This window comes from Elephas maximus, chromosome 1 (genome assembly GCF_024166365.1).
Source record: "Elephas maximus indicus isolate mEleMax1 chromosome 1, mEleMax1 primary haplotype, whole genome shotgun sequence".
Taxonomy (NCBI): domain Eukaryota; kingdom Metazoa; phylum Chordata; class Mammalia; order Proboscidea; family Elephantidae; genus Elephas; species Elephas maximus.
Window position 1 is genome coordinate 237,738,521 of NC_064819.1, and position 1,153,433 is coordinate 238,891,953.

Sequence of the window (1,153,433 nt, forward strand, 5' to 3'; positions counted from 1 at the left end):
GCCGTCATCTTTACAGCGGCAGATCGCCAGGGTTTTCTTCAGTAGCACTGCTGAGCGAGTTCAAACCGCTGTGAGGTTAACAGTTGTGTGCAAACCGTTTGTGCCGCCTAGGGACTTTGATCTGTATTACAGCAGCGCTGAATTTCCCATCTCTTTCAAATAATAAAAAGTTCCCTCTCCCCACCCAGGAGATAGTTATTAAATGAAAGCAGAAAATACTCTAAGAACGTTGTGTTGTTATGAACATATGTACAAAAGCAAAACTACTCATAGGTGGCCATGTGTTTATTTCAATAACTTGAGCAGGATACAAATAACATTAACTTTATCAGGAACTAAACATGACAAAATGGAATATATCTTCGTTAGTTTACATGTCTGCAAACATCCACTCTATGCACATGGGAGTTCTGAATTTTCGTGGGTCATTTTTCCAGCTACTTGAGAGTTACTTTTTGTTTCTTCTGATTTTACAAATTCATTAATAAATCCCCAAAGGTCCCTAAAAAATGCATAACAAATGAGTATAACAGATTAGAAAAAAACAGGGCATTAAGCATAAATGAAAATTTCAGAATAAATATTTATTTCAGGACACAGGCATTTACCCCAAAACAGACAAGATAAGACTTAGCAATCTTCCCTTTTAAAGGGTACTTGTAATAGATTTTTGTCCTCAAATGTAGCAAAGATGCTCTAAATACATGGGTATATTCCCATAATTATGCTTTAGATCTGACACTTAAATATTCACAATTTAGGGCGACAAAGTGACTCAAGTGGCATAATAACCAGTCTTGGTTACTTAGTGCTGCTGTAACAGAAATACCACAAGTGGGTGGCTTTAAAGAACAGAAATTTATTTTCTTACAGTTCAGGAGGCTAAAAATTCAAATTCAAGGCACCAGCTCTAAAGGAAGGTTCAATCTCTCTCTCTCTCTCTCTCTCTGTTGACTCTGGGGGACAATCTCTTTCAGTTTCTGTAACCCTGGCATTCCTTGGCTCCTTGGCAAGCCCCAAGTGGTAACTATCTCCCCCATAGCACCAATCCCATTTGTGATTGTGTCTGTGTTTAACTTACCCTTTTTATATCCCAAAGTGATTGCATTTAACACACACTCTATACTGACATGGCCTCATTATATAACAGTTAAAACCCTGTTCCCAGATAGGATTGCATCCACAGAGATAGGAGCCAGGACTCCAACACATATTTTGGAGGGACCCAATTCAATCTATGATGGTTTGTTTTTGGGTGCCACCAAGTTGTCTCCTACTCATAGTGACCCCATGTGACAGAGTAGAATGGCCCCATAGGGTTTCCAAGACTGCAATCTTTATGGGAGCAAATCACTAGGTCTTTCTCCCACAGAGCCACTGGATGGGTTCAAGGGACCAACCTTTTGGTTAGCAGCCAAGCTCTTAACCATTGCACCACCAGGGCTCCTTAATTCAATCCATAACAAACCCCGATTCCACTGATCATAAACTAAAACCCGAATTCTTTGTCATTGAGTCAATTCCAACTCATAGCAACCCTATAGCAAAGTCAAAACATGCAGCAGGGATTCCCTCTGTCTGCTACAGTCCCCTGGGTACTGTCAGACCCCAGAACCAGCTGTATTCTAGTCTCCTTTCTTGTGGTCATTTACCAAGGTCGTCCCCATTGCCGAGAGAAGATCCCTAAAGAAAGCTGATCGCCAGTCATCACGCCTACTGAGAAAAGAAAGAAGACTACTGTGCTTTTAAATGTCGCCGTGGTCACCATCAGACCCAGCAGCAGGGGGTGGCACTTTTCAGACCAAGCATATGTGGTAATGGAGATGGGTTTACATGGAGATGATGATGTTTAAACTTCAGGGCCCTTCACTTGCATGGACCTTTGCCAAGGCCTTGGGGAAAGCCTTACCTGTTGTATTTTGTAGTTCTGTATGCTTTTCCTCTAAGAAGGCACCCAACATGATCTGAGGATCCATAAAACCTGGACCCACATTACATGGCTGGCTGTAGATGGCCTCATGCAGCACCATTTTAGCCCCTTTCTTCCATAGCTTTCCCTATCAAGTAAGCTGAAGACTGGAATGTTCTATCTCTGGCCTCCCTTGCCGTTAGGTGGCTTAGGGACAGGGAGCTGGTCAACGGGATATGGCAGAAATCCCTGGGAAGGACTTTCCTACATAAAATGGGACAGCCTCACGATGAGAAGCTCTTTGCTGTTTGTTCTTCACCTTACCCTACCTTCCTCCATGGAACATTGACCTGATGCCTGAAGACAGCCTTGAGAAGGGAAACCATACTCAGAGGACAACAGGAAGAAAGAAGAATGCTGGTGCTTTGGTGATATCACTGAGCCTAGGATCCCTGCTCTCAAAAGTCTTTTTACTGTTTACTGCCTATTATGTAGGCAAAAAATATGTTGGAGTCATAACCCCTGTACCTGTGAATATGACCTTACTTGGCTAAAAAGGGTCTTTCTTTGAAGATATTATAAATTAAGTCATACTAGGGTAGAGTGAGCCCTAATCCTATATGACTGGTGTCCTATAAAAGAGGAGAAGAGACACAAAGAGACCAAACCAAACCCAATCCCATTGCCATCAAATTGATTCTCACCCATAGTAACCTTATAGAACAAAGTAGAACTGCCCCATGTGGTTTCCAAGGCTGTAAATTTTTACTAGAACAGACTGCTACGTCTTTCTCCCGTGGAGCAACTGGTAGGTTTGAACTGCCCACCTCATGTTTAGCAGCCGAGTGCTTAACACTTTGGCACCGGGGATAGGGAATACAGCCATGAAAAGCTAATTCTCCAAGCCAAGGAGCGCCAAGACAAGCCTGGGGCTCCCAGAAGCTGGAAGAGGCAAGGGCGGATCTTCTGCCAGCTTAGGCAGAAAGAGCATGACCCTACTGACACCCTCAGCTGGGACTTCTGGCCTCCAGAACCACAAGACAATACATTTCTATTCTTTAAAGCCCCCTACTTTGTGGTGTTTTGCTATAGTAGCCGTAGGAAGTGAAGACACTGCTCATGAGAATCTGTCCTAATTCTCCTGCTTTTTCCAAAGAATTCACTTCTACGTTGCTAAATGATGCATACATGTTGAGGTCTAAACCCTGGACTAAGGATTTTTAAGCACAGAAAAAGATGCAGCATGTGTCTTTAAAGTCTACACTCTTGAATGTGAACACGCTAGGGGTACCGTCTCATTTTGGATGAATGGCTTTGAGTGTAGCATGACATTGTTCGAGTTCTCTCACAACGGTCTCAGTACTTACTGCTGCTCCTTCTCGCTCAGCTTACTCTTCTCCATGGTGTGCTTCACGTGCTGTTCAAGAACCTACCACACATTGTAGATCATTCAGTCATGTACAACGGCATGCGTAACAGCACACTGAATCATACTGTATATAGTATTATATGAGAGATACATATATATATAGAAGCAGAATTATAGTCTGTTAAACAACTGGTTGGTCTGTTTCCAAGGGATATCCTGGAAGTTGTTAGAGGAACCAGTTCATTAGTCTTTGTCACTGAATTCACTCATTACACTACAATGAACTGTAATGTGGAAGCTCCAGAGAAATGGTCAGTTCTGGGTGGCTTATCCAGCCATTCAGAAAGAATGTTTAAAACGTTTATTAGTTTAAACCCATCCAGTTTTAGCCTAAAGTCTACATAGCAAGATAGTACTACAATTACAGAAAATTATAATTTAAGAAGAGAACACTTATATTCTTATTTGGCTTATGACACAGAACAAGCAGACTCTAGAGGGGATGTTTATATTGATATACACTGATTCACGAAACTTACATTTATTTTCTTCTTTAAAACCCTATTTGATGTCTCCAATTTTGTAGCTTCACTCTGAAGGAGAAATAGTTTTAAAAGCAAGATGCTCGGTTAAGAATATTTGTTAACTATTTTTCCCCATTTGTGAGACAAGAAGTATTATATGATTGCTAGCAGTGAGGGACAATGCTGGTAAAAATATGTTTAACTATATAACCAGGGGAAAAAGAGCAACGACTTACTCCTAAACTCCATAACTAGCGTTTACACTGATTCGAATTCTATACAACTAAAAATGAAGTTATGGCACATAAAAAGTAGACACCACAGCATTTCAAAAATGTAGATTATAATTTACATGGATATCATTCATCAAGAAAATGATTGGCAAAAATTGTTAAATTAAAAACTACTTTTAATGTAGTCAACTGTCCTTTCAATGGCAGTAATGGATTCCTATCTTCCAGCATAGTTGCACAGCTAAGTGTAAACCTAACTATGAAGTCAACATTTCAGAATAGGAATTATAAGGGCTTTGGATCCAAACAAGACTTAGACTTGAATCCCAGCTTTTCCACTTCCAAACTGTGTCACCTTGGGAAGGTTACTTAAACTTTCTGAGCCCCACTAAAGCTACTTAGTACATGCTAGGTACTTAATTATGGAAGCCATTATTTTTATGACAAGCATTTTCTATCCAAAACTGTTAACTTATAAAGGACATAAATTGAACTAAAGGATATCCAGTTTGAACATTGACCTGAAAGAGATTCAATGTGAACATTATGATAGAGTTCTATAGGATTTTTTTAAATCATCTTCATTTTTATCAAGTTTTAGTTAGATCTTTCTAACCATTCTAATTATTTGCCTCTAACTTTTTGAAAGGAAAATGCGTTGGGACTGAATTTTGAAGTATTTTCACTCTTTTACAAAATCAAACTGCTTCGTGTGCTTGCCAAGGTCTGAATCAAGAGGATAATCTTAACGTTCGGTGACAAAATCGCGTACCTCTATGCTTTTAATGCTGCTCTCTGTGATGTCTGAAATCCCTTTATGAATCAAAGTGGTTTTAATTTCTTTTTCAAGAGCTTGAATTTCATCCCACTTATTGAGTATTTCACATCTCTTCTTCTCAACCTTCTCAATAAGAGTAAGGTCCTCTTCAATTACATTTTTCTTAGATGATCCTGGAAATATTTTTTTAAGTAAAATATCAATATCTCAGCTCTTACTTATTAAAAGTATTATGTAGTATTAACACTATTTTGCATCTTAAAATATATACCATGAAACCTGTGAGAGCCAGAACTCAACAGGACTGCCTTGTTATTTCAGGTGTCAAAAGTTCCATGCCTTTGACGCTATTACTGGAAAATATTTGCGTTTTCCTTCTCTGACAGGTTTCCATCTTATCAGATTTCACGTTTTACTGTATATAGCTATATAATGTAAAGTAGCTCTAATGCCAAGCACTTCAATAAAAATAATCCATTCCAACAATGGAGGTATTCCTCCTTTCATTCATTCACATAATCAGTAAATATTTATTGACTACTTAATTTGTGCAGACACTATACTAGGTGGAAAGGATCAGTGGTGAATTAGGATAAATAGCGCTTTCCGGAACTTACGATACAGCAGTGCAGGCCAACAGACAACTACAAGAAAGTTATAGGAAGGGAGTGGAATATGCAACAAGGAGAAAAAGCAAGAACACCAAACACAATGTGGGGAAGGCTCCAAAGATAACTTTGCCAGAAAACTGTGACTAAGTTTGTCACGGATTGAATTGTGTCTTCCCAAAAAGTGTGTCAACTTGGCTAGGCCATGATTCCCAGTATTGTGTGATTGTCCACCATTTTGTCATCTGAGATGATTTTCCTATGTGTTGTAAACCCTGCCTCTATGATGTTAACGAGGCAGGATTAGAGGCAGTTATGTTAAGGAGGCAGGACTCAATCTACAAGATTAGGTTGTGTCTCTTAAGTCAATCTTTTTCGAGATATAAAAGAGAGAAGTGAATGGAGAGACAAGGGGATCTCATACCACCAAGTAAGAAGCACAGGGAGCATAGCTCATCTTTTGAACATGGGGTTCCTACACGGAGAAACTCCTCAGTCAGGGAAAGATTGATGATAAGGACCTTCCCCCAGAGCCAACAGAGTGGGAAAGCCCTCCCCTGGAGCTGTCATGCAGAATTCAGACATCTAGCCTCCTAGACTGTGAAAGAATAAATTTCTCCTTGTTAACTCCATCCACTTGTGGTACTCCTGTTATAGCAGCAGTAGATGACTAAGATGAAGTTGAAATACAAAGAATGGATAGGAGTCAGACAAGTACAAGGGGGTGCAGAGGGGTAGTGGAGCAGAATTTGGAACATTCAGTAAAAAGAACAAAAATACTAAACTAAACCCATTGCTGTCGAGTCGATTCCGAGTCATAGTGACCCTACAGGACAGAATAGAACTGCCCCATAGAGTTTCCAAGGAATGCCTGGTGGATTCAAACTGCTGAGCTTTTGGTTAGCAGCCATAGCACTTAACCACTACACCACCAGGGTTTCCATAAAAACAAAAGCATACAGTAAACTGGATCGCTGAGGGCCAGGTGGGTGGCAGCAAAAGGTGAAGGCAGAGAGGAAGCAGGGCAGTTCTGGAAGGATTTGCAACCTCTGTTAAGGAGTCAGTCAAGGCTGCTGAGAGCTTTTTAGCTGGGGAGAAGTATGAACAGGTGATGATCACTCTTTCTACAGGACAGAAAATGGATGAGAAGGATAAGATCAGAATCAGGAGCATGGTGAGAAAGTGATCGCATCACCCAGAAGTGACACTCCACCAGGTCAGGAGACCCAAGGCACGAAGGGAAGTGGAGAGAGGCAAAAGCTATTTGTTGAATTTGTCTGTTGCCTTCTAAGTGCCCTCTGACACAAAGTGACCACATAAACAACATACCAAAATACTGTCTGGGCCTGTGCCACCTCTCCAGTTGTGGGTTGGACCCTTGTGATCCATAAGGTGTTCAGAAGTAGATCCCCAGGTCTTTCTTCCTAGTCTGTCTGAGTGTGAAAGTTCAGCCGAAATCTGTTCAGCATCATAGCAACACACAAGCCTCCACTGACAAGTGGCAGCTTTGCATAAGGTGCATTGGCCAGGAATTCAACCCGGGTCTACCTCATGGAAGGTGAGAATTGAGCCACTGAACCACCAATGCCTCATAAAAGCTATCTAGGCAATAGAGAAAAGTGCGGCTTGGTGATTGACTGGAGCTTGGATGTAAAGACAGGTAGAGCCAAAAGTAATGAACCTCAGAGGAAAGGGACTGTCATTATTTCCACTTAACAGGCAGCTGAGATGGCAGAAGCTTAAACTATGGAGCACAGAGTCACACAGTAGGAAGTGGGAGGAGCTAGGAGTGAGCCTGTGTGGCTACCATAGGTCACATCACCTGTTAGAAAGCCCACCTGCTTTCCTAGCAAAGCCTCCACCATCACTTGCCATGGTAAGGAGGAAGGCTAAAATGGGCAGAAAATGTTCAGGTGTTTGCAAGGTAGAGCACATCTGCATTGGGACAGGCTTACTTTGCTTTAGGAATAAATATCTGGAGGTTCTGGAAACCAGAATGGACTGTGTCTTCCTGGCTGTTAACCTGGTAACCACAAGAGGTCACAGATGCTCTTTCTCTGTTTCTCCCCTGTGCATGTGCTGAGCCAGTGTTCATAAAAAAAAAAAAAAAAAAACATAATCCCCTATAAATGTCACCACACACATCAAGACACTTTCTCTATGACAAACAACGTTTAGTCCTTCAACATTTCCTCTTTGGATCTAATTGCCATATAAAAACTCATTGCAATTGAGTCAATTCCTACTCATAGCGACCCTATAGGACAGAGTAGAACTGCCGCACAGGGTTTTCAAGGCTGTAATCTTTACAGAAGCAGACTGCCACATCTTTCTCCCGTGGAGTGGCTGATGAGTTCAAATCACCAACCTTTTGTTAGTAGACAAGCACTTCACCACTGCACCACCAGGGCTCCTTAATTCCTATATATGTATAATTTGGTCCAATTTTCTTAGCATCAATTCCAAAGTTTTGTGAATTAATTCAATGCTGCTCTAAAAGCACCAAACTAAGACTTGAGAGAATAATGAAATGGTGCTCATGTTGTATCTGGGTGCACAGAAACTAAACAACCAGAGGTAACCAGAGTAATAGAAACCGGATTTATAATTTCAAACTGGGAGGAATCTCCAAAGAAATTGACCATGTCCTCACGCCTTGAAAGGCTTTCACTTACGTAGTTTCAGATGAAGTAAAAACTAACTTTATTGCAAAAATGAAAAACTAAAATGTAATAACTTCTTGGAAAAACCTTTCAAATAAGCAACAGCAGGAGGCCACGTACCCTGAGGCCAGAGATGAAGTTTTTTCACCCAATGTCACAGCAAATTACTTGCCTGATTTTTCCTTAGCAGATTGCAGCAACAAACGCTCCGCCTCTAATTCACTTCTGAGTCTACAATTTGGTAACAGAAAAAATAGTGAACATTTGAACCCTCTCATATCTTTATTCTTTTGACTATTTTTATGTCGCTTTTTTTTTAATTGAAAGATAAATACTGATCTCTTTAGTTTCCAGCCAAAGAAAAGGTAACTTGAAGATGTGTATAAACCAAGAGCCTAATTAGTCAAGTGCATTTTCTTCCTGTGCATTTTTCCTGTGCAGCCTGACTCATTCCCACAGGTATAATTTAGAAATTCTACTATGTTTGAACTAAAAATAACACGCAAGCAATTTTGAAAAGTGAAAAAAAAAAAATCATAACCTCTTTGTATCCTTTTCTCGGTTCAAAATAAACTAAATAGGCTATATTATTTCTAATATATTTAGAGAATGAAAAAAGGGGGTCTGGCGGCTAAGGGCTCATCTGCTAACCATAAGGTCGGCAGTTCAAATTCCCTAGCTGCTCTTTAGAAACCCTACAAGGCAGTTCTACTCTGTCCTACAGGGTCAATATAAGACAGAATCAACTCGACAGCAACGGGTTTGGCTTTGGGTTTAATGAGGTATTAAGGAGCTCTGGTGGTGCAATAGTTAAGCACTGAGCTGCTCACCGTAAGTTAGTGGTTGGAACCCGACCAGTGGCTGTACAGGAGAAAGCCCTGGCAGTTTGGTCCCATAAAGATTACAGCCTAGAAAACCATATGGGGCAGTTCTACTCTGTCACATGGGATTGCCATGAGTTGACGCTGACCTGATGGCACCTAACAACAGCAAGGAAATATTGCATATATTGAGGGGAATACTATGCTTTGGTTAAAAAAATCAACCACCACAAATCACTTAATGCCCATATCTACAAGAGGTCTAATGGTTTAAGAATATTTGCATACACATTAGCTCACTTTATCACTAGCTAAGGGAGAAAGGTTGTATGACCTTCCATTTTAAGAAACTGGGGGTCCGATAGATTAATAATAATGATTCAGAGGGTTTAATTTCCAGAAAGTTTTCGTATGTTATAGTTTTAAATATTTCTGTTATATCACTTTATTTTTCTTCAGAGACTTGAATTATATGTGAATTTGATCTTCTTTGTCTGTTTTCTATTTCAACCACTTTTTCTCTCTTTTATTCCCTCTCATTTTTATTCTCTTAGTGGCTTTCCTATTTTTCTCCAATGCCCCTTTTTATATCTTCATTCAAAACTATTCTTCCTTAGCATATTGTAGTTTAGTCTTGATGTAGGATATACTTTTGACTTTCTCAGCTACTTCCTGTATTCTCAAGTCTGTTTCATTTCTTCCTTTTTGTTGTTGACTTCTGTGCATAGTTTTTAAATTGCCGATTAGAGGTTGTTTTCATATACTGAATTTTTTTTTTTTAAATATTAGTTTGGAGTGCTGTGTTACAGTTTTATTCTTTGACTTTTTTGGCATAACAGGTGTATTTATCAGCTAAATTGTTTGAATCATCATTTTCTGTTTTCTTTCCATAGTATTATGTGTAGACAAAAACTGTTTATACCTCTGTATTTTTGCAGACAGGCCTAGTGCTGTGGAATAGTGTGTGAGATTCCTCATTCAATGGGACCCTTTTCTATCAGTGTAGAACATCATGTTTTTGTTGTTTTGTTTTTATTTTTACTGGATAGCTTTTTTGTTTGGAGGGAAGGAGGAAGAGCCGTGGGGCAGGGCTGTGTGCCCTTTGATTTTCTTTTTGTTTTTTAGGATTCTAAATTTCCCTTTCTTCCTTCTTTTTCCCTTCACTCCAGAGTCTGAAGGATGCTGCTCACTTTCTCTTAAGCTCCTTCTCCCCAGGTTATTATCATTTCAAAACTATCTCCTTGCTTCCACATCACTTTGTCCCCTTCCTGTAGCCATGCTCTGACTGACCTATCAGTCCACCTGTGCAGTATTTTCACTTAGGGTAGATTTTCTCTCTCTGGCAGTGGTTGTATGCCTTCTACTAGTTCCACTCTTGTGTCTTCTATGCACTTTTCCCAAACTGCCCTTGCTCCCACAAAGGCTGGCAGCGGGAGCTTGGACAATGGGTCAGTGACACTTGATATTTATTCTTCTATTTGCAGGTATCTTGAATGATGGATGCTTTCCATTTTTTAGTTACACTGAGAACATAGTCTTTTGGGGGGGGCATTCTTTAGGACGTTTTTCAGATTTACATGACTCCTATTAGTTTGCTTTAATTTTTCTCCTTTTTTTTAATCTTTTACAATGTTTCTTATCCAATTAGGATTTGACCTTGGAAGGCTATAAAGAGAGTTTATATGAATTTTTTTTTAAGTTATAATAATTGTGGGGTTCATAAGAAGCATCTTGACTCTGTAGCCCTCTCACCTATTAGTAAGTCTTCATGGAACTGCCAAATAAGAAGTGAGACTCCTTCACAGAAACCTCTCCAACTCCCCGCTCCCCGATCCACTGAAATGCCAGATTTGAGTAGAATACCCTAGTCACATACATGATGTCTTGTGGTAAGGCCAGAGGACAGGTGTGATATTGGTAGAGGCACACCACACCCAACAGTGCAGAAAAATTGTAAATCCATGTGGTGGCAGTGTCTGGCCTCCTCCAACCCCACAAAGAGGAGGGAGAACCACGATCAACACCCCAATGCTGACTCCCACTAGGTGGAGGCCAGAGACACCTTCTCTCTCCACCATCTTTACCAATTCTGACACCAACTGTAAAAATGGCATGGGGGCAATATCTGACCTCCTGTAACCTCACAAAGGGGAAGGAGAATCAAGATCAACAGCCCAAGGCTGATTACTATGACGTGGAAGTCAGATGTGCCTCCTCTCTCCTCCATCCTTACTAATTCTGACATCAACCGTCCTTCTCACAGTATTCTCCGCTTCTCTGCTGGGTTCAATAATTCATTGCAAAGGCCATAGAGAACTCACAGATCATGTTCATGATTATGGGGTTTATTGGGGAGGTAACAATTTGGGCACAGGAACACTCAAGGATACAGTTCTTGCATCAGGATAGCCTTTTCCCAACGGTGCTTGCAGGCACGCCTCTCCCTGGCCGTAGGCCTCTCCTCAGAGGTACTCAGCTTTTTCTCTCTGTGGGCTGGAAAGCTCACGATGCCATCTCCTGCTGCTCAGTCTCTGCTGCCAGGTCTCTGCTGCTGGATCTGGCAGCCTTCAGTGTCACAGCTCAAAGAACATGCTGGCTCTTGCTGTTCTTCCTTGGTGGCACTGAGATTCTCTCTTCCCTGCCTCTGGGGTGGCTCATTTCAAACCCAGCAGGATGGAAAAACTGACCAATCCCTTTGGTGGGCCACAATTATCCTATCACACAGTTCTACCCAATCGCTTCGGTGGGAGTTAGAAGACCATGGCTAGAAAGGCCACACAAAAGCGATCCATCTTACCATCTTGCCCCAGCATGTTTGCCACATGGTTTTAAGAGCTTGTAAATAAATGCATCCAAAAATAGATCCAATCAGATCTTTGCCATCTTACTTGTCATTGTGCTCCATGGCAGCTTTGGTGGCCCTCACAATCACCCTCAACTCCTCCCTGGCCTGGTCCACATCGGCTGTCTTCACAGGACTCCTCTCCAGTCCCTTTAGGTGAGCCAGCAAAGTCTAGACAAGACAAGGCACACAGAGTATGAGACAACGCAGAGGAGGCTATGAATATGTTGCTGTTACCACAGTGCATTCAAGTCATTCTGGGTTAAAACATAAATTATGACTGAATAAATCAAGAAGAATGATTTAAGTGAGGGAGAATTATTGAAGAAGGCATAACTAGTCAAGTGAAGTTCTGGGTAAAATGGTTTCTTTCAAAATTAAAGGTTTTATTTTCCTAAGAAATGTTTTTGAACAGTGGAGAGTTTCATTGTTGATTTGTATTGGGGGAGGATGTTCTAAGTATAATGCTTCTGGTAAATTACTTATCAGCACCACAATTAGTTCTCCTAAACTAATGATAAAAGTATTCATTCAATACATAGAGATAAAGCAATATTATACTCAAATGTGGTCCAATGAAGACCCTTGCCTGAGAAGAGGATGGGCACGGCCCAGCTTTCAGACTTTTTAGAAAGAATGATCCAGAACCCTATTAGTGTCTGAGTTCTTTCATCCTGGTGTTTGACTGAGATATGTGTGAACATGTTCCTTTCTGACTCAGCCTGGAAAAGTAAGGAACAAGCTAGGTCCCCAAGTGGTGTCCTTGCTTCTTCCTGTAAAACAAGAAGCTTGTGTTTCTGCTGCATAAGAAATCTCAAAATGAAGAAAATGATACAATTGATTGTTCTTTGAGAAAGAAGCTGGAACCTACCACCTTGTAATGCTCTGATTTTGTCATATATAAAGAAATTCTTTTTTGAGGACTAAGGTGCACCTGACCCAAGCCATGGTATTTTCAATTGCCTCATATGCATGTGAAAGCCAGATAATGAATAAGGAAGAGAGAAGAAGAATTGATGCCTTTGAATTATGGTGGTGGTGAATAATACTGAATGTACCATGGACTGCCAGAAGAACGAATAAATCTGTTCTGGAAGAAGTACAGCCAGAATGCTCCTTAAAAGTGAGGAGGGCAAGACTTTGTCTCACGTACTTTGGATGTATTATAAGGAGGGACCATTCCTGGAGGAGGATATCATGCTTGGAAAAGTAGAGAGTTTGTGAAAAAGAGGAAGATACTTAACTACATGGATTGACACAGTGGCTGCAACAATGGGCTTGAACACAGCAGTGATTATGAGGATGGCACAAGACTGGGCAGTGTTTCACTCTGTCGTACATAGGGTCACTAAGAGTCAGAACTGACTCGACACCACCTAACCACAACAATTAGAACTATAATAACAACAACTACAACAACAAAAGAAACTCCGCTTCCTAATTTATAAGATGGCAGTATTAAACTTAATTAAACTCAAAATTTAAGTGAGGGTATGTGGTTCCATGCGTGGCTGTTACCTTGTACTGGGCTGTGGGCTGGGAGGCCAGGAGGATGGCCATGTAGAGTTCATATTCATTCTGCACCAGAAAAACAAAAACAAAAACTTCTTTGTACAACTGTTAGGAGATTAAACAGCAATGTAGGTTTTGTTGTGTGTGTGTAAGTAACATGATGTCAATTTAGATTCTTTCAAAAAATATAAACATTCCTACAATGTATTAAGCAGTATAAATGACACAATTTATAACATCTCACATCTTTGAATTATATGTGAGTATTAGCTATTGATTCCCTCAGAATATTAGTATGAAATACCTTGATACACACACAATGACCTCCTTCCATAGGGGAAGCTTGGTAGCCTGGGGACTGATGAACTGTTGGATGGAGATGACCATCCATTAACAAGGACCTTCTCTGGAGAACAGCTAGTGTGCTGCCATTTTTAAGCAGCCCTTGTCATTAGGGACATAAAGAAAAGTAGGACTTGTAAGCAACCTGATTTCAACTTGATTACTAAACATTTTTATCTAAGAGTCTATAAAAGAACCCTGATCAAAGTGGTGGGGGGAGGGGGGGAGGGGGGGAAGGATGGAACAGAACATCAAATTCTAAATGGAATCCAGATCTTCTGGAGCCATTGAGGCTGGATGAAGCCCAAAACAGGTCACCCTGAGATAATCTCTGAGCCTTAATCCTCAAACCAAAACTTTTCCCAGAAGTCTGCTTTGAACCAAACAGCAGTTTAGTCTAACCCATAATGTATGTCTGCCTTGAGCATTGTGCTGTCTCAAAGACCTATCTGTGTGGGGTCAAACCGACAACAGCATCTCAAAAGATTAGACAAGAAGCTTGGGGGACAGTGACTTTAGGTTAACGGTGATGGCATAATTTGGCAAAGGGTAGTGAGAACAGTTATACAACTCGAATGTAAACAATGTGACTGAATTGTGCATTCAGAATCTGTTGAAAGAGTGAACACTTGGCTGTGTATATTTTCAAAAAAAATTAAATTGAAAACAAACTGGCAATTATTGTACTGAAAACAAAAAAAGAAATGGTTAAGTCCTAACCCCTATACCTGTAAATATGACTCTGTTTGGAAATAGACGGTTTCTTTTGTTACGTTAATGAGGCCATGCCAGTATGAGAGTGGATCCTCAGCCTATCTCTTCTGAGCAGTGTCTACAAAAACAGCAGAACAGACAGAGACTCATAAGGGGGGGAGATGGACCAAGGATCACTGACTGTCTCCTGGAACTAGGAGAGAGGCTCACAAAAGGAAGCAACACGGGCAAGACTCTGATTTGCACATTTAGCCTCCAGAACCGTGAGAAAATAAAATTCTCTTCTTTAAAGCCATACACTTGTGGTATTTTTTGTTATGGTAGCACTAGGTAACTAAGATAGTCACTTTTGTCATGAAATTATAACAAATTGTCCTCTTAACCCTTAACTCCAAAGGATTCGTGTAAATCCACATACCTACAGTTATGGAAGTTCATGTACTACATTTGTAAAATTTACAAAGGGTGATATATAATTAACCAGTGTCAGTTGGAAAACATGGCTGGAGGAGTGAGCTAACTGGCCTTTTATTCCATGTGGCCCATTCATGACTTGTGTGGCTTTGGGCAGACTCCTTCGAGTCTCTGTGAGTCGTTCCCTTCTGTGGAATGGGGCCCTGACCCGTGGCAGAGTTTCTGTGAGATAAGGAGTGTGAAGTTTTGCACAGTTCTCAATGGTTATGTGGGAAACATGTGTCTTACCTTAATTTCTTTCAGAATATCACCAAATATAAAGGAACTATTACAAATATCTTCAAAGACATTTCCAAAGACCTGCAGTCGACTCAACTGTGGAGCCTGGCACACACATATTTTCTGGAGCTCCTGCAGGAAAGACAGAAGCAGCCCACTTCAGGATTCCTTCCTTCCCCTTTCAGGACAGAGCCTCCCAGCCTGAGGAATCACAATCACCATTCAGTTTTTCCTCAAAGTATCCAGCTCCCCTGCCCAACAGCCTGGTGTTGGCAGAACCAGGCAGCAAACCCAGATAACTGATTCCACTCCAGACTTGCAGAATCCTGATGACTCACTCACCCAGATGTCTTTTCTTTAGTTCTTTTTTCTCATCATTCATCCTCTCACATCCTCTATTCAGTGGTCCTGTCTTCTGCCTCCACAATATCCCCAAGGCCCCATCTCTTTTCCGTCAGTCCTCTCAGCCAGAAACCTCATCAACGTTAGTTTATTTCAAATGTAGACTGCTATTTTCTTCTCTGTCCAGAATTTTTTTCCTTGAAACATAATGTCTCCAATCAGTATGTCCTACTCACAGCCCTCAGCTAGGTCACAGTAGCACCTGACATCACACTTGTTGTTTTTAGGTGATGTCAAGTCCATTCCAACTCATGGTGGCCCCGTGTGACAGAGCAGAACTGACTCATAGGGTTTTCTAGACTGTCATCTTGACGGAAGCAGGCCTTTCTCTGGCAGACCTGCTGGCTGGATTCAAACCACCAACCTTTTGGTTAGTAGCCGAGCCCTTAAGAGTTGCACCATCAAGGATCCCTCATGTCAGGATTACTTTTTAGAGAGATTTGAGATTCTAGGCAAACATTACCCATACTATGTAACTCACCAACTCTTTCTTCACTTTTCACTAACATTCTGTTATAGTGGGTGGTGCAAAGGGGTGAGTGCTCAACTGCTAGCCAAAAGGTTGGTAGTTCAAGCCCACTCAGAGGCTCCTTGGAAGGCAGGCCTGGCGATGTGCTTCTGAGAGGTCACAGCCTAGAAAAGCCTATGGAGCTCTTTTACTTTGCACACACGGGGTCGTCATGAGTCAGAATCAACTTGCCGGCAACTAACAACAACAACGTAATGAGTTAGGCAAATCTTTTCTCGGGTCCTCCTGCTAGCTCACAAAATTTTATTTACCATAGATGCTGTGTAGCATCTAATGCTTTCAGTTTTGAAATATCCTCCAACTCACCGTCTTCCAAACAGCCTTCTCGTGTTTCACCCTGGTACCGTCGACTGTTCCTGTCATATGCTCTCAGCAACTGGCAGCTTTGCTATATTCTACCTGGACATGCACGCCATATGGGTAAGTCTCTGTCCACAGTGTTTATTCTCCTTGAGCTACGGCACAGATGCCGGTCATATTGCAAAACTGCCTTCCTTACCTGCTCTAACTTCTGTTCATGGTGTACCACTATCTTGCTCCCTGTAAAATCATTTTTCAGAAGATCTTGCTTGGCGAGGATGTCTTTTTGGAAGCACATAAACCTCCTGTATCTGTCAGCTTTAGTTATACCAGCTAAATACGAGTCAATGTATTGGTATTCATCCTTGCCAGGGGGGGACATCACACACTGGCGGCTGGACTGCATGGGTTTGTACTTCAGAACTCTCATCGCTGGCAATCTCAGCTCTTCTCTCTTTAGCTGCTCAGAAGGAAGCCCACCCATCTCTTTTATCCCTTCTTTCACAATCCCCCCTGCAATGGAATCCAGACCAGGAGGCTTGGGGTTCAGGTACCGGAATAGCGGTGTGTTCTTAGCATCGTCTGGAACCAGAGCAGTGTTAATGGTAAAATCAGCCAATGCATCCTTCATCTTTGCAACCTTCTCATCAGGTTGTTTTTCCTTTCTGGAGACTTCTTCCCTCCTCGGCCGATTGGCATTAGGCCAGTGGTATAAGATCGTTTCCGGAGGCCTGTAGAGCTTATTAGGATTCAGGTAGCCAGAGATGTAAAGGTAGACATCATCTCTGTGGCCTTTTTGAAGCTTATTCAGAAGTTGGGTGAGGTTGCATAGAGTCTTAATGCCTGGTGTTTCACAGTGTTTCCACTTGAGGTAAGCTGTGCAGAAAAGATAACGAGACCAGTCAATGCCACTCTTAGCTCCCCCACAAAAAGTGAGTGTGCATTCCCTGAGCTGGCATACCACAAACTCAAGGGAGGATCCATGGATGAGGGGTGGAAGATAGTACCTTACCCAGCCATTAAAAGCAAAAATGTCCATGCAGGTCTAAGTTAAGTCTGCAACCACAGGTGGCCGGGTGCCGACCCAGTATGTGATCCCAACCAGAAAATTAAGGGCCCTGCAGGCTGGCAAGAACAAGAAGGATTTAAAACAAACAAACAAACAAACTTGATGGAGTATTTTTTACAATATTAGCAAAGGTTCTGGCGCGAAAGTTACAAAATGTAATTATAATTCTTAATGCTGATGTTTAGAGACCTCTACTATACTTCACAGCTATAAAAGGACATAATGCTTAGTAAAGCAAGGGTCAGTGAAATGAGGAAATCCCTCCATGAGATGGAGTGACACGATAGCCGCAGCAATGGACTCAAACACGCCAACAATTGTGAAGATGGTGCAGGACCAGGCAATATTTCATTCTGTGATACATACAGTTGCCAAAAGTCAGAGCCAACTTGACAGCAACTAACGGCAACAATACACTTTGCACAACAGGCTGGGGAATACAGCTGTTGTCTTTGAGAAAAGGTTGTTTTTGAAGCAAGGAGATGGATGAAATAAAGGTGTCATTTTTTGTTTTTTCCTACTTTCATAATAAAATTTCTCGGAAGTCCCTGACCACACCCCTCAGCCACTGAGGAATCACGCAATTCTCCCTCCCTCTCTCCACCTATAGGGGGCTAAGGAGTTAGAGATGTCAACAGGAACCCTAATCCCCTCCATGAAGGTGCCCATTCTTCTCATGTGTGTCAGTTCTATGGCTCCATGTGGGCAGATGACTCCTGGAAACAGAGCAGTGATCAGTCCCATCTGAGCCCCAGAGGGGTCCTGGTCCTGCACAGCTGGGCCATGGATTTGCCTGTCCATACACCTCTGGTGCCTGTTAGTGACACAACCATTCACTCTGGAAGTAATTCACTCGTGTTTTTTTTTTTTTTTTTTAAAGAGGCGGGGTGGCTGAGAGATCCTGTGACTGACCCAGTTCCCGATAGGTGAGAAGCGGTGGAGGGGTTTGTGAACACCAGCATTTCACCCTAACTGTGGGATGATATCCCTGTTCTACAGCCACCTGAGCAAAGGGAGGCAGAAGGGGATTTTCTGGGATCCATGCTGCATCCATCACGTTTCTGTGACCCACCCAGATCCAACAGCAGTGACAGTAACACCAGGATACTCTATGTCTGTGTTCACCCAGGAGAAGAAATAAAGGCCCCCAGGAAACAAAGGACTGTAATAGCTCGTGGTTCTCAGTAACAAACTAACACACACTTAAAAACACATAACAACAAAAAGCCAGTTGCCACTGGGCCAATTCCAACTCATGGTGAGCCCATGTGCATCAGAGGAAAGCTGTACGCCATAAGGTCTTCAATGACTGATTTTTCAGAAGTAGATCATCAGGGTTTTCTTCTGAGGTGCCTCTGGGTGGACTTGAACCTCCAACCTTTCAGTTAGCAGCCGAGTGCTTAGCCGTTTGTGCCAAACACACATAGCAGTTTAAAACCATGTCTGTGTATCAGCTCACAGTTCTGTTGGGCAGGCACAGCGTGACTGGGTCTCTGCTCAGGGTCTCATGTGATGAAATCAAGGTGTCAAACTGGCTGAGTTCTCGTCTGGAGGCTTTGAGAGAAAATGCTTCCAAGCTCAATGCTATTGTCAGCAGATTCAATCCCTTGCAGCTGTTTCCTCCCTGCCTGCCAGCTGAGGGCACTTTCAGCTCCAAGAGGCCGCCCGCATCCCTTGGCATGTGGCCCCTCCATTTTCAAGCCAACAACAGCTCTTGAAATCCTTCTCGTGCTTCCAGCTGCTGGCTTCCTCCGTGTCCAGCCTGGAAAACTGTGTGCTCTCAAAGGGCTCATATGACTAGGTCGGGCCCTCCTGGGTGATTTCCCCATTGTAAAGTCAGCAGTGCCATATCACATGGCCCTGTCATGGGAGTGATATCTCAAGTTTGCAGACCAGGGAGATTATGCAGGGTGAGGAGGTAGACATCTTGGGGTGGATTTAGAACCCTGCTGACCACTGTCAAGCCTAGACCCTGACTCCTCTTGACCTGCCTGGCATAAAAATACGTCACCATTTCCCTCCTGGGTCTGCTGATGTTGACAAATGTTGGAGCAAATAATTTTAGTGGTGGGATTTTTGAGAATTCCTCCTCTTAATTAGCTTCGGACTTCAAGGAAAGCATTTATGAACTATTAAAATATTAACAGAATATTCTTTCAAGGCAGATGATCGTTATTATTCATCACAGGCATTAAGACTTAAATAAAGCACTAAAAGGCACTTTATACCGACAATCTTTGAAAAATTAGGAGAAGGCGGCAACTTAATTGTTGTTGTGTTATCTTTTGTTTATTTCCAAAGAAAAAAGGATTTGAAGCCATCAGCCAATTAATTAGCACCAGCATTTTCCTACTGAGAATAATCTTTCCCTTGATTGTAGTAAGACTTGCTTTACTACATTCCATGAATCTAGATTCCATTTCTGTCTTCCAGGTTTTTATAATATATACTATGGATCCCATTCTGACAATATTTTTGAATATACTGCCACATAAACCTGACAACAACAACAGAAAACAGTTTAAAATCATTCTTTGGAAAATATGGCTCTTTATAAAGTGATCTTGAAACAAGTTTTTTTTTTTTTTTTTAAAGTAAAACCAAACTGACTCTTTGCATATGTATTGATAATGAAGGTGTAGGTTTTTGCACCAGGATTGAATTAATAAGTATTTAGAACATTATAACATTTAATGTTTTTAAATTTAGAAATTATTAGTAAATTTTCTTTTTCAGGATTCAAGGAACAGCTCTTTAATGTCAAAATTATTAGGAATCACTCTCGCATGTTGTCTAATCTCTGGGAACTGTGGAGTCCCCTAGGGATTCTAGTTGGTCTCTTTCCAGAGCATTCTTATTGTCTGTCTCCCCCACACCCACCACGTTACCAGGGCATCATAAATTTAGCAAATATCCTACAGAATGTATTGCAGTTATCAGTACCAGTTGCCGTCCCATTGACTCTGGCTCATGGTGACTCCACGAACAACAGAAAACATTGCCTGATTTGTACCCTCTTCGTGTTTGAGTCCTTGTTGCAGCCACTGTGTATTTAGAGTACCTTCCAACCTAGAAACCACTGCGGTGGAGTCTCCTCGATAACGATACTGACTCATAGTGACCCCATAGGGTTTCCAAGGCTGTGAATCTCTGCAGAAGTAGACTGCCACATCTTTCTCCCAAGGTGCTGTCAATGGTTTAGAACCACTGACCTTTTGGTTAGCAGTTGATCACTTGAAACACTGCACCACCAGGGATAAACAGCTTGCTATGAGTCAGAATCGACTTGGTGGCAATCCATTTGTTTTGTTTTTTTTTTTTTTTTTCGTTTTCCAACCTAGGGGCTCATCTTCCAGTACTATCTCAGATAATATTCTGTTGTGGTCCATCAGGGTTTCATGGGCTAAATTCTGGAGGTAGATCACCAGGCCTTAGTCTGTCTTAGTCTGGAGCTCCACTGAAACCTGTACACCATGGATGACCCTGCTGGTATTAGAAACACTGGTGGCATAGCTTCTAGCATCACAGCAACACACAGGCCACCACAGTACAACGACTGACAGACGGGTGATGGTTACTTAAGGTTATAGACTTTAAAAGAGGAAGATTAGCCTGGATTATCTGGGTGGGCCCAATCTAATCACATGAGCCCTTAAAAGCAGAGTATTTTCTTTGACTGGAGCCAGAAGAGAGATTCGTCAGAAGAGGAAGTTGGAGAAACTCCAATTATAAGGAGGATTCGGGGGAGCGGTGCTGGCTCTGAGAGGGAGAGGACACAGGCAGGTACCAGAGACAGGCCTCTAAGCTGAGGGCAGCCCTCACTGGACAGCCAGCAATGAAGCAGGACCTCAGTCGTACAACCACGAGGACTGGAATCTGTCAAACCAGGATGAGCCTGGAGCTGGATTCTTCCTCAGAGCCTCCAGAACAGAACGCAGCCCATCCACACCTTGCTTTCAGCCCTGAGCAGAGCCCAGCGCAGTGGATCCAGACCCCTGGCCTACAGAAACCATGAGACTGAGACAGTGTGTGTTGCTCTGAGCCATGAATTTGTGGTAATTTATTCCAGCAGCAATAGAAAAATAATACATTAGGACTTTTTTTTTTTTTTTTTTGCAAAGCTTTCCGGATAACATATTCCAAAACATATCCCAAAACAGGCCTCACAAGGCATGTCGTTGTTGTCGTTGTTAGGTGCCATTGAACTGGTTCCAACTCATAGCAACCTTATGTACCACAGAACGAAACACTGCCTGGTCCTGTCCCATCCTTACAATCGTTGTTATGCTTGAGCCCATTGTTGTAGCCAGTGTGTCAGTCCATCTTGTTGAGGGTTTTTATGGATAAAGAGCAGATTTTTGTTAACACAACTAATACACTGGGTAATCGCATGAGGAACAGAAGAAATATTAAAAGAACTTACAAAAACAATCACTTTTCAAGCACCAAACACATCAAGGACTCTTGTGTCCTTAGAGTCTGATGTTCTCCTTTATCTGTTCATGTAGGGAGCTCCCTTAGTATACCTATTAGGCAATACTTCTTGAGACAAATCAACAAACAAAAACTGTTGCTGTCGAGTTGATCCCAACTTATGGTGACCCATGTGCTACAGAGTCGAACTGTTCTGTGGGATATTCTTGGCTGTGATCTTTAAGGAATCAGATCACCAGGTCTTTGTTTGTGGAGCTGCTGGGTGGGTTCTAACTGCCAACCCTTTGGGTTAGTAGTCAGCACGTAACCATTTGCGCACCCAGGGCCCTCTTGAGACAAATATCAATTACTAAACCAATGTCCTTTTGGAAGAAGTGCAGCCAGAATGCTCCTTAGAAGCAAGGATGATGAGACTGTATTTCACTTACTTTGGACATGTTATCAGGAGGGACCAGTTCCTGGAGAAGGACATCATACTTGGTAAAGTAGGGGGTCACTGAAAAAGAGGAAGGCCCTCAACAAGATGGACTGGCACAGTGGCTACAACAATGGGCTCAAACATAACGATTGTGAGGATGGCACAGGACCAGGCAGTGGTTTCATTCTGTTGTACATAGGGTCACAATGAGCTAGAACCTATTCAGTAGCACCTAACAACAACAAACCAACGTTCACATGTTTGAAACACACAGGCCGTTAGGAACTCTGGGTGAGGCATCTGAGGAAGCTCAGGACTGAGGCGTTCTCCTTTGAGGCATAACTTGTAATCTCATTGAAGAAACAGTAATAATCATAGCAAATTTCAAGGAGTACTTACATGTGCTAAGTACATAAGTGTTTTACATACATTAACTTGTTTAATCCTCACCACGACCCCATGAGAAGCACTATTATTGCCCTCATTTTTGCAGGTGAAGAAATGTATATGGTCAAGTGCAAGCTGGCTCCAGGGCCCACGCTCTCAATCTGCTCCGTAAGCGCACATTAAACAGTACTAAAGACATTTGAAAGTAATAAAATGAAATTTATTTTAGAATATTTTAAAATTCTGACTGTTTTGCTAAATCCTACAACTTTCTCTCAAACCCAAGTTCACCTGAATCAGTACCCCTGTTTTCATGCACTGAGACTGTGAGAAAAGCTATGGACTTGGAGTCAAAAGAATCCCCCCAGACTCCTATTTGTAAGATCTCAGTAACAATAGCAGCCTTCGGGAAAATGGAGGCTAACTAAAGTAAGAAATGGTAAAAAGTTTTGTACACCACAAATATGGATGTTTTGTGTTTGTGGTTGCTTAGTGAGGATTGCAGAATGGAAATATGCCACGGAAAATAATCTGAAATTTAGCTTTTCAAAGAGCACTCTGAACTTGCATCTGGAAATCTCCCTTCACTGCTCCTCCTCATCCTTCGAGGTAACACGCACACACACACTCAAACACTCACGCACACACACTCACATGGTGGCGTCACTAGGGTGGTGTCACCTCCTACCCCACCGCAGCAACAAAACCACAGCTCCTGCTTGTAGCGTGTGCAAGTGAAGCCCATCACCCTCTCCCTCCATCTGAGAGAGGGATTGGGGGAGCAGCCCCTCCACCCCAGCACCTGCCCAGCACCCCCTCTGCTACCTCCCCCTCCCTACCTCTCCACCTTTCCCTCCTCCTGGTGGTGTCCGGGTCCCCGACCGTCTGAAAACTCCACTCAGCTTCAAAAATGGTGGCCGTGCTCTGTGCCCTGGAGGCTGGCCTGGCCCTTGCCCCCTCTGATGGTGTCACTGAGTGTGGTCTGCACCCCTGCTCCCCCCGAGTGGAGCCACTGCACTGACACACACCACACATACTGAAACACACACATACTCACAGACACACACCACACACATGCAAACACACACCCATACGCTGACATATATACCACACAACACACACGCTCACAGACAGGAACATGACACACATTTACAAACACACACACTGACACACACATCACATCCATACTGAAACACCTCACAGCACACACACATACACACACTCACAAACACAAACACACTGACACACACATGCACATACACAGTCAGGCACTGACACACATATACAGACCCAAACTCACATACACACTAGCACACACCACACACACTCACATGCAAACACACACACACGTACACACACGCTCACACAGACACGCTTACACACATTTATCCCACCTCTCTTCTTTGGCGTCATGATTAGATTTTCTGAGGAGTCAACACATCTCAAATCCAGTCCTAAGCCCTGGGCGTCCTGTTGCTGATCCCAGCCACCAGGCGGATTCCATTCTTCAGACCTGGCTGGGAGAAGCCAGGCTTCTAGGCAATCAGACAGCAAACAGACGACAAAAGCCAAACACAGGACGCTAGCTCCTTGTCTACTTACTTTCAGGCTCCGGATCCCCAGCCATGGCCACCCTCTCTCTGCTCTGCCACCTGGCCGGGCTGTTGGGTTTCTGAGGGAACAGGTAAACATTCCGAGTTGAGTCCCTGCTCCCAGCAGTGCCTCTGCTGCTAAGCAACCAGGCCACAGCCCCCGCGGAATCTCTCCAAGGACCCCTCACCTCTTCATGCCTCCCTGCTTTTTCAGCAAGGAGTGGACTAGGCGTTTGTTGCTTGTTTTCATTTTCTAAACAAAGTGCTTTTTGTGTGATTTGAAAAGTATTAAAATACTCTTGCCCTCTCTAATCCCTTCCCAAAACCTGGGTGCAAAAGGTAACTAGTCTTTGGTTGAGCATTCCCTATGGAGACGGGCATGTTGTACAGTGTGCAACCTACGCAAGTGTACCTGGTGGTTGTAGGTCATGTTAGGTGCCAGGCTCTCAGTTGTCACTGAGTCACTTTCTTGTTGTTTGCATGTGTTTTGCAGTGGGGAATGGAGATCCTGTGAGGCAAAATAACTGGCTCAGGAAGAGTTATCAAGGAGTAAAAGAGTGGAGATGCCTGTTTGTTTCACCACAAAGTCTGTGCTTTATCATCAGCTATCCCATGTGTCAAGAAGGCAGAATGCTAAAAAACTCAGAGTTCCTGGTTGTTTATAACTGTAATCTATGTAAATGTTTTTTTTTTCTTCTTTTTTTCCAGCCAGAAAGAATGAGGTGTAGTGGAATGAGGCCTATACTTGCTTTCAGGAGACAGGACTTTGAAACCAGCCCTGGCCACCTACTGATTCTAAATGGGAGTGATAATACCTACCCCACAGAGTTATGGGAATCCCTGGGTGGCTCAGAGGGTTAAGGCGCTCCACTGCTAACAGGAAGGCTGGAGGTTTAAGTCCGCCCAGATCCCCTCAGAAGAAAGTCCTAGTGACCTACTTCTGAAAAAGGAGCCGTGGAGAACCCTGTGGAGCACAGTCCTGCTCCGGACACAGGGGGCAGCATGAGTCAGAGCCAACCCCACGGCAACGGGTGACGCAGTCATGGAAGTGATGGGTTCAGGGAAGAGATCGTTGGCACGTGAAATATTTTGGGGTCCACTAGGGCTTGCCAAGTACCTTTAAATGTCTGCATTTTGGAAGCCACGGGGTTGTAAGACCATATCGTGTTAACAATTAGGCATATTTGAAACTTAATCTGGGAAATGGCCAACCCAAGCATTCATTGTTTTTCTTTCTCCATTGCTAACAGTGTTTTAGACATCTAGGCACATCTGAAGCCCTGCTGGCACAGTGGCTAAGAGCTCAGCTGCTAACCAAAAGGTTGACAGTTCAAACCCACCAGCTGCTCCTTGGAACCCTATGGGGCAGTTCTGCTCTGTCTTACAGGTAGCTATGAGTTGGAAACAACTTGACAGCAGCGAGTTTGGTTTTGTTTTTTGGAGGTATATCTGGAAATATTGACATGAAAATGCCACATTACACAGGGATATCTAAGTATCAACACATGTGAGGAAATGCTTTGTGTCTCCCACTCTAAATGAATTATAAACAGGCTTAACCACGTAGCAGCCCAGGATCCTAGGTTACCAGCTACTAGAGGCAAGCAATGAGCCTCTCTGCCCAGAACTGCACAGTTATTTGATAAAACAGCTATTTTTATAGATTGTAAAATATTCCATAGTTTCCACTGTGTGCAGACCAACAGCAAAAATTATTTTCCATTTTCCTTTGTAGATGGGCAGGAAGGGGCCAAGGGCTCCACTGGCCTTGGAAAAGCCAAGAGCAAGGTGTGCAGACCCCTGGCCACCTGTCCAACCCTGAGGCCAGGGGAGCTGCTATCAACTGTGGGACTGCGGAGTCCTAGTCCAGAATGAAAAGTCTCTGTTCTAGAAATAAAGTTCTCACAAATCGTCCCTTTTGGGAGAACACACACACAGGTAGGTTTATCCACACCCTTGTATGTTAAAGATCAGAAAGCCAAAGGTCAAAGCAGTATCAGTACGTCAAACAAGCAAAAACAAATCCAGACTTGATAACAAAAAACTAAACCCAAACCCATTGCAGCCCAGTCGATTCTGACTCATAGTAACGCTGTAGGACAGAGTAGAACTGCCCCATAGGGTTTTCAAGGCTGTAAATATTTAGGGAGCCAATTGCCACATCTTTCTCCCACGGAGTGGCTGCTAGATTTGAACCTCCAGCCTTTCATTTAGCAGCCTAGTGCTTAACCGCAGCACCACTAGGGCTCCTTTTGGCTTTCACAGGGAGAGGCTTTATTCAGAAAGGAAAGGGGGGAAGGGACTATTACAATAAGGGGAGGGGTCTATTATAATAGAGAGAACATTCTGACCATAAGGCCTGCAAGATCCCAAAGAGTTAGGGAAAAAGTGTTTTCTTTTACAGAGACTGAGAGTAAATGAGCCAAGCAAAAATGAGGTGTGGAGAAGTGGGGTGAGACTTTAAAAACCCACTTGTGTCTCTCCTATTGCTAAACATTTCATTAAAGTGAAAGAGGCTGAAAAATATTTAATCATTATGTTATTGGTGCGATAATTGCTCTGCCATGAACACACGACACGAGGTCTTCCCTGAGGCCAGGTTTGGTGCAGGCTTCAATGCAGGAATCGCCAAGAGCTACTCACCTTGCGAATTTACCATGCAAATATTTCGATTCGTGTTACTGCAATTTCGGCTTTGAACTCTAGAGGGCGCGTGAACACCTTAAAACACTGAAATCCTGACAGCAACCTCACAATGAGATACCGTCCAACTAATTCATTTAGTAGCCACGTCCTCTCATCCTACTCTGAATTCAGAAAAATGCACTGAACGCATTGTCTGCCTTTGTTCTTTGCCAAGAAAGCAGAAATGTAAGATTTATTCCCTGCTCCAAAGATACTCAGTAGAGAGGAGGAGATGAACCGTTCAGGGTGTTTGAAACCAAGGTGATACTGTGGTGCCCCCTCCCCAGGCTGTGAGTAAGGGGGACTAAGCTGCTGTGGATCTCATCCGTCCAGGGTCAGGTGTTGTGTTCGAGGCCACCTCCCACTATTCGGGGGTGGGGGGCCCTCCACCAACGGGGTGAAGAGGAGGTAATCGGAACATTTTCCATATTTAATGAGTGATGAATCCGAGGCTGATGGAGGTTAGGTAATTTTCCAAAGGCCACACAACTAGTAAGCGAGGGAATCAGATTCAAAACCAAGTTGTAGGATTTAAAGCCCTGAGCACTCAGGTCAACCCGGGAGAATGAGAGAGAGACTGGAGTCTAGAATTCTAGACACAGTTGGAGCACCATAGGAAGGACAGATGCGGGAGGGCGGAAAAGAACGCGTTCGATCTGTGACATATGAACATGAGGTGTCAGAGAAAGGTTGGCTCATCCTTGGCAGCATTGTTGTTGGTTGCCATTGAGTCAGTTCCAAATCCTGGTGACCACGTCTGTGTCAGAGTACACCTACTCCACAGGGTTTTCAAGACTGGGGCCTTTCAGAAGCAGAGGGCCAGGCCAGTTTTCCAAAGGGCTTCTGGGTGGGTTTTAACCACAGGCTTTCCACTACAAGTTGAGCACTTAACCATTTGCACCACCCAGTCAATCTCTGTATCTATGTGTCTCAAACACCAGAAAGGGCCATGACTGTCCTGCTCACATAAAATGAAGAAGGAACAATCATTTGCACAGATGTGGTACGTGCAGCCGTGGAGGTTGATGCTTGGCAAGAAGCTGGGTGAATTCAGACCCCATCTCGCATGAACCAGATCCCATCCTTCCCGTGTTTTAAATCCTTCAGTGGCTTCTCATCAGCCCTGGAGTCAAACCTCCAGCGCTAACTTCAGGGTGATGTGCTCTACCACCCGGCCCTGCCCATTACCCCAGGGGTACCCCCACCGCTCTACTGTCTCACCAGGTTCTGATCACACTCACTCTTTTGCTGATCTCTGAACTCAGGGCTCTTTTCAACCCCAGGACCTTTGCACAGGCTGTCTGCTGTCCTTGGGATGCATTCCTCTTGGCCTCCAGATGTCTGACTTCCCTCTGTGAGAATGGTGTGCTCATTGTATCTGTCCCAAAGAGTCTTTCTGGACCTCTAAGAAGTGTCCCTGGACTGCCCTTCCTGCCACAGCTCCACCCTCTGTCATCTCTGTGACACTCCATGTTCTGTGTGTGTTTGTCTACAATATGTCTGCCCCCCTCTCTAGACGGCTGTGCTCCACAATTCAGCCTCATTCGCAGGACCAGCACCATGCTTGATGAGAACAGGCTCCTGAGATTTAGGTCATTGCTCCGACAACTCTTTTGTTTTGGTACATCCTGAAAGTAAAGAGTCAAAAACAAATGGAGTTGAAACTTCCAGCCAACACAGCACCATAGACAGAAGCACACGCCATCCCTCCACAGCAAACACCTGAAAAACTAAGTAAAGCAGAGACAAACGTCATTCCTGGAACCTGAAGTGCCAAATGAAGAGATAGAGAACTCAGGCAAGCACCAAATGGAATAAGAATCTGACAGAAGACAGAGAGCGAGGAGAGATACATGCAGAGAGCCCCATCAGCTAACGCAGCACGGATCCGCCATCTGGGACTCGAGTCAGGGATCGGCAGACAGGGAGCGTGGGAAAACAGCTTCCTGGAGCTCCCAGCTGGAGGAAGAGCACCTGGTAAAGAGCGATATATGCTTTCCTAAGCTCCACCCTTTTCATCTCCCTTGGGCCTCCTCCACTGCCTGCCAGCTCCAGTCTCTTGGCCTGGAAGCAACTGCTTTGGCCTCAGGCTGCTTGGATTCACCATGCCCACACTGGCAGGGCCCCTGAGCTGGTGTTGGTACTTTCTGTTTCTTTTGGTTTCTTCTGTGCCTCCTACCACCTCCCCCTCCTTTTTCTGGAACACCTGGCTCCGTGTGCCATCTTTGCTTCTTCTTGAGATGCTATGAAGCTGTGCTCCACTGGCGAACCACTTCTCCGGTCCATGACGCCACACTGATGAGATCCCCGGGGCTTTTTTTTTCCTTGTTTTGCTTTGCTTTTTTCTGTTTTGTATGTTTGTTTTCTTTCTCTTTTCACGGCTTGGGATCCCCTTCTAGGTGGGCAGCACTGCACAGCTTAGAAGCCACTCCCCCAATATGCCCAGTGGTGTAGGTGGGCTCCATGGGGGCATTTCTTTTTTTCTTCTTTCTTTCTTTTCTTTCTCTTTTTCCCTTTCTGTCTTCATTTCTCAGTTCTCATTTGTCTACACTTATCTTCTTTTCCTGTCTCCTGAATACCTGGTGCTATGTGAGTTCTATACCCCCTCTAGCCAGGGTATACTACGCACCCTGGGAGCCACTTCCCCAGTCTTAGCTTCACCACTGGTGGGACTCCAGGCTTTTCTTTTCTTTTCCAAATTTTTATCTAGTTATTTTCTTCTTTCTTTTTCACTTTTTCTTTTTGTTTTTCTTCTTTTCTCAGTTTCTCATCTCTCCACTCCAATGACAAGGTCCCTTAGCACTCTTTTTTTTTTTTTCTCTTTCTTTGTTTATTTTTGGCTCCTGTTTTTCTCCCATCTGTCTCCTCTTTCCCACACCCCTATCAGCTCCACACATCACAACCTCCCCCCTCTTCCTGCCTACATGCACCCTGCACTGAGCATCACACCCCCAAGCAGCAAAGACACAGCCTACTGGAACCTGCCCAGCACTGATTCCTGGCCCGCTCTGTGGGCCCTAGTATGCGCCTCAAACAACCCATTCCAGCCCCTCCCCTTCAGCTGGATCTGCCCTGTTGCACCATAGCTGAATGACTGGCCTTGCCCATTGGACAAGGTGGTGAAAAGTATCATGACTACAGATGAGCAAACAACAAAGAACACACAGCCACCTGCTCAGACATAACCAAATAAAACAAAAAAGCAGGACAAAACAAATCTACAATCAAGAAATGAAGAAAATAACTACTGAATGTCCTGAAGACAGCTAACAATATCAAAACATATAAAAAATAGGACATGATGGGTCCAGTAGGTGTCCAAAATAAAACCCCATATGACTTTCCAGTAGAAGAAAAGGCACTAGAACTACCTGACAGGGAATTCAAATCTCTATAGTGAAAGCAATCTAAGAGTTGAAACAAAAAGCAGACAAAAACGAGGAAAAAATAGATTTTTGGAAAAGGGAGACAAATTCATGGAAAATACAGACCAAAAAATGGAACAATTCAGCAAAGTAATACAGGAAAAAAATACCAAAATAAATTCACAATTAGAAATCATACAAAAGCAACAATTAGAAATACAACAGATAAACAACAAGATTTCAGAAATGGACAGTGTCATAGAAGGACTGAAGAGCAGGTCTGAAATGACAGAAGACAGAATCAGCTAAATTGAAGACAAACACTTGGATACAACGCTTTTTGAGGAAAAATCAGAAAAAAGAATGAAGAAAAATGAAGAAACCCCGAGAATTATGTCGGATACAATCAAAAGCAAAAATTTTGCAAGTGATCGGAGTTCCAGAACAGGAAAACAGAAAGGATCATTGAAGAATTGCTGACAGAAAATTTCCCTAACATCATGAATGATGAAAAGCCAACTATCCAAGAAGCTCAAAGAACCTCAAATAAGATAGACCCCAAAAGAAAAACACCAAGGCATTTCATAATCACTTGCTAAAACCAAAGACAAAGAAAAAATCCTGTGAGCAGCTCGAGAAAAACAAAAAGTCACATACAGAGGAGAAACAATAAGACTAAACTCTGATTATTAGGCAGAAACCATGCAGGCAAGAAGACAATGGGATGACATATATAAAACCTTGAAAGAAAAAAATTACTAACCAAAAATAATATATCCTGCAAAACTTTCATTCAAATATGATGGTGAAATTAGGACATTTCCAGATAAACAGAAATTAAGGGAATATGTAAAGACAAAGCTTACAAGAATTATTGAACGGGGTCCTTCGGTCTGAGAACAAACAACATCAGACCACAGCCTGAATGTAGGATGCAAGACTGTACCAGCCAGATACCAACCCAGGAAATGAACTCTCAAGGACTATCCAAAACCAAAACAATTGCAACAGGGAACCAGAGGGGTTAATCTGTAAATGACAACAACGTCAGAACAATAAAAGAGAGAATAAATGGTGTAGGTATAGAATTCTGTAATGGAGAGGAAGGCAAGGTGATATCAAGTAATAATAGTCTGGTTCAAACCTAGGAAGATAAGCGTAAATTTCAGGGTAACAACAAAGAAAGTCAACAAACCTACTCATCAAAATAAAGAAGAGAAACATAAAGTCTCAATAATAAAAAAAAAATCTACAGAAACAAAAGAAATGAAAAAGGAATCCACAAACAAAGGAACTCAGCACAGGACATTGTGCTGAGTGAAATAAGTCAATCACAAAAGGACATATTATATGAGACCACTACTGTAAAAACTCATGAAAGGGTTTACATACAAAAAGAAACAATATTTGATGGTTACAAGGGAGGGGAGGGGTAGGGATAGAAAAACACTTAATAGACAAAAGATAAGCAGTAACTTTGGTGAAGGGTAAGACAGTGCACAATACTGGGGAAGCCAGCACAACCTGTACAAGGCAAAGCCATGGTAGCTCCATACACACATCCAAACTCCCTGAGAGACTGAATTGCTGGGCTGAGGGCTGTGGGGACCATGGTCTCAGGGAACATCTAGCTCAATTGGCATAACAGAGTTTAGGAAGAATGTGTTCTACATTCTACTTTGGTGAGTAGCATCTGGGGTCTTAAAAGCCTGTGAGTGGCCATCTAGGATACTGCACTGGTCTTACCCTTTTGGGAGCAAGGAAGAATGAAGAAAACTAAAGACACAAGTGAAGGATTAGTCCAAAGGACTAATGGACCACATCTACCATGGCCTCCACCAAACTGAGTCCAGTTCAACTAGATGATGCCCAGCTACCACCACTGACTGCTCTGATAGAGATCACAATAGAGGGTCCCAGACAGAGCTGGAGAAAAATGTAGAACAAAATTCTAACTCAAAAAGAAAGACCAGACTTGCTGGCCTGACAGAGACTGGAGAAACCCTGAGAGTATGGCCCCCAGACATCTTTTCAGCTCAGTAATGAGGGCACTCCTGAGGTCCACCCTTCAGCCAATGATTGAACAGACCCATGGGAAAAAAAAACAAGACTAAAGGGGCACACCAGCCCTGGGGCAGGGAGCAGAAAGTAGGAGGGAACAGGAAATCTGGTAATAGGGAACCCAGGGTTGAGAAGGGAGAGTGTTGACATGTCGTGGGGTTGTTAACCAATGTCAAACAACAATGTGTGTACTAATTGTTTGATAAGAAACTAGTTCTGTAAGTCTTCATCTAAAGTTCAATAAAAAAGAAAAGATTTTTAAAAGTGGAGTTGTTTGAAAAATGGTATAAGAACATAAGACAAAACAAAACATAATTTTAAAGCAAAGGCATACTTCCATTTACTTTCCCCAACAGGTTCTAGTTGGAGAATTTCATATGGAAGCTATTTGACTTGTCTGCCAAGTGCAGATGAGTGCAAAACTGAATGCTTCACAGATGTTCACGGAGAGGGCCATTCAGAAATACTGCTTTTTCCACTTATTCCAAACCTTCTTATGTGTAACTTTTATTCTGCCCTAAAGATGTTTTTCTAAGCTATGACTTAATTTTTTTTAAGTGGTAACCATAAGATACAAAAACTTTGAAAAACTGATGAAGAAAACAGTACAGAGAGAATACGCCATTCAAAAAATGACTCTCTCCACTCCTCCACCCACCCCATCATGTCTCCTCATCCTCCTGTGGAAGTACTATGATTTCAATCCTTCATTAGGTTACATTTGTACATAAAAATGCATTTATTTACTTTGAAATGATTGCTTCTCACTTGTATAAAATTGTTTCCAATGTTCAATTGATGTATTTTTTTTCACCTGTGAAAATTGTTTGGGAATCTTAGGTTAGGATGGAACACATTATAATTTTTCCATTAAGGGGACAAGATGGTGGAATAGTCAGATGCTTCCTGCGGTCCCTCTTACAACTAAGACCCCCCCCCCCCAAAAAAAAGTGAATCCATTATATATGACAATCTAGGAGCCCTGAACATCAAAGGCAAAGTTGAGGAATCGGACTGAGCCGTTGGGGCGGTGGGGTGGAGGGGAGACGGTTCAGAAGCAGTGAGCAGTTGCCAGACCTAACCTAGTTAGGAACTTGCACCCTGTAAGTCAATTCTCCTGGCACAGGTGCAGTGAGACAAGCAGTAATGTTCGGGATGCATTTTCCACATTGGGAGAGATCCGGTGATGGAGAGTTCACTTCTACCTTCAGAATCTGTGAAAAATGGTGCTCTCGGCATAAGTACTTGCATCTAATCTACTTTGAGGACCAAAAAACATCCCTTTGGAAAAAACTCTGTCAGTTTTAAGTGATCCTTCCCTACTCTGCACCAGTCCCAAGCCAACTTCAGTGGTAGCCACTTTCCCTGGGCTGGAAGTAGGACCTGTCACATACCCTGGGGCATCCTCCTAGCCTTGGAGAAGGAACAAATTTACAAACACAGGGAAAAAATAATCTGCTGGCTCCCTGAAGCTGGGAACTCCGGACAGAAACCTTCCTTTGCCTATGCACAAGTTTAAGCAATCCATGGACTTTGAACGCCTTTCATCCCTGTGTGGGCCCATTTCAACAGCATAGATCCTCATTAGCACCGTACAACAGTACATATACCCGAAGTCTAACTCCAACAGTTTCAGCTATATGGTGGACAGGCAGGTTTTTTACTTTTGACACCATTGTGACTATTAAGCAGGGTCCTCGCCTACCCATATCAGGGGCCTGAGGACTGGTGGCTTCACCCACACCACCTACCCACCCTCAACAGGGGTCCAAGGATAGTGGTGTCTCCCAGTCCTTACAGCCAACAGAATTGGGTGCTCATAGTCCAGCTGCAAAACCCACCCACCTACGTGCTCTAGAGAAGAGGGACATGCTTTCCTCACAGACACTCAGAGGCTATTATCAGTGACCTCACTTCTCAACACATGACCCCATACTACAACCAGATACCTGAGCCTACACAAATCACAGCTACTCATCCAAGACTTTAGGTGAGAGCTTGCACCACACACTTGGTAACTGACTATCTGGAAACCTGAACTGAATCCATACAAGAACAATAAACAAACTCCTGAGCTCACATACCTAGTAAAAGCTCTAGCCGCCTGGTGACAGGGTCAAAGTTGCCAATATTCAAACTGGCTTGCTTGAGCAGCCTATTTGGGCATTTCAAAAAAAAGAAGCTAGGACACAGTAAGCAAACTTAAAATAAATAAATACAATAATTTATTGATGGCTCTAAGACAACAGTCAATATCAAATCACATAAAGAGGCAGACCATGATGGTTTCAGCAAGCTCCCCCAAAAAAGAATCAAGAAATCTTCAGAATGAAGATAACTTCCTGTAACTACCAGAGGTAGAACACAAAATATTAATACACAGAACTCTTCAAGAGATCAGGAAGGAGATCAGCAAAATGCAGAACAAGCCAAGGAATGCACAGACATGGCATTAGAGGAACTTAAGAAGATTAGAGAAAAGCATGATGACAAATTTAATAGGCTGCAAGAATCCATAGAGAGACAGCAAACAGAAATCCAGAAGATTAACAAAAAAATTTCAGAATTAGACAAGTCAATAGGAAGTCAGAGGAGTAAAATTGAGGAAACGAAAGGTAGAATTAGTGAGATTGAAGAAAAAGCACTTGACACCAACATATTTGAGGAAAAATCAGATAAAAGGATTTTTAAAAATGAACAAACCCTAAGAATTACGTGGTACTCTATCAAGAGAAATAACATACCAGTGATTGGAGCACCAGAACGGGGGGAATAACAGAAAATACAGAGAGAATTGTTGAAGATTTTTGGCAGAAAACTTCCCTGATATTATGAAAAATGAGAAGATAGCTATTTAAGAAGCTCATAGAACCTCACACAAGGTAGATCCCCCCCAAAAGTCACCAAGACATATTATAATCAAACTTGCCAAAACCAAAGATAAAAAGAGAATTTTAAGAGTGGCTAGGGATAAAAAAAAAGTCAATTACAAAGGAGAGTCAATAAGACTAAGCTAGGACTACTCAGCAGAAATGATACAGACAAGAAGGCAATGGGATGACAAATATAAAGACTTGAAGGAAAAAAAAAAATTGCCAACCAAGAATTATATATCCAGCAAAACTGTCTCTCAAATATGAAGGCTAAATTAGGACATTTCCAGATAAACGGAAGTTTAGGGAATTTGCAAAAACTAAACCAAAATTACAAGAAATTCTAAAGGTAGTCCTCCAGTTAGGAAATCAACTGATGACAACCCAAGACTACAACACAGGACAGAGCAACTAGATATCAGCCCAGATAGGGAAATCTCAAAAATAAATCAAGATAAAGCACTCAAAACAGAGATGCAGAGACATCATTACGTAAAAGATGACAACACTAAGTCAAAAAAGAGGGACCAAAAAATATAGTCATAGATCTTTCATATGGAGAGGAAGTCAAGGCAATATAAAGAAATAAAATTTTGGTTTAAACTTAGAAAAATTGAGGTAAATATTAAGGTAACCACAAAAGAATCTAACAATCCTATACATCAAAATAAAAAATAAGAAAAACATAAAGACTCAGCAAATAAAAAAGCAACAACGAAAAAGAGGAAAAGACAATATATATACAAAGAAAAAAAACTCAGCACAGAAAATTAAGTGGAAAAAAATTGTCAACAACACACACACACAAAAACATCAAAATGATAGCACTAAACTCATCCCAGAACCCCAGTTATAATTACACTGCATGTAAATGGACTAAAAGCACCAATAAAGAGACAGAGAGTAGCAGAATGGATTAAAAAAAAAGTAAAAAACAGGATCCATCTATATGCTGCCTACAGGAGACACAACTTAGACTTAAAGACAAAATCAAACTAAAACACAAAAGATGGAAAAAATATATCAAGCAAATAACAATCAAAAAAGAGCAGGAGTGGCAATATTAATTTCTGACAAAATAGACTTTAAAGCAAAATCCACCACAAAGGATAAGGAAGGACACTATATAATGATTATAATTTTCCCATTAAAAACTCTTAAACACAATTCTGCTAAAGATAAATGTTCTTGTTGTTGTTGTTAGGTGCCGTCGAGTCGATTCTGACCCATAGTGACACTATGCACAACAGAACAAAACACTGCCTGGTGCGGAGCCATCCTCACAATCGTTGTTATGCTTGAGCTCATTGTTGCAGCCACTGTGTCAATCCACCTCGTTGAGGGTCTCCTCTTTTCCACTGACCCTGTACTCTGCCAAGCATGATGTCCTTCTCCAGGGACTGATTCCTCGTGACAACATGTCCAAAGTACATAAGGCGCAGTCTCGCCATCCTTGCTTCTAAGGAGCATTCTGGTTGTACTTCTTCCAAGACAGATTTGTTCCTTCTTTTGGCAAAAAGGAGCACAGTCCATGGTATATTCAATATTCTTCTCCAACACAGTTCAAAGGCACCAGTTCCTCTTCGGTCTTCCTTACTCATTGTCCGGCTTTCACATGCATACGATGCGATTGAAAATACCATGGCTTGGTATTTTCATGTACCTTAGTCTCAGGATGACATCTTTGCTCTTCAACACTTTAAAGAGGTCCTCTGCAGTAGATTTACCCAATGCAACGCGTCTTTTGACTTCTTGACTGCTGCTTCCATGGCTGTTGATTGTGGATCCAAGTAAAATGAAATCCTTGACAACTTCAATCTTTTCTCCATTTATCTTGATGTTGCTTATTGGTCCGGTTATGAGGATTTTTGTTTTATGTTGCGGTGCAATCCATACTGAAGGCTGTGGTCTTTGATCTTCATTAGCAAGTGCTTCAAGTCCTTTTCACTTTCAGCAAGCAAGGTTGTCTCATTTGCATAACACAGGTTGTTAATGCTCTTGGGTTGACCTAATATTTATTAACAATGTGAACCTGAATGCCTGTAGGTGAGGCATGATCTCCTGGGACCCCCTGCCCACTTCTCAAGCCTGTCAGCAGCTGGCCTCTGGAGGCATTGGGATGTGACTCCACACTGGTGACTGCTGTCCTTATTTCCCTTAGATAATCCCTGCTGGGAGGATTAGGATCTCAGTATTGTTTTAGGGCCCCTGTGAGAAGCTGATCTGGTGGTCCTGGTCTCTCTGTCTCAAAAGTGCTAGGGGCAGGTAGGCCATACATCCCTGCCTTGATGGGGTTCATGTTTGTGCCCCAAATTCCTGGGGTGACTCTCCCATTCTAGGCTTGAACTTTGGACCAGGAAGCTGCATTACAGCCACAAGTGCAAGCTGTGTCTCCAACCCTCCTTTGCTCCCCGGGGTCTCATTTGGGATGCACAGGTTAAGAGTCATGTTCTTGACTGGCTGGCTTAGACTCAATATTTCCTTTTGGTAAAAATTAGATTAGATATTCATTCATCCATTAAGTCATCCATTTAATAAATATTTATTAAGTGCTGATATTGTTAAATTTTACCTGAGCCCTGTGGTCCTAGGAAACAGTGGCGGATGGGAGAGAAGAAATCCCCCAAAACCTCTGTGTTTTGAGAATGGCCTAATTGCAAAGAAACGTCCTTCCACATATGACTTAGATAAGACTCAGTGGAGCCCCCTTGCCTGCCTAAAAGGACCCCCCAAATAGCCATTATTTTCTTCAGAAATGATGAGCTGAACTGCCTGTGTCCATAGATCAGGTGGGACAAAATGCTTTTCAGCCAAACTTTGGTGAAGTTTCTCTCCTTCCTCCAGGATCCTTAGCTTCAGCCCACCTTCAGCCTGAGCAAGCACACAGCCCCTTCTTAAGGATTCCTCCTGGAGAACAGGCTGCCTCAGCATAAAGCTTTCTCTGATCTTCAGTCTGATCACCACACCCCTCAACCCAATCCCCAACACTCCCTAACGTCATTCTTCCTCCACCCCCACCCCAGTGCCATCGAGTTGATTCCCCATGTGGCATATTTCAGGGACAGGGGCACAAAGTTAAGTTTCTTAACCAATTCTGTGTTACTGAACCACAGGAGCTCAGAAGAGTGCCAGGTTACCAAGTTTAACATTTTTAACTTTATTCTGTTTAAATTAATTAAATTTTCTACCAATACATTTCTAGGGGGGAGGATGTCAAGAATAGCGTGGGCTTCTTAGCCACTTTATTAAAAAAAAAAAAAATTAAAGATGACCAGTTTGAGCATAAGGAGGCAAGATGGAATTATTCAAGGAATCAGAAGGTTGTCAGAAGAAGAAGTGTATTTTTCCATGTGGTTGCAAATACAGAACTGATACTGTGGGGTAGACATTATAAAGCAACAGATTTGGACAACTTTGGATAGAACTTCCTGGCAACCAGAGCTGTGAAAACATGGTCTGATTCGCTATGAGGCAGCGTGTTCTCCATCCCTGGAGTGGTGCTGAGGTTGGTGACCACCTATCGGAAAAGTCAAGTAAGTGGTCTTGCTTTGGCTGGAGGAAGGTTACACTCACTAATGACCTGAAGTCCAACCCCGCCCATTCATGATTCCACCTCACCGTACCGTGAATCGAAACGTCATCATCCAGAAGGCTTAGGAAAGGGGTGTTCTGCTCTCTGGATTTATTGGTTAACGCGCGATCTGTTGTTGCTGTTGTTGTTGGGTACCTTCAAGTCAATTCCAACTCATAGGGACCCCAAGTGACAGTGGCACTGCCCCGTAGGGCTTCCTGGACTGTCATCTTTACAGAAGCAGATTGTTATGTCTTTCTCTGGGAAGTAGCTGGTGGGCTCGAATGGGCAACCTTTCAGTTAGCAGCCAAGCACTTTAACCACTACATCGCCAGCGCCCCCTTTGTTAAACGCAAGGTTAAAAAAAAAACAAAACCCAAGCCTATTGCCGTCAAGTGGATTCCTACCCAGAGTGGCCCTAGAGGACAGAGCAGAACTGCCCCATAGGGTCTCTGAGGAGCGGCTGGCAGGTTTTGCTGACCTTTTGGCTACCAGCCAGACTTTTAGTCACTGCACCACCAAGCAGGTAAAAAGGTTTCCTTAACGTATACCAGTGTAACCCTGTGTCTTTGTCATTTGGTGTGTTAAGAATGTTGCATCTTTCTTCCTTTTTTTTTTTTTTTTAATGACTGAGGATCCACCGTGTCCCAAGGGCATCACTCTGAGCTGAGCAAGAGTTCCCTCTGACTAGCGACACAGCCAGCAGAAGGCTAGCTATTATCTGAACACACACAATTACCAGGTAAGAAGCTGGAAGCCATATCCCAAATAAATTCCTGATTTTAGCTTTCTAGTCGCTTTCCTTTTACCCTTCAATATCACTCAAGGAAGTCTCCATCTGCTGGGCAGTGGGTCAGAGGTCTCTTTTTTGTTTTTGATGGTGGGAGAGGAGTTGGGAAGAGGAGGAAGGCATAGCGTGAAGGGAATAGTTTCTGTCTGGTTTTGGTTTAATCGAGCTTAGCTTACTCTTTCGTGTATAGAATCAATTTTGCATTATTTTGCAAAAAAAAAAAAATCTTGTTAAACATCTGAGAATATGAGGTCTAAAAATGTGTGGTTTCCCTTCCTTCCTCCAGTAACCACGACCATGAAGACTGTCATTGCAGGAAGAAGCAGGAGCATAAGCAGCAGCGGCAAAGGGACGAACGAACTCTGGTGAGATGGGGATGCCAAGCGCAAACCACTGAAATGTCAAACCCTGTCTTCAACGTCTCGTTTCCCTTCCCTAAGCTCCTTCCAGTCCCGGGCTGGTGTAAAAGGTTAATGTGCTCAGCTGCTAACCGAAGGTTGGAGGTTTGAGGCCACCCTGTGGTACCTTGGAAAAACAGCCTGGTGACTGACTTCTGAAAAACTAGCCACTGAAAATCCTGTGGAGCACAATTCTACCCGGATGCACGAGGAGTTGCCGTAAGTCTGGGTCGACTTCACAGCAACCGTGTTTTTTGAAGCTCCTGGGAGCAGTAAGTGCGCAGTAAGTACTTGTTGAATAAATGTTGGTTGATAAGTGTCACTTTGGGGGATTTCTTTTGCTTGAAGACATAGATGTGATGGAGAAATATTACACTTCTCAAAGCTCTTGAGTTACATTATGAGTACTGGAAAAAATCAAATGTGTATAATTATGATAAAGATTCAAATTCAGATCAATTTTTCTGAGTGCCAATCTGTAATTTGAATTAGCAAATAACTTTATGGATATATTAGCTCATAAAATTTATTTTTGACACAGTAAACATTCAGTTTCATGGGAAATGAATACTTAGCAGTCTTGTCTACCATATGTACAATGAGGTGCTTTCCAAAAGTACCCCGTCAGTGATAGCTGGGCGGGGGAGGAATTCCATTAGGGGTATCTACATTTACCGTCTAGTTTACCAGCTGTGGACACTCATGTTGAACAATGCGGCAGGTCCTCATTCCAGTAAACGCTGATTTATTCTGATTCCCAAATTTAGCTCTAATATCGTTAAGGTTAGGGAGCGTCTGGGCATAGAATTGAACTATAACTCTTGAGTCTTAAACTTTTCTCATTTGCCTGCTGATCTGATGGCAAGCAGACAATGCCAAATAAAAACGCAACTTCTTCAAGCCGAGTTTTAAACGTAAAACCAAGAGTGTACGTACCCATTGCTGTATGTAGATCGCGTGAGGCTTTAGCCTAGAAACTTCTCTTTATTACAGCAGGAAAAAGCCCACACCGCACACACACACACACACACACGGATCATTGCTTCCTTCCCTACATTTGTTTAATTTGGATTGTTGCTGGAAAGATCTGACAGCAGGCAAGCTGTTTGAGGAGGGGTAAGGTAAGCGCTTCGAGTGCCATGAGCTTTGCACTCTGAAGCAGTGGTTTCAAAAAGTTTCCTGAAACAATCTCTGAATCTTTGAAATTACACAACAATGCTAACAAACCACCTGATAAAATTTATGACCTCTCGTCCTTTCTCGGAGAACATATACCACATCAGTCCAATGTTGACTGCATGTCTTATATGCAAACAAATCTTGGACTGTTTTAAAGTCAACTTTTTCAAATGCCACTGCGACTGCTGCTTAATATACTGAATGTCCCTGATCTCGCCCGCCCCCCCCCCATGAATGAGAGCAAATGATAAACGTGAAAGGTGGTATTTTAAAAAGTCTGTATTCAATTATTCACACCAAAGGATATCCATTAAAATTATGAACATTTCTAAATATATTTTATGTATCATACATATATATACTTTATATGTATAATTACATATTGACAAAAAATCTGTGGCTGCTTTAAGCGTGTAAGTAAAACAAAGATAGATTTTGCAATATAACATCCATATATGCATATATACTGGCTGCTTGATTTATGAATTTATTTACAACTTGCCTAAGTTATAATAAATGATTACTGTTCTATTATACAAACATAACAGTAAAGGTTTCTTTTAAATACAAAGACTGCAAATGAATACATGAAAAGATTACACACATGTACAATATTTATAATTTAGAAATGCAAAGTTAAGACCTCTTTAAATTATTGCCCTTATGCACGTTACAAAGATTTTTATATGTCACACACATAAAATCACCTTTTTAAATTAACCAACTCAGAAACTATACTCAAGTTGGATGCTGTTAACTTGGGACTCTTTCTCCTTCCACAAGGCTGTTGGCCAGGACTGTGCCGGGGACTCACTGCTCTGTGGGCCCACCTGTCAGGAGCTCGCACTTGGACGCACGCGGCCTGTGTCCACCCCAGCACAGTTTTTAGTCAGCAAGGAGCTTTTCACCAGCGAACTCTTGGCGCCCTAGCTAGGAGGGACATAGGACATGGCTTTTGTTAACGCCGGTAAGTGAGGAAGGTCATCTTTGCTTTTCAGAAAGAGTTAAGATGCTGCCTTTCTACGAATTTTGGTAACTGTTTCACAGTGTTTTGGGCAAGTACTTTATTTCGGACGGGTCAGTGGGTCTGGTGAGTAGGTAGGGACATTGGACAGAAACACGTCCTTCCCATGGATAAATCCATCGTACTTTCAATGTGAACACGAGATGAAGACGTGGTGTGTACACCTCACAGCGGGTCACATGGGGAAAGGCACTCCTGTGTTAGCCATGCACAGGGGCTGTTTCAGAGAGCGCAGGCCTGGGGATGGAGGTGACCACAGAAACACAAGGGCGCAATGCCCGGGAGAACACTAACACAGTATTTTAGGTGGGCTAGAGTACTAGATAATACACTTGTAAAAGTTAACTCACAATAGGAATGAAAACTTTCCACCTATACTTCTGTAAATACACACTACCTCAAAAATATTCACTGAAAACCAGCGTGTGTAAGACCAGCATCTCTACGGGGCTGCTCTCCGGTCTGGCCGGTCAGGTCCCACCGGTCCTGGCACCTCAGCGGCTTTCTGCGTGGGCAGCTCCCTTTGCTGAGCGGCTGGGAGGAGCAGTCAGGGCGCAGGAGGAACATCCTGACAAGCATACATTCCACCGTGAGGCTAAGGAGACAGGTGGCTAGGTTCCAGGCAAGACAGGAAGGCATCTTTGGGTTTCAAGCATGTTTCCTGGGAAACATTAATGTCTTTCACTTTGTTCCAGCTTCTTAATTTAGAACCCTAAGGACACCACAGAAACCTTTTTTTTCTTTTAGACAGATTTTTCTTTCCTTTTTGCTATTTTTTTTATCATCACAAATGCATCTGATGCTTTAGACAACCAAAATATCAAGTTAAAAAAAGAAAACAAAAATGCGTGCACTGCCTTGGGTATCATTAGTTTAAACTTAGAGAAGTGTTGAAAGAAGTAAGCGAAATCTGTGTCAGGATAAATAATTACGTAAATGTGAAACTGTACAGCCTTGTACTACCGACAAGCATGGGGGATGGCCCGTAGCATACTCAGCTAATTTACAATTTACAGGGAATTTAAGTCAGACTAATCCTTGCAACAGAAGGGCTACACTAAAGTGACTAAATGAATAGTGTTTAAAGAATTAACCCCTAAGTAAAATCAGCAAACGTATAGAAAGCAAAGAGGTGTTTGAAATATATAAAGACAAAAGTGATTTCCAAAGTTGAAGTCCTGCTTGTGTACCTGGAAGCCAACAAAATCACATATCATATTAGAATCAGTGTCACAGTTCTTCGAAGTTCTTGCAAAAAAGGTGGAGTCTGAGCTATCGGTCACAGTCACCAGGAGTGTAATCCAGTAGCCGAAGGAAGGGCCCTACTCATCCAGCGTGATACCATTAACCAGGGATATGCCCTTTACCTGCTTCCAACCGTAGTGAAGCAAGAACAGCAAATAACAAAGAAGATTGCAGTGTTTAAAATAAAGGCACAGGCCAAGGCAAGGGGATTAATTAAGTGCTATGAAAGCTCAAACCTTAATGTTAACGGACCACAAACAATACCCCAAACTAAATCTATTTAAAAATGCAGGTGTCTAAGGGTTTGTGCATCTGTGTATCATGTTCAAATATACCTGGCGTGCTTGCACATACCAACAGTGCAAAATTAACTGAGATTGACTGTACAAAATGAAAAAAATACATATTTAAAAAGCATGCTGCAAGGAGGAAACCTACACGGAACACATCTAGCTGCCAATTATTTCAGTTTTTGCTGTTGTGAAAACGAGTCACTTTGGGTACCAAGAATGCCATCTGCACAAATCCTTTTTCATGGCGAGTGGAGTCGGCAACAAGGACAATTATATCGAGTGCTTCAACTCGGTCTCTTTCCCGAGACTAGTTTCTCCTGCGCTTCTTGGAAATAGCTCCACCTGGTAAATGCACCTCGCTTCCCGCGTGGTAAAAGGAGCTTTGGTGAGGGATTAGTTTCCACGTACGTTACATCTCCTTTTAAGTTTTTCTACTTAATTAATTCACAGAGTCAACTACTAATTAACGAGCCGCTTGCATATCTTGTGATTTAATTCCACTGCCCTGGTTCAAGATTTCATGTTGTTGGTGTACGTTTACAGTTTTGAGAAAATTTAAAGTTAAAAAAATGTATCCACAATGTCTGGAAAGACAATGGGATAATTGCATGTAACAATAAGACGTTGTCTATTATAAATCAACATAGCCAATGTAAATTTCTGCACACCTAACATTCTACATATATTCATAGTGGGTTTCCACATTTATACCGGACAAGGAAAAACTGACCCAACATAACACCTGAATTCGAAACTCTCAGCAATAAAAATCACATTGCCCTTTTAAGAAAAGATCTTGAAGAAGGACAAGAAACAATTCAAAAATTAGTATGCTAAATATATCTGCCCAAGTACAAAATATCCCGTCTGCATTATTTCCCAAAACAGATTATTAACTGAATATCATGGTATTCTGAACCCTTTTATTTTAGGTTCATCTATGATTCCTAAGCAAATCTGATACATGGAAAAGGCAATAGTAACAGTTGACATGAGATGATAGTCCTTTGTTCCAACTTTGCTTCTATTATGACAATATTTCACAAGAAATCAACCAACCAACAAATCCATGTACATTTCTTTGGGAAACTGTTCAAAGTACAGGTCACATAATACAATACACTTGGCTATCTCAAATTAGAATTTTCTGTAATAACAGAATAGCAACCTTAAAATACACACATAGCCACAAAACCCCCTGTCCCCCCCACACACGATTGTGTTCTATATCAAAGGCGGAATGCATGCATTCTGTAAAATTCTTTTAATTAAACAACAGTTTTAAATGATGTCCTCGCTGCCCCTCCCCCGCCCCCACCCTGGATGATTTAGTCTCCGGAATAAATCAGGCGACTAAATTAACTGTTGGGACAGAAGCTGAATTCTGTGTGGTACAGTTTCTTAAAATTGGATGTGTGAAAATACACTGCTTTTTTAGAATTTGATTCTATGAATACACTGACATTAGTTAGTTCCTTATCAGACAATATACCTTTCCCAACGTGAAAATTACTGTTTTTGAAGAATAGGGCTGATTTCTAATTTTTATACTTGTTACTTCTCTCTGTATCATAAATACGTAAATATTTGTATACACATGTGTGTATATATACATATGTATGTATATACATATATATAATGTTTGTGGTATGTGCGTACTTATGTGTGTGTGTGCATGTGTGTGTGTGTGTGTCTCCATCATGTTACCCCTCGCTTTCAGCTATTACATTTTCCCTCATCCTGTGTAATTACAATAGCAAATGAAGTCCTATGTAGGGAAGATGGCAACTTTCAGAAGCCCTTAAGTCAATTAAACACATAGTGTTAACTGTAAAATAAGAACTATGTTCATGTATAGCTAACTCTGCTACAACATTTATAAAACATGTTGTAAAAACATCTGATTTAAATGTTTTTGCAAAAGCCAAGCTTATATGAATAATAATGCATACAGTAATGAATATGTAAAAGAATATTTTTAAAACACATTTTATTAAAAGCAATGTTCTCCTGCCTGGTGAACCAGCTAATGTTGTGAGACTCTGTCTAATTTCCAGGCTCACATAAACTGCAGGTTAAGCGGTTACTGTGTCAAGGTGCTAAAAATCTTTAAAGCATTAATGTGCACCAGGACTGACAGGCTTATAATCCTGGGTAAGGGGTTCAAAGTATTACTTTTGTATATTTGTTCAAAACATTTCAATGTACAGCAATATTAGTCAATCAAAATGTTAAACAGAAGAAACTGTCCAAACCATGGGCCTCAATGCCCACATTTGATCTGGGACAAGAGTAACAGAGTAGGGAAACAGGATATGAGGTAACCGCACTGCTACGCTCTTCTCTTTCCGTGCCAAGGACAGAAAGCTTATGAAATACGACTAAGTACACTGAGAAAGGGGCGGAGGGAGACGGAAGCAGTGGATCAAAGTAAAATCTTATCCTTTAATTTGATTTTAAGGGAAAATGTATGTTATTTTAATTAAATGATTTTTAGAATAAACCTTGCATTTCGGAAGTGAATTAAAATTTTGCAGTGACACTGAAAGTGAAAATATAAAGGAATCATTAACAAAAGTTCACATTTTACATCACCAAGGCCAGTCTGTTAAAATGAAATTGTATGTCTTGCTTTCAGTTTGTTCTTTATGCAAAGGGACCAGTAAATTTCCCAGGACTATAATGACGGGAAAAACTTAAAAAAAAAAAAAAAAAAAATTCTTTGACGTCTTTGCAATTGGTCCTTGACGCTCTGAGATGTATTACAATGAACACCTGCATCTCCTAAGGATGGAAAGTCCATCTCCTTTAGCGGTAGGTTCATCCCCTGGAACCCTTTTGTATAAACTCAAAGAACATGCTTAGTCCTCCTAACGTTTAATTCATGAAACAAGAATTTGACTTGCTTCCCACCACTGACTGCAGAAAAACACTTCTCACACGGGTAACCTCAGTGACCTCTCCCGAGGTTGTCTGCTGCTATTATTCAAATTAATTACAAGAAGGTCGCACACCAACATTCACAATGGTAATGTGTAAAAATTCCTATTTATAACCAACAACACCGAAGCAACATTGGTGTTACAGCCAAAGTATAATATCATAATAGTACCATTTTAAATCCTCACTAGAAAGACACAGTGGAAAAGTACCCCCTTCTGAACAATCATTGTCCGTTTCCGTTAAGGCCTCAGCAATAGCAGCCTGTTAGAAAAGGCCGGTTCACAGGTCACACGGAGCTAGCACGGCCAGCCGTTTCCGGAGCACATGGGTGGCCAGGTGTTGATGGTGCAGAGTTCACTCCAGGAGAGGCGGCCGAGGTCATCTGGGTGAGACATTTACTTGGTGTTACCTTCTTGAGTACATGTGCCTCCCAGTTACCAGATGTAGGTTTTCTCCCCCACGGAAATAAAAGGAAAAAAAAGTAAAAGAAGCAAGATGAGGGCTGCTGGGTGAAACCGCTCATCACGGCCATCCGCCATCAGTCCTCAGGGGCCACGAGCTTCTCGGTGGCGTGCTCGGGGGCCACCGGCTGTGACACGATCCATATGGGGCTCTCCTCTCCTCGGATGACTTTCTCCCACTGACTGAGATTGTCCCTGGGGAGAAAAGGTGCCGTTGTAGGTAGGTTACAAAAGCACTTCTTGGCTCTGTCTCAAAAATTCACTAGAGTTTGGTGGCTTTCTTTAGTGTCCTAGTGACTCTGACGATAACTGTGTGATGCCCTCAGGTGGCTCTCATGACAAAAAACCAGCCCCTGGATTTTCCCCTGCAGCCTTAGTTTCCCCAGGAAAGAGCCCCTGGGCCACAAAGGCACCTGGGGTTGTAGGTGGATCGGGGGGAGGCGCACTAGCTCAGGGCTCTAGGCTACAAGGGCAAAAGCAATGGTGGAGCACACAGTGTATCTGTTATGGCTTGAAGTGTGTCCCTGAAAATGTGGGTTGTAAATCCTATCCCCTGTACCTGTGATTGGGAGCCCTGGGGGTGCTGTGGTTAAGAGCTCGGCTGCTAACCAAGAGGTTGGCAGTTCGAATCCACCAGCCACTCCTCGGAAACTCTATGGGGCCATTCTACTCTGTCCTGTAGGTTCACTGTGAATTGGAGTGGACTGGATGGCAATGGGCTTTTTTTTTTGTATACCTGTGGTTATAATCCCTTTTGGGAATGGGTTTTCTTTGTTATGCTAATGAGACAGGATTAGTGTAGGGTGTGTCTTGAGTCAATCTCTCTTGAGATCTAAAAGGAGCAGATAAAGCAATGATGGGAGCAGGAATGGAGGAAGAGAGGTGCTAAGCCACATAAAGATCACCAAGGAGCAGCTCAAAACGGACAAGGACCTTCCCCCAGAGCCAAAAGGGAGAGAAAGCCTTCCCCTGGAGCTGACACCCTGAATTCAGGCTTTTTTTTTTTTAATGTGAGGATGTGGTTCAGACAAGTGCAGGGAAGCAAGGTGGCATCAAATCTGCCAAATTCTTAAGCTTTCGAGGTAAAGGGAGTCCATAACCCAGCCCAATGGTGATAATCACAACATTCATTCTGCTGGATTCTCAATACTTGCAGGAAACACAGAGAATTCCTGAATAGGAAAAGGCTTTTGAACATTGCCTAGGATTTTTTTTTTTTTTAACCTACGTGTTCTTTGGATTTAGACTGATATTCCAGTCTAAAACCAAACAATGTGTTGTTTAAAAAAAAAAAAAGGGTAGTTGCAGCAGCAGAACTGTCAGAAATTCAGGCTGGATGGATTCAGAAGAGGACGTAGAAGGGGGGATCTCATGGATTGAATTGTGTCCCCCAAAATATCTGTCAACTTGGCGAGGCCATGATTCCCAGTATTGCGTGACTGTCTACCATTCTGTCATCTGATGTGATGTCCCTGTGCTGTAAATCCTACCACTATGACGTAAGGAGATGGACTAGTGGCAGTTATACTGATGAGGTCTACAAGATTAGATAGAGTCTTAAGCCAATCTCCTTTGCAATATAAAACAGAGAAGGAAGCAGAGAAACATGAGGACCTCATACTACTCAGACAGATGCACCACGAGCAGAGCTTGTCTTTTGGACCCAGGGTTCCCATGCAGAGAAGCTCCTAGTCTAGGGGAAGACTGATGAGAAGGACCTTCCTCCAGAGCCGGCAGAGACAGAAAGCCTTCCCCTGGAGCTGACACCCTGAATTTGGACTTGGAGCCTACTAGACTGTGAGAGAATAAATTTCTCTTTGTTAAAGCCATTCACTTGTGGTATTTCTGTTATGGCAGCACTAGAGGACCAAGACAAGGGATATCATTGCTGATGTCAGAAGGATCCTGGCTGAAAGCAAAGTATACCAGAAAGATGTTTACCTGTATTTTACTGACTATGTAAAGGCATTAGTCTGTGTGGATCATGACAAATTATGGATAACATTGTGAAGAATGGGATTTCCAGAACACTTAATTGTGCTCATGAGGAACCTGTACTTAGACCAAAAGGCAGTTGTTCAAACAGAATAAGGGGACACTGTGTGGTTAAAGTCAGGAAAGGTGTGCATCAGGGTTACATCCTTTCACCATACTTATTCAATTTGTATGCTGAGCAAATAATATAAGAAGCTGGACTATATGAAGAAGAACACAGCATCAGGATTGTAGGAAGACTCATTAACAACCTTGGATATGCAGATGACACAACCTTGCTTACTGAAAGCTAAGCAGACTCGAAGCACTTACTGATGAAGAAACATAAAGCCTTCAGTTTGGATTATACTTCAACATGAAGAAAAGAAAAATCCTCACACCTGGACTGATAAGCAACATCATGATACACAGAAAAAATATTCAAGTTGTCAAGGATTTCGTTTCACTTGGATCCACAATCAACACCCATGGAAGCAGCAGTCAAGAAATCAAACGATGTATTGCATTGGGCAAATCTGCTGCAAGAGACCTCTTAAAAGTATTAAAAAGCAAATATGTCACTTTGAGGACTAAGGTGCGCCTGACTCAAGCTACAGTGTTTTCAATTGGCTCATATGCATTTGAAAGCTGGACAATGAATAAGGAAGACCAAAGAAGAACTGATACATTTAAATTATGGTGTTGGTAAAAAATACTGACTATACCATGGACTGATGGAAGAACGAACAAATCTGTTTCGAAGGACAGTCAGGATGCTCCTTAGAAGCGAAGATGGCGAGACCTTGTCTCATGTACTTTGGACATGTCATCAGGAGGGACCATTCCCTGGAGAAGGACATCATGCTTGGTAAAGTAGAGGGTCAACGAAAGACAGGAAGATTCTCAATGAGATTGATTGACACAGTGGCTGCAACAATGAGCTCAACCATAGCAATGACTGTGACAATGGCGTAGGACTGGGCAGTGTTTAGTTCAGTTGTATGTAGGGTCTCTATGAGTGGGAACCGACTCAATGGCACCTAACAACAACAGATTAATATCCTAATTTCTCTTCAGTGGTGCACTCCTTTTTACAACCTGATTCTTTCAAGAATGAGTCCCAGCTCACCCTTCATGTTGCCAATGATGACTTAGCCACTTACATAATACCCATTGCCATCCAGTTGATTTCAACTCCACAGGAATGCTATAGGTCAGAGTAGAACTGCCCCTTAGTGTTTCCAAGGAGCAGCTGGGAGATTCTAACTGCTGACCTTTTGGTTAGCAGTAGAGCTCTTAACCACTGTGCCACCAGGGCTCCTATGTAATAAGATATCTGAATTAATTATGACCTAAAACCAAAACCAAACCCATTGCCACTGAGTCAATTCTGACTCCTAGTGATCCTATGGGACAGAGTAGAACTGCCCCATAGGATTTCCAGGGTTATAACCTTCACGGAAACAGACTGCCACATCTTTCTCCCACGGAATGACTGGTGGGTTTTGAACTGCCAACCTTTTCGTTAGCAGCCAAGCACTTACCCACTTTACCATCAGGGCTCCTAAATTATGGTCTAAACCAAAATCGATCTAGGGAGAGCAAAATTTGATCTTTTCATTTCCAAAGGCATGAAGAGTTACAGTAAAGATTTTGTACTATAACTGAAACTATTTTTCTTTTATGAAATACTTATTATTTTAATAAACTAAACCAGTGATTAAGATTACTTTATGGCAAAACAAAATCAATTGGGATGTTAAATTCATCTCTTCAAGAGTAGAGAGGAAGCAGATACAATCCCTTAAATGGTAAAAAAAAGAGGGAAAAAAATCCAAGGTCTTTTTTTTTTTTAATATTCTTGTTTGTTGGGTTTTTTTGTTTGTTTCCTTTAAAAAAAAATTCATAAAATAAGTTATAACAGCAGAAGATGGGAGTATTTAGGTTTTTGGTTCGTGTTTAAAACTCTCTGCTCTTTCCTCATTATCCTAAGGCACAAACATGCCAACCCAAGTGTGGTCACTACCAAGAAGCTACAAAGACCCCGCCCCCAACACCGTGCAATTCACCTGGGGAAAAATCACACAGCAGCTCTTCTCACTGCCCTCTTGCCTTCCCCAGAGGGGAATTCTTTTAAAAGTAAAATCTAAAAAGTTTTTCAAACATGAGCCCAATCCTCAAAAAAAAGAGCTAGTGCAGGTAACAGCCATTAAATCTTAAATATCATTTTAGAAGAAACTAAAACTGAAAGAGGAAGGGGATCCCTTGGAGTTCCTCCTGCTCACATATAAGCAATAAGCTGTGTGATCTAACCAGGGCTTCCACCCCCAGATGTACTGAATCAGAATCTACAGTTTAACAAGATTCCCAGGTGATTCTTAAGTATAACTTCCTGGGAACTTGTTAGATATGCAAATTCTCAGCAGGGGTTTGAACAGGAATGAACCAGCTCAAAGCCTTGGATTTAAGAATTTTTTTTTTTTTTTTTTACTAATAGGTTTTGTTTTTTTTTTACTAATAGGTTTTGTTACTAACGGTGCACTGGTGGCACGGTGGTTTACGTGTTTGGCTGCTAACCAAAAGGTGGGCAGTTTGAATCTACCAGATGCTCCTTGGAAGCCATATGGGGCAGCTCTACTCTACCCTATGGGGTCTCTATGAGTCAGAATCAACTCCACGGCAAGCTTTTTTTTTTTTTCCCCCACTAATAAGCACCACTGAGCAGAACTACTGCCCTAAAAACACCAGGAAGCAGGGCTCGCTCTGACTCTTCCTGCTCCAGTTTTGGTGAACGAATGACTTTATGAATGCTCTCGGCACATGCTTGGTACCTAGGAGACACAGTCCATAGAGTTATGGTATTTACTGTAAACTACACACCTTGACAGAGTGACAAATCCCACACCAAGTCTCAGCGGTTTTTGTCTGTTTTTTAAATAGTGTTACAGACTGAACAGCTTCACAGACCTGCAGGCTTTGAGGAGTGGCTCCGTGGGCGGGAGGATCTGGTACAGAGTGGTGTAGCAGGGGATGGCCACAGCGTTGTAGAATCCAAGCTGCCTCCGCGCGCAGACAAGCAGGAAACAAGAGCGCACGTTAGCAATTCTCAAGGCACTGACGTTTCCCACGTGAATCTTCTGGAGGCTTCTGAAGCCTGACTGTACCACTGAAGGTTCTACTTCTGCTGTATGTGATATGTGGACTCAATGAGAACTGCTCTAGAGTGCATTTAGAGTGCATTAAAATATGCTCTAGAAATGGAACATACAACAATCGAAACCTACAATAAATGTTAACATCCGCTGAAATCCCAAACCCATGTCGAACATTAATGAGAGTCTATTTATTTACTCTATTTATTCAAAGTTAAGTCCTGTTCTTACCTCTGGCCTAATCTAGGGCTGTACCCTAAACACTTCACCAAAATCAACCTGCCATTCTTCCACACGATGACTTTTTTCCAATTCAGTATCTCAAGAGTTACCGCGGTGGTGTTTCGTTTTGTTTGGAATCCTCGGGTTCCGGTCCTTTGGTTAGTCTCCTGAGACTTTTATTCTGCCCCCCCGCCCACCTCTTTTGGAACCACAATGAATCTCATTAATTTTATTGTAGGTCTCTCAGGCCACAGTTCTGTCAGGTTCCATAGTTGTTGAATTCACATATTTTGGAGTTAATCTGCGATACTTTAAAAAATATATTTCAAAACACTTTATTAGGTATTTTGGTCCACTCTGCAAATAAGGCTGCTAGCTTAGCCTGGCCTACTGAAGGCCAGATTTGAAAGGGCACCCAGACAGGAAGCACAGATGGCGGAGCGATGACTAACTGTCCACGGCTTGACAACATGTACAAGCAGAAACGAGGTCCCTCCCTTTGGTGACCCGAGCATGGCTTACTAGTTTCCTTAAGAGACTGAACTCCAAAGAGACTCATCAAAGGACACAGGAAAATCCAAACTACTTGGTTCGTTTCTCCTGTCTAAACTATCTTCATAGTATCTCACTAGAACAATGCCGACTCATTTCACCCTTTGACTTTATGGCCTATCCAGAGATTTTATCTTAGTATTTAGCAGATGCCATGGGGCAGAAGATCCCAACAAACTAATTAGTTATTGGAAAGCAGGGTATTTTATCATTATGGCAAAGAATAATTTCACAGTAACCAACAATTGAGAAGCTAAATGCTTGGTAAAATATTAGCTGTTCACAGAAATGTTTTATTTAAAAATGGTAGCATAAATAAAAATGGAATTTTGGCAAAAAATAAGCAATTTTAAAACAGCTGCTTTCTTAATTAAAAAACACTAAAACAGAACCCTCACTCTGAAGGTATGAAAGAGGAATTCACAACTATCTTCAGTGATACACCAAAATAAATTCCATGTGATTTCACAAATTGTTAATCATGTAAACCAATGAAATATTAAAAAAATTAATTTCTATATAGGTAAATGTTTATATTATCTCAGCATGAAAAAGGACTTTTAAAATATGACTACATGTTTGAAAGAAGTTCCACAAACAATATTAAAAAGCAAATAAACTGCAAAATATATATGCTATATGCATGACAGCTGTCCCAGGTACACTTTCAAAAGAAAAAGGAAAAATGAGAAGTGATCTGCTAATTATTCATATTTAAAACATGAAAAGAGAAAAAGCTCAACACATGTTATTTGGCAATTATTTCTGATTAATGGAGAGAGTACAAAGCAAAAAGAGACTTGGTTCACAAACTAGTCCAATAAAATTTAAAACTGGAATTCACTACGAAATGAACATATAGCTAGCTGCTAACCAAAAGGTTGGCAGTTCAAACCCACCTAGTGGCTTCATGGGAAAAAGACCTGGTGACCTGCTTCTTTAAAGATTACAGCCTAGAAGACCCTATGGCGCATGGGGTCACTAGGAGTTGAAATCAACTCAACAGCACCAAACAACAAGTATTTGGTGGTTTCTTATTAAAATAAAAGTGAAAAATTACTCCCAAATATTTGATTTAATGCTTTCTTAAGTTATATCTATTTTTCTTTAACTACATGCTGATTAAATAAAATATGCAGATGTAATAAAAATGTATACGGTTATTAAAAAAAGATATGAATAGAATGCCACACTTAAAGGCACATACCCACACATACAAACAAAGCTTACTGAGATGTAAAACGTGCGAAATGCTTATATTCATGGGAAGAATATTCCATTTGTCTTATTATACTCAATATTCTGTTATATTACAAAATAAGTGGTAGTACTTTATCATCTCCTATAAATTTTCCATGGCTCGTTATAATTTTTGAATATCTCCCACATTAATCTACAAATTGCTAATTGAAATAAAAAACCTATTTTGAAGCTTTTAAATGTAATTATTAGTAACTTTCAATTTAGTATGATATTGGCGTATATAGTAGATGAGTCAAGTGTATTACAGGCAGTCCCTGGGTTATGGATGTCCAACTTTCAGGCAAGTAGTACTTAAGAACAGACTGCCATAAAGCCTACTAAAAATTTGAGTTAAATACAATGGTTTGTAATAAAGAACGCACACACCATTTTGTGACACTCACGAAAACATCGTACAGTTTGAGAGTGTTTAAGTATATCATACGCATATCCACTGTCTTTGAGTTGATTCCGACTTACAGAGACCCTATAGGACAGAGCAGAACTGCCCCATGGGGTTTCCAAGGATGTAAATCTTTATGGAAGCAGACTGCCACAACTTCCTCCTGCTGAGCAGCTGGTGGGTTCGAACTGCTGACCTTTCAGTTAGCAGCTGAGAGCTTTAACCACTGTGCCACCAGGGCTCCTTTTTATATACATAAAAAGGTAAAATACATACTATATACTAAGACAAACATTTGACGCTAAATAAGAACCAGATGTATCTGTCCCACTTACCTACAACTTAAAGACAGAGTTAGGGATGGTTCTTATTTATAACCTGGGGACTGCTTGTATAGAGTTATATATTAAATTTCTTACGGAAGACTTCCATTCATGTTTCATTTGCACTCACTGATCAACTACAGTGCATTCTGAGATTGCTCTACATGCCCTGAACAAACAATGAGCAGTGCCAGATTACAGAAAGAGTCTAGGTTTTATGGTTAGACAGACTTGGTTGGGTCCTTGGCCTTTATTAGTTGTGTGACCCTGAGTAAATTGTTTAACCTTCCCAGGACTTCATCAGGAGCCCTGGTGGTGCAGTGGGTAAAGTGACTGGCTGTTAACCAAAAGGTGGCCAGTTCAAATCCACCAGGGGCTCCGCAGGAGAAAATGTGGCAATCTGCTTCCATAAAGATTTCCAGCCTTGGGAACTCTATGTGGTTGCTGTGAGTTGGAATGGACTCAATGGCAGTGGATTTGGTTTTTTTGGAGGGACTTCATTGCAATTACATCTCTAGAAAGAAGTAATGACAAAGACAGTTGAAAATTCTTTCAATCCAAACAACTAGGATCTCCTAACTTCAGTCTTACCAGCCCCAACTCCATCTAAATGGCGAAGGGCTCACTTGCTCTACACACAGATCATTAAATCCTTCCTGGCTACAACCCAGCCTCATAGTTTCCCGGTTTAGCTTTTGGCTTTGGGAACCAAATCAGATGTGATAGCTGGCACTCCTGCACAAATCAAAAAGGCCACATTCCTCAGACTCTACGTTCCCTTCAACACAAAGGAGATACCTAAGAGCGTCTTCCCAAGTGAAGGACCATCTGATGGATGGTGATTTGAGGATAAAGGGATGTTCTTTTTAGTTCTCAGCCCCCTACAGGATGAATTGCTATAGTTTCTGCATTAATCGCCAGACCTGGAACGGCCCATCCTTGTACACAAGTCACATTATTCATATATAGCTTAAAAAAAAAAATAGCTTTATGACCGCCTTAAAATATTTAATTTTGAGCAAGATAATTCATACTTGGCCTTGTGGGACTTCATCTCTTTTGTCTCTGTCCATCATGGGAATAGGCTGTATGCCCAGTTTCTTCATTTCATCACCCTAAGATAAAAGGAGAACAAAATCATACTTTCTCAATTCAAAAACTGTCATAAAATTTTGGTATTAATGAGCTATTTCCTTTATTCATTAATCACCTTTAAAATAATGTTTTTGTTTACTGACCCAAGAAACATGGCATATGAATGAAAAATTGAATATATCATTGTTGGGTATTTTATCCTGATGTTCTCTTGTCCTGAATGTCCAGAAATCCAGCCATCTCTTCTGATCTCCTTTTACAGAAGTTAGTAAGAGTTACAAAGACAGGAGATACAATTAGTGACAAGGGGCACTCAAGGCATTTCTCACTTTTCTTCTTCAAGTGTTTTTTCACCTGCACTGAACTGGGTGCAGCCAGGCTCCAGAGAGGCTGCCTGACGGAACCTCTCCCATAAAGTGCCATGGTTTGTTACCGAACTAAACATGGTCGGCTGACATGTGTTGTTGGTAAAGACACAGTATTCCTGGCTGTACAGTGCCATAAAATTGTGGGCTCTGGGCTAAGGAATTTGTATACAATATTTTATTTAATCCTCATGTAATACTACAAGATACATATTGTTATCCATATTTTATAGTTTTTAAAATAATCTTGCTTTTTATTTGTTAAAGTTAAAGCTTCCTATATTTAGGAGATAAGCTGGTAAACCTTGATAATTATATTTCTATTCTGTCTCCTTCCATTTACAGTGAGGTCCTTGAAGACAAGGCCTCTGAGAATGCTAGGATATTAATAAACTTTTGTTCACTGAATAATACGCAGCATATTAAGTGTAAATACCTGCTTTAAAGATCTGTAATATTTTCATACGTATTTTAGAATACAAAATATGGTTGTTAAAGTATGAAATATATCATAGCTAAGTACAATTATTTTCAAAATAAGCTAGGTTCAGCTCAGTTTTTTCATGTGATATTTGTAGAATGGACTCTACAGTGACTACCTTTAGATACACGTGCAAATTAAGTAGACTGTGATAATAAAGTCAGATATTACAGTTCAAACATGCACATCCGAACAGTCTTTCTAAATGAGTCTGACCGTAACTAGGTTTTGATACACACAATACAAAAAAGAGAAAAGAAAAGGGTGCAAGAGCAAATTACGCAATGCATAAGGCATCCTGGAGAAATAACCACCTGAGCGTAAGGTAAAGATCTAGGTTTTCAGGCAACCCAAATTCTTTGCTTTACAGCTATAGAACAATGCAACGTTACAAACCATTTCTACTAAACTTGTAGCCAAACACGTGCTGCTTTTTCTGTCTGTCCTGCTCTGGCTGAGATATACGGTCGGACCATCAACTATGAAGCTACCTGCCTTCCAAATTTACTTGCATTTCTTCAAACCAAATCAGGTACACCTGAAAGTATTTATAGGGTTTTTTTCTTGTTTGATTCCCCATTAAGGAATTTTTGAATATTCAGGGACCCAAGCATTTATGGATTCATTACAACAAGAACAGTAAGAGAATTATTTTCTACTTATGGACAATTCAGAATGCCAGCTGAGGAACACAAAGCACACTACTAATAATTTCGATAATTAAGGAAAGGTTTTAAAGAAATTAATTTGCATGTTTGTTTCACATGTCAGGACTTTCCTGAATTAATATCCCACATATTTTATTAAATGGAGCCGTGGTGGTAGAGGGGTTAAGAGATCAGCTGCTTTAACCAATAGGTTGGCAGTTTGAATCCACCAGCTGCTCCTCGAAGCCCATGGGTTGCTGTGAGTCAGAATGAACTCAACAGCAATGGATTTTATGTGTGTGTTTTATATTCTATTGAACTCATCATGTGCAGTTGGGTTGACAGTTCGGTGAACTTATAAATCCTCGTGTGATATAAAATGATTATCATCTCAAATTCCTCACTGCAGGCCCAGATTGCCCAGGAAACTGTGGGTCCTGCTATATACTTTGTCTAGTGCGTATCTTAAAGACGACCACCGGCAACGCTTGGTGAATACCTGAGCAGATCAGCTGTTAAGTGGGGGAAACTGTTGCACAATTGTTCATTACATTATGTTCCTAAACTATTTCAGTTGAGATCAGAGAATTTACACACATATTCAGGTGAGCTATAACAAGATGCTTGTTCTCACTCGGCATGCTGCATCATTGCTAAACTCTGTCTTACGTGAATATAGTGTTTCTTTTTTAAATAAGTAGCAACATGAGCAACTGAGGTATTGCTGATAAATTGTCCACTTACTTAATTTCTCCTTAAATCTCTTCTGATTTCATGATGCTGTACATGTTCCTATGAAAGTGAAGGACATACCTCAGCCCAAAATTCTGCGTATATGTCATTCGCTGTCAGTTTTGTCACTGGCCACAGTTTTGTCACAGAACAAAGATCACAGGCCGTCATCATCAAGCCAATTACACGGTCTCTAGAACACAAGCATACGAAACTGGTCAGCTCAGTGTCTGCACATTTATCATGAAAACTAACAGGCCTTCCAGATTTCCAGGAGTAAGATTTAAAGTCTATATCACTGTATGAGGGAGGAAAGAAGGACAGGACTCGTTGGCAGGACATGTAAAGTTGGGTTAGAGAATCAAAGAATCGTAAGGTGCTCGGTCACTCCTATCTCTAGTTCTATGAAAAGAGTGTATTACCTGCTCCTGTGGCCTGAGTACCACTGCGAAAATCACATAGGACGGGCCCCAGCTCTCGCAGTCTAAATACCCTGGTTTGCTTTTACAGCCAGGGACTCGATTTTCATTTCCTTGGAATTTGGGGAATTTAGACTGGGGAGGAGGTTTTAAGAGATAATCTACCCCAAACCTTTCAATCTTTATAAGGAAAATCTGAGGTACCAAGAAATTAAAGAACTTATCCAAAGTGACACTAGCTGTGACAAGGTCAGAGTAGAAGCTGGGTGCCCAGCATGCAAAGAAATTGTCAAATGGGTGTTTTGTTTTCTGCTTCTCAGGCATTCCTGTTCCAACTCTAACCTAACTTAAAGGAGTCTGCTTCTTCAGCTGCTTCACATTTATAACTAGGGGCTCCGAGTCCGACTTTTTTTTCTTCAAAAGATGGTTATTACCAACTATATTGGGTTAAATATTTGGTTTAATCTTTCATCTTGAAAAAAATAGTAATGGCTTAAGGAATTCAAACAGACATACACCCCTTATAAGTTCAATGGATTTCAAGAACTTGTGTTGTTCTAGTCATATATGATTACCCTAAATGAAATCTACACTTAACGGAGTAGTAAGCACTAGTTATTAAGGAATTTCAATGCACTAACTGTTACTTTATTAAGCATACTGTGTGATTTTAAAAGACAAATTATCAACACAGATGCAAAACTGTGCAACATGTGAGCAGATGTTATGGTTTCCAACTCATGTCCTAAATTCTGATAAGTCCTAGGAATTCTCTGCTGTTAACCACTCCCTTACTTCTTCTAGGGCCACAGATATTTTCTATTTGTGAGCAGAGTCCTGAGCCTGCCCTGGCTGGGTAGAGAGCATATTAGCAGCATAGAGGTCCCTGGGTGGGGCAAACAGTTAAGCATTTGACTAGTAGCCCAAAGGTTGACAGTTCAAACCCACCCAGGAGGAAACTCGGAAGAAAGGCCTGGCAATCTGCTTCCAAAAGGTCACAGCCTCTAAAACCCTATGGAATACAGTTCTACTCTACACACATGGGGTTGTCATGTCTCGGAATCAACTCAACAGCAAGTAGCAACAACATCTGACTATTTGGTAGGGCTTCTGATTCAGTGGTGCTCCCTAGAGAGAAGATTCCTGGGTACCTGGGAGGCCCTGCTCCTCCTTCCTCACCATCATGTCTTTGATACGAATCAACTGTAGAGTTCTTTTATTTTCCATTAGCCCACTTCCTTTAGCCCATTTGACTAACCAAATTCTCTCTTTTACAACTTTACTTCTCATAAGCACGCATATCAAGAGGGTATCATGCCTCCGCCATGTTGGTTAGACTTATGGATGCCCTTCCTGAAAATCAAAACAGCTGCCACATGAAGGTTCACGTCCCTTAAAATGGTCAGGGAACTAGAAGATTCTCTCTATGAGGTAGTTTGCTAAGCACGTCGGGGTTTAAAGATAGTGTACTTATTTCTTGGTTTGGATTTATAAAGGTATCAGTATATTATCTGTTTTCTCAACAGGTAAACCCAGTTAAACAGAAATAGAACATGGGGGGAAGAGGGAACCCTGTTTATAAATAATTATTTCATTATTAGCTCAATCTAATGAAAAAAATATTTATACACAGAGTAACAGTTTGGACATTTACTGAAAAAAATCAACATTCATTTCCCTTGGCTAAGTATTTTAATAAGTTTTATCTCAAAAATATTTGTAATCTCCTAACTCTGTGAAACAGAATAGAAACGATAATAGAACTGGGCATGTGGCATGTGGAAGCAATTTTCTCCCTGGAAAGTGATTCTAGATGAAGCTGCTATGACAGGGTTGGGGTTGGTTATTCAGAAGTAGTTATCATTTGGATTTTGCTCTCAAAATTACTTAGACAAAACTATTTAACAGTAGTTATTTTACCATTAACCAAGATAAATAAATAAGTAAAATAGATTAGAGACCTGGCATTAAATTCCTTTAATAAACATCATTACCCAGTTGTACTAGTAAATACACATCAGTTAGGTGGTCATGATACCTGAGTTAGGCACGGACTGGAGTTAACATTTCATTTCTGCTGTGAATGGAATGGAGGCCCAACTGGTAGAAACACCTAATGTGCATCATGTGTTTTACTAACCAGTCACGAAAGGGCCTGGTTTATGCTGAACACACTCTTGGCGTGATCAGGTGGAAGCCAGTTGCTAAGAACGATCAAGTCAGGGCCCGGCATAGTGTCCATGTTACAGTGATTCTTCCCAAGAACTTCCAGTGTTTGACCCCATTCCTTTATTCCAGAGTTCTGAAGGCCTGGGTGTGATGCACATGTGAGGAACAAACAGTCCCTGCCCTCATGGTGCTGACGCTCTCATAGGGAGAAGGCGACTGAGCAGGTAAAACATTTCATACAGTAACAAGTGCTATGTAGGAGATAAAATAGAGACAACCATGGGAAGATCTGTGAGGAGGTGCTCCGGGAGAGACAGCATTTGTGAAAATCCCTTGTGAGGAACACGGACAGCCAGTCCGGCTGACACCCAGTGAGGTGGTTAGACAGGGAATGGGATTAAGTTTGGAGAGATGGGCTGGAAACATGCCCTGATGAAGGATGATGGCAACTTGAATTGGGGTGATGGTAGTGGAGACCGGGAAAGCAGAGAGATGATGTTAGAGAGGTAGAATTAACCTGAAAGTCATTCGCACCAGCAGGTGTTTTAATGACGGTACATCTTTCTCTCCCTCCCTCTCACTCTTTCTTCCTCCACTTCCGTTCCCTATCATTATCCCAAACCAGGTGCAGTATAAAGAACACGGAATCCATCCATCTCAAGGGTGAAGACCATCTTAACTGAAAGAAGGAAGCCTCTCTTGGCAGTGTGCACCTCAGCCTTCTCAGTACCATCTGATTTTGAAATTCCCATCCCCACATCAGGAGATGTAGAATCACAGACTTGGTAAGGCAGTAAAGGAAGGAACAGAAGTCACGTGGTCTGCAGCATTTCAGGCGAGTCACTGGTGCCAAGAAGGAAGCCCCAACCCTTCCCTTCTGCCTGCCTCCTCCACCCAGCCCACAGTATAAGTTAGAATATCATTTCATTCCATTGCCAAAAAGTCAATTTCGACTCACAGCAACCCTATAGGACAGAGTAGAACTGCCCCATCGGGTTACCAATGAACAGTTGGTTGAATCAAACTGTTGACCTTTTGGTTAGAAGCCAAATGCTTAACCACTGTGCCACAGGGCTCCATTAGCCATGGGCAAAATGTCTTTCCAGAAGAGAAATGGAAGCACGCAGCAGGAGAAGTTGAAGCATGGAAGTTACTTTACAAAATATTTCATGTCAAGGTATGAAGATACATACAGAGTGAATTCTCACAAGATCATGATACAACTCTCTCATTTGTGTGGATGTCATTTCAAAAAGACTAAGTGGCCAGCTCCATTTCCACAGGTGCAGCTGGAAATGTAAACTTAAGGGCCCCTCATTCTCTGCCTTTGCTGTTCATGAGATGATGTGGCGACTTGAAGAGCTAAGGTATATTTTAGCCTTCCTAATGTCTTTTTTTTGGTATACTCACATTTTCACCTCAGGAAAACGATAAAAATATGTATTCCGGCTTTAAAACACAATAATGTTACCTACGTGATACAGAAGAACAAACACATCTGTCTTGGAAAAAGTACAGCCAGAATGCTCCTTGGAAGGGAGGATAGTGAGACTTGTCTCATTCACTTTGGACATGTTATTAGAAGGGACCAATCCCTGGAGAAGAACATCATGCTTGGTACAGGGTCATCCAAAAAGAGGAAGACCCTCAATGAGATGGACTGACACAGTGGCTGCAACAATGGGCTCAAGCGTAACAATGATTTTGAGGATGGCGCAGGACCCGGCAGTGCTTTGTTCTGTTGTATGCAGGGTTGCTATGAGTTGGAATCGACTTGACGGGAACTAACAAGTTGATACAGGATATATCAGCCAGGGTCCTAACAGGAAACAGATGAGGCCCTCAGAAGAATTAGCCCTGAAGGGACTGTTTGCCAAGGCCCAGTCAGGGCTGAGGGAGACCAAGGCCTCTGAAGCTCTGAGGGCTATGACAGTGGGAAGGGTACCATGCTCAGACTTGAAGAGCCAGGAGAGGAGAATTGCCAGAATCTAGCAAGGCTAACTGTGGAAGAGGGCCCTCCCTAGAAGCTCTGTCCCTGGCCAAGGAACACAGCCATGGTTGAACCACAGCATAGCAGGAATGAAGCGAGGAACAAACAGAATAACTGTTCTCTCCTCCCGCCTGCAGTGTCCCGTTAATGCACTATCCAGCTCATAAAAGTACCTCAGAGGTTGAAAACTGAAAAGATGTTGCTCACGTTAAAAAAATACATTTGAAGTTTGAACTAATTAAATATCAAATTTTACACGTCTCGTCAGTTTGTTGTACCCTGGTGGCTTGCATCTTACTGTGATACTAGAAGCTATGTCACCGGTATTTCAAATAACAGTTGGATCACCCTTGGTGGGCAGGCTTCAGCTGAGCTTCCAGACTAAGAGAGACTAGGAAGAAGGACCTGAAAGTCTACTTCCGGAAAAAAAAAAAAATAAAGGCCAGTGAAAACCATGTGAATAGCAGTGGAACATTGTCTGATACAGTGCTGTAAGATGAGTCCCTCAAGTTAGAACGCACTCAAAATATGACCGTGGAAGAGCTGCCTCCTCAAAGTAGAGTTGACCTTAATGATGTGGATGGAGTCAGGCTTTCAGAACCTTCGTTTGCTGATGTGGCATGACTCAAAATGAAAAGAAACAGCTGCAAACATCCATTAGTAACTGGAACTTGGAATGTACAAAGTACGAATCTAGGAAAATTGGAAATTATCAAAAATGAAATGGAATGCATAAAGATCTATATCCTAGGCATTGATAAGCTGAAATGGACTGGTACTGGCCATTTTGAATCAGACAGTCATAAGGTCTGCTATGCCAGGGATGACAAACTGGAGAGGAATGGTTTTGTGCTCATCCTCAAAAAGAACATTTCAAGATCTATCCTGAAGTACGACTCTGTCAGTGATAGGATAATACCTATACACTTACAAGGAAGACCAGTTAATATGACTAGTATTCAAATTAACGCACCAACCACTAAGGCCAAAGATGAAGAAACTGAAGATTTTTACCAGTTTCTGAAGTCTGAAATTGATCAAACATGCAATCAAGATTCATTGATAATTACTGGTGATTAGAATGCAAAAGTGGGAATCAAAGAAGAAGGATTGGTAGTTGGAAAATATGGCCTTGGTGACAGAAACAAAGCCAGAGACTGAATGACAGAATTTTGAAGACCATTAACTTCTTCATTGCAAATACCTTTTTTCACCAACATAAATGGCAACTCTACACATGGACCTTGCCAGATGGAATACACAGGAATCAAATCGACTACATCTGTGGAAAGAGTCAATGGAAAAGCTCAATATCATCAGTTAGAATAAGGCCAGGGGCTGACTGTGGAACAGACCATCAATTGCTGGTATGCAGGTTCATGTTGAAGCTGATGATAATTAGAACAAGTCCATGAGAGCCAAAGTACGACCTTGTGTACATCCCACCTGAATTTAGAATAGATTTGATGCATTGAACACTAATGACCAACACCAGAGGAGTTGTGAAAGGACATCATACGAGAAGAAAGCAAGAAGTCATTAAAAAGACAGGAAAGAAAGAAAAGACCAAAATTGGTATCAGAAGAGACTCTGAAACTTGCTCTTGAACAGAGAGTAGCTAAAGTGAAAGGAAGAAATGATGAAATAAAAGCCGAATGGGAAATTTCAAAGGGCTGTTGGAGCAGACAAAAGTAAGGCATTATAATGAAATGTACAAAGACCTGGAGACAGAAAACCAAAAGGGAAGAACACACTTGGCATTTCTCAAGCTAAAAGGAACTGAAGAAAAAAATTCAAGCCTCGAGTTGTAATACTGAAGGATTCCATGGGGAAAATATTAAACAACGCTGGAAGCATCAAGAGAAGATGGAAGGAATACACAGAGTCACTGTACCAAAAACAATTGGTTGACATTCACCCATTTCAGGAGGTAGCAAATGATCAGGAACCGATGGTACTGAAGGAAGAGGTCCAAGCTGTGCTGAAGGCATTGGCAAAAAACAAGGTTCAGGAATTGATGGAAGACCAGTTGAGATGTTTCAACAAACTGATGCAACCCTGCATGTGCTTACTTGTCTATCCCAAGAAATTTGGAAGACAGCTACCTGGCCAACTGACTGCAAGACACCTATATTTGTGCTCATTCCAAAGAAAGGGTGAGCCAACAGAATGTGAAAATTATCAAAAAATGTCATTAATGTCACATGCAAGTAAAATTTTGCTGAAGATCATTCGAAAGCAGTTGCAGCAGTACATAGACAGGGAACTGCCAGAAAACAAACTGGATTCAGAAGAGGACACGGAACAAGGAATATCATTGCTGATGTCAAATGAATCCTGACTAAAAGTAGAGAATTTCAGAAATATGTTTACCCATGTTTTATTGGCTATGCAAAGGCATTTGATTGTGTGGATCATAACAAATTATGGATAAGTTTCGAAGAATGGGAATTCCAGAACACTTCTTAATTGTGCTCATGAAGAACCTGTACATAGACCAAGAGGCAGTCGTTCAAACAGAACAAGGGGATACTGCGTGGTTTGAAGTCAGGAAAGGTGTGGGTCAGGGTTGTATCCTTTCACCATACTTATTAAATCTGTATGCTGAGTAAATAACCTGAGAAGCTGGATTATATGAAAAAGAATGGCGCGTCAGGATTGGAGGAAGACTTGTTAACAACTTGCAATACGCAGATGGCATAACCTTGTTTGCTGGAAGTGAAGAGGGCTTGAAGCACACAGGTGAAGATCAAAGACTAGAGCCTTCAGTATGGATTACACCTCAACACAAAACAAAAATCTTCACAAGTGGAACAATAAACAACATCATGATAAATGGAGAAAAGACTGAAGCTGTCAAGGATTTCATTTTACTTGGATCCACAATCAATGCCCACGGAAGCATCAGTGAAGAAATCAAATGGCCTATCGCATCTAGAAAATCTGCTGGAAAACTCTTTTTCAAAGTGCTAATGAGCAAAGGTGTTACTTTGAAGACCAAGGTTCACCTGATCTAAGCCATGGTATTTTTAATAGTCTGGTATGCATGCAAAAGCTGGGTAATGAATAAGGAAGACCAAAGAAGAATTGATCCATTTGAATTATGGTGTTGGGAAAGAATATTGAATATACCGTGGGCTGCCAAAAGAATGAACAAATCTGTCTTGGAAGAAGTACGGCCAGAATGTTCCTTATAAGCAAGGATGGCAAGACTACGTCTCACATACTTTGGACACGTTATCAGGAGGGATCAGTCCCTGGAGAAGGACATCCTGCTTGGTAGAGTAGAGAGTCAGCGGAAAAGAGGAAGGCACTGAATGAGATGGACTGACACAGTGGCTGCAACGATGGGCTGAAGCATAGCAACAATTGTGAGGATGACACGGGACCAGGCCATGTTTCATTCTGTTGTACATCGTGTGCTATGAGAAGGAACCAACTGGACAGCACCTAACAATAACAGGTGCTCTTTTCGTAGTCCTGGGTTGTTGGAGTAAACTTGATGGCAATGGGTTTTTGTGGTTTGGGTGGCACAAATGGCTAAATGCTGCTCTACTAGTCAAACCCGCCCAGCAGCACCTCCAGAGAAAAGTCTGGTGATCTGCTTCAGAAAGGTCACAGCCTTGTAAACCCTATGGAGCATTTCTACTCCACACATATGGGGTCGCCATTAGCTGGAGGTGACTCGATGGCAACTAACAAAACAACAGGTGCTCCTTGGGTCAACATAATGTTTTTGATTTATCCATGTTGTTTCATAAATCAGAACTTCATATACTATTTTTTTACATGTTGAATAGTACAATATCCCAACCCATTGTATAAATGCCAGAAATTTTTTTATCCATTTTTCTGTTATAGGACAGTTGGGATGCTTCCAATTTGGAGATATTATGAATACAGCTGCTATTAACATTTGCATACAAGTCTGTGTGTGGACGCATGCTCTCAGTTCTCCACAGTGAATGTCTAGCAGCAGAGCTGCTGGATTACAGGGTAAGCCTATGTCCAACCTTCTAAGAAACTTTGAAGTGTTTTCACAAGTGGTTATAACATTTTTGACTCCCACCGACAATACCCTTGAGAACGACTGGCATTGGTGTGTAGCGGTATCTCACCGTGGTTTTAATTTGTATTTTCCTGATGACAAAGAACATGGAGGAAGATATTATGTGCTTATTGACTTTTAAGTTGTGTAAAAATCTTTCACATACTTTTTACTTGGGTTACCTTTCTTATGGTTGACTTCTACACTCTGGGTCTATTTTTGGACTCTGACATGCAGGTCTGTCATCTAACTGAGAACCCTGTTGTTCAAGAATCATTTGTTGAAAAGACTACCCACTCCTCACAGGGCTGCCTTAGCGCCTTGGTTGAGCACCAACAGGATGCAGAGTGGTAACCTTCCATAGTTTGTATCACCATTTATTTGCCTAACCCAACACCAACACACACTGTCTTAATTATTGTTAGTTTATAATACTGCATTTTTGGGCAAATAATGCTCACCTTCTACATATGTTTGCTAACCATGCCCTTCCCCCCCAAGAGGTATTTTTAAAAGCATGTTGTGTTAAGTTTTTTACAGCAACATGTAAAATAAATTGGCATAGCAGCACTTATGAAAACACCTTGTGGGTGGAGGGCAAGGTTGGCAAACATAGAAGGCATGCATTATTTGCATAAAAATACTGCAAGTCTTGAAACCAGGTAGCGTAAATTCTCCAAAATTTTTTAAATTTTTCTAACTATTCTAGGTCTCTTACATTTCTATACAAATTTGAGATCAATTCCTGCTGGAGTTTTGACTGGGTTTGCATTAAACATATAGGTGAACTTGAGGCAAACTGATACCTCAACAGTATTAAGTTTTACAGTTCATAAACATGACCTATCTCTCCATTTGTCTTTAATCTCTCTTAGAAATAGTTTGTATTCTTAGTATATAGAGAGATTTGCACATTAAATTTATTCCTAAGCATGCTGTATTTTTTTTTTTGTCATAGCAAATGTCGCTGGTTAGTTTCAATTTCCAATTGATACTTACTCATAAACAGAAACAAAACTGATTATTTAAAAAGATGTTAAACTTGTGTACTGTTACCCTGCTAAATCTAGTAGTTTTTTTTTTTTAGATCCTTAACATTAGTTTTAGTAGGTGATCATGTCAGTTAAAAATAAGGAACAGATTTACCTTTTCCCGTCAAATATCTATGTCTATCTCTCTATATTTATGTATTGCTGTGATGCAGTGGCTAGGATCTTGGTGCAAATTGCTACCGAAGTGGTCAGGGTAGACATTCTGTCTTTGTTTCCAATCCTGGAGGGAAAGTACTTAATATATCACCTACCATTATGGTGGCTTTGGTATTTTAGGAGATGGTTTTTATCAAATTAAAAAAGTTCTCACATATTCCTAGTAAGCTAAATTTCTTTCCCATGAATGCAGGTTTAATTTTGTCAAATGCTTTTTCTGCGTCTATTGAGATGATCATATGGGTTTTCTTCTTTATTCTGTTGGTGATTAATTATGTATATGTGATTTATTAACAAATGCTAAACCAATTTTATATTGTATCCCTGAAATAAAAATCCATTTGTTAGGCTATATTGTCCTTTTTATAAGACACTGTTTTGTTATGAATTTTACATCTATGTTCCTGAGGAATACTGATCTTCACTTTTTTTGTAACGTCCCTCAGATTTTGGTATCATGGTTTTTGAAGACGTAATACATTAAATTGGGAAGTGGTTCTTCTTTCCCAGTTTTTGGAAGAATTTGTGTAAGGCTGGTATTATTTCTTCCATAAGTGGCTGATGAATTCACAGGTAAAATCATGAAGGTCTGGAGGGGTTTTTGCTTGTTTTTTTTTAAGAACTAAATTTCTTTAATGGACTATTCATTATTTTCCATCTCTTTTTGGACAATGTTTAGTACGCTGTGTTTTTCAGGGAACTTATCTATTTTGTCTAAGTTTCAAATTTATTAGCATAAAATCATTTACAATAATTTCTTACTACCCTTTTAACATCTGTAATGATATCCCCTTTTTCACGGTTAATATTAGTGACTTGTGTTTCTTTTTTATTTTCCTTAACAGTCTTGGTTGGAGTTGATATATCTTAATACAAAAGACCAACTTCCTTTCATTGTTAATTTTCTCTGTTGTTTGCATGCTTTCTGTTTTATTGTTCTGCTTTTATTTACTTCAAGTTCAGGCTTAATTTACAATTCTTTCTCTAGCTGCTTAAGGTATTATCTTAGGTCACTGATTTTAAACTCATTTTTTCTAGTATAGGCATTATAAATTTCCCTCTTAGCACTTCTTTAACTGTATCCTATAAATTTTGACTTATTTTTGTTTTCATTATCATTCAGATTGAAATATTTTCTGATTTCCTTTGTGACTTCTCCTTTGAATCATGGTTTTTAGAAGTGTATTTGTAGGGGGGAGGAGGAGAGCTTGCACTCGGGAAGAAGAAAAGGCAGGCAGTGGTGACATTCCTCCATAAGACAATCCCCACAAAGGAGGAGACACGGGGAGGTGACATTCCTTAGTAAGATGGTCCCTACATAGTTAAACTTTAAGCCAAGGAAATGATCTTTACAAGGGTCTTTGATTTGATAAAGTCCCTAACTTGATAAGATCTGTAACTTGGTAATCAAACCTTAAGCCAAGGAAATGGTCTTCATGGGGGTGGGGGGGGGGGGGCTCTTGTCCTGGTTTTTAAATGTTAACAGAGACAGATAAGGAGACAAAAAGGATATAAAACCCTCACTCAGATTCTTTCTCTACCTGAGTAGCCCACTTGATGCTTCCTAGTCAAGTGTACTTTTACTACTAACCCTCTCCTTGGTAATAAACCTCTGCTCACTTGACACCGTTTGTCTCAGTGGTTTAATTCTTTCCTACACTGAAGACAAAAACCGAGGCCATTCTCCAGTGGTAACATATTCTTTAATTTCCAAATAGTTGGGGCTTTTCTAGATAGCTGTTTTTTTTTTTTTTTTTTTTTAACTCTCATTGTAAAATACTTTTTGATTTTAATATTTTAAAATTTATTGATAGTTATTTTATGTCTCAGTACATCACCCATCTTGTAATTCAAGTGCAGCTGGAAAAAATATGTATTATATGGTTGTTGTTGTTGTTCTGGGGTGCCCTTGAGTTGATTTTGACTCATAGTGGCCCCATGTGGCAGAGTGGAACTGCCCCATGTGGTTTTCTAGGCAGTTCTTTACGGGAACAGATCTCCAGCTCCTTCTCCCACTGAGCTGCTGGGTGGGTCAGAACCACCAAATTTTCAGTTGGCAGCCAAGAACCAGGCTCCTTATAGTTCTTGTAGTATTCTATAAATACAAGTTAGGTCATGTTCATTGTGTTCTTTACATCTACCTTAGCCTCACTGATTTTTTATGTACTTTTTTTTTGTTGTTGTTCTATAATTCATGGCAGAAGCACGTAAAACTCTCTAGCTACAATTTTGGGTCTGTTTCCCTTTTTAGTTCTGTCAGTTTTTTCTTCATGTGTTCTGAAGCTTTGTTATTAGATGCATAGACATTTTGGATTGTTATCTCTTCCTGTGAATTGACTCTTTTAGCCTTGTAAATTGTCCCTCTTTATATCTGGCAATATTTCTTGTCTTGAAAACTACTTCAATGTTAATACAACCACATCAGCTCTTTTGTGCTTCCTTTCTGAATTGTGTCTCTTTCCATCATTTACATTCAACCCATATGAGTCTATTTAAAATGTATATCTGTAGATAAGATAGATTTGGGTCTTGGTATTTGATCTGGTATGATCATTTCTTGCTTTTAATTGAATTATTTAGTCCACTTATATTTAAGAATTGGTTTTATTGGATTCTAGTCTACCATCTTCGTATTTGTTACATTTGTTTTTCATCCCTCTATTCCTTTTGCCTCCTTGTGGGTTAACTGACTGTACCTTTCACTATTTAACTTTTCTCCTAGTTTTTGAAAAGCCATACCTCTTTTTATTATTTTTGTGGCTTCTCCAGGAATTACAATATGAATCCTTATCACATCTACATAGATCAATATTGTTCCAGCTAACACTTCATTCTCCATCCTTTGTGATTCTAAGAAGCTCACAACACTAATAGTTCTGTATGCCCCTCATTCTTTCTGTTCTTGTTCTCATATATTTAATCTCTACACAGATATAAATTCCACCTTGCTATGACATTTTTGCTTTAACCACTCATTTATCTTTTAGGTAAATTAGAAGAAAAAGTAATTTTTAAAGCTGTTCTGTTTACATTTTTTGTGATTTTTATACCTTCCTCCAAGATGGAACTTTTCGTCTGGTATAATTTCCTTTCTGAATAAAAAATTTCCCTTAGTACTTTGTGTAGTTCAGGTCTAACAACAAATTCTCTCAGTTTTTGTTTACCCTGAAAATACCTTTATTTTGGCCTCATTTTAAAGAATGGAAATTCGGTACTTGAAAAGGACAACTAAAATTAAGCAAACAAAAAATTACCAGGGTTCAAAAGTAGATTTTAACTAGCAGAAGAATCAATAACAATTACAAGAAAACAAACCATGCCATCAAGTCAATTCTTACTCATACAAATATAGTAATATTAAATAAATTTTAAGTAAGCACTTTGTGAAAATATTTTTATATAAAATTGAAAATCTAAAGGAAAAAGATGATTTTCTAGCACAATAAACTGTCTAAAAGGTAGAATAAAATATAAAAAACAAAATAAAACAAAACCCCCAGACCGAAAAAGACATTATAAAGTTTATAAAGAACTTCCACTTAAAAAGGTGACAGACTACAATGGTTTTACAAATAAATACTATTTAACCTCACCCAGAATAGCCATAGTTATTCAAACTCTTCCAGATCAGAGAAGAAATCAATAGCTTCCCTACTTAATTTTATAAAACCAGCCAATCTTAATAGAAAATATGACACAGTATAATAAAAACTATATATCAACTAATGAATTTGATGCAAACTTGCTAAAAAAAGATAGAAATTGATTTCCTATGTATATTAAAGGAGTAATTCCATGGTAAAGTACAGTTCAAGGAATTCATGGGTTGCATTAAATTAGAAAATTAAAAAACTTACTAATAAAATGAGAAATTAATAACCCTGTATCAATGGAATCTAGATATGGATTTGAAAAAATTCCTAATATAAACTAATATAAACAGCTATAAAATGAAATTAGTTATACATGATGAAAATAATCTATCAAACATATCAAACATCACTTTAAACAATTAAAATTCTAAAACCACGATTACAATCACACATGTTAGATGTGTTTGCTTTCTCTACCATAATACAATATTGTTCTGTAGGTTCTAGCTATACAGTAAGGAGCTCTGGTGGCACAGTTATTAAGCGCTCAGCTGCTCACCCAAAGATTGGTAATTCAAACCCACCAGCCACTCCATGGGAGAAAACTGTTGCAGTCAGCTTCTATAAAGAGGTACAGCCTTGGAAACTCTATGGGGCAGTTCTACTCTGTCCCAAAGGGCCACTATAGTTGGAATTGACTCAATGGCAATGGGTTTGACTTACTGGGTTAGCTATCACGACAACAAAGAGCTATGAAGAATATGACGTGCCAACAGTAAGCACAGGAAAGCTGGCATGGCTGCTTTAGACACAGACAACTAACTTTAGGTAAGAAATATTACCAGTTCAAGAGAAGGTCAAGAAGACATAAATCTAAGAGTGTATACACCTAATAATTAAGTTTCAAAGTGCATGAAACAAATTTGACAAACCCAGGACAAAACCTATTGCTGTCCCGTCAATCCTGACTCACGGCAACCCTGGAGGACAGAGTAGAGCATCCCAGAGGGTTTCCGAGGCTGTAATGTTTACGGAAGCAGACTGCCATGTCTCTCTCCCAGGGAGCAGGTAGTAGTTTCAAACTGCCAACATTTAGGTTAGCAGCTGAGCGCTTTAATCACTGCACCACCAGGACTCACTCTCTATAAATTCACAACTTTATTTATACTGGAAACTCTAGTTAGTCAGAAATGGGAAAAATGCATTCACAAAGGATGAAGTAATTTTATCATGAAAGTTGCAGAATCCGTGTAAGCAAACTATAAAATTTTATTCATGAGTAAAAATAAGAGTCATACCATATTTTTGGATAATAAGACAATATATGTTCAGTTTCAAGGGGATAAATAAATACAACATAACTGCAATCAAAATGCCAAAGTGAGCATTTTTATCTGGAAAAAAAATCCTGATAGCTGAATATTCTTTTTCTTTTTAAGTATTCATGACGAAGGTGGTGAAGTGCTGTGATGACTGTAATTTACTTTGAAATAGTCCAGCCTCCTCAAAAAGGCAAAGAGAATATGGTAAAATATTAACAATTATTGACTCAAATTAGTCAATATGGGTGCACATTTGAGTATAATTTCTACTTTTCTGTAAATTTAATTTTTTTCTTATAAAAATTAAAAAATGTATATTTACTAAGTGACTATTTCTATGAAAATTTTTAGAAAGTAAAGAAAAGTAAGGGCCAAGTATGTATGATAAATTTCAACATAACCTGTTGCCATCAAGTTGATTTGGACTCATAGTAACCCTGTAAGACAGAGCAGAACTGCCCCATAGGATTTCCAAGGCTGTAATCTTTTTTTTTTTTTAATCTTTAGGGAAGCAGATTGCCACTACATCCTCCTGCAGAATGGCTGGTGGGTTCCAAACACTGACCTTTCAGTTAGCAGCCGAGCATTTAACCACTGCACCACCAGGGCTCCTAAATTTCAACATATTTATAGTACAGGCAGTACCTGGGTTACAAACAAGGTCCTGTTCCTAACTCTATCTTTTTAAAGTCCTTGAGTCAAATTTGTCGAAACAGGTGCATACGGTTCTCATCTAGCCTTCTTTAGTGAGAGAGGAAGCCCTGGTGGCGCAGTGGATAAGAGCTATAGCTGCTAACGAGAAGGTCAGCAGTTTGAATCCACCAGGCACTCCTTGGAAACTCTATGGGGCAGTTCTACTCTGTCCTATAGGGTCGCTATGAGTCAGAATCGGCTCGACGGCACTGGGTTTGGTTTTGGTTTACCCCCCAAATATACTGAATCAGGCTCTACGGTTTAACAAGATCTCCAGGGGATTCTTACGTGTGATAAGTATTGAGAACCATGGCTCTACTAGTGGCTCTCAAAATTGGTCCCTAACCAGCCTGGGAACTTGTTTGAAATGAAACTTCTCAGCAGGGGTTCAAACAAGAATGAACCTGCTTAAGCCCTGAAGAAAGGGCTGGAAGCCTTCTCAATGATTTAAAAGCTGTATGTGCGTGCAGCAAGTGAAGGCGACTGTGACGAAGAATCGGTGGACAGTAGGGGTTGCTTGATCATTTCAAAACGAGGGCAAATTATTTAGTTTTCCGTAAGGTGGATGTTTGTAACGCAAGGCTGCCTGTAATCAAAACAGTATGATCTTATTCAAGGTTTGGATAATTAGCAAATAGGTGGCTTAAGGGGTCCAAAAAATTATCTAAGTTTATATTAAAACTTAACAAATTCAACTCAGTGGAAAAATGTATTATTCATTAAGTGGTACTGATACACCCATACTCAGAAACAAAGTTATATTTATAACTCACAATAAAATTCCATGATTAAGACCTCAATGTTAAAAATATTCAAAAGGCTATAAAATATTTTAACAATTTAAATAATGTTTATATTACTGTGAGGATGGAGGGATGCCTTCTTAAGCAAGACAGAGAATTCAGAGGTAATGAAAACAAGTGACAGATTTGGGCACATGAATTAAATTCCTTCGTTTTCAAAAGAAAATCTGAAGGAAATTTTTGAAGACCACCTAAAGATAGTATTTGTAAGCTATAAGAGAAAATATTTTAATATTGTTAACAAACATAGAATGCAAACTGATTTATTAAGAAGTAAACAATTCCACAGAAAATAAAGTTATGAACAGACAAATGAAAGTAGGAATAATGTATAGTCAATAAACATAAATGTTTTATTTAATGAAAAGTTGTTTTTACCCACAGGGCTGGCAAAAATGAAATGGACTAATAAAGTCTTATGTTGGTACTGGCTTAGAAAAATGCCAATTTCTTACACTGTTCAAAGAAGTATGAATTTCTACAGTCTTTTTAGAAAATTTAATATATGTATAAATTTCTAGTACTATATGGTATATTTTGTAAAGGGCCGGTAGGTAAAACTGTATAAGCAAGGGTGTTCAGGTAGCTGGTAGCTGCAGATGGTCAGAATGGCACTCTTCTTCCTGTATACACCCTTGCACTCCTTGAATTATTACAAACATGCGTTACCTTTAAAATTATCAAAATAATTTAATCATACATAACTACACAATATATATCAACACATATTAATGCATTATGTACTAAATATAATGATTTGAAATTAGATGTTTAAATCTTCTAATAGAAGAAAATATAATTTAATAATAAAGAACAGACTCATGAAATGGGATACTAGTTACATCATCCTTGTTTGTGACCTAAAACACACAGCCACATGAGTTTCAGTAAGCCAAAGGACACTTTGTCAAGGCTATACGTGTATACACGTTGTCAAGGCTATACACCAAAGTGACAAAGTGACAAAGGAGACTTTGTCAAGGCTATACACCAAAAACCAAACCTGTTGCCCAGGATCAATTCTGACTCATAGAGACCCTATAGGGCAGCGTAGAACTGTCCCATAGGGTTTCCAAGGAGAGGCTGGTGGATTCGAACTGCTGACTTTTTGGTTAGCAACCAAACTCTTAAGGACTCTGCCACCAGGGCTCCCGACAAGGAAAAAAAGAAAAAGAGCCCTGTGAACCAACAGTTTCTACAGCTCCTACTCAGCACAAAGAACCACACATCAATGTTTTAGAGGCACAGAGGTGTCAGTACGGTAACTCATACACGTCATCTGGACCGGATGCAGAAGGAACACACAGTGATCCTAAGGAATCTTCAGGGCCCGCCACTGGGACCGCCCCTTTCCATGATCCCAGGAGCACCCTGGCAATGTGTTCATATGGCCCTATGTGAAAATCAGATAGATTTGTACTGTTTTTCTGAAAGAAAGTTCCCCAAACTGGGTAAGTTTCAAGCCTCACAAAATCTTGATCTTTTGGAGGTAAGTTGAATCACAACCAACCATGGTTTAATCAAAGGTGTAGATTCCATTATACAAATGGTACTTATTATGGAAGAGGTAAATTTTACTATATATAATTTATATTCATTCGTAAAGCTAATGGTTTGTTTAGGTTCAGGGTACCAGAGTGAACTGCTTCTAAAAACTTGAAAATGAAGACAACAGAGGCCATGCTCTTGAAGAATTGTTAAGATCAGTTCTTAAAGGATCACAGAGGAGCTATGCAAAGCACCTGGACAAAGAGAATAGCTCCAAGCTTAGCAAGAATGGGCTAGAACCAGTAAATCCATTTTCGTGAACCCAAAGAGAAAGATGGCATCACTTGAAATGGAGCTTGGCCAGACATGGAAACAGCAAAAGGAAAGTCACAGCAATCACCACTGGTGCGAACCACCCACGAACTGTCAAAGGGAGTGGAAGTTTAGCCGAAGGGTTGTCTTAGACCTAGCATGCACATGGGTGAACACACTCATCAGAACGAAGAGACCCGGAATATTTCTGAACACACTAGGAAGACACACCTTCTGGGGAAAGAAGGCATCAGACTACCTCAGCCTGATGCCACTAAAACGTTTAATTCATCAAATTCCCCTTGTTCTGATTCCATGTTCATTCGCAAAGCAACCTTTTGATTGCAACTTGGCTTCCTAAATGATTCTGACTACAAAGAATGCCAATATTCTATTCTTTGTGACTGAAATATATGTTTTGTAGTTTAATAACATGGAATTAGAAAGTCCCTGGGTGGCCGGGTTTGTGCTCTGCTACTAATCAAGAGGTTAGTTGTTCGAGCCCACCCAGTGGTACCATGGAAGAAGTCCTGGTGATACGCTTCCATGAAGATTACAGCCAAGAAAACCGTACGTAGCAGTTCCATGCTGTAACATACAGGGTTGTCACGAGTTGCAATCGATTTGACAGCAAAGGCTTAATATGGAATTCTGTTTTTATACAGAAATCACATGAGCTGGCTTAATGTGAGTCAGATTCTGAAAAATGAATCCATTTTCATTTGCTTAGCAAGTCAGGCTTTTGATTCTATGAGGCCAGTGGCCAAACCCTGGGCTGTGATCAACTCAACAAAGGCCCCCTGGGAAACAACCTGCCAATCTTTTCCTTTAGCGCCCACTCCTGCATGGCTAGTTTAAATGCAAATTTGCATTTTAGTTTTCTTCATAATATAGTGGCAGTAATTTTGTTAAGCAATGAAATAGCCCGAAAGCAAATATACACAAAATGCACATAAAAAAAACATTTTTTTAAAACTTCTCTTAAATATAAACTTATTCCACATAACATTTGCTAAGCTTCTAAACTTCTAAAAATCATTTTTACCTATGCGATTGGTTATTAAGGTTTAGCGATCCAGACTGGTACATCTCTTCCAACTGTTTCCTGTTCCCAAAGTATAACGCAAGGTCTGTAGCGATGATGGCTTTGCGGATGATCTCAAGCACCTGTTCGTATTCGCTGGAGCTCAGGGTGGAGAAGATATTGTGCCCTTCCAACTATGGAAAAAATACAAACAAAAAACACAGGCTCTAACCTTATGACATTTTCAGTTACTTGAAACAGAATAGGCAATGCCACTTGGCACGCTAAAAACAGCTCTTGGTGCAAAAAGAATAATTTAAAATGATAATACAGTCAGCATTTTGGTTTTTTCTTTAATTAAGCTACAACAAGGAAGCTATCACCACGTAAATTATCTGTTCCAACTACAGTAACATCACTTGTTACTATAAAACACCAGCAATTTAAATATAACTATATCGTAGGTGCTTCTAATAACAAAAGGACAAATTTAAAATATTTAAAGATTTTTCCTCTTGAACTAGATAAAACTTTAGTAACGTTTATATTGTACTGGAAACGAGCGGGCTGAAAGCCATCCACACCTCTGCGCCCCTCCCGTTCAGGTTCTGCCATACCAAAGCAAGCCTAATGAATAATCATCTACTTTTTTCCACCCTAGAAGAAAATGTTCCGCAACTTCAAAGTTTCTAAAGGCATATTAAAAACTCTACCTACAGGCAAAAACATTTTTACAGAAAACACAAATCACCAAAGGTACAAAAACTGTAGGGCCACCTTCCCCTCTTCTGTCCTTGTGGGAGAAGGGAATAGCGGATCACCACCCTAAACAAGACCAGGACATCGGCAATGAGGATGGTCCTGGGTCAGAGTACAGAGCTACTCTTCTTCTGCACGTGAATCTTCTAAAAACTTCTTAGGATAATGTCTTCCTCTGAGAATTTTAAGGATTTCATTTGCAGTGGAGATAAAATGGGTAGCTTTTGTTCAAACTAAAAAAGTTGAGATGATTTAACTTGTCAGTCAACAAATTATTGTTTAATATCTTCATTAGCAGTCAATATGGTCCTACTATAAACTGACTTTTAACTGATTTCATCTGTTGTAATCTACATCTATTGGTTTATAAAATACATTAAAAGCTTAAAGGTTACTTCACAAAATCAGACATCCATCCCACTAAGACGCAGCCTGCTTCACACTGTTCTGAAATAAGGCCATCCTCACACCATATGCCCTCAATCATTGGAATTTTCTGTATTACTTACTCTTAAGGTACTATAAATGTTTAAATTATTCTCCAATAAATGTGTCAAACAGGGTTATTCCTAGTTGCTTATTTTCTTGATAATAATTCCTTGAGATACTCAAGCACAGGTTGCTTGGAAGAGGAGGGATTAAAGCACTGGATGGTGGCTGAACTCAGTTACCTTTCAAGCCCCTTCCAACGTCAACTTTCTACAACGTGGTAGGAAAAAAAAAGCGTTATTTTGATCGCTGATGTGAAATCTGCTTTTCTGTGATTTGGCCATAACTCAAATGAAGCAGCTGGCTTCTTCCCGTGTCTCCTGCCTTGTAAACATGCTTCAGGTCAGACTGGGCTCAGCTGCTCCTCAGGCTTGTGTCGGCTGCGGGCAGTCATCCCTGAGAGGCATCATCTCTACTGAATTTTCTATGCCTGATCCTCTCCATTGTCAATGCTTAGGCCAATAAGCATTGATGATAATGTATACAGAAGTACTCTAGCATGCTGTTGAAGTTTTAAGGAAAATCTCTGTGCAAAAGGGACTTCTTAAACCAGAGTTCTATCAATTCTCTAGGAAACCATGGAGTTACAAACTTGCTGCAGCTGTGCACAGATGTTGCAGGTGCCACCTTGATGCATGCTTTTACCAGGTCCCCCAACGTGTCCATGGCCTAGGCAAACTCAGGTCCACTCTGGAGGATCTCTATATTCTGCAGGTTCTTTTGGGTCCATTACTTCTTTTTTTTTTTTTTTTTTATAATAACTTTTATTAAGCTTCAAGTGAACGTTTACAAATCCAATCAGTCTGTCACATATAAGTTTACATACATCTCACTCCCTACTCCCACTTACTCTCCCCGTCTTGAGTCAGCCCTTTCAGTCTCTCCTTTCTTGACAATTTTGCCGGCTTCCCTCTCTCTCTATCCTCCCATCCCCCCTCCAGACAAGAGTTGCCAACACAATCTCAAGTGTACACCTGATATAATTAGCTCACTCTTCATCAGCGTCTCTCTCCCACCCGCTGACCAGTCCCTTTCATGTCTGATGAGTTGTCTTCAGGGATGGTTCCTGTCCTGTGTCAACAGGAGGTCTGGAGAGCATGACCGCCGGGATTCCTCCAGTCTCAGTCAGACCATTAAGTTTGGTCTTCTTATGAGAATTTGGGGTCTGCATCCCACTGCTCTCCTGCTCCCTCAGGGGTCCTCTGCTGAGCTCCCTGTCAGGGCAGTCATCGATTGTGGCCGGGCACCAACTAGTTCTTCTGGTCTCAGGATGATGTAGGTCTCTGGTTCATGTGGCCCTTTCTGTCTCTTGGGCTCTTAGTTGTCATGTGGACTTGGTGTTCTTCATTTTCCTTTGCTCCAGGTGGGTTGAGACCAATTGCTGCATCTTAGATGGCTGCTTGTTAGCATTTAAGACCCCAGACGCCACATTTCAAAGTGGGATGCAGAATGATTTCATAATAGAATTATTTTGCCAATTGACTTAGAAGTCCCCGCAAACCATGTTCCCCAGACCCCCGCGCTTGCTCCGCTGAGCTTTGAAGCATTCATTTTATCCCGGAAACTTCTTTGCTTTTGGTCCAGTCCAATTGAGCTGACCTTCCATGCCATTACTTCTTTTATTACTTTTCAACCATTAAAGCAAACTACGTGGAAAGGGTACAGTAGAGCGCCTTTATAATGAAAAGTTATCACCAGGGCTTTCCACGGCCTCCTGAAATGCTTTGTCAAGAGTCAAAGGAAGGAGTGAACAAACAAACAAGCCAACAACAAACAGTCCCCTTTCCCTACAAGAGGGTCTACTGTATATGGACCAGGATCCACACCTACCATCCCAAGCACAATCAAGCACAGCAGATAAAACGGCACAAAAACTTTGTAAAGCTCCAGTTTCACTTTAGTTAGCAGCATGATAAATCCTCATAGTAACATAAAACTTTTATATACAATTGATAAGTTTATACAGTTAATATCAGATTACATAGTTGGACGCTTACGTCAATTCAAGCTCAGTTGATCCCACTTTGCATAAATCCAGTTATGAAATAGCAGATGTTGTAAACTCAGAAATGTTTCCCAAACCCTAAAATGGGTGAGCAGTGCACAATTCTTATCTCTATGGAAGCAGACGAGCAGACTCTCTCTACAAATGCTGTAAACAGCTGATATCAGGGAGCACAAACGAGGGTGAAATTGGCTCGGACGCTGAAAGACCATCCAGGGGCCCACTCTGAGTGGAGGATCTTTAAGGCCCTTTCTAGCTCTTAAACTCACGATTCTTCCAGACATTCGAATTCATTGCTGGAGCACTATGAACCCACGGCCTTACTACCACAGCTGTGATTTCCCCCCACAAAATGAGGAACACATGTCTTCATTGCCTAGTAGATACGGAATGCGTCATGTTCCACTTCGTGTAAAAACAGTAGTAGTCCAGCACCTACTCTATCCAAGACCCTGAAGAAATAAGGTCTTTTGCAGTTTTGTGGGAGAGACAGGCAGATGAACACACAATTAACACAGAGCAGCAGGCTCTGTGATGGGTGTAGGGAGCACGTGACAGTTAACACAGAGCAGCAGGCTCTGTGATGGGTGTAGGGAGCATGTGTCAGTTAACACAGAGCAGCAGGCTCTGTGATGGGTGGAGGGAGCACGTGACAGTTAACACAGAGCAGCAGGCTCTGTGATGGGTGTAGGGAGCACGTGACAGTTAACAGAGAGCAGCAGGCTCTGTGATGGGTGGAGTGAGGACCAGGGAGCACATGACAGTTAACATAGAGCAGCAGGCTCTGTGATGGGTGGAGGGAGCACGTGACAGTTAACACAGAGCAGCAGGCTCTGTGATGGGTGTAGGGAGCACGTGACAGTTAACACAGAGCAGCAGGCTCTGTGATGGGTGGAGGGAGCACGTGACAGTTAACACAGAGCAGCAGGCTCTGTGATGGGTGTAGGGAGCACGTGACAGTTAACATAGAGCAGCAGGCTCTGTGATGGGTGGAGTGAGGACCAGGGAGCACATGACAGTTAACATAGAGCAGCAGGCTCTGTGATGGGTGGAGGGAGCACGTGACAGTTAACATAGAGCAGCAGGCTCTGTGATGGGTGTAGGGAGCACGTGACAGTTAACACAGAGCAGCAGGCTCTGTGATGGGTGGAGGGAGCATGTGACAGTTAACACAGAGCAGCAGGCTCTGTGATGGGTGTAGGGAGCACGTGACAGTTAACAGAGAGCAGCAGGCTCTGTGATGGGTGGAGTGCGCACTAGGGAGTAGGTGACAGTTAACACAGAGCAGCAGGCTCTGTGACGGGTGGAGTGAGCACTAAGGAGAACGTGGACGGCATTCTTGGGTGAAAAATGCATTGTAAAGGGCAAGCAGAAGACAGCAAGGAAAGAGCACGGCGGGGTACCTGTGACAAGGAGCAGCCCAAGACCACGGAGATCCTGGTGTTTGGGGAACACCACAATCTCAGTGTTTCTGAAGCAAACTGTTCTAATGGGGAAATGGTGAGAGTTAATGTTAAAGAAGTCCCCAGTACCACAAATGGTTAAGTACTCAACTACTAACCAAAAGGTTGTCAGTTTGAACCCACTCAGAGGTGCCTCAAAAGACAGGCCTGGCAATTTGCTTCCAAAGGGCCTTGAAAACACTATGCTGTTCTTAGGTACCATCAGTCAGTTCCTACTCACAGCAACCCTATGTACAAAAGCATGAAACACTGCCTGGTCCTGTGCCATCTTCACAATTGTTGTTTTGCTTGAACCCACTGTTCCTGCCACTGTGTCAATGCATTTCGTTGAGGGTCTTCATCTTTTTAGCCGACCCTCTACTTTACCAAGCATGATGTCCTTCTCCAGGGACTGGTCCTTCCTGATAACATGTCCAAAGTCTGTGAGAAAAGTCTTGCATTTTTGCTTCTAGGAGCATTCTGGCTGTACTTCATTAAAAACATATTTGTTCATTCTTCTGGCAGCCCATAGTATATTTAATATTCTTTGCCAACACCATAATTCAAAGGCATCAATTCTTCTTATCTTTCTTATTCATTGTCCACCTCTCACATGCATATTAGGTGGCTGAAAACATCACGGCTTGGGTCAGGCACACCTTAGTCCTTAAGGTGACATCTTTGCTTTTTAACACTTTAAAGAGATCTTCTGTGGCAAATTTGCCCAAGGTAACGTCATTTGATTTCTTCACTGCTGCTTCCATGGGCATTCATTATGGATCCAAGTAAAATGAAATCCTTGACAACTTCAATCTTTTCTCCATTTATCATGATGTTGCCTTTTGGTCCAGTTCTGAGGATTTTTGTTTTCTTTATGGTGAGGTGTAATCTATACTGAAGGCTGTGGTCTTCGATCTTCATCAGTAAGTGCTTCAAGTCCTCTTCACTTTCAGCAAGCAAGGTTGTGTCATCTGCATAATGCAAGTTGTTAATGAGTCTTCCTCCAATCCTGATGCCCTATTCTTCATATAATCCAGCTTCTCGAATTATTTGTTCAGCATGCAGATTGAATAGGTACAGTGAAAGGATACAAACCTGACCCACACCTTTCTTGACTTTAAACCATGTAGTATCCCCTTGTTCTGTTTGAACAACTGCCTCCTGGTCTATGTACAAGTTCCTCATGAGCATAATTAATTGTTCTGGAATTTCCATTTTTTGCAATGTAATTCATAATTTGTTATGATTCACACAGTCGAATGCCTTTTCGTAGTCAATACAACAGGTAAACATCTTTCTGGTATGCTCTGCTTTCAGCCAAGATTCCTCTGACATCAGCGATGATATCCCTGGTTCCACGTCCTCTTCTGAATCCCACTTCAATTTCTGGTGGTTCTCTTGTTAATGTACTGCTGCAATCACTTTTGAATGATCTTCAGTAAATTTTACTTGCGTGTGATATTAATGATATTGCTCAATAATTTCCCCATTCTGTTGAATCGCCTTTCTTTGGATTGGGCACAAATATGGATCCCTTCCACTTGGCTGGCCCGGTAGCAGTCTTCCAAACTTCTTGGCATAGACAAGTGAGCGCATCCAGTGCTACATCTGTTTATTGACGCATCTCAATTGGTATTCCGTCAACTCCTGGAGTCTTGTTTTTCCCCACTGCCTCCAGTGCGGCTTGGACTTCTTCCTTCAGTACCATTGTTTTTTTTTATCATATTTTCGGTACCTCCTGAAATGGCTGAATGTCAACCAATTGTTTTTGGTACAGTGACTTTGTGTATTCCTTTCATCTTCTTTTGATGCTTCCTGCATTGTTTAATATTTTTCCCTGTAAAAAAAACAGGGAAAATATTGCAATTTGAGGCTTGAATTTTTTCTTCAGTTCTTTCAGCTTGAGAAATTCTGAATGTGTACTTCCCTTTTGGTTTTCTAATTCCAGGTCTTTCACATTTCATTATAACACTCTACATTGTCTTCTCAAGCTGCCCTTTGAAATCTTCAGTTCAGCTCTTTTACTTTATCATTTCTTCCCTTCGCTTAAGCTCCTCTACATTCAAGAGCAAGTTTCAGGGTCTCTTCTGACATCCATTTTGGCTTTTTCTTCTTTCCTATCTTTTTAAAGGCCTCTTGCTCTCTTCTTTATGATTTTCTTGATGCCATTCCATAATGCGTCTGTTCTTCAATCATAAGTGATCAATGGGTCAAATCTACTCTTGAGATGCTCTCTAAACTCAGGTGAGATGTACTCAAGGAATCGCCTCAGCGGCACTGGGTATACTCCAGGACAGTCTTTGGCTCTCATGGACTTTTTACAATTTTCTTCAGCTTCAACCTGAACTTGCATATGAGCAACTGATGGTCTGTTTTGGAGTCCATCTCTGGCCTTGTTCTGACTGATATTGAACTTTTCCATCATCTTTCCACACATGTAGTTGATTTGATTCCTGTATATTCCATTTGGCGAGGTCCACGGGTATAGTCGCTGCTTATGTTGTTGAAAAAAGATATTTGCAATGAAGAAGTTGGTATTCTTACAAAATTCTATCATGCGATCTCCAGTGTAACTTCTATCACTAAGGCCGTATATTCCAACTTGCTCTATACCCATCATTAGGGTCGACTCTACTTTGAGGATAAAGCTTTTCCCTAGTCGTATTTTGAGCACTTTCCAAACTGAGGGGCTCATCTTCCAGAACTATATCAGAATATGTTTTGCTGCTACTTATAAGGTTTTCACTGGCTAATTTTTTCAGAAATAGGCTGCCAAGTCCTTCTTCTTTGTCTTAGTCTGGAAGCAACACCAGCGTGCCAGGCCCTGAGGCAGCTCTGTGGATCCCCCAAAGAATAAGGTGCAGTCACCGTCCTCATCGGCTTATAATTCAGGAATGTGTAAGGCTCACAAGCCTTCAACCCAATATGAAAAAAACTAAGACCTGAGTATGCTGAGGAGATCAGGGGTCGTGGAAAAAGACACACTGCTGTCCCCAGCTATGTGGAGGTTTCAAAAATGTGTTCCTGGAGATGACATGTGAGCTGAGTCTTGGCAACAGGAGGAGGAGAGCACAGAAGGGAGGCAGGGAATCCAGACAGTGGCGCAGAGGTAAGAATGTTGTGGAACTATAAAGAAAGCAGCAGGAGATGTAATTCTGGAGCAGGTAGAGGGCAGTCATCAAAGGCGTGTGTGTCAGCAAGAAACTTGGGATGCATCCTTGAGGCTGCGGAGGACCCCTGGTAACTTTTAAACAGGAGAACAACATGGTGAGACATATGTTTGGAGGACAGAACTGAGAGACACAAGCCTAGAGGAACCAAAAACCCATTGTCATTGAGTCAATCCTGACTCATAGCAACCCTATAGAATAGAGCAGAACTACCCTATAGGGTCTCCAAGGCTGTAATTTTTATGGAAGCAGGCTACCACATCTTTTTCCCACTGAGTGGCTAGTGGGTTCAAACTGCCATCCTTTCAGTTAGCAGCTGAGCATTTAACCACTGTGCCACCAGGGCTCCTTAAGCTTATAGAAAAGTGTAATCAATAGGGGGAAACTGCAGTAAAACAGGCAAAACACGATGAAGGCCTCAACTGGGATGTCTAGCAGGGGGTTTGGGGTTTTTTTGGTGGATAGCCATTGGTTAACTTCCTCATCCTTTCTTTGATTACCCAGATATTCAACAGGTAACAGAGGCAGCCGTACTGAAAATCAACGCTTGGTTCAACAAGAAGCAGTACCATGCAGCAACACACACACACATAAAGCTTTCAAAATGCCTGGCTGGGAACTGTGTCTAGCAATTGTGTATTGAATTTCTTATCTTCTGTCTATGTCACCAGAAGAGGGCTATTTCCAGACCCACATCTGTCTGCATGGCAATGCAGATAAAGGAAGTCTGCAGAGATCAAAGTGGCAATATGAAAGTCTTTCACTTCAATGCAACTATATGCCCTTCCAATATTGTTGTAACTGGAAATATGGCCTTTTTACTGCTATCAAAGGATAACATCTTAAATGGTCAAGTTTGGAGGTATCTTTTGACAAGATATTAAATTGGCAGGACTTGGTAACCCACATGAAAGATGGCTGTAAGGACTCTCACCTGTCTGAGGCTATGTGGTGGCTGGAGTTGCCCCCCAGGGGATACAGAGCAGAGACGGTGCAGAAAAATGACAGGCATGATTTGGACATACTGAATTTTGAGCTCTAGCAGCTGGAAACAGGTCTCACTAAGCATTAAGCTTAAATACAGGTCTGAGAGCCATTAGCATACTGTTGTTGCTGTTGTGTGCTGTCCAGTCAACTCTGAGTCATAGTGACCCCTCATAACAGAGTAGAACTGCCTCAGAGGGTTTTCTAGGCTGTAATCTTTACAGGAGCAGATCACCAGACGTTCCTCTCACAGAGCCATTGGGTGGGTTTGAACCATCAACCTTTCTGTTAGCCTCTGAGTGCTCAAACACTGAGCCACTGGGGCCTCTTATTAGCATATGAGTACCAGTTAAAAGCCTGAGCAGATCAGGCAGCTGGTGAGAAGGTGGCCTGAAGGCAGGACTTCATAAACTGGAACCTTCCTCCTTCTAGGATGTCCGCTTCATGAGGTCAGGGACTCTGGCTTGTTTCCTTCATTGCCATATCCCCAGTGCCTAATCCGGGTGCTGGCAAATGGGAGGAGCTCAATAATCACTTTGTCGAGTTAAATTGAGTCCCAATTAAATTATTAGATAAATCAGAGGACAAAAAAAAAAAAAAGAAAGAAAAAAAATACTCAGAGAAGTATCATGAGTATATAATGTGAAATAAGTCAAGCATCTAGAACTTGTAAGAAAGAAACCTGTCCTGAACACTCTTGCCCATGGAGACTGGGCTCAGTCTGTTTATGGTTCTGATGTTTCTCCGGGCCATATCTCACACAGGAGGTTTTGGTTAGACTAATTCTAAACTGGTGGTGCTTTTTACTTGAATCTGTGACGTCACACTTTCCAGATTCCCTTTCCTGTAATGGACTTAGTACCTTGTCTTCTCTAAAGATGGAGGAACAAATCTGCCCATACTGTCATCCCATCTGTAATACCTTGAATCTAACTCTTCTCCAACAAGCTTTTGGAGGCTAACAGCTTGTCTGTTAATTTCCTGTCACGTATTTCCTGTTTCTGTGTTTCTATCATTCTGGGCACATTGCCTTATGTAGTCTGGCTGGGGTCCACATTACTGATGGCTACCTAGAATGAGACAAATCACTCTGAACCTCCAATGTTGATGGAAACTCAGGGGGATCCAGGGTTGATGACAGCTCAGGGAGATCCAGAGTTGATGGCAGCTCAGGAGGATACAGTGTTGATGGTAGCTCAGGGGGATCCAGGGTTGATGGCGGCTCAGGGGCATCCAGGATTGATGGCAACTCAGGGGGATCCAGGGTTGATGACAGCTCAGGGAGATCCAGAGATGATGACAGCTCAGGGGGATCCAGAGTTGATGACAGCTCAGGGGGATCCAAGGTTGATGGCAGCTCAGGGGGATACAGTGTTGATGATAGCTCAGGGGGATCCAAGGTGGATGGCACCTCAGGGGGGGTCCAAGGTTGATGGCAGCTCAGGGGGATCCAGGGTTGATGGCAGCTCAGGAGGTTCCAGGGTTGATGGCAGCTCAGGGGGATCCAGGGTTGACGGCGGCTCAGGGGGATCCAGGGTTGACAGCGGCTCATGGGGATCCAAGGTTGATGGCGGCTCAGGGGGATCCAGGGTTGATGGCAGCTCACGGGGATCCAGGGTTGATGGCAGCTCACGGGGATACAGGGTTGATGGCAGCTCACAGGGATCCAGGGTTGATGGCAGCTCACAGGGATCCAGGGTTGATGGCAGCTCACGGAAATCCAGGGTTGATGGCAGCTCACGGAGATCCAGGGTTGATGGCAGCTCACGGAGATCCGGGGTTGATGGCAGCTCACGGGGATCCAAGGATGATGGCAGCTCAGGGGGAGCCAGTGTTGATGGCGGCTCAGGGGATCCAGGGTTGACGGCAGCTCAGGGAGATCCAGGGTTGATAGCAGCTCACGGGGATCCAGGGTTGATGGCAGCTCAGGAGGATCCAGGGTTGATGGCGGCTCAGGGGATCCAGTGCCAAGAGAGCTCACATGGGTTGGGACTCTCTCCACTCCCACCTGCTGTGCTGTTACTGGTGCATCACAAGCATAGTTTCCATTCCACCCAGGGACCATACACGTTGAAGGCCCTGCCTCCTTCAAAACCGATTTTATTAAAAAAAATTATTTTTCCACACACACGAAAAGAAAACCTTTATAAAGGCTATTAAAATATATTTACAGGTTAAACTGCCAGAGTTATTGTCAAGGTCACATGTATGAATTCATTTAGGACTTGAGAGATGAGGTGCTAATGGAGTGAGTCCTAATAATGTCTAGATGAGAGCAACCCGATGTCATTTCTGGCATTTATTCTTTTCTCCTATACAAACAACTAGCCTCAAATGACGAATGAGGCCAAAAGAGACATAAAACTGTCATGAAATTTGATAATGTTCTTTTTACAGGTTATACGTATCTGTCTGTCTGTACACATATGTACATTTGCTTGACACCTTCCATCTGGTACCTCTGGCACCTTCCCAGAGTTGAGGAGAAGAACTCCGGAGTAATACACACACATGAGCATGTACGCGTATAAACCTGCTGCTGTCAATTCTGACTCATAGCGACCCTACAGGACAGGGTAGAGCTGCCCTGTAGAGTTTCCAAGGAGCACCTGGTGGATTCAAACTGCAGACCTTTTGGTTAGCACCCATAGCATTTAACCACTATGCCACCAGGGTTTCCATGTGTATGTATGTGTATGTGTACCTGTGTATACATAAATGTTGTTGTTAGGTGTCAAGTTGGTTCTGACTCATTGCAACCCTATGTACAACAGAATGAAACACTGCCCGGTCCTGTGTCATCCTCACTATCATTATGTTCAAGCCCATATATATATACATATATACACACATGCACACACAGACACACACAGACACCTTTTATGCTGCTTAAATTTCTGTGCATGGATATACGTATCTATAGAAGCCCTGATGGTGCAGTGATTAAGCACTCAGCTGCTAAATGAAGTCAGTGATTGGAACCCACCAGCTGCTCTGAGGGAAAAAGATGTGGCAGTCTGCTCCCATAGAGATTACAGCCTTGGAAACCCTATAGGGGCAGTTCTACTCTGTCCTATGGGGTTGCTATGAGTTGGAATCAACTTGACAGCAATGATTTGGTTTTGGTTTTGGATATATTTATCCATATCTACATTGTTTAAAAAAAGACTGCTGCCCATGGAACATGAGAAGTGGAGACTCCATACAGCTTTCAGGGGCAGCCACCCCATGGGCAGGCAGAACACCCAGCTACTGACTGGATATGGCTGAAAAATGATCAAAATGGCTCCACATATAAGATAACTCTCACTTTACCCAAAACCAAAAAAAGAAAAAAACTGTTGCCAGTTGAGTCAATTCCGACTCCTATGAGTCACTTCTATACAGCAGAGTATAAACTTGAAATTCCCTTCCTTATCTCGGTTTGGGTCTCCACTTTTAATTAAGGCCTCAGTCGTTCTTATCTGTATTTAAAAGCAACTACCAAAACCTTTCACAAAAGCACTTGCACTTCAATGTTTATCTGCCAGAAAAGCCTGGAGGTAGTGGGACCAGGACAGCTCATCTGGCTGGGGTTTGAGAAGGTATGAGCCTGTAGTCCTATGGTCGCCTGGACACGGGGCCACATGAGGAGTCACTAGGAAAAGCCCTTGGGAGGTTGCGGGGAGGAAAACGCAAAACGGGAGAAAAGAAGACAGCATCAAGGGGCAAATGCATTCCTGCTTCACATCTGCCAGAGGGTCTGCATGAGTTTCGTTGTGGCAACTTTGTGAAATCAAAACCCTTCCCTTAGACACAATCACAGCTGAGGAAGATTTATCTTCCGGCTCTGAGGTCCTGACAGGAGAGGAAAACACAGGGTCGGCTTTTCTCAACTCAAATTCCACATTTAAAAACGTCTGTGAGGGGAATACAACCAGGAGGATGCTAGAGCTACCTTCCTGAGGTGAGTGTGAGGAAAAAAGCCTGAAATAAAGAAGCATCATCTGATTCACACGTCGAAGTGAGACCTGCCATTGTCTAAGTCAACCACGAAGAACATCTTAAAATCAATGAATTAAAAAAAGAAAAGGACTCCATAACACCCAAAACCTTGCCTTTGCCTGACTTGTAAGGCTGGTTGCTCAGTACCTTCCGGTTCCAGAGTACAACAATCCAGAGGATTACGTTAAACCATCCAGAACAGACATTGCCTTATGGTATCACGTACTGATCGACAGAAGACCTAAAAATCACACACATATTCAAAATCTTCATAAAGGACTCTATCCACAAAACTCACAATTGTTAATGATGACTAAGATCTTACACTAAAGCTTGGCTGTTTTTCTAGAGGAAGCCGTTGACAGTAACCACAGCATGGCTGAGACCCCGCGGTGGATGGGGGCCAGCGCCAGGCCCTTACCTGGAGGATGGACACCGTCTGGGAGAAGTGGTGCTGCTCCATGGTGGAGGTGGAGTACAGTGCTGCCAGCGGATGATCGAACTTCTGCAGGTAGCTGTTACTGAAGCCCCTGTGGTCCAGGTCGTGGCACAGACATGCTATCAGCAGCCCTTTGCGCTTGAGGAAACAACAGATGCATGATGTTCAAACAAAGAAACAGGAGAGCACGCTTAGAGCTTACCATTAATGCTTCATTAACCTCTGCCATTGACACGGCTCCCCAATGTCTCATTTATGAACCTTTGACTCCAGACAAGCTCACTTCTTTTTTAACCTCTTTCTTCTTTTTTCTGCTCTGCAACTTGACAGTCAAATTATTCTTGAGTTTTTCTGATCAACTCTGGGAAAGGGGTTGGAGGTATCAGGTCAAAGGTGTAAAGCAAAGGTAGCAAAGGTTAGGGATGAAGCAAACCTGCTCCAAGAGAGGCTGGTTCAATTCCTTCACGTGAAGCTTTATTCAGTGTCATAGTCTAATGTGAGAATGTTATTTTTACTATAAAAAATAAATATAACAACTAAGTTATACAGCATGTGAAAAATGGCAAATTGAAAAAGAAAAAAGCAGGCTAAGGGGGATGAGAGGGAGGTGTGTTTGGAGTGTTACATGAAGTGGTCGAATGAGCCTGGCAGAAAAGGCCAGACACGCAGCAGGGAGGCAGGAGGACTTGGAGGAGAGCGTCATGGGCAGAGGGGACAGGTGAACGGATACTTTCAGGGGAGGGTGCCTGAGAGTCCTGGGGCCAGGAAGGCGGCCAGTGGGCCTGCAGCAGAGGGACTGAGGGGAGATGGGGCCAGAGAAGAGCTGCAGAGGAGGAAGGCTGCAGACCCTACAGGCCTTATATTCCAGTGAACCAGGGAAACTATGGGAGTTTCAAGCAGGCAGCGACATCACCTGTCTTAGGCGTTTAAGAGGCCATGTCGCAACTGCCCTGGGAATAGGCTCTAGGAGAGTAAGGGAGATGGGTGAGGAAGCTTTCGAGGAAATTCAGGCAGGGTTTGGGGCGGGATAACAACGGAGGCTGTGAGATGTGATTAAGACCTAGACCTGTTTTGCAGTAGAGCCAGCAGGATTTTCTGATAGACTGCATATGGAGGGAAGGAGAAGAGAGGGGAAGGTGCAGGAGGGGAGGGGAGGGTGAGGATATGTTCTCTACATCCTGCTCCTTCTAAGCAGCACCAATTTCCCCTGCAAGCTAATTACCAGGGTGGTCTCTCAGATCATTAACACATCTAAAACGACAACGTGTACATGGGTTCAGTTTGTGTGTTTGGTATTCATAAGATAACTGAATGAGTTATGCTCTGAATATTCATTAAAGCTTTTGGGTTATTAACAGACTTTGTACTGCTGCATCAACCACAGATAATTGGGCAACCTCTACTGCACAACAGATCAAAGCTGTTGTGTACATCTTTCCATTTTTCTTACCTAGGTAATTATTTTTTGACATAACTTTCAATACTTTTGTTAAAAGTATGATAGAATCATGCATCTGAAAATAATATACAAAATAATAAGCTCTGCTAAACATCTTCCTCTAACAAAATCAATTAATTTCTAATAGCTCTATTACAGATTAAATATCCTCTTTATAAAAATATTCAAGCATTTCCATATGCAATTTTGGGATTATTTTTAGGCAACATGACCTGAGTTTTTAGAAAAATATAATAATATGATTCATTCCAGCAGTGAATTGGGAATTTCAATCAGAATCAAGGTACAGCAACAAAATTTTTCCCACTTAACTTTAAACTTTCCATTTTCAAATACAAATTTCAATGTATAACTTCTATTATTTCTTAAACTCCCAGACTATCTTATGGCAAACAGAGAAAATGAAATTGCTTTTTTAATCTAAAAGTCTCAAAAATACAGGGTTTAATGGAACAGAAAACTGTTTAGACAACAGAAAAAGAACATCTGGTTAGTTTATAAACTATTAGGTTCAATGTCTCAGTTATCTAGTGCTACTATAACAGAAATACCACAGGCGGGTGTTTTTAAAAAATATAAATTTATTCTCTCACAGTTTAGAAGGCTAGAAGTCCGAGTTCAGGGTGCCACCTATAGGGAAAGGCTTTTTCTCTCTGTTGGGCTCCGGGGAAAGGTCCTTGTTCCTTGGTTCCTAGGTGATCTTCATGAGGCATGGCCTTTATCCTCCCCATCTCTGCTTGCTTCTCTAACCCTAATCTGCTCTTTTATATCTCAAGGGAGAATGACTTAAAACACATCCTACACTAACACTGTCTAATTATCATAAGGAAGAAAACCCTATTCCCAAATGGGATTGTAACCACAGGTATAAAAACCAAACCAAATCTGTTGCTGTCAAGTAGATTCCAACTCCCAGCAACCCTATTAGACAGAACAGAACTGCCCCATAGGGTTTCCCAGGCTGTCATTTTTACGGAAGCAGACTGCCACCTTTCTCCCCAGCAGCAGCTAGTGGGTTCGAACTGCTGGACTTTTCAGTTGGCAGCCGAGCTCTTAACCTATTTGCAACATGTATTTTTGGGGAACACAATTCAATCCATAAAACCAAGCTAACCTAACGTGAACTCAGTGTGACATAATGGGAAAAGGCAGGGCTGGAACCCAGGAGCTCTGAGGTCTGGGCGGAATGTGGCCTTGGGAGAAGCACTTTCACTCCTCAGAGATGACTGCTCCCCTTGCTCTGCTGGCCAGCTGTCGCCTGAAGTAGGATGTCGGTCTTGTGGAAGAGGAGAAGAAACCGCATTTGATCTCGGGCTTTCCCGGGCAGTACTAGGACAAGTGCGGCGAGAGGACAGGGAGGGAGATTAACCGTCAGAATTGTTCCATGGTGGTCAGGATAGTCCAGAGGGGGAATAAGCCTGTTTGGGGGCAGGAAGTTACTGTCACTAAGCACTTAGCTGGGTTTTTGAATAAGAGGATTCAGACAACGGTGGGTGAATGGATTAGACATCTCCAAATCTCCTAAGACCTGGAAAGTCCTGGGTCACCACCTCTGGGTATGTAGAGTCAGATAAATCAGTTAAACAGCTCAGAGCCCCTGTTTCCTTATGGATTCTGACTCAGAGTGACCCTATAGGACAGAGGAGAACTGTCCCACAGGGCTTCCAAGAAGCAGCTAGTAGATTTGGATTCAAATTGCTGACCCTTTGGTTAGTAGCCAAGCTCTTACCCACTGGACCACCAAGGCTCCTTCCTTATGGTAAAAAAAAAAAAAAATAGGCATTTATATCTTGGCTTCTCAAATCAGAAGGATATGTCTACATTATCCAGGGAATGTTCGCCAAGTAACAAAGGGAAGCTGGGGGTATAGAAGCTAGAAGAGACAAGGACCTTCCCCTAGAGCTGACACAGAGAGTGAGAAAGACTTCTCTTAGAACCAGAGTCCTGAATTTGTACTTCTAGTCTCTTGAACTGTGAAGCAGTAAATCTCTATTCTTTAAAGCCACCCACTTGTGGTATTTTTGTTACAGCAGCACTTGGAGACCAAGACACTTGGGTACAGGAATCTGAAAAAATGTGTTTCTGTTAATTTACTGAACCAAAATTTGCCCTGGAATAGCACACCCCATATCCACCTCATCCAGCACGGCCCGCTCCTACCTCCAGGTCTGTGAAGAGCCCTGTGTTGTTCTGAAGGATGGCATACATGCAGTGGGCTACGGTGACGGCATGCTTCCAGTTGTGGTACGGAACACGCCGGTAGTTTTTCTTAACAGACATGATAAAACGACACAACTTCTCAAGGTCGAAGCTGTGCAAAGAGAAATTGTATGACAGAAGCCATTATGTCACATTTAGGTGAGGCGTCAATACCTTCTAGAGAAAAGCTCTTGTTTACGTATGCCTATGTCTACACTCACAACATCGGGCACCCTATCACACTAGAGACTGTAAAGACACCTACACTCACTGAGTCCATGAGCACTGGACCTTCACCGACCACTTTCCTTCTATCTCTCCAGCCAGAAAGAAATAAGAAAATAGAGACTCTTATATAGGTTCTGTTCTGACATATGAATGGCCCACCAGGGAGAAAACACTAGAATCGGCATCATTCACCAGGAGGTAGTCACTGTCATCCCCCCACCAACGTCCTTACCTTTGCAAACACTTCCTGGCCCTACAGCGCCCAACAAACAGCAAAATATCATCATCCTGTTCAAGGCTACAGTGGAGCCACTTTTTGCAAAGAGGGTATTCAGAACTGCGAATATGTATACCGTGAGAATTTTCTAGATGAGTGATTATCCTTGCAAAGTAAAATTGTTACGGTACATCAAATTCTTAAGTGGCAAATGACCATATCCAAACACTGACACAGGATATGAATGACTATGACATTTATTTTTATATACTATGTGATTATTATATTTTATTTTTATATCTTTGTTACTACAATGCATTTATACTTATTTAAAGCCCTATCAACTTTCCAAATGGATTTAAGGCTGCTTAAACCAAAAACACATCAACATAAAACAGAGTCCTTTGAAATACCAAAGAGGTGAGAGTTCATAGCAGAACCTAAAAATGCAGGTAACCTGGGTTGTTCTTTACTGAGAATTTTCCAATGTCCTTGAAGCATAAGGTATGGTATTTTTAGAGTTCCAACTGGTAAAGCTTTTGATTTATATCTAAGAAATACCTAGACTTAGCTACAGTTATCTTGTGTGCATTCTTTTAAAGCAGCAGATTAGAAAAAGTCACTGACAGAAACAAAACAGAAGGCACAGAATTTCGCAGTGTTCCTCTATAAGCCATTTAATGCCTAAATGAGTAAAAAGAGAAAAAGAAAACTATTCCCTGCCTTTTTATGTACGTGTGTTTAAGCTATAAAAAATCAGATATAAAGAAATGTGCCTAGGACAGGCCAAAGTGAATGGGAAAAATCTGCACTGAAATGGTGCATAATTAAATTACTGACCAAGTACCAGAGCTTGAATTAGGAGGCTTCTTTCTTTTACACCTATTTTAACTGAAGGGTAATGTACGCTGAAAATTGACATTAAATTTCCCTCAGCAGGAGAAGACCTGGCAGTCTGTCCCCATAAAGATTACAGTCTAGGAAATCCAATGAGGAAGTTCTACTTTGTCTCTATGAGTCAAAATTGACTCGATGGCACCTAACAACAACAACATTCCAAAACACTGTTTTCTGAGGTATGTAACTACATTGAGTAGTTGCCCTGTCTCTTAGTTACACAAGCGTAAAGTACTTTTAACCTATATTTTTATGATAGCCCAGTTGGATTCCTGGTTGTTAGCCAAGGTGCTGCCTTATTGCCAGAGAACTCAGCAGCCCATAATGGATGTCTGAAAAGACTGTGAATATCTCCAACAATATCAGCCCATTTTTATTTAAATATAGAAAAAATAATTTTTATATACCATAAAAAAAAAAAAAATTCTAAACCAAAAAGGTGGCAGTGGAAGAGATCACCTCACGTCAATACTTAAACAAAGGAGTGTTTAGGTAATTCGTACCAGGCTATCCCACAGGACCGATGGATCATATGGACAAAAATTCCAGGCCACATGTTTTCAAAAGGACCAATGTCAAAGTGAAATCTGAAATCAGAAGAAGTCAGTCTATTATTAAATGCAGTTAGGATAAACACAATAACAAGTAAAGAAAGTAACTAAGCTACAAAGGTGCTAGGGGCCCCAGCATCCCACTCCAGCCTTCGCAGACTCTCTTCTCTTTGATTTAAATGTCTCTGGAGAGGGGAATTCTATACATTCTCTTAGGAATGTCATCTAGTACCTAAGTCAGTGCTCAGTCTTTCTATCAAATATCCTGTAAACAAGGACGCTGCAGCTGTTATCAGAGAAATTAAAAAGTACAAGATAATTTATGTTGTCATGGATACTACACAGTTACAATTCAAAATTAAGGGGAAAAACACTCTTACCAAAAGTATTTTTTAGAGTTGAAAATTACTTTTATCTCCTATTTAAACCCAGAGAAAAAAAATGATAAATATAAACACCCAAAGCTATTCCCTATTTTTCATTTGCTGATTTGGTTGCTAACCTTCACCCGGAATAAACAGAGTAGTAAAGTATACACGATATTCCCAGCCGTAAGTCAAGCCTCGGGTATGGGCCACTTGTGAAAATTTTCTATGTAGCCGAGTAAATGTTAGTTTACACTTAAAATGAGCACACAAATGGTCACAGGTCCTACTACCAATAACTTAAATACATTAGCAGAGGATTGAAAAACAAGGTGTGCAAATTGAAAATCATTTTTAAATTCTCAAATTTAATTTGGAAATTTAAATGAAAATGAAGACTTAGATATCTGATATTAAATGCCATTTTGAATGTTACACACTACATGGTATAAAATATACATCAATACACTAGCTAACATTTAGGTTATCACATTTCAAAACCAAGTTCAGGTTTCTCTTTTAAGGTAAAGACATCTGGCCTTTATTTCCTGGTTCTATTTTTTTTTTATCTTAAGTCTGGAATCATTTCAGAAGGGAAAAATGGCAATACGTGGAACTACTCGGATGTAATAGGACCTTTGTGGTCCTCATTCTGCAACCCATTTCACTCAAGTTCAATCCATTAAAAATCTGTTCCCAAGGAAACTGACAAAGTGCAACGCTCACAGTTCGACTTCCTTGCAGAGCCTCACGGGGAGGGTGAAACGCATGAGGCCCTGCCACTCTTCCGCAGTGCAGATGCTGTGATAGGACAGCTTCTCCATCGTGACCCGGTAGATGCACTCTGAGTGGCGGATCCTATGATACATCTGAAAAGCAAATCCAGTGAACAGAAACTGGCATGCAATCTGATAATGAGATGAAACCCGAAACCATTCTAGTAAACTGAGGTCCGTGTGTGCATGTACGTGTGTGCGTGTACATCACGTGCCTCACACACAAATACCGTTTCGCAAGTAATCCATATTCTGTTTAGGAGATAAAACAGCTGAGCTGGTGAGATCAGTTGGTGTTTATGCTTGTGAATCAATACACAGGTGAAATTAACTAGGAGGGGCCTCTTAGAGGGGAAAAGAAGAACCTTCTGCAGTAGATTAATAACAAAAGCATTTGTTATGACAGTGGGATTAAAGAGCTTTTATAACATTTTGCATTTTTTCGTAACACCTAATACATAGGAAAGCCCACTGAGGTATCATTTATGGTCTACATAATAGTATGAATGAGACAGAAAAGAGTTAAAATAGTTTCTCTATGTCTGCTCTTTAAATATTCAGCTTATTATTAATATCACAAAATTCTCTAGGGGCCAGGTTTGGAGTTCATCAGCCCCTGCGATGGCAAGAGCAAGTAGAATCATCAGCCTGTCATCTAAGCCACAGATCTGGGATTTGCCAGCCCCCACAAATGTGTGTGCCATTTCTTTACAATTGTGTGAGCCATTTCCTTGAAGGAAATTTCTCTGTCTATATATATCTATGTATGCTTCACTGGTTTTTCTCCTCTAGAGAACCCAGGCTAAGACAATCAGTTAAAGAATTTGTGGATTTACTCCCCAAAAATGTACGCTCGCTTAATAATTACAGGCACATGCACTCTGCTAATATATTTATTATATTCATATTTACATTATAAAATACAAGCAAAAATAGAAATTTAAAACATAAAATTTTAAAACATATTTTCTTTTACTTACTGAATAAGACTCTTTTGTTCTTACTAAATAATTGTATATATTTTAAAAGAAAGTACTTTAAATTAATAAATGCCATCCCATTTTTTTCCTTAATACTTCATGACACAGTCACTTTAAGATTTGGTTCAGTTTAATTGATTTCAATACTTAAGACTGTCCACTATACTATTTGAGAAAGATATGCCAAACGTATGTAGGCCCAAATGGAATACACGTAGCATTACTGGCTGTGCTTACTTAAATACCACACTCCTATTTTTGTTTACTAACCACTAATTATAACTATAGGGTCACTATGAGTTGGGATCAACTTGATGGCACAGAACAACAACAACCACTTACTATATTTTTTGGTTGGAATTTGGCTAGTAAAAATCCATTTTCCCTGATGTCAACCAGTTGATCCTACAAACTAATCAGTTTCAATTTCACATATTATCAAAATGGGTTCAAAGCCAAGGAAACTCAATGAAACTTTTCACGAGGAAAATTTTAATCAGTCCAAAGCTGCTCTATAAAAAATATTCCATTTTAAAACAGGCAGAAAGAGAGGAAAAGGGAACACAGAATAGATATACAGAAAACAGTAAGATGGTAGATTTAAACCCAAACATGTGAATAATGACATGAAATGTAAATGGTCTAAACACCCCAATGAAAAAGGCAGAGATTGTCGGATTGAATAAAAAAGGAAGGCCCAACTATATGCTGCTTACAAGAAACTTACTTTAAATATAAAGACACAAATAGAGTAAAAGTAAAAGGATGGAAAATGATATACCATGTAATACCAGTTATAAGAAAGTTGGAGTGGCTATATCACTATCAGACAAAGTAGATTTCAAAGCAAAGTCTATTACTATTACCAGGATAAAGAAGGTCATTTCAAATGCTACAGGGTTCAGTTCAGCCAGAGGGCAACAATAGTAAATGTCAGGCACCTAATAGCAGAGCTTTGAAATACATGAAGCAAACACTGAGAGAACTATAAGTAAGACAGACAAAGAGAAAAATCTACAGTCACAGTCAAAGATTCCAATACCACTGTTGGAACTGACCTTCAGTTCAATGACCCAAACAAAATTCCAGTCGGCTTTTTTGTAAGAAATGAAAAGCTGGTTCTAAAATTCATGTGGCAATCCAAAGGACCTGGTATAGCCAAAACAACTTTAAAAAGAAGAGCAAAGTTGGAGAACCAGTATTTACTATAAAGTTACAGTAATTAAGGCAGTGTGGTACTGGCATCAAGAGACACAGATGAATGGAACAGAACAGAGTCCAGAAACAGAGCCACACATATACAGTCAGTTGATTTTCTACAAAGGTGCAAAGACAAGAGAGTCAAGAAAGAACAGTCTCTTCAACAAACGGTACTGGAACAACCAGATACCCACATGCAAGAAAATAAACTTTGATCCTTATCTCACACCACTTAAAAAAAACTTACTCAAAATGGATTATAGATTTATATGTAAAAACTATAATTATAAAACTTCTGGAGGAAAACATAGCAGAAGAAAGTCTTTGTGACCTTAAATTAAGCAATTATTTCTTTGACAGAATGCTGAAAACACGATCATAAAAGAAAAAAATTAATAAATTAGACTTGCTAAAAAGTAAAAATTTCTGTTCTTAGAAACTGTTAGAATGAGAAGACAAATCAAAGATGAGAGAAGTTTTGAAAATAACCTATCTGATAAAAGGCTTGTATCTTAAATATATAAAGAACTCCTCAAGCTCAATAAGAAAAAAACAAACAAAAAACCTTAGCTATCTAGTGCTACTATAACAGAAATACCACAAGTGGATTGCTTTAACAAACAGAAATTAATTTTCTCGCAGTTTAGGAGGCTAGAAGTCCAAAGTCAGTGTGCTGGTTCTAGGGGAAGGCTTTCTCTCTCTACTGGCTCTGGACGAAGGTCATTGTTCCTGATCTTCATGTGCTCTAGCATCTGTCTTCTCCTATCTCTGCTTCTTTCACTTGCTTGTTTAATCTGCTCTTTTATATCTCAAAAGAGACTGACTTAAGACATACACTACATTAACCCTTCCTCATTAATATAATAAAGACATCTCATTCCCAAATGGGATTATAACCTGTCCTAGATTGAATTGTGTCCTTCAAAAATATGTGTCAACTTGGCTAGGCCATGTTTCCCAGTACTCTGTGATTATCCACCATTTTGTCAACTGATGTGATTTTCCTATGTGTTGTAAATCTTGCCTCATTTACAACACATAAGAAAATCACACCAGATGACAAAATCGTGGATAATCACACAATACTGGGAATCACGGCCCAGTCAAGTTGACAGGTATTTTTGGAAGACACAATTCAATATATAACATTCTACCTTTTGGCCCCTCAAAATTCATATCCTTGCCACATATGTAAAACACATTTGCCCCATCATATCAGAGCATACTCTTAAATCAACTCCAAGTCCAAAATCTAAAACTTTCTCTTCACCTACGAAATTTAGAATACAGGTTATCTGTTTTCAAAATACAGTGGTGGAACAGGCACAAGCTAGGAATTTCCATTACAAACGGGAGAAATTGGAGGGAAAGAAGGGATAATGGGCACCAAGCAAGTCAGTAGAACACATTACATTAGCTCACAAGGCTTGAAAATAATTCTCTGTTGTCTGAGACTATTCAGGCAATGGCCCTGCCCTCCAGACTCTGGATGTTGGCCACGCTCTCTCCGAATTCTGGGTGGAGGCCCCTTGGCCCTGGAGTTCAACTCTGCCTTCCAGGGCCACTGGAACGGCAACTCTGCCATATGCATTCCAAGACACGCTGGGTCCGCACGACGGGCAGTGAGTGATGGGGGAGATACTGAAAGACAGGGTGCGGCCCTAACTCCCACATAATGCCAATTTTCACATAGCGGCCTGGTCTTTGGTGAGGAGTGGGTATATGTATACATAAAAAAAACAAAAAACAAAAAACAACTCATTGCCATTGAGTCAATTCTGACTCATAGTGACCCTATAGGACACAGTAGAACTGCCCCATAGGGTTTCCAAGGAGCACCTGGTGGATTCGAACTGCCGACCTTTTGGTTAGCAGCCGTAGCACTTAACTACTACGCCACCAGGGCTTCCATATACATACATACATATATGCATATATATGAGTCCCTGGATGGTATAAACAGTTAAATGCTTGACTACTAGCTGAAAGGTTGGCTGTATGAACCCACCCAGAGGCACCTTGGAAGACAGGCCTGACAATCTGCTTCCTAAAGGTCATAGTCTTGAAAACCCTATGGAGCAGTTCTACTCTGCATATATGGGGTCACCATGAGTCAGAGCCAACTCGACAGCAACTAAACAGCAACAACATGTAAGTATATGTATGTAGATAGGCCCATAATTGTGTGTATATGTAAGTTTTAGCATTTTCCTCCTCAATGGGATGTCATTTGTCTTCCACTTTAGAGATGGTAGAGCCCTAGTGACACAGTGGTTAAGAGTTCAGGCTGCTAACCAAAAAGTCTGTGGTTCAAATCCAACAGCCGCTCCTTGGAAACCCTATGGGGCAGTTCTATCCTGTCCTATAGGGTCATTATGAGTTGGAATTGACTGGACAGCAACGGGTTTGGTGTTTTGGTTTTAGAGATGTTGTTGTAGGTTCTGGTAGGAAGGTGAACAACAGAATTAACTCAATTTGTACTTTACTTCGGTATTACCTGTAATTCAATGTAATTCTATGGGAAAGCTGCTAGTCACAGTCAGTGCATTACATGGTAAAATAATACTGCTATTTTTTTATCATAATTGAGCACTTACTATGTACCAGCCAGTATGCCAGGCAGTGTGGTATTGGCTATATATATAAATATATATATTTCATGTAGTCCTCGCGACAATCTTTCAAGGTAGTTACTCCTTTTATCTTCATTATAAGATGATGACCTACAATTAGCATGATTATTCCTATTTCACTTTGTAATTACTGTGGGTAAGCATGTAGGTAAGCAAGCAGATATATTTTAACTTCATGGATTTTAGCAAATATAATGAATGAATTTTGAAAAATAGTGAATATGAATTTTGGCAAACTTTATAAATATTTAATTCTCATTTGCTAAATGAGCTTCAATATCGATAGTACAAAATCTTATATTCTAGGACTATTAGTAAATGACTTCACCCTATTCGTCTTACTGCCAATTACTAAAGAAGGCAGAAAACGATGCTGTCTTCTTAAGCTCGCTATTTGTCTAGGACAGCTGAGTAATTAACCTTGGCCTCGCTATCCAATTAGAGAAGATGTCTGGGAGAGGCCACCGCTCTGGTCTAACAGTGTGCTTTGTTTGGATGGCATATCAAGCTTAGACACAAGGATATGGAAATGGCATATGTACTCAGAAGATAGAATAATAAAGACCTCAGAAGATAGAATAATAAAGACAACCTGAAAACGTGGATGTAACCTAGCACATTTCTATCACATAGTAAAAATACAGCATTAAATTTTGTAAAATGGCATTCCTGCCTCTTGCCATATAAGAGCACTTGGCTAGTCATTGTTCAGAATGTCCCTCTTGTGGTCTGTTTGTACGATAATCCTGACTACATTTAGAAATGGCAGTATTTGGGAACATTAATGTTCATTCTATGGCCATTGAGTCAATTCCAACTCACAGTGACCCTGTAGGACAGAGGAGAACTGCCCTGTAGGCTTTCCAAGGCTGGAATCTCTACGGAAGCTGACTGCCACATCTTTCTCTCATGGAGCTGCTGGTGGGTTCGAACTGATGACCTTTTGGTTAGCAGCCAAATGCTTACCCACTGCACCACAAGGCCTCTGTCTAATGTTAAAAGTAGACCTGAAATCAGTTTAGGGTAAGGCACCTGTTAAGAATCTAGACCCTGGAACCACCTACATGCACCATTTACTAACTGTGTACATTTGGACAAATTATCTAAATCTCAGAGCCTCAGGTTCCCCTGGAGTGCAGAATGTAGTACCTAACTCCAGGGACAACATACCTAACAGACTGAGAACAAACGTGGGCAGGTCTGCGAGGGTCTCGGTGTTGTTAGCTGTTAGTATTGGCCCATCCTTGGTCCATCTCAGAGCTTTGTGGTGACCCTTAGGACTCCTTTAGGCTTGACTTCGGAGGTGGCCGAGGAGAGCCGAGGAGAGCATCTACTGCTCTTGGGTGGCAGTGGTGGGCTGCACTGTCTTGGAAGAGCCATTCATACACGCCTCTCCCAACTCTGTATTCAGTGCTGCCATGTGGGCAGCTTGAACTCCTCCGCACTGGGAGCGTACTCAGACAGAAATGGGCAAACGCCACAAATCTGGCCTTGCCTTTTTTTAGAAGGCTGGATGCTAAACATTTACCAGCATGCCACTGGCTATACGCAGCATTCAAGGCACAAGGAGATTAACTGCTGAAAAGGTGGCCACATACCGGTAGTTGTCCTACTGTTACAAGTTGTGCACTCTTTTCCTCCCTTCTAGGCTTAAACCTGTCTACTTACTTTACATCTCAAATCTAATTGACAAAATATGCGTGGAAATACATGTATTCAATATGTTTGTCAACAGCATTAAATGATGTCATTGATAACATTTATTTAATTCTCTAAGGGAATCCTAAAATCAAAAACCTTTCCACATAGGTACGGAGAGGAATGAACGAGAAACCTTGTGGTATTCACTTAGCAGTAAAAGAACCGCCATTGGGACTACCACCAGCACCTCAAATATTCACAGGCATTTCTGTAAATTATTCTTAAATATGGAAATCAGACGAATGGCTTTACATCTGCGCCTCGGAGAAGAGACTGAAAATAGTACGGGGCTGAGTACAGCTGTGCCAAAGGGCGTCTGAGGCAGTAAACGCAGGGATTCTCACCAAAATTAACTTTATCTCCTGTTAGCCAAAGGACTGTAATTAATCAAAAAAAGAATAGTTACAAAGAAAACAGAGAAACTGAGAGTAACTGTGTTTAAGCAGCAGAAGTTGGGAAACGCATGCTTGTTTGAGAGCCGGCCTCGTAATTAACGTTTGTTTTATGTGTTGAATGAAACACTGTGATGCTGCCGTGAACAACCAAGAGCATAAATAAAGTACAACACAAAGTTTACCAGTGGGCTTGAAGGTGGAAAATTTCCTGCACCAGACCGACACACTGAAGCAATTACTGGACAAGAACAAAAAAGAAAGAACCGTAAAAGGTATTTCTACGGAACAGAATAATGGGGAATGATACTAAGATTTCCAATCTTTAGAGCTTCCCGTTGCATTTTTTAAATGGACTGTGTTGTTGTTGTTTGCCGTTGAGTCGATTGCAACTCATAGTGACCCCAAGGGACAGAGCAGAATTGCCATATAGGGCTTCCTAGGCTGTAATCTTTATGGAAGCAGATCACCAAGTCTTTCTCCCACGGAGCCGCTGGGTGGTTTGAACTACGGACCTTTCGTTTAGCAGCCCAGCCCTTAACCATTGTTCCATCAGGACTCCTTACATGGACTATCCCAACCCATGGGTATTAAATTGCAATAGTACTTAGACTTCCATGGATTCATTTAAAAAATGGTGAAACAGTCAATATTCACAATTGCTATCACTAGAAATTAAATTCTCTGTCACTTTTAAACTAAATAATTAAAATCTAAGCTGTCAATGTGTTTATTTATGAGAGAGATACATAGATACTAAAAATATTTGAAGCAAAAAAGGTTTGAACACTGTACTAACTTGAAGAGCTAAGAAACAAAGTCCCACAAGAGGGCAGCACAGCCATGCAGGCACGAGGACGGTCCCCTTATTAAATAGCACCCCTGGAACTCTTAAGTGCTCCCCATAGTCACCAGGCTTTGTCCTCGCCATTGTTCCTAACCACTTCCCAGTTGTTTCCGTTACATGGCTGCTCCCACGGAATTTGGTTCTATTTCCCAAAAGCGTTTTCTCTAAATTGTTAAGGTGGCTGGCGCCTTCCATGTATGGCAGTTAGCCTTTTACAAAGGTAATGAAAATTTCCATAAGTCCAGAATTCACGAAATGCCATTAAAGGATCACGAGAGTGTATAGGGTCGCTATGAGTTGGAATTGACTTGACAGCCGCGAGTCTGGTTTGGTTTGGAGTATACAGAATACTAAACGTTCAATTCACTCAGGATATAACAGTGCAAAAGAGATTCTCCACTCACCCATTGTAAAGTGAGGCTTCAGGAAATAAACTGAGCCTAATTTTCTTCTTCAGTAAATAGGGCAAGACTATTGCGAGGATTAAATGAAGCAACACCTATAACTCTGACACCTGTGCTAAGTGGCTGTATCACTTTTCCTTGCAAACAAAACTTCGCTGGTTGGTGTTAAAACATGAGTTACTACTATCTTTTTGTGCAAAAATCCAAAATACTATGCATATGACAAACAACAAGTTTTAGATAACATTTTCCTTATTTATGGGGGTTAAACTCATTGCCGTCAAGTCTATTTCAACTCATAGTGACCCCACAGGACAGAGTAGAACTGCCCCACAGGGTTCCCAAGGCTATAATTTTTACAGAAGCAGACTGTCCCATCAGTCTCCGGAGCAGAGCGGCTGGTGGGTTTGAAATGCCGACCTTTCAGTTAGCAGCTGAGTGCTTAACCACTGCTCCACCAGGGCTCCTTCATCGAAGTCTTTACCATATCATTGCCATCGAGTTGATTACAACTCATAGCCACCTTACAGGACAGGGTAGAACTGCCCCATAGGGTTTCCAAAGAGCAGCTGGTAGATTCCAACTGCTGACTTTTTGGTTAGCAGCCAAGTTCTTAACCACTGTACCACCAGGACTCCTTCACTGGAGTAGGTGTCCTGAAATAGACACCTGATGCTTGAAAATGGTGTCTTTGGTTTAACTCGTTTTACTTTTTAACATATTCATCTCTTAAAATAAATACAAAACATTAGGTAAATTTTTTTTTTCCTTCCAGGGCATTTCCTCAAGTAGGGACAACTGAGAAACACTGTTTCTGGTTTATACAGACAACGTAAATAAAAAAACAAAACAAAAAACCTTAAAGCACTTTACCCTAAAAGGTTTTAAAACTGAGTAGTAAAAAAGGCATTTTAGAAAAGTATTACTTACATTAGCACAGTGCAAGGCTAAAGCACAAAAGACCGCAAACATTTTGAAGTTGTTCTCATCTGTTTTAGAGAAGGCACTTCCACTGATTTTGTTCACCATCTGGACAACACCGATCACGCTCCCCCGGCTCACGATGGGCATACACAGGATATTCCGGGTGGTGTAGCCTGTGTACAGGTCTACTTCTCTGTGGGAGAATCAACAGACAAAACCAAACAGAAACAGGCAGAACAAAATATATTACACGTTCTAAGTCTGAACTCAGTTTTCTTATTTGTATTCTTCCATTAGGATATCATGATACATGCAGAAAAGATTGAAGTGGTCAAGGATTTCATTTTACTGGATCCACAATCAACACCCATGGAAGGAGCAGTCAAGAAATCAAATGACACGCTGTATTGGGGAAATCTGCAAAAGACCTCTTTAAAGTGTTAAAAAGCAAAGATGCCACCTTGAAGACTAAGGTGCACCTGACCCAAGTCATGGTGTTTTCAATCACCTCATATGTATGTGAAAGCTGGACGATGAATAAGGAAGATCGAAGAAGAATTGGTGCCCTTGAATTATGGTGTTGGCAAAGAATACTGAATATACCAGGGGCTGCTAAAAGAACAAACAAATCTGTCTTGGAAGAAATAGAGCCAGAATGCTCTTTAGAAATGAGGATGGTGAGACTTCGTCTCAGGTACTTTGGACATGTTATTAGGAGGGACCAGTCCCTGGAAAAGGACTAATGCTTGGTAAAGTAGAGGGTAGGTGAAAAAGACGAAGACCCTCCATGAGATGTACGGACACAGTGGCTGCAAAAAGGGGCTAAAACACAGCAAGGACTGTGAGGATGGCGCAGGACCAGGCAGTGTTTTGTTCTGTTGTCCACAGTGTCACTGTGAGTTGTAACTGACTTGACAGCACCTAACAACAATGTGCTATCGAGTCAATTTGGACTCACAGTGACCCTATACTACAGAGTAGAACTGCTTCTTAGGATTTCCTAAGCCTGGTTTTTTTTTTTTTTAATGTTTATGGAAGCAGGTTGCCAGTTCCTTCTCCCAGGCTGTTGTTGGTTGATTGGAACTGTCCACCTTTCTGTTACCAGCTGAGCACTTAACCACTGCACCACCAGGGCACCTTATAGGCTTCTGTTACAAATGACCTATGTGTAACTGTTAGCTTCTAAATACAGGGACAATGTGACTTCTGAAAGTGTTTTATTAAAGCCTTTAAAAAACATTTTAGCTTGTCTGCTTTCAGGAGAGCTTTCTAGGAATATCTCTAGGAGGCTTTCAGCTTATCATTCAGTTCCAAGTATCCAGCATCAATAAGTAAATGCAGTCAAACAATGTGGACTCAGAGGGAAAATACAACAAATTTGTTAAAATAACATGTTCCTTTGAACGTGGTCATAATTTATGAGAGATGTAACTTGCTAAACCAATTTTAATGAAGGTTACCACCTCAATAGAGCCCTTGTGGTACAACAATTAAGAGCTTATGGTGAGCTACAGCTGCTAACCAAAACATCAGCAGTTCAAATCCACCAGTTGCTCCTTAGAAACCCTACAGGGCCTTTCTACTCTATCCTATAGGGTCGCTATGAGTCGGAATTGATTTGATGGCAATGGGTTTGGTTTTTGGCTACCACCTTAGTAATTCAGAACAAGGATTGGCAAATTACACCCCACGGTCCCAGTCAGCTGGCTCCTGTTCTGTAAATAACATTTCAGTGGTAAACAGCCACACCCATTCCTTATGTATCGTCTTCATCCATGTTCCCTCTACAGGGCAGAGAGCTGTGTACTTGTGACTGAGGCGTTATGGCCTGCAAAGCCAAAAATTTTTACTCTTTGGTCTTTACCAGAAAAGGTTTGCAGGCCTTGATTTAGAGAAAAAGCTTTTTGAAAATAAGACTGAGTTCCTCAGAAGCAAACAGAAAACTAATGGCTGCTAGTTATATTGCTGGCAGTCTTTTGGGCCTGGCTTCTTTCATTTGGTGTAAGGTCCTTGAGAGTCATCCAAGCTGTTGCATGTGTCAACGGGTCATTTCTTTTTACTGCTGAGTGTATCCCCTGTATGTGTGTATTACATTTTATTTACCCATCCACCAGTTAATGGACATTATTGTCTGTTAATAGCCAGTTGTTGACAATTATGAATAATGCTACTTTGAGGATTTGCATATAAGTCTTTGTGTGGACCTAGGTTTTCATTTCCTTGGGTAGATATCTAGGAGCAGCACTGGCTGACTGATTCTGGAGTGAGTGTATGTTTAATGTTTTAAGAAACTGTGAAGCTGTTTTCCAGACTGCCTGTACCACTTTACATTCTCACCAGCACAGGCAGAGTTCCAGTTTCTCCACACCCTTACCAACCCTTGCTAATGCCCATCTTTGTTTTAGCCATTCAAGCTGGTGTGTACTGGGACTTTATAAGAGATTCAATTTATATTTTCCTCACATCTTTCCAAAAGTTTTTATATAAGGATATATAAATATTTCTAATATTTAAGCATTGACCTACAAATTTTTATATAAAGTTTTTACATGGGGGTATACAAATATTGTCAACATTTAAGCACTGAAAGAACAAGTTAATTTTCTTGAAAAAAAATAAGATTTTCAGTATACTCTCGATTTACTGAAACAACATATTACTAGACTCTAACCATAGATGAGATTTGCATATTTGATATTAATCAGTCAAATACATAAAAAAAAAACTTCTTCGTGATTGTGGTACTGAATTGCCTACACTTGAATTAGCTGAACCCAAAACCCAGTGCCGTCGAGTCGATTCCGACTCATAGCGACCCTATAGGACAGAGTAGAACTGCCCCCATAGAGTTTCCAAGGAGCACCTGGCGGATTTGAACTGCCGACCCTTGGGTTAGCAGCTGTAGCACTTAACTACTACGCCACCAGGACAATGCTGTCAAAATAGCTGAACTAGTATTCCTCAAGAGCCACAGCGTCAATCTTGAGATTTCCAATTTCTAGAGATTTATTAAAGCCACATGATATAATTGGGTTTCTAGTTATTCTCCAAAGAAAGTCAAAACAAAACAAAAGCTCTTTATAAGCTATCCTAATATCAGAGTTTAATAATACCCAATAAAAGTGGAGACTTGTGAGTACCTACTTTGTATCTCTAACGCTGGCAGGCCTTTTATGAAAATTATCTAAAATCGTAAAAAAACAAAACTACAAAATAGGTATAAGCTCATTTTAAAGATGAAGAAACCAAGGCTCAGGGAGCTTCAGTAACTTAGCCCAGGTCCCTCTAGGGCTAATAAATAATAGAGCTGGGATTCCAGCTAGATCTGCCAGACTCTAAAACAGGTAATTCATCGCTATGTGTCACAGCCTTTTAGCAGATGGTTCGATAGAGAACATGCTTATGCCAAAGTGATCACACTACAATGTGGGGAAAAGAGAGCACTAAATTAAAACTCTTGCCTTTTAGTTATCTTTATAACATTTTAAATTCCCACAGCTAGCTACTGAGGAGCCCTGGTGATGCAGTGGTTAAAGCACTCAGCCACTAACCAAAATGTCGGCAGTTTGAACCTACCAGCCTCTCCACAGGAGAAAGACGTGACAATCTGCTTCTGGAAGGATTTACAGCCTTGGAGACCCTATGGGGCAGTTCTACTCTGTTCTATAGGGTCACTTTGGAGATGGAATCGACTCGATGGCAGTGGGTTAGCTGGCTATCACTGTACATTTATGGCTTACAGCCATCATTTTATAAATATCTGAGTGTACTGACTGCTGGTAATGGCCGTGGTTCGAAGAATGTAGAATACAGCTTGAGGGGAAAGAATGAACAGAGGTGGGAGGAGGGCAGGACTGGGGCTCTGTGGAAGAGGTGTCAGCTGAGTGAGACACTGCAGGAGATGGGGGATTCTGACCGGGAGAGGCTGAAGGACACACACTTCTTACCGGTTAAAGCGCGGGTCTGCATAGGCATCTGGGATGTTAAGGACTTCCCCTGTTCTTGCTACTTGGCCGGCTATTCCTTTCTCAATCGAAAATCTGCAGATACAGAAGAGAAAAGAGCCAGCTAATTAAAACATAGACGCTGTAATATCATTTGAAACATTTCATTCCTACCAAATATTCAATAAAAAAGCACCATTTTATTTTACATGCTTATATTAATCTTACATTTACAAATTCTAAATCTTATTATAGAATATGTAAAAGTAGGAAAACATTATAGAGTTAGCACTTAAGAGCCTTGTTTCAAGATATAATCCACAGTATGTTAAAGAACACTGGATGACACGCTGAAATGGAAAAATTAACTAACATTCCCTTGTAGTGGGCAATAATACTCCTTTGCGCATACACAAGATTCTTCAATATAAATTTTCTTATTTAATGCTCACTGAAGTATGAACTGAGGTTCATAATAAGTATTTTGCCAACATTCTTGTAACATATTAGTGGTACAATACAAACTACCACTTATGCCTACACCAGCATACTTTGCACACACATATACCCAAACTCACAAGCTATGTCAGAGCCTTGAGATACTATATACTACGTGGGTTTTTAAGGCAGATTTTATATAAAAATGATACCATATAAAACTTACAGCATTTTTACGTCTCTAAGTTGTTAAATTTAAAAAATAATCAACATACAACCATTAACTTATTATATACATTTATCTGTTTTGAGACTTAATATAACAACAGTCTCATATTTATAAATTTTTTTTATCACACCACTATCACCACACATGCACTCATTTTGAAATTTAGCTAAGGAAGAAGTCTACAATTTTCAATGGTTCGAAAATAATTTTGATAATATTAACATTTTCAATGTTACAGGAAATAATTACTATTCACATAAAGCTTCAAACCTAAAGGGTTATCATGAAAATTCAAAATAGAATTGACACAAAAGAGAATTAACTGTTTCTTAGAACACCAAAAAGCAAACCAACACGGTGTAAAACCCGAGGTCATCGTCCAGCTCCTTTCCTTGGGCTGTGAAGACCACGAACGTGATGACATAGATTGCCGGGCGCAAAGAGCACAGAACCCCTTCCACGATCTATGCCTGCTGTACTTGGTCTGTGAGCCCTGGTGGCACACTGGGTCGACTGCCAAACGAAAGGCTGGAGGTTTGGAACCAACAGTGGCTCCGTGGGAAAAAGATGTGGCAGTCAGCTTCCATAGAGATTTACAGCCCTGGAAACCCTCTGGGGTCACTATGAGTCAGAATCAACTCCACGGCAGTGGGTTTTGTACCTGGTCTGAGAAGGGCCTGCACTGTCCACTTTTATTCAAACCCTCTGGTTTGCTATCTGTGGTCTCTGATAAGTGTCACTAAGGGTCATGCCCTATATAAGTGGCCACCTGAACCAGTCAACCAAGAGTTACAGTCAAGCACACCCCCAACTGCTTCTCCCATGCTTGCAGACAAGACGTTACTATCTTCACACTCAGCCACTTCAGGGGCACTCGGGGACACCCAAGCCTTCAGCAAGAGAAGTAACTTTAAGTGATAATATCCAAAGTCATTTACTGAGATCCAAACACAAACAAACAAAAATGAAGGAAGTTAAAAAAAAAAAAGAAGAAACCTATATAGTGCTATAAGGTCAGAGTTACATGGTTAAGAATATAGGCGCCGTCATCTGAACACCGAGGGACTTGAAGTGCCAAGCGGCAGACAATGGTGAGGCCGGCTGGACCACGCTCTGGGAGTTATCTTACAGGTGTTAGCAACTGACTGCTCAAACAAATAGCAGTTCTTAATGAAGAACGGTGCTTGACTGGAATGCTGTAATTACCAAAGCACTTTAGAGCACTGTGTAGAAGAGCAGCTAAAATAGATAAGGGAAAAGGGAGGCAAATGTATTAAAAAATTTCACTTTTGAGCATTCAGCTTGATTCTTGAAAGTACTGTGACAATGCTCCCTGTACTGTGACGGTGCTCCCTGCACTGTGGCGGTGCTCCCTGTAGGTTTTCTGACTGTGACATGACTGAGCCACCAGGCCTCCACCAACGAAGCCAGCTCCAGGCCATTCATTTACGGTGACAACAGCTGCCACTCAGAGAACAAGGAAGTCTTTAGCTTCAAGATGCAACGCAACTGTGCGATATGAGCAACATGTGACCAACTGGTCGGTTAGAGAACCAGGTGTGAAGTTCACCGAATCTACCGCACCCATTGCCACTGGGGTCTGGTCTTTGAGACCACCCCACAGGCTGGGAAGGGCTGGGGCCAAGACTGGTCAAGTATACCCTTGCAAACCTTCCCACGGTCCTAGACGTGGGAACACCTGCGGACTCCAGGTGGCGTGTACCTTTACCTACCTGGGGGCACTAGTAAGTTTTTCCAACATGATTTCCAAAAGGACCGCCTCCGGAAGACGGCGTTTCCAGGAGTGACGCCAAAGCTTCGTAGGCTGGGTTTCGCTGGCACTGCAATGTCATTCCCAGAAGCACTACCTTCAGGAGGCGGGTCCTGGTGGGAATGATACCACAGTGTGACAAGTATTGTCAGCGGCCCTGTGAACAGGCACAGAAACGCGGGGGACAGAACACCTGCACATCCATAACCACGGCACACTGCCATCCTGCTTCTGTTTCTACCTTATTTCTTTGGTCTTCTTGAAGACGGGTTTTCCTTCCTTTTCCTCGCCAATATCAAAAAGGTCTGAATATAACTCCTTGTTCTTATGGTCTACCTGGAAAAGGGCACAACGGTCGGCGTTCACCAGGTTTTTTGCATATATCTAAAGGCAAAGAATGAAACAAGAGTTAGCTGATGCGAGATTCAAAGAACATACAGTAAACTTTGTCATGAGGTAAGTATCAGTTTCAGCTACGTGTGCTGTAACTGGGTGGGAAATCAGCATTTTAAATAAATATATAGGTATATGTAAGTGTAAAAGGTGCCTAGGTGCTGCAAATGGTTTGCCCTGGACTACTATTCTAAAGGTCAGCGGTTTGATCCCACTCAGCTGTGCTATAGAAAAAAGGCCTAGTAATCTGCTCTCATAAAGATTACAGCCAAGAAAGCCTTATGGAACAGTTCTACTCTGTAACACATGGGGTCGTCATGAGTTAGAATAAATTTGATGGCAATGGGTTTGATTTTTCAATAAGTATAAAATATATATAAATATTTTACAAATACATATGTAGAAATAAATATACGATAATCTCTACAAATATAAACATATATTTAAATACATATAATTGTTATAAATAATATATAAATACATAAATTATATATCTCCATGAATAGTAGTTAAGTCTCAGGACTTAAAAAGCTAAGCTTTGGTTACATGGAAAATTGTCCCAAGATTTAGAGGGAAAGTTAAGAAAACAATAACAAGAATTAGCTAAATAAATTTTAATATGTTACCTTAAATACAATTATATAAATTAATATTATTTACTATTAGATATAAGAAGGTAGGGGAAAAGGGAGTCACGTAAGCATTGTTATGGGTAGACACCAAGTCCAGGTCAGATCATTTCATTCTATCAAGAACTCTAGTTAGAAGTTAAATATCTGGACGTCTAATATTTGAATTGACAAACTGTTTTGATAACAAGTAAGGTCCTTAAGTGACTACTTAGTTAGCTATGCAGTATCTTTTTGTTAATCTGAGCCCAGTTCACATCCAGGTAACCTCAGTGAACTCCTGTTTCCTTCGGGTATGGAGCTAAGAGCAATCTTTTCACCTTGCACACAACGCAGACCCTCTCTAGCCTCATGAGTGAGTATGCACTCTAAATTCAACGAGCCTGATCCTTTTACCTTTCACTTTATACCTCACGCCTACAACTCTTTTATGCCTCTGCTGGTCACTTTGCCTGGAAGGCCTTTCTTGCCTTGCAATCTAATCAGCCATCCCTTAAGGACTCATCCCGAAGTCCATTTCGCCGAAGTCTCCAGGACTCTCTCTAGTAACTAACTCTTTGTCTTCTGTGCTCAGACAGCACTGTCCAGTGTTACAGAATGTACGTAATGAATCCCTTACATACTTACCTCCTATCCCAGATGTTAAGATTCTCTGTGACAGGATCGGCAGCACAGTGTTCTTTATATCGAGTTACCATTGAGTTAGCTCTGACTTACAGTGACCCCACAAGTGTCAGAATACAACTGTGCTTCGTGGGGTTCTTGATGGCTGATTTTTTGGAAGTAGACCACCAGGCCGTTCTTCCAAGGTGCCTCAAGATAGACTTGAACCACTAACCTTTCAGTTAGCAGCTGAGAGTGTTAACCCTCTGCACCATTCAAAGACTTCCTACACACTTCCAATGTATAATGCTTGATAAACGTTTGTTAAACAATCGAATGAACCAGAAACTGTTAAGACCCCCAAACAGATTTAAGGTCCAATATTTCCATCGGTGTCACAGAATAAGAGAAGCTTTCGTTCCCTCCTGCTTCCAGTTCAGCACTAGTCAAAGAGTGTTCCTATGGAACACTAGGGTTCTATGAATGAAATGGAAATGATTTCACTGTTAAAGTCTTTTATTATTTTAGAGAAAAACATTTCAAATATTTCTGCCATAATTTTAAGTCACTTTTTTTTTTATTATGTGCCATGAAGAAACAAACAGCTGCTATGTACCTGTACTGCTACACTGGACGTTGGAATATTGAAGTGCTTCCAAATCAGGTGTAAAGACCTACTAGCCTGACTCCCCACGTGCCCTTCTGCCTCCCAGGAGCTCCCAGAAACCCCTGGTCTGAGCCTGTGTCAGCACAAAGGTCGCATGCACTCTGATTGTTGGTGCCTATGACCTACTAGTGTAAAACACATGAAATATAACCTCTAAGGAGACACAGTTTTCACATTTGATGAACTGCATTTTATTTGCTACACTGTATAGTAATAATTCATAACAATTATTAAGTGCTGCCTATATGCCAGGCTTTTTTATACACTGTATGTGCATATTTGCAGCAGATTTGCCCAATGCAGTGCGTCTTTTGATATCTTGACTGCTGCTTCCATGGCTGTTGATTGTGGATCCAAGTAAAATGATATACTTGACAACTTCAATCTTTTCTCCATTTATCATGATGTTGCTTATTGGTCCAGTTGTGAGAATTTTTGTTTTATGTTGAGGTGCAATCCATACTGAAGGCTGTGGTCTTTGATCTTCATTAGTAAGTGCTTCAAGTCCTTTTCACTTTCAGCAAGCAAGGTTGTGTTGTCTGCATAACACAGGTTGTTAATGAGTCTTCCTCCAATCCCGATGCCCCGTTCTTCATATAGTCCAGCTTCTCGTATTATTTGCTCAGCATACAGACTGAATAGGTATGGTGAAAGAACACAAACCTGACGCACACCCTTCCTGACTATAAACCAATCAGTATCCCCTTGTTCTGTCCGAACAACTGCCTCTTGATCTATGTAAAGTTTCCTCATGAGCACAATTAAGTATTCTGGAGTTCCCATTCTTCGCAATGTTATCCATAATTTCTTATGATCCACACAGTCGAATGCCTTTGCATAGTCAACAGAACACAGGTAAACATCCTTCTGGTGGTATTCTCTGCTTTCAGTCAGGATCCATCTGACATCAGCAATGATATCCCTGGTTCCATGTCCTCTTCTGAAACCGGCCTGAATTTTTGGCAGTTCCGTGTCCATATACTGCTGCAGCCGTATTTGAATGATCTTCAGCAAAATTTTGCTTGCTTGTGATATTAATGATATTGGGTGCGCCTGACCCAAGCCATGGTATTTTCAATCACCTCATATGCATGTGAAAGCTGGACAACGAATAAGGAAGACAGAAGAAGAATTGACCTCTTTGAATTGTGGTGTTGGGGAAGAATATTGAATATACCATGGACTGCCAAAAGAACAAACAAATCTGTCTTAGAAGAAATACAACCAAAATGCTCCTTAGAGGCAAGGATGGCGAGACTGTGTCTCACATACTTTGGACATGTTGTCAGGACGGATCAGTCCCTGGAGAAGGACATCATGCTTGGCAAAGTATAGGGTCAGAGGAAAAGAGGAAGACCCTCAATGAGGTGGGTTGACACAGTGCCTGCAACAATGAGCTCAAGCATAATAAGGATTGTAAGGATTGGGCAGAACTGGGCAGTGTTTTGTCCTGTTGTACATGGGGTCACTATGAGTCAGAACTGACTCGACAGCACCTAACAACATGTGTGTATCTGGAAACCCTGGTGGGGTAGTGGTTAAGAGCTATGTCTGCTAACCAAAAGGTCGGCAGTTTGAATCCACCAGGTGCTCCTTGGAAACTCTATGGGGCAGCTCTACTCTGTCCTATAGGGTCACTGTGAGTCAGAATCGCCTCAAGGGCAATGAGTTTTGGATATGGGTATTGCTGATGCACTTAATCCTCACAGTAACAATATGAACCAGGGACAACTCTTGACCCCATTTTATGTATGAGGCAAGCTGGGCCACAGAAGGTTAATTTGCTCACTCTCACACGGCTCGTGTGGTACATCTAATGTTTGAACTCGTAGAAGCTGTTGACACGGCCCATGCAATTATAACCAATAAGCTTTCCCACTTCTGTATGGAACATTGTTTATTTCTTCATTTGTCCATTTCCATCAACAAATGTTTCTTTCATGCTTAAATTACCCCACAGTCCCCAGTGGTCTGGGCTCCAGTGATATCGTAAATATCACGTTTACATATATAACGAGAATTCTGGCAAACTCAGCCATCCAGATTAGACACATGAAATTATTCCTGGGAGAAAAAATAACTAATTCTGAGAGAAAAAGTCTTACAAAGTTTATGTAAGAGAAAATGGGCCACCTAGTGGCCAGAAGAAAATATATAATCTCAAGTAAAACTAATTTATAGACTTAATTAAAGGAAATCAGAGTGAGTTAGGTGCCATTTTTCATCGTAACATCACACGCTTGTGCTCACTGCTATCGTACATCTGTGTTTTCACTCAACAAACACTAGATAGCAGTTGTGCCCACTGTGCCAGGGACTGAGCAGACTGACTATAATGTGACTCTGAGTTTCCAGTCCACTTGTCTCCTCCACTGGTCTGTGAGTTCTATGACAGCAGGCAATTGACAAACAATGACAACTGTTTGGCCAACATTTACCAAACTGTTTCTTTTTTCCCATAGTATTCCAAATGCCCAGAACGAGGCCTACAATAAACCCAAAACCAAACCAAAGCCATTGCTGCTGAGTCGATTCCCATTCATAGCGACCCTGTAGGACACAGTAGAACTGCCCCATAGGGCTTCCAAGGCTGTAAATCTTTACAGAAGCAGACTGTCACATCTTTCTCCCATGGAGCAGCTGGTAGGTTCGGAGCACTAACCTTTTGGCTAATGATCCAGTGCTCCTCAGGCCTGCAATAGGGGGGTCAGTGGCTAAATCTGGCCCACTACTCACATCTATAAATAAAATTTTACTCTAACAAAGCCATGAGCTCATTCATTTATGTATTTATGGCCGCTTTCGCACTACAATGACAGCACTGAGTAGCTGCAACAGAGTATGACTCATGAAATTTTTTCCACCTGACCTTTTATAAAAAGTTTGCCAACTCTTGTCTCCATAACCTAAAAACCCTCAACAAATATTTGAGGAAGGTAGGGAGAAAGTGATGGGACTGGGTTCTTGGAAAATACAGAAGAATCATGCATCCATTTTTCAAACTCATCAGATCATGAACTATTAAGTAATAACCACCCTGTATTATTAAAGATTAAATTATAGTCTGTGAAATTCACATTCTGAGTGCCTAGGGTCATGTTAATTGCTTAATAAGTACTTTGGCACAAATTTATCTTAATGCCTGTAAAAATCTGGATGAAATGAACAGTTTTCTAAATTGAAATGAGTTTAGAAGAAATTGAAAATTCTCAATAGAACCACAATTACAAAGATAATTGAAAAACTTGTCAAAAATTATCTCCCTAGAAGGCAACAAGACAAAACTGTTTCGAATATTAAATTCTTTGCAAATCTTCAACTAATAAATTTCTGTACAATTTAAACTATTCCACATTGAGAATAAAAGAAAAAAAATACCAAAAGTTATTTTCAAAATCCTTGCTATGTCACTGATACTGAAATTGACAATCTACTTTAAAAAAAGCCAATTTACCAATGGAAACAGAGGAAAAAATATAAGTAAAAATATCCTCAAATTCAGTAGTAAATTAATAAATATTACAATACAAAAATATTATACTTTATCTGGAATTGTTCAGTACCACGAAGTCTGTGATTCACAATAGCAGTAAAGCAAAACAGGAAAGTCAAGTGATTATCTTCGTGGTTATCAAAAGCCATATGATGCAATTCAGTAATTGTTCATAGTAAAATTTTTAGTAAATGGAATTGTCAGTGTTGCTCTTAGATGCTGCCGAGTTGGTTCCAGCTTACGTACAACAGGACGAAACACTGCCCGGCCCTGCGGTATCCTCTCAATCGTTGCTATGCTTGAGCCCATTGTTGTAGCCAGCGTGTCACTCCATCTCCTTGACGGTCTTCCTATTTTCTGCTGACCCTCAGCCTTACTAAGCATCATGCCCTTCTCCAGGGATTCATGCCTCCTGATAACATGTCCAAAGTATGTAAGATGCAGTCTCACCATCCTTGCTTCTAAAGAGCATTCTGGCTGTACTTCACCCAAGACAGATTCATTCGTTTTTTTGGCAGTCTACAGTATATTCTATATTCTTCAATGACACCGTAATTCAAAGACGTCAATTCTTCTTCGGTCTTCCTTATTCATTGTCCAACTTTCACACGCATGTGAAGCTATCAAAAACACCATGGCTTGGGTCAGGCGCACCTTGGTCTTCAAGGTGGCATCTTTGCTTTTTAACACTTTAAAGAGGTATTTGGTAGCAGATTTGCCCAATGCAATGCGTCTTTTGATTTCTCAACTGCTGCTCCATGGGTGTTGATTTTGGATCCAAGTAAAATGAAATCCTTGATAACCTCAGACTTTTCTCCGTTTATCATGATGTTGTTTATTGGTCCAGTTGTGAGGATTTTTCTTTTTTTTATGTTGAGGTGTAATCCATACTGAAGGCTATAGTCTTTGATCTTCATCAGTAAGAGCTTCAAGTCCCCTTCACTTTCAGCAAGCAAGGCTGTGCCATCTGCATGATGCAGGTTGTTAATGAGCCTTCCTCCAAACCTGATGCCATGTTCTTCTTCATATAGCTCAGCTTCTTGGATTACTGGCTCAGCATACAGATTAAACAGGTGTGGTGAAAGGATACAACCCTGATGCACACCTTTCCTGACTTTAAACCAATCAGTATCCCCTTGTTCTGTCTGAATAACTGCCTCTTGATCTATGTAAAGGTTCCTCATGAGCACAATTAAGTGTTCTGGAATTCCTATTTTTCACAATGTTATCCATAATTTGTTGTGATCCACACAGTCGAGTGCCTTTACATAGTTAATAAAACACAGGTAAACATCTTTCTGGTATTTTCTGCTTTCAGCCAGGATCCATCTGACATCAGCAATGATACTCCTGATTCCTCATCCTCTTCCAAAACTGGCTTGAATCTCTGGCAGTTCCTTGCCAATGTACTGCTGCAACTGCTTTTGAATGATCTTCTGCAAAATTTTATTTGTGTGTGACATTAATGATATTGTTCAATAATTTTCCCATTGGGTTGGACCACCTTTCCTGGGAATAGGCATATATATGGATCTCTACCAGTTGGTTGGCTAGGTAGTCATCTTCCAAATTTCTTGGCATAGATGAGTGAGCACTTTCGGCACTGTATCCATTTGCTGAAACATCTCAATTGGTATTCTGTGAACTCCTGGAGCTTTGTTTTTCTCCAATGCCTTTAGTGCAGCTTGGAATTCTTTCTTCAGTACAATTGGTTCCTGATCTTATGCTACCTCCTGAAATGTTTGAACGTCAACCAATTTTTTTTTTTGGTACAGCGACTCTGTGTATTCCTTGCACCTTCTTTTGATGCTTCCTGCATCATTTAATATTTTCCCCATAGAGCCCTTCAAGATGAATATATATAAAGCCTAATGATATTTTCCTTAAAACAATACTACTCTCCATCATACCAAATGGCAAAATATTAGCATCATCCAATTAAGGTTAGACATTGAAGTGAAGGCAAGACAAAGACACCGTTGTCATAATTATCAACGTGCAATTAAGCAAGAGAAAGATATGAAAGGTATGCATATTTGAGGAGACACAAGTTTCATTGTCTTCTGATTATATCATTGCGTATATAGAAAAATTAAGAACATCAACTGAAAAGTAACTATAGGTTGTAGGAAAGGCTCCTGTTTTAAGATGAGTGATTCTGAACATATGTTTATCTTTCTTCTCTCCTCACGTGTGGAGGCTTCAATCTGAAATGTCCTTGAATGATGCAACAACTCTAGGCTTACTGGCAAGACATTTGCTGCTAGAAGTTGGAAAATAAACCCGACAGAAATCCAGATGCCTTCCACCTCAGTGAAATTTCTAGAGGTTCAGTGGTGTGAGGCACATCAAGATATCCCTTCAAGGATGAAGGGGAAGTTGCTGCACCTGGCCCCTCCTAGAGCTAAAAAGGGGGTGCGACACCTAATGGGCTTCTTTGGGTTTGGAAGCAACATATTCTTCCTTTGGGTGTATTTCTTTGGCCCACTTACTGAGTGACCCCAAAGCTACTAGTTTTGAGTAGGGACCAGAATAGGAAAAGGCTTTGCAACAGGTCCAGGTTGCCCTATAGGCTGCTTTGCCATTTGCTCCATATGATCTGGGAAGTTCAATCGTGCTTCAAGTGTCATTGGCAGATAGGGATGCTGTTTGGAACCTGTAGCAGGCCCCTATAAGTGAACCACAGTATAAACACGCAGGATTTTGGAGCAAACCCTGCTATCCTCTGCAGATAATTACTCTCCTTTTGACAAACAGCTTTTGGTTTGTCACTGGGCCTTAGTAGAGACTGAATGCTTAACCATGGATTACCAAGTTATCATGCAGCCAGAGCTGCCCATCATGAACTGGGTGTTGTCTGACCCACAGAGTCATAAATTTGGCCGTGCACAGCAGCACTCCATCATCAAATGAAAGAAGTATATACAAGATTGGGCTTGAGCAGGACCTGAGGGTGCAAGTAAGTTACATGAGGAAAAGACCCAAATCCCCATGGTTCACACTCCTTGCTACATTAGTTTCTCTCTTCTAGCCTGCACCTAATGGCTTCATAGGGAGTATGCAACAAACAGATGACTAGAGAAGAAAAAAACTGGGCCTGGATGAAGGAAAAAAAAAAAAAAAAGGGTTCTCTGCAATATACAGGCACCACTCAAAAGTGGACAGCACAGCACTGCAGCCCCTTTCTGGGACCTCCCTGAAGGACAATGGTGAACAGAAATCCTCCCAGTTGGCAGAACTTCGAGCAGTGCACCAGGCTGTTCATTTTGCTTGGAAGGAGAAATGATCAGATGTGAGATTGTATACTGATCCATGGGCTGTGGCCAATGGTTTGGCAAGACGGTCAGGGACTTGGAACGAATATGGTTGGAAAATTGGTGACAAGGAGGTATAAGGAAGAGGTATGTGGATACATCTGTCTGAATAGGCAAAAAAAAAAAAAAAGTAATGATATTTGGGTCCCATGTGATTGGTCTTGAAAGAATGACCTCAGCAGAGGAGGATTTTAATAATGAAATGAATAGGATGACCCAATATGTAGATATTCGTCAGCCTCTTTCCCCATCTACTCCTATCATTGCCCAAAGGACTCATGAAAAAAGCGGCCATGGTGGCAGAGATGAAGGTTATGCATAGGCTCAGCAACTTGGAATTCCACTCACTAAGGCCAACTTAGCTATAGTCACTTCAGAGTTTCCAATCTGCCAGCAGTTGAGACCAACACTGAGTCCTTGATATGGCACCATCCCTCAGGGTGATCAGCCAGCAACCTGGTGGCAGGTTGATTACACTGGACCACTTCCATCATGAAAAGGGCAGTGTTTTGTTCTTACTTGGACAGACACTTACTCTGGATAAATTACAGAATTGTTTTTCCTGCACACAGTGCTTCTGCCAAAACTATCATTTGTGGACTTACAGAATGCCTTATCCACCATCATGGTATCCCACATAACATTGCCTCAGATCAAGGAAATCATTTCACAAAAAATGGGCCTGTGCTCATGGAATCCACTGGTCTTGCCATGTTCCCCATCATCCTGAAGCAGCTGGCTTGACAAAACAATGGAATGGCCTTTAAAGAATCAATTACTAGCTAGATCATAATACCTTGCAGGGCAGGGGCAATGTTCACCAGGAGGCTATATGTGCTCTAAGTCAACATCTAATACATGGTACTGTTTCTCCTATAGCCAGGATTCATGCGTCCAGGAATAACGGGGTAGAAATGGAAGTGGCACCACTCACTATTACCTTTAGTGATCCACCAGCAAAATTTTTGCTTACTGTCCCCATGACTCTATGCTCTGCCAGTCTAGAGTTCCAAAGAAAGGAATGTTTCCATCAGGAGACACAGCAATGATTCAGCCACTGTGGGCTTCCCATACCCCTGAATCAACAGGCAAAGAAGAGGGTTACTATACTGGCTGGTGTGACTGATTCTGATTGCCGAGGGGAAGTTGGACTGTTATTATACAATGGCAGTAGGAAGAGTATGTCTGTAATACAGGAGATCCCTTAGGAAGCCTGTTAGAACTTGCAAGCCCTATGATTAAAGTCAGTGGGAGAGGTGGGGCCAAGACGGCAGAATAGTCACGCACTTCCTGTGTTTCCTCTTACAACAAAGACCCAAAAAACAAGTGAATCGATTATATATGACAGTCTAGGAGCTCTGAACATCAAAGACAAAGTTGAGAGGTTGAACTGAGCAGCAGGGGAAATGAGGGACAGTTCAGAAGCAGCAAAGAAGTACCAGAGGTGAGTTAGCCAGCACCCTGCAGGTGGGATTGGCTGGCACACATGGGCTGAGTCAAGCAGTAGCGCTAGGGATACATTTTACCACGTTGGGAGAGACTGGGCAGTGGAGAGTCTGCACGAGCCTCTGCAACCAGAAGGAAATGGCGCTGGATCTGAGAATGTTAAGTGCAAGAGTCTAACCTACCACACAAGATCAAAGTGACCCTTTGCCATCTGGTACTTTAGTAGTGGAGACTTGTCTCTTTTCCCCTCACCTATCCCCACCCTGCTCTGCTCTGGTGCCAGTCGGGCAGTGTTGAGTGGTTTCCATGCCCCCTAAGCCAGAAGTGGGACCTGTCATATCCGAGCCAGTCTCCTGGCTTTGGGGAGGGAACAAACAAAGAAAGAAACTACCAACTCCCCTAAGCTGGGTGCTCAGGACTAACCATACCCAAAACAGTCTCCTGATTTTAGAAAATCACTACACCTGCTAAGTCAGGAACTCAGGACAGGCACTGCCCGTTTGCCTAAGCACAGGCATAAGGGGTTCATGGACTTTGAGTACCTTTCACCCCTGCCTAGGCCTGTGTGGGCCCATTCAACAGCATAGGCCCTCATTAATATAGTACAACAGGGAATGTATCTGAAACGTATTTTCAACAGCAACACCTAAGTGGGAGTGTCAAATTCCTGACATTTGACACTGTCCTTCCCATTACACTGGGTCCTTACCCACCAAGATCAGGGGCTGGAGGACTGGCAGTTCCACCCACTCCACCTAGCCAACCAAGACAGGGGTCTGAGATTAAGTGGTGCCTTCCAGTCCTTACAGCCAACAGCACTGGGTACCCAAAGTCCAGCTGTAAAACCTACCCACCTACGGGCTCTAGGGGACAGAGATATGTCTTCCACCTACGTACACTCAGGGGCAGCCATCAGCCACCTACCTTGCTCAGCACATAACTCCCTACTGCAGCAAGACACCTGTGCCTGCTCCTATCAGCCCTAAGTAGCCTTGGATGCCTGGGACAGCAAGTGAGAGCCTGCACCATGCACTTTGTAACTGATGACCTAGACACCTGAGCTGAATCCACACAAGAAACGTAAACAGACTCCTGAGTTCACAGATCTAGTAGCAGCTCTAACCACCTGGTGACACAATGTGGCAGCTTCAAAGACACCAGTAACCGAAGTGGCTCACATGCCCAGCCTATTTGGGCATATCATAACAAAACAAAACAAAAAGCTAGGATACAGTAAGCAAACATACAATAAATAAATACAGTAACTTATTGATGCATTGGAGACAACAGTCAGTATCAAATCACATAAAGAGGCAGATCAGTATGGCCAGCAAGCAGCTCAAACAAAGAACCAGGAAACCTCCCAGAGGAAGAGAGTTTCTTAGAATTATCGAGATAGAACTCAAATGATTAATATACAGATCTCTTAAGGAGATCAGTAAGGAGATCAGGCAAAACTCAGACCAAACCAAGGAACACACAGACAAAGCCATAGAGGAATTCAGGAAAGCTATACAAGATAAAAATGACAAATTTAACAGGCTGCTTGAATCCCTAGAGAGACAGCAAACAGAAATCCAAAAGATTAACAATAAAACTTCAGAATTAGACAACTCAGTAGAAAGTCACAGGAACAGAATTGAGGCAAAGGAAGTCAGATTAGTGAGACTGAAATAAAGTACTTGACACCAATTTATTTGAGGAAAAATCAGATAAAATAATTTAAAAAATGAAGAAATCCTAAGAATTATGTGGGACTCTATCAAGAGGAATAACCTACAAGTGATTGGAGTACCAGAACAGGGGTAGAATAACAGAAAATACAGAGCATTGTTAAAGATTTGCTGGCAGAAAACTTCCCTGATATCATGAAAGATGAGAAGATATCTATCCAAAAAGCTCAACAAACCCCATACAGGGTAGATACCAAAAGAAAGTCACCGAGACATAATCAAACTTGCCAAAACCAATGATAAGGAGAGAATTCCAAGAGTGGCTAGAGATAAAGAAAAACGTACCTACAAAAGAGAGTCAACAAGATTTTGAATGGGAGCCAAGATGGCGGACTAGGCAGATGCTATCTCGGATCCCTCTTACAACAAAGACATGGAAAAACAAGTGAATCGATCACATACATAACAATCTACGAACCCTGAACAACAAACACAGATTTAGAGACGGAGAACGAACTAATACGGGGAAGCAGCGATTGTTTCCAGAGCCTGGAGCCAGCGTACCAGTCAGGTACGGCACAAGCACAGAGAGCTGCTCCACCCCCCTGAACTAACCCTGGGAGGGGGACCAGCCGGTTCCCCGGGCGGCGTGAGACGCAGCCGGTAGGAGAAGTCCCCGGGAGGCAGTGACTGGTCTTGGAGCAGGAAGAGCAGCGTCCCAGCCGGAGAACCGTCCCGCCAGGATTTGGACTGGACGCAGGTGGCTTCATTAACATCCGAATAGCCTGAGCCAGAGGGAGAACTCTGATAGGGATCTGACTGCATTTTTTTTTTAGCGGATTTTCTGGAAAAACTAGTTTCCCAGTGATGGCTCGGAGACAACAATCCATATCAAACCACTTAAAGAAGCAGACCATGACAGCTTCTCCAACCCCCCAAACAAAAGAATCAAAATCTTTCCCAAATGAAGATACAATCCTGGAATTATCAGATACAGAATATAAAAAACTAATTTACAGAATGCTTAAAGATATCACAAATGAAATTAGGATAACTGCAGAAAAAGCCAAGGAACACACCGATAAAACTGTTGAAGAACTCAAAAAAATTATTCAAGAACGTAGTGAAAAAATTAATAAGTTGCAAGAATCCATAGAGAGACAACATGTAGAAATCCAAAAGATTAACAATAAAATTACAGAATTAGACAACGCAATAGGAAGTCAGAGAGGCAGACTCGAGCAATTAGAATGCAGACTGGGACATCTGGAGGACCAGGGAATCAACACCAACATAGCTGAAAAAAAATCAGATAAAAGAATTTAAAAAAATGAAGAAACCCTAAGAATTATGTGGGACTCTATCAAGAAGGATAACCTGCGGGTGATTGGAGTCCCAGAACAGGGAGGGGAGACAGAAAACACAGAGAAAATAGTTGAAGAACTCCTGACAGAAAACTTCCCCGACATCATGAAAGACAAAAGGATATCTATCCAAGATGCTCACCGAACCCCATTTAAGATTGATCCAAAAAGAAAAACACCAAGACATATTGTCATCAAACTCACCAAAACCAAAGATAAACAGAAAATTTTAAAAGCAGCCAGGGAGAAAAGAAAGGTTTCCTTCAAGGGAGAATCAATAAGAACAAGTTCAGACTACTCAGCAGAAACCATGCAGGCAAGAAGGGAATGGGATGACATATACAGAACACTGAAGGAGAAAAACTGCCAGCCAAGGATCATATATCCAGCAAAACTCTCTCTGAAATATGAAGGCGAAATTAAGATATTTACAGACAAACACAAGTTTAGAGAATTTACAAAAACCAAACCAAAGCTACAAGAAATACTAAAGGATATTGTTTGGTCAGAGAACCAATAATATCAGATATCAGCACAACACAAGGTCACAAAACAGAACGTCCTGATATCAACTCAAATAGGGAAATCACAAAAACAAACAAATTAAGATTAATTAAAAAAAAAAATACACATAACAGGGAATCATGGAAGTCAATAGGTAAAAGATCACAATAATCAAAAAGAGGGACTAAATACAGGAGGCATTGAACTGCCATATGGAGAGTGATACAAGGCGATATAGAACAATACAAGTTAGGTTTTTACTTAGGAAAATAGGGGTAAATAATAAGGTAACCACAAAAAGGTATAACAACTCTATAACTCAAGATAAAAGCCAAGAAAAACGTAACAACTCAACTAACATAAAGTCAAACACTATGAAAATGAGGATCTCACAATTTACTAAGAAAAACGCCTCAGCACAAAAAAGTATGTGGAAAAATGAAATTGTCAACAACACACATAAAAAGGCATCAAAATGACAGCACTAAAAACTTATTTATCTATAATTACCCTGAATGTAAATGGACTAAATGCACCAATAAAGAGACAGAGAGTCACAGACTGGATAAAGAAACACGATCCATCTATATGCTGCCTACAAGAGACACACCTTAGACTTAGAGACACAAACAAACTAAAACTCAAAGGATGGAAAAAAGTGTATCAAGCAAACAATACGCAAAAAAGAAGAGGAGTAGCAATATTAATTTCTGACAAAATAGACTTTAGACTTAAATCCACCACAAAGGATAAAGAAGGACACTATACAATGACAAAAGGGACAATTGATCAGGAAGACATAACCATATTAAATATTTATGCACCCAATGACAGGGCTGCAAGATACATAAATCAAATTTTAACAGAATTGAAAAGCGAGATAGATACCTCCACAATTATAGTAGGAGACTTCAACACACCACTTTCGGAGAGGGACAGGACATCCAGTAAGAAGCTCAACAGAGACATGGAAGATCTAATTACAACAATCAACCAACTTCACCTCATTGACTTCTACAGAACTCTCCACCCAACTGCTGCAAAATATACTTTTTTTTCTAGCACACATGGAACATTCTCTAGAATAGACCACATATTAGGTCATAAAACAAACCTTTGCAGAGTCCAAAACATCGAAATATTACAAAGCATCTTCTCAGACCACAAGGCAATAAAACTAGAGATCAATAACAGGAAAACTAGGGAAAAGAAATCAAACACTTGGAAAATGAACAATACCCTCCTGAAAAAAGACTGGGTTATAGAAGACATCAAGGAGGGAATAAGGAAATTCATAGAAAGCAATGAGAATGAAAATACTTCCTATCAAAACCTCTGGGACACAGCAAAAGCAGTGCTCAGAGGCCAATTTATATCGATAAATGCACACATACAAAAAGAAGAAAGAGCCAAAATCAGAGAACTGTCCCGACAACTTGAACAAATAGAAAGTGAGCAACAAAAGAATCCATCAGGCTCCAGAAGAAAACAAATAATAAAAATTAGAGCTGAACTAAATGAATTAGAGAACAGAAAAACAATTGAAAGAATTAACAAAGCCAAGGGCTGGTTCTTTGAAAAAATTAACAAAATTGATAAACCATTGGCTAGACTGACTAAAGAAATACAGGAAAGGAAACAAATAACCCGAATAAGAAACGAGAAGGACCACATCACAACAGAACCAAAGGAAATTAAAAGAATCATTTCAGATTATTATGAAAAATTGTACTCTAACAAATTTGAAAACCTAGGAGAAATGGATGAATTCCTGGAAAAACACTACCTACCTAAACTAACACATTCAGAAGTAGAACAACTAAATAGATCCATAACAAAAAAAGAGATTGAAACGGTAATCAAAAAACTCCCAACCAAAAAAAGCTCTGGCCCGGACGGCTTCACTGCAGAGTTCTACCAAACTTTCAGAGAAGAGTTAACACCACTACTTCTGAAGGTATTCCAAAGCATAGAAAATGACGGAATACTACCCAACTCATTCTATGAAGCCACCATCTCCCTGATACCAAAACCAGGTAAAGACATTACAAAAAAAGAAAATTATAGACCTATATCCCTCATGAACATAGATGCAAAAATCCTCAACAAAATTCTAGCCAATAGAATCCAACAACACATCAAAAAAATAATTCACCATGATCAAGTGGGATTTATACCAGGTATGCAAGGCTGGTTTAATATCAGAAAAACCATTAATGTAGTCCATCACATAAATAAAAGACAAAAACCACATGATCTTATCAATTGATGCAGAAAAGGCATTTGACAAAGTCCAACACCCATTTATGATAAAAACTCTTACCAAAATAGGAATTGAAGGAAAATTCCTCAACATAATAAAGGGCATCTATGCAAAGCCAACAGCCAATATCACTCTAAATGGAGAGAACCTGAAAGCATTTCCCTTGAGAACGGGAACCAGACAAGGATGCCCTTTATCACCACTCTTATTCAACATCGTGCTGGAAGTCCTAGCCAGGGCAATTAGGCTAGACAAAGAAATAAAAGGTATCCGGATTGGCAAGGAAGAAGTAAAGTTATCACTATTTGCAGATGACATGATCTTATACACAGAAAACCCTAAGGAATCCTCCAGAAAACTACTGAAACTAATAGAAGAGCTTGGCAGAGTCTCAGGTTATAAAATAAACATACAAAAATCACTTGGATTCCTCTACATCAACAAAAAGAGCACCGAAGAGGGAATAACCAAATCAATACCATTCACAGTAGCCCCCAAGAAGATAAGATACTTAGGAATAAATCTTACCAAGGATGTAAAAGACCTATACAAACAAAACTACAAAGCTCTACTACAAGAAATTCAAAAGGACATACTTAAGTGGAAAAACATACCCTGCTCATGGATAGGAAGACTTAACATAGTAAAAATGTCTATTCTACCAAAAGCCATCTATACGTTTAACGCACTTCCTATCCAAATTCCAATGTCATATTTTAAGGGGATACAGAAACAAATCACCAATTTCATATGGAAGGGAAAGAAGCCCCGGATAAGCAAAGCACTACTGAAAAAGAAGAAGAAAGTGGGAGGCCTCACTTTACTTCAGAACCTATTATACAGCCACAGTAGTCAAAACAGCCTGGTACTGGTACAACAACAGGCACATAGACCAATGGAACAGAATTGAGAACCCAGACATAGATCCATCCACGTATGAGCAGCTGATATTTGACAAAGGACCAGTGTCAATTAATTGGGGAAAAGATAGCCTTTTTAACAAATGGTGCTGGCATAACTGGATATGCATTTGCAAAAGAATGAAACAGGACCCATACCTCACACCATGCACAAAAACTAACTCCAAGTGGATCAAAGACCTAAACATAAAGACTAAAACGATAAAGATCATGGAAGAAAAAATTGGGACAACCCTAGGAGCCCTAATACAGGGCATAAACAGAATACAAAACATTACCAAAAATGATGAAGAGAAACCCGATAACTGGGAGCTCCTAAAAATCAAACACCTATGCTCATCTAAAGACTTCACCAAAAGAGTAAAAAGACCACCTACAGATTGGGAAAGAATTTTCAGCTATGACATCTCCGACCAGCGCCTGATCTCTAAAATCTACATGATTCTGTCAAAACTCAACCACAAAAAGACAAGCAACCCAATCAAGAAGTGGGCAAAGGATATGAACACGCATTTCACTAAAGAAGATATTCAGGCAGCCAACAGATACATGAGAAAATGCTCTCGATCATTAGCCATTAGAGAAATGCAAATTAAAACTACGATGAGATTTCATCTCACACCAGCAAGGCTGGCATTAATCCAAAAAACACAAAATAATAAATGTTGGAGAGGCTGCGGAGAGACTGGAACTCTTATACACTGCTGGTGGGAATGTAAAATGGTACAACCACTTTGGAAATCTATCTGGCGTTATCTTAAACAGTTAGATATAGAACTACCATACAACCCAGAAATCCCACTCCTGGGAATATACCCTAGAGATACAAGAGCCTTCATACAAACAGATATATGCGCACCCATGTTTATTGCAGCTCTGTTTACAATAGCAAAAAGTTGGAAGCAACCAAGGTGTCCATCAACGGATGAATGGGTAAATAAATTGTGGTATATTCACACAATGGAATACTACGCATCGATAAAGAACAGTGACGAATCTGTGAAACATTTCATAACATGGAGGAACCTGGAAGGCATTATGCTGAGTGAAATTAGTCAGAGGCAAAAGGACAAATATTGTATAAGACCACTATTATAAAATCTTGAGAAATAGTAAACCTGAGAAGAACACATACTTTTGTGGTTACGAGAGGGGGAGGGAGGGAGGGTGGGAGAGGGTTTTTTATTGATTAATCAGTAGATAAGAACTGCTTTAGGTGAAGGGAAAGACAACACTCAATACATGGAAGGTCAGCTCAATTGGACTGGACCAAAAGCAAAGAAGTTTCCGGGATAAAATGAATGCTTCAAAGGTCAGCGGAGCAAGCGCGGGGGTCTGGGGAACATGGTTTGTGGGGACTTCTAAGTCAATTGGCAAAATAATTCTATTATGAAATCATTCTGCATCCCACTTTGAAATGTGGCGTCTGGGGTCTTAAATGCTAACAAGCTGCCATCTAAGATGCATCAATTGGTCTCAACCCACCTGGAGCAAAGGAAAATGAAGAACACCAAGGCCACACGACAACTAAGAGCCCAAGAGACAGAAAGGGCCACATGAACCAGAGACCTACATCATCCTGAGACCAGAAGAACTAGTTGGTGCCCGGCCACAATGGATGACTGCCCTGACAGGGAGCACAGCAGAGGACCCCTGAGGGAGCAGGAGATCAGTGGGATACAGACCCCAAATTCTCATAAAAAGACCAAACTTAATGGTCTGACTGAGACTAGAGGAATCCCGGCGGCCATGCTCCCCAGACCTTCTGTTGGCACAGGACAGGAACCATCCCCGAAGACAACTCATCAGACATGAAAGGGACTGGTCAGTGGGTGGGAGAGAGACGCTGATGAAGAGTGAGCTAATTATATCAGGTGGACACTTGAGATTGTGTTGGCAACTCTTGTCTGGAGGTGGGATGGGAGGATAGAGAGAGAGGGAAGCCGGCAAAATTGTCAAGAAAGGAGAGACTGAAAGGGCTGACTCAAGAGGGGGAGAGCAAGTGGGAGTAGGGAGTGAGATGTATGTAAACATATATGTGACAGACTGATTGGATTTGTAAACGTTCACTTGAAGCTTAATAAAAGTTATAAAAAAAAAGAAAAAGAGAGTCAACAAGTCTAAACTCTGATTACTCAGCAGAAAATATGCAGGCAAGATGGCAATAAGATAACATATATAAAGCCTTGAAGGAAAAAAAAAAAAAAAAAAAACCTGCCAGCCAAGAATTACATATCCAGCAAAAGTGTCTCTCAAATATGAAGGCAAAATTAGGGCATTTCCAGATAAATAGAAGTTAAGAGAATTTGTAAAAACCAAACAAAAATTACAAGAAATACTAAAGGGAGTACCTTGGCTAGAGAACCAACAATATCATATAACAACACAAGACTAGAACACAGGACAGACCAACCAGATATCAACCCAGATAGAAAAGTCACAAAAATAAATTAAAGATAAAACACTGATAATAGGGAAACAGAGACATGAACATGTATAAGATGAAAACATTAAAATCAAAAAGAGGAACTAAATAGTGTAGTCATAGTACCTTCATATGGAGAGGAAGATAAGGCAATACCAAGAAGTAAAACATTTGTTTAAACTTAGGAAAATAGAGATACATTTTAAGGTAACCACACACACACAAAAAAACCCACAAAGGAAACTAACCAATCTACACATCAAAATAAAAACGAAGAAAAACGTAAAGACTCAGCAAATAAAAAATCAACAAGAATGAAAAAGATGAAAAGAAAATACAGAAAGAAAAGCGACTCACCACAGAAAATTAACTAGGACAAAGAAGCCGTCAACACCGCAAAAAAAAATTCAAAATGTCAGCACTAAACTCATACATATCAATAATTACACTGAATGTAAATGGACTAAATGCAACAATAAAGAGACAGAGAGAGGCAGAATGGATTAAAAAAAATAAATAAAACACAATCCATGTATATGCTGCCTACAAGAGACCCACCTTAGACTCAAACACAAACAAACTAAAACCCAAAGAATGGAAAAAAATACTTCAAGCAAAAACAACAACAACAACAAAAGAGCAGGAGTGGCAATATTAATCTCTGACAAAATAGACAAAGTAAAACCTATCACAAAGCATTAAAGTATCCATACACTGGGAGGACATAACCATAATAAATATATACACACCCAATGACAGGGCTCCAAAATACATAAAACAAATTCTAACAGCACTGAAAAGAGAAAGAGACAGCTCCACAATAGTAGTAGAAAACTTCAACACGCCACTTTCGGTGAAGGACGGAACATCTAGAAAGCAGCTCAATACAGACACCAAAACCCACTGCTGTTGAGTTAATTCCGACTCATACCGACCCTATAGAACAGAGTAGAACTGCCCCATAGAGTTTCCAAGGACTGCCTGGCAGAATTGAACTGCCAACCTCTTGGTTAGCAGCCGTAGCACTTAACCACTACGCCATCAGGGTTTCCCATTAAAGACACGGAAGATCTAAATGCCACAATCAACCAACTTGACCTCATAGACATATACAGAACACTCCACCCAACAGCAGCCAAGTATACTTTCTTTTCCAATGCACATGAGATGTTCTCTAAAATAGACCACAAATTAGGTAATAAGCCTTAACAGAAACCAAAACATTGAAATATAACAAAGCATCATCTCTGATCATAAAGCCATAAAACTAGAAATCAGTAACAGAAAAAGCAGGGAAAGAAATCAAACACTTGGAAACTGAAAAATACCCTGCTCAAAAACGACGGGGTTATAGGTGAAATTAAGGATGGAATAAAGAAATTCATAGAATCCAATGAGAATGAAAACACTTCCTATCAGAACCTTTGGGACACACCAAAAGCAGTGCTCAGAGGTCAATTTACAGCAATAAATGCACACATCCAAAAAGAAGAAAGGGCCAAAACCAAAGAATTATCCCGACCAAGTGGGATCCATACCAGGTATGCAGGGAAGGTTCAACATTAGAAAAATAATATAATCCATTACATAAATAAAACAAAAGACAAGAACCACAGGATCTTATCAATTGATGCAGAAAAGGCATTTGACAGTCCAACACCCATTCATGATAAAAACTCTCAGCAAAATAGGAACAGAAGGAAAATTCCTGAACATTATAAAGGGCACTTATACAAAGCCAATAGCCAACATCATCCTAAATAGGGGGAGACTGAAACCATTCCCCTTGAGAACAGGAACCAGACAAGGATGCCCTTTATCACCACTCTTATTCAATGTTATGCTGGAGGTCCCAGCCAGAGTTATTAGGCTAGACAAAGAAATAAAGGGCATCCGAATTGGCAAAGAAGAAGTAAAAGTATCTCTGTTTGCAGATGACATGATCTTACACACAGAAAAACCTAAAGAATCCTCAAGAAAACTACTGAAACTAATAGAAGAGTTTAGCAGAGTAACAGGATACAAGATAAACATACATAAATCATTTGGATTCCTTTATGCCAACAAAAAGAACATCGAGGAGGAAATCACCAAATTGATACCATTTACAATACCCCTAAGAAGGTAAAATACTTAGGAATAAATCTAACCAGAGATGTAAAAGACCTATACAAAGAAAACTATAAGACACTACTGCAAGAAACCAAAAGAGACATACATAAGTGGAAAAACATACCTTGCTCGTGGATAGGCAGACTCAATATTGTAAAAATGTCTATTCTGCCCAAAGCGACCTATAGATACAATGCAATCCTGATCCAAATACCCGTGACATTTTTTAATGAGATGGAGAAACAAATCACCAACTTCATTTGGAAGGGAAAGAGGCCCCAGATAAGTAAAGCATTACTGAAAAAGAAGAACAAAGTGGTAGGCCTCACACTGTCTGATTTTAGAATACATTATAGCACCACAGTAGTCAAAAACTGGTACAACAACAGATGCACAGACCAATGGAACAGAATTGAGAATACAGACATAAATCCATCCACATACAAGCAGCTGATGTGTGATGAAGGCCCAAAGTCTGTTAAATGGGGAAAAGACAGTCTCTTTAACAAACGGTGCTGGCATAACTGGATATCCACCTGCAAAAAAAAATGAAACAAGACTCATACCTCACACCATGCACAAAAACCAACTCAAAATGGATCCAAGACCTAAATATAAAATCTAAAATGATAAAAATCATGGAAGAAAAAATCGGGACAACACTAGGAGTCCTAATACATGATATACACAGTATAAAAAACATTACTAGAAATGTACCAACACCAGAGGAGAAATTAGATAAATGAGAGCTCCTAAAAGTCAAACACCTATGCTCAACCAAAGACTTCACCAAAGGAGTAAAAAGATTACCTACAGATTGGGAAAAAGTTTTTAGCTATGACATTTCCGATCAACATCTGATCTCTAAAATCTATATGATACTGCAAAAACTCAACAACAAAAAGACAAATAACCCAGTTAGAAAATGGGCAAAGGATATGAACAGACACTTCATTAAAGAAGATATTCAGGCAGCTAACAGATACATGAGGAAATGCTCATGATCATTAGCCATTAGAGAAATGCAAATCAAAATTACAATGAGATTCCATCTCTCTCCAACAAGACTGGCGTTAATCCAAAAAAACACAAAATAATAAATGTTGGAAAGGTTGTGGAGAGACTATAACACTTATACACTGCTGGTGGGAATGTAAAATGGTACAACTACTTTGGAAATCGATTTGGTGCTTCTTTAAAAGGCTAGAAATAGAACTACCATACGATCCAGCAACCCCACGCCTTGGAATATATCCTAGAGAAATAAGAGCCTTTACATGAACAGATATATGCACACCCATGTTTACTGAAGCACTGTTTACAATAGCAAAAACATGGAAGCAACCAAGGTGCCTATCAACGGATGAACGGATAAATAAATATGGTATGTTCACACAGTGGAATATTATGCATCGATAAAGAACAATGATGAATCTGTGAAACATTTCATAACATGGAGGAATCTGGAATGCATTAGGCTGAGTGAAATTAGTCAGTTGCAAAAGGACAAATACTGTATGAGACCACTATTATAAGAACTCAAGAAATAATTCAAACAGAGAAGAAAATATTCTTTGATGGTTACTAGATGGTGAAGGGAGGTAGGGAGGGAGAGGGGGATTCACTAATTAGATGGTAGACAAGAACTAATTTAGGTGAAGGGAAAGAGAACACGCAATATAGGAGAGGTCCGAACAACTGGACTAGATGAAAAGCTAAGAAGTTTCCTGAATAAACTGAATGCTTCGAAGCCCAGCGTAGCAGAAGCAGGGGTTTGGGGACCATGGTTTCAGGAGATACCTATGTCAATTGGCATAATAAAATCTATTAAGAAAACATTCTGCATCCTATTTTGGAGAGTGGCATCTGGGGTCTTAAATGCTAGCAAGTGGCCATCTAAGATACGTCGGCTGGTCTCAGCCTACTTGGAGCAAAGGAGAATGAAGAACACCAAAGACACAAGGAAATTATGAGCCCAAGAGAGAGAACGGGCCACATAAATCAGAGACTACATCAGCCTGAAACCAGAAGAACTAGCTGGTGCTCGGCTACAACCGATGACTGCCCTGACAGGGAACAAAACAGAGAATCCCTGATGGAGCAGAACAGTGGGATGGAGACCTCAAATTCTTGTTAAAAAAAAAAAAGGCCAGACTTAATGGTCTGAATGAGACTAGAAGGACTTCGGAGGTCATGGTCCCCAGACTTCCTGTTAGCCCAAGACTGGAACCATTGCTGAAGCCAACTCTTCAGACAGGGATTGGACTGGACTATAAGGAAATGATACTGGTGAGGAGTGAGCTTCTTGGCTCAAGTAGACACATGAGTCCATGTGGGTATCTCCTGTCTGGAGGGGAGAAGAGAAGGCGGGGGGGGGGGGGGCAGAAGCTGGCTGAATGGACACAGGGAATACAGGGTGGAGAGGAGTGTGCTGTCTCATTAGGGGGAGAGCAGCTAGGAGTACACAGCCAGGTTCGTACAAATTTTTGTATGAGAGACCGACTTTATTTGTAAAACTTTCACTTAAAGCACAATTTAGAAAAAAAGAAAACAGTAAACGGACAGCAGAGTAACAAAAAGATAGAAGATGAATAGAAGACAAATGGTAACCGCCAGATGTGAATGCAGCTACGTAAACAATAAATGAGAATGGATTAAACAATCCAATCAAAAGGCAGTGGTTGTCAGAATGGAAAAAGAAATACAACTATATGCCATTTACAGAAGACACACTTTAGATTAAAACATAGAAACAAGTTAAAAGTAAAAGGACAAAAAAAGATACACTGCACAAATATCAACCATAAGAAAACTAGTTATTCTAATATCAGACAAAACTGACTTTAAAACAAAAACAAAAATTTACTAGATGTTGTGGGTTGAATTATATCCCCCCGAAAAGATATGATCAAGTCCTAACCTCAAGTAGATGTAAATGTGACCTTATCTGGAAATAAGGTCTTTGCAAATATAATCAAATTAAGATGATGCCATACTGGATTAGAGTGGCCCCTAACACATTTACACAACTACGGCTGCTAACCAAGAAGTCGGCAGTTCAAATCCTCCAGGCGCTCCTTGGAAATTCTGCGTGGCGGTTCTACTCTGCTATAGGGTCGCTTTGAGTCGGAATCGACTCGACGGCAGTGGGTTTTTTGGTTTTAACACGTTTACCGGTGTTCTTCTAAGTCAAGGAAAATACAGACACAGATGCAGAGGGAAGGTGGCCATGGAAGATGCAGGCAGAGATTAAAATTATGCTACCACAGGTCATAACTCCAAAATTTGGAAACAACTATCAGGAACCATGACAAGTGGGAAAAGCAAGGAAGAATTCTTTCCTAGAACCTTCAGAGAGACCTTAATTTTGGAGTTCTAAGCCCAGAACTGTGAGACAGTAAATTTCTGCTGTTTAAAGTCACCTAGTTTTGGTACTTTGTTATACCAGTACTAGTAAACATATCCTAGAGATAAAGAAGCTTAATTTATAATGATAAAAGGGCCCATCCATCAGGAAGATATAAAAGTTATAAGCATATATTCACCAAACAACAGAGCACCAAACACATGAAGCAAAACTTGAGACATGTAGGGAGAAACTTACAACAATATAGTTGGAGACTTCAGTAACAAAGAACTCTTACAACTCGACAATAAAAAGATAAATAACCTAATTTTAAAAATGGACAAAGGATAGGAGGAGACATACTACAAAAGAAGATATACGAATAGCCAATATACACATGAAAATATGTCCAACATCATTAGTCACTCAGGAAATGCAAGTTCAGGCCGCAACGAGGAACCACTTCACACCCAGTAGGATGGCTATAATCAAAAAGTCAGATAATAACAAGTATTGGTGAGGATCTGAAGCAAATGCGCCATCAGTGGGAATATGAGATGGGGCAGCCACTGCAGACACCAGTTCGGTGGTTCCCGAAAACGTGAGTCACAGAGGAACCACGTGACCCAGCAGTTCTAGGTATACGGCCAACAGAACTGAAAACAGGTATTCAAACAAACACTTGTGCACAGATATTCATAGTAGCACTATTTTCATATATAAAAGGTGGAAACAACCCAATTGTCCATCAGCTGGTGAATGGATAAAAAAAACATTGTATACCCATGCAATTGGATATTATTTGGCAGTAAAACGGAATGAAGTACTGATGTGTGCTATAACCCAAATGAACCTGGAAACACGCCAAGTGAAATAAGCCAGATGTAAAAGTCCACATATTATGATTCCTTTTATATGAAATGTCTAGAGTAACCAAATTCATAGAGACAGAAAGTAGATTAACGGCGGCTTTTTTTTTTTTTTTAGGGCTGGGGAGGACGGAGGGCTGGGTGAGGTGACAGCTAAAGGGTATGGGAGCTTTTCTTTGCAGTCATGAAAATGTTCTAAAATTGGCTGCTGAGGGTTCCCGACACTTGTGAATGTACTAAAAACCATTGAATTGTATACATTTTAAATGGATGAATTGTGTGGTACATGAATTATATCTTAATAAAGCTGTTAAAAAGATATTAATAATGCAAACATTAGTCAATAAGGGCTTCCTGTATCCTAATACACGCTCTTTGTCGGTCCATATTTAATCTTTTTATTTTTATATTCTTAATACTTTTCTCTGCTTTCCAAATTCTTTTTATGTTGTCATAAGCAGAGAAGATTTATTTTTTAAGGTGCAAACAATTAATCTGTTTTTTGCCCAAATAAAAGCATCCAGATAACTAATGAAGAATTAAGTGCTGGAATTAATAGCTCCTCATGTTACTCTCTAATTCCCTGAGCACTGTTTTCCTGTCTCTACAAGACACTGAACACACTTGTCCGCCATGATGTCAGAGAGAAATCTAACAGGTGAGGAAAGCTCAGTTCATAGAGGATAGCTGTATTTTGAGATGGACCACGAAAATGGGAAAGAGAGAGATTATTTATTAAAATACACAATGGGGCACAAGCAGTACCAAGAGAGTCTGGCCATCCCTGGGGCACAGACGTGACTTGACTAATGGGGCCTCTTTTTCCATGGCGTCCCACCACAGCACTGAAGCAGTAAAGTAATGTGAAATGTTACGCTACCTTCTATGGCTTCAGCCTAAAGTGCCAGGTAGCCTTCAAGGAGAGAGGAATGATTGAGACTAAATAAAACTGAATAGAATGAACTTGAAGATTAGAGAGAATCAGTTAGGAATCACTAAAACAGCCTATACGCAATAGGTATTTCAGAGAATTAAGAAAAAAAAAAACAAAAAAAACTAAGTGCATTTTCAAAGTATATCTCTCTCCCCCCACTAAATAAAGACTGAGAATTAAAAAAATATATTACTGAAATACCCTCCCATTACTGAAATACCCTCCCAAAATAATAGAAATGACAAATACATCAAGTTGGTGCTTCCAGATCACTGAGTACCACCTTTTCACAATATTTAAAAGAGTTTGTGAGTCTAATAAAATAAAATAAACTGATACAGCATATACTGAGACCACAGATCCAGGGTTAGATAAAATCATTTTCCAAACAAAAGGCAACCTACCATTATGTGTTCAAGTAGAGAATCTATTGCGACTATGTTATCAAAATATGTTCTGGAAAAAAAGGAAAAAGAGATATAAAACCTGTAAGTAATCTTATTTAGGTCACAGTACATATTAGACTTTGAATGTGTTTGCTAGTTTTGTTAACATTTTAATGAAACACACACATGTATACATCAGGTTGCCATCAAGTCAATGCTGACTCATGGCAACCCCATGTGTGTCAGAGTAGAACTGTGCTCCACAGGGTTTTCAGTGGCTGATTTTTCAAAAGTAGATGGCCAGATCCTTCTTCTGAGGGGCCTCTGGGTGGGCTGCAACCTCCAACCTTTTGGTTAGCAGCCTGTCTGCACCACCCAGAGGCTATTCCCTCTCCCTCTCCTTCTCTCTATATATACACTTTGTCCTTTTGTGGAAACAGTCACTAATATTACTTTAAACAGATAAATGAAACTTTGTCATTGGTCATACTATAATAACTCCAATTCCAGAGGACTCATTAAGTAATTATTATATTGGTAACTACCAATGTGGAGAGCTTGTATCATTTACCCAAACTATGAAGGAATAAAACTAGGTTGATTATAATCTAATATTTTCATTAATAGCTTTGATCTGAAATAAAAATATTTAAATTTGCTAAATCTCATCAATGTGGTTAAAATGTAAATTATCACTGATAAATGGAGCCATCTTAACATTGAGGAAACAATGTTGACAAACAATTGAGAAAACAATGCAATACGAGTAACCATAAGGATTTAATGACTATACACAAGTAAAATACATATTCATTTTTATAAATGGCAAATAAATGTATTGGAGATATATGACATATGTATTAAAATGTAAATCCGATAGATAACTCGGCGGGCAGGCTTTTGGGAAAAACGTCCGCAAGCACTCTTCACACGGGCTCTAGTGCGCAGTGCCCGCGGTGTAGGTGCATGGAAATGGAGCAGTGTCTTCACGAGTGAGGGCTTAGAGTAACGAGGAGTGCCTCTCGCTGAGGAGGGGAGTCATTCAGCTTGGAAACACTGAGTGGGAGCACACTTCATTGCACTGTACACTGGGGATGCACTGCAAGGAAGATGGTGAGGTGAGCGGACTTCCTACCGGGAGAAAACAGGAGGGAAGCAATGTGAAGCGTCACATAAGATACGGAATTAGACGCCGGAAGCCTTGCAAATCCTCAAGCGCCTCAGCGAGAGAATGTGCACCTTCCTCCCTTCTGTTACATCGAAGAAATGTTATCACCTGTCCCAGAGACTCTACGCTCACTTCTGTTTGAAAGAAGATACTCGATGACATGATTGAAAGAGTATGTTTTCAGTCCCATATCTCTTTAATTCTGTATTTCAAAAATCAGGTGTAACACGAACTAGGAAATTCAGACACACTAGTCACGGAGCTCACAACACTTTTTGGTGTATGAATTACCAGGGGCTGCCCTAATGACAGGTGAGAGACACAGGTCACAGTGGGTGCTGGGGGCGGTGGACAGACACGTACATCACCCCTTCAGTAAACAAGGAGGGTATGACCCTGCAGTCACCATATCCTGGGCATTTGTTAGATTCGAACAATTAACTAGATGGTTCACATACACAGACGGTCTCCCTTGCGGCAAGCAAAGCAATGTGAACCTGGTCTTTAGTAAATATCTGTGACTGCTGCCACTGCCAGCCTCAGAAAGTTTCCTTTGTCAAACTTCAGGGAAATGGAACATTTTCTGGGATGTGATAACTGAGCCACTGTACACAGGAAAATTAAAACAACAGTTTTGATTATAATATGTTTAAATGTGCTGAGGGACAGTGAAAAAGAAGAAGACCCTCAACAAGAAGCACTGACACAGTGGCTGTAACAATGGGCTCAGGCATAACGACAATCGTGAGGATGGTGCAGGGCCGGGCAGTGTTTCCTTCTGTTGTACACAGGGTCGCTGTGAGTCGACAGCACCCAACGACAACAAATGTGCTGATATTTGTAGAAAATGCCACCGAGGACATTTTAGAAATTAATACCTGAGAACATCTCTCCCTTTAGGGCTGCCAGTTTTCTCCTAAAAAATAGAAATACCTAGTGTCTTTAATATGTTCTAAGTGAGCCTGTTCAGAGAACAGACATCGAGCGGCAGATGACGATCCTCGCGCATGCATCCATAACCCTGCACTTGGGAAGTGAATGCGGGTGGGAACGTAACCTACAGTCCACAGTAGGAGCGTCAGTTCCTAACACACCTCTTCTACATGAAGACTGATCTGTGGATACTGGCCGCAGTAGAGAGAAATCTGTCACTGTCACGGCCTGCACTTAATTTAAGCCATGGATCAATAGAACTAGGGCATTCCTAGAAATGAACACTTACTTTGATACGTCGAGGAGAAAGTCGTTCAACTCAGTCTGTTTGGCAAGACCTCTGCACACCTGACATAGAAAACAACGGTTGTTAATTCTCAGTGGTTTCAGCCTAGTTAAGAATAAAATTCCAGGATTCTATGTGCCTTATTTATTTTCAAAGGCCGAATAAAATCATCTGATTTATAATCTGAGAATAATAAAAACTGCAATTAAATGAGATAACAAATACAAACGGCTAAGCACTGTTCTAAGCCCTTTGTATTTATTATCTCATTTAATTGCCACAGCACACTACGAGTTCGGCATTACATTTTATAAATAAATAAAGAAGTTTGGAGCCTTGCTCATATTCCAGAGTTAAGAGGTCTGGAACCTTGCTCATATTCCAGAGTTAATAAGTGGTACAGCCAGAATTAAGGAGCCCTGGTGCTGCAGTAGTTAAAGTGCTCAGGCCCAGCCAAAAGGTCAACAGTTCAAACCCACCGGCTGCTCCAAGGGAAAAACGTGGCAGTCTGCTTCCATAAAGACTATAGCCTTGGAAACCCTATGGGGCAGTTCTACGCTTTCTTATAGGGTCACTATGAGTCAGAATCCACTTGATGGCATCGAGTTTGGTTTGTTTTAGAGACAGAATTAAGATCCAAGCAGTCTACCTCTACAGTCGAACACTAATACTACTTCAAACTACACTTTAAAAACTGTACGTGGGCATGTATTCCGCCACACTTGGCATCGCCAGGTCCAGTGACAGCGTTGCAAATCATACCGTTATCCTATGATTCTAGTTTTCTTCCTATAATATAGTTGCTCATCAACCCAAGTTTGCTGAAATGAAAGCAGAAAAGCAAAACAACAAAAAATAAAAAGAGAGGGGAAAAGCGGTACTGCAGCTGCCGTGTTTCTGAATGAACCTTTTACGTTCACAGGGCAGAGGCTACAGGCCACCTCCTCTGTGAATGCAAATGCGTAGCTGGAGACCGAGAAGAGCAAGGTGTCTCTTCTCCTCCTCCCTTCCCTGCCTCCAAAGGGAGCTACAGGGCTATCGGGTCTCTGCACCCCCAGCAGGGGCCTCCTTGACCTCTGTGATTTTATGTCAACGGATACAAACGGCAACTTAAGGCAAAGGAAAAGTCGAGGGACTTGGTGATCATGTCCTCAAGAAAACCGGGTATCTTGCAGACTGACAGTTTAGTGGAGCTTTAATTCAGGAAACGGAATGGTAGAAATATTAAAGCAGTTCCCAGTAGGAGACTGTTCCTGGCCTTTCAGTGAAAAACAAATACCATAATAGGACTGATACACAAAAACATTGCAAGAAACTTAAGGCAGGAGGGGAGTAAATAAATAAATATAATTAAAAAAAAATAATAAAATATTATAATGTCCAAAACTGAGGCTTTAGGTTACTTGTTAGCCTCAGCCCCCACGCTGCCCCTTAAAGGGCTCCTCTCTAAGCAAGCCCTGTGAAAACGTCGCCAAGACGCACCTGCACCTGGTGTATTGCTACTGACGCCCAGGCTAGGTTTGCTGTTGCAACCTAGAAAACAAAAGGTATGAAATTAGTTTTTCGTCGTCTCATGTAGACATCCCAGCAAAGGACTTCTGCGTAAATGCATATGAAGAATTTTCTTGAGGTCACTGGATATTTTGCCAGATACAAAGCACCAAACATTTACAAGGTTTGTCTTTTGTATTTCTCCCTCTTACATACTTCAGTTTCATGCTCTCCTGTTCTTCTTAATTTTGAAGAAGGAAGATAACTTAATTGTTAAGAGAAAAATTACATTTTAAGGTAAAATGATAATTTTTTCAGTTTAATAAAAATACCACTAAAAAGTCCTGTAATGATCACTTTAAAATGATGAAATGTTGCTAAAAAGAAAATTTTTTGTATATATATATATATGTTAGCTGACAAGAACTCAGATTACTAGTTATTCTACTTCTCTGAATAACCATTCATTTAACAAATATTTAAGGTGTCGCGGTGGTGCAGTGGTTAAGTGCTCAGCTGTTAACAGAAAGGTTGACGGTTTGAACCCACCAGCTGCTCTGCGGGAGAAAGATGTGACAGTCTGCTTCCGTAAGAGTTTACAGACCCTGAAACTCCATGATGCAGTTCTACTCTGTCCTATAGGGCCGCTAGGAGTCAGAATTGACTTGATGGCAAAGGTTTGGGTTTTTTTATTTTTGTTTTTCTGGTTTAGCAAATATTTACTGGGTGTCTACCCTGTAGCAGGCTCTATTCTAGGTGCTAGAGTCACAGGAGGCAGCAGCAACAACAAAAATAAAACGGGTTACAGGGTGCTGTGGGGAAGAGAGAAAGACAGTAGAGAAAATGCAGAGTAAAACGCGTAGTGTAACAGAGGTGCCAGGTGCTACAGAGAAAAACAAAGCAGGGCAGAGGGACCGGGAGCGCTGGGCAGTGTTCAGGGAAGGCCTGGCTGACAAGCTGATGTCTGAGGGAACCCTGGAAGGAGGTGGCTGGTGGGGCATTGCCAGCATAGGGAGGGACAGGTGCCCAGGATCTGAACACCAGCCTGCAGCCTGGTTCCAAGAGTCCAGGGTGGCTGGAGGGAGTGAGAGAGGGGAGAGGAGCAACGGGTGAGGTCAGCCAGGTATGCGGTCAGGGTGGTAGGGCACCGCATGGACTTGGCCTACACTGCTTGTGACAGACAGACTATTTTAGGGTTTGGTCCTACTACTAATTTTCTGTACATGGACAGGAAGAAAGTGAAAAAAAAAAAAAATTGGAGCTAACAAGGAGTCTGAGGCTCTTTCAGGTTTTGCTTTATCCTAAAGCCTCAGAGAACTGTTGTCCTAATTGTTGTTGTTGTTGTCGTGTGCCATCAAGTTGACCCCGACTCACAGTGACCCTACAGGACAGAGTAGAGCTGCCTCGTAGGGTTTCCAAGGAACAGCTGGTGGGTTCAAACTGCCAACCTTTTGGTTAGCAGCCTGAGCTCTTAACCACTTCATACTACACCTAATACCATGAGCCAACTCTGACTCAGTGACTAGCGAATGCACTCACGGTTTTCCTAGTTTATTTGACCCTGGAACCTTTTCAGGGCACACTCTAGGAAGGTGACTTTTCAGGAAACATTTAAAGACAACCAGGATGTGAAAAGTCCCCAGAGTCATCCCACGATTTTATCTGGTTCACAAGGTGGCATACTTTTATTGTTACACTAGGCTCTTAGCAAGAAAAATGATTGTATTTCTAATTTAACTAATATTTTCTCTATACAACTGTAAAACAAAAGTTGTAAAATCATTAGTATTAGCATTAAAACACTATTAAGCAAACTGTGATTTTCAGTATTCATTTAATGATGTTAAGCAGCACCTTCAAATAAGATAGGTAGAACTAAAAATCCTAACCAGCAATTCTGAAGACCTCACCTCCTGATGACTGAGACAGAAGGCTTCCTTGCCCCAGTGCCTATACAGCTCAAGAATACCAATCAGATCTCCAATTGCAGTGACGATTGGCAAACAAAGAACAGACTGGATTCGCGTCCCCGACTCCAGTCCAGTACCTCTTGGAAATCGTTCATCCTGAAAAATAAAAGAGGAAAAGATATAAATTCAGTTAGAGAAATGGAATCATTGTGTTGTGGTTCTGACTTAATATCAGAAACTACCCAATACTTGTAATCAATAATATATAATCCTTTTCCTAAGGAAAACCAAATGATGGCCATCACAAGTTTTAAGAAAATGTCTGTCTTTAGCAACATCTTATCTCAATACTGCTTTGTCTTATTCTAATACTGCTTCAATGCTTCTTTATTTTTGTACACAAAAAACTGAATGAATGAATGAACGACTATGTTAATTTCAAGCAATGATAACAGAAGTAATTAGAATGGCTAAAATTCATTCTTCACTTTCCACGTGCCAGAACTGTGCTTGGGGTTTCACAGGTATAACGTCACCAATGAATATGACGCCAAATGTAAATACCAGATGAAGGAAATTATATATAAAATATAGTTCCTCTGTTTTTAAGGTTAGAATGACATGAAAGCATATGTTAGTAACGTTCATTCTAAGTGAAACTCAAAGGCACACATTAAGTATTCAAATCATCCAATAATTATGATTTATCATAAAAGTAAAACTGGTTATTGGCTTTTGGCTTAATAATTTTCTACCTTCCCCAAATCACTCAAAGTATAGTAGAACAGAATGGATTAAGACCAAGTCAACCCTATTTAAATTCTGCTGTTTGTAGGATGCTGTTAGAAGTGCATAGGAACTTCAGACGAATCAAGAATAATATAAATCTATACTTGGGATTTACACATTTTTGAAAGCTTGCATATATAATAGAACATTTTCAAATGGCAACTTACACAGCACCTACTTTTAGCATCTACTTTTAACAACTTTTTTTTCTTTTTAAATAGTTACTTGATTTCTTCAAGGTAATGCAGATAACTAGTGGCAAAATCAAAGTTGAAATTCTGATTTCATGCCCCTAATTCACTGCTTTTTCAGAGAAAATTCATTACACCTAAGTATTTGTACACTTACCACTTTTAAGGTCTATGCTTCATTTAGTAAAATTTAATTACAATGCCGTCATATAGCACAGCAGACTGCATTAAAACCCACTGCCATTGAGTGGATTGTGATCCTATAGGACAGAGTAGAACTGCTCCATAGGGTTTCCAAGGTTGTAATCTTTACAGAAACAGACTGCCACATCCTTCTCTCACGGTGCAGGAGATGGTTTTGAACCGCTGACCTTCAGGTTAGCAGCCAAGAACTAACCACTGCACTACCAGGGCTTCTTGAAGACTGCATTAGGGCTCCAAATTTTCATATCTCCCTCCACCCACACCCCTTGTTAATTTCCTCTGACACTGACTTTGAGCTTGATATGTGGTTTGCTCTGGTCAATGGGAGAGTCACAATCAGGTGTACATGTCTCCACTTTCTGTTTTGGACCCCTGCTGCCATGATGAGGACATGGCAGGCCAGTCTTACTGGAAGTATGTGGAGAGCTGATCCCCCCAACATCAGCATATGAGCTCAGACAGCTAGTAATCCCCTGTCGGGTGCTTGGGAAGCCCAGCTGATGGGCCCAAGAGAGCAGAAGGGCCCAGTGCAGGGACTCTAATAAGAAAGGGTAGTTGTATTACACCATGGATATTGGGATGGTTTAGCACAGAGCAATAGCTAACTCATTCATATATATCCTGCCAGGATACGAAACACTTAACATACTGGCATATATTGAAATAACAACTACTCAAATCTAGTTCTTAGTGGGAATATAATTTATGTTTAGTTGGGTATAAAAAATTAGTTTAAATATATATTAATTTACTGATCTGTATCTTGAGTATATCCCACCTGAATTTAGAGGCCATCTTAAGAAAAGATTTGAAGCATTGAACACTAGTGATCAAAGACCAGACAAGCTGTGGAAGGACATCATACATGAAAAAAACAAAAGGTCATTAAAAAGACAGGAAAGAAAGAAAAGACGAAAATGGATGTCAGAAGAGACTCTGAAAGTTGCTCTTGAACATCAAGTAGCTAAAGCAAAAGGAAGAAATGATGAAGTAAACAAGCTGAACAGAATTTCAAAGGGTGGCCGAGGAAGACAAAGTAATGTGCAAAGACCTGGAATTAGAAAACCAAAAGGGAAGAACACACTTAGCACTTCTCAAGCTGAAAGAACTGAAGAAAAAATTCAGTCCTCGAGTTGCAATATTGAAGGATTCTATGGGCAAAATTCCCATAGAATCTACTGGGTTTATGGGCAAAATGTTGAATGATGCAGGAAGCATCAAAACAAGATGGAAAGAATACACAGAGTCACTATATCAAAAAGAATTGACTGACACTCAGCCATTTCAGGGGGCAGCAAATGATCAAGCACCAATGGTACTGAAGGAAGAAGTCCAAGCTGCACTGAAGGCGTAAAACAAGGCTCCAGGAAATGGGGGAACAGCAGTTGAGATGTTTCAACTAAGGATGCCGTCCTGGAGGTGCTCACTCATCTATGTCAAGACATTGTCCTTTCCAAAGAAAGGCGATCCAACAGAACACAGAAATTACTCAATGATGTCATTAACATCACATGCCAGGAAAAATTTTCTGAAGATAATTCAAAAACAGTTTCAGCGGTACATTGACAAGGAATGCCTAGAAATTCAGGTCAGATTCAGAAGAGGACCTGGGACAAGGGATATTATTGCTGATGTCAGATGGATCTTGGCTGAAAGCAGAGAATACCAGAAAGATGTTTACTGTTTTATTGATTATGCAAAGGCATTCAACTCTGTGGATCTTAACAAATTATGGGTAACACTTCGAAGAATGGGAATTCCAAAACACTTAATTGTGCTCATGCAGATCCTGTACATAGAACAAGAGGCAGTCGTTCGAAAGGAGAAAGGGGATACTATTGGTTTAAAATCAGGAAGGCTGTGCATCAGGGTTGTATCCTTTCACCACACTTACTCAATCTGTATACTGAGCAACTAATCAAAGAAACTGGACTATATGACAAATGAAGCATTAGGATTGGAGGAAGACTCATTACCTATTTGTGTTATACAGACGACACAACTTTCCTTGCTAAAAGTGAAGAGGACTCGAAGCACTTACTGATGAAGATCAAAGACCACAGCCTTCAGTATGGATTACGCCTCAAAGAAAACAAAAATCTTCACAACTGGACCAATAAACGACATTATAAGTGGAGAAAAGATTGAGGTTGTCAAGGATTTCATTTTACTTAGATCCACAACGCCCATGGAAGCAGCAGTCAAGAAATCAAATGATGTATTGCATTGGACAAATACGCTGCAAAAGACCTCTTTAAAGTGTTAAAAAGCAAAGATGTCACTTTGAGGACTAAGCCATGGTATTTTCAATTGCTTCTTATGCATGTGAAAGCTGGACAAAGAATAAGGAAGAAGAATAGATGCATTTAAATTAGTGTGTTGGTGAAGAATACTGAATTTACCTCAGACCGCCAGAAAAAAACAAACAAATCTGTGGAAGAAGTATGGCTGGAATGCTCCTTAGAACAGAGGATGACGAGACTATGTCTCACGTACTTTGAACATGTTATCAGGAGGGACCAGTCCCTGGAGAAAATCACTATGCTTAGTAATGTCGGTGGTCAGTGAAAAAGAAGATGACCCTCAACAAGAGGGACTGACAGTGCTGCAACAATGGGGTTCAACATAGCAACGATTGTGAGGATGGCGCAGGACCGAGCCGGGTTTCGTTCTGTTATATATAGGGTCGCTGTGAGTCAGAACCAGCTTGAAGGCACCTAACAACAACCTTTAGCTTTAATATTTTTATTTTATGAAATGGCACAAATTATAACATCAGAATGATAAGTCATCTGTCTTCACTCAACACTTCAGTACCAAAATGTCAAAGGTTAAAGAGCCACTGACCCCAAGGATGTCTTCTACCAGCAGTGTTTTCCTGGACTTGGCCACATAGGCAGATATGGTGGTGCCCTGGGTGATGGGCCCGGCGGGGATGAGCCTCGGTTTTCCATCCCTTATTCCAGGTGGTGTGAACACACAAAGGCTCTAAGAAGAAAGAGACAACACTTTACAGACTTGTACATTCAAACAATACAAAAATACATCCAGATATTACTCATAGTCAAAATAATCCGTGAGCCCAGTAAAAGGAGAAACATAAAACGAAAAAAGGTACTTTGCGGTGCATTATGCCGTGATCAAACTCAAGTATCTGAAGTGAGATGATTCCCTATTCACACAAAATGCAGGTCAGATATAGGTTTTAAATGGATTTCTAGGTACAGAAAAACCCTTAAAATAGCCTCCTGTTTGAATACATAGAAAACACATTAAAATGAGAAGAAATGTACCCTGTAATTGGGTTCAAGATACTGTCACGCAAGAAACAGACAAACATTGGGCCCAACTTCCCTGTAGATTTGACACATATATCTGAAGACAGGATCAACAGCTACAAGCCAAAGTGATTTGATTATACTTTTAATTTCCATTAAAAATCTTTCTCAGAACATTATTTCTCTTTAAAGGCTCAATCACTCGCATTCCTTAAGCTGGCTTGCCCCTGTATTTTCAGTTTTAGAATACTCTCAATGAACACTTTGCTCCTCTCTGGGCAAAAAAATTGGCAAGTCTGGGGGTATCTTTCCCTTTCAAGAGATTCGGCAGCAGGGAAAAGTGCTGAAACTATTTAAAAATAAATCAGTTTAAAATACGAACAGTTATCTCGACTAAAAAATCACATTTTAAAATAATTTTCTACTAAATAAGACTTGCTAAAGAAAACCACTTGACACACTCATTTTATGATTATTTGCTTCATTTGGAAACTCTTAAAGTTTCAATTAAATTCTCCCAAGACTTCACTTTTTCCCTGAATTGTATTTTGTAACCTAAAGGCTGAAGACCTCTTCAAAGCAATACCTGTTAGACAATCTTCTTGACCTAAAACATGTGACCATTACCATAAAATCTGCAAAAGCCAGAACCTGTGTCAGCTGGAAACCTGTCAGAAAAGGAAAACTCAAATATTTTCTGCTAACAGAGACAGAAAAATGGTTAGACTGTACCCCTGTCAAAGGCAGAAAATTTGTGAGACCCGGAAAAACAAGGCTGTCTCATTAAGTTTGGGTTCTCACAGTTTTAACTGTAACATTTGCTATTACTAAGCTGGTTCTAAGGCTGTGACAAAGAGCCGGATCAATTTATTAACTTATTATGTTGTTGTTAGGTGCCATCAAGTTGGTTCCGACTCAGCAACACTGCGTACAACAGAAAGAAACACTGCCTGGTCCTGTGCCACCCTCACAATATTTTAACTTACTATATAAAGTGGTTTTCACACTTTGTAAAGTCAGAAAACTGTCTTCAAACAAAATCTTTACTATAATCAAGGGGACGAGGGAAAAGAGAAGCAGAACTTCAGCCCTTCTGGGTCTCCTGGCTGCTTTCACCCTTCCGTGGCCAGCAGTACATATGGGGACCATGAACTTTTTAAGCCTCCAGGGTTTATTGTACTGACAGTGTGTCCTGCCACAAGGCAGAGCCTTTTATGACTATTGGAAACTGAAGAAATGGGTGTGTGCCACAAATTACTGTTTTTACAGGGTATCGTATGAGGCGTCTGAATTTTTCGTAGGAAAACCAGAAATTCTGAAAACTTTTATTTGTTACACATACGTACCAACAGACCCCAGTGGGGACTCTGGTGTATAATTACTCACACTTCATATGTAGCACTAAACACTTGGGGTAGGCTTGGGGAAGGGGGCAAAAAAAAAAAAAAAAAAAAACACTACCTACCCACCTACCTACCAAAAATGCAGACACGCTCAATGATTCAGCATGCTTCCAGTAACAAAAACACATGGCATCAACAAAAAATGTGAAGCAGAAAATAATTGGGTCACCAAAAGGTTAAATAACCCAAAAACCCAATAAGTCACCATTATAAAAGGCTAAAGCTAAGTGGGAAATATGTCTATGCACGAGCATATCTACGCCAATTAGGACTGTGCTTAAGTAGTATTTTCTGTTAAGTACAAGGCGTGTGAAATATATTTTAAGTGGTTCTTTTAAAAAAGATGAAGCTTAAAATATTTAAATATGAGGTACACACCTCAGACCAAAAAATAATAACTACATATAAGATGGGAAATTACATGTACATTACCTATATAATTTACATACAATATATACAAATTACATATACATAATATATATTTAAAAGGCTAGAAATTGGTATCATTGTTTTAAGAATTACTATTCTTCTATTGGAAACCCTGGTGGCCCAGTGGTTAGGAGCTATGGCTGCTAAGCAAAAGACTGGCAGTTCCAATCCACCAGGCGCTCCTTAGAAACTCTATGGGGCAGTTCCACTCCGTCCTACAGGGTGGCTGCGAGTCGGAATCGACTCGACGGTAACAGGGTTGGTTTTTTTTTTTGGTTTATTATTCTGTCAGTAAGACTTTCTTTAGATTTAGTATCTATCAGTGTCGTAACAAATTCAGTGTGTCACCCGTTATTAAGGAAGGTGACTGCAAACTGGGAAAGACCGAAAGTGGAACAACCATCCAAGCACAAGAAGAAGAGACAACTGCAAGAAGACATTTAAAAGATGTCAGATATTTGGCCCGAAGAAAAATCTAATTGACAATGGTTTTCTCAAACTATGAAAAAGTCAGTCATAAGAAGGATGCCGAGCAACTGTTTTTTGTTTTCTCTACCAAGGACAGAATTACAGGAAACGAACTTAAATCCAACCGAATGGTTCAGATCACTCTTAAAGAGTTCTCTTGTGACAACAGTAGGAAGTAAACTGTGGACCCAGCTCTCAACAAAAGCTTTGGATTATTTGTGTTGTGTTTGTTTGGTTTGAAGCTATACACAGATGTCTTTTCTGTGACTTAGACATATTCCCCGTAGGCTTCGTTTAATAGTATCCTCGAGTTATGCTCAGCTTCATAATTCAATAATGACGGAATATCTCATTGTCGTTGTGTGTTGTCGGGTGGATTCCTACTCATAGCAATTTTATATGACAGAGCACCTGCCCCACAGGTTTCCCTTGTCTGAAATTTTTACGGGAGCCGATCACCAGGTCTTTTCTCCCACAGAGCAGCTGGTGGGTTAAACCGCTGATCTTTTGATTAACAGGCGAGCGGTTAAACGTTGTGCCACCAAGGCTCCTCTGAATATCTTATACTTTCTTGTCTTTTGGGGTGATCATTTAATATAAGGCTTCTATATGACATACAAGAAATGGACCAGCAAGTACTGCACCCAGGGAGTACAGGAAACTCTTCTATTAGACAGGCCAAAAATGGTTTAGAAATCTTTCAGTTACCTGATAAAACAAAAAACCAAACCCACTGGCATCAAGTCGATTCCAACTCATAGCTACCCTAGAGGACAGAGTAGAACTGCCCCATAGGGTTTCCAAGAAGCAGATGGTGGATTTGAAGTGCCAACCTTTTGGTTAGCAGCCGAGCTCTTAACCACTGCACCACGAGGGCTCCGTGTTACTTGACAGAGTCTTAGAGTTACTTCAGAGAATGTAAAAACTTTTTCTTGTGGATAATAATAATTATAAAGATTTTAAATAATTATTTACAATAAGAATTTATAATTGTTTTTTTAATTAGCTCACATTTTTTTTGTTGACATTTGTCAAATAAAAATATCTCCAAACGAGAACTAAGTGCTAACAAAACAGTCAGTAAATTGTGACCTGAAGGCCAAATGCTCAGGAAGAAGGGGAAAAAGGGGACGGCCCTGACAAGACACCCACTGCTGGGGTGCCTGCACTGCCCCTCTTTCTCTGCTTCTCCTAGGGGATTCCTACTTTTTCCTTTGCTCCATGGGATTCCCCCGTGCAACCTCCCTTCAATCATGTGGACTACAGGTTGAGGGTCAGCCCCTGGTTTGGATCGTGTGCCCTGTGGCCAGGTGTTCTTCATGATTGACAGGCAGTTGTTACTGCAAACAGACACTCAACATTGTACCTCTAAGTCAGAGGTTGAATTTTATGCATATTCAGGGATAGAGAAAAGTTTACTAAATCTGTGTTGAATTATTCCACAGAAATAAACAAATGGACAGTCATTTAGTGAATAGCTGTCTCTTCCCCACTTCCGGGACTGCCACCTTTACCATACACTACACCCCAAGTGTGCCTGGGTTTATTTCTGAGCCCTCAGTTCCGTACATGCGTTTGCTGCCTGCCGTGCTGTTTTAATTACTGCAAGTTCATGGTCCTTCTTGTAATCTGGAAAGGCAATTCCTTGTTTGTTTACTATGTTTCAAATAATCATAATTCACTTTTTAAGATTTATTTTGCAGTTTTCATTGGTGAAGACTTTGAATCAATGCATTAACAAATGATGGATGTAAATAAATTCTAAAGGAACTTATAAAGGAAACAGGGACTTTATTTTGCAAAATCAGCCATTACAATGCTTGACACCTATGACCACTATGGCCAGTTAAATTTTAGAAATACTTGTAAGAAAAAAATATATTATTTAGGATTATCACTAAGTTATTTTCTAGTGTTCTTTTTGGACACTAGATGGCACTGGGTAGTAAACAAACATAGACCTATGTAGGTTGTGGTGAGCAACCAGCCCCTGCATGCACCTGGAAATTGAAATATGGATAACTTGTGTGCATAATTCGTAAAGATAAACCTGGTAAAATTCACTGTAAAAAAATTTTTTTAATCACATGCTTATTATAAACTACAGTCTCTAAATAGAAAAAATGCAATATTTTCAGGAGACTATTCAAGACTATTTAAAAATATATTGTTATTTATATCACATTAAGTTGCATTAATTACATGATATATTTTGTTATGTTAATATTGTATTACATATCCACACTTGGATTTCTCTGCTTTTCCATTTTCTCCCAATATGTATCCCAAGTCACAGAGTTGTTTGAGTTGCATTCTTCCCAGTTTATGGTTACTAAAGATCAAGCCTGATGAAGGGAATGCCCATAGCATGGCAGAGGAAGTGTACTGGGGTGGGAGAAGGGCCCAGGTGATGCGTGGAAGGGCACAGATGTGGGACGAGGAGCCCAGAGGATCGGGCTGGGGTAGAGGCCTTTGCTTCTGACCAGCCCGTGAGCTTGGACAAGTCCTTCAACCATGCTAGACCATGCTGAAGGAGCCCTGGTGGCACAGCGGTTAAAGCACTCAGCTGCTAACTGAAAAGTCAACGATTCAAACCCGCTAGCTGCTCGGCAGGAGAAAAGACCTGGCAATCTGCTCCCGTAATGTTTAACCAAACCCATTGCCGTCGAGTCGATTCCGACTCATAAGCCCACAGAACCCTACAGGGCAGTTCTTCTCTATAGGGTCTGGTCGCTGTGTCCGAATCCACTCAGCAACGCCCAACAGCAACTCACCAAGTGTACTTTATCATTAAAATGAAAAGGCGGGATTAGAAAATTTTGAAGTGTCTCCTTTAGTTAACATTCTATGATTTTAGGTATCCGTTAGCCTCATCTAGTCCCTCACATTTATGAATAAAATAAAACAAATGCTCAAATATGCTACCTTACCAAACTTGTAAATTATGAATGATTATTTAAAAGATAACTGGTATACGAAAAGCTATCTATGAACTTATTTTAGGAATCAAAATTTTTAAAGTTTAGAGTTTGTAAGGTTTTCAACTTTTACAAACAACTCAAATATAAGAAAAATTATAATCATAAAAGTATATTGCATGTTACACAACAGTTTGAATACATGACTAAGTACAAATGAATGAAAAATGTAAAAGCATTAAAGTCAAGTGAATGAGAAAATTATTTTTGTCCAACAAACATTTCAAGAGCCCCTTGTACACATGCTGCTAAGTGTCAGGGTACAAAGTTTTTTTTCCTTGCTAGCCCCAGATTTCGAGGGCACTGGGTTTTTCTTTTAGCCCCAGATTTGTCATAAATTGCTTCTTCTGCCTTGTCTGGTAACTGGGGTCCTCAAACATGAGCTAATCAATGACTGGCATTAGTGTGCCCCATCCCACCAGCCCCTACCACCAAACCACGCCCCAGCGCACAGGTCACCTTGTGCTCTCATTAACTGTTGATCTCACGATTTCCCCACTGGTCATACAGTTTTTGAAGGAAATGGTTTATTTATCTCATATGTCCAGCAGTTAGCACAGGTTTTTAAAGAACATAGCCAATGTTTAAAAATGGTTTGTTGAATGAATGACATTCATGACATAACGTTTAATCAATGGAGGTTAAATCAAGTTTTAGAAAGTTTAAGAACCTTGCCCAAAGTCACACAATTACTAACTCATACAATTCAACTCCGGACCCAAAGTTCTGTAAAAAGCGAGACTGTTTTTTGGGAGGCTTCCCTCCTTTTTCCACGTTCTAAAATAAATTTAAAAGCATATACTTCAGGAATTCTTTTTCTAAAAGGTGTCCACACTGGAATGTGAAGGTAGGCACAAGAGCCCATCTCTGTAGCCATGCCTTCTTCCTGGGTTTAGCACACCGCCTGACATGGTCAGCGCTCAAAAACATCTTCTTGAATAAACGTTCTACTGGTCTTTAGAAGGCAGTATTTTAACACTGTTTTCTGTTCTCCCATGGATAGTGGCCTATTTGGTTTTCTGCTGTCATTTGCATCAAATTGGGTCATTTGTATTTACCTTTAAAATTGTCTATTTTATCTAGATTTTCACATTTATTAAGTTTGTTGCTGTTGTTAGATGCCACCCAGTTACAATTCATAGCGACCCTATGTACGCCAGAACTATAACAGTTCCCAGTCCTGCGCCATCCTCACAATTGTGCTATTCTTGAGCCCACTGTTGCAGCCAATGGGTCAATCCATCTCACTGAGAGTCTTCCTCTCTTCTGCTGAACCTCTACCAAGTATGATGTCCTTCTCCAGGGACTGGTTCCTCCAGATAAAATGTCCAAAGTATATGAGACAATGTCTCACTGTCCACCCTTTTAAAGAACATTTTGGCTGTACTTCTTCCAAATTTATTAAGTACCCCCTTACAATTGATTACTTTTACTCTATCTGTAGTTTTACTCTTTTTAATTATTAAATAATCATTTAACTATTGAAATACATATTTGTGTTTCCTCCTTCTTGTGAGTTAGAGATTAGCTAATAGTTTTTCTGTGTTGTCCTATGATTACCTGGTATACAAAAATTTTCTTTTTCTATCTCCATGGATTAAATTAATTATAAATCCCAAGAGGGCAGACACTTGTTTAATTCACTAGTGTCTCTAGTACCTGGAACAGTGTCTGGCATGTGGTTTGTTGTTGTTGTTGTTGTTGTTGTTAGGTGCACTCAAGTCAGTTCTGACTCATAGTGACCCAGAACAAAACACTGCCCTGTCCTACGCCATCCTAACAATAATCGTTATGTTTGAGCCCATTGTTGAAGCCACTGGGTCAGTCCATCTCCTTGAGGGTCTTCCTCTTTTTTCTGACCTTCTACTTTACCAAAATAGATTTGTTTACCTTTACGGGAGGTCCATGGTATAGTCAATATTTTTCACCAACACCATAATTCAAAGGTATTGGTTCCTTATTCATTGTCTAGGTTTCACATGCATATGAGGCGACTGAAAATACCATGGCTTAGGTCAGGCATACCTCTGTCCTCAAGGTGACATCTTTGTTTTTAATACTTTAAAGAGGTCTTTCGCAGCAAATCTCCCCAATGCAATACGTCGTTTGATGTCTTGACTGCTGCTTCCATGGGTGTTGATCTTGGATCCAAGTAAATGAAACCCTTGACAACTTCAATCTTTCATTTATCATGATGTTGCTTATTGGCCCAATTGTAAGGGTTTTTGTCTTCTTTACGTTAAGGTGAAATCCATAGTGAAGGCTGTAGTCTTTATAAGTGCTTCAAGTCTTCTTAACTTTCAGCAAGAAAGGTTGTGTCATCTGCATAATGCAGGTTGTTAATGAGTCTTCCTCCAATTCTGATGCCCCATGCTTCTTCATATAGTCTAGCTTCTCGGACTATGTGCTCAGCATACAGATTGAATAGGTTTGGTGAGAGGATACAGCCCTGGTGCACACCTTTCCTGATCGTAAACCATGCAGCATCCCCTAGTTCTGTTCAAATGATTGCCTCTTGGTCTGTGTACGGTTCCTCATAAGTACAAATTTAGTGTTCTGGAATTCCCACTCTTCCAAATTTTATCCATAATTTATTATGATCCACACAGTCCAATGCCTCTGCATAGTCAATAAAACACAGGTAATCATCTTTCTGGTATTCTTTACTTTCAGTCAAGGTCCATCTGACATCAGCAATGATATCCCTAATTCCACGTCCTCTTCTGAATCTGGCTTGAATTTCCAGCAGCTCCCTGTCAATGTACCGTTGCAACCATTTTTGAATGACCTTCAGCAAAATTTTACTTTGGTGTGACATTAATAATATTAATAATTTCTGCATTCTATTGGATCACCTTTCTTTGGAATAGGTACGTACATGGGTCTCTTCCAGGCGGTTGGACAGGTAACTGTCTTCCAAATTTCTTGGCACAGGAAGTGCGCGCTTCCAGCATTGTACTCGTTTGTTAAAACATCTCAATTAGTATTATGTCAATTCCTGGAGCCTTGTTTTTTTGCCAAAGCCTTCAATTTCCCTTGATTCATACCTCTTACATTCCACATTCCTATTATTAATTGATGTTTGCAGCTATTTTTTCTCATTTCGAGTCATGCCACCTCAGCAGATAGAAGCCCTGAAAGTTTAACTCCACCCATATCATTAGGGTTGATTCTGCTTTGAGGAGGCAGCTCTTCCCCAAACGTATTGTCAGTGCCTTCCACCCCGAGGGGCTCATCTTCCAGCACTATGTCAGATAATGTTCCGTTGCTATCCATGAGGTTTTCACTAGCCAGTTTTTCAGAAGTAGGTGGCCAGGTCCTTCTTCCCAGTCAGTCTTAGTCTGGAAGCTCCGCTGAAACCTGTGACCCTGCTGGTATTTGAAATACCAGTGGCATAGCTTCCAGCATCAAAGCAACACGCAAGTTACCACAGTACAACAAACTGACAGACAAGTGGTGGTGGTGGCATGTGGTACGCCCCAATAAAAATGTGTTGAATTAACGTATAGTATCCATTTTGATTATTCAAGGAAACAAGTACATGTACCATACTGCAAAAACAAATCCCAAGTCTTAAATCACAATGCCTAACACATTAATAATACAGAGTAAAATATTTGTCATGTAAATATATAAGTGGATTTTACATAGTTATGCTATGAATCTGAGTATCATTGGCCCAGAATAGTATACTAAAATATGTTATACAGTAAAACCTGGGAGAGCTGGAACCCAATGGGACTGCTTTGTTTTTCTGGGTCTTCCAAGTTTTCAGCCTTTGACGGGGTGTAAACCAAAAAAAATAAACCCGTTGCCATCATGTCAATTCCGACTCATAGCAACCCTATAGGACAGGGTAGAGCTGCCCTATAGGGTTTCCAAGGAGCACCTGGTGGATTCAAACTGCCAACCTTTTGGTTAGCAGCTGTAGCTCTAAATCACTAGGCCACCAGGGTTTCCTTGACAGGGTGTAGTTTTACCACTTTTCTATTGCTCGTTTTAGTAGAAAATATTTGAGTTTTCCTTCTATGACAAGCTTCTGCCTTAAACAGGTTCTGGCTTTCACAAGGTTTACTGTATATGTTTTTTAATAGCATAACAAAAATCAAGTGCCAGTAATTGAACATCATAAAAAAAAAATGTAAATGCCTATCTGTGCTGCACTTGACCAGTGGGCTGTGGTCTGTGTAAGTGAACCTAGAAACCCAGGATCTTTCCAAGATGCAGAAGTGGGATCGTATTCCTGAGGAGACATGAGCCAGGAACATGGCAGCTCCAGGGTCTGGACTTAGGGACTCTGTTTACCTTTAGAGTCATTTTAAAAAGCCTGGAAAATCGCACAGAATACGCTGAATTTCTGTCCTCATTTTATCCTACTAGTAGACTGTGTGAAAAGTCTCTCCACTGTGACACTCCATCCCACACTGCTGAAAACCTATGTACAAAACAATAATGCCATACACAATATACCTTGTTGCCTATTGCTGTCGAGTCAAATTCAACTCACAGAGACTCTATAGGACAGAGCAGGACAGCCCCACAGGGTTCCCAAGGAGCAGCTGGTGGGTTCGAACTGCGAACCTTTGGTAAGCAGCCGAGCTCTTAGCCACTACACCACCAGGACTCCTATTCGTAATATAAACCAAAACCAAAAAAAAAAAAAATAATAAAATAAATTCTAACATTTTATGCCTATAAAAAAATGCTGACAAATTAGTAAAATCCTGGGCTGGTAATGACCACACGTGGAAATAAAACACAGAATAAGTTTAAAATATTCAATTATGATACATCTATCAAATTGTTTATAACATAATTATCTGTCTTTTAAAAAGCTTACAGTCTTTTTTTTATCTAGAGCATCAAAATCTAAATTTAGATACTTACGTTATTGCACTCTCCAAGGAAATACAGTGCAAATCCATCAGCTTTTGTGGCTGCCAAAGTAATAAAAAAAAAAGGAAGAAACTAATCTCAATGGAAGAAAATCACATGTATGAACTCTCTAAGGTGAGACTTCAGATATGAGTCTTTTGAATGGATTTCTTAACATAATCAATGTTCAGGCAGTAAATGAAACACAACGATGTACAACTTTACTCAGGAGCCTAATTAGACGCGTGTCACGGATCTTCACCAGCTATTCCCAATGTTAAGGTGCACCATCCTAGAAAACAGATACCACTCAGTGTACTAGAGAATAACACATTTTTAAGATTTGAGAATTGTATTCAGTTTTTAAAGTATTAAAAATGCCAAAAGTGGTATTCATATCCTATAACCAATATAAGCCTCAACTAAATAGATGGTACATGTATTTACATACCACCACTGGATAGAAAATGACTTAACTTATCTGAAATTGCTTCAGGGTCATCTGGAAGTCCATTACCATTGCAAGTAACAGCATAAGTCAGGGGAATTGTCTGAATTTAAACCCCCCACTTAACGCCTTTTCATAGGGTCCTCGTGAGTCAGAATCTACTGACCTTGTGGGTAGCTAAGGACAACAACATCTCCTTTTATTCTGAGTGTCCTTGGGTAAAATACTTAACTTTTTTGTGTCTCAGCTTCCTCATCAGAAAAATCGTGATACTAACAGTAGGAACCTCATAAGGTCGTAAGGAGAGTGAGTGAGTTGGTACGTGTAATATGTATAGAAAAGTGCTTGGCATACAATTAAGTACATAATAAAGTTATTATTATTAACACTTGTATCATGAGTATTTTGACTTCCATATAAAAACCCAAAAGATAAAATTTCCATAGTAGGTATCCTACTAAAAAATTGTCTTAAGGAAGTGCAAGCTTCTGAAACTTGTTCCATTCCATTGACAACACAAATCATTCATTTCTTAACTACTGTATAATGCTATCATTTCCCCAAATTTAAAAGGCTTGTTCTTCCTTAAAAATTAATAAATTGCTTTACAAAGACCTGATTTAGTTCACTAGAACTATACTTTTAAAAGAAAACAAGGCATTCATTAGAGGTAAGGTAATTCCATTTATGCATCACACAAATACTTAGCTTGGAATTAGATAATTTAGGAAGTTTTAGGTTTGACTCATCCTGGTAGTTTCACAGTAAAATATTTTCATCTTAAGCTTGATTGAAAAAAAGAAGTAAATAAATAATGTGCACTTGCCTGTTAGTGACTAAATTACGTTTGTCACTTTTTACAATGGCCTAAGAGAAACTTCTCTTCAACTTTTCCGCTAAGAGAGATATGAAGGATTTCCTACCTATTTTGATGATGCTACTGAGCTCGTAGAGGAGCAGCTGGTTGTCTCCTCCGGCATCCAACCGCTGTTCTATGTAGCTGTTGAGTTCATACACAACTCCCTGCATGTTCGTGTCTTGGTACTTTGAATAAAAAATAAGAAGAAGGTAGATAGTCTAAGAATAATAAAATAAAATACAATGAAAATTCTTTTGTTTATAAAATATATAATTAATGTATATGAATTTATATGCCAGCTGCTCATTATACTTTAAAGAATATGATTTAAATATTATAATTTATTATAAAAAGCAACAGATTGAAAATTAAAATTGCTGTGATTTATTTGCCTCTATGCTGTTTATTTCTATTAAAATATCAAAATAATAAAAATTACAAGTCAGCTTAATATGCAATATACGAGGTAACTTGATCAGTAGGAATAGTGCAAAAATTTGTTGACAGAATGTACCACTGGGGATGCTAGACAAGTCAACAATATGCATCACAATGGAAGAAATGGAGCTCCTCAGTGCATTAGTTACTGCTACCTGCCTATTGCCACCAATGTGGCTACCACCTTCCAAATCTTAAACTCAGCCTTGCTCTGAGACCAGGAGCCAAGGGCTGCAGCACTAGGCTTCATCACAGTCAACCGAGAATAGGGGTGACAGATGTGTGAAGAAGTGGATGCCAAACCTTAGCTACCACCACAGCCCAAGCTACCATTCTCTCTTCACTGAAGTACTGAAAGTCATCTTCTAACTCATCTCTCTGCTACCAAGACAGCCTTCCTATACCTATGCTCTGAACACCAAGCATTGCAAATTTTAAAAATAAAACAAGATTCTGTCACTCTTTGCTTAGGATACTTCTGGAGCTTCACATTGCCCTCAACAGAAACATATAATAGACAAACTCTATGCAATGTGGTTACTGTCTACCTCTGAAATGTCATCTCTCAACATCCCACTCCACCTACCCTCACTGCTCACAACCCTGCCACCTTTTATTTCCTGAACACTCAGATATTTTTCACACTTAAAGGTCTATCACTTGCTGTGATTCTTGATCGCTATACTCAACAAATATCTATATAACGAAAAAAATAAAGAACCAATCAATCAACCAACCATTCGACAAACATGTACTCACAATCTAGTATATCTAGGTACTCTTCTAGACAATAAAGATATGTGTTGTTATTGTTATGTGCCATCCAGCAGGTTCCGACACATAGTGACCCTATGTACAGCAGCACGAAACACTGCCTGGTCCTATGTCATCCTCATGATCATTGTTATGCTTATGCCCATTGTTGCAGCCACTGTGTCAATCCAGCTCACTGAGGGTCTTCCTCTTTTTACTGACCCTGTATTTTCCCAAGCATGTCTTTCTCCATGGACTGATCCCTCCTAACAACATGTCCAAAGTCTCGCCATCCTTGCTTCTAAGGAACATTCTGGCTGTACTTCTTCCAAGACAGATCTGTTTGTTCTTCTGGAAGTCCATGATATATTCAATATCCTTCACCAACACCACAATTCAAAGTCATGAATTATTCTTCGGTCCTCCTTATTCATTGTCCAGCTTTCACATGAGGCTACAGAAAAGACCTTGGGTCAGGTGCACCTTAGTGTTCAAGGTGACATCTTTGCTTTTGAACACTGTAGAAAAGTGTATTGCAGCAGATTTGACCAAGGCGATGCATCGTTTGATTTCTTGACTGCTGCTTCCATGGGCGTTGATTGTGATATGAATCCAAGTAAAATGAAATCCTTGATACAAAAGTCAACAAAAGTCAACTTACATTCTAGTTGGAAGAGAATAGGAGTCTCTGGGTGGTGTAAATGATTAATATGCTTGGCTGCTAACCAAAAGACTGGTGGTTCAAGCCCATCCAGAGGTGCCTTGTGAAAAAGCCTTGATGATCTATTTCCAAAAAAACCAGCCATTGAAAACCTCACTCCATAGGGTTCCACTCTGTTCTGCTCTGGTAAGCATGGGATCATCATGAATCAGAGTCAACTGGACAGCAACTGGGCTGGTATGTAAGAGAACAAATAGGCAATATACAGTGTGATGGGCAGCAGTAAGTGCTGTGCAGAAAGATAGGCTGACAGTGCGTATCTCTGGAGAGAGAGGGTTGTAATTTTAATAGGATGGTCAGTGAAGGCTTCCCTGAGATGGGGACGTGGACAGAGTCCAGTGAGGCTTAATACCCTGAATGCCTGAAGTCTATCTAGTCTCCCCTGAGGTAGCTGCCTCATCTACCACCTCTTTCTGCTTCTCAGCTGCAAAGAGACTGAAGTCCAGGCAGTTCCCAGAAAAGGAAATATAAAGGGTGACTCATCAGGAGGTACCATACATACCAAAAAGAACTACAGGATTAAGCCAACTTATAGAAACCTGAGAAACAAATGAGAAAGGATTTCAAGGGAAACCCTGGTGGCGTAGTGGTTAAGTGCTAGGCTGCTAACCAAAGGGTCGGCAGTTTGAATCCACCAGGCGCTCCTTGGAAACTCCATGGGGCAGTTCTACTCTGTCCTGTAGGGTCGCTGTGAGTCAGAATCGACTCGACAGCACTGGGTTTGTTTGTTTTTTTTTTTTGGATATAGGGTAGGAGAAATATAATTTTCGATCAGGGCAAATTTGTCCACAGCAGTGCACTGTGCAGAGATTCTGGATTTAGTGAGGTAGTAGCTAGAAGTGGCTTCAACAGTTTACCCTGGTTGGTCGGCTGAATACTGTTCCCAAACGTGGCCTGCATTAAATGAAGGTGAAACATCAAGAACTTTCTTGGTATATATCCAAAGACTTAGAGAGACCAGAACGCTAGAGTTGATTTATTGTGTAAGGCCAGTTTAACCCAGCCCTAACTATGGCCTATGGACACTCCCTCCACCAATGCTGTGAGAAATGCATTCACGAGGAGGCCCTGGCACCTCAGGAGAGTCCTATGGTATGGGCCAGGAATGGCAGGGAACTGCTGCTATCAAACTGGGTTTTCTGAATTCACAGGGAAGATGGGCTCTTGGGATGGTTGGGGCAAGTGGCAGCACTTAGTATCGAGGGACAAGTGGGTGCTGTTAGCATATGGGCAGTAGAACTGCAGTTGTATGAAAATGATCTGATCCACAGAGATCCTTGGCATTGGCTTCTTGATCATGGCTTGGAAGTGAAAGAGACTGGGGAGCCTATTAGTTTATTTTTAGAAGCATAAAAAGCTCTGGGTCAAGTGAACAAATATCTGACTTGTCTCTCCATAACAGAAAGTCATAGCACCTCAACAAATTCTCAGGCTTGAGCCAGTTCACAGACCCAGAACCTAAGGAACAAAGGGGAGGCTAGGTCCCCTAGAGGAAGGGTCTGAATACACAGTCAAAATGTCCAGTATGGATCTTCCTCTCACCTTCCCCAGGGGGGCCTGCAGCCATCTACCTGAGTAACTGCAATGGAGGGGGGCGACCACACTTTCGGGGGATAACTGGACACTGACACTAATTCTTAGGGACCCAAAGCACCACTGTGGTCTACCAGCCAGTGGGGCTTATGGAGATCAGGAGATAAATGGAGTTTTAGCCCAGTGGATTCTCAAACAAGTCCTGTGGTCTCTTTCCCAATTCCAGAATGTACGGTTGTTGAAACAGACATACTCAGCAACTGGCAGAATCCCTACATTGAAGGATCCTCACATTGGGAAGGGGGGAGGAAGTGAGACTTGCAGAAACATGGGTGAAGATCTTCCCAAGCAGAGAGAACAACAGAAGTAAATGAATACAACCAAAAAGAACCATAATAGAAATTTGCCAAACAAGTCTTACGTTTTATCACAAACTTTAACAATGATGGTCTGGCTACTCAGAGGCCCTTAGCTATTGTTGCCACATCTCGCATCTTTTTCAGAACTTCCTTGGTATGTATCCAAACACTGGCATGCAGAGATGAGAGCCTGGCAAGCTTCTGCCCTGGGCTCATGCTCGTCGGGGCACACACCCTGCTCTCCTGTTTCCCTCCAGGACCATCACTGGTTTCCCCCCAGGACCATCGGATCTCTAGGTTCCTGAGCCTTGCCTCATGTGTCTCAGGTCCGACTTCCCTTCTCTTTAGCCTTGCTGACCCTAACTGCTTCTTGCATGCTCAACCATGGTAAACCACTGCCCCCAAACCACTTTGGTTGACTTTTTATTGTATCTTATTAACAGTGATTCATAACTTCCCAGTTATTTCCTAGCTCCATATTTTTTCCAAGCTCTGTTCTCGCTCAGATACCAGTACAGCAGTCAGAATTTATACAAAAATCATGAACACTCAAAGTTCTGATGCCTCCAGAACACAGCAGCTTCGCCTGGGGTCACAACAGCTGATGCTGTCTCCCCATCATCTGTAAACAAGGTCCTAATTGAGCAATTGCAGAAGTTTTGAAGGCCAGATAAGAAGTTCTACTTTAATGTAACCTCTGCTCCTTACCACTAATCAGAACCACTAGTTCTATTTTTATTTTATTTTTTCTCTAATGTCCTGGGAAAGAACTTTTCTGAGAATGAAGCTAATCCAAAGGAAAGCTGAGCCAAGAGGTAAAGAGAGCCTAAGCAGTAAAAAGGACAAACTCAGAACCTCTGGATTCAGCCCTGCAAAAGCCTTCCTGCTAAACATCTACCCCCAGACTTTTCTTTGACTTAAACTGATAGTCTTCCAGTGCTTCTTTTATCTTGTAGGGAGAGGCACTTTAGATAGGTGGGCTTTTTGTCATTACACAGAGCAGTTGTTATTCAAATGATATGCAGGCTGACTCCCTCCTCTGACAATACAATTCAGAGAACAGACCCTTTAATAATGACCATTACGAAGTGCTGCGATTAATGGCCAGCTGTTCTCCTGCAACTTTGGACAGGAAATGGGCTATCATACACAAATGAGAACAAGAAAACATTCCGGGGTATAGGCAGTTTATTATGATATTTCATAATTTCATGCCTCTGAGCTTAAGTTTTTTCATTTGTATAACTAGACAGTTGAATTACACTGTCTTTAGAATACCTTTCAACACTAACTTTCTCTGATAATTTATTATCAAGGTTTTCAATTTTGGGGGGGGTTATATTAAGCGTCAAATTCTGATCTTTAAATAGAATACATTAGCACACTCTGTTTCCCTAGGTTACCTATTACAGTTACATAAATACTATAACTGCAAAATGTTTTATTATAGTTATTATTCTATATTAACATAATACAGTAAAACCTGCAAAAGCCAGAACTTGGGTAAGGAGGAAACCTGTCAGAAAAGGAAAATTCAAATATTTTCCACTAAAATGAGCAACAGAAAAGTTGTGAGACTGCTCCCCTTCAAAGGCGGAAAGCTTGCTAGACCCAGAAAAACAAGGCAGTCCTGTCGAGTTCTGGCTCTCACAAGTTTCACTGTATTAACTCTCAAATATCAAAGGCCTATCTACATAAAAAAAAAATCTACATAGTTAGTGGATTATGCAAACCATAATATACTGTAAAATTTAAGATTATATAAATGTGAAACAATAAGCATAATTATTATTTGGTTGTTAGTCTTATGGCCATTTGTTACTCATCAGTACTTCAACGAAAAGAAAGGCAATGGACACAAGTGGAGATGAACGTCAAATCACACACTTCTAACTTCTAAACTATTCTATCTGTATGCTGAGCAAATAATCTGAGAAGCTAGACTGTAGGAAGAACGGGACACCAGGATTGGACGAAGACTCATTAACAACCTGCGTTATGCAGATGACACAACCTTGCTTACCAAAAGTGAAGAGGGCTTGAAGCACTTACTGATGAAAATCAAAGACCACAGCCTTCAGTATGGATTGCATCTCAACATAAAGAAAACAAAAATCTTCACAACTGGACCAGTAAGCAGCGTCATGATAAACGGAGAAAAGATTGAAGTTGTCAAGCATTTCATTTTACTTGGATCCACAATCAACAGCCATGGGATCAGCAGTCAAGAAATCAAAGGACACACTGCATCAGTCAAATCTGCCGCAAAAGACTTCTCTAAAGTGTTAAAAAGTCAAGATGTCACTTTAGGGACAAAGGTGTGCTTGACTCAAGCCATAGTGTTTTCAACCACCTCATACGCATGCAAAAGTTAGGCAAGAAAGGCTGAAGAACTGACACCCCTGAGTTACGGTGCTGGCGAAGAATGTTGAATATACCTCGGACTGGCAAAAGAATGAACAAATCTGTCTTGGAAGAAGTACAGCCAAAATGCTCCTTAGAAGCAAGGATGGTGAGACTTAGTCTCACGTACTCTGGACATGTTATCAGGAGGGACCAGTCCCTGGAGAAGGACATCATGCTTGGTGAAGTAGAGGGTCACGAAAAAGAGGAAGACCCTCAACGAGCGAGATGGATTGACACAGCGGCTGCAACAGGCTCAAGCATAACCAGGATTTTGAGGATGGTGCAGGATCGGGCAGCGTTTTGCTTTGTTGTACATAGGGTCACTGAGTTGGAATCAACTTGACGGCACATAACATCAACAACAGCAAGGTGCTGTTATGGAAACTACGTCATAAAGAAAACTTAATAAAGGATCAGACAATTCTACAAACTTTCAATTCTATATCCTGACTGACAGAAAATGACAATACCTAACAATAATGTTAAGAACTTATATTTGTACACTATTGCTAACTTTACAAAGCCCTTTCACATCCTTTATTACAAGAACCTATATGAAGTTTATGTTAGGTGGCACTGAGGCACTCATAATTCGAGATAAGGTAGAATTGTAAGGTACAATAAGTTGGGCACTGCACTACTTCTCAAACTTGCAATCAAACTGAACACTGCCACTGTCATTTTCTGTTTCACGCGTATGAGTCGAAAACAACTAGACAGCACACAACACTACCTGCTTTTATTAGAAGAATCCCTGAAAACCTGGCTTTGAAAAGATGTGACCTCACGGAGGGATTGTAGTGATCAAACATGAAACCGTGAACTATGTCAAGCTCTGCCTGGCCAACATTGTTGTGTTTCCAATGAGACTGTAATACTCCATGCAGCACCCCTGTGACTGTGTCAGGGCATTTGGGACACAGTTTGGGAACCAGGGGAAGAGCCATATAAAACCCCAGGGGGAAAGCACCGAGTTATGAACAAGTTCTGTTCCCACCTCTGACTTTAAGTAGAATTTGTACGTAAGTCAGAACAGTTAGGTGCGGCTCACACCTAACATCAGTTAGTCAAATGTTAATATTAAAAACAAACCAAACCCACTGCCGTCGAGTTGATTCTGACTCATAGCGACCCTATAGGACAGAGTAGAACTGCCACATAGAGTTTCCAAGGAGCGCCTGGTGGATTTGAACTGCTGACCTCTTGGTTAGCAGCCGCAGCATTTAACTACTACGCCACGAGGGTTTCCAATGTTTATATTAGTATATAGTATACAGTGTATGATTCTATGCATAAAAAACATTAAAGAAACAATTCCAGACACACTAAAACAACTTTAACATAATAATACAGTAACAATTATGTTTTAATGCACCCGCAAAGTAGCACCCGTTTGTTATTATGAACCATTGTAGGTGCCTTGAATTTTTAATATAACAGGCTTTACAGGGGTTGATTCACAACTATGGGCTGTTCTTGATTCAGACATTCGTAACCCAGGGACCGCTCTACAATGGTAATGAATGGAACACTATCAACCATTGGTTCAGAAAGTAAGCCGCCAAGCGGGTCTAGCTAGGCGATCAAACGCTCCAGACTTGCTAAGGTGAATTCTGTGCGTGACGCAGACTCGAAGACCACTTAGACAGTATGGTCTAGAGGCAATTCAAGAATCAAGCGGGAGCTTGGACAGGGTGAGCTGTGCGATCTCTGCTAGCCCTGAGAAGCCAGGGTTCTATAAGGCATCTCTGACGTATCTTGAATCGCAAAAAAAAAAAAATACAGTAGAGAACACTGAGACCAAAATTAAATGTTACATGCTTCGTAGCACGCAAAAACAGCTCTCAGCTTTCAGCATAAACCTCAATGTTTGAACAATACCTTAGATTAATGTCCCCTTCATTATTCTTTATATTTTTCCTTTGTTTCTTTTTCAAATTTATCTGTTTTATAACTTTAAATTTTGAGATAATTTCTAACTTACAGAAAGCTTCAAGAATTCCTGTGAATTCTTAACGCAGATTCACCTCCAAGGCAAACTATTTACTTTTGGATCTATTCGTTGCTTTATTCTCTTAGTATCTTCTTCACTTCTTTCTATCTATTAACTAATCTACCTATCTATACACATGCACAAATAATACTGAATATTTTTTCTGAATATTTGAGAGCAAGCTGGTGTGCCCCTTTACCACTGAATAGTCCAGTGTGCATTTCCTGAGAAAAAGAACATTCTCCTGCATGGTCAATGTATAGTCATCATCATCAACAATTTTAACACTGCTACAACAATATTAACTAACGAAAAATCTACATTCAAATTTCATCCATTGTCCCAGGAATGTCTCTTATAGATTTATCATTCTTCCCTGGACCAGGTACAAATCCCAGATCACGTACATTTAGTTGTCCCATCTGTTTACCATACTCGTTGCCATCAAGTCGATTCCAAGTCATAACGACCCTAGAGGACAGAGCAGAACTGCCGCATAAGGTCACCAAGGAGCGGCTGATGGATTTAACTGCTGACTTTTTGGTTAGCAGCAGTAGCTCTTAAATGCTGCGCCATCCTGTCTCTTTAGTATCCTTTAATCCAGAACATTTTCTCAACCTTTTTTTTTTTTTTAATTTCTTGAACTTGATATTTTTGAAGAATTTGTCAGTTTTGGGATTGGCCTGATTTTTCCTCAGGATTAGATTCAGGTTACGTATTTTTAACATCAACACAATGACCCGATAAAGCCGGAACTTCATCAAGCCTTTTCTGTATTTATTACCCGGCAGTCGACTTGAAGAAGACTTTTCCATTTCCCCCATTCATTCATTCATTCGAGCATGAACTCACAGAGCCTTACTTTATTCAGTGGGTTACAATCCATCAGTACTTTTATTTTGATGCTCGAACTGTTCCAAGTTTGGCTAGAGGACACGCTTTAGGATAGAATTTTTTTTTTTTTTAGGATTTCTACAAAGCCAGGTACAAGTGTCTGAGGATATGTTAAACTATTTAATAATGAAAATATGGACTTTGCTTACAGGTGTCATATAGAAGTCTTCTTCATTCAGGTGGGGTGATTTTCCACCTTGTTGGACTCTTTGATTTTCAAAATTCAAAATTTCACTTTACTTGACTGGAACATTAATTTATCACCTGATTCTCTGGCTTCTAAATCACACGGATATTTTGATAGTTGACAGTATAGGATACCTTCCTCCCAAGTACCAGTTTATAAGTATCGTCTTAAAGTGTCCAAGGTCTACCTCTTAGCCAAAGGCTGATAAAAGAAAATTATACTTAGGGATATGTAAAAAGGCATGCCTTCTACCCACTTCTCCACATATTCTAACTTCTACCCTTGGGCCATACCACTGCTGCCCAGTAGTTATCAATGAGAGGCAAGGCAGAGGAAGTTTAAGAAATTGTGCCAGGTAATTGTAATACGTTAGGTCTACCTTAACTCCAAAACCACTGCCTTCGAGTTGATTCCGACACATAGTGACCCTGTAGGGTTTCCAGACTGTAAATGTCTACGGAAGCAGACTGTTACATCCTTCTCCTGTGAAGCCACTGGTGATTTCAAACCAAAGACCTTTCAGTTACCAGTCGAGTGCCTTAACCAGTGCGCTATCAGGTCTACCCTACTCCTGGTGGTCACATCTGTATGGTCACTTTCACTTTCTGAACATTGACCCACGTTTTCATATTATGCCTTTGAATCTTGGTGAAGATTGCTATAAAATCAGATACAGGGAAACCTGTGAGAGCTGGAACTTAATGGGACTGCCTTATTTTTCTGGGTCTCACAACTGCCTATGGGGTGGTTCTGCTCTGTCTTATAGGGTCACTATTAGTTGGAATTGACTCGATGGCAAAGGGTTTGGTTCTGGTATTAGTGGAAAACATTTGTATTTTCTGCCTTACACATGTTCTGGCTTTCACAGGTTTACTGTATAAAAACGCAGATTTGCATTTTTATGAAATTCAATATTAATAAAAATCTCACCCTGAAAAAAATTGGTAGATATTCTTCTCTTAGAGAAAGCAAAGCAACTTACTGTGGCTCACAGTTCCCTGTACCTGCCTGGAAGTTAGGTTTTCTGCTCATTTACGGAAAAGCATTGACTCTTCCAATGTTCTTCTCTCTCTCCAAACATGCCTTTTCTATTTATTCCTCTTTGACTTGTTTGCTTGCACTTTTCTGGTAAACAACTAAAAAATCTTTTTTTTTAAATTATATAGTACTAAAAGAAAATGAAGATAAGTAGCTTGTGATATAATCGTGCAAGAAAAGGCAGATCTCCAGTGGGGATGCTTCAGAAGTTGGGAAGTCCGCTCTCATCTACTCAAGGACTGCTCCAGCTACTCCACGCTCTCTCCTGCACCATCACATGTTCTCTCTCTGATGGATCACTTCCATAAACATAAACACTAGAAGAAAAAAAAATGAATAAACTACTTCTTTTGACTTCCTTCCTATCTAGTTACCACTCCATTTCACCCCTTCCTTTTAACCCAAAACTCCACAACATATCCGTCTATATTTGCTGCCTGTAATTTCTCTTCTCTCCCTCTTAAACTCACTATAAATAATCACTACAGTGAAACAGCTCTTATGGAGATCACCAATGACCTCTGTGTTGCCAAATCCAAATCGATGCTTGGTCTTCATCCTCCTTGACCTATCATCAGCATTGGACACAGTTGATTACTCTCTTCCACTCGAAACCATTTCATCACCATGCTCCTCTGGTTTTCCTACTGGCTCCCTGGACTCCCTTCAGTCAAGGCAAGCTCTTCCTCCAATCTCAGACTTCAAAACGTTATGTCCCTGGGCTGGTCTATGCATTTTCTCTTTTCTAACCACACCCATTTCCTAGGTGATCTTAAATCTTACTAATTACTTAATATCAATTACTTAAAAAATTACTAATAATTCTCAAATTCGCATCTCTAACCCAGGCTGGTACCCTAAACCCCAGACACATGTATCAATGTGCCTAACATCTCCATTTAGGAATCATTTATTGGTGTCAGTTGCCATTGAGTAGATTCCAACTCACAGTGACTCCATGTGTGCAGAGCAGAACTGCTCCATCAAGTTTTCAAGGCTTTTGGAAGAAGATTGCTAGGCCTATCTTCCGATGCACTTCTCGGGGCGGAGCGGGGGCGGGGCTGAATCACCAACCTTTCAGCTAGTAGTCTAGCGTAACTGTTTGTACTACCCAGACTGCCTCAGAAATGTATTAGGCATCTTAATCATACCACATTCAAAACTGAGCACCTGATGGTGACCCCACACACACACATCCACACCCTAACCTGCCCCTCTGAAAGGCCTCCCACCCAAGTAATGACAACCTGTCTTTCCAGTTGCCCAGGCAAACACCTGATATCATGCTTTCTCTTCTTTCTCTTGTATATTACAAATCTGAATTAATTAGTAATTCCTGTTAGTTCTATTTCAGGATATATACTGCAGCCAAAAATGTACTCATAATTCAAGTTCTCACTACCTCCATTACTACTACACTGGGGGAAATCAGCTTCATCTCTTGGCAGGATTACAGCACTAGGTGTCTTCTTGCCATCACCCTTGGCGATGAAAAATTATTCTCTTAAAGCACTACCGAGTTCATTTGATAATATGCTACTGAGAATTTCTGCACCTCTTTACAACTAGTAAAACTGGTCAACAATTTTCTATTTTGTGATACAATTCTCTTAACTTTTGCATCAGGAATAAGCTTACCTCCTGGAATGAGTTCTTTTTCAAGCTTTTGAAATATTTTGCATAATGTAGCATTTTCTTCTCTTTAATGTTTGGTAGAAATATCATGCCATTATAGATAGTCTATCATTAATTTTTCAGTTGCTTCATTGGTTAACAGTATATACAGGTTTCCTTACTCTATATCAACCTTAGTAATTTATAATTCACTCAAAATTGGCCATGTCATCTGAATGTTCAAATGTACTAGCGTATACAGTATTCCTTTATTAAGTTAGTAATAATCTCCCTTTTGTCTATAGTTATATTATTTTCTCACTCCTAATGCTTGTATTATGTTATTTCTTGAATAGCAATATTGATTTATTTAAGGAAACATCTTTTGCTTTATTAATCGAATCTATATATTAAATTCTGGCCCATTAATTTCTTCTCATATTTTATTAATTCCTCTTATCTGCTTTCTAAAGTTTTGTTTTATGATGATGAGTTGACATTCGGCTTAACTTAAAAAAAATTTTTTTTTTTCTAGTAAATTAATTTAAGAATATAATTTTCATACTGTTTTGGCTATGTCCCTTAGGTTTGGTCAGTTTTATTCCCATTTTACTTTTGAGACTTTCAAAAGTTATTTTCCAAAAGGTCATCAAGAGAAACAACGGCAAAGCAGGAGTTCAAATCTAAGTTTGATTTAACACTATACACACACAAAAAACACCAATGCAATTCACACAAAAGAAAATGTAGTTAGTTAACATATGGAAATACGCCTATTTGCTTTAAATACAAACATTAAAACACTGTCATGACACTTGTACATACTAACGTAGACAGAAATTTTATATCTGCTAAATTAATGAGGTTAAAATGAAATCTTAAATTAGAACAATAAATTTGAAAAAACAATCTACCAGTGTGCATTAAATACCATAAAACATTCAAGTTCTTTGACCTAGTAACCTCAGAATCTAGTATTTTTCCTTAGGATGTATTTCACAAGAAGAAAATTGATACATACATAAAAATATTCAGTCTATGAAAATTAGAAACTATCTAAAGATTCACGTGATGGTTAAGATTGAGTCAACTCGGCTGGGCCATGATTCTCAGTGTTTTGGCAAATGTATAATGTTGTGATCGCTTCCCTGTTGAAATGTGACACATGATCACCCCCATGATGGAATCTTCTGAGTGGTACCAGCAGGGTGGGGCCTGTGGTGGCTCACCGCCCCCTCAGCCTTCAACTCTCTGCCCTCCTCCATCTACTTCCTTCCTGCTTGCTTTGCTGGGGCTTTTTGTTTGTTCTAGATTCCACAGCTTCCTCCTGTTTGTCTGACCTCCAGTTCTTGGGACTTGAGATAGCAGCTTGCCTGCTAATCTTGAGATCTGTCCATCTTCACAGCCTGCTACAGTCTGCTTTTCGGCCTGCCGATCTTGGGTTCTCCAGCCCCTGCAGCTATGGGAATCAGGAGAATATATATGTATATATATTGTTGTTAGGTGCCATTGAGTCGGTTCCAACTCATAGCGACCCTATGCACAACAGAACGAAACACGGCACAGTCCTCACCATTCTCACAATCATTGCAATGCTTGAGCCCATTGTGGCAGCCACTGTGTCAATCCATCTCGTTGAGGGTCTTCCTGTCTTTTGCGGACCCTCTATTTTACCAAGCATGATGGCCTTCTCCAGGGACTGATCCCTCCTGATAACATGTCCAAAGTATGTGAGACATAGTCTCGCCATCCTTGCTTCTAAAGAGCATTCTGGCTATAGTCTCTCTCTCTCTGTGTACATATATATATACACACACACATACATATATGCTTTACTGGTTTTGCTTCTCAAGAGAACCCAGCGTAAGAAAATTCATAAATAGAATCGACAAATTTTCACATGGACACTTAACAGTATACTATTAAGACCTATGCCAAGAAATTTGGAAGGCAGCTATTTGGCCAACTGACTGGAAGAGATCCATATTTATGCCTATTCCCAATAAAGGTGATACAACCAAATGTGGAAATTATCAAACAGTATCATTAATATCAAATGGAAGTAAAGTTTTGCTGAAGACCATTCAAAAGTGATTGCAGTAGTACATGGAAAGGGAATTGCCAGAAAATTCATGCCAGATTCTGAAGAGGGAGTGGAATTAGGGATATCATTGCTGATACCAGGTGGATCCTGGCTGAAAACTGAGAATACCAGAAAGATACTTACCTGTGTTTTATTGGCTATGCAAAGGCATTCAATTTTGTGGATCATAACAAATTATGGATAACACTGCTCAGAATGGGAATTCCAGAATATTTAATTGTGCTCGGGAGGAACCTATATATAGACCAAGAGGTAGTCATTCGAGCAGAACAAAGGGACACTGTGTGGTTTAAAGTCTGGAAAGGTGTGTGTCAGGGTTGTATCCTTTCACCATATTTATTCAATCTGTATGATAAGCAAATAATCCAGGAAACTGGACTATATGAAGAAGAATGGGGCATCAGGATTGGAAGAAGACTCATTAACAACCTGCATTATGCAGATGAGACAACCTTGCTTGCTGAAAGTGAAGAAGACTTGAAGCAATTATGGATGAAGATCAAAGACTATGGCCTTCAGTATAGATTACACCTTAACATGAAAACAGAAAGCCTCACAGCTGAGTCGGAATCGACTCAATGGCACTGGGTTTTTGGGTTTTGGACCAAAAAGCAACATAATGATAAACAGAGAAAACACTGACGTCATCAAGGCTTTCATTTTACTTGGATCCACAATCAACACCCATGGGAGTAGCAGTCAAGAAATCAAATGACGTAGTACACTGGGAAAATCTCCTGCAAAAGACATCTTTAAAGTGTTAAAAAGCAAAGATGTCACTTTAAAGTCTAAGGTGCACCTGACCCAAGCCATGTTTTCAATCACCTCATATGCGTGCGAAAGCTGGACAATGAATATGGAAGACTGAAGAAGAACTGATGCCTTTGAATTATGGCAAAGAATACTGAATGTACCATGGACTGCCAAAAGAATGAACAAACCTGTCTTGGAAGAAATACGGCCAGAATGCTACTTAGAAGCAAGGATGGTGACACTTCATCTCACGTATTTTGGACACGCCTTTGAGAAGGACCAGTCCCTGGATAAGGACATCATGCTTCGTGAAGCAAAGGGTCAGAGAATGAGAGAAGACCCTCGATGAGCTGGACTGACACATCAACTGCCACAGTCAGCTCAACATAATGACTATTACGGGGACGGCACAGACCCGGGCAGGGCTTGGTTCTGTTCCACAGAGAGTTGCTAGAAGTTGAAAGTGACTCAAAGGCACCTAACATCAACAACATAAACAAAGTTTTTTACCTGTGTTTTATTGACTATGCAAAGGCATTAGACTGTGCGGATCATAACAAATTACGGATAATATTGAGAAGAATGAGAATTCCCAAACACTGGATTGTACTCACATGGAACCTTTACATATATCAAGAGGCAGTTGTTAAATAGAAAAAGGGGATACTCTTTGGTTTAAAATCAGGAAAGATGCGTGTCAGGGTTGGGCTTTTTCGCCATACTTATTCAATCTGTATGCTGAGCAAATAATTCGAGAAGCTAAACTATGTGAAGAAGAACAGGGCATCAGGACTGGAGAAAGACTAATTAGCAACCTTAGATTTGCAGATGACACATCCTTGCTTGCTCATAGTGAAGAGGATTTGAAGCACTTACTGATGAAGATCAAAGAACACAGCCTTCAGTATGGATTACGCTTCAACATAAAGAAAACAAAAATCCTCACAACTGGACCAATAAGCAACATCATGACAAACAGACAAAATACTGAAGTTGTCAAGAATTTCATTTTACTTGGATCCACAATCAACACCCATGGAAACAGCAGTCAAAAAATAAAAAACACATTGCATTGGGCAAATCTCCTGCAAAAGAGTTTTTTAAAGTGATAAAAAGCTATGGTATCACTTGGAGGACTAAGGTGGGCCTGTCCAAGCCATAGTGTTTTCAATTGCCTTATATGCATGGGAAAACTAGGCAATATACAAGGAAATCAGAAGAAGAACTGATGCCTTTGGATTATGAAGTTGGTGGAGAATATTGAACATACCAAGGACTGCCAGAAGAATGAACAAATCCACCTTGGAAGAAGTACTGCCAGAATGCTCCTTAGAAGAAAGGATGGCGAGACTTCATCTCACTTATTTTGACCATGTTACCAGGGGGACAATATCTAGAGAAGGACACTACGTTTGGTAAAGTATAAAATAGGGCCTGTTAAAAAGAGATGGATTGACACAGTGGCTGCAACACTGGGCTCAAACACAGCAACAATTGTGAGGATGGCACAGAATTGGGCAGTGTTTCTTCCGTTGTACATAGGCACTAGGATTTGGAACTGACTGGAAGACACTTAATAACAAAAGAGAAAAAGCAGGTGGGAAGAGAATCAAAAGCACAGGTGCTGGAAGTAGACTTTGCAGAATAAATTAGAGGGTGGTAACTCATTGCCATCAAGTTGATTCCACCCATAGGAGAGTGTAGAATTGGCCCATAGGGTTTCCAAGGAGTGGCTGGTGGATTCAAACTGCTGACTTTTTGGTTAGCAGCTGTAGCACTTAGCCACTGTGCCACCAGGGCTCCCAGAGTGTGATACTCAACCTCAAATACAGAAATAAGAAGAGAGAAACTTCAGAGACATTTTGATATACAGACTAACAAAGCAAAAGGGGCTCATATCAGATAGCCTCTGTTTTCTCAAAAATACAGATGAAGCTATAATTTAGGAATGATGGAAACAAGCTTAGAGTTGATGATTAAGAGAGAAGGAAAGGTTTAGAACACCCGCCATGGGAAGAAATACAATCGAGCCTGTATTATCAAGCAAAATCAAACAGTAGACCCAGTCAGCAACTCAAACTCATATTTAATAGAAGAAAATAAAACAAATAACAGGAATAAGCACTAAACAAATGGGAGGCATTCAGAGCCATGCACTGGGAGCGTTTTCTCTGAGGTAACAACAATCTCCTCTAAGAAAAGCAACCCTACCGCACAAAACATAGACCTGCACGGTAATTACCTGGCCGGTGCCTTGAGCGGCTCTAACAAAGCTCAAACACCCTTTTAATTTCCAATGATTCACTCATTTAAAGTTATAATGCCATGTTATTTCTCAAACAGATTCACATGGAAATCCTAGAAGTTCTAAGTCCCGAACTCAATGACTCTGATTAGTCATGGAGCCTAATTATTATCATAACAACTCATCAGAAGCAGCTGAAGTCTTCATTGCCAGCCACAGGAGGCAGCTGACTACTTCAGTCCTGCTGTTTGGGGAATGCTTTCACAGGGTTCACTCCTACAGTTTGAGAGAAATGTATGTGAATGAGCTGATGCAACCAAGTACCCCTAGATCCTGAGCAACCAGGGGCTTCTAGGCAGCACTGCATTCGGGACTTGTAGGCAGAATTGTATTAGCAGAAGCTGATTACAGACATAAGCAGCTCACCACCAGCCCCTTGGGGCCCAACACTCTTTATCAAAGCATTAAGCAAAAAAAAAAAGTAAGTTGCAAAGAAGAAAGAATATAGATAATGCAAAGCAATTCAGAGGATTTGAAGAGCAGGGGAAAAATAATAAGGGTTAATGGAAATCAAAATAAATTCCAGGGAATTTATTTGGATTCCTGTTACACAAATGGTCTTTGTCAAAAGCTGATTTGGTGTGAAAAACAGAAAACAAAGTTTTTCTAGTTTTTAAACTTAGAACTATAAATTAATCAAAATGTTGGATCCCAAATGCTCATTTTTTAATATGGTTTCTCAAAAATGAGTCACTGCAGAACTCTTTTCCAGAAACCAAATATAAAAATTCCTTGCATGAAATTATCAAAATATTCCTCAAAGAACAGCAAATGCTAGACTTCACATAAATTTTCCTCTATATAAAATGGAGCATTGCTCTCATAGGTCCAATTCTGAGCAAATATATTTTGAAGAAAAAGTCTATTTTATTCAACTCCTTGTTAGGCTGAATTAAGCCCTAATCGCATCATTCCTGTCTTATAAATACTCAGACACACATCTTACATCCCAAACTTTTTAGAGAAATTATATTGCAAAGCAGTATGACTTCAACCAAAAAAAACTAGGGAAAAAAAAAATTTTAATAAATCCCTGGCTTTAAGACCGAGAAAGGCAGAGAGAGAAAATGGCAAGAGATCAAGAAAGAGAGAAAGCGTTTATAAATGTTTGCAGACTACTATTTTTACTGCTTCCACCTGTGGAATGGAGTTTTTTAATTCTTCTGGAATCTAGATTTTCTGCAGCCATCAAGGTAGAAAAATGACCTACTCAAACTATGGCCCTGAAATCATCTTTGAACCTTAAACCTTGAGAAAACTGGTTTCCTGAAAGTCATATTCAAGTCAAACAGTTGCTGTTGTTAGGTGTCGTTGTTTCTGACTCATAGCAACCCTATGTGCTACAGAACGAAACACTGCCCAGTTCTGCGCCATGCTCAAAATCATTGTTATGCTTGACACCATTGCTGCAGCCACTGTGTCAATCCATCCCATTGAGGGTCTTCCTCTTTTTCACTGATCCTGTACATTACCAAGAATGATGCCCTTCTCCAGGGACTGATCCCTCCTGATAACATGTCCAAAGTGTGTAAGAGGTAGTCTCGCCATCCTTGCCTCTAAGAAACATTCTGGTTGTACTTCTTCCAAGACAGATTTGTTCATTCTTTTGGCAGTCCGTGGTATATGCAATATTCTTTGCCAATACCACAATTTAAAGACGTCAATTCTTCTTCAGTCTTCGTTATTCATTGCCCAGTTTTTTATGCCTATGAGGTGATTGAAAATAGCATGGCTTTGGTCAGGTGCACCTTAGTCTTCAAGGTGACTTCTTTGCTTTTCAACAGGTTAAAGGGGTCTTTCGCAGCAGATTTGTCCAACGCAATGTGTCTCTTTATTTCTTGACTGCTGCTTCCAAGGGCGCTGATTGTAGATCCAAGTAAAATGAAATCCTTGACAACTTCAATCTCTTCTCTGTTTATCATGATGTTGCTCATTGGTCCAGTTGTAAGGATTTTTGTTTTCTTTATGTTGAGGTATAATCCATACTTAAGGGTGTGATCTTTGATCTTCATCAGTTAGGGCTTCAAGTCCTCTTCACTTTCAGCAAGCAAGGTTGTGTCATCTGCACAATGCAGGTTGTTAATGAGTCTTCCTTCAATCTTGATGCCCTGCTCTTCTTCATACAGTCCAGCTTCTCAGCTTATTTGCTCAGCATACAGACTGAATAGGTATGGTGAAAAGATACAACCCTGACGCACACCTTTCCTGACTTTAAACCACACAGGATCCCCCCATGCCTCTTCATCTATGTACAAGTTCCTCAAGAGCACAATTAAGTTGTGTCCTGGAATTCCCATTCTTTGCAATGTTATACATAATTCATTATGATCCACACAGTCCAATGTCTTTGCATCACCAACAAAACACAGGTAAACATCTTTCTGGTATTCTCTGCTTTCAGCCAGGATCCATCTAACATCAGCAATGACATACCTGGTTCCACGTCCTCTTCTGAATCTAGCCTGAATTTATGGCAGTTCCCTGTCGATACTACTGCAGCCAATTTTGAATGACCTTTAGCAAAATTTTGCTTGCGTGTGATATTAATGATATTGTTCAATAATTTCCACATTCGATTGGATCACCTTTCTTGGGAATAGGCATAAATATGGATCTGTTCCAGTCAGTTGGCCAGGTCCCTATCTTCCAAATCTCCTGGCATAGATAAGTGAGTTCTTTCAGCTCTGCATCCATTTGTTAAACCATCTCAATTGACATTCTGTCAGTTCCAGGAGCCTTGTTTTTCACCAATGCCTTCAGCGCAGCTTGGACTTCTTCCTTCGGTACCATTGGTTCCTGATCATATGCTACCTCTTGAAATGGCTGAACTTCGACCAATTCTTTTTGGTATAATGACTCTGTGTATTCCTTCCATCTTCTTTTGGTGCTTCCTGAGTCGTTTAATATTTTCCCCATGGAATTTTTCACTACTGCAACTCAAGACTTGAATTCTTTCTTCAGTTCTTTCACCTTGAGAAATGCTGAGCATGTTCTTCCCTTTTGGTTTTCTATCTTCAGCTCTTTGCACATGTCATTATAATACTTTACTCTGTCTTCTCAAGCCACCCTTTGAAATCTTCTGTTCAGTTCTTTTACTTTATCATTTCTTAGATTTGCTTTAGCTACCTGACATTCAAGAGCAAGTTCAGAGTCTCTTCAGACAACCATTTTTGTCTTTTCTTTCTTGTCTTTTTAATGACCTCTTGCTTTCTTCATAAATGATGTCCTTGATGTCATTCCACAACTCATCTGGTCTTTGGTTATCAGTGTTCAATGTATCAAATCTGTTCTTGAGATAGTTTCTAAATTCAGGTGGGATATACTCAAGGTCATACTTTGGTTCTCGTGGACTTGTTCTAATCTTCTTCAGTTTCAGCTTGAACTTGCATATGAGCAATTGATGGTCTGTTCCACAGTTGGCCCCTGGCCTTGTTCTGACTGATGATATTGAGCTTTTCCACTGTCTCTTTCCACAGATGTAGTTGATTTGATCCCTGCTTATTCCATCTGGCCAGGCCCATGTGTACAGTCACCGTTTATGTTCGTGAAAAAAACGTATTTGCAGTGAAGAAGCCATTGGTCTTGCAAAATTCTATCATGTGATCTTTAAGCAGTAGTTTAGCTACTTAATTAGGAAAGGTCATTTGCCTTGGGCATTGCGCTCTTTTAAATAATTATCTATGTGCAGTCAGTTTCAACAACAGAAACTCCAAAGGTCAGACTACAGGTATGTTTTAAGGTAAATCACTAATTATCTGAATTATTCTTCAAAAAAATGTTGAGTGTCCACAAGTTATTACATAAACACTATTCTGGCCCTGTTTCTATGGCAATGTATAACTACTAGTGATAAGCTGGAGTGTAAGAATCTGTGAAACACTTTTCTTTGGAACATTTTTGACTCTCTAGTCAGAAATGTTGCCCCAATTTGCAAAAAAAAAAAACCCATATATCAAATAACCTTCAATATCTATCACTGGCTTAGTATTATTTTTGTTTTAACATGTCTCCTATTAGAAAGATCAAGCCCTATGAATAGCCATAATCACCTGGACCCTTATTCTTATATTAGTTGGTATATCCACCAATCTGGCCTCACTTCCCACTCCTCCCTCCCGGTCCAACCAAACCCTTCCACTGCGTCCCCCGAATTCACTGTCAAAAAATCAGCGAAACACCCTCTAATCTAAACTCCTCTGAGTTGTCAGCTGTTGTTCTTGGTAGGTGCCCTCTAGTTGCTTATAGTGACCTTGCACACAAAAGAAGGAAACACTACCCAGTCCTGCACCGTTCTCACAATCGTTGCTGCTTGAGCCCAGTGTTACAGCCTCTGTGTCAATCCATCTTGTTGAAGGTCCTCCTCTTTTTGCTGACCCTCTACTCTACCAAAGGAGCCCTCGTGGTGCGGTGGTTAAAGTGCTTGGATGTGCACGGAAAGGTTGGTAGTTCTAATTCACCAGCTACTCCACAGCGGAAAGATGTGGCAAAGATTTACAACCTTGGAAATCGCATGGGGCAATTCTACTCTGTCCTATAGGGCTGCTAGGAGTGGGAATCTACTTGATGGCAGTGGGTTTGGTTTTGGTTTGATCTACTTTGCCAAGCAAAATGTCCTTCTCCAGAGACTTGTCCCTCCTGCTAACATAACCAAAGTACGTGAGATGTCTCCCTATCCTTGCTTCTAAGGAGCATCCTGGCTGTACTTCTTCCTAGACTTGTTCATTCTTCTGGCAGTCTGTGCTATATTCAATATTCTTCACCAACAGCATAATTCAAAGGCATAAATTCATCTTCAACCTTCCTTATTCATTGCTCAGCTCTCCATGAATACGAGGCGACTGAAAACATCATGGCTTGGGTCAGACGCACCTTAATCCTCAAAGTGACATCTTTGCTTTTTGACACTTTAAAGAGGTCTTTTGCAGCAGATTTGCCTAAGGCAATACGTCATTTGGTTTGTTGACTATTGGTTCCATGGACATTGATTATGGAGTCAATTAAAATGAAATCCTTGACAACTTCAATCTTTTCTCCATTTATCGTGATGTTGCTTACTGGTCCAGTCGTGAAGAGTTTTATTTCCATTACGTTGAAGTGTAATGCACGTTGAAGGCTGCTCCTGTGAAACATTTCTTTACCTTTTCCTCTAACTGAAACTTCCCACCCTTATGACAAGACTGCTTCTTGTAGCAGAACCAATTCTCACATCATGTAAAATTAATGTGAAGAATTTATGTTCATGAGTATTAAGCAGATAAGTCAGACATTTCTTAGTAAATGGAGTGACAGGAATTTTACGAAATGAAGAAAAATCTTTCTACTGTAGGATAGAAAATTATTTGTAAGTTGACACCCAATGATCTTCCTGTCCCACCACCTATTCCTTGGTAAACAAGCAAAGGAAAATAAAATTCAGGACAAGGCTAAATTAGTGATGAAACTGTGTGACTGTGGCTGCTACATGCCATTCATTTCCAGGAAATTTTGAAGGCATATCACCAATGAAAGCAAAATGTCACTAAGGGGCTACTTAAACCAAGAAAATGGCACTATTTCATTAAAGAAATGAAAAATATTGCCATAAAAATAATAACCAACCCAAACCAAACCCATTGCCGTCAATTTGATTCCAACTCATGGCAACCTTATAGGACAGAATAGAACTGCCCCATAGGGTTCCCAAAGTGTGGCTGGTGGACTTGAGCTGTGATCTTTGGGTTAGCAGCTGAGCTCTTAACCACTCTACCATCAGGGCTCTGAAAATAACGACACAGGATGCTAATTTACTAGCGCAAAGCTTGATGTGTGTTCATGATGTGTATGAAATAGGGCCACTGTGTTCAGAAAGACACCAAACAGAAAACCAAGGAAATTTCATGATTCACTAGCAGAATTGAGCACTCTTTTAACTTGGCATGCAGAAATACTAAAATTGATACAGTTACACACTTTACCAGGTCAGGTTAAAATGAAAAAACATAACGAAATCTTGATGCCAGCACAGTTATCTCTTTCAATTAACCCACAGAAAAATCACGCAGAGATAAATCTCCACTATAGGACTATTCATGGAGCCCTGGTGGTGCAGTAGTTAAGCACTCGGTCGTTAACCAAAAGGTCAGTGGTTCGAACCCACCAGCCGCTCCGGGGGACAAAGATGTGGCAGTCTGCTCTCATAAAGCTTTACAGCCTTGGGAACTATATAGGACAGTTCTTCTCTGTCCTGTAGGGTTCCTATGAGTCAGCAATGTCTGGCTGGCAGTGGGTTTGGTTTTGGTTTGGTAGGAATAGTCACAACTCCAGTCCTCTCACTTCTCCCCTCAGTCACCTCAGGTGAATTGGTACCACTGAATCTCACTATCCAGTGCTCCAACTCCCATCTAAGAGGAGAACTCTAACACTTGCCTTAACAGTAAACAGAGGCAAGGAAAATCTACCTAGAAATAGACCTGACATTACTCAAGGATAAACATTTTTTTTTTAAATCAACAACAAATGACACCTCAGAATACATGTTGTTGTTGTTAGGTGCCATAGAGTTGGACTCTGACTCATGGCAACCCCAAGCACAATGGAACACGACGCTGCCCAGTCCTGTGCCCATCCCCATGATCTGCTGGGAATGTGACCACTGTGATCCGTGGGGTTTTCTCTGGGTCATTTTTTAGGAGCAGATACCCTGTTCTTCCTTCCAAGTCTGTCGCAGCCTGGAAGCGCCACAGAAACCTCCTCAGCATGACACCAATACATAAATAAGCCTCTGTGGACGGACGGGGGTGGCTGCACACGAGGTGCACTGGCCAACGATTGACCCTGGGTCTCCTGCATGGCAGGTGAGACTTCTACCACTGAGCCACCAATGCCTCATTCAAAACGTATAGCAGCATTAAAAAAAGAAGAAAAATCTAACAAAAATTCCCAAGGTGTTAATATTACGCTAGTACTTTTTTTTTTTTTTTTAACACGTAAGATAAAAGATAAAAGTTAATTTTGGATGTTGTGAGAGGAGGAATATATGGCTAAAAAGTAAAAGGAATTTGGAAAGGATCAACTTTGTACTCTCAAGAAAAATAAAAATGAATGATAAGAAATTATCAATGGAATATTACTCAGCCCTAAAGAGAAACGAAGCGTTGATGAACGCTAAAACATGGAGAAAACTTGAAAACATTATGCTGAGTGATTATTAGTCACAAAGGAACAAATATTATATGATTTCACTTATATGAAATATCTAGAATAGGCAGTGTAAAAGGATCAAAGTTTATTAGTCCTTACCAAGGGCAGAGGGGAGGGGAGGGGGAAAAGGGGACGCATTGCTTATCAAACTCTGAGCTTCTGTTAAGGGTGATGGAAAAAATTTGAAATGGATAATGGTGATCGTTGAACAACATGATGAACATGTCACTGAACTATACATGAGAACAATGCTGCAATGGCAAATATTTTATTATATACATATTTACCACAATATAAAAAGAGATATTGTGGTAAAAAAATAAAGTAAAAAATTTTTTTTATTTTTTTACCACAATATAAAAAGAGATACTACCAATGAGATCATGAGACAGATTGAAATAAAAAGCAAGCCCCCAAAAGTATAAAAATAATTTTTAATAAAAAGAGCAACTGTGAAATTTAAATATAATTAGAAGCAGCACAGAAGAGAGTTATACTACAGAAGTTCAAGTTGGTGGCAGAACTTCTGTATGCATATCCCAGGTCCCCCCAAAATGTGTGCCAACTTGGCTAGGCCACAATTTCCAGTATTGTGTGGTTATCCTCCATCCTGTGATCTAATGTAATTGTCCTGTGTGTTTTAAGTCCTGATCTCTGCCAATGGTTAATGAGGTAAGGCTAGGTTAAGTTAAAGAGGATTAGAGTGGGATGAAACACCTTTACTCAGGTCACTGATCTGATGAACAGATAGTTTCCCTGGGGTGTGGCCTGCATTATCTTTTATCTTACAAGAGATAAAAGGAGAGGGAAGCCAGCACAGAAAGTGACCTCCTACCACCAAGAATGACAGCAAGGACATCATACATAAAGAAAGCAAGAGGTCAATGAAAAGACAGGAAAGGAAGAAAAGACCAAGATGGATATCAGAGGAGACTGAAACTGGCTCATGAACATCGAGAAGCTAAAGCAAAAGGAAGAAATGATGAAGTAAAAGAACTGAACAGAAAGTTTCAAAGGGTGGCTTGATAAGACAAAGTAAAGCATTATAATGACATGTGCAAAGAGCTGGAGATAGAAAACCAAAAGAGAAGAACACGCTCAGCATTTCCCAAGATGAAAGAACTGAGGAAAAAATTCTCGGGTTGCAATAGTGAAGGATTCTACGGGGAGAATATTAAATGACGCAGGGAGCATCAAAAAAAGGTGGAAGGAATACACAGAGTCATTATACCAAAAAGAATTACTCGATGTTCAACTATTTCAAGAGGTAGCATACGATCAGGAACTGATAGCACTAAAGGAGGAAGTCCAAGCTGCTCTGAAGGCACTGGTGAAAAACAAGGCTCCAGGAATTGACAGAATATCAGTCGAGATGTTTCAACAAACAGATGCAGCGCTAGAGGTGCTCACTTGTCTATGCCAAGAAATATGGAAGACAGCTTCCTGGCGAACTGACTGGAAGACATGCATATTTATGCCTATTCCCAAGAAAGGTGATCCAACCGAATGCAGAAATTACAGAACAATATCATTAATATCACACATAAGCAAAATTTTGGTGAAGATCATTCAAAAACGGCTGCAGCAGTATATCGACAGGGAACTGCCAGAAATTCAGACTGGTTTCAGAAGGGGACATGGAACCCGGGATATCATTGCTGATGTCAGATGGATCCTGGCTGGAAGCAGAGAATACCAGAAAGATGTTTACCTATGTTTTATTGACCATGCAAAGGCATTCGGCTGTGTGGATCATAACAAATTATGGATAACATTGCAAAAAGTGGGAATTCCAGAACACTTAATTGTGCTCATGAGGAAACTTTCCATAGATCAAGAGGCCGTTGTTTGGACAGAACAAGGGGATACTGGCTGGTTTAAAGTCAGGAAAGGTGTGCGTCAGGGTTGTATCTTTTCACCATACCTATACAATCTGTATGCTGAGCAAATAATTTGAGAAGCTGGACTATATCAAGAAGAACGGGGCATCAGGATTGGAGGAAGACTCATTAACAACCTGCGTTATGCAGATGACACAACCTTGCTTACCGAAAGTGAAGAGGACTTGAAGCACTTACTAATGAAGATCAAAGACCACAGCCTTCAGTATGGCTTGTACCTCAACATAAAGAAAACAAAAATCCTCACAACTGGACCGATGAGCAACATCATGATAAACAGAGAAAAGACTGAAGTTGTCAAGAATTTCATTTTACTTGGATCCACGATCAACACCCATGGAAGCAACAGTCAAGAAATCAAACGACACACTGCATTGGGTAAATCTGCTGCAAAGGACCTCTTTAAAGTGTTAAAAAGCAAAGATGTCACCTTGAAGACTAAGGTGCACCTGATTCAAGCCACGGTATTTTCAATTGTATCATATATGCGTGTGAAAGCTACACAATGAATAAGGAAGACCGAAGAAGAATTGACACCTTTGAATGGTGGTGTTCACGAAGCATATTGAATATACCATGGACTGCCAAAAGAAGGAACAAATCTGTCTTGGAAGAAGTACAATCAGAATGCTCCTTAGAAGCAAGGATGGCGAGACTGCGTCTTACATACTTTGGACATATTATCAGGAGGGATGAGTCCCTGGAGAAGGACATCATGTTTGGCAAAGTACAGGGTCAGTAGAAAAGAGGAAGACCCTCAACGAGCTGGGCTGACACAGTGACTGCAACAATGAGCTCAAGCATAACAAGGATTGTAAGGATGGCGCAGGACCGGGCAGTGCTTCGTTCTGTTGTGCGTAGGGTCGCTATGAGTCGGAACTGACTCGATGGCACTTAACAACAACCCCACCACGAAGGAAGAAGAGACAGCAGCAGAGCTCATCCTTTGGACCTGAGGTCCCTGAACTGAGAAACTCCTAGACCCAGGAGAAGACTGATGACAAGGACCTTCCCCCAAAGCCAACAAAGAGAGGAAGGCTTCCTCTGGAGCTGGCACCCTGAATTCGAATTTCTAGCCTCCTAAAATGTGGGAGAATCAACTTCTGTTTGTTAAAGCCATCCACGTCTGGTATTCCCAATTTAGCAGTGCTAGATAAAAAATAAAAAAAAATTTTTTTTTTTTTTTTTTGGATAACTAAGATAACCAATATGCACACAGGTATCCAATACGGACACTTGGTGATCTTCAAGAGAACAAAACAAATTGGATAGAACAAATACAATAAGAAACAAATAGAAGAAAGATATCCTAAAGTAAAGAAAGACTTTTAAGGTGATTCAGAAAGGTCATCACATGCCAGGCTAAATTAATAAAAGTTAAAGTACTTACACATAATGAATTCCAAGAACAAATGACAGACTTCCGTTAATATTCAGAAATGAAAGAAACATTTCCAAAGGAAAAAATTGAATGGCCTCTGCTTTCTCCTCCACAACTTATGTGTAAGAATTTAATGGAAAATATCCACAAAATGTCGAGGTGTAGAGACTGCACCCAAGAATTCTAGACCTGGCTAGAACTGGGTACATTCTAGCATATCAGCATCCAGATACTCTTATCTTTGTAATTTCTCTCCCTGTACCTTGTCAGAAATCTTTTTTGACTTACAAGCTGGAACCCATTTGATAATAATGTTATAGCAATAATAATAAAAGAGGTTATTCATGCTGATTAGATGAAGACAAATGACAAATAATAACTGATCCAGTCTCCCTATAGTTCTCCTCCTGCCCCAACATCTGTAACTCCACCTGCTAAAGCTCTTTCTTTCCTTCATTCATTCAGCTCTAGCCACACTGACCTCCTTGCCGTGCCCTGAACACACCAAGCACGCTCCTGTCTCAGGGCCTTTGTGTGTGCTGTGCCATCTGCCTGGAACGCTCCTCCCAGATAATCAGCATGACTTACTCCTTCACCTAGCTTAGGTCTTTCTTCATGAGATTTCCCTGGCCCCACATTCCCCACCTCGCTCCTTGTTGTGTTTTTCTCCATACACCCATTCCCGTTGAACAGAGTACACAGCTATTATTTGCTTTACTGTCTCTCCCCACCCTAAAATAACCTCTGTGAGGGCAAGAACCTTTTCTATTTTCTTCCTTGGTATATCCCAAGCACCTAGAGCAGTGAGTGGGGGCTCTGTTAATACTTGTTGATTGAATGATGGTATCTGACTAGAAAAATACATCAGACTGTTCAAGATACGCTCTTTCCAACAAGATTTTTGACACTATCTTTCCCCTGTTCCAAAAGGTAAAAAGAAGAGATAGCATCTAGGGTTAGTAGGCTGCCTAGTAAGTTGAATAACTGTGCCAAATACTTATCAATCATTTAAACAATTGACACACAAGAGGAGACAGTACACCATAACATGTCAGAATCTATACTTCTCATTTTCCCATGTGATAAAGTATTTTAAAAGGGACACTGGAAAAATCATTCAAAAATTTGTGGCTTCAAAGCATACAGAAAGCAAGATAAAATAAAGCTGAAATAAATGTACTGTCCTACAGTTACTATAAAACAAATTCTGTTGACAAAGAATTTTTCTTGGTTTTCTTCCTACTTCACTGACATCTCCTTCTTAAACTCCTTGGCTGACTTTTCCCCATCTTCTCCACCATTAAACATTGATGTGACCAGAGTTATACTTAGCCTTTTCTTCTTTCTCTGCAGACTCACTCCCGCAGTAATATCATTTAGCCCCATGGCTTTAAATACATACCATGTATACACTACAGACTCTTAAGTTTATATCTCTACCTATGAACTCCACAGTTCATCTGTCAGTTTGTCTTACTGTGGTGGCTTGCATGTTGCCGTGATGCTGGAAACTATGCCACTGGTGTTTCAAATACCAGCAGGGTCACCGATGGCAGACAGGTTTCAGCGAAGCCTCCAGGCTACGACAGACTAGGAAGAAGGACCCGATGGTCTACTTCTTAAAAAATTGGCCAAAGAAAACCTTAGGAATAGCAGCAGAACACGGTCTGATATAGTGCTGGAAGATGACCAGCTTAGTTTGGAAGGCACTCAAAATACAGCTGGCAAAGAGCTGCCTACTCAAAGTAGAGTCCTCCTTAATGATATGGATGGAATAAAGCTTTCGGGACCTTCACTGCTGATGTGGCATGGCTCAAAATGAGAAGTAACGGCTGTTAACATCCATTAATAATCAAAATGCAGAATGTATGAAGTATGGATCTAGGAAAACTGGAAGTTGTCAAAAGTGAAATGGAATGCTTGAAGATCGATATCCTAGGCTTTAGAGAGCTGCAATGGATTGGTATTGGCCATTTTGAATCAGACAATCATATGGTCTACTATGCCAGGAATGACAAATTGAAGAGGAAAAGTATGACATTCATTGTCAAAAAGAACATTTCAAGATCTGTCCTGAAGCACAATGCTGTCACTGATAGGATAATATCCATTTGCCTACAAGGAAGACCAGTTAATACAACTATTATTTAAATTTACACACCAACCACTAAGGCCAAAGATGAAGAAATTGAAGGCACTAACTTCTGATGTATGAAATGGATCAAACACGCAATCAAGATGCACTGATAATTACTGGTGCTTAGAATGCGAAAGTTGGAAACAAAGAAGGGTTGGTAGTTGGAAAATGTAAACTTAGTGATAGAAACCACTCTGGAGAACGCATGATAGAATTTTGCAAGACCAACAACCTGTTCGTTGGAAATACCTTTTTTCAACAACATGAACAGTGACTACACACATGGACCCTGCCAGACAGAATACATAGGGATCAAATCAAGTATATCAGTGGAAAGAGATGACGGAGAAGCTCAATATCTTCAGTCAGAACAAGGCCAGAAGCCAAATGCAGAGCAGACCATCAATTGCTCATATCCAAGTTCAAGATGAAGTTGAAGAGTATTAACACAAGTTCATGAGAACAAAAGTATGACCTTCAGAATATACCATCTGATTTAGAGACCATCTCCAGAACAGATTTGACACATTGAACACTAATGACCAAAGACCACACGAGTTGTGGAATGACATCAAGGCCATCATACATCAATAAAGCGAATGGTCATTAAAAAGGCAAGATAGACCAAAATGGATGCCGGAAGAGACTCTGAAACTTTCTCTTGAATGTAGAACAGCTAAAGCGAATGGAAGAAATGATCATGTAAAAGAAATAAACAGACGACTTCAAAGGACGGCTAGAGAGACAAAGTAAGATGTTATAATGAAATGTACGAAGACCTAGAGCTAAAAATCCAAAAAGGAAGAACATTCTTAGCATTTCTAAAGCTGAAAGAATTGAAAAAAGTTCAAACCTCAAGTTGCAATATTGAACGATCCTATGGGAAAAAATTGAACGGCACAGGAAGCATCAAAAGAAGATGGAAGGAATATACAGAGTCACTACACCAAAAAGAATTGGCCGACATTCAACTATTTCAAGAGTCATCACACGATCAAGAATCGATTACACTGAAGGAGGAAGTCTAAGTTGCACTGAGGGCGCTGGCAAAAAACAAGGCTCCAGGAATTGACAGAATACCATCTGAGATGTTTCAACAAACAGATGCAACCCTGAAAGCACACACTCAACTATGAGAAAAAATTTGGAAGACAAGTATCTTGCCAACCTACTGGAAGTAATTCATATTTGTGCCCATCCCCAAAAAAGGTGATCCAACAGAATGCAGAAATTATTCAACAATATCATTAATATCACACTCAAGTAAAATTCTGCTAAAGATAATTCAAAAGCAGCTGCACCAGTACATTGGCAGGGAGCTGGCAGAAGTTCAAGCCAGGTTCGGAGGAGCATGTGGAAAAGTGATATCACTGCTAATGTCAGATGGATCGTGGCTGAAAAGAGAGAATACCAAAAAGATACTTACCTGTGTTTTAATGACTATGCAAAGGAATTCGACTGTGAGAATCATAACAAGTTATGGATAACACTGGGAAGAATGGGAATCCCAGAACACTTTATTTTACTCGTGAGGAAACTGTGCACAGATGAAGATGCAGTCATTAGAACAGAACAAGGGGATACTGCATGGTTTAAAATCAGGAAAGGTGTGTATCAGGCTTGTAGCCCTTCATCATACTTACTCAATCTGCACGCTCAGCAAATAATCTGAGACGCTGGACTATAAGAATAAGAACGTGGCATTAGGGTTGGAGGAAGACTCATTAACAACCTGGGATATACAGATAATACAGCCTTGGCTTGTTGAAAGCAAAGAGGCCTTGAAGCACTTACTGATGACGATCAAAGACTACAGTCTTCAGCATGGATTACGCCTCAACGTAAAGAAAACAAAACTTCTCACAACTGAACCAATAAGCAACATCATGATAAATGGAGAAAAGACTGAAGTTGTCAAGGATTTCATTTTACTTGGATCCACAATCAACGCCCATGGAAGCAGCAGTCATGAAATCAAGTGACTTATTACACTTTAAAGTGTTAAAAAGCAAAGATGTCACTTTGAGGACTAAGGTGCACCTGACCCAAGCCATGGTATTTTCAGTTGCCTCATACTCATGTGAAATCTGGACAACGAATAAGGAAGACCAAAGAATTTATGCCTTTGAATTATGATATTGGTGAAGAATACTGAATATGCCATGGACTGCCAAAAAGAAGGAACAAATCTGTCTCGGAGGAAGTGTAGCCAGACTGCTCCCAGGAACCGAAGATGGTGAGACACATACTTTGGACTGGGTGTGAACAGTCCCTGGAGAAGGACATTATGCTTGATAAGGCAGAGGGTCAGTGAAAAAGAGGAAGACCCTGAGCGAGATGGATTGACACAGTGTTTGCAACAATGGGCTCAAACATAACAACGATTGTGAAGGCGGTGCATGACACGGTAGTGTTTCATTCTGTTGTACACAGGGTCGCTATGAGTTGAAACCAATTCCATGTCACCTAACAACCACCACCTATGAATTTTCCTTTTCACTCCAGGGTCACATATATATACCTACTTTATAAATATCTCCCTTTCATGTCTGATAACTCAAATTTAACATGTCTAAAATGAACTAACTGATTTCCCAAACCCCTGAATCTACTTCTTGAAACATCTTGGGAATTCTGTAACTATGAACTCTGTAACAGTGAAGGTACCCAGCTCAAACCTCAGTAACAGCTTTGGTCCTTTTAGAGGTTTCTTTCTTCCTTCAGATGATCAAAGACAAAGGGACATAAGCCTGAAAACAAGATTCTATTCACAGCTCTTCCATTTGTATTTTACGATGATGAGTGATCTCTTACATCACATGACATCAGATGCAATTTGATCTGATTATTTTCGATATTTAATCCACACGTAAGAATATCTTTATCTGCATACAGAACATATAATTAAGATTTTTCCCAATGTAATTAATTATAGTTTTGCAGCATATTTAAACTCAACAAGCTAAATGTTTTCCGAACTTGTCCTCCATAAGCTTTTTAATTGTGTTTATTTTGTTGTCGAGAATATACACAGAAAAACATAAATTGAACAATTTCTACGTACACAATTCAGTGACATAGATGACATTCAAGTTGTGCATCTTTCTCACCCTCCTCTTCTGAGTTTTTCCTTTCCATTAACATAAACTTACTGCCCCTTAAGGTTCTCATCTAATCTTTCAAGTTGCTGTTGTCAATTTGACCTCATAAGCTTTTAAGTTTGCTAAGTCATTTTTTTAAATCGTGCTTTAAGTGAAAGTTTACAAAGCAAATTAGTTCTCATTAAGCAATTAGTACACAAATTGTTTTGTGACATTGATTGCCAACCCCTTGATGTGTCAATACTCTGCCCTTCTCCGCCTGAGGCTCCCTGTTTCCGTTTGTCCGCTTTTCCTGTCCCTTTCTGCCTTTCTGTCTTTGGTTTTGGGCTGGTGTACCCATTTAATCTCATACACACGACTGAATCCACAAAAGCACATTCCTCACATGTGTTACTGCCTGCCCCGTAGCCTTGTCTAATCTTTGGCTGAAGGGTGAACCTTGGGAGTGACTTCAGTATTGAGTTAAAAGGGTGTCCAGGGGCCCTACTCTTGGGGTTTCTCCAGTTCACGTCAGACCAGCAAGTCTGATCTGTTTTTGGTTTTGTTTTTTTGTGAATTTGAATTTTGTTCTACATTTTTCTCCTGCTTTGTTGGGGACCCGCTATTGTGATCCCTGTCAGAGCAGTCAGTGGTGGTAGCCAGGCATCATCTAGTTATTCTGTGCTCAGTCTGGCGAAGGTTGTGGTAGTTCTGGTCCATTATTTCTTTGGGCTAATCTTTCCCTAGTGTCTTTGCTTTCTTCATTCTCCTTTGCTCCAGCTGGGGTGGGGCCAGTAGATACATCTTAGAGGGCCACTTGCAGATTTTTAAGACCCCAGACACTACTCATCAAAGTTGGATGTAGAACATTTTCTTTACAAACTACGTTATTCCAAATGAGCTAGATGTCCCCCGAGGCCATGGTCCCCAGCCCTCAGCCCAGTAACTCAGTCCCTCAAAAACTGTGGATATTGCCTGTGAAGCTTCTATGACTTTGCCCTGGTCAAGTTGTGTTGACTTCCCCAGTATTGACTACTCTCTTACCCTTCACCAAGGTTACCACTTATCTACTATTTAGTCAGTGTTTTTCCAACCCCATCCCTCCCCTCCCTCATAACCATCAAAGGTTGTTTCTGTGTGTAAACCTTCTCTTGAGTTTTTATAATAGTTATTGATCTCTTGCATGCAGTACTTGTCCTTTTGTGATTGACTTATTTCACTCAGCTAAATCTCTTAGACATGAAAACAGTTCATGTAACACTTCTGTAAGTTTGGCGGAATATAATGCCTTCGAAGCAGGAGCAGTCGCCTTGTGTTGTCCCAGAAGAAGATACAGGAACTGAAAGGCAGGGTGGGCGGGTAAACCAACCAGTAAAGCAAGCCAACTGGAGGAAATGGGGCACCTAGGGCTCCCTTAAGGCGGCTGTGCTATATGGCTGGAGCAGACCGTTGCCAAGTGGCAGTGCTGTCTCCACATTGCCACATCCTCTCGTTTTTCAAGAGAAGCCAGGGAGCCCAACTTTGCAGGCAGTCTCTTGATTTCTAAATGCTGCTAACAAAGTCAGAAAACCTCATAGGCATTGAGCAGGACAAACAGAATGCATTTATGGCTGAATTCAACCTGGGGGCCTCCAAGTCATAATCCTTCTCCCTACTGACTTCAGTCCACATGAATGAGGGACTCTTCAGAGAGGGCATTCAGTTTCTGGCATTATTCCTCTAACACTTTAACATGTTAGTGTGCTGCAAAAATGCTCAAAAGGGTTTCTTACTTTATACACGGTCGTAGTAGAAATTGTATTCACATTACTTACCCTGCTGACTTCCCTGGGAGCCGATTCATCTGGGGGATAGAGAAGAAAAAAAAAGGGGGGAAAGACAATTAGAAACTGTGAATGAGTAGGCTCTGAGATATAGAATATATCATTTACCCTCAACAAACCAGAAGACTCTTAAAACGCTTCCTCTTACTAAAGCTAAGAATTTGGTCTTAAAAATCTGTTTTGCTAGTAAGTAAAGGTTAAATGTAATAAATTCAAAGTTAAAAGTATACACTAATTTTGGAGGGGAAATGAAATACCATTACAACTTGCTAGACATTTTTAAGATTACCTTTTTAGAAGTACTACCACAGTTTTCTCTGTAAACACAGCTACAGTGTGGGTATTGTGATTACACACATGTACCTAAGATGCACCTTATAAAACGTGCGGTGTTCTAATGGGTTCAACCCACATGAATATTCCAAATAACCATTAACACTTGTGCCGGGCAGGTTACTGCCAGCAGGTCTGGAGTGGCCTGAGCCTTTTGACTGGGGTCAGGAGTGTACCTGCTCAGGGCACGGCACATACTGATTAGGAGTGCTACTTTGGATTAGTGGACGGAGAAATTTGGGGGCTCTTTGTGCCAGCTTGTCAGCATTGTGTATTGCAGAAGTGAGACCAGGTTTGTCCCTGGTCTAGTTGAGACCCCTTGGAGGGCACTGTCCTTGGGACTGGTTACGGAGCAGGAATATACCTGTATGACCCACAGAGTGTAAAAAGCCCTGGCTGAGGCTCCACTTTGGGCTCCCTCGTTCTAAGGTGTTCCATGCACAGGTCCTGGGTTTCCGAGCCGAGAGAGGAAGTGCATCTGCTGCCCTAACACGGACGGGACCTCTCCGGGCCCTTCGAGGGGAGGCAGCCTGTGCCTTCAGGCTGTTGCTGTATCACCCTCTTGTCTGCAACAAACTGCATATTTGCTTGCAAACACTGAATTTTGGGTCCTGTGAGCCTGTGTTAGCAATCAAACGCTGTCCAACCACCACCATTAGTGCACATTTAACACGCAATACAGTATGTTCTGTGTTTCTCCTTAACACAAAATGCAGCCTAATTCATCTCGTCAGCGCCAAGTCCTTGGCCCTCGACTCTGTCCCACAGTGCAGACAGGCTGTGCTTCCTCTTTAATATCCATATCAACTAAGCCATCCAGTCCCTAGCTTCCTCTCCCCCCTTCACTAATCTCTCCCAGATGGCCAGCTGAACACCCATTCCCACAGATTCCATCCAGTCTAGTCCCAGGTCACATTCCAACCAGCCCCTCCCAGCTGGTCCTGAATGCAGGGTCTACCCTGGCAATCATGGCCACACACACACACACACACACACACAGTTTTTCAAAAATATCTCATCTCTCTTGCCTCTCAGAGGCTGAAGAGCCTAAAGTGACTCTCCACACACTGGCTGTACACTGACTTCACTCTGGGCCTTTAAAAACATGCCAAAGTTGGTGCTATCAGATGGCAGGTGTTCAATAAATAGTACCTATTCTTTGTATTGTTGTATTAATGGGCCCTTGCTTATATATTTTCTCATAATTTTTCCATAATAGTTTGAGTATTGCACCTGACTGGCCAAGAATGTAAACATATTACAGGAAAAACACTTATCTTCTATTCCGAAGTCACATCATGGAAATGTTTCTCCGACTCTTCTAATCCTAATTCCTAATCCCTTCCTATCCATCTCCAAAGATGGGACTATTTAGCTTGATACTTACAAGAAATTTATGAGAAGACTCTAGAGTTACAAAGGCTTATATGCTTTTATTTTCATTTTTTTAGGGTTTTAGCAAAGAAATTCAATGAGCATTGTTGAAAAACTCAAACTGGATTAAAAGACATAAAATGAAAAGCAGTTGTATAGCCATTTAATATTAATAGGTTTAATATTAGTATTGAACAGAGTTAATCCAGCTATGACACTTTGGAATTTTCTATCCTTCACCAAGCATCACTATAGATTTTAAAGTTAGCTCAAGGGCAGGATAGTTTGAATGTCTAGGCACTTGTTTTTTTCCCTTACTCTTGCTTATCAAACCAAAAACCAAGCCACTGCCATCAAGTTGATTCTGACTCATATTGACCCCTCAGGACAGAGTAGAACTGCCCCATAGAGTTTCCAAGGAATGCCTGGTGGATTTGAACCGCCAACCTTTTGGTTACGGCCGTAGCTCTTAACCACTACACCACCAGTGTTTCCTTAGTCTTGCTTAGTGTTCCTCAAATTTGAGTGTGCATAAGATATTCCACTGGTATAGATTTATAAAACCAACTGTTCTGTGCTTTATAGGTAATTTAAAGTATTTGAAAGAAAAAAAAAAATGGACCTACAGCTGATTTCTGAATTTTCACCTTTGTACTGATTTAGAAATGTATCCTGTACCTCCTCCTCCAATCTAGCAGACCGACAATTATTGCTGAATGAATGTCCAGCCTATTATATGTACGGAATATGGTATTCTAGCTGAGGAAATTAATTTATGCAGTGAAACTTGAATAAGATACGGGAACCCGGCTTCCTGTTTCCTATATTTGGAATTTTCATTTAGGTGAACCTCCTCACCCCAGGAAAATCTAAGCATGAGGAAGACAGTGCATGTAATGTATCTTCTGCAGTGGAGAGGCTCTGTGGGAGCCCCGACAGGAAGGACACTCAGCGTGGAGAGCTGGGACTGTGGTTTGAGGCCAGTCCTGCGTCACTAGCTGTATGACTTTGGGCAAGATGCCCAACTTCTTCTGCCACCTTACAAGACTGGAGTGGAACAGCATCCTAACTGTGTAACTTGACACTGAAAAAGAATTTTTCCATGACGGCCTTTTTCAAAGTATCAGAAAGGAAATACCACCCCTCCCTCCTTCTGCAGCTCACGACGCCTTGTGTGTCATCTATGAATTCCAGGTTAGGCACCCACACCTCAGAGCGTCTTCCTCCCTGTGCACTTCCAACATGCACACGTGATGGAATGTCAAAATGGCATTCCAGAGTTCAGCAATGATGCCTTCTGAAATGGAAGGGTAGGGATCATGGAAAAGAAATGGCCTCGGGTACAAGATTTTGAATCATTTGTGAGCATCAACTAGCAATACAAATGTTCACAGCATAGGGCAGTGATTTTTATGCAGCATTAAAAAAAAAAAAAAAACCAAACCCGTTGCCGCCAAGTCGATTTGGACTCATAGCGACCTGATAGGACAGAGTAGAGCTGCCCCATAGGGTTTCCAAGAAGCAGCTAGGGGATTCGAACTGCCAACCTTTTTGGTTAGCAGCTGAATGAATGCTTAACCACTGGGCTACCAGGGCTCGTACACAGCATGAGCGTTCTGTAAACATTTGCATATTCAACAAATACGTGCTGAGAAAGCATTATGTGCCAGGAATTTATCCCTGTCCTCAAGGAGCTTACATTCCAGAGAGATTAGTAAGAACCATTCATGAAAAAAAAAAAATCCCTCAAGATGGCATTTATGGTGTACCTTTCATGTTGTTATTGTCAGTTGCCATCAAGTCAATTCCTATTTACAGCGGCCCCATGTGTATAGGGTTTTCGAGGCTGTGACCTTTTCGAAGCAGATCACCAGGCCTACATTCCCAGGAGCCTCTGGTTGGGTCATCTAGCAGTCAAACCCTTAACTGTTTGTGCAGCCCAGGGACTCTGTGCACTTCATACTAGGTACTTAATTGTAAACACTTTATAAATCTCTACAAATGTGTATATACCTATACTTTTCTTTTTGTGATCATTCCTGATATTTCTATGCTATCAAATGGGGCATTAGCAAATGATCCAAATTTATAACTAGAGTGGAGAGAAACTCATACTATGGTAGCTGTTTTTACAGTTTCCATACAGCTACCAGTCAGGTCAAAGGTCTGTGAGGCTTCTTCTAATAGTCTTCTTTACTCTGTTTTATCTTTGAGGTAAGGTCCCAGAAATAGAGGGGGGAAACTCCACTAAAACACATATATTTTTAGGATCAATAAACTCATATACTTTAGAATCAATTAAATTTTCTTACTATTTCCTGATTTTTTCCAAAGAAACAATAAACAAAAGTAAACACTATTAAAGAACAACAAAGACTCAAAGGAAAAAAAAACTTACAGTAAACAAAATATATCTCTTAATCATTATGGGGGCTAAAGAAGTTCCATTTATAATCAAGTATTAAAGAGACAGTATTTTTTCTTTGTTGATTTTTTAAAATATTTTCCCACTAAAAGTAAAAAGGATTTGAGAATACTTAGAATTAAAAAACAAGATTCACCAAGATCAAAAAATAAAGCTTGCAAAAATGATGACAAATATTTGTATGTATTTACATGAAAAGTTCTCCATGATTTGGTTAAATAAAAAAATCTGAAGAACTATCTTATCAGCCTATGTTGGTTAAAATCAGCAACGATGTATTTAAATCTATATAACTACATACACATGTTATAAGTCATATATTTACATATATATAAATTATATACACACATAGTTATAAATTATATATGTATCTACACATCAGTTTCAATTACAAGCCATTTGCTTTGTAGTGCAGTGTACCACATCACCTCACAAGTCTGAAGTGAGAAACTGTATGTGAACATGTATTTACACATATATGTAAATGTCTGTGTACATTAACATTATCTGTGGGTGGTGAGATTATGTGATGTTCCCTTCTATCCACTGCACAATTCTGAATTTTTACAATCATAGTAAAGTGTAAAAAACAGAAATGTAAACTTTGGAGTTTTCCCTACTCTTACCAGGTAGATCCCAGGAGGCAGCCTTGTGCACAGGAGGAGGAGAAGTCACGTGAACAGGTGGAAGCGCTGATGAACCACCACCCTTCCGAGGAAGCCCAGGCAGCCGTGACATCTGTCAACAGAAGTCCCCTCATGATCCCCCCGGACACTGCACCTTCCTAGTACCTGTCCCTGCTCCTGTGTTCCACCTGCTTCAGTCCTTCAAATGCAGCCTGCCCCGGGCTGGTCGTGATTTTGTCATTCTCAGTTCGGAGGACAGCAGCTCACTAATAGCCCCTGAGACTAGCTCAATCAGGCACTGCTTTTTAACTCATTGATCATTTCCTTGAGGTCTAATACATGGCCATAATTTACTAAAACTAAAACTGGAAGCTCTCTGCTTCCAGTCCTCGTTCTGGAGGATAAAAAGAGAAGTCCAAGAAGTGGCGTTGACACCATGTATACCCCGTATCCAGACAGGAGAAACACTCTACCAGAAGATGAAGGGCTCTGTGATCATGGGAAAGAGTTCACTTATCTCTACCCTTCGAGATGATCCAGGACACTTTGCTCTCACTGGCTTTGCAGGTACTTTAATATTCCTAAACGGAGCACATCTATCTTCTCATTATGGGAGAGAATAATTTCCCTTTGGAAATTAGTAAATCAGCCACCCTTTTTATATACTTCCATCTCTTATGAGGCGAAGTGGCTCTACAGAGCCTCCTCAGACGTTTCTGGCATACTGGCAGGCTGTTAAGACAAACATCTGTCTCCTAACAATGATGCAGTCTCAACAGTTCAGTTCCACAAATGTTTGTCAAACACCTCATATGTGCCAGGTACTACATAAATGTGAAAGCTGGCCCAGAAGCACTGAGAGAAAGGGCTTAATTGCCATGGCTTTGTGAGAACCATGAACTCGCTGGTGCCATTGGCACCCTGCAATCGTGAGGGGGACAGCATGGAAACAAAGATAACAGCGCAAGGACGATGGAGGAGAGTGTGGGGCAGAAACGGGGCCTTCGAAGACATTTCTGATGCACAGAAGCAGCTAACCGTGAAGCCTATGAACTTCTTAATAATATGCAAGATAGTCAGTTTCCCTACTGATTCACCCATTGTCATCAGGTGAAACGAAAAATACCAAGAAGAGCATAAAAAAGGAAATGGAATAAAATTTTACTAGAATATTATTTCTACAATGTTGAATTAATACATTTTTATTTAAAGTCAAATCTTCAGAAAGCTCTCCCATTCCTACCAGATAAAACTATTCCTTTGCTTAGGACTGAAATCCTCATAAACTGGTTCTACTCAATCTATCCAACAGTAATCATTACAACACAGAAAACACCCTTCCCCCTTTCATTAAGACTGGCCTCCTAGAGCCCCGTTCTTAACTCTGTACCCTCATACAGTCATACAACAAATACTCACTGAGCACCCACCAAGTGCCTGGCACCATTCTAGGCTTTCAGAGAACATAAAACACAACAATCCCTGTCATTATGAGCTTTGGTCTATAGGCAGAAGATGGTCAGTAAGCATAACAATAACTAAATTATACAGCAAGCTGAAAGTGGTAAGTACGTTGTGGAGAAAAAAAAAGCAGATCAGGCTAAGGGAGATGAGGAGACAATGTAAGAAATGAGTGGGGATTCAGGGGCAGTCTGTAGTGTTAAAAAGGGTGCTTAGAGTCGGACTCATTGAGAAGGTGAACTTGCAGTAAGTACGTAAAAGTGATGAAGGAGCTCAGAAAGCAGCAGCCCAGGGGAGAGGGATCCCCTGGAACAGAGACCCTGAGGAGGAAGCTTGTCTGCTGTATTCTTGTTGCAGATAAAATGGCCTCTTTCTTTCCAAATACTAGAGCCTTTCAACACTCAGATCAAATTCTGTTTTGTCCATGAGACCCACTGATTTCTCTTTTCTCAGAATTTTTCTACACTTCTTTCCTGTTAGGAAAAAGGGATGCTATAGAAGAACAGAAGACAGATTTGAAGTCCGAACAGATTTGTTTTCAAATCTCAGCTTCACTTACCAACCACGGGTAGATTCCGTGGCCTTTCCCAACTTGGTTTCATCGTATTCTAGAATGAGAAAGTTCAGAATGCTGGGAGGATTGAATGAGAAGGTGCAGGCAAAGTCCCTGCCCTCTGAGGAAACTGTAGTTTGGTCCTCCCTGTTCAACTGGGTGTAACTATAGTCTACCTTCCATTAGCCCCCCATGTGTCTGTCAGTTTGTAGTACTGTGGGGGCTTGCGTGTTGCTGTAATGCTGGAAGCTATACCACCAGTATTCAGATACCAGCAGGGTCACCCATGGAGGACAGGTTTCAGCTGAGCTTCGAGACTAAGACAGATTAGGAAGAAGGACCCAGCAGTCTACATCTGAAAAGCATTAGCCAGGGAAAATCTTATGAATAGCAGTGGAACACTGTCTGATATAGTGCTGGAAGATGAGCCCCCCAGGTTGGCAGGCACTCAAAAGATGACTGGGGAAGAGCTGCCTCCTTAAAGTAGAGTTGACCTTACTAACGTGGATAGAGTAAAGCTTTCGGGAACTTCATTTGCTGATGTGGCACGGCTCAAAATGAGAAGAAACAGCTGCAAACATTCATGAATAATCAGAACCCAGAATGTACGAAGTATGAATCTAGGAAAATTGGAAATGAAATGGAACGCATAAACATCGATATTCTAGGCATTAGTGAGCTGAAATGGGCTGGTATTGGCCATTTTGAATCGGACAATCATATAGTCTACTATACTGGGAATGACAATTTGAAGAGGAATGGTGTTCCATTCATTGTCAAAAAGAACGTTTCAAGATCTATCCTGAAGTACAATGCTGACAGGGATAGGACAATATCCATACCGCTACAAGGAAGACCAGTTAATATGACTATTATTCAAATTTATGCACCAACCACTAGGGCCGAAGATGAAGAAATAGAAGACTTTTATCAGCTGTCGCAGTCTGAAATTGACCGAACATGCAATCAAGATGCATTGATAATTACTGGCAATTGGAATGCAAAAGTTGGAAACAAAGAAGAAGGATTAGTAGTTGGAAAATATGGCCTTGGTGACAGAAACAATCCCAGAGATTGAATGATAGAGTTTTGCAAAACCAACGACTTCTTCATTGCAAATACCTTCTTTCACCAACATAAACGGTGACTATACACATGGACCTCGCCAGACTGAACACACAGAAATCAAATTGACTACATCTGTGGAAAGAGACAATGGAAAAGCTCAATATCATCAGTCAGAACAAGGCCAGGGGCCAACGGTGGAACAGAACACCAATTGCTCATACGCAAGGTCAGGTCGAAACTGAAGAAAATCAGAACAAGTCCACGAGAGCCAAAATATGACCTTGAGTATATCCCACCTGATTTTAGAGACCATCTCAAGAATAGACTTGACGCATTGGACACTAGTGACCAAAGACCAGACAAGTTGTGGAATGACAGCAAGGACATCATACATGAAGCAAGAGGTCACTGAAAAGACAGGAAAGAAAGAAAAGACCAAGATGGATGTCACAGGAGACTCTGAAACTTGCTCTTGAGCATTGAGCAGCTAAAGCAAAAGGAAGAATTGATGAAATAAAAGAACTGAACAGAAGATTTCAAAGGGCCTCTCGAGAAGACAAAGTAAAGTATTATAATGACATGTGCAAAGAGCTGGAGATGGAAAACCAAAAGGGAAGAACACGCTCGGCGTTTCTCAAGCTGAAAGAACTGAAGAAAAAATTCAAGCCTCGAGTTGCAATAGTGAAGGATTCCATGCGGAAAATATTAAATGACGCAGGAAGCATCAAAAGAAGATGGAAGGAATACACAGAGTCATTATACCAAAAAGAATTAGTCGATGTTCAATCATTTCAAGAGGTGACATATGATCAGGAACCAATGGTACTGAAGGAAGAAGTCCAAACTGCTCTGAAGGCACTGGCGAAAAACAAGGCCCCAGGAATTGATGGAATATCAATTGAGATGTTTCAACAAACAGATGCAGCACTGGAGATGCTCACTCGTCTATGCCAAGAAATATGGAGGACAGCTTCCTGGCCAACTGACTGGAAAAGATCCATATTTATGCCTATTCCCAAGAAAGGTGATCCAACCGAATGTGGAAAGTATAGAACAATATCATTAATATCACACGCAAGCAAAATTTTGGTAAAGATCATTCAAAAATGGCTGCAGCAGTATATCAACAGGGAACTGCCAGAAATTCAGGCCAGTTTCAGAAGAGGACCTGAAAGCAGGGATATCATTGCTGATGTCAGATGGATCCTGGCTGAAAGCAGAGAATAGCAGAAGGATGTTTACCTGTGTTTTATTGACTATGCAAAGGCATTCGACTGTGTGGATCATAATAAACTACGGATAACATTGTGAAGAATGAGAATTCTAGAACACTTAATTGTGCTCATGAAAAAAAAAATGAGGAACCTTTAAATAGATCAAGAGGCCGTTGTTTGGACAGAACAAGGGGATACTGATTGGTTTAAAGTCAGGAAAGGTATGCGTCAGGGTTGTATTCTTTCACCAGACCTATTTTACCTGTATGCTGAACAAATAATCTGAGAAGCTGGACTATATGAAGAAGAATGGGGCATCGGGATTGGAGGAAGACTCATTAACAGCCTGCGTTATGCAGATGACACAACCTTGCTTGTTGAAAGTGAAGAGGACTTGAAGCACTTACTAATGAAGATCAAAGACCACAGCCTTCAGTATGGACTGTACCTCAACACAAAGAAAACAAAAATCCTCACAACTGGGCCAATGAGCAACACCATGATAAATGGAGAAAAGATTGAAGTTGTCAAGGATTTCATTTTACTTGGATCCACAATCAACAGCCATGGAAGCAACAGTCAAGAAATCAAAAGACGCATTGCATTGGGCAAATCTGCTGCAAAGGACCTCTTTAAAGGGCTGAAGAGCAAAGATGTTACCCTGAAGACTAAGGTGCGCCTGACCCAGGCCATGGTATTTTCAATCACATCATATGCATGTGAAAGCTGGACAATGAATAAGGAAGACCAAAGGAGAGTTGACGCCTTTGAATTGTGGTGTTGGCGAAGAATATTGGATATACCATGGACTGCCAAAAGAACAAACAAATCTATCTTGGAAGAAGTGCGGCCAGAATGCTCCTTAGAGGCAAGGAAGGTGAGACTGCGTCTTACATACTTTGGACATGTTGTCAGGAGGGATCAGTCCCTGGTGAAGGACATCATACTTGGCAGAGTACAGGGTCAGCGGAAAAGATGAAGACCCTCAACGAGGTGGATTGACACAGTGGCCGCAACAATAAGCTCACGCATAACAAGGATTGTAAGGATAGCACAGGACCAAGCAGTGTTTCGTTCTGTTGTGTATAAGGTCGCTATGAGTCGGAACCAATTCGATGGCACCTAACAACAACAACAACTTCCATTGGCACGTGAATGACTCAGCTTCTTAACTAAATAGCAGTTCTTGGAGAAAAGAGATCACAGCTAATATTTCTTTTACATTACCTGAAAAAAATTTTTTTTTTTTTTTATGCTTCTCGTCTTATTTATCTAGTGCTGCTGTGACAGAAACACCACAAGTTGATTTCTTTAAGAAACAGATTTATTCTCTCACAGTCTAGGAGGCTAGAAGTCTGAATTCAGGGCGTTAGCTCCAGGGTAACGCTTTTTCTCTCTCTTAGTTCTAAGGGAAGGTCCTTGTCCTCAGTCTTCCCCTTTTCAGTGCATGGACTCCAGGTCCAAAGGACGTGCTCTGCTCCCAGCTCTTCTTTCTTGGTGCTAAGAGGTCCCTTTCTCTCTGCTGGTTTCTCTCTCCTTTTATCTCTAATAAGATAAAAGGTGATGCAGACCACACCTCAGGGAAACTTCCCTTACGTTTGATTGTGGCTGTGACCTGAGTAAGGGTGTTGTATCACCCCCTAATCCTCTTTAATATAACCTAATGTAACCACCACAGGCAGAGATAAGGATTTACAACACATAGGAAAGTTACATCAGATGACAAAATGGCCGATAACCACACAATACCAGGAATCACGATCTAGCCAAGGTGACACATATTTTGGGGGGACACTATTCAATCCATGACACTTTCTAAATGATCTAGACACAGATAATGGTGCTCTTAGGGACACAGTATTTTTCCTCAGCCAGCAGCAGGCTGGTAAAATGCTAGACAATTGTTCATTTTGCCAGTGGTCTAACTAATGGTCTGCTGAATATACTTGCCAAATCACCTGGTTTTTGTTTGCTGTTTTTTTCTTTCTTTAATTTTCACATTAAGAACTAGGCATTTATGGAAGAGCATGAGGCCTGTAAGTAAGAGCTGGAGGACCAGGTTAATTGTTTTCTGCCATTAAACCTGTGACCTCACAGGGTTCCTAAAGGGTAAATACGGAATAAGCTTTAAAAAAAAAAAAAAAATTAGTCACTGAATAACTGGAAGGTATAAAGAACTATGTACTTGTGATGTCCTTGGTCAGAATAAAAAAGGGAAGTACATATACATTCACAAGTCACATCATAAAGAGGAAAAGCAGTCATTTTTTCCCTGAAGGATCATAATGGTTTCCAGTAAGCTGTAGAATCACAAGTTTTCCGACACGTAATATGGTAGCCTAATCTTTTGTCCTTAATTTTATATGAACATGAGACCATCCTAGTAAGACTTAGTTCACGAGGTTTTCTGTGCTGTAAATGAAAAGAGATGGCTTAAAAAGGTACAGTGTGAACTGCAGGGGTTCCCCACATAAAATCTAATAATTTTCAAGGTACTTCCCTTAAATTTTATTTTGTAGATATGAGAAGTATGAATATATATGATAGAATAAGTATTGATTATATTAAATTTTTTGTATTAAATAAAAAACGAACTCGTTGCCTTCGAGTCGACTCTAATCCATACTGACCCAACAGGACAGAGTAGAGCTGCCCCATACAGTTGTGTATAAGATGGTATTTTTTTCTCTTGTAGCTAAGAGAAAATGTTATGAATAACTTTATATTAAATACGATTTCACTGGTCAAGGCCACAGAAGTAAAGCTCAAAGAAAGGTGCTATGACATGATCACAACGTTACTCTTCTTTTCCATCTATTCCACTATAGAACGTTGTTATCTCTAAACGTCCCAGAAGTGTCTGTATTCTGTAACTTCCAACTCCGTATGTACAAATCAGTATCTGAGTTGGCGTCAGTCTCATGGGCAAATGTAACTAGCCTTCAGGTTCACCATCGGATCCCTGAGCAAAGCCTACTCTTTTGTATGCAGGTTTCCATTTCTCAATTGGGAATTTGGAACTCTTGGAGCTGTTGAAATATATAAACCATCCTTTTTTTTTATCATTCTGACAGAAAAAAAATGAAGTAATTAAATGTAAACTCTGTTGGCATTAGGGGAATTATTCACTGTCTCTACATTCAATGTCTTCCCAAATTCGTTTCAACTGGCTATTTTGAAACACCCAAGAAATTTAAGAAAGTATTATAAATCCAAATTTATTGAGTCTTCCTAAAAGTCTTACAATGTTTTGTGCCTTTTAAAAAAATCTTTATTGTGTTGCTTCAGTATTTAGGATACAGGGAAATGAGACGCCCAAAGCTCTCCTATTACAACAATGATAGAGTGAGGGCTTAGTATCTAATTCCATACAGTCTAGGAGTTTTCTGAGGGTAAAAATGTCCCAGAATCTGTTGTTCACCTCCAGACTCCAAAGATTCTCTGGGGCAGACAAGATTCCATGAAACCTGGCTACCTCACATTATCACACTACGAGAGATTTAAATTAGAAATTACAATTAGTAGAAGATCTTGCAGTAAGTAGAATACAAACATTAAGAGCTGCAAAAAGGGTGTAGATTTTGCTAATTATGTCATTTTGAATGACAGTAACAGTAAAAATTATTTTTTTTTAAGTTGAAAAATGCAAAAGTTCCCAGTTGTCTGTGAATCTTTTATTTCGTTTTTGAAAGTGTGTCTTTGACACTACTGGTCTGTTATCACCCTAATCACTACTAGCTGTGTGTGTACATCTTTGTACAGGGACGCCCTACATCTCTATGCAATTGTTTAACACTTGCCCCACTGCTTTGGCAGTGTGTCAAATGTGCTGTAGAAGAGGAAGTTTTGAATATCAGCTCTATTTCTGGCTTCTGTGTGCACTGGGAACAGATCTTTAGAGAGAACTTTATAAAACACTCTCAGTATCTGCAGGAAGGCCAGGGTTGTGAGTGGTGCTCCTTTTACTCCTGATCAGCTGACAAGGAAAACAAAGGGAACACCCAGAGGAGGGGAGTCTGCTAACGTCAAGGGCCTGGGACCATCAGCAGAGGGGATGACAGGCTGCCACATGGGAGTGAGTGTGCTCCCACGCAGACAGCACTGACGTCAGGGGAATCGTTTCATTCTCCACAAAATGCATACATTACCACAGGACACCGTTCAATTTATTACTGATACCACCCAAAGGAGTAAACAAAGAAACCAGGCGAATGGTGTTCTGGAGATAAACATCGGAACTGAAAAAATAATAATTGTTCACAGTTCTCAGCATACTGGCTCTTTCTTGTTACCACAATCCTACTTCCTCAACATTTCCAGTAGCAGTTAGGAAATCATGACTTACAGATAATTCTGTTTCAAGATATGTCACTCGACGATTTAAAAGGCACAGCAGCTTACAGCAATAAATCATCAGACGTTCGTTTGTGCCTTTGTCTGAAGCTTGAGATGGGTGATAAAACTTTATTCTTTTATAAAAGGCAATTTGATTTAAGTTCTGAGAGAAAACTAATTAGGTATAGTATCAAAAGTCATATTCCACTTTTACCCATGAAGGATTATCTGCTATTGAAATTGCCTTCGGGCCATAAATAACTGCAAAGCCAGAACTAGGCAAAAGGTATGAAACAACGGTTTTTAGATACTGGATGCCAGGCAGTATAACACTGAGATCCCAAAGAGGAAACATTTGGGAAAAAGAAAAGGAAAAAAAAAAAAAAAACTGATTGTTCATTTAGGATAAAAGCTCTCAACAAACTAGGAACATAGGGGTTTTCCTTAACCTGATAAAGAGCATCTATGGGAAAACCTACGTAATGGTGAAAGATTGAATGCTTCCCCCCACCCCCTCCCCCAGACAGGGAACAAGGCTTTCACCACTTCTACTTAATATTCTACTAGAGGTCCTAGCCATCAAGATAAGGCTATATACACACATACGCCATAAAGGCTGAAAGGAAAAAGTAATGCTTCTTTATTCACAGATGGCATGACATCCAAAATAGAAAGTCCTAAGGAATCTACACAAAAACAAAGACAAAAAGCAAAGCAAAAAATACATGACTCACAAGACTAAGTGAGCTTAGTAAGGCCATAAGGTACAAGCTCAAGAAATGATAACTGTATTTCGATATACTAGCAATGAACAATTAGAAAAAAAAAAATTTAAATATAGTTTATAATAGCACCAGAAAACATGAAATACTTAGAAATACATTTAACAAAAAAATGCATGGGATTTGTAAAAGGAAAACTATAAAACATGACTGAGAAAATTCAAGTCCTAAATAAAGAGAGACTTGAAGCACTTACTGATGAAGATCAAAGACTACAGCTTTCAGTATGGATTACCCATCAACATAAGGAAAACAAAAACCCTCACAACTGGACGATTAAGCAACATCATAATAAAAAGAGATAAGACTGAAAGTGTCAAGGATTTCATTTTACCTGGATCCACAATCAACCCCCATAGAAGCAGCAGTTAAGAAATCAAACAACTCATTGCATTGGGCAAATCTGTTGCAAAACATCTCTTTAAGGCATTCAAAAGCAAAGATGTCACTTTGATAACTTAGGGGAGCCTGACCCGAGCCATGGTATTTTCCATTGCATCATTTGCATGCAAACGCTGGACAATGAATGAGGAAGACTGAAGAAGAATTGATGCATCTGCATCATGGTGTTGGTGAAGAACACTGAATATACCATGAACTGCCAGAAGAGCAAATACATCTGTCTTGGAAGAAGTACAACCAGATTGCTCCTTAGAAGCATGGATGGCGAGACTTTGTCTCACTTACTTTGGACATGTTATCAGAAGGGACCAGTCCCCGGAGAATGACATCATCCTTGGTAAGGCAGAGAGGCAGCAAAAAAGAGGAAGATCCTTGACAAAATGGGTTGACACAATGGCTGCAATAATGGGTTCAAATACAGCAAAGATTATGAGGATGGTGCAGGACTGGACAATGTTTCATTCTGTTGTACATAGGGTTGTTATGAGTCGGAACTAACTCCATGGCACCTAAAAACAACAACAATGGAGAGATCTACCCTGTTATAGATCAGTAGACATCACAATGCCATCAATTCTCCCCAAAGTGATTTACAGAGTCAATATAATGCTATCAATTCTCCCCAAAGTGATTTACAGAGTCAATATACATCATGCAAAATCTCAGCAGCGTCTCTACAGAAGTTGGCAAGCTGTTTGTAAAACTTACATGATAGTGTAAGCCGAAACCAAACCTATTGCCACCGAGTCAGTTCCAACTCATAGCGAGCCTACAGGAAAGTGTAGAACTGCATTCACAGGGCTTCCAAGGCTGCAGTCTTTACAGAAGCAGATGGCACATCTTTGTCCCAAAGAGAGGTTGGTGGGTACAAACCACCAACTTTTGGTTAGCAGCCGAGCACTTAACCACTGTTACACCTGGGCTCCTTTATGGTAATGCAAATGACCAAAAAAGTCAAAGTGAATTTTGAAAAATAAGGAAGTTGGATTCCAAGGCTTACTATAAAGCCTATTAATCAACACAGTGTAGTACTGACAGGATGACAGGCGTGTAGATCAATGAACAAGAACAGAGACAGCAGAAATACATACATACATACATATATACATATGATTACTGACAAAGGTGTCGAAGTAATTCACTGGAGAAAGAAACACTTTTTTTTAACAAATGGTGCTGGAAGAAATAGATATACATATGGAAAAATAAATAAATAAATACATAAGCTTCAACCCTTACCCACACCAGATATAGAAATTAACTTCAAATGAAGCATAGACTTAAACATAAGAGGTAATATTCCAAAACATCTGTCTTAGTTATCTAGTGCCGCTGTAACAGAAATGCCACACGTAGACGGCCTTAACAAACAGAAACTCGTTCTCTCACAGTCTAGGAAGCTAAGAGTCTGAATTACGGGCAGCAGCTCCGGGGAAGGCTTTCTCTGTTGGCTCTGGAGGAAGGTCCTTGCCATCAATCTTCCCCTTGTCTAGGAGCTTCTCAGATCAGGGACCCCGAGCCCAAAGGATGTGCTTTGCTCCTGGTGCTACTTTCTTGGTGGTATGAGGTTCCCCTTCCTCTCTGCTCACATCTTTTATATCTCAGAAGAGGCTGACTCAACCTACAGCCTAATCTTGTAGACTGAATCCTGCCATAACATAATTGCCTCTAATCCTCCCTCATTAACATCAGATAAGTAGGATTTACCTCACATAGGAAAATTATATCAGGTGAGAAAATGGTGGACAATCACGCATTACTGGGAATCACAGTCTAGCCAAGTTGACACACATTTGTGGGTGACACAACTAAATCCATAACATCTATAAGAAAGAATAAGAGAAAATCTCTTCTGCCTTGAGTTAGTCAAAGATTTCTTAGATTAGACACAAAAAGATAAAACAAAAATTGATAAACTAGGCTTTATCAAAATGCAACACTTTTTTTCTTCAAAGGACACTGTCAGGAGAATGAAAAGCCATGAAGTAGGAGAAAGTACTTTCAAAATATATGTCTGATAAAAGACTTGTACGCAGAATAAATAAAGGAATCTAGTAACTCATTAGTAAGAAAGCAAACACCCTGATTAAAAAATAGGCAAAGAATTTGAATAAAGGCTTCACTAAAGAAAATATACAAATGGCAAATGAGTTCACGAAAAAAAAAAAACATTTCAGTATCTTTAGTCACTTGGGAATTTAGTCATTTGGCAAATTATAACTACAATGAGATACCATCACACACCCATTAGAATGGATAAAATTAAAAAGAAAGAATGTGAAATATCTGAAGCTTTACCGATGCCAAAATTGTGATGCTGTCAAATAATGGAATGCTTCTGAGCAACAGGGGTCCCCGGGTGGTGCGAATGGTTAATGTGCTCAGCTGCTAACCAAAAGGTTGGAGGTTGGAGTTCACCCTGAGGGAATCTACTCAAAAATCAGTCATTGAAAATCCTGTGGACACAGCTCTACTCTGATACACATGGGGCTGCCATGAGGCGGGGTCATCTCAGCAGCAACTGGTTTTTACTGAGCAATACAATTGAACAAACTCCTGATACACGCCATAACATAGGTGAATCTCAAAAACATTACACTAAGTGAAAGGAATCAGATACAAATGATTACATATTATATGATTCCATTTATATGAAATTTTGACAACAGACAAATCAGAGGTTGCAGGGGACTAGAGGTGGTGGGGGAAGGAAGATTAACGGCAAAGAGGCACATTCAAACCTTTTAGGGTGACAGAGACGCTGACTGTAATAGTAGTTACATGACAGTATACATTCAGTAAGTCTCATTAAAATAAAAAAAAATTTTTTTTGCATACTTAATATTGGTCAGATATATTGTACTTAAGTTATACCTTAATAAAGCTGATTAAGCAAACAAACAAAAGGTATGTCTTCCCCTTAGGACTTAGCTCAGTGTGAAGCAAGCACCAGGATTTCTTTTATTCCATTCTTGGCTCTGTGTTTCCACTCAAGATACTATCTTATCTAGAAAGTCCTCCAGAACTCAAACTTCAGTGCCGGGGGGGTCACAGCTGTAGGCATGTTAACATGTCTAACATGCCACCAACAACCTCAAAATTACTCCTCCTTATACACTGAGAACTTCCAACCCTACTCCTCTTGGTCCATTGCCTCAATGCATTCTGCAGGGCTTCACATCCAGGGTGTGAGGTGGTGGCAACGACATCAAGGAAATCTTCACCAAAACCTGTTGCTATCCAATCAGTTTTGAGTAGGACAGAGTAAAGCTGCCCCATAGGGTTTCCAAGGCTGTAATCTTTATGGAAGCATACTGCCACATCTTTCTCCCATGGAATGGCTGGTGGGTGTGAACTGCTGAACTTTTTGTTAGCACCCCAGCTCTTAGCCACTGTGCCACCACCATCAGGACTCCTTGTAAATCTCCACAGAGAACAGGAAATTCACCCTCACAACAGGTTGCTGGATATTCACTAGGAGTTTCTGGGAAAACGTGAGGATTGGTGGCACCAGCAAGAATCAAAATGGAGGGCAGGTGAGCAAGGGAGACCCAGTGGGCCCTGTCTAGCATGAAATACCAGATCATGAGTTAAACTACCTCAGGAAATTGAGCAGTGGGTTCAATAAGAACCCAAAGGACGGTGTCAAAAGGGCCAAAGGCTCCTGGCCATCAGGACGATTCCGTTAGCTGTTGTTGTTGTTAGGTGGCATCGAGTCGGTTCCGACTAATAGTGAGCCCCTGCACAACAGAATGAAACACTGCCTGGTCCCAAGCCATCCTTATAATCATTGTTATGCTTGAGTTCACTCTTGCAGCCACTGTATCAACCCACCTAGTTGAGGGTCTTTCTCTTTTCCACTGGCCCTGTATTTTGCCAAGCATGATGTCCTTCTCCACGGACTGATCCCTCCTGACAACATGTCCAAAGTATGTAAGACGCAGTCTCGCCATCCTTGCTTCTAAGGAGCATTCTGGCTGTACTTCTTCTAAGACAGATTTGTTCGATCTTTTGGCAGTCCATGGTATATTCAATATTCTTCGCCAATACCACAATTTAAAGGCATCAATTCCTCTTTGGTCTTCCTTATTCATTGTCCAGCTTTCACATGCATATGATGCGATTGGAAATACCATGGCTTGGGTCAGATGCACATTAGTCTTCAAGGTGACATCTTTGCTCTCCAACACTTTAAAGAGCTCCTGTGCAACAGATTTATACAATGCAATAAGTCTTTTGATTTCTTGACTGCTGCTTCCATGGCTGTTGATTGTGGATCCAAGTAAAATGAAAACCTTGACAACTTCAGCCTTTTCTCCGCTTATCATGATGTTGCTCATTGGTCCAGTTGTGAGGATTTTTGTTTTCTTTATGTTGAGGTGCGATCCATGCTAAAGGCTATGGTCTCTGATCTTCATTAGTAAGTGCTTCAAGTCCTCTTCACTTTCAACAAGCAAGGTTGTGTCATCTGCATAACGCAGGTTGTTAATGAGTCTTCCTCCAATCCTGATCCCCTGTTCTTCTTCATATAGTCCAGCTTCTCGGATTATTTGCTCAGCATACAGATTGAATAGGTATGGTGAAAGAATACAACCCTGACACACACCTTTCCTGACTTTAAACCAATCAGTATCCCCTTGTTCTGTCCGAACAACGGCCTCTTGATCTATGTAAAGGTTCCTCACGAGCACAATTAAGTGTTCTGGAATTACCGTTCTTCCCAACGTTATCCATAATTTGTTATGATCCACACAGTTGAATGCCTTTGCACAGTCAATAAAACACAGGTAAACATCCTTCTGGCATTCTCTGCTTTCAGCAATGATATCCCCGGTTCCACATCCTCTTCCGAAAATGGCCTGAACTTCTGGCAGTTCCCTGTCGATATACTGCTGCAGCCATTTTTGAATGATCTTCACCAAAATTTTGCTTGTGTGTGATATTAATGATATTGTTCTATAATTTTCACATTCAGTTGGATCACCTTTCTTGGGATTAGGCATAAATATGGACTTCTTCCAGTCAGTTGGCCAGGTAGCTGTCTTCCATATTTCTTGGCATAGATGAGTGAGCACCTCCAGCACTGCATCCGTTTGTTGAAACATCTCAACTGATATTCCATCAATTCCTGGAGCCTTGTTTTTTGCCAATGCCTTCAGAGCAGCTTGGACTTCTTCCTTCAGTACCATCGGTTCCTCATCATATGCCACCTCTTGAAATGGTTGAACATCAACTAATTCTTTTTGGTATAATGACTCTGTGTATTCTTTCCATCTTCTTTTGATGCTTCCTGCGTCATTTAATACATTCCCCATAGAATCATTCACTATTGCAACTCGAGGCTTGAATTTTTTCTTCAGTTCTTTCAGTTTGAGAAACACTGAGCATGTTCTTCCCTTTTGGTTTTCCATCCCCAGCTCTTTGCACATATCATTATAATACTTTACTTTGTCTTCTCGAGAAGGCCTTTGATATCTTCTGTTCAGTTCTTTAACTTTGTCAATTCTTCCTTTTGCTTTAGCTGCTCGACGTTCGAGAGCAAGTTTCAGAGTCTCCTCTGACATCCATCTAGGTCTTTTCTTTGTTTCCTGTCTTTTCAATGACCTCTTGCTTTCTTCATGGATGATGTCTTTGATGCCATTCCACAACTTCTCTTGTCTTCAGTCACTAGGGTCCAGTGCATCTAATCTATTCTTCAGATGGTCTCTAAATTCAGGTGGGTTGTACTCAAGGTCATATTTTGGCTCTCGTGGACTTGCTCGGAATTTCTTCAGTTTCAGCTTGAACTTGCATATGAGCAATTGATGGTCTGTTCCATGGTCAGCCCCTGGCCTTGTTCTGACTTGATGATATTGAGCTTTTCCATTGTCTCTTTCCACAAATATAGTCAATTTGATTTCTGTGTGGTCCATCTGGTGAGCTCCATGTGTATAGTCACCGTTTATGTTGGTGAAAGAAGGTATTTACAATGAAGAAGTCGTTGGTCTCACAAAATTCTATCTTTTGATCCCCAGCATTGTTCCTATTACCAAGGTCATATGTTCCAACTACTGATCCTTCTTCTTTGTTTCCAACTTTTGCATTCCAATCGCCAGTAATTATCAATGCATCTTGATTGCATGTTCAATCAATCTCAGGCTGCAACAGCTGATAAAAATCTTCTATTTCTTCATCTTTGGCCCTAGTGGTTGGTGCGTAAATTTGAATAATAGTCATATTAACTGGTCTTCCTTGTAGCGGTATGGATATTGTCCTATCCCTGTCAGCGTTGTACTTCAGGACAGATCTTGAAATGTTCTTTTTGACGATGAATGCAACACCATTCCTCTTCAAGTTGTCATTCCCAGCATTCAAAATGGCCAATACCAGTCCATTCAGCTCACTAATGCCTAGGATATCAATGTTTATGTGTTCCATTTCATTTTTGACGATTTCCAATTTTCCTAGATTCGTACTTCATACATTCCAGGTTCCAATTATTAATGGATGCTTGCAGCTGTTTCTTCTCATTTTGAGTCATGCCACATCAGGGAAGGAAGGTCCCAAAAGCTTTACTCCATCCACGTTAGTAAGGTCGACTCTACTTTGAGGAGGCAGCTCTTCCCCAGTCATCTTTTGAGTGCCTTCCAACCTGGGGGACTCATCTTCCAGCACTATATCAGATAATGTTCCGCTGCTATTCATAAGGTTTTCCCTGGCTAATGCTTTTCAAAAGTAGACTGCCGGGTCCTTCTTCCTACTCTGTCTTAGTCTGGAAGCTCAGCTGAAACCTGTCCTCCATGGGTGACCCTGCTGGTATCTGAATACTGGTGGCATAGCTTCCAGCATCACAGCAACATGCAAGCCCCCACAGTATGACAAAATGACAGACAAGTGGGTGATTCTGTCACCTACGTTTCCCTATATGCTTTATTGACCACTGGAAGAATGAAGAGATACAGATAAGCAATCAAAGACTGAAAATATTATCCTGCGACTTTGGAAAACAGTTTGGTACTTTCTGAAATCCTAGTTAAAGGAATTTACCTAAGACTAAGTATCTAATTGTGATATATAGGGATTAACACAATAGCCACAACAATGGACTCAAACATATGAACTATCACGAAGGTATCACAGGACTAGGCAAAGCTTTGTTCTGCTATACATGTTGTTGTTGTTGTTGTTAGGTGCCATCTAGTTGGTTCCAACTCATAGCAACTCTACATACAACAGAATGAAACACTGCCCAGTCCTGCACCATCCTCACAATCTTTGCTATATTTGAACCCACTGTTGCAGCCACTGTGTCAATCCATCTCATTGAGGGTCTTCCTCTTCTTGGTTGACTCTCCAATTTACCAAGCATGATGTCTTTCTCCAGGACCGGTGCCTCCTGATGACACGTACTTTGGACATGATACAAAGTCTAGCCATCATCACGTCTAAGGAGTATTCTGGCCATACTTCTTCCAAGACAGAATTGTTCATACTTCTGGCACTCCATGATATATTCAATATTCTTCACCAATACCATAATTCAGAGGTGTCAATTCTTCTTCAATCTTCCTTATTCATTATGCAGCTTTTGCATAAATACGAGGTGACTGAAAATACCATGGCTTGGGTCAGGCTCACCTTCGTCCTCAAAGTGACATCCTTCGTTTTCAATGCTTTAAAGAGGTCTTTTGCAGCAGATTTGCACGTATGCAATACATCGTCTGATTTCTTGGCTGCTGCTTCCATGGGCATTGATTATAGATCTGAATCAAATGAAATCCTTGACAAGTTCAATCTTTTCTCCATTTATCATGCTGTTGCTTATTGGTCCAGTTGTGAGGACTTTTGTTTTATGTTGAGGTACAATCCACACTGAGGGCTGTAGTCTTTGATCTTCATCAGTTTTCAAATCCTCTTCGTTTTAAGATTCAAGGTTATGTCATCTGCATATTGCAGGTTGTTAATGCGCTTTCCTCCAATCCTGATGTCCTAGTCTTCATACAGTCCAGCTTCTTGTTTTGAATAAGCATGGTGAAAGGATACAACCCTGATGCACACCTTTCCTGACTTAAAACCAAGCAGTATTCCCTTGTTCTGCCTGAACAACTGCCTCTTGATCTATGTACAGGTTCCTCAAGGGCACAATTAAGTGTTCTGGAATTCCCATTCTTCACAATGTTATCCATGATTTGTTAAGATTCACACAGTCGAATACCTTTGCATAGTCAATAAAACACAGGTAAACATCTTTCTGGTATTCTTTGCTTTCAGCCAAGATCCATCAGACATCACCAATGATATCCTTTGTTCCACATCCTATTCTGAATCCAGCTTGAATTTCTTGCAGTTTCGTGTAGATGTACTGCTGCACCCACTTTTGAATGATCTTCAGCAAAATTTTACTTGTGTGTGATACCAATGATATTGCTAGATAATTTCTGCATTCTGCTGGATCATCTTTCTTTGGAACAGGCATAAATACGGATCTCTTCCAGTTGTTCCGCCAGGAAGCTGTCTTGCAAATTTCTTGACATAGACGAGTGAGCACCTCCAGTGCTGCATCAGCTTGTTGAAACATCTCAGTATTCTGCAGATTACTGGATTCTTGTTTTTCACTATTCCCTTCAGTGAAGCGCAGACTTCTTCCTTCAATACCATCAGTTTTTGATCATACACTGCCTCCAGAAATGGATGAACGTTGACCAATTCTTTTTGGTAAAGTGACTCTTGTGTATTCCTTCCATCTTCTTTTGAAGCTTCCTGCATCCTTTAATATTTTCCATCTAGAATCCTCCAATACTGAATTTTTTCTTCATTTCTTTCAGAGTGAGAAATGCTGAGAATGTTCTCCCTATTGGTTTTTTAACTCCAGGTCTTTGCAAATTCCATTATAATACTTTAATTTGTCTTCTGGAGTTGCCCTCTGAAATCTTCTGTTCAGCTCTTTATCATTTCTTCCTTTCGCTTTAGCTACTCTGTGTTCAAGAGGAAGTTTCAGAGTCTCTTCCAAAATCCATTTTGGTCTTTTCTCTCTTTCCTGTCTTTTTAATGACCTCTTGCTTTCTTCATGTATGATGTCCTTGATCTCATTCTACAATTCCTCTGGTCTTCAGTCATCAGTGATCAGTGAATCAAATCTATTCTTGAGATGGTCTCTAAATTCAGGTGGGACATACTTGAGGTTGTATTTCAACACTGGTGCACTTCTTTCAATTTTCTTCAGTTTCAACTTGAATTTGCACATCAGTAATTGATGGACTGTTTCACAGTCTGCCCCCGGCCTTGTTCTAACTGATGAAATTGAGCTTTTCCATCATCTCTTTCCACAGATGTAGTCGATTTGGTTACTGTGTATTTCATTTAGTTAGGTCCATGTGTATACTCACAGTTTATGATGTTGAAAAAAGGTATTTCCAATGAAGAAGTCGTTGGTCTTTCCAAATTTTACCTTGCAATCTCCTGTGTTGTTTCTATCACCAAGGTCATATTTTCCAACTACTGATCCTTCTTCTTTGTTTCCAATTTTTGTATGCCAATCACCAGTAATTATCAATGCATCTTGATTGCACGTCTGATCAATTTCAGACTGCAGAAGTCAGTAAAAATTTTCAATTTCTTTATCTTTGTCCTTAGTGGCTGGTGCATAAATTTGAAATAATAGCCATATTAACTGCTGTTCCTTGGGGGTGTATGGATCTTATTCTATCACTGACTGCATTACACATCAGGATAGATCTTAAAAAATGTCCTTTTTGATGATGAATGTGACATCATTCCTCTTCAAGTTATCATTCAAGGCATAGACCATATGATTGTCCAATTCGAAATGGCCAGTACCAGTCCACTTCAGCTCATCACTAATGCCTAGGATTTCAATCTTTATTAGTTCCATTTCATTTTTGATGATTCCCAATTTTCCTAGATTCATACTTCGTACTTTCCACATTCAGATTATTAACGGATGTTTGCAGCCTTTTCCTCTCATTTTGAGTCGTGCCACATCAGCAAATGAAGGTCCTGAAAGCTTGACTCCAGCCATGTCATTAAGGTCAACTCTAGTTTAAGAAGGCAGTTCTTCTCTAGTTGTCTGCTGAGTGCCTTCCAAACTGAGGGGCTCATCTTCCAGCTCTATATCAGACAATGTTCCATTGCTATTCATTCTTAACATTTTCACTGACCTATTTTGTCAGAAGTAGCCTGCTAGGTCCTTCTTCCTAGTCTGTCTTAGACTGGAGGCTCCCCTGAAACCTGTCCACCATGGGTGACCCTGCTGGTATTTGAAATACTGGTGGCATAGCTTCCAGTATCACAGCAACATGCAAGTCACCAGAGTACAACAAACTGACATGAGTTACCCAAGTTACCCATGACCATTTCTACGTCACTGGGCAGGCACTCCGCTGACCAGGTGTCAACAGGTGTCTCTTTCTCAGCAGGTGTGTCACCAGGTCAGGTCAGGTGTGGTGTGGTTGTGTTCATTCTGTTTCTCTTCCAGGCTTTCCCTGGTTGGCTCAAGGCCCCTGAGCTTACTGCTCCCCAGCTGGAAATTTCAGGACAACACTGGGCCAGTGCCAATTTAGGCCGGCATTACAACAGCTCTCAGGGCAAAACTCTTTTACAGGTAAACTCCGTATGGTGAATGCCCAAGGCTCTATGGGTAACCTCTCAGACCCTCAGGTCAGGCTTCCTCTCAGCCCCCTCCGAACAAGCCTCCTGTAGCCCCCATGGGTTAGTTCTCCACTACTGCTGCTTCCCTTCACTGGGCACCCAGCTCCATTGGCAACCTCCTGTCCCAGGGTGTCCAGCTCCTCTCCATGGGCCAACTCACCCACCGCCACCATCTACTCTGTCTAGTAGTTCCTGCCACTCACACCACTGCCAGTGTTTCTCTGCCACTCAGTTCTGCTGTACTTGCTGTCATTTGTCTGCTCCTTAACTCCTCTGGGTTTGCTATGGTTTCTCTGCTGCTTGCCTCTACTGTGCTTGCTGCTGTTCTTCTTGGTCTTTAGTGTTATCAGCTCAGTGTTACTAGCTCAGGACAGCCCTGTCACTCACATCTAGAAGGTTCTCAGTGCAGAAACCCCAGGGCCAAAGGTGTTCCTCTCTAGGATCTTGTTGTTCAGAAGGTCCCCCCCAAAATATCTGTGACATTGGCTGCTTGTATAGGAAAACTCCTTTTTAATTTCAAGGCATGAGTTTCATGAACTGAACAATCTCTTACCCACCCACAATCTCTTAGGTGAATCATAAACCAGCCAATCCTACTGGCTGGAATGCAAAATACTTACATGGATCACAAACCTGCCAATCCTTGCAAGGCCAATTATGTGGACAGCAAGCCAATCAACCCTTTGGCAAACTGCAGCTTGACCAATTATTTTTGCGAGAATTGCAAACCCAAGACAAGAAAGACCACATCAGAGAAACCCTTTGCACTATAGATTTGCCATAAACTGAAGCCGACTCAACAGCCATTAACAACAGGAAGTATTCAAAAGACTATGTGTCCAAAAGAGTCTATCTTAACGCAAAGAAAGGAGGTTCAAAATAAGAACTGAGAGATCATTAATTGAAGATATTAAAAGTTCTACTATCAACAGTAAATGTAAGCAAAGAGCAGGCTGAGGATCAGATAAAAAAATAAATTATATAAAATTATATAAAATCCGGCTACTCTACTTCCATAAAGAAGGCTAAAATACTGTTATTAAATTCATTATTCTTTAGTGCTCATTAATTATAATCAATTACAAATGAATTAAACATTTATTTGCAGTAAAAGTCCGCTCAATTCAAAAATATTGCTACTTGTGGCTCCCTAGAAACCTATGAAAGAACTAATAATGGAATAATTCTAGATTCCTGCTTCATAGGTATAAGTAGAACAATTCCAGCCCAAGGACACTTCTTTTTTTTTTTTTTTTTTTAATTTAAGAAGATAATCACTAAACAGAGACAAGTGGTAATATTCTTAAATTTAAATCCATTAGACACCAATATCAACACTATAAAAATTTAACCAGACACAACTGTAGTATTAAATCTCTATAATTATTTAAAAATATATTATAGCATCAATTATTTGATATAAATGATTGCGTATCCATTATCTCTAGTAGATCCTGGGCCAATAACTTTAGGTCTGTAAGCAAACTGAACATGATTCTGTAACATAATTGTAGTCACAAGAGTTTCTTATGGCTTTAAATCAATGTGCTTATAAAATGGGTAGAATCATTCACTTGTTATCTGAAGTCTTATTGTTTTGGGTACTGAATTGTTGTTAGGTGCCATCGAATCACTTCTGACTCATAGCAACCCTAGGCACAGCAGAACCAAACAGTGCCTGGTCCTGCGCCATCTTCACAATTGTTGCTATGCTTGGGCCCGCTGTTGCAGCCATTGTGTCAATCCATCTCGTTGAGATTCTTCCTCTTTTTCCCTGACCCCCAATTTTACCAAGTATGATGCCCTTCTCCAGGCACTGATCCCTCCTGATAACATGTCCAAAGAATGTGAGAAGCAGTCTCCCCATCCTTGCTTCTAAGGAGCATTCTGGCTGTACTTCTTCCCAGACAGACTTGTTTGTTCTTTTGGTAGTACATGGTATACTCACTATTCTGAGCCAACACCACAATTCAAAGGAGACAATTCTTCTTTGGTCTTCCTTATTCATTGTTCAGCTTTCAAGTGTACATGAGGTGATTGAAAACACCATGACTTGGGTCAGACACACCTTAGTCCTCAAGGTGATGTCTTTGTTTTCAAACTTTAAAGAGGTTTTTCCCAGCAGATTTGCCCAATGCAATGCAACTTTTGATTTCTTGACAGCTGCTCCCATGGGTGTTGATTGTGGATCCAAGTAAAATGAAATCATTGACAACTTCAATCTTTTCTCTGTTTATCAAGACGCTGCTTATTGGTCCAGTTGCAAGGATTTTTGTTTTCTTTATGTTGAGGTGCAGTCCATACTGAAGGCTGTGGTCTTTCATCTTCATCAGTAAGTGCTTCAAGTCCTTTTCACTTTCAGCAGGCAAGGTTGTGTCATCTGCATATCACAGGTTGTTAATGACTCTTCCTCTAATCCTTAGGCCCTGTTCTTCTTCATATAGTCCAGCTTCTAGGATTACTGGCTCAGCATACAGATTAAGTATGATGAAAGAATACAGCCCTGACACACACCTTTCCTGACTTTATACCACGCGGTATCCTCTTGTTCTGTTAGAACAACTGCCTCGCCATATATGTACAGATTCCTCGTGAGCACAATTAAGTGTTCTGGAATGCCCATTCTTCGAAATGTTATCTATCCATAATTTGTTATGATCTACACAGTTGAATGTCTTTGCATAGTCAATAAAACACAGGTAAACATCTTTCTGGTATTGTCTGCTTTCAGCCAGGATCCATCTAACATCAGCAATGATAGCCCTGGTTCTGTGTCCTCATCTGTATCAGACTTGAATTTCTGGCAGTTCCCTGTCGATATACTGGTGCAGCTGCTTTTGGATGATCTTCAGCAACATTCTGCTTGCGTGTGATAATAATGATATCGTTCTATAATTGCCACATTTGGTTGGATCGCCCTTCTTGGCAACAGGCATAAATACAGATCTCTTCCAGTTGGTTTGCCAGGTAGCTGTCTTCCAAATTTCTTGGCATAGATGGTGAGCACTTTCAGTGCTGCATCCGTTTGTTGAAACATCTCAATTGGTATTCTGTCAATTGCAGCCTTGTTTTTTGCCAATACCTTCAATGTAGCTTGGGCTTCTTCCTTTAGTACCATCGGCTCCTGACCATATGTTGCCCCCTGAGATGGTTCAATGTTGACCGATTCTTTTTGGCATACTGACTCTGTGTATGCCAAGATGGAAGGAATTCCATCTTCTTTTGATGCTTCCTGCATCGTTTAATATTTTCCCAGCAGAATCTTTCAGTATTGCAATTCGAGGCTTGATTTTTTTTTTTTTTTCAGTTCATTCAGCTTGAGAAATGCCAAGCACGCTCTTCCCTTTTGGTTTTCTATATCCAGGTCTTTCCACATGTCATCATAATACTTTGTCTTCTCAAGCCGCCCTTTGAAATCTTCTCTTGAGCTCATTTACATCATCATTTCTTCCTTTTGCTTTAGCTACTCGATGTTCAAGAGCAAGTTTCAGAGTCTCTTCTGACATCCATTTAGGTCTTTTCTTTCTCTCCTGTGTTTTTAATGACCTCTTGCTTTCTTCATTTATGATGTCCTTGATGTCATTCCACAACTCGTCTGGGTCTTCAGTCATTAGTGTTCAATATGTCAAATTTACCCTTGAGACGGTCTCTAAATTCAGGTGGGATATATTCAAGGTCATACTTTGGCTCTCATGAACTTGTTCTAATTTTCTTCAGTTTCAACTTGAACTTGAACACGCATATGAGTGTTATTGGCTACGCAAAGGCATTCAACTGTGTGGATCATAACAACTTACGGACAACATTGTGAAGAATTCCAGGAACACTTAATTGTGCTCATGAGGAGCCTTTATATAGATCAAGAGGCAGTTGTTTGGACAGAACAAGGGGATACTGGATTGGTTTAAAGTCAGGAAAGGTACGTGTCAGGGTTGTATCCTTTCATCATACCTATTCAGTCTGTATGCTGAGCAAATAATCTAAGAGGCTGGACTATATGAAGAAGAACAGGGCATCGGGATTGGAGGAAAACTCATTAACGATACTATATGAAGAACAGGGCATCAGGACTGGAGGAAAACTCATTAACGACACGTGTTATGCAGATGACACAGCCTTGCTCGCTGAATGAGAAAAGGGCTTGAAGCACTTACTAATGAAGATCAAAGACCACAGCCTTCACTATGGCTTGCACCTCAACATAAAGAAAACAAAAACCCTCACAACTGGACCAATGGGCAATATCATGATAAACGGAGAAAAGATTGAAGTTGTCAAGGATTTCATATTACTTGGGTCCACAAAGAACAGCCATGGAAGCAGCAGTGGAGAACTCAAAAGACGCATTGCACTGGGTAAACCTGCTGCAAAGGACCTCTTTAAAGTGTTGAAAAGCAAAGATGTCACATTGAAGACTAAGGTGCACCTGACCCAAGCCATGGCATTTTCAATCGCATCATATGCATGTGAAAGCCGGACAATGAATAAGGAAGACTGAAGAAGAACTGACGCCTTTGAATTGTGGTGTTGGCAAAGAATATTGAATACACCATGGACTGCCAAAAGAATGAACAAATCTGTCTTGGAAGAAGTACAACCAGAATGCTTCTTAGAAGGAAGGATGGTGAGACTGTGTCTTACATACTTTGGACATGTTATCAGAAGGGATCAGTCTCTGGAAGAGGACATCATGCTTGGCAAAGTACAGGATCAGTGGAAAAGAGGAATACCGTCAACGAGGTGTATTGACACAGTGACTGCAACAATGAGCTAGAGCATCACAACGATTGTGAGGATGGTGCAGGAAACGGGCAGTGTTGCGTCCTGTTGTGCATAGGGTCGCTATGAGTCAGAAACAACTCGATGGCACCTAACAACCACATGAGTAACTGATGGTCTGATCCACAATCAGTGCCTGGCCTTGTTCTGACTGATGATATTGAGCTTTTCCATCGTCTCTTTCCACAGATGTAGCTGATTTGATTCCTTTGTGTTCCATCTAGTGAGGTCCATGTCACCATTTATGTTGGTAAAAAAGGTATTTGCAATGAAGAAGTCGTTGGTCTTGCAAAATGGAATCATTCGATCTCTGGCATCGTTTCTATCACCAAGGCCATATTTTCCAACTACTGGCTCTTCTTCGTTTCCAACTTTTGCATTCCAATCACCAGTAATTATCAGTGCATCCTGACTGCGTGTTCAGTAAACTTCAGACTGCGGAAGTTGGTAAAGATCTTCAATTTCTTCACCTTTGGCCTTAGTAGTTGATTTATAAATTTGAAAAATAGTTGTATTAACTGGTCTTCCTTGTAGGCATGTGGATATTAACCTATCACTGATAGAACTGTACTTCAGGATAGATCTTGAAACGTTCTTTCTGAGTATGAATGCAACACCATTCCTCTTCAAGTTGTCATTCCCGGCACAGTACACTATACGATTGTCTGATTCAAAATAACAAATACCAGTCCATTTCAGCTCATTAATGACTAGGATACCCATGTTTATGTGTTCCATTTCATTTTTGATGATTTCCAATTTTCCTGGATTCATATTTCATACATTCCAGGATCTGATTATTAATGGATGTTTTCAATTATTTCTTCTCATTTTGAGTCTTGCCACATCCGCAAATGAAGGTCCCGAAAGCTTGACTCCATTCATGTCATTAAGGTTGATTCTGCTTAAAGGAGGCAGCTCTTCCCCAGTTGTGTGTGTTTTTTTTTTTTTTTCAGTAAAGCAAAAAGAAAGTTTTATTTGGCATATATTCAAAAAGGCAAATGTGGGAAGTGGACAAGCATGTTGCTACAGCCATGTCTGCCCAAGTCCAAGGAAATATTACAGAATACGCAAGAATGAGAAAACAGACAAGTATGCTGCCACAGCCATGTCTGTCCAAGTCCCCCCAGTCATGTTTTGAGTACCTTCCAACCTGAGGGCCTCATCTTCTGGCACTATATCGGGCAATGTTCTGCTGCTATTTATAAGGTTTTTACTGGCTACAGTCTGTCAGTTTGTTATACTATGGGTCTTGTGTCTTTCTGTGATGCTGGAAGCTACGCCACTGGTATTCAAATACCAGCAGGATAATCTGTGGCGGACAGGCTTCAGCTGAGCCTCCAGACTAAGACAAAGCACAAGGACCTGTCAGTCTACTTCTGAGAAGAATCAGCCAGTGAAAAGGTAATGAATCCTGACATCCAAATTTTGGAGCTTATTTCAGTAGTTTTCAATTTTTTTCTAATAAGGCAGATTTCCCCTCTCCCCCCACACCCACCCAGTAAAATCCTACATGGAAACCCAATATATTAAATAGATTTACAGAAATATGTTGGCAGATGTTATAATTGGCTCCATGTCAGCTCCAGCCTCCTTGCAGAGCTCCTTCCTGTTCTGCACAGGCTGGAAGGCTACACACATTTTCAGATTTCCTCGCACCGAATCAGATATCCTACTAATGTGAGATTGACTTCAGAACTGAGTTACATGGGAAGAAAGGCAGGGCACAGGTGCTCGTTTTGCTGAGGAGGACAAAGGCATTGCCAGTCTAGACCCCGGGGACAGCAGACCCCTGATTCCCTGGGGATTCCTGAGGCCAAGGGGGTAGGTGTACCAGGCACAGGGGAGGAAGTGTAGTTCTGGGCTTGAATATTTTTATTAGTAGCACCACCCAAAGCTTATCTCTAGCCCTTGCAATGATTTTTTGTGTTGTTGAACTACAACAACACAAAAATCAGAGGTAAATATCACTAATGCTTTAGCTAACTCTGTATTTTTTCTGTGCCTACAAATGTAAATATAATTAATATTTTATAAAATAGTGTTATTCTATATTATAAGCTCTTTTTAATTTGCTCTTTTTTAAAATCTGAGAATATATTATCAGCATCTTTACATGTACGTGAAACATACCAAAACCAAACCCGTTGCCATCGCGTGGATTCTGAGTCATAGCGACCGTATAGGACAGAGGAGGAATGCCCCATACTTTCCAAGAAGTGCCTGGTGGATTCGAACCGCCAGCCTTTTGGTTAGCAGCCGTAGCTCTCAACCTCTATGCCACCAGGGTTTCTAAGTGAAATATAGGTATAACATAATCATTTTAGGAGCTACATAGTATTCCATTGGGTACATTATCAGACTTAACTAATAATAAACACACACGCACAGAGTTTCCCAGCATAATACACAATGCTAAAAGAAATAATAGCGTGCCTGTGTGTTTGTGTGTGTGTGTCTCATAATAGTAAATTTAAGTTCTAATAGATGTCACTGCTTTTTTAAGGTTTATAAATAGATCCTTTCCTCAGCAGGATGTTTGGTTTAAATGAATGTTTTAACAACCAACTAGAAAATTTCCATTTAAAATTTTAATTCATAAAATGTAAAATTTTAGAGCTAAAAGATACCTTAGAAAGCACGAGTTCTTGGGTGAGGCAAACAGTTCAGCGCCCAGCTGTGAATGAAAGGTTGGCTGTTTAAGTCCACCCTGAGGTGCCTTGGAAGAAAGGCCTGGTGATCTACTTCAGAAAAATCAGACATTTAAAACCCTAGGGAGCACGGTTCTACTCTGACACATGCGGGGGCCACCATGGATCCGAGTCGACTGGGTGATAAGTGGTAACTGGTGTCTTATAACCTACTGAAAGGGTTCCCTGATTCCTACTGTCCTCCAGGCTTCCTATTACTCCACTCTGTCTCCACGTGGAGGAATCTCTTTCCATGCTAAAATAAAATGAGTTCAATGAGACAAACGGCCAGAATATTTTGTTCACTGCTGTATCTGCTGTGCCTAGCACTCCACTTGGGCATCTAGTAGTTGGTCATTATCTGTCTGTATTTACTGCTGGTCCAGGCTGCTATCCTCTGGGTCCCCACTGCCACATGAAGGCTTGCTGTTAGCAAGTGTTCAGATATCCTATACACCTGCCCTTTCACTGGCATGTGGGGACAGGGCGGAGAGGAGTTGCTGAAGGCAATTTGTCAGGGCAAGGAGAAACCAGAACAGGCCTGCAGTTGCCCCTCAGAGTCCAACCATAAACATGCTAGATTCAGTCCAATTATAGTCAGTATAGTTAGAACAAGAAGGGTATCACATGGGGCGAATTTCCGAGGGAGCTCAAGTTACAAAGGGCAAAGCTGGTCGGGGTTCCAGATAAAGGCAAAGTCCTATCATGAATTTGAACAAGCAAAGGAAAACGTGGTAGTTACAAGATATTGGGAGACAGGAGATTCTGACAGGGCCGCAGCTATAAATAAATAGTTACGTTTAATTGGGAGATGCAACACTGAAAAGACTGGGATCCAGTTTCTTTGAATGAGCTGAAGACACCCAGCAGTTGGATTAAGGCTGTATAAAACCACCCTGCCCCAGAGCGTAATCACCCGAGGCTGCAGCCATCTGAGAGAGCCTCAGAAGCGATCAGGTCTGCTCTAGGGCACAGGATAAGCACAGGGGTTTAACCCCACAGTGAATCTATTCACCTAGTTTGGAGGCAGGAGACAGACAAACTGGGAAAAATGGAGGCTGGAGCTGGGATGGGAGCCAGGTTGTAAATGCCTGGTTAGACACTGACCCAGGGCTCAGCTATATCCACACCTTCCCGTGCTACCATGAGTAAAGTGGTCATGTTCTAAACCTAAGTCTGACAACGCAGGTTTGTGAAGAGAAACCAGCCTTCAGAATTTTTCTCTCAGAATAGTTCCTAACCACCTGGGGCGCCTCTGCCGAAGAGCCACGGCAATTCTCCCAGAAACATGAACACAGACCCCCAGATTTCGCGGGCAGTTTCAGCAGGGTCACAGACTTGAAGATCACGAAGCACACTCTGGCTTCTTCATCAAGGTACAAACTGTTGTTGCCGTTGGGTGACGTCCGGTTGGTTCTGACTCATAGCCACCCTATGTAAACAGAGCGAAACGCTGCCCGGTCCTGCGCCATCCTCACAATTGTTCTTACGCTTAAGCCCATTGTTGAAGCTACTGGTCAATCCCTCCCTGAGGGTCTTCCTCTTTTTCACTGACCCTCTACCAAGCATGATGTCCTTCTCCAGGGACTGATCCCTCTTGATAACATGTCCAAAGTATGTGAGATGTAGTCTCACCATCTTTGCTTCTAAGGAGCATTCTAGTCGTATTTCCTCCACGACAGATTTGTTCATTCTTTCAGCAGCCCGTGGTATATTCAATATCCTTCACCGATACCACAATTCAGAGGCATCAGTCCTTCTTTCGTCCTTATTCATCGCCCAGCTTTCGCATGCATATGATGCAACAGAAAACACCATGGTTTGGGTCAAACCAAAATCAAATCAAATCCCTTTCCGTCAAGTCGATCCGGACTCTTAGAGACCCTGCAGGACTGCACCTTAGTCCTTAAAGTGACATCTTTGCTTTTCAACGCTTTAAAGAGGTCTTTTGCAGCAGATCCGCCCAATGCAATAGGTCTTTTGATTTCTTGACTGCTGCTTCCATGGGTGTTGATTGTAGATCCAAGTAAAATGAAATCCTTTACAACTTCAATATTTTTTCTGTTTATCATGATGTCACTTATTGGTCCAGGTGTGAGGATTTGTTTTCTTTATGTTGAGGAGTAAACCATGCTGAAGGCTGTGAATTCATCAGTAAGCGCTTCAAGTCCTCTTCACTTTCAGCAAGCAAGGCTGAGTCATCTGCACAATGAAGGTGGTCAAGGAGTCTTCCGCCAATCCTGATGTCATGTTCTTCTTCACATAGCCCAGCTTCGTGGATTATTTGCTCAGCATACAGACTGAATAAATGTGGTGAAAGATACAACCCTGATGCACACCTTTTCTGACTACAAAATAGTTGTAGTCAAAAGTTGTTGGTATGAAAACCATTTCAGTTTCTGAATACTAAAAACATAAAAACATAATTTTATAAAATTCTTCTTCACATATTCTGAAAGTAACATGCATTCATATGGTATGGATCCAACTAGTAAAAAACATCAAAATACCTAGTGAAAAAAGAAATAATCCTTCCACTCCCATCCTCAATTCCACATGGTCTTCCTCATGCTAGCCGAGGTTAACTGAGCAGTAGGTATCTTTTCTCAGCTTTTTCCCATTGTCATATAAATATAACCCTTCACTGTATGTGGTTGTGTTTTTTCTCACAAAACAGCACTGTCTTATATTCATTACGCCGCAGCATACTTTCCTTACTTAACAGGCCATCATGGACATTACTCTAGATAATAACTTATGCCACAGATTACTCAATTATCCCCTATTGATAGACATTTAGGCTATTTTCAGTATTTCATCTCTATAAACAATGCTGTGGTAAATATTCTAGTAAGCGTATCTATAACATTCTCCCTACTTTAAGAATACTGAATACTGCCCTGAAGGAAAAAGACACATACGAAGATTTCTTTCTCACAGAGGAGTCTCTGTAGAGCTTCTAACAGACGCAGATGAGCAAAAATATTCATTAAATAACTCTTTGGGCACATCTAACGTAGTATCATTTCCAGGCAAAAACACATTGTTCATATGGTGATAATTAAAATTGATGTTCTTGAAAATACACCTTCCTCCAGGTAAATAATCTCACACACACACACAAAAATTAGCCTCTTATCACCACCAGAAGGAGGCTTGGCTGCTAACCGAAAGGTCTGAGCCCACCAGCCACTCTGTGGGAGAAAGATGTGACAGTCTGCTTCCAGAAAGATTACAGCCTAGGAAACCCTATGGGGCAGGTTTACTCTATCCTATAGGGTTGCCGGAAACCCTGGTAGCATAGTGGTTAAGAGCTATGGCTGCTAACCGAAAGGTCAGTGGTTCGAATCTACCAGGCGCTCCTTGGAAACCATATGGGGCAGTTCTACTTTGTCCTATAGGGTCACTATGAGTCAGAATGGACTCGACGGCAAGGGGTTTGGTTTTTTTGGTATAGGATTGCTATGAGTCGAAAATGACTTGATGGCAATGGGTTTTGGTTTTTGTTTGGATCCCTACCAGCTTTGCTTTCAGGCTTGATTTCAAGTATCTTAATGCTGAATCAAGGCTATATGTGTTGCCATTCAAAACAGGTATAAAACGAACCCTTATCCAAAGTCTTTCTTATTTGTATTTTTTATTATAGCAGCTATGGATAATGCATTGGTTTCTCTTTAGTGTATTCTAATACACTTGAAATAATATCGTCATAACCTGAGATTTCTCTGTTAGCCCCCACTTCCTTTCACTGTGGTCTCCGATGCCCTTGTCCTGGAAGCTCAGCCTCTGTCTGATTTTACTAATCATCAGTCGTTAGATAAGGAGATATTAGCAGCCTTAGCTTCTTTAGTAGTTGAGGCCTAGAAATTATACTGCTCACAAACACCGTTTGGTGATCCTAGAATGAGTTCTGAACAACTGAAATAATCTCCTATCCTTGCTCAATTAGAATAGTAAATTCAACCAGATTTTTCTCTCACTTTCCCTACCTACCACTTTTATTTCATGCTGGAATTGAAATTTTACTTTAAATCCCAACATGCTTGGATGGAGCCCAGATGGGCTGAGTAGCAGCTCTCCCAGGGTTCCCAGATTTGGGTGTTGGATATGTGGGAGAGGACTGGCTCCTAATCACTTTGTTCCTGTAGCAGATGCAGGTCGGAAGTCTGCTTGGAAGAGGCTAACTACCTAGGTCTCAATGGCTCCACTCCCTTGAGATGGCACATTGTGTGTGTGTGCGCATGTGCGTGTGTCTTGTGCCACCAAGTCAATTCCAATTCATGGCAATCCCATGTATGTCAGAGTAGAACCGTTCCCTGGGGTCGCCAAGCCTCTTCTTTCTTGGTGCTGCTGGCTGGGTTTTACCTGCCCACCTTTCAGTTACCAGCCGAGTACAAACCATCTGTGCCACCCACAGACCTGAACGGACACTAGTACAGTGAGAAGAGAAAAGGCTTTAGAAACAGACGGACAAGGGTCACTGACTTCCCCTCCCTTTAGGACTGCTGTGGAGATTCAATGAGATAACACAGTATTTGTAAATTAATAGTCATTACCTCCTCTTATGTAACAAGAGCCATTGAAAAAAAAGAAAATTGCTGTTGAGTTGATTCCAACTCCCAGCAACCCTGTAGGACAGAGCACAACTGCCCCATAGGGTTTCCAAGGAGCAGCTGGTGGATTCCAACTGCCGACCTCTTGGTTAGTAACCAAACGCTTAACCACTGTACCACCAGGGCTCCAGCAAGAGTCATTAGGCTCCTACTATTATGATTTACCTGGAAAACAGACCCAGACCCATCAACGCCACCTGTACCAAGCCCAAGTTCAGCCAGTCTTTTCTGGACATTCTGTATCGGACGGTCATAGACCCAGGCATTCATCAAGACTTCTGGCAGAGATAACATACTTCATAAAGAAAATGTTCTAGATCCTACTTTGGTGAGTAGAGTCTGGGCTCTTAAAAGCTTGCAAGAAGCCATCTAAGACACATCTACTAGTTCCAGAAAAAAGGAGAATGAAGAAAAGCAAAGACACAAGGGAAATATTAGCCCAAAGGACCACATGAACTGCAGACTTCACCAGCCTGCGACCAGAAAAACTAGATGGTACCTGGCTACCACCAATGTCTGCTCGGACAAGGATCAAAACTGGCAGTATCAGACTGAGCAGGAGAAAAATGTAACCAGAATTCAAACACACAAAAGAAGACCAGACTTACTGGCCTGACAGAGACTGGAGGGACCCCAAAACTATGGCCCCCAGACACTCTGCTAACACAGAACTGAAACCATTCCCAAAGCCCACTTTTCAGACAAGACTAAACAGGCCTATAAAATGAAAAATCACACACATGAGGAATGCACTTCTTAGTTCAATCAAATATACAACACCAAATGGGCAGCTCCTGTCCAAAAGCAAGATGAGAAGGCAGGAAGGGGCAGCAGCTGGACGAATGGACACAGGAAAACTGGGGTGGAAAGGGGGAGGAGTGTGTTGTCACACTGTAGAGATTGCAACCAATGTCACAAAACAATATGTGTATAAATGTGTATTAATTTTTGAATGAGAAATTAACTTGAGCTGTAAACTTTCACCTATAAGAAAAAAAAAAAAAGATTTCAGCCAGATTTGTCCATATCCCAATCACTTTACTAAAGCTGTACTCCCAAGAGCACCACTTCCTCTCCTGGTCTCACATATACGCCTCCCTATTACCGTCTGTACCAATACACTTGGCTTTTCCTCCCATCGTGATGAATGTATTGTCCTTGCTCTTGTCTAAGGCCAACCCCTCCACTTGTGTGTGATGTCTCATTCTTTCATCTAGTCAAGGACAACACTCCAGCAACTCTCAGCTCTCTCTTGCATCAACAATTTTCCCTGTCTACTGAATCATCCCTATGAGCATACAAACAAGCTCTGTCTTCTCCCATGTTTGAAACACAAAACTAAAGGCCCGTCCCTCCAGATGGACTCCTCTCTGCTCGCCTTTACAACAAACCTTCTGTAAGACTCGTGGATATGTTTGTCTGCAAGTTCTCTCCTCCCATTCTTTTTTTTTTTTTTTTTTCCACAGAGAGTTCCACCTTTGAGAGCTGTCTCTTTTGGCCTCCAAGAAGCACAGTGGCAAGGGACAAGCCGACTAAGCAGTCAGACAAACCCAAGGACAAAGCCCAGCCCAGCCACTTACTAGCCGTGTGACTTGTGTCAAATTCCTAAATCTAAGTCTCAGTTTTCCATCTGTAACACCTTGCACCAATGATTTTTTGAGTGTGTGTGTTTCAGAGGAAGGTTTACAGAGCAAACTAGTTTCTCATTAAACAACTAATGCACATATTGTTTTGTGACATTGGTTTTCAACCCCACAACACGTCAACACTCTCCCCTTCTCGACCTTGGGTTCCCCATTACCAGCTTTCCTGTCCCTTCCTGCCTTCTCGTCCTTGCCCCAGGGTTGGTGTGCCCATTTAGTCTCATTTGGTTTTATGGGTCTGTCTAAATTTTTGGCTGAACGGTGAACCTCGGGAGTGACTTTAGTACAGAGTTAAAAGGTTGTCCAGGGGCCATACTCTCAGGGTATCCCCAGCCTCCATCAGAACAGTTAAATCTAGACTTTTTTTGTGAATTAGAATTTTGTTCTACATTTTTCTCCAGCTCTAGCCACAGTCTTCTGTTGTGATCCCTGTCAGAGCAGTTGGTCGCGGTAGCTGGGCACAATCTAGTTGTGCTGGACTCAGTCCGGTAGAGGCTGTGGTACTTGTGTCCATTAGTCCTTTGAATTAATCTTTCCCTTCTGTCCGGTTTTCTTCATTCTCCCTTGCTCCAGATAGGTGGAACCAGTGGAGTATGTTAGATGGCCACTCACAAGCTTTTAAGACCCCAGTTACTGCTTACCAAAGTAGGATGTAGAACATTTTCCTTATAAATGATGTTATGTCAATTGAGCTAGGCATCCCCGAGATCATGGTCCCCAGCCCTCAGCCCAGTAATTCACTTCCTCAGGTAGTTTGGATATGTCTATGAAGCTTCCATGACCTTGCCTCGATCAAGCCCATTCTTTCTTAAAATAAACCCACTCAAATCAACTCACCAAAACTGCTGTTGGCAAAATCACTAATACTTCCCCACTGCTACAGTTTATGATCAAACCTGACTCACCAGCAGCATCTGACACAGTGTTCTCTCTGTTCCGTCGACCTTCTGCACTTGGCAGGGGCAGATTATCCAACAGGCAGGGTAAGCAAGGTGCTTACCTTGCTTACTACATCATTCTTAGTGAACAATTTCGCATGTTTTCACCACATCAAAGGTTCTGCTCCTAGGTATGGCTGGCACCTGTCTCTCTCCCAACCCCACAGCACCATTCTACAGATTCAAAGCCTCTTCTCAAATGTACAGTCCTTGACAGGGGCAGGTGACCCAGTAAGCAAGGTAAGCACAGGCTGACTTGTGGTTACTTACCAATCAGCAGTGAACTATTTCACATGTTTTTCACCACATCAAATGTGATGAACAATTTCTGTAGTGAACAATTTCATATGTTGTTCCCTATAGATTAGTAAGTAAGCACAAGTCAGTCCGTGCTTACCTTGTTTGCTGGGTCATCTGCCCCTATACCCTTGGCTCCCAGGATACCATGCTCTCTTGTTTCTCTTTCTAGCTCAGTGGACACTCCTCCATTCCCTTCACTATCTCTTCTCTCCAACCTCCTATGTTGAAGCACTACTGGGCTCAGTCCTCGGATTTCTTCTCTACCTATATTCACTCCCTTGAGATCTCCTACAGTCTCATGGCTTTAAATGCCATCTATATGCTCGTAATCTCCTAATTTATAACTTCAGTTCTAACCACAACTCTGAACTTCAGATCCTTATGTTTAGCTGCTGACTTGACCTATATTCGGATGTCTAGTAAACATCGCAAACTTAGCATGACTAGAACTCAACTCCTGATATCCACTCCCCCAAAAATGTGTTCTTCCCACATTCCTCCTCATCTCCAAAATCCTCCTCACATGTAAAAATAAGATTAAAGACATGTTTTCATGATCAAATCGCTATAAAGAGCTTCAACATATCTGCTGCTATACAGTAATTATATGTCCATTCAATCATGAATTACTTGTGTGTGAAAATTCAAAGACAGGAAAGCAGCAATCCTCTACATCAGCTTAAATCACCCTTACAAATCTAAATGCTATTTTTCTTCTGTTTTAAAAACTTCCTTGTCGCAGAAACCGGCTGCTGTTGGCCAAAGCTAATTTAACCTCCATGAAACAAATAGATATATCCCAGAGTTCTAACCTTATTTTATAATTAAGTATAAAACAACCTCGATCAGCTGCATCAGCCAAAAAGAGAGGATAGTGTTATGAAATCAATTGCAACACCTGGCTTTGTAAAATGAATAGGATGAAACGGAAAAGAACACGTACTTTCTCCACACAAATTTAATTCCATAGCAAAAAGTCATTTCCAAAATTAGGTTACATTAGAACATCTACCATAATTAGAACGTGAAGAATCTACTAGCCTAGTTTTGTTTGTTATGAGAAGACAATAAGAAAAGAATATATTTTAAAATGACAATAAATTACAAAATGTAAGACACTTCAAATTTTCACTAGCACTGATGGGCTGATGGCCAGTCAGCACAGAAAGCCTAACCATATACTCAATCTCTTGATTTAGTAAGAAAAATCAGTTCTGACCAGCATATAGTAAACACATAAATAAACGAAAGAATGAAAGAAAGAAATGCACCAAGCATGTCAGTGTACACAGTGATGGTGAGCCTAAGTGACACACTCTGAAGACGGTGTGACTGATCCTCTGCTGCTGTCAGGGAGTCACAGCCATTTCTTTGCGTCCGGAACTGAGTCTGCCCATATGTTGGTGATAAGAACAGCCAATGTGATTAAAATAATACTGAAGTTAAATGCAATTCTTGAGGCTCTCTAGAAATAATTTATAAAGTTTACCAACCAAAATTGTGTTCTTACTACTTTATTAAAACTATACACCCAACCATACCACAGATCTTTAAGTGCTGTCATTTGACTCTTTCCAGCTAAGCTTATCTATCTCAAGAAGCATTCAAACATAGTAAGAATAAAAGGTGAATGCATGATCATTCCAATGTTACAAACAGTCCAGAGAGACAGCAGAATTGCAGCAAACTGTATTTGTTGACTGTGACTGACTACCTACAACCATGAGGCTTTCCTATTATGATCTGATATTCATGAGTGGGATATAAAACACCTGAAAAAATTCAAATTAATGACTGCTTCTTTGAGTCACATTGTTCCTAAAAAAAAAAAGACCCACACAAATCAAAAAGAGCCTTTCGGAGGCGGAGCCAAGATGGCAGAATAGACAGACGCTTCCAGCGAGCCCTCTTTACAACAACAACAAAAAAAAAGAAAACAAGTGAAACGAGTATAAATGTGACGATCTGGGAGCCTTGAGCTTCAAAGGCAAGCTTAAAAAATGAACTGAGGAGCAGGGGGAGGAAAAGACAGTTCAGAAGCAGAGAGGAGTTACCGGACCTGAATCGCAGGGAGCCCTCAGGCACCATTCCCGGAGCAGCGCTGGCAGCGGGTTGGTCCTAGTGTTCGGCCACAGATTCCTCGGGGAGAGGCAGCCAGCCACACAGTCTGCTCACATCTCCGGAACCTGAGGAGAACTGCGCTCTCGACAAAAGCTAAGTACTTGCGTATATTTTAACGCGCCTCCCCACCCCCAACCGGGCTTCAGCAGCTGAATCCCTGGGCCTGAAATAGGCCCTGTTGAGCAAGTACAGCCATTCTCCCAGCCTTGGGGAAGGAAAAAATTTGCATTTGGGGGAAAAGATAATTTCCTAGGTCCACTAACCAGGGGAACTCAGGACAGAAGCAGCTCCTGTCCAGGCATAAACTATCCGTGGACGTTGAGGATCTTACCCTTCTGCATGGACCCATGTGGGCCTATTTCGGGAGAACAGGCCCTTGTTGGCAGACTCCAACCATTTCAGCTGTGCAGTGGAGAGGTGGGTGTTTGATGTTTGACACTGCTTTGCTTATTATACAAGGTCCCCACCTACCCACATCAGGGACCTAAGGATTGCTAGCTCCACTCAGGTCACCCAGCCACCTGCGACAGGGGTCCAAAGATAACTGGTACCTCCCAGTCCTTACAACCAAAAACTTTGGGTGCCCACGGTCTGTCTGCAGACCCCACCACCGGCACGCTCTAGGGACAGGGATGCGCTTTCCTCAGAGACACTCGGGGTCAATTCTCAGCCCCCTGCCTTGTTCGGATCATGACCCCCTGCTGCAAGCAGATGCCAGTAAGTACACCAATCACCCCTGCCCCTCTATGACTGTAGGACAGAGCCTGTACCACACACTTGATGATCAGCTACCTGGAAACCTGAGCTGAATTCATACAAGAAAACTGAATGCGCTGCTAGAGTGATATAACTGATAACACCTCTAGCCATCCAGGGACAGGACGTCAGCAATCCAAAAGCAAAAATAATCAAGCTAGCTCACTCAAGCAACCGTTGGGGGTATACCAAAACAAAACAAAGCAAGCAGCCATGACACAGTAAATAAGCATAAATTAATACAATCACTTACAGATGGCTCAGAGACAACAGCCAATATCAAGTCACATAAAGAAACAGACCATGAACACCTCAACAGGCACTCGAAACAAAGAATCCAGGGATCTTCTACATGAAAGTGCATTCCTGGAATTACCAGATGAAGAATACAAAAGTTTAGTATACAGAACCCTCCAAGACATCAGGAAGGAAATGAGACAATACGCAGAACGAGCCAAGGAACACAGAGATAAAGCAATTGAATAAATTAGAAAGATTATTCAGGAACATAATGAAAAGTTTGATAAGCTGGAAAAATCCATAGACAGGCAGCAATCAGAAATTCAGAATATTAACAATAAAATTACAGAAGTAGACAGCTAAATACAAAGTCAGAGGAGCAGAACTGAGCAAGTAGAAGCTAGAATTTCGGAATTCAAAGATAAATCACTTGGCAATAATGTATCTGAAGAAAAATCAGATAAAAGAATTAAAAAAATGAAGAAACCTTAAAAATCATGTGGGACTCTATCAAGAGAAATAACCAACGAGTGATTGGAATACCAGAACAGGGAAGGATAACAGAAAATACAGAGAATTGTTGAAGATTTGTTGGCAGAAAACTTCCCTGATACTGTGAAAGATGAGAAGACATCTATCCAAGTTGCTCATCAAACTCCAAATAAGGTACATATTGAAAGAAAGTCACCAAGACATATTACAATCAAGCTTGCCAAAACCAAAGATAAAGAGAGAATTATAAGAGCAGCCAGGGATAAAGGAAAAGTCACCTACAAAGGAGAGCCAATAAGAATAAGCTCAGACTACTCGGCAGAAACCATGCAGGCAAGAAGGCAATGGGATGACATATTTAAAAAATTGAAGGAAAAAAATTGCCTTCCAAGAATCATATATCCATCAAAACTGTCTCTTAAATATGAAGGTGAAATTAAGACATTTCCAAATAAACACAAATTTAGGGAATTCGTAAAAACCAAACCAAAACTACAAGAAATACTAAAGGGAGTTCTTTGGTTAGAAAATCAGTAATACCAGCTATCAACCCAAGACTAGAACACTGGGCAGAGCAAGCAGAAGTCAACCCAGACAGGGAAATCCAAAAAAAAAGAGAAAGATTATAAAAAAAAAAAAGCTCAAAACAGGGTAACAGCGATGTTATTATGTAAAAGAAGAAAACAGTAGAATAATACAGGGGAACTAAGAAATGTAATCATACACCTTCCATATGCAGAGGAAGATACAGCGATACAAAGAAATAAATTTAGGTTTAAACTTAGAAAAATAAGGGTAAATAATAAGGTAACCACAAAGGAAACAAACTATCCTACTCATCAAAATAAAATACAAGAAAAAAATAGAGACTCAGCAGAAACAAAATCAACAACAACAAATATGAGGAAAGGACAATATATAAAGAAAATCTACTCAGCACATAAAATCAAGTGGGAAAAAGAAACTGTCAACACACAAAAAAAGACATAAAAATGATAGCACTAAATTCACACCTATCCACAATTACCCTGAATGTAAATGGACTAAATGCACCAATAAAGAGGCAGAGAGTGGCAGAATGGATTAAAAAACAAGATCCATCTACATGCTGCCTACAAGAGACACACTTTAGACTTAGAGACACAAACAAACTAAAACTCAAAGGATGCAAAAAAATATATCAAGCAAACAACGATCAAAAAAGAGCAGGAGTGCCAATATTAATTTCTGACAAAATAGACTTTAAAGTTAAATCCATCAGAAAGGATAAGGAAGGACACTATATAATGATTAAAGGGACAATACACCAAGAAGGTATAACCATATTAAATATTTATGCACCTAATGACAGGGCTGCAAGATACATAAAACAAACTCTATCAGCATTGAAAAGTGAGATAGACAGCTCCATAATAATAGTAGAATACTTCAACACACCACTTTTGGTGAAGGCCAGGACATCCAGAAAGAAGCTCTATAAAGAAATGGAAGATCTAAATGCCACAATCAATCAACTTAATGTCATAGGCATACACAGACCACTCCACCCAGCAGAAGCCAAGTACACTTTCTTTTCCAACGCACATGAGACGTTCTCTAGAATAGACCACATTTTAGGTCATAAAGCAAGCCTTAGCAGAATCCAAAGCATTGAAATACTACAAAGAATCTTCTCTGACCGTAAGGCCATAAAAGTAGAAATCAATAACAGAAAAAGCAGGGAAAAGAAATCAAACACTGGGAAACTGAACAATACCCTGCTCCAAAAATACTAGGTTATAGGAGACATTAAGGATGGAATAAAGAAATTCATAGAATCCAATGAGAATGAAAATACTTCCTGTCAGAACCTTTGGGACACAGCAAAAGCGGTGTTCAGAGGCCAATTTATATCAATAAATGCACACATCCAAAAAGAAGAAAGGGCCAAAATCAAAGAATTATCCTTATACCTTGAACAAATAGAAAGAGAGCAACAAGAGAAACCCACAGGCACCAGAAGAAAACAAATAATAAAAATGACAGCTGAACTAATGAAATGGAAAACAGAAAAATAATTGAAAGAATTAACAAGACCAAAAGCTGCTTCTTTGAAAAAATCAACAAAATTGATAAACCACCGGCCAAACTGACAAAAGAAAAACAGGAGAGGAAGCAAATAACCAGAACAAGAAATGAGATGGGCGATATTACAACAGACCCAACGAAATTAAAAGAATCATATCAGATTAAAAATGGAAAATTGTATTCTAACAAATTTGAAAACCTAGAAGAAATGGATGAATTCCTAGTAACACACTACCTACCTAAACTAACACAGAGGTAGAACAACTAAATAGACCCATAACAAAAGAAGAGATTAAAAAGGTAATCAAAAAACTCCCAAGAAAAAAAAAAACCCTGGTCCGGACAGCTTCACTGCAGAGCACTACCAAACTTTCAGAGAACAGTTAACACCACTACTACTAAAGGTATTTCGGAGCATACAAAAGGACAGAATACGACCAGACTCATTCTATGAAGCCACCATATCCCTGATACCAAAACCAGGTAAAGACACCACAAGAAAAGAAAATTACAGACTTATATCCCTCATGGATGTAGATGCAAAAATCCTCAACAAAATTCTAGCCAACAGAATTCAACAACATATCAACAAAAATAATTCACCATGAACAAGTGGGATTCATACCAGGTATGCAGGGATGGTCCAACATTACAAAAACAATTAATATAATCTACCACATAAATAAAACAAAAGATAAGAATCACATGATTTTATCAATTGATGCAGAAAAGGCATTTGACAAAGTTCAACACACATTCATGATAAAAAAAAAACTCTCAGCAAAATTGGAATAGAAGGAAAATTCCTCAATCTAATAAAGGGCATTTATACAAAGCCAACAGCCAACATCACCCTAAATGGAGAGAACCTGAAAGCATTCCCATTGAGATCGGGAACCAGACAAGGATGCCCTTTATCACTGCTCTCATTCAATATTGTGTTGGAGGTCCTAGCCAGAGCAGTTAGGCTAGATAAAGAAAGGGCATTCAGATTGGCAAGGAAAAAGTAAAAGTATCTCTATTTGCAGATGACATGGTCTTATACACAGAAAACCCTAAGGAATCCTCAAAAAACTACTGAAACTAATAAAGAGTTCAGCAGAGTGTCAGGATACAAGATAAACCTACAAAAATCAGTGGGATTCCTTTACACCAACAAAAAGAACATCAAAGAGGAAATCACCAAATCAATGCCATTTACAGTAGCCCCCAAGAAGATAAAATACTTAGGAATAAATCTTACCAGAGATGTAAAAGACTTATACAAAGAAAAATACAGTACACTTCTGCAAGAGACCAAAAGAGACACGTGAGTGGAAAAACAGATCTTGCTCATGGATGGGAAGACTTAACATTATAAAAATGTCTATTCTACCAAAAGTGATCTAGACATTTTATGCAATTCCGATCTAAATCCCAACAACATTCTTTAATGAGATGGAGAAACAAATCACCAACTTCATATGGAAGGGAAAAAGCCCCCAGATAAATAAGGCATTACTGAAAAAGAAGAACAAAGTGGGAGGCCTTACTTTACCTGATTTTAGAACCTATTATACCTCCACAGTAGTCAAAACAGCCTGGTACTGGCACAACAACAGATACATAGACCAATGGAACAGAATTGAGAATGCAGACATAAATCCATCCACATATGAGCAGTTGGTATTTGACAAAGGCCCCAAAACAGCTAAATGGGGAAAATACAGTCTTTTTAACAAATGGTGCTGGCATAACTGGATATCCATCTGCAAAAAAATGAAACAAGACCCATACCTCACACCATGCACAAAAACGAGCTCAAAATGGATCAAAGACCTAAATATAAAATCTAAAATGATAAAGATCATGGAAGAAAAAATGGGGATAACATTTAGAGCCCTAATACACGGCATAAACAGTATACAAAACATTATTAAGAATGCAAAAGAAAAACTAGATAACTGGGAGCTCCTAAAAATCAAACACTTATGCTCATCCAAAGACTTCCCCAAAAGAGTAAAAAGATTACCTACAGACTGGGAAAAAGTTTTTTAGCTATGACATTTCCGATTAGCATCTGATCTCTAAAATCTACATGATACGGCAAAAACTCAACTACAAAAAGACAAATAGCTCTATTAAAAAACGGGCAAAAGATATGAATAGACACTTCACTAAAGAAGACATTCAGGTAGCTAATAGATACATGAGGAAATGTTCACAATCATTAGCCATTAGAGAAATGCAGATCAAAACTACAATGAGATTTCATCTCACTCCAATAAGGCTGGCATTAATCCAAATAACACAAAATAATAAATGCTGGAGAGGCTATGGAGAGATTGGAACACTTCTACACTGCTGGTGGGAATGTAAAATGGTACAACCACTTTGGAAATCGATTTGGTGCTTCCTTAAAAAGCTAGAAATAGAACTACCATATGATCCAGCAATCCCACTTCTTGGAATATATCCTAGAGAAATAAGAGCCTTTCCATGAACAGATATATGCACACCGATGTTTACGGCAGCACTGTTTACAATAGCAAAAAGATGGAAGCAACCAAGGTGCCCATCAATGGATGAATGGATAAATAAATTATGGTATATTCACACAATGGAATACTATGCATTGATAAAGAACAGTGAAGAATCTGTGAAACATTTCATAACATGGAGGAACCTGGAAGGCATTATGCTGAGTGAAATTAGTCAGTTGCAAAAGGACAAATATTGTATAAGAGCACTATTATAAGAACTTGAGAAATAGTTTAAACTGAGAAGAAAACATTCTTTTGTGGTTATGAGAGGAAGGAGGGTGGGAGGGTGGGACAGGGGTATTCGCTAATTACTTGGTAGACAAGAATTACTTTAGGTGAGGGGAAACATAACACACAATACAGGGGATGTCAGCACAACTGGACTAAACCATAAGCAAAGAAGTTTCCTGAATAAACTGAATGCTTCGAAGGCCAGCATAGCAGGGGCAGGGGTTTGAGGACCATGATTTCGGGGGACATGTAAGTCAATTGGCATAATAAAATCTATTAAGAAAACATTCTGCATCCCACCTTGAAGAGTGGCATCTGGGGTCTTAAATGCTAGCAAGCAGCCATGTAAGATGCATCAATTGGTCTCAACTCACCTGGAGCAAAGGAAAATGAAGAACACCAAGGACACAAGGTAATTATGAGCCCAAGAGACAGAAAGGGCCACATGAAGCAGTCTACATCATCCTGAGACCAGAAGAACTAGATGGTGCCCAGCTACAACCGATGACTGCCCTGACAGGGAACACAACAGAGAACCCCTGAGGGAGCAGGAGAGCAGTGGGATGCAGACCCCAAATTCTCCTAAAAAGATCAGACTTAATGGTCTGACTGAGACTGGAAGGACCCCGGTGGTCATGGCCCCCAGACCTTCTGTTGGCCCAGGACAGGAACCATTCCCAAAGCCAACTCTTCAGACAGGGATTGGACTGGACAGTGGGTTGGAGGGGGTGCTGGTGAGGAGCGAGCTTCTTGGATCAGGTGGACACTTGAGACTATGTTGGCATCTCCTGCCTGGAGGGGAGATGAGAGGGTGCAGGGGGTTAGAAGCTGGTGAAACGGACACGAAAAGAGAGAGTGGAGGGAGAGAGCGGGCTGTCTCATTAGGGGGAGAGTAATTCGGAGTAGGTACATACACCTTGCTAAAAAAAAATAAAAAATAAAAAATAATTTTTTATTTTTTTTAGCAAGGTGTATGTGAGTTTTTATGTGAGAGACTGACTTGATTTGTAAACTTTCGCTTAAAACACAATAAAAATTATATATTAAAAAAAGAGGTTTTCTCCCCCATTTTTACTGAGCCAGATCAAAGAGCCTTCTGTTCATCGTACCTACAACGTTCCTTGACAGCATTATTTCTGCTGACAGTATAGAAGCACTCAGCAGCCTGACACCATTTCACATGGTGAGAACACAAGGGCAAATTATAAGCAATTTTCACATTTCCAAAAGTCATTTTCATTCATGGGTGGGAAAGTGATGTTAGCATGAGAGCTTCCAGGGCACTGGAATCAGTCACATGGTCGTACTCTATCATTCATCCACATAAAATCTTTAGGGGAAAAGCTCTAGAAATAAAAAAAGATATTTAAAATAATCATAAACATCCTGTTTTACTCCAAAGTACATATGTAAGTATTCCCTTTACCAGGTTCTTTTCAACGGCAACAAAGCCACAGGCCAAGCCCTTTGTTGTTGAGTAGATTCCAACTTACAGGACCCTGTAGGACAGACTAGAACTGCCCCTTGGGTTTCTGAAGCTCTAAATCTTTACCAGAGCACACTGTCACATCTTTCTCCCACAGAGTGGCCGGTAGGTTCAAACAGACAACCGTTTGGTTAGCAGCCACCAGGCTCCACATAGGCATCACAGTGCTTTTGAATTATTCATTTACTCATTAAATCTTTTGTTTGTTAATAAGCATTTAATATTCCCCCAGGTGTCAAACACTGTAAAAGTTATTAGAGGCTTGTTCAACACACGGAGAGACCTGGCACCAGATGATTCATTCTCAGAATGCATCTGAAAACTAGTAAAGAAAATACAACCCTATGAAACTGAAGTTAGTAGGGTAAGTATAAAATAGATGAGATTTTTCACATGTATAGACACATCATATGGTGAGAGTTTTAAAAAAGGCTTAGCGATCTCTATTGAAGAGATGAGATTCTGTGTGTCTCTCAAATCATATCCAGAGATACAAACCCACGGCGAGATTAATCATAACATGAACACACTCCACTAAGAGCAATTATACCCCAGCATTTCCCATGAAGAGAAATCTCTTATTCTAGGAACTGATCTAAAATTGCATTAGTATTACTCATAATTGCCCCAAACTGGAAATAACCCAAATGTCCTTCAGCAGGAGAATGGGTAAGCAAACTGTGGCACGTTCATACAGAGGAATGCTACTCGGCAACAAGGGACCAATAATGTGCGTGCAACAGCTGAGGTGAGTCTCCGAGGCATCACACTAAGTGGAAGAATCCAATCCCGTAAGGGTGACTGGAGAACAGATGAGCGGGGGCCAGGCATGGAGGTGGACAGAGGACGTAAACACAAAGGCATAACATGACAAAGTTTTTTCAGGGTAACGGAACTGATCTGTATTCCGAGCATGCCTGTCCTAAGGCATGGTGTTTTCAATCGCCTCACACACATGTGAAAGCTGGACAATGCATAAGGAAGACAGAAGAACTGACACCTTTGAATTGCGGTGTTGGGGAAGAATACTCAATATACCACGACTGCCAAAAGAAAGAACAAGTCTGTCTGTATTTCCGCGTTAGAGTCCTTGAGTGGTGCAGATGGTTACATCCTGGACTATTAACTGGAAGGTTGGAGGTTCAAACCCACCCATAGGTGCCCTGGAAGACAGGCCTGAGGAGCCGCTTCTGAAAAGTCACAGCCTTGAAAACCCTGTGGAGCAGTTCTACCCTGCACACACGGGGTCACCATGAGTCGGAACCGACTCGACAGCAACAACAACAACATTTCTTCATCTGATAGATGAAACTGGATTTGCAATCTCAATGAAGGCATTCACTGTACAAGAAGACAGACTCCTGAGGGTATTAACCTCCCACAAAGAACAAACGAATTCGTGGACTGCACGGTTTTGGATGAACACGGGTTCTTCAGCACTGGTAACGGTAAAAGAAAAAAAAAAAAACTTTTTTTTTTTTTTAAACCATTATCATTGCTTACTACTTGCAACTCTGCATCTGGGAGGTGGTTATAACTACGTAAGTGAAGAAAGTGTTTATAATCACACTAATAAAAATCATTAAAATTATTTTTATAAAGTAAAAATCTATATGCTTACTATATTTAAGGTTTTAGTAAAACTCAAGAACATGAAGAATATGAAGGGCATCATTATAAGTGAGTAAAATACACAAATTCAGGTGTCATTAAACAAAACCTATGACTTTGAACAATTTGAAAAAGGAAAGACATTAAGGAAATCATAAGTTCTAATACCAATAACATTACTCTGTTTAAGCAGACAGCAAATGTCAAAAAATCTACGTCAGCCAGGATAATTACTGAGAAGTTCCATAGAAAACCTGCGAGGGACACAGACTAAGATGTTTGCGTACAATGAGGAGGCTGAGCAGGAAAGGGGAGGGGCCTCCTGTCTGCCCTCCCCCTGCCCCAGCTCCTCTCCTCCCTCCCCGCTCCTCTCCCCCTCCCCTGCCCCAGCTTCTCTCCCCTTCCCCTTCTCCTCTCCTCCATCCCCTGCTCCTCTCCCCCTCCCGTTCCTCTCCTCCCTCCTCTGATCTTCTCCTCCCTCCCCTCCCCTGCTCCTATCCCCCTCCCCAGCTCCTCTCTTCCCTCTCCTGCTCCTCTCCTCCCTCTCCAGCTCCTCTCCCCCGCCCTGCCCCAGCTCCTCTCCCCTTCCCCAGCTCCTCTCCCCTCCCCTGCTCTTCTCCCCCCTCCCCTGCTCCTCTCCTCCATCTCCCGCTCCAGCTCCTCTCCCCCTCCCCAGCTCCTCTCCCCTCCCCCAGCTCCTCTCCCCTCCCCTGCTCCTCCCCCCCTTCTTCTGCTCCTCTCCCTCCTCCCCTCTTCCTCTTCCCCCTCCCTGGCTCCTCTCCCTCCTCCCCTGCTCTTCCCCCCCTCCCCTGCTCCTCTCCTCCATCTCTTGCCCGAGCTCCTCTCCCCAGCTCCTCTCCCTCCTCCCCAGCTCCTCTCCCTCCTCCCCAGCTCCTCTCCCTCCTCCCTAGCTCCTCTCCCCCTGCTCTTCTTCTCCCTCCCCTGCCTCAGTTCCTGTCCCCCTCCCCTGTCCCAATTCCTGTCCCCCTCCCTTTCTCAGTTCCTGTCCCCCTTACCTCCCGAGCTCCTCTCCTCCCTCCCCTGCCCCAGCTCCCCTTCCCCCTCCCGTCCCCAGCTCCTGCCTGCCCTCCCCTGCCCCAGCCCAGGGCTGGCACCCAGCTCCTGCCTGCTTCTAGGCTTGTTTAACTGTTACCCATCCTGCCTCTCAGAAAATGTTTCTGGATTCATGTTAAAAGTATCCCTGGATGTAAGAAGAGCTATACAGAAAAAGAGGGAGGGAATAACGCTTCCATTAGCTTTCTCTCAAGCTGGGAAGTGGACGAATTTCTAAAAATTCCTGAGGTTCCCAGGTGGAAGCCCTGACTGATGTTTAAAAAAAAGAAACATTATTTTAAGTTGTAGGGGTAGACAATTTTGTGACTCAACTTTTTCCCTTTTTCCTTTTTAATAGTCACCATTGGCTGCAGAGGGATGTGGTAGGAAAGAAATATCTAGGTATGCTCAGCTACTAACTAAAAAGGTCGCAGTCTGAATCCACCAGCTGCTCCCTGGAAACCCTATAGAGCAGTTCTACTCTGTCTTATAGGGTCACTATGAGTTGGAATCAACTCAAGGGCAACGAGTTTGGTTTGTTTTTGATTTATCTAAGGTCACTTTCTTCAAAATGCTTGTTACTTTTTTTTTTTTTTTTGCTTTACAATATTAAATTGCCCTGAGAAGCTTTCAAAAATCTATTCCGTAGAGTCAAACAAGTGGAAAAGATCACAGTGGCCATCGCTTTGCTTATGTCATTGCTATTAGGTGCCATCAAGCTGGTTCTAACTCATAGCGACCCCAAGTACAATAGAAGGGAACAGTGTCCAATCCTGTGCCACCCTCACAATCATTGCTATGTTTGAGCCCATTGTTGCAGCCACTGTGTCAATCCATCTCGTTGAGGGTCTTCCTCTTTTTCACTGACCCTCTACTTTACCAAGCATGGTGCCCTTCTCCAGGGACTGGTCCCTCCAAGATAACATGTCCAAAGTACGTGAGACAAAAACTCGCCACCCTCGTTTCTAAGGAGCATTCTGGCTGTACACCCCGTAACACAGAGTTGTTAATTTTTCTGGAAGCCCATGGTACACTCAATATTCTTTGCCAACACCATAATTCAAAGGCATCAATTCTTCTTTAGCCTTCCTTATTCATCATCCAGCTTTCACATGCATATGGGGTGATTAAAAACACCATGGCTTGGATCAGGTACCCCTTAGTTCTCAAAGTGACATCTTTGCTCTTGAACACCTTCAAGAGGTCTTTTGTAGCAGATTTGCTTATATTTGTTTATAGTTCCCCTGAATCTACACCTAAACCATGAGTACAATGCAACTTTTAACCTTAAACCAAAAATATCCCCTGAACTCTTCTTAGAATCAAACAATAGTTTAGCTTAACTAGTAAAAAAATGTCTGCTTTGAATTTTTGAAGAATCAAATTCACAACAGCAACTCGATAAAATTAGATAGGATCCTTAGGGGGCAGTGAGTTCGTGGGAATAGGAGAGGAACAACTTGGAAAAGGAGGGTCAGAATGATCACACAACTTGAAGAATGGAATCAGTGTCAGTGCTTGTACATGTAGAAATGATTCACTGGTGTATGTTTTGCTGCGTACATTCTCGACAACAACAATTTTTTTAAAAAAATCTAAAAATGTCTGTTCTAAGTGACAATCACAATGTCCCTGGGCCCATGTCAATGCTGAGTGATTGAGTGATAACTTCTAATTCTATTTGATGAGAAACTACATGCCTCTTCGTTCAAACATAATTCTTTTTTTTTTTTTTTTTGTCATAAGCAGATGAAGAATAGTATGCAAACACACTCACAAAAAACTCAACAGACTGTCCCACTGGTCAAAGGAATCTGAATGTTTTATAATATCTTAAGAAGTAACATGCTTAACTTCACGTACCCCTATACTTTAAAAAAAATACTCTCAATTCTATTAACTAGATCATTTTACAAACTATAAAGAGACTATTTCTTGAAAATAATTTGTGATATGAGAAAGAATCACCTTCATACCTCACCTATGGTGGCTGCAGCAGGTCAAAAAGCAAACAGCTAGAGGTAAGGGGTGGGGGGGGTTAAGCAGAAGAAGAGAGCTGGAGATGAGGGATGGGTGGGTGGGGTGCAGGTAGGCTGGAGGAGAGAGCTGGAGGTGAGGGGGTGGGTGGAGTGTGGGTAGGCTTAAGGAGAGAGCTGCAGGTGAGAGGTAGGTGGGTGGGGTGGGGGTAGGCAGGAGGAGAGAGCTGGAGTGAGTGGTGGGTGGGTGGGGGTGTGATGGTTAACGTTATGTGTCAACTGGGCTAAGCTATGATTCTCAGTGGTATGGCAGATACAGGATTGCGTCTTTGTCTACAAAGTAATATAATGTAACCATTTTCCATGCTGTGACCTGAGGTGGTCATCCAATGAGTTGAAAGGGGAGTTTCACTGGGGATGTGGCCTCCCTCCAGTATATAAATGGATGTTCTGGCAACCTGCCCTCTCATTGCCTGGCCCCAGATTCCTGGAACATAAGCCTACAGGAGTCTCTGGCTCACTGCTTGACCTGCAGATTTTGGACTGACCAGCCCCCATAATCATGTGAGCCAGCAGAGGTCTCCAGCCTGTTACCTGACCTATGGATTTGGGATTCGTCAGCCTGCACAATCGTGTGAGCCATTCCTCAAAATAAATCTCTCTCTCTCTCTAAATAAAGACAGGTGTACTTCAAGGACTGAAGAACCCAGACTGAGTGGGGGGTAGGCATGAGGTGAGGTATCAGCATGGGCACCCATCCAATCTGATGGAGCACTTGGGGGACTAGGGCCCACAGAGTTTTGAGATCAAGCACTAACAGCCTCCTAGCCTGCAGGCCCAGAGCTAGCCTGAGGCACAAGGGTAAAATATAGAAAGCTATCATATGGAAGTCCTCACTGGCCCTTTACAGATGTGTTTTAAGTGAGTTAGTCAGCCAGCTGTTGAATTCATTCATTCACCCACTCATTCATTCAACAAACATTTACTGAGTAACTACCAGTTGGTTAAGAATTAAGAAAAAAGACTTTGAATAAGATGTGATCCCTGTCCTCAAGCTGCTTGCTACAGATTGGGTGGAGCTAGACAAGAACATCAAGAATTTCATCATCAGAGGTGGATTTCCATGAAGCAAATGAAGCTTACTCCAGAAGCTCCAGGTGCACGGGAAGAGCCCTAGTAATGGGTTTTCATGGTTGTATATTTGTAAAATTTACAAAAGTAAGGCATTTCAGCCACAGTTAGATAAAACCACTGTCTCTGCTTACTGTGACTTCCTCTCTGTCACATTTTGCCTCCTGTTTGGTGGCTCTGGTGTGGCCACAGTATTTCCAGAGCTCAGGTACAGAAAAACTGAGTCAGAGATATATTTAATTTGGATTTAGTGGAACACATTTATGAGCTTCCCAGCTTAACCTCTATGTAAGGCTGAGATATTGCTTGTCCCACCAGGACCATCTTTACTACCCACTGTGCAAACTCACCCAAGGTAGTGACCCTGGAAATCAACAACAAACTGGTTAAAATGGGTTGTCAATTAAAGAGCAGTGAACTCGAAAACAAGAAAATTTGAAAAGCCTTAAAACATAACAGCTTATACATGAAAGAAATTTGATACAAATTTTCCCAAATTTGACAACAATCCTAAAAATTTACCTAATATTACCAATGGAGAGTTGCAAAGCTAAAAGACAATGGTCAAAAATTTTTAAAACATATTTCTCTCAACCATGGGGTCAAAAAGATTGAATTATTTTCCTATGCCCTCTCTGAAAATGAGGACCCCCTGCATGCCACAAACAGTTAATGTGCTCAACTGCTACCTGAAACGTTGGAGGTTTGAGTCCATCCAGGTGTGCCTCAGAAGAAAGGTCTGGTGCTCTACTTCCAAAAAGTCAGCCACTGAAAACCGTATAAAGCACATTTCTACTCTGACCCATGAGGTCGTCTTGAGTCAGATGGACCCAATGGCAGCAGAGGGAGGCGGATGGAAAATGATATTATGTCATTATCATGTGACAAAGACACCCAAGACTATGAAGCCAGGATATGCAGCAAAAGTTTTTAAAAAAAGGACTATAGGGATGTTTCAGGGAGTTCATTAATACAATATTAATTCAAGTTTCCAGATTTTTTGATATTTGTGGCATTTTTCAACTTTTAAAAATTCCAAATTTATGGTGATTCCTCAACCCAAAGAAATATTCACTTTTATATATAATTTTTATTCATCACTTTACATTCTTTTCTTCAAGAGGGCCTCTCCCTCAAGCCTTATAAAACATGGGTTGATTCCTACTCTCAGTGTAATGAGGATGTGGGAAGGTGAACCAGGGAAGCCATATGGCAGCAGCAGGGAGCATCTAAGTCAGCCGGCAACATCCCTCGCTCGACCTTTCCAGAAGGTGTGATACTTGAATAGAATTTTTCAAGACCAGAGGGAAGGAAGAAAAGGCATTCGTGCTAGCTGGGCCAGTATGGAAACATGAAAGCAAAACCTGTGTGGACTGAACGAAGGGTATGTGTGGACAGACAGAAAGAAATGTAGATGCAAAGGGTGGGCATGAAAGGGGCAACTTCCAAAGAGCCATAGAGGGTGGGCGGTAAGCTGAACTTTGCCCCAAAGATCTGGGTAGCTAATGTCAAGTTTTTACCATGGGAATGATATGAGGAAATAATTTCGTGGGGGGAAGGGTGCAGGAATGAGAATTCACATTTTTTAAACACTCACTTCGACACCACAGAGGCTAGATTTTAGAGGGCTCTTTCCGCTGACCATCCCACCCAGGCTGCCCACGTTAAACCAGGCAGACTGACTGTCCTTTCCCCTCAGCCCTCCTCTGAAAGAGCTCCCTGCAAGGCTCCCACACACCTTCCGTCTCAGGTGTTTGCTGTCAGTTGCCTTAAAAGAAACCCATCTGATAAAAGTAATGCAATATCAAGACCCAGGAACAATCCAACATGTGTCGCTTCTAAGACACGTCAGCAGTTTTAAAGGTGATTGCCAGTATTAAAGAAAAAAAAAAGTGCCTTAAATCAACGGTGAGCAAATTCTTTTGCATGATGGTTAATGCAAAATTATTTTTAAAGATATATACAGACTTGATTTTTTTGGCAAAATGAAGGTTTTAATCTGATTACAAAAATCCTTTCTCATGAGAAAATTGGCTCTATTTCTCAGGCATTTAGATAGTAATAACTTAGCAGACTTGGAAAGGAGCAAGTGAAGGCACCTTTCCAAACTTTTACCATGAAATTAGATCATGGGACAAGTGGCAGACATTGTTGCCCGGCCAACAGCCATTCTTCTTCCTCTTCAAATGTGCCACCATTTGTCCAAGCATTCCCTGTCTGGGAGGAGCAATTTCCCAGCCCTAGTTAGGTGAATTTTGATTGGTAAACTAATCATGATCATTCTCTTTTCCTATGAGTGACAGGCAGATGGTCCAAATCAGATGTGCTGCCAATTGGGCATACAGGGTACCAAGATCTTCCCCTTTTACTTCACACATCTGTTACTGTCTGTATGTGATCCTCTGAAGCTGCGACCACCATCCGGGGACCATGAGGGAAAACTTCAGAGTATCACAAAGATTTGCATCCTTCAGCCCCTGAAATAACTAAATCTGGAATATCACAACTTCTAGCAGTGTAAGATAATAACATGGAGAACTGGTGCCACAGTGGTTAAAGCACTCAGCTGCTAACCGAAGATTAGCGGTTCCACCCACCAGCCACTCCACAGGAAAAGATGTGGGACTCTGCTTCCATAAAGATTACAGCCTTGGAAACCCTATGGGGCAGTTCTACTCTGTCCTAAAGGTTGCTGTGAGTTGGAATCGATTCGACAGTAATGGGTGTATTTTTTTATTATTAAAGGCACCTATGGGAAGGAAGATTTCATTTACTTGCAGCTAAAAAGCATCCTAACTGATAAAGCCTATTGTCAAAAAGCCACGTGAGTAGCATGCTGCCTATCGCTGCTTTGTAATACTGGCTGCCTAATGAGGGGATGCCAGGCACAGTCATGCTATGAGTATGCTCTGTGTGAACAGGTCTAGCCCATTCATCTCCAGCAGACTAATGCATCTTGCACAATTCAAAAAGCTCCATAAAGAAATTACCAAACTGCAGAACAGGAGCTACATACTTGTGATGCTTGCTCTATACAAGTGTCAAATAAAGGACCCAGGTGGCCCTAGAGGAAGGACTCTGTCCTCTCTCTGCTCAGGCAGATATCAGGCCAAAGATGACAGCAAGGAGTGAGGAGGCCAAATGAAAACTGGAGTGGCTCCCCTGAAATATCTAAAAATATTTCAGGACTGTGAGAACAGTTATTACTAAGTTCATCTCAAATAATTTTCACACATAATAATTAGGAAAATAAATGCAGCTGCATTTATACATTTTAGATGAACTCTTTATATGAAAAACATACGAATTCCAAAATACAAGAGCTTCAACCAGGATCGATCTAAGGATCCTTGGTTTTTAAAATCCTCAGCCTGAGATCAGTTGCTAACATACGCTTAGAAATAATGGATCTTTTGTGGATTGTCAGTTCTTGGTGTTTATAATTACTCCAGGATAAATCATTCTCTTCATTGTTCTTTATTACTTCATGTTCAATCGTTTTGGAAGTTTATGAACCGTCACTATACGGCTGTGTTTTTGTTCAGTGTTCGGTGGTCTATGAGTCATCCCTCAATAGTTCTCTGTTTCATGATTTGCACAGATTAGAGATGACTGCTTTCCTCTCCCTGAACCTTGGTCAACCAATATGCACTTCGCCCCAAATACATTCAGTGGTTTGCTTTTAGTTTTTAAATTGTGCCAAGATCCAAAGGAACACTAAACTTAATCGGCTTGAAACTACTAAAGTCATACAAGTTTTTAAAAGAATTTCCAGCAAAAACGTATTCCTCCAAGTTTTGAAAACATAATACAATACAGATATATATAATCCTTTGCTTCAGTTTCAAAAGACTGAGCAACTGCATTGAGGTGTCTGCAAGTCAAGTCATCCGGTGTCTGCTGATCTTCCACCACATGCTGTCAAACGAGTATGCGAATGGTGTCTGCGAAGGCAACAATCAGCCAGGGAGACCGAAACTTCACTCTACGGATTTGTTCTTACTGAGCAATATACTACAGGTTGTAAATATTCATTCAAAATATATCTTATTTCAAAACATCTTTTTTTTTTAATTTTTATTGTGATTTAAGTGAAAGTTTACAAACCAAGTCAGTCTCTCATACAAAAACTTATATACACCTTGCTATATACTCCTAGCTGCTCTCCCTCTAATGGGACAGCACAATCCTTCCCTTCATTCTCTATTTTCTTGTCCATTTGGCCAGCTTCTGTCTCCCTCTGCCCTCTCATCTCTTCTCCAGACAAGAGCTGCCCACATAGTCTCATGTGTCTACTTGATCCAAGGAGCTCACTCTTCACCAGTATCATTTTCTATCCCATAGTCCAGTCCAATCCCTATCTGAAGAGCTGGCTTTGGGAATGGTTCCTATCTTGGGCTAACAGAAGGTCTGGGGACCATGACCTCTGGGGTCCTTCTAGTCTCAGTCAGACCATTAAGTCTGGTCTTTTTACAAGAATTTGAGGTCTGCATCCCACTGTTCTCCTGCTTCCTGAGGGGTTCTCTGTTGTGTTCCCTGTCAGGGCAGTCATCCATTATAGCTGGGTATCATCTAGTTCTTAATATGCACGATGGTTAATACAAAATTATTTTTAAAGAAATATACAGGCTTGATTTTTTTTTTTTTTTTTTTGGCAAAATGAAGGTTTTAATCTGAGCTTTCAATAACTTCACATTGCTCTGAAGATAAAGTCCAAAACCCTCAAATATCCAGGATGATCCGGCTCTTGCCTATTTTATCTGTCTTCCTCCAAAATGCTCCAAAACCAAGCCTTTCAATAACTTCGCATTGTCCTGAAGATAAAGTCCAAAACTCTCAAATATGCCCTAAAAGGTCCAGGGTGATCCGGTTCTTGCCTACTTATCTGTCTTCCTCCAAAATGCTCCAAAACTAAGCCCTTCCTGTTTGAGTCTCCCTATCCATTCCCCCCTCCTTTTTATCTAGCCAGCTCATACCCAGCATTCAGGTCTCAGCTTCAATTCTACTGTCTCGAGGAGTCCTTTCCCAATGTCCAGACCAAATAAGGTCCTCCTTTCACATACACTCATTACACACCCCCCCTTTCCTTTCCATGGCTCTCATAACTGACCTAAATAATTACAGTCTAACTACTTGCTTATTATTGTCTCCATTAGACTATAAGCTCCATTACAGCTAAATCCATGTCTATATTATTTTTTATTTCTCATTCTTAGTGAATACTAAGCACACACTAGTATTTGATAAATGCGAGTAAACAAACTAATTTGTAAAGCTAAAATTGATGATTCTAGCACCAAAATTGAGTTGTGCACTCTGCTAGACCCCAAGTTTCCTATGTGGCAATCTAAATGGCAAACGGTAACATATTATTGAGGAGAAAAGGAAATTCCCAATGATAGAGGGTTAGTGAATACAGGCTACTGTATGTTTACATAAATAGCATATGCCCTCCAAATTTGTCAGCTGAGCCCTGCCTCCTTAAGGTATTTCATAAGCATGTTATGCTAATTTTTTACAGCAACATGTAAAAGATAACTGGCATGGCATTGCTTCTGAAAATACCTTGAGCGGGACGTGGCTGGTTTAAAATAAATTAATTATTCAAAGTTGGGGAAGATACGCTCCAGAACAAGAATAATTCCAGATGCTTTTTATGTTTCTTCTATTTCTTTCTTATTTAAAAAAACAAACACACATGCAAAAAGAATGTAAATACACCTACAAACCCCACAAATCCAAAAACAATCAGAGTAACATATATCTTGCTAATATTTATGTGTGACGATGACCTCAGGGAGCCCTGGTGGTCCACTGGTTGAAGCGACTGACTGCTAATCCAAAGATCAGCAGTTCAAAACCATCAGCACCTCTGCGGGGAGGAAAAACGTGGCCGTCGGCTGCGGTAGAGATTTACGGCCAGGACAACCCTATGCGTTCACTATAAGTGAGTTTGGTTTTGCTTGGAATGCTTATCTTGTAAAAATGGGGTTACAGATACTGTCCAGCCACTCACCATACTTTATTGAAACTATCAGTTAAAACTTATTTTGGATTTTTTTATCGTTTGCCCCTTTCCCATTACAATCAATGCAGAACATGAATAACTAGCTAAAATAAAGCGGAAGCACCCATCGCCGTTGAGCCAATTCCAACTCATAGCAACCCTACAGGACAGAGCAGAACTCCCCCATAGGGTTTCCAAAGAGTGGCTGGTGGATTCGAACTGCCCACTTTTATACAGCAGCTGAACTCTTACCCACTACGTCAAAGTGGGAGTAGGAAGACAAAGACTAACACCACTTTCTATAAAATTAGGAAAACAAAAATCCAAAACCTAAAAAAAAAGCACCGAAGCATACTCATTTTAACCAAAACCCTGTTTGAACCAAACTGTCGTGTTATCCAGCTACCCTGCTGCTCACTCTCAGATGGAATCTCCTAGAATTTCTGTGCCAAACCCTCCCCTCCTCAGGCTCCCATGAGTATGATACGGGAGGCTGGCAGCGTCGCCTTGGTTCATGTTGCCTCCAGCCAGCAAGGCACCACGTTCAGCCTCCCCACGCCCCAACGCCTACAGCAGCAGTTCGCAAACTGCAGCATATGCACTAGGATGACCGGGAGGGCTTGTTAAAACACACGTCACTGGGCCCCATCCCAAGAGTTTCTGATTCTGCAAGTCTGGGGTGAGACCCAAACAATGGTATTTCTAACTAGCTCCCAAGTGTGATGGTTAATGTCATGTATCAGCTTGGCTAGGCTACGATTCCCAGTGGTTTGGCAGAAACTATGTAATCACTTTCCATCTTGTGATCTGATGTGAGCAGCCAATTAGTTGGAAGAGGTGTTTCCCTGGGAGGTATAGCCTGCCTCCAGCATATAAATGGATATTCTGGCAGAACCCACTCTCTCTTCCCAGCAATCTTCTCGGCATCTTGGGATGTAAACCAGCAAAGGCCTCCAGCCTGTCACTTGACCAGCAGGTTTTGAGCTTGTCAGCCCCTGCAACCACGTGAGCCAGCAGTTGTCTTCAGCTTGTCTTCTGACCCACGGATTTGGGACTTTTTAGTCCCCACAACTGTGTGCGCCATTTCTTCCCAATCATATGAGCTATTTCCTTAAAGTAAATTTCTTTCTCTCTCTCTCTCTTCCCCTCCCTCTCTTCTTCTCCACATACCATACATACATGCTTCACTGTTTTTGCACCTTTAGAGAGCCCAGATTAAAACAGCAAGTAAGGATCATGTTGCCGGCCTGGGGATCGCACTTCGAGAAACAGTGGCATAGATCAAGACTCAGCCCCTACAAAAACTGTCTCTGTGTTGGAACCTCTACAAGAACTCAATTCTCAAAAGCCCTCTGGTCTTTAGAATGTATAGATCACCACTTGACTCTTGATTATATCCCTTCCATCGCTGTTCTCTAATGGCATCATACCTTCTGTTCACTTCAAGGACAGCAAGCACGTGAAATGTTACTTCTGTGACTTAAAAAGAGCCCACTACACAGCAGGACTTAATATACAAGCCCAGTCTGACTAAAAGTTAACAACATAGATTTTAAATTCTCAAGCTAATTTAATTTTATCAGAAATTCCTAATTGCTAGATACTGTGCTAGATGTCTTCAAATATATTGGTACACAGTTACCAAATACTGACAGTATCCTACTCTTTTATTGGACCCTGTGTGTATTGTCTGTCTTCCCGTACAAGAAAGTAACTTTCCTGAGGCGAGCAAGCTTATCGCTTGTTCCCCATTTACAAACGCATAGTAGGCACTCAATATATTTGTTAATTGGCATACTGAATGACTAGCCAAAAAAAATTAGTTGTACCCCAGTCATATTCCAGGTACAACTAGCTACTCAAATGGAAGTCTCTAGAAATGATCATCCAACTTTTGGTCAAAAAATTCAGATAATTGTTAAATATTCATGAAACTTTGTAAGGTATTTTTTGTTTTTTTTAAAGAAACAACTGGGAAATGGTTATACTACTTATCTTTCATAGGTTTTAAATTTATTTTTAAAAGCTGTGTTATGTGAAACGAAATTTTAAATATTGAAAGGTATTCTCTCTTTTTAAAATAATTTTATTGTGCTAAATACATATAACAAAAATTTTGTGGTTTTAACCATTTTTTAGTGTACAAGTCAGTGATAATAAAAACCATCACCACTATCCATTTCCAAAAGTTTTTCATCACCTCGAAAAGAAACTAATTTTAAGCCAATTATGCCTTCTCTGTTTCTTTGGCTAATATTTTGTTTTTGTGCAAGGGGTAATGAGCATTTGGTCTATCTTCACTAACACCTATCATTGGCTATTTCCTCTTTTTCAATGACCCTGTACTCTTAAGCAATAACTCCCCGTTCTCCCCTGCCATCAGCCCCTGGTAACCACTAATGAAGTTTTATCTTTATGCATTTACCTATTCTAAATATTTCACATTAATGATATTATAATATTTGTCCTTTTGTCTGACTTATTTTACTTAGCATGTTTTCAAGGTTCACCCATGTCATAGCACATATCAGAACTTCATTTATCTTTATGGGTGAATAATATTCTATGGTATTAATATGTACATACCACATTTTGTATATTCATTCATCTGTTGAGGGGCACTTGGGTTGTTTCCACCTTTCGGCTATTGTGAATAATGCAGCAGTAAACATAAGTGTCCAAGTATCTGTCTGAGTACCTACTTTCATGTTTCATGGGGTACATACCCAACAGTAGAACTGCTGGGTCATATAATTCCACATTTTACGTTTTGAGGAATTATTCAACTGTTTTCCATAGCAGCTGCATCGTTTTACATTCCCACCAGCAATGAGGGCTCCAATTTCTCCATATCCTCACCAACACGTGTTACTTACCGTTTTTCTGATAATTGTCATCCTAGTGGGGATGAGGTAAGTATCTTATTGTGGATTCGATGTGTACTTCCCTGATGACTAATGGCTTGGAGCATTTTCTCATGAGCTTATTGGCCATTTGTATATCTTCTTTGGAGAAACATCTATTGAAGTCCTTTGCCCATTTTTAATTGGTTGTTTATCTTTTAATTGTGGAGTTGTAGAGATTATTTATCTATTATGGATATTAAATCCTTATCATATATGTAGTTTCCAAACATTTTCTATCATTCTCTAGGTTGTTTCTTCACTATTTTGAAAATGTCCTTTGATGCACAGTTTTCCAACTTTGACAAAGTCCAGTGTATCTATTTTTTTTCTTTTGTTGCTCATGCTTTTGGTATCATACCTAAGAATCCTCTGTCAAAAGCAATGTCTTGAAGCTTTACCCTTACTTTTTCTTACGGGAGTTTTATGGGTTTAGTTTTTATATTTAGGTCACTGATCTATTTTAATTTTTGTATATGATATAAGGAACGGGCCCAACTTCACTCTTTTGCATGCAGAGATTCAGTTGTCCCAACACTATATGTTGAAAAGATTATTCCTTCCCCATTGAATGGCACTCTTGCTGAAAATCAACTGAAAATCAATTGGCCATAAACAGATGGCTCTATTTCTAGACTGAAAATTCTGTTCCTTTGGTCTATATGTCTACCGTTATACCAGGACCACACTGTTTTGATTACTGAGGCTTTACAGTATGATTTTAAATCAGGACATGTGAGACCTCCTACTCTGTGTCTTTTTTCAAGTCTACTTTGGCTCTTCGGGGAAACTTGCTACTCCATATGAATTCGAGGATCAGCTTTTCCACTTCTGTGAAGAACGAGGTTGGAATTTTGACAGAGATTGCATTGGATCTGCAGATCTCTAGGTAGTACTGACATCTTAGCAATATTAAGTCTTCCAATCCATGAACATGAGATGTCTTCCCATTTATTTCCATTTTCTTTAACTTCTTTTGGCAATGTTTTATAGTTTCCAGTGTAAAGTCTTTCAGCTCCTTAGTTAAATTTATTCCTAGGTACTTTATTCTTTAGATATTATCATAAGTGGAGTTGTTCTCTTAATTTCCCTTTGTTTATTTCTATCTTTCTCTATAAATGTACAATTGTTGTTGTTAGGTGTCATCAAGTCGGTTCTGACTCACAGCGACCCTACATACGAGAGAACAAATCACTGCCTGGTCCTACAGCAAATACAAAGAAACATCAATGAAAACAAACTACTTTAAAAAATCCCATAACTCATAGCATTTTAATTAGTTAGAATCTCTCCTGAACCAAATTTTTACTTAAGATGTGTAATAATGACTTTGAATGCATAAACAATAGCTACCACTGGTAATAACTTTACAAATATTATAAAACACTGCTTCAGAAGTCAATCTAATCTGTACCAAAGCTCTAATATTTATTTGAATTAGTTTCATAATCACTACAAATATTTTTGATTATCTTATTTAATCTTTAAAATTATCACAATGCCCATCAACTTTGTTGCATTGCTATGGGCCCCTTAGTTAACTAACTAGCCAAACACTCTCAAAAATGATAAATTAAAGATACACTTTTTTGGTAATATGAACAAATAATAACAGAATTAATGAAATACATCAAATAACTCTTTGCAGATGAATTAATATGGACTCGATCCTTGTAGTTACCAGATGGTGGACTCAAGTTTATTTATAATTCAGAGCAAGGCATCCAGCACATTTTCTGGTTTCCTTTTAAAAAAAAGTATGTATTGAGTGAATGTGATTTTAGTATCTGACACAAAGTAATTTCAAGGAAAAGGAAAAAAAAAAAAAATCCCAAAATTAAGTTCTAAGCAACCATTTCAAGGATGTGTTGTTTTTTCTTACTCATGATATGTACTAGTAGTTAACACATCATTTATTAGTGTCTGACTTACTAAAACCTTCCAGTACTGCATGCTTCAGCAAACTAATTCATGCTCCACTAAGACCCACTGCATTATATATACTAGCACAGAAACAATCTGCCCCATAGGGTTTCCAGTGAGTGGCTGGTGGATTCGAACTGCCGAACTTTCGGTTAGCAGGCAAGTTCTTAACCACTATGCAACCAGCACTCCTTGATATATAACAGATGGTTTCTATGCTGGTATATATTAAACTGCACAAAAATGCTATCTCATCCACATTTTGGATTATTACATTGTAGGTTCAGGGGCATAGTTTAAATTCTAGTTATTCTACACACAAAATATCTAATAGTTTTATTTGAGTGAAAATTAAATCTCATTTCTAGAATCATGGAAAGGGAGAAAAACATGTAGTAACTGAAGTCTTTGGGCAAAATAGAAAACTATTCCTTAATTTTTGTTGTCATTGAAAAAATATTTAAGGCATCTGATGGTATCAATATTTTCATTATTAACTATTCAAAGTTTATAGGTACACTGATAATGATATGGTCTGCTAGTGAATATTTTAGACATAGAAATAATGATAAAAATTATCAGTCATAAAAGATGGCACTGCTATTCATAATTTTCAAATATTTGGATTCAGTCAACTACCCTCCTGAGAACCGAATAGCTTCCCTTTAGGAAATAAGTATTACAGTTATTTTTTTGCTTGGTTTTTTTAATCAATCCCTACATTTTATATAGTACTTTAATACAAAGGGATGATAAGCATAGTCATGCTGGCTTCCAACGTTCTCACTTCTTCATGCACCTTTTCCGATACCACCAACATTGTTAGCTAATAATTTTTTACATTAGAAGCCAAAAGGCTTCTAATTAGTATTACTATTATTATTATGACAGTCATAATAATTGTTTTGATAGCCATAATATTTATTATGATAGTCGTAATAATTCATGAATCCTCCTCCACACAACTGAAATACTGGAATGGCGTCAGGGGTATGGACATATGTTCTCTCTTAGAATGTTCTCACAAGAAATGCAAAGGGCTGAGCCTTCATCATGTCCTAATATTTCATAATTAGAAATTTTATATTCATATTTTGATATTTGTATAGATGTTTAGTAATCTGACTCTTAAAGGGTGCCAACTGGGCCTGCTAAATTTACTTTGCATAAAAATTAGAACAAAAATATAACATTTAGTGAAACAATTTATGAGCTAGATAATTTTCTTTCTTTCCTAAGATTTTCTCAAATAAAAGTCTGGTTGTTTGATGAAATCCTGCTTATAAGTTATAGTCTGCTCTGAGGGTTTACGGGCCTTAATGTTTTCTGAGGAAATTTTTATACCTTCCCTAAGTGAGTAAAACAGGTTATAAAGAAAATAAATGCAATCTCCAATTTCTAAACATAATTTGAAAATTGGTTGTTTAGAATTTAGGACCAGAGGTCAACCTTCAAAAGGCAATTTATCTCTCAACTACAGATAGAATTTTATGATTTGAAAAGAAATACAGCAGGTAAGCAATGAAAATAAACTGAAAATAATAACACTAAAAAAAAAAATTGAAATTCGGCCTTTGAGGACATCTGGTTCCCAAATTCCCACTCTCCATCAACACAACAAAGATGCTGATTCATTCTAACCCTCTTCTCCCCACGCTACCCTGACTTGGAAACGCCAACTTTGGACTCTGTGTAACCCCGCTGTCAGACTAATCAGGAGAAAGTAGTTACTCACAAATCTTTTCTCCTGTTTCTGTTAGACTGTGAACTCCTTAAAAAAGTAATAATCCCAGGACCTAAACAGTGCTTAGCCTACAGTTTGGTGACTAAATGAAAACACAAGGCACCTTGAGGAATTTACAAATATACATTATAGAATCCCTTACCTCAAGAACCTTTTGCATGAGTATGGGGAGATGAGGGAAACATAAAGTTGGCTCTGGGGTCAGGCATACTATGACAGTCATATGTTGTCACTGGTGTCCCAACAGTTCACTTGGAGGTCTGAAATCTAGTCCTACCTAATTTATTAACTCATTCATTCAAAAATACTTACAGAGCCCCTAGTACTTGTCAGGTGTGTTGCTGAGCAAGGGATACAAAAATAACTACAATACACACAGTCCATGCCCTCACGTTCTCACAGTTACTGGGCTGCAATGATCCATTAGCCTTCGCTTGGCTCAGTTTCACCTTCTGCAAAATAAACTGCACCTAATCTGAGCCATCTGTAACTGGGTGTGAATGTATGTGAAGTGCCTTAGAAATTAAAAATGCTACGCAATCACACAACACTCATGCATGACAATTATTACTGCAGTTTAACTGAAATAGGCCACTCACTTTCCTGATTTGTAGCTTTTTGCCTATGAGCACCCAGCAAAGAGTAACTGTTCTACAGAATACTGACTGAATGAGGGAAGACTAGTTTTTTGACAGCAGAAGGTCATCATTAAAAAGCATTTGCAAGCAGCAGCCATTCAAGGTGCAAGTGGTCTCTGTCTGCCTGAAGCAACAGAGGAAGAAGGAAAGTCAGGAAGAGGAGGAGGAAATGGAATGTGTGGCTAATAGCTTATGGCCTCCATGAATCACTGCCACCTTTGCCATGAGACCAGAAGAATTGGACGATGCCCAGCTACTGTTACTGAACACTTTGATCAAAGAAGGAATAAAAGAATTCTGATCGAAAGGGGGAAACACAGACCAGAATTTCAAATTCTCATGGACACTAGACTTCCTGGGGCCATGGAGACTAGATGAATCCCCAAAGCTATTCCCCTGAGATAACCTTAAAACTTAAACCAAAAATATCCTCTGAAGTCTTCTTAAAACCAAACAATTGTTTAGCTAGTAAAGAATGACTGCCTTGAGCAGTATGCTGTTTTAAGATCTGTCTATATGGGATCCAATTGACAATAGCAACTGAAAAGATTAGATAGGAATCTTCGGGGGCAGTGAGTTTGTTAATGAGGGAGGAACAGCTTGAAAAGGAGGGTGAGAACGGTTGTACGTGTACAAACGGTTGAATTGATACATGTTTCGTTGTGTGTATTTTCAACAACAAAAATAAAATAGATTATTAAAAAAAGAGCACTTACACACAGAAAACTAACCATCTTAAAAGCAATACAGTTTTGCAATCTAATTATCAATCTTTTACTCATTTTTATAAATTTGAATTTTCACACATCATCTTTCTTTCAGCAGAATACACCCTACATGATTTGCTGTTCCCACACTGAATCATTTCCATATAAGGCTAGTTTATGAGTGGTTACAAAAGTAAAATAAATATTTATTGAGTACCTATAATATGAATCTTATACATATTATAGGTACTCAATAAATTGAAAACCCTGGTGGCGTAGTGGTTAAGTGCTACGGATGCTAATCAAAAGGTCAGCAGTTCGAATCCACCAGGCGCTCCTTGGAAACTCTGTGAGGCAGTTCTACTCTGTCCTATAGGGTCGCTATGAGTCAGAATCGACTCGACGGCAGTGGGTGGTAGGTTTATAATAAGTATGGAGCAAATTATTTATTCCATCATGGTTTTCCTTCATTTTTTTTTTCAAATGCCAGAAAGCAAAACAATTTGGGTAAATTTGTCTCATTTTCAAAATACTATTGTCTAATACCTCTCCTCTACCACAGTTTCTGTTCTTCAGTCCACTCATGGAAATGGAAACACTCCCTGAAAATCCTCTCCAGCATTTTTTTTCCCCTCAAGAAGTTTATAATGAATGGATTTGGATGGAGAATAAGAGACAGTTGAGGAGAACATAAATTTAAAAATATACATGAAGAACAGAAAAAGAAAAAAAGAAGGGCAGGAGGGAAGGAGAAAAGACAAGAAAAGAAATGCTTCAGCTGACCACTACCCTTAATCTAAAAAAATAAAATAAAATACCTCAAGAGATATGCAACTGATTTTCTGGATTTTCAAAGAAGACTGGGCAATGTTTTTTTCATGATATTCACACAAAGTTAGTGCCAAACTCTGGTTTTTATATCATCCTCAAGGTCCATGCTACAGAATTTCACTGAACACAAAGTGGTATATAATGAGAGACATTTGATAAACTCCCTTGGAAGAGGAGGGAAAGAGCATCTTACTAGACCAGCTGGCAGAAGTATGGGTTCCTTTTGATGCCCTTCTACTGCAGATGGCTGCAGCCTGCCATGCGGCGGCTACCTGTGTGTCTGTCGTACGACTGAGTGGAAAGCCCAAGCCTGTGCCTCATTCAGCATGTCCTCGTTCACATCTCATCCAGGCTTCATCCCTCTACAGGGCCAATGCCCAAAACATCTCCTTAAAAGGACCACAGTTTTCTCCAGCATAACGAGGACTGGGTCAACAGGGACTTGGGAGACGTGGCATGGCACATGTAAATATTGCCAAAAATTCAAGTGTTACCTTGCAGTGTAACAGCAAACCGGCAAGAAGAATTTTCACTTTCTAAGACCTCTATTCACTTTCCTACTTGCAGATATCATATATTCTTATACATTCTGTCTCATTGTATAGCAGGTTGATATCTTCATCTTTAAGATGTACCCAGAGCAAGATTCAGCCACGCTTTTTAAAACACTGAACATCTCAAATTGTTTTCAGAAGTTTGACACTTGTTAATAGGTAATACAGTAAAAACTTCAAAAGCCAGAATGTGTGTAAGGCAGAAACTTGTCAGAGAAGGAAAACTCAAATATTTTCCAGTAAAACGAGCAACAGAAAAGTGGTCAGGCTGCACCCTGTCAAAGGCAGAAGACCTGGAAGACCTGGAAGGACAAAGCAGTCCTGCCGAGCTCTGGCTGTCGCGGGTTTTACTGCACATGCTATGCTAAGCTTTGCTCTTAATGTAAAGTCGTATGATTCTTTTGAGAAGAACATGCCTGTCTGATTTATTTGTATTTCTCCCTCTCCTGCTCTCTCTCTCAATTCACTCATGCGCACACACGCACACACATGCACGCAGTCATATATACGTGTACTTTAAAAACTATTTGGCACTTTGGTGGTAAAGCCCTCTTTAAAAGATGTTTAACCCTTTTTTATTATAGAAATTATGTAAGAAAATTAGAGAAACTTTAAAAACTACCCAGTGAAGAAAATCACCTACATCACTAGCAACAAAGCATTTTAATAATAATCATTTTTGTACTTTTCAGTATCTTTATTACACTAAACAAATTTTCCCAAGGAGATAGGATACATTTTTTTTACTTTACAAGAATAAAAAGTCCTTTATACAATCATATACATACAAAATTAATCATTGTAAAAACAATATTCACAGAAATACGAAGTCGTATTTGGCCAAATGTAAATCCATTTAACAACAAAATTAAAATTATACTACAAAATTAAAATAAAAGATATTAAACTATATTCAGTTAGGAGGGAAATTTATTTAACTTCACATCCCCTTTGAGTCTACATTTCTTTCTTCATATCTATAAGTGCTCCTTAAGCTGTCTCTGCGTTAAAAAATAAATGCCTTTTAGGGATTAAGAGAACAACAAGCAAAGGAAGCTTCCCTGTAGAAAGTTACTTGGCCGAAAAAAAAAAAAATTAAAGGTCTGAATGAAATATAACCAAAGCCCAAACCAAACCTATTGCCATTGAGTCAATTCTGATTCATAGTGACCCTACAGGACAGAGGTGAACTACCCCACAGAGTTTCCAAGGCTGTAATCTTGAAGGAAGCAGGCTGCCACATCTTTCTCCCATGGAGCAGCTGATGGGTTCTAACCACCAACCTTTCAGTTAGCAGCTGCACACTGTAACCAGTGCACCATTAGGGCTCCTTGACTGACATATAAGGATCCAAAAAACTAAAATTGTGTCTGTTCATTAATTATTTTTCTCATTTCTCTATAGTTTAGATTCCAGAGTTATCTTCTACTACTGTAAGCTCTAACGGTTGTAAATGTTCTTCCAGAGTTTGACTGTCAATAAGAAGTTCAATGCAAAGTCAACGGTATGCTCTCTGCAATATACATATAAAAATTATTTTAAGATGTCTTTTTCTAAATGTACTGTAATAATATAAATATCTCTTTGAAATGTAAACAGAGAGTATTTTTATAACCATTAAAAATGTTAAATAAAATCAAGTCAAATATTGACTTCTGCCTTTTTCAATGTGTTCGTGTCCAAACCCACTGCATTTTCAAGAATTATTTGCCAAGTTTTTTTTTTTTTTTTTTAAGTCACGGACCATTCTTCTGTATTTATTTAACTTCATTCTAGATTAATGTAGGCTATCGTTTAATACGATAGCCTACATTAATCTAGAATGAAGTTAAATAAATACAGAAGAAAAACTGGCAAAATTAAAATGTCATTTTGTATAGAATTTGTCTGCTTCATACTTTACTTTTTAGCACGTATTACGTGTCTTTTATTTTGCCACTATAAGCTAGAAAAATGTTGGTTTAAACATTCCATACTCAATCTGAATGAAATCTTACCTTCTGGTTTGTTGTTTTTCCTCTTCAGCCATTTTTCTACCGTCTCTGCGCTAACACTTTCAGATACAAATTCATCTAATACCTGGGGGTGAAGAGAAAGGTATGCCTTCACTTTTTCATCTGTCAAACCTGTAAGAGATTTGAAAAGAATAAAATTTACCGACATGACATCTTCATATACATGAAAGATACCATACAAATGACAATGTTAGGAGAAGAGTGTATTTGAAATACTGAACGTAAAGTTAGAACTTCAGCAGTGTTAAACTATGCATGTTACATCATGTTACACAGCCGTTTTCCAACAGTAAGTATCAACGTTACATTAGAACCAATGCCGTACTCCTATGCTGTGCAGTTAAGCTTACACAGTACTTAGATTTCTATTTGGAAATAGTTACCACAGATTTAATACTCAAAGCAAGCGAAACTCTAGTAATGGGAGAACACAGGAGAATCTAGACTTAGTACAGCAGAGGTGCTAAAAAAGAATAAACGCATAAGTAAATTATCTTTCCTTGATGGACAACACAAATTCTCCTTTTCTCAGGGGCACGAAACCCAAGGATACAACCAACGTGCACCTCAGAACAGCCTTGATATTTGTTCACTGATCTCCTAGGTATGTACTCAGCTTCGCTGATATATCTTTCATAGTCTAATAATAGCTGCTGCATACACATAGGATTGTTAAACGAAGTACTTTTACATGTTTTTGTATGAACATATAAAATTACAAGATTTCAAATTGAGCCTTCATATTGGTATGCTAATACATTAAATAACCCCAAGTCACAAACAAGCTACAAATGAGTACTACTCAGGGATGATCATTACTCAACACAGCTATTACAACTGTATCCTCTCTGTGAGTGTTTCAGCGGAACTACCCTCACCGGGGTTGCGGCAGCAAGTAAACCAACAAGGAACTTCCGGAAATTTAAGCTGTATTCAGAGATGTACATGCAACGACGGATATCACTGCTGAAAGCAGAGAATACCAGAAAGATGTTTACCTGTGTTTTACTGACTATGAAAAGGCATTGGACTGTGTGGATTATAACAAATTATGGATAACACCGCAAAAAATGAGAATTCCAGAACACTTAATTTTGCTCACAAGGAACCTGTACATAGACTAAGAGGCTGTCATTCAAACAGAACAAGGGGTACTGCACTCTTTAAAGCCAAGAAAGGTGTGCATGGGGGTTGTATCCTTTCATGATACTTATTTTATTTAATCTGTATGCTAAGCAAATAATCCGAGAAGCTGAACTATATGAAGAAGAACGTGGCATCAGGATTGGAGAAAGACTCACTGACAACCTGCATTATGCAGATGACACAACCTTGCTTGCTGAAAGCGAAGGGGCCTTAAAGCACTTACTGATGAGGATCAAAGACTAAAGCCTTTGGTATGGATTACACCTCAACGTAAAGAAAACAAAAATTCTCACAACTGGACCAGTAAGAATTATCATGACAAACAGAGAAAAGATTGACGTTGTCAAGGCTTTCATTTTACTTAGATCCACAACCAACACCCATAGAAGCAGTAATCAAGAGAAAAGACTTAGTTCAAAGAACTAATGGACCACAACTACCACAGCCTCCACCCGACTGAGTCCAGCACAACTAGATGGTGCCTGGCTACCACCAATGACTGCTCAGACAGGGATCACAATAGAGGGCCCTGGACAGAGCTGGAGAAAAATGTAGAATGAAATTCTAACTAACAAAAAAAAAAGGCCAGACTTACTGGCCTGCCAGAGACTGGACAGGAAAGCTGGTAACAGGAAACCCGAGGTCAAGAAGGGACAATGTTGACATCTCCTGGGGTTGTTAACCAATGTCATAAAACAATACGTATACTGTTTAATAAGAAGCTAGTTCTGTAAACCTTCATCAAAAGTACAATAAAAAAAAAATTAAAGGATGAATTGCATTGGGCAAATGTGCTGCAAAAGACCTCTTTAAAGTGTTAAAAAGCAAAGATGTCACTTTGAGGACTAAGGTGCACCTGACCCAAGCCATGGTGCTTTCAGTCACCTCATACGCGTGCGAAAGCTGGACAATGAATAAAGAAGAGGGAAGAAGATCTGACACCTCTGAATTGTGGTGTTGGTGAAGAATACTGAATATACCATGGAGGAATGAACAAATCTGTCTTGGAAGAAGTACAGCCAGAATGCTCATTAGAAGGGAGGATAGCGAGGCATCATCTCACCTACTTTGGACATGTTATCAGGAGGGATCAGTCCCTGGAGAAGGACATCATGCTTGGTAAAGTAGAGGGTCAATGAAAAAGAGGAAGACCCCCAATGAGCTGGACTGATGCAGTAGTTGCAACAATGGCTCAAACACAGCAACAACTGTGAGGATGGTGCAGGATCGGGCAGTGTTTCATTCGGTTGTACACAGGGTCACTATGAGCCTGAACTGACTTGACAGCACCTAACAACAACAACAACCTTCCTCGGGGACGGCTAGGTGATGAAAGCATCAGAATAAGGGACTTCAAGACACAGACAAGAAGGAAGCATATCTCGCATATTCCAGGGAGTGGGCTGCCTGTTTTCACAAACAGAGCACAGAATTCCTAAGTGTTAATTAAATCTGCTGGGAACGGAAGCCACAACTGTTATGATTCTAAAACAGAATGCATAATTGAGAAGGCAAAGGATTTCTTTCAACGAGTCAGTACTTAAACAGTCAATTTAAACATATATATAATATAGTTGTATTTGAGAGAAGTGAGACCCCTGTCTATGTTCACCCTAGAAAAGACCCCCCGGGAGTGTTAAATTCAACCTGAGACATTCTTCACAGCTCTACAGATGAGAGGCTCATTAAAATAGGAATGCTTTCCTGAGAGAACAAGTTATAATCCCCAGAAACAAAAGGCACAGGATGGTGAAGTAAGTCGCTAGCATGATTCACCTCCGAGAAGACACAAACGCAAATTTCATACTCTGATTATGGCCTCCATACCTGTGCATATTTAACACTTGATTCCTCCATAAAACTCCCTTCCATCACTTCCGTGACATACCACCAAACAGTTATTCCTTTCTCTGACTTTCTAACTGTTTTTCTGTTTTCTCTTCGATAATTCATGATGGTGACACCACCCAAATCTGAATTAGCAATCTTCATATATTTTTGATCTCTGGTCTGATCAGTGCAGCCAAGTCTTGGGGATGCTGCCTAGAATGTCCTTCCATCACCTCCAGCTCCATCTTGAGTCAAAATGAAAACAGTCATCTCCTTCTCATGTCTTCTCAAAGAGGCTTTCACTTCCAATTTTCTTTTTCAAGTTACCATTACTCTCCATTTACCCAGTAACCCAGGCTAAAAATAGAAAGCCATAACTGATTCATCCCTCCTTGTCCTCCATCTTGTTTCATTTTAGTGGATTATCATACAAGTCCTAATTGCCACTGATAAGACTTTTTCAATGACTTCTATTTCCATAATGAAGTCAGCTCTCTTGATCATTTTGTGCTTTCTAAGTTAAGTCTAACAATATCTTCCAACCTTCAATCCATTCTTTCCTTGTTCAGCCAACATTTATTAAGCATAAACTCTTGGGAAAACATGTCACTAAAGATACAAAAAAGAATCAGACACAGTCTCTGTCCTCAAAGAACTCACACTCTAGAAAAAAGAATCATTTAAACCACAATGAAACTTAGCATGTATCATAGTAAACATAAGAGGCAGTACAGGAACACAGCATACAAGGCAAATAACTACGTTCACGGCTTTATTTTTTCAAGAATATAACATTTAGCTAGACTTTAAAAAGTAAGTACAAGCTTTCCAAGGGAAGAAAGAAGACGGGATACTATGCCAAGAAAGTAACACACGCAAAGGTTCGGTCATGAGAAAGCTAGGTTTGACCAAAGAATGGTGATAAATTTGGTATGTTGGATGCACAGAGTATGAGAAAAGGAGCACCAAGGGCTGAAAGAGGAAAACTAGATTGGCACTGGGCTGTGACAGAATTTAGGTGTTATTTTTATGGTTGATATCTAGACTTGGGAGTCATCAGCATGTAGATGATCCATGAAATTAGGTGGTCATTCAGGCATGGTGCACACAGCAGGCACCAGGGAGGACCCAGACGCCCATGCTGGAGGGCATTCATAGATCTACTGTTGCCTTAAACAACACATTCACTACATCACTCCTCCTCCCAGAGGGATTTTACAGTACACCATGTCAAACCTTAAACCCTATACCTAACACAAAAACCATTCTGTCAACGACTTTCCAGTTCAACCCCCAATTGAGCTCTTTCTTCAAACTGCCCATGCATGCCTACTGCAGTAGGCACCATGTTCTTTCTTTTCCACGTCAACTATCCCAGTCCTGCCCATCATCTCATTTTGGACTCAATGTTAAGCTAAAATCCATCTACTCTACGAAGCCTTCTCTGATCATTTGACATCCAGTGATTTAACTTTTCTCTAAACTCTTATAGTGCTTATTAGGCTATACCAAACTATCTACTTGGCAACTGGCACAATACTTGACTATATTAATATTGTATGAACAATAATGATAACTAAAAATGTTTTAAGCACTCAACTATGCGTCAGACTTTGCTTAGTTTTAAGCACTTATATTTATCCCATGTAATCCTCCAATGTTATGTTTATCCCCATTTTATGAATGAGAAACTACGGCAGAGAGGGGTCAAGACATTCACCAATGTGAACAAGCTATGAGGTGGTAGATCCAACATGTCAATTCAGACAGTCTGACTCTAGAAATTAGACTGAATTACTATGCTAAATACTATACATAAGGTACTGTTTGCTAAATAACACATGTGCCCTGATTTTATTTCCAGCTGTATTCTGAGTTTCTTCACACTAAGGGACACTGCTTTATATTAAATTCTTAACATTAAATTCTTAGCTAGTGTTAATGTACTCATAATGTATTTAGCTTGAAGTTCATCCTGTATATCAAATTGCATCATGGAAAAGATATGACAGAATTAAAGTAAGTCAAATTGACAGTGAAACTATGCTGCTCATTAAAGAAAAATCAATATAAGATACTATCAATTTAATATAGAATTATATATGCTTTGTACAGTTTCATTTTATTGTGAATTGTTTTTCTTTTGGACAAATTAAAACAAGAGGCAATTGAATGGAAATGTTGTTGTTGTTAGGTGACGTCGAGTTGGTTCTGACTCATAGCAACCCTATGCGAAACAGAACAAAACACTGCCGGGTCCTGTGCCATCCTTACAATCGTTGTTACGCTTGACCTCGTTGCTGCAACCACTGTGTCAGTCCACCTCGTTGAAGGTCTACCTCTTTTCCACTGACCCTGTACTCTGCCAAGCATGATGTCCTTCTCCAGGGACTGATCCCTGGAAATAATGTCTTATATTTCTGGAAATATGGAAATAATGCCTTATATTTCTGGATAGTTTGAGAGCCAAAATGGTCAGACCAGGATCAAAGATGATCAAATATGTTTATGTACCATCTCCTTTAAAAACTGAATGCTTTATTTAACCATATTTCATTCAGCTAATGTTTCTATACGTTATATGAAAATTTAAAATGTATTAAAAAATTTGAAATGCAATATAAAAATCAAGCACTGTGTATCATATGTATATTCTGAAGAATTTTTAGAACTTGTCCCTTAGAAACAGACAAAATAGTTATATGATTCTAAAGTAATTATGGCCAAAATATTTACCAACTTTCACGACAATCATGACCAATGACAGTTTACGGAAATTTAAATTAAATCGACTTGACAGCAGCGGTTGGGTTTTGGGTAGTTTATTTTCAGGGTTTTTCTTTACCTAAGTACTAGATGCTGAAAGATCTGGATTGATTCCACTTTCGTTTATTTTTAAAAAGAAATTCTTAAAGAGAATCAGGATAAGAATATAACTTGTGTTTGTTTTGTCAGCACGGCAGTATAGCTTTGCCATCACCAACCAGTGTAACACTTTTCATATGAAAAAACCACTAACATAAATTAACAGACTCTAGTATTGATTAGTTTCTTTCCGGAATGGCCTAAGTTTTCACTGAAGTGGTAAGTGTGCAAAAGGGATAAAGTCCCAGATGTACAGAATATATTGAAAAGTTCAAGTAGGTGGATGTGAAAGAAAGGAAAGTAAGTCAATAATTCTAGTAAGATTGCAAAATAATCTTACGATCTAGTAAGATTGTAAAAGAACTGTAAAAGAAAGACCAACTAGAGAAAAAGAATAAAGTTGTTTAGAATAGCAAGAAATAATGTTAGAAAAAGAATATATTCATTGTGTGAATATATGTAATAAATGAAAAGTCAAAATCTAATGAGAGAAATTTACAAAAACAAACATGAAAATGCTAAAAATGCTCCACCAAAAATTCTGGCAAAAACACTTATTTTGCATAGGTTAGTCAAAACTGCCCCCACGTGTCTGTCAGCTTGTCGTACTGTGGGGACTGGCGTGTCGCTGTGATGCTGAATGCTATGCCATTGGTATTCAAACACCAGCAGCATGGCAGTTGGGTTTCGGCTGAGCGTCTAGATTCACACAGACTAAGAAGAAGGGCCCAGCAGTCTACTTCTGGAAAAACTTACCCAGTGAGAACATTATGAACATCAGTAGAACAATTTTTGATATAGTGCCAGAAGATGAGCCCTTTGGGTTGGAAGGCACTCAAAAGATGACTGAGGAAGAGCTGCCTCCTCAAAGTAGAGTGGACCTTAGTGATGTAGATGGAGTCAAGCTTTGGAGACCTTCATTTGCTGATGTGGCACAACTCAAAATAGATTTGGCACACTGAACACTAATGATGGAAGATCAGATGGGTTGTGGAATGACATCAAGGACATCAATCATACATGAAGAAAAGAAGAGGTCATTAAAGAGAGAGGAAAGAAAGAAAAGACCAAAACGGATGTCAGAAGAGACTCTGAAACTTGCTCTTGAATACGGAGTAGCTAAAGCGAAAGGAAGAAGTGATGAAGTGAAAAAGTTGAACAGATTTCAAAGGGTCACTCAAGAAGACAAAGTATTATAATGACATGCGAAAGACCTGGCGATAGAGAGCCAAAACGGTAGAACACGCTCCACATTTCCCAAGCTGAAAGAACTAAATAAAAAATTCAAGTCTCGAGTTGCAATATCGAAGGATTCTATGGGGAAAATTTTAAATGACTCAGGACGCATCAAAAGAAGATGGAAGGAATACACTGAGTCACTATACCAAAAAGAATTGGTCGACGTTCAACCACTTCAGGAGGAAGTATACGATCAGGAACCAATGGTACTGAAGGAGGAAGTCCAAGTTGCACTGAAGGCATTGGCAAAAAACAAAGCTCCAGGAATTGACAGAAAACCAATTGAAATGTTTCAACAAATGGATGCAGCGCTGGAAGTGCTCACTCGTCTATGCCAAGAAATTTGGAAGACAGCTACCCAGCTAACCGACTGGAAGAGATCTATGTTTATGCTTATTCCCAAGAAATGTGATCCTACTGAATGTGGAAATTACAGAACAATATCATTAATATCACATGCAAGCAAAATTTTGCTGAAGATCATTCAAAAGCAGCTGCAGCAGTGTATTGACAGGCAACTTGCAGAAATTCAAGCCAGATTCAGAAGAGGACCTGGAACCAGGGATATCATTGCTGATGTCGGATGGATCCTGGCTGAAAGCAGAGAATAACAGAAAGATGTTTACCTGTGTTTTATTGACTATGCTAAGGCATTCAACTGTGTGGATCATAACAAATTATGGATAACATTGAAAAGAATGGGAATTCCAGAACACTTAATTCCGCTCACGAGGAACCTGTGGATAGATCAAGAGGCAGTAATTCAAACAGAACAAGGGGATACTGCATGGTTTAAAGTTAGGAAATGTGTGCATCAGGGTTGTACTCTTCACCATACCTATTCAATCTGTATGCTGAGCAAATAATCCAAGAAGTTGGACTATATGAAGAAGAATGGGGCGTCAGGATTGGAGGAAGACTCATAAACAACCTGCCTTATGCAGATGACACAACCCTTGCTGAGAGTGAAAAGGACTTGAAGCACTAACTGATAAAGACCAAACACCACAGCCTTCAGTAAAGATTACACCTCAACATAAAGAAAACAAAAATCTTCACAACTGGACCAATAAGCAATTTCAAGATAAATGGAGAAAAGATTGAAGTTGTCAAGGATGTCATTTTACTTGGATCCACAATCAACACCTATGGAAGCAGCAGTCAAGAAATCAAATGATGCATTGCATTGGGCAAATCTGCAGCAAAGGATCTCTTTAAAGTGTTGAAAAGCGAAGCTGTCACCTTGAAAACTAAGGTAGGCCTGACCCAAGCCATGGTGTTTTCAATTGCCTTCTATGCATATGAAAGCTGGATGATAAATAAAGAAGACAGAAGAATGGATGCCTTTGAGTTATGGTGTTGGAGTAGAACACTGAACATACCATGGACTGCCAAAGGAATGAACAAATCTGTCTTGGAAGAAGTACAATTAAAATGCTCCTTAGAAGCAAGGATGGCAAGACTACGTCTCACATACTTTGGACATGTTGTCAGGAAAGATCAGTCCCTGGAGAAAAGTGGAGAGTCAGGAAAAAAGTGGAAGACACTGAATGAGATGGACTGACACAGTAGTGCAACAATGGGCTTAAGCATAACAACGATTGTGAGGATGGCACAGGACCAGGCAGTATTTTCTTCTGTTGTACACAGGATCACTGTGAGTTGGAACCAACTCGGTGGCACCTAACAACAACAACAGTCAAAACTAACTTTTTGAAGACCAACTGAGTTATAATTTAGTATGGTCTCTAAGTAAACTTCCGGACTAAAGAAAATCAGTTCCTGGATTTAAGCACATGGAGGAAAATGAGATGGCAAACCATCCGGGTTATAACTTCATTTAAAGGTCCCAATGGTATCACATGGTTTTATATTCCAAATGTCTCAAAAGATGTAAATATATATTTCACCCCAAATTACCACTTACATTTCTTGGTGACATAGTAGTTACAATCTCAATTGCAAAAGGTTGCCAATTTGAATCCACCAGCTGCTCCTTGGAAACCCTGTGAGGCAGTTCTGTTCTGTCCTATTCGGTTGCTTTGAGTTGGAATCAACTTGAAGGCAATGGGTTTGGTTTTGGGTTTTCAATACAATAGGAGTAGGCATTCCATCAAGGTGATTAAAAGGACAAGCCATGTTCTGTGTCCCCATTCCCCCTAGCAACATCTGTGTGAGGCTGGACATTTCACAAACCCTGTAACCCTTACCTCTTATTTGTATAATGGGAATAATAGTAGTATCAATCTCACAGGATCATTATAATAATCCAATGAGATAATCCATAGAACACATTTTTGTCTGGCACATATAATAATAGTACTAAAAAGCCACAGTTTATCTACGTGAAACCGTTTGTCAGAGGCTCAAATCACAACTTTATAACTTACCTTTTTTTTAACATGAAAACTACACATTTTCTAAGATTTCTATTTTTATTTTAGCATTTTATATATGGTCACTTTATTCAGCCATCAAAAGCCATATAGCCTTTTTTTTTTTCTAATATATCATCTAGCTTTACTTCCTGTTAACATTCTGTTTTGAAAAGGGTCTTTGGACCAAGGCAGGACCGATCCAGAATAGGACATTCGAGTATCAAGCATCCGTACTCTTGGAGAATGCCAAATGTACGGATAATGATATCAACTTTCTTTTGTTCTTTTCTTTCTTTCTTTCCTTTTCTTTTTTTAATGTTTCCATTATTTCTCATGGCCTGTATATTCTGCTCTTGTCAGTAAATGACTTGGTAGGGCTTCCCTGAGAACAAGCCTAATGAGAGTAGCGGGGTCAGACCAGAGATGTTTAGATGATCAGCACAAGCCAATATAAACATAATCTACGTCTGAAAAGGAAAGCTGAATGTGTGTGTTGCAGGCAGCAAAAACCAAGGGGGTAGTATAATGTGTTCCAGTATTAGGAAAAAAAAACCCAAACCCGTTGCCATCGAGTCAATTCTGACTCATAGTGACCCTATAGGACAGAGTAGAACTGCCCCATAGGGTTTCCAAGGAGCGCCTAATGGATTCCAACTGCCGACCTTTTGGTTAGCAGACATAGCTCTTAACCACTATGCATCCATTATTAGAGGCTGGTAGAATTTCTGGGAGGAGGGACCTCTTCAGGGTGGTTCCTGAGTCATTTTGACAAGAATGTGGTGGTTCTTGATGGTTCCTTTACGCTGCTGTAAGATGTTTTAGGTTCATCTTGCACACTTTCTACCCCATATCTTACTTCATTTTTCCTTAGGATCTCTGGTTCCTTTTAGTGAGAGGTGGTATTTCAATTCGAGCAACAAGAGAATTCAAAGATTACATAAATTAGTCATTGGTTTCATTACACAATACACACACAACAGTACTTGAGTACTGTAAACATATATGGTGTTTTTTTTTTTTCTTCAGAATATAGTCCACTGGAAATGTACAATCAAATTACTATGCTTTCAAGTCACTTGGAACAGTCGTCTCTCTCTGGTTATACCACCACTGGATACACGCTTAGGTTCACTTCAGATGTATTTTTAAACGCGTCTTTTTGACAAATTCTTGTTCTAATAATGGGATCTACATGCTGAAGCATTCTTTATTTCTGAAGTTTTATCTTCTTAACATTTATAAAAAATTGTTTTATAAAATCACTTTCACATCAGAGGCTAAAGAACTATTTTTCTCATCTTGAGGAATATTTTCAAATCAGTCATCATAGGTACTAAAGGTTCTACTGTTAGAAATAAGAAACGACAACTTTCGAAATATTAATTCTACCATCTAAATTTGTGTAGAAAAATCCCAATACGGAGAGCCAACCACACATAGCAAGGGTCGAGGACACTTCCCCATTTGGATCTGAGTTCTGCTGCCAAAGCTCGCACACCCACAGTGCTCTTAGGTTACCCTAACCCAGGACTCCTTGGCCTTGAAAGAATTCTTTCCTTCCAAATCAGCTGTCTATTATCAATGCCCTACACCTCCCCCAACACAGAAAGGGGGGAAAAAAGACGAAAAGCCCATTGTTGCACTATAGCTGATCTCAGCTAAGTTAGAAGAAACCATGTATTTTTAAATGTTAACGTACACATGACTAATAATATTTTCTCTGATTTATCAGAATAATTGCCTCAATTTTACAATTTTCTCCGTGTTCAGTTCTGGTGTCAGCAATAAATGTATCATTCTCAGCTTCTTAAAGTCTTAGTCCAGCTTTAAGATTGTTACCAAAAAGAAAAAAAAAAAAAAAAAACCTCTAAAAAAGTGTTTCACTCTATTAAATATCTCACTATAATAGTTCAATTGTCAAAGAACAGCCTCCACTGGGAAAGACGAGATGCCTCTCATGGGGGAGCAACTGCAAATGGTTAGCTCGGAGAACACAAGATTCTTGGGGGACATAAACAAAAAAGCCATTGCTGTCAAGTAGATTCTGACTAATAGGGTTTCCAAGAAGCGGTTGGTGGATTTGAACTGCCAACCTTTCGGTTAGCAGCTGAGCTCTTAACCACTGCACCACCTGGGCTTCTTACTACTGTTGAATCAGAATGCTATTAAGTAAAAAGGTTGAGTTTTTTGTTCGTTCTGGTTTTGTTTTTGTTTTCCATGTATGAACGCAGGGGGCAGGATAGATTTAACATTTTAGGAAGTCAGATAACAATTCAACTTCAGGCAGAATTTTTTAGAACGAAGCTTCTAAAAATGGATGAGGCTCCCACAGCAGTGGGGCAGTCAGAGAGAGATTTGTATCAACCACCTCCCTACGACTGAAAGGTTCAAGGAGAGGAGAGTCCAATGGACTTCACAGACCCTTCACAGGCAGAGCTCTCATAACATTTTCAGATTCCTAGGAGACAGATGTAGATACCAAAACACAATTTTAAAATTCTTATTAGTTTCAACAGCAAAGGTGCACCAGAAGTATACTTTCTAAATGTATAGTAATATAAACAAATCATTTTAGCTCCTTAATAACAAAATCTGTCCAGTTAAAACAAAACAAAAAGTACCTCAGATCATAGCAAGCAGTGCTGGACTATAATACTGCTCAATGGTGTGTACTTGCTAAGTTTCATATATTCTTCTAGATTGTGTATCATTGTTCTTCCAGGTCACAAATATACACAACGTGTTTGTGTATACATGCATATATACCTTAGATTATAAACTGAAAAGTAACTCTGATGGTGCAGTGGTTAAAGTACTTGGCTGCCAACCAAAAGTGCCCACCAGCCACTCCACAGGAGAAACATGTGGTCTTCTACTTCCATGAAGATTACAGCCTTGGAAACCCTATGGGGCAGTTCTGCTCTGTCCTATAGAGTCACTAACAAATTGAAAAATCTGACAGCTAAATTCCAGGCTTTGATAAGGGGTGAGAGGGGGAGAAATCTTTGGAACAGACAATCCCCTAGAGTCACAAGGCTAGCCCTGAAAACAAATCTAATTTGATGATGAAATTAGAGGGGTCAGTAGAAAGGACCCCACCGTACCCCATGTTCCCTTCATTTATTCCCTCAAACGTGCTAAGCCCTTTCCCCTTTCTTGTTCCTCATAGCTATTTTCCCTGACTTTTCTCCACTCTTCACCCAGCTAAGTGAGACCTTTAGTCATTTTAAAATCCATTTCCTTAGAGACACCTTCACTAACCCCACACTCTAAATCCAGTGCCCTGTTCTTATGCCATCACTGTACCTGTTCTTATGCTTCAAGGCACCCATAACAAGTCAAAATCTCCTTGTCTCAGGCTAGGTTCTCTAGAGAAGCAATACCAGTAAAGTGTATAGATGTATATAGAGAGATTTATATCAAGAAAATGGCTCATGCAATTGTAGAGGCTGGAACGTCCCAAGTCCACGGACCAGGATAGAGGCTTCTCTCCATTCACCTAGCCACAGAGGCTGGCGAGCCAAAGATCCGCAGGTCGGAGAGCAGGGGTCCCGCTCTCAGGCTATGAAGATCAACGAATCCCAAGGTCTGCAGATAAGCTGGTAGCTCAAGTCCCAAGAGTCAGAGGTCAGATGAACAGGAGGCAGCCACAGGATCCAGACTGAGCAAAAAGCCAGAATGTCTGCTTATATTCGGATGCAGGCCACACCTCCAAGGAAACTGCCTTTCAATTGATTGGCTACTTCAATCACGGGAGTGGTCACATATAAACACTGAGAATCACGGCCCAGTCAAGTTGACCCACAGTCTTAGCCATCACACTCCTGTTTTATTGAGTATGTTCTTATTAAACATTAGCCTCCCCAGCTAGACAGTAAACTCCATGAGGACAGCAACAGTCTATCTCACGCTCCCCTCTACACAGGCACATGCCTGGCGCTGGGCAGGGCACCATTAACACAGCAACTCCACATCACTATGCCTAGAAAGGCCTCTGGTAAGCGTGGCCCTTGGTTGGCCCCTGGGAACTTGCTTCTCGGAATGCTCCTAATCGACAGTTAGCTGACAGTTTGTACAAACACTATCGTCTACACTAAACAGTCTGGAATTTGGGTATGTGCTAGGCCGAGGCTACCTAGGTGACCAGTCACCATAAAAACCCTTGGCAGTGAGTCTCTACTGAGCTTCCCTGGCAGACGACACTTGACCGTGCATTGTCACAACTGTGTGACACCATGGGAGAGGACTCCTGGAGCCCCCACCTGCTTTCCTCCAGGCTGCCCCACATGTCTTTTTCCTTTGCTGATCCACCTTTGCATCTTTTTGCTGTAACAAGCCTAAGCCGTGAGTACTACACTGCCCTGCATCCTCCCAGTGGATCACCAAACTCAGGGGTAGTCTTGGGGGCCCACAGCACCGGGACCATAATCGTTAGGTGAATTAATCCATAAACATTATTTGTCTTGTGGGAGCTCAGAGAAGAATAGGAAGGGGGCGACGTAGATGTTAGTGCTAAAATATCTTCCCAGATTCTATAAGATCAGCACTACACCTTCCAGCAATCCAAGTCCTAAAGCAAGTGCCCAAGCAAAGACCCCTCCTCCTCTCAGGAGACCCTGCTCCTCCACGCAAACTCTCAGTTCTCCCTGAGCCCAGACGAGAATCTTTTCTTTCTCTCACTTTTACCTTCGGTTTCTTCTTTTCGCCCGGAAAGAGTAAATTAGTGTTACTTTACATTCCGAACAGCACTTTTCTATTCTGACATCCCTCGTTCCTCCTATAAAACAGCACCAGTCCTAGGAATCTGCCCCTATGTGTGCTGGTTCACTCTTCCTATCAGAGTTTTGCCCCACAGTGTGCTGGGGGACATGAGTGTACGATACCAGGATTTATACAGCAGTTCCTTCTCGCCATTTATCAAATAAGGCGGAGGATTCATGGTGATGAAATTCATCTCCTTCTTGGTTTTTTTTTTTTTAAAGTAAAGTCCTTTATGTGCAAGGAACAGAGGTTATCACATGACAGATGTTAACAGAGTTCAATGTCATCAAAGCAGCTCTATGAAAGCAATATATGGGTAAGAGGCCCTTCTGCCCTGAGTTAAACACCATAGCCACAGATACCATTCTTTGTAACCAAAGAGGGAAAATGATGCGAAGTAAAAACAAATGCCTTATAAAGACTATCCCTGCCTCCCATACATATATATTATCTAAATAGTTTCTTTCCATCCAGGCATATTCCTACTGAAAGGAGATTTGCCTGTGACCTAGAAAGCAGTCCTTTAAGGAACCCCAATTTAACATGCTGCCAGGATTCTGACCTACATAATTTCTTACTTATTCCACGTGAATTAACAGCCTGAGGGGGACCTCAGCTGCAGAGACGACTTTTTTCCCAAAATTCATAACCTGCATTTACCAGAAGGTAAATCTTACACTGCTATATTTCTAAACCCAAATGAAATTAATTACTTGTTTCCCCCTGGCTGAGGGCGTCAAAGAAAGTTTCTTTAAACGAGAAAGCCAACTACAAACGTGAGCTGCTTCAAGTGATAGGATGAAGATGAAAACAAAGATTTTTGGGTGGAACTATTAGGAGTAAGCCTAAGTGCACCAACCTTCACCCACTCTATGACTCCGAAGAACTACCCTCCGAGGTGACGTTTAAAATGGAGACAGTTATGCAGGCCCAGGTTATATCGTGGGTAGGATGTGGTGCTCCCACCTGCCTAATCCAAATTCAGTTCCGAATCAAAAGTGACTTGTTGGGAGGCATGACATCCTGGCACCTGAGGTTCTGCATCACCAGAAAGGCATGTTCAAATACAGGCTATTTTCCTTAACAAAGTCACTCAACTTTCTAATCCTCATTGTCCTCACAAACAAACCAAAAGTCCAAAAACCAGACCCAGGCCATCCAGTCAATTCCGCCGCAGAGGGTTTCCAAGGCTGTAATCTTTAAGGAAGCAGACTGCCACCTGTTTCTCCCATGGAGCAGCTGGTGATTTCGAACTGCCAGCCTTCTGGTTAGCGGTCGAGTACTTAACCACTGTGCCACCATGGCTCCTTTCACAAACAAAAGACGGGGCAAATAATACTACCTACTCCCTAGGGTTATAATGCATGCAAAAATCCCAGCACATACTAAGCGATTAATAAAAAAGTTATTTCAGTAACGTCCACCTTCATCAAAATACCGAGCACTTTTACATCAAAAAATATTGCCAGACTTACAATCCGAACATATATGCTTTCCTGCTAGAGAAGATCATGCTCCTGCTGAAGTGTACTAGGGCTTTACGCAACCTTTATTTACCTACATTTAAGTCACATTTCATCAAGGTGTTATAGAACGGTAATGTTTTAATAGGACTTTACGCAACCTTTATTTACCTACATTGAAGTCACATTTCATCGAGGTGTTGTAGAACGGTAATGTTTTAACAGGACTTTACGCAACCTTTATTTACCTACATTGAAGTCACATTTCATCGAGATGTTGTAGAACGGTAATGTTTTAATAGGACTTTACGCAACCTTTATTTACCTACATTTAAGTCACTTTCATCCAGGTGTTGTAGAACGGTAATGTTTTAATAGGACTTTACGCAACCTTTATTTACCTACATTTAAGTCACATTTCATCCAGGTGTTGTAGAACGGTAATGTTTTACATACACCCAAAAGTGAGGGCTTAAATTGAGAATTACCAAATCCAGAGACTGCCTAGCTAGCCATCATATTAACCAGAAGATGCACCTGAGCACACACCTCAGAGAAACGCCAGTAAGCCTAAGGTGAGAACTTCCAGGCAGGACAACACAGAAAGAGCTGCCAAAGAGTAAAAAAAGGCCAGACTGAATAAACTCGCTGTGGGGGATAAACCAGATGCAGTCAAGGTGATCCCAGCTCACGGCGACCCATGTGTGTCGGAGAAGAACTGTGCTCCACAGGACCTCACTGTGGGGGATAAACCAGATGCAGTCAAGGTGATCCCAGCTCACGGCGACCCATGTGTGTCAGAGAAGAACTGTGCTCCACAGGACCTCGCTGTGGGGATAAACCAGATGCAGTCAAGGTGATTCCAGCTCATGGCGACCCACGTGTGTCGGAGAAGAACTGTGCTCCACAGGACCTCGCTGTGGGGGATAAACCAGATGCAGTCAAGGTGACCCCAGCTCACGGCGACCCATGTGTGTCAGAGAAGATCTGTGCTCCACAGGACCTCGCTGTGGGGGATAAACCAGATGCAGTCAAGGTGATCCCAGCTCACGGCGACCCATGTGTGTCAGAGAAGATCTGTGCTCCACAGGACCTCGCTGTGGGGGATAAACCAGATGCAGTCAAGGTGATCCCAGCTCGTGGCAACCCATGTGTGTCGGAGAAGATCTGTGCTCCGCAGGACCTCGCTGTGGGGGATAAACCAGATGCAGTCAAGGTGACCCCAGCTCACGGCGACCCATGTGTGTCGGAGAAGAACTGTGCTCCACAGGACCTCGCTGTGGGGGATAAACCAGACGCAGTCAAGGTGACCCCAGCTCACGGCGACCCATGTGTGTCAGAGAAGATCTGTGCTCCACAGGACTTTCGATGGCTGATTTTTCGGAAGTAAATCACCAGGCCTTTTTGCAGAGACAGAAATCTCCCACCTTTTGGTTAGCAACCCAGTAAGCTGACCTTTGGCACCACCAGGGATAGTCAGAGGAATACGGAGTCAAGGGCAAGTATAAAACTACTCCCCACATAGTGCTGAGGGTGAAGCTTGTTAAGTGCCACCCAGTCAGTTCTAAGAGTGAGGCTGGCTGAAGGCAGATCTGCAGTAAACTCAAGAGCTGTGCATGGAGGAAGTGGTAATGACTCAGAGGAAGGGCAGGAACAGAAAAGGAGTACCTGCCTAGACCCAGGGGTGGAAGCAAGCAACAAAGCCCCAAGGCTTCTGCTCTGAAGAAAGCTGGGGTTGGTAAAGCTTCCCCTTCTGGGTAATGGTGACATGACTGACAGGTTCCTGAGCTGGATAACTGGATGGAAGGCCCCAGGGCAAAGTAGTTACTGATTCTGAAAATAACAGGTAGAACAGATGTTACTAACATTGTCCACATAGTAACACCCAAATGACTGAGATTAAAATCTCTAATCTGAAAGTGAAAGCGATTTCTTAAATGTTGACCAACAGCCACTAAGTGCAGATAAGCCTGGTGCTAAATAAAGACATTCTGCAGCTTAGCTGAGGATCCCTGGGTAGCATAAATGGTTCACGCTCCACTACTCACTAAAAGGTTGGCTGTTCAAACCCACCCAGTGGTGCTGCAAATGAAAGGCCTGGCGATCTGCTTCTGTAAAGATTACAGCCAGGAAAACCCTATGGAGCAGCTCTACTCTAAGACATGGGTTGCCCAGAGTCAGAATCAACTCGACTGCAACAGGTTTGGTTTTGGTTGAGCCACCTACAATGAATCTGGGGAGAAACATTTCAGCTACGGTTATGGATTGAATTGTATCCCCCCCAAATATGTGTTATAAATTCTAACCCTTAGACCTATGGTTATCATCTTACCTGGGAATGGGCGTTCTTTGTTATGTTAATGAGACAGGATTAGTGTAGGGTGTGTCTTAAATCTCTTTTGAGATATAAAAGAGATTAAACTAGCAAGCGAGCAAGCAGAGATGGGGGAAGATAGATGCCATGCCACATGAAGATCACCACGGAACCAAGAAATGGAAGCTGAAGAGACGAAGACCTTCCCCTAGAGCCAACAGAGGAACGGAGCCTTTCCCTAGAGCCGGCACTCTGAATTCAGACTTCTAGTCTCCCAAACTGTGAGAAAACAAACTTCTGTTTGTTAAAGCCACCCACATGTGGTATTTCTGTTATAGCAGCACTAGATAACTAAGACAGCTACCAAAAGGGCAAGTACAACATTGCCTGGGATTCTAGAATACGTCTCACATTTAAAATAACAACAAGAATTTAAAATCTACCACTGTACACTGAAATTTTCAGTAAAGCATTTGATAAAACTTTAAAAAAAAAACTAACAATAAATACTCCCACAAAAATAAACCTTGTACAATGTTTTACAAAAGCTTTAAGATAATTTAGAAAGGAAAAAAAATAGGTTTTATGTGATACAATTTAATCTGGTAACAGAAAGAATAGAAAAATGAATAATAATAAAAAAAAAAAACCCTGCTGCTGTAGAGTCAATTCCGACTCATAGCAAACCCATAGGACAGAGTAGAACTGCCCCATATGATTTCTAAGGAGCGCCTGGTGGATCTGAACTGTAGACCTTTTGGTTAGCAGCTGTAGCTCTTAAACACTATGCTAAGTCACAAATGAAAAATGGAGAGAAAAAAAAAAGCTAGTATAATAAAAACATAAGCAAACTCTTAATAACCTCAATGTTCACAATTTCAAAGCTAAGATTTAGATAAGACAAGCAGAATAACAACAGTCACTTTTTATGGCCATTTAACACCCAGTGAAATGGTTTCAGAAGTATTCACATCAGCATTTTCATTTATGTAAGTTTAACAAAAATGGTCAGGCCCTGATAGGGGAAATATACAAATCCCATTTCTGCAAGCCATTCTTTTTACTTATCACAAGGAGTTTTAAAAAAAATCATGGTATTCAGATGTGAATTTGAAACAAAGAAAATTTAAAAAAATGGTTTATTAAAATGAATATATAATTTTCTTTCTTTGCTACAAAGCCTATCTTCTTCAACATTTTTTATTTTTATAAGTTTATCTAGAAATGTAATTTTTCTAAACTTCTATGTAAGTGTATTACTATTTCTACTTTTACAATTAAATACAATTCAGTTTTTAAAATATTATGAAGTCTCACTATGTGTCAAGCATTCGATTATGTTCTAGGGCAACATAAAGATGAATCAGGCAACTCAAAAAATAGTAGGAAGATAATAGAAGGATAACCATGCTGCAAGGTTGGTAAGGATGATCAATTCTAAATGTCAAGATTCATTTACTCACTCAAAACATGTTTACTGAGCACCTACTATGAATCAGACATATCTATGTGGTTGACATACAATGATCAGACAAAGAATATTCCTAATCTTATGAAGTATGATGGTTAGTTTTATGTGTCAACTTGGCTAGGCTATGGTTGCCAGTGGTCTGGCCAAACACTAGTATAGTTGCTGTTATGGAGTAGAGAAGACTACCTTCCGTGATGTGATACAATGTGACGTGATGTAATCACATTTCATAATGCAATCTAGTATAATGGAATCAATCAATCAGCTGAAGTTCTGCCAGTATAGGGTGGATTCTAAACCTAATCACTTTTGATTTATAAAAAACCAGAACAGACAGAGACACACATGGGGAAAGAGAGAAGACATATGAGAATCAGCCACTAGCAAAGGAGCACCAAGGATTGCTGGCAGACACCAGAACTAGGAGAGAGGTTCATGGAAGCAATCAACACAGTCAAGAACCTAATTTGGGCTTTTAGCCTCCAGAACTGTGAGAAAATAAATTTCTGTTCTTTAAAGCCACCCACTTGTGGTATTTCTGTTTTAGCAGCACTAGTTAACTAAGATACAGAGATTTAAAATTCACTTTTAAATTCACTTTTCCATGAAAAGCAGACCCGGTACAACATATTAAGTAATCAGTTATGTGAAAAGATAATACATTTCAAAGGCAAAGGCATAAAATGGAGATTTCCAATCCAAGCATCTTAAATTGCTTCAACTGGTAGTATATTCTACAACAAAAGTATTTTGAATTTGCTTAAATTTTAAAAACTACAATGAATGCCCAAAAGTGGGCAGATATCAAAAATTTAAGTTAGCAAAGATAATGTTGAAACACCTGATTGAGTGGGAATAAGGGATTAAAAGATGTTAATATCAAAGGCTCGATTAGCAGACACAGCAGGTACACGATAATAGCCTAAGGGGAGATAAACACATGAAAGGTCAGACAGTCAGCAACATTACTGAGAATCAGCTTTTTTTAAGACACATATGGTTTCACCAGGAATTTTATCAATTATTTAAGAAGGAAATACCAATCCTAAGCAAAAATCTTTCAGAAGATAAAGGGATAAAGGAAGGAACACTTCCCAACCATGTTATGAGACCACTTTTACCTTGAAACCAAAAACCTAGATCCCTCAGGAACATGAAGCAAAAATTCTTAACAAAATATTAGCACACTTAATCTTAAAACCAACAATAGCTTAGTTTAAATAGTAAAAAAAAAAAAAAAGCTTGCCTCAAGCATTGTGGTCTTTTAAGATCTATCTATATGGGATCAAACTGACAAATTGACAACTCGAAAGATTAGAGAAGAAACTTAGGGGGAAATGAGTTTATGATAATGGAAGAGGAACATCTTAGAAAAGGAGGGTGAGAATGACTGCACAACTCAAAGAATATAATCAATGTCACTGAATTGTACAGGTAGAACCTTTTGAATTGGTGTATGTCTTACTGTGTATGTTCTCAACAACAACAACAAAATAAATAAAAAGTTGCATGCAAGATTTAACATCTGAAAATAATGTAATATACCATGTTAATAAAGAACAAAAACCGTATGATCATCTAAACATACAGAGAAAAAATACATGACAAAATCCAACATTTGTTCTTGATAAAAACTCTCAACAAAGCAAAAAAAAAAAAAAAAGAGGACTTCTTTAACCAGATAAAAGGCATCTATAGTTAACATCAGAGCCCTGGTGGTGCAGTGTTTAAGAGCTCGGCTGCTAACCAAAAGGTCTGCAGTTTGAATCCAAGAGCTGCTCCTTGGAAACCTTATGGGGCAGTTCTACCCTGTTCTGTGGGGTAGCTGTGATGATGGGCAACAGGTTTGGTTTGTTTTTTGATAGTTAACATCACGCTTCAAAGAGAAAAATTGAATGTTTTCCCTCTAAAACAGGAAGCAAGGCAGAGATGTCTGCTCTCATCATTTTTATTCAACATTGTACTGAAGGTTCTAACCTATACAATAATGCAAAAAAGTTGCACATAAAAAAAGTAAAGGCATACAGGTTAGAAAAAAAGTAAAGCTCTCTTTATTCACAAAAAACATGTACGATCTTGTAAACAGAAAATCCTAAAGAATCTATTTTTAAAAACTACTAGAACTAATAAACATATTTAACGAGGTCATGGGACACAAGAAAATATTTAAAAAATCAATTATTTTTCTATATGCTAGTAACAAGCAATGAAAAAAAATAATTTCAAAAAAGCAATAACATCTAAAGGAATCAAATACATAGAAATAACTTTAAAATAACCTCTACAATGAAAGCTAAAAAAATTGCGAATACAAATCAGAGAAGGCTAAACAGAGGTATATAACACGCACATGGATTAGAGGCCTGAATATCATTAACACATCTATTCTTCTCAAATGATCTATGGTGTTATGGATTAAATTGTGTCCCCCAAAATATGTGTTGGAATGCTAACCCCTACACTTGGGAACGCAATCCTGTTTGGAAATGCAGTTTTCTTTGTTATGTTATTAAGGCCGTATCAGCGCAGGGTGTATCCTAAACCTCAACACTTCTGAGTTACGGAAAGATCAGGTTAGACACAGACCACACACAGGAGAAGACAGAGGCCACCTGAGGATTGTCTCCAAGCCAAGGAACCAAGGAACACCTGGAACCACCTACAACGAAGGAACTGATACAAATGAGATCTGATCTGGACTTTTAGCTTCCAGAACTGTGAAAAAATAAATTTCTATTCTTTAACGCCACTTCTGGTATTTGTGGTACAGCAGCACTAGGTAACTAACACGTACAGATTCAACACAATGCCTGCAAACCTTTTCATAGAAATTGTTAAGTCAATCCAACAATTCATATGGATTCTAAAGACCTAGAATACACAAAATAGTTTTCAGAATGGAAAACAAATTGAAAGACTTGAATACCTGATATCAACACTTATTATAAAGTACAGTATTATATCTTACAAATAAATTAATTGATACTACACTCATGTTATGACACCACCACCCATCTGTCACTTTGTCATCCTGTGGTGTCTGCATGTTGCTGTGATGCCAGAAGCTATGCCACTGATATTTCACATAACAGCACGGTCACCCATGGTAGAGAGACTGCAGCAGGGCTCCAGACTAAGACAGACTAGGACGAAAGGCCTGGCAATCTACTCTGAAAATTGGCCAGTGAACACCTCATGGAGGCCAGGCCAAAATGGCAGAGTAGTCAGATGGTTCTTGTGGTCCCTCTTACAACAAAGACCCAAAAAAAAAAAACAAGTGAGTCGATTATATATGACAAGCTAGGAATTTTTTGAGGAACCCTGAACATCAAAGGCAAAGTTGAGGGAGAGGGAGAAACAGCTCAGAATTAGTGAGAAGTTCACAGAGGTGACCCAGAAGGAACTGGCACCCCAGAGGCCAATTCCTCTGGTGCAAGCTCAGTGACATTAGCAGTGACATTCAAGGGACACGTTTTCCACATCAGGAGAGAACGAAAAATGGAAAGTCTGCTCAATCCTCCAGAACAAACAAGAAGCAGCCCTCGATCAGGAAAACATAAGTATTTGAGTTTAATCTACCTTGCGAATCCAAAAATACCCCTTCAGGAAAACCTCTCTGCCACTTACCCGCTCCCTTCCCACTCTGCACTGGGTCCTAATCAGCTGCATCCCCTGTGCCAGAAGAAGGGCCCTGTACTCACTCTGAGAGATTCTCCCAAAATTGGAGAGAAAACAAATTAATTAACAAGAAAAAATAATCTACCAGTTCCCTAAGCCAGGAACTCAGGGCAGAAACAGCTCCTTTGCCTAGGCACAGGCATAACATGCCCACAGACTCTGAATGCCTTTCACTTCTGCATAGACCTGTGTGGGCCAATTTCAAGAGCATAGGCCCTCATTAGCACAGTATAACAGGGTATCTACTTGAAGTCTAACTCCAACTGTTTCACCTACATGGTGGAAAGGTAGGTTCGTGACATTTGACACCACTCTGCCTATTAAGCAGGGTCCTCACCTACCCACATGAGGGGCCTGAGGATTGACGGCTCCACCTGCAACACCTAGCCACCCACGACAGGGGTCTAAGGATAAGTGGTGCCTTCCAGTCCATATAGCCAACAGCATTGGGTACCCATGGTCCAGCTGCAAAACCTACCCATCTATAAGCTCTAGGGAATAGGGACACACTTTCTGCACAGACACTCAGGGGCGGATGTCATCTCTATGCCTTGCTCAGTGTGTGACCCCCTATGGTAGCCAGATACCTGTGCCTACACCAATCACCACTGCTCATCTAGGACTGCAGGTGAGATCCTGCACCACACACTTGGTGACTGACTACCTGCATACCTGAGCTGAATCCATACAAGAAAAGTGAACGGACTCCTGCACTCACATACCTAGTAACAGCTCTCATCAACTGATGACAGATGTTAGAGCTTCAGAGACGTCAATAATCAAACCAGCTCACTTGAGCAGCCTATTTGGGCATATCAAAAATAAACAAAACAAGAAACTAGGACACAAAAAGCAAACATGAAATAAATAAATACAAAAAATTATTGATGGCTCGGATACAACAGTCAATATCAAATCATATACAGAAGCAGAACTCCATGGCTTCAGCAAGCTCCCAAAACAAAGAATCAAGAAATCTTCCAGATAAAGAGAACTTCCAGGCATTACCAGAGGCAGACTACAAACGGTTAATATACAGAACCCTTCAGGAGAACAGGAAAGAGATCAGGCAAAATGCAGAACAAGCCTAGCAGGACACAAAGGCATTAGAAGAACTTCAGCAGATTAGACAAGAGCATAATGACAAATTTAATAGGCTTCAAGAATCCACAGAGAGAGGGCAAAGAGAAATTCAGAGGATTAACAATAAAATTTCAGAATTACACACTTCAATAGAAAGTCATAAGAGCAGAACTGAGGCAATGGAAGTCAGAATTACTGAGACTGAAGATAAAGCACTTGGCACCAACATATTTGAGGAAAAATCAGATGAAAGAATTTTAAAAAATGAAGAAACCCTAAGAATTATGTGTGACTCCATCAAAAGGAATAACCTACAAGTGATTGGAGTGCCAGAACAGGCAGGGATAACAAAAAATATAGAGAGACTTGTTGAAGATTTGTTGGCAGAAAACTTCCCTGATATCGTGAAAAATGAGAAGATATCTATTCAAGATGCTCATTGAACTTCACACAAGGTAGATCCCAAAAGAAAGTCACTAAGACGCATTATAATTAAACTCACCAAAATGAAAGATAAAGAAAGAATTTTAAGAGTGGCTATGGATAAACAAAAAGTCACCTACAAAGGAGAGTCAATAAGACTAAACTCAGACTACTCAGCAGAAACCATGCAGGCAAGAAGACAATGGGATGACATATACAAAGCCTTGCCTACCTACAATTATATATGCAACAAAGCTGCCTCTCAAATAAAAAAAATATGATGGTGAAATTAGAACATTTCCAGGCAGACAGAAGTTTAGGGAATTTGTAAAAACCAAACCAAAATTACAAGAAATACTAAGAGGAGTCCTCTGGATAGAAAGTCAGTAATATCAGGTAATGACCCAAATCTAGAACACAGGACAGAGCAACCAGATATCAACACAGATAGGTAAATCACAAAAATAAATCAAAGCTAAAATACTCAAAACATGGAAGAAGAGAAGTCATTATGTAAAAGATGACAACATTAAATCAAAAAAGGACTAAAAAACATAGTCATAGATCTTTCATATGGAGAGGAAGTCAAGGTAATAGAAAGAAATAAAAGATTGCTTTAAACTTAGAAAAATAGAGACAAATATTCAGGTAACAACAATGGAAGCTAACAATTCTACACATCAAAATAAAAAACAAGAAAAACATAAAGGCTCAGCAAATACAACATCAACAATGAAAAACAGAAAAAGAAAATATATAAAGAAAAACGACTCAGCACAGAATATTACGAAGAACAACGAAACTCTCAACAACATAAAAAAAAAGACATCAAAATAACAGTACTAAACTCGTATCTACCAATAATTATGCTGAGTGTAAATGGACTAAATCCAGCAATAAAGAGACAGAGAGCGGCAGAATGGATAAAAAAAACAAGAACCATCCATATGCTGCCTACAAGAGACACACCTTAGACTTAAAGACACAAACTAAAATTCAAAGGATACAAAAAAATATATCAAGCAAACAACAACCAAAAAAGAGCAGAAGTGGCAATATTAACTTCTGACAGAATAGACTTTAAAGTATAATCTACCACAAAGGATAAGGAAGGACACTATATACAACACACCAGGAGGACATAACCATGGTAAATATTTAGGCACTCAATGACAGGGTTCCAAAATACATAAAACAAACTCTAAGAGCATGGAAAAGAGATAGATGGCTCCACAATAACAGTAGCAGACTTCAACACACCACCTTCGGTGAAGAACAGAACATGCAGAAAGAAGCTCAATAAAGACACAGAAGATTTAAATGCCACGAACACCCAACTTGACCTCATAGACATACACAGAACACGCCACCCAATAGCAGCTAAGTGTACTTTCTTTTCCAAAGTACAAGGAACATTCTCCAGAATAGACCACGTATTAGGCCATAAAGCAAGGCTTACCAGAATTCAAAACATCAAAATATTACAAAGCATCTTTTCTGACCATAAAGCCATAAAAGTAGAATCAGTAACAGAAAAAGCCAGGAAAAAAAAATCAAACACATGGAAACTGAATAACACCCTTGCTCAAAAACTATTAGGTTATAGAACAAATTGTTGTTGTTGTTGTTGTTAGGTGCTGTCGACTCATAGCGACCCCATGCACAACAGAACGAAACACTGCCCGGTCCTGCACCATCCTTACAATCCTTGTTAAGCTTGAGCTTATTGTTGCAGCCACTGTGTCAGTCCACCTCATTGAGGGTCTTCCTCTTTTCCGCTGACCCTGTACTCTGCCAAGCATGATGTCCTTCTCCAGGGACTCATCCCTCCTGACAACATGTCCAAAGTATGTAAGACGCAATTTCGCCATCCTTGCCTCTAAGGAGCATTCTGGCTGCACTTCTTCCAAGACAGATTTGTTTGTTCTTTTGGTAGTCCATGGTATATTCAATATTCTTCGCCAACACCACAATTCAAAGGCGTCAACTCTTCTTCAGTCTTCCTTATTCATTGTCCAGCTTTCACATGCATATGATAAGACTGAAAATATCATGGCTTGGGTCAGGCGCACCTTAGTCTTCAAGGTGACATCTTTGCTCTTCAACACTTTGAAGAGGTCCTTTGCAGCAGATTTGCTCAATGCAATGCGTCTTTTGATTTCTTGACTGCTGATTCCATGGCTGTTGATTGTGGATCCAAGTAAAATGAAATCCTTGACAACTTCAATCTTTTCTCCATTTATCATGATGTTGCTCATTGGTCCAGTTGTGTGGGATTTTTGTTTTCTTTATGTTGAGGATGGAAAAAAGAAATTCATGGAATTAAAAGAGAATGAAAACACATCCTACCAGAACCTTTGGTGCTCACTACAACACTAAATGCAAATATCCAAAAAGAAGAAGGGGCCAAAATGAAAGAATTAATCCTACAAATAGAAAGAGAACAGCAAAAGAAAAGCATGGACACCAGAAGAAAGCAAATAATAAAAATTAGAGCAGAATTAAATGAAACATAAAAAACAATCAAGAGTTAACAAGAACAGAAGCTGGTTCTTTGAAAAGATCAATAAAATCGGTAAGACATTGGCCAAACTGACAAAAGAAAAACAATAAATAAGAACAAATAACCTGAACAAAAAATGAGATGGTAGATATCACAACAGACTCCCCTGAAATTAAAAGAATCATAACAGATGCTATGAAAAATTGTACTTTAACAAACTTGAAAACCTAGAGAAAATGGACAAATTTCTAGAAACACACTACCTACTTAAGCTAATACAAACAGAGGTAGAACAACTAAATAAACCTAACACAAAAGAAGAGATTGAAAAGGTAATTTAAAAAATTCCAATGAAATAAAATCTCTAGCCCTGACAGCTTCACTGGAGAATTCTACCAACTTTCAGAGAACAGTTAACACCACTACCACTAAAGATATTTCGGAGCATAGAAAAGGATGGAATGCTCCCAAACTCACTCCGTGAAGCCAGCATAATCCTGATACAAAAAGCAGGTAAAGACACCACAAAAAAAAAAAAAAATTACAAACCAATTTCCCTTATGAACTTAGACGCAAAAATCTTCAACAAAATTCTAGCCAAAAGAATTCAACAACATATCAGTCAGAAAAATAATTCACCATGAACAAGTGGGATTCATACCAGGTATGCAGGGATGGTTCAACACTAGAAAAACAATCAATGTAATCCATCACATAAATAAAACAAAAGACAAGAACCACAGATCTTATTGATGCAGGAAAGGCATTTGACAAAGTCCAACACCAATTCATGATAAAAACTCTCACCAAAATAGGAACAGAAGGGAAATTCCTCAGCATAATAAAGGGCATTTATACAAAGCCTACAGCCAACATCATCCTAAATGGTGAGAGTCTGAAAGCACTCCCTCTGAGAATGGGAACCAGACAAGGATGCCCTTTATCACTGCTCTTATTCAACATTGTGCTGGAAGTCCTAGCCACAGCAATTAAGCTAGAAAAAGAAATAAATGGAATCCAAATTGGTAAGGAAGAAGTAAAAGTATCTCTATTTGCAGATGATATAATCTTATTCACAGAAAACCCTAAAAAATCCACAAGAAAACTACTAGAATTAATAGAAGATTTTGGCAAAGCATCAGGATACAAGATAAACATACAAAAATCAGTTGGATTCGTCTCCACCAACAACAAGAACTTCAAAGAGAAAATCACCAAATCAATACCATTTCACAACAGCCCCCAAGAAGATAAAATACTTAGGAATAAATCTAACCACAGAGGTAAAACGCCTATACAAAGAAAACTACAAGACACCACGCAAGAAACCAAAAGAGGCCTACATAAGTGGAAAAACATATCTTGCTCATGGACAGGAAGGCTCAACACTGTAAAAATGTCTATTCTACCAAAAGCGATCTATAGATACAATGCAATTCCGACTCAAATTCCAAAGACATTTTTCAATGAGATGGAGAAACAAATCACCAACTTCAAATGGAACAATGATGAATCCATGAAATATAGCACGAGAGGAATCTGGAAAGCATTATGCTGAGTGAGTCGCAAAGGGACAAATATTGTATGAGACCACTATTCTACGAACTCAAGAAAAGGTTTAAAAACAGAAGAAAACATTCTTTGATGGTTAAGAAGCTGGGCAGGGAGGGAGAGGAATATTCAATAATTAGATAAAAAAAAAATAGTAGACAAGAATTATTTTAGGTGAAGGGAAGGATAGCACACATCACAGGGAAAGTCAGCACAACTAGACTAATCCAAAAGTTAAGAACTTTCCTGAATACAACCAAATACTTCAAGGCACAGAGTAGCACGGGCAGCATTCTGCGGACCATGGTTTCAGGGGACATCTAGGCCAGCTGGCATAACAAAGTGTATTGAGAAAACGTTCTGCATTGCACTTTGGTGAGTGGCATCTGGGGTCTTAAAGGCTAAGCAAGCCGCCACCTATTGCTGTTGTTGTTAGGTGCCATCAAGTCGGTTCCAACTCATACCGACCCTATTCACAACAGAAGGAAACACTGCCCGGTCCTGCGCCATCCTTACAATCGTTGTTATGCTTGAGCTCATTGTTGCAGCCACTGTGTCAATCCAACTCATTGAGGGGTCATCCTCTTTTATGCTAACCCTGTACTTTACCGAGCATGATGTCCTACTCCACAGACTGATCCCTCCTGACAACATGTCCAAAGTATGTAAGATGTAGTCTTGCCATCCTTGCTTCTAAGGAGCATTCTGGCCACTCTTCTTCCAAGACAGATTTGTTTGTTTTTTAGGCAGTCCATGGTATATTCAATATTCTTCGCCAACACCACAATTCAAAGGCGTAAATTCTACTTCGGTCTTCCTTATTCACTGTCCAGCCTTCGCATGGATATGAGGCAAATAAAAATACCATGGCTTGGGTCAGGTGCACCTTAGTCTCCAAGGTGACCTCTTTGCTCTTCAACACTTTAAAGAGGTCCTTTGCAGCAGATTTACCCAATGCAATGCGTCTTTTGATTTCATGGCTGCTGCTTCCATGGCTGTTGATTGTGGATACAAGTAAAATGAAATCCTTGACAACTTCAATCTTTTCTCCATTTATCCTGATGTTGGTCATTGGACCAGTTGTGAGGATTTTTGTTTTCTTTATGTTGGGGTGCAATCCATACTGAAGGCTGTGGTCTTTGATCTTCATTAGTAAGTGCTTCAAGTCCTCTTCACTTTCAGCAAGCAAGGTTCTGTCATCTGCATATCGCAGGTTGTTAATGAGTCTTCCTCCAATCTTGATGCCCTGTTCTTTTTCATATAGTCCAGTTTCTTGGATTATTTCCTCAGCATACAGATTGAATAGGTATGGTGAAAGGATAACACCTTGATGCACATCTTTCCCAAATTTAAAACAATCAGTATCCCCTTGTTCTGTCCAAACAACTGCCTCTTGATCTTTGCAAAGTGTCCTCATGAGCACAAGTAAGTGTTGTGGAATTCCCATCCTTGGCAATGTTATCCATAGTTTGTTATGATCCACACAGTCGAATGCCTTTGCAGAGTCAATAAAACACAGGTAAACATCTTTCTGTTATTCTCTGCTTTCAGCCAGGATCCATCTGACGTCAGCAATGATATCCCTGGTTCCACATCCTCTTCTGAAACTGGCCTGAATTTCTGGCAGTTCCCCATCGATATACTGCTGCAGCCGCTATTGAATGACCTTCAGCAAAATTTTGCTTGTGTGTGATATTAATGATATTGTTCTATAATTTCCATATTCGATTGGATCACCTTTCTTGGGAATAGGCATAAATATGGATCTCTTCCAGTCAGTTGGCTAGGGAGCTGTCTTCCATATTTCTCAGCATAGACGAGTTAGCACCTCCAGTGCTGCATCTGTTTGTTGAAACATCTCACTTGATATTCCATCTATTTCTGGAGCCTTGTTTTTCGCCAATGCCTTCAGAGCAGCTTGGACTTCTTCCCTCAGTACCATCGGTTCCTAAACGTATGCCATCTCTTGAAATGGTTGAACATCGACTAATTCTTTTTGGTATAATGACTCTGTGTATTCCTTCCATCCTCTTTTGATGCTTCCTGAGTCATTTAATATTTTCCCCATAGAACCCTTCACTATTGCACCTCGAGACCTGAATTTTTTCTTCAGTTCTTTCAGCTTCAGAAACAATGAGCATGTTCATCCCTTTTGGTTTTCTATCTCCAGCTCTTTGCACATGTCATTATAATACTTTACTTTGTCTTCTCGAGCCACCCTTTGAAATCTTCTGTTCCGTTCTTTTACTTCATCAATTCTTCCTTTTGCTTTGGCTGCTCAACATTTGAGAACAAGTTTCAGAGTCTCCTCTGACATCCATCTTGGTCTGTTTTTTTCTTTTCTGTCTTTTCAGTGACCTCTTGCTTTCTTCATGGATGATGTCCTTGATGTCATTCCACAACTCATCTGGTCTTCAGTCACTAGTGTTCAATGTATCAAAATCTGTTCTTCAGATGGTCTCTAAATTCAGGTGGGATATACTCAAGGTCATATTTTGGCTCTTGTGGACTTGCTCTGATTTTCTTCAGTTTCAGCTTGAACTTGCATACGAGCAACTGATGGTCTGCTCCACAGTCAGCCCCTGGCCTTGTTCTGACTGATGATATTGAGCTTTTCCATCGTCTTTTTCCACAGATGTAGTCAATTTGATTTCTGTGTGTTCCATCTGCCAAGGTCCATGTGTATAGTCGCCATTTATGTTGGTGAAAGAAGGTATTTGCAATAAAGAAGTCGTTGGTTTTGTAAAATTCTATCATTCGATCTCCGGCGTTGTTTCTATCATTTGATCTCCGGCATTGTTTCTATCACCAAGGCCTATTTTCCAAGTACTGATCCTTCTTCTTTGTTTCCAACTTTTGCATTCCAATCGCCAGTAATCATCAATGCATCTTGATTGCATGTTCCATCAATTTCAGACTGCAGCAGCTGATAAAAATGTTCTGTTTCTTTATCTTTGGCCCTAGTGGTTGGTGCGTAAATTTGACTAATAGTCGTATTAAGTGGTCTTCTTTGTGGGCGTATAGATATTATCCTATCACTGACAGCATTTTGCTTCCTGATAGATCTTGAAATGTTCTTTTTGGTGATGAATGCGACACCATTCCACTTCGAGTTGTCATTTTCGGTATAGACTATATGATTGTTTGATTCAAAATGACCAATACCAGACCATTTCAGGTCACTTATTTTTAATGCCTAGGACATTGATGTTTATGCGTTCCATTTCATTTTTTGATGATTTCTAATTTTCCTAGATTCGTACTTCGTACATTTCAGGTTTCAATTATTAACAGATGCTTGCAGCTTTTTCTTCTCATTTTGAGTCACGCCACATCAGCAAAGGAAGGTCCCAAAAGCTTTACTCAATCCACGTCATTAAGGTTGACTCTACTTTGAGGAGGCAGCTCTTCCCCAGTCATCTTTTGAGTGCCTTCCAACCTGGGGGGCTCATCTTCCAGCACTATATCAGATCATGTTCCACTGCTATTCATAAGGTTTTCCCTGGCTAATGCTTTTCAGAAGTAGACTGCCGGGTCCTTCTTCCTAGTCTGTCTTAGTCTGGAAGCCCAGCTAAAACCTGTCCTCCATGGGTGACCCTGCTGGTATTTGAATATCGGTGGCATAGGTTCCAGCATCACAGCAACACGCAAGCCCCCACAGTACAACAAACTGACAGACAGGTAGGGGAGCGGCCATCTAAGATTTATCATCTGGTCTCAATCCACCTGGAGCAAAGAAGAATGATGAACAACAATGACACAAGGATAATATGAGCCTAAGGGACAGAAAGGGCCACAGAAGTCAGAGAGTACATCAGCCTGGGACCAAAAGAACTAGATGGTGCTCGGCCAGCACCAAGGATTGCCCTGACAAGGAACACAACAGAGAGTCCATAATGGAGCAGGAGAAATGTGAGTGCAGACCTCAAATTCCAGTAAAAAAAAACAGACTTAATGGTCTGACTGAAACTGGAGGTGCCCCAGCGGGCATGACCCCTGGACTGTCAGTTAGCCCAAAACTGAAACCATTCCCAAAGCCAATTCTTCAGACAAAGATTAGACTGGACTATAAGACATAAAATGATACTGGTGAGGAGAGTGCTTCTTAGCTCAAGTAGACTCATGAATCTATGTGGGCAGCTCCTGCCTGGAGGAGAGATGAGAAGGCAAAAGGGGACAGGAGCTGACTAAATGGACACAGGAAATACAGGATGGAGAGATGGAGTGTGTTGTCACATTGTAGGGAGAGCAACTAGGGTCATATAACAATGTGTGTATAAGTTTTTGTATATGAAACTGACTTGAATTGTAAATTTTCACCTAAAGTATAAAAAAAATCAATGGGTTGAAGCATAACAACAATTGAGAGGATGGCGCAGGACGGGGCAGTGTTTCGTTCTGTTGTGCACAGGGTCATTACAAGTCAGAACCGACTCAATGGCTCCTAACAACAACAACAACCAGACATATTTTATATAAATAAGCACACAGTTCAAACTAAGACTTGGTTAAGACCACATAAGCCTTTGAAATTTGGATGAGAGTCTGAAAGAAAACATCACTAAAGAGAGATAACAACAAAAGCATAATATGTATTCTTGTAAAAGAGTAGCACTACTTTTTCCCCCTTCTAGCATAACAAATTAACATGTTTTTTAGAAGGAAATCTCTGAGAAGAATTACGATATCCTCATTTAATTATAAGTTGAAATACTGACAACTTTTCAGACTGTCAAAATTCATTTGACAAGTATTTTGTTCACAAGAAACTACACTGTATTTTAGAAAACTCAAAGAACTGTGGTGCAATAGAATTGTAGCATCATTATTTTTTCAGAGTTAGCAATTTGTAAGGGGCAGTTCTGTCCTATAGGGTCGCTATGAATCAGAATTGACTCGACGGCAATGGATTAATGGGAACCATTATTTAACCATGTTCTGCTGAAGTCATTTTTAAATCATTGAATTTTTACATCAGTAACAAATCTGATCTCCAAGTAACTAATATTTCTGGGAGTAAAAAGGAATTCTAATACAAATGTACAAGTTTACCTTTGACAAGTAAATTAGAAAAATGCATTAGAGAAAAATACTAAAAATACATTTTACAGTGCTGTATAAAATGATTATAATGTCTCCTAAAACAGGAAGACAGGAAATTTCAAATCCTCATGTTGCTGTTGTTGCATATGAGGCAACTGAAAACGGGATGGCTTGGGTCAGGCGCACCTTAGTCTTCAGGGTGACATCTTTGCTCTTCAACACTTTGAAGAGGTCCTTTGCAGCAGATTTGCCCAAGGCAATGCGTCTTTTGATTTCTTGACTTGCTTCTACGAGTGTTGATTGTGGATCCAAGTAAAATGAAATCCTTGACAACCTCAGTCTTTTCTCCATTTTTCATGATGTTCATTGGTCCAGTTGTGAGGATTTTTGTTTTCTTTATGTTGAGGTGAAATCCGTACTCAAAGCTGTGGTCTTTGATCTTCATTAGTAAGTGCTTCAAGTCCTCTTCACTGTCAGCAAGCAAGGTTGTGTCATCTGCATAATGCAGGTTGTTAATGAGTCTTCCTCCAATCCTGATGCCCCGTTCTTCTTCATATAGTCCAGCTTCTCGGATTATTTGTTCAGCATACAGAGTAAATAGGTATGGTGAAAGAATACAACCCTGACGCACAACTTTCCTAACTTTAAACCAATCAGTATCCCCTTGTTCTGTCCGAACAACTGCCTCTTGATCTATGTAGAGGTTCCTCATGAGCACAATTAAGTGTTCTGGAATTCCCATTCTTCACAGTGTTATCCATAGTTTGTTATGATCCACGCAGTCAAATCCCTTTGCATAGTCAATAAAACACAGGTAAACATCCTTCTGGTATTCTCTGCTTTCAGCCAGGATCCATCTGACATCAGCAATGATATCCCTGGTTCCATGTCCTCTTCTGAAACCGGCCTGAATTTCTGGCAGTTTCCTGTCGATACACTGCTGCAGCCGTTTTTGAATGATCTTCAGCAAAATTTTGCTTGTGTGTGATATTAATGATATTGTTCTTTAATTACCGCATTCGTTTGGATCACATTTCTTGAGAATAGGCACACATATGGATTTCTTCCAGTTGGTTGGCCAGGTAGCTATCTTCCATATTTCTTGGCATAGATGAGTGAGCACTTTCAGCATGCATCCATTTGCTAAAACATTTCAATTGATATTTCATCAGTTCCTGTAGCCTTGTTTTTCGCCAATCCTTTCAGTGCAGCTTAGACTTCTTACTTCAGTATCTTTGGTTCCTGATCATATGCTACCTCCTGAAATGGTTGAACATCGACCAGTTCTTTTCAGTATTGGGACTCTGTGTATTCCCTCCATCTTCTTTTGAAGCTTCCTGCTTCGTTTAATATTTTCCCTATAGAATCCTTCAATATTGCATCTCGAGGCTTGAAATTTTTCTTCAGTTCTTTCAGCCTGAGAAATGCTGACAGCATTCTTCCCTTTTGGTTTTCTATCTCCAGCTCTTTGCACATGTCATTATAGTACAAGACTTTGTCTTCTCAAGCTGCCTTTGAAATCTTCTGATCGGTTCTTTTACTTCATTATTTCTTCCTTTCGCTTTAGCTACTCTACGTTCAAGAGCAAGTTCCAGAGTCTCCTCTGACATCCATCTTGGTCTTTTCTTTCTTTCCTGTCCTTTCAATGACCTCTTGCTTTCTTCATGGATGATGTCCTTGATGTCATTCCACAACTCATCTGGTCTTCAGTCATTAGTGTTCAAGGCATCAAATCTATTCTTGAGATGGTCTCTAAATTCAGGTGGGTTATACTCAAGGTCGTACTTTGGCTCTTGTCGACCTGTTTAAATTTTCTTCGGTTTCAACTTGAACACGTATATGAGCAAGTGATTATCTGTTCCGCAGTCAGCCCCTGGACTTGTTCGGACTGATGATATCAAGCTTTTCCATCATCTCTTTCCACAGATGTAGTCTATTTGATTCCTGTGTATTCCATCTGGCAAGGTCCATGTTTATAGTCACTATTTATGTTGGTGAAAAAAGATATTTGGGACAAAGAAGTCATTAATCTTGCAAAATTCTATCATGTGATCTCCAGCATCATTTCTATCACCAAGGCCATATTTACCAACTACTGATCCTTCTGTTTCCAACTTTAGCATTCCAATCACCAGTAATTATCAGTGCATCTTGATTGCATGTTTGATCAATTTCAGACTGCAGAAGTTGGTAAAAATCTTCAATTTCGTCTTCTTTGGCCTTAGTGATTAGTGTGTAAATTTGAATAACAGTTGTATTAACTGGTCTTTTTTTTATGCCTATGGATATTATACTATCACTGAGAGCGCTGTACTTCAGAGTACATCTTGAAATGTTGTTTTTGATGATGAATGCAACATCATTCCTCTTCAAGCTGTCATTCCCGGCATAGTAGACCATATGGTTGTCTGATTCAAAATGGCCGATACCAGTCCATTCCAGCTCACTGATGCCTAGGATGTCCACATTTATGTGTTCCATTTCATTTTTGAGTATTTCCAATTCTCCTGGATTCATACTTTGTACATTCCACGTTCCAATTATTCATGGATGTTTTCAGCTGATCCTTCTCATTTTGAATCACGCCACATCAGCAAATGAAGGTCCTGAAAGCTTGACTCCATCCACGTCATTGAAGTCAACTCTACTTTGAGGACACGGCTCTTCCCTAGTTGTATTTTGAGTGCTTTCCAGTGGGGGGTGGGGGGGGCTCATCTTCTGGCATTATATCAGACAATGTTCCGCTGCTATTCACAAGGATTTCACCAACTAATTCTTTTCAAAAGTAGACCACCGGTCTAGTCTGGAAGCTTGGCTGAAACTTGTCCGTCATGGGCGACCCTGCTGGCATTGAAATACCGGTGGCATAACTTCCAGCATCACAGCAACACTCAAGCCCCCACAGTACGACAAACTGACAGACAGGTGGAGGATATCCCCATGGAGGGAGAAATTGTTAGTAATTTTCTTTGAGGAAGTTTAAATGGAAAAAAAAAAAAATTCTATACGAAATAAAACCTCTCAGTGTTTGTCTTTCAGAGGATCGTTTTTAAAAATTTAAGATGCATCATACGTGAAAGGAGTTCATTCAAGACTGCACTTTTGAATAACTTATGTCTTTATCCTTTGTCCCCAAATCTTGGCCTTCTTGTTGCTTCATAAGTCTTCACCCAAATAATTAAAACGCTGAGTCTCTTCGCAATCCTAAACACATACAGTATACTGTCCCTCTGCTCTGTAGGATGCATCTATCTTTCAATAACTTCCCTGTTTGCAAGAGCAGAGCGAGCAGCCAGTGTGCTGTAACACTGTGAAGCCTCCAAATTCAGTAGAAAATCAAAACAAAAACTCACAGGTCTATGTAAGGGCAATTAAGGTCAAAATGGCTCTGACTTGCAATGTCGAAAGGGCTTTTAATACTTATAAATGATAAGGTTTTAATCCATCTAAAACATTATGTTCCCAACTGATAAATTAAATCAGGCCAATATTCACCAATATGAGCTCATAAAAGATTAATCATACCAACTTCAAGTCTATATTTAAACCTAGAAAATCCCTCCCCCATATACCATATTTTACGAAGTATTAAAATTAATTTCACAAACCTTGTGTAAACTCATTTCCATTATTTTTTAGTGCCACTGTGCATTGTTTCAAAATTCACATGGTAGAAATAGAAATGATTTACATAATATAATGCAATTTAATTGTATCATACAAAAAGACTGCCAAAAGGAAAACTATTGTCTAATTGCACTGAAAAATAAAATAAACAAAACAGTGATATGATTTCTCTCTTTGAGGCTGAAGTAAAGAAAAGCAACTACACCTTCTCAAAGCAGATTCCTTGGCAAGAAAACGAAGTCAGTAGACCAGCAGGGCAATCATTCGTTTACAAGACGCACCGTAGCTACTACTTCAATACTGTAATAAAAACAACTATGTTTAAAATATTACATAAGGTAGAACCCAAATTACTTTCAGAGCACAATAGTTTCATGAAGAATTAGAATATAAACTGTTACTAAATCTACATATCTGAAGAAAGTAATGAATTAAAAAAAAAGGCTTTCTTAAATCAAGAAATGCCTCAGAAATTTAATGGTCTGAATTCTCCAACTATTTTTGGTGAAAACACAGATACTGGTTTTAGCTCTTCTTTAAGATGGCTTTCAGACAAATACTTTTAAAATACAGTTAAAAGTCAAAAAGAATCTAGTGAATATTAAAGAATTTGTTCAACATCAGTATTAAAAAATGAAGAATTAAGACAATTGGTTAAATAATTCAAATATTTTTTGTTCAAGGAATGTAGCCTTAAATACCAAATTAATCAAAGCCTAATGTATCCCATTTGTCTTGAAATTCAATTTAAATGTCCCAACCATTGAGAAAAAAATAACAGCTAACATTTCTTCAAGGCATGTTTGAAAAAGAAGCCGATCTTCTTATTGGCCCGAAGAGGCCCTGGTTTTGGCACCTCACTCTCAGCTGGGCACAAGCTGGGTTAAGCACCTGTTCTCCAAGGTCCCCTGACGTCGCCTCATGGCTCCACTACTACACTGTGTGTCTTATGTCGTGTTACAGTTACCAAGGATATGTCTCTCTCCTCTACTACACCAGAGATGCGTCACTCATTTCCATGGATTCCCCAGCACCTGTGCTGGGACATACCAAACCCATTGCCGTCGAGTAGATTTTGGCTCATAGTGACACTAGAGGACAGAGTAGAACTGCCCCAGAGGGTTTCCAAGGCTGTAATCTCTACGGAAGTAGGCTGCTACATCTTTCTCCTGAGGAGTGACTGGTGGATTTGAACCACCAAACTTTTGGTTAGCACCTGAGAGCTTTAACTACTGCACCACCAGGGCACCTTTCTCAAACTAAAGGCCTATGAAATTATGGCAATTAACAATCACTTAGAGGATCTAAGCAATACTCATACAGGTTTACCAGCCTAGTTCAAATTATAGTTTGGAGTTTATTAGGATTTCTGGACAATATTTCAAGTAGACAAAGCATTATTTATTTTTAATTTGTAATTTTATAGAAAAAGAAAAAAAAAGGGAGGGGGGATCACAGGGAGGTACCCTAGACTAAGAAATGCTTCCAGGGTTCTCTAACCTCTAGGATAGTTTCCCAGCCTGGGGTTGTTGTTGTTGTTAGGCGCCATTGAGTCACTTCCAACTCATAGCAACCCTATGTACAGCAGAATAAAACACTGCTCAGTCCTGTGCCATCCTCACAATCGTTGTTACGCTTGAGCCCATTGTTGCAGCCACTGTGTCAATCTATCTCGTTGATGTTCTTCCTCTTTTTCGCTGACGCTCTACCTGGATTTGGTGACCCTATATGGATGAACTCCAAGGTGTCCCAGGAACTCCTTGGAGTGTCTCTGGGATTTTGTATTCTTGAGTATATGCATGTTTTTCTGGGGAAGGACCGACATACTTTCATTAGATTCTCAGGGAGTTCTATGGCCTCATCAACTAAGTAGACCCTAATCCTTTGGCTTTAACAACATCCTAAGGTTCACCCTGTTTAACCACACGAGGATTTTCTTCCCTCTTCAAGAAGCCCCAAGTGCATCCCTGCCTGGATGGTTGCCATCTAAGGGCCCCTGCACTTTTTCTTCTATTCTCCTAAAACACCCTTCCCTTAAGTCTAACAAGGCTTGTTCCTTTCCATTCCTCAGGTCTAAACCCAAATATGCCCTCCTTAGAGAGACCCACCCTGACCACCCAAGCTCAAGTAACACCCACCACCCTCCAAAGCCACTCTCAGTCCCATACCTGGCTTTATGTTCTTTATTGCCCTTACCACTAATGGAAATTATCTATATTGTTTATATGGGTATCTGTTTCCTGCATATCTTCCTCAATTACAAAATAAACTCCATGAGAATTCGCATTTTTTATGGATTTGATTCACTTCTATATAATACCTGGAACAGTGTCTGATGCCTAAGAGGTACTCAAATATTTGTTGAGTGAACGAACTTTCCGAAGTTGTTGCTAAAAGAGCCCACGAACTGCTTATATTTCACTTTCTCCTGACTAAGAATGAAGAGTTTAAAATACTGTCTAAGCAGCAGGAAGACTAAAGAGTCCAATCTTTAATAGGTAAATTACCTTGGCATCACATTTAGAAACTAGAGAAGTAGATGATTCTCAAGCGGGGATACAAGGTGTCCGGGGTAGGGATACTAAAGTCAAAGTTTTTAGACTTTTTTAGAATGCCAACATCCATTTTACTGGGAGGCTGGATTAGGAGTTAGGGAATACAGAATTGATTAGCCAAGCTACACATCAAGAGCCCCACAAAACCAAATAAAAACCAAATCCATTGCCGTTGAGTCGACTGTGACTCATACCAACCCTATAGGACAGAGTAGAACTGTCCCATAGGGTTTGCAAAGAGCACGTGGTGGTTTCGTACTGCTGACCTTTCCGTTAGCAGCCAAGCTCCACTGTGCCACCAGGGCTCCCAGAAGCCCCACAGAGGTACGCTTTTAACTTTCCCCTGACAATAGGGATGCTTGGTTTAGAAAACACTGACAGTAATCATTCAAGACGCCTGGAGAAGTTAGGTCACTACTGAGCAGCCCTCACTGCTTGGCAAAGCACCAGTGAGGCCCGAGTGTGCCCCTCAGTTGGGCCAATCTAGCTTCAGTCCAACCCAAGCTGGACACGCACCCTGAATCTAGTAAGCCATCTGGCAAATGAAGGCTACTGTTTACAAAACAGTGCAAGTCCATCACTACAGGAAACAATCTTAAGCGGGCATCTCACTGCCAATAAGCTGAACATATCAGTTCAAACATGAAGTGCGAAATATACTTATTTTTGACAGAAAGAAGTATGTTACACTTTGGAGGAAAAAGAATAAATAGTCATTGCTGGGATGTGCTTTCTTATTCCAAAAATAATTGATGATTTATCCCAGTAGAGTATATGAATTAAATATATATTAATATATATATATAGTGAAGCCCTGGTGGTGCAGTGGTTAAGAGCCACAGTGACCTACAGCTGCTAATCAAAAGGTTAGCATTTCGAATCTACCAGCTGCTTTCTGGAAACCCTACGGGACAGTTCTACTCTGTCTTATAGGGTTGCTATGAGTTGGAATCAACTTGATGGCAACAGGTTTGTTTTATACACATATATGTGTATGTATGTATGTATGTATATACATAAAATAACATGTTATGTATGTATGCGTTTTGAAATGATTTCAAATCTTTCCATTTCAAATTATTTCAAACCTCGGCTCTGCCACTAACATGAAGGACTTTTGGAAAATCACTTAGCCTTTCTAGACACGGTACTTGGCTCAATAAACGGTAGTCATAATAATGATACACATGAAGACACATATACACACGTACACAGACTCACATGTATTTCTCTCTTTCCTGGACATTCACTGCATTCAACAGAATGTTTTCAAATATGGATTACTATCTGCGATTTCATTAAAAGGATAAAATTATATTAAATAAATCTTTAAAAACTTCTTAGCCACAAAACTCTTGATCGAAATTTCTTTCTCCCAAAAATCCCTGAACAAAATTCCTCAACTCAAACCCTATCCTTCAAAGTGAGAATTTACAGTCAAGATTTTCCAGCAGTGGGTTTTCAAGAATACATTCACTGAGAAGTCCAAGGTAGTTCCCTAAAACAGGTCTACTGAGAGCATCGAGAAACACCACAGCTGATGTCTGCTCCTTATTACATAAAGGACTAGAAGCTGAACATACTGAGGCCGCCAAGACCCTCTCATCCAGCTTCTCATCCTTAAACAACACAAATGCAAGAATGAGAACAAGGACTGACAAGACCCATTTTACCACTCCAGAACGGACAATAAGGAAATGCTTTGACAAGAAACATCTCCCTGATAAAACAGAGCAGATTATTCAGAAGAGGCTTTTTTGTTTAAATTTCCCATCAAGCCATTTCAGACCTAATAGATGAAAATATCACCTGTGACCACCTGCCCTGCTATATTCCATGCCCAACGGGTTAGTCACAGCTACCGTAGAAACGTATCTCCTTGCTTAGTCCACCAAACTGGGTTAACCCTTATAGGGATAACTCTGACTACAAGAATCAACACCATACTGGTTCCTCTGAGGCCGAGGTCAAATATACCCCCATCCTCTAACTTCTCCACCGTTTCTGACACAAGCCATTTCCCCCACTGCACTCTTTCTCTGTTGGGGTTTGGTAATTCACTGGACTAATCATAGAGAGTGCATGAAAACAATATAACTGTAACAACTTTAACAATAGAGGATATAAACAAAGGAGAAAAATATAAATGAAAATAAGCAAAGGGTGAGGATCTAACACAAGGCATCAACGTCTAAAAGGAGACGCCCTTACATCTCAAAAACAATCATTCTCATCCATCAGGAAACTTTCACACAAGAAACTCAATGACTTCACTTGGAGGACTTAGCTATCAGTGGCTCCTCTGTTGGGGTTCGGCAGTTTCACTCTGCTGTTACAGACTGGGTCTCTACTTTTTTGGTACCATCAAAGCCACTGTCTCTGTCACTGTCCAAGAATTACATGATTTGGGAGGGTCACAGCAAAGGGCCCCATGTCCAAAGGACACGGTGCTCTACTGACTCTCCTTGATCAGGAAGCCCCAGCTGAGGCTCTGTGTTCTAGAGTTCTTATAGGCTAGCCCATGTGTTGTTGTTGTTGGGTGCCATCGAGTCGGTTCTGACTCACTGAGACTCTATGTACAACAGACTGAAACACTGCCCGATCCTGTGTCATCCTCACAATCATTGCTGAGCCCATCGTTGCAGCCACTGCATCAATCCATCTCACTGAGGATCTTCCTCTTTTTCACTGACCCTCTACTTTACGAAGCATGATGTCCTTCTTCAGGGACTGGTCCCTCCTGATAACATGTCCAAAATACATAATGTGAAGTCTCACCATTATCTCTTCTAAGGAGCATTCTGGCTGTACTTCTTCCAAGACAGATTTGCTCCTTCTTTTGGAAGTCCATGATATATTCAATATTCTTCACCAACATCATAATTCAAAGGCATCTATTCTTCTTTAGTCTCCCTTATTTGTTGTCTAGCTTTCACATGCACATGAGGCTATTGAAAATACCCTGGCTTAGGTGAGGCTTACCTTGGTCTTCAAGGTGATATCTTTACTTTTGAACACTTTAAAGAAGTCTTTTGCAGCAGAATTGCCCAATGCAATATGTCATTTGATTTCTTGACTGCTGTTTCCATGGGCACTGATTGTGAATTCAAGTCAAATGAAATCCTTGACAACTTCAGTCTTTTCTCTGTTTATCATGATGTTGCTTATTGGTCCATCTGTGAGGATTTTTTCTTTTTGTTGAGGTGTAATCCACATTGAAGGCTGTAGTCTTTGATCTTCATCAGTAAGTGCTTCAAGTCCTCTTCACTTTCAGCAAGCAAGGTTGTGTCATCTGCATACTGCAGGTTGTTAATGAGTCTTCCTCCAATCCTGATGCTGTGTTGTTCTTCATATAGTCCAGTTTCTTGGATTATTTGCGCAGCATACAGATTGAATAAGTATGGTGAAATGATACAGTCCTGAAGCACATCATTCCCGATTTTAAACCACATGGTATCCCCATGTTCTGTTCAAACGACTGCCTCTTGGTCTATGTACAGGTTCCCCATGAGCACAATTAAGTGATCTGGAATTCCCATTCTTTTCAATGTTACCTATAATTTGTAATGATCCAAACCATCAAATGTCTTCAATAAAAGTAAACATCTTTCTGGTATTCTCTGCTTTCAGCCAAGATCCATCTGACATTAGCAATGATATCCCTCATTTCACAACCTCTTCTGGAATCCTGCTTGAATTTCTACAATTTCTGCAATGTATTGGATCACACCTTTCTTTGGAATGGGCACAAAGATGGATCTCTTCCAACCAGCTGGCCAGGTAGCTGTCTTCCAAATTTCTTGGAATAGATGAGTGAGCGATTCCAGAGTTGCATCCATTTTTTGAAACATCTCAATTGGTATTTCATCAGTTTCTGGAGCCTTGTTTTTTGCCAATGCCTTCAGTACAGCTAGAAACCCTAGTGGTGCAGTGGTTAAGAGTCCAGCTGCTAACCAAAAGGTTGGCAATTCTAATCTACCGAGTGCTCCTTGGAAACCCTATGTGGCAGTTTAACTCTGTCCTATAGGGTCCCTATGAGTCAGAATCAACTTGACAGCAATGGGTTTGGGTTTTTTTGGTCAGTACAGCTTAGACTTCTTCCTTTAATATCATCAGTTCTTAATCATATGCTATCTCCTGAAATGGATGAATGTCAACCAATTTCTTTTTGATCCAGTGACTCTGCATATTCCTTCCATCTTCTTTTGATGCTTCCTGCATTGTTCAATACTTTGCCCATAGAGTGCTTGTTAGTTACAAGGACTGTTAATTGCATGAACCCAAAAAAACACTGCTGGTGAGTCGATTCCAACTCATACCGACCCTATAGAACACAGTAGCTTGTTAATTACAAGAAGGCTCCCTAACCAATCTGGGTAAAGGTCAGACTAGGTGGGGCCCCCAACCAATCCCAGGAAAGGCCAACCATAGGGTGAGTCATAAAATGACCAATCACTTGCAAGCCACTTACGCAGTTAGTAAACTGACCAATCACTTGCAAGACTGCAGCCCAACCAATCATTTTGGGAGAATTTCAAATTCAGGGCCAAAAAGGCCATATAATCATTGCACTGCAGCCCTCGCCCCAGTAGGGTACTCTATCTTCAACCTCATAGAACATTGAATGCTTCTGATTTGTTAATTATTTTTAATTACTTATTTAATGTATGCAAGAGTAAGTTTAACACGGTGTCTCTCATTTTCTGATAAAGCTCCATCAGTAATTGTTAAGTGATTAACTGAGCTGGCTGTCACCTAATAAGTCTTACTTTATCCTCCATTTTAAAAACTGAAACTACTCTAGATAAATCTTCCCCAATATCCGTAACTAAAGAAGTGGACCACGTAGATAGGAAAAGATAGCCAGAATTCGGCTTCTAATAAAAATTTGACGAAGAGTGTCAAAAATTCTTATGATATTTTCATTATGTTAAAGCAAGAAGATAATTTACAATGTTACATACATTGATAAGTTAGCAGATTCCCTTAAAGAAATGAAATTGATAGATATTCCAGAGGGGATTTGAAAAAATTTGTATAAAATTCTTACACGATTACAGATAAGAATCTGTAGTGAAAAGAATTACCTTATTAAATTAACTCTAATTCCAAGTTTTAAAAATCAGTAAGTATAAAAAGTCCGAGAATATTTCACAGTGTGATTCCCTGCTCATCGATGCATATAAAATTATTACAGATAAAAAACAATATGGAATACAAAGTCAAAGTCTTAGAATGAGAAGAAATTTTAGAAATCACCAAAACTCATATAAATGAGGAAGCCAAGGCCAAACAAAGCTACCAAAGTAGTTGTGTCAAAGCAGTTACTATAACCTAGGTCCCATGGCTTTCAATATAACATCAATTTCTCCTACTTAACTCTAATTTCTGCTTTTTTATTTAAAAAAAAAACTCCCTCCTGGCCTCCCTTAAGCCTATCAGCGGCTTTCAAATGGCATTCCTAGTTTCTCAATATTACTGGTAATAAGAGATTTCTTATCCCTAAGACTATTTCATGGAATCCCTGGTGGCACAGTGGGTAAGTGGTATGGCTGTCAACCAAAAGGTCGGCAGTTCTAATCCACCAGGTACTCCCTGGAAACTCTATGGGGCAGTTCTACTCTGTCCTATAGGGTCACTATGAATCAGAATTGACTTGACGGCAACAGGTTTGGGTTTTTTGTTTTTTTTTTTAAGACTATTACACACTTCTAGGCTGATAGCAAACTCTTTAGTTCAAGAGATCGCACAGATGAAGTACTCTAAATAGAGCCAAAGGTAGTCTTTAAAACTAATGAAATGTTTGCATCACTTGAAAAACATATGGTGTACTTGTTGTTGTTGTTAGGTGCCATCAAGTCACTTCTGATTCACAGCCACCCTATAAACAACAGAAAGAAACATTGCCCATTCCTGTGCAATCCTCATGATCGTTATGCTTGAGCCCATTGTTGCAGCTACTGTGTTAATCCATCTCCTTGAGGGTCTTCCTCTTTTTCCCTGACCTTCTACTTTACCAAGCATGATGTCCTTCTCCAGGGACTGGTCCCTCCTGTTAACATGTCCAAACTATGTGAGACAAAGTCTCACCATCCTCACTTCTAAGGAGCACTCTGGCTGTACATCCTCCAAGATATATCTGTTTGTTCTTTTGGCAGTCCATGTATATTCAATTCTTTGCCAACACCATAATTCAAGGGCATCAATTCTTCTTCGGTCCTCCTTATTCACTGCTCAGCTTTTGTATCCATATGAGGCGACTGAAAACACCATGGCTTGGGTCAGGAAGACCTTAGCCCTCAAACTGACATCTTTTGAACACTTTAAAGAAGTCTCTTACAGTAGATTTGTGCAATGCAATGCATCTTTTGATTTCTTGACTGCTGCTTCCATGGGTGTTGATTGTAGATCTAAGCAAAATGAAATCCTTGACAACTTCAATCTTTTCTTCATTTATTATGATGTCGCTTATTGGTCCAATTGTGAGGATTTTTGTTTCACGTTCAGGTGTAATCCATACTGAAGACTGTGGTGAGACCCACAGAGACCCAGCAGCAGGAGGTGGTATGGTGGGCTTCCCTGCCCATGGAAAGAGAGAGCTGACTGCCTTTGGGCAGAGGCCAAGGGCCAGGGCCTGGGAGAGGCCTGCATGCGAGCACAGCTTGGGGGAGGCTGTACTGACGAAGGAACTGTATCCTGAGTGTTCCTGAGCCTGAATTGTAAACTGTAACTTCCTTTGTAATAAACCTCATAATCGTGAGTGTGGTCTTCGAGTTCTGTATGGCCATTGCCATGAATTATGGAAGACAGCAGAGTAGAGAGTGATGTGTTAGGGACGACTGGTGTCAGAATTAGGAAAGATGGCAGAGAAAGAAAGCTTGTCTGGCTTCCACCTCATGGAAGTCAGCCTTGCACTGTTGATCTTGATTCTCCTTCCCCACTTCATGAAGCTGGAGGAAGTCAGACACTGCCCTCACACCATTTTTATAAACAGATCAAACTTGTAGTTAGTGTAGGGGATGAAGATACCCACAGGATTGGCTCAGGAACAAATCTGATTCCATAAATGTATGCCACCTAATATATTTAGAAGGAGCCCTGGTGTCACAGTGGTTAAGCTAAAAAAAGTCAGGTATTCAAACCCACCAACTGCTCCTAGGGAAAAAAGACCTGGTGATCTGCTCCAGTAAAGATGATAGTTTAGGAAACACTGTTCTCTCTGTCATATAGACTCACTATGAATCAGAATTGACTGGATAGTACAGAAGAAAAATAAAAACATATTTACAGGTAGTCTCTGACTGGCACAAACAGTTAAGCACTCCACTACTGGCCCAAACGTTGGCAGTTCCGACCTACCCAGAGGAACCTTGGGAGACAGGCCTGGCAATCTGCTTCCAAAAGTTCAGAACCTTAAAAACCCTGTGCAGCAGTTCTACTCAGCCCACACAGGCCTGTCATGAGTCTTAACTGACTAGACACCACAGCAATTAACAATAACAACTATATTTAGAGGGAGGTCCTTCCTATACACCTATCCCCAAGCCATCACTGTGAGCACAGTAAGAGTTTTCCTTGTAACATTGATTAGAAATAACAAAGATCTTTAAGAACTTGTTCCATTGATCAGAATTTAAATGCTTACTTTCTCATTAGTTATTTTCTTTGGTAGAAAATGTCAAATACAAGCAAGCTACATTTTTAGAGGATTGAGAAGATACCCCTACTTTTATGCAAATAACTTGCACCTTCTAAGTTTGTTTGCCAACCACTCCTTCCCCCTGGGAGGTATTTTCATAAGCTGCTATGCTAATTTTTTACAGGTTGTTGTAGAAAGACTAGCAAAACACACCCAGGAAAATACCTGGAGGTGAGGGAGGGAGCAGTTCTCAAACGAAGAGACGGCACATGCTATTTGCATAAAAATATAGTATATAAACTACAGTAACTACCACATGCTCTTTTTCTTAAATAACCTATGATAAACTGCACTGTTCTTAAGTCATATTCAACTTTTTTTTTTTTTTTTGCCTCCATGCCATTCATTCAAGGGCATAAAATAGGCCTATCATGAACATCTCTCCCTTTCAAACAGATTTGCAACCAGGGGGCCTAGGCCATAAAGAAATGAGGCCCTCTGTCAGCCCAGTAAAGGGTCACTGGTCTGCAGGTTAACACAGATGGCAGCAGGCGTCATGCTGGAGCTGGTCTCACGGGTCCCTTTCAGCCCTGGTTCCCACCGTGTTTCCCTTCCCGCCACCTTTGTCCTTAGTGAGTGAGGGTGCCCAGTGGAAAGAGGCTGCCAGGTATCTGTACTTTGAAATAACGCAGCCAATATTGTATTTTTTTTTTCTAATTTTTGGAAAGCAAAAAATATATAGAAATCAAACTTGAAAAAATGAGCCCAAATTGCCTTCTGCCAATCAGCTTGAGGAGCATGTTGGAATCCTGAAGCTAAGACGAGAGTGGTTGGAGTTTTTAATGTTTATGAAGAATAGCCATTGAAAGAGCCAACGAATGGGCTTTTAATCGTTTTAACTATAAATAATAAATACAGCAGCTGACATTTACTGAGTGCTATTCCCCGACACTGTGCTAAGTGCTTTACGTGTATTTAAGCAAGAACAGTGAGCAAGAAGTAGCATGCACTGTGGACCCAGACTTCGTGGTTCATGTTCCAGGTCCCACCACCTACCTACTAGCTGTATGACACTGGCAAGCTGTTTGGCCTGAGTCTCTGCTTCATCATAGAGATAGAATATGGGCTGCTGGTGGTATCTACCTCTTGGGTTTGCAAAAGTTAAATGAGTTCATGTATGTGGGGCACTCAGAACAATGTCTGACATATACTAAACCAAAAAAACCAAACCCATTGCCGTCAAGTCAATTTTGACTTATAGTGGCCCTATAGGACAGAATAGAACTGTTCCATAGAGTTTCCAAGGAGTGCCTGGTGGATCTGAACTGCTGACCTTTTGGTTAGCAGCCATAGCACTTCACCACAACTCCACCAGGGTTTCCCTGACATATACTAGGCCTTGTTTAAGGGTTAGCTATTTATCTTAGTTATCTACAGCTGCTATAGCAGAAATACCACAGGTGGGAGGCTTTAACAAACAGAAATTTATTTTCTCACAATTTAGGAGGCTAGAAGTCCTAATTCAGGGTGCCAGCTCTAGGGGAAGTCTTTCTCTGTCAGTTCTGCTGGAAGGTTCTTTTCTCTTCTGAGCTCCTGCTCTTGGGCTATCTTCACATGGCTTGGCATCACTCTTCCCTATCTCTACTTCTTTCACTTGCTTGTTTGATCTCCTTTATATCTCAAAGGAGACTGACTTAAAAGCACACCCTACACTAATCCCGCCTCGTTACCATAACAAAGAAAACCCATTCCCAATGGGATTATAACCACAGGCATAGAGGTTAGGATTTACAACACGTATTTTTGGAGGGATACAATTCAATTCCTAACACTATTATTTTTACTATTATCCTGTTAGATCTCTGCAATAGCGTCAAAGCTCTAATTATTATTATCATTCCCATTTTTCAATCAAGGAAGCAAAGGTTCAGAGAGGTTATATTACTCACAGCTAGTAGGTGGATGGAAACCCTGGTGGCGTAGTGGTTAAGTGCTAGCGCTGCAAACCAAGAGGTCGGTAGGCAGTTCATAATCCACCAGGCGCTCCTTAGAAACTCTTTGGGGCAGTTCTACTCTGTTCTACAGGGTTGCTATGAGTCGGAATCGACTCGATGGCACTGGGTTTGGTTTTTTGGTTTGGTAGTAAGTGGACTGCTGTGAGTCGAAATCAACTGGTAGCCACTTCACGCCAATCTCTGCTTTCACGGTCACACTGCGGTTTCCTCTTCTGTCTGCATAATCTCTCTCTACCTCACTTTTATAAGGACACTTGACACTGGATTTAGGGCCCACCTGGTAATCCAGGGTTATCTCTTCATCTTAAGACCCTTAGTTACAGCTATAAAGAACTTTTTTCCAAATAAGGTCACATTCACCAATTCCTGGGATTAGGACGTAGGGCCACCATTCAGCCCAGTATCCATCCTCTCTTTTAGCCCGGACAGTCACTACTCTGAATGGTATCTTGGCTCTGTCCTCCTATTAATGGGACTTGGCTTTTGCTACAGAGAATGGTGAAACAAAACACTCTGATAATTGATTAAATAAGGGATAAGAAAAGGAGCCCTGGTGGTGCAAATGGTTAAGCACTCAGCTGCTAACCAAAAGGTTTGCAGTTCAAACCCACCCAGCTGCTCCACAGGAGAAAAACTTGGTGATCTGCTCCCATAAAGATTACAGCCAAGAAAATCCATGGGGCAGTTCTACTCTGTCACATGGGGTCCCTATGAGTCAGAATCGACTTGACTGTACCCAACAACAACAAGGGAAAAGTAAGGTTTGGAGTCAGGCAAACCTGGGACCTAGAAGTGGCTCTAACATTTGGTAACTGTGTGACTTTAGATTAATTATTTAATCCCCATAGGACTCAATTTTATCTTCTGTTTGACAGAAGCAGTAACACCTGACCTGTAAGGGTTTTATGATCTTTAAATTAAACAACTAATATATAAACCACCACCACCCCACCCACCCCCCCACACACACACACAAAAAAACATTGATATTGACTGGATTCTGACTGATAGCAACCCTCAGGACAGAGCAGAACTGCCCCATAGGTCTTCCAAGGAGCAGCTGATAGATTCAAACTGTCAACTTTTTTGGTAAGTAGCTGAGCCACCAGAGTCTCATAAACTACCTAGCACACCATGCAATGTCAGGTCCCCTTCTCCCGATCCACCTTCTTTCCCAGATTGATGACTTTGGTCAAATAACATTTGGACTTATCTTACAAATTTAATAATCTTTAGGAAGCCCAGTACACATCTATTATATAGCCTTAAGCAAATCTAGGATGTAAAAAGTCTGAGTTTACTAAAAGAATAAAGAATTACATGCTTTACAAACAAATCTGTCCTGGAAGAAGTACAGCCAGAATGCTTCTTAGAAGCACAATGGCGAGACTTCGTCTCACATACTCTGGACACATTATCAGAAGGGACCAGTCCCTGGAGAAGGACATCATGCCTGATAAAGTAGAGGGTCAGTGAAAAAGAGGAAGACCCTCAAGGAAATGGATTAACATAGTGGCTGCAACAATGGGCTCAAACATAACAATTGTGAGGATGGTGCTGGACCGGGCAGCATTCCCTTCTGTTGTACACAGGGTCGCTATGAGTGGGAACCGACTAGACAGCACCTAACAAAAACAACTTACCAAAAACCTGTTCCCCACTGTAATTGATGTCACCAGTAATAATGAAGTTAGACATGCCAAGCTGGAATCACAAACTTACAATAGAATGGAGAATGGTTTTCTTCAAAGAGCCCCCCAGCAATAACATCCAGTAATTCTCTCTTGAGGGGGCAGTGGTGGCTCAGTGGTAGAATTCTTGCCTTCCATGTGGAAGACCTGAGTTCGATCCCCAGCCAATGCACCTCACGCAGAGCCACCACCCACCTATCAGGGGATGCTTGTGTGTTGCTGTGATGCTGAACACGTTTCAGCAGAGCTTCGAGACAAAGACAGACTAGGAAGAATGGCCTGGTGATCTACTTCCAAAAATCAGCCAGTGAAAAGCCTAAGGATCACAACAGTCCAGTCGGCGAGAGATCATGGAGACGGCGCAGGACTGGGTACTGTTTCATTCTGTTGTGCATGGGCTCACCATGAGCTGGGGCCAACTAAGAACAACAATTCTTAATAACTAGCCAGGCAAATTCTCTGTGGTGACCAAGAAATGACAACGCTAAATAAGCTTTACTGCACAGGGTCAGCAGAATTGTGCTCATTTACCTCTTTGTCATAGAACAATTTTAATATGAACACAGCACATCTGCTTTCTTCAAAGTTTCATGAAGGTCAACTATTAACTTTAAAACTCCAATTCCCTTCCTCAGTGCTTCACCATGTAATGATGGTAACAGTAAGTTAGTGGCTAAAGAAAGGGCTCATTGTTATTCTGGTCACTATAGCACCACTTCATTTACAGCATAACATTCTAGTTGTTAAAGACATGACTTCCAGGTTCTCTCAGCTCCACCATTTACTGAGCTACTGAGCAAGTTAGTTAAGCTTTCTATGCCTCAACTTCCTACTCTGTATAATGGAGATAATAAGAGTATCTACACCTCATAGGGCTGCTTTAAGGGTTAAATAAGTATAATACATAGAATTACCTTAAATAGTGCTCAATAAACATCAGCAATTACTAGCACTTAAATGTAAAACATATAGAGAGAGATTTATATTAAGGAGACGCCTGACATGATTGTAGAGGCTGGAAGGTCCCAAGTCTGTGAATCAGGATAGAGGCTTCTCCTGATTTACAAAGCCACAGGAGCTGCCAAACTCCAGACTGGCAGGTTGGAAAGCAGGGCTCTTGCTCACAGGCTATGAAGATCGATGAATCCCAAGACCGGCAGGTAAGCTGCTAGCTCAAGTCCCAAGAACCAGAGGTCAGATGAAGAGAAGCCGGATGCAGAATCCAGAGCAGGCAAAAGCCAGAACATCCACTTATATTTGGATTCAGGCCACACTCCCAAGGAAAATGCCTTCCAACTGAATGACTACTCACAGCAGATCCCACCATGGGGGTGATCACATATAAACACTGAAAACCATGGCCCAGCCAAGATGACACACAATCTTAACCATCACACATGACGACGACAATTTAGCTTTAAACCATGTTCTGATGTCTGGGTTTTCTTTTTATTTTTTAATCAGTATCAAATTTTTTTTTTTATCAAATATATTTGGCATATGCATCAGTAGATTGCCACCAGACTTAAACACGTCAATTTCTTGAATCTGTCTCCATATTTCAGTATAAATGCCAATAAATATGTTAAAATGTTGGCAGATGTTAAGTGTTCAGCCTTCCCCTTCCTCACAGGTTCATTAGGATGGTAGTAAATGCAAAGATACAGTCTTTATATGAGACCTATGGAACTCCCCCTCATCAAATTTTCTCGCACTTATCTTCTCACCAAAAAAATGCCAAATGTGAAGCCTTGGAAGTGGCAACATACATATCACAGAATACCATGCATAATGAATTAAGCATTTTTTTGCTAACGAACATTTGTGTCTGCCAAGCAATTAAGAAATAATACGAAATCATTTAAACAGACAGGAATCTGGCCTACAGTCAAGAAAAGCAGCAAGACGTTTCAAAAAAAAAACCCTCAACAGAGCTGCTTTTCAGACAAAGAGCCGTTTCCCGCTCTGGCACAAAATGTGGGAAAGGAGCCAAGGTGCTACTTATCAGCTGTGTGACATCAGGGGAGGACTGTGTGCGTCAGCCGGCCCAGCAGGGACCCCTGGCTGATGGCAATGGACCATGTGCCTCTTATCTTATCAGCTTACAATGTCTGGCACCTCCACCATTACAGTGTGAACCAGAAAGGAAGGAAGGTGTGTGTACATGCGAGGGTGTAGGTTCACTCTGCAAGCTAAGCAGGTTTCAGTGACTTATTAAGAAAACAAGCTGCCCAGCATATTATATTAATTATAATAAAAGTTTCCACCCTCAAAACCAACCGTGAGTGAAAGCGAGCTTTATTTTTTTAAGGGGGCTCAGCTATGTATGACGACCACTTCCCCTCCTATTTCTGAAAATATACGTCAAAGTTAATGCTCCAGAAAAGTGATTTTAACATTCCATTTAGAAGAGTTCAAGAAAAAGCTACTTGTAAAAAATATGCATATAACTCTTATATTAAAACCCACTGCCGTCAAGTCGATTCCGACTCATAGCGACCCTAGAGGACAGAGTAGAACTGCCCCATAAGAGTTTCCAAGGTGCGCCTCGTGGATTTGAACTGCCGACCTCCTGGTTACAGCCGTGGCATTTAACCACTATGCCACCAGGGTTTCCAACTCTTATATTAGCTACACTGAAAAAGGTGCCTGGGGGTAGGGAATAGGATTAAAATCTGCTTTCTAATGTTCACCAGTGTTCACACCTCTTAACTGGAGATCTGGAAGGGGAGGGGGAGAGTTACACACAGTGACCAGGTGGGGCTCAAAGAGTCACACCACTCAAAGCAGGATTCGGAGATTCTAAGAAAGTACATTTCCTGAAGAGAATTAACCGCCGTTATTAAAGCAACCTCAACCCAAAATAAATTAAAAACAAAAACCTGTACTTTATTTAAAGAAATAAATTTTAAGAATTTAAAGAAACATCACACGTGCTAATTAAAAGCTAAGTTCTCCAATGTAATAAACACATTTTGAATATCCACAAAACAGAAGTCTTATTTATTATAGTCTCAACCTAGCCTGTAGATTAAATATTTCTCTATTAAAAATGATAATGCTTTATACTATATTTATACTATATTTTTACAACTATCTCAAAAGTACCATAGTTCGCGAACTACACCTCATCCTAGTTATAGAGCTAATAAAATGGGATTTGTGATATTACGTTAAATCAGCTATTTATTATTATTCCCTCAAGTTTACCTGCTAAATTGGAAAAAATAAAATTAATTTACACCCAGATATCTGCCATCTGTGGTTGGAGGTCACACTGTTGTAACAATTAATTAAGTAGAAAAATTGTTCTCTCCCTCCCATGACAAAATTCCCCTCTCTAACCACAGCTTCCCATCCTTACATCTCATTCGTCCTTTCATTCCTACTGAGTTTTGAGTCTGACCTTTGCCCTCAATTGTACACTTCAGTCCCTGTTGGCCTGATCTGCCTGCCATTTGAATGAACTTTGCCTCTCTCTGCAGTTTGAAAATCTTTACAATGACCCTTTTGCTACCAACATAGAACCCCTTGCTAATCCCTAACACTGGGTAAATCCAAACATTCAATTCTCTTCACTAGCATTTCTAACGGTTGAAAAAACGCACAGACACACCAATTCTTTTCTGCAACCCCCCCGCCCCGCCCCCTTGACTCCCTCTCCTGGACCAGGACCGCCTCGTGACTCCTAAGCAACCAGATGCATTGTCATCGCCCTGACACAGGACTGGGCCTCCTCGTCTCTGAGAGGATCCTTGGTTCTCCTCTATAACACGTCAACATCTCTGAACCTCTCCCCAATTTCTAGCTTCCCTTCTAGCTCAGATGGCTCTCCTTTGTTCTTGACTCCTTCTTCGCCTTGCTCCCCAAGTTATTCCCCCTCTGTCTCGTGTCTGCACACTTCTAACACACTTCTAACATGCTCAGGCTTCCAAAGCATCACCAACAACAATAAAACAAAAACCTTCCTTCAAACCTCGAAACCCATCACACCTTCTATTTTGTTTATTTCACTACCAAAGTCAAAAGAGTAGTCCAGTGCTCACTTTAATGTCCTTAATTCTGAGTCATGCCTTAAACATCATGCTATAATTTCAACCTAAGCCTGGACTGGAATCTTTCCGAAATGTAAACCAAGTGCTCCCTAATTTTTAAATATCATTATTTCAGTCTCCTTCTTCCTGGGAAGAAGCAGTACCTGAATTATACTGTTAATTAATCCCTTGCTTTCTTGAAAATTTCTCCTAAATAATATAGCAAAGAAGCAAACCAGTTAGCTAAAACTCAGTATGCCTAAAGCAAATACATTATGAAGTTGACTAAACCGCCCCATGAAAAACAAGATGAAAATCATGAAAGTAGAACTTCACGCAAAGAGTCAAAAGCTGTTAAAACTTACCCATTCAGTTTAAAATGTTGTAAACTTTTAAACGTAACAAAACCCTGCCAATGACACTGTGGGGGGATGGGCAGGAGATGATGCCAAAAAATTTAATGTACGAATGAAACAAGTCTTCAGTCAGTTGTTAATTTCAATAAATCCGCAGCTTAAAATTTAGAGCTACAAAGTACAAGTTTGCTTTCTGTCTACCTAAATGTCCCTCCCAAGTTATTTTGCTGGCTTAGAATTCTCTACTCCCCTGTAAAATGTTGAGATTTCCTCTTTTATCCTTATTCTGGAAACCCTGGTGGTGCATTGGCTAAGTGCTATGGCTGTTAACCAAAGGGTCGGCAGTTCGAATCCACCAGATGCTCCTTGGAAAACCTATGGGGCAGTTCCACTCTGTCCTATAGGGTCACTATGAGTTGGAATCAACTCAATGGCACTGGGTTTGGTTTGGTCTGGTATCCTCATTCTACATTCTTTTCCTTCAAAGCCTCCCCTACCCTCATCTCTTCGACTGTAACCTCTGTGGATGACTTCTATACCTTTAGCTTCTAAACAAAGAAAAAAAATCAAGTAACTCTCAGATGATTCTCAGCATCACCATACCCCTTTTTTAAATCTTTACTCTTCCTTCCTCTGTGCCTCAGTCTTCAGGTGAGATCTTCTGCCTCCTAGTTACCTAAGCTAAATATTCCAGCCATCCTCCAATCCACCTTCTCCCTTCAACCCCAAAATACAAGAGCTTACTAAGCCCTATCCATGCTACCTCCACATTCCTACATCTTTTTAGCCTTTTCCATTGCCACCGTTATTGCCTTTGTTCAAGACACTGTTGGCTGCCATTTTCCCCTCTTTCTCTCAGGGAAGGTCACTCTCCTCAACTCAGAATAAATCCTGAATAGCTAAATCAGTCATGGTAATCATCCCATTCCCCTGCAAATCATGTGTTTAGCCATCACACAGAAAGAGCCACTGGTCTTCCAAGGTGTTAAAGTGTACACCAGGCCTATAGCGAAAGTACCACCATGATAATAAGGCCGATCAGCTGAGTGGTAAGGAAAGAACTGGATCCTGAAGGACGTCAGTGAGTCACTGAATTAAGCAATCCTGCACTCACCTTAACTCAAAGCTTCTTGTTTCATGGGAAAATTTTTCGTCATTGTTTAAGCAACGAGAAGTTGGGTTCCTATTACTTACAGCCAAATGGTACTCTAATGGCAGTCATATAAACCAGTTCTAAAGCCTCCTCCCTTTTCCACCGGTGTTCCTGATTTCAGGTCCCTGGTTAATCTTTCTTCACACTACTCTCAGAAGTACATCCCTGAGGAGAAAAAAATTCTTAGGACACCACATCCATGGGGCTCTTCATGCTCGCCTAACTCAGGAAACACTGCAAGGCTTCAGCAACATGAGGACCCCTTGGTTGGCCCTAATGGTTAGCACTCAGCTACCCATGGAAGGTTGATGGTTCCAACCTACCCAGATGTGCCTCAGGAGACAAGCAGGGCGATCTGTTTTGGAAAGGTCACAGCCTTGAAAACCCTACAGAGCAGTTCTACTCTGCACACTCGTGCTCACCATCAGTCCGAATCAACCTGAGGACAAGTGGTTTGGTTTTTGGTTGGGGCATCAGGGCGCGGTGATAACTGGGCACAGAGGGGTGAGTCCAGACACTGTGGCTCTGTCACCATTACGTGCTGCTCCATGCTGTTGCCGTCACGGCGGGACTGTAAAGACCCCCAACTATCACGGCCACGAGGAACCTAGTATCTAAGCGGCCAAGCCCAGGAGCCTCCCGTGGGCTTTCACTCGGTTCTCTGGAGGTCTGTGGGCTGACCCCGCTAGGTGTGGACCTCTGATCGCACCAGACCCCCGCTGGCCCTGGGTCATCGCAGGCACCCACAAGGCATCACAGGCCCCCACATGCCTTCAAAGGACCCTACAGGTCCCCGGCCCTTCCGGGCCCCAGGTCATCACAGGCCCTGTCGTTCTAGTAGCTCCTGTCCCAGTCCAGCCACTACCCGCTGGCCACCTTGGCCACGCCCCAGGACCCCCTCGCTGCCTGGACACCGAGCACATGTGCCCTCCGCCATACTCCTCAACAGACGATGCTGTGGGCACTGCCTGCCGGCAGCACTTCCGGTAACATCATGCCCAGGCCGGAAGCCGGCGCCTCCGCACTGACGAGCCCGGCTGCCTGAGGGAGGAGGATGAGGAGGATGCGGTGCCGGAGCCCCAGAAAAAGTCTGCGTATGCGGAGGGCCCAGAGCTCTGAATCCAACCCCCATGCCTAGAGGATGAGCCCGAGAAAGAGCACAACTGAACAACTGTAACTCGCAGCCCCGTACACCGCGTCATCTTTCTCTCACGTTTGTGGCACCTTCTCCTCACGACGCCCAGATGAAGAAGAATAGACAAAACCCAGTTCTGGATCTGCGTTGTGACTTCATTCAGACATGAAAGAGAACCCAGTTCCGAATCTGTACTGTAACTCCATTCAAACTGATACAGAACCCAGTTCCGAATCTGTGCTGACTCCGTGTAAACATGAGACAGAACCCGGTTCTGAATCTGCTGTGACTCCGTGTAAACATGAGACAGAACCCAGTTCCGAATCTGTACTGTGACTCCATGTAAACATGAGACAGAACCCGGTTCTGGATCTGTGCTGTGACTGCGTGTAAACATGAGACAGAACCGAGTTTTGAATCTGCTGTGACTCCATGTAAACATGAGACAGAACCCAGTTCTGAATCTGTATGGTGACTCCGTGTAAACATGAGACAAAACCCAGTTCCGAATCTGTACTGTGACTCTGTGTAAACATGAGACAGAACCCAGTTCCGAATCTGTACTGTGACTCCGTGTAAACATGAGACAGGACCCGGTTCTGAATCTGCTGTGACTGCGTGTAAACATGAGACAGAACCGAGTTTTGAATCTGCTGTGACTCCATGTAAACATGAGACAGAACCCAGTTCTGAATCTGCTGTGACTCCATGTAAACATGAGACAGAACCCAGTTCTGAGTCTGTGCTGTGACTCCGTGTAAACATGAGACAGAACCCCGTTCCGAGTCTGTGCTGTGATTCCATGTAAACATGAGACAGGACCCAGTTCCGGATCTGTGCTGTGACTCCGTGTAAACAAGAGACAGAACCCAGTTCTGGATCTGTGCTGTGACTCCGTGTAAACATGAGACAGAACCCAGTTTTGAATCTGTGCTGTGATTCCATGTAAACATGAGACAGAACCCAGTTCTGGATCTGTTCTGTGACTCTGTTCAAACCTGAAATAGAACCTGGGTCTGGATCTGTACTGTGACTCCATTCAGACATAAAAGAGAACTCAGTTCTGGATCTGCATTGCCATTCCCTTCGCACACAGAAGAGAGCCCAGTTCTGGGTCTGTTCTACAATTCCATTCAAACATGAAAGAGAACCCAGTTCTGGATCCGTCTGCGATCCCGTCCATCTATGCTCGGCCTGCAGCTGGAATAGGCACAGTGAGCACCTACTCCATTTCCTTCTGACTGACCTGCGCGAACAGGTAAGCTCCTAACAGTTGCCCGAATCCCTCCAGATGCAGATGGGCTGCTGGCCTAAGGGGAGCCCAGCATCCCTGTTTCCCCTGACTGTGACTTCTTTTCTTATCCCAACTGTTCAGCTGTTAAGATAAGTTTTTAAAGGGAAACTTTGCACCCCTCCTCCCCGTACTCTTCCCCCAGCCAGGATTCAGAATGTATTGTTGACTTTTATAGAATCTCTTTTGAATATGCTACAGCCCAATGAGCAAATGACAGTATCGTAAAATAGGAGCAAATTACACTTTAACCAAAAGGGCAATAATTTGTTCTGGATTTTTGTTTAAAAAAAGAAAAAAATTTGACAGGCTCCTCACTAACTCAGAACAAAGTGAGAAGCTCCTGAGTACAGAAGAGCCTTTATGATGGGGCCCCAAACACACCTTCATCCCCACTGCTCTCCCAATTCCTGAGGTCCTTATTCCTTCTACAAAATCTGCACTTATACCCCAACTTTTTCCTCAGAATGCTTTTATCCTGCCTAGTCAGCACATAGACTCTTTCCCCTTTTGTTCTTACATGCATAACATACAGTCAGTGTCTGCAGTTGGTGACTACTCATTTCTGCCTAAAAGTCAACCGTGTTCTGTGTTAGACCTGTGCTAGGTAATGGTAAGATACTACTACCACTCCTGCCCTGAGAGGTGTCAGACATAGACCACAAACAGGGACAGAACAGTGGAGTATTACAGCAACTGTGCATGGGGCTCTATTAAAAAAAGGGGGGGGGAGAAGAACACTGAGCTGGGTGAGATGGGATGCAAGCTGTTAATGCAGTTAGATGCTAACCAAAAAGTTGATGGTTCAAGTCTACTCCCAGGTGCTTTAGAAAGAAAGGTCTGGTGAACTACTGAAAAAAATCAGCCAGTGAAAAGCTTACGGAGCACAGTTCTACTGACACACGTGGGGATGACATGAGTTGAAATAGACTCAGTGGTCACTGGTTTTAAGGTAAAATGATAGTCAAAGAAGGCTCTCACGGACAAATTGACACCCATATTGGGCTTGTAATCCAAGCCGACAAGAACAAAAGGGCCTATGCAGAAGGAATGTCATATACCCTTGCAGGGAGGCTCAACCCTTTTGGGAATTCAGAAATAATCGATCATAAAAGTCACGTGGAAAAGATGGGAAGTGAGTCTCTCAAGGTAAGCATAGAGCAGTTTAAGAAGATACTGCATGCCATTCCAAGGGTTTTAGACTTAACTCTAGGTGTGTGAGGACATACTGAAGAGTTTAACCTCAGTGATGTAATCCGATGTGCATTTCAGAATGATCTTTACTGCCGTGCAGAGAATTGGCTGAAGCCAAGAATGCTCATTAGGAAGCTACTGCAGCAGTGCAGCTGAGAAATGACAAGGGGATAATGGCCACAGGACAGACAGACAGGAGTGATAATTAAGTGCAGAACTGACAGGACTGAGTGACCAGTTAGATGTATGGAATTAAACAGAAATACAGTGAGGTTTCTAGAGTCATCCTTGACTCCTCTCTTTCTCAAATACCAAACTATTTCTCACATCCAAACCATTAGGCAATTCTGCTGTCTCAGACTTCAAAATATATTCCAAAATCTGACCACATTTCACCTTCCCCAGTCAACATCCTCATTCCAACCATCATCATCTTACATCTGGATTCCCTGCATTGGTCTATGGCCTGGTCTCAACACCAGCATCCTGTCAGTAGATCATACCGCCTTCTGCTCAAAGCCTTCCAATACTTCCCCATCTGACAGAGGAAAAGCCAGTCCTTACAATGGTTTAGGAGGCCCTCCATGATCTGACACTCATTACCTCTCAGACCTCTGAAGAGTGGTCTCCTTGCTCTCTGTCCTTTAACAAATCAGGCATGCTTCCACCTTGGTGGTTTTGCCCTGGCTGTTGCATCTGCCTGAAGTAGTGCTTTTCTTCCAAGTATCTCCATGGACAAATCCTTCACCTCCTTCAAGTCTTTGCTCAAAATGCCACCTTCTTCATGAGGACTATACTGGCCACCATGTGTAACATCGCTGTCTCCTAGCTCCTCCCACCCAATTCCTGATCCTCCTGTCTTCTACCTGTTCATTCTTCCCATGGCATTTTAGCATCTTCTAAAAATACCCCATATAATTTTCTTTTCATTGTCTGTCTCCGCTACCAAAATGTAAGAACTACAAAGGCAGGAATCTTTTGTTTTGTTCACTGATATATCCCAAGCATCCTAGGTATACAATAAATATTTAAATGGATGAATATTTGAATAAGTGAACCCAATGCTGGTGGTCAGAATAAATGCATGGGGAGAAATGGGTCAGGTGCCTGTTCTGGAAGTGACATCTGTGCTGAGTCTTACAGAAAGAAGTAACCAAGCGAGTGGAAGGTTCTGGAATTTCCAGACAGGGACCACAGCATGAGAAGACATGGAGGCAAGAAGAGAATGGAGCAGTTTGGTGTTGTTGGCACTTACATAAGGGGCAGAAATGATGCCGGTGCTGGTGAATTAGCCAAGGGGCCAGACGACAGAATGCCTTATATTTCAGGGGGAGTAAGTTTACTGTGCATTTTTTAAACATCTATTGGACTTTAATTGGGACAAGTCATTTTAGGGAGAAAATAATGTTTGTATAGGGCATTGGGGATGCATCTGAGAAGTATTTAAGACTCATAAGCATCAGGGTTCATTAATTGACTGAATGTGGTAGGGGGTGGTAAAAGGGGGAAGAACGAGTCCTAGTCTTCAAGCTTGGGTACCTGTGCGTGTGACATAACTGCCCAAGAAGAACAAAGATGGTAAGTTCAATTTTGGACATGCTGAATTTTCCAATTTTCAGTACACTGAGTTAAAAAAAAAATAGGTGGTGAAAATAAATATTAATTTCCTTTTCAGATTCACTGTGGTCACACCAAGGAGAGAAAACTGAGGTAAGAAAAGCTTCCCAATTGAGAAGAACAATGAGGGTCATCAATTGAGAAGAACAATGAGGGTCATCAATTGAGAAGAACAATGAGGGTCATCAGTTGAGAAGAACAATGAGGGTCATCTAATGCTAACTAGGACATCACCATCCACTGAGGGAGGGATAGGAATGAAGCCTGTCACTTAACACTTAGGGGAAACAGAATAAGCAAACGGTGAATTTCTAAGGATGGGCTTCTGAGGCTCTCAGGGTTTGAGAATTTTGCTTTGATTATTTTGATGAGCAAAAGTGCTAAATCCTACTTGATCTGAGGATTGAATTATTCTGTTTGGCTCAAAGAATTAGAATAACCCTAAACCTATCTCATATTTAAAGCAGATAAGAGGAATCAATCAGTTCTTCTGAGGGGAACATTGGATTAGAAGCCTGAGGGCAGGATTCTGCTCCATTTACTTGCCACATAAGCGTAGGAAAATCAGTAAATGTGATTTAGAGGTTTTTAAAAAAAAAAAAAAAAATTTTTTTTTATACATTGAACAACCATTTCTGAGCACCAACATGTGCTAGATCCTGCAAATCTAAGGAGGACAAAAAACATGGTTCCTGCTTCTTGCTCAAACTAAAGAGCCTCGCAGGAAAATAGTAATAACACATGAAGATAAGTGTAATTACCTATACCTGACCCACCTACTTCCCAGGGCTACTGTAAAGGTCAGATAAAATAACGTGTAAAAATGTTTTTAAAAATGTAAAGCTCTACACAGAAGCAAAGTGATAACAATATTTAAGGCAGATGTTAGCAATACCTGAGCAGATTTCTCTATGCGGACTGTTTAGTCATTACTGAGGTCAATTATCTAGAAATACTGTGCAATATAAAATCAGAGAACTGCAACAAAAGTGGTAATTTATAGTTAATACAGGATTTAAAAAAAGCACAACCAATGGAAAAAATAAAAATTGCATGGTGGTAGCTTATGAAGTGTGTAGAAGGATGTGTTTCAAGTTATTATACTTTACAATTCTCTGTGTCAGTTTAATAAGTAGTACATTAAACAACTGTATTTCAAGTTAAGAACATTTTTTCTCAGGTGGACTTATTTTTATCACCAAATGATCTACGTTAACTATCAAGTCTTAGTAAAATAGATCTACTTAGCTAAAAAAAAAAAAACCCATTGAAATGTGAACAGAAGATTGCTAAAAAATAATATTGCATATAAAAATTGGATTTGAGTCAAAGGACAAAAAGCATCATATACCAAAACAAACAACAGGGATTCATGAGTCTCGGAGACAGACCAAAAAAAAAAAAAAACACTAAATTTTTTCTTTGGGGAATTTTATTAGCCATGTGTTTAAGACAAGTATAGATGATCCTCTCTTCGTGAAATATCATCTCTTGAGCTTCCTTTGTTTTTTTTTTTTTTTTCCCTAAACTGTTAAACATTCCAAAATTAAAACAATATAAAAAAAATTTACATTGAGAATTCTCTCTTCCACCGGTTCTCCCACCCAAACACAAAACTACGTTTTCCTGTGTATCTTACCAATGTTTTGTTGCATAACATGTAAGCAAATAACTCACACATTTTCATGAATACAAACAAAGCCCATCAACTGTGCCCACCACCAAGTGCAGGTCTCCACAGCTGCTTGACTTACACAAACGCTTTCAGGTTACCTGTACTATTAACATTTATTGCATGCCTACTATGTGCCAGTCACTATTCTAACCACTTTGCATTTATTAACTCATTTAATTCTTAAAATAATCATACGATAAATTTGCTATTGTTTACAGAAGGGGAAAAAAACCACTAAGAAGTTAAGTAACTTGTCCAAGTTTACACAGCAAATAAGTAGTTGAGCTATGTTTCAAGTCAAAATAATGCACCTTAAGACTCCACACTCTTTTCTACTGGCTCTCAAAAGCAACCACATACCGTGGTAGGACAAAAAATGGCCCACCAAAAGATATCTGTGTCAAATCCCTGGAATATGTGAATGTTACATTTTCTGTCAAGAGATGTAATTAATTTAAAGATCTTGAGAGGGGTGGCTTATCCTGGATTACCCACATGTGCCCTAAATGCAGTTACCATTATGGTTTTCCACACTGCATTGCTTCCCATCAAGGAACTGACTTCACAATAAATGCTCCTGATTACCAAACAAACACCAAACCCGCTGTCACTGAGTCGATTCTGACTGTTACTACACAATGGAAGTAAGGAAGAGTACGTCTTGAATACAGGAGATCCCTTAGGAAGAAAAGTGAACACCACCCAAGGACTTTGCACCCTCTTTTAGAAAAGGGTTAGCAGGTTTTTGGTTTTACACAGGATAGTTGTATTATCCCCAACGTGTCTGTCAGTTTGTCGTACTGTGGGGGCTTATGTGTTGCTGTGATGCTGGAAGCTACGCCACCGGTATTCAAATACCAGCAGGGTCACCCATGGAGGACAGGTTTCAGCTGAGCTTCCAGACTAAGACAGACTAGGAAGAAGGACCCGGCAGTCTACTTCTGAAAAGCATTAGCCAGTGAAAACCTTATGAAGAGCAGCAGAACATTGTCTGATATAGTGCTGGAAGATGAGCCCCCCAGGTTGGAAGGCACTCAAAAGATGACTGGGGAAGAGCTCCCTCCTCAAAGTAGAGTCGACCTTAATGACATGGTTGGAGTAAAGCTTTCGGGACGTTCATTTGCTGATGTGGCGTGACTCAAAATGAGGAGAAATAGCTGCAAACTTCCATTAATAATCAGAACCTGGAATGTACGAAGTATGAATCTAGGAAAATTGGAAATCGTCAAAAATGAAATGGAACACATAAACATCGATATTCTAGGCATTAGTGAGGTGATATGGACTGGTATTGGCCATTTTGAATCGGACAATCATGTAGTCTACTATGCTGGGAATGACAACTCGAAGAGTAATGGTGTTGCACTCATCGTCAAAAAGAACATTTCAAGAACTATCCTGAAGTACAATGCTGTCAGTGATAGGATAATATCCATACTCCTACAAGGAAAACCAGTTAATATGACTATTGTTCAAATTTACATACCAACAACTAAGGTCAAAGATGAAGAATTTTACCAACTTCTGCAGTCTGATATTGATTGAACATGCAATCAAGATGCACTGATAATTACTGGAATGCAAACGTTGGAAGCAAAGAAGAAGGATAGGTAGTTGGAAAATATGGCCTTGGTGATAGAAACAATGCCGGAGATCAAATGATAGAATTTTGCAAGACCAACGACTTCTTCATTGCAAATACCTTCTTTCACCAACGTAAACGGCGACTATACACATGGACCTCGCCAGATGGAACACATAGAAACCAAATCGACTATATCTGTGGAAAGAAACTGTGGAAAAGTTCAATAATCATCAGTCAGAACAAGGCCAGGGGCCGACTGTGGAACGGACTATCAATTGCTCCTATGCAAGGTCAAGCTGAAACTGAAGAAAATCAGAGCAAGTCCACGAGAGCCAAAATATGACCTTGAGTATATCCCACCTGAATTTAGAGACCATCTCAAGAATAGATTTGACGCACTGAACACTAGTGACCAAAGATCAGACAAGTTGTGGAATGACATCAAGGACATCATCCATGAAGAAAGCAAGAGGTCACTGAAAAGACAGGAAAGAAAAAAAAGACCAAGGTGGATGTCAGAGGAGACTCTGAAACTTGCTCTTGAGAGTCAGTCGAGCAGCTAAAGCAAAAGGAAGAATTCACGAAGTAAAAGAACTGAACAGAAGATTTCAAAGGGCCTCTCGAGAAGACAAAGTATTATAATGACATGTGCAAAGAGCTGGGGATGGAAAACCAAAAGGGAAGAGCATGCTCGGTGTTTCTCAAGCTGAAAGAACCGAAGAAAAAATTCAAGCCTCGAGTTGCAATAGTGAAGGATTCCATGGGGAAAATATTAAATGATGCAGGAAGCACCAAAAGAAGATGGAAGGAATACACAGAGTCATTATACCAAAAAGAATTTGTCGATATTCAACCATTTCAAGAGGTGGCATATGATCAGGAACCAATGGTACTGAAGGAAGAAATCCAAGCTGCTCTGAAGGCATTGGTGAAAAACAAGGCTCCAGGAATTGATGGAATATCAACTGAGATGTTTCAACAAACATCCAGCAAAGCGCTGGAGGTGCTCACTCGTCTATGCCAAGAAATATGGAAGACAGCTTCCTGGCCAACTGATTGGAAGAAATCCGTATTTATGCCTATTCCCAAGAAACGTGATCCAACCAAATGTGGAAATTATAGAACAATATCATTAATACCACACGCAAGCAAAATTCTGCTGAAGATCATTCAAAAACGGCTACAGCAGTATATCAACAGGGAACTGCCAGAAATTCAGGCTGGTTTCAGAAGAGGACGTGGAACTAGGGATATCATTGCTGATGTCAGATGGATCCTGGCTGAAAGCAGAGAATACCACCAGAAGGATGTTTACCTGTGTTTTATTCATTATGCAAAGGCATTTGACTGTGTGGATCATAACAAACTATGGATAACACTGCAAAGAATGGGAATTCCAGAACACTTAATTGTGCTCATGAGGAACCTTTGCAAAGATGAAGAGGCAGTTGTTTGGACAGAACAAGGGGATACTGATTGGTTTAAAGTCAGGAAAGGTGTGCGTCAGGGTTGTATTCTTTCACCATACCTATTTAATCTGTATGCTGAACAAATAATACGAGAAGCTGGACTATATGTAGAAGAACGGGGCATCAAGATTGGAGGAAGACTCATTAACAACCTGTGTTATGCAGATGACACAACCTTGCTTGCTGAAAGTGAAGAGAACTTGAAGCACTTACTAATGAAGATCAAAGACCGCAGCCTTCAGTATGGATTACACCTCAACATAAAGAAAACAAAAATCCTCACAACTGGGCCAACGAGCAACATCATGATAAACGGAGAAAAGATTGAAGTTGTCAAGGATTTCATTTTACTTTGTTCCACAATCAACAGCCATGGAAGCAGCAGTCAAGAAATCAAAAGACGCATTGCATTGGGCAAATCCGCTGCAAAGGACCTCTTCAAAGTGTTGAAGAGCAAAGATGTCACCCTGAAGACTAAGGTACACCTGACCCAAGGCATAGTATTTTCAATTGCATCATATGCATGTGAAAGCTGGACAATGAATAAGGAAGACCGAAGAAGAGTTGACGCCTTTGAATTGTGGTGTTGGCGAAGAATATTGAATATACCACGGAGTGCCAAAAGAATGGACAAATCTGTCTTAGAAGAAGTACAACCAGAATGCTCCTTAGAGGCAAGGATGGCCACGTCTTACATACTTTGGACATGTCAGGAGGGATCAGTCCCTGGAGAAGGACATCATGCTTGGCAGAGTACAGGGTCAGCGGAAAAGAGGAAGACCCTTAACGAGGTGGATTGACACAGTGGCTCCAACAATGAGCTCAAGCATAACAATGATTGTAAGGATGGCGCAGGACCAGGCAGTGTTTCGTTCTGTTGTCCATAGGGTTACTATGAGTCAGAACCGACTCGACGGCACCTAACAACAACAAGTTGTATTATGTTAGGTGGAAGTATAACTTTGTCATTGTTTTTATTTGGAGATTAAGTATGTTTTAAGGAGATGTATATGGGTGCCAAGTTTACAAGGCATGAACTGTAATCATCAGTTTTATGTGTCAACTTGTCTAGACTTGTTGTTGTTAGCTGCTATCAGGTTGGCCCCTAACTTGTGGTGACCCCATGCCCAATGGAACAAAATGCTGCCCAGTTCTAAAGCACCTCCATCATTGGTTGTGGATAGGACCATTGTACTCCATATGTTTTTCACTGGCTGATTTTCGGAAGTAGAACACCAGGCCTTTCTTCCTTGTCCATCTTAGTCTGGAAGCTCAGCTTAAACCTGTTCAGCATCGTTGCAGCACACCGACCTCTGCTGACATATGGGTGGTGGCTGCACTGAGGTGCATTGGCCGAGGATGAAACACAGGTCTCCCACATGGAAGGTGAGAATTCTACTGAACCACCACTGCCCAGCTATTCAGTCAAACACTAATCTAAGGGCAGCTGTGAAAGGTATTTTGTAGATGTGATTACCATCTCCAGTCAATTTACTTTAAGTAAAGGAGATTATCCTTAATAGCCTGGGGGTTGAGGGGGAGGCTTAAATGCAATGACATGTGTCCTTTCACAAGAGAGGCATAAGATTTTGAGCGAGACCAACACTGAGGAGAAGGTGATGTGAAGACAGATGCAAAGACTGGAGTGATGGGGCCACAAGTCAAGGAACAGCTGCATCCAGCAGAAGCTGGGAGGAGCAAGGAACAGATTCTGCCCTGGAGCCTTCAAGGGGCATGCAGCCTTGCCAAAAACTTGTTTTAGACTTCTAGCCTCCAGAACTTGAAGAGAATAAATTTCTGTTGGTTTAAGCAACCCGGTTTCTGGTAATTCGTTACAGCAGCCACAGGTAACTAATGCAGGTACTTAAAAATAAAATATAGAAGGGGAACCAGATAGCATGGAGGAGAAAGATCAGGCTATTTCTTGCTCCCATTAAGTCTCTGAACAAATAAAACTGATTTTTAAAATTCATATTCATACACCAAAAGTTAAGATGTCTTCTCACTGCCCTCCCTAAAAATATGAATTCGGGAACACGCCAGTATTTTGTTTCCAGTTTCCCATTTCCTCAGGGCTCTGACAAGATGGGACAAATAGCCAAGTCCCAGAAGACAACTGATACTTTATATAAAAAGGACAAAAATAAGAAAAGTAATTAAAATTTTTAATAACATCCAGAAGAGTAAAATGATAAATACCTGAAACTCAACTGCAGAAGTAATATTATTCTATGTCACACTACTAAGGAATATAATTTCAGGTAAGGTCTGGAACCAAACCCGCTGCCACTGAATCATTTCTGACTCATAGCCACCCTATAAGGTTTCCAAGGCTTTATGGAAGCAGACTGTCAAGGTGTGTATCAGGGTTCTATCCTTTCACCATACTGATTCAGTCTGTGTGCTGGGCAGATAATCCGAGAAACCGGATTATATGAAGAGCGTGGCATCAGGATTGGTGGAATACTCGCTAACAACCTGCGCTGTCCGGATGACACAACTTTGGTCACTGAAAGTGAAGGAGACTTGAAGTACTTACTGATGAAGATCACAGACTACAGCCTTCAGTATGAATTACACTTCAACATAAAGAAAACAAAAATCTTTACAACTGGGCCAATAAGCAACATCATGATAAATGGAAAAAAGATTGAAGTTGTCCAGGATTTCATTTTACTTGGATCCACAATCAACCCATGGAAGCAGCAGTGCATTGGGCAAATCTGCAGGTAAAGGCGTCTTTAAAGTGTTAAAAAGCAAAGATACCACCCTAAGGGCTAAGGTGTGTTTGACCAAAGCCATGGTGCTTTCAATTGCCTCATATCCATATGAAAGCTGGACTATGAATAGGGAAGACCAAAGGAGAACTGATGCCTTTGAATTAGGGTATTGTCGAAGAATTATTTAATATACCATGGACTGCCAGAAGAAGGAACAAGTCTGTCTTAGAAGAAGTAGAACCAGAATGCTCCTTGGAAGGGAGGATGGCAAGACTTTGTTTTACCTACTTCAGACATGTTATTAGGAGGAACCATTCCCTGGGGAAGGACATCATGCTTGGTAAAGTAGAGGATCAACGAAAAAGAAGACAACCCACAACAATATGGACTGAAGAGAGGCTGCAACGATGAGCCCAAACATAGCAAAGATTTTGAGGATGGTGCAGGACTGGGCAGTGTTTTGTTCTGTTGTGCACAGGGTCGCTATGAGTCAGAACAGCCTCAATGGCACCTAACAACAGCACAACAACAAGGCCTGGAAACTACCAAAGAGTGTATAATTCTTAATACTTTAACCAGCTTTTCACAGGAGTACTAGTTGGCTTCAAAAGTTGGCGCACTGATTAGAGCGCTAGGCTGCTAACTGAACGGTTGGCAGTTCAACACCACCAGCCACTCCACAGGAGAAAGATGTGACATTCTGCTTCTATAAAAAATTTACAGCCTTAGAAAAACTATGAGGCAGTCTCTCTCTGCCTGTAGGGTTGGTATGAGTCAGAATCAATTGGATGGCAACGCGTTTTCAAAAGTTGAAATGCCCATTCATTACTTGGAATCTAACAAGAAGCCAATATCTAGAACTAGGTAATTAATGTTATAAACAGTAATGAAAGATAGATAACATAGATAGATACATAGATATAGATTAGATAGAGAGATATATCCTTTATATTTATCTTGGAAAAAGATGCTAAGTTAATAGCAAAAGACATTCTTGGGACTTTAAATCTCAGTGTGGAGAACTATATGCTAGTAAATTTGGGGATGGCAGTACCTTTGGAATCAATACCTTGCACATAGTGGGTGTCCATTAAAGTTCTGCACCTGATGGATTCGAACTGCTGACCTGTTGGTTAGCAGCTGTGGCTCTTAACCACTGTGCCACCAGGGTTTCTGCAGGATGGAATTAGAACATGAAAACAGTAATATAGAGGGAAATCAACTCTACAATGGGGGACCAGAAGAAATGGGAAAGGAGAGAGGAGAAAAGGGCATATGCAACGTAAGCTTCGTGAGGTCAGTGATTTCTGTCTTGTTTGTTCTTCCTACATCACCGCCTGTGGAACACAGTAGGCACTCAGTAAGTATTTGTGGAGCAGGTCAGTGTATGAAAGATAGAAAAAAGGGAAATATAAAGAAAGAGGTAAGAAGGAAAGAGCATGAACATTTTAAAAGTATAAAGGGGAGAAAGTAATTAGAATAAGGAGACAGCTACATACCAAAACCCAGCTGTCAAATCTAAGTTCAGAAGTTAAATTTGTCATCCTGAGCAGCAGTTTAAGGAAACAATATGGATAATTTCCTCAGGCCCTTAGGTCCTAAAAGGGGATAAATTATTTTTTGCTATAAGCTCTTATAAGCTCTTAGTGTGTATTCCCTACATAAAAAAAAAAAATAGATTAAAGAATTTCCCATTTAATTAGTTGTTTAATTTCGTTAACAGTAGCAGGACTGAAAGAAAATTCAATCATTATAAGTTTCATCAAGTAAAAATTGGAGGAAACTTAGCAATTAGCAGATTCCAGACCCACCCCCACCCATGACTGAAGGCCAGCTGTGAGCAAAACTCTGTAGTGCCTTGGGGCGAGGGAAGGGACAGAAAGGAATCTTATTCTCACAAAGCATCTGAGAGAGTTGGAAAAGATTCAGACATATGCAAATTGGTTCACAATTTATAGGTTTTACAAACAGTAACAATCTATTAAAATGTCCAGCAATTCTTAAGGTTAACAATTAGCAAGATTTAATCAGTCTTATATGTGTAGCCCTGATGGCACAGTGGTTAAGAGCTCAGCTGCTAGCCAAGAGGTCAGCAGTTCGAATCCACCAGCTGCTCCTTGGAAACTGAATGGGACAGTTCTGCTCTGTCCTGCAGCGTCCTATGAGTGAGAATTGACTCAACAGCAACGGGTTTGGTTTTTGTTTATTATTATATATATTTATACATACTATTTTTTATATATACATGAGTATATATATTCGAGTCCCTGAGTGGCACAAATGGTTAAACACTCAACGATTGCCAAAAGGTTGGCAGTTGGAACCCACCCGTGGGACCTCCGGCAACAGGTCTGCCAATCTGCTTCACAGCCTTGCAAACCTTATGGAGCAGTTCTGTTCTGTACACGCTGGTTGGCCACGAGTAGGTATCAACTGAAAGGTAACTAACAACAACAACACACCACATGCTGTGGTTGTTACGTGTCCTTGAGTCAGCTTTCAACTTCTAGCAGCCCCATGTGACAGAGTAGAACTGCCCCGTGGGATTTTCTGGGCTGTAATCTTTACTGAATCAGATCACCTGGTCTTTTTTCCATAGAGTCGAGGGGTAAGTTTGAACTGAAAAACTTTCAGCTAGCAGTAGAGAGTTTAACCATCGCACCACCAGGGCTCCGGATAACATATATAGCCTTCTAAGAATGCCAGATTTCATGTTCCTTCCTCTATAAAGCCTTTCTGGCCCCAGTTTGCTGGATGATCATGTATGAGCTTGAGTAAACTGATTTTAAATCCACCACCAAGTGTTTCAGAGGTTTCTCCAAATGTAAGGTATGAATAATCATTTATTTTCCGACCTACTGATGCATACAATAAGGACTTTGGGAAAGTGTTGCTTTAAAAAATGTTGTTGTTAGGTGGCATCAAGTCGGTTGCGACTCATAGCGACCCTATGTACGACAGAATGAATCACTGCCCGGTACTGTGCCATCCTCACAATTGTTACTTCTGAACCCATTGTTGCAGCCACTCTGTCAATCCATCTCATCGAGGGTCTTCCCTTTTATGCTGACCCTCTGCTTTACCAGGCATGATGTCCTTCTCCAGGGACTGGTCCCTCCTGATAACATGTCCAAAGTACATGAGATGAAGTCTCGCCATCCATGCTTCTAAGGAGAATTCTGGCTGTACTTATTCCAAGAGAGAGTTGTTTTTCTGGCAGTTGGTGGTATATTCAATATTCTTCGCCAGCACCACAATTCAAAAGCATCAGTCTTCTTCAGCCTTCCTTATTCATTGTCCAACTTTTGCATGTATATAAGGTGATTGAAAACACCATGGCTTGGGTTAGGCACATTTTAATCCTGAACGTAACATCTTTGCTTTTTAACACTTTAAAGAGGTCTTGCAGCAGATATGCCCAATGCAGTACGTCATTTGGTTTCTTGACTGCTGCTTCCATGGATTTTGATTGTGGATCCAAGTAAAGTGAAATTCTTGACAACTTCAGTCTTTCTCCATTTATCATGATGTTGCTCATTGGTCCAGTTGTGAGGGTTTTTGTTTTCTTTATGTTGAGATGTATTCCCTACTGAAGGCTGTGGTCTTTGATCTTCGTCAGTAAGTGCTTCAAGTCCTCTTTGCTTTCAGCAGGCAAGGTTGTGTCATCTGCATATCACAGGATGTGAATGTGTTTCCCACCAATTCTGATGCCATTTTCTTCTTCATATAGTTCAGCTTCTTGATTATTTGTTAACCATATACATTGAATAAGTATGGTGAAAGGATGCAACCTTGATGCACACTTTTTTTGTTTTAAACCACGCAGTATCCCCTTGTTCTGTTCAAACGACTACCTCTTGGTCTATGTACAGGTTCCCCATGAGCACAATTAAGTGTTCTGGAATTCCCATTCTTTGCCATGTTATCTATAACTTGTTAAGATCCCATTATTTTTGGACTTTTAGAATTGAGGCTACAAACTACAGAGGTTAAATGAGGATAAACACCTCATAAAGGTCTGTGCACCCAGAAAATACCACCGACAGACATGTAGGACTCAGACATCCAGCAACCAAAACCACATTCCGTGACTCCCATTACAGTGCTTTCTTAAAGTTTCTTTCTGTTGCCAGTCCAATAAAGCTAGGTTAACCCTATTCTGTTTTAATTAGTGCAAGCCTTTATATTTTTATCATCAACCAGAAATTTACCTTCAGTTCTTAAGATAGTTTATAACATTGGTAAACAATGCTTTAAGAAATGGATAGGTATGTTTAACTATATATTCTATACATGTCAACATAAGTTATTCTGATTTCAATAGGAAAAAAAAAAGTTGCCATTGAGTTAATTCCAACTCATAGCAACCCTACAGGACAGAACAGAACTGTCCCATAGGGTTTCCAAGGATTCAAACTGCCAGTCTTCTGGTTAGCAGCCAAGCTCTTTAACCACTGCACCACCAGGGAATAGACACTAGGGAAAAATAATCCTCCTCCCCTGAATACTGTTGTTGTTAGTTGCCATCAAATCTGTTCAGACTCATAGTGACCGTATGTACAACTGAAAGAAACACTGCCCTATCCTGTACCATCCTCGCAATTGTTGTTATACTTGAACGCACCGTTGCAACCATTGTGTGAATCCATCTCCTTGAGGGTCTTCGTCTTTTTCACTGACGCTCTATTTTACCAAGCATGATGTCCTTCTCTAGGGATGAAGTCTCACCATCCTCGCTTCTAAGGAGCATTCTGGCTATACTTCTTCCAAGACGGACTTGTTCGTTTTTCTGGCAGTCCATGGTGTATTCAATATTCTTCACCAACACCATAATTCAAATGCATCAATTCTTCTTTGGTCTTCCTTATTCCCATTAATATAAGAGAATCATTTTCTCAGTGGTATTAAACTATAAGGGAGTGAGAAAAATAAAATTAGCTTCATAATTTTACTCAGTCCTCTGCCATCAAGATGGTACTTTCAAACATGATCCAAGATGAGCAGGAAGTAAAATGCCTTCACTTAAACTACATTTTCTCATCTGTTCAAATGGGTCTGGGTGGAAAATGGAGTAGGAGAACAGTGGGATACAGACCTCAGATTCTCATAAAAAAGACCAGACTTAATAGTCTGACTGAGACTAGAGGGACCTGGACCCTCTGTTAGCCCAAGACTGGAACCATTCCCAAAGCCAACTCTTCAGACAGGGATTGGACTGGACTATAAGGCAGAAAATGATACCGGTGAGGAGTGAGCTTCTTGGCTCAAGTAGACACAGGAGACTATGTGGGCAGCTCCTGTCTGGAGGGGAAAGGAGAAGGCAGAGTAGGACAGTAGCTGGTTGAATGGACACAGGGAATACAGGGTGGAGAGAAGGAATATGCTGTTTCATTGGAGGGAGAGCAGCTAGGAGTACATAGCAAGGTATGTATAAGTTTTTGTATGAGAGGCTGACTTGATTTGTAAACTTTCACTTAAAGTATAATAAATAAAAAATAAATTTTAAAAATGATCTTTTTATATAAATATAAAAGGAATGGTAGAATTTTTTTTAATCATCATTTTGTAAGCCTCAAAAAAAAAAAAAGCAATAGTTAATTCAGGCAAAGATCATCAATGAAAGCTAAAGCCTTAGGATGAAAGCGTATTGGGGAATATGATATTCATATGGTCTTAAAGTATCACCCACAGATAATTACAAAGGAGAAAGGATACCTTTATAACGGAGATATCTGGTGGATACCACCTGAACCAAGTGAGCAAATTTAGCATCACCAAAAATAGAACTGATGTTTTGTGATGCAATGAGAATTTGTGTCAAGCCAGAGAACCATGCTCTTCTGTGTAATTGCAAAAGGAGTGCAAAGAGAAGTGCACATAAAGGGACAGCAGGAAACAAGGCTAGTATAAGAAACAATATCTAGATTACGAATATAGGATTATCTGCAAATGACAGATGACAAAACTGAAGTTCAGAGACATTACATAACTTTCTCAAAGTCAAGTTATCTAGTGACTGGCCACACTGGATTTGAATCAACCCAGATTCTTCTGACTTCGGGAGCTAGGCAACTCCCACTACCAGTGTAACGTCTAGGTTCCGCCAAGTGTAACTACTTCCTTCAATGTAGCCAGCCCCCTCAGGGGCCAGCTCTGCAGCTGGGTTACCTGTCCTAACCTCAGTCCTTTCTTTCCCTTCAGCTGCTTGTGCCTACATCTGTCCTTTCATGTGAGATTCAAAGTAGTGTACTTGCCCAACAAAGCTGTTCAATAGCATTGTGATAGAAAAGATGACCAGAGGTCCTCAGCTATATGAGAGCCAAGAAACCTAGTCCATTTTTATAAGTATGGATCCCTGAAAAGTTAATAAAGATATTCCTGTAGAACAACCAAATTTTAAAGATCATTGTAATTTTATTGTTGAGTCAATTTAAATGACTGAATGAAATCAACCCTGAGACATGCCCATGAAATGCTTGCCCATGGTCTATTATAACATCCTCCAGTGGTAACCAATGCTCCTTTCATCAACTTTTAGCACCCAGATTTCTATCATAAAGATACCCAAAAGCCTACACAATACCTGGAGTTACATATCTAAAACCAGACAACTGGTTTTTCCCCTAAACCTGACCCTCCACTGTTCCAGCTGCTCAGACGAAAACCCTGATACCAGCATTGACTTCTTTTTCTCATACCCATCATCAAATCCATCAAATCTTGTTGGCTCTACATTTAAAATAAATCTACATATTTGGCCAAAACACCTCATGCAACCTTTGCCATTCTCAACCCTTCCACACTGGTCTCCTTGCAGTTCCCCCAAATATGCCAGCATGCTCTCAAACTGGGCTTTTGTACTTACTGTTCATTTCCTTTGCTCAAAGCCCTTGGCAAAGAATACTGAATATGCCATGGACTGCCAAAAGAATAAAAAAATCTGTCTTGGAAGAAATACAACCAGAATGCTCCTTAGAGGCAAGGACGGTGAGACTGCATCTTACATACTTTGGACATATTGTCAGGAGGGATCAGTCCCTGGAGAAGGACATCATGCTTGGCAGAGTACAGGGTCAGCGGAAAAGAGGAAGAACCTTAACTAGATGGATTGACACAGAGGCTGCAACAATGGGCTCAAGCATAACAACGACTGTGAGCAATGCGCAGGACCAGGGAGCATTTCGTTCTCTGGTACAGAGGGTTGCTGTAAGTCGGAACTGACTTAATGGCACCTAATAATGACAATAAGGCCCTTGTCACCGCTACCTGCATGGCTCATCTGCTTTAAGTCTTTACTCAAATTTTACCTCCTTGGGGCAGCCTTCCTCAGGCATATTAATTAAAAGTATAACTTGTGGCTTTCTTTTTTCTCCCTAGCACCTATCACCAATGACACTTGTCATGGATTAAATTGTGTCCCCCAAAAAATGTCTGTCAACTTGGTTAGGCCATGGTTCCCAGTATTGTGTGGCTGTCCTCCATTTTGTGATTGTAATTTTATGTTGAGAGGATTAGGGTGGATTGTAGCACCACCCTTATCCAGGTCACCTCTCTAATCCAAGGTAAAGGGAGTTTTGCTGGGGTGTGGCCTGTACCACCTTTTATCTCTCAAGAGAAAAGAGGAAAGGGAAGCAAGCAGAGAATTGGGGACCTCATACCACCAAGAAAGCAGTGCCAGGAGCAGAGTGCGTGCTTTGGACCTGGGGTCCCTGCAACTGAGAAGCTCCTACACCAGGGGAAGATTGAGGACAAGGACCTTCCTCCAGAGCCAACAGAGAGAGAAAGCCTTCCCCTGGAGCCGACACCGTGAATTTAGACTTTCAGCCTATTTTACTATGAGAAAATAAATTTCTCTTTGTTAAAGCCATCACTTGTGGTATTTCTGTTACAGCAGCACTAGATGAGTAAAACAACACTGTATATATTTTACTAATTTATTTCTGTCTACCTCCCCCTTACACATGCACACCTGAATGTAACTATCCAGGAAGACAGAGGTTTTTTTTTTTTTATCTGTTTTGTTCACTTCTCTATTCCCAGTTCCTAGAATGATGCTTGGCACATAATACCAAAAAAAAAACACTGCCATAGAGTCCATTGGAATTCATAGTAACCCCATAGGGTTTCCAAGGCTTTAATCTCTATGGATGCAGATTGCCCCGTCTTTCTCCTGCAGAGCCACTGGTGGTTTAGAACTACCTGTGTTTTATTAACTATGCAAAGGCATTCAACTGTGTGGATCATAACAAATTATGGATAACATTGTGAAGGATGAGAATTCCAGAACACTTAATTGTGCTTATGAAGAACCTGTACACAGATCAAGAGGCAGTTGTTCGGAGAGAACAAGGAGATACTGCGTGGTTCACAGTCAGGAAAGGTGTGCATCAGGGATGTATCCTTTCACCATACTTATTCAATCTGTATGCTGAGCAAATAATCCGAGAAGCTGGACTATATGTAGAAGAAGAACAGGGCATCAGGATTGGAGGAAGATTCATTAACAACCTGCGTTATGCAGATGATACAACCTTGCTTGCTGAAAGCAAAGAGGACTTGAAGCACTTACTGATGCAGATCAAAGAACACAGCCTTCAGTATGGATTACACCTCAACATAAAACAAAAATCCTCACCACTGGCCCAATTAGGAACATCACGATAAACAGAGAAAAGATTGACGTTGTCAAGGATTTCATTTTACTTGAATCCACTGTCCACACCCATGGAAGCAGCAGTCAAGAAATCAAAGGATGCATTGCATTGGGCAAATCTGCTGCAAAGGACCTCTTTAAAGTGTTGAAGAGCAAAGATGTCACCTTGAAGACTAAGGTTGCGCCTGACCCAAACCATGGTATTTTCAATTACATCATATGCATGTGAAAGCTGGAGAATGAATAAGGAAGACCGAAAAAGAACTGACACCTTTGGATTGTGGCGTTAGTGAACAATACTGAACATACCATGGCCTGCCAAAAGAATGAATAAATCTGTCTCGGAAGAAGTACAACCAGGATGCTCCTTAGAGGCAAGGATGGAGAGACTGCCTCTTACATACTTTGGACATGTTGTCAGGAGGGATCAGTCCCTAGAGAAGGACATCATGGTTGGTAAAGCATGGGGTCAGCAGAAAAAAGGAAGACCCTCAGAGAGATGGATTGACATAGTGGCCGTAACAATGGGCTCAAGCATAACAACAACTGTGAGGATGGCCCTGGACCAGGCAGTGTTTTGTTCCGTGCAGCAACATAGGGTCGCTGTGAGTTGGAACTGACTCAATGGCACCTAACAAGGACAACAACAAATAAATAAATAAATAAATAAATGTATAACACCCATACACAGAGAGCCTGGATTACAAAAATTATTCTTGTGAATTTTCTTTTTTAAGACACTTTCTTCTAAAACACAACACTAAAGCCAAATCAGGTTTTGATCTTAAACTAGTAGTCATGAAGCTATCACAGTTATTTAAAAAGTAAGGCAAGGAGTCTTTGGATTTTCTTATGTAGAATTCAAGTTTTAGCCACAAAAACATTTTTCTCCTTTAGATTATCTGTGTTGATTAGAAAATACAGTTAAGGTAACCTGTGTATGACATTAAATGGAACAAATTAATTAGGAGAGAAAAAAAAAAAAAGCCTCAAATAAGTCCAAACATAGCACGTAAACAAAGACTTAGATAAATTTTATAGAACAGAAACAAATCAGCCTTAGAAACAGAAGATCTACATTACATGCTCCAGGGAATTTTTTCCTAGGTAGTTTTATAGCTGTGGAGAAGATCTTAATGCCAAGCTGAAACAAAAAGGAAAACGTGAATGATATTAACCCCAAAAATCCACTGCTGTCGAGTCGATTCCAGCTCATAGCAACCCTATACAACACAGGAGAACTGTCCTGTAGAATTTCCAAGGAGTGCCTGGTGGATTCAAGCTGCTGACCTTTTGGTTAACAGATGTAGCTCTTAACCACTACGCCACCAGGGCGTAGCTGAATGATGTTAGCTCTGCTTACAGTTTGATTACATCCTTCATATGCCCTGATGCCATTGCTGTGTGCCACTGAGTCAGTTCCAACTCATAGCGGCTCCATATGATGACAGAATAGAACTGCCCCAGAGGGTTTTACAGGCTGTAATTTAATCTTTACAGGAGCAAATCACCAGGTCTTTCACCTGCAGAGCTTCTGGTGGTTCAAACTGCCAGCCTTTTGTTTAGCAGTCACGCACTTCATCAGTGCACCACCAGAACTCCTTCATATGCCCCTAAATCCCATTTATGTATAATGGAATGTAAATAGAAGGAGGGACCAGTCCCTGGAGAAGGACATCATGCTTGGTAAAATAGAGGGTCAGCGAAAAAGACGCTCCATGAGATGGATTGACACAGTAGCTGCAATAGTGGGCTTAAACATAACAACAATTGTGAGGATGGCGCAGGATCAGGCAGTGTTTTGTTCTGTTGTACACAGGGTCGCTATAAGTTAGAACCAACCTGATGGCATCCAGTAACAAAAACAACAAATAGAAGCGACCAGAAAATGCACTGTAAGGCTAACATGATAAAACAGATGAGAAGGGGCAACTGAGGTCTGCTGTGTGTGACCCACATGTAAGAGTGAAGTGGAAGATGTCCCCCTATGGACCAAGTCATGCCAACAGGAGCCACGCTAGCCTTAGTAACATCTGATCTCTTGTCTCCTGGCCTCATCAAGGCCATGAGTCAGGCCAACAAACCACTCATAAGTCTAGTTTAAAGAAACTTTTTTCCCACTTATTTTTTGTTGAGAAAAAAGCTCCAAACCTGTCAATTTGCTGGTTATATCTTAAAACACCAATATACATTTTAGCAATTATTTGCAGCTAAAAATGGTAGAATTTATTGCCACAAAATTTGAAAGCACACTTTTCATATTTAACTTTTATTCCTCTTTTTCTAGATCTTGGAGAGAATTAGCTCCCAAAAGACTAACAATATCAAGAAGATCTTAAGTATATAACTTTTAATGAGTTAAGTATGAATGCATTAACAACATATTGTCAAAATGTCTTTTGAAACTGGAAAAACAAAAAATACTTTTTAGCAAGTCTGTGTTTACGATTTTCTGAACTCAAATGGCTGGTAAAGAAGTTGTTCCATATCAGGAAGAAGGGAGTTCTTGCCTTCATTTATAATCAAGGTGCAAAGGCAGCGTCCCTGTGCTACTGCGTGGCCTTGGCTGGAGGGCCTGCAGTGGACTTACCTGAGGTCCTACCTCACCTGTAAAATGGGGACAGTAACAGTACCAACCTTATAAAGACAATGCAGGTAAGGTTCTTAACGTACCATCTGAAACATGATAATTGCTCAATAGATGGTTGCTTGGAGTCTTTGATGTTTTATTAAGTCTCTACAATGGGGTGGGGTCATAAATCAATTTACACTAGAAAAACTTTCCATCACTCCTATCCTTTTTCAGATAAATTAGGAGAACTTTAAACTTCTAACCCTGGATCAGGAGTTAGAAGGCCTGCTTTTGCTGCTTGCTGGGAGTGTGACAAGGAGCCCTTGTCACTGTGCGGTGACAGTGGTTAAAGCACTTGACTGCCAACTGAAAAGTCGGAGGTTCAAACCCACTAGCCACACTAGCCACTTGGCGGGAGAAAGATGTGGCAGTCTGCTTCTGTAAAGACTACAGCCTTACAAACCCTATGGGGCAGTTCTACGCTGTCCTGTAGAGTTGCTATAAGTCAGAATCAACCGGATGGCACACGACAACAAAACTTGCCAGCAGTGAGATGGGAAGAACGTGACAATGGGCCAAAACTTATGTAAATAAAGGGACTAGCTGATACACGACGACTTCCTGTGCATTGCTTCATCCTCTTTGGTCTCAGCGAGATCTCCAGCCCCCTCTTAGGGAACATCCCCCTTTCTATCGCCTAACTTAATGAAATGTGCCTGTCCAGCCCTTGAACAGAGCCGAGTTGAGAAGTACTGCCAGGTTAGCTTGGACTCAGTCTAGACATCCTAGCATACATTTCACTCTGGTAATTTTAGAGTTACATCTCTCAGGAGAATTAGAGATGAATTTTAAAGGACACAAACAATCAGAATGAATTTTATGCCAACTCCTCCACCACTGTGACTGCCAGGGTTTCTGGCAAATAACAAATGTTCTGCTGAAAACAAGTGCAGACTAAAACAAGCAAACAAAAAGAAGCAGTCGCAAAACGTAAGCCTTCACCTTGGTAATGCAAGCCAGCCTTTATGACGGGGACTGTGTGCAGCCCTTGTTCATTTTAACTCCCTCCTTTACAGTAAGGCGCATTTTTCCGCTTCTGCTTCTGCTTCACAAATAGAGAGCGTCTGTATGGTTTGCTCTTTTCCTTCTTCAGTACTGTGTCTTTCCAAGCCTCTGACACGTTTCAGTACTATTAGTTTTTTTTTTTTCCTCACCAGTCTCTCTCCTGACCTCTGGGAATCATGAAAGTCAGAGTAACCCTTGAGGTCATTGCTTCTATCACTTAACCCAGTTTTGGAAAACATTAGGTGCACCTCAGACTCACAGCACCCCTCTAGTTGGACACCTAACCCAGTGGAGGAAAACGTTAGGTGTACCTCAGTTACACTGTGGTATCATAAGACGACAACTCCTTAAAGAAACTCAGGTCTGTAAACTGGCCTAGCACAATACCTGGCACATGGTAAGAGCTGAACGACCTTCGTTGCTATTGTTATTCAACAGGTGCCCTCCTCACCATATAGTCTTGCCATGCCACAGTTGACCGTGGGTGCCAGGGGCTGCAGGCAGGAGGAACAGGAACACTTCTCTAGCCAGCTGCCCGGCGCGTCTGCACGGGCATTCCTGGCCTCTTCACCAGGCTGACATCTCGGGTTGGCATTAGTCATGTAGACCGTCCTGGGAACAGGGACGTGCGGGAATCCTCAGATCACTTTCTTTCGACCTGGAGTCAAAACGGACACACTGTCGGGGTCACCCATTGTTAACTCTCTCAGGCCAAGTATTGACCAACCGCCCTCCAACAGATTCCAACTGCCGAGGGCTGAGTACAAGCTTGTTCCATCTGGCGCCGCTGACATCACAGTCCAACCCTGGAATCTTCACCTCACCACACCTCACACACCCCATCCCAGCCAAAGGCTGTCTTCACTTTCCATTCCACACTTCTCACCCCAAGTGAGAATCCGACACCCCTACAATCAATCACCGTCACTCCTCCAGGGATTCCATGGAAGACTGCCTGGCTTTTCAGTGCTCCACGCTGGGAAACATGTTGCCAAAATAACCTGCAGCCTGTCCAAGGCCCTAACCACTTCGCAGAGAGAAGGTGGCAAGCCAGTGAGCGGTTCTAAGGAATGATTGTCAATGAAAATGGCCATGAATGAGTTCTCTGTAGAGTGAGGTTTTAAGACCCAGGCAAAGCTTAATCCGATGAGAAAGGGGGTTACCTCCTGAGGGCCTTTGCTTCTGTTCAAGAAACCAAATTGTATGTGTGTGTGCATACACACATACGGACATATAAATGTTCTAGTGTTTCTTCAATGACAACGTAGCACATGTTTCTTCCAGGGCACCTAACTGCAAACTCAGAAGCTCCTTCTCCCCTCAGTTGGAGCGGTCTCCTGGTGGGTCTTCCCCTGTGCTTGTTCTTCTCTCTTCACATCCCACAGACCTTCCCCATGGCAGACTGATAGCCAGCTATTTCCTCATCCAGCCTTTTCACTCCCACAGCGTGTACTCAATAAAGGTCTAAAAAACCAAAACCAAAGCCAAACCCACTGCCGCTGAGTCGATTCTAACTCATAGTGACCCTACAGGACAGAATAGAAGTGCCCCATAGGGTTTCCAAGGAGCAGCTGGTGGATTCAAAATGCCGACCTTTTAGGTTAGCAGCCAAACTCAACCACTGCACCACCAGGGCTCCAATAAAGGTCTGGAGACTATTTAATTGAAAACACAAAAAGTATCTGCCCACAGAGGGACCAGCAGGACCTACTGAACTGCCTGTAGGACTCTGACATGATCATATCAGTGAGTACAATCACACCGGTTATGTTCAAACACTGCTCCTACTCCGTTTGCTCCACTCCTGCCTCAGACTTAGGTCTTTAACCATATCAGATGCTGAAAGCAATATTAGCCAAATCTGGTGCTCAAAGATTTAGTATCATTTCAGTATTGCTTTTTTTAGCTACTCAAAAGCAGTACTCGAAGAAACTAATCTATTGGAAGAAACTAATCTACTACTGCAAGGTTTAATCTATCCTGATACTGGTTTGCAGTGATTACTTTTATATGCTAAATGTCCAAAAAGGAAAAAATAAAAATTCCTTTTAAATCAGTGTTTTTTAAAGCAGGCACTAAGATCAGGATATACTGAGCAAGATAAGTGGGTAAGACAACCTCGTCTTTGGGTTTGAGTCTTCACTTTTCATCCAAACCCATTGTTGGCTTCTGGATATACCACTCCCCACCCCCGGCATTCTCCACAGGCTTTCACAGTTACAGGGTACATGATATAATCAATAAAGCAGCTCCCATAAAGGTGGCCGGCAGTGGTAACAAATAGCAAGGTAGTAAGTCAGCCCCCCTTGACCTGCACCACTGTCCCCTGCCTCCTCGGTTGCTCCTTCCAGTAGCCCCCTAATCACCGCCACTGTCTCACACCCCTTCTCAGCAAAGTGCTCCAGGATGCAGCTACCTCCCATAGGAGTTGGCCCTGGAGAGCAAACCCATTTGCCTTCTGTGGTTTAATTGTTTTGGTCTCCCTCAGAGGGATTTCAATCTTAATGGAAGAGTCCTGGAGAGAGTTGTACCCCAGGTGTGCCCTTCCAACTGTGCCATCTCAGCCCAGCTGAAGTTGGCCAGGGAGGATAATCTAGGGCAGAGACAAGGTGGATTTACCGGGAAGCAAAGTATCCAGGCCCAGCACTTGCAGAGGCCCCCTCTAGGATGCTGGGAATGACGCTGGCCATGCGTTACATGATCATACATTTTTGTGAAATTTGCCAGAGTGAGATATTGTGTGTTCTTTTTCATTAAGAGGGTGCCCTCACTGTTCAAGCTCCACAAAACATGGACGTGCCTCTGGTTGAGAAGTCCTACCTAGTGCCCCAAATCATGTCTAAGACAGGTTGGGCTTCTAGTTAAAGTACACAGCTAGATGAACTCTAAATGAGTCTGCATTACATTTTACTTATGTAACACTGGAAGTTGTTTTTCCCGCAATATGAAAACAAAACTAGGTTACGTTCTGAAGAGGGAAGAAGTGAAAAATCCCATACTGAAAAAAGACAAATTACATTAAAATATAGTGTGATAGTTACTCATGATATGCCTCCTTTTCAGGTGCACCTTGAGCCCAGTTTGATAACCCATGGGCATCTTATAAAAGAATGTATTCTCTGGAGATTGTGCTTGAATAAGTCACGGATGGGGACCTTAGCACTCTCCCAGTGATTCTGCTATATGGCCATACTTAGAAGCTATGTAAATGGCTCGTGGGATTACGCTCCATGGCAACTATTTAGAAACTTATCGGTACCTTTTTTTTTTTGTATTTTAGCAGTATATTTTAAGGACTGAAAGGTTGGTGATTCAAACCTACCCAGCAGCACCATGGAAGAAAGGCCTAGTGATCTGCTCCCGTAAAGATGACAGCCAAGAAAACCCCATGGGGCACAATTCTACTCTGTAACACGTGAGGTCACCATGAGCTGAACCAACCCAACAGCAACAGGTTTTTTGGTTTGTTTGTTGTTCCTTTGTTTTAGTGATATAAGGGCCAGAGCAAGGCTGGAACAGTTAAAATCAGGCAAGTAACATTTAGTCACCCCATGTTCTAGCTGAAAGCCATTCCAGTGAACACAGGAAATAACTAGCAAAAAGGCTTCTGAATAACAGAGGGAAGTCTCCCAGGAAGTGCTCAGTCCTGAAGATATTATTTTTCTCTCCTGAGGCACCGAACTCCTCACTCCACCCACACTGTTCAGCGCTAAGGATGGGGAGGGTCAGTGTTGAAGGGGAACTGGGGACAGTCTGCATCCTGAGCACAGAGTGATTTTGTTGGCCTAAGTGGGCACCCATGCCAGAAACAGACCTGGGAACAGCTAACAGCACTAGAAGTCCAGAGAAGTTCAATTTTGGATGTGATTCTTAAGTAGCTATTTTTGTTTTTACAATAACAAGGAGTTGGTTATAGCCTAAATGTTTATCAACTGGGGTGAAAAATAAAAGGTGGTCTAAGTTTTTGTTTTTTTTTTTTTTTTTTTTTAGCAAACAGTGGTATACCATCCCCTTTTTTTTTTTTTTTTTTTAATTAGGTGGAGTAGGTAATAAAACCATGTGAATTACTATCCGAATGAGGAATATTTATTTCTATTTGTTTAACCCAGGTTTCACGCAGCATGCTTCTTCTAGGACACACAGAAATTACCATAGTATAATTAAGACTCATTCATAAAAAACATATTATTTAGGGTTAGCACACACACACACACACAAAAATGTATAACAAAGAAACAGGGAAGTTTCCTCCTAGCACCAAATCTAAAAATTAAATTTCCTCTTAGCACCCATTTCTTCTCCTTTGTAACCCTTGTAACAGATCTTAACAGGAAATTTATTTAATTTTCTTCTTCCTCACTGTGCAATAAAGCTTGGTGAGTGTAGATACCATGTGTATTTAGTTCGCCATTATTTCTCAGAAGGATAATACAACCCTGGAAGATATTAGACCCTCAAATATTTTGAATAAGTGAATTGCTGCCTGTAGCTTCAAGTACCGTTTACATTTGGTATCTTACCACTACTTAGCTGCAGTTCAGCCCTCTCTCCTAAACGTCAGCCCTTTCTACTGAGCTGACAAGTTGACATGTACACTTGACTGTCCATAGCTACCTCAGAAACAACATGTACACAACTTAATATCTTTCTCTGAAAAAAGCCGATTTCCACACTTTCAAAAAATGCAAACACATATACACAATAATGTCCTTTATAGACTTATTTACAAAAGCAATGAAGACATTTTAGAAAGCAATAAAGAAATAAATGGAAGCATCCTAAATGGAATGAAACACTCTATTCTTTTACACTATTGAATAAAGTAGATCTACCTCAATGCACTTAAATGGAAAGCTGAACATCTACTCCTGCTATGGTATTAAATGAGAAAAGAAAGCTGCAAAAGATACCATTATTGTTTAATATCATCATTATACATATATATGCTTTAAATATACAGAAAAAAAAAAGCAAACATGGTCCTGTTTAGTGAGTAAAATTTCTCTGTTTACTTGGGATACTTTTTCTATTGTTTGGGTTTTGAAAGTGAATAATCCCTACACAAAAAAGAAAATTTGAGCTAAAAAAGAATCCAAAATGAAACTGTCTCTGTATTGCCAGTCTTCATTACAAGCTTCTTTCTAGTCACCAAATCAGAAGCTCGGGAATGCTCTTGAGTTACCCTCTCCCGTCACTCCTGAAATTTTATCAGGGACTGTGTTCTAACCATATTAATTTGTTGTTGTTGCCAGATGCCGGCCAGTCAGTTCTGACTCATAGCGACCCTACGTACAGCAGAATGAAATGCTGCCCAGTGCTGCACCATGCTCACAACCATTATGCTTGAGCCCACTGTGTTAGTCCATCTCGTTGAGGGTCTTCCCCTTTTTTCACTGACCCTCTACTTCACTAAGCATGATGTCCCTCTCCAGGGACTGGTCCCTCCTGATAACATGTCCAAAGTATGTGAGACGAAGTCTTGCCATCATCACTGGCTGTACTTCTTCCAAGACAGGTTTGTTCATTCTTCTGGCAGTCCATGGTATATTCGATAATTTGCCAATATCATAATTCAAAGGCATCAATTCTTTTTTGGTCTTCCTTATCCATTTTCCAGTTTTTGCATGCATTAAAGAAAAAAAAAAAAAACCCATTGCCGTGGATACTATTCTGACTCATGGCATGCATATGAGGTGATACTGTGACTTGGGTCAGGCGCACCTTGGTCCTTAAAGTGACATCTTTGCTTTTTAACACTTTAATCTTCTGCAGTAAATTTGCCCAATGCAACATCTTTAATTCATTAGCTTCTTTATGTCTGCTATCTCTACTCCATCCCTTTGTCTTACTTAAAACCTTCATCTTCTCTCTCTCTATACACCAGTCTACGAAACGGCTTCCTTTCCTTCATCTTTGCCCCCTCCAATCCATCCCTAATGCTGCTTCCATGCTTCCAGAACCCATCATTAAAAAAAAAAGCTGGGCCACATATTAAACCTTCCTCTGGTTCTGTCTGACCTGAGCAGTAAAGTTCAATCTGTTTGCTCTGCCTATCATCCCTGCCAGAACAACTCCAACATGTCCTCCACTCTACTCCATATTTTCCTAATAATAAATTCCTTGTAGTTCCCCAAATGATCATGATTTTGTTTATGATGTTTCCCATAGCCTGGCATATATGTCCCTTTCCTCTCTATCAGAGTAGAATTACTCATGTTTTGAGAATTCAATTCAAGCATCACCTCCCTCCACAAAACATGTTCTGCTCCTTCTCCATCAAATAGAATGCTCCTTTCTTTGTGCTCTCAGTGAATCTTCTCACAGAAGAAACAAAATCAGGACAGAAACTACCATGTGTTGTACACTGTTGAGTGCCAGGGGCTTAAAATGCCTGGTCTCGTTCAAAACTAAATATGTACTGACTAAGTATACATTTATATTTTTTAGCTTATAAATTCTAAAACTCCTCTCATTTTAGGAATGAGAAAGAAAGGTTGGGGGAAAACTAAAACTTGTCAAAGACACTCAGTGATAGGTTTGATTCCAAATCTTCCTAATATCCACTTTGCTGTGTTACACCTTATAACATTTCATTGTACTTATTTGCTTAAATTTCTCTTCCCCCTGTATGACCCTGATCTTCTTGTGGATGGCAGCAATCTCTGATTTATCTTTTGGTCCCCAGAACCTGGAATAGAGCTGGGCACACAGAAGATACTCAAGGGTGCGTGAATAATGCAGCCACAGGAGTCAGAGATGTTAGAGTCATCAGAAGGAAGGGCTCTGGTGTCACACTGCATGACCTGGAACAAACCATTAGCATCTCCAAGCCTCAGTTTCCCTAAAAGTGCAATGGTGATAAAAAGAACTTCGTATCGGCCTACTGAGAAGATTAAATAACATAAATAAAGCAGCTAGCACAGCCAAATCTGAACAATGCTCACAGTAGTTACAACAGCAGCACAGAAATAGAAGCTCATTCTAAGAGTGTGCTTCAGTCAGGAATGGCTAGGTTTTGCTGCAGTAACAACCTATTCCAGAGTCTTAGTAATCTGAAGCACTAATGATTTATTTTTCACTCACTATGTATGTCCACTGAAGTTCTAGAGGCTCTTCTCGTTCTCATTCAAGGACTCAAGATGAACCATCATCTAGAATATGACTGGCTACCATGGCAGGGGGAAGGGAATGTGATGAATCGTGCACTGACTATTAAAGGTGCCTACTCACCTTACTTCCTTCCACATCTTGTTTGTCAACACATAACCATAAACTCAAAGGGGATGGGGAAATACAGTCTTATACTCAGAGGAAAAAACAAATATCACATTATAATGACTACAATAAGGAAGACTGAAGAAGAACTGATGCCTTTGAATTGTGGCACTGGTGAAGAATATAGAATATACCATGGACTGCCAAAAGAATGAACAAGTCTGTCTTGGAAGAAGTACAACCAGAACGCTCCTTAGAAGCAAGGATGGTGACACTGCGTCTTACTTTGGACATGTTGTCAGGAGGGACCAGTCCCTGGAGAAGGACATCATGCTTGGCAGAGTACAGGGTCAGCGAAAAAGAGGAAGACCCTCAATGAGGTGGACTGACGTGGTGGCTGCAACAATGAGCTCAAGCACAGCAACAACTGTGAGGATGGCGCAGGACCTGGCAGTGTTTCGTTCTGTTGTGCATGGGGTCACTATGCGTTGGGACCGACTTGACGGCACCTAACAACGACAACGACAACGATTACAAACGAAAACAGAAGAACATTCCTTAAAGTAGGTAACTGCACCAAGTACAGCAAATGGAAAACTGTTTAAAAGAGACAAAGGGAAAAGAATGTGCAAAGGACGGCAGAGCTGAAACAGTAAGTCAGGTCTGAGGAAACACACACGTGGTCTCAGTGTAGCTGGAGCAGAGAGCATGTGGGGGCTGTGCAGGTACTCAGGCCGAGGGAGGTGGGGTGACGGATTACTAAGGGCTTTTATGCTGTATTAGCGATCATAACAGAAGACCAAACAAATCTGTCCTGGAAGAAGTACAGCTAGAATGCTCGTTAGACATGAGGATGGCGAGACTTGGTCTCACTTACTTTGGACATGTTATCAGGAGGGATCAGTCCCTGGAGAAGGACATCCTGGTAAAGCACAGAGGGTCAGCCAAAAAGAGGAAGACTCTCAGTGAGATGGACTGACACAGGAGCTGCAACAGCGGGCTCTGGCATGACAATTGTGAGAATGGCACAGGACCAGGCAACATCTCATTCTGTTAGATAGAAGGTCCCTGTGAGTAGGAATCAACCTGATGGCACTTAATGACAGCAACAATAGCAGTGGGAAGCCAGGGGAGTGAAATGATGGTATTTGTAATTAAATATGATCACTCTGGCATCAACTTCAGGTTCTTAATATTCCCGTTTGTTGTTGCTGTCTGCTGTGGGGTGGATTCCAACTCACAGCAAAGCTACAGGACAGAGCGGAACTGCCTCATGTGGTCTTCTAGGCTGTAATCTTCATTGGAGCTGATCGCCAGGTCTTTCTCCCCTGGAGCCACTGGATGGGTTAGAGCTACCGGCCTTTCACTTAACCAGGATTCCTCTTCATGATTATACTCATGTTTTATCAAGTTCCCTGCTTCACAACTTGGAATAACAAAAAAGGGTTTTTGTTTTTTTTTTAATTTTTTTTTTCTACTTGGAGAAAAAAAAATTATTTAACTTTTGGAAATTCACTTACTACGTGGACTGAAAGACCTAATACATATCTCATTTCCGCAAAGAGCAATGCTCTGCCTTCTCACTGGAAGGGAGGCCAGCTCCCTATTATGTATCCACCTCCTTGGTTAAATGTTGGTATCAGAGCACTAACTGTAATTACTTAAATACAGACTAGGATGACATGCTTCAAATGCTGAAGGAGAGCAGGTGCAGTGTGAAAAGAGCTTGATGTTTGTGCACTTACCTCCAAATAAGTCAGATAACATTTTCATCAAACTATTTGAGATACAGTTCCATTCAAAAGCATAAAAGGCAGCTTATCTGTGATAGCATAAAATTTAGGTAGATCTACATTACAGATTTATCTGCTAAAACCCAGAATCCAAATTTGAGGTACAAGGGGGCCCTGAAATGCTCATCAGTTTCAATGCCACACTATCCCATCAAAGTCCTCTGGTCTTCACGTGGCTTTACAGCGCATCAAGGGGAATTACCCACAACGTTATCTTCTGGCAAGTTACAAGATGAGGCAAAATGCCTCTCCTATCAAAGAAGCTCTCTAAATTAACTTATGAACAGTTCTTTTAATTCAGAGATTGCTTTTGCTGCCATAAATAACAACTCATAGGTTTTTTTATACACTTCACAGCTGTGGACTAACCACATATACTCCTTTCCTTTAGACTTTTTGTAAAGAGATGGCCCTTAAAACTTTTCCACATAATAAGACCCACCTTTATTTATGAGCGAGAGATGTCATAAATCTATGGAGATTCAAAGCACAAGAAGTCAGAAAACCTGGTTAAGTTCCTGCCCTTAAATTCCTACTTGATCTAAATTCTCCACAAGTTACTTTACCTCAGCTTACTCTTCTACAATATAAGGGACTAGCCTCACCTTCAGTTCTAACTTAATCATGTAAAAAGACCAGATTTAATGGTCCGACAGAGACTAGAGGATCCCTGAAACTATGGCCCCTGGACACTCTGTTAATCCAAAACTGAAACCATTCCAGAAGCCCACTCTTCAAAGATTAGACAGGACTATAAAACAAAAAATAAAACACATGAGGAAAGTGCTTCTTAGTTCAATCAAATACACAAAACCCAATGGGCAGCTTCTGTCGAAAAGGAGGATGAGGAGGCAAGAAGGACAGGCACTGGTCTAACGGACACAGGGAACCCGAGGTAGAAAGGGGGAGTGCGCTGTCGCATTGTGGGGATTGCAACCAATGTCACAAAACAATGTGTATAATTTTTTGAATGAGAAATTGAGTTGTAAACTTTCACCTAAAGCCCAATTTAAAAAAAGAAAACTGAGTAAATAAATACATAAATTCTAACTTAAGAGTCTTTCAATGGAAGTAGCTGAGGCCCTACTCAGTGTTAGAGGAAATCCCAATGCTATTCCTAACCCTTGGATCTGCTTGTATCTTTCTCCTAAAATGATATTCCTTTCCAATAAATAAAATTCCCATATGTTTGTTTTCCAAAGGACCCTTTAAATTGCAAGAAACAAAATCCCAGTTCAAACTATTTTAAGGAAAAAAACAAAAAACCAAGTGATTTATTCACCCAGGAACCTATCACAGATGCTCGAGTAGCTCTCAGAATCCAGCACTGGGAACTCAGTGCCTCCCTCTCTCACTCTCTTTCTTCCCCCACCCACCCCACCCCACCCAACCCTACCCCACGCCACACCACTGCAAAACACAACAACAACCACAACCCACCTCTGGTACCCACTTGTTAAGCTGGCCTTCCTCCTTCCTAATGGAGGGGCAGACTGTGGGTCACCAATACGTCATTATCATTCCTTTTCCCAAAGTCTGGTGTGACCATGTGTGCAGTACTGGACAATGACATAGGAGCAGAACTGACTTGTGTCACTTTTGGATCAAAGCTCCTAATTGCCATTGCTCACTGTCGGGCATGTTCTTCCTCCACCTCAGCACAGAGGAAGCCCAGGTTGATAAAGGAGGTGCAGCCTGCAATGTGGAGCTGCACCTGAAGGATGCTCCCCTGGAAATCACCTGGGCCCACAGCACCCTGGTGTGAAAAGGAAATACATGATCGCTGTATTACGCCCGAGATTCCCACAGGCATCTGTGACGACATTACAACCTAGCCTGTGCTGTCCGATATGTAGGCTTCCTTCACCAGCTGAAATACGCCCAGCCCTGCTCAACAACTATACTGGATGGAATAAGAAAAGCATTCTTCCCAGTGTCCTCAGATCAGGCCTAAGGAAGGGCTCTGGCTAGCCTGGCTTTGGACGAATCACCATGCCGGCAAGATGGGGTACTACAGCTGCCAGCCCAAGTCAAGCACCTTCTGGTGTGGCTAGGAGAGGAGGGTCCATTACCAGAAAGAGCAATAACTACCACTGTCCATAGACCCTGTTGCTCTTGCTTGGTGAGACCCCTTATCAAACAGAAACAAAGAATACTGACTATGAAAATTGTTAACTGCAAGGAATGTTATATCTAAGAATCTACCTTAAGTTTAAACTCATTGACAGAATTTATGGCAATACATATAAAATAGTACAATCGCATTCACTCTTTTGAGATACAACTGATTAAATTCGATAAGGTAGCTAATAAGGTCATACGGTTATGTGAAACCTCTTATTTTAAATCTGTCAGTTTTCTAAAAAACAGGTTTTATTCAGATACTCTCAACAAACTCTGCTGAATGTTTCTGACACCAAAGTGATGAAAGTTTGGACATCTTCCATGTGTGACAAACAGAAGCAAAAGACAGAGTAGCAGGCTGTGATGAAAGCAACAGGATACCATCTCTTTGTTGCTTTAGAAAAAGGAAAGATATTTCCAACAACACCATGATAAAGCATTACGCTTTTGTGAAGCTGATATCCCAAAAATGAGAGGCACCAAAAATTTTTTTAAAAAAACTTTATTTTCAAACTCCTTTTTGCAAAATAATATTGTATGCGTGTTAACAAGACTTATTTTGTCAGTTTAGATAAATTTCAATAGGTTACTATTCAATTTATTTTACTAAAATCCAGATTTCTCTTCCCATCTGTGCTGGTTTCTCTCAGCACTCCACTCAGGATCCAGCGTGAATGTGTGCCATTTCCCCTGTTTGCGGTCACTTTCATTTTCTGGTTCTGATGATCTAACCCCCCTGTTCTTGTTGGGTTTGCAGCATCGTAGGGGAATGCATGAATCCACACCCTGAAGACCAAAGCGAAGGGCAGTAAAGAAGAAACTATTTCCACTGATTTCACATTTGATATTTCAGGATCCTGACTGTTCCTCACAAACCCGACTTTTCTTCTGCTAGTTTTCTCCTCATTTGCAGTTTGGGAATACTGGCTTTGTAGTAAGCTATTTCAGTGTGGTTTCCTCTGTTTTTCTTTCCAGTTGCACAAAAGGCATTTTCAGGTCCTCTATTTGGCACAACCCACATGACACAGGGTGCGAGTGAGCAGATCTAGATGTTCCATTACCTTCCCCCAGAGCCCCACCAGGAGCCAGTTTATAAAATTATTCTGAAAATAAGTCCCCCTTCATTAGAAAGCCTCCTTCTGAAGGGATGAGCTTCCCCAAGGGTATCTGGCAAGGAAGTAGCAGGGGGTCGCAGGGAGCAACCATGGAATGTTTCATGAAGAAGCAGCTCTTTGGCAAAGGCAGTAGCAAAACACTCTAAAAAAAAAAAAAAAAAATCATTTTTTTTCCCAAGGAGCTTTCACTCTTTTGGAGAAAGCTTCCTTAGGCAGGCAGCCTAAAGGGGGCGGGTTTTGCGTGGGCTTTTCTGAAGTTTCTTTGTGTTCACAAGAGTTTACAATACACAGCATGCCAATGGAGGAGCCAGTAGTCTTGCTACATGTACTGAGCTTGGATGCCATGTTCATATTCTATCGACAAATTAGTACACAGCCACAGAGTTTCAAAGGCTAACTTCCTTCTGGCGCAAATGAATTATTTTGCTAACAGACAACTTATTACAATCCGTTCCTCCTGAGCCCAACAATTTAAAAGGCACTACAGTTTCCTACGGGGGAAAAAAAAAGTTGATTTCTGAACAAAAAAAAAGGCACAAATGATATTGTACATGACCAGAGTTTTCACAACATTTAAACTCTACGCAAAAATTGGAGAGCAGAGAATGTTTTCAGTGTTTGATTGCACCGGCAGGTACCTCCTGAAGGCAGGCAGAAGGAGTTAATGCTCTTCCTGTATTCAGTGCCTCAGATCAAAACTGCGGACACAGCTTCAAGAAAAACGTATTTTATTACTAGAAGCACTCTCAGTGACAAAAGAAAAGACTGGCATTCGTTCTCTCAAGTGCACAGCTGCTTTTCCAAGGGTAGTCATTTCCATTCCTAAACTGAAACGTCAGGTGAAGCTCTGAGACAATAATTACAACAAGCCTAAGACAATAACATCCATCCTAGACAAGGAAGAGGTAACTTCATCTCGTCTGCCTCCATTAAGGAAGTGACCCCCTTGCAAAGGCAAAATACCCAAGGTAGCAATGCCTGCAAGTCAGGAAGAGGTTCAGTTTTGGGAACTACAGTCTCCTCCACAAATTCTAGAAGAATGATCTACAATAAGCCTTCCCATTTGATCAGCTACTGACTATGAATACTGAAGTGGGGAGGTTATAGGGGCCTCACGGGTGGTGTGCTTCTTGGAAAGACTGGTACTCTCGTGAATATCCATCCCCACATGCCCAGGACTGAAGAGCCCCCAACATGGGATCAAACCCGTTTCCATGGAGTCAATTCCGACTTGCAGTGACCCTATAGGACAGAGCAGAACTGCCCCATAGGGTTTCTAAGGAGTGGCTGGTGGATTCAAACTGCCGACCTTTTGGTTAGTAACAAGCTCTTAACAAGCTCCCAATATGCAAAAATAGGACAGCCCAGGCAAACCAGGGCATGTGGGCCAACCTCGCTGGTACTGATGTGAATAAAGCAGGTGGTTTAGCAAAGATAAGGGTCAAAGAAACATAAAATCAGTCTTAGGGCATGATAAACCTACTGGCTTGTTTTAAGGATCCCGTTTATAGGACAATTGTCAGTAGTGAAGTGAAGTGTCAATAGTAAAATAATCTCACAGAAATTAATTCTACTTTTTTCCCAATACAAATTATATATTAATTATATGTTAGGAAAACAGAGAAGACTACAGTGACCCTGCTTTTCTATTAACAAAAATAATTTATTAAAAAATAGTGTGTGCATGTGTGTGTGTGTGCACGTGTGTGTACGTGTGAGAGAGAGACAGAGAGAGTTATGCACTGTATGTGTGTTGCTTAAATGTGTATTTGCTACACTGGTAAAAACTGCTGCATAAGAAAACTACCTGCGTATTAATTTTTAACTTTTTTTTTAACACTATGTTAGCCTACCAGAAATGTAACTTGTAGGTTTAACAGTGCAAAAAGAAACAGGACAAGATATTCACTCCAAAGAGCAATCTTGGGTCTAAATATCAAAAACCTGGTGCTCGGTTACAGCTGGAACCTGCACATTCAAGAGACAGACAAAGGCTTGGAATTCACGCAGAGGTCATCACGTCTACCCCTTCAGTCCCCTCACCACAAGGGAACTCATTTCAACATCAAACTCAAAAGCGACTGCAATTCACATACACACAGCCCTTCATCCTTGGGGCGAAATCAGCCTCTGTAAAGGAAGAACCAAAGACTTGAGGGAAAAAGAGGTCACCTGAGACAGGGACCAAAGAATGACGCTGTCCTTTTCCACAAGTAGAGCCAAGGAGAAAAGGTTCAGGGCCCCCCTCCTGCAATTTTTTTCAGGCCCCTAGCCAGGGCAGGCCGTGCTTTGATGCAGCAGTATGAGCTCTGCCCCCAGGCTCAGCCCCTCTCCATGGCCAGGCCTAGGTAGCTCGTACCAACCCTTCCTCTTAGAATAAGCCTTGTCCACATGAAAGTCACAGTGAAAAACACAAACCTGCCAATGAAATGTGCTTAGAGTATTAAAAAAAAAAAGAGGCAAATTAAATGGGCTACAAGAAGAGCACTAAGGGATGAGTCTGACCCTGGGCTTGACCTGATTGGTAGGAGAGAAGCTTGGGTGGTGATCAAGGGTATGGTCTCCAGACTCAAACAGACCCAGATTCTGATCCTCTACACAGGGTCGTGGACAATACACGTAAAAGTGCCAACCCTACATTAGCATCAATAATCCCTAGGTGACAGGGCAGTTGTGAAGATCAGATGAGAGGATATGTTTAATAATCACTCGGTACGTCTCTCCATAACCCACTGCCATCGAGTCAATTCCATCTCATGCTGACCCCACAGGACAGAGTAGAACTGCCCCATAGGATTTCCAAGGCTATAATCTTTACATAGGCAGACTGCCACATCTTTCTCCCATGGAGTAGTTGGTGCGTTCAAACTGTCAACCCTTTGGTTAGCAGCCAGACACTTAATCATTGCACCACCAGGGCTCCTTCAGTACATCTTAGCTGACAATAACTGAGCCTTAGCTACCCTGTACTCACTTTCAATCTCTCTCTACCTGTACTGTTGTTGTTACGTACCATCAAGCTGATTCCCCAGTGACAGAGGAGAACTGCCCTGTACGGTTTCCTAGGCTGTAATCTTTACAGGAGCAGGTCACCAGGTCTTCTCTCTCTCAGACCAGCTGGGTAGGTTGGAACCACCAATCTTTAAGTTAGAAGCTGAGCACTTAACTGCTGCACCACTAGCACTCCTTTCAACTTGTACTACTAAGCTAGAATTCCAAACAATGAACCTGTTTCAAAGGAGCTGAGAGTATGTCCCCACCTTTCCCTACACACGCCCCTTCACTCCTCTCTGTAAATAGTATCATCTACCCCTTTCCCTACACACACCCCTTCACTCCTCTCTGTGAATGGTATCATCTACCCCTTTCCCTACACACACCCCTTCACTCCACTCTGTGAACTGTATCATTTACCCCTTTCCCTACACACACCCCTTCACTCCTCTCTGTGAATGGTATCATTTACCCCTTTCCCTACACACACCCCTTCACTCCTCTCTGTGAATGGTATCATTTACCCCTTTCCCTACACACACCCCTTCACTCCTCTCTGTGAATGGTATCATTTACCCCTTTCCCTACACACACCCCTTCACTCCTCTCTGTGAACTGTATCATTTACCCCTTTGCCTACACACACCCCTTCACTCCTCTCTGAACTGTATCATTTACCTACCCATTCCTCTTCTCTAGCTGAGAAATAAATATGCTGTGAAAGATCTCTTTAAAATGTTAAAAAAAAAAAAGCAAAGATGTCACTTTGAGGACTAAGGTGCAACTGACTGAGCCATGTTTAATTGCTGCACAAGCATGTGAAAGCTGAGCAAGGAAAAAGGAAGAACAAAGAAGAATTACTGCCTTTGAATTGTGGTGCTGGCGAAGAATATTGAATATACCATGGACTGCCAGAAGAGCAAACAAATCTGTCTTGGAAGAAGTGCAGCCAGAATGCTCCTCAGAAGCAAGGATGGCGAGACTTCGTCTCACGTACTTTGGACATGTTCTCAGGAAAGTTCAATCCCTGGAGAAGGACATCATGCTTAGTAAGGTACAGGGTCAGCGGAAGAAAGGAAAGGCCTTCAATGAGATGGACTGACACAGTGGCTACAACAATGGACTCAAGCATAACAACGATTGTAAGGATGACACAGGACCAGGCAGTGTTTTGTTTTGTTGTAGTGACATAGTGACATAGGGTCACTATGACTTGGAATCGACTTGACTGCACCTAACAACAATAACAATCTAGGAAAAAAGCTTATACACCACTCAATGTTCTGGGCCATAATACACTTCTTATACCAAGGACCGTGTTCTATGCTCATAGAATGACATCAAATAAAGCAGTTTTGTTTGTTTTCTTTTGTGTCTCCTCTCCCACTTCCCGAGCCCCCTCCGAAGCAGTGTCTGAGTTTGGTGAAGAAATAATGCATAGCAGAAAGGGAAGAGGACATACTCTTTGTAAGCATACAAAAGATATAAATATCCGTGGCACTGCAAAGATGCAGCAGCTTTCTACCAGCCCTCCAAGTACTGACACCAAGCAACACAGCACACCTGGGGGCCACAAGCAGGTAACTGGAAAGTTCCTGCTCCCAGCTCAGGGGAGGCCAGAGCTCCTTTGGGCTCAGCTTCCAGTTCTAGAACAGATGTAAAGGGTAGAGGACGCTCTGGCTGCTCACGCACTTACCCTTTTCTCTGATTCTTACTCTATATATTGTTTTGAGAATTTGAGGGAAAAAATTTAGAAAAGACGCTGATCAAATGTACTGATCGCTACCAAAAATTATACTGTGATGGGTTGGGGCGAAGCCTGGTAAGCAAATTATGTATTTTAAAGATGTGTTGGCAACACTTAGAGAACTTAAAAAACGAAGGAATTGATGTTCATTAAAGCCTTCCACACCAATTTTCATAGACTATCTTTTAGAGCAGTTGTAGGTTTACAGGAAAATTGGGCAGAAAGCACAGTGAGTTCCCATGTACCCCGTACCCCTCACATTATCCCACGGCAGGTTAAGCATAAAACAAGATAACCAAGCTTGCTACCTGCTGAAGTACTCATTGCCTATCATGCTAAAAAAAAAAAAAAAAAAATAGCCACGTACAATTTAGAAAGCCAAAACTTACTCTCTGGGATTAGCAAAGCCTTCTCCCTTTCAAAACAGGATCTCTGACAAGTTGCATAAAAACAGGATTATAGGTTAAAAAATATAAGAAGTTGATACAGGAGACCAAATCTCTGATACAAAAGAGGTTTTTATTCTCATTTCTATCATATCCATCATTCCCAGCAGATACAACAGATCATTTTCCTAAACTGCTACCTTCGAAGAAAGGATGCAACATAAAAGGCACACATACATACACACAGTGCAGCCATCCACAAACATGTTCTTTTTGAAAAGTCTGTGCTAGAGAGAAGCACTGTAAAGAAAGTTTTTTATAATCCACTCAGATGCTGAGCTACTTTTATGTCCTATGTCCTTTAACCTATGGCACAGGAATTGCTTTAAAAAGAGAGAGGAAGAGAGAGAGGGTAGGAGGGAAGGAGAGAAAAAAAGGAAGGAAGTGAGGGAAGGATAGAAAGGGAGGGAGGGGGAAGGAAGGAAGTGGCAAGGGAGGGGGAAAGGGAGGGAGGAAGGAAGGAAAAGAGGGAGGGGAGAATGGAGGGAGGGAGGAAGGGAGAGAGGGAGGAGGGAAGGAAAGAAGGGAGGGAGGGAGGGGAGAATGGATTTGGGGAGAGGGAGGAGGGAAGGAAAGAAGGAAGGGAGGGAGGGAGGGGAGAATGGATTTGGGGAGAGTGAGGGAGGGAGGCAGGGAGGGAGGGAGGAGAGAAGCCTAAGCACTCTCAGAAAGCAAATGCCGGAAATGAACGTTATCAAGGGAAGCACAGGTGAAGCAGAAAGTCTGTAAAATGGCACTAAATTACTTGCAGACTTTGAATGTATTTGAAGGGAGTAGCCAAAACCTTCCCAGCTCCATCAGTGCACTAGGGAAGGTCCTGGCAGCCCCTGGTTCTGGGCCCCAGTGGTTCTCTCCCACCCACATCAGCCTGGTGTTCACTAAATCTACACCTCTTCCTTCACACCCCAAGTGTGGACATTTCTCCTTTTCTTCCTCTGATTTTTGTCCTGTAGGAACTCTGAAATATGTTTCTATTCCAATAACACATGACTCTTCTTCTCCCCAGCTCTGGTCTCTCAGACGCCTCTCTGCTGCCTGCCCGACACCTCTGCATGAATGTCCCACTGTCCCCCAGACTCATACTCAGCACTCCTCAGACGTGAACGCCTCACTCCTTCCACAGATCCACAGCCGCTCGTCAAGCTGTGCCTGTCGTTCTGGATTCCTCTCTGAAGTCCCTTCCTTCCTGGCCACCACATCAAATCACTCTGGAAGGCACGCTGATCCACCTCTCCCAGCATTTCCCACACAACTGTCCTCTTCCCAATATCGGTCACACTGCTCTGGCCCAGGCCCCTTGATGTAGGCTGGACCTGCCAAGGGAGCCCCCGTACCTGAGCTCCCCAGTTCCCACCCAGCCTTGCACACCAAGCTTCCAAAAATATCTCTCACTTCAGGTCACTTTCTGATTCAAAATACTTTCAGCAAGTGCATTTTCTCCTTTATTTTGTAGGTTGATTTGAACATTCAATTATCCAATAATGTAAGTAACTTTTGAAGTTTAGGATTTCAATTTCATGAAACAAAACTTTCTGTTGGAGTTGACTCACTCAGATTGGATGTACCTATCTTCTGCAGAATTTCTCAGTTTCTCTTCAGGCCTCCCCAAACTTCAAATTCTAAAATAAATTAAATCCAAATCAAACTCCCAGCCCTTGAATGACTGAGATGGATTAGGGGTTTTAAGGGCTGACCTTGTATGAATAAGTCACTGGATGTAGCAGAAGACTGGCTAACTCACTTGAAATATTACGTCATGCCTCCTCTATGCCAAGCACTGTTCTAGGCCCTGGAAGCACAGCAATGGACAAAACAAACCAAGTCCCTGCTCTCCTGGGGTTCACAGATTCATGGGATGAGGAGAAGTGAGGCAATAAACAAAGAAAGTAATAGTCTCTGTCATTAGATCAAAAGTGTCATGAAGAGGAAGCACCTAGGATCTTAAAAGCTTGGGAGAAGCCACCCAAGATACAACAATTGGTCCCTATTCCCTTGGAGGAGTAGCTCAATTAATAAAGTATATCAGCTTTAAGGAATTATCTACATTGTGATCCAATTTACAGGAGTGATTCTAAAGCACAGATGAGAACTTTAAGGGTCACAGAAAACAAAAGTAATGGTGGTGAAACAATATGTGTAAAGATGATGAGAATGGTGACACAATGTGAAGAATGTACCCATGGCATTGATCTGTACATGTAAAAATTGTTTAATGGGTCTGTTTTGTCGTGTGTATCTTCACACACACATGAAAAAAAAAAAGTGTCATGGAGAAAAAATAACAGAGAAAGAGAAACAGAGAGGAGACATGGGGAGGAGGTTCCTACTGTATATGAGTTCATCTGGGACGACCCTTTGATAGGGAGACATTTGAGTGGATTCCTTAATGAATGGCAGGACCTAGCTTCAGACATGTCAAGGAAGAGCTTTCTACACAAAAGGTACAGTTAGTGCTAAGCTCCAAGGCAGGAGTTGCTTGGCGCGCTCAAAGAGCAAGGAAAATAATTTACTTGGCAGAGAGAGAGAAGACCAGAGAAGGGTCAAGTGCTGAATAAAGGACAGGCTCTTTGGTTGACAGTGGTGAGGACTCTGGATTTTACTCAATCTGGGATGGGAAGCTATTGGAGCATAGAAGGGACAAATCTGACTTACACTGTAAAGGTTTACTCTGACTACTGTGTGGAAAATAGGCTGTTAAGGGAGCAAGGATGGAAACAGGGGAGTCAACCAGAAGGCTGTAACCAAAGTCCAAGAAAGAGAGTATTGGGATTGGACTAGGAGGACAGCAATGCAGGTGGTAAAAGTTGATTGATGTCAGCAAACTTTGCTATTTAGGGTGGGGGGAATGGTGTGAGAGAAAAAGAGGAGTCAAGAATGACTTTAAAGGTTTTGGTCTGGGCAACATTCAGAGTTGAGGGAAGACTGAAACAAGTTCAGGGTAGGAGGTAAGAGTTTGGTTTTGAACAAGCTTGAGATGCCCAACTTTAAATGAAAATATTGATCAATAGTTTATATATGACCCTTGAGTTCTTCTTGTTAGGTTCTGACTTATAGCGACCCTATGTACAACAGAACTAAACACTACCCTGTCTTGTCCCATCCTCAGAATTGTTGTTATGCTTGAGCCCGTTGTTGCAGCCACTGTGTCAATCCATCTCATTGAGGGTCTTCCTTTTTTTTTGCTGAACCTCTACTTGACCAAGCATAATGTCCTTCTCCAGGGACTGGTCCCTCCTGAGTTCTGGGAAAAATAAAGTTTGCAGGTACATTTGGGGGTTATCAGCTTACATACAAAAGCTATGGGACTAAGTGAGGTCTCCCAGGGAATAAGCACACATAGAGAGACAATGAGAGCTGAGCCCTGTAGCTTCCAACATGTAGAGGCTGAGAAGATGAGGAGGAGCCAGCAAAGGGCAAAGACCAAACCAAGAAGTGTCCAGGAGATCAAGTGATGAGCTACTCAAGAAGAAGGAAGTCACCAACCCTGTGAAATGCTAACAACAAAAAGCAAATCTTTCCTTCTCTCCCTTCGCAGTAACAGAAAATCTCTTTACTGTCAGGAAACTACACCAAAGCCTAAAATGAATGGTGAATCCATGGCACTGTCTGCTTCAGATGTTTTCTTTATTGGATTAGATGTTAAGATTTTTGTTACTGAGTACAACCACTCTCTTATACTTCAACACTAACACCTCCATTGCAGGAAATATGCAAATTATTAATCGTAACCCTAAAATAAAACTTTTAAATAAACCTTGCTAAACATAATCATAGAAGCCAACTTTCTGAGTTAATGATTACAAGTAATATGAAATAAGTATTCAAGTAACAGACTTCCAGTAGTCCAAGAAAGAGAGAAAAGGTTGGAAATATACAATTTTTGAAAAAGATAATTATTTCTCCTTGACAGAAATCACTTCTCCAATCTTTCATAAAAAAACCAAAACCAAACCAAACCCACTGCCACCGAGTCGATTCCAACTCATAGTAACTCTATAGGACAGAGTAGAACTGCCCCACAGAGTTTCCAAGGAGTTCCTGGCAGATTCGAACTGCCGACCTCTTGGTTAGCAACTGTAGTACTTAACCACTACACCACCAGGGTTTCTAATCTTTCGTAGTTTATCTAAAATACCACGGTTGAAATCATAAATTTGTTAGAAAAGAAAAAAATTCTTATCACCAAGGGTTAGATGTCTTGGAAGAAGTACAATGAGAATGCTCCTTAGAAGCAAGGATAGCAAGACTATGTCTTACATACTTCGGACATGTCAGGAGAGATCAATTCCTGGAGAAGGACATCACACTTGGTAAGGTACAGGGTCAATGAAAAAGAGGAAGACCTTCAACGAGATGGACTGACAATGGCTGCAACAATAGGGTAAAGCATAACAACAATTGTGAGCATGGCAAAGGACCGGGCACTGTTTCATTCTGTTGTACACAGGGTCACTATGAGTCAGAACCGACTCGATGGCACCTAACAACAACAACACAAGGGTTAAGAGAGAAACTAAAAGGCACTTTATAGTTTGATTCTCTGGTGCTGTTCACTATTGTTACTACTCACAATGACAAAAGAAGAAGGAGCAGGAGGAGAAAGGGAAGGATGGCTAATATTCAGGGAGTCATTGCTGAAGAGCCCTAGCTTGAGGAATAAGGATGAGCTGAATGGCCCTTCTGGGTCCTTCTAGACCTGTAATTTTATGATGCTAGATATGTTTACTCTGTTGTTGTTTTCTGTCACTGCTGAGTTGGCTTCCACTCATGGTGACCCCACATACAACAGAACAAAACACTGCCTGCTCCTGCATCATCTTCATGATTGCTGGTACGTTCAAGTCCACTGTTGCAGCCACTGGGTATTTTGAGCGCCTTCCAACCTAGACGGCTAAGTTTTAGCGCTGTATGAGTCGGAATCAGCTCAATAGTAATGGGTTTGGGGTTTTTTGTTGTTTTTTTTATTTGTTTTTAGTATCGAGCAATATTCTGTCTTGATCCATAGGATTTTCATTGGCTGACTTTTGGAATAGATCGCCAGTCTGTCTTAGTCTGAAAGCTCTGTGAAACCTGTCCACTAGGGATAGCCCTGCTGGTATTTGAAATACCGGTGGCCTAGCTTCCAGCATCACAGCAACACGCCAGCCCCCACAGTGTTACGCACCGAAAGACGGGTGGTGGAGGTTTATGTGCTAGAATAGGAAAATAATGACTTATCTGGGAAGATCCAGCCGAAACAAGGAGAACTGGTTTTGGCAAAGTACAATGTTCCTTCTGAAAATAAACAAGTCTGGTGTGTGTGTCTCAGGGGGTTTGTCCTGCACCAAAGAGCTAGCGAAGACAACCCCAGCATTTTCCACTTGCACCTGGTTGGGAGACCCTTCAGAACTAGTAACAGCACTCACTGCACCTGGGGAATACTTAGAACATTGTGAGAGGGCTGTCGTGCGTGTCTCAGGCTCAGACAGCAGATTTTCCAGCATCAGGAATCCTTCCCAGGGAAAGGAAGATGGCAGAAGGCACAGCTTCACTTTGCTCCTACAGGGTTCATGGCATTCATTTCTCATCCATTCTGGCTTTTTCTTGGTTTCCAAACTGTTCATCTCAGTCGCTCATAGTTCCCTTCCCACACTGCTTTCCACCATGTGTCTGTCAGTTTGTCCTACTGTAGGGGCTTGAATGTTGCTGTGATACTGGAAGTTTGTCACTGGTATTTCAAAGACCAGAAAGGTCAAACTTGGTAGACAGGTGTCAGCCGAGTTTCCAGACTAAGAAAGACTAGGAAGAAGGACCTGTCTTTTAAACTGGCTAGTGAATACCTTATGAATAGCAGGGGGACATTGTCTCATATAGTGCCACAAAATGAGCCTTTCAGGTTGGACAGCACTTCAAAATACAACTGGGGAAGAGTTGCCTCCTTAAAGCCGACCATAATGACATGGATGGAGTCAGTCTTTTGGGACCATCATGTGCTGATGTAGCAAGACTCAAAAAGAGAAGAAACTGCTGCAAGCATCCATAAATAACCGGAACATGGAATGTATAAAGTATGAATCTAGGAAAATTGGAAGTCATCAAAAATGAAATAGAACACATAAACATCAATATCTTAGGCATGAGTAAGCTGAAATGGACTGGTATTGGCTATTCTGAATTGGACAATCTTATGGTCTACTATGCCGGGAATGACAAATTGAAGAGGAAGAGCAACACATTCATTGTCAAAAAGAGCATTTCAAGATCTATCCTGAAGTACAATGCTGTCAGTAACGGGAAAATATCCATACACCTACAAGGAAGACCAGTTATTACGACTATTATTCAAGTTTACTCACCAACCACTAAGGCCAAAGATGAAGAAATTAAAGATTTTTGCTAACTTCTACAGTCTGAAACTGATCAACATGCAATCAAGATGCATTGATAATTACTGCTAACTGGAATGCAAAAGGGAAACAAAGGAAGACCGGTAGTTGGAAAATATGGCCTTGGTGATAGAAAAGACGCCAGAGATCGCAGGAAAGAATTTTGCAAGACCAACGACTTCTTCATTGCAAATACTTATTTTCAACAACATAAACAGCCACTATACACGTGGGTCTCACCGAATGGAATACAGGAATCAAATCGACTACAACTATGAAAAAGACAAATGGAAAAGCTCGACATCATCAGTCAGAACAAGGCCAAGGGCCAACTGTGGAACAGACCATCAATTGCTCATATGCAAGTTCAAGCTGAAACTGAAGAAAATCAGAGCAAGTCCCCAAGAGCCAAAACACAACCTTGAGTATATCCCACCTGAATTTAGAGACCGTCTCAAGAATAAATTTGACACATTGAACACGAATGACCAAAGACCAGAAAAGTTGTGGAATGACATCAAGGACACCATACATGAAGAAAGAAGTCATTAAAAAGACAAGAAAGAAAGACCAAAAATGGATGTCAGAAGAGCCTCTGAAAGTTGTTCTTGAACGTAGAGTACCCAAAGTGAAAGGAATTATGAAGTACAAGAGCTAAATAGAAGATTTCAAAAGGTGGCTTAAGAAGACAAAGTAAATTATTGTAATGAAATGTGCAAAGAGCTGGAGATAGAAAACCAAAAGGGAAGAACACGGTCAGCATTTTTCAAGCTGAAAGAACCGAAGAAAAAATTTAAGCCTCCAGTTGCAACACTGAAGGATTCTGCGGGGGGAAATGTTAAACAAGGCAGGAAACATCAAAAGAAGGTGGAAGGAATACAGAGTCGTTGTACCACAAAGATTCGGTTAACTTTCAACCATTTCAGGAGGTAGCATATGATCAAGAGCGGATGATACTGAAGGAGGAGGTCCGAGCTGCACTGAAAGCACTGATGATAAACAAGGCTCCAGGAACTGATAGAACACCCACTGAGATGTTTCAACAAACCCGTACAGCACTGGATGCACTCACTCATCTATACCGAGAAATTTGGAAGACAGCTACCTAGCTAACCGACTGAAAGAGATCCGTATTTGTACCCATTCCAAAGAAAAGATCTAACAGATTGCAGAAATTATGGAACAATATCATTAGTATCACACACAAGTAAAATTTTGCTGAAGATCATTCAAAAGCAGTTGCAGAAGTACAACAAGGAGCTGCCAGAAATTCAAGCCAGATTCAGAAGAGGATGTAGAATGAATAATATCATTGTTGACGTCAACAGAAGGATGTTTACCTGTGTTTTATGGAGTATGCATAGGCATTCAACTGTGTGGATCATAACAAATTATGGATAACATTGTGAAGAGTGGGAATTCCAGAACACTTCATTGTGCTTATGAAGAACCTGTACTTAGACCAAGAGGAAATTGTTCGAAGAGAACAAGAGGATACTGTGTGTTTTAAAGTCAGGAAAGGTGTGTTTCAGGGTTGTATCCTTTTCATCACACTTATTAAATCTGTATGCTGAGCAAATAATCCTAGAAGCCAGACAGTATGAAAAAGAATGTGGCATCAGGATTGGAGGAAGACTCATTAACAACCTGCGATATGCAGACGACACAACCTTGCCTGCTGAAAGTGAAAAGGACTTGAAGTACTTACTGATGAAGGTCAAAGACCCCAGCCTTCAGTATGGATTACATCTCAACAAAAAGAAAACAAAAATCCTCACAACTGGACCAATAACCAACATCATGACAAACGGAGAAAAGATAGAAATCGTCAAGGATTTCATTTTACTTGGATCCACAATCAAGGTCCATGGAAGCAGGAGTCAAGAAATCAAACAATGCATTGCATTTTGCAAATCTGGTGCTAAAAATCTCTTTAAAGTGTTAAAAAGCAAAGTTGTTGCTTTAAGGACTAAGGTGCACCTGACCCAAGCCATGGTGTTTTCAATCACCTCATATGCATGCGAAAGCTGGAAGATGAATAAAGAAGACCACAGAAGAAGAATCAATGCCTTTGAATTATGGTGTTGGCAAGGAATACTGAATATACCATGGACTGCCGGGAGAGTGACAGATTTGTCTTGGAAGAAGTACAGCTGGAATGTTCATTAAAAGCAAGCATGGCGAGAGTTCATCTCACATGCTTTAGACATGTTACTTAGGAGGGACTAGTCCCTGGAGAAGGACATTATACTTGGTAAATTACAGGGTCAGCAAAAAAAAGGAAGACCCTCAGTGAGATGGACTGACACAGGAGTGGCAACAACTGGCACAAACACAGCAAAGATGGTGAGGATGGTGCAGGACAAGGCAGTATTTCATAGGGTGGCTATGAGTTGGAATAGACTCAATGGCACCTTATGACAACAACAAACTGCTTTAAGATGCTGCTGTCCTCTTTGGGATTCTTCAGAGAATTCCCTTTTCTCCTGGTGTTGCAGTGGTTAAGCACTGGGCTGTTAAATAAAAGATCAGGGGTTCAAACCCACCAGGGACTCCTCGGGATAAGACCTGGTGATATGATCCCATAAAAATTACAGCCTAGAAAACCCTAAGAGGCAGTTCTACTCTGTTCTGTAGGGTTGCTATGAGAGTCAGAATTGACTCAACAGCAAAGGGTAAGTTTTGGAACTGAAGCGAGGTTTGTCAAAGCCCTGCAGGCTGATACTACTCCCTAGGTGAGAAGAGTTGGAGGTTCAAACCCACCCAGAGGTGTCCCAGAAGACAGGCCTAGCAATCTGCTTCTGAAAGGGCACAGCCTTGAAAACCCTATGCAGCAGTTCTACTCCACACGCATGGAGTTGCCATGAGTTGGAATCAATTTGACAGCAACTAACAACAACATTATACGCTTAAGGTCACTGGGGAGGTAGCACGAACAGTTATGTGCTTAGCTACTAAAGATAGGTGGTTTGAACCCACCCAGTGGCTCTGTGGAAGAAAGATCTGAAGATCTGCTTCAGTAAAGACTCCAAGAAAACCCTATGGGGGCAGTTCTACTGTCACATGGGGTCGCCATGGGTTGGAATGGGCTGGACTACACTGGGTTGGGTTTGTTCTTATACTTAGAATTCTGATTCTGAGCATGCCATGCTGAAGGCACTGCAGGTTACCACAGAAGGGAACCCATAAGGACCACAGGAGCCCCACTGTGGTCATAGTCCCATGAAGACTCAGTAACCTGTAGAATATTAAAGCTGTCAGGTCCCTCATCCAGTTGCTGTGGAGTTGACTCCTGCTCCTGGCGACCCCACGTGTGTCAGAGTAGAACTGAGCTCCATACGGTTTTCAGTGGCTGATTTTCTGGAAGTAGATCACCAGGCAGGTTAGATCACCAGGGCTTTCTCCCAAGGCACCTCATGGTGGATCCCATAGACAACCTCTTGGTTAGCAGCAGAGCACCTCACCAGGCCTTTCTCCCAAGGCACCTCATGGTGGATCCCATAGACAACCTTTTGGTTAGCAGTAGAGCACCTCATAAGAAGGAGGGAAAGGAGGGGATCACCCAAGAGCACTTAATGGTGTCAGTTAGCATTACAGTCCAGCGCAAAAGATTAGTCTCCTTATCTCAAGGAGATAATGTCTTTGGTAAAGGTATTAGAAAATCTTTACTTACAGGTTAGCTTTTCTTTACAGTTATAGAAACCACAAACCCATTGCTGTTGAGTCGATTCTTACTCATAGCGACCCTGTATGACAGAGTAGAATTGCCCCTTATGGTTTCCAAGGAGCACTGGTGGATTCAAACTGCCAGCCTTTCGGTTAGCAGCCAAACTGTTAAGCACTGTGCCACCAGGGCTCCATAAAAATCACAGACCAGGAAAAAACTGGAAAACTCTCTTTGGAAGAGAGAGAGGATGGAGTTACAAATTTAAGAAAAGAAACCAACCAACTGGGTTTTAAAAACCCAGCATTTATTTCTCCAAAGGAAATAGACAAAGGTAGTTTGAAGAAGTATTGGAGAAAAGGAGTAGCTTAGATTATTTCTGCATCTAAAAATTCTTTTACCACAAAAGATGGTTCCTGAAACTATGTGTACAAACTGAATTCTTACAAATTGAGTTCAAATGTAAATGTGCTTTAAGGGTCTAATATTTAAGAAAATCCTATCAGTAAAACCATTTTTTTTGGTTTGGTTCTAGTTAGTTTTTTGAGTCCCTGGGTGGTACAAATGGTTACTGTGCTTAGTTGCTAACCAAAAGGCCGGAGGTTTGAGTCCACCCAGGGATGCCTCAGAAGAAAGGGCTGGGGACCTACTTCCAAAAACTCAGCCACTGAAAACCCCACGGAGCGCGGTTCTACTCTGACACACATAGGGTCTCCAGGAGGTGGAATCAATATGACAGCAACTAGTTTTAGTGAGTTTTCGTGGTTGCGCTTGAGAAGCACTGCATGAGATCTGCTTTGTACATCTGGATGTGTTTGTTGTTTGCTTCATGGTCCCCCTACATCTGTAGCCACGCCATTTTTATTTGTGGAGTATGAGCTGTTACACAGTATCTGCTGGGAGTCAACAGGGCATCATTACTAGAGGGAGCTTGGGCTGTACAGGAGAGAGGCCTGAAGCTGAGTCTCAGTGCTGGCACTGGTTTTATCAGCTGTGTGACCATGACCCTCTGGTTCCCCTGTATGTATGAGTAGAACAAGGTAATGCAGCCCACCATCTCAGAGCTGTGTGACACAATGAACAGACACAGATTATTTGACTTGCCTTGTTCCAGAGAGTAGTTAAGAAAGTTTGCAAGTAGACATAAAACAGAGTGAGTAACAAGATAACATAATCAAACATAAATGAAGAAGAAGAAAGAGACAGGGGCACAAAGCAGAGGCAGGACTGGGGGTGATACAAGCACACAGAGAGTGGCCGTGCCACGGAAGGGCCATCAGTGGACTGGGTGCTCCCAGCAGCCAGCAAGAGTGCCACTGGCCATCCACACAACTCAGTGTCCACGGAGCAGAAGCAGACCACCTGTTCAGGGAAAACAGCAATGTTCTGGGGACTACAAGATGGGGCTGTCTCCCAACCACTGGTCTTTCTCAACAAACCCTCTGCAGGCTCAACCTCATCATCATGCCCCCAGAAGAGACCCACACTCCACTCGTATGGGGGCTCAATGTGAAGTGGTCCAGATGGGTCCACGGGTGTCTGGGTGGCTTCCCTCAAGCTTGAACCTAGCCATCATTGCTCTGTCACAGCTCCTGAAAAGTGTGGCCTGCAGCTATCCCACATGGCCAGTTACACACAGACCCATGTGTCGCAAGGAGTTAGATGGGGAACAGGGGACATCCCTTCACTAAAATTGAGAAGCCAATTGAGGCTCCTCGTAGAGGTCACATTACCACCACTGCAAGGCACTTAAGGATTTCCCTTGTTGTTGTTGCTGGTGTGCTTTCATGTCCATTCCAACTCATAGTGACCCCATGTGACGGAGTAACTGCCCCAGGGAGTTTCCTGGGCTATAATCTTTACAGGAGCTGACTGCCAGGTCTTTGCTACCATGGAACCACCAACCTTTCACTTAGCAGTCGAGCACTTTAACCATTGTGCTACCAGGGCTCCTTAGGGGCTTCCCTAGTCATGGGCAATATTCTCCTTGAGAAACTGTTTGGATTCACTCTAACAGAGAAATGAACAGGCAAGTGAGATCCCAAATGAAATAGCATTAAGGATATGTGCCTCACACAGAGATCAGATTTATAAAAGGCACTCAGAAAGGGTAATATCCTTAAAGGAATATGACTTTTAATATCATTTGTGGTGGTTAAAAAAAAAAATCAAACCCATTGCCTTTGAGTCGATTCTGACCCATAGTGACCCTAGAGGATAGAGTAGAACTGCCCCATAGGGTTTGCATGGAGCAGCTGGTGGATTCGAACTACTGACCTTTTGGTTAGCAACCGAGCTCTTAACCACTGCACCACCAGGACTGCCTTGTAGTGGTGGTGGTTGTTACTGCTCATTCCAAGAGGCGAAATGTAGGCACCAATTTAGTCCTGGCACTGGTACGTCCTTACAGACTGGATTTGCCCTCATGGTACAAGCTAAAGGGTGTGTGTGTGTGTGTGTGTGTGTGTGTGTGTGTGTGTGTTGTGTGTGTGTATGTGTGTTGTCAGAAAGAAAGGGGCAGTCCAATGTGTGTGTGTGTATGTGTCTGTGTGTGTTGTTAGAAAGAAAGGGGCAGTCCAGTGTGTATGTGTGTGTGTGTGTGTTGTTAGAAAGGGGCAGTCCAGTACTATACTGTTCCTTACTGCATATATACCCAGAGACAGCCCATTAAATCAGTCAGCAGGTGAGGAAACAGGCAAAAATTCTTAAGTAGTGAACATATTTGTAGGCAATTAACTTAGAAAACCTCTGTCCAAAGCAAGTACCATGCCAGATTTGGAACTGTGCAAACAAGTGGGTGCTTCAGTTGGAGAATATTTATAACTATGTTTAACCAACTACAGAAGGGATTTGTGGCAAGTCTAAACATTTGCCTACCTATACACTCTTCAAAATTTATTCATAGATCTGGGATTATTTCTTAGAAAGGACAGTTTCATTTGCATTCAAATAAATGAATAGGTCTGTTCAAAGCAAAAATTTTAAAGGCCAGCATGAACACATGCATTATCTCTGTTTCCGGTGGTACAACCAGTATGGGGCATTCAAGAAAGAAGATATCTTCAATGACCACTTGAGGAAAGATTATAAACTAAAAATAAAGTGGCAGGAATATCATATTTTAATTTAATAAGAATGGAAGTTTCCATTTTCTTAACAGAAAAAAAAAAAAAAAGTTTAAATACCATAGAGTTACAGTAAGTTGTCTGTATGGAGTGCTTCAAAGCGTAACATTCAAAATGACTGCAAACATCACAAGCTGAGTGTTATCATTATGTAAGCATTTCAACGTGACGGGAGCCATTCCTGTGCCCTCTAGTGAGTCCCTGAGCTTATGTTCTTCAATTTTCTGCAAATTTCAAATATGTTAATTCTACCTATACATATTTATATTTATATGGTAAATAAAAATCTCTTGTGCACCTAGCGCATACTATACATATTATCAAAAACCAAACCAGACCCGTTGCCATCGAGTCGATTCCCATAGAGTACTGGAACAGGAATAGAACAGTGTGGGACTGCTCCATAGGGCTTCGGAGGCTGTAAATCCTTACAAAAGCAGTCTGCCACATCTTCCTCCTGAGGACCAACTGGTGGGTTCAAACCATGGACTCTTCTGTTAGCAGGTGAGTGTTTCAACCACTGCACCACCAGGAGTCTTTATGTTATCAAAAGAATCCCCTATTTCCTATTGTTGGTTAGAATAAGCCGTGGGAAATAGATGCCATATGGTAGGTTCCCCACCCCTACTTCATCATATTAGCAAGCAGATAAGCTTCAAATTAGCTCACTGTCTAGTTGCTGCATGGGTGCAAAGACAAGTCAGACACACACACACCACACAATACAATGGCATAACAATTATTCTGACGAGCAAAATTGAAGGTACAAACATAGAAATATAATTTGCTAAGTTACGTTTAAGAACCTGGTGGCGCGATAGTTAAACATTCAGCTGCTAACTGAAAGGTCTGCGGTTTGAACCCACCCAGCGGCTCCACAGGAGAAAGACTCGGCAATCTGCTCCCATAAAGACTACAACCTAGAAAACCCCATGAAGCAGTTCTACTGTCACGTGGGGTCACTATGAGTCGAAATCAACTTGACGGCATCCAAAAGCAAAAACAAGTTACATTTATGAAATCCGTAGTCCCTCCGCTGGTAGAATCATAGAGTTTGAAAGATTAAGCATCAATCATTTAAAAAGGAGCATTCCACTCATTTTACAATTCACAGTTTTTCAGAAAACCTTCACAAGGAAGAATGCAGGCAAAACCAACCCTTACAGGAAACCTCACATTCCAGACTTTCCATCCCGAAGGCCCTAACTGGATCCCCAGGAACAACCGCTGTCTGTTGCTGTCAAGTCCCACAGTCATGCAGTCCTTACTACCCAGGAGAGTGCCCAACACAAGCAATTATTTTTCAAAACCTGGAAAAACTGCTTATGCATCCACATGAAGACATTTGGGAAATATTAACTGGAAGTACAGGAGTACACCTCCTTTTGACTGATTTTGCATGTTTCTCTGTTTCTTTGAATCAGGCATTACCCTCTAACACCCTGCCTCACAACCCTGTCCAGGTCCAGCCCTGTCTCTGAAGGGCAAGGCACACAGGGGAGAGGGCGTGGCCACGAGTCTCTGCCTTCTCTGAGTGACCAGCCCTAAGTCACGGCACACCTCAGAGTCACTTCTCTTATCTGTCACATAAACTCTAACAACAGCCTCCCTCTCAGCAAGATGGCTCCGCCCACCCTGAGACAACAAATGTGAAAGTCCTACGTAAATGAAAATAGCCAGTATGTACTTAGCACGTGTCCATGATTTAACTCATTTAATCCTTAGATTAAATCCTATGAAAAGGGTGGTATTATTTCATCCCACTTTACAGGTGACGAAGCTGAGGCAAAAAGAAGTCAGGCAGCTACCTTCTCACAGATAGTAAATGCTGAGGCCAGGACTGGAAATGAACACGACTCCAGAGCCAGAGCACTTAACCACTGTGCTACATACATGTGGGTGACCATGGACAAGCAACAGGGCTGAGCAGGACCAGTCAAAGTAAGAAATGGTCCCCCGCAGCATCTGCCATGTTGGACTGTGGCTCACATGCCCATCTTTTGTCACTGCCCATACCTTCTCTTTCTGTGGACACGACAGCAACACCCAGACCCTGCCTGTGTGTGTCCATCTGCTCACATAAACAAACCCATAACATGAGTGGGTGGCACCTGACCGTGGACTTCACCACATTAGACACACAAAAAAAGAGAAAGATAATGCAATCACAGTTGATATTCAGTACATTTTTCTGGAGTACCTACTATGTGGTGTTGGAAAAGAGCGTTGAATACACCAGGCACTGCCAAAAGAGCGAAACAATCCGTCTTAGAACAAATACAACCAGAATGCTCCTCAGAAGCAAAGATGGCAAGACTTTGGCTTGCTTACTTTGGACACAACATTGGGAAAGACCAGTCGCTAGAAAAGGACACCATGGCTGGTAAAGCAGAGGGTTCACAAAAACGAGAGAAACCCTCCATGAGCTAGCTACAATAGCTAGCTACAACAATGGGCTCAAACGTACCAAGGATCATCAAGATGGCGCAGGACCGAGCAATGTTTTGTTCTGTTGAACAAAAAGTCACCATGAGTCAGAGCCAAATCAACAGCAACTACCAGCAACTCTGGCTCATGCCACATCACAGTCACAAAGACAAACGAGACACCTATTTGTGACCAGGTGGCATTTCTAACAGTGTGTACAGGCTGTGAACCCAGAACTATATATATATATATATACACACACCCACTGCCGTCGAGACATTTTTATTTTTTTTTTCCTATTGAAGGGTGAGAAAAAGAAGAAGAATTAGAAGGGCTGAAAAGCACCACTCCTCAGACCCTCCAAGATCCTGGCTGCTCAGATTGGGAGACTCCTTCTGGAGGATGCGCCCAGAGCCTTCACCGAGGAACCACGATCTGCCTGGGAACAGTATTCACAGTAAAGGCAGGATGCCAAACCAGAAGGCAGAGTCTGGCTTGAATTCCCCACGGGCAGAAATTAATTTCTAAAAATTGCCTTCTCTCGAGCTCTTGAAATAAGAAAATGCTTTTTAGCAATTATTCTCCACAATCCTATTTCCTGTAAGTTTTTATTCCCGGCCTCATCGCCTCATTTCCTCCACCCAACCCTTCACTCACTGTGTGTCTGGGTCAAAATTCCTCTCTGCGGAGGAAAGGGTTCCACTGAAATGCACAGCTATTCGGATTCTGAGGTTATGCCTGTTGTGAACTGGCTTGGTGCAAAGCCTCCTACCTTCTGCCAAAAGACTGGCTTTTAACCCATTATGTTCGCTATCCTGCCAGAGGGTGGAAATCATTCTAATAGGAGCACAGCCTCCCCTTGCTTCTAAGTCTATTTTACAATTCAGGTTACTTCAGGCACAGTGGGGGTCAAAACAGGTTGATAAAAAGCTAAATGCAAATGTATTTTACCAAAGAAGAAAAGAAAGGAAGACAGAGCCAGTCATTTCTATGCCAAATCTAGCTTTAAAAGAACAATAACTGAAGTTTCTTTACAGATCACCATGGTTGTACAGCGGGCTTCCCACCCCACCGGGTGCTCAGATCACCACATTGTACTGGTTTTTGAAAGCAGAGCATTTAAACTTTCTATTCTGTATCATTAACATAAAAAAAAAAAAACCACAGATAAATTCAACACAAAAATGTAAGGAGCAGACCACGATATCTTAAGCTGAATCACTTAAATACATACGAGTCAAAGCTGGTCTCAGTGAAGTTCGGCACCACCAGGTTAAGCCACCCACCTAGCACCCACACTGTGTAATAAGGTGTGTGTTTAGTTGCCTATCTGGCAGTCTAAAATAGAAAATGTGAACAACAATGGCAAATTAACTACTGTACTGCAAGACCTAGAGCCTCTAAGTACCTGGAACACACAACTGTCACTCCCACATTACATAACAATGAGGATTACTAACCTTCATACTCTGTGTCTCCAGGGTCCTGTAAAGCTACCTTAACAATACTTTACACTTGTGCTCAACCTTATAGCTTACCAAGCACGTCCACATATATTATTTCATCTTTATCCTTTTTATCCTGACCAAAAAATAAAGGAGGGAAGGGGAGACAGGTATAAAGGCAGGGGGGTGGGGGGAAGGAAGGGAAAGGGGAGAAAAGAGGAAAGGAAGGAGAAAAAGGGGAGGTGAGACGGAAGAAAGAAGACAAGGGAGGGGAGGGAAGAAGAGGAGAGAAAAGAAAGGGAGGGAATAAAAACTGTGGAATGGTAAAATTACCACCATGTCACAGGTGAGGAAATGAATTCAGAAGCAATGTGATTTACCTAGGAGTCCACAGCTGGTAGGTTGTAGGACCAAAATTCAAACCTGGTCATTCGATTCCAAGTCTCCATGTTCTTTACATCACACTCAGACACTTAGGCTAAGCACTTGCTGCTATGTGACATTTTATTCAGTACCTTATTTCCTTTGTGCAGGTGAAAACTCAGAGACTGAATTTTTTTAAAGGAACCAAACCCAAACCCATTGCCTTCGAGTCAATTCCCACTCATAGTGACCGCGTAGGGTTTCCAGGATGGTAAATCTCTACGGAAGCCGACTGCCACATCTGTCCCTTGTGGAGCTTCTGGTGGTTGCAAACCACACACCTTTCAGTTAGCAGGAGAATTGCTTTAACCACTGCGCCACCAAAGCTCCTTACAGGAAGCCATATGAATTATAATTCTCAACTGCAATTAATCAAGATATAAAAATGAAAAAGCGAGACAAAAAAAATCTTTATGACATCAAATGGATCAAAGTTCTTTAAGTTGCATACAACTATTCACCAGGTTGCTCTTTTCCATCATTGTTGTTGTTGTTAGGGGCCATCGAGTTGGTTAGGACTCATAGCGACCCTGTGCACAACAGAGGGAAACGCTGCCCTGTCCTGCGTCATCCTCACAATCGTTGTTATGCTTGAGCCCATTGTTGCAGGCACTGTGTCAGTCCATCTTTTCCATTCAGGTACAAGAAATGCAGGCTGAATTAATGTAACATTTCCGTATGTTGAAAATGATTTTAAATTCCCAATAAGCTTTCAAATCATAAAGATTCTGATGGTTTTTATTACCAGTTTTTTTAAAAAATCTTAAAAACTGCACGTCTGTCTGCTTCCACATTGTTATTATAATTATTATATATGTAATATTAAGATTTTTATACCACTTTCCAATTGCCAACCATAATACGTGATTTACTCAGCAGACACGGCAAAGCAGTATACACCTCTATTATTCTTGGTCTGTAAAGGTTTAAAAGTAAAAATTTTATGTTATTTATCAACAAGATTATAAAATTTAAACACGCTTACTCATGTAACTCCAAAAATGGGAAGTTCATTACTTTAGCCCAAAGAAAATGTAAAGAAGGTATAAAATAAATGAATGCAGATTAAAGAGAACCTTTATTTAATAATCTGTACGTCACTATTATTTTGCTGAAGATCATTCAAAAACAGCTACAGCAGTACATTGACAGGGAACTGCCAGAAATTCAGGCTGGTTTCAGAAGAGGACGTGGAACCAGGGATATCATTGCTGATGTCAGATGGATCCTGGCTGAAAGCAAAGAAAACCAGAAAGATGCTTACCTGTGTTTTATTGACTATGCAAAGGCATTCGACTGTGTGGATCATAACAAACTACGGATAACACTGCGAAGAATGGGAATTCCAGAACACTTAATTGTGCTCATGAGGAACCTTTCCATAGATCAAGAGGCAGTTGTTCGGAGAGAACAAGGGGACACTGATTGGTTTAAAGTCAGGAAAGGTGTGCGTCAGGGTTGTATCCCTTCACCATGCCTTTTCAGTATGTATGCTGAGCAAATAATCCGAGACGCTGGACTATATGAAGAAGAACAGGCCATCAGGATTGGAGGAAGACTCATTAACAACCTGCGTTATGCAGATGACACAACCTTGCCTGCTGAAAGTGAAGAGGACTTGAAGCACTTTTAATGAAGATCAAAGACCGCAGGCTTCAGTATGGATTACACGTCAACATAAAGAAAACAAAAATCCTCACAACTGGACCAATGAGCAACATCATGATAAACGGAGAAAAGATTGAAGTTGTCGAGGATTTCGTTTTACTTGGATCCACAATCAACAGCCATGGAAGCAGCAGTCAAGAAATCAAAAGACGCATTGCATTGGGCAAAGGTGCTGCAAAGGACCTCTTCAAAGTGTTGAAGAACAAAGATGTCACCCTGAAGACTAAGGTGCACCTGACCCAGGCCATGGTATTTTCAATCACATCATATGCATGTGAAAGCTGGACAATGAATAAAGAAGACCAAAGAAGAGTTGATGCCTTTGAATTGTGGTGTTGGTGAAGAATATTGAATATACCATTGACTACCAAAAGAATGAACAAATCTGTCTTGGAAGAAGTGCGGCCAGAATGCTCCTTAGAAGCAAGGATGGCGAGACTGCATCTTACCTACTTTGGACATGTCAGGAGGGATCAGTCCCTGGAGAAGGACATCATGCTTGGCAGAGTACAGGGTCAGCGGAAAAGAGGGAGACCCTCAACGAGGTGGATTGACACAGTGGCTGCAACAATGAGCTCAAGCATAACAACGATAGAAAGGATGGCGCAGGACCGGGCAGTGTTTTGTTCTGTTGTGCAGGGGGTCACTATGAGTCGGAACTGACCTGACGGCACCTAACAACAACAACAACAACACATCACTATTAGCCACTAATACCCACTTCCTCCCTCCAAAGTGTCCTATTTAAAAAGGACTGAAACCACACCACATGCTTATCTGGAGGTCAAACCTGCAAAATAAAGTTTTGATAAACTGTGGCAATGCTGTTGCTGTAAGATTCAGATACAAAGATTGAGTAAATAATTGTTTATAAATCTATTCATAAAACTACTTAAGAATTAGGCAGAGAATGATACAATTCATCTGGTAGATACAATAACTTTGTATCGAATGCTGTTTTGGCCTCAACACCTTATCTGAAAATATGAGAAATACACAGAAAACATCACTTACTGGAGGTCACTGCTCCAGTAACCATGCTCCAGGCCCGGGAAGAGACTTTATCCACAGACAGGCCTCTCCCTTCCCATGTGCAGGGCTAACGGCTGACACACAGATGTGGCCTCCGCTTTCCCAGGCATACTAGACAGAAGCAGCAAACTGACCAATGAGGGGAGGCCGAGGTGCGGGAGGGACTCAGGGAGAAGGGGGACCAGCAAGGGGTGACGGATGCCATCTATCCACAGAGAAGGAAGGGAGACAACCTAAAAGTTAGATGATAACTAAACATCCATAACTGTCTGAGGTTACTGACTATAGCGGCAATTGGAATTTTGAGACTCAAGAGTCCTTGAGGGCACTCCTGTATTATAAAAGGCATGGATGCTAAGAGAGGTAAAATACCATGTTCGCTACGCTACATCTAAGAAGATGGGCATTTGCAGAAGATTTATATGTGATGCAGTGATTAAGCACTGGGCTGCTAACCGAAATGTCAGCAGTTCAAACCCTCCAGCCTCTCCCTGGGAAAAAGATGTGGCAGTAGCTTCCGCAAAGAGGACAGCCTTGGAAACCCTATGGGGCAGTTCTACTCTGTTTTATAGGCAGTGGCATCCCTAGGGGTATGGGGACTATAGACTGCACCAGGTGACACGGTCAGAGCGGGTGACACCAAAATGACTATAAAATTTTTGTGCACTATTTGAGCAGAAATTTTTTTTTTAATAAAAATATCCCTGTAGTTTGTTATAACAAAAACATTTTCCGTAAGCCCAGCTTACATGTATCAATACACCTACAAGGCTAAACGCTGATAATTTCCTTTCTGAACCTTCTAGCCCTCCGATCAGAGCCGTCGTTATCACCCAATTACAGTGACGCTTTGAATCCTGTGGTTTCATCAACATGAGCTATAAGAACTTGCCGTTTATAGTCGCTGATTTTGTCAGAATTTCTGGTGTTTTAGCTACAATATTGGGTTAATTATTATTTGTGAACGTACATCAGTAATAGGTCCCTAGGTGGTACGAGGAGCCCTGGTGGCACAGTGGTTAAGAGCTCAGGCTACTAACCAAAAGTTCGGCAGTTCAAATCCACCAGCTGCTCCTTGGAAACCCTACAGGGCAGTACAGGGAGGGTCACTACGAGTAGGAATTGAATGGATGGCAATGGGTTTTTTTTTTTTTAGATGGTGAAAATGCTTGGGGGTTCAAACCAACCCAGCAGTACAATGGAAGCAAAGCCCTGGCAATGTGCTTCCAAGTTTAGAGCCAAAGAAAACCCTATGGGGCAGTTCTCATCTACAGCACATGTATCACCATGAGTCTGAATCGATTTAATGGCAACTAACAACATATGTAAAATAATTAAATCATTAAAAGTAGGTGCTTAATAGTTACACTTCAGTAATCTGGAAAACACTTGTTCCCCAGAAAGGCTCCATCATGCCCATCATGCAGCTTCTGTGTACTACGGAAGGTCGGCCATTACAACACAATAACCCATAATGACAGTGAGTATCCCCTCACTCAGCGAACACTGATCAAGGGTCTTTTACGTGTAAAAGGCAAAGCTTAGACAACGAACTGAGGGGCAGGGGGAGGAAGAGTCTGTTCAGAAGCGGAGAGGAGTTACTGGCCCTGAATCGCGGGGAGCCCTCAGGCACCATTCCCAGAGCGGCGGCAGCGGGCTGGTCCTAGTGTTCGGCCGCAGTATCCTCAAGGAGAAGCAGCAGCCACATGGCCCAGTCACACCTCCAGAACCTGAGGAGGAGGGAGCTCTCGGCAAAAGCTCAGTACTGGCCTATATTTTAACACCCCCCCGCCCACAAGCCAGCTTCAGCGGCTGAATCCCTGGGCCTGAGATAGACCCTGATGAGCACCTGGAGCCATCCTCCCGGCCTTGGGGAAGGAAAAAATTTCCAACTGGGGGGAAAAGATAATTTGCTAGCTCCATTAACTGGGGGAGCTCAGGACAGAAGCGGCTCCTGTCCAGGCATAAACCATCCGTGGACCTTGAGCACCTTTTCCTTCTGCATAGACCTGTGTGCGCCTATTTCGGGAGAATAGGCCCTTGTCGGTAAACTCCGGCCATTTCAGCTGTGCGGTGGAGAGGACGGTGTTTGACGTTTGACATTGCTTTGCCTATTAAACAAGGTCCTCACCTACCCACAACAGGGACCTAAGGACTGGTGGCTCCACGTGGGCCGCCCAGCCACCCGCTACAGAGGCCCAGGGATAACTGGTACCTCCCAGTCCTTACAACAAAATCTTTGTGTGCCCATGGTCCCTCTGAAGAGCCCACCCAACGGCACGCTCTAGGGAACAGAGACGTGTTTTCCTCAGAGACACCGGGGGTCAGTTTTCAGCCCACTGCCATGTTCAGAGCGTGACCACCTGCTGCAATCAGACACCGGTATATACGCCAAACATCCCTGCCCCTCTAAGACTGTAGGACAAAGCCTGTACCACACACTTGATGATCAGCTACCTGGAAACCTGAGCTGAATTCATACAAGAAAACTGAATGGACTCCTAGACTGATATACCTTATAAAAGCTCTAGCCAGCTAGGGACAGGACACCAGAGCTCCAAAGGTAAGGATAATCAAGCTAGCTCACTCAAGCAACCCTTAGGGGTATACCAAAACAAAACAAAGCAAGCAGCTATGACACCGTAAGCAAGCATAAACTAATACGATAACTTTTAGGTGGCTCAGAGACAACAGTCAATATCAAGTCATGTAAAGAAACAGACCACGATCACCTCAACAGGCTCTCAAAACAAAGAATCCAGGGATCTTTTAGATGAAAGTGCATTCCTGGAATTACCAGATGCAGAATACAAAAGTTAATATACAGAACCCTTCAAGACATCAGGAAGGAAATGAGGCAATACACAGAACAAGCTACGGAACGCACAGATAAAGCAACTGAAGAACTCAGAAAGATTATTCAGGAACAAAATGAAAAGTATAATAAGCTGGAAAAATCCATAGACAGACAGCAATCAGAAATTCAGAAGATTAACAATAAAATTACAAAATTAGATAACTCAATAGGAAGTCAGAGGAGCAGAATTGAGCAAGTAGAAGCTAGAATTTCTGAACTCAAAGATAAATCACTTGGCAGTAATATATTACAAGAAAAATCAGATAAAAGAATTTTAAAAAATGAAGAAACCTTAAGAATCATGTGAGACTCTAACAAGAGAAATAACCTATGAGTGATTGGAGTACCAGAACAGGGAGGGATAACAGAAAATACAGAGAAAATTGTTGGGGATTTGTTGGCAGCAAGCTTCCCCGATATTGTGAAAGATGACAAGACATCTATCCAAGATGCTCATCGAACTCCACATAAGGTAGATCTTCAAAGAAAGTCACCAAGACATATTATAGTCAAGCTTGCCAAAACCAAAGATAAGGAGACAATTATCAGAGCAGCAAGGGATAAAATAAAAGTCACCTACAAGGGAGAGCCAATAAGAATAAGCTCAGACTACTCATGCAGGCAAGAAGGCAATGGGATGACTTATTTAAAAAATTGAAGGAAAAAAAATTGCCTGCCAAGAATCATATATCCATCAAAACTGTCTTTTAAATATGAAGGTGAGATTAAGTCATTTCCAGATAAACACAAGTTGGGGGAATTCATAAAAACCAAACCAAAACTACAAGAAACACTAAAGGGAGTTCTTTGGTTAGAAAATCAATAATATCAGGTATCAACCCAAGACTGGAACACTGGGCAGAGCAACCAGAAGTCAACCCAGACAGGAAAATCCAAAAAAAAAAAAAAAACCCAAGAGACTGTAATGGCGATGTTATTATATAAAAGAAGACAACATTAAAATAATAAAGAGGGACTAAGAAATGTAATCATACACCTTCCATACGGAGAGGAACATACGGCGATACAAAGAAATAAAAGTTAGTTACAAATTTAGAAAAATCAGGGTAAATAATAAGGTAACCACAAAGGAGACAAACTATCCCACTCATCAAAATAAAATACAAGGGAAAAATACAGACTCAGCAGAAACAAAACTAACAACAACAAATATGAGGAAAGGATAACATATAAAGAAAATCTACTCAGCACATAAAATCAAGTGGGAAAAAGAAGCTGTCAACACACAAAAAAAGACATCAATATGATAGCACTAAATTCATACCTGTCCATAATTACCCTGAATGTAAATGGACTAAATGCACCAATAAAGAGACAGAGTGGCAGAATGGATTAAAAAACAAGATCTGTCTATATGCTGCCTGCAAGAGACACACCTTAGAGACACAAACAAACTCAAAGGATGGAAAAAAATATATCAAGCGAACAACGATCAAAAAAAGAGCAGGAGTGGCAATAATAATTTCTGACAAAATAGACTTTAAAGTTAAATCCATCAAAAAGGACAAGGAAGGACACTATATAATGATTAAAGGAACAATACACCAAGAAGATATAACCGTATTAAATATTTATGTACCCAATGACAGGGCTTCAAGATACATAAAACAAATTCTATCAGCATTGAAAAGTGAGATAGACAGCTCCACAGTAATGGTAGGAGACTTCAACACACCACTTTCGGTGAAGGACAGGACATCCAGAAAGAAGCTCAATTAAAGACATGGAAGATCTAAATGCCACAATCAACCAACTTGACCTCATAGACATATACAGAACACTCCACCCAACAGCAACCAACTATACTTTCTTTTTAGTGCACATGGAACATTCTCTAGAAGAGACCACATATTGGGTTGTAAAGCAAGCCTTAGCAGAATCCAAAACATTGAAATATTACAAAGCATCTTCTCTGACCATAAGGCCATAAAAGTGGAAACCAATAACAGGAAAAGCAGCGAAAAGAAATCAAACACTTGGAAATTGAACTACCCTGCTAAAAAACACTGGATTATAGAAGTCATTAAGGATGGAATAAAGAAATTCATAGAATCCAATGAGAATGAAAACACTTCCTATCAGAACCTTTGGGACACAGCAAAAGTGGTGCTCAGAGGCCAATTTATATCAATAAATGCACACATCCAAAAAGCAGAAAGGGCCAAAATCAAAGAACTATCCCTACAACTTGAACAAATAGAAAGAGAGCAACAAAAGAAACCCACAGGCACCAGACAAAAACAAATAATAAAAATTAGAGCTGAACAATAGAAAACAAAAAAACAATTGAAAGAATTAACAAGACCAAAAGCTGGTTTTTTGAAAAAATCATCAAAATTGATAAACCATTGGCCAAACTGACAAAAGAAAAGCAGGATAGGAAGCAAATAACCTGAATAAGAAATGAGATGGGCGATATTACAACAGACCCAACTGAAATTAAAAGAATCATATCAGATTACTATGAAAAACTATACTCAAACAAATTTGAAAACCTAGGAGAAATGGATGAATTCCTAGAAACACACTACCTACCTAAACTAACACAAACAGAGGTAGAACAACTAAATAGACCCATAACAAAAGAAGAGATTGAAAAGGTAATGAAAAAACTCCCAACCAAAAAAAAGCCCTGGTCCGGAGGGCTTCACTGCAGAGTTCTATCAAACTTTCAGAGAAGAGTTAACACCACTACTACTAAAGGTATTTCAGAGCGTAGAAAAGGATGGCATACTACCAAATTCATTCTATGAAGCCACCATATCCCTGATACCAAAACCAGGTAAAGACACCACAAGAAAAGAAAATTATAGACCTATATCCCTCATGAGCTGGGTTTATCCCTCATGAATGTAGATGCAAAAATCCTCGACAAAATTCTAGCCAATAGAATTCAACAACATATCAAAAAAATAGTTCACCATGAACAAGTGGGATTCATACCAGGTATGCAGGGATGGTTCGACATTACAAAAACAATTAATGTAATCCACCACATAAATAAAACAAAAGACGAGAATCACATGATTTTATCAATTGATGCAGAAAGGCATTTGACAAAGTTCAACACACATTCATGATAAAAACTCTCAGCAAAATAGGAATGGAAGGAAAATTTCTCAACATAATAAAGGGCATTTATACAAAGCCAACAGCCAACATCACCCTAAATGGAGAGAGCCTGAAAACATTCCCATTGAGATCGGGAACCAGACAAGGATGCCCTTTATGACCACTCTTATTCAACATTGTGTTGGAGGTCCTAGCCAGAGCAGTTAGGCTAGATAAAGAAATAAAGGGCATCCAGATTGATAAGGAAGAAGTAGAAGTACCTCTATTTGCAGAAGACATGATCTTATATACAGAAAACCCTAAGGAATCCTCAAGAAAACTACTGAAACTAATAGAAGAGTTCAGCAGAGTATCAGGATACAAGATAAACATACAAAAATCAGTTGGATTCCTCTACACCAACAAAAAGAACATTGAAGAGGAAATCACCAAATCAATGCCGTTTACAGCAGCCCCCAAGAAGATAAAATACTTAGGAATAAATCTTACCAGAGATGTAAAAGACTTATACAAAGAAAACTAAGGTACGCTTCTGCAAGAAACCAAAAGAGATTTACATAAGTGGAAGAACATACCTTGCTCGTGGATAGGAAGACTTAACATTATAAAAATGTCTATTCTACCAAAAGCAATCTATATATTTAATGCAATTCCGATCCAAATCCCAAGGACATTCTTTAAAGAGATGGAGAAACAAATCACTAATTTCATATGGAAGGGAAAGAGGCCCCAGATAAATAAGGCATTACTGAAAAAGAAGAACAAAGTAAGAGGTCTTACTTTACCTGATTTTAGAACCTATTATACTGCCACAGTAGTCAAAACAGCTTGGTACTGGTACAACAACAGATTCATGGGCCAATGGAACAGAATTGAGAATCCAGACATAAATCCATCCACATATGAGCAGCTGATATTTGACTAAGGCCCCAAAACAGTTAAATGGTGCTGGCATAACTGGTTATCCATCTGCAGAAAAATGAAACAAGACCCATACCTCACTCCATGCACAAAAACTAACTCAAAATGGATCAAAGACCTACATATAAAATCTAAAACGATAAAAGATCATGGAAAAAAAATAGGGACAATGTTAGGAGCCCTAATACATGGCATAAACAGTATAGAAAACATTATAAAGAACATAGAAGAAAAACTAGATAACTGGCAGCTCCTAAAAACCAAACACTTATGCTCATCCAAAGACTTCACCAAAAGAGTAAAAAGATTACCTACAGACTGGGAAAAAGTTTTTAGCTATGACATTTCTGATCAGCGCCTGATCTCTAAAATCTACATAAATACTGCAAAAACTCAACTGCAAAAAGACAAATAACCCAATTAAAAAATGGGCAAAAGATATGAATAGACACTTCACTAAAGAAGACATTCAGGTAGCTAACAGATACATGTGAGGAAATGTTCACGATCATTAGCCATTAGAGAAATGCAGATCAAAACTACAATGAGATTTCATCTCACTCCAACAAGGCTGGCATTAATCCAAAAAACACAAAATAATAAATGCTGGAGAGGCCGTGGAGAGATTGGAACACTCCTACACTGCTGGTGGGAATGTCAAATGGTACAACCACTTTGGAAATCAATTTGGAGCTTCCTTAAAAAGCTAGAAATAGAACTACCATATGATCCAGCAATCCCACTCCTTGGAATATATCCTAGAGAAATAAGAGCCTTTACACGAACAGATATATGCATATCCATGTTTATTGTAGCACTGTTTACAATAGCAAAAACATGGAAGCAACGAAGGTGCCCATCAACAGATGAACGGATACATAAATTATGGTATATTCACACAATGGAATACTAAGCATCGATAAAGAACAGTGAGGAATCTGTGAAACATTTCATAACATGGAGCAACCTGGAAGGCATTATGCTGAGTGAAATTAGTCAGCTGCAAAAGGGCAAATATTGTATAAGACCACTATTATAAGAACTTGAGAAATAGTTTCAACTGAGAAGAAAACATTCTTTTGTGGTTACGAGAAGGGGGAGGGAGGGTGGGGGAGGGGTATTCACTAATTACATAGTAGATAAGAACTACTTTAGGTGAAGGGGGGGACAGCGCACAGTACAGGGGATTTCAGCGCAGTTGGACTGGGCCAGGGGTGGGGAAGTTTCCTGAATGGGCTGGGTGCTTCGAGGGCCAGCATGGTGGGGGCGGGGGTCTGGGGACTGTGGTTTCGGGGGATGTCTGGGTCAGTTGGCATAGTGAAATCTGTTGGCAGGGCATTCTGCATCCCACTTTGAAGAGTGGCGTCTGGGGTCTTGGGCGCTGGCAGGCAGCCATCTGGGATGCATTGGTTGGTCTCGGCCCACCTGGATCGGGGGAGGGTGGGGAACACCAGGGACATGGGGTGATTGCAGGCCCGGGGGACAGGGGGAGCCATGTGGACCAGCGACTGCATCATCCTGGGACCGGAGGAGCTGGATGGTGCCCGGCTGCGGACGATGGCTGCCCTGACAGGGAACACAGCGGAGGGCCCCTGGGGGAGCGGGAGAGCAGTGGGATGCTTACTCCAAATTCTCATAGGACCAGGCTTGGTGGTCTGACTGAGACTGGTGGGACCCCGGTGGTCATGGCCCCCAGGCCTTCTGTTGCCCCAGGACAGGAACCATTCCCAAAGCCAACTCTTCAGACAGGGATTGGACTGGACAGTGGGTTGGGGAGGGATGCTGGTGAGGAGTGAGCTTCTTGGATCAGGTGGACACCTTGGACTGTGTTGGCATCTCCTGCCTGGAGGGGAGATGAGAGGGTGAAGGGGGTTGGAGGCTGGCGAGAAGGACGCGAGGGGAGGGAGTGGAGGGAGAGAGCAGGCTGTCTCATTTGGGGGAGAGTGGTTGGGAGTGTGTGGCAAGGTGTATATGGGTTTTTGTGTGGGGGACTGACTTGATTTGTAGACTTTCACTTGAAGCACAGTGGAAATTATTTTAAAAACAAAAACAAAACTGAGAGCCATTACATGCCTATAAGTGGTGTTGTTAGGGTTGCTTCTGGTATTAGCTACCCGCCCCCACATCACTGAGGAGGGTCTCTTCCCCAGGACTCAGCTGAGATTTTAAGGGGATACCCCAGTGTGGCTCTGGTGTCCTTCCTTATCCATTAGGGATACAATACTAGTTGCCATCAAGTTGATTCCAACTCATGGTGCCCCATATGCCTCAGAGTGGAACTGCGTCCGTACCATTTTCAATGGCTGATTTTTCAGTAGATTTCCAGGCCTTTCTGGGTGGACTTGAACCATCAATGTTTCAGTTAGTAAGCGAGTGCGTTAGCTGTTTGCACCACCCATGGACTGGATGTGTGATCCTACATATATGATTAATCTGCTCCTTCCCAGAAGGAACTTCCTCCTCTGGCCCAGGAAGGCAGTGCCCCACACTCCCTCCTAAGGCACAGGAAGCAGCTACACCTGGATGCAAACATGTGTCCTTGGGCAGGACACCCCCTCTCCAGGGCTCTCACTGTTGCACCCCCACCAGAAGCACCTACCCTCCCTCCCCTACCCTTCACCCCAACCCACACTGGCTCACCCCACCTTCCCTTTTTCCCAGGCCATGTCTTCAGGGAGGTGTTCCCAGGGGCCCTCTCAGTTTAGCTTCCTTTCCCACACGCTGGTGTGTCCAGGGTAGCACACCTGCTGACTGCAGGCGTGGCCATGTCTGGTCTGTCAGCCTGTGTCAGCACATACAAGGTTTTCAAAGCCCACTCACTGAGGGAACAAATAGCCACACACACACAGAAACCAATGTAGACAGAATGTCATCAATCACCGATTGATGAGGTTAATACTAAAGGGAAGTGCTCTGGAAAGCAACCCCAGAGAGCCATTTTGGCTACCATCATCAGTGGTGATAACTGGTTGAACATAGGAAGACTAGTTCCTGGCGTCCTCTCTGGTCTTGCTTAAGGCTTGTAAGCCAAATCCCAGGTGTAGTCAGTGTTTGCGATCTCTATTCTGTTGGCTTCACCAGCCCACCCTGCATGGCTTTGAGATAGTCAGGTAGTGAATGGCTGCCCTGCGTGGCTTTCAGGTAGTCAGGTAGTGCATGTCCACATGCATAGCTTTCAGATATTCAGGCGGGTGAACGTCCACCTGCGTGACTTTCAGGTACTCAGGCAGTAAAGGTCCACCTGCGTGGCTTTCAGATACTCAGGTGGTGAACGTCCACCTGCGTGGCTTTCAGATACTCAGGTGGTGAGCTCCGCCCAGCCTAGCTCAGTTACTTGCATACAGCCAGCTCACTCAGATGAGAGCAGCCTCTGCACTCACTCACTGTTTTGCAGCATACTTTCAACAGAATATGTACCCTATCACCCATCTGTAAGTTGACATATAAAAATTGCATCATGAGTTTAAATAGTTGTGAATGATGTATGTTCTCATGTATTCCTTACAGCAAGTATACCTGATACGTATTTCTGTCAAAACCTCAGAGCTGAGAAATACTTCCTTCAGATTACAGAGTCCCTCTATCACACAGCCTTACTGGAAAAGCCAGTCCTCAGTGTCAAATCAAATAGCTAAATCAGGCCAAATTTCTGTCTGAGAAGGTTATCACTGTATAATTTAAATGCTGATGCCTTTTTTTGTGGCAATGTTCTCACTTCTGAATTCTAACTCTAAGACAGGTGGATGGATGAATGGATGGGTGGGTGGATGGGTGGGTGGACGGGCGGACGGATGGACGGACGGACGGACGGATGGATGGGTAGCTGGGTGGGTGGGTGGGGGAGTAGGTGGATGGTTGGATAGATGGATGGACGGTCAGACGGAGGGAAAGTCAGACAGATGGATGGGTGAGTGGGTGGGTGAGTGGATGGGGGATGGGTAGATGGGCAGATGGGTGGGTGGATGGATAGATAAATGCAGAGACAACAGAGATACAGCACCTCACCAGGAGTTTGTTGAATAGGTAGAGTCTCCCACATTTGCAGAAGCTCTCTTTGGCTTGTTCTCCCTGGACTCTCCCTCAGGTGCAGAGCATTCTCAAATCATACCACTGTTCAGGACCCCAGAGATTTTTGCACTTCAAGGCAATGAACCACAGGAAAACTCTGGATAGGCAAGAAGTAGCCTTTCTTCTTTTGGACATAGAAGTCGGGCAGCAGTGAAAGAGAATTCAGAAAAGTAGAGCTAGGCTACTAAGCCTATAGTCAGGCAGATGGTGCCAGGCAGGTTCATTTATATAAAGGAGTCTATACTAAGGTTGAATTCCTTATAGTCATGTTTGCCCAGGTATCCTCGTGAAAGTGTAGGCACACAGTTTGAAGACAGCTGATAAAAAAAATCCCATTTCGAGATCTCACCTGGGACTGGGAGACTTCCTTCATCTCCCCTGAGCAGAGGGCGCTTCAAATGCTCCTGCCAGTTTACTTTTATCCCTGGGAACCGTACACACGAGGAAGGACATCAGGGATCTCCCCTAAACTGCTCCTTCTTGATGTATTTGAGCCTGCTGAAATTTTCACAACACATTTGAATAACAAGTAATTCACTATCCACATGGCCACTAGCATCAACATTGACTGCCACACGGCCACTAGGATCAGCAATGACTGCCACACGGCCACTAGGATCAGCAATGACTGCCACACGGCCACTAGGATCAGCTGTGACTGCCACACGACCGCTAGGATCAGCTGTAACTGCCACACGACCACTAGGATCAGCAATGACTGCCACACGGCCACTAGGATCAGCAGTGACTGCCACACGGCCACTAGGATCAGCAATGACTGCCACACGGCCACTAGGATCAGCAATGACTGCCACACGGCCACTAGGATCCGCTATGACTGCCACACGACCGCTAGGATCAGCAGTGACTGCCACACGGCCACTAGGATCCGCTATGACTGCCACACGACCACTAGGATCAGCAATGACTGCCACACGGCCACTAGGATCCGCTATGACTGCCACACGACCGCTAGGATCAGCAGTGACTGCCACACAGCCACTAGGATCAGCAGTGACTGCCACATGGCCACTAGGATCAGCAATGACTGCCACACGGCCACTAGGATCAGCAATGACTACCATACGGCCACTAGGATCAGCAATGACTGCCACACGGCCACTAGGATCAGCAATGACTACCACACAGCCACTAGGACCAGCAATGACTGTCACACGGCCACTAGAATCAGCAGTGACTGCCACACGGCCACTAGGATCAGCAATGACTGCCACACGGCCACTAGGATCAGCAATGACTGCCACACGGCCACTAGGATCAGCAGTGACTGCCACACGGCCACTAGGATCAGCAATGACTGCCACACGGCCACTAGGATCAGCAATGACTGCCACACGGCCACTAGGATCCGCTATGACTGCCACACGACCGCTAGGATCAGCAGTGACTGCCACACGGCCACTAGGATCCGCTATGACTGCCACACGACCGCTAGGATCAGCAATGACTGCCACACGGCCACTAGGATCCGCTATGACTGCCACACGACCGCTAGGATCAGCAGTGACTGCCACACAGCCACTAGGATCAGCAGTGACTGCCACATGGCCACTAGGATCAGCAATGACTGCCACATGGCCACTAGGATCAGCAATGACTACCATACGGCCACTAGGATCAGCAATGACTGCCACACGGCCACTAGGATCAGCAATGACTGCCACACAGCCACTAGGACCAGCAATGACTGCCACACTGCCACTAGAATCAGCAGTGACTGCCACACGGCCACTAGGATCAGCAATGACTGCCACATGGCCACTAGGATCAGCAATGACTGCCACACGACCGCTAGGATCAGCAGTGACTGCCACACGGCCACTAGGATCCGCTATGACTGCCACACGACCGCTAGGATCAGCAGTGACTGCCACACGGCCACTAGGATCCGCTATGACTGCCACACGGCCACTAGGATCCGCTATGACTGCCACACGACCGCTAGGATCAGCAATGACTGCCACACGGCCACTAGGATCCGCTATGACTGCCACACGACCGCTAGGATCAGCAGTGACTGCCACACAGCCACTAGGATCAGCAGTGACTGCCACATGGCCACTAGGATCAGCAATGACTGCCACATGGCCACTAGGATCAGCAATGACTACCATACGGCCACTAGGATCAGCAATGACTGCCACACGGCCACTAGGATCAGCAATGACTACCACACGGCCACTAGGACCAGCAATGACTGCCACACGGCCACTAGAATCAGCAGTGACTGCCACACGGCCACTAGGATCAGCAGTGACTGCCACACGGCCACTAGGATCAGCAATGACTGCCACACGGCCGCTAGGATCAGCAGTGACTGCCACACGACCACTAGGATCAGCAGTGACTGCCACACGGCCACTAGGATCAGCAGTGACTGCCACAGGGCCACTAGGATCAGCAATGACTGCCACACGACCACTAGGATCAGCTGTGACTGCCACACGACCACTAGGATCAGCCGTGACCGCCACACAGCCACTAGGATCAGCCGTGACCGCCACACAGCCACTAGGATCAGCAATAACTGCCACGTGGCCACTAGGATCAGCAATGACTGCCACACGACCGCTAGGATCAGCTGTGACTGCCACACGACCACTAGGATCAGCCGTGACCGCCACACAGCCACTAGGATCAGCAATAACTGCCACGCGGCCACTAGGATCAGCAATGACTGCCACACGACCACTAGGATAAGCAGTGACTGCCACACGGCCACTAGGATCAGCAGTGACTGCACATGACCACTAGGATTAGTAATGACTATTTTAAGAAAAAAGAGTAACTTTAAGAAAGATGTGAAGATCCTTGTGACTCAAATTTCTTGACACACTAGCCATTATGAGTTCTACAGCCTCCACCTCTATGCACATCACTGCAGTTATCCACAAAAGTACATCACAATGCCATCTTTCCCAGCCAGGAGTCCAAACACACATAAAAAATTAAAGTATTCTGCCAAGAGAACACATACTTATATACCAGTCTCAGAGATGGGGATATATTTATATACATGTCTCTTCATTTTTGTCTTACTCTGTGTAAAGTGATTTAGGACTTCAAGTACTAAAAAGAAAAAAAAAAGAAACCATGAAAATAAACAATACAAACTCTAGGTTAAATGGCAGAAAATTCCTGCTTTAAAAAAATGCTGCCCTACAATGTTCTATGAGATGCAGATGACACAACCTTGCTTGCTGAAAGTGAAGAGGACTTGAAGCCCTTACTGATGAAGATGGAAGACTACAGCCTTCAGTATGGATTACATCTCAACATAAAGAAAACAAAAATCTTCACAACTAGACCAACAAGCAGCATCAAGATAAATATTGAAGTTGTCAATGATTTCATTTTACTTGGATCCACAATCAATGCCCATGGAAGCAGCAGTCAAGAAATCAAACAACAGTGCTTGCTTCAGCAGCACATATACTAAAATTGGAACAATACAGAGAAGATTAGCATGGCCTCTGCGCAAGGAAGACATGCAAATTCATGAAGCGTTCCATATTTTTAAGACAATGCACAATACAGGAGAGGTCAGCACAACTGGACTAAACCAAAAGCAAGGAAGCTTCCTGAATAAACCAAACGCTTCAAAGGCTAGAGTTGCAGAGGCAGGAGTCTGGGGATCATGGTTTCAGGACAATTAGGTCTGCTGGCATAATAAAATCTATTAAGAAAACATTCCACATCCCACTTTGGTAAGTGGCGTCTGGGATCTTAAACACTAGCAAGCATCCATCTAACATACATCAATTGGTCTCAAGCCACCTAGAGCAAAGGAAAATGAAGAACACCAAAGACACAAGGAAATTATGAGCCCAAGAGACAGAAAGGGCCACATAAATCAGAGACTACATCAGCCTGAGACCAGAAGAACTAGATGGAGACCAGAAGAACTAGATGGTGCCCAGGTACAACCGATGACTACCCTGACAGGCTAATGCTTTTCAGAAGTAGACTGCTGGGTCCTTCTTCCTAGTCTGTCTCGGTCTGGAAGCTCAGCTGAAACCTGTCCTCCGTGGGTGACCCTACTGGTATCTGAATACCGGTGGCATAGCTTCCAGCATCACAGCAACATGCAAGCCCCCACAGTACGACAAACTGACAGACACTACAGGGTCAGCGGAAAAGAGGAAGACCCTCAATGAGGTGGACTGACACGGTGGCTGCAACAATGAGCTCAAGCATAACAACGATTGTAAGGATGGCTCAGGACCGGTCAGTGTTTCATTTTGTTGTGCACAGGGTCACTATGAGTCAGAACCAACTCAACGGCACCTAACAACAACAACAACAACAACCCTGACAGGGAACACAACAAGGAATCCATGATGGAGCAGGAGAGCAGTGGGATGCAGACCTCAAACTCCGGTAAAAAGACTGGACTTAACGGTCTAAGACTAGAAGGACTCCAGAGGTCATGGTCCCCGGACCTTCTGCTAGCCCAAGGCTGGAACCATTCCCAAAGCCAACTCTTCAGACAGGGATCGGACTGGACTATAAGAGAGAAAATGATACTGGTGAGGAGTAAGCTTTTTGGCTCAAGTAGACACATGAAACTATGTGGGCAGCTCCTGTCTGGAGGGGAGATGAGAAGTCCGAGGGGGACAGAAGCTGGCTGAATGGACACAGAAATACAGGGTGGAGGGAAGGAGTGTGCTGTCTCATTAGGGGGAGAGCAACTAGGAGTATACAGCAAGGTGTATATAAATTTTTATATGAGAGACTGACTGGACTTGTAAACTTTCACTTAAAGCACAATTTAAAAAAAAAAATGATCCCTGAAAGGGAAGAGAAAATATATATCCATACAATCTGTTCATAGCAATATTATTTGTACTAGAACAAAACCAGAAAAAACACAAATGTCCACCCACAGGTGAACGGATAAACAAATTACACTGTATCCACACAATGGCATGTACTATCTAGCCATAAAGAATGAGCTATAGATACACACGACTACATGGATGAATCTCAAAATAATTATGCTAAGTGAAAGAAGCCAGAAAAAAAAAAAAAGAGTATATACTGTGCGATTCCATTTATATAAAATCTATAGTGGCAGAAAGTAGGTCAGGGGACATGGGGCACCAAGGGAGATGGAAGGAATGATGATAAAGGGGCTTGAGGAAACTTTTGGAGGTAATGAATACGTTCACTATCTTCACTGTGGTGATGGTTTCATGGCATATACAAACATTAAAAACTTACCAAATTTCTCACATTAAAGAAAATAAAAGAAAAATCAAACAACATAGTGCATTTGGCATATGTGCTGCAAAATATCTCTTTAAAGTGTTAAAAAGCAAAGATGTTACTTTGAAGATTAAGGTGCCCCTGACCCAAGCCATGGTGTTTTCAATTGCCTCAGATGCACAGACAATGAATTAGGAAGACCAAAGAAGAGTACATGCCTTTGAATTACGTTTTTATCAAAGAATATTAAATACACCACGGACGGCCAGAAGAACAAACAAGTCTGTCTTGGAAGAAGTACAGCCAGAATGCTCCTTGGGACCAAGGATGGCAAAACTTCATCTCACATACTTTGGGTATATTATCAGGAGGCACCAGTCCCTGGAGAAGGACACCATGCTTGGTAAAATAGAGGGTCAACAAAAAAGAGGAAGACCCTCAAAGAGATGGATTGACACAGTGGCTGCAACAATGGGCTTAAAACACAACGATTGTGAGGATGATGCAGGACCCGGCAGTGTTTCGTTCTGCTGTACATAGGGCCACTATGATTCGGAACCAACTAATGACTTTCTGGTGACTTGGGTTATTGGGAGTACAGGGACCCTATTCAGGATGAAAGTGAATCACCATGGCAGAGTCACTATGTCACATTTATCTGGTATGTGTGTCGCCATTCCCAAACTACTCATCTGGCCTAGGTGATGTGCTGCCGCTTCTATTTTTAAAATATCCCTTTCCCAAGTGCCCCACTTGGTTCTTCTCCCCTCTTATGTGCACGACCACACAATGGTGTGTCCTGGTCGGTTGGGCCTGCTGACTACAGGTGCCACGTGGGCGTAGGCCACGTCTGGTCCGTCAGCCTGTGTCGCCATACATGAGGGTCTCAAAGCCCACTAAGGGAACAGACAGCCACACGCACCAGAGAGACCGATGTAGACGAAACGTCATCGGTTACCGAGTCAACATCAGAGGGACCATTTGCCGTTGGGCCAACTCTGACCCATGGCGACACCACGTGTGTCAGAGTAGAACTGGGCTCCATAGGGTTTCGATGGCTGGTTTTTCAGTGGCCAGGCCTTTATCCCGTGGTACCACTAGGTGGACTCCAACCTCCAACCTTCAGGTTGGCAGCCAAGTGTGTTAACCATTTGTATCACCCAGGGACTCATGTCTAGATAGACAGAGAACTGAGGCTCCTGCCCTGAAGCTCATCATGTCAAGGAAAGACAGGACAAGCCATGAATGTTGGTGTCATTACACATTTATCCTGATGCCCCACAAAATGCAGGGGAACTGGGAGAAGGGGCACTTTGCCACGCTCCCCCACCTGAACACCTGCCTGGAATTTCTTTTAATAGTCATGAGATGTAACTGAAAAACAGACGTCAATTCAGCAACTTAAAAAAAACCATACCTGTCCATCCTATAGTATTAAAGGATTCCGAAGTATCATAACAGATAAAAGTGTAATTCATCAAATTACCTGTAGAATTTTAAATTAAAATAATGTAACAGACGGATAGTTTTGTAAATGTAAGCCAGATGTAGAATACCTCCTGAAGGGGTTTAAAGTGCAGCCTTCTCAAAAGCCACCCTTGTGAAGATAACAGCTCACGGGCACACCCTCACCTTTCTTCACGTTAAAGCCAAAAAACGATCTGTTTGCCTTTGAATCAATTCCGACTCACAGCAATCCCCTGTGTGTCAGAGTAGAACCTTGCTCCGTAGGGTTTTCCATAGCTGGTTTTTTGGAAGCAGGCCTCTTTTCCGAGGTGCCTCTGGGTGGACTCAAGCCTCCAGCCTTTCAGTTAGCAGCCGAGTGCATTAACTGTTCGCACCACAAGGGACTCCTATTCTTTAGAGTGAATTAATTTACAAAAATGTATACATATTTATATATGCATGTATAGGACTAAGACCACTTGTGTAGTTAATTGAAAGAACAGCCCAACAATCTGCAAATAACCAGCTACAAAGAAAACGACCATACAAAGCAAATAACCCACCAAAGTGTCCACTGGGAAATGCCCAGAGAGGGACGAGCCAGCAACACAGAGGACGTTCTGGGTGGGACTCGTGTCCCCTGAGATCTGTTGCTTTCCGAGCTGCAGTCACAGCTTCCCCACCTTGGGCAGTGGTCAGGGGCATGGTGAGTGTGAGACCCCAACACCAGAGAGGGATCGAGTCTATGTGAGGCACAGAGACCTCCCTGAGAGGAAATGGCCATTCACAATCCCCCTGCACAGAAGAATGTTAATGGCAACCACTTTTCCTTAGTTCATTCTCTTTCCAAAAATTCTTCCCTTTTATTTTCAACACGTTTTCCTTTAATTTCTTGCCAAGACAGTAGAGTTGCTCTGTGACTCCAGCCATTTCCTGACACCAGTGTTTCCAGAAGTGGCACTTCCTGTCCTGCAGACTTACCTCTCCCAGCCATGGGCGCTGCTCACAGCCTCTCCTCCTCTCCCTTTGCCAGCCACAAAGGCTCCCGCCCTGGGCAGCACTCAGGCCAGGCCGCCACGGGCCCCCTTCAGCCCCCTTCAGTACGTCGGCCCACACAGAGCTCTCTCCAAGCCCAGGAAATGACAACAACTGATGCTGTGTCGCTGTGAGTCGGAACCGACTCAATAGCACCTAACAACAACAATGCTGTGTAGGAGCCCTGGTGGTGCAGCGGTTAAGAGCTCAGCTGCTAACCAAAAGGTTGGTAGTTCCAATTCACCAGCCGCTCCTTGGAAACCCTATGCGGCAGCTCTACTCTGTCATATAGGGTTGCTGTGATTGGGAATCGACTCAATGGCAAGCGGTTTTAATGCTGTGTGGTACTAACGGTGTTTACAAAAAAAAAAAAAAAAAAAATTTTTTTTTTTAAAGCGCTGTCCTAAACACTTGATAGGTATTATCTCATGTAATCTTCATGGCAAAGCAAGGATTCCAACGCAGGTTTGTCTAATTACAAAACCATGTCTTAACTAAGCACGCTATACTGCCTCCCTGATATGTGCTTAACAAACACAGACACACACACATTTCTCAGCCCACTGAAAAGCCACTTATTCTTACTGAAAAGCTGCCAGGCACAAAGCACTAGAGAAATACAGACAAGGGCCAGGAGACTGTATCAGCAAAGAAAGAACAATTGAACGTGAGTAAACTGTCTCTTTCTTCACACAAACACTCCATATGCACTCTCTGAGGCAGTTCTCTTTCCAATTATGGCATTTGAAAGAAGTTCAGGTCACACAAAAACCTGGTACTCGATATTTTACTGTATTAAGACTATGTGGCACTTCCCAGCAGACTAACTCAGATACAAGAAGTCATCATAATTTTGAATCTCAAAAAATTTGGCCAGGATACATTGAAAAACATGTTAACACAAAACAAAAAGAAAATTCAAAAATCACTCAGAAAAGAATGACAGAATTCCTAACGATGGCTCATTTGATGAAAAGAACAGAACAGTTACAAAGCACAGCAGGTGCCAAAACTCAACAGATGTAGTAGGGTCTTATGACAAATGAAATTAAACTAGAGTACTAATATTAGTAATAAAAATAACCTTTACCATAAAGACATTCGCAGTGATCTGAAAAACCTTGAAGGTATTAACACTGCTCAGTGGAGGGAAAGGACTAGGCTTCCAGCTTCTCCCCACCCATGCCCACACTCCACCCCAAGAAAAAAAGAGTGCTAATGATCAGTTCTCCCCTGAAGCACAGTCTACCACCAGAGGCGGAAGTCTGAGTTGGGTAGCTCGGTATCCACCAGGCAAAGACCCCAGCAGCATGAGGGCATGGTCAGGAGCGCAGTTTCCAAGGGCAGAGTAGAAGGCTGACATTTAAGGAAAGGAAAGGTTTTTCACAAAACCCAGTAACAAGGAAGGAAGTAGCAGCTAAAATAAAACCAATGGGTGGACTAGGAGGAAATAATATTAAGTGATAAGACAAAGAAAAACGTCAACATTATAAGCAAAACACAGGAAAATAAGCAGAGCTGAGATGTCCAAACTAGGAGCTAAGGAGTGAGGACCTGCTCAGAAATCTGCTTAGACAGTTAATGAAGCAGTATTAATTTAACCCCAAAGCAGCATGGGGGAGTTGGTCAAATTTGAGGATCCAATCACTGAGTTCCACCACAAAGGCACAGCCAGAGGGGAGGAACCCTCCCTTGATCCAGAGGTGGGTTCTAAAGCAGGACAGCCCTTCATGGTGGCTAACAGACCCAGGGCAGGTCCCACACCAGCTCAGTCAGTTTGCTGAGGAATGAACAAGTCTATTACAGTGTCCCCTTTCTGAATCAACAATCAAATCACGGTAACACTACATTTTCATTCACACGAGAAGAGCAAGGATGTGAAGCTCACATTTCCATGAGGAAGACATTAGGTTTCTTGCCAAAATGTAGTGATTCTTACCAGATGAAGTTGGCGGGCAGGTCTCCAACTGTTTAAACAATAATTCCTATCTTAAACATGAAGCCACGGACTGTATATCCGAGTCAGAAGTTACATTAAAATACAAGTGTTTTCTTCCCTTTTTTCAAATGTGCACATGACGTAAAAAGGAGCTGATGAGAGAAATCTGAGGGGAACTGATGCATGCCATTTTTTTCTTAATACTCGTGGTTTGACATTTTGAGATCTTGTGTAGGAGAAGTGAGTGGGAGGCTAGAAGAAGGCAAAAATCAACTGAACAAACTTTAGGGGCTGAAAAATAAAACTGTGATCTCAAGAGGAAGATAGGAAAGTACTCAACTACAGAAAAAGATTACATCACCAACAATGTAAGGCAAGTGAAGATGAATTAAATGGCCTTTTTCAGTAAATTCTTTTCTATTTCTAAATTCAATTTTTTGAATAGGTAATAAATTACATTATTAAAAATAAAAAAAACACAAAAAAGTATACATTGAAAAGTCTCCCTACAACTTCTGTTCCCCATCCCCCAGTTCCCACCCCTCCCCTCCCTCACCCCACAATGGCAAGTAAGTTGTGTTACTTATGTTTCTTCCCAGAGTTGTCTTATGCAATGCAAATATGAGTACATACTGTCACTGTTCTAACACAGGTGTGTGTGTGTGTGTGTGTGTGTGTGTGGTTTTAAATCTGTGTTTTTCACACAGCAATGTATCTGGAAGGTCTTTATTATGTTGGTTTGTCCTGCTGCAAATTTTGTTTAACCAGGCCCCTTCTGTTAGAGTTTAGGTTGTTCTCAGAGTCTTATTTCAAACGTGCTGCAATATATTAATCCTCTTGTTTATATGTCATTTAGCTTATGTGTGAGTATAGCTGAGTGATAAATTCCCAGAAGTATAGCTATTGGTCCAATGGGTACATGCATTTTTAATATTGATCGATATTGCCAACTGGCCCTCCATATGCACTGTACCGACTTGTACTCCCACTAGGAGTCTGTGAGAGAGGCTGCCTTCTCACAGAATTGCCCAGAGTGTTATAACCATTACTCATTTTGACAAATCTGCTGGATTTGACACCTTTACCTTATCCTGACGGAAGCTGGGCATCTTGGGATTTGTTTAAAAGCCACCTTCTTCTCTTTTTCTACAAACTGTTCATATCCTTTGACTATTTTTACTGGGTTGTGGTTCTTTTTCTTAACTATTTCTAGGAACTCTTTGTATTTTAAGAAGGTTAGCCCTGTGTTGTGATAGGAGTTTCAAGCATTTTTCCCCTTTAAGGTAGAAGTTCAAGACCCACAAGCAGCTTACAAAATGCACAGGGAGGGGATGGAGGAAAGATAGGTACAAGACATAGGGTGTCACAACACGAGAACTTCAAAAGAACAGGTCATGATTTGCTGGTGGTGTTTGGGACCATAACAAAGGTCTTCTTAACGCAGATTAATTTATCGACCTTTTGTTTTATCACTTCTAGATCGTGAGTCATATTCAACTGCTCTCTCCACTCCAAGGCTAGAAAGGAATTTCCTCAAGGCTTTCTTCTTTTCCTGGTTTCCTTCTTGTTACATTTAGTTATTTGAACCACTTGAAATCTATCCTGGAGGTCCTGTACAAGATATGATCTGATTATTCTAGGTGACTGCCTAGTTTTCCTGGAATCATTCATTCAACAGTCTTTCTCCTCTCAGACGAGGCGATACTTTTAGAAGATACTAAGTCCCTTTGTGTATCTGGGCCTATTTTAAGACTTTTCTGTTGCATCTGTTTGTCTATCTGTTCAATGCCAATACCACATTGTTTTAATTATTGAGGTTTTATAACTAAGCCTCTAATATGCCTAAAAGACATTAGATGATATATTTAATTACGAGAAACAAAGATTATTATCCTAAAAAGGTATGATGGCTGATTGGAACAGAATGGTTTTAAAAGTGAACTTCTGCTCCCGGGGCAGAGGGAAAATTTAAAATGTTATGTAACCCCAATAACAACAGATATAAAGCATAATTACCAAACCCAGAAATGAATAGTAGCCATGCCCTTTTGGCTGTCATTTTAAAGTATTTTATTTCAGACTCTGGTAAAAATATAATACAGAAACATATAAAATGACTCATATACACTAAGTACAACCTGAATTCCATAGTCAAGGTGCTCTCTTCCGTCCTCACTCACCACGTCAACCACCACCCTCCCCAGCTGGCAATTCTGCATTTAGCCTTCTAGGGTTTTGGTTTGTTTGTTGTTTAATTGCAGCTAAGTAAACTGCTCTTCATGCAAGACCGCCTCTTACATAGTCCCTACCAACTTTTAAAAGTCCACATGTGCTTGTACCCTTATAAATACTTCATCATGTCCAAATAAGCACAATCATTTCCACACTTTATAAGCAACATTTCCTCTTTGCTAATGTGCTCGTCCCCAGAGGCAGTCGTTCACACAGAACAAGGGGGTGCTGCAAGGCTTAAAACCAGGAAACGTGTGCAGCAGGGTGGTATCCTCCCACCATACCTATTCAGTCTGTATGCTGAGCAAATAATCCGAGAAGCTGGACTATATGAAGAAGAATGGGGCATCAGGATTGGAGGAAGACTCATTAACAACCTGTGTTATGCAGATGACACCACCTTGCTTGCTGAAAGTGAAGAGGACTTGAAGCCCTTACTGATGAAGATCAAAGACCACAGCCTTCAGGATGGGTTACACCTCAACATAAAGAAAACAAAAATCCCACACTACTGGATCAATAAAAAACATCATGATAAACAGAGAAAAGATTCAAGTTGTCAAGGATTTCATTTTACTTGGATCCACAATCAATGCCTACAGAAGCAGCAGTTAGGAAATCAAATGATTTATTCTATTAGGGCAAATCTGCTGTAAATGACCTCTTTAAAGTGTTGAAAAGCAAAGAAGTCACCTTGAGGACTAAGGTTCACCTGACCCAAGCCATGGTAATTTCAATAGCCTCATAAGCATGGGAAAGCTGGACAAGGAATAAGGAAGACAGAAGAATCGATGCCTTTGCGTTATATTGAATATACCACGGACTACCAAAAGAATGAACAAGTTTGTCTTAGAAGAAGTACAGCCAGAACGCTCCTTAGAAGCAAGGATGGCAAGACTTCGTCTCATGTACTTTGGACATGTTATCAGGAGGGATCAGTCCCTGGAGAAGAACATCATGCTTGGTAAAGTAGAGGGTCAGTGAAAAAGAAGACCCTTAACAATATGGATTGACGCAGTGGCTGCAAGAATGGGCTCAAACATAGCAAAGATGGTGAGGATGGAGCAGGACCAGGAAGTGTTTCCTTCTGTTGTACACAGATCGCTAAGAGCTGGAAGTGACTTGACTGCACCTAAAAACAACAGTGTGAAAAATGTTTTCATCAAAGTAAAAAAAAAAATTATCACTGCTTCAGGAAATAAACCTTGATGGCGTAGTGGTTAAGTGCTACAGCTGCTAACCAAAAAAAAAGGTCGGCAGTTCAAATCCGCCAGGCGCTCCTTGGAAACTCCATGGGGCAGTTCTCCTCTGTCCTATAGGGTCGCTATGAGTCGGAATCAACTCGACAGCAGTGGGTTTGGTTTTTGGTTTTGGTGTAGTGCTTAACAGCTCCTGCTGCTAACCAAAAGGTCAGCAGTTCAAATCCACCAGGCACTTTTTGGAAACCATATGGGGCAGCTCTACCCTGCCCTATAGGGTCACTATGAGTCAGAATTGACTGGATGGCAACGGGTTTGGGTTTGGGGGTTTTCAGGAAATAAAACGGAGGCATTCAAAACACTCTAAACACTTATCTCCCTTCTTCCATCAACCCGCGGCTCTGCTGAGCTTACCGGCTCAGAGGCTGAGGACAGAATACACATGTTCATGGTGACTCGAGCCCTGGCCATTGCTGCCAAATAGTGTGTTTGGGTCATATGAAAAACATGAATGAATCAAAAGAAGTTTCAAGTTATGCTAGCAAAATTCAGCAGCACCACCATTCCTTTCGCTGTTCCTTTCCTTTGAGAAAAACTGGTGTTGTTAAAGGGCCATTTTGCTCACAATTCGGCCTCTTAAACACTTTCATACACTTATTTGTTCATTAGCCAGACAGTGTTTGGTCATATACTAGGCACTGAGGTTACAAGAACAAATGAGACATGCTTCCTGCCCTCCAGGAAGACACAGGCTAAAGAGAGACAGCACAAAAGAAGCAATTACAAACTCCTGGCTTTGTGGAAACAAGATGAAGGGACAGGCCAAGGCTGGGGCGAAGTTAGGAAGGTTCCTGGGGACTGCTGCCAGACAGGACAGACACCAAGAGTCAGGGCAGAAGTTCTAGAACTACAAGCAGCTCGGTGCTGCTGGACTTTAGCCTGCGGAGGACGGATGGGAAGGAGACAGAGGCGGGAAGAAAGGCGGCAGCACGGGGCACCTGGAAGAACATGTCCAGGAGCTCAGACTGTCCTTTGGTCACAGGATGCCACCAAGGAGGGTCCCACCTGCACTTCCCCATCAACTGGCACCCCTCAAATAGACCCTCATTGCCTTTGACCTTGTCTGTGTCCTCTTCAGACAGGTATGTCCCGATGTGCTTACCACCAGCAATGAGGACAGTTGTTGGTGCAGAGTCCTCCCAGGACAAAACGCAAATGAGCTCCAAGGGGAAGGAGTGATCCTTCCTTGGTCCACCACAGCTGCCCCCTGCAGGAAGCCTCCCCACCAGCCATCACTCCACTTCCTGTCTCCTGAGCACATGTGGCAGGCTGCTGGCTCTCCTGTCTGAGAGTCCCTCAGTCAACGCCACGTGTCAAGTACCCTCCTCCCGCAAGACCCCATTGCAATGTCATCCAGCTGGGCAACATCTATCAAGGCATGTTATTAAGAGCTTGAAAACATCCAGCCTTTCGGGTCCAGAACATTTGTTTTAAGGGCAGGGAGTGTGTGTATCCACTCTGCACCTGCTCTTCAATCCAGGTCACGTCACACCCATCAACGGATAGATTTTTCTAAAAAACAGCTCTCATTGTATGGTGGTTCTTCTAAAACGTCCAAAATCGCTCCCCATCACTCAGCTAACTCTGTTACTAACCCATCCTTCCTGGCCTCTGCTGGCCTCCGCCATGATGCTCTTCCCGTCAGGACCCAGGCATCTCTCTCCTGCCCCCTCATCACTGGTCCCAGGCTTCCTCCAGCCTGTTCTCCTGCCTGCCCACTCCGGTGACCACACCCCTTCAATCAGGGAGCATGGGTAGGTGGTAGCAGGCGGAAGGAACATTCCTTAGAAGCGAATCCTCCTTTAAAAGCAAGGATGGTGAGGTTTTGTTTTACTAACTTGGGGCATAGCATCAGGAAAGACCAATTGCTGGAAAAGGACATCAGGTTTGGTAAAATAGAGGGTCCGTGAAACCTTCAATGAGATGCGCTGACAGAAGAGCCACAACGTTGGACTTGGGCATTCCAGCAATCGTGAAGATGACGCAGGGCTGCACCATCGTTCTATTATACGTAAGGCTGCCACGAGTCTGAGCCCACTGGAGGACAAATGACAACAACTACAAGCTGATGAAAGCTGTTCATTTCTCACCTTTCCCCTCTATCCACCTAAACATGCAACTGCGTTCACACCTGCCCTCGCCCCAGCTCTCGTCCTGAGGAAGAGCTTTCCCTTCCAGTGTACAAAGCCTTCCCGTGTCCACCACAGCCTGTTCTTGCTATCTGCTTTAAGGTTTGTTTCATCCTCTTTATCTTATTCCTTCAGACTCCTTTTCTCAACAAATGCGCAACCTCAAGGCAATCCTCTCCGGGGGGAACCATCTTTATCTCCCTACAGCTATTGAACGAGCTCCCGGCCCCGCTTCACTGACTACAGCAGCCATACACTCGTCTTCCGCTTACTTCTCACCCTCTGAAGCCCCCGTCCATCTCTCCTACTCCATGAAAACTCTCTGGACAAAGGTCATTTGTCACATCCTAACCAGGTGAACTTACTCAACCTCGGTGGCATCTGGCCTCCTCCTTCCTGAAGCTCCTCCTGTGAACTCCGTGGCACACTCTGTTCCATCTCATCTCCTTGCCCCTTTCCAGGGTTTCCGTAGGCCTTTTCCTTTGTCAGGTGTCTTCTGCCCTCTTCTCACTTTGCCCCTGCACCTCAGAGGCTCTGGGCACGCCTCTGGCTTCGGCTCCACCTCAATGCCGGAGACTCGGCGAATGCTGTCTCTAAAGCAGTCCACGCGGAACGTGTCCAGCGGCCATCCTCCACCATCACACAGCACCTGCACGGTGCAGGCAGCTGTCTACTGAGCAATTCCGTCTGCCGTTCCCTGCAAAACCGCAACCCTCACGTGAAGAGGTCTATACATGCTCCCTGGGGCTTCCAACCCTGTGATTGTACTGTAAATACAATCTTTACTCTCCAGTCTCCATCAAAGCCTCCTACTTCCAGATTTCATTCATCCAACTGCCTCCTTAACATCTCCACCATGATGCACTTCAGGCATCGCAGACTGAACACCATAGGACCCCTGAGCCCAGCCCACCTGGCATCCTCCTCCCCAGGCCTCCATCTCAGCTGACGTGGCACCATTTACCCAACAGCTCCAACTGGTCCATCATTCTAGTCTCGGCTACTCTTCCTTCGCAACATAAAGCCAGTAAAAGACCTGGCACCTGCTTCTGTAAAGATTACACCCTAGGAAACCATATAGGGTACTTCTACTCTGTCCTATAGGATCGCTATGAATCAGAATTGACTTGATGGCACACATCAAGTACTTACTACCTTTGTAATGTCCCAATAAGAATGCTGCAGTCCTTGGCTCCATTCAAACCCCAAGCTACATGATGGATGTGAAGTGAATTATGGTGGGTATTATGGATTGAATTATGTCAGCCAAACTTATGTGTTGTAAAGGGTCAATATAATCACTATGAGATGATATCGACTCGACAGCATTGAGTTCAGTTTTTGGTTTGCCTGTGGCTAGAATCCCATTTGAGAATGGGTTGTCTTTGTTGTGTTAAAGAGAAGGGATTAACATAGGGTGTATTTTAAGTCAAGCTCTTTTGAGATATGAAAGAAATTAAACAAGTTAGAAAGAAGAGATGGGGTAAGATAAATGCCAGGGCACATGGAAATCTCCAAGGAATCAGAAAGCAGAAGCTGAAGAGACAAGGACCTTCCTCCAGCGCCAACAGAGAGAAAGCCTTCCCTTTGACCTGGCACTCTGAATTCCGGCTTCTAGCCTCCTAAACTATGAGAAAGTAAATTTCTGTTTGCTAAAGCCATCCACTTATGGTATTTCTGTTATAACGGGCACAGGAAGGGGTGTGCACAGATCATACCAGGTGACACTGTCAGAGGGAGCAACACCAAAATGACTGTCCAAAATTTCTGTGCTGTGTTTCAGCAAAATTTTATTATTTTTATTAAAAATACACCTGCAGTTGAGCCCTGGTGGCACAGTGGTTAGGAGATCAGCGGCTAACCAAAAGGTTGGCAGTTCAAATCCACCAGCCGATCCTTGAAAACCCTATGGGGCAATTCTACTCTGTCCTATAGTGTCCCTATGCGTCAGAACCAACAACGGCAATGGGTTTGGGTATAACTGTAGTTGATTATAACAACAAAAACAGCTTACATGTATCAATTTGTATGCCTACAAGGCTAAAACTCTATGCCTATTTACTTTTTGAAGCTTCTAACCTGATTCCGGTCACAGCTGTCATTACTAGCCAATTACAATGACCCTTCAAATCATGTGATTTCATTTGCACGCACCCCACAAACTCAAGATGTTGTTTTCATTTTTGCCGGTGTTCTAATAGTTGCTGATTTTGTCAAGTTTTCGGGTGTTTTGCTACCGTCTTGGGATAATCAGTATTTGTAAACCTGTATCAATAACTTTTTTGAGAATAAAGTAGTAAAGAAGAAGGAGAATCAAAATCATTAATACAAAAAGCATTACTAGTGGTCCCACGTGGGCTGGTAGGAGGAGGTCCATGGGGACTGACACCACACTGGCCGTGCCACTGAACAAAGCAGCAGCAACAGGCAAACACTGCGGCGTTACATGTTCTTTGCAATGCTACACCCCTGTGCCTCCTTGGCACACCGTCTCCCAAAACAAGGTTTGACTTTGACCAGGTGTAGCAGCCTTTATTCCCACCCCCTCAGCTACCAACTGGGAAAAGTAGTTCGGGCGGTTGGGGGCGGGGGGTGGGCAGGGTTGGTTTGTTTGGGTTTTTTTGTTGCTGATGTTGTTTTAAGAAGGAATTCACAAGTGTACCAAGGAGGGGATCCGCGGGACCCCAGCCCTAGGCCAGGCCTTGGGCTGACCCCAGCCCTTTTCAAAGCTGGTGGACAGCCCCAAGCTTTGCTCCAGCTCAGTTGGCGACCGGGGCGGGGAGGGGGGGCACTCTCGGTAAGCACGCGCCTCTGCCGGCCAAGTCCAAGGGCAGGAAGCGCTAGCCACAATCGCTCCCTGGAACCCAGGCCGAAACACATCCATTCTCAACTCCAGTTTCTAGGTGTAAACTGGATACCGCAGCGTGGGGAGACACCCAGGGCTGTTGTGCCCACGAGAATCAGGGAGGCTACAAGCTAGAGCCGGGAGGCAAGGACCAACGAATGGTCCAAGACGATGTCGGGGCTGCAGGTTGCGTCAACAGGCGGGTCCAAGGAGAGACCGCGCCACTGGCTGCCGGAGCGCAGGGCTGCGAGGGACCGCGCCCGACCCGGGTCGGAAGTCGGCCAGGCTCCCCGCTGACCCGCTCGCCGCCTGGGCTGCACGTCTAGGGCGCCCGGGGCAGGAAGCGCGGGCTGCGCATAGGCGCCGCGTAGTCAACAGCCGGCGGGAACTGGGAACAGACAAAGCAAAGCCCTTGAACCTGGGTTCCCGAGTGCCGAGGACTCGGGTGGTTCGTTCGTGTGACAGGCGGTGGCCTAGGTAGCGCCAGCAGCGGCGCGCCGCGTGGACATCGCCGGGACCCCAGCGCGCAGCGCCGCCGGGACTGCCTACTCTGAGGGCGTCCGTGTTCGGGCCTGGCTGCCTAGTCCCTACCGCGCCAGCGTCCTCACCTGGCTCGCCCTCATCCACGCCAGCGACGCCGCCTTTGCTGCCCCAGGTTCCTCTGCCCCAAAGGTCTCCACCTCCCGCCCTTGAGCGAGCCTCGGCCCTGACTGTTCTGCTCTGACTGCCCCCCTCTGAGACACGCCTCTGTCACCCCGGGGTGTCGGCATAGCCGGCTGGAGACGCGTCCAGCAGGTCCGAGCATTCCCGAACATCGCCACTCATTATTGTCACTTCCCCCGCTGAACACCCTAGCCTGCAGTGCCAACAGCGGGCTGTGCGGGGCCGCGCTTTCCTCTCGCTGGGCACGTCCAAGGCCCGCGCGGCTTTCACCCGGCCAGTACTCGGTCCCCAGCGTGGTCATCGCGGGGCGGCCGGGGGCCCCAGGACCGCGCTCCGAAGAGCGGCGGGGATGAGCGGGTCTGCACCTTCCTGGGGGTGAGAGAGCTCCTGCCCCACTTCCTCGCTGGCCAGGGGCGCCAAACGGCCGGTTCTAGGGGGAGGTGGCACGCTCATTCCCGTCACGGACCCGAGACTGAGAGCCCAGAGGGTGTAAACGGCGCCTAACGGACCGTGGACATGCGTGCCCAGTGAGCGCGGCCAGAAACGGCGATGGGACCCTGAACGGGGGGCGGTCCCAGTCTCTGCCCGCCCGACTCCACGCGCGGCTTCCCGTCCCTGCCACGGACAAGTGACGCCTGGGCTCCCGGCTTCGGCTTTCTGGCTCCCAGGCTCCGGTTCTCTGGCTCCGGCTTTTAGGCTCCGGTTCCCAGGCTCCCAGGCTTTCCGACTCCCGACTCCGGCGCGCTCCACCACGCGGCCGCCGCGCTCGCGGCCCGCTGCAAGGAGCTCGCCGGGCGGACCCATCGCTGGCCAGCCTTGCGGCCCGGCCAGCGGGCCCACCACCCGGCCCGACGTCCAGCTCCGAAGGGCTCCCTCCCGCCCCAGGGGTCCAGTCCCGCGCGCCGCCAGCGGGCAGAGCGCTCGCGGCCGGCCTTGGAGCGAGCACTTACTGGGGCTCAGGAAGCACTCGGTGAGCCTTCGGAAGCAGCTCGCGTTTGTAGAGGGTCCATCTTCCATTTCGGAGCCGAGCAGCAACGGGGCCGCAGCCAGGGCCAGGCCGACGCCACGAGGCCGCCGCGCAAAGGGGCCGCCGGGGCCGGGGCGCGCGCCCAGGAGCCCCGCAGGCCACAGGCGGCAGGCGGCGCCGAGCGGGAGCCGGGGCGGCGGCGGCCGGGGCCCGGCGCGCGCGGGCAGCAGCAAGCTCCGGAGCGCCGGCGACAGAAGCAGCCACCGCCTCCCGCCGCCGCTGCGGCGACTGCCACTGGGGGGGCCGCTCAGAGGCGCTGCCTCTTCTCCTCTTCCTCCTCCTCCTCCTCCCACATGGCCGCCTCCCCCCGCCGCCGCCGCGCCCTGCCTTCCTGGGAGACGCGCGGGGAGCTGGCAGGCGGCTGAGGCGGGGAGGAGAGCGCGGGGCGGCGCGGGGGGCGGCGGCCCCAAGCAGAAGGAGGTCAGGGTGGCGGGGGCCAGCGCAGAGGACAGGGCCAGCGCCAAGGGAGCACCAGGCGCGCCCCGGCCGCTGTCACCACCGCTGCGCGCGGGGAAAGCGCCGAGGCTCCGAGGCGCGAGGGGCGGGCGCGCAGGCGGCGGGGCGGCCCGGGGGCGGTCGCAGGGCGGTGGCTCCGGGCGGGACATGCCCCTCTGGCCGCAGGGCAGGCGGTTGCTCTTGGGTCGCGCCGGGCGGCCGGCCGGCTGTCTCCGCCCCTGGGCGCGCTCCGCCGCGGCTCGCGAGGGGCGGGCCGATCCGCCGGCCTCCGCTCCCTCGGGTAGAGTTCCCCGCGGCTTCCCGCGCCGGGGATCCGCACACAGCGTCTTCCGCCGGCCGGACCGGTCTGGAAGAGGCTGCGACCCGCGGAGGGTGGGGGGTGGCGCTCCAGCTCAGACTGTGGCGACCCAGGGAAGCGCCGAGGAGACTGCTTCAGCTTGGCTTTCCAGAGCGGCGGTGATGGAAAGCGCCCCCGGCAGACCGGCGCCCCAACGCCCCGATGCCCCCAGCGCCGCCGCCCACGCTGCGCGCCCCTATAAGCAGGCGGCGCCGGGACCCGCCCCACGTTGGCCTAGGGACGGCTCCTGGCCGGGCCGTCAGCCTGGGTCTGGCATTTCGAATTCTGAGCCCGTAGACTTGCTGCAGCGCCGGCTGCGCACCACGTCGGTCTGTCCCTGCGCAAGGCAGGGGCCCCTCCTGTCGGCGAGCCGGCACTCCAGCCGAGCTGCGCGCCCAGCTCCCTGAGGGGGAATCAAACTTGGACATTGGGTTGGAGTTTCCATAAACGCACAATGTTTCCAATAAAGCAAGGTTTGGGAAACCACTTCTGCCGCAGCACTGTATTTCAAATGCCCCACTTTAAAACTCACTGAGCGCGCAAAAATCCCGCAGCCCTTTGCAGTTGCCCGTGTGGGGCTGGAGGAGGGAAAGGGCTAACTAGGGTGCAAAACAGAAACGCAGGGACGGTCATCGTCCAAAGCCTGCGGGACAACCTCCCCAGCTGCAGCTGTCTTGGATACCCTTCCCCAGCCATGAGTCCAGAAAGTTGCCACGGCAGGGACATGCCGACAAAGGGGCGCTCAGAACAAGGCGCCGCCAAAAGTTTGGGAAAGTTGGAGCGCAGGAGTTCAGGGATGCGCAGATGTCGCACCCCGGCGCGCGGGTTCCAATGAGAGTCTATGGGACCGGCTGTTCGCTTAGGCTTGGCCTCCGTGGATTTGGGTCACCTTTCCTGGAACTAGAGCGCGCGCGCCAGAGCCCGGCCCTTACCAAGGGCACGGCGGTCACACGGAGCGCGCGATGCGCTGGCGCAGGGCCTGGCTGCTCAAACGTGCGCATGGTCACCGGGGCCTTTGCTTGCCTGCGAAGTTTTCTTCTTTCTGCCCAGGCCTCACGTGTTTTTATTTTGAAGTGTGCTCCACGCTCTTCCCTACATTCTTTCCCGACTCTTACCCAAATGCCCCACAGCGGAAATGGGGGGATGTGTATTTGCACCAGACTTAGCCAGTTGGATACCCGGGACATTGTGCGGCTCCCTCGCTCCCCAGCAAAAGTCCACGGGAGTTTCCTCGATTCCAGGGCGGGCTGGGAGTGGCGCGTGTTACAGGTGCCAGCCCTGGCACTCACTGGGTCGTAATCCCTAAATCTGCGGGACAAAAAAATGATTCTGGTAACTCTTACCTGATTAAGAGGCGAGGTTTTAGCTGCCTTTGCTACAGGCAGGGTATCTGCGAAGGAAACGCTAGACATGATCCAGCAAAGGTGCGTTTTCCCGCGATGCCGCCTCCCTGCGAGACGCTCTGGCCGCGCAGACCCCACGCTCGCTGCTGTTGCTGGGGGTCAGGACTTGCGCCGCTGCAGATGCGGACCTGGAGGAGGAGTCTCGGGGGCCGCCCACATTGGTTTAATGAAGACCTATTTCTCCACGGAGTGTTCATTGCCCATTGCTTTATACTCAGAATGTTTTCTCTTGTCAATCCCCTTTCATTAGTTACATTTTTTGGAGTTATTAAAGTGATTTTCCGGTTACAGTTCATTTTCTTGACTATGAGCCACTTTGCGCGCACTAGGGGAGGGGTGGAAAACATCAAATATTTGTTCTCTGACTCTTCCTTCAATCAGGACACACTTTCGAATTCTCATTAACCCTTTTATAGAATCAACCTTTTCTTTCTACTTTTCCTCCTTCTCTTCGCCAATTTCTTGCGGGGAGGACACATTTCCTGGACAAATTAGAAATCACAAAGCATGACAAGGGGAAAGAGACAACTCGGGAAGACTTTTACTGATTGCCGATTGCATTCACTAAGGGTTCGCCCTACTTGCTCCTGGTGTTCACGTTTGTTAATATAAATGTAATAGGTATTCAGCCACTTTTCCTTTCTTCATGAAATACTGCTAAGTCAAAAATTTAAATTACAAACGCACCAAGACTGTCACTCACGCCTGTATTCAGGACTTGCAGCACCTGTTGATTGCGTTTCCTGTGGATTCTTTCCCTTCCCTTTGAGTTTTTCTAGTGATGTATCAGAAAAGGAAGATTGTGTCACTAAACATTTATTACTCTAAACGTTTTATGAATAAACACACTGGCCCATAATTAAGTGGATGCTGCACGAAGTTTGCAAGAGTTATGTGTAAAAATGTTACCAGCTTACAGTGCAGCATAAGCCTGAGATCATTCATTGTAGTTCCAGGAGCATAGGAAGAGCTATGCCAGAAACTCATCCATTGCAGCACTCTGCTTAAATGATTTCCCTCCTTCTCACATCAGAATGGTCAGGCTACACTGCAAATAATAAGAACTAAACGAATATTAAGAGCAGTTAACATCGGTAAAGATGCCAAAATGATCAGCACTGCTGATAAGTCAACGTTTTAAAAGAACACAAAGCATCTGTCTCCCCCCTTCCCCAAGGCTGATAATCAAAAGTTTTATAATGGCAACGAAAACTTGCATTAGTGGACATATGTAGCCATTCCTGTACGTATTTAAGTGCTCCAAAAATTCTCCCATATGTTGTTATTTTTAAATCAAGTTAATTTCATATGTTTTAGTATTTTATGCATAATATGGCACTGTTTTTTTAATTCATATATAGAAGAAACAAATATCTGCCTGTTTATTCTCTAATTTAAGTTATGTTCTTTAAAACTTTTGTGGGTCAAAGAAGATCTTAGGAAATTTTTAAATGACAATTTTCATCTTAAAATTCTGAAATTTCTTTACGATAATTTAACTGTTTAATAACCAAGAGTTAGGTTCGTGACTAATGTGGTTAACATTTAATGAGCTTTTTGGTAAGGGTGTGGGTGGGTGTCTTACTGGTTTTACTTTACCACTTTGGAGAATTGAGCCTACAGCTATAAATTTTATATCACTAACTTATTCTTGACTACCTTGCTTTCTCTTTTAAAATGCTAGTAACTTTTTTAAAATAAAGATATGAAAACAAAGGTTAGTTAAATGTTAAACCCACCCACTTATACATACGCTGTTGTTGTTAGGTGCCTTTAAGCCAGTTCCTCTCACGGAAGGAAGCGCTGTCCTATCCTGTGCCATCCTCACAATAAGGTCTATAGAAAGGGGCACAGTCTCCTTACCTTGACTTAAACTTTTGTGGCTTCTTTAAAATACATAAGAACCCAAGAAAAATAATTCATAAGCAAGTGGCTGTTGTTTCCAAGCTTAATAAAAGCATGTGGGGTTTGCATGTCAGACTTGTCAGTTTAATGGCTAGTAGATTGCTCAGGTGTGGCATGTCAGATCCCACAAGCCCTGTGCATTCTAATAAGATCATTTATTTACTATCAGGCAAATTACAAATGGACTTTGGCTGATAGGCATTTATTCATGCCCTCCCAAGCCCACCAAATCCCCACTATTAGTTCTAAGTTTGTGTCCTTAAGCCTCTTTCAAATTTTTCTCATCCCCTATCCATCATAGCTTTGTTGTACAGACTCCTGGAAGTATGTATTTAGTCTGTGCATAATAACATGCGGCATTAAATCTCTTCTTAAGAAATTCAATGCGTGTATAATTTGCATTGGCAATTTTGTTTTAAAAAGTCTGACATTCGTGTCAGTGCCTATCTTACTACTGAACCCATTGGCGTTGAGTCAATTCTGACTCATAGCAACCCTGTAGGACAGAGCAGAACTGCCACATGGGGTTTCCAAGAAGCAGCTGGTGGATTCCAGCTGCTGACCCCTCGTTAGCAGCCTGGCTCTTAACCACTGCACCACTAGGGACCTTTAATAAAGGCCAGCACACAGTAGGCACTCAAAAATTGTATCCCTGCGTGTAACCTGGAGCCCTGGTCAGCAGACCAAATCCACAAGCCCCTTATTGGAAATCCTGTGGGGCAGTTCTACTATGCCCTATAGGGTCACCATAAGTCGGAATTGACCCCACAGCAATGGGTTTGGTTTTTGGTTTGGTTATCCATTACTCACATGCCAACTGATTACAAATTTCTATTATTCTTGACATTAACCAGCCCTGACGAAAGTGAGGGGTGCATTCTTATGGTACTGTCACGGCCCAGCCTAAAAAAAAATGAGGCCATTATCACTCTAAAAAATATATTATTATAAAATCAGTACACTGACTGCAGCAGACTTGAAGCCAGACCGAAGATGATACCACTAATATCGTCTCCCATTCAGATTCCTACGTCTTCAACAGAGTGTCAGTTAAGTTACTTTTATGAGTTCAAACAAATTAGCTATAAAACAAAATATGTCTTTATTATTTTGATTTTTTTATAAAACAACTGTGTAGGAATGAGCATAGGTATATTATTCTTCATTTTAGAAACTTCAAAAGAGTGTTAATTTTCAATTTAAACACTTTTGATAATATGCAGATGTACAGTGTTCTGTGCAGCAATGAAAGGACTTTGCTTTCACTGGTTAAAACATTAAGATCCCAAATACCTTCGTAAGTATCCACTCCTTCTGAGAAAAGAGGAGGGGTGACCCCTGATTAACACCAAAATCCAAGCGGAAACGTTCACTAATCAAAATCTAAAGCTTTTCGTTCCCTCCTGACAATCAGCTTCCCATAATGCTCTCAGCACCTGGCCCCGAGGCTATCCACGTCAGAAAGAACCCCCGAGTTTGTATAATTAATAGTAAATTCTTATCATCACCACGTCAGGATTCAGCTTTTCCAGAGAAGACACTGTTGTGTAATGACAGAACTATATTTCCAAGATGTTGCCATTAAAAAACAGGGTCCCTTGGGAAACCCATTGGGATTAGCAGGATGCTGAAGCTGTTTGCATTTCTCAAAATTAGAACACAACAGTGTGTTTTGTTTAAATAATCAATATTTTCACCTAACTTTCACAAGTCAGATATATCCATGTAAGTCTACTTTTTAAGAATCAAAGAAAAGCAGCATGAAAATTACATCTTCAGAGAAACAAAGAAAGAAAAAAGTCTAGAAGAAAGGAAGAATTTTTTTTTTTTTTTTTAAGAGAGAGCCAAAGACCAATTTAATCGTTTAAGTAGAAAGCAAGCATGGCTCAGGAATGGCTTACTTTATTAAAGATGCTATCTCCTGGTCCCTGTTGTTAGGAGCGGTCAAGTCCGTTCCGACTCATAGCGACCCTACGCACAACAGAATGAACATGGCCCGGTCCTGCGCCATCTTTATGATTGTTGTTATGCTTGAGGTCATTGTTGCAGCCACTGTGTCAGTCCACCTCGTTGAAGGTCTTCCTCTTTTCCACTGACCCTGCACTCTGTCAAGCATGATGTCCTTCTCCAGGGACTCATCCCTCCTGACAACATGTCCAAAGTGTGTAAGACGCAGTCTCGCCATCCTGGTCCCTAGGAATCCCTTATTTGCAGAAGGGAATATGGTCTCAGAAAGTGTTGTCAAAACTGATATCAACTTAGCCCGCTGTTCTGAGTACCTTAGTGCTCACACAAATTATTGCCTGAGCTGTGAATTGTTAATATCATTTGAAATAGGCAGGTCTTCATCTGTTGCTTGGGACTGTTCTCGAAAACTTTTTTTTTTTTTTTTAATTTTATTAGCCAAATTCTTACCATAGACTTTGACATATGCACAAGGGGTCTGATGCAGTTCTGGAAAAAATAAAATGTGTTAGCTATTCCAGATTTGTCTCAGGGATAAGAATCCAAATGGCTCATTTAATCCAGAGAACTTATTCCTTTCTGTTCATCTCAAAAAAATGTAAGGCCTGGCCTGGAGCCCACGTGGGGCACTGTGGGTTTTGTTCCGGTCTGGGCCAGCACCGGATGGGCATTTCAGGGCATCAAGCGGAGGGAGGCAGGGTTCTTTTGCGGCTCCAATCGTTCTGACGTCAGGCCTTTAAAGGTTGTAAAGGAGGAAAAAGCAATGCTTTTTTCTCCCTGAGGGTCTCTTATTAAAGTGCCAAAAAGAAAAAGGAAGAGAGAGCTAGAGAGCTTACTGCTGGAATCGAGTTCCCTGGCTGCTGACGTGTGTTACAGGATACATGACGCCCAGGGCAGGAGCCAGGGTTTTCAGGATTTGGATTTGAGGATACGATAGGCCCCAGTGGAGACCGTCCTTCCTCTTGCTCACACATATTTCCAGCCTCTATAAAACAGCATGTTGTAAGAGAGATCTAAGGAGTGCTTTATATACGAAAACTTTTGAAATGGACCCTTCTGAGAAAAATAACAGTCAAGACCCAAACGATAAGCAGACTTTTTCCCACTGCGTTTGTTATCTGCATGGCATGACAGTCCTTATTTTTAGCAGCCATCCAGTTGACCCTGACTCATAGCAACCCCAAGCACAATGGGATGAAATACTACCGAGTCCTGTGCCATTCGCCATCCCCATGATGGGTTGCGGATCAGACCGTTGTGATTCATTGGCTGATTTTCAGGATTAGATTGCCAGGACTTTTCTTCCTAGTCTGTCTTAGTCTGATAGCTCTGCTGAAGTCTGTTCAACATCATAGCAACACACAGGCCTCCATGGACAGAGGGGCAGTGGCTGTGCATGAGGCGTATTGGCTGGGAATTGAACCTGGGTCTCCTCTCTGCTTGAAAGGTGCAAACTCTACCACTGAACCACTCACGCCTCATAACTTGACAGAGAGCCACAGGAATCTACAAAAATCATTCAGACTGGTAGAGGAAGCAAGGAGAAGTTGAGGCAGGGCAATATATAGGCCATAGCCTCCCGAATCACAGTCGTGTTGTTGGGTTCAGAAACCGGGATTGTGTAACAGTGCTCATGTGCTGCAATGGTGTTATAGCCGTGGACATAGGCAATGAGGACACGAAGGGTTTTCCCCCGCTCCCCAAAGTTCAGTGTCCACATTCTCCCAATAGTGGAGGATCCTTTAAAGCAGTAATTTGATAGGGTTTCCTGGTCACAAACAGAGTGCCGCAGCACTGAACTAGCCCTGAATACAAATCACTGGTCTCCACATCTTCTCCAAGCTTCCTGTAGATTAATGGGACCCACTGACGTGTTTGCAAGCTTTGCATTTCTCCCTCTCTTCAGCTTGCCGTTCTGCTGGCGATTCCCACTGGAAGTCTCCAGAAATGGCCATTCCAAGAACCTTATGCTCCTGGTAGCTTATCCCAGGTTGTGCCTGGTGGCTCAAGAGTTAAGTGCTTGGCTTCTAACCAAAAGGTTGGTGGTTTGAACCCACCTAGTGGCTACACAGGAGAAAGATGTGGCAATCTCCTCCTATAAAGATTAACCCATTACCATCGAGTTGCTTCTGACTCATAATGGCCCCACAAGACGGAGTAGGGTTCCCAAGGCTGTAAATCTTTATGGAAGCAGACAACCACATTTTTCTCCCACGAGCAGCTGGTAGGTTTAGACCGCCAACTTTGTAGTTAGCAACCAGGTGCTTTAACTATGGCACCACCAGGGCTCATTCCCGTAAAGACTGTTCTTGTTAAGTGTCATCGAGTTAGTCCAACTCATAGCGAACCCTACGCACAATAGAACGAAACTGAAAATTGGTTGCTTGCTATGCTTGAGCCCATTGTTGTAGCCACTGTGCCAATTCATCTTGTTGAGAGTCTTCCTCTTTTTCAATGACCGTCTATTTTACCGAGCATGATGTCCTTCTCCTGAGACTGATCCCTCCTGACAACATGTCCAAAGTATGTGAGATGTAGCCTCACCATCCTTGATTCTAAGAAGTATTTTGGTTGTACTTCTTCCAAGACAGATTTGTTTATTCTTTTGACAGTCCAATGTATATTCAATATTCTTCACCAACACCACAATTCAAAGGCGTCAATTCTTCAGTCTTCCTCATTCATTATCCACCTTTCCAATGTACCTGTAAAGATTACAACCTAGAAAATCCTATGGGGGCGTTCTACTCTGTCGCGTGGGGTCACCATGAGTCAAAATTGACTTAATGGCACCTAACAACAGCAACAATATGCCTACTGGTGTTCGAAATAGTTTTAAGTAGGGACCTTGCTCTGCTCAATAACCCGCCGTCATTGGGATCAAGAACAAAAAAAGAACTATTTAGCACATCAACCCCTAGTTGAAAAAATATACTAAAAAGCCAAACTTACTCTCTTGATTTGAAATCTCCATAATAAATCTCAGTTTTACTTTCTGCTAATTATGGGACGCTGGAAACCTCAAGCAGAAGGACATCATTTTCCACTACAGTTCTTAGTTGCAGTTAATTGCCATCAAGTTGTCTGCGACTCTCGGTACCTTACATATAACAGGATGAAATGTTGCCCAGTCCTGCACCGTCTTCACGGTCATTAGCATGTTTGAGTCCATCGTTGCAGCTATTGTGTTAATCCATCTCACGGAGGGTTTTCCTCACTTTTATCGACCCTCTACCAAGCACGATGTCCTTTCCTGGGGGTTGGCCTTTCCCGATGACCAAAGTAAGTAAGCTGAAGTCTCACTTCGCTTCTAAAGGGCGTTCTGGTTGTATTTCTTCTGAGAAAGATGGATTTGTTTCTTTTTCTGGCATTCCACAGTATATTCAATATTCATCACTAACGCCACAGTTCAAATGCATCAATTATTTTCCTGTCTTCCTTTTTCATTGTCCAGCTTTTTGCATGCATATGAGGCAATTGAAAAGACTGTGTGGCTTGGGTCAGACACATCTTAGTCATCGAAGTGACATCTTTGCTTTTTAAAACTTTAAACAATTGAACAAGACAAATCCCAGCTTCACAGAACAATACATCTAGGTGTTATTTATTGGTTTTGCTCTCCAAGTCATGGTGGTCATTTTTAAAAGGACCCAACTGGCCCAAAAACAAGTCTATGCAATTCTGGTAGAATTGAGCAAACCTGGGACATCTGGGATCCTTCGTTTACTCAAGCCAGGCCACAGAGCCAAGAGCCAGAAGAAATAATTGTGCCACACACGGATGGTGAAGGTGGCTCTGGGGAATCAAAAAGAGAGGGCTTCAGAGTGCATATCATCTGCTTGTGCTGTGTAGACCCTGCACATTCTCTCCTTCCCAAAGGGCCTGATGGCGGGCCTCCAGGTGCTGGGGGGAAAGGGGGAGGAGGGCGCCGTGATCCCAGGACACGTGTGTTATCATCTCTCTACTGACATATCCCATCTGAGTAAAATACACAAAACAAAGGATGCCTTTAAGGCTGCTGGCTTTTTTCCATCCATAGAATAGAGGCCTTACCACAGGTACACCGAGAAATATTACAGAACTTCATGAACAGGTTCAACTCATTTGGTTAACAGACATTTGGGCAATGTTAACACATGCTTTCCGAACAATTCTCCTTGATTAAAAAGTGGAATTGGATAATTAAAACCAAGTTAAAGATAACTGTGACTTTCCCTGATCCTCCTGTATAATTGACACATTACAATTTAATCGCCTTAAAGTATTTCCTGTGTGCCTTTTTCTAGCTTCTCAAGTTACCTAGAAGCAGCAGTATTGCTCATGAAGAAGCTAGTCAGGTTAGGAGTGCTGCGGAGGGCATGAGATTCCTGGGGTTTAGAATACCCCAAACGGCCAATATTCCAGATACTTCAGGTCACAGAACCAGAATAAAAAACATATTTCAACAAGCTTAGAAGTTAAAGGGGCCTGGGGAAATTTTAGATGAATTACTCCGTCCCATAGCTACCTTGCTGCCTTCTCTAATTGCGTCTAACAAATGGAGGAAGGTTATTTGATTCATCTTTCTGATTAGACAACACTGAAGAGACTTATTGATAGGTTTTCCATGTGAAACCCCATATTTTGTCAAGCAGCTCATTGTTTTTGAAGAATCAAGAGTAGATATCTTTGATATAAATGTCATGATGTCTAGTTATTTTGTGAATAGCATCCAACGATAGGCTAGAATGAAACCCTCTTCTGTGTGTGTGTGTGTGTGTGTGTGTGTGGTAAACATATATGTAACAAAAAACTTGACCATTTCAACAATCTCTATATGTATAACCCAGTAGCATTAATTACGTTCAACGTGTTATGCAACCATCACTATTGTTTCCATTTTTTTCCATCACCTTTAAGAAAAGCTCAGTGTCTCCTAAGCAGTGACTTGCACACACAAGTTATAAAACTGATGAAAATTGGCTATAGAAGGTTTAAGGCCTTTGAGTTCCCCTTTAGATATCTATTGTATGCTCTATTCTTTAAGGCAGGATGTTAAAGTTCAGTATTCCCAGATTTCTGCATTTATTGAGGTGAGATCATTCAAAGGGACTCAGTTAAAATGCCCTTCCCATATAAAGGCAATTTTACACATTAAATAGCCCTATTTTATAGTTGGAAATCCTGGTGGCATAGTGGTTAAGTGCTATAGCTGCTAACCAAAAAGTTGTCAGTTCGAATCCACCAGGAATTCCTTGGAAACTCTATGGGGCAGTTGTACTCTGTCCTATTAGGTCGCTATGAGTCAGAATCGACTCAAAGGCAATGGGTTTGTTTTTTTGTTTTTTAATTTTATAGCTGGGCTGGTAATATATGCTACAAAAATCAACTCCTCTCTTTTTAGGCAAACTTTGTAGTAACTATAAAATATAAGTGGAGTCTGATTTTATTTTTGAATTCTGGCTAAAATGAATATAAACAAGTTTTCAGAATTAAGACCAACAGAAAAAGGTAAAGTGTGACTCACTATGACAGTGGATGTCATGTGTCAGCTTGGCAGGGCTGTGATCCTCAGTGATCTGGAAGACACTCGATTTGTACTCTTCCATAATGTAATGTAATCACCTTCCATTTTGTGATCTGATGTTGTCAGCCAATCAGCTGAAAAGGGAGTTTCCTTGGGGGTGTGGCCTGCCTCCCGAATATAAATGAATGCTTTGTCAACCTGCATTCTTCTTGTCGCCTGACCTCCGAATCCTGGGACATAAGCCTGCAGAAGTCTCAACCTGCTGTCTCACCTGCGGATCTTGGATACTTGGAGATGCCAGCTCCCACAATCCTGAGAGCCAGCAGAGGTCTCCAGCCTAATGCCTGACCTATGGATTTGGGAGTTGCCAGCCTCCACATCTATGTGAGCCATTTCCATTTCCTTAAAGTAAGTGTCTCACTGGTTTTGCTCCTCTGGAGAACTCAGACTAAGACATTCACTAAAATAGTGCTTTAAATACTTAAGAGTGCTTCCTGCATTTAGGACTTGATTCTATTTATTAAAATAAAAGGTATCCACATAGTTTACCTGGAACTCATTAACTGCAGAAAGGCACGTATTACTTATGTATATCTGACTAGTCACCACATAGAACAATCTTTTCTAGCTTGACCAAAGCCTTTTAAAACAATTTAGAGTTCACTGTGGTTTACTGAAGCTGCCAGCCTTTGGTAGATATAAAAGAATACCCAACCCCACCCTACAAAGGAACTTCCAAGGGATTAAAATAAGGTAACAGCAGAGCCCACCCTGCCCTGAGCAACAATTAAGCCTGAAGTTGACCACTTCGCCCGTCCCAGGGCTTTCGTTTCTCGGTGAGCTGATCGGGGAGCAGTCACCAAACACAGGACCACTGGGAGGAAAATATAACTTGAGAAAATTTGAACTTTTCAACAGTAAACTAGATTGAGGCAGGAGAAAGGGGTGGTATAAGAGAAAATTCCATCTACAGGTTCTCTCTTAGTGTGTACACAGCTAGTGCTGTTTTTGATTTAAAAAGTCAACCTAATACATATATGGTTGACTTTTGTTTCCGGCATCTATAAATCCATTTTGATGCATATTATACCTAAATAAGGAAAGCGTGTTGTTGTTAGGTGCCATAGAGTTGACTCTGACTTGCAGTGACCCTGTAGGTCAGAGTAGAACTGCCCTATAGGGTTCCCAAGGCAGTAAACTTTATGGGAGCAGATTGCCAGGTCTTTTCTCCTGCAGAGCCACTGGTGGGTTTGAATCACTAACCTTGGGGTTAGCAACTGAGCACTTAACTGCTGCACTACCTGGGCTCCTAAAGGAAAGCATAGCAATTAATTATTTTTAATTAGGTTTTTTTTCATGTCATAGTAGGTTTGGGTTTATTAGATCAGTGCAGCTTCTTTGGTAGCCTTTGGAAAGGCAAGGGTTAAAAGCTGGGTTTTCAGAGGACAGGATCCCCAGGTTACTGGTGTGGCCCCAGCACAGTGAACAAGCTCGTGGGACCTGAGACCGCCCCCCCCACCCCCCACAACACAGGCCTCTTCAGTCACTCGTGGCGTCAAAGAATTGGTTTATGTATTTAGTTTTCCTTTCTCTTATATTTCATGTCATTAGTTCCAGCTATTTATTAACTCCCTTTCACACTTCCTTGCTTTGTTGTTTGTTTTCTAGTTTCTTACAATGCATATCAGCTCATTTATTTTTAATCTTTCTTCTTTAATCACGAAGGCATCATGAGCCGGACATCTTCCCCAGAGACAAGCTTTCTGGGGATCCCATAGGCTTGAAAATAAAAAGCTTTACTTTTCCCTTGTGTCTAGATGGTTTCTAATTCCAGCTTTAATATCGTTTTTGAACCATGGGTTCCCTAAAAGTATGTTTATTCATTTCCACATTGTTAAGAATATTTTCAGCCACATAATTACTATTTTATTTATTTTTTGGTTTGGATTTATGTAAAGGAATGTGGCCTATAAACTCCTTAATTTTAAACTTAGAAAAAATTTTTTCATGTGCAAGTACAGGAGCAAACGTTACAAACATTCAGTGGGGAAGCAGAGTCTGAGGTGGTCAGGCTCCTGCAGAAGCAATGGCTGATGTCTTTGTTCTAGAGACAAATGGCCCAGGCTCAAATCTTGCTACAACCCCTTTCCAAGTTGTGTGTTCACAGACAAAATCCAGGACATTTCTGAGCTTCATTTTCCATCTTTAAAACAGAAGCAGTAAGAACTTGGCCTCCTAGTGCTGTGGTGAAGATGACAGGACACTCCAGTGTAAACACGGCGAGGGCAGTGCCTGCACACAGCACGCCCTCCACAAGGAGGAATAAAACCCAAGACACCCATTGCCATCAATTGCAACTCATAGCGACCCTATAGAACAGAGCAGAACTGCCCTGTAGGGCTTCCAAGGAGCAGCTGGTGGATTGAAACGGCCTACCTTTTGGTTGGCAGCCAAGCTCTTAACTACTGCACCACCAGAGCTCCACAGACAGGAATATCACTTAAAAACTAAGGAAAAAAAAAAAAAACTTTGGCCTCTGGAGTCAGAACACACCTGGTTTTGAATTCCAGACCTGCCACTTCTTTGCTACTTGCTCTTGGCAAGTGCACTGGTTTCCTTAGGCAGCTGTAGCAAAGTACCACAAACTGAGTGGCTTATAAGAGCAAAAATGTATCTTCTCACAGTTCTGGAGGCCACAAGTCCAAATCAGGGTGTTGGCAGAGCCAGGTCCCCTCTGAAGGCACCAGGGGAAGATCTCTGATCGTGCCCTCCAGCTCCTGGTAGCGCTAGGCGCTCCTTGGTTTGTAGATGCCTCCCCACATGGCCTGTCTTCCCCTCTGTAAGCCTGCTTTCTGCTTTTATAAGACACCACTGAGGTGCGATTAGAACATACCCTACTCCAGCATGACTTCCTGGTAGCCTAGCTGATAACACCTTTAAAGACCTTATTTTCTAACAATTAGTCCCTAGGTGTTGCAAATGGTTAAGAGCTCAACTAGCCAAAAGGTTGGCAGTTTGAACCCATCCAGAGGCATCTCAGGAGTCGGGCCTGGTGATTTGCTTCCCAAAGGTTGCAGCCTTGAAAACCCTGTGGTGTACACTTCTACTCTGCACACATGGGGTCACTATGAGTTGAAATGGATTGGAAGGCAACTAACAATAAGAACAACAACAGCCATTCCAAACAAGGTCGTACCCACAGGTAGAGACATATCTTTTTGTGGGACACAATACTGTCCATAATAGCAAGTCATTTAACATTGTGACATCCCATTTCCTTACCGTGTGCAAGGGGCTAGGAGTAACTGTGAGCGTTCTCTGAGACCACACACGTAGACCACCAACCCAGTGCCTGGCACTGAGCAAAAGCCCAATAACTGGGACCTGCTATTTATACACAGTTCTATTCTGCAATACATGGGGTTGCTATCGGTCAGAATCAGCTCGACAGCAACTGGGGCCGGACATTATTCTAGGTACCTGGCATACCACGTGAACAAAACAGACAAAAAAAAAAAAAAAAAACCCTGCCCTTTGAAGCTTATATACCAGAATGGATAAAAAAACAATAAATACGACACTTCGATAAGTTCTGTAATGTGGTAGAATGTGACAAGTGCGATAGGAAAGAAACGGAGCTGGGGGCTTAGGCTAGGAGCACAGGGCAGACTGCATTCCCAACAGTGCGCTCAGCCAAGACCGCGTTGAGAAGCTGATATCTGAGCCAAGACTTGAAGCAGGTGAGAGGGGGACCTTGAGCGTGGGTGGGGAAAGAGGGTCTGAGGCCAGGACCACTTGTGGGAAGGCTGTTGTCATGGAGTAGAGTAACAGCAAGTAGCAGCAAGGTATCTGGAACAGCCGAGGGGACAGAGAGGTCATGGGGATGAGTTCACCTGGGTCATTCTAGGACCTTCTAAAGACTCCGGCTTCCATAACTCATCAAAGATTGGGCTCGACTATAAGAAATAAAATGATAATCGTGAAGAGTGTTCTTCTTAGCTCAAGTAGATACATGAGACTAAATGGGCAGCTCCTGTCCAGAGGTGAGATGAGAAGGCAGAAAGGACAGGAGCTGGTTGAATGAACGCGGTAAATCTGGGGTGGAAAGGAGGAGTGTGCTGTCACATTATAGGGAGAGCAGCTAGGGTCACATAACAATATGTACATAAATTTTTGTATGAGAAACTAACTTGAACTGTGAACTTTCACTTAAAGCACAATTAAATAAAAAAAAGACTGGCTTCCATTCTTTGTGAAATGGAGAGACACCAGTGGATTGACACTATCGGACTTTGGTTTTGAAAATCATCTACTTTCCATGTATATATTTTTTCTCCTGAATTGCTCAAGAAAGCAGGTTGCTATGAGATTGACAAAGTGTCATTCCATATTTTTGTTTCCAATCCTGTGTCAAGATGGGACTTCAGGAGAGAACAGAACTGAAATCTTCCACAAAGCTCAGAGGATGCCTGGGAGGACCTCAGGGGCCACCTCCTTGGGCAGGACCAATACTGACTCATCCCCAATCAGTAAAGCAGCTCTGATAACAACATTCAAAGAAAAGGCATAAAACGATGCTTAAATTATCCATTTTCTTCCTCTCTATTGTTCCTTCCCTGTTTTAAAGCGGCCACATTTGGGTTCAGACCCTTTTCTTCTATATTACTGGCGGGGGAAGGGGGAAGAGATCCTGTATGATCTTTTAAGAAGCTATGTTATCATTAGCTGCCATGCGCCATCCCCATGACTGGTTGGGGATCAAACCATTGTGATCTATGGGGTTTTCACTGACTGATTTTCAGAAGCAGGTCATCAGGTCCAGCTTAGTCTGGAAGCTCCCTGAAACCTGTTCAGCATCCGGGCAACACGCAAGCCTTCGCTGACAGGTGGGTGGTGGCTGCGCATGAGATACATTGGCCAGGAATTGAATCTGGGTCTCTCACCGGAAGGCAAGAATTCTACCACTGAGCAACCACTCACTGCCCTCTTAAGAAGCTATAAACTTTAAATTTTTTATTTTAAACTAGAAGTATGAAAGCTCAAATTCTCCTGTTTCATTTGGATTCCAAAATAAAGGTATTAAAATCTTTTCTCCCCTTTCGATTCTACTTGCACTGTGGCAAGCCACGGTTTTCCCTAATGGCACACATTCTATGCTGGCCCCCAGCCCCTGACCAGGTTCATTTGCAGCGTTCATCTCAAATCCTCTCACGCTGCTAGGTCACAACCCTCATCCACCCACACTTAGATTCTCCCCCTCACTTTTCTCTCTTTGTACTAACAGGTTTTATACATTAGATCTTACCAAAAAAGAAAGAAAGAAAAAATCCCCTTGAATAGGATAAATTAGCACACACGTTCTTTTTTGCACGTCGGAAATTCTATCCTAGCCAATTGGCACCACATCAGCCATCTTCCAGCAGGGACCTCTGGTTTGTGTTTCCTTCTAGAAGGAGATGTAAAAGAGCTGGACTTTTCCAGATTCTTCTATTTTAAGGAATGTGCTATGAGATGAAGGAGGATGGGAGCTTATCTGGGAAAAGGGTCCCACTGAAATGATCATCTGGAGTATTTTCCTTAAGGACATTTGATAAAATACTACACTTGAAAGACATTTTCAGTGCACAGCATGTGGTCCCTGCAGGGAAGCACGGCCCCGGCCCCGAGTGTTCAGGATAAGGAGCTGTCCTACCTCTCATCTTGATTTATCTTCAGAACAACCTTACCAGGGAGACAGGACAGATCCAACCCACAGGGCAGAGATGGCAGTAACAGAAGCCAGGCTAGGTTATTTAGTTCCGTTTAAGAAGGCAGTAAGACACATTGCACTGGGCAAATCTGCTGCAAAAGACCTCTTTAAAGTGTTGAAAAGCAAAGATGTCACCTTGAGCCTGACCCAAGCCATATTTTCAATGACCTCATATGCATGTGAAAGCTGGACGATGAATAAGGAAGACCAAAACACCTCCTGGCCCTGTGCCATCCTCACAATCCTTAAGCTTGAACCCACTGTTGCCGCCACTGTGTCAGTCCATCTCGTTGAGGGTCTTCCTCCTTTTTGCTGGCACTCCACTTTACCAAGCACGATGTCCTTCTGCAGGGACTGATCCCTCCTGATAATGTGTCCAAAGTATGTGAGACGTAGTCTTGCCATCCTTGCTTCTAAGGAACATACTGGCTGTTTTTTTTTTTTTCCGAGACAGATCTGTTCTTTTGGCAGTCCATGATATATTCAATATTCTTTGCCAACACCACAATTCAAAGGCATCTATTCGGGGAATCATGGCCTAGTCAAATTGACACACATTTTAGGGGGGCACAATTCAATCCGTAACAGAACGTAAGCCTCCAGAAGTCTCTGGCCTGCACCTGGCCTGCAGATTTTGGATTCATCAACCCTGACAACCCTATGAGCCAACAGAGGCATCTAGACGGCTGCCTGACCTGCAGATTTTGGGCTGGTCACCCCCTACAAACCCACGAGCCAGCGGAGATCTTCGACCTGTTGCCTGACCTGAGGATTTGGAACTTGCCAGTCCCCACAATTGCATGAGCCATTTCCTTGAAGTAAATTTCTCTCTGTGTACATTTATATATGCATCACTGCTGTTGCTCCTCTAGACAGCCCAGACTGGACAGTTGTCACAGAAAAGTTGGTGAGAACCTTCTCCCTCCCCTTCCTACTAAGCCCAGAAAAAAAAAAAAGAAGGATGCTAAAAAAAAAAGAACAAAAAAACTGAGGTGATTCCAACTTATGCTGACCCATGGGTTATAGAGTAGATTCCTGGCTGTAACCTTTACAGATGCAGACCTCCAGGACTTTCTTTCATGGCACTGCTCCATGGGTTTGAGCCACCCTTCTTTTTTTTTTTTTTCTTTCTATCAGTAGCAGAGAGCAAACTATTTGCATCACCCAGTGACCTCCAGAGAAGGATATTGGGTGAGCAAGCTCGCTGGGAAAGAGGACGTCTGAATTCTGACCCAGCCCTTCCTTCTAGCTCCCGAGGGCCTGTGGCCTTGCTCCTCATCCTCCAGACATGTGCCATCACCAAAGCCAGGCTGGGCTTCCAAAGCTGTTGTCAAAACGCATGCGCTTCAATTGGTCTCAACCCACCTGGATCAAAGGAGAGTGAAGAACTCCAAGGTCACGTGATAACTATGAGCCCGAGACAGAAAGGGCCACACGAACTAGAGACTTACGTCATCCTGAGACCAGAAGAACTAGATGGTGCCTGGCCACAACCAATGACTGCCCTGACAGAGAGCACAATGGAGAACTCCTGAGGGAGCAGGAGAACAGTGGGATGCAGACCCCAAATTCTCATAAAAAGACCAGACTTAATGGTCTGACTGAGACTAGAAGAATCCCGGCGGTCATGGTCCCCAAACCTTCTGTTGGCCCAGGACAGGAACCATTCCTGAAGACTACTCATCAGACATGGAAGGGACTGGACAAGTGGGTAGGAGAGAGATGCTGATGAAGAGTGAGCTACTTGTATCAGGTGGACACTTGAGACTGTATTGGCGTCTCCTGTCTGGAGGGGAGACGGGAGGGTAGAGAGGGTTTGAAACTGACAAAACGGTCACAAAAGGAGAGACTGGAAGGAGGGAGCGGGCTGACTCATTAGGGGGAGAGTAAATCGGAGTAACGTAGTAAGGTGTATATAAGCTTATATGTGAGAGACTGACTTGATTTGTAAACTTTCACTTAAAGCACAATAAAAATTATTAAAAAAAAAAAAAGACAAGACCATAAAAAAAAAAAAAAAAAGACTATCAGAACACTGAGAAAATCATTCTGGAATGAGGATTATAAGACCTCTATTATCCACTCTGACACTACCTGGCTATATAACCACAGCTTTGGACAAGTCATCCTATAACGACCTTTATTTAATTAACTGTAAAATGAACCACTTTAAATGATAACTAGACCCCATCCAGTTCTATAAATGCCTTGACAAAGCATTCGGCACATAACTATTAAATGAGTTTGGGTCCGGGAATGTCAGTGTGTGTTAAAATTAAAAAAAAAAAAAAGCTCAGCTATATTTTCTTTGCCAAAAAAAAAAAAAGCATGCGCTGAGGAAAGACCTCACAAACTCCTGAGGTTAAAGGCTGTTGTATTCCCAGTTTGGAAATATATATACAGTAAATTTGAACCATATGAAATTGCTGAAATTCAACTGTTTTTACCTACAAAATTGGTATTGTTTACATGGCTAAATCTTATATATAGCTATGTTCTACGCGTTCCATGCATCCAATTTCCAGGTGCAGACAGCGAAGGTTGGCTGTCCTGGAATAATCTCCACCTTGTGGTTCCCATGTATATTGGGAACTGGGATGGGAACAAACAACTGTGAATTGCATTCTTTGGTTTATAAAAAACCCATTGCCATCGAGTCTATTCTGATTCATAGCGACCCTGTAGTACAGAGCAGAACTGCCCCTTCTGGTTTCCAAGGAGCTGCTGGTGGATTCAAACTGCCAACCTTTTGGTTAGCAGCCAAAGCTCCTAATCACTTGCTTCAGGGGGCACTGCCTAGACCCATGTGACCCCCATGCTTCTCTCTTCCCCTTCTGGAGGCTCCCTGCCCCTTCTCTCCTCTCTTAAAGACCTCTTGCTGTGAGGGACCACACCCCGCACATGACTGTCAATACACTAACCCCAATAAATAGTTTACTGTCTCCTGGTCATATCCCTTTTCTGTTGTTGTTGGGTGCCGTTGAGTCAATTCCAACTCAAGCAACCCTATAATACAGGGTAGAACTGCCCCCCTAAAGTTTCCACAGCTGAAATCTTTACAGGAGCAGCTTGCCAGCTCTTTCTCTTGCTGAGCCGCTGGCTGGGTTCAAACCTCAGACTTTTCGGTTAGCAGCTGAGTGCTTAACTGTTGCACCACCAGGGCTCCTTTTCCTAGATTCCCTCAAACTCACTACATCATCTAGTGAGGGAAAAGCGAAAACACCATCACGACACTTCCGCTCTAAGGTTTTGGGAATAATATAGGAAAGAGAGATTTAAGGCCAAATACAATATTTTACAAGCTCTAAAATTTAAGTGAGTTTCTGCCAAAAAAAAGGATCACGATTTAGCTGCAACAACTCCACTGAGAAAATGAGGAAAAATGTTTTCTCCATTTTACCAGAAGGCATCTTTCCAGCTACATTTGAGATGCTTTCCCTGGAGATAGGCACAGCTCAAGCACAATAAGAAAAACAGGTAAGTGGAGACTTGTTCACATAAATTGACCTTGAACTTAAGTCATAATCTGCAGACAATAATTAGATAAAGATGAAAGAACCTTGGAAAGTTTCTACCACGGCGTAGCAACATACACTCAAAATGCTTCTTTTCAAAAATACCCATTACCTTTTGTCTAAATATGTCTATTTCCTCTTGTCTAGATCTGGGTGGCCAACTTGAAGAAAATGCTTTTATATGCTAATATCTTTGCATCGCTGTGGAACCTTTAATTCTAAAGAGTCTCAAATTACTCTGTGAATTGCATATGGAAACCTCCTAGGTAAAATGTATGTCAGACTTTCCGCAGAGCAGAGTGCAGGAGGAGCCCTGGAGTTTCCTTTTATTGTAACAAGGCCTGTATTTAAAGAGTACTGCAGGGACGCCAGTTCAGCTCCTTCAGCATGCCCACGGGATGGTTACAGGAGCCTATATGATTAAATCCGCTTTCCAGATGGTGAACATGGAGACATTTGCTGTACAAGACAAAATAGTCAGCCTCCTAAGTCTTAGTTCCATGTGGCTATAGAAAAAGAGACAATTTTAAAATGAATTTCCTTTTTTTTTTTTTTTCTTTTTTAAGGCATCTGTACTTACATCAATTGTTTTTGGAATATACATATATATATATAAACCAAAAACCAAACCCAGTGCCTTCGAGTGGATTCCGACATATATATGTATATATATAGAGAGAGAGAGAGTGTGTGTGTGTGTGTGTGTGTGTGTGTTCCCTTAAAAGCAGTGGTTCAGAATCCCCTGGACAGCTTCTTTAAATACAGACTGCCATCCCCCCGCCATGAGGTCCTCATTCAGTGGGTCTGGAGTGGGGTTGGAGCCTGGTTGCGCAGTGGTTAGGAGCCCAGCTGCTAAACAAAAGGTCAACAGTTCAAATCCACCAGCTGCTCCTTGGAAACCTTATGGGACAATTCCACTCTGTCCTGTAGGGTCAGTATGAGTGGGAATCGACTTGATGGCAACACATTTAGTTTCGGTTTGGGGTGGGGTTGAGAGTTGCATTTCTAACAAGTTCTAGGTGATGCTGATGGTACTGGTTCCAGGGACCCCTGCTCTTTTAAAGCCGTAAGGAATCCAGAATTACCATATATGCTTCTTCTCCTAAGAAGAGCAAATTGGGGACTGGACACAGGCAGTATCTGGAATAAGCATTCTGAAATTTGCAATCATTTCCTGAGGATGAGACTCAGGGCTGCAGCCCGGTATAAAAGATGAGATCTTTGCGAGTCACAGCTGCTGTGCACTGAAGGGATCGGTTGGACAGAACCATTTGCCACACTACTTGTTCTTCCCCAAAAGAGCCTCCAAAGAACAAGAAAAGCTTAGAGAAGTTCATTAAGATCCTAAACTGACTTGATACATCTGAGTCGGAAACAACTTGGCAGCAATGGGTTTGGTTTGGGGTTTGGTTTATCAATGGTAATGAGTTCAATTTTTCTGCAATTATGTACCACCACCAAAGGAGAGTATAGCGCTTCACAGGAGACTGGGCACAATTCTGGAAAATCAATTTCTTATGGCCAGAGGAAATCCTTCTAAGTTGCCCTTGATCTGGTTTTTGGCTTGTTGATTTCCCACCAATTTATTAAAGCAGTTGTTATGGATTGAATTGTGTGCCTCATCCCTGGAAAAAGGAAAAGGAAAAAAGGTACATCAAAGTCCTAACCTTTGTACTGTGAGGCTGACTTGTTTGGAAACAGAGGCTTTGAAGACCTTATCAGTTAACATGAGGTCATTCCAGCGGTAGGGGGACCTAATCCAATCTGAGTGAGGTCCTTTAAGAAGAGGAGGGACACAGCCACAGAGGGAAGATGTCCACACGAAGACAGTTACTCTGCAACTTCAAGCCAAGGGACGCCCGAGGCCACCAGCAGCCGGGAAACGCACAGGGTCTTGCCTCAGATGCTTGGAGACAGCACAGCCCTGACGACATCTTGATCTCTGACTTGTAGCCTCTAGGACTGTGAGAGAATAAATTTCTGTCATTTTAAGCCACCCAGCTTGTGATCCTTTTTTACATCAGCCCTGGGAAACAAATACCCCATCTTAGCACATACCCTGCGTTACGACTCCCTGTTTACTTGTTTGATTCCCCTTCTAGAATGTAGAAGGGGGACATGTTAGCTGACCAGGTCTGTACCAACAATCCCACCTGCAGTGTTTAGCCCAGGCCCCAGCACACAGTGTAGATTCAAAAAAGATGTGATAAATGTGAACGGGAGGTCGGTGGAGGATTGAAGATGTGGACAGTGCTCCTGGGGGGGGGCGAGTTTTCTGAGATGGACTGATTAGCAGAGTACAGACACAGCTTTCAAGGGCGGGTGAAGCAGGTGTTAATTAGAAACACAGACGTAAGGATGCCATTTAGGACACACCAAGACCAGTGATGGGGCATCGCAGACTGGAGTCCTAAATGAAGGAGTAGATAATGACTGATTTATACAACAACCACACAGAGCATGTATGGGCACACACACACACTCATGTGCCTGCGCACATACACGTGCATGCACACACAAGGGCAGTGCACGCATGCATCCACACACATGTGCGGTGCACACACACGCATGCACATAAAACGTGCAGTGCACATAGATGCATGTGCAGTGCACACAGATGAATGCACACACGTGCAGTACACACATATACTCATGCATGCGCGCACACACACACACACACACACACACACACACACTTCACCCTGGTAGAGCCTCAGTAGCCTGGCTTTGCAGTCCCACCTGTCTGCCGTGTTCCCTGTTGCCCAGGGCCTGGTTGTGGGTTTGTGGGAGACAGAAGGATTCCTCTAAGGTGTGCTTCAATGGAGACGCTGCTTCATTAATTTGAAGTGATTCTTATTCCAGATAGCTGAAGATTAGGTGCCACATTTTATTATAATTTTAAAATGCCACACTTTTCCAGCGTGTCACCGACCTCGCTGGCTTGGTAGACGCAGCACAACCTCTTTCTTCTCAAGGCCTCTGGGGTAACACCAAGCTTCTGCACACCACGACTGCGGAGTTGGGTAGTAAAGGGCATAGAACTGAATATATAGTGACACCAAGGTGCCCTTGATCCGGACTTATTGAGAGTGTTACTCATTGAGATTTTTTATCATTTTCCTGCTATTTCATCTTTTCTGCAGCTTCCCATGACCTTTGTGACCTCATCGCCTACTATCTCATGCCCTCCCTCCCCCACCCCACGGCTGACTCTCCTGCAGCTACATTCATCCCCTTGCTGCATCTCAGGTTGCCAGGCTTTCAGGTGGTCACTGCAGGGCCTCAGCACCTGCTGTTCCCTCTGTCTGGGATGTTCTTTACCCACACCAGTTACTGTTGAGCTGACCCTGACTCATGGTGACCCCACGTGTGTCAGAGTAGAACTATGCTGCATTGAGCACAATCAGCAATGGGAGGCCCATGGGGTAGTAGGCAATGAGGTCACAATGGGTGATTTTTCTGAAGTAGATCACCAGGTGCCTCTGGGTGGACTCGAACCTCTAGCCTTTTAGTTATCAGCTGAGGTCATTAACTTTTTGCACCATCCAGGGACTCTATTCCTTGCCCAGGTATCCACATTCCTCTCCTCCTTCAGGGGGCAGAGCCAAGATGGAGGAATAGACAGGTGCATCCGGTGAGCCCTCTTTATAACAAAGACCCGAAAAAACAAGTGAAACGAGTATATTTGTGACAAGCTGGGAGCCCTGAGCTTCAAAGGCAAGCTTAGAAAACAAACTGAGGGGCGGGGGAAGAAGAGACCGTTCAGAAGTGGAGAGAGTTACCGGACCTGAATTGTTGGGAGCTCTCAGGCACCATTCCCAGAGCCACGGCAGTGGCGGGCTGGTACTAACGTTTGGCTGCAGTTTCCTCAGGGAGAATCAGCCAGCCACACAGTCTACTCACACCTCCAGAACCTAAAGAGAACGACACTCACGGCAAAAGCTAAGTACTTGCGTGTATTTTACTGCAACCCCCCACACCCAAGCCAGCTTCAGTGGCTGAATTCCCTGGGCCTGAGATAGGCCCTGTAGAGTGCCTAGAGCCATTCTCCCGGCCTTAGAGAAGGAAAAAAATTGCATTTGGGAGAAAAGATAATTTGCCAGCTCCACTAACTGGGGAAGCTCAGGACAGAAGTAGCTCCTGTCCAGGCATAAACGGTCTGTGGATTTGAGCACTTTTTCCTTCTGCATGGACTTGTGTGGGCCTATTTTGGGAGAATAGGCCCTTGTTGGCAGACCCCAACCATTTCAGCTGTGTGCTGGAGAGGTGGGTGTTTGATGTTTGACATTGCTTTGCCTATTAACCAAGGTCTCACCTACCCACATCAGGGACCTTAGGACTGGTAGCACCACTCAGGTCACCCAGCCACCCATGACAGGGGTCCAAGGATAACTGGTACCTCCCAGTCCTTAGAACTAAAAACTTTGGGTGCCCATGGTCCATCTGCAGAACCCACCCACCAGCACGCTCTAAGGAACAGAGAATTGTTTTCCTCAGAGACAGTTGGGGGTCCGTTCTCAGCCCCCTGCCTTGTTCAGAGCATGACCCCCTGCTGCAATCAGATACTGGTATATACGCCAATCACCCCTGCCCCTCTAAGACGGTAGGACAAAGCCTGTACCACACACTTGATGATCAGCTACCTGGAAACCTGAGCAGAATTCATACAAGAAAACCAAATGCACTCCTAGACTGATATACCTAATAACAGCTCTAGCCAGCTGGGGACAGGACACCAGAGCTCCAAAGGTGAAAATAATCAAGCTAGCTCACTCAAGCAACCCATTCGGGTATATCAAAACAAAACAAAGCAAGAAGCTACAACACAGTAAACAAGCATAAACTAATACAATAACTTATAGATGGCTTGGAGACAACAGTCAGTATCAAGTCACATAAAGAAACAGACCATGATCACCTCAACAAGCTCTCAAAACAAAGAATCCAGGGATCTTCTAGATAAAAGTGCATTCCTGGAATTACCAGATGCAGAATACAAAAGTTTAGTGTACAGAACCCTCTAAGACATCAGGAAGGAAATGAGGCAATACACAGAACAAGCCAAGGAACACACAGATAAACCAAATGAAGAAATTAGAAGATTATTCAGGAACACAATGAAAAATTTAATGAGCTGGAAAAATCCATAGACAGACAGCTGTCAGAAATTCAGATTAACAATAAAATTACAGAAGTAGACAACTCAATAGAAAGTCAGAGGAGTAGAATTGAGCAAGTAGAAGCCAGAATTTCTGAACTCAAAGATAAATCACTTGGCACTAACATATTTGAAGAAAAATCAGATAAAGAATTAAAAAAAATGAAGAAACCTTAAGAATCATGTGGGACTCTATCAAGAGAAATAACCTACGAGTGATTGGAGTACCAGAACAGGGTGGGATAACAGAAAATACAGAGAGAATTGTTGAAGATTTCTTGACAGAAAACTTCCCTGATATTGTGAAAGATGAGAAGATGCCTATCCAAGATGCTCATCGAACTCCACATAAGGTAGATGTTAAAAGAAAGTCACCAAGACATATTATAATCAAAGTTGCCAAAGCCAAAGATAAAGAGAGAATTTTAAGAGCAGCTAGGGATAAACGAAAAGTCACCTACAAAGGGGAGCCAATAGGAATAAGCTCGGGCTACTTGGCAGAAACCATGCAAGCAAGAAGGCATTGGGATGACATATTTAAAAAATGGAAGGAAAAAAATTGCCAGCCAAGAATCATATATCCAGCAAAACTGTCTCTTAAATATGAAGGTGAAATTAGGACATTTCCAGATAAGAAGAAGTTTAGGGAATTCGTAAAAACCAAACCTTCCCTCTTTTAGGTCTTTCTCAAAAGTCATATTCACCGGGAGGCCTTCCCTGACCTCACTGTTTAAAATGCAAGCCTCTCCCCTCCCTCGTGCCCTCCACCGCCCCCACCTTGATTTTCTCAGGAACATTTACCAGTCCCTGATAAAAAAAGCCTACTTAATTATTTCTGCAGCGTGCCTCCTCTCACTGAGACCCAAGGGTGGCGGGGTTGTGTTTTGTCCACTGCTGTACCCCCAGAACAGTGCAGAACAGCCTGGTGCGGGGCAGATACTAATAAATCATCCTCTGTGGATAAATAAAGGTAATATGCTGAGCACAGCCCCTGCCACATAGCTTGCTGTTGTTGTTAGGTGCCATCCAGGCGGTTCTGACTCATAGCAACCCTGTGTACAACACTGCCCGGTCCTGCACCGTCCTCACAATCATGATTATGCTGAGCCCATTGTTGCAGCCACTGTGTCAATCCATCTCACTGAGGGTCTTCCTCTTTTCTGCTGACCCTCTACTTTACCAAGCACCACATAGCTGGCAATCAGTAAATATTTGTTCAAGAATCAACGACTAAATCAATGGCTTCTCCAAGATAATTCCCAGAGTCAATCCTGAAGCAGCATCTTCAAGGCAGCTTGCTTGCCCTTCGACAAGCCATTCTCTTCACTGTGGCGTCCACTGCTATTCGCATCATGGGGTACATTATAATTGTTTCGATCATTTCTGAATCAAAGCACAGTAGGCTTTGCTTGCTCCTACATCACCGTCTGACCTTCGCTAAGTTTTCCAACGGCAGGAGAAGGAGAAGCCACAGAAGCGTCTACTGATGCCTGAAGTTTGACTTTTAACAGAACTTCTTTGATGTTAAAGTTACATTGAGTGTTCAATATGACGTTTGATAATATTAACTTTCTTTTGGAATCTATTCTGTCACGACATCAGTGTTTTGAATAACATTGGGGAAAGTTAAATCAATGTAAGTAATTGTGAAAATTAGGAAGTGGACTTTCAGATATTACTATGACTTCCTTACAGTTAAATATGCTGCTACCCAGAAATAGAATACCTTCATTAGTTCTAAGTAATACCTCAATGGTTTTTGAAATTATATTTTTTACTGAAAGTCCCCACCAGTGACCTTAAGAAATAACCCTATATAATCTGTTTTATAAATCTCTGGGTGGTGCAAATAGTTAACTTCCTCACTGTTAATGAAAGTTTGGAGATTTGGGTCCACCTGGAGATGCCTCAAAAGAAAGTTCTGGCAATCCACTCCTAAAAAGTCAGCCACTGACAACCCTACGGAGTGCGGTTCTACTCTGACACACATGGGGTCTCCATGAGTTGAAGTCAGCTTGACCGAAACTCATGCTCTGTATTACCTTGCTGTTCGTAATCAATGAATGCCTTTGAAAGTTATAGGATGACAAATCTTTTTCCCTTCACCAAAGACTTAATCTTATGGATGCCTGAATCTTGAGGACATGTAAACATATAGTAAACAGTCCTGCTTCTGTTTAAATGATAAGCAGCTGGCTCACCAACACCTGTTAAAGCAGAATTTGGAAAATTCATCAAAATAGAACCATTTCTTTTCCTTTTTTTTTTTTTTTTAATATTCTAGTGCCAGGACATTAAAATAAGAAATGTATTAAAACAAAAAACAAAAAACCAAACCCAGTGCCGTCTAGTCGATTCCAACTCACAGCAACCCTATATGTACTAGAAAAAAAAAAAAAAACAAAAACGTTGCTGTCAAATTGATTCTGACTCATAACGGAGTAGAGCTGCCCCATAGAGTTTCCAAGGAGCACCTGGTGGATTCCAACTGCCAACCTTTTGGTTGGCAACTGTAGCTTTTAACCACTAGGTCATTAGGGTTTCCATTAGAAAAAAGGTATTTAAAATTAAAAAAAAAAAAAAAAGAACCATTTCATTAGCACCATAAGCCAGGTACAAGTGACAATCTATGCTTTCAGATGAGTTAGCCCTTTGGCGACCCAATTATTTTCTGCTTTGAATTTTTTGTTGATACCCTGTGTTTTCATTAATGGAAGCATGCTGAATCATTGGGTGTGGCTGAATCTTTGGTAGGTAGTATGGACTTTTTTTTCTTGCCCCCTGCCACAGGTCTACCCTAAATGTTTAGTGGTACATATGAAGTACCACTAATTATACCCCCGAGTCCCCAGCAGGGTCTATTGGTACATGTATGTAACAAATAAAAATTTTCAAAATTTATATTTTTCCTACCCAAAATCTGGACACTTCATACATACCCTGTAAAAAAAGTAATTTGTGGCACACGCTCATTTCTTCCATTTTAAACAACGATAAAGGCCCCTGCCTTGCGGCACCATACACTGTCAATGGTATGGCAGCTTCCCAGTAAACCCCAGAGGCTGAAAAAGTTCACAGTTGCTATAGGTATGGCCAGGTGCGAAAGGGTTAAAGGAAAGGCGAAGTGCACCCTCTGCTTAGTGGTTTGCTGAGGTCACATCTCAGTAAGTAATTCCAGAGCTAACCAAGAGGAACTTGGACTCGTTAGCAATGACTGAAAATTCAGTACGGAGAGTCTGCCTCCTCGCTAGTGTTGGCTCTGAGACAGGGAGCCCTGCCTTTTCCTAGGGGAGATGTATGGTGTGTATTCCAGGACAGCTTCCCCTCCACAGCCTGTGCTCTTCCTCCATGTGTGCACCAGCCATTCAAGCTACAGCTCCTGACTGGTGAGTAAGTGAGCTCCTGGGAAGATGTGTCTGAGATGCCAGAACTAGGGGTGCAAGAGGCATGAAAGGAAGCAGAGCCGCGGCCAGATGCTGACAGGATTCCTCGGCTTCTGAAAGGGCACTGAGGTGAGCAGACAGCTTCTTAGACTCAAGGAGCAGGCCAAGCCCCTGAAGGTTATGGGGCTTGTTTCTGAAGCTCTTCAAGTTTGGTACATACAAATACAATTTAAAAATGGACTTTATAACATGATCTACTTGATCCATGCTAAAGCAGATTTTAGTGTAGACAACTGGTAAGAGAAGCCATTGAGGAAAAAAAAAAGGATAATATTTAAAATGAGGAAAGCTGATCCATGAGCCTAATTGTTTTGGAGAGTGAGGAAGGAGCTATCCAGTATTCCATTTTAATAGCAGCTCACCAGAGCGCATGGTGAAAATCACTGAGTGGAACTCAGAACTTCCATCTAACCAGGCTCGCTCTCCCATCCTAAATGTGCATGGACACACACGTGCACATACACGCTCACACACACAGAGTGTGTGTTGTTAGCACTAAACGAAGTCCATGCGGGGTCAGATTACCCAGCAAGCAAGGTAAGCACAGGCTTACACATGCTTACTTATTAATCTGTAGTGAAAAGTTTCCCATGGGTTTCTCCACATTTTTGAAAAACGTGAAACTATTCACTGCAGATTAGTAAGTAAGCATAAGTAAGCCCCTGCTTACCTTGCTTACTGAGTCATCTGTTCTTGTCAGGTATTGTAAATTTCAAAAGGAGCTTTGATTCTGTAGCAAGGTCCTTTGGGATCAGAAGGGAGACAGGTGCCAGCCATACCTAGAAGCAGAAATGTGAAATTAAATGTTTACCACAGATCAGTAAGTAAGCACAAGTGAGCCCATGCTTACCTTGCCTATTGGGTAATCTGACACTGGGTCCATGCATGGAAGTACTTTCTACATACTACTGTGCTGATCAATGCGATATTCCAAGGCCAGTACTCTGGGGTCCTGACATATCGTGTGTTTGGGGTCTCAACCTAAAAGACTCGCTCGGGTCTTTTTTGTGGGATCCAGAGCCTGATAAGTAATGGGACTCAATAATATGTCCTGATGTGACACTGACTCCTCTTGAATATCTACTGTCTCTCATCTTTGCTGCCCCATTGGTTGTTGGATGGCTGTATGGGTTTCCCAGGGCTGCAGGAGCAAGGCACCATAAACTGGGGGGCTTAGAACAGCAGAACGTCCTCGTCTCACAGTTTGGGAAGCCTAAAATGGCCATATAGATCCATTCTGAGGGTTATGACAGAGGCACTGGGCCCTGACGCTGTTCTGGCTTCTGTGGTGGTGAGGATCCTTGGGCCTGTAGATCACTCCATTCTGCCGCCATCTTCACAGGGCCGTCTTCCCTCTGCGTGTCTCTGTGTCTCCACCACTCAGGGGGAATCAGGAACCATCCTACTTCAGTATGACTTCATATTAACTGATAACATCTTCAAAAGCTCTATTTCCAGACAGGGTCGAATTCACAAGCACAGGGATTAGGATTTCAGCATACTTTTTTTTCGGGAGGGGGCACATTTCAATCTACAACACTGCCCTCTTCCATGCCAGCCTCCAGGTGTAAACATCTGTGGTCGCCCAGGCAGGAGCTGCAGTCACGCTCTCAGAGGCTGGTTGGTTGGTTTTGTTTTAAACATTGGGGTGACTATGAAATTCTTGCAATGGCAATATTCAAAGTTACGTACGAGGGGGGAATATTATGATTACAACAACTTCTAAAATAAAGGGCCATAATATCAGATGTGTGTGGTAAGATGAGAAATAGCATAAACAAAACCATAAATCATATTTGTTCTTTTGTTTCCGACATCTTTTTGCAAGTGCTTTTTATAAAGCCCTGAGATAGTGCAACAGATGTGAGCCAATTACGGGGAAGCACAAACACAGAACAAGCACCGTGGACTCTGAGCTGATTGCCAACGGGTGTGAGCGTCTTCCCTGGATGGCGCCTTCTCACTCATTACGGCCATTAGCTGTTACCCAGACGTGTATGTTTGTCGAACTACCTTCTCCATTAAATGCTATCATGCATGCTTCAGGAAGGTTTTGGGAAATGTAAAACAGTTAGATTTGAAGGAGAGTGACATGAATAACACTAGCTAAAACAATAGCTCTTTCAAATGATTTTAAAATTTGCTCTATTCAAACTGAGCTGCAGAAGACTTGGGGAGGGACACTTAACTCTGCTGAGTCGCAGCTCAGTGAAAGCAGCGGAGCTCGGTAGTTGCCCCCCCCCCGCCCCATGGCTGCCTTCCATCCTCCCACACAGCCGCCCACATCCCCACAACACGCCGGGAGGAAGGCTCCATCTTTCCGGGTCTATAAAGCGCCGATCACTGCCCCAGCGATGTTCAGGGCAACACTGCTCTGGTAACTACCCACGTGGAGGTGGCAGGCTCTTGCTGAGAAAGTTTTATACCCACATTGCTTATAAAACCAGAAAAAGAAAAAAATATTGGCGTCGAGATGATTCCAACTCATAGCAAGCCTGTAGGACAGAGCAGAAGTGCCCCATATGGTTTCCAAGGAGTGGCTAGTGGATTTGAACTGCTGACCTTTTGGTTAGCAGCCAAACACTTAACCACCGCACCACCAGGGATGTCTTAATTATGGAATCACAGGTATGACGCCAATGGAACTCAAACGGTTCTTTAAAATAAAGGTGAACAATCGCTACTTACATGCCACCCTGGTGTGTACTGCAAAACTGAGAAGATGATGAAATAAGAGGCTTTGGTACTGAACAATTACCCTACACAGTGACTTGATTCCTCCCCTGGTTCCATCAGCATGGTGAGGCAAAGAGTTAGGCGCCTGACTACTAAGCAAAAGGTTGGCAGTTTGAAATCCACCCAGAGGCACCTCAGAAGAAGGGCCTGGAGGTCTGCTTCCTAAAGATCACAGCCTTGAAAACCCTACAGAGCAGCTCTACTCTGCACCAGGAGTCAACGCTGTGGCTCAGTTCCATTCACACGATGTGACTTTCAATGCTGATTTTCACTGCTTTGAGAGTGATGCCAAGGGACCAACCTAAGTGGTTCTTTCTGTACATGTGAGTGAAGAGACTAAGTAGCATGTGCGTAGTGGTGTACGTTTGCATATTGTCTTTACACACTTTGTCTCACCATAACCCTGTGAGAGACAGTTATCGTCTCCGTATTACAGATGAGTTGGAAGCCTTAGATCCACAGGGCCCAACCATCTTAGAGGGGCCGTTTTTTTTTTTTTAAATACACTTGTTAGTTGCTGCCAAGTCAGTTCAGACTCATAGCGACCCCATGTACAATACAACGAAAATACTGCCCAGTCCTGCACCATCCTCAAAATCATTGCTATATTTGAGCCCATTGTTGCAGCCACTGTATCAATCCATCTTGTTGAGGGTCTTCCTCTTTTTTGCTGACCCTCTACTTTACCAAGCCTGATGTCCTTCCCCAGGGAATGATCCCTCCTGATAACATGCCCAAATTGTACGAGATGAAGTCTCCCCATCCTTGCTTCCAAGGAGCACTCTGGCTGTACTTTCTCCAAGACAGACTTGTTCTTTCTTCTGGCAGTCTTTCGTATATAATATACACTACACTGTGCTTACTCTTTGCTGGACGTTATTTTAAGTACTTCCCAAATGTTAGCTTATTTAATCCTCACACAGCCTCATAAGGATGGGACTAGAAAACCAAAGGGTGGAGATGCGAGGGCCTTGCCGATATCAGTAAGGGGCTGAGCCTGGATTTGAACTGGGGCTGTCTGGCTGCAGATTCTTGCTCTGAGCTGCTGCCCTGCACCAGCCTGGGGACACCACACGTGCAGAGATGCGTGATGTTTTTCACCTGAGAAATTGAGAGCTTACAGCATGGGTCACACATGAATAAACACTGCCTTTCCTTGTAAGAATGACGCTGAAGAAATTATGCCAGCCTCCACCTCTTCCTCCCACAGTGATACATTTTTTTTTTTAAATCTAGAGAGTATTGGTGTAAATATCTTTGTAGAGAAGTCCAGGGAAGGGATATGCAAACCGAGAAGTAAACTTGAACATGATTTCAAAAGACCTCTAATCCGAAGGTTTATCTTAACTCCTTCACAACAGACCAGTATGCAAGCGGTTAAGGAGCCCTGGTGGTGCAATGGTTACGCACTCGGCTGCTAACCAAAAAGTTGGCTCTTCAAACCCATTCAGCACCTGTGAAGGAGACAGACCTGGCAATCTGCTCCCGTAAAGATTACAACCTAGAAAACCCGTCATGTCATACAGGGTCACTGTGAGCCAGAAGAGACTCGTTGGCACCCAACAACAGCATGCGAGTGGTTTAATGGGGTGATTGATGATGCTTCTGAACGTGTAGCCCACGCTGCCGTGAGTTTCCCTGGACAAGCAGCAAAGGCAGGAAGGCCCAGTAAGAGCAGCCTCCACTGGTCCAGTGGCATTACCTGAAGCTGTTTTTAAGTAGCTTATTCTAATTAAGTGACCACGGTACAGCCGCACAATGGGACGGAGTATGTACTGCTCTATACTGGTACAGAAACATCTTTAGGATTCGTTGGTAATTGGAAACAGCAAGGTGAGGAACAGTGAATATAGGATGCTACCTTTGTGTAAGAAAAGAGAAAACTAATACATATTCATATTAGCATGTGTGGTATAAAGCAACCGTAGAGAGCTATTTAAGAAATGAATAGACCTGGTTGTGTGTGTGTGTCTGTGTGTGTGCTTGCATGTGTGTGAGCCTGCATCCAGGCATGAGCATGTAGATGGGATTGTGGTAAAGTTGGCAGGGGTGGGAGTGAGACTTCTCAAAGTATCACTTTTTTTTTTTTAATTAATTTTTATTAAGCTTCAAGTGAACATTTACCATTCCAATCAGTCTGTCACATGTAGGTTTACATACATCTTACTCCCTTCTCCCACTTGCTCTCCCCCTATCGAGTCAGCCCTTTCAGTCTCTCGTTTCGCGCCAATTTTGCCATCTTCCCTCTCTCTCTATCTTCCCATCCCCCCTCCAGTCAAGAGTTGCCAACACACTCTCCAGCGTCCACCTAATTTAATTGGCTCACTCTTCATCAGCATCTCTCTCCCCCCAGCTGACCAGTCCTTTTCATGCCTGATGAGTTGTCTTCGGGGATGGTTCCTGTCCTGTGCCATCGGAAGTTCTGGGGAGCATTGTCTCTGGGATTCCTCTAGTCGCATTCATATCATTAGGTATGGTCTTTTTATGAGAATTTGGGGTCTGTATCCCATTGGCCTCCTGCTCCCTCAGGAGTTGTCTGTTGTGCTCCCTAGCAGGGCAGACATCGATTGTGGCCAGGCACCAACTAGTTCTTCTGGTCTCAGGATAATGTAGGTCTCTGGTTCATGTGATCCTTTCTGTCTCTTGGGTTCTTAGTTGTCGTGTGGCCTTGGTGTTCTTCCTTTGCCTTTGCTCCAGGTGGATTGAGACCAATTGATGTATCTTAGATGGCCGCTTGTTGGCATTTGGGACCCCAGGCGCCACAATTCAAAGTGGGATGCAGAATGTTTTCATAATAGAATTATTTTGCCCGTTGACTTAGAAGTCTCCTCAAACCATGTTCCCCAGACCCCAGCCCCTGCTCCGCTGACCTTTGAAGCTTTCATTTTATCCCGGAAACCTCTTTGCTTTTAGTCCAGTCCGATTAGGCTGACCTTCCTTGTATTGAGTGTTGTCTTTCCCTTCACCCAAAGCAGTTCTTATCTACAGATTGATCGATAAAAAACCCTCTCCCTCCCTCCCTCCCTCCCCCCTTTGTAACCACAAAAGTATGTGTTCTTCTCCGTTTTTTCTATTTCTCAAGATCTTATAATAGTGGTCTTATACAATATTTGTCCTTTTGCCTCTGACTCATTTTGCTCAGCATAATGTCTTCCAGATTCCTCCATGTTATGAAATGTTTCAGAGATTCGTCACTGTTCTTTATCGATGCGTAGTATTCCATTGTGTGAATATACCACAATTTATTTACCCATTCACCCATTGACGGACATCTTGGTTGCTTCCAGCTTTTTGCTATTGTAAACAGAGCTGCAATAAACATGGGTGTGCATATGTCTGTTTGTGTGAAGGCTCTTGTATCTCTAGGGTATATTCCTAGGAGTGGGATTTCTGGGTTGTATGGTAGTTCTATTTCTAACTGTTTAAGATAACGCCAGATAGATTTCCAAAGTGGTTGTACCATTTTACAATCCCACCAGCAGTGTATGAGAGTTCCAATCTCTCCGCAGCCTCTCCAACATTTATTATTTTGTGTTTTTTGGATTAATGCCAGCCTTGTTGGTGTGAGACGAAATCTCATCGTAGTTTTAATTTGCATTTCTCTAATGGCTAATGATCGGGAGCATTTTCTCATGTGTCTGTTGGCTGCCTGAATATCTTCTTTAGTGAAATGTGTGTTCATATCCTTTGCCCACTTCTTGATTGGGTTGCTTGTCTTTTTGTGGTTGAGTTTTGACAGAATCATGTAGATTTTAGAGATCAGGTGCTGGTCTGAGATGTCATAGCTGAATATTCTTTTCCAGTCTGTAGGTGGTCTTTTTACTCTTTTGGTGAAGTCTTTAGATGAGCATAGGTGTTTGATTTTTAGGAGCTCCCAGTTATCTCGTTTCTCTTCATCATTTTTGGCAATGTTTTGTATTCTGTTTATGCCCTGTATTAGGGCTCCTAGGGTTGTCCCTATTTTTTCTTCCATGATCTTTATCGTTTTAGTCTTTATGTTTAGGTCTTTGATCCACTTGGAGTTAGTTTTTGTGCATGGTGTGAGGTATGGGTCCTGTTTCATTCTTTTGCAAATGGATATCCGGTTATGCCAGCACCATTTGTTAAAAAGACTATCATTTCCCCAATTGACTGACACTGGTCCTTTGTCAAATATCAGCTGCTCATACATGGAGGGATTTATATCTGGGTTCTCAATTCTGTTCCATTGGTCTATGTGCCTGTTGTTGTACCAGTACCAGGCTGTTTTGACTACTGTAGCTGTATAATAGGTTCTGAAATCAGGTAGAGTGAGGCCTCCTACTTTCTTCTTCTTTTTCAGTAATGCTTTACTTATCCGGGGGTTCTTTCCCTTCCATATGAAATTAGTGATTTGTTTCTCTATCCCCTTAAAATATGACATTGGTATTTGGATTGGAAGTGCGTTATATGTATAGATGGCTTTTCGTAGAATAGACATTTTTACTATGTTAAGTCTTCCTATCCGTGAGCAGGGTAAGTTCTTCTACTTAAGTATGTCCTTTTGAATTTCTTGTAGCAGAGTTTTATAGTTTTCTTTGTATAGGTCTTTTACATCCTTGGTAAGATTTATTCCTAAGTATTTTATCTTCTTGGGGGCTACTGTGAATGGTATTGATTTGGTTATTTCCTCTTCGGTGTTCTTTTTGTTGATGTAGAGGAATCCAAGTGATTTTTGTATGTTTATTTTATAACCTGAGACTCTTCAAAGTATCACTTTTCATATTGTCATCATTTTGCAACATATGAATTAAAAATTTTTAAGTGTCATTTTAAGTCATCTGCTAAATGAAAAGTAGGAAAAAAACAAAAACCACATCCCTCATTAGAAATTATTTATGCAGAATATGTATGGAATTTATGTAGATGACATCAAATTATATACAGAATTCATGTAGAATTAACCTAACCATTACAATCTCTCAGACCTGGGTTTAAATACAGACTTTCTCACTCATTTCCTGTGCAACTGATACAGCCACATAACCTTTGTGATGGAGTTCCACTTCTGGTATTTTTAAAATGGATGTGACAGTGCTCCTCCCAACCCCCACGCCCACCCCAGTGTTCCTACAAGCATTAAACAAAGTACTGTTTATAACGTGCCCAGCAGTGGCATGTACTCAGCCTATATAACTATACTTTAGAGATTTCTCATACCACAGTGCAATTTCAATTCCCTCCAACATGCCGACGCCCATCACATATCCATGAGTTGGTCATATCTTTCCCTAATAAGTGGTATTGCTTACCCTTGCAAAGAGTAGAGTTTGCATGTTGGGACACTGCTTGAATGTGGTCTTTGTAGCCAACTGCTACGCTTTGAAGAGGTGAAGCCATGGCCACATCTTCCAGGCATCCATAAGGAGGACAGGGTTATGTTATTGAGCCCTCTGACAGGTCCCAGCATCATGACAACATGGCCGTTACAAAGCTGACGCTCACTCTGATGGGCAGTGAGCTCTGCAGACAGAACTCAGCCATCTGGGTCTCCGGGTCCCTGGAACACGTCTGTCCCTTTTGGTGTGCCGTAGGACCACCAGTCCAGGTCCCAATGGCCTTCTCTTCTCTGCTGGTCTTCCTGCCTGCCTGGGGCTCACATCACAGGGGTTAAATCCACTAGAGAAGTATTCACCTTTCCTCACAGCCTCAAAGAACATTTCTTGCCAGTAACATATACTGTTTTCACTGGCTAATTGTTTTCGGGAGTAGACTGCCAGGTTCCTCTTCCTCGTCTGACTTAGTCTGGAAGTTCAGCTGAAACCTGTCCACCATGGGTGACCCTGCTGGTATCTGAATACCGGTGGCATAGCTTCCAGCATCACAGCAACACGCAAGCCCCCACAGTATGACAAACCGACAGACAAGTGGGGGAGATGTTTGAACAAATGGATGCAGCGCTGGAAGTGTTCACTCATCTATGCCAAGAAATTTGGAAGACAGCTACCTGGCGAACCTACTGAGATCCATATTTATGCCTATGCCCAAGAAAGGTGATCCAACCAAATGTGAAAATTGTCGAACAATATCATTACTATCACACGCAAGTAAAATTTTGCTGAAGATCATTCAAAAGTGGCTGCAGCAGTATATTGACAGTAAACTGCCTGAAATTCAGGCCCAATTCAGAAGAGGATGTGGAGCCAGGGATATCACTGCTGATGTCAGATAAAACCTGGCTGAAAGCAGACAATACCAGAAAGATGTTTACCTGTGTTTTATTGACTATGCAAAGGCATTTGGCTGTGAGAATCATAACAAATTATGGATAACAGTGGGAAGAATGCATATTCCAGAACACTCAATTGTGCTCTTGAGGAACCTGTACATAGATCAAGAGGCAGTTGTTCAGACAGAACAAGGGGATACTGATTGGTTTAAAGTCAGGAAAGGTGTGTGTCAGGGTTGTATTCTTTCACCATACCTATTCAGTCTGTATGCTGAGCAAATAATACGAGAAGCTGGACTATATGAAGAACGGGGCATCAGGATTGATGGAAGACTCATTAACAACCTGCGTTATGCAGATGATACAACCTTGCTTGCTGAAAGTGAAGAGGACTTGAAGCACTTGCTGATGAAGATCAAAGACCTGAGCCTTCAGCATGGATTGCACCTCAACATAATGAAAACAAAAAGCCTCACAACTGGACCAAAAAGCCACAGCATGATAAGTGGAGAAAAGATTGAAGTTGTGAAGGATTTCATTTTACTTGGATCCACAATCAACAGCCATGGAAGCAGCAGACAAGAAATCAAAAGATGCATTGCATTGGACAAATCTGCTGCAAAAGACCTCTTTAAAGCGTTGAAAAGCAAATATGTCACGTTGAGCACTAAGGTGCATCTGACCCAAGCCATGGTATTTTCAATTGCTTCATATGCATGCAAAAGCTGTACAATAAATAAGGAAGACAGAAGAACCAATGGCTTTGAACTGTGGTGTTGGCGAAGAATATTGAGTATGCCATGGACTGCCAAAAGAATGAACAAAGTTGTCTTGGAAGAAGTACAACCAGAATGCTCCTTAGAAGCAAGGATGGAGAGACTACATCTGACATAATTTGGACATGTTGTCAGGAGGGATCAGTCCCTGGAGAAGGACATCATGCTTGGTAAAGTACAGGATCAACGAAAAAGAGGAAGACCCTCAATGAGATGGACTGACACAGTGGCTGCAATAATGGGCTCGAGCATAACAAAGATTGTGGGCATGGTGAAAGACCAGGCCGTGTTTGGTTCTGTCTTACATGGGGTCACTATGAGTTGGAACCGACTCAACAGCACCTAACAATGACAAAAACAACACATACTGTGCACAAACAAGCCCTGCTAACCACAGACAGTAGATTTTCTGTTAAGAGAAAATTCTTGTCTAGGAATTACCTAGGCTTTTTGGTCAAGCAATATTGATTTTTCCTCCCTTTCCAAACAGAATAAAAACTCTTATACAAAAGGAACATGTTGTCCAATACAACCACATTTTATCACCAAGTCCCAACTAAACCAGAGTGGCTGTGCCACGGAAGTACGCCCGCAACATGTTTCTATTTTTTAAGACACCTGTCCCTCTCTGAATCTTGTCAACCTCACAGAAAGGGTAGGATAGGTCTAGATAACCACCAATAACCTAAAAGATGCCTTGGTTCTGGGCATAACATTTACATTGTAAAAAATCACTGTGCCCTCTAAGTTGTGTTAAGTGTTGAATCTACGAATCAATGATATATCCATTTAATGGCCGTAGTGATGTGGGTTTCACCGTGGATATCTATACAATGGTTCAATTCAGATACTCTTTGTATTGTTTTGGGAGACTATCGTGAGAAATCAAGAGTTAAGGGAGACATTTAAAATTGCAGTGAAATCTTAAAATAGGAGTACCAGACAAACGTAATACTCCACATTATCACCACGGTTCCTCTTTACACGATTATTTAAGAACCTGTAACTACTGTAAGACTACTTCAGTAATTGGTTTTAAGGACCTGGTTTGCTTGAACAATGCCCACCAATCTACAAGGACAGCACTATATTCTCCGCATCTTGGCACCAACTAGATTCACCATGGGGTTAATTTTTTTCTGGAGATAACTTCAGGCAAGCAGGTGAGAAATGAACACATGCACAGAGCCCTCGCTGAGCAGTTTCCCAACTTCTTGGTGTTAGGTGCCATCGAGTCGGTTCTGACTCACAGCGACCCTCTGTACAACAGAATGGAACACTGCCCAGTCCTGCGCCATCCTCACAATCCTTGCTATGCTTGAGCCCGTTGTTGCAGCCACTGTGTCAATCCATCTCGTTGAGGGTCTTCGTCTTCTTCGCTGACCCGCTACTTTACCGAGCACGATGTCCTTCTGCAGTTTTCTGACTGCAAAAGAAAATCCTGCTGTTCCCATCAGTACTTGTGATATTTTTTGGAGGTTCTTTTTCTAGTTAATACAAAATTATATGAAATCAACTTATTATTTTATTTTTCCTAAAAACTATTCAGGATTTTGCAATATCTAGTTTGAAGTAAATACTTTACTTGTAATGGATAAAGTGGAAACATTTTACATTGCAAACACTGTGGAGCACAGAGGTACTCACACACACGGGGTCACCACAAGTCTGGGTTGGGCTTCAGGGCCACTAGTTGAAATGCAGAAGGAGGTAGGCAGTGAGCATGGGTGGTGATCAGGAGCAGTTTGTGGCGGGAAGGAGCAGAGGTCAAACGCATGAACACCAGTGAACCGTGCTGGGCTGCAGTTAGAATTTGCTGCTCCTCAGCTGTCGGCCCGAGTGTCCTGCGATGGCAGCAGAGCAGGCCCAGGAGGGCATGGGGGTTGGGAGACCTGGGCTCAGCCACACTCTGCTCCTGAGCCATTGTGAGGAGCCACTGTGAGGAGCCACTGTGAGGGGCCACTGTGAGGGGACACCGTGAGGAGACACAGTGAGGAGACACCGTGAGGAGCCACGCAGCCCTGTGAGCCTGGCTTCCTCACTGAGGAAACCTATGCGCCTGCACTCCATGGCATCTGATCTTCTAGGAGACAAAAACTTCATTCATAGGGTTTTGTTTTGTTTGTTTTAAAACTATATGGGACAGAGAGGATGGATGAAAAGGGAAGGCTGGTGTTAAAGAGAAGATGCAAAATTAGAACAAAAGCAGACCCTCGAAACCCTCCTCCTGAAGAATTTTTACTCCCTCAAATGCAGTGTTAACAAGGTGGACGCTTTCATCATGCTATGGGGGTTGGAGGGGGTTAGAATGTCACATGTGAATTTAAACGAGCATTTGCCGCAGATCATAGGGCGCATTCTATGCAGTTTTACACCTCGGTTTATAGGGGTCCTGCTCAGAGTTCGTTGTGCTGTGAACACAATCTCATCTTCCAGGTTCCAGTGGTGTCTGCGGCGTGTTCGGCCCAGAGAAGTATTCTACCACCGGCTTCTCTTATATCGCTGAGTAATGTTTAAATTATGCATCCTATTAGTTCACTGTGGGAAACCCTGGTGGTGCAGTGGGTAAGAGCTGCGGCTGCTCACCGAAAGTTTGGCAGTTTGAATCCACCAGGCGCCCCTTGGAAACCCTACGGGGCAGTTCTACTCTGTCCGATGGGGTCACTATAAGTTGGAATCAACCCAATGGCAATGGGTTTCATTTTTTTTTTTTTTTTTGGTTTAGTTCCTTGTGACCCAAAGAGGACCTCCTGAGGACAAAGTCAGTGCTAACATTCGGTGACTTTTGTCATGGATGGAGGGAGGAATTATCATATAATTAACACATAACAACAACATGGATAGAGGGTGAAATTATTATATAGTTATCATATAACTACAAAGCAGAGGAAGTCAGATATTTGAAGCGTTCATTCACTTAGGCCTGTCAGAAGCACTGGTTGTTAGATATTTAGATATTCAGTTTATTACATCTGATACCTGCATTCAGTCTATATCACAAATAGGAGGAGTAACACAAAGGTCTTATTTGTACTATTGAATTACCCTGTGCCTGGTTGTTGTTGTTAGGTGCCATTGAGTTGGTTCTGACTCATAGCAACCCTAGGTACAAAAGAATGAAACACTGCCCCGTCCTGCACCACCCTCACCATCATTGCTTTGCTCGAGCCCATTGGTGCAGCCACTGTGTCAATCTATCTCGTTGAAGGTCTTCCTCTCTTTCGCTGACTCTCTGCCAAGCATGATGTCCTTCTCCAGGGACTGTTGCCTCCTGACAACATGTCCAAAGTATGTAAGATGCATTCTCGCCTCTAAGGAGTTTTCTGGTTTTACTTCTTCTAAGACAGATTTGTTCCTTCTTTTGGCAGTCCATGGTATATTCAATATTCTTCACAAACACCACAATTCAAAGGCATCAATTCTTCTTCGGTCTTCCTTATTCATTGTCCAGCTTTCACATGCATGTGACGTGATCAAAAACACCATGGCTTGGGTCAGACGCCTTAGTCTTCAAAGTGATGTCTTTGCTTTTCAACATTTTAAAGAGGTCCTTTGCATCAGATTTGCCCAATGCAATACATTTGACTTCTTGACTGCTGCTTCCATGGGCATTGATTGTGGATGCAAGCAAAATGAAATATTTGATAATTTAAATATAGTAACTCAAGAGTTCAATGCCTTGCATATATAAAACCAACAAACAGGTCAGTTATGAAGTATCCCACTGTTACATAGATAGAAGGAATGTTATTTTGTTAAAGCCAAAGTTCTGGCTTGAGATGACTGGGACAGAATTCATAGGAAGAGAGGAAAGCTTGCAAAAGAGTGACCTGGGGCGGGAGGGAGATGGGTATTCACTAATTAGATAGTAGACAAGAACTATTTTAGGTGAAGGGAAAGACAACACACAATACAGGAGAGGTCAGCACAACTGGACTAAACCAAAAGCAGTTTCCTGAATAAACCAAACGCTTCGAAGGCCAGGGTAGCAGGGGCGGGGGTTTGGGAACCATGGTATCAGGGCACATCTAGGTCAATTGACATAATAAAATCTATTAAGAAAACATTCTGCATCCCACTTTGAAGAGTGGCATCTGGGGTCTTAAATGCTAGCAAGCAGCCATCTAAGATGCATCGATTGGTTTCAACCCACCTAGAGCAAAGGAGAATGAAGACCAAAAAAGACACAAGTAGTTATGAGCCCAAGAGACAGAAAGGGCCACGTAAACCAGCGACTACGTCAGCCTGAGATCAGAAGAACTAGATGGTGCCCAGCCACAAGTGATGACTCCCCTAACAGGGAACACAACAGAGAACCCCTGAGGGAGCAGGAGAGCAGTGGGATGTAGACCGACCCCAAATTCTCGTAAAAAGACCAGACTTAATTGTCTGACTGAGACTAGGAGGACCCTGGAGGTCATGGTTCCCAGACCTTCTGTTAGCCCAAGACAGGAACCATTCCCAAAGCCAACTCTTCAGACAGGGATTGGACTGGATTATGGGATAGAAAATGATACTAGTGAAGAATAAGCTTCTTGGATCAAGTAGACACATGAGACTACGTGGGCAGCTCCCGTCTGGAGGGGAGACGAGAGGGCAGAGAGGAACAGAAGCTGGCTGAATGGGCATGAGAATACAGGATAGAGAGAAGGAGTGTGCTATCTCATTAGGGGGAGAGCAACTAGAAGTATATATTAAAAAAAAAAAAAAACATATATAGCAAGGTGTATATAAATTTTTATATGAGAGGCTGACTTGATTTGTAAACTTTCACTTAAACAAATAAAGCACAATAAAAAAAAAAAAAAAAGAGTGACCTGTCCAACCACCGATGGACGGACGGAAACACATCAACTGCCTGGTTACCCCATAACTCCCCAGCTATGTTTCCTTTGTCCTCTGGTTGTATGCAAAAGCAAAAGCCCAACTAGGCAACTTCTGTCTGTCATTAACCTTTGTATTTTTTTCAGGAGAATGCTGCTAAAACTGGCCACTCCCCAGCCCTCTTGGCTTTGGCTTGGCCACTGTCTTTCGCTCAACAAAAACCATTTTGCTGAATTTCTAACATGTTCCAACACCGTGCTAGGGCTTGGGGATGCACAAGTGAATGAAGTATCTGCCATCACACACAGAAGCCCTGGTCTGGAAGTGGCAGGAGACAGAAATGGTCCCGGAGTGCGAGTAGATGTAAGGACAGGCACCTTGGTGTTGCGAGGAGATGATGTGTTCTCTGCGTGTGTGTGTGTGTGTGTTTGCATATTTGGAGGGGGATGTCAGGAAAGCCTTCGTTGACTCGAGACTACCTTGAAGAACGGCTGCTAGAAATGCTAAGGGAAGAGATATCCTGCAGAGGAAACCTCATGTGATATAAAGCGAGACGGTGCCTTAGGGAAAAACCGGCAGCCTGGCCCAGGGACCTGGAGCTTGGGTGCAAGAGAGGTGTGCGAGAAGATGAGGCCAGGAAGGAGACAGGGCAGACAGGCCATGCTAGGAGCTGGTGGGTTTTGCTTTCCCTCAAGTGGTAAAACCACGTTTGAAGCCTGGCGGGTGGAGTGCCGTGGGGCAGGACAGGGCAGCTGCATCTGGGCGCTGGGACAGGAGACACCCTCCTGCCAGAAGGATGAGCTCCCTGTCAGACAAACTGCCTAAGCAAACCAGAGAACAAGGCCGCTTTCTAAACATGGTGTTCTAAAACCACCCTGCCTTGTTGCCATGTCCTCTGACAGGCACCACCGGGGCTTACAGGGGCCGGAAGGTGATGTTACCACCTGCTGACGTCAATGGGCTCCTGGCCAGCCAGGACCCACAGGGACCCTGGGGCGAGGGCCTGATCTCAGACCTGCACAGCAGAGCCCTAACCAGGGCAAGGAGCAGCCTTACATGCTCGGCATGAGGACTTGTTTCTCCTGGCAGATCCGTGCACACAAGCCAAGGAAGCGGGTGCCAACTGCAGCGGTGCAGAGGCCTATGTAAGTGACAAGTAAGAGCCAGTCTGCTACTGCAGCCACTGAGGAATGTGCTGAGCTGAAAGGCAATTGCAGAACGTGAAGGTGCATGCGGGGAGCCCAGGGAGACAAAGCCCCCCTTCAGCTCGGCACCCTAGAACACAGCTGGCAGAGTCCCCGCCCTGAGAGAGCCAGTCCCATGTCACCCGAGAAGGAGGAGGATCTGAGGCTATGTGTTTGCGTTATCTAATCTGCGGTGGAAGTTCGTGCCACGGGGCACTGAGATTCCTAACATACCAAATGTGGCCGGGAGCCTGGACTCAGGGAGGGAAGGGCAGGGGCTGGAAACAAACAGGCCAGCCACCCGCCTGCAGTAGTCTGACGACCAAACGCGTTCAGAGCCCGCTGCTCTTCACACTGCCGGGCAACGAGGGGGTAGGTTCAGTTGCACGGGGATGGTGGCTTTATTTCACGTACTTTGACGACAACTTACTTTGGAGACGGGAAGTTTGTGTTGTGCTGTGTTGCAGAGGCCGGCTTCCTAGAGGGGTTGCAACTCTGCAGATATTATGACTATTTTGTAATGGAATTTTTAATACACTTTCTTTTTTAGAGCAGTTTTTTTCAGTTTAAAGAAAAATTACGCAGAAAATACAGCAATCCATGTACTCTCTCCCCCTGCACAGTTTCTCCTTCATTAACATCTTGCATTCATGCGGCGCACTTGTTACAGCTGAAGAACCAATGCTGATACGTCAGGAGAAGTAGTATCACTACTGGAGCCTTAGTGTGGTTAAGAGCTACAGCTGCTAACCAGAAGTTCGGCAGTTGGAATCCAACAGTTGCTCCTTGGAAGCCCCAGAGGGCACTTCTGATCTGTCCTATAGGGTCGCTGTGAGTTGGAATTGACTTGATGGCAACGGGTTTGATTTTTTTGGTTTAGTATCATTATTAACTAAAGTCCACAGTTCACATGACTCTTCACGTTGTATAGTCCTGGGGGTTTGACGAATGCATACTGCCATGCGTCCGCCATTACAGTAGCATGCAGAATAAAATAGTTTTACTGCCTTAAAAATGTCCTGGGCTCCACCTGTTCATCCCTCCTCAGCCCCCCTGGCTTCCTGCCAACCACTAATCTTTTTTTATCGTCTCTGCCATTTTGCCTTTTCCAGATTGCCACAGTTGGAATCATACCCATTGTCACTGAGTGGATTCTGACTCACAGCGACCATATAGGACAGAGCAGAACTGCCACATAGGGTTTCCAAGGCTGTAATCTTTAGGGAAGCAGACCGAACCACAACCTTTAAGTTAGCAGCTGGATGCTTAACCACTATTGCACCAGGGAGTTGTAATCATAGCAATTATTTTTAATTAGACAAAATGGCAACAAGCTAGTAAGTCTGACACTGTCACCCAGACTGTGCAGGGACAGCTCTGGCACAGCACTGTGGAGCAAGGATGACAGCGGTCGTTTTCCTTTCTAAGGAAGGGCCATCTCCAGACTTGTGCTGACTGGGACATTTGGGTGCCTCGCTGGTTGTTTTAGCCTGCTTGGGATGCAGGGAATGGGACAAAAACTTGTGTACCCGTTCACCAGGTTTTAGGGGTATAAAGTGTTTTCTGAGTAAAGCCACAGAGAAAGCCCAAAGATAAGACAGAGCTGAGCTGTTAACTCACTCCCCCTTCACGTGTTCCAGAAAAAGGCAAAACGCAAACAGAGATGTGTATCAATTCAAGCTTCACAGTCGGGTGGAAAGTTGTTTAGACTTGACAGTGCAGGCGTGTGGAGCTGGAGGCCAAGCTCCCCTCGAGAGCACAGATAAGAAACGTCACACGTTTGGATGCTCAGAAGCTGAGGGCAGTTCTCCGACTGACTCCGAAAATTGCCGGTGTCTTTCTCTTTGCTCTGAAAATCTTGGCCTGAGTTTCTGAGGCCGAAAGCAGTAAACTGTGACCTGGCCTTCCACGTGACCTCCTTCTCCTGTCTCCATCACAGCCCCTTCAGGGCCTCCAACCATCACCCCTCCCAAGCAGCTACCCCAGCCACTCCCTCCTTGGGCTCCTCCCCTGATCCTCTCCCAGGAGAAGGGATGGATGGCCAGGTGGCCAAGAAGCAGACCAGAGTCACCCAGTCCATTTTGTCTTGTTTCAAACATCCTGAGAGTCTCTAAGAAGGGAGATTGGTGGTGGCATAGTAGTTAAGAGCTTGGCTGCTAACCAAGAGGTCGGCAGTTCAAATCCACCATCTGCTCCTTGGAAACCCTATGGGGCAATTCTACTCTGTCCTATAGGGTCTCTGTGAGTCAGAATCAACTCAGTGGCAATGTTTTTGTTCGTTTGTTTGTTTTAGCGCCAAAGCAATAGGATGGGACTTTCAAGTCACCAAATCAGATCACAAAAATGGAACAATTAGCCGCAGCAGCAGTCAAGCTATGGAAGACAAAGCTCCTAGCAGTTTCTTTTCCCATGTGCTCTTCAAGGCTGCCATACACACAGGCGCTCATTCACTGAGCAGGGAGTAAACCGAGCTGCAGCAGAGGTGTGTACGACAATATGCTGCATCCTAACAGAGGAAATCTACATACGTTTGAGAGCTGGCTCAAGTTCTCCAGCTCTGGGCCGTCAGAAACTGTGGGTGGTTGTTGGCTACGGTCCTTGAGCAATCCCCCCAGCCAGATGGACAGACTCACACAGTGGCAGCAGTGGGAAGGAGCCACTGAGCGCCTTCAAGGAAAGGTGGAGGAGATGGTGAAGAGGACAGAGATGAAGGGGGCACACCCATTTAAATTATAAAACAAACATCATGATTGCCCTGTAGTGGCTCAATGGTGGAATTTTCCCCTTCAATAGGGGAGACCTGGGTTCTATTCCTGGCCAGTGCATCTCATGCACAGGCGCCATCCATCTATCAGGGAAGACTGTGTGCTGATACGATGCTGAACAGGTTTCAACAGGGCTTTCAGACTAAGACTAGGAAGAAAGGCCTGACAATCTACTCCCAAAAATCAGCTCATGAAAACCCTATGGACCACAATGGTCTGATCCACAACCCAGGATGGGCATGCCGCAGGACCAGGCAGTGTTTTCTTCCAATGTGCGTGGGGTCACCACAAGTCAGAGCTAACCCCACACCAGCCAACAACTACAAAGTAAGACGACTTCCAGGTTTCTTGGGAGCCTCATATTTCTTTGTTTGGATTCTTCTCCCAGTAGAGTTCGTAGAGAGTTCACATACATTAAATGGTTACCACCAAAGCCCCTTAGGGGCATTTCCATTCTTACTACCACACTGGCAAATACACCAATGCCTTGACTGTTAAGGTGAACATTTGCCTCAAAAATTACAAGCAGAGATAAGACTGCTGTGATGAAGGCTCTCTGCTATCTGATCCTATCGGTTCATGTACACAAGACATTTACCGGGTGTTGGCAACTGAAACCATTATTATTATTTATAGAAAGCAAACGGTAAACAATAGGAACAGATTACTTAAGACAGCAAACAGTAAACAATAGGAACGACCCACAACCCCTACAAGCACCCCACTTAGCATCGTAGGGGAGGAACCCACTATGTCTAAAAAAGGTCCTGCTCGCCCTTCTCAAGTTACCCATGTCCATTTCTGTGTTGCTGGGCAGGCACGCCGTCAACCGGGTGTCACCAGGTGTCTCTATTTTGGCAGGTGTGTCACCAGGTCAAGTCAGGAGCGGCGCGGCTGTGTTCCTTCTTTCTCTCTCTCTCCACGGCTCTTCCTGGCCAGGTCTGGCCCCCTGTGCTTGCTGGTCTAGCTCTCCACCAGCAACTTTGAGACAATCCTGGCCAGTGCCAAGGTTAGGGCAGCATTCTGACAGCTATAAAGGCAAAAACCATGTCAAGGACAACCCCTGTACAGTGTATGCCCAAGCCTGTACTCCGTTGGTAATTTCCTGCCCAGAGGTGCCCAGCTGTGCTCCATGGGCCAACTGCCCACTGCCATCTGCTGTCTCATGGTTCCTGCTTGCACCGCTGCGGCTGTTTCTCTGCCGTTCAGCTCTGCTGTGCTGGCCGCCACTTCTCTTGGTCTTCAGAGTTACAGCTCAGTGTTACAGCCCTTGACCTGTATTATAGCTCTTCTAGAAGGTTCTCAGCAAAGGACCCAGTGTCCAAAGAACTCGATCCCACCCTAGCTCTCGCAGAAGCTGTTACCTTCTCACTACACAGCTCCCTGCCTCACATGCCGCCTGCTGTTGTTGTTAGGTCCCTTCAAGTCATTCTGACTCATAGAGACCCCATGTGACAGAGTAGAACTGCCCACGGGGCGTCGCAGTCTGAAACCTTTACAGGAGCAGATCGCCAGGTCTTTTTCCAGCAGAGCCACTGGGTGAGCTGAAACTGCCAATGTTTAGGTTAGCAGCCGAGTGCTTAACCTTTGTGCCACCAGGGCTCCTTCATATGCCACCTACCAAAGCTCAAAACTCGTTTGCACAGCAAACTGGTTCTCTTGTGTCGCCACCACCCAGTGCAGTGCAGTGCACAGCAGGGACCCAGGGCAGAGTTGTGGAATGACACAATGAATGGAGAGTGGGTAAGAGCAAGACTTCTTGGATCTGTTTGCTGGGGTCCAAGGTGGCTGGGGTCCAAGACGTCACTTTAAGGACTAAGGTACGCCTGACCCAAGCCATGGTGTTTTCAATCGCTTCATATGCATGCAAAAGCCAGACAATGAATAAGGAAGACTGAAGAAGAATTGACACCTTTGAATTATAGTGTTGGCGAAGAATATTGAATATACCACAGACTGCCAGAACAATAAACAAATCTGTCTTGGAAGAATGCTTGTTAGAAGTGAGGATGGTGAGACTTTGTCTTACATACTTTGGACATGTTATCAGGAGGGACCAGTCCCTGGAGAAGGACATCATGCTCGGTAGAGTAGAGGGTCAATGAAAAAGAGGAAAACCCTCAACAAGATGGGTTGACACAGTGACTACAACAATGAGCTCAAACATAGCAACTATTGGAGGATAGTGCCTGACTGGGCAGTGTTTCGTTCTGTTGTACGTAGGGTCACTATGAGTCAGAACTGACTCAACTGCCTTTGAAAACAACAACAACATCACGTTGGCTGTACTCCTGAGGCAGGTGAGGTTATCAAGAGGCAGAAGTTATCTCAGCTGTGAACAACTGGCCAGCTTGTTGAGCCCTAAAAAAAGAACAGTTTTCTAAGTGTGCTCCTCTTCTCATCCATAGAAGGCCTGCACTGCCAGTCACTATCCAGATTTCTGGGTACCATTCCACAACGACTGAGATAATGTTCTTGGGGCTTGACTCAGGGGTTCTTATAAAACTTTCCAAGACAAAGCCCTTTGAAACTAGAGATATTGCTTTCTACTTCAAGACCAATTGCTAGAAAAGGACATCATGTTTGGTAGAGTGCCAACAAAAATGAGGGAAACCCTCCATGAGATGGATTGACACAATAGTCACAACAATGGATTCAACCACACCAACGATCGTGAAGATGGCCAGGACCATGCGATATTTGGTTCTGTTGTACGCTGGGTCACCAAGAGTCAGCATTGACTCAGTGGCACCTAACAATGACAACAGTATCCCCCATAGCATCTAGCATAGTGCCACATACAGTGTGGGCCTTCGGAAAATAGTTATGTGAATGTAAGTAAGGCAAATTCCATGAACTCAAGGGATTGTCCAAATCATTTTCGTAACAGAATTGCATTGTGTCAAATACGACTAAAAATAAGTAGACTTTAACTGGAAAATTATTCATATACTGCTTTTGGTTGTAATTCTTTTCACATATAAGATGGCTCTTCTAAATTAGGTAGTAGATAGTTTTGATACTAGGCAAAATATGAAGTCCAATTTTTAAAGAGATGCTATAATTTAAAAAAATTCCTATTTTAAAATATTGCTATTAAGACCATAAAAAAGCACTTGTTTACTAATGATGAGACCTTCATTTAAATATTCAAAATTTTACTGATTTGTATCTGTACATGTAAATTCCCCTCACTGCCAAAAAGAGTTGAGATTGCTTCCAATAACAACCCAGGTGCTACAAGAGAAGAGGAGGAGTGATTCACCCACAGTGGAAGCCGACATGGTCTCTCTTGCGGGAGTAAACAGGAGGCCGTGAAATGCTCATCCAAGAACATGGAGGTAAACAGAATGTTTGGTGTCCAAGAGAGGAAACAAAACTGCAATGTGATCATAACACATCTCAGAACGCAGAGGAGGAGGCCGACAGGGAACAGCTGGCTGCATAAAAGCACGTGGCAGGGGTGCTTGGCTCTGTACATAGCCCCTGGGTGGCGTAAGTGGTTTGCACTCTTCTATTAATCTACACATTGGTGGTTTGAGCCCACCCAGCCGCACCTCAGGAGAAAGACCTGGTGATCTGCTTTTGTAAAGATCCCAGCCAACAAATTCCTATGGAGCACAGTTCTGCCCTATAACACATGGGGTTGCCATGAGTAGGAATCAACTCAACAGCAACAGGTTTTTTGTTTTGTTTTGTTTTGGTCTCTAACCCAAAAAAACCCAAACACTTTGCCGTAGAGTTAATTCCAACTCATAGTGACCCTGCAGGACAGAGTAGAACTGCCCCATAGGGTTTCCAAGGAGCACTTGGTAGATCCAAACTGCTGAGCTCTTGGTTACCAGCCGAACTCTTAACCACTGAGCTACCAGGTTTCGGAAAGGTGGTGTCATACCAGGTCTGAGAAGCAAAATCATACCTCACCAGGAAAATTTTCTCAGCAACAAGAAATTTCAATAGTATGACCGTGGTCTGATGAAATAGTCTTCAAGCTATTTATCTCCCCTTGCCTTAGCCCTACACTCACTAAGCAAACCTCCGATTACTGGTTTGCTTCCTAGATATCTCAGTCTTAGGAAAAAGGTTTCTGTGGATTGTAGATGAGAACCTCCTGGTTACTAGAAAGGGGTTAGTGTTTTTGAAAATCCATTGATCTGTGTTCTGGAAGCACATAAGATGGCAGCTGATATTATGTGGATTGGCTGAGAAAGACCAGTTTCAGATCCTACAAAGCCAAGGCTAGGGATTGAATCAAAGTCACTGTCCCTTCCCCTCTAGTCAGCCAGTCCCAACCCCTTGGCCCCACTGCATACACTTTCCATTTAAAAATCAGAGGTTGATCAAATCAATGCATTTTGCTAGGAGCTTCCAGGCAGACAAGACAAAAAGGGAAACCTTGGAGGATAATTAATTCTTATCGCCTAACAAAAGAATCCTGTGGGAACCCATATGAGGAGAAAGCAAATCCCAATTTCATTTCCCATCCAGACTTAGGAAGAAAAAGACTTATGAACACCAATTTTCCATGGTCTTATTTAAAGCAGGTTTTTCAAAATAATATTTAAAAGATGCTACACTATTCTCAGCCTTAACTGCAGGCCTTCACTGTCAGAATTCCAGCAAACTAAATCCACCGTTTGGTCTGATCAAGTTACGGTCTTGTGTTATGCGAGAGACAAGAAGGAATTTGGGATTTAGTTAAGTCATTGAGGAGCCCTGGGTGCTGCAAATGGTGACTCTCTTCTCAGTTTACTTTGTTCCCGTCTCCAGCAAATATCTCTTCTTCAGTGCTAGTCTTTCTTTAAACGCATCCCTTTCCTTGGATCTGGAGCAGTCCTACCCAGTGAAACTTCCTGTGATCATGGGGACAGGCCACTTCTGCACCAGTCCATAGAAGCCACTTGGCACATGGGGCTGCTAAGCACTAGAGACATGGCTGCGTGACCAGGACACTGTGATTCTAATTCATTTTCATTCTAATTCATTTAAGTTTAAACTACAACAGCCGTAGGTGGGCCAGTGGACCTTAAAAAGACAGAGCAGAGTAGAATTCTTCTTTATTGGCTTCTAAGCTGGAATCTAATTTGATATATCTGTGTGTGTTTATGTGCGTATGTGCTCGTGTGTGTGTATATGTGCTTAGGTATGTCTGTATCCATGTAGGTATTTGTTGTATGTGTGTGGTAGGTATGTGTATACATGTGTGTATGTGTGTGACGTATGTGTGTACATGTGCTTATGTGTACACCTACTCCTTACTTATTGACTATCTCATTATCTGACATTTTGCATTTGTAACAATGGTAAAAAATCTACTATCTGACCATTTTGTGCATTAATGATGTACATCCGGCAGTAATGAACGCTGAGGTGTGAGGTGAGAATAACACTGGCTGTGATGGTTAAGGTTATGTGTCAACTTGGCTGGGCTCAATGGTTTGGAAGTTATGTAATGATGTAACTTGGCAGCTATATAATGATGTAGTCATCTTACATTTTTGTGATCTGATGTGGTCTTCCTCCGTTTTCATATAATGTCAATTTTTCCGTAAGGACCTAGTGTTGGGAACCTAACCATGTTGGTAAGTGAGGAGTGGGTGTAGGTTATGTACATTTGTTTATGTGTGTGTGTTGTGTACGTATGTGTATATGTGTGTTTGTGTTTCTGTTTTGGGTATTTGTGTGTGTGTATGTATATTTGTGTGCTGTGTTTTTGTGTATGTGTGTGTTCATGTGTGTGTTTTTTGTGTATATGTGTGTTTATATTTGTGTTTATGGGTATTTGTGCATGTATGTGTATATTTTTATGCTCTGTTCTTGTGTATGTGTGTACGTATGTTTTTTGAGTATATGTGTACACGTGTGTTTATGGGTATTTGTGTGTATGTGTGTACGTGTATATTTATGTGCGTGTGCTTTTGTGTATGTGTGTGTTTGTGTGTATCTGTGTGTATATGTGCATGTATGGACTTGTGTATATGTGTATATTTGTGTGCATATGCTTTTGTGAATGTGTGTATATATTTGTGTGCGTGTGCTTTTGTGTGTGTGTTTGTGTGTGTGTGTGCATGCAGATTCCTCATGTCTCTTTTCCTTTAAAAGCCCTTGATAGAGGGAGAAGCAGTCTTTCCCCTGGGATGAAGGCTGGAAAGGGAAGGTCACAATTTTTCTCTTTATCCTGTAAGGATAAGAGAAAATCTACACCCGACTGTAAGACCATCACCATTTGCTGCTGCTAGGTCCCAGGAAACCTGTCCTATTGCCTGTTAAAAGCACAAGCCTCTCCATCCCCACCCCTGCCAGCTGTCGCCCACGTCCTGAGTGCATCTGTCTCATTGCCCACTCTTTCCTCGAAGCTCTTCCTTCACATGGCTTCTGGGCCACCACACCCCAGGTTCCCTGCCTCATGGTGCTCCTTATTCTCAGCCTCCCTGTGGTGTCTTCTCTTTAAGATTCAACCAACTGGAACAACCTGGGCGCCTCCCAGGCCCTACTGTTACTCCACTCTCCAGGTGATCTCAACCAGCCCACAACGGCAAATACCTCACACCTTCTACGACCCCAACTCCCATCTGTCCCTTAGCCCCAAACCAAGCATCTCACCATCTACTCCACGAAAACTTTGATCATATAAGGGCTTCTCTCTCTTAAAAAAACATGTCTAAAATACCCCTCTTAGTTCCCCACTTCTCAACCTTGCATCTTCTTCATTCCCCCACATCTTCGGACGTAGATTCCCAGGTACTTCATTTAGCAGTTAACAGCATCCAGTAGAAATAACATAGATTATTCTGGCATTGACGATGCCCTTGCTTTTTAGTGAGTAAGGGTGTTATTCTTCATTGTCATATTCAATTGCTAATTTGGCCCTGGTCTTTTTATCAAAGTGTCTGACCTAACTTCAAAAGTAGGATAGTTGGGAATAAACCCCTAAACTGAATCCGAAGAGAAGGAGGAAAAAAAAAAAAAGCACGACGCTAAGAAACCACACCCATATTCTCAGAGCTTTGTTTTCCTTTACTGCCAATGAAGGGTACTCAGTGCTCATTTCTTCCCCAGCCCTGGACCGTTTTCTTGGCCACTTTGTCCCTGAAGTCTCATCTCAAAGAGGAGACAGGATGCCAGGGAAGGGCAGGAATGTCTTCTAGGGGTGGGCTTTCCCAACAAGGTATTGCTTACCTGCTGCGTTGCAAGAGTCCGGAGTACCTTCCACGGGGTCTTTGCTCATCTGCTCCCTGGAGTCCGTCCTGCCCCTCAGTGTCCGCAGAGCTGATCCTCCGCTCCCTCCTTTAAGTGTGAAGGGGGGGCAGCTGGCTGGAGAGAACAAGGACACCATGTTAATATCAGCCACTCACAAACGCCGTCATACTCGGGACAGGGGTCTCCCCAAACTTTCCAATCCTGAATAGGTTATTTACAGAGGGAAATCTAGTATGAGGAGGGCCCCTTCATGTTGGGGCCCCTTTGGCACCATTACAGATGGCATCACTACAGACTAAGACAGGCTAGGAAGAAAGGTCTGGCCATCCACCTCTGAAAATCGACCAATGTAAACCCCATGGATGGATCACAACAGAATACTGTCTGAAACAGTGCTGGAAGATAAGCCCCTGATGTTAGAAGGCACTCAAAATACACAGGGGCTGCAACACCAGACTAAAGCATACCAATGTTGGTGAAGATGGTGCAGGACCGGGCAACATTTTGTTCTGTTGCACGTAGGACATCATGAGTCTGAGTCCTGCAATCAGAGTCACCACAAGCTTATGAAGCCCCTCGTGCAGATTGGGAAGAGGGGCTCCTTCTCTGGGCAGGAGCAGTTGCACAAGGCAAACGTGGTCAGCTGAGGGCAGAAGGGCTGAGGAGCAGCCCCCCTCCCCTCCTCAACCAGCCTGCCTTACACCGAGCCCAGTGGGAAGCGGCGAGCAACAGCCCTGCTCTGAAAGCACACAATGTGATTAACACAGTGAGAGATGAACAAAGAATTAAACAATCAAAACCCATCCCTGTCAAGTCAATTCCTACTCATAGTGACTCTGTAGGACAGAGAAGAACTGCCCCATAGGGTTTCCAAAGCTGTAATCTTTTCAGAAGCTGACTGCCACATTTTTTTCTGAGGAGCAGCTGGTGGGTTTGAACTGCCAACCTTTTGGTCAGCAACCGAGCACTTAACCACTGCACCACCAGGGCTCCTCGATTAAAGAATAAGACCAAGGAAAACCAATCTTAAATTCTTCTAAGATCAAGTCTCAAAACATAAAAATGTCCTGGAGGCATTTTTAACCTCCAGGTTTGAATGTGGAGTATATAGAATGATATATTGCACAATGACAATTATATATATAACTGAATAACAAAAATATGCAATGACTGAGATTAACAACAATCAGCCTAACCTCCTGAAAAAACATCCTTGAATAATGCAGGCTTGGTGGGCCCAGACAAACTGCTGTTGTTAGGAAGTAAGGCATAGCATGGTGCCAAGGGTCAGGAAATTCGAATGCCATTTTAGAATGGAGGAATACAAGCCTAATATCTAGAACCAGAACAAATACAAGTCCAGCTACACTTTGCTCTGGTCAGGCCACATGGGCAAGATTGCTTTCAATCCCAGCATCCTCATAGTTTAAGGTGGTCACTGATTGTGCCCAAAGAGGAGGCTCATAAGGTTCATGGACTTGGAAGTCACTTTAAATAAGTAAGAATCTTTGTCACGGCAAAGAGAAATTACATGGAGAGTATGCCTGGGTCGTTATTTATAAAAACTCCTCAAAATTAATACTGGCATTAAAAAAAAAAGCTGCCGTCAATTTAATTCTGAATCATGGTGACCCCACGTGTTACAGAGTAGAACTGTGCTCTACAGGGTTTTCTTGGTGGTAATCTTTATGGGGTGGCCGTGAGTTGGAACTGACTTGAAGGCGACTTTATGAAAGCAGATCAACAGGCCTTTCTTTCAGGCTGCCACGGCATGCATTTGAACCACCAACCTTTAGATCAGTAGTTGAGCACAAACTGTGCATCCAGGGACCTTAAGAATGGCATACAGACAGTAATATACTAGGCATTTTTTAAAATTAACCATACCATACCGTATCTCTTGCCGTCGAGTCAATTCCGACTCATAGCAAACCTATAGGACAGAGTAGAACTGCACCGTAATGTGTCCAAGGAGTGGCTGGTGGATACGAACTGCCAAACTTTTGGTTAGCAGCTGAGCTCTTAATCACTGCACCACCAGGGCTCCATGTTGTTCTTGTTATTAGGTGCCACTGAGTCGGTACTGACTCATAGTGACCCAGTGTACGACAGAACGAAACACTGCCCAGTCCTGTGCCATCTTCACAATCATTGCTGTACTTGAGCCCATTGTTGCAGTGTCAGTTCATCTCTTTGAGGGTCTTCCCCTTTTTTGCTGACCCTTCACTTTACCAAGCGTGATGTCCTTCTCCAGGGCCTAGTCCCTCCTGATAACATGCCCAAAATAGGTGAAGTCTTACCATCCTTGCTTCTAAGGAGCATTCTAGCTGTACTTCTTCCAAGACAGATTTGTTCATTCTTCTGGCAGTCCACGGTATAGCCAATACTCTTCTTCGACACCATAAACCAAAGTCATCAGTTCTTCCTTCTTCCTTATTCACTGTCCAGCATTCACATGCCTATGAGGTGACTGAAAACACCATGGTTTGGGTCAGGCACACCTTAGTTCTCAAAGTGACATCTTTGTTTTCAACATTTTAAAGAGGTCTTTTTTTGCAGCAGTTTTGCCCAGTGCCATGTGTCTTTTGATTCTTTGATTGCTGCTTCCATGGGTGTTGATTGTGGATCCAAGAAAAATGAAATCCTTGACAATTTCAATCTTTTCCCTGTTTACCATGATGTTGCTTATTGGTCCCGTTGTGAGGATTTTTGTTCTCTTTATGTTGAGGTGTAATCCATACAGAAGGCTGTGGTCTTTGATCTTCATTAATTAGTGCTTCAAGTCCTCTTCACTTTCAGGAAGCCAGGTAGTGTCATCTGCATAACACAGGTTGTTAATGAGTCTTCCTCCAACCCTGTTTCTTGGATTATTTGCTCAGCATACAGATTGAATAAGTGTGGTGAAAGGACACAACCCTGATGCACACATTTCTTGACCTTAAACCACACACTATCCCTTTGTTCTCTTAGAATAAGTGCCTGTTGATCTATGTACAGTTTTCTCATGAACATAATTAACTGTTCTGGAATTCCCATTCTTCACAAAGTAATCTATAACTTGCTATGATCCACATAGTCAAATGCTTTGCATAGTCAATAAAACCCAGGCAAACACCTTTCTGGTATTCTCTGCTTTCAGCCATGATCCATCTGATGTCAACAATGATATCCCTTGTTCCTCATCCTCTTCTGAATCTGGCTTGAATTTGTGGCAGTTCCCTGTCAATGTACTGATGCAAGTGCTTTTGAATGATCTTCAGCAAAATTTTACTTGTGTGTGTGTGTGATATTAATTATATCGTTCGATAATTTCTGCATTCTGTTGGATCATCTTTCTTTGGAATGGGTACAAATATGAATCTCTTTCAGTCGGTTGGTCAGTTAACTGTCTTCCAAATTTCTTGGCATAGGCAAGTGAGCACTTCCAGTGCTGCATCTGTTTGTTGAAACATCCCAATTGGCATTCCACCAGTTCCTAGAGCCTTGTTTTTCACCAATGCCTTTTTTTTTTTTTTCAGTGTAGCTTGGACCTCTTCCTTCAGTACCATTGGTTTCTGATCATGTGCTACCTCCTGAAATGATTGAATTTTGACAAATTGTTTTTGGTACAGTGACTGTGTATTTCTCCCATCTTCTTTTGATGCTTCCTGCATCATTTAATATTCTCCCTACAGAATCCTTCACTATTGCAGCTTGAGGCTTGAATTTTTTCTTCAGTTCTTTCAGCCTGAGAAATGCTGAGAATGTTCTTCTCTTTTGGTTTTCTAACTCCAGGTATTTGCACATTTCGTTACAGTACCTTACTTTGTCTTCTCGAGCTGACCTTTGAAACCTTCTGTTCAGTTCTTTTACTTCATTGTTTCTTCCTTTTGCTTTAGCTGCTCGACATCCCAGAGCAAGTTTTAGCATCTCCCCTGACATCCATCTTGGTCTTTTCTTTCTTTCCTCTCTTTTAATGACCTCTTGCTTTCTTCATGTGTGATGTCCTTGATATCATTCCACAACTTGTCTGGTCTTTGGTCATTACCGTTCAATGCGTCAAATCTATTTTTGAGATGGCCTCTAAATTCAGGTGGGATATACTCAAAGTTGTACTTGTGGCTCTCATGGACCACCATGTGTCAGTTTGTCATACCGCTGTGGTTTGCATGTTGCTATGGTACTGAATGCTTTGCCTCTGGTATTTCAGATACCAGCAGGGTCTCCCTTGGTGGACAGGTTTCAGCTAAGTTTCCAGACTAAGATAGACTAGGAAGAGGGATCTGGCAGTCTTCTTCTGAAATAATTGGCCAGTGAAAATTTTATGAATAGGGCTCCATGGTTAGAGAAAGTGATATAGTGATAGAGGTTTTTCTGATTACAAAGGACTTTATATTTCAAACTGAGCTATTCAAAATTAAAAATGGTGCAAGCACTGTTAAGATTTAAACTGGGCCCTGGGGGGTACAAATGGTTAAAAGCTCAGCTGCTAACTGAAAGGTTAGAAGTTGGAGACCAGCCATCAGGGATTCCGCCCCTGAGCCCTAAGTTTAAAAAGTTTTTTAAAAAATACACTTCAAAAATATTTGATTTGGGTATTTGGCAAAGAAAGATTCCATCTCTAATCCATTACTTCTTATCTTGACAAAAACTGTATTGCTCTGTATTTACTTCAAGGTAAATGATATTTGGGGTATAAATGAAGACCCAAGAGAATTCCCGATGAAGGACAGTGGGCTGGAATTTCCTCAGCTGCCCAGACATCTTCTTTGTCATTCCTCATACTTTCTGTCCACAGTCTAAGTGCCTTTAGGGACTGGAACATCCTAAGTGGCTCCAGTTCCATCCGTGGTCCACAACGAACTGAACAGCAATGGGGTCCAGATGCTTTTCCTGGTAAACACGTCATTCATAGGAAAAGCAAACAAAAGAAGGATATTCACTGCCCTCCCCGAAGATGCTCATCCTCACGGGAGAGGCCTTTGTGTCTTTGCACCCATAAGTGAGCAATTCTCACACCTGGGTTCACTGGCTGTTCAAATATCACCCATCAAATATGTTTTTTGTTCTCTTTCTTTCAATTAATTCATTGATTGTAATTTTTAAATGGCATAAAGGGAAAATATGTGCATATTAAAAAAAAAATGTCTGATATTTCAATTAAGAGAAACTAATGGAGCCCTGGTGGTGCAATTGTTAAGAGCTTGGCCACCAACCAAAAGGTCAGCAGTTTGAATCCACCAGCCACTCCTTGGAATCACCATGGGGCAGTTCTATTCTGTCACATAGGGTCGCTATGAGATGGAATTGACTCAACAGCAACATGTTTGGTCTTTAGGTTTTGGAAGGGAGCCCTGGTGGCACAGGGGTTAAGAGCTTGGCTGCTAACTGAAAGGTCAGCAGTCTGAATCCACCAGCTGCTCCTTGAAAACCATATGGGGCAGTTCTACTGTGTCCTATAGGGTTGCTGTGAGTTGGAATTGACTTGACAGCAATGAGTTTGTTTGTTTGTTTTTTGGTAGTGGAGCCCTGGTGGCACAGTGGTTAAAGTGCTCAGCTGCTAACTGAAAACTTGGCAGTTCAAACCACCAGCTGCTCCTCAGGAGAAAGAAGTGGCAGTCTGCTTCCATAAAGATTAAAAAACAGAAACCAAACTCACTGCCACCGAGTCGATTCCAACTCATAGCGAGCCTATAGGATAGAGACCTTCCTCATAGAGTTTCCAAGGAGCAGCTGGTGGATTCAAACTGCTGACCTTTTATGGTTAGCAGCTTAGCTCGTAACCACTATGCAACCTGGGCTTCTTTGGAAACCCTATGGGACAGTTCTACTCTGTCCTATAGGGTTGCTATGAGTTGAAATCCACTTGATGGCAGTAGGTTTGGTTGGGTTTCTTAATTAGGAGCCGTAGTAGTGCAATGGTTAAAGCACTCAGCTGCTAACCAAAAGGTCAGTGGTTCAAACCCACTGACTGTTTCTCAGGAGAAAGATGTGCCAGTCTGCTTCCATAAAGATTACAGCCTTGGAAATGGTAGTGGGTTTGGTTGGTCTTGGGAGGCTTTAACAAAATTCTTGAAGATGCTAAAAAGTTCTTCTGAGAAACAGTACCAGGTAAGGTAAGATAGGTATTACAGTCTTGTTGTATTTAGTACAAATCGTAAGTGCTAACATTATACACTGCATGGTGTTACACTGTTTGCTAAACCTAGGAATTCCAAGGCGACTCCTTATGTGAGCACCAAACCACACATTTGTATATTTATTCAATCAAACCAAAAAAACCAAACCCATAGCCATGGAGTCAATTCCTACTCATTGCAACCCTACAGGACAGGATAGAACTGCCCATATGGTTTCCAAGAAGCATCTGGTGAATTTGAACTGCCAACCATTAGCAGCCTGAACTCTTAACCACTGCACCGCCAGGGCTCCGTATTTAAGCAAAGATGTATTTTTCCAAAATGTTTTCAAATGTTAAAGAACTATAATTCTACTTGATTAACCTCTTGCTAAAGGAGACTGGATGGTATAATCCGTTTTTGATAGGTTACTAACCTAAAAGTTGGCAGTTCGAACCTACCCCGCAGTTTAGCAGAAGAGATGACTTGGCAAGGTACTTCTGAAAAACTAAAATCAAAAAACAAAAACCATTGCCGTGGAGTTGATTCTGACTCATATCAACCCGACAGGACAGAATAGAACTGCCCCATAGGGTTTCCAAGGCTGTAATCTTTATGGAAGCAGACTGCCACATCTTTCTCTCACAGAGTGGCTGGTGGGTTTGAACCCCTAAACTTTCAGTCAGCAGCCAAGCACTTAACCACTGTGCCACCAGGGCTCCTTCTGTAAAGACTACAGCCAAAATAACTCTATGGAGCAGTTCTACATGGGGGTCACCATAAGTTGGAAGTAGGCTGTACGGTGGCTAATAACAACAAAAACCTCATCCTAATATTAGAAAATGTTATGGAAATCTATTTGCAACCCATGTCCAGGGCTGTGTTATAATGCCAACAAGGTGGGTTTCCTCTACTACATTCTACATTTTCTTGGAAAATAGAAGGTGGTCCTCTTTAACCTAGCTCTGCCGGACGGACCAAGCAGTGTTTCATTCTATTGTAAAAAGGCTGGCTATGAGTCAGAACTGACTGGATGGCACCTAACAACAACAAAAGCACCGTACATTTATGATAAGACACATTCTAGAAAGCTATTTTTAACTTTTATTCATGCCAGATTGGTACCAGATAAGGTACTTGTAAAATCTGGTATGATGTTTTTGGCTGCATCATGGAGACCCCATGCACAATAGAAGGGAACAACCCCTGGTCCTGAACCATTCCCATGATCAGTTGCAGATGGGTTTCACTGGTTGATATTCAGAAGTAGATTGTCAGGCCTTTCTTCCTAGTCTTAGTCTGGAAGCTCCACTGAAATCTCTTTAGCATCATAGTAACACGCAGTCTTCACTGACAAATGGGTGGTGGCTGAGCATGACATGCATTGGCCGGGAATCAAACCTGGGTCTCCTGCATGGAAGGTGAGAATTCTATCACTGAATCATCACTGCCACCAAATTCTAGTATAGACATGCATATAAATACATACAAACATTAGAGTCTTTACTTCCCCCGAGCACTCTAAAAAATCAAGCTAGCATCACGGTACACCTTTCGGGTAAAACAATACGGAGGTCTATTGATCTTATGAATCCTTTTATACAATTTGTTCCAAATATACACATACTTGGTGCACCCAGAAGCTCAATGTGAACTCTGTTTTTGTCTGAATTCAACATAATAATAATCTCATTCAACTATCTATATGGGATCAAACTGACAATAGCAACTCAAAAGGTTAGAAAGGAAGCTTAGGAAGCAGTTTATGTTAATGAGCGAGGAACAACTCAGAAATGGAGGGTGAGAATCGTTGCACAGCTCGAAGGCTGTAATCAATGTCACTGAATTGTACACGTGGAAATGGTTGAACTGGTGTATGGTTTGCTGTGTATATTTTCAACAACAACAAAAGTGAATGAAATAAATTATTTCAAAAAAGAAAATAAGTAAAATAAAAGGAAACAACTGTAAAACTATACTAATCTCATTCAAATCAATATAACCACGATTGGAACCCATGCCTGGGACACTGTTTGAGTTAGGGTCTGGAACAAGCGTTAGGTCCTGGCCTGGGACTCCAGGTCATTTACAATCTAGTTGGGACATGAGACAAATACACAACTAATTACTCGAACACGCAGCTGGTGGAAGCCACCACGACGACTGAACTGTGGAGGTCCAGGAGACGGGGGAGGTTCCTGCAGACAAGGCTAGGAAACTCTGACTTGGATGGTGGTTGAAATCCCGAGATTTACATGGCAAAGCAGATCATTTCCTGCTGCTGCTTTGGGTCCTTCTTCCCTTGCTTTCCCTCTCCTTCTGTCATAGGCTCGGGAGAGTGCTTGTCATACGCTTATAAAGATCTCCAAGACCTTGTGGCTTATGACATGACACTTGCTAGAGGAACACTGTGGTGTTGCTGTGTTATTTCACAACAATTCCCCCTGCTGGTACGGGGAGAGGGGTTTGCTCAGGATTACACAGCCAGGAGGTAGAAAAGCTGGGATTCCAACTCCTATCTGTCACGCTCCAAAGCCCATGTTCAACGGGGCAAATTCTGAACCTCAAAGGGCTGAAAATGGAGCGCGTTTTGCTGCCCAGTGGCTTCCTGGAATTCCTGCTTCAGAAACAGCAGGGGACGACCCGCCCCGGCCTTGCCCCTTTCTGAGAAGCAAAGCAGGACAGGATTTGCAAGGATCTCCTTCTGAACGCTCTTTGTTTACACCACAAATGCTGCTTCTGATTAATGAATAACCTCAGACTGGCTATTGGAATGTTTTAAAGACAATTTTGAAGGTGTGGGGAGAAACACGGAATGAAGCAAAGGTCTGATGATTTCTTTATTTTCTCTTGAAGATCAGTCTGAATTTTATCCAAATAACGCAGTCCCTGTGAGAGATGCTGAAAAAGAAGCACTTCCTCTCACTGAGAAGTGCATGCTGAGGTAGGTAAGCTGTTACAGAATCATGGTTTCAGGGTTTTTACTGTGTGCTACGTACTTAACGTTTGCAGCATGCCACACACCAAATTAAGATAACAAGATTAAATATTAGCCATTAAACTGTTGCTGTTGTTGAGTACCATCGAGTTGATTCTGATTCATCACGACCCCATGTGACACAGCGGAGCGGCCCAATAGGGTTTCCTAGGCTGTAATCTTTACAGAAGCCGATCACAAAGTCTTTCTTCAATAGAGCCTCTGGGTGGATTCAAACCGCCAACCTTTCAGTTAGCAGCCAAGTGATTAACCAAACTACTATATATAATTTGCTTTTATTTTTATACATAGTCAGGTTTTCACAATGGGAAGGTTTTATGCTGGGAGTCTTGGAGACACACCACAAAAAACTGGAACTTTTATCTAAATGCAGAGAATTGCAGATGCTAGATTTGAAAATATATTAGAAGTCACCTAGTTTAACCTCCCAGGGGCCTAGGTTTTTCATCTACAAAATGAGATTATAAAATCTCTCCCACTCTCCGCAGCTCCATTTTGAGTCTAAAAGGAATGTCACAGATGCGATGTGTGGTGAGATAATTAGAAGACTATATAAACGCAACCCCCATGTGTCGGTCAGTTTGTCGTACAGTGGGGGCTTGCGTATTGCTGTGATGCTGGAAGCTATGTCACCGGTATTCAGATACCAGCAAGGTAACCCATGGAGGACAGGTTTCAGCTGAGCTTCCAGACTAAGATGGACTAGGAAGAAGGACCCAGCAGTCTACTTCTGAAATGCATTAGCCCATGAAAACCTTATGAATAGCAGCAGAACATTGTCTGATACAGTGCTAGAAGATGAGCCTCCCAGGTTGGAAGGTACTCAAAAGACAACTGGGGAAAAGCTGCCTCCTCAAAGTAGAGTCGACCTTAATGAAGTGGATGGAGTACAGCTTCCAGGACCTTCATTTGCTGATATGGAATGACTCAAAATGAGAAGAAACAGCTGCAAACATCCATTAATAATTAGAACCTGGAATGTACGAAGTATGAATCTAGGAAAATTAGAAATCATCAAAAATGAAATGGAACACATAAACATCGATATCCTAGGCATTAGTGAGCTGAAATGGACTGGTATTGGCCATTTTGAATCAGACAATCATATACTCTACCATGCTGGGAATGACAACTTGAAGAGGAATGGTGTTGCATTCATCGTCAAAAAGAACGTTTCAAGATCTATCCTGAAGTACAACACTGTCAGTGATAAGATAATATCCTTACCCCTACAAGGAAGACCAGTTAATACGACTATTATTCAAATTTATGAACCAACCACTAGGGCCAAAAAGGAAGAAATAGAAGATTTTTATCAGCTGCTACAGTCTAAAATTGAACATGCAATCAAGATGCATTGATAATTACTGGCGATTGGAATGCAAAAGTTGGAAACAAAGAAGAAGGATCAGTAGTTGGAAAATATGGCCTTGGTGACAGAAACAATGCCAGAGATGGAATGATAGAATTTTGCAAGGTCAACGACTTCTTCGTTGCAAATACCTTCTTTCACCAACATAAACGGTGACTATACACATGGGCTTCGCCAGATGGAACACACAGAAATCAAATTGACTAAATCTGTGGAAAGAGACGATGGAAAAGCTCAATATCATCAGTCAGAACAAGGCCAGGGGCCAACTGTGGAACAGACCATCAATTGCTCATATGCAAGTTCAAGCTGAAACTGAAGAAAATCAGAGCAAGTCCACGAGAGCCAAAATATGACCTTCAGTATATCCCACCTGAATTTAGAGACCATCTCAAGAATAGAGTTGATGCATTGAACACTAGTGACCGCAGACCAGACAAGTTGTGGAATGACATCAAGGACATCATCCATGAAGAAAGCAAGAGGTCACTGAAAAGACAGAAAAGAAAGAAAAGACCAAGATGGATGTCCGAGGAGATTCTGAAACTTGCTCTTGAGCATCGAGCAGCTAAAGCAAAAGGAAGAATTGATGAAGTAAAAGAACTGAACACAAGATTTCAAAGGGCCTCTCGAGAAGACGAAGTAAAGTATTATAATGACATGTGCAAAGAGCTGGAGATGGAAAACCAAAAGGGAAGAACACACTCGGCATTTCTCAAGCTGAAAGAACCAAAGAAAAAATTCAAGCCTCGTGTTGCAATAGTGAAGGATTCCATAGGGAAAATATTAAATGATGCAGGAAGCATCAAAAGAAGATGGAAGGTTGGGCGGAGCCAAGATGGCGGAATAGACAGACGCTTCCGTCCAGCCCTCTTTACAACAAGGACCCAAAAAAACAAGTGAAACGAGTATATTTGTGACAAGCTGCAAGCCCTGAGCATCAAAGGCAAGCTTAGACAGTGCACTGAGGGTCAAGGGAAGGAAGAGACTGTTCAGAAGCGGAGAGGAGTTGCCGGACCTGAATAGCGGGGAGGCCTCAGGCACCATTCCTGGAATGGTGGCTGCGGCAGCAGCAGCGGGCTGGTCCTAGCTTTCGGCCGCAGTTTCCTTAGGGAGAAGCAGCAGCAACACAGCCCACTCACACCTCCGGAACCTGAGGAAAATAGCCCACTCTCCGCAAAAGCTAAGTACTTGTGTATATTTTACTGCGCCCCACCCCCACCCCCAACCCAGCTTCAGCGGCTGAATCCCTAGGCCTCAGATAGACCCTGATGAGTGCCTGGAGCCGTCCTCGAGCCTTGGGGAAGGAAAAAATTTCCAACTGGGAGGAACAGATAATTTGCTAGCTCCATTAACTGGGGAGCTCAGGACAGCACTGGCTCCTGTCCAGGCATAAACCATCTGTGGACCTTGAGCACTTTCCCTTCTGCATGGACCTGTGTGGGCCTGTTTCGGGAGAATAGACCCTTGTTGACAAACTCCAACCATTTCAGCAGTGCGGTGAAGAGGTGGGTGTTTGACGTTTGACATTGCTTTGCCTATTAAATAAGGTCCTCACCTACTCATATCAGGGACCTAAGGACTGGTGGCTCTACTTGGGTCACCCAGCCACCCGCAACAGGGGACCAGGGATAACTGGTACCTCCCAGTCTTTACAAAAAAATCTTTGGGTGCCCATGGTCCCTCTGAAGAGCCCACCCACCAGCATGCTCTAGGGAACAGAGAATCCTTTTCCTCAGAGACACTTGGGGGTCCGTTCTCAGCCCCCTGCCTTGTTCAGGGCGTGACCCCCTGCTGCAATCAGATACTGGTATATACGCCAATCACCCCTGCCCCTCTAAGACTGTAGGACAAAGCCTGTACCACAGACTTGATATCAGCTACCTGGAAACCTGAGCAGAATTCATACAAGAAAACCAAATGGACTCCTAGACTGATATACCTGATAAAAGCTCTAGCCAGCTGGGGACAGGACACCAGAGCTCCAAAGGTGAAAATAATCAAGCTAGCTCACTCAAGCAACCCATAGGGATATACCAAAACAAAACAAAGCTAGCAGCTACGACACAGTAAGCAAGCATAAACTAATACAATAACTTATAGATGGCTCAGAGACAACAGTCAATATCAAGTCACATAAAGAAACAGGCCACGATCACCTCAACAGACTTTCAAAACAAAGAATCCAGGGATCTTTTAGATGAAAGTGCATTCCTGGAATTATCAGAGGCAGAATACAAAAGTTTAATATACAGAACCCTTCAAGACATCAGGAAGGAAATGAGGCAATACACAGAACAAGCTAAGGAACGCACAGATAAAGCAACTGAAGAACTCAGAAAGATTATTCAGGAACATAATGAAAAGTTTAATAAGCTGGAAAAATCCATAGACAGACAGCAATCAGAAATTCAGAAGATTAACAATAAAATTATAGAATCAGATAACTCAATAGGAAGTCAGAGGAGCAGAATTGAGCAAGTAGAAGCTAGAATTTCTGAATTCGAAGATAAATCACTCGGCACTAATATATTTGAAGAAAAATCAGATAAAAGAATTTAAAAAAATGAAGAAACCATAAGACTCATGTGGGACTCTATCAAGAGAAATAACCTACGAGTGATTGGAGTACCAGAACAGGGAGGGATAACAGAAAATACACAGAGAATTGTTGAGGATTTGTTGGCAGAAAACTTCCCTGATATTGTGAAAGATGAGAAGATATCTATCCCAGATGCTCATTGAACTCCACATAAGGTAGATCTTAAAAGAAAGTCACCAAGACATATTATAATCAAGCTTGCCAAAACCAAAGATAAGGAGACAATTATAAGAGCAGCGAGGGATAAAGGAAAAGTCACCTACAAGGGAGAGCCAATAAGAATAAGCTCAGACTACTCGGCAGAAACCATGCAGGCAAGAAGGCAATGGGATGACTTATTTAAAAAATTGAAGGAAAAAAATTGCCTGCCAAGAATCATATATCCATCAAAACTGCCTCTTAAATACAAAGGTGAAATTAAGACATTTCCAGATAAACACAAGTTGAGGGAATTCGTAAAAACCAAACCAAAACTACAAGAAATACTAAAGGGAGTTCTTTGGTTAGAAAATCAATAATATCAGATATCGACCCAAGACTGGAACACTGGGCAGAGCAAGCAGAAGTCAACCCAGACAGGGAAATTAAAAAAAAAAAAGCAAGATTTTTTTAAAAAGCCCAACACAGGGTAACGGCGATGTTATTATACAAAAGAAGACAACATTAAAATAATAAAGAGGGACTAAGAAATGTAATCATACACCTTCCATACGGAGAGGAAGATATGGCGATACAAAGAAATAAAAGTTAGTTATAAATTTAGAAAAATAAGGGTAAATAATGAGGTAACCACAAAGGAGACAAACTATCCTACTCATCAAAATAAAGTACAACGGAAAAATACAGACTCAGCAGCAACAAAATCAACAAAAAATATGAGGAAGGGACAATATATAAAGAAAATCTACTCAGCACATAAAATCAAGTGGGAAAAAGAAGCTGTCAACATAAAAAAAAGGACTTCAATATGATAGCACTAAATTCATACCTATCCATAATTACCCTGAATGTAAATGGACTAAATGCACCAATAAAGAGACAGACAGTGGCAGAATGGAGTAAAAAACAAGATCCATCTATATGTTGCCTACAAGAGACACACCTTACACTTAGAGACACAAACAAACTAAAACTCAAAGGATGCAAAAAAGTATATCAAGCAAACAGCAATCAAAAAGAGCAGGAATGGCAATATTAATTTCTGACAAAATAGACTTTAAAGTTAAATCCATCAAAAAGGATAAGGAAGGACACTATATAATGATTAAAGGAACAATATACCAAGAAGATATAACCATATTAAATATTTATGCACCTAATGACAGGGCTGCAAGATACACAAAACAAACTCTACCAGCACTGAAACGTGAGATAGACAGCTCCACAATAATAGTAGGAGAGTTCAACACACCACTTTCAGTGAAGGACAGGGCATCCAGAAAGAAGCTCGGTAAAAACATGGAAGATCTAAATGGCACAATCAACTGACTTAACCTCATAGGCATATACAGAACACTCCACCCAGAAGCAGCCAAGTATACTTTCTCTTCTAGTGCACATGGAACATTCTCTAGAAGAGACCACATATTAAGTCATAAAGCAAGCCTTAGCAGAATCCAAAACATTGAAATATTACAAAGCATCTTCTCTGAGCATAAGGCCATAAAAGTGGAAATCAATAACAGGAAAAGCAGGGAAATGAAATCAAACACTTGGAAATTGAACAATACCTTGCTCAAAAAAGGCTGGATTATAGAAGACATTAAGGATGGAATAAAGAAATTCATAGAATCCAATGCGAATGAAAACACTTCCTATCAGAACCTTTGGGACACAGCAAAAGTGGTGCTCAGAGGCCAATTTATGTCAATAAATGCACACATCCATAAAGAAGAAAGGGCCAAAATCAAAGAACTATCCCTACAACTTGAAAAAATAGAAAAAGAGAGCAACAAAAGAAACCCACAGGCACTAGAAGAAAACAAATAATAAAAATTAGAGCTGAACTAATGAAATAGAAAACAATTGAAAGAATTAACAAGACCAAGAGCTGGTTTTTTAAAAACTCAACAAAATTGATAAACCATTGGCCAAACTGACAAAAGAAAAGCAGGATAGGAAGCAAATAACCCAAATAAGAAGTGAAATGGGCAATATTACAACAGACCCAACTGAAATTAAAAGAATCATATCAGATTACTATGAAAAACTATACTCAAACAAATTTGAAAACCTAGGAGAAATGGATGAATTCTTAGAAACACACTACCTACCTAACCTAACACAAACAGAGGTAGAACAACTAAATAGACCCATAACAAAAGAAGAGATTGGAAAGGTAATCAAAAAACTCCCAACCAAAAAAAAGCCCTGGTCCGGAGGGCTTCACTGCAGAGTTCTATCAAACTTTCAGAGAAGAGTTAACACCACTACTACTAAAGGTATTTCAGAGCGTAGAAAAGGATGGCATATTACCAAATTCATTCTATGAAGCCACCATATCCCTGATACCAAAACCAGGTAAAGACACCACAAGAAAAGAAAATTATAGACCTAGATCCCTCATGAGCTGGGTTTATCCCTCATGAATGTAGATGCAAAAATCCTCGACAAAATTCTAGCCAATAGAATTCAACAACATATCAAAAAAATAATTCACCATGAACAAGTGGGATTCATACCAGGTATGCAGGGATGGTTCGACATTACAAAAACAATTAATGTAATCCACCACATAAATAAAACAAAAGACGAGAATCACATGATTTTATCAATTGATGCAGAAAAGGCATTTAACAAAGTTCAACACACGTTCATGATAAAAACTCTCAGCAAAATAGGAATAGAAGGAAAATTTCTCAACATAATAAAGGGCACTTACACAAAGCCAACAGCCAACATCACCGTAAATGGAGAGAGCCTGAAAACATTCCCACTGAGATCGGGAACCAGACAAGGATGCCCTTTATGACCACTCTTATTCAACATTGTGCTGGAAGTTCTAGCCAGAGCAATTAGGCTAGATAAAGAAATAAAGGGCATCCAGATTGGTAAGAAAGAAGTAAAAGTATCTCTATTTGCAGAAGACATGATCTTATACACAGAAAACACTAAGGAATCCTCAAGAAAACTACTGAAACTAATAGAAGAGTTCAGCAGAGTATCGGGATACAAGATAAACATACAAAAATCAGTTGGATTCCTCTACACCAACAAAAAGAACATCGAAGAGGAAATCACCAAATCAATGCCATTTACAGTAATCCCCAAGAAGATAAAATATTTAGGAATAAATCTTACCAGAGATGTAAAAGACTTATACAAAAAAAAACTACAGTACACTTCTGTAAGAAACCAAAAGAGACTTACGTTTAAGTGGAAGAACATACCTTGCTCATGGATAGGAAGACTTAACATTATAAAATTGTCTATTCTACCAAAAGCAATCTATACATTTAATGCAATTCCAATCCAAATTCCAACGACATTCTTTAATGAGATGGAGAAACAAATCACCAATTTCATATGGAAGGGAAAGAGGCCCCAGATAAATAAGGCATTACTGAAAAAGAAGAACAAAGTAAGAGGTCTTACTTTACCTGATTTCAGAACCTATTTTACCGCCACAGTAGTCAAAACAGCTTGGTACTGGTACAACAACAGATACATGGATCAATGGAACAGAATTGAGAATTCAGACATAAATCCATCCGCATATGAGCAGCTGATATTTGACAAAGACTCCAAAACAGTGAGATGGGGAAAAGACAGTCTTTTTAACAAATGGTGCTGGCATAACCGGTTATCCATCTGCAAAAAAATGAAACAAGACCCATACCTCACTCCATGTACAATAAGTAATTCAATATGGATCAAAGACCTAAATATAAAATCTAAAACGATAAAGATCATGGAAGAAAAAATAGGGACAACGTTAGGAGCCCTAATATATGACATAAACAGTATAGAAAACATTATAAACAACATAGAAGAAAAACTAGATAACTGGGAGCTCCTAAAAACCAAACACTTATGCTCATCCAAAGACTTCACCAAAAGAGTAAAAAGATTACCTACAGACTGGGAAAAAGTTTTTAGCTATGACATTTCTGATCAGCGCCTGATCTCTAAAATCTACATAATATTGCAAAAACTCAACTGCAAAAAGACAACCCAATTAAAAAATGGGCAAAAGATATGAACAGACACTTCACTAAAGAAGACATTCAGGTAGCTAACAGATATATGAGGAAATGTTCACAATCATTAGCCATTAGAGAAATGCAGATCAAAACTACAATGAGATTTCATCTCACTCCAACAAGGCTGGCATTAATCCAAAAAACACAAAATAATAAATGCTGGAGAGGCCGTGGAGAGATTGGAACACTCCTACACTGCTGGTGGGAATGTCAAATGGTACAACCACTTTGGAAATCAATTTGGAGCTTCCTTAAAAAGCTAGAAATAGAACTACCATATGATCCAGCAATCCCACCCCTTGGAATATATCCTAGAGAAATAAGAGCCTTTACACGAACAGATATATGCACACCCATGTTTATTGTAGCACTGTTTACAATAGCAAAAACATGGAAGCAAACAAGGTGCCCATCAACAGATGAACGGATAAATAAATTATGGTATATTCAAATAAATTATGGTATATTCACACAATGGAATACTACCCATCGATAAAGAACAGTGAGGAATCTGTGAAACATTTCCTAACATGGAGGAACCTGGAAGGCATTATGCTGAGTGAAATTAGTCAGTTGCCAAAGGACAAATATTGTATAAGACCACTATTATAAGAACTTGAGAAATAATTTAAACTGAGAAGAAACATTCTTTTCTGGTTACGAGAGTGGGGAGGGAGGGAGGGTGGGAGAGGCGTATTCACTAATTACATAGTAGATAAGACCTACTTTAGGTGAAGGGAAAGACAGCACACAGTACAGGAGAGGTGAGCACAATTGGACTAAACCAAAACAAAGAGTTTTCCTGAATAAACTGAATGCTTCGAAGGCCAGCATAGCAGGGGCAGGGGTCTGGGGACCATGGTTTCAGGGGACATCTAAGTCAATTGGCATAATAAAATATATTAAGAAAACATTCTGCATCCCACTTTGAAGAGTGGCGTCTGGGGTCTTAAACGCTAGCAAGCAGCCATCTAAGATGCATCAATTGGTCTCAACCCACCTGGATCAAAGGAGAATGAAGAACACCAGGGACACAAGGTGATTAAGAGCCCAAGAGACAGAAAGGGCCACATGAAACAGCGACTACATCATCCCGAGACCAGAAGAACAAGATGGTGCCCCGCTACAACCGGTGACTTCCCTGACAGAGAACACAACAGAGAACCCTTGACGGAGCAGGAGAACAGTGGGATGCAGACCCCAAATTCTCATAAGACCAGACTTAATGGTCTGACTGAGACTGGAAGGGCCCCGGTGGTCATGGCCCCCAGACCTTCTGTTGCCCCAGGACAGGGACCATTCCCAAAGCCAACTCTTCAGACAGGGATTGGACTGGACAATGGGTTGGAGAGGGATGTTGGTGAGGAGTGAGCTTCTTGGATCAGGTGGACACTTGAGACTATGTTGGCATCTCCTGCCTGGAGGGGAGATGAGAGGGTGGAGGGGGTTAGAAGCTGGCGAAAAGGACACGAAAAGAGAGAGTTGAGGGAGAGTGCATGCTGTCTCATTGGGAGTGTGTAGCAAGGTGTATATGGGTTTTTGTGAGAGAGACTGACTTGATTTGTAAACTTTCACTTAAAGCACAATAAAAATTATTTTTTAAAAAAAGAAGATGGAAGGAATACACAGAGTCATTATACCAAAAAGAATTAGTGGATATTCAACCATTTCAAGCGGTGGCATATGATCAGGAACCGATGGTACTGAAGGAAGAAGTCTAAGCTGCTCTGAAGGCACTGGCGAAAAACAAGGCTCCAGGAATTGATGGAATATGAATTGAGACATCTCAACAAACAGCAGTAGCACTGGAGGTGCTCACTCGTCTATGCCAAGAAATATGGCAGCCAGCTTCCTGGCCAACTGACTGGAAGAGATCCATATTTATGCCTATTCCCTAGAAAGGTAATCCAACCGAATGTGGAAATTATAGAACAATATCGTTAATATCACACACAAGCAAAATTTTGCTGAAGATCATTCAAAAGCGGCTGCAGCAGTATATCGACAGGGAACTGCCAGAAATTCAGGCCGGTTTCAGAAGAGGATGTGGAACCAGGGATATCACTGTTGATGTCAGATGGATTCTGGCTGAAAGCAGAGAATACCAGAAGGATGTTTACCTGTATTTTATTGACTATGCAAAGGTATTCGACTGTGTGGATCATAACAAACTATGGATAACATTGCGAAGAATGGGAATTCCAGAACACTTAATTGTGCTCATGAGGAACCTTTACATGGACCAAGAGGCAGTTGTTCGGATAGAACAAGGGGATGCTGATTGGTTTAAAGTCCGGAAAGGTGTGCGTCAGGGTTGTATCCTTTCACCATACCTATTTAATCTGTATGCTAAAGAAATAATCCAAGAAGCTGGACTATATGAAGAAGAACGGGGCATCAGGATTGGAGGAAGACTCATTAACAACCTGCGTTACACAGATGACACAACCTTGTTTGCTGAAAGTGAAGAGGACTTGAAGCACTTACTAATGAAGATCAAAGACCACAGCCTTCAGTATGGTTTACACATCAACATGAAGAAAACAAAAATCCTCACAACTGGACCAATGAGCAACATCGTGATAAACGGAGAAAAGTTGTCAAGGATTTCATTTCACTTGGATCCACAATCAACAGCCACGGAAGCAGCAGTCAAGAAATCAAAAGACGCATTGCATTGGGCAAATCTGCTGCAAAGGACCTCTTCAAAGTGTTGAAGAGCAAAGATGTCAGTCACCCTGAGGACTAAGGTGCACCTGACCCAAACCATGGTATTTTCAATTGCATCATATGCATGTGAAAGCTGGACAATGAATAAGGAAGACTGAAGAAGAGCTGACGCCTTTGAATTGTTGTGTTGGAGAAGAATATTGAATATACCATGGACTGCCAAAAGAAGGAACAAATCTGTCTTGGAAGAATTGTGGCCAGAATGCTCCTTAGAAGCAAGGATGGCGAGACTGCGTCTTACATACTTTGGACATGTTGTCAGGAGGGATGAGTCCCTGGAGAAGGACATAATGCTTGGCAGAGTACAGGGTCAGTGGAAAAGAGGAAGACCCTCAAAGAGGTGGATTGACACAGTGGCTGCAACAATGAGCTCAGGCATAACAACCGTTGTGGGGATGGCGCAGGACCAGGCAGTGTTTCGTTCTGTTGTGCATAGGGTCGCTATGAGTCGGAACCGACTCGACGGCACCTAACAACAACACAACATAAAGCCAAAGTTAAGCTCTTCCTCCTGTTACCATTATTCTGGTAGACCAAGAGGTCGATAGCTAGACTGTTTTAGAGACCTCTGTCCTGATCAACTTGAAATAAGTAGTATTCTTTCTTGATACACTTGTGGGATCCATCTAGTCATTTGAACATGCCAAATATAATTTTAAAGTTTCTTTCATCATGTCTACCAAGCCCTTGTGATTCCTCTAAGACACACTTACACAGGTAATTAATGGAAGCTTGCTCCAGTTTCTGCATTTACTAGGAAATGGCTGTAATTAACTGATGTTTACTTATATTACCAGTAATTAAAACTAAACCAGTTGCCATGGAGTAGACTCTAACTACCGAAGGCAACCGAATGAGTTTCAGAGTAGAACTATGCCCCACGGGGTCCTCAATGGCTGGTTTTTCTGAAGTAGGTCACTAGGCCTTTCTTCCAAGGCATATCTGGGTTAGAGTCAATCCTCCAACCTTTCAGTTAGCAGCCAGGTACGTTAACCATTTCCTTTACCCAGGGACTCCGAGGAACTGGATGGTGACTTTCAAAGCTCATGGCCATTTCTTGACTCTCATTCTTCTTAAAGATGCCTTACCTCTGTATTCACAGAAAAACCAACCATTTTTATTTATTCTACTTTGTGTGTTTATGGCATTGGCAAAGAATTTTGAACATACCACAGACTGTCTGAAGAAAGAAGTCTGTCTTGGAAGAAATATCACCAAAGTACTCCTTGGAAGCAAGGATGGCGAGACTGTGTCTTACATACTTTGGACGTGTCATAAGGAGGGACCAGTCCCTGGAGAAGGACATCATGCTTGGTAAAGTAGAGGGTCAGTGAGAAAGAGGAAGACCTTTGACAAGATGGACTGATGCTCTGGCTCCAACAACGGGCTCAAACATAGCAATGATTGTGAGGATGGTGCAGGACCTGGCAGCGTTTCGTTCTGTTGTACTTAGAATCAGAATGACTCAACGGCACCTAACAGCAACAAATTTGTGTGTTTGATTTAAAGCCCCCCCTTGCCACCACTTTCTGTCTCCTTCACCACCCTTTGGTTGTGTCCCATAAAGACACACTGTCCCACTACCATGGACCACTGTGCTGAACTGACCTGTCTTCTGCAGCCCCTGCCATTGTCCTCAACATTCAGCATCTGTAAGCTGAGCAAGCTGGGAGTGAGTTCCACAGCTTTCAGGATTCTGTCCACCTGGGACAGCTCCACTGAATTGGGGTTAAATCCCCCTAGTCCACCTTCTTCAGAGGCTTATACTCATTGCTAAGAGAATAGCATCTTAACAGAAATAAAAGCCCCATTTCTACTCAGTGGCAGACAAGTGTATACTGTATGGTGTCAGTGTGCACATGCAAAATAGGGAAAGGGGAGCCAAGGGGCTACAGAGCTGCTTCCAGTCACAGAGCTACAGAGGTTTGAAAAACAATGACAATGCATCCCATCAGAACGTTCAGTCTGCCATTGCCCAGCTTCTGAAGGAAGAGAAGGAGGAAGAATATAGGAATCTCCTCATTTCTCTATTCTTCAAGGCAAGCAAATAAGCAAACTGAGAAATATTTTATAGAAATTGGAAAACACCAATGTTGGGGAAAAATATACTAAGGAAACACTTTTAAGAAAATATTTCCCGGGGAAAAGAATGATCCTCAAGACTTACTTGAAATTAGTAATAAGCATGACTGGTCTTGCAAGTAAGGAAAGTGAATGACTACTCCCATGCTGTGATTCAAACAATAGCTGCAGAAACTCGATGAGGTGAGCATGGGGCTGAGCAGGAGGACAAGGGAGGAGGAGGGCTAGGACGACGGCCCCCTTGTGGCTCCTGGTCTCCTGAGAGGCTCCAGGCAAGATCAGTGTTTGGACAAGAGGCTTGCTCCTAAGAAGGGAGGAGCATGCTGACAGAAATCCCCCATGGTGTGGCAACCAGCTTCCTTGGACAGACCCATCTGCTCCGAAGTCATGGGGTGCCTACGAGATCATTGCAGCTCCCACACGATGAGCTGAACACACAAGAACAGCTGCCTGCCAAAGGAAAACACGTGGAGGGTTCCCTTTGGAAAACGCTCTTCACTTCACATATGACCCAAATTAGAGATTTGCCGAGCGGCCTACGCGTGTCCAGACCAACAAGACTGAGAGCAAGCCCAAGGGCAGACGGGCAAGTGAGTACAGCCAGAATCAAATGTAAAGCCCAAGGGTGCCATGCGACTCCTAAGGAAAGGGTCATTACGTCGATGGAGAAACAACAGCCTGTCAGAGGCATCTTCTGTCATCCCACCTGCCCCGCCTCTTCCTATGGGAATCTGGGCTGCTAATTTGTCCCCACCATGAATATCGTCCCAGTGGCTATGACTGCACGTGAGGCCACACCACAAGGACAGCTGAGAAATTACTTCAGATAGGAGCACTGAACACATGTGACTCAACACGGAGCAGAGTTCTGGCGGAATAAGAATGATGAACATAGAGAGGTAGCCAAGTTTTACTCCACCCACGTAAGTCTTACTCAGGAGTTTCCCTCAGAGTTCAGTGTGTGGCCAGAAGCCTTTAAGGGACCTGATGACGTCTTTGATCTCAATAAGCGTGTTCAGGGTCCTTGCAGGAACCTCTGGAGTGAGCCGACCCCCGATGGCAGAGACCCCGAGGAGAGAAAGGTCCAGCTCACTGGTTATTTTCCTAAGGCTGAGCCACAGGAGTCTGTGGAAATTTGGAGGCAGTGATAGGAGGAAGATGGCCAGGAGATTAAACATCATAAAAAAATGAATAAATCATTTGTTTTCTTGTCCAATCACTTGATTCACTGCAAGGAAAAACCCTAGTCAGTTTGTTTATTTAATGAAACATAACTCAAATAATCCATGTTTCCAAAGAAAAATGAAGACATTTTGTTTTGCTCAGCTGCTTTTCATCTTATAATGCTGAAAGAGACCAGAATTCAAAGCTGCTCTTCAAGTTTGAAAAAATGAGATGAGGGGGAAGGAAAAAGGGTAAAGGAGTTAAATTTTTTTTTTGCCTCAGAAAGACAACTTGGTCTTGGTTTTTGGTAGAAAACTGGAAGAAAGGCCAATAGCTAAGGAATGCCCCCTCTCCCCATCCCCCTTCTCAGACAGTGTCATAAGGACGGTATACGGTGGTTAGCAGGAGTCCTACTTTGTTTAATTTCTTCTGATGCCTGCACCTAGAAATAAACTTCACCCCAGCAGAGCCTCAGAAACCTCAAGGCAAGGGGTGGGTAAACTTCAACCATGTCTCCCGCCTGAGCGAGCATTTCACTCTCCTCACCTGCTCTTTTTACCACCACAGAGCACCTTCCGATGCAAAACCAGAAGCTTGCAGATGCTCACCATGACTTGGAGTATACGATTGAGATTCAGGTCAGGTCCTAGCTTCTTGGGTTATTTGCTCAACATACCTATTGAATAAGGAAGGTGAAATGATACAACCCTGACACATACCTTCCCTGACATTAAACCACACAGTATCTCCTTATTCTGTTTGAATGGCTGTCTCTTGGTCTGTGCACAGGTTCCTCATGAGCACAATTAAGTATTCAGTAATTCTCATACTTTGCAATGTTATCCATAATTTGTTATGATCCACTCAGTGGAAAGCCTTTGCAAAGTCACTAAAACACAAGTAAACATCTTTGCAGACTGTATGAAGAAGAACGTGGCTAGAGGATTGGAGGAAGACTCATTAACAGCCTGTGATATGCAGGTGACACAACCTTTCTTGCTGAAAGTGAAGAGGACTTGAAGCACTTAGTGATGAAGATCAAAGACTACAGTCTTTAGTATGGATTACACCTCAACATAAAGAAAACAAAAATCCTCACTACTGTACCAATAAGCACCATCATAATAAATGGAGAAAATATTGGACTTGTCAAGGATTTCATTTTACTTGGATCCACAATCAATGTCCGTGGAAGCGGAAGTCAAGAAATCAAATGATGTATCGCGTTGGGCAAATCTGTGGAACAAGACCTCTTTAAAAAAAGTGTTGAAAAGCAAAGACATCACTTTGAGGACTAAGGTGCACCTGATCCAAGCCGTGGTATTTTCAACCGCCTCAAATGCATGCAGAAGGTAGACAATGAATAAGAAAGATGAAAGAAGAATTGATGCCTTTGAATTACGGTGTTGAGAAGAATATTGAATACACCACGGGCTGCCTTAAGAACAAACAAATCTGTCTTGAAAGAAGTACAGCCAGAATGCTCCTTAGAAGTGAGGATGGCAAGACTAAGTCTCAGGTACTTTGGACATGTTATTGGGAGGAACCAGTCCCTGGAGAAGGACATTGTCTTAGTTATCTAGTGCTGCTGTAACAGAAATACCACAGGTGGATGGCTTTAACAAAGAGAAATTTATTCTCTCACAGTTAGTAGGGTAGAAGTCCAAATTCAGGGTGCCAGCTCTAGGGGAAGCTTTTTCTCACTGTCAGTTCTGGGGGGAAGTCCTTGTTCTCAACCTTCCCCTAGTCTAGGAGCTTCTCAGTGCAGGGGTCCTGAGTCCAAAGGATGTGCTCTGCTCCTGGAATGACTTTCACGGTGGTATGAAGTTCCCCTGTCTCTCTGCTCACTTCTCTCTTTTATGTCTGAAAAGAGATTGACTTGAGACACAACTTAATACTGTAGATTAAGTAGATTAAGTCTTGCCTCATTAACATACAGCCTCTAACCCTACCTCATTAATATCGTAGAGGTAGGATGTACAACACATAGGAAAATCACTTCAGGTGACAAAATGGTGGGAAATCACACAATACTGGGAATCATGGCCTACCCAAGTTGACATACATTTTTTGGGGACACGATTCAATCCATGACTTTCCACGTTTTGGCCCCCCAAAAATTCACATCCTTGCCACATGTAAAATATATTCACCCCATCATATCATAGAAAAAGTCTCAATTCAACTCCAAATCCAAAGCCTAAAAAAATTCCTCTTCATCTGTGAGATCTAGGATACACGTTATCTGCTTCCAAAGGAAGTGGTGGGACAGGCACAAGGTAGACATTTCTGTTACAGATGGGAGAAACTACAGGGAGAGAAGGGGTAACAGGCACAAGCAAGTCAGCAGAACATATTACTTTAGCTCTCAAGGCTTGGAAATAATCCTCTGTTCTCGGAGACCACATAGACAATGGCCCTGCCCTGTAGACTCTAGGTACTGGCCACACTCTTTGGATTCTGGGTGGAGGCCCCTTGGCCCTGGGCTTCAGCTCTGCTTTCCAGGCCCACCGGAACAGCAACTCTGCTCCCTCGGATTTGGGCTGCCCCGTTCTCCTAGTTCATCTGAGTGGCAACCCTACCCTTTGAGACCCCAGAGTTCTTGGCCATACCCATTGAGACTGAGGCAGCTCTGTGTCCTGTGTTCCTTGTCTCTTCAGTTTCTGCTTCCCGGTCCCTTGGCCTCTCAGCCCCTCGGGCCTCACCGCCCGCATCTGCCCTGCTCAGACAAGTTTCCGAAGCTCTTTAGTTCCACCAATAAGTGGCTGGAGACACTTCACTGTGCCAGGAAGCCTCCTGCCAAAGGCACTCAGCTCTCTGGCTCTGCTGGTCCGTTCCGGCGCTGTCTTGCCCTGGTCTCCTGATTCTGCTGCCGCCGTTTTTTTGCCACTGTTTCTTGCTGTCTGCGGCATCTCCAGTGTAACAGCTCTCCTCACTTCCTTCTGAGTCCTCCCCAGAATTGTCTTCCATGTCCATAATTCCATGAACAGTGTCTTGAAGGTAATCTAGGCTTTTACTATTCAGCACTTTAAAACTCTTCCAGCTTCTATCCATTCACAGTGTCAAAACTGCTTCTATATTTTAGATACTTGTTAGAGCAGCAACCCACTTTCTAGGTACCAAATTTCTGTCTCTAATTATCTAGTACTGCTATAACAGAAATACCACAGGTGGATGGCTTTAACAAACAGAAATTGATTCTCTCACAGTTTAGGAGGGTAGAAGTCCAAATTCAGGGTGTCATCTCTAGGAGAAACTCTCTCTCTGAGGGATCTGGAGAGAACCCCTTTTCATAAATCTTTCCCTGGTCTAGGAGCTTCTCAATGCAGGGATCCTGGGTCCAAAGGACACACTCTGCTCCTGGCACTACTTTTTGGTGGTATGAGTTCCCCGTGTCTCTCTGTTCACTTCTCTCTTTTATATCTCAAAAGAGATTGATTTAAGACACAACCTTTAATCTTGTAGATTGAGTCCTGCCTTGTTAACATAACTGCCTCTAATTCTGCCTCATTAACATCATAGAGGTAGGATTTACAACACAGGAAAATCACTTCAGATGACAAAATGGTGGACAATTACACCATACTGGGAATCATGGCCTAGTCAAGTTGATATATATTTGGGGGGGGACACAGTTCAGTCCATGACAGACATCATGCTTTGTAAAGTAGAGGGTCAGTGAAAAAGAGGAAAACCCTAAAAAGATGGATTGACACAGTGACTTCAATAATGGGCTCAAACATAGCAATTATTGTGTGGATGGCACAGGACTAGGCAATGTTTCATTCTGTTTTACATAAGGTCGCTATGAGTTGGAATGGACTCTATGGCGCCAAACAACAATAACAAATATCTTTCTAGTATTCCCTGCTTTCAACCATGATCCATCTGACATCAGCAATGATATCTATCCCTCATTCCATGTCCTCTTCTGAATTCCCCTTGAATTTCTGGCAGTTCTGTGTTGATGTACTGTTGCAACAGTTTTTAAATTATCTTCAGCAAAGTTTTATTTATATGTGATATTAACGACATTTTTTCTATAATTTCCACATTCAGTTGGATCACCTTTCTTTGGAATGGGCACAAATATGGATTTCTTCCAGTCAGTTGGCCAGGTAGCTGTTTTCCATATTTCTTGGCATGGGTGAATGAGTGCTTCCAGCCTTGCATCCATTTGTTGAAATATCTCAATTGGTATTCTATCAATTCCTGGAAACTATTTTTTTTTTTTCAGTGCCTTCAGTGCTGCTTGGACTTCTTCCATCAATACCATTGGTTCTTAATCATATGCTATCTCCTGAAATGGCTGAATGTGAACCGATTCTTTTTGATACAGTGACTCTGTACTCCTGACATCTTCTTTCTATGCTTCCTGTGTCATTCAATATTTTGCCATGCTGTTGTTGTTGTTAGGTACCATTGAGTCAACTCTGACTCATAGCGACCCTATGTACAAAGGAAAGAAACACTGCCTGACCCAACACCATTCTCTCAATTGTTGCTCTTCAACTTGTCATTCCAGGCAGAGTAGACAATTTGATTGTCTGATTCAAAATGGGCAATACCAGTCCATTTCAGCTCACTAATGCCTAGGATATCGATCTTTATGTTCCATTTCATTGCTGACAACTTCCGATATTCTTTAATTCATGCTTTGTATATTCTACATTCCAATTATAAATGGATGTTTGCAGTTGTTTCTTCTCATTTTGAGTAGTGCCACATCAGCAAATGAAGGTCCCAAAGGCTTTACTCCATTCATATCGTTAAGGTTGACTCTACTTTGAGGGGGCAGATAAAGATAATTAGATACTAATCACTACCTGTTGCTACCACTGGAGTGCAGCATCTCAAACCTGATTTCTTTTGGGTAACTGAGTGGGGAACCATGGAACCACAGGGATCCAAAGTTCATGGAGATCTCTGTATTCATGGGAATCGTGTTCTTCATGACCTTTGACTTGGACATTTTTAAACCATATGCTCCATGGGGCCAAAGAAGTGATTACTTTACAGGTGAGCCTTTTGCCAAAATTGTAAAGGATAGCACAAGTACTATAAGTGCTCATTTCTTATTGTTATCAAATAACTCTACCTGCTATTAATTATTAGACAGAAAAAAAAGAAAAAGCAGACCATCTTCAGACTTCTGTGTAACATTACAAACCACAAAACAATAGGGCAATTTCTGTTGTTTGTAATGGAATAAGCTGTCTTTAGAAGGAAGCTGAAAATATATATGTACCTATAAATAAATAAATATATATATATATATGAAATGCCACCTGTGTATCTTTCTTGAAAAAAATCCTAGTAGATGCACTGAAATTAAAAGATTAAAAAAAAAAAAGTGGTACTCGAGGCTGGTTATAAAACTGGCAGGGAATATTGTTGTTGTTGTTAGGTGCCATTGAGTTGGTTTTGACTCATAGTGACCCTGTGTACAACAGAACAAAACACTGACTGGTCCTGAGCCATCTTCACAATCATTGCTATGTTTGAGCACATTGTTCCAGCCACTATGTCCATACATCTTGTTGAGGGTCTTCCTCTTTTTTGCTGACCCTCTACTTTACCAAGCATGACATCCTTCTCCAGGGACTAGTCCTTCCTGATAACATGTCCAAAGTATGTGAGATGAAGTCTCGCCATCCTTGCTTCTAAGGAATGTTTTGTCTGTACTTCTTCCGGCAGTCCACGGTATAGTCAATATTCTTCACCAACACCATAATTCAAAAGTGTCAGTTCTTCAGTCTTCCTTATTCACTGTCAAGCTTTCGAATGCATACGAAGTGATTGAAAACATCGCGGCTTGAGTCAAGCACGCTTTATCCATAAAGTGACATTTCTGCCTTTTAATGCTTTAAGGAAGTCTTTTTCACCAGCTTTGCCCAATGCAATGCATCATTTGATACCTTGACTGCTTCTTCCATTGGTGTTGATTCAAGTAAAATGAAATCTTTGACAACTTCAACCTTTTCCCTGTTTATCATGATGTTGTTCATTGGCCTAGTTGTGAGGATTTTTGTTTTCTTTATGTTGAAGTATAATCCATACTGAAGGCTGTGGTCTTTGATCTTCATCAGTGAGTGGTTCAAGTTGTCTTCGCTTTCAGTAAACAAGGTTGTGTCATCTGCATGTCAAAGGATGTTAATTAGCCTTCCTCCAGTCCTGATGCCCTGTTTTTCTTCATATAGTCCAGCTTCTCAGATTATTTGCTGAGCATACAGATTAAGTATGGTGAAAGAATACAACCCTGACACACACCTTTCTTGACTTTAAACCATGCAGTATTCCATTGTTCTGTTCAAATGACTGCCTCTTGGTCTATGTACAGGTTCCTCTCAAGTACGATTAAGCGTTCTGGGATTTCCGTTCTTCTCAATAATTTGTTATGATCCACACAGTCGAATGCCTTTGCATAGTCAATAAAACACAGGTAAACATCTTTCTGGTATTGTCTGGGTTCATCCAGAATCCATTTGACATCAGGAATGATATCCCTGGTTCCACGCCCTATTCTGAATCTGGCTTGAATTTCTGGCAGTTCCCTGTTGATTTACTGCTACAACCACTTTTGAATGATCTTCAGCAAAATTTTCCTTACATGTGATATTAATGATATTGTTCAATAATTTCCACATTCAGTTGGATCACCTTTCTTTGGAATTGGCATAAACATAGAACTCTTCCAGTTGGTTGGCCAGGTAGCAATCTTCCATATTTCTTGGCATAGACAAGGGAGCACCTCCAGCGTTGCATCAGCTTGTTTGAAATGTCTCAGTTGGTATTCCATCAATTCCTGGAGGCTTGTTTTTCACCAATGCCTTCAGTGCAGCTTGGATTTCTTCCTTTAGTGTCATCAGTTCTTGACCATATGCTACCTCCCGAAATGGCTGAACATCAACCAGTTCTTTCTGATACAATGACTCGTGTGTTCCTTCCATCTACTTTTGATGCTTCCCATGTTGTTGAGTATTTTCCCCATAGACTCCTTCAGTATTGCAACTCGAGGCTTGAATTTTTTTCTTCAGTTCTTTCAGCTTGAGGAATGCAGAGTGTGTTCTTCTCTTTTGATTTTCTGTCTCCAGGTCTTCGCACAAGTCATTATAATATTTTACTTTGCCTTCTCGAGGCACCCTTTGAAATCTTCTGTTCAACTCTTTTACTTCATCATTTCCTCCATTTCCTTCAGCTACTTGACGTTCAAGAGCAAGTTTCAGGGTCTCTTCTGACATCCATTTTGGTCTTTCTTTCCTGTCTTTTTAATGACCACTCGCTGTCTTCATGTAGGATGTCCTTGATGTCATTCCATAACATGTCAGGTCTTCTGTCATTACTGTCCAATGTGTCAAATCTGTTCATAGAGCTAAGTGTAAATAATTCCTCCACAGTATTTACCCATCCCTCCCCTAATTTCTACTGGAGAGCCCATTATGTAAAGCTGACTTCACAACCCACTTTTTCTTTGAAGCACCTCTTAGTCCCAGTTCCTAAAGTTGAATAAACCACTTCCTATGATTCCAGTGGGCTTTCTATAGTATGGTGAACTACAGCATACCTACAAAAATGTCAGACTTTAAAGTGTACAATTAAAAAAGAAAAGAATAGTACAAAATTCATGTACCCAATACAGGAAACAAAACACTACCGTACCCTAGAGTCAGTTGGGGCCCCACCATTGTGCCCCACAGAAGCCATCATCTTGTGGATACCAAGACAACAAGAGCGCAGCAGCAGAACCCGCTGCCTCCAGGAGAGACAGATGATAGGAAACACGTGAGGAAATCACACAGAACGTTGTAGAGTGGTGAATGTTACAGAGGAAAACAGCGTACGGAAGGGTCTCGGGTACCTGAGGAGGGCTAAGGGAAGCCTTCGCTGAGAAGCAGACATTTGAACCAAGACTTGAAGGAGATGAAGGAGGAGCCAGGGGCAGATCTGAGGAAGAGGGTTCCGCACAGAAGCATCCAGTGTGCAGGCCGGCAGCAGGGTCTGGTGAGTTGCAGGAATAATAGATATAGGAGCACGGCATGTGCAGCCTGTGGTGGGTCTGGTGAGCTGGAGGAATAACACAGATACAGGGACATGGCATGTGCAGGCCCATGGAGGGTCTGGTGAGCTGGAGGAATAACACAGATACAGGAGCATATGGCAGGTGCAGGTCCAAGGAGGGTCTGGTGAGTTGGAATAAACAGAGGCTCTTGTGGCTGAGCAGACATAACAGAGAGATTGAGAAGAACTCCAAGGTCTTTTCAGGAGTGAGTGGAAGTATGGAAAAATGAACTTGGTACCATAAATATGCATGAGTTTTACAAAGAAAAAAACATAGTAGTTATTTAAAAAAACAGCAGACCAATAAAAATGTCATTTGACACTAAAATTTGAGAAGGAGTGTCTCTTAGAGATAACTGTCTAAGACTTATCTGTCCAGGGAATACCGTGTGTTGTTCGTTAGTTGCTGTCAAGTGGATTCCGACTCATGGCGACCTCATGTGTGTGGAGCAGAACTGCTTTGCAGGGTTTACAAGGCTATGGCCTTTCAGAGGCAGATGTCCAGGCCTGTCTCCTGAGGTGGGTTTGGGTGGGTTTGAACCTCCAATCTTCCAGCTAGTAGTGGTACTTGGCCTCTAAACCAGAATTTCCTGGTTTGAATCCTGGCTCTTTCACTGTACCTCCCAAGATGGGATGATCTGGCCATCTCAGGCCTGGAACCCTCGGCTCCGCCCTAACATGGTATCCTATCCTAAGCCCCCAGCTGGTCCTTCCCCAATCAGGACCTCCACCTGGGCTTCACCTGTCTTTTGGCCCCTGAGTCCACAGACCTTCCTGAATCAGGATCTGCCTTTCCTCTCGCTTGTCTCCTTCATGGGGCTTGCACCACAGCCTCACTCTCAGGCTCCTGCTCCCAATGACAGTTCTCTGTGGTGCCCATTGCCTGTCTCCACATCCCAAAGGTGCCCATTGTTCCAGAAACAGCATGCCCTTATATGCCCAACATCCTTGGAGTCACCAGTATTGATACATTAGCTTCCCCAGCATCTTTCCTGCTACAATCTCCCTCCCTATAGCTGTCCTCAACATGCTGAAGCATCACTAACCACATCCGACCAAGACCTGAGACAAGAAAAATAACCAAGTAAGATGTTAGGGATTGAACTGTGTTCCACAAAAATGCATGCTATAAATCTTAACCTCTATGCCTGTAGTAATAATCCCACTTGGAAATGGGTTGTCTTTGTTATGTGTATGAGGCAGGATTAGTGTAGGGTGTGTCTTGAGTCAATCTCTTACAAGATATAAAAAGAGCAGATTAGGATAAACTAGGAAGCAGAGATGGGGAAGAGAGATGCCAAGCAACATGAAGATCGCTGAGGAACAGAAGCTCCAAGAGATAAGGACCTTCCTCTAGAGCCGACAGAGAGAGAAGGCCTTCTTCCCCTAGAGCTGGCACCCTGATTTTGGACTTCTAGCCTCCTGAACTGTGAAGGGAAACCCTGGTGATGTAGTGGTTAAGAATCTGGCTGCTAACCCAAAGGTTGGCAGTTCGAATCCACCAGGCGCTCCTTGGAAACCCTATGGGGCAGTTCTACTCTGTTCCTTAGGGTGACTATGAGTCGGAATCAACTCGACCCCAATGGGTAAACTGTGAGGGGATAAATTTCTGTTTGTTAATGCCATCCACTTGCAGTATTTCTGTTACAGCAGCACTAGGTAACTGAGACAGAAGATCTCTCTCTCACCCTTGAAGATACCCAGGGTCAGGATTTTCTTTTCTTATATACCATTTTAGGTGAGAAACCACTTGCTTGTGACAGGAAAAAGAGAAAAAAACCTTCCTATTTTTCTTGTTGCACTTGAGTGAACTTATTATTAGTGGTATAATCTGATATTCGGTTATCAGTGTTGTCATTGGGCTGTCTGGTCCTCATGTTCCACAAGACAAACTTTTCTCTGCTAACAAACTAGCTACCAGAGTCTGAAAGGTGTTGTAAGGATAAATGGCAACGGTGCTAAAGTGCTGAGAGTTCTCCGAGTTAAAAGCACAGCAGAACAGTGCATTAGCACGTTATTATTCTCATAAAGAGTGGGTGGAATTGCAAAGAGAAATCATGTCAAAGATGTAAGGAAACATAAAAGTCTGAGACTTTAAAAGGCTGGGATTATTAAAATGCCCTAGTTGTTTGACAGGAGAAAATTAAACTGTTCTCCTGTCTCAAAAGATATAATGCCAATTTCTCATTACTTATTGAACCCCCACAATCTCTTCTTCTGTGCACCGAGCTTTCACTGACGTCAAGAAAGCTGCATATATAAGAAATTGCTGTATAGCTGCATCATAAAATGACAACCCTGGTCCAGGAAGAAAAAAGGTATGCTTTTTTGTTAAACTTAGCACTGATAGGTGTGGTTATGTATAGGATCCAAATTACAACATCTATGTACCCATGTAATTTTAAGTTCCTATCAACATCCAGAATCAACTCAATGGCAACGGGTTTGGTTCTTGGTTTATCAACATCCGTGGAAGCAGCAGTCAAGAAATCAAACGACATATTGCAGTGGACAAATCTGCTGCAAAAGGCCTCTATAAAGTTTTCAAAAGCAAGGATGTTGCTTTGATGACTCAGGTGTGCCTGACCCAAGTCATGGTCTTTTCAACTGCCTCATAATGCATGTGAAAGTTGGAGAGTGAAAAGAAGAACTGATGCCTTTGCACTGTGGTGTTGGCAAAGAATATCGAATATACCATGAGCTGCCAGAAGAATGGGAAAATCAGTCCTAGAAGAAATGCAACTTAAATGCTCTTTAGAAGGGAGGATGATGAGACTTCAGCTCAATTACTTTGAACATATCAACAGGAAGGACCAATCACTAGAAAAGGACACCACGTTTGGTAAAGTAGAGGGCCAATGAAAATGAGGAAAACCCTCCAATAGCCACAGGAATGGACTCAAACATACCAAGGATCATGAAGATGGCACAGGACCAGGCAATGTTTCATTCTGTAGTACATAAAGCCACTACAAGTCAGAGCTCACTTGACAGGAACTAACAACAACAACATTTATGGATATGGCATGAGGCTTTAGGTCCAAGCAAGATGGGGAGATGGAGCTGAGATGGCTGGACAGAACAGGGCTCATGAAGGGCAACATCCCCAGGGTAAAAGGAGATAGAGACATTCATTGATTGGGAAAGAGAGACTGAAAATGCACACCTCTCTCCCTCATCTCCTGGGGAAAAGAGAGATCTTTGAGAAATGAAAACATGATACCTGCACCTAACATGGATTTGGAATGTAAATTTATACTCTCTACAGTGCAGAAACTCCCAAGATGGAAAAATAAAGCCTAAGGGTTGGTGTTAGGGAGGTGATACTCCTGGGCCTCCTGCCAAAAGCAAAAGGAAATTCATCCAGAGGGATGCTGACACAGCCTAAGCCACACACAGTTTCCACAGGAAAAAATTCAGAGTAAAAAGTGACAAAATGAGGGGGAAAAAGGACGAGAGGCTCAGTAGATAAAACAAACACGAAGATCAGCATTCCCCAAAATTCAGATACTAGAACAAGAAAAAAACTGTGAGTATATTTGAAATGTGTAGACCAAAATGGATATACCAAAATTAAAGAACAAAATATTATGAAGAAAGGGGCCAGCAGATTAGCAAAAGAACCAGATAAGATCTTCCAGAAATAAATAATATACTCACTGAAAATAAAGATGAGGTTAAGCAGTATACTGGATGAAGCTAGTGAGAGAGAATTACTGGGCTGGAAGGTAGAACAAAAGATTAACTAGAATATAGCCAGAGATTAACTAGAATATAGCCAAAGTGCTAGAAAACCTGAAAGAAATGTTAAGAGATAAGGATAATAGAATGAAGACATACTGCTTATACTTAATCAGAGCACCAGGAGAAAATAAAAAGAATGGCAAAGAAGGTATGTTGAAAGAGATAATAATAGAGCATTTTCTAGATCATTGAAATCATGAATACTCAGATTGGCAAAGCTTAAGAGTTCTGAGCAGGGTAAATATTCACATTTCTGTTCCATTTTAGTGAAGTCACAGAACATAAAAGACAAAGAGAAAGTTAAAAAATAACCAGAGAAGAAAGAAATTTTACCTATGAAGGAATGAAATTTAGGCCTACAAGCACTTCTCCATAGATTGGAAGATATTTGAATAATATCTTCAAAGTGTTGAGGAAAAATAAGCGTCAATTTAGACATTTATACTCAGATAATCTATTAAAGACTACTACAGGAAGAGAAGGACTAAGAGTTTACAACTCTTCGATCAGAGCTGAAGGATGTGCTCCAGGAAGATGGAAACTGCAGTCAGAAAGAAATGGGCTGCAAAAGTAACGTAGCAACCATATGGGAAATCTAAAGAAATGGGCAAACATATGAGTAAAACTAAAAAAAAAAAAATTACCTGAAAAAAAATTATTAATTCAGTTTGGGGGAAGAGGCTAAAAATAAAGTTGGTTAAAATAAAAATAAGGTAACATTCTTAGATGGGTAAAAATTTAAAAATCTGACAGATCCAAATATTGAGAAAGATCTGGATTATGAATTGTTCAAGGAAGTTTAAATTGATCCAATTAATTTCAAGAGCAATTTGGCAGTAACTAGTAAAATTGAATATAAGCACATTTTACTACCCAGCAGTTTCACTCCATGGCTGACAAGTTTTAAAAAGACATCATTTTATATTATTCAAAAGCATTCACGGCAATATCACATGTCACATAGGGCTGTAAGGGTCCCTTGTACTACAGTGGTTAAAAGCATGGCTACTAACAGAAAGGTTGGCGGTTTCAACCCACCAGCCCCTCCACAGGGGCTCTGGTTACCTAAAGATTAAAACCTCAAACCAAGCCTGTTAGAGTGGACTTGATTCCAACTCACAGTGACCCTATAGGGCAGGGTAGAACTGCCCCATAGTGTTTCCAAGGCTGTAAGTCTTTACGGAAGCATACTGCTGCAGCTGTCTCCCAGAACGCCGCTGGTGGATTCAAACCACTGACCTTTAGGTTAGCAGCTGAGCACTTACCCGCTGTGCCACCAAGGCTCCTATGTATATATACGCTGTTATTGTGTTGTTAGGTGCCATCAAGTCAGTTCCACCTCATAGTGGCCCTATGTACAACAGAACAAAACACCGCCTTGTCCTGCACCCTCCTTAAAATCGTTGCTATGTTTCAGCAGATTGTTGCAGCCACAGTGTCAATACATCTCTTTGAGGGTCTTCCTCTTTTTCGCTGACCCTCAACTTTACCAAGCATGATTTCCTTCTCCAGGGAATGGTCTCTCCTGATAATATGTCTAAAGTACAGGAGACAAAGTCTCGCCATCCCCACTTCTAAGCAGCATTCTGCCTGTACTGCTTCCAAGACAGATTTGTTCATTCTTCTGGCAGTCCATGGTATATTCAGTTTCCTTCCCAACACCATAACTCAAACGCATCAATTCTTCTTCAGTCTTCCTTATTCATCGTCCAGCTTTCACATGCATACAAGTGATTAAAAATATTATGACTTGGGTCAGGCACACCTTAGTCCTCAAGGTGATATCTTTGCTTTTTAACACTTCAAATAGGTCTCTGGCAGCAGGTTTGCCCAATGCAACACATCATTTGATTTCTTGCGTGCTGTTTCCATGGCCATTGATTGTGAATCCAAGTAAAATGAAATCCTTGACAGCTTTAATATTTTTTTCCATTTATCTTGATGTTGCTTATTGGTCCATTTGTGAGGATTTTGGTTTTCTTTATGTTAAGGTGTAATCCATACTGAAAGCTGTTCTTTGATCTTCATCATTAAGTGCTTCAAAAGTATGTTCACTTTCAGCAAGCAAGGTTGTGTCATCTGCGTAAGGAAGGTTGTTAATGAGTCTTCCTCCAGTCCTGATGCCACATTCTTCTTCACATAGTCCAACTTCTTGGATTATTTGTTCAGCATACACATTGGATAGGAATGGACACAACCCTGATACACACCTTTCCTGATTTTAAACCATGCAGATCCCCTTGTTTTATTGGAAGGACTGCCTCTTGGTCTACGTAAAAGTTTTAAAAGGCGAATGAAAGCTGTTAAATTCATGGTTGTGGTTTGATATGAAGAGGGAGGGGAAGAAATAGGATCGATTACAGTTACCTGAGATGATTTATTTATATCTGTAATGATTCACTTCCTGAAAAAAATCTTCAGAGCTATGCCTTCTACATTTGCCAGATCATGAACCATGGGCAACGAGGTTTTCCCTAGAGACTTTATTTCATTCTCTGATATTTAGTTAGAGACTCTGGGGGCATAGTTGTTAAGTGCTACAGCTGCTAACCAAAACGTTGACAGTTTGAATCCACCAGATGCTCCTCGGAAACTCTACTCTGTCCTACAGGGTTGCTCTGAGTTGGAATCGACTCAGCAGCAATGGGTTTTAATGGGGTATTTAGCCTGATGGATAACACACTGAGACAGGAAAACACTCAGTGCAATTAAATGTTGGTAGTCAGGTGTGAAAGGACAGCAGGGTCTGAATGAAGCCACATGTGTTTGACTACAGGTCATGGCAGCTGTCACAGTAACTGCCCTTCACACAACGCCTAGGAACTCTGCATTTAATTATCACACTTCTCTCACTGGTATCTTTTATTTCACTTTTAAAGAAGATAAAACTGGAGGTCAGAGAATAAAGTGACAAAATCTAAACGTAAACCAACCTGTGTGCCTTCAAATTCTGTACTGACTTCTAATTGCTACTGTGCCTCAACTAACCCCAAATTAAAAACCAGCCCCCTTGTGCCCTTAGAACTAATAATGTTATTGTTGTTGTTAGTTGCCATTGAATCAATTCCAACTCATGGCGACATCATGTGTGTAGAGTAGAACTGTGCTCCATTGAGTTTTTAAAGCTATGACCTTTTGGAAGCAGATCGGCAGGTATGTCTTCTGAGGAGCCTATAGGAGAGTTTGGTTCACCAACTTTTGGGCTAGTAATTGAGTGCTTAACTGTTTGTGCCACCCAGGCAGTCACTGTAATTCTGGAACTTTACCAGGATGAAGTCACTTAATTATGACAACAGCAATTGCACAAATGGGGTACTGTCATTAACCCCATTTTGCAGGTGAAGAAGGAAGTTCAAGGTTAAGCTACTTGCCCATGAGTGATACTGTTCTGATTCAGACCCAGGCAAGCTGACTCCAAAGCTACCCACTGACCATTGGGATTTCTCTGCAGTTAAAAAAAAAAAAAGCGTCTGTACAAATAGAGAGCCAGACTCTCTGTCTCTGGTGCCAACTATTTTTGTAACATAAATACAAGAAAAATGAATCAAGTGGCCATGCTGGTGGTAACTGACCTCTAGAACAGGTTTTGTGTAAGTGGTCACGCTGACAGTAACCAAGCTCTACGACACATCATGTGTAAGGAAGAGGTCATGCTGACAGTAACCAAGCTTTACGACACGTCATGTGTAGGTAACTGGTTGTGCTGACAGTAACCAAGCTCTACGACACGTCATGTGTAAGTAACTGGTTGTGCTGACAGTAACCAAGCTCTACGACACGTCACGTGTAAGTAACTGGTTGTGCTGACAGTAACCAAGCTCTACGACACGTCATGTGTAAGTAACTGGTTGTGCTGACAGTAACCAAGCTTTACGACACGTCATGTGTAGGTAACTGGTTGTGCTGACAGTAACCAAGCTCTACGACACGTCATGTGTAGGTAACTGGTTGTGCTGACTGTAACTGAGCCGTAGGGTGTGTCCTCTGTGTTCAATGGATGGCTCCCACTTATACCAGCTTCCACCACTGCCTGCCCCCCTCTGCTTTGTGGCTCCTCTTCCTAGCACACACACCATCTCCCACAGTTGAAGTGAGATTCCCTGTGGTTAGTACATCCACAGAACACTGAAACTCAGTTATCTGCTCACATTAACCCAGAGTAAAGGAGATGACTTACCGTCAGGGTCCAGCACTTGTCTGGTACAAGGAAGTATTCAGTTAACATCATCCCTGATCTTCCCCTGTCTTTTCACAGGGAAAACACAAGTGTTGACAGTAAGTTGTTTTAGAGCCTGGAGACTGGTTCTTCCTATGAAAGGGTGGTCCCTGCACACCCAGCACTGTGCTTCACTTTGCACCTTAGATGGCATCCCTGCTAGTGGGATGAGCTTATCACGAGTTCATTTAATAAATAGTTATTGTCTACCTACCCAGTTGCCATCGAGTCAACTCCAACCCATGGAGACCCCATGTGTGCCACAGTGGGACTGTGCTCCATTGTGTTTTCGATGGCTTTTTTTGGACGTAAATTGACAGGCCTTTTTTCCAAGGTGCCTCCAAGTGGACTCGAATCTCCAACCTTTTGGTTATCAGCTGAGCACATTAACAGTTTACGCCACCCATGGACCCCAGTGTGCACCTACTATGTGCTCATTACTGTACGAGGCACTGGGGATCAAGTTTCTTATATTCTAGTGGATTATTGCATAAATGTTCCCCAATATGTCACGTTTTAAAAACTTTTTTATTCTGAAAAAATTTTAGATCTACAGAAGAGCTGCAGAAATAGTACATCGTGTTCCCATACACCCATCAGTCTTATTGTCGCCTCTCACGCTAACATCTTACATAACCAGGGTGCATTTACCAAAATTAAGACATTAGCATCGGCAAAATACTATTAACTGCACTACTGACATTATTTGGGTATCATTTTTTTGGAAGCTGTACTTTGAGGAATGCGTTGTAAGCATTTCTTACACTTGCCTTTGATTTAACATCCCTGAGCTGCCTGTGAGTCTATCTCAGTTTATAGACTCACAGAATTCCTGCACTAGAGGAGATCAGGGTCATCATTTTACTTGATGCTTCTGAGCCTCAGTATCTTAATCCATAAAATGGAATAATGACACATGCTTAGCAGCCTTGTTAAAATGGGCTGATATTCACTCTCATCTTGCATCGAGGTGGATACCCTGTAGACCTTCATTAGATCTGTTCTCGCCTCTTCCCCTGAGAGATGACACAATAAGCAATTAACATCTGAACATAGACTCATTCCCTAACTGGAGTCAATCACACAGCTAATTAAGTGAAAGTCAGGATTCAAATCTAGGTCTTCTGTCTTTAATCTTCAACAAGAATGCCAAGTTGTGGTTTTCTCCTCACCTTACAGATTAAAAAATAGGCACTCCATGTGCTCGCATTGGCTTGCCTTTATCTAAAAGGATATCCAATACAGGCCACATGGACAGATGGGATGGGCTGCATTCCTTATGCTCATCCACATACAGGCAAATGGAGCACACATGGAACATGCAACCACAGGGCACATTGTGACCTTCGGACAGTGACCTTTCACTTTCCCATGATGCTCAGGGGGGTCAAGATGAGGGCTAGGGGTCATCTATTTGAAAGGGGCATTTTTTAAAATTACTTTAAAATCCCTCTGGAAAATGGCAGAAATAACCTAAAATATTAGCTCATTACATATTTCTGAAATAATTTAACCATTTTTATATGTAGTAACAGGTAAAGAAAAAGGATTCCTAAATTTATCTGATCCTTATGGAGTTTACCCTGGTGCAGATGAGGCATGAAAGCTTGCATTTTCTTCTCTCTAATAAGTAAGAACCAAAGAGTAAAGACTGAGCCAATTGTTCATGCCACAGTACCCTAGCCCTTACTTTCAAATATTTTGCATGGATATTTGAAAAGATTATCTGGCCTTTAAGATGAGGTGTCCAGATAAACTACTGGATGTCCAGTTAAATTTGACTTTCAGATAAACAACAGATTATTTTTTCAGAACGCAATATTTAGAACATATTTATACTAAAAAAAAAAAAAAAAATTTTTTTTAATTTAACTGGGAGTTCTGTATTTTTAGTCCCTAACTCTGGCAACCCTACTTTAAGGCTATAGCAAATAGGAACAGTATTTTTTGAGAAGTAAAAAAAGATTAAGTGTATTGTACACAGTTAAATAACACTTAACAACATTGAACTATTTAGCTCTAGGTCAGGGTTCCATGACCTTGGCACTTCTGGCCAAGGTTGGATTTAGGGTTGGATAAGTTTTTGTGCCAGTGGGCTGCCTTGTGCATTGTAGGATATTTAGCAGCATCCTGTCTCCACTCACTAGAGGTTAGTAACACACACACACACTCACCCCAGTTTTGACACCCAAAAATGTCTCCAGGTGATGCCAAATGCCCCAGGTTGAAAACCTCTTTTCTAGATCCACTTTAATTGTGAATTCCCATATAAAATAATACAGAAGAGGAGAGATGCCTAGCCATCTTTAGACAATCAAACTACTCTAGAAGAGGACCTCTCTGTATTGAGTGAACCAATCCCCGGTGAAGAGAAGGCTCTCGCTGATGCAGACGCTCCTTGAAGCACCATCCTTGCTGGTGGAAGTCGTTGGCATGCCAAGAAAGTCAACATGGTGGATCACCTTTCCATCCCTGTCACCGCCAGGCCTTTGCTTATGGTGTCATCTCCAACGTCAGCCTCCAACCTGTCTTCACATGTGCACACACACACACACACACACACACCCTGCACCCTGCACCCTCTCTCTCAGCCTACGCCACTTATCCTCCCCAAGCATCCCCTGACTAAACTCTAAGTCTCTGTTTCCTTATACCTAAGAAGACGTGGCTGAATTCATGGATATTAAATACACACTTCTCTCAAGTCTACGCAATCCTATGAAGCTGTTTTAGGTTGCTCTGAAATGTGTCTGTAATGGGAGAGTCAGTACCACAGGGCACAGCATTTTGTGGTCATTACATTATTTAATGTAATACTAGTCCATGTATCACTCGGCTAGCATGGCTCTGCCACTGTTTATTGCATTGCTCTGATTCCAAGTGGGTAATATTTTGGGAAACTCCTGAATACAGGGACAGATGGAAACAAAGTTCGTGTGTTCTGGAGTTTCAAGGTATGTCGGGTCAAGTGCAGTTTAATCTTGCATTTCCAGAGCATCTAACTCCTGCTGTGGTATCTGCAGGTTCGTCGTGTTCCTCAGGCTTGCAGGTTATCTCAATATTCCGTGTGGTTGGGGTCACTGGACCATTCCACATCATCTACTACAAGGTTCACACCAAATCTGCTTAGTTCAATCCCAAAGGCAAACACACAGAAGTGTCTTGTTTAAGCTGCATGTTTGCCAAGCCCTAGAATGGGGGACCTCAGAGGAAATCAGTGTCTCTGCTCTGAATGGTTGGCTCACTGAACCAGCCAGTTAAAACCAGACAAGAACAGGGAAGTGTCCCAACATCGCTGAATCATCTCAGAAGCATACTTAAGGTCAGAAAAACATAATGGGCCCTACGCCTGTTATTCAAGGAGAAAACTGAATATTTTGCTTTCAAAACTGCATCTTGACAATTGCTTAAATTGCTACAACCATCCTATATTCCTTAGTGAAAGGAATAATGTGAAAGTGGAGTGAGGGAGCGTTTTGTGACCCCACTGCCAGTGATACACTCAAACACACATCTCCCATGACTGATGTCACCACCTAATCTCTGTCTCAATTGAGACAGATTTTTCTGATTTTTCGGTCCTCAGTCTTACAATAGCGGGAACTCAGTTGTAGGGATGCTGTGACAGTTGTTTTAGCTGTCCTGTGTTTTATACAGCCCCCAGCATGTTCTGAAGGAGCCCAGTGGCACAACAGCTAAGCACTTGGCTGCTAACCAAATGGTTGCCAGTTTGAACCCACGAGCAGCTCCTCGGGAGAAAGACCAGGTAATCTGCTTCTGTAAAGATCACAGTCAAGAAAACCCTATGGGGGAATTCTACTCTGTCACATGGGGTCTCTATGAGTTGAAATTGACTCGATGGCACTCAACAATAACAACAGCACGTTATGGGCACTTCATAAATTTTAAATAATTTTTAAAAACCCAGGCATTTACAGGAAAGATAGAGATGGTGTTTTTCATACAGGGTTGTACCAGTCACTAAGTATGGTGGAGTAGTGGCCCATGAAAGCGTTTCCGTAGTTTGGAAAAGAAACTCAAAGACAGGAAAAATGTATTTACAAATTTTTAAGCTTCTTTTCCCTCGCCTGTCTGTCAGTTTGTCGTACTGTGGGGGCTTGCGTGTTGCTGTAATGCTGGAAGCTATACCACCAGTATTCAGATACCAGCAGGGTCACCCATGGAGGACAGGTTTCAGCTGAGCTTCCAGACTAAGACAGACTAGGAAGAAGGACCCAGCAGTCTACTTCTGAAAAGCATTAGCCAGTGAAAACCTTATGAAGAGCAGCAGAACATTGTCTGATATAGTGCTGGAAGGTGAGTCCCCCAGGTTGGAAGGCACTCAAAAGATGACTGGGGAAGAGCTGCCTCCTCAAAGTAGAGTTGACCTTCATGACGTAGATGGAGTAAAAGCTTTCGGGACCTTCATTTGCTGATGTGGCACAATTCAAAATGAGAAGAAACAGCTACAAACATCCATTAATAATTGCAACCTGGAATGTACGAAGTATGGATCTAGGAAAACTGGAAATCATCAAAAATAAAATGCAACTCATAAACATCAATACCCTAGGCATTAGTGAGCTGAAATGGACTGGAATTGGCCATTTTGAATCAGACAATCATATAGTTTACTATGCTGGGAATGACAACTTGAAGAGGAATGGTGTTGCACTCATCGTCAAAAAGAACGTTTCAAGATCTATCCTGAAGTACAATGCTGTCAGTGATAGGATAATATCCAAACACCCGTAAGGAAGACCAGTTAATACAACTATTATTCAAATTTATGCACCAACCACTAGGGCCAAAGATGAAGAAATAGAAGATTTTTATCAGCTGCTATAGTCTGAAATTGATTGAACATGCAATCAATATGCATTGATAATTACTGGTGAACGGAATGCGAAAGCTGGAAACAAAGAAGGATCAGTAGTTGGAAAATATGGCCTTGGTGAAAGAAACAATGCCAGAGATCGAATGATAGAATTTTGCAAGGTCAACGACTTTTTCTTTGCAAATACCTTCTTTCACCAACATAATCGGTGATATACACATGGACCTCACCAGATGGAACACACAGAAATCAAATTGACTACATCTGTGGAAAGAGACAATGGAAAAGCTCAATATCATCAGTCAGAACAAGTCCAGGGGCCGACTGTGGAACAGACCATCAGTTCCTCATATGCAAGTTCAAGCTGAAACTGAAGAAAATCAGAGCAAGTCCATGAGAGCCAAAATATGACCTCGAGTGTATCCCACCTGAATTTAGAGACCTACTCAAGGACAGAGTTGATGCATTGAACACTAGTGACCGAAGACCAGATGAGTTGTGGAATGGCATCAAGGACATCATCCATGAAGAAAGCAAGAGGTCATTGAAAAGACAGGAAAGAAAGAAAAGACCAAGATGGATGTCCGAGGAGACTCTGAAACTTGCTCTCGAACATCGAGCAGCTAAAGCAAAAGGGAGAATTGAAGAAGTAAAAGAACTGAACAGAAGATTTCAAAGGGCCTCTCGAGAAGACAAAGTAAAGCATTATAATGACATGTGCAAGGAGCTGGAGATGGAAAACCAAAAGGGAAGAACATGCTCAGCGTTTCTCAAGCTGAAAGAACTGAAGAAACAATTCAAGCCCTGAATTGCAATAGTGAAGGATTCCATGGGGAAAAAAATATTAAAAGACGCAGGAAGTATCAAAAGAAGATGGAAGAAATACACAGAGTCATTATAGCAAAAAGAATTAGTCAATGTTCAAACATTTCAAGAGGTGGCATATGATCAGGAACTGACGGTACTGAAGGAAGAAGTCCAAGCTGCTCTGAAGGCATTGGTGAAAAACAAGGCTCCAGGAATTGATGGAATATCATCAATTGAGATGTTTCAACAAACAGATGCAGCGCTGGAGGTGCTCACTCGTCTATGCCAAGAAATATGGAAGACAGCTTCCTGGCCAACTGACTGGAAAAGATCCATATTTATGCCTATTCCCAAGAAAGGTGATCCAACCGAATGCAGGAATTACAGAACAATATCATTAATATCAGACACAAGCAAAATTTTGCTGAAGATCATTCAAAAACAGCTGCAGCAGCATATTGACAGGGAACTGCCAGAAATTCAGGCCGGTTTCAGAAGAGGACGTGGAACCAGGGATATCATTGCTGATGTCAGATGGATCCTGGCTGAAAGCAGAGAATACCAGAAGGATGTTTCCCTGTGATTTATTGGTGATGCAAAGACATTTGACTGTGTGGATCATAACAAATTATGGATAACATTGAAAAGAATGGGAATTCCAGAACACTTGATTGAGCTCATGAGGAACCTTTCCATAGATCAAGAGGCAGTTGTTCAGACAGAACAAGGGGATACTGATTGTTTTAAAGTCAGGAAAGGTGTGCTTCAGGGTTGTATCCTTTCACCAGACATATTCAGTCTGTATGCTGAGCAAATAATCCAAGAAACTGGACTGTATGAAGAAGAACGGGGCATCAGGTTTGGAGGAAGATTTATTAACAACCTGCGTTATGCAGATGACACAACCTTGCTTGCTGAAAGTGAAGAGGACTTGAAGCACTTACTAATGAAGATCAAAGACCACAGCCTTCAATATGGATTGCACCTCAACATAAAGAAAACAAAAATCCTCACAACTGGGCCAACGAGCAACATCATGATAAACGGAAAAAAGATTGAAGTTGTCAAGGATTTAATTTCACTTGGATCCACAATGAACAGCCATGGAAGCAGCAGTTGAGAAATCAAAAGATGCATCGCATTGGGTAAATCTGCTGCAAAGGACTTCTTTAAAGTGTTGAAGAGCAAAGATGTCACCTTGAGGACTAAGGTGCACCTGACCCAAGCCATGGTATTTTCAATTGCATCATATGCATGTGAAAGCTGGACAATGAATAAGGAAGACAGAAGAAGAATTGACGCCTTTGAATTGTGGTGTTGGTGAAGAATATTGAATATACCATGGACTGCCAAAAGAACAAACAAATCTGTGTTGGAAAAGGTACAACCAGAATGCTCCTTAGAAGCAAGGATGGCGAGACTGTGTCTCACATACTTTGGACATGTTGTCAGGAGGGATCAGTCCCTGGAGAAGGACATCATGCTTGGCAGAGTACAGGGTCAGTGGAAAAGAGGAAGACCCTCAACGAGGTGGACTGACACAGTGGCTGCAACAATGAGCTCAAGCATAACAACGATTGTAAGGATGGCTAAGGACCGGGCAGTGTTTCGTTCTGTTGAACAAAGTGTGACTATGAGTCAGAACCAATACAATGGCACCTGACAACAACAAAAACAAGCTGCTTTTAGCCGTGTAATAAGTAGGCTTGGAATGCCGCATGCAAAGTAAACTACAAATGAGCTTCCTTTCTAGAATTAAAATGGCTTAAAAAAAAAAAACAGTATTAAAGGGAATTTTAAAAGAAAACTCATACCACTTCTGCCACCCATCAGCTGTGTTGATGGGTTTTTACACATTTTTTAATCATTGTAATTAAAGTGTACTATTTAATAGTAATTTACACTTTGCTTCTCTGTTTATCATTGTGCTTTTGTGTTCTGCTTTTTCTGATTTGCATCAGTTCTTAAACACTTTTGCACATTGATACATAGTTTTCCTAATTTTAATTCTAATCTAGCTGGTATTTCACTGTGTTCGTGTATCATAATTTGCTTATCAATTTCCTTAACATTTAAACTGTTACTCATATGTTTCACAGAAGGTATCACTGCATTTGATTGTGAAGTGTTGCCTCGGACCCCCAGGGATGCTATGTGACATGTAGTTGACACACCATATCACCTTCTAAAAATAGAAAAAAATCCTGAATTCTGATATACATCTAGGCCAGGGTTTTAGACAGAGGGCTGTGGGTCTGTGTTGCTTTTGAATGCCTTTCAGTTATTTTTTCCTGATAAACTCATAGCAGTAAAATTCCTAGCCTGAAGGGTGCACATGTTTTTCACTTAAAAGTATTATTCTTATTTACAATACCGTTAATCATTTTTCAGGGTATCGGAATGGACTCAATGGGAACAGATTTTGTTTTGATATACTTGATACCTCACCGCCACTGAAGTTCATTAGAAAAAAAAAAAAGGTTTTGCTAGTTTTCACAGGATTAAAATAATGTTTTAATTTCCTCTTATTTAGTTTGTCATACTGTGATGTCTGTGTTGCTGTGATGCTGGAAGCCATGCCACCAATATTTTTAATACCAGCTGGGTTCCCCATGGTAGGCAGGTTTCAGTGGAGCTTCCAGACAAAGACAGGCTAGGAAGAAAGACCTAGCAGTCTACTAGTGAAAAACCTGGTCAGTAAAAAGTTTATGAATAGCAGTGGAACATTTTCTGATGAATGGACTCAAACATAGCAACAATTATGAGGATGGCACAGGACCAGGCAGTGTTTTGTTCTGTTGTACATAGGGTCACTATGAGTTGGACTGACTTGATGGCACCTAACAACAACAAGGACAAAGTTAACCATTTTTCCAAAGGATAATTCAATAAAAATTATTTCCTGACATCAAGTGCTTAGAGTGGTAAGAAGGTTCATGTCACAGTTACTCTCTGCGGGGTATCTTTCAGTGTTTTAAACACGTTGGCACACAGGCTTTAATTATTTTTAGCTCTTCGTATGATGTACCATCACATTTACCAAAAATAATTCTCCAGGAGTGTTTTCTCTCAGCTGTGTGTAATTGTATTTTAGTACAGCGTTTAGTACAGGAATCAGGTCTTCTAATTAAGCTTTTACTGTGTAATCCTTTCAATTTCTCCGATTATCAGGTATTATCAGTTCTCAATAATCAGCTAATAGACATTCATAACTAATTAAAAATAATATCTTCGCTATTTTTTGACTTGAAAATATATAAAGTCATGACCTAGATATAATTAGAAAAGTTCATTTCCAGTAACCCACTAGTTCACCATGAATGTATCTAATTCATAATACAAAATTTAGTCAAATGATGTCAAAATTCACACCTGGTTTACTGACTACAAGCAGTATTGATCTGACTTTTTCCTAATTCCTTTCGTGAATATTTCCAAAGCTTTGAGGGTATTGCAAGCTCTCCCACCCAGCCTAGCACGAGCAGGCCAGATGTGTTTCCTTCTGTGTAAGGCATCCTGTTTTTGTGATTGCTTCACACCTCTAAGCACCAAGAGGTAGGAAAGAAGTCTTAGAGCTGAGCTTTGCACTGCAGTGTTTTGCAGTTTGCTTGGGAGGCCAGTCTATAGCTCAGGAAACACTGAAAGTCAGGACAGACTGTCCCAAGCACCAAAACAACTCCGAGGTCCCATTCAAAGGACAAGAGCAGGGTAGACTGTGCTAATTCGAGAGCTCTCTCCGCAGATCCACTCTCTAAATGTTGTTATCAAAAACCATTGTGTAAAACACTCAATAAGACACAACGAAATAAACACAAGAAGGAACAAGACCTTAGGATGTAAACTTCAGAATAAAAAATTAAAGCCAGGGACCATAATAGAAAACTGTTTTCTCTGCATCCAGAAAAGCAGCTAGACGACAAGGACATATTTGAGCTTCCCGGAAAAGGAGACCAGGAAGGCAACGGCACCAGACTCCCAAGTACGCACAAGGCCAAAAAAGCCGCTTGCTGCAAGAACCGAATTTTCTAGGCCTGAAAAAAAAAATTTTTTTTTTTTTGAAAAGTCGATAAAATTTCTCCCAGGTGTTCCAGTCTCACACCTGCTCTCAGTAGCAGCCTGAAGACACACAGGGCAGTGAGACTTCTCTCAAAGCCAGGCAACAATGCAACACTAGAGTGCAACCCACAGGGGAAACTCTACGAGGGTCAAAAGCCACCTGAGGGCTAGAAAGTCAAATTGCTGATCATTTAGCTTGATTCGAGCACAATGTTTAGAAGAGTTAAGGGGCTGAGAATAACTACATAAGCACCGAGGCATAATCACAGCCATTTGAAATGCTTATTAAACATGGCATTTTTAAAGTTTCTTTGTTAAATAAGCAGTGGGTTTTAAATTTTATAGAATGTCTTCTTGTGTCCATTAAGGTGATGATATAGTTTTTCTCCTTTAACCTGTTAATGTGGTAAAAAGTACATTAAACTACAAAGAGTCTAATGTTAAACCATCTGTGCAACTTGGTTATAAGTTTTTAAAAATTCAGCAGGATTCATTTGGCTATTTTTTTTTTTTAGATTTGGCTTATATGTTCCTAAGAGACATTGGCTTCTAACTTTCCTATTTCCTGCTGTCCTTGTCTTATATTTTATTTACCATCAGATATAACTCAGAGATGTCTATTATCACCAATTTTTTTTAGTATGTTACTGGAGGCAAGTGAAATAAATTATTTTAATAAGAATAGGAAAGGAAAATATAAAAGTCTCATAATTCACAGATAGTATTACTAACTCCGTAGAAAACCCAAATAAATAGAAAGACCAATTATTAGACTAAATTCATCAAGTTTGTTGGATAAAACACCAACTGTCTCCCTACAGCTAGCAATGACTGTTTAAGTAATAAATTGTTTTGATAAGACTACAGAGTAATTAGTACTACACCTCATAAAATATGTTCATTATCTTTAAGCAGAAAATCATAAACACACCATTGAAAAACATTAAATAAGACCTACATATATAGAGAGGTCACATCATAAAATGGGAAGGCTCATTATCCTAAAGATGCCAATTCTCCCAAATCAATCCGAAAAGTCTAAGCAATTCCAACATAATCTCAACAGGGTTTTTCTGAGAAGCTGACTCTAAAATTATTACAGAAAGGCAAAGGGCCAAAAACAGACAAGACCATTTTAAGGAATAAAGTTTGGGGTTGGGGCTTGCCCTTCCCAGTATCAAGACTTACTTTAAACTATGGAGAACAAGACCATGAGATAATTGTGCAGAAATGGGAGGCAGACCAAAGGGATAAGAGGCAGGACCTAGAAACCGACTCACCCTACCTATGAAAACTTAAAATAGGACGAATGTAGTATGCATTTCTCAATAAACAGTGCTTGGATAACTGGTTTTTCATTGTGAACAAAGTAATAAAATTGTCTCCGTACTTTGCATCATGCACAAAAATCAATTCAGGTGGGGGAAAAAAAAACCTCAATAAAAAAGAAAATCTTCAGTCCATTTAGAAGAAAATTTAGGGGACTATCTCTAGGATCTAAGAGCACAAACCCTAAAAATTGTGATTGATAAAAGTGAGAATTTTAAAGTGAAAAAATTTTAAAAAATAATAACTAAATTAAAATTAAATGATTAATTTTTAAAAAGACAAACAGAAAGAAGGTGCTTGTAATTCATATAATGAGGAAAGGATAAGCATCTAGAATATAAAAAAGAACTACAAATCAATAGACAACACACCAAAAACCCAATGGAAAAATGGACAAAAGAAATTAAAAAATATTTCACAGAAAAAAGTGAAAGTCTAATAAACACATGAAAATATGCTTAAACCCACTTGTAATAAAAAGTACCAACTAAGACCACTAAATAGTGTTTCTCCTGTAGCAAACTAGCAAAAATTAAAATGTGTATCAATATCAAATGATGGGAAGGGCAAGGTCCGTCTCTAAAGGGTTTAATGGCTTCAGGACGTGCAGCCAGCACCTGTCGCTCAGTGGAGGCTTGCGTGTTGCTAGGGTGCTGAACAGGTCTCCGTGGAGCTTCCCGACTGCGACAGACCACGAAGAAAAGCCTGGCCATCTACTTACAAAAATCGGTCAATGACAAACTTACGGATCACAACAGTCTGATCTCATTGTGCCTGGGGCCACCATGAGTAAGGGGCTGACTCAATGGCAGTTAACAATGACATGATGGGGGTGGGATTTTCGATTGGATTGGTATTTTTTATATCTTAAAGTTGGTGGTAGTTACAGGGACGTCCACTATACTGTTTATATCTTCTGTGTGTCTGAAATAACCGTGCTGAGGTACATGCATGCATTTTGTCATGCCCCACCCAGGTGAGTCTGTAAGCCTGGGGTGTTGTTAGTTGCTGCTGAGTCAATTCCAACTCACAGCGACCCCTTGCGTACAGAGCAGAATGCTCCTTAGGGTTTTCAAGACTGTGAAGTTTCAGAGGCAGATCGCCAGGCCTAGCTTCATAGGCACATCTGGGTCTGTTTGAACTATCGATTTTTTGCTTAGTAGTCAAGTGCTTAACCATTTGGGCCCCCCAGGGACTCCAAGTCTGGGGGAGATGCCAGGGTTCTCCAATTTTAATAAGCATCCTAGGAGCTGTAGCAAAGACTGATCTGAACGTACTGAATGTAATGAATAACAAACACAGTGTGTGTCCTTGAGGACTTTTGAGTCTATTAAGCAAGAACATATTAATTGTGACCAAAGCATATAAGTAGTATCATGAAAATACCCAAAGCAAATACAGCAACAGGCATGTGGTCAAGGTAGGGGGCAGTGTCTAGGCCTACATGGGGTGAGTGCATTTATTCACTCAAGTTTCCCTCAACACCTGGTTTTGTGAAGGCATTACAGAGTCCTGGGCATAAAGCATCGAACGGCATGGACAAAGTCACTGCCTGCTACATCTTCTATTCTTTTCTTCTATTGTGGTAAAATAGATATAATTCTCTCCTTTTTTTTCCCTCCATTTTAACCATTTTTTAGTGTATGATTCAGTGGCATTAATTACGTTCATCATATTGTGCATCCATCACCACTATCCATTTCCCAAATGTTTTCATCACCCCAAACTGAAGCTCAGTGTTCCTTAAGCAATGAGTCCCCGTTCTTCCCTCCCTCCAGCCCGTTACCCACTAATAAACTTCTGTCTCTAAGCCTTTATCTAGTCTGACATTTCATATAAGTGGGATTATGTAATATGTGTCCTTTTGTGTCCAGTTTACATCACTCAGCATGCTGTTCTCAAGGCCCATCCATGCGCTAGCGTATATGAGGACTTCATTTCTCTTCGTGGCTGAATAATAGTCCATTGTATGGCTCTTATGCTTTCTATTCTTACATGAGCAAGTATTCAAATAAATGAGGCATGGAAGAGCTTATTCCTGTGGACAGCACCACAGGCAGGGGTTGCTCCTCGCTAACCAAGTGTATCTCTTTGTTTGTTCAATGAATATGTATTAAGCGATGAGTGTATGTCAGGAGAACCAGGCAAGAGAGACAGGGTGATGCGCAGTAACAGCCCTAGCCCCCACTCATCCTGTGTCCCTGCGTAAGGAAGAACACGGAGGGGCTCAAACAGTGAACAGCCTCCAGTCGTGGTGGGTGATCAGGTCAGTGAAGCCATGAGGAACTAACTGGTGGGCTAGCCAACTTCTCCCCATTCCTGACTCTTCTTAACGTAAGAAAATTTAGGAACTTGTGGCAAGTTACCCACGCATGTAATTGCCATCTTTCCAAATAAGGACATATAAAGAATTAATGAGTTTTAGCAAATTTTAAGTTTTTGACATGTTCTTATTTTTTTTTTTAACCTTACTAGGAAATCTCTGAAAGCCCACATGATTCTGGGATACACAGTTAGTCCTCCACTTACGACGTATCCAAGTTACATCAAACTGCACATAAATGACTTTTTTTTAATATACATCTTATTACTAGTGATACTATATAAACGTTAAAATAGATCTGTAAGTGTATATGTAATGTTTCCAAGCCCCAAAGACAAAGAAAGATCAAATTTATAAAGATACTGATAATAAAAAGTATAAAGATACTGATAATGAAAACTAAAAAAAGATATTCAACATGTTAGAACCAACTTATGACAGAACTCATCTCAAAGGAATCCTGTCGAAAGTCAGGTACTACCTATATTGATACACTGCTTGCATGAATTTTACTTTCAAAGGTGCTTCTTAAAAATTATAGTGATTCTTTGCTGTTGTTAGGTGCTGTCAAGTCTGTTTTGACTCATAGTAACCCTATGAACAACAGAACGAAACACTGCCCGGTCCTGCGCCGTCCTTAACAATCGTTGTTATGCTTGAGCTCATTGTTGCAGCCACTGTGTCAATACACCTCACTGAGGGTCTTCCTCTTTTCCACTGACCCTGTACTCTGCCAAGCATGATGTCCTTCTCCAGGGACTGATCCCTCCTGTCAACATGTCCAAAATATGTAAGACACACTCTCGCCATGCTTGCTTCTAAGGAGCATTCTGATTGTACTTCTTCTAAGACAGATTTGTTCGTTCTTTTGGCAGTCCATGGTATATTCAATATTCTTCACCAACACCACAATTCAAAGGCATCAATTCTTCTTCAGTCTTCCTTATTCCTTGTCCAGCTTTCACATGCATATGATGCGATTGAAAATACCATGGCTTTGGTCAGGTGCACCTTAGTCTTCAAGGTGACATCTTTGCTTTTCAACACTTTAAAAGGTTAGTGATTCTTTAATAAATACTAAATGCAAAAAAAGTCTTTTTACTGTACTACAAATTTTGCTTTAAATATTTTCTATTTTTTTCTTTATGGTGAGAAAACGGTATATGTCAACCATATAAAACTTGGAAAAATCATAAAATTGTAAAGAAAAAAAAAATCACCTCACTCCCACAACCCAGAGAAAGTAGTTGATAGTTTTGTATAATTCCTTAGCTTCTTTTGCTCTAAAATTCATATCGTTTTCAAGTTATGAAAGGAACGTGGGCTTCCAATGGCAGATGTCTGGATAAGCGTGGTAGTCGTGGGCACTCCTTCATGAACTGCAGAAAAAGCGCTGGCTGTGATGGCTAATTTTATGTGTCCGCTTGGCTAGGCTGTGGTTCCCAGGTGTTGGGCCAAACACTAGTCTAGTTGCTGTTACGAAGTAGCTACATGTGATTAAGCCAATTGGCCTCAAGTAAAGAAAATCACTCTTCATAATGTGGGTGGGCCTCATCCAATCAGTTGAAAGTCCTAAGAGCAAAAAGAAAATTTCCCAGGGTGTGTTCTGGCTCCAGACTGTAAATAGTCATTTTACCAGAACTCCACTCCTCACTCTTCCCATCACCTGACCTATGGATTTTGGAAAATAAGTAGGAATTTCCAGGCTGTCATCTGACCTACGGATTTTGGACTTGGCAGACCCACAACTTTGTGAGCCAAATCCTTAAAGCAAAACTCTCTATCTCTCTATCTATAGATAGAGAGATAGTAGACTGATATATAAATGGATGGATGGATGGATAAATAGACAATAGAAAGAGAGATGATAGAAGGTAGACAGAGAGATTGATAGATTGATCAACTGATTGGCAGAGAGATAGAGAGATGATGAATAGATTATAAAAGGTAGATAGAGGGAGAAAGAGATCAACAGAGAAATTGATAGATTGACAGATCAACTGATCAATATAGAGATAGAGAGAAACAGATAGATTGATTGATAGATGATAGTAAATAGATAAATAAAACCGAAAAACCAAACTCATTGCCATCAAGTCAATTCCAACTCGTAGCGACACTATAGGACAGAGTAGAGCTGACCCACTGGGTTGCCAAGGAACGCCTGGTGGATTTGAACTGCCAGTCTTTTGGTTAGCAGCCCTCTCTCTTAACCACTACGCCACCAGGGTTTCCAGAGAGGTAGAAATAGGGAGAGAGAGATAGAGAGAGAGAAAGCCTCTCCAGAGAACCCTAAGACAATCGCAAACATTTATGCAGGGTACTCTAGGTGCAGAGAGTGTTCTAAATGCTTTTGTTTGCCTTACCTCAATCTTCACAATAATATGGAAAAGGTGGTATCATTAGTACTGTTATTCTCCCCATTTTACAGATGAGCAAGCTAAGTTCATACTGCTAGTTAGGAGAAGAGCTGATATTTGAACTCGGGCAACCTAGCTGAAGTCTCTGTTCAAAACAACAAAATAATAGTCAAGTAATCTTTTTTAACGTGTGGGGTGAATGAATCTATAACATCCAAAAGAATGGAAAGGGACCATTAACCGATGAGAGATTCCAGTAAATTTCTATAAGGCAGAAAGGAAATGAAGGCTGTCAGTGGATAAAACCCTAAAGGGTATAAGTGGCTCACAGGGGCAGGAGGAGGGGCAAGTTCTGAGGGGCTCTGGCCCAGAGGTAGGATGGAGGGACAAGGGAGGTGGGTTTATTGGCTGTTTGGTGAGTGCTGTGGATTGGCTCCCTCCAGTGCCTCCTGATCTCTCATCCCTGGAACAACAGAGCTCAGGTGACTTAGCACTTACCAAGGTGGAGGGTGTTTCTCTAAAATATCAGGGTTGCTAGAGCATTCCAGGAGCCCCCGAGTGGTGCAAAGGGTTCTCGCGCTCAGCTGCTAACCAGAAGGTTGGAGGTTCAGGTCCACCCAGGGACACCTTGGAAGAAAGGCCTGGTGATCTACTTCACAGAATCATTCATTGAAAACCCCAAGGAGCACAGTTCTGCTCTGATACACATGGGGTCGCCAGGAGTCGGAGTTGGCGCTGCAGCAACTGGTTTGTTTTTGTTTTGTTTTGTGTTGTTTTGGTTGAGAGCATCCCAGCACTCCAGGTTTAATCCCACTCCAACCAGTGGCCCAGCTGCTCCCTCACCTCCTCTCCAGTTAAGCTGTCGTCATGGGGCACCCTACCCACGTCCCCCGCCTTCCGCAGAACCATCTTGCTCTTGGCAGAGACCTGGCAGGGAAGCCCACCGACAAACCGAGACGTGGAAAATCCACCCCAGGTACCCAGGAAAAACACCCCAGGCCCTCTTCCTTAAGGGTAAATATTTTAGCCAAAAAAGGTCCCTTAGCATCAGTTGTTAATCCAGCTTTATTATTTGTGATGGTTCAGGACTTGGGGCATAAAAGCAGTGTGGAGGGCGTGCTTTCCCTGGAAATGGACATAGGTGGCCATTAGGAAACAGTAAGTGCTGAGCTACTGAAGGCTGCGGAAAAGGGAGCTTGTCGGGCTGGATTCTGGGCTTTGTTTTGCCGTGTGGCTTCCGACAGCACAACCTGAATGCACTGGGAAGCCCTCCTGGGACTGGCACTGTGATGTTTACGTTTTTCCCCTTGAACGTCTTTCCTTCCCATGTACCTCAGAGTTCCTGGTTCCGCTAACAGCACTGGTGCTCAATATCAAGCACATGATAGAAATATTTGTTTTCTTTCCTGTGCCAACAGAAATAGTTAAATATGTGGGCTGTAGAAGCAAGCTACTCAGAGAGAGAGAGGGAGCTACCAACCCGCATAGAGCACAGTGAGGGCGGTTCTCTGCAGAGGTGAACCGTGAGCCTCCCAGCAGACAGAAGTGTGAAGACAGAACACGGTGCACAGGGGTTCAAGATGCTGTGTTGTGTGTGTATGGTATGTGTGTTGTGTGTAGTGTGTGTGTTGTGTCAGGGTGTTTGTGTGGTGTGTGTGGTGTACATCTTTGTGTGGTGTATGTCTTTGTGTGGTGTGTGCAGTGTATGATATATGTGTGTTTGTAGTAGGTGTGGTGTGTTTGTAGTATGTGCATATGTGGGGTGTATGTGTGGTATATGTGGTGTGTGTAGTGCGTGGTGTGTGTGTGTAGCACGTGTGGTACGTGTGAGTGGTACGTGGGGTGTGTGTGTAAGTGCATTTGTGTGCTATGTGTGGTGTGTGTGAGTGGTATGTGTAGTGTGTGTGTGGTATGTGTGGTGTGTGGGGTATGTGTGGTATGTGGTATGTGTGTGTGGTATGCATGGTGTGTGGGGTGTGTGTGATATGTGTGTGTATGAGTGTGTCTTTGTGACATGCGTGGTGTGTGTGAGTGGTATGTGTAGTGTGTTTGTGTGGTAAGTGTAGTGTGTGTGTGTGGTATGTGTGGTGTGTGTGGTACTTGTGGTATATGGGGTATGTGTGGTATGTGTGTGTGGTATGTGTGGTGATATTACCCTGTGGACCCACTGGAGAGGCAGCAGAGTGTGGCTAAATTCATAGACTCCAAGTTAGAATTTCTAAGTTAGAATTTCTGAGGGTTACCTGAAGAATATCTGTGTTTAAATGAGCCTTTCCCAAAAGTCATTTCTCTGTAAATGTCATTCTACCATCACTCAAAAACATCACTATCAGAGTCGCTCTTTTCCTTCAAGCACAGCACAAAGAGCAAGTGTCTCGTCTTCATTATCAAATAAACTTCAAAGCTGTTCTTTACCTAGTAATTTGAAAGAGTGACTGACAAACAGTGATTTAAATCAAGGAACGATAGGGTTTAAAGTTTTGGAAAGATTGTAAAGGGGAGAACTGGGGATAATTGTAGGAAATGGAACAGGAAAGAGGAGAGTCCGGAGAATCAGGAAAAGAGGCAGGACCACCGGCCGCCAGAATCCAGAGCCAACCCCTCACTTGGTGGAATGACTTGTGATAACAAGGCAAGGTCAATCATCTGACGAAGTCTAGGAGACGTCAGTGTCGTCACTGGGCGGGGAGGTGGAAGGCAGGGGGTGCAGACCACACCAGGTGACACTGTCAGAGGGCATGACACAAAAATGACTGTCTATAAAATCTTCGCGCAGTGTTTTGCAGAAATTTATTATTTTCTATAAAAATCTCCCTGTGGTTAGTTATAAAAACAAAAACATTTTTCAAAAGCCCAGCTTAACATTTATGAATATACCTACAAGGCTAAAACTTCATGATAATCTACGTTCTGAATCTTCTAATGTGCCCTGGTCATGATTAGCATATTACCCAACTACAACGATGCTTCAAATCCTGGTTTCGTCTGCATGTGCTAAGCTGTTGTTTTTGTTGCTGCCAGTGTTTTTATAGCCGCTGATTTTGTCACATTTTCAGGTGTTTTAGCTACAGTATTGTGGTGATTAGTATTTGTGAACCTGTGTCAATAACTTCTTTGAGAATGAAGTAATAATTAAAGGAAAAGAAGGAGTGATATAGTGGAATTACTATTTATAAGTAACATTAGTACAAAAAACATTACTGAGGGCTCTGTATAGTCTGGTATGGTGTCGGTCCATGGGGGGGTGTCACCATGAGTTACCACACTGGGTGACACCAACCCTAGTGATGCCACTAGGAAAGGTAGCAGGAAAACGATATTCAAGGGGCCTAGAGCATTCTTCCCCAGCCTTTCTCTTTCTGCTACTTACTGTGAACATAGGGCTGGTTTTCCACAGAGGGTACCTTACTCTGTAGTGGCAAGTTTTGGGGCAGGCTGTTAACCCTTTCAGGCTCTGAGTGTGACTCAGAGCCCTAATGAAATAAAGCCCTGGTGGAACCCAAGTGATGCAAAAAACAGGTTAGGCTTTGAGAAAACCAAAACATATTACGGGGCATTATTTGACAACACGGCAATGGCAGAACTATTACATTAGTGTAAGTGTCAATTAGTAAAAGACTGAGAAAGCTCTTTGGGGACGAGAGGCGTCTCCAGAATTATTATTTTTTTCCTCCAGTTGATGCCTCTTTTTTAAAATGTTAGGTTATTTGAGAAAGGTATGCATTCACGTAGTTTGAGTTTTTATTTATTTATTAAAAAAAAGTTGTGTATGAATAATATTTTCCTGCTATTCATAAGGTTTTCATTGGCTAATTCTTTTCAGAAATACACTGCTGGCTACTTTTTCCTGGTCTGTCTGGACAATATGAAGAAGAACAGGGCATCAGGGTTGGAGGAAGGCTTATTAATAACCCGTGATATGCATATGACACAAGCTTGCTTGCTGAAAGTAAAGAGGACTTGAAGCACTTACTGATGAAGATCAAAGACCACAGCCTTCAGTATGGATTACACCTCAATATAAAGAAAACAAAAATCCTTATAATTGGACCGATAAGCAACATCATGATAAACGGAGAAAAGACTGAAGTTGCCAAGGATTTCATTTTACTTGGATCAACAATCAACAGCCATGGAAGCAGCAGTCAAGGAATCAAAAGACACATTGCACTGGGCAAATCTGCTGTAAAGGACCTCTTTAAAGTGTTGAAAAGCAAAGATGTCACCTTGAAGACTAAGTTGGGCCTGACCCGAGCCATGGTATTTTCAATCCCATCGTATGCATGCTTAAGCTGAGCAATGAATAAAGAAGACCAAAGAAGAATTGACACCTTTGAATTGTGGTGTTGGCAAAGAATATTGAATATATCATGGAGTGCCAAAAGAATAAGCAAATCTGTCCTGGAAGAAGTACAACCAGAATGCTCCTTAGAAACAAGGATGGCGAAACTGTGTCTTACGTACTTTGGACATGTTGTCAGGAGGGATCAGTCCCTGGAGAAGGACATCATACTTGGTAAAGTACAGGGTCAGAGGAAAAGAGGAAGACCTTCAACGAGGTGTATTGACACAGTGGCTGCAACAATGGGCTCAAGCATAACAAGGATTGTGAGGATGACACAGGATCGGGCAGTGTTTCATTCTGTGGTACACAGGGTCACTATGACTCGGAAACAACAGTATGAATAATTTCCCTCCCATCCATGCCCTTTATGTCAGTTGGATGGTGAGGAGATGAAAGGGCAAAAGGAAGCCAATATACACATCTAAAGACCAGGAAACAATTCTGCTTAATGCCTGTAGAGAGCTCCAGAGTCATTAGGAGAGCTGGCAATTCCAGCAGTTACCTTGAAACAAAGAGAAGCTTCTCTGGAATAGGACACAAAATACATTTTAAAAAGAAGGTGGCAGACAGAAGAAAGTTCCTGTGCAATTTTTGGGGGGTCTTTGCAGTAACCTCAGGTTTTGTAGAAGTCTCCAGAGTCATACCCTTTAGGGGTATGCTTGGGGACTTGTGACAAATGCAGCCCAAGGACAGAGTTGTGAGGACTTCCTAAACCTCGTGGTTAAGTTCTCATGGCAGGAGAAGGAGCTGGGCCAAGAGAGGGCCTCTTGCTTTCTGGAGGACTGGTGCCGCAGTGGGTAAGTGCTCTGCTGCTAACTGGAAGGTTGGCAGTTCAAACCCACCAGCGGCTCCACGGGAGACATAAGTGGCAGTCTGCTTTGGTAAAGACCTACAGCCTTGGAAACCCTATGGGGCAGTTCCACTCTGTCCTATGGAGCCGCTATGAGTCAGAATCATTTTGACAGCCATGAGTTTGGTTTTGGTTTTGATTATCAACCAACTGGAGCTGGGTACAGAGGGGGTGAACCACCGAAATTTACTTTGCTTTTCTCTAAAACAGAGAAATGATGGACTCTAAAGCCTCACACTTTGACTCCTTCCATTTAAACAAGCGTGGCTCCAAAGGTGCAATTCCATCCTCTATTTGGAGAAAGATATTAAGGGTCAACACACCACGAGGAATAGTCTCGTTGATGAGGTTCTGGGGACAATTGCCAACGAATGACATTCTTCCACCTACGTGACACAGCAACACCACAAGGGACTTTGCACAAAGGTGAGCACGTCCGATCTTCTCACTGAGAGCAAGTGGGGGATCCTGTCCCAAGTCGTTTGCAAGTATGCTCAGCTCACACAGGCCTCAGGCCTCTAGCCAAAAAAAACCAAACCCAGTGCCCTCGAGTCGATTCCGACTCATAACGACCCCATAGGACAGAGCAGAACTGCCCCATAGAGTTTCCAAGGAGCGCCTGGGGGATTCGAACTGCCGAAGCAGTTAACCACTACGCCGCCAGGGTTTCCCTCAGGCCTCTAAAAATAGCTGGGCTTAATTTTTTCTTTTTCTATTGTCATGCTTCCTCATTGTTTTTATTAAAAATGAGCTCCCTAACTCCTTGAGGCCGCAGCACTGATTTTTTTCCCTTGTACTTCCTCCCACGTACAGTGATTTTATCAACATACTGGCCTATGCTGGTATCAGATTTACAATTTTGCACATACAGTCAAATCTGACTCTGGAATAAAATGCATGGGATTTAATCCTATGACCTTTCTCCAGAAATGATTTTTTTTTTTTTTTTTTGGCAAAAGAGAAGACAGGACCTGCATTACTTCACATTCTTCTCTGACCACATACAGTTAATACAGCAGGAGAGTGCTCGGTCACAAAGCTTTTCGTCTTGAATTATAGCGGAATTGTGATTTAATTTATCCTTCCCACACTGTCTCACAGCCTGGAATTGAGTTATTGGAAGGCCGGCCCGCCTCTCCCGCCCGCTGCCCAGAGCATTTGCTGCGGCCCCTGAAAAAATAAACAGGCCACTGCCCGCCCAGTGGAGAGGACTGGGCCTGGGTTTTTAAACTCATTTCCCCCAGACGTGGCACTGGCTGCTCAGCAGATGCCGACACTGAAGAACACACGCACCTGAATGTTGCCTTTCTCTCCATCCTTCAGCTTCACCTTCTGACGACCCCACTAGCTCTGCAACCTACTAAGCAGGGCGTTAACTTATTTCTTTACTTTTTTGGCAGCCATTTTTCACCCAGTTTTGCATTGTCAAGTTCCAAGATTAAAAATCGGCAATATAACTATTTCCTATAAATATTACTTCCTAAACCTGGCTTTATTTCTGGCAGACGTCTTATCACAGGTGAAGGGGCAATTTACAACGCAGTGTCTTCTCCACGTCCCTGTATGTTTATTAACCAGGGTGGGATAGCAGCTGTGTGTCGCAGCCAGTCTAGGGACGCTAATGACGCTAATATAATTGCATTATTGTTATCAGAATGATCAGAGCCAAAATCTCTAGAGCACTCCCCGTGCGCCGGGTGCTTCCCCAGGCATGTTACACAGTGAGGCATGGGCCGCCGGTGGTGCCAAGCACCCACCAGCGCACCCATCACTCTGCCCTTCTCCAGGCTGTTCCTCTCAATTTCAAAGGGCGTTTACTTGCACCTTCATGGCTGTTCCCTTTGGAAAAACATTTTAATTTTTCCTTCCTTTATTTTGAGTTTCAAAATTTAACTGGGAAATGTACAGTTTTATAAGGATTAACTTTTTTGCTCCTATGATGCTGGATTAGAGGAACAAATGGTTTTTGTCTTTTTAGGACTCAGAGTTATAACAAAGGGTTTATGTTCACCTTGGCATTATTTTCTCCCCTCCTCCCTCTACCTCTAGCCTTTCCTTTCTCCTTTCCTGCCTCCTTCCTTTCTTTCTTTAAACAATTATGATTTAGGTCAACGGCTGCACCTTGAGAATGAGAATATCCAGGCCGGGCAAGTTAATGGCACTCCTAGTTCATAAACCTCTTTATTGGCAGGACTTGGATCAGATGTTTTGGTTTTCATGATTCTGCTGAGGTGGCTCAGTGGTGGCTCGGTGGTTAAGCATTCAGTTGCTAACTGAAAGGTTGGGGGTTTGGACCCAGCCAGCGGCTCCGAGGGAGAAAGACCTTGTGATCTGCTCCCAATTAACTCAAAATGGACCAAAGACCTAAATATATAAAACTCTTAAAAGAAAATGTACATGTAAATCTTCATGACTTTTGATAGGTAATGATTTCTTAGATATGACACCTAACACGCAAGCGACAAAAGAAAAATAGATAAATTGGACTTCACTAAAATTAGAAACTCCTGTGCTTCAAAGGACACTATCAAGAAGGTGGAAGGAAACCCACAGAATAGGAGGAACTATCTGCAAGTCATATGTTTGATAAGAGCCTAGTATCCAGAATATATAAAGAACCTTAGGATTCAACAATAAAAAGATGAATAATTTTAATACAGATAAAAGACTTGAATAGACATTTCTCCAAAGAAGACATGCAAATGGCCAATAAGCACATGAAAAGATGGTCAACATCATTAGTCATTAAAACCAAAAAAACCTGTTGCCGTTGAGTTGATTCCAACTCATAGCAACCCTATAGGACGAGCAGAACTGCCCCACAGAGTTTCCAAGGTGGATTTGAACTGCGGACATTTTGGTTAGCAGCCAAGTTCTTAACCGCTGTGCCGCCAGGGCTCCTCTAGGGAGATGCAAATGAAAACCACAACAAGACACCATTTCACATGATCTAAAATGGCTGTACTAGCAAATGCAGACAAAAAGTATTGGCACGGAGGTGGAGAAATTGAAACCCTCATACACTGCTGGTGAAATGCAAAACGGTGCTAACGCTGCGGAAAACAGTTTCACAGTTCCTCAAAAAGTTACACAGAGTTACCGTCATTGTTGAAGTGTGCCTAGAGGTGATTCTGACTCACAGCAACCCTATATGACAAAGTAAAACCGCCCTACAGGGCTTCCCAGGTTGTAATCTTTAGAGGAGCAGATCGCCAGGTCCGTTTTCCCGTGGCGCTGTTGGTGGGTTTGAATCTATGATCTTTTAATTAGCAGCAGAGTGCTTAGCCATTGAGTCATATGACCCAGTAATACCACTAAGTATACACCCAAGAGAATTGAAAACGTACATTCACACAAAAACTTGTACACAAATGATCACAGCAGTATTCTTTATAATAGCCAAAAAGTGGGGACAGCCTAAGTGTCCACAAACGGACAAATGGGTAAAGAAAATGTCACGTGTATCCATGTAAGGAAATATTATTTGGCCATAAAAAAGAATAAAGCTCTGATACATGCTACAACATGATGAACCTTGAAAACATCCTGCTAAGTGAAAGAAGCCAGTCACACACGACCTCATATTACATGGTCCCATTTATACGAAATGTCCAGAACAGGCAAATCCACAGGGACAGAAAGCAGAGCCATGCTGCCAGGGGCTGGAAGGCCAGAGACCAGGGAGAGGTTACTAACAGGTACACGGTTTCTCTTGGGGGTGATGGAAATGTTCTGGAATTAGCCCTTGTGAACATGCCCCAAATCAGTGAATTGTACACTTTAAAAGGATATATTTTATAGCATATTTAATAATGTATCAATAAAAGTTTTTTTATATAAAAAATGTGTGTTTATGTGAACATATACTTTGGATGCTCTTTTTAAGCACCTAATCTAATAAGTATTTTTTTTTTTTCAATGCCATTTGACCCCGTCTTTTGGGAAACTTCAAGCAAAAAAAAAAACAAAACGAAAATCTCATGAGGTCAAGCGCCGGTGTGCCAGGAGAATAATGAGATGTAGCAGCCTGAATTTGGGTAGAAGCGTAAGAAGGCATTGCTTTTCGCTAGTACTTGAAGTATAAATTCGAAGTGCAGCATCTTATTTGTGAGCCAGAAAACTCAATTATAGAACAATGGAAAGTTTGAAAGAACTCAAGCAGTTAACATCTTTTTGAGTCAAAATTGCTTCTTAGATAATCTTCTAAAAGCTATATAAAAAGAGCTTTGAAGCACACAGGATTTCCTCACGTCTCTAAAGTTCTAAATAAACGGGATGACCCGGAGAGCACTGGCAAACTATTAAGCATGTTTTATTTCAATTTATTTGTCACTATCTTTGTGTTTTTATTTAAATTTCTCTGGAATGCCTGCTCCTCAGGAAAGGGGCGCTGAGTCGCCCTGCCGCCTGAAGGCCCACTGACTTCATTTCCTGCCTTATGTAAAATCCGAACCTCTGGACACACTGCCTGCAGGAAGGGTTTTCCACATAGCTAACAAACAATAAAAGGGGAGGGGTCGAAAAAAACCAACGTCAGTAGCTCGCAGCAGCATCAGACAATCGCAGGGAGGACTGACCTCAATTTGCACAAAGCCTTTGGGCGCTGAGCAGCTAGCTAGTCTTCAATTCCTTGTCTAAACTTCGCTTGGAGCTTTCAGCTGGGCACTCAGCCTTGATTTCTGGGCCAAATTAGGAGCGAGGAGAAGACAAATTGGACTTTAGAATAAAATCTTTGCTCAGGCCTTATAGGTAACGTGTGCTAAGTAAGAGCATTATAGTAAGGATGCAGTCTTTTTTGATCAAGCATCTTGTTCTTCCTAGCCTAGACGTTATATTTAAGGTAAATATTGGTGAACAGCATTCCATACACGGGGTGTGCAAAAGCTACTGGAAATAAATCTCTTTCTCAGAGTTCTGATCATCGTAAGCCTCCAGGGACTGTTCAGTGATAGCTTTCTACACACACACACTCAAGCACACATGCCCGCACATTCACACAGACACACACACACACAACCAAACCAGTTGCCAGGGAGTCAGTTCCAACTCATGTAGACTCCACGTATGTCAGAGTAAACTGTGCTTCATAGGGCTTTCAATGGCCGACTTTTCAGAAGTAGATCACCAGGACTTTGTTCTGAGGTGCCTCTGGGTGGACTTGAACCTCCAACCTTTCAGTTAGTAGCTGAGCACACTAACTGTTTGCACCAAACAAAGTCTGTTTATCCCTCACACTGCACATTACTACCAGCGAGAAGTCGAGGAAACAGCAGAGCCCAGGAGAGGAAGAAGGCACTAGGAGTTAGGAAGCAAGAAAAGAGTTTGTTTCTTGCTGCTTCCCTATTTATATTTTACTGACTCCATCCTTAAAAATATTTTCCCAAGGTGTTAGAGAAATGTTTTTGGAAAATGCAGTACGTCACAAAAAGCTGAGAATGGAAAGCTTTCAACCAACTGCCTCATTGTTTAAATTGATCCCTAGAGAATATGACAAAAGCTGTCTCGGACTTTTTGCAGATTCTCTAACAGGGATAATAGCCAAGGTAGTATTGTCCCATCTACTCTGTGTTCGATTTTTTTTACAAACAGATTTTAACACTGGGATATATTAAAACCAGTGACAGACATTTTTCCAGCGTGTGATGACATAAAAAATATACTGAAATTTTTATAGAGCCATACTTATTTGAATTGTAATCATTATATATTTGCCTTTAAGTAGACTTCATTTGTAATACTGTGTTGCATTTCACAAAATATAAAATGTGATTATAAGATATAATTACAGGACAGGTCTGCAAAATTAGAAACTAGCAAATTTATGTTTCCCCTGTCACCGCATCTTTTCTTATTTTTTCTGATCCAGTAATCCAAAGATCTGATACTACCAACAGAGCGTGTTGTGAGGAACCTTTAAAAAGGCATTACTAAGAAAGACGCTTCAGTGGGTTTCCATTAAAAACCACCACAGGGATGACAACTAGCAGTCACATGGTTACTTCTAACAGAAAGTAGCTATATAGCAACACATAAAAACGTATTTTTAAATATTAATATTATAAATGTGCCTCTCACTCTACTTTGAAAAGTCTTATTTTAATGGTATAATAATTATAGTATAAAACCAACCAAACCCACTGCCTTCCAGTTGATTCTGACTCATAGTGACCCCATAGGGTTTCCAAGGCTGTAAATCTCTATGGAAGCAACTGCCACAACTTTCTCCTAAAAAGCTGATGGTATTTTCAAACTGCTGACTTTTCAGTTAGCAGTGCCAAGCCCCTTAACCACTGTGCTACCAGGGCTCCTGACCATTGTTGTCGTTAGGTGCCATCAAGTCGGTTTTGACTTATAGCAAACCTACGTACAACAGAATGAAACGCCGCCTAGTCCTGTGCCATCCTCATGATCGTTGTTATGCTTGAGCTCATTGTTGCAGTCGCTGTGTCAGTCCATCTCACTGAGAATCTTCCTCTTTTTCGCTGACCTTCTACTTTAGCAAGCACGATGTCCTTCTCCAGAGACTGATCCCTCTTGATAAAATGTCCAAAGTATGAGAGACAAAGTCTCTCCATCCTCACTTCTAAGCAGCATTCTGGCTGCACTTCTTCCAAGATAGATTTGTTTGTTCTTTTGGCAGTCCATGGTATATTCAATATTCTTTGCCATCACCATAATTCAAAGGCATCAATTCTTCTTTAATCTTCCTTATTCATTGCTCAGCTTTCACATGCATATGAGGCGACTGAAAACACCACGGCTTGGGTCAGGTGCACCTTAGTCTTCTAAGTGACATCTTTGCTTTACGACAACTGAAAGAGGTCTTTTGCAGCAGATTTGCCCAGTGCAATGCGTCCTATGGTTTCTTGACTCCTGCTTCCGTTGGCATTGACTGTGGTTCCAAGTGAAATGAAATCCTTAACAATTTCAATATTTTCTCCATTTATCTTGATGTTGTTTATTGGTCCAGTTGTGAGGATTTCTGTTTTCATTATGTTGAGGTGTAATCCATACTGAAGGGTGTGGTCTTTGATTTTCATCAGTAAGTGTCTGAAGTCCTCTTCACTTTCAGCAAGCAAGGTTGTGTCATCTGCGTAACGCAGGTTGTTAAAGATTCTTCCTCCAATCCTGATGCCCCATTCTTCTTCTTCGCATCGTCCAGCTTCTCGGATTATTTGTTCAGCGTACAGATTGAATAGGAATGGTGAAATGATACACCCTGATGCACACCTTTCCTGACTTTAAACCATGCGGGATCCCCTTGTTCTGTTTGCACGACTGCCTCTTGATCTACGTACAGGTTCCTCATGAGCACAATTACATGTTCTGGAATTCCCATTTCTCCAAATGTTAGACATAATTCTTTATGATCCACACAGTCCAATGCCTTTGCATAGTCAATAAAATGCAGGTAATTATAGTATACATAATAAATATTAATTTGAAAGATTGTAATTTATATGAATAGTTTGCATCAAAACACTAAGCTCTTTGTATTTTTCTATTTCAGTTAGAATTATAATTATTATAACTGGGCCCACTTTTTTTCTCTGCTATTTTTAAGTACCTATAAGAGGTATTAACCTCACATTCATCATTTTAGATTTTTCCTTTTAAAGGAAAACACAGACTTGTATTCAAGTAAAACTGAAGGGAAATGGAAGCATGTCTGTCTTAGTTATCTAGTGCTGCTATAACAGAAATACAACAAATGGGTGGCTTTAACAAAAAGAAATTTATCTTCTCACAGTTTAAGTGGCTAGAAGTCCGAATTCAGGGTGCAGGCTAAAGGGGAACGCTTTCTCTCGCTGTCAGCTCTGGAGAAAGGTCCTTTCTCTTCTGAGCTTCTGTCCCTAGGTGATCTTTATGCGGCTTGGCATTTGTTTTTCTCCATCTTGGCTTGCTCACTTGCTTGTTTCACCTCTTTTAAAATCTCAAAAGAGACTGTCTCAAAACACACTTCACACTAATCCTGCCTCATTAACAGAACAAAGAAAACCCATTCCCAAATGGGATTATAACCACAGGTATAGGGGCTAGGATTTACAACACAAGTTTGGGGAGACACAATTCAATCCTTAACAGAGTCCTTTTGAAAATACGTTGCGGGGCAGGTGAGAGGAACCCTGAGCTGAGAGAATCAAGGCTGCAGGACAGAAAGTTACCCGAAGGGGAGCCGCTGCTAGATGAGTGTCACAATACCCACCCTCACGCCCCAAGCGCCACACCCATGTTACTTTTGTGTGTCTCTGGGTCTCCATAGCAGTTTAGTCTCTATCAATAACAGGACATTTAATATCAGCTCATACTACCTTCTTACATTTTTAGTTGTATCTATTTTTTTTTTTTCACCAGTCAAGTGTAAGCTCTTTTTTGTTTTTTAAAAAAACTGTTCATTAAGGACATTTTCAGACATACACAAAGGAGAGAAAACAACCTAACGGGCTCCTCTCTGCCCTTCACACTGCTGCAACAATGGTCAACGTTCTTCCCTTTTCCTACGAACGTTTTCTCCCCCATCTGTTGCTTCTCTTCCTCCTTCTCCTTCTCTTCCTGGTCCTCTTCTTCCTAATCCTCTTCCTCCTCCTCTTCTCATCCTTTGCGGGAGCATTTAGAAGCAAATCCAGAACATCAGCACGTCTCTCTAATAAAAATGGACTTTAAGGAAAGTGCCAGCCGAATCATGATGCCCAGCCACATTAACACCAGTCATTGATGCTGTCTTCTGCCCTGCCCCGAGGCAGCGTTCACTCCTCCCAACTAGAAGAGTAAGCTCTCTTAGAGCAGAAGGGGACGAGGCTTTGAAGACAGACAGAGCTCTGATAAATCCCAAACCCATAACTTGAATTATTCTCTACCACCTGCCACCTGCGGGACCTGAAACAAGTCGCTTGATTACTATGAACTCAATTTTCTCATCTTTAAAACGAGACTATGTCCACTTCCTAGTACATTAATGGATTAAATAAGATGACTTCTGTAAAACACCAGTACAGTGTAAGAGTTCAGCAGGTGTTAGTTCTTAATCTTCTTCCACTCTAGATGGCAGGAACTCTGTATTTTATTTTTTTGAATGCCTCAAGTAAAATATTTAGCACATATAAGCCATTTGTTCATTCATTCATTTATTCAACAATTACTTGTTGAAAACATACAGCCTGATATAATGGAAAAAGCACTTCATTGAGTGGATTTTTGACTCATACTGACCCCATGTGACTCAGTACAACTGCCCTCATAGGGTTTTCTAGGCTGTAATCTTTTTTTTTTTTAAGGCTGTAATTACAGGAGCAGATCACCAGGTCTTGTCCCATAGAATGGCAGGTTGATTCAAATAGCTGAGCACTTACACATTGCAACCCCAGGGCTCCTTAATAGAAGGTTATTGAACACCATTAATGGCATTTGAACACCTAAAGAAAGAATTCTGTAGTGTAGTATTTAGAAGCGCTATTGAAGCTTTTTATTTTTTTTATTGAAGCTTACTATTTCATTATATTAAAAAAAAAAAATGATGATAATCTAGGGTTAGAGTACTGGGAAGAAAAGTCAAGAAGTCAAGACTTCCTGAAATCACTTTTCCCTGAATGTCAGTCAGGGCAATGGACTCCATAACTCCACCAGCAGCAGCACTGTATCTAAGCTTGAGTCAGGTCTTGCAAGAGTCAATCAGACACTGTGCCTGCCGTCATCTTTGTTACCCTCGAACTTCCCTTCCCCTGTCTAAAAGAAAGACAAACAAAACACACCAGAGCACTGAACTCCACAAAGTCAATTATGTTACATTACAGGTGAAAACAGCAAAAAGTTTGTCTGCTTTAAAAGTATTGACCCACATGTGTCTGTCTGTTTGTTGTACTTTGTGGACTTGCGTGTTGCTGTGATGCTGAAAGCTATGCCACCGGTATTCAGACACCAGCAGGGTCACCCATGGAGGACAGGTTTCAGCTGAGCTTCCAGACTAAGACAGACTAGGAAGAAGGACCCAGCAGTCTACTTCTGAAAAACATTAGCCAGTGAAATCCTTATAAATAGCAAAAGATATCAATTGAGATGTTTCAACAAACAGATGCAGCGCTGGAGGTGCTCACTCATCTATGCCAAGAAATATGGAAGACAGCTGCCTGACCAACTGACTGGAAGAGATCCATATTTATGCCTATTCCCAAGAAAGGTGATCCAAACGTGGAAATTATAGAACAATATCATTAATATCACATGCAAGCAAAATTTTGCTAAAGATCATTCAAAAACAGCTGCAGCAGTATATTGACAGGGAACTACCAAAAATTCAGGCCGGTTTCAGAAGAGGACGTGAAACCAGGGATATCATTGCTGATGTCAGATGGATCCTGGTTGAAAGCAGAGAATACCAGAAGGATGCTTCCCTGCGTTTTATTGACTATGCAAAGGCAACCAACTGTGTGGATCATAACAAATTATAGATAACATTGCAAAGAATGGGAATTCCAGAACACTTAACTCTGCTCGTGAAGAACCTTTACATAGATCAAGAGGCAGTTGTTCAGACAGGACAAGGTTTAAAGTCAGGAAAGGTGTGCATCAGGGTTGTCTTCTTTCACCATACCTATTCAATCTGAATGCTGAGCAAATAATCCAAGAAGCTGGACTGTAGGAAGAAGAGCAGGGCATCAGGATTGGAGGAAGAATCTTTAACAACCTGCGTTAGGCAGATGAAAGTGAAGAGGACTTGAAGCACTTACTAATGAAGATCAAAGACCACAGCCTTCAGTATGGATTACACCTCAACATAAAGAAAACAAAAATCCTCACAACTGGACCATTGAGCAACATCATGATAAACGGAGCAAAGATTGAAGTTGCCAAGGATTTCATTTTACTTGGATCCACAATGAACAGCCATGGAAGCAGCAGTCAAGAAATCAAAAGACGCATTGCATTGGGCAAATCTGCTGCAAAGGACCTCTTTAAAGTGTTGAAAAGCAAAGATGTCACCTTGAAGACTAAGGTGAGCCTGACCCAAGCTGTGGTATTTTCAATCGCTTCACATGCATGTGAAAGCTGGACAATGAATAAGGAAGACCAAAGAAGAACTGATGCCTTTGAATTGTGGTGTTGGTGAAGAATGTTGAATATACCGTAGACTGCCAAAAGAATGAACAAATCTGTCTTGGAAGAAGTACAACCAGAATGCTCCTTAGAAGCAAGGATGGTGGGACTGCGTCTTACATACTTTGGACATGTTGTCAGAAGGGATCAGTCTCTGGAAGAGGATATCATGCTTGGCAAAGTACAGGGTCAGCAGAAAAGAGGAAGACCTTCAACGAGGTGGACTGACACAGCGGCTGCAACAGTGGGCTCAAGCATAACAACAATTGTAAGGATTGCGCAGGACCAGGCAGTGTTTCGTTCTGTTGTGCATAGGGTCACTATGAGTTGGAACTAACTGGACGGCATCTAACAACAACAACAACAACAACTTTAAAAGTCTGAAGTGTTCTACTATGTAAAGAATAAACGGAACTGCATCCTTTCCTTCATCATGTTTTATAGATTACTACAGGTTTTCCATTTCAACTCTGTTCAGGAAATGTGTATATTCTAGACCAGTGAATGCTAGGAGCCCTGGTAGCACAAATGTTAAGCACTTGGCTGCTAACCACGAGTTGGCAGTTCAAACCCACCCGGCGGCTGTCAGGAGAAAGACCTGGCCTATCTGCTCCCCTAAAGATTACAGCCTAGAAAACCCCATGGTGCCATTCCATTCTGTCACATGGGGTCACTATGAGTTGGAATCTACTTGACAGCACCCAATGACAAGACCAATGCTGTCCACCTAGATGATGGAATGTTCTAGATCCATGCTGTCTAATATACCAGCCACAAGCTATATGTGCCTATTGAGCATATGAAATGTGTCTGGTAAGACCAACAAACTAAGATTTTAATGTATGTAGTTTTAATTAAGTTACACGTAAATAACCATACATGGTCACTGTTGTTGGACAGCGCAGCTTTGGATAATCACACCCACATCGTCTGGTAGCTAGTAATTGCTTGAGAAAATCCTGTGAATTTGAGAGTAGATAGGAGAGTCTATTGAGATTATCATCTGTCTCACACAAGTAAAAGCCTGTGCTGTGTCCCTGCAGTACTTTGTATTGGTTAATTTAAACAGGGGTACAGATTGCTAGAATCACTCCCTTCCTCCCTGCCAAGGAAAAGGCTACATGCAGACTTCTGGGAGAACACATCCTATGCTCTGCCAACTTGTAACTATAACTAAACAAGAGTTTAATTGTCCATAGTGTTTTCATATCCTGTGAAAATCATGGAAAGCGCATAATCATGGAAATGACAGATAGAAATGAAAAACATTAGCCAGTGTGTCTGCAAACAAAGACACAGTGTCTGGTATCTAAACAAAAATTACAAAATGTTTTGTAACACGACATTGAGAAAAGAAAGGGGTCACAGTGCTCTGTTTTTCAAACTAAAGCTTACTAGCTGTTCAGCTCTAGTCAGTTTGTGTGTATGGTACAAGTGTAACAAAAAATTTGCTTATGTGATACATGCTATCCTAGGAACTGAGAGGGGCTCCACAGACAGAAAGTCCTTATAGATATAAAGCACTGTTAATATACTATGTAATTTTTGTTTCCTATCATGTAATTTCAGAAAAAGGAACATTAACAGGTATGTCAACATCAAAAGAAAACATATTCTCTACTCAGAAGCGGATTCTGGCAAGACCCTATTTCCCACTCTATTTAGGAGTCCCCGGGTAGTGCAAATAATTGAAGCACTTGGCTGCTAACTGAAAGATTGGCCATTCGAGTCCACCCAGAGGTGCCTCAGAAGAACCGCCTGGTGATCTATTTCTCAAAAATCAGCCAGTGAAAACCCTATGAAGCACAGTTCTGCTCTGACACAGTGGGGTCATCATGAGTAAGGACTGACCCAACAGCAACAGGTTTACTGGCTTTATTCCTGAGTAAGGTCCAGAAACCCAGACATGACAACGGAAATATTACCAAATGAGAACAAGCGAGCAACAATAAATCTAAATGCAAAAGCACAAAATAAAACGAACAAAAAAGAGTTAGATCCTTTCCTCTCAGGACTGAAAAAAGGGTTCCAGAGGGTTCTCTGACAGAGAATCAAAAGCATCTAATCAAATGACATCTCATATTTTTAGTGTTCTGGGATTTAGGAATATGTTATTATATATATATATATACACACTCTATTTAAATAGAAATCAAATATGTAGAAAGATATTCAATGGAAAATACAAATCTCCCTATTAACCCCAACCTTCATAGCCACTGCCCAGATAAAAACAAGGTTAACATTTTTCCTTGTATTCTTCTAGAATGTTCTCTGTATATATAGTAATTTATATATAACTCAAGGAGTCCTGGTGGTGCAATGGTTAAGCACACAGCTGCCAACAGAAAAGTTGGTGGTTTGAACCCACCCAGTGGCTCTGAGGGAGAAAGACCTGGCCATCTGCTCCCGGAAAGATTACAGCCTAGAAAACCCTACGGGGCAGTTCTCCTCTGTCACATGGGGTCACCGTGTGTCGACACTGATACAACAGCACCTAACAACAACAATATGTAATAGGTTACCTTCAAGAAGTTACATAAGTTTCAAGAGCTAGAAGCTAGACCCTGAAATTCCACCCGAGAAACTCTGTAGTCGTTTTGGACTCCTCCTTCCTTTGTCGCCTTTGCAGGATACCACAGCCTGCTGGTTCTGCCTCAAGAACAACTGGAGAGTCTCCTTCCTCCTCCCGGGGGCAAGGGTCACGGCCATGTTCAGGTTCTTGTCACCTCTGCCCTTCAAATGTTTACTAACCTTCAAGCTAGTCTCTAAATCACCTTCTGCGTTCTCTCAGGAGTGAGCTTTCTAAACCCAGCGGAGATGGCTTTATTTCTGCTCATGAAATTGCAGTTGTCAACGATTTCATTCTACTTGGATCTACAATCAATGGCCATGGAAGCAGCAGTTAAGAAATCAAATGACATTTTGCACTGGGAAAAAGCCTGCTGCAAAAGACCTCTTTAAAGTGTTAAAAAGCAAAGATGCCACTTTGTGGACTAAGGTTCGCCTGACCCAGACCATGGTCCTTTCAGTTGCCTCATACGCATGTGAAAGCTGAACAACAAATAAGGAAGACTGAAGAAGAACTGATACATTTAAACCGTGATATCGTTGAAGAATATTGACTACACCATGGACTTCCAGAAGAATGAACAAACCAGTAGAAGAAATACAAGCAGAATGCTCCTTAGAAGCAAGGATGGTGAGAATTTGGCTTGCTTACTTTGGACATGACATCAGGAGAGACCAATTGCCAGAAAAGGACATCATGTTTGGTAAAGTAGAGGGTCAAAGAAAACAGAAACCTTCAGTGAGATGGATTGACACAACAGCTGCAATGATGGCTCAAATATACCAACGATCATGAAGACAAAGATGGCGCAGGTCTGGGCTCAAATATACCGACGATCATGAAGATAAAGATGGCGCAGGTCTGGGCTCAAATATACCGACGATCATGAAGATAAAGATGGCGCAGGTCTGGGCTCAAATACACCGTCGATCATGAAGACAAAGATGGCGCAGGTCTGGGCTCAAATATACCGACGATCATGAAGATAAAGATGGCGCAGGTCTGGGCTCAAATACACCGTCGATCATGAAGACAAAGATAGCGCAGGTCTGGGCTCAAATATACCATCGATCATGAAGACAAAGATGGCGCAGGTCTGGGCTCAAATACACCGACGATCATGAAGATAAAGATGGCGCAGGTCTGGGCTCAAATACACCGCCGATCATAAAGACAAAGATGGCGCAGGTCTGGGCTCAAATATACCGTCGATCATGAAGACAAAGATGGCGCAGGTCCCGGCCACGTCTCGTTCTGTGTGCGTGGGGTCGCCGTGAGTCAGAGCCCCCTCTACAGCAACTAACAGCAACGTAGATTTTATTGTGCTTGGAGTATTTTTAATCCACCTTAAATATTCATATTTCTGTGAAACTGAAGAAATGCTTAGCTCTGATAATATCTTGTTTAAACAACACACAGTGTTTTGAAGCCCAATGACAAATACAAAGAATAAAGCCTAGTGTTGTTTGAATAAAGTCTGACAAGGAATTCACAGTATTTACAAAAAACAAACTTAATAAGGATCATTTCCAGTGTTCAATGGAGATGCACTTCAGACATTAAATACCGCATAAACCAAAACCGAACCCACAGCCGCCGGGCCGACCCCGACGCAGAACCCACGGCCGCCGGGCCGACCCCGACGCAGAACCCACGGCCGCCGGGCCGACCCCGACGCAGAACCCACGGCCGCCGGGCCGACCCCGACGCAGAACCCACGGCCGCCGGGCCGACCCCGACGCAGAACCCACGGCCGCCGGGCCGACCCCGACGCAGAACCCACGGCCGCCGGGCCGACCCCGACGCAGAACCCACGGCCGCCGGGCCGACCCCGACGCAGAACCCACGGCCGCCGGGCCGACCCCGACGCAGAACCCACGGCCGCCGGGCCGACCCCGACGCAGAACCCACGGCCGCCGGGCCGACCCCGACGCAGAACCCACGGCCGCCGCGCCGACCCCGACGCAGAACCCACGGCCGCCGCGCCGACCCCGACGCAGAACCCACGGCCGCCGCGCCGACCCCGACGCAGAACCCACGGCCGCCGCGCCGACCCCGACGCAGAACCCACGGCCGCCGCGCCGACCCCGACGCAGAACCCACGGCCGCCGCGCCGACCCCGACGCAGAACCCACGGCCGCCGCGCCGACCCCGACGCAGAACCCACGGCCGCCGCGCCGACCCCGACGCAGAACCCACGGCCGCCGCGCCGACCCCGACGCAGAACCCACGGCCGCCGCGCCGACCCCGACGCAGAACCCACGGCCGCCGCGCCGACCCCGACGCAGAACCCACGGCCGCCGCGCCGACCCCGACGCAGAACCCACGGCTGCCGCGCCGACTCCGACGCAGAACGGGCCTACAGGACGGAGTAGAGCTGCCCCCCAGGGGTTCCGAGGCTGTCAGTCTTCACAGACGCAGGCTGCCACGTCTTTCTCCCACAGAGCGGCTGGTGGGCTCAAACCACCGACCTTTCAGTTAGCAGCCAGCACATTAACCACTGCTCCACCAGGGCTCCGATGCCATGTAGTTAGACTAAATGCCCTTTTTACGGTTTTCAATATTTATACTAATCTTTTTCTAATATAATCTGAGGAGATTTGGTAGTGCAATGGTTAAGCACTTGGCTGTTAACCAAAAGATTGGTGGTTTGAACTCACCCAACAGCTCCAAGGGAGGAAGACCAGGCGATCTGCTCCCATGAAGCTTACAGCCTAGAAAACACTATGGGGCAGTTCTACTGTGTCACATGGGGTCCCTATGAGTCAACTGTTTCAAAGCCCTATTGCTTCCTGGTGCCTGTGCGCAATATCACGCTCAGACTTCTCTTGATGGTACTCAAACCCTCCCTCTTCTTTCTGTTTCCACGTGTGTCTTTTGAGTCCCATCCTCCCTGGGTAAGCAGCAGGCTGTGCATTTGGGAGTAGCTTTACCTCAAGAGTCCCTTCCCGCTTCGGGTCTCGGTCACCTTCTCTATAGAAATAAGGGATTGGATGACCTTAAGGTCCCTTTCAAACTCTATGATTCTGTGATTATGATTGTTGCTTTATTACATATTTTAATTTGTACTTTATCTCCCAAGTGAACTTAACTGGGAAAACAAATTCTTCAGGGGCAGAAACTCTGGCTCTTTATTTTTTTTTTCAGTATAATGAAGAAAGCTTGATTTTTTTCTGGGAGGTGGGTGAGAGGACCTGTCATAGAGTGGAAAGCTGAATGACAGCATATTTTAGAAGAAGCGGTACCTCAGTATTTGGAGCTGCCCACTGTGAAACGGACCACAACTTCACAGCCCTGAAAAGTTCAGACGCTCCAGGGTTTGCGTTTGAACAAAAACCATGATGTGATAAAAATCAACTATTGGCAAGTTCTTTAAACATGGTCCTTCCGTAAGTGATTCTTTCAACTAACTCGCTTTTATCATTTCCCTGGCCCAAATCTGTTTTTTTTAATCGGTAAGGAGAACTTTCTGTGAAAGCATGTGCCCCTTGCATTTTCATCTCACTTTTCTTCAGGTTCAGATGAACCAGCTTTCATTTATTTCTCCTCCAACAGCACAAACGCTCACTTTAAAACATGCACGTCCATATCTTCTCTCTCCCAACTTAAGTGGAAGAAGTGATTGTTTCTCTTTCTTGAAAATATACTTTTTCTTGCTCATTTATTTGGGGAATACAGGTGGGCTCTGTGAATTCTCTTACCCATCTCGCCACCCCAAATAACAGTCACAGAAAGCCTGCTTCATATTTTGATGAGAGGTTACATTTGAAGGGTTGCTCTTACTTACATTTTATGATGATAACTTGTACCCTATTGATTCATTAATTTTCATATTTCAAATAAACATATAAACTTAAAAATAGAAGACTTCTCTAATTTCTGAATATGCATCCATTATTCTTACAAATTAAATTTCAGAAAAGCCCAGATCTCCAAGTTCAGTTATTTGAGCAGAACAGAGCCAAGAACAAAAAAAAAAAAAAAAGGAGAGAGAAAGGCCTCAGAGTCAAGTTTTTGCACTAAATGAGCTCATCACTGGTAAAGGATTAGCTTGGGCTAATTGGTTTATTATCCAACGCTCCAGGTTAATATATATTGGAATCAGCAAAGAGAAGGAAAGAGGAGTTTTCCGGAATCTTAACCACTGATGAGAGCAAAAAGAGACTCTGTCAGTGTGACAGTAAGTAAGTACACAGAAAAACTATAAAATCTGGATATAAAAACTCAAAACCACACGAGGTCATTTGAAGAGCCCTGGTGGCACAGTGATTAAAGCACTCAGCTGCTAACTGAAAGGTTGGCAGTTCGAACCCACTAGGCACTCTGGGAGGAAGATGTGGCAGTCTGCTTCGGTAAGAGTTACAGCCTTGGAAACCCTATGGGGCCACCATGAGTTGGAATCAACTCGAAGGCAGTGGGTTGGGTTTTTTTGTGTGTTTGTTTTTGGTGGCTTGGTGATTGAGCACTTGGCAGCTAACCAAATGTTTGTCGGTGGGAACCCACCAGCCACTCTATGGGAGAAAGATGTGGCAGTCCGCTTCAGTAAGATTTACAGCCTTGGTAACCCTACGGGGGAAAAAAGGAGCCCTCAACCCTGGATAATCTTAAAAGCAATATTGTATTACAGCCAAGAGTATAACTGGAGCAAGCGAGTTCAGCTTTTTTTTTTTTTTCTAGTTTGTTTTTTAAGGCTGAGATGCAATGAAGACATTATTTCAAAAACACTTTCATCAAAACTTCTCTATTAAAAAAAAAAATTGGGCATTTAAATTGTCTGGGAAATTCCCTTGTGTATAACACACCCATCTTCAAAATTCACCAATAATCACTGACTTTTCAGATTTAACCACTCACCCCCTTGAAAGTCAAACAGGAAAAAAAAATTAAAGTAAAAGAGTCATGGTAAAATGAGAAAACCTCTAAAAAATGTGCAGTTAAATGAATACCAGTTGGAAGTGATTAACTTTTGTGCCTTCTTTTCATGTCAGTTGCACTCTGACAATGACTATTAAAGAGCAAGATCCCCTAGGAATAGGTTTATAATAATAGAAATTGGTATCTTTCGTGATAATATTGAGGGAAGAAAACAAATTCAGGACGTACAGAAAAGAATATGTATTTTATGTGTACTTTTAAAATATACATAAAATACTATATTGTTTTTGAAAAAAATACATAGATGTAAAAGTTTAATAAATGGTCTGGAAAGAAATATTTCAAACCCCTGAGAGTCAATGCTTCCAGTGGATGAGGTTGAGGAGGAGAATGCAACTGAAGATCAAAGTGATCTTCAAGGTTACCTACAACTTTTCTTTACCTGAAAAGAGTCAAAGCTAAGAGAACCAAATGAAGCTCTCAATTCTGGATGGTTGGGATACAGCTGTGTGTTTTACTACTTTATATCTCAGTTTTTGTTTTCTTTTGTTTCTTTAGAAGTTCTCAAAAAACAAACAAGAACTCCCAAAGAACTCACCAATATAATAAAAAGTACTAGCTCTGGGCAAAGATATATTTATTTCTGCCTAATATAAAGAGACAACAATTTTTTTTCAGAATTTTTGGAAACTAGTAACTTTACACCCAGCATCTTTCTTTTAGAAAAGATTTGGAGCATCATCACTTTGAAAAGAAAAATGAAGACACTCTACAAGAATCTTGTGAAATCCTGTTAAACTCAGTGATATGAAAGCTGATGTCCATTACTGCTAACCTTTGGAAGCAATATATTCCAAAAAATAGAAATATGAATATTTCCAGCTGACCAAATGAGGTATTTTTTCCCTAGCTCCTCCCAGCAATATTATCAAAAATATGGTCAATAGAGAAAACAAAAGCAAACCATCCAAAATCATTTTGGAGGCTTGGCTCGTTGCTACAACAAGAATGGGGACATCATAGTCACCACAGCGGACCGGATGCCAGGTAGAGTTAATTACCAACCTTTTCAGAGTAATTGACGTTTTCTAACACGTAGAATGACCGTAACAACCACTTTGACTGCACAATAGCGTCCACTATAACACTTCCTTAGCAACCCGCCTAGCACCCTGACTTTGAAATCATCCATTATTTTGGCAACAGGAGGAATATTTGCAGTTCATGAACTTTTAAAAGGTTATCAGATGCAAACAAGCTTGCTTTGCTTTTCTTGGCTCACTCCCACATTTGTGCATTGTATGTATCACTTTATAAGACAAAAAGACCAATTTGTCAAGGCCAAAATAATGTTCTTTTTACATTTTTCTAATGTGGAAATGACACTTTATTTGGGGGATGTTAGAAGGGAAAATATCCTAGTGTTACTTGGCCATATTTATTACTCTTGTACTAATTAATAGAAAGAATGAAACTCATTGAAAATAAATTGTTCAGTTTAAGCAAGGTTGAACTTTTGGGGTTTATCTTTTAAAGCCAGCTATTAAATTAGATCTGTAAAGCTCATATTTATCAAAAATAAAAAATGAGTTGATGTTCAATTTTTATCTAGTATTAGGTTTTAAAATGTATCCTTAATTTGCAGTGACAAAAAAATGACCAATGATTGTATCACTTTCACAAAGAGGTTTCTTCATACTCTTGTAACACTCACTTGAATAATAAATTTAATCAGCTTTCACACTGCCAAGTCTCCAAGTAATTTTACTAGATTGGAATATTTGAAAAGAAATAGAAGAAAATTTAAGCTGCTTTTATTAATTATTTTCAAAACATCTCACTTGATGAGAAAAAAAACAGGCTGTTCCTTCACAAAGATTTTTAACTGTACGTTCACACGAACTAATTAAGATGAACTTGTTTTTAGATGGATCCTTGTTTTTTCTATAGATCAAGTAGGTTTTTTCTATTAATCATGCATACATATAACACACATATAAATTTTTCTAAAGTACAGTGGGCTACAAATATAAGAAAAGTTGAGAACGCCCGAAGTCTTTCTGCTTGCCTTACCCCTAGTGAATTGTATGGTAATGTTCAAAAAGACTCCGAAGTCCAGAAGCTGATACGATCATTGGCTGTTATTCTTTATGTCTGTGAAATCAAAACTATTTCAATAAAATATAAAAAGCAAACAAATATTTGGTAAATACAAAAGAACTGCTTTCACCTAATGCCTTATGACACAGTGAGCTATTTTTTTTTAACACATAATAATCATTACCAGCAATTGAACTTTATAATGACATTTATTCCTTCAAATTTGTATAAAACTTGAAGTGACCCCCTGCTGCAACCAGATACTGGTACCTACATCAATCAGCCCTGCCCCTCTAAAGCTATTGGACAGAGCCTGTACTACATACTTCATGATCAGCTACCTAGACACCTGAGCTGAATTCATACAAGAAAAGTGAATGGACTCCTAGACTGCTATACCTGATAACAGCTCTAGCCATCTGGGGACAGGACATCAGAGCTCCAAAGGAGAAAATAATCAAGCTAGCTCACTCAAGCTACCCATTCGGGCATATCAAAACAAAACCAAGCAAGAAGCTACGACACAGTAAGCAAACATAAAGTAAACTAATACAATAACTTATAGATGGCTCCAAGATAGTAGTCAATATCAAGTCACATAAGGAAACAGACATGACAGCTTCAAAAAACTCTGAAAACAAAGAATCAAGGGATCTTCTAGATGAAAGTGCTTTCCTCGAATTACCAGAAGCAGAATACAAAAGATTAATATAAAGGACCCTTCAAGACATCAGGAAGGAAATGAGGCAAAATGCAGACCAAGCCAAGGAACACACAGATAAAGTATTTGAAGAAATTAAAAAGATTATTCAGCAACATAATTAAAAATTTAATAAGCTGGAAGAATCCATAGACAGCAATCAGAAATTCAGAAGATTAACAATAAAATTAAAGAAGTAGACAACTCAATAGAAAGTAAGAGGAGCAGAGCTGAACAAGTGGAAGGCAGAATTTCTGAACCTGAAGATGAAGCACTTGGCACTAATATATCTGAAGAAAAATCAGAAAAAAGAATTAAAAAAAAATGAAGAAACCTTCAGAATCATGTGGGACTGTATCAAGAGAAATAACTTATGAGTGATTGCAGTACCAGAACAGGGAGGGATAACAGAAAATACAAAGAGAATTGTTGAAGATTTGTTGGCAGAAAACTTCCCTGATATCATGAAAGATGAGAAGATACCCAAGATGCTCATTGAACTCCACATAAGGTAGATTTTGAAGGAACATTACCAAGACATATTACAATCAAACTGGCCAAAAGCAAAGATAAAGAGAGAATTTTAAGAGCAGCAAGGGACAAATGAAAATTCACCTACAAAGAGAGTCAATAAGAATAAGCTAGGACTACATGGCAGAAACCATGCAGGCAAGAAGGCAATGGGATGACTTTTATAAAACACTGAAGGAAAAAAATTGCCAGCCAAGAATCTTATATCCAGCAAAGCTGTCTCTCAAATATGAAGGTGAAATTAGGGCATATCCAGAAAAACAGAAATTTAGGGAATTAGTAAAAGCCAAACCAAAACTACAAGAAATAATAAATGGGGTTCTTTGGTTAGAAAATCAATAATATCAGGTTTCATCTCAAGACTAGGACACTGGGCAGAGCAATCAGAAGTCAACCCAGACAGGGAAATCACAAAAATAAATCAAGATTAAAAAATGCTCAAAACAGGGAAACAGCAATGTCATTATGGAAATGAAGACAACACTAAAATAATAAAGAGGGACTAAGAAATGTAGTCATAGATCTTCCATATGGAGAAGAAGACAAGGTGATACAAAGAAATAAAAGTTAGGTTTAAATTTAGAAAAACAGGGGTAAATAATAAGGTAACTAAAAAGGAGACAAATTATCCTACATGTCAAAATAAAATACAAGACAAAAATAGAGACTCAGCAGAAACAAAATTAACAACAACAAATGTGAGGAAAGGGCAATATATAGAAATAATCTACACAGCACATAAAATTAAGTGGGAAAAAGAAACTGTCAACAACACACAAAAAAAAGACATCGAAATGATAGCACTAAGTTCATACCTTTCCATAATTATGCGGAATGTAAATGGAGTAAATGCACCAATAAAGAGACAGACAGTGGCAGAATGAATTAAAAAACATGATCTATCTATATGCTACCTTCAAGAGACACACCTTAGACTTTGAGATAAAAACAAACTAAAACTCAAAGGATGGAAAAAATATATCAAGCAAACAACAATCAAAAAGAGCAGGAATGGCAATATTAATTTCTGACAAAATAGACTTTAAAGTTAAATCCATCAGAAAGGATAAGGAAGGACACTATATAATGATTAAAGGAACAATATACCAAGAAGATATAGCCATATTAAATATTTATGCACCCAATGAGAGGGCTGCAAGATACATAAAACAAACTCTATCAGCACTGAAAAGTGAGATAGACAGCTCCACAATAATAGCAGGAGAGTTCAACACACCACTTTCGGTGAAGGACAGGGCATCCAGAAAGAAGCTCAGTAAAAACATGGAAGATCTAAATGGCACAATCAACTGACTTAAACTCATAGGCATATACAGAACACTCCACCCAGAAGCAGCCAAGTATACTTTCTCTTCTAGTGCACATGGAACATTCTCTAGAAGAGACCACATATTAGGTCATAAAGCAAGCCTTAGCAGAATCCAAAACATTGAAATATTACAAAGCATCTTCTCTGAGCATAAGGCCATAAAGGTGGAAATCAATAACAGGAAAAGCAGGGAAAAGAAACAAAACACTTGGAAACTGAACAATACCCTACTAAAAAAAGACTGAATTATAGAAGACATTAAGGATGGAATAAAGAAATTCATAAAATCCAATGAGAATGAAAACACTTCCTATCAGAACCTTTGGGACACAGTAAAAGTGGTGCTCAGAGGCCTATTTATATCAATAAATGCACATATACAAAAAGAAGAAAGGGCCAAAATCAAAGAATTATGTCTACAACTTGAACAAATAGAAAGAGAACAACAGGAGAAATCCTCAGGCACCAGAAGAAAACAAATAACAAAAATTAGAACAGAACTAAATGAAATAGAAAACAGAAAAAGAATTGAAAGAATTAACAAGACCAAAAGCTGCTTCTTTGAAAAAAATCAACAAATTCGATAAACCATTGGCCAAACTGAAAAAGAAAAACAGGAGAGGAAGCAAATAACCTGAATAAGAAATAAGATGGGCGGGTGATATTACAACAGACCCAACTGAAATTAAAAGAATCATATCAGATTACTATGAAAATTTGTACTCTAACAAATTTGAAAACCTAGAAGAAATGGATGAATTCCTAGAAACACACTACCTACCTAAACTAACACAAACAGAGGTAGAACAACTAAATAGACCCATAACAAAAGAAGAAATTGAAAAGGTAATCAAAAAACTCCCAACAACAACAACAAAAAAAAAGCCCTTATCCAGAGGGCTTCACTGCAGAGTTCTACCAAACTTTCAGAGAAGAGTTAACATTGCTACAACTAAAGGTATTTCAGAGCATAGAAAAGGGTGGAATACTACCAAACTCATTCTATGAAGCCAGCATATCCCTGATACCAAAACCAGGTAAAGACACCACAAGAAAAGAAAATTACAGACCTATTTATATCCCTCATGAACTTAGATGCAAAAATCCTCAACAAAATTCTAGCCAATAGAATTCAACAACATATCAAAAAAATAATTCACCATGAACAAGTGGGATTCATACCAGGTATGCAGGGGTGGTTCAACATTAGAAAAACAATTAATGTAATCCACCACATAAATAAAACAAAAGATAAGAATCACATGATTTTATCAATTGATGCAGAAAAGGCATTTGACAAAGTTCAACACACATTCATGATAAAAACTCTCAGCAAAATAGGAATAGAAGGAAAATTCCTTAACATAATAAAGAGCATTTATACAAAGCCAACAGGCAATATCATCCTAAATGGAGAGAACCTGAAAGCATTTCCTTTGAAAACAGAAACCAGACAAGGATGCCCTTTATCACCGCACTTATTCAGTATTGTGCTGGAGGTCCTAGTCAGAGCAATTAGGTTAGACAAAGAAATAAAGGGCATCCGGATTGGCAAGGAAGAAGTAAAATTATCTCTGTTTGCAGACGACATGATCTTATACATAGAAAATCCTAAGAAATCCTCAAGAAAACTACTGGAACTAATAGAAGAGTTCAGGAGAATATCAGGATACAAGATAAACATACAAAAATTAGTTAGATTCCTCTTCACCAACAAAAAGAACATCGAAGAGGAAATCACCAAATCAATACATTTTACAGTAGCCCCCAAGAAGATAAAATACTTAGGAATAAATCTCATCAGAGATGTAAAAGACTTATACAAAGAAAACTACAAAACACTTCTGCAAGAAGCAAAAAGAGACCTACATAAGTGGAAAAACATACCTTGCTCATGGATAGGGAGACTTAACATTATAAAAATGTCTGTTCTACCAACAGCAATCTATAGATTTAATGCAATTCCGATCCAAATTCCAAAGACATTTTTTAATGAGCTGGAGAAGCAAATCACCAGCTTCATATAGAAGGGAAAGAGGCCCCAGATAAGTAAAGCATTACTGAAAAAGAACAAAGTGGGAGGCTTTACTCTACCTGATTTTAGAACCTATTATATCGCCACAGTAGTCAAAACAGCCTGGTACTGGTACAACAACGGATACATAGACCAATGGAACAGAATTGAGAATCCAGACATAAATCCACCCACATATGAGCAGTTGATATTTGACAAAGGCCCCAAAGCAATTAGATGGGGAAAAGACAGTCTTTTTAACAAAAGATCCTGGAATAACTAGATATCCATCTACAAAAAAATGAAACAAGACCCGTACCTCACACCATGCACAAAAACTAATGCAAAATGGATCAAAGACCTAAATATAAAATCTAAAACCATAAAGATCATGGAAGACAAAATGGGGGCAACGTTAGGAGCCCTAATACATGGCATAAACAGTATACGAAACATTACTAACAATGCAGAAGGAAAACTAGATAACTGGGAGCTCCTAAAAATCAAACACCAATGCTCAACCAAAGACTTCATCAAAAGAGTAAAAAGACTACCTACAGACTGGGAAAAAGTTTTTAGCTATGACATTTCCAATCAGCACCTGATCTCTAAAATCTACATGATACTGCGAAAACTCAACTACAAAAAGACAAATAACCCAATTTAAAAAAAGGGCAAAAAATATGAACAAACACTTCACTAAAGAAGACATTTGGGTAGCTAACAGATACATGAGGATATGCTCAGGATCATCAGCCATTAAAACCCCATTAGCCATTAGATAAATGCAAATCAAAAGTACAATGAGACTCCATCTCACTCCAACAAGGCTGGCACTAATCCAAAAAACACAAAATAATAAATGTTGGAGAGGTTGTGGAGAAACTGAAACATTTATACACTGCTGGTGGGAATGTAAAATGGTACAACCACTTTGGAAATCGTTGGGGGCCTTCCTTAGAAAACTAGAAATAGAACTACCATACGATCTGGGAATCCCAGTCCTTGGAATAAGAGCCTTGGAAATAAGAGCCTTTACATGAACCGATATATGTACACCCTTGTTCATTGCAGCACTGTTTACAATAGCAAAAAGATGGAAGCATCCAAGGTGCCCATCAATGGATGAATGGATAATTAAATTATGGTATATTCACACAATGGAATACTACGCATCAATAAAGAATAGTGATGAATCTGTGAAACATTTCATAATGTGGAGGAACCTGTAAGGCATTATGCTGAGTGAAATTAGTCATTTGCAAAAGGACAAATTTTGTATAAGACCACTAATATAAGAACTCGAGAAATAGTTTAAACAGAGAAGAAAATATTCTTTGATGGTTACGAGAGGGGGGAGGGAGAGAGGGTAGGAGAGGAGTATTCACTAATTAGACAGTAGATAAGAACACACTAGGTGACCGGAAAGACAACACATAATATAGGCGAGGTCAGCACAACTGGACTAAACCCAAACCAAAGAAGTTTCCTGAATAAACTGAACCCTTCGAAGGCCAGGGTAGCAAGGGTGGGGGTTTGGGGACCCTGGTTTCAGGACACATCTAAGTCAATTGGTATAATAAAATCTATTAAGAAAACAGTCTGCATACCACTTTGGAGAGTGGCTTCTGGGGTCTTAAATGCTAGCAAGCGGCCATCTAAGATGCATCAATTGGTCTCAACCCACCTGGACCAAAGGAGAATGAAGAACACCAAGGTAATTATGAACCCAAGAGGCAGAAAGGGCCACATAAACCAGAGACTACATCAGCCTGAGACCAGAAGAACTAGATGGCGCCCAGCTACAACCGATGACTGGCCTGAGAGGGAACCCAAAAGAGAACCCCTGAAGGATCAGGAGAGCATTGGGATGCAGACCCCAAATTCTCCTAAAAAAACCAGACTTAATGGTCTGATTGAGACTAGGAGGACCCTCGTGGTCATGCCCCCCAGACCTTCTGTTGGCCCAGGACAGGAACCATTCCCAAAGCCAGCTCTTCAGACAGGGATTGGACTGGACAATGGGTTGGAGAGGGATGCTGGTGAGGAGTGAACTTCTTGGATCAGGTGGACACTTGAGACTATGTTGGCATCTCCTGCCTAGAGGTGAGATAAGAGGGTTAGAAGCTGGTGAAATGGACAGGAAAAGAGAGAGTGGAGGGAGGGAGTGGGCTGTCTCATCAGGGGGAGAGCAATTGGGAGTATGTAGCAAGGTGTAAATGGGTTTTTGTGTGAGAGACTGACTTGATTTGTAAACTTTCACTTAAAGCACAATAAAAATTAAAAAAAAAAAATTGTATAGTACTCAAAGAGTTCCTAGAACTCTTGGCAGCCAAAACTGTTTGCCCATGACTGCTAACATAAAAGCTGGTCGTTCAAACCCAGCCATGGATGAAAAGGCCTTGCAATCTTCTTCCGTTAATATTACAGCCAGAAAAACCCTATGGAGCAGTTCTTCTCTGTAACACGTGGGGCCATCATGAGTTGGAATCAACTCAATGGCAACTAACAACAACAACAAAAGAGTTCACAGAGCCTTTTCATGTACTATAGTATTTGACATCATGCTGTGGTTGAGCTGCCTCCCTTCCTCCCTCTATTCCTCTATCCTTCCTTTCTTCCATCCTTTCCTTCCAAACTACCATTGGTGTTGTTGATTCTATTGACTCCATTTTGACTCCCAGTGATCCCATGTGACAGAGTAGAACTGCCCTATAGGATCTTCTCGGCTGTAATCTTTACAGAAAGGAGCCCTGGTGGTGCCTCTGAATTGTGGTGTTGGTGAAGAATATTGAATATACCATAGACTGCTAGAAGAACGAACAAATCTGCCTTGGAAGAAGTACAGCCAGAGTGCTCCTTAGAAGCAAGGATGGCAAGACTTCATCTCATATACTTTGGACATAATATCAGGAGGGACCAGTCCCTAGAGCAGGACATCAGGCTTGGATAGAGGATCAGTGAAAAAGAGGAAGATCCTCAAAAGACGGATTGACACAGTGGCTGCAACAATGGGCCCAAGCATAACAATGATTGTGAGGATGGCACAAGACTGGGAAGTGTTTTGTTCTGTTGTACATAGGGTTGCTATGAGTCGGAACTGACTTGACAGCATCTAACAATAACAAGATAGATGAGTTCAGTAGCAGACTGAAGATGACAGAGAAAAAAGTCAGTGAACTTGAAAATAGATCAATAGAAATTATCCAATCTGAATGACAGTGAGAAAAAAGAGTTTTAAAAATTTACAGAACCTCAGGGGTCTGCAGGATAATAAAATATCTAACACTCATGTTGTTAAGAGTCCCCGAAGGAGAAAGAGTACGGTGCTGAAAATACATTCCAAGAACAAATGACTGAAAACTTCCCAAGTTTGGCAACATAAATAAAAGATCAAGGTGCAAGTATTAGCTCCAATAAAATTTAAAAAAAAATTGCCATGGAGTTAATTCCAACTCATGGAGACCCCATGGCAACCCCATGCTGGATACTAACTGTGCTATCTTTGGGTAAATGTCCTTACTGGTAAATGAAGACAATCATGTCTATCTTACAATGATGTTTGAAGGTTAAATGAGGAAGTGTATACATCTTGCAATCATTTCTACATCGTAAGATATCTGGGAATTGTCTGTTTCTTGCTGCACTTGGTGGTCAGGACAGGATCTGGCACCATTAAAAAAAAAAAAAAAACCATTACCGTCAAGCCAGTTGTGACTCATAGTGACCCTCTGGAACTACAGTTGGGAGTAAATGGCAGTTAATTGGATGGACGAGAACCTCAGATAAGGTTCATTATCTAAACTAAAATAGTCCACAATGTAATTCAAGAAACTGCATATTTTTTGGCAGACTATCAATACTTTAGATAAGTGTATCAAATTCTTGCATGCATGAGAATCTGCGTGAGAAACTTGCTAAAATTCAAGTTCCCAGGCTTAATACCCTAGAGAGTCAGTGGAGCTGGGGGGTGTGAGTGGGGCGAATAAGAAGACACATTTGTTGACAAGTGCCCAAGATGACTCTCGTACAGGGAACACCTGAGTCACACTTTGAAACCTGACCTATAAGCTTCTTTTCTTTCTTGGAGCATCCTCCAGTCCTCTGAGATGGAACTGAATTTTGGCTTAGGATACTAAACGTCATGGAGAGCTTCTCACAGTGAACTTTACACGGGATCCTCTCCACTCACTAGAAAATGCCAAAAACCAATACTAAGCCATTGAAATGAAGATCTTGTCACTTACACACAATGCTGACCGGCTAAGGCTCAGGTGCCCTCCCCTACACCCTGGGTTTCTGACAAAGCAGCCGACGAACCCTCACATGTGCTCTGGCGGTCTTGAACCGGTTTCTGTCAAGCTGACTCCAACTCACAGCGACCCTACAAGACAGAGGAGAACTGTCCCATAGGGCTTTCTAGGCTTAATCTTTGTGGGAGAAGATCTCTAGGTCTTTCTCTTGTGGAGCCTCTGGTGGGTTAAAACTGGCAAACCTTCAGTTAGCAGCCAAGTGCTTAACCAGTTATACCACCAGAGCTACCAAGCATCAAATGAGGATATAAACAGGATATTTTTCTAGGTAAAAGTAGCATTTTATTTATATGTCTCACATTGATGTATTTTTCCTAAATCCTCCTTTGGAATGAAAAAAAAAAAAAAAAAAAACTAGAGCTCAAGAAAATTTATTTACCATATCACAACATCTGTGTAATTGAGTCCTGAGGAATCTTGCTTTGGGACGACTGCGTAAGTGAGAACCACTTATCCTGTGGTCCTTGAACATCTACCATGTGAGTCCCACTGTTCTAGGTATTGAGCCGTCCTGTGAGGGAAACACAGGACACGGTGCTAGCAGTCAAGTCACAGGGGACTCCGGATCAGAGGCAGGGACACAAGTTGAGAACCATCAAGTAAAGCGCTACTTATGTAATACTTCTTGAGAAAAGTACGTTGAGGTGGGCTGAGACATTCAGGGAACAAACATTTCATGGGTCTTGTTGAAGTAGCTGTTGGAAGATAAAATTGGATAAGAGAACAGTTCTGGAGGGTGCAGAGGAAGGTAATTCCAGGGAATGTTCATAACATACGTGGGGGATTTTGAATATTAATAGTTACATTTTAGCATTTCCTTTCAAATGTTATGTTCCTGGAAGTAAGAAAGGAGAACAACTAAGCTTAAATTCTGATTTACTAACGAACAATTACCAGCAATGTGTTGTTCAAAAGGTTCAAATGTGTACACTCTGACACAATATTGTTGCATGAAGCATTTATATTTTTGATTTCATGAAATAACACAATATCTGTTCCTCCTTTTTTTTCCAGTGAAGCTCCAACATGCTTTGAACTTATACATCATCCCTTTTTTTTCCTAATTTTTATTTTGTTGTTGTTGTTGTTGAGAATATACACAGCAAAACATACACCAATTCAACCATTTCTACATGTACAATTCAGTGACGTTGATAACATTCTTTGAGTTGTGCAACGATTCTCACCCTCCTTTTCTGAGTCATTCCTCCTCCATTAACATAAACTCCCTGCCCCCTAAGCTTCCCATCTAATCTTTTGAATTGCTGTTGTCAATTTGATCCCATATATATTATCCTGTATAGATAGCTCTTAAAAGAGTGTAATGCTCAAGGCAGACATTCTTTACTAGTTAAGCTAGACTATTGCTCAGTTTTAAGATGACTTACAGTGGATTTTTTTTTTTAGATGTAAAGATTATCTCAGGGCAATAGTTTCAAGGGTACACATCAGTTCTAATAGAGGTACCAGACACAATACATCAGTATCATTCTTTAAGATGAAGATCTAGAAGACCATGGGGAATTTAAAATTGATCTCATATGAGAGATTCCACACTGGTTGGAATAGTTTCCCTTTCTCCAGACAAAGACACCACTCTTCACCTCATTCTTTCTTGCCTTGTATAGCTTCTCACTTTCGGTATTTTCTTTTTTTCTCCTCGGATTATTAAAATTTCTATTTTTAAGTGGAATTCAATTGTAAAGTGGTGTGGGGTCTTCTGAGGAAACTGAAATTTAACAAATAATAAAAATGATACATTTTTTACCTAAACATTTGACTGGAAAACTCAATAAAACAGGTTACTCTTTACTATTCAAAAAGGCCAGTCATTTTCTTTCAAAACGTCATTGAAAGTGTTCCTGCTTAATGAAGTCCCAATATATAATCAATAAAACCCACTGCCATCTAGTCGATTCTGATTTAGTGACCTGTTTTTATAGGACAGAGTAGAACTGCCCCATAGGCTTCCCAAGGCTGTAATTTTTACGGAAGCAGATTCCCACATCTTTCTCTCTCAGAGAAGCTGGTGGGTTCCAACTGTCAACCTTTCAGTTAGCAGCCAAGGACTTAACCGCTATGCCACGTGGGTTCCAAAAAGTAATCAATAAAGCAAAAAACCAAACCCATTGCCATCAAGTCAATTCCAACTCATAGCGACCTTATAGGACAGAATAGAACTGCCCCATAAGATTTCCAAGGAGTACCTGGTGGATTTGAACTGCCGACCTTTTGGTTAGCTCTTAACCACTACGCCACCAGGGTTTCCAAGTAATCAATAAAAAAAAAATAGAGATACTAAATCAAGTAAAATGGCAAATATGAGTTCATAATAATTATCTTCTACACCAAGCTGTCATGTAAGAGAACAGTTAATAAATCCTTAATGTCATAAATTTGTAAATTCTGCATTTTCCAAATGAGACATTAGAGCCTGTCCTATATAGAATAAAGACACTTATAAAAGTGACACGAAAATGAGAAAATAAAAAAGCAAATTCCTGCATACAGTCAACAAGTGCCCTGCTGAGAGCAAGCTTGACCAGCCTGGAAGGGGAGTCTTCACAGTGTTCAACAAAATCCACCTTTGAGGACCACCATCTGGCTGTCGGTTTGTCGCACTGTGGTGGCCTACATGTTGCTGTGATGCTAGAAGCTAAGCCACAACTGGTATTTTAAATACCAGAAGGGTCACCCATGGCGAACCTGTTTCAGCAGAGCTTTCCCACTAAGACAGACTGGGAAGAAAGGCTTGGTGATCTACTTCTAAAAATTGGCCAGTGAAAATCCTATAGATCACAACAGAACATTGTCTGATACAGTGCTGGAAGATGAGTCCCCTCGGTTAGAAGGCACTCAGAATATACAGATTTTTTTTTTTCAACAATGGACAAACATACCAAAGAGCATAAAGATGGTGCAGGACTGGGCAACATTTTGTTCTGTTGTACATGGGGCCACCATAAGTCAGCACTACTCGATGGCAGCTAATACCACCACCAACAACACTTGAAGAAAGCATCATCTATGCACATTTATTTGGACCAACTATGTTGTCTTTCTAGCGACCAAATTCTCAGACAACAAATAATTATCGAGCACATCACCTTCCTCAGCTGGCGTCAGCTGTTGGCCTTGAATTTGCCTAAGAGCTCTGTCTTAGTCATCTAGTGCTGTTCTAACAGAAATACCACAAGTGGATGGCTTCAACAAACAGAAGTTTATTCTCTCACAGTCCAGTAGGCTAGAAGTCCAATTTTAGAGTGCCAGCTCCAGGGGAGGCTTTCTCTCTCTGTCAGCTCTGGAGGAAGGTCCTTCTCATCAATCTTCCCCTGGCGTAGGCACTTCTCTGCACAGGGATGCTGGGTCCAAAGGACGGGGTCTTCTCCTGGCACTACTTTCTTGGTGGTATGAAATCCCCATCTCTCTGCTGTCTTTTATATCTCCAAAGAGATTGACTCAAGGTACAACTTAATCTTGCAGGTTGAGTCATTCCTCCTTAACATAACTGCCTATAATCCTGCCTCATTAACAATGTAGAGGTGGGATTTAAAACACAGAGGAAAATCACATTGCATGACAAAATGGTGGACAATTACACAATACTAGGAATCATGGCCTAACCAAGTGGACATACATTTTGGGGGGACACATTTCAATCCATGGCAGGTTCTGACTCTCTCAATTCTTCTTCTGTGCTTAATGTAGTGTCTAACTTTGACTGTGTTCCTCAACCCAAACTTCGCTTTGTTCTTTAACTTCTGACCACTGGCTGGTTCAACTCCAGTTTGGGTTTGAATGTTCTTGAGAAGCAAAGCTGGTGAGACTTTGTCTTGCTTACTTTGGACATGTCATCAAAAAAGACCAATCACTAGACAAGGGCATCCTGCTTGTTAAAGTAGAAGGTAAGCAAAAATGAGGGAAACCCTCAATGAGATGGACTTACAGTAGCCACAATAAGGACTCAATCATACCAGTGAACATGAAGATGGAGCAGAGCTAGGAAATTTTTTTTTTCTGCTATACATAAGATTGCCATGGGTCCCAGACGATTGAACACCAACTAATAACAACATTCTTTATCTCCTGCATTCAGCTTCAAGGCTGGTGTCAGAGTAAATGGGCTAAAATGGGTGAGAGGAGATGTTAAGGTAAGAAATGTTATCCATCCAGGAGTTTATCAGGCAGAGAAAGTGAAGTGGACAAACACTAAACATCACATCAGTGTGGATGCTAGAGGAATGCGTGTGGTCGGCAGAAGCATGGCCCCCAAAGATCTCCATGTTCTAATCCCTGGAACCTGTGAATATGGTCCCTTACATGGCAAAGGGGACCTTGGGGATGTGATTAAAGTAAGGATCCTGAGATGGGGATATCATCCTAAATTATCAGGGTGGGCTCAATGTAATCAAAAAGGTTCCTAAAAGTGGCAGTGGGAGATTTGATGAGAGAAGAGACGGTCAGAGTGACACGGACTGGACCCACTGTTGCTTGCTTTGAAGATGGAGGAAGGAGCCAAGAGCCACAGAATGTGGGCTCCTTCTAGGAAGTGGGAGAAGCAAGGGCACAGATTCTCCCCTACATCCTCCAGAAGGAACGCAGCTCCACCAACACCTTGATTTTAGCCCCGTGAGACCTGTGCAGGGCTTTAACCTACATAACTGTAAGATAACCCAGCGATGTTGCTCTACACCACTCAAGCTGTTAGAGCAGCCGCAGAGCACTAATACAATGCCCCAGGGCAAAAGGGCCAGGAAAGAAGAAATACCCAAGAATGCGAAAATGAAGATAGTTGTTTTACTGCCTGAGGTAAACGTAACCTGGAAGTTCCAATTAAAGTATGTTCACCTTGAATTCCTTAAATCGAAAGTTTCTTAATAATTCAAAATTTAATCACCAAGTTACCCTATAGCTCAGTAAAAGGACTAAGTCATGTGAATCACTGACAAGTTAATTGTCCTCTGGGATTTTACTGTCATCCCCCTCATGAATTTGATTTATTGCTCTAGAGAAATCCTATTACTAATTTAAGGCTGCTGTACCGCCACAGGCACCCCGCCTTACTGAGATGGGCAGAAATTTATTTGGCCATCTTAACTGAAGATCACTCTATAATCTAGTCAGAGGGTCCAAAGCAGGGCCAAAGTGTGGGAAATCTGATTAGGTGTATTACAAGCTGCCTAAAAAATACGGTGAGCCCGGGGCAGTCCTGTTGTGTTCACTGGCTACATCCAGGCTTAGAGATCAATGTTTCTGTCTTTCTCATTTGGCCTTCAGAGACACACATTGAACTTAATTATCCAACACTCCTTTGACATTTCCTGTGGAATTTGGAACTCTGCTAACTCCATTCATCATATTTCCCTTGGGTCCACATGTAATGTAGTATCCATTATAAAATGATTCTAAAACTAAAACGCCTATTCAGAAAAACATCGAGAACCACATCTGACTGCGTGCCCGGTGACGCACTCGCTGGTTTGACAGACTGGCGCCTGCAGACGCAGCTTGACTTCACTGATTCAGTGTGGAGTTGGAAGTCATTCAGCCAGGTCTATAATCCAAAAAGCTCCCTTCTTGGGTGTGAATTGGAGAACTGTAATTTTGTAAATGCTCTTGAATGTAAAGGGAAGAAGAAAGCCAGCCGGTAGGAACATGGCCTTGGCATGTTATTGGCATACTCCTGCCATCTACGACACTGTGGTGTTCCTGGGTGCTCCACACCTACTTCCTGCCTCATAAATTAATGACTAGTGACTTATATGCCCTATAAAAGTATATGATCCTTGAAAGCAGTAATCATTTTGTGGGTATTTAGGGATCTGAAATGGTGTTTAAAATATTTTATCCAATTAGCAAGTGTTTATTGAGAGTATTGGTGGCTCAGTGGTAGAATTCCCGCCTTCCATGTGGGAGACCCTGGTTCAATTCCAGCCAGTGCACCGCATGTGTAGCCACCACTTGTCTGTCAGTGGAGGCTTGCATGCTGCTATGACACTGAACAGGTTTCAGTGGAGCCCTCCAGACTAAGACAGACTAGGAAGAAAGGCCTGGTGATATACATAGGAAAATCAGCCAGTGAAACCCCTGTGGATCACAGCAGACCAGCTCCATTGTATGGCGATTTGGGGGCTGACTCAACAGCAGCTAACAACAACACTGAGTAGAAAATACATCTAAAAACCTTTACTGGAACAATTAAAGTTCTAAAGGAGAGGACCGTCTTAGCACCTTTGTCTGGCTGCACGTACCCAAGTAAATAAAAAAAAAAAAATAGCTGTTACAAAATATAATGCACATTACCATCACAGTCTTACCTATAATTTGTGACTAAGTAGAGTGTGTGTTCTCCTAGGGCACATGCTCTTTAAAGGCTAGGGCCAGGTCTGGGTCTACATCCCCCACAATGGCATGCAGCACGGCCCATTTGACTCATTCAGACCATCCCTGCAGAATGAATGAATAGGATAGCGAAATGTGTACGCTAAAAAAGAGAGTACTTCTTGTGACTGAGGATTTTTAGACATTTAATTGTTCTGTTTTCAGACTGATTTTAAAAGTAGTGGTGGATATTAATCATAGAGAACATTCCTTCTGAGAGGAAACTAATCAGAAGCAGAGAAGGAAAACTTGAGGGTATGGTAAGACTAGTGTAGAAAAGTGTCATGGTAAGAACTCAAGTACAGCAGAATGGGTGCTTTGCAAACCCTTGATTAGCACTGAGAGGCCTGCTCAAGGACTCTGAAGAAACTGGACAGGAGTTCTAGAAGGGGCAGCAGACTTCATCTAATTGGACCCCTCTCATGTCAAACCCAAAAGCCCGCTGCTGTCGAGTCTATTCCGACTTGTAGTGAACCTGGAGGACAGTAGACCTGCCCCACAGGATTTCCAAAGCTGTAAATCTTTACAGTACTTCCACATCTTTCTCCCAGAGAGTGAATGGTGGGTTCGAACTGACAACCACTGTGCCACCAGGGCTCCTTCCATTCGTGTTGGAGAAGAGGGAATTAAAGCAGAAGAGGTCTCATGACTTTTCAAGCACATATTCCTAGTTACTCTGAAAGCCAGGACTAACACAGGTCTGTTCATACAGAATATATGAGCTGGTGTCAAAAGAGAAAGTAGGAGGAGGCTATTGAATTTTAATTTATTTTGACTTGCAGTGGCCCGCTTTATTGAGCATTCAGTAAAACTCAACGTATTGGTCCTCTTGGCTACTTAGCAACCAATCCTCTTAAAATATGTACTTTGTTTGCATTTCCCTTCTCATTTCTTCTTTTCATGTTAACTTTCTGCTTGCTTCCTATATTGCTTGCTCATATTTGACAATTAAACTCTGTCATCTTTTTCCTATATTTACCCCTTTCAACTAAGAAAAGGTTGTTAGGACAAATGAAGAAATTTAAATAACTCTAATTCAAACCTTGAGTGTGGTAGAAAATAGAATAATAGACAAAACAACTTACAATATTTCTATTTTTACTAAGAGCTAAATAAACGTAAGCAATGTGCACCTGAAAATTGGCACTCAAACAGCAATCTTCTAAGCCCAGCTGCTTCCAATAATTTTTGCTTTTATTTCATTCCTTTCCATGGAGGCTAAGTGACAGTGGGCTGGTCAGAGGGTAGAAAATATGATGGGAATTAAGATGGCCAAAGACATGGGGACAAGGTGGATTGAACTCCAGTGGCCATAACCATAAACTGGATATAGAAGGGAAATTGTGCACAGAAGAGCTGGAGTAAAGACAAGTACTGGTAGCTTGTGCGTATAATTGCATTAGTCACTAAGACAAGATCAAAAACATGAGATAGAGTTGGATTTGGGCACCCAACCCACTTTTCAGTACCAGGGAGAGCTCCTGGCACACTGGTTACTATGGAGAGAGCTGGAATCAGACATTACCCTTTTACACCCCTAAGTCTCAAAGGTCTCTCTGTTAATGGTTTCAACAACCTTGGAGGCATACGCATGTTTCTCTCCCTCTTTCCGGATGAGAAAATAGTGTCCCGTTGGGGTCAGTCATATGTCCAGTCAACATCACCCAGCTGGTAGCTTCTTTTCAAAGAAGGAAACCAGTTATGAGAACGGGGTCACACCCTGGATCACGCCACAGCATAAAGAGCCAGAAGCCAGACCTCCAAGTTATGGTGCCATGCCCTTTCTACTCCATCACTGCGTCAATAAAGAGAGGGGTCACTGTGGCTGAGGCCCCTGTGCACCGACTCCAGATGGAACGTGGACTCCATCAGGCCCTGGACTGGTGAGCATTAAACACACAGGAAGCCATAAAGGCAAACAAAGGCAGCACCAGTGGAGACCATTCCCACTCAGCAATGTTTTCATCTTGAAGGCCATTGTGCACAGAGATCTGGCTCATTAGGATATAAAATGGTTACCAAATATTTCTGGGAATTTGTCCTAATTGTCTGTCTTCATATCGGATATGTTGTTTGCTGTCATCAAGTCAGCCCCTGACTCGTGGTGACCCCACACGTAATGGAACGAAACACCTCCCAGTCCCATGCCATCCCCAAGATTTTTTGTGAATCCGACTATTAGGGTTTTCATTGGCTGATTTTTTGAAAGTAGATCTTCAGGCCTTTCTTCCTAGTCTTAGTCTGGAAGCTCTGGTGAAACCTGTTTAGCATCATGGCAACCTGCGAGCCTCTACTAACAGATGGGTGGTGGCTGTGTATAAGGTGCACTGGCAGAGAACCGAACCTGCTCTCCCTCCCACATGGGAGGCGAAAATTCTACCACTGAACCAGCACTGCCCTCATATCTGATATAGAATCATCTTTACTTGGAGTTTTTTGCTTCTTGGTTTTTGTTTCTTGCTGTTATTCTTGTGGGGATTTGCCTTTGTCACATCCCAGTAATACTTTCAATATGATGGGTCATGATCCAACACACTGAGTCCTGCAGTGTGTCTGGAACAGGACTTGAATTTATGCCCTCCTCTGACTTATTTTGACGTATATTTTCTTTGGCGTGATTCTCTGTGTTTTCCAGCCTCACCACGTCCTGTTCTAACTTTCTGAGCTTGGTGCCTATGGTGACACTGATGAGTGTTCTGATGTAACAAGTTCCCCACTGAGGCTTAGGAGGACACCACAAATTTCTAAGCAAGGATTAGTACAATTTTACAACTGCTTAGTGTCTGGATCCTTGCCAACTTCGCTGTATTTCATGCTGTAAGACTGAGATATTCCAGCTGCAGCTCAATGAGGTTTCCTCCCCAGTCTGTTCTCAAGGATTAGGTAGAGCACTCTTCCTTCTTGGGCTTTGCTAGCGAGCAGGACAGGGAGCAGAATCTCTGTAACTGCACTTCAGTGAAATAAGCTTTCTAAAGGACTTGTTATTTTGGACCTCCATATGATACCCACGGAGTCCCTGGGTGGTGCAGTTAATGCCCTTAGCTACTAACCAAAAGGCTGGAGGCTCAAGTCCACCCAGAGGTGCCTTGGAAGACAGTCTGGTGATCTACTTTTGAGAACAGACATCTCCTGTACACAATCACACTTGAAAAAGCAGGTCTAAAATGAAATGACAATTCTATCATGGAATTTTATAAGTAATCGGGAGTAAGTGAAACTTTCTCAAATAAGGAACTTATAATGGTACTGATGAAAAAGATCTAGAAAATTATTAATGAATAAACATGAGAGCGCCTATTGTTTTGTGCCGCACATACTCCTATAATAGAAAAAAATTAAAATTATATAGATACTCTGTTATAAAAGAAAACTGTACGTGACATAGCTTATTTTAGAGCTCTGTCAAAACAGAGCTGTCATCTCAACGTCAAAAAGCAAGTTGATTTTTCTCCAGTTCCATTCCCCCCTCTCCCCAGCTATTGTTCCCGACGTCGCCAAGTACCTGGATTGACTTTTCTGGAGGTGGTTCTCAACAGACTCAAACAAGCCACCACCTCTGGGGGAATAACTTGCCAACACCTTTGTCTTTCTTGTTTTCTCTTCTCTACTTTTTTTCCTATTCTTTCTCCTGAAAATTCTCCAGCGCCTTTCTTATCTGTTTCACAATCAGTTTACAATCAATACACCTGAGGTCGATTCCATTTCTAGAGTGGCTTTATTTTCTCATCTTCCGTCCGTTAAGTGCACAGTGTGGGTTATGCTGCAATTCAAGGTCCTCTGTGAATGGGGCTTTGGTCTGGCTTCTTGGGATAACGATGGGCCGCTGCCCTCAGCTTAGTCAGGTAGCAGGAGTCTACCTACATTCACCACTCTGCCTCCTGGGTGGACATTTCATTACTGACAGTGCCCTGGATATATGGATACGGTCAAAACCATGTCAGCTTGCAATCCTCTCCACCCTCACAAAGTACAAGATTGTACTTTGTGTTAGGCCTTCAACTTCAATATGCATTTTGGGGTTTTTTTTAGCTTTTATTTTCTCAGTGTTTATCTGAAGCTTTGCACATTAAAAAAGTCACTGGATTCAACACAATTAAAACAGAACTTCTGGCCAGGGAGATTCTGCCTCTAGATTATATTTTGACACCTCTCCTTAATGTATCCTTAATTTGGAAAAGAGATTTTCTCATGTCTTGTGATCCATCTGCTTATCCATCTGGGCCAATGAAGCTTTCCCCCAAAAGTAAAACCAAGACATGGCCAGCAGTCTTTCCCAGGGTGTGTAATATTTAGGTGGTATATATAAACAAATGTGAACAAGTCTGAAAATCAAGGAAATAATGACCACTGCAGAGGTTAATATAATACTTTCTCCCTTTCACATATATTTCACAAAAGAATAAAAATAATCCCATAATTTCATCCAAGGAGCCCTGGTGGTACAGCGGTTAAGGACTCAGCTGCTAACTGAAAGGTCGGCAGTTCAAACCCACAGGAGAAAAATGTGGCAGTCTGTTTCCATAAAGATTACAGCCTAGGAAACCATATGGGGCAGTTCTACTCTGTTCTACAGGGTCACTATGAGTCCAAATTGACTCGATGGCAACCGGTTAACGTAGCAGTTAAGAGCTACTGCTGCTAACCAAAAGGTCAGCAATTTGAATCCACCAGGAGCTCCTTGGAAACCTTATGGGACAGTTCTACTCTGTCTTACAAGGTTGTTATGAGTCAGAATGGACCTGAAGGCAATGGGTTTGGGTTTGGGTTTGGTTAGGGAGTCCCCAGGTGGTGCAAACAATTAATATGCTCAGCTGCTCATCAAAAGATTGGAGGTTCAAATCCACCCAGAGATGCCTCTGAAGAAAGACCTGATGACCTACTTCTGAAAAGTCAGCTATTGAAAACCCTACCGAGCATGGTTCTCCACTGATACACACGGCTTTCCGAGCGGGGCCAACCCGACAGCAGCCAACAACAAAAACAGCTGTCATCCAGCATCGAATTTCCCCAGTTATTCCAAAATGTCTTTTCATTAAAGCTTTTATTGTTCCAAACCATAATCCAATCAAAATTCATGCATTGCAGTTTGGGTGTTATGTGCCTTTAGTCTTACTTAATCTTTAACAGCGTCGCCTGTCTCCTCTTTTCACCTCTCTTTTTTTTATGATTTTTAGGCTGTGGAGAAACCAGGTCAGTCATGTTGCAGAATGTTCTGCTTTCTGGATTTTACCAATGGTTTCCTCAGGGTGTCATTTGGCTTATTCTTCTATTCTCTGTCATTCCTGTACACTAGAAATTAGGTTTAAATAAGGCAACTATACAACATCATCCAAACTGGAATACTTCTGAGAGTGAAAGAGGACCTGGACGACAGGCATAATGCAGGACTATCTTAACAGATGGATGCATAGTGATCTTCGGTCTAAAGGCTTGATCAACCTCAGGAGAAAAGTGAAGGCAAGGAGCCTCAGTTAGAGCGCACAATATTAGTGCTGCTAAACTGATTGTTTGGCTAAGTGGTGATCTCTTTATTGTAAAAGTATGGTTTTGCCATTAATTAAAAGGTAGGAATTTATGGGATGACTTATTTGGGGGGGTGCCCTGAGATTATTTTGTCCTCCCACAGTTTTCAGATAGATACCTAGAACATTGTTTTAGAACCCACTGGTGATCCTTGTCTGAATCTATTATTTTCTTGGGAGTTGCAAAATCATAATTTTCTAATCTATCATTTATTCTATATTTATTAACCTGCACTTTTCCATAGTGAAATCTTTACATCGTCATCCAGGGAAAATGACCGTCACTTTTACAAAGGGAGGAGGACAAATGCTTCATTCTCTCCCTTTTCATTTCCCGACTTCAGAGGGAGGACTTGGAGTAATGGCCATCTGAAATGGGGGAGCAATGGGGTTTCTGTCTTTGTCTTTTTAGTACAGGTTGTTGTTGTTAGGTGCCATCAAGGCACTTCCTACTCATAGCGACCCTACGTACAATAGAATGAAATGCTGCCCGGTCCTGCACTATCCCCACAGTCCTTGCTATGTTTTAGCCCATTTTTGCAGCCACTGTGTCAACCCATCTCATTGAGGGTCTTTCTTTTTCACTGACGCTCTACTTTGCCAAGTATGATGTCCTTCTCCAGGGACTGGTCCTTCCTGATAATATGTTCAAAGTACGTAAGACAAATTCTCCCCATTCTTGCTTCTAAGGAGAATTCTGGCTATACTTCTTCTAAGACAGATTTGTTTGTTCTTCTGGCCATCCATGGCATATACAGGTAATCCCTGACTTAAGACATATTTGAGTTACGATGAACTGCACTTTTGACCTTTTTTTTTTTTTTTACATCTTATCATTAGTAATATGTACTACATACAATGTTGCAGTAGGTAGTTTGCTGATGTCATCATTCTCAGATATTCACTCGCAGATGTCCAAAGATCGGATTCATAAAGACACTGATGACAAAAGGCAATAATAATGAAAACTAAAAAAGAAAAAGTTATTCAACTTATGTTGAGCCGACTTACGAGGGAGTCAATGGAACGGAAGTCCATTGTTAGCAGTGGACTACCTTATTAACACCACCTCAAGAGTTTTCATTGATTTAATATTTTGCAATGATTTACAATAATCATTCTTTCTGATTGCAAGAAAAATTTTTAATTGATTACATGTTTAGGTAGATTATAGTCTGAAAATTTATCTAATGACTAAATAGTGGTAGACAGATTTAAAACAAAAGTAGGTAAATTTTCCTAAACCTTGATCGTGGGATCATGGAGAACAAACGTTACATTTACACACCAAATGCCTCTTGTTTCTGAGTGGAGAGCAGGCAGCATGCTCCAAAGGCCAGGACTCAGCTCTTTTCTTGAGTTTTTTTTTTTTTCCTACTCCACCTGAGAGCCTGTAATCTGATTACTCTGAGAGACACCCGATCAGGTAGGGCTATGCTGCCTGTGACTGCAGGTCGCACTCATTCACTGGGCAAAGCTTGAAGGTAAAGGCTTATAGAATTAGTGATTTTGTTCCTCTGCTTCCATTCCATTGAAGACATGCTTATTGATATTCTGCCATGTGCCAGATATTATGCTACTCTTTTTTTTGGCGCAGTGGTTAAGCACTCAACAGGTAACCAAAAGGTCAGTGGTTCGAACACATCAGCTGCTCGAGAGCAAATGATGTACCAGTCTGTTTCCTTGAAGATTACAGCCTTGGAAACCCAACGGGGCAGTTCTACTCTGTCCTACAGGGTTGCCGTGGATGGCAATGGGTTTGGTTTTGGGGGCGCTGTTTATTTTGTTGTTGTTGAGAATATACACAGCAAAGTGTACACCAATTCAGCCATTTCTACATGTACAATTCAGTGATACTGATTACAACTTTCAAGTTGTGCAACCATCCTCTCCCTCCTTTTCCAATTTGTTTCCCCATTAACAGAAATTCACTGCCCCCTAAGATTCCTATCTAATCTTTTGAGTTACTACTGTCGATTCGATACCCTATGAAAAATTAAATCTTAAACCAGAAATGTCATCCTCTTTAATACCATGCTTGAAATACATGAAATGAAATAGGACGCAGCCACACTTTGTTGACAAATGAGGTCACTCTGAAAGTTTAAGATTTTATTAACATTATATTTCTCAAAAATATTTTAATCATAAAAACCACTCATAAATACATGGTAAAGTTTCTAATTACATTCTGCCCTTTTGCTTCATCGAGAAGGGAATAAAAGTAGATTTTGTGAAACCTGAACCTTGTGGCAGGAAATCAGAGTGAAAGCTCTGACACACACATTACGGGAAACAAAGAAACTCCACAGGGCATTTTAAATGTCTGATATGTTCCTGTTGCCCGGCCCCAAGCACCCCATGTTTAGACATTCTGCCTTGATTCTGATCCTTTCTAGACCTCACCAGAAGACAAAACCCAAAGAGTCCTGTGTTTGCAGAACCCGCGACCATTGTCCAAAGCTTCAAAATAGCGCTTGTCCCTCTAAATGTGGTTATGAGGCCTTGGAAGAAATGTCTGATGATCTACTTCTGAAAAACTGGAAACTGAAAGCCCTACGGAGCACAGTTCTTCTCTGACACACATGGGACCTCCCGGAGGCAGAGTCGGCTTGATGACAGCTGGCTTGGTTTCAACGAAGGGTATGGTAACAAAGAGAATAACCTGGAACCCACCACCAAATGTGAAACTGCCTCATCACTAACAGAAAATTTGAAACTATTCACATGAAAACATGTTTCGATGATAGCAATCATCACAGTTAAATTTAAACTAAGAGGTGTTTAATGGGTTTCAGTTAGGAAGTGATTATTAATTAGATTATACGATTAAAATTAATGACAACAAACTCCATGGAAACATTGTGGTTAGGGGCCAACGAGTTGATTTCGACTCACAGCGACCACTCGTTACAGAGTAGAACTTGCCCATAGGTTTCCCTAGGCTGTAATCTTTACCAGAGCAGATCAACAGGTCTTTCTCCCAGGCAGCAACTGCGTGGGTCCGAACCCCCCACCTTTTGGTTAGCAGCAAAGGGTTGAACCATTGTGCCATGAGGGCTTCATATATTAGCTGTTCCAATTTACATTTTGCCCCCCTCTCAAAAAAAAAAAAAAAGATTCCAGTGCTGGAATTCATGGTGCCTGCGAAGCCTCTTTCCACTTGGAGCTCAGGACTAGTGCCTGGAGTAAATGAAGAAGTGCAAACCACAGAGTTGTCACCTTTCCTCTGCCGCCTTCTACATTTCTTTGTTTCCTTTTTTTGGTAGGCTGTTTAGAGTCTCACAAAATGAGTGACTGTCTGGGTAGGATCTCTAAGCTGGATAGAGGTTAGAGATAATTGTCCCTTTAAATTTCTTTTTTTAAAATATGTTTTTAAAAGTAATTTTTTAGCTAGAAATAGAACTACCATATGACCCAGAAATCCCACTCCTCGGAATATATCCTAGAGAAATAAGAGCCTTTACACGAACAGATATATGCACACCCATGTTTATTGCAGCACTGTTTACAATAGCAAAAAGATGGAAGCAACCAAGGTGTCCATCAAAGGACAAATGGACAAATTAAGGTATATTCATACAGTGGAATACTACGCATTGATAAAGAACAGTGATGAACTTGTGAGACATTTCATAACATGGAGGAGCCTGGAAGGCATTATGCTGAGTGAAATTAAAAAACCATGAGTGAAATTAGTCAGTTGCAAATGGACAAATGTTGTATAAGACCACTATTAAAAGATCTTGAGAAATAGTTTAAAATGAGAAGAACACATTTGTGGTTATGAGACGGGGGAGGGAGGGAGGGTGGGAAAGGGTTATTTACTGATTAAATAGTAGAAAAGAACTACTTTAGGTGAAGGGGAGGACAACACTCAATACAGGGGAGGTCAGCTCAACTGGACTGGACCAAAAGCAAAGAAGTTTCCTGAATAAACTGAATGCTTCGAAGGTCAGTGGAGCAAGGGCGGGTGTTTGGGGACTATGGCTTAAGGGGACATCTAAGTCAATTGGCAAAACAAATTCTATTAAGAAAACATTCTAGGGGCGGAGCCAAGATGGCAGACTAGGCAGACGCTACCTCGGATCCCTCTTACAACAAAGACATGGAAAAACAAGTGAATCGATCACATACATAACAATCTACGAACCTGAACAACAATCACAGATTTAGAGACGGAGAACGAACTAATACGGGGAAGCAGCGATTGTTTCCAGAGCCTGGAGCCAGCGTACCAGTCAGGTACGGCACAAGCACAGAGACCTGCTCCACCCCCCTGAACTAACCCTGGGAGGGGGACCAGCCGGTTCCACGGGCGGCGTGGGACGCATCCGGTAGGAGAAGTCCCCGGGAGGCAGTGACTGGTCTTGGAGCAGAAAGAGCAGCATCCGAGCCAGGGAACCGTCCCGCAGGGATTTGGACTGGACGCAGTGGATTTTCTGGAAAAACTAGTTTCCCAGTGATGGGTCAGAGACAACAATCCATACCAAACCACTTAAAGAAGCAGACCGTGACAGCTTCTCCAACCCCCCAAACAAAAGAATCAAAACCTTTCCCAAATGAAGATACAATCTTGGAATTATCAGATACAGAATATAAAAAACTAATTTACAGAATGCTTAATGATATCACAAATGAAATTAGGATAACTGCAGAAAAAGCCAAGGAACACACTGATAAAACTGTTGAAGAACTCAAAAAGAGTATTCAAGAACATACTGGAAAAATTAATAAGTTGCAAGAATCCATACAGAGACAACATGTAGAAATCCAAAAGATTAACAATAAAATAACAGAATTAGACAACGCACTAGGAAGTCAGAGGAGCAGACTCGAGCAATTAGAATGCAGACTGGGACATCTGGAGGACCAGGGAATCAACACCAACATAGCTGAAAAAAAATCAGATAAAAGAATTTAAAAAAATGAAGAAACCCTAAGAATTATGTGGGACTCTATCAAGAAGGATAACCTGCGGGTGATTGGAGTCCCAGAACAGGGAGGGGGGACAGAAAACACAGAGAAAATAGTTGAAGAACTCCTGACAGAAAACTTCCCTGACATCATGAAAGACGAAAGGATAGCTATCCAAGATGCTCATCGAACCCCATTTAAGATTGATACAAAAAGAAAAACACCAAGACATATTATCATCAAACTCACCAAAACCAAAGATAAACAGAAAATTTTAAAAGCAGCCAGGGAGAAAAGAAAGGTTTCCTTCAAGGGAGAATCAATAAGAATATGTTCTGACTACTCAGCAGAAACCATGCAGGCAAGAAGGGAATGGGACGACATATACAAAACACTGAAGGAGAAAAACTGCCAGCCAAGGATCATATATCCAGCAAAACTCTCTCTGAAATATGAAGGCGAAATTAAGATATTTACAGACAAACACAAGTTTAGAGAATTTGCAAAAACCAAACCAAAGCTACAAGAAATAATAAAGGATATTGTTTGGTCAGAGAACCAATAATATCAGATATCAGCACAACACAAGGTCACAAAACAGAACGTCCTGATATCAACTCAAATAGGGAAATCACAAAAACAAATAAATTAAGATTAATTAAAAAAAAAAATACACATAACAGGGAATCATGGAAGTCAATAGGTAAAAGATCACAATAATCAAAAAGAGGGACTAAATACAGGAGGCATTGAACTGCCATATGGAGAGTGATACAAGGCGATATAGAACAATACAAGTTAGGTTTTTACTTAGAAAAATAGGGGTAAACAATATTGATTAATCAGTAGATAAGAACTGCTTTAGGTGAAGGGAAAGACAACACTCAATACATGGAAGGTCAGCTCAATTGGACTGGACCAAAAGCAAAGAAGTTTCCGGGATAAAATGAATGCTTCAAAGGTCAGCGGAGCAAGCGCGGGGGTCTGGGGAACATGGTTTGCGGGGACTTCTAAGTCAATTGGCAAAATAATTCTATTATGAAATCATTCTGCATCCCACTTTGAAATGTGGCGTCTGGGGTATTAAACACTAACAAGCAGCCATCTAAGATGCAGCAATTGGTCTCAACCCACCTGGAGCAAAGGAAAATGAAGAACACCAAGGCCACACGACAACTAAGAGCCCAAGAGACAGAAAGGGCCACATGAACCAGAGACCTACATCATCCTGAGACCAGAAGAACTAGTTGGTGCCCGGCCACAATCGATGACTGCCCTGACAGGGAGCACAGCAGAGGACCCCTGAGGGAGCAGGAGATCAGTGGGATGCAGACCCCAAATTCTCATAAAAAGACCAAACTTAATGGTCTGACTGAGACTGGAGGAATCCCGGCGGCCATGCTCCCCAGACCTTCAGTTGACACAGGACAGGAACCATCCCCGAAGACAACTCATCAGAAATGAAAGGGACTGGTCAGCGGGTGGGAGAGAGACGCTGATGAAGAGTGAGCTAATTATATCAGGTGGACACTTGAGATTGTGTTGGCAACACTTGTCTGGAGGGGGGATGGGAGGATAGAGAGAGAGGGAAGCCGGCAAAATTGTCAAGAAAGGAGAGACTGAAAGGGCTGACTCAAGAGGGGGAGAGTAAGTGGGAGTAGGGAGTGAGATGTATGTAAACTTATATGTGACAGACTGATTGAATTTGTAAACGTTCACTTGAAGTTTAATAAAAGTTATTAAAAAAAAAAAAACATTCTACATCCCACTTTGAAGTGTGGCATCTGGGGTCTTAAACACTAACAAGCAGCCATCTAAGATGCATCGATTGGTCTCAACCCACCTGGATCAAAGGAGAATGAAAAACACCAAGGTCACACGATAACTATGAGCCCAAGAGTCAGAAAGGGCCACATGAACTAAAGACTACATCGTCCTGAGACCAGAAGAACTAGATGGTGTCCAGCCACAACCAATGACTGCCCTGACACAGAGCACAATAGAGAACCCCTGAGGGAGCAGGAGAACAGTGGGATGCAGACCCCAAATTCTCATAAAAAGACCAGACTTAATGGTCTGACTGAGACTAGAAGAATCCCAGCAGTCATGGTCCCCAAACCTTCTGTTGGTCCAGGACAGGAACCATTCCTGAAGACTACTCATCAGACATGGAAGGGACTGGACAATGGGTTGGAGAGAGATGCTGATTAAGAGTGAGCTACTTGTATCGGGTGGACACTTGAGACTGTATTGGCGTCTCCTGTCTGGAGGGGAGACGGGAGGGTAGAGAGGGTTAGAAACTGGCAAAACGGTCACGAAAGGAGAGACTGGAAGGAGGGAGCGGGCTGACTCATCAGGGGGAGAGTAAGTGGGAGTGTGTAGTAAGGTGTATATACGTTTATATGTGAGAGACTGACTTGATTTGTAAACTTTCACTTAAAGCACAAGAGAAATTATTTTTTTTAAGTATTTTTTTTTTTTGTCCTGCTTCTCAGCTGCAGCTTCTCTCTTCTCCTTTCCTCCTCATCTAAAAAGCAAGTCACACTCCATTAGACCAAAGAATAAGTGACACCTTTGAATTATGGTGTTGGGGACTTCCAGAAGAACAAACAAATCTGTCTCGGAAGAACGGCCAGAAAGCTCCTTAGAAGCAAGGATGGCAAAACTTTGTTTTGCTTACTTTGAACATGTTATCAGGAGGGACCAGTCCCCGGAGAAGGACACCATGCTTGATAAAGTAGAGGGTAAGCAAAAGAGAGGGAGACCCTCAATGAGATGGACTGACACAGAGGCTGCAGCGCCGGGCTCAAGCATAACAGCTATTGTGAGGATAGTGCAGGACCGGGCAGTGTTTTATTCTGTTGTATGCAGGGTCGCTTTGAGTTGGAACTGACTCAACAGCATCTGATAATAACAAGCTTTGTTCAATACAGAGGGAATTCCCCCAGAAAGGGCTGAAAAGACACCTTCTGTTTTACTTGTCTATGCTGTGGAATTTACTGGACCTCTGTCCACAAAGCATAGTTCCATCCAGTCAATTATTTCATTTGTTTGTTCAATCAGTACGCATCTACGTGCATAGAACCAGGCCAGATCTTAGCAGTTTTCCCCAGTAGTCCTCTCACCTAGGAGATTAGCCACTCAGTCTTTAGCCATCTAAAAAAACAAATGCTGGTTTTATTTTTAGACCCAACAAATGAAATTCATAAACTCACCTGAGCCTGAACACCCCTGTCCCTCATTTATGGATGTTATTTTTATGACTCTGGCAGATCATCACTCTGGGGAATATAAGTATTAAGATTCTCTACATCTGAAAGCATACAAAACAGCATGGCGCTTTTATTCCTCCCTGCTGGGGCTATGCCTAATCTGTTAACCAGGTCTCCCGGACAGCTTGCTTTGGCACACTTGATGAAGGTCTCCTGGGACATCCGCCAGGCTAGCCCTGCTTTCCTCCCGGTGAGCTCATATAAAGACAACAGTGCCAGCACAGGCATGTTCAGTTTCCCCAGGAGTACATTTCTGTGGCTTCTTGTTCGAGAGGGAGAGCCCTGGTGCGTTCTTTCTGAGCAGCTGTGCTCAGAATCATGGAGGAGTCAGAGTCATAGAACTAGGCTATGGGACTTTTAGAAAGCCTTTTGGATGTATTCTTGTGATTCCTCAGCAGAAATATCTCACTCTGCAGGGCCCTCCTCAAGAGCAGCAGAAAAGAGAGTACTCTGCTTTTCTGGCATTTGTCAGCAGCTGAGAGACCAATGGAGCCCTGGTGGTGCACTGTTAAGAGCTCGACTCCTAAACAAAAGGCTGGGAGTTCAAAACCACCAGCCGCTCCTTGGAGAGCCTTGAGGCAGTCGCTACAAGTCAGAATCGACTGGACAGCTATAGGTTAAAGCAATACATCAGAAAGGGGGTGGTGATCATGACTCCTCCACCTGTGGAACACACTGCCACTTTCGATCCATTTATAAAGCATTACCACCATGGAGGACACAGGCGAGATGCTAGTGTTCTTGTGGTGATAATGAGGTGACTAGGGACAGAGCTGGGAGAAGAACCTCTACTACCCGGCTCCTGGTTTACAGCTACACACCAGACCCAAGAATGGGACTACAAATGCAGGGATTCCCGGCAGCCGGCTGGTCTACCTAGGTCTTGCACACTACTCTGTACCATCAGTGCCTACCAAATTATTCTCTGGAATCCTTCCACCACAGAACTTACTGGTATAGGCACCCCTAGTAGAGACTATGCATGGCTCTGTATACTAATATCACTGAAGCCAACAGCATTGCAAAAGCATTGTCTTCTTTTTCAGTGGTTCACTGGTTTGCTCCTACTTGGCTAAGGAACTCTGGGTAAGGCAAAAGTTTGCCTTGAGATAAAGGAATTGGTAAATTATTCCTGTAAAGCCAGTTGCTGTCCAATTCATGGTGCCTCCATCTGTGTCAGAGTAGAACTGTGCTCCAGAGGGTTTTCAATGGCTGATTTTTTGGAAGCTGAGCTATATGAAGAAGTACGTGGCCTCAGGATTGGAGGAAGAGTCATTAACAACCTGTAATATGCAGATGACACAACCTTAATGCTGAAAGCCGAGAGGACTTGAACCACTTACTGATGAAGATCAGAGACTACACCCTTCAGTATGGATTGTATCTCAACATAAAGAAAACAAAAATCCTCACAATTGGACAAATAAGCACCACCATGATAAACAGAGAAAAGGCTGAAGTTGTCAAGGATTTCACTTTACTTGGATCCACAATCAATGCCCACGGAAGCAGCAGTCAAGAAATCAAATGACCCATCACATTGGGCAAATCTGCTGCAAAAGAACTCTTTAAAGTGTTCAAAAGCAAAGATGTCTCTTTGAGGACTAAGGTGTGCCTGACCCAAGCCATGGTGTTTTCAATTGCCTCATATGCATGCGAAAGCTGGACAATGAATAAGGGAGGCCAAAGAATTGATGCTTTTGAATTATGGCATTGGTGAAGAATATTGTATATACCATGGAGACTGTCAGAAGAATGAACTAATCTGTCTTGGAAGAAGTACAGCCGAAATGCTCCGTAGAAGCAAGGATGGCAAGGCTTCATCTCACTTACTTTGGGCATGTTGTCAGGAGGGATCAGTCCCTGGAGAAGGACACCATGCCTGGTAAAGTAAAGGGTCAACAAAAAAGAGGGAGACCCTCAACAAGATGGATTGACACAGTGGCTGCAACAATTGGCTCAAACATAGCAACTGTTGTGAGGTTGGCACAGGACCAGGCAGTGTTTTGTTCTGTTGTACATAGAGTCACTATGAGTTGGAACTGACCCAACAGTACCTAACAACAACAACAACAAATCATCAGGCCTTTCTTCCGAGGTGCCTCTGAGTGGTCTCCAACTTCCAGCCTTTCAGGTAGTTGTCAAAAGCATTAACATTTTGTACCCACCTGAGGCATATTAATTGTCCTGATTTAAAGACGTAAGCAGCCACAAGTGTCAGCCCATTTTACAGCAAATCAATACCATGTTTCTAGTAAATTCTTGGTATATATTTCATTATAAAGCTATAGGGAAAACTTATCAGGATTGCATGTGTGGTCTAAGACATAAAGCAATTCCTAATTTTCAATGACCACTTAATGTCCTCGTGTGTGCTACAAGGTCTTCGATACAATGGCCTCTTTCACAAGTAACCCAATATGTACTAAAGGTGGGTGGTTATTGTACCCACAATGAGAAGGGCAGGCATACCAGCATAAAGCAATAATTTTTTTTAAGACAAATCGCAAGAACAGGGGATTTCTGTAGTAAAGCAAGAAGGGATAGATGAAGGTGGTTCTCATGGTCGCTGAATTATGTTGAGCTGAGTTCAAAAGTTTTAACAGTGACAGGTGTCACAGGGTGATCACCGCCCTGGTTGAGCCTCTCCTCCCCTGCCACCATGATTGTTGCACTGGTCTAGAAGTCCAGTTAACAGTTATGTGCCACAGTTAAGTGCTCTATTCCTAACTGAAGGGTCGGGTGGTGTGAACCCCTCCAGCAACTCAGAAGGAAAAAGACCAGGTGATCCTCTTCTGTAAATATTGCATCCAAGAAAACCCTATGGGGCTGTTCTATTCTGTCTCATCCTGTTGTTATGAGTCAAAAATCAAGTCAACAGCACCCAACAACAACCATGAAGTCTCCCTGCCCTAGTCTCTTCCTTCTGGAATCCATTTGCACACTGCCGAGACATTCATTTCTCCCCCATGACTTCCACTCTAGACTCAGCAATTCAACTCCAGCCCACATCATCAGACTTGACCCCCCAGCCCAAAGTTACACTAATTTCCATCCTCATTTTTCAACTTACAATTTGAACCTACCTCTGTGGTTGGACCCATGCCATCCAGTTCAAAATACGTATTTTCTGAACTCTACAACATGTCCATACTAGGGATACTAAGATGATGAAGCAAAAATCTCTGCCTTGTAAACTACAGATAAACTACAATTCAGTTCAGTAAAGGCTATGACAAGGGGTGGTCAGAGGCAGTCTAGGTTGTGTGGGACCAGAAGCTTATACAATCAAGAGGGTGCTCTTTAAGGAAAAAATTAGAAAATTACAAACACAAAATTAGGCCCAGGGCCTAAAAAGAGGCCCATGTAGTTGAATGGCCCTCCAGCATGAGTTTTGTTAGCTTTCTAGACAAGCTGCCTGTGTGATTCAAAAGTGGGAACTGGAGGGCAGGCGTCCTCACTGGCCACCACTGTTTCTTTTACTCAAAAAAGTTTGACCCAAAAGGGAGAAGAATATAAAACAGAATTTAAAATTCTCAGTGGAATCCAGATTTTCTGGAGCCATTGAGGCTGGATGAACCCCCAAAAGGTTTATCTTAATTAGTAAAGTATGTCTGCCTTGAGCATTACGCTCTTTTAAAGAATTGTCTATGTGCAATCAAATTGGCAATAGCAACTTGAAAGATTAGATGAAAAGCTTAGAGGGTAGTGAGTTGAAGTTAATGGTAGTGGAACAATTTACAGAAGGACAGCAAGAGTGTTTGCACAAGTCAAAGAATATAATCAATGTTACTGAGTTGTATCTGTAGAGATTGTTGAAATCGTGTATGACTGTGTATATTTTTACCAAAAAAAAAAAGCTTGATTCAGTATGTTCTGCTTAAAGTGCCCTCTCCCTACCCAAATTCTGCCAACTCAACCTGACCACATTTGTCCAAATTTTTCCGTAAAGATATTCCTAATTGCATGATTCTCACTTAATTCTCTCTTTAGTGCATGCTGTAGTGCTTATGATGATCTTACACCATAGATAGTAACTCGTACAATTTTTCGATTGTTTCAAGTTAGATTTATTCCTGCACATAAATTATAAGCTCCAAGAGGGCAGGGCTTTGGTTTATGGTCTAGATACCATGGTATCAACAAAATGTTGGATATAGCCTGGATACTTAAAATTTGCTTGAGTCATAGATGGAGAATAATTAAACTCAATAATTCCACCCTTGAAACCAATGTTTAGCACCATCAAGTGGCATATTTTTTATGGTGTGGCCAGTTGTACCAGATGAGTCCCCTCTGAGTATAAACTGGTGTCCTGCCAAAATTCATCTTTCAGATACTTAAAATTCTCTGGCGTTTCATCTTCATTCTCTTCTCTTGCCTTTCTACATATTCTCACTGGGCGATGTCAATTCCTCCCACAATTCCAACTTTTTCCTACATGCCAGGGACCCTCAAAGGTATAGAGCTGTCCCTCAGTATACGTTGGTCTTGGAACCAATCCCCCATGGATACCAAAATCCGAGGATGCTCAAGTCTCTTATGTAAAATGGTATAGTATTTGCATATAACCTACACAATCCTCCCATCTACTTCAAATCATCTCTAGATTTCTTAAAATACGTAATAAAATGTAAATGCTATATAGTTGTCTCATCACAATTGCAGACTTGCTCTGGAAGATAGCCTTTCTCTTCTTTGAGTTTCTTGAGCTCTTCTGGGAAGGCTGATGCTTCCTGGGCCAGTGATCTTGAAGTTCTGGAGGCTATGGCACTTTCCAGAGCTAGCCAGCCAGCCTTGTTAGCCTGAAACTCATTCCTCTCGCTCTCCTCAACCCCTTCACGCTTAGCCTTGGGGAAACTGCTTTGACCACTGGATTGCTTTTTAGGAGGCTTTTTTTTTTTTCACAGAAACAAAGAGTACACACAACACAAGCAGCTTAGGCAGGACACCTGAGGCAAAGGATGCTCAAACAAGGAGTACTGGAGAGAGACTGAGGACTGAAACGGTGGGAGGCTACAGCAGGGGAGGACTGCACATCACTTCATTTGAGTGGATTCAACCCAATACTTGGTGAGCAGCAAATTCAGGTTTTGCTTTTTGGAACTTTCTCCTTCCCCTTCACCCCCAAATATTTTAATCCACAGTTGGCTGAATCCATGGATATGGAACCCACAGATACGGAGGGCCAACTATATTTCGGGACCAGAGCTTCCCCCAAGTTCCCATTCCATTTATCTAACTACATCTTCATGCTCCTGAGGACACTAAATACAGAAGGGCAGCTGTGTGAAAGAACAAATCAAAATAAAAAAATATGTTTGACTGTTGCCATGTCTGTGTTCCTCTACCAGATGATAAGCTCCTTGAAGGCAGAAATGGCAGCTGTCCATCTTTGTATCACCAACACCAAATGCAATCCAGAACAATGTAGGAATTTATTTTGTGTTTGATTAAATAAGTAAATAATGTGCAAAAAATGTGAGATATTTGTTGTAGCGAATTGTTAAAAATGGACACAATATTTAAAAAGTGTATATCATGGATTAAACTATGTTCCCCCCCAAAATCTGTGTATCACTTTGGCTGGGCCATGATTTCCAGTATTGTGTGGTTGTCATCTAGTTTGTGATTGTAATTTTATGTTAAAGAGGGTTAGGTTGGGATTCTAACACCCTTACCCAGATCACATCCCTGATCCAATGTAAAGGGAGCTCCCCTGGCGTGTGGCCTGCTCCACCTTTTATCTCACAAGAGATAAAAAGGAAAGGGAAGTGAGCAGAGAGAGCAGACATCACTCATACCACCAAGAAAGCAGTGCTGGGAGCAGAGCATGTCCTTTGGACGTGTGGCCCCTGCACGGAGAAGTTCCTAGTCCAGGGAAAGATTGATGAGAAGGCGGACAGAAGGAGAACACCTTCCCTTGAAGCTGACACCCTGAATTTGGACTTTTAGCTTACTTTGCCATGAAGAAATAAATTTCTCTTTGTTAAAGCCAGCCACTTGTGGTATTTCTGTTATAGCAGCACTAGATAACCAACACAGTGTGCATCCTTTCTCCCTGGTCCATATGCTCTGTTGCGCTCCAGTCACAAGATCTCTTTGAGTGGACGCTTACCCCCTGCCCTCCCACTGAAGACTTTTCCATACCTGCTGGCACAGTCGCTGGAATGAATAAAATCTCTCATCTTCCTACCTAGAAATGACTTTCTTCAGACAGAGAAAAGCATGCTTGGATTTGGTTTCCCTCTTCCCTCCCCACTCCCATCCATTGAGCGGGTCTTCCCAGCCTACTCAGCACTTGCCTCCCGTGTAACAAATCTCCTGGTCTCTATTTTCCTCTTCTTTTCTTAATGAAAGAGTCATAGTTCTTGATGCCAAGTTCTTGGTGTTTAGTAGTCTCTTGGGGCCACTGTAGCAAAGTACCACAAAAGGAGTGGCTTATAAGAACAGAAATTTATTCTCTGACAGTCCTGGAGGCCAAAAGACCAAATTCAGGGTGTCAGCAGGGCCATGCTCTCTCCAAAGGCTCTAGGGACGGAGCCTTCCTTGTCTCTTCCAGCTTCCTGTGGTTCTAGGTGTTCCTTGGCTTGTGGCAGTGTCACCCCAATCTCTGCTCCATCGTCACCTGGCTGTTTTCCCTCTGTGCCTCTGTGTCTCTTCTCTTTTACAGGGACACCACTCAGATTGGATGAGGACACACCCTACTCCAGTATGGCCTCATGTTAACTGGTAAAATCTTCAAAGACCCTACTTCCGAACAAGGTCACAATCACAGGTACAGGGGCTAAAACTTCAGCGTGAGTGACTTTATGGGGGACACAAGTCAATCTGTAACATGCCTTGAAAGAAACTAAAGGATGGAGGGAGAAATGAACTTTAGTTTAACCCAAAACTGCTCTTCTATGTCATTTCTACTTAGTGAGTGAAAACATTGATTTAAAGAGTTAAATACTAAGAGACTATGGAAATAGGTGTGTTGGAAGGTGGGCTGATGGGCAGATTGATAGGAAAGATTTAATGGGAACTATTTTATCAAAACAATGACTCATCCTGTATTCAAAGGTCCTCAGATTCTAATATCTTCTTCCAAATCCATGTTAATGTTGACAGCTGCTCCAGGAATGCGCTTCAGGCTCCTTTCTGATATTGTAATTTTCCCGTTTTCAATCATTCATTCTCGTTCATTTTCTTTCTTTCTTTTTTGTGTTGGTGCTTACTAAGAAAACAAGATGTTAGTGTTGTTATATCAATGGGTGTGCATAGTTTAAAGCCGAGTCGAGTAAAGGGAGCCCACAGCTGGAGCACCACGCTGAGGAGAAAGGGGTCCTTGGAGTGTGTCAAAGGGAATTCCTCCCCCCCAACCCCCAATAGTCAGGAAGCTAGAAAACAGCCCAGTTTTTAAAACCCAGGATGCACCGAAAGGCGGGCTGCCGGTAAGTGACTTCAAAGTGCAGGAGCTGGAGGCGTGGGAGGAAGAAGCTAGAAGCACTAAAGGCTCCCAGTGGAAGGAGGGTCGGTGAAGGGTGAGCGCGAGGCTGACAGCGGGGCGTGGGCGCGGGGGCGGAGAGTGACAGCTGGCGGGTGGGCGCGCGATTCCCCTGGGGCGCATCACCCGCGAGGGGGGCACAGGGCGAACAGCGGGTCAGGGCAGAGGCAGGTCAAGGTAGCAACGCGCGGTGGTCCTTTCTCCTACAAGCGAGCGAGCTCCCACCGCCCCGCATCTGCCGGGGCCTCCAGGGGAAAGTTCCAAAGGAGGAGAGGAGGTCATGCGCACCGCACCTGCCCTGCGCTAAGGGACAGCTCCTCTGCCCTGGTCACATGGTCCCGCTGCAAGTGTCCCGTCAGCGCGAGACTCAGCCTCCTGTTCTGGTGTAGAGGAGGCAAGCCTGGACTCGGAGCTTCAGGGACTTGGTCTCTTGCCAGGGAAGCTCAAGGGAGGTGGGTGAGAAGCGAGTGGCCAGCAACCCAAAACCAAAGTAAATGAATGATTGCAAGCGGGGCAGCCTCCTTGGAGGGCCTGCCCGCCTCAAAGGGCTTACCGGCCTTTCCAGAGGGAATCCCATCCTCACCATTCCTTGCCCTTCCACTTCCGACAACTGTATAAAACACATAAATAAAGGTGCGCAGGGAGGGGAGAGCATCCCTAGTTAAGTGCTTGGTTGCTAACCTAAAGGTTGGTGGTTGCAACATACCAGCCGCTCCCTGCGCAGGCAAAAGACCTAGTGATCCCCTCCCACAAAGATCACACCCTAGGAAACGCTATGGGGCAGTTCTCTGTCATATGAGGTCCCTATGCGTGCAAATCAACTGGAAGGTAAACAACAACAACAGCAAGAAGACAAAACCAAAAACCTGTTGCCATCTAGTTGATTCTGACTCATAGCAAGACCTTCTAGGACTGAGTAAAACTGCCCCATAGGATTCCCACGGCTGTAGGAGCGCTAAAATGGAGACGGCATGAGAACCTCCATGTTTTGGGTCACTTCCCTAGGCTTTGACTCTTCCTCAATTCATTGGGAAACCTGCTCCTTGGAAACTCTATGGCACAGTTCTACTCTGTCTCATAGGGTTGCAATGAGTCAGAAAAATGTTTGAGCGGCTAAGAGTTGCCAGGTGCTCCTTGGAAACTCTATGGCGCAGTTCTACTCTGTCTCATAGGGTTGCAATGAGTCAGAATCATGTTTGTTTGTTTTTTGGTTTTCAATTCATCCATGTGAACTTTCAGGGGTGAATGAACAATATCTGTGTATTATTTCTATTCACTTACTATTTGGCAAAGATAATATTGTGGTTTTTGGAATGTTCTGTCATTAAAATACTTGAACATTCTAATAATTTCATTAAGCACGAGTCTGTGAAGCAACAGAGATTAAAGAAGGAACGTGAGGTCGGTGTTTCTGTACCCAGTCAGAGAGCAAATGAATGATGGCTGTGGGATCTGAGCAGTGTGGGTCGGAATCCTGACGCAAGTTTTTGACATTTGTATGAACCCCACGTAGAACTTAATCTCTCTGAGCCTAATCCTTTGTCTAAAGAAAAAGAATAATAATGTATAGTTCAGGCTTCCTAAAGGAGTGACGTGAAAAAGCATCTTCCACGTGTTCAGCAGGGAGTCTAATCTATACTGCAGTCAATAACCTTAGCTCTCTCCTCTGCTCCCTCCAGCCCCGACCACTGTGTGGGGCTGCGGTTGACTGCCCGGCAATAGGAGACAACAGACTTACCTTCAACAGCGGGAAATCTTTGAAACATTCACTGTGCTGAACTTTACCTAGTTCCATGAGTTTACGACCCAAAACTGCATGAAACCATGTTCAACTTAAGGAGCTCTGGTGGTGCTATGGTTAAGAGGTCAGTGGCTAACCTGAAGGTTGGGGGTTCGAACCCACCCAGCAGCTCCATGATAGAAAAGACCGGTGATCTTCTCTTGTGAAGATTTCAGCCTAGGAAACCCTGTGGGGAAGTTTTACTCTGTCACATGGGATCTGTATGAGTCAGACTTGACTAGATGACACACAAGAACATGTCGAACTTGAAAGGTTTCAGTCTACTTTCAGAACTCTGAGGTTGGATGAAAAGAAGACCCACTATCTACCTATGGAAGCATGAATCATCAGCCTGTCATCATCCCAGACTGAAGCCCTCTCTTACTCAAACCCAGTGTGGGAGTCCCTCCCTCTCTTTGATCTTCTTAGGTCCCCTTTTCTACTATTGGGTCTTTCTTGAGACACAATAACTGTATACTAATAAATCCAAAAAGATGTAAAAGGGTAAGACAGTACTGCCATTCTTGCTTGCCCCTCCTGGAGTTGCTAGATCCTTCCCCAAGGTCACCACTGACAGAAAGGAGACACAAATTTCTACGTATAGCACATAGCTCATCTCCCTAACGGTCTGCCCACACTGAAGCTCACCACGTATTTCTTTGCCCATACTTTATCTCAGGATATCACTGTTCATTATATACCCCATGTGTTGGAAGACTGGTGTCCCTGGGTGGTGCAAACAGTTAACTCACTTGGCCACTAACTGAAAGGTTGGCAGTTTGAAGCCATCCAGAGGCATCTCAGAAGAAAAGCCTGATGACCTACTTCTGAAAAATCAGCCATTGAAAATCCTGTGGAGCCCAGTTCTACTCTGACACACACGGAGCCACCATGAGTTGGAATCACCTCCGTGGCAGCTGGTCGTGGTCATATTGAAAGATTAGAATGCGTTTATGTTGACACATCCATTGTCAGTCAAATGACCTCCTTACCCTTCTCATTCGGTTCCATTGGCTATTGGAGCCATGTTTATTAACTTGGAAGTTTTATCAACATATTTGTTTTTATTTTTTTGATCCAAAAATGAATTTTAGGAATTTTTTAGGTCTTCAAATATCTTCAGTGGTCAGCAGCCATTACTAAGAGACATGCTATTTTAAAATATAAGTGTCAACATGGACCTAATTAACTAGCTGGTTTTTGCCAGCTTACAGAGTTTAGTCACCAGTTACATATGGTGACCCTTTGCCAACCCCTGGGGTCACATTCTTGAAATGTTCCATGGCTGAAGACTCCAGATCTCTGAGACCATAGGCTCATAAAAAATAAAGCATTAGAGAAAAATAATGAAAATAGCATCGAGCATATTTTTATTTAAGGCAAATCATATTTCTAAAGACGCCTACAGCTGATTCTTGTTATGGTCTAGAAAGTTGCTTTGAGCACAGAATTAAGGGATTCCAAACCATTGCTCCTGAAGAAATACAGGGTTAGGTTCCTGCAAGCCTCTGGTCACAACATTTTTGTCACTGATCAATGCATAACCTTGTTTTATGTGTGTTTCTGTTTAAGGACACCTTATTTAATATACATATTGTTAATTCATTAGTATTGGACTCACAGCCAACAGTGCTATAATTCGTGCCTGAATGAGGCTCGTCTAATACATGTATTTTCTCCATAAGGCACATCACAACTTTGTTGCGCTTAGGAAAGCTAGACAGCACTTCAGCACTACTCTTGGGCGGGGGGGGCATTTAAACAGTGAAATCACCAACAAAAAGCACAAAACTTTGAAAAAATGTATCACTAAATAGACCATGAAGAGCACACTTGTCGGCACTATGAGAGCTAAAGTAAGAAGGCAGCGTCACATTGTTGGAGGTCAGCTGGGAACGTGTGTACCGGGGAAGTCACATTTTTTTACCACTGTGTGCATGCCCACAAAGGCACTGCAAGTATTGATTTTGAGGTTGCAAATAAATTTTAGCTAGTAGGCAAATTCACAAATACGGAATCTGCAAATGAGATTTGACTGAATTTCCAAAATAAAGATTCTTTTTCAGTCTTAAAAACTGACTCTGGTGAGTAGCCTTTCTCCTGCCTCCATTATGGTTGTTTGAAGTTGATCCTCTCCCCAAACCCTATGTTAAACAGAGTGCATTTGATTTAGCCATTACTGGGTTGAAATGTAATGTCTTTTTCATTTTCAGTATTCTCTGTCACATAGTTAAAGTCTTGGCAAAACGACTGTGTGACTGCTTGGTCTTTTACAAAAGGACCCCGGATAAAGAGCAGCCCTTTGTGGCTAAGTCTTCTCTCTGTGTACTACAGGGTGGTAATGTCATCAGACAGGTAGTTCTAAGCCACCTCACAGACTTCTCCACATGGTCTCCCAGTAACAGCAGTGAATGGGGTTCTTTTGCATAAGGCAAATTCCAATCTTGGGTGTATTGTTATTACGAGCCCTGGTAGGATGGTGGGTCAGAGCTCAACTGTTAACCAGAAGGTTGGCAGTTTGAATCTACCAGCCACTCCTTGAAAACCCTATGGGGCACTTCTACTCTGTCCTATAGTGTCACTATTAGTTGGAATCAACTCGAAGAGAGTGAGTTTTATTTTTTATTTTTTCACATTGTTATTGATAGTTGCTAACGAGGTGACTCCAGCTCATGGTGACTTCATGTGTAACAGAACGAAATATTGCCCAGTCCTTCACCATCTCCGTGATGGGTGGTATGTTTGAGTTCATTGTTTTGGCCATTGTGTCAACCCGTCTCATTGAGCGTTTTCCTCATTTTTGCTGACCCTCTACTTGACCAATCATGATATGCTTTTCTAGTGATTGGTTTTTCCTGATGACGTGTCCAAAGTAAGCAAGTAGGAGTCTTGCCATGCTCCATCCTCCCTTTCAAAGAGTGTTCTGGCTGTATTTCTTCTAAGACTGACTTGTTCTTTCTTCTGGCAAAACCACATATGATGAGCAGCTGCTCTGGGGGGTTAGTGGGCCATTTTATGTGAACACCATACCTTTGTTAGGGGACGCATGTCATTCTTGCCCTGCACTGCTCTCCCATCCAGACAGCCCCATGCCATGTGCTGGCACCAGTGGGTCTCACATCCTCGCATGGTTTGGGCCCCAGCTTCACACCGCCCATCCTGACCCATTTCACACTCTGCTTCCCAACCAGCTCCAGGTCTCCCAGCTTCTGCCTGGGTGGCTGCTTTCTTATTTCTGGACTTGCCTCCTTCTTGAGGTTCCTCTTCGGGAAGCTTCCTGGACCAGGCTGTCCTCTTTATGTCTCTCCAGCCACTTTGTGGAAGTGCCCTCATGGTCATCTGAGCCCAGGACCTCACTTAGATTTCAGGGCGGGCCCTCATCATGGATGCCTCCTTGAGATTTCCCCCAATCTCTCAGGGAACCCTGGCCCTTGCTTTAAACACGATGACCCACAGCTTTCTAGGGTGTCATCCCCTTCTCTGACATGAACCTTTGGAACCAGAATCAGCCACTTTAGATGCTGGTCCTAAAGCAACAGGAATCCTTGTAAGTGAAGGGCTTAAAATGTCCCCTTATAATCTAATTTCTTTGCAAGCAATAATTTCATCTGGATGGTGTATCATATGCTTTCTGAGGCCCATTTTCAAATGGCTAAAAGCAGTAATGATGGTATATTTAGCAAGCTCCAAGTCACTTCGTCACCTAGAGTTCTTCAGGACCTGCATGTGGTCCTGTAGACATGTCACTGAAGCCCTATTCCAGTCCTCATGTAAGATGTCACTGAAGCCCTATCCCAGCCCTCATGTAAGATGTCACTGAAGCCCTATCCCAGTCCTCATGTAAGATGTCACTGAAGCCCTATCCCAGCCCTCATGTAAGATGTCACTGAAGCCCTGTCCCAGCCCTCATGTAAGATGTCACTGAAGCCCTGTCCCAGCCCTCATGTAAGATGTCACTGAAGCCCTATCCCAGCCCTCATGTAAGATGTCACTGAAGCCCTATTCCAGCCCTCATGTAAGATGTCACTGAAGCCCTATCCCAGCCCTCATGTAAGATGTCACTGAAGCCCTATCCCAGTCCTCATGTAAGATGTCACTGAAGCCCTATCCCAGCCCTCATGTAAGATGTCACTGAAGCCCTGTCCCAACCCTCATGTAAGATGTCACTGAAGCCCTGTCCCAGCCCTCATGTAAGATGTCACTGAAGCCCTATCCCAGCCCTCATGTAAGATGTCACTGAAGCCCTATTCCAGCCCTCATGTAAGATGTCACTGAAGCCCTGTCCCAGCCCAAATGTCAGATATGACTAAAGCCCTATCCCAGCCCTAATGTAAGATGCAACTGAAGCCCTGTTCCAGCCTTAATGTAAGACGTTACTTAAGCCCTATCCCAGCCCTAATGTATGATGTGACTGAGGCCCTGTCCCAGCCCTACACATAAGTGAAAGCTTGGGAGGAAGAGCTAGGAAGGGCATCTCTCCAGTTCGCTAAGATTTTTTTTTTAAGAATTTTTTTTAACTCATGCATTTGATTCTAGCGCAAAAAGAAAAATCACCCATGGTATTCCGAAGTCCAATATACAGCTGGGGCATGCAGCATGCTCTTATCGTTATTTATTTGGTTTTTGATACTAGCAGCACGTCTCCTCTTCACTAAGGTCCTCAGGCAGCGGTCACTCTCTCTACTTGCTGTCGTTGCTAGTTGCCTTGGAGCTGATCCTGACTCATAGCGACCCCATGAGTGCAGAGTAGAACTGCTCCTGAAATGTTAACCCCAGAAAAAATCAGCAGGTTCCACGACTGCTCCTTATTTCAGCTCGCACCAGCGGCTCTCTGCCCTGCCCGCAGCACAGGCTGCCTTACGACCTGCTTTTTGGGCAGGGATGCAGTGAGGGCAGCCCGCTGGAGGGGCCGTGAAAAGGGAAGTTTGGAGAAAGGGCCTTGAGGTCGAGGTGAGAGAGCCAGCTGAGACGGCGTTCGGCAGAGAGGGTGCGTGGCTCATGGAAAGGCTGACCGTCCGCTGGAAAGGAGGAAAGGGCAAGTTCAGCGTCAAGCTCCAGTTTATTTTTGAGCTTCAGAAGCATTGGGAAAGAACATACTTTAACTCCCAGAAGTCTCCTTAGGACTCCAGATTGAGGCTGAAGACACAGGAATGATTGCAGCGCTGGCCGCAGCGGCCGTTCACCTAATGGGAAGGTCAGCACCCACTGCTGCGGAGGCAGGGATGGTCCTGCTCTTTTGGCCCAAGCGCCACTGTTTTTGGAGTTCGGTGAGCCGCCTGCCTATTTCCATACGTGTCGGTAGAGCTGCAGTGCCATTTCTCCTGCCTCTAAATCCCAGATGTCAGTGTGTTGGGAACTGAGGCTTTCTGCAGGATTGAGAGAGGAAGGTCCCAGTGAAGGCCAGGCTTTCTGTCTCAAAAGCTGCTGGGGAAGCCTCTCAGGGAAGGCTTGGGGCATCTGCTGTGCGCAGCCACGTGTCACCGCCTTTGTTTGCTGCGTTGTTGAGTTGCTGGAGCGTTTCGGGGCTCCTCTCTGCCTCTCTCTTCCTGGAAGGGCTTTCAGGAAGTGATCGTTTTGGATGGCGCTGGACCATCTGAGCGGGTCACCACGGAGCAGGACGGTGTGTGCGAGACATAACCTGGAACATGGTGATGAATTGTGTCTCTAAGTGTTGCCAGGTGTTCTGCCTCCACCCAGGAGCTGCGCACATCTGCTGAAACGCCTCCCTGTCCTCTGGGTTCCACAAGTCATGGTGGAACAAATCACATAGACCCAGTGTGATGTGGCAGGAAATGCTGGTCCCTGGCCCTGTTTCCACCTCTACCTGGGCAACTTCATACAAGACTTTGAAAGGTTCTGGGCTCCAGTTTTGGGCAACGTTGATTAGATGTTCCGTCTTTTCCAGCCTGTGGTGCTGTCCTGTTTTCCCTCCTCCTGGCAGTATGTACAGTGGGCTCTGAGGAATTATGCAAGTTACTTTTCAGGATGTTCATTTTTGGAACTCACCAGGATGGACAGCTCTCGATGAATGTTGTTGTTGTTGTTAGGTGCCATCAAGTTGGCTCCAACTGATAGCAACCCTATGCGCAACAGAAGGAAACACTGCCTAGTCCGGCGCCATCCTTACAATTGTTATGCTTGAGCCCGTTGTTGCAGCCACTGTGTCAATCAACCCCGTTAAGGGTCTTCCTCTTTTCCGCTGACCCTGTACTTTTCCAAGCATGATGTCCTTCTCCAGGGACTCATCCCTCCTGACAACATGTCCAAAGTATGTAAGACGCAGTCTCACCATCCTTGCTTCTAAGGAGCGTTGTAGTTGTACTTCTTCCAAGACAGATTTGTTCATTCTTTTGGCAGTCCATAGTATATTCAATGTCCTTCAACAACACCACAATTCAAAGGCGTCAACTCTTCTTCGGTCTTCCTTATTCATTGTCCAGCTTTCACATGCATATGATGCAATTGAAAATACCATGGCTTGGGTCAGGCACACCTTCAAGGTGACATCTTTGCTCTTCTACACTTTAAAGAGGTCCTTTGCAGCAGATTTGCCCAATGCAGTGTGTCTTTTGATTTCTTGACTGCTGCTTCCATGGCTGTTGATTGTGGATCCAAGTAGAATGAAATCCTTCACAACTTCAATCTTTTCTCCATTTATCATGATGTTGCTCATTGGTCCAGTTGTGAGGATTTTTGTTTTCTTTATGTTGAGGTGTAATCCATGCTGAAGGCTGTGGTCTCTTTGATCTTCATTAGTAAGTGCTTCAAGTCCTTTTCATTCTCGATGAATACAAATACTCAAATCTCCTGACCTGGCAGAGATCCCTTCCGTAGCTCCTTGCTGAAAGCAATCAAAACATGAAGCCATCCCCATGTCAGTGGGCCTTGTCCTACAGCATCTGCAGTTGCCCACATGGGAAGTATCCTTTGCAGCCACTTGAAAACAAAATGGCAGGCTGCAATTTTTATTTCACAGAAGTAAGAGGTATCCCGGCTTGTTTGTAATCTTTGACACGTTACTGGCAGTGTGGACGTTAAACAGAATTAGAGCATTCTACATCAAACGTTCTAGTGAGGTTGGGCGCTCTTAAAGAGGTAAATAACCCCTATCAGTAAATCACCCTGAGCTTCCGCACACCATGAACTTTTAAAACGAGTTATTTCACCCCATGCATTATTCAGGATCCCTGGTGATGCCGTGCTTAACTGCTCAGCTGTTAACTGAAAGGCTGGCGGTTCAAACCCACCAGCCACTCTCTGGGAGAAAGATGTGGGGGTCTGCTTCTGTAAGGATTTACAGCCTTGGAAACCCTATGGGGCAGCTGTACTCTGTCCTATAGGGTCGCTATGAGTCGGAATTTGACTGAACAGCAACAGGTTTGGTTTGGTTTGGCTTAAGTATTATTTAGGAACTTTAGTAGCACAACGGTTAAGCGCTCAGTTGCTAACCGAAAGGTTGATGGTTCAAACCCACCAGTAGCTCTGGGGGAGAAAATATCTGATGATCTACTCCCATAAAGATTATATCTAGAAAACCCTTTTGGGGCAGTTCTACTCTGTCACGTGGGGTCACTATGAATCAGAATCAACTGGATGGCACCTAACAACAATTTTCTGCTTCAAGTTCAATTCTCCAAGTATCAGGAACAAGGCCCCCAGAGCTGGCCTTTGCAGTCCCGTTGGCTCCTCCTGGGGTGCCCCTGCATACACCTCTTCACTGCTGCTCCCTCTCTGGGGACCGCACCAGCTGATCCCAGCAGACTCGTGCCAACATGCCCACCGCAGGGCCTGCCTTAGACTCTCAGTGCTCTGCACACCCCTCCCATCACAGTCCCTCGTGCTCTACAGTACAACGGCTGACTCAGTTGCTCCTTTTGCCACTAAGCTCCCAGAGGGAGACTGGGAGTTTTCTGACTCCTACATGCAGGGCCCAACACCACTTCTGCTCACCATCAGCCCAGTGGGTGCTCCGTGAAGTTTCCTGGGATGGACGATGCCTTTCGACCACTTTTCAACATTTTCAAGAAAAGAAGTCCACCCTGCTTGGTTCCCACCCAACACTCCTCACTGGTGAAATGCCAAAAGTACTCCCAAGTGTCAACCCCAGACATCCCTGAGTAGAGCAAACAGTTTGCGACTGTTAACCAAAAAGTTGGAGCATCAAATCCACTAGCAGCACTGTGGAAGAAGGGCCTGGCAGTCTGCTTCCATAAAGATTACAGCCAAGAAAACCCTATGGAGTACAATTCTACTCTGTAAAACAACATGGGGTCACCATGAGTCAGAATGGAATCAATGGCAACAGGTTTGCTTTGGTTTTTGGCCCAGCCCTATAACAAAGGGACAAGGGGTCTCTTCATAAAGAACTAATGACACGACTATGAAATGAATATCCCAAGTCAGCCGAAAGCCAAAATATCTCCAAAAACCCCAGACTTGATTTTTGTTCCTCAAACAATAAGTAAATTCACTCTGTGAAACGTGATGGAATATGCTGGCGGAACATGAAAAATGCTTGGCAGGCAACCCTTCCTATGGGGTCTCAGAAGGCGCCTCTCGGGGGCAGCTCCCCTCCTTCCTGGACCAAGAGGAACGGCTGTCACCACCGGCTGAGGGTGGAGATTTCTACGTCAACAGCTTCTGCCTAGGACTTGGCAAGGCAGGTGGTTCAGCAGAGGTGAACAGGCGCTGCTCGCCTTTGAGCTGTCTATTTTAAAACATGAAGTTGTTACCGAGGAGAGAAGGGAGTACAGGATGATGCCAGAATCAGCGCCCAACTATTCCGAGTTGTCGGTTTGCCTGACATTTCTTCTTTCATCTCTGCACAAAAGGTCCAAAGTTCACTCTGATATGGTGGAGTGGTTTGCTATGTGATAACCTGCTGGATGTCCTGTGAACTTGTCTCTCCTTTACAAAAGGAGAGGGGAGAGAGGCTTTTAACTCTTCCATGGCTGGCTTCTCTTTCTCCCCATGGTCTCTGTTACACGTGTTCCCAAAGTGTGGTGTTTTGGCCAACTTTCTTCACTCTATAATTTCTTCCTCATAGGACTCAACTCACCTTAATTAAAAAAAAAAAAGTTGCCCTAGTGTCGATTCTCACTCCTGGCGACCCCACGTGTGCAGAGTAGAACTGCTCTGTAGGACTTTCATGGCTGTGACCTTCTGAAAGCAGATTTCCAGGCCCTTCTTCTTTTTTTTTTTTTAATTTTTATTGTGCTATAAGTGAAAGGTTACAAATCAAGTCGGACTCTCATACAAAAATTTATAAACACCTTGCTATATACTCCTAAACACTCTCCCTCTAATGAGCAGCACACTCCTTCCCTCCACTCTCTCTTTTCATGTCCATTCGGCCAGCTTCTGACCCCCTCTACACTATCATCTCCCCTTCAGACAGGAGATGCCAACATAGTCTCATGTGTCTACTTGATCCAAGAAGCTCACTCCTCACCAATATCATTTTCTATCCCATAGTCCAGTCCAATCCCTGTCTGAAGAGTTGGCTTTGGGAATGGTTCCTGTCTTGGGCTAACAGAAGGTCTGGGAACCATGACCTCTGGGGCCCTTCTAGTCTCAGTCAGACCATTAAGTCTGGTCTTCTTATGAGAATTTGGGGTCTGCATCCCACTGCTCTCCTGCTCCATCAGGTGCTCTCTGCTGTGTTCCCTGTCAGGGCAGTCATTGGTTGTAGCCAGGCACCGTCTAGCTCTTCTGGTCTCAGGATGATGTAGTCCCTACTTTATGTGGCCCTTTCTGCCTCTTGGGCTCATAATTACCTTGTGTCTTTGGTGTTCTTCATTCTCCTTTGCTCCACGTGGGTTGAAACCAATTGATGCATCTTAGATGGCCGCTTGCTAGTGTTTAAGACCCCAGACGCCACTCTCCAAAGTGGGGTGCAGAATGTTTTCTTAATAGATTTTATTATGCCAACTGACTTAGATGTGTCCTGAAACCACGGTCCCCAAACCCCTGCCCCTGCTACGCTGCCCTTTGAAGCATTCAGTTTATTCAGGAAACTTCTTTGCTTTTGGTTTAGTCCAGTTGTGCTGACCTCTCCTGTATTGTGTGTTGTCTTTCCCTTCACCTAAAAGAGTTCTTATCTATTATCTAACTAGTGAAAACCTTTTCTCTCCCTACCTCCCTCCCCTCTCTCGTAACCATCAAAGAATATTTTCTTCTCTGTTTAAACCATTTCTCGAGTTCTTATAATAGTGGTCTTATACAATATTTGTCCTTTTGCAAATGACTAATTTCACTCAGCATAATGCCTTCCAGATTCCTCCATGCTATGATATGTTTCACGGATTCATCATTGTTCTTTATTGATGTGTAATATTCCATTGTGTGAATACCATAATTTAATTATCCATTCATCCATTGATGGGCACCTTGGTTGCTTTTATCTTTTTGCTGTTGTAAACAGGGCTGCAATGAACATGGCTGTGCATATATCTGTTCGTGTAAAGGCTCTTATTTCTCTAGGGTATATTCCAAGGAGTGGGATTGCTGGATCGTCTAACCAAAGGGTCGGCAGTTCGAATCCGCCAGGCGCTCCTTGGAAACTCTATGGGGCAGTTCTACTCCGTCCTATAGGGTCGCTATGAGTCAGAATCAACTTGAAGGCACTGGGTTTTGGGGGTTATGGTAGCTCTATTTCTAGCTTTTTAAGGAAACGCCAAATCGATTTCCAAAGTGGTTGTATGGTTTTACATTCCCACCAGTTTGTCCACAACCTCTCCAACGTTTATTATTTTGTGTTTTTTGGGTTAATGCCAGCCTTGTTGGAGTGAGATGGAATCTCCTTGTTGTTTTGATTTGCATTTCTCTAATGGCTAAGGATCCTGAGCATTTCCTCATGTATCTCTTAGCTACCACAATGTCTTCTTCAGTGAAGTGTCTGTTCATATCCTTTGCCCATTTTTTGGTTGGATTGTTTGTCTTTTTGTGGTTGATTTTTGCTGTATCATGTAGATTTTAGAGACAAGACCCTGACTGGAAATGTCATAGCTAAAAACTTTTTCCCGGTCTGTAGGTAATCTTTTTACTCTTTTGGTGAAGTTGTTAGATGAGCATAGGTTTCTGATTTTTAGGAGCTCCCAGTTATGTGGTTTCTTTTCTGCATTGTTAGTAATATTTTGTATAATGTTTATGCCATGTGTTAGGGCTTTTAGCATTGTCCTTATTTTTTCTTCCATGATCTCTATTGTTTTAGATTTTATATTTAGGTCTTTGATCCATTTTGCATTAGTTTTTGTGCATGGTGTAAGGTATGCATCTTGTTTCATTTTTTTTTTTTTTTTTCCGATGGATGTTCAGTTATGCCAGCAGCATTTGTTAAAAAGACTGTCTTTTCCGCATTTAACTGACTTTGGGCCTTTGTCAAATATCAGCTGCTCATATGCACTGGGTTTTTTTTTTTTTTTTTTTTCACTTCTGGATGGATTTATGTCTGGATTCTCAATTCTGTTCCATTGGTCTATGTACCTGTTGTTGTACCAGTACCAGGCTGTTTTGACTACTGTGGCGGTGTAATAGGTTCTACAATCAGGAAGAGTGAGGCCTCCCACTTTGTTCTTCTTTTTCAGTAATGCTTTACTTATCCAGAGCCTCTTGCCCTTCCATATGAAGTTGATAATTTGTTTCTCCATCTCATTAAAAAACATCATTGGAATTTGGATTGGAACTTCATTGTATCTATAGATCACTTTTGGTAGAATAAACATTTTTACAATGTTAAGTCTTCCTATCAATGAGCAAGGTATATTTTTCCACTTATGTAGGTCTCTTTTGGTTTCTTGAAGTAGTGTCTTGTAGTTTTCTATGTATAGTCTTTTACATCTCTGGTAAGGTTTATTCCTAAGTATTTTATCTTCTTATGGGCTACTGTAAACAGTATTGATTTGGTGATTTCCTCTTCGATGTTCTTTTTGTTGGTGTAGAGGAATCCAACTGATTTTCGTATGTTTATCTTGTATCCTGATACTCCCCTGAACTCTTCCATTACTTTCAGTAGTTTTCTTGAGGATTCCTTAGGGTTTTCTGTGTACAAGATCATGTCCTCTGCAAATAGAGATAATTTTACTTCTTCTTTACCAATTTGGATGCCCTCTATTTCTTTATCTAGCCTAATTACTCTAGCTAGGACCTCCAGCACAATGTCGAATAAGAGTGTTGATAAAGGGCGTCCTTGTCTGGTTCCCAACCTCAAAGGGGATACATTCAGGCTCTCTCCATTTAGGATGATGTTGGCTGTTGGCTTTGTATAAATGCCCTTTATTATGTCGAGGAATTTTCCTTCTATTCCAATTTTGCTGAAAGTTTTTATCATGAATTGGTGTTGAACTTTGTCAAATGCCTTTTCTGCATCGATTGATAAAATCATGTGGTTCTTGTCTTTTGTTTTATTTCTATGATGGATTCCATTAATTGCTTTTCTAATGTCGATCCATCCCTGCATAAAAAAAAATGTTGAACCATCCCTGCATACCTGGTATGAATCCCACTTGGTCATGGTGAATTATTTTCTTGATACGTTGTTGAATTCTATTGGCTAGAATTTTGTTGAGGATTTTTGCATCTGAGTTCATGAGGGATATAGGTCTGTAATTTTCTTTTTTTGTGGCGTCTTTACCTGGTTTTGATATCAGGGATATACTGCCTTTATAGAATGCATTTGGGAGTATTCTGTCCTTTTCTATCTTCTGAAATACCTTTAGTTGTAGTGGTGTTAACTCTTCTCTGATTGTTTGGTAGAACTCTCCAGCGAAGCCATCTGGGCCAGGGCTTTTTTTATTGGAAGATTTTTTATTACCTTTCCAATCTCTTCTTTTGTTATGTGTCTATTTAGTTGTCCTACCTCTGTTTGTGTTAGTTTAGGTAGGTAGTGTGTTTCTAGGAATTCATACATTTCTTCTAGGTTTTCAAATTTGTTAGAGGACAAATTTTCATAGTAATCTGATATGATTCTTTTAAATTCAGTTGGATCTGTTGTAATATTGCCCATCTCATTTCTTATTCAGGTTATTTGCTTCCTCTCCTGTTTTTCTTCTGTCAGTTTGGCCAATAGCTTATCAATTTTATTGATTTTTTTTTTCAAAGAATCAGCTTTTGATCTTGTTAACTCTTCCAAATTTTTCTGTTTTATTTAGTTCTGCTCTAATTTTTATTATTTCCTTTCTTCTAGTGCCTGAGGGTTTCTTTTGTTGTTCTCTTTCTTTTTGTTCAAGTTGTAGAGATAATTCTTTGATTTTGGCCCTTTCTTCTTTTTGTATGTGTGCATTTATTGAAATAAATTGACACCTGAAAACTGCTTTTGCTGTGTCCCAAAGGACCTGATAGGAAGCGTTTTCATTCTTGTTGGATTCTATGAATTTCTTTACTCCATCCTTAATGTCTTCTATAACCCAGTCTTTTTTGAGCAGAGTACTGTTCAGTTTCTAAGTGTTTAATTTCTTTTCCCTGCTTTTTCAGTTATCAATTTCTACTTTTATGGCCTTATGATCAGAGAAGATGCTTTGTAATATTTCATTGTTTTGGATTCTGTTAAGGCTTGCTTTATGACCTAAAAATGTGGTCTATTCTAAAGAATCTTCCACGTGGGTTGGAAAAGGAAGTATACTTGGTCGCTTTTGGGTGGGGTGTTCTGTATATGCCTATGAGGTCGAGTTGGTTGATTGTGGCATTTAGATCTTCTGTGTATTGAGTTTCTTTCTGGGTGTTCTGTCCTTCACCGAAAGTGGTATGGTGAAGTATCCTACTATTATTGTCAAGCTGTCTCACTTTTCAATGCTGATAGATTTGTTTTATGTATCTTGCAGCCCTGACATTGGGTGCATAACTGTTTAATATGGTAATATCCTTCTGGTATATTGTCCCTTTAATCATTATATAGTGTCTTTTCTTATCCTTTGTGGTCAATTTAACTTTGAAGTCTATTTTGTCAGAAATTAATTTTGTCACTCCTGCTCTTTTTTGATTGTTGTTTGCTTGATATATTTTTTCCATACTTTGAGTTTTAGTTTGTTTGTGTCTCTAAGTCTAAGGTGTGTCTCGTAGGCAACATATAGACAGATTTTTTTTTTTAATCTATTCTGCCGCTCTCTTTCTCTTTATGGGTGCATTTAGTCCATTATCATTCAGCATAATTATGGATAGGTATGAGTTTAGTGCTGTCATTTTGATGTCATCTTTTGTGTGTTGTTGACAGTTTCTTTTTCCCACTTAATTTTTGTGCTGAGTAGTTTTTCTTTTTATATTGTCTTTTCCTCTTATTTGTTGTTGTTGATTTTGTTTCTACTGAGTCTCTATTTTTTTCTTACATTTTATTTTGATGAGTAGGATAGTTAGTCTCCTTTGTGGTTACCTTAATATTTACCACTGTATTTCTAAGTTTAAACCTAACTTTTACTTCTTTATATTGCCTTGTCTTCTTCTCCATATGAAAGATCTATGACTACATTTCTTAACTTAGTCCCTCTTTATTATTTTAATGTTGTCTTCTTCTGCATAATGACATTGCTGTTTTCCTGTTTTGAGCATTTTTTAGTCTTGATTTATTTTTGTGATTTCCCTGCTTGGGTTGACTTCTGATTGCTCTGTCCAGTGTTCTCGTCTTGGGTAGATACCTGATATTATTGATTTTCTAACCAAAGAACTCCCTTTAGTATTTCTTATAGTTTTGGTTTGGTTTTTACGAATTCCCAAAACTTCTGTTTATCTGGAAATGTCCCAATTTTACCTTTGTATTTGAGAGACAGTTTTGCTGGATATATGATTCTTGGCTGGCAATTTTTTTCCTTCAGTGCTTTATGTAAGTCATCCCATTGCCTTCTTGCCTGCATGGTTTCTGCCAAGTAGTCTGAGCTTATTCTTATTGACACTCCATTGTAGGTGACTTTTTGTTTATCCCTAGGAGCTCTTAAAAGTCTCTTTTTATCTTTGGTTTTGGCAAGTTTGGTTATAATACATCTTGGTGACTTTCTTTGAAAATCTACCTCATGTGGAGTTCGATGAGCATCTTGGATAGATATCTTCTCATCTTTCATGATATCAAGGAAGTTTTCTGCCAACAAATCTTCAACAATTCTCTCTGTATTTTCTGTTATCCCTCCCTGTTCTGGTACTCCAATCACTCATGGGTTATTTGTCTTGATAGAGCCCCACATGATTCTTAAGATTTCTTCTTCTTTTTTAATTCTTTTATCTGATTTTTCTTCAAATATATTGGTGCCAAGTGCTTTATCTTCAAGTTCACCAATTCTCCCTTTCACTTGCTCAATTCTGCTCCTCTGACTTTCAGCTGAGTTGTCTACTTCTGTAATTTTATTATTAATCTTCTGAATTTCTGATTGCTGTCTGTCTATGGATTCTTCCAGCTAATTTAATTTTTCCTTATGTTCTTGAATAACATTTTTAATTGCTTCAGATACTTAATCTGCATGTTCCTTGGCTTGTTCTGCATGTTGTCTGATCTCCTTTCTGATGTCTTGAAGAGTTCTGTATCTTAATCTTTTGTATTCTGCATCCAGCAATTCCAGAAAGGCACCTTCATCCAGAAGATCCTTTGATTCTCTGTTTAGAGAGGTTTTTGAAGCGATCATGGTCTGTTTCTTTATGTGGTTTGATATTGACTGTTGTCTCCGAGCCATCTATAAGTTATTATATTCATTTATTTTATGTTTGCTTACTGTATCCTAGTTTCTTGCTTTGTTTTGTTTTGATTTGCCCAAATGGGTTGCTTGAGTGAGCCAGCTTGATTATTTTCACTTTTGGAGCTCTGACATCCTGTCACCAGGTGGCTAGAGCTGTTATTAGGTATATGAGCTTATGAGTTCATTCACTTTTCTTGTATGGATTCAGCTCAGGTGTCCAGGTAGCTGGTCATCATGTGTGTGATACGGTCTCTGTCCGACAGTCTTAGAGGGGCAGAGGTGATTGGGGTAGGTACAGGTATCTGATTGCAGCAGGGGATCATGCTGTGAATAAAGCAGTGTGCTGAGAACCATCCCCTGGGTGTCTCTGAGGAGCGCAAGTCCCTGTTCTCTACAGCGTACAGGTGGGTGGGTTCTGCAGATAGACCATAGGCACCCAATGCTTTTGGTTGTTAGGGCTGGGAGGTACCATTTTTCCTTGGACCCCTGTTACAGGTGGCTGGGTGACCTGAATGAAGCCACCAGTCCTTAGGCCCCTGATGTGGGTAGGTGAGGACTCTGTTTAATAGCCAAAGTGGCGTTCAAATACCAAACACCCACCTCTCCACCACACAGCTTAAACAGTAACCGTCTGCCAGCAAGGGCCTATTCTCCTGAAATAGGCCCACACAGATCCATGTGGGGAGGAAAGGTATTCAGAGTCTATGGACCCTTTATGCCTGAACAGGATTCACTTCTGTCCTGAGCTCCCCCAGTTAGTGGAGCTGACAAATTATCTTTTCCCCCGATGTGAATTTATTCCTTCTCCAAGGCAGGGAGGATGGCTCCAATTCTCAACAGAGCCTATCTCAGGCCCAGGAATATGAACAGCCACTGTAGCTGGCTTGAAGGAAAGAAAGTGCGGTAAAATATATGCAAGTACTTAGCTTTTACCTAGAGTGCCGTTCTTCTCTGGTTCCAGAAGCGTGAGCAGGCTGTGCGGCTGGCTGCTTCTCCCTGTGGAAACTGTGCCCAAAAGCTACTACCAGCCTGCCACAGCCCCTCCTGGGAATGGTGCCTGAGGGATCCCAGTGATTCAAGTCCGGCAACTCCTCTCTGCTTCTGAACTGCCTGTCTCGCCCCCTGCCTCTCAGTCCATTTTCTAACTTTGCCTTTGATGTTCAGGGCTTCTAGCTTGTCATAAACATAATCATTTCACTTGATTTTTTGGGTCTTTGTTGTAAGAGGGATCTCTGGAAGCACCTGGCTGTTCTGCCATCTTGGCCCTGCATCTCCAGGGCTTTCTTCTGAGGTACCTCTGGGTGGGCTCAAACTGCCCAAGTTTTGGTTGGTGGTGCAAACAGTTAAGCCCTTGTCTGCAAACTGAAAAGTTGGCAGTTTGAATCCAGCCAGATCAGAATAGACATGAGGATGCCGAAGGCCTAATGAACTGTATGGTAAATTTATTATCTTTGAAGAATCCAGGGAATTCTGAACTTGGAAACACATGGCTCCCAGGGTTTTGGATAAAGTGTTATTGACCTGTGGAAGTGGTGATATGACTCAGTGGTGTAAGGAACAAGGCCAGGCTGTCGAGTTAGCTGGTTCTCCTGCATGTTGTGCCACTTCCTACCTACAGGACTTGTCAGGTCACCAGTCTCTTTCCACTGGCCATAAAATGGGATGAACTGATCCAGCATTTTTGTCACATGGTATTATTATGACTCCACCATCCATCTCTCTGTCATACTGTGGTGGATTGTGTGTTGCTGTGATGCTGGAAGCTATGCTAGTAGTATTTCAAATCCCAGCAGGGTCACCCATGGTGGACAGGTTTCAGCAGAGCTTCTAGACTAAGACAAGCTGGGAAGAAAGGCCTGGGAATTTACTTCTGAAAATTAGCCAGTGAAGACCATATGGATCACAACAGAACACTGGCCAACTCACTTCCTTTGGCTACATCATCAGAAGGGATCAATTGCTGGAAGAGGACATTATATTTGATGAAATAGAGGGCCAGCAAGGGCAAGGGAGACCCTCATTGAGATGAGCTGGCACAATAGCTACAAACATGCCAGAGGATGTAAGGATGATGCAGGGCCAGGCAATGTTTTGTTCTGTTGTGCATAAGGTCACCATGAGGTGACCTCAACTTGATAGCAGCTCTCTATCTATTATGAATACCAAAGAACATGGTAGATACTACAGCCTGTAAAGTGATGCATAATTATTTTTAATACAATTTCATACTAAAGTTAAAATTTTGGACCAGGCTAGAAAAACAGCAGTCATATATCCTTTTGATAAATTATTTCATGATCGTTTCCCTGAGGATTTCTACATTCTTCAAATTCTGATTTATTAACTGTAATTTAAAAATTCTGAACTTCTTCTAATAGAGATACAATAAAGTAGTAAGAAACAGAGTTTAAATCTCCTAAAATTCAGATTTCTAGGTTCCATGGAGGTTGAAGCAAAGAGGTCACCTTGAAGACTAAGGTGCTCCTGACCCAAGCCACGGTGTTTTCAATTGCCTCATACACATGCGAAAGCTGGACAATGAATAAGAAGGCCAAAGAAGAGCTAACATCTTTGAAATACGATGCTGACGAAGAACATTGAATATACGATGGACTGCCAGAAGAACAAACCTGTCTTGGAAGAAGCATAGCCACAATGCTCCTTAGCAGCAAGGATGGGGGGACTTCATCTCACACACTTTGGACATGTTATCATGAAGGATCAGTCCCTTGAGGACATCATCCTTGGTAAAGCATAGGGTCAGCAAAAAGGAGGAAGACCTTCAATGAGATGGATTGACACAGTGGCTGCAACAATGGGCTCAAGCATAATAATGACTATGAGGATGGTGCAGAACCAGGCAGTGTTTTGTTCTGTTGTACACAGGGCGCTATGAGTCAGAACTGACTCGACAGTATCTGACAACAACAACACCACGGAGGTTGAGGTGACCCACCGAGGCCACAGCCCTGAGATGATCTTCTGAAACTTGAGTCTTGAAAACTGGTCTCCTGAAAGTCATCTTTAAGGCAAACGATAGTTTTGCCCAATCAGTAAAGAACATCTGCCATGGGCGTTGTGATCTTTTAAAGGATTATCTATGTGCAGTCAGTTTTGAGAAACAGAAACTTCGAAGGTGAGACTAGAGCTATGTTTTGGGGTAAATCAGTCATTATTGCTCTTTAGGACAATGCTGTATGAAATTCTTCCTGACCACGAGTTATTTTTTATCAGTTCTGTTCCAGCCTTTTCCACAGCAATGTCAATAAGATGGGGGTATAAGAATCTTTGGAAGTTCTTTTCTCTTCAGTGAAAATGTTATACCGATTTGCAAATCATATATTAAGTAAACTTCAATCTCAGTACAACTTGAACAAGGCAAAGTCACAGAAGCTTCCTAGACACATTCAAACACCTTGAGGGACTAAGTTACTGGAGCTCAGGGCTGGGGACCATGGTCACGGGGGACAGCTAGGTCAATTGGCATAACATAGTTCATAAAGAAAATGTTCTACATCCTACTTTGTTGAATAGCATCTGAGGTCTTAAAAGCTTGTGAGCGGCCGTCTAAGATACATCTATTGTTCCCATCCTACTCGGAGCAAAGGGGCATCAAGAAAACCAAAGGGGAAAGGAAAATATTAGTCCAAAGGACTAATTGACTACATAAACCACAGCCTCCACCAGCCCATGCCCAGAAGAAATGAATGGTGCCCGGCTACCACCACCGACAGCCCTGACAGGATCCCAATAGAAGGTCCCAGACAGAACAGGAGAAAAATGTAGAACAAAATTCAAATTCCCTAAAAAAGATCAGGCTTGCTGGTCTGACAGAGACTGGACGAACCCCCGAAACTATGGTCCCTGGACACCCTGCTAACTCAGAACTGAAGCCACTACTGAAGTCCACATTTCAGCTAAAGATTAGGCAGCACTATAAAACAAATAATAACACACCTGAGGAACGTACTTCTTAGTTCAATCAATTATAAGAAACTAAATGGACGGCACCTCCCCAAAAGCAAAGGAGAAGGCAGGAAGGGAGAGGAAAACTGGACAAATGGACATGAAGAACCCAGGGTAGAAAGGGAAAGGCGGAGAGTGCTGACATATTGCAGGGATTGCAACCAATGTCAGAAAACAATTTCTGTATAAATTTTTTAATGAAAAGCTAAGTTGTGCTATAAACTTTCACTGAAAACACAATTAAATAAAATAAATAAACAAAGCGATCAATTTCTATTACTAGCTTAACATGATTTTTATTTTAACAGTAGAAATCAAAACCTTAAAATTCTAAGATACATCTCTTGGTCTCTTTGTATAAGCATACTCTTCAGTTTGGTGTTCTTATTTGCTGCAACCAGAGAAGAAAACAGACCAGCCAGACCCCTCGGGAAAATTATTGTAGTTGGATGAACAATAGTTCAGTTCATGACAAACAGAAAGTAGACACAGATTTTTAATCCCCTGGGTCCCAAAGACGTCATTCTGTAGCATAGTCAAGGGCCAGCTACGGTATCAGCCTGTTCCTCTGCTTCAACCCCAGGAAATCTGGCAGGGTTGCCACTGATAAATCAAATCTTAGGACTCATTGGGCCATTTCTGCAGATGATTCTTGGCACTGAGAAGATGGATGAATCACAAGATGAAAATGGATTCTCTGCTGCGTATATAGAAAGTCCCTGGTGGTGGAACAGCTCAAACGCATCCAGTGATGCCTCAGGAAAAGGCTTAGTGATCTGCTTCCGTGGATTTCCTAACTCATGGGCTCATCATGAGTGGGTATCAACTCAAAGGCAACAGGCTGGGTTTCTGGTATATGCATAAATGATTCTAAAAGGAGACTAAAGTGTTCGAAAAATGCATATGGTTTTATCTCTGGCTGCCTGTTCAAACAAAAGAACAGTACTTGCAGATCTAGACAAAAAGAAGAGGAATGAGTCTTTCTTGTCATGGTGTGCTCCCGTCCCAGCACCCAGATCCTCAAACATGGAATACGTTCAGTGGATGTTTGGTAACTAAGTCAATCAGTCAACAATTTCGAATTCTTATGCACTCCAGACTTTCTGGAACCATGGAGGCTGGATGAACCCCTGAAACTGCTGCCCTGAGATAGTTTTTAAAACTTAAACCAAAAATAGCCCCTGAAGTCATGTTAAAACCAAACAATTGTTTAACTTAACTAGTAAAAAATGTCTGCCTTGAGCACTGTGCTCTTTTAAGAACTATCTATATAGGATCAAAGGAGCCCTGCTGGTGCAGTGGTTAAGCATTTGGCTGCTAAACAAAAGGTCTGTGGTTCAAAACCACCAGCTTCTCCATGGGAGAAATATGTGGTAGTCTGTTTCCATGAAGATTTACAGCCTTGGAAACTCTATGGGGAAGCTTTACTCTGTCATATAGGGTCGCTATAGGCCGGAATCGACTCGACGGGAATGGGTATATGGGATCAAATTGACAACAGCAACTCGAAAGGTTAGATAGGAACCTTAGGGGGCAGTGACTTTACGCTAAGGGAGGGGAGCAACTCAGAAAAGGAGGGTGAGAATGGTTGCACAATTCAAAGAATGTAGCCAGTGTCACTGGACTATACATGTAGAAACCGCTGGATTGGTATATGTTTCACTGTGTATATTCTCAACAAAAACAACACAATAAGAAAATTAAAAAAAAAAAAAAAAAAACTTCCCCATTGTTCTGCCACAAAGCATGAAATTCCCAGCACTCTTTCTCCTGAAGGGACCAGGCACTTGTTCTGGGTTTTGAGATCTTGTTATAGAAATCCAGGTCTTGGGTTTGGCCAAGGTCAAGAAAAATGGTTTAGGTACGGATGAATCCGTCATCAGCATTGGTGTGTAGAACGGGGCCCAGAGAGAAGAGATTACAAGGTCAATCATGTTTGGCAGGGAGGGATAGGTGGCAAGGAGACAACTAGCTTGGGGCTTGGATATCCTGGCAGTATTCAACTGGAGTGAAGAGGCAGAACAGCATGGCATGGGGGACATCCAAAGAAGAAGGTGCTTGCTCCTGCTGAGTGGTCTCATCTAGGGAGGGGTCTTCTTTGAACATTGCATTTGGCTTTCCAGCAGGAAGATCTATGTTCCTTTGATTTCAGACTGATGGAGCCAAAAAACCCATTGCCATCAAGTCAATTCAGACTCATAGCAACCCTATAGTACTGAGTAGAACTCTTCCATAGGGTTTCCTAGGAGCAGCAGGTAGATTCTAACTGCCAACCTTTTGGTTATCAACCAAGCTTTTAACCGCTGCATCACCAGAGTTCCTTCTCAGCCTGAGAGAGGTACTTTTTTCTGTAGTCGCTTTAATAACCCATTCTGTTCCCTCTCATAGTCTGTTGGGAGCAGCTATAGTCCACGGGGTAGGCAGGATGACTCATCTGGGGCAGCTGACACCCCATTGACAACTAAGCTCATGCAGCGGAGCTGCCCATGACACCAGTCCCCTCCAGGCTCATCCCCTCAGTGCTGCCTGTCCATGGAGGAGGGCCAGCCCTTGACACAGAATTCAGTTTAATATTTATTGATGGATTACTTGCTACACGCTCTCTCTGCTAGTTCCCACAGGGATCTTATTTAAAGCTGCTGATGGAGACCCTGGGCTTATGATGCCTACAACTGTTTACAAGAGAGGGGGCACACAGTAGTAGTTAGGAGCCTAAGCTGTGGAGCCAGACTGCTGGGTTTACAGGAGGTACTACATATGGAATTAAAAATTGCATTTGAATTTCGTTATTTGCAAGATGAGCAAGAGACTAAGCCTATCAGCCCATATCCTCCTCCCATCCTTGGAATAACATCTCCCTGCTGCTGCTCACCTGCCAGCCACTGACATCCATGCTTCACCAGTCGGTTTCCTTCTGTTCTCACACCTGCTCTCTGCAGGTGGCATTCGTAGTCCCAGTGCCACAAACAAACAAACAAAAAAAAAAAAACCTTGCCATCGAGTTGATTCCGACTCATAATGTCCCTATAGGACAGAGTAGAACTGCCCCACAGGGTTTCCACAGAGCTGCTGATGGATTCAGACTGCTGACCTTTTAGTTAGCAGCCGAGCCCTTAACCACTGTGCTACCAGGACTCCTCAGCCCCATCGTACAGCTAAGGAAACAAGAGTAGGCCATCGAGTCACTTGCTCAAGACGGGGTCAGTGTCCTGCCTTTACCGTGCCCCCTCGCGTACAAAAGCTTTTATTTGCTCACTCAGTTGCTAATCTACATGCCTTCAATTCCATCTTCTCCGCTCGTCTACAAGGAGCCCTGGTGGTGCAAGAGGTAGGTGTTTGGCTGCTAACCGAAAGGTTGGCAGTGGAACCCCTCAACGCCCCGCCAGCAGCTCTACAGGAGAAAGACCTGATGCTCTGCTCCCGTAAAGATTACAGCCTAGGAAACCCTATTGGGCGGTTCTACTCTGTTACATGGGGTCACTGTGAGTTGGAATCACCTCAACGGCACCTAACAACAACAACGATAACCTCCCATTTATGGCCACTTTTCTCCCAGCCTCCCCCCTCCAAACAAGAGACAAAAGGGGGACATGGAAAAGCAGGAGAAGAAGAAAAAGCAAGACAACACTAAACTTAAACAAAATCCTGGTCTGTATTTGCAAATCTGGTTCCTGAGGTGCATTTCCTTGTGTTAACTGGTTGGCAAATGGTAAGATGAAGCCTTCTCTTCGGGGAATCGTGAAGAACGTCAAAGCTAAGGTCCTTAAACTCAAGGATCTTTCAGTTCCTGGGGAAAGCTGGGCAAACACAAATACTACAAGGTTGTTCTGTTCACTCAGTCTGCTAATTAACGTAGAAAAAAATTCACAACCTTATCAATGTTGGTTTCCCTCCAGGTTGAAGGTACGAAGTTGATCCTGTTCACCCACTCTGCTAATTAATGTAGAAAAGATGTACAACCTTATCCATGGTGGTTTTCCTCTAGGTTGGGGGTACAAAGTTGGTCCTGTTCGCTCAGTCTGCCTGTGGGAGATGTGAGAGTGAAGTTCAAGTACTTAAAGTAAAAGCAAAAATTGTATTATTTTATGAATTGACGTTTCAAACTCAGAAATGGAGCCGACTTCTTGTAGATTGGTTCTTTTAATAACAGGCAAGCAAATCTGAAGGGCTCTCAAATATGGTTGACAAATGTTCTTGCTAATTTACTTGGAGCAAGTCCATAGCAAATGAGATTATGGAAACTTCTTTTAAAGTGGTAAATAGAAGAGGTGCAGTGGTTAAAAGCTGGAATCCACCACCCACTCCTTGGAAACCCTATGGGGCAGTTCTGCTCTGTCCTATAGGGTCGCGGTGAGTTGGAATCGACTCCACCGCAACAGGTTTAGTTTTTTTTGTTTGTTTGTTCTTTTAATTCTGCTTACTTCAGCTCTGTTGGGTGGTATTAATGCATGTCTATTGAGTATTGAGTTTCAAACTATTCCAAACTTTTGAGAAAAGGTCCATTTTATGATTTCTAGGTTCAAAATGTCAATTATATATATATATGAGATGTTTGGGGCTAAAAAAAGTATATTTTTTAATGTACATTTATGAAGCCTCCATTCTTCCTCTAAGCTTGAGTCCTGCACTCCCACCGGCTATTAGATGTCCTGCAGGCATCTCAAGCTCAGCACTGCCAAATCCCAGTTCACTTCCTCTCCACTGCTCTTTCTCCCTAATTCTTATGGCTGTCTGCCCAGTCAGCGCACCTGGGGACCTTGGTAGAATCTGTGACTCCCCCCCCAATCTAGCTGTCCACATTTAATCAATCATCAAGTCTCGTTACTTCTGTCTCTGAAGTATTTCTTGAGCACCGTGCTTCTTTGAAACACTATTTCCACTGTGAACTTCGGCCCACGTTGTCAGTTGTCAGCTCCCTCGGCTACTGGCTACTGTGGTGCTCTCTCTTCCCCTCCCCCAAGGTTTCTCCTGCATCCAGTTTCTATCACATCCCTTCTGTCATGGGCTAAATTATGTCCCCCAAAAGATACGTCGAAGCCTTAATCCCTGTACCTGTAAACACGACTTTGTTGAGAAACAGGGTTTTTCTCTGCTGAGGTCACCAGTTAGGCTAACAAGGTCATGCTGGGTGGATCCTAATCCCAGTCCTTCTGAGTTGGGTCTTATAAAAAGAGTCACACACTGGGGAAGACAACAGGTCAGGATCTGTCTACAAGCCAAGGAACACCTGAGACCCCCAGAAGCTGCAAGAGACAAGGAAGGATCTTCCTATAGAGACTTTAGAGGGGGCATGGCCCTGGTGACGTCCTGAATTCAGACTGCAGCCTCCAAACCAGTGAGACAGGGCATCTCAGTGTTCTACCGCTGCCATGACAAAATACTGCAAAGTGTCACTGAATGTCTCATTTGCACAAGAAATCACTTCAGTAAAAGCAAAAAAAAAAAAAAATTACTATTTAATGTAAAGGAAGCTAAATGACCAACTCATGAGCCTGTTCTTCCACTAATCAATCGGCTCGCATTTTCAGACGGACTCCCTGAAAACATTCTCTCCTAGTTATGCTACACGGTCAGAAGCCATCCCTCTAATGTTCACAATATTCCTATTCATTCCAGTAGCATTCGATAGCCTTAACATGCGGGTAAATATTTAACATATGGGGAGTTGAGAAAATAAACTTAACACGGGCTATCATAATTTGAAATCAGTACACATTATAACATTCTTCCATTAGACTGAAATCACATTCATTGTACTGTCAACATTTTGACCTCAGAGACCACTCAAAGATGGCTAAAAGCCATTTATTAAGTGCTAATCGACCTGACCAGATTAAAACCGTATATTTACCACACATGGCATTATAAATCTATTCATGCATTTGACAACTGGCGAGTCATTCAGGGTACATGCCCTCAGATGGCAGTGCGCTATACCACTGCAGCTTAAGAAAACAGTTAACCAGTGGCTTTTGTTCACAACAAAATCGTAGAGCCATCTTTTTGAAGAGAGTAAAGTTTCTTTAGCGTTGGAAGGAAAATGCTTAACTTATAACTGCATATATTAGAAGTCATCACCTTAGGAACAAAGCTCAGCCCTACGTTAACTCATAAAACTTTCACCCAATTACCAGGAGGTTTATTAAATAATGTTTATAATAAAGCCAGCTGCTCCAAAATGATTACAAGCAAACTCATGTGAAACACAATTGTTTGGCCACATCCGACAAAACTGCAATGAGGTCATCTGAAAAGGGACTTTGTGTTTCACTGATGGTATTGACCTTTAATTAGTAACCTAGAAGACACCTAAATTTGGTTGGTGTTTCTTCTCTGTTTGTCTTCTTCCCCCTGTCCCCCCATGGGGTAAGATCCCTCAAGAAGGGTCTAGGTCTTATTTGGCATTGTATCCCCAGCACCTCTGTACAGTAAATGGTTGAATAAATGGAGCACGGGAAAGTATTTTTTAAAAGAATACAGTGTCTTAGCCTTCAGGCAACTGATGCATATGAGAACCTTCCACAATGTCTTTGTTGTGTTTTCTATTTACACGGTGGAAATCTCCCACGAGGGGCTGGCATCTTCCTTACGTCACAGATGTTCTGACCCACATGGAGTCCTGGTGGTGCAGCGGTTAAGAGTTTAGGCTGCTGACCAAAAGGTCAGCAGTTGGAATCCACCAGCCTCTCCTTGGGAGCCCTGTGGGGCAGTTCTACTCTGTCCTATCGGGTTGCTATGACTCAGAATCGACTCAATGGCATTTTTTTTTTTTTTATGACCCATAGACTATCATTTATCAGCTCCCCATTGCTCTGCTGAAGGACGCATTCGCAGTAAGACCTTTCGAAGGGTGAGGTGTAGCCACACCTGGAGTGAAGACAAGCACTCCTTCTACCTCAGAAACCACAGAACAAGCAAAAAAATCTTCAAAAACTGGGGAATGTTCTTGCTATATTTACTAATCTGCTCTCGATAAAATAAGACAGGAGCTCTGCTTCACACATTCTAGGTGAAGTCTTTTGCTGTTGTTGTTGGCTTCCATCAAGTCCACCACTGAGCCATGGAGATCCCGTGCACTAGTGAACCAAACGCTGCCCCGTCCCACACCCCCCATGATCAGGTATGAACTGGGCCACTGTGGCTTCTAGGGTTTTCATGGGCTGATTTTCAGGAATAGGTCACCAGGCCTTTCTTCCTGGTCTGGCTCAGTCCAGAAGTTCCTCTGAAACCTGGTCAGCACCATAGCAACACGCAAGCCTCCATGGACAGACGGGCAGTGGCTTCTCGTAAGGAACACTGGCCAGAAATTGAAGCCAGGTCTCCCGTGTAAACCAAAAAACCCACTGCCTTCAAGTCGATTCCAATTCATAGCGACCCTATAGGACAGAGTAGAACTGCCCCATAGAGTTTCCAAGGAGTGGCTGGTGGGTTCAAACTGTCGACCTTTTGGTTAGCAGCCACAGCACTTCACCACTACACCGCCAGGTTTCCATTTCCTGCATGGAAGGCGGGAGATCTACCACTGAACCACCCTGCCCCTACGTATCTAGAGTGGTACACATTGTTACAAGTTCAGTGAGAAGACCTAGTAGAGAATGCAGCAGGGAGTAAGTGCTCAGTACATGCTTGTTGAAGGATGAGTGGATGTCGAGGCTCTAGACAGCTTGGTTTAATGCTCCGTCTTACAAACTCACAACTATTGCCCCATCCTTCTCTCTCTTCCTCAAAACTGTGAATCAGTGGTTGATGAAAGGAAGGAAATTGTGGGGAAACTGAGGTGGTGGTGGGGGTTGCTGCCAGTGAAAGCTATTTAGCAAATACAAGATGGAGTAGCTGCTCCCTGCTCATCGGTGCCCAGAATGGAAGGGAAGGGGCAGAAAGCAGCAGCAGCAGCTAATGACAGGCTAATCCGCCTCTGATTAGGTCAGACCTACCAAGAGTAGGTCCGACCAGGGCCCGCTGACCCAGTGCTTAAATGATGTTGAATTAGCCCCTCCCAGTTCAGCCACCACGTTCAATTTCCTTCCACGCTCCTTGTCACCATGTCCCTTCCTCCCCTTTTCCCTTCAGAATAAAAACTAAAAATCATCATCTTGACAACATAGAGAAAAAAGAAAATCCCCTCCAGGATGAAGTCTTTAACAATGTAATTACCGATGATGGTGATGCTAGAGAAGGACAGAGGTAGCGTTACCCAAAGGTAGGGCCTGAGTTTAAACTGTGAAACCCTGGTGGCATAGTGGTGAGCTCGGCTGCTAACCAAAAGGTCAGCAGTTTGGATCCACTAGGTCCTCCTTGGAAACCATATGAGGCAGCTCTCCTCTGTCCTATAGGGTCACCGTGAGTTGGAATCAACTTGATGGCAGTGGGTTTGGTTTGGGTTTTAATGTGTTTTAACTTGTCTATAATTTTTTTTTTTTTTGACGTAGTATAAAAATTCGGAGTCAGTTGATAAATGGAGTAAGTTGCTGGAGTTTTCCTTTGCCTTGGAATTTGAAAAGATTACATTCTGGTCTGGGAGGAAAGGAAGTCGTTATCAGCCAGGCAGCACTGAGACCTCAGAAAGGTCAACTGGAAGCCTCGGCAGACCTGAAGGTCTTCTCAGCTTGAAGTTTCCGAACTCGGCAAATACTTCGCCTGTTAATCACTCCCCTCAAAACTTAAATATTTATGTTTTCAAAGATATAATTGCACTCCGTTATGTCCAGATTTGCAGCTGGGGAGCTGTCTTACCGCTGCATGAAGTTCTTGTTGATTTGCCTGGTTGAAAAGTCCCCTGGGACTTGGGTTCAGACAGGCCTGGGTTCAATCTGTGATTCCGCTTCTCCAGTGCCTCCTCACCGCGGTATTTAAACCCCTGGTGGCTCAGTAAAATGCCTCCCTCACCAGGCTGTCTTGAGGCTTCAGGAGAGCACCTAGAGAGAGGGCCTGACACACGATAGGTGTTCAATAAGCGGTAGCTATCTTCCCAGTAATTATTTTCATTAAAACTGGTTTTTTGACACTCAAGTTCTAAGACATCTGAGACTTTCCCCAGAAAATCACAAACTTCAGTTTGGTAAAGATGAAACAACAACAATAACAAAGAATCACTTGCAAGAATAATTTTTTTTTAAATGAATAAATTGTTGCCATCAAGTAGGTTCCAACTCATGGCAACCTCATGTACGTCGGAGGAGAGCTTTGCTCCACAGAGTTCTCCATGGCTGATTTCTGGGAAGTAGGTTGCCAGATTTTTCTTCTGAGGTGCCTCTGGATGGGCTGGAACCTCCAGCCGTTCAGTTAATAGCTGAGCACTTAGCTATTTGAATCTTAAAATATCAGCTATCATGACAAAAATTTTAATGAGCTTTTGATTAGGGTAATATGGATTTGAGAAGCTTTTATTTTTGTCAAAAATATAGAATAATTATATAATTCATATGTGCAAACATTAACAAATGCATTTTCTCATGACCTATGTGTATCTCATCACCATCTTCTTTGTCCCAATCTTCCATTGCTTTACGAGTCTAATCTACCAGACACTGACGGCCCTGATGTGGCACAAGCTACCTTATCCACATCTCACATACTTCAGACATGTTGTCTGGAGGGACCCATTCCCGGAGAAGGACATCATGCTTGGTAAAGTGGAGGGTCAGCCAAAAAGAGGAAGACCCTCAATGAGATGGATTGACACATCGGCTGTAACAACGGGCTCAAGCATAACAATGATCGTAAGGATGGTGAAGGACCAGGCAGCGCTTCATTCTGATGTACACGGGGTTGCTACAAGTCTGAAGCGACTTGATGGCACCTAACAACAACACCACCGCCTTATCTTAATTAGTCTTCAACTCAGACAGGAGAAATGTGCTATTATTTGTATTTGAAGATAACAAACCGGCCCCAGAAACATTCATTGACCTGTTAACATCACAAAGTGGTAGGTGCCATCTTGGTTTCTCTTGGAAGAAGTTTTTCGGCAGCTTCACATCTTGATTTTTTTCAGGGCAATCTGCTGTCTTCCACTTCTTGCAGAAAATTTTAACATTGTTCCCATCCACTTATTGTAGAGCCTATCAGTGTATTACCATCAAAAGGTGTTTATTTTAAAGTGCATGTATTAAATCCAGGAGCCCTGGTGGTGAAGTGGTTAAGAACTACAGTGAGCTCTGGCTACTAAACAAAAGGTCGGCAGTTGGAATCCATCAGATGCTCCTTGGAAACCCTACGGGGCAGTTTTACTCTGTCCTGTAGGGCTGCTAAGAGTCAGAATCAACTCAACAGCAACGGATCTGGCTTTGATTTTTGGGTATATTAGATCTATCAAGGCCCTGAGTTGCTGACTGCAGTACTCAGACATTTTTTCAAATCATGGGTGGAGGCTTTCTGATGCCCTCTGTCTTAGTCTCCTAGTGCAGCTGTAACAGAAATAACACAAGTGGGAGGCTCTGAAGAACAGCAAATTATTTCCTCATAGTTTAGGAGGCTAGAGGTCTGAATTCAGAGCACCGGCTCTAGGGGTAGGCTCTCTGTTGTTTCTCGGGGAAGACCCTTACTTCTTTCAGCTTCTGTAGCCCCAGCATTCCTTGGTGATCTCCATGTGACATCTGTCTTCCCCCTGTTTGTGCCTGCCTGTCTGTGTCTATGCTGCTCCTTATAACTAAGAAGTGATTAGGCTTAGGACTCACCCTATGCCAATGTGGCCAGGCACGTGGCAAGTGTCTACTTACTCTACCTCACTTACTCTTCATGGCCCACCTATGAGACAGGCATGATTCCTATTGTTGTTAGTTGCCACTGAGTTGACCACAACTCATGGCGACCCCAAGTGTGCAGAGTAGAACTGCTCTACATGGTTTTCAATGCCCTGGACCTTTCAGAAGCAGATCACAGGCCTGTCTTCCAAGGGTGAGTTCTCACTGCCAACTTTTCAAAAGCTGGTTGTAGAGTGCTTAACTGTTTGTGTCACCTAGCGATCCTAGGTATGACTGTTGCTGCTGTGTGCCATGGATTTGATGCTGACTCATGGTGACCCCATGTGACAGAATAGAACTGGACCACAGAGTTTCCTATTCTGTAATCTTTACAGGAACAGATCACCAGGTCTTTGTCCCTTGGATCCACCAGTTGGGTTCAAATCATGAAATGTTGGGTAACAACCAAGTGCTCAACCATTGCACCACCAGGACTATTTCTACCAAACCAAAACCAAATCCCTTGCCGTTGAGTCAATTCCAACTCATAGCAACCCTATAGAATAGAACTGCATCATAGGGTTTCCAATGAGCAGCTGGGGAATACAAACGCCAACCTTTTGGTTAGCAGCCAAGTTCTTAACCACTGTGCCACCAAATCTCCAGGGCTCCTTCTGTTGCTATTAGGTGCTGTCAAGTCGGTTGCCACTCATAACCACCCTGCGTAAAACAGAACGAAACACTGTCCAGTCCTACATCATCCTCACAATCATTGTGATACGTAAGCCCATTGTTGCAGCCGCTGTGTCAACCCATCTCTTTGAGGATCTTTCTCTTTTTTGCTCACCCTCTACTTTACCAACCATGATGTCCTTCTCCAGGGACTGATCATTCCTGATAACATGTTCAAAAGAAGTCACGCAATCCTGGCTTTTAAGGAGAATTCTGGTTGTATTTCTTCCAAAACAAGATTTGTTCATTCTTTTGGCAGCCCATGGTAAATTCAATATTCTTCTCCAACACCATAATTCAAAGGTGTCAATTCTTCTTCAGTCTTCCTTATTCATTGCCCAGGTTTTGCATGCATAGAAGGCAATTGAAAACACCATGGCTGGGGTCAGGCCCACCTTAGTCTTCAAGGTGACATCTTTGCTTTTCGACACTTTAAAGAGATTGTTTGTAGCAGATTCGCCCAATGCAATGTGTCTTTTGATTTCTTGACTGCTGTTGCCATGGGTGTTGATTGTGGATCCAAGTAAATGAGATCCTTGACAACTTCAATCTTTTCTCCATTTATCATGATGTTGCTTATCGGTCCAGTTGGGAGGATTTTTGTTTTCTTTATGTTGAGGTGTAATCCGTACTGAAGGCTGTGTTCTTTGATCTTCATCAGCAAGGGCTTCAAGTCCTCTTCACTTTCAGCAAGCAAGCTTGTGTCATCTGCATAATGCAGGCTGTAAATGAGTCTTCCTCTAACCCTGATGCCCCACTCTTCTTCATACAGTCCAGCTTCTCGGATTATTTGTTCAGCATACAGATTGAATAAGTATGGTGAAAAATACAACCCTGACGCACACCTTTCTTGAATTTGAGCTACTCAGTATCCCTTTATTCCATTCGAAAGACTGCCCCTATATCCATTTACAGGTTCCTCATGAGCACAATTAATTGTTCTGAAATTCCCATTCTTCTCAATGTTATCCATAATTTGTTATGATCCACACAGTTGAATGTCTTTGCATAGTCAGTAAAACACAGGTAAACATCTTTCTGGTATTCTCTGCTTTCAGCCAGGATCCATCTGACATCAGCAGTGATATCCCCGGTTCCACATCCTCTTCTGAATCTGACTTGAATTTCTGGCAGCTCCCTGTTGATATACTGCTGCAGCCTGAATGATTTTCAGGATAATTTTACCTGCCTGTGATATTAATGATATTTTTCGATAACTTCCACATTCAGTTACGGTCACCTTTCTTTGGAATAAGCATAAATATGAACTCTTCCAGTTGGTAGGCCAGGTAGCTGTCTTCCAAATTTTTGGCATAAATAAGGTGAGTGCTTCCAGCACTACATCCGTTTGTTGAAGCATCTCAACTGGTATTCCGTCAATTCCTGGGGACTTGTTTTTTGCCAGTGCCTTTAGTGCAGCTTGGATCTCTTCCTTCAGCACTGTCTTGATCATATGGTACCTCTTGAAATGGTTCTGAGTGGCTGGTGGATTCAAACTGCTGACATTTTGATTAGCGGCCAAGTTCTTAACCACAGTACTACCAGGGCTCCGGGGCTCCTTCGAGGTATAACTGAACCAAAAAAAAAAAAAAAAAGAAGAAGCCTGTTGCCATCAAGTAGATTCCAACTCATAGTAATCCTTTAGGACAGACCACCTCCCTTTAAAAGAGAAGAAAACTGAGGTTCAGAATATCGAAGTCACTAGCTCAAGGTCACTCTGCCAGGAGGTAGCGTTGTAACTCAAATCCACAGGTTTGGGTGGAATTTCCGGTTGCCAAGAGAAGAAACCTGCTTTGCCCAAGCTTCAGTGATGCTGACAAGCACCATGAGACATCCTAAAAAGAAAACTGAGACCTAGAGCAGCCAAGTAGCTCTCCCTCCTTTCTAATGGTTGCATGATTTTTAAACTCACGAAGAAGGAGAAATGGGCTGAGGCATCTGTAAGTCCCACTCATGCAATGGGCCCCAAGCTGTTGGTCCCAGACTCAATTTAGGCCAAGGGAAACCATCCAGCCACATTGCAGGTCCTCGTGATCGGTGGGGGGCACATAACACTGGGCCCCCAGAGCCCATCCCTCCCATCTCAAGAAGATTCCATCTGGGTTCCCCTGGCCATCTGTGCAGCCACAGACCAAAGACCAACAGAAACAAACTGCCCCAAATGTTGGCCTGGAGCCATGGTGAAAATAGCAAGGCCACAGCTTGACCCCAGGCTGGTCTCCTGCTGGGCTCATGAGTTGAGCAGGCCTCCCAGGAGACCAGTGAGCAATGTCTTGGCGGAGGGTTCTGGTGACGCGGGCATCCACGGTGGAGGCAGCTATTCCCCAAGGAGACAACAGCGTGACAGGAAGCTGAGGCTGCCTCTCCAGCCTCTAGTCAATTGTCATCTGAGAAAAATGTCCTCAAACACCAGGGCTTAAATTACACCTGAATCCACAAGTTAAATCCAGCCTTCAGCCAATCTCAACTTTTCAGTTTTCTTATCACCTCTTATTTGTCTTTGGAGCCCTGATGGCATAGTGGTAAAGAGTTCGGCTGCTAACCAAAAAGTCAGCAGCTTGAATCCACCAGTCACTCCTTGGAAACCCTATGGGGCAGTTCTACTCTATCTTATAAGATCGCTACAGGTCAGTATTGACTTGATGGCAATGGGGCTAGTTTTCCTAGTTTTATTTGTTTTTAGGAGCTCTGGTGGTGCAGTGGTTAAGCATTTGGCTTAACCAAGTGGTTCAAACCCAGCTGCTCCACGGGAAAAGGATGTGGCAGTCTGCTCCACAGGAAAAGGATGTGGCAGTCTGCTTCGGTAAGGATTTACGGCCTTGGAAACCCCATTGGGCAGGTCTGCTCTGTCCTATAGGGTAGTTATGGGTCAGAATTGGCAAAAGGTTTATTTGTCCTTGGAGTCCTGGGGTGGTGCAAAGGGTTAAGTGCTGGGCTACTAACGGAAAGGTTGCTGGTTTGAATTTACCCAATGGAGCCTTGAAATAAAGGCCTGGCAATCTGCTTCCAAAAGGCTGCAGCCTGGAAAACCCTATGGAGCAGTTCTGCTCTGCACACATGAGGTCACTGGGTTGGGATCAACTAGATGGAAACTAAGAGCAACAAAAATTACCTTTTCAGGAGTCCCTTGGTGGGACAATGGGTTAACACACTCAGCTACTAACTGAAAAGTTGGTGATTTAAGTCCACCCAGAGGCACCTTGAAAAAAGGCCTGGCAGTCTCCTGCCTAAAATCAGTCATTGAAAACGCTGTGGAACACAGTTCTGCTCTGACACAGTGAAGGCACCATGAGTCAGAGTTTTCTCCACAGCGACTGGTTCGGTTATCGTCTTTACACTTTGCTTGTTAGGACTGTGCTTTAATGATAACAAGGAACTCTTTTCTTCAGAAGTCCTAAAATACGAGAGTCAGAATTTTGATCAGTGGTATAGTTTCAAAAGAAGAAAGCAGCATTCTAAAAGCAATCTCCTCAAGCTTCCCAGGAATGAACCCCACACCACCTCAATTCCAATTCCCTATTATCACAGGATTTCAAAGGAATAGTTGTCCAGGGTGTCAGCCTGGGAAACACCGTGTTTTCCTCCTGATCTTGCTCATGGGTTGTATTCCTTTATTCAAGGGTTGATGAAACATCCTTGCCTTCTAATTTGTCCTCAAAACAAAACGCATTATTGTGGATTCCTAACGCACCGAGGACATAACCGCGCGCAGCTGTACCCGGCTAGCACGCCCTGTCCCTTTGCCGCCCAGCACTGCCATGATGTCCTGGGGTCCCAGCTCTCTCCTCTCTGCCAGGCTGCGGTCCCCGCGTGGCGCGTGCCTGAGTGCACAGGTGTGGCCCCCACTCCTGGCCTCGCCCAGCGGGAAGGGCAGGGGATGCGGCGTAGCCCCCAGCTCTGACGTCCAGCCGCAAAAGAAACGTCACCTGGTCCATTGTCTGAGTTACTCCCGCTTCGCTGGGGAAGAGCTGGGCAGCCTGGGGTCTCCCCACATCACAGGGGGTGAGGGCAAGGTATGGGGAGAACAGGGCGGGGGTAAGGAGGGGGGTGGGGACACGGAGGGAGCAGGTGAGAAGGAGGAGGCAACCGGGTGGCAGGGAGGAGGAGGATGAAGGGGCGTGAAGGGAAGGAGGCTGGAGGAAGGCTGGGGAGTCGGGAGGGGCTGGAGAGAGGAGGCAGAGGAGAGGGGCAGGGACGGCCTGTGTCCCAGCCGTCCCACGCCTCTCCCATCCCCAGTCACGTGGCCCCTAGCCTGTTTCTTGAGGGAGAAACCTAAGGACCTGAGGGCTGAGCACGTGGGGCTGGAGATCCCCTGCGAGCACCCCCGGGCTCAGCCCTTGTCCCCTCCCCGTGGTGTCGGTGTGCCAGCTTTCCCTGCCCAGCTCAGTGATGGCGCATCAGACTCGGGAAACGCCAGTGCAAAACCCAAGGGAGGGTTAACGCCTTTGGCCCCCCCCAGGCCCCCCAGCTAGGCACCGAGCGCGCCCTAGCCAGGGCCGGCACTAAAGTGGTCCCCAAGGCTCTCTTTCTAATGCCAGGGGACACACTGATGGACGATATTCTAAGGTGAGCCTCCAGCTTGGAGACCCACGTCCTCACAGCTGTGCAAAGGGACTTGCTGGGACATGCCTCCATTTGGGGGCCGGAAACTCTAGCGTTAGTATAAACCTGCACCCGGAATTCCTCCCTGGAAGAGGCGTTCCAGGGAATCCTGTAGGAGTGTTTCTCCTCTGTTCTCCCCTCCCCCCGCCACCCTGTCCCCTAAAACAAGAGTGACTAAACCGAAACCAACCAGGTACAGATAACGCGACGTTAGAGGCAGGTTCTCAGTATTAAACCATCCAAGTGTTTCAGTTGTTGCTAGAAATTGAGATAATACTACTAAACACACCTTACTTATTTTGGTGATGGCTTTAAATCTATTTTCTTTCTAATGCATTTTAAAGATTGATTGGAAAAATTGATTACTCGGGAACCCCACATCTGGCCCAGGCTAGCAAATAAATAAATAAAGGAAGGGGGAAAATCTCCTCTCAATATTAAGATGCTTTGGTGGGTGAATTCAGTTGTAACCTCTGGGCTCACCTATTCGCAGAAGAGAAATTACCAAATCAATACTAAGATGCAGAACCCTAACAAAAGGGCAGTAATTCTGTTTAGAGAACGTGATTTCTTCTAAGGCTTATTCCTTTGTTAGAAGCACTGTAATTAGAAGTCAGTGTCAATCTTACACTGACTGAACACCTACTCTATGTGCTGGCCGGTGCAGCAGGGATATAAACAAGAGTAAACTCCTGGCTGAGAAGAATTTCAAAGTCCAGGGATAGAAAGCCATTCGATACCAACCTGAAAACAGGTTATGTCTGAAAAATAAATATATTATCTGGGAATCGACTCGACGGCACTGGGTGGGTTTTTATCTGGGAGTCTTGGGACAAAAGTTAAATAAGGTAAAAAAAAAATTGTGAAAATCACAATATGTGTCTAGATATATATATATATATCTATCTAGACACATATATACATACATACATATACACATATTTATATACCAAAAACCAAACCCGCTGCCGTGAAGTCCATTCCAACTTCTAGCGACCCTAGAGGACAGAGTAGAACTGCCCCATAGGGCTTCCAAGGAGTACCTGGTGGATTCGAACTGCTGACCTTTTGATTAGCAGCCACAGATCTTAACCACTACGCCACCAGGGTTTCCACATACCTATGTGTGTGTGTGCGCGTATGTGTATATATGTATATATATAGTCATGTACCACATGATGTCTGTTCGGGCAATGTCTGACTGCATATACATTGTGGTCCCATAAGGTTATAACAGAGTTCAGAAATCCTTATTGGAGAAACGGACATAGCGAAGAAACCAGATGTATCGAACAGAACAACTTCCCACCAGATGTATGATGGTGCGGTACATATGTAACCTGTTACTTATGTCTTGATAGTCATAATAAACACCTATGTTACTGCCTTTGTATGTGCCTTACTGTACTTTCTATCATTATTTTAATGTGCACTTTCCCTACTTACAAGGAAAAAGTTTACCAGGTAACAGCGTTGCTTCGACTCACAGGCAGCAGCGACTAATCTAGCGTACCACGCGTCTCCTGAGTGTTGTAGTGTTACAGCTGTGTTTGTCTCTCAGACATATTACTATGAAGCGCATCACGTCTCCCAAACACAGCGAAACCAGTGATACCAGCAGCAACAGGCGAAGGAGAAGCGAAACAAAGCGTACCCCACACAGCTTTGTTAAGTATATAGGACAGTGTTCGCACAACGTCCAAATCGCTGAATGTCCCGTTTCACAGAACATATTGTTGGATGTTAAGTGATGCACGACTCTGTGTGTGTATATATGTGTGTGTAAAATTATGTGTAAATATATGCATCCATTTATAATTGTGTTTATTCGTGTGTGTGTGTGTATTCTCACATTAACTCTGAACAGTAGATGTTAATATTCCCAGACAAAGACATTTACAGACAAAGAGGCTGAAGTTCAGAGGTGTTAAGTAAAATGTGCAAAGTTGCACAGATGCAAAAGCTGCAATTTGAAAATTTGAACATGTTTGCCAGTTCCTTAAAACCGTTCTTTCTTAAGGAACCCTTGCTGAAGCCTGAACTAAATCCTCAGTAGCCATGACTAGCATCCCATAAGTGGCATCCTACAGAAGCAGGGCCCATGGGGGCACAATTTTTGGCAACGCTTGCAATGTTCAAATGTTACATCACTCCACATGCTGGATCCGTTTTCTATCCAGGGCCAGATGAACAGTCCAGCCCAGACCACCCCCTACCCTCCCAAACATCTCTGTACATGCTGACGCCTGACATTTCTGTGACAAAGAGAAAAGCTTTTCATCCTGCAGGGAGATGAAAGGCTTACTTAAGGTAACATATGAACGTTAATGAGTTCAGCTCCGTCAATCAATCAGTGATATTGTAAAAGGAGCAGTTACTTCAGATCCTGAGCCTGTCAGGCTTCGACTGGGAGGAGGTAAGGGAACTGTCATGGCTGTAGTACCCACCCAGAAAGAAAAGGTACAGAAAGAAAAAAAGACTGAGGACTGAGGGAAGTGTCCTGGGCTTCCTACACCAGGATAGCAGCTGGGACAGGCCACATGGAAACCCCCGCAGCTGCCAAGAGCCCCAGGAGGGAGGGCAGCTCTGCTCCCCTCCAGCTGCTGCAGGCAGGTCTGCATCTGCCAGGATTCAGGTCCCCAGAGCTGTGTCTTCCTTTGTGTATCACTGATAACCATGGCAGTGAGTGCTTTCTTCAGACGCACAGCCACGCTGTAAAGTCGAGGACTACGCCACCGTATGCAAAAAAAATTATTTAAAAAACTCAATAATTAAAAAAAAAAAAACTAGCTGCCACCAAGTGGACCCTGACTGACGGCAACCCCACATGTGTCAGAGTGAAACCATTACAAAGGGTTTTCAGTGGCTGATTTTCAGAAATAGATTGCCAGGCCTTTCTTCCCAGGCACCTCTGAGTGGGCTCAAGCCTTCAAACTTTCAGTTAGCCACCGAGCACGTTAACCACCTGCACCACCCAGGGATGCCAAAAGTGTCTTATTTTATATTCTCACAGTGAAAGGATACCCACAGCGGGCATCAGATCGGTCGCAGGCTGTGCAGTGGGAGGAGTCCTTAGTTGCCTGAACTGCTCAGGGGCACCCTCCTGATGATTCCCTAAGCTCAGGGACCCCTGCCCCCCTCCCCCACCCCCGTGCCCAGGAGCAGTCTGAAACTTTTAGAAACAGGAGAAATGAAGTGGGTACAGGAAACCAGATACATAAATCAGAGAACGGCCCCGCAGGCTTGCTCCTTGGTTGTGCAACACGGCTATTGTCTTTTTTTTCAACAAGGTAGTCACCGACATCAAAGGTAAACAGCCTTATCTCACAGAGGATGCTACAGTAACTTACACTAACACTTCCAAACCTTTTAGCCCCCCAAACACCGCTTTCACCCCCACGCACTGCTCTTGTTGGCACACTGGATGCACCATTTATATGGCTATTTACTATGAAAGGGATATTCTTCTTGGTTCCAGCAGAAGAATAATCGTCCGTACCCAGCATTCGTGGACGCTCTGTGGAAGCAACAGAGAGGTCTCTACCCTTATACCTGGGGCCTCAAGGAAGCGGCATGAGAAAAAACCCAAAAAGTCAGTGGCCGTGAAGTCTACTCCCACTCAGGGAGAACCCATGCGTGTCAGGGCAGAACTGTGCTCCTCGGGGCTTTCAATGGCCCATCTTCTGAAGTAGATTGCCAGGCCTTTCTAGTGAGGCACCACTGGGCTGGACTCAAACCTCCAACCTTCTGTTAGCAACCAAACACATTAACCATTTTCACCGCCTGAGGGCCCCTCCGCCCTGACCTGTCCCCTCCTAATGCCAGAGTGCACAGTGTGAGCAGCGATCCGTGTGCACTACTCCAAACCGAATTAAAAATAATTAACACCATCAATCATAATACCAAAAAAAAAAAAAAATCCAAGCCCGTTGCCCTTGAGTCGATTCTGACTCATAGCAACCCTATAATTTTATCTTTCATAAAAAAAAATTTTTTTTTCATAAAAGACAATATAAATTATCACTTGCTCTGATTTTCATAGATCATCTTTTTCTTCTATTTTGTTATAAAATTCACGATTTGTAAAATGGCATTAACCGATGACCCTTTGGCTCCTCTTCTCAGGGTGGTCAGCAACAGATTTCAAGTCACAGAAACACGAGACTTGTTTCCGCTGACTGTGTGGGGCTCAATGGTCTTTGAAAGGAGCAAGGGGATACTTGTTGAGCCTTCACTGGGATTCAGGAACCCATGCAGACTGTAACACGCTGTAACAAAAAGATATGCTCAAGGTCTGATGCCTGGTGCCTGTGAACGCGACCTTATTTGGAAATAGCATCTCCGTAGATGTGATTAGTTGAGTTAACATGAGGTCATACTGGAATAGGGTGGGTCCTAACGTCCTTATAAGAAGAGAAGAGACACAGATGCAGGGACGCCCAGGGAAGATGGACTCAAGAAGAGGGAGGCAGAGATTGGAGAGCTGCATCTGCAAGCCAAGGGACGCCAAGGATTGCTGAAAACCACCAGACACTGGGAGAGGGGCAAGGAGCAGAGTCTCCCTCAGAATCCAAAAGGAACCAAGCCTGCTGATATTTTGATTTCAGACTTCGGGCTCCAGAGCTGGGAGATGGTAAATTTCTGTTGTCACAAGTTTTTATGACAATCCTGGGAAACTAATGCACACACGAATGTGAGATTATTTATCGCCATTAAGTCCCCAGTGTTCTAAGTGCAGTGGGGCGGGTGAGAAGGGAGGAGAAATTAAACCCGTGTCCTGGATGAGATACACGGAACTGCCTCAGAGAAAAGCAGGGAAGCTGTGGGAAGACGCACTCCTTACAGGCAGGAGGGACACTTGGGTCCTTCCAGGGCGTGCGGCAGACCAGCCTCTGAGCAAGCATGACACCATGGAGTGGCCCAGGACACATGCAGGTCAGCCTGACTCCTGGGATTCTAGCTCAAGGGGGCAGCAGCGCTGTAGCCACTGGATGGGGGGCTCCGTGTCTGTGGCAGGCCACCAGGTGGGGCCACGGGTATACAGGGAAGGGGTGGACCACTGTTCTGCCAGCTGCTCTCACCCAGCCAGGGTTCAGAAGTTACTCTTGACCAGAGTGTTCTTCATTAAATGTCATCACACATGTCTTACTTGGTGATGGCATGAAGGGCCAGCCCAGTGGAGGCTGTGATTTCCATTCCAGGAAGAGCCTGTGAAGGTGAGCCTCAGAACCCTGGGAGCAAGAGTTCATTCTTCTGGGAAAGGCACAGACAAAGAGGGTGGGTTCAACCTAGGCGCCTAGGGTGTGCAGAGAAGATGGCAGGAGGGGGCTGCCAGCCAAAGGTTTGAACTAGATTAAGCTCCATTTGTGGTCCTGCAGAGGTCAGAGGATTTGCAGCAAACTCAGAGACGGGCACTTTGTAGGACAGAAGTCCTGCGGGCAGCCAGGAGGGCCAAGCAGCAGGTACCGGAGGCAGGTACCGGAGGTTCCCTCTCGAGAGCAACTAGAGTGGGATAGGTCACCTGGGACAAGGGAGGAGGCAGCAGGACCATCAACAAATCAGGCGGCATCAGTGGGGCCCGCCCACTTCCAGGGGCTCCATCGCTGGCTGGAGGGTGAGACTTAGGCGGATGCTGCTGGAAACCTGCCAGCCATTCCCCAGTTACTGGGGCAGAGGACCTGGGTGCAGCCCAAAGCCTCCATCATCGGGGTCAACCCCACCTCAGAACCTATATATATACTGTCTCCTGTGCACCACCGCCTGAACGCTATCACCTGTGCACTGTCACCTGTGTACCAACACCTGTGCACTGTCACCTGTGTGCTGTTACCTGTGCACCATCACCTGTGTAACATCACCTGTGCACTGTCACCTGTGTGCTGTGCACACTCACCTGTGCACTGTCAGCTATGTAACATCACATACGTACTGTCACCTGTGCACTGTCAGCTGTGTAACATTATATATGTACTGTCACCTGTGCACTGTCACCCATGAACCATCACCTGTGAATCATCACCGATGCACCGTCACCTGTGCACTGTCAGCTGTGTAACACCACGTATGTACTGTCACCTGTGCACCATCACCTGTGCACCATTCCCTGCAGGTAACTGATGCCCAGAAGGTGCAGTGGTTCAGCACAGATTGCTGGTCGCCAGCTGCCAGGACTGGAAGCTGGACAGTCATGGTTCTCCCTCCTTTACCCAGTGCCCCCACAGCAATGCCAGGGAGGGAAGGTGGGGCCTCCAGGCAGGAACACGCCACGGCAGTGTCCACTCAGCAGGGCGTGGGGAGCAGTGGGAACCCGTGGTTAATCATTGAGCTGGTGTCCTGGTCTCCCCGACCCTTCCCACCCAGGACTGTAGACAGACCCCACTTCTGTTCAGTTTGGTTGAACAAAAATTTACTGAGAAGCAACTCCATATAGAATATGGGGTATTGGTGGTTCAGTGGCAGGATTCTCCCCTTCCACAGGGGAGACCAGGGTTTGAATCCCAGCCACTGCACCTTGTGCACAGCCACCACCCGTCTGTCTGTGGAGGCTTGTGTGTTGCTGTGATGTTGAACAGGTCACAGCAGAGCTTCCAGACTAAGATGGACTAGGAACAAAGGCCTGGCAATCCACCTCCAAAAATCAGCCAGTGAAAACTCTATGTGCAATGGATCATGGGGATGGTGCAGAACTGGGCAGCTTTTGGTTCCGTTGCGCACTGGCCTGGCATGAGTCAGGGGCCAACTCAACAGCAGCTAACAACAACAAGTAATAAAATGAACACACTTCAAGCTGATTTGGAAGTGATCTGTGATTCTGAGATTTTATTTATATATAAATAACATATAGCCGTGTACAGCCAGAGTTAACTGGTACATCGCTTTGTATCTACTTTTCCTTTTTATTTATTATTTTTCTTACTTCCTCCGCTTTCAAACATCCTTCGCCTGTTCCATCATAAACCATGTTGGTTCCCTCTTTCATCTTGGGTTCAAGTTTTCCATTTGGAAATGTAAGTAAATGCTTGCAGCCAAAGGTTTCAGAAAAATAAATGGATCAAGGTCACCTTACTAGTTGTAAGGTTGAACTCACGCAGCCCTGGGGGTCCTCTAAATAACTGACTGGTTTGAGTGTCTCTTACATCACTCCTTTTTTTAAAAGCAGTGCAGAGCCAGTAATCCAGAGAGAAGAAGGAGACTAAAAACTTCCAAATGTGCAAGCTTCCCTCTGCCTGTGAACTACAAAGACGAACCAGTAATTTAACCCATGTTTAATTGTAGGGTCCAAGTAACATCATAAAACAATTCAGTTCCCTTCCCACAGTTGATGCCCTCACTTAAACCCATGGGGCAATAACTTTTCCCTTTAAAACCATTCCATCCCACCCATCGTTTCCTGTAGTTACTGCAAAACCCACATGAATGGACTGCCTTTGGCCCAAATAAAATTAAGCCAGGAAATGATGAGTATAAACTAGCGTCTTCTAAGATTTGTTTTTGTGACCTTTGCTATTCTTTATGTAGGACGATTTGTTGGTTTGGGCTTTTTTTTTTGGACATAATATTTCTTCCACTTTTTATTGAGATATAATTTACTACCATGAAATTCACCCCTTTAAAGTGTACAATTCGGCAGGTTTTCATATATTCACAAGGTTGTGTAGCCATTACTGCTATCTAATTCCAGAACATTCTCATCCGCCCCAAAAGAAACCCCCTGCCCATCTGCAGTCCCCCCCTTCCCGTCTCCCCTCCCCCCAGCCCTGGCACCCACCACGCTCAGGACAATCTTTTTCCACGCGGTAAGTATTTCTTCAGGAATATTTCAGCTGCTGTGGATGACATGTGGGGCTGTACCATGAGTACATGAATGAGTTTAGAGGATTTGGGTTCATGCTCCAGCCACGTCACCTCCCACCTCTGTGATCTTGGACAGGTCACTCACACTTCCTCCTTCTCCGTCCCCTCACCTGCAGGCTGGGGGTTATCTCACCACTGAAGTAGGGTGGCTGTGAGGATTCAGTGAGAAGGTGTGAGCCAAAGTGCCCAGCGCATAGTAGACACCGTATGCAATACCAAAGAGTAAAACAAGATCCTCCTCTCAAAGGGAGGAAGTCCCCACAAAGGCTACTCAAATGCCCACTGTGACAGGGAAAAAGGGGGACGCGGTCCATTGCTGGTTCCTCCTGTGTAGCAGCCCCGGAGTCAGGAGGAGGCACGTGCCCTCCACCCTGGATTGTGGACTCTGTTGGGAGGTGGGGGAGGCTCCCTATTGCTCTGGACTGTGGCCGGAGCATCTTCAGCCACATGGGCAGCAAAGCTGACGTCAGTTCTACCGAGGAAAGTGGGAAGGCCTGGGGTTAACTGCAGAGAAATGGAGCTGGAGCCACGATCAAACTACGTGGAGGCTGAAACAACTTCTGGGTTTTTCCCTTTGTGAGCCAATAAAAATCCCGCTGCCATCGAGTCGATTCCGACTCATAGCGACCCTATAGGACACAGTGGAGCTGCCCCACAGGGTTTCCAAGGAGCGGCTGGTAGATTCGGACTGCCGACCTTTTGGTTAGCGGCTGAACTCTGTGTGAGCCAATGCATCCCTTTCACTGTTAAAACCAGTCTGAGATGGTGTGATGGCTTTGAATGTGTCACCTTGGCCGGCCTGAACATCAGCCTCCAGTTACTGAGCCAAATACTCTTCTAGGTGTTGAGTTGGAGGGCTTTCGTAGATGCGATTAAAGGCCAGTCAGCTGACTTGCAGTTAATAGAAAAAGAGATTATCCTGGGTGGGCCTGACCTAACCAGGTGAGCCCTCTAGACCAAGGTGGAGGCATTCCCTGGGCTCAGAGACTCCAAAACCTTGTGCCTGTGGTTCCAGTGGGCTCATAATCTTCCTTTCCTGACCACCTACCCAGTGGACTCAGGACTTGCTTGGTCAGCACTCACAATTGCGCAAGCCAGTCAATATTATTGTGTGCTGTCAGATCGATTCCAACTCATAAGAACCCTATATGACAGAGTAGAACTGCTCCACAGGGCTTCTAGGCTATAGTCATTATAGAAGCAGACTGTCACATCTTTCTCCCACCTGATGATACTCCTCCGCCATCCCGTGATGATACTCTTCCCCCATCACCTGACAGTACTCCTCCACCATCACCTGACAATACTCCTCCACCACCACCTGACAGTACTCCTCCACCATCACCTGAGAGTACTCTTCCACCACAACCTGTCAGTACTCCTCCACCATCATCTGACAGCACTCTTCCACCGCCACCTGACAATGTTCCTCCACTGTCACCTGACAATATTCCTCCACCATCACCTGATGGTACTCCTCCACCGTCACCTGACAGTACTCCCCCACCATCACCTGACAGTACTCCTCCACCATCACCTGACATTACTCCTCCACCATCACCGGATTGTACTCCTCTACCATCACCTGACAATACTCCTCCACCGTCACCTGACAATACTCCTCCACCGTCACCTGACAATACTCCTCCACCATTACCTGACAGTACTCCTCCACCATCACGTGACATTACTCCTCCACCATCACCTGACAGTAGTCCTCCACTGTCACCTGACATTACTCCTCCGCCATCGTCTGACATTACTTTTCCACCACCACCTGTCATTACTCCTCCACCATCACCTGACAGTACTCCTCCACCACCCCCTGACAATACTCCTCCACCACCACCTGACGATACTCCTCCACCGTTACCTGACAATACTCCACCATCACCAGATTGTACTCCTCCACCATCACATGACGATACTCCTCCACCACCACCTGACAGTACTCCTCCACCATCACCTGACAGTACTCCCCTACCATCACCTGACAGTACTCCTCCACCATCACCTGACAGCACCCCTCCACCATCACCTGACAGTACTCCTCCACCATCACCCGAGAGTACTCTTCCACCATCACCTGAGAAAGCCTACAGAACATGCCAAGGCCACTGAGTTAAGACAAAGCAGCGGAGAGAGCTGAAGCTTCCCCAACGTTGATCTGAGTACAGATGACAAGGAAGGACCAGATCAGAAACCTAAGAAAAATAGTTAAGTGACAACTCAAAGAGAAATGGGGGGACACTATATCAGGCTTCCAGAATCACTGGACCATTACACTGATGTGGTCAGACTACCTGAGCCACGCATGTCAGTTTTCATAATGAAAACTGGGTAGTACACATTTGTTTTTCTAAAAAATTACAGCTTTTGAAAATGACTACTGTCCATTAAAGGCCTAATTTATAAAACAACCTGCAGCTTCAGTGTTTATCTTGTTTAATGGAATAAAATGTGTTTGTACATTTGAAAAAGAGCTAGTCCTTACGGAAAAACAAGTCAGTGACATTGTTCTCTTGAATATAAAGGTTTTCGTGAGTCCAGTGGAAGAGGTAAGGGAGGGCAGCCACCTCTGTAGACGCGGCTGGCAGAGTCGGAAGTCTGGAGAAGTAGGGCTGCGGACCTGCTCCGCCTCGGTGGCGGCGCCACAGAATAAGGACAGTGTTTAACTGTGTGCCCCAAAAAGGGGTGCTGTGGTCCTAGCCTTTGACAGTTAAAGCCCATCCAGCCTTGCATCAGAAGAAAGGCCTGGTAATCCACTGCAGAAAAACCAGCCACTGGACACCCTGCGGACACACACAGGTCCACTCTGTCCGACACCCGGGTACTGACGGTCCTCGGCGCCCGCGTCCGACACCCGGGGACTGACGGCCCTCGGCGCCCACGTCCGACACCCGGGGACTGACGGCCCTCGGCGCCCGCGTCCGACACCCGGGGACTGACAATCCTTGGCGCCTGCGGACACGGCCGTGTTTGGAAACAGGGTCTTTGAAGATGTCACCAGCTAGCATGAGGCTGTGCTGGAGCAGGGGGGTCCTGACCCCATCTCAGTAGTGTCTTAAAAAAAGAAGACCAGACGCAGAGACAGATACAGACAGAGGAGGACAGCCATGTGAGTATGGAGGCGTATGCACCAAGTGACCACCAAAAGCTAGGAGAGAGGCGTGGGACAGATCTTCACGGGAGCCTCAGAAGGAACGACAGCTAGGAGAGAGGCGTGGGACAGGTCTTCACGGGAGCCTCAGAAGGAACGACAGGGCTGACACCCTGATCTCAGAGTGCTGGCCTCCAGAACTGGGAGACAGGAACGTCTGTTCTTCAAAGACAACCTCTTTGTGGTATTGTGGGAAGCCAGCCTTAGCTTCCTAGACTAAGACAGAGGACCACGCTGAGCGCAAGGACGTCCACAGGGGAATTTGAGTCACCGCAGTTCTGAATGTTGAGCTTGCCAAAACTTGTGACTTAACACTGATTTTTCGCTTAAGTCAAGGTTCAAGAGGAGAGGCTAGGAGATTCAAAATCCAGTTACTGAGTTGAATTAGGACCTGTGCATTATCGAGCTCAGTGAGGACCTTACATTTTTGGTTCTTCTTTTCCCTACTTCATATTGTAAGAAAATTCATTCCTTTACTTAACGACCATCCGTTAAGTCTGTGCTAAGGCCTGAGCGTTAGGCTGGGCAGAAAGAAGTGGTACAACCCTCTCCCTCAATTCACTTCCGACCTAACTGCTTCATGTCTTGCAGCTAGGGCTGCTCCACACCCTCCCTCTCTCCTGCGCGGACACCAGGGAAGCCGGCACAACACTCTGGACTTGAGGAAGGAGGGGCTCCGCCAGTCCTCGTGATTGCTCTGATTCTCAGTCCAAACTTCCACATGGCCCTCAAAGATCCCTTAAGAAACTCTATCAAATTCTTTGCTGCACTAGCCTTTTACAGCCCCCAATTCCTAGGAAGAGGGCAACGGTGATTCAGTGGTAGAATTCTCACCTTCCATGTGGAGACCCAAGTTTGACTCCCAGCCAATGCACCTCATGAGTAGCCACCACCCGTCTGTCAGTGGAGGCTTGCATGTTGCTGTGATGTCGAACAGGTTCCAACAGAGCTTCCAGGCTAAGATGGACTAGGAAGAAAGGCCCGGAGATCTACTTCCAAAAATCAGCCAATGGAAAAAAACCTATGGATCACAACAGTCCAATCTGCAACCAATCATGAGGATGGCACGGGACAGGGCAGGGTTTGGTTCCCTTGTCCACAGGGGTCGCCATGAGTCAAGGGCCAACTTGACAGCAACTAACGACAATAACGATTCCTAGGAAGGATCCTAAGTCCTTGGCACCACTTACAGGGCCTTCACACTGTTTCTGGCTCACCTCTTTCACCTACCCTGTGTACTACACTCAGTTGCACAGTCAAGCCCACCTGTTCCTGTGTTACCTGGGTCCCTGAGCCTACCGTTCCTTCCACTCTTCCTCCCCTGCAGCCCCGCATTGTAGAGTGTCTCTGTCAAGACCTAAGTTCAATCTCACCTCCTCAGGGAAGCCTTCCCTGGCTCCACCCACCCAACATCCTGTCTCTCCCCTTCTGAGGGCCTGAATACTCACACCTCTGTTTCCTCCATGTTTGCCTTCTTCCTTGGAATCTGAGCTGTGGACACCCAGCCTTCATCTTCCTTGCTGGCACATCCACTATGTACCGTCCATACGGCACATTGGAGGTGCTTCACGTTTTTCCAATTTTGTCTGTTGTTGTGTTTTGTTTTGCAAACCCACTAAAATCAAACCCACTGCCGTGGAGTCAATTCCAACTTACAGCAACTCCATAGGGTTTCCAAGGCTTTAAATCTCTACAGAAGCAGGCTGCCACATCTTTCTCCTGTGGAGCTGCTAGTGGTTTCGAACTGCCGACCTTTTTGTTAGCAGTCAACCCCAGTATTATGTAAGCTCAGTCAACTGGACATTTCCGCCGGAACCTTGCAGACAGTTCTGGATTTACCCATCGCCATCCAGGGTTCCTGAGATTCACACTGGACCTTGCCGCATCCAAGAAGCCCAGCTCCCCACTGTCCCCTATTCTCTGGGCCTGGGTCCCAAGATTCCCCATGATACCATGTCCTTCCTGTAAGTCTTTTTCTGCTTAAAATAGTTGGAGTGGGTTTCTACTGTTTGCAAACAAGTGCCCAGAATAGAGCAGGAAGGAGTGAAAATAGGTAAGATCTGCAGCCCTTTAGGTCCCTGGGTGCTGTAAACGGCTTGCACTAGACTACCAACCAAAAGGTTGGCAGTTTGAGCCCACCCAGACCACACTGGAAGAAAGGCCTGGTGATCTGCTTCTGTAAAGATTACAGCCTAGAAAATCCCATGGAGACCAGCTCTACTCTGTAATACACAGGGTTGTCATAAGCTGGAATCGACAGCAACAGATTTAGTTGTTTGTTTGCTTTAAATGAGTTTTGTATGCGTTTTTTTTTTGTGTGTGTGTGTGTGTGTGTGTGTCTGTGGCCTTCCACTGGCTTTCCAGCCTGCCAACCCTCTCATAGCTTGATATGACTAGCCCAGAAACTTCTTCCACATGCCAAGCTCCATCGCCAACTCATCAATGTGACCTTGACTGAGTCATTCTGCCACCTACCTTCCCCACAAAAGTGTCATCAGAATTAATGAGTTAATATTCAAAAGTGCTTTGTGTTTTAAATAGTGCCTTTCAGCAGAGTCGCTCAAAGAATTATAATCACTACAGCTGTGCAGGAAATTAGAGAGACTGATTAAGATTTATCATATTTATCTCAAACTTTTAATGAGAAATTGACTACAATTCAAAAGTTTCCCTTCAACAAGTGGTTAAGACATTTTAAGTGTAAAATATTGGGGGGCAAAGCTTATGTAAAAATGTAATTTAGGTGTTTTTTTCCCAACCCTATTCTCAATAGAGCACCAGAGGGGTGCAAAAGGTTAACATGCTAGGCTGCTGATCGAAAGGTTGGAAGTTCGAGTCCACCCGGAGGCACCTGGAAGAAAGTGCTGATGGTTTGCTTCTGAGAAATCAGCCGTTGAAAACCCGAGAATATATGGAGATGTTCTAAGGTGTTCTTGTCACACCCCCACGAGCATTCTAGGACACCCCGAGCGGTTGAGAGCAGCCCCTTTGGATATGGAGATGTTCTAAGGTGCTCTTGTCACACCCCCACGAGCATTCTAGGACACCCCGAGCGGTTGAGAGCAGCCCCTTTGGATATGGAGATGTTCTAAGGTGTTCTTGTCACACCCCCACGAGCATTCTAGGGCACCCCGAGCGGTTGAGAGCAGCCCCTTTGGATATGGAGATGTTCTAAGGTGTTCTTGTCACACCCCCACGAGCGTTCTAGGACACCCCGAGCGGTTGAGAGCAGCCCCTTTGGAGACCACCTTTCTAGACCTGAGTTTGGAGAACATCCGTCTTCACGCTTCCTCCTGGCACCAGGCTTTATTCCCACTCGTACAGCGTGGATCTCAGCATGGCACACTGCCAATGGTAGGGCTCAGCCGATGAATTTAATTAAAACCAAGAAAGACCAAACCTGTTGCAGTCAAGTTGATTCCAGCTCGTGGAACCCCGTGTACTACAGTGTCGAATTGTCCCCCACAGGGTTTTCTCGGCTGTAATCTTTATGGAAGCAGATCACCAGGGCTTTCTTCCAAGGTGTGGATGGGTGGGTTCCAACCACCAACCCTTAGGGTCGGTAGCCAAGCGCAAACCAGCTGCACCACCGTCCGTCAGCCTCTGTGCCCCCAGGCTGGCCCTTCTCCTCGAGCCTGTGGGCACCAGCTGCCCCTGCAGGGAGCACGTAGGCACTTAGCCAGCTCTCAAGGACGAGGATTCAGGGTGGTCAGCCAGGCTCTGCCAACTGTTACAGCCGCTAGGTGGGGTCGCTGTCCCTCCCACGCCCAGGGTCAGCAACAAGCCCTACGCTGCCCCTTTGGTTTGTAAACATCTACACACGCATGCAGAACAAAATACCAGTTGCCATGGAGTTGATTCCAAATCACAGGTGCCGTACGTGTGTCAGAGCAGAACTGTTGTTGTTAGGTGCTCTCAAGTTGATTTCAACACATACGGGCCCCACGTGACAGAGCAGAACTGCCCCAGGGGGTGTTTTAGGCTGTAATTGTCACAGAAGCAAGTCTTTCTCCTGCGGAGCCGCTGGGTGGGCTCGAACCCCCAGTCACCTGGTCAGCAGCAGAGCGCTTAGCCATCGCGCCACCAGGGTTCCCGAAAGCAGAGCTGTGGGTCACAGGCTTTGCGGTGACTGGTTTTTCAGAAGTAGATCGTCAGATCTTTCTTCAGAGGAGCCCGTGGGTAGACTCAAACCTCTAACCTTTGGGTTAGCATCTGAGTGTGTTAACCATTTGTACCACCCAAGGATCTTTCCCCAGTGTCCTCTGGTGTGGAGGAAAATACTCATTGCCATCGAGTCAATTCCAACGCATGGAGACCCTACAGGACAGAGTAGAACTGCCCTTGTGGGGCGTGGAAGAAGAACACCCTATAAGGCAGAAATCTGCTCCTATGGTACATAAGAGGAAACTTTCAGTAACCAAAATTATTGTCGAATGAGTGATTTGGCACTCAAAGCCTGACGTCTAGAGAGTGCATTCATCTCTGTATTTTAATGGTCGGGGCAGAGCAAGGCCTCGTTTAACATTTGCTGAAAAAAGACATAAACATATCCTTGTTTATTTTAATATGAAGGAAATTGAGACATAGAACAAAAATAAACTGAGAAAAGATTGAGGTTGTCCAGGATTTCATTTTAGTTGGATTCACAATCAATGCCCATGGAAGCAGCAGTCAAGATATCAAATGACGCATTGCAGAGGGCAAATCTGCTGCAAAAGGCCTCTTTAAACCGTTGAAAAGCAAAGATGTCACTTTAAGGACTAAGGTCCACCTAACCCGAGCCATGGTGTTCTCAATCGCATCATACACATGTGAAAGCTGGACAAGGAATAAGGAAGACCGGAGAAGAATTGACGCCTTTGAATTGTGGTGTTGGCGAAGAATATTGACTATACCAGGGACTGCCAGAAGAGCAAACAAATCTGTCTTAGAAGAAGTACGACCAGAATGGTCTTGAGAAGCGAGGATGGTGAGACTGCGTCTCACATACTTTGGTCATGTTATCAGGAGAGATCAGTCCCTGGAGAAGGACATCATGCTTGGTAAAGTAGAGGGTCAGCGAAAAGAGGAGACCCTCTATGAGATGGATTGATGCAGGGGCTGCAACAATGGGCTCGAGCACAGCAACAACTGTGAGGATGGCGCAGGACTGCTTTGTTCTGTTGTGCACAGGGTCACTATGAGTCAGAACTGACGCGACAGCACCTAACCACAACATGAATGATGTAAATTGGGCCAAGGGTTCTTCATCTATACTTTGACTTATGCAACCTGAATTGCTAAACAATATTGTTGCTTTACAATATTCCTCACTTCCACATACCTACTTTAGAAACACTTTGGTAGAAAAATATATGTACATATATATATTTACATGTATATATGGAAACCCTGGTGGAATAGTGTTTCAGAGCTACAGCTACTAACCAAAAGGTCGGCAGTTCAAATCTATCAGGCACTCCTTGGAAACTCTATGGGGCAGTTCTACTCTGTCCCATAGGGTCGCTGTGAGTCAGTAATCAACAGCAGTGGGTTTATATGTATATATGTGCACAATTTGGAAAGCATATTGTAGATGTGCTTAACAAAATGAACTTGTATAACATAATAGCCGTCCTTTTCCCCCTGAAATTACATATATTTGATAGCCTAATCTAAACAAAATTTTAACATGCTAGCTTTTGACACGTTAGAAACTTGAAAGATAGCGTACGCATTTTTTTTAACTGTTAAGATTGTCACAGTCAATCAGCCAGACAAAAAGCAGGTAGCTCAGAGCTCAAGATGACAAGGCTGAGCTGCTGTTTTCACCCAGTGTGGTGATGCAACTGCGTGGCTTCCATTAATGAGCCACTTAGTGCCACAAATGTACCCATGAGGATCCCTCGGCGGCTGAGTAATTACTGCTGTGAGGAGTTTGGTGGGTAAGCCTCCACATATGCTGAGGATGTAGGCATTCGTATTCAAATCCAACTCCTGTGCAGAACATTAAAACAGCCCAGCATACGTCCACCTACTTTAACTCTCCGAGGGAGTTACAATGAGTAACAAAGAATGTGTCTTTTGGAATTTGTTAAGGCTTCCTCAGGGTAGGGTATGGGACAGTTAATGATTTTGATTTAAATAATAGGAGTATTAGCTTGTCGTATACAGTGGCTTCTGTGTTGCTATGTTGCTGGAAGCTGTGCCACCAGTATTTCGAATACCAGGAGGGTCATCCGTGGTGGACAGGTTTCAGTGGAGCTTCCAGACTGAGACGGACTAGGAGGAAAGGCCTGGAGATCTCCTTCCGGAAATCAGCGAGACAGACTAGGAAAAAAGGCTGGTGATCTCCTTCCAGAAATCAGCCAGAGAAAATCACATGGATCACAAAGAACATTGTCCTACTTTAAACATTGTCCTTGCTTCAAACATCAGGAGGGATCAACTGCTAGAGGAAGACACCATATCTGGTGAGCGAGGGGGCCAGAAGGATGATGGAGACCCTTGGGGAGAGGGACTGACACAACATGACTCAAACATGCCAGTGATCATGAGGATGACACAGGACAGGACGATGTTTTGCTCTGTTGTGTGTAAGGTTGCCATGAGTTGGAATTGAGTTGACTGGACAGCAGCCCTATCTATCTCTCTATCATCCATCCATCTATCTATCTATCTATCTATCTATCTATCTATCTATCTATCTATCTATCTATCTATCTATCTATCTATCTATCTATCTATCTATCTATCATCTATCTATCTACCTACCTACCTACCTATCTATCATGTATCTATCTATCCATCTACCTAATGTTAGCTCAAATGTATCCAGCGTTTACTGTGGGTCAAGGACTATAGGAAGCACTAGCCTGGATCTTTCTTTTTTTATCCTCAGTACAATATCACACGGCACAGTGAGGTGAAATGACTTGTCCGTGGTCACATAGCAAGTACGCGGTGGAAGAAGCCAGATTCAAGCCTCGGAAGTTAGGTGAGCCCATGGAACCACCATGCGGACCTGTACTGGCACAGAACAAGGATGCAGTACTGGCATGGGAGAACTGGGCTTGGGATCAGAGCCTACCTTCCCCTGGCTTTTACTCCAGCACTCATCAGCCTTGGGACTAACCTTACATGCTTCACTTCACTTCTCTGAGGCAGTACACTTCCTCAACACAACTGGAGTCAAACCTCTGCCCTTTCTGCCTGAGAGGGTGCTAGGAAGACTGAAGAGGATTTGGAAGGGAGATGTCAGCACGGCCGGCCATGGACAGATGGTGAGGGGAATGAATAAATCCAGACAGGATCATGGGAACTCTGCTGTAGGGGACGGAGGAGTTGTTGATGGCTTTAGCAAGGGACAGAAATGTCCACTTAGGGCTGAAAGAGCCCCGCCCTGGTGCATTGAGCTATATGGTTTAAAGAGGCAGCAAAGAGAGTGCTAATGAGGGCCTCTTCCAGGGTGGCATTGGATTCAGACCCAGAGGCAGATCTGAACATGGTCACCCGGAATGCCTGGCCAGGCCTCCGCCGTGCACTACACAGAAGGCCATGAAATACCAGGCTGAGTGAGAAACTAGGGAGGAGGCCCACCAGGTAGGGGGATGAGTGAGAAACTAGGGAGGAGGCCCACCAGGTAGGGGAGAATGGGAGGACATGTGCTGGGAGACATGTTGTCGGGGGAGAACAAAAGCTGTTTCGTTTTAGTGTGAGTTTGAGTTTCTCAAACTAGGACATCCAGGTGGAAGATGCCAACAGGCCATTTGTACCAGGGCCTGGGCCTGGAGCATTGGACGCCAGGGTTTCTGCTGCAAGTGGACTGTCATTCAAATCAAGGTCAAAACCAGAGTCAGAGCCTGGGGACACAGAGAAGATGAAGGGCAGAGCTGAGACTGCAAGAAACCACCTTAAGTTCTGGGAGCAGTGCTTGGTGCCAGCCTTGCTCAGGAGAGCTTGTCGTTAGGGCTTTGGGAAAAGCACGCTGCCTAACAGGTGAATTTCTAGTTGGGGAAATTCGACGGTAGCGATTAAGGCTCCAAGTCACACCGCTCTCCATGTTCAAAAAGGAACACACGCTCTCTAACACGCTGTACTTGAACCTGACTTTCGGAGATGCCTTATGAGTTAACATAAATCTAGACTTTTAAGTTCCTTATGTAAAGGGTAACCTATAAGTTCAGTATGTCTGAAAACCATAAGACAGGAGAGTAATAGCTTTTAAGCTGTTTCTTTTGAACTAATCAATCTCATTCTAGCTTTCATGACTACCCCCAATTCTTGTTTTCACTCTTTAGTCATAACTTGAGAACTAGTTGCTGTCAACCCCACTATGGAGACCCCATGTGTGTCAGAGTAGAACTGTGCCCCATAGGGTTGTCAATGGTTGGTTTTCTTCTGCAGTGCCTCTGGGTGGACTTGAACCTCCGATCTTTGAGTTAGCAGCCAAGCATGGTAACTGTTTGCACCATTCAGGGCCCACAATGATAGTTTAAGGAGGTTGAAAGGAGTATCAAAGACTTAGCAGTATGATAATGCCAGCATCCTCGGGTAGCACAGAAATCCTAAGCTTCAAGACAAAATTCCCTGGGGAGCTTGTAAAACACTGACTCATGGGTCCCACTACCCATATAACAAGTTAGGACGCCTGGGCTGTGGCCGACAATGTTGGATTTCGCTGAACCCCGTGATCCTGGAAAAGAGCCGTGGTTAAAGAAATCACCCTTCCTGTTCTGGAAAACAGCTTACTGCAAATAATCCCACTTCCCACGTGACCATATGACTTAGATAAGACTCACAAATGCCCTCTTGTCTACCTATGACAAGGCCAGATGCAAAAAAAAAAAAAAACCCACTCCCATCTATCAGATTCCGGTTCATGGTGACCCCCATGTGTTTCAGAGTAGAACTGAGCGCTGTAGGGTTCCCTTGGCTGTAATCTCTAGGGAAGCAGACTGCCATGTCTTTCTCCCTCACAGTGGCTGGTGGGTTCGAACCACCAACATTTCTGTTAACAGTTGAGCACTTAACCACTGCACCACCAGGGCTCCTTAGACCAGACAATGGCCCTCCAAATTCCCATTCTTTGCCTCATAAATGATTAGCTGAACTGCTTGTGCCCACTGATCTATCAGAACAAAATGCTTGTTAATCAAATTCTGGTGACATTTCCCTTCCTCTAGGCCCCTTGGCTTCAGCCCGCCCTCAGCCTGAGCCAGCGCACAGCCCCTCCTTAAAGGTCCCCCTGAGAACAGGCTGCCTCAGCATGAAACCTTCTCTGATCTGCTGTCTGGTCACCCACCCGCACCCCACTTCCCCAAGCCTGTTTTTCTCCAGTCTTGTTTATACTCATCTCTTTAAAAAATATCTCCTTTTGCCTAACTCTTGAGAATCTTGCAGATTTCTGAGATTGGGGCGTTCTCCCTGTTGCAATATTCTTTCTTTCTGAAGAAAGCTTCTCCCCATCTCAGTCCAGATTTGGGTTTCATTTGACCTGGCAAAGGAAGCTTCTTAGAAAAATACGAAAGGTGGTTCTCATCCATTCGTCCTTGGACGGCCTTTCTGGCAGGCCCCTGTACATGGCGGCTTCGTACTGATAGGAGTATTAGCTGTTATGTTTACTAACATCCCGGCAGCTTATTTAAGAGTTGCATAAAATATAAACAAATGATATAACTGTCAACATAAAAGCTGCAGCAGGTTTTGAAGCATTGCTGTGACTCACTCACCAGGCTGTGTCATATCTTGGAGTGTCGTGTTATTATGCTGTAAACAGACCTTCCTTCTGAGATCAGAGCCTGTGATGAGAAGTGACTGAAATATCACAGGACCTGATCCACAAGGCCCCAGGGTGCTGCAGGGACAAAGGTGGGAGACACGGCTGGGCAAATTTAAGTGTCGTGTGACGTAATATCAACGACAAATTTTTATACTGAAAAATGTCTCACAAAGGGCAGTCCCACCTACACCGTTTGCACTGAAAGTCATTCAAGGGGAGAAAAGAAAAAGCAGCAAGTTACACGTTTTTCTATCACTTGCAGCACCATGACAAAAATCCAGGTTCTGGGTGCTGTGTTCATGAAATTCTACACAAGGCCACCTTTGTAGGAGAGTTAACAAAGCATTCTCCAAAAAAATAAAATAAAATGTGAGCAGCTAGGAGAACGGACTGAGAGGAGATAAACTGCAGATAATGAAACACAAGAAGAAGTCAGTGTCCAACCCCGTCCCTGAACACAACGCTCACCCCACGCCCTGTGGTCACCCAAGCCCAGCTGGAAGCAGAAAAACCTGTCAGAAACAACCCATCTTTACCTGGTTCCACGCATGATTGCTGGGCAAGCCATTTAACCCACTATTTGGAAAAATAGTACTAGGGCTTACTGGTTGCGTCAGCATCTACAAAATATGTTTTGAGCAGCCACGGTCAGCTCACCAGGGTGTGTTTCTTTTTAAAGCTGGAGGTTGCTTGTAGGATATTATTGCTGTGCTGTTAAGCCTCATCAGGAAAATATTAAAGCTAACCTGGAATCAACTGAACCCATGAAACAAGCACTGGATTGTACCATTTGACACACAACTTCCTGTGGTGTGTAAATCTGCCAACTTCTGCTGAACGTGCAAGGGATTTAGTGTATCCTCTTTGGTGTGTTTAAGAAGGAGACGGTAAACTCCAGCGAAGAGTAGAAATGAGACCCCTGAGTGTCACTGATTCACTAAAGAGGAAGGTCTCAAGACAAATATATATGCGTGTATGTGTATAATATATATTTGATACCAAAAAAAGCCAAACCCATTGCCGTGGAGTTGATTCCAACTCACAGCAACCCTAAAGCACAGAGCTAAAACTGCCTTATAGGGTTCCCAAGGCTGTAAATCTTTATGGAAGCAGGCTGTTACATCTTTCTCCCTCTGCACGGCTCGTGGATTCAAACTGTCAAGCTTTCAGTTAGCAGCCAGGTGCCCTTAACCACTGTGCCACCTAGTAAGTAGCCCTGGTAGCACAGTAGTTAAGAGCTCAGGCTGATAATCAAAAGGTTGGCAGTTTGAATCCACCAGCCTCTCCTTGGAAACCCTATGGGGCAGTTCTCCTCTGTCCTACAGGGATGCTATGAGTTGGAATCGACTTGACAGCAATGGGGGATGTATATATATTTATTCCTACTGGTGTTGTCTGTAGAAAGTAGTGATTCTAATGGTGGGTAAAGAAGCAGAAAGAGGTGTCCGAATTTGGGGAGTAAATCTGGGGGAAGGCTAATCCTTTGGAGCAATTTCCAGAAGGCACGCTAGCCCTTACTCGGTCTTTGTCCTATTTTGACTGGGCATGTGGCACCTAACAGAAAATGGGCTCTTTGTCCCTGGCTGACTGTGAGCTAGCTGTGAATGCCCCTGCTGGAGCTGAGGTGTTAAAGGAAATTCCATCATTTCATTCAGGAGCCCGGGGGAATCTGTGCTCTGCAGAGCAGGGGTCCTGAGACACACCCTGTTTTATAAATCTAGGAAGCACTGTCAGATTTTGAGAGAAGCCTGTGACTCCTGTGTGATCCTTCCATCAGAAATGCTGAGGAGTGGGTACGTGTGCAATCAGTAAATAAAGTGCCAGCTAAGGAAATTGTCCTGGAAAGAGAAATCCTCCCAAGAGACAAACTGTCATGTTGGCAACAGCCAGAAGCTTTGACTTACCTTGCCCCGTGTTGGGCAGGTGTGAGCCAGGTCAGACCTGCTCTGCCCAAGAAGGCAGACGGGCTCATTTTCATAGCAGCCCCTCTACCCTTTCTGACCCAGGGGGCAGCATCAGTCCACAGGGCTTTGCCAAATCTCACTTCAATTCCAAAACTTATCCTTTGCCCGTTGAGTCAATTAGACCCAGAGCGACTCTGGAGAACTCCCCCATTCAATCTTCTAGGCTGTAATCTTTATGAGAGCAGATTGCCTGGTCTTTCTCCCATGGAGCCACTGGTGGATTCAAACTACCAACCTTTCAGTTAACAGCCAAGCACTTAACCACTGCAACACCTGGGGAAACAGAATTCTCTGAGGGATTCCAAAGAAGAAAGCTCCTTCTCCTTTAAGCAGTTTGTGGGAAGGAGAATACGAGCAACTGAGATGAACAATTTGAAAACCAAAAAAAAAGCAAGAACAGATGAGAAAAGAATGCCAGGAGCCCTGGGGAGTGAAGCGAAGCTGTGCCTCCCGCTGTCTTCCTCCACCAGGGAAGGATTCCCGACGCTGGAAAATCTGCTGTCTGAGCCTGAGACATGACAGCCCTCTCACAATGTTCTAAGTATTCCCCAGGTACAGTGAGTGCTGTTACTAGTTTTGAATGGTCTTCCAACCAGGTACAAGTGGAAAATGCTGGGGTTGGCTTCACTAGCTCTTTGGTGCAGGACGAACCCCCTGAGACACACACACCAGACTTGTTTATTTTCAGAAGGAACATTGTACTTTGCCAAAACCAGTTCTCCTTGTTTCGGCTGGATCTTCCCAATAAGTCATTATTTTCCTATTCTAACACATAAACCTCCACCACCCGTCTTTCGGTGCGTAACACTGTGGGGGCTGGCGTGTTGCTGTGATGCTGGAAGCTAGGCCACCGGTATTTCAAATACAAGCAGGGCTACTCCTAGTGGACAGGTTTCACAGAGCTTCCAGGCTAAGACAAACTGGGAAGAAAGGCCCTGTGATCACTTCGGAAAATTAGACAATGAAAACATTATGGGTCACCACAGAATATTGTCCAACTCACTTGCTTTGGACTGATCCATCGATCCATCAGGACAGATCAATTCCTACAGGTCACTGTGCTCGGTGAAGTAGAGAGCCAGTGAGGACGAGGGGGACACTCGGTGAGATGGGCAGACACGATAGGTGCAACAATGGACTCAAACATAGCAACGATCGTGAAGATGACACAGGACCAAGAAACTTTTCGTTCTGTTATAATAAGGTCTCCAGGAGTCAAAGTCAACTGGACGGCAGCTGACAGCCACCACCGTGTAAATCCAATCATTGCAGCTAGAGCCCAGATACACTTAAATTCACTTCCTGACCTTTAGCTCCTCTGAAGTACGTGTGCAGGCTCCAGAGAACTGTCATTTACACAAAGGCAATGGGCCACACGTGAGCCAGTAACTGCAGCAGCTGCTAGTAGCTGGTGAGGCACCCAGAGAAACGTCTCTGCAACGATCAGGGCTCCTACGCGGGCGGAGACACTCTTTCAGCTGACTTAGCAGCTGCCACTAAGAGGACACAAGTAGCCACAAATTATTAAAAGCTATCTTCTGATTTATTAGCCATACTTTTCAATTATTAAGAATATTACTCTAGCATGGTTATAATGCACACTACAAACAACATTTACAACAGCACAAAAGTATGGCAAAACCAAATCAAAACTACAATGAGATTCCACCTCAGTGCAACAAGGCCGACATTAATCCAAAAAACACAAAATAATAAATGTTGGAGAGGCTGTGGAGAGACTGGAACACCTATACATTGCTGGTGGGAATGTAAAATGGTACAACCACTTTGGAAAACAATTTGGCGCTTCCTTAAAAAGCTAGAAATAGAACTACCATATGACCCAGCAATCCCACTCCTTGGAATATATCCTAGAGAAATAAGAGCCTTTACACGAACAGATATATGCACAGCCGTGTTCATTGCAGCACTGTTTACAATAGCAAAATGATGGAAGCAACCAAGGTGCCCATCAATGGTGATGAATGGATAAATAAGTTATGGTATATTCACACAATGGAATACTAGGCATCGATAAAGAACGATGATGAACCTGTGAAACATTTGATAACATGGAGGAATCTGGAAGGCACTATGCTAAATGAAATTAGTCAGTTGCAAAAGGACAAATATTATATGAGACCACTATTATAAGAACTCAAGAAATGGTTTAAACAGAGAAGAAAATATTCTTTGATGGTTACAAAAGTGGGGAGGGAGGGAGAGGGGTATTCACTAATTAGATAGTAGACAAGAACTATTTTAGGTGAAGGGAAAGACAACACATAATACAGGAAAGGTCAGCACAACTGGACTAAACCAAAAGCAAAGAAGTTTCCTGAATAGACCAAATGCTTCAAAGGCCAGAGTAGCAGGGACAGGGGTTTGGGGATCATGGTTTCAGGGGACATCTAAGTCAACTGGCATAATAAAAACTATTAAGAAAACATTCTGCATCCCACTTTGGAGAGTGGAGTCTGGGGTCTTAAACGCTAGCAAGCTGCCATCTAAGATGTAACAACTGGTCTCAACCCATCTGGAGCAAAGGAGAATGAAGAACACCAAAGATACAAGGTAATTTTGAGCCCAAGAGACAGAAAGGGCCACATAAAGTAGAGGCTACATCAGCCTGAGACCAGAAGAACTAGAAGGTACCCGGCTACAACTGATGACTGCCCTGACAGGGAACACAACAGAGAACCCCTGAGGAAGCAGGATAGCAGTGTGATACAGACCCCAAATTCTCATAAAAAGACCAGACTTAATGGTCTGACTGAGACTAGAAGGACCCCAGAGGTCATGGTCCCCAGACTTCTGTTAGCTCAAGACAGGAACCATTTCCAAAGCCAACTCTTCAGACAGGGATTGGATTGGACTATGGGATAGAAAATGATATTGGTGAGGAGTGAGCTTCTTGGATCAAGTAGACACATGAGACTACGTGGGCAGCTCCTGTCTGGATGGGAGATGAGAGGGCAGAGCGGGGCAGAAGCTGGCTGAATGGACATGGAAATAGAGAGTAGAGAGAAGGAGTGTGCTGTCTCATTAGGGGAAGAGCAACTAGGAGTATATGGCAAGGTGTACACAAAACTTTGTATAAGAGACTAACTTGGTTTGTAAACTTTCACTTGAAGCACAATAAATAAAGAAGTATGGCAAAATTGCTGGCTTATATAGAAACAATTTGATGCATGCAAAGGCATTCGACTATGTGGGTCATAACAAATCAAGGATAACATTGCAAAGAATGGGAACTCCACAACACTTAATCGTGCTTACGTGGAATCTGTACATAGACCGAGAGGCAGTCTTTCGAACAGAAAAAGGGGATACTGCATGGTTTAAAATCAGGAAAGGTGTGTGTCAGAGTTGTGTCCTTTCACCATACTTATGCAGTCCGTGTGCTGAACGAGTAATCCGAGAAGCTGGTCTATATGAAGAAGAACGGGGCATCAGGATTGGAGGAAGACTCATTAACAATCTGCGTTATGCAGGTGACACAACCTTGCTTGCTGAAAGTGAAGAGGACTTGAAGCACTTACTAAAGAAGATCAAAGACCACAGCCTTCAGTATGGACTGCACCTCAACATAAAGACAACAAAAATCCTCACAACTGGACCAATGAGCAAGATCATGATAAACGGAGAAAAGACTGAAGTTGTCAAGGATTTCATTTTACTTGGATCCACAATCTCTGCTGCCTATAGAAGCAGCAGTCAAGAAATCAAACGACACATTGCATTGGGCAAATCTGCTGCAAAGGACCTCTTTAAAGTGTTATTTAAAAAAAAAAAAAAAAAGCAGAGATACCACCTTGAGGACTAAGGTGCACCTGACCCAAGCCATATTGTTTTCAATCGCCTCATATGCATGTGAAAGCTGGACAACGAACAAGGAAAACTGAAGGAGAATTGATGCCTTCGAATTATGGTATTGGTGAACATACCCTGGACTGCCAGAAGAAGGAACAAATCTGTCTCGGAAGAAAATACAGCCTGAATGCTCCTTAGAAGCGAGGATGGTTCTTTGTCTCACATACTTTGGACATGTCATCAGGAAGGACCAGTCCCTCAGTAAAGTAGAGGTCGGTGAAAAAGAGGAAGACCCCCAATGAGATGGATTGACACAGTGACTTCAACAACAACCTCAAACATAGCAACGATTGCAAGGATGGCACAGGACCCAGCAGTGTTCCGTTCTGTTGTGCATAGGGTCACTATGAGTAAGAACCAACTCAGTGGGAACTAACGACAACGAACAAGTCAGCACTAGAATCTGTGATCAGATAGAAGGCATGCACGTAGTCTAAATAAAAGTTTAGAAACTCTCAAACGCAAATTAGCTGGTTTCCTCAAATACCAACTCCAAGGCAACCAAGAACAGCAAACGTCTCATGTCGTTTCTGATGTAAGTGCCTCCCTTTGAAGCAACCAGACTTCTATACTGTGAGTTAACATCGTCGTTTTTGTTTTTTGGCAGCAGTTAAGAAGAAAAACAGCCAGTTGATTTCTATTGTTTCCAAAAAAGATGAGAACAAAGTTAACTTGAGCTTGCACCAGTACGATGCACATCACCCTGTTTTCTGAACCGAAACAAATTTATCTGAAGCTAAATCTTAATTTCCCGTTTACTGAGTCTTTTGGTTACGATATTATATTCGATAAAAATGTGTTTTTCAAAAGTATAGGTCAAGTTTGTTCGTGTCTCATGGGTCTTTCAGAAGAAGTAGGCGATACCACTTTTCAAAATATTTCTTTTTATTTCACCCACCAACAACAAGTTCCATACACTGGCTGTTTTACTATCTTTTCTCAGGTTCACACTTGAGAAGTAAATGATTCACACTGGGGCACTGTGGAATCTGAAGCCATGTGAGTGACATTTTTCACTTGGCCCCATTAAAGTCCTGGGGTCGGTTTTACACACTGGAGTCCCTGGGTGGCACAAACAGCATGCTCAGGTGCTAACTGAAAGGTTGGAGGTTTGAGTCCACCCAGAGGTGCCTGCATCTAAAAAATCAACCATCGAAAGCCCTACGGAGCACAGTTCTACTCTGACACACATGAGGTCCCCTGAATCACAGTCAACACAAAGGCGACTGGTTTGTCATGCGCTTCAATGGACCTCTGACCCTCCTGATCTGTGGCATCATTCCTTGGTCATTTGGAGAACACTGGTTCACTGAGTTATATGATGTAAGAAGTTCACTTCAGGAATACGGCTACCAATCTTATCAGAAAAGCCTTTGAGCAGCGGGGGTTCCAAGCTCATGGTGGCTGATACGAACTTGTAAAGTTCTGATTTTCACTAGAAGTCTTGAATTTTGTCATTGGCAACAAATACTGTAATTTTGAAGTGACAGCTCACTTCGTTCTTCCTCGAGAAGTTGTCTACCAAATACCTGCTTCTGAGTGACTCTCGTTTGTCTGTCAGTTGTTCCTTCATGAAAACAGTGGCTGGCTCAACTCACTTTCCACCGTTGCCCAGGTGCCTTTCTTGGGGACAACCATCAGGACTCGGCGAGTGGCAGAGTTTCAGGTGTGCTTCCTCCTTCATCACAGGGGGTGTTAAAAAGGTGAACACAAACAACCATTTCAACTGCTTCCTCAAGAACGTTCTTATGACAAACACTGGGGGCTTTGTTTTGTTTGCTCTGGGCGGGCGGTGGTAACAGGGCAGCGGTGTTCAGTGGGAGAAGCCTCACCTTCCATGCAGGAGACCTGGGTTCGATTCCCGGCCAATGCACCTCAGGCACAGCCTCCACCCATCTGTCGGTGGAGGCCTGCGTGTTGCTGTGATGCTGAACAGGTTTCAGCAGAGCTTGCAGACTAAGCTGGACTATGAAGAGGGGCCTGGGGACCTACTTCTAAAAATCAGTCAATGAAAACCCTATCACATGTGTACAATGTTCACTGCCGCACTGGTCACAATAGCCAAAAGGTGGAAACAACCAAAATGTCCATCAACTGAAGAATAGATACACAAAATGTTGTGTGTACACACACCAGAATGTGACTCAGTCATAAAGAGGAATGAAGTCCCGATGCCTGCCACCACATAGATGAACCTTGAAAACATCATGCTGAGCAAATAAGCCAGTCACAAAAGGACAAACACCGTGTGACCTCACATATGTGAAATAAGCAAATACATAAAAACCCATTGCCATTGAGTTGATTCTCACTCATAGCAACCCCACAGGACAGAGTAGAACTGCCTCCTACGGTTTCCAAGAAGCGCCTGGTGGATTCGAACTGCCAGTCTTCCATTTAGCAGCCAATAACTTAACCGATGTACCACCAGGGCTCCTTGAGCAAATATATAGAATCCAAAAATTATTAGTGGTTACCAGGGATGGGAGGGAGGGGGAAAGAGAGTGTTTTTACCTAGGGGGCAGTGGGTTTAAATTCAGGGTGGTGGGACAGCAAAAATGGCAGCACAACTTGAAGATGTAATCAAAGTCCCTGAATTGAACATGTAGAAATCGTTGAATTGCCGTTTGTTCCGTTGTGTATATTTTCATCACAATAATAATAATAAACCTAGGATGCCAACGGTCCGATCCCATTGTGCATGGGGTCACCGCGAGTCTGGGGCCAACTTGCTGGCAGCCAACAACACCCACATGGCAGTGAAGAACGGCAAGATGACAACCCCTGAGGAGCTGCTGCCTGGACTCCTTCTCAGGCATCAGCAGTCTCACCCTCCATTGCGTCTACGCTATCAGTGCAAATGTCAACCCGTGCAAAAGGCGAATAATGCCTTCGCATCTTTCACGAGAAGACACTTGACCTTACAAACCCCTGGAAGTGTGCTGGAACCCCTCTGGGGTCCGCAGACCAAGTCTGCAGAACTGCCGGCCTGCACAGGCTCCATTCCACCCTGCCGCAGGTACTCTCCCCTTTACGTTGCGCTGCAAGCCTGTGTTTGCTCCACCTTCCTACCCTCTGCACTCAGCACAGTGCCTGGCACTAAGGGGGCTCAGCAAATACACAACAATCGTTTCAGCCGGACAAAGAAGGCCTGGGCCTCCTATAAGGAGCCCTGGTGGCTCAGTGGTTAAGCACTGGATTGATAACTGAAGGTTGGATGTTCGAACCCACCAGCCTCACTGTGGGAGAAAGCTGTGGCAGTCAGTTTCTCTAAATATGACAGCCTTGGAAACCCTATGGGACAGTTCTACCCTGTCCTATAAAGTCGCTATGAGTCAGAGCAACTAGAGAGCAGTGGGTTAGGTTTTTGGCTTGGGCAGTGGGCTTGGTTTTTGGCTTGGGCTTCTACGCTGAGCCTTTACGCTCTTGCTCTCATCTGAACTTTCCACCCTCAGCTCCCTCTCACCGTGGTGTTGTTCCCTTGATTACTTTTGAGAGCAGCTCACCATTCTTCTAGAAACTAGAAACTGGTGACTGGGCCCCAGACATGAGGTCTGATCAGTCCAAATAGAACTGCGCGTCGAGGCTGCCTGTGATTGAAAACTTCAAGACAAGAGCAGGAATGAAGCAAGGTGCTGAGTCGGAAGGGAGGAGAGACAGTGCTTGTCTTGTTAAAGAGATGGAAACCACGTGAGTCAAGACGATAACTATTCCAGAAACAGCATCTGAACACCACTGCCTAAATGCCAGCAATCAGCCTGGAAACCCCAGTGGACTATCAGATAGGTGTTCTGTTGGAAGGTGAGTGATTTATGGACCTAAAAACACATGTTTATCTCTCAGCCAGTGCCATTAGCCAGTCACCTAGGAGGCATGGTGACAGCAAAGGGGTCAGTCCTTGAGAAAAATTAAGGCAATGTGGGGTAAACCTGGCAGGCTTTTAAAGAAAACAATGGAAAGACAAAGTTGAATCAAAGCAGGAGATACTATACAGTGAGAATTAATATCAGCAATGCAAAGAGCTGAATAATTAAGACCTAAATATGGAAATATTTCAGAGTTCATTTTCCAAAACAAAAGCAGAAAATCAAGAAAGCTGTGGCCTCTTATTTCCCAGGAATTCTTTGAAGAGTTTCTTATCCTCGACAGCTGAGATGTCTGTTATATCCCTCACATACTGTAAAGCCCTGTCAAAGTTAACTAACTTTAGTTATATGCTCTGTCCTATAAATAATGATAAAATATGTTCTCAAAATCATTTTCTTTACTCCGGTTTGGACGAGTGAAAAAAAACGCCTGGGCCTGGAGGACGAGCGCCCTCTGCCGGCCCGCCTAGGGAAAGAGCGGTTCAGAACGCACCGAGCTGCGTTAGCATGCTAGGTGATAGTCACCTGAACTAAGCTTAGCTGCACTACGTAATTAGCTACACTTCCTAAGCTTAACTACACTAGGTTATTAGTTACTTCAGTGGTCCAGCTCCTTTAATAAAGTATCTCCTTACGAGGCAGAAGCAGATCCATGTTATTCAAGCTTTTTCAACTACATTTTTTGGTTTGCATTCAATAATTAAAATATCAGAATCAAATGTGATTAAAAATATCTGGTGGCATTCAGTTCTCTGTAGCACGGCCAGTCATCTCATTCAGTTATTTACGAGCAAAACCCAAAAGGACTGCTACTCTCCTTGATCATCTTCAGGAGCCCCTGGAGTTAGGATTAAGCACCTGTTTTGATCAGTCAGCCCGAATGTGCTGTGGGAGCATAGACTGTGAATGTCTGTGTGTATATGTGTGTGTGTGCATGTGCATCTGTGTGTGCACGTGTGTGCCTTGTGCATGTGCATGCATGTATGTACTGTGTGCATACGCATCTGTATGTGTGTATACTGTGTGTGCATGCCTATGTGTGCATACTGTGTGTTTGCATGGATGTCTATGTGTGTATAATGTGTGTGTGCATGTCTATGTGTGTATACTGTGTGTGCATGTCTCTATGTGTGTATACTGTGTGTGCATGTCTCTGTGTGTATACCGTGTGTATGCATGTATGTCTGTATGCATGTATACTGTGTGTATGCACGCATGTCTATGTGTGTATACTGTGTGTATGCATGGATGTCTATGTGTGTATACTGTGTGTATGTCTGTGTGTATACTGTGTGTGTATGTCTGTATGTGTGTATACTGTGTGTGCATGTCTGTATGTGTGTATACTGTGTGTGCATGGATGTCTATGTGTGTATAGTGTGTGTATGCATGTATGTCTGTATGTGTGTATACTGTGTGTGCATCTCTCTATGTGTGTATACTGTGTACATGCATGCATGTCTGTGTGTATACTATGTGTATGTATGGATGTCTGTATGTGTGTATACTGTGTATATGCATGCATGTCTGGATGTGAGTATACTGTGTGTATGCATGTATGTCTGTATGTGTGTATACTGTGTGTATGCATGCATGTCTGGATGTGAGTATACTGTGTGTATGCATGTATGTCTGTATGTGTGTATACTGTGTGTATGCATGCATGTCTGGATGTGAGTATACTGTGTGTATGCATGTATGTCTGTATGTGTGTATACTGTGTGTATGCATGCAAGTCTCTATGTGTGTGTACTGTGTGTATGCATGCATGTCTCTATGTGTGTGTACTGTGTGTGCATGTCTCTATGTTGTATACTGTGTGTGCATGTCTCTATGTGTGTATACTGTGTGTGCATGTCTCTATGTGTGTATACTGTGTACATGCATGCATGTCCGTGTGTATACTGTGTGTGTGCATGTCTGTATGTGTGTATACTTGTATATGCATGCATGTCTGTGTGTATACTGTGTGCATGCATGTCTGTATGTGTGTATACTTGTATATGCATGCATGTCTGTATGTGAGTATACTGTGTGTGTGCATGTTTCTAAGTGTGTATACTGTGTGCGTGCATGTCTCTAAGTGTGTATACTGTGTGTGTGCATGTCTCTATGTGTATATACTGTGTGCATGCATGCATGTCTGTATGTGTATACTGTGTGCATGCATGCATGTCTGTATGTGTGTATACTGTGTGTTCATGCATGTCTTATGTGTGTATACTGTGTATATGCATGTGTGTGTTTCACTGTCCATGTATGTGCTGTGCATATGCATGCATTGTGTATGTGTGTATACATACGTATATGCATGCATATGTGTGTGTGTGATGTATACAAAGGGAGACAAAGAAAGTAGACAACTATATTCAAGTAAGATAAAATGGACTGATGAAAGAAAATTTTTTGTATATACACCTATATAAAAAACCATTTGCACCAACCAGGAGCCTTATACCTACCTACACCTCTACCCTAGTGGACATAAATATTACCATCACACATTCAAAGATGTTTATGGCAATGCAAATGTCACATTAGTATTAGAATACTTTTCAGAGTTATTCAGGCTTTGGATAAATTTGCATTGACCCCCTCCACCTCATGAAATAGACCTAAGAAGTTGGACTGTTATTTCACAGGGACTGACTGGGCTCCATCAGATGTCAATGGATATGAACGGCTTGGATGGTTTTGAATGTTCCCCACTCCAGGAAGGTACATTTGGCCGTTTTCTGATCAGTTAGCCTTCTCTACACACTTTATACATGGGTGTATTGCAGCACACACTGGCTGAGCACTATCATGAGCCAGGCTTTGGGAAGGATTACAGATCATAAGGTATCTTTCCAGCTTGAATCACTCTTTACAATCCAGTAATCCCCACGAGGAGCTCTGATGGTGCAATGGTAACACACTCAGCTGCTAACAGAAAGGTTGGTGGTTCAAATCCACTCAGCAGCTCTGCGGGAGAAAGCCCTGGCAATCCGCTTCTGTAAAGAGTACATCCTAGGAAACCCCACCGGGCAGTTCTGCTCCGTCACGCGGGGTTGCCACGAGTCAAAATCGATTAGAAGGCACCTAACAACAACCACAGTCCCCCTGCGGGGCTGGCACAAGGTGGGTTTATCACCGACCTCGGGGCTCCAACACCTGAAGAGGTCAAGTCCAACACTGAGAAAGGGCACAGTTTCCCCATGAGGAGCGAGGGTCGAGCTGGTTCGCACAGAACTGTTGTGATCATAAGAGGCAGAAATGCCAGGGGACGTGTTTCAGGCTGAGAAAGGACATAAACAAAATCCTTAAGCTGCAATGTTCTGTGTGCGTTCTGAATGAGAATAATAACCCACAAAATATGCAACAAGAACTGAGAAGTAACAGTTTCCTTTTAATACGAGACTGAGAACATCGGCAGTATTTCCCCAAAGTGCCTAAATCCAGTTCAGTGACGGACACTCAGGCCACAGGGCGGTTCTCGCAAATGACCTTGGCTTTCCTTCCTCTTCATTCTGCTGAAGAGGAAAGCCCCACTTCATGAGCAGGGTTCTTTGGTAAGGGCAGCTGGGAGCTCTCTTCAGTGCCTCTGGGGTTGGAGCTTGACGTGGACCCAGAAACCATGGGACAATTTCTCAATAAGGGTGCCTTTCCTGGCCTTTGTGGGCTAAGCCATTCAGCAGTGCTTGAAGTCAGAGGGGTCAACTTAGAGAGAGTGGAAAACTGACCCTCATCCAACTTTGTAAAAGTGCATCTTAAAGCTTGTTACAGCATATGGATATGGTTTAAAAATACACCCAGTAGTACATCATCAACTCTGATAAGTAAGAAAACCATTTAATCTCTGGGTCAGGGCATTTGCACACAAGTTGGCCTCATTGAAGAGCTCTGACACCTTAACTTCAATGTGAAAAGCCACGTGATTTTATGTTATTTCATCCTCAACAGGTTTAAGTCAGTCAACACACTCAATGTATTACTGAGATAAATCACTAAAGTCATAAAAATAGTCTTTTCTAGCATTATCTGTGCCATCAAAAAATATATAAATATAATATAAAAATATAAAAAATATATAAATCTCTTCCCTGTTTAAAAAACTTGTAGGGTCACCTTTTCCAGTGATGGCAGCCTGTCAATGTTTGGAAACTGAGTGATGCATTGAACACTCATTTCTTCACAGGGAATGCTGAAAAGATGCCTCCTTGGCTGAATTCGCCATCTGTATTTGCTTCTCAGGGCTGCCGTAACAAAATACCCCAAATGCAGTGACCTGAAATAGTAGAAATTCATTCCCTCACAGTTCTGGAAGCTAGGTTTCCGAATTCAGGCTATCAGCAGGGTGGCAGTTCTAGAGGAGGACCCTCCTTGCCTCTTCCAGCTGCTGCTGGATCCTGTCAATCCTTGGTGTTCCTTGGATCATAGACACATTTCTCCAACCACTACCTCCATCTTCTCTCTGTCTCCCTGTCTCTGTGTCTCTTCTCTTTTATAAGGATGGTCTTCAGATGGGATTAGGACCCACCCTACTCCAGTATGATCTCATGTTAACTGATAACACCTTCAAAGACCCTATTTCCAAACAAGGTCATGCTCACAGGTTCCGGGGGTTAGGACTTCAACATGTCTTTTGGCAGATATAATTCGACCCCTAACACAATCTTTGTCCTTTCATTCACAATCAGATTATGACCAGGAAGCATACTGTTGAGCTCCATTTGCTCTCTACGAATCATACTATGTGCAGGTTGGTATGCAGAAGCATTCACCAATTCCCACAGCAAATCCTCTCTCTTTGCACCATAGCTGGTCTTGGCCCAATTCTGTCCTAACATAACTTTTCTAGGCCCCATCATAACTCATGGCTCATGAATTAAATCTGAAAGCCTCTTTTCCTGGAGCATGGATATACGGTCACAGAAGGACAAACAGCTGTACAGAAGTCTCCCTCATATGTGTACCGTGCTGCCTTACTCTCTGCACATCAGTGATTTCATCCAGATACTTGCTAGTGCACCCTCAATGCTGTTGTTATTGTTTTCAGTTGCCATCGAGTTGAATCCAACTCATGGTGACCTCAAGTGTGCAGAATAGAACTGCTCCACAGCTGTAATCTTTTGGAAGCAGATCCAAGGCTCTTCTGGGTGGGTTCAAACCACCAACATTTTTGACTAGTAATCAAGTACCCAACTGTGCCACCCAGGGGCTCCACATCCTCAATAGCTCCTGCTTTGCCACCTTCTGTGCACTGATATTGTGTAACACTCAACAGAACCGCATGATGAAGATTTCTTCCAAGAGCTCATTCTGGTCTCTGAACATGCTGTCTGCCATTTACTCAAGGTTATGTTCACAGACTCCTTCCCGATGCTGAACTAGAAGCTCTTCCTGCTACGGACACAACTTTAAATGAAGACTCTGTTGTTTTAGCAGTTCCTTTACCTTAAGTGAAAACACAAGCAATTTCACAATGTAGAAGAATAATTTTGTGTTTGTTCTAGAAACGTTCATTTGCTTTATCTGAAGGGTCACCATGTTTGGATAAAATTATATGAAGGATTTGATAATTACGTAAAGGATTAATGCTAACAGATAGTCTCAGAACTGTTGCTGTTAGCTGCCATGGAGTTGGTCCTCAGCTCCTGGTAATTCCACGCACAACAGAATGAAATGCTGCCTGAGCCTGCGTCATCTCTAGGATCAGTTGTAGGTTGGATCGTTGTGATCCATAGGGTTTTTGCTGGTTGATTTTTTGGAAGTAGATCACCAGGCCTTTCTTCCTAGTCTATCTTAGTTTGGAAGCTCCATTGAAACTGTTCAGGGTCACAGCAACACATATGCTTCCACTCACAGACAGGTGATGGCTACGCATGAGGTGCGTTGGCCAAGAATGGAACCCGGGTCCCCTGCATGGAAGGTGAGAATTCTACCACTGAGCCACCAATGCACCCCTTAAAGTCTCAGAATAGAAGTGCCTTGTTGTTGTGGTTGCTGTTAAGTGCTGTTGAGTCAGTTCCAACTCAGCAACCCAATGTACAACAGAACGAAACACTGTCTGGTCCTGCGCCATCCTCACAAGCATTGCTATGCTTGAGCTCATTGTTGTAGCCACTGTGTCAACCCATCTCGTTGAGGATCTTCCTCTTTTTTGCTGAGCCTCTATTTTACTACGCATGATGTCGTTCTCCAGGGACTGATCCCTCCTGACAACATGTGCAAAGTATATACGAGACGTAGTCTCACCATCCTTGCTTCTAAGGAGCATTCTGGTTGTACTTCTTCCAAGACAGATTTGTTTGTTCTTTTGACAGTCCATGGTATAGTCAATATTCTTCTCCAACACCACATTCAAAGGCTTCAATTCTTCTTCGGCCTTCCTTATTTGTCATCCAGCTTTCGTATGCTTATGAGGTGATCGAAAACACCACGGCTTGGGTCAGGCTCACCTTAGTCCTTAAAGTGACATCTTTGCGTTTCAACACTTTTAAGAGGATTTTGCAGTAGATTTGCCCAAATCCAATACATTGTTTGATTTCTTAACGGCTGCTTCCATGGGTGTCGATTGCGGATCCAAGTAAAATGAAATCCTTGACAACTTCAATCTTTTCTCCGTTTATCATGATATTGCTTATTGGCCCAGTTGTAAGGATTTTTGTTTCTTTGTGTTGAGGTGTAATCCATACTGAAGGCTGTGGTCTTTGATCTTCACCAGTAGGTGTTTCAAGTCCTCTTCACTTTCACCAAGCAAGGTTATATCATCTGAATAATGCAGGTTGTTAATGAGTATTAGGGACTAGCAATTAACAGATAATTGAGAAAATACAAGTTGCAGAAATTCATTAATTATCTTATTTCCTACCAAAAGTTTTCTATTTTTAGCTGCTTGTCTAATACCACCCCACATACAGACCCCCATTCATGCTTCCATTGGAGCACCCAGTCAAGCAAACAAACAGGCTCAAACTCTTCCTATGTGGTCATCAAGGTCTTCTCAACCAATGCTGGAAAGGTTGGCTCCTTGGCTTTGTGCTTGTGTGAAGAAAGCACTCAGCAAAGAGGGACAGGGTCCTCCTCACAGAAGCATCCAGAGTTCCTGAGCTCAAGAATGTATTTAATGAAATGAACGCTCGGGAAAGATTATGTCAAAACAATCTCCTTTGCTTAAAATCTCTTTACCTCAACCGCTCAGCACATTCAAAAACAAAACAAAAACAAAATACTGCTAGATCATTTCTGGATGGACAAAAGGCTGCCAGGCGGCAGGGAGGTTTGGTTTGTCTGGTTTCTGGCTCTTCTGTTGGATTGCTCTTGGGAAGAGTCCATTAACCTCTGTTTTCTGCAAAAGAGTGATAATTTATCATTTCATATTATGAATTCACAGTGTGCAAAGCGATGGTTTTCTTTAATTCAGTCTCCTCCCAAGAGAGCAAACATCTGCTGATCTCATTTTTCAAATTCCTCTCTGTGTTACAGATAGTTACTACTTTAAGGCTTTTAAAGAATTTCCTTAACTCGACAAATAAATGTATCTGGGATTAAGGTCACTATTTGAACTTCACATAAAATTCTTCCTGTCAACTTCGTGGTGACATATGTTTTCAGAGAAGATGGGAAAGATGCATTTTAAAACTTAAATTAGATGCAAAAAACAATTGTTCTTAATTTGGATGATGAAGGACAATGTATAAATGCATGAATACCTATATGTATAATATCTAAAAATAAATTATTCATTAACTACTGGACTTTTTTAATGATTACTTAGGAATACAAAGTGTGTATGTGCGTTTTAAGTGAGCTCTGTCGCACAGTTGTTAAGCACTCAGCTGTTAACTAAAAGCTTGGTGGTTCGAACCCAAGCAGCAACTCTGAAGAAGAAAGACCTGATTACAGTCTGGAAAACCCCACGGGGTCGCAGCGCCTGGGGTTGCTGTGAGTCAAATGCCCTCGACAGCACTCAGTGACAATGTGTGCGTTTTGAGAAAATCTGTTAAGAATTATGATGCAAATCTGCTCCTTCTTTGATAAATGGAAAACACAATGCAAATATAGGTTCCTATTATTACCACCCTTCCCAATGGGAAGAGAGTGAAGCTTTGCCCTATAAGTTCCAGCAAACAACACTTGAGAAAATGAAGCATTACAGGGCTTTACTGTCACAGCAAAAGAATCAGAACATAAAACCAGAACAGCCCAAACCGATCGCTGCTCAGCAGAAGAGGAGGAGGAATTCCTAAAAGATTTATGAAAATTGTATCAATCAACATACCTCACATAGACATATCCACCTTACATTTCACATTCTCTCATGCATCTGCCGGTTTGTGGTACTCTGGGGGCTGGTGTGTTGCTGTGAGGCTGGAAGCTATGCCACCAGTATTCAAATACCAGTAGGGTCACCCATGGTGGACAGGTTTCAGCTGAGCTTCCAGACTAGGAAGAAGGACCTGGTGGTCTACTAGGAAGAGCCAGTGAAAACCCTGGGAATAGCAGTGGGACATTGTCTGGTACAGTGCTGGAAGATGAGCTCCTCAGGTGGGAAGGCACTCAAAAAACGACTGGGGAAAAGCCGCTTCCTCAAATTAGAGTCCACCTTAACAACATGAATGGAGTCCATCTTTCAGGACTTTCATTTGCTGCTGTGGCACGACTCAAAATGAAAAGAAACAACTACAAACATCCATTAATAACTGAAACGTGGAGTGTATGAAGTATGGATCCAGGAAAATGGGAAATTGTCAAAAATAAGATGGAAGACATAAACATTGATATCCTAGGCATTAGTGAGCTGAAATGGACTGGTATTGGCCATTTTGAATCAGGCAGTCATAATGTCTACTATGTCAGGAATGACAACTTGAAGAGGAATAGCATTGCATTCATTGTCAAAAAGAACATTTCAAGATCTATCCTGAAGTACAATGCTGTCAGTGATAAGACAATATCCATATGCCTACAAGAAGACCAGATAATACGACTATTACCAAATTTATGCACCAACTACTAAGCCCAAAGATGAAGAAATTGAGGATTTTTACCAAATTCTGCAGTCTGAAATTGATCAAACATGCTAACAAGATGCACTGATAATTACTGGTCACTGGAACATGAAAATGGGAGAAGGATCTGTAGTTGGAAAATATGGACTTGGTGACAGAAACAATGCTGGAGATCACATGATAGAATTTTGCAAGACTAATGACTTCTTCATTGCAAACACCTGTTTTCACCAACATAAATGGCGACTATACGCATGGACCCCACCAGGTGGAACACACAAGAATCAAATTGACTACATCTGTTGAAAGAGACGATGGAAAAGCTCAATATCATCAGTCAGAACAAGATTAGGGGCCGACTGTAGAACAGACCATCAATTATTCACGTGCAAGTTCAATGTGAAACTGAAGAAAACTAGAACAAGTCCACGAGAGCCAAGGTGTGACCCTTGAGCTTATTCCACTTGAATTTAGGGAGCATCTCAAGAAGAGATTGGACACCTTGAACACTAATGACGGAAGACCAGATGAGTTGTGGAATGACATCAAGGACATCATACATGAAGAAAGCAAGAGGTCATTAAAAAGACAGGAAAGAAACAAAAGACCAAAACGATGTCAGAAGAGACTCTGAAATTTGCTCTTGAAGGCTGAGCAGCTAAAGCGAAAGGAAGAAATGATGAAGTAAAGGAGCTGAACAGAAGATTTCAAAGGGTGCCTCTTGAGAAGACAAAGTAGTATGAAGAAGTGTGCAAAGACCTGGAGGTAGAAAACCAAAAGGGAAGAGCAAGCTCAGCATTTCTTGAGCTGAAAGAACTGAAGAAAAATTCAAGCCTCGAGTTGCAATAGTGAAGGATTCTATGGGGAAAATATTAAAGGACACAGGAAATGTCAAAAGAAGATGGAAGGAATACACAGAGTCACTATACCAAAAAGAACTGGCCAATATTCAACCATTTCAGGAGGTAGTATATGATCAGGAAGTGATAGTACTCAAGGAAGAAGTCCAAGCTGCACTGAAGGTATTGGCAAAAAAAAAAAAAAAAAGTCTCCAGGAATGGACGGAATACCAATTGAGATGTTTCAACAAATGGATGCAGCACTGGAAGTGCTCACTAGTCTATGCCAAGGAATTAAGAAGGCAGCTACCTGGCCAGCCGGACTGGAAGAGATCTGTATTTATGCCTATTCCCAAGAAAGGTGACCCAAGTGAGTGCGGAAATTGTCAAACAATATCATTAATATCACATGCAAGTAAAATTTTGCTGAAGATATTCAACAGTGGCTGCAGCAGTATATTGACAGGGAACTGCCAGAAATTCATGCCAGTTCAGAAGAGGACGTGGAACCAGGGATATCATTGCTGATGTCAGATGGATCCTGGCTGAAGGAGAGAATATAAGAAGGATGTTTACCTGTGTTTTATTGACTATGCAAAGGCATTCGACTGTGTGGATCATAACAAATTATGGATAACATTGCAAAGAATGGGAATTCCAAAACAATTGTGCTCATGAGGAACCTATACATAGATCAAGAGGCAGTCATTCGAACAGAACAAGGGAATACAGCGTGGTTTAAAGTCAGGAGAGGTGTGCATCAAGGTTGTATCCTTTCACCATGCCTATTCAATCTGTATGCTGAGCAAATAATCCAGGAAGCTGGACTATATGAAGAAGAACAGGGCATCAGGATTGGAGGAAGACTCATTAACAACCTTCGATATGCAGATGACACAACCTCCCTTGCTGACAGTGAAGACGACTTGAAGCACTTACTGATGGAGATCAAAGACCACAGCCTTCAGTATGGATTACACCTCAACATTAAAAAAAAAACAAAAATCCTCACAACTGGACCAATAAGCACCATCATGATAAACGGAGAAAAGACTGAGGTTGTCAAGGATTTCATTTTACTTGGATCCACCATCCACAGCCATGGAAGCAGCAGCCAAGAAATCAAAAGACCCATTGCATTGGGCAAATCTGCTACAAAAGACTTCTTTAAAGTGTTTAAAAGCAAAGATGTCACCTTTAAGACTAAGGTGCACCTGACCGAAGCCATAGTGTTTTCAATCTCCTCATATGCATTCGAAAGCTGGACAATGAATAAGGAAGACCACAGGATTGACGCCTTTGAGTTATGGTGCTTTTGAAGAATATTGAATATACCACGAACTGCCAAAGAACAAACAAATCTGTCCTGGAAGAGGTACAACCAGAATGCTCCTTAGAAACAAGGATGGAGAGACTACGTCTCACATACTTCAGACTTGTTGTCAGGAGGGATCAGTCCCTGGAGGACATCATGCTGGGTAAAGTAGAGGGCCAGGGAAAAAGAGGAAGACCCCGAATGAGATGGATTAACACAGTGGCTGCAACAATAAAAAAAAAAATAGGCTCAGGCATAACAATGATTGGGAGGATGGTGCAGGACCAGGCGGCGTTTCATTTCTGTTCTCATAGGATCTCTATCAGTCTGAAGCTACCGGATGGCACCTAACAACGAGAGCATTCCACATTATTCTAACTCATGGCAACCCCATGTGGGTCACTGTAGAACTGTGCTCCACAAGGTTTTCAGTGGCTGATTTTTCGGACGCTGATTGCTGCCAGACCTTTCTTCCAAGGCACCTCTGAGTGAATGGGAACCTCCAACCTTCAGTTAGCAGCAAAGCACATAATCACTTGCACTGCTCAGGGACTCTTACGGTCCAATGGTGTTCATTTTATCTTTACAAAGTTCCATTCTACAAATACGGAAACCAAGATGCAACGTTGGGAGCTACAGCTAACAAGCCTACTTGCTTGTGTAGTCATTTCCTCGGCAGCATGTTTACCCAGACGGTAGAAGAAGAAGTAGCCTGCAGTTGAAAACCAAACTGTATGCAGCAAGAATAAGAAGGGTGCCCTGGACTGATTCTCAGATCTGAGGCTCAGGTCCTGAGACGCCCTAACTCTGACACGAAGTTGTCCTGTGAACTTGTTTCTTCTTTTGTACAACATATGAAAAATGGCATTACTAGACTTGCTCCAAATAGTATCAGCAGTAATCATCCTCAGATGGCTACAAAACAGTTAAAAAATCAATATACTTTATACAGATTGTCATGCCGGTGACAAAGTTAAACCTTATACATTTTTATATGTGCTTCCTTTATTTTTTCACAAATGACCACACAGTGCAAAGTATTTGCAATTGAAATTAGGAAGTGGAAGAGAAACTTAAAACATATTTCAAACTCAAAAAATCCATGGAATTCTCAGTGTGTATCCAAGATCCAGTCTGACGTACTTGACCCCCTCTGGGAAGCCAAAATTTCTGGTGCCCCAAATCCCCAGAGGTAATTTATAACCCCGTTGGTGTCCTCACCTCCCCAGGGTTCAAAACTCGAGAAGGGATGTGATCCAAGAAAAGACACTGGTCACGTCAGAAGGGGCATCAGTCTTTTAGTTAATATCACACCAGTAGTCAGTTTTCCAGAGAGGAGTAGGGAGCAGAGAAAATAGCTTTGAAGCAAAGAACTGCGTGTGCGTTTTAAAAAGAATACAAAAAGCTAAGGGCATGCAATCAGTAACAAATGTTTGGGGAAGTAGTGACCTGGGCTGGGGGCAGCTGTCTGGGGCCAAGTCCTAACACTGCCACTCACTGGCCATGGGACATGAGGTGGGCCATCTGTGTGTCGTCATTTGAGACTTTCCTGGTTGGCTTTGTGGGTTTGTTCTGTGAATAGTCAGCCATGACAGCCATAGTGTCAAATATTAAAAAAAAAAAAAAAAAAAGCACAGTTACCTTGGAGTCAGTGCCGGCTCAGGGCGCCCCCATGTGTGTCAGAGTGGAACTGCGCTCCTTAAGATGGTCAATGGCTGCCGTTTTGGAAGGCAGAGACCAGGCCTTTTTTCCTAGGCACCTCTGGACTCAAACCTCCAACCTGATTTGGTTCCTGTTTGCAACTCCAGCCCCCTCCACACTTCCTCTGTTCACACCTCACCCTTCATACTGCCGCTGCCTCCCATGAAATGCTTTTCCTTTTCCAGCTCCTAGTAACCCCACCTACACACTAGCCCCCACTAGCCTTCCTGAGCCCCTCGCCCTTCTCGCCCTTCTCACAGACGCCAGCAAGTCCCCAGCAGCGCCTGGGCGGGTTGTCAGCAGGATCTGGGGTGTGGATGGGGGCACGCCTCTCCTGCACTGGCCGTAGCTCCCTGGCGTCCGGACCCGTGTCTGTCTGTCCCTCCCGCAAACCCAGCCCCTAGCACAGGGTCTGACGTGGGGCTCAGCCAGTATCAGCTGAATGAAAAAGTAGGTAAGCAGACTGTTTGCGAACCAACTGACCAGAACAAACCAGGAGGAGGGGGCAGTTTCGGAGACACCTTGGGTTTCCTTGCTCCAAATCGGAGTCAGGAGTTGGGGTGACATCTGCTCTGGCCAGTTTAACCTCCCCATCTAAAGCTCACTTCCTTCTGCAGCACCTGGGAGTCCTGCATCAGGGAAGCTCCTGGCTCGGGAAGCCTGGGTTGGGCAGGCTCAGGGTGGGGCTCACCCCGGTCCTTGTGGGGGAGGCTCCGTGGGTGTGCTGCGTGCTGCTCTGCTGTGGTGAAAACGACTTTCAGAGTTTAAAAAGACATGGGCATCAAGTTCTTCCAAGTGTATGCGTACAACTGGTGGACTTCACTGGGTGTAAATTGTACAAAAAAAAAAAATTTTTTTTTTAGACACTGAATAGAATGAGCTGAAGAAAAGGCATATTGATTCTCACAAATACCAGGTCACACAGCTTTTCTTTCTGAAGTGACAGGACCGATTCTCTGCCATTCTGTAACAAGCCCTTGGAGGATAGTGAAAGTGGCCATTTAAGATTTAATGTATTTTTATCTATCATGCTCCTAGAGATCTGTCCAGCATTTTGCAGAAATTCACTTTGTTAAACCAATGACCAGGTTTACTTTTTCTGTTTTCAGGATCATTGAAAAAACTTACTGAAGTCTACAAGGAAAAAAAAGAAAAAAAGTCAAAGAGAGGGTCATTTTTTTTTCTTTCAGAGAATTTTTTTTTTAATGAGAGTAAGTATATTTGCATTCAAAAGCTCTTAACTTCTCCAATTCTTCCAGTGTAACTTGTTTCAGACATACTCATGAGGGCAGCTCTCAGCAGTAAGAATCGAACATCACTTAAAGAAAAAATAGCTGAAATAATTAGGTTATGGCACAATGAAACTGTTTTAATTCCCCTAACAACTAAATGAGACCTCTGTATAGAACACTAGAAAAATTCACAGAAATACCCCACTGGCTAACTTCTTTGTTACCTTTCCTGGCCAGCTCTGCCAAACCGTACAGATTTATGCCTGGAATGTAATAGGTACTCAACAGTTTACATTGCTGTTTAGCTTCATGCAGGGGTATTGACAGCTACCAGGGGTGATTTAAGGGCCTTAGAGGGAGTTACCTTACAGCCCCCAAAGAATTAAAATACTAAGTGCCTATTGGTCAACACAAAATGAGGCACTAACTTCAGAAGTTTTTAGTCAGAGAAACACTCAGGTCACTGAGATTGGCACGTGCCCTGATTTTCAGCCCTCAGCCCTAGTGAAGCACTGATATTTGGTTCTCCTTTCTCTACCTGAGGTCACTAGAACCAGGCCAGGTCACTGTGGCTTTGTTTGTTTTTCAGTTTCTAGAAAGATCTCTGTTCTTTTGCTGCTTTTTTTGGTTGCCATCCACCCTGAGTTCCTACAGAGAGTCAGTCTTTCCTTCGTAATGACTCTGTCTGCTTCCTCTATTGCGCTTTTTTTTTGGGGGGGGGGGGGGAGTGATAGGGCCAAAGAGAACATTTATTTATTTATCTTTCTTCCCCTTTTTTCTTTACATTTTATTGTGGTAAAATACATGTAACAAGACATTTGCCATTTTAACCATTTCTAAGTGTACAACCAGAGACAAACCATCACCACCATTTCCAAAAGTTTGTCTTCATCCCAAACTGACACTCAGCACCAAGCCTTAAGGAATAGCCCCCGTTCCTCCCTCCCTCCAGCCCTGGTAACCACTAACACACTTTGGTCTCTATGTGTTTGCCTCTATTGGGCTTTAACTGTGGAAAAATTAAGTGACTGGTTTATGCTCAAATAAAGGGTCGCAGAGCAGGGACTGGGGCAGGGTATTCCTGATAACCAGCCCAAGCCCATTTCTAGGACATCAACGTTGTGTAAAGTGGATTTTTAGATGAGCATTTATAGGCAGCAGCAGGTAGGTCTATAGGATTGGCAGCTACAATCATAATTTTAAACGGCTCTCACGCATTTGAACGTCGTTCAGGCTCTCATGAATTCATTAATATCACCAATCCTTATTATCTGCCTACATGCCAAGATTCATGAAACATCTTGGGACTTCTGAGACTAGGCAATCAAAACTTGCCTTCCCTGGTCTTGGGGGACTCAGATTTGGCCAGGACATGGAGGTGGCACAAGAGAGAGTGGGCTACTTGGAAATAAACACACTCCTTCACTAACCAGACAGTAGACAAGCTAACTTTGGTGAAGGAAAAAAGACAACACACGATATAGGGGCAGCCAGCACAACTTGACCCAGGCAAAGTCATAGAAGATTCCTAGACACATCCAAACACCTTGAGGGACCGAGTTACTGGGGCTGAGGGCTGGGGACCATGATCTCAGGGGACACCTAGGTCATTTGGCATGACATAGTTCATAAAGAAAATGTTCTATATCCTACTTTGTTGAGTACTGGCTGGAGTCTTAAAAGCTTGTGAGTGGTTACCTAGGATACGTCTATTGGTCCCATCACATTCAGAGCAAAGGAGGATGAGGAAAACCAAAGGTACAAGAGAAATATAAGGTCCAAAGGACTAATGGCCCACGTGAACCACAGCTTCCACCAGACGGAGCCCAGAAGAGCTAAGTGCTATCCAGCTACCACAGCTAACCGCTCTGACAGGGATCACAATAGAGGGTCCCAGACAGGGTGGGAGAAAAAATGTAGAGTAAAATTCAAATCCACTAAAAAAGATCAGACTTACTGGTCTGACAGAGACTGGAGGAACCCTGAGAGTATAGCCCCCAGACACCCTGTTAACTCAGAACTGAAGCCACTCCCAAAGTTGAGATTTCAGCCAAAGATTAGACAACCCCATGAAACAACCAAAATGTGAGGAGCATGCTCTTAGTTCAATCAAGTATAGGAGACCAAACGGACAACACCTGCCCAAAAGCAAAGACAAGAAGGCAGGAAGGGACAGGAGAGTTGGACAAATGGACACCAGGAACTCAGGGTAGAAAGGGAAAGCAGGAACATGCTGACACACTGTGGGATTTACAACCAATGTCACAAAACTATTTGTGTATAAATTTTTTAATGAAAAACTAACCAAAAAAAGAAACACATTCTATGTAAAAAAAAAAAAAAAAAACTTGCAACAAACCCAGTAACTCATCACGTTGTCAAATGGGAAAGAAAAGAAAATCTAAACTTTGCTTAATTCAAGAGACTAGGATGTTTAACATGAAAAGGCATGCCATCCTGAGGTCAAGACCAGTCCATCCGAGTTAATCAAAGGAAGCGTAAGGCAGGGAATTAAATACTCCAAATGTAGCCTCAAACAGCGCTGCGCGGTAGGCACTTGAGAAAACAAACAGAAATGGGGAAAAGGTTCTGTGGAAAGGCTTTTTCTGTCACAAACTGAAAACCGGTGTTCAGTTCTGCGAGCCAAAGAAAAGAAGATGTCATTCCCAAATAATTCACATTAGATTCCTTTGTCCCCCAAAGCTCGGAGTTGCCCCCGCACAGATATTCACAATTCAGGATTGTCAATGGTTAAAAACCAGCAGCCACCCAGTTGTCCCTGAGAGTCCTGCCAAACCTCTGTGCGTCATGGAGCAGAGTGGCTGCAAACGGTCAGAACGTCCCGGGGAGGGTCATTTGGAGACTGGACTCCACACTGCAATTTGTCTGCCCGCCCTTCAGACACACAGTGTGAGAGAGTGAGCCTGCTGTCTAGCTGATGTCCTGGACCAGGAAAAGGACAGAGAGAGAAGCCAGGAGAAAGCAAGCCCAGGCAACCACTTACCGAGTGCACGTTTCTCACCAGTGTGCAGAAAGCCCCCAGGGAGCTCCCCATCTCAGCCCGCAGATGGAAATTTACATCTGGGATACCCGACACGGGGTCTGTTGCTCGCAGGCCTTGTAGTTTCAGCTAGAGGAAATTATTTTAAAAAACCATGACTTTTGTTTCTTCCCGAAGGTACTGTCTGCTTTTGAAATAAGTGATTGTTTGACCCATGTGTGGTTCTCAAAACTTGGCGCCCAATGACAGGCCATCACTGAGTCTGCTCTTAGGAATGATACATTGTTTCCTGTTCTGCTTTAGCCTTCACTGTAAATTCCACAGGGAGTGTGTTCACTAGGATGCTGTAAGCTTTTTTGGCTCATTCCTTCCTCCTGTCCCTCCAAGAGGGATTATATTTAAAATGCAAGAGAACCCCGTTACACCTCCTCCCCGCTGTCCTGTCCACTGCAATTTACCCGTGGGTTCACTCCGTGGAAAACGCAAACACGGGGTGTAGGTCAGTCCGTCCCATTCAGCTGCTCCCGAAACCCTCTTCTCATTTCCAGATATCTTAATGTGATTCTTTAAGAACAGCACATTTGAAATTGGAATCTTTTTCAGTGCCCAAATGAAAATCCTATTTATCTTACCTTTGAAAAACATATAATAGGCTTTATATTTTACAGCAGTTGTAGTTTTACAGAAAAACTGTACAGAAAGTATGGAGAGTTCCCATATATCTGGTCTCCCCCCACACGCAGTTTCCTCTGTTAGGAGCATCTCGCATCCCTGTGGTACATTTGTTACAAGGGATAAACCAATGTTGGTACTTTATTATTAACTAACTTTTTATAGTTTACATTAGGGCTCACTCTGCGTGTTGTGCAGTCCTGTGGGTTTGGACAAATGCATAATGGGGTGTGTCCACCATTGCAGTATCATGCAGAAGAGTGTCACCGCTCTAAAAATCCTCCGGGCTCCACCTATCCATCCCTCCCCTCCCCTGGGATCCCTGGCAACCACTAATCTTTCATTGTATCCATGGTTCTGCCTTTTCCAGAATGACATACAGTTGAAATCATACAGTGTGTAGCCATTTAAGAGGAAGAGCTAAACCACTGAAAAGCAGACATCATCAAGGATTTTCTTGAACACCACGGTGTATAAGGTCAGTGACAAACTGACTCAACTGCTAACCTAAAGGTTGGCAGTTCAAACACACCTTATGGTACCATAGAACAAAAGGCCTGCCTATCTGCTCCCATTAAGATCACAGCCAAGAAAGCACCATGGAGCAGTTCTACTCCGTAACACACGGGGTTGCCACGCGTTAGAATCAACTCAGTGGCAACTAACGACAATAAAAGGATCACAAGAGTGGGATCTGCCACCTAACACGATATTGCACAGGTCCAGGCAGCATTTTGTTCTGTTGTATGTGGGGTCGCCATGAGTTGGGGGTCGACTTCACAGCAGCCAACAACAGCAACAACAAATAAGTAAAGCAGTTCAAAGCATCAATCACTTTCGTTGTATCAAATGGCCACCACACCACTCAGGACAATGTTCTTAAAAAGGTATAGAAATATCAGTCTTCAAGGGTAAAGACGAGGAATTCAGAGGAGGCATAGTCAGAAATTTTAAAGAAATAGTGAGGGTTTTTTTTCCCCCCTCTAGTTTAAAAAGATGTTGTGGTGGAGAGAATAATAGCCTCCCAAAGACGTCTACATCCTAATCTCTGAAACCTGTAAATACATTACCTTACATGGTAAAAGGGACTCTGCAAATGTAATTAAGAATTGTGAGCTAGAGAAATTATCCTGGATTATCTGAACAGGTCCAGTGTAGTCACAAGGGTACTTACAAGAGGGAAGCAAAAGGGTCAAAGACAGAAAAAGGGGGTGTGGTGATAGAAGCAGAGGGGGAAGTGCTGTGCTTTGAAGATGGGGTAGGGAGCCACCAGGCAAGGAATGTGGGTGCATCTAGAAGCTGGAAAAAGCAAGAAAACAGATTCTCCCGCAGAGCATCCAGAAGAAACACAGCCTTTCCAACACCTTGATTTTAGCCCTGTAAGACCCATTTCTGCATGTGAAAGCTGGACAATGAATAAGGAAGACTGAAGAAGAATTGATGCCTTTGAATTGTGGTGTTGGTGAAGAATATTGAATATACCATGGACTGCCAGAAGAACAAATAAATCTGTCTTGGAGGAAGTACAACCAGAATGCTCCTTAGAAGCAAGGATGGTGAGACTGCATCTTACATACTTTGGACATGTTGTCAGGAGGGGTCAGTCGCTGGAGAAGGACATCATGCTTGGCAGAGTACAGGGTCAGCAGAAAAGAGGAAGGCCCTCGACAAGGTGGATTGACACAGTGGCTGCAACAATGGGCTCAAGCACAATGATTGTAAGGATGGCGCAGGACCGGGCAGTGTTTCATTCTGTTGTGCGTAGGGTCGCTATGAGTCGGAGCCAACTCAGCGGCACCTAACAACAACAACAAGATCCATTTCAGATGTCTGTCTTCCAAAACTGTAAGATAATAAATTTGTGTTGTTTTGATCTGCTAAGTTTGTGGTAATTTTAAAAATAGAAACTTACGGGAATAGGAAACTAATACAGACGTCAACTTGAAATTTATGGATGAAACTGAACTGGGTAAATGCCCCTCTTAGCATCTTTATAAAGTCCCTCGTTAATTAAAGAACGGAAAATTATATTGTATGTAATTCGGCTCACAGAGTGGACAGAAAGAGAGCCTTCTCCTAGAGCTAGCACCTTGAATTCAGACTTCTAGCCTCTTAAAATGGGAAAAAATAAATTTCTGTTGGTTAAAGCCATCCGCTGTGATATTTCTGTTATAGCAGCACTGGGAACCTAAGACACCATCACGACATCTCAGCAAGTTGAGTGTAATCATTACCCCCATTTACTCTCAGGTCTCATTCTAGTGAGTGGCTGTGAGCCCAGGCTGATGAATCTTGGGGCAATTCTCCTAACCACTATGTCATATGACATCTTTGGGCCATTTTCTTTCCTGATATTCCTTCTTTGGAAGCAGGAGTGGAGTTAGTTACCAGCAAATTGTCTACATTCTTTCATGCTCAATAAGGCAGTATGTGAATTAGATCTTTAAAATGTTGCTGTGGCTTGAATTTTCCCCATTCAAATGACTGTATGGCTTCCCTTGCCTGATTGCACCCAGGCTGATAAAGAATTGGTACCAGGAGTGGGGTGTGAATCTACATGGATATGTCCATATTCATGCTGAGGTGTATCTGTTTTCAGACTTCAAAATGCCATGGTTATACCACCTGCTGGGCTCCTTCTTTTGTCAATGAGACTGCTAACTTAAAGACTCTGTTCCTAACCATGCACATTTCTACCCAAATGAGTCTTCTTACATTTCTGAAACTTTAGCATCCTCCATGTCTTCCTCTACTGCTACCCCTAAGTTTCTCTGCCTCAAACTCATTCAAGGCCTCTCAATGTGTTGTGGTGCCATTTTTCTCTGGTGTTAAGCGTTATTATTTTCCAATCATAAAGTCACACCACAAAATTGGACTTGAAGACTTTTTCATTGGGAACAGTTTCAGCTGGCAGCGGGGTTAAGCTTGGCAAAATCCAACAAGTCATCTATCAAATCTTCTGGGCCCAGGAAAACCTGAAGCACATTTTGCCAAGGACTTTTTCCTAATTTTTAAATCCATGTGCATTTCAAGGGAAATGCAGTCCATATGTTTCTCATTCATTCACACTTAACTCACCATTTTGTCATTTCCTAAGAGCTTTTGCTGTTTAAGAAGCCTTCTGTGTAGTTTCATAAGTCTTTCTTTTTGTTCTTTAAACCACAAAAGCCACACTTTTTTGAACAAAAGAAGAAAAACAGCAAACAAAAGCCAGAGTTTTGAAACACTCAAGACTGGCTGTGTATTCAGAATATGTAAGACACTCGAAAGGCCCAAGCTTACCCAACGTGCTTTACCTTTGTTACCAAAATATTGAGAAATGCTCTGGCTGACAGGGATGGAAACGTTCAATTCAACTCAAAAAAGCCAGCCCTCAAACCAGAAATGTTTCAGTAAATAACAGTCTGAAGCCCGTCCAGCAAGACAGTCAAACGCTCTCTAAATACAAACAAGACACATCCTTCGGAAATAGTTTCCTGGCTGAGGGCAGAGCGACAAGCAATTTCTTTAGGTCCAACTCTCCCCGGGTGGCTGAAATGCGATTTGACTAAAAACACTATGTAAGAGAAATAACGAGTGCATTAATCCAAGCAGCCATAAATGCCCCCATCTCACACGTACACAATGTTTCTCACCGTTGCAAACATGCAAGTCATTTGGAAAAATACTGACCAACGATATTACCCGTTAGAACGGTTGCGCTCAAGTTGGTTCTGACTTATGACAACCCCGTGTGTGTCCCCGTAAAACTGTGTTCTGCATGGTTTTCAATGGTTGACTTTTTGGAAGTAGATTTCCAGGTCTTTCTTTTGAGGTGCCTCTGAGTGGACTTGAACCTCCAACCTTTTGGTTAGCAGCTGAGAGTGAGTGTTAACTGTCTGCACCACCCAGGGACTCCTGATATTATCTGTAACCCTTGCAAAATATACCCTACAGGCGGCGTCGGCTGCGCAGTAATCCCTTGGCCTTTGGTTTTGAATACTCAGTGTTGCCATCCACCTCCTGGTGGGCCTCGGAGTAAGGACCTGAGTACCCACGGAAACCTTCACTTGATGCTTAGTGCAACCAGCTTGAGAAAAGGGTTATCTTCTGTGAGCAATTAATTAACAGCCCAAACAGTGGACTCAAACATACTAATAATCATAAAGATGGCACAGGACCCAGGCAGTGTTTTGTTCTGTTGTACACAGGGTCACCATGTGTTGGACTGACTCAATGGCAGCTGACAACAACATGTGGGAAATGAAAGAATATGATCGGCACCCCTGTCCCTGGTCAAGCCGGTTGTCATTGAGTCAACTCCAACTCACAGTGACCCCATGTTTGTCAGGGTAGGACTGTGCTCCACAGGGTTTTTAGCAGCTGATTTTCAGAAGTAGATCTCCAGGCCTTTCTTCAGAGGTACCTCTGGGTGCATTTGAACTGCCAAAACCTTTCAGTTAGCAATTGTGCACTTAATCGTTTATGCCACCCAAGGATTCCTAACCCCCATCAGAACACACTAAGCGGTATCAGGTTTGAAAGGCCCCAGCCTAGAAGAGAGGGCAAACCCACTCACTGCATTGCTCTGATGGGCTCCAGCACAATGTCTCACTCGGTTTGTTAGCCTTCAAGGGGAGGCTCCAGAAAACAGGGATGCAGACCACAGCGGGAACACTGACTAGCCGAGACCACACATGCATCTAAACGAAGCCCCCCGTCCACTCAAACACAAGAAGCCATCCAGCGTGGTGAAAAGGAGGTCAGAGAGGGCATGGGGAGGAGGAGCGGTGGGCACACACGGAACTGCACACGTGGCCGGACACCATGGTCAGGAGGGCCCAGGCAGAAGACAGAAACAGTCACCCAGAGAAAGCCCAGTTGCCCAAGGAATAACTGCCTCCCAGCACATGCGGCCTCTGTGCGCTGAGAGGACATCAAAGGCAGGGGCCGGGAGAGACAGGGAGAAAGAGAGGGAAACTCTTGGGCATACTGTTTAAAATTGTGTGCCTTCCCAGAAGTTCCGTAAACTTTGAAAAAAAACTTCGTCCATTGAGATTTGACTCCTATCTTAGTTACTCCTTAAAAAAACCACAGGAATGGGATCGTCCAGGTCCTGGAGATGATCAACCACAAGCACCCTGTTGGAGAGACAGTTCCAGTGACCTTCGAGTCATGCGCAACTCAGGGCGAACCTGACTCCCTGCATCAGAGTAGAACTGTGCTCCGCAGGGTTTTCAATGGCTGATTTGGGGGAAGTAGATCACCAGGCCTCTCTTCCGAGGCACTTCTGGGTGAGTTGGAACCTGGAACCCTTTGGCTAGCAGCCAAGCACAATGATTGTTTGCACCACCCAGCAATTCCATTTGAGAGACACAGAATGGTTAAGCAACTTGCCCAAGTCACAGAGCTGGTTCATGGAGAGCAAGAATCACAAAGCGGGAATCCTTTATTTTTCCACCTCCTAGATTATGTCTTCCCTTGGAAATTTTCAACAATATTGTTTTTTTTAATATCATATCACACATGTAATTTCAATCAATTTGATCTCACATATTTGGTTGGATCACACAAAGAAACCTAAAGTTGATATAAACAATCTGGTCTTGATATTACCAAAATGAATTCTATGTAAAATATCTTTTTTAAACATTTGGAGAGGAACACAGAAATTAACTCAAATCAAGGGTCTGATCTCTTTTTGATAACCACCACAGGAAGGAAGCTGATTAATGGAACACTAACAATGGCACAGTGGTTAAGAGTTTGGCTGCTAACCAAAACGTCGGCAGTTTGAATCCACCAGGCACTCCTTGGAAACCCTATGGGGCAGTTCTACTGTCCTATGGGGTCACCATGAGTCGGAATCAACTCGACAGCAATGGGTTTTCTTTTTCTTTTTTTGGTTTTAACAATGTGCTAGACTTTGTTTAAGGAAAGTATTGTAAATGTCTTCAACTGTGGGGACTTGGAAATAATTGGGCACGACACTGTGAAGAACCAAGGGGAAGGATATAAATGCAGAGGGAGGGAAGGTGGTGACAGATAGGACATGCATAATTGCAAGGCTTATCCTCATTGTTGCATGTGGGTATAATTACCAAATTCAGCGGAGACTCTGTAATTTGTAAGCAAAAGCAGCTAAGGACCACTAGCTGGCAGTATACACCAAACAAAGAAGGCAGACCAGAAAGGGAACTTGAAGCTTTAAGGACTTTTCAGACTTATTCAGATTCCAACACCATATTAATACCTGTTTTTGAACTCCACAAAAATGTAGGTGAGGATGGGGTGGGGCCCTCAGCAAAGGAAGGTGGAGAGCATCGCCAGGTTGTCAGCAACAGGGATCTGCCAACGGACCGGAGATGTGCTTCTGACCTCTCTGTTTCCCACCCTCTTGGCAGGGCCCTTTTTCTATACCTCACTCAGAAGCATGCATAGCGGTTTGAATAGTGGGGCTGAGGGGGAGGGTGGAAGACCCCTGGAATGAAAAGGAGGTCAGATACAAATTACAGAGACCCAATGCAGGGGTCTGAAGGGGTGAGTGGTAACAGCTACAGTTTTAGAAATCTCTCTGAGTTATTCCAGTCCTCCCTCGGCTCTTACATTGTATGGCTTTAGCAGAGAGGAGATGCCAAATGAACCCTTACAATCTATTCTTCTCTTGTAGACCTGTGTTGTTGCATATGGTTGGTGCCAACTCGTAGCAACTTTTATGTGTAACAGACACAGCATTGTCCACTCTTTTAGACCTATATCAAACAAGAACAACAACAAAAACCATGCATGCATATATATGTTGGAAGGGAAAGAGGACAGAGGGACTAAATGAAATAACCCATACAGATGACTAATACCAATAACCAAGTGTAAATATGAGAGTTTACACATCTTATAAACTTTGTTGCAAAAGACCTCTTTAAGGTGTTGAAAAGCAAAGACATCACTTTGAGGACTAAGGTGCACCTGACCCAAACCATGGTGTTTTCAATCACCTCATATGCTTAGGAAAGCTGGATAATGAGTAAGGAAGCCCAAAGAAAAACCGAGGCCTTTGAATTATGGTGCTGGCAAAGATTATTGGATATACCATGGACTGCCGGAAGAATGAATAAATCTGTTTTGGAAGTACAGCCAGAATGCTCCTTGGAAGCGAGGATGGCAAGACTTCTTCTCGTGTACTTTGGACATGTTATCAGGAGAGACCAGTCCCTGGAGAAGAACATCATGCTTGGTAAGGCAGAGAGTCAGTGAAAGAGAGGAAGGTCCCCAGTGAGATGGACTGACGCGGTGGCTGAAACAACGGGCTCAAACAGCAACAATTGAGAGGGCGGCACAGGATTGGGCAGCGTTTCTCTGTACACAGAGTCACTGTGAGCTGGAACCAACTCGACGGCACACAACAACAACATGTGTGTATTTATTTATTTTTTCTTTATCCCCTCAATAAATATTTATTGAGTGCTATAATAAGTGTCATACTATTCCAAGGAAACTGTAATGATAGATAAAACTGCATTCATTTCTGGCCACAATTGTAGTGTAGCCTGAAAACCTTCCTTCCACAAAAATAAACTAAAAATGTTAGATAAAATGTTGTAAAAATTCTCTTAAATGCATAGCTGAGTTCATGAATACAGAATCCTAAGTGGGAGGGTGGGACCCTGGCAGACCCTGGAGCTAGCGGCAGCTCCAAGGGTGTTCGCAGATTCTGGTGTGTTTAATATCCACACAGGGGTCAGGAGACAGGCCGTGGAACCGCTTACTCAAAGTGAGGGGAGAAACAGAGGCCCCTGTGTAAAGCCAGAATCCAGAAGAGGCTCAGTAGGAATGTGAACAAGAAAAAAATCAGACCCACAAAAGCTGAGAACATAGAGACGAAATGGAAACTTCTCTATCTTGGCCTCGTCTCTGGGAGGGAAAAAATACGTCTCCACTGAGAACTTGTAATCACAGGCTGACCCTGTTTGGGGTTCAAATTTATACTCTGAGTTCAGCCTGGGAAAACTGAACAAGGGAATTTTTTCAAAGTGTCCCAAGACTGGTGGCACCAACAAGATTCTCTAAAAATCAAATAAATATCCTTTCTGGAGGAATACATTTTTAACATGAATTTCGTGGAATTCCCACAGATAAAATCTGACACCCCAATACTTCAGATAATGGAATTACCACATACAGAATACAATGGACTTTTAAATAAACATATGCTTGATATATTTAAAGAAATACAGGAGAGGTATGAAAACATGAACAAGGCACAGAAACTGTTTTAAAAGGTCAGTGAGATTTAAAAACAAATCAAATAAACTTTTTAAAAAGAAAACAATAATCAAGGGAGGGATTGACCAGCAAATCAGACTAGCTGAAGAGAGAATTTGTGAACTGAAAGGTGGATGGGAAGAAAGAGGAGGTCTGCATACTGGGACTGAGATTATGCTACCCTGGACCTTCTTTTCCCACCATCTGGGAGAGGATGGATCTCCACGATCCCACCCTTTCCTATCCTTAACACTTACAGCCTCACCAATGCAACCTGCCTTGAACCTACTAGGACAAATCCCATTTTGCTTTTATCTGTGTTTATGTCAGTCACCAGGAGAATTCTTAGACCCTCAAGTCACTCTCTGTCTTTTGCACTCTAATCCTCATAAAGGTTCTATATATTCCCTGCTTTGTCCTCTATTACAAACCCTCCCCAATTCTTGAAACCATTCCATTTCGTAATCCAGAATTTGCAGATAGGCACGTCTCCACTATTAACCTCTTCTTTGAACCTTCCCTTCATTTTTATGCTATGGATGAACCAGTCTCTTCACTGAGGGACAGGGTTACCTCTATGGCCTTCTCTATCATTGTCTTTTTCTAGACCCTCTTCTCCTACATATCTTCCTAGCTGTTAAGAATAGAAGGCTTGAAGTGATCTTGGCTAACTCTTTCTTAACTCATATCCACTCTATTAGCAAATCATGTTGGTTTTATCATCAAGATACACCCAGAACCTGATAGCTTCTCACCACTTGCACTTTTACCTTTGCTGTACCAGCCACCTCCAATGCTCGCCTTGATTACAAGTCATAGCCTTCTGATTTGTCTCCCCGCTGCTACGCTCACCCCTTTATGCTCATGGCAGCCAGAGTGATCCTCTCAAAATGCAAACCAAGTCATGTTACTCCTCTGCTCAAAACCCTCCAATGGCAAAAAAAAATTGTAATCAGAGGAAGAGACAAAGTTGTTACAATGGGCCACAGGATCCTACTTGACCTGCTTGTCCTTTAGCTCTCTAACATCACCTTCTTCCATCCTTCTCCTCACTGATTTCACTTCAGCCACATTGTCCTCCTAGTTTTGCAGACAGACTAGGCATGCTCACTCCTCTCACCCTTTGCACTAGCGGTTCCCTCTGCCCAGAACACTTTTCCACCGGACATTCACTAGCTAATTCACTCACCCCATTAAAACCCTGACTCAAACTTACCTTCTCAAAAAGGTTACCTTGACCATCTCTGCATGCTTCATTACCATCCACCCATCTTAGAATTGCCAACTCACACATTTGGCTCTATCTTATCTACTTTCCATAGCACTCATTACCTTCCAAAATTCCATATAGCTTACGTATGTTGTTGTTTTTTAATTATGATTTCCTACCTTCTTCTGCTGGGATGTGAGCTCTACAAGGGCTGGGATTTTTGTGTGCTTGGCCCATTGATATTTCCCAAGTATCCTGAACAGTGCCTGGCCCAGAGCAATCACACAATAAACCTATGAGACTAAAAGATGAAAACATTAGGAGATAAGTTAACAGTTACAGAGGACAGAGTGAAAGGTTTAATACACATTTCATTGGAGTTCCAGAGGAGACAGACACTATTTAAAGACCAACCAGTTGAGTATTTGAAAGGTACCAGTCCTCAGATTTAGGAAATATGATGAACCTCAGGCAGAATAAATGAAAAGTAAAAACATCGACACCTGTAACTTGGCAGAGATCAAGCAATCAATCAAAAGTCCTCCAATCACAGGCATCTATTCACTATCTTTGGAAACTCTGATCTTGCATGTGTTTCGTGAACTCAATATCATCACTGCTCATGTGATAGCCAAGAAAATTCAATGACAGAAATTAAATACATGGGATAAGATTTCACTGGGTAGGACTGAGTTTTGGAGGCCCACAAACTACCACGATATCTAAGACTTTCACCCTCCTCTCCGAAGAAACAAATTTGGTTCCTTAGGGTTGCTATCATTCCCATTGAGAAAGCATCTATGGTGTAAACCACTGTGCTACACTGCCTATTAAGAAGTATGGACCATGGGCACCACTGCTGGATAATTGTTTGCACAAATTGTTAACAGTAATAAAGCACACTGTTGCTACCTGTTTCCTAACATGTACATTCATGTGTCACAGATCCGTAAGCAAAAATACTTCCACATCTTCTGGGTTAAATACACCAGTCACCACATCAGAGAAACAAACGGTACTACCATAGCGTCGGGCTTACATCGGCTATATATTTGAACCGAGAAGGTCACCAAGCCTTCTGGCCTGAGTTACTTTAGTTCATGAGGCATTGAGTTGATAACCCCATCACGGCACTCATTCGGAGATACAGATAAAACTGGCACTTTGCTACCCTTCTCTCACTGTGGTTGTTACTTGTTGTCGAGTCAACTCCAACTCATCGTGACCCCATGTACAACAGAACAAGATGCTGTCTGGCCCTGTGCACCCTCCTCAGGATTGCTGGTGTACTCAAGGTCACTGTTGCAGCCATTGTGTATTTTGAGTGCCTTCCAACCTTGGGGGCTCATCGCTGAGCACTAGAGCGGACGGTATTCTGTTGTGATTCGTGGGGTTGTCACTGGCTAACTTTTGGAAGTAGATCACCAGGCCTTTCTTCCTAGTCTGTCTTCACCTGGAAGTGCCACTGAAACCTGTCCACTATGAGTGACTCTGCTGGCATGTGACATACCAGTAGCATAGTTTCCAGCATCACAGCAACACACAAGCCACCACAGTGCAACAAACTGATAGGTGGTGGCTCCCAATCTTACCACCAGTAAATGACAACCTCAGGAACTCTCATTGCCTGAAACAATTGCCCAAGTGCCCTCCACATCAGGACTATGTCAGGTTTTTGAGAAATTCCAAGGGCCCTCTAGACCCAAAACCCAGGAACCTTTCCTCACAAGGGCTCCAAGAGGCATAGGATTCCTGATACTCATTATTCACTCACATACTCACTCGAGAAGCTTTGCCCCAGCTCCTGCTCTGTGCTGGGATCCAGTGGTCTACCCTGAGATGTTGGCAGCAGGGTGGGACGATGTCTCCTCCAGGTGGCAGATCCAAACCACAGCTTCCTTTGACTCTGACTGAATGTACATGAAGGGAGTCGTCTGCACAGAAGCTGGAGGGGCTCTACATTGTCATCATGCAAATAATATATCAGCCCACAGATTTTCAATCCAGCAAAGCACAAAAACTGAGGTCTCTTTCTTTTCCACTGGATGGCAGCAGACACTGGAAAGCTGTGAGGTTATCCAATTACTGTCCAGTAAAGTCAGCATGAAGATCCTGGCTTGTCAATGGCATTTACCTTTTTTAAAAAATTGTGGTAAGTATATATGCAACAAAACATCTGCCATTGCCACATTCTTCTCATGTACAATTCAGTGACATTAATTGTGTTCACCATGTTGTTCAACCATCACCATTGCTGTTGTGGGTGCTGTCGCGTCAGTTCCGACTCCTAGCGACCATGTGTACAACAGAGTAAAACACTGCCCGGTCCTGTGCCATTCTCACAATTGTTGCTATGCTTGAGCCCATCGTTGCAGCCACTGTGTCAGTCCATCTCATTGAGGGTCTTCCTCTTTTTCACTGACCCTCTACTTTATCAAGCATGACCACCATTATCAGTTTTCATGTTTTTTTTTTTTTTTTTACTTTTTAAATGGGAAATTTTTTTAGATGGAGGAAGGAGAGAGGGCAAATTATAAATGAGCAGCCTCTGAGATGATGGCTTTGGCTATTTAACTCAGGGCCTAAATCCTCAATGTTTTATTCTGTAGACTATATTTAGACCTCATTAGAAGTTAATAAACTTTGTCGGTAACCATTTAACCCTCCCTCTTAGCGCAAAAACTGAAAACCACGGTTACCAGTTATTCCTTTCTTCAAGGTAGAGAGTGTGAGTCCCTACTGTGCTCCCACTTTGCTCAGGGGGCCCCTGAAAGGTACATAAGAATGTTCCTGTTGTTCACTTAGAAATTATAATATTGTAAAGGTAAGCCAGAATAGGCTCCCAGTGAAAAACGGTAAAGGCTAAATGAGGGCTGTGAGTCATGAGATGATATTAGACCTCTGTTCCTTTAGACATAACTCCATCTAAAACTGGAGAGCTGTCACCATTTTCAAGCTAAGAAAGACACAAGGGGTCCACTTTTGAGTGTTGTTGGAGGGATACTGTGCTGGTACCAATGAGGACAGGTCTCAATTTTTCAGGTTTATTCATTTCTACCCCTCTCAAAAAAAAAAAAAAAAAAAAAAAACTTTTTCTTTTCCCCTACCCTGGACTGGTCTTACCGCCTTTCAAATTTTAGAAGAAAACAGAAAACTCCCCACCACCACCACCTGGCATCATTTCCTTTAGTGGACTGTATTTTTAAAAGAGCAAAATTGTCAAATCTTAACACTATTATATTGTAGAACTCAAGACGGAGGCTGTAATGTAGATGGAGCCCTCAGCCCCTTTGCACATTCTGATTGTCGACCATCCGCCAAGGGGTGTCATCTTCTGTCCCATTTCAAAGAGGGTCAAAAGGGCTTTTGCAAATAATTTGAAAGTAGCTTTAAAAAGTCACAGCAATTCTCCATGTAAAGTGTTGTTTCTCTTTTTTCCTTATCTTGTAGTTCTTTTTAGAGGAAGTGGCTCCTGAAACTGCTAACTTCATGGTTTGAGTTTCAGACATGGGTCGACCTGCCCAGAAAGTGTCACCAGGATCCAGGTGAACTTTGACTCTCTGCTCTGTGCCCATACTGTTCTCATTTGGGGCAGACTCTCCTGGTGACTATGAGATGGCTGTCACAGCCCCAGGCCACCCAGTCTTTCAGGCTCAGCCAGGAGAACAAGCCTGCCTTAGTCCTAGAAGACCAAGCAAAGGGCACATGGTATAGGAGTCCTTCACATATTCTGGATATTAAACCCTTATCTGATACGTGGTTTCCAAACACTTTAACCCGTTCTTTCTACTTGCTTGTTAAAGTCCTTTGATATACAAATGTTTTACATGTTGATGACGTTCATTTCCCCTACCATTACACTTCAGGAGATGAGATGGAGAGTAGACAGCAGGAAAGCATGGCTTTGTGCTATTCTCATTTCTCCTTATTTTGTTTTCTTCTCCTTAGTTGCATGAAAATAAAATTCAAATAATCTCTAATATAATCCTAGGCTAATTAATGTTGTTTTTTGTTGTTGTTAGGTGCCCTTGAGTTGGTTCTGGCTCAGAGCAACGACATTATATATAACAGAATGAAACGTTGCCCAGCCTTGGGCCATCCTCACAATTGTTGCTATGTTTAAGTCCATTGTTGCAACCACTGTGTCAATTCATTTCATTGAACAAGGGTCTCCCTCTTTTTTGCTGACCCTCTGCTTTACCAAGCATGATGTTCTTCTCCAGCAATTGGGGCTTGGGTCAGGCACACCTTACTCCTCAAAGTGATATCTTTGCTTTTCAACATTTTGAAGAGGTTTTTTGCTGCAGGTTTGCCCAATGCAATATGTCTACTTAATAAGTGGTCAGTATGGAGAACATAAAAATAACTCCTACAACTCAACAACAGAAACACAAACAACCAAAAAAGAAAAGTGGGCAAAGGACTTGAATAGATATTTCATCACAGAAGAAACACAGGTGGCCAGCAAGCATGTAAGAAGGAGTTTAATGTCATTAGTCAGTAAGGAAATGCAAATCAAAACCACAATGAGATATCAGTTCATCCTCACTAAGTTGGCTATGATTAAAAAACAAAACAACAAGTGTTGGCCAGAATGAGGAGAAATTGGAGCCCTTATCCATTGCTGGTGAGATTATAAAATGATACAGCCACTGTGGAAACCAGTCTGGCGGTTTCTCAAAAAGTTAAACATAGAACTATACCATGTTGTTGTCATTGTTAGTTGCAATGAAGTTGATTCCAATTCATGGTGATCCAGTCTGTTACAGAGTAGAACTGTGCTCCCTAGAGTTTTTAAGGCTGTGATCTTTCAGAAGTAGGTCACCAAGCCTGTCTTCCAAGGTGCCTCCGCGTGGGGTCAAATCACCAATCTTTTGGCGGTAGTTGAGGGCTCAACCATTTGTACCACCCATTATCCACTCCGAGGTATATACCCAAAATAACTGAAAGCAGGAACACAAACAAATATTTGTACACCAATGTTCACCGTAATGCTATTCATGATAGCCAAAAGGTGAAAAGTCTGAATGTCCATCAACAGATGTATGGGTAAGCAAAACGTGGTATATCCATACAATGGAATAGTACTCAGCAGTAGTGAGAAATGAAGTCCCGATCATGTATGCTTCAACACAAATGAGCTTCAAAAACATTATGTTGAGTGAAATGAGTCAGTCACAAAGGGGCAAATATTGTATGATCCCACTTATCTGAAATAGGCAAATGTAGAGAGACCAAAGTTTATTAGCAGTTACCAGGGGCAGGCAGGAGGCAGGACAGGAAGACTTACTGCTTAGGGGACACTGTTAAGGGTGATGGATACATTTGGAAATGGATAGTGGTGAAGGTTGAACGACCTGAATTGTACATGTAAAAAATGTTGAAATGTCAAATATTCTGTTATATATATTTTTATCAAAATAAATTTTTTTAATTAAAAATGAGCGCTCAAATATCTGAAATAATAATCAGAGGGCACCTTGGTTCTAGTCAACAGAGAACATAATCCTTGTTCCTGGTCTCCCAGTAATCACGGACATCCCAAAGGGAATCACCGGTGCATATAAGGAGAAACTCCAGCCTTTCTTTCTTGGTGTTGCAGCTGACAATATTCACCAACTAAAGTCCTACCAAAACACAATTCTCCATGGACCCGCATGTCCCAGGCACAAAACAGATGAAAAAAATTAAAACAAGGACTATAATAGAGGAAAAAAATGTTTGTATGTGTTTTGAACAAAAGCTGCTGGACCTGTGCTCACTGTGAGTTCTAGACCCAAGTGTTTTGATGGTGTGAGGGGGTGACCACGGAGAAAGGAGGTGGCCTGTGTGGCCAACAGGTGGAGGTTAGGAGCACAAGAGGCACCTCTCTCCAAAGTGAGTTCCTGGGCCTCTAATCTCCTGGAACGCTCTGACCGATGTGGAGATGGCTCTACTTCTTCCATCCTGGCAGTACTTTATTCCTGGCTGTACTTCTTCCAAGACAGATTTGTTCGTTCTTTTGGCAGTCCCTGATATATTCAGTACTCTTCACCGACACCATAATTCAAAGCCATCAATTCTTCTTTGGTCTTCCTTTTTCATTGCCCAGCTCTCCCATGAATATGAGGCAATTGAAAACACCCTGGCTTGGGTCAGGCACACCTTAGTCCTCAAGGTAACATTTTTGCTTTTTAACACCTTAAAGAGGTGTTTTGCAGCAGATTTGCCCGATGCAATGCGTCTTTTGATTTCTTGACTGCTGCTTCCATGAGTGTTGATTGTGGATCCAAGTCAAATGAAATCCGTGACAACTTCAATCTTTTCTCCATTTATCATGATGTTGCTCATTGGTCCAGTCGTGAGGGTTTTTGTTTTCTTTGTGTTGAGGTGCAATCCATACTGAAGGCTGTGGTCTTTGATCTTCATCAGTAAGTACTTCAAGTTCTCTTCACTTCCAGCAAGCAAGATTGTGTCATCTGTATAACGCAGGTTGTTAATGAGCCTGCCTGTCCAATCCTGATGCTACTTTCTTCTTCAGACAGCCCAGCTTCTGAAATTGTTTGCTCAGCATGCGGATTGAATAAGTATAGTGAAAGGATACAACTCTGATGCACATCTTTCATGATTTTAAACCACACAGTATCCCATTGTTATGTTCAAATGACTGCCTCTTGGTCTATATACAGGTTTTGCATGAGTACAATTAAGTATTCTGGAATTCCCAGTCTTTGCAATGTTATCCAGTTTGTTATGACCCACAGAGTCAAATGCCTTTGCATAGTCAATAAAACACAGGTAAACATCCTTCTGGTATTCTCTGCTTTCAGCCAGGATCCATCTGACATCAGCAATGATATGCCTGGTTTCATGTCCTCTTTTGAATCCAGCTTGAACTTCTGGCAGTTCCCTGTCGATATACTGCTGCAATCGCTTTTGAATGATCTTCAGCAAAATTTTACTTGCCTGTGATATTAATGGTATTATTTGATAATTTCTGCATTCTGTTGGATCACCTTTTTTTGGAATGAGCACAAATATGGATCTCTTCCAGTCAGTTGGCCAGGAAACTGTCTTCTAAATGTCTTGACACAGACAAGTGAGCACTTCTAGTGCTGCATCCATTTGTTGAAACATCTCAATTGATATTCTCTCAATTCTTGGAAACTTGTTTTTCACCAATACCTTCAGTGCAGCTTGGACTTCTTCCTTCGATACCATCAGTTCTTGATCATATGCTACCTCCTAAGATGGTTGAATGTCGTCCAATTCTTTTTAGTACAATGACTCTGTATTCCTTCCATCCTCTTTTGATACTTCCTGGTTTGTTTAATATTTTGCCCAGAGAATCCTTCAATACTGCAACTCGAGGCTTGAATTTTCTCTCCGGTTCTTTCAGCTTGAAAAATGCTGAATATCTTCTTTTCTTTTGGTTTTCTATCTCCAGGTCTTTGTACATTTCATTACAATACTTTCCTTTGTCATCTCGAGCTGCCCTTTGAAATCTTCTGTTCAGGTGTTTTACTTAATCATTGCTTTCTTTCCTTTAGCTACTTTAAGTTCAAGAGCAAGTTTCAGCATCTCTTCTGACATCCATTAGGTATTTTCCTTCTTTCCTGTCTTCTTAATGACTTTTTGCTCTCTTTATGTATGATGTCCTTGATGTCATCCCACAACTCCTCTAGTCTTTGGTCATCAGTGTTCAGTGTGTTAAGTCCTATTCTTGAGATGGTCTCTAAATTCAGGTGGGATATGCTCAAGTCCATATTTTGGCCTTGTGGAGTTGTTTTAATTTTCTTCAGCCTGTATTTAAACCTACAAATGAGCAATTGATGGTCTGTTCTGAAGTTGGTCCCTGGCCTCTTCCAACTGTTGAGATTAAGTTTCTCCATTGTCTCTGTCCACAGATGTAGTTGATTTGATTCCTGTGTATTCCATCTGGTGAGGCCTACGTGTATAGTCACCATTTATGTTGTTGAAAAAAGGTATTTCTAATGAATAGGTCATTGGTTGGTCTTGCAAAATTCTATCATGGGATCTCCAGCATTGTTTCTGTCACCAAGGCCATATTTTCCAACTACTGACCCTCCTTTATTTCCAAATTTTGTTTCCCAATCACCAGTAATTATCAACGCATCTTGATTGCATGTTTGGTAAATTTCAGACTGCAGAAGTTAGTAAAAATCTTCAATTTCTTCATTTTTTGCATTAGTGGTTGGTGGGTAAATTTGAATAACAGTCTTATTAACTGGTCTTCCTTGTAGGGGTATGGATGTTTTCCTATCACCGGCAGCAGTTTACTTCAGGACAGATCTTGAAATGTTCTTTTTAACAATGAAGGTGACACCATCCCTCTTCAATTTGTCATTCCCAGCATAGTAGACCATATGATTGTCTGATTCAAAATGGCCAATACCAACCCATTTCAGCTCACTAATGCCTAGGACATTTATCTTCAAATGTTCCATTTCATTTTTGACAACTTTCAATTTTCCTAGGTTCATACCATCACTTGTCTGTCAGTTTGTTGTACTGTGGTGTCTTGCGTGTTGCTCTGATGCTAGAAGCTATGCCACGTGTATTTCAAATACCAGCAGAATCACCCTTGGTAGACAGGTTTCATTGGAGCTTCCAGAGTAAGACACTCTAGGAAGAAGGGCCTGGTGACCCACTTCTGTAAAAATTGGCCAGTGAAAATTTTATGAAAAGAAATGCATAGTAGGAGTTCAACAAAGATTTTCTGAATGGAATTAAACATTCTAGGTTTTTTATAGAGCTTAACCCACTCCCCACTTGGAATTGCAGGAACACTAACACCTTGCCTCAGCTTCAAAGATCATGCTATGTTGGCCCTTAGAATTTTTCTTCTCAGTATTAAGTCACCTGGTGTTCATTTGGTCCACTGATTGCCTTCAGTTCAAGGTTGACAATGAAAATTCTTTGCAGCTCATGATTCCTTGGTCAGGACAATTGATGTGTTGAGGATCCTGGTCAACCTGATCTGCCTTTCTCTGTCCCCTTGTCATGCACTTCATGAACACAATTATGAATCTGCAGCAACTCCCAGATGACTAATATTTCAAATTTGCTGATGGAGGGCTGCCTCTGGAGACATAGCATAATTCCTGTCCTTGACCTCATTTTTTTTAATGTGTTTTCCAGGAATTTGGGTAAAGCCAGAAAACCTATGCTTATCAAATCTGCAGACAACAAACTGATGAGATAGAGCTAGTATGATAAATGGTGACACCAACTACAGAGGCCTCCGCAGACTGGAACACTTGATGAAAGCCACAAAATGAAGTGAAATGGAGAGGTGGGTCAAAGCCTGCACTTGGGTTCCAAAAATCAATTGCACAAGAACTGGAGAGGGAAAACCTGGGTTTATAGTGGCCCATGTGGAAGAGATGTAGGAAGCACGTTGGCAGACCACATATGCAATATGGAGCCCAGGGGGAATCCAGCTGCCACAAGAAGGACCACATCCCATAGTACAACTGAAGAAGAATCAAAAATCAGTTGCCATTGAATCAATTCGAATTCAAGGTGACCCCATGTATGTTACAGTAGAACTGTGCGCCATAGGATTTTCAGTGGCTGTGATCTTTTGGAAGTAGATCACAGTAGATCTTCTGAGTGCCTGATGGGTGTACTGGAACATCCACCCTTGTGGTTAGCAGCCATAACACCAAATGGTGTTAACCATTTGCATCACACAGGAACTCCAGAAGAAAAATAAGTGAAACACATTAAGCAGTGGTCCCACTAGGTTTGGGGCTGGCCATCAGAATCTTCAGAATTGTGCTTGATTTGGAGTGCCATGTCTTAGCAGAGAAACACTAGAAAACACTCATATATGACCAGTAAAGGCTGCAGGTGGGTGTCTAAAATCAGCATCGTAAGAAAAAAAAAAAAGTCCTCCTTAACCAGAACAGGGGCTCTTAACTTGGGCTAAGTCTCAGAAACACCTGAAGAGCTTAAAAATTTCATATCCCAGGATGATGTGACTCAGTGAGTTTGGTGTGGAGTCTGGATGTCTGCATTTGTAAAAGATTTCCAGATGGTTTTTTTTTTTCTGATGAATAGCCAGAACTAGGAGCCACTGGCTTAAGGAATAAAGTTTGGATTCCTTAGCCTGGCGTTCAAAGAAATACAGGTTTGGCTCCTGACCATCCTTCCTAATTTCCACTACCCACTTTTTAATCTAGTCCTCATTCCACAAAATGGAACCACTTGTGTTGCCCGGCCATGCCCTGCAAGTCTACCTCTGCCCGTCCTGTCCTCACAGCCTTCCAGAGCCTCACGTGTCCGAGTCCTGCTGATCCTTCACGTTCCTGCTCAAGTTTAAACAACTTCTGTTTCCACTGGTCCATACGGTTTTGCCTCTACAGATCTTAGAGTATGTACCACTTCCATTCTGGCCTTGTATTGCATTCCATCTAGTGGGAGAGTTCTAAGTCCACCAAGGTCATCTTTCTGGATACACACAGACCACACCTGACAGCCCCCTGGAAGTTGGGTGTGGCTGTGTGACTAAGTTTCCACCAAAGGAATGAAAGTAAAAATGACGTGGGCCACATCTGGACCTAACCGTCCCCAGCCCTCTGGTTCTGATTTCTACAGAATGGATCTCTGATGTAGCAGAGACCCAGATTCACCCGTACCGGTGAGGACAGCACCCTATCTAGCCAATGGCAGAGCATAGGGTGGAAAGGACTTGAGTCTTTGAGCACAGCCAACTGCTGACCTGAATCACACCCCCTTCACTACCATTCTAACTTGCAGCCATTGTATTTAGGGCCTCTTCATTGCATCAGTTTAACCTTATTGTTCTTGTTGGATGCTGAAAGTTAACTCTGACTCACAACGACCTCATCCACAGCCAGCACCGGTCTGTCGAAGGGGGCTTGAGCGTTGCTGTGATGCTGAACAGGTTTCAGCAGAGCTTCAAGACTAAGACAGACTGGGAAGAAAGACCTGGCTACCCACTTCCACAAAGCAACCAATGAAAATCCTGTGGATTATAACAGCCCAATCTACAACTGATCATGGGAATGGCACAGGATCCACAGTGTTTTTTCCGTTGTGCATCAGGTCACCATGAGTCAGGAGCCAACTCCATGACAGTTAACAATGACAACAACAAATATGTATTAAATGCCTGAAAAATCGTGTTTATAGAGGAGATAACTGATGAGAGATATAACGGTTGTCTTGAAATATTTAGCCATCAGTTGGACAAGAAAGCGTGCATTTTGCATGATTCCAGGACCAAAGAAACATGGAGAAGAAAAATGAGCTTCCGCACAATTCCTGGTGTCCAAGAATCAACCAAGTTTCCTAAGAGAATGACGCACCCTCTCTCTTTGGGGGTGTTTAAGCAGACGTTCGACATTTGGCCAGGGCTTCTGGCAGTTGTGTTTAGAAGCTGAGCTGAGAGAAGAGTTCCAGAATGATAATATAAATCTGGCAGATGCTAGTGTACTCAAAGATGTAAGGCTGGAGGAAATTACCCAGAAAGGGACTCGGTTTATCAGCAAAAGACAAGAGAGAAAACTATCAGAGTTCTGAGCCCAGGGTCAGAAAGGTAGGGAGGATCCAGCCAAGGACAGTGAGAAGTGTCCAGTCGTGGAGGACAACTCAGAGAGTAGGTCCCAAGGAGGGAGTGGGTGGTCAACTGGGTAGGATGCTGCTGGAGATTGATGATGGATTTGACAACATAGTGGTCTACTGAATAAAAGCCCTTCGATGGAGTGGTAGGGACCATGTTAGTGAAAGAGTAGCCAGGGCTTTGATCTACCCATTTCTTTTCATTCTGTTCCGTGGCTACTCACCACATAAGTTCCCACCCCTTCTCCTTTCTGCCTCTGTTCTCAAATGCATCAGACAAGCAGTACCTGGGGCCTGCATGACCTAAAGCACCCTGTTTGCTTTGGAATCCCTGTGTGTGCTTGCTGCTGTACTGAATTGTAGGTTAACCTGCCATGTGCACGTGTGTGAGTGTGTGTGCGTGTTTGCTGCTGTCCTGCATTATAGGTTAGCCTGCTGTGTGTGTGTGTGTGTGTGTGTGTCTTCTTCCCTCTGCGAGACTGACATTGGAGGTGAGGGATGATGTCTTTCTTACGTATCTACAGAAATGCCACTGTGGCTTCCAGAGTGCTTCATCTCAGTAAATGCTTCTCTCTCCTTCGCAGTGCTCAGGCTGAGAACCTTGCAGTCTTCCTTGACTCCTCCCTGGCACCCATGCTCAGTTCAGGAGCAGGACCTGTGCGCTCTAAGTCTGGATGACCCTAGTGCTCGGCTCACCACTCCATCAGTCCACGCCCCCTCCATACAGCCTCTTATGAGCCACTGTCTCTATGCTCCCAAGTTACTACAAAAGCTTTGCAAAGGTCTGCCTGCTTCCACAAGCATACAGTCTACTCTTCAGAGTGAACCTCTTCAGAGTAGAGCCAAAGTCCAAACAACAGCCTTCAAGACCTTCAAGACCTTCAGGACCTTCCTTGACCTGCCTCTACCTCCCTCCACCTTCCCCCTGCCCTGGTCCTGCCCCTCCCCCTCCCTCCTGCACTGCTCCAGCCCCCTCCACCCTCACCTCTACCCTGCTTCAACCACACTCTCTGTAAGGGTGTCCTGGAGCAGTCTTAACAGAATGCTACACATTATGTAGCTTTAAACAGCAGATTGATTCTCTTGCAGTTCTGGAAGCCAAAAGTCCAAATTTGAGGTGTCAGCAGGGCCATGCTCTCTCTGAAGTCTCCTGGAGAGGCCCCTTCCTTGTGTCTCCCAGCTCCTGGGGGCCCCGGGCCTTCCTTGGCTTGTGGTGACATCACTCCTGGTTCTGCCTTCTTCGTCCTATGATGTCCATCCTATGTCTGTATCTGTGTCTCTTCTTCTTTGTAAGGACACCCCTCAGATGGAATCAGGGCCCACCCTGCTCCAGTATGACCTCATGTGAATTTAACTAATTACATCTCCAAAGACCCTATTTCCAAACAAGGTCATGTTCACAGGTACAGGGGTCAGGCCTTGAACATATCTTTTTGGGGGACACAATTCAGTCTGTAACACTGGCCTGCACCCTGCCACCCCCTAACAGCCAGGCTTGCTGGTGCAGGGCCCCTACCCTTCCTGTGCCCTCCAGTCCAAGGGCACAGGCATCTGCAGGGAACATTCCCCCACTCCCCTCAGGTCTCCTCGCAGGAGCCGTGGATCAGAGCAGCCCCCCGGAGCACACCAGGCAGGAAGCACACCCAGCCCCTCTACCTACTTTATCTTTCTGTGCAGGCTCAGACTGAGCCCCTCGGGACAGGAGCTGCCCATGTGTGCACACACCCCCATGTCCGCAGCAATGCTGTGGATACACTGGGTAGTGTTTCGTTCTGTTGTACCCAGGGCTGCTGAGTCGAAACTGACTGGACGGCACCTAACAACAATACACTTTTGTGATGGGAATGCAAGAATACCGGTTAATTTGGGGGAAGACACTCAATGAGCAGCTGCCAGAATCTAAGCATTTTTTTGCTGAAAAATATTTCTGTTAGCACCTTAAAGAAAACCTGTTGGGGTCATGGTGTTGTCTCCCACATTCTGGCGGGAGCTGGCAGTTAACAATGATGCAATCCAATACGCTCACATTCATTCATAGTTTTCATTCATTCACTTGTTGGTTCTGCATGTACTTACTGAGACCTGCAGGGGTAGGTAGCGGCAGACCCTGCTCCTAGCCTCAGGGCATACAGCCTAGTGGGGAAAGAAGTGCTCTTTAAAACCACAAACACGCAGCTGTAATCACGCGTTTGGATGTGTGCTGTGCAGGAAACATGCAGGATGCTCTGAAGGGCATGGTTGAACGCAGCATCGTGTCTGAAGCTGTGTCATTTGACCTGCCACCTAAAGAATGGGACCTGGGTCTGGACACCTGGGACCTGGAGATGGGCCATCTCCCAGGGAAGGCCAGGTCTGGCAGATGAGCCTCACTCTCGGGCCTTGAGACCGTCACCCATGGGCTCTGAACGGTGACTTTGCTACAAAGTGCACTGCAGCCACCTTCTCGGAGCAAAAATAGCATCTCCCTCTGCTTACGCAGTTGGGTTACTCAGCAACCTGTGTTTTTTTTCTTTTTGAATCTGCTCATACACTAATATCTCATTGGCCCTTCTGGTAGTGAGTCCGGAGAGTCTGATTGGTCGGGACAATCTGGTAAGTCATGCTGGCAACAAGCCTGTGATGCCATCCGGGAAGTAAGCAGGCTCTTACAGCTCCCCAGGGATGCTGCCAGCCACACTGCGTGGGGCAGGGGTTTCCTGCTGACACCTCCAGGGGAAAGGTAGAGGGGACAGGAAGGTGTGCTTCCAGGTGGATCAGTCAACATACAGATACCTACCAGTGAGCATAAAACCATCTGTCTTTCTCTCTCCTTTTTCTCTCCCTTTTCTCCCTCCCTCCTTCTCACTCACTCTCTCTGGTCTCCTTTCTCTTTCTTTTCTCTCTCTGTTTCTCTCTCCTCACATCTCCTCCCTCTCCCTCTTTCTCTCCATCTTCTTTCTCCTCTCTTTGTATCTCTCTCTCTCCCTTTTATCTCTGTCTGTCTTTCTGTCTCTGCCATGCTAGCACGCACACCTGACTCGAAAGGACGAGAGACTGAGGTTGAAGACTTACTTTCCAAACCCAGGCAGTGCTGGTTGTTAACAGGAGAAATCAGTGACAAAATTCACTTCCCTCTCCTCAAATTCCATTCTCAAGGCCGAATTCAACAACAGATCTGCAAAGAAAAGCTGTGAACTCTGCCTGTATGCTGCACGCTTTCAGCACATACAGTTGGTCACTGGGTAACACAGTGAATATGACATGGAGTGAAACACATGACATTCCCTGGGCTGGCCAGTATGTTGATAGCAGGGTTCTGAGTTGGCAAGTTAACGATGAAAACCCGGGTCCTCACTTGTGTTCATGGTGGAGAGGCTCCATTGCAGGGCACAGTCATTGTGCACAACCAGTGACAGAAGTGGGAAAGCCTGGCTGTGTGAGAGCTAAACCCTAAAACAAACCCATACGGTCGAGTTGAATCCTGACTCATAGTGGTTGACCATATAGGACAGAGTAGAACAGCCCCACAGTGCTTCCAAGGCTGTATGTAATCTTTACAGGAACAGACTGCCACAGCTTTCTCCCTTGGAACAGCTGGGGGGTTCAAACCATCTAACTTGCGGTTAGCAGGCAAGCACTTCACCACAGTGCCACCAGGGATCCTCTAGAAATCAGTAGGGAGGCTAATTTGGATGGAAGCTGAAGTAGGGTAATGGGAGTGGAAACGAGAGAAGTAGCTTCTAATCTAAGTGATGTCCTCATAAAAAAGAGGCAAAGAGACAAGGAGCAAAGGGAAGATGGCCATGTGAAGACGGAGGTAGAGATTGGAGTGATGCTGCCACAAGCCAAGGAACGGCAAAGATCTCCAGAAAACACTGGATGCTGGGAGAGAGGCCTGGAACAGAGCCTCTCTCAGGCTCTGCAGAAGGAATCGACATGACTGACATCTTGATTTTGGACTCCCTGCCTCCAGAGCTGTGTGACAATGGATTCTGATCTTATAAATCTGCTATTCTGTGATACTTTGTTACAGCAGGCCTAAGAACTAATACGATGGGTAACAAAGTAGTCAACGTGGCCAGGAAGCTCTGCAAGCCAGGGAATGGTGCCCAGGAGCTTAACAGTGGGGACTGTGTGTTTACACTCAAACTCTCTCCCTGACGAACAGATGGGAACATTCGATTGCTCATCAGATAATCAAACTGCATCCAAATAAATTGCTGACAAATTTACTAAGAACAGCGCTTTCTGCTTGGAAGACTCACAAGACAACATATGTGTGTGTGTGTGTGTGTGTGTGTGTATGTCAGAATAAACACTATATTTGAAAGTTTCTTTTAATAACCTCCTAGGGGTGTTGAAGCTAAAGATTCTGTTGGAAGCCTAATTTGGTTCTGCAATGGAGATGAAGTTTCAGTTCTCAGTAAAATAAATTCATTCCTTCAATTTCCTTTTTCCCACCCCACTCCCAGTAACTCGAAGATTCTACAGCTATGCTGGAGTTCAAAATTGCAAAAATAAAATCCAAGTTGTATGAATAACATCTAACATAAGTTTAGAGATTCACGCTTTTAAAGCCAAATACAAAGAGCAAAGATTTTGGAATCTGACACTCCTGGACTTGAATTGCTGGTTAGACACAACCGTTGCCTTGATGGCAACTGGTTTTTATGTGTATGTTATGTGTGTGCATGTATGTATGTACATGTGAATGTATGCATGTACGTGTGTGTATGCATGTATACGCATGTATGTATGAATGTGCTCATGCATGTTTATGTAAGCAGGCATGGAAGGATAGGTAAATGTCAGGTCATGGTATCATAAATGGAGATTCTCAGGATTCAATAACTATCTTAGTTCTCCAGTACTTACAACAGAAATGCCACAAGTGGATGGTTTTAACAAACAGATTTATTCTTTCACAGTTTAGGAGGCTAGAAGTTCCAATTCAGCTCCAGGGGAAGGCTTTCTCTCTCTGTTGACTCTGGGGGAAGGTGCTTGTCATCAATCTTCCCCAGTCTAGAAGCTTCTCAGCACAGGGACCCCGGGTCCAAAAGGTGAGCTCTGCTGCTTACTCTTCTTTCTTGGTGGTAAAGAAGTCCCTCTCCTCTCTGCTTGCTGCTCTCTTTTATGCCTCAAAAGAGATCGACTCAAGATACAACTTAATCCTGTAGATTGAGTTCTGCATTATTAACATAACTGCCTCCAATCCTGCCTCATTAACATCATAGAGGTTGGGACTAACAACAGATAGGATAGTCAAATCAGATCACAAAATGGAGGACAACCACACAATACTGGGAATCATGGCCTAGCCAACTTGACATACTTTTTTTTAGCGGGGGAGGGGACAAAATTCAATCCATAACCTGTAGAGTAAAACCAAGAAGTCTCAGAGGACAGGAAAGGAAAGCTAAAAGGAATGCATCAGATGTCTGTGTGTCAACCACTCACAAGTGCCCCAACGTCAAGAGAAGATGTGCCCAAGCCAACCTACATGTCTACGGGTCTTGCGGCTTTGCACAGAGGCGTTTCTGTCTTTCTCTTGACAACTCTGATTCCATCAGGCCTTTGAGAGCACAGCACACAGGGCTTCTTTTACTGCAGCTGAACGGCAATAATTTCCCCCAAACCCCAATATTCTAAATTGTTTAAGTGTCTCAAGCTATTTATCTCCAAGTAATTTATATTAACGGTCTTTAAATGCTGGTATTTTAAACAGCACACCCAGCCCCTGTTGACATGCAGCATGGAGAAAAAGGGGGCCTTTTCCAACTGTCAACTTTTTTTAAGCTGTGCTATAATGCAGCCCAGAGGTTCCCATAGCAACAGGTCCCATCGCCTAGGTGACAGTGATCGCATGATGTCACCCATGAGCTACACCAACTTTGAAAACAAATGGACATTTCCTCCTGGGTGCACCCACATCTTAAAGCTGCTCTCCAAGTTCTACAGGGTCAACGTACCAAGAGCCACACAGACAGTGGTGAGGGCACCTCATAAACAGAGCTCCAGGAGCTCGCTTTGTAAAATCACTTTCGGCTTGAAGGGGTTCACAAGCACTACTGAGTTGCGCCCTGTGTTAGCCCACCAAGATGTTCCACAGCTGCATAACAGGTGCCAAAACAAAGACACAACAGCTGTACCCAAGCATCCCGGGGAAGGACAGAAATGGCACAGGTCCAGGGACACTGTCATCAGCTCAGACAGCTGGGGCCACTCTGGGAAAAGTTGATGAGATCAGCGAGCCACCCCAGGCCAGCTCTTCTTCTCTCAAACCAAGTGGTTGCCCAAATGCAGAAAGACACCCTCGTGGCAGTGTCATTTTGCTCACATTCCCATGAGCTGCCAATGCCATCTGCGAAGGCATCTCACACATGGACAGATGCACAGAGGAGACGGTGATACAAGGGTGGGACTCTTACAAAGTAAATTTAAGACCAGAAACTGAGAACTGGAGAGGGATGTCAGGCCCTTTGTCGATTCCCCTCACAGCTGGTTTGTTTGCGTGACAGATGTGATACAGGATACTTCTAGAACGAAGTAAAATTTAGACTGGAATGTTATTCAGCTGACTGCAAGGCACAGAAACACTGTCCTGATGCATAATTTTGCTTCCAAAATAATCAAATAAATATCACATAGGCACTTTATAATTGCCGCGAAAGGCCTTTTAACACAACACAGAGCTCTAACTTGAAAATGTACAGTCCAGAGCACGTCCAAACCAAGTTTCTTTAGCAAAAGAAAAATGTGTCATCCAACTGCTTGTCTACCCCTCAAAGTGCAGGACTCCAGGAGGCCTGGCTCATCGAGCCCTGTCTGAATAAGAGGTGGGACAAGAACACAGCTGAGTGAGGAGGAAGAAGACCAAAGAAGTCCATGCCAGGGTGCTTTCTCTCAAATTATAATAGTTAAAAATATCAATAGATTTTTTTTAAATTACAATGATAAAATGAAAAATAATTTGAGGATAAGACAAGAAATTATGCTGAAATCTTACCACCTAAAACTGACCATATATCCCACCTGAAGGCTACAATGAATAGTTAGAAATCACAGAGGACAAGAGAAGAAAGGCGCTCTTCCACACTTGCTATAATTTGACACCGTTCAGCCCAGAGTTTCTCTACACAGCCGGAGAGAGAAAGCAGGGAGGCTCCTCACGTGCCCAGCAAGGTGGGCATCTTGGAACTGCTCTCTCCCATTGCTTCCTGTCTCGAGAGACCAGAACCTCCCGAGAAGTTCTCCAGCATGTGGCACGCTCACGGCACTGCACACAAAGCCAGGACCACACAGCCCTGCTTCGTTTCACCCCCTGGTCCGGAGGGCTCTGCTGTTGTTTCCGAAAACCAGGATCATCGCTACAGGTTGAAGTCACCACCACACGCACCCTTTGGAGCTTTTGTTGTTGTCGTTAGTTCCTGTTGAGTCAGCTTCCACACGTGGCGACCCATGTACAATTGAACAAAACGTTGCCCAGTCCTGAGCCATCTTCACAATCGTTGGTGTTTGAGTCCATTGTTGCAGCCACTGTGTATTTTGAGTGTCTTCCAACCTTGGGGGCTCATCTTCCAGCAATATATCAGACAATATTCTGTTGTGATCCACTGGGCTTTCATTGGCTGATTTTTGGTAGTACAGGTAGACCCTAAATTACAAGGTATTTTAGTTATGAGGAACCGCACTTCCGACCATCCATTTTTATTTTTCATCTTATCATATGTCAAATGTACTACATACAAGGTTGTAGCACATGATTTGCTGACGTTATAATTCTCATGTCAACCTTCAAAGGCAAAGATCAGATTTATAAAGGTACTGATAACAAAAGGCAACAACAATGAGAACAAAAAAATGAGGTATTTGACTAATGCCAGAACTGACTTACACAGAGTCGTCGGAACAGAGCCCCGTTGTAAGTCAGCGATTACCCGTAGATTGCCAGGCCTTCCTTCCTGGTGTGTCTTAGTCTGGAAGTTATGCTGAAACCTGTCCACCATGGGTGACCCTGTTGACATTTGAAATACTGGTAGCCTAGCTTCCAGTATCATAACAACACACAAGCCACCACAGTATGACAGACTAACAGACGGGGGGTGGCAAGCTAATTTCTCCTATTTCTCCTGACACATTGCTCAGTGTGTTCAGCCTCTGGGGCTGGGATACACGAGCATCTTGGAAGTTCTGATGATTGCTGCTTTTAATTCCTATTTTGGGTTGTATTTTTGAAAAATCCAAAGTCTAAGATCTGCAGAGGTTAAAATGTCATGAGTCCACAAGAAAGAGGCATCTCGATGCAAAGGTGTTCCTAAAAATACTAAAGTCAGCCACGTAATGAGCTTCAGATACTGAACTTTACATCAAGACATCAACAATAATGATCAATGAGCAATTGCATCTGTACAACATGGCTGCGTCAACATTGCCATGGGAATATTACTTTCGGAATGTATGATTACTGCACTTTAAAAATCCTTTAAAAAAAAAAAAAAAAAAGGTTATCAGCGATTGTCTGAAGGAATGCCAGTTCCTAATTTGCAATCTGTTGATCCAAACAAGTTTCTGCAAAACCTGCCTGGACCCAAAAGGTGAAATGCCTGCTGACAGCATGACGCTCCATGGCCTAATTCCAAGCTTGGTTTCCAAATGTGTTTTTCTGCTATAACTGGGTCAGTTAGTGCTCATGTTCAAAACTGGAATTTATGCTCAAGCCTTAGTGCTGGCTGCATCCTACGTGGCAACAGCACAGCAGCCAAGGCTAATGATGAAGGAGAAAAGGAACCAATAGCGTCGTTCCTGGCCTTCTGCTGTCTCTCTCCCAGTCTGTACCAGCTCTGTAGCCGCACTAAACTTTCATTGGCATTGATTCTGACTCTGCATGGAGCTGGGTTAAACAATTGTAAAAACAAATAAAACACTGATAACTTTTGGTCTTCAGTGATTGCTAACAATTTACTCTCTTCTACGAGGCTGTCCTATTAAATTTTAACATGCTTTATGGGCTGTGGACCAACTATGTTACCATTATAATAAATTCAAACACAAAGCCCTCTTCAAACTGACACTGTCCGCTGTTCTCCCCATCATCTGCGGATCTTCCAAGCATTATCTTCCTTGTCTAACTTCCATGTTGGTTGAATATTTTCAGTTGCAGGCTGCAGAATACTTAGTGAAAAGTGGTTTAAGAAACTAGAATTTAGCGTTACGCATTTAGAATTTAGGGTCCCAGTATCCAGGTTAATTTAGGAGCTCAAAAATGTTGGGGATCCAGGCTGGTTTTTCTGAAATTCCCTTGGATTTCCTTCAACAGTGGCAAGATGGCAGCAGGAATCTCCAGCTTCTAATGGAGACACTACACTCAGACACAGTGAGGAAAAGGCTCGCCCCCTCCACCCTGCATCCCTTTATTTTGGAGAAAAGCCTTCTCCTGAAGCCCCCAGCTGACTTCCCCTCCTGCCTCAGAGCCAGAATTGGATGATGTATCTTAGATCAATTGTGATTTGACCACGGACCAGAAGGACCACTGTCCCAGGACATGTGGGAGGATGAGAACTTGGACACAGTTGGGATTCTGCCAGCCATGAAGAGTCAGGGGAGATAGTCTCGTGAGCAGCATCTGCACACGCCCCTGGCCCAATGTCTACATCTAAGCCATGCTCAACTTTATCACATAGTTCTAAGTCAGAATCAGGGCCAACATGGGAAGAAGACCTTGACCACTACAATTATAGATCTATGTGCTAGTTTCCCAAGCCAGTTGTTGGTGCCTTGTGCTGGCGAGTCCATTCCGATCCATGGTGACCCCATGTGTATCAGAGTAGGACTGTGCTCCATAGGGTTTTCAATGGCTGGTTTTTTGGAATTAGATCACCAAGCCTTTCTTCCAAGGCACCTCTGAGTGGACTCCAACAGCCAACCTTTCAGTTAGCAGCTGAGCACATTAACTGTCTGCACCACCCAGGGACTCCCTTGGTGTCTACCCAGGGCCTTATGCTCATCATTCCCCAATCAATGCAGAACACCCACTGAAAGACATTTATTTAATACTCCAACAAGGAAAGTAATCTAATAATCCAACAAACCCTGGAGGTATAAGAAAATACAGAGTAACAAGTAAATTCAAATACCACATATTAGAAGCTCTAGAAATTTTTAAGCCATGACGGTCTTATTATGTATAGAATTATCTGGAATGTTGGCTCAAATATGAGTGTATTCTTAAATTACCTATAGTGCTTGAATAAATGGAAAATTAAAGTATAATATATACTTTCAGGGTAAAAAGAGTGAGTAGAAGGCTTTAGCTTACTTTTCATTCAGAATATGCCTCAAACCACCATTAATCTCTCTGGAAATGAGATCTAACACTACTGGTATTTAAACGGTACTTTTTTATGGTTCATTAGGATGGGTACCAGACTTCCTCTTTCCAAACAATAATTATTTTAGTGGCCAACTGTTCAATTGAGGTTTATAACTTATTTCTTCATGGAATTTTTTGAATGAAAAGTTGATTATTGCACTTAAAACATTTGCCTTTTGAAAACAGATTTGAATGTTGGTTTTTATGTGTGAACCTATAGTAACACACAAAGTGTATTAGTTTAATTTTTTTCCTACTAATTTGGCTGTGCACTTCAATATTAGAAACACATCCTTGAAAAAAAAAAAAATGCCTAATTCTTCTCTGCAGGTTTTGCCATATGTGTGAACCCCTCCCTGGGGGTGTCAACGTAGACACCTGGGAAATGGATGACAGCGATGAAGAACAGGCTTTCAGACTCACCTCACGGATGTGCTCGAAACCTGCGGTAAGTTAAGGGAAGTTGCTGTTAATGAAAAAAAATGGGAGATTGCTCGTACCAATTGGCAAAAGCATGAATTTAGTCGTGTTCCTCAAGGAAGTGCTTTGCACCCACAGACATGGCAAATTGTCAAGGTTTTAAAAAAAGACTCTATCCTAGAATAAACACAGAAAGATAAGGGAGTTCCTGAACCTTCCATAATTGCCCGTTGTAATGGTTAAAATCCTTCCCTTCTTTATGGGTTTGTTAATACGCGAAGCTGGTTTGACACCTTCACTGAATTGTCTGGGTTCCTTAGTGATGGAAAATGGACAGCTAGGTCCTGTTACCACCACCATTCCCCTTGGTAAGCGTGGTGTCTACCCATGGAGGCTAGGAACACCTGCCCCTCCCTTGGGAAGCTGATGGGGCAGCCAACCAGAGTCCCACACAGGGGTGGGAGTGCAGGGTGTGGGATCTTATGTTGTATGTGTAACCTTGGCAGAGCTGCCCCAGGCCCACACTCTCCTAGGGATGGCCTTGCACCATCATTATTAAAAGAGGGCTTCGAAGTCCCACAGGTCAAGTTTCCTCTGTCCACCCATGCTGGCCATTCTTTAAGCAGGGGCTAGCAAGCTTTCTGTGTAAATGCCAGATAGTAAGCAGTTCAGACTTCGCAAGCCAAATACATTCTCTGTTGCAGATGTTCCTTCTCCTTCTTTTCTTTCCCCTTTCTCTCTCTCTTTTCCCTCTCTTTCTGCTCCCCCTTCTGTTTAAAACCTTTGAAAAAGTAAAAGAAGCCATAGTGGTGCAGTGGTTAAGCGCTTGGCTGCTAGCTGAAAGGTCAACAGTTCAAACCCACCAGCCGCTCCACAGGAGAAAAGACGTGGCGATCTGCTCCCGTAAAGATTACAGCCTAGAAAACCCTATGGGGCAGCTCTACTCTGTCACGTAGGATTGCTATGAGTCAGATTCAATTCAATGGCCCACAACAACAACAACAGAATTGTAAAAGCCATTCTTGACTGGCCAAGCCTTACAAAAAGGCCACAGCCAGGTTGGCCTGCTTCCCTGGTTTACTGCATCCTAACTCATCTTAGACAACCCTATTGTTAAGAACTATGATCAGTTACTTGCTTTTTGTTTTGTAAGACTGCCTAACCAAATACCACAACTGGGTGGCTTTAAAGAACTTCCCTCGTGGAACTTACATCTTAGAGAATGAGGGTTAAGTCAGATAATAATCAACAAACATAGTAAAGAAATAAATTATTTGGTGTGTTAAAAGGTAATAAGTGCTCTAGATAAAAGAAGACTTGGATAAGAAAGATCAGAAGTGCTGGGGGTGGGTGGGTACAGGTTGAGGTGTAAATAGGGTAGTTGGGGTAAGTCTCATTAAGAACATAACATTTGAGCAAAGATTTGAAGGGAGTAAAGGAATGAGACATGGGGATACCCGGGGAAAGAATGTCCCAGGCCAAGAGAATAGCCAGTGCAAAGGCTCAAAGACAAGAGAGGGCTCGGTGTGCTCAAATAGCAGCACACAGACCGGTTGGCCAGCATAGTAAGCCAGAGAGAATTGGAAGAGGTAAGGACAAAGAGGCAGGGGACAGACCATACAGGGCCTTGATGGCCATTTTAGGACCCTTGAAGGACTTTGAGTTCTATTTTGGGATGGTGAGCATGGACATGCTTTGAGCTAAGGAGCGAGATCTGACTTATGTTCTAACAGAATGGCTCTTGCTGCTATGTTGAGATTAGACTGTAGGGAAGCAAGGGTAGAAAAAAGGAGACCAAGTAAGAGGTTATGAGAGCAAGTCAGAGGCAAGATGGCAGCAGCACGGACCAGGGTAGAAGCAGGGGAAATAGTGAGAAGTTGGAAGAATCTAGATATACTTTTCAATGGAGAGTCAATAGGATTTTCTGAATGGATCAGGTATGGACGTGACAGAAAGAAAGGAGTCAAGGATGACTTCAAGATTTTTGGCCTGAACAATAGAAAGAATGGAATTGCTATTAGCTGAGATGGGGAATGAAGAAATGGGGCTTGGAGGAAGTAAAGCCAGAGCGCTCTTTGGAGGCGAGGATGGGGAGACTTTGTCTCAGTTACTTTGGACATACCATCAGGAGGAATCAGACTCTAGAGAAGGGCATCATGCTTGGTAAAGTAGAGGGTCAGCAAAAAGAGCAAGATCCTCTATAAAATGGATTGTCCCAGTGGCTGCAGCAATGGGTTCCAACATACCTACTATTGTGAGGATGGGGCAGGACAGGACAACATTTCATTCTGTTATAAACAGGGTCTATGAGTCAGAGCTGACGACAGCACCTAACAACAATAACAATGAGGTAGGGAGACATGAAGTAGGCAGATATACAAGGCTGGTGATCAGAACAGAAAACTAGATGAGATGTAAACTTGACAATTATTGCCATATAGATATTACTTAATGTCATGAGTTTGGATAAGACCATTCAAGGTATTGAGTGTAGGTTGAGAAGAAAATAGAGGAGTGACCCTGGGGCATTCCTGTATTAGGAGATCTGGGGTTCAGGAGGAACCAGCAAGGAGTCAGAGAAGACAGCAAGTTTGGAGGGAAAGCATGAAAGTGTGGTGTCCTGGGACCAAGTAGAGAAGGTATTGCACATCAAGGAGGAGGATGGGTTGACCAGTTGTCAAATATGCCAAGAGATCAAAAAAGATGAGGTCTGAAGGTCAACAGGAAGATTTAGAGACACGGAGGTCATGCTGATCTTGACAAGAGTAGCTTCTGTGGAGCGACAGGCAACAGACTGAGTGGGGTGGGTTCCAGAGAGATGCAACAGACTGACAGAAATGGGAGTTAGTGAGCACAGACAACACCTTATCGGGGTTTTGCTGCAAAAGGAAAACAGTGCAGAGGTGGTGGGCAAGTGAGGTCAAGAGAAAGTTTAAGGAGTGAGAAATACCAGCATCTCCTTATGCTGATGGGACAATCCAGCTCACACACACACACACACAAAGGATGATGTTGTAGAAAGGGGAGAACGGTTGTGGTGATATCCTAGAGTAGGTAAAAGAGGACTGGACCATGCACAAGAGGAAGGCCTAGTGCATTAAATGCTGGAGGGATTAGTGTGTTGGTGGGAGCTCGTGACAGTGCTCTTCAGATGAGCTGCATCTTCTCAGTGTAGAGAGGAGCAAGGTCACCAGCTGAGAGTGCAGATGGAGAAGGAAGTGTGTAGACTGGAGAACTAGGAAAGTGGAAACTGAGTGGACTTGGGGGTTACTATATCGAGGTTTGTGGTCAAGACTTTAAAGTGTGACCAAGCTGTGTGTATGTGTGCTATGTATGCATTGTGTGTGTGCATTGTGGATGCATGTGAGTGGTGTGTGTAAGTGCATGTGTGTGCGTATGTGTTTGCATGTGGACATGTATGCATGTGTGTGGTGTGTGCACATGTGTACGTGGGTGTGCCATGTGCATAGGTACTCATGTGTACATATACATATATGTGAGCATGTCTGTACACATGTGTATACGTGTGTGATGTGTGCACATGTGTACATGGGTGTGCCGTGTTCAAGGGTGTGCATGTGTGCGTGCATGTGTACATGTACATACATGTGAGCATGTGTGTACACAGTGTACATGTGTGCTGCATATGCATGTGTGTGCACACATGTGTGTGTATGCACATGTCTTCTCCAGCCACCTTCAGCTGCTTGCATGCAGAGAGGAGATTTGGATTTAATTACACTCCTGGTTCTGCTAAGCGAATACAGTGACGCAAAATGAACAGCGTAGTCAAGGGTGCAAGCAAGGAAGTTGTAATAATGACGGACAGTGGAACTTAAGCTGGTGAGGAGCCAAGACAGAGCTAGAGAGGGGGGAAGTCCAGTAGCAAAATCACTGGATTGAGGGTGCCGGTGTAACTGAAGTATTGTTGGGGCTGGACAACTACAGAGAGCAATCTAGAATGATGGGAGTTGCTGTTCTGATTTTAAAATATTTTTTCAAAAGTCTGGAGAAGTTTTTTAAATTTTGAGATGAGTTTGCTGCCACAAAGTTAGAAGAGCTATGTTATTTTTCATTTACATGTTTATGTGTATAGAAAGAAAAATTAAACTTCTGAGTTCTTCTGTATTTTTACTCTCTCTTGGCTGGAGGTCAGACTCAGTCAAGCCATCCACACAGAAAAATATAGACACAACTTTATTTTCTAGCCTTGAAATACATAAACCCTTGAAAGAGACAAATTCTAAATGTCAGCATTTACTAAGTTGATATGACATTGCAGTTATAACAATGAAAGGAAATTCTATGTTCTATTCCTATCCCTGTGGGGCTAAACACCTGATTGCTAACCAGAAAAAAGATATAGCTGGCAGATGAAATCACTGTTATCGAACACACAGAATTTCTGTCATCAGGGAAGCTTCACTTGATTGCCTTCGGAGAGCCCCCAAGGCAGCGGGAATAATGTGATCAAGCCTTATCAAAACAGGTTGCTAATTAGTCATCAGGGTCCTCCCTTTGAGGTCTGACCTTCCCTTGTCAGTTTCTCGTAGACAAAGTAACTGCTGACACAAGGGAGGAACGCTGTAGACAATTCTTGTCAATGTATATCTTTAATATTTGATAGTTCAGATATACATACTGGAAGTGACCCATTTTCTATGTCTTTTTTTGTAACTAGGGCAAAATCTTTGCTCTCAACTGGACCAGCAATGACTCTGATTTTCACAAATAGCAAAATCCTCTAGGGTGGCATTGTAAAAAAAGCACGAGAGAAATTATGAAACTGTCAGGATCAACCTCAAGCAACCAGGCCATTGAACAAGGCCACTGATTGCATCATTGCCAATAAATATAGGTCTGTATTGAAGTTGTCAAGGATTTCATTTTACTTGGATCCAAAATCAACACCCATGGAAACAGCAGTCAAGAAATCAAAAGATGCATTGCATTGGGCAAATCAGCTGCAAAAGGCCTCTTTAAAGTGTTAAAAAGCAAATATGCTACCTAAAGGACTAAGGTGTGCCTAACCTAAGCCACGGTGTTTTCAGTTGCCTCATGGGCACATGAAGGATGGACAAAGAATAAGGAAGACCGAAGTATCGATACCTTTAAATCATGGTGTTGGTGAAGAATATTGAATATTCCGTGGACTGCTGGAAGAGCGAATAAATCTGTCTCGGAACAAGTGCAGCCAGAATGCTCCTTGGAAGCAAGGATGGCAAGACTTCGTCTCACATACTTTGGACATGTTGTCAGGAGGCATCAGTCCCCAGAGAAGGACATTATGCTTAGTAAAGTAGAGGGTCAGTGAAAAAGAGGAAGACCCTCAAGGAGATGGATTAACACAGTGGCTGCAAAAATGGGCTCAAACATAACAACGATCACAAGGATGGCGCAGGACCAGGCAGTGTTTTCTTCTGTTTTACATGGGATCGCTATGAGTCGGAACCCACTGGACAGCACTTAACAACAACATAGGTCTGCCCATAAAATGTCCTTAATCTTGGAAACATTTTGGTCAAATTTAGCGAATGGATAGTAAAAAGTGTCTTTGGCCAAAAAGATTCAGCCCATGGCTCTGTGCAAAGACAGCTTTAACTCACAACATTGGAGAATACTAGAATGTTCCATCCACTCCATTACGCATGGCTTACCTACCCATATTGTGAATGAGGTTCCCAGGAAATCAGATAGTCCAAATATTAGGACTGGACTTTACATACCAGCCTTTGTGATTAACACAGGGAAAGCAGAAAACTCACAAAGGAAAATGTAAAGATAATCAGAACCCACGGAAACAGTTAATATAAAAATTGCCTCCAAGGTGAAGAAGGGAAACTAAGATATTACCCTAAAGCTGGGTGCTATGTATTGAATTGTGTCCCCCAAAAAGGCATGTCCAAGTCCTAATCCCCAAACCTGTAAATATGATTCTGTTTGGGCATAGGGTCTTTAAAGATGTTATCAGTTAAATTAGCATACTGGAGAACAGCAGGTTCTAATCCCATGTGAGTGGTTCCTTATAAAGAGAAGAAGAGACACAGAGAGGTGGACAGAGGGAAGACAGCCACGTGAGGATGCATCTACAAGCCAAGGAGGGCCTGGAGCTCCAGAAGCGGGAGAGGCAAGAAAGGATCTTCCCCTGGAGCATTCAGAGAGAACATAGTATTGCCCATGCCCTGAATTCAGACTATTGGCATCTAAAACAATGACAGAATAAATTTCTGTTCTTGTAGGTCACCTACTTTGTGGTACTTTGCTGCAGAGCTAGAGGAAATTCATATACTTGGTGTCTTAATTATTTAGTGCTGCTACAACAGAAAAACCAAAAGTGGATGGCTTTAGCAAACAGAAATGTATTCTCTCACAATCTAGGGGACTAAAAGTCCGAATTCAGGGTGCCAGCTCCAGGGGAAAGCTTTCTCTCTCTGTTCGTTCTGGGTGAAGGTCCTTGTCATCAATCTTCCGCTGGAGTAGGAGCTTCTCAGCACAGGAGCCCCAGGTCCAAAGGATGCACTATTCTGTCTCTTGTTTCTTGGCGGAATGAGATCCCCATGTTTCTCTGCTGGCTTCTCTCTTTTATAACTAAAAAGAGACTGGCTTAAGACACAACCTAATTTGTAGATTGAGTCCTGCCTCCTTAACATAACTGCCACTGATCTCACTTCATTAACATCATAGAGGTAGGATTTACAACATACAAGAAAATCACATCAGATGACAAAATGGTATGCTGGGAATCATGGCCTAGCCAAGTTGACACATATTTTTGGGGGGACACAGTTCAATCCATAACACATGGTGACAGGGGCGAGTAAAGAATAACAAAAGTAAAAATTGTTCTTGCCTTTAATTACGATGTAATAAGCAACCCATGTGGCAAAGTGGTTAAGGGCTCAGCTACTAATCAAAAGGTTGGTGGTTCTAACCCACCAGACCCTCCACAAGAGAAAGACATGGCAGTCTACTTCCATAAAAATTACAGCCCAGGAAACCCTATGGGGTCGTTCTATTCTGTCCTATAAGGCCACTATGAGATGCAGTCAACTCAGCTAAGACAGGCTTTGGTTTGGTTTATAATGTCACAAAATAACAGCTTGGTTTTATATTGCAGTAGCTTGCTCGCCTTGCTCCCTTCAGGGGTAAGAAGAGTCCATCCCAGCAGTCCCGGAAGTCCTAAGGCTCTCTGACTGGCCTGACTTAGGCCAGATGCTAACCCCTGACCCAATCACTGCTGTTATCAATGGACTCACCACCAATCAAGATTGACTTAACTTCCCCTTGACAACAGACTTTTCAAAGTACAGAAGGCGTCTTAAAACAAAAGTCTGCTAGGAAAGGATCTAGTCTTATCCCAGCTATTCAGAGTAACAACCACATAATCGTTGGTGGCAAAGGCCTGTTACAGAGACCCACACAGAGCCCAGGGCCCAAAAGAGCAGGGCCACCCCAGTAGGCACTGTCTCCTGGGTCTTCCAGCAAGCAGGGAAGGTTCTGGAGCTCATGGCCCTTCACGTAGTGCGTCCCTTGGAGGCTTCCTTTTAACAAAGTGTTCAGTAGCTGATTACGCCGCTTTTGCAAAATTGTTGTTGTTAGGTGCCATCCAGTCAGTTCTGACTCATAGCAACCATATGTACAACAAAGTGAAACACTGCCTGGTCCTGCACTATCCTCACAATCATTGCTATGTTTGAGCCCATTGTTACAGCCATTGTGTCAATACTTTCCTTTGAGGATCTCCATCTTTTTCACTGACTCTCTGCTTTACCAAGCATGGTATCCTTCTCCAGAGACTAGTTCCTCCTGATAACAGGTCCAAAATATATGAGACAAAGTCTCACCATGTTAGCTTCTAAGGAATGTTCTGGCTGTACTTCTTCCAAGACAGATTTGTTCATTCTTCTGAAGAATATATTCAATATTCTTCACCAACACCATAATTCAAAGGCATCAGCTGTTCTTCCATCTTCCTTAATCATTGTCTAGCTTTCACATGCATATGAGGCAATGGAAAACACCATGGCTTGGGTCAGGTGCACCTTGGTCCTTAAAGTGACACCTTTGCTTTTCAAATCTGTTGCCCAATGCAATGAATCATTTGATTCTTAACTGCTGCTTCCATGGATGTTGATTGTGAATACAAGCAAAATGAAATCCTTGACAACTTCAGTCTTTGCTCCATTTATCATGATGTTGTTTATTGGTCCAGTTGTGAAGATTTTTGTTTTCTTTATGTTGAGGTGTAATCCGTACTGAAGACTGTGGTTTTTGATCTTCATCAGTGCTTCAAGTCCTCTTCTCTTACAGCAAACAAGGTTGTGTCATCTGCATATCACAGGTTGTTAGAATCTTCCTCCAATCCTGATGACTTCTTCATGTGGTCCAGCTTCTCAGCTTATTTCCTTAACATGTTGTTGTTAGGTGCCGTCAAGTTGGTTCCGACTCATAGCAACCCTATGCACAACAGAACGAAACACTGCCCAGTCCTGAGCCATCCTTGCAATCATTGTTATGCTTGAGCTCATTGTTGCAGCCACTGGGTCAATACACCTCGTTGAGGGTCTTCCTCTTTTTGGCTGACCCTGTACTCTGCCAAGCATGATGTCCTTCTTTAGGGACTGATACCTCCTGACAACATGTCCGAAGTACGTAAGACACAGTCTCGCCATCCTTGCCTCTAAGGAGCATTCTGGCTGTATTTCTTCTAAGACAGATTTATTTGTTCTTTTGGCAGTCCATGGCATATTCAATATTCTTCACCAGCACCACAATTTAGAGGCATCAATTCTTCTTCAGTCTTCCTTATTCATTGCCCAGCTTCAACATGCATATGATGCTGTTGAAAATACCATGGCTTGGGTCAGGTGCACCTTAGTCTTCAAGGTGACATCTTTGCTCTTCAACACTTTAAAGAGGTCCTTTGCAACAGATTTACCCAATGCAATGCGTCTTTTGATTTCTTGACTGCTGCTTCCATGGCTGTTGATTGTGGATCCAGGTAAAATGAAATCCTTGACAACTTTCATCTTTTCTCTGTTTATCATGATGTTGCTCATTGGTCCAGTTGTGAGGATTTTTGTTTTCTTTATGTTGAGGTGCAATCCATACTGAAGGCTGTGGTCCTTGATCTTCATTAGTAAGTGCTTCAGGTCCTCTTCACTTTCAGCAAGCAAGGTTGTGTCATCTGCATAATGCAGGTTGTTAATGAGTCTTCCTCCAATCCTGATGCCCCATCCTTCTTCATATAGTCCAGATTCTCAGATTATTTGCTCAGCGTACAGACTGAATAGGTATGGTGAAAGAATACAACCCTGGTGCACACCTGTCCTGACTTTAAGCCAATCAGTATCCCCTTGTTCTGTCTGAACAACTGCCTCTTGATCTATGGAAAAGTTCCTCATGAGCACAATTAAGTGTTCTGGAATTCCCAGTCTTCACCATGTTATCCATAATTTGTTATGATCCACACAGTCGAATGGCTTTGCATAGTCCATAAAACACAGGTAAACATCCTTCTGGTATTCTCGGCTTTCAGCCAGGATCCATATGACATCAGCAATGATATCCCTGGTTCCATGTCCTCTTCTGAAACTGGCATGAATTTCTGACAGTTCCCTGTCGATATATACTGCTGTAGCCATTTTTGAAAGATCTTCAGCAGAATTTTGCTTGTGTGCGATATTAATGATATTGTTCTATAATTTCCACATTTGTTTGGATCACCTTTCTTGGGAATAGGCATAAATATGGACCTCTTCCAGTCAGTTGGCCAGAAAGCTGTCATCCATATTTCTTGGCATCGACGAGTGAGCAACTCCAGCACTGTATCTGTTTGTTGAAACATCTCAATTGCTCAGCACACCAATCATATAAGTATAGTGGAAGGATACAACCCTGATGCATACCTTTCCTGATTTTAAACTGCGTAGTATCCCCTTGGTGGTGTAGTGGTTAAGTGCTACGGCTGCTAACCAAGAGGTCAGCAGTTCAAATCTGCAAGGCGCTCCTTGGAAACTCTATGAGGCAGTTCTACTCTGTCCTTTAGGGTCGCTATGAGTCGGAATCAACTCGACGGCAGTGGGTTTAGTATCCCGTTGTTCTTGGTCTGTACTGCCTCTTGGTCTAAGTACAAGTTCCTCATGAGCACAACTAAGTGTTCTGGAATTCCCATTCTTCGCAATATTACCCATAATCTGTTATGCACAGTCGAATGCCTTTGCATAGTCAATAAAACACAGGTAAGCATCTTCCAGGCATTCTCTGCTTTCAGCCAAGATCCATCTGACATCAGCAATGATATCCCTTGTTCCATGCCCTCTTTTGAATTCTTTTGAACTTTTGGAAGCTCCCTGTTTATACACTGTTGTAACCACTTTTGAATGATCTTCAACAAAATTTTACCTGTGTGTGATATTAATGATATTGTCCAATAATTTCCAGATTCTGTTGAATCCCCTTTCTTTGAAATGGGTATAAATATGGATCTCTTCCAGTCAGTTGACCAGATTTATCTTCCAGTTGGTTGACAAAATTATGTTAGTGAATGTGGGAAAAGGTTCAGGAAACAGTTAAAAAACTTGAGATAAAATCATAATCCACAACTAACTTAAAATGAACAGTTTATTAAACAAAGATAATTGCATACATTTAACCAGAGATGTGTGCCAATTTCTTTTTCAGAGAAAATATACAATACTGTCTACAGTTGAGGACGGTGTTCATATCTGTAACATGATTTTCTCTTCACAACCTGCCTTTCAGAGAGGTAGGGCAGATATCTGACTCCCGATTTCACAAATGGTAGATGGTATTGAAGAGCTGAAGTCACTTGCTCAGCTCAGTCAAGGTACTGGTATTAGATAGGCCAGTGTTTCCTTCCTGGCATGAGGGAATGGGCCCCCTGGTTGGCAGGAAAGAGGTAGGCCAGAGTCCGGAAGGTGAGAAACAAAATTCTTCTTACATAAAAATCATATCCTGAACATCCACAGGTAAAAAAAAAAAAAATGAACCTCAACGTAAACCTCACACCTCATAAAACTGAAAATTGATAGTGTGCTTAAATGTAAAACATAAAATTATAAAACTTTTAGAAAGAAACTTAAAATTTTGGAAGCTAGGGCTAGGCAAAGAGTTCTTAGACTTGACACCAAAAGCAAGATCCAGAAAAGGGGAAAACTGATAAACTGGGCCTCATCAGAATTAAAAACTTTTGCTCTTAAAAGAACTTCTGCAGAGAAGGAAAATAGAAGCTATAGACTTGGAAAGGATATTTGCAAACCACCCTCAAAACTCCACATTAAAATAAAAACACTCCAACTAGAAAATGGGCAGAAGACATGAACAGCCATTTCAGTGAAGAGCGTGTACTGATGCAAACAAGCACACGGGAAGATGTTCAACACCATCAGCCATTAGAGAAGTGCAATCTAAACCCACACACACTTATCCAAAGAGCTAAATATATATATATATATATAGTACTAATACCAAACACTGGCAAAGATGTGGAGAAACCGGATCTCCCATCCACTGCTGGGAGGACTGTAAATTGGCACAGCCACTAAGGAAAAGGGTACAGCAGCTTTTACAAAACAAACCATGCACTTACCATACGGCCCAGCAATTGCCCTCTTGGGCATCTATCCCGGAGAAATGAAAACTTATATTCACATAAAAACCCATGCATGAGTGTTCATAGTACCCTTATGTGTTAAAAAAAAAAAAAAAAAAAAAAACTGGAAATAACTCAAATGCGCCTCAACCCGTGGATGGTTAAACAAACTGTGGTACACCCATACAGCCATATCAGGGAATACAACTCAGCAATAAACACGCAACAACCTGAATGAATCTCATGGGAGGTATGTTGAGTGAAAAAAGCCAACCCCAAAACATTGCGTACTATATGATTCCACTTATACGACATTCTTGAAATGACAAAACTCCAGAGATGTAGAACAGAGGAACAGGTTAGGGGTTATTGAGGAAGGAGGGAGACAGAAGAAAGGGAGTTGACTGTGCTTGTTAACAGTAACGGGAGTTGTCTTTGCAACGGGGCTGTCCTGTAGATTGGTTACGATGGTTAACAAAGAGTTCGACACAGGATAACATTGCATACAACTGAAAACACACACGCACAAACACACACATGAATACAAGTAACACTGTAAAAGTCTGAGGGAAAGTGAATGGATTATATCAATGTCAGTTTCCTGGCTGTGACATTGTACTGTAGTTATCAAGGTGTTGCCACTGAGAGAAACTGAGGAAAGAGTGTACCGGATCCCCCTGTACTATTTCTTACAACTGCGTGAAAATCTACCACTATCTCCAAATAAAAGGTTTTTAACAGTCTCATCCAACAGACACTGTGTAGCGTGTGTGTTCGCCTGGGAAGGGACATCTCATGGGACACTACTTCCAGATGCGTCTGCCCTGGGTCCTGCCTGGAGCACTCACTTCCTGCTTCAGTGAGGTCTGTGAGGGGCTTGATACGTGGCTCATAGCAGTCCTGGACTTCCTCTGTGGGTGAGGCTGGGACCCAAGACAGGACTGATGTTCAGACCGATGGAGCCAGGTATGATAAGAAATCACTCAGCTCTTGCTTGGAGCTGTAAACCCACCCCTTCACATCTGGCTAAGAAATTCTTCAACCTCTTTAATCTGGAACTAAATATGCATGTGTCCTTAGTGCACCATCTTATCCTAATTTCTCCCATCATATTGTGTCAATGTCTACATTCTTTTCAAAGACAAACCTATTTGCAATGGAAAAGTCAAATATAAAAGTTAGGTTGACCTTTAAAAACCCTGAGTTAACAGTTAATTTGGAAGACTGGCTGTTGGACTGGACACGCCCTGTGTTCACACTCTCCCTGCCTGTCCCTGATCTGTGCGTAGAAAAGAGAAAAACAACCCAGGCTTCCAGCCACTGGCAATTAGAATGCAGCACCCAACCCGAGAATATCAGACTTTCCACCCAATTCCACCCGGTGTTAAACATCCTCGATGTGTCAGACAGAGTCGCACCGTTATCCTTGAATGACTTCTTGGGCCATCACAAAGATCTTTAAGCCTCAGCTGGCTCAGAATGATCCTCGTTTCTAACGAAGAGAGTTTACTTAATATTTTCTAATAGAAATATTCTGCGTTTTTACAGATTTTGTAGTTACACACAAAGGCTTGAGCAGAGTGGGGGAAAAGACTGTGGTATTTCTTTCTCTAACTATTGGCTATAGGGAGTCCCCGGATGCTGCAAATGGTTGACATGCTCAGCTGCTATCATAAAGGTCGAAGATTTGAGTCCACTCAGGGGAACCTTGGTAGAAAGGCCTGGCAAACTGCTTCTAAAAATTCAGCCACTGAAAACCCTAGGGAACACGACTCTACTCTGACACACATGGGGTCACCATGGATGATGTGAATCAACTCAAAAGCAACTATAAAAATTTGGATGCATAGCAACCCTGTAGTACAGAGTAGAACTGCCCCATAGGGTTTCCAAGGAGCTGCTGGTGGATTTGAACTGCTGACCTTTTGGTTAGCAACCAAGCTGTTAACCACTGTGCCTATAGTAACCACATGAGCAAACTTATTGGAAGTATACTAAGGTTCTTCCAAATGTGCATGTTATCACTTGAACTATCAGGAATTCATCCTAAGTACATAATCAAGGATGCACCCTAAAGATTCAGCTATAAGAACATTCATTGCACTGCTGTCAGAAACAGCCTATAAGGCAACAACAGAAGGCTGGTGAAATAAATTACTTACATTTATATATTAAAATGATAATATAAAGGTTTATTGTTGACACAGAGATAATCATAACATAGTAAGTTTTAAAAGGTAGTTTGCGAACAGTAATACAATAAAACATTATTTTTGGAAAAATTATAAACACGTGAATGACTATGCAGAAGGCTTGGAAGAAATACAAAGAGGTGTTAAATACATTGGTCTGTGGATAGAATTGGGTAGACTTTGTATCTTGTCGTTGTTTGTGTATTTTCTCATTTTCCTTTGATGAACATTATTAACTTAAGGAGAAAAAAATATGTATTTTAAAGTAATTATCTGAAAGCTCCAGGATCACTACACTCAGAAATAGGTAGAATGGGGGAAAGCAGAGCACATTTCTATGACATTCACATAGACACCTACTTGGGTGTCTTCATTTGAGTTAGAAATGGAGAGTCATAAGTGAAATTTTAAAGTTATGCTATATGAGAATAATTATTTACACTATGTGGACTTTGGCTGGAGGATGAGACTAAAGTAGAGTTCAAGGTACCCAACAGAGGCCAAGAGAAGAGGGGGTTACACATGGCTGACACAGAACCTCTTGGGATCACTCTGCAGAATCTGAGGTTGGGCCACCACCATCTACCTGGCCAAACCTGGCCAACATCACCCACCACAGAGCAGTCAACTCTTCCAACTCATCAATCTCAACTTATTGTTGGTCCCCAAGCTTTTTTACTGCACTAGAATTAATGAACATAGGCGCTTTAAGCATGGCAATGATGAAGCAAAGGAGAATTCTTCCAAAAAACATTTACTCTACAGAGGAATGGAAGCAAGGCTGTCTTCATTTTCAAAAGTTCAGGTGGTCTTGGCATCCCTAGAGGTTAGTCATCAAGGTCTGGCCATCTGTGCCTCTCTCACATTCACTCTAAACTGAACAAATGTTTGTTTACACCTTCTTCTAAGTGTCAGGAACTGTGGTTGGCTCTGGGACAACAGAAAAGGATGCAGTTTATCCTCAACAAGCAACTACCCAGCCCCTACTACCCTGAGTGGAAAGGTGTAACATATGGTCCTTCTGACGGAGACGCCTCCAGTCCAGTCTTGTTGGGATGACAGATGAAGAGTTAAGTAGTGGGAAGAATGCACACTGAAGCCTTAAAGATCTTGCTTCAAGTCCAAGCTCTTCCCCTTGGAAGCTGTGTGTTCTTGGCCAAGTGAGCTTCCAATGCCCCATCTGTAAAGTGAGGGAAATAATCTCTCCCTCATATAGGATTGTTGGGAGGACAAAATCAAATCATGTGGGTAAAGTCCAGGCACACAATAGTCATTTGCCAGTAAATTAATTCAATGCACAGCACTGTTTATTATAGGCATTCAATAACTAACAGTTAATAAAGAGATCGATACAGGAAACCAAATTAAATTAAATGAGATGTTTGTAAAACACTAAGCAGCTTTGTCTGTAGATTAAATTGGTGAAGGCATAATGAGAGGCTGGAAAATGGGAAAAATTAAGGGTGGGGAAAATGTGTCTTCCCTCCCCACGTGTTTGTTTGTTTGTTTGTTTGTTTGTTTGTTTGTTTCTGGGAAGAGCAGAATTGATGCTACTCCAAAGGATATTATTTCTCGTGCCGTGGTATCCCGGATGAGCTACATATTTTTCCATGGAATTATGAAGACATTTCTGTGAAATGCTACCAGAAATGTTCCAATATCTCATGTTAAAACAGGCTACTGGTGGAAACAACCCCAATACCCATTAACAGATGAAAGGAAGAACAAAAATGAATGGAAAAAAAAAAAAAAGAGAACAGATGAATGGAAAAACATACTTTGGAATATCACTCTGCCATAAAGAGAAATGAAATACTGATAATGTCACAATATGGATGAACCTTGAATGCATTATGCTGAGTGAAATAAATCAATCTCAAAAGACAAATATTGTATGATTTCATTAATATGAAGTACCTAGAATAAGACAATAGAAGCTGGACAATGAGTAAGAAAGACTAAAGAAAAATTGATGCTTTCGAATTAAGGTGTTTGTGAAGAATATCAAATATACCATGGAATGCCAAAAGAACAAACAAATCTGTCCTGGAAGAAGTACAGCCAGAATGCTCCTTAGAAGCAAGGATGGTGAGACTACATCTCACATACTTTGGACCTGTTATCAGGAGGGACCAATCCCTGGAGAAGGACGTTATGCTTGGTAAAGTAGAGGGTCAGCAAAAAAGAGGAAGACCCTCAAGGAGATGGACTGACACAGTGGCTACAACAATGGGATCAAGCATAAGAACAATTGTGAGGATGGCACTAGGCAGTGTTTCATTCTGTTTTACACAGGTTTGCTGTGAGTCAGAACTGACTCAACAGCACCTAACAATAACAACAATAGCAGGACAGGCAAATATAGAGAGATCAGAGTTTAATAGTGGTTACTAGGAGAGGGAGGGAGAGGAAATAGGGGACTCATTGGTCAGGAAGCACTGACTTTTTGTTTACGGTAATGGAAAATCTGGCAAAGGATATTAGTGATGGTTACACTTGATTGATGTAATTGATATCAATGAACTGTATATGTTAAAAATATTGAATTGGCAAATATTGTATTATCTATATTTTTGCAATAATTGAAAAAATGACTATAAGAGGAAAAAAAACAGGCTGCTAATAGCACATGAAGGAACCACTTTGTGAGACTAGAGCACCTTGACACACGTTCAGTGTGGCAGTCCACCCATGAACAGGTAAGTGGGCACGTGCCTTGAATTAGCTACTACTAGAAAATCAGGAAATCAAAATTTCTTTTTTAGCTGGATCCATTACTACTATATTTGGATAAATAGATGTAATTTCCCAGTCTGTAGCCCCATCCCAGTGACCACATCTGCTCACAGGAGACATCTGATATAACACAGTTGGTACAGTTGGCATGAGAAGGTGAAGTTGGCCCTGTCACCTACTGCCAAGCTGGGAAAAGGGTGTCATTGCAGAGGCAGGAAGAAATATCTTCTTACAAGTTTGAGAAACCACCTTAATCTAAGCATGAAGGTGAGGAGTGGGGAAGCTCACAAGTCCATGAGTCACTAGTTAATGAAACAAGTGGTTTCTCTTCTCTGTGCTCTCCAGGAACCCTAGTGATTTAGGAGAAGGAAGAGCATCCATTGCTCCCTTCACATCATAGAGCTGCCAAGGATGTCAGCAGATAGTCTTCATGAAGAAAAAGGAAGTTCAGGACAAGTGGTGTAAGAGAAGAGAGAGGAGTGGTAGCCACCAAGCATTGAGGAAGGAACATTTTCTGAAAAGTTACCTTTTTCTGAATGTGTCGTTTGGGACTACTGGCATAACCAATCTGATTATAGGAGGAAAAGGGGAGGAATAAGGAGAGGTGAGTAGTGGTGTATTTTCCCTCAATTCACCTGTCACAGAGTTGCCTCAGAGCTTCATTAATCATGTTTTCTTTTTCTTCAAAGAAATTATTTCATCAAATGATACATATTCCAGATTTGCTTTTTTTCAATATTCTACTAAGATCAAGCCAAGCACTTCTTATCCAAATACTGTTGGAAAAAAATGAACACTGTACATCGATGCCGTGGCAGAAAGAGTCTCCTATTATTTTAAAAAGTAATCTGGCTGCATACAGGGAATTTCAAGGGGAAAATCCTGAGCACTTTAATTGCCTGTCATAATAACTGCTGTTGCTCCTTAGAGGTGGAGCCATGGTGAGATATGAAAAAGAGCTCACACAGATCACTTACAAAGATGGTTTCCTGGTTTTTCCTGGGGCAGAAACGGGTGTTTATGCCTGATCCAGCCCAGGGCATTAGAATCAACCCTGGTGCTGATGTCACAGTGGGAATGGAAGGGAAGACCAGACCAGCTTCACCAAAAGTGACAGACACAGCATGGGTCCTTGATCATGTATATTCTGAATCATTCTGCATAACCACGGAGGAAATGCTGCAGCCAGGCAGCATATTAGATGGTTATCTCATACACTGTAGATATGATCTGACCCTACAAAACAACTGACTTATACCCTGTTCCCCCCAATCCTCCCATGACCACCTCCCCTTCACCCAGGTCTCAGTTCAAATGTCCCTACCTCAGAGGGGTCTTCCTCGACCATCTTAGCTAGGGCCACACCTGGCCCAGTCCTTTATTTCGTTATGTTTCCTTTGTTGTCCTTTTCGCTATTTGACATCATCTTCTTTGTTCATTTGTTTATGTGTTTATTGTCTGTCCACCAGAGTAGATAACTGTGTCTGTCTAGAACAGGAACTGGCAAGTAGTAGGTATTCAATTCATATTTATTGAAAGAAAGGAATAAATATCTGTGTAAAAAATGGATTATATCAGGTACGTGTGCAGTTGTATACCGCTCACATCTCACTCCACAAAGGATTTGAGGAAAATATAATCATATCATTTATTGTAAAATTTTATTACCAAAAAAAAAAAAAAAAACCCGTCGAGTCGATTCTGACTTATAGTGACCCTATAGGACAGAGTAGAACTGCTCTATAGAGTTTCCAAGGAGTGCCTGGTGGATTTGAACTGCCAACCGTTTGGTTAGCAGCTGTAGTTCTTAACCACTACACCACAAGGGTCTCCAAAATTTTATTAAGTACCTATTATTTGCAGACGTGAACATAAAAGAAGGTGAGGGATACTTAGGATGTTCAAATGTCTAAAAGTGTTTTTCTGCTAACACAGCGGTAGTGCCTTGCAACCTTCAGGCTCTGGAGCTGATATTTGTATTCCTCGTCTTATAGCTGTGAGAGGGAGGAAAAAGCACCAGTTGTCATCAAGTTGATCCTGACTCATGGTGATCCCATGTATATCAGAGTAGAACTGCACTTCTTAGGGCTTTCAATGGCTGATTTAGCAGAAGTAGATCTCCAGGCCTTTCTTCTGAGGTGCCTTGGGATGAGCTTGAATCTCCAACCTTTCAGTTAGAAGCAGAGCACATTAGCCATTTGCACCACCCAGGGACTCCAAGAAAAGGGACCAAAAAAAAAAAAAAAACAAAAAACCCATTGCCATCAAGTCCATTCTGACTCCAAAATCATACATAATATGTTTTGCTGTTTCTAAAAACAAAGAAACAAAAAGCCAGCTCTCCTAGTGATCCTTTTTCCACCAGCCATTTCCTCTTTTCCCAAACCGTGGGTAGCATATACTAGATACGGCCTTCCTTTGGTACCTAGAAGCTTTTAACTAGAGGAATGAGACCTGAGAGGTTGTTAAAAACCTGAAATGAGAGAGAATGGAAGGATAAGATAGTCAAGGGTGAGCTGGGCCACGAGGAGGCTAAGCCACTTCCTGTGTGTACAGGCTTTGCTGACAGACAGAGGGCAGACAGCATCTGTGCCTGGCAAGTGAGCAGCGACAGAGCATTCTGGCAGTGAACAGTCACCAGGAGGAAACCATCTGAGCTTGTGATGGTCCCAGGAAGTGTAGCACTGCCCAGATGGTAACATACCTCATGGTGAGATGACCCTCAAAGCATGGTCTAAGGATCAAAGATGTGGAGAGATTCCCCCTGCCCACCTCTCCACTGAAGAGTCACAATACACAGTAGCCCATGAAAGGTTCCAGCAAGTCCCGAGGAAAATAGGGCTTTTTCAGCTTTTAGTCAGGGCAGGATTGTAGCGCCCAAAGCCAATGTTTTTGTTTTTGTTTTTTGTTTGGTTGTTAGTGGTGGTGGAGAAATGGTTTTGAGTTTCAAAAGGGCTCAGTCTTCAGGGAATCGAGGAATTGGAACAAAATCAGGGGAAATGGCAGCTTGCCCTGCCCTGCCCTGCCTTCCCTCCTTTCTCCTGCCCATGCTCATGCTCAGGCTGACTTGGACTCCAAGAAAACCAGAGAAAGTTCTCCCAGAGCTGGGGGAGAGAGAGAAGGAAGAGATGAGCTGCAGTGAATTCCTGAGCCAGGCCTCTTCCTCCGGGCAAGTTCTGGTCTGGGAGGCTCCAGAAGGTGCAAGAACCCCTTCAATCCTGCATGTGATGGTTAAGGTTGTGAGTCAACTTGGCTGGGTCATGATTTTCAGTGTTTTTGCAGTCATATGATGGTGTGATCACTTGATGAGATTTGATATAATATGATCACCTCCATGATGGGATCTGCTGTGAGGAGCCAATCAGTTGAAAGGGAGTTTCCTTGGGCACTTGGCCTGCATCGAATATAAGTGAACATTCTGGCAAGGCTTGTGGCTATTTGCTTGCTCTGGATCCCGCAGCTGACTCCTGTTCATCTAACCTCCAGTTCTTGGGACTTGAGCTAGCAGCTTATCTATGGTCTTGTCTGCTGATCTTGAGATTCGCCAATCTTTGCAGCCTGTGAGCAAGAGCTCTGCTCACTGACCTGCTGATCTTGGGTTCGCCAGCCCCTGCAGCTATGTGAATCACGAGAAGCCTCTATTATGACCCACGAACTTGGGACATTCCAGCCTGTGCAACTGTGTGAGCCATTTCCTTGATATAGATCTTAAGCTTTGCTGGTTTTGCTTCTCTAGAGAACCCAGCCTAAGACACTATTCCCTGGTGAAGATTTAGACGGTGGCAAGGTGTAGGTGAAGCCTCTATTGTTACCATGGTTTGGTAACAATAAAAAAAAAAAAAAAAGAATTGTTTCTGGTATATCTACACATGAGAGGGCCTACTGCAGTTCCCACGTTGTCAGGGGGTCCAAGCAAAGCAGAGCAAGTAAAGGTTCTGATCCCCAGGAAGAGCACAGAATCAGCTGAGGAAAACTTGGTAGGCTCAGACGGGACAGAGTGATCCACACAGATCCCATACCCTGAAGCCACGGGGAGCTGAGGGCAGTGGGGATAGGGTCTGAGAGTCAAAGGCCAGCAAGGAAGGATAACTGGGCACCTCAGTGACCACAGATGAGAACATTTGTCCAGTGTCATAGTGCCTTGTAATACCCATGGAACATGCCACCCAGGAGAAAGAGACAGGGAAAGCCCTGCCTTTGGCTGAGGTTAAATCTGTGATGACTGAAGATTGGTTGGAGCTTCTCTGACCCACTGCCATCCAGTCAATTCTGACTCATAGCAACCCTATAGGACACAGTCTAACTGCCCCATAGGGTTTCCTGGAGGAGGCCATACTAAGTTTTTTGGTTATCGGGTGGAAATGAGGACTCAAGATAATCATCAAGTTCAGTTATAGAAAAAGTTATAATTTTTGCACTCCAGAGTTTTGGGAAATTCCAGCCCATGACACATCTCTTCATAGCCTGTGAATATAGAGCTTGGTGAAATATGGTTTTAGAAATGCTGCCTTAGCATTTTCATACATTGTCTTATTCCATGCTAGCACAATCCTACCTACTAGCAAAACAAGGGTTAGTATTTCCAGATTCAGAAGATAAGAGAGTATCTCAAGAACAAAGCACAACAAATAAAGGGTCATTTTCCTAATTAAACAGAGAGATGTAGCTTGCACCCAATAATGTATCCCAATACACCAATTTGCAGAATGCAAAGGGACTGAGATGAAGGCAAAGAGAAGCAAAAATATCAATGGCCACAGTTAGTGCATAGAGTCATTTGTTCTATTTCCGTGCCAAGCTTGTCCTGCCTCATGGCTTTATACTTTCTATTGTCTTTGCAGGAGTCCTTTGGTGGCCCGAACAGTTAAATGTTCAACTACATACCAAAAGGTTGGCAGTTCAAAATCACCCAGAGGTGCCTCAGAAGACAGGCCTCGCAATCTGCTTCCAGAAAGTTATAGCCTTGAAAAATCTATGGAGTAATTCTACTCTACAGATATAGGGTGCTATGAGTTGGAATTGACTGAATAGCAACTAAGAACGGCAACATTACCTTTATATGTTATTTAGGGTAAGTTAATCTGCTGCAACAAATAGACCCCAATATATAATGGATGAACATAAACAGACATTATTTCTTGCTCACTTAACAGCCCTAGGCGCTGTCCTCCATGTAGTCACTCAGGAACCCTGGCCCCTTCCATATCCCAATTGTGTCATGCCCAAGAGTGTCTCCAAGCCCTGGTGGAAGAGAAGGAAGCTTGTCCAAGGATGTAGTGGGAGGTTTTGTACGTCAGACATGAATGTAGCTCAAATCACTTCCACTCTCATTCCACTGGCTAGAGCTTGGCCATATGCCAGATCAAACTGGTGTCTGGGAACTGCTGTCCAGCTTTGTGCCTGAAGAATGAGAAAATGGATGCTATTGGACAGCCAGGGGTCTCTGCCCAACTTAGCAAATCCTCTTAGTCTCCTGATATTTCCATAACACAAATACTACAAGGGGGTGGCTTTAAAGAACAGAAATTTATTTTAGCACAGTTCTGAAGGCTAAAAGTCCACATCAGGGTCTCATTCTCGTCGGTCCCTTCTGTGAGTCTCTGTCCTAGTTTCTGTTGTCTGTCAGCATTCCTTGGTGTCCCTTTGCTTGTAGACAATCCTCACATGTCATCTATCTTGCTATGTGCACGTGTGTGTGTGTGTGTGTGTCCATGCTGATCATTTTATAACTCAGAAATGATTAGGTTTAGAATCCTCCTACACATGACCTCAACTGATCGATTGATTACATCATATTAGATTGCATCAGGATTGGAGGAAAACTCATTAACAACCTATGTTATGCAGATGATACAACCTTGCCTGCTGAAAGTGAGGAGGACTTGAAACACTTACTGATGAAGATCAGAGACCACAGCCTTCAGTATGGATTACACCTCAAAGAAAACAAAAATCCTTACAACTGGACCAATGAGCAACACCATGATAAACGAAGAAAAGATTGAAGTTGTCAAGGATTTCATTGTACTTGGATCCACAATCAACACCCATGGAAGCAGCAGTTAAGAAATCAAATGATGCATTGCATTGGGCAAATATGCTGCAAAAGACCTCTTGAAAGTGTTAAAAAGCAAAGATGTCACCCTGAAGACTAAGGTGAGCCAGACCCAAGCCATGGTGTTTTCAATCGCCTCATATGCATGCAAAAGCTGGACAATGAATAAGGAAGACAAAAAAGAATTGATGCCTTTGAGTTATGGTGTTGGCAAAGAATATTGAATATACCACGGAATGCCAAAAGAACAAATGAATCTGTCATGGAAAAAGTACAGCTGGCATGGAAGAAAGGATGGCAAGACTTCGTCTTACATACTTTGGACATGTTATCAGGAGGGATCAGTCCCTGGAAGGACATCTTGCTTGGTATAGCAGAGCGTCATCAAAAAAGAAGAAGACCCTCAAGGAGATGGACTCGACACAGTGGCTGCAACAATAGGCTCAAGCATAACAATGACTGCGAGGATGGCACAGGGCCAGACACTGTTTCATTCTGTCGTACACACATGGGATTGCTATGAGTTGGAACCAACTCAATGGCAACTAACAACAACTACACTGTTCAATGGTCTTTAGCAGCACTAAAATGGTGAAGATCTAATATCTATTTCTTTGAGTTTGACTTTGATATTTTGTCTGAAATTGCTGTTCTGCTACCCAACTTGTCTATACCAACAATTTTTACAACTAGTGGCAAAAAAAAAGAAAGACACAGAATCCATCTTTCTCAATAATCTTCATTTTCCCTTTTCCCAACTTTTCTGATTCATTCTGCATTTGTTACATCTTGCCTTACTGTATGCCTCTCTGAAAGCTGTCATAAACAAGTGGCTGCTGACACACATACTTAAATGAAAACAAATAAGGTACCCTGCTTGCCCTGAATACTTGGCCAGTTCTCAGGAACCCTGGTCTTTCAGGCAAGGCCTTCGTTCTACCCAATCCCTTTCTGCAATGCCACGAATGTCTCCCAACTTGGTTTTGGATCCAAAACCAGTAGTAGGATTGAACAAGACTAATATTGATAATAGAGTCCCTACATGGCACAAAGGGTTAATCATCTGACTACTAGCCAAAAGGCTGGCAGTTCAAACCCACCCAGAGGCACCAGGGAAGACAGGCCTGGCAATCTGCTCCCAAAAGGTCACAAACTTGAAAACCCTATGCAGCACTTCTACTGTGCACACATGGGGTCACCACAAGTTGGAATCGACTTGACAACATCACCACCAAACAATATTAGTATCTTGCTTTTGGAAAAAAGCTTCAGTTTGGGAAACGTTTTCATACACATAATTACATTTTAGGATCACGGGGTAGACAGGACGAGCAATGTTGTCTTCATCAAAGATCCAAACTAGTGGCTGTCCAGTCAATTCTGACTCATGGTGACCCCATGTATGTCAGAGGAGAACTATGCTCCATAAAGTTCTCAATGGCTGGGGCCTTTTGGAAATAGATCACCAGCTCTTTCTTCTGAGGTGCCTCTGGATGGATTTAAATTAACAACCTTTCAGTTAGTAGCAGAGTGCTTAACTATTTGTGCCACCAAGGACTCCCTTACACAGTGTCTCCATTACACATCCAAGACACATGCCCCAATGACCTGCCCAAGATAAAACATCCAAGAAGGTGGCAAACTTGGAGATCAGAAAGATTCTAATGTGTCAGGCGCTTCTTCCATGAAACTACAAAGATGGATAAGACATACTGGTAGCCCCTTTCTTTAGGTCTAGTGAAAGATACAGACACGAAAACCAATAAGTGCAGCACAGCATCGAAAGAGTCCCAAAGGCATGTACAAGGTTGTCCCAAGAAAAGAGCCACTAACTGCCAGCAAAGAGGCATGTGAAAGCCTCACATGAGCAAGGCCATATGTGGGTGGAGTCTTTGAAGAGTCGAAGACCCTAGGCAGACTAGGGAAGAAAGGTAGCATGGGAGGAAGCAATACCCAAAGGAGAAAACCATGAGCACAGGACAGACACACAAAGAACTTCACGTCTGTGGGGGGGGGGGGTGCAGGAGGCAGGCTAGGTGGAAACAGGCATATCATACCACTCTGTGCTTGGCTTTCTCTTACAGCCAATGGGGAGCTGCCAAAAGTTTGAGTCTAGAGAATGTTTAATCAAGATCAAATGTGAATTGGGAAGCTTTTGAAAGTAGAGTGGAGGATGAATTTCTAAGGAAGAGGGTTGGTGGCAAGAAGCCCAATGAAGAGAAGATTATAACCCAATGTAAGGCAGGGGTATGGGGATAGAGGAGAACAGATGTGTCTGAGAGATCTTTCTATGGTAGAAAAAAACAGAGCTTGGTAATTATTTTGATATAGGTGATGAGTGAGGGGAAGAAATGCGGATGGTTTCCAGATTTCCAACTCGTAAAGTTGGAGGATGGTAATACCTTGAGTATAAGACAAAAAGAAACAGACGGGGCAGGGAAGTGGGGAAGCAGAGGAATTGAAGAATGAGGTGATACACTGTTTTGAATAATCCAAGTGTATTGGGCCTTTGCCATACTCCAGTGGAGGTGGGGTTTGAGCTGCGAATCTAGGATTGGGGTTAATTAAAGCCAGAAGAGTGGATGCCATCAACCATGGACAGAATACAGAGTAAGAGGTAATAGACGGTAAAGGATCTTGGATACCACCTTCATCTGAAGAATGGGTAGCTACAAGAAAGCTAATGAACCACCCACCTGTCAGTCTGCCCTTCTGCAGTAGCTTGGTGTAATGCTGGAAGGTATGCCACCAGTATTTCAAATACTGGCAGAGTCACCCATGGTGGACAGGTTTCAGCAGAGCTTCCAGGCTAAGACAGACTAGGACAGAAGGGCTGATGAGCTACTTCTGAAAAATCAGTCAATGAAAACCCTATGGATCACAACAGAAGATTGTCAGATACAGTGCTAGAAAATGAGCCACCCCCTACCCCCCAGATTGGAGACACTTTCATTCTGTTGTACCTGGGGTCACCATAAGTCAGAGGCAACTCAATGGCAACTAATAGCAATGCCAATGAACTGCTGAGAAGGAGAACAAGAACAGGAGGAGGGAGGTGAAGGACTCTAAGGTATTGAGAAGAATGAAGGAGAAACTGGTGGTCATGAGGCTCCAAGGCGGCCACACCGAGAATAGAAGCACATAAGTGACAGCTAGAAGCTGCCATGTCCTCAGTGACAGCCATAATGGAGCCATGAAACAGTGTAGGGGGAGGGCAAGGTGTGTCTAGGAATCAGCGCACGTCGCTGGAGACAAGGGGAACGTGGCTGTGAAAGAACGGAAACATGGACGCCATCAGGGAGAATGAGCTAAAATCTGCTGTAAGAGAGACATGACTGCCCATGTTTAGGGGCTGAGGAAAAGCAGGTGACAGCGACCAAGAATGGGGAGAGGCTGCTGAGCCAGGTTCTCCCAGGGAACCCACCCCCCTCCTCTTTTTCAACCCAGCAATGCTAATCAGCACCACTCTTCTAAGTGTCTTCATTCAGTCCTTTCCTCCCAGGGCTGAAAAAGAGATGCCTGTGCTTCAGATGGAATAAAACCAACCAACCAAACAAACCTGTTGTGCGGAGTCAACTCCAATGCAGCAACCCTGTAGGACAGAGTAGAACTGCCCCATAAGGTTTCCAAGGCTGTAATATTTACGGAAGCAGGCTGTCTTTCTCCCTTGGAGCGGCTGGTGGAGTTCAAACCACCCGTCTTTTGGTTAGCAGCAGAGCGCAAGCCGTGGATTATCCAATAGGCAGGTAAACCTGGCATTTACCTTGCTTACCAGATCATCTGTAGTGAACACTTTCACATTTTTTCACCACGTCAGAGATTGCCCTTCTAGGTATGGCTGGCATCTGACTCTCTCCCAACCTCAGAGCACCTTCCTACAGAATCAAAGCCTCTTTTCAAATCTACAATCCCGGACAGGGATGGATTACCAAATTTTCCCTACAGATAGGAAATAAACCTGTGCTTACCTTGCTTACTGGGTAATCCACCCCTGCCAACTGCTTAACCACTGCACCACCAGGGTTCCTCACAGGGGGAACGTTGTTGTTGTTAGGTGCTGTCGAGTCAGTTCCGGCCCATAGCGACCCTATGCACAACGGAACAAAACACTGCCTGGTCCTGAGCCATCCTTACAACCACTGTTATGCTTGAGCTCATTGTCACAGCTACTGTGTCAATCCAACTTGTTGAGGGTCCTCCTCTTTTCCACTGATCCTGTACTCTGCCAAGCATGATGTCCTTCTCCAGGGACTCATCCCTCTTGACAACATGTCCAAAGTATGTAAGATGCAGTCTCGCCATACTTGCCTCTATGGAGCATTCTGGTTGTACTTCTTCCAAGACAGATTTGTTCATTCTTTTGGCAGTCCATGGTATATTCAATATCCTTCGCCAACACCAAAATTCAAAGCCGTCAACTCTTCTTCGGTCTTCCTTATTCATTGTCCAGCTTTCACATGCATATGAAGCAACTGAAAATACCAGGCTTGGGTCAGGCACACCTTAGTCTTCAAGGTGACATCTTTGCTCTTCAACACTTTAACGAGGTCCTTTGCAGCAGATTTGGCCAATGCAACGCGTCTTTTGATTTCTTGACTGCTGCTTCTATGGCTGTTAATTATGGATCCAAGTAAAATGAAATCCTTGACAACTTCAATCTTTTCTCCATTTATCATGATGTTGCTCATTGGTCCAGTTGTGAGGATTTTTGTTTTCTTTATGTTGAGGTGTAATCCATACTGAAAGCTGTGGTCTTTGATCTTCATTAGTAAGTGCTTCAAGTCCTCTTCACTTTCAGCAAGCAAGATTGTGGCATCTGCATAACGCAGGTTGTTAATGAGTCTTCCTCCAATCCTGATGCCCCATTCTTCTTCATATAGTCCAGCTTCTCAGATTATTTGCTCAGCATACAGACTGAATTGGTATGTTGAAAGAATACAACCCTGACGCACACCTTTCATGACTTTAAACCTATCAGTATCCCCTTGTTCTCTCCAAACAACTGCCTCTTTCTATGTAAAGGTTCCTCATGAGCACAATTAAGTGTTCTGGAATTCCCAGTCTTTGCAGTATTATCCATAGTTTGTTATGATCCACACAGTTGAATGGCTTTGCATAGTCAATAAAACACAGGTAAATATCCTTCTGGTATTCTCTTCTTTCAGCCAGGATCCATCTGACGTCAGCAATGATAGCCCTTGTTCCACGTCCTCTTCTGAAACCAGCCTGAATTTTTGGCAGTTCCCTGTCAATATACTGCTGTAGCCATTTTTGAATGATCTTCAGCAAAATTTTGCTGGTGTGTCATATTAATGATATTGTTCTGTAATTTCCACATTCAGTTGGATCACCTTTCTTTGGAATAGGCATAAATATGGATCTCTTCCAGTCAGTTGGCCAGGAAGCTGTCTTCCATATTTCTTGGCATAGATGAGTGAGCACCTCCAGCGCTGCATCTGTTTGTTGAAACATCTCAATTGATATTCCATCAATTCCTGGAAACTTGTTTTTCGCCAAAACCTTCAGAGCAGCTTAGACTTCTTCCTTCAGTACCATCGGTTCCTGATCATATGCCACCTCTTGAAATGGTTGAATATGGACTAATTCTTTTTGGTATAATGACTCTGTGTAGTCCTTCCATCTTCTTTAGATGCTTCCTGCGTCATTTAATATTTTCCCCGTGGAATACTTCACTATTGCAACTCGAGACTTGAATTTTTTCTTCAGTTCTTTCAGCTTGAGAAATGCCGAGCGTGTTCTTCCCTTTTGGTTTTCCATCTCCAGCTCTTTGCACATGTCATTATAATACTTTACTTTGTCTTCTTGAGAGGCCCTTTGAAATCTTCTGTTCAGTTCTTTTACTTCATCAATTCTTCCTTTTGCTTTAGCTGCTCGATGCTCAAGAGCAAGTTTCAGAGTCTCCTCTGACATCCATATTGGTCTTTTCTTTCTTTCCTGTCTTTCAGTGACCTCTTGCTTTCTTCACGTATGATGTCCTTGATGTCATTCCACAACTTGTCTGGTTTTTGGTCACTAGTGTTCAAAGGGTCAAATCTATTCTTGAGATGATCTCTAAATTCAGGTGGGATATACTCAAGGTCATATTTTGGCTCTCGTGGACTTGCTCTGACTTTCTTCAGTTTCAGCTTGAACTTGCATATGAGCAACTGATGGTCTATTCCACAGTCGGGCCCTGGCCTTGCTCTGACTGATGATATTGAGCTTTTCCATCGTCTCTTTCCACAGATGTAGTCAATTTGATTTCTGTGTGTTCCATCTGGCGAGGTCCATGTGTGTAGTCGCCATTTATGTTGGTGAAAGAAGGTATTTGCAATGAAGAAGTTGTTGGGCTTGCAAAATTCTATCATTCGATCTCTGGCATTGTTTCTATCACCAAGGCCATATTTTCCAAGTACTGATCCTTCTTCTTTGTTTCCAACTTTCGCATTCCAATCGCCAGTAATTATCCATGCATCTTGATTGCATGTTCGATCAATTTCAGACTGCAGCAGCTGATAAAAGTCTTCTATTTCTTCATCTTTGGCCCTAGTGGTTGCTGCATAAATTTGAATAATAGTCGTATTAAGTGTTCTTCCTTGTAGGCGTATGGATATTATCCTATCACTGACAGCATTGTACTTCAGGATAGATCTCGAAATGTTCTTTTTGACGATGAATGCAACACCATTCCTCTTCAAGTTGTCATTCTCAGCATAGTAGAGTATATGATTGTCCGATTCAAAATGGCCAATACCAGCCCATTTCAGCTCACTAATGCCTAGGATATTGATGTTTATGCATTCCATTTCCTTTTTGACAATTTCCAATTTTCCTAGATTCCAGGTTCCGATTATTATTGGATGTTTGTAGCTGTTACTTCTCATTTTGAGTCATGCAACATCAGCAAATGAAGGTCCCGAAAGCTTTACTCCATCCACGTCATTATGGTCGACTCTACTTTCAGGAGGCAGATCTTCCTCCATCATCCTTTGAGTGCCTTCATACCTGGGGGGCTCATCTTCCAGCACTATATCAGACAATGTTTTGCTGCTATTCATAAGGTTTTCACTGGCTAACGCTTTTCAGAAGTAGACTTTCGGGTCCTTCTTCCTAGTCTGTCTTAGTCTGGAAGCTTAGCTGAAACCCGTCCTCCATGGGTGACCCTGCTGGTATGTAATACCGGTGGCATATAGCTTCCAGCATCACAGCAACACACAAGCCCCCACAGTACGACAGACTGACATACATAACACAAAAGCTATGCATCATAGTATCTTAGTTTCTTACTGCAGATGTAACAAAAATACCACAAGAGAGTGGCTTTAACAAATGAAAATTTATTTTCTCACAGTTTAGGAGGCCAGAAGTTTGAATTCAGGGCACCGGCTCTAGGGGAGGGCTCTCTCTGTCCGCTCTGAGAGAAGGTCCTCGTTTAGGTTCCTCTGGTGGTCTTCTCAGCATTCCTTGGAGATCAACACATGACATCTATCTTCCCTTGTGCTTGCTTCTGTGCCTAATCTGCTCTTTTTATATCTCAAAAGTGAATAGATTGAAGACACACACCCCCACCGATACGACCTCATTTACATAGCAAAGAAAATCCTATTCCCAAATGGGATCACTTGCATGGGTGCAGGCTTAGGATTCCAACACTTATTTTGGGGAGACAAAATTCAATCCATAAAACTTAGTTATATACAAGTATTCTTTCCTCTGCAAATTCTCGTTCTTTTTTTTTTCTTTCTTTAATTTCTTGAGTTCAGATAGCAAGTTCGGATAATGAGATTCCATATAGTGAGGGATACCTGCATATGTATATGTTTATGTATTTATATCTGTAAATCAATAAACAGTATTATGATTTCTCACATTTTTACATTTACAACAATATCTGTGCAAATACCTACAACATATTTTCATATAAAATTTTAGAAAAGGAGAAACAGGTGAGGTTGTAAATTTGTGTCACTTGGTTTCTGGTATTTTTATTCCTTTGCAGGTTGTGTATTAGATAAAGTGTTTGAAACCTTGCATGTATTTCATTGTCCTGGGAATAACCATCAGGAGGAATGGAGGCAAGGAAGGTAATGCTTCTTGAGGCTGAGTCTCCCACTTGAGCTTTCCTAACGCGTTACCCGCAGGACTGAATTTGTGCCGAGTCCGGCAAATTCCACATCCCTTTGTACTACTCGCAGGAGCCCTGATGGCACAGCGGTTAAGCCTACGACTGCTAATCATAAGGTCAGCAGTTCAAATGTGCCAGGCACTCCTTGGAAATCCTATGGGGCAGTTCTATTCTGTCCCATAGGGTTGCTATGAGTCGGAATTGACTGGGGGGCAAATGATTTCTTTTGTCCTACACAGGGGTCTCTGGAAGTCCTCGCTTGTCCTACGGCACAGACCGCTGTGGGGAGTCGGACGGAATCAGGCTCCAACAATGCAATGTTCACTGCAGCTGAGCTGTTTGGTTCCTCCAGTCACCCCAGAAGAGAGGAGGTCGCGGGATCCCCAACAAACCCACAGCTGTGCAGTGCAGGCGACTGGTAAACCCTGCACACTGACAACAGCTAAGTCTCTCAGCGGGAGGATCCCCAAAACTCAGCACACAAGCATGGCCTGTTTTATGACTCAAGAGCTATTCACCAGGTGTCTACCTTGCACTCAGGAAAAAGGCTCTTTCAGCAATGGGTTGGTGCCTCTAGTACATTTCCAGTCTACGGCACCCAGACTCAAACTTTTATTCAACTAGCTCTTTGCAGACAGGGCTGCCCTAAATAAATGTGGAAAAAGGAACACTGTATTAAAACACAGGCAGTTAGAAGCAGCCACTTGCCAACAGCCAGGCCAAGTATAAATCATCATCAGAGAAAACCACCCCAAACTTTCATACTGGAAGGTGGAGCCGACAGGAAACAGCAGCCCTGCCTCTTATACCTTCGCTCCCGAAAAGTTCAGGTGAGGCTCCCGTGAGTTTCCTGCGGCGGTGACTCTGCTGGACGCTGGATCAGGCGCGCTGCTGGTTACACAGCCAACATTTTTACATCTGGGTGCGCAGTCTGAGCATTCGCATCAGCACTTTCTGCGGCCTTCAAACATACTGCATGGAGGGCTCCTTTCTGGGGATTTGATCCTCTTTCTTGAGAACCTTCTAGCCTGTACTCCCTGTGGGTTTTCCCTAGAGCCCCTACCCCTTCCATCCTCAGCCTAGATGCAAGTGCTTAAAGTGTTCGGCTGCTAACTGAAAGGTTGGAGGTTCAAGTCTACCCAGAGGTGCTTTGGAAGAAAGGCCCGTGGTCTACTTCCGAAGCATCAGCCTTTGAAAAGCCTGTGGAGCACAGTTCTTCTCTGACACGCATGGGGTTGTCATGAATCGGAATTGACTCGATGGTGGCTGGTTTTTGGTTGGGTCAGTTATAGGGAATGAACTAGTGGTATGCACAGTTCAGTAAACTTCATCATTAACTAAATATAGGAATAAAGGTAATTTTCTCCAAATTTTTGGTACAATAATAGCTCCTTTTTCTAGAAAAAAAAATCAAACTTAAAATTGTGCCATCTTCATGGTGTCTTTTCAAGAAGCATGTTGTTGTTGTGTGCTGTCAAGTCAGTTTTTGACTCGTAGCGACTCCAATGTGACAAAGCAGAACTGTCCCACAGGGTTTTCTGGGCTATAATCTTTATGGGAGCAGATCGCCAAATCCTTCTCCCACAGAGCTGCTGGGTTAGTTCAAACTGCCAATCTTTCAGCTAGCAGCCGAGCACTTAATCTTTGCACCAGAAACATAAAAAAATAGTCCACTGCAAATTGGTGGCCTTCATGCACACCTCAATGCTGCTTTGTATAAACACGGTGAGGAAGGCAGTGGAGTGAAGCCTATAAAGTCTCTCTGGGATTTGTATCCACACTTGAGAATGAGTAGTTGTGTGACCTTGAGCAAGTTACTTAATCTCTCCTGGCTTCAGCTTCCTCCTATAAAACAGAGATGGTGATATTACCTACCTCGTAGGGTTTCTGTAAGGATTAAATGAGGTGTCACCTGTAAGACACTTAGAATGATGATCACTAACTGAGAGCTGTTAATAATTCATTAATAGTAAGCCTGCAACATGGAAATTGACCAGCACCCAGCTGTCAGTTCATATTGCTATGATGCTGGAAACTATACCACCGGTATTTGAAAATATCAGCAAGGTTAGCCATGGTGGACAGGTTTCTGTGGATCTTTCAGGCTAAGACAGAAGTAGATAGACAGGAAGAAAGGCTTGGCAATCTCCTTCCAAAACTCAGGCAACGTAAAACCTGTGGATCACAACAGAACACTGTCTGATTCAGCGCTGGAAGATGAGCCCACCGGGTTGGAAGACACTCGAAATACACAGTAGCAGCAACAATGGACTTGAGCATACCAACAGACAACGTTTCATCAGGCCGTACACGAGGTTTCCAACTACGACAGCAACTAACAACAAGGAAATTCAAACAAGACTCTGAAACCAATAGAAATCTCCCTGTTGATACAGCAATTAAAGAGCTATCTTCCAAGAGGTAGACTGATATCCCTTCATAAGCTCTCTGACCCAACCAAGCTCCTTCCACCAGTCCTTTGAAGATGTGCCATTCTTTTCTGCCCTTGCATACTCAGGCAGTCTGTCAGCTGCCAAGCTTCACGCACAGACATCTCTGGAAATCCCACTCCGATACCACCTCATCAGTGATGCCTTCTCTCCGCACCTGAAGGGCCTCTCCTACCTCACAGGGCCTTATCACCTCTCCATTCATGTACCTTCATCTCACAGTGTGAGTGCACAGTGATTTATGGATACGCTCTGACCCTCGTGCCTGACTGCCAGCACTTTGAAAACATGTGCATTTTGGTTTCCCTTATAAAAACTGTGTTTAATAAATGTCTGTATTGCCTATTTGTTAAATACCCTATTCTGGCCCGCCAACAGCCATGTTGTAGTATAGCATTAATGTACTGGAGGTCATCAGGGTAGTTAAAAATACCAACTTATAAGAAAAAATATATATAAACTTTCACAAAACAAAGTCTCACTGGAGCTTATGTTCTCTCCCTGTTTTGTTTCCACCTTGGAAAGAACTCCAAAATGCGCTAAGTATGTGTGACAAGTTCTCCTATGGGGTCTGCTCCACAGAAGGGGATGGTGGAGGTAGGCGTGCTCCAGAAGTTCCTGTGTTCCCTCTCTGTCCACAATGGAGCCCACACTTGCCTGCTGACCCCCTGCTGGCCGTTCTGCTCCCACTGTTGGGCCTTGTCTGCTTGTAAAACAACCTGACTGCTTTAGAATTGACTCCTACTCTTGGTGATCCACGAGTGTCAGAGTAGGACTGTGCACCACAGGGTTTTCAGTGGCTGATTTTTCAGAAGCGGATCACCAGGTCTTTTTTTCAAGGCAACTTTGGATGGGCTCAAACCTCCACCCTTCGGTGACCAGCTGAGTGTGCTAACCCTTTGCACTACCCAGAGACTCCAGAGTGCAAGACGAACCTCTGGATTTTAACGTTACCAAGTGAAAAATGTCATTCATACGATTTCGGATTCCACAGTGCCCCTAACTTTTAAGAAGCTACCACTTTTCAAGTTTTTGGCATAGTATCAAAGGAGAATTCTCACAATTTTCTGAAAAGGCTATTAAAATACTCTTCCCTTTCCAACTACATATCTATGTGGGGAGAGATTTCTTCCTGAACTTCCATCAAAGCACCACACAGGAACTGTCCGCTTCTAGCTTCTGCTTTGCTCCATTCTCCACTTGACTTCCACCTGGGAGAAGTGCTCTTTCTACTGACCACTTACCAGGCACTGTGTATGTACCAAGGATGGCATAAAAGGCTTTAGCCTTAGCAGTGTGCTGGTGAGGATTTAACAATTGGCTGTGTTTGCCGATTTCCACGGTGCAAACACAGCCCTTCCTGCTGTAACACTTATTGTAAAGATGAGACTGTGTTCCAACATGATTGATGTATTAGGGAACAATTTGAGCTTAATGTGAATTTCCGTTTGCAGAAAATTGTACCCACTGAACCGAGCCGTGTGGGAGACCATAACTCACCACACACACACCCCTTCCTGGGGCAACAACCACATCCTTCCGCACCCGGTGCTACAGCATTGTGGGGTCTGGATGACCCTCCTTCTCACACTTCAACATGAGCAAGCTGCAGCCCTCTCAGGGGCCGCTTGGGCTGCACGGCCCTGGGCCCCACTGTCCCTTCCACTTCTGCCTCTGTCCTTTCAGCCTGTTTTGCACTTACCCATTTCCTGTGTGCCTTCTCTCAGTAGCTCGCCTTCCTCTGCTCTGTTTCCATCTCTCTTTTGCTCTCTTCCTCTTGCACACATGGTAGTGGGTGTGATGGGTAGGCAGGAATGCCAGCGTCCACTTCCACAAGCAAACAGGGTCTTCTTCAAGAGATTTTTCCCAAGTGACATATTTATTGTGATGCTCATTTCTTAACCAATTGGCATGGATGAAACTGCTACATTTTTATCAAGTTTTTATCTTTTTTTACGTGTGACTGATGAAGGTGTTGAGTGTTGCGTACCTAACCCCATTTTCCCATAGGCCCTGTAGTTTTAATGCACGGTTTTGCACGATGTGTTGAATTTTAGGAACTCGTTCATCGCACTGCAGCAGAAGCACCGGTGCCGGCGGCGGGACACTGGAGGCAGCTCGGCTCTCCTGAAAGACCCACTTGTGTATCCACTCCCCAGATCTGTCCTTAGTGCCATCACATTAGTAGCTTGGAATGTGAGAGTGTTTCTGGGGTGGAACCGGAGAATTTGCCTTTGAAGATACCTTTAAATGGAATGTTGTTGTTAGTTCTCCTCGAGTGGATTCCGACTTGTGGCAATTCCATGTGTCCAGAGTAGAACTGCTCTCAAGGGTTTCCTTTCAGAAGCAGAGCACAAGGCCTGTCTTCTGAGGCACCTTTGGGTGGGTTCAAACCACCAACCTTTCATCTGGTTAGAAGTCAAGCATGTTAACCATTTGCCCCACCCAGGGACCTACATTATATTTGCCGGGTGCTTTACAATGCTAAAACAGTCTAGCCAGGCTTTCCGCACAAAGTGCTTTCTCCAAGTGAGCATTTGAGGGACTCTCTCCACCCCAGTGAACCCCAGGTCCACCAGGGAGGCAACAGGGTGCCTTCTGAGTCAGGAAACAAGCAACCAGCCTGGGGAAGCTCACCAATGGGTAGGAGAGCAGATTTAAATCACATCAGTCTTCAGCAGAACCTCATTTTTAAGGGAAATAATATCACAACAAAAATAAGGAAGTTCAGCTCAACAAGGATAAAGGAAACACAAGAGACTGGACAAAATTCACGCAAAACTCTCCAACCGACATTTTATTGTACACAAGCTTTAACAGTCCAAGCGCTAAAGAAAAAGAAATCCACATTAAGGGATGCTTTGTGCACTGATCTAGTTAGATCTGCAGACACATATATACAGCTGATGGCAAAAATTCAACAAAATAGTGTAAAACTGGAGTGCCAGTTGGAAGCGTGGATCTCCAGCGCTGACTTAGTATGTGTGTGCTCTTTGGAATGCTGCTGATTCCTTTGGACGTTGTTCTCTCACACAGGTGGGAACAATGTATAATTGAGTTATCTTTGGCTCCGACATTCATATCATTGCCTGTCCTTTCAAGCTGTAAACATCAGTGAGTTCACAGGGCAGCCAAAGGCTCTAAAGGCCTTTCTCCAGGCTGAGGTGAACAACATTCGCAGGTTAGGATGTCCAGTTGGTTGGGCAAGGACCTTAAAAACCACCTCCTGGACGGACCCAAAATCATACTGGATTCACCCACTCTGTAAAGTGACTAATTAGATCACAGGAGACATAGCCAATGTTGACATGTTAGCTCTACTTCCCAATTTATTTCAAGTCTTCTGCCAGAGTATTACCTCTGTATTTTTTTGTCCCTTTTAAGTTTTGCAGAACGTCACCTTGGGTTGATCAGCTCCATTGAACTTTGTTTTATCCAACCTGAGACCCATGTACAGGCTATTTTCTGAGCTACTGTTCAACCACCTTCATTTACATCTTCAATGTCTCATAGCTGAATTGCCACCACTTCTTGTAGGCTTCCCTACCAACACTTGATTGTCCTTCTGATAGGTTGTCTTTCCAATAGGTTGTCCTTCCAATAGGTTTCCTTCCTATAAATTGGTTGTCCTTCCAACTGACTGTCATTGGCAATGCAGGTTCATTAAGTCTGGTATTTTTTATTAGAATTTTAGTTCTGCATTCCACATTTCTCCTGCTCCATCAGGGACTCTCTGTTGTGTTCCCTGTCAGCGTGGTCATTGGTGGTAGCTGGGCATCATCTAGTTCTTCTGGTCTCAGGCTGATCGAGTCTCTGGTTTATGTGGCCCTTTTCATCTCTTGGGCTAATATTTTCCTCATGTCTTTGGTGTTCTTCATTCTCCTTTGCTCCAAGTGGGTAGGGACCAATTGATGTATCTTAGATGGCCGCTCGCTAGCTTTTAACACTCCAGATGCCACTCACCAAAATGGGATGCAGAACATTTTCTTAATAAAATTTCATAACTTTATTTTTAAGGGAAATAATATCACAACAAAAATACGGGAAGTCCAGCTTAATAAGGATAAAGGAAACACAAGAGACTGGATAAAATTCACACAAAACTCTCCAATTGACATTTTATTATATACGTGCTTTAATTGTTTATAATAAATAGTTAACAGTCATCAAGAATTTATTATACTAAGCACTGTTGTAAGAACTTTCCAAAATGTGTTATTTCATCCTCCCAATAACCTTCTGAAGTTGTTGTTGTTAAGTGCTGTTGAGTTGGTACCAACTCATAACAACCCTATATGCAACTGAACAAAATACTGCCACAACGTGGCCATCCTCACAACTGTGGTTATGCTTGAGCCCATCATTGCAGCCACTGTCAATCCATTTCATCAAGGGTCTTCCACTTTTTTGCTGACCATCTACTCTACAAAGCACCATGTTCTTCTCCGGGAACTGATCCTTCCTGCTAACATGTCTAAAATATGTGAGACCAAATCTCGCCATCCTTGCTTCTAATGAGCATTCTGGTTGTACTTCATCCAAGACAGACTCTTTCATTCTTCTGGCAGCCCAAAGTATATTCTTCTCCACCAACACCATAATTCAAAGGCATCAATTCTTCTTCAGTCTTCCTTACTCAACGTCCAGCTTTCACATGCATATGAGAAAATTGAAACCACTATGGCTTGGGTCACGCTCACCTTAGTCCTTAAAGTGACATCTTTGCTTTTCAACACTTTAAAGAGCTCTTTTGCAGTAGATTAGCCCAATGTAATGTGTCCTTTGATTTCTTCTTGACTGCTACTTCCATGGGCCTTGACTGTGGATCCAGATAAAATGAAATCCTTAACATCAATCTTTTCTCCATTTCCTGACTTTAAAACCACACAATATCCCCTTGTTCTCTGCAAACTACTGCCTGTGGGTCTAAGTACAGGTTCCTCATGAGCACAATTAAGTGTTCTAGAATTCCCATTCTTCCCAATGTTCTCCATAATTTGTTACGATCCACACAGTCGAATGCCTTTGCATAGTCAATAAAACACAGGTAAACATCTCTGTGATATCTCTGCTTTCAGCCAAGATCCATCTGGCATCAGCAATGGTATATACCTTGTTCCATTACCTCTTCTGAATCTGGCTTGAATTTCTGACAGTTTCCTGTCAATGTACTGCTGCAACTGCTTTTCAATGATCTTCAGTAAAGATTTACTTGCATGTAATATTAATGACATTGTTTGATTATTTCAGAATTCTACTGGATCACCTTTCTTTGGAATGGGGAAAACTATGAATCTCTTCCGGTAGTTTAGCCAGGTAGCTGTCTTCCAAATTTCTTGGCATAGGCGAGTGAACGCTTCTAGCTCTGCATTCCTTTGCTGAAACATCTCAACTGAGTTTTCCGTTAATTCCTGGAACCTTGTTTTTCAACAATGCTTTCAATGAAGCTTGATCCTCTTCCTTCCGTACCATCCATTTTTGATTATATGCTACTTCCTGAAATGGTTGAATGTCAACCAATTCTTCTTGGTACAGTGACTGTGTGTGTTCCTTACATCTTCTTTTGATGCTTCCTGCATCTTTTAGTATTCTCCCAGTAAAATCTTTCAATATTGCAACTCGAGGCTGGAATTTTTTCTTCAGTTCTTTCAGCTTGAGAAATGCCAAGCGTGTTCTTCCTTTTTGGTTTTCTAACTCCAAATCTTTTCACATTTCATTATAACACTTGCTGTCTTCTGGACCTGACCTTTGAAATCTTCTGTTTTCAGCTCTTTTACTTCATCATTTCTTCCTTTCACTTTAGCTACTCTACATTAAAGAGTAAGTTTCAGAGTTTCTTCTGACATCCATTTTGATCTTGGCTTTCTTTCTTGTCTTTTTAATGACCTCTTTCTTTCTTTATATATGATATCCTTGATGTCATTCCACAACTCATCTAGTCTTCCATCATTAATGTTCAATGCGTCAAATATATTCTTGAGATGGTTTCTAAATTCATGTGGGATATACTCAAGGTTGTACTTTGACTCTAGGGGACTTGTTCTAAATTTCTTCAACTTGAACTTGTATATGAGCAATTGATGGTCTGTTCCACAGTCAGCCCTAGCCTTGTTCTGACTGATGATATTGAGCTTTTCCATCATCTCTTTCCACAGATGTAGTCGATGTGATCCCCGTGTATTTCATCTGGCGATGTCCATGTGTATAGTCGCCTTTTATGTTGGTGAAAAAAAGGTATTTGCAGTGAAGAAGTAGTTGGTCTTGCAAAATTCCATCGTGCGATCTCCAGCTTTATTTCTGTCACCAAGGCCATATTTTCCAACTATCAATCCTTCTTCTTTATTTCCAGCCTTCATATTTCAATTGCCAGTAATTATCAATGCATCTTGATTGCATGTTTGATCAATTTCAGACTGCAGAAGTTGGTAAAAATCTTCAACTTCATCTTTGGCTTTAGTGGTTGGTAGGTAAATTTGAATAATAGTCATATTAACTGGTTTCCCTTGTAGGTGTATGGATATTATCCTATCACTGACAGCATTGTACTTCAGGATAGATCTTAAAATGTTCTTTTTGACGAAAAATGTGATCCCATTCCTCTTCAATTTTTCATTACCAGCATAGTAAACCACATGATTGTCTGATTCAAAGTGGCCAATACCAGTCCATTTCAGCTCACTAATGCCTAGGGTTTCAATGTTTATGCAATCCATTTCATTTTTGACAATTTCCAATTTTCCCGGATTCATACTTCGTACATTCCAGGTTCCGATTATTAATGGATGTTTGCAGCTGTTTCTTCTCATTTTGAGTCATGCCACATCAGCAGATGAAGGTCCCAAAACCTTGACTCCATCCATGTCCTTAAGGTTGACTCAACTTTGAGGAGGCAGCTCTTCCCTAGTAATATTTTGAGTGGCTTCCAACCTGGGGGGCTCATCTTCCCACACTATATCAGACAGTGTTCCACTGCTATTCATAAGGTTGTCCCTGGCTAATTCTTTTCAGAAATAGACCACCATGTCCTTCTTCCTAGTTTCCCTTAGTCTGGAAGCTCAGCTGAAACCTGTCTGCCATGGGTGACCCTGCTGTTATTTGAATACCGGTGGCATATCTTCCAGCATCACAGCAACACACAAGCCCCCACAGTATGACAAACTGGCAGACTTGTGGGAGACCTTCTTACATAGTTACTATTATTACCCTCACTTTTTCATACTAGGTCATTGAGGCACAGAGAAATTAAATGAATCTCCAAGGTCATGCATCCAGTAAGCACCTTGCCAGGATTCAGACCCTGGCATTCTGGTTCCAGAAGCCACCATTTTCGCCACAAGACTGCTTTGCCTGACACTGTGGCCCCATTGCCTCCCACCCTGATGGTTCTTCACTTTGCTAGATTTTCACACATGTGCGTGCTCTGCCCCCCAACGTTATCACACTATATTCCATATCTCTCGTTGAGCATAGCTCTGCAGCTCCTACTGAAATTATTTTTACATTTAGTGTTATCCTTATTAGATTTTAATATAATTAAATGTTAGAACCATGGCATATTGGTTTCCAAGGGCTGCTGTTAACTAAGGACCTCAAGCACAGTGGCTTACAAAGAAGAGAAATTTATTGTCTCACAGTTCTGGAGGCTACTGTCTGAAATCAGGGTGTGGGCAGTGCCATGTCATCTCTGATGGCTCTAAGGGAAGATCCTTCCAGGTCTCTTCCAGGTTCTGGCAGCCCCAGGCATTGCTGGGCTTGTAGATGCATTGGTCCAGTCTCTGTCTCTGGTTTTACATGACATTCTCTATCTGTCGGTTCCTGTGCCTCTTCTCCTCTTCTATAAGGACACCACTCGTGTCGGATTAGGACCCACCCTACTCCACCAAGGCATCATGTCAACTCAACTGGTAACATCTTCATAGACCCTATTTCCAAACGAGGTCATGTTCACAGGTACCAAGGGTTAGGACTTCAGCATAAATATGTGGGGGACACAATTCGATCCATAACACATGATAACAAGGCTATGGGCATATACTTGTCATGTTCTATAGTACATAAGAAACACACTGGAAAAGAATAAAACTCATCAGTTTTACACATACATGCTTCCAAAGTGAGTCCTGAAACTTCCCAACTTCACTGGGATTGATTCTTAAGTATTCCTATTGCAGTAAAATTTCCTCGGTTTTTCCCTTAGGTTTTAATTTTGTTTTCTTAAGAAATGGAGGAAAAACACACCAGAAGCCAAAGACATTTGGGAGAGGCAGGAAACTACACCCTTTTAACTCTCTGCCTCAGCAAAACCACCTTCACCTGGTGAGGTTAACTGCTGCTGCCGAACCAGCCTCACCTCACAGCCCATTAATCTACCACAATCTCCAGCCATAAGGTTTCAAATAGTCTTGCTTTTTCTTCACACTTGGCCTCAGTTCACTTCCCTAAGTAAATCTTTTAAGTGTATTTCCTCAGCCACTTTGTATTTTTATAAGAGCTGAAAATGGCCACCATGCATTCTTATCCAATAGTTGTGGTTTTTCCACCTTCTCGGGGCTGGGAAATGTCTGAGCAGCTTCATTCCCATGCTGCTTCCCCTACCGCCAAATTACGCTTCAAATCCAGCGTTCGCTGAAATCAACAACTAAAGCACAGACACTTGGAAAAACGGAAACGAGTTTTTTGAGCTTGCCCTAAACTGCCGTCTTTGCATTGACTGAAACATTATAATGAAAATGTGTATATTAGATCTTACTCCTACGACTTAGCCTAACATCCAGCATCTTCCGTGATCTGCCTTCTATCTCGCAATTCCCGTTTCTGACTATATGCCCAGCTTCTGAGCATTTGCTCATGTCGTTTCCCCGCCTACAACGTATTTTTTCCTTTTATGTTGTTGCTAGCTGCCATGGAGTCAGGCCCCACCTCATGGTGATCCCATGCACAACGGGATCGGGCCATTGTGATCCGTGAGGTTTTCACTGGCTGATTTTTTGGAAGTAGATTGCCAAACCTTTCTTCCTAGTCTATCATAGTCTGGAAGCTCCACAGACACCTGTTAAGCATCATAGTACCACACAATCCTCCACTGACAGACAGGTGGTAGCTGCGCTTGAGGTGCCAGGGGTCAAACCCAGGTCTCCCACACAGAAGATGAGAATTGTCAACTGAACCACCATTGCACGCATTCTTATGAAAGCCCAGTATTTCAAGTACAAAACCAGAGGCAAATTCACACTAGAAAGTTTTAATACTGGGCACATACAAGCATATTCCTTAATCTCCTTTTGGGCCTCAACTGGGCAGATTCATAAGCTGACTAAACAGTGCAGAGAAAGACTGGAAAAACTATTGGCCTTTCTGACTCTAAAATGTCTGATCTTATTAGATTTTTAAAAGCAAAATAAAATAATGTTTTAAAAATCGTTTAATCACACCATATGTGAAAATTAACTCAAAATGGATCAATAACCTAAATATAAGAACTAAAACCATAAAATTCTTAGAAGAAAACATAGGCGTAAAACTTTAAGACCTTGTTTTTGACAATGCATTCTTAGATATGACACCAAAAGCACAATAGACAAAAGAGAAAAAAATGATAAACTGGAATTTCATCAAAATGAAAAATTTTGTGCATCAAAGGACTTTATTAAGAAAATGAAGGGGCAGGCTACAGAATGGGAGGAATTATATATCTGATAAGGGTTTAATATCCAGAACATACAGAATGGGAGGAATTATATATCTGATAAGGGTTTAATATCCAGAACATACAGAATGGGAGGAATTATATATCTGATAAGGGTTTAATATCCAGAACATACAAAGAACTCCTACAAGTCAACAACAAAAAGGCAAAAATTCCAATTTAAAAAAAAATGGTTAAAGGGCATGTCACCAAAGAAGATTTACAAACGGCCAAAAACACACGAATTGATGCTCAAAACCATTAGGTTATCAGAGAAGTGCAAATCAAAACCACAATGAGATGACACTTCACACCCACTAACTCCAAAACCTGTTGCAATCAAAAATTCTCACAACTGGACCAACGAGCAACATCATGATGAACGGAGAAAAGATTGAAGTTGTCAAGGATTTCATTTTACTTTGATCCACAATCAACAACCATGGAAGCAGCAGTCAAGAAATCAAAAGACACATTGCATTGGGCAAATCTGCTGAAAAGAACCTCTTTAAAATGTTAAAGAGCAAAGATATCACCTTGAGGACTAAGGTGCGCCTGACCCAAGCCATGGTATTTTCAATTGCATCATATGCATGTGAAAGCTGGACAATGAATAAGGAAGGCTGAAGAAGAATTGACGCCTTTGAATTGCAGTGCTGGAGAAGAATATTGAATATACCATGGACTGCCAAAAGAATGAACAAATCTGTCTCAGAAGAAGTACAACCAGAATGCTTCTTAGAAACAAGGATGGCTAGACTACATCTCACATACTTTGGACATGTTATCAGGAGGGATCAGCCCCTGGAGAAGGACATCATGTGTGGTAAAGTAGAGGGCCAGCAAAAAAGAGGAAGACCCTCAACAAGATGGATTAGTACAGTGGCTGAAACAATGGGCTCAAGCATAAAAATAATTGTGAGGAGGGCACAGGACCAGGCAGTGTTTCATTCTGTTGTGCATAGGATCGCTGTGAGTCTGAACTGACTTGACGGCACCTAACAACTCAACAACAACATCAAGTCGATTCTGACTCACGGTGACCCTATAGGACAGAGTAGAACTGTCCTATAGGGTTTTCAAAGAGCAGCTGGTGACTTTGAACTGCGGACCTTTTGGTTAACAGCCAGCTCTTAACCATTGCACCACTCCACTAAAACCAAAACCAAACCCAGTGCCGTCGAGTTCATTCTGACTCATAGCGACCCTATAGGACAGAGTAGAACTGCCCCATAGAGTTTCTGAGGAGTGCCTGGCAGATTCGAACTGCTGACCCTTTGGTTGGCAGCCGTAGCACTTAACCACTATACCACCAGGGTTTCCACCACTCCACTAGGAAGGCTATTATCAGAAAAAAGTAAAATAATAAGTGTTGGCAAGGATGTGGAGAAATCAGAACACTTGTGTATTGCTGGTAGGAATGCAAAATGGTGCAGCTACTATGAAAGACAGTTTGATGGTTCCTCAAAAAGTTAAACATAAAATTATCATATTACCCAGCAACTCCACTCCTAGGTACATACCCAAGAGACCTGAAAGCAGGAACTCAAGTAGGTATTTGTACACCAACGTTCACTGCAGCATTATTCACAATAGCCAAAAGGGGTTAAAAAACAAACAAACAAACAAACCCAAGTCTCTATCAACAGATGAATGGATAGACAAAATGTAGTCTATACGTACAATGCAATATTACTCACCCATAAAGAGAAACGAAGTCCCGATACAAGCTGTGACATGGGTGAACCTTGAAAACATCATGCTGGGTGAAATAAGTGAGACACAAAAGGACAGACGCCGTTTAATCACACCTATGTAAAATATCTAGACTAGGCAAATGCATAGAGACCAAAGTACCTTAGGGGTTACTAGGGGTGGGTGGAAGGCGGGAAGTGGAAGCTATTGCTGAAAGGGCACTGAGTTTCCATTTAGGGTGAGGAAAATGTTTGGGAAATGAATAGTGGTGATGGTAGCACAATATGGTGAAAATAATCAATGTCACTGAATTACACATTTAAAAACTGTTAAGATGGCAAACTTTGTGTTATGTGTACTTTACCACAACATTTTTTAAAATTCATTTCACAGCAGTAGTATCTTATTTTCAACAATCTCTTCCTAACTTGTATAAACACATGAGTAACACACATTAAGGCAGATTTACACCACTCATCATATTTTACCAAACAGGAACCACACAGCCGTGGTTCTACTGCCATTATGGAAGACATAGCACTATTGGTAGAAAAGTCATCACCTGGGATGCAAAACTCTCCCACTGCAGATAAGGACAAGAGTTGGCATTTATTGAGCTCTGGCTGAATGCTAGATGTCATGACAAGTGCTTCACAGGTACTATTTCTCGTAATTATCAACACAACCCTGTGAGGTAGGTACTGTTGTCATCCCCATTTTGCAGATAAAGCAAATGAGGCTGAGAGAGATTAAATTCCTTACAGTCACATAGCAACTAGTTGGTGCAAGTGGGACCTAAATTCAAGACCTAACTCCTAGGGCCATGCTATTAACCACCACGCTATACTGATCAATTTGTCTTATAACATTTCTTCTTACAAATTACCGAAGGAATTTTGCTTCTTAGATACCACATTTTTATGCATATTCATTCATTAAGCATTTAGTGCTTGTGATGAATTGAGTTATGTCCCCAAAGAAGATATATTGATGTCCTAACCACTGGACTTAGAAATATGACTTTGTTTGGAATAAAGTTTTGGAAGATGTTAACATGAGGTCATACTGGAGTAGGGTGGATCCTAATCCATCTGACTGATGTCCTTATAAAAGAGGAGAAGAGACACAGAAGGGGGGCAGCCATGTGAAGATGGAAGCAGAGATGGGGTTAAGCAGCAGCTGCAACCCAAGAAATGTCTGGAGCTACCAGAACCAAGGAAGAATATTCCCCTAGAGACTTTTGAGAGAACATGGCCTTGCTGACTCCCTGAATTTGAACTTCTGGCCTCCAGAACTGTAGGAGAATAAATTTCTGTCACTTTTAAGCAACCTACTTTGTAGTACTTTGTAAGGCCACCCTAGGAAACTAACACAGTGATCATACTTACGATTCAGCAGATGGTAGAAAAGAGAAACAGAGTTGTTCCTGGTCCAACTCACAGGAATATTGGCGCTCCCCCAGGAATGATTTTGATGTATCAATTGACCCCTGGGTCAACCTTCACTAGTCAAATGCTCTGCAATGAGGGAGATGGAACATGACTCATGAAACTAATGGCTGCTTAGGATGGGATACGTTTTAACCCTTTCAAGACCCGTGGGACATATGGTATCCCACCCACTTTTTATGCCTCTGGAGTTCTTGGGAAAGGAAGTAGCCCGACTTTAACACATTTAGCCTCAAGGTGGGAGCCTTTTGAAATGCATGAAACTCAGAAATCCTGAGTGGGAGCCTCATTTTTGTGTACATTGAACATTGTCTTAGGTGATGCCTCTCAGATGTGTGAATTTTCCAAACTTTTGGCAGGTTTGCCTTTATTTCTGTGAGATAAGCCTCCTCACTGTGTTTCCCAGTTACTACGTTCTCGTGAGAATGTACTTATCATGAGAATAAGCTGTTCCCAGTCTTCATTCAGTCATAGTGGCCATCTTCTCCTTGATGCCATTCATTGTTTCCAGGTGTTACCGGCTCCCTGCTTTTCTAGCTTCTGAACAGTAAATAATACCTTCCCAATAAGGAATAACGCCATTGCAGTGGTAGTTTTCAAGAGATTAGAGCTCCTACAAATTATTCTTACCCTGAATTCAATCTTAGGGGCCAGTCATTGCTTCCATGGGTAGCAGGTGGAATGCACCACTCTGGGCGGTTCTGCAGTGTTCCAGGGCAGCTGTTTCTGCTTCTTAGCTGTTAGTACTGCTTTTCTTATAACAAAGAATACATAGTAGTGGTAATTTTCCTGAGATTCAAATTCCTTTAGTTTTATTTATTTTGCCTCTAAGTACTCTTTTTTGCAGTAATGAAGAAATTATTGTAGCGGTAATTTTCCTGAGATAAAAAAAAATTCCTTAGCTTTATTTATTTGGGCTGTAAGTACCGTTTTTGCAGTAAGGAGAATGCATTATACCATGTTTTGAAAAGTTTCATGAAAAAATAATAAAAAGGCTAAGAAGAAGGAGACTAGAATAAAATGTATGTGCGGTCATTGCCAGGTGCCTTCGTGCTTTACCTCATGTTTTGCAAATTTTTAAGAAATAAAATTTTTTAAAAAATGACTTTATCATGAACTCATATGGGCAGGATTTACATCATCCACAGGCCACTGGGACTCACGTGATCCCATGTAATGGGTATCAAAGTCTATGGCTCATAACAAAAATTCTGAATTGGTCCTTTAATCAGCATGCCTTCCTTAGTGAAATCATACAGTATCAACAAAAAATTCAAAGAAGAAAACAACTGGGTCTTGAAAGGGAACCATTATGTCCTATTGCACATTCCTAAGATCCTGCTAGCCCTTTAATTCCAAGGATGATTTAAATTTCATACCACAGCAGTAGACATGTGTGTTCATGTGCTCCATGGTAACAAAAAGGTGGAAAGGAGAAAATCCTATAGTTCACTAATTGTTTCCATGTAAAAACAGTTATCTTTTCAAAATCAAGTGGGAACCATAGGAAGAGGTCAAATTCGGTGAATCTTGCCAAAAGTTTAAGTTGTTGTTGTTAGGTGCCGTCGAGTCGGTTCCTACTCATAGCAACCCTATGCACAACAGAACGAAACACTGCCAGGTCCTGAGCCATCCTTACAATCGTTGTTATGCTTGAGCTCATTGTTGCAGCCACTGTGTCAGTCCACCTCGTTGAGGGTCTTCCTCTTTTCCGTTGACCCTGTACTCTGCCAAGCATGAAGTTCTTCTCCAGGGACTGATCCCTTCCGACAGCATGTCCAAAGTATGTAAGACGTAGTCTCACCATCCTTCCTTCTAAGGAGCATTCTGGTTGTACTTCTTCCAAGACAGATTTGTTCATTCTTTTGGTACTCTATGGTATATTCAATATTCTTCGCCAACACCAAAATTCAAAGGCATCAATTCTTCTTCGGTCTTCCTTATTCATTGTCCAGCTTTCACATGCATATGATGCAATTGAAAATACCATGGCTTGGGTCAGGAACACCTTAGTCTTCAAGGTGACATCTTTGCTCTTCAACACTTTAAGAGGTCCTTTGCAGCAGATTTGCCCAATGCAATGTGTCTTTTGATTTCTTGACTGCTGCTTCCATGGCTGTTGATTGTGGATCCAAGTAAAATGAAATCCTTGAAAACTTCAATCTTTTCTCCATTTATCATGATGTGCTCGTTGGTCCAGTTGTGAGGATTTTTGCTTTCTTTATGCTGATGTGCAATCCATACTGAAGGCTGTGGTCTTTGATCTTTATTAGTAAGTTCTTCCAGTCCTGTTCACTTTCAGCAAGCAAGGTTGTGTCATCTGCATAATGCAGGTTGTTAATGAGTCTTCCTCCAATCCTGATGCCCTGTTCTTCTTCATATAGTCCAGGTTCTCAGATTATTTGCTCAGCATACAGATTGAATACATACATTGAAAGAATACAACCCTGACGCACACCTTTCCTGACTTTAAACCAATCAGTATCCCCTCGTTCTGTCCGAACAACTGCCTCTTGATCTATGTAAAGGTTCTAGGAAGATCCAGAAAAGGTTCTAGAAAAGGATCTAGAAAGATTTAAAATATTCCTCACATTGGGTTTAACGATAAGTCTCCTTCATCACAGAAACAAGGAAAAAATCCCCCAGAATCTTCAAGTGAATATCAAAATTTTTCAAGTTAACCATGTCAAAATTCCCTAAGAATTGGTTTTCTTGTGTGACTTTCATCATTTCTGGTATGTTTCTAGAGGTACTAGTAAATGGAGCCTGTTAGAACCACTTAAAAGTATTAAAACCCAAGAACACAGGATCAAGTCACCCAAATTGGGATTTTAGAAAAGGACTCAGCGAAATGGAAAGAAATTGCCATGGGTATCGACTCTTTGTCTTGAACCTCTTAAAAAATGTTGAGAAACAATACTAATTGGGATTTTCTCATGATAATGTGGTACGTCTCCCTCACATTTGTTGTTGCTAGCTGCTGTTGAGTCAGCTCTGACTCATGGTGACCCTATGTATAACAGAACAAAACATTGCCCACTCCTGTGCCATCTTCACGATCCTTGGTATGTTTCAGTCCATTGTTGAGGTCATTGTGTCAATCCATCTCATTGAAGGTTTCCCTTGTTTTCACTAACCGTCTACTTTACTAAACATGATGTCCTTTTCTAACAACTGGTTTTTCTTGTTGCTGTGTCTAAGGTGAGTAGAAGTCTTGCCATCCTTGCTTTTAAGGAGCATTCTGGTTCCAGACACTAGTGGCATGTAAACAAATACTAGGAAGTAAGAACAAGGTAGTGCTTGCCCAGCCCTACATCCAGGAGAGGAGTGTTTGCAGAAACATCTCAGGGTGCCAGGGGACCTGCCCTGCTCAGAGATGAACTCAATAGGATCCCAGACATGGGCCGAGGGAGAAATTATCCCTAACATCCTTACCCTAAAAACTTTCTAACAGGCTTATTCAAGGAGTATGTAGTATTAATAATAATTATAACACATGTGCCCTTTGCCAGCAACTGTGCCGAGCTCTTCACATGAATTACTTCATTTAAGACAGCTTGACTCAAGAACCCACTGGAGACCAGCTCCAAACCACTTTGATTTAGGATCTCCCTATTAATTAAGCACTTATGAAGCTCAAGATGCCGGGTTTGGAAACTGTGAGAATACAATGCATAATGTATATAAGATACAGCCCTTAGTCTCTAAGAGGTTTTGAAGGAAGCAGAAATGTACAGAGAAAAATTATAAAACAAATGTGGCAAACATCTTGGAGACATAAATTTGTTTTATCTTAGTTTGAAATAAGTTTATTTGGGAGAGTCTGCCATCATGGAGCCCTGATCTTCAAATCCAATTCTGTATTTCAGTATTGATCTGCCCAGGGGCAGGAGTGCAAAGTCACCAAAGTGGGGTGGGGGAGGGCAATGATGTGGCAGGGGATGGCAGTGGATTGCACTCCAAGTCCGGTATTAAAGGTTTTCTTTCTCAACTCAGCTTAACCTAGCACCAGCTTTGGACCAGTAAAAAAAACCACTGAAACTTGAATTTCTCTTCCCAGAAGTCAGAACTTCAAATATAAGGCCTTCCACTTAGCAAGGGAGACCAAGAGCTCCACGCACTGGTTTAATGACTCAACACCTCCAGGATGGTCTCTTCTACGCATCTCTCTGAGCTTCGACCACCCATGCTCCTCCACCTCCCCAAGCAAGTAGGACTGTGTGGGCAGGCAGCTGAGAGTCCCCATGCCACAAGCAAAGAAAAGCATGGCCCAAGGTGGAAAAGGAACACCACAGAAACACTTGTTCTGCAGAAACAGTGGCAGATAATTGCCCTTTTGGCCTATAATTTTAAAAGAATGTGTTTTGTTTTCTAGTGCTTCTCTCATCACTTTCAATTTTCCAGTTGAACCATGTTACAGGTTGAATTGTGTTCCCCAAAAATACATTGTAGTTCTACCCCATGTGTCATGGATTGAATTATGTCCCCCCAAAAATGTGTGTATTAACTTGATTAGGCCATGATTCCCAGTAGTCTGTGGTTGTCCTCCATTTTGTGATTATAATTTTAGGTTAGAGGATCAGGTGGGATTGTAACACTCTTACCAGGTCACATCCCTGGGGCGTGGCCTGCACCACCTTTTATCTCAAGAGATAAAATGAAAGGGAAGCAAGTAGAGAGTTGGGAACTACATACCACCAAGAAAGCAGTGCCCAGAGCAGAGTGCATCCTTTGGACCCCTGGTCCCTGCTCCTGAGAATCTCCTAATCCGGGGGAAGATTGATGAGAAAGCCGACAGAGAGAGAAAGCCCTCCCCAGGATCTGATACCCTCAGTTTGGGCTTTTAGCCTACCTTACTGTGATAAAATAAATTTCTCTTTGTTAAAACCATCCACTTGTGGTATTTCTGTTACAGCAGCACTAGATGACTAAGACACCACGCATTGTGAATTTGACCTTGTTTGAAAATAGGGTTTTCTTCTGTTATCAGTTAAATTAATGAATAGGGTGGATCGTAATCCTAATCTCTGGAGTCCCTGGGTGGTGCAAATAGTTAACATAATCGGCTGCTAACCCAAAGGCCTGGTGATCCACCTCTGAAAAATCAACCACTGAAATCCCTAAGAGAACAGTTATCTTGGGAAAGAGGAGACCAGACATGGAAACAGTGACACACCAGGGGAACTAGATGCCGTGTGACAAGAGAGGCAGGTGCACGTATAAGCAGCAAAGGATTGCCACTAGCCTAGGAACTAGGAGAAGCTCATGCAACGGCTCCTGTCTCAGAGCCCACGGAAAGAACTGACACAGCCAAGATCCTGTGAGGTTATAAATTTATGTTATTGAAAGCTGCTCCCTTTGTGGTATTTTTTTATGGCAGTTCTAGGGGACAAACTGGAAAAACAAGAAGCTGCAGCATTTATAGAATAGAAAAGAGGAGAAGCTGAGCATGCAAGTCCTCAGCAACAGGGTCTCTTAAACCAGGCTGAAACAAGTGGCCGTCTAGTGGATTCTGACTCATAGTAAACCATGGCAAGCATCACCCGTACATAACAGAGGAAAAAGTCTACAATATGTTCAGTGGGGTAGGGAGCCAAGGTGAGGCCATCCTCAAAAAATGTGCAGCCCCTCCATTTCAATCGATGGTTTCCATATTGGCATGTGAGAGGGATTTTCTTTTGGAGCTGGGTGGGGTGGGGATGAGAGAAGGTAAGCGGGGCATGAGTGTGGAGGACAGGAGAGGGGTCATTTTAAAGTTCTTGACCATTCTTTCCTCTCTAATGATGTTGTTAAGGTATAGGAAAGATGATGAGTGCTTTGCCACGGAAATGTAAAAAGCTATTTATCCACTGCTATCCCTGTGAAGACATTCTGTGTGAATTATATCTGGACCAAATCAGAGACGCTTGCACCTCGTTTTTGTGTTTACTTCAGGGGATCAGCTATCTTTCAGGATTCATGAAAGTCAGCCTAGAAAATTGATTCAGGCCCTCCCTGTTTGAGGTTTTCCTGGTGGCTGCCTCTTTTAACCTTAAACATTTCAGTTAATGGCAATCATCACAAAGAAAAGTAACCAGATTTGTAGGTGTCCCCAGGGTACAACTTTTAATCAAGACCCAGGCTGGAAGACATAGGAGCAACAATGTAAGTGTTAGCCCTGGACTTGGATTGTCCAAATCTAATCTGTGAGCAGAGCATGTGGGTGTCTTAGTTACCTAGTGCTGCTATAACAGAAATACCACAAGTGGATGGCGTTAACAAACAGAAATTTATTCTCTTACAGTCTAGGAGGCCATAAGTCCCAATACAGGGCACCAGCTCCAGGGGAAGGCTTTCTCTCTCTGTCAGCGGATCCCTGGTCCAAAGGATTCACTCTGCTCCCAGCTCTTGTTTCTTGAGGTCCCTCTCCTCTCTGCTTCCTTCTCTCTTTTATATCTCAAGAGATTGACTCAAGATACAACCTAATCCTGTAGATTACGTCCTGCCTCATTAACATGGCTGCCACTAATCCCGCCTCATTAACATCATAGAGTTTAGGATTTACAACACATAGGATAATTTCATCAGCTCACAAAATGGAGACTACCACAGAATACTAGGGATCATGGCCTAGCCAAGGTGACACACATTTTGAGGGAACAAAATTCAACCCCTAACAGTGGGGGTACAAGTAGCACCCACATTTGGGGGGTCTCACATGGCCATATACAAGCTGCAGCACCACTGACAGCTACGCATTTTGTCTGAGGACTTGGACAGCCCCTGCGGAATTGTTTCTTATCACTTGGCTCTGCACTGGGTTTGGCTCCACTGTAGAATTCAGATGGGAATGCATATTCAGACAAAATTGTGGAGAAATATGTTTGCCATGGAGTCTTGGGAGAGGATGTAATAAGGCCTAAGTTTCTGTTTTCCAGACTCCAACCACCTGCTGCAGCCATCAACCGTGCACATTTGGTCATTTTATATTGCACCTGGAGGACACCAGTCAGAAGGCATGCTCTTGATGGGCTGTGGGTGACGCCATAACTAGTCTCAACCTAGCCAGTAAGTGCACAAGATTAACCGCCTTTATTAGTGTTTTTATAAATTCAGGCTCATAAAACCAATAAGACACATGGAACAGGGAATATAAAGACATTACCCCACTCCTAGGATGAATAAAGACCCTCTGCTTTTGGCCAAGCCTTTACATCTTCGCCAGAGGCACGTTTAAACGATCAGCAAATTAACTGCCCACTTTGCCACCAGGCTTGGGCAGGTTCTGTACATTAAACCTTTGGGACACAGCAAAGGCAGTCCTCAGAGGTCAATTTATAGCAATAGATGCATGCATCAGAAAGGAAGAAAGGGACAAAATCAAAACATCAGCTACACAACTTGAACAAACAGAAAGAGAACAGCAAAACAATCCTATAGCTACCAGAAGAAAGGAAATTATAAAGATCAGAGCAGAAATAAATGAAATAGGGAATAGAAAAACAATAGAAAGAATCAACAAAACCAAAAGGTGGTTCTCTGAAAAGGTCAACAAAATTTATAAACCACTGGTCAAATTGACAAAAGAAAAACAGGAGAGGGTGCAAATAGCCCAAATAAGAAATAAAATGGGGGACATTACAACAGACCCAATTGAAATAAAAAGGATCATAACAGAGTATTATGAAAAACTATACTCCAACAAATTTGAAAACCTAGAGGAAATGGACAAATTTCTAGAAAACACTACCTACCCAAACTAACACAAAATGATGTTGAAAATCTGAACAGACCCATAACAAGAGAAGTGATTAAAAGGTAATAATAAAAAACTCCCAACCAAAAAAAAAGCACTGACCCAGATGGCTTCACTGGAGAATTTTACCAAACATTCCGAGAAGAGCTTATGCCAGTACTACTCAAACTATTTCAGAATATAGAAAAGGAAGTGATACTGTTGAATTCATTCTATGCAGCCAACATAACCCTGATACCAAAACCAGGAAAAGACACCAAAAAAAAAGAAAATTACAAATCAATACCTCTCATGAATATAGATGCAAAAATTCTCAACACAATTCTAATAGAATTCAGCATCATATCAAAAAAAGAAAACACCACGACCAAGTAGGATTCATCCCAGGTATGCAAGGATGGTTCAACATTAGAAAATAGATCAATGTAATACACCATATAAATAAAAGGAAAGAAAAGAATCACATGATCATCTCAATCATTGCAGAAAAGGCATTCAATAAAGTCCAATCCTCGTTCCTGATAAAAACTCTCAATAAAATAGGTATAGAAGGGAAATTTCTCAACATAATAAAGGTCTTCTATGCAAAACCAATGGCCAACATCATTCTTAAAGGAGAGAGGCTGAAAACATTCCCTTTGAGAACAGGAACAAGACAAGGATGTTGTCTTAGTCATCTAGTGCTGCCATAACAGAAATACCACAAGTGGATGGCTTTAACAAACAGAAATTTATTTTCTCACAGTCTAGTAGGTTACAAGTCTAAATTCAGGGCATTGGCTCCAGGCAAAGGCTTTCTCTCTCTGTTGGCTTTAGAGGACATTCCACCCTTTGGCCCCCCAAAAATCACATCCTTGCAACATGCAAAACATATTCATCCCATCATATCATAGCAAAAGTCTTAACTCCAAGTTCAAAATCCAAAAATACCTCTTCATCTGTGAAATCTAGAATACAAGTTATCTGCTTCCAAGGCTACAACGGCAGAACAGGCACAAGCTAGACGTTCCCATTACAAATGGGAGAAACTGAAGAGAAAGAAGGCATAACAGGCACCAAGCAAGTTAGCAGAACATATTACATTAGCCCTCAAAGATTTGAAAATAATCCTTTGTTCTCTGAGACAATGACGCTGCCCTCCTAACTCTAGGAATTGGTCACTCTCTCCAGATTCTGAGTGGAGTCCCCTTAGCCCCGGGCTTCAGCTCTGCCTTCCAGGCACACTGGGACCGCAACTCTGCTCCCTCGGCTTTAGCCACACCATTCTCCTAGTCCATCTGAGTGGAAACTCCACCCTTAGAAACACCAGAGGCCATGGTTCCACCCTTTGAAACCCCTGAGGCCATGGCCATACCTTTTGAGACAGAGGCAGCTCAGCTTGTTGTGTTTCTTGTCTCTTTAGCTTCTGTTTCCTGGTTTCTTGGTCTCTTGGCTCCTCGGGCCTCATGCCCACATCTGCCCTGCTAGGATAAGTGTCCCAAAGGTCTGTAGCTCACCGATAAGTGCCTGGAGGTACCCCACTCCTCCAGGAAGCCTCCTGCACACAGGCACTCAGCTCTCTTGCTCCTTGGATTGGCTTCAGCACCATCTCATGCTGGTCTCCCGGTTCTGCTGCTGGTGGTTCTCTACTGCTGCTGCTTTTCTGCCGCTGTTGTACTTCTTTCCATTCACAGTTGAAAACCACTTTTGCTTTTTAGGTATCTGTTAGAGCAACACCCCACTCTCTTCGTACCAAATTCTGTCTTAGTCATCTAGTGCTGCCATAACAAAAATACCACAAGTGGATGGCTTTAACAAATAGAAATTTATTTTCTCACAATCTGTTGTTGTTGTTGTTCGGTGCCGTCGAGTCGGTTCTGACTCATAGCAACCCTATGCACAACAGAACAAAACACTGCCCAGTCCTGCGCCATCCTTACAATCATTGTTATGCTTGAGCTCATTGTTGCAGCCACCATGTCAATTCACCTTGTTAAGGGTCTTCCTCTTTTCCGCTGACCCTGTACTCTGCCAAGCATGATGTCCTTCTCCAGGGATTCATCCCTCCTGACAACATGTCCAAAGTATGTAAGATGCAGTCTCACCATCCTTGCCTCTAAGGAGCTCTCACAGTCTAGTAGGTAACAAGTCCAAATTCAGGGTGTCAGCTCCAGGGGAAGGCTTTCTCTCTCTGTCAGCTCTGGAGGAAGGTCCTTGTCCTCAATCTCCCCTGGTCAAGGGGCTTCTCAGGCACAGGGATCCTAGGTCCAAAGGATGTGCTCTGCTCCTGGTGCTGTTTTCTTGGTGGTACGATGTCCCTAACTCTCTGCTAGCTTCCCTTTCCTTTATCTCTTAAGAGATAAAAGGTGGTGCAGGCCACACCCCAGGGAAACTCCCTTTACCTTGGATTAGGGAGGTGACCTGGGTAAGGGTGGTGTTACAATCCCACCCTAATCCTTTTAACCCCATGCAGAGATTGTGATTTATAACACATATGAAAATCACAAAATGGAGGACAACCACACATGGACTATCCAAGCTGATACATTTTAGGGGGGACATAATTCAACCCATGACAGATGCCCTTTATCACCACTCGTATTTAACATTGTGTTGGAACTCCTAGCTAGAGCAATAAGGTAAGAAACAGAAATAAAGGGCATCCAAATTGGTAATGAAGAAGTTAAACTCTTCCTATTTGTGGATGATATGATACCATACATAGAAAACCCAAAAGACTCTATGAGAAAACTACTGGAACTAATAGAAAGATTCAATAGAGTAGCAGGATACAAGATAAACATTAAAAAATCAGTTGGATTCCTATACACCGATAAAGAGAACAAAGAAAAGGAAATCAAGAAAACAATATCATATACAATAGACCCTAAAAAAATAAAATACTTAGGAGTAAATCTAACCAGGGATGTAAAAGACCCATACAAAGAAAACTACAAAACACTACTGCAAGAAACCAAAAGACATCTACATAAATGGAAAAACATACTATGTTCGTGGATACATAGACTCAACATTGTGAAAATGACAGTTCTACCCAAAGAGATCTACAAATATAATGCAATATCCATCCAAATGCCAACAACAGAGATGGAAAAACTTATCATTAACTTTATATGGAAAGGGAAGAAGCCCCAGATAGGTAAAGCACTATTGAAGAAGAGTAAAGTAGGAGGACTCGCACTACCTGACCTCAGAACCTACTATACAGCTCCAGTAGTTAAAACAGCCAGTACTGGTACAATAACAGATACATTGACCAGTGGAACAGAATTGAGAACCCAGATGTAAATCCTTTCACCCGATCTTCAACAAGGGTCCAAAGTCTATCAAATGGGGAAAAGACAGTCTTTTTAATAAATGGTACTGGCAAAACTGGATGTCCATCTGCAAAAAAATGAAACAGGACCCATACCTCACACCATATACAAAAACTAACTCAAAATGGATCAAAGACCTAAATATAAAGTCAAAAACTATGAAGTTCATAGAAGAAAAAAATAGGATACAGTCCTAGAGGCCCTAATACAAGGCATTACCAGGATACAAACCACAACTAACAACACACAAGCTCCAGAGGGTAAGCTAGATAACTGGGATCTTCTAAAAATTAAACACTTAGGCTCATCAAAAGACTTCACCAAAAGAATAGAAAGAACTTACAGACTGGGAAAAAAAAATTTGTCTTTACAAATCAAATAAAGGTCTAATCTCCAAAATCTACAAGAAAATCCAACACCTCTACAACAAAAGGACAAATAATCCAATTTAAAAAATGGCCAAAAGATATGAACAGACACTTCAACAAAGAAGACCAACAGACACATGAGGAAATGCTCGCGATCACTAGCCATTAAAAAAAAAAGAGAAATACAAATCAAAACCACTACGAGATACCATCTCACCCCCGCATTACTAGCAGGAATCAAAAAAACAGGAAATAGCAAATGCTGGAGAGGCTGCAGGGAGATGGGAACTCTTATGCACTGGTGCTGGGAATGCAAAATGATACAACCATTTTGGAAAAAGATATGGTGCTTCTTTAGAAAGCTAGAAATAGAAGTACCATACGATCCAGCAATTCCACTCCCAGGAATATATCCTAGGGAAATAAGAGTCGTCACATGAATAGATATATGCACACCTATGTTCATTTCTGTATTGTTCACAATAGCAAAAAGATGGAAACAACCTAGGTGCTCATCAACAGATGAAAGGATAAACAAACTGTGGTACATACACACAATGGACTATTACCCAACGCTAAAGAACAACGATGAATCTGTGAAGCATCTCATAACATGGATGAATCTGGAGGACATTATGCTGAGTGAAATAAGTCAATCACAAAAGGACAAATATTGTATGAGACCACTACTGTAAAAACTCATGAAAAGGTTTACATACAAAAAGGAATAATCTTTGATGGTTATGAGGGAAGGGAGAGGTGGGGATGGAAAAACATTTGGTAGACAATAGGTAAGTGGAAACTTTGGTGAAGGGTGAGACAATACACAATACTGGGGAAGCCAGCACAACCTGTACAAGGCAAGGTCATGGTAGCTCCATAAAAAAAAAAAAAAAAAAAAAAATTTTTTTTTTTTTTTTTTTTTTTTAGCTCCATAGCCACATCCAAACTCCCTGAGGGACCGAATCGCTGGGCCAAGGGCTGTGAGGACCATGGTCGTCAGGAACATCTTCCTCTATCGGCATAACATAGCTTATAAAGAAAATGTACATTCTACTTTGGTGAGTAGTGTCTGGGGTCTTAAAAGCCTGTGAGTGACCATCTAGGGTACTCCACTGGTCTCACCCCTTCCAGAACAGGGAAGGATGAAGAAAACTAAATATGCTAGGGAAAGATTAGTCCAAAGGACTAATGGACCACATTTACCATGGCCTCCACCATACTGAGGCCAGTACAACTAGGTGGTGCCAGGCTACCACCACTGACTGCTCCGACAGGGATCACAATAGAGGGTCCCGGATGGAGGCTGAGAAAAACTTAGAACAAAATTCTAACTCAAAAAGAAAGAACAGACCTGCTGGCCTGACAGAGACTGGAGAAACCCTGAGAGTATGGCCCCCGAACACCATTTCAGCTCTGTAATGAAGTCACTCCAGAGCTTCACCCTTCAGCCAAAGATTGAACAGGCCCATGGAACAAAAGTGGTCTTTAAAGTATTGAAAAGTAAAGATGTCACCTTGAGGACTAAGATGCGCCTGACCCAAGCCATGGTATTTTCAATCGCATCATATGCATGTGAAAGCTGGACAATGAATAAGGAAGACCAAAGAATTGACGCCTTTGAATTGTGGTGTTGGCAAAGAATATTGAATATACCATGGACTACGTTTTTTTACCAAAAGCACGAACAAATCTGTCTTGGAAGAAGTACAACCAGAATGGTCCTTAGAAGCAAGATGGAGAGACTGTATCTTAACAGATTTTGGATATGTTGTCAGGAGGGATCAGTCCCTGGAGAGGGACATCATGCTTGGCCAAGTACAGGGTCAGTGGAAAAGAGGAAGACCTTCAATGAGGTGGATTGACACAGCAGTTGCGACAATGAGCTCAAGCATAACAACGATTGTGAAGATGGTGCAGGACTGGGCAACGTTTCATTCTGTTGTACGTAGGGTCATTATGAGTCAGAACCAACTCGACGGCACCTAACAACATGGAACAAAACAAGACTGAAGAGGTGCACCAGCCCTGGGGCAGAGACTGGAAGGCAGGAAGGAACAGGAAAGCTAATAATAGGGAACCTAGGGTTGAGAAGGAAGAGTGTGGACATGAAGTGGAATTGTTAACCTATGTCGTAGAACAGTGTGTGTACTGTCTGATAAGAAACTAGTTTGTTCTGTAAACCTTCATTAAAATACAATAAAAAAAAAAAAATCTTCTCAGACATTCTCTCATTTGGTACTTAACAGGCCTCATGTTTTTCTATTCTCTTCTTGTTCATAGAGGACAAGTAGGTATTTAAAAAAATTAAAACATGAGCTAAACAGTTCCAGGTTCCAATCCCAGCTCTGCCACCTCCTAGCTGCAGGCCTTTAACACGCTAGTCAACATCACTGAATCGTAATTTCCTCATCTAAAATGGGAGTGTTACCCATTTGCACCACCCTGCGTCTCCCATGCACTAGGAAGAAAGGTGTGGTAGGTAGACTGGTAGTATGTAGAAGGGAGTTAGAACCTCTGCTTGGGAAATCCAAGGAGCATTTTATAAAGGAGAAGACACTCTGGTGGCTATTCAAGGAAGAGTAAAAGTCCACCAGACAAAGAAGGAAAGAGGAGAGCAGTGTCAAGAAGAGGTGTGAATACCCAGGTTGGGGAAGGAGGTGGTCAGTGACTGACGAGGTTGGGTGGGGACAAATAAAGGACCCTCTTCGTCAAACTTGACCCTGAAGGGCATCATATACTCAAGTGTTTACAAGGGCATCCTATGGATGTGTTACACTTTAGAAAGCTCTCTCTGGTAGCAGTACAGAGATTGAATGATAAGTATGTGAAAGCAAACTGGGAACCAATCTTCCAAGTGAGAAAGGACGGGAACAGGCACCAGCCAAAGGGAAGGCATGACCAGAGGAGCCATGTAAGGAGGCATAGCTTACACAGCTGTTAGGAAAAGGGTGGGCCCATGTTTCTGGCTTGGGTGACATGGTGACCGTTGTGGCCATCTCCTGGGATGGAGAGTTCAGCAGGAGATGCTGATCTGAGCAGACACAAGACCAATTGTGCTTTCAATGAGTCTTAGGGGTAAGTCTAGGTGGAGGTATACAACACAATATTGAATGCTGAAATGCAGAGCTCAAGAGTGAATCCCACAGTTCCATCAAAATGAGAATATGGCTGTATTCTAGCCTAGATCCTAGCCTTTCTCTGGGATGTGACAGCTTGTGACATTATGCTCATACAAGTACCCTATTGTCAGAGCCCTCAACTTTGTATTTCTTTGTCATTTCACATACTTCCAGACATTATGCTGCTTAGGAAAAAGAGTTTAGTGGTGGGTGTTGGGTTTGTGCTCTCAACTAAAAAAAAATGTGTGTCTACATATAGAAGTGTTCGGACCAGGCCCAGGCTGAATTTGCTCATAAACACTAATCTAGAGCTGTGACCGGACTTTGTAAAGCTATCCACAATTGAATGCAGAGCTGGGGCTCTACAAACACGAGAGTCATGGGCTTCAAAGCGTTCCTCAGTAGCTAGCTAAGTGAACTAGGATGAGGACAGATGAGAATGCTAACAACGGGCCCTGGGTCCTTTTGTGAGTTTGGTAATAATTACTCAAACTTTTCAGTGAACTGTATGCTATGGTTACAAACATGAGTTATGAACCCTGCTTTGTCCTATTTGATAAATGTATTTAGGGGTACTGTGGTCATCAGAAAACATTGCTAAGCACCTACATGCCCACATTACTTCATCTTACCAGCCAAGAAAACTGAAAAGATAGGCCCTTGTCTTCTAACTCTTTCAAGACCCAATTATTTTCTGTCTTGATTTTTTTGTTAACAATGTGTTTTCATTAATTGAGTGCCTCCTGAATCATTGAGTCTGTTTGAATTTTTGGTAGGTATTATGGATTTTTTTTTTCTTGCCTCAACCCAACAATCCTACCCTTGGAGTCCAGAGGGACACAGGTATCCCACTAATTATACCCTCCCAAGAGTTCAGTGAGACATATGTGTCCAAAAAAACTTCTTATCAAAATCCATATTTTTCATACCAAAATCATTGATTCAGCACTACCTTGTATAACCCATTGCTGTCAAGTTGATTCAGACTTTTAGCAACCCTATAGGACAAACCCATGGGGTTTCCAAGGAGCAGCTGGTGGATTTGAACTGTCGACATTTTTTAATTTGCAACCGAGCTCTTAACCACTGAGCCACCAGGGCTCCACCTCATATAAAAAAAAAAACAACAGTAATTTGTGGCACATGCCCATGTTTTCTATTGCAAACTGTCACACAGGTCTCCTCCACCTGCTGGTGGCATGCACTGTCAGTAGGAAAGCAACTTACCAATAAACCTCAGAAGCAGAAAATGTAGGTGGGCAACATGTATCCCAATGGCCATGAAAATGCTAAGAGATCATCATCAAAGACACTTGAACTTAATGACACCTCTCAGAATCTGGCAAGCTCTTGGTGAGGAAGGGGTGGAGGATGTGCAAATGCAGTGCAAAGTTACCTCCCACTGCGGTTCTAGATGGAGGCTTAAAACAATCAGGGTCACTGTGAGTTAGCTATAATACAGCATAGACCCCTGGATTCCTACATATTTCATAGGAAGGGCATTCAGATGGAGGAGGAGAGGTCTTTCCAGCCCAGCTGGAACTAAAATTGCCCCACCCATTCTTTCCATTGCATTTTACATCCATACTCTCTTTCCCACTGTGGGCTGCCATAGTTTGTGACCCTTGCTAGGCTGTGGAGCCCTAGATCCAGGGCCAGCAAGCATACATCACTAGCCCATAGAAGACACATAAGACCTAAATTATGTTTGAATCCCACTCACTTTTCTGCCACCATGTGGCAAACTGCAAGTCTGCTGCTTTGTCATGTTGACTATAACTCCAGGAACAACCTTTTAATAGTCAACATTTATTGAGCCCTTGGTACAACTTTTACAAGGCATTGTAGCCATAAGAAGATACTAAGAAAAAGTTAAAAAAATCGTGGTCCCTAACATCAAGGGCATGCAACTGAGCAAAGGATATAGACCATGTGCCCAAATAATGTTTCATTGTAGTTATTCATGTTTTCATACTCTAATTTTATTCCAAAAAGGACCTAGGAGTCCACAGCCTAGCAAGGGTCGCAAACACAGGAAACTATGGGAGCATACAATGGGCAAGAGAGTATGGACGCAAAATACAATGAAAAGTAGCTTACAAAAATACGCACAACAGCCAAAAAGAAATTACTATGTAAAATACATAAAAAAAAAAAAGATGAGAAAAACTCAAAAGTGGAGAATAAGGAAGGAAAGATAACATGAAATCAGAAGAGAGAGTTGCCAAGTTGTTGCCATGTTGTTGTTGTTTGTTACCATTGAGTTGGCTCCCACTTACGGCAACCTTATGTATAACAATGTATTGCATGGGACAAATCTGCTGAGAAAGACGTCTTAAAAGTTTTCACATGCAACGATGTCACTGTGATGACTAAGGTGCACCTGACTCAAGCCATGGTATTTTCAATTGCCTGATATGCTCGTGAAAGCTGGACAATGAAAAAGAACGAACACGTCAGTCTTAGAAAAAAACCGGAATGGTCCTTAAAAGTGAGGATGAACTCACTGATTTTGGGAACATCATCAAGAAAAACCAATCACTAGAAAAGGTCATCAAGATTGGTAAAGTAGAGGATCATCAAAAACTAGGAAAAACCTCTACGAGATGGACTGACACAATAGTCACACAATGGACTCAAACAGACCAATGACTGTGGAGACGGTGCAGGACCAGGCAACGTTTGGTTCTGTTTACATAAAGTCACCAGTGGTTGCCCTAAGATCCTCTAAATCTCTCAGAGAAGAGTCGTAAATTTGGCTTCTAAGGTTTTAGAAATTAATGAGAAGAGGAATCAGAATTAGTAGGGGTCCAAAATACTAGCTGTACACCAAGTGTTCAAACCGTTCCCGGAATGTGCCCTGGCCTTAGAAACTCATGCATGCCTGGCTATGTCACAAGCTTCACCATATAAGAGAAAAGGAATCTTAACTCAAAAAATGAAGAAGAGTTAGCTCTGTCCAGTAAGAGGGCCTGGTAGCAGGGATAGCTCTTGTACCAGTTTCATGTGGCTTTTAACAAAATGCCAAAAACTTGGTGGATTAAAACAACAAAAATTTGTCTCACAGCTCTGGAGGCCAGAAGTCCAAAATCAAGATGTTAAGAGGGTTGGTTCCCTCTGGAAGCTTCAAATGAGAATCTGTTTCATGCCTTTCTCCTAGCTTCTGGTAACAGTTGTTCCTTGATGTTCCTCGGTTTAGGGCCACATAACTCCAATCTCTGCCTCCTTCTTCACATGGCTGTCTATTCTCTGTATCTCTCTGTGTCTGTTCTCTTTCATAAGGTCACAACTCAAGATGGATTAGGACCCACCCTACTCTAGTATGAACTCATGTTAACTGATATCATCAAAGAAAGACCCTATTTCTAAACAAGGCCATGTTCATAGGTACAGAGGTTAGGACTTCATATCTTTTTAGAGGACACAGTCAATCTATAAAATTCATATAGCAATGAGCATACCCAGTGCCCAGATCTTGGCCTCTAAACACCATTCTCTACTCTCTAGAAAAATGGCTGACTCCAGGGCTAGGGCAAGAAAAGTACACCTGAGCCTGAAACATCCTGTTTTGCCAAGAAGGTAAGGAAGAGCTCAGAGAAAGATGGGGAATGTCCAAAGAGAGAGAAGCCACCTGGAAGGGGCTCCCACTGGCCAAATCTGGGACAAGTTGAGCTTCAAAATAAGCAATGGTAACAATGTGTTATAACCCACTGAATAAAATAGGAAACCATGAGCCCATACTAACATAAATAAATGATTTGTTAATTAATTTGAGGGGAAAGGAATATTTACATAGCTTCAAAGTACCTTCCCACAAATTACTTACGAATTATAAGGGGGAAGAATAACTCTACAATGAAGACAACTGGAAGACGCTACCCGAATCAAGCAATCAAATAATCCAGATGAACATCATCAGGAATGAAGAAACCCCAGAAACACTCCTGAATGACACAAAAGATGACCCTTTTTTATTACATACCCTTTGGTAACTTTGGAATTGCATTTGCATTTCCAATTGCATTTATTTTTTTTCCAAGAATAAATGAATATACACCAATGTTCACAATCAGCAAAACGTGGAAACAACCCAAGGGTCCAGCAACAGATGAACGAATAGACAAAATGTGCTCCATCCATACAATGGAATATTACTCAGCCCTAAAGAATAATAGAGTTCTGATACATGCTATGACATGGATGAACCTTGAAAACATGATGCCAGACACAAAAGGGCAAATATTGTATGATCCCACTTATATAAAACATCTAGAGTAGGCAAATGCATAGAGACCTAAGAGGATTAGTGGCCACCAGGGGCAGGTGGGAGGGGGGAGAAGGAGCTTAAGGCTCACTGGGTTTCTGTTAAGGGTGATGAAAAACTTCGGCAATGGATAGCAACGATGGTTGTACAACATGGTGAATATAACTAACGTCACTGAATTGTACACGTAAAAATGACTGAAATGGCAAATGGTTTGTTACATATTTTTTACCACAATAAAAAAGAATAAATAAATAAAATTACAACAAAAACAGTGCATTGACAACAGAGATCCCCTGAGGGAGCAGGAGAACAGTGAGATGCAGACCCCAAATTCTCATAAATAGACCAGACTTAATGGTCTGACTGAGACTAGAAGAATCCAGGCGGTCATGGTCCCCAAACCTTCTGTTGGTCCAGGACAGGAACCATTCCCAAAGACAACTCATCAGACATGGAAGGGACTGGACAGTGGGTTGGAGAGAGATGCTGATGAAGAGTGAGCTACTTGTATCAGGTGGACACTTGAGACTGTGTTGGTGTCTCCTGTCTGGAGGGGAGATGGGAGGGTAGAGAGGGTTAGAAACTGGCAAAACGGTCACAAAAGGAGAGACTGGAAGGAGGGAGTGGGCTGACTCATTGAGGGGAGAGTAAGTGGGAGTATGGAGTAAGGTGTATAGAAGTTTATATGTGAGAGACTGACTTGATTTGTAAACTTTCACTTAAAGCACAATAAAAATTATTTTTTTAAAAAAACAGTTCATTGAAGGAAGCATTATCAGAACATGGATTAGACCCCACGAAAGGGGACTTCCAGTGAACTTTATTAAATCTAGTCCAAATTGGCTATGAAGAAATCTCTTTTAAATAAAGAAAATAACACTGGACAGACATGGAATCTTGGATTGTTAGATCAAACCTGGTTAAAATGACAAATGCCCAATGAGCACCTCCATTGGAGAGTGAGGACCATCCATGATATAACTCAGCCAAGCCTGGGACAAAGAGAGGAATGGATCACTCACTTCTAGAACCTTCCATTATACTTTGTACAACTTGCATAAATCTGCTCATTTAATGGCTTATGAAACACACTCTTATCTTCCTTTTAAAAAGCCAGTAGCTCTGCAGTTGATTCCAACTCATGGCAATTCCATGTGTGTCAGAGCAGAGCTGTGCTCTATAGGATTTTCAATAGCTGATTATTTGAAAGTAGCTTGCCAGGTCTTTCTTCAAAGATACTTCTGGATGGACTTGAACTTCCAAGCTTTTCATTAGCAGCCCAGCATGTTAATCATTTGCACCATCTGGGGACTTCTGATATTATCTGTAACCCAGGCAAAAAGCCCTGGTGGCACAATGGTTAAGTGCTTGGCTGCTAACCAAAAGATCTGTGGTTCAAACCCACCAGCTGCTACTCAGGAAAAAGGTGTGACAACACACTTCTGTAAAGATTACAGCCTTGGAAACACTATAGAGCAGTTCTACCCTGTTCTATAGGGTCGCTATGATTTGGAATTGACTCGGCAAGGGGTTTGGTTTTTTGTTTCTGTTTTTGTTTTGGGGACTTTTATCTTCCTGTACAGACTGAACATTGCTTGAGGGCTGGGAAAATAACCTACTGCTCCACCCACTGCTGTTCTCTCAGGCTTTCTGCAGAGTAAACGTGGTAGACGTGTGTGTGCCCATGAAGCTTGCAGAGTAAATGTGGCAAACATGTGTGTGCCCATGAAGCTTGCACAGAGTAAACATGGTAAACGTGTGTGTGCCCATGAAGCTTGCATAGAGTAAACGTGGTAGACGTGTGTGTGCCCATGAAGCTTGCACACAGTAAATGTGGTAAACATGTGTGTGCCCATGAAGCTTGCACAGAGTAAACGTGGTAGACGTGTGTGCCCATGAAGCTTGCACAGAGTAAACGTCGTAGACATGTGTGTGCCTATGAAGCTTGCATAGAGTAAATGTGGTAGACATGTGTGTGCCCATGAAGCCTGCAGAGAATAAACATGGTAAATGTGTGTGTGCCCATGAAGCTCTGCACAGAGTAAATGTGGTAAACATGTGCATGCCCATGAAGCTTGCAGAGAGTAAACATGGTAAACGTGTGTGTGCCCATGAAGCTCTGCACAGAGTAAATGCAGTAAACATATGCGTGCCCATGAAGCTTGCAGAGAGTAAATGTGGTAAACGTGTGTGTGCCCATGAAGCTCTGCACAGAGTAAATGTGGTAAACGTGTGTGTGCCCATGAAGCTTGCACAGAGTGAACGTGGTAGACGTGTGTGCCCATGAAGCTTGCACAGAGTAAATGTGGTAAACGTGTGTGTGCCCAGGAAGCTTACACAGAGTAAACGTGGTAGACGTGTGTGTGCCCATGAAGCTTGCAGAGAGTAAATGTGGTAAACGTGTGTGTGCCCATGAAGCTCTGCACAGAGTAAACGTGGTAGACGTGTGTGTGCCCATGAAGCTTGCACAGAGTAAATGTGGTAAACGTGTGTGTGCCCATGAAGCTTGCACAGACTAAACGTGGTAGATGTGTGTGTGCCCATGAAGCTTGCACAGAGTGAACGTGGTAGACGTGTGTGTGCCCATGAAGCTTGCACAGAGTAAACGTGGTAAACGTGTGTGTGCCCATGAAGCTTGCACAGAGTAAACGTGGTAAACGTGTGTGTGCCCATGAAGCTTGCACAGAGTAAACATGGTAATCGTGTGTGTCCAAGAAGTTTTGATTTTCTTCTCTCTTGATCCAAACTCAGACCCACATTGTTCAAGGTGCTTTGCCAATTAAGAACCAAGTTTTCCACACATATTTCACTGAAGAAGGAAGCAGAGGATTCAAAGCAATAGTAATTTACCACTTCTAGTTTCTAAAAAAAAGGAGCCCTGTGGTGCAGTGGTTAAGGCACTCGACTGCTAACCAAAATGTCGGTGGTTTGAAACCACCAGGAGCTCCGCAGGGGGAAAGATGTGGCAGTCTGCTTCTGCATAGATTTACAGCCTTGGAAACCCTATGGGGTTGCTATGAGTTGGAATCGACTCCATGGCAGTGGGTTCGGTGTTCTGGTTTTTTAGTTTCTAAACAAGAACACTTCCAAAGGTATTCTGGCATTAATGTTTTTGCACATTGGGACTGGGCGCCCACAAAGCTCTTATTTATTTATTTAATTATTCTCCGTCTCTACCTATCCAATCCAGACTAGGCAAATTTTGCATGTAAAGGGAAAAATAAAGAACTCTATGTACCCACGGCGTTGATTCCAATTCAACTTCAAACGTTTTAAAGTATAAAATAACAAGCGATACCTGACAAGGTAGCAATCAAAGCAAAGTCCAGCCCCCCAGGGTGTGAGGGGGTGAGAAGAAAAGGTACACTGTCTCAAAGGGAACCTACAAGAATCCCACTGAAGGCAAAAACAGACAATTACTCCCCAAGCACACTGGAATACAGATTGTGAATTGGCGTGAAAAGATTTCAGGAGAGTACACAGTCTAGAAAGGAGAGTGCTAGAAGGTGGGACACAGTCTGCTCTGCTCACTGGGCTGGAGCTAAAGGGAAAGAAGAATTGGGGTTATTGATGGGGCCTAGCACCTGTGGATGGGAAGAGGGTCCTACTCCAGGTAGCTGAGTCCCTGGAGTCCTGGGGGTTTCTCCAAGCTGGCCCAGCCTCTCTGGAAGGGCCATCTCCATTTGCCTTCAGCGTGGACTGTCCTGACTTGTAGGTCCATTTTCCTTCTCTCTGCCCCTCCCCATCCTGCCTGTTCCACTGCCAAACTGTGTTCCACTCTCTCAGTCCTTCTTCTTGTTGTTGTTGTTAGGTGCCATTGAGTCGGTTCCAACTCATAGCAACCCTATGTACAACAGAACGGAACACTGCCCGGTTCTGCGCCATGCTCACAACCCTTGCCATGCTTGAGCCCGTTGTTGTAGCCACTGTGTCAATCCATCTTGTTAAGGGTCTTCTTTTCATTACTGGAAGAATGCTGGCAACAGAAGTCTTGATGGTGCTTGTAAGTTCTGTCCAGTCCAGCTGGGGCACCAAGGTTCACCAGAGGAGGGCACACCAGCACACACTCAGGGCTCATCTCCAAGGGCAACCAGCTCTAGGAGGGGACTGGTGGTGCCAGACAAAGGACCTAAAAAGCTGCTGGAGAGAAGGCTGTGCAGGTACTGGGATTGAAGGTCTTCCTCTCTCCAACAACAAGTTTAGTTTAGAGTCCTTGAGAGGCAGTCCTTAACCCAAAGAGATGTGCCTTAATTTATTTAATACCAAAAAAAAAACCCATTGTGGTCCAGTTGATTCTGACTCATAGAAACCCTATTGGACAGAGTAGAACTGCCCCATAGGGTTTCCAAGGAGAACCTGGTGGATTTGAACTGTGGACCTTTTAGTTAGCAGCCAAACTCCTAACTACTATGCCACCAGGATTTCCAAATTTATTTAAACAAATGTGTACATAAAGAAATATATTTAAATAATTTGTTGATGAATTATTTTTCATCGAGAGGCCATAACAGTTCTGGCCTTGTGGGCTATCCATTATGGCCAAGATAACTGCAAGTGTGGACTAGACCAGGGCTTTCATACCTTTTTCAACTCTCGGTAACAAATTTATTTTACAATAGGACCAAATACACACACACATAAGAGATTCACTAAACAGAATCTGCCCATTCTACTGGATTCACTTTGACATCCTTCTCTCCCCCTCCCCTCCTCCTCTCCTTTCCCCTCTCTCCTCCTCCCCTCCCTTACCTTCTCCTCTCCTCTCCCTCCCCTCTCCTCTCCCCCCTCTCATCTCCCCTCTCTCCTCTCCCCCCTCTCCTCTCCCCTTCTCCCTCCTCTCCCCTCTCTTCCCTCTTTTTCCTCCACTCCCTCCTCTCCTCTTCTATTCCATTCCATTTTGAAAAAATACGGTTAGGACTCACTAAAAATAATTGATTTCATAGTTCACAAATAGATTACTACCCACAGTTTGAGAAACACTGGTTGAGACCATTCCAAACTTAGAGGACTGAGGTCTCAAATGATTCTTGCATACGTTTGTGAGTGAAGATAAAAGGGCATTTCACTGGAGTTAGTTGAGGTTGACTAAGGAATGTATTACATTAGCAAAAGCTTAAAATCTCTTCAAAACCCAAACATTCTGAAGAAACAGCTCAGCACTTCTCACCAGTGGAAGGATGCACTGGGGCACTAAAGAGGACACTGGGAAGATGGAGACATAGAGCCACCTCGTGGTCCAAGACCAGCCAGTGCCAGGAGAGGCACGAGACAGGACGTCCGCAGCATGTCTGAATTAAGATGGGATGCCTGGGCATTAGCCCTTTTAGTGTATAAACGCAGTAAAACCATTTTCCATGTAAATCTTCTTTCCTTTATCTCAATTCATCCTTTTTGATATCTGGGCAATTCTCTGCTTCAACAACATGACAGAATTTCTTAACAAAAATAAAACATTTTTGTCTATAAATTATCCACCCTGTAAACCAGTCATTCTCCAAGGCAAAAATAGTTTAACCCTTTTATTTTCTATCACCCACAAAACACCATTTGAGTCAATCTGTTAGATCTTTAAATAATTTTAAATAATGCTAAAAAATGATTACAGCACTCAATATTATATGTCATTATGAGATTTCAAATTAAAACAACAATGAGATACCACTATACATCTGTTAATGGCTACAGTTCCAAACACTGATAACACCAAATGCTGACTGGGGCGCAGAGCGACAGGACTCTCACTCGCTGCTGGTGGGAGGCAAAATCGAACAGCCACTTTGGAAAATGGTCTGGCAGTTTCTTACAAAGCTGAACGTAATTGTACCATACGATCCAGCATCTGTGCTCCTGGTATCTACCCAAATGAATTGAAAACTTTGGTCCACACAAAAGTTCACAGCAGCTTTATTTATAATTTGCCAAAAATTAGAAGCAACCAAGATGGCACATCCCTACAACGGATTCAGCAATAAAAATGACATGTGCTATCAAGCTATGAAAAGACGTGGAAGGACATTAAGTGCGTATTGCAGAGTGAAAGAAGTCAGTCTAAAAGGTTACATACTGTATGATTCTAACTACATGACATTCTGGGAAAGGCCAAGCTATGGAGGCAGTAAAAAGACCTGTGGTTGCCAGGGGCTGGGGGAGGAAGTGATGAGCAGGTGAAGTACAGGGGATTCCTAGGGCAGTGAAACTATCCTGCAGGATGCTGTAACGTTGGACGCATGTATTATGCAGTTGTCAAAACCTGTAGGACTGTACAACACGGACAGTGAACCTTAATGTAAATGACAGTGTATCAATATTGGTTCATCAGTTGTAACAAATGTATATTGCAATGTTGTCAGATATTAATAATAGGGGAAATTGTATGGGGGATTGTATGGGAACTCTCTGTACTTTCTGTACAATTTTTCTGTAAACCTAAAGCTGCTCTAAAAAAATAAAATGTATTTAAAAAAGAAAGACTATAGTGATTCTAAAATTGCTTTTCCAGGCCATGTGTAGAATATCACTACTAATTGGTGCAAAGTTTATTATCATTGCAAACGCGTGTGATTTATTTCTTCACAATCTTTCCTTCTCCTTTGTCCGTACATTTTTTACAAGTGACAACTTTCAAAAATTTATTCCTGTGTTCCATTTTAAAAAAATAATAAATGAACACAGGACTGCCTATGCAAATTATAACTAATCGCTGTAAGAATGTGTAGGAAACAGACACTTCTCTAGAATCTTTCAAGCTAATGGGAGAAAGAGGGCACCAAAACTATTCAAATGATCCTATGCCATAGGGAATGTGGGAAGTGTCTAACTCACCACCGAGAATCTCTAGACTCAAGGAGACCCGTGGAGGAAGATCATGCCCCCTGGTGGAGAATGGCAGTGGCTTCATGGAGAAGGTAGAAATTCAGAGGGCCTCCAAGGATGCTTAATATATTTCAATCAAGAAAGACTGAATAGAGAATATAAGTTCTGGGAAGAGGAAACATCATAAGCAATAATAAAAAGTAAGTGTCCATTTATCTGAATGAACAGGAAAGCACAGGTAGTAAGCGTTCCCTTTGTGTTGCTATGTTTAGTGTACAAAGCTCTTGCACCTCTTTTCTCACATTGACATCTCACTTGGTACTACAGTGCCGCAGACTTTAACGCTGAAGCCACATGTCTGTGCTTAATTACCAGAAAATATTAAGAGCATTGGTAATTTTCCTTCAGTGAGGAAGACAGTAGTGGAGTTGTTTTCTATTCCGTGGATGGATCTGGCAATGGCGGACAAAGCAGATGGATGGATGGCTGTTGTGTTTGACTGCATAGCCCATCTCCAACCTTCTTCTAGACACAGACCCTTCCCCCATCCTCAAGAAGGAGCAAGTCTGGCCTTAGGACATGTTGGCCTGACCAGCAGGGAAAAGTCTGTCTTCCCTCACTGTTCACGGGTTGTAAGAGTTGGATGTAGAACTGCCAGGAGTGAAGTTATCTGAGAGAAGAGGGAAGACGGGAGCAGGGGGTAGGGAGGGAGTCCCAGTTCAAGCCCTGGAGGCCTCAACAATACTATGATTCTGTGACCACCCCCCACCAGGACTTTCTGATAAACCACCTTTCCCTCAAGTTTATTCTCTTTGGATTTCGCCTCACAACACAGATTGGCTGACACGGTGGAGTCGGGAGGCACTGAGTCTAAAAGGCTATTGTGAAAGTTTATCATACATTCTCTGCAACCCATGTCTAGAGAGACGTTCCATTAAAAGAGGAGTTTAATCACTCCTTCAGACATTCATTCAACAAGTATTTACTCAGCACTTAGTATTGGCTCTTTTCTAACTGCTGAAGGCAGCGATGATTGGATGGTAGAATCCTCATCTTCCTTGCAGGAGACCTGAGTTCAATTCTCCACCAGTGCCTGTCAATGACAGCTAACACCGTCTGTCAGTGGAGGCTTGACTGCTGCTATGATGCTGAACAAGTTTCAGCAGGGCTTCCAAGCTAAGACAGACTAGGAAGAAAGGCCTGGTGATCTATTTCTGAAAATTAGCCAATGAAAATGTTGTGGATCACAACACTCGAATTCCATTGTGCTTGGGGTCACCATGAGTTGGGGGACCAGCTGGACAGCAGCTAACAACAACAAAATTCTAATTCCTAGAGCTACAATGAAAAACAAAGAGAAAGCAATGTCTGCTTTTAATGAGAATATATACTCTCATGCGGAAAGGAAAACTATAACAAAGTAAATAAAATAAAAATACAAGAAAGTATTGGATGTTGATTTATCCCGTGAGTTAAAGAACACATTCTCATTGTGAGCTTCAAGGCCATAGCCAACGTTGCTTACGCTGTGTCCCCAGCACTCACCACAGGTCAGGTGTTTAGTAAACCCAAAAACCAAACCCGTTGCCATCAAGTTGATTCATAGCGACCCTATAGGGTAGAGTAGAACTGCCCCATAGGGTTTCCAAGGAGCGGCTGGTGGATTCCAAATGCCGACATTTTGGTTAGCAGCTGAGCTCTTAACCTCTGCACCACCAGGTGCTTACTAGATACAGTAAATGCTTGATGAGAAGAAGAGAGTGAAATGCAAACACATAGTTACAGGGACACTGGGTGATCTTCATTGATTTCCTTCTTCAACTGAAATTCTCACTCATCTGTCAATGGCTTAGCACATCAGTGGAGCTGTTCCCAGCATCACTTTCGTGGACTTGGAAAAATGCTGTAGTTGGCAAAATTTCAGCTCCACTTGGCAATTCCTTTGCATTGCGTTTGAGACAATCAAATAATGGATGAACTTAGAAGGCTGACAATCAGATGGAGACCAGACAGCAAAAACTTCGAGGGAGCAGGCAAGAAAGGAACTGAATAGTAAGCAGAGAGGCATACCTGAGTAGGGATTAAATGAATACATCATCAAACTTTTCTGTGTGTTATGTATGACAAGTCATTTTTCCTCATGAATATGTGGACATTTGCAAAGACACTAAATAAAACTCCTTATAATTTATTAAGTATTAAGTTACTTACGAATGTTAGCTATTATTTTTATCATTTAGGATACACTGCTGATTTGGACCCAACCCCAGTGATTTTAGACTGGGTCACTGAGAGCTGCAGGACCCTGAGTAAAACTGTATATGATAGTGCCTTGCAGTCTTCACCTAAATCTTCAACCCCATCTGTTGCCAGGTTAGAGACAGGCTAGGTTGTGATGACGATCAAGTATTCCAATTAACATCAGGTCAGAAGGAGAAAATATGACTTCTATACAGCTCAAAGTCAGGGTTTTGCCAGCCCTTGAGATTTCAAAATTTCCCTTGAACAGAACAATATTGAGCCTGGAGATACCCAAAGCCCTTATCAATATTTCTAAGGGTGTCCTAGGACCAAGTCCTCATGGACTTCCCTGACTCTGGCTCCTACTTCCACCCCTGCTGTCTCAGGTCTTTCCCTGACTCTGGTTCCTACTTCTACCCCTACTGTCTCAGGTCTGTTTTGCTTCAACCCAGACAAAAGGTAGACTCTGCAGTGGTTTTCATTGAAGAACCCCACTTCGAAACATTTGTGGATTTGATAGACTTACCAAAGAACTGGAGTGACATAGAGGGTCACATCTTGTGCCACACACCAAATTAACAGAGGAAATCATAGACATTTCTGGGGTCTGAAGTCCTTCTCAACCACACAGCCAGTAGGGGTTCCCCCTTCACTCTGCCCTGACACCCTCCTCCCTCCTGCTTCTCCTCCTCTTCTTCCTGTTCTTCCCAACATACATGGTTTATCCATTTCTTCACACAATCATAACCAAAGTCCTAGAAATCTGACCACCATCTTCGCCTAAGTCTACCTTTTGATTTTAAAGATGAAGACACTGGCACAAAGGGGTTCCTTTAGTATTGTAGATACACGTGACTTCCTTTCTAGTTCGAATCAGAAAGGGGCACAGAGGTCCAAGTGTGAGCAGCAGTCCCCGGATTCCATGGGGTATTTGTTCACGTCTTTCTCCTGAACCCTCCTATACGTCCCTTGGCTCTCCTGTGACAACGGCCTTTCTGGTGGGGAGTCAGAGAGATGAACGTGAAAAGTAAAAAAAAAAAAAATCGGAATGCAACTCTCTTTGCCATCAAACTTCTGTAGAATGTGTGCTTGTGGGATTATTTTTTAACATCAATTTCTCCTGAATTATGTTCACTCTTTTATATTAATGATTAAAAATCACGCTTTAAGTAGTTTTTCTTTACAATTTTTTTTAAAAAGTTGATTGGACCAATTCTACTCAAAAAAACAGTAATCTGTTGGAAAAAAAATCTATTCAGCTGATTTTAAGGGGTCATGTAGATATGGGCCAGTTAACCCAGATGTTCACTTTCAACTATGTTTGTTATTGTTGGTTGCCGTCAAGTTGATCCAACTCATGGCAACACCACGTGTCAGAGTAGAGCTGCTGCGTAAGGTTTTCAAGGCTGTGACCTTTCAGAACCAGACTGCCAGCAGACCTGTTTTCATGTTCAACCCCCTCAGATTCACTCAAAGCCAGGGGTCCCTCTTTAGGTGAGTCAGAACCCAGAAACTGGGCTGGTGGGATCTTTACCAATTTCATCAAAAATAGAAACAATTATTTTTAAAACACTCACGTGGTAATATACAACTGCCATTTTTTCACACACAAAGACCATCGTAAAAGAAATTAGGGGTAAAACCAGAAAACAGAGCAATATAGAACAATTAGGATGCGGTGCGATGGGGAAAAGCAGAATCGAGGTGGATTCCAGAGGAAGCACTGGGACCGAGGAAGGACCCCTGGTGGCCCGATGGTTAAGTGCTTGGCTGCTCACCAAAAGGCCTACAGTTCAAACCCACCAGCCACTACTTAGGAGAAAGACATGACAATCTATTTCCATTAATATTATAGCCTTTGAAACCCTATGGGTCAGTTCTACTCTGTCCTGTAGGGCTACAGGATCACTATGAGTTGGAATGGCAACGAGTTTTGTTTGTTCATTTGTTTGTTTGTTTTTGGTTTTACTAGGACCAACAGAATAGGTTTCTAACCAGAATATAACTGCAGGAAAATAGAGTTTGTTACATCTCAGTTTAGAGCAATTAATAAGCTATCTTGTGATTAAACAAAAGTTTCTGGGTGAAAAATAATTCCTTGAAATAAAACTAATATGAAAAGAATAGAAAAAAAATACTGAAGTATTGTCTTATGTCATAAGATGAATAAATACAATTCTTCAGTGCTTCCACTCCTCCCTATAATCTCGGACATAGCCATCTTCACTCCTCCCTATAATCTTGGACATAGCCATCATCTTCACAGCTTCCGGAATATTGGAACATGCTCTTACATCCAAGTTCAAAGCAAAGAAGAAAAGCAGATACAAAACAAAACAAAAACTGTGACTAGCATTGTCCGTTTGCAAACAAAATCTAAGTTGTACAGGCAAAATCCTTATAATTTAAACTTTTATGCAAATATCTTCATGCACGTGGGACAATAGAACCAGTGAGGGTCCACTAGATCCATGATCTGACCATGATTTTACACACTCACACCCCCATGCACACGTACATCAAACAACTTCAATGAACATCCAGAGAAATTCTCAGCTGAAGCAATGAAAAAGGCTTCATTTTCCCCTTTCACCCCGGTAAATAAAATGGGCTAGAGATACTGAGGTCATGGAGAAAAGCAAAATCATCCATGAGTGTCCACGATGACCCATGCCGAATCCTACTTTCATCTCCATAAGGAGTTTCCTGAAGAGAAACTATGATAATAGAGACAGGTGCCATCACAATCCATAACCAGGAACACCAGCATGGGATCTGAAATGAACACTGAGCAGCCATTTCCAGGAACCATATGCTCCCTGGCATAGATTGGTGGTAAGAGAGGGTATGAAAAGGAGCCATTGGTTTTCATTCTTGTGTTCAAAGCCCCTACCACACTCTCTCCATGTATCCTCTGTGCTTATCCTTAGCTCCAAGCTACTTAAAACTTTAAATCTAATCAACTCGCTGATGGACGGTCTTCCTTAATGACTTACTTTTCAGTCGCCTTCGTTTAATACATGCTACAGTATACTTTCGATGGTTGAAATGAGTGAACACGACGGCCTTCCAAATTATTAGAACTTAAAAGAAGCCCCTTCTGATATTCAAGACCAGCAGCAAGAGTGATGAATAGACTTTGCTTTATTACCCAGGGGACATATCTTCAAATTTGGCTTAGAGATCTGAAGGAAAAACAAAATAACCTTGAATCTGAGAGGCAGAGGAAACCCAGTTTCTTGAACATGTGTGAGGGTTTTTTCCACATATCAGGGTACGTGTCATATCCACCTGTCACTCCAACACTGGTCCCTACTGTCAGCGTGTGCTCAGCTATATCTTCCACCACACACTTGTAGATGTGTTTCTACTACGTCAGGTATGTGCCGCGGCTCCCACTTGCCAAAGAAATACACTCAACAATATGGCGGTTGAGTGCACACGCCCTTAATGGTGTCTTCAGGTACGTGTTCATTCACAGACAAATATCAAGCAGCTTTTTTATTTGCCAAATACAGAGGACACAATGGAGTCATTAGACATTTTTAAGCCCTAAAGCTAAACTAATTTGTACTAATAAATCATTTTAAAATTATGATAATCTCCAAATAATATGGAGGTAGGTACTTGCAGCTGCCTATTCTAACTTGCAAAATGTCCTCTGCAGAATCCTGTTACACCAGGAATGCAGAAGTTATTTGCTACTAGTAGTACAGGACCTCCACGTCATAGCTTCTTTCATTCTAATGCCACACACGCCCACCAAAAGGACAAGAAATGTTTGCTAAAACACAGTTCTTTCTTCTTTTTAAAACTGCCATCTACACATTCATCATTTATTAAAATAGTGCATAATGTGTCCGGCCTTATTATTTACCATAATCATGGTGTCAGCTCCCACAGGCTTCACTAGTTGCCTAACCAAAAGAAAATGGCATCAGGTCAAAACCCAACACTCTGTGTAGAGGTGAGGAATTTGTCTGACACTCATGGAAAAGTCAGATCCTTCCCACCAGAGATGGAAAAATACCAACTGTGCACATAAAGTCATTTGCAATATTTGAATCTCTTACCAATACCTTTTTTCTCCCCAGTAAAATTAATTTCAGTAACGTACTGACTTTTACTTTAACATCAGAGCTGAACAAAGAAAGTCAAACCATGGACAATCACTAGAACACAACCGGCCAAGGTAAGCAGGCAACATTGCCCTCACACATTGCCCTCACCTGTTTCTATTAAAACCAAATGACACTGTTCCAGGATACCCAGAACCAAATCCTTGGTCTTGGTATGCATACGAGCCAAGCGAAAGGTTCAAGTGGACACAGAAATGCAAGTTTATGTGCAGGAGGGAACTTGTGGCTTCCTGTTTCTTGTGACGTCCAAGGAATAAGACCATTGACTCCATCTTGGAAACACACGCTGTCCCTCTCAGTCTCTGCTCAGCTCTGCACCTGCCAGGAGACCCAAGGCCACAAGGCCCCATGCCGGAAAGGAAACCAGCCACACAGGACATCTCCTCTCCCTGCCTGGGTTAGATCATCCCCTGACATGCCCTTCCACCTAATTCCCCACAGCTTAACCAATAACAAAACATTTGCATGGAGCTCCTTTCCCTGTGCACCTTCACGGCAGCTCAGAAGCAGCATGGCTGGTTCATGTGGGCCTACTTGTAAGCAAATCCAGCAAGCTTTAAGTGAGAGAGAAGGTGTCTGTCTGGGTTTCTTTTCTGTGGAAAGCAGATCTCCAAATATCATTTTTGTTTCCATAGGAAATTTTCTATCTCCACTCTTTCATTGGCATTATTCTCGGCAAAGAAGTGCCCAACTGCTTCACCACTCGGCCCCTCCGTGAAATCACATCACAGCCCTGGATTTGCTTCCAGCCTCACCACCAACTTCAGTTGGCTGTAAGGTTGCAAGGCGCCCTGCCTGTGCAGGGGCTGAAGCACCCCATGACGCAACTGCAGCATCTCTGGGCTGGAGAGACGTGGAAGAAGGCTGTGACCCTCCCCATGTCCCTTCACCAGCAACAAGCACCAGGTGGACATCACTGGCACCCCCACCCTCCAGCACAGGTGTCCTGCACACAGACATTGATACAGGCTATCAATCAATAGGACAGTTTGCCCACACCAATGCAAATGACAAGGCCAGCAGAAGAAGGGTCCCTCCTGGCCTCTGCCTGCCACCTCTCCATCCCACCCACACTTCCCTTCTCCCCACATGCCCTCAAGTTCCGAGATGAGATTCTCCAGCATAGGCCTTATCAACTCAGTCCCACCCCACCCCCAGTTCCCGGGAGACGCCCATAAAATCCCATTTGTGGGGGGAAAAGTCTACTCCAGTTGCCTTGATATCTAGGGCTGTGACGGAGACTTGCTGTGCATGTCTGTGGCGGCATCTCAACTCCCAAACGTTTGCCTGTGCGTGTGCCTTTTCCTTTTTCTCCTCCCCCCCTCCTCCCCCTACCTTGCTCCTCGCTGCTGCCCCCAAACCAGGCAGTGGGTTCCTCCTCCTCGGGGAGCGGGGATTCTCCTCCACCGCCTCCACCCTCCAGGGCTTTGCGTTTCTTCGACATCTCTGGCGGGGCTGGGACTTTGGGGCTTTCTTTCCCCACCCCCAGCCCCTCCCCCCTCGGAGATGTAAGTGAAGGTGGGGTTAGGTGGAAGGAGAGCGAGAGGCTGAGGGAAGGGGTGGGGAGGAGAGGCCAGGGAGGGAGACGGTAAGAAATTGCTGCTGAAACAGGGGACGGGACTTTGGAGTAGGGGGGAAGGGCAGCAATCCTACAATCAGCTCCATCTATGTGGCCCTACTCCAGGGGGCTGTTTCTCCTATTCTCTCTCTCTCCCTTTCTCTCTCTTCCTCCCTTCCTCCCTCCCTCTCCTTCCTCCTTCCTCTTTTTCCCTCCAGTAGAAGGGGATGCAGAGAGGGGGAATAGAAAAACCGGAGAGGGTAGGTCCTTTGGGGTCCCAGCTAATCTCTTTCTGACCAGGGAGAGGGTAGCACGGGGCACCGTAGATTAGGGCCCCTGCTCCTGCTTATTTGAGAAAGAGTGGTGCCTTCTGGGCGGAGGGGCAGCGTTTGGGCTGTTTGATGGGGGGGGGGTTCGATGGATTGCAAGGAAATTTTGGTGGAATGAAGAAAATAAAATGCTGCAGAAGGCAATTGAGTGGTGCCTCCAGGAGCTGGGGGCTAGCACCCCTTCCTCCTCTATGACATCATAGAAGCTTTTGCAAAAGAGGCTGGGGTAGGGGGCGGGGGGGGGGAGCGGGCTGCAGCCCACAGCTGAGGGGTGGAAAGCGGAGGAGAGGTATCCTCGTCCCCATTCAGAAGTGGAGAAGGGAGGAGAGAGGAGCGAGGAAGAAAGGCCAGGCGCACACCAGCAGCTTCCCCAGTGGGGCTGGTACTGCAATAGCTCCGGCGCCTTCCCCGAGAGCTCTTCCCAACTCCGCGTCCAAGCCCCAGGCGCTACTCGGGCGCAGGCTCTCTGGCCTCCTCTGCAGCCCCTGAGTCTTCTGGCTCCTCAACTCTGTTTGCTAGGTTCTCCCTTCCTCTCCTCGCCCCTCCCCAAAACTGCCCCGTCCCCCCACGCAACACAACACAACACACACACCTTTTCTTTTTGCCAAAAATAATGGAGGGAAATAGTGGGGAGTAAAAAAAGAAAAAGTAAAGGCTGGGATTAAGTTTCTCTGGGCTCTCATGGGTTAAATATTAGGTAAAAGGAACTCTCAACTTACCCGCCAAAGTCTGCTGAAGCGCGTAGCTGCTTTCCGCTTCATTTCAAGTTCTTCAAGTTCACACAGTAAGAACACAGGCAGCCCTCGCCGGGAGCGCGGGGCCGGCTCGGGCAGGTGCGGGGAGCGCGCAAGGGGCCAGCCGGGCCAGCCCTTCGGACCCGCGGGCTTCGGCGGCGGCACCGCCACAGGCGCGACCCCCAGCTCTCGCGCTGGTCTTCTCGCCCAAGGGGCGACCACCTCGCCTGGAGCGCACTCGTCCTCCTTGCTCCTCTCGGCCAGGGGCTGGACCCCGAGGGAGACGGGCCATTTCACCTCAGCCTCCGGCCGCTCAACTTTGCACCCACGCCGTGCATATAGGACACGTGTGAATGTGTACATGCGTGTGCATGTGTGCGCGCCGTGTGTTCGCACACTTAGTATCGGGGTGTATGTGCTCCTCGGACGCCGCTCCGGCTGCTGCAACTTGGAGAGTTTTCCTGCAAGCCGGAGCCGCTGCGCCCCCCTCCCCCCTTGCCCGCTCCAACAGGAGGCGATGACGTCCGTAGCCTCGTTGCCACCAGCTCCCGGGCAGCCGGCTCATTGACAGCCGACGTCAGCACAGGCCCCGCGCGGCCCCCGCGGCTCCCGCCCCCGCACCGCCCCGCATGATGAAATTAAAGCCGCTGGGGGGGGGGCCCTGCATGGCACTAGGGGGCTGTACAGGGGGCTGGGGGAGGCCTACGCATTGGGTTGGGGGGCTGCGCATGGGGCTAGGAGTAGCGCATGGGGCTGGGGGCTGTGCAAGGCGCTGGGGGGCTGCTCATGGGGCGGGGGGCTGTGCATGGGGCTGAGGGGCTGCTCATGGGGGGGCTCTGCGTGGGGCTGGGGGGCTGTTCATGGGGCTGGAGGTAGCTGCGCATGGGGCTGGGGGTAGCTGCGCATGGGGCGCGGGGGCTGCCCATGGGGCTGGGGGGCTGCGCATGGGGCTGGGGGGCTGTGCTGGGCTAGGTGTCTCTGACTGACTCCCCCCCAGCAGGCCGGCGCGTGGAGCTCTATAAATAGAGCAGCCTCTGCCCCCCACCCCAGGCTGCTGTCGCGCTCGCAGGTGGGGGCCCGGTGGAGGGACGGAGCCGCACGTCCCCTCCCTGTCCCCATTCATAGATTCAGTGGATGCGTGGGAGCCGAGGCGCGGGCGGAGCGGGGCGGGGGGAAGCCGCAGAGGCTCCCTGTCTGCGGCTGAGGCCAGAGCTCTTTCTCCAGTGCCAGGGGTGGGTGGGGACCCCGAACGATCACCCTTAAAAAGCCCAGGTGCCGGCTCCCTGCAGCCCTGTCCGGCCCCCCTGCAGTCCTGCCTCAGCCACTCTGCGTGGGCAGAGGGGACGAGTGCGGCGACCTGGAGCCTGGCTGCAGCCCAGACAGTGGCCACAGCAGGGGTGTCGCCACCTCCTGACACAGGTGATGGCCAGGGCCCCGCGCTTTCCCGAGGTGCACCAGTCGAGAGGTGGGGGACACGGGAGGGCTGAGAGCCAATCCCCATCCCGCTTGCCCCTGTGCCAGGTGTTGCTTCCCCGCCCGTGTTTAAAGACAGCGAGCCGAGGCCCCTCTAAGGACTGCCTCCGAGGGTCGCACGCCACGGGAACCCCCAGAGGCATCAGAAGGCTCCTGGGGACACCGAGCACCGCGCTGCTTCCCTGACCAGAGAGCTGAGGCGGCAGCCTGACGGGTAGCAGCTCACGTGGAGCACACAGGCACCACCTAGCATCACCGCGGGGCAGGTGTAAGCAGGTGCTCCCTGCCTTCCCTCTGGGGGCTCCTGTCCAGAGAGGCCCCCTCCACTTGTGCGGTGCGCCCACCCCGCTGGAGCCCCAGGAAAATTCCTGCAGTGATTCCCCGGGCTTTCGCTCCTCAGGCATCTCCTGGAGCCTTCCCACCACTTATGCACATGCTGCCATTTCTCCCACCAAAAAAGAAACAAATCCAGACTCCACTTCCTCCTTTATCCCAGCATTCTCTCCACCTCTCTGTACAGCCACACACCATGCCAGTGCAGCTTGCCCACTGTCTCTCCTCCCTTTGTTCCTGAACCCATTCCAAGAAGACTTTCCTCTCCACTGCTCTGCAAAAAGCCTGCTATTAAGGAGGTTACCTGTCATCCACATGGGGACAGATCCAATGGCCTACTCTTTTTCTTCATCCTGTTTGACTTAGCAGCCAAGCTAATCCATCTTTCATCTTTTAAACACATCCTTCACTTGGCTTTCAAGACACCACACTCTCCAGATTTCTCTCCTGTCTTTTTAGCCATTCCTTCTTGGTCGAATTAGCTGAATACCTCACCCCCTCAACTTCTTGATGTTGGGGTGTGCCAGGGCTCAGTTCACAGTCCTCTTTATTTTTGATCTCTGCTCATGATGGAGGACATCATGCTTGGTAAAGAAGAGGGTCAGGGAAAATGAGGAAGACCTCAGTGAGATGGATTGACACAGTGGCTGCAACAATGGGCTCAAGCATAACAACAATTGTGAGGATGGAGCAGGACGGGGAAGTGTTTCGTCCTGTTGTACATATAGGATCACTATGAATCAGAACCTACTCAACGATACCTAACAACTACAACAACAGCTCATTCCCTTGGCCTCCTGATTTCAAGTACTATCTGTATATCATCGTTGTTAATTGCCATCAAGTCAGCTCCAACTCATGGAGACCCCACATGAACTAAACATTGCCAGATCCTGCCCCATTTTCACAGTTGTTGGTGTGTCTGAGTCCATTGTTGCAGCCACTGTGTATTTTGAGTGACTTCCAACCTAGGGGGGCTCATCTTCCAGTATTATATCAGATAATGTTCTGATGTGATCCGTAGGGTTTTCAATGGCTTTCATCAAGCCTCTCTTCCCAGTCTGTCTTAGTCTAGAAGCTCCGTTGAATCCTGTCCACCATGGGTGAGCCTGCTGGTATTTAAAACACTGGCGACTTAGTTTCCAGCATCAAAGCAGCACAGAACCCATCACAGCATGATAAACTGACAGATGGGTGGTCGTATTGCTTCTTGTTGTTGTTAGGTGCCGTCAAGTCAGTTCTGACTCATGGTGACCCCATGCACAGCAGAACAAAACACTGTCAGGTCCTGCTCCATCCTCACAATTGTTATTATGCTTAAGCCCATTGTTGCAGCCACTGTGTCAATCCATCTCGTTGAGGGTCTCCCTCCAGTTTACCAAGATGATGTCCTTCTCCAGGGACTGATCCCTTCTGCCAACATGTCCAAAGTATGTGAGAAGTAGTCTCGCCATCCATGCTTCTAAGAAGCATTCTGGTCGTACTTCTTCCAAGATAGACTTGTTCCTTCTTTTGGCATTCCATAGTATATTCAATATTCTTCTCCAACACCACAATTCAAAGGCCTCAGTTCTTCTTTGGTCTTCCTTATTCATCATTCAACTTTCACATGCATAGGAGGTGATTGAAAACATCCTGGCTTGGGTGAGGTGCACCTTAGCCTTCAAGGTGACATCTTTGCTTTTCAACACTTTAAAGAGGCCTTTTGCAGCAGATTTGTGCAATGCAATGTGTCATTTGATTTCTTGACTGCTGCTTCCATGCATGTTGATTATGGATCCAAGTAAAATGAAATCCTGACAACTTCAATCTTTTCTCTTTTTATCATGATGTTGCATATTGATCCAGTTGCCAGGATTTTTGTTTTCTTTATGTTGAGGTGCAATCCATACTGAAGACTGTGGTCTTTGATCTTCATCAGTAAGAGCTTCAAGTTCTCTTCATTTTCAGCAAGCTAGGTTGTGCCACCTGTATAAAGCAGGTTGTTAATGAGCCTTCCTCCAACGCTGATGCCCTGTTCTTCTTCATATAGTCCAGCTTCTGGAATTATTTGCTCAGCATTACAGACTGAATAGATATGGTGAAAGGATACAACCCAGATGCACACTTTTCCTGACTTTAAACCACGCAGTATCCCCTTGTTCTTGTTGGAACAACTGCCTCTTGATCTACGTACAGGTTCCTTACGAGCACAATTCAGTGTTCTGGAATTCCCGTTCTCTGCAATGTTATCCAAAATTTGTTATGATTCACACAGTCAAATGCCTTTGCATAGTCAATAAAACACAGGTAAACATCTTTCTGTTATTCTCTGCTTTCAGCTAGGATCCGTGTGATATTGCTCATTCCATGTCCTCTTCTGAATCTGGCTTGAATTTCTGCCAGTTCCCTGTCAATATACCGCTGCAGCCGCTTTTCAATGATCTTCAGCAAGATTTTACTTGTGTGTGATATTAATAATTGTCTTACGCTGGGTTCTTTAGAGAATCAAAACCAGTAATGCTTATAAATATACACAGAGAAATTTATATTAAGGAAACAGCTCATGCGATTGATTGTAGGGGTTTAGAACGTCCCAAGTCCTTGGATCAGGATAGAGTCCTTTCCCAGTTCATGGAGCTGCAGAAGCTGGTGAACCCAAGATGAGCAGGTTGGAGAGCAGGGATCCTGCTCACAGGTTGTGACGGTCGAGGAATCCCCAAGGTCTGCAGGCAAGGCCACAAGGTTTCTCCTGAGTCACTTAGCTACAGGGTCAGGTGAACCCAAGATAGACGGGTCGGGGGAGCAGGACTCTTGTTCACAGGCCATGAAGATTGGCAAAGCCCAAGATGGACGGGTAAGCTGCTAGCTCAAGTCCCAAGAATCAGAGGTCAGACAAGGGACAGCTGTTGAATCCAGAACAAGCCAACAACCTTTGCAAGGTGAGCAGAAAGGAAGTAGGCAATGGAAAGCAGAGAGATGAAGGCTGAGGGGGCGGTGAGCCACCACAGGCCCCACCCCTGCCAGTACCGCTCAGCAGATTCCATCATGAGGGTGTTCACATATCATATTTCAACAGGAAAGTGATCACAACATTGTACAACTGCCAGAACACTGAGAAGCATGGCCCAGCCAAGTTGACACAATCTTAACCATCACAGTGATATTGTTCGATAATTTTTACATTCAGTAGGCTCATCTTTCTTGGGAATAGGTAGAAATATGGATCTCTTTCAGTCAGTTGGCCAGGCAGCTGTCTTCCAAATTTCTTGGCATAGATGAGTGAGTATTTTCAGCGTGGCTTCCATTTGTTGAAACATCTCAATTGGTGTCTGTCAATTTCTGGAGCCTTGTTTTTTGCCAATGCCTTCAGTGCAGCTTGGATTTCTTCCCTCAGTACCGTTGGTTCCTGGTCGTATGCTACCTTCTGAAATGGTTGAGTGCCAACCAATTCTTTTTGGTATAATGATTTTGTGTATTCCTTCTACCTTCTTTGATGCTTCCTACACCATTTAATATTTTCCCTGCAGAGTCCTTCAATATTGCAACTCAAGGCTTGAATTTTTTCTTCAGTTCTTTCAGCTTGAGAAATGCTGAGCGTGTTCTCCCCTTTTGGCTTTCCGTCTCCAGATCTTGCATATGTCATTAAAATACTTTACTTTGTGTTTTCAAGTTGCCTTTGAAATCTTCTGTTCAGCTCTTTAACTTCATCATTTTTCCCCTTGCTTTAGCTACTCAACATTCAAGAGGAAGTCTCAGAATCTTTTGACATCCGTTTAGGTCTTTTCTTTCTCTCTTGTCTTTTTAATGACCTCTGCTTTCTTCATGTATGATGTCCTTGATGTCATTCCAGAACTCATCTGGTCTTCATTCATTAGTGTTCAAGGGGCCAAATCTATTCTTGAGATGGCCTCTGAATTCAGGTGGGATATACTCAAGGTTGTAGTTTGGCTCTCGTGGACTTGTTCTAATTTTCTTCAGTTTCAACTTGAACTTGCATATAAGCAATTGATTGTCGGTTCCACAGTCAGTCCCTGGCTTTGTTTTGACTGGTTATATTGAGTATTTCGTTGGTCTGTTCCCACAGATGTAATCAATTTGATTCCTGTGTATTTCATCTGGCTAGGTCCACATGTAGAGTCACCGTTTATGTTGGTGAAAGAAGGTATTTGCAGTGAAGAAGTCGCTGGTCTTGCAAAATTCTATCATGTGATCTCCGGCATCTTTTCTATCACCAAGGCTATATTTTCCGGCAACTGATCCTTCTTCTTTGTTTCCAGCTTTTGCACTCCAATCACCAGTTATTATCAGTGCATCCTGATTGCATGTTCGATCAATTTCAGACTGCAGAAGTTGGTAAAAATCTTCACTTTCTTCATCTTTGGCCTTAGTTATTGGTGCGTAAATTTGAATAGTAGTCGTATTAAGTGGTCTTCCTTGTAGGAATATGGATATTATTCCATCACTGACAGCATTGTACTTCTAGATATATCTCGAAATGTTCTTTTTGGCAGTGAATGCAACGTCTTCCTCTTCAAGTTGTCATTCCCAGCATAGTAGACCATATGATTATCTGATTCAAAATGACCAATACCAGTCCATTTCAGCTCACTAATGCCTAGGGTATCGATGTTTATGCATCCCATTTCATTTTTGATGACTTCTAACTTTCCCATATTCATACTTCATACATTCCATGTTCCAATTATTAATGGATATTTGCAGCTATTTCTTCTCATTTTGAGTCGTGCCACATCAGCAAATAAAGGCCCCAAAAGCTTGACTCCATCCACATCATTAAGATCGACTCTACTTTGAGGAGGCAGCTCTTCCACAGTAGTATTTTGAGTGCCTTCCAACCTGAGGGACTCATCTTCCAGCACTGTATCAGACAATGTTCCCCTGCTATTCATAAGGTCTTCACTGGCTAATGCTTTTCAGAAGTAGACCGCCAGGTCCTTCTTCCTAGCCTGTCTTAGTGTGGAAGTTCAGCTGAAACCTGTTCGCCATGGGTGACCCTGCTGGTATTTGAATACCAGCGACATAACTTCCAGCATTACAGCAATACGGAAGTTCCCACAGTATAACTGACAGACGCACAGGGGGTACTTGCTTAGACCTTGTTTTTCTGCCTTCTTGAGTGTCTACCTCCCCACTAACATGTATGCCTTGTGATGGCAAGGTCTTTGTCTTCATTTACAATAAATGCATAAAAGCCAGGTTTAACTTCATCAATAATCCTGGACTCTCGTGCATTCAGGAAATGCTTGATGTGTTGAATTGCAAAGAGAAAGTGAGCTCCCTGGCTAGGGGCAGCTTCTTCTCTGCCACAGTCCCCTCCTCGCAAAAAGTGTGAGAGACTCTGCCTGAGACCACTGCTAAGTCTCTGGTGACACCTGAGACATGGAGGACTGTTCCCGCCAGTTGCTCACTTTCTTCTCAGGCCTCCCTCTCTCCCCTTTCTTGCTTTCTCCCTAGTAGTCTTCTTTTCTGCGTGTCTTAGTCCTCCAGGGTGCTGTAGCAAAGTACCACAGACTAAGTGGCTTAAAACCACATAGATTTATTCTCTCTCAATTATGGAGGCTAGGAATTCCAATTTAGGGAGTCAGCAGGGCTGTGTTCTCTCTGAAGGCTCTAGGGAAAGATCCGTCCTAGCCTCTTCCAGCTTCTGGTGGTCCCAGGCATTCCATTGCATCCTTTGGCTTGTAGATGCATCACTCTAATGTCTGCCTCAATCATCACATAGCTGTCTTCCCTGTGTGTCTCTCTGTGTCCCTCCTCTTCTATATGGACACCACTCAGAGGGGATTAGGATGCATCCTACTCCAGTATGACCTCAAGTTAACTTAGCCGAGACATCTTCAAAGACCCTATTTCCAAACAAGGTCATATTCATAGGTTATAAGCTGTAGGACTTGAGCATATCTTCATGGTGGGCAGGATTCAATCCATAGCACTTAATGTCCAGCAAGTCAATAATTCAGTTCCCTGATGTGCTGAAGTGCCCATGCTGTGCATCCAACACTTTTGTTCGTTCCACAATTCCTGAGCTCCAGGACTTCCAAGATGTATCTGTATTAAGAGTACTGCTATTTCCCCTTGAGAATCTCATAACCGGGCGGAGCAGAGAAACAGTACACAGAAAAGGACACTGCAATGTGGAGAGTGTGACAGTGAAGAGAGGGAGGGGGCCACAAGAGTACCTCCCAATGCATCAGCCACAAAGAGGGGGGAGGTGAGCCAGGGCCAACATCTGAGGGAGCAAGCTTCTGCGCTGGACTCTGCAGGCTCGTAGGAGTTCCACTGTGGGGTGTGGTGCAGGGGCTGAGGGGCCTGAGAGTGGGGCAATTCTGAACAACTCTAGGAGTTCAAGTCAGGCTACAGGGTGATCGAGGGTGAAGGGCCTTGTGACCAAGCTGAGGAGCTGGGACTGTGTCCAGAAGGCCTTGATGGGCTTTGAGAAGAAGAGCTGGTATCCTACATGTTTTAGAGAAGCACTCAGGTTGGTGACTCACCAGAGGAGGTGAGACAAGAGGCAGAGGGGCAGCCAGGGGCCTGGAACACAGATGAGGAGCTGAAGGAGGGAGGAGAGGTGGCCCTGCTGTTGGGATATGGCAGGTAGGAAGATGGACTACCTCTAAAATGCATTCTGTGGTTGCTCATCTTCTTAAGTAGGATCTGACATAATTTAACCTTTCTAGAAGATTACAGGATGGGTAGGAGTCCCTGGGTGGTACAAACAGTTAACACACTCGGCTGCTAAAAGGCTCCAAAAGGTTGGAGGTTCTAGTCCACCCAGAGGTACCTCAGAAGAAAGGCTCGGCAATCTACTTCCAAAAAATTGCCATTAAAAACCCTATGGAGCACAGCTCTACTCTGACACACATGGGGGCGCCATGAGTCAGAGTCTACTCAATGGCAACTGACTCCAGGATTGGTCATTGAGATGTTAGAAGCAGACCAGCCACTTCCAGCAGACTCTCTTAGCTGGGCCACTTTGGTGGTGTAACTGTAGTTTAAGATCTGTTCTCAGCCTGGCATGTCTGGAAATTCCAGGTTTTGAACCTAGCCTGAGCAGGTGAGGGTCAGAGGAGCTGAGATGAAGACTCACAAGAGGCTGATGTATAAGCCCGAGAGCCACCTTGTGAACTTGCAGTAGGTGATATGTCTTGTGATGACTAGAACATTCTTTTCCTTTATTCAGGCCACCCCTTCCTGCATCAGAGTAAAAAACAAATCAAGTTACAGGACACTGACTGGGCTTAAGGGTGACTTCACCTAAGCTATGAAAAAGGATAGTGAATTAGTCAGAAGGCGGTTCAGTAGTAGAGTTCTTGCCCTCGATGTGGGAGACTCGGATTCAATTCCGAGCCAACGCACCCCATGTGCAGCCACCACCCGTCTTTCACTGGTGCTTTTCAGGCTCCTAAGGCTCATGGAGGCCCTGGGCAGTAACAGTGGTTAAGCACTCGATTGCTAATTGAAAGGCTGGATGTTCAAGTCCAGCCAGAGGCACCTTGGAAGAAAGGCCTTGTGATCTACTTCTGAAAAATCGGCCATTGAAAACTCTATGGAGCACAGTTCTACTCTGACACGCATGGGGTCACTAAATCGGAATCAACTCGACAGCAACTGGTTTGGTGGTGTTCATTCTGATCAAGGTGCTGTCTGACGTCTCCATTGCATAATTACTCTTTTTGTTTAGCCTGGAACAAATAAGCAGTCTTATGCAGAGACACTTTAAGATCAGGCAAACCCCACTCCCTCCCCCCCAACCCCCGACAAGAGATAGCATCTGGGATGGTTCTTGCTTTACCTTTTCCTGCCACAATGATTGCATAGTGACAATTTCCCAGCCCCAGCACCCTCCTCACTTACTAATGCGTGCTCGTGTACCCAGAGCCCTCCATCCCTCATATGCTAACATTTATCTATGTATTGGTAGTACTATTGCCATGAGGCTCGTTAACAACCTTCATTATGCAGATAACACAACTTTGCTCACTGAAAGGGAAGAGGACTTGAAGCACTAACTGATGAAGACCGAAGACCACAGCCTTCAGTATAGATTACACCTCAACATAAAGAAAACAAAAATCATCAAAACTGGATCTGAGGACCCCGTGATAAACAGAAAAGATTGAGGTTGTCGAGGGTTTCATTTTACTTGGATCCACAATCAACAGCCATGGAAGCAGCAGTCAAGAAATCAGAAGATGCATTGCATTGGGCAAATCAGCTGCAAAAGACCTCTTTAAAGTATTGAAAAGCAAAGCTGTCACCTTGAGGACTAAGGCGCACCTGACCCAAGCAAGGGTGTTTCCAATCATATCAAATGCATGTAAAAGCTGGACAATGAATAAGGAAGGCTGAAGACTAATTGACGCCTTACAATTGTGGTGTTGGCGAAGAATATTAAATATACCTTGGACGGCCAAAAGAGCAAACAAATCTGTCTTGGAAGAAGTGCAGCCAAAATGCTCCTTAGCAGCAAGGATGGTGAGACTACGTATCACATACTTGGGACATGTTATCAGGAGAGACCAGTCCCTGGAGAAGGACATCATGCTTCGTAAAGTAGAAGGTCATCGAAAAAGAGGAAGACCCTCAACGAGATGGATTGACACAGTGGCTACAACAACGGGCTGAAGCACAGCAACAATTGTGAGGATGGCACCGATCGTGTAGTGTTTCGTTCTGTTGTGCGTAGGATCGCTTTGAGTCAGAACTGACTAGATGGCACCTAACAATATTGGTATGAACTCAAGCATCCCTATTTTAATGGCTTATAATTCATCTTGTATGTAATTATTTTGGTGCTCAGATTTAACCTATTTTTCATGGATTGGATTGAATTGTGTCCTCCAAAAATATGTGTATCAAATTGGTGAGGCCATGATTCCCAGTATTGTGTGATTGTCCTCCATTTCATGATTGATGTGATTTTCCTGTGGCTAATGAGGCAAGATTAGATTATGTTAAAGAGGATTAGGGTGGGATGCATCACCCTTACTCAGGTCACATCCCTGATCCAGTGTAAAGGCAGTTTTTCCGGGGTATGGCCTGCATCACCTTTTATCTTACAAGACATGAAAAGAAAGCGAGCAGAGAAGGGGGGACCTCATACCACCAAGAAAGCAAAGCAAGGAGCAGAGCATGCCCTTTGGACCTGAAGTCCCTGGGCAGAGAAACTCCAAGACCACGGGAAGATTGGCGATAAGGACCTTCCTCCAGAGCCAACGGGGAGAAAGGCTTCCCCTGGAGCTGGCACCCTGAATTCGGAGTTCTAACCTACTAGACTGTGAGAGAATAAAGTTTTTGTTGAAGCCATTTGTCATAGACTGAATTCTGTCCCCCCAAAATATCTGCCAACTTGGCTAGGTCACGATTCCCTTGCAAGATTGTATGGTTGTCCACCATTTTATCTTCTGATGTGATTTCTCCATGTGTTGTAAATCCTATCACTATGATGTAATAAGATGGATTAGTGGCAATTATACTGAATAGGTCTACAAGATTAGGTAGTGTCTTAAGCCAATCCATTTTGAGATATAAAAGAGAGAAGTTAGCAGAGAGACATGGGGACCTCATACCACCAAGAGAGCAGTGCCGGGAGCAGAGCACATCCCTTGGGCCTGAGGTTCCTGAGATACTCCCAGACCAAGGGAAGACTGATGCATCACAAGGACCTTCGTCCAGAGCTGACAGAGACAGAAAGACTTCCCCTGGAGCTGACACCCTGAATTTGGACTTGTAGCCTACTCAACTGTGAGAAAATAAACTTCTCTTTGTTAAAGCCATCCACTTGCGGTATTTCTGTTATAGCAGCACAAGATGACCACGACACCAACCACTTTTGGTATTTCTGTTATAGCAGCACTGGATAACTAAGACACCATTAAAGGGGACTGTGAGAGCCTGTGTCCTTAGGAAAAGCCCCCATCATTTCTTGAGCAGGTCTTTACTTTATGGTATAACAAGATGCTTCAGGCTCATCTTGTGCCTAGCCTGCCTCAGCCCTGGAATCAGCCATTTCTTCAAAGAACACTAGTTCCTTTTAATGGTATTAGAGACTAAGATCCGGGTGCCAGGTGTGCTCATTGCTACTGGGATGCCTTTTCTTCTTGGCTCTTTCAGCACACATATCTAGGCAATAAATGAACATATATACACATAAACCTACACACATGCACATAGGCACACACACATACATATACGTGTGCATATACACATATGCGTATATTCACATTTTTTAGAAATCAGGGGTTCTTTCTATGCTTGAATTTTAGGCACTTTCCAACATTTTGCAATTACAAATAATACTGAATGAATTACTTTCTGTGTTTATACTTTTATCTTACTAGAGGCGTAACTTGAAGGTAAATTCTTAGAAGTGGAATTTCTGTGACACGAGGTAAATGCAACATAGCTTTATTGGATATTGTCAAATTCTTCTCTAAAGGGTTTGTACCATTTTATAATGCAACAATCACTTTTTTTTAAAAGAACTTTAAATAAAATTTCCCAAGCATAAATATATCTGTATTAATGAAAAAATATTTGTTGAGTTTTCAGGAAGTAATTTGGTTCACCCAACTGGAATTGGGTTTTTTTTTTTGCCTCTAGGTGCTGCTTTCCCCTCAGGTGATGAACTTGGCAATATATAATATCTAATTATGCTTCTATAGTCTTGTCTCCTAAATTGAGTATGTAAATTTTGAACCCAGTATTTGTCTACATTAGGTGATAAAATATACAGGAAAGAAATCAGTCAAAAGCACACATGGTTTCTATTCTCAATTCTATCTTGTTCTTGCTCTGTGAATTTGAGAAAGTCGTTCAATATTACTAAGCTTCTGCTTCCTCATCTGTAAAATGGGGACAAAAATATTTGCCTGACAATAGGTTTGTTTTAAGGGTCAAATGTGTGTGTCTTTTACAGGCATAAATGTCAAATTGTTTTCAACCCAACCAACCCAGTGCTGTTGAGTCGATTCTGACTCATAGCGATCCCTATAGGACAGAGCAGAACTGCCCCATGGACTTTCCAAGGGGCGCCTAGTGGATTTGAGCTGCTGACTTTTTGGTTAGCAGTGGTAGCTTTTAACCACTACGCCACCAGGGTTTCCCAAATTGCTATGTGTTTGTATAAATGTATTCATCTTTTTATATATCATCTCTATAAGTCTATAGTTTGTGAAACATCACCCTTCCAAGACATTAAGAGGAAAGAACATTTAACTGAAATTTAGGAAGCCTGCATTTTTTTTTTTTTTTTTTTCATTTTTAGCCTCACACTGTTAACGCCTTGTTTAACTCTAGTAATGCTATTTCACCTCCCTGGATTTTCCACTTTTATAAAATGAGAGTACTGAAGTAGTACACCTGTAAGATTCTTCTTGACTCTAAAAAGTTCTACGATTCTTCAAGCAACTTATTTTAAGCAGACAGTGAGTGTACTATAAGGTTTTAGAGAAATTCCAAGCCCCCTCTTAAAGGTCTCTAGTAAGAAATAAATTATTTGAAAATGGAGCTTTTAACAAAGAGAGCTCCTATACTTCCTTAAAGTCTAAGAACATTTTTCCACTTAGGAGGTATGGGGACAGATATCTTTGATCTAGTGTAAAGTACTTAGGATTTTTTCTTGCCTCTCCATAAGATCTAGAATAATTATTTTGAGCCGAGTTGGTTATTCCTTTAAAGAGAGAGAGAAGTCTACTTTGTTTTGTAAGACTATACTGTTAAACCTACTCCTGTCACTGTCCCACACTCAACTCAGGTGACCAAGAAAAGGATGAAACTCCTCATTTGGTAGAACTGGAAAGTAAAGAATGGAGTGCGGAAAAAGGAGCAAAGATATCAATGCTGCTAACATCATTTTTAAATTCTTTTTCCTCAAAGTTGTGACACTCTGTTCCTAAAAAGGGAAACTCTTCTGGAATAGGATTCACCTGGCTGGGTAGACCAAGCTACTACCTGCTATGAATTCCATGAAATAGCACACAGCTCTCTCTGATTTTGTTATTGTTCTTTGCCTTTGAGTTGGCTCCAACTCATGGCCACCCCATGTACAACAGAATGAAATGTTGCCTGGTTCTGTGCCATCTTCATGATCATTGGTATTTTGAGTCTGTTGTTATGGCTATTGTGTTAATTCTTCTCATTGAGTGTTTTCCTTGTTTTCACTGATCCTCTACCTTACTATAGGGTCGCCATGAGTCGGAATCAACTTGATGGCAGTGGGTTCTACTTTACCAAATATGATGTTCTTTTCTAGCAACTGGTCTTTCCTGATGACTTGTCTAAAGTAAGTGAGCCGAAGTCTCGCCATCCTCACTACTAAGGAACATTCTGGTGGTATTTCTTCAAAGACTGATTTGTTCATTCTTCTGGCCATCCACGGTATATTCAACATTTTTTGCCCTTGTGAGTAAAGATGAGTTAAGAACCTTCAACCCTAGCCAGGTCTACCATGCAATCCTTCTACATGTCTCTTGCATTCTCCCAGTGGCTCATAAAAACCTCTCTACTCTTTGCAACGCTTAACCCCACCTGGCCCCCACACTGCAACTGGGAAGCCAGCAGTACCGCAGGGAGCTCCTTCCTCTTTCCACCTATACGCAGTCAAACACGAGGCCATGGAATGTCTGTGCCCAACTCTCACCCAAATGAGTCTTCCCCTTACGGTCCCCATTGACTTGATGTCAGCCCACATCATTTTCAAGTGAGACCTTTATGTCTCCCTTCTTCAGTATTGCTCTCCCGCTCACACCCAGGTATATTTTTACAAAATGGAGATCTGACCATATCAGCTTAGCATCACTCAATAACTCCCATAAGACAAAGTCAAACCACATGTGAACCACAAAGCCTTTAGTGCCAGCTCTGGCTGACCTCTCCAGCCTTGTCCTCCTCCACCTGCCTTGTGCTCCTGTTCTCACCTACACTGACACCCGGAGTTCCCCAAACAGGTCATGTTCTCTCACGTCATCCTACCTTTACCACACGCTTGCCTCTGCCTGGACATCCTGTGGAAGCTATGCCAGAAGAAAATCGCCTGGCCGATTGATTCCCTCATCAGAGTGCAGCTTGGGGACACCACTTCATGGATGTTCCCCTCAGTCTGTCCTCCTCATGGGATGCCATTAGGTTCTGTCCTCTGATCCTGTAGCAGCACACACCTATGCCCAGGCATACTTTATCCCTTGGCATTATGCACTTGTGTTTTTGTGAGGGTCTATGTATGTGAATCCATAAGTAATGGGTTCTGGTAGAAGACCCTGAACACCCAACTTCCTGTTCTCACAGGACAGTGAGTCCAAGCTGCCTGTCAAGGGCTCAGCAATGCCAGGTCCAGGGCCTCTTCTATCTCTTGGCCTTTTCCTCTTACTCACCCCTTTGTGGACAGGAGATCCAGGTACCATCTTGTGTTCAAGGTATGATGATGAAGGAAGAAAAGCTGGTATCAATCAACATGTTTTCCTCTTATCAGGAACAACAAAGCCTTTCTCAGAAACCTTCAGCAGATTGCTTACAGCTCGTTGATTACTTACAGAGATGTACTGCTGCCTCACCTAGCTGAAAGAACAGTCAGTAAAATGCCTCTCTCACCTGGGGCTCCACACATTGCCTCCCGAAAAAAGTCAGGGCTCTGTTGGAAAGGGAGAGGGAGAAGGGCACTTGGAAATGTCACTAGCAGTGTCTGAATGCAAGAGCAAGACAAGGTCTCTTGACCTCTGTCTCCAGCACCCAACACACTGGCTCACACAGATGTACAATCACCATTTGTCAGCCCTCAGAAAAACCTAAAGAATCCTCAAGAAAACTGCTGAAACTAATAGAAGAGTTTAGCAGAGTATCAGGATACAAGATAAACATACATAAATGAGTTGGAGTCCTCTACAACAACAAAGAGAGCACTGAAGAGGAAATCGCCAAATCAATACCATTTACAATAGCCCCCAAGAGGATAAGATACTTAGGAATAAATCTAACCAGAGGTATAAAACACCTATACAAGGAAAACCATAAGACACTACTGCAAGAAACCAAAAGAGACCTACATAAGTGGAAAGCATACCTTGCTCATGGATAGGAAGACTCAACATTGTAAAAATGTCTATTCTACCCAAAGCGATCTATAGATACAATGCAATCCCAATCCAAATACCACTGACATTTTTTAATGAGATGGAGAAACAAATCACCAACTTCATATAGAAGGAAAAGAGGCCCAGGATAAGTAGAGCATTACTGAAAAAGAAGAACAAAGTGGGAGGCCTCACGCTACCTGATTTTACAGCATATTATGCTGCCATAGTAGTCAAAACAGCCTAGTACTGGTACAACAACAGATACATAGACCAATGGAACAGAATTGAGAATCCAGACATAAATCCATCCACATATGAGCAGCTAATACTTGACAAAGGCCCAAAGTCAGTTAAATGGGGAAAAGACAGTCTTTTTAACAAATGGTGCTGGCATAACTGGATATCCATCTGCAAAAAAATAAAACAAGACCCATACCTCACACCATGCACAAAAATCAACTCAAAATGGATCAAAGACCTAAATATAAAATCTAAAATGATAAAGATCATGGAAGAAAAAATAGGTACAACACTAGGAGCCCTAATATATGGCATAAAAAAAACCATAAGCAGTACACAAAGCATTACTAGAAATGTACAAACACCAAAACAGAAGTTAGATAACTGGGAGTTCCTAAAAATCAAACACCTATACTCATCAAAAGACTTCACCAAAAGAGTAAAACGACTGCCTACAGACTGGGAAAAAGTTTTTAGCTATGACATTTCCCATCAGCGTCTGATCTCTAAAATCTACGTTACTGCAAAAACTCAACTACAAAAAGACAAATAACCCAATTAAAAAATCTGCAAAGGATATTAACAGGCACTTCACTAAAGACATTCAGGTAGCTAACAGATACATGAGGAAATGCTCACGATCACTAGCCATTAGAGAAATGCAAATCAAAACTACAATGAGATTCCATCTCACTCCAACAAGGCTGGTGTTAATCCAAAAAACACAAAATAATAAATGTTGGAGAGATTGTGGAGAGACTGGAACACTTACATATTGCTGGTGGGAATGTAAAATGGTACAACTACTTTGGAAATCAATTTGGCGCTTCCTTGAAAAGCTAGAAATAGAACTACCATAGGATCCAGCAATCTCACTCCTTGGAATATATCCTAGAGAAATAGGAGCCTTTACACGAACAGGTATATGTTTACTGCAGCACTGTTTACAATAGCAAAAAGATAGAAGCAACCAAGGTGCCCATCAATGGATGAATGGATAAATAAATTATGGTATATTCACACAATGGAATACTATGCATCAATAAAGAACAGTGATGAATCTGTGAAACATTTCATAATATGGAGAAATCTGTAAGGCATTATGCTGAGTGAAATTAGTCAGTTGCAAAAGGACAAATATTGTATGAGACCACTACTGTAAGAACTCAAGAAAGAGTTTAAACACAGAAGAAAATATTCTTTGATGGTTACGAGAAGGGGGAGGGACGGAGGGAGCGAGAGGAGTTTTCACTAATTAGATAGTAGATGAGAACCATTTTAGGTGAAGGGAAAGACAACACACAATAGAGACGAGGTCAGCACAACTGACTAAACCAAAAGCAAAGAAGTTTCCTAAATAAATTGAACACTTCAAAGGCCAGCATAGCAGGGGCAGGGGTTTGGTGACCATGGTTTCAGGAGATATCTAGGTCAACTGGCATAATAAAATCTCTAAAGAAAACATTGTGCATCCCGTTTTGGAGAGTGGTATCTGGAGTCTTAAATGCTAGCAAGCAGCTGTCTAAGATGTGCCAATTGGTCTCAACCCACCTGCAGCAAAGAAGAATGAAGAACACCAAAGACACAGGGTAATTATGAACCCAAGAGACAGAAAGGGCCACATAAATCAGAGATTACATAAGCCTGAGACCAGAAGAACTAGATGGTGCCTGGCTACAACTGATGACTGCCTTGACAGGGAGCATAACAGAGAATCCCTGATGGAGCAGGAGAACAGTGGGACAGAGACCTCAAATTCTCGTAAGAAGACCAGACTTAATGGTCTGACTGAGACTAGAAGGACCCCAGAGGTCATGGTCCCCAGACCTTCTATTAGCCCAAGACAGGAACCATTCCCAAAGCCAACTCTTCACCCAGGGATTGGACTGGACTATAAAATAGAAAATGATACTGGTGCGGAGTGAGCTCCTTGGATCAAGTAGACACATGAGTCTATGTGGGCAGCTCCTGTCTGGAGGGGAGATATGAAGGCCAAGGGGGACAGAAGCTGGCTGAATGGACACAGAAATACAGGGTAGAGGGAAGGAATGTGCTGTCTCATTAAGGGGAGAGCAACTAAGGGTATATAGCAAGGTGTATGTAAGTTTTTGCATGAGAGACTGACTTGATTTCTAAACTTTCACTTAAAGCACAATGAAAATTAAAAATAAATAAATAAATATTTGTCAGCCCTCATCCATTGCTGGTGGGAATGTAAAAAATGATACAGTCGCTGTGGAAAACAGTTTGGCGTTCCTCAGGAAGTTAAACGTAGAACCACCAGATGACCCAGCAATCCCAATCCTAGGTAGGCACCCAGAAGAAGTGAAAGCAGGAGTGAAAACAGAAATTTATACACCAACGTTTATTGCAGCGCTTTTCACAATAACCGAAAGGTGGAAACAACGGACGTGCCCATCAACAGATGAATGGGCACGCACAATGTGGTCTATACATACAATGGAATGCCACTCAGCCATACAGAGAAACGAAGTCCTGATGGCTGCCACACCATGATGAACCTTGAAAACATCATGCCGAGCAAAATAAGTCAGTCTCAAAAGGACAAACACTGTGATCTCACTTATATGAAATAAGCAAATATATAGAAACCAAAAATTATTAGCAGTTATCAGGGATGGGGGGAGGGGGAGAGGGAGAGTTTTGGCTTAGGGGCAGTGAGTTTGTTCCTGATGGTGAAATAACTGGGAAAAGGGTAACTTTGTACAACTTAAGGAGTGGAATCAATGTCGCTGAATTATACATGGAGAAATTGCCGAAACAGCCTATGTTTTGTTGTGTATATTTTCACCATGATAAAAAAAAATTGTCAGATCAAAGTAAAAGGGACTTCTGGTTTTACCACTTAAATTGTCATCCCTCATAGAATAAAGTTATTTTCTAATGGCCACCAGGCAGGAGTTAAATATAGTAGACATTGCTGTGGTCATACTGAACACGTTTTAATTTGGTGTAAAGTTTTTGTTTGTTTGTTTTCCCAATGACTTCAATTTCATCATAAGATTTCACTCTTAGTTCCACATTAATGACTAAATTTTGGTCACTTTAGGCAAAAAGAGTTATTACATATCAAAATATCGGAATTTTAAAACAACAACTGATGTGCTATTACAAAAACAGTACTGGAGATTAGAGGCTAACGCTTTTATGTAATACAGGCAAGAGTTGTCCAAAAAAAAAAAAAGAAAGAAAAAATTGTTAGACCTAATCAAAAGCCAAAATAAAAAATTGTCCCTTCCTGTGGATAATGAAAGATAGGATTTTCCCCCAAGTTAAAATGGATTACCTGGTGAGCAACTATGTACCTTTGGAAAGACGTGAGTGTCTTATAACATGTAAGGAGAGCATACCATGGAATTGTGCTAAAAAGCAGAGATCTTTGAGAATGTGCCTGGCATTCTGTTGCTTTACTAAGGGTTGGAAGTCTTCCGACTCCTCTTCCCCGGTGCTATCTGTAACAACTTAACACAAAGTTTGTGTTACAAGTGAAAACTAAATAAATAAACATGTCATTGAAATTTGTGGAGTTGCTCCTTTCAGATTTGAGATCATTCTCAACGCCCTTGCTAGGGCTGGAAATGTTAAAGACTCTCTTGGGAATCCAGAATTTTCCATTGAGAATTATGAAGACTTGCACAGACGTACGATTAAAAGAACATGCTGTCACAACGGGTAAACTGTTCATGATTTGATCTTTGATCAAAAAATTTTTTCAATTACTTCTTTTGTTAACCATAGCACTATTAAAATAAAGATGAATGTATACAGTGAGTGTTGTAAGAAGTTTATGGTGGTATGTATGTGCACATGTTCAACTTGGTCAAAGAACAAAGATGGAAAATGTTATCCAAATGCGTATCTGAGGAAATTCTATACAAATCGAGGAAAGGTGGTAATAAACATTTTTAATTCATTTCAAACGTCTCTTAGTCCCTTTTATAAAAAATAAAGCTGCTCATGTCTACCCATTGTCTTTAATATCTTAAGACAAATTTATCTTAAAATATGCTGAAGGTATAGTGGCCTGGGGACCATAGTTTCAGGGGCCAGCTAGGTCAATGGGCATAACAAAATGTATTAATAAAACATTCTGCATCCCACTTTGGTGAGAGGTGTCTGGGGCCTTGAATGCTACCAAGTGGCCATCTAAGGTGCATAAATTGGTCTCAACCTACCTGGAGCAAAGGATAATGAAGAACACCAAAGAAGTATGATAAAGATGAGCCCAAGAAACAGAAAAGGCCACATAAACCAGAGACTACAGCAGCCTGAGACCAGAAGAACTAGATGGTGCCCGGCTACCACCGATCACTGACCTGACAGGGAACACAATAGGGAATCCCTGACAGAGCAGGAGAACAGTGGGATGCAGATCTCAAATTCTTGTAAAAAGACCAGGCTTAGTGGCCTGACTGAGACCAGAGGGACCCCGAGAGTCATGGTCCCTGGACGCTTTTAGCCCAAGACCGGAACCATTCCTGAAGCCAACCCTTCAAACAGATATTAGACTGGACTATAAGACAGTAAATGATACTGGTGAGGAATGAGCTTCTTGGTTCAAGCAGACAACATGAAACCATGCAGGCAGTTCCTGTCTGGAGGCCAGATGAGAAGGCAGAGGGGGGCAAGAGCTGGTTGAATGGTCACAGGGAATACAGGGTGGAGAGGAGACATGTACTGTCTCATTACGGGGAGAGCAGCTAACGGTACATAGCAAGGTGTGTATAACTTTTTGTATGAGAGACTGACTTGATTTGTAAACTTTCACCTAAAGCACACACACAAAAAAAATGCTGAAAATAGCTAATAAAATATTTCAACTGCAAGAATTGTAAAAGGAAACTGTATAAACAGCAGAGTTAATAGGTGACAGGAAATGGGAAAGATGCAACAATATGGGAAGAAAAATTAGGAAGAAAAAAGAAAATCAGAAGTATGGCCAGAGGTTATATCAGCCCATATGAAAATATTGTTGTTGATGTTAATTGCCATCGAGTCGGCTCTGACTCTTGGTGACCCCACTTACAACAGAGTGAAATGTCGCCTGGGCCTGGGCCATCTTCACAATCGTTGGTATGCTCGAGTTTATTGTGGAGGCCACTGTGTATTTTGAGTGTCTTCCAACCTAGGGGACTCATCTTCCAGCATTGTATGGGTACAATGCTCGTTGTGATCCATAGATAATACATGGGCTAATTTTCAGAAGAAAATCACCAGGCCTTTCTTTCCAGTCTGTCTTTATCTGGAAGCTCCACTGAAACCTGTCTACCATGGGTGACCCTGATGGTATTTGAAATACCGGTGACATAAGCTCCCAGCATCATAGCAACACACAAGCCATCACAGTACAACAAACTGACAGATGAGTAGAGAATGTGAAAATGTATGTAAGGTAAATTCTTCCCACAGTCTCCAACCATCCAATCGCCACCGCTGGTTATGAAGAGTTAGAATGTGAAGATCAGACTTACAAGCAAACACTCTCCTGTTATCTGTGTTCTGCCTCATCCTAGTCACCTATGGATCTTTCTCTCGTTTGCTTAGTCATCCCAGACATATTCACTGAGCTCTGCCCATGTCCCAGGCACCAAGCTGAACACACTGGAAGATACACAGGCCTGGCCAACGACCCTGAGGAGCTCACGTTGTTGGGGGTGGAGAGATGGAAGACAACGAGAAGGGTAGTATACTCAAGTCAACACATAATTACCAGTTGCAATATGGGCTCTGGAGGGAAATTGCATGGTGCCATCATAGGTCATAGTAAGGCTGTGTGTGTTGGGTTGTGGTGGAAATGGTAAGAGAAGAGTTCTTTGCGCAAGTGGCATTTCTGGCAGGACCTAGAAAAAGAGTATTGGCTTAAGCAGGAGAGAAGAAAGAGAGCAGAAGATGGCTCCAGGTGGAGGGAGCAGCGTGTGAGGCTGCTCAAGAGAGAAAGAGCTTGGTGCTTTCTAGAGACTGAGAGGAGGTGTGCAATGGGCAAGGCAGGCTGTGGAGAAGCTGAGGCTGAAGGGACGGAAAAAATCAGACAATATAATGTCTGGTAATCTGTCTGTCATACTCTGGTAGCTCGTGTGTTGCTGTGATGCTGAAAGCTATGCCACTGGCATTTCAAATACCAGCAGGGTCACTCATGGTGGACAGGTCTCAGCAGTGCTTCCAGACTAAGAAGAAAGGCCTGGTGATCTATCTCCAAAAATCAGCCAGTAGAAACCCTGTGGATCACAACATAACACGGTCTGATACAGAGCTGGAAGGTGAGCCCCACGCAGCGGACAGGAGATGAGCCCCACAGGGCGGACCGCGCTCAAAACGCACCGTGGCTCCTACAGTGGACTCAAGCGTGCCAATGGTCATGAAGACGGCACAGGACTGGGCAACCTTTTGTTCTGTTCGTACATGGGGTTGCCAGGAGTCACAGCCACCGGAAGGCAGCTAATAACAAATCTGTGCTCAAGATTTGGCTTACCCTAGGGCAGCAGGTGACTGTCATAGGGCTTTAAGCAGTAAGGTGACACAGACAGATGTGCTTTCTTTCCCCAAAGGCCGAGCAGTTTCAGCTGCTCCTATCCATGCAGTCAGTCCAACATTACCTGTGCAAGTTTTAGATAGCAAACGGAGAGTGTGCTAGACACCGTGCCTTGCTCCAAGACTTAGGACACAAAAGAACAGGCTCTTGAAAACAAATTAACTGTGGCTCACTCAGAAGAAGAGACTGTTGGGGTTCCTAAGGGGCCAAGCAAATGGGAATGAGAAGGGACTGAGGAACACAAGCCCAAAGAGGCAAATGTGGATCCAGGGGAGGTTGGAGAACCCACAAGGAACCAATGTTGTGGCTGAAATCATGGCCAAATCCATCCCCTTCCTTCCCAGTGAAAGAACTATGGCCAGACGTAGCTGTACATTCCCCACCTCCCTCACAGCTGGATATGGTCTCTTGCCAAGTTCTCAGCAGTCACAGTCATGTGAGCAGAAGAAGTAGATGCTCCTGGCCCAACAAGGCAGAAAGCACCTAGGTATGTCTGCCACACCTCTCATCTTTCCTGCAAACTATGTGTCTGTGAGTAGGCCTGCCTCAGTAGCCACGAGCTGCCCACCTGAAATACGCACTTCAGAGAGAAGGATGAGTCCCATCTTTGTACCACTTTATTGCGGCATCAACAAATCCTTTCACACTCTCGGATGGGGGCAGAGGACTTGCACCCAAGCCAAGACCTGTGGACAGTGGGGTCTGACCCCAGGCCCAGGGTGGGCTTGGGCAGAGAGGGGCACAGTGCTCTGGTCATTAGTGATGTGAAGATGATGCAGGACTGGACAACATTTCATTCAGTTGTACATAAAGTCACATGAGTCAGAGCTGAGGATAGAGAATACCAGGTCACTGGCCAGACGTTACCGGTCCAAGGTTACAGGAAGGTCTAGACGCCAGACTGCAACAGAGAATAACAAGGTCTTCATCTTTTTAGCCACCAACCATCTGTCCGTCTGCTGTAGTGTGGTTGCTTGTATGTTGCTGTGATGCTAAAAGCTAAGCCACTGGTATTTCAAATACCAGCAGGGTCACCCATGGTGGTCAGGTTTCAGCAGAGCTTCCAGACTAAGACAGACTAGGAAGAAAGACCTGGTGATCTACTTCGGAAAATCAGCCAGTGAAAACCCCGCCGATCACAACAGAATATTGTCCAATATAGTGCTGGAGCATAAGTCCCCCAGGTTGGAAGGCACTCACAACACATAGCGGCCACAACAACGGACTCCAGCTCACCAACCATCTTCAAGATGGCGCGGGACCAATGTTGCATTCATTCTGCTGTACTTGGGGTCACCAGGAGTTGGAAGGTGTAACAACAGGAGGTCCTGCCAAAGCTCCCCCACCACCAGGGGTGCCGCAGCGCTGCAGATGAGCGGCAATGTCCCTGCCACAGGCGATCACGATCCACCATCTGCCACGCTGAGACGTAAGCAGCTAAGGAGAGAGGCTAAGCAATGGCTGCCACGTCGTTCAGTCCTATCCCACAGGATGGCTTTCTAGCCCATTCAGAAATGAGTAAATGACAGGCTTCTCAACCAGCCGGATGGATTCAGGGAGGGTGGGTCCCGGCTGGTCTGGGGATCCAAGTGCGGTGGTGGTCTGGGCTGTCTGTCCCCACTCTGGCTGCATGGGGCCTCTGACCATCCAGACTCTCCACTGGCCAGTCCAGGTGCCTCCTCCCAGAGCCCCGAGTTGGGTGGGGGACCCTGTGGACGCGCAGAGGACACACTGCAGAGGCCCTGGGTCTTGTGCACATGGAGACCCTCATACCTCTTTCCATTCTCCCGAAGAGTTCTTAACAGAAAACCCTCTTGCTCTAGAATGTTCTGAGTTGGGGACCTGGAGAGCTGCAGGGGTTAACGCGCCCTCCCTGGTCCCACCCTGCTTGTTGGGCCCCATCTCCCAAAGCGGGGGGGGGAGGGCGGCTGAGCTCTGTATCAATGCAGCCTGGGTGCCCCGGCCAGGATGGGTAGGAGGACGCAGAGGCGGGACGGGGAGCGCTGGGGGAGGAGAAGAGGGAGAATTGAGAGGGAGGCGGGGAAGTGCGGGGGTGCGAGGCGCGGGGGGGACCGAGAGGACGCAGGGGAGGTGCGGGGGCGAAGCTGGAGGATGCTAAGAGCGGCTGGAGAGGCGAAGAGGCGCTGGGGGCGGCAGGGACGCGGGGGAGCACAGGGGGACAGGGGCGCGCAGGGAGTGGAGGGTTTCGTGGGGCGCACCAGGGGGACGCGGGCGCGCCGAGGGCGGCTGGGCGCTGCGCCCGGGAGTCGGGCGGCGCGGCTCCCCCGGAGTCCCCCTACCTCCCCCTTCTAGCTCCCCCGTGCTGACGTCAGCGCCGCTTGCGTCAATGCCCCGCTGACACAAGGCTTTTTTTTTTCTTTCTCGCTGCTTTTTCTCAATGAGCGCATCCGGGCGGGGCTATCATCAGACTCAGAGACCCGCGGGGGCGCCGGCACGTGGACGCACCCCCGCAGAGAGGAGGGGGCCGCAGGGCCTTCGTTCCCCCGGGAAAGTGCCGGTTCATCTCTGCATTTGGGGACGCGGGTGTGAGCAGGGCAGGGGTGCTGTGCGTCTGCCCTTGGAGTGCAGCGCAGAGCCTTCTCCATTCAGGGGCCATCTCGGCGGTGCTTCTCGGCCAGCGCCCCCAACACCACACATAACACTAAAAGACGGAATTTTGCGGCAAATCGGGCAGCCAGGAGGGTCTGACAGCTCTGCCCAGCTGCTTCGACCCAAATCGATGCTGGAGGTGCCGGTCTATCTTTGGTTGCATCTCCTACCTGGGTTTCCATTTGTGTTCTTGACACAAAACACCACACTAGCTATGAGTGCAAATCGCGGGGCAAGCGCGTCAGCAGGAAAGGGGCCTGCGGTGGGGAATCCGGAAGGCGTTCGCACAGCTCGCCCCCTCCCCACCCCCGACCCTGGGCGTGCAGATTCCCCAGGAGATAAAAGCCCTCGGACAAATGTCCCTGTGGGCGTCCTTGGTCTCCACCACCCAGGCGGGTTGTCCTGTCGCCACTGGGAGCAGAGAAACTAGGTGAACTAGGGTGGGGGAGGGAGTCTCACACCCTTTATAAGGGGTTCACCACAGCGTGCACGCAGGTTTTTCATGGGTGCTGAGCACTAAGGCGATGGGTAGGCTCCCTTTGGGAGGGAGGCACCCAGCTTAGAGACGGGACACAGTGGACATGCGGTCCACCTCTCTGGGAACCACCCTTCTGCAGCTGCCACATATTTCGGACTGGTCAGCCACTCTGAGTGGTGATAAACCCACTGCCAACTCGTTGATTCAGCTCATAATGACAGCATAGGACAGAGTAGCACGGCCCTACAGGGTTTTCAAGGCTATGAGTTGGAATCTACTCCACAGCAACGGGTTTGGTTTGTTTGTTTTTTAATCTTCACGGAAGCAGGTTGTTATTAGCTGCCATTGAGTCGTTTCCAACTCAAGGCAACCCTCTGTACGACAGAAGGAAACACTGCCTGGTCCTGCACTATCCTCACAATCATTATGCTTGAGCCCATCATTGCAGCCCCTGTGCCAATCTATCTAGTTGAGGGTCTTCCTCTCTTGCCGACCCTCAGCTTTAGCAAGCATAATGTCCCTCTCCAGGGATTGATCCCTCCTGACAACATGTCTAAAGTATGTGAGACGAAGCCTCGCCATCCTTGCTGCTAAGGAGCATTCTGGCTGTACTTCTTCCAAGGCAGCTTTGTTCTTCCTTCTGGCAGTCCATGGTCTATTCAATATTCTTTGACAATACCACAATTCAAAGGCATTGATTCTTCTTCGGGCTTCCTTATAATGGAAGCAGGTGGCCAGGTCTTTGCTCCTGTGGAGCTACTAGTAGGTTGGAACCTCGCCCTTTCAGTTAGCAGCCAGGCGCTTAACCTCTGCGCCACCAGGGCTTCTCCCAGTGATAGAAAGCTCTGCAAGTCCGTCATCTGGTCACTCTCAAGGCAGGTCTCCAAGAGCCACCCTGCGTGTGGTCCCACAGCCTCTGCAGGCTCAGGACAAAGTGTCAGAGCACAAAGCATCACCTGATTAAAAGCACGGGCTTGCCAGGAACACAGCAGCCTCACAATACAGTGCTAACGAACTGTGGCCTGATTTCTGGTAAATTCATAATAATTTTAATCCCCTTTTCCCTGTCTGTGGCCTCCATTAACCCAAACTTCTTTAAAGGCCATAAAAGATACCCTGGGGCAGAGTATGTATTTTGTTCTTGCAAATTTCAGACCTTGTCCAGTCTTGAGTCAGGGTTTTCTCTGCTGCCAATCGCAACAGCAAAGTTTCCAGGTCTGGAGACCCAGGCGTGTGAACTGCCATAGACAGGGGAGGGGACCCAACCGTCTGTTTTCCTGCCACAGCCGCCTGGGATCCATGCTGATTTCAGCTGGAGGGACATAACCCTGTCATCTCCGCTCTCAGTGCATTTGAACAGCAGGAGCGCACTCTGGGTTTGCGTGAACTTCTTGCAGTAGCTCTTAAGTAAGCTATTGCCAGTTAAGGGAGGCAGGCTCTGTGTCTGAAGGAATGATAACATCAAAACAAAAAAAAAATCAACTTCCCACCAATTCCCACATTTTTTCACTCCAGTGAGTTAGGGGAGAGGAGAGACCTGGAGAGGGGGCTCTGGAGATGCTGAAAAAGGAAGTTGGAAAAAAAAAAAACTGAGTATCTGCATATCGTTTGTTTGTATCATTAGAATGTGACCTCGATGCCAAGCGGGAGGGAAGTCTTTTCTATTCAAGCTGGTACCTAGAAATGTTGGGGGTGCTCAATGAACAAGGAACTGGCATGAGGACCCTGCAGACTTAGGGCAGTGTGGCAAATACCCCCTCCATCACTCCATGTTGGAGCCCATATTCCCATGGGAATGATAGCTGACTGAGCCCAGCAGAAGTCCATGAGGTGACATAGGTATAAATCCTGTATTCAAATGGTGATTGCTGCATTGCAAGGCGCCATCTGGGCTATCAGCATATGGCATAAAATAAGTTAAAATTGGTCCGAATGCAAAATGATTTCCATACAAAATTACAGCGGCTTTCAGAAGTAGGGCTACCAGAGAGTTTTGGGCTCCTGAATTGCTCCTAAGGAAGGGGGGAAGGATGCATTTTGCAAACCTGTAAAGATACAGATGTGCGGGAAGGGGAGCAGGTACCTGCTCTGGGGGAAGGAGATGGGCCTGGGCAGAGCAGAGCAGAGCACTGACATTTGTCAAGAACGAGATGGAGCAGCAGATGCCTGGGGAGGGGGGGGGTGGCACCGCATCAGAGGGCAGGGCCCCTGATCCCGGCCAGGTGAGGCACAGACACACAGTGCTCTCTAAAGAGCTCAACAGGAGGGCACAGCCACCTTCACGGAGAGACAGGACAGTCAGTGCCCAGGCTGGAACACCTCCTCCCTCAGAGAAGTGAGCTGCTGGAGCAGAGAGCTGAGACACTGAGGATGCGGAGGCTGGCTCGGCAGCCGCCTGCTCCTGACTCTCCAGCCAGTGGAGGCACAGTAAACAAGACACGTCACTGATAGCACTGCCAGCAGGGGGGAGCGCCGTCACTGAGGACTGGCCATGCTTGGTCTGCAATGGAAAGTGAACTCTTATGTCCTTTCCTGTCCTTGGCCTCTAGGAGAAGGACTCTACACTGTATTGTGCTCATGTGTGTGTGCGTGTGTGGATATGTGCGTGTGTGCATGTGTGCGCTTGTGTGTGTGCTTGTGTGTGCATGTGTGTATGCATACGTGTGCATGAGTGTGCTTGTGTGTGTGCGCTTGTGTGTGCATGTGTGTGTATGCATATGTGTGCATGAGTGTGCTTGTGTGTGTGTCCAGGTGTGTGTGCATGTGTGCATTTATGTGTGTACGTATGCACTTAGGTGTGCAGGTGCGCACAGGCATGGGTGTGTGTGCATGTGTAAGCAAATCCTCCACACACATACATTCACAGAAACACCATGTGATCTTATATGAGGATTATGAGTCTAGAAATCATGTCTCCTGCAGTACATCTGTATCTTTGATATCCATCAGTGTACACTGCACTCTTGCTATCAGACTCCTCGGCGTGTGGAAGGAGGGAACACAGGAGCAAAGACGTAATTGGTGCCTCAGGAAGCCTGTTGCCGTTCCAGTGACGTCTGCACCTCGTGCTTTGTTCTGCTGCAGTGTATCAGCACGCCGGCCTCCGCCCAGCCTCTCACTTACGTGCTGGTCCCACTGGTCAGGAAACTCTCAACCCAGCAGCGCAAAGGGAGACAATCTGGATAGATTTTAATTGCGTTAATTGAAAGGAAGGGCTAAGGAGGAGAAAAGAGCAAAATAAACATGAAAAGATTTTATAATTTTTTTAATATGCCTTTTCCCATATGGCAAGTTGAGACAGTAAGATTAGAGAGATTTCATGGCTGCAGACATTGATGGTTTTCCTAAGAGTTAAATTTAGTTCCATGGAATTGTCAGTATTTCTCCCTGAGACAACATAAATCCCTCAATGGTAATTCATCTCTTCTTTTTGTATATCATTTTTGTTTAAAATGTTGAGGAAATTTTTCTTTACAATGTGATGTCCATCCTCTCAACTATTTTTTGCAGGGCATCACCACTTAACTCTAACTATGATGACCTCTGCCTTCAGTGCACTCAACGGTGTAAAGATGATGGCGGATAGGAATCACACACAGAAATAGTCATGAACGAACCGTGATGAGTACCCACATCGTCGTCACAGGTTGTGAGGCGACCACCTTAGCAGCTCTGGGACCAAGGCTGGTGTCTCCCAGCAGGGCCACATAGAACTTCTAAAGCCAAAACCAAACCAAACCCGCTGCCATCGAGTCGATTCCGACTCATGGCGACCCTATAAGACAGAGTAGGACTGTCCCATAGGGTTTCCAAGCAGCGTCTGGTGGATTCGAACTGCCAACCTTTTGGTTAGTAGCCGTAGCTCTTAACCACTGCACCACCAGGGGTCCAGAGCTGCTAAAAGTCATCATCAATTCTACTTTGAGAGTAGGTCCTTGGAGATGAGCACTCCAGAGCTGATGCTCTTGAATAAGTCCAGGCACCAGACGTTCCCTGGAACCTCTAGGCAGCGTGTAGGGTAGAAATGGTTCCTTAGCTTCTTGGTGCTGCTTAACAGAAACACCACAAGTGGGTGGCCTTAAAAAACAGGCATTCATTTGCTCACAATTCAGGAGGCTAAAAGTCGGAAGTCTGCTTGTGACTTTACGGAGAGGGTCTTTCTTGTCAATTTCGGCTTCTAGTAGCCTGCGGTCCTTGGAGTTCCTGGGCTTGTGGAAGCATCTGCCTCCATCATCATGAATGAGTCTGTCTTCCCCCATATGTGTCTAATCTGGGTCGGATCTGCCTTTTTATAACTCAGAAATGATTAGGTTTAGGGCACACCCTACAATGATATGTCCTTATTATCATAAAGAAAACCCTATTTCCTAACAGGATTGCATCCACAGGTATAGGAGTTAGGATTCCAACACATATCATGGGGGGGAACACAATTCAGTCCATAACAGATGGCAAGGTGGGGCAGTCACTATGCAGAAAGAGAAGCCAAGCGTTTGGCTGTTTCTTGGGCACCATTAATACACGGCTGGGAAAGAACGCTTTGGGTCTGTACCATTTGGATCGCCCATGAGGAACTTCCTCAAAAGAGGGGACTAACAGTAAGAGACTAGGCTAGAGGTTTCACACTGTTTAGCATTACAGTGGTACGTGCCTAATGGCCTTAGCCACTTGGAAAAAGACTAGGTCAGCATCAGCAACTATGGGGAATACACTAATGTGGCAAGGACTGAAGGGGTGTGGACAGACACAGCTGCTGGCTGCCCTGGAGGCCAGCCTCTCAGCACTGCCAAGGAAAATACTGGGAACAGCTGGGCCTACGCTAGGAAGAGGGGGATCTAGCGGGCCTTTAGGGCCTAGACATTCCACCAGACAGGACGCAGAGCCAACCATTTTTATTGTCATTGTCTGCACTTCTTCTGTCTGCTGAGGTCTGGGGAAGCAAGAATTAAAATTCGTATACTGAGCATCAAGTTAACCAGACACTCAGAGAACTGACGGAATCTTTTATTTCATCCTGATGGATGACCCATTGCGTAAACACTTTCCCGGGTGGCTAAGATTTGTGTTTGTTTATAAAAGTTACTCCAAGCTTGAATACATTCAGGCTCAGTGTCTTCCAAGTGTATTCTGCAGAATCCTAGGCTTCCAAAGAGCTACCTCTGAGGAACAGGGCAAGAACAGAGGAAAAGCAGAAAGGGTAGGGGCTGAACCTCCCAATTCCCGTGCAAAAACAGCCTCTTCCCTTTTTTTGGTTCTCTATACTGACTATGTACATGAATTTTGTAAAGGGCTTTATTTGGAGAAACAGTTGAACAAATTAAATGACTAATTAATGCATTTATTCAACAAATATGTAGAGTACTTACTATGTTTCAGACACTGTTCAAGGTGTGTGAAATATACCCATGAACGAAATAAACAATCCCTACCCTATTTTTTTTTACCCTATTGGAAACTCTATGGGGCAGTTCCGCTCCGTCCTATAGGGTCGCTGTGAGTCGGAATTGACTCGACAGCACTGAGTTGGAAACGACTAGAAGACAACATGTTTGTTTTTTGTTTGTTTGTTTGTTTACCCTTCTAGGAGTTCCTAAGTGGCACGAATGGTTGAGCACATGGCTGCTGAAAGCTTGGCAGTTCAGATCCACTCACAGGTGCCTTTGAAGAAAGATCTAGTGATCTAATTCCAAAAATATCACAGTCATTAAAAACCCTGCAGAGCACAGTTCTGCTCTGACACGCGTGGGATTGCCATGAGTCAGAATCTACCCAACAGCAGCTGGTCTGGTTTTCCTTTACTTTGTAGAACCATCATTCTGTTGGAGGTGGGAGGCATACAAGTGAACGTAGTAAATGAGAAAAATAGGTATTATGATAGGAGGTGATTCTTGCTCTGGGAAGATGCAAATATAGCAGGATAATGGGATATCTTAGTCATATGTGCTACTGTAACAGCAATACCACAAGAGGGGGACTTTAAAGATCAGAAATTTATTTTCTCATTCTAGAAGTCCAAATCCAGGCAACTGGCTTGAGGGGAAGGCTCTCGCTCTGACGGCTCTGGGGGAGAGTGCTTGCTTGTCTCAGCCTCTGTAGCCCCAGCGCTCCTCATCAGTAAGGCAATGGATGAACTGGAAGTTTGCAGTCAATGAGTAGACAGAGCTGCAGAGAAATTATTAAACCGAAAGATGCCTCAAGAGAAACTATCCAGAATGCAACACATAGTGATACCATATGGGAAAACCAGAAAAGGATAAGATATAGTAAAGAGATTTAAGATTGGTTTGTTTTAAATTCAGGAAGATTGTTGTTGTTAGATGCTCTGGAGTTGGTTCTCACACATAGTGACCCCCTGTACAATTGAAGGAAACCCTGTTCTGTCCTGCACCATCCTCACAATTGTTGCTAGGTTTGAGCCCATTGTTGCAGCCACTGTGTCAATCCGTTTTGTTGAGAGTCTTCCTCCTTTTCGCTGACCCTCCAATTTACCAAACATGATGTCCTTCTCTAGGGACTGACCCCTCCTGATAACATGTCCAAAGTATGTGGGACCAAATCTTGCTATCCTCTCTTCTAAGGACTATCCTGTATGTACTTCTTCCAAGACAGGTTTGTTCCTTCTTCTGTCAGTCCATGGTATATTCAATGTTCTTTGCCAACACCATAATTCAAAGGCATCAAGTCTTCTTCACTCTTCCTATTCATTGTCCAGCTTTCAAATTCATATGAGCAATTGAAAGTGCCGTGGCTGGGTCAGGCACACCTTAGTCCTCAAAGTGATATCTTTGCTCTTCAACACTTCAGAGAGATCTTTTGCAGCAGATTTGCCCAATGCAGTGGGTCATTTGATTTCTTGACTGCTGCTTCCACGGGTGTTGATTATGGACCCAAGTAAAATGAAATCCTCGACAACTTCAATCTTTTCTCCATTTATCATGATGTGGTTTATTGGTCTAGTTGTGAGGATTTTTATTTTCTTTATCTTGAGGTGTAATCCATGCTGAAGGCTGTAGTCTTTGACCTTCATTAGTAAGTGTTTGAAGTCCTCTTCACTTTCGGCAAGCAACGTTGTGTCATCTGCATAATGCAGGTTGTTAATGAGTCTTCCTCCAATCCTGATGTCCCATTCTTCTTCATATAGTCCAGCTTCTCAGATTATTTGTTCAGAATACAGATCGAATGAGTATGGTGAAAGGATACAACCCTGATGTGCACCTTTCCTGATTTTATACCACACAGTATCCCCTTGTTCTGTCTGAACAACTGCCTCTTGATCTATGTAAAGGTTCCTCATGAGCACAATTAAATGTTCTGGAATTCCCATTCTTTGCAGTGTTATCCATAGTTGTTATGATCCACACAGTCGAATGCTTTTGCATAGCCAATAAAACACAGGTAAACATCCTTCTGGTATTCTCTGCTTTCAGCCAGGATCCATCTGACATCAACAATGATATTCCTGGTTCCATGTCCTCTTCTGAATCTGGCTTGAATTTCTGGAAGTTCCCTATGGATGTACTGCTGCAACCATTTCTGAATGATCTTCAGCAAAATTTTACTTGTGTGTGATATTAATAAAATTATTTGATTCTCGTAAAAAGACCAGACTTAACGATCTGACTGAGACTAGAAGGGCCCCAGAGGTCATGGACCCCAGACCTTCTGTTAGCCCAAGACAGGAATCATTCCTAAAGCCAACTCTTCACACAGGGATTGGACTGGACTATAAGATAGAAAATGATACTGGCAAGGACTGAGCTCCTTGAATCAATTAGGCACATGACTATGTGGGCAGCTCCTGTCTGGAGGGGAGATGTGAAGGCCAAGGGGGACAGAAGCTGGCTGAATGGACATGGAAATACAGGGTGGAGAGAGGGAGTGTGCTGTCTCACTAGGCGGGAAGAAACTAGGAGTATACAGCAAGGTGTATATTAGTTTTTGTATGAGAGACTGACTTGATTTATAAACTTCTACTTAAATCACAATAAAAACTTTTAAAAAATAAAATAATTTGATAATTTCTGCCTTCAGTTGGATCACCTTTCTCTGGAAGGAATGGGCACAAACATGGATCGCTTCCAGTTGGTTGACCAGGAAGCTCCCTTTCAAATTTCTTGGCGTAGATGGATGAGTGTTTCTGGCCTTGCATCCATTAGTTGGGACTTCTCAGTTGGTATTCTGTCAATTCCTGGAGACTTGTTTTTCACCAGGATAGAAATGATATATCTCCTATTGGTTCTGTTTCTCTAGAGAACTCTGGCTGATTTAACCCCCAAGCAAAGGTAATTTTGAGACACTTCCCAGTGGTTCCAGTGTGACAGCAGATCTACAAGGACTGCATTTTAGCTAGAGTATCATTGATGGATGTCCCCAGAGTGTTTGTCACCATCCTCAGTGCTCTGGCATCCTTGAGGTTGCCACATGGTGCAGACAGGTTGCAGATGTGGGCATCACAGCTCCCTTAGGGCGCTGCAGCCACACCCAGGTCCCTGCAGATGGAGCTCCAGGTTTCAGCGGGAGGAGGCGCCCCCTGGCTCTTGTAATACACTTGCCCAAGCAGAGCCCTTGCGTCCCTACATCTTACAGAGCATTTTTCCAACACTTTTTTTGGTTTTACATCACCCCCAGCCTGTGGGCAGATGTGATCCTGGGGTGGGATGGGACAGTGGAGGTCTGAGTGACATGTTCTCCATAAATGCCAGGCAGGATCTCCCTGGAGACCGCTTGCTCCCTCATGTAGATAAACAGGCAGTGCTTCCAGCCAGTTTGCCAGACACCCGAGACAGACAGTCACTCAAGCCAGCAAGGAAAACCCAGACAATCCGGTTCCTTGTTCTGGCTCAGGAAGTGACTACCAGTAAATCTCTCATCTTTCTCCGTCTCCTGTTTTTCACCAGAAAGAACAGCTTCATGGAACACATCCAGTGTTAATCGTGGTTGTTTCTGGGGTTTTTTGCATGTGTGTGTGTGTGTTTTCTTTTCCCTTTACACTTTTCCCAGCTCTCCAAATTGTCTGTTACGAAAGGAAGAGACCTTCTCTGTGACCGACTGTGGATAATGATAAAGAGGCTCTAACCACAAGGCTAAGAGAGCATAAGTCCACATGAGGCACTTACTGACACTCACATGAGGTGTCTGCAAGACCCCTCTTATGAATGATCTCACCCTGAGGTTCTCCCCTGAGTATGAATGGAAAGTAACAGCCAGGGCAATAGCAGGTCTTGTAAAAATTGTTTTTCCATATTCAGCCCTCTACATTTGCTAGAAAACCTGGGATGTTAAAAAAAAAGGGGAGGGGGATGTTAGATGCTTTTAATTTGCAATTATCACCCTAAAAGGAGAAGTCTTGTGTGATAGCAATTGTTTGTCGTATTGCTGAATATCCCAGAAGCTATATGTGATTTCTTCAGACTTTCCTAGGAGAAAGACCAAAAAAGGCAAAGCAGGTATTGGTTTCATGTGTTTTCCAAATTACTACAAAACCCTAGAGCTGTGTTAGATGTCGTAGTAAGTCAGTGTGAAGGTCTATGTTCACAGGTGGATAATATCAGCACGTGAAGCAACAAGATGAGAACTGGAGATTCAACTCATCAATTTCATCCATATAGACACCAAGTTTGACGTTTAAGGTTTTAAAAAAAAACCTAGAATTTGTAGTTTAGCCATCTTCACCGATCGGCTGGGAGGATAGTGAATAAGAGTCTACCAGTCCTTGGTGGACAGGATAAGCTCAGTGAATGTTGCTCTCATGTAGTACAAAGTATCTTCTGTTACCACCTATAAAAGAGGCCACAGAGTGTAAGGGAAGGAAGACTAAGTGAAACGACCCTGGATTTCTGCTCTCCACTATCACTGACTTGCGCAAGTTGCACCATCATTGGATGGGGGTGTCCAGACAAACTGTGAGTGCCCTGTCCACTTGCAATATTCTAGGACGCTCTTATCTGGAGAATGTGGCTTATTGAAGACAAATCTAAAATGCATTTCAACTGAAAAGGACAGAGTTTTATAGAAGCAGGCAACTGTAACAAATGTAGAAATAAAACATAATACCCAACTCATCTGGACCCTTTCCTTGACTACTTTTAAACCCCAGGACAGATTCCTACAATATGTAAACCATCCAGCATTTGCACAGAGAATAGGCCTGGAAAGTGTAAGCATGAAAATATTTCAATCTCTGAGATGCATTCAATTTTTTAACAGCAGATGTCAGGAGGCAGCTCTCCATGGGTCTTTCGTGTCTGTGGGTGTCTGGCACATGAGGCTTTGACTGCGCTAGTTCTGGACCGTCTTGGCAGCAAGGATGTTTGTATAGCACACAGCCTTGGAGGACCGAGGTAGTGCCTCCCTCTGGAGCAAAGCACAGGCGTGCTTCCCGTCCAGTATAATAAAGATACGGTCTCCCTCCTAATCAAATGGTGCTTGCTGTGATGGTTTAGGTTGTGTGTCAGCTTGGCTGGGCCGTGATTCTCAGTGGTTTGGCAGTTATGATATAGTTTGGCAGCTAGGTAATGATGTAATTACTTCCATAATGAGATCTGATATAATGTAATTACCTCCATGATGAGATCTGCTATGAGCAGCAAATCAGTTGAAAAGGAGTTGCCTTGGGGGTATGGCCTGCATCCAATACGTGTGGACTTTCTGGGAAAGCTCACGGGCTTTTGCTCAGTCTGGATCCTGCATCTGGTTTGTCATTCGACATCTGGTTCTTGGGACTTGGGCTAGCAGCTTACCTGCCAATCTTAGGATCCATCAGTCTCAGCAGCCTGTGATCCCGAGGGCTGCCATCTGACCTGCCAGTCTTGGGTTCATCAGCCCCTGCAGCTATGTGAGACAAGAGAAGCCTCCAGCCTGACCCACGGACTTGGAACCTTCCAGCTTTTGCAACAGCGTGAGCCATTTCCTTGAGAGGTATGTATACTTCACTGCCTCTGTTTTTCTGGAGAATCCAGCCTAAGACATTTGCCTACTGCTCATGAAAGAGTTCTGGGTCTCCTAAGCTTAGGACTCTTCTTCCATATTCAATTATTCAAATGATTGCAAATTAAAATATCCTATTTGTGTTGCCCTATGGGAACTGAGACTTGGTGAAAGGAGCCACCAGGCTACTGCCAATTCTGTGAGCAATAAACAGCCCTCACCTGCATCACCATCCATGGAATTGTGGCAGGCAGGCTAGCTTGTTAGCTTGCAGGTAGGGACAATCTCAGACTTTTCACTCTTCTTGACACTGGACTTAGTTGATTCCACAGCACACCTCTTTGTTGTTGTTACGTGCTGTGGAATCAGCTCCAACTCATGTTGACCCCATGTACAACCGATCAAAGCATTGCCCAGTTCTGCAAAATCTTCATGACATTGTTGCGGCTATTGTGTTAATCCGTCTCATGAAGGGTTTCCTCCATTTTTACTGACTCTCTACCAAAAATTATGTCCTTTTCTAGTAACTGGTCTTTCCTCTTGATGTGTCCAAATCGTGGGATTTGGTTCCTTGGTTTAGAAGTTTAGGGTCATGGCTTCATGGACCATCCCAGTTAACTGGCTTGATAAAGTATCTAGTGCTTCTGTTTTGCCTCCTAGTTAATTATGTAGTGCCTGGGGTCATAAAGGCTTGCAGGTGGCCATTCAAGGCACAACAATTGGTCTCTATTCATCCGGAGTAACAGAGGAAGAAGGAGAATCAGGAATAGGAGGAGGAAATGGAATGTGTGGCTAATTGCCTTAACTGCCTCCATAAACAACTGCCTCCTTGCTGTGAGACCAGAAGAACTGGATGGAGCCATGGCTACCATCACTGAACTTTTTGATCAAAGATTCTATAGAAGAATCCTGATCAAAAGGGGGGAAATATAGAACAGAATTTTAAATTCTTATTGACTCCAGGCTTTCTGGAGCCATGGAGGGTGGATGAACCCCTGACACTATCACCCTGAGAATCTTTAGACATTAAACCAAAAATACCCCCTGAAGTTTTCTTAAAACCAAAAAATAGTTTAGCTTAACTAGTAAAAAAAAAAAGTCTGCCTTGAGCATTGTGCTCTTTTAAGATCTATCTATATTTGATCAAATTGACAACAGCAACTCGAAAGATTAGACATGAAACTTAGGGGGCAGTATGTTTATGTTAATGAGGGAAGGACAAATCAGAAACGGTGGGTGAGAATGGTTGTACAACTTGAAGAATGCAATCAGTGTCATTGAATTATACATGTAGAAATTGTTGGGACTGATGTATGTTCTGGGGTGTATATTCTCAACAACAACAACAAAAATAAAATGAATTATATAAAATAGTTATGACTGTTTAGGGCAAAAAGAATGAAAATATATTGTGGTGTTTACAATACATGTAGAAGAAAAATGTATGAGAACAGGAGTAAAAAGGGCCAGAGTGGGAAAAGGGAAAAAAGTGTCTTACACTGTGTATAATAGTTTACTCTAAGTAGTAAAATATTATTTGAAGGTAGACTGATACATTTACAATTGGTTTTTAAAATAGCTATTTCTCATAGATGGCAAACTCTTAACTTGTTAAAAACAGAAGAACAAGAGATATCCTGTATTTTTATGCAATCTGACTGGCATGTCCTTGCATTGAAGCCAGGCTTGGTACACAGCTATTCAAACAAACATCAGTCACACAACCATAAAAGATGAAAAAATATTTTCATGTAATCTAACCGGCATACCCTTCCTTGCATTGAAGCCAGGCTTGATACAGAGCTCATTCAAAGAAACATCAGCACGTGAAGTTTTTCAAGCACCTCTCAAGCAATAACAAAGACGGATCTCACTCATAATGTGGAGATGAACTTTTTGACATGTGCTGTTCACATTTCTCCATGAACACCTGAAAATCTCTGTCTTCCTTATCTTCAAGCACCCAAGAAATTTTGTCAAGCTTAAGTCTTCAGAATCTTTCCAAAAATAATGAAATTTTGCAAGATTCCCAGAGAACGAAAAATGTACAACTCTTTAGAAAGTTATCATGATAATTAAAATAATCACAATGATAATAATAATACCTTGCGGTTGGAACGTCTTGTCTCCAAGTAATGGCCTCACACTGATTTTGAGTCTTACTTCAAGTTTTTTAACATCATTATTTTGAATTTTCCACAGGAAACTAGACACCCAAATTCCCACAAGGTATATATTTTCCAAATTACACCAAATGAGTAGAGATTTAAATTTCATTTTGAGTGTATTTACCAGGTTTATATCTAGGGGAGAATGAAATAAAAATTCTTGGCAATTAGAAAATATGTACAAAATTGCTGTGATATGTGAATTGGTTTCCAAATGTATACCCTTACCAGCAATGTATAAGAGAATCTGTTGATCTGATTGACTCTGTCAGTCACATGGATATAAAGCTGTCTCTTATTGTGCCCTTGATTTGCTCTTCCCTGATTTCTAGTGGAGTGGAATGTCTGTTCATATGTTTATTAGCCTCTGTGTGTCTCCTCCTGGAAACGCCTGCTCATGTATTGCTGCCTAGTTATCTATCGGTTTTCTTGCATTTGTCTTAATTGATTAGTATGAGTCCTTAAATACTCTTCGTACTAATTCTTTGTATTTTATACCGATACTGTCCCTCACAGAATTGTGCAAATATAGAAAGCATTCATTTTTGTAAAAAAGAGATTTAAGAAAAAAGAAAAAAAAAACACTACACTCCCTAGATGAGTTTTGCCCCGTGGAAAGGTCTGTTCAGCCTAATCTCCTCGGTCCTCGTAACATAGCTTCTCCTTAGGAGGTTGTGTTGTTTCATGGTTTAGACCAGTTGTTGTTGTTTTAACCAACCTCCAAGGATCAAGGATTCAGAACAGGAGAGAAGCCAGAGGGGGCAGCAATCTATGGCACAGGAGTATGGGCACCTGCTCTGGGGAGTCTGCTTGGCAGGTGGGGTCTTGACTTCATTGCTGGACCCAGAGCCTGAGGACATCTGTTTTCAGTCTTTTAAAGTCCTTTTTCTAGAAAATTTCTTAAGTGTCCAGGTTTGTTCTATGAAGCAAATACAATACCAGAGCTATTACTCCTTGTATTTGTGTCTTTGAATAAAATAGAAGTCTTCCCATTTGTCCTTTTTTTTTCCATTTCTTTGTGGTCTGAGAGAAAGGAACATATTCATTAAGAATTAGATTTAAAAAAATGATAATAAAAAACTCAAAAGCACTGTAGTATTCTCAAGAGAGAAAAACTTCTCACTCTTACATTCGAAAGTCACATGGTCTTGCTATACAACTTAAAAGTTTTATATAAGACTTTTTGCGGCATAGGTCTCAGAAATCACTTTTAGGTGTGAGAAAACACCTAGCCATTTACCTAATAATCACAAAGTAACTACTGCATGATTGATGAGGGAAACGGTGTTCAGTGGTAGAATTCTCGCCTTGCCTGCAGGAAACCTGGGTTCAATTCCCGGCCAGCGCACCCCATGCACAGCCTCCACGGAAGGCCACCACCCGCCTGTGCTGTGTGTTGCTATGATGCTGAACCGGTATCAGGGGAGCTTCCAGACTAAGACGGACGAGGAAGAAAGCCCAGGGATCTACTTCTGAAAACCATCCAGCAGAAGTCCTGTGGATCACAAGATCTGATCCCACCGTTATTGGGGTCTCCTTGAGTCGAGGGCTGACTCCGTGGCAGCTAACAATAGCAAAACATGCTTGATACTTCGCCAAGGTTTGGAAGGATCAAAACAAGTACAATATGTGTGGTATATTAAAATGCTATTTTATTCAGTTTTCTTAAAATCTAATTTTTTTTAAACTTTCATCAGATCCAAAATCTACCCACCCAACTTTCCCTTTTCCCATGCTTTTCAAACTCTGAAAAGTCAATGGCCCCAGATTACTGTTATTTTCATGTAGAAACTCAGGGCCTCTTCAGTCAGCTGTGGCTTCTCCAAGAGTTCATTGGGTAGCCAGCATTATATTGGACATTCCATCCATTTCATCTTTCAAATTAGTATGGACTGTTTTGATGATTTTCCTGTTAATTTGTAATAGGAACCTTCTTGAATATATGAAGTATATTTACAATAACTGGTATTTTTTGTTTGTTTATTTTTTGTATTTTTATGTCCTTCTCTCTGATTCTATCTTCTGTATGATTTCTTGGTCAATTTCTATTGATTGATTTTTCTCTTGATTATGGGTCTTATGCTTCTGCCTCTTTGCATGACCAGCAATTCTTTAATTGGATGGTGAATTATATATGTTGGACTCCTGGATTTTGTTGTATTTCTTTGTTGCCCTTTGTTCTAGGATACATTTTAATTCATTGATATCAGTTTATCCTTTTGAAGCATGATTTTATAGGCTTTGTTAGAACAATCTTTGGCCTAGGTCTAATTTGTCCTTACTGCTTGGGTAATACTATTCTGAAAGCTCTATGCAATGCCTCCATATACTAGGCATTCTTTCCACCCTGGCTGGTGGGAACCCAAACTAGTCCCAGCCTTGTGGATTGTGCCACCTTCCACTTCCTAACACTCAGCTAAAGACTCAAGGGGACTCCTTTAAAGAACGCCAGAGCTCGCTCTCTCTATGACAGTCTCTCCTTTCCAGTGTTTTGCCCTGAAAAGTCAAAATGCCTTGGCTTTCCTGAACTCCAGACTCTGACTTCAGAGTTCAGCAAGGCCACTGGACACTAACCGAGCTGTCCCTCCCTGTGCACCAGGCTGGAGGTACTCTGTGTGGCACATGGCACTTTTAGGACTCACCACATTTGATTTCCTTCTCTTACGCAGGAATCACTGTCCTGTGTTGCCCTTTGTCCAATACCTGGAAGAAAAAAAAAAAAAAGCACATGCATAAATCCATCCACATATGAGCAGCTAATACTTGACAAAGGCCCAAAGTCAGTTAAACGGGGAAAAGACAGTCTTTTTAACAAATGGTGCTGGCATACCTGGATATCCATCAGCAAAAAAAAAAAAATTAAACAAGGCCCACATACCTCACACCATGCACAAAAACTAACTCAAAATGGATCAAAGACCTAAATATAAAATCTAAAATGATAAAGATTACTGAAGAAAAAATAGGGACAATGCCAGGAGCCCTAAAACCTGGCGTAAACAGTATACAAAACATTACTAACAGTGCAGAAGAGAAACTAGGTAACTGGGAGCTCCTAAAAATCAAACGTGCTCACCCAAAGACTTCACCAAAACAGTAAAAAGATTACCTACAGACTGGGAAAAAGCTTTTAGCTATGACATTTCCCATCAGCATCTGATCTCTAAAATCTACATGATGCTGCAAAAACTCAACTACAAAAAGTCAAATAACCCAATTAAAAAATGGGCAAAGGATATGAACAGGCATTTCACCAAAGAAGACATTCAGGCAGCTAACAGATACATGAGGAAATGCTCACAATCATTAGCCATTAGAGAAATGCAGATCAAAACTACACTGAGATTTCATCTCACTCCAACAAGGCTGGCATTAATCCAAAAAACACAAAATCATAAATGTTGGAGAGGCTGTGGAGAGATTGGAACACTTATACACTGCTGGTGGGAATGTAAAATGGTACGACCACTTCAGAAATTGATTTGGCGCTTCCTTACAAATCTAGAAATAGAACTACCATACGATCCAGCAATCCCACTCCTTGGAATATATCCTAGAGAAATAAGAGCCTTTACACGAACAGATATATGTACACCCATGTTCATTGCAGCACGGTTTACAATAGCAAAAAGATGGAAGCAACAAAGGTGCCCATCAATGGATGAATGGATAAATGAATTGTGGTATATTCACACAATTGAATATTACGCATCAGTAAAGAACAATGATGAATCTGTGAAACATTTCATAACATGGAGGAATCTGGAAGGCATTATGCTGAGTGAAATTAGTCAGCTGCAAAAGGACAAATATTGTATAAGACCACTATTATAAGAGCTTGAGAAATAGTTTAAACAGAGAAGAGACTATTCTTTGATGGTTATGAGAGAGGGAAGGGAGGGAGGGAGAGGGGTTTTCACTAATTAGATAGTAGGTAAGTTTTATTTTAGGTGAAAGGAAAGGTAACACACAATACAGGAGAGGCCAGCACAACTGGACTAAACCAAAAGCAAAGAAGTTTCCTGAATAAACTGAACACTTTGAAGGCCAGCGTAGCAGGGGCAAGGGGCTTGGGGACCATGGTTTCAGGGGACATCTAAGTCAATTGGCATAATAAAATCTATTAAGAAAACATTCTGCATCCCACTTTGGAGAGTGGCGTCTGGGGTCTTAAACGCAAGCAAGTGGCCATCTAAGATGCATTAATTGGTCTCAACCCACCTGGAGCAAAGGAGAATGAAGAACACCAAAGACACAAGGTAATTATGAGCCCAAGAGACAGAAAGGGCCACGTAAACCAGAGACTACATCAGCCTGAGACCAGAAGAACTAGATGGTGTCCAGCTGCAACCTATGACTGCCCTGATGGGGAGAACACAACAAAGAACCCCTGATGGAGCAGGACAGCAGTGGAATGCAGGCCCCAAATCCTTGTAAAAAGACCAGACTTAATGTCTGACTGAGACTAGAAGGACCCCGGAGGTCATGGTCCCCAGACCTTCAATTAGCCCAAGACAGGAACCATTCCCAAAGCCAACTCTTCAGACAGGGATTGGACAAGACTGTGGCATAGACAATGATACTGGTGAAGAATGAGCTTCTTGCATCAAGGAGACACATGAGACTATGTTGGCATCTCCTGTCTGAAGGGGAGATGAGAGGGTAGAGAGGGTCAGAAGCTGGCTGAATGGACACGAAAAGAAATAGAGGAGGGAAGGAGTGTGTTGTCTCATTAGGGGGAGAGCAATTAGGAGTATATAGCAAGGTATTTATAAATTTTTATATGAGTCTGACTTGATTTGTAAACTTTCACTTAAAGCACAATAAAAAAATTTTTAAAAACACATGTTTTCCACATATTTTGTCTGCCTTCCCACTTATTTAAATGGGAAATTAAATACAGTCCTTGCTATTTCATCATGGCTACAAGCTAGCCAAGAGTTGACCTGGGTTTAGGTTTTGTTGTTGCCATTATTCTCCATGCACCACAGGCTTCTAATCCCTCTAGAGATGGGCAGTGTTACCTTGTCTTTGGGTTTGGGATGCTCACCTTGGGGTTTTTCTGTGTTCCTGCCCCACCCCTCCAGTTTTCAGCTTCCCTCTGCATACCTGCTCCACAGGTGACACTCTCCTCCTCCCTCAGGTAGTCAACCTGGTGCCAGTGCTCATTACCTGTTGCCAGGCTCACAGCCAGGCAATGCGTTTCCCTCTTTGTCCTGGTCAAGCTTCAGTGTTAGATAAGGCCTGTATGCCTGGGCCAGGGAATGGCATTTCCTCAGCATTCCTGACTCTTCTCCTATTGCAGCTAAATCTGCCTTGTATCTGTGGAAAATCTTGGGTGGGAGTGATCTGCCCCACCCCCAGGGGTAGCACATCTCCTCCTGGTATTGGTGTAGGATCCTGGGTCTAAGACAGCTTTCTGTCTCTTACTCAATTTTCTTTTCCCTTCTGCAAGCCGTAATAGATCTTTGCTTGTCCCCTGAAGCTGGCAAGTTGGCTGATACTCTTCCAGGGGCTTAAGGTGTTAGCTTAAGAGAAAAGGATCAGAGGAGTAGGCAGGGCTTTGTCCCTTTGGCTTAGCAGCTGCTGATCACCTCCTGCATGACCGCATATCTTCACTGAGAGAGGCTCTTACTGGTCTCCTGCCCCACCCCCAATCTTTTTTGTGAGCACCCAGGGCAGGCCCATGCCCAAGACTTGAGAGTGAGTGCCAGCTCTCCTTGTGGCTCGGACCCCCAGCTATTCCAAACTGTCCAGCTATTCCAGCTACACTTGGCCTACAAGAATTTGTTGAACGTTTAGGTGATTTCTTCCTAATTTTTTTTTTTTTTTATACATAGAGCAATCGCCTTTTCATCCCCTACTCTGCTAAAGTGGGACAGTCACGTGTCTGTCTCTCCTTGGAGGACTTTGTTCCTTTTTGGAATTCAAGTTACCCAGTTGCCTCACAAACTCAGTTTAATTTAAGCTCAAGAAACATTATGACTTTGTAAATTATCAGCTTTTTCTTATTATTAAGAGTGGCATTCTTTTCAACTTCCTACATCCTGCGTGGAAGTGTGTCTCTAGGGTAGATATCAAAGAGTAGAATAACTGGGTCATATGATATGCAAAGCTTAATACATAGAGGCAAACTTATGATTTCAATGTCTATGTATATTTTTCCACAATAATGCACCCTTACTGAAAACTTACCAAGGCTGTTGTTACCTCACTCACGTACCGAGGGACTTTTGTTTTCTGGGGCACACAGAGGACGCTGTCATGAGTGAGGCTGAGGAACTGACTGTTCTGACAGGAGAGAAGCTCAGCACCAAAGGAGAAGAGGGTGCTTTTCAGGAGAAACAACAGTCTGCCGGTGACTGGCCTACACACTTGGCCCACAACAATTTGCTGAACGTTTAGGTGATCTCTTAAGTCCTCGGTGAAGTACTGAACTGAGGACTTTTTTGCTGAAAGGTGTAAGGATTTTTATTTCCTGGGCTCCTTGTAAGGATTGTCCTGGGACTTCCATATACTATGGCTCAGCTGTAATTGAGGCAGCCCCTTCCAATTGTTTCTAATTAAACTACTGCAGGAAGACTGATGGATGTGGAACTAAAGACATGGGAAGCCTTTACACTGCTTCAGAAGTCAGGGTAAAAAGCAATGGGTTCTAAGTGTCCTGATCCTTGTCTAGCGCTCCATGAGCAAAGGGCTGGGGCTCTCTGAGCACTCAGGGCAGGGTCGTCGCTTGGAAGGGAAGCACGTCCTGGCCAGAGAGTCTCAGACCTACGGCTTGCTTTGGTGCCTTCGGAGAAAAGACCAGGGATGCAAATTTAACGTAAAAATGAGGAGGGTTTAGGGTAGGACTTTCTCAATACACAGGCTGCTTAGCTGCTGTCAAGGGGTGATGACAGGAGTGAGACACAGCAACATTATATGTGGGAAAACCCTAAAATCATGCATGTCTTCCACAGGAAGTTTTTTTGTGGTACAACTTGGTTCCACTTGTGAAACCAAGAGATATAAATCAAAACCCAAAAACCAAACCCACTGCTGTCAAGTCGATTCCGACTCATAAAGACCCCATATAAATAAGGAGGGGTAAAAGCTAGGGAGTCAGAGTAGAGGGAAGGGCAGGGAAGAAGAAAGGAGGGGCGTCGAACATAGCAGAGAGGAGTTACTTGTTTTCTTTGGGCTCTGCTTTCATGATTTGCAAAATGAAACAGCTGAACCATATCATATGTAAGATTCTTCCCTCCTTTAGGAAACCCTGATGGCATAGTGGTTAAGTGCTACAGCTGCTGACCAAAAGGTCGACAGTTCGAATCCACCAGGTGCTCCTTGGAAACTCTATGGTGAAGTTCTACCTCTGCCTATAGGGTTGCTATGAGTCAGAATCAACTCGACAGCAATGGGTTTGGGTTTTTTTTTTGTTTGTTTTTTCCTCCTTTAAGATTCTATTTCTTCCTTATTTTAGACTAAGCTAAAGTAAGACCGAGGAGCCCTGGTGGTACAGTGGTTATGCACTTGGCTAACAAAAAGGTCGGCGGTTTGAACCCCCAGCTACTCTGTGGGAGAAAGATGTGGCAGTCTGCTCCTGTAAAGATTTATAACCTTGGAAACCCTGCAGGGCAGTTCTACTCTGTCCTACAGGGTAGCTGTGAGTCAGAATCAACTCAACGGCAGTGGGTAAAGTGAGACCACGTTGTTTTGTTCCAAAGATTTAATGTTCTGGAAATCTGGTCTCAGGCACTGGGCACAGTTTAATGAACCAAGAATCTGTAGTCCTGGTCAGTGATACTTGGAGGAATGTCAGGTACACTTCCATTTGAATTCAGTAAAATGCTGAAAGGTTGGTACAATGGTTGTACCATCAGCTCTAACCTTAAGGTTGCTGGTTCATACCCACCTAGCTGCTCCATGGGAGAAAGACCTGGCAATCTGCTCCCATAAAGATTACTACCTAGAAAACCCTGTGGAGCCCTTCTATTCTGTCATCTGTCACGATGAGTCAAAAATTGACTCGACAGCATCCAACAACAACAAAATGTTGAAACTTATACTGGAAACTCCGAGGCAAGATCTTATTTTTCTTCAGAACAACAACAAGAAAGAACAGCACAGTCTCCATCATCCAGAGAACCACATTCAACGTCCCAGGACTCCCCCTGCTTTGCACGTGCCCCGGGACCCTGCCAGTAGACATGTGCTAGATGCTGCAGCCCCTTCCATGCACATATGGACCTCCAATTTTCTTGGCAAGCCCAGCATATCCTCAGCTGGACTCTGTTGGGATTTGATCCTTGCTGTGTGGAAGACAGAGGAAGAGGAAGATGGAACTCTTCTTCCCTGAGGATCAGACAACGCTGTGAGGAGGCCTGGGATGGGTTGATACTTATGCTCACCAAATTGAAGACAAGATGCCAGGCACTTGTGTCTTCAGATCGGCCAGTCACTGGCTAGGCACCCCTCCCAGGGCAGGGCAGTGCCCTGTGGTGATGGGCATCACCGTATGTGGGCTGCAGCTGTAAGCCGACAGTAGCTGATACCCACAACACCCTCTAGGTGCACTGGTGGAGCACCAAAGTATCCACAACAGCATTCTATTTGATGTTTAAAATGCTAGTTGAGAGTAACTGAACTGCAACTGCCTAATTGGCTATGCCCCAAAGATGGAGATATGCTGACCTACCTCATGCTCAAGGAGGGCCAAGCCAATGGTGCAGTGGTTAAGGACTTGGCTACTAACGAAAAGGTCAGCAGTCTGTCTGTTTCCATAAAGATTGTTCTTGTTATTGTTAGGTGCCGTCAAGTTGGTTTCGACTCATAGCAACCCTATGCACAAGAGAAGGAAACACTGCCTGGTCCTGCACCATCCACTCAATCGTTGTTATGCTTCAGCCCACTGTTGCAGCCACTGGTCATTCCATCTCACTGAGGGTCTTCCTCTCTTTTGCTGGCCCTCTATTTACCAAGCATGACGTTCTTCTCCAGAGACTGGTCTCTCCTGATAATATGTCCAAAGTCCATGAGGCATAGTTTCACCATCCTTGCTTCTAAGGAACATTCTGGCTGTAATTCTTCAAGACAGCTTCGTTCATTCTCCTGGCAGTCCATTGTGTTTTCAATATTCTTCACCAACACCAATAATTCAAAGGCATCAACTGCCCAGCTTTCACATGCTTACGAGGCGATTGAAAATGGCATGGCTTGGGTCAGGGTCACTTTAGTCCTCCAAGTGACATCTTTGCTTTTTTAACACTTTAAAGAGGTCTTTTGCAGCAGATTTGCCCAATGCAATACATTGTTTGATTTCCTGACTGCTGCTCCCACAGGCATTGATTGTGGATTCAAGTAGGATGAAATCCTTGACAACTTCAATCTTTTCTCTGTTTATCATGATGTTGTTTACTGGTTTGGTTGTGATAATTTTTGTTTTCTTTATGTTGAGGTGCAATCCATACTGAAGGCTGTGGTCTTTGATCTTTATCAGTAAGATTACAGCCTTGGAAACCCTGTGGGGCAGCTCTACTCTGCCCTATAGTGTTGCTATGAGCTGGAATTGACTCAACGGCAATGGGTTTGGTTTTTGTGGCTCCCATGCTCAGGGAGTTAGCACCTGGCCCTGTGCTTAACACATAGGAGGTGACAGACATCACTCCAATCCCCATCTCAGCTGATGGAAAATCCTCTCTCTAGTAGCTGAGGCCCGAAACTTGAAGTTATGCTAGACTCATCTTTCTTGTCCCACCTCCATTCCCCTACCTTACCTGGTTGGCTTCACCTTCAAATTACAATATATCTGGAATCTGAACTCAACTTTCCTCTTCACTGCCACCACCCTGGGATGAAGTCATGGCCTGTCACCCAGATTAATGCCTCCTCTCCAAACTCTGCCAGAACAACCCTCTAACAATGTAACTCAGAAAACATCTGTCTCTCACCTCTGCTCAAAGTTTTCTAGTGCTTCTCCATTTTCCTCAGAGTAAGGATTAAGGGTTTACAATGCCTTGTAAGTCTATGGGGAGCCTTGGTGGCACAGTGGTTAAGAGTTACCAAAAGGTCAGCTGTTCGAATCCACCAGTCACTCCTTGGAAACCCTATTTGGCAGTTCTATTTTGTCCTACAGGGTCACTATGAGTTGGAATTGACTCGACAGCAATGGGTAAGTCCCTGAGCGGTCTCCCCAGCACCATCTCTGATTACTTATCCTGCGAATCTCCCCCGGCTCACTCTGTTCCTGAAGCACTAGCTTTTCACTCTTGCTCCATGAACGTACTAGTGTGGCTCCCTCTTAGGAACTTTGCAGTGGCTGTTCCCTATTCTGGAATGCTCTTCCCGTAGATATCTACATGGCTCACTCCTTCATCTTCCTCTAGTTGCTGCTCAAATAACTCTCTATCAGTGAGGCCTACACTGACCACTCTATTAAATATCGCATCCTGCTCCCAACCACTTACTAACACCGCTTCCAAATCCCCTTACTCAGCTCTATTTCTTTCATAGCACTTTTACCTTTCAATATAAACAATTTACTTATGTCATGGTTTTTTTTTCTTTCTTTCTTTCTTTATCTTCTCTACTGGACTGTCAGTTTCATGCATACACAGAGTTTTCTCTGTTTTGTTCACTGATATATGTCGAGTGCCTAGAACACTGCTTGGCCCAAGTTGGTGCTCAGTAATAATTGGTTGAAGACATGAATGGCTGACTTAGAGACCCTGGCAGACTGAGCTTGGAGTTCCCTTTTCTCTAAATGTTACTCTCAGTTTTAAAACTCTCCTGATTCTCGTGGACATAGTAGACTGTCACATTCTTGAGTCCTAAAATATGAATTTACAAGATGATTTGTTTTCAAAAGCTGTGAACTCATTGATCTAAATGCTAAATTCAAGACTGATTTGAAGCTATAGCACTAGTTATCAATGCTGCTGGCTTACATCACTGACAAAAATGAATTCAGGAGAATATCCTTTCTCAGAGGAACTTAGTCTCTAAGGTTCCTGCTAGCACTGGAAACAGCCTGTGATTCTAAGAGTCGTTCACTCTTCATGGCCATTTCCCAGTGTTTCAGCACCCATCGCTCATCTGCACAGTTGGCCAGCCCAGCTGGTCTGCAGTATCTGGGGGAGGCTCATGGTGGCTGACGTCAATTGGCAGAGCCCACAGGAAGAAGCTCACACTTAGCCTGCCTCCCACACGCTTCTCTCTCTTCCATCCATTCTTATCAGCTAACTCGTGCATCTCAGTATTCAAATTCTCCTTCTAGAACTTTTTAAACAAGGAGATCTACTGCCTTTACAGACTCTTTGGTCATCTTATTCTTGACCTATAACTCTGCCAATGAAAAAAAAAGGAATTAAGTGTCAATTATTCCAATTAAGGATACTTTTAGTTACACATTTATTTCTCAAGATGGCAATGCTAATTTTTTTTAAATGTCTGAACCCACTCTGTTATAGCTCTACATTTTTTGTCTGAAAGGAGGGTAAACATTTCTTTAGAGAATAGCTGTCAAGCAGTGCAAACCAGTTGATTACAGACATTACGGCAACTGATTTATCTACTTTCTTTACTTACATGAGAAAGTTTATGAATCTATATTTTGTTTTTCAGTTTTTGAGCAAAAACTAATAGTTACCTCAACTAGGCTTATTAAACACTACACCTCTTTGCGAATGTGGCATGCAAATAAATCAAATAGAAATATCATATTGCAAACTCATGATATTTTAGTGTATGATTGGGTGGAAAAAAACAAAACTAATACAATTCATGATATAAATAGAATGTTTTTTCTTAAAATAAGGAACCTCATTTATGCTAGTATTTATTTTAATCTGACATTTCCTTTGTTACTTTGGCAATCTGATTTAATTATAGGATATGAGTGCCTAAGTGTCCAAAAATAGAAAAGGACAAGTTAAGCCAGCCCTGTGGAAAAGCCACTTCGTGGCCAGCCCTGTGGAAAAGCCACTTTGCGGACCTCCTGGGTTCTGTATCCCCAGCATTCTCTACTGATAAGACATGAAATAGTTCTCCTTTGGAACTGCTGCTGCTCATATTCCCGCACAGTATAATCTCTCCCTGGATTTCATGGTCTTCCTCTCCTGCTCTCACCTTATTATGGGAATCTAAGAAGCACCTACTAACCTATTTTTCAGTTGGATAGTAAAATGAATGTCCCCCCTAGTTTCATCTGCCTTCTTGATTTCTATATGTCATTACAAGCTCACCTTGCACTCAGCTCCTCCACTTGCCTTTCCAATCCCTTCGTGTTCTCAACTTCTGAGACCACTTCCACCAACCTTCCTTTCTTTAAATAAAATACCTCCATTAATCTGCTCACATTGGTCTATTCCCAAGCTATATTCAGTGGAAAGAGGAGTTGGAGAAAGGACACCACTTGGAACATTGGTTTGAATACCCTTTAGTAGGTGTAAAGGGTGCAGAATAATGAAGCAGGTCTTCCTTTTATTCACATCAAAACTGACCAACTATACTTTCCTTCTTTAATTCATTCCTCCTGCTGCTCTTGGGCTTTCTAATTCTGACTTTTATTTAACCCTTTCATAGGAACTGCTCTTCAGTGTCCACCAGCCTCCCCACATCTAAATCTTGTCTGTACATCTTCATGTGGCTTTGTCACAGGTCACTCCAGAGTGTTGCTGTTAGTCCAAGTTTATACATTGAGTCTTATTTTCTCATTGGTTTGCATTATAACTTCAGAGATACTCTCCTACAGAAGGAAAAATTACCTAAGGTGTAATAAAAATCTCATTACATGCACTTGAGTGCACTAAGCTGGTTTATTAGTTGAAAACCATTTCTATGTAGGTTGGATGATTGTAGGATCGGGTGGACCCATACATGGCAAGTTCTGTGTGCTCATTAATGGAATAAAGCCACCAAGGAAAAGGTCCCTAGTGGAATTCCGCAGGGCTTCCAACACAGTCTTAGAGACAAGTTTGAAAAAGGATGGTCTGCTTGTCACGTTCATTCAAGACAGAAAGCTGCACTGGAAAATAAATGAGTGAGTTGCCTTCGAAATATAAAACCACCTTAGCAGTCAGAAATGATGGTCCAATACCAAGATACTGAAATGCAATAAGTGCCATATGAAGTTTTGCATTTGAATTCTGCTCCAGATAGCACCACTTACAACAGTTCATAAAGAATTTTAGAATTTAGAGACGCAGCACTGGGTTTAAAGCTCCAAAGGAAACCCTGATGGCCTACTGGTTTAGAGATATGGCTGCTTACCAAAAGGTTGGCAGTTCGAATCCACCAGGCACTCCTTGGGAACCCTATGGGGAACTTCTACTCTGTCCTATAGGGTTGCTATGAGTTGGAATCGACTCAATAGCAATGGGTTAATGTTTGAAGGAGTTTGTAGCATACCTCAATAGCCAAAAATGTAAGTGAGTATGCTGTTGGGTCACCATAAAAGACGTTCAAGAAGAAAAGGAGTTGTTAATCCTAAGGTACTCCACTTTGGGTCCACCACCCTAGAACTGAAGTAGAGTCCCTGCCTGCTTTTAGAGGGACATTTGCAAACCTGAGTCCAGGTGAGAGCAGCCAGAATTCAGTAGAAAGGGAGTGAAGAAACCATTGTCTACTGTGAAAGTTTAAAGGAACTGGCGGTGTTCCACTTAAGGAAGATAAAGGGCAACATAACAGCTGTCTTCAACCATGCAGAGACTGATTGCAATAAAGGGAATAGGTGTTTATTTCCAATGTCAGTGCAATCTGATACAACTGTCCCCAGGCTATTATTTTCCTGGAATATGCAACCACATGGGCTCACCCCCCACCCAACACAGCAGCACCCACTTCCCTGCTACTTCTGAGAATATCTAAAACGTTAAGCAAGTACTCTCTCTGCCTAATGGGACTATTAAATATAATTAACATTTTTACACATCATTACCTCACATGTGTCAGTCTGTCAAACTGTGGAGACTTGTGTGTTGCTGTGAAACTGGAAGCTATGCCACCAGTATTCAAAGACCAGCAGGGTCACCCATGGTGGAAAAGTTTCAGCTGAGCTTCCAGACTAAGACAGACGAGGAAGAAGGACCCAGCTGTCTACTTCTGAAAAGAATTAGCCAGTGAAAACCTTATGAATAGCAGAGAACACTGTCTGATACACTGCCGGAAGATGAGTCCCTCAGGTTGGAAGGCATTCAAAATATGACCAAAGAAGAGCTGCCTCCTCAAAGTAGAGTCAACCTTAATGATGTGGATGGAGTAAAGCTTTTGGGACCTTCATTTGCTGACGTGGCACCACTCAAAATGAGAAAAAAAACAGCTGCAAACACCCATTAATAATCAGAGCATGGAATGTACAAAGTATGAATCTACGAAAATTGGAAATGATCAAAAATGAAATGAAACACATAAAGATTGATATCCTAGGCATTAGTGAGCTGAGATGGACTGGTATTGGCCATTTTGAATCAGACAATCATATGGTCTACCATGCCAGGGATGACAGCTTGAAGAGGGATGGTGTTGCATTCATCATCAGAAAGAACATTTCAAGACCTATCCTGAAGTACAACGCTGTCAGTGATAGGATAATATCTGTACACCTACAAGGAAGACCAGTTAATACGACTATTATTCAAATTTACACACTAACCACTAAGCCCAAAGATGAAGAAATTGAAGATTTTTACCAACTTATACAGTCTGAAATTGATTAAGAACAAAGATGAATCCGTGAAACATCTTATAACATGGAGGAATCCAGAAGACATTATGCTGAGTGAAATTAGTCAGTTGCAAAAGGACAAATATTGTATGAGACTATTATAAGAACTCAAGAAATAGTTTAAACACAGAAGAAAATATTCTTTGATGGTTACAAGGGTGAGGAGAGAGGGAAAGGGGTATTCTCTAATTAGTTAGTAGACAAGAACTATTTTAGGTGAAGGGAAGGACAACACACAATATAGGAGAGGTCAGCACAACTGGACTAAACCAAAAGCTAAGAAGTTTCCTGAATACAAGTGAACACTTTGAAGGCCAGAGTAGCAGGTATGGGGTTCTGGGGACCATGGTTTTCGGACATCTAAGTCAATTGGCATAACAAAATGTATTAAGAAAACATTCTGCATCCCGCTTTGGTAAGTGGTGTCTGGGGTCTCAAATGCTAGCAAGTGGCCATCTAAGATACATCAATTGGCCTCAGCCCACCTGGAGCAAAGGAGGATGAAGAACACCAAAGACACAAGGAAAATATGAACCCAAGAGACAGAAAGGGACACATGAACCAGAGACTCCATCAGCCTGAGACCGGAAAAGCTAGATAGTGTCCAGCTACAACCCATGACTGCCTTGACAGGGAACACATCAGAGAATCCCTGATGGAGTAGGAGAACAGTGGGATGCAGAATTCAAATTCTCATAAAAAGACCAGACTTAATGGTCTGAGATTAGAGGAACCCCAGAGGTCATGGTCCCCAGATCTTCTGTTAGCCCAAAACTGGAACCATTCCCAAAGCCAACTGTTCACACAGGGATTGGACTGGACTATAAGACAAAAAATGATACTGATGAGGAGTGAGCTTCTTGGCTCAAGCAGACACATGAGACTATGTGGCCAGGTCCTGTCTGGAAGCAAGATGTGAAGGCAGAGGGGGATAGGAGCTGGTTGAATGGACACAGGGAATACAGGGTGGAGAGGAGGAGTATACTGTCTCATTAGGGAGAGAGCAACAAGGAGTATACATCAAGGTGTATATAAATTTTTGTATGACAGGAGGCGGGGCAAAGATGACGGAATAGACAGACTTTTCCGGCAAGCCTGCTTACAACAAAGACCTGAAAAAACGAATGAAACTAGTATATTTATGACAAGCTAGGAGCCCTGAACATCAAAGGCAAGGTTAGAAAATGAACTGAGGGGCAGGAGGAGGAAGAGACAGTTCAGAAGCGGAGAGGAATTATCGGACCTGAATCACCAACAGCCCTCAGGCTCCTTTCCTGGGAGCGGCAGTGGTGCGATGGTGGTAGTGTTCAGCCACAGTTTCCTCAGGGAGAAGCAACCAGCCACACAGCCTACTCACACCTCCGGAACCAGAGAAGAATGGCACTATTGGCGAAAGCTAAGTACTTGTGTATATTTTACCTCTCCCCCAACCCCCAGGCCAACTTCAGCAGATATTGATTTTCCTGAGCCTGAGAGAGGCCCATTTCAGTGCCTAGAGCCATCTTTCCAACTTTGGAGAAGGAATAAATTCACAAATGGGAGAAAAGATAATTTGTCAGCTCCACTAATAGGGGGAGCTCAGGACAGAAGTGCTCCTGTCCAGGCATAAATAGTCCATGGACTTTGAGTACCTTTCCTCCCTGCATGGACCTGGGTGGGCCTATTTCAGGAGAATAGGCCCTTGTTGGCAGACTGCAACTATTTCAGGTGTGTGGTGGAGAGGTGGGTGTTTGATGTTCAACACCACTTTGCCTACTAAACAGGGTCCTCACCTACCCACATCAAGGGCCTAAGGACTGGTGGCTCCACTCAGGTCAGCCAGCCACCTGCAACAGGGGTCCAAGGATAACTGGTACCTCCCAGTTCTTATAACCAAAAACTTTGGGTGCCCATGGTTCATCTGCAGAACCCACCCACCTGCACACTCTAGAGAAGAGGGACATGCTTTCCTCAGAGACACCTGGGGGATGATTCTCAGACCCCTGCCTTGTTCAGAGTGTGACTCCCTGCTGCAACAAGATACCAGTACCTACACCAATCACCCCTGCCCCTCTAAGACTGTAGGACAGAACCTGTACCACACACTTGATGATCAGCTACCTGGACATGTGAGCTGAATCGATACGAGAAAAGTGAATGGATTCCTAGGCCAATATACCTGATAACAACTCTAGCCATCTGGGGACAGGATGTCAGAACTCCAAAAGTGAAAATAATCAAGCTAGGTCACTCAAGCAACCCATCTGAGCATATCAAAACAAAACAAAGCAAGAAGCTAGGATACAGTAAGCAAACATAAAATAAACTTATAGATGGCTTGGAGACAACAGTCACTATCAAGTCACATAAAGAAACAGACCATGGTTGCCTCAACAAGCTCTCGAAACAGAGAATCAAGGGATCTTCTAGATGAAAGTGCCTTTCTGGAATTACCAGATGCAGAATACAAAAGATTAATATACAGAACCCTTCAAGTCATCAGGAAGGAAATGAGGCAATATGCAGAACAAGCCAAGGAACACACAGATAAAGCAGTTGAAGAAATTAAAAAGGTTATTCAGGAACATAATGAAAAATTTAATAAGCTGGAAAAATCCACAGACAGCAATCAGAAATTCAGAAGATTAACAATAAAATTACAGAATTGGACAACTCAGTAGAAACTCAGAGGGGCAGAATTGAGCAAGTGAAACGCAGAATTTATGAACTTGAAGATAAAGCACTTGGCACCAATATTTTTGAAGAAATATCAGGTAAAAGAATTTTTAAAAATGAAGAAACCTTAAGAATCATGTGGGACTCTATCAAGAGAAATAATCTACGAGTGATCAGAGTACCAGAACAGGAAGGGATAACAGAAAATACAGAGAGAATTGTTGAAGATTTCTTGGAAGAAAACTTCCCTGATATCGTGAAGATGAGAAGATATCTATCCAAGATGCTCATCAAACTCCACATAAGGTAGATTTTAAAAGAAAGTCACCAAGACATATTATAATCAAACTTGCCAAAACCAAAGATAAAGAGAGAATTTTAAGAGCAGCTAGGGATAAACGAAAAGTCACCTACAAAGGAGAGTCAATAAGAGTAAACTGGGACTACTCAGCAGAAACCATGCAGGCAAGAAGGCAATAGGATGACTTATATAAACCACTGATGGAAAAAAATTGCCAGCCAAGAATCATATATCCAGCAAAACTGTCTCTCAAATATGAAGGTGAAACTAGGACATTTCCAGATAAACAGAAGTTTAGGGAATCCATAAAAACCAAAACAAAACTACAAGAAATACCAAAGGGAATTCTTTGGTTAGAAAATCAATAATATCAGGTATCAACCCAAGGCTAGAACACTGGGCAGAGCAACCAGAAGTCAACCCAGACAGGGAAATCACAAAAATAAATCAAGATTTAAAAAAAAAAAAAAAATCAAAACAGGGAAACAGTGATGTTATTATGTAAAAGAAGACAACATTAAAACAATAAAGATGGACTAAGAAATGTAGTCATAGATCTTTTATATAGAGAGGAAGACAAGGCAATACAAAAAATTAAAGTCAGGTTCAAATTTAGAAAAATAGGGGTAAATATTAAGGTAACCACAAAGGAAACTAATATCATACACATCAAAATAAAACACAAGAAAAAAATAGAGACTCAGCAGAAATAATATAAACAATAACGAATATGAGGAAAAGTCAATATATAAAGATAAACTATTCAGCACAAAAAATTAAGTGGGAAAAAGAAACTGTCGATAACACACAAAAAAAGACATCAAAATGAAGGCACTAAATTCATACCTATCCATAATTACACTGAATGTAAATGGACTAAATGTACCAGTGAAGAGACAGAGAGTGGCAGAATGGATTAAAAAGCATGATCTGTCTATATGCTGCCTACAAGAGACACACCTTAGACTTAGAGACACAAACAAACTAAAACTCAAAGGATGGAATAAAATATAAAAAGCAAACAACAATCAAAAAAGAGCAGGAGTGGCAATATTAATTCCTGACAAAACAGACTTTAAAGTTAAATCCATCAGAAAGGATAAGGAAGGGCACTATATAATGATTAAAGGGACAATATACCAAAAAGATATAACCATATTAAATATTTTATGCACCCAATGACAGGGCTGCAAGGTACATAAAACAAACTCTGTCATCATTCAAGAGTGAAATGGACAGCCCCACAATAATAGTAGGAGACTTCAACACACCACTTTCAGTGAAGGACAGGACATCCAGAAAGAAGCTCAATAAAGAAACAGATCTAAATGCCACAATTAACCAACTTGACCTTATAGACATGTACGGAACACTCTACCCAACAGCAGCCAAATATACTTTCTTTTCTAGTGCACATGGAACATTCTCTAGAATAGACCACATATTGGGTCATAAAGCAAGCCTTAGCAGAATCCAAAACATTGAAATATTACAAAGCATCCTCTCTGACCATAAGACCATAGAAGTAGAAATCAATAACAGAAAAAGCAGGGAAAAGAAATCAAATAATTGGAAACTGAACAATACCCTGCTCAAAAAAGACTAGGTTATAGGAGACTTTAAGGATGGAATAAAGAAATTCATAGAATCCAATGAGAATGAAAACACTTCCTATCAGAACCTTTGGGACAGTAAAAGCAGCGCTCAGAGGTGAATTTATATCAATAAATGCACACATACAAAAAGAAGAAAGTGCCAAAATCAAAGAATTATCCCAACAACTTGAACAAATAGGAAGACAGCAACAAAAGAAACCCTCAGGCACTGGAAGAAACCAAGTAAGAGAAATTAGAGCAGACTTAAATGAAATAGAAAAACAATTGAAAGAATTAACAAGACCAAAAGCTGGTTCTTTGAAAAAATTAACAAAATTGATAAACCACTGACCAAATTGACAAAAGAAAAACAGGAGAGGAAGCAAATAACAGGAAAAAGAAATGAGATGGGTGATATATTACAATAGACCCAACTGAAATTAAAAGAATCATATCAGATTAGTGTGAAAAATTGTACTGTAACAAATTTGAAAACCTAGGGGACATGGATGAATTTCTAGAAACACACTACCTACCTAAACTAACACAAACAGAGGTAGAACAACTAAATAGACCCATGACAAAAGAAGACATTGAAAAGGTAATTAAAAAACTCCCAACAACAACAACAAAAATCCCTGTGCAAACGGCTTCATTGCAGAGTTCTACCAAGCTTTCAGAGAAGAGTTAACACCTCTACTACTAAAGGTATTTCATAGCATAGAAAAGGACAGAATACTCCCAAACTCATTCTATGAAGCCAGCATATCCCTGATATGAAAACCAGATAAAGACACCACAAAGAAAGAAAATTATAGACCTATATCCCTCATGAACTTACATGCAAAAATCCTCAACAAAATTATACCAATAGAATTCAACAACATATCAAAAAGAATAATAATAATTTACAGTGACCAAGTGTGATTTATACCAGGTATGCAGGGATGATTCAATATTAGAAAAACCATGTAATCCATCATATAAATAAAACAAAAGACAAGAATTACATGATTTTATCAATTGATGCAGAAAAGGTCTTTGACAAAGTTCAACACCCATTCATGATAAAAACTCTCAGCAAAATAGGAACAGAAGGAAAATTCCTCAGCATAATAAAGGGCATTTTATACAAAGCCAATAGCCAACATCATCCTAAATGGAGAGAGACTGAAAGCATTCCCCTTGAGATCGGGAACCAGACAAGGATGCCCTTTACCAACACTCTTATTCAACATTGTGCTGGAGGTCCTAGCCAGAGCAATTAGGCAAGATAAAGAAATAAAGGGCATCCAGATTGGCAGGGGAGAAGTAAAAGTATCTCTATTTGCAGATGACATGATCTTATACACAAAAAAACCCTAAGGAATCCTCCAGAAAACTACTGAAACTAATAGAAGAGTTCAGCAGAGTATCGGGATACAAGATAAACATACAAAAATTGGTTGGATTCCTCTACACCAACAAAAAGAACATCGAAGAGAAAATCACCAAATCAATACCATTTACATTGGCCCCCAAGAAGATAAAATACTTAGGAATAAATCTTACCAGAGATGCAAAAGACTTATACAAAGAAAACTACAAAACACTTCTGCAAGAAACCAAAAAAGACCTACATAAGTGGAAAAACATAAATCGCACATGGATAGGAAGACTTAACATTGTAAAAACGTCTATTCTACCAAAAGCAATCTATAGATACAATGCAATCCTGATTCAAATACCACTGACATGTTTTAAAGAAACAAATCACCAACTTCATACGGAAGGGAAAGAGGCCCTGGATAAGTAAAGCTTTACTGAAAAAGAAGAACAATGTGGGAGGCCTCACTCTACCTGATTTTAGAACCTATCATACTGCCACAGTAGTCAAAACATCCTGGAACTTGTGCAACAACAGATACATAGACCAATGGAACAGAATTGAGAATCCAGACATAAATCCATCCACATATGAGCAGTTGATATTTGACTAAGGCCCCAAATCAGTTAAACGGGGAAAAGACAGTCTTTTCAACAAGTGGTGCTGGCATAACTGGATAAAAAAATATCCACCTGCAAAAAATTAAAACAAGACCCATGCCTCACACCATGCACAAAAACTAATTCAAAAAAATTCAAAATGGATCAAAGACCTAATATAAAATTTTAAATGATAAAGATCATGGAAGAGAAAATAGGGACAATGTTAGGAGCCCTAATACATGGCTTAAACAGTATACAAAACATTACTAACAATGCAGAAAAGAAACCAGGTAAGTGGGAGCTCCTAAAAATCAAACACCTATGCTCATCCAAAGACTTCACCAAAACAGTGAAAAGATTACCTACAGACTGGGAAGAAGTTTTAGCTATGACATTTCTGATCAGCGCCTGATCTCTAAAATCTACATGATATTGCAAAAACTCAACTACAAAAAGACAATAACCCTATTAAAAAATGGGCAAAAGATATGAACAGACACTCACTAAAGAAGACATTCAGGTAGCTAACAGATACTTGAGGTAATGTTCGTGATCATTAGCCATTAGAGAAACGCAAATCAAAACTGCAATGAGATTTCATCTCACTCCAACAAGGCTGGCATTAATCCAAAAAACATAAAATAATAAATGTTGGAGAGGCTGTGGAGAGATTGGAACACTTATACACTGCTGGTGGGAATGTAAAATGGTACGACCACTTCAGAAATTGATTTGGCTCTTCCTTACAAATCTAGAAATAGAACTACCATACTATCCAGCTATCTCACTCCTTGGAATATATCCTAGAGAAATAAGAGCCTTTACACGAACAGATATATGTACACCCATGTTCATTGCAGCACTGTTTACAACAGCAAAAAGATGGGAGCAACCTAGGTGCCCATCAACAGATGAATGGATACATAAATTATGGCATATTCACACAATGTAATATTACTCATCGATAAAGAACAATGATGAATCGTGAAACATTTCATAGCGTGGAGGAACCTGGAAGGCATCATGCTGAGTGAAATTAGTCAGTTGCAAAAGGACAAATATTGTATAAGACCACTATTATAAGAACTCAAGAAATAGCTTAGAGGAGAGACTATTCTTTGATGGTTATGAGAGGGGAGAGGGAGGGAGGGAGAGGGGTTTTCACTAATTAGATAGTAGATAAGAACTACTTTAGGTGAAGGGAAAGACAGCACACAATACAGGAGAGGTCAGCACAGCCGGACTAAACCAAAAGCAGTTTCCTGAATAAACTGAACACTTTGAAGGCCAGCGTAGCAGGGGCAAGGGGTTTGGGGACCATGGTTTCAGGGGACATCTAAGTCAATTGGCGTAATAAAATCTATTATGAAAACATTCTGCATCCCACTTTGGAGAGTGCAGTCTGGGGTCTTAAACACTAGCGAGCAGCCACCTAAGGTGCATCAATTGATCTTAACCCACGTGGACAAAAAGAGAATGAAGAACACCAAGGACACAAGGTAATTATGAGCCCAAGAGACAGAAAGGGCCACATAAACCAGAGACTCCATCAGCCCGAGACCAGAAGAACTAGATAGTGCCTGGCTACAACCGATTACTGCCCTGACAGGGAACACAACAGAGAACCCCTGAGGGAGCAGGAGAGCAATGGGATGCAGACCCCAAATTCTTATAAAAAGACCAGACTTAATGGTCTGACTGAGACTAGAAGGACCCCAGTCGTCATGACCCCCAGACCTTCTGTTAGCCCAAGACAGGAACCATTCCCAAAGCCAACTCTTCAGACAGGGATTGGACTGGACAATGGGATAGAAAAAGACCCTGGTGAAGAATGAGATTCTTGGAGCAAGTAGACTCATGAGACTATGTTGGCATCTCCTATCTGGAAGGGAGATGAGCGGGCAGAGGGGGTCAAAAGCTGGCGGAATGGACATGAAAAGAGAGAGTGGAGGGAAAGAGCAGGCTGTCTCACTACGGAGAGAGCAATTAGGAGTACATAGCAAGGTGCATATAAATTTTTGTATAAGAGACTGACTTGATTTGTAAACTTCCACTTAAAGCACAATAAAAAATTTTTTTTTAAAAATTTTGTATGACAGACTGATGAGTTGTAAACTTCTACTTAAAGCACAATAAAAATTTTTTTTTAATTTTGTATGAGAGATTGACTTGATTTGCAAACGTTCACTTAAAGCACTATAAAAAAAAAATTATGTAAAGACATGAGAGTCAGCCCTAGGTCATCCACTGAACCCAAGAAATGGATGTGCCTAAATTCTGGCTCCATAGCACAGAGCCTGGCACAGAGAATTCATTGACTAATGGATTCACATCCAGGCACCACCATTTACCCACTGTGTGCCCTTGGTACAATTACCTAACCTGTCTGTGCCTCAGTTTCCATTCTGTGTAACAGAGTTAATAAATATATCTACCCCATCCAAAAAAAATGGACAGATGGAAATGGGGAATTTGGGTGTAGAAGGAGAGAGTGTCAACATACTGCAGGGATTGCAACCAATATCACAAAATAATTTGTGCATAAATTGTTGAATGAGAAACTAGTTCGCACTGTAAAGTTTCACCTAAAGCACAATAAATAAATAAATAGGAACAATGGTCTTTCTGGCAATTGCAGCAACAGTCAGCTCTGATGTCCTGTAATAACAACAATAAGAAGGAGCACTTAGAGCATGCTTAGGTTGGTTGGGTATTGTTCTAAACGCCTACGAGGCACTGCTCACCTAAACTTTACACTAAATGAGTGTTATTATTGTTATTCCCATTTTACAGATAAGGAAACTGAGACTGGGAGAGCTTAAGTACAGGCAGTCCCCGGGTTATGAAAATCCAATTTATGGACAACTGGTACTTAAGAACGGGCTGTAGAGCCTATTATATTAAAAATTTGAATTAAATGCAATGGCTCATAAAAAAGAATGCACACACCACTTTATGATGTCCATGAAAACATTGTGTGGTTTGGAAGTGTTTCCTGAGTGTTTTATATGCATTAAAAAAAAAACAAAATCAAACCCACTGCCATTAAGTCAATTCTGACTCATAGTGACCCTATAGGACAGAGTAGAACTGCTCCGTAGGGATTCCAAGGAGCAGCTGTGGTTTATTCTGGTTAGCAGCTGAACTCTTAACCACTGCACCACCAGGCCCCCTTTGTATGCACAGAAAGGTAAAACACATACTGTAAAGTAAACATTTGACTAACTGACACTAAATAAGGACCACATATAAGGGTTTTGAGTTACCTACAAATTTGACTTGAAGACAGCCTTAGGAATGGATCTCGTTTGCAACTCAGGGACTGCCTGTAATTCACCCAAGTCACACAGCCAGCAAGTGGTCAAAGACTGATGCCAAACCATTCTCCCTCCCAAGCCCAAATTCCGAACCCTGGGCTATGCTCTCCCCTGTCCTGCGGTGGAGAGATCGTTACTGCTTTTGGAGTGGGAAAACCCAGGCGCCACCGCTGCTTCGTGACTTAAGAAGTATTTATTACGCATTACCATATGACAGGAGGAAACCCTACTGGTGTAGTGGTTAGGAGCTATGGCTGCTAACCAAAAGGTTGGCAGTTCGAATCCAGCAGCTGCTCCTTGGAAACCCTATGGAGCAGTTCTACTCTGTCCTATAGGGTTGCTATGAGTCGGAATCAACTCAACGACAACAGGTTTGGTTTTTGGTGCTTATGATAGGCAGCAGCCTATCATAGGCAGGAGGAGGCTATCATATAGTAATACACAAAAAAGATTTTTTAAAAACCTATTGCCATCCAGTCGGAATTCATGGTGACCCTACAGGAGAGAGTAGAACTGCTCATAGGGTTTCCAAGGGTGTAAATCTTTACAGAAGCAGGCTGCCACATCTTTCTCCCATGGAGAGTCTGGTAGGTTTGAACCATTGACCTTTCAGTTAGTAGCTGAGCGCTTAACCACTGTGCCCAAGGCTCCTTTGTCTGAGGAGAGAGAAAAAAAACACAATACAGAAGTAAAATGCATAGTTTGTTGGTAGCAATAGTGCTAAGTGCTATTGAGAAAAAGTAAAAGAGTAGAAAACAGAATATTGGGGGTAGGAGGGAAGTCTGGATGTTAAATGAGGTGACCAGGGAAGGCTCCACTGAGAAGGTAACATCTGAACCAGGACGCCAAGGAAAGGGTGTGCCACGTGACTTCGCGGGGAATCTATTTTACGAAAATGTTTTGAACATTTTACTTTTTCTCAAATAATTAAGCAGCTGTACCAGAAATCAAAAGCACTGAATAATTCATTAGTTCCCTACAATCTGGAGATCAACTTTATCTTATACAAAGTGTTGATGTGCGCGGGTCTGGTTCTGGGCACACTTTCAGACTCCTGACGCTGTCTCTTTATGCTGGCATGGACTCCATGCCATCAGTTATTCTAGGCTGATGGTGCCTCTTAACTTCTGCAAGTACAAATTTTCTGTGATGAGTTTTTCTTCCGAAATTTTTTTCTTGGCTGTTTTTCTGCATTTATTCTCCTAAATGAGTTTTAGCATATTTTGGTAAGATAAAAAAACACGACTGGGAACATGATAATCGAAACCAAAAACAGAGTAGAACCATGTTCAATAGGGTTGTTTTTTTTCTTTTTTGACTGTAATCTTTACAGAAGCAGATCTCTAGGCCTTTCCTTCCCTAGTGTCATTGGGTGGGATCGAAGAACAGGTTGTTAGGTGAGTAGTTGAATGCAAACTGTTTGTACCACCCAGGGACTTTGAGAACGTGATTAGAATTGCATTAATTTGGGGGGACAATTTACTGTTGTTGTAAGGTTACTTCAAGTGGGTTCTGACTCATAACGACCCTATGTACCTCAGAACTAACTACTGCTGGGTACTGCACCATCCTCACAATCATTCCTGTGTTTAAGCCCATTGTGAAAGCCACTGTGTCAATCCATCTCATTGAGGGTCTACCCCTTTTTAACTGAGCCTCTATCTTACCAAGTGTGATGCACTTCTCTAGGGACTGGTTCCTCCTGATAATATGTCCAAAGAACATGAGCAATTCTTGCTCCCAAGGAGCATTCTGTCTGTACTTCTTCCACGACAGATTTGTTTGTTCTTCTGGTAGTCCGTGGTATATTCAATATTCTTCACCAGCACCATAATTCAAAGACATAATTTCTTCTTCAATCTTCCGTACTCATTGTTCAACTTTTGCATGCATGTGAGGTGATTGAAAATACCATGGCTTGGATCAGATGCACCTTAGTCCTCAAAGTGACATCTTTGCTTTTCAACACTTTAAAGAGATCTTCTGCAGAAGATTTGCCCAATGCAACATGCTATTTTATTTCTTCACTGCTGCTTCCGTGGGTGTTGATCGTGGATCCAAGTGAAATGAAAATCTTGGCAATTTCAATCTTTTCTCTGTTTATCATGATGTTGATTATCGGTCCAGTTGAGAGGATTTTTGTTTTCTTTATATTGAGCTATGATCAGTACTGAAGGCTGTGGTATTTGATCTTCATCAGCAAGTCCTTCATCAACTTCAAGTCCTCTTCACTTTCAGCAAGGGAGGTTGTGTCATCATTTTACTTTGATCCACACGTGTCTGTCAGTTTGTTGTACTGTGGGGGCTTGTGTGTTGCTGTGATGCTGGAAGCTATGCCACCGGTATTCAGATACCAGCAGGGTCACCCATGGAGGACAGGTTTCAGCTGAGCTTCCAGACTAAGACAGGCTAGGAAGAAGGACCCAGCAGTCTACTTCTGAAAAGCATTAGCCAGTGAAAACCTTATGAATAGCAGCGGAACATTGTCTGATATAGTGCTGGAAGATGAGCCCCCCAGGTTGGAAGGCACTCAAAAGGTGATTGGGAAAGAGCTGCCTCCTGAAAGTAGAGGCGACCTTAATGACGTGGATGGAGTAAAGTTTTCAGGACCTTCATTTACTGGTGTGGCACGACTCAAAATAAGAAGAAACAGGTGCAAACATCCATTAATAATCGGAACCTGGAACATATGAAGTATGAATCTAGGAAAATTGGAAATCATCAAAAATGAAATGGAACGCATAAACATCGATATCCTAGGCATTAGTGAGTTGAAATGGACTGGTATTGGCCATTTTGAATCGGACAATCATATACTCTACTATGCTGGGAACAACAACTCGAAGAGGAATGGTATTACATTCATCGTCAAAAAGAACGTTTCAAGATCTATCCTGAAGTACAGTGCTGTCAGTGATCGGACAATATCCATAAACCTACAAGGAAGACCACTTAATATGAATATTATTCAAATTTATGCACCAACCACTAGGACCAAAGATGAAGAAATAGAAGATTTTTATCAGCTGCTACAGTCTGAAATTGATTGAACATGCAATCAAGATACATTGCTAATTACTGGCGGTTGGAATGCGAAAGTTGGAAACAAAGAAGAAGGATCAGTGGTTGGAAAGTATGGCCTTGGTGATAGAAACAATGCCAGAGATCGAATGATAGAATTTTGCAAGACCAACAACTTCTTCATTGCAAATACCTTCTTTCACCAACATAAACAGCAGCTGTACACATGGACCTTGCCAGATGGAACACACAGAAATCAAACTGACTACATCTGTGGAAAGAGATGATGGAAAAGCTCAGTATCATCAGTCAGAGCAAGGCCAGGGGCCGACTGTGGAACAGGCCATCAATGGCTCATATGCAAGTTCAAACTGAAACTGAAGAAAATCAGAGCAAGTCCAGAGAGCCAAAATATGACCTTGAGCATATCCCACCTGAATTTAGAGACCATCTGAAGAATGGATTTGACGTGTTGAACACTAGTGACCACAGTCCAGACGAGTTGTGGAATGACATCAAGGACATCATACATTAAGAAAGCAAGAGGTCACTGAAAGACAGGAAAGAAAGAAAAGAACAAGATGGTTATCAGAGGAGACTCTGAAACTTGCTCTTGAGCATCAAGCAGCTAAAGCAAAAGGAAGAATTAATGAAGTAAAAGAACTGAACAGAAGATTTCAAAGGGCAGCTTGAGAAGACAGAGTAAAGTATTATAACGACATGCGCAAAGAGCTGGAGATGGAAAACCAAAAGGCAAGAACACACTCGGCGTTTCTCAAGCTGAAAGAACTGAAGAAAAAATTCAAGCGTCGAGTTGCAATAGTGAAGGATTCCATGGGGAAAATATTAAACAAAGCAGGAAACATCAAAAGAAGATGGAAGGAATATACAGAGTCATTATACTAAAAAGAATTAGTCAATGTTCAACCATTTCAAGAGGTGGCATATGATCAGGAACCGATGGTATTGAAGGAAGAAGTCTAGGCTGCTCTGAAGGCATTGGCGAAAAACAAGGCTCCAGGAATTGATGGAATATCAACTGAGATGTTTCAACAAACAGATGCAGCGCTGGAGGTGCTCACTCGTCTATGCCAAGAAATATGGAAGACAGCCTCCTGGCCAACTGACTGGAAGAGATCCACATTTATGCCTATTCCCAAGAAAGGTGATCCAACCGAATATGGAAATTATAGAACAATATCATTAATATCACACACCAGCAAAATTTTGCTGAAGATTATTCAAAAACGGCTCCAGCAGTATATCAACAGGGAACTGCCAGATATTCAGGCCAGTTCCAGAAGAGGACGTGGAACCAGGGATATCATTGCTGATGTCAGATGGATCCTGGCTGAAAGCAGAGAATACCAGAAGGATGTTTACCTGAGCTTTATTGACTATGCAAAGGCATTCGACTGTGTGGATCATAACAAACTACGGATAATACTACGAAGAATGGGAATTCCAGAACACTTAATTGTGCTCATGCGGAACCTTTACATAGATCAAGAGGTGGTTGTTCGGACAGAACAAGGGGATACTGATTGGTTTAAAGTCAGGAAAGGTGTGCTTCGGGGTTGTATTCTTTCACCATATGTATTTAATCTGTATGCTGAACAAATAATATGAGAATTTGGACTATATGAAGAAGAACGGGGCATCAGGATTGGAGAAACACCCATTAACAACCTGCATTATGCAGATGACACAACCTTGCTTGCTGAAAGTGAAGAGGACTTGAAGCACTTACCAATGAAGATCAAAGACCACAGCCTTCAGTACGGATTACACCTCAACATAAAGAAAACAAAAATCCTCACAACTGGACCAATGAGCAACATCGTGATAAACAGAGAAAAGGTTGAAGTTGTCAAGGATTTCATTTTACTTGGATCCACAATCAACAGCCATGGAAGCAGCAGTCAAGAAATGAAAAGACGCATTGTATTGGGCAAATCTGCTGCAAAGGACCTCCTCCAAGTTTTGAAGAGCAAAGATGTCACCTTGAAGACTAAGGTGTGCCGACCCAAGCCATGGTATTTTCAATTGCATCATATGCATGTGAAAGCTGGACAACTAATAAGAAAAACTGAAGAAGAGCTGACGCCTTTGAATTGTGGTGTTGGCAAAGAATATTGAATATACCATGGACTGCCAAAAGAACGAACCAATCTGTCTTGGAAGAAGTGTGGCCAGAATGCTCCTTAGAGGCAAGGATGGCGAGACTGCATCTTACATACTTTGGACATGTTGTCAGGAGGGATCAGCCCCTGGAGAAGGACATCATGCTTGACAGAGTACAGGGTCAGCAGTAAAGAGGAAGACCCTCAATGAGGTGGATTGACATGGTGGCTGCAACAATGAGCTCAAGCATAACAACGATTGTAAGGATGGCGCAGGACAGGGCAGTGTTTCGTTCTGTTGTGCATAGGGTCGCTATGAGTCAGAACCGACTTGACGGCACCCCACAACAACAACAATGTGAGTCAGAACCAACTCAACAGAACCTAACAACATAGGGTTTTCTTCCAATTTTCCGATTCTTGTAAGTCTGATTTGATTGTCTGACCTTCTGGTTTACATCTGGCTTATTCATGCTTTATACTTCTAATTCAACCTTGGCAACCTATATTTTCATGAAGAACTTCCAATTTCATTAACATTTTCTAATTTATTCTTATAGAATTGTGTTTACGATTTCCTTAATCTCTTTTCTTGCTTTAATTACGAGGTAATCCTCACGCATAATGTATTTTATTTGGGTCTTTTCTTGATTGTCCTTGTCTGGGGTTTGGCTATTAAATTAGACTTTTCAAAGAACCAGTTTTTAGGTCAATGTTTTCAGTTTTCTTTTTCTTAAATGTATCATTTTCTTCCTTTTATTCTATTAATTATTCCCTCCTTAGATATATCTTGGTGTTACTTTGAACTGAATCACTAAATTTTTTCACGTATTTTTATTATTTCTTATTTAATAATGAGAGTATTTGAGGCTGCATATTTTCCCCAGGGTAAAACTTTGGCCATTTTTAATAAGTTTTGATGTATAATGTCTCATAGGTAATATTTTCGTGTAGCCAAAGATTGCTGTGCTTTTTTAAAACCCAGAAAACATTTTAGAAATGTTTTAAATGTTTAATTTAACTATTCAATTCAATGATTGATTTTAATATTATTACATTTAGATATGAATGTAACCTGTACAATTTTTAACTTTTTTTTAAAATAATTTCAGACTTATAGTAGAGTCCCAAACATAGCACAAGAATCGAAGAATTTTCATATACTTTTCCCCAAGATTTCCCAAATATTAACATTTTACCATTTTGTTTTTTCATTCATACACACACATATACACACAGGTACTATTAATATTTCTTTGACCCCTTTGAGAGTAAGTTGCTGCATTCATTTTCTATTGCTGCCATAATCTATTACCACAATCTTAGCTGCCTGAGACAAGACACATTTATTTTATCACAGTTCTGTGGGTCAGAAGTCCAGGTTGACTTGGTTGGTTTCTCCACTCCAGTTTTACAAGACCCAAATCAAGGTGTCGCCCAGATGGGCCTTTCTGGGTTCGCTCTGGAAAGAATCTGCTTCCCAGCTCATTTGAGTTGGTGAGAGAACTCAGTTCTTGTGGTTGTAGGACTGAGGTCCCTGTTTCCTTGCTGGAAGTCAGCCAGGGACCACCCTTAGCTCCTAGAGGCCTCTCTCTCATCTTTGCATGCAGCCACCTACATCTCAGAGCCAGGAGCAGCACTGAATCCTTCTCACACTTACAATCCTTCTGGCTCCCCCTTCGGCCACATCTCCCTTCTTTCCTCTTCCTCCATGTCTCTCTGACTGCCTTCTGCCCTCCTCGACTGATTGTAAGGGATTATGTGATTACAACGGGCCCACCCGGATAATCCAGGATAATCCCCTATTTTAAACTCATCTGATTTTAAATTCATCCGATTAGCGACCTCAATTCCATCTGCAAAGTCCCTTCATAGCATTGAATAACTGGGAATGGAAATCTGAGGGCACACCTTTAGAATTCTGGCCACCACAGTTGCAGACACAATGCTACCCACAAATACTTTGGTGTGTATTTCCTACAAACAAGTGCATTAATACATAAAAAACTAAACAAGTAAAAAATCATTCATTGAACCTCAGGGCAATGATTAAAATCAGGAACAAGCCCTGATACCATGCTAATATCGAACCTACAGAACTTTTCAAATCTTAGCAACGGTTCCACAGATGTTCTCTGTAGAAAAATAAACAAACTTGGTTCTAGACCCAGTCCAGGATCACACGCTGCAAGTGGTTGTCATGTCTCTTTCCCAGAAAAAAAAACCCAGTGCCATCGCCATGTCTCTTTAGTCACCTTTAATATAGAAGATTCTTCAGTCTTTCTTTGTCTTTCATGACCCTGATATTTTTTGATGAGTGTAGGTCGGTCCGGTAAACGGAATCCTGGTGGCACAGCATTTAAACAATCATCTGCTAACTGAAAGGTTGGTGGTTGAGACCCCAGCAGCTCAGCAGGAGAAAGGCATGGTGATCTGCTTCTGTAAAGATTAAAGCCAGAAAAAAAACCTACTGGGCAGTTCTATTCTGTCACTTGGTGTTGCTGAGTCGAAAATCGACTCTATGGCACTTAACAACAACATGTCCTGTACAACTTTTTAAAAGACTTTTTTTTTTTTTAATTTTAAATTATTGTTAGAATAGCTTATTTCTATTGAAAGACAGAGAAGGCCCTATAATTAACAGGTATGTATAAAAAAATGATAAAAACAAAATATTGAAATTATCCAGAGAACATATGCAAGGTTTTTATCTTTTGTTTGCTTTATTTCTTGTTAAACATGTAGATCAAAATAACTTACTGAAATATAAAGATTAAAAAATGTGAATAAACATGTCACTACCTGAAGGAAAAAGTGAATTTTCTAAGAACCAATTTTTCTCCTCACCTCATTTTTATTTGATGGTAATCAAAACATACAGTTGACAATTTAGGGGATTAAAAATGTGCGTGGTGTGTATGTGCACGCACACACACCAGCGTTTAGGTAAGACAGAGTAATGGGGCAGGTGTGGAGGGCAATCAAGGACTATGGTCCAACCAACTCATGGTGTTCAAATAGTAAATGTATTACTTATGGCCCAAGCATGCCTGGTTCTGGATAAAATGGTAAGTTTTCTGCTTGTTTCTTTTGTTGGTTTTATTTACTTATTTTTACTAGATGCCCTCACCTGGTGTGTGGCATAGCAATCTTATCTGCACTCTGTATGTCCACATGTACTATTTCTTTGGTTGGCTGGTTTCATCCACCTGAAATTTGACCTTGCTTAGTAGACCGTCCTTCAGGCTTCCATTGGTTTTCTTCATGGCACGTGGCTCTTCCTAGTCAATTCCACCCTACAACATCTCACCCACCGCCTTCACATGAATCTGGTTGCTATGGGTTAAATTATATCTCCCAAAAAGATGTGCTGTAGTCCTGACTCCTGGTACCTGTGAATTTGGCATTGTTAGGAAATAGGGTCTTTGAAGAGGTCATCAGTTAATATGGGGTCATGCCAGATTGGGGTGGGTTGTAATCCTGTCGGAGTGGTGTCTTCATAAAAGAGGAGAAGAGACAGATGGGGGGGCAGGAGGAGGACTCCACGTGAAGATGCATCTGCAAGTCAAAGAACCCCTGGAGCTGCCAGCAGCCGGGGAGACACAGAACAGATCCTCCACCAGGCCCTCAGAAGGAATCCACACAGGCAGCCCCCTGATCTCCGACTTCGGGCCTCCAGAGTTGTGAGAGGATAAATTTCTGTTTTCACAAACCACTCGATTAGTGGTACCTTGTTACAGCAGCTGTAGGAAATTAATACAGCGGCCATTGTTTTCCATTTTACCTCGTTCCTTGGGCTCAGTCCCGGCCCCTTGGTCACAGGAATCTCCCCAAGTGCTCCACAGAGGAAGCCCTAGATCTGCAGCAGCCCGCATAATCAGCACCAGGAAGACAAGAAACAGGGCACAGGCACCTGTTCATCTCACAATTGTCTTACTAGTTGAGCTTTTCCTTCTAGTGTAGGAGTCCCCAGGGGGTGCAAACAGTTAACACGCTCGGCTGCCAACCAAAAGGCTGGAGGTTCAAGTCCACCCAGAGGCACCTCAGGAGAAAGGCCTGGCAGTCTACTTCCAAAAAATCAGCCATTGAAAGCCCCATGGAGCACAGTTCTATTCTGACACACATGGTGTCACCACAAGTTGGAATCGACACAATGGCAGCTGTGTTCTTACAGAGATTGGGAGGAGGGTTACCACCTGCCCTCAGGATTTTAACCTGTTTTCTCTTTGTGAGCCCTCTTGATGTGTGTTCAGTTTCCTTCTCATTCAGGAAAGTTTTCTTGCAGTTATCTTGAATTAATCTGCTTTTGTTTTCTCCACCAGGAACAACAGTAAGCGGGTTCATGCAGTACCATAAGTGGGTTCTTCTCTCTCTGTTCCCGATATCTATTAAATGTCTTCTCATTTACTCACCTTCTTTTTCCATCTGCCCTGGATTCTGGGATCAGTTTTCAGATGTCTCCTCCACCCGCTGATTCACTTTCCCACAGGATCAATTCCACTCTTGCACTGATTCTAGTGGAGTTCCTAATTCTGTAATCGACTTTTTAGTGGCTCTAACCTTTCACCACAATTCATCTCAGTTTTAAAAATCCCGTAGTACTGCATTTTTTACATCATTGCCTTTCTTTTCAACTCAGTCTCACCTAAAGACTTTCTGAACTTTACTCATACTTTGGTTGCCTGCCTTCTTACATTACAAAAGAAAATAAATTTTTAAAAAATTAGAGTCACGGAGTAGCTTTTTTTAGATTTATCTAGATGTTACTGTTCAGCCACAAAGAGATAACCATCAATCCCATTTCCAGCCAAATAACCTTTACACAAGGTGGCTATGAGTCAGAACTGACTCGACAGCACCTAACAACAATAACAGCCTTTAAACTTCAGTAGCTGGAAGTCAGGCGGTTGTACAATGCCAATTTCCACTTTCCCCTATGTTACCTTAATACCTCATGGGGCCTGCTCTCCTCACCAGGCCTGGTTCTGACATTCTGGACCAGTAGACCCTCAAAACTGAATTTCCTGACCTGTTTCCACACAGTATGGGCCTGCCAGGACCCCTGCCTCCTCTGTCTTTGCTATCTGGGAGCTGCTAGCTCTGAATGAAGGGAGCAAGGTAATGCTGGGGAGGGAATGGAGGGTAACCCAGCTCTCCAGCTGCCCGAAAGTGGTTTTCTCACAGAAAAGGCCAGTCACTTACTGTGGATGTCACAGACCTGTGAGTCAGGGAGTTGGGGGCAGAAGCTGTGATGGGAACCAAACCACAGCCATCCAGATAATTCCAACTCAGAGCAACCCTATAGGACAGAGTAGAACTGCCCCATAGGGTTTCCAAGGAGCAGTTGGTGGATTCTAACTGCAGCTGAGCACTTAACCACTGTGCCACCAGGGCTCCATTCCCTTTCAAGTGGCCTCTGCCATGAGGTAAGGTGTGATGAGGTTTTAAACCCTGCTCCATCCATGTTACAGTTATGACAGATCCCTCTCTGATACCAGCTGAGGTTGCTCCCTATCATTTCAGAAATTTTCTTTGTTGTTGTTGTTAGGTGCCATCCAGTCGGTTCCAACTCATAGCAACCCTATGCACAACAGAACGAAACACTGCCCTGTCCTGCACCATCCTTACAATCGTTGTTATGTTTGAGCTCATTGTTGCAGCCACCATGTCAATCCACCTCACTGAGGTTCTTCCTCTTTTCCGCTGACCCTGTACTCTGTCAAGCATGATGTCCTTCTCCAGGGGCTGATCCCTCCTGACAACATGTCCAAAGTATGTAAGACGCAGTCTCGCCATCCTTGCCTCTAAGGAGCATTCTGGTCACACTTCCTCCGAGACAGATTGGTTCGTTCTTTGGCAGTCCATGGTATATTCAATATTCTTCGCCAACACCACAAAGGCATCAATTCTTCTTTGGTCTTCCTTATTCATTGTCCAGCTTTCACATGCTTATGGTGTGATTGAAAATACCATGGCTAGGGTCAGGAGCACCTTACTCTTCAAGGTGACATCTTTGCTCTTCAAAACTTTGAAGAGGTCCTTTGCAGGAGATTTACCCAATGCAGTGCATCTTTTCATTTCTTGACTGCTGCTTCCATGGCTGTTGATTGTGGATCCAAGTAAAATGAAATCCTTCACAACTTCAATCTTTTCTCCGTTTATCGTGATGTTGCTTATTGGTCCAGTTGTGAGGATTTTTGTTTTTTTATGTTACGCTGCAATCCATACTGAAGGCTGTGGTCTTTGATCTTCATTAGTAAGTGCTTCAAGTCCTCTTCACTTTCAGCAAGAAAGGTTGTGTCATCTGCATGATGCAGGTTTTTAATGAGTCTTCCTCCAATCCTGATGCCCCATTCTTCTTCATAGAGTCCAGCTTCTCGGATTATTTGCTCATTATACAGATTAAATACATATGGTGAAAGAATACAACCCCGAAGCACACCTTTCCTGACTTTAAACCAATCAGTATCCCCTTGTTCTGTCCGAACAACCACCTCTTGATCTATGTAAAGGTTCCTCATGAGCACAATTAAGTGTTCTGGAATTCCCGTTCTTCGCAATGTTATCCATAGTTTGTTATGATCCACACAGTCGAATGCCTTTACAAAGTCGATAAAACTCAGGTAAACATCCTTCTGGTATTCTCTGCTTTCAGCCAGGATCCATCTGACTTCAGCAATGATATCCCTGGTTCCACGTCCTCTTCTGGAACTGGCCTGAATTTCTGGCAGTTCCCTGTCGATATACTGCTGGAGCCGTTTTTGAATGATCTTCAGGAAAATTTTGCTGGTGTGTGATATTAATGATATTGTTCTATAATTTCTACATTCAGTTGGATCACCCTTCTTGGGAATAGGCATAAATATGGATCTCTTCCAGTCAGTTGGCCAGGAAGCTGTCTTCCATATTTCTTGGCATAGACGAGTGAGCACCTCCAGCGCTGCATCTGTTTGTTGAAACATCTCAGTTGATATTCCATCAATTCCTGGAGCCTTGTTTTTCGCCAATGCCTTCAGAGCAGCTTAGACTTCTTCCTTCAGTACCATCGGTTCCTGATCATATGCCACCTCTTGAAATGGTTGAGCATCGACTAATTCTTTTTGGTATAATGACTCTGTGTGTTCCTTCCATCTTCTTTTGATGCTTCCTGCTTTGTTTAATATTTCCCCATGGTATCCTTCACTATTGCAACTCGACGCTTGAATTTTTTCTTCAGTTCTTTCAGCTTGAGAAACGCCGAGCGTGTTCTTCCCTTTTGGTTTTCCATCTCCAGCTCTTTGCGCATGTCATTATAATACTTTACTCTGTCTTCTCAAGCTGCCCTTTGAAATCTTCTGTTCAGTTCTTTTACTTCCTCAGTTCTCCCTTTTGCTTTAGCCGCTTGATGCTCAAGAGCAAGTTTCAGAGTCTCCTCTGATATCCATCTTGGTCTTTTCTTTCTTTTCAATGACCTCTTGCTTTCTTCATGTATGATGTCCTTGATGTCATTCCGCGACTCATCTGGTCTGCAGTCACTAGTGTTCAATGCGTCAAATCTATTCTTCAGATGGTCTCTGAATTCAGGTGGGATATACTCAAGGTCATATTTTGGCTCTCTGGACTTGCTCTGATTTTCTTCAGTTTCAGCTTGAACTTGCATATGAGCAATTGATGGCCTGTTCCACAGTCGACCGCTGGCCTTGTTCTGACTGATGATATTGAGCTTTTCCATCATCTCTTTCCACAGATGTAGTCAATTTGATTTCTGTGTGTTCCATCTGGCGAGGTCCACGTGTATAGTTGCCGTTTATGTAGGTGAAAGAAGGTATTTGCAATGAAGAAGTTGTTGGTCTTGCAAAACTCTATCATTTGATCTCTGGCATTGTTTCTATCACCAAGGCCATATTTTCCAACTGCTGATTCTTCTTCTTTGTTTCCAACTCTCACATTCCAATCACCAGTAATTAGCAATGCATCTTGATTGCATGTTCAATCAATTTCAGACTGTAGCAGCTGATAAAAATCTTCTGTTTCTTCATCTTTGGTCCTAGTGGTTGGTGCATAAATTTGAATAATATTCATATTAAGTGGTCTTCCTTGTAGGCTTATGGATATTATCCTATCACTGACAGCATTGTACTTCAGGATAGATCTTGAAACTTTCTTTCTGACAATGAATGCAACACCATTCCTCTTTAAGTTGTCATTCCCAGCATAGTAGACCATATGTTGTCAGATTCAAAATGGCCAATACCAGTCCATTTCAGCTCACTAATGCCTAGGATATCGATGTTTATGCTTTCCATTTCATTTTTGATGATTTCCAATTTTCCTAGATTCATACTTCATATGTTCCAGGTTCCGATTATTAATGGATGTTTCTTATTTTGAGTCATGCCACACCAGTAAATGACGGTCCTGAAAACTTTACTCCATCCACACCATTAAGGTCGACTCTACTTTCAGGAGGCAGCTCTTCCCCAGTCACCTTTTGAGCACCTTCCAACCTGGGGGGCTCATCTTCCAGCACTATATCAGACAATGTTCCACTGCTATTCATAAGGTTTTCACTGGCTAATGCTTTTCAGAAGTAGACTGCTGGGTCCTTCTTCCTAGCCTGTCTTAGTCTGGAAGCTCAGCTGAAACCTGTCCTCCATGGGTGACCCTGCTGGTATCTGAATACCGGTGGCATAGCTTCCAGCATCACAGCAACACACAGGCCCCCTCAGTACGACAAAGTGACAGACACATGGGGGAAGTTTTCTTTAGAACTCATCAAAAGGAGAGCTAGACCTTGTTGGGCTCCTTTACATGCATGAAGGTAGACATTGCCTTGTCCGTTGCTGGTGGGAATGCAAAACAGTACAGTCATTGTGGAAAACAGTGTGTCAGTTCCTGTAAACTAGAACTAACGTTGTTATTATTGTGATCAGGTGCCCTCGAGTCATTTCCGACTCAGAGTGACCCTATATACAACAGAACAAAACACTGCCTAATCCTGAGCCATCCTCACAATTGCTGTTATGCTTGAGCCCATTGTTGTAGCCACTGTGTCAATCCACCTCCTTGAGGGTCTTCCTTTTTTTCACCAACCCTCTACTTAATGAAGCATGATGTCCTTCTCAAGGGACTGATCCCTCCTTGTAACATGTTTGTCTTAGTCATCTAGTGCTGCTGTAACAGAAATACCACAAATGGATGGCTTTAACAAACAGAAGTTTATTCTCTCACATTCCACTATGCTAGAAGTCCAAATTCAGGGCACTGGCTCCAGGAGAAGGCTTTGTCTCTCTGTTGGCTCTGGGGGAAGGGCCTCGTCATCAGTCTTCCCTTTGTCTGGGAGCATCTCAGCACAAGAACCTTAGGTCCAAAGGACATGCTTTGCTCCCGGCACTGCTTTCTTGGTGGTATAAGGTCCCCATATCTCTCTGCGCGATTCTCTCTTTTATATCTCAAAAGAGATTGGCTTAAGACACTACCTAATCTTGTAGATCTCATCAATATAACTGCAGCTAATCCATCTTAGTCCATCATAGTGACAGGATTTACAACACACAAGGAAATCACATCAGATGATAAAATGGTAGACAATCATACAATACTGGGAATCATGACCTAGCCAAGTTGAGAGATATTTTGGGGGGACACAATTCAATCCATGACAATGTCCAAAGTATGTGAGACCTCGTCTCACCATTCTCATTTTCAAGAAGCATTCTGGTTGTACTTCTTCCAAGACAGATTTGTTTGTTCTTTTGGCAGTACATGGTATATTCAATATTCTTGGCCAACACCATAATTCAAAGGAATCAGTTCCTCTTCTGCCTTCCTTATTCATTGGCCAGGTTTCACATGCATATGAGGCAATTGAAAACACCATGGCTTGGGTCAAGCACACCTTAGTCTTCAAGATGACTTCTTTGCTTTTCAATGCTTTAAAGAGGTCTTTTGCAGCTGATTTGCCCAATGCAATGTGTCTTTGGTTTCTTGCCTACTGCTTCCGTGGGTGTTGATCATGGATCCAGCAATCTCAATCCTTAATTAGGCAAAATATATTTACCTTAGAAACCACCATGACACAAAGTCTAGTCTAGGTTCAAAGACTGGTAATATGGAAGACTTCGTTCAAGGCTGCTTACTCTTTACTGCCTACCTGGCTAGCAAACAATCAGTGCAAAGAATACATAAGAGCGAAGAATGCCAGTGAGCAAATGGAGGCAGCTCCTACACCCTCTTCACTGGCTTGCTGAGGCAGAACTGAAGGCTTACCCTGTGTCAAGAGACATAGTGACCCTGAGGGAGAGACTCATGGGAACAGGAAGATGTCCAGCCAGCCCCCAGTTACTCCAGCCATTCCCCAGGAGCACCAACATGTGAGTGATGTCATATTGCAGTCATGAGTGATACCAAGAGAGACTAGCAGAAGAACTGCCCCACAAAGCCCAGTCCAGATTGCAGAATCATAAGCAAATTGATATCTGTTTGTTCCAGCCACTAAGTTTTGAAATAGTTTATCAAAAGGTAATCAATTACAAAAAGAGCTCCACACTTGGAAAAAATTAAGAACACATGTATCCATACACCACTAAGACTCCCCCAAAATCCAAGTAAAGCAATAAAACATTTAACATGGAGCATTGAGAGGTGGAGCCAAGATGGCGGAATAGACAAACGCTTCCGCCGAGCCCTGTTTACAGCAAAGACCCAAAAAAACAAGTGAAACGAGTATATTCGTGACACGCTGGGAGCCCTGAGCATCAAAGGCAAGCTTAGACAATGAACTGAGGGGCAGGGGGAGGAAGAGGCTGTTCAGAAGCGGAGAGGAGTTACCAGCCCTGAATTGCCGGGAGCCCTTAGGCACCATTCCCAGAGCGGCAGCAGTGGGTTGGTCCTAGCGTTGGGCCGCAGTTTCCTCAGGGAGAAGCAGCAGCCACACGGCCCACTCACACCTCCAGAACCTGAGCAGAAGGGAGCTCTCAGCAAAAGCTAAGTATTTGCGTATATTTTAATGCGCTCCCCCCCGCCCCCACTCCCAACCCAGCTTCAGCGGCTGAGTCCCTGGGCCTGAGATAGACACTGGTGAGCACCTAGAGCCATCCTCCTGGCCTTGGGGAAGGAAAAAATTTTCAACTGGGGGAAAAAATAATTTGCTAGCTCCATTAACTGGGGGAGCTCAGGACAGAAGTAGCTCCTATCCAGGCATATACCATCTGTGGACCTTGAGCACCTTTCCCTTCTGCGTGGAACTGTGTGGGCCTATTTCGGGAGAATAGGCCCTTGTTGGCAAACTACAAGCATTTCAGCAGTGCAGTGGAGAGGTGGGTGTTTGACGTTTGACATTGCTTTGCCTATTAAACAAGGTCCTCACCTACCCACAACAGGGACCTAAGGACTGGTGGCTCCCCCTGGGTCACTCAGCCACCCGTGACAGGGGCCCAGGGATAACTGGTACCTCCCAGTCCTTACAACAAAATCTTTGGGTGCCCATGGTCCCTCTGCAGAGCCCACCCACCAGCACGCTCTAGGGAACAGAGATGTGTTTTCCTCAGAGGCACTTGGGGGTCGGTTCTCAGTCCCCTGCCTTGCTCAGAGCGTGAACCCCTGCTGCAATCAGATACGGGTATATATGCCAATCACCCCTGCCCCTCTAAGACTGTACCACACACTTGATATCAGCTACCTGGAAACCTGAGCTGAATTCATACAAGAAAACTGAATGGACTCCTAGACTGATATACCTGATAAAAGCTCTAGCCAGCTGGGGACAGGACATCAGAGCTCCAAAGGTGAAAATAATCAAGCTAGCTCACTCAAGCAACCCATAGGGGTATACCAAAACAAAACAAAGCAAGCAGCTATGACACAGTAAGCAAGCATAAACTAATACAATAACTTACAGACGGCTCGGAGACAACAGTCAATATCAAGTCACATAAAGAAACAGGCCACGATCACCTCAACAGGCTCTCAAAACAAAGAATCCAGGGATCTTTTAGATGAAAGTGCATTCCTGGAATTACCAGATGCAGAATACAAAAGTTAATATACAGAACCCTTCAAGACATCAGGAAGGAAATGAGGCAACACGGAGAACAAGCCAAGGAACACCAGATAAAGCAACTGAAGAAATTAGAAAGATGATTCAGGAACATAATGAAAAGTTTAATAAGCTGGAAAAATCCATAGACAGACAGCAATCAGAAATTCAGGCAATTAACAATAAAATTACAGAATTAGATAACTCAGTAGAAAGTCAGAGGAGCAGAATTGAGGAAGCAGAAGCTAGAATTTCTGAACTCAAAGATAAATCACTAGGCACTAATATATTTGAAGAAAAATCAGATAAAAGAATAAAAAAAAAATGAAGAAACCTTAAGAATCACGTGGGACTCTATCAAGAGAAATAACCAACAAGTGATTGGAGTACCAGAACAGGGAGGGATAACAGAAAATACAGAGAGAATTGCTGAGGATTTGTTGACAGAAAACTTCCCTGATATTGTGAAAGATGAGAAGATATCTATCCCAGATGCTCATCAAACTCCACATAAGGTAGATCTTAAAAGAAAGTCACCAAGACATATAATAACCAAGCTTGCCAAAACTGAAGATAAGGAAACAATTATAACAGCAGTGAGGGATAAAAGAAAAGTCACGTCCAAGGGAGAGCCAATAAGAATAAGCTCGGACTACTCGGCAGAAACCATGCAGGCAAGAAGGCAATGGGATGACTTATTTAAAAAATTGAAGGAAAAAAATTGCCTGCCGAGAATCATATATCCATCAAAACTGTCTCTTAAACATGAAGGTGAAATTAAGACATTTCCAGATAACATGGAGCATTGCTACTTCCTTATTGACTAAATAAATCCAAGAGTTGCATAGCTTGTTATCTTAAACTAGTTAAATGTTGACGGACGATACATTTATTTATAGTTAAAGGGATCAGGAAGTGCTTTCAGCATGCCATACCACCCTTGTAGATACTTATAAATATGGATAAAAATGGCAGCTACCTCCCAAGATGCTTGAGAGTCGAATAAGATCTCGAAAGTTCAAGCGCCGACCACAGTTCAAAAGGAAAAATGTGCAGCACCAAAACAAAACAAAGAAGCCAAACCGACTATCATTGAGTGGATTCCAGCTCCTGGCAACCCTGTAGGACAGAGAAGAACTGCCTCATAGGGTTTCCAAGGTGTAAATCTTTATAGAACCAGACTGCGTCATGTTTCTTCCATGGAGCAGCGGATGGGTTCGAACCACCAACCTTTTGGTTCACAGTCAAATGCTTAACCACTGCACTACCAGGGCTCCTTATATGCGGCACATACACTGGCAATTGCCATTTCCTCTATGACAATCAGGCTGGTTCCCCAATAAGACGATCATGGCTTATTTGTGCTCCAAGGCACTTCCCCCATACCTCCAGTACAGCCCCCTCACATGGCACTGCCTCTCTTTACAAGTCTGTTTCCCATCAGAATATTAGCTCCTCCAGAGTCTGCATTTGTTTCCGAGGGCTGCTGAAACAAAGCACCACACACTGGGTGGCTCATAAGAGCGGATATTGATTCTCTCAGTTCTGGAGACTGGGAGTCCAAAACCAGGGTGTCAGCTGTGTTGATTCCTTCTGAGACTCCGATGGAGAATCTGTTATATGCCTCTCTCCTAGCTTCTGGTAATGGCCAGTGATCCCTGGCATTCCTTGGCTTGTATATCACTCCAATCTCTTTCAGAAATTCTAGCAGGTTTGAGAAGAGAATATGGAATGAGGGATATCATTACTAATGTCAGGTGGATCTTGGCTGAAAAAGAAGAGATTGCCAGAAGGATGTTTACCAGTGTTTTATTGACTATACAAAGGTTTTAGACTGCATGGATCATAACAAGTTACGAATAACATTGCAAAGAACGGAAATTTCAGAACACTTAATTGTGCTCCTGAGGAACCTGTATGTAGACCAAGAGGCAGTCATTGGGACAAAACAAGGGGATACTGCATGGCTGAAATCAGGACAGGTGTGTGTCAGGGTCGTACCCCTTGAGCATACCTATTCAATCTGTATGCTGAGGAAATAATATGAGAAGCTGGGCTATATGAAAAAGAACGGGGCATCAGGATTGGAGGAAGACTAATTAACAATCTGCTTAGAGGACACAATCTTGCTTGCTGAAAGCAAAAAGGACTTGAAGTATTTACTGATGAAAATCAAAGACCGCAGCCTTCAGTATGGATGACACTTCAACATAAAGAAAACAAAAATCTTCACAACTGGATCAATAAGCAGCATCGTGATAAACAGACAAAAGATTGAAGTTGTCGAGGATTTCATTTTACTTGGATCCGCAATCAACACCCGTGAAAGCAGAAGCCAAGAAATGAAACAACATATTGCATTGGGCGAATCTGCTGCAAAAGGCCTCTTTCAAGTGTTAAAAAGTAAACATGTCTTTCTGAGTTTCAAGGTGCGCCTGACCCAGCCACGGTGTTTTCATTTGCCTCATATGCATTTGAAATCTGGACAATGAATAAGGAAGACTAAAGAAAAACTGAGGCTTTTGAATTATGGTGTTAGCAAAGAATATTGAATATACTATGGATTAGCAGAAGAACAAACAAATCTGTCTTGGAAGAAGCACAGCCAGGGTGCTCCTTGGAAGCACAGGTGAAACTTCGTCTCATGTATTTCGGACACGTTATCAGGAGGGGCCCGTCCTTGAAGAAGGACATCATGCTTGGTAAAGTAGAGGGTCAGCAAAAAAGAGGGAGACCCTCAATGTGATGGATTGACACAGTGGCTGCAACAATCAGCTCCAGCATAACGACAATTGTGAGGATGGTGCAGGGCCAGGCAGTGTTTCGTTCTGTTGTATGTAGGGTTACTATGAGTGAGAATCGACTTGACAGCACCTAAAAACAACAACAGACTCTGCCTCCATCTTCACAGGGCCGTTTTCCTTCTGTGTCTCTGTGTTTTCTCCTCTTCTATCAGGACAAAAGTCCTATTGGATTAGGGTCCACTCTACTATATTAACTAATTATATAATCATATTAACTAATTATATAATCATATTAACTAATTATATCTTCAAAGACCCTATCTCCAAACAAGGCCACATTCTGAGGTTCTGGGGGTTAGGACTTGAATACATCTTTCTGGGCAACACAATTCAACCCTTAACAGGGTAGACCTGCACCTTCATCTTTATTTTTATGCCAGTCTCCCCTATAACAATTCCTGGTACATAGTAAGGACTCAATATACTTAAATTCTTAATATTACTCCACAAAACAGATTCACAAATTAAAAAAAGAGCATGTAAATTTTAAAAACATAGACCTTAATCTTTAATACTATTTAACAGTTTGGAATCCTAATAACACATTCAAAATTCAACACACCAACATTTTGTTGGGAATTTTAGGTTTCACAGGGAATATAAAGACAGACCTCTGTTACCTTAAAAGATCAAGAGGTTTCAAATATAAAAACAAGGAAAAAATATGTAGAGACATAAAAAGGAGAAAACTGAACTTCTGGCTAACTCCTCCACCTTGAGTAGTGTAGAATTCTGAACGCAAAGAACTGGTCTGCGAACTCTGTGCTCCAGTTCTCCTGGAAAACGTGGGAGGCTCCTTCACACCACATTGGCAGAAGAGGGGTCGAGGGTGGGTTGTTGGCTTTTTAACAGCCCTGTAAGTTATGCTAAAGCTTACACACTCGTTTGGAGAGATAGAACAGATTCTAAGATACCAATTGATGGATGAAGCCAAGGCAGACACACCAAGTAAGGTCCTCGGGTTCAGAATTCTTTGCCAAGAGGCTCTACCCTGCTGAGAATTCCATTTTTAAATTTTGAATAGTAGCCAGTAATCTCAGGATTTCGAATTTTTGGTAGCTTTGACGTAGCAAAGATTCCGGCGGCTTGGATCATTTCAAAAGTTCAGGGATTGCTTTTCATATACTATTTACTCTCAGACTTTCAAAGTCAATAAAGAGAATTTTATTTTTAATTCTACCATATTTCTCTGAAAAGGGGAATTGGATTGAATACTGCTAAGCATGTTTTTTTTTTAAGCATGGCGTTGTTTTTACCTATAGCAAACATTAAAAATGCACACACACAAACTCATTGCCATCAAGTCGATTCTGACTCATAGCGATTCTATAGGACACCGGAGAACTGCCATAGTTCTTAACTACTGCACTACCACGGCTCCTATCAAACATTAGAAACTCTAAAAGTTAATAAACGTGTGAAATATTCTGCCCTCATCTTTTGTTGAGCCACTGCCCGTGTCCCCAAACAGGTAAATTCTTGTAGCAGCAGACAAGGGTGACAGGTCATTCAAGACCATACAACTGTCTACCCACACGCTGTTTCTGCTGTCAGGCGCCGTTCGTTCCAACTCATACCAACCCCATGAACAACAGAACAAAACACTGCCCGGTCCTACGCCATCCTTATGATCCTGGCTATGTTTGAGCCCATTGTTGCAGCCAATGTGTCAATCCATCTCCTTGAGGGACTTCCTCTTGTTTGTTGATCCTGTACTTTACCAAGCTTGATGTTCTTCTCCAGGGACTGGTCCCTCCTGATAACATGTCCCAAATACATGAGATGAAGTCTCACCATCCTTGCTTCTAAGGGATTTTCTGGCTGTATTTCTTCCAAGACAGATTTGTTCGTTCTTTTGGCAGTCCATGGTATATTCAATATTCTTCGCCAACGCCATAACTCGAAGGTATCAATTCTTCTTCGGCTTTCCTTAATCATTGTCCAGCTTTCACATGCATATGAGGCAATTGAAAACACCATGGCTTGGGTCAGGCTCATCTTAGTCTTCAAGGTGACATTTTTGCTTTTCAACACTTTAAAGAAGTCTTCTGCAGCACATTTGCCCAATGCAATGCATCCTTTTCCTTTGATTCCTTGACTGCTGCTTGTATGAGTGTTGATTGTGGATCCAAGTAAAATGAAATCCTTGACAACTTCAATCTTTTCTCTGTTTATCATGATGCTCCTTATTGGTCCAAGTTTAATGGTGGAGACCTGCTATTGATCAGCCCATTTGATAACCTTTTCTTCAAAGAAAATTTCAAGCTGAGAAAAGCACACATCTCCTTGAATACGAGGGTGGGTAGCCATGACAGAATCCCCGGGAAGCATTGAATTCTGGAAGCAGCTGCAAGGAGGTAATCTGGCAAAGCAGGTGTGACCACGGAGACATTCAGGCTAACTGGTGGCTAGCTCTGGGGTTTTCAGGCTGTTTTGCATTCTCTTGGGGAGAAGCACAACCGGATCATCCCATGCTCAAGCTGGGTCAGAGAGACGTTTCCCAGAGTTCAAGCAAAGGCCATGAGACAATGTTGAGGATCACAGCGAGAACCAGAGGACTTTCCACAGTAACTAGAACCCTGCACTTCGCTACCAGCTGTATATGCTGCCTCGGCATTTTCTGGGTCTGTCACTTTTGTACTTGAATGCATGCTGAGGGTTCCTTTAAATTAATGTCAGCCATAAGATCCAACAGAGCAGAAACTGTGTTTTATTTAAAAAGAAAAACATCAAAGGACTTTGAGTCCAGGGAAAAGCTCATGCTCTTGGGAGGAAACCTATTTTTACATTGCTTCCATTCCCTGATCTATAAAACAGGTGACCAGCTACTACCGCATTATAGACTGCTGTGAGAGAAAAAAGAAAATGTGTGTGTGAGTGTGTATATAAGCATGTGTGTGTTTGTGGGTAGGTAGGTAGAAAGAGGGAGAAAGAGAACAACAGAGAATAAAAGAGAGAGAGGAAGCCTTGCTTTTCACATTTAACAAGCATGCCAATCATTTGGGAATCTCACTACAAGATGCACTGGGATCCCGTAGGTCTGAAGGGATACCAGAGAGTCTGCATCTCTAACAAGCTCCCAAGTGATGCTGGTGCTGTCAGTCTGAGGACCACACCTTGACTAGCAAGGTGCTAGACCAAGGGTGCTAGTTGTAGGCAGTATCCCTTTTCAAGGCTTACAAGGGTTCCCTAATTAGGTAAATGGGAAAAGAGGATGGTGAATCAAGTTTAAAGTGAAATACAGTGCAAATGCCAAGCTGTCACGAATCAAAATGCACTAGGTTCCGTTATCAGCAACAAGACAGACGGCCGAGGAGGACGGGGAGCAGGTGGGCTTTGTCAGTCCACCTGCATTGTGTCCCCTGATGTTCAGGACCCTCTCATTCCTTCTGGCTTATATTCAGTTAGTGAGGGCTAAGAAGGGGAACGGAGTCCCTGGTTGGTGCAAACAGTGAATGTGCCCAGTTCAGGTCCACCCACATGCACCTAGGAAGAAAGGCCTAGCCATCTGCTTTCAAAAAATCAGCCACTGAAAACCCCACAGAGCACAGTTCTACTCTGACACACATGAGATCTCCGTGAGTTGGAATCAACTCTGTGGCAACTGATCTTTTTTTTTAAGAAGAGAAATATCATTCACATCTATTTAAATGTCATGCTCTGGATTTTAGAGAACAGTTCTCATTTCAAAGTTCTATCTCATTGTTTCTTTTAGCAGCTTTATGTCTATGAGTTCTTAAATTCTTATATTTGACTCAGCAGATACAGTCACCGCATCATCTGTGCCAGGCTAACTGCTACATCGTGGCACAATAGTGGCTGGTGTAGAGTGGGGGCTGCGCACTCCTTCAAGGGTCCTGGTTTTCCATCCAGGGGCTCCACCAGCCTCTAGAGCCTCAAGTCCCAGGTCCTCTGCACTCAGGCATCAGAGGGTGGGGGAGAGGGAGCTTGGCGTTTACAGATGCCTGGCTGGAAGGGGTGCACATCACAACCACTGGGGAGAACCCGGCCTCCCTCGTGAGCCCCCAACTGCAGGGGACACTGGTCTAGCCACGTGACCAGGGGGATGGAAATGGGATTTGGTGAACTCCGAGCGTTGTCTCCGCACTGCCACCTGACCGATTAGTAACTACCGCTGAGCGGTGAGGAGTTCATTGGACTGAAGGTTAGCGGGCGGCAAGTGGGATCTGGACAGATGAGCTCTAAGATGCTGGCTGGTCCACCTCCTGCCCGGTGCAGGCATCCCCTGAAGCGGAAGACAGGTGCCTGGAGACCCCTGAGCTCTCTGGCCACAGGCAGTGGGACAATATGGCCCAGGAGAAGCTCCGGCAGCCACTGGTGCGGCCCAGCGGTGGGACAGGGGCTGCTTTTGTCAAACAATCTTCACAATCGTCTTTGAGGTCAATGCAGTCCTCAGTTTATAGCTACAGAAACTACGAATCAGAAAACATCTGTAACTTGCTTAAGAACACGAAGTTGGTTAAGAGGAGGAGCCAGGATTCCAAAGGTCTGTTACTCTAATGCCTAACTTAAACCACATCACTTCCCTGGATGTGGAGGTAATTATCACACATAACTGCCCAGGACCACAGAGAGAGGTGCGCGTGTGGGTGTGCATGGACGTGGACATATGTGTGTGCTGGGTGTGTGTGCGTGGACGTGTGTGTGCATGTGACTGTGTGTATTTTGCACGTGTGTACATGTGTTGTGTGTGCATGCATGAGTTTGTGTATATGTGTGTGCCCGTGTGTCTTAGTTATCTAATGCTGCTATAACAGAAATACCACAAGTGGGTGGCTTAACAAAGAGAAGTTTATTCTCTCACAGTCTAGTAGGTAGGCTACAAGTCCAAATTCAGGGCGCCAGCTCCGGGGGATGCCTTCCTCTCTTTCTGTCAGCTCTGGAGGAAGGTCCTTGTCATCAATCTTCCCCTGGTCTAGGAGCTTCTCTGAGGAGGGACCCCAGGGCCAAAGGATGCACTCTGCTCCTGGCACTGCTTTCTTGGTGGTATGAGGTCTCCACATCTCTCGGCTCGCTCCTCTCTTTTATGTCTCAAAAGAGATTGACTTAAGACACAGCCTAATCTTGTAGATTGAGTCCTGCCTCATTAACATAACTGCCTCTAATCCCACCTCGCTAACAGCATTGTGGTAGGATTTACAGCACACAGGAAAATCACATTGGATGACAAAATGGTGGACAACCACACAATACTGGGAATCTTGGCCCAGCCAAGTTGACATACATTTGTGGGGACACAATTCAATCTGTAACAGTGTGTGTGTGCCCAGGAAAGAAAAGGCTGACCATAGCTCGTGTATGTTTTCCTCCGAGCATACACAAATGCTCTCAAAGTTTCTGCCCAATTATTTTCAAACTCTGAGTATGGAAAATCTAGCCATATGGAAAAATTTGTTGACAACAAGATGTTTTATAGTGGTTTAGGACAAATGTGTCCTATTAGTATCAACTTACATGAAATGATTTCCACTTGAAGTTCAAGTGAAAATTACTGGCTTGTGGCTTCACACAGAACTACAGCCAGTTCCTTCATCTGAAGTAAGTGGCCTTCATTTCTTACTTAAGTTTTAAATTGAAACTGATTCTAAGTATGTGTTCCGTCTGTGTGGTTTTGTGTGTGAAATAAAAGCCCTGCTATAAAAAAAAAAGAGAGAGAGAAATTTACATGGCCAGGCTAGCAGTGGTTTTATTTCACTGAGTTTGAAAGAACTGGGCCAGTGGGGCAGGGAGGAGGTCCCCACTTTGGAAATTAAATTTACATCCTAAGGAAAGGCAACTGCCTTTTGGAAAATCTCAGGTCACATCCAAAAGTTTCGCAAACGGTTTAACCACAAACAGGCACCAAATGGAAACGCAGGAACAGACTTGGCAGGTTCCGCCCTCTCCGGGTGGCTTCGCCCCTCTGCTGCCCGCAGAACCACCTGCCTGGGGAGCCCCCTCCTTACCTCTAAAAGCTGAGAGGCACACAGGGTTCCTGAAGACCTAGCTTCCAGGTTGGTCAATGCTTATTTAACACAGCGAATTGACACAGTGGCTGCAACAATGGGCTTAAACATAACAATGACTGTGAGGATGGCGAGGACCAGGCAATGTTTCATTGTGTTGTACATGGGGTAGCTGTGAGTTGGAACTGACTTGATGGCACATAACAACAACAACAATTTGACAAAGGTTTGGACTTGCTGTCCTTTTTCATTTAAATATCTTGTCATGACAAATACAGGCTTGGGGAAATGTGATGGGAATGTGACGGGCCAAGAGAGGGTAGAGATTCCAAATGTCAATTGTACAGTTTCCCAAGCATCTCTTTGGCTTGCGCAGAGAGGGACAGATTTACTACAATGAAGTTTTGAGACAAAGAGAGACAGACAAGGAAGGGAGGAAGGGGGAGCGAGAGAGAGAAAGACAGAATCACAAGTCCAGATATTTTCTGAAGAGCACGCAGAAATCACACATACAACACCAACCGTGGCTTTACTCATCAGGTACCTTAGAACCCAGTCAGAATAGCAGTGCCCTTGAAGGAGTATTAAAGTGAGAATTTTAAATGCATTCACCTTGATCTTGTAGTTTTATATTTTGAAGCTACTTCAGTTTAAAACTTCCCACACATTCTGATCTCAAATAACCAAAAGTGTTTTCAATAGGCTGAAGCTTTTATTTCTCAGCCCTCCAGTCTGCATCGCGGTCCTCCACAGAAGCGTACACAATCTGCCTGGTGCAGTTCTCCAGAAAACACCTGGATCTCCTTTCTTCCGCTGTGTTCCCTTCAGGGCCGTGTTAAAGGCGGTTGGCGGGCCCTCTGCGCGGTGCCCTCTGCTGGTCGGTGGTGGAGGCACGGGGTTCTCTGCAAGGCAGGAGCTCTCAGTAGTCCTGGGTCCTGGTCCCCATTACTGAGAAGCTTGCAGGGAAGCCCCACAGATGGAATATTCCCGAATAAATGCCTTTATACCCACAGGGCACGGCCCTGGGAGAAATACGGGGACAATACGGGAATTGAGCAAACTGACTTTGAAGTCTGCTCTGCAGATCATGTTGGGCAACTCGTTTTATCTCTTGGAAACTCAGTTTCTTCATCTGGAAAAGGGACGTTTTCACTAACTGACCAGGATTGCTTGGAGACGAACGATGCTGGCTGTCAAATGAGACACTCAGTGGGTGGCATCACTTCATGGGTCCTGTCACTCTCACACCCTCACAGGCTGTGTCTCTGTCTTTGATCTTCATCAGCAAGTAGATGAAGCACACAGTAGGCAGTTGATAAGTACTTATGCAACCCCTTTGTATAACAAATAATTTTACTATAATGTACCAGGTCTGATTTTCAATTGGAAACAATAATGGTGTGTTGCCTTCCTGTAGTGACTTGGAAAAAGCCATAGCAGTTGTCTGCTCCAGTGAGGTAAATCCTGCCCCTGATCCCGAAGGCTGTCCCCAGAGAGGAAACAGGGCTCGGGAATGAAGGGGCAGGCTGGGGCGCCCTCTGGTGGCTGCTCTCTGTGTCAGCCTTGGAACTAGGCTGAGGGCCAAGCTGTTAACCTCAAGCCCTCAGAAGCAGGACTCCACCTTATATGTTGAGAAGGAACCCACACACCACTGGGGACAGAGATTGTTACAACACAAATCCTGGCACAGAGTAAGTGCTCAATAGCACTTTCTTTATCAATTGACCCTTGAGAGAGAGCAAGGCAACACAACTTATTTTCATAGGCCCAGTGGCACAGTGGTTAAGAGCTCAGCTGCTAACTAAAAGGCTGGCAGTTCAAATCCACCAGCCACTCCTTGGAAACCCTATGAGGCAGTTCTACTCTGTCCTATAGGGTCTCCGTGAGTTGGAATCAGCTCGAAGACAACAGGTAAATCTGACTGGGTATGTGATCAGAAAAGATGGACTCAAGAATCTACAACCCAGTTGGAAGCAGCTCCAACACGCATCCCCACATGGGTATCCATGAGCTGCGAGCCTGTAAAATCTGAGCTAGAGGCAGCCTCATACTGCTAGGCTGCCCCCACCCCAGTCTCCTCACGGAACGCCTGCTCTTTCTCCTGTTGTTGTTGTCACCTGACGATGAGTCGCCCCGGCTCATGGTGACCCCATACCCAGTGAAATGCTGCCTGTTCCTGTGCCGTCACTATGATGGACGCTATGATGGACTATGGATCAGACGGTTTGCTCCACAGGGTTTTCACTGGCTGGCTTTCAGAAGTAGACGGCCAGGCCTTTCTTCCTCGTCTGTCACAGTCAGGAAGCGCCACTGAAACCTGTTCAGCATCACAGCAACAAGCAAGTCTCCACTGATAGACAGTTGGTGGCTGCACTTCAGGTGCACTGGCCGAGAATCAAACCTGGGTCTCCGCATAGAAGGCAGGAATTCTACCACCAAACCACCACTGCCCCCTCTTTTTCTTCTATCATTCCTCTAGATAAAATTCTGTGTCTGTTAAACCATAGAAAGAAAGCAGGAGCAAAAAAAAAAAAAACAGTTACAGAGGAATCAGAAGACCCCAGGGCCACTAAATTATCAGTGTCTGGAACACAGCCCGCATGTAATGGTCCTCAGGAAAGGTGGTGAAAGTAGGCATCTCCCTCACGAAAGCTTAAGCTGAAGCTAGGTCTACCCACTGCATTCTCTTCATATGTTTAATTACTAAAAAGAGTGAACATAGAACCTAGTAATCTACCTGTAAGAGATAAACAAGAGAACAAAGATGTGTGTGCAAAGATATGAATCTTGGTGTTGTTTAAAGTAATGAAAATTTAGAGATGACTTCGTGTCCATCAACATGGGATTGGCCAACTGCCCGTGGAAGACACCCATACGGTGGACTAGCAGTGCTGGGAGGGGACAAGAATCTAACCGGTGTCTAAATGGTCACGTAAGCCCACCAGTGTGTTCGAGGTCCCCTTCCTGGAGGTCCTGAGTCTTGGTCCTAGTTCTCTGCCCCTTCATCTTCACAACTTTCTCTCTAGTATGCTTGGTTCTGTTGTTCTCAAAAGCAGCCCTGGTGGTGCAGTGGTTAAGCACTTGGCTGCTAACCAAAAGGTCAGTGGTTTGAATCCACCAGCCAGCTCCACGGGAGAAAGATGTGGCGGTCTGCTTCTGTAAAGATTTACAGACTCGGAAGCCCTGTGGGGCAGTTCTACTGTGTCCTGTTGGGTCACTATGAGTCAGAATTGACTGGAAGCAGTGGGTTTGGTCTTTTGTTGTTGTTATTGTTCTCAAACCACTTATCACTCTCTGAAGCCAACCTTGTTTACTTGGGGGCTTTTCTGTACCCCAACTCCATTCCTGGGAAGGGATCCATCTTGTCCACAGCGGTAGCCCCAGTACCTGGCATATAGTAAGTACTCAATCGATACTTGTTGAACACATCAGTGCTTTGGTAAATATTGAGTGTAGGACTCCACACGGACGAGGAGGCACTAACACAAGCACCCTTAAGAACGCAGAGATCTGAGATGCTTTGACGATGCTGTTTCGCCATCTTGTGGCCTTTTAGGTGATTGCAGCTAAAGGCTGATGGTTGTACTGTGTTTTCACAACTGCTGGTCTCCATGAGGGTAATACTCATTGGCTGCTGAAATTAAGTCAGAGGCTAATAAAAAAAAAAAAAATAGGACCTACTTTTTACACTCATGTGCTTCTCCCAGACCTCCCTTTCTGCCTGTATTTTACTACCCTTAGAGTTGCTGCGGAGCCCTGGTGGCGCAGTGGTTAAGAGCTCGACGGCTAACCAAAAGGTCAGCAGTTCAAATCCACCGGCCACTCACTGGAAACCCTATGGTGCAGTTCCACTCTGTCCTACAGGGTCACTATGAGTCGGAACCAACTCAACGGCACCTAACAACAACAACAGAGTTGCTGCCTCTCTGAGGTCTGGGTTCAGTCTCTGCTTTCTCATTGTGAAGTTTCCCTCAGTCCATTTAACCTGTGTGGTGGTGGTGTGGTGAGTTGCCATTGAATCAGTTCTGACTCATGGCTCCCACCTGTGCAGAGTGGAACTGTGCTCCAGAGGGTTTTCAAGGCTGTGACCTTTCAGAACAGGATTGCCAGGCCTGTCTTCTGAGCCGCCTCTGGGTGCTTTTGAACCACCAACCTTTTGGGAAGTAGTCTAGTGATTAACAATTTGTGCCACCCAGGGACTCTGACCTGTGTGCTAATGACTCCTAATTCTGTCTCAACCACAGGCCTCCTCCCCAAGCTTCAGGCTTTTCATATCAACATTTAAAGCTACGAACTTCTCTCTAAACATGGCTTTGGCTGCATCCCACAAATTTTATTTTATTTTATTGTGGTGGAATATATATAACCAGACACTTGCCATTTCAACCACTTTTACACGTACAATTCAGTAACATAAATTTAACATCACCTTGCTGTACAGCCACCACCACCATCCGTTTCCAAATTCTTTCCTCAGCCTTCATAAAAACCAGTTCCCCTTGCATCTTCTCCTCCCACAGATTTTGGTATGCTCCATCTTTGTTGTCATGCAGGTCAAAATATTTCCTAGTTTCTCTCTTGATTTCATCTTTGACCCATGAATTTAGAAGTATGTTGTTTAATTTCCAGGTAGTTGAGGGGTTTTCCTAGCTACTGTATTATTACTGATTTCTAAATGAATTCCTCTGTGTTCAGAGAATACACTTTGCAAGACTTTGATCCTTGTAACTTATTGAGATTTGTTTTACATCCCAGCATATTGTCTATCTTAGTGAATGTGGCACGTGCTCTGGAAAAGAATGTTGTTGGATGTGGTGTTTTTTAAACAACAATTAGATCGAGGAGATTGATAGTGTCATTCAGATCTTCTCTGTCTTTATTGGTTTTTGTCAATTTGTTCTATCAATTGTTGAATGAGGCATATTAAAAACTCTTATTATAATTGTGGGGCTGTCTGTAAACCCCTATCAAGCACATATACACGTTTAATTGTTATGTCTTCCTGATGAATGGCCACTTTGATGATTATGAAATAGAAACACTCTGGAAACACTGATGTTACAATAACCATCCCAGCCTTCTCATACTCACTGTTTCTGCATGGTGTATCATTTTTGGTCCATTCATTTCAACCTATCTTTGTCTTTATATTCAAATTGTACCTCTTTTAGGCAGCATATTCTAGGATAATGATTTTTTTTTATCCACCCACTCTGACAATCTCTGGCTTCTAATTAAAATGTTTAGGCCATTAACATTTTTAAAAATGTTTTGTGGAGTTTTTAGTGAAAGTTTACACAGCAAATTAGATTTCCCCTTAACAATTTCTACACATATTGTTCAGGGACATTGGTTACATTTTACACATTGTGTCAACATTCTCATTGCGTCTGTTCTGCTTGTTTCCTTCCTGCTATTCTTGCACCCCCTTCCCCTACCACCCCCTGACCTTCTCATCTTGGCTTCAGGGTTAATGTTGATTGTTTTGTCTCAAATGGATGATTGGTTTTATTGGATATATATATATATATGCACACACACACCAAAAATCCAAACCAAACCCAGTGCCGTAGAGTCAATTCCGAATCATAGCAACCCTATAGGACAGAATAGAACTGCCCCATAGAGTTTCCAAGGAGCGCTTGGTCGATTTGAACTGCCAACCTTTTGGTTAGCAGCCGTAGCACTTAACCACTACGCCACCAGGGTTTCCATATACACACACACACATATATATATATATAAAGGAGCACCTGCCACGCATCTGTCAGTTTGTCATACTGTGGGGACTTCTGTGTTGCTGTAATGCTGGAAGCTATGCCACTGGTATTCAGATACCAGCGGGGTCACCCATGGAGGACAGGTTTCAGCTGAGCTACCACACTAAGACAGACTAGGAAAAAGGACCTGGCAGTCTACTTCTGAAAAGCATTAGCCAGTGAAAACCTTATGAATAGCGGTGGAACATTGATATAGTGCTGGAAGATGGCTTCTCAGGTTGGAAGGCATTCAAACTTCAACTGGAGAAGAGCTGCCTCCTTAGAGTTGACCTTAAGGACATGCAAGGAGTCAAGCTTTCGTGACCTTCATTTCCTGATGTGGTATGACTCAAAATGAAAAGAAACAGCTGGAAACATCCATTAATAATTGGAACCTGGAATGTACAAAGTATGAATCTGGGAAAATTGCAAAACTGTCAAAAATGAAATGGAGGAGGCAGGACCAAGATGGCAGAATAGACAGATGCTTCTGGCGAGCCCTCTTACACCAATGACCCCCCCCAAAAAAAGTGAAACAAGTATATTTTTGACAAGCTAGGAGCCCTGAACATCAAAGGCAAAGTTAGAAAATGAACTGAGAGTCAGGGGGAGGAAGAGATGGTTCAGAAGCGGAGAGGAATTACCAGGCCTCAATCACCGACAGCCCTCAGGCACCATTCCCGGAGCAGCGGCAGCGGCAGGATAGTGGTAGCATTCGGCCGCAGTTTCCTCAGGGAGAAGCAACCAGCCACACAGCCTACTCATACCTCCAGAACCAGAGAAGAACGGCACTATCAGCAAAAGCTAAGTACTTGTGTATATTTTACTGTGCCACCCCCTCTCCCCCACCCCCAAGCCAGCTTCAGCACTGTTGATTTTCCTGGGCCTGAGATAGGCCCTGCCGAGCACCTAGAGCCATCCTCCCGGCCTTGGAGAAGGAATAAATACACAGTTGGGGGAAAACATAATTTGCCAGCTCCACTAACCAGGGGAGCCCTGGAAAGAAGCGGCTCCTGTCCAGGCATAAACATTCCATGGACTTTGAGTACCTTTCCCCCCTGCATGGAACTATGTGGGCCTGTTACAGGAGAATAGGCCCTTGTTGGCAGACTACAGCTGTTTCAGCTGTGTGGTGGAGAGGTGGGTGTTTGATGTTCAACATTGCTTTGCCTATTAAACAGGGTCCTCACCTACCCACATCAGGGGCCTAAGGACTGATGGCTCCACTCAGGTCAGCCAGCCACCCGCAACAGGGGTCCAAGGATAACTGATACCTCCCAGTGCTTACAGCCAAAAATTTGGGGTACCCATGGTCCATCTGCAGAACCCACCCAACTGTACACCGTAGGGAAGAGGGACCCGCTTTCCTCAGAGACACTTGGGGGACAACTCTCAGACCCCTGCCTTGTTCAGAGCATGATCCCTGCTGCAACCAGATACCAGTACCTACACCAATCACCCCTGTCCCTCTAAGACTGTAGGACAGAGCCTGTACCACACACTTGATGAGCCGCTACCTGGACACGTGAGGGGAACTCATACAAGAAAAGTGAATGGACTCCTAGACTGATATACCTGATAAGAGCTCTAGCCAGTTGGTTACAAGACGTCACAGCTTCAAAGGTGAAAATAATCAAGGTAGCTCTCTCAAGCAATACATCTGGGCATATCAAAACAAAACAAAGCAACAAGTTACGACACAGTAAGCAAACATAAAATAAACTAATACAATAACTTATAGATGGCTCAGAGACAACAATCAATATCAAATCACATAAAGAGACAGACCATGATTGCTTCAACAAGCTCTCAAAAAAAGAATCAAGGGATATTCTAGATGAAAGTGCCTCCTGGAATTACCAGAGGCAGAATACAAAAGATTAATGTACAGAACTCTTCAAGACATCAGGAACGAAATCAGGCAATACGCAGAACAAGCCAAGGAACACACAGATAAAGCTGTTGAAGAAATTAAAAAGGCTATTCAGGAATATAATGAAAAATTTAATAAGCTGGAAAAATCCATAGACAGACAGCAATCAGAAATTCAGAAGATTAACAATAAAATTACAGAATTAGATAACTCAATAGAAAGTCAGAGGAGCAGAATTGAGCAAGTGGAAGGCAGAATTGGTGACCTTGAAGATAAAACACTTGGCACCAATATATTTGGAGAAAAATCAGATAAAAGAATTTAAAAAAAAAATGAAGAAAGCTTAAGAATCATGTGGGACTCTATCAAGGGAAATAACCTACAAGTGATTGGAGTACCAGAACAGGAAGGGATAACAGAAAATACAGAGAGAATTAATGAAGATTTGTTGGCAGAACATTTCCCTGATATCATGAAAGATGAGAAGATATCTATCCAAGACGCTTATTGAACTCCACAGAAGGTAGATTTTAAAGTCACTAAGACATATTATAATCAAACTTGCCAAAACCAAAGATAAAGAGAAAATTTTAAGAGCAGCTAGTGTGTGAGGAATAAACAAAAAGTCACCTACAAAGGAGAGTCAATAAGAATAAGCTCAGACTACTCAGCAGAAACCATGTAGGCAAGAAGGCAATGGGATGACTTATATAAAACACTGAGATAAAAAAATTGCCAGCCAAGAATCATATATCCAGCAAAACTGTCTCTCAAATATGAAGGTGAAATTAGGACATTTCCAGATAAACAGAAGTTTAGGGAATTCATAAAAACCAAACCAAAACTATAAGAAATACTAAAGGGAGTTCTTTGGTTAGAAAATCAATAATATCAGGTATCAACCCAAGACTAGAACACTGGACAGAGCAATCAGATGTCAGCCCAGACAGGGAAATCACAAAAAATAAATTGAGATAAAAAAATGCTCAAAACAGGGAAACAGCGATGTTATTATGTAAAAGAAGACAACATTAAAACAATAAAGAGGGACAAAGAAATGTAGTCATAGATCTTTTATATGGAGAGGAAGACAAGGCTATATAAAGAAATAAAAGTTAGGTTTAAATTCAGAAAAATAGTGGTAAATATTAAGGTAACCACAACGGAGATAAACCATCCCACACATCAAAATAAAGTACATGAAAAAAAATAGAGACTCAGCAGAAACAAAATCAACAACAACAAATAAGAGGGAAAGAATATATATAAACTACTCAGCACAAAAAATTAGGTGAGAAAAAAATCTATCAACAACACACAAAAAAGACATCAAAATGACAGCACTAAATTCATACCTATCCGTAATTATGCTGAATGTAAATGGACTAAATGCACCAATAAAGAGACAGAGAGTGGCAGAATAAATAAAAAAAATATGATCCATCTATATGCTGCTACAAGAGACACACCTTAGACTTAGAGACACAAACAAACTAAAACTCAAAGGATGGAAAAAAATATATCAACCAAACAACTATCAAAAAAAAACAGGAGTGGCAATATTAATTTCTAACAAAACGGACTTTAAAGTTAAATCCACCACAAAGCATAAGAAAGGACACTATATAATGATTAAAGGGACAACAAAAAAAAAAAAAAAATTTTTTTTTTTTTTTTATACCAGGAGGATATAACCATACTAAATATTTATACACCCAGTGACAGGGCTGGAAGATATATAAAACAAACCCTATCAGCATTGAAAAATGAGATAGACAGCTCAGCAATAATAGTAGGAGACTTCAACACACCACTTTTGGTGAAGGACAGGACATTCAGAAAGAAGCTCAATAAAGACATGGAAGATCTAAATGCCACAATCAACCAACTTAACCTCATAGACATATACAGAACATTCCACCCTATACCAGTAATATTTACTTTCCTTTCTAGCCCACATGGAACACTGTCTAGAATAGACCACATATTAGGTCATAAAGGAAGCCTTAGCAGAATCCAAAACATTGAAATATTACAAAGCATCTTCTCTGACGATAAGCCCATAAAACTGGTAATCAATACCGAAAAACCAGGGAAAAGAAATCAAACGCTTGGAAACTGAATAATACCCTGCTCAAAAAAAGACTGGATTATAGAAGACATTAAGGATGGAATAAAGGAATTCATAGAATCCAATGAGAACGAAGGAGATCAACAAAAGAAACCCTCAGGCACCAGAAAAAAGCAAATAATAAAAATTAGAGCAGAGTTAAATGAATTAGAGAACAGAAAAACAATTGAAAGAATTTATAAGAACAAAAGCTGGTTCTTTGAAAAAAATTCAAAAAATTGATAAACCATTGGCCAAAGTCACAAAAGAAAAACAGGAAAGGAAGCAAATAACCTGAATAAGAAATGAGATGGGTGCTGTATTACAACAGACCCAACTGAAATTAAAAGAACCATATCAGATTACTATGAAAAATTGTACTCTAACAAATTAGAAAACCTAGAAGAAATGGATGAATTCCTAGAAACACACTACCTACCTAAACTAACACAAACAGAGGTAGAACAACTAAATAAACCCATAACAAAAGAAAACATTGAAAAAGCAATAAAAAAAACTCCCAAGAAAAAAAAGCACTGTCCTAGACAGCTTCACTGCAGAGTTCTGCCAAATATTCAGAGCAGAGTTAACACCACTACTACTAAAGGTATTTCAGAGCAGAGCAAAGGACGGAATACTCCCAAACTCATTCTATGAAGCCAGCATATCCCTGATACCAAAACCAAGTAAAGACACCACAAAAAAAAGAAAATTACAGACCTATATCCCTCATGAACTTATGCGAAAATCCTCAACAAAATTCTAGCCAATAGAATTTGACAACATATCAAAAAAAAAAAATTCACCATGACCAAGTGGGATTCATACCAGGTATATTTTTATATACAGGGATGGTTCAACATTAGAAAAACAATGGATGTAATCCATCACATAAATAAAACTAAAGACACGAATCACATGATTTTATAAATTGATGCAGAAAAGGCATTTGACAAAGTTCAACACCATTCTTAATAAAAACTCTCAGCAAAATAGGAAGAGAAGGAAAATTCCTCAACACAATAAAGGGCATTTATACAATGCCAACAGCCAACATCATCCTAAATGGAGAGATTCTGAAAGCATTCCCCTTGAGATCGGGAACCAGACAAGGATGCCCTTTATCAACACTCTAATTCAACATAGTGCTGGAGGTCCTAGCCAGAGCGATTAGGCTAGATAAAAAAATAAAGGGCATCCAGATTGGCAAGGAAGAAGTAAAAGTATCTCTATTTGCAGATGACATGATCTTATACACAGAAAACCCTAAGGAATCCTCCAGAAAACTACTGAAACTAATAGAAGAGTTCAGCAGAGTATTGAGATATAAGATAAACATACAAAAATCAGTTGGATTCCTCTACACCAACAAAAAGAACATTGAAGAGAAAATCACCAAATCAATACCATTTACAGTAGTAGCCCCCAAGAAGATAAAATACTTAGGAATAAATCCAACCAGAGATTAAAAGACCCATACAAAGAAAACTATAAGACAGTACTGCAAGAAACCAAAAGAGACCTACATAAGTGGAAAAACATAACTTGCTCATGGATAGGAAGACTTAACATTGTAAAAATGTCTATTCTATCAAAAGCCATCTATAAATACAATGCAATTCCGATCCAAATCCCAATGACATTTTTTAATGAGATGGAGAAACAAATCACCAACTTCATATGGAAGGGAAAGAGGCCCTGGGTAAGTAAAGCATTATTGAAAAAGAAGAACAATGTGGGAGGCCTCACTCTACCTGATTTTAGAACCTATCATACTGCCACAGTAGTCAAAACAGCCTTGTACTTGTACAACAACAGATACATAGACCAATGGAACAGAATTGAGAATCCAGACATAAATCCATACAAATGCAAGCAGGTGATATTTGGCAAAGGCCCAAAGTCACTTAAATGGGGAAAAGACAGTCTTTTTAACAAATGGTGCTGAAATAACTGGATATCCAGCTGCAAAAAAATGAAACAAGACCCATACCTCACACTACGCACAAAAACTAACTCAAAATGGATCAAAGACCTAAATATAAAATCTAAAATGATAAAGATCATGGAAGGAAAACTACAGACAACACTAAGAGACCTAATATATGGTATAAACAGTATACAAAACATTACTAACAATGCACAAACACCAGAAGAGAAACTAGATAACTGGGAGCTCCTAAAAATCAAACACCTATGCTCATTCAAAGACTTCACCAAAACAGTAAAAAGATTACCTACGGACTGGGAAAAAGTTTTTAGCTATGACATTTCCGATCAGTGCCTGATCTCTAAAATCTACATGATACTGCAAAAACTCAACTACAAAAAGACAAATATCCCAATTAAAAAATGGGCAAAAGATATGAACAGGCACTTCACTAAAGAAGACATTCAAGTAGCTAACAGATACATGAGGAAATGCTCACGATCATTAGCCATTAGAGAAATGCAAATCAAAACTACAATGAGATTCCGTCTCACTCCAACAAGGCTGGCATTAATCCAAAAAACACAAAATAATAAATGTAGGAGGGGTTGTGGGGAGACTGGAACACTTCTACACTGCTGGTGGGAATGTAAGATGGTACAACCACTTTGGAAATCGATTTGGCGCTTCCTTAAAAATCTAGAAACAGAACTACCATATGATCCAGCAATCCCACTCCTTGTAATATATCCTAGAGAAATAAGAGCCTTTACACGGACAGATATATGCACACCCATGTTCACTGCAGCACTGTTTACAGTAGCAAAAAAGATGGAAGCAACCAAGATGCCCATCAAGGAATGAATGGATAAATAAATTGTGGTATAGCCACACAATGGAATACTATGCATCGATAAAGAACAGTGATGAATCTGTGAAGCATTTCGTAACATGGAGGAATCTGGAAGGCATTATGCTGAGTGAAATTAGTCAGTTGCAAAAGGACAAATATTGTGTAAGACCACTATTATAAGAACTAGAGAAATAGTTTAAACAGAGAAGAACATATTCTTTGATGGTTATGAGAGGTGGAAGGGAGCAAGGTAGGGAGAGGGGTACTCACTCATTTGATAGTAAATAAGAACTTTTTTAGGTAAAGGGAAAGACAACGCACAGTACAGGAGAGGTCAGCATAACTGGACTAAATAAAAAGCAAAGAAGTTTCCTGAATGAAGGCTTCGAAGGCCAGCATGCCAGGGGCAGGGGTTTGGGGACCATGGTTTCGGGAGACGTCTAAGTCAATTGGCATAATAAAATCTATTTTTAAAAAAATTCTGCATCCCACTTTAGAGAGTGGCATCTGGGGTCTTACACGCTAGCAAGCAGCCATCTAATATGCATCAATTGGTCTTAACCCACCTGGAGCAAAGAAGAATGAAGAACACCAAAGACACAAGGTAATTATGAGCCCAAGAGATGGAAAGGGCCTCATAAACCAGAGACTACATCAGTCTGAGACTAGAAGAACTAGATGGTGCCTGGCTGCAACTGGTAACTACCCTGATAGGGAACACAACAGAGAACCCCTGAGGGAACAGGAGAGCAGTGGGGTGCAGACCTCAAATTCTCGTAAAAAGACCAGACTTAATAGTCTGAATGAGACTAGAAGCACCCCAGTGGCTAAGGTCCCCAGACCTTCTGTTAACCTGAGACAGGAACCGTTCCCAAAGCCAACTCTTCAGACAGGGATTGGACTGGACAATGGGACAGAAAATGATACTGGTGAAGAATGAGCTTATTGGATCAAGTAGACACACAAGACTATGTTGGCATCTCCTGTCTGGAGGGGAGTTGAGAGGGCGAGGGGGTCAGAAGCTGACCAAATGGACACAAAAAGAGAGGAAGGAGTGTGCTGTTTCATTAGGGGGGGAGAGCAATTAGGAGTATATAGAAAGGTGTTTATAAATTTTTGTATGAGAGTCCAACTTGATTTGTAAACTTTCACTTAAAGCACAATAAGAATTAAAAAAGAAGAAATGAAACCCATGAACATCTATATCCTAGGCATTAGTGAGCTAAAATGGACTGGTATTGGCCATTTTGTAATGGACAATCATATAGTCTACTATGCTGGGAATGACAACTTGAAGATGAATGATGTTGGCATTCATTGTCAAAAAGAACATTTCAAGATCTATCCTGAAGTACAACACTGTCAGTGATAGAATAATATCCGTACAGCTATAAGGAAGACCAGTTAATACAACTATTATTCAAAATTACTCACCAACCACTAAGGCTAAAGATGAAGAAATTGATGATTCTTACCAGCTTCTGCAGTCTGAAATTGATCAGACATGCAATCAAAATGCATTGATAATTACTGGCGACTGGAATGAGCGAGTTGAAAACAAAGAGAAGGATTGGTAGTTGGAAAATATGGCCTTAGTGACAGAAATGATGCCAGAGATCACATGATTGAATTTTGCAAGACCAATGATTTCTTCATTGCAGATACCTTTTTTCACCAGTATAAATGGCAACATACACATGGACCTCATCAGACAGCATACCCAGGAATCAAATCAACTACATTGTGGAAAGAGACAATGGAAAAGCTCAACATCAACAGTCAGGACAAGGCCGGGGTGGACTGCAGATCGGACCATCAATTGCTCACATGCAAGTTCAAGTTGAAGCTGAAGAAAATTAGACAAGTCCACGAGAGCCAAAGTACAACCTTAAGCATATCCCACCTGAATTTAGAGACTATCTCAAGAATAGATTTGACACATTGAACACTAGTGACCGAAGACCAGACAAGTTGTGGAATGACATCAAGGACATCATACATGAAGAAACTAAGAGATTATTAAAAAGACAGAAAAGAAAGAAAAGACCAAAATGGGTGTCAGAAGAGACTCTGAAACTTGCTCTTGAATGTCAAGTAGCTAAAGCAAAAGGAAAAAAGGATGAAATAAAAGAACTTAACAGAAGATTTCAAAGGGCAGCTCCAGAAGATAAAGTATTATGATGACATGTGCAAAGGTCTGGAGATAGACAACCAAAAGGAAAGAAAACGCTCCGCATTTCTCAAGCTGAAAGAACTGAAGAAAAAATTCAAGCCTCTGGTTACAATATTGAAGGATTCTATGGAGAAAATATTAAAATACACAGGAAGCATCAAAAGAAGAAGAAGGAATACACAAAGGCACTGTGCCAAAAAGAATTGGTCAATGTTCAACCATTTCGGGAGGTAACATATGGTCAGGAACCGATGGTACTGAAGGAAGAAGTCCAAGCTGCACTGAAGGCATTGGTGAAAAACAAGGTTCCAGGAGTCGATGGAATAAAATTGAGATATTTCAACAAATGCATGCAGCACTGGAAGTGCTCATTTGTCTATTTCAAGAAATTTGGAAGACAGCTACCTGGCCAACCGACTGGAAGAAATCCACACGTATACCTATTCCCAAGAAAGTTGATACAACAGAATGCGGAAATTATCGAACAACATCATTGATATCACATGCAAGCAAAATTTTGCTGAAGATCATTTAAAAGTGGCTGCTGCAGTATGTGGACAGGGAACTGCCAGAAATTCAAGCCAGATTTAGAAGACGATGTGAAAGCAGGGATATCATTGCCAACATCAGATGAATCCTGGCTGAAAGCAGAGAACACCAGAAAAAGTTTACCTGTGTTTTATTGACTATGCTAAGGCATTCGACTGTGTGAATCATAACAAATCATGGAACAAAACATTGCGGAGAATGGGAATTCTGGAACACTTAATTGTGCTCATAAGGAATCTGTACATGGATCAAGAGGCAGTCATCAGAACAGAACAAGGGGGTACTGCATGGTTTAAAGTCAGGAAAGGTGTGTGTCAAGGCTGTATTCTTTCACCATACTTATTAAATCTGTATGCCGAGAAAATAATTCAAGAAGCTGGACTATATGAAAAAGAGCACAGCATCTGGATTGGTAGAGCCCTGGTGGTACAAAAGACTCATCGATAACTTGTAATATGCAGATGACACAACCCTGCTTACTGAAAGTGAAGAGTACTTGAAGCACTTATTGATAAAGATCAAAGACCACAACCTTCAGTATGGACTGCACTTCAGCATAAAGAAAACAAAAATCCTCACAACTGGATCAATAATCAACATTGTGATAAACAGAAAATATTGAAGTCTTCAAGGATTTCATTTTGTCTGGATTCACAATCAACGCCCATGGAAGCAGTAGTCAAGAAATCAAACGACATACTTCATTGGGCAAATCTGCTTCAAAAGACCTCTTTAAAGTGCTGAAAAGTAAAGATGTAACTTTGACGACTAATATGAACTGACCAAGCCATTGTATTTTTAATTGCCTCGTATGCATGTGAAAACTGGACAATGAATAAGGAAGACTGAAGAAGAATTGATGCCTTTGAATTATGGTGTTGGTGAAGAATATTGAATATACCGTGGATTGCCAGAAGAACAAACAGATCTGTCTTGGAAGACGTACAGCCAGAATTCTCCTTGAAAACAAGGATGGTGAAGCTTCGTCTCACATACTTTAAACATGTTATTAAGAGGGATCAGTCCCTGGAGAAGGACAGCATGCTTGGTAAAGTAGAGGGTCAGGGAAAAAGAGGAAGAACCTCAACCATATGGATTGACACAGTGGCTGCAAAAATGGGCTCAAGCATAACAATGATTGTGAGGATGGTACAGGACCAGGTAGTGTCCTGTTCTGTTGCACATAAGGTCATGATGAGTTGGAACCAACTCCAAGGCACCTAACAACATGCTCATCAAAATACTTCACCAAAAGAGTAGAAAGAGAACCTACAGACAGGGAAAAAAACATTGGCTATGACATTCCCAACAACAATGTAACCTCTAAAAATCTATAAAATACTTCAATACCTCAAGAACAAAAAGACAATCCATTCAAAAAATGGGCAAAGGATATGAACAGACACTTCACCAAAGAAGACATTCAGTTGGCTAACACATATGAGGAAATGCTCACAATCATTAGCCATTAGAGAAATACAAATCAAAACTACAATGAGATACCATCTTACCCCAACATTACTGGCACTAATCAAAAAAACAGAAGATAACAAATGTTGGAGAGGTTGCGGGGGTATTGGAACTCTTATACACTGCTGGTGGGAACGTAAAAGAATACAAGCATTATGGAAAACTATCTGGCACCTCCTTAGAAAGATAGAAATAGAAGTACCATATGATCCAGCAATCCCACTCCTAGGAATATATCCTAGAGAAATAAGAACTGTCAACATGAATAGACATATGCACACCGATGCTCCCTGCAAAACATTATTCACAATAGCAAAAAGAAGGAAACAACCTAAGTGCCTATCAAAGGAAGAATAGAAAAAAAAATGATACATACTGTCTTGGTTATCTAGTGCTGCTATAACAGAAATACCACAAGGGGATGGCTTTAACAAAGAGAAATTTATTCTCTCCAAGTCTAGTAGACTGTTGTTATTAGGTGCCTTCAAGTCAGTGCTGACTCACAGCGACCCCTTGCACAACTGAATGAAACATTGCCTGGTCCTGCGCCATCCTCATGATCATTATTATGCTTGAGCCCATTGTTGCAGCCACTGTGTCAATCCATCTCCTTCAGGGTCTTCCTCTTTTTCACTGACCTTCTACTTTATCAAGCACAATGTCCTTCTCGAGGGACTAATCCCTTCTTACAACATGTCCAAAGTATATGAAACACAGTCTTAGCATCCTTGCTTCTAAGGAGCGCTCTAGTTGTACTTCTTCCAAGACAAACCTGTTTGTTCTTTTGGCAGTCCATGGTATATTTAATATTCCTCACCAACACCACAATTCAAAGGCTTCAATTCTTCCTTGGTCTCCCTTATTCGTTGTTTAGATTTGGCATGCATATGAAGCGATTGAAAACACTGTGGCTTGGGTCAGGTACACCTTAGTCTTCGAGGTGACATCTTTGCTTTTTAACACTTGAAAGGGGTCATTTGCAGCAGATTTGCCCAATGCAATGTGTCTTTTGATTTCTAGACTGCTGCTTCCATGGCTGTTGATTGTGGATCCAAGTAAACTGAAATCCTTGACAACTCAATCTTTTCTCCGTTTATCATGATGTTGCTTATTGGTCCAGTTGTGAGGATTTTTGTTTTCCTTACGTTGAGGTGCAATTCATACTGAAGGTTGCTGTCTTTGATCTACATCAGTAAGTGCTTCAAGTCCTCTTCACTTTCAGCAAGCAAGGTTGTGTCATCTGCATAATGCAGGTTGTTAATGAGTCTTCCTTCAATCCTGAAGCCCCATTCTTCTTCATATAGTCCAGCTTCTCAGATTATTCGCTCAGCATACAGATTGAATAGGTATGGTGAAAGGATACTACCCTGACACACACCTTTCCTGACTTTAGGTTTAAAGTATCTCCTTGTTCTGTTCAAACAACTGCCTTTCAATCTATGTACAGACTCCTCATGAGCACAATCAAGTGTTCTGGAATTCTCATTCTTCACAGAGTTATCCATAATTTGTTATGATCCATACAGTCGAATGCCTTTGCGTAGTCAATAAAACACAGGTAAACAACCTTCTGGTATTCTCTGCTTTCAGCCAGGATCCGTCTGACATCAGCAATGATATCCCTAGTTCCATGTCTTCTTCTAAATCTGGCTTGAATTTCTGGCAGTTCCCTGTCAATATACTGCTGCAGCCACTTTTAAATGATCTTCAGCAAAATTTTGTTTGCATGTGATATTAATGATGTTGTTTGATAATTTCCACATTTCCATGGATTACCTTTCTTTGGAGTGGGTGCAGAAACAGATCTCTTCCAGTCAAATGACTAAAAAAAAAAATTAAAGTAGAGATAACAATTGTTGGCTAGGATATAGATAAATTGAAATCCCATACATCATTGATAGGATTGTCAACTAGTTCATCAACATTGGAGACATTTTTGTGGTTCCTCAAAACATTAAGTATAGAGTCACCATAGCAATTCCACTCCTACGTATATAGTCAAGAGACATGAAAAGATATGTCCACACAGAAACTTGTACATAAATGTTCACAGCAGCATTATTCATCATAGCCATAATGTGCGAACAACCCAGTGCCCTTCAACTGATAGATAACATAACATGGTATATTCATACAATGGAATATTATTTATTTATATAAAAAAAGAATGAAAATATTGATACATGCTACAACACGGATGAACCTTGAAAACATTATGCTAAGTGAAAGCAGCCAGTGAGAAGAGATGAGATATATGATTCCATTTACATAAAATGTCCCAAATGGGAAAATCTACAGAGACAGAAAGTGTATTAGTGGTTGCCAGGAGATTGGGGAAGGGAAGTACAGAAAGTGACTGTTAACGGGCACTGGTTTCCATCATGGTGCGTCGCACACCTTGAATATACCACTCACTTGTATGTTTTTAAAGAGTGACTTCATGGTATGTGAATTTTATCTCAATAAAGCTCTTATTTAAAAAAAGTAGCATTTTTTACCCATCAGAATGGTAATATCTAAAAGTTTTGTAATACAGCATTCTGACCAAGGTGTGGATAAGTAGGTTCACTATATGCTGAAGGTGGTAAAAAAAAAAATATGCTGAAGGTGGGAGTACGACTTCATAACAAATTGACACTGAGATTTTGCGCTTTCTTAGGCATACATTTTTTTAGGCATACATCCTTTGACCCAGAATTTCCAATTCTAACACTATGTTCTACTAGTATACTATATATGTACACAAAGGATTTGGTAGATCTATGTGTGCTGAGGGGCCCTGGTGGCATAGTGGTTAAATGCTCGGCTGCTAACCAAAAGGTCGGCAGTTCAAATCCACCAGGCACTCCTTGGAAACCCTAGGGGGAGTTCTACTTTGTACTATATGGTGGCTATGAGTTGGAGTCAACTCGACAGCAACGGGTTTTTGGTTTTTTTTTGTTGTTGCTGTTTATGTGTGCTAATACAGAGTAATCTATATCTTATATCAATAAGATATACTGTTGGACTGACAATTTGAATAAGGTGGTTTAGTTAATAGCATTGTACCAATGTTAAATTCTTGATTTCGATCATTACCTCACAGTTACGTAAGTTGTTAATTTTAGGGTAAGGTGGATGAAGGGGATATAGGGACTCTACTATTTTTGCAATATTTTTGTAAGTCTAAGATTGCTTCACAATAGAAAAGTTAAAAAAAACAATACCATATAGCTTTGGAATAAATATATATGCTGTCAAAATATAGCTGTTTATATGGAAACGAACATCAAATTCAGAAGAATGGTCTCCTGTGGTCAGGGGTATGGAGAATGCAGTCAGGGAGATTTGTAGAGATGGCTTCAGCTATACTTGCACTATTTTGTTTTTGAAGCTGGGTGGTAGATATTCAAGTGTTCAATATATTATTTTTTAAATTTTTATGTACATAACTGTTTGTATATATTATTTTTACAATAAATTAATAAAAGGAAAGTACACAGGAAAAGGGCAATACAAAAATTGTTCCAGTTCCCACTTTGGAGAGTGGTATCTGCGGTCTTGAACGCTAGCAAGTGGCCATCTAAGATGCATCAATTGGTCTCAACCCACCTGGAACAAAGAAGAATGAAGAACACCAAAGACACAAGGTAATTATGAGCCCAAGAGACAGAAATGGCCACCTAAATCAGAGACTACTTAGCCTGAGACCAGAAGAACTAGATGGTGCCTGGCTATAACAAATGACTGCCCTGCCAGGGAACACAACAGAGAACCCCTGAGAGAGTAGGAGGGCAGTGGGATGCAGAATTCAAATTCTCATAAAAAGACCAGACTTAATGGTCTGACTGAGACTAGAAGCACCCCAGTGGCCATGGTCCCCAGACCTTCTGTTAGCCCAAGACAGGGACTGTTCCCAAAGCCAACTCTTCAGACAGGGATTGGACTGGACTATGGGATAGAAAATGATACTAGGAAGAGTGAGCTTTTTGGATCAAGTAGACACATGAGACTATGTGGGCAGCTTCTGTCTGGAGGGGAGATGAGAGGGCAGAGGGGGTCAGAAGCTGACCAAATGGACACAAAAATAGAGAGTAGAGAGGAAGAGTGTGCCGTCTCATTACAGGGAGAGCAACTAGGAGTATATAGCAAGGTGCATATAAATTTTTGTATGGGAGATTGACTTGATTTGTAAACTTTCATTCAAAGCACAATAAAAATAAAAAATAAATAAAAAATAAATTATTGCATTCAATTACATGGGTCCGCTAGTTTCCCTGAACTCACCTATAGATCCCAGGATTAGAACTTACAATATTAGAGACACCATTCGCTCCATACACATACTTTTACTCCACCACTGGTTGTATCCAAAGACGACGCTGTCCTGTCACTGGGATAGAAAAAAGGGGAGTCAGAGAGGGAGGAGAAAAAAGTAAGATCCTGCAGCAACCATTCGGGCTGTGAAGAGGGCCCCTTGTCTCTTTCACAGACAGACGCCATCTACCAAGCCAGGAGAGTACAGTGGGATTCTCTGCTGGGACTTCTGCACTCAAGTGTGAACAATTTTTGTCAATATTGGTGACTCCTAGCACCAACCCAAAACAGTAGCCAGTTCCTAGCAACCATGCATCATTTTTTTTCAAGCATTTCTGATTTTTCTGGACTCCTATGAAGACTGTTATTTTCTTCTTGCATCAATCTTTGTGTGACATACGACAACATCTTCACAGCTTTTCCGGTATCTAATCAGCATGGGTGTATGTGGACTGAGCCAGAACAACTGCAAACAATTGTGGACCCAGATACTTCTAATAGCCAGATTGCTTCTGTACTCTTTTAAACCTTAAGGGAAAACGTACCAAGAATAATCATAGCTTCCTCTGGGCATTTATTAACTTCTCCCTGGCCTCCAGAGGATAAGAATTGATTATGGGCCAAGCAGAATAAGGTTAATACGGCCTTCTAGTTCTTGATGCTAATCCTGAATGTTCAATGAATATTGCAAAGAGGAAGATTAATGGAACATCCACTTTGCAGAAGAATAAGAGTAAACTGGAGAAATACAGGGCTGTTTTCTAATAATTCTTTTCAACTTGATTCTTGCTGATTTGCTCCCACATTTGAGTCTTCATCTTTTCGAGCAGCATTTTGCTAAGAGAGAATCACTTTTTTTCTCAAAGCATCTCTCCTCCCTCTCTTCCCTTATCTCTCCGTCTATGAACAAGGCTTTATTTTCCTTCTATGTAGACTTTTGTCTCCTTTACTTGTTTCTCTTCCAGCTCCGTGCTGTTTTGCTTTACCTCAAATTCTGCCTAAGTGGCCTCTGATTTTAATATGCCAGCTATGCCCCAACAACTCCCAAATTTATATACCCACCCAGCCCTGCTTTCTTTAACTGATTATTTAACAACTTCATTTGAAAATTGCACTGTTACACCAAATTTAACATGTCTAACACTGAGCCTTGTTCTTCCCTCTCATCTGTTCTTTGCCAGTCTTTTCTAACTCAGTCGATTGTACAACCATCTACCTTCTTGCTCATAACAGACGTGGGTCCCATTCTTAACTCCGTATTGTCCGTTGCCCCTCACGGTCATCAAATCTTGTTCATTCTACCATGAAAATACTTCTCTCAGTGCTGGAGTTCCAGGGATCCTTGGTGCAGAGGGCAGAAGGTAGCATCATTCCCTGAGCCATCAGCAGAGTTCAGACGGAGTGGGACCATGGAGGAATGTTTCCATTGGCTCCACTTTACTGGAGGAGAGCAGGGAGTTGTGACTATGGCAGCAGGAACTAAATTCATCAGTGGTGGCAGGAGTGGTTGGGGCTGGAGAGGAATCACTGCCCATAGGCTGGAGCTTCAGGGCCATTTGCACATAGGACGTATCAAAAGCTTCACCCAGAAGACCTGGTGAGACTTTCCTCCACCATGGTTTACTTAGACATGAGCAAACATAGGGATAGAGTTTTCATATCCCCACATTAAAAAAAAAAAAACTGTCCATGGAAACAGCAGTCAAGAAATCAAATGGCACATTGCATTAGGCAAATCTACTACAAAGACCTCTTTAATCTTTTAAAAAGCAAAGATGTAGCTTTGATGACTAAGGTGGTTCTGACCCAAGACATGGTCTTTTCATACGTTTGTGAAAGTTGGACAATGAAAAAGGAAGACAGAAGAATTGATGTGTTCAAACTGTGATGTTGTTCTATGGACTACCAGAAGAATGAACACATCAGTCTTAGAAGAAATACAACCAGAATGTTCCTTAGAAGCAAGGATGGTGAGACTTTGACTTGCTTACTTTGGACATGTCATCAGGAAAGACCAATTGCTAGAAAAGGACATCATGGTTGGTAAATTGGAACGTCAGCGAAAATGAGGGAAACCCTCAATGAAATGGATTGACACAGTAGCCACAATGGACTCACACAGCTCAACTATCATGAGGATGGTGCAGGATGGGTAACGTTTCATTCTGTTGCACACAAGGTCGTTATGAGTCAGGGCTAACTCAATGCAACCAACAACAACAAAATATGGGGCACAGGGAGGGGAAGGGCTGGGTTTCTGGAGCAGATGGGACTTCAAGGAGAAACATGTGTCTGAGTTGTCACTGAGACAACGTCGTTCATTGTCTTTCCTCAAGACTAGTGGCCTGGGAAACCAGTGTTGCAGTTGTTTTTCCAGTTACTTGGATCAATTTTCTACCTCCTCCCCTTAGGCAAGAAGTATTTCCAGAGTAGGAGGGCTATGTGAAAATTATCACCTTCTTTAAACATCTGACTCAAATAAGTCTTCTCATGATTTCACATCTAATCATCCACATTTTTAATAGGACTGGAGGAGTACCAACGATTTCGAAATGAAATGTAAAGAGTTTATTTGTATGATGTCTCCGTGAAGCAGACCTGCCTTCTCCAAAACATAATCTGATTCTGTCCAAATGAGGAGCCACAATGTGGCAAGAGGAAATGGGCTAAACTTTTAGGGAAGATTTTAGGTCCTTGGGTGATGCAAGCGGTTTGCAATCGGCTGCTAACCTAAAGGTTGATGGTTCGAACCCATTCAGTGGCTCGGCAGAAGAAAAGCCTGGCAATCTGCTTCCATAAAGATTATAGCCAAGAAAACCCTAAGGAGCAGTACTACTCTGTAACACATGGGGTTACCACGAGTCGGAATTGACTCCATGGCCTTGAGTTTGGTGTTTTTGGTTAGGGGAAGATTTGACCCAAAACATTTCAAGGGATGTTGCTCTATACAGAATTGGAAATAGAGATGCCAAGTCATGGCTAGGAAAACAGTGATACTACAGATGCCAGATCTTAAGGAGAGAGAGAAGCAGGAACTGATTTGAGGCAACAGGACCAGGAAGTGTGAGGCGCAGGCTGGGTGGGCCCTCAGGCCAGGAGCTCACCTTCACCAAGTGTCCGCTGTGGGTCATGAAGGCCCTTCAGCCTCAAAGAGCTGAGTGGGGCTGGACATTCAGTAGTTGAGGAGTCAAATCCAGGTGGGCTGAGAACTCTCAGAATGCACTGCATCTTAAACATGTGCCAAAGGCGAGCTTTAGACTTAGAGAAGTGCAAGGTCAGGCCTGCGTTCGTTACATGTGTGACCATCAACAAATTGCTCTCTTGGAAACAGGTTTTCCTCTTTGGTAAAGTGGGGATAACAGTTAAGCTCTCAATAACTAACCAAAAGGTTGGTGTTTCAAACCTGTCCAGAAGCACCTCAGAAGACAGGCCTGGAGATCTGCTTCTTAAAGTTCACGGCCTTGAAAACTCTATGGAGCACAGTTCCACTTTGCAACACATGTGGTCACCATGAGTCGAAATCAATTCCACAACAGGTTTTGTTTTGTTGTGTTTTTTTTAACATATGCTTAAACATATGAATCCAAGAAGAAAAAGAGAGAAAAGAGACAGAAGGAAATACGTGTTCATAAAAGTAAGAAAAAAGAGAGGGTATACAATAAATATCCAAGGATTAAATTAAGTTGTTGTTTCAAGTCTTAATTGTTGAAACCCAGAACTTAAAAAACTTGCATTGCAGTTTCTCCTATTTAAATTGATATCCTTATTCACTAATAGCTTAACCACCTTGAGTTCTACTCCATAAATAGTCTTGAATCTTGGTGATCCGTCCACTCTACCCCTCTATTCCTCTTCTGTGAGCACTGGGTGGGTGGAGGAGGGTGGGAAGGGCTGGTCTGAGGCCAAAGGACCATGACCTTGGTTTATTGGAGCTCACCAACTAAACTAACTTAACCACTAACACGATTTTCAAACCCTAGACTTGAATAGAACCATACGAGCAGAAATTCATAAGTTCTCTCCCAGAGCTGGCGATGATGTGTACAAAATGGTGGCTGCCATGCAGTCACACCTGTTTCTAGGAGAAAGATACTTCCCTGACAATGCACCTTAGGGGAAAGGCCCAGCACCCCAGGGCCATGGAGGTGTTATCGCCCCCCTCCACCCAGAGGTAATCCCTCAGGTAAAGACAGATGTGCTGGGGGCGGCCTCAGAGACGGGAACAGAGAAATGGGCAGCCATGTTATTTCAGACATTTTCTAGCTCTTTCAACAGGAAACATGAATTCCATAATGAGAGAGTCTGAGTCTTGTAAGTTAGGCTTGAACTTCCTGAGGAAATGACCTACTATAACCTTCTCATTTTCAGATGGGGTTGGGGAAACTGAGACCCAGAGATGGGAAATGAGTTTGCCAAAGCTACACCCTTATTGTTGTTGTTGTTAGGTGCCCTCAAGTAGATTCCAACTCATAGCAACACTATGGACAACAGAACAAAACACCGCCCGGCTCTACACCATCCTCACAATCTTTGCTGTGCTTGAGCCCATTGTTGCAGCCACTGTGTCAATCCATCCCCTTGATGGTCTTCCTCTTTTCTGATGACCCTCTACTGTACCAAGCATGATGTCCTTCTCCAGGGACTGGTCCCTCCTGATAACACACTGGTCATTGTTAAACCTGGAGCTAGTCGCTGGGCTCCTTCTTCTCAGCCAGTACCAAACCATGTAATATAAGAAGCTCCTTGAACTAGAATTCCCACATCACCTTCCCTGGCCCCATGCTGAGGAACGCAACCCTTGTTCTACTGACAGGACATTCTAATGATCTCGCTGCTCAGCTGATATCTTCTCTACGCCCTTCATCAACACTGCATGTTCAGCATTGTACAGAGTCATTACCCCCATTTTACAGAGGTGGAAACTGAGACAGCGTAGGTGAAAGAACTTCCCCAAATTCAAACACTCCTGTGGGCTGAACCCCAAAGCCCACTTTGTAACAGCTATGCTGTGCTATTTGGCTTCTCCAGAATACACAAAGATATTTGAAATATTGGAGTTTTGCCTTAGGACTTAATATTTGCTGCTTATACTTGCTAGCAGGAGCCCTGGTGGTGCATAGTTAAACAATCAGCTGCTAACCGGAGGTCAGCATTTGGAAGCCACCAGCCGCTCCATGGGAGAAAGACCAAGTGATCTGTTTCCATAAAGATTACAGCCTTTGAAACCCTATAGGGCAATTCAACTCTGTCCTATAGTGTCACTGTGAGTCAGAATTGACTTGATGGCAACGGGTTTTATAAAAAAAAAAAAAAACCTGTTGCCATTAAGCCGATTCCAACTCATAGAGACTCCATGTGACAGAGTAGAACTGCCTCCCAGGGTTTCCAAAGCTATAATCTTTATGCAGGCAGGTTGCCACATCTTTCTCCCATGGAGTAGCTGGTGGGTTCCAACCACCTTTCTGTTAGCAACTGAGCACTTAACCATTGCACCACACATGCAGGCTGGGTTTTATACCTGCTAGTAAAACCAGAATTCAGACTGCGGTAAAGGTTCCGGCTCAGCAGGCCCTGGTAAACTGAGGTAAAGGTTCCAGCCCAGCGGGCACTGGTAGACCTAGGTAAAGGTTCCAGCCCAGCAGGCCCTGGTAGGGCGTCCCCTGTTCCTGTCTCAACCTCCAGCTCTGGGCCAGTCTCACCACATTCACCTCCACTTCCCGTTGATTCGAAATTGCATCATTTTCCTTTAACCTGATAAACCCTACAGAGTAAAGGGGTAGAACAAGAGACCACGGTTAACTTTTGCACAGTTACCTTCTCAAGCCACTGAACTGTTTGCTTAGGAGCCCCGGGTCAGACTCATTTCACTTCATGAATAAGCAAGTGTCAGAAATGGATAGGATTCTGTTTGCCTCATCTGGAGGGAATGTCCCCACAACCAGACTGCAATAAGCAGGAGCCATATATCATCATGGTCCCGACACACTGGATCCATCCCGCCCTGCCCACCCCCGACCCTGGTCCCCTGACACGTTGGATCCACCCTGCCCTGTCCACTCCCAACTCTGGTTCTCTGATACATTGGATCCCACCCCACCTAGCCCATCCCTGACCCTGGTCCTTTGACAAATTCATTCTATTTGCCCTGCCCACCCCCAACTTCTCTCAGCTGTAAGGCACATCCAGATAAAAGTGCTGGGACCCAAAAGATATTTTGGAAATATGCAGAAAAGCCAGCTTAAGGAATTCCAACTCTCCCTGTTTTCTTTCTAAAAATCCCTTCAGAAACTTTTTATGAAGCTCCACAGTGACATGTGGCGAAGCATCCACACCAGCCCCACAGATCATTTCAGGTGGAAGACTTTTTTGCCCATCCAATGTTCATTTGTTGTTGTTGTTAGTTGTCCTCGATTCAGCTCTGGCTCATAAACAGAAGGAAATGTTGATTGGCCCTGCACCATCTTCGTGATTTTTGCCATGTTTGAGAGCATTCCTGCGCTAGCGCATCAGTCCTTCTCGCTGAGGGTTTCCCTGTGGCTCACACTTGCCTATTAGCAGGATGGAGAGCAGGCGTCTACGGCCTTACACCGTTACGAACAGAAGGTAACGCAGCCATCAACGTCAGGCTGCAGAGCTGTTCTGACTGTGCCAGCCACCTTGGCTGAAAACACCTTGAAACCAGTGGACAAAACACATTTGGCTTCACTTAGATGAAGTTGGAAAGAGACTCTGTAAATACGGTTCCATCACACTTTCAGAATATTTATAATCCTTTCTGTGACATTCAATATTGTCCACTGCAAATTGTTTGCAAATGTTGCCATGAGTTGGAATTGACTCAGCAGCAACTAACAACAACAACATCCACGACCTTAATTTCCCAGGGTGAAGAAATGACAGAAGCAACGGTTTTCTTTTAATAATACATTACATTTGGGCACGTGTTAACTATTGAGCAGTTGGCCCAGGGCTCGTCCTGCTGGAGACACGCACTGGCATGCTTTACCAAGTGTGCTGCTTCACAACGACACAGAGAACACCCTTAACATCACCCGAACGAACCCGACAGTTTAATTTTAATTTAGTCATGCTACTGGACGGGGTACCTATCTCGTCCTCCTTGTAACCATTCTGGGCAACAGCATGATGTACTGGAAAGACCATGAGTTTTAGAAACAGACATACCTACCTGGTTTACTTTAAGAATTCCACGAATTATGGACAAGAAGCTTGGACGAGCGTCTGAAACTGCTAAGCTCCCCTTTGATTACATAAAGGGGGTTGTCGTTGTTGTTAGGTGCCGCCAAGTTGATTTTTGACTCATAGTGACCCCTGTGACAGAGTAGAGCTGCTCCATAGGGTTTTCAAGGCTGTAACCTTTATGGGAGCAGACTGCAGGTCTCTCCTCCAGAGCCACTGGGTGGTTCGAACTGCCAACCAGGCGTTCTGCGAGAGAATCTGCTTCCATAAAGATTATAGCCTAGAAAACCCTGTGGAGCACAGTTCTACTCTGTCACAGGGGGTCGCCATGAGTAGGAAGCCACTCAACGGCACCGACAACAACGGTGATCATGCTTTTTCTAGGTCTTTCCAGGTTTTTTGAAGGGTCACTATTCATAATAGAAACAGATAATGAAACGGTGGAAGAGAGATTCTAAAAGGGAAATGTAGTGAGAAGTTAGGAAGGAAGGAAAGAACAGAAGGGAAAAATCAATGTTCTGAAAAGAAACAAATTCAGACCAAGGTATAACGCAGGACAGGAAGAGCTGCAATAAATAAGATTAAAGCGACCTTACTTTATTTACATGAAAGTGCTAATGCCGAAGTGAAACAAGTCACCTGAAATAATTCAGTAGCACTCAGACCACCATGTTAATATGCTTATTAAATTTCTTGCAAAACTTACATGTATATAGTAGCCACAGTCTCCAAACCAAAAATTGGAACAAACAATTAAGTAACACAGCATAATATTTGGTTTCTGGTAGTACCCAGGAAACCCTGGTGGCCTAGTGGTTAAGTGCTATGGCTGCTAACCAAAGGGTCAGTAGTTCAAATTCGCCAGGCGCTCCTTGGAAACTCTACAGGGCAGTTCTACCCTGTCCTATAGGGTCGCCATGAGTCGGAATCGACTCGACGGCACTGGGTTTGGTTTTGGGTTTGGTAGTACCCCAGCCATTGCCGTCAAGTCGATTCCGACTCATAGTGACCCTGTAGGACAGAGTAGAACTGCCCCATAGGGTTTCCAAGGCTAAAATCTTTAGGGAAGCAGACCCCCATATCTTGCCCCCACGGAGCGGCTTGTGGGTTCGAACTGAAACCCTGTTAGTTAGCAGCCAAGCACTTAACCACTGTGCCACCAGGGCCCCTTCTGGTAGTACAATAAACTAAAAATTGCAATAAATAATATATAATGTGTACGTAGTATGTCCTTAATGCAATTTTTAGTGACTTCAGATTTTTTAAATGTAGTTCCTTTTTGCCTTTAAATACTCGCAATATAGTAGTATCTTTTTGAAAAAAAGAAAAAACTAGGTTTTTTCTACCTCTAAAATAACCTAAACATGTCCTTCCTTTAATCTCATTTCAATATATTGGACAGCAATATAAAATCACATTACAAACTCTCTTAGTGCTCTCTGGATGCGTCCTTGAGGATAGCCAAGTTCCTCAAACTGTTTTCCCCACATGAAATAAATGTTAAAAGCAAGTCATATGGATGCCAGTTGTAGGTTTTATAGTGAAGTGTGCATTCTTTTTTTAAAAGGAGACACTTCACAAAGCAGTCAATAATATGTAATGGTTCAGACCATAGCTAATTATCCATGTCGAAAATAAATCCTTAAGCTACTATTAGGATTTGCCACTTTGGCCAAGAGCTATGTCGCTCATTTCACTGGATTACACGTAGCCTGCTGTTTTTCAGTCCAGGCTCCATCAATCACTCGGGTCCAAGGAATTTTCTCCAGTGCTGTCTGAACTGTGTGTTTTTCCTGATGAGAAAATTCTCCTATGTAGGTGAGGAATGGCATTCATTCCAACACTTGGCCTCTAAGGGCCAAGCACACAGAAGAGAACTTGGACAGGGACCCTGTCTGCTATCCCAGAGCAAGGCAAATGCAACACCCCTCGAAACCGGCAAGGGCCAACCTAGACCCAATCTGTGCTCAACAGAGTGACTCCCTTTCTTTTATCATGGTGAGAACATATACAACAAAACATTCTGCAATTCAACAATTTCTACACGTACAGTTCAGTGACATTGATTCCATTCTTTACATTATACAACCCTTCTCGCTATCCGTTTCCAAAGCATTCCACCTCATTAACATAAACTCAACGACCCCTGAAGCAAAAACTCCCCCTTTCCCCCTCCCTCCCACCTCTGGTAACCACTAGTGATCTCTGGTTTCTATATATTTGCTTATTTCATATAAGTGAGATCATACAGAATCTGTCCTTTTTGCAACTGACCTACTTTGCTTAGCACAATGTTTTCAAGGTTCATCCACGTTGTGGCACATATCAGGACTTCATTCCTCTTTATGGCTGGGTAGTATCCCATTGTATGTATGGGACTTCATTCCTCTTTATGGCTGGATAGTATCCCACTGTATGTATAGGACTTCGTTCCTCTTTATGGCTGGGCAGTATTCCATTGTATGTGTAGACCACATTTTGTTTATCCATCATCTGTTGATGGACATTTTGGTTGTTTCCATCTTTTGACTGTTGTGAACAGTGCAGCAGTGAACATTGGTGGACAGGTTCTGTCTATGTTTCTGCCTTCACTGTTAGAGGGACCCTTTGGTTCATACCAAACGGTCTCATCTCTGTGTTGTCTCTGTAGTACAAACCAACAGAGATGACTTTCACAAAATCTTGACAGGAAAGTAGCATGTCCAAATAGCGTCAAGAAACACGTGTGCTTGTTGTAAGAGGTTTCTGTAAAGAACACAGTATATTCAGAAAGACTACAGAAGCCCTACCTGAGAGTGAAGTCATTATAACAAACTGTCTCTACACTTCAGAGAATTATTTTTTAAGCAGACTTACGTTTAGAGCAGCTGTAAAAAACAAAACCCAGCGCCGTAGAGCAGCTGTAGTTTTACAGAAAATCGATCAGAAAGAACAGGGAGTTCCCACGTGCCCACTCCCCCCGTACACAGTATCTCCTACCACTAACATCTTGTATTTCTGTGAGACATTCGATATGATGGATAAACCAACCATGATGCATTGCTGCTGTTAACTGAAGTCCACAGCTCACAAGACGGTTCACTCTTTGTGTTGTGCAGTCCTGTGCATTTGACAAATGCCATGTAACTACTTTTAAATCCATTTTTGGTTTGTCTTCTAGTGTATCTAGAGAGAGGGAAAACCCACGTTCTTAACAGCAACATGAAGCTTCACCATAAACCCTAGACTGCTCCGGTTTCTCATCATGTAATTCAAAGAAAACCCAATTTAAGCAGTATTGCTTGGGTCGCCTGGTTTTTGCAAAACTCATACTACTCTTGAGCGTGAGTAGAGACAAGTCTGATCCAAGCCTCAACTCCCACGCAGGTGGAATAGGAGTCGCCCAACACCCTCTCACTCAAAGTCCAAGTATTTACCAGTCAATGTAAACTTAGCATTGCCATGTGCGGCTGTGGAAGAATCACGAGAGGTGGGTACGCAGGACTGGACCCCTACATGCAATGTGCTTTCGGTAGATCTTGGCGATCACACTGGATTGACACACTGAGTTATTTCCAACTGCTCTGGCACATACCTGGGCCTGTCTGGCCCTGGCTGGGGCACATCTATTGAAAGCCAAGGAACTGGGTGTGACGAGTTTGACCCAGGAACAAGGAGTTACTGTCAGAGGGAAAGAGTAACTTTGTTGCACAGGGTGGTAGGTGCTTCTCTCCTTTCCTCTTATCATCTCAATGTCTAGATCTTGGAGAGAAAACAGTTGTAGTCATGTTTTAGTTTAGAACAAAACTATTTCACTAAAAACTCTATTAACCCACTAGGAACAAACAAATACTCTGAAGAGTCTCTCACGCAGTGTAATTAAGGGGAAGGAGACATCTTCCCCAAATACATTGGTCACGTTTTGTCTTTGGCGAGGTAAGGGTTTCAGGGTGGCTGCCAAGCTGGGGCAGCTCCCAGTGGAAACATCAGTGTCCAGTCACAGATGGTCCAGGGGGCTGAGGCAGATGCTGCAGCACCCCCAGATTTCTGTGGCTGAAGCATGCAGACATCTCCAGAGCTGCCATGCACTGCATTTAGTCATGCCAGTGCTGTCTGCATAGGTAGACCCAAATGGGGACAGGAGAGGTTTAAAATCCAGCCCGCACACAGGCTCCCCTCTGTCATAAACATGATAGAGTGGGGGTCTAATTCCAACAGCCCCAGAGATGATAGGTGAGGGTCTAATTCCAATACCATACAGGTTCCAATGGGCTGAAGACATCCCTGGAGATGATAGAATGGGAGTCAGACTCCAATACCACACAGGTTCCAATGGGCTGAAGACATCCCTGGAGATGATAGAATGGGCGTCGGACTCCAATACCACACAGGTTCCAGTGGGCTGAAGACAGCCCCAGAGATGAAAGCGAGCATCTGACACTCCACTATGGCACAGTTTAATGGACGGGAGATAGCCCTCGAGATGTCCTTCAGGGGAGAAAGACCACTGTCCTGGGGACTTGCAAAAATACAACAGTGACATTTTGAGGACTCTGGTATCTTGCTTTAGTAGCTGAAACAAGTCACTGGAACCTCGGTCATTACTCTGATGGGGCCTCAGACACCCTGACTACGTGGTTACATCTGCAAGGCAGGATATAACATAAACCACACGCAAAAGTATATCTTTTGGGACTAAGTGCTATGGAACTTGTTACGGATTGAATTGTGTCTCTCCAAAAAGAAATGTGGAAGTCCTAACCCCTGCATCTATAAAAATGACCCCATTTAGAAATAGGGGTTCTGCTATGTTAATGAGGCCACACTGGAGTAGGGTAAATCCTAAACCTAGTCATTTCCGAGTGGTGTCTTATAAAAAGGGAAGACAGACGTGGACAGAAACACGGACAGATGGATCATGTGAGGAAGCAACCACACGCCAGAAAACACCATGGAGCACCTGGGGCACCTGGAGCTGCCAGCACAGGAGCACCCTCCCCTCGTGCCGATGCCCCGATTTGGACTTCTAGCCTCCGGAGCTGGGAGACTATAAATTCCTGTGCTTTAAAGCTGCCTACTTGTGGTATTTTTGTTTGTTTGTTACAATAGCACTTGGTAACAAAGACAGAGGGAAGATGTTTTTCTTCTATGGTAGGTCCCGTCGAGTCGGTTCCTGCTCGCAGCGACCCCGTGTACAGCAGAACGAAACGCTACCTGGTCCTGCACCGTCCTCACAATCACTGCTGTGCTGAGCCCACTGTTGCAGCCGCTGCGTCAATCCATCTCATTGAGGGTCGTCTTCTTTTTCTCTGACCCCTTATTTTACCAAGCATGATGTCCTTCTCCAGGGACTGGTCCCTCCTGATAACACATCCAAAATACCCGAGACCAAGTTTTGCCATCCTTGCTTCTAAGGAGCATTCTGGCTGTACTTCTTCCAAGACGGATCTGTTTGTTCTTCTGGCCGTCCACAGTATATTCAATATTCTTTGCTAACACCGTAATTCAAAGGCATCAATTTTTCTTTAGTCTTCCTTATTCATTGTCCAACTTTTGCATGCATATCAGGCGTTTGAAAATACTGTGGCTTGGGTCAGGTGCACCTTAGTCCTCAAAGTGACATCTTTGCTTTTTAACACTTTAAAGAGCTCTTTTGCAGCAGACTTGCCCAGTGCAATAAGTCATTTGATTTCTACACTGCTGCTTCTTCTGTAAGGACTTTTAAAATAGTATATTTTAATGATGTTTGAAATCACCTATCAATTACATGAGTTGTACTAATTGGAAGCAAAACTCAACATTTTTTCATTGTACATGTCCAAAGCTATAAGAAGCTGTCACTTAAAAAGCGGATACTCATTTGCAGTAGGAAAAAAATTTACTATTGTACTTGAAACTGAGTTGTTTGAATCAAAGTTACATAGGTTATGGTAAGTTGTGTAATTGTTGTATAAGTGTACACTGTCCTCCACTGCATCCCATGGGTGGACTATCACTCCCCCCGCCCCCCCCCCACCACCACTGATGTAGGGCTTGCCCATGTGACTTGCTTTGGCTGATAGAATGTGAGCGGGCGTGACAGCACGCTAGTTCCCAGCATAAGGCTTAGGAGGCACAGCAAGCCTCTGCCAGCTCACGTAGGCTCCTGCCCTCCACCCTGCGAACGTTATCCCCAGGGAAGTGTGTTCCTGAAGCCTGGGTCCCTGCTGAAAGGACCCATGGCCCAGACTGGACCCGCCCTACCAAAGCAGAGCCACAGACCTGACTTGGAGCCATGACATGCAATGCCAGTGAGAAATAAATATTGGTTTTGGAAACTCCTGAGGTTTTTGAGGTTGTTACACAACAGTATTGCATCAAAAACTGGTCAACACAGTGAAGGAGAGAATTGAGTTTTTCAAAACTGGGAAACAGTAATCAATATGAAATTCACTAGGAAGTGGGAAGTGTGTGAACTTTCTTTGTCTAAATGAAGTAGTCTAACTGTCCAGTTTTTTGACGTCTAACAATGCTACAACCAGGCATTTTTTAAAAAAAAAAAAAGCTTGCTGCTGCAGAATATATTTTGCACTTGGAAACTAATGGTGTGGGTGTGACCAACTCAAACAGTCAAGACTCATCAGGACCACCCTCCCAGCACCCTCATTCCAGAGCTATTCGGCCATTGAAGGCTCCCAACCACTTCCCCGCTTTCCAATATCTGCGTTAAATGATCCAGTGTAGGCCCTCAAACCCTAGAGGAACCTTCCCTCATTCCGTCTCTTTAGATGCTACTGTGTGGACTGCCCCAGAGCAAGCAAATCCGGCTTGGGGGAAGTGCAGCCACAGTGCTCCTTAGACTTTGGGTCCCTTAATTTGGACACATCAGGAAAGACCAATTGCTACAAAAGAACATCATCTTTGGTAGTGTGTCAGTGAACACGAGAAAAACCCTCAAATGAAACGAACAGACATGGCGGCTCCAACAGTGGGCTCAAATATGCCAACCATCTGAAGACGGCGCAGGGCTGGGCAAAGTTGTTCTAAATGAAGCCGCTGTAAGTTCGAGCCGACTCGAGGGCAAATAACAACAATAGCTCTGTGAAAGTCACGTTCTCTCTTTCCACAAAGTCTCGTAAAGTTAGCTCTGTCTCGTGTGCAGACTGCCTAGTGGCCTTTTGGGAAGACGACAGTTGGCCAAACAACCACAACTGAGCAGCACACAACAGTAAGCTTTGACTTTGCTCCTGGGCGTGTGGCCAGTTATTTAGACTAGGACAAACGTCAACGGCAAACCCAGGTTTACAGTAAACTTGCATACCCTTGACACCGCTTTAGGTAATGGCATATTTAGAGATTTGGTTGTTTTTGTTTTTTAAGGAATCATAAGAAATTTAAACTTTTCAGCCACTTTGTTTAACACATAAATCCAAGTCTTGGGATGGACTAAAAGATGCCATTTCTGTATTTTCTTTTTCATATCCTGGGGTATCCGCATCAGTGCTAAAAAGATAAAACACGAAGCCACTTTTAAAGAATTTGAGTTTACAGAAACTGAATTTACTAATGATCAGTTTATTTGAATTGGGAGAACCGGGGAGGAGAATTCCCAAACCGAGAAATCATAGAATTTTTCAATCTCTTTTAGATAATTCTTTAATTCTCAATTTGGAATTTATTTTTGAAAATATATACATATGCGAAAAAGGTGAATGGTGACTTGATATTTTCTTTTTAGTAAGAATACTATAATTATAATAAAAAATTATAATTTTATTAAAATTTTTATATTATTATATAAGTAAGTGTATTTAAACATAAGAAAAGTCACCTTCTTCTAAAAACTACAGCCTCGGGGGCTGGGGGGAGAGATTTGAGTAACAGCCCTCTGAGGCTTCTGGGTATGCTGCCGTAGCAAGTACAGTGCCTACGTTACGGAACGTCACAAATCTTCAGTTTAGTGACACAGGAGATTTTTCTACAAAATAGAAGATTATGCTAAAAATACGTTTGAATCCCCTTAATTTTCTCTTGGGTTTTGGTTTCACTGGTTAGATTCAATTTTCCACCTGATTACCTATCCACCAAAAACAAAAACAAAAAAAGTTGCCATCAAGTGGATTCCGACTCCTGGCGACCCCATGTGTTTGACAGCAGAACTGAGCTCCACAGGCTTCCAAGGCTGAGACCTTTCGGAAGAAGGTGCCCAAGACTGTCTTCCAAGGCACTCTTGAGTGAGTTCAAACCACCAACCTTTCAGCTAGCAGTCGAGCACTTAACTGTTCATGCCACAGATGTCATTTATTCACTACCCATGTATCTATTCTTGGTCAGAAATATGTTTATTACATAAAAAAAAAAAAACAAGTTTCAATTTTTTTTTTTTTTTCTTTTTAGAAAGCGTAATCCTCACCCACCAACACCACCACCTCCAAAACAAAGAAAAAAGATCCAGTGAGAAGATCAGGCCACACGGTGGTAGACAACAGCTTCTAAAGATCACCCACACCTTACCTACAGGTCATTCCCCTGTAACGCCAGTAAGCACAAAGACATGGAGCTCAGATTTTGTCATTTCTTTTTTAAAAGATGGGTTATGTATTTCTCCATCCACATGAATCATTGGGAACCTGCCTGAATCTTGGTGCGGAATCGTAGGCATAAAAAGGGTTTGCTTTCTAACTTAGGTGAGGAGGGTCTTGACTACATTTCTAATATGTAGCAATCTTATCCTAAGAGTTCCATAGATACAGCTAAAGTTACACTGTTTATTGTTAAGGAGCCCTGATGGCACAACAGTTAAGCACTTGGCTGCTAGCTGAAAGGTTAGTAGTTTGAACCCACTCAATGGCTCCATCAGAGAATGACCCAGCGATCGGCTCCTATAAAGACTACAGCCTAGAAAACCCCAAGGGACAGTTTTGCTGTCCCACGGGGTTGCTGTGAGTTGAAATCATCACGATGGCCCCGACAACAACGACCTTCGCTACGGCATCCACAGCACACACTACAGATTGCAGTGTCCGCTATTATCATCTATTTCTCACAGCAGTCCTGAAAGATGCATTTCCTTGCTCCATTTTCACAGATAAAGGCACCGAAGCTCTGGGGTGGATAACTAACCTTCCCGGGGCCCCACAGCAAGGCAGGCAGGTGGGCCCTCAAGCCCAGGTCTCTCACACCAAATCCCCAGCTCCCTGCTGTAGGGTTGACAGGGTTCCCTGCATGGCCACAAAGACACCACCTCCAGCTTCAATTCTGGGACAGCTTTACAAACCACAACATGACAAGAGCCTGTGGTCTTCCACGTGTGAAATGGGTCTTTCCCACCTGATGCTGAGGTTCCTTGAGGAAGGGCCCGTGTTACTCAGTCTCTCCAGCCTACTCACCTGATGCTGAGGTCTCCCAAGAGAGGGCCCAGGTGACTCAGTCTCCCCACCTGATGCTGAGGTCCCCAAGGAAGGGCCTGGCGGCTCGTCTCTCTGCACCACCAGTGTTCCCAGGTGGTGTGCTCCGAGAGAAATTCCTGAATCATCCACAGCTGTCCAGTCTCAGTCGGCCCACGTTCCTCTTACCCCACAGGTTGAGGTGCTGCTTATTAACCAGCGTTGAAGGCCTGCTAAGGGCCAGGCCCTGTGGTGGATCCAGGGAACCGAGCCCTGGTTCTGGACTCCCAGGAGCACTCTGGACAGCAGAAGAGCGAGCCTTCAGAGGCAAACACGTGGGGGTAAATACCAGGTGCTCTGAGACCCAGGGCAACCTCTGTCCACCCTGGCCTCCTTCCCCCACCCCTCCCTGACCCTCTCCAGCAGTCGCCAGTGTGTGCCCCCCCAGCCCCCCAACCTCTCCAGCAGTCCCCAGCGTCTATTCACCCTTTCAAATTTTCCATAAGTCTGTTCAGTTAGGAACAACAACCCCGTACACTGGGGCCAGTTTCATTTCCCAATTCTACTTGGACAGTGGCCTTATCAAAAAAAATATTCTTCTAATGTTTCTCAATGAATCTCCTGACTTCGGATATTTCAACATGTAAGAAGTAAAATCTGATGATTAACACTTGAGTTCTGAGTTTAAATCCATTTATGGGCAAAATTTTCTGTCCTAGAAGGATCGGGTGGCTCTAAAGAGGCGAAGCTCTGGGCTAAGCAGTTAAGTCTGTAATGATGATTTGAGAACAGAGACTTCCCTAAGCTCCTCGGACTCACCTCAAGGAGTCCTGGAGCACAGTGGTTAAGTGCTCTGCTGCTAACCGAAATGTTGGTGGTTAGAACCCACCCAGCTGCTCCACCTAAGACCTGGTGATCTGCTTCCATAAAGATTACAGCCTAGGAAACCCTACGGGCAGTTCTACTCTGTCGCATGGGGTCGCTATGAGTCAGAATCGATTCAGTGGCACCAACCACAAACTCTTACTTCAAGTGATTTAAATGTCCTTGTTACTCGGACCTCGTGCCATAGTGACCAGGCTCTGATTTACTGGCACTTTACTGGCAACTTTTAGAAAGCAGCTCAGAATACCATAGTGCAACAAGTGTCAACGTCCAGGATTCGGCCACTAGATGGCAAAACAGCTCCCCATACGGCACTATCACAGCTGTTTCGCCACTGGGAAAAAGCAGGAGATATAAAAGCAGGAGATATTTACAAGCGTCATCTTACTCAAATTACTCCACACAACTACCCTTTACATTTACAAACTTTGTTACCTCATTTTCAGTTCCTTGTGGGTGCCAAGAGGACACCCCACATAACAGTTACGGTGTCTGTACGTTCCTCCTGCCCGTCCACTTTCATCCACGATCCAGTGTAAAGTATTTCCCTCTTGGAAACTGTTTAAAACCTTTTTCATTTGTTGTGGCAATTTGGCACTGAGTAAATATAGAGAAATTCCACTAATTCAACTGACTAGACACCACATGAAAGTTCAGTACAGATTAAGTGCTCTTGGGGGGCAGCTTCTTTATCTCCAGCTATGACCAAACGTCGAAAGCTCACCCAAAAAGAAGAGGGGTTTGAATAACCACTAGACCAGCCAAATTTTGCATATTGCCTTTATTTTGCAGAAAATGCTCTCTGCTGATTGTCTTTGGTTACTTTGTCATAATTAAAACATACAACTGTAGGTTTAACGATACAAAAGATTAGCTACATATGCTCAGAATAAACACATTCTAGTGGACGGAGCTGACAAGTTTTCCTTTCAGCTAAAATCGGCTGTCCTTCAACTATGAGTTTATTCTGTCCTTAACATCAACTATCACAGACAACTGCACCACACAGACCTGAACCTACGCCCAAAGCAACAAAGAGGATCCAGTGTGCTTGGTATCTCACTGAAGGGGGACCTGTGCAGTTTGTGAATTCGGATCACCTATATGCTGGATGAGAAATGACGTTTCTGGAGCCTGGCAAATAATTTTGTATTATGAATAATGGTGAATTAGGCCAACTGCATTGTTTTCATACTTAAAACTCCTTTGTAGCACCTCAACACTGCTCAGAAATAGACTCAGTCTAGACCAACAGCAGACGATGGGTGCTTTGTTTGCTTCCATTTCTTTTTTATGTATAAATACCACAACATGTACTCCTCCTCCTATTTTAAAACAGGGTGGTTCTACTCTGTCCTATAGGGTCGCTATGACCCGGAATTGACTCCATGGTAACGGGGTAAGGCTTGGATTGCTTCCTTTGACCATGAGACCATCGTCTGACCGGGTAGATCAATCAGATCAGCACGCAGTTGGCACAACAACAAAAGCCAGTGCATTCGGAGAAAGATTCACATGGAGGGCGAGGACACCGGCGTCCATGAGGCCACCAGGCGGGCTTGGGCTGTGGCGTCATACTGGCTGTCGGGAATGTCTGTGGCTGTGGCCCCTCCTTCATACAGCGGGGACCCTGAGGACGCCGAGGCAGCGTGGGTGAGGGGTGCGTAGTGTGCGGGGGAACCCCGGAAGAACTGGGCCCCCAACCCGTTGGCCATCGCTGGTGTCTGGGAGCCTGGAGTGATGGCGCCATTACTCACAGACCACAGGTTGGGGTACTGGCTGCAAAGGAGAGACACAGGTGAGTCAGAGGGGCTAGGTGAGGATGTCAGCCAGGTACGGGAGGGAAGGGCCAACACCAACCAACTGTACACTTTTCTCCTTCCCAGCAGTCCTGTTCTCTGTTAGAAGAGGACTGGCAGCCTCACTCTGAGGTGTCTACAAGTTCTGTGGTTAGAAAGCCTACTGACAAGATTATGTGCCTATTTCCAGACTAGGAGCACTCCATGTGGCCCCAGAAAACTCCAGTAACACAGGATTCCCGCGACTTATTCCAAGCCAAGGTTTCACAGGATGGGTGCAAGCGTTTGAATGTTTAACTAGCACCCCACCGCAGTGATTCCTACAATCAACACAGCACCTCCTAAAACATCAAGCTATGGAGACCATTCCTTGTAAGGCTCCCACCCTGGGTCCCGCCCCTGTACCCTGCTCAGGAGACACACCAGTCAGGGAGAAACGGACAGGGACTGAGACCAGAGAGACAGCTCCAGCCCTGCCCTGACAGCTGTGTCTCAGCAGACATGTCCCAACCTATAAAATAAGGTAGGTGGACACAAGCATTAAAAGCTGCAGTCTAAGCTTGGAGAGCTCTGGTGGCGCAGCGGGTAAGCACTCAGCTGCTAACCGAAAGGTTAGTGTTTCGAACCCACCAGCGGCTTGGCAGGAGAAAGACCTGGCCATCTGCTCCAGGGCAGTGCTCCTCTGTGACACACGGGGTCACTACGAGTCTAAATTAACTCGATGGCACCTGAACGACAAGCACTTGGAAGTAAGCAGCATTAAGCTACACTAAAATTTTGTTTGGGAATAAATTCCAAAGAGTGCTTTTATGAATAAATGAGAGCACACGTTACAGGGGTGCTTCAACACGGATGCAGCGCTGCAGGTGCTCACACGTCTGTGCCAAGAAATTTGGAAGTCAGCTTCCTGGCCAACCGACTGGGAAGGATCCACATTTGTGCCCATTCCAAAGAAAGGTGATCCAAAGGAATGCAGAAATTATGAAAGAATATCATTCATATCACGTGCAAGCAAAATTTTGCTGAAGATAATTCAAAAATGGCTGCAGTACAATACAAATCAACACAAAACTGCCAGAAATTCAAGTCTGGTTCAGAAGAGGACATGGAACAATGGTATCACTGCCTAAGCAGAAAATATCAGAAAGATGTTAACCTGTGTTTTACAGACTACACAATGCCATTCGATGGTGTGGATCATAGAACACCATAGATAACACCGCAAAGAAACTACATAGACCAAGAGGCAGTCATTCTAACAGAACAAGGAGATTCTGTGTGGTTTAAAGTCAGGAAAGTTGTGCGTCAGGGTTGTATTCTTTCACCATACCTATTCAATGTGTATGCTGAGCAAATAATCCACGAAGCTGGACTATATGAAGAAGAACGGGCCTTCGGGATTGAAGGAAGACTCATCAAAAACCTGCAGTATTCAGATGATACTGCCTTGTTTGCTAAAAATGAAGAGGACTTGAAACATTTGCTGATGAAGATCAAAGACTACAGCCTTCAGTGTGGATTACACCTCGACATAAAGAAAACAAAAATCCTCACAACTGGACCAATAAGCAACACCATGATAAACGGGGGAAAGACTAAAGTTGAAGTTGTCAGGGACTTCATTTTACTTGGGTCCACAATCAACACCCATGGAAGCAGCAATCAAAAATGTCAATGACATATTGTATTGGGCAAATGTTCTGCAAAAGACCTCTTCCAAGTGTTAAAAAGCAAGGATGTTACCTTGAGAACTAAGGTGTGCCTGACCCACACCATGGTATTTTCAGTTGCCTCATATACATGCGAAAGCTGGATCGAAGTCTGAAGAAAAGTTGATGCCTTCGAATTATGGTGTTGGTGAAGAATATTGAATATACCATGGAATGCCAGAAAAACAAACAAACACAGCCAGGATGCTTCTCAGAAGCAAGGATGGCAAGACTTCGTCTCACATACTTTGGACATGTAATCAGGAGGGACCAGTCCCTGGAGAAGGACATCATGCTTGGTAAAGTAGAGGATCAGCAAAAAAGAGGAAGACCCTCAAGAGATGGACTGACACACTGGCTGCAACAACGGGCTCAAGCATAGCAACGACTGTGAGGATGGTGCAGGACTGGGCAGCGTTTCTTTCTGTTATACACAGGTCGCTGTGAGTCGGAACTGAGTCTACGGCACCTAACAACAGCACGTACAATAAAGGGCATCGCTTTTCAGGTGAGGACAGGCTTGGTCTGTGTGGACAACCTGGCAAATCACTTAGGGTCTTGGAAAAGGAGGATCCACTTGTATATTTCATAGTTTAGGTTTCTTATTAACTTTATTAACATTTCAGCCTTTATTCTATTAATCCTCTGAAGAAAGGTAATACATTTACTAAACAGCTTGCTTTGTGAAATACTCTCTCCTCCCTCGATGCAATTTGCAAGGAGTTTACACCAGTTACCCAGCGTGTATGTTCTGGGCTTTGATCCTATGTCCACAGAAAAGCCAACAAATTCATTTAATAGCTCCTTGTTGAAAAAAATTCTGGAAACATTTCCTTAAAATGCATTTACGGACCCCAACAGCCCTGTAAAAAGACAGGCTGGGGTTATTTACCGTCTTGTTTTGCTTATGAGGAAATCGAGACTCAGAGAGGCTGCGACTCATCCATCATGTACGATTTAGAAAGCAGCAGAGTCGGGCCTGGCTCCTGGCTCCTTTCATTCAGGCCCAGCTGCCGGTCCACCCGCATCCACCATGAGAGGACGCCAAGTTAATGAAGCTACAGTCCTCGCACAGAACAGACTCACAGCGCTGGCCATGTCACGGGGGTGCCAGTGGAACTGTACACAGGAAGCCCTATCACCCACAGCTAAAGCGTAAAATGAGGACCAGTGTGGGTGAAAATAGCAGGATGTGCCTGGACGGACATACGTTACCTAGAACCAGTCGAGGGACCGGAGTTGTGGCTCACAGGGAGCATGCTGCTATGGGCAGGCATCCCGAGGCTGGACCAGTTGTCATGGGATTGCAGCATCGATAAGCATGCAGGTGAATTGTCAGAGTACGCTAGGGTGTAAGAACGTGGAGTTACTGGATGGGTCTTCCAAGAGAAGCAAACGCAATGAACTATCACCAATAACTGCAGTCACCCAACATTGAAAACAAAACGTGCTATAAGATATTAAACGTGGAAAGTGATCCATCAGCCTGCTTAATTGGTTGTCAAAGGCAGTACCTATTGCCCAAATGACGTATATATTTGAAAATATCCTCCAGTAAACCCAGATGTTTTTATCACCAGATCGACAGACCCCTGTAGAGACAGAATCCTGGAATCATCTGACTGGGGATTAAGTATCTTTAAAAATAAATGTAAATGTAACTTTAACGGGCCTTTCTCTCAAAAATTCATGTCATAGAGTTCACACTTTAGAAAGTGGTACCCCAGGCAAATAAAGGAAGACGGCGATTATTTCTAGCATCAGAGCCTGGTGTCTGGTTGAACAAGTCCCAGCCGAGGACTACTTCCTCACCAAGTAAGCTCCTGTCATTTACAGTCAACTTTAATTGTTGCAATTGTTTCGTGGTGTCCCTTTAGCTGTTTCTCCCTTTGGAACCAGGCAAAAGTCTAAGCACATGTGAGGTTAAAGAATTAGGCTGGTGGGTCTTAGGCCACTGTTCCCAACATTTAAGCAGGCATCAGAACCACCCAGGGGGCCTGTTAAAACAAATTTCTCAGTCTGCCCCTAAAACCAGGACCAGCTGCCAGAGTCAGCACCAACTCATGGTGACCTCACATGCATGACCCCGTTTGTGTCAGAGTAGAACTGGGCTCCTCTGGGGTCTTCGATGGCTGATTTTTCGGAAAGATCACCAGGCCTTTCCTCCTTGGTGCCTCTGGGAGGACTCCAACCTTTTGGTGAGCATTTACCGTACCACAGAACTCCAGCTCACCGCTGGATTCTGAGTCATTCCCTCTGGGAGGGGCACTTCTCACAGTTCCCAGGTGATATGGCACTGCTGCTCCAGGCACCATCCTTGAGATTGACTGTCCAGTCAAAGCTGGTAATTCCCACGCCCGGCTGACCCCAGAGGATCACTTTAAGGGTTCATGGACTAGCTAGACCTGGGCCCCACCCTAGAGGTTGGTCCATGGTTCTGCCCACTGGAAAGCTCCCTCGGTGACTCGATACCCACCCAGCATTGAACCCCCTGGTCTGGACCACCCTTTGGCTAAGCCAGCAGCACCCACGACATGCAGACCATCAGCTCCTGAGCCACAGCAGAAGTGGACTCTGGAAAAGACCCCTCACTCTGCTTCAAGAGCCCACATGTACACCGTCCCCTATTTAGCCAAATGCAGTTGTTAGTCGTCAAGTCGACTGACTGACCCCTAGGCATGCAGAGTAGATCTGCTCCACGGGGTTTTCTGGAAGCCGATTCCCAGGCCTGTCTTCAGAGGGGCCTCTGGGGGGCCTTTCCGTTAGTAGTGAGCACCTAGCCACTTGCACCACCCAGGAAGGCGATGTGCTCCCCACCCCCCAGAATCCATTGTCTGGCCACCCACAAACTCCTGGTGCACCCAGGCTCACCACTTACCTGGAGAATTGTTGTGGTGCGTGTACGGGCTGGGGTAGGGGGATGCACGGTGGCTCCTCAGGGCGGGGTACCGTTCACAGCCATGCGTGGAGGCCAGTGAGAGAGGCCCTCCAAACTGGGGGTGGGGGCTGCCGGGTGGACAGAGGGTGCTGGTTCCGGGGAGAAGCCACCCCCCTGCTGTGAGAAAAGGGTGCTGAGTGACTGGTATTTGCACTGTCTGCTTATGTTCAAAGAGGTGAGAGGGGAGCCCCAGGCTTCTGGACCTTCTCCTTGAGTCCCTGATGAAGTGACGGATCATGGTTCACACGCTGCCTGAGCACATAGCATGGAGTCCCCCAGAGTTACAGGGCGGGGCAAACACACTGCTCCACATGGATGCCCAGACTGGCCAGTAGGTCTGAACCCACAGCCCCCACCAGGAGCCCTGGGACACCCCACACCCAACCTGCTTCCTTAAATCTAGTTGCCTTCAGGGGAGAGAGGGAAGCTAGATTAATGGAAACAGAACAACAAAAATGGAAATAACAAGAATACTGATATATTGTGAAGAATGTAACCAACGTCACTGAACAATATGTATAGAAATTGTTCAATGAGAACCTAATTTCCTGTGTAAACTTTCACCAAAAACACAATAAAATATATTTTTTAAATTATCCGTGGCTAATAAAGTAATGTAGTTGGAAAAGCAACCAAAATGTGTATAAGAAGAAATTCTGAATAAAACTAGGCAAAATAAATAACTTTTAAAAAGTGATCTTAGAAAAAGAAAAAAACAGTTGCCAGTCAAATCAGTCTGGATTCACGGCAGGCAACCTCACCGTGCAGAGCAGAACTGCTCTGTAGGGTTTTCTTGGCTGTGACTTTTCAGAAGCAAATCGCCAGGCCTGTCTTCTGTGGCACTTCTGGGTGGACTCGAACCTCCAACCTTCTGGCTAGCACCCAAATGCTACCCAAAGACTCCCAAGCTGTATTATTTCAATATTCGAATCCTTAGATGACTTACTATTCCCCAAGGCAGGTCAACCTTCAGGTCCTAACCAGTGAGTATGAGAATAAAATATAAGACCAGACCAAAGAAAAAAACAGGGCAGAGCGCAACCCGTGGGGTAAGGGCTACCTGTGAGCTGTCCCCCTTCTCTCCCCACGCCCTTCGCCATCTCCCACCACCTCACAGCTAGCCTCAGGGAGCTGGGGGTGGGGGGCCTGGCTTCGCAGGACCCGCTACTTTCTGCTGACCCTTCTTCTGTAAATGGTAGGCTCGCATTCTCTCCACCACATGCATCAGCCAGTCCTTCCTAAGAGGGTCCTGTTCGGTCCTCCTCATAAACTCCATTCCTCCCCCCGCCACCCCACCATTCAGAAAACGCAACTACTCTGGCTCCAATTTCCAAACGACAATTCTGAAGACAACATTCAAAAGTGACAATGTATGATGCACCCACAATACACGGGGCCCATCACTGGCCTGCAGTGTCTGTATCCTACCTCAAGTGGGTGCAACTCAAGCCACTGTGGCAGAGCTGTTTGTTAAACTAGCCTAGAAACTGATTAAAGAAAAAAAAAAAGATGTACAATAAAACCTGTGAACACCAGAACCTGTGTAAGGCAGAAACCTATCAGAAAAGGAAAACTCAAAATATTTTCCATTAATAGAGAGCAATAGACAAGTGGTAAGACGGCACCCTGTCTAAGGCAGAAAGCTTGCAAGACCCAGAACAAGGCAGTCCCATCTGAGTTTGGGTTCTCCCAGGTTTCACTGTATATTGAGAACAGAGAAAGATCATTTACGGTGGAGTACACCATGCTGGCTCAACCAGACCCTTCTACTGATTTAGCCAGCATGAACTTTTCTATCCTAATTATTTAAATCTCAATGGCCTTTCTCCAGGTGGAGAAGATAGACGAAGCACTTTCTCCCCATCTTGAGTGCTGTTTAGACCTGCCTTGCTTTGCTTGTCTTGTGAGACTTCCCTGAAGCTAAACTTGAAGCTGCCTCTCCCCACCCTAGGAGCCACTGTTTTCCACCATAACCAACCTGAGTTGATGGGCTGTCCCAAGAACCACATGTGTTCATAAAACATCACCCCAAAGATGGCCCTTCAGTTTTCAACCACTAACAAAAACAGCATCCCAAAAAGGATATCATGAGCTGGCTTTCTTTCTTGCCCAACACAGGGTAGTCTCAACACCCACCAGTCCCGAGGGTCCATCCTAGCTGTGGTGGGAGCTGCCTGTGAGCACAGCGAGAGCCCAGGACTGTTCTCCCCATAGCCTGGGTGAGCATCCACAGCCCAATTAGCGAGTGGTTAAGGTCAGTACAACTTCCAAGCCACAGGACCAAGTGTCCTGCACAAGGAAAGGCAATTCCCCTCCCCAACCACACCCAGAAGTGTGCTGTCTTCTCTATCTGCAGCTTCTAGCTCTCAACTGAAACAAGGTGCCTCGGTGCAGAGAAACAAAACGTACATTGAGAATACCCAGGCTGCTGGCTGTCTCCGGGTTCTTCCATCATATCTTTGTGATCGCTTCTGCCAAAAAAAACCAAAATTAATTATCAGAAAGAGGAAAGCCAGAAGACAGTATCTACAGCAACATTTCATCTTTATGCACATTTCTTTGCCCAGAGGGTAGTTAGAATTTTCTCACCTTTCCTTTGCATCAAGGAAAGCTTTGGCAAATGGATTGTACTTAATTTTAAGAGCTGTGATCTGAAAAACAAGAAATGGCACTTACTAGAGTATCACACTCAATAGCCAGAGGATTTAAAACAGCACCAAAAACTGCGACACCTCTGTACCCCCTTTAGATACTGAAACAAAGTCAGACTTCTCTCCAGATCTTTCTATTTGGGTCTGAAGTGGTTGAGTAATTATAATTATTTCATAAGGAAAATGTACATGTACATTCATATTTATGAAAAGTTTTAAAATGTCAATTTCCTAAATGGCATTCACAATAAATATAGCCAACTACTCAGAATATCCTATGTGCATACATTAAAAATGACTAAAATATAAGCTGGGTCATCCTAGGAAATAAGGATCTAGTTCTAGTTTGTGGTCAACACTGAGGACTAACTGGTTTATCACAAACTTCCCACTTTGGGCTTAGATTCAGACCTGGATTTTTTTAACAGCACACCGTTTTGAACCCAGCTGAGTTTTCACATCAAGTGGGTTTGGAAGTCTGCCTGTCCCTTTGGGAAAGATTTTCAGAGAGAAGCCCTTCTCTCTGCTCGCAGCCTTGTCTTCAAGAAATGTCCAGACATTAACCTAAATGTTTTACGGTTAGGTTTTAAGCGTTTATTTCAAGCATTTAGTTGCTGTTTCTAGTTATAGACACTTCTTAACCTAAGAAGAGTTTATTCCCCATAATGGAAAATGCTTGAATGAGTCTTATTTTAAACTCTCTGCATGTGTGTGCTACACGCACACGCACGCGCACACACACACACACACTTTAAGTTATGCTAACTTATCTTGGCTAGACATTAAACATGAGTCTACCATGCACCCAGGGACAGATTACTCAATAAGCAAGGTACGCAAGGGCTTAGTTGTGTTCACTTACTAACCTGGAGTGAATGAGTCAGTAAGTAAACGCAGTGAAGCCCCTGCGTGCCTTGCTGACTGGTTAACGCACCCTACACGTGGCCCGGATCTGCCCACCCCGCCAGGCCTGGAGGACCACACACTCCTCTCACCTCCTCGTTCTGATAGGCCGTCACAGCTATGAACTGGGTCTCAGGGAAGCAGTGGCTGGTGATCATACGCTGGGGACCCCCAACCCTCACGATGTGAATCCGAGGCTCGTACTTATGCAAGGAGTTCAGCATGATCTGAGGGCACAGACACAGAAACGTGGCAGTCAGTCCTGCCACTGCCACAACAAACCTCTGTGCACCCCACTGTCCAAGAGAAAAACACATTCGAGATGTGGAACCAGGAGCCAGGAACGTGGGTTAATTGTTGTGCGAAGTGGGTTCCCCAAAGGTAAGGGTCCCAGCATCTTATCCGTGCTGCTTCCCAGGCTCATGTGGAGAAGAGGATGAGATGCCACACACCACTAAAGGCAGTGGATGTCTGTCACAAGCCCCACTGCAGAATAAAGCTCCAGTTTCCACAATTGCTATAAACCAAACCCACTGCCGTCTAGTCAATTCCGACTCATAGCAACCCTATAAGACAGTAGAGCTGCCCCATAGAGTTTCCAAGGAGCAGCTGGTGGATTGGAACTGCTGACCTTTTGGTTAGCAGCTGTAGCTCTTAACCACTGCCACCAGGGCTTCCTACAACTACTATTAATAAAGAAGCCCTTTGCCTTCCAGTCCATTGCAACTATAGGGACCCTATAGGACAGAGTAGAACTGCCCCCAGAGTTTCCAGGGAGTGCCTGGCAGATTTCAACTGCGGACCCTTTGGTTAGTAGCCAGAGCACTTAACCGCTATTGGTAGCAGGGTTTCCACAACTGCTATAACCCAAAACCAAACCCACTGCCTTCAAGTCGATTCCAACTCATAGCGACCCTATAGGACAGAGTAGAACTGCCCCATAGAGTTTCCAAGGAGCGCCTGGCGGATCTGAACTGCCGACCTCGTCTAGCAGCCGTGGCACTTAAACACTAGGCCACCAGGGTTTCCAGAACTGCTATAGACACCTTTAAAGCCTGCGTTTGTTTGAGACTGGACACGGGCTGTTGCAGTAACAACTCCAAACGAGGAAAGGAAATTCTGGAGAAAACGACTTGTTTACAAGTTTGTTCAGGCTTCAAGCAGGAAACGCTGTCTTACACGGTTAACTTTGATGGGACTGTTCGCCATCAAGGCTGGAATTCCCTCCCCACTTTGGAGAGTTTAGGGTGGCACAAATTCCCCAAACGACAAAACCCTGAGTTGGAGACCTGCGTGCACCTTCAAAGGCGAGAAGCTTCTCCCACTCCCCATTTCCTTGGCCTGCACGTTCCAGTGAGCGGCCTTCCATTCTTAATTCAGGAGGGCTGCGACCCTTTCTTGAGCGTGCATGCCACCGCCCCAGACCAGCACCTCTACTTCCACTCCTCACCCTGCGCAGTGGAAGGTGCGGACCCCTGGCCTCTCCGCTCCCCCAACCAGCCGCTGCGGGCTCTCCCCAAGCCTACCTGGCCGCCACCGTTCAGCTTGTTAGTGAGTTTGACTTTGCTGAAGGAGACCGGCGCTTTCATCCAGTGCGCCCCGAAGTTGGGGGAGTCGGGGTGGATGTAGACGCAGCTGGGCGCCTGCGGCTCGGGCTTACCCCCGGGCACCCATTCGCCGTTCACGTACTTCCAGCGGTGGTTGTCCGCCGCCACGAAGTCCAGGAGGAATGAGTACATGGCGTTGGGGTCCAGGCCGGACACGTTCACCTTCAACACCGGGAACATCCTCCTGGAAGGGAGGCGAGGGCGCGGCAGGAGAAGCCCGGACCCGCGAAGCCGGGGGCGGAGAGTTCGGGACAGAGGCGTCTGTTAGTTCGGGGACTTGTAAAACTCTGCTTCCCGGAGCCCTCAGAGGCCCCAGAGGTTCCGGCGGTCTCAGGACAACGCCCCGGCCCCCGGAGGCCAGGCGGGGAGGACCAGACCAAACGGGTGCAAGCGTGAGGCCGAGGGCGCAGCGCCTCAGAGGTCAGGGCCTAGGAGTTCGGGTCACTCCCTTCCAGAAGCAGCCACAAGTTATTTCCACCAGAGCGAACACAAGGAAAACGGCCCCCTTACCCAGGGGAAAAAGTTTGGACAGTAAAAGACCTTTCCAGGCCCCCCAGGTGATCGGGCCGCGCTCCCCACGCCCGCCCGGAGACCCCAGTGATCCGGAGGCGTAGCGCGCACCCACCTGCCGTTCTTGGTGACGATCATCTCGTTGGTGAGTTCCTTGAAGCGCAGCCACAGCTCGCTCTCCTCCAGGCCCACATGCAGCTCTCGCTCCGTGGGGTCGCCCTTCTCGCTGCCCGCCTGCAACTCGCTCTCGACGGCGCTTAGCAGGTGGTCCACTCGGTACTGCAAGCTCTTCCCCGAGCTCTCCGCGCCCGGAGAGCCCATCCTCCTTCCCGCCCCTCCCCGCCGCCCCCCGGAGCCCCGACGCGCTACCCGAGAGCCACTTTTGAGCCCTCTCGGCGGCCTCTCCTCCGGGAAAAGGGGCCACTGCGGCCGCGGACTGTACGTCTCCCGGGTGCCAGCCCAGCCCCGGGGGAGGGCGAAGTCGGAGACCCGGAGGGGGCGGACAGGGGCGAGAGCTGTTCCACTTGAACTCCTGCGAAGCGTCCTAAACGAGGTCTCGGGAGAGAAAAGCCAGCGCCCCCCGCCCTAAATAGTGCAGGCGGCGGGGGCGCGGGGCTGGCCGGTGCCCTTTGAAGCGCCGGGAGACCGCCCATTGGCCGCGCGCGGCCACATCAGACTCCGAGGCCGCCAACAATGAGCCCCCGCGGCCTGGGTATGCAAATCGGCCCAGCTCTGCGCGCGGGGCCCGGCCCCTACACCCCCGCCCTCCCCAGCTGTTTGCACCTCCATCAAAGCGGCGGGACCGGGCGGAGGAGGAGGGGTCCGCCCTCTGCAGGTCCGCCAGCCTGGGACCCCTCCTCGGCTCTCACGGTGCCCGCTCGGGTCCTGCTCGGAGCGCGCACAGCCCTACTAGCTCTGGCGGGCCAGTCTTGGGCTCTGAAGGCGAGACCCTCTAGTCGGGCCTACTTTGCCGCACTCCTGTCCGAACCTGGTCCGCGCCCCTCGACGCTAACACCCATGCTCTTGGACCACCCCTCCGGATTCCCCGGCTCCCGCGGCCTCGAGGGTTGGGCTGTGGCGCATCTGCAGGGAGCTCACAGTGAGATCGACGGAAACTAACGTTCCCGTGGGTAGCGTTTTCCCGGTGCCCACACAGAGCAGACCTCGGTTCTTAGGCCTGCCCGCGCACTGAGGGCATCCCAGAGGTGCGCTTGGCGCCTGGTGTTTTGTGTTTGTTTTGAGGGAGGCTGGAGGGGACGGGGTGTCAGAGGTCTGGGCCTCCGGGAGCGGCTTAGGGGCTCCCCCGGCGCGCAGGGCTGGCCCGCCGTGCGCCCGCGCTGCGCCGCCCCGCCGAGCCCAGCCTGCGAGCAGCGGTTTATTACCTTTCGGTGAGAACCCGGGCGAGGCGAGGGAAGGAAAGGTGACAATGGGCAGGAAATAGTTCAGTGGGGGCTATTTCAACAGTAACACTCATCTGAAAACCGGAGCCGGGAAGGAGGAGGAAGGCAGCCCTCCGCGTAAAGACCGGCTGGTTTTACCCGCAGCTCTCATAGGAGCGTGGAGTTCAGGTTTCAGTGTCTCGGTCGGCTTCGCGCGCACCCCACCCCACGCTCTCAGGAACAAGCGGAGGCGACAGGCTCAGCACCCCGCTCAGAACGCCCGGCGCTCGGGCAGGAGATCGCCCGGGGGGCCCGGTCTGCGCCGCTCGCGGTTCAGCCCTGCACCTGGCCAGGCTGCTCTGCCATCGGGAATTCCTGGGGAACCGCCGAGGCATCCGAGCCGGGTCGCGGGCATCCGCGTTCCAGGAAAGGGCTGCCGCGATGGGGACGCCTGCTGCCTCCTGGGTGGGGGTGAGAACTGGTCCGGGCGTCCTTCTCGCCCTCCTCCCACTCGGAGTGGTGGATCGGGTAGCACAGGCACCTGACGGCTCGTTCTCGCCCGCATTTCTCAGTTTCTTTTGTTGTCTTGGATGATGGAAGTTCCCCGCGGGCTGACCTGAGGGGGAAGTTTCCTTCTGGAAAGAGGTGCCAAAAGGCCCTCATTTGCTCGTGACGCCGAGACCCTCCTGGGACGCCTCCGCCGGGTTTCCGGGCCACGGTCTTTGTGAAACTCCCCTTAGTGAGGGAATAAAAAGTTCTAAAGGTAATTTCGGTGGCCTCAGATCACCTGAGCTTCTGAGCTTAGAATAAGGCGGGAGGGCGGGGCAAGGCGAAAACAGCGGGTCCAGGCAGTGCGCACACCCCAAGCTCCGAGGCTGGCCTTCCTTTACCCTCTGGGCGTGAGCCTTTGCTTGGAGCGGTTTGCTCTGGTAAATGGGCTTCCCCTTAGTCCGGAAGAGCTAGCGAAGTCTTGCCAGGTTGAACAGATTGTTTGAAAACTGTGGTTCCGATTTCGACAAATAAAAACAAAACCTAGCAGAAAAGAATGGTAAATTTCAAATAAGCATAAGGAAATTTCTACACTGGAGAAGGAACGCCCAGAGTGAAAGAACCAGATTTCAGCAATGTAACCTGCAGGAGCTGCGGGGGGAGTCAGGTTGGAGGGACTGACTTTGGCCCTAACTTGTGTGATGTCTCATGCCTTTGGCTCCATAATTATGATTTGTCCTCCCGTCTCTGTGTCTCCTTCTGGGTTCTTTGTCCTTCGATGCACAGGGCAAGATTCTCCACTCTCCCAGCCTTTTCAAGGAAGGCTGTAGTGCATGACAGTTTACAGCCAAAAACTTCCTCCAGCCAGGCTATAAAGAATTCCCCGTTAATAATAAGGAGCTTCCTTGGGGGGAGGAGGGGCTGGCATGCTTCTAGCTGTTTCTCTCCCAAAGCCTCTCCATCCATGGAAAGTCAGCCACTCAGAGAAAAGGAGGAACAAGGTCTCGGGGTTGGGCCTCAGGATGCAACTGTTTCCCCCAAATCACTCAGGGAACACTCTGCAAGAAACAACACACACACCCCTCAATCTGCAGAGAGCAGGTCCCGACCCCTTCTCAGCAACAAAACCATTTGTCTTTTGCGAGCAGGTATCAATGGAGCCGGAACGGGCTCAAGGCCAGCTGGAGGGAGGCCAGAGGGTGTGACCCCAGGGCCAGAGGGAGGCCCTCACCACTCCCCACCCCCCCAGAACATTTCGCTGATCAGATAGTTTGTGCTGATTGTAGAGTATGGGTTTTATATATACAAACACGTGGGGTCACTGTGAGCTGAATCGACTGGACAGCAACGGGGTACAAACATGTATATAGTATATCTGTGTATGTGTATTTTTATTACAGCTACCTCATTTGGGTATTAGAGGGATTATTGAGATTAAAGGCACTGAAAGAAAAACTTGGGAGTTCGAATTCCCCAGCCACTCCTTGGAAACCTACAGGGCAGTTCTACTGTGTCCCATAGGGTCGCTAGGAGTCAGAATCGACTTGAAGGCAACGGGTTTGGGTTCTTTTGGTATGAAGGGTGCTTCTTGTTAGGTGCCATCAAGTCAATTCCAACACATAGTGACTCCATGGGGCTGAGTAGAACTGCCCCCCATAGGTATTCTTGGTTGTAATCTTTACAGGAGTAGGTTGCCGGGCCTTTCTCCCAAGGACTCATTGGGTGGGGTTCAAACCACCAGCCTTTCAGTTTGCAGCCAACTGCTTAACCATTTCAGCCAATGGGTGCTTGCCACCAATTTGTAATTAAATACTTAGCATACTACTGAGAAAAGACTCAGAATCGATGGCTCCCACAATGGGGACTTTTCCAGCTGAAAAGAAGGAAAGGAGGAAGCCCTCCTGGAAATTGGGATTCCAGCATTCAGCTATCTACTCTCACAGCTGTCCAGGCTTCGGCCTGTCCTGGCCCCAGAAGGCAAGAGGGAGTCAGCTTTCGTGAGGCCTATTATATGCAAGGAGTGTGCAGATGTTGTCATTCAGATACCACAGCGGCCTGCAAAGCGACCATATCCCCTTTACACCTCAGGCAACTGCGGCTCGCAAACGTAATGAAAAGGAGCAGCAGTTTGATTTCTGTTGTGTCTGATTTTAAGTCCATTCTATTTCCACTTAAAACCAAAAGACCGTTGCTTTTGAGTCAATTCCCACCCCCATAGGGTTTCCAAGGAGCAGCTGGTGGATTCAAACTGCCGACCTTTTGGTTAGCAGCCTGAGTTCTAGGTCAAATATACAGAAAGTAGAAATGAATGTACTTTTCCCTCTCCCACCCACAGTATTCACAGAACTATAAAGGGAATCTGCCTGTCTGTGTGTGTGTGTGTATTTGGGGAAAAGGAATGAGAGAAAGGAAACTGGTTGGCTTAACTACTTTTGAAATCTAAAATTAAAAAGAAAATGTTTCATAATCTCAAGACTACAGTCATGGGAGCTGAGGGAGGAAAATCTCCCACCTCCAACAAGCCACAGTCCAGCTGGGGATGCAGGTGACCACAAACAGCAGCGAGAGAGAAAAGCAAAACCCATAAGGCGTTTAGGCCTACATACATTATCCTAATAACGCTTCCAAAGACAGCCGTGAAGTCAGCACTGTTATCACCCCGCCTGTGTAAAATGGTCCTAAAAGAAGAAAAGAAGCTCAGAGAGGTTGAGAAGTTTGCCCAAGGTCACACAGAGCACAACTAGAATTCCAGGCTATCCTCGAGGACTATTGCAATTCCCAAACCAGAGTGGAAAGACTCAAAACCTGTCCCTTGGTCTGTTAGGAACTCATTGTATGACTATCGAATCTTTGTATCAACTCTTTGTATGATTATCAACTCATTGTATGACTTTCGGTTGCCTCAGGCGGCACTTAAAATGCTAGGCTGTTAGTGTAGCTGCTTCATTTGGATATCAGGGGGATTAATGATAGTAATATAGACTATACCAGGGACTGCCAGAACAATGAACAAATCTGTCTTGGAATAAGTACAACCAGAATGCTCCTTAGAAGCAAGGATGGAGAGACTGCGTCTTACATACTTTGGACATATTGTCAGAAGGGATCAGTCCCTGGAGAAGGACGTCATGCTTGGCAGAGTACAGGGTCAGTGGAAAAGAGGAAGACCCTCAACGAGGTGGATTGACACAGTGGCTGTAACAATGGGCTCAAGTATAACAATTGTAAGGATGGCGCAGGACAGAGCAGTGTTTCGTTCTGTTGTGCATAGGGTCGCAGTGAGTCAGAACTGACTCTACGGCACCTAACAATGACAACAACAAGAGTAAAGGCACTGAAAGAAAAAAACATGGGAGTATGGTGAGAACTTTGCACAGGGTTTTGTCTGCTAAGGTTTAAATACAGTGTATAAATGCTCAGATACTCTCCAGTGTGGAGAAAAACAAAAACATGTTAACATTTTAAAACCTAATTAAAACTAACCGATGTGGGGGCTTTGTTGTTCTTTTATAAACAGGACACTATGTGAACATCCATTTTCAAGCTATCTAGAAGAGTATAGGATTATACCGCTAAAGACTTAGTTCAGGTAAAGTTTGCCCCCACAAATGAGAAAAACCACTTGGTATCTTTGGCCTGTGCTTCCTGCACAGGTTATAAGGTAGAAGATGTTCAGACCCCATTCCAAGGTTTGTGACAGTCGATGGCATGTAGTTCTGCATCAGTACAGTTTTCAGTTATACACTGGACTGGGAAACGATCTGCCTAAAATCGGTTGGTCCGGTGCCCAGCATAGGGCCAAAGACTTATTTTTTCAGTCTTCTGAGAACAAGCACACCAATTAACAGAGTGCCAGAGGCTGGGCTCGTTACAGCATGTTGGGCTATGTCATTCTGTTACCAAAGTGCACTCTTACGCTTTCTTTTACCAAAAAATTAGGACAAGCACACTGAATGATTATTGTTCAGATATTTGCCATCATCCTTGGCTTACAAAAACTAGACCCGATCTAGAAAATTCTTTACATGCATTTTGTGCATCTTGGTGTCTGTTCCCATTGGTTCCTTCTCCAAGCCTAAGTTTGGTAAAAGTGTTTGTTCTCCTCCCCTCCAACGCTTTCAGGGGCTGTAGTGCAAGTATAGGGAGCCCTGGTGGGTTCCTTATACATGGCTGCTAACCAAAAGGTCGGCAGTTGGAAGCCACCAGCCGCTCTGCGGGAGAAAGACGCGGCAGTCGGCTTCCGTAAAGATTACAGCCTTGGAAACCTTATGGGGCAGTTCTGCTCTGTCCTATGTGGTTGCTATGAGCCCGAATCAACTGAACAGCAACAGGTTTAGTGCATGTATCTCGCTCTGGAAGTTTATTGTTGCTAAAGGATTATATTCTGTTTAGGGACAACTTTTTTTCTCAGCCATAGGGGAAGGAGGAGAAGCTTTTTTGAACATGTGTTTGTTAGACTAACAACGTATCGGCTGCACATGGTGAACGTTTAACACCGATGGTGTGAGAGCGTTTAACACCAGCCAAGTGAAGGCGAAGATGACCTATGAATTTTTTTTTTTAATTGTGTTTTTGGTGAAGGTTTACACAGCAGTTTAGGTTCCCATTCAACAATTTCTGCACAAGTCGTTCAGTGATGTTGGTTACACGCTTCACAACCCGTAAACATTCTCATTATTTCCATTCTGGTTTTTCCGTTTCCATTAATCTAATTTCCCAGCCCCCTTACATTCTCATCTTTGTTTTAAAGTGATTGTTGACCGTTTGGTCTCATGTCAAAAAACCAAACCTGCTGCCATCAAGTCGATTCCAACTCAGCGACCCCACTAGGTTTCCCAGGCTGTGAACCTCGATGGAAGCCAACTGCCACGTCTCTCTCCCGAGGAGCTACTGGTGGTTCCCCACCCCCAACTTCTCTGTTAGCAGCCGATCGCTTTAACCACTGCGCCACCAGGGCCCCTGTATAGGTGATGGCTTAAGGGGGCACGTACAGATGATGGTCTCACGTAGGTGATAGTTTAAAGGAGCACAGTACTTATGGGCAATTTTCATTATTTTTTGAACCAATTTGTTAATTTAACTACAAGGTGAGACCCTGAATTTTTAAAGACACTCCTAGTTCCACCCCCACAGCAAATTAGTTTTTGTTTTTCCAAGTACTCTTACAACTCAATCCACAGGAACATGTCATTTTACATATTATAACTATATTCTTACTATGATTTAACATTCCACATTTTCCACTAAATACTCATCTAAGTGTTCCATCAACTTCGTCATAATCCTGTTTCGCGATGAATGAATTTTCTTCGCGTCTTTTAAAGTTAGGTCACTCTTTCCTCGCAAGCCCCTATAAAATAGCGGAGGATGTTTGAGACTGTCTTTCCATTCCTAAATCCTAGCTGCACGCTCCCAGGTGGCAACAGGCAGATACGCAGTAAACACTGAACAAGTGCAGCAGGACAGACGGGGCGGAATCTCCACCCCCCAATGAAAACGTGGGGAGAAACAGGCGGTAGCCCGAAGCACCCACCTCTTCCAGCAATCCTGCCCTGGTCTCAGCCACCCACTGGGAAGCACTTCTCTCCAAGGCTAGCCTTGGGTCACCTGAGCGGATGTGCCCAGGTGGAAGCCAGGGGGTCAGGAAACACCACCACAACTTCTCCTTGTGGGTTTTCTACTTTCTGAGACAGGATTCCTTTTCTGAAGCTGTCTGGTGAATTGCTTTTCCTTCGCAGAGCAGGGACGTCCTCACTCGTCTGGTGTGGAATTCGTACTTTCTGCAGGCAGGCCCTGGTCCAGCAGCACAGGAAGCTCCATGGGCAAAGCCCAGACCCCCAGGAGCTCCCTCTAGTGGGAGGGCCCAGTAAACAAGGTAAAAGAAAAAAAAAAACAAGGTAATAGGTAGAAATTGGGTTGGGTGTTATGAACTGAATTGTGTCCCCCGCAAAATAACTGCTGAAGGCCTGTCTCCCATTCCTGTGGATGTGATTCTGTTTGGAAATAGGGAGTATCTTCTGTCAGTTAATGAGGCCACTCCTGAATTACAGAAAGAGCACCACAGCCAGAGATGCATGCATGGGGGAGAACAGGCATCAAGGAACACCAAGGAGAGAGGCTCCCAAAAGGAATCAACGCTGCAGACACTGGTTTGGACTCCAAATCCAAAAGAAGTGTGAGAAAATAAGTTTCTGTTCTCAAAAGCCACACTCTTGTGGTATTTCTGTTACAGCAGCACTAGGTGACTAAGACAGGTATGTTGTTGTTGTTAGGTACCATCGAGGGGATTCCGACTCATAGCGACCCTACATACAACAAAAGGAAACACTGCCCGGTCTTGTGCCATCCTCACAATTGTTGTTATGCTTGAGCCCATTGTTGCAACCACTGTGTCAATCTATCTCATTGAGGGTGTTCTTTCTTTTGCTGACCCTATACATTACCAAGCATGATGTCCTTCTCCAGGGACTGATCCCTCCTGATAACACATCCAAAGTATCTGAGACTTAGTCTCACCATCCTTGCTTCTAAAGAGCATGCTGGTTGTACTTTTTCTAAGGTGGATTTGTTCATTCTCCTGGCAGTCCATGGTATATTCAATATTCTTCGCCAATACCACAATTCAAAGGCATCAATTCTTCAGTCTTCTTTATTCATCATACAGCTTTCACATGCATATAAAGTGACTGAAAACACCATGGCTTGGGTCAGGCGCACCTTAGTCTTCAAGGTGACATCTTTGCTCTTCAACACTTTAAAGAGGTCTTTTGCAGCAGATTTGCCCAATGCAATGCATCTTTTGATTTCCTGACTGCTGCTTCCATGGGTGTTGATTGTTGATCCAAGTAAAATGAAATCCTTGACAACTTCAGTCTTTTCTTCACTTATCATGATGTTTCTTATTGGACCAGTCTGTGAGGATTTTTATACTTTATGTTGAGGTGTAATCCACACCAAAGGTTATGATCTTTGATCTTCATCAGTAAGTGCTTCAAGTCCTTTTCACTTTCAGCAAACATGGTTATGATATCTGCATAACGCAGGTTGTTAATGAGTCTTCCTCCAATCCTGATGCCCCATTCTTCTTCATATAGTCCAGCTTCTTGGATTATTTGCTCAGCGTACAGACTGAATAGGTATGGTGAAAGAACACAACCCTGACACACACCTTTCCTGACTTTAAACCAGGCAGTATCCCCTTGTTCTCTTCGAACAACCGTCTCTTAATCTATGTACAGGTTCCTCATGAGCGCAATTAAGTGTTCTGAAATTCCCCTTCTTTGAAATGTTATCCATAATTTATCATGATCCACAAAACCAAATGCCTTTGCATAGTCAATAAAACACAGGTAAACATCTCTGCTTTCAACTAGGATCCATCTGACATAAGCAATGATATCCCTCGTTCCACGTCCTCTTCTGAATCCAGCTTAAATTTCTGGAAGTTCCCTGTTGATGTACTGCTGCAGCCACTTTTGAGTGATCGTCAGCAAAATTTTACTTGCATGTGACATTAATGATATTGTTCAATAATTTCTGCATTTGGTTGGCTCACCTTTCTTGGGAATAGCCATAAATATGGGTCTCTTCCAGTCAGTTGGCCAGGAAGCTGTCTTCCACATTTCTTGGCATAGACGAGTGAGCACTGCTGGCACTGCGTCTGTTTCCTGAAGCATCTCCATTGGTATCCTCTCAATTCCTGGAGCCTTGTTTTTCACCAATGACTTCAGTGCAGATTGGACTTCTTCCTTCAGTACCATTGGTTCCTGATCATATCCTACCTCCTGAAATTATTGAATGTCTACCAATTCTTTTTGGTACAGTAACTTTGTGTATTCCTTCCATCTTCTTTTGATGCTTCCTGTGTCATTTAATATTTTCCCCATAGAATCCTTCAATATTGCAACTCGAGGCTTGAATTTTTTCTTCAATTCTTTCAGCTTGAGAAATGCCAAGCATGTTCTTCCCTTTTGATTTTCTATCTCCAGGTCTTTGCACATGTCATTATAATACTTTGTCTTCTAGAGCCACCCTTTGAAATCTTCTGTTCAGCTCTTTTACTTCATTATTTCTTCCTTTTGCTTTAGCTACTCGACATTTAAGAGCAAGCTTCAGTATCTTCTGACATCCATTTTGATCTTTTCTTTCTTTTTAATAATCTCATACTTTCTTCATGTATGATGTCCTTGATGTCATTCCACAACTCATCTGGTTTTTGGTCATTAGTGTTCAAAGCATCAAATCTATTCTTAAGATGGTCTCTAAATTCAGGTGGAATATACTTGAGGTCGTACGTTGGCTCTTGTGGACTTGTTCTAATTTTCTTCAGTTTCAACTTGAACTTGCATATGAGCAATGGATGGTCTGTTCCATAGTCGGCCCCTGGTCTTATTTTGACTGATCATATTGAGTTTTTCATCCTCTTTTTCCACAGATGTAGTCAATTTGATTCCTGTATATTCAGTCTGGCAAGGTCCACGTGTATAGTTGCCATTTACTTTGGTGAAAAATGGTATTTGCAATGAAGAAGTCTGGCAAAATTCTATCATGCGATCTCTGGCATTTTTTCTATCACCGAGGTGGTATTTTCCACCTACCAACAGGTGTACACTTACTATTTAAGAAGGGGGAATACAGAGTGTGTTTGTGCACTGAGTGGTGAGGCAGTGTTAAGTCAGGATGGTCAGGGAATGTCCCACTGAGAAGGGGCATTCAAATCCAGCCAGGACTAGGACAGGAAGCATCTGAGCATATCACGGAGACTGCTCTGGGAGGGGGCACAGGGCAAAAGGCCCTGAGGTGAGGTCTGTGTGGTGTGTCCCAGGGGCAGTGAGGCAGGGCTAGATAGGGTGAGCAATGGGGAGATGAGGTATGGTGTGTGTGTGCGTGTGTGTGTGCAAACACATGCGTATGGTGCGTGGGGAAGGTGCTTATTCTGACTGCTGTGTTGAGAACAGACTACAGGGACAAGAGTGGAGGCCAGAAACACAGATAGGCTATTGCAGTAATTCAAGTGAGAACTGAAGTTTCCTTGGAACAAGGCAATAGGTGGTGTTATGGGTTGACTTGGGTCCCCCAAAAGATACATTGAGGTCCTCAGGCCCAGTAATTGAATGTGATCTTATCGGGAAAGAAGGTCTTTGTAGATGTAATGAAGTTAAGATGAGGCTGTTATCCATTGAATTGTGTCCCCAAAAAATATGTGTCAACCTGGCTGGGCCATGATTCTCAGTATTGTGTGATCGTCCACCATTTTGTCATCTGATGTGGTTTTCCTATGTGTTGTAAATCCCACCTCTATGAGGTTAATGCGGTAGGATTAGCAGCAGTTATGTTAATGAGGCAGGACTCAATCTACAAGGTTATATTGTGTTTTAAACCAATTTCTTTTGAGATACGAGAGAGAAGCAAGCATAGAGACAGGAGGATCTCATACCACCAAGAAAGCAGCGCCAGGAGCAGAGGGCATTCTTCGGACCAGGGGTTTCTGCACAGAGAAGCTCCTAGATCAGGAAAAGATTGATGATAGGGACCTTCCTTCAGAGCTGACAGATGGAGAAAGCCTTCCCATGGAGCTGACGCCCTGAATTTGGACTTGTAGCCTACTAGACTGTGACAGAATAAATTTCTCTTCGTTAAAGCCATCCATGTGTGGTATTTCTGTTATAGCACCATTAGATAACTAAGACAGAGGTTACTAGGGTGGGGCCTAATCCAGTGACTCGTATCCTTATAAGAGACAGAAAGACACACAGGAACAGCCCCTTGTGAAGACAGAGGCAGACATTGGAGTGGTGTGTCCATAAGCAGGCTACCAACACCAGAAGCTAAGAGAATGGCCTTCCGAGAGAGCGTGGCCCTGCCAACACCTTGATTTCAAACTCCCAGCCTCCAGAACTACGAGAGAATAAATTTCTGTTCTTATAAGCCACCTAGCATGTGGTGCTTTGTTAAGGCACCCTAGGAGACTCACAGAGGAGGTGAGTAGTCAAACTAAAGATAAACACTGAAGGTAGAACAAACAGGGGCTACTGGGCAGACTGGATGTGAGGTATGCAAAAAGAGTGGAGACTGGCCACAAAGCTTGGGCCTGAGTAGCTAGAAGGATGGAGGTGCCATTTTCTGAAATGTGAGGGATGAGTGGAGAACAATTGTTCGAATTAGTTTTTTTAGGTGGTATTTTTTTTTATTGGAAGATGAGGCGCTCGGAGGTTTGAGATGAGTTACTAGGCACCCAGTAGGCAGGAGATAGGATGGTGTGCAGGTTTTAAGTCCAAGCTGGAACGACCTATTGGGAAGTTGCGGGGCTTGGATGGTATTTAAAGCTATGAGACTGCATGAGGTCCTTGGGGAGCTGAGTCACACCTCCATTCCCAGTCACAGTTCTCATGTGAGTTCTAAGAAGCTTGTAGATAAGGATTGTACACCTGGAAGGGAGAATCTCCTCACCTAGGGCTCACCAGCTAATAACGTTTGAGGTGAATGAAGGTGACTCTCAGATATTCCAGGAAGGCAGCGTAGGAGGAAGGAAGACTGGAAGGCCCTTTCAGAAGATTATCAGTCATAACTACCCTTGGTAGCAATGCTCTGTTTGGGATTATCTTCATTTTAGAGATAAGCATACCGAGGCCCTGGAGGTTAAACCAACTTACTCCCAGGTTGCCAGGGAGTGAGGGGTGAGCCAACACCAGTCTGGCCAGCTCCCAAGTTGCATCTGCTCTTCCTGCCGTGGGCTCACACTGCTGTCCCAACTGGTCCCCAAGACATGCGAACCTCACCTCAAAGAAGTATGTTGTAAAGCTGAGGAGTTTGGGTCAAATACCTTTAAAATCCATTTATTTACTCATGAACTAGAGGAAATATGTTCTTGTGAATATTCTAATGTTTTTAAACACAGTGAATCCAACATAATCAATTTTTCCTCCAGCTTCTACACTTGATTAGGTGGAGTCATTGGTTTGCATTTTGGTGCACAGTTTATATGCTTTTGTTTCCTTTTGCTTTTGGCTAAACATTTATAGTTGAATTCAACTAAGTTAGCTGCTCTATGGTCTCATTTTAGTGTAAAAGCCATCATTTTTGGATACTGGTGCCACATTTTCTTGGTCCAGCCAACCAATTACCATCAAGTCAACTCCAACTCCTGTCGACCCCATGACGCATAGTAGAACTGTGCTCCATAGGGTTTCCAATGGCTGATTCTTCAGAAGTAGATCATCAGGTCTTTTTTCCCAAGCACCTGTAAGTGGACTCAATCCGTCAAACTTTCAGTTAGTAGCTGAGCCCGTTAACTGTTTGCACCACTCAAGGACTCCAATTTACTTGGTACAATGCACTTAAACTTGGAGATTAGATTCAAATTAACAGTTATCTGAAGTCTAGTTATCAGCGGCAAAGCCCAGACCCCCAGGAGCTCCCTCTAGTGGGAGGGCCCAGTAAACAAGGTAATAGGTAGAAAGTGGGTTGGGTGTTGTTATGAACTGAATTGTGTCTCTCGCAAAATAACTACTGAAGGCCTGTCTCCCATTCCTGTGGATGTGATTCTGTTTGGAAATAGGGAGTATCTTTTGTCAGTTAATGAGGTCATGCAGTGTAGGGTAGGTCCTAAATCTAAAAAAAAATCTAACCGCCCCTGAATTACAAAAAGAGCACCATAGCCAGAGATGCACGCATGGGGGAGGGCAGACATCAAGGAACACCAAGGACAGAGGCTCCCAGAAGGAATCAACACTGCAGACACTGGTTTGGACTCCAAATCCAAAATAACTGTGAGAAAATAAGTTTCTGTTCTCAAAAGCCACACTCTTGTGGCATTTCTGTTACAGCAGCACTAGGTGACTAAGACAGGTATGTTGTTGTTGTTAGGTGCCATAGAGTGGGTTCCAACTCATAATGACCCTATAAGACAGAGAAGTACTGCTCCATAGGGTTTCTAAGAAACAGCTGGTGGATTTGAATGGCCTACCTTTTGGTTGGTTCACAGCCATAGCTCTCAACCACTGTGCCACCACAGCTCCATTTTGTCCAGATAATCCTTCAGAATTGCAACTGGAGGCTTGAATTTTCTCTTCAGTTCTATCAGTGTGAAGAAATGCTGAGTGTATTCTTCCCTTTTGATTTTCTAACTCAATATAATACTTTGTCTTCTCAAGCCACCCTTTGAAATCTGTTCAGTTCTTTTACTTCATGATTTCTTCCATTCACTTTAGCTACTCTACGTTCAAGAACAAGTTTCAGAGTCTCTTCTGGCAACCATTTTGGTCTTTTCTTTCTCTCCTGTCTTTTTAATGACGTTTTGCTTTCTTCATGTATGCTATCACCCCACAACTCATCTGGTCTTTGGTCGTTAGTGTTCACCAGGTCACATCTATTCTTGAGATGGTCTGTAAATTCAGGTGGGATATACTCAAGGTCGTATTTTGGTTGTCATGCACTTGTTTTAATTTTCTTCAACCTGAACTTGCATATGAGCAGTTGATGGTCTGTTCCACAGATGTAGTCAATTTGACTCCTGTGTATTTCATCTGGTGAGGTCCAAAAAAGGTAGTTGCAATGAGTAAGTTGCTGGTTTTGCAAAATCCTATCATGTGATCTCCAGGGTCATTTCTATCACTAAGGCTATATTTTCCAACTGCTGATCCTTCTCAGTTTCCAACTTTTGCATTCCAATCATCTAATTATCACATGCATCTTGACCTCGTGTTTGATCAATTTCAGACTGCAGAAGTTGGTAAAAATCTTCAATTTCTTCATCTTTGGCCATAAGCGGCTGGTACAAATCCATACACGCAAAGTTCCTAAAGCACCCCCAGTTTTTTCTTTCAGCACCTTTAGTCTCATTAATCCCTCTAATGCCCAAACGATGCAGTGACTGAATTCTGGGCTATGGTGGGGTCTGGGAGAAGTTAACTTTGATGCAGTGGAAGCATTAAGTCCACTATCAGACAATCTGTTACGGAGGCCACAAAACAGAAAGGCTGTCAGACCAAGTTGAGATGCTCAAGTCCCATGTGTGTAACGAATGAATTTAAAACACACAACCAGAAGTGAGGAAAAGAGGTGAGGCATGTTAGCACCTTTGGGATTGGGCCTGTGGGACAGAAGGGCCCACCACCTCAATCCTGGGTGGGCTCTGGGGCTCACATGCCTGCTTCCCCACTGATGGTGTGGACAGGAGGCCCAAGGAAGGGGAGCGTGTGGACCCAGCAGCAGCTTAGAGATATGCTAGACTCTTCACCCACCCTCCACAAGAGAAATGCTGGACAATCCAGCTTCATCTGAACCCTCAGCTCCCAGTTGCCCCACCCTAGATTATTTTGCAGCGAGCCCTACACATCACATCTTTTCATCCATAAAATCGGTATTGCAGTATATATCCCTAAATGATTAAAAAAAAAAAAATGATAGGACTGCCTTTTTTTAAACACACCCACGATACCATTATCACACCTGAAAAGATGAACCAAAGTTTCACTCCCCACCAGCCTCACTACCTGATGCTCACTGGACCCCAGGACGGGAGGGAAAACTGGGGAGCAGAAGGGAAAGTATAAACCCCTGAATGGACTGGGCTGGCCTCAGCTGGGTAGGTCCCCTTTTTAGTCACTGAATGCAGCTTAGTAGTGGCTTTACGTTTTGCTCTTAGAGAATCTAGAACACTCTTTTTTACACAGCGGAGGTGGTAGCCCATAAAAGGTTAGCGCGAGCATATGTGTGTGAAACTCTGAGCAGAGGAAGATGAAGCCAGAGGTACACATTTCGGTCTTTTAAAATGTCTCACAACACCGTTTCATTATTTTCCCATCGAGGGCTTGCGCACCTTTTTCCAAATTTATTCCTGGATGATTATTTTTTATTGCTATTTTAGATAGTATCTTTTTTTAAACTACCAAATTTTTTAGAATTTTTATGTGAATATTTTTATAAAATTTTATCACAAAGCAAACATTTGGTAACCACCACCTAGACCAAGGAATAGTACCTTCCCAGCACCCCGAAAGTTCCCTTCCTAATAACAAACCCCTCCCTCCCTTTTAAAGTTAACCATTTTCCGGGAAATTGTAATCATCACTCCCTTGCTTTTCTGTATTCTTGTCCAAGCTAAATATACATCCATAAGTGAAACAGTTTAATTTTGAAGTGAAACTGAGTTCTCCCACTTGCCTCAGGACATGGTCAACCCAAGACTCTAAACTCTCCTTCTGTGGTTCTTTTGGGGTCATACAGACAGTGTGATTACAGGCCTCAAATCCCTGGAAAGGACCATGCCAAGGTCTCAAATTCTTAGGGGTGAAATGCTTTGTCTCCACAGTATCAAGCTTCAGAGAAGCAGGTTCCTTCCAGGGAGACTTATTTCTTATCTGTCCTCACACTGACGGTGGAGGCCTGCAAGGTCCCAGCTTCCTATAGGGCATCCTAGTGAATCCCACACCTCCAGCAGCACAGGCTTCATCCTGCCCCCTGTGCACAGCACAGCCATCCGAATGGACATGCGGGGTCACTGAGTCCAGAAGACACAGTGAGGATGGCTCTCACTTCCTCCTGGCCCCTGTGGATTCCTTACTTCACCACCTCCTTTGCACTGCGTTAAATATATTTATACTGCTGCTAGGTGCCGTTGAGTCAGTTGCCACTCACAGCAACCCCGAGAGGCAGGGCAGAACTGCCCCACAGGGTTTCCTAGGCTGTAGTCCTTACAGGAGCAGATCACCAGCTCTTCCTCCTATGGAGCAGCTGGTGGGTTTGAACTGCCAACCTTTCAGTGAGCAGCTGAGCACTTAACTGCTGTATCATCAGGGCTCCTTTGTATATGTATATATGTATGTATATGCATGTATGTATACATATACATACATAAAAATATGTACATGCAAATATATATATATTTTACATTCTAGTGAATATTTTCCGTTGTTTTCAGGAAGCAGGTTGTTTAGGATGTCTTACACCAAAACCCAGTTGCTGTCGACTCCAACTCATGGCAACCCCATGTGTGTCAGAGTAGAACTGTGCTCCACAGGGTTTTCAACGTTAATTTTCCAGAAGCAAATCCCCAGGCGTTTCTTCTGAGGCACCTCTGGTGGACGCAAACCTCCAACGTCTTGGTTAGCAGCCACTTGAAGTGTGTTAAACGTTTGCACCACCCAGAGACTCTCTTGGCCAATATACTGTCAGAAAAATAAAGTTAGAAGCTTCATAACTTTTTTAGTTCACTAACCGCATGACACATCCTGATTATTAACGGATGTTCGCAGCTGTTTCTTCTCATTTCGAGCTGTGGAAGAAGTACAGCCAGGAGGCTTCTTAGGAGCGAGGATGGGGAGGCTACGTCTCGCATTCTTTGGACATGTTATCAGGAGGGATTAGTCCCTGGAGAAGAACATCATGTTTGGTAAAGTAGAGGGTCAGCGAAAAAGAAGAAGACCCTCAACAAGACATACTGACACAGTGGCTGCAACAATGAGCTAAAATATAGCCAAGATTATGAGGATGGCTCAGGACTGGGCAGTGTTTATTCTGTTGTACACAGGGTCACTATGAGTCAGAACTGGCTCGATGGCACCTAACAGCAACCACATGACACACACCCCTTTTGTGACTAATATACCACTGAAGCACTATGCTGAGTATATACTTATTTACTTGAAGGTAGTGACATTGCTTTTCACAACTTAGTTTTGAATCAAAGAAAAAGCAAGCTGCCATCTAATTCATTCTTTGGAGATGTCATCATTTCTCCATCCTTTTCTTCCAGTTATGATAGTACAGTCTTATTCTTAATCCACATAGTTAGTCCAGTATCGACTTGCTGACTTAGTCTCCTAGAGTGGAGAAAAGAAAATGAAAACAGAGATGCATATATACGCACATAAACTCTGAAGGCTGATAGCCAGGCTGCTCCAGCCACCTCTTCGCCTCACTAATCCCGGCCGTTGCTCTGATTCCCCCAAGGAACTGGAAACTGGCTGATGCCTCTCCAGCTCCTGCTGTCACCCCAGGCAGCTCCCAACTGGTTTTGGCTGCTGCTCCCCAACTGTTCAGGCCTGAACTTCAGGAAAGGTCACCTACTCTCCTCTGAGGCCTCACTCTCTTGCCATCTGGCATCACCCAGAACTGGCATCACCTACAGCCGCCCGTCCTCCCGGCTCTCCTGAGCTCTCTCCTGCTCCGTGTGCCCCTGGTCTCCTGGGGAACCCCAGCCTCTAGACCCCTGGGCAGAGAAGGGAGGGGAACCAACCACCACCCGATGGGTCAGAATCACTTGCTCCAGCGTCAGAGGTACGGTGGTCGGCCCTGTGGGCGCAGGTTTACCAGCCGCGTTCTCCAGATGCCTGTGCCTAAAGGAGACAAGAAGAGACACCTCCTGAACAGTGTGCTTAGATTATTATGTTTTCTATACATAAACCCACATTGTTACTACAGACATGCATTTTTTCTGAAAATACAAGGTTTTTCCACTTCATTCAATTCCATGGCATTAACCTTTTTTTTGGTCACACACCCATTTAAGGGTCTGATTTTAAAATCCCACACATTATGAATTCTGTCTCTAGGAAAGTCATACATGCATATTCACATACAACATATTTAAGGGGTTCACATGCCCACCAACTATTTATGAACCTTAAGTTAAGCACCCCTGACCGACTCTAACAAGCTTGCTGAGAGATTTCCCCGTTCAGTAGACTGAAGACTCTTACTTGTCGATTCTTCATTGATCATATATCCACGTTTACAAATATCCCTACCTCCTTTCCTGGCTGTATGCGTCCACAAGGCTATTGTATCTCAGAATGAAAATTGTGACCACTGGGGAAGTCATGGAAACATTCTTTTTGAGATTAACATTTTAGACTCAGCAATCCTGCTTTGGAAGATACTTTGAGAGCTACAGATATTGACAGATAAAACAGCATCTGCTTCTAGCGAGACAAACTCATCCTTGCCCAAACCAATTACCAGGGAAATGAGAACAAATTGCTATTAACAAGGAAGGTGTGTGCGTGACTGTGTGTGAATGTGTGTGCATGTGGCATGTGTATGGGTGTGTGTTGTGTGTACTGAGGATGCGTGTCATGTGTGTGGATGTGAGTGTGACTGTGTGTGGTGTGGGGGTGGTGTGTGTGTGACTGCGTATTGTGTGTGTGTGTGTGCGTGTGATGCGGTGTGTGCAGAGAAAGAATACAATCATTTGCCAAGGGTGAGAGACCACAAAATGTAGCAAGTTGCGTGCAGCAAACATGAGAATCCAAACTCCTAGGCTGAATTTACGTTCGCTACATGAGTTGTCTTGAAGTTAGTATCTATAAACATCTACAAATCAATAGGATTTGAGGGTGACTCAGAAAACACTGTGCCTCCAGAACAAGCCCATGAACACAACTGGAGTCAAGGGACCCACAGAGCCTATCCTCTCTCTCGGTCATGAGGCTACACCAGACACCCAAAGGACGGGCACTGGTTATTTTCAGAAGGTTGGGAAGAACTTCCGGCCGTTTGTCCACCATTGGCAGGAATAAGCATGGCTGTGGCAGCGTCCCTGGCTCTGGAAATGCCCCCTACCCATGTGCAGAGCTGTGTCTTCGTGACAAGAGACTCTGATAACTTGTGTTTTACAGCCAAGGCTCATTAATGAAAATATTAACTCTGCCATGTCACTCAACCTGGAATGGACTCCGAAATGAAAAGTGGTTGTTGACAAGGCACTTGAGTAATAAAAGATTGACTCCTGGGTCTTGTCTGGAAGGCACATATGTCCTTGTGTGACCATGCCAGCACTATGAACCCCCTCCTGCAACAAATGCATTCTGGACTAATGGAGCCCAGGCTGCAAGTGGATTTCTTTCAGGTGTGAGGCAGGCTCACCAAATTCGTTTCTTGAATTTAATTTGCTGTTTTACACACATATTCTAGAACAGAAGGGGGGCTATGTGCTCCCGTGGAGTGTGGGCTCCAATGTCAGCTATGTGGTACTACAGGTGATGCAGTGGTTAAGTGCTACGGCTGCTAACCAAAAGGTCAGCAGTTCAAATCCACCAGATGCTCCCTGGAAACCCTATGGGGCAGTTCTACTCTGTCCTATAGGATCACTCTGAGTTGGAATTGACTTGACAGCAATGGGTTTGGTTTTTTTGTTTACCTACAGGTGAGGGACACCACGTGCCCAGGTTCAAATCTTAGGGACAGGTAGGATTTGAACCTGGGCACATAGATCTCCCGTACCTGCTATGATATTCTACCTCCCTAAAAGACGGTGAAGATGGAGATTTTGGCCCCTATCTCACAGACGTCCCCAGGTGGTGCAAACAGTTAATGTGCTCCCTAACTGAAAGGCTGGAGGTTCGAGTCCACCTAGAGGTGCCTCAGAATAAAATCCTGGTGATCTGTTTCCGAAACACCAGCCACTGAAAACCCTATGGAGCACAGTTCTACTCTGACACACATGGGGTCGCCATGAGTGGGAGCTGACTCGACAGGAACTGCTCTTTGTTTTTAATTTTATGGATGGAAAGAGTGAACCAGAAAGAGCTCAGTCATGCAAGAAACACCAAGTTCCTGCTGGGCACCAGGTCTTCCGCAGGGCTTCCAACGTTGAGGGAAGGTGGTGGGGCCGAGGGGTAGACACACACATCCCAGTGAATTGTCATCAGTGGAGGAAATGCCCTGCTAGGCAGGTGTAAGGTGCCATGGGAGCACCACGCTGGGTCTCTGCTCACCCTCGGGGCGCCAGCAATATTCTGGAGAAAGCGATGTTCAGCTGAGATGTAAGGCCAGAACCTTCCAGACCAAACCTGGAGTCTTCTCGCTTCCTGGTTCTCAGTTCAGCTCTTACCCTTGGGCTGCTCAGCACTCCTCAAAAACTGCAGTAGGTTTCTTCAAAATTCCCCATTTCTGGCATTTTCTAGACTACTCACTTGCCGTATGTGGGTGCTCGGCGTCCTCTTGTCTTCTGATTGGAATCTTTTTCTTTCCTGGTGGGACTCTCACAACCCAAGAAGTTGAGGTGAGCCCAGGCTTGGCATTGCCGCCCTGCCAGCAACGTGTCTTCTGTCCTCATCCCCCGGGGCTGGACCTCCCACAGCTCGTATCCACCTGGGAACAGGTGACCCAGCTGGAAGGGGAAAGATGGCTTTCATTTTGCTGTCACTGTTGTTTTTATTACATTCAGAATATAAGACGTGATTTCTCTAACAGCAGAATTTGGTCAAGTTGGACTAGCACTTGTAATTAAAGTGTGTATTTCTTTTACTTATTCATATTTAAATTTTCAATATATATTTGATATTTTAGAAAATAATACCTTATTGACAAAGTGCAATATCTTAAGGGCAAAAAAAAAAAATTTCTTTTAAATTCCTTATAATACTATCTTAAGGTGCCCTGGCAGCGCAATGGTTCAGCACGCAGCTGCTAACTGAAAGGTTGGAGGTTCGAACCTGCCAGCAGCTCTGTGGAAGTAAGACCTGGCTATCTGCTCCCATGAAGATTACAGCCTAGGAAACCCTGCAGTGCAATTCCACTCTGTCACTTGGGGTCACTATAAGTTGGAATCGACTCGAAGACATCCAACAACAACAACAATACTGTCTTCATAATACTGTGAGTAATATTTTAGCCCGTTTCTTCTGTCATCACCCATTGGAGTAGTGGTTTTGCCGGGCAGCTACATGGAGCTCGAAAGGACAGGATCAGGGAAATTGGGGAACAGAAAGATGGTGGTTGTTATTTTGGTGTTTTGTTTTACTTTTAATCAAATCCAAGATTAGGTTTTTACTTCTCCAAAACCAGAACTAATCTCTCCACCCTCTGATCACCACCACATCAAGGTCAGAATTGGGACAAAGTTCAGTTCCAATGGCAGGGACCTTCATTCTTCCTGGGAAACGGCTGTCACCGATGGCTTCCCTCCAGCCACAGGGATGTTCACTGTCAAGTCTAATGAAATGCTGCAGGACAGGACCTGTGTGTCGTCAACCCTTGCCTCCCTCACCTGCCCCACACCCACATCTCATCGCGGTCCAAGGGCCAGCAGGACAACTGACCAGGTCTTTTGCTCTGCACTCAGCTCTCACGTCTTCGAAATGGTCCTGTCCCTCCAGCAGCCTGCCCCGGGTCGTGCCAAACAGAGAAAAGCAAACACAGAGGACAGATGTCAGGTTCAGCACGGCCTTGGCACACAGCGACTGCGGGTGTAAGCCGCAACTACGTCTTCTCGCTGGAGCCTCTGGGGAGTGCTCATCGTCCAAGAGAGCTGGGAAACTTCAGACTTCACATAGTGAGTGTGTGCGCGGCTTTTGTGTGTGTGTGGGCAGCGTGTGTGTGTGGTGTACGTGTGCAGCGTGCCTGTGTGCACTGTGTGTGTGTGTGCGGCTGTGCGTGTGTACAGATGTGAGGTGTGTGTGCAGGTGTGAAGTGTGTGTGCATGTGTGCAGTGTTGTGCAGCGTGCAGGTGTGCAGTGCGTACGTGTGCAGTGTGTGTGTGCATGTGTGCAGCATGCAGGTGTGCATGTGTGAACTTGGTGTCTTTTGTCTGCAGCATATTGAAATCCACCTATTATTACAGCCACAGAGGCTATATTTTCCTTTTACTCCTATAGAATATATATGTGTGTGTGTATAAATAAGGAGTGGTGGTGGTGCATTGATTAAAGCACTCAGCTGCTAACCAAAACGTTGGTGGTCTGAACCCACCAGCCGCTTTGAGGGAGAAAGATGTGGCGGTCTGATTCCACAAAGATTACAGCCTTGGAAACCCTGAGGGGCAGTTCTACTCTGTCCTATAGGGTCGCTATGAGTCAGAATTGCCTCAAGGGCGACTGGTTTATTTGTTTGTTTTACATAGACAGAGAGATAGGTAGATGGTAGATAGGCAGGGAGGTAGATATCTGATATAAAATTGGTCTAAATCCAGGCAGTTCAGGGCCAAAAAGCACTAAGTCTGAGGACACCCCTGGCTGGGGTGAGGACTTGGCACACCCAGAGCCACCTCAGCCTCTCTGGGCCTCCTAGCTCTGATCTGCAGGAACTGATGAAAACACTGAGTCTCGGCACTGCTGTAAGGATAAAATGGAATACGCTTTCATGAATAAGCTTGCCGAGGTGCGCCTGGAACATCAAAACCAAACCAAGTCCGTTACTCTTGAGTCAATTCCGACTCACAGCAACCCGACAGGACAGAGTAGAACTGCCCCATAGGGTTTCCAAGGAGCAGCTGGTGGATTTGAGCTGCTGATCAATAAAACCAGTTGCCATCAAGCTGACCTTGATTCGTGGCAACCCCATATATGTCAGAGTGGAACTTGCTACACAGGGTTTTCTTTTCTTTTTTCCCTCATTAAACTTTGTTTTAATGGGTATCAATATTCTGTGACAGATTTTTTAGTCAAATCGTTTCCATTTAAAAAGCAGTGATTTTAAAAACTAATAACTTAAACTGCCACACAAAAAGAAATGAAATGGTCCACAAAACATTCCTTTCCTTCTGAAGGCTTTGCGATGCATCGTTATCATGAACCAGTTTTTTCCTATTAAACGTAAACGGCCACTTGAGACAAACAATCCTGAGACCTTCTTCCACCATTGACTGAGACTGGGCTGGCAGGCACCACGGATACACTCGCTCAGCCTCCCGAGCTTCCCCAGCAGGCTTGGTGACCTTGCCAGCTCCAGCTGCCTTTTTGTCCATGGCCTTGATGACACCCACACCAACTGTCTGGCTCTCATCTTGAACAGCAAAACGACCCAGGGGAGTCAGTCAGAGAAGCTCTTAACACACGTGGGCTTGCCAGGAACCATGTCAACAATGGCAGCATCACCAGGCTTCAAGAATGTGGGACCACCCTCCAGCTGCTCACCATTCAGTGATCCATCTTCGGAGCTCAGCCAACTTGCGAGCAACGTGAGCTGTGTGACAATCCAACACAGGTGCACAGCCAGCATTGGTTTGGCCTGGCTGGTTCAGGATGATCACCTGCGCCGTGAAGCCAGCTGCTTCCATCGGTGGTCATTTTTGCTGTCACCAGCCACACGGCCACGATGAAAATCTTTGACAGAGATGTTTCTGACACCGAAGCCTACCTTGTCCCCAGGCAGAGCTTCCCTCAAAGCTTCATAGTGCGTTTCAACAGGCTTTACCTCAGTGATGACATTTACTGGAGTGAAGGTGACCACCATGCCCAGCTTGGGAACACCAGTGTCCACTCTGCCCACAGGGACAGTGCCAATACCACCATTTTATAGACATCGTGGAGAGGCAGACACAGGGGCTTGTCATTTGGACAAGTTGGTGGCAGGATGCAATCCAGATCTTCACACAGCGTGGTTCCACTGGCATTTCCATCCTTACAGGTGACCTTCCATACCTTGAACCAAGGCATGTTAGCACTTGGCTCCAGCATGTTGTCACCATTCCAGCCAGAAAGTGGCACAAATGTTACTGTGTTGGGGTTGTAGCCAATGTTCTTAACGTAGGTGTAGACTTCCTTAACGATTTCCTCGTATCTTTTCTGGTGTAGGATGGCTCCATGAAATCCATTTTGTTAACACCAACAATTAGTTGTTTCACACCCAGTGTGTAAGCCAGAAGGGCATGGTCCCAGCTTCAAATTCACCAGCAGTAGCAATCAGGATGGCACAGTCAGCCTGTGATGTGCCTGTAATCATGCGTCCTGGGCATCAATGATGGTCACATAGTGCTTGCTGGTCTCAGATTTCCACAAGCAGATCTCAATGGTGATACCACGCTCACATTCAGCTTTCAGTTTATCCAGGACGTGGGGATACCTGAAGGAGCCCTTCCCCATCTCAGCAGCTTCCATCACAAACTTTCCAATGGTTTTCTGTGGATCCCACCACGTTTGCAGATCAGGTGACCAGTAGTGGTGGACCTGCCCAAAGCTACGTGTCCAACAGTGGCAATGTGGATATGAGTCTTTTCTTTTCCCGTTTTGGCTTAGATTTTGTGATAGTTTTCACCAATACCTATGTTCTGGCAGCAAACCCATTGTGGAAAACAAGTCCACAGGGTTTTCAATGGCTGATTTTTCAGAAGTAGATCGCCAGGCTTTTCTTCCTAGGTGCCTCTAGAGCACCTTCACCGATCACACCACCTGGGGCTCCCAGCTGATGTGTCTTCTCTCTTAACGCTACTACTGACGGACTCAGCCTCTGACGCTGCCACATCCACTCCCCCCCCCCACGCCCTGGCTGCTCAGGGGTGGCAGGTACAGAGGCGATGGCAATGTGTGTGTCCGATGGGGAGCCCCCCAGGCCCAGAGGACTCCAGGCCATCCTTGGGCCCTGTCCCATGTCACATTATAGATACGAGGTGACGCTCCAAGGAGGTCTCTGTGTGATGCCTGTTATAGGGGCATCTTCCCCCAACACTGTCTCCTGTGAGGAACACAGTCATTACTGTCATCTCTGGTTTACTTTTGAGCAGACTCGAGCAACAATGAACTGGCCAATGTCACGTAGCTCCCAAGGAGTGGCCTTCAGGTTGGACCCTAGGTACTTCCATCCACCACATTGTAAGGTAAGGCCAGAGCACCTGGAGCAAAGCTGTTCAGGACCCCAAGCCTCCACGGGGCCCCCTCGAGCTAGAAGCAGAGTACAGGAGTCCCAGCGGGCCGGGCTCACCTGCAGCAGAAGGAAGCGTGTGTGGCTACCTGCAGCACCAGACCCAGCTACTGTCTCCCTACAGGTGATTCAGCAACTCCAAGGAGAAGCTAACCAATGAGTCTTTCACATGTGCTGGGGAGCCGCTATTTGACAGCGAGGGGTACTTGGAGAAGGACTCGGCCTATGGCAGGGACTCAGGCAATAGGAAATGCCGAGCCTGCCTTGGCGACACTTGGAGACCTCAAACAGCAAAGACTGCATTTCTAGGAAGGGCAATTCAACGCCAGTGGAGGCAGGAGGTGCTGAGGGAGGGAACCATCTGGAACGCACCATGCAGGCTTGCGCTTGGCAGGGACTTAAGGAGGAGGTGTCTCAGGTAAAAGGAATGGTTCACACCTGGCCCGAGAGAAGGGACTCTGCCTTCTTTAAACAGGGAGCCCTGGTGGTGCAGTGGTTAAGCATTCAGCTGCTAACTGAAATGTTGGCAGTTCAAACCCACCAGTGGCTCCGAGGAGAAAGACCTGGTGATCTGGGTGTGTGAAGATCACAGCCTAGGAGAACCTATGGGCAGTTCCACTCTCCACACGGGGTCGCGGAGCCGGAATCGACTGGACGGCACCCAACGACAGCACAACACTTAAACAGGGAGTGGGAGGAGGAGGCGGCCGCGCGTGTTGTAGCTGAAACAGCGCACAGAGAAGTCTGGTGTGTACGCTGAAAATGGTTCTAAAGCTGTCCCTGCAGAAATGGCCTCGGGCCGCGCAGTGAGCGGTGCCACTGCCCTGCCTGGAAGGACTTTTATTTTAAAATAATCAGAGAACTGCTCGGATTTGTCACGTATAAACCCAGTGAGTTTACTGCCAGGTAGTACAGCACGCACACAGGCCAGACCCCAGGACATTAGAGATCAGAGAATCAGAGACAAATATTAGTCCAGCATCTAAAGTCCAAATCCTCAGCCTTCAGGCCTTTACCTTTAAGGAGAGGCCTCGGGAGAAGGCTTGGCCAGCGGCGTGTCTTACGACAGGGGCCCTCAGTGCTGGGGTTTGTTGGCGGCTTGGAGACTAGGCTGTCTCCGTGGCCCAGCAGAGCCACCAACAGCACAGCATCTTTGCAGCTCCGGGCACAGACCAGCGTGCAGAGAGGCGCCTCTGGCTTGCTGTCGCCGCAGGGCGGAAGCCTGAGCTTTTTAGGGGATTCAGCCCCTGCGGGTCATGCCTGTAAGGGTCTGTCAGGGTGATGCCTACATCACAGGTCCGTGATTGGGGTGCATATTCAGGGCGTCTTAGCACAGGTCCCCTGAAGGCGATGTCACACCCCGCCAGGCAGAGCAGCTGTCTTACAATGAGGTGGCAGGCTCTGACATTAGGACTTATGCAGAACACAAGTCTGCTCGTCACACATGGTATGTCTCACACATACGTGATCTGGAGTCATTACACTATATGTTGTCCTGGGAGTACCTCTGAATCTGCTCCTGCCAACCAATGCGTCCAGGAGGGTGGCCGTCTCTGCCCTGCCCCTTCGAGGCCAGGCCCAGGGGAGCAGGCTGGTGCCAGAGGTCTGCAGACCCACTGAGCCTGGCTCCCAGGCTCCCAGCAGCATCTCCAGGCTGCTGCTCAGTGGGCTGCTCAGAACCTCGTCACCCCATTTGGCTGGGAGCTGCCGCCCCACGTGCGACGGGAGAGCCCACACCACATGCAGGTCTCTGCCCGGGTGCCGGCTCCCAAATAAACCCACAACTTTGCTCTGCTCTGACACCAAACACACCAGTTCTTCCCAAGACCCCATGTTGACCCAAATGGATTTTCCTCGGTCATCTGCATTTGTAGGCATCCTAAATCTTTATGTCTCTAACACACAGCGTAAGAGAATGTGAAGCCAACTAAAACGTGAAAAGCTACACAAGCAAGGAATTTTGAAAACTTGTCTTCCGTATTCTTAAACGCTGGAGTTTGCGGTAGACACAAGAGCGGCCACGATGTCTCCTTGTGTGTAGATTAGGGAGAGACCTTTTCAGTGTGTTACTTGAATGATATTCTTGGTGTGGCCACTCAGCTCCCTCCAGTGCTTCGGTGTATGGATTATGGATACGCTGTTGGAGAGAAGACTTTGACCATCAGAGTTCCAACCCAACCCCACAGTGTTTTCCACAGTCGTCCGGATTGGTTTAATCCAAGCAAGGTGACTACTTTGAATGCATTCCACACAATTCTGATTGCAAGGACTGTGGCCGAGGGAGACAGCTGTCCTGCCCCAGTCCATCAGAGGTGCAAAGGCGTGGGATCAAGGGTGAGAGCACCTTCCAGCCAGGAGTGGGATCAGGGGTGAGTGGGAGCACCTTCCAGCCAGCAGTGGGATCAAGGGTGAGTGGGAGCACCTTCCAGCCAGGAGTGGGATCAGGGGTGAGTAAGAGCACCTTCAGTCAGCAGTGGGATCAAGGGTGAGTGGGAGCACCTTTCAGCCACGAGTGGGATCAAGGGTGAGAGCACCTTCAGCCAGGAGTGGCATCTGCGTTTCTGCAGCCAGAACAGGCTTTTCCTGTGGGCCACTTCCCCAACTCTCCCAGCTGATTAAAGGAAGCTAGAAAATGACTGAAGCCCTAAAATCACAACAACAAAGGCTCCGTTTCTCTCTTCAATCAAAACAACAGGGCTGCCTGATTCAAATGCTAATAGCTGGGGCTAAATTGGCCTCTCAGTGACAAAGAGGCTTCCCCTGCACTGACCAGAAAGCCACCCCTTGGCAGCAGGAATCCACAGCCTTCTCCCAGTGGCAAGCTCTCCCGAGGCTTCATGAGAAACACTTGATGGTGATCGCGGGGGGTGAGTCCCGGGGGAAAGCACCAATAATTTGAACAAGGCTGTGGCATGGCTGCTGCTAACAGTGAACGAGCTCGGCTGCTAACTGTAAGATTGGAAGCACGCGTCCGCCCAGAGGTGCCTCAGAAGAAGGGCCTGGTAATCTGCTACCTAAAAATCAGCCACCGAAAACCCCACGGAGCACAGTTGTGCTGCGACACACATGGGGTCGTCAGGAGTCAGAATCACCTCGATAGCAGCTGGTGTTTATTGCACACGTGCTGTAAGCCGGCCCCGTGCTGCGGCCTCCTAGGCCCGGGGGCAGGTGCTGTTCCGTCTCCACCTTCTGGAGCTGAGGCGTGGAGAGGTCCACCCTCTCTCTGCTGCGGCCTCCTGCTGCCAATTCACTGGTGTCAAACCCAGTCCTAGCTGCCATTTTAATTGGTTTCCGGGGCGCTTTTCTGAAGACTTTAAGAAGTGGGCGTGTTGCAAAGACTTCTAATCAGATGCTCTGTGTGGCCCCTGTGGTTGATGAAAAGATACCGTTCTCCGGGGCTGCCCACCAGGCCCTAGGATGGAACAGTTCACTCTCGGTTCAGTTCGCACAGCTCTGATCACAGGTTTCTAGCTGGAGGCTGTGTGCTCCTAACACCCCAACGTCTGTAATGTTCTTTGGTATCCCGAGTGGGGACCACTGGACACCTCCCCGTGGTTGGTGGAAGACCGCCTTCAGGGAGCCCCCGGGGGCATGGAGTTAGTGGTGATAACAGGCAGGCTCTCCCCAGGCTCTGCCCCTCTCGCCGCTCTCAGCGTGAGTCTTTGAGAACTGATGTTTGCGTTTGCCCAGTCTACCAGCAACGCACCTGTACACATCCTGAGCCGGGGTGCTGACCTCGGCGACCTGGCGCACCCGCGATGCCCAAGTGTCTTAGTCCGGTGTCACTGCCCCGTCAGCGCATTCGTGAGACATCACTCTATTCTGCCAGGAGTGCGCTGGGTTTATGTTTAGGCGAGTAAAGCCCTTCATACACCACAAACCAAACAGGTGGCGTAAGGTCGGCTCTGACTCATGGTGCCCCCAGGTGTGTCAGAGCGGAGCTGTGCTCCATGGGGTTTTCAATGGTGGATTTTTCAGAAATTGATTGCCAAGCCTTTCCTCTGAGGCACCTCTGGGCGGACTCGAGCCTCCAAGTTTTCAGTGAGCAGCCGTGCATGTTCACCATTTGTAACCCAGGGGCTTCTTATTGCCATATGATCCTTTTTAAAGAAGGAGTCTCTCTTCTCACCTCTACCTCCTACCCCTAGACTCCTTAACAGTTTCAAAGGACAGGGGGTTAACTTAATTTACTTTCAAATTTACACCAAATGCCAGGTTTTTTCTTACTGATAAGACTTTCTGATGCTTCCTCTACCAAGAAATACTTCTAAGACCAGTTTGTAGAGTGGCAGCTCTTTCCTACGTGTACGTGGAAAGGCCGAGTGTGGCTGTGAGAGGCGTATTTCAGACAGGCATCTGTAGAAGTTTGGGGGACTTACCTCCTGGAAAACTCCATGTTAGCCAGGGAGGCAGAGTGCATTTGGTACAAGCGACGAAGATACGCTCTACTCCGGGAATCCTTCTTATCCAATTTATAAACCATCTTGTTCTGAGAGAAAGAGTTTTGTTTCGTTTTATTTTTCATTTTTCCACATTCCTGTCCTATCTCTGCAGCGAGACTTTAAGACTGTCCAGGTACTTAGACTCTCTGTCTCTAATGTGGAAGACAATGTGTCACACACAGCTGGTGCCTACTGTACTGTTCTTGATTTCTGATGAGTGCCAAATGTTCTCTGTCTTGGTCTTCCAGTCGACAGGTGACACCAATGGCCTCTGGAGAGCAATGGGACCTGTGACAGCTCCAGCCTCAGCTAAATTCTGTCAAAATCCATGGGTAACTTTAGCATCCCATAAGTAAAGGCGGTAGCAAGTGCAGCGTTTGAGGTGACTTTTTAAAGATCTAAAAATAGTGACATAAGCTATACCACCGCAAAGTAAGACAATGAGAAAAGGTTATTAAAAAAAAAAAAAAAAAAACTCTAGAAATAGCTAGTAAGCTAATTTAAAAGCCAAATAAACCCCAAGTGACAGAATGTTGTTCTTGTTGCGTGCCATCGAGTCGACTCCACCTCACAGCAACCCTACAGGACAGAGTAGGACCACCCCACAGGGTTTCCAAGGCTGTTATCTGTACCTGGCAATCTGCTTCCATAAAGATGACAGCTTTAGAAACCCTAGGGGGCACTTCTACTCTGACCTATAGGGTCTCTATGCATTGGAACTGACTAGTTGACAGACAACAACCTTTACAGGAGCAGGTAACCAGGTCTTTTATCCCACGGAGCTGCTGGTGGGTTCGAACCACTGACCTTCCTTTAGCAGCAACTGCTTAACCACTGTGCCACTACCGCTCCATGACAGAATATTAAGTTAGAGAAGATTTCAAGGAAGTGCAAATGGTTCAAGAAACAACTAGCAATACAATGCTGGGGAAAATGGAAGGACTAATATGTGTGTGTAAGACAATTCTTAAACCCCTAAGGTCTTTAATGAGTCCCTGGGTGGTGCAAACAGTTACATGCTTGGCTACTAACCAAAAGGCTGGCAGTTCAAATCCACCCAGAGGCACCTTGAAGAAAGACCTGGCGATCTACTTCCAAAAGGTCGTAACCATTGGAAACCCTGTGGAGCACAGGTCTACTCTGACACACGTGGGCTCACCATGAAATAGGCTCTGTGGCAACTTGTTTTTTTTTTTAAGGTCTTTGAGAAGGAAACTACTATTTGTTGTTGTTAGGTGCCATCGAGTCAATTTCAACTCATAGCGACCCTATGGGACACAGTAGAGCTGCCCCACGAGGTTTTCTAGGCCGTGATCTTCACAGATGCAGATCGCCAGGTCTTTCTCCCACGGGGCCACCGGTGACCTTTCGGCTAGCAGCCGAGTTTAACCGTACCCCAGCAGGGCTCCTTGGAGACTACAGATAAACCAGAACACCTTCTCCCTCAGGGCTCCAGAGGAGGAGGCAGTGGGAACAGGCCGCACGGGAACCTCCCTGACAGCACGAGAAGCCACAGCAGGCTAGCACGTTAGGGTTTTCCAGACTCATCTAATCTACAGGCCCTGGGAGTTACCTGAGGGGCTTGATAAAAACAAGGATTCCGGGCCCAGCACAGATGACACTGGAGTTTCAGGGGAAGGCCTGGGACTGTACACTTTTACCAAGTTCCCCAGGCAATAGCTGTGATCCAGAAAATTTGGGGAACACTCGGATAGTTGAGGACTGCTCAGGAAGAGAAGCTGGAAACAGGGAAAGAGGCTGGTCTATCCTACCAAAACCAAAAAACCAAACCCATTGCCATGGAGTCGATTCCGACTCACAGCTCTCCTACAGGACAGTCCCAAAACCTGTACACACAGTTTACCATTACCTCTTTACTTAAAGCAAAAGCTCCAGATACCAAGTGTGTGTGAGTGTGTACGTGGTGGGTGAGTGTGTATGGTGTGGGTAAATATGTGTGGTGTGTGTAAATGTGTGTGTGTGTGACTGTGTGTGGGGTGTTGTAAATGTGTGTGTGTGTGACTGTGTGTGGGGTGTTGTAAATGTGTGTGTGTGTGGTGTGTGACTGTGTGTGGGGTGTTGTAAGTGTGTGTGTGTGACTGTGTGTGGGGTGTTGTAAATGTGTGTGTGTGGTGTGTGACTGTGTGTGGGGTGTTGTAAATGTGTGTGTGTGTGGTGTGTGACTGTGTGTGGGGTGTTGTAAGTGTGTGTGTGTGACTGTGTGTGGGGTGTTGTAAATGTGTGTGTGGTGTGTGACTGTGTGTGGGGTGTTGTAAATGTGTGTGTGTGGTGTGTGACTGTGTGTGGGGTGTTGTAAATGTGTGTGTGTGTGGTGTGTGACTGTGTGTGGGGTGTTGTAAGTGTGTGTGTGTGTGACTGTGTGTGGGGTGTTGTAAATGTGTGTGTGGTGTGTGACTGTGTGTGGGGTGTTGTAAATGTGTGTGTGTGTGTGCTGTGAATGAGTATGATGTGTATGTATGTGCGCCTGTTTCCAGTCTAGTTCACCCTGTTGGGGTGGAGGCCCCTAGACTCACAGACAGTGTAGCCAGAGCAAGTCCCTAAGGACATCACAGCATCAGAAGCCCCAGTTTTCCAGGCAGAGGCATGCCTGTGGGCACTCTGAGTTTGTATGCCCGTATCCATGTGTGTCCCTCACCCTGTTCCGAGTTTGGGAGGATCCTGTAGACACCCGTAACCTATGGCCTGGAAGTGAATTAAACAGAGTCCATTTCTAGCTGTCCTGAGCCATGACAGTATGTCCTTAGAGGAAAGTTCGTTCATTAAGTTCCACTGGAGTTTCAAGCACTTACGCACCCTGAGAAGCTCAGTCTCCACAAGCTTTGAGAAAGCAGCAGTAGACCTGTGAGGCTGTGGCTGGCTCTCTGGGTTGGCAGAGACAGTCAGGACCTCATTAGGTGGGAACATCTGTGGGCCTGCCTGACCCTTTGTCTCACCCTCCCAGCCCTGCTCCTAGGATTATCATGATAAAGAAAAGCGTTTGTCTGCTTCCTTTCTTTCCTTCCTCTCAGCTATTGATTATCCTGAATTTCACTTTGAAACTCCAACACCTTGGGCCCTCTCCCAGGCTAAGGACAGCAAAATTCAACTTGGGTGTCTAAAGATCCCATGGGCAGGCGTAAGGGGGACAGGGGGTGTCTAAAGATCCCATGGGCAGGCATAAGGGGGACAAAGAAGGGATGGAAAAGACCCAGCAGAGACTCTTGGGAGAGAACACAGCTCACCTTCTCCTGGCTTTGGAGTAGTTCTGCTTTAGCTTCTCCCTCTTCACACTTTTCTTTCCACTCCATAAGCTGAGAAATAAGGCCCTTTGAGGAACACAAAATACATCTTCTTACAAACATTCTTCAATACCACGGTTTATTTATTCTGTCAGCCAGACAGTGGTCCCCCATTTTCACAACCTACCTTATTCTTTGGAGTCCCTGGATGGTATAAACAGTTAACGCGCTTGGCTGCTAACCGAAAGGTTGGAGGTTTGAATCCACCCAGAGGTGCCTCAGAAGACAGGCCTGGAGATCTACTTCCAAAAATTCACACATTGAAAACTGTATGGAACACAGTTCTACTCTGACACGCCTGGAGTCACCATGAGTCAGGGTTGACTCAATGACAACTATTACCTTACCATTCTGTCCCTAGACACAGGGGGGCAAGGCCCCGCCATTTAAGTCTACAGTTCCAACACAGCAGTGCTGCCCAGAATCCGCTGCAAGAATACTTCTCGTTGCTAATTTTAATTCATGTCCATGTTGTCCTTTGTAATTCAGGCTTTCTGGTTGGCTGACAAGTCCAGGAGGTTTTCTCTGTGCTGTGACAGCATTGTCTCTTGTGCAGAAGGCCCGCTGTCAGGTTTGGTCTTTTATTTTCTGGTTAAGTATGTGCAAAATGAATCAAAATGCAGAAACATAACAGTATTGACTATTCCCCCTTATTTGTTGTGGTTACTCATGTTGCTAGTATTACAAGCTCTGGGAATTTCTGTTCTTAGCCTTCTTTCAGATTTGTCCACATTTTTTTCCTTGAATCTTCTCCACAGAAAACCAGGGATAAATTCCAGTTGCCACTCAAGTCCCCTCACTTCTGCATAGCCTTGCAACCCCATGGGCAGACAGTATCCTTCTGGACTGGGATCTTTCCAGGTTCAAACCCCAGGTCTGCCCTTCTTTCTGTGTCACTCTGGGTAAGTGACTTCACTCTCTGGGCCTCGTCTTCCTCATCATATAGTAACAACTACGATGCCTAATCAAGTTGTAAGGATGAGAAGTACGATGGTAAAAATCTTGTTTTAAGGATATGCTGGGATCCAGTCAACTGAGATGAGGGGATATTAACTTGTAATTGACAATAAATCTATACCATAAAATAATAAATGCCAGGACCCCTGGTGGTGCTCAGCTGCTAACCAAAAGGTTGGCAGCTTGAACCCACCTAGCAGCTCCATGGGAGAAAGACCTGGTGATCTGCTCCCATAAAGACTGCAGCCTAGGAAACCCTGTGAGGCAGTTCTACTGTCACATGATCTCACTATGAGTCGAAAATCGACTCAACGGCACCCAGCAACAACATGGTGAGAAAGACATTCAGTCAACAAGATTTATTTAAGTATTCAAAAAGCTATTGGGGTGGCCACTTCAGCAGCACATGTACTAGGATAGGAACAAAGCAGAGAGGACTCGTGTGGCCATGCACAAGACAATACACAAACTCATGGAACATTCCATATTCTTTCTGGAAAGAAAGAAAAGAATTGGTTGGGTAAAAATAGAAGTAAATATAACTGACTATTCTTCTCATGAGTTCTTAAATCATATTTGAAAGTTGGAGCACAAATTATAACACCATCTGATATAGTGCCCAACATATGTAGAGAAAATACTTAAGACAATCCTATTTAAAAAGTGTACAGGGTAAAGAGCTGAAAATGGATGTAAACTCTCAATACTCCACTCAAAGCAGTAAAAAATCAATGAGAATAGGTGATGATAAGTTATGTATGTATACTCTAATACCCACAGCAACCACTAAGAATCAAAACATTATAAATAAATCAAAATGGAATTCTAAAAAATGTTCAACTAATGCACAGGAAGGCAATTAAAGAAACACAGAAGAAAAAAAATTAAAGAGAATAAACCAAAAACAAATTATAAAATGGCAGACTTAAGCATCAATAATTACTTTAAATATAAACATACCAATTAAAACACGGAGACTGGCAGAATAGATGGAAAAACATGACCCAACTATATACCGTCTACACAAAACTCACTTCAAATGTTAAGTACATAGAGATAGAGTAAAACGATGCAAAAAGATATATCATGCAAACATTAATTAAAAAAAAAAAAGCAGGACTGGCTATATTAGTATCATATAAAGTAGATTCAGAGCAAAGGAAACTAGTAAGGACAAAGAGGGACATTACATAATTAAAGGATTAATCCATTAAAAAGATATCAAACCCATTATTGTCAAGTTGATTCCAACTCATAGAACTGCCCCATAGGGTTCCCGAGGCTGTAATCTTTATGGAAGCAGATTGCCACCTCTTTTTCCATGTGGAGCAGCTGGTGGGCTCAAACTGCAGACCTTTGGGTTAGCAGCCAAGCATTTAAGTGCTGCACCACCAGGGCTTCTTCCAGATAGATATAACAATCCTAAATGTGTTTGTACCAAACAACACAGCTTCAAAATACATTAAGCAAAAACAGAAAGAACTGATAAGAGAAATAAACAAACCCACAATTATACCTGGATACTTCAAAACTGTACTCTCATCAATTAATAAAACCACTGGAAAGGATATCAGCAAGGATATAGCTGAACTGAACAACACCAATACCAGCAGGATCTAACATTTATAGAACTCTTCACTCAAGAACAGCAGAACACATATTCTTTTCAAGCTCCTCTAGAACATTCACTAAGATAGGCCACATCCTGGGTATAAAACAAGCTTTAAAGAATTTAAAAGCATGGAGGTTATACAGGGTATGTTCTGTGACTATAATGAACAAAACTAGAAATCAATAATAGAAAGACAAAAAGAAAATCTTCAAACAAATGGAAAGTAAAAAACACACTACTAATTCTGTGGATTCACATGTGAAAGAGGGTGTTGCAAAGAAAATATTTTAAAAATTACACCAAACTGAATAAAAATGCAAATATAACACATCAAAATCTATGGGATGCAGCTAAAGCAGTGCTAAGAGGAAACTTCATAGCACTAAAATGCCTACATTAGAAAAGAGGGAAATTTTTAAATCAATAAATTAAACTATCTAAAGAACCTAGGTTTTTTTTTTTTAAAGAACCTAGAAAAGGAGGAGCAAAAGAACCTGAAAGAAAGCAGAAGAAAGGAATTAAGAAAGATTACATTTAAAATTAATGAGATAGTAAATAGAAAAACAACAGAAAAAATCAATGAAACAAAGAGCTGTTCTTCAAAAAAATAAATCTATAAACTTCCAGCAAAAGAGAAAAGACATAAATCACTCAAATTAGGAATGAAACAGAGGATATCACGACAGACCCTACAGCTATTAAAAAGATAATAAGGGAATATTACAAACAACTTTCCCCCATGCATCTGTCAGTAGTCATACCGTGGGGGCTTACATGTTGCTGTGATACTGGAGCTATGCCACCTGTATTCAAATACCAGCAGAGTCACCCATGACGGACAGGTTTCAGCTGAGCTTTCAGAATCAGACTAGGAAGAAGGACCCGGCAGTCTACTTCTGAAAAGAACTAGCTAGTGAGAACTTTAAGAATAGCAGTGGAACACTGTCTGATATAGTGCTGAAAGATGAGTCCCTTAGGTTGGAAGGCACTCAAAATACAACTGGGAAGAGCTGCCTCCTCAAAGGAGAGTAGATGACCTTGACGACGTGGTTGGAGTCAAGCTTTTGGGACTTCATTTGCTGATGTGGCACGGCTCAAAATGAGAAGAAACAGCTACAAACATCCATTAATAATCAGAACCTGGAACATACGAAGTATGAATCAAGGAAAATTGGAAATCATCAAAAATGAAATGGAACACATAAACATCGATGTCCCAGGCATCAGTGAGCCAAGATGGACTGGTATTGGCCATTTTGAATTGGGCAATCATATCATCTACTATGGGGCAGTTCTACTCTGTCCTATAGGGTCGCTATGAGTCAGAATTGACTCTACGGCACTGAGTTTGGTTTTGGTTTGGTATCATCTACTATGCCAGGAATGACAACTTGAAGAGGAAAGGTGTTGTATTCACTGTCAAAAAGAACATTTCAAGATCTATCTTGAAGTACAATGCTGTCAGTGATAGGATAATATCCATACACCTACAAGGAAGACCAGTTAACATGACTATTATTCAAATTCACCAACCACTAAAGCCAAAGATGAAGAAACTGAAGATTTTTACCAACTTCTGCAGTCTGAAATTTATTGAACATCCAATCGGGATGCACTGATAATTACTGATGATTGAAATGTGAAAGTTGGAGACAAAAAAGAAGGATAAGTAGTTGGAAAATATGGCCTTGGTGATAGAAATGATGCTGGAGATCAAATGACAGAATTTTGCAAGACCAACAACTTCTTCATTGCAAATACCTTTTTTCACCAACATAAACAGCCACTCTACACGTGGACCTCACCAGATGGAATACATGGGAATCAAATCGACTACATCTGTGGAAAGAGACAAAGGAAAAGCTCAATATTATCAGTCAGAACAAGGCCAAGGGCCAACTGCAGAACAGCCCATCAATTGCTCTCATGCAAGTTCAAGTTGAAACTGAAGAAAATTAGAACAGGTCCACATGAGCCAACGTGTGACTTTGAGTATATTCCACCTGAATCTAAAGACCATCTCAAGAATAAATTTGATGTGTTGAACACTAATGATCAAAGACCAGACAAGTTGTGGGTTGTCATTGGGGAAATCTGCTGCAAAAGATCTCTTTAAAGTGTTGAAAAGTAAAGACGTCACATTGAAGACTAAGGTGCACCTGACCCAAGCCATGATATATTCACTCACCTAATATGCATGTGAAAGCTGGATGATAAATAAGGAAGACCAAAGAAGAATTGATACCTTTGAATTATGGTGTTGGCAAAGAATATTGAATATACCATGGATTGCCAAAATAACAAACAAATCTGTCTTGGAAGAAATACAGCCAGAATGCTTCCTAGAAGCAAGGATGGCGAGATTATGTCTCACATACTTTGGACGTATCAGGAGGCATCAGTCACTGGAGAAGAACATCATGCTTGGTAAAGTAGAGGGCCATGGAAAAAGAGGAGGATCCTCAATGAGAGGGATTGACACAGTGGCTGCAAAAACAGGCTCAAGTACAACAAGGATTGTGAGGATGGCTCAGGACTGGGCAGTATTTCTTTATGTTGTACATAGGGTCACTATGAGTTGGAACTGACTTGATGGCACCTAACAATAAGAACAACAACTTTACACTCATAAATTTGATAACTTAGAAGCGATGAACCATTCCCCCAAAACCACAAACTACCAAAACTTGGTCACAATGACAAAGATAACCCAAGTAGTCTCACAACCATTAAAAAAAATTGTATTTGTAATTAAAAGACTCAAAAAAAAAAAAAAAAAAAAAAACAGAGAGAGAGAGAGAGAAATCCCCAGGCCTAGAGAGCTGCACTAGGGAATTTTTGTTGCTGTTGTTACTTGCCATTGAGTCAGTTCCAACTCATAGCAACCCCACGTACAACAGAACGAAACACTGACCAATCCTATGCAATCCTCACAATTGTTACTATGCTTGAGCCCACTGTCACAGCCACTGTGTCAATCCATCTCCTTGAGGGTCTTCCTCTTTTTTGCTGACCCTCTACTTCACCAAACATGATGTCCGTCTCCAGGAACTGGTTCCTCCTGATAACATATCCAAAGTATGTGAGATGAAGTCTGCCCATCCTTGCTTCCAAGAAGTACTGTGGCTGTACTTCTTCCAAGACGGACTTGTTCATTTTTCTGGAAGTCCATGGTATATTGAGCATTCCTCACCAACACCATAATTCAAAGGCATCAATTCTCCTTCCATCTTCCTAATTCATTGTCCAGCTTTCGCAAGTGTAACAGAGGACCGAAAATACCATGGTTTGGGTCATGTGCCCCTCAGTCCTTAAAGTGACATCTTGTTTTTTAACATTTTTAAAGAGGTCTCTTGCATCAGATTTGCCCAATGCAGAGGAAATTTTACCAAACATTTAAAGAATTAAACACAAAATTTTACACACATTTTTCCAAAACACAGAAGAGCAAGTTTCAAGGCTCCATAAGATTACAGCTCATGTTATGAAGCCAGTATTAATTACCCTGATTCCAAACCCAGATGAAGATAGCACAAAAAAGAAAACTACAGGCCAACATATCTCCAAAAACTTCCTGAGTAAGTTAGGTCAGTATGATGGTACAATTCCATATCTTGATTGCGGTAGTAATTACATGAAGACACACATGAAACAAAATTTCACAGAACTACAAACCGAGAGAGAAATCAGGGCACGTACAGCTGATAAAATCTGAATAAGCTCTGTGAAATTTTGCAGTGTCGATATCTGGGTTTTGATGTTGTATTACAGTTATGCAGAGCCAAGGATAGCAGTTCGAATCCACCATCTACTCCTTGGAAACCCAACGGGGTAGTTCTACTCTGTCCTGTGGGGTGGCTATGAGTTGGAATCGACTCAGCTGCAATGGGTTTTTTGGTTTACAGTTACCTGAGATGTTCATATTGGGGGAGGATGGTGCACAGGACCTCTTTGTACATTTATGTGCAACATCCTGTAAAACTATGATTGTTTCAAAACAAAAAGTTTAAAAAAGAAGCTTAGCCATAATTTAATAACAAAAAATGCTACAAGGCAGAGTTGGCTCTTTAGATCACGGTGAGGCATATTACAATAACATTGGATTGTTCACCCACTAACAGGGGAAGTGAGCTGGTCTTGGCTGCTTTTCCACCTAAGACTTGTTCCCACCTCTTCTTCATGTCTAAAACATCCAAGTTTTCATAAGGCCCAGTGTAAGCCCTGTCTGCTACATGAAGTCATGTGCTCCAGCCCTTATTGAGCACTACCTTCTTGGAATTCCAATAGCTTCCATGGTTCATATCATCGTATACTTTTTTAATTGTCCTCTATTAATTGCATGCATATTTGTCTTCATATTCAAATTGTAAATTCTTGACTTAAGCTTATACTTTAGCGGATATTGACGGAGCATCTTCTAAATACTAAGTACTGTACTGGGTGCTAGTCTCATAATTCTTTAATATCTCCTTCTCCTGTATTGCATGTTGTTGTTGTGTGCCATTGAGTCAATTATGACTCATTGCGACCCTGTAGGACGGAGTAGAACTGCCCCATAGGGTTTCCTAGGCTATAATCTTTATGTAACTAGACTACCACATCTTTCTCCCATGGAGCAGCTGGTGGATTCCGACTACCAACCATTTGGTTAGCAGCCGAGCACTTACCATTGTACCACCAGGGCTCCTGTGATGATTACCCATCTCCAGAACACACACACACACACCCATTTGTACCCATAGCCTAGTACCAGCATTGTTCTAGGATCAACATAGTTAATTAGCAGGCATATAAAAAAGGCTATATAGCTTAGTGGGAAAATTACAGGTCTTCAACTTGAAAGACTTAATTTAAATTCTTGTTCTGCCACTTGTTGGCTGGATAATTTAAGTTTCTTAACAACTCTAAATCTCCTCTAATATAAGATGAATACTACAGTATTTCGCAGCATAGTACGTGTCTGTCAGTTTGTCGTACTCTGGGGGCTTGCGTGTTGCTGTGATGCTGGAAGCTATATGCCACCGGTATATTCAGATACTAACAGGGTCACCCAGGAAGGACAGGTTTCAGCTGAGCTTCCAGACTAAGACAGACTAGGAACAAGGACCCGGCAGTGTACTTCTGAAAAGCATTTGCCAGTGAAAACTTTATGAATAGCAGTGGAACACTGTCTGATATAGTGCTGGAAGATGAGCCCCCCAGGTTGGAAGGTACTCAAAAACTGACTGGGGAAGAGCTGCCTCCTCAAAGTACAGTCGACCTTAATGACGTGGATGGAGTAAAGCGTTCGGGACCTTCATTCGCTGATGTGGCATGACTCAAAATGAGAAGAAACAGCTGCAAACATCCACCGACAATCGGAACCTGGAATGTACGAAGTATGAATCTAGGAAAATTGGCAATTGTGAAAAATGAAATGGAATGCATAAACATCAATATCCCAGGCATTAGTGAGCTGAAATGGAGTTGTTTTGGCCATTTTGAAACAGACAATCACATAGTCTACTATGCTGGGAGCAACAACTTGAAGAGGGATGGTGTTGCATTCATTGTCAAAAAGAACATTTCAAGATCTATCCTGAAGTACAACACTGTCGGTGATGGGATAGTATACATACACCTACAAGGAAGACCAGTTAATACAGCTATTATTCAAATTTACCCACCAACCACTAGGGCCAAAGATGAAGAAATAGAAGATTTTTATCAGCTGCTGCAGTCTGAAATTGATGGAACATGCAATCAAGATGCATTGATAATTACTGGCAATTGGAATGCGAAAGCTGCAAACAAAGAAGAATCAGTAGTTGGAAAATATGGCCTTGGTGATAGAAACAATGCCAGGGATGGAATGATAGAGTTTTGCAAGACCACCAACTTCTTCATTGCAAACACCTTCTTTCACCAACATAAACGGCAACTGTACACATGGACCTCGCCACATGGAACACACAGAAATCAAATTGACTACATCTGTGGAAAGAGACGATGCAAAAGTTCCATATCATCAGTCAGAACAAGGCCAGGGGCCGACTGTGGAATAGACCATCAATTGCTCATATGTAAGTTCAAGCTGAAACTGAAGAAAATCAGAGCAAGTCCACAAGAGCCAAAATATGACCTTGAGTACATCCCACCTCAATTTAGAGACCATATGAAGAATAGATTTGACACATTGAACACTAGTGACCGCAGACCAGACGAGTTGTGGAATGACATCAAGGACATCATCCATGAAGAAAGCAAGCAGTCATTGAAAAGACATGAAAGAAAAAAAGACCAAGATGGATGTCAGAGGAGATTCTGAAACTTGCTCTCAAACGTCCAGCAGCTAAAGCAAAAGGAAGAATTGATGAAGTAAAAGAACTGAAGATTTCGAAGGGCGTCTCGAGAAGACAAAGTATTATAATGACATCTGCAAAGAGCTGGAGAAGCAAAACCCAAAGGGAAGAACACGCTCGGCATTTCTGAAGCTGAAAGAACTGAAGAAAAAATTCAAACCTTGAGTTGCAATAGCGAAGGATTCTATGGGGAAAATATTAAATGACGCAGGAAGCATCAAAAGGAGATGGAAGGAATACACAGAGTCATTATACCAAAAAGAATTAGTCGATGTTCAACCATTCAAGAGGTGGCATATGATCAGGAACCGATGGTGCTGAAGGAAGAAGTCCAAGCTGCTCTAAAGGCATTGGTGAAAAATATGGCACCAGTAATTGATGGAATATCAACTGAGATGTTTCAACAAACAGATGCAGCGCTGGAGGTGCTCACTCGTCTATGCCAAGAAATATGGAAGACAGCTTCCTGGCCAACTGACTGGAAGAGAGCCATATTTATGCCTATTCCCAAGAAAGGTGATCCAACCGAATATGGATATTATAGAATAATATCATTAATATCACACTCAAGCAAAATTTTGATGAAGATCATTCAAAAACGGCCGCAGCAGTATATTGACAAGGAACTGCCAGATATTCATGCCGGTTTCAGAAGAGGATGTGGAACCAGGGAAATCATTGCTGATGTCAGATGGATCCTGGCTGAAAGCAGAGAATATCAGAAGGATGTTTACCTGTGTTTTATTGACTATGCAAAGGCATTCGACTGTGTGGATCATAACAAATTATGGATAACATTGCGAAGAATGGAAATTCCAGAACACTTAATTGTGCTCATGAGGAACCTTTCCAAAGATCAAGAGGCAGTTGTTCGGACAGAACAAGGGGATACTGATTGGTTTAAAGTCTTTGAAGATGTTATCAGTTAGGTTAACATGAGGTCATACTGGAGTAGGGTGGGTCCTAGCCCTAAATAACTGATGTCCTTATAAATGGGAAAAACACACAGAAGACACAGGTCACACAGGGGGAGACATGGTGTGAACATGTGTCTGCAAGCCAACAGAACTCAGAAACGCCAGAGGCCACCAGAAGCAGGAAGAGGCGAAGAAGACTCTTCCCCAAAACCTCTGGAGGGAGCACCACCCTGCTGAAGCCCTGAAGTTGGACGCCCAGCCTCCAGAACTGTGAGAGGACAAATTCTGTTCTTAGGAGCCACCCATCATGACGCCCTGTTCCCGCAGCCCGAGGAAGCTGGTGTAGTCCTGGTTTATGTGGCCCTTTCTGTCTCGTGGGCTCCTGATTACCTGTGTCTTTGGTGTTCTTCATTCTCCTTTGATTGAGAGCCCATGACTTTAGGCCCCTGAGAATTGTAGCAGTTAATACCAAAGTTCCCAAACTTCCTTATAAAGCATTTTGCTAAATCACAGTGTTTTCGGAGGGTCCTCCGCAGATTTCTCAAGGTACAAAGTACACCTAAGAGAAGGTTTGCCCAAGTGGAATCCTTGTTGTTGTGTGCTGTTGGGTCAGTTCCGACTCAGAGCTACCGCATGTGACAGGGAACTGCCCCATAGGGCTTCCTAGGCTGTAATCTTCACGAGAGCAGATCACCAGGTCTTTTCTCTGTTGGGGCTGCTAGGCAGGTAGGTAAACTCAGGCAAAATAGGTTGAATCCAGAAGTGGACAAAGTACTGTAGGATGTTGTTAATATGGTTAACTTCACAAAAATAAAACCTTTAAAAGATAGCAGAGTCGTCATAATGGCACATGTCAGCCATGGGCCAGTACCATGATCCTCAAATCTTAGGAACACGTTTTAGTTTTGTCACCTTGATGGTTTGTTTTATGTGTCAACGTGGCTAGGCAAGTTATTTAATCAAACACTAGGCTAGATGTTAAGGAGCCTGGTAGCGCGATTGTTAAGCACTCAGCTGTGTAGCCTGGAAGTGCAGGTCGCCTCTATGCAGAGCCCTTGGAAGATTTCAGCTTGCAGATGAATTACACATCATCTGTAGAAAGCGTTCCAACTTTGCAGACCTGTCCAATGGTGACAAGTTACTAGTAGACTGCTTGCTGCATTACAGGCAGTTAAAAAAACAAAAAAAAACAGCCGAATTCAGATTCTTCAAGGTAAAGAGAAAGGATCATGTTTTATCAAAGAGTGAGAAAGTCATGACTTTTTGAAAGAAATTCATGCTATGGAGAGAGCATTGCCCACAGGCATTAGGAAATGGTTCTCTGTGTATGACCCTCGGCTGAAAATAACACACATCCCTCCAAGATGCTCCTGTAGGCACATCTGCAAACAGAACTTCAACCCAATGAAGCATCATTTAGACAAAGAGTTCCAGTGAACTTTGAACATATCTTAAAATTATGAGAGTGCAACACCTAGGTTTCATCTGCGAGAGTAAGTTATCGGCGTGTGTTGTTGTTAAGTGCCATCTAGTGGGTTTCCACTCATTTTGACCCTGTGTACAACAGAACAAAACGCTGCCTGATCCTGTGCCATCCTCACAGTCCTGGTTACGCCTAAGCCCATTGTTGCAGCCACTGTGTCAATCCACCTGCTTGAGCATCTTCCTCTTTTTCGATGCCCCTCTACTTTACCAAGCATGATGACCTTCTCCAGGGACTGATTACTCCTGATAACACGTCCAAAGCATGTGACATATAGTCTTGCCATCCTTGCTTCCAAGAAGCATTCTGGCTGTACTTCTTCCAAGACAGATTTATTCATTCTTTTGGCAGTCCATGGTATATTTGGTATTCTTTGCCAAAACCATAATTCAAAGGCAATTCTTCTAATGGTCTTCCTTATTCACTGTCCAGCTTTCACATGCATATGAAGCAATTGAAAATATCATGGCTTGGGTCAGGTGCACCTTAGTCTTCAAGGTGACATCTTTGCTCTTCAACACTTTAAAGAGGTCCTTTGCAGCAGATTTACCCAGTGCAACGCATCTTTTGATTTCTTGACTGCTGCTTCCATGGCTGTTGATTGTGGATCCAAGTAAAATAAAATCCTTGACAACTTCAATCTTTTCTCCATTTATCATGACATTGCTCATTGGTCCAGTTGTGAGGATTTGTGTTTTCTTTATGTTGAGGTGCAGTCCATACTGAAGGCTGTGGTCTTTGATCTTTGTCAGTAAATGCTTCAAGTCCTCTTCACTTTCAGCAAGCAATGTTGTGTCATCTGCATAACGCAAGTTGTTAATGAGTCTTCCTCCAATCCTGATGCCCCATTCTTCTTCATATAGCCTAGCTTCTTGGATTATTTGCTCGACATACAGATTGAGTTTCTGGCAGTTCCCTGTCAATACACTGCTGCAACTGCTTTTGAATGATCTTCAGCTAAATTTTACTTGTGTGTGATATTAATGATATTATTCGATAACTTCCGCATTCGGTTGGATCACCTTTCTTGTGAACAGGCATAAATATGGATCTCCTCAAGTTGGTTGGCCAGGTGGCTATCTTCCAAATTTCTTGGCATAGACGAGTGAGCACTCCCAGTGCTGAATCCATTTGCTGAAACATCTCAGTTGGTATTCTGTCAATTCCTGAAGCCTTGTTTTTCACCAGTGCCTTCAGTGCAGCTTGGACTTCTTCCTCCAGTACCATCGGTTCCTAATTATATGCTACCTCCTGAAATGATTGAATGTCAACCAGTTTTTTTGGTATGGTGACTCTGTGTATGCTTTCCATCTTCTTTTGATGCTTCCTGCATTGTTTAACATTTTTCCTGTAGAATCCCTGACTATTGCAACTTGAGACTTGAATTTTTTCTTCAGTTCTTTCAGCTTGAGAAATGCCAAGAGTGTTCTTCCCTTTTGATTTTCTATCTCTAGGTCTTTGCACATATCATTATAATACTTTGCTTTGTCTTCTCAAGCCGCCCTTTAAAATCTTTTGTTCAGCTCTTTGACTTCATCATTTCTTCCTTTTGCTTTAGCTACTCGACAGACAAGAGCAAGTTTCAGAGTCTTTTCTGACATCCATTTTGGTCTTTTCTTTCTTTCCTGTCTTTTTAATGACCTCTTACTTTCTTCATGTATGACATCCTTGATGTCATTCCACAACTTCTTTCGTCTCCAGTCATTAGTTCTCAACAGGTCAAATCTATTCTTGAGATGGTCTCTAAATTCAGATGGGATAAGCTCAAGGTCGTACTTTGGCTCTCATGGACTTGTTCTCATTTTCTTCAGTTTCAACTTGAATTTGTGTATAAACAATTGATGGTCTGTTCTGAAGCTGGCCCCTGGCCTTGTACTGACTAATGATATTGACCTTTTCCATCATCTCTTTCCACAGACATAGTTGATTTGATTCCGGTGTATACCATCTGGCAAAGTCCACGTGTAAAGTTGCCATTTATGTTGGTGAAAAAAGGCATTTACAATGAAGTCATTGGTCTTGCAAAATAAAATTTTATCATGTGGTCTCTGGCATCGTTTCTATCACCAAGGCCATATTTTACAACTACCGATACTTCTTCATTTCCAACTTTCACATTCCAATCTCCAGTGATTATCAATGAATCCTGATTGCATGTTTGATCAATTTCAGACTGCAGAAGTTGGTAAAAATCTTCAGTTTCTTCATCTTTGGCCTTAGTGGTTGGTGCATAAATTTGTACCTCAGGATAGATCTTGACATATTCTTTTTGATGACGAATGGAAGGCCATTCCTCTTCAAGTTGTCACTCCCAGCATAGTAGACTATATGATTGTCCAATTCAAAATGGCCAATACCAGTCCTTTTCAGCTCACTAATGCCCAGGATATTGATGTTTATGTGTTCCATTTCATTTTTGACCATTTCCAGTTTTCCTAGATTCATACTTCATACATTCCACATTCCAATTACTGATGGAGGTTTGCATCTGTTTCTTATTTTGAGTCGTGCCACATCAGCAAATGAAGGTTCTGGAAGTTGACTCCATCCACATCATTAAGGTTGTTGACTATAATTTGAGGAGGCAGTTCTTCCCCAGTCATCTTTTGAGTGCCTTCCAACCTGGGGGGCTCATCTTCTGGCACTGTATCAGACAATGATCTGCTGGTATTCATAAGGTTTTCACTGGCTAATTCTTTTCAAAAGTAGACCACTAGGTCCTTCTTCCTAGCCTGTCCTAGTCAGAAAGCTCAGCTGAAACCTGTCCACCATGGGTGACCCTACTGGTATCTGAATACCTGTGATATAGCTTTCAGAACCACAGCAACGCACAAGCCCCCACAGTATGTCAAACTGGCAGATGCACAGGAGAGGGCTCCATATATATAATTATACATATAAGTGTATATTTGTATATATACATATATATCTGGAAGAATGAAAGTCCTGATGAGGTACTCCTACAAAATCACTTAAAACCCTATGGAGCACAGTTCTCCTCTGACCCATATGGGGTCACAAGAAGTTGGTATCAACTCTACAGCAACCAACAAAAACAATGTGTATACAGTCATGGGCCACATAACGTACATTTTGGCAATGTCTGTCTGCATATATGTCTGTGGTCCCATAAGGTTGTGTTTTTTTAATGGTTTTAAGGAGCCCTGGTGGTACAGTGGTTAAGAGCTTGGCTGCTAACCAAAAGGGTGGCAGTTCGAGTCCACCAGCTGCTCCTTGGGAATCCTGTGAGACAGTTCTACTCTATCCTATAGGGTTGATGGCAACAGGTTTTTTTTTTTTTTTTTTTTAATGGTTTTAAAGACCTCAAACCCAGACTCCTGCAGCACTGATGGGCATGGTGTGGCTCTGGCCGGGCTGGTGGCTTCTGCTGGCAGAGGTCTCTAGCTTTGTCCAGCAGGTCAGCAGGTGATGGCTGCAGAGCCCAGGCTGCTCCCGCTCCTCAGGCGGGCGAACAGCAGGTAGGGCTGGGCAGGCTCTGCTCTCTCCTTACTCGCCTCCTGTTGCTCCCGCACTGCACCCTCAGCTGTTGCCCCAGACGCCGCCTGTTTCTCCTGCCCTGGCCTCCACCAGCAGTGAGGAGGACAACTGGAAGGAAGCGGGCTCCCATGAAGTTTTAATAGGCTTTACAGGGGTTGTCATAACCCGGGACTGCATGGATAGAATGTAGTGTATGACCAACACCCACATCGCGTGGTGTCCTATTTCACAGAACGTATTGCGGACGTTAAATAATGCGTGACTGTATATGTCAGTCTATGTTCTATGTATTGGCTGTGCTTAACTTTTTTATTTTTAGAAAAAAAAAAACATGAATGGAAGTTTTCTCCTGCCCCTAAAGCGGTAATTTTGAACAGCCTACTTTGGAGAACACTGACCCATACTCTTGAATTTCAGGGTTTTGCCTTCCTTTGTGGGGAAATTTTTACCTAAATCTCAGTCACATCACCCCCAGGGAACACCTGTTCACTCTGCTTGTTAACTGCTTAGGTTCTCCCGCCTTATTGTGAGGGGCTACAAAGGAAAGCTTCTTGCCTGTAGGGTAGGTTGGGGGAGACAGGACACAGAGGGACGCCACAAGGACGGGAGGCCCAGAGCACAGGCCAGCTCGATGGCATAGAGGAGGAGTGAAGGGGTTCTTGTTGTTGGGTGCCCTTGAGTTGATCCCCACTCACTGCGACCCCATCTGACAGAGCAGAACTGCCCATAGGGTTTCCTAGGCTGTAATCTTTATGGGAGCAGATCGCCAGGTCTTTCTCCCTCGGAGCTGCTGGGTGGGTTCAAACCACTGACCATTAGATCAGCAGCGGAGCCATTTGTGCCACCAGGGCTCCTCAGGGGCTTTAGGGGCAAAGAGAAGATAAAATCAAGGTGATGGGGAGAGTGGGACTCTGGGTGGTCTCTGAAGGGAATGCTTCAGACAGGTGAGGGGAAAAAGCTGAAGGGAAAAGTAGTAGGAAATAAAAATCCTGAGAGCTAGGAATGAGGAGGCCAAAGGCGCTGCCCCAGCAAGCAGGTTCACCCTCTGAGGGTAGGGCCCTGAGTGGACGACAGAATGAACAGTAATACACCAGGAAGATGAATCTGGGGTGATGTGTTGGTGGAGCGAGAGAAGGTGCCAATTGAGGGGTGTCTGGATCGCAGTGAGAAGGGTGCAGGTCAGGGTTAGGTGGTGCCATAGGGACAGCAATGGTGGGTGGTCCCCAAAGCCCAAAACATCCACCGTCCAGCCCTGTACAGACAAGGCTTGCAGACCTGTGGAAAATATAAATAAAAGGCCCAGATCTTTTTATAAATCAATTCACTTGAACCAGCGAATTACTTTAAAAAATTTTTTCTTTACAGCTCCCCCTACCCCGCCTTCTAATTGCTCCAGCTGACATAAATAGCCTGGGCCTTTCAAGTTGGCTTCCTTAATCAAACCACACAGACCAGGGGTGTGGGGTGCGGCGGGGAGCAAGCCCAGCTTCCTGTTGTTCCAGCATCAACATACCTCCTCACTGGATCAAAGAGCCTGGCTCTCCCCACGCTCTCAACAGGGGAGAAAAAATCCTAAGATAATTAAAAAATAAGCTGCAATTTGGTGTGATCTGAAATGGTGACAGCTCGTTTCCAAGGACTAAGGCTGGTGATGACCCCTCTAGAACATTCCTGAAACTGGACCGTCTCTGTAGGGAGATTCCGTCTTTGCATCCACTGTGACATTTTCACAGACCTGCCTGTTTCCACACGTAGAAATATTTCAGTGGCAGTGCCGTTCTGTTTCCCTTCTACGGCACTGCAGTTGGCCCAAGACTGAAATAGTTCATCTGGTCAGTAGCATGACCCCATGTGATCAATGAAAGGGATAGGAAAAAGGAGATAAACACGTAAAAGCCCATTCTGTGTGTCAGGCTCTGTTAGGTAGCTTTAGTACATTCATTCAGCAACTGACTTCCCATTTATTCATCCCATAAGCTGTTTATTGAGACTCTGCTATTTGCCAGACGCTGTCTTAGCCAGGGAGTCCCTGGATGGCACAGACAGCTAGGCACTCAGCGACCAAACAAAAGGTTGGCAGTTCGAACCCACCCAGAGGTGCCTCAAAAGAAAGACCTGGTGATCTGCTTCTATGAAAACCCCACGGAGCACAGTTCTAGTCTGGACACACGTGGGGTCGCCATGAGTCAGAATCCACTCACTGACAGCCGGCTTGGATTTTCGGGTTTGTCACAGCCATGGTGGACCCACCGGCGCCCCAGGCAGGGCATGTCTCCTGCCCCATGGGTCACCAGAGGAGACGCACAGAAATACACTTACAGCCACGACTAGATGAGGGTGCGAGGCAAGGCCTTCATCCGTGAGAACCCGTAACAGGAGGCGGGTGAGGCATTTATTGGGGAGGCAGGAATGCGTCTTCAAGGATGGAAGGCTTGAGCCAACATCTGAAGGGCAGGGAGGTGTTAACTAGGTAGAGGGGGAGGGGAGGAGGGGAGCGTCCAGGCAGGGAAAGGTCCTTGATGAGGAGGGGCGGTCCACTTGGGGACCTGAAAAGGCCAGTGACATGGAGCTGAGGGCTCGGGGGAGGCGGACAATTGAGATCTCACCCTTGCATGAAGGGTACTGGTCTTTATCAGTCCCAGAAACTCGATGCAACATTTTGAGGACCAGCCTGACACGCTTGTAATTGTGTTTATTATTATTAAGCTTTACTGCAGTAAAATACATATTACCAAAAATTTGCCATTTTAACCATTTTTCAAGTGTACAATTCAGTGACACCGATCACCCTAATCGTGTTGTGCAGCCATCACTGCTATCCATCCAAATACTTCCTCGCCCAGTATGGCAACCCGGCAGCGCGGCAACCCGGCAGCGCGGCAACCCCGCAGCGCGGCAACCCGGCAGCGCGGCAACCCGGCAGCGCGGCAACCCGGCAGCGCGGCAACCCGGCAGCGCGGCAACCCGGCAGCGCGGCAACCCGGCAGCGCGGCAACCCGGCAGCGCGGCAGTACGGCCGTCCCCCTCCCCCAGGCCCTGGTGACCGCCAATCAACTCTGGTCTCTGTGCTCCGCCAGTTCTGCACATTACACAGAAGCAGTTCAGACAACATCTGTCCCTTTGTGACTGACTCGGCATGATGTTTCCAAGGTTCATCTGTGTCGTGGCATGTATCAGAATCCATTTCCCTTACAGCCACACGGCTGTCCTTTGAAACCATTTCCCTAGTAAGAATCTGACCCAAGAAGGACGAGTGGACACAGGGAGATCAGTCAAAGACCACTAAGGGGTCCAGGGGTCAGTGACGGTCAGGTCCAGCCAGGCCAAGGGGAGGTGGAGGGACAGAGTGAAGCCGTGGATCTGAGAGACCTTGCATTCGGGATGTCAGCAACAAGTCTGGGGCAGATAAGATGTGGGGGGTGAGGGAGGGCTAGACAAAAACAAACCCCAGGTTTCTGGCCTGTGTAACTGTCCCTTTATCCTACTGCATTCAATTCTCACAGCAATCTACCATTTAACCCTGTTCTGACCAGGATGGAACCAAGCATGAGAGGAGTTATGCAACCTTCCTAATACCTCACCCTACCAAGGCACCTCAGGTGGGCTCATCGTGTGGGCTCATCACGTGGGCTCACGGAGGCTCAGCCAGCTCCCCGATGGCATGCTGCCTCCCGCTCGTGAGATGCTCAGAAACCCCACTTAACCCACTGACCCGATTAACTCATGACCCTCTTTAAAAGCCACCACCTGTACATCAGTGTTGGTGCTGTGGTGGCTGGCATGTTGCTAGGATGCTGGAAGCTATGCCACCATTATTTCAAATACCAGCAAGGTCACCCATGGTGGACAGGTTTCAGCAGAGCTTCCAGACTAAGACAGACCAGCAAGAAAGGCCTGGTGATCTGCTTCCAAAAATCAGCCAATGAAAATCTCACGAGTCACAGCAGTGATGTAGTGCTGGAAGATGAGCCCCCTAGGTTGGAAGGTGCTCAGAATACAGTGGCAACAACAATGGACTTGAGTTTATCAACAACCATGAAGATGACACAGAGTGGGGCAAGTTTCCTTCTGTCGGACATGGGGTCGCTGGAAGTCTGGGCCGACTTGATGGCAGCTAACAACATTCTTTAAAATACACATATGGGTGGCCCTCAGGATGGGCTGACCATGTGACTTGTGGCTACTCCAGGCGTGGTCATGATGTCCCATATCCACCCACCAACTGAATGTCCACCAAGAAAGAGCAGTTTATGTCTGTTCCCTGCTAGCATCAACTGCTCTTATTCTAATTTTGTAATTTCATTAAATCGCTATATGATTTGATTAAATCTGACCATGAAAGGGAGTTATTTCACAACAAACTAGCAGACCATGCTGAACGTTTTGGGAAGACATAATAAAAAGACACCATCTAGAAGACCACAACAAATAAGTGCAGGTGAGAAAACTGTAAAGGTGTGGAGAGGTCTCTGCACTTTGATTGGGTCCCGGGGTAATGAAGTTGTTATGGAAGCAGAAACTGAAAATGCAGACAATACATTCATGCCGTTGACTATACAACACACACACACACACATTGTCATCAGCAGACCCAGGCTCAAAAAAAAGGCCTTGGCCCTTCATCAAAAACTTGTTGAATGAATGTATGATTATATATTTGGCTTTAAAAATGTTTACATTAAATGATTCCAGAATTAGCCAACTTTTAACATTTACTGACTAGCCATCCATGCAGATGGATCTATAAACTTTTTGTTGTTATTTGGACCATGGATCTATGGGCTTCTTCTACTCAATCAATTGAAACATAGGGGCGCTACTTAAAGTGTGGACTAACTCCACATGTAACAGGGGTGCACTTACCCCAGCAAGTACTGTGCAGAATACTGTTACAAGAATCAAACAGAGAAAGTACAGAAAAAGACTCAAATAGATTTGAAAATGCAGTGTGGGAGACAGACAGCATTCCAAACCAGCTGGGAGAGAGCCAGTTTAGCAAATTCTTTTAAGACACACGGCTAAGTATTTCGGAAATACCACCTTAGATCTCTACCTCACAGCTGAATAAACATAGAAAATGAAGTTATAAAAGTATCATTAAATATAAATACGGATGAGGTGGTGGCTGGGCTGGGGTCCAGGCATCCATATTTTTTCAAGCTCCTCAGGGGTTCCAATATACAGCTGAATTTAAGAATGACAACATACATCAGTATTTATATAATATCTGCTTTGGAAAGGTAGACAACATAAAAGACTGATACATTTAAACTACCTGAGTATTAAAATACCTGCTGCTTCCATAAATCAAAACAAAAATAAACATCAAAAGAGAAAATGATAAACTCATAATTTTTGCAACTACATGACAGGCACAGGGTTAATATTCCAACGAAGAAATCTTACAAATGAAAAAGAAATTGGAGCTATGAATACACAGAGAGAAACGGCTGAGGATGGAAACGTGTTCTCTCTCAGGCCTTTCTTCCAAGGTGCATCTGGATGGACTCAAACCTCCAACCTTTCAGTTAGCAACTGAGCATGTTAACTGTTTGCACCACCTAGGGACTCCCTGGTTATAAAACGTAACGCAAGTGTTACCGGCCAGAGCGGTCCCGTAGAACTTCTGTCTTCGCACCGCCCGGTACAGTAGCCACCAGCCACACGCGGGACTGAGTGCTTGACTTGTGGCAAGTGCGGCTGGAGAGCTAATTTTTAAATATCATTAAATGGCATTAAATTTAAATGGAACTAGTCGCTTGTGGCTAGTCCCTTGTGGCTAGCGGCTTCAGTATTGGTCGAGAGCAACTGCCTTGTTTTGCAAGTGGAAAAAATGAGCCCCAAGGAGTTACGTGGTAGCTCAGGAGTCTCGCAGCCGAGCAGGGCAGATCACCAAACACCTGAACAGGGCCATCATGAGGACCGATGGGTCAGTTCTGTCTCTTAGTAAATTTCTACCCTGGGGAACAGATACTAGGCATGCATGTTCCATTTCAATACTTTTAAGGAAAAAGCAAGAGAAGTGTGAGATTCCTTGTCTTCTCTAAATTTTATGCTGGCCTGGAAACAGCCTCGTATAATGACACCAATTCTCAATTTAGGCTGACACCAAAGGTTTCGAACCCCGCCGATTTTGCCTGCACTTCATGAAACAGGAAGTTAGGAGCCTTGTTAAAACAAATGTGGTTTGGAAGTCACAAAGCTGTCACCGTATGAGTGTTGTGTCATTTGAAGTGAATCTTTTCTGCTTTGGTCACGTGTGCCGATTAAACCAGAGGCTTAAACTCTGATCCAACAAGGTCTCCTTGGAGATGAACGTGGATGAGTTAAAACACACGCTTGCACACACACAGACACGCACACATGCATGTACACAGACAAGCATGCACACACACTTGCACATGCACACACACAGACACGGATGCACACACAAACACACGCATGCGCACAAGCACAGGCACACATACACACTCCCCCGGGACATTTCATGCTAGCCTGCATAAAAGTGACAGAACAGCTAAAATCCTCCAGTCTTTTTTTGAACAAAAAGTGAAAAAACACTGAAAGGAAGTGGAAAGAAAGGCATTAACTGAAGATGAAAATGGAGATCGGAACACAGAAGACAACATACAGCCGTCTGCTGCCTTCAAAGTCCTTTAGGGACAGCAGAGGACACCCCATGCGGAGGGACTGTGTGGACCGCTTGTGGGGCAGGGGTGGAGGGCACCTCCTGAGGCTGTGTGCACGTCAACCTTCACCTTGAGTCAGGTGAGCTCTTTCTGTGCGTGTATGCATACAGGACACACGTTAATGCCAAGTCCTCAGTTAAAATCACAAGTTTCCCATCTGCCCATCACAAGCTTGGTCTCGGACATGAAGGGTGGCCTAGGGAAATTGTCCTGAAACGCTGACAGCCAGCAGGCGTGAGTGCCCGAAGAGGGGGCTCCCTGTAAAACTCCTGTGAGCTGCTCTCCACGTACCTGGGCACCCATTTAAAAAAGAAAAGGAAGTGGTCAAAGTCACGCTTTTTGTGACTTCAAAGGTCCCCTGTCCCCTCCCTCCTCTTTACATTTTACTGTCTGGGAGCTGGCCGTCTGCAGCTGTTGGCCAGGGCTGTGTTTCCCGGCGTCAAACCTGCCTCCTCACGGTCCATAAAACGACCGCAGGGAGGCCGGACAGGTGTGGCCGGGGCGGGAGGAGCCCGGTAATGATTTCTCCGACACCCCCCACTGAGCTGCCCAGAGAAGGGTTGGCGGAGGGGCTCCTGGCCAGCCCTGTCCTGCCACCAACGGTTGGGCTGTTAGCTTCTGAGACTGTTTACAAAACCATGAAGCAAGTCTCGTACCCACCACAGATGCCTGTGTCCTCTGCACCCTCCTGTCAGGAGCCTTCTGAGCAACACCAAGGCCACCAAAAATTAGACCACCAAGCAGGGAAGAGGCCACGTTAACTCCACATTTGATAACCCAAGTTAAAAAAAGTCTTTAATAGCATCAATGAGTATAACAAAATGCTTTTCCTCCTCAAATTGGGAGAGAGAAATAAGAGATATACATTTTCAAAGCTGTTGGCATTTAATAGTAAAAATCGAATGCCTTTTGCTCCTTTTCTTTCCTTCTAGTGAACTTAGTAACTATAGAACAGGGATGAGTCAATCACAATAAACCTTTGCAAACCACGAACTCGTTATGCCGTATTGTTTCATGCCAATAATTTGGAAACAGAAGGAAGAAAAAAGAAAATCACATTTCCTTAAAGCAATCTTGGATGCTTTAATTTATATTGTTTTCACTTGGCAGATACAGAAATACACACATTTCTTTAAAGAAACGGAAAAGTGGATGTGGCATTTTTGCAAAAGAAAGAGAGAGGGAGAAGGCGACAACCCTCTTAGAGACAGTCTAGCCAGTAGACTAAGCAGGGCGCTTTTATTAAGCCCCTACTGTGTGCTGGGGGGTCACGGATGGGTGCGAATGAGAGGGGAAGGAAAGAAATATAAAAGAAGTGTAAGGACTCCTCTTATTTTCTCTCATTGCTCAAGGATGCTGCATTCTAACTGGGGACACCCCACAGACCAACACCAAACCGACTTAAACACATCTAAGACCTCAGCAAACAAGCAAGAATTTATCTAATGCCCTTAAATTATCTTCACTCTTCAATTTTGTGTTGGCATTGCATTGTTTGCTAAATTTTACCCGTTGTCTACCACGCTTTCAATTCTACAGACAAATCTTGTGGGTTTTTTTGATGGAGCGACCCACAGAGGCATCTCTATGAAGGCTTAGGTACTAAAACCAGCCTCTTGGAATGGACATCAGTCACCCTTTTCAATACTGTGGACGAGTAGAAAACAAGAAATGCTGTTACGTGGCGAACGTTTTCTGAGAACCTGCTATATGTCAGGCACGGGGCTAGGATCTTGGCATAAGATTAAAGACAGTACAACATGTGGTCTAAATGGAAGACTACAAGACTACAAAAGACGGGCCTTCAGTATTTTTAGATTCCAAAAGATGCACAATGTTACTCATTTTTTTTTTCCTACAACTTAAGTCCAGATAGGAGATTCACCAAGTTAATGTCTTGAATCAGGGGTCTGCAAACCACAGCCCTATAGCCAAAATCCACAGTTTTTACGTTTCAAAAAGAAAGAAGAATATGTGACAGAGACCACATGTGCCAGCAGTCTAAAACGATTCCAGAAAAAGTACATCTAGATGATTGGAACCACTAGAAAACTACTCCAGCATGCCATTGACTGCTTATGCCTGGGGTCACGGGGTGTCAGGTATTTGGGGTCTCTGGTTAAGTGCTCAGGCTGCTAACCAAAAGTTGGCAGTTCAAATCCACCAGCTGCTTCTCGGAAACCCTGTGGGGTAGTTGTAGGCTGTCCTATAGGGTCACCATGGGTCAGAATCAGCTCAATGGCCAAGGGTTTGGTTTGGTTTACATTTAATTTTAATGAATTTAATTAACTAATGAACATTTCTAACTTCCTGGTCTAGCATTTATTATGTATCATTTTTCTTAAAGAAAAAAATCAGTACATTAGAAATATCAGCAACATCCAAACGTTGTTGGTTTACAAAACGATCTTTTTGACCACTCCGACATTCTACTTCTTTTGATCCGGATTTACATGGCGAAAATAAAGCTGTACTAGACAACCGGATTTTTAAGGGGCACTTTAGTGATTGCAGTTGGACCACAAGACTGTTTCATTTGGGGACAAAACTATTCTCAGGGGTAACTGAAGACAAGTCTTTACTTAATCACCAAGAATGTCATCACAGACCGTAAGATTACGCCTGTGCTCCCTCACAAAATACACGACTTAGCAGTTTTATATTCCGTCGTTTCTACAAGGAGTAAGCAGTGAGGCCATCTCAGTCCGCTGACAAACTGCTGCACTTCACTCCTTATCTGGGTGTAGGAGACTGCTCATGCTGAGATCGGAATTTTTATTTCTATGTTTTACATTACTTTCAAGCATATTTGTGGTGAATGGAAGCGTGTACATTTTGAGAAATTAAAAACGAATCAGTCCGCATTTACTTATACGTGTGCAGAAAATCTAAAAAGAAGGCAAAATCAGACAAACAAGAAATTTATTTTGGATTGTCTTAATTTCACTGATTGTACGTTTGCTCAGCATAAACGTAACAAAGATGTGTTTTGCTAGAATGAGGCAAAATAAAAGTTTGATCCTTGACCTAAGAGGAGGATATGGTTGGTTCCTAAAACCAAGGACTCCATTTGGCTTATACCCGTTGGAGGTAATTAATGCCATTTGGACTACACAGCGCTCCAGCCACATTTCAAAGCTCCTCGGACACGAAGGGGGTGGGCCCTGGGTTATACGACCGACCACGGACCTGCAGGTAGGGTAGGACCCTTCCGCCTGACACAAGTGAGCACCCACAGGCACCATCCTCAGCTGCAGCTGTACATTTTGTCGTTGTGCCGCCGAGTTGGCTCAGACTCAGAGCGACCCTACAGGACATGGCAGAACTGCCCATAGGATTTCCCAGGCTGTAACCTTTACGGAAGCAGGTCACCAGGTCTTCTCTCCTGTGGAGCTGCTGGGTGGGTTCTCAGCTGTAAACTAATGGGAACAAACACTTGTTTCTAAATCTGTCCGACTACCAGCCATTCTGTAGTTAGTTCAGTAAGCTACGGCCATAAACATTCCCAAACTTTATTTTTTATTGTCAGTTCCTTTGCGTAGAATGTAATAAGACAAATCCTTACAGCCCAGTGGATTCTACCATGTTTCAAAGCTTGGGAGATGTATGCTGCAAAATAAACACAAGGAATTGTTCAAAAGAAAGATTATCAGGGTAAGTGTGAGGAAGAGGAGGCTTACGGAGCCCATTAAGTGTCCCAGGAAATTTAGGGAACAGGAATTTTGAGAAGCTTCATAGGAATGTTGTTGTTGTTGTTATTGTTGTTAAGCTGGTTCTGACTCATGGTGGCCCCCCACGTTACAGAGTAGAACTGCCCCATAGGGTTTCCTAGGCTGTAATCTTTATGGCAGCAGGTGGCCAGGCCTTTCTTCCATGGCACTGCTGGGTGGGTTCGAACTGCCAATCTTTGGTTACCAGCTGAGCACAAACTGTTTGTGCCACCCAGTGACCTTCTCATATGAATGTAACTTTCCTTAAGTAAATAAAACCATAGGCTTTAAGTGACAGTAATGCCTCTGGTCAGGAGTCTGGTGCAAAGTTACTAAGCTCAGCTGACAGCTGAAAGGTTGGAGGGTCAAGTCCACCCAGAGGTGCTGGAGGGTAATGCTATTCAGCTATGTGCATCCCCTCCTAATGGAGTCAGCTTTGCTCTTCCCCGAAGCACGCTGGGGATGAATTCGGGATGGACTCAGCCTAATGTACAAGGCCAGGAGTGGCACAACTGGGCCAGCGGCCAAGGCCGAGGAATGCCTTAGCAACAAGAAGGAAAACATCTGGGCCTGGACGTGAAGTCCCTGGGAACACTGACTGCCCAAGGACGCGGGAGAAAACGATGAGCCTTGGTCCCAGCTGGGATGGTGTATAAGCTTGTGTCCCTTGCTAGGTGGTTGCAGAAAACACTCCAGCCGGCCACCACTAGAGAGCAGCTGCTTGCCCATGTCAGTAAGTTTCCCCGAACTCATGAAATCTGGAAAGGGCTATGTGTCAGTTCTTTGGATTATCCACCAGGACGCACAGTGAGGGTCTTCCCTTGCTGGGGCTGTCCCCCCATAGCTGCCGAAGAAGAAAGGCCTGGCAGTGTACTTCAGAAAAATCAACCATTTAAACCCCACAGAGCAGTTCTACTCTGAAACACATGGAGTCACCATGAGTCAAGCTTGACAGCAACCGGGTTTCTTTAATTGTTTTTAAAATTGAAATAAAAAAGGAAGAGACTTCATTTAATAAGTAGTAAGTCTGTGTGGTGGTGCAGCGATTAAAGCGATCGACTGCTAATCGAAAGGTTGGTGGTTGAAACCACCAGCGGCTCCGTGGGGGAAAGACGTGGCAGTCCACTTCTGTAGAGATTTACAGCCTCGGAAACCCTATGGGGTCGCTGTGAGTCGGAATCGTCTCAGTGGTAGTGGGTTTGGTTTTCGGTTTGGTAAGTTTGTGTAGATGGCACAGGATAGGGCAGTGTTTTCTTCTGTTGTATACGGGGTCACTGTGAGTCAGAAATGACTCGAAGGCACCTAACAAGAAGTCTGTGTGAGGAACTTTGTTAAATGAGCTTCATTTAGCTTTCTGATAACCCTGCGGGATGGGAGTTACCACCCCATTGTAAAGATGAGAAAGCGGAAACGCTGGTGGCCGCAGGTGACTCCCCAAGGTCTGTAACAAACACCTGGAAGAACCAGGACTAGAATCATGTCCAGCAGACTCAGAATGACTCCTATGATATTATAGGCTGAGCTTAAAAATATTTTCCATTGAAGGTAAAAAAGTAAAACGCTTTGAGGCAGCATTGTGAATATCCTGTATGGTTTTAAATGTTTCTCCCACCTCTCTGCTCACATCTTGTTTAGGCAGAATCCACATCTGGGTAGTGCCTGTCTACCAGGTGGCTCCCCTCTCTGTGACTCTCTGGTTCCAACAGCCGCCCCGTGAGCCGTTAACAACAGTAACACCATGTGTGTACACGGTGCTTTAGCGACTACGAGATGGCTCCACATGTGTGGCCACATGCCATTCCCATAATCCAGGATGGTAGGTTAGGAATTCACTCACTCATTCACCCTATTCGTCATTCTGTCTCAGGTACTTACTGTGTCCTACTGATTCGGTGCCCGGAACTGAGCTAGGCCTTCAAAAAAACCAAACCAAACCCACTGCATTGAGTTGACTCCAACTCATAGCGACCCTATAGGACAGAGTAGAACTACCCCATAGGGTTTCCAAGGAGCACCTGGTGGATTTGAACTGCCAACCTTTTTAGTTAGCAGCTGAGCTATTAACCAGTGTGCCACCAGGGCTGTAGGCCTTAGACAGGAAGAGAGAAATCAGATCCAGCTCTGGCCTGAAGGCACCCCCAGTCACGAACAAGGATCACAGACTAAATGAAAAAGCAACGTAAGTGAAAACACTCTCCATGTTCAATCTACGTCACCTAATAATAACTGGTACTTTAAAAAAAGAAGATATTTAAAAACCAGAACCCACCAGTTAAGAGGCCTGACAAGAACCTGCTTTTTCATTACATATCCTATTCCCTCCATCGTAAAAGCCTTAAATCCTTTGGGACTAACACTGCCCGCTGAGTAGGAACCCACTCGACGGCACCTAAGAGTAACAGCAGCAACGTTGCTTATGAAGCGTATTTGTTAGCAGTTCATCGTTTCCCTCAGGTCACCGATGTGTTCCTCATGACAAAGGAAGGAGAGGCTTCCAGAATGGAACTTTCAACCAAAAGAATAAAAACGAGGGAACGGGAAGGTAACTCCAGCCACGACTTTGAACGTGGGCGAGCGCGCGCACCGAGCGGTCCCGTGTGTGGTGTGGTTCTGAGTGGTCTTTTTGGGGTGCTCAGCTCAGGCTTCCATCACGGGCTGCTCCCTCCAGATGGGCTGAGCGCCCAGTCTCCTGCATTCTCTTGCTGTGGGCGTGCACCAGGCCTGCTGTCTAGCGTTGCCGGCTGCCGTACAGTTTGCCCCGACTCATGGCGACCCCACGCACATGGAACAAGATGCTGCCTGGTCCTGCACCATAACCATGACCAGTTGTAAATGGAGCCTTGTGATCTGTACGGCTTTCATCGGCTGATTTTTGGATGTAGATTGCCGGGTCTTTCTCCCTGGTCCATCTTAGTCTGGAGGCTCCACTGAACCCTGTTCAGCATCACAGCAACACACAAGCCTCCTTGACAGACAGCTGGTGGCTGCATGAGGTGTACTGGCTGGGAACTGAACCTGTGTCTCCTGCACGGAAGGTGAGAGTTCTCCCACTGAACCTCCATTGCTGTCTAGTCAGTGCTCAATAAATACACACAGAATGAAGGAGAGAAGCAGTGTGTGGCCGTAGAGGCATGTTTTCTCCTTCACCGGAGCTAGGTGACATCCACAGGGACACCACTTCCGCCATCCTTGTTATGCTCGAGTCCATCGCTGTGGCCACTGTGTTACCTTCCAGCACGACATCCAACACTATTCTGCTGGGATTCAGTTGGCTTTTACTGACTGACTTTCAGAAGTCAGCCACCAGGCCTGCTGCCTAGTCTGCCTTAGTCTGGAAGCTCGCTCAAACCTGTTTACCGTGGGTGACTTTTCTGATATTTGAAATACCAGTGGTATAGCTTCTAGCATCACAGCAACATGCAAGCCACTGCAGCACCGCACAGACAGACAGGTGGCGGAGAAGGAGGCTGTCCTTGGGGAAAACAGCTCTGCTGAGCTAAGCACACGCTGCCTTTGGGGACTTGGGCTTCTGCTAAAGAACAAAGTCTAGAGCAATGTGTGTTCTCAGATGTAAGCACCTCACGACCCTGTAGTAACGGTACCCAGCTCTGGACCCCGCCCTGATGAGAAGAAGGAGAAAAACTGGATTTTTGGCCAATTTGAGAACTCTTCCCCCAGTGGTCGGCAAGACCTAACTGGGGCTTTCAGTGGTTTTACCAAGCCAAGAGCGACGTAAGCCACGGAAAATTATAAAAAGGACGACAAAAGGTGAACTCCAGCCACACTTTCCCGTCGGGAGGGTCACCAGGTCCCCATTACCAGCACCCTGACTTTTTACCAAGAAAAGTCAAGTCTGGTTTCACAAAAATGAGGATTTCAGGGACTGATGGCCCCCCACGTGCATGTGGCAAACGACATCACCTTGAAGCCTGAAGTGAAATAAACCGCAGTATTTACAAGCCAAGGCAAATGTTCAAAGGGGACCCGAGACACAGGAACAGATGGCGGAGGGGAGAGAGAGGGAGAGGAAGAGAGAGAAAAAGAGAGAGAGAGGGAGAGAGAGAGAGCCAGCGTGGTCTACCAGTTCCCACAAAGTGCAGAGTTTGAAGGGCCCTGAGAGCTGTCTGTGGCCTGAGCACTCAAGCCAGCCCAGTAAGCTCCAGCACAGAGAAAATGCCTTCAATGCCACCAGTGCGCGTGGAAAGCATAATCTGAGGTCTCTTCTTAGGAACTGAGGAGCCCTGGTGGCTCAATGGTTAAAGTGCTCAGCTACTAACCAAAAAAGGTCAGCCATTGGAACTCACCAGCTGCTCCACAAGAGAAAGATGTAACTAACAGTCAGCTTCTGCAAAGATTTACAGCCTTGGAAACTCTGTGGGTCAATTCTACTCTGTCCTGTTGAGTCACTATGAGTCGGAATCAACTTGATGGCAATGGGTTTAGTCTTGGTCTTAGGAATTTGAGTTTTCATGAAAACATCACTTCTAGTTTGTAAAAGCCAGTCAGATCCTTTCCACCTTTTATTTTACAAGTCAAAAAAAATTATATTCAGCAGATGATCAGCCTGCTGAGGCTGCAAGAAGAAGGTACAGAAAGGGCCAGCCCAGTGAGACCCTCTAACTCCGGCTCTGGAGGATTACCGAACCCTTAGAGGTCCCGTAACTCCAAAACTGTCTTTAAAAGACCACTGAGTGCCCCAGGGACAGGGCTCTACTTTTCACCTCCCGGAAGCAAGTTCCCCGCCATTTAATGAAGAGGGTCCAGGGCGTTCAGTACCAGGCACAGAATGAAATACCCCCACCGTAAAACCAGAGAAGACCAGATACGCCGTCGTCATCGGGGAGAAAATGAGGAGAGAGAATAGTCTCACTGACGTTTTCCCATTAGCTCTTATTTCTGACATCTTTAGAGACTTTCCCACGCTGGGATATGTTTGTTGGAAAAAACCAGCAAAATCAAACTGCACGTGCATTGTCATAACTAAAAATTATTCTGCTACTGCTGCTTCCAAAACACGAACCAAGCTTCGGTACGTCAGACGCTAAAAATTACCAAAAGGTCAGCTACGTGAGGCAGACTCATCTCCTTCTCTCTCACAGGATGCAGTATGGGGCCTACGCACACACGTGTTTGTTTGTGTCCCTGAATGGCTGGATGGTATCTGATTAAGTGTACAGGTAGCACCGGGCCTTTGGAGATGCACAGCCCCGCACACAGAACAATCGCCCCAATAGTTCCTCGCTGGCACAGTTACGTGCTCGGCTGCGAACTGGAAGGCCCGAGGTCCAAGCGCTGAGTCCCCCCCAGAGGCATTTCGGAAGAAAGGCCTGGAGATTACGTCCCAAAAATCATCCACTGAAAACACTGTGGAGCACACCTCTAGTCTGACACGCATGGGGCCGACATGAGTCCACTCAACGCCAGATGGTAATAGGGAAACACAACAATAATAACAAGCAGTTTCATCTTCATAGAGAAAACCTTTCACGCAGACAATCTCATTAACACACACAATCTCAGAAATTCCACAACTGGGTGTCCTGGGAGGAAAACCACTTCTCACCACACTCAGCTCTGGTTTGACCATCAAGCTGATAAGTAGCCGCATGATTTCAAGGCAGTAAACGTTCTTACATTGTCCACCCTCGGAGACAGCTGCTGAGAGCCGTCCAGGGCCTCGGGGTGTTTATGGTCGACTTTTTGAGTGTGAGGTGGACAGGGAGCTGAGACTGAGGAAGATGGCTGGGTCTGTAAGAAACAATATCAAATGTTCCACTGAGATGAGAGATAAGCTTCCAGTCCTCATGGTGGCACTGTGGTTAAAGTGCTCGGCCACTAACTGGAAACTCAAAGGTTGGAACGCATCAGCCACTTCATGGGAGAAAGATATGACAATCTGCTCCCATAAAGAGCTACAGCCTTGGAAGCCCTACGGGGCAGTTCTACCCTGCCCTATACGGCCGCTATGAGTTTGAATCAACGGCAGTGGGTTTGGTTTGATTTCATACACAAACAAAGGAGCCCCAGTGGTACAGTGGTTAAGTGCGCGGCTGCTAACTGAAAGGTCAGTGGTTCAAATCCACCAGCCCCTCCACGGGAGCAGACCTGCTCCCATAAAGATTTAAATAAACCTGTTGCTGTCGATTCTGGCTCACATCAACCCTACAGGACTGAGGAGAACTGTTCCATGGGGTTTCCAAGGCACAGCGGGTAGATGTGAACTGCTGACCTACCTTTGGTTAGCAGCCAATCTCTTAATCATGCCACGAGGGCTCCCCCATAAAGATTACAGCCTAGAAAACCCTATGGCAGTTCTACCCTGTCCTGTAGGGTCATATGAGTCAGGATTGGCTTGATGGCACACCACAACAACAACAACACACACAAACAGCAAGGTGCCCTGGTAGCACAACAGTTAAGTGCTCGGCGACTAACTGAGCCCACCCAGAGGCTCCCCGGGAGAAAGACCCAGTGACCCGCTTCTGTGCAGACTGCTGTGTGCCGTCGGTTCGGACTCACGGCAGCCCCACAGGACAACCCGCCCAGAGGCTCCCTGGGAGGAAGACCCAGTGACCCGCTTCTGTACAGACTGCTCTGTGCCGTCGGTTTGGTTCTGACTCACGGCAGCCCCACAGGACAAGGCGGAACTTCCCACAGGGTTTCCTAGGCTGTAATCTTTATGGGATCGCCGGGTCTTCCTGTCCTACAGTTGTATTCTGATGATCCATCAAAGAGCTGAAAATTCTTTATTTGTGTATTATTTTCATCATATTGTAATCTTGAAACCGGCATATTTTGTTTACCAACAAGAAAAGGAGAAAAGAAAATCTCATCTTGATAGGAATGTACAACCAAACAACTTACCAGGGAAAATGACAGTCATCACGCTGAGATTAAACTCTAATTTACCAGGAATAGAGAAACCTCACTAATAAAGCCAATGTAAGTGAATCTTGTCAATCAACAGGTCCAGATAAAACCCTCTCCCCCACACAGGAGACCCGGGTTCGATTCCAGCCAACACACCTCACACACAGCCGCCCACCTGTCAGTGGAGGCTTACATGTTGCTGTGATGCTGAACAGGTTTCAACGGAGCTTCCAGGCTAAGGTGGACTAGGAAGAGAGGCCTGGCCATTTACTTCCAAAACTCAGCTGATGAAAACCCCATGGATCACAGTGGTCCAATCTGCAACTGGGGACGGCGCAGGACCAGGCAGCGTTTGGTTCTGTTGTGTGTGGGGTCGCCATGAGCAGGGGCGACAAGAGCAGAGCCACCCTCGCTGGTCCTCAGAGTCCCTGACAATCTCCTGTTTAAGAAATGTCTTTTCTGACGTGATTTATAAGATCATAACTATAGCAGTAGATGTCCTTTTTTTTTCATCTCAATCCTTATTTTCTCTCCTCCCTCCTCTCTTTCCTTTTTCTCCTAACTCTCTTCTCATCTCAGTAGCATTTATTCGGTGTCTGCTCTGTGCCAGTTCTCAGCCACGTGCTCGGGGGCACAGGATGAGCAGATCTCCTTTAACTGGGCAGAAGCAGACTATCCCCAGAGCAACTACAAAGCTAACCCCATGTTCGGAGGTGCCCTAAAATTGCTTCGTAAAGCGTTAAGGTGCTCCGCAAGTATTAGCAGTTGTTATTATTAACGAAGGTCCCTGGGTGGCTCAAATGCCTTGTGCTGAGCTGCTAACCCAAACGTTGGCACTTCAAACCCACCCCGTGGTGCCGCCGAAGAAAGGCCTGGAGATTTCCTTCTGTAAAGACTAGAGCCAAGAAAACCCCATGGAGCAGAGTTCTACACCGTATCATGTGGGGTCACCATGAGTCGGGGTCACCACGAGTCAGAGTTAACTCAAAAGCAAAGAATTTTTTTTTTGGAGGGGAGGGTTTTGGTGAGGCTCATTAGATACAGCAGTTGCTGCCGTGAGAATTACATCACCAATAAAAACCGCAGCCTTGCGCCAGATGGTTTCAGACAAACAATGTGAAACCACGCAGGCAAAAAACATACAACGATACACGCTGGAGTCCACACGGGTAGGTGAAGCCACCGGAGGCTGGCTGCGGCTGCGCGTCTCTTGTTTGCTTTTCTTTAACTTCTCCACTGTCAGTCCCCTAAAGTATGTCTTGTTTGCACTTCATTTTCCTCCCTGTTGACAAATTGTTAGAGCAATCACCTTGAGTTCATTTTGGATTTAATTTCAAGCAGCACTTCTCCTTTTCATGTTAAGAAGAGTCTTGCCTCATTTCAGTTTTATTTTCTCTCACCTTGCTGTGAACCATCTCCCCCTCCAGTCTGCTCTTGAGTAACAATATTCAGCCAGAGACATGTTTGCCTTAATCCAGGCAGACCAAACAGGAGCCCCGGGGCTATCGAGGGCAAGGGGGGATAAAAGGCCAGGGGGCTTTCACAGTTTGCTGCTACCTGTACGGTCCTCCCCGAGTTTGGGGCCAATTTCCAAATTCACCTGAAGGGCCCTTCCACAGGGAGATCTCTGAGGAAATACTCATGTGGAGCGAAAAGCAATGATCAGAGAGAACTTTCAGATGGGAAGGTTGCTTTGTCTTCATTTTATCAATACCGATATTGAAATGAAAAAGCCCTGCCTGATGGTGCAGTGATGAAGCACTTGGGTACTAACTGAAAGGTTGGAGGTTCAAACTCAGTAGCCGCTCTGCAGGATAAAGATGTGGAAGCCTGTTTCCGTAAACACGAGAGCCTTGGAAACCCTGCGGGGCTGTTCCACTCTGTCCTATAGGGTTGCTATAAGTTGGAATCAACTTGACGGCTCACAGCCACAACCAAGCTGAACCTAGGGGCTCTGGTGTTAGGCTGGGTTGCCTGGGCCAGGTGAGTCATCACGCAGTCCGAACTTGCCATTTCCTTGTCTGTAAGATGGGCTTGGTAAAAAAGAGTAAGTATGCCATTTCACAGGGCTTGTGAGGATTAATCAGGGTGACGTAGGGACAGTGCTGGAGATACCATGTCAAATGAATATTAGGTACTATTTTAGTCATTTGCCTGGCCCATATCTTATTGCCCTAATGTGAGGTAAAAACCATTGTTTCTGCTTACATTTTATGTATTTATTTAAGACAGAAACAGCATTTCACTACTAATTAATAACTTTTTATTACTAATTCCTGAAATTAAGCATCACTAAAGACAACACTTTTTATTTTTAGCTCATGCTATAAAACCTTTTCCCGTAGCACCATAAATATCATGGACTAATCCCTGTAAAATGTCTTATTTAAATTTAACTGTAGTTTTATATATTTATGTGCATTATATGTGTGTGTATACATACACACAAACACACACATACACTAAAAAGCTACAAAGTTGCAAGCTCTCATTTAGCATCACATATGAACAAGCACTGACATCGATACACAGTTTACAGCCTAGTCCATATACCCAAGTAGTGTTCTGGATGGGGTGTGCTCTACGGTACGCTTATTTTTCACTTTGTGCCTTTTTATCTGTCGAGTTGTTTTTCCTCCGTATTTAGATTATTATGTGTTTTGGTTTGGAAGGAACCTCAGAACCCACCTAGTTCAAACCTCCCTCTCAAAGCAGAAATCTCAAGAGTAGGGCCTGGGTGGCACCCAGTTTAGGCTTAAACAGTTCTGGGTCACCACAGGTCAGCCTGGGCCAGATACACTGTTAGTCATTAAAAAAAAGGAAGCTCACATTGAACTGAACTTTACATCCCTGTGACTTTTTCCTACTGGTCATAGTTCTGGTCTCTGAAGCTACTTAGACAAGTCAGGGCTTTGAATCCAGTTTGTTCAGTTCGAACCCCTGCATTTTCACCCCAGATATACGGAATCAGAATCCACATTCTAACAAGATCCCCAGGCGATTTCCACATACAATACATTTTGAGAACCACTGCTCTACTAGCGGGTCTCAGAGCTGGTCCCTAACCAGCAGCATTACCATCCCCTGGGAACCTATTAGAAATGCAGATTCTCAGCAGGGGTCCCAAGCGGAAGGAACCCCTTGAAAGCCCTGGGATAAATCCCTGTGAAAACATAAGGTGCTGGAGGTAAAGCTGTTGAAATCTTTCCCACGTGAGTCAGTCTCCAGATTCTCGCCATCAACGAACTAGAAAAAAACAGACAAACCAGCTGCTATGAGCCAGCTCAGACTCATGGTGACACCACATGGACCAAAGTAGAACTGTGCTCCATAGGGTTCTCAATAGTTGGCTTTTCAGAAGTAGATCTCCAGGCCTTTCTTCCAACCTTTCAGTTAGCAGCGACTGGGATAACCGTTTGCACCATGCAGGGACTCCCTCTATATAACAACGGACTCATTTCCACTGAACGTTGAAAGCTCTCTATCGAAATGTTTGTGGCTCTCGCCAACACCAAACACTTCCATCTACATCCCTGTCTGTCTGGACGAACAGAGCTGCCTCAGGTCTTTTTTGGACACAAATGGGCAACCAAAAACGACGTCGGGCACACTGCAGTCTCTACCATTTCTGCGCAGATAATGAAGCTGCTTTCAGAAGGACGCACAGCTTTTCCAAAGCTCCACCTTTCTGACGGTATTTGAAGAAACAGCTTCCTCCTCAGTATGTAAAAAAAAAGGCTGAGCTTAATTCGAAAGTGCTCAACGGAACTTCTGAGTCTACGGCTACGAGACCATTCTGTCAGCTCTGCAGAGAACACGCCCCACAAATCAAATGCTCACTGCAGATGAAAATGCAGCACCTTCGGCCATCTGACAGCACGACCCCAAAACACTGCCCTGTCCAGTGGGTGAAGTGCTCCTAACGAAGAAAATCAAAGACACAAGAGAAAAATGAGTCCAAAGGACTAAGGGACCACAACTACCACAGCCTCCAGCAGACTGGGTCCAGCACAACTAGATGGTGCCTGGCTGCCACCACGGACTGCTCTGACAGGGATCACAATAGAGGGTCCCGGACAGAGCTGGAGAAAAATGTAGAACAAAATTCTAACTCACACACACACACAAAGACCAGACTTAGCGGCCTGACAGAGATTGGAGAAACCCCAAGAGAATGGCCCCCAGACACCCTTACAGCTCAGTAAAGAAGTCACTCCTAAGGTTCGCCCTTCAGCCAAAGAATAGACAGGCCCATAAAACAAAACGGGACCGAAGGGGCCCACCAGCCCAGGGGCAAGGACTCGAAGGCAGCAGGGGACAGGAAAGCTGTTAATAGGGAACCCAAGGCCAAGAAGGGAGACTGTTGACATGTCGTGGGTTGGCAAGCAATGTCACAAAACAACATGTGTACTAACTGTTTAGTGAGAAACTAGTTTGTTCTGTAAACCTTCATCTAAGGTACAATTTAAAAAAAAGAAGAAGAATGAGGAGCCCCTTGTCCCCAGGAGCGAAGGCCCAGCCTCCTGCTCCCACGGCAGGTGCAGCTGGTGAACTGCACACAGGCTGAGGCGCAGCCGAGGGGACAAATCCAGACAGCCTTCACCCTGACAGCTCTGTCACCATCAAAGCCGAAAACAACATTTTGGTAAAAAAAAAAAAACATCAGGACACAATGTATAAAGTTGTCAGAAAAAAGATACTTGGTAAGATCTTATGCAACAAACTAAAGGGTATTTTAAGCAGCATCGATTCTTCATTTTTTTTTTTTTTTTTATTGTACTTTAGATGAAGATTTACAGAACTAGCTCCTCACTGAAGAGTCAGTATACTTACTGTTTTGTGACACTGGTAACCAACCCCACGACATGTCAACACTCTCCCTTCTTGGCCTTGGGTTTCCTATTACCAGCTTTCCTGTCCCCTCCTGTCTCGTCGTCCTTGCCCCTGGGCTGGTGTGCCCCTCTAATCTTGTTTTGTTTTACGGGCCTGTCTCATCTTTGGCTGAAGGGTGAACCTCAGGAGTGACCTCATTACTGAGCTAAAAGGGTGTCCAGGGGCCATACTCTCAGGGTATCTCCAGTCTCTGTCAGGCCAGTAAGTCTAGTAGCTTTTGTAAGTTAGAATTTTGTTCTACATTTTTCTCCAGCTCTGTCCGGGACCTTCTATTGTGATCCCTGTGAGAGCAGGCAGTGGTAGCCGGGCACCATCTAGTTGTGCTGGACTCAGTCTGGTGGAGGCTGTGATACGTGTGGTCCATTAGTCCTTTTCTACTACAAGTGGGTGCATTTATATCCTACCACATGTCGCTATGCATTTGTGTGCAATAAAGATCCAGTACATGAATCAAGGCAAAAAATTACCTTAACTTTGAAAGCTAACTGGTAAAGTTCAGGTCCACCACCCGTCTGTCAGTGTGTCTCACTGTGGTGGCTTGCGTGTTAATGTGATGCTGGAAGCAATGCCACTAGTATGTCAAATACCAGCAGGGTCACCCAGGGTGGACAGGTTTTGGTGGAATTTCCAGACTAAGGCTAGGAAGAAAGGTCTGGTGATGTTTCTGTTGTTGTTAGGTACCATCACGTCAGTTCTGACCCGCAGCGACCCTATCTACGCACAACAGGAGGAAACGCTGCCCACTCCTGTAGCGGCCTCACAATTATTGTTACACTTGAGCCCATTGTTGTAGCCACTGTGTCAGTCCCTCTCCTTGAGGGTCTTCCTCTTTTTCACTGACCCTCTACTTTATCAAGCAAGATGTCCTCCTCCAGGGACTGATCGCTTCTGATGACATGTCCAAAGTACGTGAGGCGCAGTCTTGCAATCTGCGCATCTAACGAGCATTCTGGCTATACTTCCTCCAAGATAGATTGCTGATCTACTTCTAAACATCAGCCATTGAAAACAGTATGAATCTCAGAACATTGTCTGAGACTTCTACTCGCTTACTTTGGACACACAGGAAATCAGGATTGATCGGAGCGATCAATCGCTGGAGGAGGGCATCATGATTGGTAAAGTGGAAGGCCAGCCAGGGAGGCCGAGCAAGTGAGACCCTCAACGGGATGGATTGACACAACAGCCCCAACCAAAAGCCAAGCCAGCTGCTCTCCAGTCAGACTCATGGTGACCCCAGTGTATCAGCATCGAACTGCTCCATAGGGCTTTTGAGGCTGTGGCTTTTGGAAGCAGGTTACCAGGCTTTTCTTCTGAGGCTCTTCTGGGTGGATGTGAACTGCCAACCTTTCAGTTAGTAGTTAACCACTTAACCTGACAGGGATGTGTCCTTAGTTTTGGAACCACACGGAGCTGAACGGCCCGTCAGAGAGTCAGGGGAGGAGCAATAGTACGAGGAATGGAGATGGAAGCACAGGTCACATGAAGTGACCCGGCCCTGTGCCCAGGAGTGGAGCGAACAACTTAAACACCAACGGCTAAAAGACAGCCAGAAGCTCAAAGACAGACTGAGGCTTCTCTGGGGCAGAGCCCTCTCCTTTTGATCTAGCAAATCCTTTAAGACCACATGCCAAAACCCAAACCAGTTTGCCGTCAAGTCTGCACCGCCTCGTGGCAACCTCACGTGTGTCAGCGGGGAGTTGTTTTCAGTGGCTGACTTTTCAGAGGAGGGGAAGCCAGCTCTTTCTTGTGAGGAGCCTCTGGGTGGACCCAAAGCCCCAGCCTTTCTGTTAGCAGCTGAGCGCTTAGCCGTCTGCACCACCCAGACAACCTGAGACCACACTAAAGCCTCTCATTCTACAGACAGCCTTTCCTAAGTTACTTCATCCTGATGTTACATAACAAAGACCAATTTATTTTTCTCTCTCTCCATTGGGTTCTTTCTTTCTTCTTCTCAGGTCATACGTAGCGGGTGCTTTATCTCCCCGGACACACTATACGCTCCCCCGAGGCAGGGCGATGACTGCTCCGTTCACATCATCCAACTGAAACTACAGTGATCACGCAAAGTGTTAGACTTTGCTCGTTACACTAATCACTCTGTTTTCTCATTTCATACATATGAATTTCAATCAATATATATTATTTCAATGAATAGGCATATGTATAATACAATAAACTAATATTTATTATTGAATGTGAGCATTCCATAATATTCCAATTAATATCTTAACTCTAAGTAATAAAAAAGCTTGGAACATAATAAAAACCAATCTAAACCCCCAGCCATCAAGTCGATTCCACCTCATAGCCACCCTACAGGACAGAGTAGAGCTGCCCCACAGGGTTTCCAAGGAGCGGCTGGTGAATTCGAACCACCGACCTTTTGGTTAGCAGCCAAGCTACTAACTACTGTGCCACCAGGGCTCCTGGAACATAATAGACACGCAAAAAAAAATTCCCTAACTGAAATTAAAATATAATGTGAAAAACCACGTTTTTCATCAACATGGGACACCTCACCCCTTTCTCCCGGCAGAGCTCGCTGTTCCCGTGGTTGGTATCCGTCGGCCTGCTTCCTCTCCCAGGTGCACCAGGAGGCCAGCTTCCAGGATCAGACACTGGGAAGAGACACTTCGGAGTCACCAAGAGGACCCACTGCCTCTCAGACACCCCCAGAGGAGCCCCGCTGAGCAGTCCCATCTCCCTTCCCTCCCGCTCCAGGAAGTGTAACTGTTGTTGTTCTTGGGTGCCACTGGGTCTCTCCTGGCTCACGATGACCCCATGTGACAGAGCAGAACTGTCCCATAGGGGGTTTTTTGGCTGTGATTTTTATGGGAGCAGATTGCCAGGCCTTTCTCCTGTGGAGCCACTGGGTGGGATAGAACTGTCAACCTTTTGGTTAGCAGCCAAGTGCTTAGCCATTTGTACCACAAGGTGTACTTCCTTCGAAGTGTAACTAGACACAAAGAATATCTTCAAAGAATATCTTCCTAGGGACCCTCCGATCCACTAGGGGCTTATACATTGTGGGTTGCATTCTCCACGTTCAGTTCAGATGGAACACAGTCAGGGAAGCATGGGTAATAGAACACAGCCTTTGATATTATAACTTTCCAATACCCTATAAATAGGAAGAAGCCTTGGTGGCACCGTGGTTAAGAGCTCGGGTGCTAACCAAAGGTCAGCAGTTTGAATCTACCAGCTGCTCCTTGGAAACCCTATAAATAGGGAGGAGTAGGAATTCATAATGAGATACACTGCCTAATGTCTAAGAACAAACTTAGCATTTGGGCAGTATATCTGGCCTCAGGGCATAAAACTGTAAAATTCCAGTCCTTTCAGCTATGCAAGACTTATTTTGGTATTGCAGTATTCAATAATAACATTATTTATGTACGTAAGTGCCAGTAGATTTTTTTACTTATCATCATGTAAAAGTCAGAAGTTACAGCAACATATCATAAACTATTAATAGTCTAGGAAAACTAAACCTTTTAATATTGTTAGAAACAAAAAACACATTTTACATATACCACTTAAATATTCCAAAACTACCATAAAGAATATTGGCAGACAGCTATTTGGACCAAAGTCCTGTATTTTCTAGAAAATGGCACTGTCTCAGTTATCTCTGAGACCATCTAAGCAGTGGTCCGTCCTCTAGACTCTGGGTGTTGACCATGCCCTCTGGATTCCAGGTTGAGGTCACTGGCCCTGGGCTTCAGCTCCACCTTCCAGGCCTTCTGGGATGGCTCTGCTCCTCGACTTTAGGTGGCCCCATTCTCCATCTGAGTGGTGACCCCTACCCCCTCAGCCCTGGTAGGCCCCATTCTTCTATCTCTAGGGCATGGGAGCTCCACTCCCTTAGCTTTGTACTGTGGCCCTGTTCCCCTGGCACATTTTAACAGCAGCCCTACACTCCAGAACAAGTTGGCAAAGATCCAGCTCATTGAAACCTAGGAAACTCCCCCCCCACCTTTGAGATCCAGGAGACCGTGGCCCCCCCTTTGAAACCTAGAAGGCCTTGCTTCCTATGCTCCTTCCAACAGTTCTGCTGATCTCCGAGCTCTTCCAGATGATAGAGACTTTCTCTATAGCTCTCCTCACTTCCTTCTGAGCCCTCACCAGAAATAGTAGATGGCTTTAACAAACAGAAACTTATTTTCTCACAGTTTAGGAGCAACCCTGTAGGACAGGGTTTCCAAGGAGCAGCTGGTGGATTTGAACTGCTGACCTTTTGGTTAGCAGCTGAGCTCTTAACCACTGCACCACCAGGGCTCCTTAGGAGGCTAGAAGTCCTAATGAGTTTAAGGTAAGGCTTTCTCTCTTTGCCAGCTATGGGGAAAGGTCCTTGTATCTTCAGCTTGTTTCCTGGTTCCTTAAAAATCTCCATGTGGCCTGGCATCAATCTTCCCCCATCTCTGCTTCTCTTGCTTGCTTATTTAATCTATTTTATATCTCAAGAGAGACTGATTTAGGACACACCCTACACTAATCCTGTCTCATTAACGTGACAAAGAAAACCCGTTCCTAAACGGAATTATAACCACAGATACACGGGTTAGAATTTACAACACATATTTGGGGGGGGGGGGGGAGCACAGTTCAATCCATAACAGGCACTATTTGTCTTTTGCAAATATTCAGAGACTACAAACTTCTGGAAACCCTGGTAGCACAGTGGTTAAGAGCTACGGCTGCTAACCAAAAGGTCAGCAGTTCGAATCCACCAGCCACTCCTGGGAAACCATATGGGGCAGTTCTATTCTGTCCCATAGGGTCACTATGAGTCGGAATTGACTCAAAGGTATTGGGTTGGGTTTGTTTTTTTGGTACTAACTTCCTGGAGTTCAGGTCTCTTACATGAAACACCTTAGTCTGCTCTCACGACTATAAGAGAGTTCTGGTTGCCAATGACTACTCAGATGCAACTTGAGGGGTGCCTTCTTCACACTGGTCTTTTATAAAACCTGACAATGACTAGTGGCCGAGAGCAATATTTTGAAGACAGATGCACTTCTAGGCTGACGTCAGAACTTCCATATTTTACCTTCACACATACATAAGGGTCTCAAGAGCGAAAAGGGTTTTTTTTTGTTGTTCTCCACCTTACACCTCTAGTTTAAACCTCTGTTGGATGTCCCAGCTCTCTGTCCCCTCAAGCACACCCACAGTCTGTGAGTTCCCCCAGACTGGAGTCCTGTCTGCACAGACACAGGCATTTCACAGTGAAAACGCTTAATCCATGCTTCAACAATGACCACCTCCAAGCCATGCCCCACCATCCCTTCCATCACCTTTAGGAGAGGGGTGGGGACGTGGGCCCCTATCCATTAATTCCCCAATAGAGGAGCTTTCCTGGCGGGCCTCCTTCAGGAATTACACACACACAGGGAGGCAGGACTGGGCTCCTTTGCTCCAATCCCCCCAAAATTTTCACTTGATTTTTTTTTTTTTTCATTCTAGTAATTTTTGCTCTGCTCACATCGTCTGAATCTTCTCTGGAAGCTAATGTATGCTAAAGGGGCTAACCACACAAATCACTTAAGGCATCTGCAGATCAGAACACAATTTCTTCAGGCTCTTTTGGGAACAGCACTTAGCAATATACGAATTAACTTGAAGGCAGATGTTGCCTGTAGACCCCAGAACTTAAGTACCTGCGGAGAATCTGAAAGGAGTGAGCTTAGAATGTTGCCTCGGATTGTGAGTGTGAACGCGTAATTAATAAGACATGGAGCACACCTACAGACACTATGCCTTGGCATTTAGCCCAGAGACAAAGAAGTGACTGTTGGCCGTGGGTCTGAGGTGCCTCGCTCAGCGCCTGGCCCAGGCGAGCATTTAAGAAATATTTATGCACAAATTTGAGAAGATTTAGTTACGGAATACCAGGACTTCAGAAAGGCAGCATTTATACCAAACTCTGTGAGGCTTTGTGTAAGACCCTGGGATCAACCACGTTGTCTGAAAACGCCAAAAGCCAGCCAGCAGGAGCAGGGTTTGTTCCCTCGATTACAACGGTGCCAGAGTTCATTTCGCTTATTTCAAACTATTTATACTTCATACTCACTTAAAAATTGTGTTCCCAGGAGGGTAAATGGTACTGCGGGGAGGAACGACCCGTGTGATATTATCAGTTGTCACATCCTCGGTGAGGTGGAACTCACAGACAAGCTTCCTTGCGGCCTTACCTGAAAGCCTCATGTTCTTGAACCTCAAAGGCTTTTCGTGAACACTAATTTTTCTTCCTTTAGGCTGTTTTATCTCATGGCATTTGTGCACAGTTCTTAGGAAGTAAACACTCAACATTTATTGAAGTGAGATTTTCCTCCTCAGTGAGAGAGACAGCCCTGTGTTTTGTCTGAACTCTGAACCATAGTTCTGGACGATTCTTGCTACTACTGATTTGAAAACACTGAAGGAAAATATTCAGCCTGCAAACAGTATTTTTCAGTGCTTGTTGTATTTAGAAATATTAAAAACCAATCGTTTAAAAAAATACAATTGAAAGAACTTCACGAGGCATCTCATCTGTAAAATTAACCCCACTATAGGGTCACCCCTTGGAAACCCTACGGGGCAGTTTTACTCTGTCCTACAGGGTCGCTATGAATCGGAATCAACGCAACAGCAACAGATTTATAGCCGGTTAGGTCTGAAGCCCTGGGGGCACAGTGGTTAAGCGTTCAGCTGCTAACCAAAAGGTCAGCAGTTCAAGTCCATCAGCTGCTCCCTGGAAACCCTACGGAGCAGTTCTACTGTGTCCTACGGTTGCGATGTGTCGGAATCGACTGGACAGCAATGTTTTTTTTTTTTTGTTTTTTTTTTAAATAGCAGAACTAATTGCTAGAAAGTATAACATTGACATCAACTTCTAAAAAATCTGAAGGAAAAAATATATACAAACTTTTAAATTTCATATTCTGGAGCTTTTCTTTGATCTCTGTCCCACGAGCTTCCTCCTGAACCAGCTTCCAAGAATCTTCGTCTCTCATGTTTGTCAAGGTCGCGCCTTCGGTCAATTCCTTTTGTGATCTTATCCTTAAAGAGAAGAGTATGTGTACGTAGATGTTGTCTGAGTCCGAATCGCCTCGACGGCACTGGGTTTTGTAGATGTTGAGGGTGGTATTTTTAACGGCAACTACTAAGTCAGCAGATAATCTAAAAATTTTAAACCCCGTTTCCAAGCATCAGAGTATAGCATGCAGATAACTCGCGGTTATATGATTAACAATGACAGCAACTGACACAAAAAAGAAAAAAATAACACCATATCTTTGAAAATCTTTGTCCTTGAGCTCTAGGAGTTTAATTAGATTTAAAAATTAAAGAGAACAATTTGAAGGAGGGTAACTATTTTCTTTCTTTCTTCTTTTTTTAACCTAAGCAGCAGCAGCTAGGAGCTCACATAAGGGGCGTTCTCTGGAGGGTGGGTCGAGGTGGGAAGGCAGGGCCTTAAGACAGAGGAGGGAAAGCAGGTTTGAGGACAGAGAGAGGAAGTAGATAAAGACACCTTCCTCTTAAAATTCGATTGCTAATTTGATCTCCCTCTATATGGTTGCTATGAGTTGGAATCAACTCGACCGCAGTGCTTTTGGTTTGGACACGGAGACTGGAGTTACCATACACCACACGCCAGTTGTCACGAAGGAGTATACTACAATAAATGATGCATTTGGCAGTTTAGTGGGAAACGGGCACCAGGGCTCTCACCTTCTCCAAAACTGGTTTCGCCTCTGAGCCCTTGGGGGCGCCCGTCAAACTGACCAGGCCTGCTGTGGAAGTGGGGCTGGACACTCAGAGTAGCTTCTGGACAACAGTGACCCCGGGCTGTTGTGGTTGTTGGGTGTCGTTGAGCCTGATTCCAACTCACAGCGACCCCATGTGACAGAGTAGGGCTGCCCCATGGGGTTTTCTAGGCTGTAATCCTTACGGCAGCAGATTGCCAGGTCTTTTCTCCCAAGGAGCCGCTGGTGGATTCTAACTACCGACCTTTTGGTTAGCAGCTGAGCGCTTAACCGTGGCACCACCAGGGCTCTGTGACCCCCTCCAGGGTTTTTCGCCCAGAGGGCTGCAGTTTCCAGTTCCACCCTAGGAGAGTTAAGCCCGGAGGCCCAGGGCTGGAACAGGTCACACTTGTTTCGGAAGCAGCACGCATCGGATGCTTTTGGGGTCTAATTTCCAGAGTAATTCCTGGTTGGTGTGACGGGTTATTACAGGGAGGCCACGCTATCCCTCCGTTGCCCACGAGGGCCTCTGAGGGTCTATCGGCCTCCACCTCCCCTCCCCCCACGGGAAGAGGATTCCACTCACCGGGCCATGCTCAGGCCCCTCCCAAAGCAGGTAACACTCCAGCCTAGATGGAGGTCTTTCAGAAGGCACAGCCCCTGGGGTGTTGTGCCCCTTCTCCACACCCCCCGACATTTCAAATGTCCCCAGGGGTCTACGGTGCAGGTACTGTCCCTTTTAACTGCTGGACACATGGGCTCCGGGGGTAAAGGCTTGTCCAGGGCAGGTGGGGGGTCCCGGTCGTCGTCCCTAAGCCCCTGGTGAGGGAATACATGGGCAAATGTGGGTAATCTGATGGGACCCTCAAGGCTCCCCCTGGACCTGACCAGGTAGACGCTGGACCACCGGGCGACCACAGACACAGGGCCTGGGGCAGGACGTTGGTCTGTGTCCGGGACCACTGGAAGAAGGGAGGGAGTCCTGGTCAGTGGGGCCGCAGTAGCTGGGAAACAGGCCACAAACAAATGACAAGTAAACAGCCAGCCACAGGAAGCCATTAAGCAGAGTGGGTGCTAATGAGAGCTCAGCAGGTGGCCCGCCCGCAGCCAAGGGGGGACAGTGCGGTGGCCTTTGCCCAGCAATTGGGAGCTCAGGGTCCCGCTGGCAGGCCATAAAGCTGTTTGTAGTTGCTCTCTGTTCCCTTCAAGGTTGTGTCATTAGAAGCTGCGATGACTGCTGTCCCTATAAGAATCCTGCAGGCTACAGAGGAAGGAAAACGGGGCTTCTGTGATCTCAGGCATTGCACGCCTTGGGGGTGGCCAGTGGGGGCCACAGTTTCTTTGCTGGGGGGTGGTGAGCGGGGGAAACTCTCCAACTCCAAGGTAAAGGGCTGCCTGGGGGTCTCTGCTGTCCCAGGAGAACCTACCCACTAAACAGCCATGTGTGGGAACAGGGCTCTGAGTACTGCCCGCTTTCCAAGGAGTCTTTTGAAACTGTTTTCCTAAAAAGCAGTCCTTTTGAATAACCAAATGTTCCCTTGTGCCCCCAAATTCCAAAGTCATTCTTAGGTATCTTTTTTTAAGTAGCAATGGCTTGTCAGGAAAGTGTGAATGGCCTCCTGCTCTTCTGATAAGGAATCCAGGTCCTTTCTCAGGATTGAGGTGCTCCAGGCCTGACAGAGGCTGTGGGGGGCGGGGGGCGGGGGGCGGGGGGGAGGCCACCCACCCACTGGTCCTGGAGGATGGCCCACCTCTGCGTGTTCTCACCTGTCCCCACAGCGACCCCTCGCGGCAGCCCAGGGCCCTGCTCTGTCCTCCCCAGCCTGGGCACTTGAGGCCGTGGGAAGACCCCAGGCCCCTTCATTCCTGGGTGTAGCCTCAGACCACACACCCAGCGGCTCACAAGCTTAGAGGACTGTACAAAGAAACTTCCCACAGGATCAAGTCTCCTGAACTCGTTCACCTAAACATTCTGAAGTTAAGTGGGAAGGTAGTTTGAGGGCCAATTTCAGGAGTGTTTTACCTTAACTTCTGAACTAGATGTTTGTGTGAGTAGTCACCAGGCATTGCCTGAGACTGGAGAACAATTGCTTTCTATGAGATAAACTCTTTTTTTAGGAAGAAGGGAATATGTTTCATCACAAATGTATCTTTCTGGATAGAAACAAAAACAAGAGCATTGAGCAGCCGCTTTCACTGGACACGGCATCTCAACATGGGGATCGTCCACTGAAGGGTTGTACCATCTTCAGTTTAGGCCGTCGTGTATCTGTCTTTCTCAATGAGAATGAATCTGAATAAACTTTGGAAACCCTGGTGGCATAGTGGTTAAGAGCTACCTCTGCTAACCAAAAGGTCAGCAGTTCGAATCCGCCAGGCGCTCCTTGGAAGCTCTATGGCACAGTTCTACTCTGTCCTATGCGGTCACGATGAGTCGGAATCAACTCTACGGCAACGGATTTTTTTTTTTTTTTGGTTCATTCTGAGACTTCACGAGTCTTGCTCTGAATACGGAATTATAATGGCTGGTTTAGGCTTCCATAAAGAAGGTGCTCTATTGCACCAATTATAACTGAACTAGAAACTACAAACACGTGGATTCACTATGCGGGTTCTATTTATAGTCTAATGATGATTCTTCGTTCTAAACAACCTTTCCCATCTCAGGACTGAAGCTACTCCTCTCTAAAGTGAGGGGTTGGCTTAGATCCCCTCGTTGGTCTCTTCTAGGCCTAAAATTTTAGGTACCGTAATAATTTTGCATTAAAAAAATCACATTTTAAAAATCAAGTCGTTCAGAAGAGCTCAAAATAAGAAACAATGGTCCTCTGCTCGATCCCACTCCACCCCCAATCCAACCTCACAGAAACTACCAACTTTTACCCATTTCTGTTCATACTGTTTGAATGAGCCTATTCCCAAATGGTGGTGTAGTGGTTAAGTGCTATGGAGGCTAATCAAAGGATTGGCAGTTCGAATCCGCCCGGAGCTCCTTGGAAACTCTATGGGGCAGTTCTACTCTGTCCTGTAGGGTCGCTATGAGTCAGAATTGACTCGACGGCACTGGGTTACTAGAGGGATTCCCAAATCGGACAACCACCACCCAAGAAAAAAAGCTATGAAACACTGTATAATTTTTTCTTTCTTTCTTTAGATGTACACACCACACACATTAGTTGCCTTCAAGCTGACCCAACTCATGGTGACCCCATTCTGTCTGAGTGTAACTGTGCTCACTAGGGTTTTCAAGGGCCGATTTTTCAGAAATAGATTGCCAGGTCATTCTTCCAAGGCACCTCTGTGGGGCGGGGGGGGGACTCAAAAAACTAACCTTTCGGTTAGGAGCAGGCAGTTAACCATTTGTACCACCCAGGGGCTCCTCTAGATACACAGACAGCGCTTTAACTCTTCCTTTCCCTGCTGACGGCATGAACTTGGGCCTCCTGGTGGACGAATAAAGCCATCCAAGGGGTATTTTGCTTACAAAGTCTTCAGTGTCCTACAGTTTTCCTTTTACCCTGGAGTCATATAGCTCATGAACTGACAGACATCTCAGAACATGCAGCACCAGGTCTTCCCCTCCTTTTTCTCTCCCCTGTCTCCCCAGGACCCCTCACTGTGGACCCCACAATTCACTGAGAGAGACTTTGGAGTCACCGAAGCCCTGGGAACCAATGATATGAAGCACTGTGGGGAGTTTCAACCCTCAACAGGTAAAAGTTAGAATGATGAGGTCTTGTCCACTCCAGGCTCAATCACCAAAGCTTGGCCCTTTATCAAAACTTTAAATCCATATTTTGGAAAATATTTCCCATATGAATGCAGAAAGAAATCTATAAAGACAAAATTGTTTTAAAGATTTCCTTAGATTAGGGCAAACTATCCAAATCTTGGAAAAGTTAAAAAAAAAAAAAAAAAGGTAGAAGGCATTTCTTCTCAATGTCTGTTACAGATTGAACTAACCCATTGACCCTTTGCCGTCAAGTCCATTACTATTCATATTGACCCTGTAGGACATAGTAGAACTGCCCCACAGGGTTTCCAAGAAGTGGCTGCTAGATTCAAACTGCCGACCTTTGGGTTAGCAGCTGAGCTCTTAAGCACTGCACCACTGCTCAATGGGCTGAATTATGTCTCCCAAAAGTACGTGTTGTAAATCCTAACCTCTACTTTTACGCCTGTGGTTATGATCCCATTCAGGAATGGGTTGTCTTTGTTATGTTAATGAGGCAGGACTAGTATAGGGTGTATTTTGAGTCAATCTCTTTTTGACATAAAAGAGAAAAAACACAAACTAGCAAGAAAGATGGGGTAAGGTAGATGCTAAGACTCATGGAGATCTCCAAGAGCCAGGAAGTTCAGAAGACAAGGACCTTCCCCAAACCCAACAGAGAAAGCCTTCCCCTAGAGCCAACACCCTGAATTCAGACTTGTAGCCTCCTAAACTATGAGGAAACAAGTCTTTGTTAAAGCCACTCATGGTATCTGTTATAGCAGCACTAGGTAACTAAGACAATGTCAGATAGGGACACTGTTCAACAACACTCCCCCCTAACCCCCATGGATTACCTAGGCAGAGGAGCTTGGTGGGTGTCTTACTTATCTAGTGCTGTTATAACAGAAATACCACAAGTGGATGGCTTTACCAAACAGAGGTTTATTTTCTCACAGTTTAGGAGGCTAGAAGTCTGAATTCAGGGTGCTGGCTCTAGGGAAGGCTTCTTCTTTCTGTCAGCTCTGGTGGAAGGTCTGTGTCTCTTTGAGCTTCTGCTTCTCGGCAACCTTCACGTGGCTTGGCATCTCTCTTCCGTCATCTCTGCTTCTTTCACTTACTCTTTTATATCTCATAACAGATTGATTTAAAACACACCCTACACTAAGCCTGTCTGATTAACATAACAAAGACAAATCATTTCCGAATGTGATTCTAACCACAGGCATAACCCAACATGTAGAGTTTAGAATTTACATTTTTTGGGGGGGACTCAGTTCAATCCACAACATTCCACCCTTTGGTCCTCGCCACATTTAAAACACCTTCACCCCATCACATCATCCCAAAAGTCTTAAATCAACTCCGAGTCCAAGATCTCACCTTCTGAATCATCTAAGTCAACTATAGGTGAGAAGTTAGGCATATTCTCTCTCTTCATCTGTGAACCTATGAAATCTAGACTACAAGTTACCCGTTTCCAAGGTACAATGGTGGAACAGGTACAAGGTAGACATTTCCATTACAAATGGGAGAAATTAGAGGGAAAGAAGGGATAACGGTCACCAAGCAAGTCCAAAACCCAGCAGAGCAATTTACATTAGCTCTCAAGGCTTACCTCTCTGTTCTCTGAGACCATCTAGGAAATGGCCTTCCCTCCAGACACTGGGTGTTGGCCACGTGCTCTGGATTCAGGGTGGAGGCCCCTCGGCCCTGGGCTTCAGCTCTGCCTTCCAGGCCCACTGGGATGGCAACTCTGCTCCCTTGGCTTTGGGCACCCCCATTCTCCTAGTACATCTGAGTGGCAGCCCTGCCCCCTCAGCTTTGGGCAGTGGCCCCATCCTCTTGGCCAGACTGAATGGGAGAACACCAGAACTGAGATGACTCTTTGAAACCTAGGAGGTGGTGGCTCTGCCCTTTGACACCCCAGAGGCCATTACCCCACCCTTTGAGACCAAGGCAGCTCTGCTTCTGTGCTCCTTCCAACACTTCTGCTGTTCTCTGAGTTGCACCAGGGGTGGTCCTTTTCTGTTCTTGGAGGTCAACAGCTATAGCTCCTTTGGCCTGATTCCTGCCTGTAGAATTCCAAGAGGCAGACAGCATTCTTTCCTTTCACTCTTTCTCTGCCCTCTTCAGTCTAAGCCAACAGGTTTTCTGTTGTAGTAGTTGGTTAGATCCATCAGCCACAGGCTTAATCTCCTTAACAGAAGATTGTGTAGCCATGTCATCAGTGGACATTCTAGGACACGTGACCTTAGTCTGTACAACACAATCTTCCAGATCTTTAAGATATATTTTCATTTTGCACAGTTCATTTTTAAGCCCATCTCTTTCCTCTCATATTTTACTATAAGCAGCAAGGAGAAACCATACAGCCCCCTTAAGATCTTGCTTAGAAATCTCATCAGCCAAATATCCAAGCTCATCACTTACAAGTTCTACCATCCACCAAACATTTGAACATCATTCAGACAAGCTCTTTGCCACTGCTTAAAAAGCATCGTCCTTCCTCCCTTGTCCAATCACACGCTCATCATTTTCTTTTAAAGCCTCACCAGAGGCACATTTAATGTCCACATTTTTAGCAACATTCTGTTGCTGGTGCCATATGTATTCTTTGAGATGATACAGACTTTCTCTACAGCTCTCCTCACCTCCACTTAACCCCTCACCAGAATTGCCTTTGACGTCCGTAATTCTATCAATGGTCTCTTCAAGCCTTAAAACTCTTCCACAGAAGAACTAGTTGGTGCCCGGCCACAACCGATGACTGCCCTGACAGGGAGCACAACAGAGAACCCCTGAGGGAGCAGGAGATCAATGGGATTAAAAAAAAAAAAATTTTTTTTTTTTTTATTCAGACCCCAAATTCTCATAAAAAGACCAGACTTAGTGGTCTGACTGAGACTAGAGGAATCCCGGCGATCATGGTCCCCAAACCTTCTGTTGGCCCAGGATAGGAACCATTCCCGAAGACAACTCATCAGACATGGAAGGGACTGGACAGTGGGTAGGAGAGAGATGCTGATGAAGAGTGAGCTAATTATATCAGGTGGACACTTGAGACTGTGTTGGCATCTCCTGTCTGGAGGGGGGATGGGAGGATAGAGAGAGTTGGAAGCTGGCAAAATCGTCACGAAAGGAGAGACTGGAAGGGCTGACTCATTAGGGGGAGAGCAAGTGGGAATACGGAGTAAGGTGTATATAAACTTATATGTGACAGTCTGACTTGATTTGTAAACGTTCACTTGAAGCTCAATAAAAGTTAATAAAAAAAAAAAATTTATTAAATGACCATGCTGACTTTCTCATATCCCATAAGACAAACTAACAGCTTCATAAAACAAAAATTAATCCCTAAATATCTAGGTTTTTTTTGTTTGTTTCTTTTTCCACAAGTAGCTTACATTGTCTATCTCAGGAAGTTATCAAAGGTCCTTGTTGCTACGTCCACTAATTATTGAACTTCCCTTTCTTGGTCAGTGATATAAAATCTGGAGTTAACACAGTGCTGTTTTTCTCCATTCTTCACAGAATTCCCGTGCAATGATTTCTTCTCAGCAGGTGTAATGGATTATGTACAAAGCAACTCTTGTCATCTCTTTTATCCGTAATAATCATGTTTATCTTTGATGACTGGTTTAATGCATCATGCATTTTATACTACTTTGTTGTATTTGTTCATATGTACTTAAAAGGAGACAATCACATTAACAGATGTAGAAACTGAGGAATAGATAAGTTATCCAAGTTTTCCTGGTTGCTATATAATAAAACTGCGATCTAATCCAAAAAAAACCCTTCCAGCCTCCACCCATTACCCAATTCCAAAACCATTTCCACACTGTAGGTACTTGTTAGAGCAGCACCCCCACTTCTCAGCACCAAACTCTGTCTTAGTTATCTTGTGCTGCTATAACAGAAACGGAACAAATGGGTGGCTTTATCAAACAGATTATATTCTCACAGTTGAGGAGTCTAGAAGTCTAAATCCAGGGTGCCGGCTCTAAAGGAAAGTTTTCTCTCTCTGTTGGCTCTGGAGGAAGGTCTGTGTCTCTTGGAGCTTCTGCTCCTGGGTAATCTTCATGTGGCTTGGCATCTCTCTTCCCTCATCTCTGCTTCTTTTATATCTCAAAACAAGTTGATTTAAGACACACCCTACACTAATCCTGTCTCACCAAAGACAACCCATTCCCAAATATCCAAATATGATTATAACCACAGGCACAGAGGTTAGGATTTACAACACATATTTTTGGGGGGACACAATTCGATCCCTAACAGTGGGACTGTGGACTACTGATAAAAGGCTGAAGACTTAGTGAAGTTAACAGGCTGACCTGTTGATTTCTGTATGTTAAACACTTTCTGTAATGTCAATGAACAAATTGTACAGAAACTGCCAAATGGGAACCTAATTTACTGTGTAAACTTTCCACTGAAGACACAATAAAATAGTTTTTTTTTTAATAAATGGCAGTAAAACAACATGAGCAGAAATAACGAGAATGTCGACACAATGTGAAGAATGTAACCAATGTCACTGAACAATATGTGTAGAAATTCTTAAATGGCAGCATGTTTTGATGGCTATATTTTCACCAAATAGAAAATAGAAATATTTTAAAAGACTTCTGTTTCTGTCCCGAAGATAACCCCAAATGTTTCCTGTCCACAGAACATCAACCAGTTTGGTATCTTTTATCAAATTCATTTCAGCCTTCCTCTGACGACCACTATGTAAATGTCTGGGCCTCAAATTCTCTTCTGAACCAGTCTGAAATCTTTCTCATCCCCTTATTAACCAATAAGTAGAACTAAATCTTTGACGATGTTCATTTTTATTTGTGTGGGAGCCATGTTTTTACTTTCTGAAAATTATACTTGATGCAGTATAATATCTTTATGCAGATACCCAGTAAGCATCAATTTAACAAACTCATTCATATACAGTATAAATACAGAAAGCAGTGTTCTTTGTGATGCAGCTATTTACGGAAAGAGTAAAATAAATAATGTGGTTACAACCTAGCAATATTAAAATGACTTATTTTGCATTTGCATAATATTTACTAAAGGACACTCAAAAATATCTGCTGAAAGGATTAAGAAAAGTGCCTGCTTTTACGTAGTCTTGTTTGTTCAACATAATCTGCCAGTTGTATGATGTGGCAACTTCCATGATGAGATTTGTTATAATGTAATCACCCTCATAATGGGATCTGCTATGAGTAGTCAATCAGGTGAAAGGGAGTTTCCTTGGGCATGTGGCCTGCATCAAATCCAAGTGGACATTCTGGTAGGGCTTGTGGGCTTTTGCTCACTCTGGTTCCAGCAGCTGGTGTTCATCTGATCTCCAGTTCTCGGGACTTGAGCTAGCAGCTTACCTGCAGTCTTGCCTGGCAATCTTGGGATTCATCAGTCTTTGCAGCCTGTAAGAGCCCTGCTCTCTGACCTGCTGATCTTGGGTTCGCCAGCCTCTGCAGCTACGTGAATAGGAGATGCCTGTATCCTGACCCATGGACTTGGGACGTTCCAGCCTCTACAACCGTGTGATGTATTTCCTTGATACAAATCTCTATATATACTTATACTCTTTACAGGTTTTGCTTCTCTAAAGCACCCAGCCTAAGACATGCAGCTATTCCTTTCTCTAAAATTTTTAAACTCTGTTCTTTACCAGCTGAGACACAGAGAAACTGGGAGACGACCTTTAGAAGGCGTGGAGTTTCTTTCCGGAGTGATCAAAATGTTCTCATCTGGTACTGGTGGTGATGGTTGGACAACTTTGTGAACATACTAAAATCCACTGAATTATATACTTTAAATGGGTTAATTGTATGGTGGGTGAATTCCGCCTCAATAAAGCTGTTAACCACCCACCCCCCCAAAAAAGAAAAGAGACCCAGACAACAATGTTCCCAGAGCTGCATTAAACTTACCATCTTGTGGGATCATCTTGACTTACACCAAGAAAAGAGTCCTCGTGGTGCAACGGTTAAGCACTTAAGCTGCTAACCAAAAAGTTGGCAATTCAAATCCACCAGCCACTCCACATGAGAAAAGACCTGGCGATCTGCTTCCACAAAGATTACAGCCTAGAAATCCCTATGGGGCAGGCCTGCTCTGTTACATGGTGTTGCTGTAATCTTTACAGAAGCAGATTGCTGCGTCTTTCTCCCACAGGACCACCAGGTGGGTTCAAACGACCAACTATTTGGTTTGCAGCTGAGCTCTTAACCATTGCACCACCAGGGCCCCTTCTATCACATTTATATCCTAATACAAATATAAATAAATAAATAAATAAATATATAGGCAGTGCTTATTCGGAGGATATAAGCATTTGTTGAATGAGCTATGACTTAATATTATGTCCTAAACTATAAATTCCACTATTCCTGTCAGTTTGTTGTACTGTGGGGGCTTGCGTGTTGCTGAGATGCTGGAATCTATGCCACTGTTATTTCAAATACCAGCAGGGTCACCCGTGGTGGACAGGTTTCAGCTGAGCCTCCAGACTAAGACAGACTAGGAAGAAAGGCCTGGTGATCTACTTCTTTAAAAACTGGCCAGTGAAAACCTTATGAATAGCGGACCATCGGCTGGTATAGCGCCAGGAGATGAGCCCCTCAGGTTGGAGGGTATTCAAAATACGACCGGAGAAGAGCTGCCTCCTCAGAGTAGAGCGGACCTTAATGATGGGGATGGAGTGAAGCTTCTGGGATCTTCATTTGCTGATATGGCATGACTCAAAATGAGAGAGAAAAAAAAAAAAAAAACAGCTACAAACATCCATTAATAATCAGAAGGCAGAATGTACGAAGTATGAATCAAGGAAAACTGGAGTCAACAAAAATGAAATGGATGCACATAGATCGATATTCTAGGCATTAGTGAGCTCAAATGTCCATTCAGACAATCATATCATCCACTATGCCAGGAGTGACAAATTGAAGAGGAATGGTGTTGCAGTCATCATCAAAAAGAACATTTCAAGGTCTATCCCGAAATGCAATATTGGCAGTAATAGGATACTTTCCACATGCCTACAAGAAAGACCCGTTAATACAACTATTATTCAAATTTACGCAATAACCACAATGCAAAAGATGAAGAAATTGAAGATTTTTACCAACTTCTGCAGACCGAAATTGATCAAACATGCAGTCAAGATCCAATGATAATTACTGGTGATTAGAATGTGAAAGCTGAAAACAAAGAAAAAGGATTGGTAGTTGGAAAATATGGTCTTGGTGATAGAAACAATGCTGGAGATCGGAAGACTGAATTTTGCAAGACCAAGTATTCATTGCAAATACCTTTTCAACTACATAAACAGTGACTGCACATGTGGACTTCGCAAGATGGAATACACAGGAGTCAAATCCATTGCATCTGTGGAAAGAGACAATGGAAAAGTTCAACATCAGTCAGAGCAAGGCCAGGAGCCAACTGCAGAACAGACCATCAATTGCTCATATGCAAGTTGAAGTTGAAGATGAAGAAAATTAAAACAAGTCCATATAAGCCAAAGTACAACCTTGAGTAAATCCCACCTGAATTTAGAGACCATCTCAAAAATAGATTTGAGGCACTGAACACTAATGACTGAACACCAGACAAGTTGTAGAATCATATCAAGGACATTATACACGAAGAAAACAAAAGGTCTTTAAACAGACAAGAAAGAAAAGACCAAAATGGATGTCAGAGCAGACTCTGAAACCTGCTTTTCAACATAGAGTAGCTAAAGTGAAAGGAAGAAATGATGAAGTAAAAGAGCTGAACGAAAGATTTCAAATGGCAGCTTGAGAAGACAAAGTAAAGTATTATAATGAAATGTACGAAGACCTAGAGATAGAAAACCAAAAGGGAAGAACACACTCAACAGCTCTCAAGCTGAAAAAAACTGAAGAAAAAAAAAAAAATTCAAGCCTCGAGGTGCAATATTTAAGGATTCTATGTGAAAAATATTGAACAATGCAAGAAGCATAAAATGAAGATGGAAAGAAAACACAAAGTCACTATACCAAAAAGAATTGGTTGACCTTCAGACCATGTCAGGAGGTAGCATATGATCAAGAACTGGTGGTAATGAAGGAAGAAGTCCAAGCTACACTGAAGGCACTGGCAAAAAACAAGGCTCTGGGTATTGACAGAATGCCAAGTGAGATGCAACGCTGGAAGCTCTCACTCGTCTATGCCAGGAAATTTGGAAGACAGCTACTGGCCAACTGACTGGAAGAGGTCCCTATTTGCGCCCCTTCAAAAGAAAGGTGATATAAAAGAATGCAGAAATTATCCAACAGCATCATTAATATCACAAGCAAGTAAAATTTTGCTGAAGATCATTCAAAAGTGGTTGCAGCTGTACATGAACAGGGAGCTGCCAGAAATTCAAGCCAGGTTCAGAAGAGGACACGGAACAGAGGATACCATCGCTGGTGTCAGATGGATCTTGGCTGAAAGCAGAGAATACCAAAAAGATGTTTACCTGTGTTTTACTGACTACTAAAGGCAATCGACTGTGTGGATCATAACAAATTATGGATAACGTCGCGAAGAATGGGAATTCCAGAACACTTAATTGTGCTCATGATGAATCTGTACATAGACCAAGAGTCGGTTATTCAAATAGAACAAGGGGATACTGTGTGGTTTAAAGTCAGGAAAAGTGTGCGTCAGGGTTGTACCCTTTCACCGTACTTATTCAATCTGTATGCTGAGCAAATAATTCGAGAAGCTGGACTATTATGAGGAAGAATGCAGCATCAGGATTGGAAGGAAGACTCATTAACATTGTGCATTATGCAGATGACACAACCTTGCTTGCTGAAAGTGAAGAGGACTTCAAGCACTTACTGATGAAGATCAAAGACCACAGCCTTCAGTATGGACTGCACCTCAACATAAAGAAAACACAAATCCTCACAACTGGACCAATGAGCAACATCATGACAAACAGAGAAAAGATTGAAGTTGTCAAGGATTTTATTTTACTTGGATCCACAATCAACAGCCATGGAAGCAGCAGTCAAGAAATCAAATGACGCATTGCATTGGGCAAATCTGCTGCAAAGGACCTCTTTAAAGTATTGAAAAGCAAAGATGTCACCTTGAAGACTAAGGTGCACCTGACCCAACCCATGGTATTTTCAATTGCCTCATATGCATGTGAAAGCTGGACAATGAATAAGGAAGACCAAAGAAGAACTGGTGGCTTTGAATTATGATGTTGGTGAAGAATATTAAATATACCATGGACTGCCAGAAGAACAAACCAATCTGTCTTGGAAAAAGTATAAACAGAATGCTCATTAGTAGCAAGCAGCAAGGACGGTGACGCTTCATTTCACGTACTTTGGACATGTTATCAGGAGGGACCAGTCCCTGGAGAAGGACACTGTTGTTGGCGTGTGCCGTTGAGTCGATTCCGACTAATGGCAACCGTATAGGACAGAGTAGAACTTCCCCACAGGGTTCCCAAGGAGCAGCTGGTAGATTCGAATTGCCAACCTTTTGGTTAGCAGCCTGAGCTCTTAACCACTTTGTCACCTGGGTGACATTATGCCAGGCAAAGTAGAGGGTGAGCGGAAAAGAGGAAGACCCTCAACAAGATGGACCGACACAGTGGCTGCAATAACGGGCTCAAAACATAACAAGGACCGTGCAGATGGGGCAGGACCACGCGGCGTTTTGTTCTGAGGTACACAGGGCCGCTAGGAGTTGAAACAGCAACAACAAACTTTCAGTTAGGTCAGGTATTTCAAAGTTAAAAGCTGTGACTCTGCTGGGCGGGGGGCAGAGTTTGCTATAAGCCACAACAATTTTTTTTCAGGTAATAGGCATAAATTACAAACAAACCATTTACAAGACCCCTTTCTTCTCTAGAAATTTAAGATAGAAATCTTCAGCAAACCCGAAGCCCAGAGGAGTGAAACAGGCTGGGTGGCCAGATTTCCTGGGTAACAGGGTTAAGAACAAATTTAAAACATTACTTTCATTTTATATTTTCAAAAATGCACCGGCTCTTTCCCTGGCTGCTGCTTCTTTAACGTGTATCGTTACGGTCAGTTTCAAACAGTTCTCTTGCAGGGTTCAATCCTGCACTCCTCACCTCACTGTTCTCCTCCAGCTCCAAAAACAGTGCCCGCGAGCCCCATTCACTGCGCCCCGGCCAAGTCCCTGGCACCGTGCTGGGTCTTATTTTCCTATCTTCACTCAACAAATATTCGTTGAACCTATTTTAAGCCAAACACTTCTCGGTTCTAACTTTAACGTAATTCAGTACATACGTGCAAAACCCCTGCAAAGTGGATACTTAATTTCAGAGGTGAGAAAACAGATCCGGTTAAAAAATCAGACCAGTGTGTCATCAGCGCTCCAACCCTGGAACGTTACTTTCCTGAAGCTGCCGTGACAAAGTACCACAAACTAGGTGGCTGAAAACAAAAAAAACTGATTGTCTCCCAGGTCTGGAGGCTGGTAGTCCAAGGTCAGGGTGTCAGCAGGGCCCTGATGTCTCTGAAGCCTCTAGGGAAAGGTCCTTCCTTCTCTCTCAGCTTCAGGTGGCCCCAGGCTGCAGCTCATCTCAGCATCTGGCATCTCACCTCTGTCTGTCTGTCTCTCCTCTCCTCTATCACCGGACCCACCCTGCTCCAGTATGGCCTCAGTTAACAGGTAACATCTTCGAAGACCCCCAAACAAGGTTGTGTTCACAAGTCCAGGGGTTAGGACTTCAGCATGTCTTTTTGGAAGACACAGATCAACCCATCACGCCAGGTTTGTCTGACTTATCCCATCATGCCTTTTCTCATGAGAACAACACATGCACACATATATGTATGTACGTGTGCGTATATATACATACACACAATTTACGGAGTTGGAATTGGTGCGCACTTTTTGTGTGTGTGTGTGTGTGTTTTTTAATTATATTGTGTGCACTCTTCCATGTAATGCCGGGATGGCGTAAGTCCTGTGGTAACCTGACTGCGTCCTGGCATCTCCCCCAGTTCAGCTGATGTTCCTTCTGTAAATATTTACTGATTTCACAGGCAACAGGTCCTGTTTGATGCCAGGGATACGAAGAGAGGGTCCCTGCCTTCGGAGTTTCACCTGGCCAGATGACAAACATTACGTAAAAAACAACTGCAATACAATGCCTGGTTTGTGCCTTCACCACGCCCTGGACGTTTGAGTTATTCTAATTCGGCTACTGTGAATAGCATTATTGTAAAGATTTTCGTAAGCTCTGGATTCAAATGTCAGGACAGGACTCCTGAGTCACAGGCGGGGATGCCTGGAGGGCTTGGCTGGCGGAGGCCAGGGAGCTTGCTATAGTGGGTACGCCCTCCCGGGCCTGGTTACCGGTTCCTCTGGGGGCTGCCGAGTCTGGGCTTAGAGTGGTGGTTAAGAGCTCAGCTACTAACCAAAAGGTCGGCAGTTCAGATCCACCAGCTGCTGCTTAGAAACACTTTGGGGCAGTTCTACTCTGTCCTATAGGGTCGCTATGAGTTGGAATCGACTCGACACCAGTGGGTCAGTAGGAATAGGTTATGAGCCTTAATTAAAACCAAAACCCAAACCATTGCTGTAGAGTTGACCCCAATTCATGGTGGCGACCCCATGTGTTACAGAGTAGAACTGCCCCACAGGGTTTTCTTGGCGACAGTTAAGAACTCAGCTGCCAACCAAAAAGTCGGCAGTTTGAACCCATCAGCGGCTCCAAGGGAGAAAGACCTGGCAATCTGCTCCCATAAAGATTACAGCCTGGAGAACTCCATGGGTGCAGTTCTACTTCGTCACATGGGATTGCTCTGGGTGTGAATCAACCCCACAGCACCTAACAGCAACCACAATCTTTATGGAGCCAGATTGCCAGGCCTCCCTGTCATGGCTGAACGCGAACTACCTGAACCACCCAGGGACTAGCGAAAAACTGGAAACGTTGCTCTGACCAATTTGTGGCAAATATTGCAAATACAACAAGCGTGCCTTCATCTTTGGCTCCACTCCTTGTAATTAGCAAGAAAGCCAGTTCCTTTAGCGATAAAAAAAATTGTTAAGTATTGTCACAAAAATTACTTCTGAAGCATGTCATGGAGACAGCAAATAGTGACGACCAGGCAGAGGGAGTTCACGGAGGAGGGAGACCACAGAGCGGGGAGACCACCGAGGTGGGGAGACCACCGAGGTGGGGAGACCACAGAGGGGGAGACCATGGAGGGGAGAAGATCACCGAGGGGGTAGAGGCTGGTGCTGCCATGTCTGCGCTCCCTCAACCGACAGGCACGGACAGGGTCCCTTACACTTAGCTCCTTTTCTGTATTGGAGAAAATGGCTTCTGTGGGGCCTTTAATTGTAAAACTGAACAAATCTGAACATTTTCAGGTTTGTGAGAAAAATGAGGTGACTAAGTAAATTCTAATCTTTAAGACCTTCAACAAATCAACCTCAGAAACAAATTTTTGTCAAAAAGAAAAACATTTTGACTTCTTGGCAGTCTGGGAAAATTACGCACCCACAATACTTGCTGAATATCATCAAACACGTTACACTTTTGGGTTAGAAGCTGATGTGGCCTCTTTTTTTTTTTTTTGCCCTTGGTGCCATTTTTTAATTTACTTTATCGCTGGAGTACTATTTTGAGTAGGAAATCCATTCTTTAACGCCCATAAATATTTTGTTAGAGATCATTTTCCAATTTCTTCACAGGAACACAGTTCGGTGTCTACTGAGTTCAGTAATTATAAACATTAGTAGTTACTGGCATGAATCCCAGACAAAATACAAGTACCTCCTGGTCATCTAAATGTCCTCAGAATATTTTCTGAAGAGGGTCACCTACAGCTTTGTAACAAGAGGCAGGAGAAATGCAAGCTGCCCTCTCCCCGCCCCTCATTAGGGGTCCCTGTCAGAAACTGGCCCAGGAGAGGGGGAACAAGGGGTCATTTTCCTTTAAAATGGAGAGGAGTTCCTTTTAGAAAGGAAATTCTCTGAGGAAGTTGTTTTAAAACAAATAAAAGTTCAGGATGAAGCCAGCAAAAGGTGTGAAGAGCTTCCCTTTGATTGCCCAATTTGTGTATTTGGGCTCAGACACAGACAACATTCTATGCACATATTAATGGAATGCTAATAAGCCCCCTGCGACCACTGGGGTATCCACACTGGGTATTGTCAACAGAAGGCTTTTTTGGTGAGTGTGTTTTTTTAATCCCCTCAAGGAGCATCTGGGGGTGGGGGGGTAGGTACAGGGGGAGGGAGAGGGGGAGAGGGCAGAGCCTGGGAATGAATTCCTGGCTTTAATTATCTCACATCAATGGTTTTCTTTTGTTTTGAAAAGATACAGGCAGCAACACTTACATCAATTCAGCAATCCCTTCACGCTCAGTTCGGTGACACTGATCACACTCTTCATTTGTGCAACCATTCTCAGCCTCCTTTTCCAAGTTATCCCACCACGGTGGAGATAAATACGCTTCTTCGTCAATGGGTTTTCTTAAGGGTCTAAACGCCTCCCTCAAGCCCTGCAGGTAACTGTATTTACCTAGCCCCGTACTACTACCTCAAGGCAGCGTGCTCAAATTTGAAGGTGCTGCAGAACCACTGGGAGCCTTGTTACAACTCGCTGGGTAGGGAGGGCCTCCTCTCACTCCACAGAGCCAGGGTGGGCCCTAGAATCTGCATTTCTAACAAGATCCAGGTGACACCGATGCTGCTGCCCCAAGGACCACACCTGGAGCCACTGCTCCCAAGGCTTGTTTTGATCCTCAGATGCAGGAAAGCTATCTCTCAGTAAGACGTCCTTGTTGTTAGTTGCCGTTGAGTTGGCTCCAACTTATGGCAACAGCGTGTACAACAGAGCAGAACACTGCCCAGTCCTGCCACATCTTCGTGATGCTCAAGTCCACTGCTGCGCCACTGTGTATCCTGAGTGCCTTCCGACCTAGGGGACTCATCTTCCAGCACTGTATGGAACAATGTTCTGTTGTGATCCATAGGGTTTTCACTGGCTAATGTCTGGGAGAAGATCACCGGACCTTTCTTCCCAGTCTGTCTTAGCCTGGAAGTGCCGCTAAAACCTGTTCAGCATCATGCGGTGTTCTTATAAAAGAGAAGGGACATAGAGGGAGAGACAGAGGGATTTGGCCATGTGAAGATGGGGCAGAGACTGGAGTGCTGCTGCAGGTCAAGGAAACCTGGGGCGACCAGAGCTGGAAGAGGCAAGGAGCCTCCCCTGGAGCCTTCTGAGGGAGTGCAGCCCTCCCGACACCTTGATTCCAGGCTTCTGACCTCCAAAACTGTGAGAGAATATATTTCTTACTGATAAGCCACCCAGTTTGTGGTACTTTGTTATGGCAGTCTCAGGAAACCAATACACCATCTAATTTATTTATCTTTGTTTTTTACTTTTCATTATCTGTCTCTCATCAGCACAGAGTCAATCCCATGAAGGCAGGGATTTTTCTTTCAGTCACCAGAAATATGACAGGCTAACGGGTATTCACTAAGTGTGAATAAGGTGAAGCTGAAGGAAATCAGAACAAGTTCACAAGAGCCAAAGTACGACCTTGAGTATGTCTCACCTGAATTTAGAGACCATCTCAAGACTAGATTTGATGCATTGAACACTAACGATGGAAGAACAGATGAGTTGTGGAATGACAGCAGGGACAACATCCATGAAGAAAGCAAAAGATCATTGAAAAGACAGGAAAGAAAGAAAAGACCAAAACAGACGTCAGAAGAGACTCTGAAACGTGCTCTTGAATGTAGAGTAGCTAAAGTGAATGGAAGAAAAGATGAAGCAAAACAGCTGAACAGAAGATTTCAAAGGGCAGTTTGAGAGGACAAAGTATTATAATGACATGTGCAAAGACCTGGAGACAGAAAACCAAAAGAGAAAAACATGCTCGGCATTTCTCAGGCTGAAAGAATTGAAGAAAAAAATCAAGCCTCGAGTTGCAATACTAAAGGATTCTATAGGCAAGATATTGAACGATGCAGGAAGTATCAAGGGAAGATGGAAGGAATACAGAGAGTAACTGTACCAAAAAGAATTGGTGGGCATTCAACCACTTCAGGAGGTAACATATGATCAGGAACCGACGGTACTGAAGGAAGAAGTCTAAGCTGCACTGAAAGCGTTGGTGAAAAACAAGTCTCCAGGAATGGATGGAATACCAACTGAGATGTTTCAACAAATGGATGCAGTCCTGGAAGTGCTCACTCAACTATGGCAAGAAATTTGAAAGACAGCTACCTGGCCAACAGACTAGAGGTTGAACCATATACGTTCCTATTCCAAAGAAAGGTAACCCAATGGAATGTAGAAATTATTGAACAACATCATTAATAACACACACAAGTAAAGTTTTCCTGAAGATCATTCAAATACGGCTGCAGCAGTATATCGACAGGGAACTGCCAGAGATTCAGGCTGGATTCAGAAGAGGACGTGGAACAAGCACTATCACTGCTGATGTCGGATGGAGCCTGGCTGAAAGCAGAGAATACCAGGAAGATGGTTACCTGTGTTTTATCGACTGTGCAAAGGCATTCGACTGTGTGGATCATAACAAATTATGGACAACGCTGTGAAGAATGGGAATTCCAGAACACTTAATTGTGCTCATGAGGAATCTGTACATAGATCAAGAGGCAGTCGCTCAGACAGAACGAGGGAATACTATGTGGTTTAAAGTCAGGAAAGGTGTGTGTCAGGGCTGTATCCTTTCACCATACCTATTCAATCTGTATGCTGAGCAAATAACTCAAGAAGCTGGACTATATGAGGTAGAACACGGCACGAGGATTGGAGGAAGACTCATTAACAACCTGCGATATGCAGATGACACAACCTTGGTTGCTGAAAGTGAAGAGGACTTGAAGCACTTACTAATGAAGATCAAAGGCCACAGCCTCCAGTATGGACTGCACCTCAACATAAAGAAAACAAAAATCCTCACAACCGGACCAATAAGCAACATCATGATAAACGGAGGAAAGACTGAAGTTGAAGTTGTCAAGGACTTCGTTTTACTTAGATCCACAATCAATGCCCATGGAAGCAGCAGTCAAGAAATCAGAAAATGTATTGCACTGGGCCCATCTGCTGCAAAAGACCTCTTTAAAGTGTTAAAAAACAAAGATATCACTTTGAGGACTAAGGTGCGCCTGACCCAAGCCATGGTATTTTCAATCACCACATATGCATGGGAAAGCTGGAAGACTGAGGAGTTGACGCCTTGGCTGAGTCTAAAACACTCACACAAGTGAACATTCAACAAAAATGAACAGAATGGTTAAAAAAAAAAAATTATAGAAGACATCTTAGCTGACAAGTGGGTGGAAGGAGCTAGGATTTTCTACAAGCTTGTTATCTTTCTCCCTCGTAAGCTGAAAGAACTCTTTAAACTCTTGCTCGGGTGTTTTACAGGGTCAGTTTCTACAGAACAGCAGGCCAGTCTGGTCTGTTTCCTTTCAGTTCCCCCTGTTCTGACGGTGGCAGCAGGGCCTGCATTGGTTCTGGTGGGGCTGGCCAGCCACAGCCCGGATTCTTGGTCAATAAGACCAACGAGGAGTCCCTGGGTGATCAAACAGCTCAGAGCTCAACTGCTCACCGAAAGGTTGGAGGTCTGAGTATTATCAGAGGCACAAGGAAGAAAGGCCTGGTCATCTACTTCTGAAAACCAGCCATTGAAAACCCTGTGGAGCCCAGTTCTACTCTGACACACACGGGGTCGCCGTGAGACAGAGTCAGCTCCATAGCAACTGTCTTTTTGTTTTTTTAAAGAGCAACCAGTGAGGAAAACAACAGGAATATCGGCATTTAGCTACAGAGGCCCTTGGCTTCGCGTTTCCTCATATGAGCTCTCAACCACAGGACTTAGAGCAAGAGCTGGTTCCTGTGCACAGCTTCACAGATGACAGCCTCCTGGTGACTGGAGGCTCGAATCAGGGCTTCAAATCAGCTCACCCCGATTTGAACCCCTGCTGAGAATTTGCATTTCCGCCCCAGATATACTAAATCAGAATCTACAGTTTAACAAGATCCCCAGGAAATTCTTATGTACATTTTTGAGAACCACAGCTCTACCAGTGGTTCTCAGAATGGTCCCTAACCAGCGGCATCAGCATCTCCTGGGAACTTGTTAGAAACACGAATTCTCAGCAGGGGCTCAGAGCAAATGAACGGGTTTGTTGCAAGCCCTGGCTCTAACTGCATTTCCTCACACACCATAAAGGACGCCCCAAAATTCACTGAACCTGACTGCTTGACCTCTTGCTGTCTAGCTGATTCCTTCTCACAGCGACCCTATAGGACAGAGTAGAACTGCCCCATAGAGTTTCCAAGGAGCAGCTGGTGGATTCAAACTGCCAGCCTTTTGGTTAGCAGCCGAGCTCTTAACCACTGCACCACCAGGCTCCAACTGACTGCTTGGGGAGTGGTAATAAGTGTGAGCTATGTAGAAGCCCTGGTAGCACAAATGGTTAAGCTCTTGGCTGTTAACCAAAAGGTTGAATCCACTAGTCGCTCCTTGGAAAACCTTCGCGGCAATTCTGCTCTGTCCTGTAGGGTCACTGTGAGTCGGAATTGACTCGACAGCAACAGGTTTGGTTTTTCGGTAGGAAGCTACCAACCTTCAGAAACTGTGTGTTTGGGTGGTACCAGAAGTAGATGACAATGGTGTTGAGCAGGTCTGGAAGGGGGATAGGCCCGGCCTTACCTGTGCCACGTGGGCAGTGCCTACTCTGCTGGGTGTTGGCAAACTAGGGGAAAGCCCTTCACCTCAACTACCTTTGCCATAGTTCTAGAAACACCACTAACTTGAGATGTATTTAGGCTAAACAGGAGCTTTCAACACACATACACACATACCCCCATATACAGAACGCTGTTTACATTTTAACGGGAATGTCTTTAGCCAGATATTTTTTCTCTCTAATACCTAGTTGAAAGTAGCTAACCGATAAGGCAGTAATGTTGAGTTAGCAAGGAGATAAATGTTTGAGTGTACGTATGTGTGAGATGTTTCGGTGACCTCCCAGGGAGCCTAGAGAAGGGAAACTCAGACACCAGAAGTCCCCTTATAGCCCACCTCAAAATGCTTCAGAGGCCCACCCACAGGCAGGGCTGGGAATGCGTGGCTGCTGATACCTGGGTGCTGGGTTCAATTTTCTCCCAGAAAAATCCATGTCCTTCCTGAAACCTCAGAATGTGATGTTATTTATAAATAGCATCTTTGCAGGGGTAATTCACTGTAAGGTCCTACTGGAGTAAAGCGGCCCTAATTCCAACTGTGTACCAGTTGCTGTCTTGTTGATTCTAACTCATGGCAACCCCACGTGGGCAGAGTAGAACTTTGCTCCATAGGGTTTTCAAGGCTGCGACCTTTCCGAAGTAGATCACCAGGGCCCAGACACCTCTGGGTGAGTTCAAACTGCCAGCTTTCAGTTAGTAGCTCAGTGCTTACCCATTTACAGCACCCAGGGACTTGTAATCCAAGTGGAGTCCTTACAAAGAGGAGAAACACAGAGGCAGAGAGAGACAGAGGGAAGCCACCATGTGAAGATGGAGGCAGAGAAGAGAGAGACACAGAGGGAAGCCACCATGTGAAGATGGAGGCAGAGAAGGGAGAGAGACACAGAGGGAAGCCACCATGTAAAGATGGAGGCAGACAAGAAAGAGACACAGGGGGAAGCCACCAGGTGAAGATGGAGGCAGAGGAGAGAGAGAGACACAGACGGAAGCCACCATGTGAAGATGGAGGCAGAGAAGGGAGAGAGACACAGAGGGAAGCCACCATGTAAAGATGGAGGCAGACAGAGAGACAGAGGGAAGCCACCAGGTGAAGATGGAGGCAGAGAAGAGAGAGAGACACAGAGGGAAGCCACCATGTGAAGATGGAGGCAGAGAAGAGAGAGAGACACAGAGGGAAGCCACCATGTAAAGATGGAGGCAGACAAGAAAGAGACACAGGGGGAAGCCACCAGGTGAAGATGGAGGCAGAGGAGAGAGAGAGACACAGACGGAAGCCACCATGTGAAGATGGAGGCAGAGAAGGGAGAGAGACACAGAGGGAAGCCACCATGTAAAGATGGAGGCAGACAGAGAGACAGAGGGAAGCCACCAGGTGAAGATGGAGGCAGAGAAGAGAGAGAGACACAGAGGGAAGCCACCATGTGAAGATGGAGGCAGAGAAGAGAGAGAGACACAGAGGGAAGCCACCGTGTGAAGATGGAGGCAGAGGAGAGAGAGAGACACAGAGGGAAGCCACCATGTGAAGATGGAGGCAGAGAAGGGAGAGAGACACAGAGGGAAGCCACCATGTAAAGATGGAGGCAGACAGAGAGACAGAGGGAAGCCACCAGGTGAAGATGGAGGCAGAGAAGAGAGAGAGACACAGAGGGAAGCCACCATGTGAAGATGGAGGCAGAGAAGAAAGAGAGACACAGAGGGAAGCCACCAGGTGAAGATGCAGGCAGAGAAGGGAGAGAGACACAGAGGGAAGCCACCACGTAAAGATGGAGGCAGACAGAGAGACAGAGGGAAGCCACCAGGTGAAGATGGAGGCAGAGAAGAGAGAGAGACACAGAGGGAAGCCACCACGTAAAGATGGAGGCAGAGAAGAGAGAGAGATGCAGAGGGAAGCCACCGTGTGAATATGGAGGCAGAGGAGAGAGAGAGACACAGACGGAAGCCACCATGTGAAGATGGAGGCAGAGAAGGGAGAGAGACACAGAGGGAAGCCACCATGTGAATATGGAGGCAGAGGAGAGAGAGAGAGACACAGAGGGAAGCCACCATGTGAAGATGGAGGCAGAGAAGAGAGAGAGACACAGAGGGAAGCCAGCATGTGAAGGTGGAGGCAGAGAAGAGAGACAGACACAGGGGGAAGCCATCATGTGAAGATGGAGGCAGAGAAGAGACAGACACAGAGGGAAGCCACCATGTGAAGATGGAGGCAGAGAAGGGAGAGAGACACAGAGGGAAGCCACCATGTAAAGATGGAGGCAGACAGAGAGACAGAGGGAAGCCACCAGGTGAAGATGGGGGCAGAGAAGAGAGAGAGACACAGAGGGAAGCCACCATGTGAAGATGGAGGCAGAGAAGAAAGAGAGACACAGAGGGAAGCCACCAGGTGAAGATGCAGGCAGAGAAGGGAGAGAGACACAGAGGGAAGCCACCATGTAAAGATGGAGGCAGACAGGGAGACAGAAGGAAGCCACCAGGTGAAGATGCAGGCAGAGAAGAGAGAGAGACACAGAGGGAAGCCACCACGTAAAGATGGAGGCAGACAGAGAGACAGAGGGAAGCCACCAGGTGAAGATGGAGGCAGAGAAGAGAGAGAGACACAGAGGGAAGCCACCACGTAAAGATGGAGGCAGAGAAGAGAGAGAGATGCAGAGGGAAGCCACTGTGTGAATATGGAGGCAGAGGAGAGAGACACAGACGGAAGCCACCATGTGAAGATGGAGGCAGAGAAGGGAGAGAGACACAGAGGGAAGCCACCATGTGAATATGGAGGCAGAGGAGAGAGAGAGAGACACAGAGGGAAGCCACCATGTGAAGATGGAGGCAGAGAAGAGAGAGAGACACAGAGGGAAGCCATCATGTGAAGATGGAGGCAGAGAAGAGACAGACACAGAGGGAAGCCACCATGTGAAGATGGAGGCAGAGATTGGAGCGATGCAGCCACAAGCCAAGAACACCTGGGGCCACCAGGAGCTAGGAGAGACAAGGAAGGACCTTCCCCTAGGGCTTTCAGGGGCGACACTGCCCTGCTGACACCCTGAATTTGAACTTCCAGCAGCCAGAACTGTGAGAGAAATAATTTCTATTGTTTCAAGGCACCCAGTTTGGGCACTTTGTTCCCTCCGCCCTAGGCAGCTCACAGTGTATTTTGCCAAAGGCAGTGGTGAATAGCGGGCACAGTCAGAGGGCCTGGGATTGAGTCCTAGCTCTGCCCTCACCCTGCTGTGTGCCCCTGAGCAGCCTTCCAACCTCTCTGAGCCTCTGAGAACCCATCTGCAGAATGAGACACAGCAAAAGGCACTGTGATCATCAGTGAGATGACGGTAACCAGGCACTGAGGTGAGAATCGAAAGACTGAAATGACTTTCTCCCGCACTTTAAAGGCAGCGCAATAAACCAATAAACAAACAAAAAACAGCATTCTCTTCTTTCGACTGTCAAGGCACCACGAAAGTCAAGGCTGCGATTTAATCTGTGTGTGTCGCTCCTCAATGTTCTGAGCAGACCCCGGTACCTTGCACGTGTGGTGTTTCTTAGTCTGTGCACGCAGAAGGAGCCCTGGTGGCGCAGTGGTTAAGTGCTCACTGCTAACTGAAAGTCAGCAGTCTGAACCCACCAGCCGCTCCACAGGAGAAAGATGTGGCAATCTGGTCCTGTAAGATTACAGCCCCGGAATCTTATGGGGCCAGTTCTACTCTGTCCTATAGGGTTGCTATGAGTCGCAATCAACTCGATGGCAGTGGGTTTGGCTTTTCAGGTGTTGTCAGTATACTATTACTCGAAGTAGGGCTAAAAATGCAACTACAGAATTAGGAATTAGTAACAAAAACAGTGTCTGTAGCTCAAGTAATGTACCAGGGAGGGAGCACAGTCTCTATCCTGATTAGGGTGAAGGCTCGTACAGGTAAATATGTGAGAGCCATCCTCTGGCACATTTAAAATGTCTGGATTTTACTGTATGTAAACTACGTTGCTGTTGCTAGTGGCAGTCGAGCAGATCCTGACTCACGGCAATCCCACGCGTGCAGAGCAGAGCTGCTCCATAGGGTTTTCGGAAGCAGATCACCAGGCCTGTCTCCTGAGGCACCTCTGGGTTCGAACTACTGACCTTTCAGCTAGTAGTCGAGCTCTTACCTGTTTGCGTTACCCAGGCACTCCAAGTAAACTCTATCTCAACAAAATTGATCTAATTGTGTAACTAAAAACTAATAAAATAAGCCCCTCCTATGTTATGTCCACAACGCCTGTCGTGTAGGTTGCTGGGCTCCCATTCAAGAACACTGTATGTCTCCCCATTTGTTCACGTCTAATCTTGTGTCTTTCAGGCTGTTTTGAAGCACTTCTCTCATATGTACACCACATTTATCTTTCGAACTTTTTATTTTGAGATGACTGTGCACCCACACACAGCTGTGGGCAGTAACAAAGAGAGACCGGCATCCTCTTCACCCTGTTCCCCAAGTGAGGCTTCTTGCAAAATCACAGTGCAACGTGGCAACTGAGACACAGACGGTGACATGATCAAGACACAGATGTCCCTCAGCACAGGATCCCTCCAGTGGCCCCCTTATAGTCGCATCCCTTCCCCTCGGGCTCCCACCCTCTCCTTAACCCCTGGCAACCACCAATCTGTTCTCCATTTCTATAACTTCTTTTAAATTTCAATAATGTTATATAAATAGTAAATGGTACAGCCCCTGTGAAAAAGAGTTTGGTGGTTGCTCAAAAAGTTGAATACAGGACTACTGTAGGACCCAACAACCCCAATCCTAGGTATCTGCCTGGAAGTAAAGGCAGGAATGCAAACAGAAGCCTGTTCACCAAGAGTCACCGCAGGACTTTTCACAACAGCCAAAAGGTGGAAACAACTGAAATGCCAGTTAACAAATGAATGGATAAGCAGAATGGGGCCCATTCACACAATGGAATACTACGCAGCTATAAAGAGAAATAAAATGAAGACCTGATGCATCCCACAACATGGATGAACCTTGAAAACATCATGCTGAGTGAAATAAGTCAGTCGCAAAAGAACATCTCACTTATATGAAAACCAGAAAACAAACCCAATGACGTCGAGTCGATTCTGACTCATACCAGCCCTGTGGGACAGAGTAGAACTGCCCCACAGGGTTTCCAAGAAGTGGCTGGTGAATTCGAGCTTCCGACCGTTTGGTTACCAGCCAAGCTCTTAAACACTGTGCCACGAGGGCTTCAAAATACTGTCTACCAGGAGTGGGGTTCACACCCACACAGACATATATCCGTTGGATCTTAAGTCCACCACCTTAACCACTCGGCCATTCTGGTGCAAGTGTACTTACATGAAATAAGCAAATATACAGGAACCGCAGATTATTAGTGGTTCCCAGGGGTAGGAAGGAGGGAGGAAGGGGACTTTCTCCTCAGGGGCACTGAGTTTATGTTAATGGTGGTGGAGTGATTTGGAGCGAGAATGGCTGCCAGCTGAAACAATGTGATCAACGTGACTGAAGTGTACACTGAGATAGTGTATGCTTTGTTATGTATATTTTCACAATAATTTTTTTTAAAAGAGTGTTATAAATGGACTCGTACAGTATATAACCTTTTTGGTTTTCTTTTTTTCAGTCAGCTTAACTCTGCAGATTCATTCAGACTGTTTCACGCATGAACTGTTCCTTATTATTGTTGAGTGGTATTCCAAGGTACGGACATACTACGGATTGTGTGACCACTCACCCGCTGAAGGACATCTGGGATGTTTCCAGTTTGGGGCTATTAGAAATAAAGCTGCTATAAACACTTGTGTACACGTTTTTGAATGAACACAGGTCTTCATTTCTCTGCAATAAATGCCCAGGAAGGCACCTGCTGGGTCCTACAGTAGTTGCATATATAGTTTTTCAAGAACTGGACGAACTATTTTTCAGGATAGACACACCATTTTAGATTCCTTAGGGATCCTCTAAGTCCACTCCCTGAATTTGGAAACTGAGAAGACTGAAATCGGAGGAGAGAGGGTATGTCCTGCTCGCAGGCCGCTCTGAGGCCAGGACCCTGAAAAGGGACTCCATCCCCCTTGTCCCTCACCACACCCAAGCTAACAGGAAGGAGGAGGGGCAGTGCAAGGGCCCTGAGGATGTGGTGGAGGGAGGATGTGGTGGAGGGAGCTGGAGGTCACCCACAGAAGCTCTATGAAGGAAGAGCAAGGCCCACAGCTGAGGGTTGGGGTGGTGTGAGAACACTAGAAAATGCCTGTTGCAGCCAGTGAGCCGGCAAAGTGAGCTGAGCCACAAGGTGGCACTGCTGAGCAGGATGGAGGCCCAGGTGAGGTCGGGACCAAGGCCAGGATAGAAAGGTTTCAGTGCGGGGGCCCCCCTTACTTAGCTGTGTGGTGTGGGCACACAACCGACCTTCTCTGAGTCCACACCTCCATAAACTCAGGCTGTCATTGTACCTGCATCTTGGGTTGTTGGGAGGTTTCAGTGAGCTAATTTGTGTAAAACACTTGCCTACCCTCAACAAGTTTTAGGTACTCTGAGAACAACAGGGTGGATGAAGATGGGCTCCACGAAGATGATGCTGATGATGCGGGACCTGGTCTAGCAAGGGCTATCGGGGGCCCACCTGGCAGGGAGAAACCACCCCCACAATGGACATCCAGAACGACTTCCACCTCCGCCTTCACAGGGAGCAGCCGAAAAGAAACCCAGCTAGCACTTCTGTCTTCGCTGTCTCACAATCAGCTGGACTCTCAACAAGCAAAATAAAGAAAATTCCCCCTTGTTTTTGTTCACATATTAAAAGCCAATAATGAAGACCTGCAAATTTCTAGAAAAGATAAAACCCCAAGAAGTCAATATTGGAAAAAGTATAGATCCCTGCCATTTGCCGTCACCACCCACTCCTCCTCCACCACACACACACCACACACAAACACACACACCACACAAATACACTCATATAACACACACACGGACCACACACACACATTCATATACCACACACGAACACACCACACACACTCATACACCACACACAAACATAAGACACACACACCATACACCACACACTACACATAACCACACCCCCCCACACCCCCACACATACTTGAACACAGTGGGAAGAATCGCCACACATAAGTATATTCAGCAGTATATTAGTTGTTATTAGGGGCCGTCCAGTCGGTTCCAACTCATAGTGACCCTGTGTACAACAGAACGAAATACTGCCCAGTTCTGCACCATCCTCACAATCATTGCTGCCTATGCTTGAGCCCACTGTTGTAGCCCTGTGTCAATCCATCTCACCGAGGGTCTTCCTCTCTGTCGGTGAACCTCTACCAAGCATGATGTCCTTCTCCAGGGACTGGTCCCGCCTGATAACATGTCCCAAGTACATGAGCCAAAGTCTCCTCATCCTCCCTTCTAAGGAGCATTCTGGTTGTACTTCTCCCAAGACAGGTTTGTTCATTCTTCTGGCAGCCCATGGTCTATTCAACATTCTTCGCCAGTACCACAATTCACAGGCATCAATTCTTCTCTGGTCTTCCTCATTCATTTTCCAGCTTTCACATGCATACGAAGTGATTGAAAATACCATGGCTTGGATCACACGCACCTTAGTCCTCAAGGCGACAACCTTGTTTTTTAATACTTTAAAGAGGTCTTTTGCAGCAGATTTGCCCAGTGCAATATGTCATTTGATTTCTAGACTGCTGCTTCCATGGCTGTTGATTGTGGATCCAAGTAAAATGAAATCCTTGACAACTTCAATCTTTTCTCTGTTTATCATCATGTTGCTCATTGGTCCAGCTGTGAGGATTTTTGTTTTCTTTATGTTGAGGTGCAATCCATACTGAAGGCTGTGGTCTTTGATCTTCATCAGTAAGAGCTTCAAGTCCTCTTCACTTTCAGCAGGCAGGGTTGGGTCATCACAACCATCAGTAGTATAGAGCCAGGGACTCATTCTGAGGCATCAGAATGAACGTTACTGTTGTCGTTAGGTGCCCTCCAGTCGGTTCCAGCTCACAGTCACCCCATATGACAGAGTGGAGCTGCCCCCACAGGATTGCCAGCACTGCAATCATTATGGAAACAGACTGCCACATCTTTCTCCTGTGGAGCAGCTGGTGGGTTCAAACTGCCAACCTTCCAGTTAGCAGCCGAGCACTTAACTGCTGCACCACCAGAGCTCCTTATCAGAATAAACAATACCATATAAGACAAATGTCCTGCTTCCTATGGAAGCAAAAATTAAAGGCTTAATTCATAGTCTCAAATAGATTCGAGAGATTATTTCATCTAACGCAGGAGCTCAGCAAAACTGGATTTCAGATAAAAACACAATCATTTCATTTTAGAAAGCAGGAGAAACCAGATGACAGCTGCATTTGCCCTTCAGCTGGCAATGGCACTGGCAATAATCTGTCCGAAGGCAGGGTGCACAAGGTCAGAGCGCGCCTGGGATGAGGCAGTGGCCCGTTTTGATTTCTGAACCATGTAAATGTATAACATGATTACATCAAACGTCAAAACAGCAGTCCCCAAAATGGAAAACTGAAATGAGTGAACCTGACTGTACAGCAAATTAGTGACATAACCACAGACAGAAGATAACTGACAGGACAGCAGCTGGCGTGGGTTTGATCTCAACTGAAATCCCAAGGGTCACTGGTGTTGCTGTGGCCAGGGGAAGCACCAGGGCAGGACCTGTTTGTAGGTAATGGGGTCTGCGTGCCCTGCGGAGGCAGCTGCCACTGCCCTGCTGGTTCATCCTCCAGAGGCTGGTTCAGAGGCAGCAGCGGCCCGTTCTGCTCCCGGGCAGCAAATCCTACACCTGAAATCTGGAAGGCTTAGCAGTCCCTGGTAGCACAATGGTTAGGCACTTAGCTGCTAACCAAAAGGTGGGGTTCAAATCCACCAGTGGCTCCACAGGGCAAAAGAATCTGCTCCCATAAAAATTAGACCTGCAGCCATCAAGTCAATCCCTAGCAACCCCATAGGACAGAGTAGAACTGCCCCATAGGGCTTTCCAGGCCATAATCTTTATGGAACCAGATCTCCAGTCTTCCTCTCACAGAGCTGATGGGAAGGCTCGAACTACCAACCTTTTGGTTAGCAGTCGAGTACTTAACCACTGCACCACCAGGCTCCTTCCATACAAACTGCAGCCTAGGAGACCCTATGAGGCAGTTCTTCTCTGTCCTGCGGGGTCACTAGGAGTCAGAATCGACTCGACAGTACACAGTGCAAACAGTTAAGAAGCACCGGACTACCTGCTAAAAGGTCGGCAGTTCAAACCCACCCAGAGGCTCCTGGGAAGACAGGCCTGGCGATCTTCTTTTGAAAGGTCACAGCCCTGAAAACCCCAGGGAGCAGAGTTCTACCCTGCACACATGAGGTCACCATGAGATGGAATCCACTCAACAACATGGACTTTGCTGTTAGTGGTTGCTTTCAATCTGTCAACATTCTGGTTTTTAACTATGGATGATGAAAACCTACATTAATGGAAAAGAAAGCTGCGACCTTTTGTTAAATCACTATTGGGAACGGCTGTTAAGGAAAGCTCACGTTGCCAGCACCGTAGACTCGGAGTATAAACCTACAGTGGTAATTTCTGTCACTAATAGTGGCTGTGTTGCCAGAATATGAACTGAAGATATCAGAGAGCTGCTGACGGCACCGTAATTCAGTCTGTTAGCCATAGCACAGGTGGTCACTACCTGTTCCAACCAGGCCTGACCCCTCACCTTCTCTTTTTTACCTTCAGCAGGACAATGTCGATGGCTGAGCTTCTGCCCACTGGCCTTTTTGGGTGGTCTCTCCAGATTCACGGTATGCTGAGTCACACAATTAAAAAAAAAAGCTGTTTGTCAAATTTTGGATCAGGATAATTTTTACTCTAAGACTTTCTTATTGTTTTGTCATGGTAATATAGATAAAAAATTTGCCAACTCAGCATTTTTTTACATGAACAATCCAGTGACTTTGACTTTGTCCATCATGTTGTGTGACCATCATCACTATCTATTTCCTGATTATTCTACCACTGTAAACAGAAGCTCAGTGACCCTAAGCTAAGACTCCCCTCTTCCCCCTCCTGCCTCTGGTAACCACTAATAAACGTCGGTCTCTAGACACCTGCTTATTCCATGTAAGTGGGACCACACAGAATTTGTTCTTTTGTGACTGGGTTATTTCAGTCAGCATCATGTTCCCAAGGTTCACCCATGTTGCAGCATCATCGGGATTTCACTTCTCAGCATTAAGACGTTTGACATTTTGTTTTCCCATACATATAACAAAAGATGGCTCCCTAGAACCCTGGCTGGGAGTGAAGTTGTGGTGTGCAGTTGGTGTGTGCGTGCCCATCCCCCAAAATCTAAGAGCGAGGAGGCGGGGCCGAGGTGGTAGAGCAGTCAGATGCTTCTTGTGGTCCCTCTTACAACAAAGACAGGAAAAAACAAGTGAATTGATTATAAATGACAATCTAGGAGACCTGAACATCAAAGACAAAGTTAAGGAGTCGGACTGAGCAGCAGGGAGAGAGAGACAGTTCAGAAACAGCGAGGAGGTGCCAGACCTGACATGGTCAGCACCGTTCAGGCTGGGGCCTTTGGCTCACGCAGCCTGGGGCAACCAGTAGTGCTCAGGATGTGTTTTCCACACTGGGAGAAACTGAGCAGCAGAGAGTCTGCCCAAGCCTCCAGAACCAGGGAAAAGAGGCATCGAATCTGTGAAAGTTAAGTGCAAGCATCTAACCTACCATGTGGGACCAAAAATCCCTTGCCCCCCTGGGACGTACCTCTCGCCCATTTACCTGCCCCCTCCAGCTCTGTTCAAGTCCCAGTCCAGCTTCAGCAGTTGCCACGACCCCTGGTCCAGAAGTGGGACTCGTCACGTACCCCAAACCATTCTCCCTGCTTTGGAGAGGGAACAAATGAACAAACAGGAAGAAATAATCTGCCAGCTCCCCTAAGCCAGGAACTCCAGGCAGGCACAGCACCTTTGCCTGGACACAGGCATAAGGGGTCCACAGACTCTGAATACCTTTCACCCCTGCCTAGACCTGTGTGGGCCCATTTCAACAGCACAGGCCCTCATTGGCACAGTACAACAGGGTATATCCCTGAAGCCTATCTTCAACAGCAACAAGGGGGAGTGGCAGATTCATGACCTTTGACACCACCCTGCCCATTTAGCAGGGTTCTCAGCTACCCACATCAGGGGTTTGAGGACTGGTGGCTCTGCCCACTCAATTGGACAGGGATCTGAGGATAAGGGGTGCCTCCCAGTCCTTACAGCCAATAGCATTGGGTCAAAGTCTGACTGCAAAACTCACCCACCTAGGGAATAGGGACATGCCTTCCATCCAGGAACTCAGGGGCAGCCATCAGCCCCCTATCTTACTTAGCACATAACTCCGTACCGTAGCCAGATACCTGTGCCTACTCCAATCATCCCTACTTAGCCCTGGCTGTCTGGGACGGTAGGTGAGAGACTGCACCATACAGCCAGTGACTGACGACCTGGACACCTGAGCTGAATCCACATAAGACAAGTAAACAGACTCCTAGGCTAATATACCTAGTAACAGCTCCAATCACCTGGTGAAAGGACGTGAGAGGTTCAAAGAAGCCAATAATCAAAGTATCTCATATGCCCAGCCTATTTGGGCATATCAAAACGAAACAAAACAAGAAGCTAGAACACAGTAAGCAAACAAAATAAATATAATAACTTATTGATGACTCAGATACAACAGTCAATTATCAAATCACATACAGGCAGACCATGATGGCTTCAGCAAGTGACCAAAACAAAGAAACCTCCTGGAGGAAGAGAAATTCTAGGAATTACTAGAGGTAGAATTCAAAAGATTAATATATTGAGCTCTACAAGAGATCAGAAAGGAGATCAGGCAAATTGCAGACCAAGCCAAGGAACACACAGACAAAGCAATAGAGGAACTTAAGGTTATACAAGAGCTAAATGACAAATTTAACAGGCTGCAAGAATCCATAGAGAGACAGCAAATAGAAATCCAAAAGATTAACAAAATTTCAGAGTTAGGCAACTCAACAGAAAGTCATAGGAGTAGAATTGAGGCAATGGAAGTCAGAATCAGTGAGACTGAAGATAAAGCACTTGACACCAAGCTATTTAAGAAAAAAATCACATAAAAAACTTTTTAAAAATTAAGAAAGTTTAAGAATTATGTGGGACTTTATCAAGAGGAATAGCCTACGAGTGATTAGAGTACCAGACAGGGAGGGATAACAGAAAATACAGAGAGCTGTTGAAGATGAGAAGATATCTATCCAAGAAGCTCACTGAACCCCACACGGGGCAGATCCCAAAAGAAAGTCACCAAGGCATATTATAATCAAACTTGCCAAAACCAAAGATAGAGAATTTTAAGAGTAACTAGGGTTAAATGAAAAGTCACCTACAAAGGAGAGTCAATGAGACTAAACTCTGATTACTCAGCAGAAACCATGCAAGCAACAAGGCAATGGGATGACATATATAAAGCCTTGAAGGAAAAAAATTGCCAGCCAAGAATCATATACCCAGCAAAACCATCTCTCAAATATGATGGTGAAATTAGGGCATTCCCAGACAAACAGAAGTTTGGGGAATTTTTAAAAACCAAACCAAAATTACAAGAAATACTAAAGGGAGTACTCTGGTTAGAAAATTGATAATATCAGACAACAAACCAAGACTAGAACACAGGACAGAGCAACCAGATATGAACCCACTTAAGGAAATAACAAAAATAAATCAAAGCTAAAACACTGAAAATAGGGAAACAGACACATGAATATGTAAAAGATGAAAACATTAAAAAAAAAAAAAGAGGGACTAAAAAATGTAATCATAGACCTTTCACATATGGAGAGGAAGTCAAGGCGATATAAAGAAATAAAAGGTTGGTTTAAACGTAGAAAAATAGAGGTAAATATTAAGGTAACAACAAAGGAAACTAACAATTCTACTCATCAAAATAGGAAAGAAGAAAAACATAAAGACTCAGCAAATACAAAATTAACAACAATGAAAAGGATGAAAACACATAAAGGAAAATGACTCAGCACATAAAACTAAGTGGGACAAAGAAACCGTCACAACACACACACACACACACAAAGTATGCCAAATGACAGCACTAAGATAATTATGTTGAACGCAAATGGACTAAATGCACCAATAAAGAGACAGAGAGTGGCGGAATGGATTAAAAAAACACAATCTGTCTATATGTTGCCTACAAGAGACACACCTTAAAGACACAAAATAAAACTTAAAGGGTAGAAAAAATATATATCAAGCAAACAACAATCAAAAAAGAGCAGGAGTGGCAATATTAATCTCTGACAAAATTGACTTTAATGCAAAATCCACCACAAAGGATAAGGAAGGACACTATACAATGATTAAAGGGTCAATACACCAGAAGCACACAACCAAAATAAATATTTACACACCCAACAACAGGGCTCCAAAATATGTAAAACAAACTCTAACAGCATTGAAGAGAGAAATAGACAGCTCCACAATAACAGTAGGAGACTTCAACACACCACTTTCAGTAAAGGATAGTTTAACACCCAGAAAGAAGCTCAATAAAGACACGGAAGATCTAAATGCCACAATCAACCAACTCGATCTCACAGACATATACAGAACACTACACCCAACAACAACCAAGTATATTTTCTTTTCCAACACACATGGAACATTCTCCAGAATAGACTGTGTATTAGGCCACAAAGCAAGCCTTAACAGAATCCAAAACACCAAAATATTACAAAGCATCTTTTCTGACCATAAAGCCATAAAAGTAGAAATCAATAACAGATAAAGCAAGGGGAAAAAAAAAATGAAATAAATGGAAATTGAACAACACCCTGCTCAAAAACTACAGGGTTATAGGAGAAATTAAGGACAGCATAAAGAAATTCATAGAATAAATGAGAATGAAAACACATCTCACCGGGACCTTTGGGACACAGCAAAAGCAGTGCTTAGAGGTCAATTTATAGCAACAAATGCACACATCCAAAACGAAGACACAGCCAAAATCAAAATATTAACCCTACAACTCAAACAAATAGAAAGAGAGCAGCAAAAGAAGCCCACAGGCACCAGAAGAAAAGAAATAATAAAAATTAGAGCAGAAATAAATGAAATGGAGAACAGAAAAATAATTGGGTTACCAAGACCAAAAGCTGGTTCTTTGAAAAGGTCAATAAAATTGATAAACCTTTGGACAAACTGACAAAAGAAAAACAGGAGAGGAAGCAAATAACCCAAATAAGAAATGAGATGGGCGATATCACATCAGATTCAAGTGAAATTAAAAGAATCATAACAGAATACTATGAAAAATGTACTTCAACAAATTTGAAAACCTAAAGGAAATGTACAAATTTCCAGAAGCACACTACCTACCTAAACTAACACAAACCGAAGTAGAACAACTAAATAAACCTGTAACAATAGAAGAGATTGAAGAGGTAAAAAAAAAAAAAAAAAAACTCCCAACAAATAAAAGCCCTGGCCCTGCAGACTTCACTGGAGAGTTCTACCAAACTTTCAGAGAAGAGTTAACACCACTACCACTAAAGATATTTCAGAGCATAGAAAAGGATGGAATACTCCCAAACTCATTCTATGAAGCCAGCATGACCCTGATCCAAAACCAGGTAAAGACACCAAAAAAAAAGAAAATTATAGACCTACATCCCTCATGAACTTAGACAGAAAAATCCTCAACAACAGAATTCAACAACATATCAAAAAAACAATTCACCATGACCAAGTGGGATTCACACAGGTATGAAGGGATAGTTCAACATTAGAAAAACAATCAATGTAATCCATCACATAAATAAAACAAAAGAACAACATGATCTTATCAATTGACGCAGAAAAGGCATTGGATAAAGTTCAACACTCATTCATGATAAAAACTCTCAGCAAAATAGGAATAGAAGGAAAATTCCTCAACATAATAAAGGGCATTTATACAAAGCCAACATCATCCTAAATGGAGACCGTCTGAAAGCATTCCCCTTGAGAACGGGAACCAGGCAAGGATGCCCTTTATCACCGCTCTTATTCAATATTGTGCCGGAGGTCCTAGCCTGCGCAATTAGGTTAGATAAAGAAATAAAGGGCATCCAAATTGGTAAGGAAGAAGTAAAAGTATTCCTATTTGGAGATGATATGATCTTATACACAGAAAACCCTAAAGAATCCACAAGAAAACTACTGGAACTAATAGAAGATTTCAGCAAAGTATCAGGATAGAACACACAAAAATCCGTTGGATTCCTCCACACCAACAAAGAGAACTTCAAAGAGGAAATCACCTAATCAATACCATTTACAATAGCTCCCAAGAAGATAAAATACCTAGGAATAAATCTAACCAGAGACGTAAAAAGATCTGTACAAAGAAACCTACAAGACACTACTGCAAGAAACCAAGAGAGACCTACATAAGTGGAAAAACATTTCTTGCTCATGGATAGGAAGGCTCGATATTGTAAAAATGTCTATTCCACCGAAAGCAATCTACAGATACAACGCAATCCCAATAGGTCACCCCGGAGGCCCAGCCTCTCTTCCCAGTTCTTTGCCTTTTCTTTCCCAGAAAGCACTCTGGAGCTGGTCATCGGCTCCTCCGGGGCTTTGGGGATCTGGGTGGGGAGGATGGAAGGAAGGGAGGGAGTCCCAGCCAGGATTTGTCAAAGGCATTTGGAAACCCCGCTAAAGGGCCAATCAGAACAAGGTCACAGAAAACATTTTTCCTTCCTGATTTTGCCCTTCCTGCTCCCTGTCTCTCTCCCACTGGCAGTTACCACGTCTTCCTGAGGTTAGCCAGATATTCTTTTCTAAAATTGAGATGCAATTCACATGCCATAGAAGTCACATTTTAAAGTACAAAACTCTATGGGTTTTAATATATTCACAGGTTGTGCACCATCACCACTATCTTGCCCCCAGAACGTTGTCATCACCCCAAAAACGAAGCCCCATCCCATTAAGTCTCTCCCCTCCCCCGCAAATCCTGCCCCTGGTAACTGCTCACCTACTTTCTGTCTCTACGAATATGCCTATTCTGGAATCAGACTATATGTGGCCTTTTGTGTTTGTCTTCTTTCACTCAGCACAATGTTTTTGAGGTTCATCCATGTCGTAGCATGTATCAGGGCGTCATTCCTTCTCATGGATGAAAAATATTCTATTTTATGGATATACTGCATTCTGTTTATCCATTCCTAGGTTTACGGGCGTTTGGATTGTTTCCACCTTTTGGCTATCATGAATAATGCTGTTATGAATATTTATGTACAAGCTTTTGTGTGGACAAGTGTTCTCATTTCTCCTGGGTATACACCTAGGAGTGGAATTTCTGTGTCACATGGTAGCTCCATGTGTAAAATCCTGGGGAGCCCCTAAACTGTTTCCCAAAGCACCTACGCCGTCCTGCGTCTCCACCAGCAGATTCTCAGGGGTCCCGTTTGCCCACGTCCTCGCCAACACTTACTATCATCGGTCTTTTTTATCATAACCATTCTAGTGAGTATGAAGTGGTATCGCACAGTGGTCAAGACAGACTTTTATGTCAAGTATGGTTAACATAACATGGTTCTTTCTCTGGGCCCAAACTTCCAATATTTATGCTTTTCACAGACCCTGGACACAGTCACTAGTTGTACAGCCCACAGCTGTACCTAACACGTATGCTCTTTACAGCTCAGGTAGTTCAGCTGTACTTACACTGTTTTGTGTGTGTTTCTCCTCCCACACCCCAGATCGTCTCCCATCATGAGTGACTTTGTCCACCTGCCCCTTTGACCATCTACTTGTCCCTTTGACCATTTTCCCAGGGCCTCGTAGAATACTGCCTACTCATCAGGTGCTTCTAGAATGCTAGGGACTTTGGGAATGGTGGTTTCCAGAAGAGCTTAGTTAACTAACTGACCTTTACAGGCCCCAGGCTGCTCACCTTGAAGGTAACAGTCTGTGTGGCCAAGAACCTGAGGTGAAGACAACGCGAGTGTGTGTTAAGTGTAAGCAACCAGTGCGGACACCACCACCATGAGCATTCCTGGTGCTGGGGGCGGGGGGTGCTCCGCCACCATCTCTACGGTGCTGCCACTGTGCCCCACTGCCTCCCCACTCACCAGGTGCCAGCCACAGTGGCATCCTGCCAGCTCTGCCATGGGAGGGACATCTCAGCTGGCGGCTGCTCCTGGTCTGTGCCATTCCTCCCTTCTCTTTCTTCAAATATTGCTCAAACACCACCTTCCCCATGGGGACTCTGTTGAACGGCCTTTCTGAACAGCAGCCCTTACCCAGCCCCTCATCTGCACCCCACTCCATTTCACTTTTCTCCAGGCTGCCTGTTGCTTTCTAGCAGACTCCACAGCTGGCTTCTTTCTCTGGCTTCCTGGCGGTCTCCCTCCATGAGGGTTGTGCTCCATAAGGCCAGGGATTTTCTTTGTTTTATTCACTACTTACGTCCCACCACCCAGAACACCGCTTGGCACATATTGATGCTCGATAAATACTTGTTGCACTGAGTGTTTATCACGCTGGTCAGAGGAGGACAGAATAACAAAAGAGCTGATAAAAATCATGGTCACTCTGATGATATTTCTAATCCCAACAGAGGCAAAAATAAGAGGTACTAGTGTCCAGTGGGTGGTGCAAACAGTCAATGCGTTCACCTGCTAACCAGAAGGTTGGAGGTTCGAGTCTACCTACAGGTGCCTCGGAAGAAAGGCCTGGTGATCTACGTCTGAAAAACAGCCATTGAAAATCCTGTGGCGCACAGTTCTCTGACACACACGGAAGTCAGAGTCAACGTCATAGCAGCTGGTAGCGTCGACTAGCTTCCCATTCAAGTAAGCCAGCAATGCACTTATAATATTTTCAATAAAACTGTTTTAAATGTGATAAAGAAACGATACTGTTGAAATTCCTCCACGTACACTTGACTCTGTGCTTTTAAAGCCATTATTCAGAATACTTGAGATCTCAATAAACACCTTCCTAACAAGCCTTTTTTTTTTTTTTAACACGTCTTTGGCTTTTCCATGGTTACAGAAATGGGAGAAATCTTAGGACAGGGGAGGATGGGAAAAGTCACGCCAGATCACAATCAGCATGTATACCTGAACCCTCCATTTAAGGAGCAGTGATGCCGTCAATGATGCCACAAAGGGGTGTAACAAGAAACCATCGCAATCACATTAAAACCAAACAGTTCTTCATAGCACTGCATCAGAACGTGACTAACGCAAGCGTGACCCAGCATTCCGGGATCTCGGTCAATACCTGCACAACGCTCACACGCCAGCTGCTGAAGACAGAACTCCCCTTTGAAAGCCTGAGCCTTCAATACCCACCACGCTAAATATACACCGCTGTTTGACAAGGAACAGCATGGCAGCTGAGATCTGGCCATACTCACGTCTGAAACTCATCATTGCTATCTACTTCGCCAGGGGAGAAACACTGCAAAAATTATAGCATGTTCTGGGTCAAATTCTGCCCTGAGAGGTGGACGCCACTAACTGAAGGAAGGAGAACCTAAAATCTGAAGTTCTGAGGAAAAAAAAAATTTTTTTTTTAACAGCCCAAATCAAGAAGTAGGCAATTCCAGTGGTTTGCTAATTACCACCGTCTCCTGTGGAGACAGGGAGACCTGGGGACCTAGAGATGAAGTTAAAATGGTTGCCACCCTACAGACAGTGCTCAAGGTACCCGTCACTTCTACAGGAATGATGGCCAAGGTGTCAGAACAAAAGAACCACCAACTGACTCCTCCTGCTGATGACAGACATACAAAGGGACCATTTATGGGAGCACCGGAATGTTCTTGACATTTCAACCTCCAACAATAGGGATGTGTTCTAACAGGTTTATTTAATAATGGAGTTGTTACCTGTTAAATTACGCAAAGGTTTCTTAAGGTTTGTTTGTTTGTGGCCTATACTAGTCTTGGGATAAGGAGCCCTAGTTGGCACAATGGTTAAGTGCTCAGCTGCTAACTGAAAGGCCAGCGGTTCAAACCCACCCAGCAAGCCTGCGGGAGAAAGAACTAGCAATCTGCTTCTGTAAAGCTTACAGCCTCGAAAGCCCTATGGGGAAGTTCTACTCTGTCTCATGGGGTTGCTGTGAGCCGAAACTAGACTCAGTGACACCCAAAAACAATCTTTGGATAATAAGATTTGAAAGTTTATTGCCCGCTATGTATGTCCCCCGCCGCCCATCTGTCAGTTTGTCATACTGTGATCCTTTCTGTGTTGCTGTGATGCTGGAAGCTTTGCCACCGGTACTTCAAATATCAGCAGGGTCACCCATGGTGGACAGGTTTCAGTGAAGCTCCCAGACTAAGACAGACTAGGTGGGAAGAAAGACCTAGTGATACACTTCCCAAAAAACTGGCCAGAGAAGGCCTTAGAATTAGCAGCAGAACACTGTCTCACACAGTCCTGGAAGATGAGCCCCTCAGGCTGGAAGGCACTCAAAAGATAACTGGAGAACAGCTGCCTCCTCAAAGGAAAGTCGATCTTAACGACGTGGATGGAGTCAAGCTTTTGGGACCTTCATTTGCTGACGTGGCACAACTCAAAGGGAGAAAAAACAGTGGCAAACATCCACTAATAATCAGAATGTGGAATGTATGAAGTATGAATCTCAGAAAATTGGAACTCTTCAAAAAGAAGATAGATAACCTAGGCATTAATTAGTGAGCTGAAATGGACTGGTATTGGCCATTTGGAATCAGACAAAAATATGCTCTAATATGTTGGGAATGACAAAATGAAGAGGAATGACATCACATTCACCACCAAAAAGAACATTTCAAGATTTGGTATCCTTTTACCACACTTACTCGATCTGTATGCTCAGCAAATAATCTGAGAAGCTGAACGATATGAAGAATGGGGCATCAGGATTGGAGGAAGACTCACCAATAACCTGCATTATGTAGATGACACAACCTTGCTTTCAGAAAGCAAAGAGGACGTGAAGTACTTATTGACGAAGAACAAAGACCTTCAGTATGGATTACACCTCAACATAAAGAAAACAAAAATCCTCACAACTGGACCAATAATGTCATGATAAATGGAGAAAAGATTGAAGTTGTCAAGGATCTCATTTTACTTGGATCCACAATCAACGCCCATGGAAGCAGCAGTCAAAAAATCAAACAATGTATTACATTGGGAAAATCTGTTGCAAAAGGCCTCTTTAAAGTGCTAAAAAGCAAAGATGTCACTTTGAGGACTAAGGTGTGCCTGACTCAAGCCATGGTATTTTCAATCACTTCATATGCATGTGAAAGCTAGACAATGAATAAGGAAGACCAAAGAATAACTGATGCCTTTGAATTACGGTGTTGGCAAAGAATATTGAATATACCATAGACTACCAGAAGAATGAACAAATCTGTCTCGGAAGAAGTACAGCCAGAATGCTCCTTAGAAGTGAGGATGGCGACACTTTATCTCACATACTTTGCTCCTGTTATCAGGAGGGACCAGTCCCTGAAGAAGAATATCATGCTTGGTAAAGTAGAAGGTCAGCAAAAAAGAGGAAGACTCTCAACAAGATGGATTGACACAGTGGCTGCAACAATGGGCACAAGCATAACTATTGTGAGGATGGCACAGGACTGGGCAGTGTTTTGTTCTGTTGTACATGAGGTCGCTTTGGGTCAGAAGCAACTCGATGGCACCTACCAACAACAATACCGGCGTGAGTCAGCATGAGTTAGCAACAATCATCCAATCAAAATAAGCCAGCTTAACATTCAGTGACCCAACTTTCCCAAAAGAGGGCAAGATACACCGTCACCTAAACTATAAAAGGCCTCACTGTAACTCAAGCCCCTTGTCCCCTGTAGCTTTGGGCCTGGATGTTCCCTGTTTGCCTGAAAAGCTAATAAAATGTCCTACAGTCCCTTTGGTAGCAAACACTGCCTTGATTCAGCAAATAAAATTTCCAATCCCACATATTAACCAATGCTTCAATCTTCACTCCAAGACAAGCCACCCTGCCACGTCTCCTCCCTGGGGTCTTCAGAAACTGCCGCCTGGGGACAGAGGGTGGGTGTGTCTGCTGCTCCTTCTCCCTCACTCCCTTTCCTGTCACCTCTTCTCTTCTCACCAGCTGCTCTGTGTGACCCTCTCAGCTGGTAGCACCCAGAGGAGGAAGGAGAGACAAGTTCTTTCTTGACTCACGCTGTAGTACAGAACCCTGTTTTCTCACCTTGTGGACCCTGTTCCCTCGGGCCCCGGTGGGCCCTCTGGTGACCTCTCTGCTGGCCCTTTGGAATGCGGCTTCCATGATGTACGAGGGGCCCTCTGTTCCTCCAGCTGCATAGACGGGTCAACATGGCCTGTGTGTGTCAGCTCCGGGTTGTTCTTCCCAGAATGTGACATCACCATCTCCAGGGGCTTTTGTAACTGGCTCCTGGAACACTCTGCTCCTGCAACCCGCAGCCTGTGGGTTTGTGACGCTCAGGTTTGGGGGGCTGTGCAGGCCTTTCAGAGCAGAGGAAGAGGGCATCTGACTCCATGTAGGGGTGACTTCAGCCCAAGGCTTCTAACCTGTTCATTCTGGTTTGAACCCCTCCTGATAATCTACATTTCTAACAAGTTCCCTGGTGAGAATTTGCATTTCCACCCCAGATACACTGAGTCAGAGCCTACAAGTTAATGAGATTCCCCAGATGATTCTTACATATAACTTTCTGCTTCAGCCCCAAGTCCTCAGACCCACTCTAGACCTTCCTGTAGGGGCTGGGACGGTGAGGGGACAGGGCAGGGACTGGGGTGCAGGTGAGGAGAAGTGACAGAGCATTAGAGCTGAAAAGAGCCTGAGGAATCATCTGTCTTCATAGATTATGAAAGTGACCAGCCCAAGGTCACACAGTTTGTGAGGACTAGTGGCATATATGCTACTAAAACCCACACCTGCTGACTAGGGCTAATTCCAGGACTCCACAAGTGGCAGACAAAGACAGACTAGGAAGAGGGGCCTGGCTATCTACCTCCAAAAATCAGCCAAAGAAAGCCCTATGGATCGCAACAGAGTATTGCCCAAAACTTTCACCTAACGCACGATTTTAAAAAAAAGAACACTGGAAGATGGGCACCCTAGGGCACTCAAAATACGCAGTGGCCACAACAATGGACTGGACCACACCAACAATCGTGAAGATGGTACAGGACCTGGTAGCGTGTTGTTCTGGTGTACATGGGGTCACCGTGAGTCGGAGCTGACTCAATGGCAACAAAGAACAATACAAGTGGCAAATAAAATAAAAAGAAGCTACCGTTTCTCTTGCCACTCTCAACACTTCCTCCTTCCCTCTTCTCATTCTCATACATTCACCCTCACATTCTGCGCACTCACCCCTGGAAATTGTACCCCCGTTTGTGCTGGCATTCACCAAGCTTTAATATAGCTTTGGATTCTTCAGCCTGGGTAAGGTATTCACGGGTATCACGTAATTAAGTTTGATATTTCACAAACACAAAAAAAAACTGACATGGTACCAGTAACGAGTTGTGATTGTATTCAAATAAAAATTAGTATTTTGTCATTAAGAATAACAGCTTCAGAAGCAGAAAGGAATTGACGTTTCACGCCTTAGATTGCTCACCCAACACCATGTCCCACTCAAGCACGCCCCTCGCAAGCCTGTGGAGCTCTAGACTTGTGGGCTCCAGACTGCCCTGACCTGCCACAAACTTTTTCCCATCCAAGTCTGACCTTATTAGAGATCTGGCCTATGTAAATAAAATACCAGTTGTCATCTGACTCACAGCGACCCCATGTGTGTCAGAGTAGAACTGTGCCCCAAACACCAGAGCGAGCTCCCGGGACCAGGCTGCTATCATGGCGCCAAGGGAAGTTAACTGGACGAAACTGGGATTCCGCTATGACAGGAGACGCCAGGAGGAATGGAAACTATCAGAAGGCAGGAGACCTGGCTTTCCATTTGCCCTGTGGTCTTGTATTAACTGTGACATTGGGAAGTCACTTAAGTCCAAGGTCACTCACCTAAATAAAAAGTAGAAAAACAAGAATTCTAACCCAGGTGGATCTGACTCCATGTCCACATTTTTAGCACTCTAAAGTGCTTCCTGGGGCTCTGGTGACGCAGTGGTTGAGAGCTCACCTGCTAACCAAAAACTCAACAGTTCATATCCACCAGCCGCTCCTTGGAAACCCTATAGGGCAGTTCTACTCTGTCCTGTAGCATTGCTATGAGCCGGAATCGATTCGATGGCAATGGGTTTGGAGCCCTGGTGACCAGTGGTTAAGAACTATGGCTGCTAACGAAAAAGTCGACAGTTCAAATCCACCAGCCACTCCTTGGAAACCCCATGGACAGTTCTACTCTGTCCTACAGCATCACTATGAGTTCCAATCAACTGGATGGCACACAACAACAAACCTCTCTTTAAAAAAAAACCAAACCCATTGCCAACCAGTTGATTCTGACTCACGGCAACCCTGTAAGACAGAGTAGAACTGCCCATAGGGTTTCCAAGACTGTAATCTTTATGGAAGTACACAGCCACATCTTCCTTCCACAGAGTGGCTAATGGGTTCACATTGCCAATCTTTCTGTTAGCAGCCAAGCACTTAACCACTGCGCCACCAAGGCTCCTTGCCTCCCTTTTGACCTTAATTATCTCATTTGCAAAATCAAGTCCGTAATGCCTTACCTGAAGGCAGGGAGTTCAAGTTAATATGTTGAGACCCTTATTGGCTACAAACTGCAGGGTGCTTACCCTACCCGTATGTTCAAAACTCCCTGAGCTACTTGCCTCTATTGGGTAAACTGAAGTGTGCAGGGGTGTGTGCGTGTAATTTCCAGCGTCTTGGAGAAGTTTCAACAATACTGAAAGCAAAGAGCAGCTTTCTCAAATTTCCACAGAGGGAATGCAGTTCCTGCAGGCCTCTTGGCATCCCTCCCATTACAGGTAGATGTCCCTGTCCTGGGGTCTGCATTCCCAAGGCTCCACCTTCAGAAACGAGGAGGGGAGAAAACGAGACAGGCATGGACTAAGTTGGTGTGCCTGATAGCTTTAAACAGCTTGCCCTGAAACTCGGCGTGGTGGGGAGGTGCAGGAAGTAAGGTGTTAATCGGTGGTTCCCAGCACTGGCAGCACAGTGGGGTCACTGAGGGGCCTCCTAAAAAAGATCAGCACCTCCTCCCAACGTTTGGATTCATTTGAGCCTTTTTTTCGTTTTTGTTTTTTTTAAACTAACCAGCGGCAGCCAGGGTTGAACATGGCTCACTCCCCCAGACACAGTAGCTGTTAACTTAGCTGGGAGGAGGCAAATCGGTTAATGGCCACCGCCATTTAAGGATCATTTTAGTCCTCTGTTACTTCTGCAAACACACACACAAAAAAAACAACCCAGATACAAACAAACAAAATCCCTATCAAACCGGCCCCGGCGGCTGCGTCGGCATTTTCCGGGCCTTAAACACCCACGAGAAACACTCACAGGAGCGGCCGCTCCCGATCCTGCACTTTGCAGCCGCCTGGCCTCGGGCCCCCTTTCCTCCGATCTCCTGCAGGGTCCCCTCGGGTCTCCGGCCTTCCACCCTCCCGGGCCCTCCCCCGACTCGGGCCCTGGCCCCCGCTTCCCTGTGCGCTGCCCCGCCCGAGGTCCCGGGGTCCCGGCCCGCATTCCGGCAGCTCCCGGCCGACACTCACCGCGGGCTCCCCACCGGCGGCGGAGTCAGCGCGCTGCGAGAGACGCCGGCGCTCCGGCAACGCACGCGGCGCGCCCTGTGCGCTCCTGACGCCCCGTGCGCTCCTGACGCCCCGTGCTCACCTGACGCCCCGTGCGCTCCTGACGCCCCGTGCTCACCTGACGCCCCGTGCGCTCCTGACGCCCCGTGCGCTCCTGACGCCCCGTCCCACCTGACACCCCGTGAGCACCCGAGGCCCCATGCTCACTTGATACCCCGCCCCACCTGAAACCCCGTGCGCACCTGAAGCTTCCTCCAACCTGACGCCCCCCCCCTCGTCCGCACCTGACGGCCCGTCCATACCCAACGTCCCCCGACCGGACCAGGTGCCCCCCTGCCCGCACTGGACGCCTCACCTCCCGCACCCATCACCCCCCCCCCAGCCCGCACCCGGCGCCACTTCCCCGTCCAGTGTCACCCTTCCTGAGTTCGACGCTCCCCTCCCCGTCAGCACCCGACGTCCCCTCCCCACCCCGCCTTGTTCGCACCTGACAGCTTGGTTGGCACCCCATCCTGGCGCCCCATCCGCACCTGACACCCACCATCTGCAACCGACGCCTCAACCGGCACCTGGCGCCCCCAGCATCTGACTGCTCTCCCCACCACCGCACCTGCCTACCTTGGGCACTTAGGGCACGAAGTCGCACCAGATGCTCCCTGTCCGAACCTAGGAAGCAGGGCACTGTCCACATATGGCCTTTCAGTTCTCACCTCTTTTGTGATTTTTTTTTAGTTATGTTAATGAGGCCATGTGAGTGTAAGGCATATCCTAAACCTAACCAGCCCTGAGCTATAAAAAGAGCTTATACACAGAAGTAAGCACAGACTGGGGAAGATAGGTGGGGCTGGAAGATCCCCAAGGAACCAAGGAGTCAGGGCTACAGAAGCTGAGAGAGACAAGGACCTTCCCCCAAAGCCAACAGAGAGAGAGAGGGAGAGAAAATAAATTTCTGTTCTTTAAGACACTCATTTGTGGTATTTCTGTTACGGCAGCACTAGGAAACTAAGGCAGTGCTTAACTTGACCTTCAGCTCCCTAATTGACACATGGGCCTTGTCAGGGGACAGCCCCAGCAAGGGAAGACCCTCACTGTGCATCCTGGCAGATAATCCGAAGAACTGGCACGTAGCCCTTTCCAGACTCATGCGTTCAGGGAAACTTACTGACGTGGGCAAGCAGCCGCTCTCCAGTGGCAGCCGGCTGGAGTATTTTCGGCAACCACCTAGCAAGGGACACAGCTTATATACCATCCCAGCTAGGACCAAGGCTCATCGTTTTCTCCCATGTCCTTGGGCAGTCAGTGTTCCCAGGGACTTCACGTCCAGGCCCAGATGTTTTCCTTCTTGTTGCTAAGGCATTCCTCGGCCTTGGTCGCTGGCCCGGTCCTGCCACTCCTGGCCTTGTACCTTAGGCTGAGTCCATCCTGAATTCATCCCCAGCATGCTTCGGGGACGAGCAAGCTGCCTCCATTAGCAGGGGTCGCATATAGCTGAATGGCATTACCCTACAGTCCACCCCTGCATACCCTCCTAATGTCCTTATAATCTTACCGCCTCCTCTTCCACGATAGCCCTCAGACTTGGTATGATAGCCCTCTTACCTGGTAAGAGTCCCAATACCAACCAGAAGCCTGTCCGCCTGGCAGACGTGAGGGATTGCAGCCAGCTGGAGACGGGGTCAGCGGCATCATGTTTGATAGCAGAAATGTGTTACTGCAAGTCCTGCAGAGCCAAAGACACATTTTTAGAGGCATCAGGGCCATACATGCAACATTCAGTTTTTATCATGGCACAGGTGCCACCCTGGGTGGCGGTCAGGATGTCAAGGGCCATCCTACTCTGAAGGATGACCTTCTGTATTTGTTGAGTCTCCCCATTCAGAAGGGTGTTAGCCTACCTGGTTTGTTAAGTGCAGCTGTGGTGTGTCTGGCTAGCACCTCTACCTGGCACTCCACATCTATAGTGGTGGCCTGGGGCGAGAACAGGGACAAGGGGCAAAACCACCATGATGTGCGCTGATATCTGTGCTGGGCTGTACAGCTTGCCAATTGCTGGAACACGAGAGAGGGTGGTGTAAATATTAGCAGCTATGTACAGCTGCCCCCAGGTGCAGTGCCCCACCCAGTTGTAGGGCAGTTACGGCTACCCATGCAACCCACATGTTCAAAGCCAACCCTTGGGCAATGGTATGCCCCTGCCCATAGGCTTTGCTTTTGCTTCCCTAACCAACTACTGGCAACAACTAGCAGGGTTCTACCACACTGTTGTCAGGGGTCCAACCCATCACCCCGAGGGGACGAGAGGTATTAGTCCCATTCCGACACTCCCAGTAAAGGGGAACTTGGCTTTTTATAAGGACTTGCCTCCACTTGCAGTAGGGCACTGCTCATGACTTTCTCCAACATGCTGTACTTCTCGTTTCTCACCGCAAGTGGGACCAAAATCCCAGTGGCACTCTCTTGTTGTTTTGCCGTTGCCACAGGCCCTACCTGTACCCCTCAGGGTAACAGGCTACAGTCCAATTGGCACGGCTGACCTTGTATTAACACTCCTAAAGCCTATATTTGTTTTACAGCTATCTTCACCTGCTGGAAGGCCTCCTGTTCCTTTGTCTCTCAGTCCCACACTGCTTCTTTCTTTATACTCTGTCTCTCTTCTCACACCCTCACTTTCTAGAACTCTCCCCAGTTTCACCTGTCTCTCTCTCTCTCTAGTGTTCATCTCTAGCCCCCTGTATCACTTTCTCATCCAATCTTTTTGTTTCTCCCTCCTTCACTCTCCCTTCTTTTTTCTCTAACCTATACAGGGGCCATAGGGTTTGGGCTAAATGGGGTGTGAAGGGGTGCTAGTACCCCAGGAGCCTGACAACTGCCTGTAGTTTCTTCACAGTTTCTGGACATGGGTAGGCTTGGACTTCATCTATCACGGCTTCAGGCATCACTTGCGTCTTACCTGACCAGATAACACCCAAGTACTTGACCAACAAACCAGGCCCCTGTGTTTTTCCCTTGTTCACTGCCCATCCCCACGGCTGGAGGTGTGTGACTAGCTCACCAGCTGCAGTCTGCAAAGAAGCAAACGAGTCAGAAGTCAGCATGACATCATCAATATAGTAGAATACAGCCACCTGAGCAGGGGGAATCCACCACTTGAGGTCAGTGGCAACCATGCCATGCCATATGGTGGGGCTATGCAGGTACCCCTGTGGGAGCACGGTGAAAGTCCACTGCCTCACCTCCCATCTGAAGGCAAACTGGTCCTGGCTGTCTGAGTGTAAAGGGATGCTAAAGAGAGCATCAGCCCAGTGGTAAGTGCCCAGTGTTTCCCCCATTTGCCCCTTCATCTGTGCGATGTTGGGTACAGCTGCAAACAAGGGGGGAGTCACCTTATTCAATTCCCGGTAGTCTAAGGTCATTCTCCAGGAGCCGTCCGGCTTGTGCATTGGCCAGACAGGACTATTGAAGGGGCTCTTGGCAGGTCTCAAAATCCCCACTGGGCGTAGCTCCTGCACGGCCTCAGTGATTTCTCGGTGCCCACCCGGGAGGAGGTGCTGCTTAAGTGCCCTGACCCGAGCTGGGGAGTGCAACTGCACAGGGGACCATTTACCATTACCTTGTGCTACAGTTTTTACGGCTCTCACTTGCAGGTAGAACTTACCAGAGGCCCGCAGCTTCAGCTCCAACAAGATATGTCTGCCCAGAATGTATTCCAGCATTGGGGCTATGTATACTTGGTAGGTATTTGTGGGTAGCCTTCCAATCTGCAGAACTAGTTTGATTTGCACACCCTGATGGCCCCACCTCCGTACCCATCAATAGCTGTTAGTGGGCGTCCAGTGTATGATCATTTCAATGTGTGGCCTCCGGTCCCCTGTTACCCAGTGGAGGGCTTCCTACAACTGCGGTGCACCTTGGCCACACCCCTAGCCGAGGGATGAGGGAGGCTCCCATCCCTCGGCGGGGGAGTCGTAGGCTTGGCCTCCTTTTGTGGGATCTGGTCAGTACCTTTGTGGAACCCAGATCTTTTGTCAGGAACAATTTCTACACCAAAGAAACACATTTTATAGAATAGGCAGTTTGATCAAACATACAGCACAAATAAGAAATGCCCTTGCAGGGAACTGCTGCATTGCGACCCCAGACTGCTTGCCTGAGATGCATGGTTCAGGCTGGGGTTGTCTTGTCCCCTCCCATCAGCCATTCGAACCTGTCCGTTGAAGTGCTTAATTGCCCCTAAGTCTTGGGGTGATAAAGAGTGTGAAGAGTTCATTCACGATCCAGTGGAAGCCTCTGTATAGGATAAAAAGCCCTGATATGATTTGCCTGCTGAGAACACCCTGGCCTGTTGGCTCAGGAACCTGTCCCTGCAAAGGTTTTAGCCTTGGCCAGGGTCTCATAGGTGGGTCAGCTTTCCTGTGCTAGCCAGTGTTTTCTGATGACAGTGGCAGTCCGTGCATGTAGGCCCAGTCTAGGATGGTGTGTGAATCTCCATGGACTATCCTCTCCTAAATCCAGAAGGTGGTCGATTGCGCATCTCTTTGCTCTGGAGAAGACAATGCTTCAGCCTCTGCAGTCAGCTGGTAAGACCGGTCTGCTCATTGGCTGTTTTCAGCTCTCAGCGTAGGGGCTTTTCTGATGACTATCCACACAAGTAACAAGACCTTATCAGGAACAGAACTGATTTTTTTTGACCCAGATGTCTCTTCTCTTTTGGGGCTTGCTTTATATGTCAGTCCGAGGGTTGTCAGTGGCCAGATTGAATGGCCAGCCTACTAGCTATGGCCCACGTCCCAGTCTCCTTTTGCCCCTCTAAAAACGGCCCTAACTGCCACAATTCCCACCAGGATTTAGAGGCAAAAGTTTACAAAGGTGTGCATTAATACATCAGCATCATCAGTACATGTAATAAGGATTTGTCGGGGCCCCAAGGGACTTATCCATAGTCAGGCTGGGGCAAGTGTCTCAATGATAGTGATCTCAGGCCCAAGGTATACCTCACTGGACTTTAACTGTAACACAAGGCCTTTGCTTCTCACTGGTGACAGAGAAATTAGGCTTCATCCTCGATCTTAATTATTTCTGAAAGAAAATCTGGGAAAAGCTGGCAGAGCCCTCACTCATTTGTGGGGCCATGCCTCCACCACACCAAGTGCAAGCCTGGGCCCAGCCCAGTTGCCTGGTAACCTGGAGGTGGGTCCCCCCCTTTTAATTTCCCCTTTACCATCGCAGCTGCAGCTAGGTTGCTGTTCAGTTATCTTGGCCAGGGCAGCTATCAGAGAATCCTGAGGTCTCTTCAAGGTCACTCAACACAAGCTATCTTGAAGGGCTTTTTACTCCTTTTTTTTCTTTTTTCCCTGCTGTTTTAACTCTTGCTTTGCACTGGGTGTTACAGGGTGTTCTCAGACCCAGGGGCCTGTTTATCCTTTCCAACTAGCTGCAGTCCCGTGCTCTACCGACGGAGCTAGCCCGGCTTCGCTGGCCACCCTGGGATTTCTCTCACAGAAAAGCCTACTCACAGACCTCCCCACATGGAGGTCGCTGGCCACCCTGGGATTTCTCTCACAGAAAAGCCTACTCACAGACCTCCCCACATGGAGGTCGCTGGCCACCCTGGGATTTCCCCCGCAGACGCCTCTTGCTTCCACAAACGGGGCGCTAATGTTTCAGTGGAGGAGGGATAGGCTGCCTGCAAATCCTCCAGCTGCAGCTCTGCTTCCAGCTGCCTGATTAGGGCCCTAGCTGCTGGCTCTGCATCGGACGCCCCTCTCAGTGCTGCCAGTAGAAGCCACCCCACACTAGCCGCCTCAGCACGGCAATCTGGCTTTTGCTTTGGGGCCTCCCATGAATACCGCCATGCCCACAACAGCGGCCACACAACTCCTGCAACCAAAACACGAACAGCCTTCTTTTCTTTCTCAACATGCAAAGACTCTAGTAACTGCAACAATCCCTAAGGCGTTTTCAGGGCGCCCCCGTACTCATGCACAGGTCCCCAGGCATCAACAGCCTGGGCTAGCGGTCCCAGGGCACGTGTACCCGGCCACCCTGGGATACAATCCATTATAAATGTATGGCTCCTGCTGCTGTTAATTGCCATCGAGTCAATTCCAACTCATGCCAGCCCCATGTGTACAGAGTAGAACAGCTCCATAGGGTTTTCAAAGTTGTGACTTTTTGGAAGCAGATCACTAGGCCCGTCTTCTGAGATGCCTCTGGGTGGGTTTGAACCGCCAACCTTTAGTTAGTAGTCCATCACTCAGCCATTTGCACCACCCAGGGACTCCATGCGACTCATAGTTTTATGATATCCAAGAACAAATCTGGCTGTATCCAGTATAAGCTTCATGAAAGTCACCTAGATACATCCCTGGACAACACCAGAGAGCCATGGCTATGCCCCCTCCCCTGGTGAGGGCAGTGATGATAGGTGACACGTCCTCCATACCAAGTACTGGATGACTTTCCAAACGATGAAAAAATGCCAACATGCTGTACCAGAGGCAGTTGGTAATTGTTATGGATTGAATTGTGTCCCCCCCAATATATGTATTGAAGTCCTGGCCCCCACACCTGTGGATGTGATCCTGTTTAGAAATAGGGTTTCTTTTGTTATGTTGATAACATGATACCAGTGTAGGGTGGGTCCTAAACCTAATCACTTCTGCATCATAAAAAGAGCAGATTAAATGCAGAGACACACGCAGGAGGAAGACAGACACCAAGGAATGTCAAGGAGCTCCAAAGATTGTGGGCAGCTACTAGAAGCTAAAATTGGCAACGAAGGGCTTCCCCCTAGAGCCATGCCCTGAATTTGTGCTTCTGGCCCCCAGAACCGTGAGAAAATAGATTTCTGCCCTTTAAAGCCACTCATCTGTAGTATTTTTGTTATGGTAGCACTAGGTAACTGAGACAGTACTGTTCTGAAAATAACAGCAGCCCCCTCAGCTCTAGCTGACGGTACAAATCTTTCATGCTCTGCAGTCCCAGGTGTGGATGTTAATGGACCTGTTCAAGTGAGAGAAATTGGCACCTGGCAGAGCGGTTAAGGATCTGAAGCACGGCCACCTCACAGTGCTGCTCTGTGGAAGGAACCAGAAGGACTCAGTACATTTCCATGGCCCCCATCAGTGTGACACAATTGAAGTATGGCAGGCGCTCACACTAGCAAGCCTGGTGTGACCCCAGCAAAGCACACGTTGTGCTTCTGTGCATATGTCTTCCATGAATACGGTCCAAAATATTTCATATTTCCAAATACATGTTTTGACAATGAAGTAATGACACTGATTTGGGTTTATTCCCTTAGCAACTGACTCTGAAGGCATTTCCCATAGAGACACGCCTGAAACGTTTCCGCTTTGGAGAAGCTGGTCGGGCCTAGAAGATGAGGGGAGTTTTCGTACAGGAGTTCCTAGGCTCCTAGCACAAATAGGTGTCCTTAGAACCAGCTGCCGTCAAGTCAGCTCCGACTCATGGTGACCCCATGTGTGTCAGAGTACAGCTGCGCTCCATAGGGTTTGTTTGTGTTAATTTTATTTTGTTGTGGTTATTGTTCAGAATACACACTGCAAAACATATGCCATTTCGACAGTTTCCACATACACCACTAGTGACGTTGATTATGTTCTTTGAGTCGTGCAACCATTCTCACCCTCCTTTCCCTCTACCATTAACATAAACTCACTGCCCCCTAAGGTTCCCGTCTAATATTTCAAGTTGCTGTTGTCAATTCAATCCTGTATAGATAGTCCTTCAAAGAGCTTAATGCTCAAGGCAGACATTTTGTACCATTTAAGCTAAACTTGTTTGGTTTTAAGATTTCAGAGAATATTTTTGGTTTAAGGTTTAAAGATTATCTCAGGGCAATAGTTTCAAGGGTTCATCAAACTTCATGGCTCCGTGAAGACTGAAGTCCATGAGAATTTGAAATTCAGTTCTGCACTTCCCCCCTTTTTAATCAGGCTTCTTCTATCGAATGTTTCATCAAAATGTACAGTAATGGTAGCCAGGCACCAACTAGTTCTTCCTGTCTTTTGGCAAGAGAGGCAGTTGTTCACGGAGGCAATTAACCACATATTTCATATCCTTCTTTTATTCCTGACTCAAAGTTCTATCACTCGATCTCCAGCATCGTTTCTATCACTAAGGCCATGATTTCCATATTTCCTTCTTCTTCATTTCCAACTTTCCCATTCCAATCACCAGTAATTATCAATTTATCTTGATAGCATGTTTGATGAATTTCAGACTGCAGGAGTTGGTAAAAATCTTCAATTTCTTCAGGTTTGGCATTGGTGGTTGGTGTGTAAATTTGAATAGTCGTATTAACTGGTCTTCCTTGTAGGCGTTTGGATATTATCCTATCACTGACAGCATTGTACTTCAGGACAGATCTTGAAATGTTCTTTCTGAAGATGAATGTGACATCGTTTCTCTTCAATTTGTCATTCCCAGACTAGTATCGGCAGTCAAAAAATTAAACGTCGTATTGCATTGGGCAAATCTCCTGCAAAAAAAAAAAAGTAAAATTCTTTTTAAGACCTCTTTAAATTGTTAAAAAAAAAAATGCCACCTTGAGGACTAAGGCGTGCTTAACCCAAGCCATGATATTTTCACTCGCCTCATTTTTTTCATGGACATGCAAAAGCTGGACAATGAATAATAAGGAAGACTGAAGAAGAATTGACGCCTTTGAATTGTGGTGTTGGCGAAGAATATTGGATATACCATGGACTGCCAAAAGAACAAACAAATCTGTCTTGGAGGAAGTGCGGCCAGAATGCTCCTTAAAGGCAAGGGTGGTGAGACTGCGTCTTACGTGCTTTGGACATGTTGTCAGGAGGGATCAGTCCCTGGAGAAGGACATCATGCTTGGCAAAGTATGGGTCAGTGCAAAAGAGGAAGACCCTCAACAAGATGGACTGACACGGTGGCTGCAACAATCAGCTCAAGCATAACAACGATTGTAGGGATGGCGCAGGACGGGGCAGTGTTTCATTCTGTTGCGCACGGGTTGCTATGAGTCAGAACTGACTCGAGGGCACCTAACAGCAACAAACATCCCACTTGCAGGATGCATTCTTTCTCTCCCTGCTGTATTTACCTTATCTTCAACCCACTTTTCTGAAATTCTTGTAAATATTTCCATTGTGTGTGAAGAGCAGGTGTGCTTTCTGTGGGCGTTACTAGGCTCTTGGCCCAGACAGGAGTCCCTAGAGCAGGCCCGGTTACCTTCTCCACTAAGAGACGCCCCTGCTGAGAGTATGGAGACTTAATGCTGTCTCCCGCATGTGGCTTCCACTGTGGTCTTAGGAGTGCCTGGGGGTGTAAAAGGCTAACATGCTCCCCTGCTAACTGAAAGGTTGGAGGTTCAAGCCCACGCAGAGGTGCCTCAAAAGGAAGGCCTGGCAATCTACTTCCAAAAAATCTGCCATTGAAAACTCTGTGGAGCACAGTTCTACCCTGACACACGTGGGGACGCCGTGAGTCGGGGTCGGCGCCATGACACGCGTGGGGACGCCGTGAGTCAGGGTCGGCGCCATGACACGCGTGGGGACGCCGTGAGTCGGGGTCGGCTCCACAGCAGCTTCTTTTCTGTGGCCTTGACTGCCCACACACTCGTCTGCCCTACATAATCGGCTTTTTATAACAGATAGAAATTTACTGGGAGAATCTAGTCTTACGTTTTAGTTGACCCATCTGTTACTCACCCTGCTTCTCCTCCGACCCTAGGACTCCACACACGTGGCAGCCACTGTCCTTTCAGTATGTGAACGCGCCCAGTTGTTACAGCTGTCGTCTCCTCTGTTAGGATGACACCACCACAGAGAACAAGGAGCCGTTGTGCTCGCAATCTTTAGCTTGATTGTTTTTGCGCTGCAGCGAGCAAGCCTCACCCGTACAAATCCCTGCCAAATGATCAGAAACGCTAACGAGGATGAGGTAACCATCTGCCCACGTGCCAGGCACGAGCCTCACACCTGGTATGTGTCAGCCCCTGGAGCCTTGCCGGCCGCCGAGCTGGTTCTAGAGCCCCTTCCAGGCAGGCAGACTGAGATATAAGGGGCCGTCTTCCTCATGTCTGTGTCCCTTCTCATAAGGACACTGGTCATATTGGATTAGGACCCAGCCTACCGAAGTATGGCCTCCTAGTAACTTATCCAATTCCACCTGCTAAGATGCTGACGTCCTAATCCCCGTACCTGTGAACGTGACCCTGTTCGGAGCACATCGTTCACAGGTACAGGGCTTAGGACGTGAACACATTGTTCACAGGTATGGGGATTGGGACAGGAGCACATCGTTCACAGGTACAGGGATTAGGACGTGAAAGTACTTAGAACATGCTGGCATGTTGTCGGCTCAAGGTAAGCTTAATTCATATTACCTCGGAAAGGTCTTGCACTACTCAAGAAAACATTCTTCTCTGGCATTCATATGTGGCCTAGTCCAAACCTCCATCACCACGGTGTTCCGAGGTCTTTCTCCTTAGCCATTTAATGCACACTTTTGGGGCAGAGCTACCGTCAAGTCAATTCCAACCCATGGCCACCCTCTGTGTGTCAGAATAGAACTACTCCAGAGTTTTCATGGCTGTGACCTTTCAGAAGCCGATTGCCAGGCCTGTCTTCCAAGATGCCTCTGGGATTCAAACTGTTAACCTTAGGATTAGTAGCCCAGTGCTTAACCACTTGTGCCCCCCAGGGTCTCATCGTAACCCTTACATCAATCTTCTATGTATTGTTATACCCGTTGACGCTGAAGAGGAAACGGGATACAAGTTTAATGCAAGATGGATAAAGGATGGGTCAGCACTGGGGCTCTGGCCTGGGCTCCAAAGCCCACCTCGAACCACTGTGTGGTACCATCTCCTGGACAATTCTGGGTGGTGTGACAACTCTGAGCTGGGCCACTGGGCCACCACCCAGGCCCAGGTGCGCTGGCACCCTTAGCCCTTCAGTATGTGGCCAACACCCTCTGGTCTGAACTGGGCAATCTGGGTACTCCATGGGGCACGAAGGCATTTGTGTGCATCTGCAATGCACGCATTCCTGTTGCTTATTGTACACAGACTGTTGCTTCAGGACTGGCTTTGAGCGATGTACCGCAGCTGACTGGAACTACCACGCTAAGAAACAAAGGTACAAAATTAGCACTGCAGGGTAAGTTTAACAGGGCCAGGCTCCACAGATCACGCCCCCTACATGAATTGTACTAGGTCCGATTTCTGAGGAAACCACAAAAATAAAGGTGCTGACATTGTGGTATCTACTTTTTCCAGAAATAAAGCAGATCAACATAAAAACCAACCCTAGTGTGCCAGGGTATGCCCTAAAGAGATGGAGTTAAGGCATCTATGCCCGGCCTCTGGGGTTCCAGGAGCACTTCTGTTTACATAACGATGACTGTTCTCGCTCTTGCTGTACCAAAGAAGGCTCACCCTCTGGAGTGGACCTTCTCCTTGCCCTCTGTTAACTGCTGATGGCTATGGCCTACTGGTTTGAAATTATTTTTGACAAAAAAAATGTCTTAGTGTGCCATCTTGGGTCCAGAAGTGTCCTAAAATATATCCAAATGATATGGAAATGTTTGTTGTCACATGGTATGCATTTTTAGGGAATACGCTGTATATTTTTGGAATATAGCTCCCACGGGGATTTGTGATCCCACAAAAGGTTAAAGATGAGTCAAACAGCCTCATGGTGATGACACTGGATGATAACTGCTAGTGGTGACTTGAACCAATAAGCCTTTGGCAACCCTTGGAAATCTCAGACTCTCCAGCTGAGGACCATGACACAGAGACCACCTCAAGTGAATTTTAAATACCCCTGAGGTCTCTTCTTCACCAATTTTCAATATCCTCCTCAAAAAGAAATACAAGCACTGAATTTCTCTTTTATTTAAACACCAGGAACTGTAGCTCCAAATGTCAGTAACGTTGATGAACGGACACCGTGTGCCACGTGCAGAGCCTTTTTGATTCTACTGAGAGTCACTGACAAGGGCAATACACATGTTCCAAGAATCTGCCTTTAAACAGAACAAGGCACACAAAGCTCCAGTTAATTAACGCAAACTGGGAAAAAAAAAAAGTGCTTAATTTCGTATCATGTGGCATGTTAGAAAAGAGAGATGGGGCCAGGGGACCTAGAGAAAGAGAGTGAGCAGAGGAACACAAGACAAAAACACACAGGGACAGACAGACACAGGCAAGGGATAGACCCACACTGCAGAAAAACAAAAAGAAAACCAAAAACATAGGGCTGGGAAGACAGGCAAAGGCAGACACAGAAAGGCGCGTCTTGAAGTCTCTCCATTAGGGTGCTGCCAGGAAATCCTCTGAACGGCGGGCAGAACTCTGGGTATCTCCATGACTGCTGTTTGCGCTGACTGCCGGAGGACACCAAGTGATGACTGGAAGCACATCTCATGTCTGGACACCCCCACCTTTAACTAACAGTCGACTCACGCTCACCCTCCTGGTTCATCTCCACAAGTCAGTCCTTCTCCAGGAGTGAGTTTACAGATTTCATTCTGGTGGGGGGAGGGGCGCAAGAGCATTTAGGCAGACATCTGTCTCAATTTCACTTCTTTAAGAATTGTTAATTTGGCCTCTCTATTAATATCTTCATTTTAAGTTTAAAAACATCTAATTCTCTGCATTCAGAAAAAGGCCAGGAAAGGTAGGGTGGACAGGGATTTTGCCTTTGCGACCAGCAGCTGACCCAGCTCCTCCTGAATTAAATATTTCATGTCTCACCAAATTTGAGCCTAGCACTTAAAAGACAAAGAGAGATATTAGAACAGAGACCTCCACAAGAAAAAATTTAAATTGGTTTTTAAAAATGTAAGGGTTCGATTTAAAATACAATTAAGACTTGGCACACGAAAGTCTAGCAACACAAACATTGAGATGGTTATTAAATGTTGCAGCGTAAGTCAAATTGAGGAAACGCATTACTCTTGAATAATCAGGCCTTATTTTTTTTTATCTCATCACAACCTATTTCCCTCTCGAAGCCTGGAGCCAGAGTTAGAGGGGCGAGGGGAGGGCTACTAAGCAGCAGAGGAGCTTTACCACTTGTGCAAATAGAAATGTTTCTTTTTAAACCACTGTATACAACTGTGCAAAGCCACCATGTCATCGACTTGCACACAGTGATTAAAAATGGGCACACCTGCTCCTCACCCAGCGAGACTTCTCCACTTAATCCCTCAAATAAAAATTACTCCTTTGGACCAGAACATTTTGTCCTGCGTCTGGGTACAGCTTTCTGCATTCCTCCCTCTCCAGTGGGTTACCCTTTCTTGCTGCAACACAAAGAGCGTTTGGGAGCACGTCCATAAAAAGAGGAGGATTTAAACAAAAACTGACCTTTGGTCCTGCTCCTGTCTTAATCCAGCCACTGAAAACAATTCCCACCACTGTGCTTCAGGAGGTACGCATGTGCGCCCGTGCAAGTGTGCGCGCGTATGCACGGTGAGTGTGCGTACGCGCGAGTGTGCGCCTGTGTGTGCGTGCACGCGTGAGTGTGCGTGTGCTCGCGCCGGTGCACGTGTGGCCCGTGACGGACAGAGCTGGGCGCTGCGCGCAGAGCCGAAGCAGAATAGATCAGTCACCTGTTGTGTGGCAACTGCGCGATGTTTCCACTCGAGTTTTCAGTTACCAGGGTCCCCTGGTTCCTGGTGACCGTTCCCCGGCCACTAAGAGTGAGGAAGTTAGATGCACTGGAATTCCCCAGCTTTCCAGTCCCCAACACTTCCTGATTCACGAGCAAAACAACCCTGCCCGGAGCCGCAGGTCCAGTCCTGCCGCCGCCCCGCGCCCTCCGCCCTGCGGCCGCTCCTCGCCGCTCAGGCCCCGGGAGCACGGCGCGAGCCCACAGCCGCCGGTCCAGAGAGGCCCCGGGCAGAAGGCCCGGCCCTCAACCAGCCTGGGCGGGAGGAGGGGCCTGTCCGCAGCCCGGCTTCCAGCCGCAGGACACCGGGTCCCAGGGGCGGCGGCTCACAGCGTGCCCAGGTGCGGCAGCGTGCCCAGCCTGCCGGCGCGGTCGCGCGTGGCCGCCGTCTCCACGCCGCGCAGCCACTCGGTGCACTTGCGCACCAGGCCCTCGTCGGCCGCCTCGGCCTCGGCCTCGTCCTCGTATTCCACGTCGTCGTACTTGTGCCGTTCGTTCAGCAGCGACACCTTCAGCACAGCGCGCAGGTCCCCGGCCGGCAGGGGCTGCGTCGGGAGCGGCGGGCGGCGGGCGGCGCGGGGGCCGGCGGGGGGCGCGGGGCCGGGTCCGCGGGGCAGCTGCCGCTCCAGGTGGCGCCGCTGGATGAGCAGCACGGCCTCGGGGGGCAGGTTCAGGGCGAAGCGCGCAGCGGCCCCGGCCCCCGATCCCGCGGCGGTCCCCGTGCGCGCGGCCCCGGGCGCCAGGCTGTCGCAGGAGCGGGCGTGGCCCGGCGGGGCGAACCGGGCCGGGGGTGGCGGCCGAGTGGCCGGGGCCCGGGGCTGGAGGCGCGGCGCGGCTGGGGCGGGCGTCCTGCCGGCAGCCGGGCCCGGGGACCGACGCGCCGCGGGCCTCCTGCTGGTGGCCGAGGGCCAGGAGCAGGAGAGCAGCGCCTCAGGCTTCTCGGGAGACTTCTCCCGGGGCCGCTGCTTCTTCGCGCGCGCAGCCGGGGCGTCGGGGGCTGGCGGCGGCGGTGGCATGGAGCGGACGGGTCGTCAGGCCCCTGAAAGGGAGAGGCAGGTCTCAGTCACCCGGTCGAGGGCGAGGTCCCCACCTGTCGCCGCGGTGCCTCCGGGCGTCCTCCCTCCACGCCCAGCTCCGGGCGGCCAGTGCCGCCTTGATCGCGCCGCGCGCCGGAGTCAGTGGCCAGGAGCGCGGAAGGAGCCCGAGTCAGGACGACCCAGCTCGACGCGGCGACCTAGTGCCAGGGCCGGCGGGCGGGCAGTGGGGAGGGGACTGGGCGGAGAGCACCGACATTTCTCCAGGGCGCGCCTGTCCCCAGACGTCAGCGAAGCCACCAGAAGTAGGGAGGGAAGGCCCCACCATGCCGGGAGCAGCCTGTCTAACCTCCTGGGCCCTCCCTCGGGCGGTGAGGAGAACGCTGCCCGCGGATAGCCGGGCTCTGCCTGCGTCCTTTCTGGTTTTATACAGAAAGCCAGCGGGATTTAGAGGTGTAGAAACAACCTCTTTCAGGGAATCGTTTTGGTTTTAGTTTTCTGTCATATAAGGTCAATGCAACTGCTTAGACAGTCTTGAAAAATCAAAATCCTATTTGTTATCTACGAATACCTAAAATTCTTCAATTTCCCTCATATAACGATGTTGGTACATAGTATCATTACAGGCTAAGTTCTGTTAAAGAGCGATTACTGTGAGCAAAGCACCTGGTTTACTGCCACAGCAGTAACTCAAGCCAATGAGCCGCCTCGCAGTGGACTCGCAGGGTAGCTGAAGGGACATGGGGAGCCTCCAGGAATATCCGAATGCTTGTGGAGTTAACAGTTAATCCATTCAACAGCTAGAAATCAAAGCATCAAAAGAAGTGGACAGTCCCACAGAAGCAAGCTCTGTGTTACCTGAGGATACAGTCAACTGTTTCGACCCAGCATATATTTCTCCATGGATCATGCTTTTCTGGGATAAGCTGGGAACATAGCCAAGTCAGGATAGTTCCAGCCCAAGGGCAGCATCAAAGCATATTCAACCAGATGGAGGTAAACGCCAACGTGCCATATAGCACAGGCACAGGGCCACAGAGTCCCTCCTCTCTCCCTGACCCAGCCTCTCCCGTCTCTCCACCTCAACCTGTCCCCTCTTGGCCCCTCCCTGTCAGGGCTACAAGGAAACTGATCATACCCCACCCACTCCCATGTACTGGAGTTGAGGGGCTACTGGCTGCAGGCCACAAGGCAAGAAGGAAACGTGATAAACAAACCAAGTTGATTCTGACTCAAAATGACCCTATCGGACAGAGTAGCACTGCCCCACAGGGTTTCCTAGGCTGTAATCTTTACAGGCCATCACTCCTCTGTCAGTTTGTCGTACTGTGGTAGCTTGTGTGTTGCTGTGTTGCTGGAAGCTCTGCCACCAGTATTCAAATACCAGCAGGGTCACCCACAGACGACAGGTTTCAGCTGAGCTTCCAGACTAAGACAGACTAGGAACAAGGACCTGGCAGTCTACTTCTGAAAAAACTGGCCAGTGAAAATCTTACTATTAGCAGCAGAACATTGTCTGGTATAGTGCTGGAAGACGAGCCCCTCAGGTTGGAAGGCACTCAAAATACAACTGGGGAAGAGCTGCCTCCTCAAAGTAGAGTCGACATTAATGACGTGGATGGAGTCAAGCTTTGGGGACCTTCATCTGCTGATGTGGCGTGACCCAAAATGAGAAGAAACAGCTGCAAGTATCCATTAATAATTGGAACGTGGAATGTACGAAGTATGACTAGGAAAATTAGAAGTCATCAAAAATGAAATGGAACACGTAAACATCGATACCTAGGTGTTAGTGAGCTAAAATGGTCTGGTATTGGCCATTTTGAATCAGACGATCATATGGTCTTTATGCCGGGAATGACAACTTGAAGGGCGTCATGTTCATCGTCAAAAAGGGCATTTCAAGATCTGTCCTGAAGTACAATGCTTTTAGTGAAAGGATAACATCCACAGGCCTATAATGAAGACCAGTTAACACGACTATTATGCAAACTTACGCACCAACCACTAAGGCCAAAGATGAAGAAACTGAAGATTTTTACCAGCTTCTGTCTGATCAAACATGCAATCAGGATGCATTGCTAATCACTGGCGATTGGAATGTGAAAGTTGGAAACACAGAAGAGGGATTGGTAGTTGGAAAACATGGCCTTGGTGATAGAAACTATGCCAGAGATTGTATGACAAGACTTCTTAATTTCAAATACCTTTTTTCAACAACATAAACAGTGACTATACACGTGGACCTCACCAGGTGGAATACTCAGGAATCAAATCGAATACATCTGTGGAAAGAGACGATGGAGAAGCTCAATATCATCAGTCAGAACAAGGCCAGGGGCCGACCGTGGAACAGACCATCAATTGCTCATAGACAAGTTCAAGTTGAAGTTGAAAAAAAAGTTATAACTAGTTCACATGAGTCCAAGTATGACCTTGAGTATAACCCATTTAGAGACCATCTCCAGAATAGATTTGATGCATTGAACACTAATGACTGAAGACCAGACAAGTTGTGGAATGACATCAAGGACATCATACATGATGGAAGAGGTCATTAAAAAGACATGAAAGAAAGAAAAGACCAAAATGGATGTCAAAAGAGACTCTGAAACTTGCTATTGAACATAGAGTAGCTAAAGAGAAAGGAAGAAATGATGAAGTCAAAGAGCTGAATAGAAGATTTCAAACAGCTGCTTGAGAAATGATGCCTTTGAATTGTGGTGTTAGCGAAGAATATTGAATATACTGTGGACTGCCAAAGGAACAAATAAATCTGTCTTGGAAGAAGTACAGCCAGAATGCTCATTAGAAGCAAGGATGGTGAGACTGTGTCTCTCGTATTTTGGACATATTATCAGGAGGGACAAGTCCCTGGAGAAGGACATCATGCTTGATAGAGGGTCAGCAAAAAAGAGGAAGACCCTCTACAGCATGGGCGGACACAGTGGCTGTAACAATGGCTCAAGCATAGCAACAATTGTGAGGATGGTGCAGAGCCAGGCAGGCAGTGTGTCATTCTGTTGTACATAGGGTCACTATGAGTGGGAACAGCAGGGGGGTGTGGGAACAGGTATGTGAGCAGGGACAGCAGGACCAAGAGCTCTGTGCTGGGAGAGTGCCTTGGAGTCGAGATGAAGAAAACGGAAGAGGAAGAGTTGGTGGGGACAAGCACAGGGCAGCAAGAACCACAGAGGACTGAGAAAACCAACAATACCCAGACCTCAGTAGCCCTGGGCGCACAAGGTTAAGCCTTTGGCTGACAAACGAAAGGTAGGCGGTTTGAACCCACCAGCGGCTCCCGAGTACAAAGACCTGGTGATCTGCTCTCATAAAGATTACAGCCTAGAAAACCCCATGGGGCAGGTCTACTCTGGCCCATGGGGTCACTGTGAGTCAGAATCGACTTGACCCCAGCAGCTCAAGAGCTATCACTGCATGTCATTGGTAACGTGCCAAAATTACTATGCTTCTCTCCAAGCACTGGTGGGATTCTTTCTCCTTCCTTTTACCTACCTCTTTACTGAGATTTCAGAGGTACTGACAGTTGGGGGTTGAGGTCAGAGGTGTGGGTGGGATGGTGGTCTCAATAATGACAACACTAACATATACTGACAGAAATGCTGTGTGCCAAGCATTCTTCCAGTCCACGGGAAACTGGGGCTCACAGAGGTGAGTCCTGCCAATAGCACAGAGCTATAACAGGGGCGAGACTCAGCCATGCAGTGTGTGCTTACAGAGGTGAGTGTCACCAACAGCACACAGCTCTAACAGGGGCGAGACTCAGCCCTGCAGTGTGTGCTTACAGAGGTGAGTGTCACCAACAGCACACAGCTCTAATAGGGGCGAGACTCAACCCTGCAGTGTGTGCTTACAGAGGTGAGTGTCACCAAGAGCACACAGCTCTAGCAGGGGAGAGACTCAGCCCTGCAGTGTGTGATTACAGAGGTGAGTGTCACCAACAGCACACAGCTCTAGCAGGGGAGAGACTCAGCCCTGCAGTGTGTGCTTACAGAGGTGAGTGTCTCCAACAGCACACAGCTCTAACAGGGGCGAGACTCAGCCCTGCAGTGTGTGCTTACAGAGGTGAGTGTCTCCAACAGCACACAGCTGTAACAGGGGAGAGACTCAGCCCTGCAGTGTGTGCTTACAGAGGTGAGTGTCACCAACAGCACACAGCTCTAACAGGGGAGAGACTCAGCCCTGCAGTGTGTGCTTACAGAGGTGAGTGTCACCAACAGCACACAGCTCTAACAGGGGCGAGACTCAGCCCTGTAGTGTGCGCTTACAGAGGTGAGTGTCGCCAACAGCACACAGCTCTAACAGGGGCGAGACTCAGCCCTGTAGTGTGCGCTTACAGAGGTGAGTGTCACCAACAGCACACAGCTCTAACAGGGGCGAGACTCAGCCCTGCAGTGTGTGCTTACAGAGGTGAGTGTCACCAACAGCACACAGCTCTAACAGGGGCGAGACTCAGCCCTGCAGTGTGTGCTTACAGAGGTGAGTGTCACCAACAGCACACAGCTCTAGCAGGGGAGAGACTCAGCCCTGCAGTGTGTGCTTACAGAGGTGAGTGTCACCAACAGCACACAGCTCTAGCAGGGGAGAGACTCAGCCCTGCAGTGTGTGCTTACAGAGGTGAGTGTCTCCAACAGCACACAGCTCTAACAGGGGAGAGACTCAGCCCTGTAGTGTGTGCTTACAGAGGTGAGTGTCCCCAACAGCACACAGCTCTAACAGGGGAGAGACTCAGCCCTGCAGTGTGTGCTTACAGAGGTGAGTGTCGCCAACAGCACAGAGCTCTAACAGGGGAGAGACTCAGCCCTGTAGTGTGTGCTTACAGAGGTGAGTGTCTCCAACAGCACACAGCTTGAACAGGGGAGAGACTCAGCCCTGTAGTGTGTGCTTACAGAGGTGAGTGTCTCCAACAGCACACAGCTCTAACAGGGGAGAGACTCAGCCCTGCAGCGTGCGCTTCAGAGGTGAGTGTCTCCAACAGCACACAGCTCTAGCAGGGGAGAGACTCAGCCCTGCAGCGTGCGCTTCAGAGGTGAGGGTCTCCAACAGCACACAGCTCTAGCAGGGGAGAGACTCAGCCCTGCAGTGTGCGCTTACAGAGGTGAGTGTCACCAACAGCACACAGCTTGAACAGGGGAGAGACTCAGCCCTGCAGTGTGCGCTTCAGAGGTGAGTGTCTCCAACAGCACACAGCTTGAACAGGGGAGAGACTCAGCCCTGTAGTGTGTGCTTACAGAGGTGAGTGTCTCCAACAGCACATAGCTCTAACAGGGGAGAGACTCAGCCCTGCAGTGTGTGCTTACAGAGGTGAGTGTCGCCAACAGCACACAGCTCTAACAGGGGAGAGACTCAGCCCTGTAGTGTGTGCTTACAGAGGTGAGTGTCGCCAACAGCACACAGCCCTAGCAGGGGAGAGACTCAGCCCTGCAGTGTGTGCTTACAGAGGTGAGTGTCACCAACAGCACACAGCTTGAACAGGGGAGAGACTCAGCCCTGCAGTGTGCGCTTACAGAGGTGAGTGTCTCCAACAGCACACAGCTCTAACAGGGGAGAGACTCAGCCCTGCAGTGTGCGCTTCAGAGGTGAGTGTCTCCAACAGCACACAGCTTGAACAGGGGAGGGACTCAGCCCTGAAGCGTGCGCTTCAGAGGTGATTGTCTCCAACAGCACACAGCTTGAACAGGGGAGAGACTCAGCCCTGCAGTGTGTGCTTACAGAGGTGAGTGTCACCAACAGCACACAGCTCTAACAGGGGAGAGACTCAGCCCTGCAGTGTGCGCTTCAGAGGTGAGTGTCTCCAACAGCACACAGCTCGAACAGGGGAGAGACTCAGCCCTGCAGCGTGCGCTTCAGAGGTGAGTGTCTCCAACAGCACACAGCTCTAACAGGGGAGAGACTCAGCCCTGCAGTGTGCGCTTCAGAGGTGAGTGTCTCCAACAGCACACAGCTTGAACAGGGGAGAGACTCAGCCCTGTAGTGTGTGCTTACAGAGGTGAGTGTCTCCAACAGCACACAGCTCTAACAGGGGAGAGACTCAGCCCTGCAGTGTGTGCTTACAGAGGTGAGTGTCGCCAACAGCACACAGCTCTAACAGGGGAGAGACTCAGCCCTGCAGTGTGCGCTTCAGAGGTGAGTGTCTCCAACAGCACACAGCTTGAACAGGGGAGAGACTCAGCCCTGTAGTGTGTGCTTACAGAGGTGAGTGTCTCCAACAGCACACAGCTGTAACAGGGGAGAGACTCAGCCCTGCAGTGTGTGCTTACAGAGGTGAGTGTCGCCAACAGCACACAGCTCTAGCAGGGGAGAGACTCAGCCCTGCAGTGTGTGCTTACAGAGGTGAGTGTCACCAACAGCACACAGCTCTAGCAGGGGCGAGACTCAGCCCTGCAGTGTGTGCTTACAGAGGTGAGTGTCACCAACAGCACACAGCTCTAACAGGGGAGAGACTCAGCCCTGCAGTGTGTGCTTACAGAGGTGAGTGTCTCCAACAGCACACAGCTCTAGCAGGGGAGAGACTCAGCCCTGCAGTGTGTGCTTACAGAGGTGAGTGTCACCAACAGCACACAGCTCTAACAGGGGAGAGACTCAGCCCTGCAGTGTGCGCTTCAGAGGTGAGTGTCTCCAACAGCACACAGCTCTAGCAGGGGAGAGACTCAGCCCTGCAGTGTGTGCTTACAGAGGTGAGTGTCACCAACAGCACACAGCTCTAACAGGGGAGAGACTCAGCCCTGCAACGTGGGCTTCAGAGGTGAGTGTCTCCAACAGCACACAGCTGTAACAGGGGAGAGACTCAGCCCTGCAGTGTGTGCTTACAGAGGTGAGTGTCACCAACAGCAAACAGCTCTAGCAGGGGAGAGACTCAGCCCAGCAGTGTGTGCTTACAGAGGTGAGTGTCTCCAACAGCACACAGCTCTAACAGGGGAGAGACTCACCCCTGTAGTGTGTGCTTACAGAGGTGAGTGTCACCAACAGCACACAGCTCTAACAGGGGAGAGACTCAGCCCTGCAGTGTGTGCTTACAGAGGTGAGTGTCGCCAACAGCACACAGCTCTAACAGGGGAGAGACTCAGCCCTGCAGTGTGTGCTTACAGAGGTGAGTGTCTCCAACAGCACACAGCTTGAACAGAGGAGAGACTCAGCCCTGTAGTGTGTGCTTACAGAGGTGAGTGTCTCCAACAGCACACAGCTCTAGCAGGGGAGAGACTCAGCCCTGTAGTGTGTGCTTACAGAGGTGAGTGTCACCAACAGCACACAGCCCTAACAGGGGAGAGACTCAGCCCTGCAGCGTGCGCTTCAGAGGTGAGTGTCTCCAACAGCACACAGCTCTAGCAGGGGAGAGACTCAGCCCTGCAGCGTGCGCTTCAGAGGTGAGTGTCGTCAACAGCACACAGCTCTAACAGGGGAGAGACTCAGCCCTGCAGTGTGTGCTTACAGAGGTGAGTGTCTCCAACAGCACACAGCTCTAGCAGGGGAGAGACTCAGCCCTGCAGTGTGTGCTTACAGAGGTGAGTGTCACCAACAGCACACAGCTCTAACAGGGGAGAGACTCAGCCCTGCAGCGTGCGCTTCAGAGGTGAGTGTCTCCAACAGCACACAGCTGTAACAGGGGAGAGACTCAGCCCTGCAGTGTGTGCTTACAGAGGTGAGTGTCACCAACAGCACACAGCTCTAACAGGGGAGAGACTCAGCCCTGCAGTGTGTGCTTACAGAGGTGAGTGTCACCAACAGCACACAGCTCTAGCAGGGGCGAGACTCAGCCCTGCAGTGTGTGCTTACAGAGGTGAGTGTCGCCAACAGCACACAGCTCTAGCAGGGGCGAGACTCAGCCCTGCAGTGTGTGCTTACAGAGGTGAGTGTCGCCAACAGCACACAGCTCTAACAGGGGAGAGACTCAGCCCTGCAGCGTGTGCTTACAGAGGTGAGTGTCTCCAACAGCACACAGCTTGAACAGGGGAGAGACTCAGCCCTGCAGCGTGCGCTTCAGAGGTGAGTGTCTCCAACAGCACACACCTTGAACAGGGGAGAGACTCAGCCCTGTAGTGTGCGCTTCAGAGGTGAGTGTCTCCAACAGCACACAGCTTGAACAGGGGAGAGACTCAGCCCTGCAGCGTGCGCTTCAGAGGTGAGTGTCTCCAACAGCACACAGCTTGAACAGGGGAGAGACTCAGCCCTGTAGTGTGTGCTTACAGAGGTGAGTGTCACCAACAGCACACAGCTCTAGCAGGGGCGAGACTCAGCCCTGCAGTGTGTGCTTACAGAGGTGAGTGTCACCAACAGCACACAGCTCTAACAGGGGAGAGACTCAGCCCTGCAGTGTGTGCTTACAGAGGTGAGTGTCTCCAACAGCACACAGCTGTAACAGGGGAGAGACTCAGCCCTGCACTGTGTGCTTACAGAGGTGAGTGTCTCCAACAGCACACAGCTTGAACAGGGGAGAGACTCAGCCCTGCAGTGTGTGCTTACAGAGGTGAGTGTCGCCAACAGCACACAGCTCTAACAGGGGAGAGACTCAGCCCTGCAGTGTGTGCTTACAGAGGTGAGTGTCTCCAACAGCACACAGCTTGAACAGGGGAGAGACTCAGCCCTGCAGTGTGTGCTTACAGAGGTGAGTGTCTCCAACAGCACACAGCTTGAACAGGGGAGAGACTCAGCCCTGTAGTGTGCGCTTCAGAGGTGAGTGTCTCCAACAGCACACAGCTCTAACAGGGGAGAGACTCAGCCCTGCAGCGTGCGCTTCAGAGGTGAGTGTATCCAACAGCACACAGCTCTAACAGGGGAGAGACTCAGCCCTGCAGTGTGTGCTTACAGAGGTGAGTGTCACCAACAGCACACAGCTTGAACAGGGGAGAGACTCAGCCCTGCAGTGTGTGCTTAAAGAGTTGAGCGTCACCAACAGCACACAGCTCTAGCAGGGGAGAGACTCAGCCCTGCAGTGTGTGCTTACAGAGGTGAGTGTCACCAACAGCACACAGCTCTAGCAGGGGAGAGACTCAGCCCTGCAGTGTGTGCTTACAGAGGTGAGTGTCTCCAACAGCACACAGCTCTAACAGGGGAGAGACTCAGCCCTGTAGTGTGTGCTTACAGAGGTGAGTGTCCCCAACAGCACACAGCTCTAACAGGGGAGAGACTCAGCCCTGCAGTGTGTGCTTACAGAGGTGAGTGTCGCCAACAGCACAGAGCTCTAACAGGGGAGAGACTCAGCCCTGTAGTGTGTGCTTACAGAGGTGAGTGTCTCCAACAGCACACAGCTTGAACAGGGGAGAGACTCAGCCCTGTAGTGTGTGCTTACAGAGGTGAGTGTCTCCAACAGCACACAGCTCTAACAGGGGAGAGACTCAGCCCTGCAGCGTGCGCTTCAGAGGTGAGTGTCTCCAACAGCACACAGCTCTAGCAGGGGAGAGACTCAGCCCTGCAGCGTGCGCTTCAGAGGTGAGGGTCTCCAACAGCACACAGCTCTAGCAGGGGAGAGACTCAGCCCTGCAGTGTGCGCTTACAGAGGTGAGTGTCACCAACAGCACACAGCTTGAACAGGGGAGAGACTCAGCCCTGCAGTGTGCGCTTCAGAGGTGAGTGTCTCCAACAGCACACAGCTTGAACAGGGGAGAGACTCAGCCCTGTAGTGTGTGCTTACAGAGGTGAGTGTCTCCAACAGCACATAGCTCTAACAGGGGAGAGACTCAGCCCTGCAGTGTGTGCTTACAGAGGTGAGTGTCGCCAACAGCACACAGCTCTAACAGGGGAGAGACTCAGCCCTGTAGTGTGTGCTTACAGAGGTGAGTGTCGCCAACAGCACACAGCCCTAGCAGGGGAGAGACTCAGCCCTGCAGTGTGTGCTTACAGAGGTGAGTGTCACCAACAGCACACAGCTTGAACAGGGGAGAGACTCAGCCCTGCAGTGTGCGCTTACAGAGCTGAGTGTCTCCAACAGCACACAGCTCTAACAGGGGAGAGACTCAGCCCTGCAGTGTGCGCTTCAGAGGTGAGTGTCTCCAACAGCACACAGCTTGAACAGGGGAGGGACTCAGCCCTGAAGCGTGCGCTTCAGAGGTGATTGTCTCCAACAGCACACAGCTTGAACAGGGGAGAGACTCAGCCCTGCAGTGTGTGCTTACAGAGGTGAGTGTCACCAACAGCACACAGCTCTAACAGGGGAGAGACTCAGCCCTGCAGTGTGCGCTTCAGAGGTGAGTGTCTCCAACAGCACACAGCTCGAACAGGGGAGAGACTCAGCCCTGCAGCGTGCGCTTCAGAGGTGAGTGTCTCCAACAGCACACAGCTCTAACAGGGGAGAGACTCAGCCCTGCAGTGTGCGCTTCAGAGGTGAGTGTCTCCAACAGCACACAGCTTGAACAGGGGAGAGACTCAGCCCTGTAGTGTGTGCTTACAGAGGTGAGTGTCTCCAACAGCACACAGCTCTAACAGGGGAGAGACTCAGCCCTGCAGTGTGTGCTTACAGAGGTGAGTGTCGCCAACAGCACACAGCTCTAACAGGGGAGAGACTCAGCCCTGCAGTGTGCGCTTCAGAGGTGAGTGTCTCCAACAGCACACAGCTTGAACAGGGGAGAGACTCAGCCCTGTAGTGTGTGCTTACAGAGGTGAGTGTCTCCAACAGCACACAGCTGTAACAGGGGAGAGACTCAGCCCTGCAGTGTGTGCTTACAGAGGTGAGTGTCGCCAACAGCACACAGCTCTAGCAGGGGAGAGACTCAGCCCTGCAGTGTGTGCTTACAGAGGTGAGTGTCACCAACAGCACACAGCTCTAGCAGGGGCGAGACTCAGCCCTGCAGTGTGTGCTTACAGAGGTGAGTGTCACCAACAGCACACAGCTCTAACAGGGGAGAGACTCAGCCCTGCAGTGTGTGCTTACAGAGGTGAGTGTCTCCAACAGCACACAGCTCTAGCAGGGGAGAGACTCAGCCCTGCAGTGTGTGCTTACAGAGGTGAGTGTCACCAACAGCACACAGCTCTAACAGGGGAGAGACTCAGCCCTGCAGCGTGCGCTTCAGAGGTGAGTGTCTCCAACAGCACACAGCTCTAGCAGGGGAGAGACTCAGCCCTGCAGTGTGTGCTTACAGAGGTGAGTGTCACCAACAGCACACAGCTCTAACAGGGGAGAGACTCAGCCCTGCAACGTGGGCTTCAGAGGTGAGTGTCTCCAACAGCACACAGCTGTAACAGGGGAGAGACTCAGCCCTGCAGTGTGTGCTTACAGAGGTGAGTGTCACCAACAGCAAACAGCTCTAGCAGGGGAGAGACTCAGCCCAGCAGTGTGTGCTTACAGAGGTGAGTGTCTCCAACAGCACACAGCTCTAACAGGGGAGAGACTCACCCCTGTAGTGTGTGCTTACAGAGGTGAGTGTCACCAACAGCACACAGCTCTAACAGGGGAGAGACTCAGCCCTGCAGTGTGTGCTTACAGAGGTGAGTGTCGCCAACAGCACACAGCTCTAACAGGGGAGAGACTCAGCCCTGCAGTGTGTGCTTACAGAGGTGAGTGTCTCCAACAGCACACAGCTTGAACAGGGGAGAGACTCAGCCCTGTAGTGTGTGCTTACAGAGGTGAGTGTCTCCAACAGCACACAGCTCTAGCAGGGGAGAGACTCAGCCCTGTAGTGTGTGCTTACAGAGGTGAGTGTCACCAACAGCACACAGCTCTAACAGGGGAGAGACTCAGCCCTGCAGCGTGCGCTTCAGAGGTGAGTGTCTCCAACAGCACACAGCTCTAGCAGGGGAGAGACTCAGCCCTGCAGCGTGCGCTTCAGAGGTGAGTGTCGTCAACAGCACACAGCTCTAACAGGGGAGAGACTCAGCCCTGCAGTGTGTGCTTACAGAGGTGAGTGTCTCCAACAGCACACAGCTCTAGCAGGGGAGAGACTCAGCCCTGCAGTGTGTGCTTACAGAGGTGAGTGTCACCAACAGCACACAGCTCTAACAGGGGAGAGACTCAGCCCTGCAGCGTGCGCTTCAGAGGTGAGTGTCTCCAACAGCACACAGCTGTAACAGGGGAGAGACTCAGCCCTGCAGTGTGTGCTTACAGAGGTGAGTGTCGCCAACAGCACACAGCTCTAACAGGGGAGAGACTCAGCCCTGCAGCGTGTGCTTACAGAGGTGAGTGTCTCCAACAGCACACAGCTTGAACAGGGGAGAGACTCAGCCCTGCAGCGTGCGCTTCAGAGGTGAGTGTCTCCAACAGCACACACCTTGAACAGGGGAGAGACTCAGCCCTGTAGTGTGCGCTTCAGAGGTGAGTGTCTCCAACAGCACACAGCTTGAACAGGGGAGAGACTCAGCCCTGCAGCGTGCGCTTCAGAGGTGAGTGTCTCCAACAGCACACAGCTTGAACAGGGGAGAGACTCAGCCCTCTGGTGTGTGTTTACAGAGGTGAGTGTCACCAACAGCACACAGCTCTAGCAGGGGCGAGACTCAGCCCTGCAGTGTGTGCTTACAGAGGTGAGTGTCACCAACAGCACACAGCTCTAACAGGGGAGAGACTCAGCCCTGCAGTGTGTGCTTACAGAGGTGAGTGTCTCCAACAGCACACAGCTGTAACAGGGGAGAGACTCAGCCCTGCAGTGTGTGCTTACAGAGGTGAGTGTCTCCAACAGCACACAGCTTGAACAGGGGAGAGACTCAGCCCTGCAGTGTGTGCTTACAGAGGTGAGTGTCTCCAACAGCACACAGCTTGAACAGGGGAGAGACTCAGCCCTGTAGTGTGCGCTTCAGAGGTGAGTGTCTCCAACAGCACACAGCTCTAACAGGGGAGAGACTCAGCCCTGCAGTGTGTGCTTACAGAGGTGAGTGTCGCCAACAGCACACAGCTCTAACAGGGGAGAGACTCAGCCCTGTAGTGTGTGCTTACAGAGGTGAGTGTCTCCCACAGCACACAGCTAGAACAGGGGAGAGACTCAGCCCTGTAGTGTGTGCTTACAGAGGTGAGTGTCTCCAACAGCACACAGCTCTAGCAGGGGAGAGACTGAGCCCTGCAGCGTGCGCTTCAGAGGTGAGTGTCGCCAACAGCACACAGCTCTAGCAGGGGAGAGACTCAGCCCTGCAGTGTGTGCTTACAGAGGTGAGTGTCTCCAACAGCACACAGCTCTAGCAGGGGAGAGACTCAGCCCTGCAGCGTGTGCTTCAGAGGTGAGTGTCGCCAACAGCACACAGCTCTAGAAGGGGAGAGACTCAGCCCTGCAGTGTGTGCTTCCAGAGGTGAGTGTCGCCAACAGCACACAGCTCTAGCAGGGGAGAGACTCAGCCCTGCAGTGTGTGTTTACAGAGGTGAGTGTCACCAACAGCACACAGCTCTAACAGGGGAGAGACTCAGCCCTGCAGCGTGCGCTTCAGAGGTGAGTGTCTCCAACAGCACACAGCTCTAGCAGGGGAGAGACTCAGCCCTGCAGTGTGTGCTTACAGAGGTGAGTGTCACCAACAGCACACAGCTTGAACAGGGGAGAGACTCAGCCCTGTAGTGTGTGCTTACAGAGGTGAGTGTCTCCAACAGCACACAGCTTGAACAGGGGAGAGACTCAGCCCTGTAGTGTGTGCTTACAGAGGTGAGTGTCACCAACAGCACACAGCTCTAACAGGGGAGAGACTCAGCCCTGCAGCGTGCGCTTCAGAGATGAGTGTCTCCAACAGCACACAGCTCTAGCAGGGGAGAGACTCAGCCCTGCAGCGTGCGCTTCAGAGGTGAGTGTCGCCAACAGCACACAGCTATAACGGGGAGAGACTCAGCCCTGCAGTGTGTGCTTACAGAGGTGAGTGTCGCCAACAGCACACAGCTCTAACAGGGGAGAGACTCAGCCTTGCAGTGTGTGCTTCCAGAGGTGAGTGTCGCCAACAGCACACAGCTCTAACAGGGGAGAGACTCAGCCCTGTAGTGTGTGCTTACAGAGGTGAGTGTCGCCAACAGCACACAGCTCTAGCAGGGGCGAGACTCAGCCCTGCAGTGTGTGCTTATAGAGGTGAGTGTCGCCAACAGCACACAGCTCTAGCAGGGGCGAGACTCAGCCTTGTAGTGTGTGCTTACAGAGGTGAGTGTCGCCAACAGCACACAGCTCTAACAGGGGAGAGACTCAGCCCTGCAGCGTGTGCTTACAGAGGTGAGTGTCTCCAACAGCACACAGCTTGAACAGGGGAGGGACTCAGCCCTGCAGCGTGCGCTTCAGAGGTGAGTGTCTCCAACAGCACACAGCTTGAACAGGGGAGAGACTCAGCCCTGCAGTGTGTGCTTACAGAGGTGAGTGTCACCAACAGCACACAGCTCTAACAGGGGAGAGACTCAGCCCTGCAGTGTGCGCTTCAGAGGTGAGTGTCTCCAACAGCACACAGCTTGAACAGGGGAGAGACTCAGCCCTGCAGCGTGCGCTTCAGAGGTGAGTGTCTCCAACAGCACACAGTTCTAACAGGGGAGAGACTCAGCCCTGCAGTGTGCGCTTCAGAGGTGAGTGTCTCCAACAGCACACAGCTCGAACAGGGGAGAGACTCAGCCCTGTAGTGTGTGCTTACAGAGGTGAGTGTCTCCAACAGCACACAGCTCTAACAGGGGAGAGACTCAGCCCTGCAGTGTGTGCTTACAGAGGTGAGTGTCGCCAACAGCACACAGCTCTAACAGGGGAGAGACTCAGCCCTGCAGTGTGTGCTTACAGAGGTGAGTGTCACCAACAGCACACAGCTCTAGCAGGGGCGAGACTCAGCCCTGCAGTGTGTGCTTACAGAGGTGAGTGTCACCAACAGCACACAGCTCTAACAGGGGAGAGACTCAGCCCTGCAGTGTGTGCTTACAGAGGTGAGTGTCGCCAACAGCACACAGCTCTAACAGGGGAGAGACTCAGCCCTGCAGTGTGTGCTTACAGAGGTGAGTGTCTCCAACAGCACACAGCTCTAGCAGGGGAGAGACTCAGCCCTGCAGTGTGTGCTTACAGAGGTGAGTGTCACCAACAGCACACAGCTCTAACAGGGGAGAGACTCAGCCCTGCAGCGTGCGCTTCAGAGGTGAGTGTCTCCAACAGCACACAGCTCTAGCAGGGGAGAGACTCAGCCCTGCAGTGTGTGCTTACAGAGGTGAGTGTCACCAACAGCACACAGCTCTAGCAGGGGAGAGACTCAGCCCTGCAGTGTGTGCTTACAGAGGTGAGTGTCTCCAACAGCACACAGCTCTAACAGGGGAGAGACTCAGCGCTGTAGTGTGTGCTTACAGAGGTGAGTGTCACCAACAGCACACAGCTCTAACAGGGGAGAGACTCAGCCCTGCAGTGTGTGCTTACAGAGGTGAGTGTCGCCAACAGCACACAGCTCTAACAGGGGAGAGACTCAGCCCTGTAGTGTGTGCTTACAGAGGTGAGTGTCTCCAGCAGCACACAGCTTGAACAGGGGAGAGACTCAGCCCTGTAGTGTGTGCTTACAGAGGTGAGTGTCTCCAACAGCACACAGCTCTAGCAGGGGAGAGACTCAGCCCTGTAGTGTGTGCTTACAGAGGTGAGTGTCACCAACAGCACACAGCTCTAACAGGGGAGAGACTCAGCCCTGCAGTGTGTGCTTACAGAGGTGAGTGTCTCCAACAGCACACAGCTCTAACAGGGGAGAGACTCAGCCCTGTAGTGTGTGCTTACACAGGTGAGTGTCTCCCACAGCACACAGCTTGAACAGGGGAGAGACTCAGCCCTGTAGTGTGTGCTTACAGAGGTGAGTGTCTCAAACAGCACACAGCTCTAGCAGGGGAGAGACTCAGCCCTGCAGCGTGCGCTTCAGAGGTGAGTGTCGCCAACAGCACACAGCTCTAGCAGGGGAGAGACTCAGCCCTGCAGTGTGTGCTTACAGAGGTGAGTGTCTCCAACAGCACACAGCTCTAGCAGGGGAGAGACTCAGCCCTGCAGCGTGCGCTTCAGAGGTGAGTGTCGCCAACAGCACACAGCTCTAGAAGGGGAGAGACTCAGCCCTGCAGTGTGTGCTTCCAGAGGTGAGTGTCGCCAACAGCACACAGCTCTAGCAGGGGAGAGACTCAGCCCTGCAGTGTGTGTTTACAGAGGTGAGTGTCACCAACAGCACACAGCTCTAACAGGGGAGAGACTCAGCCCTGCAGCGTGCGCTTCAGAGGTGAGTGTCTCCAACAGCACACAGCTCTAGCAGGGGAGAGACTCAGCCCTGCAGTGTGTGCTTACAGAGGTGAGTGTCACCGACAGCACACAGCTTGAACAGGGGAGAGACTCAGCCCTGTAGTGTGTGCTTACAGAGGTGAGTGTCTCCAACAGCACACAGCTTGAACAGGGGAGAGACTCAGCCCTGTAGTGTGTGCTTACAGAGGTGAGTGTCTCCAACAGCACACAGCTCTAGCAGGGGAGAGACTCAGCCCTGTAGTGTGCGCTTACAAAGGTGAGTGTCACCAACAGCACACAGCTCTATCAGGGGAGAGACTCAGCCCTGCAGCGTGCGCTTCAGAGATGAGTGTCTCCAACAGCACACAGCTCTAGCAGGGGAGAGACTCAGCCCTGCAGCGTGCGCTTCAGAGGTGAGTGTCGCCAACAGCACACAGCTCTAACAGGGGAGAGACTCAGCCCTGCAGTGTGTGCTTACAGAGGTGAGTGTCGCCAACAGCACACAGCTCTAACAGGGGAGAGACTCAGCCCTGCAGTGTGTGCTTACAGAGGTGAGTGTCGCCAACAGCACACAGCTCTAACAGGGGAGAGACTCAGCCCTGTAGTGTGTGCTTACAGAGGTGAGTGTCGCCAACAGCACACAGCTCTAGCAGGGGCGAGACTCAGCCCTGCAGTGTGTGCTTACAGAGGTGAGTGTCACCAACAGCACACAGCTCTAACAGGGGAGAGACTCAGCCCTGTAGTGTGTGCTTACAGAGGTGAGTGTCGCCAACAGCACACAGCTCTAACAGGGGAGAGACTCAGCCCTGCAGCGTGTGCTTACAGAGGTGAGTGTCTCCAACAGCACACAGCTTGAACAGGGGAGAGACTCAGCCCTGCAGCGTGCGCTTCAGAGGTGAGTGTCTCCAACAGCACACAGCTTGAACAGGGGAGAGACTCAGCCCTGCAGTGTGTGCTTACAGAGGTGAGTGTCACCAACAGCACACAGCTCTAACAGGTGAGAGACTCAGCCCTGCAGTGTGCGCTTCAGAGGTGAGTGTCTCCAACAGCACACAGCTTGAACAGGGGAGAGACTCAGCCCTGCAGCGTGCGCTTCAGAGGTGAGTGTCTCCAACAGCACACAGTTCTAACAGGGGAGAGACTCAGCCCTGCAGTGTGCGCTTCAGAGGTGAGTGTCTCCAACAGCACACAGCTTGAACAGGAGAGAGACTCAGCCCTGTAGTGTGTGCTTACAGAGGTGAGTGTCTCCAACAGCACACAGCTCTAACAGGGGAGAGACTCAGCCCTGCAGTGTGTGCTTACAGAGGTGAGTGTCGCCAACAGCACACAGCTCTAACAGGGGAGAGACTCAGCCCTGCAGTGTGTGCTTACAGAGGTGAGTGTCACCAAGAGCACACAGCTCTAGCAGGGGCGAGACTCAGCCCTGCAGTGTGTGCTTACAGAGGTGAGTGTCGCCAACAGCACACAGCTCTAACAGGGGAGAGACTCAGCCCTGCAGTGTGTGCTTACAGAGGTGAGTGTCGCCAACAGCACACAGCTCTAACAGGGGAGAGACTCAGCCCTGCAGTGTGTGCTCACAGAGGTGAGTGTCTCCAACAGCACACAGCTGTAGCAGGGGAGAGACTCAGCCCTGCAGTGTGTGCTTACAGAGGTGAGTGTCACCAACAGCACACAGCTCTAACAGGGGAGAGACTCAGCCCTGCAGCGTGCGCTTCAGAGGTGAGTGTCTCCAACAGCACACAGCTCTAGCAGGGGAGAGACTCAGCCCTGCAGTGTGTGCTTACAGAGGTGAGTGTCACCAACAGCACACAGCTCTAACAGGGGAGAGACTCAGCCCTGCAGCGTGGGCTTCAGAGGTGAGTGTCTCCAACAGCACACAGCTGTAACAGGGGAGAGACTCAGCCCTGCAGTGTGTGCTTACAGAGGTGAGTGTCACCAACAGCACACAGCTCTAGCAGGGGAGAGACTCAGCCCTGCAGTGTGTGCTTACAGAGGTGAGTGTCTCCAACAGCACACAGCTCTAACAGGAGAGAGACTCAGCGCTGTAGTGTGTGCTTACAGAGGTGAGTGTCACCAACAGCACACAGCTCTAACAGGGGAGAGACTCAGCCCTGCAGTGTGTGCTTACAGAGGTGAGTGTCGCCAACAGCACACAGCTCTAACAGGGAAGAGACTCAGCCCTGTAGTGTGTGCTTACAGAGGTGAGTGTCTCCAACAGCACACAGCTTGAACAGGGGAGAGACTCAGCCCTGTAGTGTGTGCTTACAGAGGTGAGTGTCTCCAACAGCACACAGCTCTAGCAGGGGAGAGACTCAGCCCTGTAGTGTGTGCTTACAGAGGTGAGTGTCACCAACAGCACACAGCTCTAACAGGGGAGAGACTCAGCCCTGCAGCGTGCGCTTCAGAGGTGAGTGTCTCCAACAGCACACAGCCCTAGCAGGGGAGAGACTCAGCCCTGCAGTGTGTGCTTACAGAGGTGAGTGTCTCCAACAGCACACAGCTCTAGCAGGGGAGAGACTCAGCCCTGCAGCGTGCGCTTCAGAGGTGAGTGTCTCCAACAGCACACAGCTTGAACAGGGGAGAGACTCAGCCCTGTAGTGTGCACTTCAGAGGTGAGTGTCTCCAACAGCACACAGCTTGAACAGGGGAGAGACTCAGCCCTGTAGTGTGTGCTTACAGAGGTGAGTGTCACCAACAGCACACAGCTCTAGCAGGGGCGAGACTCAGCCCTGCAGTGTGTGCTTACAGAGGTGAGTGTCACCAACAGCACACAGCTCTAACAGGGGAGAGACTCAGCCCTGCAGTGTGTGCTTACAGAGGTGAGTGTCACCAACAGCACACAGCTCTAGCAGGGGCGAGACTCAGCCCTGCAGTGTGTGCTTACAGAGGTGAGTGTCACCAACAGCACACAGCTCTAGCAGGGGCGAGACTCAGCCCTGCAGTGTGTGCTTACAGAGGTGAGTGTCGCCAACAGCACACAGCTCTAACAGGGGAGAGACTCAGCCCTGCAGCGTGTGCTTACAGAGGTGAGTGTCTCCAACAGCACACAGCTTGAACAGGGGAGAGACTCAGCCCTGTAGCGTGCGCTTCAGAGGTGAGTGTCTCCAACAGCACACAGCTCTAGCAGGGGAGAGACTCAGCCCTGCAGTGTGTGCTTACAGAGGTGAGTGTCACCAACAGCACACAGCTCTAACAGGGGAGAGACTCAGCCCTGCAGCGTGCGCTTCAGAGGTGAGTGTCTCCAACAGCACACAGCTGTAACAGGGGAGAGACTCAGCCCTGCAGTGTGTGCTTACAGAGGTGAGTGTCACCAACAGCACACAGCTCTAACAGGGGAGAGACTCAGCCCTGCAGTGTGTGCTTACAGAGGTGAGTGTCTCCAACAGCACACAGCTCTAGCAGGGGAGAGACTCAGCCCTGCAGTGTGTGCTTACAGAGGTGAGTGTCACCAACAGCACACAGCTCTAACAGGGGAGAGACTCAGCCCTGCAGCGTGCGCTTCAGAGGTGAGTGTCTCCAACAGCACACAGCTCTAGCAGGGGAGAGACTCAGCCCTGCAGTGTGTGCTTACAGAGGTGAGTGTTACCAACAGCACACAGCTCTAACAGGGGAGAGACTCAGCCCTGCAGCGTGGGCTTCAGAGGTGAGTGTCTCCAACAGCACACAGCTGTAACAGGGGAGAGACTCAGCCCTGCAGTGTGTGCTTACAGAGGTGAGTGTCACCAACAGCACACAGCTCTAGCAGGGGAGAGACTCAGCCCTGCAGTGTGTGCTTACAGAGGTGAGTGTCTCCAACAGCACACAGCTCTAACAGGGGAGAGACTCAGCGCTGTAGTGTGTGCTTACAGAGGTGAGTGTCACCAACAGCACACAGCTCTAACAGGGGAGAGACTCAGCCCTGCAGTGTGTGCTTACAGAGGTGAGTGTCGCCAACAGCACACAGCTCTAACAGGGGAGAGACTCAGCCCTGTAGTGTGTGCTTACAGAGGTGAGTGTCTCCAGCAGCACACAGCTTGAACAGGGGAGAGACTCAGCCCTGTAGTGTGTGCTTACAGAGGTGAGTGTCTCCAACAGCACACAGCTCTAGCAGGGGAGAGACTCAGCCCTGCAGTGTGTGCTTACAGAGGTGAGTGTCACCAACAGCACACAGCTCTAACAGGGGAGAGACTCAGCCCTGCAGTGTGTGCTTACAGAGGTGAGTGTCTCCAACAGCACACAGCTCTAACAGGGGAGAGACTCAGCCCTGTAGTGTGTGCTTACACAGGTGAGTGTCTCCCACAGCACACAGCTTGAACAGGGGAGAGACTCAGCCCTGTAGTGTGTGCTTACAGAGGTGAGTGTCTCAAACAGCACACAGCTCTAGCAGGGGAGAGACTCAGCCCTGCAGCGTGCGCTTCAGAGGTGAGTGTAGCCAACAGCACACAGCTCTAGCAGGGGAGAGACTCAGCCCTGCAGTGTGTGCTTACAGAGGTGAGTGTCTCCAACAGCACACAGCTCTAGCAGGGGAGAGACTCAGCCCTGCAGCGTGCGCTTCAGAGGTGAGTGTCGCCAACAGCACACAGCTCTAGAAGGGGAGAGACTCAGCCCTGCAGTGTGTGCTTCCAGAGGTGAGTGTCGCCAACAGTACACAGCTCTAGCAGGGGAGAGACTCAGCCCTGCAGTGTGTGTTTACAGAGGTGAGTGTCACCAACAGCACACAGCTCTAACAGGGGAGAGACTCAGCCGTGCAGCGTGCGCTTCAGAGGTGAGTGTCTCCAACAGCACACAGCTCTAGCAGGGGAGAGACTCAGCCCTGCAGTGTGTGCTTACAGAGGTGAGTGTCACCAACAGCACGCAGCTTGAACAGGGGAGAGACTCAGCCCTGTAGTGTGTGCTTACAGAGGTGAGTGTCTCCAACAGCACACAGCTTGAACAGGGGAGAGACTCAGCCCTGTAGTGTGTGCTTACAGAGGTGAGTGTCTCCAACAGCACACAGCTCTAGCAGGGGAGAGACTCAGCCCTGTAGTGTGCGCTTACAAAGGTGAGTGTCACCAACAGCACACAGCTCTAACAGGGGAGAGACTCAGCCCTGCAGCGTGCGCTTCAGAGATGAGTGTCTCCAACAGCACACAGCTCTAGCAGGGGAGAGACTCAGCCCTGCAGCGTGCGCTTCAGAGGTGAGTGTCGCCAACAGCACACAGCTCTAACAGGGGAGAGACTCAGCCCTGCAGTGTGTGCTTACAGAGGTGAGTGTCGCCAACAGCACACAGCTCTAACAGGGGAGAGACTCAGCCCTGCAGTGTGTGCTTACAGAGGTGAGTGTCGCCAACAGCACACAGCTCTAACAGGGGAGAGACTCAGCCCTGTAGTGTGTGCTTACAGAGGTGAGTGTCGCCAACAGCACACAGCTCTAGCAGGGGCGAGACTCAGCCCTGCAGTGTGTGCTTACAGAGGTGAGTGTCACCAACAGCACACAGCTCTAACAGGGGAGAGACTCAGCCCTGTAGTGTGTGCTTACAGAGGTGAGTGTCGCCAACAGCACACAGCTCTAACAGGGGAGAGACTCAGCCCTGCAGCGTGTGCTTACAGAGGTGAGTGTCTCCAACAGCACACAGCTTGAACAGGGGAGAGACTCAGCCCTGCAGCGTGCGCTTCAGAGGTGAGTGTCTCCAACAGCACACAGCTTGAACAGGGGAGAGACTCAGCCCTGCAGTGTGTGCTTACAGAGGTGAGTGTCACCAACAGCACACAGCTCTAACAGGGGAGAGACTCAGCCCTGCAGTGTGCGCTTCAGAGGTGAGTGTCTCCAACAGCACACAGCTTGAACAGGGGAGAGACTCAGCCCTGCAGCGTGCGCTTCAGAGGTGAGTGTCTCCAACAGCACACAGTTCTAACAGGGGAGAGACTCAGCCCTGCAGTGTGCGCTTCAGAGGTGAGTGTCTCCAACAGCACACAGCTTGAACAGGAGAGAGACTCAGCCCTGTAGTGTGTGCTTACAGAGGTGAGTGTCTCCAACAGCACACAGCTCTAACAGGGGAGAGACTCAGCCCTGCAGTGTGTGCTTACAGAGGTGAGTGTCGCCAACAGCACACAGCTCTAACAGGGGAGAGACTCAGCCCTGCAGTGTGTGCTTACAGAGGTGAGTGTCACCAAGAGCACACAGCTCTAGCAGGGGCGAGACTCAGCCCTGCAGTGTGTGCTTACAGAGGTGAGTGTCGCCAACAGCACACAGCTCTAACAGGGGAGAGACTCAGCCCTGCAGTGTGTGCTTACAGAGGTGAGTGTCGCCAACAGCACACAGCTCTAACAGGGGAGAGACTCAGCCCTGCAGTGTGTGCTCACAGAGGTGAGTGTCTCCAACAGCACACAGCTGTAGCAGGGGAGAGACTCAGCCCTGCAGTGTGTGCTTACAGAGGTGAGTGTCACCAACAGCACACAGCTCTAACAGGGGAGAGACTCAGCCCTGCAGCGTGCGCTTCAGAGGTGAGTGTCTCCAACAGCACACAGCTCTAGCAGGGGAGAGACTCAGCCCTGCAGTGTGTGCTTACAGAGGTGAGTGTCACCAACAGCACACAGCTCTAACAGGGGAGAGACTCAGCCCTGCAGCGTGGGCTTCAGAGGTGAGTGTCTCCAACAGCACACAGCTGTAACAGGGGAGAGACTCAGCCCTGCAGTATGTGCTTACAGAGGTGAGTGTCACCAACAGCACACAGCTCTAGCAGGGGAGAGACTCAGCCCTGCAGTGTGTGCTTACAGAGGTGAGTGTCTCCAACAGCACACAGCTCTTACAGGAGAGAGACTCAGCGCTGTAGTGTGTGCTTACAGAGGTGAGTGTCACCAACAGCACACAGCTATAACAGGGGAGAGACTCAGCCCTGCAGTGTGTGCTTACAGAGGTGAGTGTCGCCAACAGCACACAGCTCTAACAGGGAAGAGACTCAGCCCTGTAGTGTGTGCTTACAGAGGTGAGTGTCTCCAACAGCACACAGCTTGAACAGGGGAGAGACTCAGCCCTGTAGTGTGTGCTTACAGAGGTGAGTGTCTCCAACAGCACACAGCTTGAACAGGGGAGAGACTCAGCCCTGCAGTGTGTGCTTACAGAGGTGAGTGTCACCAACAGCACACAGCTCTAACAGGGGAGAGACTCAGCCCTGCAGTGTGCGCTTCAGAGGTGAGTGTCTCCAACAGCACACAGCTTGAACAGGGGAGAGACTCAGCCCTGCAGCGTGCGCTTCAGAGGTGAGTGTCTCCAACAGCACACAGTTCTAACAGGGGAGAGACTCAGCCCTGCAGTGTGCGCTTCAGAGGTGAGTGTCTCCAACAGCACACAGCTTGAACAGGAGAGAGACTCAGCCCTGTAGTGTGTGCTTACAGAGGTGAGTGTCTCCAACAGCACACAGCTCTAACAGGGGAGAGACTCAGCCCTGCAGTGTGTGCTTACAGAGGTGAGTGTCGCCAACAGCACACAGCTCTAACAGGGGAGAGACTCAGCCCTGCAGTGTGTGCTTACAGAGGTGAGTGTCACCAAGAGCACACAGCTCTAGCAGGGGCGAGACTCAGCCCTGCAGTGTGTGCTTACAGAGGTGAGTGTCGCCAACAGCACACAGCTCTAACAGGGGAGAGACTCAGCCCTGCAGTGTGTGCTTACAGAGGTGAGTGTCGCCAACAGCACACAGCTCTAACAGGGGAGAGACTCAGCCCTGCAGTGTGTGCTCACAGAGGTGAGTGTCTCCAACAGCACACAGCTGTAGCAGGGGAGAGACTCAGCCCTGCAGTGTGTGCTTACAGAGGTGAGTGTCACCAACAGCACACAGCTCTAACAGGGGAGAGACTCAGCCCTGCAGCGTGCGCTTCAGAGGTGAGTGTCTCCAACAGCACACAGCTCTAGCAGGGGAGAGACTCAGCCCTGCAGTGTGTGCTTACAGAGGTGAGTGTCACCAACAGCACACAGCTCTAACAGGGGAGAGACTCAGCCCTGCAGCGTGGGCTTCAGAGGTGAGTGTCTCCAACAGCACACAGCTGTAACAGGGGAGAGACTCAGCCCTGCAGTGTGTGCTTACAGAGGTGAGTGTCACCAACAGCACACAGCTCTAGCAGGGGAGAGACTCAGCCCTGCAGTGTGTGCTTACAGAGGTGAGTGTCTCCAACAGCACACAGCTCTAACAGGAGAGAGACTCAGCGCTGTAGTGTGTGCTTACAGAGGTGAGTGTCACCAACAGCACACAGCTCTAACAGGGGAGAGACTCAGCCCTGCAGTGTGTGCTTACAGAGGTGAGTGTCGCCAACAGCACACAGCTCTAACAGGGAAGAGACTCAGCCCTGTAGTGTGTGCTTACAGAGGTGAGTGTCTCCAACAGCACACAGCTTAAACAGGGGAGAGACTCAGCCCTGTAGTGTGTGCTTACAGAGGTGAGTGTCTCCAACAGCACACAGCTCTAGCAGGGGAGAGACTCAGCCCTGTAGTGTGTGCTTACAGAGGTGAGTGTCACCAACAGCACACAGCTCTAACAGGGGAGAGACTCAGCCCTGCAGCGTGCGCTTCAGAGGTGAGTGTCTCCAACAGCACACAGCCCTAGCAGGGGAGAGACTCAGCCCTGCAGTGTGTGCTTACAGAGGTGAGTGTCTCCAACAGCACACAGCTCTAGCAGGGGAGAGACTCAGCCCTGCAGCGTGCGCTTCAGAGGTGAGTGTCTCCAACAGCACACAGCTTGAACAGGGGAGAGACTCAGCCCTGTAGTGTGCACTTCAGAGGTGAGTGTCTCCAACAGCACACAGCTTGAACAGGGGAGAGACTCAGCCCTGTAGTGTGTGCTTACAGAGGTGAGTGTCTCCAACAGTACACAGCTCTAGCAGGGGAGAGACTCAGCCCTGCAGTGTGTGCTTACAGAGGTGAGTGTCACGAACAGCACACAGCTCTAACAGGGGAGAGACTCAGCCCTGCAGTGTGTGCTTACAGAGGTGAGTGTCACCAACAGCACACAGCTCTAGCAGGGGCGAGACTCAGCCCTGCAGTGTGTGCTTACAGAGGTGAGTGTCACCAACAGCACACAGCTCTAGCAGGGGCGAGACTCAGCCCGGCAGTGTGTGGTTACAGAGGTGAGTGTCGCCAACAGCACACAGCTCTAACAGGGGAGAGACTCAGCCCTGCAGCGTGTGCTTACAGAGGTGAGTGTCTCCAACAGCACACAGCTTGAACAGGGGAGAGACTCAGCCCTGCAGCGTGCGCTTCAGAGGTGAGTGTCTCCAACAGCACACAGCTCTAGCAGGGGAGAGACTCAGCCCTGCAGTGTGTGCTTACAGAGGTGAGTGTCACCAACAGCACACAGCTCTAACAGGGGAGAGACTCAGCCCTGCAGCGTGCGCTTCAGAGGTGAGTGTCTCCAACAGCACACAGCTGTAACAGGGGAGAGACTCAGCCCTGCAGTGTGTGCTTACAGAGGTGAGTGTCACCAACAGCACATAGCTCTAACAGGGGAGAGACTCAGCCCTGCAGTGTGTGCTTACACAGGTGAGTGTCTCCAACAGCACACACCTCTAACAGGGGAGAGACTCAGCCCTGTAGTGTGTGCTTACAGAGGTGAGTGTCTCCCACAGCACACAGCTTGAACAGGGGAGAGACTCAGCCCTGTAGTGTGTGCTTACAGACGTGAGTGTCTCCAACAGCACACAGCTCTAGCAGGGGAGAGACTCAGCCCTGCAGCGTGCGCTTCAGAGGTGAGTGTCGCCAACAGCACACAGCTCTAGCAGGGGAGAGACTCAGCCCTGCAGTGTGTGCTTACAGAGGTGAGTGTCTCCAACAGCACACAGCTCTAGCAGGGGAGAGACTCAGCCCTGCAGCGTGCGCTTCAGAGGTGAGTGTCGCCAACAGCACACAGCTCTAGAAGGGGAGAGACTCAGCCCTGCAGTGTGTGCTTCCAGAGGTGAGTGTCACCAACAGCACACAGCTCTAACAGGGGAGAGACTCAGCCCTGCAGCGTGCGCTTCAGAGGTGAGTGTCTCCAACAGCACACAGCTCTAGCAGGGGAGAGACTCAGCCCTGCAGTGTGTGCTTACAGAGGTGAGTGTCACCAACAGCACACAGCTTGAACAGGGGAGAGACTCAGCCCTGTAGTGTGTGCTTACAGAGGTGAGTGTCTCCATCAGCACACAGCTTGAACAGGGGAGAGACTCAGCCCTGTAGTGTGTGCTTACAGAGGTGAGTGTCACCAACAGCACACAGCTCTAACAGGGGAGAGACTCAGCCCTGCAGCGTGCGCTTCAGAGATGAGTGTCTCCAACAGCACACAGCTCTAGCAGGGGAGAGACTCAGCCCTGCAGCGTGCGCTTCAGAGGTGAGTGTCGCCAACAGCACACAGCTCTAACGGGGAGAGACTCAGCCCTGCAGTGTGTGCTTACAGAGGTGAGTGTCGCCAACAGCACACAGCTCTAACAGGGGAGAGACTCAGCCCTGCAGTGTGTGCTTACAGAGGTGAGTGTCGCCAACAGCACACAGCTCTAACAGGGGAGAGACTCAGCCCTGTAGTGTGTGCTTACAGAGGTGAGTGTCGCCAAAAGCACACAGGTCTAGCAGGGGCGAGACTCAGCCCTGCAGTGTGTGCTTACAGAGGTGAGTGTCGCCAACAGCACACAGCTCTAGCAGGGGCGAGACTCAGCCCTGTAGTGTGTGCTTACAGAGGTGAGTGTCGCCAACAGCACACAGCTCTAACAGGGGAGAGACTCAGCCCTGCAGCGTGTGCTTACAGAGGTGAGTGTCTCCAACAGCACACAGCTTGAACAGGGGAGAGACTCAGCCCTGCAGCGTGCGCTTCAGAGGTGAGTGTCTCCAACAGCACACAGCTTGAACAGGGGAGAGACTCAGCCCTGCAGTGTGTGCTTACAGAGGTGAGTGTCACCAACAGCACACAGCTCTAACAGGGGAGAGACTCAGCCCTGCAGTGTGCGCTTCAGAGGTGAGTGTCTCCAACAGCACACAGCTTGAACAGGGGAGAGACTCAGCCCTGCAGCGTGCGCTTCAGAGGTGAGTGTCTCCAACAGCACACAGTTCTAACAGGGGAGAGACTCAGCCCTGCAGTGTGTGCTTACAGAGGTGAGTGTCGCCAACAGCACACAGCTCTAACAGGGGAGAGACTCAGCCCTGCAGTGTGTGCTTACAGAGGTGAGTGTCTCCAACAGCACACAGCTCTAGCAGGGGAGAGACTCAGCCCTGCAGTGTGTGCTTACAGAGGTGAGTGTCACCAACAGCACACAGCTCTAACAGGGGAGAGACTCAGCCCTGCAGCGTGCGCTTCAGAGGTGAGTGTCTCCAACAGCACACAGCTCTAGCAGGGGAGAGACTCAGCCCTGCAGTGTGTGCTTACAGAGGTGAGTGTTACCAACAGCACACAGCTCTAACAGGGGAGAGACTCAGCCCTGCAGCGTGGGCTTCAGAGGTGAGTGTCTCCAACAGCACACAGCTGTAACAGGGGAGAGACTCAGCCCTGCAGTGTGTGCTTACAGAGGTGAGTGTCACCAACAGCACACAGCTCTAGCAGGGGAGAGACTCAGCCCTGCAGTGTGTGCTTACAGAGGTGAGTGTCTCCAACAGCACACAGCTCTAACAGGGGAGAGACTCAGCGCTGTAGTGTGTGCTTACAGAGGTGAGTGTCACCAACAGCACACAGCTCTAACAGGGGAGAGACTCAGCCCTGCAGTGTGTGCTTACAGAGGTGAGTGTCGCCAACAGCACACAGCTCTAACAGGGGAGAGACTCAGCCCTGTAGTGTGTGCTTACAGAGGTGAGTGTCTCCAGCAGCACACAGCTTGAACAGGGGAGAGACTCAGCCCTGTAGTGTGTGCTTACAGAGGTGAGTGTCTCCAACAGCACACAGCTCTAGCAGGGGAGAGACTCAGCCCTGTAGTGTGTGCTTACAGAGGTGAGTGTCACCAACAGCACACAGCTCTAACAGGGGAGAGACTCAGCCCTGCAGCGTGCGCTTCAGAGGTGAGTGTCTCCAACAGCACACAGCTCTAGCAGGGGAGAGACTCAGCCCTGCAGTGTGTGCTTACAGAGGTGAGTGTCTCCAACAGCACACAGCTCTAGCAGGGGAGAGACTCAGCCCTGCAGTGTGTGCTTACAGAGGTGAGTGTCTCCAACAGCACACAGCTCTAGCAGGGGAGAGACTCAGCCCTGCAGTGTGTGCTTACAGAGGTGAGTGTCACCAAGAGCACACAGCTCTAACAGGGGAGAGACTCAGCCCTGCAGCGTGCGCTTCAGAGGTGAGTGTCTCCAACAGCACACAGCTCTAACAGGGGAGAGACTCAGCCCTGCAGTGTGTGCTTACAGAGGTGAGTGTCACCAACAGCACACAGCTCTAACAGGGGAGAGACTCAGCCCTGCAGTGTGTGCTTACAGAGGTGAGTGTCACCAACAGCACACAGCTCTAGCAGGGGCGAGACTCAGCCCTGCAGTGTGTGCTTACAGAGGTGAGTGTCACCAACAGCACACAGCTCTAGCAGGGGCGAGACTCAGCCCTGCAGTGTGTGCTTACAGAGGTGAGTGTCGCCAACAGCACACAGCTCTAACAGGGGAGAGACTCAGCCCTGCAGCGTGTGCTTACAGAGGTGAGTGTCTCCAACAGCACACAGCTTGAACAGGGGAGAGACTCAGCCCTGCAGCGTGCGCTTCAGAGGTGAGTGTCTCCAACAGCACACAGCTTGAACAGGGGAGAGACTCAGCCCTGTAGTGTGCGCTTCAGAGGTGAGTGTCTCCAACAGCACACAGCTTGAACAGGGGAGAGACTCAGCCCTGTAGTGTGTGCTTACAGAGGTGAGTGTCACCAACAGCACACAGCTCTAGCAGGGGCGAGACTCAGCCCTGCAGTGTGTGCTTACAGAGGTGAGTGTCACCAACAGCACAGAGCTCTAACAGGGGAGAGACTCAGCCCTGCAGTGTGTGCTTACAGAGGTGAGTGTCACCAACAGCACACAGCTCTAGCAGGGGCGAGACTCAGCCCTGCAGTGTGTGCTTACAGAGGTGAGTGTCACCAACAGCACACAGCTCTAGCAGGGGCGAGACTCAGCCCTGCAGTGTGTGCTTACAGAGGTGAGAGTCGCCAACAGCACACAGCTCTAACAGGGGAGAGACTCAGCCCTGCAGCGTGTGCTTACAGAGGTGAGTGTCTCCAACAGCACACAGCTTGAACAGGGGAGAGACTCAGCCCTGCAGCGTGCGCTTCAGAGGTGAGTGTCTCCAACAGCACACAGCTTGAACAGGGGAGAGACTCAGCCCTGTAGTGTGCGCTTCAGAGGTGAGTGTCTCCAACAGCACACAGCTTGAACAGGGGAGAGACTCAGCCCTGTAGTGTGTGCTTACAGAGGTGAGTGTCACCAACAGCACACAGCTCTAGCAGGGGCGAGACTCAGCCCTGCAGTGTGTGCTTACAGAGGTGAGTGTCACCAACAGCACACAGCTCTAACAGGGGAGAGACTCAGCCCTGCAGTGTGTGCTTACAGAGGTGAGTGTCTCCAACAGCACACAGGTGTAACAGGGGAGAGTCTCAGCCCTGCAGTGTGTGCTTACAGAGGTGAGTGTCTCCAACAGCACACAGCTTGAACAGGGGAGAGACTCAGCCCTGCAGTGTGTGCCTACAGAGGTGAGTGTCGCCAACAGCACACAGCTCTAACAGGGGAGAGACTCAGCCCTGCAGTGTGTGCTTACAGAGGTGAGTGTCTCCAACAGCACACAGCTTGAACAGGGGAGAGACTCAGCCCTGCAGTGTGTGCTTACACAGGTGAGTGTCTCCAACAGCACACAGCTTGAACAGGGGAGAGACTCAGCCCTGTAGTGTGCGCTTCAGAGGTGAGTGTCTCCAACAGCACACAGCTCTAACAGGGGAGAGACTCTGCCCTGCAGCGTGCGCTTCAGAGGTGAGTGTCTCCAACAGCACACAGCTCTAACAGGGGAGAGACTCAGCCCTGCAGTGTGTGCTTACAGAGGTGAGTGTCACCAACAGCACACGGCTTGAACAGGGGAGAGACTCAGCCCTGCAGTGTGTGCTTACAGAGTTGAGCGTCACCAACAGCACACAGCTTGAACAGGGGAGAGACTCAGCCCTGCAGTGTGTGCTTACAGAGGTGAGTGTCACCAACAGCACACAGCTCTAGCAGGGGCGAGACTCAGCCCTGCAGTGTGTGCTTACAGAGGTGAGTGTCACCAACAGCACACAGCTCTAGCAGGGGAGAGACTCAGCCCTGCAGTGTGTGCTTACAGAGGTGTCACCAACAGCACACAGCTCTAGCAGGGGAGAGACTCAGCCCTGCAGCGTGCGCTTCAGAGGTGAGTGTCTCCAGCAGCACACAGCTCTAACAGGGGAGAGACTCAGCCCTGCAGTGTGCGCTTCAGAGGTGAGTGTCTCCAACAGCACACAGCTTGAACAGGGGAGAGACTCAGCCCTGTATTGTGTGCTTACAGAGGTGAGTGTCTCCAACAGCACACAGCTCTAACAGGGGAGAGACTCAGCCCTGTAGTGTGTGCTTACAGAGGTGAGTGTCGCCAACAGCACACAGCTCTAACAGGGGAGAGACTCAGCCCTGCAGCGTGCGCTTCAGAGGTGAGTGTCTCCAACAGCACACAGCTCTAGCAGGGGAGAGACTCAGCCCTGCAGTGTGTGCTTACAGAGGTGAGTGTCACCAACAGCTCACAGCTCGAACAGGGGAGAGACTCAGCCCTGCAGTGTGCGCTTACAGAGGTGAGTGTCTCCAACAGCACACAGCTCTAACAGGGGAGAGACTCAGCCCTGCATTGTGCGCTGCAGAGGTGAGTGTCTCCAACAGCACACAGCTTGAACAGGGGAGAGACTCAGCCCTGCAGCGTGCGCTTCTGAGGTGAGTGTCTCCAACAGCACACAGCTTGAACAGGGGAGAGACTCAGCCCTGTAGTGTGTGCTTACAGAGGTGAGTGTCTCCAACAGCACACAGCTCTAACAGGGGAGAGACTCAGCCCTGCAGTGTGTGCTTACAGAGGTGAGTGTCTCCAACAGCACACAGCTCTAACAGGGGAGAGACTCAGCCCTGTAGTGTGTGCTTACAGAGGTGAGTGTCACCAACAGCACATAGCTCTAACAGGGGAGAGACTCAGCCCTGCAGTGTGTGCTTACAGAGGTGAGTGTCGCCAACAGCACACAGCTCTAACAGGGGAGAGACTCAGCCCTGTAGTGTGTGCTTACAGAGGTGAGTGTCTCCCACAGCACACAGCTTGAACAGGGGAGAGACTCAGCCCTGTAGTGTGTGCTTACAGAGGTGAGTGTCTCCAACAGCACACAGCTCTAGCAGGGGAGAGACTCAGCCCTGCAGCGTGCGCTTCAGAGGTGAGTGTCGCCAACAGCACACAGCTCTAGCAGGGGAGAGACTCAGCCCTGCAGTGTGTGCTTACAGAGGTGAGTGTCTCCAACAGCACACAGCTCTAGCAGGGGAGAGACTCAGCCCTACAGCGTGCGCTTCAGAGGTGAGTGTCGCCAACAGCACACAGCTCTAGAAGGGGAGAGACTCAGCCCTGCAGTGTGTGCTTCCAGAGGTGAGTGTCGCCAACAGCACACAGCTCTAGCAGGGGAGAGACTCAGCCCTGCAGTGTGTGTTTACAGAGGTGAGTGTCACCAACAGCACACAGCTCTAACAGGGGAGAGACTCAGCCCTGCAGCGTGCGCTTCAGAGGTGAGTGTCTCCAACAGCACACAGCTCTAGCAGGGGGGAGACTCAGCCCTGCAGTGTATGCTTACAGAGGTGAGTGTCGCCAACAGCACACAGCTCTAACAGGGGAGAGACTCAGCCCTGCAGCGTGTGCTTACAGAGGTGAGTGTCTCCAACAGCACACAGCTCTAACAGGGGAGAGACTCAGCCCTGTAGTGTGTGCTTACAGAGGTGAGTGTCGCCAACAGCACACAGCTCTAACAGGGGAGAGACTCAGCCCTGCAGCGTGCGCTTCAGAGGTGAGTGTCTCCAACAGCACACAGCTCTAGCAGGGGAGAGACTCAGCCCTGCAATGTGTGCTTACAGAGGTGAGTGTCACCAACAGCTCACAGCTCGAACAGGGGAGAGACTCAGCCCTGCAGTGTGCGCTTACAGAGGTGAGTGTCTCCAACAGCACACAGCTCTAACAGGGGAGAGACTCAGCCCTGCATTGTGCGCTGCAGAGGTGAGTGTCTCCAACAGCACACAGCTTGAACAGGGGAGAGACTCAGCCCTGCAGCGTGCGCTTCTGAGGTGAGTGTCTCCAACAGCACACAGCTTGAACAGGGGAGAGACTCAGCCCTGTAGTGTGTGCTTACAGAGGTGAGTGTCTCCAACAGCACACAGCTCTAACAGGGGAGAGACTCAGCCCTGCAGTGTGTGCTTACAGAGGTGAGTGTCTCCAACAGCACACAGCTCTAACAGGGGAGAGACTCAGCCCTGTAGTGTGTGCTTACAGAGGTGAGTGTCACCAACAGCACATAGCTCTAACAGGGGAGAGACTCAGCCCTGCAGTGTGTGCTTACAGAGGTGAGTGTCGCCAACAGCACACAGCTCTAACAGGGGAGAGACTCAGCCCTGTAGTGTGTGCTTACAGAGGTGAGTGTCTCCCACAGCACACAGCTTGAACAGGGGAGAGACTCAGCCCTGTAGTGTGTGCTTACAGAGGTGAGTGTCTCCAACAGCACACAGCTCTAGCAGGGGAGAGACTCAGCCCTGCAGCGTGCGCTTCAGAGGTGAGTGTCGCCAACAGCACACAGCTCTAGCAGGGGAGAGACTCAGCCCTGCAGTGTGTGCTTACAGAGGTGAGTGTCTCCAACAGCACACAGCTCTAGCAGGGGAGAGACTCAGCCCTGCAGCGTGCGCTTCAGAGGTGAGTGTCGCCAACAGCACACAGCTCTAGAAGGGGAGAGACTCAGCCCTGCAGTGTGTGCTTCCAGAGGTGAGTGTCGCCAACAGCACACAGCTCTAGCAGGGGAGAGACTCAGCCCTGCAGTGTGTGTTTACAGAGGTGAGTGTCACCAACAGCACACAGCTCTAACAGGGGAGAGACTCAGCCCTGCAGTGTGCGCTTCAGAGGTGAGTGTCTCCAACAGCACACAGCTCTAGCAGGGGAGAGACTCAGCCCTGCAGTGTGTGCTTACAGAGGTGAGTGTCACCAACAGCACACAGCTTGAACAGGGGAGAGACTCAGCCCTGTAGTGTGTGCTTACAGAGGTGAGTGTCTCCAACAGCACACAGCTCTAGCAGGGGAGAGACTCAGCCCTGCAGCGTGCGCTTCAGAGGTGAGTGTCGCCAACAGCACACAGCTCTAACGGGGAGAGACTCAGCCCTGCAGTGTGTGCTTACAGAGGTGAGTGTCGCCAACAGCACACAGCTTGAACAGGGGAGAGACTCAGCCCTGCAGCGTGCGCTTCAGAGGTGAGTGTCTCCAACAGCACACAGCTTGAACAGGGAGAGACTCAGCCCTGCAGTGTGTGCTTACAGAGGTGAGTGTCACCAACAGCACACAGCTCTAACAGGGGAGAGACTCAGCCCTGCAGTGTGCGCTTCAGAGGTGAGTGTCTCCAACAGCACACAGCTTGAACAGGGGAGAGACTCAGCCCTGCAGGGTGCGCTTCAGAGGTGAGTGTCTCCAACAGCACACAGTTCTAACAGGGGAGAGACTCAGCCCTGCAGTGTGCGCTTCAGAGGTGAGTGTCTCCAACAGCACACAGCTTGAACAGGGGAGAGACTCAGCCCTGTAGTGTGTGCTTACAGAGGTGAGTGTCTCCAACAGCACACAGCTCTAACAGGGGAGAGACTCAGCCCTGCAGTGTGTGCTTACAGAGGTGAGTGTCGCCAACAGCACACAGCTCTAACAGGGGAGAGACTCAGCCCTGCAGTGTGTGCTTACAGAGGTGAGTGTCACCAACAGCACACAGCTCTAGCAGGGGCGAGACTCAGCCCTGCAGTGTGTGCTTACAGAGGTGAGTGTCACCAACAGCACACAGCTCTAACAGGGGAGAGACTCAGCCCTGCAGTGTGTGCTTACAGAGGTGAGTGTCGCCAACAGCACACAGCTCTAACAGGGGAGAGACTCAGCCCTGCAGTGTGTGCTTACAGAGGTGAGTGTCTCCAACAGCACACAGCTCTAGCAGGGGAGAGACTCAGCCCTGCAGTGTGTGCTTACAGAGGTGAGTGTCACCAACAGCACACAGCTCTAACAGGGGAGAGACTCAGCCCTGCAGCGTGCGCTTCAGAGGTGAGTGTCTCCAACAGCACACAGCTCTAGCAGGGGAGAGACTCAGCCCTGCAGTGTGTGCTTACAGAGGTGAGTGTTACCAACAGCACACAGCTCTAACAGGGGAGATACTCAGCCCTGCAGCGTGGGCTTCAGAGGTGAGTGTCTCCAACAGCACACAGCTGTAACAGGGGAGAGACTCAGCCCTGCAGTGTGTGCTTACAGAGGTGAGTGTCACCAACAGCACACAGCTCTAGCAGGGGAGAGACTCAGCCCTGCAGTGTGTGCTTACAGAGGTGAGTGTCTCCAACAGCACACAGCTCTAACAGGGGAGAGACTCAGCGCTGTAGTGTGTGCTTACAGAGGTGAGTGTCACCAACAGCACACAGCTCTAACAGGGGAGAGACTCAGCCCTGCAGTGTGTGCTTACAGAGGTGAGTGTCGCCAACAGCACACAGCTCTAACAGGGGAGAGACTCAGCCCTGTAGTGTGTGCTTACAGAGGTGAGTGTCTCCAGCAGCACACAGCTTGAACAGGGGAGAGACTCAGCCCTGTAGTGTGTGCTTACAGAGGTGAGTGTCTCCAACAGCACACAGCTCTAGCAGGGGAGAGACTCAGCCCTGTAGTGTGTGCTTACAGAGGTGAGTGTCACCAACAGCACACAGCTCTAACAGGGGAGAGACTCAGCCCTGCAGCGTGCGCTTCAGAGGTGAGTGTCTCCAACAGCACACAGCTCTAGCAGGGGAGAGACTCAGCCCTGCAGTGTGTGCTTACAGAGGTGAGTGTCTCCAACAGCACACAGCTCTAGCAGGGGAGAGACTCAGCCCTGCAGTGTGTGCTTACAGAGGTGAGTGTCTCCAACAGCACACAGCTCTAGCAGGGGAGAGACTCAGCCCTGCAGTGTGTGCTTACAGAGGTGAGTGTCACCAAGAGCACACAGCTCTAACAGGGGAGAGACTCAGCCCTGCAGCGTGCGCTTCAGAGGTGAGTGTCTCCAACAGCACACAGCTCTAACAGGGGAGAGACTCAGCCCTGCAGTGTGTGCTGAGGTGAGTGTCACCAACAGCACACAGCTCTAACAGGGGAGAGACTCAGCCCTGCAGTGTGTGCTTACAGAGGTGAGTGTCACCAACAGCACACAGCTCTAGCAGGGGCGAGACTCAGCCCTGCAGTGTGTGCTTACAGAGGTGAGTGTCACCAACAGCACACAGCTCTAGCAGGGGCGAGACTCAGCCCTGCAGTGTGTGCTTACAGAGGTGAGTGTCGCCAACAGCACACAGCTCTAACAGGGGAGAGACTCAGCCCTGCAGCGTGTGCTTACAGAGGTGAGTGTCTCCAACAGCACACAGCTTGAACAGGGGAGAGACTCAGCCCTGCAGCGTGCGCTTCAGAGGTGAGTGTCTCCAACAGCACACAGCTTGAACAGGGGAGAGACTCAGCCCTGTAGTGTGCGCTTCAGAGGTGAGTGTCTCCAACAGCACACAGCTTGAACAGGGGAGAGACTCAGCCCTGTAGTGTGTGCTTACAGAGGTGAGTGTCACCAACAGCACACAGCTCTAGCAGGGGCGAGACTCAGCCCTGCAGTGTGTGCTTACAGAGGTGAGTGTCACCAACAGCACAGAGCTCTAACAGGGGAGAGACTCAGCCCTGCAGTGTGTGCTTACAGAGGTGAGTGTCACCAACAGCACACAGCTCTAGCAGGGGCGAGACTCAGCCCTGCAGTGTGTGCTTACAGAGGTGAGTGTCACCAACAGCACACAGCTCTAGCAGGGGCGAGACTCAGCCCTGCAGTGTGTGCTTACAGAGGTGAGTGTCGCCAACAGCACACAGCTCTAACAGGGGAGAGACTCAGCCCTGCAGCGTGTGCTTACAGAGGTGAGTGTCTCCAACAGCACACAGCTTGAACAGGGGAGAGACTCAGCCCTGCAGCGTGCGCTTCAGAGGTGAGTGTCTCCAACAGCACACAGCTTGAACAGGGGAGAGACTCAGCCCTGCAGTGTGTGCTTACAGAGGTGAGTGTCTCCAACAGCACACAGCTCTAACAGGGGAGAGACTCAGCCCTGCAGCGTGCGCTTCAGAGGTGAGTGTCTCCAACAGCACACAGCTCTAACAGGGGAGAGACTCAGCCCTGCAGTGTGTGCTTACAGAGGTGAGTGTCACCAACAGCACACGGCTTGAACAGGGGAGAGACTCAGCCCTGCAGCGTGTGCTTACAGAGTTGAGCGTCACCAACAGCACACAGCTTGAACAGGGGAGAGACTCAGCCCTGCAGTGTGTGCTTACAGAGGTGAGTGTCACCAACAGCACACAGCTCTAGCAGGGGCGAGACTCAGCCCTGCAGTGTGTGCTTACAGAGGTGAGTGTCACCAACAGCACACAGCTCTAGCAGGGGAGAGACTCAGCCCTGCAGTGTGTGCTTACAGAGGTGTCACCAACAGCACACAGCTCTAGCAGGGGAGAGACTCAGCCCTGCAGCGTGCGCTTCAGAGGTGAGTGTCTCCAGCAGCACACAGCTCTAACAGGGGAGAGACTCAGCCCTGCAGTGTGCGCTTCAGAGGTGAGTGTCTCCAACAGCACACAGCTTGAACAGGGGAGAGACTCAGCCCTGTAGTGTGTGCTTACAGAGGTGAGTGTCTCCAACAGCACACAGCTCTAACAGGGGAGAGACTCAGCCCTGTAGTGTGTGCTTACAGAGGTGAGTGTCGCCAACAGCACACAGCTCTAACAGGGGAGAGACTCAGCCCTGCAGCGTGCGCTTCAGAGGTGAGTGTCTCCAACAGCACACAGCTCTAGCAGGGGAGAGACTCAGCCCTGCAGTGTGTGCTTACAGAGGTGAGTGTCACCAACAGCTCACAGCTCGAACAGGGGAGAGACTCAGCCCTGCAGTGTGCGCTTACAGAGGTGAGTGTCTCCAACAGCACACAGCTCTAACAGGGGAGAGACTCAGCCCTGCATTGTGCGCTGCAGAGGTGAGTGTCTCCAACAGCACACAGCTTGAACAGGGGAGAGACTCAGCCCTGCAGCGTGCGCTTCTGAGGTGAGTGTCTCCAACAGCACACAGCTTGAACAGGGGAGAGACTCAGCCCTGTAGTGTGTGCTTACAGAGGTGAGTGTCTCCAACAGCACACAGCTCTAACAGGGGAGAGACTCAGCCCTGCAGTGTGTGCTTACAGAGGTGAGTGTCTCCAACAGCACACAGCTCTAACAGGGGAGAGACTCAGCCCTGCAGTGTGTGCTTACAGAGGTGAGTGTCGCCAACAGCACACAGCTCTAACAGGGGAGAGACTCAGCCCTGCAGTGTGTGCTTACAGAGGTGAGTGTCACCAACAGCACACAGCTCTAGCAGGGGAGAGACTCAGCCCTGCAGTGTGTGCTTACAGAGGTGAGTGTCACCAACAGCACACAGCTCTAACAGGGGAGAGACTCAGCCCAGCAGTGTGGCCCAGAGCCCCATCCTGAAGACTACACTGAAGAGAAAGTAAAATGGTTGTTGGGAGGGTAACTGGATGCCCCTCCGCCCAAACTAGTACAGAGTTGGGCGTTTTTAAGCCAAGAGAAAGTATGAGTTTGACATTAATAGATGGAGCCTCCAAGCCCTGTCCCAGCCCTGAAGCTTGGAAGCCTGGGAGGCGCGAAGCAGAAAAGTGAAGGCCTGTGCTCCCACCCCCAGGCACCCAGTTCTCAGGCCAGCTCGGAAAGGCAGTTCCTGTTCCCTCCCTGGACAGCCCAAGAGCAGATGAGCGCTGGTGGTGGGTCACGATGATCTCATACCTCACGGTGGGCTGTTCCTGCAGACAGGGTGGAGGAGTTACAGTTTAGGACGGGATTCTTGTCTCTTCGGATGCTGGGAAGGCATCCGAGACGATGGCACTGCCGGGCCCCTCCAGCGACCTCTTCTGCTTGAAGCCTTCAGCCCCTCATCAGTCAGACAGACTGGCCTGGGCCTGGGGGGACGTGGGAACGGCATGTGTCACAGCCCTTACAGGCTGTTCCATTCTACTGGGTTGCCTTGAGCAGCCAGTGACAGATACTAGTAAGGACTTCAGAGCAGGAGAAGGGACTTAACCTTGACTCCAGTCCAGAAATACCATGGGACTTAACCTACGGGTTACATGCCCAGGAAGAACACAACAATGGTAATTACTATTTATATGCTAAATGGCAAAACTGAGCACTAGATTACCGTGATCAGCCCATTGGTTTCAGGACCAACAATGGCTGATCTCTAAAAGACACAATTACATTTCATCTTGAGGTTATTAAATTTAGTATGTAAGATAAACTGGTTGATTTGAAAAAACAAGCAAAAATACATGTATTTAGAACAGTTGACGTACTTACATGTATTTAATTTTCAAATTAAATTTATTTGATTTTCAAATTTCACATGAACAATTAATAATCACTGTCCACCATTTGGGAAGTAACGGTGATCTCCCCCTACTATTCTGTCAGTGAAAAGAGAGGAAGACCCTCAACGAGATGGACTGACACAGAGGCTGCAACAATGGGCTCAAGCATAACAAGGATTGTGAGGACGGTGCAGGACCCGGCAGGGGTCGCTGTGAGTCAGAACCGACTCCGTGGTGGCACCAAACAAGAACATTCTGTCAGATTCAGGATAAAAATAAAGGCTTTTCATTACAACACCACTTTAAAACACTTCGAGAAGGAATAAAACGCGTGTAGAAAGCATTTCAATTACTAAAGTAAAATTTCAGGAAGGTTCCATAAAGGCCCGACTAAAATTTTGGGTGGAAACTATACATCTACTGCCGTCGAGTCGATTTTGCCTCACAGCAGCCCTGCAGGACAGAGTGGAACTGCCCACGCGGTTTCCAAGGAGGGGCTAGTGGATTCAAACTGCTGACCTTCTGGTTAGTAGCTGAGCTCTTAACCGCCGCACCACCAGGGCTCCAGAAACCGCATACCACGGGCTGTAATTGCTCCAAAGGGAAGTTATCAAGTCTGCAGTGTAACGATCTGCTTCGCAAAGAGCGTGGATCGGGTAACACTTCACTGCCCGAATCCTTCAGCATTTTACACAGAATAACCGTGTGCCACTAATGAAGGCACGCGTGTTGCTCAGTTCGTCACTGCGACGGAGTCACCAGTGAACAAAACGAAAGGCAACGCTCACATCGTAACACCAGGAAACGAGCCACTGTTCCAAAGAAATATTTTTCTCATTAAAATTTCTTGGCTTTACTAAGGCTATATAATATGGAAGTGCACATTCAGAAAAACTTCAGAAAGGAAAACGTTTCAATACGTTATTTTTCTAATTATACCCTCCTCCCACGTTACACTTCATTTCTGTATCCTGATTCAAATAATTTTAACACAGCAAAGAGTAGTCGTACGTTTAGAACTGAAATGAAATCTGAATTTTAAAACATGAAACACTATTTCCAGTTTTTAAAATACCATTTTATTACTTAGAGAAGTTGGTCAATAACTTAAAATGCCTAAATTTCTTGTGATAGCCACTTGTCTCGATGAGAGACTTTGAGAGCAGAAAAACATCTAGGAAAGGGTTCAGGTGCTATTTACTTTGAAGCTGTTTTTGTTAGGTGCCCTCGAGTCGCTTCTGACTCATAGCGACCCTATGCACCACAGAACAAAACACTGCCCAGTCCTCCCCATCCTCACAATCCTTGTTATGCTTGAGCTCACTGTTGCAGCCACTGTGTCAATCCACCTCGTTGAGGGTCTTCCTTTTTCCGCTGACCCGGTACTCTGCCAAGCATGATGTCCTTCTCCAGGGACTGATCCCTCCTGACAACATGTCCGAAGTATGTAAGATGCAGTCTTGCCATCCTTGCTTCTAAGGAGCATTCTGGTTGTACTTCTTCTAAGACAGACTTGTTTGTTCTTTTGGCAGTCTACGGTATATTCAATATTCTTCTCCAACACCACAATTCAAAGGCATCAGTTCTTCTTTGGTCTTCCTTATTCATTGTCCAGCTTTCACATGCATATGATGTGATTGAAAACACCATGGCTTGGGTCAGGCTCACCTTAGTCTTCAGGGTGACATCTTTGCTCTTCAACACTTTGAAGAGGTCCTTTGCAGCAGATTTACCCAGTGCAACACGTCTTTTGACTTCTTGACTGCTGCTTCCATGGCTGTTGATTGTGGATCCAAGTAAAATGAAATCCTTGACAACTTCAATCTTTGTTTATCATGATGTTGCTCATTGGTCCAGTTGTGAGGATTTTTGTTTTCTTTATGTTGAGGTGCAATCCATACTGAAGACTGTGGTCTTTGATCTTCACTGGTAAGTGCTTCAAGACCTCTTCACTTTCAGCAAGCAAGGTTGTGTCACCTGCATAATGCAGGTTGTTAATGAGTCTTCCTCCAGTCCTGATGCCCCATTCTCCTTCATATAGTCCAGCTTCTTGGATTATTTGCTCAGCATACAGATTGAATAGGTATGGTGAAAGGATACAACCCTGACGCACACCTTTCCTGACTTTAAACCAATCAGTATCCCCTTGTTCTGTCTGAACAACTGCCTCTTGATCTATGTAAAGGTTCCTCATGAGCACAATTAAGTGTTCCGGAATTCCCATTCTTTGCAGTGTTATCCATAGTTTTTTATGATCCACACAGTCGAATGCCTTTGCAACACCAATAAAACACAGGTAAACATCTTTCTGGTATTCTCTGCTTTCAGCTAGGATCCATCTGACATCAGCAATGATATCCCTGGTTCCACGTCCTCTTCTGAAACCAGCCTGAATTTCTGGCGGTTCCCTGTCAATATACTGCTGCGGCTGTTTTTGAATGATCTTCAGCAAAATTTTGCTTGTGTGTGATATTAATGATATTACATAATTTTTGCATTCGGTTGGATCACCTGTCTTGGGAATAGGCATGAACATGAATCTCTTCTAATCAGTTGGTCAAGAAGCTGTCTTCCATATTTCTTGGCATAGACGAGTGAGCACCTCCAGCGCTTTGCTGGATGTTTGTTGAAACATCTCAATTGATATTCCATCAATTTCTGGAGTCTTATTTTTTGCCAGTGCCTTCAGAGCTGCTTGGACTTCTTCCTTCAGTACCATCGGTTCCTGATCATATGCTACCTGTCAAAATGGTTCAATGTCGACTAATTCTTTTTGGTATAATGACTCTGTGTATTCCTTCCATCTTCTTTTGATGCTTCCTACATCATTTAATATTTTCCCCATAGAATCCTTCACTATTGCAACTTGAGGCTTGAATTGTTTTCTTCAATTCTTTCAGCTTGAGAAATGCTGAGCGTGCTCTTCCCGTTTGGTTTTCTGTCTCCAGCTCTTTGCACACGTCATTATACCTTGAGTATAAAACCAAAAAAAAGCCAAACCCAGTGCCGTGGAATCGATTCCGACTCATAGCGACCCTACAGGACAGAGTAGAACTGCCCCATAGAGTTTCCAAGGAGCGTCTGGTGGATTTGAACTGCCGATCCTTTTGGTTAGCAGCCATAGCACTTAACCACTTTACCACCAGGGTTTCCACCTTGAGTATATCCCACCTGAATTTAGAGACCATCTCAAGAATAGATTTGACACATTGAACAGTAGTGACCGAAAACCAGACGAGTTGTGGAATGACATCAAGAACATTATACATGAAGAAAGCAAGAGGTCATTCAAAAGACAGGAAAGAAAGAAAAGACCAAGACGGGTGTCAGAGGAGTCTCTGACACTTGCTCATGAATGTCGAGCAGCTAAAGCAAAAGGAAGAAATGATGAAGTAAAAGAACTGAAGATTTCAAAGGGTGGCTCGAGAAGACAATGTAAAGTATTTCCCCCATTAGGATAATAAAACGAGTTACTGTTGAGTCTATCCCAATTCATGGTGACCCCGTGTGTGTCACCATGGGGTATCAATGGCTGATTTTTCAAAAGATCACCAGGCCTTTCTTCTGAGGCACCTCCAGGTGGACCCGAATCTCCAGCCTTTCAGTTAGCAGTTGAGAGCTCTCACCATTTGCACCCCCAGGGCCTCCAGGGGCAACATGAAGGTCAATAAACAGGCAAGCTCCAGCTTTCCTTGCAGCCTCGTCCTGCACACCACAGCTCCTTGTGGTCTCACTTCGTGGAGTAGACAGTTCTTTGTGGCTTGCACCATGCTTTGGTAATGTGGTTCGTTCCAATAATAGACATACAAACACTAAATGCTCTTCCCACAAGAGGTTAGTTTCATCTGCTCCCTTTCCCCTCCCACAAAAGTATCTTGTTTTAAGCTGTTCCTGAAAGAGTTCACGTGAGAGCAAACGATGGTACGTAACAACCACTGGGGATGGGTACACGCAGAAAAGGAGGTGATAATTAAGGGATTAATTGACTTCACAAGCCAGTCCCATTGTAATAACCACTGTATGTATTCCAGACTTTAACTCCAGGCACAGCTAAGGCAGAGGCAGCTTTAAAGGCTCTGTCAGAGCACCGTATAATTTTAACTGACCTTGCAAACATTTTCATGGCTAATTTAATCCTCAAGAGATGATTTAATTAACATTTGAAGAGAACAACAGAGCCAAGCCTGAGTCTCCGTAGGTCACACCACTCTGGGGATCAAACACTGGAGACCTTTGCAAACATCAACAGTAACTAATTCTCTGACTTGCTCCACCCTCTGGGGCTGGCACTCTGTCCCCTGCCAACCCCTGCTCCATGCTCCAGCCCCTGGACACTAGCACCCATCAGTTAGCTGTCACTACTCACAGGTTTTCTCCTCACTTGCTCCAGCTCCAGTTCCTGGCTCCAACACCAGCTGCTGCCTCTAGGACCTCAGAGCTGTCACTATCCCCAGCTGGACCAGGGCCCTAGCACCATGGTGATGCTGGCACCACTGCTCGCTCATGTCTGCCAGGTCAGGCTGTGCCAAACTGCCAAACTGCCCACACTGCCCACGTGGACACAACGGCCGGGAGCTGGGGGGTGCCCCCTCCCTCCTCCTCTGGCACACCTGGGATGCTCAGCGAGGAGTTCCTACACACCCAGGTCCTGCAGCTGACCCCGTGTTTGACACGCAGCACCTCCCCTTGGTAAAAGCCTGCACTGACTCAGGGCCCATGCCGGGCACAGTTCCCCTCTCCCCCCCGCCACCCCAGCGATCCTATCAGGTTCTGTCCACACTGTTCACCACTCTCCCTCCCCACCCCCGAATCCTATCAGGTTCTGCAGGTTCTGTGGCAGTGTTCACCACTCACCCCCCTGTGATCCTATCAGGTTCTATCGCACTGTTCACCACTGTCCCCCCAGTCCTATCAAGTTCTGTCCATACTGTTCACCATTCCCCCGCAATCCTATCAGGTTCTGCCACACTGTTCGCCACTCCCTCCCCTCAGAGATCCTATCAGGTTCTGTCCAGCACAGTACACCGCTCCCCCCATCCCAGCGACCCGATCACGTTCTGTCTGGAGGGGGTAACCCCAGGAACTCTGCCACCGCATGCTATCCAGAGGAGGACATTGTTTGGTAGAGGGCCAGCAAAGGCAAGAGAGACCCTCAGTAAGACAGAAAGGCACAACAGCCGCAAGGATGGACTCAAACATGCTGGGCATGTGAGGATGATGCAGGACCAAGCAACGCTTTGTTCTATTGTACATGAGGTCACCATGTGTCAGTCGCCTCAATGGCATCCATCCACCCACCCACCCACCCATCCATCCATCCATCCCCCACCCAACCAACCATCCATCCACCCACCCATCCATCCAACCTCCATCCATCCATCACCCACCCACCCATCATCCACCCACCCACCCATCCATCCATCCCCTCTCCATCCAGCCATCCCCCACCCACCCATCCATCCCCTATCCATCACCCACCCAGCCATCCATCCACCCACCCATCCATCCATCCCCCTCCCATCCATCCACCCACCCATCCATCCATCCATCCCCCACCCAACCATCCATCCACCCACCCAACCATCCATCACCCATCCATCCATCCACCCATCATCACTGAGGATAAAGACTGTGTCTTACTCACTTTTCTAACAAAAGACTGCAGTCCTGAGCTGTGTTTTACTGAACTGAATCAAAGTACCACCCACTTAAAATATAATCGATTTGATCTAGAAAACGTTATTTTTCCATGTGTGCCTTTATTTCAAAATTGTCAAGATTTATATATTATTTTTTATTACATATAATAAGCAATTTTTAGCTTGAAGTAAAAACTTTCACAGTTATAGTAAAAAAAAAAAAAAAAAGTTTAAAAAAATGTAGACAGTGGAAGAGCACCCCAAAAGCTGACTATACCTTGCAGCACAGATTCACCCTTAAATATTCACATCCCAAAAGTTGTTGAAAGGATTCAAAAACACAAAAAATAATTTGCAGCTGGCAGTGATTAACATCTCCTCATCCTTGGAAGAACATATTAAGAACACATACTGAATTTAAAGTTACAAGCATCCAAGAGTTTAATTACACACGCAGCCTTTGCCAGTGTACAAGCGGGCTTAAAGGGTCACAGCAACGGCTCTGGTGGTCATTACTGAATCGGCGAGTGTGCTTCACCAAGGACAGAGTATTCACGTTCAAACGTTCTTTTCCAAAAGCTTCTGGTTTTCAACTTAGTAAAGAAGAACAGCATTTAATTACTGCATCCCTGGTGAAAAAGAGGAGGAAAACACAGGATATGAACAATCTTCCTCAAGAGCAGATCTGCAGAAAGTGTTCCTGCGAGAGACAAACACGCTATCACCTTTTCTACAACAAACCCAGCAGACTCTCCGAAACCGCTTCTGAGGAACTGAAACCATGCTGAGTATCACCTGAAACCAAGAACTGAGACTTGGAAATTACTTATTAATTTTTGAAATGGTATTTATTTTAGGAAATCTTTACCAGCACATACGCTGATTTCAGTAAAAAGAAATATATTTAAACACACACACAAAAAGAAAAAAAAAAAAGTAACAACTAATTTTTTAAAAAAGAATAACGAACCACACTTTTTAAGTAAAATGTTCATACCTGCATCCTAAGAATTCCGAAACAATGAGTGTGATAAGCCTTACCACAGTGCACCTTTCTCTTCCAAAACGATTGTTTAAACCATTACTTAATACTTTTATCCACTTACAGCTACTTTTTATCCGAACGTTGGGATTATCCTCCAGCAGGCTCTGAGTGTTGTGGGCACTCTGCACACTGCTGCAGGGCCAGGAGCCTCGACACTGGGGTGACACTGGGCAAGGGCAGGCCTGGCCATCGCCAGGTCTCTAATTATAGGGAGTGGGCAGCGTCTCCAGGAGACCTTTCTCCTCACTGAGAAGCATCAAGGAGCCGCAGCCGGTGGTTTGGTGGCAGCACGAGGCCGGGCATCTCCCAAGAAGCTCCTGAAGTGGTTAGTGAGCTCTGCACCTCATCCTACAGCTTTCTCACCTGCAGCTGACCAGCCCAGTTTTGCTTGTTTTGCATTAAAAACAATCATCCATTTGAAAGTGAAGGAAGATAGAATTTCTACCAATTTCCTTCATCCTTCGTATTGCTGTTGCTGATCCCAACTCATGGCGACCCGTGTGACAGGGTGGAACTGCCTCATAGGGTTTCCTAGGCTGTGATCTTTACAGAGCCCTGGAGGTGCTGTGGCAAAGAGCTCAGCTGCTAACCAAAAGGGTCACTATAGGACACTGAGTCGGTTCTCCACAGCAACGGGTTTTTTAAATCTTTACAGAAGTAGACTGCCAAGTCTTTTCTCTTGCAGAGCTGCTGGTGGGTTTGAACTGCAGACCTTCTGGTTAGCAGCCAAGCACTTAAGCACTGTATCACCAGGGTTCCTTTTGTTCACGTTATGCATATAATTTTGCTGTTTTTTATATACAACTTATGTTTCCCGATTTCACAGTGCAGCAAAGGCTTGCTTTCCCAGAGTATCTGTCTGAATCTGTCAGATTTAAGATCGCAAATTTGTCTTGTGTGTTCATTCACAATTAGTTTTTCTCTGAAAACATAACAAAATGGCAGCTACCTCTTGATATGCAGAATAAACACATTTCTCCCAATCAAAATAAAAAACTTATATTATCAGATCGCATTTTCCCACTAATTTCTTTCTTTTTTTGCGTGTCCACATCTCATAGACTGAATAGCTGCACTTAGGGAAGGCTCAGGTAGTCTCTTGTCAAAATTCTACAGCCGCAAATATTCAGATGGTAAGTCAGGAAGTTACAACGTACCAGTTCCTAAGTTCAAAATAGTTACATTTAAACACTTTACATGGCAAACTTCCACTGCCTCATTTAGAAAGTGACTTACTTCCTTTTAGGAAGAAAGTCAGAGTCAACAAAAAACACTGATAAAGAAGATTCTAATGTGAAAATTATTACAACTGATGTATCCGTGTAAAACATAATTAAAGGTACAGAAACAACGAAACAAAAATTCAGACTCACCTTGCATATGGAATGTATGATAAACTGTACCTGTAAAAAAAAATTCAAATACAGTGAAACTTCACCTAAGTCATGTTTTTCTTTACACCAAACAGCCATATTCTAACACCCTAACGTGGTGTTATAAGTTCTCATAGTCAAATACAAGCAGCACGATACTGGACAGTGATTCTCAAATGTGACCCTACACCAGCAGCAACAGCCTTGCCTGGGAACTTGTTAAAATGCAACCCCTGGCTGATCTACTGAGAGGTCAGGGATCCCAGGGAATGCCACAGGCAACACAGTAATGAACTCGTACTAAAAGGACAGGGGGACAGGCCTTGGACCCGTCCTGTGAGCTGGCATCACCTCTGCTTCTCCCTGTTTCTCTCACAGATCAGGGAGAAATGGGCGCACACTGCCTGACCAGGTAAGAGCACCCCGCGGCTTTCCTCTTCAACTGAAATCCTGCGTCAGAGCCCAGGCAGCTCTCCTCAAGCGCCGCAGCTCCACCTTCTCTCTCCTGTTTCCTCACCTCCAGCTGACCCCGTAGCCCCTCTCCCCACAATGTGACTGAAAACCCGCCCACTCCACAGATCTCACTGCAGTCACCCCAACTCGTGCTATTAAATCTAAGGGGACAGTTTCAGGCCTCCTCTGACCCCTCAGCAGGCCAGCTAGGCCCCAGGTGTGCGCATCTAACGCTCAACAGAACGTCAGCTACTGTCCCAGGGCTTTTCCCGTTCGGAACACAGGTGCTTTCCAGAGCTGAGGGGAGTCTGACTTGAAGCAGGTAAGACAAGACTCACCAGGTCATGACTTGAAGCAGGTAAGAAAAGACTCACCAGGTCATGACTTGAAGCAGGTAGGACAAGACTCACCAGGTCATGACTTGAAGCAGGTAAGAAAAGACTCACCAGGTCATGGACAAGAACTGCAGTACACAGAACAGCAAGGCCAATCCCTTCTTATGCCACTGAGGACAGAAAAAGAGAAGTGCTCGGTTTAGAGTTTTAACAACTGTTTTCTTCAAAAATGTAGATGATAGCTCATTTATTTTATTACACTTCAGTATAATAAATTTAAGAAGGTAATCTGAAATTTAAACATGCACAAAGTTCATTTCCTTTCTAAGATTCTCTGATCCATTCATTTGAATACTGTGAAATACTAAGAAAAGTTGCTGAAATAACTGCACAGACCAAAAACATTAAAACTCTAACGGTCTTCAAAGAAAACATCAACTTTTCCAGATTTAAAGTTTGCGAGATTTAAAGTCTCACTTGAATTATTCCATGGGGAATTTACATACTTATTTCAACTTGCTCCTTTCCTTATTTTTTGGAGAAAAACTATTTTACTGTGATTTTCTGGAATAACATAAACAAGTCTCCATGGTTGTTCTGAAAGGAAGAAGTTTGAGAATTCCTTGTCCATCTTTATTTATTTTTACTGCTTATAAACACACAAGCTGCTGAATTAATGTTCCACAGGGATGCGTAGAACACTTTAGGTACGTAATTTTAAATTGTCACTAGGAAATGAGGTGTAAGTTCAGTCCTTATGTCGTCAAAAATGAAAAAGGAAACCAGAGCACTTTTTGTTTCTAAACTACATCACGCACTACCTTTCTTCTTTAAAACATGCAATTTATTGGTAGCTCAAGGACAAACTTAAATTTTTCTGGGAAGTAGGATACAATAAATAAATATAATGAGTCAGGGACATCAATAAATAAGCTGAGCTGTAATAATGTAGCTTCTTTAAAGGGTGCTGAGGAGCTGACCACCTTAAGTGGTACAAGACTGATTTAAGTTCTTTTGTCGCTTTTTGTTCATCTGTTTTGATTTCTGGGTCTTTCTCCTTGTTTGTTTTAACATCTCGCTACTCATCAGTGGCCTTGCCCCAGCAGCCAAAGCCTCCTTACCCTACAGAATTACAGCCTAAGCGCACTAATTGGAATGGTCTGTAAAGAGAACATGGGTCCTAAGCAAGACCCTCTCGTAAGAAAGGTATCATGAGAGAAGTCGACCTAACCTCAAAGTTAGTGCGTGTGTACGTGTTTATCCACTTACCCCTGCCTACGTTTTAGGTGGAGAAGTGATCGCAAGTCTAGCCACTAACTGGATGTCCCCATACGAATACTGGGGACAGCTAATCTTTGGGGGGGTGGGGGAGGTTAAGAAACCAGACTTTGAGCTACTTTTAGATGACAGTGTGATGACACTTTACCCCAAAGAGATGAGCCTGGTAGAGGGACATATGGCAGAAAGCCAACACGTTTAAGATAACTTACCCAAAAAACAGCGCACAGGGTAAATACGAAACACAACTAGGTAGAAGAAAAGAATATGTAAATTATAAATCTGAGATCCTTTCAAAAGCCTGATAGAACTGAACTATTCTGCACTCGTTGACACAGATAACATAGTACATAACAAAATCAGTAAGACAGGTGACTCTCATTTTACTTATATGTTCCATGCGTATTATTTTAAAGTCTAGGATTGTAATATTCCCTGAAAATTGGAAGCACCCAATATGATCTATTAAGTACACAGAAAAAATGCTTGAGGACTGTCCTGATGAACACTTATGGTCACGTGTAATAACACAGTGCTGCCAATACAGAGCATCGGGACAGCTGAGAAGGCATGCCATGAGCTCCAGCTTACTAGCCTCACACACTCCACCACTGTAATGATGGTCCATGTGGAAAGTCATCAGGACACGTCCCTGTGCAGGCATGCAGTGAGCTCCAGCTTACTAGCCTCACACATTCCATCACTGCAATGATGGTCCACGTGGGAAGTCATCAGGTCACGTCCCTGTGAAGGCAATCCTGATCATCCCTTCAAGTCACCAGAAGTAGGCACGAGGGTAAAAAAACAAGGGCAGTTCCCAGCAGTGGTGACGAGCAAATCCTAGCTCTGGTGCTCATCACAAGTGTCCCATGTCCAGCTAGCTAACATGTTCAGGCCTCCGTTTTCTTGTCTTTAAAGTGAGGACAACACCGACCAACCAACTCCAGGGGGGCCGTTGTAAGGATGCCATCAGAGCGTCTGTGCCGTGCCTGAGTTGCTGGCTGGCATGGAGAAGGTGCTAGGTGGGTGGGGGCCTGGAGAAGGTGCTAGGTGGGTGGGCGCCTGGAAAAGGTGCTAGGTGGGTGGGGCATTTGTCCATCTCATTATCAGGCATAACCTCGTGTCAACAGCAAATGAGACCAAGCAGAGCCCTGCACTGGAGATGTTATGATTCAAGCTGTAACCAAGTTAATCGTATAAACTAATGGTCCTTCTTGGGAAATGCTGTGCATTTCTGGATGTTCTAACTGAAACGCTCTCAACTTTGTATAACGTACAGTGAGTTACCAAAAAAGTTAAGATAGGTAAAAGGATAAACCAAATCTAAGTAAAATCTTAATGGAATATAAACTTCGAGTAGTCTAATTGTATACAATTCTTCAATATCCTGGATAAAGTTAAATGTTTATATGTTGCTCGACAGCAATGGGGTTTTGGATTTTTATTTTCCAAAGAGTGCAAACAACAATCGAGAAACAACCTGTAAGACTTAAATAATTTTGTCAGTAGTAGCAAACAAGATATTCTGTGGAGCCAAACCGAGCTACATGCCTAGCTAATGCAGAAATATTTCCAAGGGTATAAAACGCTGCGAAAAGTTTCATGCCTTGGGGAAGAAACAGCAGTTCAGTGCCCTGATACATCAAACTCTAATTTTCACTTGAGATACACACAGCTAGGGTTAAATGTACGCAGCAGAAAACAAGCTGCGCTTAGCCAAACACACAGACTTAAGGACAGAATTATTATAGTCAACTAGAAAAACATAACAATAGTGCACGCATAAAAGCAGGCAATTACTTGTAAATAAGAATGCAAAAAAATACTTTAACAGAAGTTTAAAAAAAAAAAAATCATTTACTTACAAGCATGAGAACTGTTGCCAGCAGTCTTGTTGTTTCAAACATTTTCTTCAGTTGCTTCATGGGTCCCATTAAAAAACACGTACTATTTGATACCAAAGAAATGAGATATGGGTCTACCAGTTTGTCTGGCTATGTAAAAGTAACTGGCTTAAAAAAAAAACAAGCAGTATATTAAACAAAAATCTCTTTTTTCATTTATATTAAGGGGAAAGTCTATTAGTTTCCCACGACACATAAACGCCTGCTTGTACATTCACGACGCGTTCCGTTACAGCTACCAGCGCACACGGCCACTAAAGCGACCCTAAGCTAAGAAGGCCGTTTCTCTGCGTGACTACCTGGCTCCCCACTAACTACTAACCCTTCTCTCTCTGCACATCCCCCTCCAGAATGAAAACCCATCCCCAGTCAGCTCTCCTTTCTTAGCAGCTGACACAATATAAAATTCCTAATCAGCCTTCGTTTTGTACTTTAATTTGAAGGAGAATCGTTTTGTCAGCTTAAAAGACAAGTGATTCCATCACTGTAGGCGTGAGCACGTAAACAGTGGACTGAGCTTGGCCTTGGCTTAGGACACGTCCACCGACAATACCTCCGACCCCTTTGAGAATTCCTAAAGAAAGCAAAGGACTCCTGAGAGCTGAGGCATGCGCAAACACAGACCCCTTGAGTTTGTAACCATCTGACGGGCAGGAATACCGAACCCAAAGTACACCACAGACTCAAAGCATCCCCTGGAGAGGAGCCGCTGGGTGCCCACAGCATCAACCCATTTACCTTTCAGGTCTTCCTCTGTTTGTCTGCCTATCTCCCCTCATGGACACACAAGCTGCACACAAGCACAGGAAAGAAAGCCTGGGCTGGGGCTGTCTGGACTGGGGTCCTGTCTCAGCAACTGATGAGTGACCCAGCATGGGCAAGAGGAGCGGCCTGCCCTCTCTGCACTACGACTTCCAGCTATAAAATGAGGATGTTAACAGCAGCTGGCTCAGAAACAGGCCGTAGAAGATACAAAGCACTTAGAACCGTCCCTGGCACACACAAAGCCCCCAAGTGCTGTCTATTCTTATCATTAATATCCTGTTTATAACAGCAGCTGGCACGTGGAAGCAGTCACTATGTAGTTACTGGATGAATACAGATTCTATGGCTGGAGTTCGCATTAAGTATACCTGTACCAAACCAAGCCCACTGCTGTCCAGTTTATTCCAACTCATAGCGACCCTATGGGACAGCGCAGAACTGCCCCACAGGGTTTCCAAGGCTATAATCTTTATGGGAGCACATTGCCACATCTTTCTCCTGCACAGCGGCTGGTGGGCTCGAACCACTGACCTTTCAGTTAGCAGCCAAGTGCGTTAGCCACTGCACCATCAGCCTTCTTCTACTTACGTACACAGCTACAGAAATCATCCTATTAGAAAAGTGCTTATTAGAAAGGTGAATTTTGGAGGTAAGTGAAGCCAACACGGTGCTATAGACAGAAGCACCATGCCATCCCACCACAGCAAAGACTGAGTAAAACAGAGACAAACATCAGTCCCAGAAAGGTAAATTTTGTTAGTAGTAGCAAACAAAATATTCTGTGGAGCCAAATGGAAATACATACCTAGCTAATGCAGAAATATTTCCAAGAGTATAAAACACTGCGAAAAGTTTCATGCCTTGGGGAAGAAACAGCAATCCAGTGCCCTGAATTAACACAGTTATTTAAAAATAATTTAGTCATTTTAATGGCTTAAAATATAAATGTGCACTACAGTACCACTAATAAGACATAAATTTTATTACATAATAACATATTACAATATAAATGTGCTAGTATAGCCTCTGATTACTTATTTATATAATCAGTTAATTTTCAATGTTATTTGCTAATTTCAACTGTTTGCCCATAAAAGAGCCATAACAAAGCCTTTATTCACAAGTACATCTCATTCTATTTAAATTTAACATCCATTTTAAATGGCAGGGTAAAAAATGTAATAAACCAGCCTCCAAAAAGATGAAATACTTAGTAATAAATCTGACCAGGGACGTAAAAGACCCACACAAAGAAAGCTACAAAACACTACTGCAAGAAACCAGAAGAGACCTACGTAAGCAGAAAAACATACCATGTTCATGGATAGGAAGACTCAACGTTGGGAAAATGTCAATTCTACCCAAAGCGATCTACAGATACAATGCAATCCCTATCCAAATTCCAATGGCATTTTTTATTGAGATGGAGAAACAAATCACCAACTTCATATGGAAAGGGAAGAGGCCCTGGATAAAGTACAGGATTTCTGAAGAAGAACAACAAAGTGGGACGCCTCACACTACCTGATTTTAGAACCTATTATATCGTCACGGTAGTCCTGGTACTGGTATAACAACAGATACATAGACCAATGGAACAGAATTGAGAACCCAGACATAAATCCATCCACCTATGAGCAGCTGATATTTGACAAAGGCCCAAAGTCAGTTATATGGGGGAAAAGACAGTCTCTTTAACAAATGCTGCTGGCATAACTGGGTATCTATCTGTAAAAAAAAAATGAAACAGGATCCATACATCAAACCATACACAAGAAGTAACTCAAAATGGATCAAAGATCTAAAACGATAAAGATCATGGAAGAAAAAATAGGGACAACGCTGGGGGCCCTAAGACATGGCATAAATAGTATACGAACCATAACTAACAACACACGAACATCAGAAGAGAAACAAGATAACCAGGAGCTCCTAAAAATCAAACATTCTCATCAAAGACTTCACTAAAAGAGTAAAAAGAGAACCTACAGATTGGGAAAAAAATTTTGGCTATTACATATCTGAGAAGGCTCTAATACCTAAAATCTACGAAATACTGCAACACCTCAACAACAAATAGACAGATAACCCAATTAAAAAATGGGCAAAGGATATGAACAGGCACTTCACCAAAGAAGACACTCAGGTGACTAACAGGCACATGAAGAAACGCTCACAATCATTAGTCATTATGGAAATGCAAATCAGATCTACACTGTGATAACATCTCACCTCAACAATGCTGGCGCTAACCCAAAAAATGTAAATGAATGTTGGAGAGGTTGTGGGGAGATTAGAACTCTGATGCACTGATGGTGGGAACGTAATATGGTATAACCACTTTGCAAAATGATAAGGCGCTTCCTTGATAAGCTAGAAACAGAAACACCATATGATCCAGCAATCCCATTCCTCGGACTATACCCTACAGAAATAAGAGGTGTCACACAAATAGACATACGCACGCCTATGTTCACTGCGACACTACTCACAATAGCAAAAAGATGGAAACAACCTAAATGCCCATCAACAGATGAATGGGTCAACAAATTATGGTGCACACACTCAATGGAATATTATGCAATGATAAAGAACAGCGATGAATCTGCAAAACATCTCCTAACATGATGAATCTGGAGGTCATTATGCTGAATAAAGTAAGTCAGTCACAAAAGGACAAATACTGTATAACAAGTCAAGAAAAGGTTTACACACAGAAAAAAACATTCTTTGATGGTGGGGAGGGACGAGGAAGGAAAATCACTAAGTAGATAGAAGGCAAGTGCCAACTTCAGTGAAGGAAGGATAACACACAACACGGGAAGTCAGCACAACTGGACCAAAGCAAAAGCAAAGAAGTTTTCTGGACATATTCAAACACTTTGAGGGACAGAGTAGCTGGGACTAGGGCCTGAGGGCCATAGATTCAGGGGACATCTAGCACAAATGGCATAACATAGTTTATAAAGAAAATGTTCTACATCCCAGTTTGGCGAGTAATGTCTGGGGTCTTAAAAGATTGCGAGCAGCCATCTAAGATACATCTATTGGTCCCATCCCAATCGGAGAAAAGGAGAATGAAGAAAACCAAAGACACAAGGAAAATACTAGCGCCAAGGACTAAAGAACCAAATGAATCAGAGACTAAACCAGCCTGAGATCAGAAGAACTAGATGGTGCCCAGCTACCACCAATGACTGCCCTGACAGGGAACACAACAGAGAGTCCCAGACAGACTGGAAGAAAAGTGTGGGGCAGAACTCAAAATTCACATAAAAAGACCAGGCTTAATGGTCTGACAGAGACTGGTGGAACGCCCGAAACTATGACCCCTGGAAGCTCTGTTAATGCAGAACTGAAACCACTCCTGAAGCCCACTCTTCAGACAAAGATTAGAAAGGCCTATAAAACATAAAACACATGAGGAACGTGCCTCTTAGTTCAGTCAAATACTACAAGACCAGATGGGCAGCTTCTGTCTAAAAGCAGGAGGAGGAGGCAGGAAGGGACAAGAACGGGACAAATGGACACAAGGAACCTGGGGTGGAAACGTGGAGTGTGCTGTCACATTGTAGGAAGTGCAACCAATGTCACAAAACAAAATGTGTGTAAATTTTGAATTAGAAATTCACTTGACTGTAAACCTCCACCTAAAAAAAAAAAAAAAGGAATACACCAAACCCAACTCGTTCCTGTTGAGTCAGTTCCTACTCACAGCAACCCCATACCTTACAGAGTAGAACTGCTCCACAGAGTTTTCCTGCCTGCGATCTTTACGGAAGCAGATCACCAGGGCTTTCTTTTGTAGCGCCGCTGGGCAGGTTCAAACCACCCTTTAGGCTAGCAGTCAAGTGCAAACTGTTTGCGCCACAAAAACAAAAAAAAACCCACTGCTGTCAATTACGGCTGATGGTGGCCGTAAAGGGCAGAGTAGAACTGCTCCATAGGGTTTCCCAAGGAAACCTGGAAGCACAGTGGTTAAGCACGCAGATGCTAACTGAAAGGTTGGTTGGTTTGAACTGACCAACTGCCAGAGAAGAAAGATTTGACAGTCTGCTTCCGTTAAAGACTACAGCCTTGGAAACCCTATGGGACAGGTCTGCTCTGTTCTACGGCATCACTATGAGTCAGAATCGACACAGCGGCAACAGATTTGGTTTTCTGGCATAGGGTTTCCAAGGCTGTAATTTTTATGGAAGCAGATGGCCACATCTTTCTCCCATGGAGCAGCTGGTGGGTTAGAACTGCCAACTTTCTGGCGTGCAGCTGAGTACTTTAACCACTGTGCCACCAGCGCTCCTTGTGCCAGCCACAGACCTTAAAAAGGTAATAAAACCAACAAACAAAAAAACCCACTGCCATCAAGTCAATTCTGACTCTAAATCACAAACTCTCCTTTTTTCAGATCTCTTAACACACACCGATTTCTCTTAAATAAAATTATTTTTAAAACTGGCAGAATCCCGAAAATTTTCCACATCTTTATTGATTTCTATTCCTTTATTTTTAGGAGTCCTGGCGGCACAGTGGTTAAGAGCTTCGCTGCTAACCAAAAGGATGGCAGTCCAAATCCACCAGTGGCTCCTTGGAAACCCTATGGACGTAGTTCTACTCTGTCCTAGAGGGTTGCAATCAGTAAGAATTGACTCGATGGCAACGGGTTTTTTTTTTTTTTTTACCCCTTTATTTTAGGTGATAAAAATGTATCAGAACAGACTAATAGCCACTCAGATAAAGTGCACTGCTTGCTGGTAATAAGGGATTACTAGCCTGACATGAAATAAAAATTCCTAGTAATATGAAGCTTTAACTTACCAGGATAGAACAGACAACGCCACACACGAAGCAGATGGCAAACCACTTCAGTCTGGTGCTGTAACTGAGGGAGGAGCCATCCAGGACCTTGGGGAGGACGGAGAGTTAGAATACGTTCTGAAATTCCCATTTGCCAGCCTGATTCTTTACCATCGATTACAGCAAAGTTTCATTTTAGCATATACTACGAATGCCTTATTTTGCACCCTGCAGTGTCATTTACAAACATTAAGATTCATGGTCTCTAAGGGAAATGTTAACAGGGTCTGAGTATCAGCTTACACTGAGGAATAACTGTTCATTTTGTTGGGTGTGGTAACAGTATTGTGTTTGGTTTTAAGAAGTCCTCATCTGCAGGACAGCAGATGCTCACTGGGAAGGAGGAAATGAAGTGACGCATGGGATGTACTATAAAATCCTCAGGGATTAAAATAAAAGTGAAGTGTGGATCAAACAGGGCCAGAAAAGACAACCGCTGGGGCTGGGGACACAGGGCTCAGGACACACTCTCCACTTCCTGGGTCTTAGGGTGCATTCGGCTGGGCTCCCAAGATGCAGAGGAGGAGGTGAGGGCACTTCAATGAGGAGCTGGAGGGTGAAGAGGACTGTGGTGTTGTCCTGTCTGGAGGCAGGGGCAGCCTTCCACAGCCCACCTCTCACCTCCGCCAGTGGTCACTGGCTGCAGGCTGGGGGCGGGGGACAGATGAAAACCCTCCGGGTAGCAGAGGGTAGAGCTGTGAGTCATTAGTGTGGACCTGGAGCCACTGGGGGTGGCACACCTGCCCGGTAAAGGGCACTGAGGCAGGGCACCGGGAGCGCCCACACCAGGTGGGTTAGAACAGTTCCCTTATAAAAGTTTAACTAAAAAGGATGGGAGCGCAAACCTGACTCATGAAAGCCTTGGGTATCTCCTCAACATGATCAAAACCAATTTTTTCAAATGATAATTCATTCTAGAGCAACAACATTCCTATATGCAGGCAAAGTCTAACCAAATTATGGGGGAAAAGCAGAAGTATGCACACTTCATGAGTGTACTGTAACATCGAGTAATGATTAAACAAACACGTTTAGATCGCCAAGTGTACCAGTCAAACTGAATTTCCTAACGAAGCTAATAAAGCATCAACAATAGCTGTTTCAAGAAACTTGAAATATGTATTTACATTCCAAAACTTAAATTTCTAACTTATGTTAACAATAACACTACATGCTAATAACGTATTTTCAAGGATAATGAAGTAAAAATACATAATTTTATTTCCAACAGCTCAAAATACCTTTGGTTACATTCCTTACCTTAACAGATTCATCTCTGAATCCTTAGGTAGCATGAAAAGTAGATAAAAATAACTAAATACTCTGTCAATGTAACAGACATCACTTTTTGACACATCTTAAATTTGTTTCATTTAATTCATGTTCTTATTTCCATTTGTAAATCTGGCAACTTCTATCCACAAGTAAATGATTTGTCCCAAACCGTGCAAATTGTCAGGGATCTGGAAACAAAACTCAAATTTCCTAACTTCTGACTGGGAAGAGCACAGGCGGCTTCAGCACATGGGAGCCAGCACAGCCTTTGCCCAAGGCTCTGCCCGCTGCAGCAGGGGCACTGACTGCTCTGCTTCCCAGCCCAGGCAGGACCCACCTCACCCAAGCCAGCACCCCGCCTCTTAAACCCAGGGTTTAGAAAAGCAATGCCCATTAAAACTGCCACCAATTATGCTACTTGTTTGTTTCCAGAGGGAGAGGCAGCAAAGACAAACAATCTCCAAAGCTGGAGCTGCCTTCCCCCAGGTCCCTGGTGCTGGCTTCCTACTGCAATAAACAGCACTGCCTGGAGCTAGGACCTAATTCATTGAAAAAGACAGAAACTAACTGGAAAACAATGGAGGAAAAATAAATTCAAGTAATCACAAGATGAAGAATGAATGAATGAGTCACACGGCACACACAACAGAAACGACTGCCATTCCCGCTACATGACGGGGACGCCAAGGGACAGGGCTCCACTGTCACCAAGGGGCCCCCTGGGTAGCCTGTTGCTGGGCTACTGTCGTCTGAATACAGGGAACGTGGTGTGGCTTTCAATCCGTGGATATACTGAATGCATGGTCCTCTGACTCCTCTCAGCCCGACAGCAGTGGACACCAGACCGAGACAGGCAGGCGCAGGAGAGGGGCTGGCACGGTCACCTTCTCAGAAGCCCCTCAGAGCCGCTGCCAAACCCCCTTCCTCCTCCGCTGCTACGTGGCTGACACACCACACCCTGCCCCTGCTCCTCCTGTCACCTCCTCATCTCCTGATCCCAGGTCCCTACAACATCTCGGATTCCAAGATACCGGAATCTTGGCCTTTCTGCCCCTCACCTCCTATCCTCATGGCCTCTCCCTCCACTCCACATTGGTGACCCGAAACAACTCCATCCCGGAATGCACACTTCCACTCTCAACCCTGCGCCTCACTCTGCCACAGGCAGACTCAGTACTGCACCCCACTGTTCCCGGTGCCCACGGGCACTGTGTCTGGCCCCAGGCCCCTCTCCTTCCTCCCTCAACAGCAATCACACAGGACATCACTCCAACGAGGCATTTCAGCATTTCCCATCTGCTTTTATACCCATGTGGCAAACCCAACCAGGACTCACCTCCCCACCCTGTCTCTGGGCCACACCTGACCACTGAGCATTGCCGGACAGAGTCACGCAGCAGGACACACACCTCGTGATGTGACTGCCACCTTCAATGGGCTCTCTCAACGGCGTGGTGAGCAAACGCCATTTCTGTTCTGTTTGATGTCACCTCGCTTTCTCACTCCACGCAGCGACTGTTTCAATCCATCTCCACGTCAAGTCTCTGACTCCTTCCCCAAAGCTTCCACTCTAGGCTAACAACTTCTCCTATTTCCCAGAAAAAACTGAACCTATCAAATGGGGACTCCGTTAGCTTCTTGCAGGCACTAAGCCCGCCTTCAGAAGCACTGTGCTCATACCCTCTCCCCGGTTACAACAGAGAGGGCTTTGTCTCCTCTGAGCAGAGGTCAACCTGTCCCTGGTCTTCCCAGGGAACTCAGACCACCTGCTGTGCTTCTCTCTCCAGGAGTGAACCCTGTCTTCTCTCTGAGGCCATTTCCACCAACGTTCAAGCATGGCTAAGTCTCTTCCATCTTAAAGGAAAAAAAGCTTGATCTCACCCTCCAGCTTGGGCTCATTCAGCCTTTCACCCATTCACTCACCCACCTGACATTTACAAGTGGCCACTACGTGCCAGATCTCGTTCCAAGTGCTGGGAAACACAGCAGGGAGCATGACAAGTCCCTGTCTTCAAACAAGCACCGGGTTTGGTGAGTGTAGGGAGAAAAGTCAGGCAGGCCAAAAGGATGCAGAGCAGGGATGGAGACGCTACTGTAGTTCAACAGGGTAGCGCTTCTAGGTCCTTCTGAGGAGGGGACCTTCAAACAGACATCTGAATGAAACCGGGGGTGAGCCACGCGAAGATTAGCAGGAAGGAAGGCACCGAACGCTTCAGGGCCTGAACAGGAAGGGCCTGCCACGTCAAACCAACGAAGGGGAACGTGCTTTCTCCCACTGCTACCACCAAACCTGTAAGAGCTGCTGCTTCTCCACGGCTCCAACCCCCACCCCATAAACCAGTGTTTTTCAGTCCTGTCACGTCAAGGCTCACTTGGAGGAAGCTAACACTGCAAGGCCCCGTGGGGTAAGCCCCAAGAGCTGGCGGGGTCATGCCCTGGCACATAGCAGGTGCCCAGCCTTGGGGAGCCATCCCTCATCATCCAGCTTCCCGTCACTGCACCAAAACCCTGGAGGCAGAAACTCTTCCCTGCCCTAATTCAGCCTTCCATCTCCAGGGCACCTGACACCTCACCCCTCCCTCCCGACTGGTTCCTTTCACTCTGGCTTTCTCTGGCTCCTCCTCCTCCCACTCCGGCTGCTCCTACGCCGCTGCTCCTACGCGTAGCTCCTCCACCTGGTGACCAAATGTCTCCTTCTGAGCGTCTCTGTATTCTCCCTAAGCAATCTCATCCACAGCCATGACATAAAACCACCTCTGATGGCTCCATTTATGCACCTCCCTGACGCGTTCACCCATCCCCCACCCCACCTGCCTTCAGGACAGGACCCGCCCCAGTGACGCTCACACAGGTCCAATGATGTAAAACGCCAGTGGCCACTGCTACAGACCAAGGGACCCCATACACGGAGTCCACTGACAGGGCAGACTGCCATCATGATGGACCCACCAAAACTCTGGGAATCCTTGGCAGCTACCCGGCAAGGCTGGCACCACAATGCAAAGGTGAAAGGTGTTAACTCGGCACACAGTGATTTCTGAGAGGGAGACCAAAAGGAGCAGCAGATCGATGACCTGCCCTTCCTCCCGGACAGACTTTCCCTTTCATCCAGTGTGTCAAGTGTATTCCCATGGGCCTGCACACATCATCTGTTACAATTTGCATTTACTCTGTATCTACAAATGCCTCCCTTCTGAGTCCTACTTATGTACATTAATATTTTCTCTTTCTCTCTGGGTTAGATTTGCTACTGGTTTCTCTCTTTACTTAAAGACCCAGCTCTGAGGCTGACCACCATGGTTTTCAAATCTGGTTTCATTAACAGCCACTTCTGACGCTGTCTGCCCAGCTTACAATGCCCACCTCCATCAAAACTGGCATCCCCAAGTGTCCCTTGGTTCCTGGCAATACTCAGGTAGCAACCATCCACCGCCACGTGCCTGGGGCTACGACAGGGAAGGAACTGACACAGCTGAGACCCTGATTTGGACACCTGGCCTCCAGAACTGTGAGAAAATGAATTTCTGTTCTTTGAAGCCACTCACTTGTGGTATTTGTGGTACGGCAGCACAAGCTAACCAAGACAGAATCTGGTACTGGAAGGTGAGGATCCTGCTCTAAGGCCAAAATGTAGAAGTGGTTTTAGAATCAGGTGATGGATAGAGGCTGGAAGAATTCTGACGTGCTTGGCAGTAAGGCCTAGATTGCCTTGAAGAGACTGCCGGTAGAATCATGGACATTAAGGGCAATTCTGATGAGGGCTCAGGAAGAGTTAAGAGCTGTGGGGAAAGCTTCCATTACCACGAATAGAATGTTTCTAGAAATGTGGACATTAAATGTGCTTCTGGTGAGGCTTTAAAAGGAAATGGTGAACACGTGATTGGGCAGTGGAGGAAATTCAATCCTTGCTATAAAGTGGCAAAGGGCTTGTCTGAATTGTTAGGAGGTTTGGTAGAAAACAGAACTTGAAAGTGATGAACTTGTATATCTGGCTGAGGAGACTGTTAAATAAGATCTTAAAGAGACAGCCTGGTTTCTCTTTGCTGCTTACAATGAAACTCAGGAGAAAATACATAAACTTAAAAATAAACTATGCAAAATGAAACCAGAACTTAAAGATTTGGAAAATTCTGCTGTACAAGCTAAGAACGCATATGCTGGAACTTCCGACAAGGGCACGTGGCACAAACATTTGCTAAAGAGATCAGGCCTGTGACTGATGGATCTAAACAACCACTGCAGAGAAGCCCTGTCAGCTCAGACTGAAGGAACAGCAGGGCAAACACAGGACTCATAATTTCTCTGACGATTTCTGGGCCTTGAGAATAAAAATGTGGTTCTTGGGGTTGGTGGTCTGTTTGGTGGATTCTGAGGGGTCCAGCGGGAAGCAGACATCGGTGGACCCTCAAGCAAACATGAATGTGAATGAAAGATCTCTCACTGGGGAGTCCCTACCGTAAGGACACCCAGACACCCCGCTCTCAAGCTCACGCCATCATCCACCACACCTGCTACCCCTTCTTACGGCAGTTGCCTCGAAGGTCTCTACGTCTGTCTGATCGCCATCTCTCCACCACTCCGGTCACGTTCTTGACAATTTCATGACTGAAGTGACAGTCCTTCCAAAATCCTAAGACTCTTGGTCCCCCACCTTCCTTTCAGCCACCAAACCCTGTATATGTGACAGAAACGGGTCATCATCTCCATTGCAAGCATTGCACCTTCTGACCACCGCCTCCTATCTTCCCAAATCTCTGGTGACCCACCCGCCAAGACCTACCGCGCACTGACCCGACCACCTTTCACTATCTTCCTTCTCTCCAAATGCCACCCTAACTTCTTACCGGCTTAGGTTTCGTGGCCAGCCTTACAATCACTCCTCACATACATTTTCAACGTCTTTGCTCTCTGTCCTTCTGATGTAGTCACGTGGCAAATTCTGAACCCTTTTTGAATCCATCTCTCTGCCTATCCTGCACCTGCTGCTGCTGCTTAGTGTGGCTGGAAAAACACACGAAACGATGCTACTCTTTAAACCCACGACCACTAAACTCAAGTGGGACCTCAGTACTGCTAACAAGTCTACCCTGTTTCCCTGTGCCTTCACTCTCCTGAACAGCCACTTCATACCTTCTCCCTGAACTTCCAGTGCCCACCCCCTCCCACCTTTCAGCTCGTGACCTTATTTCTAGTTCACTGAGAATGAAGGAATCATGAAGGAATCACACTGCTCTACCACTCCCTCTGCATCTGTGCCCTGTGTGCACGTTCTCTGCCTTTTCTCCCATCCGCGCTGACCTAGAGCCAGGCCCTTCACTGTGCACCGGTCCCACTGCCTCCTCTTACTCCCAGATGGCACTCTATGTGCCCCCCTAAGGCCCCTTTCTGCCTGCCTCAACTTTCCCCTTTTCAGGACTGTTTCCAAATGCAGAGAAACATCCGGTTTCCCATTGTTAAAAACAACTTTTAAAAACCTCCCTTGACCCCACTTCCTTCTCCTAGTGCCACCTATTTCTTTGCTCTACAGCAAAAATCATTTAAATGTCGACACTTGTCTTCAATTTTCTCTTTCCATTCTCTCCTGACCCACCTTCATCTGACTTTCATCCCCATCTAGCCACCAAAATTGCTCTCACAGAGGTCACCAACGACCTTTGCTGACAAATGTGATGGTAATGCCTCAGTTCTTATATATATATATAAAAAAAAGCTATTAAAAATATTTGCTATACCCCTTCTTGGAACACTTTTTCTCTAGGACCTCCCTCTCAGGGTCCCCTCCCTCCTCACTGGCTGCTCCTCTGAGCTCTCTGTTGGCGCCTTCTCAACCCTGGCCTTTACACACTGGGGACGCCCAGGGAGCAGACTGTGGCCCTTATCCTAGCTCATAACATGTCCTCCCAAGAACTCTAGGGCCATATGCACAACTGCCTCCTTCACACCTCCAGTCACATGCTAACTGGCATCTCAGACTGGCAGCCAAAACAGAAACGATTTTCCTCCCCAAACTTGTTCCTCTCACAGGCTTTTCCACTGCAGCTAATGGGAACTCCATCTTTCCAGCTGCTCAAGCCTGGCCCCATGGAGACATCCAAGGCACCTCTTGCTCCCCACATGCAATCCATCAACCACCAGTCCTTCGGGCTCCACATTCAAACTATTTATAGTTTTCCACGTCAATTCTATCACCATGAATGAAGCCACAGTCATTTACTGGACTTCTGTAATGTCTTCTAAACAGGTTTCCACCCTTGTCCCTACAGTCTGTTTCCCACAGCACAGCCAAAAGATCCTTTAAAATCCAAGTCCGTCACATCACCGCTCTGCTCAAAAACCCAGTGGTTTCCTATCTCACTCAGAGCAGAAGCTAAAATCCGTACTATGACCCACCTGATCCTATGTGGTCTGGAATCCTACTTCCCACCTCTCCTAAACCCCTCCCTGTTCTTCCCTCTGCTCCAGCCACTCTGGCCTCCTTATTGTCCTTGGACATGCTAAGCACGCTCCACTCTTAGGGCTTTAGATCCGCTGTTCCCGCTTACTGGGAGGCTCTGATTTGCACAGCCTACTCAGACATCCCGATGGCTCTTTGGATCTATGCTCACATCACCCACACAGGGTGACCTTCCCGCATCATCCAACGTAATAGGGCAATCCCAGCCTCTTCAGTGCTTTACTCTTTTCCACTGCACTTAATCGCCATCCAACGTCTTACATACTTACCTCTTTATTAGCTATTTTTTCCAGGTAAAATGTAAGGCCCAGGTGGTCAAGGACTTTACTCTGATCACTGCTATGTCACCAGCATCTTGAACAGCACCAGATACATATAGGTGCTCCAATGTTTCCTGAATGAAGGATCGAACCTCCTCTGAATTCACAGCACTTCTCCATACCAGTCACTCCAATCTCTGATGGATTACTTCTCTACATATCTATCTCCTCTCCACACAGTGGCCTCAGGAGAGGTGACAATATCACCTTCAGGCCCCCAGGGTTTAGAGCAGCACCATCCAACAGAACCATCTACAACAGACACGTTCCACATACACACTATCCAATACAGCAGCCACTAACTCATGTAGCTGAAAAATCTGAAATCTGGCTAGTGAGACCAAAGAACTGAAGTTTAAGTTTTATTTAATTTAAATAACCATGTGTGGCTATGGCTACTTATTGGATGGCACAGATCTAGAGCATAATGTGGGACACAACAGTGGTTCAATAAATGCTGAATGAGTTGGATAAGGAGCCCTTGGTGGTACACTGGTTAGAAGCTCAGCTGCTAACCAAAAGGTCAGCAGCCCAGTCCACCAGCCGCTCCTTGGAAACCCTATGGGGCAGTTCTCTGTCTTACAGGGTCGCTGAGTTGGAACTGACTTGACAGCAAAGGGTTTGGTTTTTGGTATCACTATTATGATTTGCCAAACTAGTTACAGAGCTCACTGAAAGCAGGTTCTTAAGAGTCAACTCTCACAGTTGCCCAGAACCCTACCCACAAGAGATGCTGAACAAATGTGATGGCAACAAAGTCAGGAAAAGAAATAAAAGATCTTTACATTATAAATGCTTTTAACGTTCTAAATGTGCATTAAACGTTTAAATGTTCCACTTGTGCGGAAGAAGAATTTGTTTGCTGGCAAATAATAAAAATGCATGCAAAGCAGTCTCTGCTCAACTCCTATTTTTAACAATGCCACAGGAGGAAGTAATCCTTATCAAGTCTCATGGGCAAAGAACGGAGACAAGACTTTTTTTTTTTAATTTCTTACCATGGCTCACTGCCTTAAGACAACTTGGAATTACATACTTCCCTTCCCAATGACCTGCTTTGTTTCTCCTCCAGTCCCCGTACTTTCAAAACACACACAGCACCTCATTTACCTCCAGAGGTAAACGGATGCAGCAAAGGGCTTATCACCCATCACAGGATAAATCACTGGCAGGTAATGCACACCTATTCGCACTGCACAGCCCGAAATGAGAAGCCCACAACAGGCTCAGGATGCCAAGTAGAGGCTGAGGGAGAGTAGTGTGCAAAGAAAGGTTACGCGGGAGACGGAGACAGGCGGCAAAGGGGGGCCCCAAGAGTAAGAGGTCGAAGTGGAGGAAGGGGGAAGTGGGTTCTCCAAGAGAGCTTATGTGGACTCCATAAAAACCCGAAAAACTTCAGCAATTATTCCCGGGAGGGGGTGTCCAAACCATAAACCCGTTGCCAACTCATAGCGGCCCTATAGGACAGAGTAGGGCCCATAGGGTTCCCAAGGAGCAGCTGGTAGACTCCATCTGCCGACCACCTGGTTAGCCGCGGAGCTCTTCACCGCCGCACCACCAGGGCCCCGAGGCGCTGCAGCCCTCCCTAAGCCGGCGGCCATGCAGACGAGGTCCCAAACCCCCGGCCCGCTGACCGCCCCCGGCCCGCTGACCGCCCCCCGGCCCGCTGACCGCCCCCCGGCCCGCTGACCGCCCCCGGCCCGCTGACCGCCCCCCGGCCCGCTGACCGCCCCCCGGCCCGCTGACCGCCCCCCGGCCCGCTGACCGCCCCCCGGCCCGCTGACCGCCCCCCGGCCCGCTGACCGCCCCCCGGCCCGCTGACCGCCCCCCGGCCCGCTGACCGCCCCCGGCCCGCTGACCCCCGCCCGCCACACACACTTTGACCCGCTCGGGTCGAGCCTCCGGCGCCCGGGGGCGGGGTGGGCGCTGGGATTTCCGACCGCAGCAGCCCGGGGCTGGGGCGAGGGCCGGGGGGCTACCTGCGAGGTGAGGCCCTGCTCCTCGTCATCCTGGCCACTCAGGACCCGCCGCAGCTTCTCCATGGCGCTGTCCCCGGCCGCAGCCACTGCAGCCCCCCTCGCTGCCGGCCGGCGCCCACCCGGAAACCCAGAACCGGAAGCGCTCAGACCGGAAGTCCCGGCCGGCCCCGGCGCAGCACCGCGCGCGTGCGCCCCGCCGTCCGGCCAGCTCCGCCCCGCGGGCCCGGGGAGGGCGCCGGAAGCCCGGGGCCAGGGCGGCGTCGCTGCGGGACCACGAGGAGGACGCGTTGTCGCGAGCTGCGGCGCGGCGAGACCCGGAGCTACTTCCCCTCACGGATCCCCGAGGCTAAGGACGACCGCGCCGCCTGGGGCCCCGCCCCGAGAAGGGCGACGGCTGGACAGCGCGGCGGACGTGGCTGTCGTCACTGAACGGCCCTGTGCAGACCGGAGATGGCGGCCGGCCGGTGGTCACGTGTGTTTAGACGACGAGGGAAGGAGCACGCTCAGGAGCCCGAGGATGCTCACCTGGCGGGTGGAAGCACGACGTGCGACTGCTCGGCCCACCTGGCGACCGACGTCCGACAGCACTGCTCACCTGGCGACGGACGTTCAGGCTGCACTGCTCACCTGGCGGGTGGAAGCACGACGTCCGACTGCTCGGCCCACCTGGCGACCGACGTCCAGGCTGCACTGCTCACCTGGCCATGGACGTCCAGGCTGCACTGCTCACCTAGCGACGGACGTCCAGGCTGCAGTGCTCACCTGGCGACGGACGTCCAGGCTGCCGACTGTGCAAACACCGGACACCCGGACCCTGAGCGCTGGCATCTGGCTCTGCAGCTCTGGCACGTTGACAGGCAGACTGAAGGGCTTAGCTTGCGTCAGAGTTTGGAGGCAGGTGGCTCCGTGCTGACTGCAGCTCTGCCCCTTAGCGCGGCCTGGCTACGTTTCCGACTCACAGCGACCCTGTAGGACGGACTGGAACTGCCCCGTAGGGTTTCCAAGGCTGTCATCTTTAGGGAAACTCAGGGCCACATCTTTCTCCCCTGGGGCCTCTGGTGGGTTCCAACCACAGACCTTTTGGTTGGCAATAGAGGGTTTAACCACTGTGCCACCAGGTCTTTGTATATTTGTAACATTTAAAATTATCTCAGAAGAAACAGTAGGAGGCTGCTTTATTCCTTTTCAGTGTTGTCAGGTGCCTTCATGTCAGATCCGACTCATAATGACCCCATGTACAAGAAAACCAACATTGCCAGGTCCTGTGCTAGCCTCACAATAGTTACTATGTTTGAGCCCTTGGTTGCATCCATGAGCTGGAATCAAGTCGATGGCAATGGGTTTCGTTTTTGTCTTGTTTTTATACTAAAGTGTGAAATCTTATGCTTTTGTCCTTAGCTTTAAAAGGTCAGAAGATAGTTGATAAACACCTGCTGTAAAATAAAACCTCTATGCTTCTATGTAATAAAATGTAGAATACACCTATAAGTTCTTTCAAGATTTTCCCTTTGAAGTATGATAACTGTTACAGATTGAACCAGGTCCCCCATGAAGATATGTTGAAGTCCTAACCCTGTACCTGTAAATATGACCCTAATATGTTAATAAGGCCATACCAGAACCTAATCACTTCTGAGTAGTGTCTTATGAAAAAGGGAAAACAGATGTGGAGAGACATACCCATAAGAAAAAAAAATGCCATGTGAAGATACACAAACTGCAGCTGAGGAATGCTGAATAATGCCCTGGGCTACAGACGCTGAGAGAGACAAAGATCTTCCCAGAGCCAACTAAGTGAGCCTACGCCTGCTGACGTCACACCCTAAATTCAGACTTCTAGGCTGCAGAGCTTTAAAGAAAGAAATATTTGTTCTTCAGAGTCACCCATAGGTGTGTTTTTTGTTTTTTTTTTTCCCGTGACAGCATTAGGCAACTAAGATAGTTAAGTTTGGTTTTCCGTGTGGAAAAAGGTGGGGGAAAAAAAAGTACATACCTTTAGTAACGGAGATAACGCTCTCCAAGAATATGTGAGGTCCAAAAAACCAAAACCAAACTCAGTGCCGCCGAGTTGATTCCGACTCATAGCGACCCCATAGGACAGAGTAGAACTGCCCCACACAGTTTCCAAGGAGCACCTGGTGGATTCAAACTGCCGACCCTTTAGTTAGCAGCTGTGGCACTTAACCACTATGCCACCATGTGATGTCCACGATGTATGAAATTGATGATACACAACCGTTTTTAACCTAAAAAGGGCAATTTCATATGGTTCAACTTATAGTTGGGTGTGAAAATTTTTACTTAGAAAATATTGAAAGTTTAAGAATCCTGTTTGGTCTTTTCCCTCTCTGATTCCCTATGAACCAAGCTCAGTTTCCTGAAAAATACTGCACAAAGTTTACTCGAGGCATAAGCCTTATGGAGATAACATAATGATTTTTAAGAATACAGGCTCGAGTCAAACTGCTTGGGTTAGAATCCTGGCTCTACTGTTTTGTAGCTGCAGGATTTAGGGCAAGTCAACCTGCCTCAGTTTCCTGGTGCTGCTGTAACAAATAGCACAAGTGGGTGGCTTCCAAGTACAGAAATTCATTTCCTCACAGTTCTGGAGGCTAGAAGTACAAACCAAGAGCCTCTGCTGTGTCAATTCCTTCTGTGGTCCTCGGCGTCTCTTGATGTCTGTCTGCCCTAGTTTGTGTCTGTGTCTATTCTGCTCATTTATAAGACACCATTCAGAAGCGATTAGGTTTAGAATCTACCCTACTCTAGTCTGACCTCGTTAACATAATAAAAGAAAGCCTCGATTTTCAAACGGGCATATTTTCAGGTTGTGTAAGGGAATTTTAATATGTGAGGTACCTGAGAAAACCTGAAGTGGCCAGCTTGAGGTTTGAGCGCAACTCTTCTGTGGCTAGTTCCGTTTCCACTCTAGCAACAGCCATTTTACGTACAGACATAATCATGAGACTAAGAAATGTCTGGCGATAATTATGTAACTACACGGCGACTCCCTTGAGAGAGGAATGTATGGTAATGATGACATAACTACCCTGAAACACCCCCCCACCCCGTTGTCACATACCCTTATGATTACCACATTGTTAGCAATCTAAGAAAGACATGTATATCCTTTTAAGCCAATTGCCTTATGAGCTTTCACTATAGGAAGTCCTGCCTTTTGAGTTCCTGCTAGAGGCAGTCCCACCTTAAAATGATCTACTGCCAATCAAGTAATGTCTTTTGATGGTCTAAGGTTTTAATTACCAATCAAATGGTATCTTTCAATGATTTAAGTTTGTAAATACCAATCAAGTACTGTACTTCTGTCCTTTTTTTTCACCCTCATAGAATGTCACTGGCGTGGCCATATTGGATTATTGGGTTCTACCACATGGAGTTCAGTCTATCCCCAGCTCGAGCTGTCCCTTTCAATAAAGCTCTCAATTTTGTGTTAATCAGAACATGTATAGTTACTCTACAACAAGGTACAGACGTTAGGACTTTAACACACCTTTTGGGGGGACACAGTTCAATCTATAACACAGTTTTCTCCTATGTGAAGTTTGAGATGACTGTAGTTCTTATCTTGTAGGGTTGTTATGAAGATTACATGAAATGCTAATACATGTAAAGTACTTTGAACCGGGCCTAGCACCTGCTAAGTGCTAGATTGAGGTTGGCTTTTAGGATTCCGGTAATTATTATTGTTTCATCGTGTATCATTTCTGGTCTGCTCCTGGTTTCCCTTCCTATCCTACTGAGCAATTGATCCATCTGTAAGGAAACCTAAAGTTGGCCTGTACCTCTTGCCCATAAACCTAGAAAAAAATTTCAGCAGCTTCCTATTTCCTTTCTCTTGTGCTTCCTAGCCTCATAGCTCTTCAGAGCCAAAGGCCCTCCCAACACAAGACAGCCAGGCACAAATGAAGAGGAGGTTCAAAGTGATGAGAGGCAAGGAGTTTGCTGAAACTGCGCCTCTCTTGTACGTAGAGATGAGCACCTCTTCTCCTGCCTTTCCCCAGGCCTGGCAGAGAAGGAGTTTAAGAGAACCTGTTCTCCACACCTGAGTCTGCCCACCTTTTTTCTCTGTCCCCCACCGCTCTCCTTTCACAGGAGGGCAGGAAAGCAGAAGTGAGAGTGGCAGAGACAAATTCAGAGAGAAGGGCCCCTACCCATGAGCTGAAGGTCTTCCGCAGGCTGAAGCGTGGGGTATGGCAGCTGGGGCGTAGGCCTCCTCCATTGCAGGTGCCCTTAGCTCAACCCACTCAGGACCTACCCTTAGGAGGTCCATACCTGAGGGTGTTCCGCCCCTCCCACTACAGGAGCCCTGCCCTGAAGGGGCCCCCCACAACTGCCAGTCTGGACAACCTGCTGACTTTGGAAGGGGCTCTATTCCCGGAGGATACCTTAGGGGAGGAAATGTCAATCCAAGTACTGTATGTGGAACCCTTCCCCAGTGGCAATGTTTTAAGCATTTTTAAACTAAGATAACATGGAACCCTGACGTCACCAGTTTACCATTTCCTCTTCAATCCCTAAGACTTTATATAGTACTTGGTGGAAAATGCTGAATGTGTCCAACACTGTCATGTGACAATGAAGGCAGGAAATAACACACAAATGGAGCTCCAGAGCAGCTGGGAATTAGGAAGGGCGCAGAACCCACGGGTTTGGGATAAACGTAGGAATAGTGAGTCACTGCTTTTTTACTCTCTCTCATAAGCTTGTCTTAACACCGATGGCGAGTCTTGGCACAAAAAGGAACACAAGAGCTTTTCTTCTTCAAGGACTAAAGACCCCAGAAAGCCTGGTAAGGGAACAAAGTCTATTGCCAGACCTGTCGCCATGGTTACCTGAGGGCAATAGCAAAACATAGGAGGAGCAGAGACAGGTCTGGGGAAAGAGAACTCCGAGCCGAACTTCCAGTGTGGGTGAGAAAGAAGGATTAGGGATAACTGTTTAGAAGAAATATGACTGAAGCGAAAAGAGAGAGACAAACCTTTGGAAAAACACAGCCTTAGTACGACATGTACTTCTTATTTTCCCAAAGATACCGTTCCTCTTTTGTACTGTGTGTTTCGTTGTCTCCTGTGTTAGCATCATCCCTTGAAAGGAAATGAACTCCGTTGCAACCATTTCTATCAAGGCCACGGGCCGGGAGGCTCCAGCAGTCCAATCAGGGCAGGTTCCCCATCATCGTTCAGTCCAACTCAGTAGGGATACGAAGGTGACCCAGAGACATGCTTCCCCAGTGGGAAGGCAGGCAGGTACCCAGTAAATTAAATGATGGTTTCCTAAGTCCAGCAATTACAGTAGATTGAAGGCACAGGAAGTGCTGATATGAACTCTAGCTAACACTTCCAGTGCAGTGTGCCTCAAAACCATTCTCCACACCACGGCGAGGGAACTCATTTTAAGATGCAAATCTGTTCATCTCACCCCTTTGCTCAAAAACCTTCAATGGCTCGCCACTTTCCTCAGAATAAAATCCAAAAATTTAGCATAATACAGCCCCAGCTTTCCCTCTAGCCTCATATACTTATTGCTTCCCTTCTTCCCCCCATGGTGGAGTGTGGGGAGGGAGAGGGGCTGGGTCAAGCCCTGTGCAGGTTAGACAGCAGAGGAGCCGGGAGAACAGAGAAGGAGGAGAGGAGTCAGGGGATGGGAGCTGGGCTTGTGAGCTGGCTGCCCCCATTGGGCCAGACCAAGCAAGGACAAGACGTGGAATTAAACCAGCCCCGGTGTCCCTGGATTTCCATGACTCTGCCATCAGAGGGGTAGTGAGATCTGGAAAAAGACAGGCAAGTACTCAGACGACCAAAATGAATCGGGCATCTCTTCCAACGTGGGTGCTTTTGTTGGCCCATCCCTTCATTGCTGGAGGAAGGGTCCAGGATCTCTGCTGTGTGAGGCTCCGTAAGCAAAGGTGCCAGGCTGCCTTTCTGCTCCTTCAGCTCACTGTCCTCACTTGCTGAGCCTTAGAAGACCCTGAATGCCAGCTGGGCATAATGTTCCCCCAGGGAACTGCTCTTGGAGAAAGTATCTTGCTCTTAAATGTTGCTTATGTGCATTAGGCCAGAGAAAAGTACAAAGGTGATTTTTTTTTTATGGTTATCTGTTGGGCTTTAGCTTTTTCTAAGAGAGAAAATCTATACCTCAAATCCCTGGATAAGAGAAAATGCGTTTCCCAAATCCTAAGAGACAGCAGTGAAACCTGCACCCTAAGGACAGGTGTCTGCTCTTTGCTTTATCTTCGTGACCATAGCTGGTGTGGTCCGCCATAGAGTCCCTGCTGGGCCAGAGCAAAGCTGTGAAATGTCCCCAGGCCGTGACTATTAATGTCCACTGCCAGCTTCACCGAATCTCATTGACTAGTCGTTCCTGAACCTAAGCTTTGAATTACTGAACCAACTCTAAGCGAGTGGTGGCTGTTGCTGGCTTAAAAGCCAGGTCAATTCAGCGCTTTGATAACTTATTTCCCCCGTTATATTTCTTCTGTTGCTATTGTAATTTGTTGATGGAAATGTGACTGCAATATAGTCAAATGAACGAGCCATGTTTCCACAGTAACTGTGGCGACTGCCAGGGTTCGAGCCATAGAGAGTGTGTGTCAGTGCAACTCACTGTGGCCTAGTTAAAAATGACAGACTCTCACCTTTAACAGACTCGTGGATTACACGCATTCCTCGTGTATTTTAGAGAAGACCAAAGATACATCTCTGCCCCCGCAGAACCTACAAATTAATTTTGGAAATAAGATTTAATCAAAGGTGAGCAAAACCAAGACAGCGTATGAAAGCCTGTTGCTATTGAGTCAATTCCGACTTACGGTGTGGGGGGCAGGCGTGGCTCAGCGTAGAATCCTCACCTTCCACTCAGGAGACCCAGGTTCAATTCCTGGCCAATGCACCTCATGCGCAGCTACCAGCCATCTGTCACTGGAGGCCTGTGTGTTGCTATGATACTGTGATGCTTGTGTGTTAGCTTCCAGACTAAGATGGACTAGGAAGAAAGGCCTGGCAACCCACTTCCAGAATTCAGCCAGTGAAAACCCTGTGGATTACAGCAGGCTAATCCGAAACCGATCACGGGCATGGCACAAGACCAGGCAGCATTTCCTTCCGCTGTGCAGGGGGTTACCATGAGACCAGGCCCATGCCCGATGGCAGCTAAGAACCAACATGTTCTCGAAACAGTACAAGTTTCCCAGCGAACAACGGACACATTAGGCAGCAGTTAGGAACATGTTAGGAAGGGTGCAGAACCCTCTCCTTAGGGTAAGTTCTTTGAATTCTGGTAACACATCTTTCTTATTCTGTTGTTTTCCCTTCGTGTGTCCCTGGAGCCTGGCCCAGTCACATCATGTGGATGCTCCATAAATACGTTGCCTGTGCAGAGCGCTCCAATTCCACATGCTCGGTAGAAATGATTCCAACAATGGGCTCAGGTGTAACAACGATCGTGAGGATGGCGCAGGACTGGCAGTGTTTCCTTCTGTGGTACACAGGGTCGCTGTGAGTCAGAACCGACTCAATGGCACCTGACAACAACCAGAGGTGATCTCGTCTGCCCTCGTTTACACCCAAGGGTGGTGGTGGTGTGTACCATTAATATTTGACTCATGGTGACCCCATGTGACAGAGTAGGGTTTCCTAGGCTGTAATCTTTACGGAAGCAGATCGCCAGGTCTTCCCTCGAGGAGTAGCCAGGACAGTTGGAACCGCCAACCTTTCAGTCAGCAGCCGAGCCCTGAACTGAGGGTCCAGAGGCACGAAGTGACTAACCTGCCATCTTATGGCCGGTTAGAAGCCGTGTAAATGTTACTAGACCTAACAAACTCGTTGTGACAGATTCGTCTTGATTGGCTCAGGCCAAGGTGGTTTAGGGCAGATTCTTCAGCGTCCTTTTGTGATGTGGAAAGACTCCTTCACTCTGTCTACCATTCCCATCTAGACGTCTGAATGGAGGCTGGAGGTGGTTAAGGGGTGGGTTTTTGCACCACGGAAGTATTTACCACACTTATTTCTTACTCTTCTCACAAACAAAAAATAAAAGCTCTACAATCTTAATCCGATTATTTTTCCCAGTCTTTGCCCCTGCCTTACCTTCTCCACGATGAGCCCTGAAGCCAGTGGTTAAAGTGCTCAGCTGCTAACCTGAAAGTCTGCGGTTCCAACCCACCAGCTGCTCTGCAGGAGAAAGGTGGGCAGTCTGCTTCCGTAAAGATTACCCCTGCCTTCCAGTTGATTCCAACTCATAGTGAAGCCATAGCAGAGCACGACTGCCCCATAGGGCTTCCACGGCTGTAAATCTTTACGGAAGCACCGTTGGAAACCGTGTGGGGCAGTTTTACTCTGTCCTATGGTGGCGTAGTGGTTAATTGCTACAGCTGCTAGCCAAAGGGTCGGCAGTTTGAATCCACCAGGTGCTCCTTGGAAACTCTATAGGGCAGTTCTACTTTGTCCTGTAGGGTCGCTATGAGTCGCAATCAACTCGATGGTACTGGGTCTGGGCATAGGGTTGCTATGAGTCAGAATCCACATGACAGCAATGGGTTTGCGTTGTTTTATTTTTGGTACCAACTCCATATACTAAATCTGAGAAGCCTTTAGATTTTGTCCTAGGTTTTCATGTATATATCACAGATAAAGAGATATTCTAATAAGGTGAATGTATGTGTTTTGAAAAGTGTTTTTATATTCCTTATAAGGGCTATCAGTGCTGATGTCTCACATACTTTGGACACATTGTCAGGAGGGACCAGTCCCTGGAGGAGGACATCAAGCTTGGTAGAGGGTCGGTGAAAAAGAGGAAGATGCTCAACGAGATGGACTGACGCAGTGACTGCTACAATGGGCTTGAGCACAGCAACAATTGTGAGGATGGTGCAGGACTGGGCAGTGTTTCATTCTGTTGTATATAGAATGGCTATGAGTAGGAACTGACTGGATGGCACCTAACAAAAACATTGCTGATGTCAGATGGATCCTGGCTGAAAGCAGAGAACACCAGAAAGGATGTTTACCTGTGTTTTATTGACTATGTAAAGCCATTTGGCTATGTGGATCCTAACACATTATGGATAACATCAAGAAGAATGGGGATTCCAGAATATTTAATTGTGCTCATGTGGAATCTGTGCATAGACCAAGAGACAGCCATTCGAACAGAACAAGGGGATGTTGTGTGGCTTAAAATCAGGAAAGGTGTGTGTCAGGACTGTATCCTTTCCCCATATTAATTCAATCTGTATGCTGAGCAAATAATCTGAGAAGCTGGACTATATGAAGAAGAACGGGGCATCAGGATTGGAGGAAGACTCATTAACAACCTGCATTATGCAGATGACACAACCTTGCTTGCTGAAAGTGAAGAGGACTTGAAGCACTTACTGATGAAGATCAAAGACCACAGCCTTCAGTATGGTTTACACGTCAACATAAGAAAACAAAAATTCTCACAACTGGACCAATTAGGAACATCATGAAAACCAGAGAACCGACTCCATGCTATTTAACAGCAGCAGCAACATATGCTTATAACTCACATTAGGTAAATACCAATCATAACGTATTACTTGTCGTTGTTAGGTGCCGTCGAGTTGGTTCCGACTCACAGCGACCCCATGGACAACAGAAGGAAACACTGCCCGGTCCTGAGCCATCCTTACAATGGTTGCTATGCTGGAGCTCGTTGTTGCAGCCGCTTTGTCAATCCACCTTCAGATTGAGGGTCTTCCTCTTTTTCGCTGACTCTACTTTTCCTAGCATGATGTCCTTCTCCAGGGATTGGCCCCTTCTGATAACACATCCAAAGTACATGAGATGACCTCTTGCTGTCCTTGCTTCTAAGGAGCATTCTGGCTGTACTTATTCCAAAACAAATTTGTTCATTCTTCTGGCAGTTCATGGCATATTCAATATTCTTTCCCAGCACCATAATTCAAAGGTACCAATTCTTCTTTGGTTTTCCTGATTCATTGTTCAGCTTCTGCACGCGTATGAGGCAATTGACAATACCATGACTTGGGTCAGGCGCACCCTTACTTCCTTGAAGTGACATCTTTGCTTTTCAACACTTTAAAGAGGTCCTTTGCAGTAGATTTGTCCAGTGAAATATGTTGTTTGATTTCTTGACTGCTGCTTCCGTGGGTGTTGGTTGTGGATCCAAGTAAAATGAAATTCTTGACAACTTCTATATATTTTTTTTTCATTTTTCATGATGCTTATTGGCCCAGTTGTGAGGATTTATTTTATGTTGAGGTGAGATTTTGAACGTAAGGCCACCAGATGGCGTAATTTTGCCACAAAACAGTCCCCAAACCTTGGGAAAGGGCGAATGCTGATGCACACACTGAGCACTACCAGAATTCCGGAGGAGCAGATGTTTGCTAGTTCCCAGGTTCTCACTGAGGTGCTCCTTGCTCCTGAGCAGTCTTTTCCACGACAGACTGATGACTGTGTCCCTAAGAAACCACAGCTCACAAATGAGAAAAAGCAAGGTGTTTGCGGCAGATAATTCAATGACACAGGCGATTTGGTTGGTACACCAGTTAGCAGTTGCCGTCAACTCCACTCTGACTCATGGCGAGCCATGTGCACCAGGGGAGAGCTGGACTCCACAGGGTTGTCGGTGGCTGAGTTTTCTGAAATAGGTTGCCAGGTCTTTCTTCCAAGATGCCTCTGAGGGGACTTTTGGTTAGCAGCTGAGCACATTAACAGTTTGCAGCACCCAGGGACTCCTTTGCTGGTGTAACTGTATGCTATTTGCAAGCTCAAAGTATTTAATGGGTTGCTAAAACTGACAGCCTACAGTTCCCATTTTTTCTTTACTCCCTTTCCGGAGCCTCCATCTCCTTTATGGCTGTTGGCCTTTACCCCACGCTCTGCCTGCAGCCCAGTCTTAGAGCACCACCCCTCCCTCCGCGTAGCTGTGTTATTCCTTCATTGTACTGCCGGGATCATGAGGCGCTGTTTGCACGGCATTTGGGTTTCCCCACATCCTGGTGGATTTGAATATTTATTTATTTGGGGGGGGTTATGGATTGAATTTTGTCCCCCCAAAATGTGTGTCAACTTGGCTAGGCCATGATTCCCCCTATTGTGTGGTGGTCCACCATTTTGTCATCTGATGTGATTTCCCTACGTTTGTAAATCCTACCTCTATGATCTTAATGAGGCAGGACTCAATCTACAAGATTAGGTTGTACCTTGAGTTGATCTCTTGTGAGATATGAGAGAGAGAAGTGAGCAGAGAGATGTGGGGACCTCATGCCACCACGAATAAAGAACCAGGAGGGAAACACGTCTTCTGAACCCAGGGTCCCTGTGCTGAGAAGTTCCTAGACCATGGGAAGACTGACGACGAGGACCTTCCCCTAGAGCCAACAGACAGAGAAAGCCTTCCCTGGAGCTGGCACCCTGATTTTGGACTTCTAGCCTCCTAGACTATGAGAGAACAAATTTCTGTTTGCTAAAGCCATCACCTGTGGTATTTCTGTTCTAGCAGTACTAGATGACTAAAACAGGAGGTATGGAGACCATTGTTTTAAGGATCAGAACCTTACAAAAGACTATTCCCAGAGTGTCGCTCTCCCTTATCTATTTCTCTTCATTCCCTTCCCCTCATTCTTTCCACTTGATTCCCACCCTTCCCCTGTGGGTAACCAATCTCATTAATATCTGGTTTTCCTTCCTGTATTTCTCTTGCACAAAAGAGCAGACACACGTATACTTTCCTACATGCTCTTCATTCTTAAAAGAAAGATAGCAACCTTTGTGTTTTGCATCTTTTGTATTTTGCTCAACAGTACATCCTGGAAACCAGTCCACATCTGTTCTTAGAGATCTTTCTCATTCCTCTTTATAGCTACACAATGCTACAGCAGGATCCCTGGGTGGCACCAACGGTTAAGCACTTGACTACCAACCAAAAGGTTGACGGTTCAAACCTACCCAGGGTTCCTTGAAAGATAGGCCTGGTGACCTACTTCCTAAAGGTCACAGCCTTGAAAACCCTATAGCTCAGGTCTACTCTGTACCCATGGGGTTCCCTGGAGTCAGCATTAACTCAATAGCAACTAACAACAAAATGCTACATCGTGCTCCATAGTTTTCAAGGAGTGTTCAGTTGTTTCTGACATTTTGCTATTACAAACAATGCTGCAATCAGTAACCTAGTGCATTTATTATTTTGCATTCTTGGTTATAAGTTATCTACTGTGGTTTAACAAACTACCTTCAAACTCAGTCACTTAAAACAATAAACATTTATTATCTGTCAGATTCTGTAGGCCAGGAATCTGTGCTTAGCTAGGTCATTTGCCTCAGGGTCTTTTCACAGGCTACAATGAAGGAGTCAGCCAGGGCTGGGATCTCATCTGAAGGCTTGACTGAAGGCAGATCCACTTCTGTGCTCGCTCACATGGTTGTTGGCAGTTCCTCCTGGGGCGTCAGACCAAGGGCCTCTATTTCCAGCTGTCTGTATTGGAAGGCCTTCCTTAGTCCTTGTCTCTCTGCAGGGCAGCTCCCAACATGGCAGATAACTGCCATTAGAGCAAGTGAGACAGCGAGTATAAGCAAGTCTGAGTCCTCGTGTAACCTAATCTCAGAAGTGATATTTTACCACTTCGCCAGATTCTTTCATTAGAAGTGAATCACTAGGTCCAGCTCACACTCAAGGTGAGTGGATTACACAAGGATATGAACACCAGCAGGTGGGAATCACAGGATGACTCTTTAGGGGTTGTTGACCATAGAGAATATCTCCAGGGTAAATTCCTAAAAGTAAGACTGCTGGGTCAAAACTAAGTGAAGATGTAGTTTTGTTATTGTTGTTAGGTGCTGTCGAGTCAGTTCCAACTCAAAGCAACCCTATGTACCACAGAATGAAACACCGCCCAGTCCTGAGCCATGATCACAATCGTTGTTATGCTTGAGCCCATTGTTGCAGCCACTGTCAGTCCACCTCATTGAGGGTCTTCTTCTTTTCTGCCGACTCTGTACTTTACCAAGCATGATGTCCTTCTCCAGGGACTGATCCCTCCTGACGACATGTCCAAAGTATGTAAGACGCTGTCTCACAATCCTTGCTTCTAAGGAACGTTCTGGTTGTACTTCTTCCAAGACAGATTTGTTTGTTCTTTTGGCAGTCCACGGTATATTCAATATTCTTCGCCAACACCACAATTCAAAGGCGTCAATTTTTCTTCGGTCTTCCTTATTCATTGTCCAGCTTTCACATGCATATGATGCGATTGAAAATACCATGGCTTGGGTCAGGCACACCTTAGTCTTCAAGGTGACATCTTTGCTTTTCAACACTTTAAAGCGGTCTTTTGCAGCGGATTTGCCCAATGCAATGAGTCTTTTGATTTCTTTACTGCTGCTTCCATGGATGTTGATTGTGGATCCAAGTAAAATGAAATCCTTGACAACTTCAATCTTTTCTCGTTTATCACGATGTTGTTTATTGGTTCAGTTGTGAGGATTTTTGTTTTCTTTACGTTGAGGTGTAATCCATACTGAAGGCTGTGGTCTCTGATCTTCATTAGTAAGTGCTTCAAGTCCTCTTCACTTTCAGCAAGCAAGGTTGTGTCATCTGCATAACGCAGGTTGTGAATGAGCCTTCCTCCAATGCTGATGCCCCATTCTTCTTCATATAGTCCAGCTTCTCAGATTATTTGCTCAGCATACAGATTGACTAGGTATGGTAAAAGGATACAACCCCGACACACACCTTTCCTGACTTTAAACCATTCAGCATTCCCTTGTTCTGTCCAAACAACTGCCTCTTGATCTATGTAAAGGTTCCTCATGGGCACAATTAAGTGTTCTGGAATTCCCACTCATCGCAATGTTATGCATAATTTGTTATGATCCACACAGTCGAATGCCTTTGCATAGTCAATAAAACACAGGTAAACATCCTTCTGGTATTCTCGGCTTTCAGCCAGGATCCATCTGACATCAGCAATGATATCCCTGGTTCCACATCCTCTTCTGAAACCGGCCAGAATTTCTGGCAGTTCCCTATTGATATACTGCTGCAGCCATTTTTGAATGGTCTTCAGCAAAATTTTGCTTGTGTGTGATATTAATGATATTGTTCGATAATTTCCTCATTCAGTTGGATCACCTTTCTTGGGAATAGGCGTAAATATGGATCTCGTCCAGTCGGTTGGCCAGAAAGTAGTCTTCCATATTTCTTGGTGTAGATGAGTGAGCACCTCCGGCGCTGCATCCGTTTGTTGAAACATCTCAATTTATGTTCCGTCAATTTCTGAAGCCTTGTTTTTCACCAATGCCTTCAGAGCAGCTTGGACTTCTTCCTTCAGTACCATCAGTTCCTGATCATATGCTTCCTCTTGAAATGGTTGAATGTTGACTAAATCTTTTTGGTATAATGACTCTGTGTATCCCTTCCATCTTCTTTTGATGCTTCCTGTGTCATTTAATATTTTCCCCGTGGGATCCTTCATTATTGCAACTTGTTTGAATTTTTTCTTCAGTTCTTTCAGCTTGAGAAACGCCGAGTGTGTTCTTCCCTTTTGGTTTTCTATCTCTAGCTCTTTACACATGTCATTATAATACTTTACCTTGTCTTCTCGAGAAGCCCTTTGAAATCTTCTGTTCAGTTCTTTTACTTCATCATTTCTTCCTTCTGCTTTAGCTGCTCGACATTCAAGAGCAAGTTTCAGAGTCTCCTCTGACATCCATTTTGGTCTTTTCTTTCTTTTCTGTCTTTTTAATGACCTCTTGCTTTCTTCGTGTATGATGTCTTTCCACAACTCGTCTGGTATTTGGTCATTAGTGTTCATAGTGTCAAATTTATTCCTGAGATGGTCTCTAAATTCAAGTGGAATACACTCAAGGTCATACTTTGGCTCTTGTGGACTTGTTCTAATTTACTTCACTTTCAACTTGAACTTGCATACGAGCAATTGATGGTCTGTTCCACAGTTGGCCCCTGGCCTTGTTCTGACTGATGATGTTGAGCTTTTCCATTGTCTCTTTCCACAGATGTAGTTGATTTGATTCTTGTGTATTCCATCTGTCAAGGTCCATGTGTACAGTCGCCATTTATGTTGGTGAAAAAAGTTATTTGCAATGAAGAAGTCGTTGGTCTCGCAAAACTCTATCATTCGATCTCCAGCATCGTTTCTATCACCAAGGCCATATTTTTCAACTACCAATCCTTCTTTGTTTCCAACTTTCTCATTCCAATCACCAGTAATTATCAATGCATCCTGATTGCATGTTTGATCAACTTCAGACTGCAGCAGCTGATGAAAATCTTCAATTTCTTCATCTTTGGCCTTAGTGGTTGGTGCGTAAACTTGACTAATAGTCATGTCAACTAGTCTTCCTTGTGGGCATGTGGATATTATCCTATCACTGACAGCACTGTACTTCAGGATCCCTGTATCCTGTGATTTTGAAATTTTTTTTTGACGATGAACACAACGCCCTTCCTCTTCAAGTTGTCATTCCCGGCATAGTAGACCATATGTCTGTCTGATTCAAAATGGCCAATACCAGTCCCTTTCAGCTCACTAATGCCTAGGATATCGATGTTGAAGCATTTCATTTCATTTATGATGATTTCCAATTTTTCTAGATTCACACTTCGTACATTCCACATTCTGATTATTAATGGATGTTTGTAGCTGTTTCTTCTCATTTTGAGTCATGCCACATCAGCAAATGAAGGTCCTGAAAGCTTGACTCCAACCACATCATTAAGGTTGACTCTCCTTTGAGGAGGCAGCTCTTCCCCAGTCATCTTTTGAGTGGCTTCCAACCTGGGGGGCTCATCTTCCAGCACTATGTCAGACAATGTTCTGTTGCTATTCATAAGGTTTTCACTGGCTAATGCTTTTCAGAAGTAGACTGCCAGGTCCTTCTTCCTAGTCTGTCTTAGTCTGGAAGCTCAGCTGAAACCTGTCCTCCATGGGTGACCCTGCTGGTATCTGAATACCGGTGGGATAGCTTCCAGCTTCACAGCAACACACAAGCCCCTGCAGTATGACAAACTGTGCTGTTTGTAGTTTTGTTAGGTGTTGCTAAATTCCCCTCCAGAAAGGTTACACAAATTTCCATTTCCATCTATTTTTTTTTTTTTTTTAAATCTTTTTAGGTGAATTATCTGATCATATATTTTTCTCAATTTCTATCATGGTTTGGTCTTTTGTTCTTTAATTTTTAAGAGCTCTTTATATATTAAAGTTACCAGCCCTTTGCGCCCCCACGTCTGTCAGTTTCTTGTACTGTGAGGGCTTGTGTGTTGCTGGGATGCTAGAAGCTATACCACCAGTATTCAGATACCAGCAGGGTCACCCATGGTAGACCTGATTTCAAAGGGTGGCTCGAGAAGACAAAATATTATAAGGAAATATGCAAAGACCTGGAGATAGAAAACCAAAAGGGAAGAACACACTTGGCATTTCTCAAGCTGAGAAAGCCAAACAAAAAAATTCAAACCTTAAGCTGCAACTCTGAAGGATTCTACGGGGATAATAGGGTTTTCTCTGTCATCATGTCCTCAAATTAGTTAGTTTGTGCATATGAAGACTCTTGATTTCCGTACGTAAGTTTTTCATCCTGATACCATAATTGAATTTATTGTTTGGGTTAGTTGCGTCATGGATTCTCTGCAGTTTTCCTGGTATACTATTAGATTGCCAGGAAAGACATGTTTTTACTTCTTCTTTACCAATTCTTATGTGGGTGATTGGGTTTTCTTGCCTGATTACACTTGCTAATGCCTTTGGTACAACGTTGAGTAGCAGAGGAGACACTGGGCATCCTCACCTTGTTTTTGGTCTCAGGGAAAATGCTTCTAATGTCTCTCCATTAAATGAGATACTGGCTTTAGTACCAGCATATATGGAATTATCATATTACATAAGTAAGTCTCAATTTTAATTGAGTGGTTTTTTTTAGAAATAGGTTTTTACTTTTGTCCAAGGAAAATTGGAGCCCTGGTGGCGCAGTGGTTAAGAGCTACGGCTGGTAACCAAAAGGCTGGCAATTCGAATCTACCAGCCACTGACTGGAAACCCTATAGGGCAGTTCTGTTCTGTCCTGTAAGGTCACCATGAGCAGGAATCGATTCAACCACAACGGGTTTGGTTTTTATTTTGGTTTGGTAGGGATAATCATATGATGTGTTCATATGCATGTGATGGAAACCCTGGTGGCGCAGTGGTTAAGTGCTTAGGCTGCTAACCAAAAGGTCAGCAGTTTAAATCCACCAGGCGCTCCTTGGAAACTCTATGGGGCAGTTCTACTCTGTCATATAGGGTCACTATGAGTTGAAATCTACTCGATGTCAATGGGTTTGAATTTTTTTATATATGATTAATGGATTTCCAAATATTGAAACAATCTTGCCTTCCTGGAATAAACCCCATGTAGTCACAGTGTGGAAACCCTGGTGGTGTAGTGGTTAAGAGCTCAGGCTACTAACCAAAAGGTCAGCAGTTCTAATCCACCAGGTGCTCCTTGGAAACTCTATGGGGCAGTTCTACTCCGTCCTATAGGGTCACTATGAGTCAGAATCGACTGGCAATGGGTTTGGGGTTTTTTTTTTTTAGTCACAGTGTATTATTTTCTTAATGTGGTGTTGAATTCTATTTCTAATATTTTATTTGTACTTTTGCATCAGAATTCATTCCATCCTTTGTTTTCAATCTTTGTGGATTTTTTGTTTTAATTACAACTCTTCTATACATCATATCATTGGATATTATTTTTTCTAGTCAGTCTGAATCTTTTTTTTATGACTTTTCTCCATTTAAAATTATTAATAATAATGAGCATATATTAGGCTTTTTCTCTTTACTATCTTACTCATATTTTACTTTTATTGAACTTTTTGTTTATTTCCTTTTTCTGCTTTCTGTCAGTTTGAGTATTCTGCTAGTTTAAAAGCTAGACCTTATATTTTTATTTTTGTGGTGGGGTTACCCTTAGTTTAAAGCCTGTAATTATACACATTTTCTGTTTGTAATAAACTTAGCAATAGCTATATTCTACCACTTACGAGTCAAGAAATTTCACACATGGTCACATCCCTTGGCCTCCCTCTTCCCTCAGCCCCATCATATTGGTATCACAGTTCTTGTCTGTTATGGATAGTCTCTTTTACTTTTTGGTCCTATAATAAACTTTACCTAGCTATTTGATCAGCCTAATTTCCATCTCTCTTGTAGCAATATCCTG

General features: G+C 43.5%; 8 protein-coding genes, 1 long non-coding RNA gene and 1 other non-coding gene across 22 annotated transcripts; 4 read left to right on the forward strand and 6 right to left on the reverse strand.

Annotated features, from left to right (window-relative positions):
• Positions 1–279: 279 nt before the first annotated feature.
• On the reverse strand, positions 280–24,205 carry C1H6orf118 (chromosome 1 C6orf118 homolog). Of its 4 annotated transcripts, none has more exons than XM_049905121.1 (10): positions 24,150–24,205; positions 16,439–17,115; positions 15,018–15,140; positions 13,266–13,325; positions 11,794–11,918; positions 8,257–8,315; positions 4,808–4,986; positions 3,818–3,871; positions 3,277–3,338; positions 280–502 (listed from the first exon to the last, which is right to left on the reverse strand). In XM_049905121.1, exons 1-10 carry the CDS (start codon positions 24,172–24,174, stop codon positions 394–396), a joined length of 1,473 nt encoding a protein of 490 aa, XP_049761078.1. In that variant the 5' UTR covers positions 24,175–24,205; the 3' UTR covers positions 280–393. The 4 variants fall into 4 exon arrangements, with proteins under 4 accessions (XP_049761078.1, XP_049761087.1, XP_049761061.1 ...); XM_049905130.1 differs by lacking the exon at positions 24,150–24,205 and adding an exon at positions 23,942–24,046; XM_049905104.1 differs by lacking the exon at positions 24,150–24,205 and having other exon boundaries at positions 16,439–17,325.
• Positions 24,206–45,504: 21,299 nt separating this feature from the next.
• Positions 45,505–790,539, reverse strand: PDE10A (phosphodiesterase 10A). Of its 7 annotated transcripts, none has more exons than XM_049905162.1 (23): positions 790,120–790,539; positions 474,761–474,895; positions 269,535–269,663; positions 196,353–196,381; positions 161,827–161,947; positions 160,468–160,517; positions 149,872–150,012; positions 145,841–145,996; positions 143,922–143,972; positions 142,443–142,501; positions 140,071–140,122; positions 112,953–113,095; positions 110,277–110,369; positions 106,336–106,522; positions 97,199–97,341; positions 96,060–96,143; positions 94,176–94,326; positions 90,539–90,694; positions 77,306–77,478; positions 58,297–58,408; positions 55,930–56,010; positions 51,969–52,057; positions 45,505–47,222 (listed from the first exon to the last, which is right to left on the reverse strand). In XM_049905162.1, the coding sequence occupies exons 2-23, from the start codon at positions 474,807–474,809 to the stop codon at positions 47,105–47,107; spliced, it is 2,367 nt and encodes a 788-aa protein (XP_049761119.1). In that variant the 5' UTR covers positions 474,810–474,895; positions 790,120–790,539; the 3' UTR covers positions 45,505–47,104. The 7 variants fall into 7 exon arrangements, with proteins under 7 accessions (XP_049761119.1, XP_049761101.1, XP_049761126.1 ...); XM_049905144.1 differs by lacking the exon at positions 790,120–790,539 and adding an exon at positions 788,849–789,194; XM_049905169.1 differs by lacking the exons at positions 474,761–474,895; positions 790,120–790,539 and adding an exon at positions 419,596–420,188.
• LOC126058107 (U6 spliceosomal RNA) lies at positions 403,301–403,407 on the forward strand. The gene has a single exon (XR_007513092.1). It is a non-coding gene; the product is annotated as a U6 spliceosomal RNA (small nuclear RNA).
• A 128,535-nt stretch (positions 790,540–919,074) lies between the features above and the next one.
• Positions 919,075–930,331, reverse strand: TBXT (T-box transcription factor T). Of its 3 annotated transcripts, none has more exons than XM_049905173.1 (8): positions 930,126–930,331; positions 929,420–929,684; positions 927,986–928,120; positions 926,929–926,990; positions 926,749–926,810; positions 924,280–924,453; positions 922,617–922,746; positions 919,075–919,672 (listed from the first exon to the last, which is right to left on the reverse strand). In XM_049905173.1, the coding sequence occupies exons 1-8, from the start codon at positions 930,329–930,331 to the stop codon at positions 919,405–919,407; spliced, it is 1,302 nt and encodes a 433-aa protein (XP_049761130.1). In that variant the 3' UTR covers positions 919,075–919,404. The 3 variants fall into 3 exon arrangements, with proteins under 3 accessions (XP_049761130.1, XP_049761129.1, XP_049761139.1); XM_049905172.1 differs by having other exon boundaries at positions 924,280–924,456; XM_049905182.1 differs by lacking the exon at positions 924,280–924,453.
• Positions 930,332–945,273: 14,942 nt separating this feature from the next.
• On the reverse strand, positions 945,274–1,054,248 carry LOC126087655 (uncharacterized). The gene is made up of 9 exons (XM_049905197.1): positions 1,054,139–1,054,248; positions 1,007,080–1,007,213; positions 1,002,690–1,002,787; positions 963,140–963,223; positions 959,835–959,944; positions 951,921–951,981; positions 950,793–950,989; positions 948,116–948,215; positions 945,274–947,699 (listed from the first exon to the last, which is right to left on the reverse strand). Exons 2-9 carry the CDS (start codon positions 1,007,165–1,007,167, stop codon positions 947,655–947,657), a joined length of 783 nt encoding a protein of 260 aa, XP_049761154.1. The 5' UTR covers positions 1,007,168–1,007,213; positions 1,054,139–1,054,248; the 3' UTR covers positions 945,274–947,654.
• Positions 1,054,249–1,061,006: 6,758 nt separating this feature from the next.
• PRR18 (proline rich 18) lies at positions 1,061,007–1,069,152 on the reverse strand. 2 transcript variants are annotated; one of them, XM_049905217.1, is made up of 2 exons: positions 1,067,553–1,069,152; positions 1,061,007–1,062,680 (listed from the first exon to the last, which is right to left on the reverse strand). In XM_049905217.1, the coding sequence occupies exon 1, from the start codon at positions 1,068,870–1,068,872 to the stop codon at positions 1,068,183–1,068,185; it is 690 nt and encodes a 229-aa protein (XP_049761174.1). In that variant the 5' UTR covers positions 1,068,873–1,069,152; the 3' UTR covers positions 1,061,007–1,062,680; positions 1,067,553–1,068,182. The 2 variants fall into 2 exon arrangements, with proteins under 2 accessions (XP_049761174.1, XP_049761167.1); XM_049905210.1 differs by lacking the exon at positions 1,061,007–1,062,680 and adding an exon at positions 1,066,064–1,066,711.
• A 2,872-nt stretch (positions 1,069,153–1,072,024) lies between these two features.
• LOC126070341 (tenascin-X-like) lies at positions 1,072,025–1,085,993 on the forward strand. Its single transcript, XM_049874452.1, has 7 exons — positions 1,072,025–1,072,051; positions 1,072,580–1,072,976; positions 1,073,253–1,073,321; positions 1,077,857–1,077,994; positions 1,079,573–1,079,779; positions 1,080,605–1,080,672; positions 1,085,895–1,085,993. Exons 1-7 carry the CDS (start codon positions 1,072,025–1,072,027, stop codon positions 1,085,991–1,085,993), a joined length of 1,005 nt encoding a protein of 334 aa, XP_049730409.1.
• A 2,112-nt stretch (positions 1,085,994–1,088,105) lies between these two features.
• Positions 1,088,106–1,104,213, forward strand: LOC126087667 (uncharacterized). Its single transcript, XR_007519814.1, has 9 exons — positions 1,088,106–1,089,263; positions 1,090,020–1,090,842; positions 1,093,662–1,093,798; positions 1,095,174–1,095,515; positions 1,095,654–1,096,133; positions 1,098,541–1,098,815; positions 1,101,215–1,102,381; positions 1,102,586–1,103,204; positions 1,103,342–1,104,213. It is a non-coding gene; the product is annotated as an uncharacterized LOC126087667 (long non-coding RNA).
• Positions 1,104,214–1,113,385: 9,172 nt separating this feature from the next.
• Positions 1,113,386–1,135,400, reverse strand: SFT2D1 (SFT2 domain containing 1). Its single transcript, XM_049905235.1, has 8 exons — positions 1,135,210–1,135,400; positions 1,125,143–1,125,229; positions 1,121,133–1,121,215; positions 1,119,524–1,119,605; positions 1,117,871–1,117,906; positions 1,116,492–1,116,550; positions 1,115,593–1,115,622; positions 1,113,386–1,113,803 (listed from the first exon to the last, which is right to left on the reverse strand). Exons 1-8 carry the CDS (start codon positions 1,135,270–1,135,272, stop codon positions 1,113,764–1,113,766), a joined length of 480 nt encoding a protein of 159 aa, XP_049761192.1. The 5' UTR covers positions 1,135,273–1,135,400; the 3' UTR covers positions 1,113,386–1,113,763.
• LOC126070346 (translation initiation factor IF-2-like) lies at positions 1,135,271–1,137,087 on the forward strand. Its single transcript, XM_049874467.1, has 2 exons — positions 1,135,271–1,135,804; positions 1,135,837–1,137,087. Exons 1-2 carry the CDS (start codon positions 1,135,271–1,135,273, stop codon positions 1,136,179–1,136,181), a joined length of 879 nt encoding a protein of 292 aa, XP_049730424.1. The 3' UTR covers positions 1,136,182–1,137,087.
• The last annotated feature ends 16,346 nt before the right edge of the window (positions 1,137,088–1,153,433 follow it).

Bases quoted from the DNA above. Each gene is read 5' to 3' on its own strand.
- C1H6orf118 (XM_049905104.1), bottom strand. From the start codon at position 17,278: ATGGACATTTTTGCTTTTAATGGCTGGGTAAGGTACTATCTTCCACCC. The intron at 13,326-15,017 runs GTAAGACACATG...TTTCTGGTGCAG, and splicing joins ATATTCTGAAAGAAATTAAG to AATGAATATGAACTCTACAT. The intron at 503-3,276 runs GTAAGTACTGAG...TGCATTTTTTAG, and splicing joins CTGAGCGAGAAGGAGCAGCA to GGACCTTTGGGGATTTATTA.
- PDE10A (XM_049905144.1), bottom strand. From the start codon at position 788,957: ATGTCGAAGAAACGCAAAGCCCTGGAGGGTGGAGGCGGTGGAGGAGAA. The intron at 113,096-140,070 runs GTAGGTTGCCTT...CTTTGCCTTTAG, and splicing joins CTCTACTTGAACACATAATG to ATATATGCAAAAAACCTGGT. The intron at 56,011-58,296 runs GTATGTCCTTCA...CTTTTATCTTAG, and splicing joins ACGCAGAATTTTGGGCTGAG to GGTGATGAAATGAAGAAACT.
- TBXT (XM_049905172.1), bottom strand. From the start codon at position 930,331: ATGGGCTCTCCGGGCGCGGAGAGCTCGGGGAAGAGCTTGCAGTACCGA. The intron at 928,121-929,419 runs GTAGGCTTGGGG...CTGTGCCCTCAG, and splicing joins AGCTGAACGGTGGCGGCCAG to ATCATGCTGAACTCCTTGCA. The intron at 922,747-924,279 runs GTAAGTGGTGAG...CTTACACCCTAG, and splicing joins GCACCACAACAATTCTCCAG to CGTACTCTGACAATTCACCT.
- LOC126087655 (XM_049905197.1), bottom strand. From the start codon at position 1,007,167: ATGAGAGACGAAGATTCTTGGAAGCTGGTTCAGGAGGAAGCTCGTGGG. The intron at 1,002,788-1,007,079 runs GTTTGTATATAT...GTCTCTTCCCAG, and splicing joins CCAGAATATGAAATTTAAAA to TGTCTGATCCTGGAAGCTGG. The intron at 950,990-951,920 runs GTCAGTTGTCCT...TTCCCCTTCCAG, and splicing joins AGTGCAGAGCAAAAGACCTG to CTGGGTCACCTGTTCCCAGG.
- PRR18 (XM_049905217.1), bottom strand. From the start codon at position 1,068,872: ATGCCACCGCCGCCGCCAGCCCCCGACGCCCCGGCTGCGCGCGCGAAG.
- LOC126070341 (XM_049874452.1), top strand. From the start codon at position 1,072,025: ATGAAGAAAACGGAAGAGGAAGAGTTG. The intron at 1,072,052-1,072,579 runs GTGGGGACAAGC...TCCTGCCAATAG, and splicing joins AAACGGAAGAGGAAGAGTTG to CACAGAGCTATAACAGGGGC. The intron at 1,079,780-1,080,604 runs GTGAGTGTCTCC...TGCGCTTCAGAG, and splicing joins TGCAGTGTGTGCTTACAGAG to GTGAGTGTCTCCAACAGCAC.
- LOC126070346 (XM_049874467.1), top strand. From the start codon at position 1,135,271: ATGGCGCTGTCCCCGGCCGCAGCCACTGCAGCCCCCCTCGCTGCCGGC. The intron at 1,135,805-1,135,836 runs CTGGCGACGGAC...TGCACTGCTCAC, and splicing joins CGTCCGACAGCACTGCTCAC to CTGGCGGGTGGAAGCACGAC.
- SFT2D1 (XM_049905235.1), bottom strand. From the start codon at position 1,135,272: ATGGAGAAGCTGCGGCGGGTCCTGAGTGGCCAGGATGACGAGGAGCAG. The intron at 1,125,230-1,135,209 runs GTAGCCCCCCGG...GTCCTCCCCAAG, and splicing joins AGCAGGGCCTCACCTCGCAG to GTCCTGGATGGCTCCTCCCT. The intron at 1,113,804-1,115,592 runs GTGAGTCTGAAT...CTTTTTCACCAG, and splicing joins TCATACATTCCATATGCAAG to GGATGCAGTAATTAAATGCT.